This window comes from Lissotriton helveticus, chromosome 10 (genome assembly GCF_964261635.1).
Source record: "Lissotriton helveticus chromosome 10, aLisHel1.1, whole genome shotgun sequence".
Taxonomy (NCBI): Eukaryota; Metazoa; Chordata; class Amphibia; order Caudata; family Salamandridae; genus Lissotriton; species Lissotriton helveticus.
Genome location: NC_136071.1, coordinates 1031673869 through 1032827301, shown reverse-complemented (window position 1 = coordinate 1032827301; position 1153433 = coordinate 1031673869). Strand labels below are relative to the sequence as shown.

General features: G+C 44.1%; 2 protein-coding genes and 3 long non-coding RNA genes across 5 annotated transcripts; 1 reads left to right on the top strand and 4 right to left on the bottom strand.

The window, feature by feature from the left end:
• Positions 1-159660: 159660 nt before the first annotated feature.
• LOC144784164 (serum paraoxonase/arylesterase 2-like) lies at positions 159661-265835 on the bottom strand. The gene is made up of 8 exons (XM_078662837.1): positions 265763-265835; positions 257019-257074; positions 244354-244522; positions 225198-225324; positions 223005-223199; positions 205573-205654; positions 174226-174354; positions 159661-160336 (listed from the first exon to the last, which is right to left on the bottom strand). Exons 1-8 carry the CDS (start codon positions 265833-265835, stop codon positions 160157-160159), a joined length of 1011 nt encoding a protein of 336 aa, XP_078518963.1. The 3' UTR covers positions 159661-160156.
• A 139588-nt stretch (positions 265836-405423) lies between these two features.
• LOC144785598 (uncharacterized) lies at positions 405424-407378 on the bottom strand. The gene is made up of 2 exons (XR_013601982.1): positions 405786-407378; positions 405424-405500 (listed from the first exon to the last, which is right to left on the bottom strand). It is a non-coding gene; the product is annotated as an uncharacterized LOC144785598 (long non-coding RNA).
• A 501-nt stretch (positions 407379-407879) lies between these two features.
• LOC144785597 (uncharacterized) lies at positions 407880-408333 on the bottom strand. The gene is made up of 2 exons (XR_013601981.1): positions 408242-408333; positions 407880-407956 (listed from the first exon to the last, which is right to left on the bottom strand). It is a non-coding gene; the product is annotated as an uncharacterized LOC144785597 (long non-coding RNA).
• A 21-nt stretch (positions 408334-408354) lies between these two features.
• Positions 408355-409997, top strand: LOC144785596 (uncharacterized). Its single transcript, XR_013601980.1, has 2 exons — positions 408355-408407; positions 408693-409997. It is a non-coding gene; the product is annotated as an uncharacterized LOC144785596 (long non-coding RNA).
• Positions 409998-500073: 90076 nt separating this feature from the next.
• On the bottom strand, positions 500074-1000044 carry LOC144784742 (serum paraoxonase/arylesterase 2-like). Its single transcript, XM_078663730.1, has 9 exons — positions 999865-1000044; positions 834397-834467; positions 753304-753359; positions 728012-728180; positions 680868-680994; positions 617884-618084; positions 530677-530758; positions 526811-526939; positions 500074-501355 (listed from the first exon to the last, which is right to left on the bottom strand). Exons 1-9 carry the CDS (start codon positions 999936-999938, stop codon positions 501194-501196), a joined length of 1071 nt encoding a protein of 356 aa, XP_078519856.1. The 5' UTR covers positions 999939-1000044; the 3' UTR covers positions 500074-501193.
• Positions 1000045-1153433: the final 153389 nt, after the last annotated feature.

The window sequence follows — 1153433 nt, the reverse complement described above, 5'->3', positions numbered from 1 at the left end:
GGTCGGTGGAGGGAGTTATTCTCTCCCCATCCCTAACTCCTGAGCAACGAGAGGATTGCCGCCAGGTATTGGAGCAGTACTCTTCGCTGTTCTCCCTTGTCCCGGGAAGAACCCACCTGTGTACCCATGATGTGGACACAGGAGACAGCCCCCCAGTGAAGTCAAAGACCTACAGGCTGTCAGACAAGGTGAAGGCTAGCATCCATGGAGAGGTTGCCAAGATGCTAGAGCTAGGAGTGATAGAACCTTCCAACAGCCCTTGGTCCAGTCCGGTGGTGCTAGTGCCAAAAACCGCCCCACCAGGCACCACACCAGAACTGAGGTTCTGTGTGGATTACCGAGGACTGAACTCAGTTACCAAGACTGATGCTCATCCGATCCCTAGGGCGGATGAGTTAATTGACCGGCTAGGAGCTGCCCAATACCTAAGTACCTTTGACCTCACTTCAGGGTACTGGCAGATCTCCTTGACAGATGGAGCAAAGGAAAGGTCAGCCTTCTCCACGCCTGAGGGACACTTCCAGTTCTGTGTGATGCCCTTTGGGCTCAAGAATGCCCCTGCCACATTTCAGCGGCTGGTGAACCAGGTCCTCTCTGGAATGGAGAGTTTCTCTGCTGCCTACCTGGATGACATTGCTGTCTTCAGTAGCAGTTGGGAGGACCATTTGCAACATTTGCAAGCAGTTCTCCAGGCCCTGAAAAAGGCTGGATTGACAATCAAGGCCAGCAAATGCCAGATTGGGCAGGGGTCGGTTGTGTACCTTGGACACTTGGTGGGTAGGGGGTCAGTGCAGCCCCTGCAGGCAAAGATTGAGGCAATCATGGCCTGGGAACCCCCCAAGACACAGACTGAGGTCCGAGCTTTCCTGGGCCTCACAGGCTACTACCGTCGCTTTGTGAAGGGGTATGGCACTATAGTAGCTCCCCTCACGGAGCTCACCTCCAAGAAACAACCTCGACGGGTAGTTTGGACAAAGGCTTGTCAGCAAGCCTTTGAGAAGTTGAAGCAGGCAATGTGTGTAGCACCGGTCCTGAGGGCCCCAGACTTCTCCAAGGAGTTCATTGTCCAAACAGATGCATCAGAACATGGCATTGGGGCAGTGTTATCGCAACTAAATGAAGAGGGCCTGGATCAGCCTGTAGTCTTCTTATCCAGGAGACTGCTTCCCCGGGAACAGAAGTGGAGTGCAATTGAGAGGGAAGCTTTTGCGGTGGTGTGGGCTCTGAAGAAGCTGCGGCCATACCTCTTTGGCTCGCACTTCCTGGTTCAGACTGACCACCGACCCCTTCGTTGGCTGATGCAAATGATGGGGGAAAATCCCAAGCTGTTGAGGTGGTCCATCTCCCTACAGGGAATGGACTTCCGGGTGGAACATCGGCCTGGAGTGGACCACGCCAATGCAGACGGTCTCTCCAGGTATTTCCGCCTTAGTGATGAGGACTCCCAAGGGGTTGGGTAGTTCTCCCCACTTTCAGCTGGGGGGGACGCGTGTGAGACCTGTCTGCTTTTGGGGGTCCTCTCACAACTATGATTTATTTTGTCCCCTTTGGCCTCCGAGTGTTATTATCTTTTTCTTTTATGTCCACCCAGATTTTTGGTTGTCAGCATTGACTGTGGGGCTAGGTGTTCCTTGAGTAGGACGTCGTACCTTATCCTTGAGGCCTAGTCATCTACCTGAAAATTTAGTGAGAACCCTGAAACCTAAAATGGAGTCCACCAACTGCCATAACAGACAACACAACCAAGCTGACCCATTGAGTTGCATGAGGAAGGTTCTGGAACCATCTGGCAGGTTCCAATGGACTAGGGTGAGCCTATAAAAGGCCAGTACTCAGGTGGCCATTTTGTGTAAGACTGAGACCAGAGACAAAGCATTGTCCAGTGTGGAGGGAGGCGAATTGCAGAGGAAAGCTTTTGCACCAGCAGGGGCACAATTGACCTGTGGCCGATTGTGTTCTACTCGGATGTGACCCCTTTGGATCCGACCAAACCCCACTGAGACTGGGTCTTTCACCTCAAAATCACCGGAGATTTCCTTGGTGAACTTTGATCCGAATGGGGGTTCATACACCCCGGGGACCTGTCCTCTGCTAATCTCCCTCGGTTTCCCTGTGGACTCGGCACCCTGGTGATGAGGTTGTGAGCGGAAGGAGCAAGCGCCGTGTTACCAAGGCACACTCACCGGGTGAGGAGAGCAGCAGTGTCTGCGGCAGCTGCCGAGCGGAAATCCCACCAACTTGCGGGGAACTCTGTGAGGTGGCATTGATGGTCCCAAGTTGTTTCTGTACTGCGGAGCAGGCGGAGTTGAAGACGGACCAGCGACAACAAAGGCGGAGCGAGTGAAGAGTTTCCGGAGCTGTGAAGGTGCGCCTGCGCAGTGGAAGGAACAGCGGCCGCCTTGGTGAAGAGATCGTGTGGAGCTGCGAAGGTGAGCCTGCGCAGTGGGAGGAACAGTGACCGACCCGGCGCGGAGATCGGGAAGAGCTGTGACGCGTCCTGCTACCGCCGCTGCCGGGGAATGTCCCATTCCTGACCTGGCCGCTGTGGGGGAGCGTCATCTGCCGGGCCCTAGGTGAGCTTGGTTCTGAGACTGGTTTCCACAGTTCGACGGACTCCGGCAGTGCCCAAAAGTAAGCTGGGACCTTGCTGGGGGGAGAAGGGTGGAATCGGCTCTTGGAGGAGCATTGCTCGAAAGGGGTGACGGGCGATTCCCGTGTGAATTAGAAGCCGGTCAGAGTACTTCCCTGAACTTGACTTGCACAATATGAGTAAGCCTGTAAAGGACCAAGCCTGATAACTACGAGGAGAGGGAGAGAAACGAGTGGAACTCGTAAGGGGCTGTGGGTTAGAAAACAAGGAGTTGTGGGGAGATAGGTACAATCTCCTTCATAGGGAAGTGTGTAGATACCATCCTCCAATCTGAGGTGACAGTGTGATCAGAACCTACCAAGCTGCCTAAAGGTTAGCGGGGGTAATGTTACTTGGGCCAAAGTGAAATGTGATGTTAATCTGCCCATTCTTTCCTAGTGTAACAGCCGTGCCAACCCTTGTGAAGTATTGTGTACAGTGAATGTTAAAAGTGAACCGTACCTGACGCAGCGGGGGTGAAGTATACACTGGTTCCTTCTTGGGAATCCTTTATTAATCTTTCTGGAAGCAACTGAATTGTATTGATTTCTCTAAAAAGTAGAAGGAGGGTCATGTAAATTGTAATTGCAACGTGTAATGTAACGAAACGTAAGAAGTGATAAGAATTGCATTCATTTAAAAGGTGTTGTACTAATGTATTAAGAAAGCTATCAAACCAAAGAGAACAGAGTCTATTTTTATAAAGTACGAACCTTATTTTCCTAACAAGGTGTAGTGTTATTTTTGGAATGGATGGGCGCTGAGTTCCTGAGAGGTTTTACGCAAGCCTACACATTAGCCTTTGGAATTAGTCTTCCCCTCTGTGCCATTCTACCCACGTGTTGGCTAGGAAAACCCTAGGTCTAACACTCTGGTTTTGACATTGTGCATATCATATGTAATTGTCCCATGGTGAAACTTTACTGGTTATATGTAGGTCGATCTCTGCGTAGCACCGCCCCCTTACATTTACTACTCTCACCAGAAAAAATGTTACTGCATTATTTACAGGATTCCCCTACCATTTCCAAACTGCAATGTCGTCTAGTTCACACTGCATTAGCTACTGCTAAAATTTGTATACTAAGACAATGGAAATCCTTATCTCTGCCATCACAAGAGACTTGGCTAGCATCAATGATCCAAAGTGCCTCTCATGAGAGAGTCATTTATAACATTCAACATCAAACTGAGTTGTTTTTACAGATATGGGATCCTGTCCTGCAGGTAAACGACATATCTGTTGCTCACCTAATTTATTAGATTATTTTGTTCATTATATTGTATAGACCTTTGGGTACTGTTAGTTCACTGACTTATGACTATGCTGCATTGGCTTCAATTAGTCAACATTTTACTATTATATTTATACTTACTACTGGTGTGATTTTGGATTCTTTATAATGCATTCCTTTATAATATTCCGAGTTAATTCTTTTAATGAAATATGTAACTTATGTTTTACTAGCTTGACATTCTATCATTTTCCGCTTTTATTGATTTTTTGTCAAATAATGGTTTAATGCTTTACTATTTTATATTCACTATTTAATACTTAATGATGTTTGTATTTCCTTTATTTGATATATGTTTTGCCCCTAATTTCCTTCTTTTTTCTGCTCTTCTAAGGATTTTGATACATTTCCCTTTATATTTACAACTATATTCATTATTTTTTCTCTATTAGAACATATTTTAAGATATGCAATGTTTTCATATATTTATTGTACCGTATTTATGAAATGCTGATAAAAAATCATAACACAAAAAAAACAAAATATATAATGCTGTATTGGCTCTATAGGTGGCTTTAGGATAATAACATCTTAAAACAATGCATGAAAGTAAATCTAACAGAGCCAGGCCAGCAAACATTTTATTAAAGCAATGAATATCACTATCAGGCACCATCTAAAAGGAAGTGCTAACCATAAAACAGAATGATATCTTTTATCAGACCAGCAGATAAGCATGTTGTTGGCCACAGATATGTAGAACTTGGAACAAAATCTATGTATGGGAACCTTCACACCGATTTGGGAAATCTACGCATTTACACCAAAATGGATAAATAATGCAAAAAAACACACTTTTTTTTCACAACCGCACCAGGATTATTCCAGCCATTATAGGAACACATCCGTTGTTAGAATATTGCACTTCATTGTATTGCTGAGAGCTCGAGGTAATAGCATTGGTAATGAGACAATCAAAATAGGAAGCATATATAGTGCGGCAGATAGAGATTATCTGTACACATTCAATCAATCAATCAATCAATGACACTTGTAGAGCGCGCTACATACCCGTGGGGTCTCAAGGCGCTTGGGGGAGGGGGGGGTGCCGCTACTGCTCGAACAGCCAGGTCTTCAGCTTCTTCCTGAAGGAGAGGTGGTCTTGGGTCAGGCGCAGGTCGGTCGGGAGGGAGTTCCAGGTCTTGGCGGCCAGGTAGGAGAAGGACCTTCCTCCTGTAGTCGCTCTTCGGATGCGGGGGACGGTGGCGAGGGCGTGGTTGGCTGACCGGAGGTGGCGTTTGGGAGCGTAGAAGTTGATCCGGCTGTTGAGGTAGCTCGGGCCTTGGTCGTGTAGGGCTTTGTGTGCGTGGGTGAGGAGGCGGAAGGTGATTCTTTTGTTGACGGGGAGCCAGTGAAGGTCTCTTAGATGTCCGGAGATGTGGCTGTGTCGTGGGATGTCGAGGACGAGTCTGGCTGAGGCGTTCTGGATCCGCTGGAGTCTCTTCTGGAGCTTGGCGGTGGTACCGGCGTAGAGGGCGTTGCCGTAGTCCAGTCGGCTAGTGACGAGGGCCTGGGTGACGGTCTTCCTGGTCTTGGTGGGGATCCACCAGAAGATCTTCCGTAGCATGCGTAGGATGTTGAAGCACGCAGAGGAGACGTTGTTGACTTGCCTGGTCATGGAGAGGGAGGAGTCCAGGATGAAGCCCAGGTTGCGTGCATGGTCTGTCGGTTTGGGTGCGGTGCCCAGGGCGGGAGGCCACCAGGAGTCGTCCCAGGCGGAGGGTGAGGAGCCCAGGATGAGGACCTCCGTCTTGTCCGAGTTCAGTTTCAGGCGGCTGGTCGTCATCCACTCGGCTACCTCTTTCATCCCTTCGTGTAGGCTGGCTCTGGCGGTGGCGGGGTCGTTGGTCAGGGAGAGGATCAGCTGGGTGTCGTCGGCGTAGGAGATTATGCTGAGGTTGTGTTGGCGTGCGATGGCCGCGAGGGGGCTCATGTAGACGTTGAAGAGGGTGGGGCTCAGAGAGGATCCTTGAGGGACGCCGCATATGACTTCGGAGGCCTCTGACTTGTACGGTGGTAGGCGGACTCTCTGTGTTCTTCCGTTGAGGAAGGAGATGATCCATTCTAGCGCCTTGTCCCGGATTCCGACGTTGCTGAGGCGCTGTACTAGGGTGCGGTGGCAGACAGTGTCGAATGCCGCGGAGAGGTCTAGGAGGATGAGGGCCGCTGTTTCTCCGTTGTCCATCAGGGCTCGGATGTCATCGGTGGCGGCGATGAGGGCGGTCTCGGTGCTGTGATTGGCTCGGAAGCCGGACTGTGAGGGGTCGAGGGATCCATTCGTCTCGAGGAAGGCGGCCATCTGCTTGTTGACGGTCTTCTCGATGACTTTGGCTGGAAACGGGAGGAGCGAGATGGGGCGGTAGTTCTTGAGTTCGGTGGGGTCCGCTGTTGGTTTCTTGAGTAGAGCGCTGAGTTCGGCGTGCTTCCAGCTCTCAGGGAAGGTGGCGGTGTCGAAGGATGTGTTGATGATGTCTCGCAGGTGGGGTGCGATGACAGCGTCGGCCTTGTTGAAGACGTCGTGAGGGCAGGGGTCGGTCGGTGATCCGGAGTGGATGGAGTTCATCGTGCGGATGGTGTCTTCGGTGCTGATCGGGGTCCAGGCGTGGAGGGTGGTGGTGGGGGGTGGTTGTTCGGTCCTGGTGTGCGTTGGTTGTTTGTTGAAGCTGTTGTGTATGTCCGCGATCTTGTTGTGGAAGTAAGAAGCGAGGGAGTCGCAGAGGTCTTGCGATGGGGTGATGTCGTTGTTTCCTGCGCTGGGGTTGGAAAGCTCTTTCACGATGTTGAAGAGCTCCTTGCTGTTGTGTGCGTTGTTGTCCAGCCGGTCCTTGAATGCAGTTTTCTTGGCGGCGCGGATCAGCTGGTGGTGCTTCCGAGTGGCCAGTTTGAGGGTGGTCCTGTTGTCCGGTGTAGGTTCCCTTCTCCAGACTTTCTCGAGGGCTCGGCAGTTCTTCTTGGAGCTCTTGAGTTCGTCGGTGAACCATGGGGCTTTCTTGCTGCCGGGTCTGCTGGGCGGGGTCCTCTATCTGATCGAATACATGTTTATTTTTATTGTTTACTGCTGGTGTCAGCGAATAGATGTTGACATTCAGTGACAACTAAAGAGGATGTTGCGTAAAGGCCTGAGCAGCCGACTTTGAAGCTGGGGACACGGGTTCGAGCCTTGGCGTCTGCTGAACACCCTGTGATTCTGGACAAACAATATAACCTCCCCGGAAACTTCTAAAAAGAATACACCCATTACGTTTATTTCTGGGACAAATATACACAACGATTAAACACAAAACGAAGCAAAATTCAACGAAATAATAACCTGGGAAAAAATGTACACATCAGCAATAAAACACAGACATGTAAGTGAAAAACAATGACATCCCACTTGCGATAAGCACATAGCACGTCAAAACACCAACAGTAGTGTGAAGGGAAAGGGCAGAATAAAGTTGTGTTTATTTCAGGGTTGGCTTCAAATTAGTAAAGTATATAATATTTTGCTTACACAGCACAAAAAAGTAATACATTGTTGGAAGAAGTAGCAGTGGTTGTCCGGAGCCATGCACACACAAGGGGAATTCTGTGGCCGCACAAGGTCCTGTGTGTGCGGGATGTGAATGAAAATAAAGCATTTCTCCAATATAACACACACAATAATCATTTGGCATACACTAAAGCTGTGAATTTGGTGCTTCACTGCAACAATTACAAAAAGAGTTCTCCCCAACAACAGATGAAGCATTCAAGCGGAAGGAAACTGTTGTTGGGCCGTGCTCATCTGTGAAAAATGGAGGTGAGGAACCTAAAAAGGAAAGTTTAGGACTGGTCAAATTTTGCCAGGTCGAAATGGCAGTTTAAAACTGCACTAAAGGCAGGCCTGAGACATGTTTTACAAGGCTACTTTAGAAGTGGGCACTAGTAGTTTTTAATTTACAGATTCTGGCATGGGTATCATGCACAGAGACCTACAGCTAACAAAAACTACTTCAGTAAAATAGGGACGTGTGAGCAAAATGTCTCAGGGAGAACACCACACAAAGTATGTCAGATAGAGCACATACGATACTCAGCTTAAAACAATTTTACTCATCCACCTGGGCCCTTAAATGACAAGAACAGAGGATCCCAAAACCCATCAATTGTAGGCACCTGAATTGAAGGATTGATGAGTGTAGAAAAAAGGAAAACAACATTTTACTAAATCACAAATTTGACTGCCATAAAATAAGAAAGAAAAATAGTAGCCTTTTAAATACAAATATTCACTATATGAAAACTTTAATGAAAGAAACATACATTTAACAGACAATCACAAGTTTCTCTTATCTTGAGCGCTGAGTCTTGTGCGCTGGAGGGCGCTGAAGGACAAGGAATAGTAGATTTACTATTCCAACACCTTCCCTACTGTACGTAGGCTGGTGTTGGAATAGTAAATTTAACTATTCTAAGTCCAGCACCCCTACAGCGCAAGTCGTGGTAACGACTTGCGTTGTAAAAAACACATTGTAATGGTACGCGTGGTAATACCACGCGTTGTACCGTCGTACATCCAACCCTGGGTGTTCTGAAAATTGGGGTCCCAGTGTACTTCGTGGATTCTTAAACACTCAAGAGCAGAGGGCATCCAGTTCACATTCTTCGAACTATGTGTGTAGGACATCAACAGGACATGAACCATACTCAAAAAGAAAATATTTCTGTTCAAAAATCAAAGTCAGCACATGAGGGGACTGTGTCCTTTGCCTCCTGAGTTTCAAATTTTTATGTTTTGTTGTAATGCCAGTTCCTGTGGTTTATGGGGGGAACAAAGCCTTTTAGATTCCAGGGAAAAATAGTCAGACCAGAAAAAATTATTAGGGATGTGGCTGACCCATCTAGCCATCGGACTGTCCCCTTCTCCCCCCAAATGGGCCTAACAATGTTCTGCCCTACTGGGGGCAGATTGGGTGGTTTACAACCAATCTATCCTCTGGGGAGCAGAAAGCCCACTAGATCCAAGGGACAGAATGGGCAATGAAGGAGTGAAGCTGCGGCCCACCCAGGTATTGGGCTGTGACCTTACTTCAAAAAGGCATCCAACAATCTTCCTGGTTGATTGGGGGCCTACCACAATGCTGCCCTCTTGGAAGAGGTGGCCAAAAGCCTACTAGATACCAGTTTTATTTTGTTTTAGGGAAGAAATATTGACTTGTACCAAGCTGCCCTCAGACTGATCCTATCTTTCACCCTTAAAGCCCACCTGGGGTGCAGGGCATCCCCATCCCTGTGGCATGTGGGAGAAAATATGGGTTCTTTTGAGCCCAGTTTTGACAGTGGAATATTGGGGAAAATACAAATGTCCTCTTACCTGCCATTCTGAATGTCTACACTACTCAGACCTGAGGACACCACACAGGCAAACCTGTCAAACCTAGAAACATTTGAAAACTTGATTGTTAGAAAGTCATCCTTCTGTCCTGTTCACCCCCATTTTGCTTTTGGTGCTAAGTGACACTGTTGGTAACTGACACTGACTGTACCCTGGGCTCTGCTAACCAGACCAAGGGCCAGTGCTATATTTAAAAAGGTACACTTAAAATACGACCTGACAGATCCTATAAGCCCTTAGCAGATAATAGGGCAAGGGGGTGCAATCTACTCATAAGTCCCTAGTATATAATGGGGTGTGGAGGTTTAGAGGACCAGCAGATTTCCTGGACTTGCATGTGTGTACTGCTGTTTGCCTGATGTCCTTATAAAGGCTCAAAGGCTCTCCTTCTGTGCAGCCTGTCTTTAAAAGTAAATTCTTACAAATGGTATTGACAGACCCAATATGTCCATAGTATATAATAGTGCTAGGGTGTTCAAACTACCTATAAAATCTAGTATGAAATAGGGAATGGACGTTTAGAGGCCCAGCAGATTGCCTGTACTTGCATATGTGCACTGCGAGTGGCTGCTGTTATTTTAAAGGCCGCCTGGCTTTGCAGAGTGTCATTAAATGGAAATTGTGTGCAAATTTGACTTTGGTGGTATGGGCTCTTTAACCCCTCCCCTCCGCTGAACGTTCCGAGCTGGTGCGGAACGTTCTATTGCGTGGGCGGAGCCGCGATGTTCAGCGGACGTGCGCCGCACTACCGAGGTAGTGCACGTGACGTCCGCTGAACGTGCGCAGCACTTAAGGGGTTAAAAGAAATGATCTACATGATGTTTACATGTTAGGCACCCCACACGTCTCCCATAGGTGTTCCAGGGGTGGGGGGCTTGTAACTATAAGCAGGGATCTTATGAAAAATGTTTTATATGCCCTTGTGAGAAAAAACTGCCCATTTCATTATTCCATATTGTAGATATTTAGCTCCATAGGCTAACATTGGAATATTTTCTTTAGATATAACTAGTGCTAGGAAAGAAGTTATATAACATTCAAGGACTGAAAAGATTGGTATTGATAAAGTCAACAGTGTGCCACTGTTAACTATATCATAAAGAGTGCAGAAGAGAAGTTATTGAAATTTCTCTTCTGTAAGCCAAAATCCAGCCTTCTGGTGGTCTCTGCTGATTGGTCAGCCTTAACAGGCTTAGCCAGGCTGCTTTGATTAGGTGATAAGACGCGTGGCTGGAGCAGAGATTATCTGCTGGAAAGAGCTCTGAAGCTGAGGAGGATGGGTCCTGTAGAGGGAGGTGGGTAAATCAAACAATGCTCAAAGATAGAGCAGATCAGTAAGGAATGCCAGGCGTACCTACCCCCACATCATGTAGCCCATCCAAATGGCAGGTTTAGGACAGGAATTTGCAGATGTCAGGGGGAGGAGAGCTTATGTAAATGAGCCACAATGCGGGTTGGTTTAGCTAGCTCTTTCTCATCTGGAAAGGAAATCATCAATGTTGGCTTTTGGAAGTGCAGTGCTTTGTGGAACAAGAAGAAGCCACACTTTGGAGGACATTGTCATGCTGCATCTCATTGGACAGAGGTGCCCCCTTGCTTGTTGCCCGAGAACACTGAATAAATATGTGAAACTGCATAGTCTCTCAGATTTGCTAGCTGAAACTACAAGGAAAAGAAGGACCGCTGTGCTGGAATCTGAATTTGCACCCAAATGAAATGAAATGAAAAAATAATTTATAAAACGCGATGGCCACCCATGGGCGTCCCAGCGCTACAGAGGTTGAGCTAAAAGCGGAGTACGCTGGATTTAGACGGGGATTCAAGACGGTTACTAGAAGGAAGATTTATTAAAAAGCCAGGTTTTAAGAAGCTTTCGGAAGGCAAGTAATTTTTACTTGGATCTGATAGAGAGGGGGAGAGTGTTCCAGATCTTGACTAGGTTGCAAGAGAGCGACCGGCCTCTACACCTGGCTCTTTTGACACGCGGCACTGTAATGAGACAAGCCGTCCCAGATCTGAGGAGACGATTGGGATGATAGGCATTTACCAGGGGGCGGTTGATCGCAGGGCCTGTTGCCCAGTAAGAGCGGTGGGCAATACACATGGCCTTAAATTCAATCCTCGATTGCACAGGGAGCCAGTGGAGCTCTTTCAGTCGGGCTTTAACTGATACTCGTCGTGGGATGTCGAGGAGGGTCCTGGCGGCGCAATTTTGGACAATTTGGAGTCTATTGAGCGTGGACTGTGAGGCTCCAAGGTACAAGGCGTTTCCGCAATCAAGCCGGGAGAGAATCAGTCCTTGAACCATGATCCATCTTGAGTGGAGCGGGAGGAGAGGGAGGATTTTGCAGAGTAGCCTCAGGAGTTTAAAGCATGTGGCAGCAAGCTTGGTTGCCTGGTGGTTAAAGCTGAGTGTTTTGTCTAGCCAGATGCCGAGGCTTTTGATTTGTTCTTTGGGTTGCGGGGGACAACCTAGGCAAAGGGGCCAGATGGAATCGATGGATTTGGTGATGGTATTTCCCAAGAGCATAACCTCTGTTTTCTCCCCATTTAGTTTTAAGCAGGAGGCCGACATCCAGGTGGCGACTGCTTCCAAACATTTATGTAAGCTGTGGTTGGGGTTAAGAGGAGGGTCCAGCGCTACCACCAGCTGTGTGTCGTCCGCATAGGTGATAATTTTCACTCCAAAGGGGCGGACGACATCAGCCAGAAGGCTAAGGTAAACATTAAAAAGGGTGGGGCTCAGGGAGGAACCCTGAGGCACTCCACAGTTCAGGGGTTTGCTGGCGGAGGTAAAATCTTTTTCAAATATCTGAAAAGATCGATCAGTAAGAAAGGATCTCAGCCAGGTGAATGCCGTTCCCGTGATTCCTATACTACTGAGGCGGTGTAGAAGAATACTGTGGTTTACAGTGTCGAAGGCGGCACTAAGGTCGAGTAAAACGATGGCTGCTGAGCCACCGCTGTCCAGGATCCTTCTTGCCTCCTCCGTCACTGCAACCAAGGCTGTTTCGGTTCTGTGAAGGGACCAGAAACCCGTCTGCGAGGAATCAAGTATGTCGTTTGAATCCAAGAAGTGTGTCAGGGCTGAGTTGACATATTTCTCAAGTAGTTTGCTGAGCCAGGGAAGTAGGGAAATAGGTCTGTAATTGGAGGGATTATTTTGAGCGAGGCTAGGTTTTTTTAGTAGTGCCTTGACCATTGCTCTCTTCCATGGGGGTGGAACGATGCCGGTGTGGAGAGAGGAGTTTAGCAGGTCCCGGATGGTGGGTGAGATCTGACTGGTGATCGGGGTGAGAACCCGCGGAGGGGCCGGATCGGTAGGTGATCCTGATTTTACTAGTTTCATGATGCTCTCTAAATGGGTGAGGTCTAAAGGCGGGATACATGTGAGGAAACTGGAAAAGCTGCCACCGAGTCTGAATCTACAGGGCCACTAGGCGAGGGGGTGTTTTGAGAGAAAGAGGAATTGATGGTTTCTATTTTGCGGTAAAAGAAGTCCGCTAGCTCGTCACAGTGGGCCTGGGTGTTGCTGTGTTCCTTAGGAGTCTCGGGTAGTTGCAAATGGGATTTAGCTATCCGATAGATCTCCTTGGGCTTGGAGGCTGCCTTGTCAATTTCTTCTTCGAAATATTTTGCTTGCGCTAGATTAATGCTAGATTTATAGCTTTTAATAGCTGCTTTGTAGGCTATTTTGTCCGCTGGTAAGTAATCGAGACGCCATTTTCTCTCGATTTTTTTGCAGGTGCGTTTGGCCTCTCGGAGATCAGTGGTGTACCACGGGGCGGTCGGGGTACTTCACTTAGGGTGGGTGCGTTTAACTGGAAGTACCAGATCTAGGGAATTGGTGATCCAGTTGTTGTAGTTCGCGTTGCCCTCAATAGGATTGGAGGTTTTGGTGGGCATGGTTAGATCAAGGTTCTCCCGCCATTCCGGTTGGGGGATTTTAGACCAGTTACGTGACTGTTGGACGGTCATGGGTTTGGGTAGGGGGTGATTGGGGAGAGTCCATGTGAAAGGGATAAGGAAGTGGTCAGTCCAGGGGAGGGGGGAAGGATTGCCAACGTGTAGGTTAGGGCAATTACTGAATATGGGGTCCAAAAGGTGGCCTTTTAGATGGGTTGGCCCCAGGACTAGCTGCTGCAATTCGAGAGCACCTAGGCTGGAGGATAGCTCTCTGGCGTTTGAATCGTTAGGATCGTCTAGGTGAGTGTTAAGGTCACCCAGGAGTGTAAAATTGGCGGAGATAAGTGCAAGGTTTGCAGTCGTTGGGGCAAGGTTAGGGAGAAATTGTCCTTGCGACCCTGGTGGGCGGTATATGAGCATACCTGAGAATGTATTGGTGGGGCAGAATTTTATAGTGAAGGGAAGACATTCACTATCTGGAACATGGATAGGAGAGCTAGTGACTTCGTAGCCTGTCTTGTATATCACTGCTAGCCCTCCACCAATCCCGGTTTTACGGTCAAGGCGGAGTATTTGGTAGCCGTGTGGAAGAGTTTGTACCAAGTCAGGATCCGAGTGTTCCTGCAGCCAAGTCTCTGTAAGGAAGAGGATGTCCGGGTTTGCATCCTCTATCAGTAGAGAGATCTCCGTAGTATGCTTGGCAGAGATCTACAATTGAGCAAGAACATGGAGTATCGCGTGGGTTCCGTTTTAGCGTGGGGTGTAAAGTGAAATCCGCACAGGTTGCAAGCGGGATATTGTACGGATGGATCCCACACGTGTCGACAGGGTGGGGCAGCTTCCTGCTTTAGTTGGAGGAGGGAGTAGGAACTGTAAGTTCTGGCCTGGTGGGGGGGCCGGGCAGGGGGGTGGCCCCTTGCCCCAGTCGGCCGCGGACGGGCGCAGACGAGCTTGCCTTTGGCGCGCCTTTGGCGCGCTGGCGGCGCGCCCGCTGCGCGTGTCCGCTGTGCGTCCTGAAAAGGCACATTTGTATATGAGAGGGGGGCGTGGCCTCAGGGCCGTGGGCATGGCCTGCGGGCTGGGAGGAGGAATGGCGGCGAAGATGCCTGTGCCGTGGCGGCCTTAATATTGGCTGCGTGGCGCTTTCTACAGGAGATTTAAGGTGGGAGAATGCCCTTGGTAAGTGCATTGCAGCTAAAACAAGTTATTTGTGACAATTCAATTTTAAAAAAATCGGGCGCGCTCCCGGCTTCCGCCTCAGGAGTGTTGTGCCTCTGAAGTGCGAGCTATTGAATCAGCGCGCTTTAAGTAGTAGTATGAGGGGGCGTGGCCTCAGGGCCGTGGGCGTGGCCTGCGGGCTGGGAGGAAGAATGGCGGCGAAGATGCCTGTGCCGTGGTGGCCTTAATATCGGCTGCGCGGCTCTTTCTACAGGAGATTTAAGGTGGGAGAATGCCCTTGGTAAATGCAGTGCAGCTAAAACAAAGTATTTGTGACAATTCAATTTTTTAAAAATCGGGAGTGCTCCCGGCTTCCGCCTCAGGAGTGTTGTGCCTCTGAAGTCCTGTATTCTGAATTACTGCACCTTCTGCACAATCTGGTAACACATCCCTGGGGACTATGCCTTGCTTCAAGAAGGATTAAGGAGTGGACTCCCTGCAAGCTACAGGTTAATGTGAGAACACATAAATAAGGCCACCTGCATCATCTCCACCAAGAGCCCCCATTCTGGAGTGCTTCCAGCGGACATTTAAGGATTTGACCAGGTGCATTGTGGGAATTGGGGTCGACATCCCAGAGAACTTCTAGGAACTTCCAGACCTTTGGATTGGTAATTTGGAACCTACAAGCAGATCTTCAGGAAGCACATTTTGCACCTTCTGAGGCCTGGAGGACACTGGAGAACTTTTGTGAAAAAGCTTCATGAGGTGACCAACCCACTGTCGAGAGTCAAGCGGACTACCTTCAACTGTAACCTGGCCAAGATTTCAGGTGCATCCTGCTGAAAGCACCGATGCTCCAGACTTCCAAGATTAGACTGGGGCCTTGCAGAAAGTCAAGCTGTCGAACCCTCTCTGAATCTGACCAGCTGTGGCGGGTCGAGCGGCGTTGGAAGAAAAAGCTCCAGAAAAGTTTCTAAGTGTGAAAGTTAAATTTTGACTAAGTGCCTCCAGCTTTCTGTATCTGACCAGGGCTCCATTGCTGGTCGACCTCAAAGTTTGATTTTGTCTCTGTCAAGCGCAACTGGATGTCCCAGAGTGGTGCATATCTTTGGTTCACTACTTTAGATATTTGTAGTCTTGGTGTCAATTTGTTCATAAAAATATCACCTATTCGTATAAATTGGTGTGGGATTTTTATTGTATGCTGTGTCATATTTTTTTGATGTATTGGTATTTTGAATTGCTTTACACTCCTGTCTCCTAAGTTAGGCCTGACTGCTCGTGGCAGCTCCCTGGGTTAAGCTAGGGCTCATTTACTGAGACCTTTACTGGACCCTATACCGTGCTGGTGGTCGTATTACTAGTGGTAGGTCCCTACTTACCCCTACCAATAACCCACTTTCCAACACAGATGTGCAGGGCGGTGTGACATACGTGGATACCACTACATTTTCTTGTACACAATGCCCTGCAATCCTCCAACTTTGCTTAAATTCACACATTTTCCTCTATTTCAGTGAGGAAAAGTACCAGAATCAGAGCAGATCCATTCATTTTCTACCCCTACCACCCAATGTTTCTACATACAAAAAAGTAGAAGCCCACTTGTGTGACTGGCCTATGTGATAGGAATAGGTAAAATTGGAAATCATGCAAGACTTGCAATGGTATATTACTTTTGTAAATTAGACATTAAGCCAAAACATTACAGATGAAATCATTGTCACCAATTGCTATTTTTCCTCTTTAGTTTCAATATGTTTTGATCTTAACAATTATTTTATTTTGAAAAAACATGAGCAAATTAAAAAAATTAAACAGCGCTGAATTTAGAAGTTAATTTAGTTATTGGAAATGTATAACTTTCCAGGTTCACCCATGGGTTCTACACCCATTTTCACAATAAATTGCAAGTTGTCTGAAGCTGCAAAAAATAGGAAATTTGAACTATCAGTTAGAAAACTCAAAACACTTTGGTAAAAAATTGGCTTGTTCCTGAAAGCTGGGAAAATGGTGATGTTAGTACAGAAAACCTTTGATTGTTGCCCTTTTAGAAAAAAAAATGCTTTCTAGCACAGAACTTTTTACCATGTTTCCAACAAAAAACAAAATGTATCCTTATTTTTGCTATTGTCTTGGTTCCTTCTAGGGAAATACACAAACTCTTGGTGCATTTAGAAAGCCTAAGGATGTGTGAAAAATGACACAAATTTGGCCTGGAAACTTTTGTGGTAAAAAAAGCTATGAAGGCCAAAGAACAAAGTGCTTCAGCCATGACAAAGGAGCTTAACACTGGGGTGGAAAGGCCTCAGTGGCTAATGTGTTAATACCATTACGCATCTGCATGTATAAGCCTAATCAGAACCTGGGAAAATAGAGCAAAGCCACAAAAAAGACAGTGCAAATAGATACCCAAATGGGAGATGGCACACATAAATAATCTCAGGATGAGTTGTGGAAACTCTCTTCTTTATGTGGGCTGAAAGGGGTGGAATATTTTGTGTTAAAGGGAAAGAGAAAAGCGAACTTAGGTAAGAGGTTCCAAATCAGAGAGGCAGAGCCTCTCTCTCAATTTATAAGGAACTAGGCGCAAAAATGGATTGAAGTGGTAATATCAAAACCACCTGCAACTGAATGACATTGATTTGAAGTCAACATCATGGGATGATTCAAATATGGGATACTTGGTGAAGGTTGAAATACTGACAGGAAGAAATGAATACCTAAAATAATGATTCTTCCGTCAAATGTGAAGGGTAAACCCAGAACACTCCCATGGTGCCTCTGGACAAAACTAATAATGGTTATGAACATGTTTAGATTGCAAATTATATTTTTATGCAACAATAGAGAGTGATGGTTGAAAGTTAAAGGATTGTTAAACAGGTCAAGGCAAGAGGCGCGGCGTGTAGCAATTCTGGACATCAGGCGGAGGGCTGGCCTTCAGGGTCACAAAGGCACTACAACTCCCAGCATGCTCTGGGCACAGGCAGTCCGGAACCGGCATCTGAGACTGGGTATTTAAGCGCCTCCCCGGAAATGCGCGGCGCTTGTCAATCATTCCTGATTCCTGGCCTGAACCCTACCTTAGTTTCTCCTACGTCTCAGCCGATACCGCGGACGCTTTCCTTCCCGCTCCGGACACCATCTCAGCTGCTACCGCGGACGCTTTCCTTCCCGCTCTGGACGCCATCTCAGCTGCTACCGCGGACGCTTTCCTTCCCGCTCTGGACGCCATCTCAGCTGCTACCGCGGACACTTTCCTTCCCGCTCTGGACACCGTTTCAGCTGCTACCGCGGACGCCTACCTTCCCGCTCTGGACGCCGTCTCAGCTGCAACCGCGGACGCTTTCTTTCCCGCGTCCTCGTTTTGGAGGTAAGAACTCGAAAGAGACTAGCACGGCCGTGCTATACCAACAGTTACTTTGTTTTTCTTTTGTTCCCGACATTACTGAGCCATTAGAAAACCCCGCCTGCACTTAGGGGCATTCCTACGCTCCCTTCCCCACCTACAGGAACTACTACCTCCAGGTCTTGTGAAGTAACAGCCTGAGGGTTACGCAAGGCGTGCAACACGACTAGAAACGATTCGTCACTGAGGTCCCGAGTTACCACAGTGAACAATTAGTGAGTACCCCAGCTCGCACCTTGATTGTATCTGTCTGGCTCCTCAGACAAAACCGAGTAACGGTGTCTTTTATTTCATAGCTGTGCTGCATCTCAGTAGAATCGAGACCAGACCTAGAGGGGAGACCCAGCATCAACTTTCCCGTAACTCCCTTCCCTTTTCCCCCGGGTTGCGATTCTTCTCACGTGTGAGTGACACTGAGAGGGTTGGCAGTAGGGGGAATTGAGAGGTCTCTCTGCAAGCTGTGGTCCCTGCGGGCGCGACGAAGACAGGTTAGTGGCATAGGGCTATCTGTGTGGGACGCTAACTGTCTGTTCCTGTGACACGGCGGCGGTGATCCAAGATGGCGTTCCTTGAATCAGCTCTGCGTCACGAAGGAGCGTCTTTTATGGAAGGGCATGTTTTATAGATGGGAACATGTTGGAAATAATGAATTTCTACTGCAGAAGCTCTGATGCACGCTGAGGTAAGACTTTTGGTCTTTTTTATCACTTTTCGGCTTCTGCTTTGTCCGGTCTCTGTTGCGGCCGCTATTTTGTCTTTTCCTCGCAGGTACTCCTTGCTTTATCCGTTTTTTTATGCCACCTCATTGCTAAAATGTACATCTTTCCTTATTTTTGGTCTTTTTAAGAGGATGTTATATCTAAATGGTACTTTGTTCATCATGTAGGGGGCATTTTTATTTTTTTATTTTTTCTAGTTTTTCTTCATTGTGTCATCAAGACTATTTAGTGGTTTTTAGTCCTTCTCTTCACAAGGAATGTTGGCTGTTATTGACTCTGACCTTGTACTTTTTGTGCCGTAGAAGTACATTTTGCTTGCCGTGCTGCACTTCGGGCCTTGATATGAATGCTTCAAATTCTACCAAGTCTCATGGCGCACCTGGGTCCTCTGCTGGAGGTCGCAAGGACTTAGCTTTCAATACCAACAAGCGCGTTAAAAAAGACCCATTCTCCCCATCGAAGTCACCTCTTCCTCTGACGTTAGAGGACATTATGGAAGAACTGCGCCATATCAGACCCTTTATGGCTGAAACCACTGCTTAACATCAGCGAATTGAAGATAAATGGTCCGGCCTTGAGTCACGTATTTCAGTTGTGGAAGAAAAAAGTCAGCGATGCACAGGACGTTGTCGCTAGAGTAGATTTTCTCAATAAAGAAGTTACTCAACTTAAGAAAGTTACAGAGGATTTAGAAAATCGTAATAGGAGCAACAACCTATGTATCTATGGCATTCCAGAAGGTTCTGAAGGGTCGGACATGATCTCCTTCTTGAAGACTCAATTCTGCAAATTGTTGGTCTGTCGTAACCCATGGATTTTAAAATGCAAAGGGCGCGCAGATTAGGACCTCCAAACGCATCTTCTGAAATTAAACCAAGGGGCATCATCGCCTACTTCTTACTATACTCTGATCTCATGGCAATCCTTAATGCTACTAAACAGCACTAACAGATGCTATGGTCTGGCCACAAGGTTTTTTTCAGTCAGGATGTTTCAAAGCCAACCGACAACAGCCGAAAGGAAATTCTAGACCTCAGGCCCAAGCTGAGATCCATGAATGCTTGTTTATTTATTTATTTATTTTTGGCATTTATTAAGCGCAAACAATTGCCCGCAGGCGTCTCGGCTTGCTATGGTCTCGGCTTGCTATGGTCTTATCCATCCATGCTTCTTTAAAGTGACTTATAAGGACAGAACTTTTACTTTTGAAGACCCAGCTGAACTTCGGAAATTCATCCATGTTCACAAAGGAGAAGCTATGGAATTGACCAAGCCTTACCTGTTTTCTTGTTTGTTCTCTCCCATCTCTCTTTGGTGTTCCTTGTACAGTTCTGCTGTTGATGCTCATACCAGAGTTCTCGTTATGTTTGTAGTGTTTCATTCACCTTGTTGCTTTGTTCCCTAATGTATGGTAAGTTCCCTTCCTCATTGTTACACTTATTTGCTACTTTTTCTTTGGATTGCTTCTCTTATTTCTTGTTTGTTTTACAGTAGTAAACCTGCTCCTTCTCCATGTCCCCCGTTTGGAGTGGCCGTCTTGCTTTTTGCCCACCTTCCTTATTATTGTTCGTCTTGTTGATGCACATTATGACTAAAGCTATCTGGCTTTTGGTCATCATTTCTTTGATAGCTTCTATTGGGCGACTATGTTCCCCTTTTCCTTTTCTCTTCTCTCTCTCTCTCTCTCTCTTCTTCTCTCCCTCTCTCTCATTCCCTTGCTGTCTTGTCTCCCACTCTATTGTATGTACTCTTGTCCATTTTTACTTTATGGTATCTTACGATTCTTTCCTTTGTTTATATTGGCGCTTACATAATGCTAACTACTCTACTTTCCTTCCTCTTAGTTACTCTCTGTTTCCACAGGCCTCTTTTTTTCTTATCTTTTGTTTTTACCCTCCTTTGTGTATCTTTTTCTTGAGTGGACCTATACATCCATTTTATTCTTTAAGTGTTATGTTGTCTCCTGTCTATTTTTGCATAAATCTTTTTGGTGGAAGGTCTCCGTATAGTTTCATGGAAAAAAACAGCGTGTCTTGTCTCACCTTGCTAAATTAAAATTTCATGTTGAATTGTTACAAGAATCGCACCTTAAGGTACAAAATTTGCCTTCTTTGCGCAAACAATAGGTAGGAGACATATTCTGCTCTCCGGCAGTGAATGACAGAACTGGGTTAGTTATTCTGTTTCAGAAGTCTTTGAATGTCCTCCTACAAAATGAATTTAAATACACTAATGGTAGATGGCTTTTCTTGAACACTAAAGTTAATGACACTCAATTCTCTTTTTGTAATGGTTATGGGCCTAATGGTATTGATTTACCTTTTTTGGAATGATTTCTCTACTCTTCTCTCCTCACATGCTGCTGAAAACTTGATTGTAAGTGGTGATTGTAACCAACTTATGGACCCCTTCCTTGATGGGAAACCTCAAACGAAATACATTCCCAACAAGATGCAAAAGACTTTTAATAAAGTTATCACCTCTAAAGGACTGGTTGATTCTTGGAGAACCTCTCACCCTTACAATTCATGAATAATGCAGGGATTGGCTCCATTCTCATTTCAGATATGGACTATCCTTCGTCTTCCACCTCCTCGCCACAATGGCGTTTCAACAATTCCCTCCTTTTAGATCCTCAATTTATTGAACAGTTATTCACCCAGGAACTTTTTTTTAAAAAACCTCTCCTCTACCTCTCAACATCCTTTCATATTGGATGCTTTTAAACCTACTGGCAGGGTTTTTATAATTGATTTTGTTTCCCAGAAAAAAAGAAGGCTTTCTTAGACTCCACATCCATCCTGAAGCAAATTAAAGCCTCCAACTGTCCTGATACACTGTCATCTCTTATCAAAGCCAAATTGATATACAATAAACAGTCATGGGAATATGCTTGTAATAATCTCCTTAAATGTAATGCCAAGATGTACAGTGGGTGGAATAAAGCAGGCAGATCTTTAGCCAACTATGTAAAAATTAAAAAACAAAAATATACAATTGTTGCCATTACAGACAATTCTGGAGTTCGGCATATTTCAGACCCTAGAATCCTTGATTGCTTTACTGAATATTAGAGCATTGGAATGTTGATAGCTCCATTGAAGACAATGCAGCTCCAGAGATCTGTATTCACTGGTAAAGGCCCTCTTAACTGAGTGTTCTAAACTCCACAAGCTGCCAAGAGCAATCCATTCTATTGTTGAAAATCACAGTTAGCTCAACAGTCATGCCAAGGTGAAGAGCTGAGCAGTAGCAATGGCAAATCCTCCAAGATATGCACAGTTTTGTGAAAAGTCTCAACAAATATCTTTCAATTTATTTGGACACCTTTCCATTGATGAATGGGTAAATAAATTGACTGGAGTTCAAATGGAGAAGCCTGGAAAACGTCACCAAAAGTTTGCTGCACATGAACTAGATATACTTGAAGAGCAACCAACACTAGAACAGCAACAAAATGGGTGACTCAAATATTCAGAGACTGGTTGGTAGAAAATGGGTATGTGCCGGACTTTGACATGCAACCACTGCCTGAACTCTGTAGCCTTCTGAGACATTTTTATGCAGATGTAAGAAATGCTAAGGGGGAATGTTACAGTAATCCAAGCCTTATATCAGCAAGGGCTAGACTAAACAGACAAATTAATGATCCTCCTTTTAGTAGAGCTGTTAATATCATGCATGATGCTGTATTTGCACCCGCTAACAATGTGTTAGTAGCAATTTTAAAAAAACAACGTAGAGAAGGCAAAGATATCAGTATAAGAAAAGAATTTATATCAGCACAGGACTTGTCATTGATAAAACACTGTGGTATCTTGAACTGTGATGAACCTATTTCGCTGCAGTAGAAAGTATTTTTTGATACCCAACTACACCTTGCAAGACGTGGCAGGGAAGGATTGCGGGAGTTGCCTAAAAATGCTTTCACCTTCCAAGTAGATGAAAACAACCAAGAGTATGCAACCTTAAATTTTAACGAACAAACAAAAAACCACAAAGAAGTAGTTGAGAAATTAAGATACCAAAACAGAGGTCGCATCTATGCCCAGCCAGGCAATGATATGTGTCCTTTTAAATCTTTGAAATTTTATATTTCCAAATTGCTCAGAGATTGCACATGCTTCTATGTTCAACCAATGAAACTTACTGTGGAGGATGCTGCAAGTGCCTCTGTTTGGTATTTCAAAAAGCCTCTTGGGAAAAACACAATTGGAGGACTAATGAAAGAAATCAGCAGAAAAGCAGGATTAAGTCGCATTTATACAAACCATTGTCTGTGCGCTACAGCTGTACAATTGCTTGCAAATAATGGTCTTGAAGCTCGTCAGATTATGGCAGTTACTGGCCACAAAAGTGAAACCAGTGTACAGAGTTACTGGAAAGCTTCATCTGAAGATCGAAATATATGGTCCACTGTACTAGCAAATGCAGCTGACAATACCAAGAAAAAAATATCTAAAAAATACATAAATGGGCCAGAAACTTGTGTAGAAGTAGAAGGCAATGCTTCTTTGAAGATACCAGGGAGCAGAGCAGATCACAATCAGAAAAAAATTATTACCAATGTTTTCTCTCACTGTAACATCACATTTAGTGGCAATGTACAATTTTTAATGAAATGAAACCTTATAAATGAAAAATACTGTAACAACTTATTTCTGATGGTTGTCATGCTTTGCAAAGTTCCTTCTTTTCCAAAAGTATTAGTGTGCATGTTTAACTACTACATTTTTAACTTGTTATTCCATGATTTAGTATTGTAATTGTAGTACAAGGTGATGTTAATGGTGTAATAAATAATATTTTCTCACAAACTTAGCGGTCTGTTGTTTTTTATTCTCCCTATCTGTATACAGTTCGATACCACTATACAAAGGCAAACCTCTTATGGTAACCGCTTAGGATGTTACTGTTTCCTCTAAATATTTTCCAGCAGAGAAAGAGTTTAATTGTGCAAAAGTCTGAAAAGTATGAGTTTTCTTGTTTTGAAATAAATCGCCTGTGTAGACCCTTGGGTTTGCTCTATCTATTCATATCCATCAATGCCATTGTTTCAATGAACCGACAATAGCAACACATTGGCAGGCCTGGCACTAAGATTGACCATATATGTATATATTTTTTTTTTCTAGAGTTTTATATAGCGCAAACTAGACACGAAGATATCAGGTATCAGAGTGCTTTACATGAGCACCAGTTTCTTTTAGGGATGAACACATTCATTTTTGTATGGCACAGGCAGTTTAAGTGATTTGCCCAGAATCACAGGATGCTGAACGTCGTTGCAGAGATTTGAACCTGGATCCCCAGCATCGAGGTCGACAACTCTAGCCATAAGGTTACATCCTCTCCCCATATTTAGTGAAATAAACTGAGTATAACTCGGTGTCGGATTAACATGGGCAAATGAATCATTTAATCTCCTCGTGCCTACCAAAAACAAACAAATTAAAATAAATGGGTCCTTCTGCAATGTAACTGGTGCTCATGTAAAGCTGTGAAATAACTTCGGGCGAGTACGCGCTATATAAAACTACAGAAAAAAGACATCTTAGTAACACCAAGAAACACGAACATTAGTGACAGATCGGATGCCATAACACACCCCTTTTGGGACAGCCTTCCCTCAGACATCAGCACCACTTCACGCCTCATGCCAACCTCTACACTAACTTCAAACTTTGCACATTTCTGTGTACTGTACCTCACTGTAAATAATGCAATTTAATACAACTATTGTCATGGTATTCTGCCAATCTCGCGATCTGTCTCCCCCTCGGAACATGTATGTAACTGCTGTATTTGCAAACCCCGCTCTCCGATATCATTGCAACTGTGGATGTCTCTATAAACCCCTAGCCCTGGATCAGTTATTTTAACCATGACAAACTCGCCGTACAAGTTGATGCTGTGGCGCCTAGATGGAACTACATTGTAAAGTGAATGGTATACAAAAATGCACATACATAAGGCATTCTCAGGGAAACAACTTCAATTCAGAGCCACAGGCCTGAATTATTACAAATAAGCGATCTCATCTTAACTCTCTCAGAAATTGCCACAGGTACAAAGCGTGAGGCTGCCAGAAAGATAGGTGCAAAAAGAACATTTAAACAAATGTCTCTGTGCCGACAGACATTCAAATTCTCCTAATAAGATAATAAACACCATTAAATAGTTTAATTGTGGTTTTTATAACAGGTACATGTGGTGAGTAAAAGCAAACTACCGCCAAAATTAATTAAAAATGCTGACGTTGGCCTCCAAAATTGACAGATTTACTGAGATAATGCGATGCACATTTCAAGCCTCCTTTATTGGTGGTGACCTGATGTTTTCTCTGACGAGAGCCCCGGCTTACAAATTAAGCACTAGTTCCGTATTTACCTGCCATGTGCCAAGCATCTTCTCAGTCTGCTAATATCGCCTTCCCTTCTGCAGCTCAAGAATACTGCACTTCACGAATGGCAAAGCCCCTCCTGACATAAAACGTGAGTAAAACCAGCACGCTTTCTAGCTTCAGGTGTACAACAACATGGGGTGGGCTCTTCCTTATTTACTTCGTACCAGGCGCATGCGCAAAATAATCACCAATTCCCGTAACTTAAAACAGAAAACATCTTTCCTTTGCCTGGCATTCTTGACGTTGATTTCATGAATGCCCTGTCATCGCTGTTCAATTTTGCTGAACCTTTTGTAAAGTCTCGGGTTTAGCTAAGCAAACAACCGTAATGAGCACAGAGGGAGCACAACATGGCTTCAGTAGAACACTTTCATCACGGAGGGAGCACAACATGGCGTCAGTAGATAGGTAGGTTTATTTATTTTCCTGCACGCGCACACGATGTGCAGACCTAGCTGCAACTGTGTTTAATTTATGTCACAGGTAATGTCTAACACGGGCCAATGCTCTAATAGCCTTATAGCTCGCAGTAGCCGGCTATACCGGCTGTTAAAGGCCCTCTAGATTGCTAAAGGCCCTCGCCTTCGGCGAGGGCCTTTAACAATCCAGCGGGCCTTTAACAGCCAGTATAGCCCGCTACTGCGGGCTACAAGGCTATATTATACCTCTCTTTACACTCCAGAATACACCCCTTCTCCTGATCAAATAGATTCCCTCTTTCAAAATATCCCCAAAACATTTGAGGGTCACACTGATCTTTCATCTGTAAATGCACCCATCTTAGAACAGGAAATCGTCAAAGTCATTGCCCTCTTGCCCAAAGACAAAACACTGGGTCCTGATGGTTTTACTGTACGATTTTTCCTTCATTTTAAACAACTTTTGGTCCCTCAGTTACTCTCATTAATTAATCATTTTCTCACTGCTGGTGAGTCGCATCGATCTTTCACCCAGGCAATTTTATGTTTAATACCTAAAAAAGGTAAGGACCCCTCTCTTTGTAAAAACTATAGGCCCATTTCCAAAATTAATACCGATTGTAAAATCTTTGCTAAATTACTTGCCCTCCGGTTGTCCCCTTTTCCTCTCCTAATTATTCTTGCTTTGTAGCCCTTCTTAGAAAAACGTAGATGCTCACCACAATATACTAGTATTAAATTTAATAATATCGACATCAAATTCACTGCATATGACATTCTTTTATATAGTTCTAATCCACCCACTTCACTCCCGGCATTCTTCTCTCTTTCACAAGAGTATTCTTCTGTATCTGGTTACAAATTGAATACCCATAAATCCGAAGTCCTGCCCTTGAATAAGTATTGTCTTCCACATATGTTTCACAACACTGGTTTCGAGTGGAATTCCAAAGGTATCAAATGTTTAGGCATCCTTTATGCTAATAACATTAGGGAAACTATCAAAATCAACCTTGCTGACATTCTTAAAAAACTATTAGATCTCACGGAAAGTTGGTCTCCACTTTTTTTTACCTTGGTGGGGTAGAATAGCTATGATCAAAATGATGCTTCTCCCAATTATTAATTTTGTTCTTTCTATGCTTCCAGTTTCCCTTCCCAATTCCTTTTTCAGTACCATTAATCGCTCCTTGACCAAATTTCTTTGGAATAATTGCAAGGCCAGGATTTCACTTTCTCGTTTACAACTTTCCATGGAGTTAGGAGGAGTAAACTTCCCCAACCTTAAACGTTATCACTCTGCATTTACCCTGAAACAAATATGGACCCTTTTATCTGATTCTACTCATTTACCTGTAACAGCATGGAGCTTAATAGAACAAGCTCAGTACACACCTTTTTCCTTTCTTTTAGCTACCCGTCTCTCCCAACCCCCGAATCGTTTTTCTTCACCTATGTTTGTTCACTCCAAGGCACTCACAAATTCTCTGCTTACAATCTGGTACAACCAACATCTAACAGAGCCTTATTTTGGAAAGAATGGATTGACAAAGGCATTCTCACACTTTATCATTTGTTGAGAAATGGGTCCTTTATGGACTTTTTGGAGATTCAAAGTTCCTATGGTATTTCTTCCACACGAGCCCCACAATACCCATTGCTCAAAGACTCTATGACTCTTCATTTTCGCCAAGGAAACTCCACTATCTCATCTGACCAAACTCTCTCTCCTCCTTTGGACTTTTCCACTCAATTTAAAGCCGCAGCTATATACAAGTTACTTTCTCGCCCTGTGAATGCCAGATTTAAATCCAAACTGGAACTTTTATGGGAAAAGAACCTTGCGCCAGACTTTTCATTTCAAACATGGGACTCCATCTGGTCAAAAATTCACACTTCCTCACGCTCAGCTAGTGCAACCCAGACTTTATATTATTTTCATAATAGACTTTTTTTTATTCCCACTGACTTACACAGATCTAAACTATTAGATTCCCCAAAATGCTGGTCTTGTTCCCACGAGAGTAGTGACTTTTTTCATATGTTTTTTCATTGTCCTATGGTTAAATCTTTGTGTTCCCGTATATGGTTGAAATTGAATGAAATGTTATCAACTAATGTCTTTTTTTATATCATCCACATATTTTTGGGTAGTTCTTCTATTTGGAAAGTCCAGACCAATGTGGCTAAATTTATTAACTTGTTTTTAGCTATTTCCTTTCAGATTATCACTACTAATTGGAAAGACACCTCGAAAATTTAGTTTCAAGCTTGGTGGAATTTGCTTTGTCATCATCATAGACTTGACCGGGCTTATGCTACCTCTGCTTCTTTGCTGATCAAAAAAGACTTGTTGTGGTTACCACTAACCTCCTTTCTTTCCAGGCTTGCTAACTGATTTTGCTTGTACATATGATACCAACCTGTATCTCGTTATATTTTTTAATGCTATTTAATTCTTTTCATTCTTCTTTATTTTAAACCTCACCTGTATTCCTCTTTCCCTCCTTTCTCCCTCTTTCCTCTTTTTCTTTTTCCCTCTTTTTTTCTTAAACTTAAAATGTTAAAATGCATTTACTCTTTGTACAGGTTTTGCCTTATTATCACATATACTTTGTTTTCACCTTTCATCCTTCTTGTTTTTAGACCATGTATTGATGTTTTACTTTGCTTATTACTTCAATAAAGCATTCTAAACTTTAAAAAAAAACAGGTCAAGGCAATCCTGTGTGACATATATATATGTTGTGTACCCAAGGTTTATTTTATTTTATTTTATTTTATGTGCTTATATAGTGCATGAATAGACCCCCGAAGGGGTATCTCCGCGCTTTGCCATACAGAAGGAAACATGTGCTGTGCCAGGTCATTACAAATAATAGCTGGGTCATGGGGGGAGATTAACTGTTGTTGAAAAGGTAGGTTTTAAGGGATTTTCGAAAGGACAGATGGTTGGTTATGCATTTTAATGTAAGGGGAAGGGGGTTCCAAAGAGCTGGCCCAGCATGAGCCAGAGCACGACCTCCTTGTCGGGATTTCTTTATTTTGGGGACCTGTAATAACTGAAGGTTACTAGAGCGTAATGAGCGACCTGGGACATAGGGTAGAAAAGCTTTTGTGAGATATTTTGGACCATTTCCTGACAAACATTTATGAATTGTACATAAGATTTTAAACTTGGTGCGTTGTCGCACTGGTAGCCAATGAGGTTCAGCCAGTAGTGGACGGGAGGGGGTCCTAGATGGTACGTTGAGGACTAACCTCGCCGCCGTATTTTGGACTACTTGTAATTTGTTAAGTTGGCCTTCATTGGTGGATAAAAGGAGGCCATTGCAGTAGTCCAATCTACTGACGACTACTGCCTGGACTAGGGTTTTTCTATGGTTGTCAGAGAGATAAGGAAAAACTCTTCGCAATAGCCCAATGGCCCTGAAGCAATTACCGGCAACTTGGTTGACATGATCTTTGAATGTCAGGGATTGATCGAATAACACTCCCAAGTTTTTCACGGTCTGCTTTGGGATGGGAGCAGGTCCCAGTTCTAAGGGCCACCACTCATCGGACCATAGAGTCACTGCATCACCAAACAATAATACCTCTGTTTTAGTCACATTACATTGAAGGCAGTTCTCAGTCATCCACTTTGAGACTGCCCTCATGCCATCTGCAAAGGATTATTAAAGTTGCTAAAAATGTCAATAATGCTTGTCATATGCATTTGTTTCGTTATGTTCATTTTATTTGTATAGAGCTCGTTCACAAGGCTTCTTAGTTCCACAGGAACCGCAAACAAAGTTAAAATGTATCATTTGAAAGAAAGAAGCCTAAAATCAAGAAACCCCCCCCCTCAAAATGTAAATGTACAATAAGGATAGCACATTCCAGATATTGTGCAGTGACCCAACGTCATTTATTGTGTAGGGTGCTATTGCTTGTATAATAAGGGTTACATTTACAAAACTTTCATACGTGAATGGAAGCGAGGAGAATGGCACCACTCTGCTTCCTCTCTGCGCTGGTGCACTTTTGGTAGCCACGCAGGCACCCTGTGTCATACGGGGATATGCTCAAGAACGTACGATAATCATCGCCAAAATAGGTTAGCACAAATGTACACATTGTCGTCTATCGCGGGAAAATAACTCTGTGTTAACGTAGTATTCACAACATGGCGGTAACATGCAATAGTTCCCGATAACGCGTCAAATGTCCGCGATCACCGGGACGGCGCTAAAAATCTAAACCCGAACGTGAATAAAGTTGTGGTAGGCCCAACTGCGATAAAAAATTCAGTGATAAGCAGCGCCACGCCTGCAAGTCCCATAAGTCAGGCGGGAAAAATCACTATAAAAGTGGCAACATAAAACACAAACAACTGCGAAGCAGGTAGCCGGAGCAAGTACAGAGGACAATCAGAACCCCACAAGCCCCATGGAGGACCAGCCTGGGACCATAATTGGGGAGACGGTGGCAGGAGTTGGGGGACCGGACACTGCACAACATGACCTGAGCCAACAGCAACAGGGTGAGTAACGACCAGTGACTGGGGCACGGGGGGAGATGGGCACAACAGCACACATGCACAATTAAGTATAGCACATCTGCAGAAAAACCATGCCCAAGAGTCACATCTCTGACCAAGAGCTCAATTTATGCAAGTCAGCAACATCTCAGCACTGTATAAGCACAGAAGTGAAAGGCACCCGCCTGAAAGGGATAAGGGCCAGTCAAATAGGAGCTAAAGGGGCAACTCACCCACAATGCGGCACACACACATAAGATTCAGAGCACCTCAACATTGACAACAATGTGGTACAAACTGAAACACTTTCACAACAGAACAGAGGGCACAACTGATGCCACTTGTGTGCAGAAAATGGATATTCACATTTGACATAGCAGAAAACTGTGAGATGACAATGTACAAGTACAGCCTCACATCCGTGGTGGTGTAGAAATGTCAACTGTCCCGCATCAAATAGGCATCTCCTCACAAACAGTCACAATGTACACTGTCATGCAGTCTGTTAGTAAACTAGTACAATGCGTGAACATACATGTGAACACAATGTAAATCTTCATATCCCTTTCACATTGCAGAGGGAGAATCAACACCACCTGAAGAGCAGACCCAACAACACAGCACTGATGATGAAGAGGACTTCCCCAACATGGACACCTACACCCTCCAACAGCTCATGGACAACTCCAGCACCCCACCTCCAGGAGCAGGGCAGTCCAGCTGCCTCGAGGAGACCCCACCCCCTGCACAGACCACACAGCATGAAGCACCCACCACCACAGCTGTCTCCCAGGACCCCCATGACCAACACATGGCATTCCAATGCTTTGTGTTAGGGTGCCAGAAGCAGATGGCTGATCAGCTGTGGGTGGGGTTCGACCTCATGGCAGCCAAACCAGATGCCATACGTGGGTGTCTAAGTCCCATCATGGACCACTTGCAGTCCCTGAGGAACACCCACTGTCCACTCCATGCTCTCCAACAATCCATGGCTGACATTGCTGGAGTCATGACTCTGAGCCAATAATAAATTTCTATTCAGAATGGCTCCAGCAAAGTCAGCCGGGAGTTGGGACACATAAGGAGAAAGATGGAGAACTTAGAGCGGATGCAGATGGAAATAATGTTTGCCATGGCTGCACACCTGCGAGATGTAGCTATGATCTTCCATGCCCTGCAGATCCTTGTCATGGCATTGCCACCACAAGGCCTGGCGTGGATGAATGCTGCTGCTACCACTCCATCCACATCTCTGCACCCTGAAGTGTCAGGGCCACACAGTGCGGCAGACATTCCACCTCCGGCCCCTGATGTGTCGCTGCCACATAGGGATGTAGAAAAAACACCACCACCCACATGTGAGGCACCTGACACATCAGAGGACCAAGGTAATGATGAATCTGACTTTGTGGTAAGAATGAAGTGGTAGCATTCATCTCCGCCATATGGCCGGTTTCAGCTTGGTTCTGTCCTCTGCATCATGGCCTGGTATAACACCTTCCACTGTCCCCCGATACACTCAGCGATACTCACCTTGGACCTCGACATGTGTTGCCATGTTTTGTCTGGTTACCAATGACACAGCAATCACACAGCAGACTGAAGTCTTCCACTTCTGATGAACTTGTCAATCCCAAAAAGACTCTGGCTGGCCCTCCAACAGGCACCAATGTAAAGTGGGGTTTTCATGGCTCTGTACTGATCCAGCTTCAACACTCCACTGAATGTGAATAAAACATTCTAATTCCCACAGATGTGTCATGGCTATGATCAATCAAGTATGTAAGTATGAATGAATGTATGAACAGTGACTCAACAAAAAGGTACTCCATGGTTAATGCTATCAATGCGCATGTATGTCGTGACCCAGATAGGCAGTGAGACACACATTGTCATTCAAATCAACACTCATCACAGTTGAATACAAGTGAAGTTCCGCAGATTTTATTAGCATATGCGCATCAGTACGGGCAAGATAAGTGCCACAACATGCAGACCAATGTAGCAGTATGTCAGAATGAGGGACGTAGCCATGTGCCGCTGTCCACTCCGGGGAGTGCCTCACCTTTCACAGGTGTGTATTAACCAGCGTTTTGTCCGCTCATGTATTCAGTGTCCAGGCGAATGCAGCCATGTCCACTGTTGTCGTGGGATATGTGACTAGATCTCCAAAATGCAACAAGGTGTTGGGACATGTGAAATGGGTTCCAATCAGTTGTGGATGCAAGTACATAGTTACTCGTCCATGAAGGCGATTGCAGCTTCGTAGACCATAATTTCCAACATGAGGTTGTTGTCGACTTTATCAAACAGGACGGCGAGTCAATCCATTAGCAGGTCCGGACAGATGTGCTGCGTCCACCCCATTTCACCAATTAGCACTACAGCCCAATAGGGGAGCGGTTCAATGTGGTCACTGCACACGAGAATTTGTGCAATCTACCAGGTCCAGCTGCCAGCATGTATGCCAAGTATCAACGCTTCCCATAAATGGCTTTTACTGTGACACTCCTGGTCGTGGGCTAATAGGGGGCACACACACATGTCATAATCCAGTTCAGCTACCATCCTGTTGGATAGACAGACATCCATGGACCACTCAAATATGCATGATCGACAATGCCACACAGGCTGAATGCAGGTGACGTTGGCAAGGTGAAAGCTTAGCCGGTAACTGATCCGCAGCACTCATCACCCCAGTAAATGCAGCATACGTGCACAGTACAGTTCCACATGACAGGGGTTGTGCATGTGTCCGAGAAGTTCTGCCATTGCGTCAGTGGCTCTAGTTGAAGCGGCACTGTTCTGACCTGCGCCAGTTCTGTGAATGAAATGCCACAACTCAGATCAATGAGTTGCACGCCTGGGATGGTGTGGGAGTAATTGTGAAGGCCATTCCATGCAAGATAACTTTGAGCAAGGACCTCTGTCTGTGGGGTATGTATATGTTGGTCTTTCGTCGGGCTGTGTGTAGTGTGGGAGTCGTCATCAGCTGGTGCATATGTGCTCCCGCCTGATAGTTCAGACAAAGGAGCTTCCATCCCTAATGTTAGTTTGTCATCTGCTTGCATTCAGGAAATGTGAGGTGGCTTGTAGAGGGGGGGTGGGACGTGTGAAACTTTGGGTTTCATGTTTGAAAGGTCTTGCATGTGGCAAATGTGCATCATCACTGTGTGTTATGTTGCCTCAGAGCTGCTCTTCCCTCCGTCCGAGCCTATTTACTTGTGTGCGCTGCGCGGTTGCATCATTTGCACTCCTACGGCACACCATTGTCATGCCTGTCTGCACATGTCCACAAGCCTGAAAACGACACAGTGATGTTGGCCATTGAAGGTGGGCAGCCACCTGAGTGTAGGCCTATGGTAAGGATAGGGCGGACACAGATGTCGAGTTCATGCCTGGCTAAACTCGCGCTGCGAGTAGGGCTAGGCATTTGGCTCATGCTGCGGCAATAGAGATACACACAACACTTGGCATGTATGAACCAAGACTCTAAGCGGTCTTGCACTCCTTCATTTCTCCGTTCGCGCGAGCCTGCTCCCCGGGTGCATGCTACTTGCAACATTGTTGATTGCGGGCCGGGTGCCGCTTACACTACAACAGCGACACATGCATTAGTTAACTCCTTGTCCATGCTAAAACTGAACCACGCCTGAGACCCAGGCAAATACTTCACAACCCTACGCTGGACTGGCGTACGCCGGTCCAGGTAACTCCCCTTACGCTTACAGGGGGAGACGACAAAGCTGCATGTCCAAGGTCTTAGCCACTGCCTGAGATGACATGGTTGCGTCCGCTGTCCACAGCACAAAGTAATGTGGTAGGGCTAGGCCCATCATGCATACATAATGACCACACGGACACACTTAGATAGATAGTGGAACTGGCTACGGGCATGTGCACCAGCCCCTTTTTATTACCAGGGCCACATGTCCAGTGACACCTGTGCTAGATGGGTGTGGGGTGAGTGTAAGCCAGCCCTCAGGGAGTGGTTGGTGCTGGCAACACCTAGAACAGTGATCATCTGATCACACACACAGATTCAATCATAAAAGGTCCATGACTTGTGGTTCACTGAGGTAGGGGCACCAGATCTGAAATCACACACAAAAGATTCAAGCATAAAGGGTTCATGACTTGTGGTGCACTGAGGTAGGGGCACCAGATATGAAATCACACACAAAAGATTCAAGCATAAAGGGTCCATGACTTGTGGTGCACTGAGGTAGGGGCACCAGAGATGAGCGTGCTCATGTGAAGTAATTGTTAATGATTGTGTCCCTTCAGGATATTCCTGCTGCAGCTGCAGTGGGGTGTGGTACACCTGCCTCATCTTCATCATCATTGTCCTAGGTCTTCCACACTGCCTGAGGTGACATTGTTATGTCCGCTGTCCACAGCACGAAACTCAATCATTAAGGGTCCATGAGTTGTGGTGCACAGAGTTAGTGGCACCTGAAGAGCTCAGCGTGCGCGCAGCCAGCGATGATGACGTGTCCTTGCAAGTCATGATTCGATTTGATATGTGTAAGCCCTCTGACTGCAGCGTAGGCCGGAGACATTAGTTAGCAAGGGCCCACAACCATGTGGTGTTGACTTGAGCTGCACAGAGTTAGTGGCACCTGATGAGCTCGGCGTGTGCGCAGCTAGCGATGATGGCGTGTCCTTGCAGGTCATGATTGGATTTGATATGTGTGCGCCCTGCTGACCGCAGTGTAGGCCGGAGGCAGAAGTCAGCAAGGTTCCACAGCTATGTGGCGTTGACTTGCGCTGCACAGAGTAAGTGGCACCTGTAGCGCTCAGCGGGTGCACAGCCTGCGGTGATGCATCGTCCGGGCGGGCCGCACTGGAAGCAATGTCTGTTGCCTACTGGACTTTGCCATCAATAAATCAAGACTCAATTTGAATTGGGGGACCTGCTGACCGCAGTGTAGGCCGAAGGCAGTAGTCAGCACACACATAACTCCGCGGTGCTGTTCCGCTGGGTGCGGAGGTGGGCTGAGAAGGCTGGCGGTCACAGAGGCAGACTCATGGCAGGGTGTGGGGTGCCTCCCTGGCAGACACATTGGTCATACCGGAAGTGAACCACGCCCAGAGCCCCGGCCTATTTATTCACACTCCTACGCTGGACTGGCATACGCCGGACCAGCCCACTCAGCTTACGCTTACAGGGGGAGATGACAAAGCTACAAGACATGGTTGCGTCCCTCTGTCCACAACACTACAAACACCAGCAGTATATGTCCACATGGACATGTCTGTGCTCTGCATACTGAAGTCTGTCCAGCACATCACCGCCACACTTGGTATTATTTACATTCTTATTCATGGGTAACTTGCCTCCTTCACACATCCTTGGTTCCCACCTCACCCCCACATTCTGCTATTGTGTGGCTGGGGGCCATACCATTTTCGGAAGGTCAGCTGTCTTTTTCGGCGCTGCCTCTTTGGTAGTCCGAGGGGGGGACCGGGTAGCGGTGGGTGTTCTGGTCCTCTTGGGTCTCCGAGCTGCATGATAAGTAGCTCCATGACATGTGTTGGTCTTCAGATGTGTCTCTGGTCTGGACTCCCTTTCATACTGCAGGTTGTCATCCTGCTTAACACCAGTAAAAGGCAGGTGTTAAATCCCTGCTGCTAATGCGCTTTATCTGGCTGAACATTGAGAAAGTTGCAAAGTGGTGTTTTCGTGTGTTTTTGCACGGGAACGATTACTCTGCATATAATTAGCGTTAGTTGTCGCTCTCTTCCGTGGCAATGTGTTTTGTGGCAGCTATTGCTGGAAAACTGGCGGTCGGCAGTTTACACCAGCTTGTGAATAGGGTGATAAATCTATGGCGACTTTTGCAGAGCTAAAGTACAGATACATTGGCGATAGATCCTTGAGAATATGCCCCATAGTGTTATAGTGTCAGCCTTTTGGTCAGCATAGGTTTGTGCAGGAAGAGATCCCTTTCTGTACAAACTCCATGCTTTAAAGTAATTTCCTCTTTATATGTGTGCTGTGGAATGCAGCACACTTGCAAAGAGGAAAAAATAAGGGAAAATAAACATGTTTCTCTTCGTTATGCCAACCTCAGGGAAGTGCAGGTTCTTGGCAGAAATCCCTTCTTACAAGTTGTTGTAGATTGGTGTTTACATCAAAACCCATGGGTTGCTGCATGGGAATGCCCATGGACCACCCACAGAAGGTGCCCTTGTGAGAAAGTACCACAAGGCAGCATATTGCGCTGCATTGCATTATTTTGGGTTACAATCCAAAGCAAATCACAATTTGTGTTGGATTATAAATCCCAATGTTTGACTTTGCATCGAATCTGCATTAAAAAAGTAATGCAAACCCAATGTAAAGTCTTTGTAAATCTGAGCCTATGTGTTTGACAACTGCCTAAAGTACAGGAGAAACATTTCCACACACAGAGCAATGGGGATGGAAATCCGAGCTTTGATGGCACACAGAAAGTCTGATCACCGAAGTTGGCCATTCTGGTGATAAGCATCTGGTTTGTGCCAAATAGATTTACATGCCAAAATTCCAGCATTTTAGAATACATGGCCTCGTGGGTACACACCATGGCTTTAAAGAAATTTCTGTATTCTGCTCGTACCGTACCGGGAGCCCTCATATTGTTCACAAAAATAGAGAAATAGAGTTGCAATCACACAATCAGAAACTGGATCTTATGGTTTATTTGTCAGGAGTAGCTAGATGACCTGCACTACCATAGCCAAAATGAGACTGGACTAAGGCTTGCAGTACTGACAGTGGAACTGTGTCTCAATGAATACCGAAGCATGCCTGAGAGTGCCTGAGAGTCTAAGGCCCACATGCATCAAGCATTTTTGTAGTCGCAAACGGTGCGATTTTTAAAAATCGGCCGTTTGCGAATGCAAAAGTGCTTTTTGGGATGCATGAAGCAATTTTAGAATTCGTAATATTTTTGCGAGTTCTAAAATTGCGGATGCTTTTAAGAAGTCGCAGATGTGCGACTTCTTAAAAGCAATGCATCATTACTTTGACAAGTGGAAATTCGCAATTAGGGTTCCAAATTTACCGAGTGGTTGAACCACTCGGTAAATTTGGAAAAAGTGTTTAAAATGCTTAAAATGTTTTTTTTTCAACATTCATGTTTCACACACACATGTCCTTAGGACATGTGTGTGTGAAACATGATGCGAAAAATACATTTCAGGGGTGCATGGGGGGGTCCTTTGGACCCCCCCCCCCTGCACCCATGAAATTTTCAAAGTGCCACTGGCAATTCCCATTGACTCCTATGGGCCTTTTGGCCCATAGGAATCAATGGGAATTGCGAAAATTAACTTAAGAATTCGGTATTCATTTGGGATTCGGTAAAAATTGCGATTTTTACCGAATCACAAATGAATACCGAAAATAATGATGCATAGCATTTTGCACTTCTTAATTTGCGATTCCTTATTTTTCGCAAATTAGGAAGTGCAAAATGTCAGAATGATGCATGTGGGCCTTAGTATGTAGGAAGCAGGCACTGGAAACTTTGGACTGCATATCCAAAGAAGGGTTTGCATCAGAGTGGACTCCTAGGTTGTGAACTGTCTTAACAGGGGCTGTTGGCTGGCCCATCACAAGAGGTTAGATTGTGTGACTCCACACAGGGGAGGATTTCGACAATCTCAGACTTCAAAGGATTGAATATACGATAGTTTCTTGATATCTACCATCGTGTTAAATAAAGAGAGTTCAAAAAAGGTGGTGAAGCAAATTCCCTGCCTGAAAATGTGTTGGGTTTGCTCAAATATCACTGTGTGTCATCAGAAGTGATGTAGAAACTAGCCCTGGCCAAAGAGAGCAAGTTGGCCAGGGCTACAGAAGCAGATTAAACAATAATGGGGACAAGATGGAACCATGTGGCACACCAGTATATTTGGACTTGACGTGAAATTGGGATGTCGCAAAAGATTGTTTTGTGTGTATTGGGAATGATTGGGTATGGCTGGATCCATGCTTGGACGGTTCACATCATCTCAGCTTTGGCAAGTCTCAAGGTATGGATAGCATGATCTATCATGTTCAAGGCACTGGAAAGATCGAACGGCACCAGCAATGCAACACCCCCTCATCGACTAACCTTCTCAGACCAAACCTAATGAACTCAATACTTTTTATTTGTCAGAACCTGCTTGTAATAAATATAAAGTATGAGAAGTGGCGATTATTTTTAGATGCTCCGGGCAATTATGAAAACTCGCAGCTTCAAATGCACCATATTCAATAGTTTAGTCTGGTAAAATCCTTTTGCATATATGCACATATCTAAAGATATGGGCAGAGTCCTTTCTAAATAAACCTCTAAGTGCTGCTCAGAGGTGATTAGCCTATTAAGGCGTGGTGATCAGAGCCCCACCACTTCCTTTGCATTACTAAAGGGGACGTTAGCAAACCTGAGCAAGCCAATAGCTTAGCTAATGATTTGCCTGTAGATGCTCACTGAATGCAGAAGAAGGGAGTTGGACAGTAGCCGGGCTCCGTCTACATGCAATATGCACACATGCAGAAAGTCTAAGGCTGAGCCTATGTGGACAAGCACGCACGCACCCTCTCCCAGGCAAAGATTTCCCCCATCCCTCCCCCTTTGCTGATTGGCAGGACAGGCAGAAGCTCTGAATAATGACAACTTCACCATCTGCTCAAGAGCTGTCTATATTCCTGCTCTCGTGCTGGCTTACAAAGATGAGTTAGGAGTGGGTCAACAATCTATTACTATTCATAAGGATGTCTGTGTGTGTGTGTGTGTGTGGGTGTGTGCGTGTGCGTGTGTGTGTGTGTGTGTGTGTGTGTGTGTGTGCGTGCGTGTGCTTATGTTTTGGTGTGTGTTCTTAAATTGATGTAAGTGTGCGCATGTGTGTGTTTGTGGTTGATCAAAGGGATAAGGATCCAGGTGGAAGGATTGCATTGGAAATCATCACTGGAGATTGACCTCAGTAAAAAGACAATGAAAGATAGGATTGTGCCCATATATCTTTTACCATTTGTGCAATGAACGTTGTTTGGATAACATCGTGCTATACTAAATATATTATGCACATACTAACAAAACACCTCTTTTTGAAGTAGATTTAATTTTTAAAACAGAGTCAAAAAAGAAATGAGACCCAGAAAGAAAGGCATCTATCATGCTCAGGAAACTGAAAAGTGCTACAGCATAATAAACACACTGCAACAGACTGTGGTTGCTCTGTGTCATAAAGAATCTAGGTAAGACGTCAACCACTGATAGACTATCGCCAAAGTACATACAAGGAAACTTCACTTACAAAGGAGAGATTAAAGTTAAACTCAGAAAGCTGCATCAGTACCAAACATGGTAAAATAAATCACAATTTGATTCGAAATACATGTGTCTTGCTATCTCTCCTGCACAAGATGTTTGCCTATTCCATGTTAATGGTGCTCCACAATTTTCCATTCTTTATTGTTCTTGTTTCCTGAGTATTGAAACATAGTCAAGTGTTTAAAAGTAAGCCCCTGGATTCTGGTTCATTCCACAGTGAGCCTCTCATGAATAAACAACAAGGACACCCCATATGCCAACGTGGACCAGGATAGAAATATTGTTCCATGGGACTCATTTGAAATTGGGAACTTATTGGATACCACAACCTAATTCTAAGTTTTAATGATTATCACACAACATCAATTTTAAACAAGAAGCAAGGGACAAACCTTAGTTTCAATCAAAAATATATGTTGGATACATTATTATGAAAAGCCCTGTGATAAAGTGATTGTAGTGCAGACGACGCAGTGGTCTGATGGTGAATATATTTCCAACATATGACACAGGTCTCTGTGCAAATCCCACTAGTTGTATACATAGTCCTGAACAATTTATAACAGACTAGTGTGAACAAGTACACAGTCCCAATCAAGACACTTCTGTCAGTCATTCAAGTGGGAGGGTTTGTTGGGCGTTTTAACGCCGTCTGAATGTAAGAGTTTTCTCAGGACATAGTCCTCTGACTATTGCTTTTGCATATGATGGAGACAGAAACCAGACAAAAATTCTAAGTCCCAGTGCTAAGTCCTACTCACTAAGTTAATGAAATCATTCAATGAATAACTCATCACCGGTCTGAGTCCCAAGGCCAAAATAGGACACTCCACTGGATGACTGGATATCTGCGGTGGACCAAATTGTACACAATCCTATACAACATACTGCCGGATCGCACCATTAGTCCCAAAACTGGTCCCTTACGTGAGCACACTCATATTGGTGTACCAACATTGTGTTCATCCCCTCATCAATAATTGATCTGTGAGCTACCATATTCGTGCAGAGGCCTACCTCACACAGTAAAAGATCTATGGGCCTCATTTATGAAAAGTGACGCATCGCTGCGAGAAAACAGCGATGCGTCACTTTTCATTGCGCCCTCCTTGCGACCCCAATGATGCGTCATATTTACAATATGACGCATCATTGCGCAAGGACTTACAGATACGTCAGTATTTCTGACGTATCTGTAAGCGCAAAAGTGACGCATTGCTGGAGTGTGTCACAAAAGTGACGCAACTCTAGCAATGCCTCCTTTCACATAGGGCAAGACCCATGTGAAAGGGCCAGCATCAGTCTTACGCCTGCTGTGAGGCAGGCGCAAGATTTTGACGCAACGGGGTCCTAGAAGTGACGCAGTGAAATCTCATAGATTTCACTGCTCACTTCTACGACCTTTCTTGCGTCAATACGCCCCCTTTGCATACATTATACCTGGCGCAGGTATAATGTGGCGCAGGGGTTTACAAAGTGACGCATCTACCTAGATGCGTCACTTTGTAAATAAGGTGCATTTTTTACTCCACTGGTGCGTCACAAAAAGTGACGCACCGGCGGCGTAAAAGTGACGCACAGCCTCATAAATGAGGCCCTATATTTCCAGTTGAGAAGACTAAACTCAGTAGAATGACTCCACCTGTCAATAAAAGAAAGCCAGCACATATGTGACTCCTGAATCCCAATTGTATGGTATATATTGAGTGATAATCAATAAAACTTTAAAGTAGTTTCTGGATTCCTCAGAGATACCAAGAGGTTTCCAGTTTCAAATGAGTCTCATGTGAGAACTGCTTACATAGGGGCTGATTACGATGGGGGGCGGACTTCTGTCCATCCGCCATCGGCCCGGGGATTGGGACCACCCGCCTATAAGGTGGTGGTCCCACATATCAAATTACAATGCGGCCGCCACCACGGCAACCGCAATAGGCATTTTTTTCCATTGCTGCGGATGCTGCTGGCTGTAATTAAATATTGTTTCTCATACCATTTCTTCTTGCTTTTTTAATTCAATTTTCAGTAAATAAAGCGTTTTATATGATCACGTCACATACTACTAGGAGGTTGTATTGTCATTGAGGTGCAGTGGTGCCCATACGCAGTGCTAAATTCGTGAAAGAATATGTGCTGGGTTTCAAAGACTTGCATAGCATGCTTTTACATACAATATTTCCATTAGGGAGACAATAGTTCATCTCTATTTCCTTATTACCAAATAGAGATTAATAGTTTCAGAATTACTTTGTTAGATGACGTACAAACTATCAATGTGATGGCAGGGCGTAATATAATTTATAGCCAGCCTCATAAGGTGGACTCCATGTAGCATAATGCACTGATGTTACTGTGTCACACATTCTTAACAAAGTTTGCGGACGAGGTTTAGTTTGTATTCTTCTTACTTCTGAAGGGGAGAGCATATATACTTTGTTTAAGTTATCTGTATAACGGTTCAGACTTTTATTTGAAATAAAAATTCTAAGGAGGACGCACCAAGACCCTCAAATATGGCAACAGATTAACACTTTAAATGCCTCCATGCATCTGTTCTAGCTAGAGATTAGTGTTAAACTCTAAATAAAGATATGTGGGCCATTTTTATTCAAAGGGTGGCAAGGAAATTAAGCTCCAGAGTGGGATAGGACTGAGCAGGGATGCTCTCCAAGGTTCTGTCTGCAAACTCCAGTCCACTAATTTTTGCCACTGATATGCTATGGAGACAGACAAAGAACCAAGACTGTAGCACCCACTCCTGAAAGCTGTTGTAAATGCTTATGTGCTCTTGTTAACTACCAGTACCAGGGAATATACCAACACACGATTGTAGGCCATGAGGGAAGGACATTACACTAGTGCTGTACTACAAGATAGCGGTACAAAAGGAGGTGGTGATGGACGGAGCATCTGAACCAATCAAACACTCACACCCAGTCCACAGATCTGGGTTTGATCCATCACCGTTCTTTAGCCCACTCTGCCACCCCAGTTCAGACATGGCCATATGCAAATCAGTCTGACGCTGTGCCTCATGGGAACAGTCCAGCCCGAACTGCCAGGCCATGCCTTCCCTGGACCGGACTCAAGCTTCCTAGGACCGGTTTCTGGCATTACAGCCGTCTTCAGCCCGGCTTGCTTGAATCCAGTGACAAAGTGAGCAAGGGACTCACGTTTGAGCATACCCTGCCAAACTTATGGTGAACAAAGCGGTACAAAAGGAGGTGGTGATGGACGGGGCATCTGAACCAATCAAAGCTCACACCCAGTCCACAGATCTGGGTTTTATCCATCACCGTTCTTTATCCTACTCTGCCACCCCAGTTCAGACATGGCCATATGCAAATCACCACCACCCCCTTTTGTACCACTTTGTTCGCCATAAGTTGGCAGGGTACGCTCAGACGTGAGTCCCTTGCTCACTATGCCACTGGATTCAAGCAAGCCGGGCTGAAGACGGCTGAAATGCCAGAAACCGGTCCTCGGAAGCTTGTTTCCGGTCCAGGGAAGGCATGGCTTGGCAGTTCGGGCTGGACTGTTCCCATGAGGCACAGGGTCAGACAGATTTGCATTTGGCCATGTCTGATCTGGGGTGGCAGAGTGGGCTAAAGAACGGTGATGGATTAAACCCAGATCTCTTGACTGGGTGTGAGTGTTTGATTCGTTCAGATGCGCCGTCCATCACCACCCCCTTCTGTACCGCTTTGTGCTACAAGATAGTGCACCATATTTTAAGGTATGGTGCCAGACTATCATGGCATAAATCATCTGACAAAAATAGTGTCCTAAATATCATTTACAAAAATATTGCCCCATTGGAATTAATAAAAGAAAACTTACACTGAATGGAATGACATTTGGGCTACAATATTTATGTCAGACAATATTTTTGTTATCACATACAGCCCTCTTTGAGGGAGTGTCTATTGACCTCTCTTTCTCATGTCTTGCTGCTACTGACATATTTCCATTCATTCAGTCTGTAATAACACAGAGACTACATCTTCGGCATGCTACTGGGAACTGGCTTCATTTCCCCACAACCCAAGTTGATGGTGCCTGGTTCAATGAGATCACATCAGTTTCCAGCCTGAGAGGAAGTGCTTCCTTCAACCTGGCCACAAAAAAACCTGCTGTAATGCAGCACATGTCAGGCAAATAGCAACAGCTAAGACTGCGGGGCATTTGTTGATGTATGGTGAATGACACATCCTGGGTCTGCCCTTCACTTTACCTCATTGCTGAACAAGCACAATGAAGGGATTATGAAATCTGGTTGTAAAATAATCTCAGCCCCCTCAGATCTTTCCTCCCAAAACATGTCCACATATTTTGTTTTCCATCCATAAAGACAATAAAGAAAGATATTACATTTATGATCACGGTTATGATTAAAAGTATGTAGAAATATAGCAATTACATTTCAATTGGCTTATGATCTACATCGCTTCTGAAATGGATTTAAGAATAATAACTTATCAATAAATTATCCGTTTTTTTATGGATACAAAGAGTAGAGTCTTGTGTCTCATTAACCAACACTAAGAAGCATTAAACACCAATTAATACTGTACAGACTTGAAATAAAGCCACAGTTAAAAAGGGGCAGAATGCAAGTGGGCGAAGGGCTAGGAGCTTCAGACCGATAGTGATATTGCTGAATTCCTTTCTTCCCGTCTCAGAAGACACCTGAATTTCAACCACCTCATGTTGCACTCATAGCATCAACTGGTTCATTTATCAAGAGTGGCTGCAGAAGGAGAATGCCCATTCTGTCGCCCGGAGATGGCCTAGCAGAGGACGGAGAAACTGATCATGCAGCTGCTACCCTCTTCTGGGTCAAGGATTAGTTCCTCACTTTACAGGATCACCCCGCTCTTCTACCCCCTGAGGCCAATCTAGCTATCAGGGCTCACCTAAGAAGGTCCTGAATAATGGAAATGGGGACACAGCTCTGCCAGATCCTGGTTTGATCCTTATAGGCATGTCTGGTGGCAGCTTTATGTCTGGACGACCTCATTCTCCAGTTTCAGCAGACTCCAAGAGAGCCCCACTCCACCATGTAGTGGGCTGATGGATTAGGTGACGGTGGAACAATGAAGGAATTGGCTGAGGGCATAACTCTTATAACATAGTAGTCATGAGATAACTCTAGACTGCACAGAAATACTCAAACACTTTGATTTCTTTCCAGCTCGCTCACGATCTTGCAAGCCATATTTAGTGTGGCCCATCCTTATGGCTCAATGTAGAGAGACGGGAGAATCTAGGGTGTAGCACATGAGATCTTGTTTAAAAACAGCCCCAGTGCCGTCGAGATACTAACTGGCTGTGAATCTTCCCCTTGGCACAATGTACTTTAACAAAAGGAAATGGTTTCTAACTGTAGAAACAAAACTGTCATGTAATGAATCCTCTTTTCCATTCTCAAAATACTGATTTGTGATACTGAATATGGGTGCCAGTAAACTCGCCAATTCATGCGCGGCCAGGTAGGAGCAAGGGCTCATTTGAGGTTTTGAAATGTAAAAACAAGAGAAAATATTTGAAAATGTCATGAAACACAAACAACAAAATACGTACAAAATCTGAAGATTAACTTTCCTGACTGTCTTTCAAGCCCTTCTACTACTGCCTTTCTAAAAAGCCTTAATCCAATCTTCGTTTCAAATGTTTGAACGGGTTTTGTGACAAAACAATGGACCACTTTGCATTCCGGGATTATCTCAGTGTCTCAGCACAAAAGTGTTCCTTGTTTACGATTTGATTTGTTTTGTACAGCGTGCAAATTCCTGAGGCTGTGCTGACATTGAGGCTGTAAGCAGAGAACAGATCACAAGTGTCAGAGCTGTTGAAACAGGTGTGTTTTCAGCGCTCAGCGAAAATTGAGAAGATGTGTTTCTGATAGGGAACGAATGGGAGAGACTGTTCCAGGCTTTGTGGGTAATCATAGGAAGTCCACCAGAATGAGATTTTCGAAACCGCTGAACAGAGACAAAGAAAGACAGTACAGCACTCTGGAAGGGGAATATCTCTAGAAAAGAGATGAAATATAATTATTTGGTGTAGCTGAATGATGCCTTGTGGCAGAAATAAAGGGGCTTATTTACAAGCTCCTTGCGGCACTTTTGTGTCATTTTTAACATGGGAAAATGACATACGGCTTGTAAATAAGCCCCAAAATGCCTTAAGTAGCATGGAGAGCCAATGCAATGTCTTAAGATGCAGCAAAATGCTGGAGTGTTTAGACATGTCTGAGAGTAGACGAGCTGCAGCATATTGTATGATTTGTAACCCATTTGCTGAGTAGAGGGAAAGTGCCACATAGTGGGTGTAGTCCAGTATGCTTATAACCAGCCCCTGGACAAGTTGCTGCTTGTAGGTGTCAAGGGTAAGACTTTTTTCCAGACCTTCATAATGAGGAAAGAAGTAGAAGTAATTTTTCGGTTGTGAATGTCAAACAATATGGTAACAGAGTAGTGGCTAGTATGGGACAAGGTCCCAGAGAGTGGGACTACCAACAGGAAGAGCAGTTCACTGCATTGCCAAGCACCAGCACTTAAGTTTTGTCAGAGTTTTTTTTTTAATTCTCTTTATTAAACCAGTTCATGACATCATTAGATAGGTGATGTTTACACATGCAACAATGGGTTACGGTTGACAATAGCGTTATTACTTGACGAGTCACAAGAGTACAATTACACCCAAACAATCGGAGAGTTTCTTCTGTTGTTATATCTTGGGCATGAAGTGAACTGCGTCCTGTTTACATTTGCCCTGGAGGCTCACAAGGTTTCGTACTAGGAGACTCGCATTCCTCTATATTTTAACCAAGGAAACCATATCTTTTCGAACTTCTTTAAGTATCCCCTGCTTTTATATAATACTTCTTCCGCTTAGTTTTCTCAGAGTTGAAGTGCCTCAAATTGGCATTCTTCCATTTGGCGGTTGCAATCATACAAGATCTAAAACAATCTTGGAAGATAGTTCTAATGTCCAAGCAAAGAAGAAGCAAAATATCATCAGCATAGTGTGACGTTCATGCACTCATAAATCCAGAAGCTAGGAAAGTAAGCATTTGTCATGAAAAAATTCCAGCCGCCAACACAGGGAGCATGCAGAATAAACTGCCAGTCCCCATTAGGCATTCAACTATATATATTCTAAATATAATTCTCGGCAGCAGCAGAGAATACAGTAGAAACAGACAAAGGATAAAATGACACAATAATAATAATCAGGAACAAGGATACACAAAGCAAGTAAAAGATATATAGCATATTATACATCTCCCTCTACAACAAAATACCCAGAGATAACATTATTCATTCTTTATCTTTACCAGGTGGTTAAAATTCCAAATGCGTCTGTCGTCTAACTTTGCTGTACCCCAGAAAACTTTAGTCGCAACAAACGTTCTACTGAACTGAGACACCCCCCGAATTCTCTCAGATAATTTGACCTTGACAGCATTGTCACCCTCACCTGAAAAGGCTTCACTGCATGGCGGCCGTCATAAACTCTTTATCTCTCATTCAGAATACACAACTCTCTCTCATGCGTCTTTTCCAGCATTCCGTTACCACTCCATCCGTTGTTGCAATAGCTTCTCACCCAGGGAGGTTCCACCAAAGTGTAAGGCCTGCGTTTTTTAAGCAACACAAATGGACACAAACTGGTTGTCGAATGAGTAGCGATGCAGTACTCCTCTTCCCTTTTGATAGTCATTCCCACAACTCCAAGCAATTTATATAACTCCCTTCAGAGTTCTATTGAACCTCTCAATCATGCCATTGGTTTCTGGGTGGTACAGTGCACATTTCTTATGGGTGATACCCTTACTAGCTCGAAATTCCACCATCTCTTATGAAGTGAAGTGCAACCATTATCAGTGAGGATGGATCTCAGGATCCCTTCTTTGGCAAATACCTCAGATAAAAACTTGATAACAGCAGTAGTATTGATTTCACTAGTGATTCCAACCTCAGGCCAACGAGAAAGCATGTTCATGGGTACCAAAACATACTTGGGGGTACTTCCTACATTTCTGGGACCAATAAGGTCAAAAGCAATATCCTCTCACACTTCAGCTGGGAGATTTCTGCAAATCATGGGAGACCTACGTACTTTAAGACTCTTATCACTCAACCTACACTCACAAGAATCGCAAACTAACAGTTCAATAGAAATATCCATCTCAGGCCACCAATACACAGATCTGAGAGTAGCTTTGGTCTTGCAGATCCCCTGATGTCCCTAAGGGGCTAACTGAATCAAACGTTCCCTGATACCCAATGAGGCAACTAACCTTCAAACTCTCACCAGGACTCCATTATTGACTGACAACTCATCAAAAACTTAACAAAACCAGAAAAACGCTATGATTTCTTCCAAGAACTATCACCAGACAAGACATTCTTGATCATGTCTTTCACCTCCTCATCCTTCTCCACTTCTTGACTCCACTCATCCTCTGACACATAGACATCAGTAACACTGCAAACCCTGACTTCATCATCCTTCCACCAGTTACCCACTTCTTCACAGTCACTAGCATTGGAACTCAGCCTAGATACGCAACTAGCTACTTTGTTATCCACTCCTGGCAAATAGGTAACCACAAACTGATAATCTTGCAAGGCAACAAGCCCTTTGCAAATCCTAGTGGACAGGCAGTCAAGCCCCTTCTTCATAAAGACTTCTTGCAAGGGCATGTGGCCAGTACACACTGTAAGCTTCACTCCTCTCATGAATTGCCTACATTTCCGAATGGCCCAAAAAACTGCAAGATCTTCTATTTCAATTATGGAATAACGCTCTTCTGCACCTCTCAATGACCTAGAAGTGAACACTGTAGTTACCTCCACCTCACCCTGCCTCTGCGTCAACACTGCCTGAGACCTTTGATGCTGGCCTCAGTGTACAAAACACATGGCAACCCAGGCACAAAACCTTTCAAGACCTGAACCGAGGCAAATGTCTCAGACCAAATCACTAAGTTAGGAACAAAGCGAGCATAGAACTCCACTATCCCTAGAAAGGTTTGAATGTCTTCCTTCTGGGACAGTTGCGACAACTCCAAAATTGCCCGGACCAGTTCAGGCTTGGGTTTGACACCCTCACTGGAGATGACAATACCCAAATAAGTAATCTGTGACAAACCAAATTCGCACTTACTTAATTTCAAAGTAACGCCTTTTAGCTAAAAAATAATCAATACCTCTTTCACCCTTTTCACATGATCCAACAAATTGACGTTAAAAATTAGCACATCATCCTGGAAGAATTTAACACCGTCCAAACCCTTCAGAAGACTAGACATCAACCTCTGATAGACTGATGCGGATGTATGACATCACAACGCATACTTTCACAACGCATGCCATTACGACACAACTTTTACAACGCATACCATTACAACGCATAGTGCTTTGGGGCGCTGGATAGTGAATAGTTTAATTTACTATTCCAACTCCAGCCCCGTGGATAGTAGGAAAGGTGTTGGATAGTAAATTAAACCTATTCCCTATCCTAGAGAGCCCCCCCAGCGCAATGCGTTGTAATGGTTTGCGTTGTAAAAGTTGCGTCGTAATGGCACTGCGTAGTAAAAGTTGCGTTGTAAAGGTTGTCTCCCACTGATGCCGCAGAACAAAGTTCGAAAGGCATGCGGTTAAAATGGAAAACGCCAAATGGCATATTGAAGGAAGTAAGATTCTTTGAGTCACCACTCAACCTAATCTGGTGATACGCTGACATCAAGTCGAGAGTGGTAAAATACCTAGCTCCACCAATCAACGTAATCATCTCTTGAATATTCGACAGGGGAAATTTGCCCTCAACCACTTCTTTATTGAGGTGGCGAAGGTCCACACAGAGATGAATCTCACTAGAGCTCTTGGTCGCTACGACAACGGGGGCCAACCATTCGGTAGCCTCCACATGTTCAATGATCCCTTCAGTCTCAAGTCTTTTTACCTCATCCTGCACAGGACCATGAAGACTCAGAGCCACATTTCTAACCTTGAGTAGCACCATCCTTATTTCTTATGTGGAGCACATATCCCTTCACGCAACCCACTTTGTTTGCAAACACATTCGGAAACTCACTCCGTAGCTGTTCAGCCATGGTATTTACTTTCCTGACCTGTGCAGGGGGAACTAGGTTAGGCTCTAAAAAAAATCCCACCATTTTCTGTTGCTGCCAACTCAAAATGGAGTCTCCCCTCACAGGCACATACAACTTTCCCGTGGCTTTGTTACCATGAAATTCAAAGTCATCCTCAAAATACCCAGCTAACTCTATGGTTTTTCCACCATAACTGTATGGAGTGACATCAGGTGCCACAAGAGTAATCTTTCCCTTGAAAATGTTCTCAAAATCTCTATCAGAAATGAGAGACAGCTTGGCCCCTGAGTCTATCATCATCACAACATCCAATCCATTCATACTAACAATGTCAGAAGGATGTGAGCAAGCCACTTCATGCATATCATTGAAATTGACATCAGAAACCTGTAACACAATGTCATGTTCTAGTTCACCTACAATATTAACTCTCTCTTTATTGGTGTAAGGGGACTTGCAACACTTAGCGAAATGTCCCTTTTTCCTGCACAAACGGCACACCACACGCACAGGAGGACAGTCCTTGGAAATTGCCATATGATAAGGATTACCACATCTGTAACAACACCCCCTGGGCCTGGAAGATGCCTTGGAGGATGTGACAATGCTAACAATAGATGTTTCACTTTTAGCTTCAGTCTTACCCTCATTCTTAGACATTTGTAGCTCACATGTACACTCCATAGAATACTCAACTCATTTAGCAATGGTGAGCACTTCAGTAAGATTGGGATCATTCTTACCCCACAATTCTTCCCAGACTTTATCACTCCTGAATGCTAACATGAATTGGTCACAAATTCTCTCCTCTGTATTCTGCAAAGTGCAGCAAGCCTTCTGAGAGTTGTAACAACATCTTCAACAGGCTCTCCATCATTTTGTTTCCTCTTGACCTTCAGCTCCTAAACTGTGAACCAACAAAAACCTTTTGCTTTCAGATGACAAATTTGGTCCAGTTGCTTTTACATAGTTTAAAAACACCCTTTTTCCCTTGGACCATATCATGAGAGGGTAACCAGGAGAAGAAAGAAAGGAGGAGGGAATATGTTGCTTGATGACACACCTAGTGGCAAATGTATCTCTAGCAGTGTCAAAATGTACAAATAATTGAATAACACCGGTATGTGAAGTGAAACACGAATTCTACTGCAAGGGAAAGAAGAAAAAAACAAAGCGCAGGGAGAGAAAAGAGAATGTGACAAGGAGAAATAAGTAAGAGAGAAAAATAGAAGAGGAATAAGAAAGAAAATACTATGTATAGGTGAGAATCAATAAGGTTTTTCCATTAATTTTTTTATAAAAAGAGTCTTCAGCAATCAAGATTCTTGTAGACCTTTGTTGATTTTCATGAAGAGTAAAAGTACAAGTCCCTTTTCGATTTCTGTGAAGAGTAACAAGCCCTTCCACACTTTCAGGTGCAGGTTGATAGGAGACAGATGTGCTGATGCAGGAAAAGATCCGGTGAGTAACGAGGCAGTAATCCAGTGATGAACTTGGAAAAATCCAGGATAACTGTAAGAGCGAAATTCAAGCGTGTCTAAGCAAGCGGCTCAGTGACTCAGGTGCATGGCAAAACACATGATGAGAGATGCATATCTCAGCTGTCATGAGCTGTAGAAAGACACAGGTATGATGCAAGCGTAGAGGTCCTCTGGACCACTGCGTTAAGAGTGCTTGCAGGGCTCGAGACGCTAGGCAGAATCGCGAGGAGGCGTCACAAGCGCAGAATAACAGAAGCATGCGCCCATAACAACATTGATTATGGAAAAGACAAGAAAAAAAACGAAATTGCCAAAAAACGCAGAAATGAGGCAAGAGAGAAGGAACAATAATTATGTCCTTCGGCCACGAGGATAACTTTAAATATTGTTTGTTCGAAAACTTTTATTTCGGTCTCTAGTTCAAGTTCAAGTTCGGGCATTTATATAGCGCACTACTCACCCAGAGGGTCTCAAGGCGCTAGAGGGAGGGGTTCATTATTTGTCGAATAGCCAGGTTTTCAGTTCTTTTCTGAAGGAGATGTGGTTCTAAGTAAGGCGGAGGTGGGTGGGGAGTGAGTTCCAGGTTTTGGCAGCCAGGAAGGAGAATGATCTGCCACCCATGGTGGTTTTTCGGATGCGCGGGACTGCGGCGAGGGCTTGACTGGATGATCTTAGTTGGCGGGTGGGAATGTAGAAGGACAGTCGGGTGTTGAGGCATTCGGGTCCCAGATTATAAAGGGCCTTGTGTGCATGGGTAAGAAGGCGGAAAGTAATTCTCTTGTTGACGGGAAGCCAGTGGAGATTTTTTAGGTGTCCGGTGATGTGCTCTTGGCGCGGGATGTCTAATATGAGTCTCGCTGACGCCTTTTGGATACGCTGGAGCTTTTTCTGCAATTTTGTTGTAATTCCGGCGTAGAGTGTGTTGCCATAGTCTAGTCGACTCGTGACCAGTGCATGGGTGACAGTCTTTCTTGTCTCGAGGGGGATCCAGCGGAAGATCTTTTTGAGAATGCGAAGGACGTTAAAGCAGGAGGACGATATGGCGTTGACTTGTCTGGACATTGAGAGAGAGGAGTCTAGAATGAAGCCAAGGTTACGTGCATGGTCTGTGGGTGTGGGTGCTGATCCCAAAGCGGACGGCCACCATGAGTCGTCTCAAGCTGAGGGGGAGGATCCTAGGATGAGCACCTCCGTTTTGTCTGAGTTGAGTTTTAGGCGGCTCTGTTTCATCCATTCGGCTACTTCTTTCATACCTTCGTGAAGATTGGTTTTGGCGGTGTTGGGGTCTTTGGTGAGTGAAAGGATTAGCTGGGTGTCGTCGGCGTAGGAGATGATGTTGAGGTTGTGTTGACGTGCGATGGAGGCGAGAGGACTCATGTAGACGTTGAAGAGGGTGGGACTGAGTGAGGAACCTTGAGGAACGCCGCAGATGACTTCGGTGGGCTCTGAGTAGAATGGGGGGAGTCGGACTCTCTGGGTTCTCCCAGCTAGGAAAGAGATGATCCATTCCAAGGCTTTTCCTTGTATGCCGATGTTGTTGAGGCGTTGTATGAGGGTGCTGTGGCAGACAGTGTCGAAGGCGGCGGAGAGGTCGAGTAGAATGAGGGCCACTGTTTCTCCGTTGTCTAGGAGTGCTCGGATGTCGTCGGTCGCCGCAATGAGGGCTGTTTCGGTGCTGTGTTTGGCTCGAAAGCCGTTCTGTGAGGGATCCAGGGAGTTGTTGGATTCAAGGAAGGCGGCGAGTTGGCTGTTGACGGCTTTCTCGATGACTTTGGCCGGGAAAGGGAGGAGGGATATGGGTCGGTAGTTTTTCAGATCTGAGGGGTCTGCTGTGGGTTTTTTCAGAAGGGCGCTGAGTTCGGCGTGTTTCCAGATTTCTGGAAAGGTGGCAGAGTTGAAAGAGCAGTTGATGACATCGCGGAGTTGGGGAGCGATGATGGAGTCAGCTTTGTTGAAGATGTAGTGGGGACAGGGGTCAGAAGGCGAGCCAGAGTGTATTGAGTTCATGAGGCGAATGGTGTCTTCAATGGTGATTGGGTTCCAGGAGCTGAGGTTGTTAGTTGGAGGGGTGGGATCTGAAGGGGGTGGGGCGGGTTGGTCACTGGGAGTATTCTTGAAGCTGTTGTGGATGTCGGCAATTTTGTTGTAGAAGAAGGAGGATAGCGCATCGCAGAGGTCTTGGGAGTTAGTGATATCGTTGGATGCAGCGGAAGGGCTGGTGAATTCTTTGACGATATTGAAGAGTTCCTTGTTGTTATGAGAATTGTTGTCGAGACGGTCCTTGAATGCTGATTTCTTGGCGGATCAAATCAGTTGGTGGTGTTTGCGGGTGGCTGTCTTGAGGGAGGCCATTTTGTCTGGGGTTGGTTCTTTTCTCCAATTCTTCTCCAGGGTGCGGCATGTCTTTTTGGATTTTTTAAGGTCATCATTGAACCAGGGAGCCTTTTTGCTGGATGATTTCAACTGGTGTTTTTTCAGGGGTGCTAGTTCGTTCGCACTGTGGGTAATCCATTGCCTGAGGTTGGTGGCCGCTTGGTCTGGGTCCATTGCTAGGGTGGGAGGGTTTTGGTTGAGTGATGTGAGGAGTTGGTCGGTGGTGATTTTATTCCATTTTCTCCTGGGAATGGGTTGTGGACGGTTGTGGGAGAGGGTGGTTTTGTAGCTGAAGTGAACACAGCTGTGATCCGTCCAGTGGAGAGCTGTAGTTCGATCGAAGGAGATGTGCTTGCTGGAGGTGAAGATAGGGTCTAGCGTGTGTCCGGCTGTGTGAGTGGGGGTGTCAACAAGTTGTTTGAGTCCAAGATTGGACAGGTTGTCCAGAAGGGTGGTGGTGTTTTTGTCGAGTATGTTTTCAAGGTGGTAGTTGAGGTCTCCTAGAAGAATGTAGTTCTCGGAGGCGAGGGCGTGCGGGCTGACGAAGTCTGTGATCTCGTCGCTGAATTGAGATCGGGTGCCTGGAGGCCTGTAAATGAGGGTGCCTCTAAGGGTGGTCCTGGGGTCGGTGTGGATCTGAAAGTGGAGATGTTCGGCGGTTGCAAGATTGTCGTCAGAGCTGGTTGTGATTTTGATGGTGTTTCTATGGACGATGGCGATGCCTCCTCCAGTTTTTTTAATGGTGCGGTCTTTTCGAATGATCTTGTAAGTGTCCGGTATGGCTATGGCGATGTCGGGGGCAGAAGATGCATTCATCCATGTTTCAGTAAGGAAGGCGATGTCAGGTGACGCAGTGTCGATTAGGTCCCAGAGTTCTGTTGCATGTCTGTGGACCGAGCGGGTGTTCAGTAGGATGCATTTCAGGCTGTTGAGTTCGGAGCTGTGTGTGGAGGAAGTGGGTTTGGTGAGGGTCCTGAAGCAGTTGAACTTGCAGGAGAGGCAGGCGAATGGGCCGTGGGTATGTCCTGGGGAAGCTTTGCAGCATAGTGGGGTGCGTCCGGGGTTGAGGGCGAGGAGAGTTGCGGCATCATATGTGACTCTAGAGGGTTGGGAGCGGCGGGGACCAGGGGGTCTGGCGTTGGGCGCGGTCCAGGCGCGGACGGGCGTAGACGGGCTTACCTTTGGCGCACCTTCGGCGCGATCGCTGCGCGTGAACGCTGCGCGTGAACGCTGCGCGCAAATGCATCTGTCATATATGGATGGTGGAGGGGGAGGGGCGAGGGAGGGTCAGCAGGGAGGCGGGGCGGGCTGTGGGGGCCGGTCTCTGGGGCACTAACAACAACAACAACAAGAGAAAGATGGCGGCAGCTCTGTAGAAAGCGCTACTTGCATTATGCTGGGGCTCAGGTAGCTGACTACGCTTGCAGCTGAAGCGTCCTGTTTAAATGAGTGTACAAACAGCGAGCGCCGATAGTACAATGCCCCCAAGCGTTTCTGAAGTCTGTTTCAAAGGTCAATGAGCGCCGAGTCAGCACTCCCCTGAAGTAATTTCAAAGTCCCAAATGCGTGTGGCAGCACTCGCGCTGCAGCGCTATGCAAGCAAATCAAGCAAATCAAGTTAATGCAGTCAGAAGATTAATAAATGCGCATCCAGATAACGATACCACACAGGAGCAGGCAGCAGGGCAAAGGGAGCGGCCGCTTCTGAACTCGTCAGGGCGGTCACAGCGCGAGCGGGTTCAAAGCAGGCAGAGTAGTTGGTGGGAGGGAGGGTCAGCAGGGAGGCGGGGCGGGCTGTGGGGGCCGGTCTCTGGGGCACTAACAACAACAACAACAAGAGAAAGATGGCGGCAGCTCTGTAGAAAGCGCTACTTGCGTTATGCTGGGGCTCAGGTAGCTGACTACGCTTGCAGCTGAAGCGTCCTGTTTAAATGAGTGTACAAACAGCGAGCGCTGATAGTACAATGCCCCCAAGCGTTTCTGAAGTCTGTTTCAAAGGTCAATGAGCGCCGAGTCAGCACTCCCCTGAAGTAATTTCAAAGTCCCAAATGCGTGTGGCAGCACTCGCGCTGCAGCGCTATGCAAGCAAATCAAGCAAATCAAGTTAATGCAGTCAGAAGATTAATAAATGCGCATCCAGATAACGATACCACACAGGAGCAGGCAGCAGGGCAAAGGGAGCGGCCGCTTCTGAACTCGTCAGGGCGGTCACAGCGCGAGCGGGTTCAAAGCAGGCAGAGTAGTTCTAATAGAGATACAATTGTAGGACCATAGGACCATAGGACTTATCTAGGACCATAAAAGTATGCACAGGACAATACAATAATAATAATAAATGTAGACAGTTCACACAATTAAGAACATCAGCTCTGAAAATGTTACCAATGGGCTAGGGTGGAAGTGGGGAGCACAGAAAGAGGAAGGGCATGAGAGGAGAACAATCAATTCAATTATATGATATAGACAACAGACAGGAGATAGCAGCAATATTTCAATAAATAATTAAAAATTGACAATTTACCATAAAATCACATTCACATAAAAAATGTTGTATAAAAGCCCAATTAAAACAATTGTATCTCTATTAGACTAATCTCATGCTGGTCAGTTTAAATTATTAGTATATGCCGAGTTGTACTTTACGATTGTTTTCCCTTATCAATAAAGCCCCTTCTCCTTCGCCACATAGTATTTAGATAGCGGGAAACAGCAAACACAATAGGTTTGGAGGTATTATATTTTAAAATTTGAAATGCCTCCCTACAGTGCTCAAACCCCAGATTCCGACTGAGTTGTACTAGGCAGTATCACCTTACTTCCTGATAGCCTGGGTAAAAGAAGAAAAGAAGAGAACGTGAAATTCTGTTTCCTCTTGACACATGCATGCAGGGCACCCAAGTGCGGATTGCCCAACCCATTTGTTGGTAAAAGCACGCACGGGTAAGGTACTATGTCTGAACTGCACATACAGTTTCCTTGCAGCATGTGGTAGAATATCATCCATGAAGGTTTCGAGTTTATAGTTATCCTTCACAGTGAGGAACTGAATTGTAAGCGTGCCTAATTTTGTATTTGAGGAGATGGCCTGGAGCTTTCGGGTTCGATAGATTCTCAGTATTGTGGCTTGAGGAACCGTGGGGCTAATCTCTCCTGGTCTACTCCACAAGGCTGGTTTCCCTATCTTTTCACATTCATGCTTCACATCTTTAAATATCAACAGAGCAGCATTTTAGCAATAATGTGCATGCCACAAAAAACTCACAAATGTCACCGATGTAGGGGAAAAGGTAAAAAGTGCAAAAGAAGCTTGGAAAACCTGATCCCCTGGTAGAAAGTCAGTAGTGAGATCAAATTTACTCACAAAGCAGCAACCAAGTATTGAAGTTTCTTCCTTTAGACTTGGATAGGAAGAACTAATCATCGCCAAAGTGAAGGTTATGCACACATAAATCCAGGAATTGTTGTAAGCTAGGAAAATAATCTTTATTCCTCATGAAGAGACTCAAGCCACCAACACAGGGAGAATCCAGAATAAACTGCCACTGTTATGTTATGTTATGTTATGTTATGTTATCAGGCATTTTTATAGCGCTCGGCTACTCTAAAAGAGTGTCCCGGCGCTTTTCACAGGCAACTTACAGTGTAAGATCAACATAACAGGTAAAAGCAGACCCCGAAAGAAAAGGAAAAAGAAAACCGTCTAAGCAGAGAGATTAAAAAGCCACGTCTTCAATAAGGCATTCACCTATATACATTCCAAATGGAGAGAATACAGTAGAAACAGACAATGGATAAACTGACACAATAATAATAAACAGGACCAAGGATACAGCCAGGAAGCAACAGATTTACAGCACATTACACATAGAAACAGAAACAAAAGGATGAAATTAGATCTGCAAGTGGTGCCACATATAGGTTGAATAGGGTAGGGCTGAGGTCAGATTATTGAAGACCTCTGCAACCTTGGGTCATGAAAGAAAGCAGTATGGACTGAGTATAACAGCCTGTGATCGAGAACTTAAAAAGGATCGGAACCGGTTGAGAACCGCACCCTGGAGTCCGGCAAGTCGGAGTCTACCCATGAGGATGTTATGAGAGACCATGTTGAACACCACCTAGCAACCTAGTAGGATGACAACCGTGGAACCCCCCCCCCCCCCATCTATGATCATTCAGATGTCAATGTTGGCAGCAATCAACATGGTTGCAGACCTCAGAGACGACCTAAAGACAGCTTGGCAAATTTTGAGAAGATTGTTGTTCTCAATTTGACGAGAGAATGTTGAGCCAAATGTCACGGATTGAATGGTAACTAGAAATAGTTCTTGGGTCCGGAGTGGGTTCCTTCAGCAATTAAACAACAAGTGTCATCTTATAAAATAAAGAATCTGTTCCAGAGGTTTAAGATCTATTACATATAGACATTTTTATTGGAATGACAGCTTCAGAAATAGTCTTATAGATGTTAGCTGGAACAGGATCCAAGGGCAAGACAAGCTTGATGGAGATTAATTTGGTGCAAATGATCTTGTGGAGGACAAGGCCAAATGTAGCACACATGGTTTCTAGCAGTAAAACCTTAGTATGAAAAAAGCTGCAAAAGTCAGAACACAATTACTGATTCAGTTGGGTTTCAGGGGTAAGGTCCTCACCAGAAGCCAGAGTGTTGTAAACTGCAATAAGTTCCTTGGTGGAGTTTGGGGTGGAAATTATACAGTTTTAATATTAGTTAGTATGGTAAGTAGAGACCAGTTCAATACAGCTTTTCAGTTCTGGTCCATACTGCCGGTGTTTGGACAAAATTCTGAGTTCAAAATATTATGTGAAGAAAATATCATATAAAGAATATTGTGAACAAAAGTTTCTATGGGTATTCATGTTTTTTCTACACTTAACTTCACATATATGTATACCTTGATATATATAAGTATAATATATCTTCAAGGAACGTAGATATGGAGTTAGGAATATTAAACCTATACTTACCACAATATTCTGTCCACACAATCTTTTTGACCTCAGTATTCTGTCAGTGATCCATACTCCCATAAGACATCATAGCTGTAAGAAAGCCTCCATGCCATTTCCAATTTTTTACATTTTTGGTTGGCCAGTGTTAGATCCGGTAAATGCCAGCATGCTGAAGGAATAGTCCAGTGTGAATTATTAAGTTTCTTAAAGAGAGTTTTATCTGAAGCATCAGTGATACAATTTGTTGAAAATGTCGGCATGTATCTCCTGCTGATGTTGTGGTAGTTATGATTTCAGTGTAACGTTAAGTTTCTGAATATCCAGTTTAGATCAGGGATGGTACACATTTTGTGTCCTAGTTAGGGAATGATTAGGTTGAGATTCATCATCTAGCTAGTACTTTGAAAGCAACTGATTAGTGATCAGCACTAGGAAGATCCAAATAAGCAGAATTGTTGTTAAGGTACATAAATATCACCCAGAGCGTGCCCTGTCGAGCGGGTGGGGCCTTAGACATGAATAGGGTTGAAAGTAGAAAACAAGCTTAGCATCAGTGTTAGAGACATCATCCTTGAAGGCATCAAGGACTATAATATTATTAGTATTTAGAAAGGTTGAGGAGACAAACACCTGGAGGGAAACTAGGAAGCTTTTGACAGGTGCTGTAAATTACTAAAATCGTACAGTGTTGGTAAGAGTAATATCAAGAGTCACTGCCTCAAGTAAAGGCTGTACACTCCAAGATGGTAAGTAGACCTATTTTGGTATAATCCTGCGACTTCCCCACCAACTCAGAAGGGGCAGTTAACTTTGCGGATAACATGGCCATGTGGAAAGGTGGTTGGGAGATGAGGTCATGAGCCTTTATTTTAACCAAGCTTCAGTTAAAAGCATCACATCAATTCTATGGTTCTGAAGGAGATTGAATGTTTCATGTCTATGCTTACTAAGGCAGTGCACATTGGCTAACAGGTTGACAAGGTTGCCCGACTTTATAATATGAATGCTAGGACTAGAGCGAGTACTAGAGCCAATGCTTGTGTCATGGCTTGTTTACTGTTGCATGAGCCATTGGGAAGCACTGCAGTAGGTTGAGGGTGGGGTGTAGGGCTCAATAAGATCTGTAGTTTTGTGGAATTCGGCTAAACCTGTTGACATGATGTAGCAAGTGGAGGAATGCCTTAAACCAAGGAGATATATGGATAATATCCTCACCCTTATCAGCTACTTTACTACCAATAGATTTGTATGGCACTCCATTAAACATTTGAATATATATTTTTTGCAGTATGTTGATTAAATTACCAAGGAAACTAATACCATTGTCTACCTAGACCTTAGAAGAAACAAGGGGGTCTAATGTAAAAATGTGTTTTGCAGTTGCAAAGCCTGCGATTCTCAAAAACACAGGGGGGCTTATTTATGAGATCTTGGGTCACTTTTGCACCGCCGGTGCGTCTCAAAAAGTGAAGCACCAGCCGCGTAAAAAATGCACTAAGTTGCGTCCTATTTACAAAGTGACACATCTAAGTAGATGTGTCACTTGGTAAACCCCTGCGCCACATTATACCTGTGCCAGGTATAATGTATGCAGGATGGACGTTCTGTCGCAAGTAAGCCTTGCAGAAGTGTGCACACTTCGAGGATGCAAATGCGTAAATATCTTACGCCTGCCTCACAGCAGGTGTAAGACTGACGCAGGCACATTTGAAATGGGACTTGCCCATGTGAAATGATCCATTGCTGGAGTTGCGTCACTTTTGTGACACACTCCAGCAATGCGTCATTTTTGCGCCTACAGAAACGTCAGAAATACTGATGTATCTGTAACTCCTTGCAACATGATGTGTTATACTGTAAATATGACACATCCAGCATGTCGCAAGGAGGGCGCAATGAAAAGTGACGCATCGCTGTTTTCATGCAGCGATGCGTCACTTTTCATAAATGAGGCCCAGGGTTTCCCACCACTAAACACCATTTTCTTTTAATAAAAAATGTATCAAAGCTCTTTTATTAGCTGGTTCGTAATCTATTACAAACAGCACCATTGATTTGTTACAGACCCAAAGTTGGGGTGGTAACTGATTCACCATTGAGAAGCGTCCTTCGTGGGGCAGATTTCTATTTAGGAATAGTATTGGCAACCTTGAAGTGAGCATAGCATGCCTCAGTGTGTTCCCAAATAGGAAACCTTTTCTTGTTAAAAAGCAGCATTTGTCCCTTTAATGGACACATTAAAAATAAAATATGAAATAAAAGGTTTCAAATTTGAATATGCAAATGCAGGGATGGAGATCAGTTGTTGCTTGCAGGTCTCCGTTCCTGCATTTACATTTAATCACAGGGGGTGCCTAAATAGGGACCTACCTAATTAATATTCATTAAGCAGGTTGCATATGTACAACACACAATATAATTTACTAGTAGATAGATCGCATAACAAATTGCAGTCCCATTAGAAAAACAGATGGTGTGCAAAATACACATCCCTGGCTTTCGAATTGTAGCCGCACATCAGGCCCTAGATCTTGTAAAATTGTATTCATCCAAATCATCTTCCGTTTAAATCTTTGCCCTATTACAGGAAATTGTCCCTGAGTACTACAATGTATGTAATAGGGTCAGGGGCAGCAATAGAAAGACTGGTATAAAGAACAACACCATTCCTGTAGGACTTCAAGTTAAGAACATTCCAGTAATTTTCATTACAGACAAAACATATTTAGCTAAATTTGGAGGGGTGGGTACGAAATGTTCAATTGACTGGATGGCACTATCTGTAGAAACTGCCCTCAGATTGAGTGATCAAGAATTAAAAGAAATCGAATCATTAGAACAGGAAATTCTGGGGAGCGTGGCTTGGACGCCGGCCAAGATGGCGGCGTGAACCGAGCGCTCCGTCACCAGCCTATTCCCGTCTCCTCAAACAGGCATTTTAACTTACGGCTTTCCGCACAATGAACATTGTCCCGCGAACCGGAACGTGAGGAGAGCCTAGCGCCCTCACTGTTTCCCGGTTTTGCGGACCTGCGAGGAAGTTGCCGAGGAGTCTCGTCCCCGCGGCTACAGCCACCATTTTGCGCGCCAGCCGCGGATCCCAGCGGCGGCCGGTTTCTCTTCGCACATGTTTCTGCTGACAATCCTCTACTCACCTGACAACCTTTACAGCACTGCACTCCGTGGTAAGCCTTACTGACTTTGCAACTGGCTTTTTTGGAGGCGCCCTTTTCCTCATTCTTTCAGCAACCATTATGTAATCTACTTCAGCACCGCTTCTCAGCACTTACACTTGCGCTTCTATTGTGCTGTACTTTAAAATGCCTCGTCAGGAAGTTTCCCAGTTTTGAGGTCTTCTGCGCAAGTTAAGCTAGGGTCTTATCCTCGCAACTCCAGCCACCATTTTCTGCGCAAGTTATGTGAGGTCTCATCTCCAAAGCTTTAGCCACCATTTTGTGCGCCAGCAGTAGATTTCAGCGGCGGCTGGCCTGCTTGCGCACATGCTTGTCCTCATCCTCTCCTGCTTAGCTGAAGACGTCTGCAGCATCGACCCTCAATGGTGACATTTATTGTCTATGCTTCTGGCTTTCTTTGAGGCGTCCTCTTGCTTCCGCTTTACCAGTGTCGCGTTTGAGGGCCATTTTGGAACTACTGTGCAACCTTTCAGCTCTCACCGACTTCTCCTCTTCGCCTATATAAACTATGCTATGTGCTCTATTCCTGCAACGCTTTTTCATCACTAATTTGTGCTTCTGCTGTATTATACATTGAGACACCTCGTCAGGAAGTTTCACTTCAACAACTGCCTCCAGTGCTACGTTTTTGACTGCTTTCGCTCCTGTGCTCTATTTCTTCTAGGTAGTGTTATCATTGCCCATCACAACATTGATGCTTAGGAGATTTCCTATCTTACACTAGCTTCATATTTTTTCTCCACTGTTTTGGTTGTCTTATATGGGGAAACTTCGCACTCTGAAGCTCACTCCTTTACCGAAATTACCTGCTGGCTCTGATTCGATTCTCCTACCCAGGAAATGGAGGAAAGCAAGCCCTCAAAGTCTGATCCGGCCCATGGGGCTATTCCTAAAGCTCAGAATGGAGGTAAGACACAATCTTCCTTGACTTCATCCAAGCGTCTCAAGAAGGACCCGCCGTCTCCTGGGAATAATTCTTCATCTTCTTCTATGGACCTCATTCTGGAAGAGCTACGTGCCTTCAAGCCCTTTATGGAAGCCACCACAAAAAACATGCAGGCCATGCTTGAGAAATGGACATCTTTGGATTCACGTGTCACGACTTTGGAACAGTCCTCAGATTTTTTACGCTCTACTTGCTCCCACATTCCTTCAATAGAGGCTGAAATCCTTCTACTCAGGCGTCAAACCAAGGATTTGGAAAACAGAAATCGCAGAAACAACCTCCGCTTATACGGCCTTCCGGAACTCATAGAGGGGTCCAACCCTACCATCTTTTTCCAATCTTTCCTTGCGAAAATACTGGACACTCCGCCCTTATCCACCATTAACATTCAGCGAGCACATCGTCTCGGCCCCAAAGTTGCTACCAAGCCTAGAGGTGTTATCATGCTGTTCTTGCAATATACCGACCTCCTGCAGGTCCTCTCAGCCGCCAAGCTCAAGAAGCAAATCATATGGGAAGGTCACCATGTCTATCTTTCGCAGGATGTCTCCAAAGCCACCGCAGACCGGAGGAAAAAGTTTTTGGACCTGAGACCTCAGTTAAGAGCTCTTAATGCTAGATACGGTCTCTTACACCCTTGTCTCTTCAAGGTTACGTATAAAGACAGAACAATCACGTATGAGGATCCTGCGGCCTTGCAAGCCTTCCTTCGTCAACAGAATCCGGATGTCATGGATACCTCCAGGCCTGGCTGAATAGCCTTGTTGTCCGTCATTTTCCTGATCTTGTCTGATTGCGGTTCTGCTTTTCTTCCTTGGTGTTGTTTTGTTCTGTATTAATTGCCGTTTCTTGTTATTATGATTGTTTTATTAATTCATTCTACTGTTTTATATACTATTATCTTTAGTCAATTCGTGTTTCACTGTGGATCCCTACATTATTCCCTAATGTTTCTCTCATTCCTTTAGATATTTCCCCCGTCAAATACATCTTGATGCTTCCTATTGTTTTCTGACGTGCCCATTGGACTTCTAAATACTAATGGTTGGTTGCCCGCTCTGGTTGTTGTCGTCGTCATCTCCCGCCACCACCATCCCCATCCCTGTTTTGGGTCTTTCTGTTTTCGTAAGTATGTCTCTCAGTCGTTCGTTTCGGACTTGTACTGTCTCTTTGTTCATTTCTGTTCCTATCCTTTTTCTCTATCTCTTACTCTTGCTCTCTCCTTTACTTTCTCCCTGGTCTCTCCTTCTCTTTTCCTTTCTTTCTTCTATAATTCATTCCTTTTTCTATAACATTTGCTCTACTTTTTCCTCACACATCTACTCTTTCTTCTCCTTTTCTCTTTCTGTTTTTCTCCTTCTTTTCTCTCTTTTCCTTTCCATTTTTCTTCATTGTATTTCTTATGCATTACTGTGCATGTTGCACTCAGCTGTTTTTCTAAATTGTTCCGTTCCGTGTAACTACATGGAACGTTAAGGGATTAACGAATCCCGTCAAAACAGAGGGTTCTCTCACATTTAGCAAGACTTAAAACTGACGTTGCTCTCCTTCAAGAAACTCATCTTGCTGAATCAGAAGCTTTGAAACTTAAACGTTGTTGGGTGAGTCATGTTCTTTGTTCTCCTACAAGTTCTCGGAAGAATGGTGTTGTACTTTTGATACATAAAAAATTAAATGTTTCCTCGATTACTCATGAATGTGATGTTGATGGCCGTTGGCTCATTGTTAATTTACTCATCGATAACATCCCACTCACCCTCTTCAATGTGTATGCTCCTACTGGGATCGATAGATCCTTTTGGCCTGCTATCTCTTCCAAGCTGTCCTCCCTTTCTGGAGATTACATACTTCTCGGAGGAGACTGTAACCAGGTTGTTGATCCCTTTCTTGACCGTCACTCAAAAGTCACTTTTGTTCCCTCTAGAATGCACACACAGTTTGTGAACTCCTTTCAACATAATGCCTTAGTAGATATTTCTAGATTATGCAACCCAGATGTTAGAGAATACAGTTTCTTCTCCCCCTCATCAATCCCAATCCCGCATTGATCACATTTTTCTCAGTAAATCCCTATCCCAACATGCTATCCGTTCTGAAATTGGTTCCATCTTACTTTCCGACCATGCCCCAGTTTTTGTAGACCTTGACCTACTCCCATTCTCTCCCCACTCTGGCAGATGGCGATTTAATAATGCTTTACTTTTAGAACCTTCCTTTTGTACCGAATCCACTGCCTTTGCCAATGAATTTTTTCTTTTAAATCAAACCCCTGACTCTTCTTTTGTTATGGTTTGGGATTCATTCAAAGCAGCCTCTAGGGGTTTTATTATTAATTTTGTATCTCGACGGAAGAAACTTCGAGAGGCCAAGTCGGAGAAAATTTTGGCTGACATTAAAGCCTTAGAACTTGCTTATTATGCTTCCAAATCTGATACCTCCCTTAAAGCTCTTATTGAGGCAAAGATTTCTTTTAACAAATTCACAACAGACGCTGCCTCTTACGTTCTGTTAAAATGTAATTCTAGATATTATGGGGGTAAGAACAAGATGGGGAAACTTCTAGCCAATTACTTAAAGATTCGTAAGGAACGTACAAAAATTCAATCTATCAAAACTTCTTCCGGTGAATCTACTTTTAAGGATAAAGATATTCTTTGCGAATTTGGCAAATTTTACGATACTCTTTATACCCCGGAACAGATTCCAACGTCTGATGATCTTCTTTCTTACTTTCAATCTCTTCCCTCTCCCTCGGTTTCACACGTTGATTTTCATCCCTTGGAACAAGACATTTCGCTTTCTGAAATCTCTCATGCTGTATCCAAACTTCGTCATGGTAAATCTCCAGGTCCTGATGGGTTTACTATTGAATTTTACAGCCACTTTGCCTCTCTCCTTCTTCCCAAACTCTTACTCTTATTTCAATCTTTCTCTGCTGCCAGTTCCTCTAGCGGTTCTTTTCAACAAGCCTTAATTTGTTTGATCCCAAAGGAGGTGAAGGATCACTCATTGTGCAAAAATTATAGACCAATATCTTTGGTTAACACTGATTACAAAATTCTAGCAAAAATATTAACACTTCGTATGGATCCCCTTTTGCCTGATTTAATTGGTCCAGAACAATCTGGCTTTGTCAAATGGCGTCTCTCCTCTGATAATTCCCGGGTTTTTCTTAACATTCTTAGCAAATGAGACTTCATGTTTCAGGCTTTACGTTGGATTGGTATTCCCCCTAAATTCATTTCTATTGTTTCTTTGCTTTACTCTGATCCTCAAGCTTCTATTTTTGTTAATGGGATGTCATCGGATTATTTTTCTTTACATAGAGGGGTTCGTCAAGGTTGCCCCTTATCTCCTTTACTTTTTGTTTTAGCCTTAGAACCTTTCCTTACTAAAATTCGCTTAGATGATACTACCTCTGGTTTTTATTTTGGTCCCCAACAAGTCAAACTCTCGGTTTATGCCGATGATATTCTTTTTTATTGTTCTGATCCTGCCACCTCCATTCCCTCTTTTCTTCAACAGGTCTCTTCTTTCTCTGCAGTTTCCGGATATCGTTTGAATGCCGACAAATGTGAAATTTTACCTTTGAATCCTCTTTGTCAGAAGCATCTCTTTTCTTGTACAGGTTTCTCATGGCAACCATCTAAAATTAAATACCTAGGGGTTTGGTTTGCTCCTCTTTTATCTGATACTCTCAAATAAAATTTTGATTATATTTACAAGAAGATGGACACAGCTATTACCCGCTGGCATCCGCTCTTTTTGTCCTGGTGGGGCCGCCTCAATTCTATAAAGATGATGCTATCCCCCTTGCTTCTCTATACTATTTCCATGCTTCCTTTACACATTTCTCTTTCTTTCTTCAAGAAGATTGACTCTTTATTACTGAAGTTCCTATGGAACGGTGAGCATCCTCGAATAGCTCTTGCTTCTTTGCATAAAGACAAAGCTCACTCTGGAGTACGTTTTCCGGATTTCAAACCGTATCATCGTGCTTTCTCCCTGAAGCAATCAACTCGTTGGTTTTCGTCTATTCTACCTCATTATCCTCCTGTCTGACTAAGCATGGAATCTTCTTTCATTTTTCCTTTTACCTTCCGTGAATTCTTATCCTTTACGTCTTCTCTAACTCGTTTTCGCTCGCCTATTCTTTCACATTCTCGTAATCTTCTCTCTCCCTACTTAACTTCATCCTATCCGTCACTCCTCTCCATGCACGAACAGCCAATTTGGAATAACACTCTTCTAAAAATCCGTAATCGTACCATTTTTTGGAAAACTTGGCACTCTCGAGGAATATGTTGGATTTCTCAATTACTTTCTCAAGGTACACCTCTCTCCTTCAAGGATCTTCAATCACTTTTCTCCTTACCTGCTTCTACCCGTTCGCTATACAATTCCCTTTATCCAGTTTTACTCTCCTATCTTCAATCTCTTTCATCCTCTAATGATGTTCCTTTAGATCGCAAATTCACCTCCCTTTTGCTGGAGACTTCTCCTTCTGCATCCGCTCTATATAATTCTTTCCGTTTTACTACTGATAGATTGAAATCTCGCATTGAACTTGCATGGGAGTTAGACTTTTCTCAGAATTGGCCTATACTTCTTTGGCATAAAATTTGGACTAAACTTCATAAGACTTCTAGAGCTGCTAACACCACCCAAACTTCATTTTTCATTTATCACAGAACTTTATTTACTCCACTTGCTTTGTCCCGCTTTTCATCAGACACTCCCTCTACATGTTGGTCTTGTCCCTGCCTCTCTGCCGATCTTAAACATATGTTGTTTGAATGCCCCCCTGCTTACCAGTTCTGGCAGATGGTCTGGTGGCAAATACAAAAGATTTTCCATTTTCAGGTCCCCTTTTCACCCTCACTAGTATTTCTTGGCTCCCTCTCATCAGACCTTCCTCATTCTCCCAATCACTACCCTTTACTTGACCTTTTCATTGCTGTTGCCTTTCATATTATCACTTCTAACTGGAAACAGGCTGCAACTATTTCATATCAGTCTTGGTGGAATGCAGTCTGTTTTAATCATCGTTTAGACACCAACTATGTATCTCCCATCTCCCTAGCTATCAAACGTGATCTCATTTGGCTCCCTTTAGTAACATACCTCTCTTCCTCTGCCCCAGTTCATTTATCTCCTGATCCTGAAACAGTTGAAGTTCGCAAGCCCCCGTGATTTTCTTATTCCTGTTTTTTTACCTTATTATTTGATTATTATAATTCTTAAGTCTCAATATACTGTGTTCTATCTATTGTATTAGTACTCTTATGATGTGTTCATAATTCTTCATGCTTGTAAAGCTTACTGTTTATGAAATTTGTATTATTAGTATATTGTTTATTTCTTCCATCCACTCATTGTAACTCTTCTCCTCTCATCACCCCTTCCCTGATCCCCCCCCTTTTATTCTCTTTTTTCTCAATAAATCAAACTTTAAAAAAAGAACAGGAAATTCTTGGAGACACCACGATCAGAGACTCCAAAACTTTGCTTGAATCAACTGAAAAAACAATTGCTGAGTTTAATGTTCACACCACCAATCAGAAAACCACAAAGGTGGCAAGAGACATAAAAAACTTTAAACTAGAAGAAATCTATCCTTGAAGGAAGATTTCTATCTGAACAACAACCCAAGTGCACTTAATTTACAATATGGAGGGAGATCACGCAATAAATTCATCATTTTTTCCGACACTTCCTCAGACTCGGATCCGGGTTCATATATCGGTTACAACCCTTCCCCCCAGTACCCAAGATCCCAACATCCTCTTTTACAGCAGAAGCAGGTATCGAGGCAGAGGAGGAGGCACAGGATGGAGAGGCTACAACCAGGTCAATTTCCACAACAAGGCCAATATCAGACCCCATATCTAACAACAGAACAATATCAGAATCAAGATTCAGAACCCTTCCGTACTCGGAAGAAAGCCTACAGACGTTGATTCCAATGAATGATGGATTTACTGAGAATATTGAAACCATACAATCTATAATTTATCGAAATATTGCCCAGCTGAAGCAGAGTTATCAGTCTTGTACAAAGGACTCTCGTTTGCACCTACGATGTTACAGAATCCCGTAGATACTAAAACAGAAGTATTGCAGTTCCTAAGGAAGGTGAGATTACAGGCCTTCTTCTTAGAGAAAGATAAGGTGGAAGAGGGCAATGTAAGTGGATTGCGTAATAAATCCAAATTCATTCCCGACAGTGTATTGTTACCAGCGGAAGTCTTGTTATTTGAAGATCAGGTACTACGAGAATTAGATACCTTACAAAAGAAGATTTTTTTTAACACTAATTGTAACAAATATGAGATGAAAGCTTTACAGGATTTGTCACAAAACTTGGCTATTGCAATAAAACCCGCCGACAAAGAGGGAGGAATTGTACTGTGGGACACTGCAAAATATGATCAGGAATGTAACTTGTCAATTGGGGAATTTCTTACATTACAGACCTTTAGAATCTAACCCCACCCCTGAATTGAAATTGAAGATCCTAGAGATTACTAAGGAAGGACTGGATGAGGGATGGCTCTGTAAAAATGAGTTTCATTTTCTAAATAGCAACCAAAACAAAATACCAAAATATCTATGTATTACCCAAGGTGCACAAGTGTATGATAAGCCCACCGGGTAGACCCATAGTATCGGCATGTGGGTCTATTTTGGAGCCATTTTCAAAGTATATCGACACTTTCTTATTACCCTTGGTGAAGGAAACTAGATCATACGTTAGGGACACTATGGACTTAATATAAAAAGTGGAAGGTTTACTCTACAATACCGAAAAACAATTGTTGGTGTCTTTTGAAATAGAATCTTTATACACTGTTATACCACAAAATGAGGTGGTAGCAGTGTGAAGGCATACATTAGATCGTACAGAACGCCCACATCAAGTTCCCACGGAATTTATAACAGCCTTAGCCACCCTGTGCTTGAAAAACAATTTCTTCAAATTCAAAGATTCACTGTATCTACAAATATCAGGTGTAGCGATGGGTTGCAGTTTCTCTCCGGAGATTGCCAAACTTGTAATGGCTGAATTTGAGAGTAAATGGATATATAGCGACACCAATCCCTTTAAAAACCAGGTGATTTATTGGTGTCGCTATATAGACGACATCTTTATGATTTGGGAAGGACAAGAATTTTAATTTATTGACTTCCACAATTGGTTAAACTCCAGAACTGAAGAATTTTACTTTACTGTGTCAAATGATTCAGAAAAGATTAATTTTTTTGATGTTTATATTCAGCACAAGGAGGGAGTGTTGGAAGTTAATCTATTTACCAAGCCCACAGATCGTAATACACTACTTCATTTTACTAGCTGCCATCCCTGCACACTGAAAGAAAATTTGCCGTATGAGCAATTCCTCCATATAAGGAGGAATTGTACCAATAAAGATGATTATTTCAGGAATGCCAATACTTTGAAATAAAAATTTGTAATGCGAGGTTATCCACAGAAATTGGTTAAGGTGGCACTTAAGAGAGCTTGGTACACACCAAGAGAAACTTTATTGAGCCCAAGAGAATGTGATAAAAGTACGCCATTGACATGTGTCCTTTCATATGATCCCAGAGTCAATCGAGTGAAGAGGATTGTGCAAAAAAACTGGAAACTGATTGAACAATTAGGAATCCACAAACCACTGTTCGCATTTAAAAAGGGCAAAAACATCTGTCAACAGTTGGTCAGAGCAGAGAGAGAACCAGATGCCCCTAAAAAAGACATTAGAGGCCAATTAAATATACCTCCACTGTCAAAATTGTATAGCGTGCAGACTTAATGGGGACTCTAAATATGTAGACATTGATGGACAGAGACACTACCAAAAGGGATTTTCTAACTGTAATTCTAAAAATGTGCTATATTGCATAAAATGTACATGTGACAAATTCTATATAGGTCAGACGACGCAACCTATAAAAAAGAGGATCCTACAACATAAATACAGGATCAAATGGCAAGGGGCACCTTTAGTACAACACTTTCGAAGTGAGAACCATTCAGAGATCGACTTTAAGTGGCCGCTATTTTGTGTTATCGGCCAAACAGGTGGAATAGATGTCCAGACTAAACTGAACAGACCGGAAGCAAGATTGATTGCTAAATATCATACAGCCACAGTGGGTCTTAATGATAAAGATAACATTTGGACATTATTACAGTAATTTTTCTGTTTAGGATACTAGTCCATCATGTAAGAAAATATGGTTAGGCTTACTGGATTTACTGTGGGTAACTTTTATTCACACATGTACATATTTTAATGATGTTTATTGGGAACTTCTATGTAACACTAAGATTGAAGACTGTAAGGAGTGGCAGTGTTAATTTTGGTGTTGGGTCTACACACATTTTGGTTGATTTTATTTATTTTTTAAGTTCTTTTGGTTTTTATATAGTAGTGCACCATTTATATTATATATAAGTGTCAATAAAGGCAGCTATATGTTTTGACCCGCTCTGGTGAGTTTACACTTGAGACGTAAGCAATATAGAGTAATGGGATGCTTTGTTTACTTAGCATCTAACTCGGTTGTGATTTAGCTTCATATTGTGTAATTGGCAATATTTTCCATTCTTAAATATGTCGGTCTTTAGTCCGATAATACTTGGATACAGTGCGCTTTCTAGCTCCATTGCTTTCCATAGTAGGAAACACCACGGTAGTTCCGAGTGTACTTCAAATGGGTCTGCCTTCCGGGTCAAGTGTTGGCATCGCATCAGGATAGAGATCGGCATTGCGAGGGGGAGAGATTCCCACAAAGAGGTAGGCTCTAGCTATGTTTCACTGTGAGTTGATTTAGCACGATTATGATTGTTTGAGTAAGGAACATTTTGGGTTACAGAGGGGACGCTCATTTAAAGAAGACGACCCGTCTGAGAATAGTGACGTACAGAGATTGAATACATGTGAAGGATAAAGTTGTGGAGAACACTTGCATAAGGCTTACGTAAGTGTTTTTAGTAATTACGTGGAACACCGAGGCTTTGGAGTTGTTGATGAAGTTTAGCTGCCAAACAAACATTTTGATTTAGCAGATTGATGAGAGGTTATTCTCTCTGTTAATAGCCTCCCGGGTGCCCTATTGAATGTTTTAAGACAGGTGAGCGTTTACCATTCTACCTACCGGAGTTTACTCTATTTTAGTTTGCTGACTAGATTTATGGTTAAAACATTGTATATATAACAAGGGTTATAAGGTTTAGGTTTGACATTGGCTTTATTTTGAGCTTGGTGGATATATCCTCATTTTGGTATATAAGGTTGCACCTAGACGTTATTTGGGGTGTCTTATTAAAAAATGCATTTTCTTCTTCGCCACTCCAGGAACCTATTGACATAATATATCAAATGTATCTACATTGCTTGTGTTTGTTCCAATGTATTTGTATGTATATATATATATAATATATATATATATATGTGTACATAAGAATTGCTCTTGAAATTTAGAGTTAAATAAGATATTTCTTTATGTCATAGGTGGAAATGTAAGTTATGCACTCAACTGTCCCAGTCCTGATGAGGCCAACAAATAGAGTGGCTGAAACGCATTGACAGACAATTTGAGACACCATATAAAATCAAAATTAATTTTTGAGTACCCAAAATATAGGGTTTTTGATTCACTAAACCTTGAGGTGACTCTGAAATGGTGATCTAATAATGAAGGGAATGCATAATGTCTAATACTTATGAGATGCATCCCTATTGATAATTAGGGCTAAGAGAACAAGAAATGATCATACTGGATGTGTGTCTTTTGTATTTTATGTATAATTGTGAATATGTGTATATATATGTTGTGGAAATGTATTTGTGTATACTTATTTTGAAAATGAAAAAAAGATAATGTTTGCATAGAATGTATGGAATAAATTCAGTGCAATAAGATTTGAATCAAGAATAGTGGTACGCATATTGTTTGTTCGTGGATATTGGAAATATATAGTATTGGTTCAGATGATTAATTTCTACAGGAAGAGTTAAATTCGTTTTCTCTTCATCTTACTTCAGAGACTTATCTATCCCAAGGCATGGTTATATTTTCTTTTACTGTATGTCTTTACCCAGATGCCTAAGGATTAAGTGGGTTACCCCGTGTTTTTGAATTGGTATAATACGAAGGGCACTAGGGGAACTTGTAGTTGTCCCCTGGAGTGCTGCATGCTCTCCCAATGCCAGAGCCGACACTCACTAAGAGGACTGCTATCAATTTGTGAAAGCCATAGAGTTCCTTTTGAGGAATCAGTATGTCATTTCAATTGCAGTTACAAAGCATTGATCCATTTCCTTGCAATTATCATTTGAAAGACATTTGCAACTTGTAATGTAGCTTTTATCCATTGTGGCTTAGGTTTTTGCAGTGTCAAACAGCATGATTTTGCCACTCACAAGTTTTGCAACCACACCACAAAGCTATTAAATGTATTAGACCCATAGTTCTGAAGTTGCTCAACCGAGACAATTCAAAAATGATTAAATGAGGCTAATAAGTTTCAGGATGGTCGTGAGGTGATTAGCTTTTTTACCTACCCTGGGAAACCCCTGAAGGAGAGAATTTCCTCATTTTAGAAGCAAAATCGCATTTACCTGCAAAGTGCAACAATTTCTGCTAAATAAGACACATAATTAATGACATTTTTGCAATAATTAATCATACTTAGGCATTGTAAGTATAAACATAGTGACAGTATTGACTTAAGTTAGCCTGGCTACTGAGGCCATAATAACATTGATTTGTACATTAGGATGAAAGGCCTGTTTTTAGTATTGAACTGTTGTTTTGCACAAGATGTTTTTCTCTTCCACTGCAGATACTGTATCTTTCCCAGAGCCTTCTGTTCACTAGTGAATAGGCAGTGATTTCAAGTAATAGTGGGGTTCTCACCGGGAGGAGAGGAGGCAGCAGGAAATGCGACTCGTGAGAAGAACTGTCTGAACCCCCTGAGGTGAACAAGTATCTTTTCAAGGAAGTGATTCAGTGGCCTATTGTGAAGACATGACAAACATGGGAGTTTACCTTCTCCCACATTTTCCTGAAATTTGATTGAATGCCAGGTCTCGGGAGTGCATCAACTAATTTATATCAGTGTGTGTTCCTAGAGCAGAGGAAGAGATTTTGAGGGATTTTTTTCAGGAGAGACCCCCTTCTAAGCCTGTCCTATCTTTCACTTAGGGAATAGGTATGCCTGCTGATTTATAGCTGAGGATACTTTCCATCTTACAAAATTCTTTATCGCTCAAGTGCAAAGATTTCATTCTTATGCATGTACATTCTCTCATCAGAACTCTTAATTTGTTATTCCGAAATGACACCTTTTCTATGCTGATTGAAGAAACTGCCAATTTTATGCCTATGCCTAAAACTTGATTAATCTAGATTAGGGAATTCCTTTATGGAACACACTTCCTGTATTTTCTCTACATTATTTGTAATATTCACTAACCTGCCATTTTACCTTGTCTTTAACACCGATGTATGGACTATTTGAATTTGTAATAATGATGACTAAAGATTAATATATACTGAATGAAACAATTCAAAGTTATTACATTTGTTAATAAAATCCTTTAAATCACACCATCCCTATTTAGTCATTCTTGTGAGGCCTCAAATGGACTTCACTGTTTATGTTGTGTGATGTAAATGTATTTTAATTTTATTTTATTTTTTATATATTTATAAAGTTATATATAGCGCAAACAAGATCCCGAAGGATACAGAGCGCTTTACAATAATGATGGAAGGAAGAACATAAATGCAATATCAACATCAGGTAGAGAAAAAAAAAAAAAAACATGAATGGTCGCAGAATGCAGGACAGTTGCGCCCAGGAGGGTAATACAATAGACCGGTGTAAGTGGGCATCGAGGGGGTCACAGTGTGCAGTAAAGAGGATCCGTAACAAATGGAGGTACAATGATAGTAGGAACATTGTCAATGAGCAAGTGAGCCTATCTCTCTTAGGGTAAGAATTTGTTCGTTTGGCTTCCAATTTGAAAGCCGCCGTTGAAGAGATTCTGCGTACTTCCGGTGGAAGAGAGTTCCATATCTTTGGGGCAGCGCCGGTGAAGGCTTGGTGACAAGTTCTTTTTTTTGTTAAGGATGAGTGGTTTCAAAAGGAAATTAGTGGTGCTTCTTTAGGCTCTTACACCACAGGATAGTTCAAGTTTTTGCGCAAGGTACCTGGGAGTTTTGAAGGGAAAGGCGTTGTGCGCCAGAACGTCAATCTTTAACTGAATTTGTGGTTCGTAGGGCAGCCATTTGAGAGATTTAAGGACTGGGGATATATGTTCGTATTGTTTGGTGCCTATGACCAGTCTAGCTGCAGCGTTCAGTGAAGTTTTTAGTGGAGCCAGGGCGTATTTGGGAAGGCCATAGAGGGTAGCTCTGCCGTAGTCTAGCCTCAGCAAGACAAACATTTTTAAAATGTCATCCATAACGTGAGTGAGAGCCGATTCGGTGCTGTGCCCCTTCCTAAAGCCGGATTGATGCTGGTCTAGGAGTTGGTAATTCTCTATGTGAGCACAAAGTTGGGATTGAACACATTTTTCTAGAAGTTTGGCTAGGGTGGGGATGTTGGAAATGGGGCTGAAGTTATTGAGATCAGATTTGTCAGCGTTAGGTTTCTTTAGAATAGGTGATACCGGGGCTGCTTTTAGGCAATTGGGGAGTGAGCACAAAGTTGGGATTGAACACATTTTTCTAGAAGTTTGGCTAGGGTGGGGATGTTGGAAATGGGGCGGAAGTTATTGTGATCAGATTTGTCAGCGTTAGGTTTCTTTAGAATAGGTGATACCTGGGCTGCTTTTAGGCAATTGGGGATTGGGTCTTGTGATAGAGAAGCATTTACAATCCTTGACCAGGTGGGGATGAGTGCATTCTTGATTTCTTTGAAGATGGTCGGGGGCAACGGGTTGCTGAAGTGGTTGGAAGGATTGATATTCTGAAGAATCTTGTGGATGTCATTTTCACTCAATGGGGTAAAAGTGCCCCATGACGCATTGTTCGTGGTGTTCTTGGTGGTCGATTTGTGCTTTTCAGAGGGGTCACGGGGGACACGGCACTAGAAGAAGGCAATAGAGCCATCTTGGAGACAAGGTCAGTAGAGATGAGTTGTGATTTCTCCGAGAAGAAAGCGGCAAGTTTGTTGCATGAGGGTGGGCTGCCACCAGGTTCAGAGTGGTTTGGACCAACAACAACCAACAACTGACTGCTGTTTGACTAAATCGAACAGTTTCTTGGGGCGGTTTGCCGCTTGATCCAGTTGGTGTCTGAAGTAGTCAGCCTTAGCACACTTGATTTGTTTGTTGTAGAGGCTCCTGACATCTCTAAGGAGTTTTAGTTGGACCGAGGTGTGATTGGAACGCCAGGAACGTTCAACTGCCCTAAGGTTGCGGCATTCTGTATTTAAGTTGTCATTATACCACGAATCTCCAGCATCCTCCGGCAGACACCACCAATCCTCGCACCACTGCTCGTCTGGTTCCGCGTCTCCTTCTCCCAGGGCGTCCTCGTTCCTTGGGTCTCCTTCAGTCGTCCGCTTTCAGGGTCCGTCTTCTTCCTTCCATTCTCCCAACACTGTTCCTGCTGTTCCCATACCACAGGTCTGAGATACCACCTGTTCGTTACCTCCTCCTTTCATTGGGCTTCGGCAAGAACTTCTGGGGTTATATCCGCCTACTTCCGGGTTCATGTCGACAAGACAGGATAGGGGAATGGATTTTGTAGTCCTGCATGTCCCGAGCTTTGAAAGCAGTATTGGCTCTAAGGGAGAGGTCCACCCATGGCGGCACACAGGTGAGCCCCTCCTGCATTTTCTCACACACCCCATATGGTTTTCGCTGTTTCCAGATTTGTATCCCATGCATGACTGATAAGGAAAAGACAGACCAAGTAGCAGTTTTAAAGGACTTTGATAGTTGAGCTCTAATTAATATTTGGTAAATGTTATATTATTAATCTGGTAGTGTAACCCTCTCAAGGCCCTGGATGTAGTATGGCCCTTGGCTCATAGACTAGGCACTCTCTTTTAGAAATGTTTTTGATGTACGTTTTTATCTTTGTTATTAATCTAGTTATGTATTGTTTTATGTATCTTTTTTATGGTAATATACCGAAATGAAGAGTACAACATTATATTTGATTCGAAAGAGAGAGATTGGGCAGTCTTTTGGGATACATACCTTTCTTTGGAGCAGATCAAGGGATTTACAGATAACTGTTTGCATCATGCTATGGAGAATATCACATGTATGAGAGTTATTTTGCCATTTTGACTGTCTGTCTTGTTCTTTCTGTTCTTAGCTCAACCTCATCTGTTTTCTTGAAAGGTTGGCTATTAGTGTCCAGTACATCTGGTTAATCTCGGTTCCCATCTGGAATGAGGTGGGGTTTGAGTATGAGCAGGCCAAAGAGGTTGACGGAAATAAAGGTACAATGGTTTTACAGATCTGTAATGGGAGAATTTAAATACATTATAAAATGTCGTAAATATTACTGTTTCTATAAAAAAGAGCTCTTTTATTAGTCAAACATCAGTCTTCATTGTTCAGTTATACAAGGGAATGGATTAGGCTGGGAAATATCCAAGTTTGATGTGTGGGATGTTATTGAGGAAGGTTTATAGGATTTAACAGAATATAGCTAAGGGAACTTGACAGAGTGATTTAATTGCCATGGATGTCCAGGAGGAAGCGAGGCATAAGGCACATCTGGAAGTGGCAATGGAGCTGGTGATGAGAGCTGAATGCAATGTACCTAACCCTGTACTGTCTTCTATTTCTTCACTTGTATTACTCATCTCTCTTTGCATTATTGTAATCAAGATTCCCATCTCTGCTGGCACCAATTACTGCTTTAAAGGTTTTAAAATCTAGCTTTCGGTGTGAGATTATATTATGATTATATCAAGCATCTTTTTTAGAAGGTTTAGGGGTAGCTTGAAGGACATGCATCTTTATTCCCTCTTCGAAAAGGGCAAGAGCAAGAAATCCTGATTGTGCTAAGCATCACCTTTGCCACTTCAACCTCTTGGGAGCCACACCAAGATCAGTCCTCTGGGAAGACAGAAGCAATTGCCAATGGGATCCTTCACTTCACACACCGCTTCAGAGGAGGAATGCTGTATTGTATACCAAAGGTAACTCAAGCAAAAATACATTTAATCACCATCTAATGTGCTGCATTATGACCAGGTAGAGAGAAAATTCAGACTTGAGAACCTAAAACATAGGAAATTGTGGAAATTCCTGTTATAGGGCCCCCAATCAACCCCAGCAACAAACTTCAATGGTGAGTGCACCTGCACTCTGACCAACCTCCAATCCTGTAAAAATGGGATGGGTTTATGTGGCTAAGCATAGCAAAACATGCTCAACTCCCCTGATCCACATATGCTGGGGAGAATTTAACTCCCACAACTGCTAAGAAAGACCAGGTGGTCCAAGAAGTACAAAATTGAACTTGCCTCATTTGATGTTTCTTTCCTAAAGAGTTCTCTCAAAAGTGAACACACAAGACTCTTCCAAGAAGAATGGCTTGAGTATGTGGATATGGTTTAAAGCTTCCCATGGATAGAGATCTCCGAGTTGCAACTAGCAAAATATAGCTCTTCACTCTGCAAAACAGAGATGATGGAAGAAACTCTGCTCTGTAAAGAGCCTGCCTGTTAGAACTGCATGAATTAAGTCACTGAAAAAACAACACCTCTCAGCCAGAATGCCTTGATGATGGGAAATCAATTGAAATTCTTGCACACATTCACTTAGAATGTGAATGGTATTCTAGGAGCAGGAAGTTCCTACTGTGAACAAAGCTAAGAATCATTCATACTTAATAGGGTTACTGATCACCTGACTGAGGTGGACATTCATTCCCTATTACTTTCATACAACTCAGATCTTTCTGAACCAATCCCTTCCACATTCAATATTCAAACAATACCATCAAATCCATTTAGGGAATCCAGCGTCAACCTCCTTTCTATGAGCAAAGAAAACCTGCAAACCATCCAAACAGCACACCTTGAATCTGGAAAAGACCAAACCTTGCATCAAATCGATCCTTATCAATTGCAGATCAGCTGTAAAGCATGCAGTTGACATTGCACACCTCATACTCTCATATGACTTAGACATCTTGATCTCAACTGAAACTTGGCTCAATGACACCTCTACACCAATCCTGGACATTCTAGTCCCCCCTGACTATGACATCATTAGAATGGTTAGACTAATCAGAACCGGGGATGGCATTGCCTGGATCCATAGATCCGCCCTCTCCATGAAACAGACTCAGTTAGCAATAATGTCCTCTTATGAACACCTAGATCTTGAAATCTTAAACAATGACAAAACAATTTGCACGCTCCACATGATATATCACCATCCTGGAGACAATCCGCTGTTCATTGAACAAATAATGGAGACTATATCAGTCAACGCGATCCAATCCCATAACCATCCTTGGTGATTTCAACTTACATTGGAACAATGAAAATCATCCGTTAGTACACACCTTCAAGACCTCCCTAACTGACCTGAACCTCACCCAATCCTGCTACAAGCCTACACACTACAAAGGTGCCACAGTGGATCTCATCATTGCCAAGGATAATATCATACAATTGGATGACATATCACCTTGCGATTGGTCAGATCACTTTTAAATCTCATTCAGCATCTTAGAAAAGGTGTTAATTAGGATTCTATGACAAAATATCGACTACAAAAATATCTACCTACCAAAATATCGCAACAAAAATATCGATGACAATAATATCGAGATCCTATTTCTAACAAGGTAAGTACAAAAATATCGAACAAAAATATACATTGTCAAAAATATCGTTTTTTAGAAAATATCGTTTTATTTTAATAAAAGAACAATGTAATATTAACAAAATAATACTCATTATTGTAATAAACATAGTTGCAAATATATTATAATATTTAAAATTAATAAATAATTTAATAAAAACTAATAATAATAATGATATAATACATAGTATATACTTCATTAATAATAACTCTAAAATAATTATTTTAATACCTTATAAATAAATGAAAATATAATAAATTACAAATAAATTTATATACATAAAATAATAATATAAATAACAATTAATAACAATGTAAAACTAATTAAAAAAATTAAATACTTTTTGGATAGCGTAGGGGTAAAAATTACTATTCCCACTCTGGAGAGTGCAACAGTAGGGAAAGTGCTGGATAGCATAGGGGTAACAATTACTATTCCAACTCCAGAGAGTGCAGCAATAGGGAAAGTGTTGGATAGCATAGGGGTAACAATTACTATTCCAACTCCAGAGAGTGCAACAGTAGGGAAAGTGTTGGATAGTGTAGGGGTAAAAATAGCAAACATAAATAAATGTATATTTTTAAATAATAAAAATATTAACTATTAAATAAATATAAACCATTTACAAATACCAATACATAATTATTAAAAACATGATTAGCAAAATATTTTTAACCAAACAAATTAATAAAAAATACCATATAATAATATTTAATTACCAATTAATAATTAATTAACAATTATATAATTAACAAAACAATTAATTAAAGAACATTATTACTTAATTACATTTACATTACTTCCCACCCTATTCCCCTATAAACCCACAACCCGCTACAGAACATAAATATCAATTAATCAATTAATTAAAATTAATTACCAATTATTTAAAAATAATTATCAATTAATTAAAATAATTTATAATTCTTACTAATTAATAATGAATTTAACATAATTAAATTACTTCCCACCCTATTCCCCTATAAACCCACAACCCGCTAGAGAACATATTTATCAATTAATCAATTAAAAATAATTACCAATTAATTAAAAATAATTACCAATTAATTAAAATTAATTTAAAATTCCTACTAATTAATAATTAATTTAACATAATTAAATTACTTCCAACCCTATTCCCCTATAAACCCACAACCCGCTACAGAACATATTTATCAATTAATCAATTAATTAAAATTAATTACCAATTAATTAAAAGTAATTACCAATTAATTAAAATTAATTTATAATTTTTTCAAATTAATAATTAATTTAACATAATTAAATTACTTCCCACCCTATTCCCCTATAAACCCACAACCCGCTACAGAACATATTTATCAATTAATCAATTAATTAAAATGAATTACCAATTAATTCAAATGAATTACCAATTAATTAAAATTAATTTCTAATTCCTACTAATTAATTATTAATTTAACATAATTAAATTATTTCCCACCCTATTCCCCAATAAACCCACAACCCGCTACAAAAATACAAAATTTAATTAAATTACATAAATATAAATTAAAAACATAATAAATACATAATAATATACACAAAAATAATTTAAAAATCGATATTAGTAACATCGAAATAATTAACATCGATATTACTGATATCGATATTTCAAACTTCGATATTACTATTATCGATATTAAATCTATCGATATCACTTACCTTCTATATAATGTCCCTTCGATATTTAAACTTCGAATAATTGAGAAACATCAACATAAATGATCTTACCACCATGAGCAATAATCTTCTGCAGCCACCCCCTAATATGACAAATCTCGAAGAACTCACCGAGGACTACTTATTTCATTTTAATCTTATTTCATTTTAATTTTATTTTATAGAGTTTTATTTAGCACGAACTTGACCTGAATCGGGTATCAGAGCGCTTTACAAAGCACCAGTTGCATTACACGAGGACACATTCATTTTTGTTAGGCACCGGGAGATTAAGTGATTTGCCCAGAATCACAAAATGCTCAGCAGCAATGCAAAGACTCGAACCCAGTTCCCCAGATTCGAGGTCGACCACCCTAGCCGTTAGGCCAACTCCATTCCCCAACTACACCCACACCATGACCAACTCAAAAGAATCCGTAGCAAACACTCAAAACCCTGGTTTAATGGCTCCCTCAATGTAGAACGAAGTAAACTCAGACTGGATGAAAGAACATGTAGAAACTCCCACTCCCTAGACAACCTCAAACAACTTAGAAATACTAGGAAAGCTTATAACACACATATACACACTGCCAAATCTGATCATTTTAGATTGCAACTGGATAAGGCCAAAAACAAACCAAAAAAACTCTTCGAAATCATCAATCAACAAACCAAACACTCTAACCAACTCGGAACTCTCAAAGACTCAACCCCAAGATGCGAGGAATTGTCAGCCCATTTCACTGGGAAAACTAGAAAGATTGAATTAGATTTACAAATCTCCCCTCAAGACCTACAAAATCAGGGTCTCTCCTAGATGCCTCAGCTACTCTTGGGCTGAGCTCTCCTCTGTTGGAATTTGTTGCATACACTAAAAAAATGATGCTTCTTGGAATACCTTCAGACTACCAGACGATGCTGAGTTACTCAACATCATGACCACATTAAAACTATCAAATCACTTCTTTCACCCTATGCCCTCCAAACCCCTTCATGAGCTTATCTTGTCCATTGTTCCTCTTTGGTCGAAGATTGTACATGAATCTCTCACACAAGGAGTGATCTCCGACTGCCTCAAGATCGGGCAAGTCACCCACCAGACTTATCACCGGCTCAAGGAAGAATGACCACATCACACCAGACCTACTCCATCTGAACTGGCTCACCATTGATTCTAGGATCAGGTATAAAATAGCCTGCCTAATGCACAAAGCACTCCCTAAGAACACCCCCACTCACCTGGCAAATAAACTTGCTTTATCGGGTGGGAATCGCTAACTAAGAAGTTCACACACTACCCTGCTGAAACCACCAAAGTTCAAAAAGAAGAGAACCTACAGCTGTGCCTTCTCAGGGCTTGCTCTGAGAATTTGGACACCCTCCCACCAGAAATTAGAATAAAGCCCTCGACATATGCTTTTAAAAAAGAAGTCAACGGTTTGCTCTGGAAAAGTTACTTGTGACATTAGTCTCTTAGCTTCACAACTAATGGGCGTTTAACTAAAACCCTGTATTCCCTGTCCACTATGCAATCTTCATCTTGTTAACTGTTTACATGTCTACTTTGTCTCCATTGTTTCTTCTTCTACTGCAGAAGTTTAGCTATCTATTTTGTCCTCATGTACCAGTCTTCCAGCTGGCTTCGGTGCACAGCGCTCTGTTACGCAGCTAGATCTTGTTCGCGCTCTATAAACTCCTCAAATAAATAAATAATTCAATCTGATGACCATTACACACTCTATGGGCCGTATCTACAATTTTTTCACACATGCAGCAACCTTAGCTGTTCAGTTCTGAGCAAGGGAGAAAAGCAGTGCGGAGCCATATCTACTGAGATTGGCCAGCTGCTGATATCACACTGAGGGGCATATTCTCAAGGACTTATCGCCGAGTTAGTGGCACTTTATCGCAGCCAAAGTCACAATAAATGTATCGTCCCATTCACAAGCTGGTGCTAACATCCGATATCACCAGTTTCCATACGATAGCAGCCACAAAAAACATTGCCACAGATGACACCGGCAACTATCGCTAATGAGCTGCAGAGTAGGGGGTTCCCGTTCAAAAAGCCATGACATAACCACTTCGCAACATTTCCAACGACCAGCCAGATAGGTGATAAGTTCACAAAACAGACAATAAGGCGCATTAGCAGCAGGAATTTAACACCTGTTCTTACCTGGTGTAAAGTCGGAATGCAACCTGCACCATTAAAGGATGCCCAGCCCAGAGCCACACCTGAAGAACAACAGATGCCATGGAGCTACTGATCATGCAGCTCGGAGCCCCTGCCGACACTGCACACAAGCACCACAACAGAAAGCACAGACATTCCATCAATGTGCAGGCAATAATGGACCACTGGGGAATCTTCAATAAATGTCTTAGCCAACTACCCAGGCAGTGTGCATGATTCCTACATCTTCCGACAGTCCATCATCAACCAGCGCTTCCAGGATGGCACTTATGGGAATGCACTGCTCGTTGGTAAGTACCAGATAAACACACCACACACCTCAACTCCACAAACATGCAACTCACAACTCTGGGGATGCACACGTTACAATCTCACATGCAACATGCCAAACAACATGCTCACCTACCAGACACGACAGCACAACTTACTGTGGTAACCTGGGCTAGCCATGTACATAAGCCATCAACAGCATGGCACCTCAGCCACACAATAGCAGATTGTGGGGAGAGGTGGTAAGCAGGCATCTGCGAAGGAGGCAAATGACCCATGAATGAGAATGTACACAATTCCAAGTGTGGTGTGGATGTGCTGGCCAGACTGCAGTATGCAGACCACAGACAAATCCATGTCGACATACACTGCTGGTGTTTGGAGTGTAGTGGATAGTAGACGGAACCATGTTACCTCAGCCAGTGGGGAAGATCACGGAAATGTAGCTTGTTACATCCCCCCCTGTAAGCGTGAGCGTAGTGGGCTGGCCCGGCGTACGCCAGGCTAATGTAGGGGTGTGAATAAAAAGCACGTAGCTCTGGGCGTGTTTCTCTTCCGGGATGGCCCAACATGTCTGCCAGGGTGGCTCCTCTCACCCCACCATGAGGCCGATGCCGTGAGCAGTGTTGCCTGCTATCCCGTGCGCCTTCTGCACTCCAGGTCGCTGGTCCCCAGACCCGTCTTCACTGCCCCTGCACACCCAGGTCTCACTGCTCACCTGCCAACACTGAGGTGTGTCAAAGAGGGCCCACCACGTGCCGGAGCAAGCTCCAAGCCCAAGGACCGCAACCTTGGCAGCATCCTCAGACCATCGCTGGCCTCTGCGACCCAGGCCCCCAGCACTCCTTTCTCGTTGACATACTCCACCACTACCTCCGACCTACACTGCAGTCTAGTAGGTCACACATTTGGAACTGAGTCTTGATTTATTTATGGCAGAGTTCATATAATTGTTCTCAAGGAGAGGAGTAAGAGGAAGACCCGGTTCAGTCCGGAGGACAAAAGGATCATCGTTACGGAGGTGATCAAACACTACCAACAACTGCTCTGGTGCCACTGACTCTGTGCATCGCAAGACAACAACACGTCGCTGTGGGCCCTTGCTGACTACTGCCCTGGGCCTAAGCTGTGGTTGAGTAGGTCACACATTTGGAACTGAGCCCTGATTTATTTATGGCAGAGTTTATATCATTGTACATGCCTCATCGCAGACTGCATCCCCTTTCAGCTCTGGTGTCACTAACTCTGTGCCCCAAAACTCATGGACAATCTCTGGTTGAACTTTGGTGGCATCTGAGTTTATGGCCTGGGGTAGTCTTCATCATCATGTTGCTGATACTGACTTGGTGTTAAGAATGAGTCTGCAGCATTCATCTCCTCCATATTGCCTGTTTCTGCCTGGTTCTGCCCTCTGCATCATGCCCTGGGAGGACACCTTCCATTGTCCCCCGAAACACTCTGTGACATTCACCTTCGACATCGACAAGGACCCGCCCAGCTTCGGGGGCCCTACCTCAGTGCACCGCAAGTCACCGTACCATGGTGGTGTGCCTGTGCCGGCCCCAGTCCATCCAGGGCCACTAACTCTGTGCAGCTCAAGTCATGGTCCCTTGCTATTTCAACTTTGAACTTCTGATTGTCTGACCACTGTTGTATGTGTTGCCAGCACCAACCACTCCTTAAGTGCTGGCTTACACTCACCCCACACCCATTCAGCACAGGCGTCACTGGACATGTGACCCTGGCAATAAAAGGGGCCAGGCGAATGTGTCTGTAGTCAGTCCCACAAACTATCTAAATGTGTCCGTGTGGTCATTATGTATGCATGAGGGCCCGGATCCTACCACATTACATTGTGCTGTGTACTGCAGATGCAACCATGTCACCTCAGGCAATGGGATAGACCTGGGACATGAGGCTGTGTCTAACCCCCCTGGAAGTGTAAGCGGAGTGGACTTGTGCATGACAGTCCAGCGTACGGTTGTGGTTCTTCAACCCAGGGCTCTGGGCGTGCTTAAGTTTTGTCCTTGCCAAGAAATTAACTAATGTGTGTGTCTCTGTTGTATTGTCAACGCCACCCGTCCCGCACTGGACAATGTTGCAATGTAGCATGCACCTGGAGTGCGGCCTCGGCCGAAAGGGTAAATGAAGGAGCGCAAGCCTGATTGGGGTCTGGGATCATACATGCCAAATGTTGTGTGTGTCACTATTACCGCAGTATAAGCCAAAGGTCTATCCTCAACCGCATCACGAGTTCAGCCAGCAATGAACTCTATATCTGTGTCTGCCCTATCCTTACCATAGGCCTACACACACGTGGCTTCCAACCTTCAATGCACAACATCACAGTGTTGTTGTTAGGCTTGTGGACATGTGCAGACAGGCATGACAATGGTGTGCTTTACGAGTGCAAGTGATGCAACCGCGCTGTGCACACTAGTAAATAGGCTCGGGGAGGGAGGAGCAGCAGTGAGGCTACGTAACCCACATTGATGCCACTCATTTGCTACAAGCAGTACATGGCAAACAGGAATCACTCAGTCACACATATCACACACCAATGAACCAGTGAGCCTGCCAACATATCATGCCGAACCAACTATTGACTCATGTCTCTCTGCACATTCACAGGTGATCAAGGATATGCACTCTGCCCTTGGATGATGACACCCCTCTCAGCCCCGAACACACTGGCCCAGAGGCAGTACAATGCGGCAGGGGCATTGTGGAACACACATTTGGCGTGTTCAAGTCACGTTTCAGGTGCCTGGACATCACAGGTGGAAGCCTCCTGTACAGCTCAGACATCATGTGCAAGATGATCATTGCAAGTTGTGTGTTGCACAACATATGTGTACGCACCAATGCCCCATGGCTACAAGTGTCAGATGCACCGGACGATGATGAGGAAGAAGAGGCAAGTGGACCACACCTCACTGCAGCCACAGCAGGAATAGCCTGTAGGAACACCATCATTGACAATTTCTTCATATGAGCACGTCTCATTGTCACAGTCCTTAGCAATCATGGAACAGTACAAAATGCCCACAGGTACAGCATGTGCAAATTAATTCATTACGACATAAATTCCCTGAGTGCCTGTCACTCCTCTGTACAAGCACATCACGCTCAAAATTTTTTGAAAAGGCAATGAACCTACAGCTGTCAAATTATATTGACCAGAACGAGCTGCTGGATGATACCCAGTTCGGGTTCAGGAAGGGCCACGGGACTGAGACTGCTCTGATAAAGGCAGCAGAGGAGGTTAGGATAATCATGGACCAGGGTGGTGCAGCGGTCTTAATACTTTTGGATCTGTCTGCAGCCTTCGACACGGTCGATCATACCATCTTGATCGACCGTGTCGCTGCAATTGGCTTTCAGGGCAAAGCCAGAGCACTCCTGGCTTCCTTCCTGGCTGAGAGAGAGCAGTCCGTGAAGATGGGTTGTTACTGCTCCCCAGATTTCACCCTGCCTTGTGGAGTTCCCCAGGGTTCCTTGCTAAGTCCGACACTTTTTAACATCTATGTGTCGGACTTGGCGAGGGTGATTAAGTCATTTGGTATTAGACTAACCTCATATGCCGATGACACCCAATTGGTCCTGGCGATCCACAAAAATGGAGGAGCAGTAGCCGGGTATTTCCAGGAGAGTATGAGAGCCATCAGTACCTGGATGGATCAGAATTGTTTAAAGCTAAATTCTGACAAGACGGAGGTTATGGTATTTGGTGAACTGACCCCGTCTTGGTCCCCAGCCTGGTGGCCCTCGGAGCTAGGAATCCCTCCATCACCAGTATCAAAAGTCAGAAATTTGGGAGTTTTATTCGACAACAAGCTAGCTTTTGTCAACCATGCTAATGCAGTGGTCTCAGCTTCCTTCTTTACCCTAAGAATGGTAAAGAAACTGCTTCCATTTCTTCCCCCAAATGCAGGCAAGACCTTAATGTCCACTTTGGTATTATCTAAGGTGGACTACTGCAATGGCTTACTGTTGAACGCGCAGGAGCAAGTTCTGAACAAATTACAGCTTGTTCAAAATGCTGCTGCAAGGATTCTAACCGGCACACCCAAGTACTCATCCATCTCTCCCATTATTCGTCAATTACACTGGCTGCCGGTCAGAAGCCGTACAAAGTTTAAGGCCTTGTGTATTATATATAAGGCATTAAACAATACTGGACCAGAATTCCTTAAAAAGGCAATTAGTGTCTACAAACCTAGTCGAACATTACGTTCATCCGCAGCCCAACAGCTCCAAATCCCACACACAAAAAAAGCAACATGGGGAGACAAACGCTTTGTGGTTGCTGCTTCAAAACTGTGGAACCTACTTCCTTCCTTCATCAAACTTAGTCCTTCACTGTTAACATTCCGAAAGCACCTTAAAACTTGGCTTTTTAATCAGTAAACTTTCAATGGAAACCCTCTGTAATCTGTGATCTGTGATCTCCAGCGCCGAGACACCGAAAGGTATTTGTGCGCTATAGAAGTTTTATAAATAAATGAGTGTAAGTGCAACATGTAGTGCTAACAATCTCATATTCTGAGAATTGATGGTGGGTGTGTCACCTCTGAAGAGAGAGGCTGTTTAAGGTGCCACGTATTTGAAATGCCATTTCTGTGTGTCACAGGTAGTACGGAATCCCACTCATCAGGTCAGCCAGCTCCTTCTGGTGGCATTGAATCGCCATATGTTCTTCGGTGAGGTACTGTAAGCCAGTTGTGGTGATGGGAGCCTCCTGCTGTGTGGTCTGTGCAGGGGTTGGGCTCACCTCGATGGTGCTGGGCTGCCTGCTACTGGAGTTGGGGTGCGGAGGTTGTCCATGAACCGTTGGAGTTCGTCGTAGTCATTGTCCTGGGGGTCGTCTCCATCATAACTGACGTGATGTAGGGTCTTCTATGCAGGTGTTGATTGTCCCTCTGCAATGTGAAGGGAAGATGCGATTTCACAATGTGTTCCATGTATAATTACGCTTTGACGCAGTTTACACAGACTACACAACAGGGAGCTTGAGAGGGAACAAAGCCGGCCAGGCCGCCCTACACTCATTAATCAGTATTACACAATAGGGCCTGGCCTTATAAGAGGGGAGACAACAAATTTCTTCTGAGGAAAGGCTTATGAAGTGAAGCTATCTGCCTTCAACTAATCTCTTGCAATATGTCCAGTCTAGGCCAGTCCTAAGAGAGACATGGACAAGAGTCAGAAGGAAAAAGAGAGCAGAACTGGGGAGAAGTCCAAGTTAGGGAATAGGTATAGTGTGAAACTAGCCTATCAAAATAAAAAATAAACTATTAGCCAAGCTAACTGATCTCACTTTTTAGACATGAAATGGCAGAGCCAATGGTTGTGGCTATTTGTTATGGGAAGTGTTTAATAATGGTGAACAATTATATATAAGTTGCTCCCAGTTGTCCTAGAATGAAAATACCTTTATTATTCATGTATTTGTTTGAAAAGTTTTATAAAGCATGAACATGACCCAAAAAAGGGTATCAGAGTGGTATACAAAGGAGGGTACATGGCAAGAGTTTTAAAAGAGGGTGCAGTACAAAATAGAACACAAGAAGTATCGAAAAAAGTTACAGCAGGCAATACATCAAAAAAGAACCTATAAAGAGAAACATAAATAATTTAGAGGAACCGGTAAAAAGATTGTCAAGCTGGCGATGGAAGTTCATCAGACTATTGCTGTAGTTGGTCATTCAGTATTAGCTACTTAACATGATTTATGAAAGAGATACCCGATGGGTTGGATCTGATGTCGGGAGGAAGAGCATTCCGAATTCTTGGAGCAAGACCAGAGAAGGCACGGTTGTAAGTTCTTTTCTTATTGAATTTGGGTGACCTTAATGAAGCATCCTCTTGTGATACGCCAATATGGTAGCTGGTAGTAAGATCCATTTATTTAACAGACTGCATTAAAAGAGTTAAGCTGTAACCTCACAGAAGAGTGTTATATGATAGACTCTTAAGATTAATATTGTGTTGCCATTGCAGATAAATGATGCCAACAGCATAATATTGTATAGTAGATTCTTTTGCCAATAGGGTAGTATGTATAGTGGATCTGTAAGTAACCCTATGTACATGCAAAGCTTTACTTTGTGAACGGAGTAAATTTGTATATTCCACCGAATAATATTATGACAGCAAAGTAATACACATGTGTATGATAGGGTGATTAGTAAATATCCATTACATGTCATAAAGCCAAATATGGCACACTTTCGAAGCAGAAAAGCCATAAACCAGCAATGAAAATCTCATCATGTCACTTAAATAAATACATTAAAAGACATCCATACATTGTTAGTTCTGCAGAATAACAAAAGAACAACTTGAGCCCATCACCAAAGCCCAATGGGCACCCAAATGAGACAATGTAACCAACCACAAAATCCATGGCCTTGAAGGACAGTCCATACAAGCAAAGTCAAACCAAGAAAAACCTGTGAAAGTCAACGGCTGAAGTGACTAATGCAAAGTCCACTCTCTTCTTACAACTTCTTAGATGTACTTTTTAGGTTTTGTCCGTGTGAAATCTCTTTGTATTTAATATATCTTAAAAGAGGGCTCTTATTAGTTCCTGTTCTGAATTTCTAAGTTCATTCGCTTTTGTGTGGAACATTTTGGTTTTTTGGGTAACTTCCCCTGGCTGCACACAATTTACGATACTTCTACTAAAGCTGTTCACACTGTTTATGCCCCATTCATTGTCAACATTGCATGTAACGAAACTGTCCTTGCGCCAATTGGAGCGACAATGGCGTCGCAGTTACTCCCCCGATTTCAAAAACAGATTTATCACGGCCAGGAAAGATTACATGAAGGCCATCCTTTCCACAAAAGCTGCTTATTTCTCCTCCCGCATTCTTAACTCGACAAATAGACCTAAGGACATTTTTTCTATTCTTAATGAGCTCACAAATTTAGATAGTGTCCGTCCTAGTGTGACTCCAACTCAGACCTTTTGTGATTCACTTAATGTCTACTTTATCGAGAAAATTGAGGACATCAAAGCTAGTATCCCAAAATTCCCGAACCCTACCACCTCTGTACCTCCCACCACTAACAACACCGGCACTTTTAACAGTTTTCCTACTATCACCCCAGAGCAATTTCAGGAGCTGCTAGTAAGAGTTAAATCTGGTGCCCCGTCGGGCAAATGTCCCCCTCATATTCTAAAAGAGTGCCTCTCTGCTCTCCCGGTCCCGGCCTACACTCTTTTGAACGACTCCCTTACCTCGGGTCTAGTACCCCTTGCATTTAAGGAAGCGACGGTCATACCGCTCCTAAAGAAACCTGAGGCTGATCCAACTTGCAAGGCAAACTACCGTCCTATCTCCTTGCTCCTTTTTTTAGCAAAAGTAATGGAGGCCCACGTAGCGAGATGCCTGTCCAACTTCTTGGAGGTATCAAACTGCCTGGAGCCTCATCAGGTAGGGTTTCGCCCGGCCCACTCAACAGAGGCAGTGGTAGTCACGGTACTAGATACCCTCCGGAACTGTGCTGACAGACGTTCCCCCCAGGCCTTGGTGCTGCTTAACTTGTCGGCCGCGTTTGACACGGTCGACCATAACACCATAACATCTTGATCGACCGTGTCACCCAGGCCGGCATTCGGGGCACAGCAGCCAACTGGCTGAAGTCCTTCCTAGAGAACCGATCCCAGGCAGCCTGCCTTGGAGATCTGGTTGGTACAAAACAGACCATCACATGCGGTGTACCACAGGGCTCCTCCCTGTCACCCCACCTGTTTAATCTCTATATCCTCCCATTAATCCAGGCCCTGAGAGATAAACAGGTGACGGTGTTCAATTACGCAGATGACCTGCAAATGCTCTTTACTATCGACAACTCTGAAACTTCCATCTCCCACTTCCAGTCCACTATGAGATTCATCCAAGTGTGGATGGACCATAATCATTTAAAATTAAACCCGGGAAAATCCGAGTTAGTGCTCACAGGAGACAGTGCCAAACACTGGGGCCCGCACTATTGGCCATCAGATATGGGCCATGCTCTAACGCCTTCCTCCTCAGGAAAGACACTTGGAGTCACCTTGAATAACGATCTTTCACTGAAAACACAAGTAGGCCAGGTGGTCTCCAAGTGTTTTTTTCAGCTCAGGAAAATACGGAAGGTGCAGCGGTTTTTTACCCCGGAGGCCATTATCCAGGTGGTGATCGCCACTGTGCTCTCCCACCTGGACTACGCAAATTCTATCTATCTAGGCCTACCCCTCTACCTGCTGAAGTGCCTTCAGATGGTGCAAAACTACGCTGTCAAATTGATTCTGGCCCAACCCAGATGGCAATCGGCCACCCCATTGCTCAGGAAACTTCACTGGCTCCCCATGGCCAACGTTGCTCCTTCAAAATAAGCTGCATTATTTTTAAATCCCTTCATTGTAAAAGCCCTAAATTCATTGATAAACTTATCATGAAGCATATTCCTTCACGCAATCTGCATTCAGCCCACCTGGCCCTTCTTCAGACACCTTCCTTTAAACGCAAGCGCTCTGGGGGCTGCAGATTTGCTATTCTGGTTCCTCGCCTGTGGAATACCTTCCCCTTCGAGATCTGGACTGGTCATTTAGGAAATCACTAAAGACCTGGCTCTTCAGACAAGCATATCAATAGTCTCAGCACGCACCTCTCTTCAGACAAGCATATCAATAATCTCAGCACGCACCAAAACCTCAGGTCACGTTCTCTGTCTCTCATTAGCGCCAGGAAACCAATCGGTGGCAGTGCGCTTAACAAATTATTTTTAACATAACATAACATGTTGAAAATAAATGTAATATACAAGAGCTATATAGCCAAAAGTTGTCAGAACTCAACTAAACACCTAATGTTACTATATTTTACTACTGTACAGGCAGTCACAATTGCAGTTACCTTGCAGTTAAAAGGGGCTTGATTTAAATGGTGCAGCAGGTGCAGTGGCACCATGGCCAACATTAGTCAAATATCCTCTGGACACCAAATTCCGCTATATTTTACTAATAAACAGGCAGTCACAAGTGCAGTAATCTAGCAATTGCTACAGTCATGATTTCAATTGTGCAGCAGGTGTAGTGGCACAGGGACTAAAAGATCCGGGCACCCAACTAAACACTTATCATTTATATATTTTACAACTAAACGGGCAGTTACAATTGCAGCTACCTTGCAGTTGAAAAGGGCTTGCTTTAAATAGTGCAGTGGCATCGGGAACACCAGGTCATGATTTGAATGATGCAGCAGGTGCAGTGGCACTGGGCCCAAAAGCTGTCAGAACTCTCTAAACACCTAATATTGCTATATGTTACTATTATACAGGCAGGCACTATTGCAATTATCTAGCAGTTAAAAGGGACTTGATTTGAATGGTGCAGCAGGTGCAGTGGAGCTGGGGCCTAAAGTGATCAGAACTCCTCTGAACACAAAATATTGCTCTATTTACCTACTAAATAGGCAGACATAAGTCCAATTACCTTGCAGGCACTAGGGTCACCATTTCAATGGTGCAGCAGGTACAGTGACTCCGGGCCCAAAGCTCTAGTACCCCTCTAAACAGCAAATATTGCAATATTTTACTACTAAACAGGCAGTCACAAGGGCAGTTATCTCACAAGCAATAGGGTTATGATTTGAATGGTGCAGCAGATGCAGTGGTACTGGGGCCAAAAGTTGTCATAACTCCTTTATACACCAAATATTGATATATTTTACTACTAAACAGGCAGTCACAAATGCAGTTATCTTGCTGGCACTAGGGGCATGATTTGAATGATGCAGCAGGTGCAGTGGTACTGGGCCCGACAGTTGTCAGAATTCATAATATTGCAATTACATCAATTAATTCTATCATTTCCCTCTTTCTTTTAATTCTTCAAAATGTTGCTATTACTTACCTGCACTGCACCACTAGTAACAGCACAATATATTACCTTTTTGTATGTAAACAAGTCATAACACTTTAACAGACGTTTTGTAACTTGTATTGTACAAGTAGTCAGCAAGCTACAACTTACACACAAAAAACTGCGTTATATTAATCACACTGGCAAAACCTAATACATTTACCAATGCTGCTTTATATATTTATTGATAACACAGTTAAAGCTACCCGCAGCAAGACCTAAAAAATAGCGAAAGTTATAAGATAAGGCAAGTGTTTCGGAAGAAAACTAGGGGAGAAATAAAGAGAAGCGAGCTCTCTTTACCTACTCCCAACCTCCAGAAAATGAATGGATAATTACAGGGGATGGGTGTCAGAAAGAAACAGTGAGGGAGGGAAAATATGTGTCAAACCAGAAAAAAATGAGAATACAACAACATACCAACAAAGCGTTGTTGTAATAAAGTGCACTACCTGATGACATGAAGCAGGGAAAGCGAAAAATGCGAGCACTGTGATCCTTATCCTCATTTATAGGGCTTAAGGTGGCCGCCAGAAAACACTACATCTCTGTGCTGGGACCCCTTCCATTATACAGGGAGCAGTGGTGCTGAAGCAATGTTTTTATTGGGGGTTGCTGGCTATGGACATCAGCTAACTAAATTATAGGGGTTCTAGAAATCGAGTTGTTAATGGATAGCCATTGCAGCATGTGGGGGCACGTTTCTGTGAGAGGGAAGGAGTGGGATGAATTGGTACTCCAAGACATTGTTTGTAAGAAAGTAGTTCAAAGATGCCTTATGAAACAGTATTCATAAATATATGGCTACATTGTATCAATTTGTGTAAAAAAGGAACAATTAAAAGAAGCCATTATTAAATCAGAGAGTTTTCAGCCATGTATGCACACACGTGTAGAATAATGATGTATTGCTTTGCCTTCTCACCCTACCCTTTCTCACCCTACTTCGAAACATGCCTGCCACTAGGTTCCACAATTAAAAGGACAAAAATTGTCAAATCTTTAATATGTGTGCATTTTAAAATCAGCAATTTATTGGTGCCTTTCACGTGATTTCATTCTTCATAAGAGCCGACCAAAAGAGTGACACAATTGGGTAGAACATACCATCTTTGAACACACATAATGTGACCATCGACATACATGACAAGCATGTGTATAGGGGTTTATTAAAACTTGTTCTCTGGGCTCTACTTAATTACCATTGACTTTTGATTGCATTTGAACAAACAGTTATTGCTCCCTTAAAAAGAACACTGGTTGAAAGAACTCATTTTTTGTCATTATCTTTCAGAACTTCCTCCAGGTGGGGTGGTGCCAGAATATCTATAAGAATGTTGTCTGACATCAATATTGAGACCTAAATATCGTTTTACATTATTACCCCATTAGAGGTAGTAGTGGAATAGCTACACCCAGCGACCAATATGTTCGTAAACAGTTATGATACATTACTTATACCAGATGATATTTCCATAAGCAATATTCTGCAATGTACCCATTGAGATCAGGGGTGCTGCAGCAGCTTCCGCACCCCTAGTTCCAGCATCCCTTCAGTGAGGCAGCACTTCGCAAGGCAATGCCCAGGACCCTTTCTGCAACGCAAACTGCTCTGTAATGTGGGACCACCTCACACAAATGAGGCGAGTGTGATATTTCTTTCCCCTTTGCTTTAACAACTGCTGTTCCAGGAAAGGACAGAAAACATCCTTGAAAAGATATGTGTGCAGTGGTGAGGAATGTAGTAAACACGGCCAATTTCCCTCTTCAACCTTCATAAAAATAGGAATTATAATTCAAGTTCTGGCTCAAAATACATAACCCATTAGTAATCTGTTTGTATTTGAGTGCGATTGTAGACCAACAGTCCGTGGCTGTAAGAAACGACAACATGTAATGGTGAAAAGTTAAAACAAAGATACTCAAAAATGACAAGATGAAAAAAGGATCATCATTTTGTGAATCTTCGGAGCACCAAAGTTACAATCACATGTAAAAACTGCTATGAACAATGATCTAAAACTATTTTTTGTGTGTTGTTTAAATATGTTTAAAATTGCAGTAGAGGCATATATTTGGTGACATGATTGCGTAATTGTTCTTATCTGCATACTCAAATCAAAACGTCTCATTTCAAAACCCTTTAAAGTGGGGAAACATAACAGTAATCATATGTAGTATAGATATCAACATTAAATTAGCCAAGATGTAGGTACTGTATGCCATGCATGCTAAGAATGTAACATTAGAGCCTACTGCAAAGTGTTGAATTGTACATTCTGCTGTTAAAATAGATTCTGATGCAATGGTCATGTACTGTGGGCCAATTCACATAGGGTTTGAGCAAAAATTAGGCATTTGGGGGCATATTACCAACGATTAGCGATATTTATCGCGAACGAGGATTAGCAACAAATTTTTTAACGCTAAGCATCGCCGGAAATTATCGCAGAGATAACTTGCTATTAGCAAGGTTTATCTCAGAAGTGATAAAAATCCTCACGCTAACTGCCAAATGAGAGATTATCGCTAGAAAACAAACGATAATCTCTCGAAGTTTGGCGTTAGCTTGATGATAGGGGCTCACAAACTTAGCCATGATATCCACCTCCATAGGATATCATGGCTAAGTCAGGAAAATACCAGGTGTAAAAAAAGCAGCGCTAACCGCGGTTAGCGCTGCTTTTTTTTATCACTAACAGGGTTAGCGAAATCCTTGATAATAGGAGAAATGTCGCTTAACAACATTTCTCCTATTATTTTTCTCTGGAACGCCCCCTTTGCATTTCATTAGAGGTGCAAGGGGAAGCGTAGAGAAAAAGGGTGCTAACATGCGAATTTGCGTGTTAGCACCCAGTTGCTGATAGGGAGATAATTTTATCTCCGCTTTCTTGGCTTTTAAAGCCAAAAAAGCGGGGATAAATCCCTTGATAATATGCCCCTTGGTTCTATAGGATTACTCCTATGTTTGGGGAAAACTGAGGCTTTTCTATGAATCACACAAACACACGGAGTAATTTTTTTAATCTGTGACTGTAGCTCATTTTCAGAAATAACTGCGTCTGAATTACATATGTGGAATTACCACACGTTGCATAATTTGAAATGCATAGCTATGAGGCAAATATGCATTTCACTTCTTATGTTTTTTCTCTCCACATGTAAGATGTTTTCCCATGGATACCCCCTCCCCTTACTACCATGAAAATACTCCCACTCCTGGCTTTGACAGGAGAGAATTTACATGTGCTGCCACATTGGTGAGAAACTAGCTACAAAGATTATGTTAATAACCAAAAAGTAACACGCTTGTGGGAGTTTGGTTACTCTTGAGCGTTCTCATTTCCTAAATGCCCAAATTCCAACCCCTTCATCTTCATTTTCAAATGAAAATAAATCTGTGTGTACAAATGTCTGCTTTTTAAAAAATCAACTACGCGCTGTATAATGTGATCCTTTATGTCAGTGAGTCGGATTACAATTAATTAATGTGCCACAAGTAGTGGGTGCCCCATGACTTGAAAAGTCAGCAAGGGCAGCTGGTCCAACAAGGTACTTAAAAAGCAGTTCACATACATGTAATTACAAAGAAAATATCAAATGTGTATTGTAAACATTGTTCACTTCCAGTGCCCCATCTCTGTCTTTTAAGCAAAATAAGAAATACATGCTTAGTATTTCCACCTTTGCTCTCGAAGCTTACAGCTCAGGTCTGGCTCACATTATACTTGTGTCAAAGAGGGAAAGAAGATGAAAAGGGTTTTATGAGCTGGTAAAACTGTAGTGCTCATTTGATTGCATATAGTTTTACTTTATTAGCTCCTTCACCCACTAGCAGGTGATTAAACTCTTGGAAGGTATGTCAAACCCCCAAGCATTGTTATTTTTATTACTGCTCCGAGGAAGTACAGCGTCATGTGCATTCTTGTGTTAGTTTACTTTCGGCAAGAATTTCATAGACAAAAGAAGCAGGAGAAATTAAACACCAGCCTCCAATTGTTCGGACAGCCCTTCTTACTTCAGCAGACGTCCTGACAGAAAAGTGTAGTTAAAAACAGAGTAGCTGGTATAGAGGCACCAGGGGTCCACAGAACCCCAATTATGGCTATAGTTTAAAAACTCAAGCAACGGATAAGGGGGCTAATTACTTCCTTTTACCGGTGTCCATAGCATATTTGCCATACCACTGTGTCCCCGGGACACCAGACATTGATGTAAACAGAAAGCTATTTACTTAGCTCACAAAGCCATTTAACCAGCATCAAATAATGTGGCTAAGGTAAAACAAAGACATAAGATTCCTGTTTCCCTTGTGTCCTTCTGTTCCTTTTAACTACTAGACCAATACTCTACATAAGATCCGAAAGAAAGTAAAGCGAAAGTGTGCACTGACCTAAGGTCTCCAAAAGTTAATTGTAAAACATTTAATTCTCAACTGTTTATGACTATGTTATGGAGTGCCAAGTGATGTAGTCTGAAGGAGGGGGTCGTGTGTACAAGGTGGCTAAAATGTGTCAGAAAAATGTGTTAGAGAGTGTGCTATAGAGTGAACCTGTGTGTGAACACATTGCTCATTCTAACATAAGGTGGGAAGGTTTATAGCCCAGCATTGTAATTACTGCAGCTTATGCATTATGACATCCTCTTCATCCTCCAAAAACCTAAATGCTTTGAATACAAATTAGTGGAAGGTGGACGATGGATGGAGGATGTTCTCTACTCACCGAATGTTCTTCATGTTCAGTAATGTGTTCAATTCCCAGTCTTTGGTGAGATCACATTCTAAAGCTACCCAACGTCAGCCTACCTCGAGGGGCGCGGGAGCAGACAATGAGTTGTGTCCTACTTGTATGTATTGAGTGTCTGAGGGTTTTCCAACCCAGTGCTGGAATGGTGCAATACAGAACACTTTGATTTCTAGTTAGACATATGACTGAAAATGGATGATGGGTTTGCTGTGATCTGTATACATATTTAACACAAAAGCTAAAGGATTAACGGAAATGTTAATGCACCTGGTCTTGCAGAGTCATCTGTCAAAAGCTGTAGCATACGTCAATCTGTCCTTTTCCCTCCCATTCTGTCCTTGTTACTCCGTCTTTTACTTCATGCCTGTCTCTGTCTATTATACTCTTTTTATTCACGTTTTATCATTCTTTCCTCTGTGCGCCAATCTCTTTTTCTCATAGTTCTCTGTTCCTTAAATCCCATGTCTATTGCCCATTCTGTTCTTGTGTTCTTTGCTTTTCATTTCTATTAGCCTTTCATCTTTATATTCTCTGCTTTCTTCACCCTCCACAGTGCACTTTCTTTTTCCAGGTTTCCCTTCTCTGTGCATTTTTCATTACGAGCCATTATCCATCTTCTCTTCTTCGTCTGTCCTACCTTCTCCATTTTACTAGGCTCTCTCTTTTCCCATTTTCCTTATCCCCATTCCTATCCTCTATACTTGTCCAATTTTGTCCACTGAGTTCTGAAATATCTTGTCTCATTCTATTCCTCTACTTGCTCTCTTCCCATTCTCTATTCTGTTTTCTTCTTTCTTCCTTCCCATCTTATTTGTTGTCTTCACTAATTTTTACTTTTCTCTGAATATTCTTCTTTCTCATTTTCCTTCACTTGCTCTGTTCTGTTTCCTCAATTCTTGCTATCCTTCTTACTTCGCCTCTTAATCTATTTTCACTCAACTTTCCCCAACGTCTTTGCCTACTTTGCTATTCTACTGTAATTCTATGTTACCACTATATTTCCTCACATCTGTACTTTTTCTCACCACCATTTTAATGTACTCCCTCACATCTACTTGTTTTTTTATTCGTGTTAACTTCTCTTGTCTCCAATGTATTCCCCTTTCTCTACTCATTATCATTCCTTCTGAACTCTTTGTTTTTTCAAGACAGAGCATTCTCTCCTCATAACATTCATCTTCTTTGTCCTTATACCCTTCTCACCTGCACCTATGTTTTCAGTTTCAGTCTCTCCCTATTTTCATCTCTCATGTCTTTGTGTTTGGCTTTCTCTCTCTGCACTTTTCTCTTCCCATTCTTTCCTCTTACTCCTCTTGTTGTAATATTGGCCCACACTGGCCTAATTAAAAAGTGCTTTGCTGAACTCAATGTTAGTTTTCCATGAAGAAAGTTGCTGTTATTGTAACATCAGACATTAGAAACCACCGGCATATTCTCGGGGGGATGCCTTGCGACAGAAGGGAGAACCAAGATGGCGACCGAGCAGTAGGTCGTAAGCAGCACTGGTGAGAATGGGTCAAGTCTCTTTCACAATTTAAACCCACGGTGATTCAAAATGGATCTCTTAGTGCGGGAGAATAAGGACAATGAAAGCGGGAAAGAAAGAAGAAGAAAGCGCGTTCTCCCGCATTCAGTTGAAGCGGGAACCGCAGTATAGGCTCTAGGCTGTCTGTTCGAAGATAGCAGAGCGGGCGGTCAGTGATCGGCTCTCCCACCTGTTGAACTGTCTGGCAGGATCAGGAATGGCTCCGAAGCAGGTAGCGAATACCGAGCCGAAGGAGATCGGCAGAGACTCTCACGGAGCCCCGGCGGACATCAATCACGGACCTGGTGAGAAAGGCCAAGGGGGGCACCATCCCTAAAAATCGGACGAACGAGCAAACAGTGGTAGATATGCTTAGGCGGGGGAAAGAGCTATCTTGACTGGTTAAAACCACTCGCTGCGAGGAGTCAGTGTCAGTTATTACAGTGACCCCTGAAAATAAGCAAAATAGGCAAGATCTAGAGGCTAACCCCGTGCTAGACCATGAATTACAATCAATAAAGGAAATGGTCTCCGCTAACTCAGGCATTTTACCAGATGAGCCCGACATATTTTTAGAGGGCCCCCCCTGTATCAGGTGATAATCTTGTAATGAGGGGAACCCCCAGAGATGAACGCACGCTGGAAAGAAATAATGTAGCAGGGGCTGAAAGCAGCACTGAAAACACCGGCATTATAATGGCTACTGACCTGGCTGTAATCACAGAAATAAGGGAATCTCATATGTCCACTAAGGCAATGGCCGCGATAACAACGGATGGCACGATTTGTCCACCAGGGTCTAACATAGAGTTGGATAAAGACAAGGAAAATGAACCCAGCGACTGTTTCCCGACAGTTTCTGAGGGGGGAGAATGGTCTGATGACCAGAGTTCATCTCCAGGAAGCAGTGAATTAGACTCGGACCCTGAAGGGATTGATACAGACCCCCCAAATACTACTAAGAAGTCAGATCCCCTGGTAAACCCACCAACCCGCAATTGAAAGAACTTAAAATGGGACTATTCCTCAGCAACGCCTCTAGCTGGTAAAACCTCTCCGGATGCCCCTACTCCTACTCCTACAACTACATTAGATGTTATACATCAGGCCATCCTCTCCCACAGGGAGGAGACGCGCCAGGACAGTAGGAAGGCACAGGCAGCAATGAGGAAGATGCAGGAGGTGGTGAGGAAGCTATCCAAGGCCTGTACCCACATCGGAGAAAGGGTGACCAATCTGGAAGAAAGGATTGTTTCAACGGAGGCAGAGGCGTCCAATGCCTCTCATGAAGCAGAAGCTCATAGTGCCCAAATCAGTGACATCCAGTGGAAGCTGGAGGACTTTGAAAACAGGCAGAGGAGAAATAATCTCAATATTCAGGAAGGGGCAGAAGGATCAGATACTAGGGCCTTTATCATCTAATTGTTTAAATCTGCCTTTCCCGAGATATCTGACTGGAATTGGGCTGTTGAGGTGCAAAGAGCACATCGCAACCCGTTCAAAGTATGAGACACTACAAGGAGGAATGGAAAGCCACGGGCTATCTTGGTCTTTCTAGGCAACTTTTTATTGCATCAGGCAATCGTAGAGAAGGCTAGACCCGAGTCCAAGAGGTCAAGTGGGGGGTCTCATTTTTCGTTCGCCCCGACTTCTGCCATGCAACGGTGGAGAGGCGATGGAGGTTAAGACAGCTAATCAGGCCCTTTCTGGAGAAGAAAGCTCAGGAATTCCTTATCAATCCAGAGCAATTAAAAGTGATCCATGATGGTCGTACCCAATACTTCTCTTCGGAAATCAAAGCCAAAGACTTTTTGTGGACATTATGAGTTTGTGTCATGTTTTTTTTTCCCTTCTTTTTTTTTTCTCTCCCAAGGAGCATTTATAGGCTCTGCTTAAGATTAAGATAAGCTTGATGTAGAGTGTTAGTGCGGGGGGGGACCGCTCACATGGTGGGGTGAACTTTTCTTGATGCTTATTTGGTTTTGTACGGTACGTAACCTAATGACGCGTGGGTTTTGGAGGGTATATTGTCGTGCCTTGTAAAATGACCCAGTCTACCACTGCTCTATCCATCACATGCACAGACCACGGTCTGAGCGTTCTCAGAGGGTGTTGGAAGAGGGGGAGTGGGGTGGGGGGCGAGGGAGAGTGCAGGGGGAGAAAATCAGAAGAAAAGGAGAATATATGGTACTATGTATTGTTTACTTTACTCAGTGTGAGATCTTTAAGTGTGCATACTTGGTGGTGGTAAGGTGCAATCAAACCAGAAAAGGTATAAAGAATAATGGCAAATCTTAATATATGTTCCCTTAACATTGGGGGATTGAACGATTGGAAAAAAAGGCAAAGATTGACACAGTTTGTAAGGTCAACATGGATAGACATTCTATGTCTACAGGAGACACACTAGTCATGGGGGAAAAGGCAGTGGCTGAATATTAGAGGGTTCGAGATTCTGGCCTGCTCCTCCCAGACTTCGGCAATCAGAGGGGTGGCAATCTTGGGCAAAAGCTCATTAGGAGGTATAAAGCGGAACAAGGCTGACTCACTAGGAAGATGGGCGCTTGCAGAACTTTCCTGTGGTATCACTGTTTGTGGGATCTATGGTTCCAATCAAGATGACCCTGATGTATTTAATACATTAGAGAGTGAACTAACCAATTGGCCCACTCCCATTGTTATTTGTGGGGGTCTAAATATCTCCAGCGATTTTACCAAAAAAGTTCCGTATACAGGTCGGAAACCTCGGGGTTTTAAAGCTTTGAGCTCCCTGATAAGTTCACATGGATTAGGGGATGTCTGGGGAAATAAAATGCCTAATAACCCAGGGTTCACTTCTTTTTCATATCCTTATCAAAGGTACACAAAATTGGACTATTTTTTAATATCTTTATCAGAGCTGAGGAAAGTCAGTATAAGGAAACTACCTAAAGTAATCTCCGATCATAGTCCTCTTATACTGAGTTATGATAAGGGCACAACGGCAGTAAAGCAACCATGATGGACCTTCAATAGAAAGTTGTTAGTGGACAATGGGTACTTAGAGCATATGAGGAAATGGACTGTGGCATTCTTTAACGAAAATCGCTATAGCACATCGAGAAATAATGTTTGGGATGCCTTTAACGCCGCCCTGAGAGGTGAAACAGTGAGCTATGCTGCCCGGCTGCGGAAACAAGAGACATCAGAGAACGATAGGATGTTAGGTTTACTGGTAGCTGCAGAGGAGGAACATGGGAGGGATATCCTTCACAGAAGGGATGGTAAAGGGAGTCAACAGAAAATTATCTCTATTAAGGCAGAGATTAACAAATTAATGGCAAAGAAGGCTGCCAGAGAATATCGTGCCCACAGGTGCAATAGGTACGAAACAGGAGAGCAAGCGGGAAGAGCTTTGGCGCTGCGTATTAGACAAAGAGCCAATGAAAATATAATAGTGAATATACAGGAGAATGGCTGCGACTATGGGGAACCTGCAGATATCGTGAGAGTATTTAAAAACTTTTATCAGGTACTGTATCAGGAAGAGGGGGTGTCAGATGGGTCAAATGGAGATTGGGAGGAAGTAGGTCCTGAACTTGATGATGGTGATAAGGAGTCCTTGGAGCATGATGTGTCCATGAATGAGATCTATGAGGCATTGCAAGAGCTAGCAAATTGTAAGGCAGTAGGGCCGGATAGTATACCACTGGAAGTCGTTAAGAATCTCTCAAATGAATTAGCCCCAATACTTTTAGACTTATTTAATGGAATAATATACACTGGTCAAATCCCCAACACATGGAAAGAGACTAATATAGTCGTATTCCACAAAAAAGGCAAACCCAAAGAAAACCCTGGGTTATACAGACCGATATCTCTTATAAATGCGGATACTAAGGTCTATGCCAAGATTCTAGCCAAGAGGCTAGGGAGGGTCGGCGGCGGTCTGGTCTCCCCCTGGCAGCATGGATTCATTCCAGGCCATGGAACAACTGATCACATAAGACGTGCCTGCACTTGTTTGATTCCCATGCTGCAACGGAGGGGGGGGGGGGGGGGGGGGGAGAATGGCCATGATCCTTCTCGATGCGGAAAAGGCATTCGACCGCATAAGTTGGGAATATCTGTGGGGAGTGCTGGCCCATTGGGGGTTTGGCCCAAAAATTCTGATTGCCCTTAAAGCTATGTATAGCTATCCAACAGCTAGGGTGCAGCTAATGGGTGAGAGTTCGGAAAAAAAGATAGCTATTACAAGGGGGACACACCAGGGATGTCCCTGCTCACCTATACTGTTTGCACTGTATATAGATCCACTGGTGCGACAGTTATTAGGATGTAGGGACATCAAGCCGGTAACTATTAATGGGTTTGACACCAAACTTTTGGCCTATGTGGACGGTCTAGCAGTCATTACCCCTGAACCCGCCGCGGCAATGCAAGCAATTGTTAAGATTACTAGTGAGTATGGTGGATTTTCAGGATACCGTTTGAATGAGGGAAAACCCAGATAATTTGCACTAACAATATTGTTAAAACTGATATTAGATATGTCGAGTCTGCGGTCTATCTTGGAGTTATAATTAATACAGCCACTGAATTAATTATAGGAGACAACTTTACCCCACTGCTGAAAACAATCGTCGCTGATCTCAAAAGAATTGACGTATTACATCTGTCCCTAATAGGTAGATCAAATGTTTTAAAAATGACGATGTTTCCAAAGAGTTTGTATATTCTCCAAGCTATATCGTTCTTTATCGATGAAGCTGTGATTAAATCGACGGAAACAATTTTCATGAATTTTCTATGGCAATACGGCAAGACTAGGAGGGCTATGAAATTTATGTCTCTACCCCAGGAACAGGGTGGGATGGGAATCCCTAATCTTAGATATTACCATTGGGCTTGCTTACTTTCCCAGATGGCAGTATTATACGACTCATCTACTGGCGGGGCCGATAGGCCCAGAAGGAATCAAAACCCCCCCTCTATATACGAACTATTGCTGGGCAGGGAGGCGTTTGGGGTATTACTTAGGAAAACAGAGCGGCGCTATTTCAAGAAGACCAGATATAAGGTTATACGCAGTGCTTGAGAAGTTTGGAAAATGGTGCAAAAGCTATGGGCAATTCCGAAAATCAATCACTATACACCACTTTGGCAATCTGGGACCTTCTCACAAATCAGTAGTGATGGTATGTGGAGACACTGGGAGCAGTTGGGCATTAGAACTGTAGGAAATATTATGAAGGATAGTGTAGTACTGAGCTTTGAGATAATGCAACAGAAATTTGGCATATCTGACAATCAGAGGTTTACATATACACAGGTATCTCAGACACTAAAGGCCACTAGACCTCGGATATGCCTTGGGAACAAAAGCAGCCTATTGGACTATTTATTAAAGGGAGGCAGAAGGGTCAGAGAGATCTATGGGATCTTAATGAGCGGTATACAGGATGATATCGAGAAATGCGAGGGCTCCTGGGCCCAGAAACTGGGAAACCCAGATGTGGATCTGGATAAAGCGCTGCACCTAGACAAAAAAGTACTCCGATCCTCGAATCTAAGGGCCCAACACTATAAGACGTTATTTAATCTTTATTATACGCCAAATAAACTGTTTAAATGGGGCAAAAGGGATGACAACAATTGCCCAAGGTGTATGCAAGGACCAGCCAATCTACTACATAGGTTTTACGATTGTGAAAAATTAAATCCAGTTTTTAGGGAAATTGAGATGTTTCTGGAAGAACTACTAGCTCTGAACATCAAAATATCCCCTACATTAATGATATTAGGTTCCGACAGTAAGCTGAAGCTTCAGAAAGAGATTGAAGCTTTTGTGTTTATAAGTACTTCAGTCCTACGTATCCTTATATCTTCGGGCTGGAAGGACGCATTTGCTCCGTCCATGCAGGAATGGCGGACTAGGCTTTTGGGGATACATAACATTGAATCCTCTCTGTATGAGGGTAAGGGATGGAGAATGCGTGAGATGGGCTTTAAGATCTGGGCCCCATTAAAGAACTGGAGGGACCTACAAATTTAATTTGAAAATAGATTCCAATTACCTCAATCACTGTATGCATATAGGCACAAACAGTGTACAGCAGACTGGTTTATTACTTAATGAATGTTAATTTTTATTTATTTTTCCTACATTGTATGAATGCACGAATATTTTCTCTATTTGAGTTTTCAATTGATATAACAGTATGAAAATGAATTATCTATGTATTTGATTCTCTTTTTTGTACCAGAATATTCTCAATAAAAATATTTTTTTTTTAAAAAGAAACCACCGGCATATTCGCTCCCAATAACACCAACATTCCAAAAGCATGCAACACATTTATTTCACTAGTTCAAGGTTTACAATAGCAACATAGAGTAATATTGCATGCACTACATTGACCTAACCACTACATTGCAGAGTAATTATGCATTAACTATTCTTACCTCCACAACTACTTATCTATACTTACACTGCAATATAGTCATTAGGTTGATTTAGTGGATGGAATGTTATTGTTGTGCGATATAACCCTTGCTACTTAGTGCACTACTAGCATGTGACATCTTCCTTTCTTTTGTAAACTCTCAACCACCCTTCAATGAAACCACACAAAAATCCAAAATCACTGAAGAAACAGAATTAATGGCTCGACATATTGACCCTGTCAGTGCATGTTTTGTCTGCTAGCCTCCTCTCGGCTACAATATCCTTGCACCATTGATTCAGTAGAAAAGATCAGATTGGTGGATTGTTAATTCTTAGCTACATACACTACTACCTGTAATACCTAATACTTTGCCACAATTTTAGTGCACACTGTAGCTTCCTCCCCAGCCCAGTAGCATGCAATTGACCACGCCACACACGGAGCTCTGTAGTGCACGTCATATTTTTCAGAGTGCAACCATTAACTGCCCCCACTGCGTCAACTGCGTCATAAACTTAGTTAAACACACACACCCAACCGATTACTTAATTCTCCTACGGACTCCATCAGGGACCAGAAAGGCCCTACTATTCATATTCACAAGACACTACGGGGCATATTTACAAGCCCCTATCACCACCACAACGTCACATTTAGTGACGTTGTGGTGACGATCGGAGCTCTGCCTTATTTACAAGGCAGCATAAAGCCACTTAACATGGCTTAACTCTGCCTTGTAAAAAAGGCCCACCTTTCACGCTACACTTAGCCTCAAAGGGGCGGGCAATGGGTGTTGTGGTGGGCGTTCCACCGCAACACCTATTGATTTTGATGCTGCCCCCTTTTTACAACAGCAGCGTAAATAGGAGCCAGCATCAAAATTAAGACCAGGGTAACCCAGGTCTTAAACAGGCGAAACAAGGAGAAATGGTTTATGTCTCCTTGTTTTTGCTTTTCAATGTGTACTGCATTGTGCAGCACACATAGAAACAGCAAAAGGCCAATGATTGTTTATGTGCAGGAAGGTCCCCCATCCTGCACAGAAACAATACTTTTTGTAATGCTGTTTTGCAACTTCTACGTGTGCAGCACAAACCAGCACACATAGAAGTTACAAAATAACATTTAAAGATTGTTTATGTGCAGTTGCAGGAAGGGGGTCCTTCCTGCACATAAACAATCTTCCCCTCAACACAGGCACCCTTGCTCTATGGTGCAAGGGTGCCCATGTTGGCGCTAAGATAAGAACATATGGTATCCCAACTGGTATTATTCAAAGGCAATTAGTGAGGATATGAGTACAACATTATCCACAGGGAGACTCTATTTGATTATAGCATATGCTCATGGCATCATTTATATAAACATTTTGGGAAAAAGGCAAAGAAAGGCAATTAGAAGTTGTGACAACACTGCAGTACACAAATAAAATAATTGAAAAGAACCCAAATTGCACATGGTGCTCGAGGTGTGTGAGTGAAAACCAAGGTAGCGACGCAGATGACAATGTGATCAGCGTGGGCGGCGCAAAGTGACTGGTGCATACATATACAGTGAATAATTAGCACAATGTGGTTCCAGTTAACTTGAGGAGTTTGATTCTACTTTGGTTCAATGTTCAGTTCGTGAATCACTTTGTGTAATGCGCCTATGATCGCGCTGGATGGTCGGCGGCGTTTCGATCCACATATTCATCAGGACTGGGTTGGGTCAAAGGCAGTGCGGTTCAGGGTTTGTTCGAGCTTCTCACTAACTCCACGCTTGACAGAGATTCAGTCTCTCCACACCAAACACTGCCGGATCGGCTCCGAGGCCTTTATCCTACGTGGGCCCCCTCGTGATGCGCGTTTTGATCCGCAGCCCCTGATGACCTCGACTTCCATACTTCCATGGACTCCGCTCCCCCACATCAGCTGATTCTTCGCTGAAACCGCACTGCCTTCGACCCAACCCAGTCCTGATGAAGATCCCGATTTATGTGGATCGAAACGCCGTCGACCATTCATCGCGATCGCGTTACACAAAGTGGTTCATGAACTGGACATTGAACCGAAGCAGAATCAAACTCCTCAAGTTAACTGGAACCACATTGTGCTAATTATTCACTGTATAGTTAATGCACCAGCCACTTTGCGCCGCCCACGCTGATCACGTTGTCACCTGCGTTGCTACCTTGGTTTTCACTCACAAACCTCGAGCACCACGTGCAATTTGGGTTGTTTTCAATTATTTTATTTGTGTACTGCAGTGCAGTCACAACTGCGAATTGCCTTTCTTTACCTTTTTCCCAAAATGTTTATATAAATGATGCCATGAGCATATGCTATAATCCAATAGAGTCTCCTTGCCTCCTTGTGGATAATGTTGTACTCATATCCTCACTAATTGCCTTTGAATAATACCAGTTGGAATACCATATGTTCTTATCACATTATACCCCAATCCCAACACGGTTGACAGGTTTTTGCTCCTGTTGTTGATACAAAAAAAATGTGTTGGCGCTAGGCAGCTAAAGTTAGCGCCAGCGCAGTGGGAAATGTAGGACTGCACCATCTTCTAGTAAATATGGTGCAGCACTGCGTTTCTAAAGTGATGAAGCATGTCATTAGCCTTCTTGGCTTAACAACATGCTTTGCCACTTTATTGTAAATCTGCCCCTACATCTCCTCCTTTGTTAATTAAAAAGGTACATGTATTACATATATACATTATACTTCTTCAATAAGTTGTCAAGGTGCTTGAACAAATATTCAAGATCTCATGGTGTGGGGTTGATGAGGTGTAAGAGAGATGCCTATCATGGGTACAGGTGATGGAGAGGCAGGTGCAGGAGTTAGGCTCTCTGGACTCTCAGGTGGACATGTCTCACTTCAAGAATCTGGAACCGACGAACATCGAGACAGGTGCTTGAATTGTGATGAGTCACATGTGAAATACTTTCCAGGACCTTGATCAGTCACCATATGTCCTTTGTTTGTCACATCGCTCAATGGGTCAGCATCACATGGAGCATCAGCCTTGCAATTCCATATTTGTTTGACCAGGACCCAATCTTTTTCCTTGAAAACCTCTAATCACGAAGGTCTGAACACAAATCAGACTTGAGGTTACTTCCTTCTAGTGCAGCGTGCTGAACTGCTCTCCTAAGGGTGTCGGTGAATTGTTCGACAACACCATTTGCCTGTGGCCAGAGAGGTGTACTTTTCTGATGTTTTAACATTTATATTAGTCAGAAAGTCCATAACCTCTTGGCTATTGAAAGGTGGGCCATTATCAGACTTAAGAATTAAGTACTATGTATCTACTTAGTATTATAAATTCCAACCTTTAAGTTCACCCAATGGCAAAGGACACCTCGTATCCTCCCCTGTACAAACTCAAATAAAACAGAAGTTAGAGCTTGACTCAAACCAATATGTTGGAAAATGTCATTTAATTCCCCACTGACGTCGTCAATGACTACCATGAGATGATGTCCATTTTTGAGGGGTCCTAAGAAATCAACTGCAATCCTCTCCAACAATTGTTTAGGAAGACCAGACATAACTAATGGATGCTGTGTTGTTTGGGCAGATACGCAGTTTCACAAATTACATGCCTTTAATTCTCTTCCAAATCTTCCATCAAGGCGAGGAAACCACACTCAGTCTCGGGGACCATCGTCTGCTAGTTCAATGACTTGTTGTCACAGACTCTTGGGAATGACAATTCTCGAGCCTCATATTATAATGCCTTCTTTAGTAACACAAAGTTCCTCTCTCACATTTTTTTACTTTTTATATTCAAAGTTATCCACAAGAGGTTGCGTATGTTTTCTCCAGGATTGCTGTGCTATAATGTACATGAGTGCAAGCATATCTTGATCAGTGTTTGTAGCAGCAAGGACTTTTTCCACAGATATCGCTGCAGGTGTGCTTGACTTGACTATCATTCAATCAATCAATCAGGGCATTTGTATAGCACGCTACTCACCCGGAAGGGTCTCAAGGCGCTGGGGGGAGGGGTACGTCACTGCTCGAACAGCCAGGTCTTGAGCTGCTTCCTAAAGGAGAGATCGTCTTGGGTCAGCCGAAGGTGGATGGGGAGGGAGTTCCAAGTCTTGGCTGCCAGGTAGGAGAAGAATCTTCCTCCGGCGGTGGCTCTGCGGATGCGTGGTACGGCGGCGAGGGCGTGGCTGGTCAATCGTAGCTGGCGGGTGGGCGTGTAGAAGGTCAGGCGGTCGTTGAGGTACTTGGGGCCCAGGTCATGGAGAGCCTTGTGTGTGGTTGAGGAGCCTGAACGTGATTCCCTTGCTGACGGGGAGCCAGTGCAGATCTCTCAGGTGGCCGGAGATGTGGCTGTGTCGGGGGATGTCCAGGATGAGTCGTGCGGAGGCGTTCTGGATGCGTTGGAGTCTTTTTTGAAGTTTGGCTGTGGTTCCGGCGTAGAGGGTGTTCCCGTAGTTCAGTCTGCTGGTGACGAGTGCCTGGGTGACGGTCTTCCTGGTTTCGGTGGGGATCCATCGGAAGATCTTGCGGAGCATGCGCAGGGTGTTGAAGCACGATGAGGAGACGGCGTTGACTCGTCTGGTCATCGAGAGGGAGGAGTCCAGGATGAAGCCCAGGTTGCGTGTGTGGTCCGTTGGCTTGGGAGTGGTGCCCAGGGCAGAGGGCCACCAGGAATCGTCCCAGGCGGAGGGCGATGATCCCAGGATGAGGACTTCCGTCTTGTCTGAGTTCAGTTTCAGGCGGCTGTTCTTCATCCACTCGGCGACGTCTTTCATCCCTTCGTGTAGGCTTGCTCTGGCCGTCGCGGGGGTCGTTGGTAAGGGAGAGGATCAGCTGGGTATCGTCAGCGTAGGAGATGATGTTGAGGTTGTGTTGGCGTGCGATGTCCGCGAGGGGCTCATGTAGACGTTGAAGAGGGTTGGGCTGAGTGATGATCCTTGTGGTACGCCGCAGATGACTTCGGTGGCCTCGGATCTGAACGGGGGGAGGAGGACTCTCTGAGTTCTTCCGGCGAGGAACGAGATGATCCACTCCAGTGCCTTCTCTTGGATTCTGATGTTGCTGAGGCGCTGCACTAGGGTGCAGTGGCAGACAGTGTCGAACGCTGCAGAGAGGTCCAGGAGGATGAGGGCCGCTGTTTCCCCGTTGTCGAGCAGGGATCTGATGTCATCGGTGGCTGCGATCAGGGCGGTCTCAGTGCTGTGGTTGGCTCAAAAACCGAACTGCGAGGGGTCGAGGGATCCATTCGTCTCGAGGAAGGTGGCGAGCTGTCTGTTGACGGTCTTCTCAAAGACTTTGGCAGGAAAAGGGAGGAGCGAGATGGGGCCCGCTGTTGGTTTCTTCAGGAGGGCGCTGAGCTTGGCGTGCTTCCAGCTTTCCGGGAAGGTGGCGGTGTGGAAGGAGGTGTTGATGATGACCCGGAGTTGGGGTGCGATGATGGAGTCGGCCTTGTTGAAGACGTGGTGGGGGCAGGGGTCGGTTGGGGATCCAGAGTGGATGGTGTTCATCATGCGGGTGGTGTCTTCGGTGCTGACCGGGGTCCAGTTGCAGAGGGTGGTGGTGGCGGGCGTTGGTTCGGTGGTTGGGTGCGTGGTCTGTGCGCCGAAGCTGTTGTGTATGTCGGTGATCTTGCGGTGGAAGAACGAGGCGAGTGAGTCGCAGAGGTCTTGCGAGGGCGTGATGTCGTTGTTTCAGGCGCTGGGGTTGGAGAACTCTTTGACGATGCTGAAGAGTTCCTTGCTCTCGTGGGTGTTGTTGTCCAGTTGTTCTTTGAGTGCTGTCTTCTTGGTGGCGCGGATCAGCTGGTGGTGCTTGCGGGTGGTGTGCTTGAGGGCGGTCATGTTGTCTGTGGTCTCGTCGTGGCGCCTGGCTTTCTCGAGGGTGTGGCAGTTCTTCTTCGAGTCCTTGAGTTTGTCGGTGAACCAGGGGGTTTTCTTGCTGCCGGGTCTGCTGGGAGGGTTCTTTAGTGGTGCAAGGTCGTCGGCGCAGGTGGTCAGCCACTGTGTGAGGTTGCTGGATGCTTTGTTGGGGTCCGTTGTGCTGGTGGGAGGGTTCTGGCTGAGGGAAGCAGTGAGCTGCTCGGCGGTGATCTTGCTCCAGCTCCGGCGAGGAACCTGTTGCGGGTGGTGGTGGCTCGTGGTTCTTCTGAAGCTGAAGTGGAAGCAGCTGTGGTCAGTCCAATGAAGTCCGGTGGAGTGGCTGAAGGAGATGTACTTGCTGGATGAGAAGACGGGTCAAGCGTGTGGCCGGGTAGTGGGTGGGGGTGTTCACCAGTTGCTTGAGTCCGAGGTTGGCGAGGTTGTCCAGCAGGGTGGTGGTGTTGCTGTCATTGTTGGTCTCCAGGTGGAAGTTGAGGTCCCCTAGGAGGATGTAGTCAGCGGAGGGGAGGGCGTGCGGGCTGATGAAGTCTGCGATGTCTTCGCTGAATTGTGTGCGTGGTCCCAGGGGTCTGTAGATGAGGGTGCCTCTGAGGGTCGTCTTGGGGTCGGTGTGTATCTGGAAGTGGAGGTGTTCGGCGGCGGTGAAGGTGTCGTCGGAGTTGGTCGAGATGCGGATGGTGTTCTTATGTACAATGGCGATGCCTCCTCCCGTCTGGTTGACGCGGTCCCTCCGGGTGATCTTGTATCCGTCCGGGATGGCTGTGGCGATGTCGGGCGCTGAGGAGGCGTTCATCCAGGTTTCTGTGAGGAAGGCGACGTCTGGTGCTGTTGTGTCAAGCAGGTTCCAGAGTTCAACGGCGTGTCTGTGGACGGAGCGGGTGTTGAGCAGGATGCACTTGAGGTGGTTGTTGCTGGGGCTCAGCTTGGCGGAAGCGGTGAAGGTCCAGAGGCAGGTGAACTTGCAGGCTTGGCAGGTGAAGGGTCCTTGGGTGCGTTTCGGGCTGGCTCTGTAGCAGGCGGGGTTCCGGCTGGCGTTGAGGGTGGCGGCGTCGTAAGTCCGTCGTGTGGGCTGGCATCTTTGGGGGCCAGGGGTCCTGGCGCTGGGCGGGGTCCAGGCGCGGACGGGCGTAGACGGGCTTGCCTTTGGCGCGCCTTCGGCGCACAATCGGCGCGCCCGCTGCGCGTCTGTGCGGTCTCCATTTAAGGCGAAGTGGGAGGGAGGGGCAGCTGGGAGGCGGGAGCGGGGTGGACACAGAAAAAAAGGGGGCGGGCCGCGATGTCATGGCGGCGGGAAGCGGGGAGTGGGGGCCACACCAGGGGGGGCAACGAACTAGGAAACAGAGGCAAAATACAAAACAAGATACAAAATACAGCAGAGGCAAGAGCAAGCAATAACAGGGCACAGGAGGGGAAAAAAACGCAAAACGGCACTACGAGCAGCAGCGAGGGGGCACAGACACAGCTGGAGGGCCATGCGGCGTGGGGGTGTCCTTAGGACAGGTCACACTCACCTGCGCCGCGCGGTCTCCATTTAAGGCCAAGTGGGAGGGAGGGGCAGCTGGGAGGCGGGAGCTGGGTGGACACAGAAAAAAAGGGGGCGGGCCGCGATGTCACGGCGGCAGGAAGCGGGGAGCGGGGGCCACACCAGGGGGGGCAACGAACCAGGAAACAGAGGCAAAATACAAAACAAGATACAAAATACAGCAGAGGCAAGAGCAAGCAATAACAGGGCACAGGAGGGAAAAAAACGGCAAAACAGCACTACGAGCAGCAGCAAGGGGGCACAGACACAGCTGGAGGGCCGCGCGGGGGTGTCCTGAGGACAGGTCACTATGAAGTCATTATATGTCTCAAGCTCTCTAGACATGGGACTGTGATTCTGCAATGGTATTCATGAAAAATGATCAGCACGACTCTGACTTTTCCCTGGCCGATGCACAATAGTGTAATCATATTCTTGCAGTTGCAACCCCCACCTCTGGAAATGAGGGGTCATCTTTACTTTCGGATTTCCGAAAATGGTGAGCAATACCTGGTGATCAGTGACAAAGTTAAAGTGTTTTCCGTATAAAAACACATGGAAGTGTTCATAAGCCCACACTACAGCAAGGTTTCAGGGTGGAAATAAACACTTTCGGTCTGTGACAAGCCCGCTCACATAAGGCACAATGTGTCTCTGAACATTGTTGTGGGCATTGGGCTGGGCAAGGATCGCACCCTGCCCTAACAGGCTTGCATCTACCACAATCTCAGTATGTAGTTTTGGATCAAAATAGGCCATTTCAGTTACGTTCTCAATTGCATGTTTGATTCTCTGAAAGATCACATTCATGTGATCACTTAAAGAGAGTGTTCTGTTTCGTTACATCTCTCAATGGGGCACTCACTGTGGCAAAGTCACAAATGTACCTGGACCAGTAACTGGCCATGCCTCAGAAAGAGCACATGGTGGTCACATCCTGTGGGGGGGGGACATGGATGATAAGGCTTGCACTTAACCCGTATCTGCTGTCATCCCCTTTTCAGAGAAAATATGGCCAAAGATTTTTGAGTTTTGTTTTGTTAAACGTTCACTTTTCTGCGCCAGCAAGTAAATGGCATACTCGTGTAAGGGCTTTGTCATATTTCTTTTGAGTGGCCCCAAATATCAGTGTATCATCACTCTAATTAAAAGCATCTGTGAAGGGCTGTATTATTCGGAGAAAGACATATGAAAAAGTTCAGCAGTTGATGACACCCCAAGTGTTTTTATATCTGAACAAACCAACATGGGTCTAGAAGGTAGTAATGTACCTGCAGTTTTCTTCTAGTTCGAGTTGATGATACCCCTTGTTCAGATCAAGGCAGGAAATGAATGTTGGCACCATTATGATGTGTAATCATGTCTGCAATGTGGGGACCTGGATGTCATTCTTTCTCGATTGTCTTGTTAGCTTGGCGCATATCAACACAAATGCACACAGCACCTCCATTGTCCTTTTTTGGCAGTACCACTATGGGCAAAACCCATGGTGTTGGACCGGTAGAGTGTTCAATTATATCATGCTTAGACAGCGTTTTGAGTTCCTTCTCCACAGCTTCCTGTAAATGGAAAGCAATTCAACAATGTCGTTGAGCAACATGATGAATATCATAATTAATGTGAAGTTGCACTTTCATTGTCTTAAGCTTTACAAGTCCATGCAACATGGACGGGAACTGACTCACTATTTCAACATGTGCATTCAAGCTATAATTGATATAGATCAGGCCTATGTCCGCAGCAGTACAGAAACTGCATAAACATGCACTTGACTAAGTACCGTGAAGAACATTAATTGGCACTTGTACTTTCATTTTTTTGTGTAGCGTGGTTACTACAAAAGATACTTGAGTTAGCAAGGGTGCAGAGGCAGCCCACGTGTATACCTTTGTCTTCGATGGTGTGAGTCGCGGCACGGGAGACAGTTCATTGTATTTTTCTGCTGGCATGATGTTTATTGATGCACCACTGTCAATGATAAAAGGTATGGAGCAATAATTCACATTAGTGTGATCTTAGGGCACTGTCCATATTAATTTGGTTGCTTCACATGGCGATCTCTCTTGGACTTGGTATCTTCTCTGCATGCAGCCAAACCTACATGCACACATTATTTAGTGGTTGACATTGCACAGCCAGCTTCTTCACTGTCACTCAACAATGATGTTGAAGAGCCATTAGAAGAAGACTTTGATGACGATTGACTTTGTTTAGTTTCTACTTGCCTCAATTGATGTTGCATTTTGGCCATGTGGCTGAGGCTGGAATGCTTCTGGAATTTTCTGGCATCCACTTTCTCTTCTCAGCGTGACACAATCGGTTTCTCGTTTGCTTTTCAAACCATTATGAAATGGTTTTCTTTCCTGCAGCCTTTGCATACTTGTCCAATGACTGGACATGTACCTTTGTATGAAAAGGAGAATCCGCATCAGAAAAACAACTTATTTTTTCTCGAACAAATTACTTTATGGCCCTTAAACTTGGGTCTCTGCTTACTTTTCATGTTCAATGCTGATACACTCTGGGCTATTCCAGCTTCCATATCAGCAGATTGTCGATCTGCATGTTCCTCTGCTTTCGCAGCATGAGTGCCTTCTACAGACGGGGCGTCCCTCTCAGCATACGCCCGTTGAATGAGTTGGACAGGTAACCATCAATGACTATAATACGTAATGCTTCATCATTGAATTTGTTGTACTTGCAATGCATGATCAGGGTATCAAGTCTTTTAACAAACTCATTCATCATTTCACCAGCTTGCTCTCTTGCTTGATTGAAAATATAACTTTCATAGTTGACATTCGGCATTGGATTGAGCTATGTTTCTAATGCTTCATTAATTTAATGGTATGATAGTTCATCAGCAAGGGATATTTTTTTATCACTTCTTTCACTTCCTCACCTGCTTGGTTCTTTAAATATATGAGGATCTTTTGGTCATCTGCTTTTTCTATCACATCAATGAAATCATCGAATGTTTCGATCCATGCAGTCCACCTGGCATCATTTATCAGCTGTTTGGTGGTATAAAATGGAGGCAGTGGTTTCATGAAGGCGGTGCCACCATAGCCAGTGGTGGACCTTACTGATGTTGAGAGTGGGGCCAGCTCGAGCAACATCTGCTGCTTTCTTGGTTCCTGCATCTCCTGTACGCACTGGCCTTGTGTTTACATCGGTGTGGTCACAGCTGATCTGTTGTTGTATGGCCTCTTTTTCATCTTTGGCAGTGACTGACGGTTCTGTCTCTTGCATTTGGTTGTACCCACTGCCTTTAGAATTGCTTTGAGCTTCGATGTGCCTGCTTTTTCGTGCTTTTGCACCTAGCTATGGCTGTCTTCAGTGCTTCTTTGTACCTTGTTGTCACTGCCTTTAGTGTCATCCTTCTGTACATATGATGTCTCTCAGGTATGTTGTGGCACAGTACCTCTCCTTTCAGCCTTACTAGCAGGATCCTGGCCAAGTGTGTATAGGCTTCTCTGTAGGGCCTTTGCTTTCTTTGAAAACCTTGCACTGGCTGGAGTGGCGCTTTTACTCCACATACCCCAACAGTAGATTGCTTCACTTCTACTGAGGTGCACATGGCCATGGCCATTCACAAGCAGTTTCCTGCACCTCGACAAACTCTTAGGGAGAGCAGTCTTGCTTCTTTGGTGCAGGAATCCTCTATTCATTGTCAGTTGTAGCATCCTCCCGAGTCTGGTAGCATACAAATGACCACACCACACACGGAGCTCTGGCGTGCATGTCTGTATTCTTCAGAGTGCAACTGTTAACTGCCCGCACAGCATCATAAAATGTATTAACCACACCTAGACACACCCAACCGATTATTTCATTCTCCTATGGAGTCCTTAGGAGACAAGAAGGGTCCTGATATTCATATTCACAAGGCGCTATAGACACCTTGATATCTGGCTGTACTGCTGTAGCATGTCGTGCTCCAGATGGAAAATAACAAGCTCCCAAATACCATGGATTATGGGTACTCACAAACATATTTGCAGTGCCAACATGTTTGGTCTGTGGTGTAGCCGAGTGCTGCACTGATACCAACAGGGTGGTGGATGGTGGGGAGGTTAAGACAGGTGTAGGGGAAGCAAAGCATGCACATCTAGTGGCTGAATTGCAGAAGTGGAATCAGAAAACCTGTGAACACTGTTGGCACTTTACCAAACTGTGTAATCGTAGGTAATTTTTTTATTTCCCTGTCCCTCCGTTTTCTTCATTATCACATCTAAGAGGACTTCAAAATACATTGCTTTAGGATGTGAGCTGTACAAAACCATCTCCTGTGTTTGACCTAATAAACTATAATGTTGTTAATGTATGTGTGACCAACGCGGGGGTCTAGGAGGAATAAAGGTTCAACCACTTGTAGAGCTTCTTATGCAGGTTTATTTGTGTGAAACATAAACAAGGAGAAAACATCCGTCTGATGTGTTGAAAAAGGAGTATAGGATGGCTTAGTGAGTTTTAGAAGACGTGGTCTGAAGTCCGTCCTGGATCTCTTTCCTGCCTTCGGTGCTTCACCCACGGGGTCCGCGTTAGCTCTCCAACAAGGTCATAAAAGAAAAGAAAAAAATCTCAGGGTTACTGCTTGGGTCTGGATTCCTGATATGGAAGAGGGGGAACGGGGAGTGAGGGGATCACCAGGGACTGACACCAGGTCTTATACACAGCAAAAAGAAAATAGCCACGCAAGATGCAGGTGACAGAAGTGTGCTCAGAATCGAGTGAGTGAAATAAACAACACACGCAGCCCCGTGACCCCCCTCAACCACCGCTAGCCGGTCCCACCCCGTGAGAAAGCAAGTCTCAGTATGCGGTCCCGTACCTTGTCCAGCCACACTTCTCCAGAAGTGCAGCGGGGCGACTCGTGTTGACGGTGGCCTACTGGCGTGTTTGTTCCGCTGGGTTGGCAGTCTTCGGCTTCTTCGTCCTCCATTTTCCTGGGACCCTCGATATGAACGCTGTTCGGCTCTGGCTTCTCCACTCCTGTTCCTCCTCCGGCTTTCGCGCCATCTTCTTCCTGGTGCGGTGTTTTGACCACCTCCTCCGTCCCTGATTGGTGGGATGATGGTGACGTCACGGCAGAGGTTTCCACCCCCGGGAAAGCCCAGGCGGCGTTAAAGGGGCCGTATGCGTCCTGTTCTCGGGGTGGAAAGGAACAGTCGTTAAAGTCCTCGTCCTGCCCGCGATAGTCAGGACCCCCGTGACAGTATGATACCAACCCAGGCTACCCAAAGAGGACACATAACAATTGACATGTCTGTTAGTTCACTGTTGGCATCGTTGCCAGGGTTGGGGAGCATGAATGTCTTTAAAATCATACATGAAAACAATCACTTTAAAAAAAATACTTCTCAATGCACTGATATAATTCGTTATACTAACTTGAAATAGTTCTGCATATAATGAAATACACTTTCTGAATTTAGAAAATACTTTATAAATGTTTTACAAGTCTATTCAAGATGTCTTTAAAAATGAAGGTGCTCTTGAAGTAAAGCTGTGCAGGGCTCTCTAGTTAAGTTATTTCTTTTATATTCAATTAACTTTTAAATAAATGTTTGCCCGCTTGTATAACATATTTTAAATGTCAGACTTAGTCAGTAAACAGTAGCCTAGTGCTGCTCCTGACCAGTGTAATGCATATACAGGTCAGACGGGCTGCATGCAGGACCGGGGCCATATTTTGAGTATTACTACCATAGATCATAATGTGCATCTATGTATTTTGCAAAACAATCACATCTGAGATGTAGTGATGTGACCCTAGAATACTTAATCACCTTCAGATAGGGTGTTGTTTTCATGCTCATATTTTATATAAAACCAAACCTAAGTGGCCAATACAAAGTGATGAAAGAAGCCACAGGCCTAAAGCCATTTGGCCAAACTGCCACAGAGCATAATGTAACTGTATATAAAGTCAGGCCAGAAGACTTGGTTCACCTCTAGGTAGTAATTCTGCATTCATAGGTGCAATTCCACGGCTTCATGGGCATGGCCTAGCCGCCGACCAACATGGCCACGCAGCATTGAAGCTCCACCAGTCGCCCTCAGTCCAGCAGCAATATCCCCCTAAACATCATGCAACTGCAACTCAACTTGGTTCCAGGGGAATGCCCGCATCGTGGCAATCGCACAGCTATATCCAGATCGTTACCAGATGACGGCTAAACAAGGCGCCAAGTGATCGAAGTACAGCAGGTAGGAGTGAACCTCCGGCGGAGCTGCTCCCACTGCCAACCTGGCCCGCCTTGGACGTAGATACCTGCGACAGTGGAATCCCCAGCCTGAGCAGATGCTGAGAATCGGGGTAAGTCGATCGGGCGTGGGTTGCAATCTGCGCTCTCCCCCACCGAGCACGCCTCCACACTGCTGGTTTGTAGCCCGTTCAGCCATATAGGCCCGCACCACCAGGCCCTCTTCCCCCATAGGTCCCGCAGGGACAGGGCCCGCGTTGGGCCTGGGAAGCGCATGCTCAGCCTCCAGCAGGTGCAGGCCAGGGGCTTTGGGGCTGAGCCACTGTACCGTCACTCGGCGCCCCCTCTGTGGCGGCGGGCATCCGGCCAGCTTGAGGCCCAGAAAACCAGCGTCTGGCATGGGTTTGCTCCTTTCCATCTTGCACCGCCCCCAGCAGTCCACCTTTTGAGCCAGCAACCACTACACTCCTTGCCGCTCACCTCAGGCAGTCACGGGACATAGACCCACGTGGGAAGAGGCCCTGCTTCAACAACGCTCCCCCCCAGGGCCTACCATTACCGGCACAACAGACATCAGGCTCATCTTTTGTGAGGCCTAGAAGTCCAGTGCCTGGCCTGCCATTGAGGCTCTCCAACCCCGCAACGCCTCAGCAGTTCGCCTTTTGGGCCTGCATCACCACCCCATTGCCTACATCTTACCCCAGCCTCCACGGAACATAGCTGCAAGCTGGGAGAGAACCTGCTCCCACCTCGCACCCCTCACAGGACCTATCAGCACTGTTGCAGCCAACTTCTGGCTCATTTCTTGGAAGCGGCACCCCACAATGTCAGGTTGTTTGGGGTGACCGCTCACTGGCATCTTGGGTTCCAACACTAGCCCCCACCTTAATTCCTTGCCACAACGCCAGCTTTTCTTCCATGCCGCCTCATTGCCTGCGATGCGGCCTAGGTGCCGCTGCATCTGCCGTAACTTGGCCCCACAGCTGCATTGGCCGCAAAGACCCTAAACAAAGGACCCTCCCATTTGAAAAGGTTGCGGAGCAAGGTTGTGACGAAGGCCCCACCATGGCAGAGAGTAGCAAGGGTGCTCACAGCGCAGATGATCTCATGGCACAGACATCCACAATTTACCAGGAGATGAGGGTGGGTTTTCGTGCGCTCGACGGGCACTTTGACACACTGGATATGCGCCTGGAAGACATGGGGGCTAAAATCCAAACACACGACTGGTGCCTGGATGTTGCTGAGGGGCGTATGTCTGACATCAAGGATGGAACGGCGCAGTCCCTCAAGAGGCTGGAGCGCGTGGAGCACAAATCCTCAAAGATGTGGCGATTAAAGATTTTGAGGCCTGCATTTTGGGGGTTCCGGAGACCACTGCAACGAGCCGCCTGGACCTCTTCATCAAGACCTTGTTTGCGGACATGTTTGCAGGGAGTCCTTCAACCCAGGTTTCGTGGTGGAGTGCGCACACCGCACTCTGGGCCCTCGGCCAAATCCAGGCCTTCCCTCACAGGCTATCATTGCCCGCATAATGAACTTTCGTGACCATGACACAGGATTGTGCCTCACCAGAGAGAGAGGGGACACTTATTAGCAAGGCTCCAAAATAGCGCTGTACCCACACTTTACGCTAATAGGGCAGGAAGCCCGCCATAAATGCTATGGTATCAAGGCCGCACTCAGGAACTTGGGTCTGAAATACGGCATGCTCTACCAGGCGAGGATGCTAGTCGATGTCAACAGCTGGTCATGCATTTTCGACACCCCGACGGAGGAGCAGGAATTCTGCCAAACTTACAAACAGAACAACAGCCAGGCAAGGGTGGACAAGAACAGATCCTCATACCTGGGCAGCGGCTCCAACGCAAGCATGGAACTGTTTTCAGGCGCGGGCACAGGCTGACTGCCACATCCTGCAAGGCGACCGACTGAGGTCATTCCTAGTTTGGGATATCAAAGCTCATCACTCCATAATGTTTCTAATGACTGACTGGCTGGCGTTGCCACCCCTTGTGGTGTACACCTTTGGTTTGATTTCTTGGGATTCGGATATACCAAGTTGGGGTTTTTCTATTACAGTTTAAAGTATATTGGTATATCTTGCTACGCATTCAGTTTTGGGGCATGCCTCACTCCCTTTTGGACGAGGCTGGTTGGGGCCTACCACCCAGCCTCGTCCAAAAGGGAGTGGGGGGGAAGCTGTTCTATTACAGAGTGGGGCAAAAGATTATTGTTTAGACGTTTATAGTTGGCTGCAGGATCAATCACTGTCACAGCTTCCTTATTGTTGTTGTAGTATATGCATGACAGGCTTGATACGCTCTCCCAAAGGCTCAGCTGGGTAATGTAGTTGGTCCTTCAGGCTTGTCCCTGATGTCTTGGAACGTCAGAGGACTCAACAATAATTGTAATGTTCATTATCTCCTCAGCCATAAAGTGGACATTGCCTATTTGCAAGAAACACACTTGCCTAAAACAGACTCGCTCTGCTTTGCTGCCAGTTGGGGGGCACATCGTTATTTTGCCAATTTTAGTAGCTGTGCCAGGGGCACGGCCATCCTTATTCACAAACAGCTCCCCTTCAGCTTAGGCTTGTTATAAAGTATTGTGATGGTAGATGCATCATTGTCACAGGACCTCTAATGGGCCACAGGGTGGCTTTGGTGTGCGTGCATGCCCCAAACAATGATTTTTTTTCACTCCTTACATGCCCAACTACTAAAACTAGAACCTTGCCTGCGCTTACTAGGGGGGATTTTAGTTTGCTCCTTAATCCCGTTTTAGATAGTACAGCCACAACCCCTGACATTAAACTGCAAGCACGACGTGCTCACCTGGCTCCCTGCGAGAAACTATCTCTCCTAGACATTTGGCGACTGCGCAATACCGCCCTCACCGAATATACACATTACGCTGGCCAACATAAGACCTGGACAAGATTTACTTTTGGATGGTTTCCCCTGGCATTTCTAAATGGTTCCAGGCACTTGAGACACTCCCGAGGACGTATTCGGACCACTCTTTGGTCCAGCTCCTTCTGAGGGTCCCTCGTCCAGAGGGGTTTGAATGACAATGGCGCTTCAGGAGCTGTGCACTTAACAATTACCTTTTTACTGCAGAAGTGCGCAAAGCCATTGAAGACTACTTCACTATCAATGCAGACTCAGTTGACTCTTGGGCAGTCCTATGGGAGGGCTTCAAAGAGTACATTAGAGGCGTTTGCATCTCAGGAGTGCTTAAAAGTCTCTGCACCATGATCTCCCGCATTGAACGCTAACTTGCTGGCTGGGATACCACCACATTACACTCCTCTGTTCCGGACGCGACAGGTTGACGTTTAGTGCTCCTTATAGAATTTCGGGATGCCGCGGACTGCAAAATATTATACTTAGGCAAATATCTGACTGCTAGGCGGAATGGAGAGGGAGAGCGGCCAGGCCGGGTACTGGCACAGATGTTAAGGCCCCCTTACAGTAAAGCCTGTATCACTGGGCTGCGCTCTCCTACAACTCAGACCCTCACCTCCACTTCGGAGATTCGTGATTAATTCCTGGATTATTTCACGGCCTTGTATACTACCAGAATAGGGCATGACCCTTCAGTGCAGGAAGCTTATGTGTCGGAAATTGCATTGGTTTATCTGGAAAAAAACATTCAGGACCTCCTTGCAGAACCAATCTCACAAGCCGATGTTCTCGGTGCCATTGATACCCTCCGCTGTTCCTCCGCCCCTGGGCTGGACGGCCTCACAGGGGACTTTTCCAAAACATACAAAGGGCTATTGGCCCCCCAGCTGATTGAGTTTTATGCAAAGGCCCTTGAGAAACAAATCCTGCCCCCCCCCAAGCTTAGGGAAGCAGCCATGATCCTCCTCCACAAACCTGGAAATGATCCAATGTTATGCGGGTCCAACAGACCATTATCCCTATTGAACTTATATTATAAAAACTTAGCTAAGATCATCGCCAATCGCCTATCCCAATTGATGGAATTTATCATATCTCCGGCCCAATATGGCTTTATCCCCCACCGATCTACCTCTTTGAAATTTAGGACACTCTTTTCGGTCCTCCACAGAATCAATCCCACGGTTCTAGCCGCCACAATCCTGTTAGACACTGAGAAGGCCTTTGATTCAACCGCTACCTTTTCTCGACCCTTTTCACTCTCACACGGCACACGCAAGGGCTGTCCCTTATCTCCCTTATTGTTTATTTTAGCCATGGATCCCTTAATTCGCCACTTCAGGAACGGAATCTACAGAGGGGCTTAAAATTCGACACGACCCCCTCCTAGTCTCGCTCTACATCGATGACACTATCCTCTATGTCAGAGACGCTCGGGTAAACTTAGAGCCGCTTCTTAGAGAAATACTATGATTTGTTTGCTTCTCTGTCCTAGGCATTAACTCGCGTAAATCTGTGATTTTCCCGTTAACTTCCAGCACAGCCCTGTGGGAATGTGATTTCCCTCTTGAATGGTGTACCGACTCTGTCAAATACTTGGGCATCCATATCCATCTTGACACTACCCAGGTCCTTCGCCTTAACTATGGGCAAGCAATTACCACCCTTGTATCTCAAGTTGAGAGGTGGCTGCGTTTGCCTTTGTCTATCACCGGCAGGGTTGCGATTCTTAAGATGATAGTGCTCCCCAAATTTTTATAACTTTTCAATAATATCCCCATAACCTTCACTAACAGTTTTTTCTTGACATTGCATATGCACCTTATAAGATTGGTCTGGGGGGTAAACAGGCTTGCGTCCGCTGGCAAGTTCTTACCCTCCCATATGATAGAGGTGGGTATTGTGTACCGGACCTCCAATTATATTACCTAGTGGCTCAATGTTGCTATGCCTACGCATGGTTTCACCCAGACGCCAGGATCCCATATCTCTCCCAGAGCCAGTTTTTGGCCTTCCTGAGGGGTTGTCCACCGTACTACCAAAGGGAATTCCCAGAGACCCGAATGATATAATGACAGTGGAGAAGTGTGGCTCAGGGGTTAGAGGCAGCAGACCCGGAAGCTGAGATCGGTCCTGGACCAGGGTTCAATTCCCGCCTCGGCGGGTCTTGGGCTAAAAATTCCACGGACACGATAATTCTCGCCCCGGTGCCTCCTCGACTCACGGGTTCACACTCTGCGACTCTGGGCAATAGCTTGCTTAATCTCCACAACGGCCCCTCGTGGCGGGATGCCTGACTTTCACCTTGTGGATACCCTGCTATCTCACAGGGGAATACCAGGAAGGGTTCCCTAAGCAAGCGCCGGGAAACCCACTGCGGGTAGCTGTGCGCTATATAAGCTCAACTACATTTACATTTACATTTACAGTTTCCACCATCAGCTGGGTCTGGGATAAGCTGAGACGGGTCACCAATGCCGCCATAATGTACTCCTCTGCTCTGCCTGTCCCAAATTAATGCTGTCTGTCAATCACCGGCAAAAGCGTACCTTAACCAAATTTGATATCTCCACACTGGGGTACCTATACCCAGAAGGGCATATCTTCTCCTCGTTGGAAGATACCCATTTCCATGACATCACCTTTATGGACAGCTTTGTGCTGAGTCGAATCGGCTCAGCTCTGCCCGCTGCGCTGCCTGGTTCCCCCTAGATCCAGACTCATTTACACCTCTCACTCTGATAATTGAGAGCACGAGCGAGGCTCATCTAATTTCTAAACTATATAAAGCATGCGCTTCGTTGAGGCCTGTTAATGACGACATGGTTCGCACAGACTGGGAGGTAGACTTAGGCCACCTCATCACGGACGATCAGTGGGCTAAGTGCTGCGCGGGAACAAAGAAAGTCTCTCTCAACAGCAGACATAAATTGCTTCATTTTAATTTCTTACGTAGAATTTATATTACCCCTGCCAAAGCACACAGACTAGTTTGGAACAGACCACATATTTGTTCCAAGTGCGCTGTCCACATGCTGATTTTGCACACCTCACATGGACCTGTCCAAAACTCGGCACATACTGGGAAGAAGTACACAGCACACTAGGGGCCATGATAAAGCTGACCTTTGCCCCCATACCAGAAGTGGCTCTGTTGGGATACACGGTACACTTCCCCAAAAATATTAGATGTTTTGCATCCCTCAGTTTGCTATTAGCCAACAGAGAGATTGCTCTCTTATGGGGCCACAAGTCAGCTGCTACCCTGCAGGATTGGCTGAGCAGCCTGGCTTACTGTAATACCAACTGAAAGTTTATGCCAGTATCCTGCCACGCTCTTCCCGCCCTAAAGACATTTGGGGTCCCTACAGATCATATGTTGAAACCATTTGGCAAACCTCTATCTCTCAATTGGATCAGGGCATAGTCCAGGAAGGTGTGGGGTGAAGGGCTCCTCTCCTCATAATACTTGCACTACATATTCTTCTTACTCCACACAGTGTGTGGCTCTTACTGACTCTATGGCTCATTATGTCTGTGGACTCTAAAGGGGACTAGAATTTGGCCACCAGTTGATAGCGGCCATGATACGCAGGAAGGGGTTGGCCTCTGGGACTTTGTTTTCTTTTTAATAAGTCGCTACATCGTAGATATCACGGAACCTATGTCATGTCTGTTTTGTAATGATAATATTATGTTCCTTCTCATTACTCTTTCTGATGTAATGTTAATGACAGTGAATTTATACTCCTGAACTGCCTTGCTTACTGCCAAAACGATAAATTAAGGGTACAAAAAAGTGCAATTCCACCATAAGTGCTAAGGGATGCAAGAACCATCAAATCCAATGCAGTATATCTAAAAGATGCAAAACTGCTAAGATTAAGTTCATGATAATTCTTTGGGGACCTTGCTACAGACAGCTTGTCTGTCTGAAAGACCTTCATATAATTAATTTTAAAAGAAATATGATCAGAAAAACAGTATGTGAACAATCCAATCACTCTTCTCATTGCACAAATCACAATTAGACTGCATTGTCATTGACCCAAGTAGGGGCCGCCAACGTGTTAGCATGCCTACCCCTGAATAATTCAAAGGGAATCTTCTTAGTTATGGCATGGGGAGACAACCTGTAAGTTTCAACCTTTTTGCAAATTTCTTCACGCCAATCCAAACCTGTAGATTTTGTCATTTCAATGGTCTCTCTCAGAACACGATTAAATCGCTCCACCATTCCATTCGTTTGTGGATGGTACGATGAGCACCTCTTGTGCTTAATACCATGTCTACTCACAAACTTCTCCGTCTCTCTAGAGACTAACTGCACCCCATTGACAGTCAGGATTGTATCAGGTATCCAGACACAAGCTATGGCAGATATTGGGAAGTAAGGGCATTCCCCCATTTATCCTGAACTTGCTGTTCAGGCTCCAAGAGGGCAATTATGCACAGGTAAGATGGGGATCACAGGTTCAGATGACGGAGCAGATTCCTGTCAACAGTGGAGTCTGCCAGGGCTGTGTTATGGCACCCACCCTGTACACTCTTTATGTGAACAGGGTGGTTATCTTCCTTCAAGAAGATCCTGCCGACGCCCCAGCCCTGGCAGGCGATAAGGTACCAACTCTCCTGTTTGCTGACAACACCCTGTTGGTTTCTAAGACCCCGGCAGGGCTGCAAAAATTGCTGACCCGATTCCAATCTTTCTGTGACTCTCAGGGCCTGGTCATTAACACCTCAAAAACAAAGCTTATTGCATTTATCCCCACAAATCCTTTAAAAGTAATCTTGTGATTGGAGGGGCTCACCTGGAGAGAGTCACCACTTTTGATTATCTGGGAATGCCAAGATGTTGCTGAGCCACAAACGCACAGCCGGAGCACTAGCGAAAGAACATCGCTCTATACAAAGTAGACCGGTTGCCCTGGCTCCCGCGATTTATGACGCCAAAGTAGTCAGCACAGCCCTTTATGGTGCTGAGCTATGGGGGTTCGATAACATTGATGACATTAGTAGATCTGAGTATAAGTTTCTGAGGGGTTTGGTACTGCTCCCTGTAATGTCCCACTATCCCCCTTGATATTAGACATGGGCAGGAGGCCGATTAGAAATATTGCCAAGTTGCGCCCATTGCTCTTTTGGACCCGCTTCAGATGGACCCCCAAACTTTCGAAGTATGCCGAAGCACTAACCGAAGTTATGAGTCTAGACATCAGCCATAGAATAAGCTGGACAATAAGTATCAGGAAAACTCTGATAGCTTTGGGTCTTGGAGAGTACTGAGATAGGCAAGCCCCACCCAGTAAATTGTAACTCAAACACATATATTGAGAGTGGGGGACAACCAGGAAACAAGCAAACAAAATGTGGGCAGATTAACGGAGGAATGTTATCTCCAAAAACTGAGCAGAAGTCTCGAACCCTACCTGGACACAATTCAGGTACCCGGAGATAGGATGCTGTACACTTATTTTAGATTTGGCACACTTCCTGTCTGTACATTGACTGCAAAATGGCACCCACCCTATCAGACAACAGGATTATCCATGCTGCAGAGCCCCACTGGAGTGTGTCGCTCACGTCATGTTTGCTTGCCCAGCATGCAAAGCAGCAAGGCTAAAATGGCTTAAACCAATCTGCCAAAATCTGGGCACACTGAAACATCGGGTTGCTTTGCGTGTTTTGAAATCTGACACAAGAACTCTTTTTGCGTGGGGTGTGGCCAAGTTTCTTAGTTGTGCCTAGATAGTCAGACAAAAGGCCCTGAGAGGGGGGACCAACATGACACCCTAGGAGCTGCAAATTCAGTACCCCAGCCTTATATTTAAGCTCGACCTATTGCTTAAACATGATTTTATGCACTTGCACTTAACACCAGCCTACACGTCAGTTGACAACTGGCCCAGTCTCGTACTACTAGGGGGCAAGCAAGGAGGGCTAGACACCTCTGATGGGCTTAAAAGTTTTGACTGCCGGGCTTGCATTTTTTATTCTTTTTTTATTGTCATTCATGTAACTGTATATGTTTTTTTACAAATGAATTTTTAAGCTGTTTTTATTATGTAGAGTTAGACAAACTTTGAACATTGTTGCTGAGAATTAGTGCCCTTTCATGATTTGGTTATATATGCAATATTTGTAAAAATGTACTCTAGTAACATGGCTTTTTTACTGGATGCTTTTATGATATTTGATATCAAAGTAAAGCACTAATATCATATTCTATCAGGTATCGCCTCTCTATAAGTTCTTCAAAAAATGCCTTCACGTGCTTGGTTTCCACACCCCGTGTAATGGTTATTTCTGGCCATCTGGGAAATAAATCAACCAGAACGTACCACTCAGGACCAGAGGGTCAAATGGGACCAACAATATCAAGCCCAAATTCCTTCCATGGACCATCGGGACGTTCCCGTATAACCAAGGTTTGAACCTTAGGCTTAGCTATTCTTTCACTCAATGGACACTGAACACAATCCCTGATGGTCCGTTCCACATGTAAATCCATACCAGGCCACCAGTAGGACAATCTTAGTCTCTCCTTTGTCTCAGACAAGCCTGATGCCCTGCATGAGCCAAGGGAATAAGTTCCTCCCTAAGAGAAACTGGGGGAATTAACCTCAGACCCCTGACCAGTACACCTCCTTACTCCAAAAGTTGATTTTTGACATGCTAAATTTTTTCCAATTCTTCCTCACCTTTGGGTTTGGCTTTCCAACCTGCCTTTACACACTCCAAAGCTCTAAGCATAACTTTGTCAGCACAAAGAGTATCATGCCATCTTTCTTTGGCAATGCTACCCCCTTCAATGGAACATACCACATCCTCATTATTATTATTATTATTATTATTATTAAAACTTATATAGCGCACAGCTACCCTGAGGCATCCCGGCGCTATGAACAGTGCATCAACCGTGGGACCATGAAATAATAGTAACGACTCACAGGGGAAACAGATGTGTTTTCAAACCTTTGCGAAAACGCAGGGTACAGGTCTCAGCACGAAGTTTTAAGGGGAGGGAGTTCCAGAGCGTTGCTGTGTGCACGGAAAATCGCCTCCCGCCCGTGCGTGATCTTTTTACTCTCGGGACCTGGAGCAAACACCTCTGGTCAGACCTCAGCGCTCTGTTCGCTTTGTAAGGCACTACCAAACTCCCCAAGAGAGGAGGCCCACCGCCCTGAAGAATTTTGTGAGCGATGGAAAGTGCCTTAAACTTCACTCTCTCCCGCACTGGTAACCAGTGCAGGGCCTTGAGAGCGGGTCTGGCAGATTCTGTTCGAGGAATTCCCATGAGGAGTCTGGCCGCCGCGTTTTGGACCTGCTGAAGTTTGTTAAAAGTAGATTCAGGGGCGCCCAGAAACAGACTATTGCTGTAGTCTAGGCGAGATGTTATCAAACCCTGAATCAACAGCTTCCTTGATGGAAAAGGAAGAAGCGGAAGAATTTTACGCGCAGCCCGCAGCAGGGCAAAACAGACTCCCGCAGTTCTTTTAGCGTGAGTTCGGAGGGAGAGGTCTTGCTCCAGCCAGACTCCCAGGCTCTTAATCTCCTCTTTCATGGTTGGGAAGTCACCCATACAGCTTGGCCAACATGATGGTGGCAATGGCGGCGCTTTGTTTCCAAGCAGCATAATCTCTGTTTTAGAGCCGTTCAGCTTCAAGGCTGAACTGCTCATCCAGGTATAGACGTCCGCCAGACATGAATGCAACAAGTCAGGGTTCTCCACCAGTTGAGGAAGGGCGACCACCAGCTGAGTATCATCAGCATAGCTGATGATTTTGATGTTATAAGGGGTCACCACATCCTCCAGGGGGGCCATATAGACATTAAATAATGTCGGGCTCAAGGACGAGCCCTGCGGCACCCCCCACTGGAGAGAAATAGATGGAGACTTGTTGCTTCCTTCCCAGACCTGATAGGAACGGTCTTCCAGAAATGAACAAAGCCATTTCAACGCGGCACCTGCCACACCCACCTTTGAAAGCCGTTGGGTCAGCACCTGGTGGTCGACGGTGTCGAATGCCGCACTCAGATCCAGGAGGATCACTGCCACTGATCCCCCCCGAATCTAAGATGCGCCTCGATTCCTCAACGACAGCCAGGAGGGCCGTGTCGGTGCCTTGGCCGGGACGGAAGCCGGTCTGCGAGTCTCGGAGCAGACCGTTCAACTCTAAAAAGTTGGACAGTCGATGGTTAGCAAGCTTCTCAGCAATTTTGCTGAGGCCTGGCAACAGAGAAATGGGCCTAAAATTGGCCAGCTCAGCCGTGTCAAGGTTAGATTTTTTTAAAAGTGCCTTGACCACGGCTTTTTTCCAGGTGGGTGGCACCACACCACGAGAGAAAGAGGCGTTAATCAGGTCCGTAATGGGCCCTACCACCGCGGTTGCTGCTTGCTTTAGAATTTTAAAAGGGACTGGGTCCGTGGGGGAACCGCTTTTTATAGAAGCTATGACTTTTAGTGTTTCACTTTCTGAAACTGGGCCAAACGTGTCGAGGGAGATAGGGCACACTTTTACCCAAATCGGGGGGGATTCTTCTTGGGTCCCATGAGGTATAGCGACCTGGGGTAAAGAGTCCAATATTTTTACAATTTTAATATGAAAAAAATCGGCCAGCTCCTTGCACCTCTCAGGGTCATGGGTGACTGCTGGTTCAGGAACTTTGAGCAGTTCTTGCACCACCTTAAAGGTTTCCCTGGAGGAGTTTGAGGCAAGTTGTATTCGCTCCTCAAAGAAATGTGCTTTTGCCAGGCGGAGGGCTGCTTTATAGGCTCTAATTGCTGTCCAGTAGTCCTTACGCTTGGCAGCATCAAATTTCTTCCTCCAGGCCCTTTCCAGTTTCTTGCATCCTTTCTTAAGGAGGCGGAGCTCAGCCGTGAACCAGGGGGCGGAACCAATTCGTTTCTCCCTCTTCTGTAAGGTTTTCACCGGGATGAAGCCATCGAGCGAGGCATTCAACCATCGGTTGAGGTCAGCATCTCCTTTAATCGGGTCTGACTCAGATGTAGGTTGTGAATTTGCCAAGGCGTGGGTCCAGTCACCAATCGGTAGTCTGGACCATATACGGTCCACCACGACCTCTTGAAATGTCGGTTTTGAGGGCAGATTGATTTGCCATTCCACCGACACTAAGGAGTGATCTGACCATGGAAGCGGAAGGGCTGGCCTGGCCCTCAGCCGAGGGATGTTCGAAAAGACAGGATCCAGCAGATGGCCCTTCACGTGGGTGGCTCCTGTGTTGACTAATCGGAGCTCACAAGCAGTCAGATCTCCTTTAAGATCTGCCGCAATCATATCTGCAATGTCCTCAAAATGCAGATTCAAATCCCCTAACACAATGAAGGAAGATGTAGATGTTGCCAAGAGTGTTACCGTTTCCATCACAGAGCTTACAAAATTGCCGACCTTACCCGGGGGTCGGTAGATCAGCAGGCCAGCCAATGTGACCGTTGGCGATATCTGTATAGAAAAGTGGCAACTCTCACAATCTGCCACCAAACCCTTCCAGACCCTGCAATTAAGGTTATCACGATAGATAACAGCGAGTCCACCCCCTCGTCCCTCAGGTCTATCCAGATGACATATAAGGTAGCCTGGGGGGAGAGCAAGTACGATGTCCGCATCAGAACTAGGAGTGATCCACGTTTCAGACAGAAACAAGATGTCCAGTTCATGCTCTTGGATAAGAATATTAATTTCTACGGCATGACACGGAAGTGACCTGCAATTAAGCAGGCCCCAGAGCAAGGTGCTTTTATCTGAGTGAGGAGGAAGCAATGCGTCCGATCCTCGTAGGGGTAATACCCGAGCACCCATGTTGCTGACAGGGTAATTTTCAGGGAGGGTAATGCGTAGTGCAAATAGCTCCTCACGTGAGTAGGTGATGCGCAGTGGTGGTGATTTTGGCATAGTACCAGGCCCTAGGCCCGTCGGAGCCCGGACGAGCCCAGACGGGCAGGACTCTGGCTGGACTCCGGCGTGAGTCCGGCGACTCCGCTGCGCGTCTCCGCTGCGCGTCGTCATAGCGAGCTTTAAGTAGAGCGTGGAGTCCGGTCTACGAGGCTAGTGCGCTGGCCGAATGTCGCCACGAGGAGTCCCTGCCTCACCCAAGATGGCGGTCGCAGTTCTCAAGTGTGTCCAGAAATCTAAGTGAGTCCGCTCCCAACAGCGGTGTTTATTGCCTTTTATGTGGGGTAAGCGCTATATGTCAGGTCCCAAAAATACTATTTACACCCTACAAACGAAACAATATTAAAAAGCGCGAAGCGCTGCCAGAAGTACAAACAAAAGTTTTAAAAGCGCGAGAGCACTGACAAATCTCCTATGAGCGCGTCTAAATCTCCCTGGAGCGCGGTTCGAGTGCCTTAGTTCAAGGCAGAGCGAGCCTAGATGCTCACCTTAAGTAGGGCGTGGAGTCCGGTCTACGAGGCTAGTGCGCTGGCCGAATGTCGCCACGAGGAGTCCCTGCCTCACCCAAGATGGCGGTCGCAGTTCTCATCCCCCTCACCTTCACCAGAAGAACATTTATCATCATCTACGAATCGAGACAAAGCATCAGCAACTTTGTTCACTACACTGGGCAAACATTTGATGTCAAAATCATAGTCCTGCAATGCCACAACCCATTTCGTGATTCTATTTGAGACAGCATTGATACACCATTTTAAAAAACATTTCACACAATGGCTTGTGGTCTGTCCTGACTTCAAACATACAACCCCACAAAATATTCCTCAATTTTTTATGGACCAACATACAGCGAGGGCTTCTCTTTCTACAACAGAGTAATGCATTCCGCCACCCCACAAGCTCCATGAAGGAAATACAATTATATCATCATGTCCTTGATTCTTTTGCAGTAACACGGCATCCATACCTTTCAAGCTGGCATCGGTTATCAAAAAGAACTTCTTTTTGGGGTCAAAGCTACTCAATTTTGGTGCAGCACTCAATCTCTCCTTCAAAGTGCAAAACTCATCTTCACAAACCTGATCCCACACAAACTCACACCCTTTACGCAGCAAGGACCTCATGTGAACCACAAAGAAGCAAACCCCTGGACAAACTTACTGTAGTACTCTGCTATTCCCCAAAAACTCATTAACTCTTCTTTGTCAGTAGGAGAGTGCAATTTGCGAATGGAATCAACTAGATCCTCCTTTGGCATCAGACACCCCGCAGAAATGGAATTACCTGAATAATCAATGGATTGTCTCCTGAATTTGCATTTTTCAATTTTGACAGTCAGATTAAATTCATTGTCTGCTCAAAACACTCAACAGTCTCTCATCTTTTTCTCTGTTGTCCCTTCACAAAATTGATATATCATCCTGGTATATCCACACACCAGTTAAAGCCTTCAAGACATTTTCTAAAACCGAGGCTGTTGAAACTAGACCAAATGGAAGCCTGACAAAGCGGTATGTACCAAATTGGGTCACAAATGTGGTACGGTCCTTGGAATCGTGAAGCAGACTTAAGATCGATGGTGCTAAACACCTTGGCACCCCATAGCAGCATCCACATATCTGCAATCTTTGGCAAAGGGTAACGATCCACTACCACATTCTTGTTTAGTTCTCTCAGATCCACACATAAACGTAAAGATCCATCAGCCTTCTTGACAGCTACAACCGGAGCAAGCAATTGCGTTGCTTCCACTTCCTCAATAATAGCATCCACTTTCAGTTGTTCCAACTCAACTTGCACTTGATCACGCACAGCCACAGGCACATTAGGTACCTTACTACAAACAGATTGAACACCATCAACTAAACAAATGTTATGAACCTAATCTCGTAAACATACCAACGTTTTACATAAGATGATTTTAACATTTGTATAAAATCATCACATGAGCTACTTTGAATAGAAGATATAAAGTTTGTCTCAAACTTTTCCTTTAACTTAATGGAAGGTGATTCATTTGGGTCTAAAATCACACCAAGGTCTCTCTGGTGGAACCAACTCAATATGTTGTCCTCTTTTTGGCGAATGTATATTTTAGCATTATCTAGCCTTTTCTTGTACTCTAGGAAACCCCAAAAATAACCAAACAATTTAATTGGCTCACCCCCATATGCGCACGGTCTAATGTCAGGACGAAATACTTTAATTTTACCTTTGACCTTCTTTAAATAACATTCTTTCGTAACGTTGGTGAATTTGGTACCTGAATTGAAAAGAACATTAGTTTTTTCACCTTCCACCAAGATTTCATCAGTTGGACTGCTCTTGCTCTCCACATTTCCATGAACTTGCAGTAATATCGGGGGCGCTACAGGGCACACAGCAAGATGGCTGCGCCACAGTGCACATAGTGCAGCTCCTCCGGCCGACTCACCAAACAGATAAATATCCTGCTCCCTAAGCACCAACCGAGCATAAGAACCGGAGGTATTCGATAAAGGATTGCAAGGAGTCTATATGTGGCGTTTTTTCAGTGACCATCGGCCTGAATTGAGTAGTTGGGCTGGCAATCTGGAACCCGGAGCGGATAACAATGTGGCGGCCACGAGAGATGCCTAGTGGCTAGCGGATACCTGGGGGCTGCCTGCAAAACAGCATCTACACTGAGAGGCGTCGCTGGATACTGCGCTGATTACAGGTACCTTATGTGGCTCCGTTCATCCGCTGACTGAGGCTGCATCTGGGTGTGCGATGGAGGCCCGTGGCGAGGACCGGCTGCCCACGCCTAACAAGTGCTGTTGGCGCTGCTGAGGCCTGCGGGTCTGCTGTGTGGCTACCGGAGGTGGTGTACAGTCTGCTCTGCAGAGAGAGGCGTGGACAGTTTCCGACCCACGGTTTCTCTATTATATAAAGCCTCAGGACCTTGCTGCATATGCCCGATTGGGCGGACCTGGTACAATAACGCATCAGCACTGGGCCTGCTTTCGGATGCTGCAGACGTGGCTCTAGTGAAGTGTGCAGTACGCTATTGCTGTACTGGCCCCCTGCTGTTGAACAGTTTTTTACATGCAGAGAGTTCAGGTCTCTTGTGCAGGCTGGCTGAACGGTGATTTTGACATTGTGACCCTCATGTGCAGCGTATGGGGTACGGCTGCACAGGGATTACATTGAGGAAGGCCTGCACTGATTTATACAGCAGTGTGTGGCAGCTAGTGATTACTTTGCCACATTATGCAGTGTGATGGCTTGAGGTGTGCTGTCCTTCCCCCCAGTACTGCACGGATTTAGTGGCAGCGCTGTGCAGCAGTGCCATACCTGTGGAGTGTCAGACCTCTAGGCAGAATCCAGAGAGAGTGGCATGTGCCTGCAGGGCCATCAGGGAGAGAAGATGCCAGCATGTGAATAGCCGAATTGACGTGCGCTGCTCAGGGTGCGCTGGGCACAGCTGCACGGCACGAAGAAATTCACCATGGGCAAAACGGACAAAAATCAACCTCACCTTATCTTTGAGTTGCGGAAACCCAGCAGGCCACAGCATCAAGCTAACTCTTACTCTGAACTGGACAGAACCTCAGAAGCCCCATCTTCACTGGAAACAACGCCTATTGCCATACAAGCCAGTCCACAATGCATAGATGGTAAAATTGAGGCCCTCAATGGACGTATGGACCACATGTCTACAAAACTTGACAAACATGCTACTAGAATAGGGGAAGCTGAGAAATGTATATTGGATGCGGAAGTTGGGTTGCAGCAAGTGACCTCCAACTCATTGGATATGGAGAAAGTGCTCGCAGTTATCCAAGCCAAAAATGAAGAATTGGAGGCCAGGTCCCGGCGCAATAATCTGTGCATCACAGGCTTACCGGAATTTACCAATGTTGTCAGGCTGTAGATCTACGTTGAGACCATGCTGCGAGAGATCTTTGGAGTTAAAAGTCTATCTTAACTGCTAATAATGCAGAGAGCCTTCCGCTCCCTGGCGGCTCGTCCCCTGCCGGGGGTACCTCCCAGGCCAAATATTGCTCACCTGCTAAATTATAGAGACTGTGACTCTGTGCTGCGCATGTCTCGCCAGAAAGGCATCATAAGTTATCAGGGTAATATGGTAGCATTCTACCCTGATTTCACAGCTGCAGTCGAAGCTGCACGTAAGGAATACCAGCAAGTGAAAAAGTTACTAATGGGAGAAAAATTGCAATATGCTATGCTGTATCCACCCGGTTGCACATTGGCTTGAATGACAAGGCCAAGATTTTCACCAACCCCAAACAGGCCATGGCATACGCAACAACCATCGGGTGCAAGAAACAAGCAGTCCCTGATGCTTCAGACGATGAGGGTTAAATCAAGCAGAACACTCACTGGGTGCTATCTCCATGGTTGTTATAACTACATTGGATGTGTTTGACAGTTTCAGTACCTGGTCTGGGATCACATATGTATGGTCGGGCCCCTCCTGATCAGATGTACAAGTATACACATACTTTTTATCATGTTGTGTGCCTTTCGGGAGTAGTAAGTACTGCATATTGACAAGATGTAATGTCTCAATGTTTGAATGTTCTACTGTTCTGGGATGTAAGGTGTTTTGGGAGCTTGTCTCAAATTGTTCGGCTACCTCCCTTCCCACATAGGGAGTGTGTTGTGCTCCGGCGTTCCCCAATGGGTGCACCCCACATAACAATATGTTCGCATTTCACACTCTGGGTCCTCTGTTTAGTTCACGGGATGGCTTTGGCAAGTTGGGTATGCTAAAGTGGGTGGAAGGAGCTGGTCCCGTCTAGATTATTGGCTATTAAGTGAAGGGGCGAACACCTGGGTAACGAATATAATTGCACTTCCTCGCACTTTATACAACCACAATCCAGTCAAGCTCACCCTACATATTACAATGAATATCCTGTGCCAGTTCACATGGAGATACCGGTCTGAAGCTTTGCTAGATCCTCTATACGCTACCATGATCAGGGACTCCATAATCCAGTATTTTGACTAGAATACGCAATCTGTGGACAGCACAGCAACCCTATGGCAGGCCTTCAAGGTCACTATTAGGGGGACCTGCATTAGCACAACAGCAGGCACTCTTAAGGATATTAGGGGACAAATCACAAAAATCGAGAAAGCATTGACAGAGCTTGAGAGAGAGTATGAGTTGCTTCCATGTGCTAACACTGTCTTGAATTAAAGATCTCATCTTAGAATATGATGAGCTGGCAGTGACAGAGATCTGCTACTGGTCCAAGAGACATTCGGCTTGTGCATATGGAGAGGGTGGCAGACCAGGCCATAATCTAGTGACTAAGATTAAATATCGCACTGAACACCACGCCATAACAAAAATCACAGATGCTCAAGGTGAGGACCGTTATACACCACAGGCCATAATTGAACAGTTTCGGACTTGCTATACCAAGATGTACACATCGCAAGGGAGGGCACACCCCCAGCATTGGATGAGTTTCTGACAGATATAGCGTGCGCATGGATAGCAAAGGGAAACCAAGACTATTTGAGTCAGCCGATTCAAGCATTGGATCTTCACGAGGCAATTCGTGCTTTGCTGAAAAAAAAGCACCAAGGCCGGACTGTCTCACAGCAGAATTTTACAAAGAATATGTGGAGCTATTGGTACCCCATTTACTAGAAATGTATGGAGAGGCACATGAGTCAGGAAGGCTCCCACCATCACTGAAACAAGCTATAATAATCACTTTACTAAAAAAAAGAGAAGCCGCCTTCTCAATGCGAGTCATACCGCCTCACTTGGCTGGATGCAAAATACTAGCAAAAATGTTAGCCTCCAGACATCAACCGTTAATGTCGAAATTGGTCCTACTGGATCAATCTGGTTTCATACCGAAAGGCCCACGTCCCACAACTTATGCACCATTTTTGAGATGTTTCATTTACTTGAGCCCTCCCTGCACCGCTGTTATGTTGGATGCGGCAAAGGCATTCGACTCCTTCGAATTAAGTTATATGTTTCAGATCCTGAAGCGAATGGGGTTCCCCGAAGTTTTTATCGGCTGGGTGCGGTTATTATACATTGATCCCACTGCACGGGTTTGTGTAGGCGGACTAACATCTGAGCCATTTCAGATTAGCAGAGGTAACAGAAAGGGGTGTCCTCTTTCGCCACTACTGTTCTCTATCATGCGGGAGCCACTAGCTTGCATTATCAGACAATGGCACAGAGAGACAGCCCCTAGGTTTGCACACCGTCTAGTCGGCATATCTCTCTATGCTGATGAGATGGTACTGTTCATAACAGAGCCGCAAAGATACCTAGCACTTGTGTTGCATGAGTATATCAGCTTTGGCCTTTCTTCAAGATTAACTATTAACTGGGAGATGTCAGTGATAATACCACTAACACCAATCACGGATTCACCACATCTGGAGTATCCGCTTGTGTGGTCTACCGATCCCATTAAATACCTGGGAATATACGTTCATCGTGATCCCGAGATAGTGATCAAAGAAAATTAGGGAAGGGCGTGTGTTTTGTTGGAGCAACAGGTGAACAGGTGGATAGGATTACCGCTATGTTAGCAGATCGTATTTCCCTAATTAAAATGATTGTTCTCCTTAACTTTCTGTACCTGTTCAGCAACATTCCAATAAAACTAACTAAGCACTTTTTAAACACTGTGCGCTCACTACTGGGGCGGAAAACAGTCTCGGGTGGGTTGGAACACACTTACCCTTAATTATGACAAGGTGGATTCTGTGTGCCAGACAGTATATTTGTATTATCTCTGCACACAGGCGCAATACGCATATTATTGGTACAGTCCTCACGCTTTTATTCCACATGTGGAGGTGGAAGATGGTGATACACACCCAATTCCTTTAAAGTACATATTGACACACTCGCAGAGAGGCACACCATAGCATGAAATCAACGCGATAGATACCACCATTGCAGCTTGCCATTCCATTGGAAGCTTGTGGCGAAACTCCCACTCTATCCTCCAGCGCTCCCTCTGGCTCACCACGCTGCACTCTCAGTGATGCAGGAGGAAGGTGCGAACCATTCCCTTAGGTGGGCAGGCATAGACACAATGCAAGACATATAGCCAAATGGGAGTTTTCCTACAACAGAGGAATTGCAATACATTCATAAATCATCGCCACTTTTCAGGTTCACACTTCATAGATTGAAGCTGGTGATACAAGCACATTATGGTACATTCCCAGCAGAGCCACCCACACTGCAAACTCTGTAGTTGTTCCTGGTTGCTACCACACAACATAAGCTAATAAGTAAACTGTACAAGGCAGCAAGAGAAGAAAAGGTAACAGTGTTGATAATGTCTTGCTCGCTTAAATGATAGACTCAGTCCTCCTCTAACACAAATGAAATGGGAGCACTGCTGCAAAATCACCAGCACCCTCACATCCAACGGTAATTTGCGCATCATCCACTTCAAATATATCCACCAAGGTTACGACACACCGCTCAAACTTTACAAGTATGGTCTGTAAGATAGTAGCAGATGCAAACGATGTGGGGGTCCGGACGCACATTTCTTGTGCTTGGCTTGGGAATGCAGGTGTGTGTCTGAGTTCTGGGAGGAAGTAGTGTGGCGCATACAATCCATGGCGCTGTACACCGCAGGTTTGTTTACTGTGCTGCATACCACAGCTGAAGGGAGCTGGGGAAAATTTGTCAGAATTGCACTGTTGTTAGTGAAACGTCGGGTGGCACTAACCTGGGAGATTGTTCAAGCCCCGCGACCAGAGCATTGGATAAAAGACCTGGTATATTGCAAGGAAAACCTCTTACTAAATGCGGAGGAGCTGCCACCAACCTCAAAACCCAAGGACATTTTGGAACCTTTAAGACAATATTTGCGTTCACAAGACCAGCCATTGACACTGAACAATGAAGTCTGATATTATTGTGTATGCACGTTCCTTGTAATGTTACAGTCACCAAACAGCATACGTGTCTCAGCGGACAACAGGATGAGGGATTAGCCAGCCACATGCTGTTTGTATGTTTGGTAATTGTACTGTTTTGTATGATGCCATTGATGTGTTTCTGACTTAAAAATCAATAAATATAAAAATTAAAAAAACTTGCAGTAATATCTGTCCACAGTTTACAAGAGAGTATGGATCATATGAACAGGCTTCCTCATTGTTAATTTCATTAACCCTTCCTTTATAAGATTTACCTTTACAAAGCGCGGCAAAGTGACCTTTCCTCTTACAATTTCTGCAGGTGACTTTCCAACCTGGACACTGTTTGTCATTGGCCATAGGATCCACTTTCTCACAACGAAAACATCTAGCTTGAAAAGTGTTAGACCTTCCTGTTTTTTCAAAATTTGTTTTCTTTTAATCATGTTCTTTTTGTTCCTTTAGAGGTTGTTTGACAACATGAACTGAATCTTTCTCCTTCTTGTCACCTTTTTTATGACTTCCACACATTTATGGGAGTGTTCAATCCTTTTCGCAATAATAAGGACATCCTCAAGGGAAGGTTAATCCTTTTGCCACAGTTCCTCTCTTACACGTTCAATGTTACACCCCAGCATAAATTGGTCCCTAATTCTCTCATCAAGGGTGGAGTCAAACTTACATGTTGAAGCAAACTTTCTCAAACTAGTTATTTAATTCTCTATAGACTCATCTCCTAATTGGCTTCTGCGATCAAAGTTATACCTTTCAAGAATAGTACTGACTTTAGGTAAATAGTGTTTATCCAATTTAGCTATACAAATTTCAAATTCATTTAGGTCACCATCATGAATTTCGGAATGATGATCAAAAACCTACTGGCCCTCTGACCATAGACAATGTAGTAATAAGGCTATTTTCCTTTCAGCACTCAGGGAGGAGCCACACACTCTGGCGTAGCCTAGAATGCCACAGTGGTGCCAGCGAAACGCACCATTGCCGCTTTTGTTACAGGGGGCCGATATTGCAGCACTGCTGTAAAACTGACCCCCTGTAAAAAAAAGCGGCCTGCATGGTCACAAAACTGGCTCACACTCCTCCTGCCCACCAGGGAAATGCCCAGTGCATGCTACGGCCAGTCTGTTCCTGGCCCTGGGGCCTAGGAATAACAAGACAGTTAACCACTGTTAGAAACGTGTTGCTGGGCTGTTCTGGGAGACGCTATACTGGCTCCACCCGATCACATCCACGCTTCCTTTATTCTCTCTGCAACATGTGACCTTGGGCAGACTATTGTGGGACTACTCACAGGTAGCTGACTTTGGCCTCCCCCGTGCCCGTGGTATTTACCAGTTACAACACTGGTAAACACTACAACCCTCCTCTTCTTTAATGAAAACCAAAATATGATAACATGAGGTGTATGTTCTGTTTGGGCAGTACTTTCATGTGCCAGGGGCTCTTATGATCTTCCTGTGCCATGGGGTTGTGGGCCCCTCTTGCACCATAGTGCTTCTCTGGGAGCTATTTGCCATGCCCCTTCGCATGACATGGTTCTTTAGTTTTATTGATGGAGCTGGGTTCTCTTGTCGATAATATCTGGGTTGTTTGCATCTCAGTGGATATTCTGGGGCACCATCTTCCGTCCTTCTGCTGGTGCTCAGTGGTCTTCTTTGGTTCAAGGCTGGTCTGGGTGATAGTTCGGTCTCTTTTCTGTTAGTGGTTGTCTTGGGGGTCATTTCATGGTTCAGTGTTGTCCTCCAGTCCTCTTCCTCCTCTCTTCCATCACCAGTGTGATGCCTCTTTCCAATGGGCTGTGTTTGTGTGCGGTTGAATTTCTTAAACTGGGATATGTTCAGATTGACTTCTTCCTCGCATTTCCTGGCTGTGATTTGAGTGCCCTCTTTCTAGTACACTACCCATGGGTGACATTCAAACAGGAGTCTGAACTTGCTCGCTGGGACTGACATGCAAGTTATACTATCTGGGTGGTCTGGCTGGCGTGGATGACAATTCTGTGTCATCTGAGGACACATCCGTCAGGGTCTGCGGCTCACTCATTTTGCACATGGTGTAGAAACTTAAGGACTAGTTGGGCATCCTCGGTCTGTTGGTTCTAATGCATTTTCAACAGGTTCTAGTTTTCCTAATTCCTTCTACATTTGTGGCCTGAGGTGGTATGCTATCCGTCGATGGTGAAGTGCGACTGGCTAGATGGACTTATATATGTGTAGTTTGACTAATTTTCCTATCAAGCAGCCGATACCTTCAAAGAGGCTCCGAATTTTGCTAGTATATGTGTTAGTTCTTCGACTCCAAACGTGAAGCTGACAATGCCTAGTGCGTCTGCTATATGGCAGCTGAGGAGCATATTTTGCCCTTCTTATGCTACGTGTGCTTGAGTGTCTACTTGCACTGCACCATGGAAGATTGTGGCATGGAACATGCTTAGCATGGCAGTAGTTTGTCCTGTCAATATGCGAACACTCGTGCCTTGGCTCTCTGTAGTGTTTGCATGGTTGCAGTGATGCAAAGATGTCAGTTGACAAGGTCTCAATAGAGGCACCAGTGTCAACTATGCTGTTAGTGGGTGTGATCCTCTGCGAACGCTGCATTGGGGTAGTAGACTGTCCATCTTCACGCCGTTCCTGATGGTGAATAATGACTGAACTGTGAACTCAGTGACATCATCGTCGTCCATGCCATCTTCTTCATTTTTTTACTTCTGGTAGAGTGTTAACAATCGAGCGGGATTCCGGTTCTCTCTTGACCTGCACACTTCAGCAAAATGGTTATATTTCCCTCATGACGCATACTTTTAGCCTTTTGCTGGGCAGTGTGCCGGGCGATGGTGGCTCCTTCACATTATCTGCAGATGGAAGGTATCTCCAATGTTCTTCATGGTTTGTCAGGCCATTCTTTTGGCATGACTCCTTTGACTGGGTCTGTCCTCACCGCCTGATGCAGCACTGCTTCTATAAGCGAGGGATGTACCTTTGATAGCTCTTTGGAATGGCCCATGGCCAAGATGCTGTTTAGTGATTTTCCTGATTCTTGTAATCTGTTCACTCTAAGCTGCACAGAAGTGCACCCCTGGATGATCTGCCTGCCCTCTGATTGCATCCCATTTGTCTGCAAATGTGCAGATACTAGCGTGTTCTGTGAGTCTTCTGTAGAATGTGTTGATTGATTCTTTATGGTCTTGTCTCGCTTGCCAGAAAATTAAACCTCGTAGTCGTTGTAGACCATTGGTTCGAATTAGACATTTAGCATGGCGGTATATGTCTTCGGTGTCACTTCTGTGAGTGTTTTAGAGATTGTGTATATGTTCAGTCCCAGAAGTGCAGGAGGAGTGCTCTCTTCCTTTCGGTTGGAATGGCCATGGATTCTAAATACGGCACCAGCCTCTCGCCCCAGTCCCCCCTTTTTGATGCGTATGTGGCAAGGGTGCCCTTAATGAGGAAAGGCTCAATGGCAGGGATGTTGGACATACTTGTGGGGGCTGGGCTGGACTGTTCAAGACACTTGTGATGGCTGAATGATGGTAGGTGATGCTGAGTGATGCTGGTGCGACAAAGACTTTTGTGGGGTCTGTGCTCCTCAGTGTGGTTCAGCCACTGGCGGGTAGCACTGAGGCACCATGCCTACCACCAGCAGGATGTCACTTCTGGAAGGTTGGGTGTTCAGGACTCCTTGTCCTCTGGTCTGGGCAGGAAGATCCTCTGTGGGACCGTGATGCCTCAGGGCATGAGCACCACTGACCTTACTGAAGTTGTGCAGCTGCCCCACGTCAATCGGGCTGACTACAACGATGGAGGGTCTTCTGCGGGTGGGGTTTGCACACATGTGGCACAAACACCACTGGCTCAACAGCGACTATGTGGCAGCCACACGGGTGTTTATGTACCGTGCCTGGTGCCAGTGGCAACAGAGGTTGTGCATCTGTCCCGCAGCATCTGGCCGACAGACGCGGGTCACATCAGGTATTCAGTGGCCCACCTTCATCACCAGTGTTGGGGCTGTGGTTCCTCTGATATTCGTTGGATGTTGCGCTCATCACAGCTATGCCAGATGCTGCGGGGTCTAGGACTAATGAGACAGTAAACCACTAGTAGAGACATGTGGCTGGTCTACTCAGGAAATCGCCTTTACTGGCACCACCCAACACACCTCCAGCCTTCATTCTCTCTGCAACATGTGACCTTGGGGCAGACTATGTGGCTACTCTCAGGTAGCTCCCCTACCCTGTGTCCATGGGGGTTACCAGTTACATCACTGGTAAACACTACACCCTTCTCTAAAGTCTGTGTGGTGAGTTGAAGTGGACTCAACGCAGCGCTAATCTCTACAAATTGTACCCTTCATCCATCACACTGGATACTGAATCAGCAATCTCCTTACATCTTCAGGCACATAAGGGGAAAGTATATCTCTATTAAAGACTCTGAGGAGAGAGATCTACAACAGTTTGGAGTTGCAAGGGGAATGGAGCCAGAGAAAAATGTTTTATTCGATTTAAAAGAAGGGATAAATGAAGAGTGGTAGCAGTTTTTTAAAAGGCAAGATAAATTGCACACCATAACACGTAGGAGTGGAAATGTGTATTAAATTAATGATAGCACGTAATTCCGGAGTGGCGAGTAATTACGCAACACATTACAGGTTTTTTTAGGCGGAGAACCTAACCTGCTTAATTGTTCCTGCAAGATTAATTCAATTGAAAATATCGTATTTCTAAAGCATTGTTACCTCATTGCTGAATATCCTAATTCCATCAACCTGTAAGTTTGTGCCAAGGTTTTGGTGAACTCCCTCGGTAATTGGTCTTAAGCCTCTTGCATATAGCACCAATGAGAAAAATAAGCTCCAAAATACTTTGGATGCAAAGATATGTATTTATTCTCCAAAACAATTACATTTGAGATGTAGTTTACACCAACGTTCCAAATCTTTTAATCATATCCATTTAGCAAGTTTTTTTCAATTTATTTTTCATATAAATGGGCCAAGCAAATCCAATGGGACTTTGACTCTGAGAGACACACCGACAGATAAGTGGTGAGAAAGGCCAGAGGCCGAACGCTTTTGAGGTGAGCTCCCACACAGCACATTTAAGTTGTTTACAAAGTAAGCACAAAAAAATCGTTCAAACAGATTTGGTTCATCTGTAGATTTGCAATTCGACCAGATGGAGATACAATATGCCTAAGAGACAAAAACCAACAGGTCATTTTATGACAGGTCTTCATTAGCACTCCCTTTCTAATTTGTAGAGGAGGTTTGTCCATATAAACTGAAACACATAAAGACTGGGCAAAAATAAACAGGTCCGATTCTCAGCTGAGGCTCAAAGACAGGGTGTAGAAAAGCTGAACATCTGCCATGAAAGAAAATGGCACACATGTTTAAACATTCATGCTATCTGAATTTGTTTATGATTAGAAATAATCAGTGCTTAATTTGTAAAAATTAAAAAGTGCCGGGCCCTCAACAGGAGGCCACCGCGATATGCACCACACATTGTCACTGTACTTAAACGACGACAAACCATTACACTAAAGTGTGACAATTCAGACTGTTCGAAGATCCCAAAGATTTAAGAATGGCTTGGGTGGTCGGTATTAGTTGTTTTTAATGTATATTAAATTATCAAACAACTGCTTCTCTGCTCATCTTTAAGTTACACAAACAGTGCCACCATGCAGCAGCTGTCATAAGTGTAGGTTCTGGCAATTAAATTAAGTGCCTGTGCTGAGCACCTGAAACCACTGGCTCAAATTAAGCACTGAAAATCATATGGAAAAAAGATAATATGCAGAAAGCAAAATATGACCCAAGCAGGTTCCTTAAAGGAACTTCCATATTCTACTAAAGTATCAAAAGTGGCAAGGGGAAATTATATGAATGTTTTAAGGATGAAATGGAAAGAGCTGAGTATTCAAGCATGAAGGTTAACACTGTGAGCATGGGAAATCAGCAGAGTAGAGAAGAGGTTTTCTCTCATCAAAATCGGGATAGGGTCTTATCTATTATTCTAAAGAGAACACAATTAAAGAATGAAAGAATTTCCAAGAAGGCCTCTCCTTATCAAAGTCTACTAAACAAATGAATAAAAAGACAGGGTTTTGGGGACGCAGATAGACTCCGTATTTTCCCAGCTTCCATGAAAGAAGCAATACTCTGGACGACTTTGGATGTATCATTACTCCAAACTGCCTGGCACAGGATGGCATCTTCCTTTGTCTCAGTCTCCATATCTGGGTAGGGTGACCAGAATTTTAAAGCCAAAAACCAGGACATTTCACAAAAATAGAAGAAGGACTACAATTTTACTTCAAGCGATGAGAGCGCCCCTCAGCAGAGAATTACAGAACCGGTAGTAAGAACATACATAAAATGCTATTTTTAAGCCCAGTAGTTTACCTGTTAATTAAATTGCTTTCTTGAAATAACTGCTAACTATCCCTGCTTTATAAAACATACAAAACACCTCCAACCGTTTTCAGTAGACCCTCTCTAAAAACCGGGACGTGAGCTAAATTTCTTGAAATTTGCTGGGACAGCTGGTTAAAAACAGGGACCATCCTGGCAAAACGTGGACGCCTGGTCACCCTATATCTGGGGCCAAAAGTTCATTTAAAAGATCAGTAGACGGTAGGCGTGGCTAAGATGGCGGCCGATTAGGAAATACCTGCTCTTCTCTCCGTCCTGCTGACCGGGTCTGGCCTGCATAGCTGTGTCCAGAGTTATCCGGACGGCAGTTGAGGGCCGCACTGGGTCCATACAGAGCACCGGTACCTTCTGCCCGAATTTGGAGGTGACGGAGTACTTGCAGGGCTGCCATCGGAGCCCGAGCGTGTGGCGGCGGTCGTGGCCTGCGACCCCCCTGGAGCGCTCTGGGGGGGACGGGACGCGAGCGGCTGATTGTGCCCATCGAAGGAGTGGACAGCGACGACGGCCTGTACCGCGATCCATCAGCTTTCGGGCGGCAGAGGTGAGCCCGCCCCTAGCGCGGTTTGCATGCAAGTGCTGTCCCCATGCGGCGCTGTCTGTGCCTGTGGCTCTGGAGGGACTGGGCCGCGCTGCGCCCTCGGGGCCCAGTGGTCTGTGGCATTTTTGGCTGGGCTCCGGGGTTTGCTTAGTCCTAGGATGATCTGGAGCCGGTTCTCACTGCTAGGTGCTGCTCCTGTGGAGTTGGGACCTGTGATCCAAGGCTGTAGGGTTCGGACATCTCCGCTGTGGGGAGGGGCAGCAGGATTATCTCAGCTCTCTGCTTCAGCAGTACCGCAGTTACTGGAGAGTGGCACATCACAGCGGTAGTGGGGCCCTGTGTGAGGGCCTGACTGGCGGTGGCGGCGGGGCCTGGGATCCAGCCCGCAGCACACCTCGTGCACTGCAGCGGAGGGTGCCTTGTTCCTCCTGCTCTGACGACGGCACAGGGAGCAGCAGAGAGCTGGCCAGGGAGGGGGGTCTCTTTTGAATATCTCGGGCTGGAGACGGTTCTGAGTGGTGTGGGGCCTCTGACCCGCGCAATATCACCCACGGGAAGGCCCTCTGACTTTTACACTAAGGGGCCTGAGCAACACCAGTCCTCATAGGAGGACAGTGCCCCCTAACAAAAAGGCTTCAACGGTTGAGATTGCAGCACAGTCTGGTGAGTTTGGAGACAGACTTTCCCAGTGTCAGCCCAACTTTTCTTACTGGTGTGGAGTGGTGATCCCCTTTGATGGCTGCTGCCAGGTCCTGAAAGGACCGGTCTGTCGGGGACCTTCTACTAAAGGCCGGAGCTGGGAGTGCTGACTCAATGATGCAACAGGGAAGCACAGCTGACCAGAGGGGGCCGGAAGACCTGCAGAGGCCGGTCAGGCGCAGCAATCTTGAGTCCCTCTTTGCGGACCTTACAAGGGAATTCCACTCCATTAAGAAGGATCTCACAGCTGAAATCCGAGAGATGCATAAGGACATCGACTCAGTGGGGGAGCGTGTGAACGATTTGGAGAACCAGACGGCCATCAGGGATGAAGAAGTATCCCAACTCCAGCAAGAAGTTCTTAGGCTTCAAGATCAGCAACTGGACCTCCAAGCCCATGCAGAGGATCTCGAGATCCGGTCCCGCCGCAACAATAACAGAATTTGTGGGGTGCCTCAGGGGGTCGAAGAACAGGACATCGAAGCCTTCGTAACTGACTTGTTCCGGCATATTTTAGGAGGACCTCCGGATCAAGAGATCAGGCTAGATCTGACACATTGTGTAGGGCTTAAACATCACCAAAGGCCCCCCACCTGACATCTTGACGTGCGTCCATGATTTCAAGCTTAAGGAACGCATCATACGAGAGGCGCAGGCCAAACACCCCGTCGAATTCCGCTCCTGCAAGCCCCTACTTTTCCAAGATCTGGCGGTGTCTAGGCTGCAGAAACGGCCTGAGTTTCGCCCAGTTACGGCATTGCTCCAAGGATGTCTCTTACTCCTGGGGACATCCATTTCAGCTCATTTTTAAATGGGAGGGCCGGCTTCGTCACATCCGCTCATTTGCAGAGGCAACCTCTCCATCTTCTGGAAGTGAGCAGCGTCAGGTCGGGGTCTTCTGCCTCCTCTGGCCGCTGAGCCGATAACAACCGTTGACAGCGAGTGGGAACTTCACCGCAGGACCTTCGTCCGAATCCAGATGTCATCGCCAAGGAACGCTCAGCAGTCCTCGAGTCCTTATCAAAAGATTTGAATGCCGCGGACTGAGTTATATGGATAGAGGTGCCAATTCTTGTGTTGTCAATGGGGTTTGCCAGATTACCTAGGCTGGGCCTGGGGTGTTGCGTGTTCCTGCTGTTCATCCCACGTCTCACCATGGGTGGACAGCCTGGGACATTTGTGGACTATGCACGTACATGTTTGTTCTTCTTTGTTTCTAGTTTGGTTTTTTTGGGGGAGTTTCTCCTCCTCCTCCATATTCTTGTTAAGGGCTTGTTGCTTGCCACACTGCCACTTTTGCTACCTCAATAGGGCGCATCTCTATAGCACACATGGGGTCCCACTTTGATGCCCTCCGATATTAACGTTTTGTCCCTGAATGTGAAGGAGTTGAATAATCCCACTAAACGGCGAGCCCTCTTGTCCTATCTTGAGCGGGCAGACGCTCACATTTGCCTACTTCAGGAGAACATTTGCTGCCCACTGATACACACAGGCTGAGGTCCCTGGCGTTCTTCCACGAGATGTTTTCCTCAGCTATCACCAAGACTGCAGGAATTGCTATTTTAGTGTCCTCCAAATTCTCTGGTCATATCGGCAGTAAGCAGGCCGAAATGAAAGGGAGGCTTCTGGCACACATCTTCACCTTAGGCACGATAGCTACGGTATATGTTCCGAATAATGGACAGGAGAACTTTATTAAAACTGCACTACAGGAGCTTACGAGGCTCCCAGACAGAACAATACTTTTGGGGGGCGACTTTAATTTGGTGTTTGATGGTATCATGGACCGCTCGGGTCAGAGGTGGGGACAGACAGGGGCCCTCTCCAAAACTGGAAAGAGTCTGGTGGCAGAGGCCGGACTTACAGACATCTGGAGGCTTCACCATCCTAATACTAGTGCATACACATTTTACTCACACTCCCACAAACCGTATACTAGAATTGACTATATCCTTACTTCTGACCTTCTGACGCACCGGGCATGGGATGTGAAGATCCTCCCCTGTCCCCTATCTGACCACTCTGCAATTCGACTTTCTTTGGATCTGCCTTCGCAGTGCACTACTCGCCGCTTCTGGTGCCTTCGAGATACCATGCTCCAGCATCCCTCGGTGGTGCAACAGATTCAGGAATGCATGACAGACTACTTGACCATTAATGATACACCAGACATTCCCGTGACAACCCTCTGGGAGGCGATGAAAGCGGTGGTTTGTGGGGAACTCATTGGTATAGCTGCGGACGATAATAGGGATAGATGGGAGAAAAGGGACCGGCTGACAGGTGAGGTTGCCGAGCTGGAACGTATTCATCAGAGAACTGGGGTGCCGAGGTTTTGGAAACTTCTCATAGCTGCCTGTGCACAGCTCGCGTGGTTGGACGTCGATCGGGCCGAATACGCAGCTCTCCGCCTCAAGCATGCTCACAGACAGGCTCACAGGGTTACCGAGATACTGGATCCCCAGGGGGAGGGAGGGAGTGTGGAGATAGTGGAGGCTTTGAGGCAATTCTACGAAACATTTATATAAGGCTCAATCCTTGCAGGAGGATGAGTCAGCCCGATACCTCCGGGGCGTCGGCCACAGCCAAATTACTCCCAAACCTAGCAGCTGATTTAGGGGCTCCTATCCGGCTGGAGGAGGTTGTTTCGGCGATCTCCCATCTGAAACTTAACAAGTCACCGGGTCCTGATGGGTTCACATCGATCCGGTGGAGGGGGGCCTCGGTGTTCCCGACCTACGGGCTTACTGGCGGGCTGCCCAAATGAGGGCGCTGATGGAGTGGGCGCTCCCTGAATCTGAGAAACACTGGCTGTTCATGGACAGGTCCCTTGCTGGCCCGCCATTTTGGGGAGTTCCCTTCCTATCGAGTACGAGGCGCCCTCTCAGAAGTCACCCGACCCATCCTGTCGGCATGGGATAAGACCGCAACCACTAGGGGACTCACGACATTCCCATCCCTTCTCATGCCTATCGTTCAGAATCCTGACTTTACTCCTGGATTGACCACCGGGAATTCCATTATTGGACGACTGGGGATTGTCGCTCCATAGGCCACTTCTTCGATCTTTTGGGGATGCGCCCCTTTACTGAGTTCCGCACTGAGCATGGAATGCCCGAGGCAGAACGTTACCGATACTTGCAGATAAGGCACTGGGTATTCCAGAGGGATACAAGGGAAGGGGCGGGGAGGCTCCTCACCTCATTTGAGAAATGGCTACTAACACGACACAGTGACACACGACCGACATTGGACCTGTACAAATTCACTCGAGGTGCTTCGGATAATGGGAAATCCCCCGGGCCACTACGGTGGGAGGGGGAGTTGGGTAGGGAACTTTCACAAAAAGAATGGATGGATATCTATTACCGGGCCCGTCTATCGAGACGGCCACTAAACTGGCCACCTATTGGTATTTAACTCCGGTGAGGCTTTAAAGGGGTAATCCTTCACGTAGCCCATTGTGCTGGCGAGCCTGCGGTTCCCTGGGCACTCTTACCCACCTACTTTGGAAGTGCCCTGTCCTGGGGTCCTATTGGCAACAAGTTCTCGATGAGGTGGATTTACATTTCGATACCTAGATTCCCTGCCTATGTCCTTCTGGGCCTCCCTAATGCTATTACCTTCCCTCTTAAATCCAGGAGGGGCAAGCAGATGGTGCTGGCCCTGGGCACGGCGGTCCAGAATGTCCTGACGCACTGGGGTACTAAGACCATCCCTAAACGACTAGGCTGGCTCCACAGATTATGGACTGTACTAGGGATGGAGAAGATTTCCCTTTCCTTGACCAACCCAGGGGCTTCCTTTCATGACTTGTGGGCACCCTTCTTAGCACTGTTGACATCTGAATTCATGGAGCTCACCTGCTCCAAATATCTTAGACTCCTGAGACTTGCGGATGCTCTTTTACCATCTGCTCCTGCTGCGCCCGCTATCTAGCATACTCTGGGGGATTCCTTCTGGAGCGCCGTTTCTTTCTCCGTTTTCTTTGGGTGGTTGTTTTTAATTTTATGGGGGGGGTGAATTTAAACCAAAAAAGATCAGTAGACTGCTAGCCCAATGCAATGAACAATACGCTTACTCTAAGCTTATGAGGACATTAATAAGGCACCTGCAAAGCAGAGAAATATAAGAAACGTGGAAAACACTTTATCAAACGTAACGTGTACTAAGGCCTGGTTACAGGTTAGACCACGACTAGATTTGAGCAGATTCTAAACGAATACAGTTAACATAAATGATTATAACAAATACAATTGAAAGAGAGCATACATTTTCTTTCATGGAAGTACATTATTATAATTCATCTAAATATAGCGATGGTTCTCATTACATTGAGTATACACCCATTACTATAATTGATTAATAAAATGCTCACAGACTAATACAGTTAAGCAACCGTTAAGCATTTATGTTGCATATAAAGGGTAAGCCCAACCCATTTCCAAGAAATATTATGTTATGTTTTTAATGTTTACAGATAATCTTTATTATAATACCTAAAAAACTTTGAATAGGGTGGGCATGTTACATGTGCTACGGAGCTATTGCAAATAATGCGAGGTCTCGTTAGATATCCATTTCCACTGACATGACTTAAAAGGGGCACACAAATGTTTGACCTAGTTTTGTATTTGCACAAAATTGCTGGTTTTAATGAAGAAGTTGCACATGCTCCTTTACAGGTGACCACCAGTGGATCCTTGATTACGTGGAGTGCCACAAGACCACTGGTTTGTATACACCCTAGTTTACTCAATTGAATTGTATCTGAGCACGATATCATGCAGAAGCTTTAACTTTAGGTCAGGACCTATAGTTCAAGGCAGCCACACCTCTGTTCAGGGTTAACATGTCGACCTATCACTAACCTACCAATTTGACCCAGAAGCAGGTTCAATCCCATCCTATTGTGTCTTGGTTTTTAATCCTTGTCCAGGTACACACCAATAAAGATATTTGCACACCCTGTGACTAGTTTTAACAAGGCCATTTTTTATTTGATTTTGCTCTGCTGCCTTTATTACCCCTAGCTCATCTACATTATTTCTTACCCCAGAGTTCCTCCCTCTCAGAGAGGAGGTTGCAGTCCGCATCGTGACTAGGTAGCATAGGTAGTCATGAGGACGGGCCCAGGTTTATTATAATGGGAAAAACACATCTATAAATTTCTGAATTCAAGGCGATGTTGGCTAAAAAGCTAGGCCTGGCTGGATGTGACCCTTGACATGGGGCTCTTTGGCATCTACAGCTATGCAGTTATGATTGAAAAAGCAGAACATTCAATGTTGGCAAGTGCATGAATTAAGGAGCCCAAATCCCCCCAAAGATTTTTTGCTCAGAATCTTTAAAATGACTGAGATTCATTTGTTGTTATCAGCTGCAAGTTGTTTTAATTGCTTTCTAGTAGATATAGTAAATTCGAAATGTACTTGATTTCCCCTTGCTGGATTACCACCTGTTGGAAATGGCCCTTTTTGCAGGGTTATCCCCAAACTTTTTGCTTCTTCCTCCCTTGTTTTTCCTGACCTGTGGTTGTTGGCCATAGGACTCTGGGCACTTTACCACTGCTGATCAGTGCTAATGTGCATATGCGGATGTATGACGTTACAACGCATGCTTTTACAATGCATGCCATTACGACGCAGGTTTTACACCGCAAGTCGTTACAATGACTTGCGTTGGGGGGCGCTGGATAGTAAATAGTTTAATTTACTATTCCAACTACAGTCCCCGTGGATAGTAGGGAAGGTGTTGGATAGGAATTAAACTATTCCCTATCCTAGAGTGCCCTGCAGCGTAATTCGTTGTAATGACTTGCATTGTAAAAGTTGCGTCGTAATGGTAGTGCGTTGTGAAAGTTGCGTTGTAAAGGATGTTTCCCGCATATGCTCTGTTGTGGTTAGATCTGGATAGATGACAAGGTGTAGCCAAGTGGTATAATCATGTAGAGGTTTATTTATAATCCATAGGTTGCTCCATAGTTGATCTTATGAAGGTATCTTAGTTGATAAAGGGAATCCCACCAGGAGCTGCATGACTGCTGCTCAGCCCACTCTCTCCAACTGTCATTCTCCCTTACAAGCAAGCACTCTCACACATTCCAAACATACTGTCATCAGGCATTCTATCATTCTACACACACTACTCATTCATCCTTGCTGAGCAGCTGTCTGAGAGGATGTACCAAGATAAATTAGATTACTACATATCCTCTTCTCTTATAGAGAACAAACAATAATGATTGCAATAATGTATCAATACAAAGATAATTGGTGAACAAGATACATAGTGCATTATACATCTAAAGATATAGATGAAAACGTAAATGTAGTAAAAGCTAAGGGAGAATTTGTTAAGCTTAAAGTACAGAAGGCAAGATAGATGAGATTTTAGAAGCTGCTTGAGCTAAATAAGAATTAGCATAGTTTAGAGTACAGAATGCTAGAAAGCACAGTATGAGAAAGCATTGTATGCAAGATAGTACATCACTTCTCCTCTCTTAGGGAAAAACAAATGAACATGTGCATAATTAAACTTTCTAGCAACTTGTAAGGAAATAAAGATAAGGAAAAGAAACAAGATGTGAGTTGAAAGCATAGTTGGAAACAGGTTGATAAGAGAGGTACAAATAGTACCAGCCCAACTATGTTATCGCATAACGCACAAAGGAGGCATAGTGTGGATAATTTATGTCACACACACCTCCACCAATAACATAAATTGTTATAATAATTATGAATCCATGGATGGGACAAAGACCAAAGTGCATAAAAATGATATTAAAATATCCCACAGCACTATCAATGTCACAAGCATCTCCAATATGATGGATGATATCTAAATCAAAAATGCATCTGAGGCATCTAAATCCAAAATGCAACTGAGGCACTAAACAAAAGTGCACTGCTAACTAGGAGGTAAACACCCCTCACAACGCACCTTAAATGAGTGCTCAAGCTAGTGTAGAACAGAGAAAGTAGAGGATTCACTTGAAATTCATGAAGTATATTCTCCACACTACAGTCATTGTTCAACTAGTTTAAAATACAACACACACCACGATACCACGGGTGTAAACTTGAAGAATATCCGGGAGTTAAACATCCCTCACAATACACTTTAAAATAATAGGTGTTGGAGCATAGTGCAGAACAAAGAAAGTAGAGGATACTTAAGAAATTCATGAAGTATATACTCCACACTACAGTCATTGTTCAACTAGCTTAAAATACAACACACACCACGACATTACTGGTGTAAACCTGAAAAATGTATGCAAAACATTCTTAAAAACATAAACTCCATGAACTACCCTTTCACAACTAAAGAGCTCAGGCGTAAGCTACGCTACAAAATGGGTACACTGTCCTCTGAATACTATACCTAAGGTATTCAAACTAAAGGACGTCAAAAACAAGCAAATTCCAAAATACAGTAAAAAGGAATAAAATCCACACCGCTGTATTCTAAGTACAGCTAAAAGAGTAAAAGACACATCACTGTATTTATAAGCATGGGTTGAATATCACTTTAAGTTAACTTAATTTAAAGTGCAATATAAATAAAGTCACTGTACTAACGAAACAACTGCCAAAAATAAAACATACACTGTGAAATGCTTAAGATCAGGCACATATAGGGAGGGACCAGTGAAAGAGTGTGCGCATCACCCAACACTGAGAATAGACCAGAGTAAGGAGACCTGCTCCTACACACTACTACCCACAAAGCAATAATGCTTAAATAACACCAAAATACGATATTTCGCTTAACTACCACATACACAAGTTAATAATAGCAGTGAACATTATGAATAGCAGTGAACATTATGAACAAACATATTACCAACCCAAAATGATAATTAATTATAGTGAAATGTTGATAAATGATAATGAAATAAATATTCCTGTAAAGAAAACCGGTTAATGTTACACCGGTGAGCGAACTGTCTCACTCGAGATGTCAAATGTCTTCTGCTCTGATCAATCAGTCTCGAATGTCATACACTACGGCAGAAGGACTGTGCTCTCCGAGGATCCTGCAGTATGTGCTAATGTCCAAATACCCTCTGCTTCGGAAGAAAACGTCAAAGTTGAAACACCCTCCGCTCCGATTAATCAGCATCACAAATGTCACGTACGACGGCAAAAAGGAAGATGCTAATGTCTGAAGTGTGAACAGTAGGCATCTTCATTGTAATGAAAACTAACTCTCTTAAAATGGCGTCACGTTGCCTTACGCTGTGCTGAGTGGCTCACGGCACGTTTGTGCATAGGAGTGCTGGTCAATAGCTGTTATTACGTGAAGACAATGAAGTGTCATAGGTGATGTCATGAAGGATGGCAGTACGGAGGTAAGGGCGCGCGCTGTGGTTTGAATAGGAATATTTGAAGAATGCAGTTAATGATTTGAAGACAAACTGTTCTTTGGTAACAAAGTTCTGCATACATCATGCGCAAAATTTTTAATAACAAATCTGCACTTGTTAATATTGTCCAGGTCACATATCTACAGTCACTGCTCTTCTTGAAATTCCCGCTCCACAGCCAAAACAACAAGCTGCGTGCAATATCCATAAATATGCCATAGCAATAAGTTCCCAAAGCTTGTCATCGTTTTCCATTTGTGTTTCCCATCGGAGGTTTACTCTTCAATGCAAAATGTTCCCACATGTCTGAGTTCACGATAACGAACAGCAGACCCCGAAAGGCCTACAGGGTTTCTCTGTCTCTATAAATCAAATCTACGAGTATCTCCGATGTTTTTTTTTTTACAAAGTTTAAGCAGATGGCAAGTTTTTCAGTAAACAAACCGATAATTGTATCGTTAGTAATTTCCTTCAACATCTTTTGAGACTGATTTGTAGTTGCAGAATATCGTGGCGCTCAACCAAAAACGTAGATAGCAATTTTTAAATGTGACTGTAATGTAGTTTATAAATTTTAAATTCCATATTTACAAGAAGGTTGATTTGCCCTTAGTAGGCTGTCCGTGTTTTAAAGGACACTGGTGGGATCCTTAAGGGCATTCTTTTCTTTTCTTGTAATGTACTTAAATTGCCAGTCTATCTTTAGTTACAATTAAATAATATTTTTCCATTAAAATGTCACGATTCCTCTCACCTTCAGTAAATTTCGCAGGGTTGTTTCCAAGCGTCGCCAAAATGTTGTGGTTAGATCTGGATAGATGACAAGGTGTAGCCAAGTGGTATAATCATGTAGAGGTTTATTTATAATCCATAGGTTGCTCCATAGTTGATCTTATGAAGGTATCTTAGTTGATAAAGGGAATCCCACCAGGAGCTGCATGACTGCTGCTCAGCCCACTCTCTCCATCTGTCATTCTCCCTTACAAGCAAGCACTCTCACACATTCCAAACATACTGTCATCAGGCATTCTATCATTCTACACACACTACTCATTCATCCTTGCTGAGCAGCTGTCTGAGAGGATGTACTAAGATAAATTAGATTACTACATGCTCTCTGTGTTATTGTGATTGGTTATCCACGATTGGCATATTTGTGTTACCAGGACGTCCCTAGCAAAGTGCACTGAGTATGCCATGATTTTGTAGCGCGCCCTTCATCGCATTTTGCAATGCAGGGCACGGAACGAAATTCGTTTTAATAATTCAATTGTTTACTTACCTGAAATCATCCATATTCCGGTGTTTATCACTCCCCCACCCTGCCCCTCCCCTGCCCTGCCTGCCTGCCCCACGGAACTCCCTACACGGGCCGCGGCTGGAGGCCAGGAAAACAAAGTGCTCAAGGAACACCCAGTACTGGTTCAGACCGGACTCAGAGCCCTCCTGCACAAAGGGAACAAATACTTTTAGGGGTATAAGTATAGGAACCCAGACTACAGAACATTAGATCCTCCTGGAATCAAGAAGGAACCTCTGCCAAGGAGAAAGCTGGAAGACTGAAGAGGAAGGACTGTTCTGCTGTGTGTTTGTGGGCTGACCTGCAGTTGCTTTGCTGCCAAGGAGAGGGGAAGGACTTTGCTTTGTGCTGTGTCCCCTTGCCTGAAGAGATCTCCAAGGGCCTGAGTAGAGCTGGCTCCCTGTTAAGAAGTCCCAGGAACAAAAGGACTTCACCCCCAGCTTCCCCTCTGAACTCTACTGAGAGAGTTCTGTCCTTCCTAAAGTGCTTGGGCCAGTTGTGGTGCCTCTGGAAGTTGTACCTGTTGTTAGAAGCTGGACAAGAAGAAACTGAAGACAATCTGCAAAGTTTCACGCATCGCTCGCTTGCGGAGCGCATCCCCGAGAGTGCGAGGAAATTCCCGCCACCGCGAAGATCGAGATCTACGCAGCGCCTGTTGCTTCTGCAAGAACCGATGCATCCTTCGCTTGCGGAACGCATCGCTCTGTTGTGGGAAGATTACCATCGCTGAGAGTATCGTCGCAGAGCATGTTGTCGCTGGGTGAGATCGTCGCACCGCTTGCTTGCGGACCACATCATGTCACTGCGAGTGTCATCGCAGAGCCATCGCATAGAGGGGCCGCGAGAGGAGATCGACGCTGCGCCGCGCATCGCCGCCGCACCTGAGATCGTCGCCGTCCCAAAGATCGTCGCATCGTACCTTTTGCGAGACGGTTCCTACGAAACCTGCACACCGGAATCCATACAAGGTATCGCCTCCCTCCCCATACAGACCAGATTCTTTGCAACACCCCCGCTGCGTCCAGCTGAGTTGTCGCATCGCCTCCCCAGGACCTCAGGAGTGACGCATCGCTTGTTTTTCAAAGCTGCAGCTTTCACTTGGAACTTTTGTCGCATCTAAAGGTACTGTTGGCTAAAACGTGACGCAACTGTTGATTATTTTTACGCAACCTTAGAACTCTTTTGAAACCATATTTTTGAACTGTGTATTTTGGATTTTTGTCATTTTGGTCTTGTGTAGTTGAGATCAAATGCCTTTATTTTTCTAAACTGTTGTGGAGTCAGTTTGTGGTGTTTTCACTGTGTTACTGTGAGTGTTGGTACAAATACTTTACACATTGCCTTTGATAAGCCTGACTGCTTTTGCCAAGATACCAAGGGGGTGAGCAGGGGTTATCTAAAGAGTGTATCCTTCTTACCCTGACTAGAGGCCAGGGTCCCTATTTGTCACAAGTACCTACCTGTGCCAACTAGAGACCCCGAAATCTAACACCACCAGTGGTTAATTTGCTGATTAACTGCATCTTCCATAAATTCAAGGGGTTCTCATTGCATCTCACACTGCATTTCAGGAGGTACAACTAGACCCGTTAAGTACACACAGCGCTGGGTATGCTATTTACCAGACACATTATTACTGCAGCATACCAGGTTTTGTGCCTCGAAATGGCCAATAGCGTAGTCATACAAATGTTTTCACTGTTTATAAATGCTTGTAATGGTGCTGTGCTTGCCTGCACAAAGTCCACCAGGTGTTACCTGGAAAAAAATATGTGGGCAGAAACCAGTAAGCGCGATAAGTACTGAAAACCTTAGAATCCAAATTTGGACGCAGATATGTGTTTGTGCCTAAATCAGGTTTGTGGGGCACTCAATTCAAATGTAACACATATAGGCCACAGGTATGTTTTCATGTGGGAGTGTGGAAGGGGAATTATTTGGAAAATGTTGAGAAAAATGTTCATCCGCATGCACAATCAGGATGGATCAAAATACCTCAAAAGTTATTGCCTCTTTGCAAGAACGCTCCCCATGCATCTCTGTGAATGCAATTAACTCAACATATCTTGATTATGTACATGCAACACAGGAACCTGAAAAATTATTAGCCATTTATTCACAACATTCAGGTAATTCATCAGGCATTGAGTTGGTTGATTCATTGAGTTGCTATGAAACTGTATCCCAAATATGACAAATCTTTACAGACTCATAGAGTAACCATTTCAAGGCAGAGGTCTCAACCAGCTATCAGCACAGTTCAAGTGAATCTGAACACAGAGGCCTAGTCCATGTCTCATAGAAGGTGTCTGGTACAAGCCACTGCAATTATGTAGCCTACGTATGTCTAGCTCATTTTACATCACAGGTCTTGCCTAGTTTCAAGAGACGATCTAGTGCAAGTCATTGTAGAGGTCTTCGATGGGTCACCATAGAAATCCAGAAAACTCGCACCAGATGTTTATTCCAAGCCACAACAGAGGGGGTAGTCCAGTTCAGATAAAAAGTCTGGTAGTGGTCATAGCAGAGGTGCAATGTGGGTCGCAGACATTTGAGCTCATAGCAGTAGTGTAGTCTGGACACAGCAGATCCTGTTCAGTTCACAGTAGCGTTGTTGTTCAGGTTGCAGTAAATTGCTTTGTGGAACACTGAGCCCACAATTAGCCTCCCATCATGGACACAGGCAACTGAGGATCCCTGCAGCGTGGAACCATTATCGAAATACACCTGAGTTAAAACAGGATTTTCTGAAAGAATATTCTGCAGACGAAGCACCTAAAAATAAGAAAATATTGAATTTAGCAGGATTTTAGCGCTGCATATGGCAAATGGTATTCCACATCAAGTATGATATTCCTCTTTCCATCATGCTGATATTTTAGTGTGTACAGCTTTAGTCAGTTGAAACCTTTTTGGGATAATTTTGAAGCTTACTGGGAAACCTTATAATTGCCTGGCTGATAGCCCTATATACCCTCAACATACATTGCCACAGCTGTGCAGGCAATTATAGTTATGTGCAAAAACAACAGTTGATGGACAGAATGCAGAACAATGTCATACATTCACCCCAGTACAGAGATCTGGGCCTAAATCCATCGTTTTTTTGCTCACCATGCCATTCCAGTTCGAACCCAGCCATATGCAAATCAGTCTTGACCCTGTGCCCCATGGGAACAGTCCAGCCCAAACTGCCAAGCCAGGTCCTCCGTGGACTCGAAACAAGCATCCAAGGACCAGTTTCGGGCTTTCAGCCCTCATCAGCCTGGATAGCTTGATTCCAGTGGCATGGAGAGCACGGGACTCACGTCTGAGCAGCATACTCGTCCCATTCGGGGTGACAAATGCAAAAACAACAGTTGATGGACAGAATGCAGAACAATGTCATACATTCACCCCAGTACAGAGATCTGGGCCTAAATCTATCGTTTTTTTGCTCACCATGCCATTCCAGTTTGAACCCAGCCATATGCAAATCAGTCTTGACCCTGTGCCCCATGAGAACAGTCCAGCCCGAACTGCCAAGCCAGGTCCTCCCTGGACTGGAAACAAGCATCCAAGGACCGGTTTCAGGCTTTTAGCCCTCATCAGCCTGGATAACTTGATTCCAGTGGCATGGAAAGCACGGGACTCACGTCTGAGCATATCGGTCCCACTCGGGGTGACAAATGCAAAAACAACAGTTGATGGACAAAATGCAGTATAATGTCATACATTCACCCCAGTACAGAGATCTGGGCCTAAATCCATCGTTATTTTGCTCACCATGCCATTCCAGTTTGAACCCAGCCATATGCCAATCAGTCTTGACCCTGTGACCCATGGGAACAGTCCAGCCCGAACTGCCAAGCCAGGTCCTCCCTGGACTGGAAATAAGCATCCAAGGACCAGTTTCGGGCTTTCAGCCCTCATCAGCCTGGATAGCTTGAATCCAGTGGCATGAAGAGCACGGGACTCACGTCTGAGCATACCAGTCCCACTCGGGATGACAAATGCAAAAACAACAGTTGATGGACAGACAATTATAGTTAGCCATATCTGATCTGAGGATGTAAAGCTGAGTGGTTGCAATTCTCCGCGCTAAAAGGCCACGAACTGCAATAATACAATTTTCCAAATAAACGTGATAAAGTGAACAAATGCTACAGTGAACAGTGCTACAGTGAACAAAATCTTGAAGGAGGGGGGGCAAGGTGCCCATGCCAAAGCCTGCAATGTTGGCCCTCGTATGCCATGCAGCTCCCAAAGCTGTGTTGAAGCTAAAGGAACCAAGGACAATGAAACCCACCTCAGTTTTTTATTTTATTATGTATTTATTGGGAATTATGCATATTTATCTTACAGCAATGTGGATGGTTTGAGAATCCTGCCCTCCTTTGGTAATATGTGATAGATCTATTCTAATTTATCCACTTTAATCAATTAATAATATGTTATGTTACCATATTGTCTCTCATTACAAGTTAAGTTATTTCCGACAGGAATGTTAACTGCAGGTGAAATAATGCAATTCACAATTACAAGTGTGCCAGGCCTTGAAATTATCAGGACAAAAATCTCCGGGCCATCATGCATTCATACAAAGGACACAGACACATATTTGGGGTAAATAGAACTGGCCCAGGGCATGCCGGCCCCTTTTATTGGCAGGTTCACCTGACTGGTGACACCTGTGATGGATGGGTATGGGTTGGGTGTAGAGGTCAGCCCTTGGGGAGTGGCTGGTTAAAAAGGGTATATGCCATAACATAAGACCATGTCCAGCAGATCACTAAATTCCTCCCAAACTTTATTGAAAATTTAAAAAAAAATAAAGTCCAACCTATGGGAAAGAACAAACAACAAAACAAAACATCACTTAGTCTCTTCATGCAGTCTGCATGGGCACTGTTGCTCTGTCCTGCCTGGTCTCGAGGTGCTGGTGTTTATTTACAAGTTCACTGGGATAGTGCATCAGGAGCAGTGTTGCAGTCCACTGCAGAGTTATCTTTGAAAAAGCCCTGTCTCCATGGATGGCTAACCTGCAAATATAGAGGACGACAGTGCGGTGGTTGAGATTCTTCCTCAACGGCCGTGGTGCTTCTTGGTACCCCATGGTGGATGAGTTTCAGACTTCCCTTTTGTGCCAGCACTCCTCTCTCACAGGACTTTCCTTGAGGCCTTTTCTGCAGGGCTGCCACCAGACTGTGTGGACTGTGCGGTTCGTCTCCTAGGCTGCACAAAGAGATCACTGAGGCACTGCCAACAGGACCACATTCAAGTCGCTCATGTAGCCACAAAGGGTGGTTGTTTCAGGGTCCGTATGCTCTGGCCATCAGGACTCTGATGCAGTGCCTTCATCAGATAGTCTTAGGGTGACCAGTCTCTGTCTGCGAATTCAGTGCTTCCTGGTGCCTATTGTGGATCTGCTGTAGATGCATCTCTTGTGTTGGGATTCCCCTCTCACCAGAATTCCCCTGAGGCCTTGCCCCTGGTTTGCCACTGGCCTGTGTGGATTGTTCAGAGCCTCTTATAGACCCCACGACCAAGGTCACCGAGGAAGTCTGAACAGGACCACAACAATATCTCTCTTGCAACCCTAAAGGTGGATGGTACAAACAGTTGAGAATGCTCTCTTCCTCAGGCTTCAGGTTCACTGGCTAGGTTCTAGGTGGCCAGAAAGTTCTAGGTGGCCAGCCTCCCATAACACCAGGGACACCTTGTTACTCGCTAGGTGTTTCTCAGACATAGTGCTTCACGCTGGATAGGCAGTGCTACTTAGGTGGTTCTAGTGATGCACTTGACAGCGATGACAATTACTGATAGCTGTCAGTAATCTTCTGTGTGACAAGTCTGTCACACTATTTGAAGACTTTTCTTTTATGTTCTACTTTGCTATGTGGTACTGTGGCCTCATGCCCCACTCTTCTGCTCATTGCAATAAAGTGTGATGTGGCATCATGCCAATTTTCTTCTCCTCTTTCCTCTTCTTCGTGACTTGACATTATGACTTCTTGCCACACTCTTCTTCCTTTTGCTTTTCCACAATTTGGCATCTTGCCACACTTTTCTCACTTTTGACCAGGCCTCTAAATAATAGTGCACTCCAATGGACCTCTCTGGTCACATCCTTCTCCTAGGACTGATTCTCTTCTCCTCTATATCCTGACCGGGCCTCTTACTGTGACCTTCTCTTCACAGGGAACTCCCTGGTTTCTTCCTGTACTCTCTGTAGGATCTGACTCTTTTCGTGTTGGTAGGACATGTCTCCTCTCTACGTGGACTTCTCACAGGTCTTCTTTTTCCTCATGGACCTCGCACAAGTCCTGTCCCTTTACTCATGGATCTTCTTGGTGCTCCACTCCCTGGCTCGAGCGTCACCTATCTTCCTTTGCCTCTTCTTTGCACAAGGATGGACAGCTTGCACCTTATGGCTACGCCATTGTGGCACTTGGTCCTGCCCAAGTGCGGGTGTGCTATGGCAAGGTGAGTCACTCAGTGTCACACATTCGGTGGGCCAATGGTGGCCATTCTGTGCTGGAGTGTCTGACTGGTGGGGCCTCTGCTTCTTACTATCAGAGGTCCCTTTCTCTCCAGGGCTCCTCCCCTGCTGTAAGCTTTCCCAGTGTGGTCCTCTATGCCCCTCTGACCACGTGCTTTCAGTCTTCCTCCATAGGTGCCCTCTGCTGCTCGGTTGACTTGCCTGGTGCTCTCGCTTCGGAAGCTTCTTCATGAGCCTCTTCTCTTAGGCCAACGTACACTCAGTCTTCTCATGGTACACAGCACACAGGTAGTACTCACAGGCTGATGAGCAGTGCCTTGCATGGGTTAACACCCACCTCTGCTGCTCTACTTCATTTCTTTTTTGTGGGAGCTGTCTTTGGTTTCAGTCAGTTCGCTTTAACTGTCCTCTTGGCAGCTTTTTATTTTTTGTCTTTTTTTTTGTTAACAGAGTTTTATATAGCACAGGTTTGTCCCGAAGGGATCGGGTATCAGAGCGCTTTACACAAGTACCAGTTTAGTTACCTGAGGACGTATTCATTTTTTTGTTAGGCATTGGGAGATTAAGTGATTTGCCCAGATTCACAGAATGTTGCGCAACTGTGCTGAGACTCGAACCAGGCTCCCCAGATTTGAGATTGTCCGCCCTAGCCATTAGGCCAACTCCTCTGCCCAGATTTCTTGGCAGGGGCAGCTTTGGACTACTTGGGGTTCCCTGCTGGGGGGTACACAGTCTCTCTCTCTCTCTCCTCCACACTAACAGGCAGACAACAGGGGTTGTGTGGAGCAATTTTCTCCCACTGATTCTGTGCTGGAACAGTGTATTGGAACGCAAAAGGGCTCCCTTCATGTACTTTTTTTCCACCTCTCTATAGGAGTTCAGTGTCTCTCCCCTTCAAGGAACTTGGCAGCCCACCAGGGGCGTGAGGTACAGCCTTGGCCAGTCTCTTTCTGTAGTACAAATACTTGGTAGCAGTTCATGCCAGTTGATGCTCCCACCACATCAACTGAGGGCCACATCAGCTTTCTCAGCACCGCTTGCTGTTTCTCTGGCCAGTGTTTGCTTGAAACTGGTGCAACAACCACTTATGGCCACTAGGTGTGACTACAGCTTTACGGAGGTTCCAGGCCTCATCACTCCCTCCCTCTCTCTGATGGTACCTTCCTTGATGCTGTTTATTGTCTCTCTGCTAGTCTGCTGCCTCAATCATCTCCATCTGACCAGGTGCCCAATGTTGGGACAGGGATACACTAATGGAAGCGCTGCATGTACTTCTTCCCCACAGTGGCAGTCTAGGTAGCCTCTCTAATGCGGCGTGTGCTATTTTCTTCAGGTGCAGCATCTGTCTTAGCCTCCATGCCAACCAGACGGTGAGTGCAGCTAAATCACACAGGGGCGTTGCATAGGCAGACACACCACATTTAGTGCTGGCACAGGGTTTTCACATATACAGGAGCGACATAGGCGGTATGAGTGCTCATTCACTTCAGGGGCCGCTTACCGGTTATTTGTCCACATCTCTGGGTGCGGTGCTTCAAACTAACTGCTAGGTGGCTCTGTTGTTGCCCTCATACTGTAGGCAGACTGCAGCTCTCAACCTGCCAGGCGGCTGTCGGGGATCCCTTCACTGATTTTCCCACAGCAGCAGTTTCTGCAATCATGGGTCACGCAGTGGCTGGAGATTCAGAAGTAGGGCTCACTATGTAGGGTGGTACTAACTACAATGTTAACCTCTGTTGGGGCCCTGCAGTGTCTGGCTGGACACGTTCTAATGTTTGCCCAGTGCTAGCCCACACCTTACACCCACCCACCACAGGCTTCACCGGTCAGGTGACCCTGTTAATAAAAGGGGCAGGGTGCACGTGCCCTGGGCCAGTTCCAGTATACCAGTACCCATGTCTGTGTGGTAATTTATGCCAATATGTGGGCCTAGGGCCAACCAACGTTACAGTGGCAACGAGGGGGCTGTGCCAATGTGTGCAGCAGCCCATCAGATTGGAAAAAGGGGGAGAGTGTTGCCCGTGTCTAGGGCACCCCCTACGAGGAGGAATAATACCTCGTTATCTGTCATCATGTAAATGTAAATGATTTGGTTGTAAATAGTGCTATTATACCTGCTCCTCACCGTAGATGCCACAGGTGAAGAACAGCCGCAGCAAGACGAAGACACGGGCTTCGAAGTCCCTCTAGTCCTCCTCACTCTGCAAGGTCACCCAAGACCATAGATCACCGCCTCTTTGCCCAACTGAAGGAAAATAACTGTTTTGTCATCGTCATCCAGGTGCATCATCACCCAGGAGCATCGCACCACCAGAGTGGATCCCCACACTCCAGACAACCAGAGTTCGAGGCGAGCCACCCAGGAGCCTTCTCTGTGCCCAAGTCAACCTGAAGCCTGCAGAAGTAGAGCATAACCGACCATTGGAATATCCGCCCTTGGGGTTACCAAGACTTAGCCGTGGCCCTGTTGGGAGTTCCACAGCGACCCCTCAGCACGGCCTACACAAAGGCGCGCTAAGCCCAGGCGGTCACGTGGCAATCCTGGGGCAAGGGCCTCAATGGAGTTCCTATGAGAGGGGAATGTGAATGGGAGAGATGCGTCAGCAGCAGCTCCACAACAGGCATGGGAAGCATGGAGGTCAAAGTCAAAGACTGGTCACCCAAAGACCATCAGAGGAAGGCACAGAACCTGAGTCCTGACGTAGACACCACCATTTGCGGCTACATGAGTGACTTTGCTGTGAGTCCTGTTGGCAGTTCCACAGCGACCCCTTTGTGCGGCTTACACAAAGCCCGCCCAGTCCACACAGTCCCATGGCAGCCCGGCAGGAAGGCCCTCCAGGATGCTCCAGTGAGAGAGGAGTCCAAGTGAGAGAGGCAAGTCTGAAGTTGCTCAGCTTTCAGGAGCGAGGAAGACCATCAAGCACGACGCCTCCAGGGAAAGGCCTCCCACACCGAAATCATCTCCAACAACTGCAAGTTTGTCATCCACCGGAACCTGAGCGCCTGCAAGATCTCCAGAGTGAACTCCACTACCTCTCCAGATGCACCGATAATTGAACTTTGTAAATAGACTCCAACACCGCGAGACCAGGCCGTTCTGAAATACATCACCAAGGCGGACAAAATCATCCAGACCCTGAGGTCCAAAGCTCCAGCGCTGCCTGGCTGACAGCCTGAAGAGACTCATTTGGCGCTGTGTATTGTTTATTTGTTTTCTTACAGTTTGGACTTTTGTTTGTTTCTTTTCATTAAAGTTTGGGAGGGATGTAGTGTCTGGCTGGACACGTTCTAGTGTTTGCCTAGTGCTAACCCGCACCTTACACCCACCCACCACAGGCTTCACTGGTCAGGTGACTCTATTAATAAAAGGGGCCGGGCGCACATGCCCTGGGCCAGTTCCAGTATACCACTACCCGTGTCTGTGTGGTCAATTATTCCATATGTGGGCCTAGGGCCCTCCAACATTACAGGCCCCTCCTGCAGGCACTTCGGCCACTTCCCTGTGGGTGCAACGTTGTAGGCCTGCGGTGCTGCAGAGGCAGGGGACAGCATTCACCTGTAGGGGGGCGCCTCTGTCCTCCCCACATGGTAGGGATCAGATGTTGCTCCAGACTCAACATGACGGGACGGCTCCCGCTGGCCGGCAGCTCCTCCTTGAGCCTGCGAACTCATTTCCTCAGGCCCGGTAACCAGCACTAGTGCGGGATCAGTCTTGTCACTCATCTCTAGAACAGGTGCTCCTCTCCCCACATTACCAGGATACACGGCTGCAGGTGGGGTACTCAGCCAGCTCTCTCTCCTTGCTTCAGGGACACCCCTATTTGGTGTGCTGGAGCTGGCTCATGGCAGTCCACTGCTGCAGGGTCATTCCTTTACAGACACCTTCATTCTCACCCACCGGGTCTAGCATTGCCAGGTGTGCCTTCGGCACACGCTACACTTCCCCCTCATCAAAGTTCATGGCTGCTGCACCCTCACACACGGGGCTGACCTACTTGTTGCCATTGAAAGTGTAGGGCCCTAGGGCTTCATGCAGACATACAAAGTACATGGGCACATACTTGGGGTACCCAGAACTGGCAGAGGGCACGAGTGCCCGCTCCCTTTTATTGGCAGGGTCACCTGACTGGTGACACATGTGATGGATGTGTGTGGGGTGGGTGTAGAGGCCAGCCCTCGGGGAGTGGCCGGTTACATAGGGTATATGGTGGAACACTAGACTGTGTCTAGCAGATCACTACCTCCATGGTTTAGTCTATTGTCGCTATAGTCAATGAATAGATTCCTTATTCCGACCAATATCGTTGCTGACAGAAATCCTTCTGTAGGACAATAGCCCTATTTACAACCAAATCATTTACATTTAAAAGATGACAGATAACCAAGTATTGGACATTGTAACAGAACACAGTTGCTGGTAGTAAATCAGTGCAAACGGCTCCATGCAGTGTGCAAAGCCACGCAGCCATTCTAATTAATCTTGCTGCTGCTCTAGTAAATAATCTACCTGAGTGGCAACAAATCTACTCAAGAAGCAGCCCTCGGAACGTAACTGCCTGTGAATGCCTGCAACTTCCAGTGTTCGAAAATGGCACTATGGGACACCAAGGGGGATTTGGGGGCAGCCGAGCCGCGAGGTCTGCCCCCGGGCAGATTTGGGAGAGGGAAGGGGGGCGAAGTAGGGAGCGGCCATTTTGTCGCTCTTGGGCTGCCTGGGCATAGCCCATAAGCAGCCCAATTGTGAGGTAGGCAGCCCAAGGGGTATTTAGGTGCGCCCGCGTTTCACCAGCCACCATTTTAGGTACTGAGACCTGGTGGCTGGGAGCAGCAGTTCAGTTTTTGTCCCCGTCCACCCTCCCTGGGCTTTGGGTTTTTGTGGGAGGGTTTTTAGCCAAGTCTATTTTGTTAGGGAGCCTGTTTTTGGGACAGGTGCACAGGGGTTTTTTAATGTAGTTTGTCGCTTGGAATAGGTGCTGGCTGAGTTGTTTTTGATGTTGGCCAAGTTTGGCTGGAGTTCGGTTCTTTATCGTTATGTTTGGGGAGTTGGGGAACAGGAGCGGGGAAAGGGTAAACAGTTTGGGAGTTACATTAGAGGGTACTTAGTTACAGTTGCAAGAAGGCAGATAGGTCTGAAGGTCTTGGCAGGTTTTTGAGTTAGGATGTACGGGAGAAAATTGGATACTATTAGGATGAAATTGAATTGTATATTTGAATATTGCAGGGTGGGGGGATTTTATCATGTGGGGATCGTAGGGGTGGGGGGAGAAAAACCTAAGGGGTCAGGTAACTTGATGTTTAGAGAGATTTTAATTTTGTGAGGCGGTTGCCAGTTTTAATAAATGTGATGTGCACCTGTTTCAATAAAGCGGCCTTTTACACACACAAAATGGTAGTCGGTCTTGCTTGCCCCCCTTCTTCCCTCCCAAATCTTACTCGCATTTCTACAGCTTGCAGGAAAAAATCCTGCTATGCGCTGATTGTTGGAATTTGTCTGGAACTCCGCATTACAAGAGTAACGCAGAGTCCTCAATTCATGCCAGCTCCGGTTTCTGCACACCCCTACTGTTTATTGTCTCAGATACACGAGGACAAAGACTTTTTAATCAAATGTTAGCCACAGTAGTTCTTGTCAAAGATTACAAAGTCAGAATGTCTACCTAAACCCAGCCGCGATCCATGCAGGTAACAGCAGTGGGACAGGGTGGCCGTATAAAGGGGGATTTTCCCACGGCATCGTCCCTCGAAATTCCCCCTTACTCGGCCCCACCGCCCCACCCCCGTTACCTGCATGGACTGCGTCTACCTAAACTTGTGAACCTGACATCTGCGATGCAGGTTCGGTTTCAAATGTAATCTTATCTCCCTCTCCTACAAACTAAATCTGTGGATATGGTACTGGTGGATCATGAAAGGTTTGGACCTTTCATAAATTTGAGTCATAATTGCAAGTATTTCAATTTCAGCTGTTCTTACAAGGAGCAGTGGTCTTTCCATGAGACAAGAGAGGAAAGGAGAATTCAATTGCTGCAAAGCCCAGTAATAAGTTGCCATAGTTGTGTAAGAGTTAATAGCAGCTATCTAGGGAAAGACATTCTGAGGCAAGGGAAGCACTTCCATTACTGCACGCCTAAAAGAGGCACAATGTATCTTTATAAAAACCAGTGAAAAAGATATCTTATAAATCTCCGACCTGACAATAATACCTACTCGGTGTGTGACATATTTGAATCGGCCGGGTCTGCTGGTGACATGATGTCAGTCTTAGCCATTAGCCATTGGCAAAAAGAAGCAATGAGAGACTTACAAAGCATTTCTACAAAATGGAATAAAATAGACAGAAATCTGTTCATAAGATGGAAACACTGGGTCTAGTCAAAATGGAATGCATGTTTGGAGGAAAAGCATTGCATATGCTGGAAACACCTTTGTAGCGATCTAGGTACTTTGGTTAAAATACCAGAAGCACATTAAAGAAAATGTTATGGTCACTGCAAAAGGCAAACAGACTCATAAAAGTTCCTCCCTCATCTTGCATTCATTATGGGAGGGGAGATAATTGGAAAACGTTGACTGAGTTTGGTGACAAGTAGTGCAGGTATGCTTAGACCACTCACCTTCACTACCATTCTTTTTGTGAAGAGCAGAGGGGCAGGACACACTTTCAAGGCATTCTTTTAAACGTTTATTGATGTGGGCTCCATCTGGTGTTGAGTATGTATTGCGACCACAAGAGTCCCAGAGTTTATATGCACCAATAACAGTTGATATCGGTGTCCCGTTAAAGGAATTTGACTTGAGTGGGAGCAATGCTCTTGGAAGAGGTTGGAAAGACATGATTGAAGGAAGGGCAAGCCAAAGTAGTTGGATGAAATATGGCACTATTAGGCACTGACGGTGCCACTAAGGATAGAAAACCATTGTCAGGTACTGACAAAGAAAGTACGTGGCATACCTAGATGCAAACTGAGTGTCAGAAAGGAGACTCGGAAAGAGAGAAGCTGACCATGATACAGGGCTTTATGATGACACTCTAAATTGATGATTAAACACATTTTTGTGTAACAGGAAGGCTAAAGTGTTTACTGAAAACACTCAAAGGTTGATGGGAATGCTTGCAAATAGTCTAATCACCAACAATAGTTTGGGCTACCATTCCAACCCATTGTTGTTTGGCCCCTGTGTTACCCTATACAAATCAATACTGACCCTGGTCCTTGTGGGAACAGTCCATCCTGAACAGCCAAGTGGGGCCCCCTTCTAGAAGGGAACACAAGTAACCTCAGACTAATTTTGTTTTTATGTATTGATGAGTCAAATGGTAAATGAGATGACAATGAGATATGGGGTAAATATGGTCACTAATCTCTTTTATTTAATGTACATGCCCAGATAATAAATGAATGACTAGGGGATTTAAGTGTCAAATTCCAGGATTCTGCTGATTATGTCCAACTGGTATTACATCTCTTACAGGACCTTGGTAAGGGCGCACACACAGATGAGAAAGTACCAAAATATAATCTTGGATATATCTCAATCTGCTTAGATTTAAGGAAAGTCAGACTGAGCTTCTGGCTATCGGCTATTGTCACTTTCTAAAAAAACGGTCAATGTACATTTAAGGACTTTCAAGTGAGCTAATCATGGTTTGATTTTAATGAAAAAAAGTAGTAAATCTCGAATGTATTCTAGATTCACACTTATCAATGAATAGCCAAGTTAGCAACGCAATCACTGTCCTCAACAGTCATCTTAAATTATTGTAGATGTGTTGGTTTCTATTAGAGAAGAATGACAAAGCCATTATTGGTTTGAAATTGGGCTATGGGAATGCTGTATTCACTGATACCTCTCAAAGAAATTTAAGAAAAAGATTCTTGTCAGGTGGGTAGTTCAGCACTGTTTATATAGGTACCTCAGGCCAGTATTTCAGTAGACCTTGTGAACAGTTTTAATAGTTTTAATTGTAATCACTTTCTCTACTTAGAGCCAAAGGATGCCTTTCAGCCTGGTATGATGTGATACTTTTTCTTGATTTTAAGGCACATCTCGGTAGGCTGTAGAAAACACAGCATGTTTATGCAATGTTTGGGGGATTGAATAGATAATGAAGAAGAAGTCCAGAAGAGCCAATATTTATCCTCAACAGTATTTACTGTTTAGTTTGAAGTAGTGGGCTATCTCTCCAAAGCATGGGTGCTTGACTTCTAATGAATGTTAACTTGGTGTTGACTTGGGATATTAAAAAGAGATACGTTTAATACGTTGAAAAGGACTCCCACATTCCCAGCCCTGCCCTGAAGCAAATGTATGCATTCGACGTATGTTTACAGACATATATTTGATGAAAGCACCGAAGGAGTCAGTTTAAAATGTCTGCGAAACCAAGCATAAAGCAAGTTAGTGCAAGCAATCAGAAAGAAACTTAAGAAATGAAATTAGAGACCACTTTGCACATGGGAGACAGCATTGCCAATCCCTGTAGAATTGATGACATTACAATACTTTGTTCAATCACTCTGTTACTAACGCATGCTTTACTTATGGTGCATCATCAGGGAGGTGCATGGTTTCAATTGTTTGGGAATATAATTGAGATGGAAGTGAATGAAATGGAAAGAAATTTAAGTGATAGCTGCATAAACTATGCCCACGCACTCATGTGAAGTCATCCATAAACAGGAGAACACAATACTTCCTCTTAATTTACCATAACTTATATGGTATCTAAACTGTATACCAGAGAGAACACTTTTAAGATCCCACCAACAATACAAGAAATAAAATAGCATAACAAAATAGTAATTATATATAGAAGAAAGAGTTACACTGCTAGCCATTAGAGGTCAGCATAATATGTACAATTTGTACTACCCAGCGCTCTTTATGACAAAGGCCCGTTAGACTTTCAAATCAAGATCACCAAACACACACCGCTGAAAACACCCATTTCATTCCATACCACCATACAAGTAGTCCTAAATTACAGCGGTACTGGCTTCAGTGTTATAGAACACTTCAACTTCCTCTCTATGTTGAGGAGGCCCTTGCACCCATCAAACCCAGCAAGCATAGTAGATCAAACAAGCTAGCCAGCTGGAACATAACATCATTCAATCACAAGACATCACCGTCATGTCCTACTCCATTGACACCTAACTCATCCTCTTCCTAACAGACAAGACATTCACCATCAGAACCAACTTAACCAACTGCATGACCACGGTAGAAGGCTAGATGTGAATCAGCTGCCTGAAGCGCAACTCCAGCAAGATGGAAGTACAGGTCCTCGGTAACAAGACATCCCCATGTGGATCTGGCTGGTGGCTTTCGGAGTTAGGGCCAACACACACCCACAGACCACGCTAGAAATCTAGGGATCATCCTAGAACGACAAGCTCAACATGATGGCTCAAGTCAATGCAGTGTGCATTTCCTGCATCCACATCCTGTGCTTAGTGCGAAAGATCTTCATATGGTTGCCTCAGAGCACCAGATGGACTGTCGCTGAAGCACTCATCACCAGCAGGCTGTTAAAACTCTCTAAGGTGGAATCTCCAAACAATGCCAACACTGACTCCAGACCATCCAGAACACTGCTGCAAGACTCTTACTTCACATCCCATGCCGCACCCACATTACACTGCACCTTAGGACACTACACTGGCTACCCATTCACAACTGCACCATTTCAAACTTCTCACGCACACATACAAAGCCATTCACACCACAGGACCAGAATACCTGAGCAGCTACATACACTTTTACCAACCCACTAGACACCTTCGCTCTGCCTCACTCTCACTAGCACACACTCCCTGCATCCTCAAAAGCAAAACTGGAGGTTGTTCATTCTCCTACATCGCACCCAAGACAGGGATTGACCTACCGCTACAAATCGGAGCCTCCTCCTCACTTGTTGAGGTTAACAAGAAGCTGAAGATCTGGCTCTTCGTATAAGCAACTTGGAGACCACACACCTAAATACTTGCCCAATCACCTGTACACCCTCCTACGTGATTGGTGCACTATACAAATCATAAGGTATCATAACATAGCATACCATATCTTAACATATAATGTACATTAACGTGACAGTTTTCAGTTCACAACAACATGTTACATATGACAAATAACAACAAAAACAATTATAATATTTATAAATAGTTTACAAACTAACCACGGATCCAGGAGGATTTTTGGGGTCATAATGAAGGACTCTCGATAGATCAATATGACATGCCATCCAAACATCTCCTGTTTTTGGATCAAGGCATAAATTATCTAGTAATTTGTCAATTTGCAACTCCTTATAAAAGAAAAAAAGAACTACAATTATTCAAACAAGCAAAAAACATTTGCACAGATTATTTTTGATGCAATTACCAGACATTGTTCTACCTTCTTCTGATGCTGTTTTTGCCATTTGCAATAGAAATATTGGACTAGGTGAACATACTTTCTGGTCACTGATATTGGTCACACTTTGTAAGCAGTATTTTTGCAGTTAGAAAGTTTATTTGAGAACCACCCTTAGTATGTATAGGTCAGTACATACAAAAAAGATTTGGAGACGACACAGACTGGCCTACCTAATTAATAAACAGGAGGTAGCTTGCAAATTGCAAATCACTTCAATTGGAGGCAGAACAGGGATGGTGGCCTGCTGGAGTCAACAGACCACCATTTCTGTGACAGCCTCCCAATAAAAGAAACTTTTATTTTAAATGCAGGACGTTTTTTTTTTGGTTATATGTCGTTACCACGAATTCCGTTGCAACGCATGCCTTTTCCACGCATGCGTTACCACGGAATTCGTTTTCCCCTCATCTTCTTTGCCACGTCGTTCTTACGTCATAAAGAGGAAGCGGAAGTTTATTCCGCTTCCTCTCTTATGACACTGTTTTTTTCGGCACGGCGGGATCGTTTTTTTATGGGGGGGGAGACCCCCCCCAACCCCCCTATTTAATCCTTCGTTTTTTTTTTTCGTGGTAAATACGATCGTTGAAGGCATACGCGTTGGAAAGACGTTTACGTGGTAAGTGCCTCGTTGTAAACGTTACGCGTAGTACTGCCTTCGTTGTTAATGATGTTTCCCTTTTTTTTTAAAGGAAACGAGCTTTATTTACAAAAATGTTTTCCTTTTTTAAAGTTTGCCACTGCAATTCCCAAACAAACTTTTTTTAAGATTCACAAAAAGAAAGGAGGTCACCATGAGAACCAATCCCTTTGGTTAATGCAGTACCATCCCAGCTCAGAAACACAGTTTTTTCAAAGTTTTGCAACCGGATTTCAGTCACAAAACAATGATAGACGTCCTGGTTTTATGGTATATATTTTTTTAACATTTCCGTCTCTATCCATATTTATTTTTTGGTCAACCTATTGGTATTTATCCATATTTATTTTGAGTCTTGAGAATAAACAGAGTTGTAAAATGGTATATATCCACATTTATTTAAGTGTTAAACATGCACTCATACTTCGATGCCTTCGAGTTTTCGCAAATTAGGCAGCCAAATATAACAAAACGCATATGGAAATATAGCATTATATACAAATATATGTTAACTAATGCCTGTATTTAAGAAAATCTCATCCTGTTTTTTAACTCAACATACTTTCTATCTGCTCAGCTGTTGGCCTGGAATTCTTGAAGGACAGCATGGAAAGTCACTCACAAGCACACTTTTCTGTATTTTTCCGCTTTTAAATATAAATACAGGCAGAAAACATATTGTTTTCTGTCTGTATTTATCTTTAAAAATCAGTAAAAATGGAAAACTGGGAGCCTTAACAATGATACATCACATACGGAGTGACAATTTCAAAGGTATGTCTAAAACAAGCTCCTTTCAAATTGCAATTTGGTATCCATTTGCAAAGCCATTTTAAGAGAGGGTAAAAGTTTACCCACTCCTAAAATGGCTTTCGTACAGTCAAAAAAACATTGTAACAGTTGCAAACACTGAATCAGAAGGCTTCCTACCGCTAACATGCTTAGTACATCTGGTCTACAATAACAAAGGCTTGAACTATACCACCTAGCTAATTATACAGCTGGAAGCAACAAGGGTGTACTTGGAAATATTTTGTAAGAATTTGATATTGGCTATCAAGTCATTGACTTGAGCAGTAATGGGCCAAAGGTGAGTCATTTGAAGAAAAGATGGGGTTGAATTAGGAAAAATCCAGGTCCCGCTCTTCTGTTCTTCCTTTCCTCTACAGATTTCCCGTGAAAAGCATTGTGCCTGAGAGGTTTGCATGCAGCAGGAGCTTCAATGTGAGCAGGTCATTAAACCATCCAAGCAGACATTCATGAACAAATACAATACCTGAGATAGGAAAAACCCCTGTCACTATAGCCTGGCTGCATCCTGAGCGGCAGCCCCTTTACAAATGTAGTGGCTTGATCTTGCATTCTGAAAAAAGCCGTTTGTACAGGGCAAGTGTTTGCCACTACCACCCATCTCTTACAATTCAGTCTACATCTCTCTTGGTTACAGAGTTGAGTCCAGTTGTAGAACTTTCTATGTATAACGCACGTAAAGCCTCTTGTGCAGCAGAACATATGATAAAAATTAAGTTTATCATATAGGAAACTGTAAACTAAATAGTGCAAAAAAAGTGAAAAGATTATAACACAAAGGGCTTCATGTATGAATCCAGCTTGCAAAGTAGGGATGTGCAAATTGCATACCAATGGCCAGATGTACATAGACTTCGTTTTCAGGCGTGGCTTGCACAACTAAGAGCCATGAGGTGGTGGGGCGGGGCGAGGGTAGTCGACAGACAATGGGATACGTAAAATTAAACTGAAAAAAATAATAAAACCACCTATGTTGTGCGTACCAAGTCTGAGATGGAGCCAGCGCTAGGTAACTGGTTTTATTTATTTTTTATTTAAGTTAACCTATCCCATCGTCTGTCGACTCCCTCTACCCCACCCTGTCCCCGGTCCACCGCTCCTACCTGTGCAGGCCACGCCTGTCTCGTTTGTGATTTCCTAATAGTGAATTTTTGTGATTCGCTATCAGGAAATCGCAAACAACTATGTACAACAGTGTGCTTATTACTCATGAGGCAGGTTGCAGTTTGCGACTCATTGGAAATGGCTGGCACTCACAAGGACGGCGGCTTTTTGGGGGGACAGTAAACCACCATGTCTGAGTGCTTTTTAAACACAGCAGTTTTGTATTTTGAAATGCATCCCGTTTACCTTAAAGGAAAACAGGGTGCATTTAAAAATGAAAAATGAAGTTTCCTTTTCATTTTTTAAGAGTATTCAGTAGTCCGTGTGACCACTGCCAACTCTTAAAAAATGTTGGCGCCCACATTCACAATGGGGTAGGTCACCCCTGGGGACCCCTTACCATTTGCGAATGGGTTCCCACCAATGGAGAATGTTTTGAAACTGCATTCCAAGTCACAAATCATTCCTACATACCAGTACGACTCGGGACGCCCTTGGCACGGCCCTTCCTAATAACGACGCGCAAACCCAATTTGCAATTCGGTAGTAGCGTACCGAATGGGAAATAGGGCTTTTTACATGTAAAACTGCTTTTTACAGGGCGTATACGGCCTAATTCTGCGAATCGGGCTGTTTGTTAGCTTGAAAAAGCTTTGTAAATCTGGCCCCATCTGATTTGCGAATGGAAATGCAATTTGTATTGTGACCTATTAGTCAAAAGGATGCATTAAAAACAGTGGTGTAGCATGCACTTAGGCCACCCATGGCGGTCCCTGTGTTTGCCGCCCTGCTGCGGCACCTTCAAGCGGGAGGTTGCTGGTGTTTTTTTTGCATTTGCCACCCTTTGCGGCCGATTGAAGAGCGGGGGAGGCTCCCGCCCCCAAAACTCGCACACACCCCCGCTACGCCACTGATTACAAATTGTTTATTTGCAGGTGTTCTCAAAATGGTGCCCTGCTATGCCACTGATTACAAATTGTTTATTTGCAGGTGTTCTCAGAATGGTGTGGCTTATGAATATTGATAGGTATGTCACAATTACCGACCGTTGTGATTGGCTGTGAAGGCAGGCATGGTGGTTTGCAAGGTATAGAAGACCTCATCCCTGAATTTTGGGAAACAACCATTAAAATGCAATCATTTCACCGCACTGCCTTTACAATGCAGCTGTTACAACGCAACGGCCCTTACCTTGCATGCCATTACAACGCATGCCATTACAGCGCATGTCACTACAACGCATGCCATTACAACGCTTACCATTACAACGCATGCAATTACAATGCATTATTAGGGTGGGTATGGGTTTTGGGGTACATGGGGATAGTATTTTTACCCTTACACTATCCAACACTTACCGTGCTGTTACACTCACTGGAGTGGGAAGAGTAATTTTAACCCCTACACTATACACACTTACTCTACTGTTGCACTCACTGGAATGGGAAGAGTAATTTTTACCCCTAAACAATCCAACACTTACCCCAAAAGTACTATGCGTTGTAATGGTATGCGTAGTAATGGTATGCATTGTAATGGTATGCGTTGTAATGGTTGTTTCTAAAATGCGTTGTAATGGCATGTGTTGTAAAATCATGCATTGTAATGGTAGTTGCAATGTAAAAACTGGGTTGTAAAGTCATGAATTGTAATTGTTTGCGTTGTGACGTCATATATTCCTGAATTTGCCATATATTTTTTAAAGCAGGATAAGTCCACTAAAGTAACAGGTGCAACTGTTTTAAAAAAATAAATGTTTCTCATTCGGAAATACTTTAGGGAACCAATTGACCGCTTGATCTGAGGCTGTTGACACGATTGACAAAGCAGAATCCATCCCAAAGAAACATTGTCCTCTTTCCAAACTAGATCTCACCTTATGTGGATGTCGATAACTGGTGAATAGATTTTAAAGCTGTTGATACACTCCATTGTGAATCCTAAATAGGAGAGGGACACCCATTTCACGTCCCTCCTTGAAGGCCTAGTGACCTCAAAATACCTTTGTAAATGCATCCTAAATGTATATTATCTTGCTTATTTTGTGTGTTCTCATTAGTTTTCCATGTGTAAACTGCCAAATGCAGAGGATAGGCAGGGCTGGGGGGGGAAGGGGGGCCGGGTTAAAGTTGTTAAACGCAGGCTTTCCATAAAGATATGGTTGGGCCGCCAATGTTTAAGGTGTGACAGTGTGTCTGCTTAATGAGAAGTTAATGTGTGTTGAATAAACACAATCACCCTGGCATTGGGAGTGAACAGCGTGACTGAAGCCAATAATATGACATTTATGTTCTGCACAGAGAACCAGAAAAAACTTTAAGAATTATTTCCATGTTGCCTATTGTATTGACTTATAATGTATATGACTAATGACTGACAAATGTCCCTTTGGTCCAGAACTGATATACTTGAGTGTGTTTATGAATGACATTGGGTATTGACCCATTGCAAGAGGCAGAGCAAGCTGCTTTCATTTGGCACTCTTCATCCACTTGCTTGACTTGGGGTGTATCTAATTGTTTTTTACGTCGATCCTAGCGGTAGCCCGAATGTGCTGCTCGCTCTGCGAGGCATGCTGTAATAGAGAATGCAGTGGTAGCCCCGCCCACTCTCCGCCCATAGTTTTAATTGGCTTGTGTCATTATCTTTCGTAAACGCTGGCATCTGATTCATTATGAGGCTTGTAAGTCCCTCCTGGGTAACTCTTTGTCTCCATTTGTTACCGCCCATAAGGATTGGACCTTTTACTTGGCTCATTGCATGTTCTGCTTTATCTAGTGGGTGAGCACTATTTTGTTTATTGACACTAATGGGGACAATGGCAACTGCTTTTTTTGTTGTATTTGCATGCTGAGCGCTCAGATGAAATGTAATTTTTAAAACTTTAATACTCAGCATGGCGTCCGCTTCAGGGACACTACGCTCTGTTTATTATTATCTTTTTTTAAATTTTAATAATGAGTGCAGCGCCCGCTTCAGGGACACCGCGCTCTTTCTTTTTCTTTTTTTTTAAACATTTTAATAATGAGCACGGTACACAGACAAAATATCGATTTTTAAATTTCTACATACAATTATATCGAAGTTTAAATATCGAAGGGACATAATATAGAAGGTAAGTAATATCGACACTCTTAATATCGATATTAGTAATATCGAAGTTTTAAATATTGATGTCAGTAATATCGAAGTAAATAATTTCGATGTTACTAATATCGATTTTTAAATAAATTTTGTGTATATTATATAGTATTTATTATGTTTAATAATTTATTTTTATTGTAATTTAATTAAATGTTGTCTTTTAGTACTGTAGCGGGTTGTGGGTTTATAGGGGAATAGGGTGGGAAGTAATTTAATTATGTTAAATTAATTATTAATTAGTAGGAATTATTAATTAATTAATTGAGAATTATTTGTAATTAATTGATAATTATTGTTAAATAATTCATTAATTGATAAATGTGTTCTGTTGTGGGTTGTGTGTTTATAGGGGAATATGGTGGGAACTAATTTTAATGTAATTAAGTAATAATGAACTATTTTTTATAAGTATGTTATTTCAACCCCTACGCTATCCAACACTTTCCCTACTGTTGCACTCTCTGGAGTGGGAATAGTAATTTTTACCTCTACGCTATCCAACACTTTCCCTACTGTTGCACTCTCTGGAGTTGGAATAGTAATTGTTACCCCTACGCGATCCGACACTTTCCTTACTGTTGCACTCTCTGGAGTTGGAATAGTATTTGTTACCCCTACGCTATCCAACACTTTCCCTACTGTTGCACTCTCTGGAGTTGGAATAGTAATTGTTACTCCTACGCTATCCAACACTTTCCCTACTGGTGCACTCTCTGGAGTTGGGATTGTAATTTTTAATCCTACGCTATCCAACACTTTCCCTACTGTTGCACTCTCTGGAGTTGGAATAGTAATTGTTACCCCTACGCTATCCAACACTTTCCCCACTGTTGCACTCTCTGGAGTTGGAATAGTAATTGTTACCCCTACGCTATCCAACACTTTCCCTACTGTTGCACTCTCTAGAGTTGGAATAGTAATTGTTACCCCTACGCGATCCAACACTTTCCCTACTGTTGCACTCTCTGGAGTTGGAATAGTATTTGTTACCCCTACGCTATCCAACACTTTCCCTACTGTTGCACTCTCTGGAGTTGGAATAGTAATTGTTACCCCTACGCTATCCAACACTTTCCCTACTGTTGCACTCTCTGGAGTTGGAATAGTAATTGTTACCCCTACGCTATCCAACACTTTCCCTACTGTTGCACTCTCTGGAGTTGGAATAGTAATTGTTACCCCTACGCTATCCAACACTTTCCCTACTGTTGCACTCTCTGGAGTGGGAATAGTAATTTTTACTCATACACTATCTAAAATGTATTTAGCTTTTTTATTAGTATTATGTTGTTATTAATTGTTATTTATGTGATTATTTTATGTATATAAATGTATTAGTAGTTTATTATTTTTTATTTTTTATAAGTTATGAAAATAATTAATTTATAGTTAATATTAATGAAAAATATATTATGTATTATATATTTATTAATATTAATTTGTATTACATTATGTATTACTTTTAAATAATATAGTACATTTTTAAATATGTTTATTACATTTATAAGTATTATTTTGTTAATATTAGATTTTTATTTAATTAAAAAAAACGATATTTTACAAAAAACGATAATTTTGTCATTCTATATATTTTTTTCGATATATTTGTACTTACCTTGTTAGGGATAGGATTCCTATATTTTTGACTTCGATATTTTTGTTCCGATATTTTTGTATATCGATATTTGTGTTATCGATATTTTGTCAGACATTCAATGAGCACAGCCTGGTGTGTGCGCGCCTGGCACTCCATTTAGATTGTGGTTCTGAAAATTCTGGACTTGAGAATAAAACTTCGTCGTAACATGACCGAAAATGACGAGTACACTATGTACAAGCATTTTCGTCATATTCCAGTGACGATTTCACCTCGAAATCGTCATTTTCGTTCTGAACCCTTGGCTTCCATTTTGTATACGGCAGCCATTTTGTGAGTTGCCCTTTACATAGGCTTATAATACAGCTAAATTCGATTCCAAAGGACACATACACCTTAATTGACTTTCCTGTGACCTGGGCACGTTGGAACCATTGCCCCAGGCCGAACCTGTCTGGTCAGTTCCTCTCCCAGTGGCCGAATGAGATAGCATCAAGGCACAACAGGCCATAAACCCATTTCATCGCACACACCCTGCCGAATCTTGCTCACACCTGTCCCTGCTCTTTTCTCTCACTTGCTTTATGATGGGGAGGTGCCCATTTTTATTGGGGGTCCACCGATATCTGATGAAATGTTGGGCCTTGCCGGGTGATTTGTTGTTGGCTGGACGAACTGAAATATAGACATGCCATCATGACTCTGCTTTTCCTTTGTAACAAAGAATGTGAATAGTGTACTGTAAATTCGAAGAATGTTTGCCTAAAGCACAATATTTTGTATAAAAAGAGAAGCCTGACTTTGTAAGTTTGAGCAGTCTCCTGAGAATATACATCCCGTGTATTGTACTTCTAGGACGCTTGTTTCTTGGTTGCAGCCAATAAAATCGATCCTTGACTTCACCTAGAAGACTCTGAGTTTCTGTGGTCTGAATCAGGAAAGTACCCGAGGTCTTTGGGTGTACCCTGGCACCGCTGGGTTACCAGTTTGGTACCGGTTCTGAAAAACCCAGTACCGCAGTCGGCGCCCAACGTTTGGGGCGATTCCAGCGGTACCAGTCCAGTCAGAGGTTCGTGAGGAGCTTCGTGTGAAAATTCTGGAGGAAGGCCATCCACTTCATCGACCCCTGCATGTCGACGTGGTCCGAAAGTCTTTGCTGCGAGGTTCCCCGCTTCCAGACGGCTACAAAGGACTGCTGCCCTGGCTATCGCCCTGATTTGGACCCTTGAAGTTTGGTAGAGCGAAACGATAAGACAAGTCTTCTGGTGACGTCATCGATATCTCAGTTAAGTATAAGTGGAGCATCTTCCAGTCCTTAGTTGGTCTTAGTTTGGGTATTCCCTTTGGGATCATTTTTGGAACTTGCAAGTGCCAAAGCCGAAGGACTCGTGTATTCACGAGAAATATCGTAATCGATAATCCTTTGAAGTTTGGAGCTAGACTAGAGAGCGAAGATGCCTGGTCTTAGACTTGAACATTTGTTTTGTCTTGGTTGTAATAATAGGGACTCCCGATTGGAGGACTCGTGTCCGGTTCCTCCGATTGGAACTCCAACTTACGAATTATATGTAAAACATGGCATAGGTCCCATCACATTTAATGAAGTGTGGATCAAATACACCAGAAAAGATGGTGTTTTAAAATGGCCCCAATATGGTAGCTTTGATACAGAAATCTTAGATAACCTCGAAGTTAAACTTTTTAAAAAGAAAGCCCGGCCGGCGATGTTTGACTCTTTCCGTCTATGGCGTAAGGAAGCCAAACAGAAGGAAATTAAATTAGCGAAGAAAAATTAGAGAGAAGGGGGAATCTCGATAATGCAAGCCGCTATGCAGTTTAATGACAATGAAGAAGAACAGATGAGTGAGCAGTTGCACAGGCAACGTAAAATGGTAATAGATAAATGCTATCCAGTTTTGCCACCTCCTCAGCAAGATGCAGCAAAAGGGCTTGAAAAAGATCCTTTAATGTCGCATTTATTAAGTTCGCCAAATGCCACGGCACCTCCGCAACCTTTAGTTGTGCAACCTGTGCCTCCTGTTCCTCCACAGCACCCACCAGCTGTTCTTCAGCTGGCTCCTGCTCCTTTGGTGCAGCCTCCTCAAGGCCCACCGATCACATCTATTTCACCTGTGCTTTCTACGACTTTGCCTAGTGCACCTTCTATTTCTCCTAATGATCCCTCTGCTATTGCTTCTGCCCCTGCCTTATCTCACCCTGTTTTTCCACCCGTTCTTCCTTCAGTTTCTCCTTCCGTTCGGCAGAGAATGGCCAACACTGTTACTAATCTTTTCTCACCTCTTTGCGGGTCGCCTACTACGACCTCTAACATGGAACGTAGACAGTTGCGAAGTCAACTGCCTGACTATCAAGAGAGAGATTCACTGAATCGTTTAGCGCATAAATGGGTTATGGACATTGTAAGGTATGATGTGGAGTCTGTCATGGAAGTCTTCCGTCAATGGGAAGCACCGAAGCAGAGATATGTTTTTGAACAAATGTGCGTTTTTCTCTGTGAGGATTTGGAAGACAATGATCTGGAATACAACCCGCCCAAGTTGTGTCGTGTGCGGTTTGAGTTCGCAGAGGGCATGATCGTAGGTCCAGATGTCGAGAGAGCGGTTGAGACATTGTTGTCATTTCGGAGCACTTCTCAGTCGCTATTTGAGCATGGCACATCCGGTAGGAAAAAGGCGCGACAGTACCCCATGAGAGAGGTTCCCCCACAGTGGAGGGAAGGGGACCTACAAGCTAACCCACCTATTCAGCCTCATTTCCAGCGGGTGTGGGTACATGTCCCATGGAGGCGAGCTGAAGTTTTAGCCCTTAAACAGACATTACCTGATCCCCGTAAAAATCCCGCAGGGTATTACAAAGAGTTGTCACAGACTGCAGGGTCATGTATCATGAATTTAGCCGATATCGATATGTTATTTGGGAATGTTGTTCCACAGCCTTTATGGGGTAAGATTTGTCATACAGATCATGATCAGGAGCTAGGTGACTCATGGGCTAATATTGCTGCTGCAGATGCCCGACAAGTTGGTGGTGCTAAGCCTGAGCCTTTAGTAGCCGAACTTCCTGGTAAAATAATTGATTACATGAAAACGATAATGCCTGCAATACGTGTAAATTGGGATAAGTTGTCTGCATGTTAGCAGAAGAAAGATGAAACAGTGTCAGATTTCTTCACCAGGTTTGAAGAGACTTTGGTCGACCACAGTGGTCAAGATATGAGCACAGAAGGTGGTCAGCGTTTGTTCATCGATAAATTCGTGCACAATCTGCTTCCCGAGTTGTGTAAAAAGTTAAAAGGTTCAGAGAGTTCATGGGCAGTTTCCTCCTCAGCACAGATATTGGCTACTGCACAGTATTACGAAAATCGAGACAAAGACGAGAAAAATAGAGCAGAAAAGAAAACGAAAGAGTTGAAAACGAAGGTTTTGTTACAGCAAGCATATCCGCCGCGTGGTGGTGGTGGCCAGAATAGTGGTGGTCAAAATAATAGTGGTCAGAGTAACTATCAGAATAATTATCAGCAGCCTCAACAGTATCAGAGGAACTCGCAAAGAGTCGAGTATACTCAACCACGTGTCCCTGTAGGCCCCAATCAGTGCTCATATTGCAAGGAAGAGGGTCATTTCAAGTATAGTTGTCCTATTTTATTACAGCTTGCAAATGGTGCTTCTGGTGTAAGAGGTCGAGGTGTTCAGCAAGCGTCTAGAGATAGAGGACGTGGAAATTTCCCCCAGAACACACAGTCTCTTCCACCTCAAAATTCTATGAATAGGTTCGATCAGCAGAATAACGCACCTGGTAGGACAGCCCAGTACTATGCTGATGATTACTATGCAGAAGATGAGCATTGGGAAGGTAATGATTGCTAGGACAGCCATAGACAAAGAGAGGGAGTTGTTTCAGTTCCAGTAGATCAGAGTGGACCTTACGTTGAGGTGATTACATCAGGTGTGTCAGAGCCTTTTCTGTTGGATACTGGTGCTACAAAGAGTTCTTTTATGCACTCCAAACTCCCTGGCGCACCTTTGTCTGGCGAAATGAATGTATCTGTAGGTTTTTCTGGCGCCCCAGTTAGAAATCCGATTTCTGACCCTTTGTCCCTTTTTGTTGGACCTTGCGAATTCGAAGCACCCCTTATTCTGACAACAGGTTGTGGTGAAAACTTGCTAGGATTAGATTTGCTAAAAAGATTGTACGCAACTTTGTACTGTTCTCCTTCTGGAGTACAACTTACACTGGGTAAGAAAGTGGTTTCTCCAATGTATTTGTCGAGAGACAAACTTCCAACAGAATTTTCATCTCTCCCTAATATTCTTTGGGCTACTGGTCCTAATGATGTTGGTCTTTTGGAAATACCACCATATGTTGTAACATTGAAAGCCAATGTTAGAATGCCACGAATTCCCCAATACAAAATCTCTAGTGAAGGTGAAAAAGCTTTGCTAGCGATCGTTTACGATCTAATTGAGAAAGATGTGATTGAAGAGACAAGAGGCAACGTTTGCAATAGTCCTGTTCTGCCTGTTTTAAAACAAACTGACCCTTCCCAGCCACCTGTTTACAGATTCGTGATTGATCTTAGAGAGGTCAATAAAATAGTTGTACCACAATTTCCAGTTGTCCCCGACATTACTGCCCTATTGACTATGATTCCAGCTTCTGCCACCTGGTTTTCGGTGATTGACTTGAAGAATGCTTTCTTCAGCATCCCGATTGCTGAGGAGAGCAGGGATATTTTTGGCTTCAGTTTAGGAGGTCGCAGCTTCCGCTTTAAACGAGCTCCACAGGGCTACTGTGAAAGTCCATCAATATATAGTCAAGCTTTAAAAACACAGCTTGATACAATTGTTTTACCTGAAGGTGCTACCCTTATTCAGTATGTGGATGATTTGCTTGTTGCTGCAGATACTGAGGAAATCTGTAAAGAAGTCACATTGTCATTGTTGCGTCATTTGTGTGATTTGCACCACAAAGTGTCTCTCTCAAAATTCCAATATTGTCGACAAGAAGTGACCTACTTAGGTCATCTCTTATCAAAGGAGGGAAGGAAACTCACCCCAGAAAGAATTCAGGCAATAGCGAAATTGAGTGTGCCAAGAACACAGAGAGAAGTGCGTGCTTTCTTGGGCATTACATCATATTGCAGACAGTGGATACCAAATTTTTCGTTATTAGCCAAACCTTTGGAGGCATTAACGTGTAAAGATACACCCAATCCCATTCCTTGGTCTGAAGAGTGTCAGAAAGGTTTTTCTGAATTGCGCACAGCATTATGTTCGGCTCCTGTGTTGGGTACCCCCAACTACAGTAAGCCCTTTACATTGTATGTCCATGAGAAACAAGGTTGTGCATTGTCAGTTTTGACTCAGTTGTTTGGGGACAAACAGCGTCCATGTGCATATTTTTCGTCGACTTTGGATCCAGTAGCTAGAGCGTTGCCAAGTTGTTTAAGAGCCACAGCGGCAGCAGCTGTTTCTATTCGACAGCCTGCTGGTCTAGTAATGAACAATACGCTAGTCGTGATGGTCCCACATGCAGTAGACACGTTGTTAAATAGAACCAAGACACAGCACTTAACTAGTGCTCGATTGTCAGGTTACGAATTAACATTGTTAGCTAGTCATGTGCACATAAAAAGGTGCAACACTTTAAACCTAGCTACGTTGTTGCCAATTGTAGAGGAATTAGATGCTTCAGAACAGCATGATTGTTCTCTTACAACAGAAGAAGAAACAAAAGGGAGAATAGATCTTAGGGACACTCCTCTTGCTGAATGTGATGGTACATTATGGGTGGATGGTTCATGCTTCAAGCTTCCGAATGGTGACACGTCTGCAGCATATGCTGTCACGACTTTGCATACAATTGTTGAAGCTGCACGTATTCCACATAATTCAGCTCAAGCAGCAGAATTGATTGCACTTACCAGAGCATGTGTGTTGTCTAAAGGAATGAAAGTGACTATCTATACCGATAGCCAGTATGCATTTGGTGTGGCTCACAGTTTTGGACGATTGTGGAAAGAACGTGGGTTCCTGACTTCGCATGGAGCTAAGATTCAGCATGGTCAGTTGGTGAATGAGCTTCTTGAATCACTGACCATGCCTCTGCAAGTGGCGATTGTGAAATGCAGTGCCCACAAAAAGGTGACTGATGATGTTGGTCGTGGAAATGCATTTGCTGACGAAATCGCGAAAGAAACTGCAAGGAATGTAATGAGCCGAATGTGTGTTGCAGGCCCTGCAAGATGGGTTGGTGATGTTGGAATGTGTGAAGACACGATAAAGAGTGTGAAATCCATTCAAGTTGAGGCTACAGAGAAAGAGTTGAACATGTGGAGAGAAAGTACGGGTAGAATGGATGCAAATGGTTGTTGGATTGAATTGTCAGAGCATCAGAGATGGTTGTTACCCGATGCATATGTGCTTGCAGTGGTTACAATGGCTCATGGAATGGCTCATATCAGCGTGAAAGGGATTTGCAAGTTGTTGGCTCCAGTATGGCAAAATTCAGGAATTCTCAAGTGTGCAGAGAATGTCGTCAAGAATTGCATGGTGTGTCTGAAACACAATCCTGGTAGGGGAAGCCCAACTCCAGCTGGTCATTTTGCACCTCCTACGTATCCGTTCGAGGTTTTGCAGCTAGATTTCATCCACATGGAGAGGTGCAACAATCTAAAATACGTACTCGTTGTTGTTTGTGCCTTCTCAAGATGGGTAGAAGCATACCCCCTAAAAGACAATACTGCCTTATCCACAGCTAAAGCCCTTGTGAAAGAGTTCTTCCCCAGGTTCGGAATGCCTAGAATGGTCTGGAGTGATAATGGGAGTGAATTTGTGGGTCGAGTGATGAAGAGAGTATGTGAAGGGTTAGGCATTCAGCAAAGGTTCCACGCTGCAAATCACCCCCAATCAGCTGGATTAGTAGAATGTTATAATGGCACGCTTAAGTTAAAACTGGCCAAAATTCAAGCGAGCACAGGTCTTAAATGGCCTGATGCTCTACCCTTAGCACTCCTATCCACCAGAATGACTGTGCATTCACGAGTGAAACTTAGTCCCTATGAGATTGTTTTCGGCCGCCCGGCCAACATATGGGGAGTGCCAAGGCCCACTAAGTTCAGCGAACTCGAACACCCTGTTTTGCTTGACTATCTGTACGAATTGACGGCTAAATTGCGTGTTTTGCATCAACAGGTTCACGACACCCTGCCTCCGGTCTCTGAAACTCCAGGTCACGCAATCGACCCTGGATCCTGGGTCCTTGTCAAGAATTTCCAGCGAACCAAGAACGACCAGCCCAGGTGGACCGGACCGCACCTCGTCCTTCTTTCCACGAGATCAGCTGTTCGAGTGGAAGGGAAGAAGCACTGGATCCACGGGGTCCATTGTAAAAGGGTACCCCTACCTCTGCCGTATGACCAGTGGGTCCAGAAGGGTGTCGCCGACTCAGAAACTGAAACTGTACCACGCTTTCTGCCCTTCAGTGATGCACGAGTAAAAGGAACATTTACTGAACAAGAGAGCGAGAACATTTTGCAACCAGCTGTATCACCGTCAATTCCATTGAACACTACAGAGCCTGAACTCCTGTTTCAGGATCAGACAGTACCCGGGAAAAAGCGCTATAATTTGAGGCCAAGACCTATGGACAAATAAAAAAACCTTTTTTTCACCTCCATGTACTATTTTTTTTTAAAGTGCAGCTCTCCCATCTGAGAAACTTGCTCATTTTTGTTTTTTGAACCGCCATCCGGGTTCCGCTGCTAGGGCCGCGATTGCCCAAAGTCTTTGGGGTGCAGCTGACGACGTTAGGTCGGCAGTTCTGGTTGGTCTAAGGGAGTTGCCCTGGACTGACAGAAGCATTCCTTAGCAGAATCAACCTCCCATCGCGGGCAGCACTTTAGAGAGGATGGAGTTTCTCGAGATGGAGAGACCTGCCAAGGAAATGAACTTTAAACACAAGATTTGTAAAATAATGACAAAGAAAAGCTTCTTGATATTGTGCATTTTCATGCTATTCAGTGTGATGATATTTTTAATAAGTTATGTGTTATTCTCTTTTCGAGTAACATTTGCACCCACTACATCGCCTATACCTCCTCCTTCTACTGTTTCCCCACACTCATTTCAACCCCTTCCTGAACACGAATCAGCTAGGAGATTAGAGTTTATTAATAACTCCTTTGTTCAGCTTTTGCACCAACACCAACTTGTAATGAACACAACTAACTGTTGGGTGTGTGGTCTTATGCCTCACACAACGGATAAAGGTATTCCTTATCTGGTCCTGCCATTCAGTCACAATGGTTCTGTGTGGGCATTCAGAACAATGTTCATATACACACATGAAGTCTACCCCCTACGTTCTGTAACAGACAATCCTAAAAATAGTGCTCTAGTTAAGGGTATAGTAGACATGATTAAGGAAGGTATTTCTTATGAGACTATCCCGAGAGATGAGACACTAGTATACATAGGATGGAACGTAACCGGATATGGAGCTACTCTGAATGAGAAACAGCAAGCTAAGAGATCTTCCCCGATTTGGATTGTACCCCATCAGGGTCATCTGTGTCTGCAAGGTAATGGCACGAATCCCAGAGCCCAGTTAGGGAAGAGTACCTGCACTAAAACGTATGTTTTTGCAGCCCAGACTTCCCCTTCGTTTTTAGCAGCTAAGGGTACCTATTTCATCTGCCATGATAGAGCCTATACATGGTTGCCCCCTGATTTTTCGGGCTCATGTTTTGTTTCGTTCCTGTTGCCTCCCACCTACACAGCAGCGGCAGATTACCACAAGACAAGGATAGTTAGAGGTGCCTTGAGTCAAGAAGACACTGCAGGACAGGAATTTGGGGACTTCGTAAAGGGTTTTCTGCCGTTCTGGGGACCGATGGCTAACAGCAGGAACATAAGGCAATTGACAAGGGTGGTTGAATCCACCGTGATTGAAACTGGTGGTGCCCTTAGTAACTTGACTGCTGAGCTCCAGTCGGATCGACTTATGACCCTTCAGAACAGGGTTGCATTAGATGTCATACTTGCAGACCGAGGTGGGGTATGTAGATTGATCCAATCGAGTTGCTGTGTTTTCATTCCAGATAACGCTCCAACAGTGTACCAGGCCATCTCTAAACTGCATAAGATTTCCGAATCTATTCATGTGGATAAAGGAGATTGGTCTTTAATGGGATGGTTCTGGGAACTGATATCCGCCTGGGGATGGAAAATTCTGATGATCATTGGGATGGTCCTAGCCATTCTTTTCCTGTCCTGTCTGTGGGTGCAGTGTGCTCCTGCAATATGTGGCCTCTGCGCTGCATCATGTGTAAGGAAACCTGTATCAAGAGACGAGCTAAGTACTAGAATGATGTTACAGCAACATCTCAATGACTTTAGGAATATAGACCTGGACTCAGATCAGCATGAGATTAGGTTGAATTGCCTATGTAAGGGCAAAAGGAGGGTTTGTGGTTCTGAAAATTCTGGACTTGAGAATAAAACTTCGTCGTAACATGGCGAATTTAGTATCAAAAGACCGCAAATGACAAGTACACTATGTACAAGCATTTTCGTCATATTCCAGTGACGATTTCACCTCGAAATCGTCATTTTCGTTCTGAACCCTTGGCTTCCATTTTGTATACGGCAGCCATTTTGTGAGTTGCCCTTTACATAGGCTTATAATACAGCTAAATTTGATTCCAAAGGACACGTACACCTTAATTGACTTTCCTGTGAACTGGGCACGTTGGAACCATTGCCCCAGGCCGAACCTGTCTGGTCAGTTCCTCTCCCAGTGGCCGAATGAGATAGCATCAAGGCACAACAGGCCATAAACCCATTTCATCGCACACACCCTGCCGAATCTTGCTCACACCTGTCCCTGCTCTTTTCTCTCACTTGCTTTATGATGGGGAGGTGCCCATTTTTATTGGGGGTCCACCGATATCTGATGAAATGTTGGGCCTTGCCGGGTGATTTGTTGTGGGCTGGACGAACTGAAATATAGACATGTCATCATGACTCTGCTTTTGCTTTGTAACAAAGAATGTGAATAGTGTACTGTAAATTCGAAGAATGTTTGCCTAAAGCACAATATTTTGTATAAAAAGAGAAGCCTGACTTTGTAAGTTTGAGCAGTCTCCTGAGAATATACATCCCGTGTGTTGTACTTCTAGGACGCTTGTTTCTTGGTTGCAGCCAATAAAATCGATCCTTGACTTCGCCTAGAAGACTATGAGTTTCTGTGGTCTGAATCAGGAAAGTACCCGAGGTCTTTGGGTGTACCCTGGCACCGCTGGGTTACCGGTTTGGTACCGGTTCTGAAAAACCCAGTACCGCAAGATTTCCGTTTTGTATCGTTTTTTGTGCTACACGTGATCAGACAGTCTTTCAAAACAACTGGCATCAGTAAAGTTAGAAAATATTTTTGGCACAGTTATCCAGTAAAACACTGTTCTACTGCTTTTGTATTAAACGCACAACCTCCCTACAACACTGGTCTTTAAAAGGAGTGCCCTAAAGAATTGCACACAAACAAAAAAATTATTTGTTTTTAAACGAGAGTGCATTTCACAGTGAACACAAAGCCCATCATACTGACTTCTTAGTCTTTGCCCTGTGTCTGTTTGTAGGTGTCTCATTAAATTATATATTTATTTTAACAGCCACACCCAATGGCAGGGAAAAAAACATCTGGCATCCCAAGCGCAAGGCATGGTGGTGCACTGGTCAACCGCGCGTTGTGAGTCACATTGACTGCCTGTGGTGAAAACCCCAAAACTTCAGGTATGCGGATATCTTTTTGTGGGATTGGATGGCAGGGTGCCGCACAGTGTGTCAATCTGGATTATCCTTCAGCTTCAAAAGTATTGTTGCAGGTAAGTAATGCTTTCCATGTACAATCGTATTTACTTGTGTTGTTCTGTTGACGATAGTGTGTAATTGGCAGGTTCGATTTACAGCAACACTGACTCAGCCATTCATCCTTCCGAGGTCAGTCAAACGAGCACCAATTTCAATTGGACAATAATAATTGCTTGAACACAAATATTATACATAAAGCGCTATGGGTGAAAGCGCTATATGAGTAAGATATTATTATTATTGCTGCCTCGTACTGTATAGCAGAAAAGGATACAAATCTAGCAATACCTGCATATAAGTTTCATATAACACTCATTGTGTCAGTGTTTGTCAGTGTCAGTAGTCTCACAAGATAATGTTATGGTGGAGGACAGAACCTTTTACTTCGGTTATTACACGTTCATCTTCTTTGGTCTGTAAGCACTATCAGGCACATGCATCAAAGCTTTTTGCGATCGCAAATGGTGCGATTCGCAAAAATCGGCCACTTGCGATGGCAAAATGAGCTTTTGCAATACATGAAATAACTTGCCTAAGAAATTGCAATATTTTGCGATTTTTCAAATTGCGATTGCATTTAAGAAATCGAAAATTGCAATGCAAGATGCCTTTTTAAATAGCGACTTTGCTATTGTGGCCTGCTATTTACCTCAAAATCATATCAGATCGTAAATAGCGAAAACTTTGAAAAATGCACTAAAGTGCATTTTTCAAAGTTGTAGGTTACACACACACATGCCCTTGGGACATGTGTGTGGGCAACATATGTGCACGGATCCATTTCAGGGGTGCAACAGGGTGTCCTTTTGACACCCTTGCACCCTTGAAATTGCAAGCGCAATTTGCGCGTACCTATTGGTACTCGCAAATTGCGCATGCAATTTCCCATTCATTCCTATGGGTCTGTAGGGCCGTAGGAATGAATGGGAACCCGTTCCTTATTTGTGACTCGCAATATGCGAGTCGCAAATAAGGAATATGTAGGAATCACTATTTTTATAGCGATTCCTACATGCATAGGATCGTTTCAATTGTACACATGTTTTAGTGATGATCCAATACTGTAAGTTGAAGATAAACTACCAATATATATTTCTCAACTTTTTATATGTGGGACTGTAAAATTAGCTTTTGATACAGGCCTATGCCAGACTCCTGCATGGGGCGTGACAGTGAAGCTGGCTGTTGCAGAACCTGAACCCAATCATTATGTGGCCACGCAAATTTTACAAACGTAAGGCAAAGGAAGAATTGCTGAAACAGATATTCGAAAATCTTCCCAGAAGAAAACCTACAAATATGCTCCATTGTCGACTTTTTGAAGCAGGAGGAAACATAAATGAATGTTTCAATAACTTTGCTGAACTGAACAAAAACAATTCAACATTTACGAAGGAGATTTTGGTAGGTGAAGCATACTGAGATCTTAAACCTATTGTACATACATACAGGTTGTATACATTGATCAAGATGCCATTATTCACATGCTCTCTGATTGTAGGGCTTTGCAGGCGGCTTTGCCTTCTTTGAGAGTGAGATCAGATATCACCTTTTCCAGTTATATCCTGAAAGCAGTCAGAGTCTATAAATCTGCCTTCAAATATTATTTTTGGATTTCAAAGTAGGCGCTCGTAGGCATATATGTAATGAATGATATTTATATAGCACAAACATATCTAGTAAGCGTCGGAGTGCTGAACGACCTACACGGTTCTGTTTACCAAGTGAGAGTTACACAAACGCATTTCACACATTAACACCAAGGAGATTACATGATTTGCCCAGAAACCCACCATGTTGAGCCAATGGTAGAGGCGCAATTTGAACCTGGGTTATCAGTAGCTATAGCCACTTACCCACATCTCCTCTTGCACTTTACTATACTGGATGGAAGCTAGTTAAAACCTAAACATCTTAATGTAACCAATATTTGTAATGAGTGTATATACTTATGTGGTATTTACACAGTACGAACCTAGCTGTAGTGTCTTGCTCGACACATCACATAGCAGTCCTTCCTAAGGGACTGCAAATTTCACCCACCCCACACCAATCCACCACAGGTGTCATCGGTCAGTTGATCCTGCCACTAAAAGGGACCGTGTGCATGTGTCCACATCATCCTTAATCTTAGCATGAGGGCTTAGAGCACTACATCTTTACAATGACGTCAGGGAGTCGGACCCTACCTGCTGTGCAGCCTCAGAGAAAAGCGGTCAGAAGGAATAAAGGGAAGGAACTTTATTCGATCCCGGGGAAGAAAGGAGATTTTTATCACCACCCCCCACTTTGCTGCTCCAGCTACCATCTATCTACATTGACCACTCTGCAGGCAGCGCAGCCAAAGAGGCGGAGATGAGTGGAACCATGCTGGGGGGCCCTGAAGGCAAAAAGATGTCTGGCTCCAGTGCTGCCATGAAGCCACTCATTGGTTGTGCTGGAGTGCTCTTCTGAGTGTTTGGCCCCGCACACTGTCCTTACTCCTGGGCATGTGAAGAAGTGAGTCAAGTTGCTGTGAGAGGGGACTTCACAGGCAGAGTCAGCAAACACTAAGAAGTGGAGGAGGCAGGACCTATTTCTGCCGTGGAATCCGGGCCCCACCATTGCCGCTCAATGGTGGGAGTCACCACTGTGAGAGGCATGGAAGAGTGTGCCCAGCCTTATGAAGTCAAAGTCTGTCAGTACAGTTTGGCCCACTGAAAATGGAGAAACGACTCTAGGCCGGAAATAATACAGCTCAACAGAAGAGGCTGCCCACTAAAGGGAGCTTGCTGTACAAATAGAAGAAGCATTTGCAATGCAATAGGTCTTGCATTAATGATAGTTTGAGGTATTGGTGTTGCAAATAATAATGCAACGCCAAAGCTCATACTTTCAGTAATGCCAAACCTAGTGCAGTGCAAATGTTTGCATAGTGAGCCAGGAACAAGCATTATATTTCTCGGTGCAGTATTGTAAGCTGCTCCTAGAGGTCCCTAATGAGCAAGGCAACAGCACTGCATGTCTAGGTGCAGTACTGCACGTTGTCCGTAGAGGTCCCTAGTGATCAAGTCACCAGCAGTGCATGTCTAGGTGCAGTAACGCAAGCTACCCTTAGAGGTCCCTAGTGATCAGTTTTGAGAAGTTACTGCTGCTACATTAAAAAGTAGCATTAGTAGAATTATTTAATTCGTAATTTCACTTCAAGGCTTTGATAAGTGGGCTAGGAGTTTCAGGTTGTGGCTAGACCAGATTTGTTTAAATCATCTCACCACCCTCTGAGAGACGCATGCCCACCTTTACCTAAGGAAAGACTGAAACAGAAATGCCAATAACACGTAGGTAAAGCCTCTAACATTTTTTACGAGATCTATTTAAGTGAAAAAAAGCGGCAGTGATTGTCCCAGGCTGCTTTAAAAGTGAAATTGTGCATGGCGCGAAGGAAAGCATGTACTGCCTGCAGCATGAGAAAGGCATTAAATAAAAGTGTTTCCAGACTAAAGAAGACGTACCATGATGTAACAACAGAAGTAAAAAGGCCAGTCCTCATGGGAAGTTACAAATGAAGACAAGGCGGTACCAAGGAGGCACTAACAAGCCTATTTATGAATCAGAAGCCAGCATTTACGAAGGACAATGACGCAAGCCAATGACAAATATGGGCGGAGAGTGGGCGGGGCTTCCAGTGCATACTCCAATACAGCATGCCTCGTGAGCGAGCAGCGCAGAGTGGAGTCTGACACTTATTATACCAACAGGCAAGAAGCACCAATGACACTCTGAAGTATCAGCCAGCCAGCTTACCCTGTCTGCATCCTGATCCCAAGCGGGAGAATCTCTTAACCATGACCCATGTACCATGCAGTTGCATGATTGACTAGGAAGTGGCTCCTCTGCTGTCTTGCTACAGCCCAGACATGGCACACATGCAACACCAGTTCAGACAACACGCAGTCCCATGGTAACCCATTGATGGAGCCTCCACAAGCACAAGAGATGGACTTGACACTGCTCCACCAATGGATTTCAGGTGGTAGTAGGGGCTCAGAGTGGAGACTCCAACAGGTTGCAGATTGTCTTCCCAGTCACAAGATTGTCCTGAGTGAGTCAAGCAACACCACCAGTCAAGCTTCAAGATGAACTCCAACAACCCTCCTGATACACCCATTTTGAACTGATAACATAAACCATGAACCATCTGGGGCATCAGCAGATTGGATGAGCTCCACACAATGGACATGACACCAGTCAGCGTGTGCAAAAAGGTTTTGAACTGTTTTGAATCACATTCATGTCCTGTCTCACACAGGTTAAATTATGAAGGCGAGCAAAGATCCCAGTGCAGCCAGCTTCATCAATACAAGCGCCCAATGCTGTCGGGCTGACAGATCTACACACCTGTACATCAATGGTGTCAGCTTTACATTGTTTTGGTTTCACAGGTTGTCCTTTAGTTCAGATTCAGATTCAGAGAAGCTTTATTCGATTTTTAAAGGAAAATCATAAAAGCGTACATTACAATATAAAGTGGCAAAAACATTTGATAATTATACAAGGTTTTTAAGATTCAGTAATAAATAAGTAAAAACAAATATTTTCAATTATCGCAATTAATGGTAAAATTCATCATTCAGGTTAATACATTGAAATCCGGAATCTTATAACAAGTTTTAAAAAACCAGAAACAGCATAAATTACAGTATCATTTTCTAATTGCTGAAGTCTAATGAAAGCAAGTCTACAAGTACGAATACCCCACTGCTTTAAAATGGGTTTCAGAAAAAACCTCTGTGTGTTTGATAAAATTTACAGAAAAATACACAATGGATGTTTGACTGAAAGGATATATCGTCACATGGTCAAATTACATTTTCCATAGCCCAGTTGTTGACGTAAGGGAAAGTAATCAGACGGAAGAAGGTACCAAACCTAAAGCGAGAGAGCAACATTCGGGCATAACAGCTAGAGTTGGACATAAGATACCATTGAAGCCCTTCAAAAGTAGTAATTTGCTGGTATCTTAAGACTGTGGGCTTGATTTTTTCCCTGTCCCACCTCTTGCTATTTAGGTGGTCCATGACCATCTTTTTTAAAGATTTCCTGGGCACTAATTCCATGGTCGATGGGTTGGTATAGAATTCCGAGTGTCCAAGCTCGGTCATCATGTTCTTGACATAGGTTAGCCATTTAATGTTACCAACCCCGTCGAGTTTAAGGCAGTCATTTATTAAGTCGCGGTTTACCAAGGTCTCGGGGGTGACCCAGATTTTATGCCGTGATAATATGGGCGCTGTTTTTATAATTTCCAATATATAGGGCAGCCCCAATTCAATATGTGCAAGATAGGTAGGCGTTGATTTAGGTACAGCCAGTAAATGGCGGATAAACTGGTTTCCGCTGTGTTGAATTTTTTGGGCGTTTTCCGTTCCCCAGAGACCTGAACCATATACAGCTGTAGAAATGCATTTAGCCTTGTATATATGGATCAGCTCTCTCGCTGGTCTACCCCCTATTTTAGCCTCAAAGTTGTTCAGGGCGCCAATGGTCCTGGAAAAAGCTAGCTGTCTAGCTGTCACAGCAGGCTGCCAGCTTCCTTTTCTATCAAAATGTACCCAAGTAGGTGAATCAATCTGTAGACTCAATTCGCCTACCTTCAAGAAAAATAGGACAAGATGTCCTCTTAGACCCTGTACCACATGACATTGTGTATGTTTTTGGAATATTAATTTTTAAACCCCTATCTGACATGTAGTTAGCAAATTCAAGAACAGCCCTCTGAAGTCCAACCCTAGTACGGGACATAATAACAGCGTCATCCGCATATAAAAATAGTGGTACTGGTGTTCCCATTATGGATGAATGATCGTGTTGGAACTCCCTGAGATGTTGACTGATCGAGTTTATATAGAGGGTAAAGAGGAGGGGTGCAAGGATACACCCCTGTCTCACACCCCTCTTAATGGGGAACTTTCCTGAACACTCACCCAATCTGCCATAACGAACCCTAGCGCCTGCTCCCCTGTAGAGTTCTTTAATGAACTGGAGAATTTGGCTATCCAAGCCCAGGTCTGTCAATGTTGCCCATAGAAAGTTGTGGTTGACGCAATCGAAAGCGGAACTCAGGTCAACAAAGGCGATAAAAAGGTTTCCCTTCTTGGCCTGAGTATACTTCAATATTGTCAATGCAAGGTTTAGTCCCTGCTCTATTGTACCTTTCCCTGTTCTAAAACCATATTGTAAGTTTGATATGATATCATTTTCCTCAGCCCATGATTGGATCCTGTGTAAAACTATCTGACCTGCTACTTTCATTAGGGCATCAAGCAATGAGATTGGACGGTAGCAGGTAGGGTCATTGCGATTGCCTTTTTTAAAAATAGGGACCACTATAGCTTCGGTCCAAGAGGGTATAAGCCCCTGTTGGTTTGCTTTATTTAAAAAATTTGTTAGTAGTGGAGCCCACAGAACAATTTTGTTTTTATAAACGTCTATTGGGACCCCATCGGGACCCGGGGCTTTACCCGAAAGACTGTCGCTGATGGCTTTTAAAACCTCCCCAGAGTTAAAAATGATATCTAACAGGAAAACGGTGGGTGGGAAGATATCAGAGTGTGTATTCAGCGACCCTATTCCAAGATTTACATTGTCTGAAGGGGTCACTTTATCATAGGGGTGCGTAAAGTGGTTAACCCATGTTTCCCCGTCTATGGCTTGGTCTATGATGTCTGCATCTCTATTCATTAAATAAGGGGTATTTACAATTTTCCAAAAAGCGGTATTATCCCAGCTTTTGGAAGCGTCACATAAAGCTGACCAAGCCTCCTTTTTCAGCTGATGTTTCCTGTTCTTGATGGCCGCTTTATATTGTTTCCTAGCTTGCCGGATCACAAGCGGGGACCTGGGTGAAGCGTGCAAAGCCCTTTTAAAGATAGTATGTGCTTTTGTGCAGTTTTTATCAAACCAGCCATGCGTTTTTCCAGGGTTTGATCGGTGTTCCTTAGTTAATAACTTCTTCATCTCACTTTGAATTTTTATGAAAGAGCTCACAACTTTAGATGGCTCTTCTGTGTGAGATAGGCAGACAAGTAGATCTTCACGACAAACCGATTCCAAATTTATGAGGAAATCAACTGGCTTCACCTTATCCCATTTTATCGTATATCCGTTACTCGTTGCCAATTATCGGCTGGTATAAGAATTTCTTATTCAGAGTCTTAGTTTGTCCTCTAAGTATTAAAGTAAAAGAAATGGGGTAGTGGTCGCTAAAAATAAGCGGGATAGTTTCCCATGAGGAAATCAATGCCGCATGCGGAGTTGTTAGCAATGTAAAATCAATCGTTGAATTACATCCCCTACCGTTGAAAGTGGGACAAAACGGAATAATTGAAATGGAATAGCATACTATTAAAAACATTTCCAAATTTGGAATGAATAAAATGGGTGGGAGAGTCCTCTATGTGTTCGGCTGGACCACACACGAACCATATGGACAGATGGTACAGTTAAAGTCTCCCACCCAAATCAGAACCTCACCATGTAGGTGGTCCTGAAGAAAAGATAAACTACTTTTTAGTTTATCCATTACTTTTTCCATGTTATTTTTAGGCAGGTTATTATAAAAGTTAACTAAGGCCATGTTTTTAACATGGCCCTAGCTAATACTCAGAATCTGATAGTACTCTGTAAAATTGAACTTTAAATTTTTTATTCCTGCAGCCGTGGAAACATACGTGGACAAGCCCCCTTTGTTTCTACCTTGGGTGGTTATAATAGCAGGTGTATGTAAAGTCTGGAAGCCAATTATATGTAGTTCGTCCACCACCCACGTTTCTTGGAGGCAGATTATATCGTAATTGTGGACTGTATCTAGCCAAGATTGATAGGAAATTTTACTAGCTAGGCCTGCGACATTCCAGGACAGGAGGTTGAGGGTAGATCTTCCCATCTGGGGAGCAATAACAGCATTGATGTTGCTGTTAGTATTTGTCGTCTGTAGAGGAGGAGGTAGCTCTGTCTCATGTGTCAAATTAGGCCATTGAGCCTTAAAGGAATGATAGGGTTTGGGCGCGTCCAGGCAGTATGTAACCCCTACATCCTTTTCTTCTCCTCTTCTATTTTCAAGGAATTCCTTACCTGGAGTTACTCTCCAGTGTTTATTGGTGTCAACCGATAATGGAGTAGGGACATTCAGAGTTGTTTTCTGGACCCTATTTTCCCCCTATATCAATCCTGATCATCTAAAGATGTTAACGCCTCATAACGATTGTATATGGGAATAGGCCAGGGCGGGGTGTAAGCGGACCTCTGGGCTCTACCATATTGATATGGACAGGGCCTATCTCCATAAAAAAGTGGGGGATAATAAGCCTCCTGTCTACTATAAATCGAAGGAGTTGGAACAGATGGGATTAGGCTGAAATTGTTCCCAATCTTACTGTGTGGTCTAGATGTCCCCCGGGTTACGAGCGATTGAGGGTGAAAATAACTCAAATCGCGGGTAGATATACCATCACCGCCTCTCTCAACATACCAATCTATAATATGGGTATCTGCTCTTCAGTCCCTAAAATTTATGATCAAAACATCGCCCTCAATGTCCTTCGGCCTATGGCCAACCCATGCCAGTCTTCTCACAAACATAATCTCACCATTGATGTTTAGTGGCAGTGGTCTGTTATTTTTTAACCAGTAGATAGCCTTATTCTTTAATTCTAGATAAGGTTCCTTCTTCCCTGCTGCCAATTCTGGGACGCCAGTAAGAATTATGACATAGGGGGCTGCAGCTGGAGGGAGATCTATATGTGCGCCCATTTTATTTAGGTTTTTATTCGATGGGTGTTCCCTGGTAAGATTGATGTTTAAATCTTCAGGGGTTTTTCCAAAGCCGCCCGTTTTTGCTCCTGTATTAATTATAGGGACACTATCTATTTCTATAGAAACTGGGTTGGGGTCTTTTGCCATGGATAAAATGTCTGATGTTTTGTGAGCGTCCCCCGATTTCTGTCCACAGGGAATGGTGACTTGTTTGGGTGTCAGCAATTGCTTTAGCAATTTGGAGTTATTTGTGGTGATTTCGGCCATAGTACTCAGTTGGTCAGATATCCTCTTAACTCTTTCTATAAGAGGTAGGAGCAAAGATTTTACTAAGTGCTCAAGGTTTTTCATTAGGTCATTTAAGTCTATGGGCGGGGGTCTTTTGTCAGCGTACCTTTAACCTTTAAGGGGCTGGTGTGAGTTTTGGCTATTTTAGCAGATCTGCCTGATTGGAATCCCCTCCCCTTTTTCTCTTTATTGTAACACCCTGACCTTTTTGTCTTGTATTCAGATTTTTATTCCTGGGTGTAGTAATTTTTTCTAGAACCTTTAAAGGTTCATCCGATAGTACTTCTAATGAGGTGTCCAGAGTATCACTGTTTACTCGTGCCCCCCTATATGCAATTGGGGATGTTTTGCAGTTTTGAAAGAGTAGTGGGATGCTACAATCATTTGTCGGGTTTTCTTCGATGAGTTGTGGAGGGGGGGAAGGAGCTGTAATAAGGGAACCCAAGGAGGAATTTCTATTGGCTAGTTCCAGAGACAGTCGATGTTCAGCGATTGCTATCTCCTGGTCAATTTTTTAGGCCGCCTTGGTTAAAAAGTGGTCAAGCGTCCCTTTGTTTGGCCCTCCCCCCTGAGAATTCCTGCCCTTAGTTGTTCGTGTGGTCATGCTGTCTCTAGCAGCCTTGCTAACTACGGTGACAATCCTTAAAAATTTTAAAATATTAAAGAATTTATAACCAGTATTGTAGGCTGTGAATACTAGCTATGTAGGCAGTGTCCAGTGTTCAGAGTGCTCGAACGCCAAGGGGAAGCTCCCCGCCCCGGCCTCGTCTGTTCCGGGCTTCTCCCGGCGCCGCCCGCGTGCGTCCCGCGATGCGTAAGGAGCGTCGCTGTTTTAAGCGCCTTCCGGGCGCGTCAATGGGTGGTGGTGGGTGTGGTCAGACAGACAGGGATTATGGAGGGTGTAGTCCCCCGACTCGGCAGCCGCGATGTACCAAGAGGCGGCAGCGGGGGGGACCAACAAGCTGTGACAGCCTCCGGCAGGTAAACTCCTTTAAATGTCAATATTTATGCCCTAAAGAGTAGCTGCGGAAATAGTCTCCCGCTCCGCAGAAGGAGCATCGCTGTTTTAAGCGCCTTCCGGGCGCGTCAATGGGCGGTTGTGGGTGTGGTCACACAGCCAGGGATTATGGAGGGTGCAGTCCCCCCGCTCGGCAGCCGCGATGTACCAAGAGGCGGCAGTGGGGGGGACGACCAACAAGCTGTGATAGCTTTCGGCAGGTAAACTCCTTTAAATGTCAATATTTATGCCCCAAAGAGTAGCGGCAGAAATAGTCTCCCGCTCCGCAGAAGGAGCGTCGCTGTTTTAAGTGCCTTCAGGGTGCGTCAATGGGCGGTGGTGGGCATGGTCACACAGCCAGGGATTATGGAGGGTGTAGTCCCCCTGCTTGGCAGCCGCGATGTACCAAGAGGCGGCAGCGGGGGGGACCAACAAGCTGTGACAGCCTCCGGCAGGTAAACTCCTTTAAATGTCAATATTTATGCCCCAAAGAGTAGCGGCGGAAATAGTCTCTGTCCTTTAGTTTGTTTTTTTGGGAGGAATTTAGTGTTCTGCTGGACACATCACATAACAGTCCGTCCTCAGGGGCAGCACTTACACGCGCCCCACACCCATCCATCACAGGAGTTGCCAGTCATGTGACCCTGCCAATAAAAGGGGCCGAGTCCACGTGTCTTAGGCCAGTTACACACCCTCACATCTAGGGGTCGATTCCGATCCGGTAAAATGCGCTCCGAATCGTCGTACGGAGAGTTTTTTCCCCATACGAATCGTACCCGTAGACGTCCCGTACGTACGACGAAGTACGATCCGTACCAGGTGCCAAACTCCGTACGAGTCGTACAGGACTCCGTACGACTCAAATCTCCGTACGAGTCTCACTCGGAACCGGCTGTATGCGACATCACTACGGTTCGCGGCTGGTTTTTACGACCCAGCAAGTACGATTCGTGTCAGGTACGCGCTGTACGACCCTTTTCCTACGGGAGCCGAAAACAGTCGTAAACGCAGAGTTCGTGCCGAAACAGGTACGGAACGCCCCCCCCGGGTACGGCACGCACCCCCCATGATCGCAGGGGTACGCGCCGTACCCCTGTGATCATGCGGGGTACGTGCCGTACACCCAGCGTACATGGGGTACGCACCGTACCCCATGTACGGTGGGTGTGCGGCACGTACCCCATGTACGCTGGGTGTACGGCACGTACCCCGCATGATCACAGGGGTACGGCGCGTACCCCTGCGATCATGGGGGGTACGCGCCGTACGGTGTGTAGGTGATCGTGCGCTTTTCCGTACGAATCGACGTGTACCGTACGAATCGCGTTCGGGTCGGCCGATCGGGATCGGAATCGTCCGGTCGTACGGCGTCCGGAAACGGCTCCGGATACGATTCGTACAGACGGGGATTTTACCGGATCGGAATCGACCCCCTAGTGTCTGTGTCATGCTTAATCTTAGGCTGTGGGCCTAGAGACCTACGTCTTTACACTAGCCAAATCGCAGTGTGGCACTGTACAAGGTCAGAAGCAAAGATATCCATCCATGTATCCATCTATGACTGCCTGTATATCATTCCATGTCTAAGACCCTCCCTACCTCCTGAAGGCACCAAGAAAATGAATACCTAAAATAGGAACGATTTGAGAGCTTCCTGGGAGTTGTCAAGTTTGGAAGTCTGCCACATATGAATAGGAAGTGAGTTCCAAACTGAAGGAGCCAGGGCCGAGAATGCTTTTCCACTTTTCTCCTAAAGTTTGATTCTTTTACCTGAAATAAAAGCCGAACTAAGTGGAAAAATGTAAGCAAATTTGTCATTGCTCTTTTAATTAGGGAAAAGGTGGCCTGTTGTCCCTACTGGCTAGATACGGACAGTAACAGGAACATTTTAAAGACTTGTCTGTTTGAATGATTCCCTGGTGCTCCTGGATTCCAGCAGCATCTTGATGCGTCTGAATTCTCCAACAATGGAGCTAATCATCAAACTCAGAAACTGAAGTGTAGTTTCATGGCATTTAATTTTTCCTTGAATTTTGTTATAATAAAAGGCTTGTGCTGTGTGTGAAAAGACATACCAAGGAACTGAGAAAACAATTATTGATCGCCACACAAAGTTAAGTATTGCTACTGAGAACTCTACTCCGAAAAAGTAATGAATTAGAAAAATGTTTGTTTTTATTGAATAACTGGATTTATACATAACCTAAAGTTTGGAAGTCTGCCACATATGAATAGGAAGTGAGTTCCAAACTGAAGGAGCCAGGGCCGAGAATGCTTTTCCACTTTTCTCCTAAAGTTTGATTCTTTTACCTGAAATAAAAGCCGAACTAAGTGGAAAAATGTAAGCAAATTTGTCATTGCTCTTTTAATTAGGGAAAAGGTGGCCTGTTGTCCCTACTGGCTAGATACGGACAGTAACAGGAACATTTTAAAGACTTGTCTGTTTGAATGATTCCCTGGTGCTCCTGGATTCCAGCAGCATCTTGATGCGTCTGAATTCTCCAACAATGGAGCTAATCATCAAACTCAGAAACTGAAGTGTAGTTTCATGGCATTTAATTTTTCCTTGAATTTTATTATAATAAAAGGCTTGTGCTGTGTGTGAAAAGACATACCAAGGAACTGAGAAAACAATTATTGATCGCCACACAAAGTTAAGTATTGCTACTGAGAACTCTACTCCGAAAAAGTAATGAATTAGAAAAATGTTTGTTTTTATTGAATAACTGGATTTATACATAACCTAAACCTTCGATTTGCTCCTGTGAGAAAGTAGTAATATTTTATACTTTTTAAAGATAAGAATGCACTTTTCAAATGCGAAGAGAAAATCTAAATTCACCTACCTTCACTTTAGATAAGGACCAGTTGGAGAGTTTTTCAAAGACAGAGATAGATTTGCCCAACAAAGAAGCTGCATAAACATACCTAAAAAAATTGCATGTCAATTGTGTATTTATGGCAAACCAGACATTCTCAACACAATAAAACCACACATGTCAAACCTCTAAGAAAATTGTTGTCTATATATGAAGCTAGATGTCGTAGCTCAAAAAAGTTTACAATAGCCTGTTAAAACCATCACAAATTATTTCCCTTTATAAAACAATGTAAATTCACATCTCAAACCCATAAAAAGACAGCATATGTGTACACTAATGTAAAACCACACTATTTCATACTACATGTTTTTAATCTACTCGTAAACCCATTACAGTTGTAAATTGTATACATATATATTTATAGAAATAATTCTATCGAGCAATCTGAATATAAAGACCTATTTTTAGGTTAAGCAACTGTTACACAAGTACATCAATTCACCAAAATGCAATTGTTGAAGAAATTATATCACATTCGCTTTGGCCCCAATGACATAACAGGCAGTGGTGGGTGGCATGTACCAAGGGTGGTGAGGCAGGAGCACAAAATAAAAATAACAAAAAATAGACTGACCTTTCTGACTTGCTGCGCGACTTCCTCCTCACTCTTGTCTTCTCTCCTCGAGGAAGGCTCCAATGTTGGACTCAGCCAGCTCCCCTAACCAATCCTGGCACTGCTCTCAGGCTGTTAACCAGCATGACAGAAGTGCCAGGAGTGGAGGAAGTGGCTTCACTCTGCACTGTCAAGAGCACTGGAGGCCTGCACTTTCTCTACCCCAGTTGTCTAAGACAGCTGGGTTAGAGAGGTTTAAAATGTAATTTCTGGCAAGTCATCGCAAGATGGCCGGCAAAAGATATATGCGCAATTTAAACATCAGCACACAGGTCCCTGCTGCCACTCGGCAGCACTGGCCCGGCCCATCCTGAAACTCAGTTCAGGACGGGTTACTGAAAAATAAAATAGTAATAAATAAACTTTATAACCATTTTATTTATCAGATCTGGGGCTTGTGGGGCGAAGCTCCTCCACTCTAATGGAGTAACCTCCCCTGATTACAGGTAGGAATATAAGTGAAATTAAGCAATACTGGTGCAGCAATTTTTTTACTATGGTGCTTCCATGATCAAGTCAGGGTCACTGTCATCACTTACTCATAGCTGCCACATTCCTATTCCAAAGACGTTAACATTTGTAGACTAAAATAAAAAATAAAATGGTTCTCAAAAGTCAGTTCTGGTGAACTGGATCTAAGCCAGATTTTTAGCATATGCCCATTTATATAAATGTAGTTATCTGAAAAATCTGGCATGGATCTGGACCACCACTACCAGCTTTGGAGAACCCTGATATCATCAGGCATTGAGCAACATTGCTCTCTGGTGTCCATTCCAGAATTTGATTTACAAATTGAAGAATTTAAGTAACTAGTACAATATGAAAATATTGATTCAGGGTTTTATGAAAAGCTGAATATGGTCTCCTATGAATTTAATAAGAAGAACACCACTGAGTTCGAATGATGCAATAAATACAAAGAATGTACTAACAACTCCAGGTGCATCCCCACCCTTTAATGTTTTGTGCGGCTTCCAATATTTAGCCAATATTTAGCATTAGCCGACAATACCTTATGCAAACATACAGGTTCACACCTCTTCCCATGTATATAGCAACCTCCCCAGGCACAGCCACAGCCTCAAGTAATTCTATTGCTTTGTCTGCAGTTAGTTTGATGCAGGTGGATCGTCATGAGGCATTTCTCATGTTTTGCACCCTCCTGAATGACCAATACCGAGAGTTCCAGCAACTCCGAGGATGCGAAACTACCAAGGAATACAAATGGAACTACTGAAAAATTAGGATTTACCGGGGTAGTAGGCAATTCTGGATCTGATCTGTTGATATTTTCTCACTTTCTTCTGTAGTTTCAGCCAGAGACTTTAGGATTCTTTCAGCAACCCGAGCCCAAGAGTGAAACCTGTAATTCAAATTGGACTGGTACCTCCTATCTCTAGACATATTGTAATTCAAATGACACTCTTAATCAGTAGCGGTCTGTGGTGGGAGTAGCTGCCGGGCGGTGACGTGGAGAGGGGGAGGGCAGGGTGGGGGTAGTAATCTATGGATTACGGAGGATTACAGGTAAGTAAACATATAAATAAATAAAATGTCACCGCCCGGCAGCTACTCCCACCACCGACCGCTACTGCTCATAATCAAGGCCTTAATGTTGTATTGTAAATACTTCTCTGCAGACCTCCTTATTGGTAAAGTAACAGATACATTTGTAGAGCACATGCTCTCCCCAAGGGGTCTATTGGCAGATCGTGGACGTTTAAAGTGAGCCAGCACAATGAGATATATTGTATTGAAAGATGAATGACTGAGTGGCCTTGCAAAACTTTAACACCTCAATACAGATTACTGCATTTGATGCGTTAGTCGACTAAGCCAATACTACCAGTTTATGATAATGTGCATTTCTACTACTCCTGAAAAGCACCGTTTTTTATCCCTTAAATTGGCTTTATTTTGCTTATGCTGTGTTTTCAATTTAGCACTGTCTGAGTACTTCAAAAATACTTTACACAGTGGCTCTAAATTAAGCCTGAGTTTTTTGTGCAAAACTACTGAAGTTTTAAACACAGGTTAATTTAGTGAATTAAGTGGCTCACCTTGACAAGGTTCGAGGTTTTCACTTGAGATGGGGGTCTCACCTCCTTCCCCCAACTAATACTCCAATGTCCTACAGTCCCAGAGGAGAGTGAACCCCTCCAAGGCATGGTAGAATTAGAAAATGAGTTATGGTTGCAATTTATGCTGCCAACCAGACCACTGACAACAATGCATTTGGTGAGCAGAGTTGTTCTTCCCATGGGGCATTTTCTTGGAGGGTGCGGGCAGATGAAACAGGGAGGGTGGACACCTGCTTGAATTATAATAAGTAAGACTGTTACTTGCAGCCATACAAGCTCAGACATAAATGTGAAAAAAGTAACAGCAGACAACTATATTGCAATGCAGTACGTGATAAGGGGTCAGAAAGGGAGCAGAGGCAAGGGGGCAGTAGGGGGTGTCTGTAGAAGCTAGTTACACCAGTTAAAGTGGATGTACTGCAGCAATGGCTGAGGTTGTACCAGACTGAGCGGGGGGTATTTGGGCAAGGGATTTTTCCAAGGGTTTTATGATCCCTTATACAGGTCCAAGGAGGGGAAGTTGACATACAACCTAAAATCATGTCAAGGAAGAAAGCGGATCATACAGGTAAAACTGTCTAAAGTGTAGAGGAGTAGGATGGCGGGTCCTTTTGCATCCCATTGATGTAGGATCTGATCATTTCACCAATAGCTGTGGTACCTGAAAGTGAGGCCTAATGTGCATCTTCATCCAGAACCCAGTCATCCTCATCGGAACCGGCACATTTTTACCTTTGCATGAGCTGAAACAAGCACATCCTCATTTTTGCGGGTAGCGGAGCCAGCAAATCACACACAGAATCAGCGCTTCCTTGTCATTGTATTGAGGGGACCCGGCGCATCGCCCCCGGAACCAGTGCATTAAATTTGGCCTCGACACATCACCTACTACAGGAGCAGCAGCTGCACGTCTCATCTGGAACCAGTGCTCTCTCTCAGAACTGACGCATCGTCGCAGTTGAGTGGAGAAAATTGATATACCTTGTCCCCTGCGTAGCGTGACACTGACGCATTGCCTCGACTCACTGTGCATGCTCATCTGCGATGACGCAGCCCGGATCAAGGTACTTTTGTTCAGTGAGCCCAAGTGGGTTCCTGTATCTGGCCCATGCTCCATTGAAGTGGGCCTGAACTTTTGACTTTGCCCAGTCTAGTGTGACCAGATAACCCACTTAAGCGTTTATTGTTTATAAGTGCTATTTTGTCATTTATTCTTTAAAAATTCATATCTCAAATTCAACCTGATGTTTTTTTGTCGTTTTCGTCTTGTTTTTATTTATAAAATTATAATCTATTTTTATAACATGAGCGGAGTCCTTTTGTGTTATTTTCACTGTGTTGTTGTATGGAGTGTTGCACAAACACTTTACACATTGCCTCTTAAATTAGGCCTGACAGCTCCGTGAAAAGCTACCAGAGGGTGAACACAGGTTAATTTACGTTGTGTTGTGACCTACCCTGACTAGGATTGTGGTTGGACAGGGGGCATACCTCTGCCAAATAGAACCCCCAATTTCTAACACTGAGGGAGTCAAAAGAATGTATGATACACAAATCGAGTTGGCAAGAGAGTAAAGGTGAATAAGAGAGTGGGTGTTAGAAAGAGAGAGTACATGGCAGAATGAAAGCAAGATTAAAAGTGAAAGATTGAGTGTAAGATTGAGTGTAAGATTTATCAAATGAATCTTAAGACATAAAGTGAATGTGGGGAGGGAGATATGTGTTAAGGGAGTCATCATTGCATGTAAAGAACGAGTACAGACAGTGGATACATAAAGAAGTAGAAAACAAATGAGAAAGAAGGTAGGACGTTCTTGCAAAGTAAGTACTAGACAGGCATTTTGCTTCACACAAATGTGTGTGTCAGGCATATATAAGTGAAACCTTGTATACATAGCACTTCTGACAGCTTTGACATCTGTAGGCACAGTAATTGAAGTTCATGCATACTATGTTACACTAACTGCTGGTGTGCTTTCTGTCACGGTGCAAAATCCATATCTGTGTGCATTCCTTGTAGAAACATGAACTGGCCATCATAGTAGTCACACAGAAATCGAGATTGACATATTCTGTGGCATGGTAATGCTGATGGACATATTTTTCTTCCATGTACATTCTGATGGAGATTTCTTTGCAAAAATTGTTTTAGAATATGTGTTTCCAAAGCAAAGACTCAACCGGCATCCAAATCATGATTCCATATTACAAATGTACTGGTATTCAAATAACGTATATTCAGACAACAGACAATTTGTGTAATAGTATCAGTGGCAATGCTTCATAAGCGCAATCCAATGCAATTTGGGGTGAGTTTCAAAGATTAACAAGCCAGCATCACTGTATAAAGCCTTTGTAAAATCGACTTAGGCAGCACCTACATTTCACCCAAAAAACAATGAGACACCCAGGGAATATGAACATTTTTAGCAAATGCAAAAGGACCAAACGATGTTCGTTAACGAAACAAAAAGTGGGCGATGATTCTTCTTTTTCGTAGATTCCCAATCTTGATATTGTTGCAATGATCTTATTATGTGACATTCCCACAAAAATATTCTAGAGCGATTCTGGAAACGATGTTGTTGCTTCTTACAATTAAATACTATTCTGCTGCAGAGGAACAATGCTTCGAAGAATATTGAAGAGTTTGGATGATTTCAAAAGCTCATTTTCAGGGCAGTCTTTATTTGCCTTTCTATGTGATTTATCATTAAATATGCTTTTAAATCTACAATTTGGCACCATTTTATTATGTAAAACAAAAAGTTGAATGGTGACTGACCTATCTCGCAATCATCAAATAGGAGTGGTAGCTTGCATGGTTCCATATTGGCTAACCTCAATGCACTGTTGTGCACACAGCAAAAAAAGAGAGCCCACAAATATTTAATTGCTGTCCTTGCCCACCAAAACGCGCAACGATCTGTTGGTTAGAGCCATACCCAAGGAACTTCCGTGGTCCCACTTAACTATTGAATAGTGGACACCAATATATCTGATTGATTCCCATTAGGATAACCGTTTTTATGATGTTTTTAATGCTTCATATGTATATTTGTGATATGATTTTGTGTTAACACGCTTGTGATACTGCATTACAATTTTTAATGATTTTTATATGATTACAAATAAAAGTAATTCCTATAGAGATAAGCCATATGTGTTATTGAATATCTCGACAATTGTTTTTCAGGGTTCATATATATATATATATATATATATATATATATATATATATATATATATATATATATATATATATATATATATATATATATATATATATGTTTGTGTGATGAATGTGAAGGATTGATATGTCTTTATGAATGGTTTTTGAGCAAAAGATTTCTTAAAAAATTGTTGTTCCAAGAGAATTTCTGTTAAACCTTACCTTTGTTACTCTGTCTCTTGGTTAGTGAGGTCAACCCCTGTTGTTTCCTACTTGCCTTATCTCACCCTCCTCATCATCCAAACTCAGAGATGTCATCATGTTTTTCTGGAGTTTACTGAAAGTTCTCAATGCAGCGAAGGCTAAAAAGCTACTTTAATGGCACGGTCATAAAATCTCTATTTCACAGGATGTCTCAAGAGCTAAATCTGCCAGGCAGAAGGAGTTCCTAGATCTTCGCCACAACTGCGCTCTTTGGGAGCCTGCTTTGGTTTGTTTCATCCTTGCCTCTTTAAAGTAACATTCCAGAATAAAACTTCCTCCTTCACTGTTCCTGCAGAACTGCGACAATTTCTTCATTTACATTCTTCCAGCTCTATGGAGACTTCAGCCTCTTCGTCAAAATAAATGATTTTTGTGTTGGAGGGACACCCTCCTGCATAGTATCCTAGTTTTTGGATGGTTTTTTTCTTATGTATTTACAGGCTCACTCTTTATGTTCCTCTTATGACCAAAGGGTTCTTTGAGAAGACTGAATAACCTTATTTTTCTTTTCAGGTTCCTCGATGTTCTGTATGCTAGTCTTTTACTTTGTTATGTTCCGGTTGTCTGTCGACTTGTCTCCCTTGCTGTGCCGTCTTGCCCGGTGCTGTCGTCGACTCTCCCCCAATCGTTCATCTTCCTCAGATATGTGTTTGCAGTCGTCATTTACTTTTCTTTATAGGACACTTTATTTGTATGGATTTTCATCCACCCTTTATATATTGTCCCCATAGCTGCACCACTTTCACAGCTACTTATCAAGTACATGATTTTTATCTTTCTCCTCCCCCATTTACCTAAACTCCCCACTGTATAATGCAACTAGTACCAGCACAAAATATTGCCTTTTTGTCAATAACACTTTAACAGGGTTTCTGTAAATTATATTGCACACATTCTCACCAAGCTGCAACTTACAACAAGAAATAGCTTATTAATAATTATTAATCACATAGGTGAAATCTAATGCATTTACCAATGCTTATTCATAAATGGAGTGGACTTCTGGATCTAATCTGGGAGGAATACTGTACATTTTTCTGTCAGGGATCTGCTTCATGTGTGCTTCCAAGCTTCAAAGTTTCGCCTTCAGAACGAGCAGTGGATGGTTGATCAGGTACAAATATCATAAATGTATGGAAACAATACTTACCCTCTGAACATGATTTACTGCTCCCAGGTCTTTGTAGCTGCTATTACTGGATATCTCTGTAAGAGCAGCCCAAGTCTAACATGGTTGCCAAAAAAACATAAATTGTGTTGTGCTTCTCTTCCAATTGCCTAAATTCCAGTCTCCACCCTAACCAATGCCACCAGCCTCGGCTGATCATGCCTGAGGCATGACACCCACTCTAAGAGTATAAGGCCACTCTAGGAGTATAAGGCCCCTCTGGGAGGATTGATGTGCAGATGGCTGGGCCTTTGGGCCAAACTTTAAAAAAATGCAAGTTGGTTGGTCCTGGGTCCCAGGTGGAGGGGTATGGGGGGCATTTCATGGCAAGGGGTTTCTGCGGGGGTCCCATAGCCAAGTAAATGGCAGAGGGGTGCATATGTAAGTAGTACCTGCTAGTTCAAGAGACAGAGGAGTGCTGGGCTAGAATGTGTGAGGCCGGGAGAGGGCAGCTACCCTTGGCCCTGGGGCCAAGGAACCACAGATAGTTGATGCGTAGGTTGGGGTCCGCAGGCCAGTGGGCTCCAGAATGGGAGGGCAGTGGCTGTGGGTACCCAAGGATCATAAGCAGGAGGCAGGTAGGGTGGGAGCCAGTGCAACTTGGGGGCCCTTTGGTGCAAGGGACCCCTCAGGTTGGAGCAACCTGGTGGGGGAAGGAGGTGGGAGACCAGCGTTTGAGGCTAGGAGACAGATGGAGATGCCAGCGGGGCAAAAATGTCTCGAAGTAGCCTGCCCTCCGTCGAGGGCTCACTCAGAAGAAGACTGGCAAGAAGCCCGTTTCTCTCAGCATGGTGTGTCGGTGCAGTGGCAGAAAGAAGGGGTGCAGAAGTCTGTGTGTGTGGAGCAAGTGGGTAATGAAGAGATGATCTTTGAATATTTTTTTTGAAAGTTTTATAGAGCGCAAACAAGATCCTTACGGATATCAGAGCGCTTTACAAACAGAATGGGATAAAAAGGCAAAGAAGTAATGATTAAACAAAACATTTTGAGCAAAGAAGTACAAATGGTTACAAAAGAAAACAAGGTAAGGTAGCAACGGTGCATAGGAGGTCAATATACATAGTCATAGGAGGAAGAGTACTGAGTTCCGAGATTACAATAGTCAAAGTTCAGGTAAATTTAGCTAAGAGGAGAGCTTTTACTTCTTTTTTGAAGGATGCCGTGGATGAGATAAGTCTGATTTCTGGGGGGAGGGCCATATCCTGGGCGCCATCCCTGAGAAGCAGCGTTTATAAGTTTTTTTCTTGTGAAATCTCTGAGGTTTCAAAAGAAGATTGCCTGCGCTTCTTGTCGCTCTTGAGCCACCCGAGATTGTCAGTTTCTGAGCAAGGTAGCTGGGGGAGTTGTGGTGTATAGCCTTGTGGGTTATACAGGCGATTTTCAGGTGTATTCTAGCTTCGTAGGGCAGCCAGTTCAAAGCTTTTAGATCAGGAGAAATGTGTGAGCGTTTTTTTGAGCCCGTGATAAGTCTGGCTGCAGCATTAATAGAGGCTTTTAATGGTGCGGTTGTTCGATATGGGGAGACCACAGAGGGCAACACTTCCATAATCCACTCGAGGGATGACTAGGGCTTGGACTGCAGTTCTGAAGTCATTGGGAAGAAGGAATGGTTTCAATTTACGCAAAGTGTTGATTTGGAAATTAGCTCCCTTCATTGCATTGCTGATGTGATGATGCATATTGAGATTGCACTCGAGGGTTATGCCTAAAGATTTAGCTGATTCCACAATAGTAGGTTTGACCGTTGAGTGCAGTGAGATGATTAAGCCAGGCCTGAGTGATGGGGACTTTGGTGGGGGCGCTATTATGAGGAATTCCGTTTTGCGCGCGTTAGGTTTGAGGTGATTTTCTGCCAGCCAAGTCTGTGTGTTCCTAAGCGTTGTGTTGAGTATTTTGATGTCATCAAGGGTGTGAATTTTGAGGTAGAGCTGGGTATTGTCTGCGTACATGTGAAATTGAACATTAGATGCTTGGAGAAGTGCGGTAAGTGGTTCCATGACTAGATTGAACAGAGTAGGGAAGAGGGAGGATCCTTGAGGGACACCAAGTGTTACAGGAACTGGTGTGGACATATTATTGTTAATCTTGAATTTTTGAGTCCGGTTATACAGAAAGGAGGTGAACCACTTGAGAACTGTCCCTGAAATACCCATTCTGAGACTCAGCAAACCGAGTAAGTTCTTATGTTTGACCGTATCAAAGGCTGATGAGAGATCGAGTAGTATGAGGAGGCAAGAAACGTTCTGATCAAGAATTTGAAGCGCGTCATCAATTATGTGAGTCATCGCTGATTTCGTACTGTGGCCTGCTCGGAAACCTGATTGGTGTGAGTTGAGGAGGTGAAAGTGCTCGATGTGTTTTGTTAGTTGAAGGTGTACACATTTTTCTAGGAGTTTGGCCAAGGTAGGCATATTGGTGATAGGGCGATAGTTGTTAAGCTCGAGGGGTCCGCTGTGGGTTTCTTTAGTATGGGCGAAACCTGTCCCACTTTGAGGGAGTCCGGGATGCATCCTTGTTGAAGTGAGCTATTAATGATTTTGGTCCAGAGGGGGAGAAGTAATGGGATAAAGTCCTTTATGGCGTTTGCGGGTAGAGGGTCAGTGAGGTGATTGGAAAGCTTCAGTGTGCTTAGAATCTTGGCAATATTTTCTTCCGAGTATGTTTCAAAGGATGACCACGAAGCATTGTTTTTTAAATCAATGGGCGTTTTGCTGTGGGGGTTGGAGTAAAGACTTAGATCAGTGAGGAGATCTTTCCTGATGTTGTCTGTCTTTAAGGTAAAGACGGTTGAGAATTCTTCACAGGTCAGTAGTGCACTAGAGGTGTTTAAGAGACTTTGAGGGCCATCTCTGGATTGAGTTTTGATTAACTCGAACAGTTTTTTTGGTCGGTTTCTTGCTTGGTCAAGCTGGTGGCTAAAGAAAGCAGCTTTCGAGCGTTTGATTTTTGTAAAGTAAGCGTTTCTTTTTTTCTTAAGTGTTTTGAGGCGCAAAGCTGACAGGTCAGATATCCAGATTTTAGAAGAAACATTCTTTAACTGAAGAGGGGCAGCTTCGTTGATAATTGAGGACATCGAATTGAGGTAGTGGTCGGTAAGAGCCTGTACGTCAACAGCGCCAGTGGGGGTAGGAGAAGATTGTAGCTGGGGGAGGGTAGTGAGTTGGGATTGAGTTTCTTCAAGTCTCTCTTCCAGACCTTAGATCTGGTGGATTGAACCGGATTAGATTTCATTTTTTCGAGGATGAAGAATGTAATAATGAAGTGGTCAGACCAGTCACAGGGTTGGATTGGGAAGGGAAGGGTAGTTGCAAGATGATGAGGATGCACGTGTGGGGAGGCCTGGGAGGAAGAAGAGGACAACAAGTGAAGTTGGTGTTTTGCAGGTGTCAAGTGCGGACAAGGAGAGTGTCAAGCCTAAAGGGCCCCAGAGCAGTGGCGGATGGCATAAAATAAAGGCTGTGGGCGGAGATGGATTGATAGGTAAAGGTGATTGATGGGCAGGGATATTGGGGACTTGGGAGCAGGGGGTAGGTCATGCAGGTTGGTGGGTGTAGGGGATGGAGTGGTGGGTGACTAATGGGCCGTGCTGCCGGATGTAGCAGTGCCACCGGGGCAGCTCGAAAGGGTGGGTTGCAATAAGCAGGTTGTGGGTACTGGGGTCCAAAGGGTTGGTACAGTAGGGCATGTTGAGGCAGAGGGGAAGGATGCGACTGAGGAGAACAAACATAAAAAGAGACTACCTTACATGGGGTTAGCAATGCCCTTGGGGTCCGATTTGTTGGTAAAAAAACAAGTTTAGAATTTGGAATCACGAGTATGTCGAAGTCTTCAAACTCCTCTATAGTGAAATTTAGGCAAAGGAGTGGTCCAAAAAAGAAGAGTGGGATTTGACCTGGAGACTGAGGGTTCTCATAAATATGGAAAACTGGATCTCAGCCTTTTTGAATTATGCTGGCATATATTGTGAGCGTCATTTAGATAGGGCGATTGCGCTGCTAAAGTACATGGACATTATCCGCAAAGTGCAGATGCATTTCGGGGGCTATGCCTGGTGAACTATGACAAAGAATTTAGGGCTAGGGTCAGCCTCAATCCTGCTAAGCCATTGGGGAGGTATACTTTGAGCTGTGGATGCAGTGAATGTCATCCACTCAATTCTCAGCCTCAACGCATATGGCCAGTGGCCTGCCTGTGACCTATCGGTCGTTTTAGCCCCGCCCGCTACACAGGGAGTGGGATATGCGCAGAGCCATCAGGACCCACCCTTGGGCAGTGTTGGAACTTTAATATGGGGGCTGCTCCTGGCACCCCTGTAGGTTTAAGCATGAATGTTCAAGTGTAGGGGACGCCACCCCATCATGCAGTGTTTTACACGAATCAGCCCCGTAGAACAGTGGAAGGACACTAGAGGCCCAGGGCAGTCTGAACCTAAGGGCTCTCACTCCAATTAAGGTGGCGGTCTTGGTACCTTGGCTCTTTGTGTATCCAGACAGGAGGCGGCTCTGCAATTTAAATAGGGATTTACTGAAGGGTTTCATTTGGAGTATCAGGATCCTATGGGGCGTCGGTGGGCCGACAGTTGGAAGTAAACTGGGGAACTCCTGCAGATTGTTGCAACGAAACTGGACAAAGAGGTGGCTGAGGGTATAGTAGCGGGTCTATTCTTTGAGTGGCCCTTGCCGGACTTGATTATTTCTCTGCAGGGGGTGGTGCCTAATAAAGGGTGGAGAGTTCAGAATGATTGAACCTTTATCCTGGCCAGGGTCTGTCAACAATTCCATTGCCAAAGAGGTACCAGGGAGCTGTACACCTCTGTAGATGATGCTATCCGCCTGGTGCGGAAGTGTGGGCAGGGGGCTGAAATGGTGAAGTGTGATGACAAGTCTGGCTTTTGATTGCTGCCCATTCATCCTGGTGATTTCTCTTTGCTTGGAATGCAGTCTGGGGGTGTCATCTATGTGGCCAAAGTGCTGCAGATAAGTTGTGCCATTTCTTGTGCCTTGTTCGAGCTTTTTTACAGTGGGTGTTCAGCAAAAAGCGTGGCTGTCGTGGAGTACCTCACTACCAAGATGATTTTTTGTTTGTTGGAACATAAGCCCCAGGGGATTGTGTCCAGGCGTTTCACCAATTTGAGTCTTTAGCACTGGATTTCAGGTTGCCTTTGGCTCCAGAGAAGACAAAAGGGCCTAGTGTTTTGTTGACGTTACTGAGTATCGAGCTGGACTCTGTGTGATGGGTGGCTTGTTTGCAGAAGGAGAAAGGTGTGGAGATACAGGGCATTCTGTTGTATGTGATTGTGGAAAGGGGGATTGAGATGAGGGTGGTGCTGAAGTTACTGGATTTCCTGCACTTTTAGTGCTGGGTGGTGAGAGCAGGGAGGACTTTTTTGTAGGCGTCTTGGCATGGCCATGTTGAGGGCGCCTCTGCCGCACCACAGGGTGCACATTTCTTTGGCTGTAGGAGTGGACCTGTGTGTTCGGCAGACATTCCTGGATGATTTCAACGGTGTGTCCTTGGGTTTTTGGAGGGGAGTACGGTGTGGCAGGTCCAGATATTCTCAGATGGTGCCGGGGTCTTGGGTTTTGGTCTTTTTTGGGACGGAAAATGGAGTGCAGAAGAGTGGCCGGCATACTGGTTGAGTCAAGGCCGGAGCATGGCTTTCTTGTAGGCTTTCATGCTGATGGTGGATTTGCTAGTTTGGAGCAGTGAGTTGAGGAGCAGGATGGTACTTTTCCATGTGGACAACATGACTGTGGTGGATTTAGTGAACAGGCTGCGAGCAAGGGATTTGAGGGTTTTGCAACTGTTGAGGGGGTTCATGCTGGTGGGCTTGCGGCTTAATGTGGTGTTCAGGGCAAAGCATGTCCCAGGGGCCAGCAATGATATAGCTGATTCTTTTTCTTATTCGCAGTGGCAACGTTTTGCTGGCTGGTGCCAGGAGCACAGCAGTTCAATACAGAATTGCCAGACATCTGGGCCTGGGGGAGTGAGAGTAGTCGAACTGGTCGAGAGGTCATTGGCAGAGTTCACCAGGAGAAGTTACAGACTGGCATGGGAGTGAATTTGGTGGATTTTTGTGACATTCTTTGGAGCTGTTGTGGCTAGAGTGACAGGACACTGAGCAGGGAGTTTTGAGATTTGTTCTAACTTGTATTGACAAAGGTTTGTTGCCTACAACTATTGCGGGCAAGTTGGCTGGAATTCTATGGCAAGCTGTAGTTTGGGTTTGACCCTGCCAAGAATGAAGTCCTGGTCCAGTTTCTGAAGGGGTGGGGCAGGGAGAGGGGTGTGGAGATGGTGGCATTGTGGGAAGCTATTACGTTCAAGCTGTTGCGGGAGTTGTTGGCTGTTTCGCCTCTTTGTTGCTATGATCAATTTGAAGTTGCCGTTTTTTGGCTATGTATGTTTTTTGGGGCATTTTGGGATTCAGAGCTTTTGGGTGCCGCTTGTCAAGAGGGGGGTGTTGTATGATGAGGTTTGCTTGGAACAGAGGAGGTTAGGTATTTGGCTGCGGCATTCTAATGCAAATCAGATGGGCAGGGTAGATGGGAGTGGCTGTGAGGGTGGCAGCTGTGAGGTCTTCCCTGTCCGGGAATGGCGTGGTTTCCAATAGTTGCCTGGGAGGTGTTTATCAGGAATTTTTGTCACACTGATGGCAGCAGGGTCACTGCCTTTCAGTTGTTGGCAGTGTTGGTTCTGGCTTTGCGTAGGGTTGGTAGAGACCCGACTAGGTTTGGTATGCATTCCTTTCAGATTGGGGCAACTTTGGCTGTGGAATTCTTGGGGTGGTCTTGGGGATGGATTCGTCAGATTGGCACGTGGTGGTCAAGGTACTGGGGGCGCTTTCTGTGAACATAGTGGTGTTTTTCCGTGTTGTAGGGGGTGGAGGAGTTAAATTTTCGGAGCTAATGTCTTCTTTTTTCTGCCGCAGAGTGCTTGAGGGCTCCTGGGACTAAGACGGTTACCTGGAGTGTTGGACATTCCTTTGTTCACTCGGCAGCAAAGTATGCGGATCAACAAGTTTATGGACGGAACCTGGGCATGAGTAATAGCCACCATAAAGTGCTTTAGTGGGGTAAAGGGGGAATACATTGTGGTGCGTTGTTGCCGTGGCTGACTAAGTTGGTTCCACAGAGGGGCTAGCCCGGACATGCTCCTGATTCATCTGGGGGAAAACGACTTGGTTCATTTGCCTGGACTGACTTTGCTCCAACATATTCAGAGGGGCTTGGAGGCGATCAAAATATATTTTTCAGGAACAGGAGTGGTTTGGACCGAGTTTGTGCCGCGCAGGGTTTGGAGTGAGGCCTTGAAACATGCTGCGATTGACAAGGCCCGGAGGAAGTTGAACAGGGCGATGAGGGTTTTCTGTCTGACTCATGACATCAAGGTGATTGCACATGGTGGGCTTAAGGGAGAAGAGCTGCAACTTTTCAGGGATGATGGGGTGCACCTTTTGTGCCTGGGTAATGCATATTGCATGATGGAATTGCGGGATGTGGTGAGCGCTTTATGGATTGAGTCGATTTGTTGCCGTAGGTCTTATTTCTGAGAGGCGGAAGGTGCACGTTATGTCTGGTGGGGTAGGAAACCGCCCTACGGGGGTTTCCTGGTTAGAGGTATTTTGGGATGTGGTGGTTCACATGTGGACATATCCATCCCTTGTGTGGAAGGAAGGGAGCACAGGTGACTGACGGCGGGATGCGACAAGCAGGGGAAGTATCTTCAAGGGAGGATATGTGCAGGGCAAGTAAAGGAGTGATTGGTTATATAGAGTGAGGTCAGTGAGTGAAAGTAGGAAGAATGAAGCGAAGGATATGGTCTTACTTCGGAAGTGGACGTGAGTGAGTTGTGTATATTGCTAATGTTAATATAGTTTAATAGAATGCTAGCAACCTTGTCCTGATAAATGGCTTTTTACTCGATTACAACAACGTAGAGTGTGGTTATTGCACGATGTCGGCTCTCGGGGGAAGTGAATGTCACAGACCAGCCTTCCCCTGGGGTGCTTTGTGATGGCCTCAGGACAGGGTGGGGATAGGCTAGAAAGGGAGAAGCAATGAGTTAGTTGTGGGGGGTATATAGGTGTCAGGAGAGGCATATCCGGCTACATCCTGATGCCAAGCACCACCAGGACCAGAGGCAGAATTTAGATCCTTCCGCCCACCCTACATGTTATAGGAGGATATGGGTGGAATGTTGAATTACAGTGTGTTGCCAGTTTAGGGCAATTTGCAGGGCGTAGGTGGTATTTTTGGGGGCGGGTGAGTCACATGGGCATATTCACCCCTCGGGGAGGTGGAAGGGAGCACAGGTGACTGTTGGAGGTGCGCGGGATGTGACAAGCAATTTTTAATGTTAATAAAGTTTAATTGAATGTTAGCAACCTTGTCCTAATAAATGGCCTTTTACGCAATTAAAAGAATGAGGATTGTGGTTATTGCATGATAATGTTTGTAGTGACAGGGCTGCCGACTTCCGTGTCCCTCTGCTGGGAATCTAGCTACATATGGTGTGTGTCCTGCTGCTACTCAGCACCTTTTGCAGCGGGATTTCTAGCGTTCACAGACCATCTTGCTAAGGCACAGGGGAGAAGAAACAGGGAGGTTGTGGGGATATGTTTTAGAAAGAAGCTATGATGCGAATAGCGTAGCCCTCATCATAGAGCAAATAGTACCTGAATCACAGGTGAGTGGGCAATGCACATCCAAAGTATAACAGGGCAGACTCGGACTTTCATCTACCAACTTTGAGGCATCACGTAATGCAGGTGAGAAGGTAAAACAGATCATGGCAGGGCTGGCTCAGCCGTTCATCTACAAACTTTAAGGCATCAAGTAAGGCAGCTGAGTAGACAATACAGATGCAAAGTATGGTAGTGCTGACTTTGCCTTTTTTCTACCAACGTGAAGGCATGATCATCACGTAGCGCAGATGAGTAAACAATACAGAGGAATGCAGGGTTGACTCAGCCTTTTATTGTCCACCTTAAGGTATCACTTAAGGCAGGTGTAATAGCAATCATCTTTGATTTCACAAAAAACTCAGTCTTTCTGGCCTGCAGTCCTCCCTTCATAAGCAGACTGTGAATAAAAGTCCAGCTCAGGATACCTTCAGGCAATCATTTAGCTTTAAAAATTAAACAAATTGGAGTCATTATATGCAGGTCCACTGGAATTATCCGGCAGAGGAAGACCAAACTGTGTGCCAGGGTTCACCAAAGTATGCGGCAAGGAAAAACTAATGTTGCCGCGTAATGCAGCATCTTTAATTATAGTATTAATTGTGACTTGGAGGTTTTTTCACCAAAGTAAAAGTAAAGTCCTTCCGCTGTCTCCTCTGTCTCCTCAACACAACAAAGAATCTGGACTTAAAACACTTATTATAAATCTTAAATGTTCCTACTCAGAGATAGGACTTAATTCTCTGTATATAACCTGCTTCGTGGGAGAAAGGTTAAAACAGGATGTGTTATTTGATGGTGAAAATCTATAACCCTACAAGAGGGAAATGGGAAGTGTGGAAGGAGTTTAAAACACTTTGGGTGTTTTAGGAGGCAACAAGTTACTTTTGTTGAGGGCACTTTCCCTCATTACGAGAGGAAGAGTCACATGGCAGTGATGTCACCTCTTGTGATGTCTTATTGTGATGAGGCAGAGATATCACTTAACGGCAACAGTACCTGACTTTGCAACTAGGGAACAAGCCTCAAATTGCAGCTTGGGGTGACCATCTTGTGATTCTGGGCAAATCGCTTAATTTCCACGTGCCTAAAAATGTGCAACACTTTTTGGTTCTCTTGCAAAGCGCACTAAGGCCCTCAGCGCTAGGTTGCACAATAGAAAACTGCAAAAAAATCAGAAGTAGTAAAAAGGCATGTATTGCAACTTTCATTGCCTCCAGAATTAAGTAAACTGCCACCACACACATTTATGAGTAGCACTCGCATGAAAATGACGTGTTGGTATGCATAAGCATAAATCAGTTTGCAAAATACATTTTCCTGCTCAATATCTTAACAAGGCACATTAAGTTCAGATATATATATATAATAAACTATGAATCAAATCAAAATCTTGTTAGGAACATACATACTTGTTGTCATGTGACATGATAATTCCATTAGAAACATTAACTCCTGTTGCCACTTCTTTCACTTCCTCTGGACTGTAGTAAATAATGTTCCCCAGCAGAATATTGCGGTATGTCTCATCAACTTCACCAAGGGAAAAAGGTTTATTATTTGTGGCATAAAAACTTTCCGGGCCCACTGCAGCAATATCATTAAGACTGAAGTAGAAAACACAGAACAAGAAAAACAAAAGTTAAAAGAGAATTCGCACGTTCTAAATCTATTTAAAGAAATATATACTGTCGTTATTTTATTTGCACACATTCTGAATGACTTCCCCAGCGTTAAGTGTCCATTTTGGTTGGTTGGTTAGATGGATGGATGGATGGATCAGTCAGACAAACATTACTTGGTGGATGACTGAAACTCCTTTGTTGTGGTTTAGTTGAATTATCCAGAGGAAAAGTATTTATTTAGTAATTACTAGCTGGCGCCAGTTGGCAAAAGCACATGAAGGGGCAGGTTTACTAAATATTCACGCAGCGCAGAAACGTAATTTTCTGTGCATCTCAAGGGGGAAAACACATCACAACGACATACCTACTAAAACATGCCCATGCCGATGCCACCCACTGTGCTTGTGCTCTAAAAGCCTTCCTTGCATTAGTTTCTTACCTGCCAGAAAGAATGAGCTTTGCATCAAAAACTATGTGTGCCTGCACTGTAATTTCCCAGTGACACTCCCTTAACGCAAAGTGTTGCAAAATCACCTTTGCTGCTCGCAATGGTGTTTGTGCTGGAAATTACACACCCTTGTGAGATTTTGTGTAGCTTTGTGCTGGCACAAAGCCTTAGTAATTCTGGGCAAAAATGGTATTATATATAAATGTGTAGCCTCATCTTTTTCTGCCAAGTTTCAGGTACCCCGATGAAGCAGTCAAAAGGGTTCTCAGCATTGCAACATGTGTCTCCCATGCAAAATCCCTACAGCATTTTTGCCGAAGCACCCAATAAAAATGTATGACAAACTTTGGAGGGATATATATGTTGAAGTTTCAAGCTATAGGAACATATATGGGGTTATGCTGCACGCAGAGATATGGAATGTCTGAATAGAGTCAGGGGTGGCTTTGCACTGCCTGGTGGTCTGCTGCAGATGAGTGTGTGGATGGCTTAGCGTGAACTGGGTTATACATTTTCAGCAGTAAAGTTTTTTTTTTTTTAATCAAGTGCTGTGATGTGTGCATTGAGAGTTGGGTAAAGTCCGTGTGTGGCTCAGTTGTGATTGCCAGGCCACCATCGTATTTTCGTCCATTTTTGTACATGGATAGACATGAACAGTATCGGGGAAGAGGTAGTTACCAAATGCAGACAAAAAAATGGTTCTCATTACCCCCTATTACAGGTAGCAATGAGCCTGGGTAACCCTTTGCAGTGTTGATTGGAGGAAGGGTTGGGTGGTGCACTCAAAATCATTTTTTAACCAAAAAGTGGCAAGCACTGCATTTGCACTTACTGCTCCACCACAATACCCCCAAGCATCCTTCTCTACACCACCAACACTTCTCTACATTGTACTAGCCCCGCCAAGATATTCTCTGGCTCCCTGTGGCCCAAATGAGTCCTGAGTAGTTCTTAGCCTGTAGGTCTACTAGGATAGTATTGGTGTCTGATAAGCCGGGATACTACCAACAGGAAACAGCCGGTGATGTGGTGGGAGTTGAAGCCACGAGTTTTGTGTTTGTGTCGAACTTTGTTTATGCTTTGCAGGCCTTGTGACTTCATATAACAGTTGCCTGACCTCTGTCTCTCAAACAATTGTTGGGCGCTCATCAGTACGTTTTACAATGTGCTAATACCACTAAGGCATAGCTTTTACCTTCTACTCTGTCGCAAGTACATGTTATAGCATTGTATTTATATACACTATTTCATTTTGGATTTCATGCACCAGCATCATTCCTTGGTGGAGATTTACTATAACCTTTTGCATTGCATTTCATCATATGCAATTCATTCCAGCCATGGGGAGTGCAGTATCAGGCGTTTATACTCACCTTGCAGGATCCAGGCACTTGACACGATTGGAAAAAGAAAGTAAATACACAGCTAAACTGTAGCACCGTGTTTCTAATTACAAGTCACTGACTTTATATATGAATAAAACATTCAGTCTTGAAATATCAAACTTTGCATTCAGTGCACCTTTTGCATACCTAAGAAAGAGCTCGTGTTGTATGGTTTTGATGTGTAGAAGAGACTTTTCTTCTGCTTGAAATTTAAATAGTTCCACTCTGGTACCATTTTTCGGGTGATTAACAACAAAAATATAGACAGAATCACCTAGAAATGAGAAAAGAAAATCTATACATTAGTATAAAAATTGTGCTTAATCTCTTGCAATAATAGGTGCTTCCTTAAGGACACCAATTATTTATTAATTGAGGTAAAGAATGAAAACTGGTAGATGTAATTATACTGAGAGTTCTCTCTTGGATGATTAATGTACATGCTTGGTACAAAACCCATCTCTTGCAAGCAACATAGGTGAAATCCATGTCATCTTCAACATCACTGGCATCATTTCACCAACATTTCAGTATTTGTGAAGAACCTCCTATTTAAGGCAATATGACACATTCCTGCCTTTTCCTCTGCACTGGTGCCCTTTTGGCAGCCTAGTGGTATCGCAGGGTCCCACGTTGCATGCAAAACTGTTTTTGTGCAGGAAGGAACACCTGAGAGGCATATTCCTCTATCTATGTGTGCTGCAGAAGGCAGTACATATAGAAAGAGGCAGTAACAAGGAGAAATAAAGATATTTCTCCTTGTTATGCCTCTCCGGGGAAGGTGTAATTTGTTTGGCGCATTTCCAGGCTTATCAGTTCTAGTAAATCTTGGAATGCCTCAAAAATCATGGAAGTGGCAGGGGAACACCCACACAATGCTGAAGGATTGCCTTCCTAGGGCAGAGTAAGGCAATGCAGCGATTTGTGCTGTGTTGCCTTACTCCAGATTTATGGAGTCACCCAGGGCCAAGCAAAGTGGCCATGCATGGCTTCATATATTTGACTTAAGGTTTGTGTCACTCTTGCACCACGTTGCATGGTGCAAGACCAACACAAACCAGCTCATAAATAGGCCACTTAGTATATAATATTTAGAATCTGTGCTCTGTTGGAAATGATTTTGACTAATTTTCATATGGCTGGGTTCAAACTGAAATGGCGTTTAAAAAAATGACGGATTTAGGGCCAGATCTCTGTACTGGGGTGAATGTGTGACATTGTTCTGCATTCTGCCCATCAATTGTTCTTTTTGCACTTTTAGAAAGATGGCATTTATATGCCGTAGCTTTTTGATGATTCCATCGTGTCTCTGGGTCACATGACAGGGTGTAAGTGACAGTTGGGATTTGTGCATTCCTTCTAGCCAGCCGCACACAATGGGAGCATAGGTGTGCCTGGATGGGCCATCACTGACAGGATTGGAGGGAGGAACTGGCTAGGTACAACTTCACTTACACTTGAATAGGCTGTGTCCTGTCTCCACACAAAGGGCTGTTTGCCCCCTGTAGTTTGTCTGTAGCCAGGACAGGGAGGCAGGCTATCTATGCACTTCCTAGACATGTTATGTCTCTGGAAGCTTCTCCCCACTTCAAAGAGAAAACTACATATAAGAAAGGACCTCATACAGCAAGTCGTCAGTACACTAATCGCCCTACGGATACTATGCTGCATACTGATCTCTTCCCTGGGGAAGAAGATCTGGAGTGGCTCAAATGGCTAGCCTACTGGCCTCCTGATCTGAGCTTCATGGACATAGAAGGCTTCCCAACAGCTCATTGGCCCATCTTCAGCGAGCTCCTGACACCCAGGTGGTGCCCCCCGAGTTCTGGACCCTTGGTGTGGCTCTCAAGCTCTTGAAACCAAGCTTTTGGGCTCTTCGTGACCAGGATGGCGAACAGTGTCACACACACTGAAAATCAGCACAAGCTGCAGTCAGCCCATCTCTACGCACAGCAGCATCAACAGCCCACAGGGGACCACCAATGCTAAGCTCCAGCCCACCCATCGACAACACCTGGCCTGTTTTTCAAGCTAAGCTGACCACTGCCCACAATGCTCTTCTTGCTCCCGGCGACCCTCCCCAATGCTACTGGGACTCCTGGCACAAAAGGGGAAGTTAAAACTTCAGTTGGAGCAATCTGGGCCTGTATCCGACCCGTGCTCCTTTGCTTTTGGTCGGAACTTTTGACTTTGACCCGGTCCAGCAAGACCAGACAGCCGTGGTTGGCGTTTTATGCTTTAAGGCACTACATAGCAGTTTTTTCTTTAAAAATTCATAACTCCAGTTCTATTGATTGGATGTTGGGCATTTATTAAAGTTTGCTCTATTTTTCTAACCTGATGTCAGATCTTTTTGGGTGTTTTTTCACTGTTTTACTGTCTGAAGTGTTGCACAGATACTTTACACAGTGCATCCAAGTTAAGCCTGACTGCTCTGTGCCAAGCTAACAGGGGGGTGATCACAGGTTCATTTGGGTTTTGCTTGTGCCTTACCCTGACTAGGATTGCGGTTGCTGCTTGACCAGGGCTTTCACCCCAGTCAACCAACAACCCAATTTTTAACAGCGACACAGGGATCTGAAGACAGCACATTAACAAACAGAGCCTTCCTGCCAGAAAATGAATGTCCATAGATTATGTTAACTCGTAACTAATTTCCATTTAAGGTGTGCAAATTATATTTAGCTTGCAGTTGCCTTTTGGTGCAGAAGTGTTAAACAAAAGGGTTCAGGCAGATCGGGTCGATTACCCCTTTTCAGGTTTGCCCGGCGTCAGCCGCTTCTCACCCAACTCACGAATTATCAAATAAAGAGGCAGGCGCTGGAGACTGGAAGGCAGGAATCAGGAGTTTATTTCCGACGGAGCAGAACACATCAGATCAGACAACGAGGTATCGTTTCGAGGTGCTCTCCCCGCATCTCTGAGGCCTGGCCTCTTATACACAGTTTTATGGCTTTATTACATTTGTGACATCCGTGGTATTGCTTTGAAGTACGGAAAAGGCATCTTTGGAATCCCCGGTTCAAGCCCGTTCCCACACATATCTACAGTAGGAGTCCCCACCCCTAATCTCAGCATGATGGCTATCGCGCAGCTGGACATTCCGCTGGGAACAGAAATGTGGGTAATCGATCGGATCTGGGGTGTGAGGGCATTGATTAATCCCCGCTCCTTTGAAGTGAGGCGAGGTCCTACTGTAGGGGTGATAAACTGCATCTGCTGGGCTAAGCGATGGTCTGGGATCAGGCCGAACAATCGGGCAAGGGGGAAGAGGTTGTCAAAGGGCCTGTTTTATGAATGAGATGAAAGGGTGTGGGGGTTCAGCACGGGACGTGGCTCGGAGGCAGAGTCGCGCTGGAGGTGTGTTTAGGGCCCAAGCAGGAGAGACCGGGGGCTGTCAAAAAGGGTGCTTGCGAGGCCGGGGAGTGAGGGGGTGAGACGCGCTGGCTATCGGCAGTAGGCAGAGAGGCCATGGCACCTAAAATGGTTGCTGTGCACATTTGTGCGTGTGTCTGGGGAAATGGACAAGATGGCGCAGATGATGTTCAGCTCACAAACTAGATTTCAACAGTCCTCCCTTTTAACATGTCTCGCCTACTTGTCAATTCGGATCTATCCCCATAAGGCCACGTATTTCTACTTCATAGAGGGGACTCATATGTTCAGTTCCAAAGTCCAAAGTCTTAGTGCACATGCAGTTGGCAATGAGTGAACACAAAGGTGGCAAGCATTGAATACCTAAGCAACACCCACACAGTACCACGATCGGTATCAAGATAAATGTAAACAACCTCCATCCCCAGTCCTTCAAAGTACCCCAGAACCAGCTCCCAAGCGACCATCCTTCCTGCTCCTGGTGAACCTCTGAGGAAAGTCTGTGGAGGTGCTCGATTGCTTTGTAGACTGAGAGCGAGTTATCTGGCACGTAGGTGCAACAGCTAGACCCGATGATGCGGCATGCTCCTCCACGGCCGGCTAGAACCACATCCAGAACAAGGCGGTTCTGAAGAGCCACCAGGCGGACTGCCTGAAGCTCGGCCGTATTGTTAGTGAGGATGCCAGCCGTGATGTTCATGGTCGTTTCTACTGCCTGGGTCAAGTGTCGGATGGCGCGGCTGTTTGCCATTGGGCCCCACAGAGGGACAAGTCCCTTCACTGCATCCAGGAACTGTGCTCCAGTGGAGTCGGCTTGTTCAATGTCTCTTGTGCGCTTCTGCCGGTGATGGTTTGCTGGGGCCACGTACGTTGGAGGGAGAACGAAGGCGATGTAGCAAGTACCCCCCAACCTTTTGGAAGCCAAGTGTAAGCTTTGGTGCCACAAACAAAGTACATATTCGGGGAAGCAACAAAGGAGGGGGGATCAATCGAGTCCAATGTTATGGTGATGCGGCAGGAACTGTGGCCCACCAGCTGTGTTCCCAGGCCTTCGAGGCACACGAGGCCCGTGACGTTGATAACAGACAGGGCCACAGTCAGTGTGGCAGCAGTTCGTTTCCGTAGGTAGGAGAAGGTGGGTCTGGCTGGATTATGGAACACCTGCATTTCGACTCGTTCTTTGGCAGGGATGTCCATCTGGAAGGAGGGACCAGAGGTCAAAGGACAGAAGGGAGCAGATGTTCTTCCGGTTTTGTTCAGCCAGAACCCATGGTAGAAGTGTGACACTGTTTGACCTGAAGTGGCGTTGTCCTTGTAGCTCTCTTGCAAGAGAATCAACCAGGCAAGGCAGGAGCCGTGAACTGAGAAAGGGGAAGGGATGAAAGGGAGGGAGTGTCCGGTGGCATGCGGGAGCAACCCGCAGATCCAGCAGTTGGTGGCGTTGGCGGCAAGGTTGTGTTGGTGCAGCAGTTGCACGAAGGAATTGTTCCAGAACTCCTTACGCCTTTCTCGGAGCTGAGGCGAAAGGGAGATCAGGTGATGCTCTTTCATAGTGGTTGGCTGTGCAGTGGTCAGCAACATCTGATGAGCAGGTGCGCTCTCTTCCACGATCCAGAAGGAAGTCATGAGGAGGAGGCAAAAGAGGAGGACAATGAAAAGGGCAATTGTCTTCGATTTGTGTATACTGTCAGTCTTTGGGTTTCGGTGGTAGGTATTTCTGGTTGCTTCCATCATCTTCTTATCTGGCGCTTCCATCATCTTCGAGGTGCTCGGTAGTGGGCAGAATCGCAGACTTCGTTTAGCTTCTCTCCGGGTAACCCTTGGTTGCGTTTAGGCTACCGTTCTGAGATTCAACTTAGTCTGTGGTCTACTTAGCCGAAGCTCCCTCCTTTCGACGCAGGAAATACCCTTCCCTGGATGGCACAGTGGGATCAGAGATTTTTGCAAGTTCAAGTGCCTCGGTATCAGGATAACAGTTCAGTGATGGCTGGTCTTTGTTCAGGAGCTCTTCTTGGGTGCTGACGTTTTCTGTCGTGGCCAGGGTCGAGGAGACCTTCTTGCAGTGGTGTGCATGCAGCCAGTGTCGTTTCCCCTCCACTCGAAGAGCCGTCCGGGTGGTGATCAGTACTTGCCAGGGGCCCGTCCACTGGGGTTCCAGACTCTTTGCCCGTTGGAAATTTCGGATCAGCACATAATCCCCCGGTTGGATATCGTGACCCGGACCCCTGGAAGCATCGGGGATGGCCTGCTGCACCTGCTGATGAATGACAGACAATGTTTTAGTCAATTTGCACAAGTAATCAGACAGTAGGACGTCCGGGACGTCGTGAATGGAGGTCGGTTTAGGGGCAGTCCAGAGGTTCATCGGTCGCCCAAATACAACCTCGTAGGGGGTCAAATGGTGCTTAGTGGGAGTGGAGCGCATCGATAGCAATGCCAGTGGGAGGGCATCTGGCCATTTAAGTCCTGTGGTGGCCACTATCTTCGACAGTTTTAGTTTCAGAGTAGCGTTGTGTCGCTCAACTAAGCCAGCAGATTGGGGGTGAAAGACTGCATGAAACCTCTGTTTTACACCCAACCCTTTCAAGATTAGTTGGATAACTTCAGCGATGAAGTGGGGGCCGTTGTTGCTCCATAGAATTCGACAAAGACCGTAGCGAGGGAAAAACTCTTTCAGCAGTACCTTGGCAGTGGTCATGGCAGTGTTATCACGGGTCGGATAGGCTTCTACCCATTTGCTGAAAGCACACACAATGACTAATACATACTTCAGGCTCTGGCATCTTTCTAGTTGTATGTAGTCCATCTGGAGGACCTCAAAAGGATGGTCGGGGACCCCAAACCCTCCCCGGGGTACCACAGTTCCCTTCCCAGGGTTATGTTGCAGGCAGATAAGGCATTGCTGGACCAGGCGCCTGGCTGAGTCGGGGATTTTGTCGTTGTGCCAGACCTTGGAGACGAGTTCGGTCATGGGGGCAGATCCTATGTGTGCAGGGGAGTGAGCCATAGTCAGTATGGGGATCAGGTATGAATTGGGTAACAACCATTTGTTAGTGTCCTTTGTCCGCCAGCAGCCTTCATCGTCTTTCATTCCCACCCGTGCCCATTCAGTCAATTCGTGTGGTGAGCTGGCCATCTGGATGTCCCTAATCGTTTCCCTAGCGTCAGTCCATTTTTCTGCTTGTGACCTGGTCACATACATGCGTGTCGTCGTCCTATTCTCAGCTGTGGTTCGGGCGGTGATGTCGGCCAGTGCGTTTCCCTGTCCGACTAAATCTGTCACCTTCCTGTGTGCCTGGCATTTGATTACAGCTAATCGTTTGGGGAGGAGAACTGCTTCAATCAGGGCGGAGACTAGATCTCCGTGGAGGATGGGCGTGCCGTGGGACGTCAGGAATCCCCTTTCTCTCCACAAGAGTCCAAAATGGTGAACCACTCCGAAGGCGTACTGGCTGTCTGTGTAAATGTTTGCCGTAGTCCCTGTCGCTATAATGCATGCTCGTGTGAGGGCAATCAGTTCTGCCGCCTGTGAGGATCGTTGCGTGATGCGGGCGGTTTCAACTATAGTTCGGGCTGTGGTAACTGCATAGGCAGCTGAGGTGGTGCCGTCGGGGAGTTTTATGCAAGAGCCGTCTACCCATAGCTCTCCGTCGGGGTCTGTGAAGGCGGTGTCTCAGAGGTCAACTCTACTCCTAGTCTGTTCGTCTGTGAGGGTCACACAGTCATGTATGGGGGGGACATTTGGGTCGTTTTCGGGCAGGGGCAACAAGGTGGCTGGGTTCAGTGTGGTGCATCTTTTCAGCGTGATGTGGGGAGCAAGCAGAGTCAGTTCGTATCCGGTCAGTCGTGCGCTAGTCAGGTGTTGCGTCTTAGTCTGGTTTAGGAGGGTGTCAACAGCATGGGGCACTAATACCGTGAGGGAATTCGAGAGTACGATCCCCTCACTTTGTCGGATAGAGACAGCAGCGGCAGCTACGGCTCAAAGGCAGGCAGGCAAGGCTCTCGCTACGGGGTCAAGGGTGGCAGAGAAATAGGCACATGGTCGTTGTTTGGGGCCAATAGTTTGAGTTAGGACAGACAAAGCGCACCCCTCCCTTTCGTGAGTGTAGAGAGAGAAGGGCTTGGTGTAATCAGGGGTTCCTAGGACTGGCGCAGAACAAAGGGCGTCTCGAAGTTCTTTGAAGGAGGATTGGCATTCGGGGGTCCAAGGGAGTGGGAAGGGAACATCTTTGGCTAGTAGGGAAAGTAGTGGCTTTACAATGAGGCTGAAATTTGGCAACCACTGCCGGCAGAAGGAGGTGAGGCCTACCAGGGAGCGGACTTGTTTCTGGGTCTTTGGGACAGGGGTTTCTAGAATGGCCTGAATTCGATCGGGTGTAAGCTTTCTCCCGTCTTTGGACAAGAGGTGGCCTAGGTAGGTGACCTGGGGTTGGCAGAATTGCAACTTCTTTTTGGAGACCTTGTGGCCATTTTCCGCGAGGAAGTGCAGGAGTTGGATGGTGGCTGTGACTGCAAGGGGAGTGGTGTCGGCCGCCAAAAGGATGTCATCGACGTACTGTATCAACACCACTCCCTCCGGTAGCTGAACGGCGTCCAGCTGTCTCTTGAGGGCCTGGCTATAGATGCTGGGACTTTCAGTGTAACCTTGGGGAGCTCTACAAAATCTATATGAGCGGGATTTTAACGTGAAGCCGAAAAGGTAGCGGCTGTCTGGGTGGATGGGAATGGAGAAGAAAGCGTTCTTGAGGTCTATTACAGTGAAGGAGGTGGCTGTGGAAGGAATCAGGGTCAGAATGGCGGCGATATCTGAGACTACGGGGTACTGAGGTACAACTACCTTGTTGACCTCTTGAAGGTCGATGATGAAGCGGTACGCTTTCTCATCTCCCTCGCCCTGCTTCTTCACAATGGGTAGGATAGGGCTGTTGCAAATATTGCTGACTACTTCCTCTACCACTCCTGCCTCTACCAGGGACTGGATTATCATTACCAATGCCTTCTCACCTTCGGGCGATATCCGATACTGTGGGAGTTTTGGGAGTATCGCATCTTGGCGAACAGTTATGCGCACGGGGTCGATCATCATTCGTCCTACATCAGCGTCAGTTTTAGCCCACAGATACAGAGGTAGAGAGTCAAGTAAGGATGCGTCAGTGTCAGAGATGGAGAACATGTGTCGTGCGGGATGAGGTCTGAGCAGAGTCGGGTTATCGTACAGAATGACTCGAACTCCGTCTTGTGAACACCTTATAGTAGCTCGGAAATGTTTCAGTAAGTCAAGTCCCATAATGGCATCGGGGGTATTGGAGGAAAGCAGAAACGTCGTGTCAGTGGGGTTACTGTCCAAGTCGAAGGAGACCGGTGCGGATAAGGGGTTAGTGGAGGGCGTTCCATCAAAGCCTATTGATGTTATGTGTGAGCCAGACAAGGGTGCCCTTGGAATCAGTCGTTTAGATAACGCACTACGTGTTGCGCCAGTGTCTACCAGGAATGGAGATTTCGTACCTAGGACCTTAGCGGTGACATAAGGACCTTGCTGGTCAACATAGAGCTCGACTGGATCCCTTCCTTGCCCTTGGCAGTCCTATGCGAAGTCGCGGGCATTGTCGCAGTCAGTCTGTTGGCACTGATTCTGCCGGGGGCGGTCAAATGTGTTCGGTCTGCCAGTTCTGTCATTGTTGGTGTTATGGGTGTGCCCCCGTCCCTGCTCTCTAGTCTTGGGACCATTCGTCGTATCCCTCGTCTCTTTATTTTTGATCATTTCCAGAAGAACCGGACATTGAGACTTCCAATGGCCAAATCCTTTGCAAAACGCACACTGGTTCTCATCGAGGTCGGTTCGTGGAGCGCCGGGTGCGGGTGTGCGGTCTCTAGGGGGTGGATTTCTAGGGGCGTTCGACTGGTAATTTCCTCTATACTGTTCCCTTCCTGTCGTCACTCCTTGCAATTGAGCAATCATCACTCGTTCTTTCAAGTCCTTTTTCTTTTTCTCAGTCGCCCTATCGTTCTCGTTCTTTTGGTGTTCATAGTACTGAGCCATCTAAAGGATAGCTGCAGGTTTGGAGGCCCCCCAACTACTTTCGCTCGTCTGTAATTTCTGGGAGACTTCTTGCGATAGACCCTTTACGTAGTTTTGCACGAATAGGTGTTGTCCGGTTGCAGTGGTCATGTCTTGGCCACTGCAGTCGGAGAACACCGTCTCAAATCGGGAGAAGTATTCTGATACGTCTTCCTGGGGCTTCTGACGGCAAGCCGTGACTATTGACCAGTCTACCTTCTTCTCTGAGATCAATGTCTTTAGCTTCTGAACTATTTTGTCCGGGAGTTCCAGTATGTCTTTTACCGGTTTCTTCCCCGGCTCTCGCTGTCTATCTAGCTCACTGAGTTGGTTCCAGGTATGTCCGAACAGATCTGTGTGGTCGGGTTTCCGGATTTGCTTCCACACGTCAGCCGGCAGACATAACCCGAAAAACAAGTCAATGTCCGCTAGAGTCATTATCGTTGAACCCAAGGCTGTACCTAGTTCGGTATAAAATGCTGTCGGGTTCTTTCTTAAATCGGGCAGGGTTTGTCTAAAAGTTAAAATATCTTGTCGATCCCATGGTTGATAAACCCAGTTGTACACAACCCTCCCCTTTGCATCTGCGTGGTTGATATCGTCGTTGGTTCCCTGGCCTCGCGGGGGAACCCAGTAGGGGGCGGCTTCTCTGATAGGCATCATAGTGGTGGCCACTTCTGTTGTGGGCCCAGTCGGGTCAGGGACTGCAATCTTAACTTCTGGTTTCTGTTCCGTGAGGTGGCGGAAGACCTCAAGCGTTTGCATGAAGAGGTCCGTCACGTCATGCTCAGCCTCGTCTCCAACATTAACTTTTCTATATAAAGCTGTCAGCTTAGCAGGACCCTGATTCTGATACCTATCCTCATATGCGTTCAGAGTGTGGTAGCTAAACCGTAAAACGAAATGCCGTCTGTGACTACCGGCATGTGAATTGTGCATATCTATCGTGTATTCTTCGCTCTCCTTCCGTTCTACCAGTGTCTTTGCTATCTTGTCAATTCCCTCCCGCTCATCTTTGCTCAATCTATTCAGTCTGGCTGGTGGCTGCTTGCTAGTCTCGAGTTCATCTGATGTCGCTACTAATGCGGTCGGTGCGGAGGCCGTGAGGGCTGGGGTACTAGCTCCAAGGTTATTCTCATTTGCACTCGGAGCTGGCAGGTGCTGTACTAGAGGTTGGGAGGGGGCGTATGGGGGGGGCATGTAGATGATCGGAGGACCTAGCAGTAACTCATCGTTCGCCCGTTGTTTGGAGGGCAGCTCAGGGTAGAGCGTAGAGGGGGTCCTAACAGGGCATTGACCTGCCGACTCAGATTGCTGCCTTCGTCTGCTTTCCTGTCTTTCTTTTATTTCTTCTTCTAGTTTCTTAGCGGTCAGATGGGCTGCCTTTCGTAACTCTTTTCCTATTCTTGCTTCTTCTCTTTTCTTTCGTTGCTCTGCTTCTTTGCGCCACATGCCGAAACTATCAAGCATAGTGGGCGTTGTTTTATTGTTACAAAGGGCTGTTTCCAGCACGCTTATTTTTGCGTCATCGAAGGATCCTATCAGTGGCCACTGACTTTCCTGATCCTTTTTAGTATATTTATGCCATAACTTACTATAAGCTACGGCGACTAGTCCATACTTTAAAAACATGTCCTTATTAGGGGTGCCCTCCAGAGGAGCCGGATGATCCACCTCTAATAAGCGGTCCGGGCTGAACCAACTACTGAACAATGGGGAGAAGATAGACATGACGGGTTACAATGGGGACAAAAGTCTGCACTACCTATCCTTTCACTGCTTACAAAGACTAGACAGAATATCTCTATTCCACGTTATTTGTACGCAGAGAATACCTCCAAAGAACCAATATCGAACAATTAATGTCCGTTCAATCAAACAATCAGTGGCGAGAAAGAAATAGGCACGACGGGTTACAACGGGGGCAAAGGCCTGCGTTACCTATTCTTCACTATCTGCAAAGGAGGACAGAATACTTTTATCCTTCCCCGTTTGTAGACAGAGAATTCTCGAGAAAACAATCCTCGAACAAACAATGTTCGAGCAAACAATCAATCAGTGGGGGAGAAAGATAGGCACGACGGGTTACAACGGGGGCAAAAGCCTGCGTTACCTACCCTTCACTACCTGCAAAGGAAGAGGGATTACTTTCTATTCCTCTCCGTTTGCAGACAGAGAATCTCCAAGAGAACCAACAATTCGGAGAGTAATACTAGTATTTTCCAATCAACCAATCAAATATTTCACAGTTTGTCGTGTTACACGACCTTACCCGGACCGCATGGACAGTTTCCTGTCTTCCGATTCCAGCGCCCGATCGTCCTCTATCTTCTGTCGCGGCACTCCTGATGGTTCCCAGTCAGGACCGTAGATCACTCGAGAGAGAGGTCTGTTCGGAACCAGTGAAGTTCGGATGATCGGCTGCCAGACGAGGGTCTATCGGGCAGGTGCACTTCCCGATCGTTGCAGTCGTTCACTCCGTCGTCAGGACCTCTCCCACTGGATCCACGTGTCGCTGATGGGCCCCACGTTTGGGACGCCAATTGTTAAACAAAAGGGTTCAGGCAGATCGGGTCGATTACCCCTTTTCAGGTTTGCCCGGCGTCAGCCGCTTCTCACCCAACTCACGAATTATCAAATAAAGAGGCAGGCGCTGGAGACTGGAAGGCAGGAATCAGGAGTTTATTTCCGACGGAGCAGAACACATCAGATCAGACAACGAGGTATCGTTTCGAGGTGCTCTCCCCGCATCTCTGAGGCCTGGCCTCTTATACAGTTTTATGGCTTTATTACATTTGTGACATCCGTGGTATTGCTTTGAAGTACGGAAAAGGCATCTTTGGAATCCCCGGTTCAAGCCTGTTCCCACACATATCTACAGTAGGAGTCCCCACCCCTAATCTCAGCATGATGGCTATCGCGCAGCTGGACATTCCGCTGGGAACAGAAATGTGGGTAATCGATCGGATCTGGGGTGTGAGGGCATTGATTAATCCCCGCTCCTTTGAAGTGAGGCGAGGTCCTACTGTAGGGGTGATAAACTGCATCTGCTGGGCTAAGCGATGGTCTGGGATCAGGCCGAACAATCGGGCAAGGGGGAAGAGGTTGTCAAAGGGCCTGTTTTATGAATGAGATGAAAGGGTGTGGGGGTTCAGCACGGGACGTGGCTCGGAGGCAGAGTCGCGCTGGAGGTGTGTTTAGGGCCCAAGCAGGAGAGACCGGGGGCTGTCAAAAAGGGGGGGTGTGTGCTTGCGAGGCCGGGGAGTGAGGGGGTGAGACGCGCTGGCTATCGGCAGTAGGCAGAGAGGCCATGGCACCTAAAATGGTCGCTGTGCATATTTGTGCGTGTGTCTGGGGAAATGGACAAGATGGCGCAGATGATGTTCAGCTCACAAACTAGATTTCAACAGAAGCAACACAATAGTTCAAGAATATTGTGTTCTCATTACTCACCTCTTTTACCTACACAGATCTCATAACTTATGTGTGTACAAGATATGTGAAAATGGTAGAGCCAGCAACTCGTCTTAGAATAATTGCATCCACACAACAGCCCCTTCATTTCCTGTCACTCATAGCGAGTATTGATTCTCCATATGACAGGATGAAAGCTTACTATACACGTAAAATGGTGAACATCATTGAAAGGAGGGACACGGATGTATGTGGAGCTCGGCATTGTTTCAGCATCTACAATCTGGCTAATGTTTTAGCAATTTGCCAGAGAAAAGAACAAATGTGTTCTGGGGCCATTGCTAGGCTTGTACCAAGTACCAAAGAACTCAATTACAACTTCAAATCTAGCTTTGATGCTGCAGTAGCACACAGAACACAGTAAGTACAGTTGTCAGACATCATTAAAATGAGGGATTGACACAAGCAAAGACTGCAGCTGCCAGTTTTACTAGCGCCATCAAACTTAAAAGGTTTTCAAAGCTACCCAACTGCTTTCAGTTTAATGTTGGTAAATCAGTAACTTGAAACATTGGCTTTAAACGGAAACGGAAGAACTTCTATTGGAGGTGTCACACCCAAAAACAAGAAATAGTTAAAAGTATACCGCAGGATCCCTAGAATATCTGAAACAATGATTGCTATAAAGGAACGTGCACAGAAAAGCCATTGAATCAAACACAACTGGAATGCCTCTGGCAGCTTTATGCTAATAGCCTCATTTAGGGGCAGATTTACTAACATTTTGCACCAGGTTTGCAACACAAAAGTGATTAAAAATGGTGCAAGATGTTTATTTGGGATTTCCTTTCCAGTGCTAAACTTTATTTGTGCTCAAATGTAGCCCTAAAGTAAAACAAAGTAGTGCTATCACTGTTTTGCATGTCTTTGTGTCATCAGATGGTTGGGGTACCTTAGGTGTTATATGGGCGTTCCCATGCAACCACCCATGCTTTTTGACTCAATGCTCCAGCCACTAACATTTGTAGACAGGGCTTTGGGTCAAAAAGTAATGCCTCTTTGAGGTTGGAGTTAAAAATGAGAAATGTTTCATTACTGCTAAATTTTCTGACTGCACATGTGCAGCACTGTACAACACACATCAAAAATGGGAACATTTTTAAAGCTTGTCTATGCATGGAATTTTGTACCAAAAGAACTCTCCTTCCAGCTTGGCATTCATATACTATCATAGCTCTCAGATCAAGTGAAACCTAAGGTGTCTGTTCTTTGTGCAGGAGTTTTTATGTAGGGTTGAGTAGCTCTGGAAGGTGGGCACCTCTGCTCAATCCGAGGGTGCCACATCTTCACTCCCCATTTTCCCCAGCCCTCATACACAGCATTCTAAGATATCAAAAGTTGAAGACTTGAAGTTGTCTATTGAAGGTCCTGCCTTGGGAGCCTAAGCCCTGCCTCATCCCCTCCCATCAAAGTATTAAAGGCAAGTCCCTCCTGTGTACTGCTCTAAAGGTCTGGGCTTCCTTCTTTGTTTCTGTGGGCTTGTCCAGACCAAGTGTAGCATAAACAGTTAGAACATGCAGATGTGTTCCCTGTCCGTCCTTTCCCAAGAACCGTGCAAAGCACTGGTGAATGGCTCTATCGTGTGAAGAGGACATTTATTCTCCTGCTGGCCAGCAGAGTGACCTAATAGGGAGGTCGAAGGTCTGGAATATGATTATGGTTGAGACAGGGAAATATGATATTTCTTCAAATGCCATAAGGAGTACCGATACTGACCACTAAAATGGATGCCTGACTGGTATCTCTAGGTCTAAGTTAGGCAACACTGTCCATTGATACAGATTTCATCTATAGGATGTAATGCGGGGACCACACTGCCTTTTCAGTAATCACTACAGATGTACACTCACATTATAAGGCCTACATCAGGTCAGCAAAATTTTTTAAAGTGTCCTTTCTGCAATAGCTTACCTGCGTACAGATACCGGAATGAGCTTAATGGTAGTCTCAGTTGGTATGCTCACATGTTTGTGTGCAACCATGCCAGAGGCTCTTACCCTAGCAAAGCAGCAGTGGTCTTAGCTTAAAAGGCAGACATATGTGGGTATAGCACTTCCAGTCCATTTCCACAAACTTTACTCAGGTAACGAGAATCGCTCACAGTAAAAGTCCAAAACAAGGTAGACAGAAAGTAAAAAATCCAAGATGGAACCCATTTTCTACAATGACCAGTTCCCTATTCAACACACTGTCTTCTGCAATGTTGTGGACATTTGAGAGGAAGGAATTTATAGACAGAATTATCTTCTGAGATAAATATTGTGCCTTAAATGTCGTTAAAATGTCTTAACAGTTGGGCGTAGATTATCTATTATCTGTTCCAATTGGTTCATATTTTCGAAAATAATTTTTAGGACAATATGAATATGTTGGACGATATTCTGACACCACACAGTTGTGGAATATGTAGAAGTTATTTTATATTAATGTCTTAGAAAACTGCTGTTTCCTCTGTTGTTTCTCTTATTAAGTGTAGAGCTGTGGGGCTGGTTACTTCGTTCTGTATCCTTGTCCATTATGCCTGATTGAGTTTGGTTTTGGAACATAGCGATATTTTAGATCTCTGAACTTTAGTGTTTCCAAAGGATCTTGGGGTTTGCTGTATAATTGTGTTGAGCTTTTCGTCTCTAGCTTCTTTGTGTCTGCAGCAGGCTTGTTGAACTATCAGGTGTGCTTGGGAAATTGTTATGAAGGATGGTATGTTTCTTTAGCTTTCCTTAACCCTAACAATTTCAGAGTACTCCTTGAAACATTTTTGATTACTGACTCCTGAGAGAAGGGGTGGGACCTTATCTCACTTCCCATCATCAATGCAGATTTTCTTGTGATTCGTCATGGTGGAGCACCTGAACCTCTTTTTGATCTTCCTCAATTTCATATTGTTGATTGTACAACTGAATATCGACATGAAGAACATCGACATACAAGAATATCAAGGACCGAATATCAAGGGACAAAATGTCAAAAGGTATGTGCATATAGAGAACTGTAGATTTACTGTTCCTAACTCCACATCTACGTACCTTGAAGATATATGCACTGCGTAGGTACATATGTGTGGAGTTACGTATAGAAGATCTAGACTTACTTACCTGTCGATATTTTTTTAAACAGTTTGTCCTTAATATTTATTACTCTTGATATACTGACTTAGATATTTAGTATGCTTTCCCATGTTAGCTGGATATTGATTTTGAAGCAAATCCAGCTAAGTGTAGGATCGGTGTCATCATGTGACAGAATCACAGTCAGAAATGTTGTCTAGGGCCAAGTGACAAAGAATATAGGTGCATTGTGGACATGCAATACATTGGTGCTATGCTGGATATCAACCTAATGGATGTCAGATCTAGTTTGGGACAGCAGACAGGAGCTACTGGTCCCCAGGTGGTGTCTTTGAGGTCATTTGCCAATGGTGCCCTGTGGTAGTCCTACATAGGTTGTGCAAACTGGGCCAAGTAAAAACCTTTCCATACATTACTTTCATTGCAGTAGGGGTAAACAGTTGCAGTGTTCGCAGGGAAGTAGAGTGGATGCAGGAGTTCCGCATTCATCAGTCAAATAGCAGACAGATTAATGTACTGTGTAGCCCAATAATTATCTTTATTAAAAAGAAAGTATTTGTAATCTCATGGCACACCTAAATGCTATACAAGCAAATTAATACTTCAAACAGGGTTGTCATGAGTTGTGCTTTACCCCTGAGGCTCTGCACTTTCCTATCCTTCCCAGTAATCATCCTCCTTCTTGTTATGGTCAAGATCCTGCTACTACTGTCCCCACTAGACTAGGCCATAGGCAAGGGTTAGGTTCAGAAGTAGATTACTCAAAAATGTTCACAAGTTACGTGTGCAACTCATTCAATGTAGTTAGCAACTTTTGTTCCAAAAAGTCTCAGGAAGGCATAGAATATTTGCTGGCACATCTCTCACTTGTCCCCAGGTGCATTTATGCTCCATGAATACCTGTTGGTGATTGGTGGCCATCTGGGCTTTGCACCAGGCATGGGTGGCATTCCCAAGTTGATAAGGTAGCTCCTCTTTCGCAGATCACCTCAGCAGCTGCTGCAAGCATTACAATCTTTACAGAACTGGTTCTGGTGGCAGTCTTATTCAGTGGTACCAGTTTTTGGCAGCAATATCTCTCCGGCGTCAGCTGCAGACTAACACTTCAGGTGGCAAAAATTACAGCCTCAAAGGCAAGTCTTTCTGGTGGGTTGGGGAGTTGTGGTCTCAAGGCTGGTTTGGGCCTTCCAACTATGGCGGCAATTCAATCTCACTCTTCTCAGTGGTGGTAGCACCAGTCATTCAACCCATAATTCAACCAGAAGTAGGCTGCTAGCCACCACAGAATGGCACGCTCAGATGCAGTCTTATTTGCAGCTCTTCAACAACTGCACAGAAAGACCAGGGACCCCTTCATAGTTCAGGTTACTCCTTGATTGCTGTTTCAAATTGTTATGCTTCCTCTAGGTGCTCCTTAGGCCAGGGACATGCTGGACCTCGCCTCTTCCTGGACAGTCTCTGCTCCTGTAGCGCCTGACACACTACTTCCCACTCTAATCAGGTAGGTAGTTTTCAAGGCTCTTCAGACAGATCCTCAATTCTTCCAGCAGAAAGTGCTGATTTCAGGTAATTTCCCCTCGCCTCTGGGAGACAGGCTGTCAGACAGACACCAGGTCTTACATAAAGAAAAGATCTTTAATTATTCAACAGAGAACTCTCTTACTTGTTCAAGAAGATCTTGTAACTGAAACACAGTGGGGTGGTTTGGATCTCCCACCTTTAAACACATCTCCAATGCAGGGGATGTGGATCCACTGTCTCATGCTTTAGAACTGTTTGGTTTGCTTCCCTTTCAAATGTAATTTACAAGCTGCTCTCCAAACAGAACCTTTGTGCGAATTGAAGGCTCACACAGCAGGTAGCATTGGGGCTGGCTCCACCTTCCAGATACAGTATTGCAGACATTATGTTTCCTCGGTCTGCGGAAGCTATACTCACCTTCACATCTTGTGCTATGCTACAACCAGAGGAATCCAAAATGGATACCAGTGTCCCGAATATTTAGCCTTTATCTCTCTCTCTCTTTCACACACACACACACACGCACACACACACACACACACACCACACACACACATACACACACACTCACACACACACACACACACACACACACACACACACACTCACACACACACTCACACACACACACACTCCTACTACCATAATTCTGTAAATCGTTCACAGTATACATTCTTGTGCTCAATATGCACACAGGATGTCTGTGCTAGATTCTTGGATTCACATACCAGCAGAACTTTGCAAGAGTGGGGTCAGTAGACCACCCTCTCAGTAACACAGAAAATGGTTTGATCATACATGTAGATAGCAAAACAGTATGCTGCTACCACCTCTTTATGTGATAGACGAAGAACAGAGACAGAAGTTCGGTCCCTGATTTGAGGGCATGCTTGGTGTGACCCTCAGGGGACAGGACAAATCCTGGTACCTCACAAGGTCAGTGACAGGCCTAAGCATTCATGCTTATGCTAGATTAGCGTGAGACCAGGGCTAAAATAAAGTCAGAATACTAGTTTCACATCCAGATGGGCTCTCAGGCCAGGGACACACACCCATATACCAAGCAGGGGAACATTCCCGTCCCAACATATACCTATCGGAGTATGCAGGCAATCTTCCTTGCATTGAAGTTGGATAGTACATGTGGGCTTGTGTTGTTGAGTTTTTTTATTATTCCCAAGTATACATTACACCTATTGGTGCATTTGTGTGTTTCTCCTTTACAGTCCGTACCCCTAAATATCCACGTTTTGAACGCTAGTTATTTTGAGAGTAGAAGTACTATTTGAAAGCAGCTGTTTTTGAGCCCCTAGGCAAGCTTTAAATCCGTAGCGCTAGCTTTTCCTAATATACATATTTTTTTACTTTATTTCCCCTTTTCCAAGAGGGATTCCTGGTTGTCAAAATTGCACTTCATTAGTTTCAATCAATGAGTTCTTTCATGTAGTGTCCATCAAATGTTTTTATTGTTTCCAGGTGCAAAAATTGGTGCTGTTTTTCTTAGATAACTCAATTTGACTTGAAAGAGGGCTTCACAATGGGAAGTATTTAGATGCATTCTCCTTAACAATGTCAATAGGTATATTTTGTTTAACTGCTTCTAATCATTGGGTTATATGCTTGAACTTTATTTTACTACTTTTTAAGTGTCATGTTTTTTAAATTATAGTTATCTTATTGTTTCCAGTAATAATTTTATCTCAACGTTTGTATCATGACATGAAATAAAATGAAAACATGCAAGATAAACAAGTAATGGTTTGATAACATGCTGTGAAGGCTTAATTTGTCTAAATTATGCTGATCATACCTTTGTCATCTATGTACACACTGATCCCGTGAGGGTTGAACGATTCAATATCAAATCCACTACTGATTCCAAGTACAATCGGCTTTGGGTCTTCTTCATTTAAGTCTAGAAGCAGCATGTTGCCATGTTCATCTGGTTTAAAGTTTGGCATCCCTGGAAATTTCAGACCCTTATAGTGAAGAAGAATTATTTTATAAGTGAAACATAATCAGTAAAGATTTCAGACAATATCTGATTATAAAACAGACTTTAGTTACTTACAGCCTGATTCATGTACGGGCCGTTTTGCGTGGCCCTAATAGCGAATCATAGCGACTCGCTATTGAGGACACGCAAAACGGTATACATGTAGGAATTGCTAAATAAATAGCGATTCCTACATGTTCTTTATTTGCGAGTAGCAATTTGCTACTCGCAAATACTCCCCATTCATTCCTATGGGCCAAGAGGCCCATAGGAATGAATGGGGAGTATCCCTCATTTGCGAGTAGCAATTTGCTACTCGCAAATGAGATAGCGATTTTAAGGGTGCCAGGGGTGTCCAAAGGACGCCCTGTAGCACCCCTAAAATGCACATTTGAACAGGTGTTGCGCGCACACATGTCCAAAGGACATGTGTGTGTGCAACATGCAACTTAGAAAAATGCTTTTAAAAGCATTTTTCTGAGTTTTTGCTATTTACCGACAGGTCTGACCTCTCGGTAAATAGCGGCCCCAAAAGTCCAAAATCGCTATTTTGTTTTGTGTCATGAATAGCATTTGAGGAATCTCTATTAGAGATTCCTTAAATGCCATTCCACGCAAATATGCGAATTCTTACATAGCGATTTTTGCATTTGGTATCATGAATACCAAATGCAAAAATCGCACTCGCAAAGGGCCAGATTCTCAGAATCTGGCCCTTTGCGAGTGCAATTTACCTACATGAATCAGGCTGTTAAACCTTTATTAGGCTCAACCCAACTTTTATACAGAGTAAAGATGTATGCAGAATGAAGAGGGCACCCGAAGTTATTTTGTGTGGCTAATCTATATTAAGTGGTATAACAATGGGGCAAGGCAGATTAAGAAATAAAAATTCGAACATTCACACCCATTTATTTAAAAAACAATAAAAGACTTATTAAAGGACACAAAATGAAAGATAAATGGGAGAAAAGAATGAAGAAACACACAGGGGTGTTAGTCACATCCCAGTTGGCAACCATTGGCCTACTTATAAGACAGCTAAAGAACAAAAAGATATTTTGGGGGTTATAAATGGCTTAACCATTATAAATACCAACTGAAAAGTACAGCACTAAGACGGTACTTTATCATGTAGCAAAGAGAGGGTAACAGAGCACCAAGAATACTTCCTAAAGGGACTCCTTGCCAAGGGTTTTCAAAGTGACCTCAACAAGGGCCAAGTGGTTAGTGGGAGTACGGTAAAGTTAGTTATCCTGAAGATCACAGGCAAATTCTCTGTAGTGATCTTGCAGGTGTAGAACAATTACTACCTGAATGGGCTTTGCTAAAGTGAGTAGAAGTTTCTTCACTGGTTCTAAAGCTCTTTCACAGCTCTTCGAGCCCACTACAAAGGCAGATGAAAAAATCCTTCTAGTGGACTTCAGTCTCGGCTTGCTGGCACTTTTACTGTTTAGGTACTACCAGGGTAATTTTTCAGGCTTGTCACATCAGGTAAAATAAACCAGTTCTGGGGTAATCTGTTCAAAATGTTGTCTTCCGAAGTCCTGGGACAAGATTTTTCTGATGCAGATAGCTTTTGAATTTCTTCCAGTATGAAAAGTAAACATTCAGTAGTCCAAATACAGAAATAATGTCTAAAAATGCTGCACATTATTTATTCAAGAAAAAACATTGCTTATCGGCCTCAGGAAAAAATTAGAAGGATTCTTTAACCCAACGATTGTAATAGTGACCTGAAGATTCTTCTGCCGTGTGGGGGATCCAGATGTCAACTGTGGAATATAATTCGGCTTACATTCTTTCAAACATCTAAATCTGAAAATATTACTCAGTAATTTTTTATTTACAATAGATTAACTCATACTTTTTGTGTATTTGTAATATTGATGCATATTGATAATTCTATATCCAATTTATGTTGATCATGTAAAAGTGAAGATGGAACCTTGCTTCATGTGTTATTTTTTGTAAATATATTAATTTGTTTTGGGCCATGGAATGGTATGTGCTTGCAGTTTAGCAGCATGACGTTCCCGCTCATTTAACAGCATATTTGTATGTTCATTGATATTTTATGACTGGAATTCTACTTTTCATGTCAAGATATTGAACTTGTTTATTGCTGTTGCATTCATGCACATATGTTCTGGTTGGATCATTTGTTTTACATTGTCATATCAGTCTTGAAGGAATTGAATGTGTGATAACCACAGAACAGAAACTGCTTGTACTTTAGACATTAAAAATAAAATCCATAATGAATTGTTATGGCTGCCTCTTACTACATTTTTATACTTTTGTTCTACTCTTTAATTAGTTTTACAGATTTAGAGGGCCAGATGTATCAAGCCTTTTTTCCGTTCGCAAACAGGTCGATTCTCAGAAACAGCCCGTTTGCGAATGTGAAAAAGCCTTTTGGGATGTATCATCCCAAAAGGCCAATTGCAAAATAAGGAATTGCTAAATTTGCGATTCCCTATTTTGCAAATGCATTTAAGGAATCACAAGTTTAAAACTTCAAGTTGGTTGTTTGCGATTTCCTAGAAAAATGCACTTTTTTGCATTTTTCAAAGTGCCATGTGGCACACATACATGCCCTTGGGGAATGTATGTGCACCACATGTGCACACATGCATATTTCAGGGGTGCAACCAGGTGTCCTTTTGGCACCATTGCACCCTTGAAATTGCATTCGCAATTTGCGAGTACCTATTGGGTACTCGCATATTGCGAATGTCTTGCGATTTATTCCTATGGGCCTAGAGGCCCATAGGAAGGAATACGAAGGTATTCATTAATTGCAAATCACAATTTGCGATTCGCAATTAAGGAACATATAGAAATCGCAATTATTATTGCGAAACCTACATACATTACATTTTGCTTGTCCTTATTAGCGAATCAGTAAAATTCGCTATTAAGGACTCGCAAAATACAATGATGATACATCTGCCCCAGAATGTTTTAATCATTCTTTCTAATTTCTTATTTATTTTCTTAACTTCTTTATTACTTTTTCTTCTTTGTATACATATTTTCCTTTCCTTCCTTTTTATATAACTAAAAAATTAAATATTTATTTCTATTAGTATAGTTATCTATTTCTATATTACGTTTGTTGATATTCTGTGTTTTATTTTATTTTTATTTTATATAATAGTGCTTTCATTGCCTTAATAAAATTGTGTTAAACTAATAACAAATCTAACCAAATATAATCCTCTTATTGAAAGTTTTGTCTGCTTCGAAAAAAGCCACCAAAATCACATCTATGTAAGGATCCTTTCCTTTTAAAAAAAAAGAAAGAAATAAAGTCTTTAAGCAAAAGATCCTATTTTCTACCATCTATCTAATCTTTCTGTGACACATTGTGTCTGATTTAGATTTCAGCATATGGGTTATTTCATCACAATGGTGGCGGACACCCCATCTCTTGAAAGGTAATCGATTTAGATTTCAGCAGATGGGATATCCATCACCGTTGTTACAGAGTAACCCTTCTGCCGGAATTAGAATCAGGCCCTAAATCTTCAGAGCTCTACTCCACAATTTAGGTATTTTCTGTCTGAATATAATTTTTATCAATTGCTTAATGACTTAATTTCTAATGTCAAAGCCTTAATTCATGTGACAAAGTATTAAATACATCCTGGCTGGTACTTATGACTCATTTGTTGAAATTCATTTTCTGCATGCTCTTTGTGGTTTTTCTGTAGAATGATTATGTTTATGGCAGGATTGTAAAAAATTGTCATGAAGAAGGCTCTGTGAATGCCTGATAGGAGAAGCAGTGATTAATCTGTTTTCACAACACTGTGACACAATCTTATGTTTATTTTATCTTGTGTTTCACCAAGTATTGCCTTCTTTGTTTATTCATTGTCCTTGTTGTTCACAAGTTTAGACAAGATTGTAATAACAGGGGGAGGAGCTACGCTAGCAACCAAGATGGCCGCATAAGCTCCCGGCTCCGCCGACCTCTGTCGTTCGCGGACATATCCTGTAATTAATCCTGATCTCCCACCCAACTCCCGTGTGTCTGAATAGTTGCTGAGCCCAGGGGGGCAATCCCGGAGTTTTTATTGCCTTGAGAGACGAAGTTACACCGTCTTTCATTTTCGGCCTATCCCAGCGTGTGAGCCGGGGCCTCGAGTACTGACCCAGCCGTGGTTCAGTTGAACAACATCGGCCGCGGGTACTTGGCGGAGTCCGGTCTCATCGGAGTGAAACTTATTCTTTCGATCCTGGTGGTGGTTTCTGGCCCTGGTGAATACTGGGAAGACGGCGACGAGACGTGTTTGTGGCTGTGGGTGGGGGGCCAGGTCCCGGGGACCCTGTTGCGTCTCTCGGGGTCCGCGGGTGGGGCCCCCGCTCGCGGCAGTGGTGTGAAGATCGCCAAACCTAGAGGTCGCCCGTTGCTTCCGTCCATCCCGCCCCTGATTGTTTCCCCGGAGTAGCCGGCCTCCGGGGTCAAGGACTCGTTCTGCTATTGGCAAGCGGAGATGGATCGGACGAAGTGTGGGCCATCGCTGGGGACTGTAATGGCCGCCATCGGGACTTTTCACTTGCAAATGGAGGCCCTTTTCCACAAATTGACCGTAAGGATCGAGACTGTGTGTTTGAGACCGGACTCTGGCCCTGTGTCAGACCTGCACCATACGGAGACCCCCGCGAAGCGTGATCTAACTCGAGAGGAGGTCCCCGAACGGAATCAAGACCCAGTGCCATTTGTCTATGCACGATCACGGCGGTACATTACTGGAGCCCCTGACCAACTAGTACGATCGACAGAGTCATCGCCCGCACAGGACCCATTTCTTCTTTTATTTCTGGAGACTTCCTTCACTACTTTCTGGACTGACTTTTGTCTATCTGGTGGACTTCGAGATGTAACATTTTTTACCCTTTCTGGCTGTATTGGTCTCCTTTTTCTACAACGTATTGCCTCTTTTCCTATTATTGTGGTCCTATTAGATGGTGTTTGTGCGATGGATCGTAAGGGCCAGGGCTGAATTTGACTGTCTGAGTTCGGTACAATGACTTCCTTTTGGCTCTGCTGGGTGGTGTCCGGGATCGTAGGGGCCAGATTGTAGTCTGATTGTCTGGGTTCGATACAATGGCTATGTTTGATAAGGGATTTGCTGCCTCTGGTGCACCGGGGGTTGGGCGGGAAGATCTTCCTTTTTATTGTGCCTCCCCTATATGTTGCTTATGAGTCTGCTTTAATTCACTTTGTACAACGGTAGGGGCTGTCTGCTTTTGGCGGGGGGGGGGAGGGGTGTCCGGGGGCTCGTATTGTATTGTATGACATTTCCTCCTCCATCTTTCCCTTCCTTGGGGTTAGTTTAGTGGGCGACAGGCACGCTGCTAGTGGGGTTAGGTCGTAGCCATCTGCAGGGGTGCAGGGTGGGGGCTGAGGGGGGGGTTTATTTTTCCTTTATTTTGTTCTATGGCCTTCCTTTTCCCTTTTCTCCTCTTCACAAGAGATGTGGCGTATTATCCTGAGTCGCTCTGTTCCTCATATCTGGGTGTTGAATGTTCGATTTTCATATCCTGTATCATGGGTGGGCGGGCTCGGACGATGTTTGCTTAAGGGGATCTGTACCGTATTGCTTTGCTCTAGCTCTATGCTTGTATTGTGGACTCTCAGATGCCTATAATCGATGTGTATCTCCTCGAATCATTTGCCCGTTCACCGCTGTAATATGTTCCTCTAAATGATACCCGATATGTTCATTTCTCCTCTTGTGTTATAATTAATAAAAATATATATAAAAAAAGATTGTAATAACAACGCAGATGGGATTTCTCATTTGAGATGCTGCTATTCAAGCATCTATACACTCTACTGTTATGTATGAGAAAAGTATTGCTTTTTATTATTTTTCTTCCACAGACTCGAAATAATATGTAGCAGTCTGGCATAGTTTGTTAATCAATAGCTAGCATTCATTTTAATTGATGGAATCAATAGCTTTTAATTAAGTTCTCTTCACCCACATTGCCTTGTTACTTAAAGAGCTTGTTGCAACGTGCTGTAATACATGTATTAATGATAACCAATATGGACAAAAATAATGCAAGTGCTATAGTAGCATCATAGAGACAATTGCAAATTATAAGGGCAAAGGACAACTTTAAGAGGGGCTATCAACTTCTCCTATTGAAAACAATGACAACCATACTTATTAGAATGAGTGTGGGTCAACTATCAGCCATTCCATGCTAGAGTGCTATGGCTTCATTGCAATCAGATGCATCAAAACCAGTGAGAAGATTCAGAAACTCTCCAAACTACTGATTGTCTGTCTCTTCCCACAAACTACTCAATTTTTTGTCATTTAATTTGGTGGTTAAACTCTAACCTACCCCACAGATGTAACAATACCAGGCTAATCTAGACATCCTGTCTCTATGTAGAGCTACTGCTTTTTCTCTGCATGTTTTAATCAGAGAGTTGGGAATGATACATAAATGGATATTTACAAGGAAAATCATTCTCTGACAAACTAGATGATTGGTCTAACCCCATTATAAAGTATATCTTGATTGCTTGGCTTTGATTTCATTATTGTATCACAGTGATTTGCGTACCTGCATGTGAGCCCTCAGTAATTTCGTACTAGTTACTATACATTTTATGTTCTGATGCAAGTATAAAGGCATTCTTGTGAGACTCGTCACTTAGAAAAAAGTGCTGAAATTAATTTAATCCAGTATTTATAACTCCAGTATTTATAATCAAGGGTTATAAATCCAATATTTTGGATTTCTAACACTCGCAGCACCTCAGAAAAGGCAATTGATTATTTATAACCTTTTGGAGTACTGAACACCATAGTCCAACAAAATATTTGTTATTTTATTGCCACAAAATACATATAGTCTGGATTTGTAAATTGTTATGAATCCCAATTTGATACCCGCCCCTGCTTTAGCAGGAACACAAGTGAGCATATAAGAACAGCATTACGTGTACTATAGCAGGTTTCTGTACTTTTAAACAAATGTAACACAACAACACCCCCAGTTGTAATATCAAGTGAAAAAATCAGTACTGTCATTTGGGCGATGCGTACAAAACACATATCAGAAGATACATTTTTGTTTCACAGACACAATAAAATTACAATTGTACTTGGGGAACACTTCTGTCTCCACTGGGCATTAGACAGCAGGTTAAAGAAGTTGATCTCTCCTTTCTAAACCAGGGACCATTTCACAAAATTAGTTCTGTCTATGACTCCTGCAAAGATTCCATTTATGGTCCTTCATGAAGATTGTGAGGTTTCAAATTTTTTCTTCAAAATCGTCCAATTTACTTTTTTCCCTCACCAATTTGGCATGCACATTTTTATATGGAATAGTTGAACTGGCAAAAAAAACGTTGCCACTAAAACTGGATCACCTTGAACATTATATTTACAGCAATTGATGAACTGGAACTAAAACCTGAAAATGGGATTTTACTTCAACTGCTTCTTTGTACAGGAACATTTGCTCAAATTCTCATTATTACTGCTAAGCTTAAGATGAGAACTTCAATTGATGGAAATCCTATAGTGGTTTTTCTAAATCCTAACACATTTATACCCAGTGCTTCAAAATGGTGAGGCGTTTAACACAAATCCATGTAAGAAAAAAACAACTTTCTCCTTCTGGCCCATCTTGTGTTTAGTGGTCATTAAATATTTAGGCACTGGAAGCAAACATTATAATTGTTTGATCTACACTGCAACTTTTGGAATCTAATGAGGTTCAATTGATTTTCTCAAGATATATTTGTTTGATTATTCCTTAACATTTGGGCATTTTACACACTGGGCTCTAAGAATCTGGGGTAGCCTTTCCCAAGAATTTCCCTTGAATTTTGGGCATCTTCTTTTGTGTGTGCCGTAAGTCTGAAACAGACTATTGAATTTCCTAGAATTTACTGCATTTACCGGCTCTCCGTAGATTGTTTCAGAAGCTTTTGGACAAGGGACGCTGACAATTGAAGATTACTGCTATTCAGAGATGCTAAAACATCATCTCTCACATTTACGAACGTCCCAGGGATTAAACATTGGTTTCAAAACCCTCCTTCAAATGTAGTCAAGACATTGTTCTTTCCACCTGGGTAATGGCAAATAAAGCACGGTAATTACTCCATCCGGCTTCCTCCCCTCTAATTTTCTTGTAACCAGCCCCGAAGACCATAAGTAGAAATAAATGGATGTAAATTCTGAAAAATTAATGGGATATTTAAATAGTTTTAATTTTGATTAAAAGAATATTAGGGAATTGTCTGCCAAGCTTGTTTTTTTCTTTTCCATTTCAAGGTAATCCTCATGAACGAGTATTATATTACCTGCTTCTTAACTAAACATTTACACAGTAAGAGTCAAAACACAGCATTCCAAAGGTTGGATGGCTGGAGATTTCTAATTGAGAGGTCTAAATATTGTTTAGGGGGATTATCAGAGAGTCGCCTGTCTTTATTAAGCACTTGCCATATGAAGTGCTTTAATAAACTTATTTGAGCAGATTTTAGATTTAGGTAGAATATAAAGAAGGATGCTTCATCGATTTTGGTCTGTTTGTGCAATTTAAATTTCATGAAACACAAAAAGGTGATGGGGGCTGCTTCCAATAAGTCTAACCACTGGCAGTAACTCAGGGTAGCACTCCAACCCATTGTTCTTTTGCTCATTATGCCACCTTGTACATAGCCATATGCAAATCAGCCCTGACCCTGCTCCTCATGGGAACAGTTCAGACCGAAGCCAGGTCCTCTCTGAACTGGAACGCATGCAACCAAGGGCAGGTTTAAACCTAGTGGTCCCATGAGGATGAGGGTCAATACTGATTTACACATAGTTAGTTCCAAACTGTTGTGGCCTGGTGAGCAAAAGATGAATGGGTTAGAGTGCTACCTCAAGCTACTGCCCGTGGTTAGACTTATTGCAAGCAGCCTTGCTTCACCTTTTGTGTTCAATTTCAGTTTTCACCCTGACTTCTGCCTGTATAGTACTCTCCGATAGCTCAGTTCAGTGAGTCCTACATAATAACATGTTGCAGAATAGTTGTACTGTAATTGGCCCAGTTGTGCCACTTAACCCTGCTTTTATCAATTGTGATACTGGTATTGTTGTTCGACAGAGGAGAGGTAAGATGCACAACTCAAGATTTTGTGTGACATTAGCTATCTGGCTTCTGTTTGTTGCAGCATTGGACTGGTGGAGTCTCGAGAGCTGACGGCTCTGTACAATAGAGTTGCCAGTCCTGGCAGATTCCCCATCAACTTCTGTTCAAGTTGGACTCACTTTGGAGTCTCTAGATTTACGAAGTAGATAAAGGCCAGATGTGCGAGGTGGTGTACTTGGCAATACAATTCCATGTTCAGCAGTCTCAGTCCATATATAACGTATCCAATTTCGAACTTGGCTTTTTGGTTATCCCAAAAGCATTGCTTGATTGCCATGTCAATATCCTTCAGTATTTCATGGTGTATCTGAATGGGCAGCATGCTGAGCACCTAATTGTTGGTTTGGACTCTGCTCAAAATAATAGTTGTAATTGTTTCCCTATCTTAAAGTTTATTTTCAATCTTTCTATTAGCGATTGTCCATTTTCTATCGTAATTGTGGAAATATTCTGATCCAAAAGCCCACATATGTCATTGTGTGTCGCATCCACCTAAAGGGCAAGTCTGTAATTGCTACTTTAGTGGTTAAAGTGTTCATGGGCGGCACAGCACTCTTGCCCTGTTTATTTTGAAACCAGAGAACATCAGAAAAGCCCACACCATGTGCTCTAGACAGAAGTCTGCCTTCTACAACAAGTACTGATATTCCTTCAGGCTTTGCCCCTTCCAGAAGGGATGTATGAGGGAACACCACATGCATTTCCCCACATGCCTTTACAACGCAGTCAATACCCTGACTGCAACATTACAATGTGTTTCTTTACACAGCAAGTTGTTACAACAACTTGCTTTAGGGAGCACTGGACTTTGCCAGTCTACACAACAGTAGGGAAGGTGTTGGACTTAAAAATTCAATGCCAGTCCAACAATTCTCCCCCAGCAGCAAGTCACTGTAACAACTTGTGGGTTAAAGTAACAAGTGGTAATATCCCAGTCGGGGTAGTGACTACGTTGAAAAGGCTAGTCATTGTTGAGACTGTGGGGTTAAGGATGTTTCCCTTCCAGAAGAAAGCACAAACAAACCCCAGACTAGTCTGGCATGTTTGGGTAAGATCAGTTGGCACAGCTTAACCATATCCATGCTTATGACGAGCCCAGCTCGTCATGAGGCACAGTGGAGCTGTGCTCATGACGAGCTGGGCTCGTCATAACAGCCGCGGCACTCCCCCGCACGGCGAATTTCACACCCGTGAGGGCATTCTATTGGAGTGGGCGGAGTCATGACGAGTCCAGATCGTCATGAGCCCAGCTCCACTGGGCAGCATGACGAGCTGGACTCGTCATGAGCACCGCCACGCCGCACTCGGCCCCTCCCCACCGCACCGCAAGAGAATTACCCCCCTGCGAAGGGGTTAAGTACTATGACACAGTGATCACAGGACCCAGGTCTGTGCATGCCTGTCGCACTTCAAGCTTCAATTGCAACAAGCAGCACGATGATGGATGGAATGCTTGAATTAATCTCTACCTTTGGCAATTACTCAGGCCGCATTCAAGTGTCTTTTGGGTAGGCATTTTGCCCCCAACACACAAAAGGAAAATTTGCAATTAGTCTAAACCACTGGCAATCGCTCTGGGTAGCTCTGTCTATTGCAATGACTGTCAGTAATGACTCTGCTCCTCATAGGAACAGTCCATCATGCCCTATAGATAAGACCCCTCCAGAATGGAACACACGCAATTGTATATGGGGTTCATCATCATCAGGCCTCATTGTTGAGGTACAGCTATGTTCTTTGGCACAGAACGCAAGGGCCTTGAGTTTCAGCAAAATGAGGTCTACGTACACATAGCACATTACATCAAATACACAAATGGTAATAGGAGGAATGCTGGCAAATAGTTTAACTTACTGGCAGTTGCCCTGGGTAGCATTCCCACCCATTGTTTTTTGCCCACTGTTCTCCTCTAGACAGAGACCCACGCTAAGCAAATCAGTACCTACCCCGCTCCTTAATGAAACAATCCAACTCAAATGGCCAGGTGAATCCCTCTCCAAAAGGAACACAAGCAACCCCAGATGACTTTCAGGTCTTTTTAGTGAGGAATAGCTTTAATCCTGTGGCACAGCGAGGAAGGGTCTGGCATACCATTTGACAGTAAGAACACTACTTCAAAAACATATAAGATAATGGGAGGAATGCTTGCAAACATTCACAACCACTGGCAATCGCTTCTTGTAGACCGACCTTATGCAAATTGGCACTGACCCTCCTCCTCATGGGAACAGCTCATTTTGAACTGCAGATGAGATCCCTCCAGAATGGAACACAAACAGAGCATTTAGGTTTCAGCATTGTTATGCTTTGTCATTGAGGTATAGCTTTGACCCCTGTGGCACAGCATGCTAGGGCGTCTAGTCTGGGCATCCCATTGGCTATTTAGGCCATTACACCAAACAAATCAGAGGGGATGGTAAGAAGGCTTACAAATAGTCTGATTCAATGGCAATTACTCTGGGTAGCATTCCTACCCATTTTTTGCCTACTGAGTTCCTCTAGACATTGGCTCCCCTTATGCAAATCAGTACTGACCCTGCTGCTCATCAGAACAGACCATCACAAACCTCCAGAAAAGGTCTGCCAAACTGCTTTCTTGAACAAGGTACGTTTTTGGGCAGCCTCTCCTTTTATTTACAATTCAAAGCTCACACTACTAATTGTTTTGTGACATCTATTTAGCAAGCATTTAATTTCTTTGAATTCTTTGGTATATCAGGAGTTATCATAGAAAGAAAACATTTACTTTGGTTTATTATTCAAAGATGGCTTCTCCCGAAAAGAATTGCACAAATCAATCACAGGTTTAGTCCCTTAAACGAAGCTGTAGGGTTGTCTGTTAACAATTCGTTCTTTGGTGCAGACAATTTTGTTCTTTTCAATTTCACTATCATCACAGAAATTGCCAACTCATTTCATAAAAAGGAGTAAGGTAGAACGTTTTTGACTTGAGTGAAAGCAAAAAAGCATCTTAATAAGCGTTAAAATCACTTAGAGGCTCATAGCAAAAGTAAACATGTCATTGTCCGAGCGGAGAGTGACACCTTGAATGTCAACAAATAGTGTTATCTAAGTGGAAGTTCATGGGATTTAAGCATCGAGCTATTCGGAAAAAATATGAAACAGTTCGTGTTCTTGTCATTTTTCTTGACTGCTAAGTTTGAAAAAAGAGGCTTTATCTTTTTCACATTTTTGTGTTAAACGTGCATAGAATCACATTCCTCTCCAACTTATCATATTTCAGTGTTCATATAATATTATATTGTGAGGAACATCAAGATTTTACTTACAGCACTCATGAATGCAAGTCCTTTTGGAAGGATGTCAATATCTTCAGCACCAGTCTCTGCAATACAAGAACCGTACAAGACATTCCTCAGAACTGGATGCTTAGGTATGTTTAGTCGGGACGCTTTCTAGTTAATTTATTTCTACAATACATTTTAAAAATAATTTAAATAGGGAGTATTTACGAGTGATTAGGTAGGGATAGTTATGTAGCTCTACATAACAAGCATTTGCACTGCACTAGATCTTGCATTTGTGAGAGTTTGAGCTATTGGCATTGTAAATGATAATGCCTTTTATTAACGTGTTTAGAAAACCTGCAAGCAATGCGTAAACAATCTGCTGCAAATGCAAGACCTTTGCAGCACCTGTGCTAGTGTGTGGGGGAAGAGACGGACATGGCCAAGTACAGTTATGAGAGGACACACAAAAGATAGTCAGCTTGCAAGCAAGAGCGATCCAGTGAGTGGAGGGAGACAGAAAGAAGAGACACCCAGTGAGATACAGTCTGAAGATACATAAGAGACAGCCAGCCAGAGTGAGGGTATGCAAGAGACAGCTAGTAAGAGAGGGAGCGGGACTCAGACAATGAGAGTAATTGTCAGGCACCGATGGCAAAGGAGAGGTGAGTAGTGTGAGGGTAGCACGAGATCGGCAGGGCAGAGAACAGTCATGAGAGGGCACACAAGAATGCCAGCTTGCAAGCAAGAGAGATACAGTGTGAGGGGAGGGAGACAGAAAGGCAGAAAGAAGAGACAATCCGTGAGAATGTGGGAAAATGACTGGGACATTGAGAGTAACTGACAGGCATCGAGGGCAAGGGAGGGACAGGTGGTGTGAGGGGGAAACAAGCCGACAGCAGGACGTAATCAAGAGTGCAATCAAGTAAGAGACAGGCAGTTTTGCAATAAGCAGACAGCCAGCAAGAGGAGATGCAAGAGTCAGCCATGACTGTGCCATCAGGGAGCATGAAGGTCGATGGACAGGTGGGAGGGGCCAGAGCTAAATTGGGGGGGGGGAGCGAAAGCGCACCTGAAAGTTTCCGAAAGTTTTGCAGGAGTAGGGGAAGAGATGAAGAGAAGGCTTAGGTAGGGAGGGGAAGAGGAAAGACCCATAGGGAGGGCAGCCTGATCGCGAGTCCTGGGATAACAGAGGAGCCAGGCTCAGAGAGAGACCCAGGTTCAGAAGTTTTGGGGACATTGTGGGACAGTGTGCGGGGAAGGGAGGGTTGGGAAGACGTAGGCAACGCTGAGGACACAGACTCTGCTAGACACTTAGGAAGGGCAAGCAGTGGCGTAACGAAACTTGAGGGGGCCCCCCTGCAAAGTACATGGAGGGGGCCCCCCATTGTCCACGCCAGTCAAGAGGTCTCAGACCAGCGACCTGCCATACTGCAGGAGCTCACCCAGCCATTAAAAAAAGGATTCTGGTTTCTTCATTGGTCACATCCGCCCTCTCATCGGGCAATTTACATACATCAGTAAATACTGCTGCTTCGCCCTCCAGCAAAGTTACATAACACTGCCTCCAGCCGGCCCACCAAACACCTCCTACTTGATGACCCACCTTCAAGCGAAGTCCGCTCAGTTAACCACATCCAAACACCTACCACTTCCGTCATGCCTGCTACTAACGCATCCATTACACTCTACTCTCACCCCTACGAAACACGCAATTATGCTTTCTGCCCACTTTTAAAACGACCCCTCGTATATCCCTACGATCCTGTGACTGGCGTTCACTGCTCCCCTGTCTACCACCAACGGCAAAGACAGGAAGACTGATGACAGGTCCCCATCTAACTGCCGCCCTCCTCAATGCCACTGTGGTAGTTTAAAACATGTTAAACAATCTTTTCAACTGACTACCCCAAAACAGTTCTTCCTGCTAGCCTCTACAGCATCAAAGACGTTCCTGCTACTTTTCATCCTCTGGATGATGCACACAATAATATTACATGTACAAAGGGTCAGATTTGTGTTTCCTGACGCCAACATTAATTTACACTATTTACCCCACTAAACCGTACCCCCTGTCAAAGGCAAACCTGATCCCATGTGTAGAACCAGTCAGCAACTACCCCACGGAAAAACACCAGAGAGAATGCGCGATTCATGTAATTAAATCTCCAGTGACAATGTAGCATTTCCCCACCCACTGTCAGCCCAGTGAAATCTGGAACCGCACAGTAGCCATCAATACCGGCAACATCTAAAGCACATTTCCACTTCCTTTCAATGGCAGCTCCTGATACATATACCTATGACTTCTGGGCGGCATCTACCACAAACCACAGCATTCTTTGTCTCCCTAAGACTAACCGAATGCTGTCGGTGAACACTTCTCTTCCCCCTTCTTTACTAATAACTAATGGAGGATAACGAAAAAAATATATAGTATTTTTTTATGCAAATAGCGTATCAAGCATTTGCTGCCCGCAGTCCTCACCAGATCCATACGTATCAATAGTCTGCTATCGCACCATCCTGTCACCCTATTATTATCTGGAGCTGTTTTTATCCCTTCGGTGAACTGGAAAAAGCAATACCGTGCACGGAAACTAGTCCCTTTAAAACCCTTGCTACATATACAGGCTTGCAAAGCACTTACTTGTTTTACTAACTATCGTAAAGCAAACAGGTAACTCATTGTTATATTAAATGGATTGTAGAACGCGCAGCTACCCCAGCAGAGGGGCATCCGGACGCTCAAATGGAGAGACCACTAAAAAGGGCACGAGGAGCTAAGGTGACGGGAAAAGATACGTTTTTATTGCCTTACGGAACGCCAAGTAGTTTTTCAAACTGCGAATAGGCAAAGGGAGAGAATTCCATAATTTGGCTGTCCGAGTACGGAAAGCGCGCCCACCGCCCTGTACTCTGCTCACCCTCGGAACTACGGACCAAATGTTGGTCCGTAGAACGGAGTCAGAGGGAGGGAATGTAGGGTGCGATGAAGGTGGCTAGAATGCCAGGTGAAGATGAATTCAAGATTTTAAACGCGAGGCACAGGGACTTGAACTCCACAGGTCTGGCCACTGGCAGCCAATGTAGCTGGTGGATGGCAGCAGAAGTGGAGCAGGTTCTCTGGATCCCATTCTCAGATTGGAATTACTGCTTAGAAGTGTTTAAGTTAATACTGAGACGTAGGATTATTTTTTTGCATGTCTGCCAGACACTTGTTCTTCCCTGCATGGGCACACAATTAAACAATACAATTTAGCTTAACAAATTGCTCAGAAATGTACCAGAAGGTAAAGAAACAGCCCATATTATTTTTACAAAGAAAAATGGACAATCGTCAACTTTAAACCCCATGATATAAAAGCCATAGCGTGCACAGTTGGTCCAAATCCATGCCACCTAAATCTACCACACACAGCACATTTGATCCTCTCAATAGAACTCATATTTCCACTTCTCTCCATACCACATAATACCACGTCACATAATAACATTCCACACAACTTAATACCACTCCAAACCACATAATTACACTCCACACAACATATTTACACTCGACTCCAAAACACATAATTACCCTCCACAAAATACAACTCTGCAACATGCGGCATAATGCCACTATGCACAATTATACACCACAACATACCACATAATTCCACACATCACACAATTCCACAATTCATACCCACACAATTCATCACACAACATAATTACACGCCACATAATACCACTTAGCACCACTTAATTAACCTCCACATAATTAAGCTCTACTTCATACTGGATAAATACAGCCACACAAATCCAGTCTATGCCACGTAGCAACAATCCACATAACTACACTTCACACCATGCCTCATAACACCACTCAACATAATTTTCACTCAACACCGCACACTTCTACCTCGTCACAATTCAACTCTACAAATTTCCATTCCATACCACATAATTCAACAACAAACTGCATAATTCAAACCAATAACACAATTTCTCAACATACCACATGCATCCAATCTCCTCCACAAAATTCTACATAATGCTACAATATTTAATAGCACACCACATAAGTCAACTCCACTACATACCACTCCACAACACAAAATACCATTCCAGATAATCCCACTCCAAGACACACAATCCCAAACAGAAAATGCATAGGCAAAATACATTGTCCTTTACAACGTCAATAGCTCTAACTCTCACAAATGCGAGATCAATTGCATTGCAAATGCTTACTTACCTTCCAATGTGTCCCAGCAGATCCTGTTCCAGGAGCTGCAAACATTCTCCTGGCCCTGTCAGCATTTTGCTGCCTCGTCGGAGGCGCATCATCCCATAACACAATACAAGGCAATACTCTACAAAAACATGCAAATAGGGTTGATTCCTTCTACTGTTTTATATCCTCAGATCGCAAACTATCTCGAAAAGACTCCTCCCAATATATTCCCAAAAGCCTGCATCAACAACTGACCTTCAGTTAAAGTTATTTACCTCTCCTTACTGTCCACCCTCATCTTCCCTTAAGGTTCATGTCTGCCTGACACATTTTCTACTACTCTATCTATGCCAATTGCCACATCTCATTTCACAGCTCACACTCTCGTTCTTTAAAATCATATCCCTACAACCTAAAAATACTTACTCTCCTCTAGACTGTCTATACTCGTCACAAAGCGTTTCTATGCCTCGTTCAGGGGTAGTAAGTGCAATTTAAATACAAACACAAAAATACAGTACCATCATACATATATTTTTTTTTCTTTTTTTTGTAGAGTTTTATATAGCGTGAACTAGACCCGAACCGAATCAGGTATTAGAGCGCTTTACATAGCACCAGTTACGTTACATGAGGGCACACATTACTTCAGGATGCACACTTCCAACAAACCATCCATATCCAACTGGAATTCGTGCATGGCGTACAGATGTTTTACAACTTTCAGTTGGAACTCAATAGAGGCTGGACTTTCTTTTTACAGAGCTGGCGACAAAGATCATCGCCCAGATAAGACCGACGACTTTTAATATTATGTATGTTCCATCTCTGAGAGAACTTAATCTCTGTGGCATGTTTCTTTTTCCAGAGATAAGGAAATAACCTCACTCTGCTCAAAATTGAAATGCTTCCGTTCTTAGCGCTCAAATCATTGATAGTGGAAAGTTAAAACAAATAGGGTTGTACCACTGCTCCTACTTCCAGCGACCACTACGAGTACCTTATTATGCAAGTGAAGACAAAACAGAGAAAACCATGTCATGCGTGAGCTTTGTAGTGTCCAATTACAGTGACTATTCTTTTATGAGAAAGAGATGGAAAAGTTTGGGTCTCATAACAGATTGCATAACAAACAAACCTGGTTTCCATCCAGATTTGAATGAACACCGTCAGGAAATGAGTTGCGCCTTTTGTGCCATTCACATGGCAGGCAAGTTTAAAAAGGTTAAACTGGGGGAATATGGTGTAGAAAGCAACCTTAACTGGGTAGACAGATTTTCCGAAAACGGGACATACATGCGTGTGGTCGGTCATTCATTAGCCATACGAATTACACCTGAGGTGATGCAATACCTAAACAACACTGTTATCTACACAAAGCTGAGCGGGTATGAGTAAGAGGTAAAAAAAGAACAAATACAATAGAATTATTTATTTAGCTATGCAAGATGCTGTGCTGACCGCTACTGTGCGCTTTAACACTACAGAAATTAACACATACGAAGAAGAGCAATTAATACCAGAGCTCCTTCCAAATCAACCGGTAAAGACTTGAGAGGCTGCTAGCCGAGGAGCTCTTTTCACAGTTGTTACTTAGGCAAATGGTACTCCTCACCGTTGGAGCGTCACACACTGAAGCACTTAGACCTAGAGGTGGGCGGACCACTTATAGCTCGAGCCGGGCTCTGTGTCAGCTCCAGGTTCTCATGAAACCTCGAGCCCAAACAAGCCAAGTTTTCACGTGGTTCTGTCTGCCACCTGCGCTCTACTGTAGCTCACAAAGTTAAAAACAAAGGGGCATATTATCAAGGGGGTTTATCTCCGCTTTTTTGGCTTTAAAAGCCAAGAAAGCGGAGATAAAATTATCTCCCTATTACCTAGCTGTCGCTAACGCCAGTTAGCGACAGCTAGTAGGAGATAGCGACCATCTTGGGCCCCACTTTGCATGTCAGTGATATTTATCACTAATGACATGCAAAGTGGGCGTGCCAAGATGTTAGCGACTGGAAACAGTCGCTAACATCTCTATCTCCTATTACCAACTTTTGGAGATATTCGCGCTAAGCGCGAATATCTCCAAAAGCTAACACCTGCCCTGAGCAGTTCTTAGCCATGTTAACCAATGGGAGGTGGATAACATGGCTAAGAGCATTAGCTCGGTAATGCATGAATATCGCTGACTTTTCAGCGATATTCATGCATTGCGGGCGTTTTTTATCGCATTTGCGATAAACCTTGGTAATACCAAGGTTTATCTGCAATAAAAATCGCCGCAGCTCTGCAGTAAATTTTTGTCTCTAACCAAGCAATAGCGATAATTATCGCTATTGCTTGGTAATATGCCCCAAAGCACTAACATTTGTGTTAACCCCTTCCATGCTGATGACGGCCCCCGGCAGTCATGCATCACAGTGCTCGTGTGCTGATGACGGCTGGGGGCTGTCATGAACCCGCCCACTCATTAGAAGTGCCGCACAGGCGCAGAATCGCCGCCGCGCCCAAGGGGTTAAAAAAAGACAGATATCCCTTTAGTGGTTGACTTGTACAAAGTGAAACCAGAAAGCCCAGGAGGAATCTCAACTTGCCCACTTAACCACACTGTATTCTCAGGCAAATATTTTGCATCAGCCCCCTTTCTTCATTACCTCCCAATATAAACCTATAATGTAACTTATTAATGTCAAACCTGTCGCATGTCAAAGGAATGTACTATTTTAATTTTGAATAGAATGTACTATATTTTGAATGATGGTAACATTTCCAGGCCTCGGCTGGTGCAAGGGCTCTAAGAGCCAACCCAGACCCTTGGGGGCAGATCTACAAGAAAGTGCTGCATCGGGCACCGCAAGACCTTTGGTTTCGCCATGCTGCAGCACTTTCAGAGCACAGGAATGCAACATATTTACAGGAATATGTCGCATTCCTGTGCTCTCCCCTGCGCTGGCACACAAACAGATGCCATGCACCCTTGCACCATGGTACAAGGATGCCTGCACCATGGGGAGATTGTTTTTGTGCAGGAATAGGCACCTTCCTGCACAAAAACAATCACAAAGGCTTTTTCCTCTTTCAATGCGTGCTGTAGAATGCAGCATGCATTGAAAGAGGAAAAATGAGGAGAAAATAAAACATTTCTCCTCTTGCGCCTCCCTACGCCACCTCTAGGGTGGCGTAGCATTCAGACGCATCTCCAGATTTACGAGAAATCGTAAATCTGGAGATGTGTCTTGTTCCATGGGTGTTGCATGGGAACACCCACAGCAACACCCATGGAACGCCCCTTCAATGCAAAGTGCTGCGTGTGAAGGGGCCGTATTTACAAGGAGAGGAAAAGTCACGCAGGGTGGCTTTTCCGCTCCTTGTAAATATGGAGGAGCCCCCTGCGCCACCAGTACATCACGAAAAGTGACGTAGTGGTGGCGCAGGGGGCTGTACTGGTGGCGCAATGGGCTTGTAAATCTGCCCCTTGGACTCTTCCCTCTTAATTTGTTGGTGTGCCACTGCCCACCTCTACTTAGACTCTGGAACGCGGAAGGTGGACCCACAGGCTCTAACACACATCATCCACATGCACAGAAAACATAATTTTAAGGTCTGGAGACACCCTCCCATCCCGTGAGCCCGTTAACTTTATTTATGTATTTATTTATTTATTTAATGCGATTTTATATAGCGCGAACATTACCCGAAGGTGTCAGAGCTCTTTACATAAAAACCAGTTGATCATAAGCTCATAAACTCATAAGCATTGATACAGGATAAGTGTATTGAGCATTGATACAGGATAACTGTATTGTCCTATTGATGTATGTACGTTTATTGAAACCATTAAGGGAATAAATGAATCCATTGAATAAACAAGAATAAGGATTCCCTGATGTCTCTTTGCTTGACGTTTGGAATGAGAGAGCCACTGGGACAGCAGGTATTTTTGTTAGTTCTGCAGTATGCTTTCCCGTGATGCCCCATTTGAAGCAAGCATTCAGTGCAAAAGACAAGTTACATTTTACAAGACATTTGAAGTGTCTGAAATGCTTTCGTGATATGATACCAAAACTGACATCTGGGGTTGATAAAGATAGTTTTCTAGTTTGGGAGGAGATGGTACCCTAGCCTGTTCCAACTGAGAGTAAATAGATTAACAGACAATAGATCTGTCTGCAGCAAATTCTTACGTAGGCACAAAAGGTAGCCACCAATCACAATACCTCAGTGCACTTCCACAGCTTTCATTTTTTCTAAATTAATGTATTCACTGTTTCTTCTTTTGTCACCTTTCAGTTGATGTCTTAACATTTCAATCCTTGCACGAACTCTTAACAATTATAAAAAATGTTCCTAATTTTGAAATAAAATAAGCATTGGCATTGACAATGGGTCTGGTGTCTGAATGAAGGCGGATTAACTGCACTGTACATGAAACCATCTGGTGGGGCCTTAGTCGGGATCCCCCGGCCTCACATTCACAAAAGCTCATCAGTTCTGACAAAATCTAAACACCTCGTGGCAGCAGCATGTGTCAGTTCACCACTGTTGGATAAGGGCAGAGCGTGTTTCAGTCACTCACCAAAAGAACAGCTTGGAGCAGAAGTTGGCATCTGTAGGGGGTTGAGTTTCTTGTCCCTGGCCGTGGCTTCCATACTTCATGCTCCTTTAGCAAGAGCAGGCAGCCGAGTCTGCTGTAGTGCACCCAGTAGCGAAGGTTCACTTTACACACAACTAGCCCGGGAGAGGCACCGAGACAGCCCCCACTTCCTGTCTAAGTGCTCTGAGATAATAACGACAGGTCTCAGAGACGGGCCTGTGATGAAAGCTCATTCTGGGGCCTCCAACCCCTTCCTCCTTCCGGGCCTGGCTCTGACTGAAGAGAAACAATGTCAGTTGAAACATTGTTTCTCTTCAGGCAGAGGGAGGGGGCGAGGGGCTCCGAGCAGACTGCAGACAGCCGACAGCCTGCACCAGCTTCAGAGCCTCACAGATCTGATCTCCACCAAGGAGCTGAGGGGCCCCCTTCACCTACTCAAGGCTGAGGGCCCCCCGCACCGCGGGGGCTGCGGGGGTGTTTGTTACGCCCCTGAGGGCAAGGAAGAGACGTATGCCCAGGAGTACACTGTGTGCTGAGAGTGAGACATGACTCCCTGTGTCACTGTTCATGCAATGCAGTGGAATGTGTGGCTCCGGGGCAAGAAAAGAACAGCAGATTAGTGTGCATGTCGGTCGTGTGTGAATAGCGGGTCCAACAGCAGCTGAGGCAGGCTCCCCCCACCCCCACTCACCGGAGGAGCAGTGAACAGCATCTAGGCCACTGAAGGGGCCCCCTCTGGCAATGGGTAGTCAAGAAGTGACCCCGAGGCTCTGCAGCTCGCCTGGAACAGAGGCCCGCTGGAATGGTGCAGGCTATGCCAAGCTGTGTTGTGTCTAGTACTCACCTTTAAAGGGGCCACAGGTGAAACGAGTGCTGGGAAGAGGGAGTTGGAAGAATGAGGGCGGGGAAGCTACACACGGAGCATGGGCAAAAAGGAGCCCCAACCAAGCTGTAAGCCCCCCATGTTTCACACAGCCAACTGCAAACAGGTGCATGGTGTTGTTTGAGACTTCAGGATTTAGCATGCATCGAAATACCTGGTGCGCTCTGGGTCAGCAGGTGCCTGGGCCACGGTACCTTGGGGGGCAGTGCTTACTTTAACCCGAGGGGCAACCACTTACTTTCACTTTCTTTCGTAGAGTAACAAGTGAAGAAAGTGATGGGCGGGAGAGAGGCTGGGGAGGGGGGTTGAACTAATGAGGCAGAAGGTTAAAACATAACAGAGTGACAGTGATCAAAGCACTTCCGTGGCACCCCGGGTGGCTGATATGGCAACAGGGATAGAGCTGCAATATAAAAACAAGGGCTGTAGAGGTAAAGTAAACAAACACCGCACTGAGACCTCAAGCCCAAATAATGTATAGGTTCTACATAAAAAAAACAGACTGCAAGTTGGGACTGCGTGCACGTCACTGCTCGTACCCACGGCAATTCTCCATGGGAGTGAACTTCTAAAAAAAGGTGGGACATGCACCCACCATTAGCCATTTGCAGGCTACTATTTCTAAATGACAGACACAAAAGCCAATCAAAAACGTGGGAGGAGTCAGACCCCACAAAGTACAGAAAACAGATCGCCTAACAGCGCAAGCGCAGTTTAGGCTCGACCTAAAAAGGGCACTATTTATCCACCATCTTGTTTTTCATCCAGAGAGGTTAGTGGAAGAAAGTGGGCTTAAGCTGACAGGATGTAGGGAGAAATTGATAAATATAGCTAGTAACACAAACATAAATGATGTTAGACAGTAGCCTTGATGCCATTGTACCAAACAAGTGTTTTTATGCCCATTCTCATATATGGTAAGATTTTAGAGACCTAAAACACGGTTCTGTGATTCTTCAGAAGTATTCCAAGAAATCTACTACTGTGTTTTCAAAAAATTTCAAAATGTTTTACCACTGTCAGATCAAGGTAATTTGACACAGCATCGGGTGACCAATTGTCAAAGCTACTCATAGTTCTGGGTTACAGGTGAATGCTGTGAACCTGTCTTTAGCTTTATGAAGTGTGGCTCAATGGTTAGAGCAGGCAGACCTTAATGCAGAGCTCTGGCCAGGGACCAGGGTTCGATTCCCGCCTCGGCGGGTCTCCGGCTCATTAATTCCCCTGACTGGATATTCTCGCCTCAGTGCCTGTTCTGATCATGGGTCCCACGCTGCAACTCTGGGCAATAGCTTGCTTAGTCTCCACAACGGCCCCAAAAGCACTGGGATGCCTGGCTGCACCTGGGGGGTGCCCAGGAGTGGACATTTCCCAGGAAAGCCAGGAAGGGTTCCTAAGCGGTATACGGACAGCGCCGGGACACCTCCGGTGGAGGTAGCTGTGCGCTTTACAAATTCCGACATTTACATTTTTATTTATCACCAAATGGGAAAATTAGTAGATTCTAAGATAATGCTCAATTCAGTAAATCATTTCTTGATGATTAATACTGTTGTGTGTCCTAGTTAGGCCCATTAAAAACGCTCTCATTTTCAGCTATGTACATGTTTCTGACATTGCCTTTGTACATTAACTTTCCTTTCACACAATAACCTTTTATACACATGTGCCTTCATAACAATGCTGGATTAGTATCTTTGAAACTGCTTCGCTTACAGATTCCGTTTCGCGTAACATTATGAAATGAAATGAAATGAAATGAAATGAAAAGTAGATTTATAAAGCGCGGTTGCTGCCCAGGGGCGTCCAAGCGCTAGAGACCAGAATGGAAATAGCTTGACAGAGGTAACTTGCTGAAATTATTGAGGGGGGTTAAACAGGAATGTCTTCAGCTGTTTTCGGAATGAAGAGAGGTTGGGGTTGGATCTAAGATGAAGAGGGAGTGAGTTCCAGGTCTTGGCGGCATTATAGGTGAACGTCCTGCCGCCCGCCCTTGCCTTTTTTATTCTCGGAGCTATAGCCATGAAGGCCTGGCTAGATCGAAGGTTTCTGCTGGGTTGGTAATGTTTTACTAGGTCGTGGGTAATCATAGGACCTGTGTCCCAAAAGGCCTGATGGGCAATACACATGGCCTTGAAGATGATTCTCTGACGCACTGGTAGCCAGTGCAGGCTGATCAGTCCAGGTTTGGCTGATAGTCTGCGTGGAAGCTGTAACAGTGTGCGGGCCGCACAGTTCTGCACTATCTGTAGTCTACGCAAGGTGTACTCCGGGGCGCCAAGGTAGAGGACATTGTTGAAGTCTAAGCGGGACTGTATCAGACCCTGGACGGCCACCTGCTTTGCCTCCATAGGTAGGAGAGCGAGGACTTTCTTTAGCATCCTAAGAAGGCCGAAGCAGGTAGCCGAGAGTTTTGTAGCCTGGATGTTAAATGAGAGGGTCTTATCCAGCCACACCCCAAGGCTCTTAATGTTGTCCTTAGGTACTGGAGGGGTGCCTTGACAAGGGGGCCACAAGGAGTTGAAAAAGGTGGGGTTTGAGGGGCCCAGGAGCATCAGCTCCGTTTTGTCCCCATTGAGCTTAAGGGATGACGAAGTCATCCAGCCCTTTACCTCCTCTAAGCACTTTATTAGCCCACCTGATGACGGCAGGTCGGCCTCCTGCGCCAAGTAGACCACCATTTCCACCACTCCTTGAACACAATGTACAAGCCCTCGACACACATAGTGCAAACGTCTTTATATTTTTCATCCATGAGGTGACATAGTTATCTAAAGACCATACAATGCTGGCTGGCAGAGGACCAGCAAGGGTGATTTTTTTATTATAAATAAATAAGCATTTCTGGGTTTAGGCAGAGGAGTGCTTGCTGTCATTGCCACGGTCTCTACACACTGAAGCTTTGGCCTGGCAGCTTGATGATATCTCTGTGAAGGGTGTACAGCTCGTGACCAAGATTGGAACCTTACATTCTTTCCCTTCTGATAAGCTGGGTTGGATCATATAGTACAGAGATTCTTGGCAAAACACACACACACACACTCCCTAGACACTTAGGTTAGAAACTGCGTAGTAGAAGTAAGCCATATTTCTATATTATTTTATGTGCCTGCAGATTTACAAATTTGAGTATTAGCACAATGGTGTAACTTTAAATTCTGTTCACTGCCTTGGTACTTCTAATAACAATAAATGTCATCTGCTTCTGTCTATTGACCATTGAAGTACATATATTTTATATCAAAACAAAAGGAGAGATAGGGTAGTGGGATACTCTCACACCCCAGTGTCAATCTCATAAACAGAACAAGAGTATTCCAAGATAATAAAGGAGACCATCAATATGGAGCAAGGAACGACTTCACTTAAGGCGTTTTTTTAGAAGAAAGCCCTCACCGCGGGTGCCGAGCGTTGAGGGCGGTGTGCCGATTACGCCTCCACCCCCCTCCTGTGACCCATGGTGTGAAATCATCACACTATCAAAGTGCAGAAACCGTAAATTCGGAAGCCTCCTAAACCAGGAGTTATTAGAAAGACAGCTTTTCTTTCTAATTTTTTGCACTTTTTCATTATTTATTTTCACTTTCACGTCCCTAGGTTAGGGTGGACCTTAGCGAGTCCATACCGCCAGGGTTTACTCACATTAAGTCCTGAAGAATGCCAGGTAAATTCACACCGTTTCGTGGCTGAAACATGTCGACTGACTTAAGGAAACTACCACTTGAATAATTGTGGACGCATTTCCTACACATCATTTTATTGATAAGTCCTTAGTGATCCTAATAAAATTAATTTTGATACACTACAGACTTTTTTAACCTCACATCACTCACTTAATATTCTTTGCACATCACTGTCCTTACCCACTACCCGCTCCGCAGTAGATCTGGCGTTGCAGCACACAGAGGGGATGCTAGATCCCCTCTGTGGGGCCCGATGATGAAGCATGTCATCACTAGGTGGTGAGTGAGGGCTTTCTTCTAAAAAAACGCCTTAAGTGAAGTCGTTCCTTGCTCCATATTGATGGTACATATATTTTATACAAGAATCACGTTGGTTCAATAAACACTGAAAAGATCCCGCTCTGTATTCCTTGTATATTTCTCTGGGAATAAGAGAGCAGGAGTGACTGAGCAAAAGGGTTCTAGATCTGTTACCATGATCCCTGAGGATCAGGGTTGTCATGTTCAATGGCTGTCAGAGACATTTATGACCCACCTAGGTTTAGGGGTACTTGTGGTGGAACTGTGAGCTAGCTGGTCTATAGGTCCACATATCCTGGGGGGTTGCATAGAATTAGTCTGGCACCATCTCAACCGCTATGCCATCCACAAATGTTCAAGTCCTACTTGAGGGTGAAAACTACACGACAATACATGTAAAAAGTTGTTATATCTTAGATCCGATAGGGTTCACCAGATCTGGACGCTTCAATCCCTGGCTTGCCATTTCCTACCCAAAGAACTGCCTTTGCAATCCTTTCTCAGGGGTCATGGAGGCAGGAAAAGAAACACAAAATGAAAAGAACTCCAATAGCCGCGTTCACTTCCGGAAGTGTTCACTTTCTGGCCTTTCATCAGCCCTGCAGCCGCAAATGGGAGTCTGTTGAGGGGCGAAGGGTGTGACACGGGTCAATCCTGTCTAACCTGTGATGTCATTCAGTGTTCAAAGAACTTTATGGGCCACATTTATCTACATTTTGTGCTGTGTTTGCTTTACAAAAGTGACACAAACAAGCACAAAATAAATGTGTTATTTACTTTCCAGACCAAAACTTGTTTTGCTCTCAAAAGTGCCTAAAAGTACTGCAAAGCAGTACGAAGTGCTGTTCTCTGTTACTTAGCATCAAGGGGACATTACATGGGCATTCCCGTGCAACTACTAATGCTTTGTGAAGAAAAAACCCCATCTACCAAAAGTTTGAGACAGGGTTTTGCGTTAAAAGAAGAAATGTTTACATTTCTCCTTTCCTTTCCAACTTTGCATGTGTGCTGTACTGTACAGCACACCTACAAAGTAGGAAAAGTCTTAAAAGTTGACTAGGCATAGGATTTTGTACTGGAAGGACAAACCCTTGCACTATGGTGCAAAAGTGTGTGCGTGGCGTTTGGCAGAAAAATTCTGCAGCGGCACTAGAGAGAGGAGAGAGCCCATATCTCTGTAGATATAGAGCTCTCCAGGTCTCTCCTTCTCACGAAATGCAGCACAGAATTTTGACTGATGCACTGCATTGTGTGATAATTTAATAAATCTGGACCTATTGTTATCATCTCTTACTTCTTCTTGATTTGGTTAACTAACGACCATATGCATGCATAAGTTACTGGCATTGCAGTGTCAGAAATGTGCAATACTCGAATGCCAAGTTGTTCAGAAAGTACAAAAAGTGTGTGTAATTCTAAATTCATAGGAACTTTCAGATACAGTTTTGTGTTATCATATCAGTGAATCTTAACTACATGGTTTATGACTATTCCGTGAGACTCCAAAACTGGTCCCAGGATGCTTGTTCCCTGTCCGGGGGGGACTTGCCTGGCAGTTCGGGCTGAACTTTTCCCACGGGGAGCAGAGTCAAGACTGATTTGCACATGGCTGGGTTTAAACTGGAATGGTATGGGAGGGAAAAACGGTGGATTTAGACCCAGATCACTGTACTGGGGTGAATGCTTAACATTATTCAACATTCTGTCCATCAATTGTTCTTTTTGCATATTCCGTGAGGTGCAACATACATAGGAGATAATCCCAAGTGGTCACACATGCAAGTGGAAGATCACTGGAAAGAAAATGGCATTTGTTGTGTGGTGGAGTGGCGTCTTATTGATTTGTTTAGTGTTGTTCGTGTCAGGGGCGTAGCTAGAGCTTGTGGCGCCCAGGGCTATCCTTCAGATTGCCGCCCCCCTGGGGGGTGCTGGGGAAAAAGGATGGAGAGCACCTGAAAGAGGTCCGAGAGACACGTAGTATCGCCGCTAGTAGTTACCTCGATCATGCAAGTTACATGCACATACATGACACGGTCCAGGGCTAGACAGCCCCTGTCCCCAAAATAGTGCCACCTGGGGTGGACCGCCCCCACCTAGCTACGCCACTGATGGAAAAGCAGAAGGAAACCCAAAACTTAAATCAGTTCTACCTACCCTGTTTGTGGCTTCTCACTCATAGCATCACAGCTTGTGCAAGACCCTTGTCCCCTGTCCCCTATCTGCCCCCCGTCCATGACCTCAACATTGTCTGCAGAACGGTCCCTCACACTGGGTTTGACCATGATTCCCCTGGCAGCACCTTCAGGATACTACAGGTGAGTCCAATGAACCTGATCACTAGACTAACTTGAGTTCTGCAGTTGGGGCAGTACCAGCCCTGCAGTGGAAGCCTTTTCACTCCACCAAAGCCCCCCATGAGAGCTCAGTAGAAGCCATCTCATGTGCCCCTCCGACTACCCACCAACCCACCTGCGGCACAGTAAGACACTTCAAGAAAACAGGTCCTATCCTGGGGGGTCAGGCAGCGTAGCTGATTCACCCACCGGCATCAGGGAGTGGTGGTAGGGGTGCAAACAATCCATGCATTTTCATCACATTCTGCAGCATGCCAACCAAGTGCGTGCAGAGACAGGCACATAACTACATATCTTACAGCTGGCTATCACATCAAGTCATACTTGTCAACAAAAGACAACACATAAAGTACATTACAGAGAGCATCCTTCATAAAGATACGCTGTTTAGTTGGCTATGAGGGGTGACTAAACCAGTATGAACCAAAGCATGTTACATAAAAAGTCCCAAATCATACATTAGAGTTACTGGCATGCATCCGAGAGAACTGAGATGTGCCATATACTATCACTACAGACAGTGCCATCCTGCCATCTAGCTAATTTTACCATGCTCAGTCCACTGCGAAATTTAGGGTCAAGGACATATTTAGGACCATGCAATCAGTCATAGGCATTCAACCACATTTTCTCCAGCATACTAACACCCAGAGTTCAATTATTTCAAATCCGCACCAAATTGTCCAGCTGACCCACTCACGATCCTTTACATATCGATCCAATGGTCAACCTTATATCAAGCAAGTCACACCATGCAGACATCAACATCAACAGTTTAAAACCTTTGAACAAGCTGAATGTGTGGCTGGTAGAGTATCCCTTAAATATTTAATGTATTCCTTGTCCGATTTGCCTCTGCACTCCTTTAATTATTTATTCTATTACCACTTTTAATTCGAACCATCTCCAACCTGAGTTGTTTTACCTTGACTTTGTAGGTCTCTTGTTTTTCAATTGAATACCCCTTTCTTTTTTTTCCAATAATTTTTATTAAAGATTTTCAACATTTACTTTACCAATACAACTAGCAGCCGGCCCCAGCGTTGCCTGGGGCAGAAGGGGGCTGGGGGCAGCATTTCCGGATTGCGGCAGCGTTGCTCGGGGCAGAAGGGTGCTGGGGGCAACATTTCAGGCTTGGGTGCACTACCACCCCGGCCCCCGACATTGCCCAGACCGCCTCCCGCCTCCCTCCCGCCTCCCTGCATTTAGGCTCAAAAGCAGGTCATCCTACCCACGGATCCAGGACCAGCCAGAGAGCATAAACCCAATCCGACAGGTGCCCCCATATTCTTTTTTCCTTCTGCCTGGACCTTCTTCCTTTGTGCTCATACAATGCAATTTCTAAATTGAGGATAGACAAAACCAGCCCCCTGCCATTGATGAAACGTGTGAGGCAGTGGCTCGCTGAAGCGATGCACATACGAAAACAGCCATGGCACATATATCACCCCCTCTAGCCATTCCTGCCTCCCGTATCCTGAGGCGCATAGTTTGAGAGGTCAAAACAATATTGGTGTCGAGAATTCTCTCCCCCGCCCCCCCATGTATTTAAGCAACTTCGGATCTCAGTACATCCAACTGAGGGCATGAGCAAAATATATGGATCAAATTTGGAGGAACGTAATCATCAACACTGGTGTTTTTAATGGGGACCAGTTAAGGATACATTCATTTACCAGGAGATTACTTGCTTTGTCCGGAATCGCAGGATGTCGGGTTTCCCAGCGCCCAAGTCGGCAGCTCTAGTCATTACGCCTCATCCTCTCTCCACTTTCCATGGTAGTAGTTTGTTCCGTTTTCGGCGGTGCTAACAGGCGAAATGGGCTGGTGCAAGCTGCCTCTTGGTGAAGACCCCAGCACTTATTTTTAACCAAATTAACCACTGGTGTGGCCTGCACCTGCACGCCCTCACCCTGGCTGCACCGGAAGTAGTGGGCTGCTCAGATGTCACAAGGTGCATGCGCTGGAGCTTTTTGCAAGCAGGTTTTTTTTTGTTTTAATTTATAAAGTTTTATATAGCGTGAACAAGATCCCAAAGGATATCAGAGCGCTTTACAAAAATGATGGAAGGAAGGACATAAGAGGAATGACGACATTGAGTAAGAATATAAAAAAAACAACCAAAAAAAATGAATAATCACATAATTACAAGGCAAATAGGACAGGATGAGGAATACAATAAACAGGTATATAGCAGGCTACGCCGGAAGGCACACTATGCGGTAAGGAAGAACAGCATCAAATGTTTGTACAGTGAATGTAAGATCACTGTCTTTGAGCAGGAGAAACCTGGCCCAATTATGGTAAAAATGTATTCATTAGGACTCTTTTGACTTCCAGCTCCGTACAGCCCCCTTGCTGGCAGACTTTCAGAAAGAAACTCAAGACCTGGCTCTTTGATGGAGATCACGCACCCTAGCGCCCAGATAACCCCAGGGGAGCTGCGCTCTACAAATACTGTTTGATTGATTGATTAATGCAGTGGTCTTTTGGAGGTACCGTTCTGTCACTAAAGCAAGAACAGTGGTATCTGTCAAGCGGATGTCTCCTGAAGCAGACGCAAGCACACGCTAACGAGGTACCAGGAGTACCCTTCAACCTACATGACGTCAATCTTCAGGAACATGCCAACCTCAAGATATATGTACAAGAAATTAATGCATCCCTTGTTAAATTAAAGAACATAAATGTAATAAAGGATATGCAACAATTACGCAATGGCTATAAAACGTTATATTCATCCTGAGACCCCGGATGAAAACATGGCATTATATTAAGGGTAGCATAGAACCTCTCTCGCTCTGTGTGACATTGGGCTCTGCCCTTGCCCACCAACATGCTTTCCGCTGGTGAGACCTGCTGTGTGTTTTTAAAACGTGGCAATCTTGTTTATTCTGGTAAACTTTTATGGAGCCCATAACCCATTGAATTGTATCATCTTGCAGAGAAACTCAATTCATTTACAGCACAAGTCCATACGGCGAACCTTGAAAAGCTCTGATCAGCTGAACAAGTTACTCCTTAGTTTCTATTGGAAGTGAGCACGGGGCGAGAATCTCTTACTGTCCAGGGGTGAGAGAGGTCCAAATCTGGGGGGCCCAAACCAAGAACCCCCTGCCTCTCTTTGCATGAACTTAAGAACATGCAATGCAAACCCCTGCCCTGGTGGTAGGGAGTGTGCCCGTGATGCTTTCTGATTAAGCCTACCCATCCACACGAGTACAGAGCATCTTCCAGTCTGTCTGCTCCCCGGAGCCGCTGTGACTTGTTTACTAAAGCTAGGCCAGAAACACAAGCGCGGTGCGTCCATAGGGGCGTGGGGGCGTAGCCCCCCGCCCGCAGCCACCCGCAGGAGACGCCGAGGGAGAACTGACAATGCATGCCAGTCAGCATGACGTTGGACCGCCTGGCGTCATGTTGATTGACATGATTGTCACCAGACACCAGGGCAAAAGGGAGGCAGCAACACAAGTGCGCATGAGTGGGGACGGAGGGTGAATTTTTTACCCGTGCCCACGCATGCGCACTTGTGTTTCCGCTTTTTTGCGCATGCCCATTAGGAGCCCTTCGGTCTCCTAATGGGCGTGCTGCGGGCGCAGAGTAACTTGTGCCCCTGCAGTGCCAGGATTGGCTGCAAGGCTGCCAGTGGCATTCGAGGACGTGAAGGCGCCAAGGGGTTGAGGAGCAGAGGAGGTGCGGACCCGGACCGGCGGTGATGTAAGTTTGATTATATATTTAATCCCCCCCCCCGCGCGACATCAAATCCCTCCCCGCCCCCCTCCCCCCGCGACTGATGTACAGGGCTTTTATACATCATGGGTTTTCAGCTCCAAATGACTACCGCAAGCATGTTTGTTCACAGAGCGCTACATGCTGCTATGTGTTGTTATGTGACCTTCAGCTGGGTATTTTTACAAAAAGCCAAGTAACTGGTGATCATGTAAAGCGCTTCAATGCTTTCTTTGGGCCGAATTAGCGCTATATAAAACTGTAAAAAAAAAAAGCATGATTTCATTTAGTGTTATGAAATGTTTTTGATTTACTTTCACATTATTTTAAAAAGCACCTATATGTCAATGCAGTGACTTCGAGTCTCCGAACAGTGTAATGGGAAAAACCTTTCCACGTGCTCGCCATAGGAACTCAAACTTTTATGCCCCACTACTTTCAAATGTCACCAGCCGCCCCTGCAGAAACCCTTTTCACCCTTTCCAAAAAAATATGACGATCTTCCGCATTCAGCACTGCCCGCTGTCTCTCCAGGTCATCACATGCCAGCGCTTGCACTTCAAACGGCGGCCGCGTGGCACTGGCCCGTTGTGGCCACCTTTGTAATCTATTTAGGTACACACTGACTGACAGTAGTGTGAGTGTCCTCAAATAAATTATAAAGGCGGCCGCAACGGCCAGTGCCGCGCGGCCGCCCTCAACATAGTGCGGCCTGGGGCGGACCGCCCCCCCCCCCCCCGCCCCCCCAGCTACGCTGCTGGTGTGTTGTCTGATTTTGTTGATCTTTTCTACAAATAATTTGTTGAAGATCTTGCATTTGTCTTCTGAGTGTTTTACTGCTGGGTCAAGGAGGGGTTAATGCAGTACTTGCTGTGCTTGAATATGGCTTTGTTCCTTCATGTTCCATCTGGGAAGGTAGAGTTTTTGTGGGTGCTTTAATAAAGTATCATCTGCAGTCTAAGATTTTTTTATTATATTTAATTATATTAGATTGTCAGGGAATAAGCAGATGTACCAGGTATGGTTGGCTTGGTTTTAATAGTTAATCATTTCTTTGCGGCCTGGATGTTAACATGAATTTCAAATTTCTAATGCAGAGAGTCAAACCATGCTCTTATGTTTATTTGAGTGGAACAGTGGGCATCGGGTGAGTAAGCCTTGCTTCAGTGAGGCAGTAAACTAAGGCTAATTATAACGTGCACAGCTACTCCAAAGGGTGTCCTGATGCTAAAGGATTGAAACGTGTCTTGGAGGATAAGCTTTACCTCCGCCGAATGGCCAGGTATTAAGCTTATTAAGCTGCTTCCTGGTTCAGGTGTTGGCAGCTAGATGGGAAAAAGAACAGCTGCCTAAAATGGGTCCTTCTGAAATGAAGAATTTGCAATAGAGGAGTGGAGTCTGACCTACATTATTGGGACAGGATGTAGCACTGGCATTGGTGACAAAGGTACAGAGGACTGGACTGTTAATAGGCCCTAGGAACCAGTAAAAGTGCTTTGAAAACAGCACATCTGTAAATGAGGAGCCAATAAAGACATTTCTCTGCTGAAATGAGACTGTAACCCCAACTGCACGATGTCCAATCGATTATTGGCTTTAAAATATATAGAGAGGATTCTGTTCTTTCTCTGAAGTCTTAGATGGTTGGAAAAGTGAGAAATTGGCCAATGATTGTTTAGTAGTATTGGTTTAGATGACACCTTCTTCAGTGCTGGCAACACCATGACATGTTTCTAACTGGATGGCACTTTAGAGGAAGAGAAAGGGAGATTATATATTTTTGTGATAGCTGGAGAGGGTGACCATGTCTATGGCTACCGGTAAAAGATGAGGTATTTATTTATTTATTTATTTTTTGCAATTTTTAAAGCGCTACAATTACCCTTGGGTGTCTCAGCGCTAAAAGCTAAAGGCTGAAAAACCAGTGGTTAGAACATTAAGACATTGGTTGAGATGATCTATGAGTCATGTCGTTGAGAAAACAGCCAAGTCTTTAGCTGCTTTCTGAAGACAATCAAAGATGAACTAGTCTTTATGTTGAGGGGTAGGGAGTTCCACAGTTTCGCCGCTGCTATGGCAAAACATCTGTCTCCCCAGTTAACTTTCCTTGTTCTGGGAATCTGAAGCATATGAGCCGTATTGGAACGCAGCGTTCTAAGGGTTGCCAAAGGCTTAAAAGAACTTCTCAGGAATTTAGGTCCCATATTATTTGTTGCCTTATAGACAATGCAGAGGGTCTTGAACTTCGTGCGACTTCTGACTGGGAGCCAGTGCAATTGGTCCAGATATCCAGAAACAGAGCTATATTTGGGAATGCCCAATAGAACTCTGGCGGAGGCATTTTGTATTAATTGCAGTTTGGAAATAACCTTTTTTTGGGCATTGAGGAAGAGGGCGTTGCAGTAGTCAGTGCGAGAGAGAGGCAATGGGACGATAGCTGGAAGATAGTGAAGGGTCCAGGGAAGGTTTCTTAAGAAGCGGCCTGATAATGGTGTTTTTCCAGATGGTAGGGTAGGAACCTGTAGAAAACATAATATTGCAGATGTGTGTCAATGGTATAGTAATGATATTTGGAATATTGTTAAGTATGGATGGATGACAAGGATCCAGAGGGGAGCCAGATTTAATTGACTGAATTAGTTTGTGAATGTCTTGTGGGTTCGTCCTGGTAAATTCAGTGAGAGCTGTCGGAATCTCATATATCTGAGAGTCAGAGGTATCAGAGATTTTCACATGTGGGTTAAAGTCTTTGAATATAGATGTGACCTTTTCGGAAAAAAAGTCGGCCAGTACATTACAGAAATTTTGAGATGTTTCAGTAGGGGGATTGGGTGGTTCGGCAAGGTGGTTTACAACTTCGAACAGTTTCTTCATGCTGCATCGAGCTTGGTCTATTTGGGTAGTGTAGTAGATATTTTTCTCTAGTGCTATGCTCTGCTTATAGCCAAGGAGTGCAGCTTTGTAGGTTGTCTTGTCTGCTGAGTTATAGTTTTTGCGCCAATGTCGTTCCATGTTGCGACAGTGTTGTCGTTGGAGTCTAAGATTTTCGGTGAACCATGGGGCCGAAGGAGTCTTCCTATTGCATTTGAATGTTCTAGGTGGTGCTAACGTAAAAAAAGCCTCTTCTCGAATAGAAGTGTAGGTAGTAGCTGCAATGTTGGGGTCAGATACATTATCTATACTCATAAAAGCGTCAGTAAGAGTCTGTGCAAGTTGATTGTAGTCTAGATTTTTCCAATCTCTCGAAATTAAGTGAGGGTTTGGAGATGTAATGTTGGGAGCTGTAGTTTTCATTTGAATATCGAATAAAATGGCAAAGTGGTCAGACCACGTTAAGGGAAGTATTTTGTTCTTGATGATATGGGGGTTGTTGGTAAATATGCCATCAAGCGTGTGACCTGCTTCGTGCGTTGGCGCTGTGATCAGTTGTTCGAGACCTACAGCGAGGAGATCATTAATAAGCTGATCGGTGTCTTTATCTGACAATGAATCAAGATGAAAGTTAAAATCTCCCAGGAAAGTGAAGTATTTATGATCTGCAGATAGCTCGCTCAACTGATGGAGTTGTGAAAGAAAGTTCGAGCGAGAGCCTGGAGGTCGGTACAGAAGAGTGCCTGTGAATGTTTGGTTGGTAGTAAGAGTAATCGTAAAGGCAAACGCCTCACAACTCCTATGTTTTAGATCAATGGTTTTTACGCGGAGGCAGTTGCGATATATTATTGCAATCCCCCCGCCTTTATGGGCAGAGATGCGATCCTGCCTATTGACACAGTAATCTTCTGGCATCGCAGCCTTAAAATCCGGCCCTGATGCATTGTCTCCCCAAGTCTCGGTCAGAAATAGGAGATCAATAGCATAGGTATTGAGCAACTCCAATATGTCAATTTTGTGACAAGGAAGCGAACGGGCATTAACAAGTGCCGCATGTATAAGTTTCTGGGGATTTTGGGGGATTTGGGTTGGGGTAACCAGGCTCTTGTTAATGCACATAGTGCATAAAAATGGCCCTCCAATGGGGTCAGCTAGTAAGCATATCGGAGGCACATGAACATTCTGTAGAGTGTTGTTTAGATTACGAAGTTCATTAGCAGTATAGACTAACCTTGTTGAGGGCGAGGATGTAAGGGGGGTGGCCCTGGGCTCGGTCCAGGCTCGGACGGGCGCAGATGGGCTTGGCTTAGGCGCGGCTTCGGCGCGCGCCCGGCGCGCCCGCTGCGCCAGCCCGCTGCGCCGTCTGGAGAGAACGCACATTTTATAGCTGAGTGAGGAGGGCGGGAGTCCTGCGCGACTAGAGCGCTGACCCCGCTACCCCCAAGATGGCGCCCACCGCTGCCAGACGCGTGATCAAATCGCCACAAACAGAGGTAGGGAGATAATAAAAGAGCATGTCAAGGGTGTCAGAGTGCCTAAAATAATTCCCAATTAATTCTCTGGTTAAAGAGCCCCCAGATAAAAATTATCGTTCTAAATACAATTTTTGTCACAGCCTGGTAAAAAACGCTATTAAACACAGTTAAAATGAAGTCTCAGTTTTAAGTCACTGGTGTAAGCGCGAATAGCTCGCAGCCCCAGTCGCAATCACCGGGGAGAGCTTCTAAGGCAACGCGGCCAGCGGGAGCCTAGCTTAAGTATGCTGGGAGGGCGGGAGTCCTGCGGTAGACATAGGTCAAATGGTGAGCCTAATTTTATTAATTCAAGGGATGCTTTCTTTATTTATATGGACAGCTGGTAGAAATTAGGAAGAAATTAGCCCAATTTCGAGATGGAAGTCTGGAAAATGAATGCCATTGATTCCATCGAGGGGTGACCTTAAAATCTTACTTGTATGTTTTGAATTTTTTCAAGAAAAAAGGATTTCACACAGCTCTCGTGAAGGTATTAAATGTGTCTGCATGAAAATAGAGCATCGCCCTCTCTAAGGTTAGTTTTTGAGTGCAATCCCATAACGTTATATTTTTACGCTTTTACCTTAAAGTGTTGTTTACAGTCGAGTGAGACCCTTTTCTTTTCACAGTTAGGTGTGAGTTCATTTTGGAACAACTTTGACCAGTCAGGACAGTTCCCTTTAAAACATCACGGGTTTCCATATACAAGTGAGTGTTTTTTTCAGCGGGTTAAGGCTCATTTAGTATAATCATGTCTAAAGGTCACGTCACTATTCTGTTTTCTCTTCTGTTTTCTCTTTTGTTCCACTTCAAACATGAGTCATGTATTGAAAAGAAAACAAAAACTTTTTATATAACCATTTGATGACATAATGTTGTACTTGAAATATGGATGCTTATGACTGCAACCTATGTCATTGGAGGCCATATTAGTTTTGTAAATGTATGTTTAATGTTTTTCAGGTACAGCCCCTGACGAAGGGCCGTGTGGCCCGAAATGCATTGGGCAACTGGGCATTTCTTGAAAGAAATAATGGACGGTCAAAGGAATGTATTGCATATGTAAATGGAATATTATGAAATGTAATAATGTTCTGATTGATTATATACTTTCAGTAAAAAAGTATTGATAAAAAATAATATTTTGAGTATTTTGCGAAATGTAATGAGATCAATTTGATTAGTTTTGTATACGTATTCCCAACAGGGATTAGCAACAGTGCACAGAGGGCAAGCGGTTTTGCTTGGTTTGTGCAATTCTGCTCTCTCCCAGCACTGGTGCACTGTGTGCAGTCTAGTGCCAACGCAAGCACCCTTGCACCATCTGTTGGTAGTTGGGTGTGTTCAATATGATATGAAGGAGGATGGGGTTGCTTTACTTGGGGTCAAGTGAATAATTGGGATGCACGGTCCATTGCATTTGAGAGGGCATTGTGGAGGCATTAACCCTATATGTATTTGTATTTGTATTTATTTATTTATAAAGCGCTAGCATTCATCCTAAAAGGACATCACGGCGCTGAAGAAAGTTGCAAGTGGTTTGACATCAGTTCTGATTGAGGATTATTGATCTAGCCTGGGAAAAAGGAATGTTTTCAGTTGTTTCTTAAATGAGACAAAGCAGTCATTTGTTCTAATTTTAGGGGGTAGCTCGTTCCACTTTGTTGCCGCAATGTGAGAGAAAGCCCGCTCTCCCATCCTGACAGTACGAACTCGGGTAATAACTGCTCTTCCTAACGTCATAGATCGTAAGTGTCTAGAGGGTTTATGAAATCTGACCCTGTCATGTAGGATGGTAGGGCCTGAGCCGTAGAGTACCTTGTGAGCAATACACAACAGCTTAAAAATGGCTCGTTGCCGCATTGGGAGCCAATGAAGCTCATGCATGCAACTTTTAGCTGAATCATATTTTCTTTTATTGCAGATGGCTGTTGCAGCGGCATTCTGAACCATCTGTAATTTAGAGAAGAGATAATCTGCCATTCCTACAAACAGAGAATTACCATAGTCCAGCCTACTCATCAGTAGTGACTGGACTAAGATTTTCCTACACTCCGTTGGCACCCAGGGGAAAACACGTCTAAGCATCTTCAAAAGTCCAAAGCTCCTTCCACAAGTTATAGAGACATGGGATTTCATAGATAAATCCTTATCCAGTGTTATTCCTAAGTTTTTTGCTTTAGCAGTGGGATTGGGAGGCAAACCCAAGTCACTTGGCCACCAGCTATTGTCCCAGGCCTGTGTACCTCTGCCGAACAATAGGATTTCGGATTTGTCGGCATTTAGTCTAAGACAGTGGTCCTGCATCCAGGTTGCCAATTCAGTCAAACAGTTCGTCAATCTGGTTTTAGAGTCATCGTTTCCATCAATGGTGACCATCAGCTGAGTGTCATCAGCATAAGAGCACATTTCGACACCCCACTTTTTGCCAATGGTTGCCAGCGAGGAGACGAATACATTAAACAAAGTTGGGCTCAGTGATGCCCCCTGGGGAACTCCGTATTTTATGAGTCGTGGAGGGGATGTGTAGTCACCCAAGCGTACTGATTGGGTTCGATCCGCTAGGAACGATTGTAGCCATCCTAATGCTTTGCCCAGTATTCCTTTCTCTGCCAGGATGTTCAATAGTTGATTGTGGGGTACGGTATCAAAAGCCGCTGATAGATCAAGGAGTATCAGTGCGACTGTTCTACCCTGATCCACCTTGGCTCTGATACTGTCTGTCACCGCTAAGAGTGTAGTTTCGGTACTGTTGTTTGTCCGAAACCCTGTCTGTGAATCATCCAGCAGACCATTTGCTTCCAAGAATGTGGAAAGACTTCTGTTGACTAACTTCTCCAGAACCTTTGATAAATAAGGTAGCTGGGAAATTGGCCTGTAATTGGCCGGATTGTTTACGTCAGCTCCAGCTTTCTTTACTAAAGGGGTGACTAGGGCCTGTTTCCATGATTTTGGGAATTCAGCAGAACTAAGGGAGAGATTGAGTACTCTAGTAACCACTGGACATATTACAGGGGTTAACTGGGAGAAAATATGATGTGGACAAGGGTCAAGTGGGGAACCCGACTTGACCTCAAGCATGACCTTTTCTACCTCCTCTTCTGAAAAAGGGCCGAAACCGTGGCAGCTGGTATGTGCGATGGTTGGTACATATTGTTCATTGATTTCGGTCAGGTGATTTGGAAAGGAGGCATAGATGGTATCAATTTTTTCACAGAAAAAGTCATTGAGCTTGTTACAGTTTTCCTGTGAGGGGGTAAGATGTAGGGAGAGATTGGTTGGGTTGCATAATTCTTTGACGATTTTAAAAAGTTCTTTTGAGGAATTTTTATTCTAAGATACTCTACGTGTGAAGTATTCCTTTTTCGCCTTTCTAATTGCCCTGTGATAGAGTGTTTGAGCTTTCCTGAAGTTATCTTTGGTCTCATCTGTTTTGGATATTCTCCATTTATGCTCAAAAGAAGTGCAATTTCTTTTTAGAAGTTTAAGCTCAGGTCCATACCATCTCTCCGATTTTTTGTTGCCTGGTGTGTGACGAGATTGGGTGGTCGAACAATGTTCAAGAGCATTTTTAATATTTTTGTGAAGGAGATCTGTCTCCTCATGAATATTGGTACTTGTGCAAGAGGGGTGTGAGAAATGATTTCTAAATTTATCAATTGTAAAGGATTTCCAATTTCTCGTGCTTACTGTAAATACACTGTGTTTTTTGGTCTGGGGTATGGGAAGATTGATACGAAAGGTAATCAAGTAATGATCAGTCCATAACAGTGGTATTAGAGGGTCGATATCTATAGATTCAATATTAGAGAATATCAAATCTAATGTGTGTCCTGCAATATGAGTTGGTTGATGGACTCTCTGAGATAATTGCAGGATAGCCATGTCTTCCACTAGTAGATTCGTCAAGGAGCTACTACTGTTGTCCAAATGTATATTAAAATCTCCAAGAAGGAGAATATTCTTATTCTTCAAACAAGCAGGCATGATTTGTGTGAGTAGTTGTGTACTAAAATTTAATGTACAACCTGGGGGATTATAGATTAAAAAGCCTCCGAATAGTACATTGGTGTTCATGGACACAGTAAATGCCAAGACTTCCTATTTTTCAGCCGGAACGATATTCTCTTGCCTGCATGAAAGGTGGTCTCTGAACAATAGAGCTACACCGCCACCCTTTTTATCGACTCTATTAACATTCAGTATCTTATAGTCTGGGGGAAGGGCTGTGACTATATCAGGGATATTGTGGTCATCTAGCCAAGTTTCCGATAAACACAATAGATCAGGTTGATGTTCATTAAGAAGATCCCAAATATAGGTGGAGTGTTTGGGTAATGATCTAGCGTTAGTGTAGATGCATTTAAGGGGAACTGTAGGTAAATTTAGTTTCGCGGGATTCAGCGTGGGGATGCTTTCCCATCTACAATTGTAACAGCTAAATGGGCCGTAAGTGTCCATCGGACCCATGTGGGCGCAGTCGGATGTATATATGGCCGTCGTACTAACCAGATCCAACAATTCGCGGCGTGTATAGGTAAAGTTCCCGCTCGAGTCTGGCATCTTACTAATAATTTGGGCAGGGGTCGTAGCCCCTGTCCCCGGGCGGCCGCGGACGGGCGCAGACGGGCTTGGCTTAGGCGCGGCTTCGGCGCGCATCCGGCGCGCCCGCTGCGCCAGCCCGCTGCGCCGTCTGGCCACCTGACACATAATATAGAGGGAAGGGAGAGAAGAGGGCGGGAGGACGGCGCGACTAGAGCGCTGTCCCCGCCTCACTCAATATGGCGCCCACCGCCGCCGAGTATCGGCTGAGAAGCGGCTGGGCAAGTGATAGGTAGTTGGTTAGGGTGTCAGAGTGCCTGTAGTTTAAATTCCCCTTATTCTAAAAGCCCCCCAGGATAAAATGATACAATTTTAAAATTGTTTAAAACGCTCCAAATGCTCCGCGTTCAGATCGCAAATAACAACACAGATCACAGTAATACACGTGCAGCTCGCAGCCCCAGTTCCCTCAACTAGGGAGAGCTTCTAGAGGCACCGAGCGCAGGAAGAAGACTGATTAAATAATCTAGGAGGGCGGGAGGACGGCGCGACTAGAGCGCTGTCCCCGCCTCACTCAATATGGCGCCCACCGCCGCCGAGTATCGGCTGAGAAGCGGCTGGGCAAGTGATAGGTAGTTGGTTAGGGTGTCAGAGTGCCTGTAGTTTAAATTCCCCTTATTCTAAAAGCCCCCCAGGATAAAATGATACAATTTTAAAATTGTTTAAAACGCTCCAAATGCTCCGCGTTCAGATCGCAAATAACAACACAGATCACAGTAATACACGTGCAGCTCGCAGCCCCAGTTCCCTCAACTAGGGAGAGCTTCTAGAGGCACCGAGCGCAGGAAGAAGACTGATTAAATAATCTAGGAGGGCGGGAGGACGGCGCGACTAGAGCGCTGTCCCCGCCTCACTCAATATGGCGCCCACCGCCGCCGAGTATCGGCTGAGAAGCGGCTGGGCAAGTGATAGGTAGTTGGTTAGGGTGTCAGAGTGCCTGTAGTTTAAATTCCCCTTATTCTAAAAGCCCCCCAGGATAAAATGATACAATTTTAAAATTGTTTAAAACGCTCCAAATGCTCCGCGTTCAGATCGCAAATAACAACACAGATCACAGTAATACACGTGCAGCTCGCAGCCCCAGTTCCCTCAACTAGGGAGAGCTTCTAGAGGCACCGAGCGCAGGAAGAAGACTGATTAAATAATCTAGGAGGGCGGGAGGACGGCGCGACTAGAGCGCTGTCCCCGCCTCACTCAATATGGCGCCCACCGCCGCCGAGTATCGGCTGAGAAGCGGCTGGGCAAGTGATAGGTAGTTGGTTAGGGTGTCAGAGTGCCTGTAGTTTAAATATAGGAGCTGTCATTGTCACCACACCTTGAAGTTTGCCTGATGGGGAACCAGTTACTGCCCTGGCACATGAGAGAGAGCAAAACTACTGATATAATGTGTGGCAGAAAATTGCTTTCTACCAAAGACCTACTAATCTAGCAGTCTGAAATAAGCCCTGGATGTATTTTAAATAAGGGTTTGTACAGAGCCATCCCTACCATTCTTGCTTGTGATGTGTAAGATTTTTCTCCTGAATCTCACATTTAACTAATTGTTTTAGGCAACTTCATTGTACCTTTGTGTTATTGAATATATTTAAATTAAGTGTTTTTTGTGTAGCATGGAACTGATCCTATGGCGAAAGTGCACTAAAGGGGTAGTCACTGTTATACAAATTTACATTATGGTATGTGATTTTTACATAACTACAATTGTATACAGAATTTAAAATTCTTTCTGAGGTTCAACATCTATGCGGAAGCATTTTCTTTCTGAAGATTTTTAAAATATCAAAAGACATTAGACAAACAATATTAGCTTTTGCTTGGTAAATGAGAAGCGATTGCAGATAATTATATTTTTAAAGACAAGATAAGATTAATACATAGCGATATCCATAGGAATATCTGTACCTCATGGCCAGTTTCTGCTATGTGCTAACTGGTGCTTCCAACACAATGACATTACATTGTTGTAGATATGTTCATCTATTTTGTACAATTTTACCTCAATATTTAAATAAAAGGAATAATTGCTTTAAAAACAAGCATTGGCATAGCCAATAGGTTTCGCTTTTGGATCCTTATAAGTGTTTAGTTATGCAGCACAATATCCTTGGTGCAACAACATCAAGTGTTGCATGGCTAAACACTTACAAAGTCCCAAAGGCAAGACCTATTGGCTATGCCATTGTTTGTTCTGTAAGACTCCCAAAACCGATTTATGCCTGGCATAAGGCCTTTTGATTTTACTAAAATTATGCATCTGATACACTTGCTTATAGGGGCTTTCAGCCAGCACTCTTTTATCAATCATATGTTGTCTCATTCACATGCCCTTCTGTCTATTACACCATACTGCATGGGGCGGTAGGTCAGCTACTGCAGTCACTAGCTAACTTCACTGTGAGTGACTGTATACTGCTCTTTCACAAGGAGCACATCCGCAAACAAAGTAATTTCTTTCAGTGCAGGGACTAGTACGGCAATAACAGTTTTTTAATACTCCAATATATTTGTGCCTTCAGCTACTGTATTTTTTTTTATTGGTGATGGCGTGGCAGGTCCCCTAATACGAACGTTTTTTTACAACCATGACATAAAAAGTTAAATGCCATAGTCAAAAGGCTGATTTAAGTTGGAATTTAGCCAAGACCTTTTCGTCTAATTTTATATATGCAAATATTGTACTTACTTATAAGGACTTTAAGCCAACTGTTCAAATACACCAGTTAATTCCCCGCAGTACCCTTTTACATTCCCACTTTTCTTCCACCCACTACGCCGTACAGCAGCGGGCAGCCCTCTTCAGCCATTGGCTAACTTCACCGTGAGCATGTTATGCAGGCCTCGAACAATGAGCACATGCACACAAAAGCAGCCCTCTTCAGTGCCAGGGGCTGCAGTAGCAAGGTGTGCTTTTTGAAAAACGAAAACAAAAGTGGTGAACACATGTGTAGCAGCTAATGTCACTTTTTTGCAAAACTTTAGTATAAAAACAGTTTTAGATGGCCGCCTATGCTTGCGCATAAATGAGCACGCATGTACACCCTTCTTTATGATGGTTTTATAAGGTCTCTGCAGTGTTGTAATACTTTCATTCCTGCAGCTGGACACAGCACCGACTTGGCAATCTTTCCACAGACATATTTATAACACCTGAGAAGTGCTGCATCGAGCATGCACGGATTCTTTACTATCACAGGACTAGAGATGCTGGATCTTTTTCTTTTAGCACTTCATATCATTCTACCGAATTAAATGGTATTCAACGCGTATTGAACTAAACTTGATTTGGCCTTGCGTTGATTTAAAATCCTGACCTCCCAGGTCACACCCGATACAAGCAGTGAATTTTCATCTCGCTGGACCATCGCTGTGAACTTTTTCGAGCAAAAGTCAAATGTATGCACTTGACGTTTCAAACTATGAACATAAGCATGCACTTAACATGTTAATTGCCCAGATATTTGTTGTTTTGCAAGTAGATCTGTGGCAGTGATGTGGCTAGTAGCCATCCCCACTGCCATCCACCTCATCAAAAGGCTCTTACTGTAATAGTGCTAACCCATAATTCAAACTCCCTGGCCGGAGGCACATGAACTTCAGTAAACATTGAATGGCAGGATGCAGAGTTTCACATAAGGCACGGTTTATTTATGAGTGTTGACATATGCTAGCTGCTGTTTCTAAGAAGTAGGTACATTCGCTGCAGTGACCAGGGACTCCATTTATCCAATGGGACAAAAGCTAATCATCCAAAACACTATTTCCATCTTCTCATTTAGAGAGCGATGCCCTTGAGCATGTTTCATGTTTCTCATGCACAGTTGCCGGTGCCCCCATTTCATTTGTGACACCGTCAACCAGTTTTGTATTTTGATCTAAAAAGTATGTTGCATTCTGGGACTTGTAGTTTCACTAAGTATAGGATTCAGAATTCACATTGTATCGGGCAAAGTGTCAAATTATGACATGGGCTCCTTGTCATCTGTACGTTTGTGACACACTGCATGGATCAGACGAAATTGCCCCTTTGTAAAGGGTTACCATTTTAGGGGCAACCCAGCAGCATGTATCTCGAACTTGGAAAATGTAAAGTGCGAAGAACCTGCTAATTCAGAGACCCCCAAAAAAGATCAGCCCATGTTGCCTCTTGCGATGTGTTAATTACTGCCACTTTTATGAACCCCTTACCCCGCGAGAGCATGCCAAAAGCCTTACCGAGGACAGCACTGTCAGTGCACACGCATCCCATCAATAGGGCTGAGATTAATTAAGCAGCAACATTTGCACAAGGCTTGAGTTCTTCTCTTCTTTTGGTACAACTGTCTGGTAAAAGGCACTTGCCGTCTGCGATCTGCCACAGCATGTCAAAACAAGTGCGTTCCTCACTCTTAAAGGAGGCAGCAGGGGGAGGGGCGAGAGGAGGGGGAGAGTGAAAGCATTTCACTTGCGAGAGCGAGCAGCTCCATATGGCGCCGCGTGCTACCGCAAGTGAATCGCCACATGTGCACATATTGCCATTGAAGGCAATGGAACGCGTGCACGTTTTTGGCTGAAAAGCCAACGCGATTGCAAAAGGACTTTTAGGCTATGCAACGCATCCGCGCTGCATAGGCGAGACCTAAAAATCACTAACTCAGAGTTTCAGACTCATTGTCACACTCGCTCGTTCGCCTGCTTAGTCGCTCACTGCTTCACTCACTAACCGACTCCCTTACTGTCATACTCACCCACAGGCACATCTTCAGCCCATAATTCACTAATTCATTCACTGTTGACTGCTCACTCACATACTCAATGACTTTGCGCCTCTTTCACTCACTCACCGCCTCAAACACTTTAGCAAAAACTCACAGTCACTGATGCACTCACACATCCGTCACTCACTATCCCACTCATTGTCTAGTCACTGTAACCTTCACTTACACAGTCGATCCTTTACACCCGTCCACTTGTGTCACTCATTCACACACTCATTTGCTTGCTCATTTGCATAAGCTTTTGCATTCTCAGGGACCCCTTCCTCAGATCACCATGCAAAGATGGAATAGTGGTGTGAGTCATAGGTTCCACCCTCCTGGATTGGGAGACTTTGGATTCAGTGACAGTGACGGGTTTAGTGGTGTGAAGCCGACATGCTGCAGATGTTTAGCGCTCCCAGTATCTGTCCACGCCTTGATCCACAGCACATACATGTGCTTGGGTTCTGTGCTTGAATCCCAGGGCAGGCCCCTAGGTGTCAGTCCAGATATGTGAGACCAGATGTCGAACGGGCTGTATGCAATGCCTGTGACACAGACCGCTGTGTACGTACAGGCACCGCAGACAGCAGCGGAGGGAAATGTACATGTTATGTACACTCCAGTCCTGGGATATTTTGGTGCAAATCCGGTCTCATTTCAGAAAAGTGTGACGGTCCTCAATGTAGGCCCTCTGAGTGGTCATCTCCTGCTAATGAAGAGCCTGGAAGCTCGACTGATGTGAGCGCTATAAAACACAGGCTTTGCGCATATATAACCTGATCACTTTACATATAATGTGCACATTGAAACACAAACTGCCCTAACTTCACCGCGGGTGTGCCCTTTCTTTCACATGAGATCAGATTACATTGACTTTACAGGCTGGATCTAACTGCAGAGAAAGGTCAGATCTATATTCACCCGGGTGAAAACGCCATTGGCCAGTTACAGGTGATTTCGCTTTGATTCCGGCACTGCTGCAGGGGGTGTTGTTGCAAAAAAAGATTTGCCTACCCCTCATATATTTTGAGTTTTGCAATTACTAAGGCAACAATGATAAACACTTTTCTTCTGTTTATCATAGACATTTATTTGTCATTTCATACAAAATTTTCGTTATTTTTTGAACATGTATGTATGTGGAAAAAGAAACAATTGCACTTCCAACTTCTGCTCATATATCACAAATAATGAATTTCATAAGAAACAAGTGATTTTTATACAGTGAAAAATTAAACAATATGTGATTTATGTACAGTGACAAAAAAGTGATGATATTTGTCAAAACAACGATGCAAGATAATGATTTCAATCAAGCATATACCGCTTTTATACAATTTAGTACAATTTAGTACATTGCGAACAATGAAGTTATTTTTGAAAGAACTCAAAGTGAAAGACCAACTTGTCTATTTAAAACAGACATAAATCAGTGCGCCTCGTTTTATTACTAGGCTTGTTTCTTATGAAATTCATTATTTGTGATATATGAGCAGAAGTTGGAAGTGCAATTGTTTCTTTTTCCACATACATACATGTTCAAAAAATAACGAAAATTTTGTATGAAATGACAAATAAATGTCTATGATAAACAGAAGAAAAGTGTTTATCATTGTTGCCTTAGTAATTGCAAAACTCAAAATATATGAGGGGTAGGCAAATCTTTTTTTGCAACTTCATTTGGCCCAGCCAACCCTTCTGTCCCATGGGCTCTACTCCCCCTTTTTTTCAGCAGGGGGTGTTGTGGCATATACTGATCTGCTGCGGAGAAACTTCCAGTTGATTCCAGTGGCCTCTTGGAGCTGGCTGTTGGTGTCTAATGGCGCCTACAGGCTGTGTCTAATTTTTTAGAAGAATAATCTATGCCGGGGCCCAAATGATCTCAGAATCCCACTGGTGCAATGCCGAATGTAGGGGTTGCCGAATATTACGGCTATATTTCACCTCTGCCTCTTTTTTCCACCGACATACTCTCACCGCCGCTTTATGTCATTGACACGCTTTTTTTTCTTTTTGCATTTTTATATTGCCTGATCTGGACCCAGCGTTATCGGAGTGCTTTACACGAGCACCCTTCACATTACACAAGGACACATTCATGTTGTTCTTTTTTTTTTTCAGGCACAGGCCACAGGAAAGTTAAGTGATTTGCCCAGAATCACAGGTTGTTGAGTGTTGTGGAGCCGACGCCGAGACTAGAACCTCTTATCCCAAGTTCCAAAGTCGCCAGTGCCTTGATTTTAGGGTGAAATCAAGGGGAAAGGCATCAGGAGGACTTTGTTTTTTTTGCAGAGTTTTATATAGCGCGAACTAGACCCGAACCGAATCAGGTATCAGAGCGCTTTACATAGCACCAGTTACGCTACATGAGGACGGACACACATTTATTTTAGGCACGGGGAGATTAAGTGATTTACCCAGAATCACAGGAGGTTTTTGGCATCGTTACCGAGACTCGAACCCAGATCCCCAGGTCCGAGGACAAGCCGCCCTAGCCGTTAGACCAACTCCTCTGTGATGTGCTACTATTATTATGTACCATTGAGGGTGTGTTTATGCAGAGCAGGTCACACGGAAGGTTTTCTACCTGTAACTATGGTTCATACTCTTTGGAATCGTCTACGATTAATATAAACAAATAGACAAACTTCTAGACTAGATCCAAGGAGACAAGACTGAGGCATGGAGAACCACCCCTTACTCTCGCTAGTGTTTGTGGCATTGAACTCATCGGGTAGACAGTGTGTCCACTTAGGCAATATTTCGGGAGAAATGCAAATAACAGAGATGGGATTTTGCAGGATTACATAGCGCAAACTCGACCCCACCTGAATGCATTGGAGCGCTTTACATGGCCACCAGTTCCGTTTACATAAAGATACATTGCCCTGTTACATAGGCACGGGGGTTTGAATGACCTGCCCAGAATCACTGGATGGTGAGCCGACGCCAAGACTCGAACCTGTTTATCCAGTGTCAAAGTCGGGGGCTCAGCCTTTACACCAGTTACTACGCCCCCTGCACAGAGATTCAACTCCTACCCCAGCATCGATTACACACAGTAACTGCAGGTCGTGATATTCACGCCAATTTTCCTGTGATATTATTAAAATATCTAATAATAGGAGTTGCCGGGGCACATATGTAAGAACTTCCTTCATGCAATTAGTGACATCCAATAAGCCTGTCTAGCACACAGAGGACAGGACTTTAAAACAGGGTAAGGTAGAACACGTTTTTCATCAATGGAAATATGGAACGATTTGTGCCGAGGATCCATATGAAAGGGCAGAGACCATGGCAATCCACCAGTAAAGAGCAGGCAGCAAATGTCTTAACTGGATAGCCCTGGCCACCTCATTGGCTGGAATTATACTGCGAGCTTCTGCCCCAGCATGATTCTTTCTCTCACTATTTTCCACTCTCAATTAATTACACCCAAAACGGATCTAAGTCTTTTGGAGTCCAGAGATACCCACGTACCCGCTGATTGGCAGACTTCAGGGCGTAGACTAGGGGGTGCCATTCATATGTCAGAGTTACCTGGCACATTTTACCCTCCTGCTGAGTCAGACTTGCTCTGAAGTGAATGTGTACACGTCTGGATCATCACGCACTTACACAATGTTTATGTGCCTGGAGAAAATTCAGGATTCCCTCAGTTTAGTAGTAAAAAAAACCACAAGCACAAGCTTGTGCGGCAGCAGGGGGAGGCACGTGCTCACCTGCGCGGCAGCAGGGGGAGGTCGGGGGCCTGCGCGATTCACTTGCGGAGGCAATAATTGCTACAATATGGAGGCGCTCCCTCCCCCAAGTGAATCGCCACACGTGCACACGCTGCCATTGAAGGCAATGGAATGCGTGCACGTTTTTGGCTGAAAAGCCGTACCGATAACAAAAGGTCTTTTTGCCTATGAAGCGCATGCGCGCTGCATAGGTGAGACCTAAATACTGTTTAACATGTCAATGACTAGTTTTGCAAAACTTCATGTAAGCTATACAATTAAAATAAATGCTAATGATAAATGTATAGAGAGGTCTCAGGAAAGTATAGAGATGTCGGATATAATCTGTAGTGGTTCAGTAGAGGTGTGCATACATCCACGTTTGGGGTGCCATGAGGCCAAAGTATATAAAAACAGCGGTGTTGGATACTCGGTGGAAAAGTGTAAGTACATTTGAAAGGAGTGAACATTTCCTTTAGGAAGTCTTGAAACAGGAATAATTTAAGATCTTCCAAAAACGTTAGTATGACCCTCTTCAGATCATCTTCAAGGAGTATGAAAACAATATAGTATTACAATCTGCTGCAATCTGCTGCCAAGGGCTGTAATAGTTGTTAAAGGACCTGAACCCAAGTAGAACAAGGGAGAGAGCCTCGAGCAACCAGTTTAGCCTGAGGAAGAAGGGCTATAAAACATTCCACTGAGAGAACATGAAATGTTACAAATTAAATCAGGAGAAACAAAACGACGAACAACGAACAAATATTGTTAATTATTGGCCCTGAGCCACGCCCTTGTTTTAAGTTGAGCTTCCACCATTCCAATGTTCTAATGCAAAATTAATGTCTGCGAAATTACAGTCACGTTGATAAAGATAAATTCCATTCTCAAGCTTTGATTTTCTGTAACAGTAAATGAAAACTTTTATCGAATTTTATATTTGTCTTGTGCATAAATAGAAAAGCAGCAACCATTGCTACATACCGATTCCTTTAATAAAATTACAGCTTGATGGCTCCAGCAGTTCATTCTCTCGAGTGATATTGGATGTTTGTCTGTCGAAAGAAAATGCAATGATTAAGTGAATTCTATACACAAAAGGCAGAAGCAATTATGGCTGACGGTCTAAGCATGAAAGAGCTTTATCTCCAACTTGTAAGGATGTATGACACCTCATTTATAAAGCACACAAAAAAAACCAATATGTGCCTTTTTAACTCACTAGTGCCATCAATAGCTATTGTCAGGACTTCCCCCAAAGACCTAGTTTTACGGAGTACATTCCGTGATTAGGGACATGGGCGGAGAGAGGTGGGGAGAGTTCTAAATCTGAACTTCAATTACCGACCCTTTGTTTTATGAGAGTTGGAATAATGGTTCACAACTTAGGAACAGTATAAGTAAAGTCCTAGATTAAAAATGTTTTTCGAAGGGAAAACAGCACTCAGGGCTGTGGCCGCCATTATTTCAGCAAATTTAGAATTGCAAGGACTTTTTAAAACCATGAGAAGGGCAGACGCCTTATTTACCTTGTTTGCATTTGGGTCTATAGAACCCTTGCTACTCCACTGGCTGGACTAGAATGCGATCATCTGGTAAACAGAAGAGCTTCTCAGGGCCATGCTTGAGTAGCCCTGTCTAGTCCAGGTGTTTGCTTCGATTTCTGGACTGGTAGTCATGTTTACCCCATTATGAAATCAGGACTGCATGTTCTAAAATGCAAAGAATGCAAAGCAAAACAAGTGAAAACTGTACACAATATGCTATTACCCAGTTCGGTGGGAATTTTGAGAGGTCTGACCCTACCAAATACAGGGGTCATGGGAGACAGAAGGGGGCAACTCAGCTATGCCTTCAAGCATTTGGAATGCAATAGGTCTCGCATTTGCAAGAGTTTAAATCTATTGCCATTATAAATTACAATGCCTTTTATTTATGTTTTAAAAACTAAAATATAAATAAAAGGCATTTTCATTTACAATGTCAATAGCTCAAATGCGAGACCTATTGCATTGCAGATGCTTGTTTACATCTACCACCAGTTTCCCATAACAAGCTACATCTATATGATCCAAAGCTCTAATTCTTTTTCTGTCCTCCTTAAATGACAACATGCAGATTAGGCACACCCCACACTTCTGAACATACAAATCAGTGAGAGAGATTACCAAGCAAATAATTCAAGATGTATAGAAAAGCATGGAGAAAAACACATAGGTCACAATAAAAATAAAGAGTTAACAGATATATGTCTGAATGTTAGTTCTGATGGTTCCAGGGTTTTCACCTTCTATGCCAACCTGTTTATGGGTTAGTATGAGAGGAGACATGCCTCATCCCATGGTGCCAAGGACTAGACATAACACATACACATCTGGGAAAGATATTTAGATGACATTATAATAATCTGGAACAGTGTATGGTTGTCGCAAATTTCTAAACCAGAACCCTTTAATTGTGAAATTGTCCCACAATAGGCGCAAGGATAGAATCACAGATTTAGATTTGGAATTTTCTGTGTTAGGAGAGAAAATACATAATACACTCTATCCAAGAACAATAAGTAGCACTATTATACATGGGACCAGTGCCCACCCTCCCCCATGGGACCAGTCCAGCCCGAACAGCCAAGCCAGGTCCTCCCTGGACTGGAACCAAGCATCCTAGGACCGGCTTCGGGGTTTCACCCCTCATCAGCTAGGATAGCTTGACTCCAGTGGCACAGTAACATTTCAGTGGGGGTCCCGGATTTCAGTAATGATTAAGTGGGGGCCCACAGAAGTCAAAGTGTTAAGAACCAACACCCTAATATTTACTGGGCGCACAAAACCAGAAAAGCGTACATGCATGGATTTTTAAAGGGAGAGAATTTCAAAAGACCTGCCACCCTGACGCCCTAATTTAAAATGAGGTGGGTTAGTCAGAAGTTGATTCCCAGCACAAAGGGTTGCTTTGGAGTGTAGAATTGAACCAGTGACTTGAGATAAGTGGGGCCACAACCATTCAAGGCCTTGTGAATTTAGCACAATGTTTTACATTAAAACCGCGCATCTATTAGTAACCAATGAAGAGTGTATATATGGGAATAAACCAACGGGAACCTTGGCACATGACAAAACAAATGAGCTGCCGCATTTGTATAATCTGAAGCTTTTTTAGCAATCATTTGACGTGCCTAGATATAGCACATTACCCTAGTCTAGCCTATAGTTGATCAGAGACTGTACGATGGTTTTGAGTTGAGAGAGGAAGAAGACAGATCATTTTCCTCAGACATTTAAGTAGGCCAAAACAACAGGCCATGATCTTGGTTATTTAATGATAAATCGAGAGCCTCTAATAAAGCCAAATGCCCAAGTTCTTAACCACCACACTGGGAGTAGGCAGCAGCCCTATGTTGTTTGCCCCCAATGTGGGCCCCAGACCTGCGGCTGATTACCCACCCCTAGCTCCTCTGTCTAGTCACCATTCAGTTTAAGATAATTTGATCTCATCAACCCTGCCACCTCACTGTGGCAGAGGTTGAAGCTGGATCCACTTGTGTCATGTTCTGCACTATGCTACACAATGATCTGAGTATCATCAGCATACAAAAAGAAGGACAGACAGCGGGCCTCAACTAAGTTGGTCAAAGTCGGAACTTAGATATGGAATAATGTAGGGCTCAGGGAGGAGCCCTGAGGCACACCACAGTAAAGATGTGGTACTGGGGACTTTTGTGGATTGGTGAACACTTGGAATGAGCAATCTTGTAGAAAGGAAGTATACCAGAATAGGGCAGAGTTCTGGATGCCAATTTCAGCTAATCTATGACACAGGATTGAGTGGGATACGGGGTCAAAAGCTGTGCTAAGGTCTAATAAAAAGAGAGCCACAGTACCTCCACAATCTAGATGCATTCTAAGATGTTCCACAGCACTGAGACAGGCTGCTACAGTGCTGAAACCGGAATGGAAGATTGACTGAAAGGAATATAGTAAGTCTGTCAAGTATGCCGAAAAATGATCATTAACACGTTTTTCCACAATCTTGGGGCAGATCAGCAGAAATTAGATACATTGGAAATGAGTCCAGACAGTGGCATTAAGAGTGGGTTTAATGAGCAAAAATACCACTGTAGCTTGTTTCCAAGTTGTTGGAACATAGCCTTCCAGCAGTGATGAATTTAAGTGGTGGAGTAAATATGGAAACAGCACAGACTTTTTCTCCCTCTCAAATCCTGCTAGGACAGGACCACAGGGAGAGCTAGATTTAATATAATCAAGCAGAGTCTCAAGAATAGTGGAATCTAACAGACAGAGTTCTATTAAGGTATGATTCTGGGGGTTACTTAAAAATACACGCTGCTCCAAATCACCTGAAACGGCCAATGAAGAGTAAATATCGACAACCTTATTATTAAACAACTTACCTAAATCCTCACAGTTCGGAGAAGGAGATAGAGGCGAAGATGCTTACACTGGATCTAAAAGTGATTTGACAATCACGAAAGGCTAATTGGATGAATTATGTGTATTCTCAATCATAATAGGCTGCGTGAGCTACGCAACAGGCTGTGGACAATTCCTTAGAGGCACTTTTATGTTTAGCTTTAGCCAGGAATTAGTCTTGTTGTGACACCTCATTTTTTACTAGTATGTCTCTATGCAATCTGTTTCTGCGGTAGGTGACTCTCTGAGTATCTTATATGGTATTCCTGATTATTGGGTCACATTTCAACAACCCCCAGTTCTTTGCTAAGATCCCAAGGATGCACCAGATTCTATATTGAAAGTTGTGATCAGCCTCACAGAGTTATCATCACTGCCTGTCCTCTCATTATTAGCAGTACCAAAACATTTCTAATTCCTAGACCATGTGTTGATTCTCTGTACTGCTTTGTCTAGAACCCACTAGAGATTACCTTGTTCAGTGAACCTCTGTAACATGATGTTATGCTTAAAATGGGGTCACAACAAGACAAATTCCTGCATAGGGCTACAAGATCCAAGCTCACAGGTTTCCATACATGCGGGAAATGTAAATCATGCCAATACTATACTCATGTCAGCATGGTGGAAATCCATCAGACTACCAAATACAAAAAGATACCACAGTTTATTACTTGCAGCACCACCTTTATGATTTATGTTCCACAATGTCCCTGTAACTTGTGGTACATACCATACGCCCAGTACGCAAAAGAATCCTTGAACACACTAGAGGCATCACTAATAGGGACAAGCACTACCCAGTAGGGCACCAGTTTGAGTCGCATGACTATAGCAACAGGAAACACCTCAATTTCTTTAGCATAAAACATATCACCAGTGACGCCAGAAGGATTAATAGGGTAGCTAAAGTGTGTAAAATTGAATCCAGGATGATTATTTAGGCAAATACCAAAACCCCGAATGGAATTCAGATGAGGAGCTCTATGTTACATTGACTTATTGTATACATGACAGAGGTGTAGTTGTCTGCTTTGTTTGATGCCTTTCTATCTTTTGTTAATATTACAGGGAGAATAGGAAGGGACTCTCACCTAGCTTTGCTGGGACATTAGAGGCGGCCAAGGCCGGGGCGCCCTAGCCTAGTCTTCCGACGCACCATGGATGGTGACACTGAGTGATATGGTTTTGTTGTTTAGTTTGCTTTATGTTTTGCTTAAAAGTGAAGTTGGTAGCAGCATTTGACTTCTATGAAGAGCAAGATATGCAGTGTGTGTGTCTCACACACCATGAATATGTTGCCCACTGGGGCATTATGTTTTTTTATGAGTGTTGATGTTTTGTTTTGGGCAGAACAGTTTTATGGTGGGTGGCAATGCTTATCAATTCTTACATGTGGTTTTAGGGCTAATGGTGGGATGGCATTTACAAGATGTAGCCCACTGGGGCTTGATTGGCATGTTTTACATACTAATACCCTAACCCTACCTCCCCCTCACCCCATCTTAATGTAACCTGTATGTTTGGTCAGCCCACTTGGTCTTTGTTTTTCCTCCTAGGATTTATGTACTCTCATTTAGTAGTAGTTACTATTCTGGATGCATTATTTGTCTCACACTGCCAACTCTTTGAAATGTATGACGCCTTGATATGTAGGTTTGGGCACTTACTATGTTGTATTTGTGTTATGAGTATACCGTTCGGACTATACTCCAAAATGGCTGAAACCTTGCTGTATTATTCATGCTCTCTACCTGCTCTTCTTCTATGTTTACATTTGTAGTATAACGCGTTGTATAAGTATGGTTGTTATCATTAGATCCTTATGCGTGATCAAGGCAGTAGATCGAAACGTGTTGCCGGGACTGGGGCACTTTTGGTTAAATTATTTTCATTCTTTGCTCTCTTGTGGACGCATGACTCTTTTCTACAAAGTTCTGAAATATTAGCAAGCCATTTGTCAGCTGATTATGTTTATTAACGCAGGATATGGACTGCTGCGTGTCTCCCCCAAAGCATTTCAGCAATTCAACTTTGCCTTAATCACGGGTATAATTAATAACCAACAGCAAGTCTTTTTAATATATCTACTCCACTGAGCCTCTGCAATGAGAGAAACAATGCATTATGGTCCCGTTAGTTTGTATGGTAAAATCCACAATAATTATGTAGCGTCTATGTCCCAATTTTTGCATCCAAATGCTGTTCCTCTGCATTTCAGCACCCAATCCAAAGGCTGATCAGGACCCATAACGCAGTGAATCTGTCAGAACAACCACTGCATGACAATCTTCAAGGACTGCTGCTTCTCTTTATTGTGAAGGTTGGTGCAGTCCCTTCACGGCTTCGGGCAAAGCCATTACAACTTCCAAAAAGTTTTCCATTTGCCCACGGAGAGACGAGATGCACTTGGGAACAGATTATCTTTATTAAAGCAGGATATAGACGGCTGTGTGTTTTATTATATATGACCTACTGGCAGTTGCCCGTAGGTAGTTATAGTTAAGACCTAGTTTCCATAGGAAAAGTATTTTTTGACTTGCCATCGTTTGACCAATCTTCATGAAATGTTCTTAAAAAAGTGTTAAAGTAGGTTCTGTGTGTCATGAAAGTTTGGGTGCCAAATGACAAATAAGGGTGCACTTGTAATGTTCATTGCCATAGGAACGAGTTGTCGAACATACATCCCGAACTGCTGGATGGAATTACACCAAATTTGGCAGAAAGTTAGATGTTGTTACCAAAATGGTGTTTTTGTAATGAGGTGCAAATCGGTTCACTAATTTTTGAGAAATAAAATCTGAACAATCTAGTGATATCTCTGGTTGCGGATATCTCTGGCTGCGGATATCTTGCGGTGGATTGGCGGTGGTCGGGGTTAAATCACGACGTGTTCAAGGTAAATGGTGAAAGCACTCATCAGCGGGAATGCTCTGAGTGGCTGGACGCAACCTGAACAAAAAGTTGCAGCCGCCATTTTATTGTCCGGGAGCGGTAACTGGGGCTGAAAACGTTTGTCAAAGCTAAGATAAGGGGTCAGGGTGGAGAATTAGTGACAAGTTATGTGTCTAAAATTGCTATTTATTTGTTGCGCACGATATTTGTGATGACACCCCGACTTCCAACGCACTCCCCCATGTACCGTTGCGGGACATCACTACTATTGTGGTGTCTCCGAGAATATTGGTGGAAACAAAATATATATATTTGTACATACTCAGCGGCCACTGTCACAGACTCGTGTAAGCACTCACAAACTCACTCAGACACTTATACACCCTTTCACATACCCACTCACACACATACATCCAGTCACATACCTACTCAGATACTCATGCACCCACTCTCATACCCTTTCAGTTACCCATGCACCCACTTACAGACTCACTCGGAGAGTGACACACCCATGTACAGACACACTCAGAGTCTCATGCACCTATATAGATCCCACTCATGTGCATCTCATACCCCCTTACACCCACTCACAGACCCACCTTGCCACTCATGAACCCACTCACAGACCCGATCAGATTCTCATGCTCTTACAGACTCACTTGGAAAGTCACGTACTCATGTACAGACCCACTCAGAGATTTACGCACCTACTTCCAGACCCACTCAAACACTCATGTATGTACTCAGAGACCCAGTGAGATGCTCACACACCCACTGACAGACTCAGTGAGACACTCATACGGCCACTCACAGATCCACTCAGATGCTCATACACCCACTCACACACCCATACAGTCTCTCACACTCAGTCACAGATCTGCTCAGAGAGATATTCACTCACTCATATACTCAGAGACTCAAATACCCACTAACAGACTCACTCCGATATAAATGCACCCACTCACTCACCCACTCAAATACTTACACATCCACTCATAGACCACCCAGAAACTTGCTCTCCCAGTCACAGACACTCATGCATGCATCCATTGACTCAACCACTCAGAGACGTATGCTCTTACTCACCGACCTATTGTGACACTCATAAACCCACTCACAGACCCATTCAGACACTCACACACCCATAGAGTCACTCACACACACACTCAGATCTATGCACCCAGTCACTCATTCACTCAGAGTCTCATGCCCCCACTCATGGTTGAACTCAGAGACCCATGCACCCACTCACAAAACCACTCACACACTCATGCTCCCAGTCATGTACCCACTGAGAGACTTGTGCACTTAGTCACAGACCCACTCAGACACTCATGCGCCAACTCCATAACCTACTCAGGCATGCACTGAGACATTCATGTATGCACTCACAGATCCAGTCAGACAGTTATATGCTTACTTACAAATGCACTCATGCACCTATTCACAGATCGACTAAGAGACTTGTGCAATGAATCACAGACCCATTGAGAAATTGATGCACTGAGAGAGTCACACAGTTTGTTAGGGAACCATTGATTGATTGATCTACCATCTTATTGGTCCACTGAAATACCTATACAGTGAAAGAGAGACTTACTGAAACATTGATGCATGCAGTCACAGATTCCACTGAAAGAGGTATACACTGGGTTTTAGAGATATTAAGGGAGTTATACATGCTACTATAGATTATTTTAAATGGTAATAGGTTTAGTGTGTTGGTTACAATCTATTTTGCAATTATAGGTTTTGTATGTGGTGGTGGCTTTTGAATGTCTGCTTTTGTTTTGTCATTTCACGACGTGTTCACGGTGATCCTGGCTATCAATTTCATTGTGCTGCCTGGAATCCTCGCAAAAAAAGGAAAATCAGTTTTGAAGGTGGGTTCCATAAAAAGCCCCTAGAAAAATATAATTTTAAACCATGCACTAATAAACCCCTAGTGTCTAAAATGTTTTAAAATGTGTGCATATCTGTGTTTTTTACACTTCATAAAAAGAGGCGCGGTCATCGCAGTTACTGAAGTCAACACAACCCTTGGAGTAATCACGAAGATGGAAAGTAGTGTTCAAACAAAATTATGTTTTAAAAATTCATACAAAACTCTGTGTACAAATATCTTTTTTAAGAGGTGATGTATTTAGTAATGTGTATATTGTACTACTTAGAATTATTTTTTTAAGTTAAAATTTTTAAATGTGGAGATGGTCGTTGAATGTCTGCTTTTGTTTTCCGAATTCGCGACGTGATCGCAACATCGTCGCAGAATTCATACATTTTTAAATAAAAATATTTAACAAGAAAATGAACGCAATTTTGGACTCTTTGGTAGCTCTGACAAAAAACCCAAACACACATAGAGGAGTAGAGAGGGGTGAACAATTTGTGGTGGCACATGCTTGGTGTGAAAATACTGCACAATTGTGACATGCTTCATCATAGGGCTGCTTCAGTACACCCCTACGAAGACCAACACCTGGGGTGGAGCAATAGCGTGGAGAAGATAATACATAACATATAAAATATACAGAAATGACAAGTCAAAATATATTGGCATCACCGAAAGAAAAAGTGTAGTGAAGATTAAAATTAGCTCGGAGGTGTCTCTGTGCATATATTTATTCCTGGACTCTCCGGCCAGGATTAAAAAAGTGAAGGATGGTGGTGACAGGGAGAAAGTAATGAACTCCTACACCCTTCCTTACTGCCAATATGTTGACATGTTTCTGACTATGTGATTGTGCCCAGGATATAGGGTCACACCGGCATTCGTCAGGACCTTTCTGATCCCAATTGTTAAAATGCCCTCATTACCTGAAATAAGGTTGTCCAGGAACAACTTGTTCCTGCACTGAGGGATTCCCTATGTAACACTCTCCCGAAGTACAAGTTTCCACAAGAGTAATGTTAAAACTGGAGAGAGATAAGGAGAGACTCCCTGTAGTCACACTTGCATCAAGGTGTGTGCTCCTCCCTTTCAGCACTTAACCAATCCCGCTGTGGACAGGGGGACCGGAGTAGTGGGGTTAGCCTCTCACCCTTTCTCTTTGTGTAATATATGGCTCTGATAACAGCCTTTGTGTTGAGAGTGTGTATAAAAAGACAGCGGTTCTTGTGGACACAGTGATTGATATTTCAATACATATCTGCACAATCACGAAAAAAGCGGAGATAAAAAAGGTGTCAGAGAGAAAATAGACATAGAACACAGAGTGTATAGCGAAACAGGGCCCTATATGAATACCCTTTACTACTTTTCACACCCACTTGTGCTCACTACACCAATTGTCAGTCATGCCCAGGCGTCCCATCATTGATAGGTCCTGATTAGACCCCATATTGATAGCTGAGTCGAAACAATCAATATTGATAGGTTTCACTCTCACTTGGGACACTTTAGAATGAATCCGGCAATAATGTGAATGTATTATATAAATTACCTTGTTTCCCTATACATTCTGTGTTATATGTCTTTTTTCTCTCTGACACCTTGTTTACCTCCGCTTTTATTGCGATTGTGCAGATATGTATTGACCCGGCCATAGTACAGAAACAGCAATTCTGCATATAGTAGACAACATCCTCCTTGCTCTTGACTGCAATGAAACCTGTTTACTCGTCCTGCTCAACCTCTCATCAGCATTCGACACGGTCAATCACGACAAAATTATAAGAAGACTGGAAAAGAGGATGGGCTTATCTTTTCTGGAAAATAGAATGCAATTGTTCATGATGAATAAAAATCTTTCTCTCTCTTCACCCAATCTACTAGAAGTACCAGATGGCTCAAACATATCTCCCACGCTATTCAACCTTTACGTCGAACCACTAACCGAACTGCTACAGCATGTCAATGTCTCCTACCACATGTACACGGACGACACTCAACTTTAAATCAAGATCACTTCCACTGAAAAGATAAAGATGATGAATCAAGCTCTTGAAAAAAACATCTTCTGACTAACGACCAACTTCCTCAAGCTAAACTCGCCAAAAACTGAATTTCTTTTAATCTCCCCTCAACACCCAAAAAAACTATGGAGATAAAGGAATGAACCAAGATGATCACTGCTCTAAATTGCACTCCGATTCTGGTGGACTCCACAAAATCACTTGGAATTACACTGGATAAGAACCTTAAGATGCAAATGCACATCAACCTGTTGGCTAAAAATGTACGCTCTCACTCAGCTATCTCAGAAAAATAAAACTATTCATCAAGATCCCTGACCTGCATTTCAGGCTTTAGTCATCTTGAGGTTAGAGTACAGCTGTCCCACACACTTGAGGCTTCCCAAAACCTCAGCAGCCCCTTTAAAAGCCTGTCTCAACACAGCAGCAAGACTCCTTACAGGATCAAGGAAATTTGACCACATATCACCACACCTGAAGGCGCTCAACTGGGTACCCTATGAAGCTGGAATCCACATAAAGATGGCTTAATGTGGCTGTGGGCCTGCTAATGGGACCCACAGCCCTGCTGTTCTCTCTCTATATTTCACACCATGTACTTTAGGTACATCACCAATTGGGATTTGGGTCACTCTTATGAGTCCCTGTACAGTGTACTCTAGGTACCCAGGGCATAGGTGCACCCAAGGCCTACCAGTATTCCTATGTCTAACCTCATATCTGGACACATATTTACCTATAAGTCACTCCTATGGCAGGCCTTAACAATCCTGAAGGCAGAGTACTTGGTTTTATGTGAGATGGTGCTCTAGCATGAGCTGAGCCTATCTGCAGCTTTCGGAACCATGTTCTTCTAGTTGTTCCAGGGTATTGCCATACCATATACTCTTAAGTGCATTATGAACCTCGCGGTTAAATGCTATCTTTGGTTTGGCTTTATCAAAACATGTCGTGTAAGGTGTCATACGCTTTGGAATACTACCCCCTCGCCAATTCTGGCAACGGGGTAGCATTCCACCCTTCTAGAGGGAGAAGACATGTTACTCCCATTAATCCCGGTTAAAGTTAACCAGAGCCTCAGCATCACAAAATGGATGCTGTTGCCACAGACACAAGTCTGACTTCCTGCTGCTGGGAGTCCTTCCAGCGAGGGAGGCTTGGACAATGGGTTTCCTGTCACAGGGAGGTGGTAGCACCACCCCAGACAGGAGATAGTGGATTGGGGCAGGGAGGGCTGAATGAAACGAGACACTGCCTGGGGCACACAAGGTGTCCCATGCATAGGCCAGTTCAAATTGGTGCTGGGCCACTCCAGCCCCAGCTCTGGCATGAAACTGGACAAAGGAAAAGGGGTGTAACCACCCCCTTCCTGGGTCCCACCCATAGGAGGGACCTAGCAGGTAATCCAGCCCCTAGATTTGGTATATAGGTAGGAACTGAGTCCCAAGACTTTAGATAATCCTGACTGAAACTCTGATATGAAACTCTGAACCCTTCGACATCCTACTCGACGTAGAAGACTGAAGAATCTCCCTTGTGGTCAAGGAGTGACCACCCTGTGCAAGCAGGCACCATCACGCGCTCAACGGTTTGCTTTGTTGTTGCTCCTGCTGGAGCTTGAACACAGTGCCTGACAAGACCTGGATTTCCAGACTTCCTTCGACCCAATCCACAGCCACAGCAAAGCTGAGACCCGTGGAGGCGACGCGAGACGTGGGACCGGCCATCTTGGAAAGCCAGCGAATTGCTTTCCGTGCAACTTCTGAGGCACCCTCAAAATTGTGCATTGGGAATTGAGAAGCCCCAGCCCCGAGCACCAACTGCACCGAAGATCACCTCTCCACACTCACCGAGTGTTGCGTGGGGCTCTTTTGCATTTTCCTGCTTGACACCTCTGTCCGGTCACTTGCCCGTTGGCTAGTGGCCTCTGCGACGATGAAACTTTGAATTTCCAACGCTGGTCTGGTTGCTCCAGACTGGCCCACCCTTGCTCCCCTGAAAAGGAGCAGCCCATCAGACCTTGCTGGTCTGATCCAGAAGCCATCTTTGATTCCTGCGTGGGTTGCATTTGGCAAGGTCTGTTGACTCCGAATCGACATCCGACACCGCCAACAGCGAGAACCTTTGTGGGACAGCCCGTATCCAGCTCCTGGTTGTCGTCGACGCCTCTCGGTCCACGTGGCTGCAGAGACAAGCTTCACGACATCACCTGATTGCTTCCCGACATCGCCTGGTTCCTTCTTGGTTCCTTCCTGGTCACTGGCTAGTGACCCAGACTCTGTCCCCTCTGCTTTCAGGTACTCTTCATCCTCGATCCATCCTTGGATCCAACCGGACTCTTCTCTCCTGGTCGCCTGCAGCATCTTTTCTCCAAGGCTCCATAGAACTCCACGATGAAACCCGACACACTTTGACACCTATGCACCCGCTTCCTGTGGGTGAGGTAACGTGAATACTGTGGTGCTCCAGTAAAGATTAACTCTCCTAGTGTCCTAGTTTCAAGTAGTTAGTTTCTAGTCTAGTCGGAAGACTTGCAAACCTTTAACTTTCTAACTTTACGCACCCATTGACTTCTATGTGTGCACGCGTGTGCATTTAGACACTGCACCCGCATCCCGTGGGCCTCCTGCTCCTTAACTACTGTTAGTCCAGTGTAGCCCCAGCGATTCCCAAGGCCCTAGGCCTTACCATTGTTCGTGACGTGGTTCTTATACCACTATTTTAGTATATGGTTTAGCGGGCCACCAGGGCCTATCCATATTTGTGCAACTTTTGTATGCTATATTAAGTTACTTGTTATGCGCTTGTGCTCCTGTTCTCATAAAGAGTTCAGTGGGTTGTTTTAGAAATAAATACATATATATTTTGAATATATAACCTGTGTGGTGTCCTTTCATTTGGTATTGAAACGATTGCATATGGTAAAACAGCTGGCTTCACATGCCCTCTTGAGTTTAGCCTAAGACTGCTTTTGTCCATGCTACCCCTAGGATAGCTGGTCTATAAGGTTGACTTTACAACCATCACCATAAGGGTTGTTTGGACCGGTGCAAGGTGCTCACTAGAATAGTGAACATCATATACCAGGCCAACTTCTCACATTGGTGTGCAACGGTTGGTATTTGAGCTTGCTTTTGTTTTACCAATTGTAATCTTTGAGATATCATTTGAAAGATCACATTAGGTACCATAGGTACATATAATAAAGCTAAAAATACATAAGTTCTACTGAACTTAGTTGTTGTAGACTAAAGGGCTTAGCACACCCTGACTACAACTCCTAGAGATGTTCTAGTAGGTAAACACTCAGTGTAGGTAGGTGCACACACCACACCTCACTAGACATGTCTGGCACAGATGAACCCTCCAGTTCTCTACCTGTGGTAGGTGACCTTCCCAAGGCACCCTCCAGATATGATATGCTCAACTTCCGAGAGATGAGGTCATTGTGTACCTCAAGGAGGTTGAAACAGGGTTCCAACCCTACCATCCAGCACCTGATAGAAGTCCTAGAGGCAGCTGATCTTGAGAAGGCCTCTAAACCAGGCCCCCTAGATAATACAGGTGAAGGAGTACCCTCTACAGAAGATGACTCCCTGACCCCAGAAGTAGATGCGGCAGAAGAGGAGGAAGCTTCAGAAGATGGAGGAGATAGCCAGGTCCAAGTCAGGAGGCTTAGCCAGGCTAACCTAAGCTTACATGGGAATGGAGAAGGCTTGTGCCTTCCTAGGCCTAATAGTAGACTTAATCCAGGCAATAGAAGGGAAAGATCTCCTTCCAGGCAGTCTCTCCTCTCTAATGGCTCAAGGGGTTCTCAAAGGGGAATGACTTCCCCTCAGAGAAGAGAACATGAGGCTAGGATGAGAGCTGTCCAACTTCAGATAGAAAAGGAGGAAACAGCCCTGGCCCAAGCTAAACTTGCTTTAGCAAGGGAGCAAAAGTTAAGTGGATTAGATTCCACTGGTGGCAGCAATATCCCTAAGGATAAAGACAGGTCCTATGATCATAGAAACCTGAGTAAGATTGTGCCCCCCTACAAAGATGGGGATGACATCCATAAGTGGATAACTGCTTTGGAGAGGGTCTGCATGGTACAGCAGGTTCCCCAAAATCAGTGGGCAGCAATCTTATGGCTCTCCTTTTCAGAAAAAGGAAGAGACAAACTCCTCACAGTTAGCCATGAGGATGCTAAAAACTACACTGTCCTGAAGAGTGCTCTAATTGATGGGTTTGGCTTAACCACTGAGCAATACAGGTTGTTGTTCAGAGATACCCAAAAGACTCAGACTCAGGACTGGACTGACTTTGTTGATTGTGCCACTAAGTCTCTGGAAGGTTAGTTACTGGGAAGTAAAGTTAAGGACTATACAGGATTGTGTAATGTGATCATGAGAGAACAAATCCTTAATAATTGTCAGAACCAGTTGTTGCACCAACACCTGATTGACTCAGATCTGACCTCTCCTCAAGAATTGGGAAAGAAGGCAGACAAATGGGTCAGAGCCAGGGTTAAGCAGAGACCCCAGAACCAAGGTGGTGATCAGAAAAAGGCAGACCAAAAGGGTGGAGATCAGAAACAAAAAGACCAGAAGTCTTCTTCAGGCCCCCAAAATACTTCTAATGAGGGGGGGTCCCAAAATTCCAAGAAAAAGAAGAAAGAAGGTCCAAAGAAACCTTGGTATAATTACTGTAAAACTGCCTCTCACTGGTTTAGTGAGTGCACCAAGAAAGGTACAGCCCCCACCACTGCAGCCCCTAGGGCACCTGCACCCCCTAGTACAGTCAGCAGTGGTAATTCCCAACCCAAGGCTATAGTGGGGTTAACCATGGGTACTGAGGTGGATCCTGGCCTAGTCAGGACTCCAACTCAGGCTGTCCTGATCTGTGATGTGGACATGGCTATGTCCACTAATGTGAGTCCCAATACTTTGGGCAAGTACAGACAGACACCTTTGATCAATGATAAAGTGGCTCAGGCCTACAGGGACACATGTGCCAGTGTCACTATGGTGACACCTAACTTTGTGGACCCTGGACAGATTGTACTGGGTGATAATTACCTGGTGACCAATGCTAGCAATGTCACTACTACACATAGTGTGGCAGTTGTTAATTTCTCCTGGGAGGGGTAATTGGCCTCAAAAGAGTTGTGGTAAGTGCAGACCTCCCAGTTGAATGTCTTTTGGGCAATGGTCTAGAAAACTCAGTATGGTCAGAAGTGGAATATAGGACTCATGCAGAGATGCTAGGTATTTCAGCACATGTCCTTGCTGTGACCAGGTCACAGGCCAAAAAGTGCTTACCTGAACCAGTGCTGGATCTTGAAACTATAGACCAGACACAACCCAAGAGAAAGAGCAAGAGAGTTAAGGATGTGCCTTCCCCCCGGCCTCAGGTTGAGGATCAGCCCTCCCAGGAGGATGATTCTGTGATCCAAGAGGGAACTATCCTAGAAGAGCGTGAGCCTGATCAGGTTGAGTTTCTTGGGACAGGGGGACCCTCAAGGGCAGATCTGAGGCAGGCTCAATTAGATTGTTCTTCTTTTGAACCCCTCATACAGCAGGCTGCTGCTGAGGCTGCTGGGAATGCTCAAGGTACCCATAAAGTGTATTGGGTTGATGGGCTCCTTTATTCAGAGGCTAGAGACCCCAAGCCTGGTGCTTCCAGGAGTTGGTTATACCTCTGCAATTTAGGGGCTTCCTTCTTACCTTGACCCATGATATTCGCTTAGCAGGACTTCTAAGCCAGAACAAGACTTGGGGCAGGCTTGTCCCTCACTTTCACTGGCCCCATATGTCAGAAGATACCAAGGAGTTTTGTCGCTCCTGTGTTACCTGCCAAGTCAGTGGCAAATCAGGTGGCACAACAAAGCCCCCCCTCATACCACTACCTGTGGTGGGAGTACCCTTTGAGAGAGTGGACATAGACATTGTAGCACCAATGGACCCCCAAACAGCATCTGGGCACAGATTTATACTGGTGGTAGTGGATCATGCCACCAGGTATCCAGAAGCTATTCCCCTGAGGACCACAACAGCTCCTGTTGTGGCAAGGGCCCTACTTGGAGTTTTTTCCAGAGTGGGCTTTCCAAAGGAGGTTGTCTCTGACAGAGGTGCAAACTTCATGTCAGGATATTTGACTGCAATGTGGAAGGAGTGTGGTGTCAACTATAAGTTCACAACCCCCTACCATCCACAGTGCAATGGGCTTGTGAAGAGATTCAACAAGACACTCGAAGGGATAATACAAGGGTTACCTGAAAAGCTGAGGCGAAGGTGGGACATCCTTTTACCCTGCCTTCTGTTTGCTTACAGAGAGGTCCTACAAAAGGGGGTTGGCTACAGCCCTTTTGAGCTTTTATTTGGGCATCCTGTAAGGGGACCCCTGTGTCTTGTGAAGGAAGGATGGGAGTTACCTCTCAAAAAGCCTTAGCAAGACATAGTGGACTATGTACTTGGTCTCCGCTCCAGGATGGATGAGTATATGGAGAAGGCTTCTAAAAACCTTGAGGCTAGCCAAGAACTTCAAAAAGCTTGGCATGACCAAAAGGCTCTGCTGACTGAGTACCAGCCAGGACAGAAGGTGTGGGTGTTGGAGCCAGTGGCCCCAGCAGCACTCCAGGACAAATGGTCTGGACCCCACACCATTGTTGAGAAAAAGGGAGAGGTCACCTACTTGGTGGACCTTGGCACCCCTAGGAGCCCCCACAGGGTGCTCCATGTCATCAGAGTGAAGGCATATGTTGACAGGGCAGACATGGGCCTCCTCATGGCTACAGATGGGGAACAGGAGGAAGAGAGTGACCCTCTCCCAGACCTGTTGACTCAGAACCCTGATGATGGTTCAGTTGATGGAGTGGCCTTGGCAGGCAGCCTCACTGACCAGCAGCGGCAGCACTGCAGACAAGTTCCGCAGGCCTTTAGACATATGTTTTCATTAACACCTAGTCAGACTAACTGGTGCACCCATGAGGTGGACACTGGTGACAGTCTGCCTGTGAAGAGTAAGATCTACAGGCAACCTGACCATGTCAGGGACTGTATAAAGACTGAGGTGCAGAAAATGCTTTAGTTGGGAGTAATTGAGGCATCAGAGAGCCCCTGGGCCAGCTCAGTGGTCCTTGTACCAAAACCTCACACCCAAGATGGTAAGAGAGAGATGAGGTTCTGTGTGGACTATAGAGGTCTCAATGCTGTCACTAGGACAGATGCTCACCCAATTCCAAGAGCAGATGAGCTCATTAATAAATTGGCTTCTGCCAAGTTTCTGAGCACATTTGATTTGACAGCTGGTTATTGGCAAATCAGGTTATCTGAGGATGCCAAGGCCAAAACTGCTTTCTCAACCCCAGGAGGTCATTATCATTTTGTGGTAATGCCCTTTGGTTTGAAGAATGCACCTGCCACTTTCCAAAGGTTGGTGAACCAAGTCCTTACTGGGTTGGATGACTTTTGTGCAGCTTATCTGGATGATGTTGCTGTCTTCAGCTCCACCTGGGAGGATCACCTGATCCACCTGAAGAAGGTTTTAGAGGCCCTGCAAAAGGCAGGCCTAACTATCAAGGCCAGAAAGTGCCAGATAGGGCAGAGTAAGGTTGTGTACCTAGGCTACCTTGTGGGTGGGGGTCAGGTTCAACCACTGGAGAGTAAGATCCAGACCATTCAGGACTGGGCTCCTCCAACTACCCAGACACAGGTCAAAGCTTTCTTGGGCCTGTCTGGTTATTACTGAAAATGTGTCAGGAATTATGGGTCCATTGTGACACCACTCAATGACTTGACTTCAAAGAAGATGCCAAAAAAGGTTCAGTGGACAGTTAGCTGTCAAAAGGCATTAAAAGGCCATGTGCTCTGCACCTATCTTAAAGAGTCCTGACTACTCCAAAGAGTTTATTGTTCAAACAGATGCTTCTGAGTTGGGGGTGGGAGCTGTGCTTTCACAACTTAATGTAGACGGTCAAGACCAGCCCATTGCTTTTATTAGTAGAAGGCTGACCCCTAGAGAGAAACATTGGTCAGCTATTGAGAGGGAGGCCTTTGATGTGGTTTGGGCCCTGAAGAAGGGAGACCATACTTGTTTGGCACTCACTTCAAGATTCAGACAGACCATAAGCCCCTCTTGTGGCTAAATCAGATGAAGGGGGAAAATCCCAAACTACTCAGGTGGTCCATTTCCCTACAGGGGATGGACTTTACAGTGGAGCACAGACCAGGAACTGACCATGGCAATGCAGATGGTCTCTCCAGGTATTTCCACTTAGAACATGAAGACAAAACTGGTCAAGGTTAGTCTAATGTCCCTGCGTTTGGGGGGGGTTATGTAGGAGAGTAGGGTCTGTTTTCCTATGGTCACCCCATTTTTTGCTTTTTGCTTCACTGGTTTTTGACTCAATGTGGCTGTGGGCCTGCTAATCAGACCCACAGCCCTGCTGTTCTCTCTCTAATTTTCACACCATGTACTTTAGGTACATTCCCCAATTGGGATTTGGGTCACTCTTATGAGTCCCTGTACAGTGTACTATAGGTACCCAGGGCATAGGTGCACCCAAGGCCTACCAGGGGCTGCCGCATATCTTTTGCCACCCCAGGCTGGCCATCCAAACTGACACAACTGGCTGATCACTCAGCTGGGGCAAGGTCGTGTAATCACCCCTTGCTTAGATATAGTATTCCTAGGACACCCCCCCACGCCGCGCGGCTCGCCAGCTGTAGCGCGTCCCCGCCCTGCGCCACAGGATCGTCCCTGGCCTCGGTGCTCGTTTCCTTCCTGCCCCGCTGTTGCCCTCACTGTGTACTTTTACCACTTCTACTTCTTGATTCTTTAACCTTCTTTTTTGTGCCTTCTTGACTCTGAAACTGCCTGTTTGTGCCTTCTTGATGCTGTCATTGCCTGTTTGTGCCTTCTTGATGCTGTAATTGTCTATTTTTTTGCCTCGTGATACCGCTACCCCTGGTGTGCCCCCTCCCCGCTCCCCGCTTCCCGCCGCTGCTCCCTCGTGGCCCCGCCCCCTTTCTCTTCTGTTACCCGATTGCCCGTCCCGCTCCCGCCTCGCAGCTGCTCCGCCCTCCCACTTCACCTCATATGGAGCCCGCGCGGACGCGCAGCGGTCACGCGCAACGGAAGCGCCGATTGTGTGCCGAAGGCGCGCCAAAGGCAAGCCCGTCTAAGCCCGTACGTGCCTGGACCGCGCCCAGCGCCAGGACCTCTGGCCCCTGACGATGCCAGCCCACACGACGGACCTACGACGCCGCCACCCTCAACGCACTCAAACCTGACCGGAACCCCGCCTGCTACCGAGCCACCCCGAAACGCACCCACGGACCCTTCAGCTGCCCAGCCTGCAAGTTCACCTGCCTCCGGAACTGCACCGCACCCAAAAGGCCAGGCACCAGCAACAACCACCTCAAGTGCATCCTGCTCAACACCCGCTCCGTCCACAGACACGCCGTTGAGCTCTGGAACCTCCTCGACACAACATCACCAGACGTCGCCTTCCTCACGGAAACCTGGATGAACGCCTCCTCAGCGCCTGACATCGCCATAGCCATCCCGGACGGATACAAGATCACCCGGAGGGACCGCATCCACCAGACCGGAGGAGGCATCGCCATTGTCCACAGGAACACCATCCGCATCACAACCAACTCCGACGACACCTTCTCGGCCGCCGAGCACCTCCACTTCCAGATACACACCGACCCCAAGACCACCCTCAGAGGCACCCTCATCTACAGACCCCGTGACCACGCAGCCAATTCAGCGAAGACATCGTGGACTTCATCAGCCCACACGCCCTCCCCTCCACTGACTACATCCTCCTAGGGGACTTCAACTTCCACCTGGAGAAAAACAACAACACCAACACCACCACCCTGCTGGACAACCTCGCCAACCTCAGACTCAAGCAACTAGTGAACACCCCCACCCACTACGCCGGCAACACGCTGGACCCTGTCTTCTCCTCCAGCAACCACGTCTCCTTCAGCCACTCCACCGGACTTCATTGGACGGATCACAGCTGCGTCCACTTCAGCTTCAAAAGAACCACGACCCACCACCACCCGCAACAGGTTCCTCGCAGGAGCTGGAGTAAGATCACCGCCGATCAGCTCACCACTTCTCTCAGCCTGAACCCTCCCGCCAGCACAACGGACCCCAACAAAGCAGCCCGCACCTTCACACAGTGGCTCACCAACTGCGCCGAGGACCTCGCACCACTGAAGAACCCTCCCAGCAGACCCGGCAGCAAGAAAGCCTCCTGGTTCAACGACGAACTCAAAACAGCCAAGAAAAACTGCTGCACCCATGAAAAATCCTGGCGCCACAACCAGACCACAGAAAACATGACTGCCCTCAAGAACTCCACTCGCAAACACCACCAGCTGATCCGCACCACCAAAAGGACAACATTCAAAGAACGACTGGACAACAACACCCACAACAGCAAGGAAATTTTCAGCATCGTCAAAGAGTTCTCCAACCCCAACGCCGGAAACAACGACATCACCCCCTTGCAAGACCTCTGCGACTCACTCGCCACCTTCTTCCACCGCAAGATCGCCGACATACACAACAGCTTCGGCGCACAGACCATGCACCCAACCACTGAACCAACGCCCCCCACCACCACCCTCTGCAACTGGACCCTGGTCAGCACCGAAGACACCACCCGCACGATGAACACCATCCACTCCGGATCACCAACCGACCCCTGCCCCCACCCCATCTTCAACAAGGCTGACTCCATCATCGCACCCCAACTCCGGGACATCATCAACATCTCCTTCAACACCGCCACCTTCCCTGAGAGCTGGAAGCCCGCCGAGCTCAGCGCCCTCCTGAAGAAACCAACAGCAGACCCCACCGACCTCAAGAACTTCCGCCCCATCTCGCTCCTCCCTTTTCCTGCCAAAGTCATCGAGAAGATCGTCAACAGACAGCTCGCCGCCTTCCTCGAGACAAACGGATCCCTCGACCCTTCGCAGTCCGGCTTCCGAGCCAACCACAGCACCGAGACCGCCCTCATCGCAGCCACCGACGACATCAGATCCCTGCTCGACAACGGAGAAACAGCGGCCCTCATCCTCCTGGACCTATCGTTCGACACTGTCTGCCACCGCACCGTAGTACAGCGCCTCAGCAACATCGGAATCCAAGGGAAGGCTCTGGATTGGATCATCTCGTTCCTCGCCGGAAGAACCCAGAGAGTCTGCCTCCCCCCGTTCAGATCCGAGGCCACCGAAGTCATATGCGGCGTACCACAAGGATCCTCACTCAGCCACACCCTCTTCAACGTCTACATGAACCCCCTCGCAGCCATCGCACGCCAACATAACCTCAACATCATCTCCTATGCCGACGACACCCAGCTGATCCTCTCCCTCATCAACGACCCCGCCACCGCCAGAGTCAGCCTTCACGAAGGGATGAAAGACGTCGCCGAGTGGATGAAGAACAGCCGCCTGAAACTGAACTCAGACAAGACGGAAGTCCTCCTCCTGGGATCACCGCCCGTCGCCTGGGACGACTCCTGGTGGCCCCCTGCCCTGGGCACCACCCCCAAGCCAACGGACCACGCACGAAACCTGGGCTTCATCCTGGACTCCTCCCTCTCGATGACCAGACAAGTCAACGCCGTATCGTCATTGTGCTTCAACACCCTGCGCATGCTCCGTACGATCTTCCGATGGATCCCCACCGAAACCAGGAAGACGGTCACCCAGGAACTCGTCACCAGCTGACTGGACTACGGGAACACCCTCTATGCAGGAACCACTGCCAAACTACAGAAAAGGCTCCAGCGCATTCAGAACGCCTCCGCACGACTCATCCTGGACATCCCTCGCCACAGCCACATCTCGACTCACCTGAGAGACCTGCACTGGCTCCCCGTCAACAAGAGGATCATGTTCAGACTCCTCACCCACGCACACAAGGCTCTCCATGACATGGGCCCGAAGTACCTCAACAGCCGCCTCACTTTCTACACACCCACCCGCCAGCTACAATCGGCCAGCCTCGCCCTCGCTGCCGTACCACGCATTCGCAGAGCCACCGCTGGAGGAAGATCCTTCTCCTACCTGGCGGCCAAGACATGGAACTCCCTCCCCATCCACCTACGGCTGACCCAGCACCACCTATCCTTCGGGAAGCTACTCAAGACCTGGCTTTTTGAGCAGTAACGGATCCCTCCCCCCAGTGCCTTGAGACCCTACTGGGTGAGTTGCGCGCTATACAAATTACTGATTGATTGATTGATTGATTGTGTAACCTTATATCTGGACACATATGCACCTATAAGTCACTCCTATGGCAGGCCTTAACAATCCTGAAGGCAGAGTGCTTGGTATTATGTGAGATGGTGCTCTAGCATGAGCTGAGCCTGTCTGCAGCTTTCGGAACCATGTCCTTCTAATTGTTCCAGGGTATTGCCATACCATATACTCTTAAGTGGAGAAGTGTGGCTCACTGGTTAGAAGAGGCAGACCTGGAAGCAGAGGTCAGCCCGGGACCAGGGTTCAATTCCCGGCTCGGCGGGGTCTTGAGTCCTAAAATGTCCATGGACTCGACAATTCTCGCTCCGGTGCCTACTTGATTCACGGGTTCACACTCTGCGACTCTGGGCAATAGCTTTCTTAATCTCCACAACGGCCCCTCGCGGCGGGATGCCTGGCTTTCACCTTGCGGATACCCTGCCGGGGTTATCTCACAGGGGAATACCAGGACGGGTTCCCTAAGCAAGCGCTTAGAAACCGCTTGGTGATTTGCGCTATCTAAATTCCTGTACATTTACATTTAAGTGCATTATTGAACTTCGCGGTTAAATGCTATCTTTGGTTTTGCTTTATCAAAACATGTTGTGTAAGGTGTCATACGCTTTGGAATACTACCCCCTCGCCAATTCTGGTGACGGGGTAGCATTCCACCCTTCTAGAGGGAGAAGACATGTTACTCCCATTAATCCCGGTTAAAGTTAACCAGAGCCTCAGCATCACAAAACGATGCTGCTGCCACAGACACAAGTCTGACCTCCTGCTGCTGGAAGTCCTTCCAGCGAGGGAGGCTTGGACAATAGGTTTCCTGTCACAGGGAGGTGCTAGCACCACCCCAGACAGGAGATAGTGGATTGGGGCAGGGAGGGCTGGATGAAACGAGACACTGCCTGGGGCACACAAGGTGTCCCATGCTTAGGCCAGTTCAAACCAGTGCTGGGGCACTCCAGCCCCAGCTCTGGCACGAAACTGGACAAAGGGAAAGGGGTGTAACCACCCTCTTACTGGGTCCCACCCATAGGAGGGACCTAGCAGGTAATCCAGCCCCTAGATTTGGTATATAGGTAGGAGCTGCGTCCCAAGACTTTAGATAATCCTGACTGAAACTCTTATACAAAACTCTGGACCCTTCGACATCCTACTTGACGTAGAAGACTGAAGAATATCCCTTGTGGTCAAGGAGTGACCACCCTGTGCAAGCAGGCACCATCAAGCGCTCAATGGTTTGCTTTGTCGTTGCTCCCGCTAGAGCTTGAACACAAGACCCAGACTTCCAGACTTCCTTCTACCCGATCCACAGCCACAGCAAAGCTGAGACCCGTGGAGGCGACGCGAGACGTGGGACCAGCCATCTTGGAAAGCCAGATAATTGCTTTCCGTGCAACTTCTGAGGCACCCTCAAAATTGTGCATTGGGGATTGAGAAGCCCCAGCCCCGAGCACCAACTGCACCGAAGATCACCTCTCCACACTCACCGAATGCTGCGTGGGGCCCTTTTGCATTTTCCTGCTTGACGCGTCTGTCCTGTCACTTGCCCGTTGGCTAGTGGCCTCTGCGACGATGAAACTTTGAATTTCCAACGCTGGACTGGTTGCTCCAGACTGGCCCTTGCTCCCCTGAAAAGGAGCAGCCCATCAGACCTTGCTGATCTGATCCAGAAGCCATGTTCGATTCCTGCATGGGTTGCATTTGCCAGGGCCTGTTGACTCCAAATCGAGATCCAAAACCGCCAACAACGAGAGCCTTTGTGGGGCAGTCCGTATCCAGCTCCTGGTTGTCATCAACGCCTCTCGGTCCACGTGGCTGCAGAGACAAGCTTCATGACATCACCTGATTGCTTCCCGACATCGCGTGGTTCCTTCCTGGGTCCTTCCTGGTCACTGGCTAGTGACCCAGTCTCTGTCCCCTCTGCTTTCAGGTACTCTTCATCCTCGATCCACCCTTGGATCCAACCGGACTCTTCTCTCCTGGTCACCTGCAGCATCTTTTCTCCAAGGCTCCATAGAACTCCACGACGAAACACGACACACTTTGACACCTATGCACCCGCTTCCTGTGGGTGAGGTAACGCGAGTACTGTGGTGCTCCTGTAAAGAGTAACTCTCCTAGTGTCCTAGTTTCAAGTTGTTAGTTTCTAGTCCAGTCGGAAGACTCTCAAACCTTTAACTTTCTAACTTTACGCACCCATTGACTTCTATGTGTGCGCGCGTGTGCATTTAGACACTGCACCCGCATCCCGTGGGCCTCCTGCTCCCTAACTACTGTTAGTCCAGTGTAGCCCCAGCAACTCCCAAGGCCATAGGCTTTACCATTGTTCGTGACGTGGTTCTTATACCACTATTTTAGTATATGGTTTAGCGGGCCAACAGGGCCTATCCATATTTGTGCAACTTTTGTATGCTATAATAAGTTACTTGTTATGCGCTTGTGCTCCTGTTCTCATAAAGAGTTCAGTGGGTTGTTTTAGAAATAAATACATATATATTTTGAGTATATAACCTGTGTGGTGTCCTTTCATTTGGTATTAAAAGGATTGCATATGGTAAAACAGCTGGCTTCACATGCCCTCTTGAGTTTAGCCTAAGACTGCTTTTGTCCATGCTACCCCTAGGATAGCTGGTCTATAAGGTTGACTTTACAACCATCACCATAAGGGTTGTGTGGACTGGTGCAAGGTGCTCACTAGAATAGTGAACAACATATACCAGGCCAACTTCTCACACTCGCTACCTCCGTCCATCAGAAAAATCTCCTCTACATCACTATTCAAAAGAGAAGCAAAATAATTCCTAATGAACAACTTCCTACCTTAATTCTGCACTGGCCTCACCGTTTGGGGCCTTACCATCACACTAACTATTTCACTGACTTTTATGGCACTGAACCAATCCACTACCTCAAACTTGTCTCTACACTTCACTTAATGACACCCTCACCATAAGACTTACTCTTACTCGAACTTGTTCCTCATGCTACGAGCAATTCATCGCTATTATCGCTACTGCTACCTAGCGAACCTTGTTACAAATGTTTTTGATACTCTCTCTGCTCTGTTTTGCAAAATGTTTTAATACTTACTATGCTTTCTTTTTGTGAAGTGCTCTGATACTCTACTCTGGGTCTTGTTCACGCTATATGAAAACTCTGAAAATGAAAAATAAAATGTTTAATTGTAAGTACCCTGGTTCCTCGTGAGTAGGGTGCCCATATGTCTCAATACACAAGAGTGTGTATAAAACACATATAAGACTGTATGCAGAGTATCAGTTTGCTTAGACACAACCTGTGCCATTTCGTTCGTAAAGTCAACTCCATCACTTCTATAGATTCCATGCTTGTTAACACACTTGTTGTTATTGTAGATAGAGCCCATGTTATGGTCTCTGAGGAAAGCAGAAACAGCTTTATGAACATGTTCCCTGGCTTTATTAATCTGTGGACAGAATTTATTTGACCACTTCCATTCTGTCTTTGGCATATATTATAGTACACCACAACAGTGTGAGGGAAAAGCTACATCACTTGAGCAAAGGTATCCTTCTTTAGGATTTCCATACCTACCCCACTCAATGTGCTGAGGTCATTGCCACCACAGTGCACAATCATGAGGTGAGAAGCTTGGCAATCCACATTGGTTTTAACCAAAGCTAACAACTGCTGAAACGTTATCCCTCCCTGGCCAAACCAAGTAATCTCCACATGAGGCAAACCTAAGTCCCTGTCAATCCCTGGCAATACCTCTCTTTTTTGCAGCCTTTTTAGCCCAATAGACACAGCTGCGGCCAACAATCCACACTCTAAGAATTTTGAAGTGAAGGAGCAATAGCAGTCAGGAGAAGGCTGGAGATGAATGAGTAGATTCCCAAATGAAAAGTGGTTCAAATAATAGTGTTTTTTTAATGTATTCTTTATATATATATTTCATTGGATGCTGTCAGCAACTAAGTGAATAAAGTTAAGTAGTGTGTTGGGAGCAATAGCTGAAAAGTCCTATTATTGGCTGCTGTTTAAAAAAATAAATGTAATAAAGGCATGGATATGCTTTTAAATCTGTGGAGTAAACCACACCTGCTGTATCTCATTTGGAAGTAGCATGGTCCTTCGAGAATGTCCTATGAACTTGTGACCTACTGGTTTCACAGGGTTGTGAGGTACACTGAGCTTAGAGTGCATTGGGGGAAAGGGTTTGAAAGAGACAGACAATCTTTTTTTAAGTTGAGGAGTTATGACAATTTAAGCAATGGTAAACTTTAATTTCCAACTCAGGACTATGTAATAAACTGTTATACATTGTTTAAATGTTTTAAAATGAAGCTAAATATCAGTTTGATCTCCTGCAATTACTCCGCGATGATCCCAAAAACATCCAGAAAACGTGGAGACAGGAACCTCATTTTTAAAGAGAGGGAAAGAGTTAACAGATGCTTACCATTCACAAGTGGAGATATATAGTCTAAAATGAACAACATGATTTATGCAGCACTTCAAAGAGTAATAAAGTGAAAACACAACACAAGACAAATCCCACATTGACTTATACAAATAGAAAAAGTTTTATTAAATGAATTAAGACCAGAATTACAAATATCCAATCAGTAGGACATATGAAATGTTATTGTTTTAAGTGAAAATTGCACCAATAAGCATAAAGCGCACACTGTGGTTATCTGGTTGTGCTAGACCAGGACAAAGTCACAAGTTCAGGCCAACCACGATAGAACAAGGGGGGGGGGTACAGGGACCCAGTGAGGCCCACTGAACAAGAGCATCTTAAATCCTGGTTGCAAATAAATGCGGAGTCCCATGCCGATGATGCATCATGCAGCAGAGGCAATACGAGGTCCGGGCGAGTTGCATTGCGCGGTGGCAACTTCAGGGAGCTGTGAAGTGAGATATGATGTCACTGCATGGAGATGCGTTGCACCACAGTGTTTCCGAAGGGCTGCAATGGGCAATGGGAAGTCCTTGCATCGGAGGCGATGCTTTGCTTCCAAGGACAATGCGTCAAACACCCTAGGTGATGCGCTGGCTCTGCAGGAGATATTTGTGCAGCGGAGGAGATGTGACGATTCTGCTGAGTCCACAGATGAGCTTCTAAGGGCCCAGGACTGGGGTAGTACCACTTGGGAGAGCAGGAAGCACAGGTGGCAGAGAGCAGGTTTTGGGTTCAAGGTTTTTTCATGCCGGTTCTGTCCCTGAGGCCTCTGATCAGTAGGTCAGCCGATTAGCCTTTGGAGTCACTCTGGAGTCCTGGGTTTGGAGATGGCAGTCTTTCTGATCTAGGCAAGCGGGCAGCCGGCAGCAGGCTAGCATAGAAGTGCAGCAGAGTGACAGTCCTTTCAGCGGCAGAGCAGTCCTTCTTCCTGGCAGAGTCCACATGTCCAGAAGTGTACTGAATAGTGTCTGGGGTCCAATATTTATACCTTGGCCTTCCTGTGCAGTGGAAGAAGCTTCTAGAGGTTTCCCATTGAAGTCCACAAGCATCCTGCATGCCTTGTACTGGCTTTAGACTAACTACGGGGGTGTGCAGCCTATTCAAGTGTAAGTAGGGCTGTGCCCATCTCCACCCTCAATTCCTGCCAGTGATGGCATATCCAGGCACACCTAAGCTGTCTATTGTGTGTGGCTGTCTAAGAGGAATACGCAAAGCTCAACAGTCAGCTGCACCATGTCATGTGACCCAGAGACAAGCTGCAGACACTAAATGGCTAACCCAAATGTCCAGAACAGCTAGGGACCAATGCAGTGCACCAACCACTAGCAAGTTCCATAACTATGTATATAAAATCAGTTGGCATTTTCCTGTCCTAGCCATTTAGTAATATATAACTAAAAAGTGAGGTAATGTTTTTAAATTAATTACAAAGAAATATGTGTAAAATTCAAGCAATAAAGCCGCAGAGATTTCCAGCTGGTGCTGTTAAAAGCAGTTCTTTATTAGATGCCTTTCCATGATAAGACAGCAAAGACAGCCAATGCATTTCGCTCCCCAAAAGCTTCATCAGGGCTGTAATGTACAAAATTGCGAAATATTTAAACAACATAATTACATATTAAAATCACAACATGCACTGTTGATATCACTCTTGCAGAACCATATAACAAATCGTCTGACAGAAGAACTTGCAAGGCAGAAAGAACTAACATAAGATCAGGAAGAGTACCCAAAGAGGAGATATGATGATATTGATATCGCTAGAGCATACCCAAGCTAGAGCATACCCAAGAGGTAGGCATATGGATCTTTGTTTGTACCCCTAGAAGAGACATGATTACCAAATTTTCTTTGACGTGCAAAATTTCATATTTATTACATAGACAAAATGTTCATGAACATAATACCAAACCAGTTCAAAACATTGCTTTTCCAGGTTCATTTATTCTTCAAAGTAGAATTTGGGCATGACACTCACAATAACTTAATAGCATAGCTCATTCTTTTGCTTCAAAACACACAAAAAACCTCATTACAATACAATAAATACTGTGATTACAATAATCTCCCACAAGGTGTATTTTTTGTGAAAAGTACAATAAGTACATAATTTACCTTATAGTTCACACGTATTATATGATCACAAGTCTGCAGTTATCTATGCATCTGATTCCGAAATGGGCGATTAGGCACATTCTCACAAAAAGGATGTTCTCAATATGCTGAGTTGCCATAGTCACAAAAAAGCTTGTAAAAAGCAAAGTTCAAATGGAGCACAAATCTGTGAGCATTCAACAAGAATATTCCTAATTCAACATACATTTTGCTGTCTCGGCTTTTCATACACTTGCCTTATACACCATTCAAAAGGCAGTTCAAAGACACAACAATTCAGAAATATGAATAAATGCCCGGTGTAAATAAAAATGAATCAATCAAAAAAGTAATCTTAAAGTGCTAGAAGTCACATACTTCTATGCAAAGTTTCACCCATTAGTTCTGTTTTTGAAGTTCTTTTTTTGAAGTACCACAAACAAAAACACAGTCATAACAAACAAAAGTTCACATGGAATAATCCTGTTAAAGTTCACATACCCATGAATGAGGTCTTGCTCATAAGTTCTAACTGGAAAATACCACTAGGGAAACAAAACCACAGTCATAACAAACTGAAGTTCACATACCCATGTACAGTGTCTAGCCCATGAGTACTCATTTTCAACTTTGAGGTGCCTTGTTGTCCGTTACCTCTTTTAATAGTCCATCAACCAATCATAAATGACTCTAATATTAGGCTGAAGCGTACACGTTAGAACTAAAAATGTAATATCATCTTGAAATAGTTATAATTCTAATGAAATCTCTAGCAGCAAAATAACTTTCATCAAAAAATCACGTCATTGACAGGCACCTCCAATTTTTTGCTTCAAAGACATCACGATCTTAAAGCAACTGAGAAGCGCCACAGTGTCTTTTGAAATAACACTTAAGTAGGGCAACCTTTTAGAATTAGCCTTGAAAGTAACTATAGGAATTCCTTTTTTTTCTTTTTATACACTTGCTTTATAGAATTCTTTGCTTTTTTACCACTTAACTCAAGACAGTAAGAAGTGTCTTCTTCTGGATGAAACAAATTATACATCTTGTCATGTCAACTATAGGCCTGGGTGGGGTTTGTGGAGTTCAGTTATGTGGAACCCTGTGAAGTGGCTAAAAAACTCTTCTGTGCTAAGGGGAGTTCTGTGTGCGGGCGGAGTTTGTGTTGCCATGTGTAAAGTGGAGTGCGTCCTCGTATTGGAAATCTCGTGCAAATGGCACCACGCAGTTTGCATGGGCGCGGGCCATCTTGTTTTTCCATTCTGTTATGGTGCTGGGCCTATTTCTAGAATCCCTCTTAATCTCTTTAATGCTCCCCTTTTAAAACATATCTACCCCTCATTTTAATTTATTACATTCGTTTGTGTCTTTGTGTTTGTGTATTTTAAGTTTTTGGGAGAAAGAAAATTGGTGTTTTTCATGACTTTTTGTATTTTGTTTATTTCCCCTTACTTCCTTATTTTCCCTTACTACTCCTTTCCTTTCATTTCCCTTTCCTTCTTTTCTACCCCACCCCTTGCCATAGCAGAGGGATGGCTTCCTTGCGGATGGAGTCACTGCCCAGGTTTGCAACCCTAGGCGATCTTTAGTGAAGAGGAGGTGGCAGCAATAATTTTTTTGTGCAGTGCCACCTTCCGCCATGCTGGTAGCAGGCAGCAAACCCGGCAGTGGATACCCCCTGCAGGAGCATCAGCTGCACTGTGGTAGGGTGAGCCAGGTTTGGCGCACCATCTAGCAGCTGATGCTCAGCTGGGTGGATATCTTGGACTGAGAACATGACCTGATTGACCTGCTAGGCTTCAAGATTCAGGGGCTTGGTGAGTATTGATTATTTGCTATGTTTGTGTTCTACAATCCTAACAGTTTGTTTTCCGAATAGCATGCTGCTCACACTCAGAGATAAGTTAAGTTTAGTTTAAGTTGGAACATTATTATGTAATCCAGTTTGTAGTTTCTGCTAGGCAGGTGCTCAGTGCTACCTAATTGTGCTCATCATTGGCGCTGCTTTGGCTGATTAATTAAGAAGTCATTGCAGACTGTCCTCCTGTCACCATAGTGAATCAGTGATATTAGTGAGTAGCATGTTCTCTCTGTCACTTTGTTTATGTAGCTCCTACAGTTCCAAGCTATTTCACAGCAGGTTGTAGTATGTATCTCTGTATTTTAAAAAAAGGAAACAAAGTTGGTCCATCAAGGGGGTTGAGAATTGAATCAAAGATAATTCACTGCGATGCATTAGTTCCAAATGTAGTTTTTTTAAGGAAATTTGGACTAGGGATTTTAGGATTAGCATGGGCAACTCAATGATAGTCAATAGACTTGAAACTAGTATTATAAGCGAAGGTGATCTGCCTCAGAAAAGTACGATGCTACTGTGTTTGCCAGTCATAGTAATTTTGTAGAGATTAACTGAATCACTAATCAATTTTTTTATTTTTGTCATTTCTTACATCAGCACCCAAGGGCAAGAAGATGAGACGGGTCCCGAGTAGCTAGTCAGCCGGAAGCATTGACCACCAGCGCCGTTGCTGAGGGCTCTGCTCAGCCTAGTAAGTCCTATTATTTATTATTTCCCTAATGTTGGGTTTTATGATTCTTGTGGGTTTAGGGTAGAATCTTGGGGTATTGGAATGTTGGTGGTGGGTTCCAGGATGGGAGTTGCTGCCTGAAGGCTGGTGTTGCTGGTGAGAAATAAAGTTCCTCTGACACCCTTACCTGCCGGCTTACTTCCACGTGGAGACGAGGACAGGATACGAACAAACTTTTACAAAGTACAATGTATTTAATTTTTGTTTAATTCCTGTTATCCCTGTATTATCTTTTTATTCCATTATATTACATGCTTTTCATTTTTGGGAGCAGACTTTTTCCGGTCTCTACTCTAGTCTCTAGTTCACTGACCTTCTGCTTTGTTCGTAATCTTTCCCACTCTCCAATATACCATGTGTACTGTAAGAGTAATACTAAAAATAACACATTTTGGTACTCTACTATCTACTGTGAAGATTGCAGGCCCAAGTAAGCTATTATTATGAATAATATTCACCATGTATGTTTGTTGAGAAGGCTTTATTTTTCCTTCTCATGCTCTAAAAGTTGAGCTCATGATAGAGTGATCATGGTCTTCATGGACCCTCCCACCCCAAGGTTATGTGCTGTCTCATTTATTTACACAGAATACCAGCAGTTTTCCATAACAGTGCAGCATGGCTGGAAAAACAGTATGAGGTTCCACACCCATTGCATTTACCAATCAACACCATATGTCTTTCATTGATCATTATTCCATCCCTAACTTGTCGAACTTTGTGAACCAATCAAATGTCCAGAGTGATAATTTTGTTTGAAGTCCATCTCTTGGCTCTGCTCTAGCAATATCAATACTATCATATCTCCTCTAGGGGTACTCTATCTGATTTTATATTTGTTCTTGCTGCAAATTCTTTTGTTATACCATTTTTATAGGGTTCTGAAGAAGTGATATCAACAATACATGTTGTGATTTTACTATGAAATTATGTTTTTTTTAATATTTTGTAATTTTGGACAGTAAAGCCTTGATGAAGCTCTTGTATGAACGAAACGAGTTGGCTGTCTTGTCTGTTTTATTGTGAAAAGACAACCAATGAAGGACTGTTTTTAACAACATGAGCTGGAAATATCTGGAGCTTTATTGCTTAGACTTTCCACACATTTATTTGTAATTGATTGAAAAAACGTTGCCTCTCTTTTTTGTTGTACACTACTAAATGACTAAGAAAGGACAATTCCAACTTTCTGATAGTAGCCTTTTCAAGAATTTAAAACCTGACTTCATCATGACAGTGGATTTTTTATTACAATTGCAAAGACACAAGCATGAACTGGTTCCCTGCTCCCATTTGGACATGATCACTTCCTAGATGTAATAGGTTTATGTCCAATGGTAGCCTAAGTGAGAGTTAGGCCTTGCAGTAGTGAAAAATGAATGTAAAAGTTTTTCACTACCAGAATATGTAAAACAAAAATAAAAGTACGTGTTCCACTTTTTAAATACACTGCACCGTGACCTCTGGGCTCTCCAGGGCCTAACTTAGGGGTGACGTACATATATTAACAAGCATTTGCAATGCAATAGGTTTTGCATTTACGTGGGTTTGAGCTATTGGCATTGTAATTGACAATGTCTTTTATTTATATGTTTGTTTTTAAAACATAAATAAAAGGCATTGTCATTTACAATCCTAATAGCTTAAACTCTCACAAATGTGAGACCTATTGTATTGCAAATGCGTGTGTTATGAAAGCTGCACTTCTGTAGCTTGGAGGTTTAGGACTAAACAATATTTTCGAAAGGTTGACTGACTAAACTGTGCTTTGCAATTTCAATAGTAATCAGGTTGAAAAATGAAGAGCTTTGATTTGTTCTTTTCATAAAAATATTATGTGAACTTGTAAAATTATTCTGTTTACCCAAACTCATACTTATTGCAATCACTACAACACACAAAACCCTGCATGCATTTCTACAACTATCCTGCAATAGAAAATAATGTGTGTGTTCAGTGCTGTTCAAATGATACTAGAGGGTATAATAAAGTGAGTTGGGCAGGAGGAGCCTCCTGATCCCAAGATTTTTGACTGGGTTGTGGTGTTGTGCATTACGTTAAACAGCATATCTGCCCAAAGAGAGAGGCTAGCATACATTACAAGAGTCCTGAAACTACCACGCAAGGCCTGTTGCATATGGTTTAAAGAAGAAAACATTGTCAATAAAAATAAAGCAAAAAGACGCTATTGAGCGATTAGGCTGAGTGTAAGGCACTGTAATACCTTTGGGTTGAGTTTGCACTATACGAGCCTGCAGCGTGAGCTGCATCGCTCCTAATGTGTGCCGGGATGGTTAAAAGCGCTACAATACCCTTTAGAGCGATTAGGCTGAGTGTAAGGCACTGTAATACCTTTGGGATGAGTTTGCGCTGTACGAGCCTGCAGCGTGAGCTGCAGCGCTCCTAATGTGTGCTGGGATGATTAGAAGCGCTACAATACCCTTTAGAGCGATTAGGCTGAGTGTAAGGCACAGTAATACCTTCGGGTTGAGCTTGTAGAGAGCAAGTGGTGCTCCAAATGTGTGCAGGACAGTCACAAGCGCTGCAAAACCTTCGGGTTGAGTCAGCACAGGAAGAGAGGAAAAGTGTGACAGAGGAGGCGAGGGTAGGAAGCTGAGGTGAGGATGGAGGCAATGTAGGTGTTAAAGAAGGAAGGAGAGCTGTGATGACGGTGGACCTAGCCCTGCAGCTGTATCTGGTTACATGCTGGCACTAGGAAGATTCTGCTCTCACAGCCGAGGGAGCGAGACCCCTCACCCCCGCCGAGCACTCAATAGTGTCCAGGAATTGGCTGCTCAGAACATGCAGCGAGAGGTCGACTTGCGCATTTTATCCAGCTTGCCATAACCTCAGATTGTAAAACGCATTCTTTCAGATGATCTCGATTTTTCTTGAAAGGCAGGCTTATTTCTCATTTTCTCTTTGTGACAAAATGCACCTCTAATGCAGTCTTAAAGCTGCAAGGCCTACATGCAAATTACGTGTTTCGCAGAGTACCCCCGCCTATGGTGGCGTGCTCTACTTTATAACATTCAAACGTTGTGAGAGGGATGCATAGTGCCTGCCTGTGCAGTGCAGTGTGCGCGCACTGCAAAGAGGCTAGAAGAAAAGAAAAATAAGGAAGTAGTCCAGTGCTAAATTTGTGCCGGTGCTTTCCAGTGCTTAGAACCGGCACTGATTTATCAGGGCCGGGTGTATGCCACGCATCTGCACGTCATATGGTATTGTGGGAATTTGTGGCATATTTAAATATAATTGCATCACTAACTCGGCGCAGACAGTGTTGTTCCTCTCCCGTGTCCCCGGGAAGAGTGTTGCGGCTGTGAAAGACAATAATTAAAAGATTCATGATTATTCATTATTGGTCCAGACCGTCCAACCTTAATTTATTCAATATCAATAAATCCGAGCCGACCTTGATGCGCATTGCAAATTTGCCCTAGTGCCTTAATTCAGTGTTCCCAGTGGGCGGGACCCTGATTGGGCTGTATTTGGTAGGGGCTGTGCGGCAGGCAACATATTTTTTTTATGCCACTCCCTGCACCCCCCAAGTCATCAGCCATGGTTCAGGTCAGTCCCAGGACGTTGAGGGCAGGCAGCAGCAGACCTATCAGTTAATAAAGGCAGTGCCCAGCAGCCCACAACCAGTAACCGTAAGTACTAACTAAGTAGACATTGCCAAACAACGCTCCTTTTTTAGGTTTCGCCTGGCCGTAGCACGCAGTGCTCCGCCCAGGCGAAAACTTTTGTTAACAGTATGGATGTTCGTCCCGCCTCTGTTTCCCATTGGCTAGCTCCATAAATGGACGCTAGCCATTCGCAAACAGAGGCGTCCGTCATCCTGCGAGGCGACTCGTGGGCGTTTCTGAGAATTTTTCTCACCCGGCCCCTTTGGACACGTCAGTGCGGCGGTGGGCGTTTACTTTTTTTTTTTGCCGCCTTTTATTTGGTCATTTGCCCCGACCTCTGGCGAGTGCTTGCTGCTGTCCTGCCTTCCTCCGTCCCCCCTCCCGCTGTCCGTGTGCCCGCCCGCCCCCCCTCCCTCCCGCTGTCCATGAGCCCGTTAACCCTCCCTCTGTCCACCCCCCTCCCGCTGTCCGTGAGCCCGGGGCACATTCTTGCGTCCTCCAAAATTCAGCCCTGACGAGGTTCTTGCTCCTGCCCCAGGGTGTAACCATCTGCGACTGCGACCCTCCCACCGAAATTCGGGGCTTGTGCTCGGGTTACTTTGGATGCGGAGTTAGAGCAGAGCGTAGCCCGTCCAGACACAGCGCCTTCCTTCTCTGCCATGGGGCTCCTCCTGGCGCCGCTGTGCGGCTTCATTGGTAAGAACTGAGCAGTAACGATGCATGAACCGGGGTCCCAGTGAGAGAGAGCGCACGCTGAGCTAATGCTGCCTGTAAGGGCCGTCCTGCAGTTGGGTTTGTGGCCCTGTGCTTACCTGGGGCAGTGCTTGGGTACGATGGGGCTGCGGGGGATGTCTTGGGTGAGACGACCTGGGACAGGGAGTGAGGATACCCGAGCATCCGATGTAGTTCTGTGGCATCTACGGCCGTGGGTGATACCTGGGGCTGAGACAGCTGCTGCCTTTGGGTGAAACTTTAATTGCAGCTGCCTCGGATATGCTTCTTTATGGCCGGCTGTGGAGCACGCCCTCGGCGCGAGGGGCTGAATACATAGGTGAGATCTGCTTTTGTCTTGATATTAGACTTGGAGCGCGGTTTTCTGTTGCCTTTGGGTGAGACGTAAGGTGACTTTGCGTTACCGGGACACAACTTTTACAGTTCTGGGCTTTGATTAATATAACAGTGCACTCTGGGAGTTGTAGTCATGGTCCATGTAATTGAGCCAACAGGACCGACACAGTGATATGTAAAGCAAAGTCCAGGAATGGAAAACGGGAGTTCAAGTGACACGGAACCACAGGGGCGCACCCTAGTAAGAACTGGCGTGGACGGGGTGCCTTGGGGTGAGACCTGAAGCTCGGCTTCTGCTCCTTTGGGGTGAGACTTGGGAGTAGGAGATGCTGCTTTGAGTGAGTTCTGGAGCATGGTCTGTAGCCATGTGGTGAGATTTGGCGCAGGCACTTTAGTTGCCTTTGGGTGAGACCTGGAGCGTTGACCGTAGTTGGCCTTGGTGAGACTTCGGATGCCTCGTAGTAGTGAGATCAAGCGCTGCTGTTACATCTGGACGATGCCTGCAGGATCGGCTTTTACCTGCCTGGGGTGAGACATGGACCATGTACGGGGGTCTGCCATGGAAAAGTGAATAGTGAAGCGTGGCGGTGCTTGTTCCGACAGGGCACGTCTCCATCCTTCAAGAGAGACCCGCAGCTACAGGCCGTGAATGCCCCCTTTACCTGTATGTGCCCCATTCCACACTAGGAGTAGCACGCCTCCCACACGCAGCCCCATCCCTGCCTGTGCTCACAGCCCATTTCCTGAATATGCCTGGCCCTCCTCCCGGGGTCGTCCGGGTGCTTACTTCCCCCTCCCCCCCCCCGGGCCCGTCGCTCCTGGCTGGGTCGGGAGTGCGCACGAGACTTAAGAATTGCCTTTTGGGCCACCTCGGGGCTGTCACGCAGCGGGGTTAGATATTCCTCAGTGGGAGGTAAACGGAACAATGAAAACAGTGCCAAAGTAAGTGAGACTCCCATCCCACATAAACAGAGACAGATGCCAGCTGCGAAGGTCTGGTGGAACGCTCGGAGCACAGGACAGTCTTTGTGAGGTGCGCCCCACTCTGGAGCAGTCTGCTCATGGGACTCTGCTCTCCCTAGCCACAGCCCCCTTTCACTGATGTGAAGCCAGGTCTCACGTCTCAGTTGGCTAATGCAATCACTGCAGGGTTCTGGTTTTTTTTTGGTCCTAGATTGGAATTTCGGAGGGCAAGTACAGTTGTTCATCCTTCCGAAGTTAATAACATGTATATTGGTACACGTGTTGACTCCTGCCACTAAATCTTTGGGGTAAATGTGCACTTTACAAAACACATGTATGGCCACATATTAACAACCCCATAGTGAAGCGCACGTCCCAACGCACGGTAGTTGAAAAGGGGCCGAGGACCATGGCTGAGTCACTCAAGGTCCAGCGATCTCCCTCTTTCCCCGTTGATCCTGTATCGATAACCGGCTCCGTCGTGTGTTCCACAGGGCTAACAGATCGGGCGCAAACTCTGGCCAATGCAGGAGGTAGCCCTCTCAATACGCGCCCGGTGAAATGTGGCGCAAATGAGAAGTGAGCGCAATTCTACTTTGCACCCCCTCCCCTTCTCGGGACCTTGCGAGGGGGTGTAACGCAGCACAGAAGGTGCCCGGTTAATACTGGTTCCTGGAGCTATGGTAATTAGCAGGTGCGCGGTTTGCGTCAGTTATTTGAATTGGAATCCTATACATCCAATACATGGCATGAAGCAATAGTCATCCCAATATTTAAAAAAGGGGACAGACAAGACCCAAAATGCTATCGTCCAATCTCCCTGCTAGACAACTTAATGAAAGTAGCAGGTAGGGTGCTGTTAACCAAATTACAAACCTGGTCCAAGAGTAATGGGATACTCTCGAAATTCCAATATGGATTTAAGTCCGGTTTGGGAACCGTAGAGCAGGGTCTAAACCTGGCCCTCATAATGAACAAACATATTGGAGCAAAAAAAGGGAACCTCTTCCTAACATTCGTTGATCTAACCTCGGCGTTTGATTGCCTAGATCATGGAATGTTGTGGAAAACCCTGGCCACAATGGGGATAGATAAAAACATGTTAAGTTTTATCCAGGAGTTGTATAGAGATGCAGGTGCCACGGTGAGATTTGGCTAAAATGGCGAGCAAACCAGAAAATTTCCCATAGCAAAGGGTGTTCGCCAAGGCTGCATACTTGCGCCATTCCTATTCAACTTGTATATTAACGAGGTAGCAGCTTTTTTGAACGATCTGGAAGTGGACTACCCTAAGATAAATGGTCTCTCAGTCCCACTATTGTTATACGCTGATGATGCGGTGATCATGGCCCGCACACAGCGGGGACTCCAGAAGGCGCTAACGGGTTTTGCAACCTTCATGAGTTCTAGAGGCCTAAAAATAAATGTGGGGAAAACTTTTACAATGTCATGCACCACCAGTAAAAAAGTTCCAGACTGCAAAACCTTTGTTAATGATTCAAAGATATCTATGTCCAAAACGTTCTCTTATCTGGGTATTATCTTTAATAATAGGGGCACATGGTCTTCAGCGATCACCTCCCGGAACTTGGCCTTTGCCCGCTCGATTGGGGCGGTTAAACAATTCGCTAAAAGACTCGGCGGGAAACCGGTAGACACACTACTTAAGATTTATGCAGCAAAATGCGTGTCTACAGCTGTTTATGGGGCTGGGATCTGGGGACTTGCTGATAGCTCTCAAATACAAAGGGTGGAAAATGCCTTCTTGAGGTATCTTTTAGCAGTCCCGCGTTCCACATCTACTACCATATGCCACAACGAACTTGACAGATCCCATATCAGTGATCTGATAAAGATAGCGCCAGTTATGCTGTGGTATAAGATTTGGACATGCGAGGACACGACCTTCAACAGGGAAGTAATTCATGATTGCCTGGATCAAGCCGAGGGCTTTAAGCAGCCATGGCTGGCCTATGTTAAGAAATTTCTGAACTCCATTGGCCAACCAGATTTCTTTTCAAATCCAACATCATGTGCCCAAATGCCAAAAAAAGCATTAAAAGAGGCATGCCTTGGTCTATTGGAGGAGAGGAGATATTATTTAGATGGGAATAAGTCCACCATCGTAGCCCATCGTCAGATCCTCCATGATCAAGGCCTTCATCCTTATCTGGCGCCAAAATTGTCATGTTATCACAGAATGCTTCTAGCACGAATGAGGACGGAATCTTTTTTTAGGCTAATAACGTTCCCTGTTTCAAATGATTGGTCTGGGAAGCTGATAAATTGCCCGTGTGATGGCTTAGCCACCCAGTCTAATATACATTGCATCCTTTTTTGCCAGTATTATCAGTGGGGGAGGAAAAAATACCTGCTACCACTGTTAAAGTTATGGGGTTTGATAAGCTGTAAATCTGCCCTCCATAGATTGTACTTGCTCCAAGATGAGCTTACTATCGTAGTGTTGATAAAATTTTTGTCGTACATCATAAAATGCAGAGGAACTATGAGAAATGATTAGGAGTGTGAGGGTTTGTATGAGTATTATCCTGTGCCTAATAACACCATATAATACATAAATATGTAATATTTACCTCAACTGTTTTATTAACTTAATGAATTTACCTCCCTACCATATGAATTTTATGAAAAGATTTTATTCGTTTTTAAGACTTGATTAATTGACAGTGTAATGAAGTGTATACTTTTTGTAATGAATTTTAAATTACTAAGTTTTTAATGCTGTGTTTTGACTGTATTTTGCATTTATGCTTGCTTTTATGGTGTTTGTCAAATACCGAATAAAGCTATCTTTGAATCTTGAATCTTGAATCTTGAATTGGAATCAGGGCTCCGTGATGGGCATTTGTAAGTCTTCAGTGAAGGCCTGTCTTCTAGAGCAGGGGTGAAGTTCAGGTCATGACTGCTGACTCCACTATCCTTCTGATGCGCGTTTCTCAGAGACCATTAACCAGTGCTTTAAGTGTGCCGGGTCTCGCCGGTGCTCAGACCCGGAAGCATTTATAAACAGACTTCGACGCGAGTCCTAGTCTGGCCCTATGTTGATGCCCATAGCATAAACGGCAAAAACATTGATCGATTTCTAAACGAATGTAAATGTCATCGTCTATTGGTTCCTGTGTATTTTTAGGTACTGTGTATACACGTGGGTGCAACTCAGTTTCAAGTGTGCACGATACAGGAATAGTATACTACACGCACACATATAAAAAATACAGAACACAACATCCTGGAAATAGCTACTACTTTGTTCATCCCACATATAGCCGTGCCATTAAAATTAGTAATTGCACCTCCTGCCTGTTACTGTTAGAAATGTCAGAAGCGTCGTATGAAGCATATGTACAACTATTTCTTATTTTTACCTGTTGGTACAGCCTTACAAACCGGGGCCAGTGTGTCTGCCAGTTTTTGCACTTTTATCCTTCTACCTGTGTTTGATACTCGTTTGTAACATACACACGCCACTTTTCTCTTGTAACACAGTGTGCTACCTCTTTCATTTCGTTTGCTTTAGATACTTGCACAAGTGCCACCATTGCCTACGTAACGTTTGTTCTTGTGCTTGAGTGTCATACCTCTACTTGTACTTTGGACGCTTTTGTAACCTGCACACATGTCACTTTTTCCTCCTGTAATGCACGGGCACTGCGCTTAATGTCCGTCATCATTTTCCTACTGCCACTGCTCCTGCTCCCTTTGCCGTCACTCCCAGAGCAAGGTGAGACTTTTCATTTAAAATTGGTCAAAAGGCTGGGGGGATCTCTGAAAGCTGCCTACAATGTAGCACTGCAGTAGTCTAACCTTAAAATAAACGTGCACAACTGAATTCCATGTAGTGAATTTATGTATCTCATGCAGTGTAGCAAGTTCTCAGTGCTAAGCGTTCCAGCTGTCATTGTCTGAAATGTCATTATTTTTAGCTTCCTGTAATTTTGCCATTTAATATGAGGTTACAGGAGGGAGCACTAGCTTCTTGGAGTTTCTTGTTGCTCAAATGGCTGTAATTTCTGATATTTTTAAGTTTCCCTCGTCCTCATTGCATGATTTTTGTTCGTGAGAAAGTGTCACTCATAGTCGCTGAAATGTCACTCATAAATTCGCTGAAATTATGAAAATGTCACACATGGCAATCTGAAACCTTGGCAGCTATGCGTCCTCCCCTCCCGCTGTCCGTGTCATTATTTTTAGCTTCCTGTAATTTTGCCATTTAATATGAGGCTACAGGAGGGCCCACTAGCTTCTTGGAGTTTCTTGTTGCTCAAATGGCTGTAATTTCTGATATTTTGAAGTTTCCCTCGTCTTCATTGCATGATTTTTGTTTGTGAGTAATTGCTGTCTGCTGAGCTCGTCCGCAGGGTACAATAGGTCTCACATTTGTGAGAGATTAAGCTAATGGCAATGTAAATGACAATGCCATTTATTTATCTGTTTTCAAAACCAACACATAAATACAAATTTTGTCATTTAAAATGGCAATAGCTCTAACTTTTCCAAAGGCGAAACCGTTGCATTGTAAATGCTTGTTTTTTTGGAGTGTGATGCCGACGCATGGTGGTCACCGTGGTAGCTCCGGCTCCACAATCTAAAGAATTGGTGTTGGCCAGGGCCCTGGTCTAGCAGTAGAAAATAGATTGTATTACGATTGGGCCGGGGTTAAGTTAAAGGCCATGCCCTGTCCGGCCCCTCCCCTTCCAGTCTCCTAGTTCTGGCCCGGGGGCTAAAGAAGCCTGGGCGCCACCTGAGCATTTTGATTAAACAGGTGGCGGCCCCGTGGACTCTTTCTGCCACAGCCTGTCTTTAGTGACTCTACGGAAATACCTGGGGCTTAATGAACTTTGGCAAACGTTTTGGAAAACGCACCAAGTTCACAAGCTTGCTGTAGGCTCGGCGCTCGACCGTACTCTCTTTTCTGTTAAATAGACTTTTATAAACCGCAAGAGCCCCCTTAGAGTTTCTCCCCCCCTCCCCAGCTGCTAACAACCTGAATCTGGCACACATCCCCCTCGCTTGGCCTTGAGAAGTTGAAAATAGCCTCTTAAATGGAGCCAAATAATGTTTTATTGCATATAAGTCCGGCAGTGAAGAGAAGATTTTAAAGTTTTAATGTATATAAATTCAAACATTTGCGGATTGGCACAAACAGGGAGACATCCGCTTCCACCAGAGCCCACGGACGGAGGGTGGGTCCAGGCCCCGGCCGGGGGATAGAGAGGAACGAGCTGATAGGCATAGACGACAAGGGGATAGGACTGGGACTCGAGCAACAGTGTCCAGTGCCGGTGACACTGCCTCCTTTCCCTTATCTCGGGACACGTGCCTATTTTTGCTTCCTCTTATTCAAACGCCAAATTTGGCTTGTAAACTCAGTTTAACTTTGGCAGTGAACACACGAGGAAGAAATGATGTGACAGTAACAGAGCTAGGGGATGGGGGATACCTACAAAGTGTTGTTGGTACAACTTTCTAGTTCATTGAAGAAACATACAGTGCTAGAGTTTCCACCCTTCTCAGAGAAAAATACTTTACTGGTAAAAATCTGGCTATGAGAAACTCTGGACACATCTCAACTGCTGGACGTCCGTATTAGTCTGTGCAATGCTTATTTAGGAATAGTTGGGCAACGGCCACTTGTGCATTCACAAAAGTGTACTTTGAAAGAGTTATGTTCACGAAACATGGTTTTGGGCAGTGGTGGGAAAGCGGGCAGGGGAACAGGTGTTCACACTCACGGGCCTCAATGGAAACGATCGATTCCCAGAATAAGGGGTAACTTCTGCCAGGGAATGGATTATGTTGTATCTTGTTTATGTGAGTAAAATACCCAGGCAAATCCTCAGTAGAACACTAGCACATGAACAGTAACATTAGCCCAAACATGGTTTGGAAAAAATAATAATTAGAGAAACGTTTTTGCACATTTAGTGTATTTTAATTTCTGTTGTAAAACATGATTCAATGATAAAAATCATCAGGTACATATATATTACAAATAAAAAGATGGTTTCCTGTCTTTTTATCTTTTCATCTTTTTATTTGTAATATATATGTACCTGATGTATGTCTAGTTTCATGCATATGCTATAATGCTGGAATATTTGATCACGTATCGATACAAATGTACCTAAAACTTTTTTTGCCCTGACCCAGGAAATTGATCCAAATCAGGGGGTCCTTGTTTGTTTTTCACATATTATGTTGTATCTTGCCCATTAAGTGTGATGCACCTGTAGGAATGTTAGGTGTATCACGTAGAACACTGGGAACACTTGTGAACGGACACCGATGCTTCGTTTGCAGTGATGCTGTAGCTCTCTGGTGGGTGTTAATAAAGACACGCACTTGTAATGCTACCATGGTGTCGGCTCGCTTTATTAGATTGTCAAAGGAGACAGAGCAAGTACCTGCTGGGGAGTCTATGCAGAGCTCCTTGCCCTCCTGAAGGATTTATGTGAGGCAAGTCTGCCTACTCCCAGGCTCAGATTTTCCATATGACAACTAAATAGGGACCAGAGAAATGCCATTAAACAAATAAATCCAAATCCTCGCGAGACCTAGGGTCCAGTTCTGGGCTTTCATTCAACATTTGGTTCAGTTCAATCGAACCCATTGACTAACACACGTGAAAGAAATATTGTGTGAAAGAAAAAAATAGAACTTGAAAATTGTGCCCCGCACATAGAATTATCTGGTAACCTTAGACGAGGGATGGCATAGGCAAAGAGAATAGGGAACAAGACAGTCAATATTTTTTTTGGGGAGCTCAACCCGAAGGTATCAGAGCGCTTTACATCACACTACACAAGAACACATTCACTTTGTTAGGCACGGGCACATTACGTGATTTGCCCAGAATCACAGCATGTTGAGCATACCAGACTCCCAGCCGGTGCCCCTGCCTCGAGGTTGCCTTTGTGTAGACCCCAGCGGAATTTAGGCTGGGAGTCTGGTATACCGGTGGGATAAACTTGATATCACTAAGTTGAACCTGCACCTTTCGAACACCCGTCCTGAGGACAGTGAGGTTTCAGTCTTGGAATTGAACACCGCGGTCTCCCACTGGCTCACCAATGCCGTTACCACCCTTCTTCCGCTCACTCCGAAACATTTTAGGTCCCACCGTCTTCCGGCCCCTTGGTTTTCAGTTGACCTGAAGACCTTGCGATCCAAATGCAAGGCCCTCGAAAGAAAATGGAGGCACTCTTACTCGGCCTCACGGAAGATTGTTTATAAAGAGGCTTTAAAGGAATACCATTTACAATGTAAAATTGCGAGAGCTGCCCATACTGTGAGGACAGTGACGCAAGCTCAGAATTGCCCACGTACTCTCTTTTCTGTTGTTAAAAAATTGACAGGAGCGGACACTATCCCGACACCCCCAGCTCTTGAGGAAACTCAATGTAACTCCATCGCTAAATTCTTCATTGCTAAAGTTGAGCGCATTTACGACGCCTTGAACGCTCCCCTGATTGCAAATGTGTACCTACCGGGACAGGTTGTCGGGATCGAACAGCCACTCCCAACGGTGAAGGTCACAAACTGGCAATTGTTCGATGATACACTGTTCTTCTCCTGCCTAAGCAGCGTAAGATCGGGCTCACCCCGTGACCCTGTACCTGCGAAAATTCTCAAATTATTGGATCTTGAACCTCGGCGGGTTCTCATGAGACTCCTAAATGCATCACTAATAGAATCTCATGTGCCACAGGATTGGAAGCACGCAATGGTTGTTCCTCTCCAAAAAAACAGGAGCCGATATATCTAATCTCGCTAATTTCAGACCCATATCCTTGTTTCCTGCTCTCTCAAAAGTGCTGGAAAGGCATGTTTACACTCAGTTGAACCATCTAGTGGAAAGTTCGGGATTTTTACACCCTTCCCAGTCTGGCTTTCGTGCGCATTATTCCACAGAGACCGCTCTACTCGGGGTGACTTAGAATTTGCGACACGGTATCGACCACGGGGAAACATCTGCACTCATCCTCTGGATCTGAGCGCGGCGTTCGATACCATGTCCCATTCCATCCTTTTGAATTCTCTTCGATCCCTGGGAGTGGACGGTCCGGCATTGGCTTGGATTGCCTCCTTCCTAAGTGAGCACACTTTCCAAGTCTTTTCCACTAAAGCCACATCCGCCACATTTCCACTGGTGCACGGCGTTCCGCAGGGGTCCATACTCAGCCCCTTGTTGTTTAACATCTATGTGAGACCCCTGGCTACCATCGCGGAGGACGCTGGGCTGACTATTTTTTCATACGCCGATGACACCCAAATTGTTTTCTCCCTTTCCAGCAGTGAGCGCAGTAATCAATTCTGAAAACTGGATTGTCACGTATAGCTGAGTGGATGCAGAGGCATCTCCTCAAACTAAACGGTGACAAAACCGAGATTCTCATTTTAGGGAAGCATAAAGATCTGTGGGGCCCCCAACATTGGCCCAGTGACATGGGAACTCTTCCCCAGCCATCTTCTGTGGTTCGCAACCTCGGATTTCTCATAGACGACAAACTCTCTATGAGACAGCAGGCCACTAAGGTGGCCGCCATCTGCTTTGCTACCTTGCGATGGCTCCAGAAAATTCTATGGATGCTGCCTCATGCCACCAGAAGAACCGTAGTCCAGGCGTTAGTAACATCTCGCCTGGACTATGGAAACGTCCTCTATCTCGGTGCCGAAGCTGCTACCGTTAACAAACTCCAGGTTGTTCAAAATTCGTCGGCTCGACTTCTCTGTAACATCCCGAGGAGATTATCGGCCTCACAGGCTCTCCGCGATCTACACTGGCTTAGGATCCCCAGCCGTATTAAATTCAAAGCCCTATGTTATCTCTTCAAAATCAAGCAGGGCTCGATCCCAAAATACTTGCAGAGTCTGGTCCAACCCTACAAGCCGAGTCGCACTTTAAGATCTTCTGCCAACTGCGACTTCGTTGTCCCAAGATTCAAGTTCGCAAGGATGGGGGGTCGGGCCTTTTCCCATCTAGGCCCCAAATACTGGAACGCGTTACCCATCACCCTGAAGTCAGAAACTAATTTTCTCTGTTTTAGGAAAAAATTTAAAACCACACTTTTCCAATGATTCGCATGCCGCTTTAGTTGATTCATGGTGCTGTTTGAGAGGTTGGCTTTTCTTCTTCAGTCTATCCCTAGCGCCGGGAAACCCACTGCGGGTAGCTGTTGCGCATTATAAATTTTAAATAAATAAATAAAATAAATCCACTGCTCCAGGCACGGATAAAAAGGTCAAAGCCAAAAGCACAGTTGCTTTGAGAAGTAGCAATGCGAGTTGCTGGGGAATGAATGTAATTAACTTGGTGCTGACTGCATCAAGGTGGATGCACTGACCTGAGCTCGGCAAGGATGTTTAAGTGCTACATGCACCTGCATATTTCTCCGGGCATTGTAGCTGGCAATCCGGTGCCACACAGGTGCAGGCATGTGCCACACAGGAGCTCCCCTGAAGAAAATTTTGCTTAGAGAAGCACTGTCATAAGCTGGCTAGGGCAATTAACGTAATGTAATTAATGTAATGCCAAGGCCCGCCCCCTGGTGGTGCCGCATCACACGAGACTTCATCGTCCTGTGCTTGAAAAGAGAAAGCTGCAACTGGGGTTCTGGCAGCAACCGACATCTAGGACAGCCAGTGCAGTGCAATAGTCAACAGCACTCACTAACACTGCTTTGAGTGAAAACAACAGTTTGGCAGTGCTGCTGGTATGGTGCTGCCTTCAAGGTCAGCCTGCCTATCCTCCGGCAAGTCAAATCACAGGTAGAAAGAAGTGGGGGAGCTCTTTATGTGGGATTATCTGCACTGGATACCAGTCGACTCTACAGGGCAGCGCACACAGAGGCATGTGTTAACTAAGGGGATACTGGCGGCCTCTCAGCCTGGAACGGTGCAGGGTCATCCACTCAGTGAAGTCCTAGGGGGGTCAGTGCTCCTCAGCACCCTCTACAGTTATTGATCTGCAGCAGAGACAGAGGCCCTATAGGGAAGAAGTGTATTGCCACTTTGTTTTGAATGCACTGGATGGAGAAAACTCATGACTGCAAGACTCCAAACACCTTTCTGTCTCTAGGATAAATGACAGCAGTTAGACTTGGACTGGCCTATCTGGCAATAGGATGGCTCAGAAGGGCTGTATAGAAGGCCAATCTGGCTTTTTTGGTGCCTCTAAGTGCCGGGTTTGTCTTTGAGGTTTGTTTCTCAAAGGTTAGTGCATTAATGGTGTAAGAGCTGAATCAGATGACAAGCAGGGCAATTGCTGTGACTGCAGTTCTAGGAAGTTGGCTGGGGAGAAATCACACATAAAATACCCTGTACCCTATTATTACCGTAGAGCAGTCATCTTCAAATGTCTTAATGCTGCGCCCCCATGTTAAAAAAAAAATCCTCGGGCCCCTTTCCCCAGTATTGTCTTTTCCCCAAATCGGCACATAGAGCACTGGAATATTTCAAGTGTCCATTTTCAATGCATTAGTCATTTTAGCTAATTTATTCCAACATTGTGCCTAAATGCATTTTGATTTAATCTTTTTCAAAAAAGTTCACATGGCAGGGGAACCTCCTATCAAAACCTTATTATGAGGAAGGCTCCCTTGCTGAAATTCAGATCGGGTATTACATCTGACTTTTGGCAGTACCGGTTGAGGATGTGGGTGGAGCCAATAGAGTAAGTGGTTGGGGCCACTGGAGGATGTAGGTGGAGCCGGGGGAAGGAGTTGTGGTCTCCGACAAACATTTGAGCACCTGGATTTCATATTTTACAAATTAGGCACTGAAGTAGTGCCTAAATGGAATAATAACAGCCCAGCAGCGTAACTAAACAGTAGTTGGTCGGTGCTGCTTCCTGCAAAACTGAAGTGACGTTTCTCATTGTGAGCCAACCATAAGCAGGATAAAAAGAGCAATGCAAGGTTAAACAAATGGCAAGCAGCAGGACATATTAGCCGCCAATAGGCGGAGTTTCACTCAACAATATAGATTACTTTATGTCGTCTTAGAGACACAGCACATGCGCTGCCTAGGCGAGACCTAAAAAGGAAGGTTTGGGCCTGGCAAAAGGTTTGTTTTGCCAGGTCAATATGGCAGTTTAAAAGTTGCGCAAACATGCTTCAATGGCAGTCCAGAGACGTTTAAAGTGCTACTTATGTGGATGGTACAATCAGTGCTGCAAAGCGATACAAAATGGGATGATGGACGGAGCATTTGAGCAAATCAAACACTCACCCCCAGTCAACTGATCTGGGTGTAATCCATCACCATTCTTTAGCCCACTCAGCCACCCCATTTCAGACATGGCTATATGCAAATCAGTCTGACCCTGTGCCTCATGGGAACAGTCCAGCCCGAACTGCCAAGCCATGTCTTCCATGGACCGGAAACAAGCATCCTGGGACCGGTTTCGGATTCATAATCCTCATCAGCCAGGCTATCTTGAATCCAGTGGCCAAGTGAGCAAGGGACTCACGTCTGAGCATACCCTGCCACACTTAGGGCGAACAAAGCGATACAAAATGGGATGATGGAAGGAGCATTTGAGCAAATCAAACACTCACCCCCAGTCAACTGATCTGGGTTTAATCCATCACCATTCTTTAGCCCACTCAGCCACCCCATTTCAGACATGGCTATATGCAAATCAGTCTGACCCTGTGCCTCATGGGAACAGTCCAGCCCGAACTGCCAAGCCATGTCTTCCATGGACCGGAAACAAGCATCCTGGGACCGGTTTCGGATTCATAATCCTCATCAGCCAGGCTATCTTGAATCCAGTGGCCAAGTGAGCAAGGGACTCACGTCTGAGCATACCCTGCCACACTTAGGGCGAACAAAGCGATACAAAATGGGATAATGGACGGAGCATTTGAGCAAATCAAACACTCACCCCCAGTCAACTGATCTGGGTTCACTAGTAGCATTTAATTTACAAGCCCTGGGCACAGGTAGTGCCACTTTACTACGAATTTACAACTAAAGTAAATATGTTGGGTATAAATAAGGCTCCTGGGTTGCCACTTAAATGGATTTTTTGCAGACAGAAATATATTTTTTCTTTGTCTGTATTTATAATTAGAAAGGGGAAAATGCCAATAAATATGTTTAACGTTGTTGTCTGCGAGTAGAGGACGAACCGTCCGAACGCAGGTGGGGAGAGGAATTATCAGATTTCAGCTGAGCCCATAACAAAGGTTGACTTTAGGGACCGTCAGGCTTTTTTCTGTTTAAGTATCCTGGCTGGGAGCTATGAGGGGGACGGGGGAGAGATGCACACCTAAAAGCAATTGAGCGAAAACAAATGCACACAGCTTTTCACTTCACAGGTACTTAAGGGAGACATGCATTGGCTTTGTTCAGTTGCTGGATCCAAGAGATATGCTGGCACTGTAGGAATGTTAAATGTGTTGATCTGTCTCCGTATTTACACAAATATTTTAAATACAACTATTTTGTTTTTTTCTTTTATAGCACTACTCCTCCCAATGCAGGGCATCAGAGCGCTTTGCATCACACATATATGTCTCTTCCCTGGCAGATATCAGCAGGAAATGGGGTTTCGACATATGTTCATATGCTGACGATACACAATTGATAATTCCCCTGTTTGATAGGCTGACAAAAGCTGAAATCAAAGGCAATCTCATCCACTGCCTTACAGAAATAGCAGGCTGGATGTCCGAACATTGCTTAAAACTAAATGCCTTAAAATCAGGGATCTTGCTTTTTGGGGAAGCACATGCAACTTAGGACAGTAGTTGGTGGCCTCAAGCGTTGGGCACAGCCCCTGAACCAAGTCAGGCTGCTAAGAATTTGGGCATCATCTTTGATGACGCCCTATCTATGCAGAATCAAGTACGCTCATTGTGCGGGAAAGGCTTTGCCACATTAAAACTTTTTAGAAGACTTTTTCCATGGATCCCTCTAAATTGTAGGAAAACGGTGACACAGGCACTTCTTGTGAGTAGATTGGACTACGGCAATGCACTGTATGTTGGCATGGCCGACTATCTTTTCACCCGACTCCAAGTGGTCAAAAACGCTGCTGCTAAACTGATCTGTAGCAAAAGTAGATACAGTTCAGCATCCTCCTGCATGAAGGAGTTACACTGGCTACCAGTACGCCAAAGAGCCAGCTTTAAGCTAATATCCTATGCACACAGAACTTTATATAAGACTAGCCCACAAATCCTACAAGGCAAATTAGATTTCCATGTGCCCTCGCGTAATTTGACATCTCTCCATCAGGCATTAGCAACAGTCAAAAGCACGTCTAAAGTCAGGATGGGTGACCGATCTTTCTCAAAATTAGCAGCGGCCCTCTGGAATAAACTCCCACTTGAACTACGCCTGACTGAAGACTACTTAATATTCAGTAAACAGCTAAAAACCTTTTTGTTCCCCAGATATTGAACTACCAAATAGAATTCTTACAATTACCTGCACCGCACTCTGCTCAGCCTTAGCGCCATGATGTCCCTTGGGATAAATGCTGCGCTCTACAAATACAAATACAATAAATCATGTGTGTGTAAGTCAATTTGTAGGACGTTTTACATAACACAGTGAGGGCTACAAGGTCCTTCATAGCTCACTGTGCTATTTATTAACTGCAAGTAACAAAAGGATCTCTTTGTTAAAAGCAGTAAACCATTTACCCATCTAGATATATCTATCTAAATCTATAACAAACAAGCACACATTGCCTGTTTAAATAACTGTGAAAAAATACTATCGGATTTGTCTTTTTTTGGCTTGAGGCAAAATAAAATGTGTGTAAATACAGATCAAATTACAAAAAAAATAACAATAGTTAAATAGAGACTGACGTGTTAAAACAATGAATATCATAACATTAGGAGTGCTAGGTGTAAGCCAATTGTACCATGTGTTAGGGAGAGAGCACAATCACTTTAACACTGGTTAGCAGTGGTAAAATGTGCAGAGTCCTAAAGCCAGAAAAAAGGAAGTCAGCAAAACAGAAGTGTTGAAGGCAAAACGTTAGGGAGAAAACCACTCCAAGGATGCCAGGTCTAACAGTGCGTCTCAAAAGACTCTTTAGTGCTTGATTTATTAAACTGTAATATTAATTTGTGGATAATGTGAATCTAAACCATCTATTATGTACACAGCCACAATTAACATTGTCATCAGGGTGAAGGAGGAATGTTTTTAAGTTTCTTTTGACAATTGAACACTTTCACATGTTAAAATAAATATGCTTTTTTGAGTTTTGAAGACATCTTACCATAGTCTAACATGATGTTTTTTGCTTGATTTTCATGCCAAATGTTTTCAGGGCTCGGCTCGTGTAGGGGATTTTGGAGCCAGAGCTCTGACTCGACTCTGGACTCTCCCTGGTAATGTGTTGCCTTACCCATCCCTAAACCTGTAGAACAGCCTCTCTCCGCGCCTTTATTGACTGCATCATGTAAACACAGCTACCTCGGAGACGTCCCCCTCTTACCTCAGGCCCACGTTTCTTTCCACCACCAACAGCAGGCCCACCGCGGCGAGGACCAGTAACTTCCCCATGACAGCCGGGCTCAGCAGAGGTGGGTACACAGCAGCACTCTTCTTCGGAGCAGAGGGTGGATGTGAGCAACTACAGATGAGAAGCCCCGGGGGCGTCAGTGGTGGGAGGCGGTGCTTTGAAAGGACAGCGTTTGCTGCTGTCGGCCAGGGGAGTATGGCGCTCCCAGATGAACTCGGCAAGACGCCAACAAGCTCGGAGGATTCTCTCTGTTTGTTAACCTGTGTGAGAGAGAGGCCAGAGGGAACTGACCCAGCGAAGTAACCTTGCCTGCCAAATGTCCTGTGCATGCTTCGCCGGTCAATGTACCTCTTATCTCACCAGCTGGGCTAGAGAAAATGTATTCGGCAAAACCTGAAAACTACACGAGTATGACTTTGTAGCAACTTATGTGGACGTAACGGGCCTCGGGTGTTCTTTTCTTTGTGTTTTGTTCTGTGGCACCGCAGGCAGCAGCGATCTTCACGGTCCCTGAGTCTGGTTGCATCTCTATCCCTTGGACCATGATGTTATCTTTCGACAGAGGAGCCGAGGAGGCCCCATTCACACTTTTCAGGCTCATGATTCAGGTCTTGAACAGAATACAGGAGAGCATGAAAGGGTGTGTGTGTATATAAAACATCTGATTGGGGCCACTCTTTGCTCCTTTCCCCTCGTGGGCTCTTATAGTGACCGATGTCTCTGGCCACATGTGGGTGGGCTCTTGAGCAGGGGTATAGCATGGTCATTATGTTTGGGGCGGTGTTAGCCTCAGATTTCCCGACAAACACGCAGGCATATCTTGTTCAAATACATTATGAGAAGCAGTACAGGAGTGGGGCTTAAGAGGCAATGGAAAAAGAGGAGTGTCGATTGTCAGGGGGACTTAAAACACAATAGTTTTGAGGCAGAGACATGCGAGAGAGAGTGTATGCTGTATGTGTGTGTTTTAGTCCGTGTGCGTGTAAAAATCCAGGGTGAAATCCGACAGGTTCAACCATACCTGACTGAAAACACCTGTACCCAACTATTAATTAAACAATTCTTTTTTAGGGGGTGTAACACTCCAAACACCCACTAAAGCTACGCCCCTCCTCTTAAGCCCCTCTCCACCTGGACCGACCATGTAGGGGGCGAGGCCAAGCCCAATGAGACTAGGAGGAGTTTAGAGCCTGGCACAGTTCGGGCAAACCCTCTGGTAAAAAAAATAATAAAGGCTTCTAAGGCTGCCACAGACTTCCTGGGAAGTTGCAAATGCACTGGCGGGCATCAGTTATCAGCACCCCGACATCCGAATTGGAAACCCACTCTCTGCAGGTGGTTCCAACTGACCTTGAGCACATCACATAATATTTACTCTTCTCCGAGAGACTGTGTAAAAGGAGCCGATATCATCTGGCACAAAGCGGCACCATGTAAGTTGGCATGTTAGCATAGCAGAAATAGGTGTAAGGGAGGAGGCTCATATAGTCTCAATGTCAGCAACTCACATCAGGTGTGTGAAGAGCTTAATCGTCAGCTGGTCGAGCAATGTCCATTGCCTGCCAAGGAAGTTTTCATAGACATTTGTGTTGATTCAGCACTGCTATGGTCAACTAATTTTCTTCCAATGAGCACCCTCTCCCTTTCCATGTTCTGCTTCGATTTTTAAGGATGATTTTAGTAGAGTGGGGGGGTCTGCCATTCACCTTACAATAGTTCATGGTTTGTGCCTTATTGTGCCCATCATTGGGTATTGCCTCTGATTTGTGTACGAGCCACTGAAGCAATTTTTGGTCCCTGTTTGGAGGAAATAACTCATCGCCTCTTTGGATTGGGAAAGGCAAGAAGGAGATGCTCAGTATGTCCAAATCTTTTCATTTTCTCTGGTCTTCTTTCTAAGGTGTTACCAATATGAGTGTGAACCTCTGTTTACTTCTGGAATATTTGTTTACCTTATGGTTGGAAGTTTCCACTCTACTAGAGCAGGGAACTGTGAGCCATGACTTAAAAGTACCCTTGGTTGTAAGGGGCTGTTAAAGGTTTGCCTCCTACCTACTTAGAGGGTTTGCCTTTGCTAACTATAGGGCCAGTCTAGAGGACCACACAAAGATGTGAAAATATCTCTGGCAGGCCTCCAATTCATTATTTTCGCCTCTAGAAGCGTCTACGTTTTTTTGTATTTCAAAACTTTTTCAGTTGTGTGTAAGAAAACGAAAGTCAGAAATAGTTTGACATAAATATCTGTTTTCTTACCTATTCGTGTGTTTGTCCCAAGCAGAAGGATTACGGACTCATAGTTCTTTGATGGGATTTTATTGTATTGTACTGCAGTATTTATATAGTGCTTACTACCCCTATGTGGGGTGCTGAAGTGCCTGGCTACATGAGTAGCAGGCTACACCATGTAGAGTGAGTGGTTGGAAGAATGTTATTTTTGTTTTGAACCTATGTGTGAAGTGTTTTCTGGGTGTGCATGATGACCACTGAGATTATAGTATTGTGTTGCATATACCAATGCGTTGGATGATGAAAAGTAAAAGATAGACACACAATTGTATAGTTTTCAGTATGCTGGTAGTTTTGAACTGCTCTGCAAGTCGCATTGTAGTATTTCATGTGATATATTTTGCTTAGTTGGCTAATGCACTGGCTTGCACAGTTTGAGATTCTGTGAATAGTTGTGGTTCTGACCTGAAATGGTTGGTGGGAGAGCTGAGTGGAGACATCTGTTGGGAAGGCCATTTTTATTTTCATATCATTATCTTATTGTCTTTGTGAGAAGTAAAGAAGAAGTTAGTTTGTATAGATATTTGGGACCTGCAGCTGAGGACTATTTTAAAATCATCCAAATTGTCCAGGAGTGTGTGACAGATCTCTTCAGTTATTCCATGCCTGTCCATTTGATGATGACTGTATTTTTTAGCTGTACAGTGCTGTCAATGGACAACACTCATAGCTGGTATGTCTAATTTGAATTTAGGAATTTGTTGCTGACTGCACATTGTAGTTTAACTGTTATTCTGGACATAACTGTTGTATATGCAAGTACGTGTCTATATAATGCCATAGTGAACTATAGGTTAGCCATCTTAGCTTACTTGCATTTCGAAAGCAGTCATTGCATGAACTTGGATTTCAGACCCTGCGCAATACTATACTGACATTTCCACGGGTTAAAATCACTGCAATTTAAGCCCCATTTCTGAGTTGGTGGTGGGTATTCGTTGGCCCAGGCACATCCCAGGGCAGCTGTGGGTCCAAGGAGTATCAAGCCCGCATCATGGTGGGCGTGGAGGGGCAGTTTAGCCTTCAGGAGCCTGTGTGGGGCAAGATAGAGTCCCAACCTCGCAAAGCAGTGGGTCGGAGTGAAGGGACAATCAAGTTCTGAGGAATGGAGGGTGTGGAGTGCAAGACACCTCCTTTTGGCATGATTCATCCTTGCTTTGCAGTGCTTTGGAGAGACTAATTTCCCCTCCTGTCTCCCTCTGCTTCCCTTCTCTCGTCCCACATGGCCCTTGTAGCACCATCCTGCACCTCTAGCTCCTTTGTTTTTGGCTTTTTGACGCCTGCTGTGCTGTTTATGGGCCTTTGTAAATGTTTATTTTACCATTTCAAGATGTCAACACAAAACTTTGCATCGGTAAGCAGACGTGGCAGGCAAACATGAATGATTTTATTTTAACACATTTAATTCAAAGACAACCGCTACAGATGCACACACATGTGAGCTGTCCATATTTGAACGGTATTTGTTAAAATTAACCAAAATGCATTAAAAGATAGCTGATGTGCTTTCATGCACAGGCTCTACCTTAGAACTGCATTTGTTAATGATTACAAAGGCTTTCAAAGATGGCTAATGCAGATGCAAGCGCTTATGCCGTGGTCATCTTTGAATGCATTTGGTTTATTTTAATAAATTCCATTTAACGATGGCTTACACAGACACAAATGCATTTGAGGCAGCTATTAGGTCAAAAAAGCATTGGAAAATCCTGTATATTTCACTGCTGAGACCTCTTGGCTTTGCCAATGCCTATTTCTATTGCTATTACCTCAGTAGTGTGACTGGTGTACCTGTTATCCTATGCACCATATGTGCAAGTGCCCCTTATTTTCAAACAAAGATTAAGGCTTGACTCCAAGGTACGAGGTCATTCATTATGCCTGTCTTTTCACCAGTTTATTTGACTAATAAAGTCATACCTCATACCTTGGCTATGTGCACTGCAGTTTTGCTGTACAAGAGCTGACCAGTAGAAGGACCTTGTTGTGAGACAATTTTAGAGAAACTATAGGCTTGCTCAGAGGGACTTTCAGTCATGAACAGCATCCCTGAAAGGCATGGGACCATTCCTTTGCCTACACCGGTGAAAGGCCCCCTTATCCAATGGTGGAGGAGCGTCACCCCACTGCCTGGCGCAGAGCCAGAAAACGAAAAATAAAACGATGCTCTGGCATTGTTTTATTTTTTATTTGGCGTCTCTGAGACAGCTTGTGTAGGAAGGGACGGGACGGCGAATGGGAGGTTGGAAGAGGAGTGCTTGTGCACTCCCTGAGTGCTCATGTATGTTTGGCCGGCCGTCTGAGGCAGACCAACACACACATGCGCACCTAGGTTCCTCCAGTCCGGCCGCATTCAGCTTTCCTGCCCACTCAGGCCTCTCCAGCCCAGGCATTGGCTAGGAGTCTGCCCCAGAGGCTGCTGGGACCCAGGAAGAGGCCAGCAGGAGCGACACGGGAGGCGGTGCCAGGCACATTTTTTTATTTATTATTATTAACATGCCACCCTGTTCTCCCCCACCCACCCCGCGCTCCCCCATCACACTTTGTCAATGCCGTCCGCCACTTCCTGGGAATCCCTGGGCTCTGAACTGGGGAAATGACTGCCTCTTTAGTTGAAAGTCAGATGATGCCAATGTCAGTTAGCTGCAATGCCAGAATTGTGAGAGGATGGGTTTGCAGGGAGGGTCGCAGGAGTGTTAAAGAGTTAGGTATAGAGGAGGGGGGGCAGTACAGTATAGTGGAGTAGCATATACAAAAGTAAACCTGTTCTTTAAGCTTTTACTGAGTTTGTTATTCACAACAAGGGGTGGTGATGGACAGAGTCTCTGAATTAAGCAGAGTACTCTCACCCAGTCAAGAGATCAGGGCTAGATCCAACACCGTTTTTTAGCTCATTGCACCATCCCAGTTTCAGAACCTGGCTGTATGCAAATTAGTCTGTCCCTGGCCCAGTGCATCATGGGAACAGGGCAGACCAGACTACAAAAGCCAATTCTTACACTGGGAAGGAAACAAGCTTCCGGGGACCGGTTTCTGCCATTTCAGGCGTCTTCGGCCCGGCTTGCTTGAATCCTGATGGTGCAATGAGCAAGGGACTCACATCTGAGTATACCCTTCCCCGGAAGCTTGTCTCCTTTCTGGTGAAGAATTGGCTTGGTAGTTTGGTCTGCCCTGTTCCCATGATGCACTGGGCCAGGGACAGACTAATTTGCATATAGCCAGGTTCTGAGCTGGGATGGGGCAGTGAGCTAAATAACGGTGATGGATCAAGCCCTGATCTTCGGACTGGGTAAGAGTGGTCTGCTTAATTCAGACACTCTGTTCATCACCACCCCCTTTTCTGAATCGTTTTTGGCCACTATAGGTGTGGCAGGGTATACTCAGACATGAGTCCCTTGCTCACTGCTCCATCAGGATTCAAGCAAGCCGGGCTGACGACGGCTGAAATGCCAGAAACCGGTCCCCGGAAGCTTGTCTCCTTTCTGGTGAAGAATTGGCTTGGTAGTTTGGTCTGCCCTGTTCCCATGATGCACTGGGCCAGGGACAGACTAATTTGCATATAGCCAGGTTCTGAGCTGGGATGGGGCAGTGAGCTAAATAACGGTGATGGATCAAGCCCTGATCTTCGGACTGGGTAAGAGTGGTCTGCTTAATTCAGACACTCTGTTCATCACCACCCCCTTTTCTGAATCGTTTACTGAGTTTGTAGTCATGTGAAGGAGTGAAATGATACTTCCTTTCGAAGCAGAATAGAAGTAATGACATAGATATATTCATCTTGTCTGTACAACACTAACAGATAAGGAAGAGAACGCTGTGTAGAGCTAGGAATAGAAATATGACACATTTGTCTTAGCCCAAGATGCGAAGGCTGGATAATGGTGGTGACCATCAGCACTGGGCCCTGCTTTGGAAACACAATTCAGACTAGGATGGAAACCCATACTAGAGATGAGACTGCCTAATGGTGGTATATTACATGGGAAATTGCCAGTGACTGGTTGAGAGTGTGACTGGTGCAGGGTGTGACTGGTCTTTCAGGATTGGGTGTATAGAGGGAGTGAAACAAACACAAGGTTCCCTTCTTATTCTGCTCTGAAAACATGAGGATTCGATCCTCTAATTGGATTGGTTAACTTAGTTATAGTAAGGACTTACTATAACTAAGTTAACTAATCCAATTAGAGGACTGAATCCTCATGTTTTCAGAGTAGAAGGAGGAAGGAACTTTGTGTTTGTTTCAGTATCTATACCCATTCCTTTTCCAAGTACTAGGGTTCCTCCCAAACCTTTTTGAGTGTGTATAGATGGAGCACACTGTGATTTATCATGGGAATAGTGCAGACTCGTTTGTAATGTATCTGCTGTATTCTAAGTTTCCTCCTTTTTAATGCATTTTACTATATATATATATATGTATATATATATACTCATGCATGTAATATAGGGATCACAGTTGTGACACCTGACTTGCCACTGAGCGCCCTTTGGCATTCAGTATCGGTCTGGCCTATAGCATAATCTGGCAGTGCCCATAGGGCTAGTCTGACCTGTCAGTTTGTGGGCCAGTTTTTGGCTGTTTGTGGACCTGTATTAGGGTCTGTGTTAGAAATGGGATTCCTGGTTGACTGAGGTATGGTCCCAGGCCAGACAGGATCCACCAATATAGTCAGGGTAAGCCAGATACACATTAAAAAATAACCTGTGCCTCCGGTAACCTGGCACAGAGCAGTCAGACTTATATAAAGAGGCAATGTGTAAAGTATTTGTGCAACACATGCACATACAGTAACACAATGAATACACCACAAAAAGGCTCCACACAGGTGTACCAAAGTTACTTATTATATTCTGCACACAACAAGACCAAAATCAACAAACATCCGATATATGGTTCTCAAATTATGATTGTTTTTAAATACGAGCGAAAATATATGTTCCTCTAGTAGGGGTGTTCGGGTAATCTCCATGCAACTGCCATGATCCCAGTCAGGGACTGGCAGATGGGAAAACTCAGGATTGAAAAGGGGAACTCGGGCTCCAGACAGGTTTTAAGGGGGTGAGGCTCCAGTTACCACATAGAGGAGAACCCGTAACCCATAGTCACTGATACAGGAGGTCTCAAACGGACCCTCGAGACCCAGTTCTGTCTGCTAGCCTAACCCTGTGGGTTAAATCAGTGCTTTGTGTGGGAACAGGACATAACCTATTCAAATGTAAGTGTGAGACACCTCTCCCCCTTCCTGCCCAGGAATACCCTTCACATTGCAGATGAATGAAGATGAGCGCTCAGAATGCAAATGAGCCTCACCTTCCTGTGTTTTTGGCTGTCTGGAGAGAATGCACAAAGTGTAGCTGTCACCCAACCCAGACGTGTACTACTCTCTGATCAGGAATTACAGCTTGAAAGATTATTAAGGAATTCCCAGTGCTGGCCAATGAGGGGGGTAGTAGCAGAAAACAACATAGGCTGTTTGTCATTACCAGGACATGCAAAACATAAAGGTGCATGTCCTAACTTTTGCTTACATAGTACCCTGCCCTAAGGGTTACTTAGGACCTACCTTAGGTGTGACTTATATGTAATAAAGGGGGAAGTTTAAGGCCTGGCAAGTAGTTTATATACCAAGTGGAAGTGGCAGTAAACTGCGCGCACAGGCACTGCAGTGGCAGGCCTGAGACAGGGATGAAAGGCTACTTCTGTGGGTGGCACAATTAGTGCTGCCGTCACTAGTAGCATTTAATTTCAATGCCCTGGGTATATGGTATACCAACTTACAATGGACTTACAAGTAAAATAAATATTTCAATCAGGTTTACACCAATTACAAACAAATTTAGGATAGCAGCGCATGCACTTTAGCAGTGCTTAGCAGTAGTAAAATGCTCAGAGTCCTAAGACCAACAAAAAGTATACAGTGTGTCTTTACAGGTTCAAAACAAAACTGCCTCCATTTGCAAACATGGTCCACATTTAGCAATCTGGTTCGCTAATGGGAGGCATTTTTATTTATTGGTACAGCCCTGTATTTTGTATCACAGGCCGATCCTGCTGGGACAGCTATTGCGACCGCTGGCCTTAGTGGTGGCAAAGGTAATACCAGTGACAGAAGGTAAACAGTGTACCGATTAGCACTGTTTACTTTCAGCAGCTCCCTCTGTGACCTGGGCATTAAACTTCTATGACCTGATGTGTAAAGATATTTTGCGGTCACAAAGCCTGCGATTAGAAAAATCAAAGGCTTTGAGACAGCAAAATGGCTTTGGCAGAATGTTCTAACGAATTAAACAAAGGGTTCTCGAAGCTCGAAGGAATATAAATCCCCTCGAACTTCGAGAAGCCTTTGTAGAACATTGGAATGTTGCTCTGCGGGTCTTTACCGGCCCGTAGAAGCAGGGAGCACTCCATTGTCTGCAATGGAGCTCCCAACATTCCAATGTTCTAATATGTATTAAACCCATTTCCTGATTTGGTAACAGGTTACCAAATAGCAAAATAGGTATAGAAACCCATAACAAATTACTGTTTCTGGGGTGTGCTTAGTGCATCCCTTCCAAATAGTGATTTGTTTAGGTGTGTATCAATGTATTGGGACCAAAATCTGGTTGCAAAACTTTGAACTTTTACTGACACCCAAATGAGGTGGTAAACCATTTGCAAATGGGAATGGATCACATGGGCCATTTTTCCCTCTGTGTACTTTACAAAAAGTTTGTTGAGGAGTAAGTAGTGGTCAAAGTAACCACTGCCATCTGTCAAGCAAACAAAAAAACTCGTTATTTTTAAAGGCAGCTGGTTTCCTTTAACGAAAATGAGCTGCATTAAACAATTCACTTTTTTCAGAATACGCCCAGCAGGCCACTATTCAATATATTGTTCATCAAATTTGGGTATGGCACAATAAGCAGGTCAACCTAGGGCCCGAAACAGAGGAAAGGGATGTGTCAAACAGTGACATTTCCCATTTTAACACTTGCTTGCTAATACAGAATCAAGCATTGGCAAACAAAATTAGTCTGGTTTACTAAACAAAGTTGGCCTTTTTTACATTTATTTCTGCTTAAAAAAAACATATGGAATAGACATCAAAAGTGTAAAAACCATTAAAGACTTTAATGTTACTGTCTACAGGTGGAGTGAATATGTTTGAAAAACAAATAAAAATGACCCATTTAAAAAAAATTATGATAATCATGGAATTAAAGCAGAAATGTAATTAGGGATTGGCATACCAGCATCACTGCCATGCCAATTAAGTAAATGTATTTATAGGGAGATTTTCACTTGTGCACGACAAGAATGCTGCCCCTTACAGTAAAGAGAAGTGGGCTGACCGATTGGTCAATGCTGTGGACTGGGGAGAAGGACATTTGAACAGACCAATGAATGTAGAGGCCAGACCAAAAACCCCTTCATGCATATACATTTGTATGTTTTTTATTATGATTATTTTGGAAAATATGCCTAGCAAGACACCTTTACCTGATTCTGGGATGAACTGACCTAAAGCACAGTAAGTTTTAATGTTAGGCAATTCCCAGTCTAAGAAGTCAGTAAAATCGCTAAAAGCTAAGCATGAGCAACTAACACGTTTACAACATAACGTGCATTTGTAAACCATATGTTCACCCAAGGGTATATTGTCATTGAATAACAGATCTTTATTGTACTTGTTTTATTGACCTCAGAAGGATGAGTGAACCCACCAGGATTTGAACCTATGAGGTAAAAGGCAGGCCCTTGCAGTGGATGCATTAATCCATTAAGCCACCAGAAACAGCAATGAAGGATGTTAACTGGTCTGTACATAGGGCTTTGTGGGAACAGGAGTATGTCACACATCTTTACCTATTGTAGTCTCACAGTGCTTGAAATGGAAATATAAAAGTGTAGTTGCTCGTTTTTCTAGAGTACCTGTTTGCTAGCCAGTAGTGGTAGTACTTTTTCATTCAAAGCACGGCAGTCCTGCTGAGAAGTGCTGCACTCTCCAATTCAAATTATAGAATTGTTGGTACTCAGTACCTGACAGTACCTGCCCATTTTACGCACTAGTCAGATTGTAGTGTAGTTCCTATATTCCCAATAGGCTCTGCTCATTGGAATAATATATCCAATAGATGTGACGTAGGACTTAGGTCGACTAAGTCTCTGTCGAATATATAAGACTTAATTGCGAGTGCCAGCTAGCTCAGAGGTCACTAGAAACTTTCTCGAATAAACAAGAAGGGTTTTGTTTCTGACAACCGCATAAACATGACAAATTTGTTTCCCCTAGAATAAAACTGATCTTCAGAGTCATGGAAACATTAGATAGATATTTCACTCAGTCAATCGTGCATGTTTCGTTTCATCAGAGGTGCAGAGAAATAGAGAGACGGGCGTTTTCAATAAAAGTATTTTTTGAACAGTCTTCTTTCTCATGCAGAAGAAATGAACTGCTACAATCGTAATACTGGCTGTAAAGTATAATGCATACAGCAAGAAGAATATTATAAAATAATACTGTAAAAGCATGGTATGGTTTCTAAGCCATAAAATACATACATAAATAACAAAGACTAAAAGTACTCAACTGATGCTTCTAAAATACGCCTACCCCGATGTACCTAACCTAAGTCTGGTACGAGGGAAGAAGTAAGTGTGGTGTAGCATAGGTTTAGTTTCTTTGCCAAGAATCTATCTAAGATTTCTCTTAGGGTCTAATCAACTCCGTACCTTGGTTTAGAATGAAGGAGGTCTGGTATCTCTGTCTAGGGACTCGATTTCCCAACACCCCGCGAGGAGAGCTTGGAAACACTGGAGCTGGATTCTCAGCAAGAGAAAGGCAGCCTCTCTCTCAGTGCGTCAGCTGGAGGGTCGGCTTCCTTCGGCACTTGCTGTGGCAAGCTGCGTCGGGCAAGTAGATAGTCGAACTGACCAAAGAACCCCAAAGGAATGGTAGCTCTATGAAACCGCCATGATTTCTAGGACAAATCAATATTGAAGAAAGGGGATGTCCCTGACTGCTGAAGCCGAGTTTTCCAAGAAATCGTTGTGACTTTTTGGAACTAGTGGAAGTAGCCATGCCTGTATTTGGACTGGATGGGTTATGTCTAAATATGCTTATGATTTCTATGCCTATATAAGGGCACGGTGAATTATACCTAAAGACTCGCTAAATTACACTAGGGTCCTAAAACGCTATACAACACCCACTCAACTTTATTATGTTCGATATTACTAAATACTAAGCAAAAATATATCTAAAGCATGTGTTTACGATCCAACCCTAAATACATTAAATGCATTTAAAATGGTTGTACACGAAAATGAGCATTTGTGCTGTACGCATTTTAAAAACGCAATATTTTCATTCAAAGCATGTAGTATGACATTTGAAAAATGCTTATCAGAATGACTCATTAAATAACATGTATGAAATGGCTCTGAAATACAGAAGAAAGGTCAAGACCATTCTATGACAGAATATATAAACTGTTTTGGTTGTGAACGAGGTAAAATATTGTCTCTTGGAAGTGTTCAAAGAATTCGTGTTCTCTAAGAATAGTTCTACTTTAAGCAGATTACTTTGTGCCAAAACAAAAATTCAATTTTGGAAAAAAGTAAAATCGTAGAAAAATAGATTTGTATAATCAGAAGTTTGTTTTTGAAAAGTGAAGGTCGAATGCAGAGTCCCACAGAATGCTGTGTGCTAATTTCAAAAGTCCTTCTCGTTGTTAGGCGAAAACATTAAATCCTCTAAGCTTGTAAAGAAATCGTCTACCATAGCAGGTGAAAGTTGGACTACCTCGTTAAGCAGATCAATTATACACAGATGAGAAGCATCACCGTCAGCGTCAGTCGCATTAGCAATGTTCGTAGTAGATGGTACTTGTGTACCTGTTGGTCCACGTATCTCACCGACAGCTGGTTGTGCTGGTGAGACCTCCCTGAATGCCGTCATCAGGATTGGTAGCTGTTACCGAACCAAGCAAAGCGTCAACATCCATTGGCAGTACTGATGGAAGTGTTAGACAAATGTCTATCACACATTCTTCTCCACATAGCAGGCATCGTAGAACAGGTAAGATGCAATCTTGCCAGATTGGTCTGAATGATAGAAACCATGCGGTATTCAGATCTCTTAAACGAGCCAGGGCCAGGATCTGTATCATGCGCTCACAACACTTCATTGCCAGAAGAGTGTTCTCGATGGTAATCATGGTGTCGTTGCTGACCGGACTTGCCATATCAGAGCAGAAGGAACAAGAATAGTATTCTTGCTACAAGTCCCAAAATGAGAGGCAGGCCACCGATCACAGAGTGCACGAAGTTTGGAAAAATGCAGAGGACTGCTTCAAAAGGTGCTAACAGTCCCAAAAAAACTGTTTTAAATACATGTACAATACCACTGGTATCAGACATGTTTAAAATACGACCTAACATTTCTACGAAATGTATGGGGCAGCTTGTTGATAATAGGGCATGTATCTCTGCAGAGGACCTTGCAACTTGTAGTTCATCCGTCTCTTTAGACGAGGTCAGTGGCACCGATTTTTTTGAAAAATAATGGCTTTCATTCTGCTGAAAGTATCAATTCGAATAGAAGAGATGTTCAGTGAAGGCCATAGTGGCGACTCCCCGCCTGTCTTAGCTTTAGGAAACAATACTTGCATACAAGTGACCCTGGCTGACACAGTTACGAGATAGGCAATTCCTGGCATCATTCCACAACAGCTGTGATCATTCAACATTATGTAGCTCCCATTGGAAAGCTGCCTAAAAATTGGATCTATCACTGCTGCCGGAGAACCTTGCAGGTGGCAGGATAAGTTGGTTGAAGAACCATCACAGGCTCCATGTAAATGAATACCCTGACATAAAAGTGTACCCCTTAGTGAGCTGTTACATTGTGTACCCCACTCCAACATTTGTGTGTGTATGGTAAATCCCAGGTTGTCTTTATGTATTCTTTACCCAACCTTTCATACAGGCCTGCTAGTATGTGTTTCAAGCAATACTGAAACTGGAAAATCGTCACTGGCAACGTAATGGTGCCATGTATTATCCATTCTATGGCTGGTTTCTCAGAAACAGTCATTGGTAATCTTTCCAGTTTTTCTATGCTCAGCACCGTATAGTCTGCTCCCCTTTGTGCCAAAGAGATTTGTTTATCTGCAAATTTTAAATCCAGTAAACAATGATGTGGTGTTGATTAGAAGCCAAGGCAGATAGCCTGAATGAAGATTTTGTAACGTCCAGCCTAGCAGCATTATAGAACGCAATTGAGACTGTCCATGTTGTAACATGAGCAAATCCTGTTCCAATATGTCTATGGAAGAGGATACAATGCTGTCCAAAGAATAAATTCTGGATGACAGAGTTGTTAACCGATTATCAACTACAGAGAGAGCTTTCTCTAAATTAATACGATCAATTTCTCATATTCGTTCTGCAGTTTCCATTTGGGTGACTTTCCATGCTTCATTATAAGCAGCATAAATACCGGCGTATATGAAACCTTTATGACATGGTTTATGAGGCCCTAGTAAGAAGTCTCTCAAATCAACGCCATCTTTAAGTAAAGTTAAATGTTGTTTCACCTCTGTAAGTGTCTGGCCTGGTTACTGTAAACACTTGTGTCTTGTTCAGGAATCTACCTTGACAGTTATTCGTGTCTGTGGGCCAGATTAACCATTTTTTCCAATCAGGATCAGTTCTGTTTTTGAGTAAAATCGATGTTACGTCAACCCCTCCCTCTGAAGTGTTTTTACTATCAGCTGTAGGTACAGGTATGGACGGTTTGTTTAAATCTTTTATCTTGGCTAGGCCAAGACAGGATGTTTGTTGAACAATGTTGTTCAAAAACATTATTTATTCAGGAATAATATAGGCTCGAAATAAAGCTTCTATTCCCTGTACTTTCCAGTCTTTTGAGCCCCAGACAGTTTTTGTTTCTATGTTGTCACTCCAGAAGTCGAAACCTAACGAGGACAGCTAGGCATAAAAGGCTGCTGAATAAATACTTTTCATTCCTGTCTTATTTACATTTCTAAAGTAAAATGTTTCAGGATTTGTGGTATTAAAACCTGAGAAGTATGGAAATGTTTCATAAAATGTTTTTGAGCTACCCTTTGGTGGCGTTGGACAATTTTCCCATTGATTATAGGTGTAAACATTTCTAGGGTTTGCAGATTTGTGCAAGTAATAATGACCATAGTGACTGTAACAATACATTTGTTCATAATCTGATGAACCTTCTAAATAACAGCTCGGCAGGACCATAAATGTCATAATCAAATCTGTTCCATGCTATACCACCAGGTATAGGAACGGCTGTGATGTTCACTGATGACAGGTCTCTTTGTTCACAATGAGATGATTTGTGTGGCTTCAGGAGCAAGTTGATGTTCTTACTTGCTGTGTCCATTTTACTATATCTTCCATCTATCAGCTTTCCCAAACCTAATACAAGAATGAGCCAAAGTAGGAGAAAAAGTACGCCTAACACAATCCAAAATTCAACCCATGGTGAAACCAGATAAGTTTTTTCTAGTTGCTGAAAAAGTTCTGTTACTTGGTCTTTGAAAGTTTTATTTGCTGGCGTTGTTTTGGGCTCACTGGGATCCTCAGAAAATGTATCAAAGTTGATGAAATAGCCAGAGGCAGTTTTGTCAATTGTTGGTATTGCATCCGGATTACTCGAAATCGCTGGAGTTGCTTGGTCTCTTGTCATATTAGTATAGTCCGAGGCTATATCATTGTAGACAGAAGTGTCTTGACAAACTGTTATCTTGGCTTCAAGAGGCACAAGTTCCATTGCTTTGTTGCATAGTCCTTCATTTCTTACTGAAGATTCCTCAAAGGTGATGAGTCTCTCAGTTTGAACCTCTAGAATGGTAGCAAGATTTGGTCGTCTGCTACATCTTTGGAGTCCACTGGGCCTACTACTTATTATCGGCCACATGATGTGGTTTTACCAGGTCAATTGATACAAACCGTTTCTCCTTTCTTCCAGCAAGGGGCAGCAGTAACACTGTTCTTGATCCGTGGATTGCTAGCACAGGTACTGGTTTTCTGTATGAAGTCCAAAATTCCTTCTTATCCGCGATCTTTTTTCTGACTAGATCCCCAATCTTTGGAATCCAGACAGGCCTTGCTGGGACAGTTGGTTTTTCTTCAGTGGTCGTTGGCTTCTGTAATGTGTTGCTTAGACTTCTTCTTGTTTCATTTAAGTCCTGTAAAACAGCCAAACAGTCTTTGATATCAATGGGTTTTTGTTCTACCACTGAAGTATGAAGATCGAGGTGTTCGACAATCATTCTAGTACCGAAAAGAATTTCATATGGAGTGATTCTACCAAGAGAATTTCTTGGCAGATTGTTTAAACTACGTTGGACACTTATTAGATGTTTGAACCACCCATCACTCGAGCCTAATACCCTAGCTGTTATAGATTGCTTTATGTCCCGGTTTTTTCTTTCCACTACAGAATTTCCCTCAGGATGGAATGGACTTGAGTACCGCAATGCAACGCCCAGATTGGCCATGGCCTCTTTGTAAGCTCAAGAGCTAAACGGAGCACACTGGTCAGAATGTAGCGGTCCGATTGCGTATGTGCCGATAAAGACTCTGCACCGGGCGTTTCACGGTTGGAACCTTCATCTTTTGGAAGATTTCACATTCCAAAACATAGTTTCTGGTCTGTTTACTCATGCGTGGCCACCAGTATCTTTGTTTTAATAATGATACTGTGGCGGAAACACCTGCATGTGCAGAAGCAAGCCCTTCATGTGCTAATCTATGTTCCATGTTTGGAATTACTCTATCCCCTACTCTAGGGATTTGAGCAAAAGGAACATTATTTGCATCAGTTATATATGAGTATTTGAGTGGAAAACCTTTTGGTAACATTATTCCGCTGTCTTTATTGAAAGCAGCGACAGGCTGCATTATTTTGCTGTCTATTTTTGTTTTTGAACGAGTGATTGCAGCCACGGAAGCCGTTTGCACAGCTGCCTTCGCGGCTTCATCAGCCAAAGAATTCCCATCAGCATGAACGCCATCACTTTGAAGACTCAGTGTATGGATCTCGTGAGTTTTTTGTAGTTCTTTCTGTAATTGAACTACTTGTTCCCAAAGCAATTTATGCTTGATTGTGCCACCTTTTGCATCTTTGAAACCGTTTTGAACCCAATTCTGCAAGTATTCATTGTAAGATTTGACGCAGTAATACGAATCGCACACCATGAGTGTGGAGAATTCGAGATCGGTAAGCCTGTAGTTCAGCTCGCTGAGCTGTACAGTCTCCGAGAGATTGTGTTTTTGTGTTTTTGTGACCATAGGCCTGAATTTACCATTGCGCCAGCAACCATTAACAATTGCGCACGCAGCACTATAAGCTTGTTTACTCCCAATTGCGGGCTGTACTGATCAGTCTGTATAAATTATACATTTGTACTGTTCTAGAGGCAGAATTACAGTGGGCAGAGGACATTCTTGTTCGTATTGTAAAAATTCTTGAGTTTTCAAGTAGGGGTCAAAAACGTATTCAACATCTGTTGCAGCAAGAGAGTTAACCCATTGTATCCATCTCGGATGTAAAGCCTTTGCATTAGGAATGCTTGCTTTTGTCACTGCCTCTAAGGCAGGTACAGGAGTAACAACCATTATGCGTTTTCCCTGTGCTTGAGCTCTCTCTTTTGCCACTGCAGTTTGAACCTCTATCAGAATTTTTTCAGTTGAAGTGAATTTCATTTCAGCTTGTGTGTACAAGTGGGATTTGTTAGCAATTGGTACTTTTTCACCTTAATTAAAGGTTAAGTATTTAAATCTGCATCTCCCTGGGATGATTCCGATTACAAGGTTGCGTACGTTTACGCGTGTCTGTAAATGTGATGTTGCTAACATGTCTGTTTGCACTGAACGCAAAATTTCTGTGTGTTTTTGAGTCCAATTAGTTGGTTTGAAATCAGTTTTGATTAATTTGTAGAGAGGTTTAACCCTTTCTGCGTAATTTAGAATGTAAGTTCTTCCAAAATTCAGGAAACGTAGAATTGACTGTAAGTTTTTCTGCGTTTTTGGAGGTTGGAGCAGCACACATTTCTCTAAAAAGTTTGCTGCCAGGCTTTTGCCTTCACTTAAAAGTTCGTATCCTAAGAATGGGACGTTGAGGTCGGCAATTCTTGATTTTTTAAACTTGAATTTGTGCCCTTCAGATGCGAAACCAAGTATTATGGTGTACACTCTGTTCAAGTGCCTGTCCAAGTCATCGTCTGTTAGATAGATGTCATCGACATAAGATAATGCCTCATCATCATACGTTTGTAGTATTCTGTTACTCTTGCTGAAAATAACCCTGCACTATTCTTGAATCCCTGGGGAGACGACAGAAGTGACGCTGTGTCCCCATAATTGAGAAAGCGGTAATTTTCCTGCTTTCAGGTGCAATGTTTTGACAGAAGAAACCGTTAGAAATATCTAATGTGGTTTTATATTTTTTTGTGCACGATGTTATTCATCAGTGCTGCACTGTGTGCATTTTGTACTGCAAAGGTTTTGCAACAAGAGTTTAAATGTCTGTAATCCAAAACTAGACGATATGTATTGTCTGGTTTGGAGACAGGAAACAAAGGATTGTTCATCGACGAGGTGCATGTTTCAATCACCCCTTGGTATTCAAGTTGATCTAAGATCTCCCTGACCTGTTTTTTAGCTTCTTGCTTAACTGGATTCTGCCTCTGAGCAGTTGGTTGATTTTTTAACTGGATTTTATGGTGAGGAGAATCCTCATCCCATCCTACATGATTTTTATATAGTGCTGGAGCCTGGGCCACAGCCCATTTTCTGGCATAAGTGTATTTTAAATGTATTGGAATATGATTAGAGAAGGCTGGCATAATGATGTCTTCGCCATGTGGGAACTCCCTGACTAATTTTGCTGCCCAGTCTTTTTCAGCTAGAAGAATGTCATAACCCTTAGAGAGCTTCTCCCAAAAGAGGGCTCTTATTTTCCTAGTTATGTCCCCCTCCATCCAGAGTATAACTTTATATAACTTATGGGGTATGCCAACCCTGGTATCAGCTGTTTCAACTTGAATGTACTCATTCAAGTCCACTGTCTCCAGATGATCCTTCAAGATCTTGCGAGCTATGGTGACCTCTGCTGCGCTGTCCAGCATTGCCTGGGCCCACTCCCCGTTCTTGAGTTGTGTCCTCAAGATCCTCGGCATGTCTGAATTTTAGACCTGCTACCTTCTTTTTGGGGAATTGGGTTTTCTTATTTTTTGGAACGTGTTGATCGTCTTTGGACTTCACGCGTTCTTCCTTGTGTTCTGATCGTCCTCTCTTTTCCGATTTCTGTGAGAAAGTATGAATGGTACGAGAGGAATGAGTATCAGTATCGTGATATCTATCAGGTTTTCTCAAATTATCCCTCTTCCTCAGGTTATAACTCTTTTCAGAGGGCTCCTTTTGAGGAGACCTTCCTCGGGACTGAGAGCGCTTCTCATTAGAAGTTTGTTTAGTATTTTCCAACTTCTTTTTTGGAGTAGTGAGAGTGTTTTTAATAAAGACCTTTTCAGGACTTTCTGTTAGTTGGGGCTTTACTGGTTTCCCACCCAAACTATCTCTACCTAGTTCTTCATAGGATTTTTCAATTATTCAGGCCAATTCATATGGTTGCTCAGTTACATCAAGTTCTTTAAATTTTTGCCGGATCGCTTCACCTTTGATATTAGCTATTATTATAGCTGAGACCTGTTTGAAATATTTAAGTAATTTCATACCCAGATTTAAAGCAGGCTCTGCCCCGTATTCATTTTGAATCTGTTTCAGGACATCTGGTATAACTGCCATAGACGGAACACCATGAGTTTTTGTGTAGATTGCAGCAAAGACTGTACCCCAAGTGTCGCAGTCCTCCAGGTGTGGTGCGATCCCCATTGGTAAACAGATTGTTAAAATTCTGTGTTTCTCATGAGGTGTACTATCTGGAACTACTGCCACGATTTGAGTAATTTATTGAGCTATCCAGAATGGAATTTGTTCCCTTTTTGCGGGTAATTTACCAATGACTCATTGTATAGTCTGTGGTGTAATTGTATTTGTGCTCCCCTGGTGAGGGGTGTGTTGTGGAATCCGTATAGGAGGTTGGACTGTTAGAGTCCGCATGACATATTGAACCAATTGTCTATGGATTTTTATTAGTTGTTTAGTTGAACTAATAGTTCTGGTTCTGACATTTCTCCAATGTCAGGATGTGGGGTATAGCTGGCTAGTACTGGCCATGTTGCTCCTGGTCTACCTAGTGGACCGAGCCTGGTAATGTGATTTTGATGTTGTAGGGCACCTTTAAACCAGAGCTGATGCTCTTGGTAAGTTAGTGGAATTTCAATGTCCTCGAAAGGAACGTATTCCGTTGGATTATCCTCTACTTTGTAGAAGTGAAACACATGCGATACTGCATTTGCTTCCGGGAAGATTATCCATGAATAGAATACCTCTGTCTGCCGATATTCATGTGCCTATATGACAAAAATTATCCTACCACCTCTTGATGATAGGCCATTTTGTATAAGTTTTATAGCAATGGTTTTCCTTAAGTTTTCCTGGATGATTATAGCATCCGCGTCGGTTTCTTGGAAACCTGTAATGTTTAAGCCCGGTTGGTCTGCAGCTGCAGCTCCACCGGTTCTTGTCGGTCTACCGGTCTCGGTGTCACTCCCCGACCTTTTGTTGACTGAAAGTTTGCAGAGCAAGTTTCAAGGAAACAAAGATAAGGTGCACAATATTTTGGAACACTGTATCCTTCAACGTTGAACAAAACAAAAACTAATACATAGGATTTTTCATCCTACTCAGTTATGGCGGATATTTGATCCTTTTACCCACTCCATTCATCTATTGGAGTACTTTACGGTAAAAATGGGTCTCTGTAAAAAGCACGACTGAGTTACTCTAGTATCTAGTGTTAAATTAGTGCCTGACCAAATGTTGGGCGCCATGCAGTGTAGTTCCTATATTCCCAATAGGCTCTGCACATTGGAATAATATATGTGATGTAGGACTTAGGTCGACTAGGTCTCTATCGAATATATTAGACTTAATTGTCAGTGCCAGCTAGCTCAGAGGTCACTAGAAACTTTCTTGAATAAACAAGAAGGGATTAGTTTCTGACAACTGCATAAACATGAAAACTTTGTTTCCCCAAGAATAAAACTGATCTTCAGAGTCGTGGAAATAATAAATAGATATTTCACGCAGTCAATCGTGTATGCTTCGTTTCATCAGAGGTGCAGAGAAATAGAGAGACGGGCGTTTTCAATAAAAGTATTTATTGAATAGTCTTCTTTCTCATTCAGAAGAAATTAACTGCTACAATCGTAATACTGGCTGTAAAGTATAATGTGTACAGCAAGAAGAGTATTATAAAATAATGCTGTAAAAGCATTGTATGGTTTCTAAGCCATAAAATACATACATAAATAACAAAGACTAAAAGTACTCAACTGGTGCTTCTAAAATACGCCTACCCTGATGTACCTAACCTAAGTCAGGTATGAGGGAAGAAGTAAATGTGGTGTAGCATAGGTTTAGTTTCTTTGCCAAGAATGTATCCAAGATTTCTCTTAGGGTCTAATCAGCTCAGTACCTTGGTTTAGAATGAAGGAGGTCTGGTATCTCTGTCTCGGGACTCGATTTCCCAACACCCCGCAAGGGGAGCTTGGAAACACTGGAGCTGGATTCTCAGCGAGAGAAAGGCAGCCTCTCTGTCAATGCGTCAGCTGGAGGGTTGGCTTCCTTCGGCACTTGCTGTAGCGAGCTGCGTCGGGCAAGTAGATAGTCGAACTGCTCCAAACCACCGTGTGTTTGCTAGGGCAAGTGTGGGCATATTTATACCTTGAAGGTGCCTGGTTTGACGTAAAGTCGGACATAATAACGTCACCAAAGAACGCCAAGTGAATGGTAGTTCTCTGAAACCGCCATGATTTCTAGGACAAATCAATATAGAAGAAAGGGGATGTCCCTGACTGCTGAAGCCGAGTTTTCCAAGAAAACGTTTTGGCTTTTTGGAACTAGTGGAAGTAGCCATGCCTGAAATTTTGACTGGATGGGTTATGTCTAAATATGGTTATGATTTCTATGCCTATATAAGGGCAAGGTGAATTATACGTATATAAGGGCATGAATCGGTAAATTACACTAGGGTCCTAAAACACTATACAATAGGATATGATAATACGACCCGACAAGTGTATAGGAAAGATAGTTTGCTCACCTTTCACTGAGGAATAACGGCCCATCAGATAAGTGCAAGTGTTTTCCCCATAGTGATTTAGGGAAACTGGCCGAAGATGACAATAACAGACCCAATCATACATGAACCAGGATCTCTGTGGTGTAACAAAAGCCTCCAGGCCCCCGTCATTTCGGGGGGCGGGCTCCAGGGGGGCCCCCTTTGGCACTATGCGTGATCGGCAGGCCACTGGTCTGAGAGCTCTTCACAGGGTCTGGATCGTGGGGGGCCCCCTCGAGATTTGTTATGCCACTGTAGCACCTGCATAAGAGCAGAGACAGTCCAGTTCACATGCTGCAGGTTATAGAAAACATTCTCTGCAAAGAGTTTTAACTCACAAGCCCAATATGGCATTATCACTTGCCTAGTGTGGCACCTAGTAAACATAGCTCGGCGCCCACTAAACATAGCATCCACTGATAAGTCTATTATATGCTGTTAGACCTGTCAGCCTTAGGGTGGTCTTCCTCCAAACGTTTTGCCTTCACCCAAGCTAAATGTCATCACTCAAGCTGAGATCAGGAAATGTCTGAAGTGGGCTGACCCAGTGTTTCATGATGTATATTATGGTGGACGGAACCAAAATGTTAATGAAACTACAGCAGGCCAATGAAAAAGGAGGATTAACAGAAGGCCCCAGTATTGTTATTTATATATGAATTAACCACACTTGGAATGAACATAGAATTTTAATCAACGAAGTGACTTTGCAAGGTATGCTGTAGATCTAATCTGCAATTTTCAAAAGATTAGTGTTTACATTTTTTGGTTGTGATTGAAAGCGTTAACAGATAGAGAAATCTGGACGTTTAATTCATGGATCCTTCATTGATTCACAAATTCAAGCAGGATTTGTGAACCCAATTTTAACAAGCCTTTGCAATGCAATAGTTCTCACATTTGTGAGAGTTTGAGCTATTGGCAATACCCTCTTAGGTCAAGTTTGCGCTATATAAAACTTTATTAAATAAATGACATTGCCTTTTATTTCTGTGCTTGTTTTTCTTGGAGGCAATTGATGGTTAGAAAGTTAAAAGTTGAGATGGCGGAGAGGGCCTCTCAGGTGCTGAAGCAGCTTCACCATAATTAGCTCTCATTAAAAAAGTTTGAAAACAAAGGCGCAGACTGAAAGACTTTATATATATTGTGTTTTATGAAAATCTATCTACTGGGACCACAATTAAATAATGGGGGGTAAAAATGCTTTCACTCGCAAGCAACATGTGTTCGGGTTATGGATTCTCCATGATATTTGACAAGCTGTTAGAAAGTTAAGACAGTGCAGAGATCTCAGAATTCCCCAGATCTGACAAGTGGGACACAGGAGTAGGCAAAGGTAAAGGAAATATGTGCAGCAGGAGCTGGTCATGTCCTGTGTCAGCCAGGCCCTACTGGTACCCTCTATGGCAGCCCCTTCCTGGTGCTCCTAATCTATGACTCTAAACAGCGGAGGTTTAGACACAGATATGATGGGCTGTGTGATATTTCTGTTCCGCTAAACAAGCACATTATAGGGAAGATTTACAAAATCATGCAATGCACAGCAGCAACTTAAGTTGCTGTGCTGGGTTAGAGACACAACAGTGTAATATCTACTAAGATATGGGCTTCTGCTTTCCCCTCTAGTACAGGTTCACAATCAGGCTGCCTAGCATAACACACACATCTTTGCACCATAGTGAAAAGGTGTCAGCATGATGTCTAGCATATGTTTTGTACTGGATGGGTACTCTTCCAGTATAAAATGATATGCTTAGACAAAATGCTAAATTTTTCTCACTTTGGATGTGTGTTGTACAGTAGTGCACACATAAAACAAATCAGGAAACTTAGGAGAAATTAAAACATTTCTTCCTTTCCTTTTTAATGGCATCCCCAAAGAGGCAATACCATTTGGCATAACATCCTTTATACAAATGTTAGTAGATAGGGCTTTGCGTCAAAACCATTGGTGGTTGCATGGGAATACCGATGTACCACCATGGTACACCCATTGACTTAAAGCAAAGCGAAGCAGCACTACTGCTACTTTGCATTACTTTAGGGCTAAATTCAAGCAAAATATTTTTTTGCACAGGGAAGTAAATTCTAAATGAATGTTTGGTGCCAGGTTGCATCATTTTTTTGAATGAAACCTGGCACATAATGTAAGTAAATCTGCCCCTGTGATTTCTCATCCTTCAGAAGGAGATGCATAATTTCTAGTTAAGTAGACAACCTTTTTTTTAATAAAGAATAGCCTAAAATATGTACTGTAGAATACTGTGCAAACATTTTATCTGGTGTAAACTGTTAGAAAGAATAGCAGTAAGAATTGACAAGTAGTGGCTATGCACAGTAGGCATTTGCAATCTGGTGAACTGGTTATTTAAACATATATATATTACAAACCTATATAACAAAAAATGAGAGGAAGAAAACATGCTACACATGAGGGCCATATCCATGCAATAAAACTTTGCACATCGTTTCAGTTGGATAGTACAGCTGGTTGCTAGCAGGCAGGTGTATTTGGAACAGGCCAAACGACAAGCTCACCCTCTCTGGTGGTTCTTGGCACACCCGAAACAGGACACAATCAGACTGCAGGCAAAGAAGTGTAAAAAAAAAAAACAGACAGCACGCTTTTTCCTTCTATACAACTCGGATCTGGAACAACTTTCCTGAATCCATCAGGACTGTCCCAAAGCTGCTCCTATTTAGGAAAGATTGTAAGGTTCACCTCTTTAAAGAACACGTTATCACAATGCATTCATTGTCCACAATTCAGATTTCTTTCCTAGTTGGCTTTATGCATACCAGTGTCCATGTACAGTGCTCCCTAGCCTTTTGGCTAGGTTTGCACCATAGAAATACTACATACATACGTACATACATACACATACTCCCTTTTTAGTTTTACTGCACAGCAATGGAAAATATGATTCCTGTTAGCGCAAAGAAAATGTACCATTGGATTTTAAGTAGTGTGACCTGATCACATCCTTTAAATATAAAAGGATGGCTATTAGACAAAATGATGATTAATGGAAAGAAGAACACTCTTTGGCAAAGTAACATATTGGCCCACCACTTCTGGCACAAAATCACTTCTTTGTAGACATATGTACACATGTGATCAGGCAAACTCCTGTCAGTCACAGGAACAGGAAGTCAATGACTCAATAATTGACCCTTTTGTGGAATAGATCCTAGACAATGTGCCATAGCTGCCTTAGTACTATTGAAGTCTTTGGGACAAAACCCTTCAGTCATTGCTTCTTTGAAGACTCATTCACTTTCTAGGTCATCACATTTTATAGAAGTTTACATTTAGCTGTATACATTTTACATTGGTAATTGGTCAACACAATAGTCCATTGGCAGACAGGCTTCCCAAAGAAGATGTCTGTCTGCTAGCAATTGATTCCCTTAATTGCCTGACCAGCACAATCAGAAGCTGCCATAATTAGATCGCACCTAATAACTTCTGCTATTACACATTCTCCGTGGAGGTGTTGATTGGTGTATGATTCCATAACATAGACTTCAGCCTACACAGTAGATTTATTTATGGGCATGATTGAGAGACACATTTAGCCATATGCTAGCTTCATGCTTTCTAAATAGTAATATATACTAATACATATTAATACACAGAAAAAGTCGTCTTTATGTTAACCTGACGTAAAGTACAGAAGGTCTGGCTCCATTCTGGTTCGACCCTCAGATCCATCATGGATTACACTCCTTCCACATTCCATCATATCTGTTATAAACAAGAGACAAGAGACAAAAACATTGTCAAGGCATTCTGATAATGAATCAGATATAACACTTGATGAGACACTTAGGACCAGATGTACGGTGGTATTTGGATACTTAACCCCTTGCGTGCGGCCGTCGGCCAACGGCCGTCACGAGCACTGCAACTGCAGGGGGAAATATTTTTTAAGGGCAGGCAGTGGTCCCAATAGGGTCTAAAATTGCGAGAGGCTCATTAATATCCATAAGCCTCTTAATTTGCGACCCGATTGGTAATCGCAAACAGTGTCATACACACTGTTGTACATCCAAAATAGCACCTCGCAAATTGCGAGGCGCAAAAAACTCGCAATTTGCGAAGCGCTGTTTTGGGCATCGTACATCTGGCCCTTAGTTTGGAACAAGTGTTCCCTTTTCAATATTTACATCCCCTGGTCCCATATTTGTCTTAAAGACATATCTAGGGCCATTGCGGGGATTCTGCACATGCACAAAACTATGCGCAGGAAAACAGGACCTCAGTGTATAGGGGGTTGTACCTTCCTACCACCTTAGTACCCAAAATCCCCAAAACAGCTATCTATAGTGTCTCATTTGTTTTCCGATATAATTACAAAGCTACAAATGATTAGACAACCCAGAACACAACACTCCCGACTCTCTCATGAATCGCGGTATATACCCTTTCGCTCACTCACTCGTACTTGTCCACAATAAGAATTGGCAGAGTTAGTGTATTAGTTCAAAATGTTTAATTAACTATTGTGCTCTATAATGCAGTATACGAGCGACTACCAGCAGCGAAATGCATAAACTCAGAACAATTAGCATTGTTACAATTCCATAGAATATACATGGGGATGTCATCATATACACACAGTGGAAAAAGGACAATAAGGCCTAACCATCCTCATCATGGCTGGAAGAAGTTTTATTATATAAAAGAAGATCTCTGGGCTTTGTCAGCAGACCTCATACCTTAAAGCCTAGATGGAAGCTTTACATCATAGGAACAGCATAGCTCTTCTCCATGGAACGGTCTCCCTCCAAGTGTGTGTTTTAGCAACATACATCCCTGTAATATCAAAGCACGAGTTTTCAGCCGTGCAGCTGTGTTTAGCATGTTTTGTCTAGGTGCTAGGACTGACCAGAACAGAATGACTAGGGGCATTGTTTATCGACCTTGCACATCGTGTTCAGACTAAATTCCAGTAATTAGCAGAGAACCTGAAAAGCAGACAGTTCCCATGTGAAAGGCAAAAACGAGTCTTGCAAAATAAAGTCATGTAGTAATGTACGCAAAAGCAGCATCATGGCAGCAGAGCTCATGCTAACTTAGCAGTGTCAACAATGACCCTAATGGCCATATAACAGGACCCCTTCTCTGGCACCTACAATCTATACCCCAAATTCCTAAAAATAAGTCAAAGGTCTTTACCCCTGATAATGTCTAGTATATAAGCACACCAACCCGATTCTTTAGGTAGAGAGGTCCTTCATCCCAGATTATTCTACAAGCTATCTGGATTAATGTCGGCACTTGGGAAACTGTGTTATTGTAGGCACTAAGAGAAGCTGATGCATCCTGCCTGAAGCTGATTTGAGCCCAATACCCAAGGAGAGCCTCTACCGCAACACAGGTTTGCTTTTTTCAGGCAACACTTCCTCCCCAGCTCTTCTGATAATGACAGCTCGAACTTTCAACAAGGTACACACTGTACTGCTTCCTCCCAATAAATTATAGGGTGCAAGTTGCTCTACTACCTCCTTTCCTAGGGTAGCGCATAGAAGTAGGTTTAGGGTGTTAGGCTTTTCAATGACATTTTAACTGTGTTAGAAATCATCATTTTATTTTCATTTGCAACATGCTTTTTTTAAAAATGTTTTTAGGATATATTGTGTGATAATTGTTGATTTACCAAGAAACAGATTCACCTTGTTGTAATAATATATTTTTAGTTTAAAGTGTCTATCTCGAATGAGATCTGTTTGATTTTTGGAATGCTATGTCTGCTTGTAGCCCAGATTATTTGGTATCATTTTTTTTCTTTATACTGATATGCCAATAAAAAGAACTTTGACAAAAAAAAGTGTCTATTCTCAAGGGGGGTTGTGGAGATGTTTGTGTGTGGAAGTATGTGTGTGTGGAGGCATGTGTGTGTAGGTGTGTGTGTGTAGGTGTGTGTGCATGCGTGTATTCGTGCAAGTGTGTGTAAAAAGGTTTTCTTTTAGTACAAGGCCCCTGATCCCCTTACATAGATCATTAGTAATCCAAAAGCAATGATTTCTTTTCAACCATGTATTGAGTGGAGTTTTGCAGGAGTACAATAACATGACTTTCACATTCAGCATTGGTGCAATGAACTGAGTTTTTCTAGGTCACTCATGGGCGGGAAAGTAAACCTTGCACAGCTACGCCAAAAGTTGGGACTGTCACCGGTATACTAAAGGTAAAATGTGGGAATGGCTCATCCCTAATCAGTTACTAGCTTTCTTGACACTGTCAGCTTAATTTATCTGTTACTGTCAATCAATCAATCATTTGTAAAGCGCACTACATACCCGCGAGGGGCTCAAGGCGCTGGGGGGGGAGCTACTGATCGAACATCCAGGTCTTGAATATCCTCCTGAAGGTCAGCAGGTCTTGGGTCTGTCGTAGCCTCAATGGGAGGGTGTTCCATGCCTTGGCGGCGAGGTGGGAGAAGGATCTCCCATCGGTGGTTGTTCTTCGGATGCGCGGGATGGTGGCGAGTGAGAGCTGGCGGTTGGGGATGTAGAAGGAGAGCCATCTGTTGAGGTAGGCTGGGCCTGTCTTGTGGAGTGTCTTGTGTGCGTGGGTGATGAGCTTGAAGGATATCCTCTTGTTGACGGGAGCCAGTGCAAGTTTCTCATGTGGGGGGTGATGTGGCCGTCGAGGATCTGTCGTGCCGAGGCGTTTTGGATGCTTTGTAGTCGTTTGATGAGCTTGGTCGGGACTCCCGCATAGAGGGCATTTCCATAGTCGAGTCTGCTGCTGACGAGGGCCTGGGTGACTGTCTTTCTTGTATCTGTCGGGATCCATCTGTAGATCTTGGGGTGCTTGCGGAGGGTGTTGAAGCAGGAGAAGGATACGGCATTGACTTGCTTGGTCATTGAGAGCATTGAGTTGAGGATGATTTCCAGGTTGCCTTCCTGGTCGGTGGGTGTCGGGGCTGCCCCCAGTGCCGTGGGCCACCAGGAGTCGTCCCAGGCTGACGGGTTGGAGCCAAGGATGAGGACCTCCGTTTTATCCGAGTTCAGCTTCAGATGGCTGGTCTTCATCCAGTTGGCGGAGGCCTTCATTCCTTTGTAGAGGTTGGCTTTGGCGGTGATGGGGTCCTTGGTGAGGGAGAGGATCAGCTGAGTGTCGTTGGAGTAGGAGATTATGTTGAGGTCATGCTGTCGGGCTACGTGTGCGAGCGGGGCCATGTAAATGTTGAACAGCGTCAGGCTGAGGGAGGATCCCTGGGGTACGCCGCAGATGATCTTGGAGGCTTTGGAACGGAATGGGGGAGGCGGACGCTCTGGGTTCTGCCAGAGAAGAAGGAAGTGGTCCAATCCAGAGCCTTGTCTCGGAACCCTGCGGTGTGGAGGTGTGCACGCAATGTGCGGTGGAAGACGGTGTCGAAGGAGGCAGAGAGGTCTAGGAGGATGAGTGCTGTGATCTCGTCGTTGTCCAGCAGGGTCCTGATGTCATCAGTGGCGGCGATGATAGCAGTCTTGGTGCTGTGGTTGCTGCGGAACCCTGACTAGGAAGGGTCCAGGATTCTGTTTTCGTTGAGGTATCGGGTTAGCTGTCTGTTGCCGGTTTTCTCGATGACCTTGGAAGGGGAGCAGAGAGATGGGCTGGAAGTTCTTGAGGTCTCTTGGGTCTGCCTTAGGTTTCTTGAGTAGGCCGTTGATCTCGACATGTTTCCAGATCTCTGGGAAGGTCGCGGTCCCGAGGGAGAGATTGATGACGTTGCACAGGTGGGGTGCGATGGAGTTGCTTGCTCTGTTGAAGACGTGGTACGGGAATGGGTCTGGCGGAGAGCCGGAGTGGATTGTGCGCATAGTCCTGATGGTGTCATCGATGCTCACGCTGGCACAGGCTAGCAGGGGGTTGTGGTTGATGGTGTGCGGAGGGTCTGTTGTGTTGCTGTCTGTTGGGGCTGTCTGGGTGTTGCAGCTGTCATGGATGTCTGCTAACTTGCGGTGGAAGAAGGTGGTGAGGAGGTCGCACAGGGCATGCGACGGTGGGATGACGTTGGTGTTGGAGCTGGGGTTGGAGGGATTCACGATGTTGAAGAGCTCCTTGCTATTGTGTGCGTTGTTGTCGAGGCGGTCTTTGAAGGAGGTCCTCTTGGCCACCCTGATGAGGTGGTGGTGGTTGCGGATGGCTTCCTTGTGTGCTGCGTGGCTGCCCAGAGTTTATTCTCTGTGCCATTTCTTCACTAGTTTCCGGTAGTCTTGCTTGGAGGCTAGGAGTTCTGGGGTGAACCAGCTGGCCCACTTGCTGGTGTCTCTGTGGGGGTTTCTTCAGTGGGGCGAGGGTGTTGGCGCAGTCCTCGATCCAGCATCTGAGGCTGTGGGCAGCGTCGTCAGTTTTAGAGGGTTCGGTGGGTGGGCTGAGAGCGAGGTTTGCATGTAGTTGGTCTTCGGTGATTTTGCTCCAGCAGCGGCGGGGGATCTGTTCTGTGCGGTGGTGTGTGGTGTGCTTCTGGAAGGTGAAGTGGATGCAGTGGTGGTTGGTCCAGAGGAGTTCAGTGGTGTGGCTGACGGAGATGTGCGGGCTTGAGGAGAAGACGGGGTTGAGTGTGGGGCCGGTGGAGTGGGTGGGCGTTGTGACGCGTTGCTTGAGTCCGCGGTTGGCGAGGTTATCGATTAGGGTTGTGGAGTTGTTGTCATTGTTGTTCTCAAGGTGAAAGTTCAGGTCTCCGAGGAGGATGTTATGTTATGCTATGTTATTTATTACTTGTTAAGCGCGCATACGCCCAAGAGCTTCTTGGCGCTGAGGAGAGAATCAAAACATAACAGTGCATAAAAAGACATAAAATCACTATTTCAAATAGGCCTGAGTGAAAAGAAAAGTTTTAAATGCCTTTCTAAAGGCAAGAAGGTCCCTGCTGTGTCGCAGAGTCAAAGGAAGGGAATTCCACAAGGAAGCAGCTAAAAATTGAAAGCTGCTACCTCCTTGTCGTTTCTTTTTGAAACGAGGGACCACAAGTAGGTCTTTGTGAGCTGATCTCAAGCTGCGTAGGGGTCTATATCTACTCAGCAGTTGTCTAAGGAAAGTTGGGCCCTTACCCTCCAAGGCCTTAAACACAATGCAACCCACCTTGAATGTGGCTCTCTGTTCCAACTCTGTTGGTGCAAGGTCTCTAGTCCATGTCTGATCGATTCCCACTTAGGTACCTTGCAGATGAGTCTAGCAGCTTGATTTTGCAGGTATTGCAATCTTCTAAGTTGGCCAATAGGCGCGCCCAAATAGAGGCCATTTGAGAAATCGATATGAGACAGGACCAGAGCACTGACTGCCTGAATTAAAGCCAAATCAGTGAGGAGGTGTGCAATTTTCTTAATCTTCCTCAATTGAAAAAAGCCAGAGGAAACCACCGTTCCGATTTGACTTTTCAAGGTAAGGTCCTCATTGAGAGTCACTCCCAGGCTTTTTACTGTTAGGGATTTTTTTGGAGGAGAACCCATGTCCGACGGCCAAAAACATGGACTCCAACTGATCTCACTCTTCCCAGGCAGGATGAGTTTGGTTTTTCCCGGGTTAAGTTTAAGGTGATTTAAAGACATTCACCTTTGAATAAAAGACATGGTTGCTTGAAAGTCCTTGGCCGCATTCAGTGAGTTTAGCACAAAAACCAACTGCAGGTCGTCTGCATAATTATATACAGTAACCTTATGCTCTCTTAAGGAGAACAAAAGAGGCTGCATATATAAATTAAATATTAGGGGGGACAAGGAGGATCCTTGGGGGACCCCACAGAGGGAAATGTTTTTTGGGGCTGTAAAGGAACCCAGCCGAACCGACTGGGAGCGTTCTGAGATGAAAGACTTGAGCCAGGCCAAGGCCGAGTCTCGAAGACCGGCCTGTTCGACACGGTTGACCAAGATGGTATAGTCAACCGTGTCGAATGCAGCAGACAGATCCAGTAGCACCAAGGCCTGGTGCAAGTCCTCATCGGCATTAGACCTTAAGGTGTTCTGAACGGCCAGTATGACTGCCTCAGTGGAATGACCAGGCCGAAAGCCTGCCTGGTTAGGTTGTAGGTAGCCAGAGGCTTCCACAAAGTTTGAGAGGCTGTTGGTGACATGAGCCTCCAGAATCTTAGACAGATAAGGCAGAAGTGATATTGGCCGGTAATTAGAGAGGTCTGAGGAGTCGATGCCAGGTTTCTTTTTTAAGGGAATCAGTAGGGCCTGTTTGAAACTATTGGGAACTGTGCCTGATATAAGGGAATTATTAAGCAAAGGGATCAAACTATCTGGGATTGCCCGACCAATTTCTCTCATTACTTGGGGGGGGGCAGACATCCTCAGGCGATCCTGATTTAACTCTAATGAGCAAATCTAAAAGGATTTGATCATTAATTAAGGGAAAAGAGTGCAAGGTAAGGGGATTAAAAAAGATATCATCTATCGGGGCACAAACTGGAAGTTTGGATAGAGTATCCTTGATCAGTAATATCTTGTCATAAAAAAAGTCGTTCAGCGAGTTGCAGAGTGGTTGTGAGGGGACAACCGGGGGAGAAGTTCTATCATCATTACACAGCTCAGTCACAATCCTGAAAATTTCTTTCGACTTATTAGTCGCATTTGATATTTTAGAAGAGAAATAGGCAGTCTTGTGAGTGTGCAGCGTTTTTTGATAGGCTTTACGGATTGAGCAATATATAATCCTTGCTTGGGGACAGTAATTAATTCGCCAAATTCTCTCTTGCTGCCTCACTTCTAGTTTTAATTTCCTCAACTCCGGCGTGAACCACTTATGTGCGTCCGCGCCACGTGAGTTACAAAAGCGAGTGAGGGGGGCATGGATGTTGATGGCCGAAATTAGCCACTCTTTGAGCCTGCAATCGGCTGTCTCCACATCAGGACTCTGCACTGGCAGAGTGGACTTTAACAGATTTAAAAAAGCTGACATGTCCATAGAGGACCATTTACGAGTCGAATTGGTAGCCTGCAGCTTAAATTGAGGGGTTTTGTCAACACAAAATGAGAAACTAATGCTAAAATGATCAGACCAGCTACAAGGTTTAATATCAATAGAATCTATGGGTAAGTTCAAAGACCAGAGTTGATCAAGACTATGGCCCTTTTGATGAGTTTGGGTATCTATATATTGTGTTAAATTCAAATCATTCAGAAGGTCCTTCGTCTCAGCTGCCTGGGGGTCTAATACTATATTATCAAACCAGAGATTCAAATCCCCGATCAGGAGTAGTTTGGAATTATTTGTAACCAGGATGTAGTTGGTGGAGGTCAGGGTGTACGTGCTGATCAAGTGGGCGATGGAGTCGCTGAATTGGGGGTGGGGTCCGGGGGTTCGGTAGACGAGGGTGCCTCTGAGGGTGGAGTTAGGGTCTGTGTGGATCTGGAAATGCATGTGTTCGGCGGTGCTGAGCGCGTTGTCAGTGCTAGTCGAGACCCTGATGCTGTTCTTGTGGACGATGGCGATTCCTCCGCCGACTCTGTTGGTGCGGTCTCCGCGGGTGATCTTGTAGCCGCCTGGGTTGGCTATGGCGATGTTGGGTGCGGAGGAGTCATTGAACCACGTATGTATCCATTTGTAACAATCACTTGTTTACTTTAATTATTAGTCATGGTTCATTAACACAGCTGTAGAACACATTTAAAATAATTTCTATTTCCTGAAGTGTGTACAGATAAAGTATAAAAATACCGGCTTTTAGTAATTTTACATATTTCTGTACAGGGCAGGAAATCAAAATACTGATGGTGCTGGTAAAAAGAAACTGTCAGGTTTCAGCCCGGGCTGAGACAGCTTTCCGGGCTTCACAGGTCTTTGAAAGACCATTTATGTGCTAATGAGGCTTTGTTGTTCTTTCACCCCTCCAGTAATAGATAGAAGCCGCCCAGAGTGGCCAAGAGGCTGACAGTGTGACCCCAAACCTGCCTAATTGCAGCATATGCAGCCATTCCAAAACTAAAGTAGGTACCTTCGGGAAAAGGGGTGGGGGCTGGAGTCACTGGCGTATGCAGTTTTGGGGCGGCAAAAGCAGGAATCGAATGCCAGCACACCTTGGGGCGGTAAAGCCGATACAATTAAACACGGTCTGGCACTGAGGGGGCACTTGCAGCCTCTGTTATCTGAAGAGCACGTTTGTTGTGCAGGTAGCAGTACCCCAACAGGTGAGGGTGGAAAGTTCGCTGGTGCCTGAAACAAGCAGAGAACGGTCCCTACTGTACCATTGGAGGTTGCATAACTGAGGAGGAGGAGGGCGGCAGCTCCCAACAGGCCATGGGCCTTCAGTGAGTGTGTCCGAGTAAAAGTATTAACACAACACCTGCCTGTGCCTCGGTCTGTGCCCTCCCCACTGTGGGAACGAACAGTAGCCTCACTCGCCTATTACAGGTTTTAAAATACAGACAATAAATACATAACTAAGTAAAGCAAGACAGAGTAGTCGCAAAGTAGCCAGATTGGGTTTATTTACACTCAAACACATTAGCGCTACCTTACAGAGTTTGCCAGTGAAGCGCTACTTTTCTTTTCATGTTGTTAGCTTTTCAAGCAAAAACGCTCATTGATTTCTGAATAATGAGTGTAAAAGCCTTTATGTTGTACTCCCTATGAGTGTTTGCTTTTTCCAGTATGTTGTTACTTTTTTTTCAGGCAGCATATTACTGAAGTCTAGTGCATAATTTGAACTGAATTGCTTCCAGTGTTTATAGCGGGGCACAATTGGGTTGCAGCTGAAGGCAGTGTGAGTTCCTCTCAGTGGGGCAGTATGGTATTCAGTGGGGGAGAGAATATGGCACTCTGCAGATGACAGAAACTGCAAGGCTCTGAGACAAATGACTTGTGATAGCACTTTGAAGCATATTTGGGACTTTCTGCAAATGGCAAAGTTTTCAGTTTAATGTACAGTGTTGACCAATAACAACCGAGCACATGTGTGCATTGTCAATTTAAATAAATGTGGAAAAATACTAGCTGTAGCGTCGTCTTTTGCTTGTGGCAAAAATAAATGTGGATAAATACATGAAAAATGCCCGAAAAATGAATATGGATAAATACAGACGGAAATGGCAAAAATATAAATACCATAAAACCGGGAGCCCTAATTATGATAGGATGCGAAAGCAGTATCCAACCTAAGATAATGCCATAAGTTGTTCCACCAGGATTTGATTGAGAGTTTGTTTGAGCATTTCCAATTAAGTGTAATCTGCTGAAAAGCTAAAGCTATCATAAGGTCGAAGAGTCCCCGTTCATGAGAGAGCAACCCAAGTGACTCTGATAGACTGCCTATAAAGAGTATTTGATATGGGTGTGTGGAGATTAAAAATAGTTGAGACCTTAGACAAAATTTGTGACCAAAATGAGGCTACATGAGGACAAGAAAAAAGAAGGTGATATAAATCAGCTAATGGATGATGACAAGACCAGCAAGTTTTGTTATCAGAGTGTGTAAAAGTAGCAATGGAGAAAGTAGTAAAAAACAATCTATGATACATAAAAAACATAGATTTAGTGGTGGATGCAGATCTGAAGATCCTTAACAATCTGATCCAGATCTTGTTCTAAAAATCAGGGCTCCATTGACAACCCAGAACCGTTTCCCATACAAGCTCCACCTTAGATTTGGCTCATTCTGGATCAGCAGAGTTGAAAAATGTATAGATAAGAGAGGCCTTAGGAAGTAACAATACAATTTTTATAAGTGGATCTTGCGCATGCAGGGAGTCTTAATGGGGAAGAGAATAAAACATTTCTAAGATGGTTTCCTTCAGTGAAATTTCTGTAAAAATGAACGAGGACATTGAAAAGTGGTTTGAAACTGGGGACAAGGAGAGATACCATCAAAGATATCATGAATCCAAATCATACCCTTAGATCTCCAAGCACTCTAAAATAAAGGTCTGTTGTTGATGGTAAGAAAGCGGTTATGCCAAAGAGGAGAACATAAAACCGCATTCCTGGAAATTAACTTTGGTTGTAAATGGGGCCTTAGCAATGAGCAAGTGTGTGTAAACAGCGGGAGAGATGTGAGGTTAGTTTTGGCGGTAAAAGCGAGGATTTCTGAAAAAATCAACGGGAGAAAAGGCAGTGCACAATATTGACCCGTAAAGGAGTGAGAGATGAAATATCAGTATGAAGCCAATAAGAAGCCTGGCTTAGACAAAAGGCCTTATGATATAATCTAAAGATTGGAAAATGTACAACTCCAATAGATTTTGATTTCCTGAGATGAGATAAAGAGATTATAGATTTTTTACCATTCCATAAGATGGTAGAAAAGAAAGGAATCTAGCTGTTTGAAAAAATTATATGGGGTATGACCTGGCAGCATTGACAGAACATATAATGCTATTGGGGTAACCATTATCTTAATAGAGACAAGACGCCCCCACCAGGAAAGAAAAAGAGGGTTCCAGGAAGAAAGTAGTGTGGACATTTCTTTCATATTTATAGTGATCAAGTCCGGAATAGAATTAGTAAACCATACACAGATGTATTTAATTTTTGAAGTATTGCGGCGAAATCATGTGATGTCAAAATGATGTTTTGAGCAATATTTGGTTATAGGAAGAATTTCAGTTTTATCAGAGTTAATTGTGTAACCTGATACTGCAGAGAAATTTTAAATTTCTTGTAATAAAGGGGAAAGAGAAGAGTCCGGATTGGATATAAAAAGTAAAATATTGTCCACATAAGCAGAGAGATTCAGATGATGGTCACCATATAGAAACCCGGAAATAGAAGCATTGTGACAAATGTGAGACAAAAAAGGTTCCAGAGATAAGATAAAAAGAAGAGGAGATAGGGGACAAGCTTGTCGAACACCACGATGAAGGAAAAATGTTTTGAAACAAGACCATTGTCAACAGAAGAGGCAGTAGGTGTGGTATAAAGTAATGTAATCAAAGAAATGAATTTAGGCCCAAATCCATGCCAATGGAGTGACTTAGATAAAAATGACCAATCAACTCTATCAAAAGCCTTTTCCACGTCAATGAAAATTGCAGCTAAGAGATAAGGCAAAGTAGAAGCTTTGTTTAGAACATTGAAGAATAATCGGGAATTATCAGATGTTAGTCTGCCTTTGACGAAACCACATTGTTCTGGACTAATTAAATGAGGTAAGAGTAATTCAAGGCGTAATGTCAATATTTTAGCAAAAATGTTATAATATCTGTTTACCAAAGAAATAGGATGGTAGCATTTGCAGAATTTTGGATCTATACCCTCTTTAGGAATAAGGCAAATAGAAGCCTTAAGGAAAGTGCCACTTGCTGCACCAGTAGTACAAAAGTAGTGAAAGAGATTAAAGAGTTTTGGGAGTAAGATATTGGAAAAATGTAGATGAAATTCGACAGAAAAATCATCCGGACCAGGGGATATGTTTGTTTTTTTAATGAGCCTAGGGAATTAGTAATCTCTTGGATCGATATGTCCGAATCTAATGAGTCGGATTCAAGACCTGAAGATGAAGAGGGAGAGACACTGCTGAGGTACGAGTCGATAAGAACGGACGATGCAGAAGACTCTGGAGTGTATAAGATTTCGTAAAAAGGAGGCAAGTTCGTCCAAAATGTCATGGCTCTTAAAAAGAGTTTTCCCTTCTTCTGACTTATTAGAATTTATTAGAGTTCTTTCTTTTCTACATTTGAGGTAATTAGCTAGAAGAGAATCCACCTTATTCAGGCCCCCATAGTATCGGGCGCTACTACGAAGAAGAATAGAGGAAGCATTGTCAGTAGAACTTTTATTAAAATCCAGTTTTGCACGAACAAATTCCTGCAGATTGGAATCTGATGAGGAGGTATAAAATTGATGTTCCAAGCGTTTGATATTATCAAGTAAGGCTTTATGATGTGAAAGAGTATGTTTCTTTTTCCTAGAGACAAAGTCTATGATGAAACTGCGGGTAGCGGCCTTAAAAGTCTCCCAAACTAGGGCAGAAGAGACAGATGGACCTTCATTGAAAGAGAAGAATTCATTAGCAAAAGAGGTGAAGGGAGAAGAAAAAACTGGGTCTTGTGAAAGGAAGCTATTAAACCTCCATGTGGTAGATTTGGGCGTCGAAGGGAGCAGATCAAAATCAGCCATTACCGGGGCATGATCGGAGACTAAAATAGGTTAAATTGAAGATGAGGTGAGATTTTGAGCCAGAGGTTTAGACAGAAAAAGATAATCTAATCGGGTTAGGGAACCATGTGGAGGGGAGAAAAACGAAAACTCTGTTTGGTCTGGGTAACATAATCTCCAAGCATCAACTAAATGTGACTGTTCAATGGTACTGTAAAATTATTTGTGAGCTTTGTAAGGGACAAAACGTACCTGAGACTTACAGTTAATAAAGGGGTCCATGATCTGATTGCAGTCACCTCCAAGGATAAAAAATGTATCTTTGTATTGCAAACACTTACTTGCAATAGTAGGCCAGAAAGAATTATCTGGTTGGGTTGGACCATAAACATTAAAAACGTTTAAAGGGATATTATCATTAATAAGTAGTTTAACTAAAATCCATCTACCATGTGCTTCATTTTCTTGCGTTATAACAGAACATTTCAACTTTTTATGACATAAAATAATAACACAATTTTTCTTTGTAGTGGTAGAGGAAATAAGAACTGAACCAACCCAATTACGTTTGAGTTTAATAGCCTCAGCCTCTGACAAATGAGTTTCTTATAATAAAGCTAAAAATGGATTATTGAAAGCTAAATGAGAGATAATTCTTTGTTTTTTATAGGATTAATAAGTCCTTTTACATTCCAAGTAACAACTCCAAACGCAAGAGAATAAGTAATATATATAGAACAAGAGAGTCAACAATAATGTTACATTGATAAGTATATTGAATAACACAATCAACCATAAAAGCCATAGGTAAATGAAACAGTAGAGAAAAGAAGAGTGTTGTAGAGAAGAAGAGGAGAAAGAAAAAAGAAAGGAAAAAGAGGGGAGTAATAGGACAGATAGTAGGAGAAGACATGACATCCAATAGTACCAAATAAAAATGCAAATGAGGGAAAAAAAAGGATTGACGACTGTAATATGTACCTTCTAAGGGAAGACAAGAGAAAAATACGAGGAGTGGTGACACAGGGGAAAGTCGGCACGACCAACCGGGGAGAAAGCATCACAGTGGGGAACATGTGGCACAAATGGGAAATGGATAAAGAGGTAAGTCAAAGAAGATGAATACCTGAAGAGAGATAGATGAAGAGAAGATACAAATGAGAAGTAGGAATAGCATGTCACATAACACTTATTAACAAAAACCTGTACAGAGAGAAAGCATTAGGCAAAGCAAATCGAACCACATCACGTAATGAAAGATAAGAAAGTCAGGGTATGGCGGACGTAGAAGAAAGAGGACCAGAGATTTCCATTGACGTCATGGAGTGTGAATAAATGAGTTTCCTCAGTTCTGCCAGATCATCAAAAGTAGAAATATTGTTCTGGAAAGTCACCTTGAATAAAAACAGGTGAAATAAACCATATCTCGCTCTAAGTGTACATAACACTGGCCGGAGATCAAGAAATCCTTTTAGTTATTTAGCTGTTGATGGAGAAACATCTTGGGAGATAAACTATGTAGAGCCTGACCAAATAAGCTGTTTTTTATGTTTAGCTGCGTTTAAAACTAGTAGCAAGTCTATCGATTTAAAAAATAGAAAAATCACCCCTTGTGGCTTGGAAGGAGCAGATGACGAAGACAAGCGGGGCCCCAGACAGTGAGCTCTTTGGATATTCAGATTTCCATATGCAGGAAGCTCAAGAAGCTTTGTGAGGAAGTTGTTAAAAAAGTGGACGGGATCATCACCCGCCAAACCTTCAGGAAGACCATACAAGCGAAGATTATTGCGCCTATTTTGATTTTAAAGGTCCTCTGCTGATTTCCTTAACGAAAGGATCTCCCTCTCCAAGGCAACCAATTTGGTGGATACATTTTGTAGGTCATCAACTTGTTGCTCTATTATGGTAATTCAAGATTCCATAGATGACCATTTGGCATCCATAGTTTGTAAGCTGGAATTTGTTTCTTCAGAAAATGGGCGCAAAGCGCGAATTTCCTCTACGACAACCGGAGAAACAGACTTTGGCAGAGAGGGAGTGTCCTGTTTAAGACGTTTGTTAGCAGAGGCTGTAGTCTGTGTTTTGGCAGAGTATGGTGGAGAGACCCTTGACCTTGAAGAACCAGACTGCGCCATAATGTTATTTGCTTGAAGCGCAGATTCAATAGGTAGAGTTAAACACAGGCGTATGAGGAGTGAATCTCCTCTTACTCTTACGTAGCCTCTTACTCCTACCCATAAAACACAGGGAGGAGAAATTGAGTTAGAGTAAGAGAAAACACTAGCAAATACCAGCAAACACCCCACAGCATGTGAAGTGAAGCTTCAGAAGTCAACATGAAATAGCAGTTACTGTAAAATAATTTGGAGGAAGTCAAGACAAAAGCATTGTACCTGAGGAGAGGTGAAAAGATATCCTCTGAGAGAGAATCAAAATGGCGGCTGTGGCATTTTTGTAGTATTTTCACCTGGGAAATTGAAGAAAAGCCATAAAATGAAAAGAATGCCTCTCAGGGACACTTTAGATGCAAGAAACACTCCGTTTCGATAAAATAAATTATGAATCTGGAAAATCACCGCGACATTCCTGCTGCGATGCGGAGCTTGGAGGCTAGGCGGCCATCTTGTTTGGCGCCGCGTGTGCTCCTATCCTTCTTTACCATTTCAATGTTTCAAAAACCAACCAAAATACAACCTTTAATAACGCAGTATATTTTAATCAATATTATCTTTATGTTAAGGTATTTACAAATCAAAACACAAAAACATACTAAACAAACCCTCAATGCTAGACCTATTGGCTTCACTTATGCTTGTTTTATTTTGTGAACACCTAGTTCAACCGACACCACATCATTACACTAAATACTGGTGGCTCAAAAATAATTAGAGTAGCAAGTAGAGATGAGAGGCTAAATGTAGGAAACTATTTTGTGGTTTCAAACCTAACGATTCACAAAATCACAGCATTTGTGATCCCAAATTGGTGTTTGACAATGTGCTTACCCTGGATCTCAGAAGGTGTTTGACAATGATGTGTATAAATGGCTTCTATAAACCAACGTTAGAATAGGGTCCAAGGGCTGGATTAATGACCCAACAGATACATACCCTATTAACACTTATGAACGAAAAGAATATCTGAGGGTCAAGAAAATCTACAAAACCACTGTGAACACATTAACAAGACATGTTGTTTTATGAACCAAAAAATGTGACTGTGTGTCATACTGCATTTGAATTCTCAGTATTTGAAAAAACGTGCCCATCACCTCCCATCCGATACCGCCCTACATCATTTGGGCTCTCCTTACCCAGGAGAAGGTGCAGTATATCCACCAATGTAGTGTTGGTAGAAAAACCACTTCAGAAAAACTGAAGTATCAAGTTGGAAAATTATTCAATTTGGGTAGCTGATTTTACAGTGCCAAAAATAAATGTGTGAAAAAGGGTGTTATATTAAAATTAGGTAAATATGAGTGGAAAAATTATTTATTAGATACCCTCAATATTCCTAATGTTAAAACGTGAAGGAACAAGCAGATTTGACATAATATCTGCTAATCAGTAGGGTCAACATGTTTCAGCAAGTGTGACGCTAGATATGTCACTGCTTTCTTCAGGACCTTGGTATTAAATGGCTACTGTATAAAAGAAAGGAAAAATATCACCTGTATATTTTTCATTTGTTCATTCTTCTCCCCTGTGAACAGTGAAAGAACAAACAACATACACACAATGATAAATGAGAACACAGTAGTTTCATAGAGAGGCATATACTGTTTGTTTAGCCATACATTTTTGGACACTTAAATGTACCGAGATGGCTAATAATTCACCATTTTCTCAGAAACAATTGTCAGCCTCCTTACCTATTTTTGGAGGAGGAATGGCATCACCCCACCTGGCCGCTGCTCAGGTATGAGGAGCACCGCACTAGTAAAAACACAAAACAAAACATTGGAACCCACACCAGTAGGCCACGTCGCTATCACGCTTCCAGTCCCTCTAAATCTCAAGCTGATTTTGCAATTTTACAATAGTGCAAGTTCGTCTCTTTGTAGCTTGGTCAATGATTTTGTCAGCTCCTTTAGCAGCAAAGCGACAGTTTCAGTATGACTCGACTACTTGAAAAACGGTATGATCTTTTTCAGCGAACGTGCACTATTTTCACTTGCAGATACAAACATTTTATGTACAGGAGTGTTTAAATTCCGATTAATACAAGTTTAGTAGGCTCAGAATATGCAAGTGTCTGCAAATCTTGAAAGCGCATGTATGAATATCACATGGAAACACGACTCTCATATCTAACGCGCTATGATTAAATAAGTGTTTCAGAACACCAGTCTGTCTTACGTCGTGCACCATTCGGTTAGAGACTAACAGAAAGGCCACTGGCTCTTACCTTCCTTTCGGTACACCGGGCGTCCCTCTAAGCAATCTGGGGGGGCGCCGGTGTATTCTCCAAGTTCCATTTTGAATAATTGCCAATTCACGCGATATTGACGACACAAAACGGGAAAACTACAAACTGAATCAAGCATCATGGGGATTGTAGTTTTACCGAGAGATGCGTCTAGATTTTTTGTGTCATGTGACCGATCTGTCAAATGACTTCACAGAACTACTAGATCTTGGGCAGATATATGGGATTTGTAGTTTTGTTTGAATCTCGATTATTTTAACTCGCAAAATACACTTTTTGATGATTAGATGTGAGCGCTTAGAGAAATGTTAGTGCACATTGTTAATGACTACTATTGGCATCATATTCAATCTTGAAGCCAATTGCTCATTTGAAAACAATGTATATTCACAGTATATACGGGCGAGTTTAGATAAGTTTGTGTGTCAGTATTTTAACTCGCATAATAAATATGAGCATTTTAAGAAATATTAGTGCACATTACTGATAACTGCTGTTGGCATCACATCCAATCATGATGACACTTGCTCATTTGGCAACAATGTATATTCACAGTGTATATAGACGAATTTAGACAGGTTTGTGTGTCAGTACCTCAAGGGATTTCTGTTGTATAGGCATCTACAGTGACAACCATGGGATGTCCTCATTTAAACCGATTTTATCGCAATTCAAGCGGTAGACCCACTTTTGCTCTCGTCTGAAGAGGTAATTTGATACATCAGCCACGTGTTCTGGTATTACTGGTTGTTCTAATACTGTCCACTGGAATTCGCTAGGACCATGACCCTTCTCTAGAAAATGTGCCGTTAGTCTTGTTGCTTGTCTCTGACATCGTATGGTACTTTTATGTTCTGATAACGTAATTGGCACGGGCAAGTAATCAGGTATATGAGATTTGCACTGTTACAATTAGTAAACCTGCGTTGTTCCCATGCTCTGTTGGTACCAATATCTATGGAAGTAGATTTGCAAGTCTAAGGACAAGCCGCACAATTGCCACAGGGGTGGTGACCCATTACTGCAGGTAAATCCCATAATGTCCCTATCTGGCGAGGTGTTATACTCTTGGGCCTGGTGTGGACCAATTTGTCTTTCAGATTTTGTCCCCTCTTGAATGCAAAAAGTGGTCTCGCTATCTGGTCTCCACCAGTGTTGAGAATAAACCAGTGTTTGTAGACGATTTTTTGGAGTTCATTCGATCTTACATTGAAGGTGTTGACAAAAGTTAGTCGTTCTGTTTTCTTTTTTTCTTGTTGTTGTTCCAGCAAAGCTTCACGGTTATTATTAGAAGCACGTTTTCTTGACTGTCTAATCACTTTTTTAGGATAACCTCTATCTAGAAGAAAGTGAATCACCAACTATCACTCCTGTTCCCTTCATCATGTCATTGGCAGAGCTAGCCATGAAGGAGAACTACTTTACCTGTCTAAATTCGTCTATATACACTGTGAATATACATTGTTGCCAAATGAGCAAGTGTCATCATGATTGGATGTGATGCCAACAGCAGTTATCAGTAATGTGCACTAATATTTCTTAAAATGCTCATATTTATTATGCGAGTTAAAATACTAACACACAAACTTATCTAAACTCGCCCGTATATACTGTGAATATACATTGTTTTCAAATGAGCAATTGGCTTCAAGATTGGATATGATGCCAATAGTAGTCATTAACAATGTGCACTAACATTTCTCTAAGCGCTCACATCTAATCATCAAAAAGTGAATTTTGCGAGTTAAAATAATCGAGATTCAAACAAAACTACAAATCCCATATATCTGCCCAAGATCTAGTAGTTCTGTGAAGTCATTTGACAGATCGGTCACATGACACGAAAAATCTAGGCGATCTCTCGGTAAAACTACAATCCCCATGATGCTTGATTCAGTTTGTAGTTTTCCCGTTTTGTGTCGTCAATATCGCGTGAATTGGCAATTATTCAAAATGGAACTCGGAGAATACACCGGCGCCCCCCCAGATTGCTTAGAGGGACGCCCGGTGTACCGACAGGAAGGTAAGAGCCAGTGGCCTTTCTGTTAGTCTCTAACCGAATGGTGCACGACGTAAGACAGACTGGTGTTCTGAAACACTTATTTAATCATAGCGCGTTAGATATGAGAGTCGTGTATCCATGTGATACTCATACATGCGCTTTCAAGATTTGCAGACACTCGCATATTCTGAGCCTACTAAACTTGTATTAATCGGAATTTAAACACTCCTGTATATAAAATGTTTGTATCTGCAAGTGAAAATAGTGCACGTTCGCTGAAAAAGATCATACCGTTTTTCAAGTAGTCGAGTCATACTGAAACTGTCGCTTTGCTGCTAAAGGAGCTGACAAAATCATTGACCAAGCTACAAAGAGACGAACTTGCACTATTGTAAAATTGCAAAATCAGCTTGAGATTGAGAGGGACTGAAAGCGTGATAGCGACGTGGCCTACTGGTGTGGGTTCCAATGTTTTGTTTTGTGTTTTTACTAGTGCGGTGCTCCTCATACCTGAGCAGCGGCCAGGTGGGGTGATGCCATTCCTCCTCCAAAAATAGGTAAGGAGGCTGACAATTGTTTCTGAGAAAATTGTAAATTATTAGCCATCTCGGTACATTTAAGTGTCCACAAATGTATGGCTAAACAAACAGAGTATGCCTCTCTATGAAACTACTGTGTTCTCATTTATCATTGTGTGTATGTTGTTTGTTCTTTCACTGTTCACAGGGAAGAAGAATGAACAAATGAAAAATATACAGGTGATATTTTTCCTTTCTTTTATACAGTAGCCTTTTAATACCAAGGTCCTGAAGAAAGCAGTGACACATCTAGCGTCACACTTGCTGAAACATGTTGACCCTACTGATTAGCAGATATTATGTCAAATCTGCTTGTTCTTTCACGTTTTAACATTAGGAATATTGAGGGTATCTAATAAATAATTATTCCACTCATATTTACCTAATTTTAATATAACACCCTTTTTCACACATTTATTTTTGGCACTGTAAAATCAGCTACCCAAATTGAATAATTTTCCAACTTGATACTTCAGTTTTTCTGAAGTGGTTTTTCTATCAACACTACATTGGTAGATATACTGCACCTTCTCCTGGGTAAGGAGAGCCCAAATGATGTAGGGCGGTATCGGATGGGAGCTGATGGGCACGTTTTTTCAAATACTGAGAATTCAAATGCAGTATGACACACAGTCACATTTTTTGGTTCATAAAACAACATGTCTTGTTAATGTGTTCACAGTGGTTTTGTAGATTTTCTTGACCCTCAGATATTCTTTTCGTTTATAAATGGCTTCTGCCTGCAATATCTATTGCAAGTCATTGAAATATTTCTGACATATATCAAAGGAGGTCGGAACTTATTTTCAAATGGGAAGCTGTTGCCGTTTGACTGCTTTCCCTCTAGGAATTGTGTTGTGGAGAGTCTGCGTGCAAAGAGGGGTGGGAGGTAGCAGGGAACATTTGCCTGCTCTCCTCGATGTCTTCCAAAACATTAAATAAATGTTGTACTTTAAGGCACACAGGCTGCTTACAAAATGTGTTTCCCATTTGGGAATGCAAACCCAGGGAAGGTAGTCTGCTTTCTCTTGCAAACAACTATCCCAGTGTTCATATCTGTAAGAAATTGAAGTATTAGTTGAGGGGTGTGAAAATCCACCTGAAAAAACAATCTCAATCCTTGTCAGTGTGAACCACAATAGCCACTAAATATACCTGTGATTAGCCCTCTGATAGCTTGACACAAAAGTAGTGAGGCTTAACTTAGAGGAAAACTGTAAACAAGTCGTGCAGCAAAGAAAAAGTAATAACCTAAAAACATAGCAAAGGAAAATCCCACACAAATTTAAAAAACATAGAATATTTTAATGAATTAATTGACACCGAAACGTCAAAAATCAAATCAGCGGAACCTGAGCTATGATTTTTTTTTTAAGTTTGACTTTAAAAACAGTGCTGGAAAGGCTCAAAGTGCTAACCCCAGTTATCTGGCCAGGCTAAACTAAGTCAAGGTCAAAAGTTATGGCCAACCGTGATGGAGCGTGGGTCAGATACAGGCCCTAGGTTCATCCCATTGGAAATTTTACCTTTGGACTTAGAGAAATTGTTCTGGAGAAAAGTGATCACCAATGAGTGATCAACGGTGTAAGCTGTAAGCTGGATCTGAAGCAGGGCTCGACGACAATAGTGCAAGGGTGTGTGCATGATGTCTATCATAGGTTTTGCATTGGAAGGGTACTCTTCAAGTAGAAAATACTATGATTAGACATAGTTAAAACGTTTCCATGTATTGTACACTACAGCATACATGCAAAGTTGGAAAGGTTTGTAGTAAAGAAAACTTTTCTCCAATGGTGTACCTTGCTTAGGAAGGCTTATATATTTCACGTAAATCTGGCTTTGTGTCAAAGACCATGGTTAGTAGAATGGTCTTCAAAACTGGCCATTTAACCCCAAACAATTTCCCTACTTTAATGTAACCCTTGCCGTTGAGGGGTGTGGCGGGGCTACGCGGAGGGCCATGGAGGTGCAAGCAGACTCCGGCGCCCACGGTGAAATGCGCATTCACCCGCACTTGCGCAGCTTTTGCAAGGATTAGTCGAGATGGCGAGGAAAAGGAGGAGGGCAGCCTGCCGACGCTGCAGTGCAGGTAAGTGGTTTTAATTTACTTTTAAGTAGTAGAATTACTTGTAAAAAATGGGGGGGTGGAGGCGGGGGCTGGCCAACTCCGCTCCACTGCGGAGTGTGCAGAGATTTGCCTTCTCCGCATTCTCCGTGGAACACGGATGAGGCAAATCTCCGCACACTCTGCAGGCAGAGCGGAGGTCTCCGCCCGGGTTTACTTTAATGGAGAGATTTGTGTCTAAGAGCCCAGAGCTTAAAAAAGGGGCAGATTGCGATAGATAACTAGTCACATCTCCTCCCTCAAAAAGTGTAAATTTCAAAATGTTTCATTTTTCTTGATTAATCCTGAATCCTGAAAACTTATTAATTGTTTTCAAGGTTTCTACAACTGCTGGCAGGAAGGTCACATAATTAAATAAAGTCATGATTATGTCAACGGCAAGCACAGAATTTACATTGATGGCTAATTATTTAACTCCCAAGTCAAAGAAAAGGTGTGGCGAGGGGTAACCCTACCTTGACCCTTTTTCAAGGGTGAATTTATAGGAGGCTATCACATTAACTTGGTTAGGGTGTCATTGATGAGAGGCTTTTTTCGACTAACATTATCACTGCCATGCCTGTTGCTGATAATTCCCGCTTGGTCAGAGGCATAGGTCGATAGCCCAGTAGCTAGAATTGTTGTGTGTATAGACCGGTAGGCCACACATCTCAGATCTTTTTCGGATTTATGCAGAAGGGTGATGTCAAATACCTTCATTGAGGGGGTTTACCCAAACTTCCAGTCAATGAAATCACAGTGGGCAGCCATGTGCTTTAGAAAGGACAGCCTAAGTATCCTAATTTCTGCTCCATTCATCCTATGCATGTTCAGTTGCCCTCTAAACATTGCCAGTTGGAATCAATTGCTTAGGGAGAGTTTTTTGTATCTAAGTTTTCTACGTTTTTTTTTATTTAAGTGTGAATTTGTTTGCTTTCTCCTTTCTTGGGAGTCATCATGCTTCCCTCCTCCCCTGTGTCACCTAAAGTGTCCTATCAGGTCCCTTATGATGAGGAAACCTGTGAGTTAAGTTAGAAGAAATCTATTATCTTTTGGGCTAATTCCTGTTGTAGAACAGGGTCTCTAAATAGTTTGGGACAGATGCACTAATGCATTCAGTGATTCCCTAGTTGTCTATGCTCCCAAACAGTTTCTACATGCCCATGCTCTGAAACTAAAATATCGTATATGGTCGGAGAGTACGATTTTCTCTTCTTGGATTGGCACATGAAAATATACTCTATCCAAAAAATGGTTTGTGTATGTGACTGAATGTAGAATGAGAAGTCTTTTATCTGTGAGTGTAGGACCCACCTGTGATCTTTCAATCCTCAATCTGCAAGTAATGTTCTTACACCTTTTGATGCCACTCCAGTGGCTGAACTACTTGTCTTTGTTTATCAAGGGAAGTCTCTCATAAGATGACTTTATCTAAAGTGTCCTCCATATGTTTATGGAGTTTGGATTTTCAGTAATGGTTTTGAGCAAAATTGGAGACATGGAGGTTAATGTAAGTGGTTGAAGATCCTTGCATTCAAACTAGACTATTATATAAGATCCTTCTTGGTCTCTACTCACCTCAGTTATACCTTCTTGCAAGTTATTACCATTGCTACTTCGGCTAATCTAAAAAAAAATGAAACCTAAAACTAAATGGAGTTTGTTCTAAGTTTCATCCTAAATTAGTCTCTGCATTGAAAGTGGATTTTTTGTAGGAATAAAATATCAGCATTGTGGTTATGAATAATTGTTATTGAGCATGAACAGATACCCAGTGGGGGTCCAGGCAATACATTTGCGTACTAATTCCAGGGCTGGAACACCATAATTGCCAATTATTTAGGAAAAGGATAGTTTTTTTAAGTGCCTACAAAGCTTAACAGAGTTTTCTTTCATCTTCAAAACCAATTGGAGATTATCCCAGAGCCTGGGCCCCAAGAATGAAAATGACCTATATTCTTGCAATTCCAGAATTTTCCTCTTTTTTTAAGGGTGTTGAGGTATGTGATATTAGAGGCTATTCGGTTGAACAGTGATGATTCTTAGAATGGCCCTTGATATGTCACTAGAGGTACACCCTGTGATTGTTTTGGTTGTCATTTTGTGGGGAGACATCCTAACTAAGTTATGTGAAGGAAATAATTGTAAACAAGCATTGGCATAGCCAATAGGTCTCGCATTTGGGACCTTGTAAGGGGCAGATTTATGATAACTGGCGCATCCCCAGGGATGCGCCAGTTATTTTGCGCCGCTGCTCCGCCACCCATGGTGCGCCGCATTTACAATGCGGCGCACCATGGGGCAAAAACGGCACAGATGCGTGACGCATCTGTGCCGTAAAGGTGGCGCATTGCTAGAGTTGCGTCGCAAGCGCGACGCAGCTCCAGCAAGGCTCGGGGGTGCCCCATCTTTACAATGCTGCGTCAAGACCTACGCCTGCTTATAGATTTCACTCAGCCACTTTTGCGAGGCGCACCTGCCCCGGAACGCCCACCCTGCACCGGAACGCCCACAAGTGGCGCAGGGCTTTACAACGTGACGCATCTGCCTAGATGCGTCACGTTGTAAATGGGTCGTAGGGATGCGCCACGTTTACGCCGCAGTTGCGTGACGCAAACGTGGCACATGCCCAACATAAATCTGCCCCTAAATGTTTAGCCATGCAACAGTTGGTGTTGTTGCACAAAGGATATTCTGCTGCATAACTAAATACTTATAGGGTCCAAAAAGCGAGACCTATTGGCTGTGCCAATGCTTGTTACCCTTATAGCTATCTGACTCAAATCTAACACAAAGTGGATGTGTCCCTGATTTTACAACTGCTTAGTTCCCCTGCAAATAGCTTGATAATTTGTATAGTCTTCTCGTCCCCAGGGACACAGAGCTAGCATGTCATCCTTCACGCGCGTCTTCCACCCCACTTTCTAAACAACCCCCTCATTTCTTTCTTATCTCCTCCCACCTCTACCTCATCTGTTCACCTTAAAATAGTCAACAATCTCATTATAGTTTCATTGCCATTAATGGTGTCTTCCTCTTGTAGATTGTTCTCTCTGCTTCTGTGATTTGTTTGCAACTATCTTTAAAAGGTTTCCCGATTTCCATAGTTTCCCTGTAGCATGTGAGGATTGTCATTTATTTGTGAAATCTCCGGACTCAAACTCAGAGCCCTGATTCCTTCTCATAGATCGTTTTCTCTGAGCCTTACCAGGTGAATTGTAAAGCAGTTGGGAAGGTCCATTGGTATTTGATGTGTTTTGTCTTTAAGAAGTTGCCTATTGATTTTAAATCTCTCCTCTTCTGCAGTGTGGAGTATTCCAGATGTGTAGCACAGCAAGATCTTAGATGCTTCAAATTGAAGTTAGTTGGTTGTCTGACTTTCCTCATGTTTGCCTCTTTAATGCTGTAATCAGACAAGCGTGTAACTATGTCGCTGGGCTGTGGCATCCTGGCCACCCTCTGAGTTTTGATGATGGCAGTTTCAGTGTCCTGAGAGTTCTCCAGTATTTTCTTAAAGATCTTCTATAGGCATGTGGGAAGATTGTCTCCTTCTGACTCTTCTTTTAGACAACAAACCTGAATGTAATCCCTCAGAAGCCTATTTTTAAGATCTTCATATTTGTCTTGGAATGGCTTCTTCTGCACTTCCAGGTGTGCAGTGGAACTATGGAAAACCTGCTCTTTTGCCAAGTTTGGATTCTAGTCGACTTTCCACTGAGTCAAGTTACTGGTACATTGGCTGAATGTCTCGTCCCATGTCCATCTTGTCATTCCCCAGTTCACCTCTCAACGTGATGATGGCATCTGCTATAGTTTTCACTTGCTCTGTTTTTAGGTCAGACAGGCAAACTTTCAGCTTGTCTTTGTCAGTTTGCTTTCGAGAGGCCATGTTGACGGTTCCATTAGCCACTGTGTCACACGTTTTGGGTATCAGACATTTGGCATTATTGTCTCACTTTACTGATTTTGGCACCTTGGGTATGTGCAGGTCCCAGTGGTTGCAGGTTTGGCTTACGAAGTTGTATACTTCATGAGCTCTCCTCTCAGTTTAAGTGACTTTTGTGGTTATATTGCCCTAAAGAGATATGGGGTGCATATCGCTACAATATAGGCCAACCACCAGAGCCAATGGGATCTCACAATTTTGCCCTCAACATCTATGCTGCATTCCTTTACCAACATTGCAGGGGCTTGCAGACTTTCACAAGGACCTGTTAGTTTAATAAGCTCTCTGTTTTATTGCGTATGGTTTTGGATCAATCTCACTGCAGTCGCATTAACTATTGCTTGCACAAGAGCATTTTATGTGCCTAAGCGATGGAAGCAGTAGGCTCAAACAAGATTTTGTATTGCTGAGGCCCCTTCATATTTTTCCCAGTCTCTCTATGAATATTATCTGCAAATAAAGGTGGGTGCGTCCTCCGCCTACTTGTAGTCTAGTAGAGGTTGTTGGGTCTCAGCCTCCATGTTGTCTGTTTGGAAGATGGAGGGGTGCCTTCTTCCTCTAGGTGTTTTCGTCTCCCAGACTCCTCCAAATTCACCAATCTCTCTCTTGGGTGAGGGCACCCTGCCCAATGCCCTAGTGTATCACAGCCCGAGGAACAGAGGTTGCTGTGGGTTTAATCACCAGCTCTGCCTGAGGAGCCTCCCATAAACCCCAGCCACCCATCCCTTCACTGCACTAGGGCCTCCCAAGTCCAAAGCTATGGAGCTTTTTTTCTGCACCACCTGCCATTTCTCCAGCACCTTCCCCAACACCTCCTCCATTGAAACACAACACTTTTCACACACCTGAGGCCCACTGCGGGCATCACTGACCATAAAGAACACCACTCTCTCAAATGCCTGCTGCTCAACACCTACTCGCTATTAATGTCTGGGACCCCCTGGACAACTTCCCCCCCGACGTGCTCTTCCTCATGGAATCCTTGCTGTACCTAGCTACCGCCACAGACATAGCCATTACCACACTGTTGTCTAATAAATAACCAAGCATGACAGAGCCAACAAACCTGGAGACTATATAGGTATCATTCACAGAGAAAACACCAAGTGCACCTCCACCTCAGCTGAAACCAACAACTGCAAAAGAAACAATTGATGGATGGAATGCTGGACAATGCAAACATTCACCCCCACTCACAAGGATCTGGGTGTAATCTATCATTCCTTTGCACACCACCCCAGTTTTGACCCAGCCATATACAAATCAGTATTGACCCTGTTCCTTGTGGGAACAGTCAAGCCCGAACTGCCAAGCCAAGTCCTCCCTGGACCGGAAACAAGCATCCTGGGACCAGTTTAAGGGCATCACCGTTCATCAGCCTGGCTAGCTTGAATCCAGTGGTGTAGTGATCATGGGACCCACGTCTGGGCAAACCTTTCCCACTTAGGGAGACAACTGGCTGAAACATTTAACCTTCTAGATTAACATTCTCAGCACCTCCACCATAAGAGACAGCCCCTTTTACCTACCACGTGAACAAAGAACCAACTTCAGAACAACCCTCTCCAACCTTATTGTCCCCTGGATGCTAGAATCTAACGCTTTCATCCTGCTTGGTAAACTAGCATTTCTCCTATAGGACCAGTAGAGCACCAATTTCAGCAACCTCATACATGACCTCAGGATCCTGCCCCTCACCCAACACAACCTTGGACCCAAGTGCATGCAGGAAACCGCCTTGGTTCTATCTTCATCAGCTTCCCCAATATTGAGGTGGACACCGTGACTTGAATTGTTGCTAAGCATCATCTTCTTAGTTACCAATTCCCTGCTGCTCAACCAGTGTGAGTGTGATGTAATGGAATGCTGATCATTGCCTGCTGTGGATGAATGTCAGTTGGAGAGAGGGGCTGAGCAGCAAGGTTGCTGCTCCTGGTGCTGCATTTACAATCTTACCTATTACCTGTAATTGAGCCTTATCTTAAACAATAAACCTTCTTCTTACAACCTACATTCACTGAGATAACACCAAGTGCACCTCCACCTCAGCTGAAACCAACAACTGCAAAAGAAACAATTGATGGACAGAATTCTGGACAATGCAAACATTCACCTCCAGTCACAAGGATCTGGGTTTAATCCATCATTCTTTTGCTCACCACACCACCCCAGTTTGGACCCAGCCATAGGCAAATCAGTCTTGACCTTGTTCCTTGTGGGAACAGTCCAGCATGAACTGCCAAGTCAGGTCCTCCCTGGACCGGAAACAAGCATCCTGGGACTGGTTTCAGGGCATCATCCTTCATCAGCCAGGCTAGCTTGAAGCCAGTGGTGTAGTGAGCACAGGACCCATGTCTGGGCATACCCTTCCCACTGAGGGCGACATATGCAAAAGAAACAATTGATGGACGGAATGCTGGACAATGCAAACATTCACCCCCAGTCACAACCTTCTAGACCATAGGTCTTCAAAATGTGGGGCGCGATGTTAAAAACCATGGTGCTTATTTACAAAATCCTAGCGCCACTTTTGCGTCACTTTTAACATGGAAAAAGTGACGCAAAAGTGGCGCAAGGGGCTTGTAATTCTGCCCCCATGTGCACATTTACATACCTTTTTAAACTGATTAAAGATGCTGTTTGTTTTCTGCCTATTCCTACATTTTACTTTTTACTGCCTTAATGTGAGAATGCATTTCATGAAACGGAATATAAAGTAGGGTTACCAAAATAAAAATGCCAGTTATGTGCTGTTTAAAGAGACTGCAAAGGCCTTGTCTTGCCACTAAATAGGGTTATAAATAAAATATTATGTATTCCTTTGTAATGTGACGTTTCAATGTTTGTTCCCTTTAATTATGTCATAGAACACAATTAAAAATGCTTTCTATGTATTTTTGCTGTTCCAAGTGTGCACCTATCAGTGCTGAAAACAGGCTTTAGGGGACTGCTTACTTTTGTACCTCCTGGACATCAATATAATGAGCTGGCAACCCTAATCGCAAGACTGGAAGTTTATTGCAGGATGAGCAAAATATTTATTTCCTCCATCCTCGATCCCTGGACCTTGAATAATGCCAAAAAAGCAATAATTTAACTTATATCTGAAACCCTATGCCAAGCCTCAATAACATGCTGAGTAACTTCAACTGTGTCTGGGAATGCACCCTGCATTCAGACAACTCACTCCTCATTCTCTTCCTTCACTTTCGCACTCACCCTGCACTCACAGGGATCACAATGCACTCACACTGATCACTATGCACTCAACCCACCCTCTCACCCTGTACTCACAGTGAGCACACTGCACTCATGCCACTCACCATGAACTTACACCGTTCTCCCTCCACTTACCCTGCAGTCACATGAGCACACCGCACACTCTGCACTCACAGAATTGTGGAAAAAAAAAAAAAAAAACAAGGACTTGCACTCACAATACTCTTGCGCTGTTTACCCTGTACCTCACCCTCCAGTCACACAAGTTCACCCTGTACCTCACCCTGTAGTCACACGAGCACACTACTATCCCTGATCTTGCGACACTTCACTCACCTGTACCTCTCACATGTGCGATCAGTGTTAGGGCCAGCCCTGACTGGGAATCTTAGTCCCCCACCCCGAAAATCTGTCTAGTTGCGCCACATGTTGCTTCCCACGTCGGAAGTACGTTTCACTGCAAGGAGTTTACAATGGTTACATCCTTCCTGAAGATTCCATTCTCTGGCGGTAAGAGTGAAGAGCTTTTTGTATTATTTTTTTGAAGCCTCGCTCCTTTCCCCTGCGTCCCAATACTAGTGGGAACGTTGGATATTTCAAGGAGGAGTGGATTTGCCATTAATGCCATAGGTACTGCCTTTGGTTCTGGGGACCCAGGTTTGAGTTCTGGATTTGACTCAACATTGTGTGATCCTGGGTAAAATCACTTAATTTACCAGTGACTTACGAAAAATGAATTTGACCTTGATTAAAGTTGCTTGTGCATGTTAACATGTTCCAATCCCTAGAGCTGAGTCCACAAGTCAAATATAACAAATATTGTGAAGTGTGCCTAACATCTGTCCTCACTTCTTTCGTAGACCAAATTAAAAAAAATTCTTGTGCAGCTATTTCTGAAGCTATGGAAGGCAATCTTCTTTATAAGCCAACTATGCTAACAAATTGTCTCTTGATGCTGCTAGAGAATAAAGATGTATACATCCTCTTGAATCACTTATATTGCATGTGTATGATGTAAATGTCCCCTAGGCCTTCTTGGAAAACTGTGGCTGGCCTCCTACTGACATGGCAAAACCTGGCCGTACTCCACATAATCATAGATTTTTCAATTGTGTCAGAAAGCATGTTTTGTGGAACTTCTTTTTCTGATATCTTGTTTAGGGGCAAGGATGTGGCACAACAGCCGGAGCTGATGACTGTAGAGCTGGGAAACCAGGTTCAATTCTTGATGTCTGCTCAACATCCTGTGATTCTGGGCAAATCACTTAATCTTCCTGTGCTTACAAAAAATGAATGTGTGCTTGTGTACTGTAAAAGATGCTCCTGTAAAACGCTCCAATACCTTTAGGTCATGTTCGCCCTATATAAAACTACAAAAAATATATTGCAAAATGTTGTGAGCACTACCGTTTCCAGGCACTGCTCAAGACTGGAAGTGGAGCACAACCTAAGGATGGCAGAAGCAAGAATCCATCCACACATTGTCTCTGTGGAAAAAAACATGAACTCCCACACCTATGTTTTGGGAGTGTTTTTACTAATCTATCCTAAATTTTGTGTTTTATGTAAAAAATAAAGCACCAATGTAATTTTTTGTGCTAATTGTTTTCTTGGAGACTTTTCATTTGAACTTTAGAATAAGCACATGCACTACAAAAACTTCAGTACCTAAACACTCTTACTTTATTTAATATTATTTGCCCTATACAACCTGGGCTCTGCAGGAGAGATTGGCCATCAATGATACAGAGTACCAGCTTCCAGAACCTTTTTTCAGGTGGCAGTGGCGGTGGGGGGGCTCGACGTGTAAAAAGGTTTAGATGGGGGGGCTCGGCCCAAGTTTGAAGACCTCTGTTCTAGAATAACATTCTCAGCACCTCCACCAAAAGAGACACCCCCTTTTAGCAACCATGTGAACAAAGAAACAACTTCAGAACAACCCTCTCCAACCTTATTGTCCCCTGGATGCTAGAATCTAACGCTTTCATCCTGCGTGCCAACCTAGAATTTCTCCTATAGGACCAGTCGAGCACCAATTTCAGCAACCTCATACATGACCTCAGGATCCTGCCCCTCCCCCAACACGTCAATGGCCCCAAGTGCATGCAGGAAACCGCCTTGGCCCTGTCTTCATCAACTTCCAAAACATTGAGGTGGACACCGTGACTTGAATTGTTGCTAAGCATCCTCTTCTTATGTACCAATTCCCTGCTGCTCAGCCAGTGTGAGTGTGATGTAATGGAATGCTGGTCATTGCCTGCTGTGGATGAATGTCAGTTGGAGAGAGTGGGCATTTACCTTGTGGGGCATTTACAATCTTACCTATTACCTGTAATTGAGATTTATCTTAAACAATAAACCTTCTTTTTGCAACCTACATTACTGGCTACCTGGATACTTTCCTACAAGTGGCTATTTTTAGGTCTCGCATAGAGCAGCGCATGCGCTGCCTCTACGAGGCATCAAGTAATTAGTATCACTACTGAAACTCCTTTTTTACTCTTTGTTTTGTTGGTTGCCATAGGTGGAATCTTGGCTTGCTGTTGTTATGTCGCTCATTGTTGGCTGGTGGTCCGATACATCACTTCCCTTTTCTTCAGTTTCTGGAGGAAGCAGCATGGACCAACTACAGTCAGGCCCTCCACGATTTCACAAAAATGCCGCGATTTTACAGAAGTGCCCACGAAATCCTCTGGTTTTAGCTGTTGTTATTAAGTCAGATTATAGATAGTTACATACCCCCTCCTCAACTTCGTGTAAATGTTAATTCATAAAAAATATTTTGTTTGTACAATGCACTGCGTGCCCTCTTCACAATGTTGCGTTCTGGTTTGTACACAGGAAACAAATATTAATTACAAAAAATAAAGAATTACTCTAACGGGGCAGACGTGTTTGGTTTCTAGCATTGTGCTGGGTTTACTCGTATATTAGGACTAAATATAATTTCTGCACCTTTGTAAGCTTAACTTCTCATTGTGTTTTTTGCATATGTGGCGTGTAAAGCACAGTGCAAACCAACTTGCTGTCTGTCCAGCGACCTTTGTAAGGCTGAATGAACGCGTGCTACCATTGGACAGAACACTCGATGATTCCGTCGTCTTCTCTGTGGGGGTAACATGATGCTTTGCAGCTGGTCTGAGGGGCGCCAAATGAGGGTATAGGAGTTTACTGCATAAACTAGCCCTTTCCTATCCCCTTTTCAAGGGGTGGACTGCATTTAAATGTAGATATGACCATTGTACCCCAACCTCTTCCTGTCCCTGATCCCTGTACCTGGCTCGAGGATAAGATGGCGAGAGCTCGCATTTATTTTGCCAGTCTTGCGTTCATGGCGTTTGTTATTGCTACTTACGCAGGAGGGTGCAGGGTGGAGCTGAGGAGGAGTTTGGTGCATCCGGATGTTTTTGTATGGTGTTTAAGGGGATTCTTTGTTGCATGGATGGATTGGTGTAGAATTTGTAGGTGAGGCAGAGAACCTTCCTGTGGATTCTGATTCTTTCAGGAAGCCAGAGGCAGATCTTTAGGATTGGGCAACCAGGAAATGCTTTGTCTTCCAAAAGCAGCACCGCTCGCTTGTGTCCTTAGAAGCTAAATTAGATTCAAACTAGAAGATGCACAGAACCTACCCCATACCAGTGCACACATACGCGTAAAGTGATGCAGAGACTCCAACCTCATAAATGAAGGTTTGTACATGAGCTGACTCAATAAAATTCACTTTAATACTCAGGAAAACATTGAATGGGTGTATAACACCTCCAAAGCAGAACCAGCTGCCTGTCCTCTCGGCTTCGCACTGTCCCCAAAGTAAAATCCCTCTGCAGGTTATAACATAGGTCGAGCCCACAAGCACCTCTCCACTGGTCCACTCACCTGTTCATGCACTGTGCTCTACTACCAAGAAAGCGAAATCTGCATTCATTGTCCAAACGTATTCCCCTCACTTATGGGTATTTGTGGGTGTCGGACCTTGCTTGGTGGATGCATGAATGAGTGTAGACAGTGATGACACAATGCAACTCTTTCTGTAATCACTGAGCACAGCCTGTTATGCACTATGGATGACTTTTACTTCCGGATATGGCTTCCGTTATCTTTTATATCAACTTGTGCCTCGAAGGTCTCTCTGACAGAGTGATGCAAATTCTCAGAAACCATATTGCCACATCAGCTATTTGCAACCAAAACCACACTTAATGTAATCTGGGAGTAAATCAATAATACACATTTACTCATTGGTGCTCGTAGCTTGCTCATCACAGCGGGACTGGTCCACCAACTAAGAGATGATGAGGATGAGAACAAGCTAAATTACACTATGACAAATTTACACACCATTTGGCAGCCACTTGATGTCTTTTGTTAATGCTTAAACCCAAAGAAAGGAACCAATTTCAGTTCCGTCAGGCTGCACAGCCAATTCGAATCCAATGAATCAAATTTATTTGTTCACAACTATTTTCTTCTTAATTTCACCATATTTGTCATCCATTTTTATCTCTTATGTTCAATCCATTTTATCCAAATCGCGCTTGCCATCTGATTCCACAAAAACCACAGGAGTGTAAGTTGGGTTTCGCATGCCATGAATTTAATTCGGTCACCCAATGCATTTCGGGAAGTATATTTCCCTTCGTCAGGGGCATCTACAAATAAAAGTACATGTTTTATAATTTGACTTGCTTCATTTGTCTGATAAACATTTATATTAATCAGAAACCAAACTCAACATGTTTAAACTGCGATCTTCTTTGCTTAAACATATTTTTTACGCTCATTTACCCCGTGTCAAGAACCACTACCAAATGTCTTCCTAACTAACTCCTGCAAATGTATACCAACACATGTTCCCCCAGTTATTTGAAGCAGATTATTGTGCTCGAAAACGGTAAAACTGTAATTAAGTGCAACTTTCACTAGTGTTCACTCACCATGGCCTGCTCTTTAATTTTACAAAGTTCAATTCATCCTCTCAGTCCCGGCGTACAGAGACGCTCGAACCCCCTTCATGTGCGAGTAAAACATTACTGCTGAAAGCTTGCTCTTAGCCCTCCCCGTCTTTATCTGCAATCACCCATTTAATTAGTAACACATGTGAACGCCTGAAGCTCTAAACCAGTCCTCTTACTGGGTCTACTGAGTTTCACCATTTATCCGAACCCGATCTTCACTATATTTCCCAGAATGCCATATAATCACACTTCCCTTCATCCACTGGTATTCCGTTGATTATACTTTCTTTCAAAAACATGAGTTCCTTTGCAATCCTTTCATTCGGTAATTCGTTCTTGTAGAAAAAGTGATGACTCATTGTGAAATACTTTCCTCTTCGTCGTAGTTATTTCACTGAAGGAAACCCTGCTCCTGTGCATTTTCACCATCTGATGTGCTGATTTAATCACAGTTTTCCTGTTGGTAACTACCAATATTCTCGTGGGTGCAATCTCAGTTGAGACGAAAATATTCATACACTGAAAAATATATAGCATGAGATGCACACCTATTGTAATCCTGAGTTTTGACATCTTTTAAACATTTGTTTTTTTGCCAGCGTGCAACACCTGCTTTGTGCTTCGTCTCATTGCGCTGTAACGTGACTAAACCCAAAGAAAGGAACCAATTTCAGTTCCGTCAGGCTGCACAGCCAATTCGAATCCAATGAATCAAATTTATTTGTTCACAACTATTTTCTTCTTAATTTCACCATATTTGTCATCCATTTTTATCTCTTATGTTCAATCCATTTTATCCAAATCGCGCTTGCCATCTGATTCCACAAAAACCACAGGAGTGTAAGTTGGGTTTCGCATGCCATGAATTTAATTCGGTCACCCAATGCATTTCGGGAAGTATATTTCCCTTCGTCAGGGGCATCTACAAATAAAAGTACATGTTTTATAATTTGACTTGCTTCATTTGTCTGATAAACATTTATATTAATCAGAAACCAAACTCAACATGTTTAAACTGCGATCTTCTTTGCTTAAACATATTTTTTACGCTCATTTACCCCGTGTCAAGAACCACTACCAAATGTCTTCCTAACTAACTCCTGCAAATGTATACCAACACATGTTCCCCCAGTTATTTGAAGCAGATTATTGTGCTCGAAAACGGTAAAACTGTAATTAAGTGCAACTTTCACTAGTGTTCACTCACCATGGCCTGCTCTTTAATTTTACAAAGTTCAATTCATCCTCTCAGTCCCGGCGTACAGAGACGCTCGAACCCCCTTCATGTGCGAGTAAAACATTACTGCTGAAAGCTTGCTCTTAGCCCTCCCCGTCTTTATCTGCAATCACCCATTTAATTAGTAACACATGTGAACGCCTGAAGCTCTAAACCAGTCCTCTTACTGGGTCTACTGAGTTTCACCATTTATCCGAACCCGATCTTCACTATATTTCCCAGAATGCCATATAATCACACTTCCCTTCATCCACTGGTATTCCGTTGATTATACTTTCTTTCAAAAACATGAGTTCCTTTGCAATCCTTTCATTCGGTAATTCGTTCTTGTAGAAAAAGTGATAACTCATTGTGAAATACTTTCCTCTTCGTCGTAGTTATTTCACTGAAGGAAACCCTGCTCCTGTGCATTTTCACCATCTGATGTGCTGATTTAATCACAGTTTTCCTGTTGGTAACTACCAATATTCTCGTGGGTGCAATCTCAGTTGAGACGAAAATATTCATACACTGAAAAATATATAGCATGAGATGCACACCTATTGTAATCCTGAGTTTTGACATCTTTTAAACATTTGTTTTTTTGCCAGCGTGCAACACCTGCTTTGCGCTTCGTCTCATTGCGCTGTAACGTGACTAAACCCAAAGAAAGGAACCAATTTCAGTTCCGTCAGGCTGCACAGCCAATTCGAATCCAATGAATCAAATTTATTTGTTCACAACTATTTTCTTCTTAATTTCACCATATTTGTCATCCATTTTTATCTCTTATGTTCAATCCATTTTATCCAAATCGCGCTTGCCATCTGATTCCACAAAAACCACAGGAGTGTAAGTTGGGTTTCGCATGCCATGAATTTAATTCGGTCACCCAATGCATTTCGGGAAGTATATTTCCCTTCGTCAGGGGCATCTACAAATAAAAGTACATGTTTTATAATTTGACTTGCTTCATTTGTCTGATAAACATTTATATTAATCAGAAACCAAACTCAACATGTTTAAACTGCGATCTTCTTTGCTTAAACATATTTTTTACGCTCATTTACCCCGTGTCAAGAACCACTACCAAATGTCTTCCTAACTAACTCCTGCAAATGTATACCAACACATGTTCCCCCAGTTATTTGAAGCAGATTATTGTGCTCGAAAACGGTAAAACTGTAATTAAGTGCAACTTTCACTAGTGTTCACTCACCATGGCCTGCTCTTTAATTTTACAAAGTTCAATTCATCCTCTCAGTCCCGGCGTACAGAGACGCTCGAACCCCCTTCATGTGCGAGTAAAACATTACTGCTGAAAGGCTTGTACGCCGGGACTGAGAGGATGAATTGAACTTTGTAAAATTAAAGAGCAGGCCATGGTGAGTGAACACTAGTGAAAGTTGCACTTAATTACAGTTTTACCGTTTTCGAGCACAATAATCTGCTTCAAATAACTGGGGGAACATGTGTTGGTATACATTTGCAGGAGTTAGTTAGGAAGACATTTGGTAGTGGTTCTTGACACGGGGTAAATGAGCGTAAAAAATATGTTTAAGCAAAGAAGATCGCAGTTTAAACATGTTGAGTTTGGTTTCTGATTAATATAAATGTTTATCAGACAAATGAAGCAAGTCAAATTATAAAACATGTACTTTTATTTGTAGATGCCCCTGACGAAGGGAAATATACTTCCCGAAATGCATTGGGTGACCGAATTAAATTCATGGCATGCGAAACCCAACTTACACTCCTGTGGTTTTTGTGGAATCAGATGGCAAGCGCGATTTGGATAAAATGGATTGAACATAAGAGATAAAAATGGATGACAAATATGGTGAAATTAAGAAGAAAATAGTTGTGAACAAATAAATTTGATTCATTGGATTCGAATTGGCTGTGCAGCCTGACGGAACTGAAATTGGTTCCTTTCTTTGGGTTTAGTCACGTTACAGCGCAATGAGACGAAGCGCAAAGCAGGTGTTGCACGCTGGCAAAAAAACAAATGTTTAAAAGATGTCAAAACTCAGGATTACAATAGGTGTGCATCTCATGCTATATATTTTTCAGTGTATGAATATTTTCGTCTCAACTGAGATTGCACCCACGAGAATATTGGTAGTTACCAACAGGAAAACTGTGATTAAATCAGCACATCAGATGGTGAAAATGCACAGGAGCAGGGTTTCCTTCAGTGAAATAACTACGACGAAGAGGAAAGTATTTCACAATGAGTCATCACTTTTTCTACAAGAACGAATTACCGAATGAAAGGATTGCAAAGGAACTCATGTTTTTGAAAGAAAGTATAATCAACGGAATACCAGTGGATGAAGGGAAGTGTGATTATATGGCATTCTGGGAAATATAGTGAAGATCGGGTTCGGATAAATGGTGAAACTCAGTAGACCCAGTAAGAGGACTGGTTTAGAGCTTCAGGCGTTCACATGTGTTACTAATTAAATGGGTGATTGCAGATAAAGACGGGGAGGGCTAAGAGCAAGCTTTCAGCAGTAATGTTTTACTCGCACATGAAGGGGGTTCGAGCGTCTCTGTACGCCGGGACTGAGAGGATGAATTGAACTTTGTAAAATTAAAGAGCAGGCCATGGTGAGTGAACACTAGTGAAAGTTGCACTTAATTACAGTTTTACCGTTTTCGAGCACAATAATCTGCTTCAAATAACTGGGGGAACATGTGTTGGTATACATTTGCAGGAGTTAGTTAGGAAGACATTTGGTAGTGGTTCTTGACACGGGGTAAATGAGCGTAAAAAATATGTTTAAGCAAAGAAGATCGCAGTTTAAACATGTTGAGTTTGGTTTCTGATTAATATAAATGTTTATCAGACAAATGAAGCAAGTCAAATTATAAAACATGTACTTTTATTTGTAGATGCCCCTGACGAAGGGAAATATACTTCCCGAAATGCATTGGGTGACCGAATTAAATTCATGGCATGCGAAACCCAACTTACACTCCTGTGGTTTTTGTGGAATCAGATGGCAAGCGCGATTTGGATAAAATGGATTGAACATAAGAGATAAAAATGGATGACAAATATGGTGAAATTAAGAAGAAAATAGTTGTGAACAAATAAATTTGATTCATTGGATTCGAATTGGCTGTGCAGCCTGACGGAACTGAAATTGGTTCCTTTCTTTGGGTTTAGTCACGTTACAGCGCAATGAGACGAAGCGCAAAGCAGGTGTTGCACGCTGGCAAAAAAACAAATGTTTAAAAGATGTCAAAACTCAGGATTACAATAGGTGTGCATCTCATGCTATGTATTTTGTTAATGCTTGCCATGTTCTTATTCGTGCAGTTCCACCACCTGTTGAACACAGTTAAAGAGGGGAAGGGGGCACGGTGTTGATTTAGAAATCAATATTACATATATTGATTAACCTGCATTACATTTGGCAAAGTCTTAGTGTTAGAAATGGGAATTTCTGGTTGGCTGAGGCTTGCGCCAAAGCCAGGCAAACACCACCACTCTAGTCAGGGCAAGGAAGTTACCCGCCAAGATAACCCCTGCTCACCCCCTTGGTAGCTTGGCACGAGCAGTCAGGCTTATCTCAGAGGCGATGTGTAAAGCGTTTGAGCGCGCACCCAGCAACAACACCCAAGGCCCACCACAAAGGAAACTCCACACAAGGGTATATATAAAAAATAGTCTTTGTAGTATACCACAAACATTAGATAATAAACATATACTTTACAAGGTGCCATGGGCACGGGCAGAAGTAGAGGGGATTATTTACATGGGACAGGGCCACCTGGACCGCTGTCAGGAGTAATCACTTTTAGAACTAGCACGTAGAACATATCATAACTGTAGTACCAAAATTAGCACATGTAGCACACAACCAGCACTCACTGGTAACAGGTAAACACCACCTACGTAATCCTAAAACACCTTAGGTAAATATCACGCAGGGCACCATGACCTCACTAGCATCACTCTTCTAGGGCAAACAACCTCCTAGGCATAAAAACACATATTTAGAGGCATGGGCAAAAGCATTGCATCAATCACATTATGCAGGAAATCACATCTGCGCAAAACACATAGGGCCAAACATGTACCCCACGCAAGGGCACAATACAAGAACTGTCCCCCAGGCCAACTGGCCTCTCTGGGGCTGATACGCCCTGGGACCAGAACAGTCCGGGCAGGCTGCGCAGGCAGCCAAAAGAGATTGCGCTGAAGAACCAGGCCTAAACGTAGCAGCTGCCCACTAAGTGCTGGGCAGCTGTAGGATTGCGTATGGGCACCAGCGTGCCTTCTAAGCCTTCTCTGTGGGCTCCCAAATGACAGTAGGGCCCCCAAGTACAACGTGGGAGCCTCCTGGGCTCTGGCACAGCTGTGCCCCCACCACGTGGGAGCCTCGCAGGCTAGGGAAAGAAAATGCCCCTTGGGAACCTCGGGGACTCTGAACAATTAGCTGTGTTCTCAGGAGCCTCGTGGGCTCTGTGCAGAAAATGCCCGGTGGAGCCTCGTGGGCTCATAGGAATAAGGCCCCCAATGGTGGAGTCCCTCTCGGGGGACTCGAGATAAACAAACTGACCCCGGGGCCCTCGTGGGCCAACTCAGACACGCATCGGTCGGTGGAGTCCCGCTAGGGGGACTCTAAATTATTAAATGCCCCCCTGAGTCCCCCGTGGGCTCGAGAAACAACTTGCCCCGTCGTTGGAGTCCTTCTCTGAGGACTCGAAATAAACAAAAAGGGCCCTGAGCCTCTCGTGGGCTCTTAAGAAAAGCCCCCGTCATCGGAGTCCCTCTCGGGGGACTCAAAGTAAATTATGCCCCCAAAGCTGCTGGGTCTAAAGGGGGAGCAGCCCGCTGCCTTCCGGGGCCGCTCCAGGAATATGCTCAGGCCCCCACGGGGCCTTCAAGGACAACGGTGCCCCCTCCTCACCAGTCGGACTGTGGAGCTCCGCCGGCTCCCTCCAGGTGGCGGCTCCTCTCCTGGGCGGCAGGGCTCACCCGTGCCTCTCCCCCGGCGTCCTGCCTCACTCGGGGATTCTCCGGCCTCAGGTTGAAGTTTCCGGGTCGCGGGAGAAGCCCTCGCGGCAGGACCAATGGCTGCGAGGCTTCCTGATGACGTGGCGGGACTCCCGGGGCCAATCCCAGCGCGGAACAGCGTTGTATATTCACGGGCTCTCTTCGGGGCACAACACGGGGTGGGCACCCGTTCCAATAATTAAATAAAGGAAAATATGTGGCGTAGGCAGCCGCTTGGGGGTTTTTAAGTATTCAAAGCGGCGAACCTGGCAGGGTGGGCACCTGAGCTGGGTAACAAGAAAGCGTTCCCAAGCGCTTAGTGACATAATAAAGCGCTCCCAGGCGCTAGTGGCCCAAAAAGTCCAACAACAAAGTCCTTCAGGAGGTGGGGGGGGGGGCCAGGCTGGGCCATGGATCAAGCTCACAGGGTCCTCCTAGGCAGGGACGCAATCCCCCAGTGGTGGTCCTCCTGGCGCCCAGCAGCAGCAGCCCCCCTCACGAAAGGATTCAAGGAGAGAACATTTTGTAAGAGGTCACAGCCTCTTTTTATACAGTAAATCCCTTTGTCTCAGGGTGCAGGGTGGGGGAAAAACCAGTCGCAGCTGGTTTTGGAGCACTTTGTTTTCCTCAGCCACCTTTTCCATTCACTAGGCAGGCTAGACGCACCACAGGGGGCGGAGCCAGCATTGTGTGGGGAAAGCCCAGCCCCATTCAGGTCCCAGGTGTTCTCCTCCCTCACATCACTCATGCTAATCTCAACACTCACTACTGGGGCAGACCCATCATGACTCATGGAGCCAGGCTAACCAGCCAGCTCCAGCCAATCACAAGCCAGACACAAATTACACAAACATGCCAACTGCTAGAAGTGGCATTTCCGCACTAAACACAATCACGCCGCATACATCATTGCACAGCATTTAATCACACGAGTCCGCACATACCAAACTCGGCCTGCATTCCCCACACATCAGGAACTAACATGGTCATATACATTCCCCATGCATTCCTATGGGAGGGCAGGCCAACCTCACTACACGCACTCACTTTACCCTGGGACACAGGGAAAAAGTGTGCAGAAACCAAAAATCACTAACACTGGGTCACCATTAAAAAAAGCAATAAGTTTAGGGGTGAACCTGCCAGAAGGGCCAAGTCCAACACTTGGTATATTTTGTTTTGCTGTGTCAAGTTACGTGCAGCTCCATCAATGGAGGGCAAAGTTGGGCAGAGCGGAAATGTCTAGTGGGTGTGTGGAAGGGGAGGCGGTGGTTAAGTAGCCTTCGCCTGTGGACTGCTTCCTCTGTTCCATATCCCAGCTTGCCTATTCAAAGTGGAATACTCTGCTAAAACAGTTCCCATTGATTTAAGGCTGAAAATGAATGATTATGAGTAAAATAAAGTGCCGCAAAAATGCCACTAAATTTCCATATTTGTGCCACTAAATTTCAATATTTGTGCCACTAAATTTGCTAATTCATGCCGCTATATCCTGGGGGTCTGTACGGTTAACTTACGCTGCTGGCTGTTATCTTTTAATTTAGGGACTACTTTTGTTCTTTGCTGCTTGCATTTCCACATCTGGCAGCTTTCTGCCCACATCATAGGCCGTAATTTAAGTTTAAAATACACGAGATCTCAGTTTATTTATTATAATTAAATGATGTTGCCCAGGCTCGGACCCTGTTCTCCTGCTCCAAAGTCGGCAGCGTTATATGTTGAGCCACCTCCTCGCACCGTTTGTTTTACTAGGTTTTAGATGCTACATTTTATCCTTTAACAGCCGCTCCCCCACCTTGAGAGCTGCTTTGGAGGTCGCTTTATTTTTTAGTGTAACCCTCCCATTTTTCGTGTAACCCTCCCGCCTTGCTGGTTATCTGGGGCCTCCGTCTTGTGTTCAGAAGGGCTGGGTGAATACTGTGTTTTTTTAACCTGCCGCCGACCAATAAAAGCGCTGTGAGTTGTTTATATTTTTTCTGCTTTTTTTATATGGCGCAAGCTCGATCAACAGATATTGGAGCGCTTTAAATGCATACATTAGAAAGAACACATACATTTTTGGTAGGTGGGCGGAGATTAATTTATTCATGACGTATGAATGGGCCGGGTCAAGGCTGCTCTTGTTACTTCTCAGTGGTTGGTTTATAGGTCTGTGGCACCCATTTTCAGGGAATGCACTTACCCAGGGGTATTATCCCTTGTGTGCCACTATTACTGGGCAGCAAGTTCTTCCCACAGTGGCGATGTTTTGCGCAAACGTGTCAATTGACCTGGCACAAGCCTGGGTTGTCTTGAGTGGTCGTGCTCCTTTTCATCGAGGCTGCTGTAGTGTCCTGGGCAGAGGGCCTTCAATGATGAGACACATGCACACATGTGTTTAGTTCGTGGCCAGAACCTTACTGAACCACGCTAGCTCAATGGACTATTTATTGTTAGCCTTGCGCGTTGGCCGAGCGTACGCTGGGCCAGCCTATTGTGTTCACGCTCGCGGGGTCTTTTGCCCCCGCCCCCCTCACAACGGGTGCGAGTTGAGCTGGTCCGTTTACGGACGACATTACATTTCTCCTTTACCCAAAAGAACAAAACACAACAGGATAACATTTCCAAACTGTAAAACAACTAGCATCAGTCGCTGACAGCTAAAACATTATTTTGTATTTGTATTTGTAATTAAATTTATAAGGCGCGCAGCTACCCACATGGGGTCTCCCGGCGCCGCTTGAAATAGCGCTAAGGTAAATCTAGCAGTTGTCATTGAGGGAAGAGCCAGGTTTTAAGGTCTCTGCGAAATTTCATCAAGGATGGCTCGAGTATCAGTGTGACCGGGAGACAATTCCAAAGCCTGGGAGCCAAACAGGAGAAGGAGCGACCACCCATTCTCACCAGTTTCAAATGCTGGATCAAAAAGTTCCCTTGGGATGAGGATCTAAGAAGGCGAGATGGAGAGTATTGTTGGACGAGAGACTGTAGGTAGGCCGGAGCCAACCCTTGCTTGATCTTGTGCATAAAGCAAAGGGCTTTAAATTTAACCCGGCTTTCAATGCAAAGCCAATATAAATCTTTAAGGAAGGGGGAGATGGAAGATCTCCACGGGACCTTACATAGAAGGCGTGCGGCCGAGTTTTGGACAAGCTGTAATTTCCTCTGAATCTCCACAGTGACTCCAAGGTAAAGCACATTGCCGTAGTCCAGGCGAGAGGTGATCAAAGCCTGGACCACAGTGCGCCTTGTTGAGACCGGGAGCATCCAGAGGATTTTCCGAAGCCACCCTAAGATGGAAAAGCAGGTGGCCGCCACCTTGACCACTTGGTGCCGCATGGAGAGCGAGTCATCCAAAACGAAGCCAAGATTTCGTACCTGCTTAACTGGGAGGGGTGGAAGGCCCATTTCCAATGGCCAATGGTGGGGGCCCCAAAGATGCTTATGCTTGCTCAGAATAACCACCTCCGTCTTGTCTCCATTCAATTTCAGGAGATTCGTCTGCATCCACTCAGCCACTCGGCTGAGTCCTTGTTTAAGAACAGACGTACTTGATTCAGCCGAGGAAAGAGAGAAGAGAATCTGAGTGTCATCTGCGTATGAGTAGAGGGAAAGACCGGCATCTTCCACGATGGTTGCCAGGGGCCTCACATAGATGTTAAAGAGCATTGGGCTCAGTGAGGACCCCTGCGGCACCCCATGCGCAGATGAACGAACAGAAGAAGAGGAGTCAGAGGAAACGACCTGAAATGATCGGCAGCTCAAAAAAGAGGACAACCAGGCCAGAGCAGGACCAGTCACCCCGGCCGCTTTCAGGGCTTTCAAAAGGATAGGGTGTGAGACCGTATCAAATGCGGCGCTTAAATCTAAAAGAATAAGCGCCGAGGTTTCGCCCTGATCGAGACGAGAGCGTAGATTCTCAGTGACCCCCAAGAGGGTAGTCTCTGTGGAGAAATGGGTACGAAACCCAGACTGGGACGGGTGTAAAAATTCTGTAGTCTCCACATGGGAGGTAAGATGTATATTAATGTGCCTCTCCAAGATCTTTGAGAACATAGGTAACAAGGAGATGGGCCGGGAGTTGGAAAGCGTCTTGGGGTCTGCGCCAGTTTTTTTTAAAAGTGGAACCACCATGGCTCTTTTCCATTCATCCGGGACAATGGATTCCCGTAGTGAAGAATTCAAGAGCTCTTGAATGACCAAAAGTAGGTCAGGGGATAGCTGTCGAAGAATATCCATAGGAATTGGGTTCAGGGGAGAGCCTGAGTTTACCTTAGCCATACAGACGAGAAACGAATTCTGGTCTAATAAGGGCCACTCCGAGATCTGTGCCTCCAGAGATGGAGAACCCAATATATCCAAAGTGGAGGGATCAGGAAGTGTCCTAGGAGAAGCCGATGAGGGGGAGTTATAGATTGTTTCGACTTTAGATATAAAAAAGTCTGCGATTTTGTTGCATTCAGTTTTCCCAAGAGCAGGTGGAGTAGGGGAAGTATTCGAACCTGCTAGCCTCTTCACCATTGAGAAAAGAACTTTCGGCTGACTAATGGCCCTATTAATAGACTCTGAGACATAGAAGGCTTTCGCCTTCCTACAGGCTCGGTGGTATTGCCTGAGTGCTGATCGATATGTCAGTTTGTCACTTAGAGCATATGTTTTTCTCCAGGATCTCTCCTGGTGTTTACATTTGGACTTCAGTGTTTTCAGATCGGCCGTGAACCATGGGGCTGGAGGAAGATGTGAAATAGGTTGTTTGGGACATAACGGCAGATGGTGGTTAATGTTAGAGGTCAGCCAGTGGGATACTTCCTGATTCAGAGAAGTACACATTAGCTTTGTGTCAGGGCTGCTGGCAGAAAGTGAGGCGTTAAACGCAGGGATATTCAGCTTAGTCCAGGCTCTATAGCTGCCCATGGCGCCAGAGAAAGTCGTTTCCTTAGCAGTCTCGTTGACCAAACTAAAGTAAATGGCAAAGTGATCGGACCAATCAAGGGGAAAAGCAGGAGAAGTGCAATCAAGCGGAATATTAGATATAACAGGATCAAGTAAATGGCCAGCCTGGTGGGTAGGACCTTGATTGCGTAGTATTAGATTAATGGCCTCAGAATCAGATAGGAACATTCTACTTAAGCTATTTTGAGTGTCTTCTAAGTGGAGGTTCAGATCCCCAGGATGGTGAAATTGGCTGACTTCAGAGCATATGGGGCAACGCGCTCAGCAAACGATGATAGCCACTGGGTAGATTTATCAGGAGGACGGTAAATAAGCATTCCCGATAATGTCAATTGGGCGGAGACCGCTAGTTTGAACAGTGCGGCCTAGCAGTCCGGGAATGAAAGGGCTTCCAATTGACAGAAGTAGGTGACCTTAAAAATAATCGATATCCCGCCACCCTTCCCAGTGTCTCTATCTTAGCTGACGATGACATAGCCGGATGGCAGGGCGCTAGCAATGTCCGGTCCAGAACTGGCGTTAAGCCAGATTTCTGTTAAGAATAGAGCGTCTGGCTGGGCGGAGGTTAGTAGGTCGAAAATGTGGTCTCTGTTTTTTGGCAGAGAGCGACAGTTGATACTCCAAAACTTGTAAGATGGGGTTGATGGCACTAAAGGCACAGTGTAATGAGTAAATACAAAATTACAGTGTGGACATTTCACCGGATCTTTAGCCAAACAGTCGAGGGGCATGCAAAAGGGAGAGCCACCTCCAATTCGGCGTAACTCCTCAGCTGAGTACGTAGCTGGGCCACGAATTTCTGGCTCGCCTTGGGCAGGATTCCTGGCAGCTGGCCGCTCCAGGGCACGGACGGGCGCAGACGGGCTTGCCTTTCGCTGCGCCCGTCCGCTGCGCTGACGGAGGATGGTAGTCATTTTATGGGAGAGGTGGAGGGCGGGAGGCAGCCAACAGCTAGACCGCTGCCCTTGCCGTCCACCCAAGATGGCGTCCACCCCTCTCTCGTTCCGCGTCAGCACCTGGTCGACTGTGCGGGGAATGGGGTTCGAGATGCGGCGAGGGAAGGTAAGTGTTGGAGTGAGTTTTTAAAATGGAACAGTCTTACTTGGTTCGCTGTGACTCTTCACTTGCCAGCTCACAGAGGTCCGCAGTGGGCAGCAAAGTCTTGGTACTTCTGGGATGGCTGTGGATGGGGCCGTAGGTTGTACCGGCACTGACTGTCTCTAGCTGGAGGGGTCGGAGACGGGTCCACAGAGTCATTCGCCTCAGGCGTCTCCTGGCTGTTTCATTCCTCCTGATATGGCAGTCCCTTCAGGCTCTGTGCGGCTCGGCTGTCTTCTCCACTCGGGGCCGGGCGGTGGTTGCTGTCTCTTTCAGATTCCTGCAGGTGGCTTGGCTCTGCGATGTTAGGCCCGCTGGGCTCTGGGAATCCTTCGAAGTCATCCGCGGGGACCCTCTTGAAGAATGACATGTTCCTGGTCACTTTTTCCCCTCCTCAAGAAGTGGTGACCATGGTGTCTTTGACCTCAGTCACTGTCCACGGATCCACTTCAAAAGGCATCCGGAATTTCCCGCCTGGGTGGCGGTCACGCACCAGCACTTGGTCGCCGACCCCGATAGGGCTATCTTCTGCCCTTCTCCTCCTTGATGCGTCTTGGTTGTTCTTTGTTCGCCGGGCCATCAACTGATTCAGGACCTGCACTCTGGTGGGGTGAAGCACTGGAGGGTTTGGCAGGGTTCTGTATACGCTGGCGGCCATGAGGTTGATGGTGGCCCCTGTGTCGATGACGGCTGCGACTGCTTGGTCTTGCATTTTGACGGTGCACATGGGTGCGGCAGGTTGAGCGGCCGAGAGGGTGTTCAGCATCCGGACCAAGTGGATGGTGGTGGCATCAGCCTCGTCGTCGTCCATGTTGCTGCTGGTTGGACTGTCGGGGGACGGTTCGATCACCCGTACTCTCCTGGGTGGGCCGCTTTGCTTCTTCCTCGGTGCAGATCTACATACTTTCGAAAAATGGTTCACTTTCCCACAGGCACTGCAGGTTTTGCCTTGCGCAGGGCAGGCTCCGTCATGAGGCGTGGGGGGCCGCCACACCACCCGCATGGGCGGCCGTGAGATGCTTGTGGGGGCTTGGAGGTCACTTGCCAGGCAGCTCTGGGACGTGGCTCCTGGGAATCGGTCCGGACGGCGCACACTGGTTCCGTCTTGATGGAAACGGCGGGCTTTGGATCCATGTGCGCTGCTCTGGCCTTCGATAGCTCTTTGGAGCAGCCGAGCGTTAGGATGTCTCTCATCGGCATGTTGTTCTCTTGCAGGACCCGCTAGCGTAGTTTGGAGGACGCACAGCCCTGAATGAATTGGGCACGAACCTCATCGTCTACATCCGGGAGAGTGCACGTGCTTGCCAGCTCTTTTAATCTGGCGGGGAATACATCCACTGACTCCTCCGGGAGTTGGCGAGCCTGGCGAAGCAGGAACCGCTCGTACTCGGGGCTGGCGAAGGGTTCAAAGTAGGCAGTGATGGCGTCGCGCATCATAGCATAGTTTCTGGGCGGGCCACCTTCTCTGATCCGCTTTGATATCTTGTGGATGTCCGCCTCGCCAAGATGGAGCAGCATGGACCACCGCCGCGGAGCCGCGATCTCAGCAGCCTCGAAGAAGTTCGCCAGGCGCTCTACCCACTCTCTCCAGCGGGCCATCTGGGATGGCGGGGGTCCAGTGACCGCAAAGGGTTCCAGCAGAGGCACTGTAGACATGGCGGCGAGCAATCAGGAGGGACTAGGCCGGCGGAGGCGACACAGCCACCCGTGGCTCACAGGAGTAGGCCCAAAGCCGGAAGGGCACGAGACCACAGTCGGCCGGAGGCGCAGTCAGCAGGACTGCACCAGGCGGGACCGCCGGGCGTGTGCTGGAATGGGCGTGGGGCCGCAGCGTGTCCATACCTCGCAGGCGTAGAGTATAGGCGATGGTGGAGGAAGAGGCTCCACATCCCCAGGCAACACGCGGCTCCAGCCACAGGTGCGAGGCCTCAGGGTCGTGGCCCAAGCAGGAGGGCCAAAGGACGCTGTGTAGGGTGTGGGCCGTGCATGCTGGGAGCTTCAGGGCGTTTTGCGGTGAACAGCACACTCCCCGGCATCAGTCGGGCAGGCGAGGAAGGCCGAGATGCAGCTGGGGCCTCCAGCACCACGCGCATGCGCGGCCGGCCCGGAGCGGAGTGAAGGCAGCAGCGGGACACACGCGGCTGGGCGCCATACTGGGGCCGACGTGGAAGGCCTTAGCAGCGGGCGATGCGAGGCACACACGTGGCAGCAGGCCCCTGTCCGGAACACGGTGGGGCTGCGGGCGCCGAGGCAGGGCATCGGAGACAAGGTAGGCCGTAAGGGAGACGCGGCAGGAGCGCTCCCCGAAGGACGTGCCGATGGCAGGCACAGATGCAGCGGCGAGAGTCATCGGGGTGGTTAGACCACCTCGTCGCCATTGTAGTGTCCTGGGCCGAGGGCCTTCAATGATGAGACACAGGCACACATGTGTTTAGTTCGTGGCCAGGACCTTACTGAACCACGCCCAGCTCACTGGGCTATTTATTGTTAGAATTGTGCGCTGGCCGAGCGTACGCTGGGCCAGCCTATTGTGTTCACGCTCCCGGGGTCTTTTGCCCCCGCCCCCCTCACAACAGGTGCGAGGTGAGCTGGTCCGTTTACGGACGACATTACAGTTGCCAAACGAGACAAGCGATAGGGAGTATTTGCAAGCATCGCCCGTGTGCACTTAATGGATCTGTGTGGGGTGCTTCCTTAACCTTGAAACACTGATGTTCACAATTGCACTCCCTAACTAGTGATAGTGAAAGACGCCAGTTTTCTTTAGCAGTACTTGCTCTTGTGGCTAAGGCAATACGATTTAGCAGGGAGGAGAGGAGCCTCACGTTTCTAATGATTCACTGTAACATCTGTTGTATTTTACTTTTCATACTCCACGAACTGGCCGAAATGTCGTCTGACTTTTTTACAGCAGCGCACAATGTGGCCGAGAAACGACAAGGGGAGCTGTAGTAATGTGGTGGCAAGCTACTTGGAGTTTTGTTTATGCAATTTGCACGTTTGTAGTGAAGTCAGTTGTGGGAAGCGGGTAGAGTAGCAGAAAAGAGGTAGATGAATATTAATTACTTAGGCGATGGAGCTTAATTATTGGAAAACAATGTGAAAATAAGGATGCATTTTCCAATGTTCCCCTTTTCAGTGATGAGCTTCCTGTGCGTGGCGAGTTGAACCGTACATTCCTGCAAACTAAAGAAGGCCCAGGGCACACTTTGCAGTGGCTCCTAGTGAGTGGTTCAAGTTCAGCCGGGGTTCATCTAATGTTTCTGCCCGAAGGACAGGTAATTTGCCTTCTTGCACTTCTACGGGGTGTGAACCCCAGAGGCTGAGTCCCTATTTATGCGTTTGGGAGTCTTTTCCTACAGCAGGCCCATTCTCCACAATGCCATCTGTGCAAAATGTTTCTCCTAGAGGTTTATTTGATAACCTGATGTATTCTGGGTGTTGTAGTTGGTTTGACTAATTGTGCATCTGCAAACTCTGCTATGTAGCACCGTATGACTGGAATTGTTCCCAGTCCGGCTTTCGTCCGGGTTTCTCCACAGAGACTACCCTTTTGGGCGTTACAGATAATCTTCGCCTGCTTTTGGATCATGGAGAAACGGTTGCGCTGATTTTACTCGATCTCATTGCAGCCTTTGATACTGTTTCGCACGGTATCCTTCTCAGATCCCTGGCTTCCATTGGCATTGGCGGAAAAGCCTTGGACTGGCTTAAGTCCTTTCTATCTGATCATACTTTCCAAATCTTTTCAAGTTCATCCTCTTCAAAAAGTTACCCCTCCCCGCACGCTGTACCCCAGGGATCAATCCTTAGTCCCCTCCTTTTTAATTTGTATGTTACACCCCTGGCTCATGTTGCACAACGTTCTGGATTAAATTTATTCACTTATGCAGATGATTCCCAAATTGTTTTTTCACTATCTCAAACGGATTCCACTTCTCCCTCCCCGCTGCAAGCAGGCCTGAGCGAAATATCCGGTTGGATGAATCGCAACCTGCTTAAATTAAATGGTGGAAAGACTGAGGTACTGGTCCTCGGAAATAAATCTGACCTTTGGAGCTTGAGACATTGGAATACTGCCATGCGTCCCTTACCAACACCGTCAGAACATGTGCGGAATCTTGGAGTAATTATTGATAGGGGACTATCTATGAAAGATCAGGCTAAAAAAGTCGCAGCCACCTGTTTTACCATCCTGCGGTGGCTACGTAAAATCTTTTGGATACTTCCCTCCAATACCCAGAGATCCGTCGTGAATGCCTTGGTGACCTCGAGGTCGGACTATGGTAACGTGCTCTACCTGGGGTCTACCAAGGCTGTCACACGCCGCCTCCAATTGGTACAAAATTTTGCGGCACAGCTTCTTTGTGGTTGCCGGAAATGAGACCATATTACAGAACGCCGAAGGGAGCTTCATTGGCTTCGTTTTGAAAATCGGGTAAAGTTTAAGGCCTTGAGCTTCATGCACAGGATTAAAATTGGAGTAGCTCCCCTATACCTTCAGGCGCTTGTCAGTCCCTACATCCCTTCTCGCTCACTCTACTCCTCGTCGCATCATCTCTTCAATGTACCTAAGTTTAGGCTCACCAGAATAGGTGGAGGTTCCTTTTCGAACTTAGGACCCAGATTGTGGAACTCACTTCCCTTGGACATTCGAATGGAGAATTGCCACATGCGTTTCCGCAGAGCTGTGAAAACTTGGCTTTTTGACCAATAACATCGCCGGCAGGAGTTTTGCTGCATTTGTCTTTTAGCGCCGGGAAACCCTTTTGGGTAGCTGTCGCGCTCAACAAATTCAATAAATAAATAAATAAAAATAAATCGTAGAGGTATGACAAGGAGTGAGGTGCAAATTCTAGTGTCTTATTCATAGAATTTGTTTGTGATGTGTTATTTATGAAGTTTTTTTTGTTGCAAACATTTGCATGCCGCCTTAGACGGCAATCATTTTGTATTGTCTTCAAAAGCGTAATGGCTAGTACGTGTTTAAAAAAATAATTCAATAAAATACACTGGTTTGAAAGTGCCAGACATCTTGGCTTTGACATGGCCTGTTTGTTATAAGTATTTGCCTAATTTATAGAGAGGAAACCAACCTAGCTGGCTGTTAATTTGAGGTGGGTGTTTGGCAGGGTGGAGATAAATGGGCCTTGTTCTACAGGGATGCTCATAGATTTGATCTGGGTGGCTTGAGCTCGACCTCCCTGGGATTTTGGCCTTTTGAAGTCAGATGGGATACTTGTCCTTGAGTAAAGAGTGGGGCAAAGGTGACATGGGGTTGTTTAGCTTGTATTTGCGGACAACCCGTTGTATTAATGAGCTGTTAGTTTCAGGGCGCTTCTGGCCATCATGTTTTTTAAAAGGCATTAGATAGGTCGCGAACACCTGAGCCTTTCGTAAGGTTACACACATGATTGTCATGCTTGTTGACCTGTGAACAGCTAAGTAAAATAATACACGGAACACTTTTTTCACCATGAGCCAGCGCGAGCCGCACTGATTAGCACAACATGCTGCAGTAGTAGAGCATGTGCTAAGTAAAAGTATCTTAATATTTGCCGCAGCCAAAGGGCTTCGACCTACTGTCCTGTAATTCATGAGGGGGTCTCCGTAACCTCTCTGTTATACGTCCATTGTATTTTATGAAAATGTCCGCAAGGTTCATAGTTTGCTTTGCATCTGTAGTATGTTTTCAGAGCCTTTTATTTTTCCCAAGCGCAGCCATGACCCCCTACAGCTGGTGGTCACTTGGATAATATTCACTGAATAGAATTTAGAAGAATTCATTTTTCTAGGGGCGCAAGGCCACTAGCTTAAAGTAGCATTCTCACCATGCGTAGTGTTTGTTTTTGTGTTGCAGATTCCTAAGCAGTCGTTTCCATTGGCTGGATGCTTGGATGGGTTAATACAAATGCAAAAGACCGAATCCGTGGTTTAAAATTCACCAAAATTGTAAGAGTAGTGGAAGTAAAATCATGCCGTTTTTGAGGAACTGAATGGCATCAAAGATGTGACCTTTGGACCACCCTTCAGTGATTTAGATTTGCTTTTGAAGCATGTAGTTGAAGGAGCTAAGCCACTGCCTTTGTGACTCCTGGGTGCAGAAGTAGCAATTGGAGTGCAAGACATACCAAACTGCAAGCAGCTGCTCCCCCTAGTTAGAGGCTTTGAGAACGCCGCATTCCGCCGCTTGTGTGCACATATAAAAGCTATCGCTAGTGCACATACAACATATGCATATATCATACTTGGAGCCTGGTAGCACCAGGCTGCTTCCAGGGATCGCTGAAGGCTGGCGCTGTGCTGTCCCGGGCTGCCCTGGCATGGGCTGGCGCTGTGCTGTCCCGGGCTGCCTGGCAAGTGCTGGCGCTGTGCTGTCCCGGGCTGCCTGGCAAGTGCTGGCGCTGGGCTGCACCGGGCTGCCCTGGCGGGGTGTGGCGGCAGCTCCAGAGAGCCTTTTGAAATCTCGCAGGACGAGTTCCTTGGAGGCTGGGTGCATTCTTCGGCGGGGTTTGAAAGGGAGGTTTTCGGCGTGTACTGGGGGCCCCTGCGGGGGCGGGAAACGCCCACACCCACACCCACAGGCAGCAACAACACAGGAATTTCATGGACTTGGCTTCAGTGCAGGGGCATTCCTGCGCGAGAGCTGTGGTACCAGCCAAGGTCAGTGATTGGCTGTGTCTGTGCGCGGTGGTGCCAACCGAGACCCCTAACCCTGCCCGTGCCTGGATACACACTGCTTGACCCCACGCTGTGGTGCCAGCATAGACCCCTAACCCTGCCCGTTCTTGGGCACGCACGGAGGGACCTCAGTCTGTGGTGCCAGCCGAGACCACTAACCCTGCCCGTGCCTGGCACACACCGAGGCAGTCTGTGGTGCCAGCAGGGCTCACTCACAGACACTGTGCCCCTGCTCGGGCACCGACTGCGGGACCTCACTGTGGCATCTGTAGGAACAGCCACACATGTGCGAGAAAAGCAAAACTTTCCCAGGCTGTGGCACCAACAGGGGTGGCCGATCCTCGCCATGTTTGCGCACAAGCTTCAGGCCCTCGCGCTGTGGTGCCAGGAGAGAGAGCCCTGTGCCCCTGTGTCAGGGCACACAGGGGAAGAGCTGTTTTTTTTCTTATAGTGCGGGGATGAGCAAAATTACAGTAAACTATCCCTGGGCCCCCTCATGCTGGGGTGCCACCAGAGGTAGATTAAACTCTCAGCATGGCACAGACTGCACCTGATCATGCTGTGGTACAACCAGAGGTAGATTAAACTCTCTGTTTGGGTACAGGCCACAGCTGATCATGCTGTGGTACCAGCGGAGGGACAGTACTCTCTCAGCATGGGCACAGGCTGCAGCTCCACGTGCTGTTGTGCCAGGAGAGGTAGGGTAATCTCTCCTCTTTGGCACAGAGTGAGGCTTCTCATGCTGTGGTATCAGTGCTTTAAGTGTAAATATAGATGAGGCATTCACTATCCACAGTGCCTGTTTGCTTTTTAGAAGTGCCAGTACTCTCCAGTTAAATGTATTGCGCCAAGGCTGAGAAGTGCAGGTACTCTCCCCTTCAAGTGAGAAAATTAAGGGGCATATTATCAAGGGGGGCGATAGGAAATTATCGCCGCTTTAGCGGCCGTTTTCGGCCGCTAAGCGGCGATAATTCTATCGCCCTATTAGCAAGCTGTCGCTAACAGCAGTTAGCGACAGCTTGTAGGCGATAGCGAGCGGTTTGGGGCCCACTTTGCATGTCAGCGATATTTATCGCTAATGACATGCAAAGTGGGCGTACCCAACCTGTTAGCGACTGAAAGCAGTCGCTAACATCGCTATCGCCTATTACCAACACAGGCGCAGCGATAGAAATATTTGCGCTAAGCGCAAATATCTCCAAAAACTAACACCTGCTCAGACCAGTTCTTAGCCATTATATCCAATGGGAGGTGGATATAATGGCTAAGACCCTATTAGCGATAATGCGTGAATATCACTGTATTCTCAGCGATATTCACGGATTTTGCCGCTATCGCCGGGAATTCTATCGCTTTTGAGATAAATGTTGCTAATAGCACGTTATCTCAGCGATAAAATCCGGTGATGCGCGGCGATAAAAAAATTGCCGCTAAGCCTACTTAGCGATAAATATCGCTATTTGTTGATAATATGCCCCTAAGTTTGTTGCCGCTTATGCACGTATTTGGCACGCTGAAGACATTTACTGTGACGTCTATATTTCAAATATATCTAATATTTCTTAAAGGAGCGCCGAAAAGTATCTTAGCGGCTGAACTTAGCGGGTGAAACGCGCAGTGTTGAGGGGTGATCGTACAAGGTTGATTAGTGTGTTACATTGTATAGCGCTACAACCAAGGAACCGGCATTCAAGCGCTTGCTCGCTGGCAACATATCTAGTAGCTTAAACAATGCGCGCTGGCTTTTAATCTTCTCCCTTCCCTTCCTTCTAACATGCTGTCTACATCTCTAGTGCTCAGAAGCGGTGAGTCCATGGAGTATTAGCGCTATACCGATAAATAAATACATGTGAATGCAGCCTTCAGGACTCGAGACCCAATCATGGAAGTGTCACTTCAGGTTTCTTTTTTTCTGAGATCATTAACGCCCTCACCCTCCATGAAGAGATACATCTTAATTCTGCGGCAGTGCCAGTGCTCACTGCCTTTAAGATAACGTCTAAGAGACTCGTTATAGTTCTTTCATAGTCTCATAATTTGAAAATGGAAGCATTTTCAATATTCTGTATGCAACGAAGGCCATTGTTGCTGCTTATTTATCGTATGCAGCTAACAACCATTTGGAAAGCCAATCGTCCTGGCTTGTTGTAGGGGTAATGTTACTTGATGTAGTATATATCTGGATGCAAGGATAGAAACAGCACACTACGATAAGCACAGATTGTTTGCGTGGGTATGTTTAAGCCACACCCTTAATTACATCGCCACGCCCCAGAGACCCTCCACAGTTTTTGCATCCCACTCAAAGCACTGTGTAAAGCTCTCCAATACTTTTGGGTCGAGTTCACGCTATATAAAACTGCAAAAAAAAAAAAATTGTGCATATGCACTGCTTGCTGACAGGGCCTGGCTTCTAAGTGCTGTAGTAGCAGATGCTGCATCTGAGATGTGACTATTTACTCAAATCATTTGTACGGTGGAAGTGAAAGGTTGAGCCAGCCGTGGCAGAGCCTGAGGCCTGTACTACAGCACTGCAGCATGTGCACAAACCATCTGAAGATCCTTATTCCATGTAAGTATGTTAGTATGGGGGCTAAAAAAAAAAGCATTTGCAATGCAATAGGTCTCGCATTACTGAATGTTTGAGCTATTGGTGTTGCATTATTATTAGCAATGCCAATAGCTCAAACTTTAATAATGCGAGACCTTTTGCATTGCAAATGCTTGTTATGTAATGCACTGACGATGATTAAGAAACGGAACCACACATAAGGAACACGGTTTAAGGGTATGGAAATCAATAATCGACTGAAGAAACTGAGAGGAAAACTATGAGGAAAAGAAATTGAAGCCTGAAGGAAAGAGAAATGCCCTGGAAGCCCCACAAGTGTCTTTTTACATTGGATAGTCTGCAGACAACAGAAGTGCTGTGCATATAATCTGTTTATTTAAGTGAACTGGCAGCATTGAAGTGAACTGGCAGCATTTAATTGATATGAATCAGCAATGGTGAAACGAAGCCTCGTGGAGATTGAAATGGACCATTGTGGAGAGTGAAATTGGCCCTTGTTTAGATCTGCATGAAGAGTGGCGAACGGGTGCATTGTGGCAGTGATAACTGTGAGGCACAAGACTGGTAAACTGCAGCATTATTTGAGTTATTAGGGCCCATGCGATGCGCTGTCATGTTAAAGCGTCAACGTGGCTCTGAAGGGTGGGGAGCGCCTGTTCCAATTCTTTTCAATATACCATTGCAATGCATGGATTCGATGCAGCATTTGAATTCGCTGTGAAGCCACCATGCGTGACTGCTGGGAATACTGACATGGTTGTAGTCCAGCACGTGTGAGGAATGCCTGTGCAGGCTCTGAGGTGTCCTCACAGGGGGAAGACAAGAACGCAGACTGCATTACACTTTCGTGGTGCCTGTGTAAAGATCATGCATTCTGTCTAGGAAGTGCGTCTGTAGTTGCACGCGTGTTGGAGTGCACACCCAGGGACTTTGTGGAAAATCACACAGAACCGCATTGTAAGTGGAATTGGCATCTCACAGTGAACCAATTAAGGGGCGCGTTCACCCTATTTGTTGGAATTTTCTCTTCACAAATCACTTCTATTAAGGATGCACAGAGAGCTGTAGATCATCTCGGTGGGAGGCTCGACTGTGAAGAAGATATTTTTCAAGAACCTGACTTTCTTTACATTGAACCCATGCTGCACAAGGATTGTAACTATAGGACTATAGGACTATAGGAAGACCCCCACACCGCCAAAGCCAATCTCCACAGAGGAATGAAGGCCGTCGCCGACTGGATGAAGGACTGCAGACTGAAGCTGAATTCAGACAAAATGGAGGTCCTCATCCTCGGACGCACCCCATCAGCCTGGGACAACTCCTGGTGGCCCACATCTCTGTGCACTGCCCCGGAACCCACCGACCACGCACGCAACCTGGGGGTCATCCTCGACTCCGCCCTCTACATGACCAAGCAAGTCAACGCCGTCTCCGCGTCCTGCTTCAACACCCTCCGAATGCTCCGCAGGATCTTCAAATGGATACCCCCCCGACACGAGAAAAACCGTCACCCAGGCCCTCGTCACCAGCAGACTCGACTACGGGAACGCCCTCTACTCAGGAACAACAACCAAGCTCCTGAGACGACTACAACGAATCCAGAACGCCTCGGCACGACTGATCCTCGACGTCCCCCGATGCAGCCACATCACACTCCATCTGAGAATCCTACACTGGCTCCCCGTCAACAAGAGGATCACCTTCAAACTCCTCATCCACGCACACAAAGCGCTACACAACACCGGACCTACATACCTCAACGACCGACTCAGCTTCCACACCCCCACCCGCAGCCTCCGCTCTGCCAGCCTCACCCTCGCCTCATTTCCTCGTATCCGGAAAACCACCGCCGGCGGCAGATCCTTCTCCTACCTCGCCGCCAAGACCTGGAACGCTCTCCCTACCAGCCAACGACAGCCCCAGGACCTGCTGGCCTTCAGAAGACTTCACAAGACCTGGCTCTTGGATCAGTAGCAGCCCCCACCCCCCAACCCCAGCGCCTTGAGACCCTCACAGGTATGTAGCGCGCTTTAGAAATGCAGTGACTGATTGATTGATTGACTGGACTTTCCACAGTGCTTTCAGAAATAGTTTGAAGTGTCTCCAGGTATCTGGGATTTGAGAGGCGTTTAGGGGGAGAGGTTGCTCACAGGGACCATGAGTGTTATTGGTAGCTACTGTCCTATGCCATGCCAGTATATGTCTGAGTGCCAATATTAAATTGCTGCTGCACATTTTGTTTTATGTATGCCAAACTAAATTTGAGACTTACATGTATTTTCATTTATGCCATTTAATGTTCTGCCTAAGTGTATGTTCAAAGCTGGGCTGGATTTGGTGCATGCAGATGGTATTAATGTTTTACTGCTTGTGTAGGTGTATTATGTCATGCAAGATTAGGGGTCAATGGTATTCTACGCCTTGTCCTGTAAGCTGTGTGGCATGTGTGATCCAGAATTGTATTGTATGTCCAGGGTTGTGTACCTCAGTGTTGAGCTGTGGGGTTGTGTACCCTAGTGTTGCGCTGTAGCATCATGTACTCTAGTGTTGCTAACTGTCCTTCCCAAGGGACAAGGTTAGTTTAAGGGGTAGAGTATCCTAGGGCTGCAGTGCAGGATTGTGTACCCTAGTGTTGAGTTGTGGGGTTGTGTACTCAAGCATGGGGTTGTGTACCCTGGTGTTACGTTGTAGAGTTGTTGACTCTAGCTTTGGGTTGTGAACCCTGTTGTTATGTTTTAGAGTTGTGTACTCTGCATGAGGCCATGTACCCTTGTATTACACTGCAGAGTTGTGTTCTAGCGTACGGTTGTGTACCTTGGTGTTACTTTGTAGAGCTGGGTACACTGAAGATCTTTGGTTAAAGAAACAGCCCTGCAAGCACCAGGAATGACAAGTGCACCTCTACTGTGAAGCCAAACATGCAGCCCTCTCATATAGCACACAGAGCAGCATGAACTCCACTAAAGAGATCTTCGCCATTGTCAAGGAATTCATATGCGTGCCCCTTGGTGGTCAGCCCCCACCAAGACCTAAGTAACAAACTCTCCATCCACTTCTTGGAGAAATTCAGGATCATCTATTATTACTTTGCCCCCTCCAACCAGATACCACATTGCTCAACCCCCAGAACTAATGTACAAACATCATACCAGGCTGTGGTATCCTGGTTTGGGTGCTATGTACCTTCCCCGCTTACCTGTCTTGCTGCTCAGCCAGTGTGGATGAATAGTGGAATGTTGGTATGTGTGATGTAATATAGAATGTGGTGGATGGATGTCAGTTGAGAGATTGGGCTGAGTAGCAAGGGAACTGCTCCTGGTGGGGCTTTTATAATTCTGTGATTTAGACCTAAACTTCATCAATAAACCTATTTAATCAACTTACCTTCGGCTACATCTATACTTATTATATTTGGTGACGATTGGATTGAACCTACATCTCAAGAATCATCAAGAAACTTCAAGATTGAAAACCACAAGTAAGATAAAAGAATGTATTTAAAGCAATTCAAGTTTATTGGCACCCCAACCAAACCCCACCAGTGACCTACCACCGGTCACCCACAACTTTGGATGTGCCAGTTAATGCCTGCATACAATTTAAGTATGCCAGTCCCTGCCTGGTCACAGCGTCAAGTTTCTTCCTGCCTGCCTCTACTAGTCATTGAGGATATTACCTGTTCAGTGTGGAAGAGCGTCAGGGACTACCACATTTTCACAACCCTCAGATTCTGTTTTGCTGCTTTCATTCACCCCTCAAAGAGTCAGAACGCGGGAAGGAAATCAAAACCAACAAGGAATGCCCACCGGGTCAGTGATCCTGCATCTTCATGTGGAAGGAAAGGAAAACTTTTTTTTACAGCTCATTTATGGCATGGACAGCTTAATGAGACTTTTTAGCGGAGATTCTGCTTTTATCGGCGGAAATTAGTTGTTGTTTGCTGCCACCTACTGGAAGAATGTTTTACTTTTATTTCACCTACACCTTTATTTTCAATGTAAAAATATTTAATTGAGGGCAAAACGTCTTGAAACAGCGAGGACAAGTGGAGTATACAATCTATAAAATTACCTTCTCCCAGTTGAGGCACTCGTTATACATTACTTAGTAAGACAAATTGAGATTTTTTTTCTTTGATATTAGCAGTTAAACCCCCGTCTCAGTTTAAATTTGGAATTAATACATATCTTACCATTAAGATATTGCCTATTGGATTTCTGACGTTTAGTACATATTATTAGTTTAATTTACAGTACCATGCGTTAGCATATTAGCATGCGACTTTCCACCTTTCTTCAATCTAGTGTCCGTGGATTTGTCACCCATTTGTTTTCTACCAGTTATTTTTTTTCTATAGTATTTTGCATGTAACTTTCCACCTTTACTTAAAAATGTTGCAGTGGATTCGTCACCTACTCATTTTAGTGTATGCTGTTTTACTTTAAATTGTAGTACTATGAGATAGTATTCCAGCATGTGACTTACCTCTTTTACTTACATTTCTTCCGTGGTTTAGTTATCTACATGATTCCTACAGTTATTTAATTTACAGTACTTTGTACACATGTTTCTTCGTAGGAATTGTTATTAAATTAGGTATGTTTTGCAGTAGCTATTAGCTATTATTTTCTATAGTTGTTTGTCACTTTCATATGGTACCTGTGAGTGTCTTACTACCTATAGATTTACTTTAATGAGATTACCCCTTGTGTTTTTCATTTTAGCCATCCCTTTTGAAATTGTTGACATCTCTGTTACCATCGCCATACTGGTCTGGCCAACTAGCGTGTTCTGTTGGTGGCATAGAATTCAATTTCTTGTACTCTGATTGAAAAACTTTGGTGCGAAATTTATGTTTTGAAACAACAATTTGACATTTGCATTTTGTTTTATTTGATTTGAAAAGGGGAAAGAGGTGATCATATGTTATGAAATTCTTTGTTTATGTGGAATGTTGGTATGTGTGATGCAATATAGAATGTGGTGGATGCTTGGTGGATGGATGTCAGTTGAGATATTGGGCTGGGCAGCAAGGGAGCTGCTCCTGGTGGGGCTTTTATGATTCTGTGATTTAGATCTAAACTTCATCAATAAACCTATTTAATCAACTTACCTTCAGCTACATCTATACTTATTACACAGTCCCAAGATTTTGTGTTGTGTGGAGATCTCCCTCATGGAAACAGCCAACACCATGCAAGAGACAGATAGTAGGTTGAGAAGTGAGCGAAAACCAGGGTGGGATGCAGGAGGGAAAGAGATAGCTGAGAGAATGAAGGATGAGGAGGGAAGTGAGTGAGTGAGTGAGTGAAAGAGCAAAATAGTATGAGACCAAAAAAATATTGAGTGGTAGTCAAGAAGAGACAATGGGAGGAAAGGAAAGAGACACAAACAACCAACACTTAGAGAGAAGTGAAAGGTTGGGAGAGAAGAAAAATAGGGACGGTGGGACAAACAGGAGGGCGAGGGAGATGTGGAGGAGGGAGAAGGGAGAGAGAACGAAGATGAGAAGGAGAGAAAGAAAGGGAGAAAGCGTGAGAATGAAGGAAAAATAGGATGGAGAGACCTAGATATATACTAATTTTTGTAGAAGGCAGGTAATTTAAAGTTGAAGTTTCACTTTGTTTTGCAGTCTCTGTTGTCATGTTAAATGTTAGCGCTGTGGGATGTGCTTGACCACTTGCCACTGACCTTGTGAATTCTGTGTGAAGATTCAGCCTCTGGTTTTAAACCATCAGTGTAAAACTACTTGTATATCAATCACCTTCGGAGAAGGGCTCACCTTAACTTGGAAGTGGCGACAATTAGTCAATGCATTACACAGAACAGCCAGCAGAGGGCACGTTTAATAATTCTGAGGTTGAGAAATCAATGATAAAGTCAGTAAAGGCCCTCCGGTCCTCCTGATCTCCTTACTTCTGATCGCTTTAAGGATGGTTATCAATCTCCCTTGAAGGACGGAGGTTCATAGTGCACTGCTGACAGAAAAAAGAATACACTCGCAAAACATGTAAAACCAGCATTGAAAATGCAATAGGTCTCGCCTTTGATTAAGTTAAAGCCATTTGCTTTGCTAATGGTATTGTATAGCAAAGGAAATGGCTTTCACTTTAACAGATAAAAAGTTAGAAGGGATGGATCAGGTTGGACAAAGCGGGTGTGGATATTTGTGAGGTTGTGTAAGAAGAACAGAAGGTTTGAAGAAAAGCTGGCAAGGCTAGGTAAGGGTGGGTAAGATCAGGGTACAGGTGGTGAGGTTGGAAAAAAGCTGACTGTGTGTGGGAGGATAAGATGACACTAGGGATGGGTGATGTGTGACTTGGGAGCATAGATGCCTTAGGCGGGGTAACACAGAGGCCAGGATAGAGGAGGTAGAGTAGAATTGTATCTAAGATCGGTGAGGTTGGTGATGATGTTGGTTTGGAAGAGTATGCTGATAATGATGGTGGAACTAAATGGTGAGGTTGTGTAAGATGGTGGGAGGATGGGAGAGATTGCGATTGATGGTGGGCGACATGGGAGAGGTCGGTTAAGGGGTGTGAGGGAACTGTGAGGTTGGATATGTTTTGGACAAGTGCAGGAAGGTTAGATAAGCTGGTGGGACTGATGGATGAGGTCAGGTTAGAAACCTGTAAGGATGACTGGGAGGGGGTAAGGTAGCAGTAGGAAAGGTTGAGGTGGGGTATGAATCTGGTTTGACTCCCAGTCAGAATCGCTGACGCCAGGACACCTGCACTTCTTTGGATTTAAACTATTGGATTGCACATACACATGCACAACCGGGGTGATCGTTTGCTGAATTCATTCTCTACACGTAATAGTGACGATTGGGAGGATTCCCGTCTTCGACTTGCACTGGCTTCAGGACCTACACTCTCCAACTATTAGCTCGCACTTGATTTTGGATATTCTACTGTTGAAGCCAGAATTTTGGATTTACTACTGTTCCACCCAGACCCTACATACCCTTACCGGGTTGGAATGATCACCGGTGTTGGGATACCACTGATCTTAAACTCAGCCAGAGAGTCCCGAAGAACACTGTTTCTCTGATGAAACACGTGTCGGCTGGCTGTGTGTTTTGCTTGATGACCAATTAAAGAAAGAAAAAGACTTCATTGTTGGATTAGTTGCTTTTGCTTTTAAATAATATACACATTGTGTTTTGCTATATTGTATGAGTGCACAGGTCCGCTGCTATTTGTACTTGTGTTTGGGTTCTCCTACACAGATTATGGGGTTTTGATGGTCTCCCCTTCCCTGCCAGCACCATACCAAATTTGTGTCCACTCTAATATCTTACGTAAATACTAGCTGAGCACCACCACTTCCTGTCTACTAAAACCCTGCTCACTTTAGCTATGAATCTGGTATGGATGGTATAAGATTAGCTAAAATGGTAGTCAAGATGGGCTGGTCAGATAAGATGGTGCCAGGTTACTACTGTGGTTGGGTAGGTTTGGGTGGATGTGGGGTTATTCTTACATGACAGTGTAGAAGCAGTATTTGTTTAGAAGATGGCAGGGGTAGGGGTTTTATAAGGAGCTGGCAGGAGCAGCATTAGGGCTTCCTTCTCCTTATGCACACCTATCAACTCACCCATACTTGCGAGATGTCACCCGCTTTTCCCCCCTCCATTCACCTGCCTGAACGGATGTATGTCATTACATCGCATTCTAATACCACGCATACTATTACAACGCGGGTATTACAACGTGATGACAATGACATCGCATGCCATTACATCGCATACTTTTACCACGAGTATGCTTTTACCACGCATGCCATTACAACGCAAAGGCATGCGTGGTAAAGCTATACTTATGGTAAAAGTATGCAAGGTAAGTTACATCTCTATCCCTACACCTACACAACAAACTACTCCCACCCTTACACTACCCCAACCCAAAAACACTACTACAGTACTACACTACCCACACTACCCACACTACTCCCACCCTTACACTACCCTAAACACTACTACGCTACCCACACTACTCCCACCCCTACACTACCCTAAAAAACTACTACGCTACCCACACTACTCCCACCCCTAAACTACCCTAAACCCTAAAACACTACTACGCTACCCACACTACTCCCACCCTTACACTACCCTAAACCCTAAAACACTACTACGCTACCCACACTACTCCCACCCCTACACTACCCTAAACCCTAAAACACTACTACGCTATCCACACTACTCCCACCCTTACACTACCCTAAACCCTAAAACACTACTACGCTACCCACACTACTCCCACCCCTACACTACCCTAAACCCTAAAACACTACTACGCTACCCACACTACTCCCACCCCTACACTACCCTAAACCCTAAAACACTACTACGCTATCCACACTACTCCCACCCTTACACTACCCTAAACCCTAAAACACTACTACGCTACCCACACTACTCCCACCCCTACACTACCCTAAACCCTAAAACACTACTACGCTACCCACACTACTCCCACCCCTACACTACCCTAAACCCTAAAACACTACTACGCTACCCACACTACTCCCACTCCTACACTACCCTAAACCCTAAAACACTACTACGCTACCCACACTACTCCCACCCTTACACTACCCTAAACCCTAAAACACTACTACGCTACCCACACTACTCCCACCCCTACACTACCCTAAACCCTAAAACACTACTACGCTACCCACACTACTCCCACCCTTACACTACCCTAAACCCTAAAACACTACTACGCTAACCACACTACTCCGCCCTTACACTACCCTAAACCCTAAAACACTACTACGCTACCCACACTACTCCCACCATTACACTACCCTAAACCCTAACACACTACTACGCTACCCACACTACTCCCACCCTTACACTACCCTAAACCCTAAAAAACTACTACGCTACCCACACTACTCCCACCCTTACACTACCCTAAACCCTAAAACACTACTACGCTACCCACACTACTCCCACTCCTACACTAGCCTAAACCCTAAAACACTACTACGCTACCCACACTACTCCCACCCCTACACTACCCTAAACCGTAATACACTACAATAAACATACACTACAACACTACACTACCCTAAAACCTAAATCACTACACTACATAAACACTACACTACCCTCCCTAATACACTACACTAAATAAACACAACACCACAACACACACTAAAACGTTTTAAAAAAACACAAACAAACATTATCACAGGTTTACAGGTAAATCGCAACTCTTGAAAATGATAACCAACTTGCAGAAATTGGTGGAGATATGATTCCACATATTTTAAAATTGATGTTATAGTATTTGCACGCCGTAGAGCTGGTATTGCATCTTCCAATTAGCAAGCGGAAGTCCCGCTGCCCTTGTAATTAGAGCCTTGTTTCTGTTTCGGGGCCACATTTTGACAACCGAAATAAAGTGCCTTTTTTATTCACACTATTTTACCCAATTTCGAGTGTTTTAGATGCCGCCCCCGCCGCCGCCGCAATTACACATTACATCGTATGCGTTGTAAAAGCACATGCGATGTAATGGTATATGCGATGTAATGGTATGCGTGGTTTTACCACGCGTTGTAACATCACATGCATTGTAATACATGCGATGTAAAAGCAACGCGTGGTAAAACCCGCGTTGTAATGGTTGTTCCCCGCCTGAACATCAAAACGCTTCCATAAACTCTAATGGAGTCACCAGTTTTTCAAACCTCTGTTACCCTCCAAAAAAGTAATCTTTTCCCATTTATCTTATTAGGAACACCCTCTTAAACACCTGACTTCACCCGCATTTTGGCGACAGGAAGTTGACAGGTATTGCGTATGGCATATTATGCCCAGTGTTAACGGAATTCGGCTCAGTTTAGACCAGTCCACCTATGAAAGACATAAAGGAATGAGCCTACAGCTCACCCCTGCCTTGCCAAGCGGTCATTCACCTCAGCGCTAGGGTATGATGCTAGCTTCCCGCCAACACGCCTCTAAATTTATTTGTCAGATTAGGACCGAGGATGAGGCCAGGATCCTGACAATGGTGGGAAGGGGCGGGGACTCCCCAGTGTCCCCTCCACCTCGTAATGACCGGTGGGTTTCCTCAATGACCCAGGGCAGCACAATACAAAAACAAGGCCAAGGACCCGGTGAGGCGGCCTACCCACAGGGAGCAAGCAGGGCCCTCTGGGAAACCGAAGGCCCGGGGCCAAGAGCGGGACTCTGTGGACAAACAACTCAACAACAGGCGGTGACATCGCCATGGCGCCCCCAGGCCATGAAGGGGGCAGACTCTCCCTCAGGGTTACACACACTGAGCACCGATAGGGATGTGTGACATTAGTGGACAATAACCCAACATCCGGGTTCAAGCACTGTCATGTACCTCACAATACGTGTTTGCCATACATAGTTTCACCTTGCTGCGCAATAGGAGGTTCTGTTCAGTGTGGTGGAAGTAAAGGATGCAGTTACCATGAAACCAGCACTTTTCACCAAATCCAAGTCCACCACTGCCTTCCTTCTAGCACTTTGAGGCAATTTAGATTGAAGTGGACGCTGTACCTATCATCATGCATCCCGCCCACACACAGTTAGATGAGCCTGTGTTATTAACAGATTCCACAAATACACGTTTCTCTCTCCATAAACCATTTTCTCCTCAAAAAACAATACTTTCCTAACTTACTCAGGGAGTAGGGTTTCTGCACCGGAGGTTCTACTTCGGTACCTCAGTGGTTCCTCCCCTTCCCAGGGCCAGGCCCGGACTGCTTCCCAGTTGCTATCCCTGGCCCCTACTCTCCTGCTTGCTGGTAGGAGTATCGCGGCTCTGCTCCATGATGATGAGGCCTGCTTCACTGAGACGGATCGGGACAGAGGCCACTTTCACTGCCGACTGTGGCTCCGTCACTTCAGTCAGATCAGAGCAGCGCTTGGGTTGCATAATGAGAAGAGACTGCATGAGCTCCCGCGAGAACTGGCTGCTCGCGAGAACTCAATGGTCGTTTCCCAATTCAGGTCCAACAACAGAAGTGTTATTGTTGAGGTGAAATACTGAGCCAACTGACGGCGGCTGCTAACTCGTTAAAAGAAAATCCTCACAGGAATAAGGAAAACAAGTAAAACAAGCGTGGTACCGTAAAGGCAGCTGCGTGTTTATTTTTGCATCGTGCTTTCACTTTAAGTAAGTGTGTTGCGAAAGTAAACACGCGGCTGACTTTGCCAAAGCAGAATGAGTAAAAAAAGTGCGCAGGGACTAATCAAGGAAAGAGTGTCACGCTGCCAGTAAACGATCCAATCCCGGTGGGCGGGGCTAAAAGGAGACAAGGCAGCAACAAGGAGGGACTAAGAAGCCTCCTTTACAATGAGAAGCCAGCGTATCGCATGCCTGATGATGCAAACCAATCAAAACGATGGGTGGGCCTTCAACTCCGCCTATGAGAGCTTTGGAATCTGTATTGAGTCCAAGAAGCTTTTGTATGATGAGAGAAGCGCATGCACGCTGCTTTTGACAGCCGAGACCTAATAAAAGGACCTCTATGAGAAGAGCAAAAATCCACCTGGTTCCGTTTCTGTATATTGTATGATGTACTGTATGTAGTGTAGTGTCTGCTGTGTTGTTGTTTGCAGTTACATGCTGTGTGTAGTGGTGACATCAGGGCATTGCCACCCAGCTAAACTGACTGTAGCCAGACTCTACAAAAAATAACAAAGGAAGTGTAGTGTTGGGACAGACAGTTCACTAGATTCCAGTCCATAACACGTTCTTTTTTCATTTGTTGAAAAGGAAGTTTATTGATATAATATAAAAGATCTAATAAATACAGAAATGGGGCATCCAATCTTAACTCTATAATCTGTTAGGTAATATGGGAAGGGAGGGAAGGAGAAAAAGAGGGGAAGGGAGGAGGGAGGAAAATGACATTTATAAGATAGAAATTCTAGCATAACCACTTATATAAATATTAATAACTACTGAATTATATATTAAAATTTTAAAATTGTGCGGAAAAGTGCATAACATAAATATAAAAAACATAGATAAAAACACAACAATAATGAATTCATGGAGGTTTAAGAACATCTTCAACTTGGGGATTATGGGTTTTTGTTTTATTTGCAGCTATATCTAGAAAATGAGTAATAGGTTACCATATGTATTCTCATTTTATAGCAAAGGAGATGGGATGGACATATGCTCTATCTAACCTGTGGTTATAGCACACCCCATACCACAAGGCTTGATAAGAGATATTGGTGGTGTTCTTCCATGCCCTAGTGATTTGTTGAAAAGCAACCACAAGGAGTAGGTCTATAATGGAAAAATTGATTGGGTATGATTCCCAATCGGAAGATACACTTCCTAGAAATATGTTAACAAAAGTTAATGGGATCTGTGTATGAAAGATATTATTGATTTGTCTCCAAACTGGTTTCCAGAGGTTATGAACATGGGGGCAAGTAAACAGCTTGTGTCGCAAATCAGCTGGGAATGTATTACAGTAACAGCAAGAGGGAGCGAGATGATTTACTTTATGTAATGAAACAGCAGTCAGTAAAATTCTGTTATAAATATAAAATAAAGTTTGGGTAGTATTAGCAGCCCTAGAGGATTTCCTAATTTTAATCTAGACCTTATTCCAGGTAGGGATGCAAAGGGACAATTAGAGATCAGTCTCCCATAGGAGTTCCACCTCTTTTTTGTCTCGAGTAACTGGAGAAGAGGATAAATGTTTATACACTTGAGACGCAGATGGAGAAAGAGATAAGACAGAGAGGATAGTAGGAGGCGAATATGACAAAGAAGTATTGAGTGGTAAAATCCATAACACGTTCTAACAGCCTTAATTTTTCAGCCAAAGTTCCTGCTTTTTTGCAATTTTATTGAAACTTTGTTGTGTAACATAATCCTAAAATTTTTGCCTATGGTGTATGTTTCCTTGTAGATCCAGTTTGCTGCAAAAAGTTCAGACAAAGGTAATAAATGTCAACTGATTTAGAGTTAGAGGGTAGGTCTGTCTTTGCAGAAAGGCCGATAAATCTTTTAGACATCATTTTAGGATTAAAACTCAAAGTTTAATTTCAGCCTCATGCATAGTTACTCACAGGCGTAAAATTCACCAATATGTTTAAAGAGTATAGAGTAGGCGAACATTTGACTTGCCCTGTCACTGTAGTGTGCCTTTCTGGAATGTTTCTGACAAGAAAGAATGCAGGAATACATTTAACATGTTTAATATTTAATGTCGCAAATTTACCAAATATGTACTTTTTGTGCTTAAAGTCTAACACCCGCATACATAACTACAAATAATTCTTTGGAATCCTCAGGACTGTAAAGACAAAATAAAATGCACGATTTAATTTATTTATTTCTTTTAGACTTCCACAATTATTTTTTATAACACACACTCAAGTTCCTTTATTTGCTACCAGGACAAACAGGGACCAGCAGACATGCTTTAGTCTACACAGACCCACTTGGCTGGGCAAATGATTCCCACTGCAGCGCTTGCTCTCTCCAATGCCGAATGTCTTAAGCTCAAACTGCAAAGGTAAATGTGGCTGCATCATGCATTATCATGGCCTGATATGGACCTTCGTCTATAATCTGACCTTTGTAGGTCTGCATTTGAACTCATTCCTAATGCTTTCTTTAGGCTGCAGGGATGGTCGTGACAGATCTCCACCATGTGAACCATGCTGTGTATTGATGCAGCCAGTGTGTCCCTACTTCCAGTACAAACAAATTCTAAACCCTGTTCAGCCAATAGGAAAACAGTCATTGGCTAAGCAATAGATCGGGCAATAATGCGCTAATGCGTGCAATTCAAGCCTATTGGCTTTGCCAGTGCTTGTTTATCACATGCACTGTTGTGCCTAGTTTTGCTCGATAACAGATTGTGATGTCCTTAAAACCACACCCTGCTAATGTGTTAACTTTTAACCTTAAACCTTTTGGTATGAGTGTTCCCCGAGAACAAAATGCTGATCTACATTGAACTTTCCATTAGGAGACACATGATGTAAGTGGAATTATAGGAAGAGCAATGCCTTTTTGAAATTCAAAGGGAGCATCAATTCCAGTATCACCCTCAATTGAGTGTAGATTGAGATGTGCAATATGCAGCATGGGGCAACGTATCTGGCGTAAAGCAATTGTTTTGTATACATTAAATCTCTGACTAGCTTGGCTTGTTTAAAGAAACTTCTTACATGCAAGCAATCTGAAACGAGTGAACTTGCCAAGCTCCCAACCATCATGCTTCAGAACACCAGACAGGGCTCTGCTGCTGAGGTGATACCCACCACTCTCTCGCATTTTGTTATGTTTAGTTATACCATTTTATAAAGCGCACAGCTGCCCAAGCAAAGCGGTGTACCAGGGCTGATAGCAGAAAACTGCAAAGCTACCAAAGGGAAAGCCTAGGGCGGAGGAAAGAGGTATGTTTTGATTGCCTTATGAAATGACAAATAGTTATCCATGCCACTAATATGCAATGGTAGCGCGTTACAGAGTTTGGCTGCCAAAGTACAAAAGGAACGACTGCCGACACACTCGCCTGGGGGACAATCGCCAGTTGCTGACCCATCGACTTGAGTTGGCGGGCAGGAATATAAGGGGCAAGTAAATTAGCCAGGATGCCTGGTGAAGAGAGCTTTAACATTTTAAAAGCAATGTAGAGGGACTCAAACTCTATGCGTCTGGCCACAGGCAGCCAGTGTAGCTGACAGATGGCGTTCATCTTGAAACACATTCTAGGCAAGCCGAGAAGAGTTCTGGCAGCAGCGTTTTGAACCCTTTGTAGTCTCTGAATTTCAGCCTTATTAGTCCTCAAATAAAGTGAACTAGCGTAGTCCAATTGCAACAGGATTGAAGCCTGCACAATAACCTGCCTAATGGGCGGGTCAAAAACCTCAATAGCGGTTTAAGCCCACGCAATATGCCAAAGCAGGTCCCTGCCACTTTCTTGGTTTGAGTCTGAAAGGTAAGGGCAGAGTCTACCCAGACACCTAGATTTTCTAGCACCTGTTTAGGAGCAGGTGCACATCCCAGGGAGGCCAGCCACCCACAGCTCAGGATCTCTCCCTATCAGCTCAGGATCTCTCCCTACCAGCAAGACCTCTGACTTGCTGGCATTGAGACAGTGGCAGTCATCCACTCAGCGACAGCCTCAAGGTCGCTCTGAAAAGTACATAGTCATCAGTGAGAGCACCTACCAACTGGGTATCATCTGCGTATGATACCACTGTGAGCCCTCTGCTCATGGCCACCGCTGCTAAAGGTTGAAGATATAGACGCCGCACCTATGAGAGCTCCACTAGCTCCCCATTGAGAAGAGGGTCACCTACAAACTACTCACGCACACGTACAAATCCCTGAACAACATCGGACCCAAATACCTCAACGACCGAATGAGTTTCCACAAACCCAAGAGGAACCTTCACTCTTTCGACCTCACCCTGGCAGAGATCCCCCGCATCCACTGCAGCAGAGCCGGAGGCAGAACTTTCTCCTACACCGCCGCCACAGCATGGAACGCTCTCTCAGTTGAAATAAGATGCTCGACTACCCTATTCACCTTCAGACGGGCACTCAAGACCTGGCTTTTCAACTGATCGGAGCTGCTAGACCTAAGCCTCCCCCAGCACCTTGAGACCCTCGCGGGTGAGTAGCGCGCTTCACCAACCCCTGGTTGATTGATTGATTGAAGATTGAAAAGTGTAGGGCTCAAAGCTGATCCCTGTGGCACCCCATATTTGGAAGTATGGTGTAGTATGTTGTTGTCCTCCAGAAATCTAGATAGAATGGAGTTAATATAGGCCTCAGAGATCTTGGAGACCCAAGGCAGGAGAGAAATGGGATGAAAGTTTTCTGGCTTCGCTATGTCAAGGTTGTTTTTTTTTAACAATGGGATCACTCTAGCTTGCTTCCAAGTCCTGGGGACAACTGCTGAGGATAAGGACAGATTAATAAGCTGGCCCACAGGTGAAAGGAGCACCGGAAGTGATTTCACAAATTGCTCAGGCTTAGGGGGGGTCAGCCGGAGGGCCGGATTTGACCTTGCTACAGAGCACATTCAACTCATCCTGAGAGATCGGCAGGAGAGTAGCCAAAGTGTGCGTCGGAAGAGATTTTGACCTGAAGTCAGGACACATAGTAGCTTGAGGGAAGGTCTTATAGATATTTTCCACCTTATTAACAAAGAAGGAGGCAAGAACCTCACATTGCTCATTCAACAAAATCACAGGTGCTGTAGGGACCACTGATGATTTAAGATCTTTAAGTATCAAAAAAATACTTTTGGAGGGATTACTACTGTTCCTTATCTCAACCGCAAGGTATGCTGCCCGTTCGGCCTAAATAGCCCTCTGATACATCTTAATGGCTGCCTAATAGTGCCCCTTCGAAGTAGGGTCATAGTCCCGTCCCCAGGCTCGATCAAGCTTTTTACAGCATTTACATAGAGTGATCAGCTTATCATTGAACCAAGACTGGATTTGGTGGTACGGCTTTTAGACCACTTTGCCGGAATGAGATAATCCAGAGAGTGGCAGACTCCAGTATGATAGTGCCCTATCGGCCGCATCTAGCTCATCTGGCATAATAAATGTAGTTGTAGAAAGGATTCTAAAGTATACTTACAAAATGAGCGTTTAAGCTGTCTAGGCATCGTCTTCATTGGCACGGACACAGAAATAGGAAAAGCAGGGACAAGTTGTTAGACTTGCATAGACATAAAAGAAGGGCTACCTTTGTACCCGCAGAGGTTTTAGTAGCATGGAGCATGAGAGGCTGGAAAATAAAGGGAGAGGACAGCAAGGGAGAATTAGGAGAAGAATACATGCATTATTGGAATAAACTGGCAGTCTGCAAGTGTCACAGACTGGCGTCATTGGATTGTGAGGGATATCTCAACATGTACTATGCAGCTCCACGCAATGCTTCCAAATAAGAGGGTGGCCTCTTAGTGCAGCATTTCAAACATGCTCACCTCATTCTGCTAATGGGTACCCCCTGCAGGAGTCCCTCTATTCCAGCACTCTACCATTGTCATTACCTGCACCAGGGGGGCCGGAGCAGGTACTTATATCTGCCCCACCAAGGTGCCGGCCTCTTTGTTTCCCCACTGCATGTGCTGAGAGTTGTGTCATGTCGGTTACAGAGGCAGTGTTTTGGGCGTTTTTAGCAGTGAGTCTAGGGCCCTTGAGGGGCTTTTGCTCTTGCCTCCTTGGTGGCTTCCCTTTCGACCAGTTGGTCCATCCTCCTGGCTGAGCGTGAAACAACTATTGCGGTGCCATCACCCAAGGCTGGGAGGGAAGGGAACATTTTTGAGCAGGGGGTTGGTGATTCCAGCCCCGTTCGTAGTCTGGCCATAATGAGGTAAATGTGTACGGTGCTGCTAACATACCCTCCTCAGGGCTTAGTGTTATTTATTGAGTTAAGAACCCAAGCTGAGATGTATGTAGGTCGTGGGCTCGGTCATGTGAGTAAATATTGCATTTTCATGCATGCACAGCTGGCCAGTTCTGCCTCTGAAGAGTATGTTATTACCGCAATGGTTGCAGGATTCACCCATACGGGCTATGTCCGCAAGCGCACTTTGGTCACAAGGCAGATCCAGGCGCCCGCTCACATGGCATCATTCATTGTCAGTGGAGAGCAAATAAAACCAAGGTCGAGTTTCCCACTTGTACGGCCCTAATTTCTACAGGCAATACAGATGGTTTCAGCAGTGCAAGTACATTGACATTGCCCGGCTCGCATCCTCTCTATTCTTGATTAACTGGTGCACTGCCATAGAGGGGTGGAGGGGAGGATTAGACTTACAAATGGGAGGCCGTGAGCTGGCAAATTTTGTTGCACCTTCAGCCAAGAGTTATGGCTCAAGGGAGTAGATGCATGCCAATGGCCTGGTTGTTTCTGGTGAAGCAGCGCAAAAGCTGATTATTCTTTACATGGTACAATAACTGATTGAGACACAGAAACTCCAATGTGCATTTAGCACATGTCTCAAAATACAACACTGAGACCGAGAAAAGTTGAAGTACCAGCACCATAAAAGTGTGCTTGCATTAGTAGAAATAGAAGAATTTAAATGCAATAAGTTTAACATGACTTTTGAGTATTACAACAAAACAGTTATGAAAATTATTGATGAAAATGCTTTTACTTACAAAAATAGTGCAATTCTTAATGATGAGACTTAGCATCTCCATTGCTTTCTTTGTAATGCATCAAGAGAAAAAGAAAAGCTCTGCAAAATTCATATGCAATATGTTACACAAATTATATTTTCCATATATTATGGCTGATATTATTAAAATCCTGAAAACACTAAAACCGTTTTATTCTAATGTTTTTTAAAGATAATTGCCATGAATGTACTTTGAAAATTGTGGTAGTAGGCCATATTCCGTCTTAGACATTTCTATTAAAAAATCACCGACAATGTTTCAACTATTACTCTATATTGATGCTTGATTTATTTGATTGTGTTTGAAATTAATTATGAGTTTAATTTACTAAATAAGAAATGCTAACTTTAAATGCATCTGAATTGCCTTTTTCCCTTCGGCTGCATTATTTAATAACATAGTGTAATGGACATTTGCTACTTTTCCTCAAATGTTGCTTTATCTGTTCTGTTTATGCAGCATTCTATATTCAATACAACACTTTTCCAGTATTCATTTTGAGTGAATTAGTTAGAACCTGAACTTTCCCCTAAACCCACAAAGTGCAACAAAGTATATAGCTCTTTATCAACTAATTTCCGAGGACAGAAATGGACAGTCGTTTCTCAGGAGCAACAGTGGAAAATATGATGGAGTATCACATTTTTACCTGGAGAAAATAAGAATGGTAACATGACGATCAGACCATTGCAAAGGTGACTACTGATGTCACTAATGAACATTTTTTAAGTATAAAAAGTGACTCTTCGAAGGTGGAGGGTTCCTTTGTTCCCCTCCCTACCACTTCTGCTGATGTTCCTAGCAAATTGATTGGAATCCTTCTTTGCTGAAAGACTAATTGATTATCTTTTAACGCCCCATGCCTTTTTCCCTTTGCTAATGAACTTGCCTACTGGACTATTTGGAGCCGTCTGGTGAGAGACTAGACCTGAACTTTCCCGATTTTCACTCCATTCCCCCCTTGCCCATGAACTTTATCCTAGTGCACTTTTTTAACTTGATCCCATTGCCCTTATGAGAGAACTCTTGTAAACCATCTTCCTGCCTTTGTTGATGGTAGAAATCTGTAACTTAACCATCCTATTTATGAAGTCTTCATTTGAATAATTTGACTAAATGTATGGTTTTATATTAAGCGCTTTAAAACATATGACCAAACAGCATAAAATGTTACTTATATGCATTGATTTTGGATCTTTAATACAATAACCAATTCAGCTAAATTGTCTGAGTTTCTTTATTGTGTCTTAATGTTCTTTCCATAGAAACTGTGTTTATGAGATATTGATTTCTAATTCATATAGTTGTAGATTATTTTCAGAACATCAGGTTCTGCTGCTTTTACTCTGTGTCGCAATTGCAGCACATTTTTGGTTTGTATAATCCTTGTTAGACTAAACATCTTTAGGAGGCTACCATTAGTAGTCCTCATTATGTGGCCAACGAGTTTGGCCATCCTAATTTCTCACCTATCACTACAACAAAGAAAGGTCCATCAGAGGACCATTACCTCTGTGTAGTGTATTGACAAAAAGCTGTCAAATTATTTAGGGGCCCAGTACAGTTAGAACGGTAAAGTTGAAGTAAAAAAACACTACCACTGGATCAAAACTTGGTAGCAAAATTATGGTTTTGTCTAGTGGCATGAAGAAGATAGGGTGCTCAAAATAGATTTCCCCTGTCCAAATCAAATAGCCAAAGGTTTTTGATTGATGAAGTAGTCATAGTCATACTCACTTTATTCCGCCAGTATATAAAAAAGGCATAAAAAGTATTCCATACACAGTATGATGCATACTATACATTAAAACAATAGTACTAAACCATCATAATAAAAACAATGGTACAGTTTGAAAGTAAAACAATGGGGTCAATTAGAAACTTGATTACAATGACTCACATTAAGGGTACTGATTTTGCCTTTTTATAGCATATCAAAAGAACGAGGCCAGGCAATGACAAGGAAAGGGAGTGAATAATTGTCTAAGGCAGTACAGGGCTGGGCAGCATTGCCTGAACCTAAACTTACGCAGGATTAGGCAAATGTGCGTTTTTCTCTCCTCACTATACAATATACAAAAAATTGTAAGATTGATGGAGTACTAATAGAGTGTCATCTCGATTTCAACGACATGTAGCAGCAAAGGAGTGTGAGTATTAATAGGGATGTGTGTTGCAATTGCTTTGGCTTTAATGACTTTGATGAAATGTGAAGATGAGAAAGTTGTGTGTCATATTGCTTAATGCAAAGAAGTTGTTATTGGGTCTGTTGTGGCCTGAGATCTTGAGATTTATATTAAAGACACTGAGTAAGGTGTTTGCTGTGGTGTGATGCTTTTTGTGAGATGTTGACAATATCCCATCAAAAGGGACTTTCTTTTGTGTGTTAGTGGTAACAGTTGATATAGTTGATCACAGGTGCACAAGGGAATAACTATCAATTAGGGTGATATCCTACTGGTTAAACTTTTATTTGATGTGAATGATTATAGAAAAATTGTTTTAGTCACATTGTGAGAGTGAGTTTCCTTTAGTGGAGCAGACAGAGTTAATTGTTGCTTGCATGTTTTTGTGTACTTGCTTCGAAAACGCGCAAAGAAAATTGTAAAGGTGGGTGAGCTTGCAAGGAGCGAGATTGACATCCAAGTATGTTGCGCTGTGAGTGGTTGGTTGGTGTACAGTCACACTGTTAAAGGTTGTGGTTACTGAACTGAAGAACTGTGGGAGAATTTCCTTTCCTGGATTTTACGGAAAACATATGTGAATTAAAAAATTAAATACAAATTTTCAAATCTTTACGAAAATGTATACAATGAGATGTGCCGATACCTGTTAGAGATAGAGCAGATGTACCATCTGAGGGTACACCAGGACAGACCATATGAATAGATAAAGGATTACATCCATCGATTTGGCTTGAACCATGGTACAAAATTATAGAGACAGATGAGGTTATACAGTTTCCTCGTTATGGCACATTTATTTTGAGAATCCTCGAAAACTTAAGGAGAAAAATATACAAAATGAGACCTCCTCCTAGACCTACCCAATTTGAGACATTAAATACTCGTGAACACGTAGCTCATCAGAAAGAGAAAGAAATATCAGGGAAGGTAAAGGAGAACCATAAATCAGTATGTAGATGCTAGCACAACAGAAAATGTGGAGAGCAGATGTTATTAACGAAAAAAGAATATATCCTTTGATAACAGAGAAAGGAGACATTAAGCAAAAATGAAATGATAAATGGAAACATATTGAGAAATTAAGTGTGATGCTGCAATAGAAGGAAAAATTAGTGAAATAGATGACAATCTTTTGAATGACTTGTTGATGGATCATCCACCATCATACAGTAAATCCCAGAGTGAGGGTTTGACAAATGGAAATACAATTGAGATTCCAAATGCCCTTGTAATGCTTGAAATCCCGAAATATCTTTACTTGCCTCTGAAATCAAGCTATCCTGGCTGATAAGGGCTGAGAGCCCGAAACCGGTCCTAGGATGCTTGTTTGCAGTCCAGGGAGGACCTGGCTTGGCAATTCGGGCTGGACTGTTCCCATGGGCACAGGGTCAAGACTGATTTGCACATGGCTGGGTTCAAACTGGAATGGCATGGTGATCAAAAAAACGATTGATTTAGGCCCATATATCTGTACTGGGGTGAATGTATGAAATTGTTCTGCATTCTGTCCGTCAACTGTTCTTTTTGCAATTGTCACCCCGAGTGGGACGGGTATACTCAGACGTGAGTCCTGTGCTCTCCATGCCACTGTAATCAAGCTATCCTAGAGGCAGTGTGTAAAGCATTTGCACATAACCAACAGTAAAACAGTGTACGCACTACAGAAGTACACCACATCAGTTTAGAAAAATATCCAATTTTTATATACTTAAGACAAGACCACATTCGATAATACTATACTTCAAAATCTTCACTTATCAAAATATGCTTTAAAAATAGTTCCTAGATGTCGATAGCTCCGTCAGGGGCTATCACGGCGTCGTGAACAACAAATCCAAAAACAGTTCTGGCTGACCGCTGAATCACAGGCCAACTACGGTGTCGGGAAGACCCACTAACAGTATCTTTCAGAGATGCAGGCAATGTGGCCCTTGAAGTCACTTGCTTTGCAGGTTGAGCTCCTTTCTGATGGGATCCGGAGCGCTGGCGCCAACAGGCGTTGGGTGCTGCAGTGTGAAGCGCGGCGTGCGGGCCGCCAGGTTGCTGCGCGAGCAGTGGCTCGGTGGCAGCGTCAGATGGCGTCATCGGTGAGACCAGGGTCGCAGTGCGAGATGGAGGCGGTGCTCGTCACGGTGCTAGCAGGTCATGGTGCAAGCAGTGGCGTTGTCGTTGCTTAAACGCTGTCATCGGCTGACAAACTGGAGTCGATGGTGCCGGCGTCGGTAGGCCAAGGCAGAGGTGCGGGATGAGGGCGGTGCATCATGTAACTGATTTTGGCGGGAAGTGGTGGTGTCAGGCCAGCCAAGGTGTGCTTGTGAAGCAAGGCGGTACCGAGTGCGGTGCCCAAGGGTTGCGGTGCGAGTAGCGGCTCAATGGCAACGTCAACAGGTGTCGTCGGTGAGACCAGGGTTGTGGTGTGGCATTGCGGCGGTGCCCTCTGCGGTGCCTTCAGGACACGGAGTCACCAGTGACATCGTAGACTTCGTTGAGTTGGTGTTCTTCGGGTTGCAGCACAAAACACACAGTTCCCAGTGCTGCGGGTCGAAGAACTTGAAGTCTTTGCTGTTCCTGAGACTTCGTGAACAGGGGGCAAGCTCTACCTCAAGCCCTTGGAGAGACTCACAAATTAGGTTGCAGAGAGTCCAGTCCAGGCCTTTCACTGCCCAAGACAGAAACAGCCACTGCAGGTCAGCCCAGCAAAGCACCCAGCAAAGCAGTCGCTCCTTTCCACAGTGTCTCCAGCTCTCCTTCTCGGCAGTCTTCTTGATCCGGCTGAGATTTGAAGTTCAGGGGTATGGGACCCAGCCTTTGTATTTAAAAATCATTTGATCTTTCAGGCGGAGGGTGTCTGTGTCTGGCCAGAACCAGTTGGACTTTCTCTGGCATGAATTCCTGGCAGGAGATGGAGACAGCTTTGTCAGAGGCAGACCAGGCCCTTTAGATGCAAAGAGATCCCCTCCCTCTTCCCCCATCGTAACCCAGGTATATTTAGCCCTTTCCTGACCTACCTAGACTATCGGGAGCCACCCCGCTCCCTAGTCATCTGTCGTCCAAAAACCAGACAGGCAATCCACATTCCAGCAAAGGCATACGGGATGACTGAACAAGAAAATTCCCACTTTCTAAAAGTGGTATTTTCAAACACAGAATGTAAAAGGCAGGCATACTAAATTCTATTTTCTTTCCGAATTCCCGGGGCCAGTTAGGTTTATAAGATGTTATAAACAAACCTCCCATTCTATCCTATGGGGAACTGGTAGTCTGGCAATAGTGAAAAACAAAATTGGCTGTAATTCACTAATAAGCCATGCCACACACACCATGGCATGTCCTACCTTTCACATACCCTGCACCCTGCCCTCATGGGTACCTTGGGCCTACCTGAGGTAACATGTAAAAGGGAAGGTCAGGGACTGGCCAGTGTGTGCAATGGCCACGTCGACATGACAGTTACCAACTGTGCGCAGACTCTGCAATGGCGGGTCTGAGTTACCGTTTTCAGGGCTACTCGCAGGGGTGGCACAACCAGTGCTGCAGGCCCCCGAGTAGCATTCGATTCACCGGCCCTGGCGCTTTACTAGGGGCTAACAGGTAAATCAAATATCCAATCACGCAAACACCAATCCATAACCCAATTTACACAAACCGCATATGCACTGATTTACAAAAAACCAACACATACAGGTCATGGAAAAATAGGAGGAAAAAGCAAAAAGTTCGGTGATAACCCTGCAAAAAGGGCCATTATCAACAGGAACCAAAGCATAATTTCTGACAAGACTTGGGATGTACTTAACATTTTTATTCTTAATGGATGGCCTGACGATAGGAGTACTCCTGTCGAACTTCAATCATTTCTATAAGGTTCTTCTGAACTGACTGTAGGAAATGATTTGATTTTAGAAAGTGGAAAGTGTGTGCCTCCCGAGTCTATGCAGGATGCCATCCTGAAACTTGTATAATTAAACAGGAGTGATAACCCATCAACCTTGTTGGGATTGGGGTAGAGAACTATATAAACAAAACAGTATCCCAACTGGTATGATTTGAGGACAGTTAGTGGGGACATGAATACAACATTATCCAAGGCGGAACAAGGAGACTCAATGTGATTGTCATGTGTGCTCAAGGCATCATTTTACTCTACATATTTCAAAGGAATGGGCAAGTACAATTACAGTTAATATTGGCACTGCAATTTTCAATTTAAGAATAACAACCCAAAGTTGTACAAGGTGCACGAATGAAAAGGTGAATAACCCTACGGCGACACAAGTGACAGAGTGATCAGCGTGGGCGGCGCAAGGTGTTGGTGCATAGATATATACAGTGAATAAAAACACACAGAGTGGTTTCTAAATGATTTCAAAGGATTATTTAGCATTTGTCATTCTTTGCGAGAACCACTGTGTGAGGGGCGCCTAGGATCTTGCTGATAAGTCGACGGCGTTTTGATCCGTGAGAATTGGGATCATCTTCAGACAGGGAGGGTTGGTCGCAGTGCTGTAGGGGAGAAAGGGCAGGGTTCAGGGAAGAAGGGTTGGGGGGGAGGGGATAAGAAGGGGGGGAGCAACCCGCAAGGGTTGTAGGTGGTGCGAAGAGGGGTGGGGAACTCACCGTATATCACGACTGGAGGGCCGTTTTCGGGGAGTCGAACTAGTGGTGCTACTTCACTAGGTTAGGAGAGTGGCGGGTGCCTGGTGGGGCATCCCGTGTAGAGATCGCAAAGGAGCCGATCGAATCTAAGCAGGTGCTCCGCATGCCATGGATCTGGAGATAAAATGTGAGGTCCAGTTGTAGGAAGGGATGGAGGCGTGCTAACAGAACAGGAAACAAGGACAGAAATTGCCTACTCACCCAACAGACCGTGGTGTCAGAGTGGGTAATTAGAAGGGGGACTCCCAGCGCCGCGTTGTCCGGGGGAGATCTGTTCCAATCCAAGCGTGATCGGTGGGGCGAGGAGAATCAATCTGGAGACAAGGGAGAAGGGTAAGCAATGGGCGCTGCACAATTGGCGGGCAGTGAAAAGGTAACCGGAAACACAGCCTGGCGTGCGACGTGCCTGGAGACACGAATGGATCGCTGTCCGGGCGTTGCTAGGGCAACCGTGTGTGTGTGTGTGGGACAGAGCTATGTAGGGATTGGGCGAGAGATCGCGCTCAGTGATGTCAGTCAGACCGCGTTCGTAAGCCAGATGGCGATAGGGTAGTGAGAAAGGGGCGGGGACGGACCAGTGCAAGAGAGTATTCCGGTTGCCATGGTGCGCTCGGAACTGGGCTCTGTAAGGCAGTTAAGGACAGTCTAATTAAGTCAGAGTATGCCGGCTGAAGGCAGGAGAGTTGGTCAATGCGAAACCCAATCCTCAGGGTGTATGGCGTTATGCTTAGCAGTGGTAGATACAACAGGCTGTGACTCGAGATACAAAACATCACCAGATATTGTTTCATCAAACCATAAATTAGCATTAGCAACTGCACAGTCAATTGTCATATTGCTTCGACAAATACTTACAGTAGTTATACAGAGGGATCAATTCAGACAATAATAAATCGTGTGGGGGGGGACAGGTTGGAACCCTGAGGGAATCCTAAATGGCGGTATAGGTCAGTTAGAGGAAGCAGATGATAGGGGGGGGGGCAAGGAGGTTAGTACAAGGATTTCAGATGATGATGGTCCCGCTCCACTCATCAAGGGTGTTCAATCCACTATTGACAGAGTCACATAATGTCATCCACTTACATTCACCTCTGTTCAAGAGGGATCTAATGTCTCCACCCCTGGTTGGAAGTGTCATTTGTTCGATAACCTGCCAAATGATGTCTGTATCCTTGTGGTTTTTGTCAAGATAATGAGACACCAAAGGGGCTGTGATTACTTTGCAATTGATCCGACTTTTGTGTTGGATAATTCGGTTCTTGACACTCTGGGTGGTCTGGCCAATGTAGATTAATTCACATGGGCATTCAATGGCATAGATCACATTGGTAGATCTGCAGTTCGTGTAATTTTTCAAGGTGTAGGTTCTGTCTTTATGTTTGAACACTTTGGTATTGATGGTAAGCTCACACACCGAACAATTCTGGCATTTGTAATGGCCTAGAACTGGAGGTAGACCCCATGCTGCAGTGTTCGTGTGGCGGTCCGTAGGTTTTTCAGGTCAAGTGATGGCGTGTACCAAATGATTTGACAGGTTATCTCCGCGTTGATACGAGAAAAGGGGTTCCTCTTTGAAGGGAGCAAAGGGACGGAGGATCGACCAATTCATCTTTACTATTTTGGCCACTTTATTGCTGCTGGGGCTGAATTTAGAGACAAACGGGATTCTTTTGAGGTTTTTTTTGGTTGACTGGTGAGCAAGTGTTCTCTGTGACAATGGGCTCTTGACACAAGTTGTTTAGGGTTTCCTCTGAAACTTGTGCATGAAGAGCATCCTGGGATGTCGTCCCTGAAAAGATTAATAAGATCTAATTTTTGGTGGCCGGGTTTGGACAAAACTGTAGATAGGAATGTAAGAGAATGCTTTGAATGTGTCAATAGCGATAAAATGCTGAAAGCTTTCCCTGCTTCTGCCAAAATGCCCTTGGCAGAAGATTGCTTTTGATGTTTCTGGGCCATTTCACTTATTACCTGAAGACTCGTTTTGCATTGGTAATCGTTGATTATCATTCTAAGTGGCCAGAAGTTAAGTTTGTCCATCCTGCCACCACTCAATTATTGGATTTTTCAGGGAAATTTTTGCTAGGGAAGGTTTTCCAGAGGTCCTTGTGACTGATAATGAAGTACAACTTAAGTCTCATGAAACGGAAAGTTTTCAAAATTTGCATAACACCAAGCACCATACCACAGCTCTTTACGAACCGCAGGGCAATGGTCAAGTTGAAAGGTTCAACCGTGTACTTAAAGATGGGGTCGAAATAGCCAGGAAGTCAGGTAAGGAATGGAAAACTGTCCTGAGGGAGAAACTATGAGCGTATCATTTTACCCCTCATTCTACAACCAACCAGAGCCCATTTCGCCTTCTTAAAGGCAGAGAACCAGCCTCTAAACGATCTCCCTGGTGGATGAAAAATAAAATGTCAAAGGATTTTGTGGATGGTGATTTGAAACCGAACTTGCCACAAGTCTTGTTTAAGGTCCACAAAAACAAGAAAAGATGAAAGAATCTTATGACATTAAAAATGAACGTGAGAGAACCTTCTTTTGTGATTAGTGACTGGGTAAGAGAACGGAAACCAGGGTTCAACACAAAGGGCTCTTCCAAGTTTGGGCCTCCCATTAAAGTGGTTAAAGTTAACTTCAATAGAGTTATAACACAAGATGGGAGGGTTTGGAATGTTAGAAGATTTGCTAAGTGTCGCATCCCTTTTGTTCACCCTAACTCTTGTGACCCCAAAATCTCCAAAGAGTCCGACTCTGTGGCTTCCAGAATCAAAGCTGGAAATAGGAGTATCAGACCTCCCACTAGAAAGAAGGACTATGTTTAAGTTGCTAAGGGGAAGGATGTGTTACATTCTCATAATATAGTGTATGCTATCTCTTTAATTGCTTTTCTCTCTTCCCTCTTTCTGTTCAGAACACTCTGCCTGCCTTGGGTTGTTTTGTTATGTTAAGCGTTCTGTGTTCTAGAGCAGCTGTCTGGACCCTGATACCTGACAGGTTGTGCTGTGCTGGACTCAAATAAACTAAATTTTTCTAAGAATATTTTTTCATGGTCATTTGAATTCAACAATTCTAAATGAGGCTTTAGATAAAATGACTTACATGAGCAAACATTATTGTATTTGAGTCATTCTTGGAGTGAACATTCTTGTCTTGAGTGTTATGAATTTTGGTGACAAATGTGAATTGGTGATGGTCATTAGCATGTATTTGGCATTTCTTATTCCAGGTTCTCATAAGAAATTGCCTTACATTCTCCAAATATCCAAGTCCCTGTTAGCTCACATAAAAGATTTATTGGAGGATCAACGAGAGAAAAAAGGTTATGGTATGGGCCCAGTGAATGAAATAATCAGATTGGAAACTTTGTAGTGTGATAAAAATGTTGCCCAGCCTTCTGCTTCATCTGTTTTTTGGTAGCCTGTCAGATGGTTAGTTTGACTAATTAAACTGGGATAAGAGGAGACATGATTAAAGGGTGTTGTTTTTGTATAGTACTTTAAAAGAATAGAAGGGTTCTGACTGATGGTGAAATTTTGACATTAACGAAGATTGAAATGGACTGGTGATCACAGAAATATTATCCTTTTGTGATAGTTGTATGTTTATGTTGTATTGAAGTAGGTCCGTCGAGGCCTAAGACCACGGGATATGCCTACTGGCAGTCTTAGTGTGGCATACACTAAGTGCGTTTATCTGCTGTTTTGTGAGTACTGTATATGAGACTTTGTTGCCAGTACTGGGAAAGGGAACTTGAAGCGTAAAAAGTTGAAATTGTTGAGATTTCTTCAGGAAGTGCACCAGGAGAGATCTAAAGAATTTTTACTGAAAGAGAGTGAAATAGCGCTGGTCGAGGTTTTCACTGGAAGCAAATGAAAATTTCTGAATGAGTGGGTATCTATAATTCTTTTAGTGGAGCAGACAAAGTTGTTTTATGTTGTGTTTGTGTTTTCGTGATTTTGTTTTTAAAAGGACGAAAGAGAAAACACGACAAACGGTTTGTCAAGGGAAGGTCAGTTGCTGTGAGGAGTTAGACTGAAGTCATTAAAGTTCTGCACTGATATTGGTGGACGAGAGCGAACAGTGATTGGAGGTAGAAACAATAATACAGAAGAGAGTTTGGAAGTTTAAAACAGATTGAGTTAGAGTAAAGAAATCATTACATTCTTTAAACTGTTAAAAGCATTAATACGCAAAGATGCGCCTATACCACCTGGGGGAGGAGTTCCTGTGGCATTGAAAGGTACACCTGTGTTGCAGATGTCATTAGAGAGGGGACATCACACCTGTACATGGTTAGAAAATTGGGTAAAATATACGGAGAACGATGGTCCCTTAGCGTTTCCACAGTACAGGCCATTCAACATAAGAATTCTAGAATATTTGAGCATACAGATGAATGATCTGAAACCCAATCTTAGACCCATGCAATCTAAAGCCCTTGAAGAGTGGGAACGTGAAGCACATCAGAGAGAAAAAGAGAAATGTCAGGGGAGATATAGAAATACACTGAGTCGATATGCAGAGGCAAAATGGGATTCCCAGAAAAAGTAATGGAGACAAGATGTTGCTTTGGGAGCCCGAATGCATGCGGTAATGGTAGTCGAACATAAGGAAGTAGAAAAATGTAAGGAGAAAAGGAAACATACAGAGGAGCCAAAGGTTCAAATACTCCCTGTGACAGATGAGAATCTAGAAGATATAGATGATGAATTATTAAAGAACTTTTATTAAATAGACCGCCTTATAACGAAGAACAGAATAATTCAGGGACAAATCCGTTTGTAGGTTTAAGACCAGAAGCCCCACCTGTGAATTTATATCCAGCATATAAAATAATTTAGTTAGAGGAATACCAGACCCCTGGGAAAGCAAGATTTTCAATTGTAGTTATTGCAAATAGTCCTGATGCATTATTAGTTTCCGTAATGATTGGTCCAGTTGTTCCTCTTTATCAGACAGGGCGAGGAATTTCACGAACTCAATGGAAAAACGAGAGAGTTGGGAAAAGATTGCAGAATATTTTCCACACCAGAAAAAACTGAATCTCATGAAAATAGTGTTGAGATGTGTAATAGAGTTTATTCCACTATGGAAAGGGGAATGGAGTCATTAATAAGCATTTCAGAAAAGAGTCTATAAACACCAAGTAGAGGTCAGCAAATGATTACTAGGAGAGTTTTGCATATGGCAAATCAGAAAGCAGATACACAAATATTGCTGACGACAGGAGAGATAAATGGAGAATCTCAGATCAGAAAAAAGTACCTAGATAGGTCCATCCCCAAACAAACTTGATGATTGGATTAGTGACATAGCCCCTACTGGTAAAGAACTGACTAATACAAATCGAAGCAAGCATATAGATGTGAGCAAATTAAAAGTGAAATTAGAGTAAATTATATTGGGAACGATTAGTCCAGAGCACGGGTACTCATAGTATGGCCCGCGGGCCGGCAGCGGCCCGGCAAGCCTTCCGTCGCGGCCCGCGGACCATGAGACATTGTACCCGTGTTTTAAAAAAAGCATTTTCAAAGAGTGTCTGCAAACACTGCTGGTTGCAGAGACACTCGGAGTCAGAGAGACTCTGCTGCTCTGTGGGGCCGGGCGATTATTTCCAGCGAGGCCAGAGTGGAGCTGCGGGGCGCTCAGAGGGGGTGAGATAAAGCAAAGCCCCATTCACATGCAAATGGTCTTTTTAAAGACCTGTTAAGTGCTCGGGTGGGGCTGTGTGTCTGTGCGCGCTGGGGAAGCTGGCTGGGGAAGCTGTCTCAGCCCAGATGACACACAAGCAGGTTGAGATGACAGAGGGAGGTAGAGGGTCAGAGGGAGAGGGAGGGAAAGGGAGACCGAGACATGGAAACAGAGAAAGGGAGACAGACAGAGGGAGGAGGGAGACAGAGGGAGGAGGGCGACGGAGGGCGACAGAGGGAGACAAGAGTGAGGGAGACAGAGTGAGGGAAGGGGAATGAGGGAAGGGGAGTGAGGGAGTGATGGAAAGGTCGTGATTGTAAGGGAGTGAGGCAAAGGGAGTGAGGGGAGGGAGGGAGTGAGGGAAGGGAGGAAGGGAAGGGAGTGAGGGAAGGGGAGGGAGGGAGGGAAGGGGAGTGAGGGAAGGGAGTGAGGTAAGGGAGGGAGTGAGGGAAGGGGAGGGAGTGAGGGAAGGGGAGTGAGGGAAAGGGAGTGAGGGAAAGGGAGTGAGGGAAAGGGAGTGAGAGAGGGAGGGATGGAGGGAAGGGGAGTGACGGAAGGGAGTGAGGGAAGGGAGTGAGAGAAGGGAGTGAGAGAAGGGGAGGGAGGGAAAGGGAGGGAAAGGGAGTGAGGGGAGGGGGAGTGAAGGAAGGGGAGTGAGGGAAGGGGAGGGAGTGAAGGAAGGGAGGGAAGGGGAGTGAGGGAGGGAGTGAGGGAAGGGGAGTGAGGGAAGGGGAGTGAGGGAGAGAGGGAGTGAGGGAAGGGGAGTGAGGGAGGGAGTGAGGGAAGGGGAGTGAGGGAGGGAGAGAGGGAGTGAGGGAAGGGGAGTGAGGGTGAAGGAAGGGGAGTAAGGGAAGGGGAGTGAGGAAAGAAGAGGGGGGAGGGGAATGAGGGTGGGGAGGAAAGAAGAGGAAATGAGAGGGAAGGGAGAGGAAAGGAGAGGGAGGGAGAAGGAAGGAGAGGGAGGGAGAGGGAAGGAGAGAGGGAGAGGGAGTGTGACAGTCAGAGTGAGTGAGACAGAGGGAGACAGGGACGGAGAGAGAGAGAGAGAGAGGGGGGTTGGAGGGAGGGAGGCAGATGTATATATACACACACACACACACCCATATACCGGGTCTGGTAGCTCAGTGGACGAAGGCGTCCGCTGCAGGGACCTGTGTTCAACCAAATGGTCACAGTTTTTTTGTTGCTCTAGCCCCGCCCCCTCCCCCACTGACCCCGCCCCCACCGGTGAGGCCCTCGGACACAAACCACACTGTAAATTTGGCCCCCGAGAGAAAGTTTGCGAGTACCCATGGTCCAGAGAGACTATCAAAATATTGTGAAGAGGAATTATGATTCATGGATAAGGATATAACATGGAAAGCAAGAAATACTCATGAGAAATTTGCTGAGGTAGCACAGACATATGGGGTGGATGTAAAAAAGTCAAAAGTCTTACAGAAAACATATCAAATGGATTTTAGTAACAAAGATTTAGTGAGTTTGAATCCCTCCAGGAAAATACTATACATTAAAGAGTTAATAACGGCTCTGAAGCGATGGGGGAATAGAAAGATGGGAAGGCAGATAGGCTAAAAAGAAAGAAGATGCCTTTATACCCGATGATGGAAAAATAAACAGGTGATGCAGAATCAATGGCATATCTATGAGAGAAGTACCACAAGGAGGGTATGTACATGTCCCCTGGAGTAGACAAGACATATTGTCCTTTACAAATGATTTCCCAAGGTTGAGGGAGAGACCAGTAGAGTGGTATAAACAAGTGGAAAAATGTGTGAAGGTTTCAAAGGTTTTGTTAAAAGATTACGATGCTTTGTTTGATATTGTGGTTCCTACAGTCTTATGCATGAAATGTAAGATTGCTGTTGATTGGCCAGAGACAGAATATGCTAGAGATCCAAAAATAGGCGTGCCATCAGCGGAGGTGGTGAAAAAATACAATTAGGTCATTACGTATTTGAAAGGAAAGATGTCAAAATAGATAGGACTACCCAACAATTAAAAGAATCAGTAGATGCATATTACGAGAGACTGTTGCAAGCATTCAGCATAGTGGGATTGGAAATGTGTCGGAGAAAGATATGAAAATTTTGTGTATTGGTTTTTCTGTGGTTTGAGGCCTGAGATTAGTGCCATGACTCAACAGCATTTCATCTGTTGGCAGAGCAAGTCAATAGATGAATTATATTGTTATGCAAAGTCTCGTGGAAACGATATTGAGATGCAACACAAAAAGTTGAAGGAGAAATTGATGTTGGCACAAATGAGGTAGCCAAGAAAGGGTTTGTGGGTTTTGATTCATATTTTACAGGCATGATACAGGGAAATTATAAATGAAGGCATGCGTAGGATGAAAAAAGTCCAAGGATTGACAGTAGGATTTTCAAAGTGCTTTATTTATCAAATTTGTAAGAAGGTTTAAAACAGAAAGTTCGGCCCACGCGTTTCATTCTCAAAGAGAACTTCGTCAGGGCTTCTGAGGGCAATAACCCTTCCAAAGGGGGAATGTGAAGGTTTGCCAAGCGTTCAGTGTGGAAGAATATGCTTGATGTTCTTCTAAGGGCAGTTATCTTCCCAAAGGGAAAATAGAAAAGCTTGGCAAGCGTTGTGTGAAACCACATAAAACTTTAAATTAGTGGGAGCCAGGTTACCGCTTAGTGTTCTCTATGCTGCATAGTTCATTCGGAGGTCACAGTCCCACTCTCAAAATAATGACATAAAGTTCTGTTAATCAAAGGTGTAGACATGTATTGAGTCTGAATAATAAAGACACAAACACACAGTAAGGTAGATGCTCCTGGCAGTAACTCTGGAGTAATGAGGGAATTGTCCCGGGGCCAAATAGGGCCCAAGAGTCAGGGGACCAACGTCTGAGCTGCTGATACAGGGAAATTGTCTGGCTACCACTGGAATTAAATGTGTAATGGTAAATCCCATGCCAAATCCCTTGAAGGAAGGGGACGCTGATCAAATACAGAGACATTGAAAAAGACATATCTGTGTCACAGTTGCGGAAAGTTTGGGCATTGGAAGTGCAGGTGTAAGTCTAATTTGGCTAATCAGGTGAATGGACAGACAATTGCAGATTGAAATGTAAAGTCACAGGTAACTAATGGCATGCTAAATCAGTCAACGTTGAACGTAAGATGTATGAATCAGAATATGCCTCAAGCTCCAATGCACATCTTGAATGGACATGTGCTGAAATACAATGTGAATATGGGTTCCCATACCAATGATCAATCACATATCAACATAAAAGTGGCCTCACAATATTTGTTACAGATAGATGACTGTGACTCAGATACTTCCCAATGATGGTGCCTGAGAGGGGAGGAGGAATGTGTGCTTGGTGCATCGTTAGCGGTAGATCAGAATGGTCCGTATGTGGATGGCAAGGTAAATAGAACACCTACTTCCTTCCCTGTAGATACTGGTGGTACCCGATCAGGGCAGGACTGGCTACTGGGCGTTTTGGTGTGCTGCCGAGTTGGGGGCTGATTTCACTGCAGTGGGGGCTGATTTGGTTCATGGGGACCTGTGTGTGCTCCTGAATAAACACAGCAAAACAAATGGTTTTAAGCACACGCAGGTCCCAGTCAACTAAATCAGCCCCCAGCTTGGCAGCTCACCAAAACGCCCGGTCGCCAGTCTGGCCCTGTACCCGATCTACTGTGAGAACTATGGAGATTCCCAACCTACCCCTGTCTGGAGAAACAATCCAAGTAGTAGGAGTATTAAATCAAGTAATCCCAACCCCAGTGACAGAACCTGAGGAAGTACAGATTAGAACATTTGAGGATATACTTACATTTTTGGTGTGTGACTCTAGTCCGGTAAATCTGTTTGGATGAGGTTTGGTGGGCAAAATGAATTGTTCTATTAATTGTATTCCAGAAAGAATAGAATTTCATACCAAAGATGAGGACGTAGTGTTTAAATTGGCTAGACAAAATACAGAAGTAAAGTGTTTGTGTCCCTTACTTACTAAAAATGACTTACCTCATGAGATACAGTTTTACCTGAAGTGTGTTTTTGTTTTTGCAGGAAATGACTGATGGAACACAGAATTTTGAGAGAGATTTTGGTCAGACCATGTAATTCACCTATTATAGGCATACGAAAACCAAACGGAAAATATAGAATTGTTCAGGAGTTGAGGAAAATGTATTAGATTGTGATACCCTGTTGTCCAATAGTACCAAATCCTGCTGTAATTGGATACCAGTTTCAATGTGAAGCTGAATGGTTTTCGGTGATTGACTTGTGTCAAGCGTTTTTTCTCCATTCCTTTGCATCCAGATAGCCAATATTTGTTTGCTTTCCGGTTCGTAAACCGTGTTTGGGCATGGTGACGAGTTCCACAAGGGTATACAGAAAGCCCCTCAATTTTCAATCAAATATTGAAAAGAAATTTAGATTCTTTGGAAAGGCAGAATCACTCTGTGCTGGTACAGTACATTGATGATTTATAAGTTGCATCTGGAACTAAAGAAGCCTGTGTTTCAGATACTGTTACTTTACTGAATCATTTAGCAGTGAGTGGGCATAATGTGACACCAGCAAAACGTCAGTTTTGCAAGACAGAGGTTCTCTATTTGGGACACCATATTGAAAAACGAGTCAGGAAAGTGTAACAAGTTCAAATCGCTGCTATATTGCAGATGAATCTATGAGTACAAAAAGAAAATTAGTATGTTCTTGGGAATGGTTGGTTATTGCAGGCAGTGGATACCCAATTTTCCTCTGATAGCCAAGCCACTTCAGAGATTGAAACACAAAGACTTGTCAGATCCTATTCCATGGGATGAAGAATGCATGCACTCTTTCCTTGAACTGTGAGACAGTTTGTGTTGATCTCCAGCAATGGGAATGCCAGGCTTTAACAAGAGTTTTACTCTGTTTCGAAGTGAGCATGAAGGCTGTGCACTATCAGTTCTAACGTGAATGCATGGAACTGCTTGCAGAACTGTTATATGTTATATGTATATTTTTCAGCTACATAGGATCCTGTAGCTGCTGCTCTACCTGGATGTTTCAAAGCTGTTGCTGCAACATGTGTGAGTTTGGAATAATGTGAAAACATTGTGATGAGTCATCCTTTTAAAGTGTATGTGCCACTTTCAGTTGAAATTTGGTTACCTCAAACTTGAACCTGCACATTGCTGGTTGGTAACGTGTGCAGGAGATAACCTTTAGGCTGAAGGGTTTACTGACTCTTTTCTGTGGCACGTTGTGCTTAGACTCTGAATATTTGGTTTGTATGATCTAAACACTGAATCTCAATTTTTCCCAAGTGTCTCTCTCATTCTTTCCCTAGGCAACCAACAAAAGTTTTCTTTTTTTTTTTTTAAATCTGTATGGCGTTGTGTGGCTAATTTTGCTAATTGACTGTTATTAAATCTAACTATTTAATGCCATTTCAGGTTTCTTGAACATTCAAATTGAGGCTTTAGATTAAATGACTTACAAGAGCAGACTTTATCATAATTGATTCATTATTGGAGTGAACTTTCTGGTCTTAAGTTTTATGAATATTGGTGACAATTGTGAATTGGTGAGGGTCATTGGCATGTATTTGGCATTTCTTATTCCAGGTCCCTAAAAGGAATTGCCTCATGTTCTCTAAATATCCAAGTCCCTGTTAGCTCACATAAATAGTTAATTGGAAGACCAATGAAAGAAAAAAGGTTATGTTCAGTGAATGAAATAATCATATTGGAAATTTTTTAGTGTGATAAAAATGTTACCTAGTTTTCCTCTGCATCAACAAGAAGGTACTTGTCAAGTCACTCTATTTACCGCCTACACTTGGAGATGATATTATATTTAAACGGTCACAGATGGCGGACCGGCATGTGGACATGAGTTCTGCGTCCTTGTTTATGGGGATGAGCGATGATTGGTGGTGTTCAAGTAGTGTTTCCATAACAAGGACATATATTGATGGGTTGGTAGCAGAAAGGGGTGTCTGAATTAGTCTCTGTAAGACCTATCATGATTGGCTGGTCACATGCATAAAAACTATGAGCCAGACAAGATACAAGTTGCAGGCCGATTGACTGTGATATGGTGCTGAGATAGAAACTAAGGAGGATAGTACAAAGCAGGTTCTGTTGAACCTTGACAAATAATATGGAATAATTTCTAATAAATACAATCAGGCAAGTAGTAGAAATATTTATAGTAATGTTACTTCTTGTATAATAAGGAAACTGTTGATGAGTTTGAGTAAGGTAAACTAAAGGTGTAAATTGTTTTTTATAAAAGAAATATTGTTTTAAGCATCATATATGAGATTTGGAGGAATATATCAGTCTATTACATTAAGGAATAGCCAGGAATCATAATGAAGGGTTTTGGAAGAGAACTCACAATGTTATGTGAATGGGTCTTTCCATGATGATCTTTAAAGTTGGGACAGTATACAGGCATTTCACATGATACTGGGGTATACATACATAGTAGTGGGACCGGAGGTATTTAGGGGAATCTCTTTGATATATTTTTATACACGTAGTGTGCACATGACTCAAAATGATATTTTCTGATTGTAGATGAAATAGGAGGGACTATAACACCCAACATTCAATTTTGAACCCATCCGGACACCTGGTCTTTGATAATACTGTACACAACATGGAATAAGGGATTCATGAATTATCCAAGAGAGTGATTTTCCCATTATTATTAAGGGTACGTAGGACTGTGCTGAGTACTGGGCAATTAAGAGGCCAAGGTATTTACAATGAACTTGATGAGATGGACATTAAAGCACTCGAAACATACCAATATTGTGTTACAAATCTTTCTTTTCAAAAATGGTATATAGGAAGTCTTGTGTAATTTGGTTTTTAGAATGATGTGATATGTTAATATACTGTGTACATATTTTGATACATTGTAAACAATAACTTGTATGTGTACCTGTTATATACCCTTTTATGTATGTTTTTAATTTACAGCACCAATGAAGTCTTAAGGGACGAAATGCGTTGGCTGAGCTGTTGTGCAATTTGTTTGATGAAAAACTTCAATAAAGGTGGATTTGAACTTGCATTAAATGTCCATTCGTGGGCGAGGGCAGCCTAGGGATGCTGCATGCCAGGTAAGTGGTTTTAATTCAATTTAAGTCATGTAGAAGTAATTGTAATATAAGAGGGTGGAGGCGGGTGACGTTGCTTAGCGTAGCGGAGGTCCACGGAGTTTGTTTGCAACTCTGTGGACCTCCGTGTAACCCCGCTACACCCACTACTCCTGGGGTAGTGTAAAGCATTTGCATATAACACACGTTAATACAGCGAAAACACTACAAAAGGACACCAAACCAAGTTTATACAAATAGCCAATATTTATCTGTTTAAAACAAGACCAAAATAATAAAAATCCAACATACAGTTATCAAAATCCGAATTTTGCAAAAATAGACTTCAAATATATTTCCTTGAAGGCCATGGCTCCGTCTGGGGCTGTCACGGCATCGTGAACAAACAGATCAAACTGTTCAAGCTGACGAAGGGTCATTGGCCAGCTATGGGGTCGGGAAGCTCCCAAACAGTACCTTGAAAATGCAGTGTGTTGGGGATCTTGTAATGAGATATGAAGATGCAACTTCAGCAGGAGTTTGGTTTGGAGGTCAGTGTATGAGTCGTCGGGCCCTTGAAGTCACACCTGCTGCAGATTGAACTCCATAAGGTTGAAGTCAACAGTGCCAGCATTGGCAGGCGTTGCAACTGCAATGTGAAGTCGAGCGGTGCTGTGTGGCGTTCAGTTCCCTCAGGTCGCGTGCAGACAATGGCTAGGTGACGGCATCCACCCACGTCAGTGAGACCAGCGCTGAGGTGAGAAGTGAGGCAGTGCGGGTCACATTGCTGGCAGGTTCTGGTGCAAGCAGTGGCGGCGTCATTGCTCAAGCTTTGTCATCGGAATATATTCTGGAGTCGATGTTGCCATCATAGGTAGGCCAAGGGTGGCGGTCTGGGACAGGGTGATGTATTGAGTAACTTACGAGCGATGCCCTTAGGCCTCTGTGCAGGCAGCAGTTTTGGCACAGAGCGGCACGTATGGTATACCAGGGCAGCAAGGTGAAGCCAGGCAGTGAAAAGTGTGGTGCCCTCAAGTCATGGTGCAAGCAGCAGCTCTGTGGCATTAGTGAAACCAGGGTAGCGCTGGGAAGCCAGCAGTGCCCTCTGCGGTGCCAACAGGTCATGGAGCCGGCAGCGGCGTCATTGAGGGTGTCAAGTTGCTTTTTCCTCTGTTGCAGCACAAAACACACAGTTACCAGTATAGGGAGAAGATGATCCTGAAGTCTTTGCTGTTCCTAAGACGTCTTGAAGAGGGGGCAAGCTCTACCTTAAGCTATTGGAGAAACTCAGAAAAACTATTTGCAGAAAGTCCAGTCCTTTCATTGCCCAAAACAATAGCAGCCACTGCAGGCCAACACAGCAAAGCACACAGCAAAGTGGTAGATCCTCCTGACATCTTCTCCAGCTCTTCTTCTTGGCGGGTTCCGTAGTCCAAAAGAGATCTAAAGTTCTGGGGTCAGGGCCCCAATATTTATACTACTTTTCTCTTTCATGTTTTAGGCATAAAGTCTCTGACCTCAGTAAAAACCAGTGGTGTCCTCCCTGGTCCAGCTTCACTACAGGAGATGGCGACAGCATTGTGCAGAGCAGGCACAGCCTATTCAGGTGCTAGTGAAAATTCCTCCCACAGCTCTAAGTGCAGAAAGGTCTACTCAGCTTGGCTATGAGTCACCCAGGAAAAATCTCAACCCCCTCACAAATGTCTAGTGTAAAGGCACATCCCCAGCTCTGTCACACCAACACCTGACTGTAAATACACAAACAGGCAAAAGTACACAGGATGGTTAAACAAGAAAATGCCCACTTTCTAAACGTGGCATGTTCAAATACACAATTTGAAAAAACACCTTTACTAAAAGATGTGTTATTGAATTCTGAGCTCAGGGCGCACAAACCCCATTCCCCTATATTTTCCTAATTGAAAATTACGCTTGTAAAATGTTAAAAGGCAGCTCCTATGATCACCTATTAGTAAGACAGCCTTTCATTAGTGAAAAAAAGAAATGCACAGTATTTCACAATTGCTACATGTAGAGCACACTACTACATATCCTACTTTTCACATACACTGCACCCTGCCCATTGGGCTACATTGGGGTGACTTACATGTGGGACAAGGGAAGGTTAGGGCCTGGCTATTGGATGCCCTTGCAAGGTCGACATCACAGTAGACTGCACGCAGGCACTGCAGTGACAGGTCCAAGACAACTTTCAAAGGCTACTTGAGTGGGTGGCACAACCAGTGCTGCAGGCCCACTAGTAAAATTTGATTTACAGGCCCTGGGCACACACAGTGCACTGTACTAGGATCATACTAGTAAATCAAATATACCAATCATTGAAAACCAATCATAACACAATTTACAGTAAGAGCACTTGCACTTTAGCACCGAATAGCACTGAACCAGCAAAAAGGAAGTCCAGCATACCATCAGAACAGGAGGTCAGAAAGCAAAAAGACAGGGGAAACACAACATAAGATGCCAGGGCGAACACATGTCCCCACCAGCTGAAAGTAGGGAAAACTACCCACCCGGGAGTTTTCTTCACTAAGGTGGAAGAACCTGGACAGACCATCAGCATTGGTGTGTTCTGTGCCAGGGCGGTGTTCCACCATAAAGTCCATTCCCTGTAGGAAGATGGACAGCCTTAAATTTTTGGGGTTCTCACCCCTGATCTGCACCAACATCTGACAGGCCTGTGGCTTGTCTAAACTCAGAAGTGAGTCCGAAACGGGTAGGGTCTTAGCTTCTTCAGCACTCAGGCCGCAGCAAAAGCTTCTCGCTCAATTGTACTCCACCTCTGTTCACTGAGGGGGTAGTCTCCTACTAAGGAAGACTACATGTTGGTCAAGGCATTCTTCATTCAGTTGTGAGAGCAACACTCACACACCATGCTCCGAAGCATCTATCTGCACAACATATTCTTTAGCAGAGTTGGGTGTCTTGAGCACGGGCACCATGCACATGGCTGCTTTCAGGGCATCAAAAGTTGTCTGAAAGACATCAGTCCAGATCACTTTACTTGGCTGCTTCCTGGCAGTCATCTCACTCAAGGTGGCAACAACGGTGCCATAGCCCATGACAAATCTGTTTTTCATAAGCCACCTACCTGGATCCCAGATGATTCCAATGGGGCAGCAACGCTAGTTCCCAAATCTTCCTAAGACATGCCTTCAGTTTACAGAGACACTGCTACTGTGGGAAATCCCAGTGGAAAGTGGTTTGGGATGAGGAGAGCATGTAGAGTCAAAGATGCTGTGGCTTGTCTACTCAACAGCAAAACAGCAACACTGCAGCAGGTATCCACACCAGTCTGATGAATGGTACCGGCAGATATAGTACCTAGGGAAGACATTGGGCATGTATTGTTTGCATGCCCAGAGTATAATGCACTTAGAAGATCGTGGGTAAAACCGATTTGTGTCCAGCTAAGCCTTAAAACTGCTAGCGAGGCCATTAGGATCTTAAGAACGGATACTTCCCAGCCAGTTGTTATAGCTATGTCTAAATTTCTTCATTGGATGTGGATAATTCGAGCCCGTAAAATAAGTTTGTAATAACTTTAGGGCCAGTTGTAATACTCTGCTATTCAATTTTGCAAATTGTATTGAGTAACTGATTTATTTAGTATTGAATGAACTTCCTTTCTATACTGTTTTAATGCTTTTTAATATAATATATTTAAAACTTTGTAAATATGGATGAGCTAGTATGCTCGTTTTTTAGATAAATGTTGAAATAATTAACTGTGGATCTTACTAACTGTTGGGTGGTGGGGTAAATTGTAAATTTGTAAGTGTCTTTTATGATTGAAAAATATCGAATAAAGACTATTTTGAATTTGAATTTGATATAGTACCTATATACATCAAATAATAAGGCTTTAGTAGGTATTAACTCTATCGCATAAGGTATCACCTCACAAAGAGTTTTTAAATCTCAACAACCCTTTTTGTTGTTGTTTTGTTTTAATTTAGATTGTCCATTGAGGCACCTTCATCAAAGTTCTCAAAGCTGTAGCTAGTATGATTTCAGCATCAAACCCACAAGCACATTTGAATGAGGTTAGCTTCACTCAAGTCCTCTCTGGCAGTATGTACAAGTTGACAAAAACACTGGTTACTTTTGTTTGCAGCACGATGTTGCGACTGAGCTCAGCACGTCGTAAAATCAAGTCTTTTAATGCCTCTCTCCTTTACTTCTTGTTCTTTTTTCTAACCAGGTTCAAGACTGGTGTGGGTCATTCTTTCCTGTAAGGTCGACGCTGGAGATCAAGGGAGCTGGTAAGACAGAGTCCTGGAAGCCAAAAAAACAGGTAAGTGGCAGGCGAATAGGCCTAGCGAAGGGGAGGAGTGTGGACGGTCTTTAAATACGACTGCTTTAGAACATTCATAAAGGTCACATTCTAATTGTTTTCAACAAGGAACAGGTGCAGATAATTAACTTGTCGAGGCTACCTTCTAGAAAATGCTTTAAAATGTTCACAAATATCGCATTCTCATTGCTTATAGCAAGGAATAGGTGCAGATGATTAATTTGATTAGGCTTTCTTCCAGGAGGTGTTTTAGAATGTTTACAAATGTCGTGTTCTAATTGCTTGTAGCATGGACATGTGCAGATGATTAATTTGAAGAGGATGTCTTCCTGAAGGGGTTTTATAATGTTTATAATGGCCGCATTCTAATTATTTATAGCAAGTACCAGGTGCAGGGGATTAATTTGAAGAGGGCAGTCTTCCGGAAGGTTCACGTTGAGGTCAAATCAAATATAAACTTTATTCGGTTTCACATAGATAAAAACCACAAAAGTTGCAAAAGATCCAAATTACAATAAAACATGATTCCATAAAATAGCAAGCCTGATAAAATATGAACAGAAACCATTGCAGAACCTCCCATACTAATCTCTAGCCATAAAGTGCACAATGCAAAGTCAAGCAGTATCCCCCTTGGATTAATACTGCCCTACATGGGGATTCTAATCCTCAGACATTTATCTCATTGCTGGATCCTCAATCAAGCAGCTAATTTATCCAAACAAGCCCTACTTCTCACAGTGGATTTTAAGTAACCAACAATAAAGAATATGCAATCGGCCTTTAATAATTGGAGGTACAGGAGAGCTGCGCGAACCTAATTAAAATTCATCTTCTTTAACATAGGCATTAAAAAGTACATTTGAGGTACCACATACAATTTACAGAAAAGCATAAAATGTAGCAGATCCCGTGGAGACTGTCTGCCACAGCCACAGGGTGCTAACCATTGACCTCTACTGCACCCTCTTGAACTTGCAAGCAGGAGGTGAAAAAGATCCAGGCAAAACCTGGTCACTAAAAATCCCAGGAGATAAGGCGCAGCAAATGGAGTTGTTTTAAGCATAAAAAATATGTGGACACTCGCTTTACGCAATTCCCGCTCATTCCTTTCCAGCTTCCTTAAACTACTGAAGGATTCCCTAATTGTCTCCACATCCTTTTATACAATCGTTTCCGGTTTGGAGTATAGATCAGAGCGCCCCAACTCTTCATAGCTATTTTTGATATATTTAAATCACAGTATTCGAGATGTGTTATTGAGGGACATCCATGCTTTTGAGATCAGGTGGCTAAGAGTGAATTCTTTATTCATCAGCACTTTAACAAAACACAAGGGGGCACAGTGCCAGAATGTCACTTAAATAGGACACCCCCAGTTCCTCGTGGACCGCCAAGTTAGACAGACCACGCGGTACACCCAGCAGGCGATTCAGAAAATTATTCTCTACCACCTGTAATGAATCTACCGAGTTATGCCCACATATTTCGCTTCCGTAACTGGCTATAGCTACACTTTTTGCCTGATAGATTTTCAACATATCTGCAGTTGGTCTCATACCTAGCTTAGAAGAAAAGTTGAAAATAGCGGCATTCACCCGGGCCAGGTCCCCTTTTTTTCCTATAGATTAATGGCCCCCATTTTATCCGATCGTCCAATAACAGCCCTAGGTAAGAAAAAACGTTAGTGCGGGGGACTTTGACGGGACCTACCCTAAATTGAAAACTTCTTTTAGGACTAGTCCCCACCTGCATTATGTAGGATTTCGAGTTATTAATTGATAAATCTCATTCCAACATAAAGTTTGAAAAGGCGTCTAAGATAGATTGCAGACCTCTAGTAGTCCTTAACCCCTTCGCAGTGGGGGTAATTCCCCTGCTGTGTTGGGGGCCGGGGGGACACGCACAGCGCTCTGGTTCTCATGACGAGCTCAGCTTGTCATGAGGCACAGTGCTCGTGTGCTCATGACGAGCTGAACTCATCACGGCCACACCCACTTTCGTGGAATGTTCAGCACAGCAGGGGAATTATCCCCGCGTGTGAGCGTGCCACGGCTCATGACGAGCTGAGCTCGACATGAGCATGGAAGGAGTTAATAAAAGAGCTGAGTCATCTTCATATAAAAGGACTGGGAGGCCACGTCGCCCTACATACGGATAATCTACCCCCGTAGCTATTAAGGCTCTATCTAGGTCATTGATATAGAGATTAAACAAAAATGGGGCCAGAATGCAGCCTTGCCATACACCTCTCTTTATATCAAAGTGCTGTGAAACACGGAGGACCTGGGAGAATCTGACATTGACCTTGGTTGCCCTATGAAGGTCCTCGAGGTGGAAGTTGCCAATATTACTATCTACCCCCATACCCCTCATGGACTGCCAAAGTTTGGCCCTATTCACACAATCAAATGCGGATTGCAAGTCCATGAAGGCAAGGTAGACCAGAACACGCAACCGTATATTTGCTTAATAACATGGTTAAGTTAAGGCATTGGGCCACGGTTGACCGACCAGGGCGGAATACAAACTGGACATCAGAAATTATCTTGTGCTCCTCCTCCCAAGTGGACAGTCTCTCTAAAAGTATGCTGCCCACTTCCTTGACCACTGAATCAAGAAGTGAGATCGGCCTATAGCAATAAGTGCTATTACGATCACCCTTCTTGAAGAAGGGTACTATAGTTGAGGTAGCCCAGGACTCAGGGCAACAGTTTATGGCCGCTGCGTTGAACACCGCCACAAGGACCGGTGCCCAGAAAACTGGATCAGACTTAAAAGGATCAGGAGGTATGCCATCTGGTTCTGGGGCTTTATTACAGATTAACCCGGCGATACGAATATCAACCTCTCCCTGTTCAAAAATCACCGCAAGGGCATCCATTTCACAGCCTGTCTATCAGATTTGCTCCATTGGACTTTCAAACGTAGTTTTAAAATGGAGCACCCATTCCTCCTCGGTAATGTGCGAACTCAGTTCACCCCCTACTTCATGCTCGAAGAGCGGTCTGTTGACAATGCTCCTTAATCTAGAGCTGTTCCTAAGGGTACTCGACTCAATCAACTCCCTCCAAGCCTCCTCCTTCAGGATACCCTTCCGTTTGGCCAATGTTATTTTGTACTCTTTGCGACACGCTCTAACCAGGGATTGTTCTCTCGGATTAGCATTCAAGGCCTTCCTCAGCTTTGTGGCAGCCTTGGAGCATGCTGTATCAAACCATCTACGAGTAGAGCTAGCTTCTTTGCGAGGCGGGAAACTTAAGAGTTAACCGACTTTAGTGGATATAATATTATAAGCACTGATAACCACACCCGTCGAAATACCTGGAGAGGTACACAGAGCTAGTTCGGTGGGGCAGGATTCTCTTCCTTCACAATAAAAATCATCTGGAGAGATCTGCGACCATTTGAGCCATCTACCATCTGTTGGTCTTAGCGTACCCTTGTTTACCACACTTCTATTTCTCAATTGGACACAGAGCGGGTTGTGAATGATCACTATAGGCACTTTCCAAAATGGTGACACCACAGAATAAAGCTTGTAAGGAAGATGAGATTAAAATATATTCTATAAAAGAACCGCTACCGCTCCCTTTGAAGGAGCGGATAGGAGCTATACTATGCGGGTCAGATATAGACATCAGGGACATCAAGTTCACATTAAATTCACTTAATAAATTGTTCAATAACTCCCCCAGGGTAAAATGTTCAAAATGGCTCCCCTCATGCGAGGGCAGCCTAAGTCAGCAGTGCTTGTTATCCTTGGGTCTCCACATGGATGGATATTAAAATCACTCAGGACCATAAGGTTATGTAGATTAGAAGTACAGGACTGCTTTATAAATAAGTCCAGGAATGTAATACTACAGACACCCGGGGTGCATGCCACAGAGTTATAAAAATGTATGAGACCCAATCTGTTGGCCCCCTGTGCATGATGACGACAAAACCTGTATCTGGCAGTCAACTGCCAAAGATGTATAAGTAACATGGCCTCAACGGGACGCCTGTGAAAACCGTTTCGCAAGCCGGGAGGGGAACGGCTTTGGCAGCAAGGACTACGTTGCCCAGCAGCCCCTGCGGCCTCCAGTGACACCTCTTTCCACGCCCGGAGGCGCGATAAAACCGGCAGCGGGCTCCCGCAGGGCGGGAATTCTGTAAAAACCGTATCGCAAGCCATGAGGGGAAAGGCTTTGGCAGCATGGACTACGTTGCCCAGCAGCACTGGGGCCGCCAGTGACACGTTGAGGTCATATTTGCCGGTTGTTTGATGCTTATTCTGGTGGATTTTCTGGATGTTTCCATGGCGCCTGAAACCTAACCTTGGATATACATAGTAAAATATTTGTAAAAAGCTATTAAGCCTTTTCAAATAAACCGGGGAACACCAGCTGCAGCTAACTGTTACCATCAGCATGTAATATGGTCAAAAGTCAGGGCACAAGATATTTGTTCATTCATAAGTAAAGAAACGATATAAGTCTTGCTGGTATATTGTGATAGTCAAGAGAGGTGAGCTGTGGCAAGAATCTTGCCACTCCTATAGTAACCAGTGAGACCTCGAAAGGCTCTCACCTCCGTCTGGGTCATGGGGGGCGAACCTAGGCCAGAAGGCATTAATCTTAGGTTGCTTTCTGCTTGGTGCCCACCACAGACCCATGTCCGATCTGGCACTTACTGGCCTTGATTGTGTGGCCTACCTTCTGCAGTGCCTTCCACACTTCCCAGAGGTGGTGCAAGTGATCTTCCCAGTTGGAACTGAATACTGCAATGTCATCCAGGCCGGCTGCACTGAAATCCTCCTGTCCAGCCAACACCTGGTTGACCAACCTCCGAAAGGTTGCAGGGGCATTCTTCAACCCAAAGGGCATCACCCATAACTGGTAGTGCCTCTCTGGTGTTGAGAATACAGACCTCTCCTTGGCCACATCAGTCAAGGCAATCTGCTAGTACCCAGACATTAAATCAAACGTACTGAGGAACTTTGAAGCTCCCGGACGATCTATGAGCTCATCAGGTCTGGGGATGGGATGCGCTTCAGTTCTGATGATGGCATTGAGCCCACGGTAGTCCACAGAGAACCTAAGCTCAGGAGAGGACCCAGGTACAGCAGTGTTGGGACAAAGACCACTGGGCTGGCTCTTCATAGCTGGCTTCTAGATCAACCTAAGCGAGTCTCCTGAAGCGCACAGTCTGGTTTCTAAAGGCCAGCATGTAGGTAAATACATCCTGGGGGAGTTTTCCAGGGACCTGTCTCCCAGCCTTCTTTCACCAGACTAACAGATCCACTCACAGGGTGCACATGCAGTAGCTCAAAGGGACTTCACCCTAAGGACTTCTACGGTACCTCCCTGTAAGCAGAGAAAGGGCATGGCAAGAGGACATCCCACTTATGCCTCATGGGATCGGTCAGACCCTTGATCATGCCCTTCAGAGATTGGTTGAATCTCTCCACCAAACTATTGCCCTTGGGGGTGGTAAGGATTGGAACTTGTAGGATACACGTCACTCCACAGGGATGGCATATACTTAGATATGAAATTGGTACCTCGGTGAAATACCACCTCCCTGGGGGGCAGGAAGCTTTACCTTGGGTACTAGTTTTGGGCCCTTTTGAGAACTCCTTTGCTTTACCCTTGCTACCCCACTCTTCTGCTGAGAACCCTGCACACCTTTGGCAGAGTCTCCCCCATACACCTTCTTGTGGACCCTGGTACTCACCCAGTGGTCCGCCCCCATAGGCAACTTCCTGGGGTCAGTCAGCTTACTATCCGTCAAGTGCTGGCACAGCTCTGCAAAACAGAATAGACCAGTGATCCCACGCAATCAAATGTACAGACCCTGAAAATCTGTCAAATTGCTACCCTTCACCCAACCATCCAGTGACCTGCAAAAAGAATCCACACATTCTAACCATGTCTGGGAATCAGTTTTCTTACTTCCTCTAAACTGAACCCTATATGTGTCAGGAGTGAGACCGTACTAAGGGATAAAAATTAGATTTTGCATACACGAGGAGTATCGAACATATACATATTGTGTTAGCATGATGTATCTATATATCCTCTCTGCTTCATATGCCCCCAACATAACCCATAAATGCTTTAGCCAGTAGGAAAAGGTTTATTTTTTCATTATATTCCATACTAATAGAGCATGCCGAGAACCATAGAGACGCCATCTTCTTTCCTCTGTGTCTGAACACAAGCTGTGATCACGTGTTATTTTCCAGTAGTTGTCAAGTCCCAGTTCATTTAAGTTACTGAGAGCAGCTGAAGGTAAACTGTTTTCCCTGTCCTGGGACTCAAGGTCGCATCTGGCTTTGGGTGAGATAAGCGCATTCCTGGAGGCACCAGGACGAAAGGGAGTCACTCCTCCTGACCTTCCCAGTAATAAATAGTAAAGCTTTGAACCAATCATGTGTGCCATATATGGTCCTTCCTTGGGGCCCAAGGGCCGAGTGGTGTTTTTCCATTCATGGTGACTTCATGTGCTGAACTGAAAGTATATATGTTTGGTTTTTACTGTAAGCCAGCAGTTTTCTCCGCGCACCTGATGGGTGAGGGTTGGAGAGGCTCCTCTATAGAGTATTTTGCTTAATAAACGATTAACCCTTCTTCACTGCCAACTGACTGGTTATTTGCTAATGGTATTGGGCTATGTGGTAGGTATAGCCTTTTATGTTATTTTTTACTGTACATCAGTACTGTGAGAGAAGGGCCTCCTTCATGTCAGTATAGGTGAGGTTGCACCCCTTACCCAAAACCAACAATATGTTCCTCCCCTCCTCTGATGCCACATAGCCCTGAACCCACCATTGTATGTCATGTACCTTCTTGTAATTGTTTCCTACACTCTTGGGAATGTGTACTAATCTATCTGAGTGCACTGAGGAATTGCTGCCACCATCTATGCTGGAACTACTGCTCTGATCTAGCTCTGTTACTGCAAGCTCATGATCTAACATCATCCTTTTCTCTTCCACTGCCAGCTTGAGCCTCTCCAGCTCCATTGCATCCCTCCTTGCTTCCTGTCTGTCCTCCAGCTCCTCTGGGGAAAACCCCTGCTTCCTGCCTTGTAGGATCTTTTCCCTCATAACAGTACATCAACCTTAGAAAGAGGCCCCTCAGCCTAAATCACCAAGATCTCCAGACTGCCCACTGGCATTTCTGGCGGCTACCCAGGCCCTCAACACCTTTTGAAGCTCTTCTTTTTTGGGGAGCGCTATGACTTGGCCTCTTAGGAAATTGCAAACTGCCTTCAGTTCCTTCATGGTGTAGAATTCCAACCTCTCCTCCTCAAAAGCCACTTCTAGTGATGCAACTGATGATGCGTTTAACAAAGGCATGAAGCAGTAGAGGGTTCAAGCTCAAAACAAATGGAAAGATCAAAAATAGATCACAAGAAAAACAGTAGACTGTATGTAGGGGTCTGCTATATGGTTGTAGTGTACACCAATCACTGTAGGTCAAGTGCAAATGCAAGTCCTGTCCTATCCTCACCGCTAACAACCACTGTTAGAAATGGGGGTCTCTGGTTGGCCAAGTAGGGACCTTCCTTCTACTGAGGTTGAGGGAATTATAGTCCTAAAATAACCCCTGTTCACTCCCTTGGTAGCTTGGCACGAGCAGTCAGGCTTATTTCAGAGGCAATATGTAAAGCATTTGCACTTAACACACAGTAATACAGTGAAACACTACAAAAGAACACCACACCAGCTTTAGAAGAATTGGCAATATTATTCTGTGTAAAACAAGACCAAAAAGATAAAAATCCACCATACAGTATCCAAAATACAAATACTGCAAAAATACACAAAATACAGTTCCTTGAAGTCATTGGTTCCGCCCGGAGTGATCACGGCGTTGTGCACAAACAAACCGAACATTACAGGCTGACCGCGGTGTTGCGGGCAAGCTACAGTGTCTGAACGACCTGCAAACAGTACATTGGAAAAGCAGGGTGTCGAGGACTCTGCGATGAGATCCGAAGAAGCGGTGTTGGCTTCAGAAGTCAGTGCAGGAGTCATCGGGACCTTGAAGCTGCACGTGTTGCAGATCAAACTTATGAGGTTGAAGTCAGGAGCACCAGTGTCGGCAGGCGCGGGGCTGCAGTACGAAATGGAGCAGTGTGGCATGCGGTGCCCTCAGGTCGCAGTGCAGGCAGCGACTCAGTGATGACGTCTAGTGGAGTTGGTGAGACCAGGGCTGTGGTGCGAAGTGGGGCGGTGCTTGCCGGTCACGGGGCATAAGTCATAAGTGCTGAGGCACTGTCATCGTTAGATGATATAGAGTCGATGGCGCCGGCATTGATGGGCCAAGGCTGTGCAGTGGGACAGGGCATTGCGTTGAGTAACTTATGAGCAGTTTCCCCAGGCCACGGTGCAGGCAGTGGCATTGTGTTGACATGGAGTGGCAGCGTCGGGGATACCAGGGCGGTGATGTGAAGCAAGGCGGTCTGAAGTGCAGTGCCCTAAGGTCACACTGCAAGCAGTCGGTTGGCAGTGGCGTCAAGCGTCAGTGAGACGAGAGTTGGGGTGCGAAGCAGAGCGGGGTTCTCTGCAGTGCCAGCAGGTCACTGAGCTGGCAGTGGCATCGTTGTGGATGTTAGGTTGCTTTTTCATCTGTTGCAGCTTAAACACACAGTTCCCAGTTGTGGTAGCAGATGATTCTGAAGTATTTGCTGTTCCTGAGGCTTCTTGAACAGGGGTCAAGCTGTACCTCAAGCCATCGAGAAACTCGGGAAAATAAGTTGCAGAAAGTCCAGTTCAGTCCAGTCCTTTCACTGCCCAAGACAGAAGCAGCCACTGCAGGCGAACACAGCAAAGTGGTGGTTCCTCCTGACAGCTTGTCTAACTTTTCTTTTTGTCAGGTTCCTAAGTTCAAAAGAGTTCTAAAGTTCTGGGACCAGGGCCATAATATTTATACTACTTTTCTTTTTGAAGTTTTAGGTAGAAAGTCTCTGATCTCTGTAAAAACCAGTTCTGTGTTTGCTGGCCCAGCTTCACTACAGGAGGTGGATATCACATTGTGCAGAGCAGACACAGCCTATTTAGGTGATAGTGAAAACTCCAACCAAAGCCCCAAAATGCAGAAAGGTCTATTCAGCCTGACTAGGAGTCAGCCAGGAAAGGCAGGGCACACCTCAACCCCCTTGTGACTGTCAGGTGTAAAGGCACATCCCCAGTTGTGTTACTCCAAAACCAGACTGTGAACACACAAACGGGCGGCGGTACACAGGATGGTTAAAGAAAAAAATGCCCACTTTCTATTTGTTAAAGAACAAGGGGAGTCGGGCCCAAAAGGGGACGAGGAGAGGACAGGGCCGTTTTGAAACTAAGAGCAACTGAGAGTGGAATTTAACCACAGATCATGAACATTTTCTAGGAATATGACAATATGCCGACGCGTTTAGAGTGCTGATATGTCTTTCACAGTACTCTCATCAGGGTTTTTTTTCATTTTATCTGTAAGATTTATGTGACATCAAAAAAATTCAAATTTTTTTTTTTAATTCTGCCTCTCTATTGTTTATCTAACTACGATTACTTCCTAGTAAGCCATAGTACCTGAGTGCTGTTTTAATCACCCAGGTTCTTGCTGGCTGTTCAAAAACGATGTTTTTGCAGTTTGAGGTCCTTTCGGTTTTCTAAAGACAATCGTACGCAATTTTTATTATTTTATGCGTTTTGGCAATATTGCTTCATTAATGGCGACGTTAGTTTCATTGGCCTACCTAAACTGTGCAGTACTTTGTTCTGTTGTCTTTTTGCCAGAATTTAGGACGGTGGCCCCTGCAAAAATGTGTATATCCTTTTTCAATATTAAAGTCATTCTCAATTTCTTAGTTCACAAATGATTTTAAGGCGGCAAAGATGGGTACCTAGTCAAAGGGGCATTCTTCCCAGCCTCTTTGCTTTTTATTGATTCTGCTGAGTTTGCCTCGTGTCTGCGAGAAAAAGTTATTTAGACAGCTTCTAATGCTGCCACATTGTTGACAACCTAACCGTTATATTTTTGCCAATAGTACCTTGAGACTTTATTAGTGCGAGCGCTGCTTCTCAATTTCTCCGGTTTGTTAAACTCGCTCGTATTCTCCTGGAATTAAAAAGCACTAGCAGAACATGTAAAGCAACTACTATATGTCCTACTTTTCACATACACTGCACCCTGCCCATGGGGCTACCTTGTGTCTACCTTAGGGGTGACTTACATGTAGATCGAGGGAAGGTTAAGGCCTGGCAAGTGAGTGCACTTGTCAGGTTGACATCGCAGTAAACTGTGCGCAGACACTGCAATGGCAGGTCTGAGACACCATTTCAAAGACAAGTTGTGTGGGTGGCACAACCAGTGCTACAGACCCACTAGTAGCATTTGATTAACAGGTCCTGGGCACACACCGTGCTGTGTACTAGGGGCTTAGTAGTAAACCAAATATACCAATCATGGAAAAACAATCATAGCACAATTTACAGTAGGAACACTTGCACTTTAGCACGGAATAGCAGTGAAAACATATGCAGAGACATTAAACCAGCAAAAATGAAGTCAAGCATACCATCAACAAAGGAGGTCAGAAAGCAAAAAGACAGGGGAAACAGATGCCAGGTCTAACAGCAGCTATTTTAGCTCAATGGACTCCCAAGGCCCAATGTGATTAGCTGGTTGGGCCTTTTCTACAATCAGTGCTCCATTTTTTTATGTGCATCACTATTGTGTAGCCTGTTGTGCATTTAAACCAATCAATCAAAAGGGCTTGTAGAGCACGACTTGTCACCCTGGGGGAGGGATCTCCAGGCTCTGGGTGGAAGTCTTGGCCTCGTTGAGAGGTGGTGGGTGAAAAGTCAAGTCGTGAGCTGTTTTCTGAAGTCCTTCAGCGATGGGGAGATGCGAAGGTGGAGGACACTCCAGGACTTTGCAGGGAGGTAAGAGAAGGAGTGACCCCCGCAGCTGCTGTGATGTATACGGGGGATGTGGGCCAAGGCAAGGGTGGAGGAGCAGGTTTCTCTGGTCGGTCGGTGGAAAGTCAGGCTGCTGTTGATGTAGCAGGGTCTAGTTTCATGGAGGGTTTTGTAGGCGTGTGTGAGGAGCTTGAAGGGACATCTCTTCTGAACTTGAAGCTGTAGAGAGCTCTGCGGTAAGGGTTGATGCTGGATCTTCTCAGGAGGTTGAAGATGAGTCTGGCTACCGAGTTCTGGATGGGTTGGAGGTGGTTCTGGAGCTGTTTGGAGGTTCTGGCATAGAGTGAATTGCCGTACTCGAGTTGGTTGGAGAGAAGGGCCTGGGTGACTATCTTCCTGATAGAGACGGGTATCCGTCGGAAGATCTTGCACAGTGTGAGGAAGCAGGTAGAGGAGATGGCATTGACCTTTTGCTTCATGGTGAGGTGGGAGACTAGGATGATTCCAAGATTGAGAGCTTGGTCATTATGGGTAGGTGCGGGCCGAGTACAGCGGGTCACCAGGTGTCGTCCCAGTCTTGCCCACGTTGAGTTTCAGGCACTTTGTCATCATCCAGGCGGTCATCATCCAGGCGGTGATATTGGTTATGATGGTCTGGAAGTTGAATTTTGTGATGTTGGTATCTTCTGTGAGGGATAGGACAAGCTTGGTGTCGCCCGTATAGAAGACAATGTTGATTGTGTGAGTAGGGGCAATGGTTGCGAGAGGCCTCACGTAGGTGTTGAAGAGGGTGGAGCTGAGGGATGAGCCCAGGGGGATGTGGCAGATGATGTCCTTGGGTGTGGAAGATAAGGGTGGAAGGTGGATCCTCTATGTTCTCCCAGAGAGAAAAGAGGCGATCAAGTTGAAACTCTTGCCCTGGATGCCTATGTGGTGTAGTCTGGTGATGCGGGTTTAGTGGGAGACTATGTTGAATGCTGCCAAAAGGTCAAGGAGGAGGGCGGTGGATGATCCACCTAGGTCAAGGGGGCGCCTGATGTCATCTGTTGCTGCGATTAGGCGGAGGTCTCTGTGCTGTGGTTGGGCCGGAAGCCAGATTTGGAAGGGGTCGAGCAGGTGATTTCCTTCGAAGTAGTCTGTGAGCTGGCCGTTGATGGCTATATCTAGGACTTTGTCGGGGAAAAGGAGGAGCGAGATGGGTCAGTAGTTTTTGAGTTCAATGGAGTTGGCTGAATGTTTATTCAGGAGAGGTTTGAACTTGGCATGCTTCCAGGTGTCAGGGACGGTGTCTGTGGTGATGGAGGTGTCGAAGATAGCGGTGAGGGGGCCTCCTATAAGGTTTTCTTTCCTAAGTTGTAGATGTGGTAGGGGCAGAGGTTTGATGGGGAACCAGAGGGAATGGAGTTCATGATGGTGGCAGTGTCTTCAGTCGAGAGCTGTTTCCAGTCAGTGATTCAGTGGGGTGGGAGGCATGGCTAGGGTGCGGAGGTGGTTGAGGGTCGTAGGTTTGGGGTTGAAGTTGTTGTAGATATCGCAAATCTTAGACTGGGCTTGGGAAGGATGGATCGTCTTCTCAGTTGCAGGAGGGCAGGAGAATTCTCTTTTTTTGTTTATTTATTTATAAATTCACAGCAGCAAGAATACAGAAAATCCAATATGACATTTCTTTCTCAAAAAATACATTAGAAGCAAATAAATTCCTTAAATAGATAAATTAATCAATGGATCAACCTTCAAAGTAATCCCGAAAAAGCACCCCAAACACTTAAACCAATCTTGCGTTTCTTTGCTCCTTTAACTGCAAACAGACCCCATTCTAGTTTACACAAATTATACATTTTCGCTCGCCACAATTCAAACACAGGTGGATCTGTCTGAAGCCATTCAGCAGCAATACATAAACGTGCTACAGTCATGGAGAAAAAGATAAGTTGTCTATGAACATAAAGTGGATTACCCATATTTCTTTACGGCCCCATCCCAATTAACATTATGGCTGGATTGTTAGTCAGACGTACATTCATAACCAAAGACAAAAACTATATCAGTTATGAATCTAAACAATTTATCACATTTAAAAAAAATATGTACACTATCCGCGCTATCCTCCCACAACGAAAACACTGGCCATCAAACTTAGGCCCCCACTTACCCATACGTGCGGGGGTATAATATAAATCAAAAAGGGACTTAAAAAATAGGGCCTTCAGATTTGCCGACATTAGTATTTCCCTGGAAGCTGCAATAAGCTTTTCAACCCTAATATCTGCCACTCCCAGCTCCCTTGACCATTTTATGTTGTATTTATTCAAATCATCCGGTCTATCGGCTAATAATAACTGATATATTTCTCCAATTCTAGATTGTCGTTTAACCATTTCCATGAGAGAATGTGGTTCCATATTAAAGATAATCCGATACAAAAAAATCCCTAATCTGCAAATATTAAAAAAATTGTATTCTGTGGATAGCAGACTGAGACCAAATCATCAAAAGATTCACACATCTCATCAGTAGAGTAGAAATCACCTAAAATTCTAACCCCTTTTTTTATCCAAGCTAAAACAATGTTATCCTGAAATATACCAGGTAAAATCTTCACTGCTTTTAGAGGTGTGTAATATGTAATTTTCCTCGTTGTTATTGGCATCCGAATTAGTTTCTACACTTTATAGGCACTAATCAAGACCTTAAATCGCGTCCGTTTAAAATAACTACCGTCCACTTCCCTAAATAAGCATTGTTTAGCGATAGGACCCATAACAATTTCAAAAATAGTAGGTGACTTAGCCCTTCTGATAGCACCTTCCCCAGTGAGTACGAATCGCATTTTCAACAAAAAACATGTATAAAAATACAAGAGAAAAATCCGGAACCGCTAGACCCCCTCTCTCAAGAGGTAGCATCATAAAGTGCATCGCCCGTCTAGGCCTACCAGGGTTCCAAATAAATTTTCCACAAATTGATAGGAGATTTTGTAATCTTACATTTGTAACTTCCAGAGGTAACAAGCAAAATAAATAAAGAACTTTAGGTAAGATCTTCATTTTAATGATGTTACATCGCCCTATTATTGTAAAATGTAGCCTCCCCATCTATCCAACGAGTCTTTAATATTACCAATCAATAGGTTCCAATTTACTTCCATTAGTTCGGACATAGAAGATCGTATTTGCATACCCAGATATGTCACTTCCATAATTACTCGCTCATACCTCCATTGAATACTATCGGAACACAATATTTGTGTTTTAAACACATTAAGCTTATAACCTGCCATCACCTCAAACTCTTTTGCTAACCGCTCAATTGCACCAGCGGGGTCCACAGTGATCACAGCTATGTCATCTGCGTATGCAAAAACAGAAAATTGATAATCATAAACCAAAAAAGGAGGAATACGGACATTATGCGGTAGTCGTTCTAAAAAAGGATTTATATAAAGGGCAAATAGGGGAGAACAAGGACAGCCTTCACGAGTACCTCCGGTTATGAGCAACACCTCTGATAGCAAACCCATTGCGGAGATCTTAGCGCTAGGAGCTTCATACAATGATTGTATCGCTCGTATAAATTTTCCTCCGAAGCCGCTCCGATTCATCAATTGCCACAAATATCCCCACTCCACACGATCAAACGCTTTTTCTGCATCCAATAAGATCAGCGCTAAATCCCTTTTTTCTGTACTGGCAATATCAAACAATGTCACTACTTTAATAATATGTTCAGTGGTTCCCCGTTGCGGAATAAAACCATGTTGGTTTAAGGATACCAAAGAGGAAATAACTGTGGAAAGTCGATTGGCCAAAATTTGAGAGTAGATTTTATTATCACAGTTTAATAAGGAAATTGGACGATAGGATCCAACCACCTCCGGAGGTTTACCCTTTTTACCGAAAACCGCAATTGTAGCTTCTGACCAAGATTTAGGTGGTTGCACTGACTGTGCTAGCTGAAAAACCTTCAGCATCTCGTCTTTAATCAAAGGAAAAAACAGCCGTACACCTCCACGGGTATCCTGCCGGGTCCCGCCGCCTTTCCTAAAGCTAAACTTTTTACAGCCATTTCTAATTCTTTCATAGAGATCGGGTAGTCAAGTTGCTCTGCCAAAAGAGGATCTAGTTGTGCCAGTTCTCCCCACACAGGTGCATTTACACCCCCATTCAGAACTACCTGATGAGAATAAAGGGTTGAACAGAACTGCTGAAAAATAGAAAGTATCTGTTGAGGGTAACACCCCATTCTGATCTTTCATTTCTTGAATGGTTCTAGCAGATCCCTTCATTCGAAGTCGCAAGGCCAATGATCTTCCAATAGTTTCCCCAAATTCATGAACTTGTTGTTTCGAGATAAGATATTTCCTAGCATTCTTTTCACTCCAAATACCCAGTACCCTTGCGCGACATTTAGCCACAGTGTTCACTAACTCAGAGATATCCTGCTTACCTACCATGATCCCTGTAGTTAAGGCACCTTCTGCCACTCTCAAAGCCTCATAGTATCCAGCCAACTCAAGCTTTTGTTTTTTCTGTAAATATAAACTAAAACTAAGAACTACCCCCCGAAAACAGGCCTTAAAAGAATCCCAAATAATAGTAACGGGTGCAGACAAATTATTATTTAAAAAAAATCCTTAATCTAATAATCCATGTGTTCCTTAAATTCTTTATTTAAACAAAGTTTCCTATCAAAAGAAAATGAATTACAGGGCCGCCCTACCCTAGGTACCATTAATTCTAAAACAACCGGGGTATGATCTGAGGAGATCCTCGGAAATACCTGAATAGATGCACCAGTTAACGAAGAGGAGGCAAAAAAATAATCTAACCTTACTCATTTTTTATGTGGAAGTGAGTAGAAAGTAAAACCCCAATTCTTGTCCTTTTATTTTACCTCAGACATCGAATAAACCATGATCCTGGGTTAAATCATAAAGTGCTTTAAAAACTTTAGGTTTCCGTCCAACATATTTCTGAGGACCCTCCAGTAAGGCCTGATTAGTCAAGTTAATATTAATATCCCCACATATTATCAAGGGAGATAGCCATGTAGCTAGTTCTGTATTTAAATCAAACAAAATCCCAGGATCATCCTAATTAGACCCATAAATAGTGTGAAGCGTAAAATAATAACCCTCAACCCCACACTCAACGATAGCCCACCGGCCAAGCTTATCGGCCAGCCTCCGCCCACAGCTCACAGAATTACTACTAGCTAAAATGGCTACCCCCCCCCCCCCCCCCCCCCCCCAAGTCATACCCAAGTCATACCCAACTGACCCGACGCCGATAGCAATGAAAACCCCAAGTATTTCAATAACCCTCGCTTAGGCCAAGGTATATGTGTCTCCTGTATACAAAGTAAATCAGGCCGAATATGTTGAATTTCCGCTGCCACTTTTTGTCGCTTTGCCCAATTTCTCAGACCTGACACATTTAATGAACACATTTTTATTCCATCATGCGACATTATTAAGGTTGAATGTTGATCTTCTCCCCACAAACACTACTAACCTTAAAAAAGAAACAACCCAAAAAAAAACTGCTATCTGACATCTACTTATTATAAATACATAGATTTGAACCTTACAAACTGAACACTTTCTTGCCTCTGTGAAATTTTTCCCCCTTTTACACCCCACCTAAGTGCTACCCACCCCCCGTTAACCCCCTTACCCCTCCACTGTTTAGCCACCTCCCTCCCCCCCACTCTCCACCCCCCCTTTAACAAGGCTTTAGGACTCATAGTCCTGTAGATGCAAGCTCACCCACAACCCCCTACGTTTGCCTGTGGGTCTCACATTCCAACTCCTACATCAAATAAACGATAAAGATAAGAAAAAGGATTGAGAAGGAGAACAAAAACAAGGAAGACAAAGAGAACCCTAAACCAGAAATCTCCATCTATACAATTCAGATAAACTAGATGGATTTACTAAATAGAACCCAGAAAGTCTTTTGCAGACCCAATATTGGTGAAGAAACGTGTACGTTCTTTATGTATCACTTTCAGCTTAGCTGGAAACATTAGAAATGCTTTAGCCCCCTTGGATTGGAACTCCGGAATCATCTGCCGATAGCACCAACGTAACTCTAATGACTGTTGACATAAGTCTGGACGCACGAAAAAATCAAAATCGCTCCCACTTCTTTTCTTATCCGGTCGTGCCTTCAAAAATACCTCCTCTCGGGCGAAAAAACTATTAAAAGACACTAAAATAGCCCTGGGTTTTTGATCTCGCTGTCCAGATCTCGGTGTACGAATAGTGAATGGGAATCGATGCACCCGCTTGACCTCCCTGTCCCAATCCCACTGCGTCACCTCAGGTAAAGCTTTTTTCAACAAATCAATAATAAACCCTCGAGGATCTGAACCCTCCTTCCCTTCCGGTATCTGAAGGACCCTCAGGTTATTTCTACGTGACAGATTTTCGATGTCCACTAATTTCCAATTAATGTCTTCCTTAGTCACCATATGCGTGTCAATAACAGTCTTATGTTGTGCTAATTCATCCTCTAACGTAGAGATATGAGCCTCCTCTTCATTAAATCTCGATAGGAATTCCGAGTGCAATTTTACCAGGCGTCTAACTGAGTTCTGAAGCTTCCGACAGGAGTTCTGAGCCCTTTGACTCTCTTCTCAAGTCTCCTCCCGAAGTTGCACAATCGACTCATAAATCAAGGTCAAAGAAATTTCTTCCCCCTCTGTCCCTGGTTCAGCCAATTGACCCCCTTGCGTCAAAGAATTTCCAAGGGTCCGCTTCTTCCCATTCAAATCAAGTTTTCGAACAGTTTGGGTACTGCTCTCTCCTTGATCTTCCAAATCCACATTACTACGCAAACTTCCATCCCCATAGTCATTTGGGTTGAAAATTGAAAAGCAAGGTCCTCACAGGAAGACATTGACTGTTCGGACAGGGAGTAAAAATCCACTGAATCAGTTTCTGGGGCAAATATCTGCTGTTCCTGGTCTCCTCGATTGTCCACCCCTGAGCTAAGATCAGGACTCAGCACCTCACTACTTATAATTACTTCAAAGGGTTCGGAGGCTTCAAGGGGTACAGTTAGCGCCTTACCGCTTACAGCACCGGCATCACTTATCATTTCCTCCGTAATTGCAGGTGTCTCTATACTAGCCGAAGAATTAGCCAGAACATTTATAGGAACCTCCTCAGCTTCACCGCCAGGTTCGCTTGCCACATCAACCAAGACTCTGAGAATCGGCACAGGTTCCCCACCCTTACTCCCCCGTCGCAGTCTCTCATTTTCCTTGTCTTTAGCAGCCAAAAACAACTCTGGAATTTTTTTCCCCGGGATTTGTGCCATTTTAGCTCTAGTTGCAGCTGCGACTGAGCCAGGGTCTGCTGAACAAGCTGTATCTTCTTTGCGATTATCAACTTGAAGAGTTCCTCTCACCTAAGCGGTCCCTGCTGCACCCTCCATGGCATCTGCAGCTTCCACAGGCTTTCCTTCCTGCCCTCGATTCCTTCCGTGGTTTCCTTTCGGAGGCATCTCCTTTCGCTGTTTTCATTGCATGGGGCTCGCGGCGGAGTCAGGAAACACAGAGCAGGTGAGTTGGTCCTCCAGCAATGCCCACCACGCCAACTCCTCCACAGCCACCACAGCCCCGAAGCCGGAAACAGACGCAGCCGCAACATCAGACTTCGACCTCTAGCACAACACACCGCGAGCACCAATCCATCAGTGCGACAATGAAATCTCCACCAGCGAAGTCACCGTTAAGTTTAACACCAACAACCCAAGGCCCGTCTCCTTCTCATTGCTCCTTTACTCCATCACTCGACTATGCCCAACAGGGTCCGGCAGGAGCGGCTTGCTCACGCGTCCATCACGGATGCCATCTTGCCTCTGTTTCCGCCCACTGTGGCAGGAGAATTCTCAGATGATGCTGAAGAGTTTCTTGGTACAGTTGAAGCTTGTTTCAATGTGGGTACTGAGGGCTTCTTTCTTGGGTTTTTTCAGAGCCGGTGATAGTAGCTGTTGAGGGTGGCCCTGAAGAAGTTCAAAGTGTAGCATTTTAGCAGACTGACGTGTGGGCAGAGAGGCTTGGCAAATACCCAGCTTCTTGGGGAGCAGGGACAGTGCAGGCAGATTAACACACTGGAATACTCTTCTTTCTGGTCCAAGATGCAAATGACACTCTTCAAGCAACGGCTAAAGGACGATGACACAAACAAGACAATGGCTGAAGGTGTCTAATCTCAATAACTATTGATGACCTAGCTCTTGCAGACAGCTAATGCTGTCAGAAGCTAGACCTAAAAAGTGGCAATTGTTGATAGATCTTAACCATACAAGGAGGAAGCTCCAGAATTAAATGACTGAAATGTAAAGACCTGAAAAGCAATGGCCTTCGGACTGCAACTTCCGCATGGTGAAAATGTGAAAAAAACACCCTAGGTAAGTGGTTCTCAACCTGTGGTATGGAGACCCCTAGGGTCTGCAAAGCCTTCTGAAAGGTCCCCCAACTGCTTAAAAAGGTAAATATTATTAACAGTCTAACAAAGGGTATGTAAATGAGGAACCAAAATTGTAAGTTGAAAATTTGGAAACAACTAAATATGTGAAGGTATTTGAAATTGGAGTCTAAAAATTAAGTAAGTATCCTCAGATTGATTTGTGGGAGCAATGCAAGCGCATCTAACAGAATACAGTATATTAAATAGCATATATGGAGTAAACATTTAATAGTAGATAATATCGCATAGAAGATGACTGGCCCTAATTGAATTGTAAAAAGCTCCTATTTTCTCATTAAAATTGAAAATCAGATATTTTCTTATATTGACAAATTATTTAAAATATTTCAGCATTTATGTATATGCTTGATGAATGTTTGTTACTGTATTTTTTGTGTATTGTTTTGTGGCTCAGATCATCGGCAATGCTTATGCTGTGGTCCCTGGCTTCCAGTAATGACAGTGGGGATCTTCGGATTCCAAGAAAGGTTCAGTGGCGGTCCCTTAGTTCCAGTAATGATGGGGCGGTCCACAGAAGTCAAAAGGTTGAGCACCACTGCTGTAGATGATTTGAATTAAAGAGGTGGACTAAGGGCATTATCAATGCAAGACTGACCTGATGAAAAATTGTGTGCACTATTTGAAATGTCTTAAGCAGACAAGCAACCAGCAAGTGTAGTGATTGTAAGGAAGATAACTATAGTATTTGTTCCTCAGGCTGTGTAGGAGCCTAACTTTAGGCTATAGCTAAAGAGCAGGGCAGGCATTCCAAAATACATGCTATGTTAAACAAGTTACACAAGTTTGTTTTTAGCTCCATGTCACCCCTTAGGCAGGTTTTGGGCGCATCAATAAGCAGACTTCTGTCTACTAGTTAATAACAGTTTGAGTGATGGGTGTTCTGTGGAGGTGTGTTGTGTCTCGACTATTCAAAACATCTGCCTGAGGGTTAACAGTGGGTGTTTTGTTTGAGCTTTGGTGTGCGTGCTAGTATATTTCATGTCCCTCTTTCGCATTGTTAGATTGAAAGTATCCCTGTCCCAGTATCTGAGATTTCCAGGTTTGTTTCACAATGTTCACAAGCTGGTGCTCCCCAGTGTTATGTGCTCCCCGTGTCACTGTACTTTTTCTCTTGTCCCTGTGTGGAAGCACTCCCTCTTATAATTGCAGTGTATGTTGCTGGATGCCACAAATGCATTTGACTCTCTCGCCTCATGTCACTGTATTCACTTTCGAGGACTGAGGGGGTTATTTTCAGTTTGCAGAGCGGAGGTGCCACCTTAAATTGCCAAAACTCTTATCACATCAAATCTGCACTTACCCTTGTAGTCGGTAAGAAGTGCAATGTTTACACCAGGAGAGCATCATCTGGTTCCGCTGGATCTGGTGGCACATTTGGCACAGATCCACAAAGTCACAGTGTCACTCACCAGCCATATTCAGGGCAGTGCAAGGCAAGGCAACCAGCGCTCATTTCCCCTGCTTGGGTTTGCCATTAGAGGCATGGTGGTCACAGGAAGGGCCTACACACAATGGCCATGACATTCAAGTAGAAAACTCCCAGTGCTTCAAAGCCATTGGGGTTTTTTTTTTAACTCCTGCTTTGAGAGGTTGTCAGAGAACCAGAAACATTGCAGAGTGGGTGCACTATCCATTGTGCTCGTTCAGCAAAGGACCAGTGGCTTCAACAGAATAGCTGCTCAGATATCTACACCTACATGGAGGGGATCTTTACATAAGGGGGGCAGATGACTTCGGCTGACATTGTGAGTCAGCTCTCTAGACTCTAAATGAGCACAGAAGAGGTTGCCCCATCCTTTAGACAGTGTATGGACTATCCCAGCGCATTTTTCAATGTTCCAGAATATGTGCTTTTCCGTCACAATATGCATGTCTTGATGTCCCAATGGACATGTTTCACTGCCCATTGTCACAGTGTCCATAGAAACAAGCAAAGTCCTCCTTACACAATGTCAGCACATTCTCTGGTCTAGTGTCACTGTATGTATTCCTTGACAAAAAATATAAGTCTCTGTGTACTAATCGGAACATATTCATTGACTACTCCAGTGCTGATGTCGTAACTGTGTTAGTGCCTATATCAAACCTGTCCCTCTGGCAGTGTATTGCCTGCCCTAGTGCTTTAGGTCTCATGTCCCTGTGTGCTTGTATTCCTGTCCAAGATATACATCTCCATATGCCAATAAAAGCACCTCCCTATTTCTTTATCCTTGCCTATCGGACCCAGTTTCAAGTATGTACCCTATTCTAGCGTGTAAGTCTCTCTTGCTTAGTGTATGTGTCACCCTGTTTCAAAGCAGGTGTCTACCTACCCAAACGTTGGTGTTTCCTGCTCCCAGTATGTCTCTCTCCCTCCTAAAGTATCGGTCTCCATGCTCAGTGCCAATTCATCCTTGTGCCAGTTACCCTGAATCATATTTCATAACTGGGAACCATTGATTCTATTTCAGGGTGTGTATCCCTGAGATTTCTTCTGGCACCAATGTGTGCCTGTAGTGATGTGTGCATGTTGTATTTACTGATGTTGTGCATAGTGCTGGTTCACCTTTAGGGTGAACCTGTTGTTTCTTGAGTAGCTCCATGGTGATGGAATTGTATGGGATGCTGAGAGAGTCAGTTGCACCTGACCAGCTCAACTTGATGGATGGGATCTTACTTTATCTACAATAAACTTAAACTATATTTATTTCAGATTGAATCTGCAACATTTATATGGGAACTTTTACACTGGCGACGAGGATGGGATAAACCCCTTTTGCAGAAAGATTTCGGAGGAATTTTCAACATATAAAGAAGATCTCAATATTAAGAAAAGCAACCTTAATTCATCTTCAACTGGACAGTTAAGCGAGTCATTTCTTACATCTATATTGAATCACAAGTTATTTTTATAAACCAAAAGAAGTTTGCCACATTTCACACCTTTTTGATTCTAATTTTCCTTTAGAGGGTTGGGAGAATTCGATGTGGGCTTTCTAAGTAGTCCTGGAAACTTTGTTGGGAGTCTAAGTATCATACTTCATCCTTGATGAATGTAATTTGTTGCTCACAAAGTTAGGATTCACCTGGTTTAATAATTGAAGTGATTCTGAAAGAAGATTTGATTCGTCTGTCTGAAAGATTACTCAAATAAGACCTTTAATTTTGATGTAGTTGGAATTGAAACTACAGCTTCTTGCTATAATTTGGTCTAAAGTCTAAGTTTTCATTTTGCTTGTCGTTTCCTTTGATAATGAGGATACGATTTTCTCGTGAATTGCTAATAAAAAAATTAAAAGGAGTATTTTGTTTGGTTGTTAGAACTCAGGAAGTTCAACGGGTCCATTTCTGAAGTCTCAGCTTAATTTAACTTTGATGTTCATTTTGATGTTCATATTTTGACTGCTTTCAACAAACTCAACGTTCAAATTTCACATTGCGAGTAAACAACTATGTCATCTTTTTAAAAAACTCACCGCGAGCATTCTGACGTCTCGTTGAAGGTTTTCGTCATACTGTGATAAGACATTCGTTCCACTAGAACGCTCTGTGACACGGCAAATTCTTTTCTGTTTGGACAACGAAGGTTCCTGTACTTGCAGTGACGTCTTAGCATCACACGCACATCACACTAACGTGTCCACCATTTTGGGAGCTACGATATTGAACGCTGAAGACAATTGAACGCTGAAGACAACAATTCTTGGAATGATTTCTTTCTAACGTATTCTTTAAAAAATGAAGCCAAGTAAGATACAAGAATGTATTTGAAACTGAGACTGCAGTATCATTCTTTGCGTGTAACAGCTTTACACGATCGTAATGTTGACTAAAATTCTAACATATCTATTTTAGAGCAACAGCTCCATCTTGTGTATTTCAAGTTGTATCACATTCATATTCACATCAGAGTTATATTTGTTTCTTTCAAAGTCGTGCTAGTCATATGCTTTCTTTTTCACGCGTTAAGGATACAATTATTAATAACATTGTCCTTCCTTTGCAGGGCGTGTAAAATTTAATAAGGGTTTTAGGGAATTGTTTCTGCATTAATTCCACACTGCGACATTTGACAAATATTTTTCTTCTTTTAGGCAGCTTGCTAATCTCAACTGTTACCTATTTGCATTTTCTCCAATTTTTTCACATGTTCTAATTTGTTCTTCTATCAAATCTAGTATGCAGAATAAAGCTACTCCTCCATTTTTTTCTTTCAAACCCTGGAGATCCACCTATTCGGTGGCAAAAATAGATGAACGTTTTTGAAATGTATGTCAAAGTTTCAGGAACTTATTTAAGCGCAGAAAGAAAAACTGCTTTCTTTCTCCGTTGATTAGGCTCAGAGGTCCAGGAAGTTTTCAACCACTTACCTGACATAGATGACTCCCCCTTAAATGAATATGAAATTTGTATACTTAAATTAGACAGACATTTACCAAAGGTAAGCCCCATCCCTGAGCGCTACCACTTTGGGAGACAAACTCAAAATGAAGGTGAGTCAGTGGAAAATTATGTAACTGCTCTCAGAAAATTGAGTTTGTCTTGCTAATTTGGACGTCTATAGGAAGAAAGTATAAGGGACCAATTTATGCTTGGGTGCAATGTACAAAAAGTTAGGGATGATATATGGCAGAAAGACAAGCCTTCTCTTGAAGAGGTATTAGTTATTGCTAAACAAATAGAACACTCTCCTAAATGTGTAGAAGTGATAACTAAAAGTGAAAGTAAAAATGACAACGTACATGTGGTAAAAGTACATTCAAAATAGAATATAGTTGTTTAAGGAAAAGAACGAAAAGAAAACTCATAAGTGTGGGTCAGATAGAAAGTCTTCTTTTTCATCCAAAAGTCCAGATTTGCAATTTAAATGCTTTAGGGTTGGAAGTCTCAATCATCTTGCCAATGATAAGAAATGCCCGGCACTTAAAGCAAGTTGCAATAATTGTAAAAGAATAGGTCATTATTCTTCTTCTTGCAAGTTTAAAAAGGATACATCCAAAGTCAATATGGTGTGCAAGAATTGTGATAGTGTTTCTGATTCTAATATAGATTGTGGACAGATTGTCTCTCAGATTTCTAGTGATAAAAAAGTGGCCCAATTGATGAAGTGACGGTGGAACATTGTGGAACAAATGTCTTGTTTGACTCTGGTGCAAAGAAAACCATTGTATCCAAACAATTTTATATGCATCATTCAAAAGACAAAATCAAATTGTTGAAGGCAGACATTAACCCTTACTCGTATGGAGGGGAGCCAATAAAATTATTGGGATTGTTTAATGGAGTATAAAGGGAGACACATCTCCGGAAAGGTTTATGTGTCTTATAAAGGAGATAGTATTTTGAGCTGTCTTCATCAGAGGGATCTGTGGGTGACGCTAGACTAGATCCCAATAGTGACCCACCAATTCTATTAAAAGAACATTTCAACATAAAGTCAATTTACAAGGTTGTGGTGATGACTATACTTTGAAGTTAAAGAGTTGTTTTCCAAAAGTTTTCATAGATGAATTAGGGTGTTTGAAAGATTACACTGATAAGATCAAACTGATATCAGGAGCTATTCCTTTTTCTAGTAAAGAGCACAATGTTCCTTTGACAGTAAGGGAGGAGATGAAAGATCAGTTGGAGAAGCTCAAATTGGAAGGAATAATGGAGGAGGAAGAAGGAACACAATGGTTGGCTCTGGTAGTGACAGCACGAAAATTGGACGGAAGTCTTCGTTTCTGTATTGATCTAAGAGAGCTCAATAAGCAGGTTGTGGTAGACAAATATCCCCTCCCAAAAATGTCAGATATGCTTATGCAACTTAAAGGGGCAAATGTATTTTCCTCAGTTGATCTCAAATCAGCATGCCATCAAATCAAGTTAGAAGAAGAATCTAAAGATCTTACTTCTTTTGTTACACCTGTTGGTACGTTTTGGTTTAAGCTGTTACCATTTGGGTTGGTTTCTGCAGCCTCTGTCTTTCAGAGGGCCCTGGAGAGAGTTTTGAAAGGTCAGAAGAACGTTAAGATATATCAGGATGCCATTTTGATTTATGGGAAAGATGAAGTTGAGCATGATTTGAGACTTAAAGAGGTTTTGGAGAGGTTTAGCTTACATAATCTCACAGTCAGGATTGATAAATGCAAATTTAGGAAACCTTCTATTGATTATTTAAGACATACTATATTGGGTAAAGGATTTGAACCTAAGAGTGAGTTGATTAAGTCAACAGAAAGTCTAGCCTCCCCTAAGAGTAAGGAAGATCTCATAACATTTTAGGGGATGGCTGAATATTACAGCAAGTTTGTCAAACGTTTTGGTGAAAAGTGTGTTCACAGGCGCACTCTTCTCTGCAAGGGAGTAGAGTTTATCTGGAGCAAAGAATGGGAAGCGGAATTTGTCAAGATTAAAGAGTATCTGAAGGAGACACCCAGACTAAGAAGTTTTGACCCTGCAGCTAAATCGTTTCTCGTTACTGATGCAAGCATGAGAGGTTTGGGGGCTTTTCAACAAGAAATTGAAGGGAAAATAAATGTCATCCTTTTTCTCTCAAGGAGTCCTAGGGGAGCAGAATTTCATTGTTCTGTGATTAAAAAGGAGGCGTTAGCTGTGCATTGGGCAATGAAGAAATTAACAAATCTTATATGGGGAACTAAATTTGTAGTTAGAACCGATCATAAACCTTTGGTTGAAGTTTTTAACAAGAAAAAAACTGATGCCATTTCGAGCAGAATTTCAAGGTGGGTTGTGGATTTACAAGGGTACGATTTCCAAGGGGAATATTTACCTGGAGTACGCAACTGTACAGCTGGTACTTTGTCCAGATTGGTCACTCCTGATAATAGTTGCGTTGATTCAAAAGAAGAGGAAGAGTTTGAATGGGTGTGTGCTATTGAGAGTGGTGGCATCAAAGAGGACAGATGGAGAGAAGAATGTGATACTGATGAAGAACTCTTAAAATTACCCTCTCTTATTGAAAAAGGGTGGAGTACGAAAGGTTAAGGTGTTTCGGATAAATACTGGAATGTGAGGGATGAGTTATCCAAGTTTGATGGTTTGATGTTTCGGGGAACCAGATTAATTCCTCCTAGGTGCTTTCGTGAGGTATTGATCAGACTGGCTTATCTAGGACATCAAGGAATTTCTAAGACTAAAGAGAGTATAAGGCTTAATTATTGGTGGGCTGGCATGGATTTATATATTGAAAGACATGTGTGAGAGTGTATACCTTGCACATTAAGTGAAAAGTGTTTTAAACCAAGAGTCCAACCAATGGTTGTTAGAGATAGACCTAATGCACCTTGGGAAGAGTTGGCTCTTGATATTCTGGGTCCTGTAAAATGTAAAGATGGTGATGTTTTCATGTTTGTGCTTATAGATTTGTTTTCAAGATGGCCAGAAATTAAGATCACCAAATTTATTGATTCGAAACTTGTCATCTCATTTTTAATGGAAGTTTTCACTAGGGAAGGTCTCCCTGGTTATCTTCTTGCAGACAACGGGGTGCAATTTGTGTCTAAAGAAATGGAAGATTTCTTAGAAAAATGTTCCATTAAGCATAAGCTATGCTCATTATATCATCCAGAAAGTAATGGAATGGTTGAAAGGTTTGTTCGGGTTCTTAAAGAATCCATTTCTCTTTTCAAACAGAATAATGTTGATTGGAAAGAGGGTGTCAACAAAATTGTGGAGATGTATAGAATTACTCCTCATGCAACTACAGGTTATACTCCTTTCCTTCTCCTTAAAAATAGACATCCTAATACCTTCATTACTCCTTTCTGGGTGAATGAAAAGTTAGCTAAGAGAAGTAATGGTAAGTCTTCACAGGTGATGTGGAAAAAGAGAGAAGCAGAGAAAGTTGTGGAATGCAAATTGAGGTTCGACAAAAATAATGCTGTTAAAAAAACACAAGTCCGTGTTGGTGATTTAGTAATCATAAAGGCTCCAATTGGACAGAAGTCTTCCGAGTTATTTAAAAAAATTCATAAAGTTAAAAAGGTTCTCACAAATGCTATTAAGACTGAGGATGCCAGCATTTAGAATCTTAACAGGGTTGTTGTTATCAATAATCTTTGGTGAACAGAGAATTGGGAAAAAAACTCACTTAATACTGACAAAAAATGTCTTTTTTCCTTGAGAGAAAAAAGTAGAAGGGTTGTAAATCTTCCAGCAAAATTCAATGATTATGTGTGTGAAAAATCATTTCATTACTCTTCCTTTGGTTATGTAGGAGGGAGGTGTGTAGTAATGTGTACATATTATATTTACTTATGTTGAGCATAGTGTTGGTTCCCCTTTAAGGTGAACCTGTTGTTTCTTGAGTAGCTCCATGGTGATGGAATGGTATGGGATGCTGAGTCAGTTGCACCTGACCAGCTCAAATTGATGGATGGGATCTTACTTTATCCACAATAAGCTTAAACTATGTTAACTTCAGATTGAATCTGCAACATTTATTTGGGAACTTTTACAGTGCCCCTGACTGTGTTGGCTTTTTTTCTTTCAGTTTTATATTTCTCCATTCCCCAGATGTTTGACACCCCCTGCCTGCGTGTTGCCGCAATTGTGTCAGTGAATCACAGGCCTAAGTGCCAGTATTATGCCTGTCATACGTCATCACATTTCTTGTATCATTATGTCTTCATGTTTGTAGGGATGTGTTTTTCTGTCCTAATATACATCTCCTGAAAAGTGTCTCATTTACTGTAGTGGAGTGGTGTGGCTCACTGTTTAGAGGCGGCAGACCCGGGAGCAGACGTCGGCCCGGGACCAGGGTTCAATTCCCGACGCGGCAGGGTCGTGGACCAGGGTCAGCGGACTCGACAATTCTCGCCTCGGTGCCTACTCTAACGTGGGGTCCCACTCGGCAACTCTGGGCATTAGCTTGCCTAATCTCCACAACGGCCCCATCAACGCCGGGGATGCCTGGCTCCACCTTGGGGATTCCCAGTAGGGACCATCCCACAGGGAAAGCCAGGACGGGTTCCCCAGCGGTATACAGCGCCGGGACGCCCCTTTGCTGGGGCAGCTGTGCGCTTTACAAGTATACGACATTTAACATTTAACGGCTAGGTTTGTTTTAGAATAGATACATGGTGTAGTTTTCCAGTGTATGTTCCCCCACGTCCCAGCACACCAGTCACCTTCTCCCACCGTCTGCATCTCCCTGTCTTGGTTATGTTTCTTCTTGCCCTGAAATCAAACCAATCCTAGCCGCACTGTTCCTCTATTCTTCATTCCAATGTCGGTGCATTCACTCCCTTGTGCGGCGTATTCAAGATTGCAGCAGATGTGTTACATTGCCCCCACTCGAACGTCATTGTACTTCCTGTTCCATTGTTCCCACTCAAGTATCATTGTATTTCCTGTTCCATTGTCCCCGCTCAAGGGTCATTGTACATCCTGTTCCATTGTCCCCACTCAAGCATCCTTGCATTTTATGGTTCATTGCTCCCACTCAAGCATCCTTGTATTTTATGGTCCATTGCTCCCACTCAAGCGTCCTTGTATTTGCGGTCTCAGTGTCCTTGTAATCCCAGACTAAGTACACCCATCTTTAATCTCTGTTTATGCGTCTCCCTGCCCTCTTGCGAGCCCTGCCTTGCTGTCGGTGTCATTATAAGCCCTAGCCAAGAGCACCTGCCCCTCGTGTCTCCATTTATCTTCCCCCTTGCCTATGTCAGTGTATCACTGTCCCAAGTAGTCATCCCAGTGAGTGTCTCACTGCCCCAATTAGTCATGTCAGAATTCATTTCAGAATGTTATTCTATCTTAATGATGCTCATGCATTTTTATCGAATCCCACGCCCACCTGTCCTCCAATCCCAATGCATGCAGTTAGATCCTAGGGACAATGCAGTCCTTATGCCAGGGACAGAGCAGTCGACTCCCTTGTCAGTGTATTACCTGCCCTGGAGTAGGAGTCTCCCTGTTCTGTAGTCCAAGCCTCTCCTGTCACATGTAGGTGTTGCCCTATCCAAGTGTCAGAGTGTCCCCTCCTTTATTCAATGTGTCTGGTTCCTTCCTCAGTGCAAATGTTTACGCGTGACCATTACAAAGTTGCCAATGTTCCAGTGTATGCGTCACTCTGTCATTAACCAGGAACGTCCACGTGCCAGTGTCTTCTGTGCCCCTGGATAGATGCATTCTCGGCCACACTGTACAGTTTACTCATGAACTGAATGCCTCGGACTTCACTGGCAACAACTGCTGGTGTCGTTAACGGAGACATTAGCGAAGTTGTCCAAGTGATGTAACATGGTCTCACTCTCTGGAAGTAGAGGAGTGCCTGGCTTGTCGCCCTGGTACAATGGATAAACCCCACGCTGCTATTTCCTTGGGAAGAGTGGATAGCCATTCTGTCTGTCTGCCTCTGGGTATGGGGAGTGGACAAGCAGGAAGGTTGTCCACTTCTCAATTTCCAGACAGTGCTGGAAGGGAGAAAGTGAGCTTGGGCCATTGACAGAAGAGTGTTTGCGGGTCACCCTGATTTGTTTAGTGGTAGCGCAGGATATGATAAAAAAACAATTCGACATTCCGAAGGGGGAGGCAGTGTATAGTGTGGTTGGAATGACGTGTGCATGACAGTCTGAATGTATTTTGTAGGGAGCTCTAAGAAACGAAGGAGACTCTCTGCCCGTTCCAGAGCCAGCCAAGGGCATCAAGAGGCCAGGATATGGGCCCCTCAGAGTCCTGCCTGTAAACCGGGATCTTACCGTATGACTATCAATAATTCAACCAGAAACCGGCAAGTGTATGTGTGACTGTGGGAAGGGGGAGGAAAAGCAAAGAGCAGGCGGTCCCCAGCTAGAGAGGAAGCGAGGACCTCTGACAAGGCTGTCTACAAGGCACTGTTCTCTACACTTGCTAAGCCTTGCCATCCGAGGCACGTGCTCTGCTACAAACAGAGCTTCTCCTGTCCCAGTGTTATGTTTTCTTTAACACAGTCAGTGTCGCGTCAATCTGGTCTCCTGTCAGTGTAAATGAGTGGGTGCCCGATTTGTAATGTGTGCCTCTCCAAACTCAGTGTGTTCTGGTATATTTATCAGTGTGCTCTTTTCCAATAATAGAATGTCTCCATGTTAGTGTCAGTGTACCCCTGGCCGACCTTCCCTGTAGCCCTGTCAGAATGAGAGCATCTGTGATTCCCCATCCCTCCCAGCAGCAGCATTCCCATCCATCCCACCCCAGAGTAAGCTCCGCAATGAATGACTCAGCACTACAATGCACACAGAAGTTAATTAGAAGTCATTCACCTTGTATGTGTGTCAGTTTTATAGCCACCATTTCTTTCACTTAAAATACAATCGCTGTATTTAAAAGAAACACCACTACAATGAAGGCATTTAAAAAGCCTTGAAACATTTCAAAATCACACTCAAATATTAATTTCTAGTTCATCGATAATGTGTTACATTCAAATGAGTTTAACAGAAGTCTTCCTTTTACACAAAGTATCATCGTTAGAGCTGCAACATGCAATTAAGAAAAATTATGAAAAAAGAAACTTTTTTTTAAACTAAGCAAGCATTTTTGAAAAAGCTGTGCAATATGGCACAAGTTTGCTGCAGTTTTAAACTGAAGCAGGAATTGTGGTTGACACCCTACCCACATCAACCAGATGTGCAGAACCATCACTGGACTTTTAGAAGATTCTAAAAAAGGGCAGTCTTCCTGGCTTGGTAAGAATGTGCTTTAGAAAGCGGGATTTCGTCTGTCTGCTGGAGTAGTTTAATCTCACCTAAACCTCCTTGAAGTAGGGGCATACCATAGGCCCCTGCCACCCCTCCGGCGCACCGCAGGGGTTGTGGTACGCTTCTGGATAAAGGCGCTTCATCACATTGCGCAGGCCCATAGGTTTGCGTGACACCACTGCCCTGATGAAGTGAAAGAGGTAGTATACTGCAGTGCTCCGTTTTACTTTGGTGAAATAAGAATGCACATCTGGAGAACAAGCCCAGGAGCCAGCAGTTGTCTGTCCAGGTACCATAGAAGCAAACTGGGTCACAGCAGCACCCTAGAACATCTCACAGTACAGGTAATGTATGGTTCACCACCACAGAGGTCTGGTTCAATTCACAGTAGGGTATCTGATCCACGTGCCTGCATCGTTCTGGTCAGCTTCACAGCAGGGGTCTGGATAACTACACAGCAGGGGCCAGGTTCACATCAGCAGTTTGGTCCAAATCACAGAAATGGTCTGGTTTAATTCACAGCAGGGGATGGGGTCAAAATCACAGCATGGGTCAGCTTCTGTTCTCTCCAATGACCCAACAGTTCATAGCAGAGTTCAATTCACAGTTCAGGCTTAATCCAGGTCACAGCAAAGACATCACTCCGTTCACAGTAGAGGTCTAGTATACACCACAGACGTCATTTAGTCCAGGTCACAGTAAACTGCTTTGTGAAACACTGTGCCCACAAGAAACCTACCATAATGGACACAGGCCACTGAAGATGCTTGCAGTACAGAACCATTGTTGACATACACACGGGTTACAACCGGATTTTCAGAAAGAATGTTCTGCACACGAATAACCTAAAAAATAACCAAACGTAAGTTAGCAGCTTGTTGTGTCCTGTAATAATTACTTATTTTTCCAGTTGAACAATCCATCTTTTTATCGCAGCTACATATACCCACCCACCTTTAGTAACTCAAATAATCGCAGTGCATTAGGTTCAATTTAGTTGCTAAATCGTTACGATACTTCTCCCAACCTGTAGCAGATCAGATATTTTGCTTCAGCAGGAACTTTGTGAAGTTGAATACAATGGATGTTTCTGAATCTCCACTCTCCCCTCACTTCTCACATCCCTTTCATGCCTCACCTCACCCTAATTAAAGCGCTTAGCCAATTATAGAATTATGAACGCCCATATGGAGGAGTGTGGCTCAATGGTTAGAGCAGGCAGACCTTGATGCAGAGCTCTGGCCAGGGACCAGCGTTCGATTCCCGCCTCGGTAGGTCTCTGGCTCATAAATTCCCCATACTGGATATTCTCGCCTCAGTGCCTGTTCTGATCATGGGTCCCACGCTGCAACTCTGGGCAATAGCTTGCTTAGTCTCCACAACGGCCCCAAAAGCGCTGGGATGCCTGGCTGCATCTGGGGGGTGCCTAGGAGTGGACATTTCCCAGGAAAGCCAGGAAGGGTTCCTAAGCGGTATACGGACAGCGCCGGGACACCTCCGGTGGAGGTAGCTGTGCGCTTTACAAATTCCGACATTTATATTTATATGGGAGTAAAGATTGTCATTTTTAATTTAGAGTGTCATAGATTGCAATTATCAACCGTAAAAGCTTTGAAAAGATTAAACCACATAATTTATGGTGCAGTTAAGGCAAAAGTTAACCTGATGCTAAAGCACTACTTCTGGCTATTATATATGAACATGAATGTTTAGGGCACAGTTGTCCAACTTGGATCCACCAGTTTCAGTATATCCCATACGTGTACATACAACAAACCTAAATGGAGCATATTTAAATATTCAGACGTTACCTGCAAAATCTGGCATAGGGGAAGGTTGCCCCAACACAGATTACGTCGGGACCTACTTTGCACAATCCATCTGTAGGAGGATTTCATTTTATAGTGGCTTGCACATCTATCACTGGATAGTGTATGCTGACCACAGATTCGAGACACATATCAACACTGGTTTTTTTTTATTTAAGTCCTCATTTGTGCAATATTGTTAGTAAGGAGTTGTCGGGGCCCCATTCTCTCTTTATTCTTTGCCTCCACTGCCATGTAACTGGGTGTGCTGGTCTGGACAGTACCCCTGTGTTGTTTTGAAGAAAGGAGGGTCCCCTTATTTCCATTACTCTGTCGAAGGATTTAACAAGTGAGGGGGGAGCTAGCCATTCTGGCTTCTCATGCAGGCCTTCTCCTGACTTTTCATTGCTCACACATAATCATTGGACTGTGGCAAGACGGATCTGTTCCGACCCATCCAGTTAAGACATTGCCCGTATGGTTTATCCCCCAAAACAGTCTAGTTTAATCCTAGCGGGTAGTTTTTCCAGATCTCCCAAAATTTAAACTTTTTACTAGATGCTTTTCTTTTGTCTAGTTTGTATATTCTTAATATTGAAATCAGCCACTCACTGTTTAGAGTTGAAGGTTAAAGAAGTAAAGTTTAGGTTATCATGATGGAGTGAGAACTGTGGAACAGGGGGCACATTGAGCTGCACAACAGATAATGAAACTATCAAGCAGACCAAGGGCATGAAGTGAGGGTGAGGGCCAGGTTTTGCAAGGGAAGCAGGTACAGGAGCATAAAGATAAAAGGATATACAAGGTAGATTCTTCCCTGTTCTAAAACTGTCCAGTAAAGGGACAAGAATTACCTTGAACATTTTTTTATGATAACTAAAGTATATATGTTAAATACAGTTTGAAAATGAAATCATTCATAAACGCAGAATTATTCTAACAATATGTCTCCAACATGATACTGATGATAAAAATGAGAATACTCAGGTTCTACACACAGTTAACAGTTTGTGTCAATGGCTTATAAGAGCTTATCCTTGGTGTCACAGAAAATTCAGTAGAAAGAAACATTAAATGGGAACAGTGGCTTAAACGCAATGCCACAACGATCAAACAAATAGAGTTAAGACCTTGTTTTCTATTGAACTGCACCACTTAAACATGGGTTCACCTCTAACGTCGGGCATCACACCTCCAAATAAAATTGTTAAGAATCATCTTCTTGGGAATGGGTACACTTTGTGAGCGGTCTTATTACATTCAATGCTTTCAGAAATAGGAATTGAGTTACCAACAAAAGAATTAGATAATAAAGTGAAATGCAAAAGTAAATCATTTGAATTGAAATACTAATTAACTCATTCAAAACTATGAACTGAAAAAAAAGATATATATATATATATCTATATATATATATATATATATATAGATATATATATATATATATATATATAGCAAAACACTGGTGGCTCACAGGAGAAGCACACGGGAAAAGTGCAAGGTCACCAGCCTTTTATTAAAAGATATAGACAATTTCTGGTGGTGTGTGTGTGCCTGGTAAAAGCGTGCACTGATGGCTGGTGGTGTTTGTGCCCGGTAAAAGCGTGCACTGATGGCTGGTGGTGTTTGTGCCCGGTGAAAGCGTGCACTGCGGCTGGTGGGGTTTGTGCCCGGTTAAAGCGTGCACTGACGACTGATGGTCTCTGTGCCTGGTGAAAGTATGCACTGAAGGTGTGGTTGTGTGTATGGTTGTGCATGTGTGGTTGTGTGTGGTAAGGTAAAAATCAAGGTGGGAATCCCAGCGTCATCAGTGGCATTAGTATATCGAAGATTTGAAAGACAATAGGGCCCAGCAGCGCCCCAGGCCTCATTTATTATCTAAAGAGACTCTGTTATCTACAAGTTTAATGTAGCCTAGGTCTTTGTGTTCAATCTGACCTTAGTAAATGGCTTTTTTGATTGTATTTCTTATTCTCATGCTATATTCACTGCGGACGCGTCTGTGTTCACATGCAGGGAAAAGCTCTTTCTTGCGTCAGTGAGGGGCTGTCCTTAAACAACAGATTCCAAAGTGTCGCCCACTTTCTGCCTTTCATGATCGCTGGGTGTTAGGAATGTTACTTCCCCGGAAAGACCTCCCTCTAGGTGTCACATGTAATGGATTTTATTTAGTCTCTGAAATATTTGTTGTGGGATTTTAGATGTGTTGCCCCCACTTCAACATTAGTTATCATGAAAATGCCAAAGCAGCATCCTTCCTTTCCATCACTGCCCAGCCCCACACTCCTTTTATCATTTAGCAGTGTTGGAACTTGTGACTGGGAATGGGGGGCGGTGAGTGTGGCTGGTAGCTTTATTGTGGCTACCTAGATCTGTAGCACCTCAAGGAGCTTGAGGCTCAACAGCAATGCCCATCTGACTGCCCTTCTTTCGTGCCATCTTGCCTGCTGGCTTTTCAACACAACTTTCCATGCTGGAATTGTCTGAGCCCACGCAGGACAATGTGCTGCTTGAGTAACCACTTATAAGGTCCCAAAGGCAGGACCTATTGGCTATGCCAATGCTTGTTCTTTCTTTTTAGTTAATGATCATCGAAGCTGGATCTCATAATTAATAGTGTTGCATAGTTAAACGTATGGATCGAAGCAACGTGTCATTTTAGCTTTATTCTTAAGTATCACATGGAGTTAAACATCACCACTGACTGACATTTGTCGTCTAGTCTTCCTTAATTATAGTTTTATTAATTCTGTCCTCAAATTTTTTGAAAATTTAGCTGTAACTTCAAATGTTTTAGCTATGCTTTCAGATTCATGATCCAAATATGAGGCAACGTCATCCGCATATAATAACATTTTAATCTTTGACATTATCTTTGTACTGGCTATCATAATCTCCGCAAGGACGGTGAGCACTTGAAAGATGTCCGAGAGACACGTAGTATTGCTGCTAATAATTACCTCGATCATGCAAGTTACATGCACATACATGACACGGTCTTCTTGAAGCAGTCCACATCTATGATATCCGGTGGACTGATACAATTACTGATGGACACCACTCAAGCCAGTGCCTGAAGCCAGCTAAACCACAGTAGCTAATGGCTGAAAGGGGTTGTCAAAAGTACATTTCTATAAGTCTATGTGTGTTTCTTGGTGAAAATGTTTGGTGATTGACAACATGAACTTTTACTATACATCTAAAATTTTCGAAAATGGAGAACTAAAAAAGTAATAGTGTGAGATGAAGAATGAAGGAAAAGAGACACATGAAGGAAATAAACGAAAGACCAAAAAGGGGTATAGCTACAGAAATACAGCGATGAAAATAGACTGGGAGAAAAGAAAGACAAAAGATGGTGAGATGTAGAAAGAAACGCGATCAAAGATGGTAAATAACTTAGAAAAAAGATCAAAAAGAAGAAAGAAAGACAGGGTGAGAAAGAAAAATAGAATGAAGAGTAAACAGAAAGGGAAGAAAGAAAGAGTGAGAAGGAGGAAGAAACAAAGAAGAAAGATGGACATTCAAGAACAGAAAAAAAAAACTGTTAAAGAAAGAGAGGAAGAGGGAAAGAAAGGAACAGAAGAAAGAGAGTATGAGAGAAGAAAAAGAACCAAACAACCAAAGGAAAAAGAACGTAAAAATGAATGGAAGAAACTGGAAAGAAAGTGAAAGATAGAAAGAATCACAAAAGAAAAAATAAAGAACCAAATAAAAAGAGCGAAATACAAATTTGATGAAAGACCATTATAGGATAAGAAAATGTCCCGGATTTCCCCCAAAAAGTCCCAATTTCGGGAAAAGGGACGGATAATCCTAGACATTATCTTTGCAATAGAGTGCTGGCTGGCCTTCCCTCTGGCCCTCTCTTGTTAAATGACCGTGGGGACCAAAACGTAATAGTTTTATATTTGTTAAAGTCTGCCCTTCTGCGCTCTAGTGTCTTACTAAAGCAGCAAAGGAGGATGTAAAGGGGAACTAATTAGCAACGAGAAGACCCTCAGGTGACACCCAAGCTCAGGAGCTTTCCCCGTAACTTTATCACAAGTGGGAGAAGGGGTATTTAATTAAAGCACTGCACTATTTTTATTTAAATTGTGAAAAGTCAGCACATCTTTAATGCGAAGTCACGTTTCAAAAAAAGGCCCGGTACGTTTTATTTTACAGCCCATATTGTAACAAAGCAAAGGCAAATATATTTTTATGGCTCCTCCTTGTGCATCTCTCAACCTTCTACCTCCTAGGCAGTGCACCAGGCGCTGACCACCGGGGGCGCTGTGTTTGGAAATAATAGCAGTAACTTATGGTTTAAAAGCACCTGCTGAGAGTTCCTTGTGTGTTCAGTAGTTTTCAGGCTACAATAAAAATGTCAAGATAAGTCTGGTGATTAATGTTTCTGCTGAGAGAGATCAGGGTTTTGTCTAGAGGCAGTTTTGACTCATCATAAAGTAACTCAGAGGGTTAGTGTTCGTGCTGCAAAGAACGTGCATCATGCAGATCACAGAACTGTATTTTATGTGAATAGATCAATGGGCTACTGCTTTGGTCACAGAAATCCTTTTGTCATTTGCAGTTCATAAATTACAATCCTAATATAGCACAGTCTCATTTGGACTGTTATCAAAAAGCTGCATGCAAACTGCATGGTATAGGTAGGATTTTTTTTTTTGCCCAGTCTTTCATTATCCTAATGTTGCTACAAAGTTATTTGGGGTACACATCAATTCTTATTAGCAAAGTTAACCCAATCACTGTGGTATGTTTTAAATCCTGAGTGTGTGCTTCTACAGTCCGAATACTCTTATAATGTCTACCAGTATGAGTGACATGTGGTTCCTACACCTTGTAATCCTCATTGTCTTATTTGTACAATAATGTGGCACTGGTCAAGCATAAGGCTGGCTTGAAAACCCCATATATGTAACACACCTGATAACAAAAGATTGGAAAAGGAAAGTCAAGGACGCAATGCATGGAGTCTGCCTGACGCACTGCAGGCCTGGCAGCTCTTTGTAAATAAATAAACTAAAAGCATCAATATTTCATGGTGCAATCAAAACCAGGTAACACAATGTAGGTAGGTTTCTCTCACCTCTTTCAATTAGTCTGACTTGAGAATAATAGCTGCCTGCCAGTATAAAAAGCTCTGCCCGCCGGCGCCCCCAGCCCAGAATTGACACCTCACGACGAGAGCATAGCGATGAAGCGCGTAACGCCTCACTGCTACGTTCTGATCGCAAGGCGAGGGCTTGTTTAAAATGACATTACAGGGCCGTCATTGGTAGCGCTCGCATGAGCCGCGCAAGCTATAACTGATTGACGGCCCTGGACACTAAGGCTGGGACGGGGGGGGGGGGGGGCAACAACGGTCGGAGGACACTGTTGACACACTAACGCGGCGGGACTTGAGCCGCGCTGCAGCCTGCACTCCTTCTGACCTGCTTTCGGTAACTGCAGGCTGCACAGTGCACACAAACACAGGACTTAGTTTTTGGCAATTTCATTGAAAGTACTGTTGTTGCAGGCGGCCGCACCGGTGCTTTCAATTAAATTGCCAAAAAGTAAGTACCGCATTTGTGTGCATTGTCATGTGCAGCCTGCAGTTACCGAAAGCAGGTCATGAGGAGTGCAGGCTGGAGCGCGGCTTTGCACTTTTACTACTGGGCGGCGGCAGCGTCACTGGAGGCCCTTTACGGCCACGGCCGCCTTTATAATTTATTTGGGGAGTGGGGACACTGTGTTAGTTCCCAAATAAATTATATAGACCACCGCGGCCGCAATGGGCCTCCAGTGCCGCGCGGCCACCTCAAAAATGGTGCCACGTGGGATGGACCCCTTCCCAGTTCCCCCTAGCTACGCCACTGGGTTCAATATAAAAAAAAAACATCGAGTGGAAAAAGGGCACCCTGTCGAGCTCCCCTACTAATAATTATGGTGGCTTCAGATGCTCCCTCCGGAAATAATTCTGCGTCACCTTTTGATTTAGGGGTCTTAAACCTTCTATGAAACGGGATGGAAACTTAAGGCATCTTAATGATTTAGCAAAAAAAAACAACAACAAAAAAAGACTATTCTGTCGTATTTTGGCCATATTGTTAATGTACAATTATCCGATAATTAAAATATTGTGGGAATCCTTCCGGGTCAGCTGGTCAGTATTTTGATATTTCGTCTTGTGCCTTATCTTGGGACACACTGCCTCACGAAATGTAGGTTTAACACCAACCTCAACCAACCCACCCATCGACGTGCTATTGAGGTGTGTTTTGGGGGTCTAAGATCCTAGTGGTTTCCTGCACCCATACTCTCAACCATCTCGTATTCCTTACCTTAATAAAATATCCAAACAAGCCAACTTGCATCTACATTCCCTAAAAACAACAACAAAAACACTCCCTCCTTCACAATTGAAAATTATTGCAAATGCGCTAGGCCTTTCACGACTAGATTTCGGCAATGCCGTTCTTGGTGGGTTACCTCAGTCCTCAATTGTCCACGGTAAGGCATTTCTTCATTCAATGACCAAACTAATAATGTATTTGAAAATGATAGCCAATATTTTTTAAGAGGCATTGTGGTAGTCCAATGAATGTGCAGGTGTTGGTTTCTTTAACGCAATGTGAAGACATCACTGAAAATGTGAGATACGGCGAGCGTGTGAGAGAGTTAGTGACTGTGCCTGGGAAGTTGGAAGTAAGTATGATTACGATAAAATGTATGGATCAATACAGCATAAACAATGTGCTTAGCAGCACCTAACAGAAGTGTTTCACACACTATTCCAAATATATAAGAAGCAATATATCCAGCAAAATTCATGTTTTAAATGCAGAATTCAGAATAAACATGCATTAATAAAAGTAACATACTTTGTAAACACTGGAAAAACAGTTGCTGTGTTTTTTTGCGAGGCAGGTTATTTAAACACAGGTTTCTGAAGGTTACATAAACAATGGTAAACTGCCATTAAATCCACACAAAAAAGGAAGCCCTAAGCTATATAAGAAGGAGTCTTGTCACCAAATAATAAAACCGCAGCTTTTGAACCAATATGTGCACATATAATTGCTTGCTTGGAATCGTGGATTTATGGTATGCGTCAACTGGATTTCAGGGCAATGAAATGAACACAGCCCATTCAAATGAATACAATTTAGACCATTGTAAACATCCTGGCACGTGGTGTAACTACAACCTCTTGTAGTTGTCTATATTTTATTTCCTCTCCAAATTTGGGGCCAGCTGAGTATCATTCTTCTATACCTGAAAGTCAATCTCAGGCTGCTGCAGGTCTCAGTGGTAATGGAGTATATTATGTCCTCTTTGTCCAGTACTTACTAAATGAGTAAGAGTTCTGGACCTACAGAGATTTTTACCTAGCCCAACCAAAATTTTCTACCTCCAAGATGACCACCAAATTCCCAGAAGATGTTTAAAAACACCAATACAATTAAAACACCAATACATTAAATAAGCAAGACATCACACAGTAAAAATCCAATACCAATTTATGAAATTAGGTTATATTTTTATGAAAAAATAGACACCACAATGACAAAAATCCAATGTACGGAATTGGAGATATGAATATTTAATGAATAAACACTTTCTAGTCCTTAAAAACCAAAACCGCCAACTTGGGACATCTGGTAGCGATTGACCGGGACAAAGTCAAAATTTTAGTCTGACCGTGATGGAGCACAGGTTGGATACACTAATCACGAGGGCTTGGTCAACATTTGACCTTTGCACTTCGAAACTTTTTCAGAGCTTTTTCCCTAGACGTCGAGCAAGGCATTTCGCCAGACCGGATTTGTGTCATCAACGTCGTCTTGGTCCAGCACGAGTCCTCATCAAATCCTGGAAGTTTGGAGCTCCAGAGCTCTCAGCATCCCACATCTAAACTATACTCTTTCCATTCCATTCCACATAACCTTTATGTGGGTCTTCACCACTTTTTTTGCTCTCCCACAATTGTTCCCCTAATTCAGTATGTGGACTACTTGGGTCGGGTAATTTCTGACCACGACACACACACATTATGAGCCTTAATTGGAGACCCCCTCACCTTCCACACCCGCTTGTAGGCTGCCATGTGAGTGTCTTGAAGATGAGGTATTCTGCAAGCAGCAGGAGACCAGCTTCCCCAGTTACTTTTATGAAAATCACGCTACATCGTAGGATGCTGGAATAAGACGCCTTTAAAGTTATGACTAGGGAAACCTGCATTTAACAGATAGCGAGTGTCTTGAAAGAGACTTGAATGCGTCTGAGCACAGCTTGGTTACCCTTAACATTCCGGTTGGTGGAGGCGAAGGCCGCTAACACAGCTCTCTTCGAGAACATGAGGTGCTACAATTTTAAGGCCCATGCCGCCATGATGCACCGAAGGGGCAATGAACCTGGCACACTCTTGGCATGGCTCATCCGTCAGGACTCAGTGTCCTGCCCCATTACTGAAGTGATCCCTCCCTCCGGCAGCAGGTTCCGTACTCAAACTGACACTTTACAAGCCTTCTGCAACTATTACTCCATCCTGTATCAGGCCCCGCTAAATTAGCAGCTGGAAATAACAGACCATTTCCTAGCCTACCTCGCCCAACCCCAACTCCCAATTTTTGCGAGGAGTTCCCTAGACTCCGAGATAACACCAGCAGATCTTTCTTCATCTGGGCCAAAACAAAATTCGGAGCCTGGATGGCTTGACTCCAGAATACTACAACACTTTCAGCTATCATGGCCCCTCGGCTGGCGGCAATGTACAGGGCGGCCCTGAAGGAGGGCAAGCTTCCCCACCCTTTTGGCGAGTCCCTTTTGATCTCCATCCCAAAACCAGACAAAGATCATACCCGGCTAGCCTTCTATAGGTCAATTGCTATACTAGGGGCAGACTACAAAATTCGAAGCAAAATACTAGCTGACTGCTATGCCCAAGTCCTCCCGCAGCTCATGCATTCAAAGCAGAATGGCTTTGTCCCTGACTGAAGCACCTCCCAAAATATCCACCATCTTTTCCACGTCCAGGATCAGGTGAAGGTGACAGTTTCCCTGACTTGGAGAAGGCGTTCAACACCCTGACCTGGCTTTATCTATTTACAGTATTCCCTGCATGGGGGTGGTATCTAAACTTTTAGCATACACAAAGCTACTGGTACTTGAACCCCACCTCTCAGACTGGTGTGGGCCGCCACATTTCGGCTTCTTCACCTATAGGCTGAGGACCGCGTCAGGGGTGTTCACTTTCACCCTATTATTTGCGCTGACAATGGAGCCATGCACCTTCGGAAGGGGGGTTAAAATGGGGCTTCCCACTGGCGGGCGCAACCCACAGTGTGCCCCTGTATGCAATTGTATGCAATTGACCTGCTCATTTACATATGGATGTGTAATACATTACAAAGGATCTGGACAAGAAAAGAGAGACTCACAATTTGTTTTTTTAAGTGCATATAGCATCATATATTTGAAAAGGCAATATTGTCAAAACAATCAAAGACAATAAATTAGTGAACATCACTTATGGCAGGTAATGTGGTGGCAACCCAAGGGGGCTTTGTGCACTATGTGATAGTGAGACAAACAGTGACGGTGTGAGTGACACAAGGGTGAAAAAACAGCAAAAGGCGCAGACAAGAAAATTAGAACACAATATATACAAAATGTAGGTCCCTCCTTGATGAATGGGTAATAGTGGTCAGTTTATGAACCAAATTAGGTAATGCGCCATGAGTTGCGCTGCAGTGCGGGTCGACGGCATTTTGATCCTATTGCCTCTGACTGGAACTCCCTGCCCCTCACCCTAAGTAGCGAACCAGACCTTCTCAAGTTCCGGAAACATCTGAAAACATTCCTCTTCCAGTAACTTCTCAGGCTGATGGTAACTTCTGCCCACCCGTCCTTAGCGCTACGAAGCCTCCGGGTAGAAGTGCGCTTTACAAAACCCCATTTCATTTCATTCATTTCATTTAGGATCTTCATCAGGACCGGGTTGCCTAATAATGGAAATGAGGGTACGTTTAGGTCCAGAAAAGGATCCCCGTTCTGGTGGGGAAGTTAGAGGAAGGATCCAGTGGTGGGGGTGTGGTCCAAGGGAGTTGGAAAAGAGGGAGAAGGCCCAAAGGTGAAGCCTCGTAGCAGCCAGGGAAATTCCAGGGTACAGGGGAGAGCGGGGTCTTCGGCAGTGTGTCTTCCACGGTATGGAGGCACAAGGTGGCCTCATGCAGGGGAAGGAGGAGGTCGCCGGGATGTTGGTGTAACCTCGTGGTAGAAACGTCAGGTCGTGGGAAGGAAACACGAACGGAGCCCCGTTCAGACAGGATGGGGTAAGAAGGCAAATGGTTGGGCAATGTGTCAACATAAAAGTGTTGACACACAGGCGCCTCGCTATCTGGGAGTCTGTCTGTATAATACACCAAGCAATCTGTATGAGGCAACCATCGCAGGGCCTTGGCGGGCATATGTTCTCTAGTAGGCTTTTGGAAGTCTCTCCACCTGGCCCCAATAGGCAAGATAGGCCTGGCAAAAAAAGTCATCCTGCCACGCCGCTATACTACTTTGCAAATCATCTGGTTATACCTCCCTCCTCCTTTTTTAAAGAACAGGACACATTCTTTGCTCACTCATATAGGGAACTTGACAGAGAAGAGTCGCCCTAGCCAAACTGCAGCTTTTAGTGGACCTGGGAAGTCTAGGGACCCTGTCCTTCAAGGCATACTTTCTGGTGGCGCAGCTCCAATGGCTGTCTGACTGGACAGCAGGGCGTTATCTTGGGGAGGCTTGCTCGGAGTCTGGACCCTTCCAGATGCTGGCAATTCGCCACTTGCTTTTCCAGGAGCCCAACCGGTCTCGACCCATCCATACAAGTGTTGATAGCACAGGCTAATAGTGCTTTGATAAATCATCTCTCCCTAAGGACTCCGCTTTATGACCCTATGTTCCTGCTTGTCGCCTTGCCTCCAGGCAGGGGCTATTACACCACCGGACAACTACGAGTCTGGACCAATCACTCACTTCTTGATGTGTAGGATTTATACTCTGGGGTCAACTTCTCCCCTTTCATCAACTGTCCTGGGGGAGCCAGCTCTCCCTGGGACAGTTCCTCCTCCACCGGCAGGTTATACACACCTGCCAGCACCTCAGGGACGTAAGTGGCGGTGTACCCACAACACAGCCAGTGCTTCAAGCTGTGTTAACTATGGATCCTGTTCGTCACCTCATCACCTGGCTGTATAAAGCCATATGAGAATTTTCAGCCGCCTCACTTTGCACACTGCGCTAAAAATGGAATTAATAATTCAGGAGTCTGTTTCATGATAAAGAGTGGTAGAGGGCACTAGAATTTTCAAAGAAGGTCCCCCAAAACTCACGATTTCAAAACAGACAGTTTTTCATACTACACAGTTCCTAACTAACACCTGTGCAGCTCCACCGCCACTTCCCGATATCACAATTTGCTTGCCACGCTGTCACACCCCTAATGCAATGCTACTACACATGTTCTGGCCTTTCCTGGTTCTGCAGCACTACTGGCACACCATTCATGATGCACTGTGGGAAGTTACAGTACTCCCGGACATCTATTCCTGAGAAGCCTGGTCACTAGGCGTATTCAAGCCTAGGAAGCAACACTAGGTGCAGACAAGTTTCGAAGCCCTGGCCCTCCTTTCAGCCAAGTGAGCAATCATATTGCACTAGTGTGCACCTGCAGGCTCTCCAGTAGAGGCATAGACAGGAGCAGTGCACAAAAGGAGTGCTGCAGAGGCACTCTGATACGAAGAGGTGTGTTGGGTGCGCCAACGTCCCATCTCCCCTAAGTAGGCCATTGACTTACGCACTGGACCTGTGTTCCCTATCGCCATCGCAGTACCAGAACACACCCACCCCTCCCCTCCTTGTTATCCCTCCGGAAGTTTGCTCCCCAAGTAAATAGTTTAACTTTTTCTCATGGGTGTGAGAAAGTGAGATTGCACTTTTCACAGGGGCAGCTTCAAGCTCTTAGGTGCATCATTGATTACTACCCGATGCTTGCTGCATAAATATGAATGATATGCTATGCCTCTGAACTACAATTGTATCTCCTATGTAATATACCATGATGCATGAGGCAAAGGCTTGTAATGCTACTATAGTATTGAAAAATCCAATAAAATTGCTTATTATAAAAAATAAAAATAAAAGGTTGAAGCGCCTTGCAAGCTATCTTCAACTGGATTCTTGCTACAAATAGGAGCCATTTTAGATGTTTTAGGTCTGGTGTAATATGGTCAAATTTTCAGGATCCTGTGATCAGCAAAGCAGCTGAGTTCAATGTGGCCCTCAAAGGAGCCAGTTTTACTTTGAGTAGGCCTGCAAGAGTAGCACTTCCATAATCTAACCAGGAGATGACTAGGGTTTGATTTTCCTCAGTTTGTTCAATTGGTATTTGGCTCCACTGGTGTTTGCATGGATATGATCTTGCATATACAGGTATTTGTCTAATGTTATGCGTAATGATCTAGTACAGACAATGTGGGGGGCACAGCTGAGAGCTGTTTCAGCCATTCTTCTATGAGGGCAGAGTGATTGAGGGGGGCAATCAAGAGGAATTCCGTTTTGAGTGTGTTGAGCATGAGGTGATTATGGGTTAACCATTGTTGGGTTTTAGTAGGGGGCAGTTGAGAATTTGATATCTTCGGGTGAGAAAAGTTTCAAATATAATTGTGCATCATCAGCGTACATCTGGAAATGAATGTTTGAGAGCTTCAGAATTTCACTAAGAGGTTTCAAGAACATGTTGAATAGTGTGGGTGACAGCGTGGATTCATGAGGAACTCCAATCATGACTAGAGTAATGTAAGAAAGAGTTTGATTGATTGATTCCTTGAGCACTATTATGAAGGAAGGAAGCAAACCAGTTTAAAACACCTGAGAGCCCTATCCTTTTCTCAAGAACGTCAATCATGCTGTCATGTTTGACCATACAGATAACACAGAGGAGAGATCAAGAAGTATAGGCAGGCAGGGTTTGTTCTGATCTAATAATTTCAGGGCATCATCAACAATATGGGTCAGAGCCATTTCATTGCTATGTCACGTTCTGAAGCCAGATAGGCAATGGTGTAGGAGTTGAAACTGCTCAACATGGTTGCCGAGGTGCTGGCATATTAATTTCAGGATGTTGGTATTTTGATGAAAATTGTGGAGGTCAGACAGGTCTGCATTTGTATTTTTAGAACTGGAGTACCTGTCCTATCTTTAAGCAATAAGGAAACATGCTCTGACAGAGAGATGCATTGGCAATTTAAGTCCGTAGAGGGAGTATGGAAGATATTAGCTCTTTGCTAAGCTTGGCAGGCAGAGGATCATCAAAGTGGTTGGAGGGTTTCATTGATATTATTGTTGTGAGTATATCCGCTTCATCCAGGAGTTTGAAGGCATTGCAGGCAGCATTCTTTTTTGTAATATAACCAGTATATGGGGGACCTCACCATGTGCTGCATTGGAATGAGGCGGGCTGGATCTGGCTGAGCAGAAGTTGAGAAGCAAGTTGCAGTTCTGATTCAATCCTACTCGTCTTTTCAATGAAATAGGCAGAGAAATCATCGCCACTTGGCAATGACCCAGTATCTACAAAATAGTGGTTAGATTGGCAAATTGCTTGTTGTTTGATGATTTTGAATATTTTTTGGGGTATGTTTTTAGAATTGATTAGTTGCGATCTAAAGTAGTCTGCTTTTGAACTTCGTATGTCTGTCGTAGGAGCTTCTGGTTGACCTCGGGTGTTTGAGGTGTAAGATGGAGGGAGAGATTCGCCATGATCTCTCAGCAAGCCTTAAATTGTGTCTTTCCTCTTTAGGTTGCAGTTGAACCATTGTTTGAAGTGTCTACTTGGTATTCTTTTTAACTGCTTCGGAGCAATCGTATCACATAAATCTGACATGGGTTGTATGTAATGTTTGGTAAGTCATTCACATTCGTCATGTTTGTGGGAGGAGGTAGGAAATTGTTGCTGATAGAAGTAAGATCAGTTAGATTAATATTTCCCAAGTCTCTAGACCATTGTCTCGGTTTAATAGCTTGGCTCTTTCAAGTTAACACCTTTACCAAGATGAGGAAAGAGGGGTAGTGATCTGACCAGTCACAGCGGGTTATAGATTGAAGTATTTGGCATTATCCTTAGCGTAGATTAGATCAAGGGTGGAGCCTCTATTGTGTGTTGGGCCATCACATGACTCGGTAAGGTTCAGGTCTGTAAGTAAGGCCTTGAAGGTGCTCAGTATGGGGTCATTAGAGTCGTTACAGCGAATGTTGAAATCCCCAGGAAGATCTGTATGGTGTGTTGGTCAGTGTTAGAGGAAATAGTCTCAATTATTTGTTTAATGAAAGGTAGGTTATTACCTGGGGATGGTAAATTGTCTCGAGTATGCACAGAATCATGTAATTGTTCCATATTTCAATCCGAAGGTATTCACAAGAGGGCACTGGAACAGTTTGTGCATTTTCCAAGGGGACCTTGGAGCGGTAAATGCACTCTATGCCACACCCAACTCTTCAAGTTATATCCAGCCTGATGACGTCCTAGTTGGGTGGAACTAGAATGTCCTGAATGGGTGGGGAGGGATCACTGCACCAAGTTTCAGTTAAGATTAGGATGTCATGGTCTTGTGCGATGATGAGGTAAGGGATGTCATCTGCCTGTTTTACCTCCGACCTGCAGTTAAGGAGCATAGACCTGAAATGCGATTTGGTTACTAAGTCTTCTTGGTGTGTTATGGGGAAATGTAGTAGACTGTACTAGTTCATGTTTCTATCATTCAGACAGGGTTCTTTCAGTGGGTTGGAGGGAATAGTCAGGCGAGGGTGCTGAATCCTTATGTGAGGTGGTATATGACAACAGAAGGGAGTGAATGTCAGCATCAGATAGATGGTCTGTAACCCTCAGGGGTCTGGAGGTGGGATTGAGATGGGGTCGAGCTCTCCAATGCACGTTCGTTGAATTCTCAATGATTGATGTCTCACACCAGTATTAGTTCAGCCTTCCCCATGTTGGTGAATTATATTGTGTATGGTGTTCTATTAACCCAAGAGGTCAGGTTGGGAATCCAGAGCTTTCCAGCTTCAAGGTGATGTATTGAATATGCTACTTACCAGTATGCATCTGTTCTTGGCATGTAGGGCTGCTAACATTCATATCTTTTGCATTAGATCGCCGCCTAGTGTTGGGTCCGGATGATCGCACATTGTTGTCCTGGAAGAGTCTTCGAAGTATCCTGAGATAGGTGGCTCCTCCCCTGGACTACAGTGTGCATGGGCATCGGCTCCATCCCCAGATTGTTTTTAGCCATTGTGGCAGAGATGGAGTGAAATAGTGTAAAGGATGTCCATGCTAATGATTGAATGCAAGAATATGTCTGCAGCTGCGACAGGCACCGGGGAGGAGGGTGGGCGATATGAATGTTAGCAGCCCTACATGCCAAGAACAGATGCATACTGGTAAGTAGCATATTCAGTTCGAGGCATGTGGGCTGCTAAATTCATATCTTTTGCATAGAATATATAGCAGTCCCTCCATTAGCGGCGGTTGCCCGTGCCAGCTGCAGAAACTTGAAAAAGTGTTTTGAGAACAGCCTGTCCTACAGCCGCTTGCTGTTTGGAATGCACATCAACACAGTAGTGTTTTGTAAAGGTATGTGGTGTAACCCACGTGGCTGCTCTGCAAATGTCTTCTAAAGGAATGTTCCCCAGGAAAGCCATAGATGCCCCCAATTTGCGTGTGGAGTGCGCCCTTGGGGGTATCGTTAAGGTACGTTTAGCCTTTTGATAACAGATTTGGATGCACTTAACAATCCACCTGGCTATTCCTGCTTTGGAAATTGGGTTGCCCTTGTGCTGTGGCGAGAAGGCAACAAATAGCTGTTTTGTTTTCCTAAAGTGTTGTGTCCTGTCAATATAGTACATCAACGCCCTCCTGACATCCAAAGTATGAAGCATTCTCTCCGCCACCGTTTGTGGGTTTTGGAAGAATGCAGGCAAGTCAATAGTTTGGTTGAGATGAAACTGACACCACCTTCGGAAGGAATTTGGGGTTAGTACGCAGTACCACCCTATTTGGATGAATCTGAATGAATGGCTCTTGGGTTGTGAGCGCTTGCAGCTCACTAACACGCCTCAGTGACGTAATAGCTATTAGGAAAGCTACTTTCGACGTTAGGAACTGGAGTTCACATGAGTGTAATGGCTCAAAAGGTGGTCCCATCAGCCTGGTGAGGACCACATTGAGGTTCCACACCGGAGCTGGCGGTGTTCTTGGGGGAATGACTCATTTCAGGCCTTCAAGAAAAGCTTTAATGGCAGGCACTCTGAAGACTGAGAGATGCTGCCTGTTCTGAAGATAAGCTGCTATGGCGGATAGATGTATCCGAATGGACGTGTACGCTAGATTGCACTTGTAAAGATGTAACAGATAGCAAATGATGTTAGGGATCGATGCATCTAGCGGGTTGATGTTAGTGGCTGTACAGTAAATGACAAAACGCTTCCATTTTGCAGCATAGCACGCTCTGGTAGTCGGCTTTCTTGCCTCCTTGATGATGTCCATGCATTCTCGAGGTAGGTGAAGGTATCCAAACTCTAGGACTTCAGGAGCCAGATCGCCAGGTTGAGCTGTTGCGGATCTGGATGCTGAATGTCTCTATGGTTCTGCGTCAAAAGTCTGGGCGTGAGGCGCAGCCTTTGATGCGGCACCACCGAGAGTTCGAGAAACGTGGTGTACCATGCTTGGCGCGCCCACGTTGGAGCAACCAGGATGAGAGTCATCGAGTGCTGCCTTAGTTTTCTTGCCACCAGCGGGATCAGAGGGGCTGGCGGAAAAGCGTACGCAAATGTGCCTGACCAGTTCATCCATATCGCATTCCCCTGCGACTGCGGGTGAGGGAACCTGGCGGCAAAGTGTTGGCATTTTGCGTTTTCGTTTGTGGCAAACAGGTCTATCTCCGGATGACCCCACTGCTGGAAGTACGGTCGGAGTACAGAGGGGTGTAACTCCCACTCGTGCATTTGATGGCTGTATCTGCTGAGCAGATCCGCCATCTGATTGTCCTTGCCGGGGAGGTGTTCTGCCATGAGGAAAATGTTCCTCTGAATGGCCCACTTCCACATGCTCTGAGCCAGATGAGACAGCTGTGGCGAGTGTGTGCCCCCCTGCTTTTGAATGTAGTACATCGCGGTCATGTTGTCCGTCCGGACTAACACTACCTTGTTGCACAGATGTACATTGAAGGACTTGAGCACCATGAAGATTACCATCAGTTCCAGATAGTTGATGTGCATCTTCTGTTGCTGCGTCGTCCATAGTCCCTGCACCGTGTAAGTGAGCAGATGAGCTCCCCATCCCTGGAGAGATGCGTCCGTTGTCAGGATAATCTGTGGCACTGGGTCCTGGAACAGTCGGCCCTTGCAAAGGTTGTGTGGAGTCCACCAATGCAGAGAGTCGTATGCCCGACTGGTAACCAACACTAGGTCTGTCAATTGTCCCTGAGCCTGTGTCCACTGATTTGCTAAGCACTCCTGGAGCGGACGCATATGTAAACGTGCGTGAGGGACTATGAAGATGCAGGAGGCCATCATGCCAATTAACTGCATGAACACTCTCGCTGGAAGCGAGTGTTGTGGTTTGAACTTTTGGATTAGAGACTGCATGCTGTCTATCCTGACTTGGTTTGGCTGAGCCATGGCCGTCAGGGTATTGATCGTCGCACCTAGAAACTGCCGGACATGTGCCGGCTGAAGATGCGACTTTGGGTAGTTCAACGAGAAGCCCAGATCGTGAAGGAGGTGAATGGTAGTTGACATGTCCGCGGCGCACTGTTGTTCCGACTTGGCTTGAACGAGCCAGTCGTCCAGGTAGGGGTAGACATGGATGTTCTGCCTCCTGAGGTGCGCCGCTACCGTCGCCAGACACTTGGTAAACACTCTTGGGGCTGTGGTCACCCCGAAGGGTAGGACCTTGAACTGGTAATGCTTGCCGTGTATAGTGAACCTGAGGTATTTTCTGTGGGACGGGTGTAGTGGAATGTGGAAATATGCATCCTTGAGGTCTAAGGTTGCTAAGAAGTCCCCTTGGTTTAACAAGGGAAGAATCTGTTGCAGTGTAAGCATATGGAAATGTTCTGACAGTATATACAGGTTGAGGGGACGCAGATCCAGAATGGGTCTGAGAGATCCGTCCTTCTTTGGAATAAGGAAGTACAGGGAATATACCCCCGTGCCTTCCTCCTCCACTGGCATGAGCTCGATTGCGCCTTTTTGCAGCATCACCACCACTTCCTGCTGCAATAAGTGCAAATGCTCTGCGGACATAGGCCGTTGCCTTGGTGGAATGTTGGGTGGAGTGGACTTTAACTCTAGACAATAACCGTACTGGACAAGTTGTCGTACCCACCTGTCTGTGGTGATGTTTGTCCAGACTGGCAGGAACTGCTGGAGTCTCCCCCCGACAGGTGTTAAATGGTCGGGGGGCAGTGACAGAGAGTCACTGTTTGTTTGGGGCAGAGGAGCGGGAATTGTTGTTTCCTCTGCCACGCCCTCTGGTGCTGTTTCCTCGATAACCCCCTTTGTTCTGCTTGGGGTACGAGGACTGTGCTCCACCTCTGGAGAACTGTGACTGTTGACCCATCTGTCCTCTGGTGACTCCACGTGCACCTGAGCGACGAAAAGTGTTGCCCCGGAACTGTTGTGATTGTAGGGCCCCCATAGACTTAGCAGTTTCGTTGTCTTTCTTAATCTTTTCGAGGGTGGTGTCAACATCAGGACCAAACAGTCTATCAGGATTGACGGGCTGATTGAGTATGGTTGTTTGAATGTCCGGTTTAAACCCCGATATGCGGAGCCATGCCTGTCGTCTCAGCATGACGCTAGTGTTAATAGCCCTAGCTGCTGTGTCTGCGGCATCAAGTGCACACTTTATGGCCGCGTTAGAGATTAGTTTTCCCTCCTCTATAAGCAGTCTGGTAGCCTCTTGAAACTGCGGAGGCAGGTGTTGTAAAACTTGCTCTAGGGTGTTGTAATGCGCCCTATCATAACGTGCCAATAGTGCCTGTGTATTGGCAATACGCCAGAAATTGGCAGCCTGCGCAGCTACCCTTTTGCCCCCTGCCTCCAGCACTTTTGACTCCTTGTCCGGGGGAGGAGCTTCACCCGTCGGTTGGGAGTTAGCCCGTTTGCGGGCATTTGCGACCACAAGGGAGTCAAGCGGCAACTGTCCCCGAATGTATGCAGGGTCTGCAGGGGCTGGTCTGTACTTCTCGATGCGTGGATTGACCACCCTCGCCCTGGTGGGTTCTTTAAAGATGTCCGCAGCATGCTTAAGGACCCCTTTGAGCATAGGCAGTGTCTTTACTGTCCTTTCAGAGACTGAAAAAGTGTCAAATAGAAAGTCTTCTTCTACTGGGTCAGCATGCATGTCCACATCATGATTAGCAGCTGCCCGTTCAATGAGTGCATGAAAACCTGCAGAATCTTCTGTTGGGGATGCACGTGCACTGAAAGGCTGTTGGTCCTGCCCCACATCCTGGGTGCCTTGGTCACCTATGTCGTCATAGGAATCTTGCTGTGCATCGGGTTCATTGACGGGGAAAGTGTATTGGTCATCTTCTCCATATCCCTCACCCTCAGAGTGGTCTGGGGAAGGTGTTGGGCTCCTTCTAGGGGGAGGCTGGATAGGTTCTATCAGGGCTGAAGCGCCCTGAGCAAGCTTTTTCTTCTTCAGTGGGATAACATAGGAGTCCACTGGTTGCGAAGTGATCTTTCTTTTGTAAAGGGTCAATTTGCCCGTGTCTGCGTCGATAAAACGCTCAGAATCTTCTCCTGAGACGAGTAGTCGACCTGTCAGTGCTCCAGACGTTGACGATTCCGATGTCTTTGGCGCCGTTTTTGGCGTAAAGGCCTTCGGAGCCTCCTTGGGCGGCAGAAGGAAGAGAAGTTTACCAGCAGGCTTCGCCGGCAAGTCCATCGGCTTCTGGTGCGATGGCATCGGAGCCGACGTCGCAGATGCCTTCTCCCGAATTCTCTGTAGTGAAGCGGCGATGGGGGACGCGTCACTCACAGCGGCACTTGGCGCCGACGAGGAGGCCTTCACCTTGCCCTCGGATCCGACGTCTTGTTGGCCCTTCTGAGTCCTAGACGTTGACGCTGCAGCCGTAGACACAGAGTCCTTGGACCGATGTGTTGAGCTTCCAGCTTTCGATCCGTGTGATTTTGCCGGCTCCGTCTCCACCACGCGCCCGACTAACGACGTCCCAGTCGGAACCGGAGTCTTGTCGCCGGCTTTGGCGGGCTTTGAAGGCGTCGCACTGGTCGACCCGTGCCGAACTCCCTTCTTAGAGGAAACCTCTTCTGTCGACGATGTCGACACTGTCGAATCGACAGTTTTCTTCGACTTCTGTGGACCGGAGGCCGACGGAGTCGATGAGGCAGCAGGTTTCGGTTTCTTTGGTGGAACGGCCGCCATCTTAGGGACGCTCGAATCCGTAAGTTTCGGTTTCGGGTCGGCCATTTTAGGTGTAGTCGATACCGTTGGTTTTAGTTTCGGTTTCGCTACGGGCAGCACAGCAAGTATGTCCGTGGCCGGGCCTGAAGGCGGGGCCGTGGCTTGCGGTACGGGGTCTTGGGTAAGGCCGACTGGCGATCCCGTGACCCGAGCCTGATCCGCATAACCTTCGGGGCATAGCTCATCACCCGAGCTATCTTCCGCGGCCCCATAAACTTCTTCGACGTCCCCTACCTCGTCGACGTATTCAAGGTCTTGACCCACGACTCCATCGTCGTCTTCCGGATCTGCCTCGACGTCCGTCGCGGGCGGTGAAATTTGAAGATGATGGCTCTGGCCCTCCTCTTCTTGGTCGCCGAAGATGTTTTCTGGATCCGGGGCCACTTGTCTGGCCTCAAGGCGCACCGCGCGCCGAAGCTTGAGAGTCTTCTTTGACCTGAATCTGGAGCAGGCCATGCAGTTGTCCTCGTTGTGGTCCGGCGAGAGGCACTTGTTACAGACCGGGTGCACATCGATATGTGGGTATTTCGACCCACAGACGGGACAGTATTTAAACGGGCTCCGCTCCATGCTGAAAAGTTGCGGTCGTGTTGCGATGAGAAGGCCTCGATGTCCGAAGAGTGATACGACTCCGTAGAATCCGACTCAAAGAGACGGAAGAACTCGAGACCGTGCGCAAACAATACCGACGCAATGAAAGTAAGGCCTTTTGGCCGTAAAAAGCTAGTTTTTCTCGGTTCCGACAGACGTCGAGACCGCATCCGAACCCAATGGCGGAAAAAAACAATCTGGGGATGGAGCCGATGCCCATGCGCACTGTAGTCCAGGGGAGGAGCCACCTATCTCAGGATACTTCGAAGACTCTTCCAGGACAACAATGTGCGATCATCCGGACCCAACACTAGGCGGCGATCTAATGCAAAAGATATGAATTTAGCAGCCCACATGCCTCGAACATAAGGTTCTGTAGAGCTGCTTTAACTAGCTGAAGGTATTGACTAAGATCAACAAGTCTGTCCTCAAGGCAAGAGGGTGCATTCATTAAATCAGATGGGAGTGTAATGTGGCCTGGGATGGAAGACTTGTGTGAGCCCTGAGGGGTGTAGGGAGGGGTCAGTAAACCTGAAGGGTCAAAGGTGGTGAGGGTTGCAAAAGGAGAAATGATTAGAGGATGAGGGCTAGTAGGGGGTCTACTAGAATTGACGATTGGAAGAGGGGTAGGAAGAAGTCTCCTAGGAGCGACAGGCCTTATGTTCTGTCAGGTGGTCACTATGAGTAGGTTGGAAGATAGAGTGGTTTAGTGGGTCACCTACTGGGTACTACATGGGGTGCCCCTCGTCCAAGGAGGCCGATTGGTAGCCCTGAATATCTCCAGGTTAAGGCTGTTGACAATTCTCGTACTGTGGGTGAGTTCCTGACCTTCTATGAGCTAAGGTTAGGGGCAGGTCAGATAAGTGGATTATGGGGGGGGGGAAGAATCCTACCTTGGACTAGTTGATCTGGAGCCATCAGCAACAGTTCCAGTGTTAGACTAGAGAAAATGGTTGTTAGAAGGTATATGTGATTAGATAGAGGTAGGTCTGGAGGAACCCTGTGCTTCCTCTCCCTCAGACAGTGCTTTCCATGGATTTGAGGGAGTGGGCTTGAGGTATACAAGGCGCAGGGAATGTGGTTCAATGAAGAGCCTCATCTCCAACTTGAAGGAGTTGGATGCCATTCAGAGGGCTCTAGTTCACTTCTTGCCCTCATTCACTCATTCAGATTCACCATGTTTGTATTCAGACTGACAATCTGGCGGCTTGATCTTATGTCATTCGGCGGGGGGGTATGGGCCTTAGGGCTCTGTGACTTCTTTCTCAAGAGATAGACTTATGGACATAGACTCATATCCTTTCTCTCAGGGCAGTTTATTTTCAGGGAAAGGAGAATGAGCCTGCATACTCCCAGAGTCGCTACTTCCTGTCTTCTTTGACAATGTGCATTTTTCCCTGTCTATTTCTTCCGATTACAAAGAGATATGGGGTTCCAATTTTTGATCTCTTTGCAACCAGAGAGAATTCTCAGCTCCCTGTATTTTACAGACTGCTTTTGTCTCAAGGAACCACTGGACCAATGCCTTTTTTGATTCCCTAGACTTCGGGACTCCTTTACGCTTTCCCTCCTTTCCAGTTAATTCCTCAGGTGGTGAGAAACATTCTGGACGATCAGGCAGAAGTCTTGCTGGTGGTTCCATGGTGGTCATGAAGGCTGTTGTATTCACTTCTCTGGCAATTGTCCCTTTCTCCCCACTGGCAGTTCCCTTCCCTCTTCCTCCTCTTGGGCTTCCCCTGCTCTCCCTGGCCACTCTGAAGAGGTTGAACCTGGGGGCTGGCATTTGAAAACTCAACTTTAATTTCTCAGGGTTGTTCGACAGAGGTCGCTGAGGCAAACCAGCAGTTTAGGAGACAGTTTACTCAAGTCACACAGTAAACATTGGAAGAATTTTGAGGCTTGGTATGCCTCAAGAAATTTTTCCCGTTACTCTTGTGTTCCTCATCGGATTCTTGATTTCTTGAGGGAGGATCTCTTGTGGGATTCGGAGTTTTGACTTTGAGAAGTCAATGGGCTTCCGTTCGAACTCTTTGGGATTCAAATGCTCTTTTAGCTGCACCTTTGTAGGAGTTTTTTTCTCAGGTGCCCAAATATTCATTATCCATTTCCTGCTGGGACCTTCCCTTGGTCCTTCAAGCTCTCGAAAGGGAGTCATTTGAGCCTCTGTCCATGACACATTTCAAATTTTCATTGCCAGAGGTATTTTTTCTGGTAGTCATTAGCTCAGGGTCTAGAACTGGTGAGATTATTACTCTGCTGATCTCTGCTCCCTTCTTGAGGTTCTTCCTTGACAAGGTAGTTCTTCACCCAGCCCTTCTTTTCTACCAAAGAGTCAGGTACATATGTTAAATGCTCACAGAGCTTTGTCCATTTGTTTGGCCGGAACAGCTTCTTTTCACAAATCCGTCTCCATTTTTGTTACCTTTGGTCTGGAAGGAAAAGGTCTGAAACCATCCTCTACCAATTTCCAGTGGATTAAGTTGACAATTTCTACTGCCTATCAGTTGGCCGGTCAGAACCTCTTCTCCTCTCTTCTGTTCAGGGTGGATCAACTAGGGTAGTCTCTTCTTCCTGGGCAGTATTTAAAGTTGCCAGTCTTAAGGATATCTGCTGTGCTGAGACTTGGGTCACACTTCATGCTTTCATGACATTATCATCTCCACCTTGGTGTGGGGGGGGCAATGGCAGAGTTAGGTATCCATGTGTTATCTTCAGTTACATCAGTTTAATTTTTGTTTCTATTGTAGATTAAACCTTGAATATGGACAGATCATGTGGGATGTTAATCTTTTCAGAATTTCAAAATCAATGGTTTCCTGCTTGGGAACTGACTCATTCAGTAAGGACTGGATGAGGAGGTAATGAACTGGGTACTTACTGTTAATGTTCATTACTCCGAGACCTTGTTTTCTTGTCACAGTATGTAACCCACCCGCTCTTTCCTGGGTTCATTGATTTTGTTTTTTATTGTTTTATTTTGGATTCTGCTTGGTTATTTCAGGAAGTCTCCTTACCTCATTTCCTCCTTCATTGTCTTCTGGGTGTTTGGTGGCCACCTTGGAGGTAGGTATTTTGGTTGGGCTAGGTAACTATGTCTGTAGGTCCAGAACACATACTCATTCATTAGGGACTGTGAGGAGGAAGACCAGGACTTGGAGTAATGAAGATTACCGGTAAGTACCCGGGTCATTGATTACTTTTGCTTTCTTGATATGCTGTTCTTAAGAAATGTGGATTGCAAATGAAGGGTTTTGATCAAGAAGACATGCAGGTTCACACAAACATAGTCTTTCATACATTAAAAAATGTTTGATTCTATTTCAGGGTCATTGTACATGCAACAATTATTTTTAATATTTTGTTCTTTTTAAACTAACCTCAGATCCAGGTGGGTTCTCAGGATTGTAATTAAGTATTTTCTCAGCATCCATATGACATCCTGACCAAATATCACCTGTTGTTGGATCGACGCATAAATTATCCAAAAATGTATCCACTTGCACCACCTTGTTTAAAAAGATACAAAAGACATTCATGAAAATAGGGCATCATGCTGTATTATGCAACCACTGCAAAATAACTGGTATAATTGTTCAATACCGTTTGATGATGCAAAGTCTTTGCTCTGGGTATGGCATCCGCTGCCCTGGGAAAAACTACCTGCTCATTTAGGAATCTCTGCATGCCTGGTGGTTATCTTTATAATCTTCCTTGCATCCATAGAGAGTGGAGGTTTTGCCTTCTTCAACGTTTTTGTTTCAAAATTTTAAACCCAAAGAGGTGGTTTGTTTTTTAGAAACAAATTATCATTGGCCCTGAACTGCAGGGAGTTTTATCCCTATGCGCTAGGGCCAACATTTAGTTTCCTTGTCGCTCTCATTGTGATCCTGGTCAGTGAAATATAGTGACTGAAGTGCCATGTGGTATAGCAACCTTCCCTGGGACTAATGGCCTAGTAGAAGACAGATCTTCATGTCAAAGGTTTCTGATTGTACAGCAAGCTGCCATTGGAAGCCTCTAAATGGGGTAGAGGAACCATGGGCTTGGATGACGAGATACCCACCAAACTTTAAATGCATCCCGAGGTGGTTATTTTTTTACAGAATAATCTATTTTTATATGTTCTTGTCCACAAATAATAGTTCCAATATCTCAACTAAAAGGCACTCAAATTAGGGACTGCGGAAGAATGAAAGGCTAAACTGATCTGGTTGCATTTCAAACTCATTACCTGAAGCTTGTAGCAGGTCTCAGAAGAGAGCATTTAACTCAGTCACACTGCTTGTGTGTAGGAATGTTATAGTAATTATAAACATGAAAACAAAATGAATGACAAAGAACGAATCAATGTGGTAATTTAAACGCACTGGCAGATGAGGTCAAAAACACTTCAGCACAGGTAGCATTTCCTTCAGGTGGTTCCAATGTTTTTCACCTGATTTAAAGATCATTTCTAAAAATGAGGAGTAAGGCATGCAATCCCTAATTGCCCAGTTATTACTGTTGGCCTAGCATGAGTAGGTTGAACCTGGTTGTAGATGGAAGCTAAAGCATATGAGACAGTGGAAAAATAATAGACCTCCTATTAGGTGCTAGTGTAAAAATGGCACAAATTCTATTTGTCCTTAACTTCACACTAGCCATGTTCTAAAGGGATATCATTCCAACAATAATTGATGGTATAAGAAATATAAACAGTCTGTAGTGTGGCGGAAAAAAAGACATGAGTCCTGCCAAGTGGACGTAATAAGATTTAATTAAATCATATATATTCCAAACGAAAGACCTGTGTTGCCTTTTAATACAAAAGAGTATTGCCAAATAGGTGAAACCCAAGATACATGGAGAGTTGAGAGAACAATATTGAAAAAGTGTTAGTCACATAAAGAAAATGGCGATAGAATGTTAAAAAACTTGTGGAGGGTTTGGGGTGAAATTGTCCTTTCAGTGGTTTGTGGAAATAGTAAAATTACGATTATAAATGTAAAAAATGATAGACCTAAGCCATAGAAAGATTTACCAAAGAAAATATTCACCCAATTATCCATGTTTCTTAGGAAATCTACTAGATCGTCTTGAACTTTTACCTAAATGTACCATGTCACAATGGCTCCCATTGTCATCGGTTCCCAAAGAAACTTATCACAGGTGTGAAATGCTTATATGGCACCAGCCTCATCACCACCCTCCGATACAAACCTTTTATTCATATTGGACTTCAATCTCTACGGAAGAGGACAACATCCAGTTCTATCACTGATAACACATCTTGAGTCAAACTGTCCGAAGCTGAGGACTCCCTTGATAACATACATTCAAGACCATACATCTCTGCCATCAACCTGTCACCAGCCACAAGCTTAACAGTAATAAGCTCCCATGTAACCTCAACACTCTACTTTTGGTCCACTAGCAACCATATAAAAATCATACTGATTCTCTACTTGTCTCCATCACTCGAGTAGGTGAGATTAACACTGACCTTCCTTTCAAACTGTACCCAGGACAATGGATGCTAACTAGATCACCAATCTTGAATTCCACCCTTTAAATATTCTTGTCAGAATAGGCTCAATATATGCACCACAGTAAACACAATGTGCTTTAAACACTGCACCCATATTGTTGATCGGTGCTGGATAAACAACATTCTAGGTTTGTCTTTCTGTAGCTGTACAGCTTCATAGATCTACAATAAACAAAGACAGACAGCAGATACCAACAGTCGAAAGTAGGATCTTCTCCAACTACTGGTAGTCAATTGTTATATGGGAAAGGAACACAAAATCACTGGTGAAGATTAACAGGGACTTCATTGGTAGATGTCAGTCCCATTAACAATGGCAGCCGTGCCGGTGACATGATTTTGAATGAACGAATGATACAGATCATGTAATCCTTGCACCATCACTACAGACAACTAATAGTGCAAATAATTCCCACCTTAAAAGTGCTAGATTGCAAAACAACCTGATATAATAGGAATCTCCCTAACCAAAGGATTTCAGACATCGCCTGAGCCCCCACACCCTTGACTGGTCTCATTAATACAACAAATATCTCAATCTGTCATTCTCCGTGACTTAGACTGCACCACTTGTAGTACAGTACTACCTAATGAAGGCTACAGTGTTTAAACGTGGATGGACCCACTAATAAATCCACATACCAGAATGCCTTGGTGTTATACACTGGACTATAGAGAAACCAATAGGTTTGTAAGAAGAACCCACTCCCACCAACCTAGTTGGTGGCATGCTTCATCAGTTCCCAGCTGTGCTGCCAAGTGCAACCCAGCTGAGCTTCTAAGCCAGAATGACGGTGGAGCAGGTTTGGTTTTTGGGTGTGAAGGGTGCTCACAGTGGTGATTTAAAATGTCTCTGGGATTCCCCACTGATGGTGTTTATTCCTGGGGTCCTAGGACACAGTTAAAAAGAGAGCGGGGTTATTGTAAAGGTGAAAATTGGTCCTCATTATCCCCATTAGCTGGTCGACATGTTTCAGCCTCGACTGAAATGAGGCTTTCTTCAGGACCATAGAGAAGTGAAATGTGGTGTGGCAAAGGATAATGTGGCAAGGCATTGAAGCACCGCTGGGAACCCAATGATGAAGCATGCCACAAATTAGGTTGGTGTGTGAGGGTTCTTCTTACAAACCTATAGGTTTCTCGATATTCCAGTGTATAACACAGAGTCATCCTGGTATATGGATTCATTAGTGGGTCTGTCCACGTTGTTCTTTATTAGTGAAACAGAGCGGAAAAAGATGTACCCCCTATGTTCTTCCTCGCTTGTTACCCTATTACAATTTTTAAACACCATGGCAAGACAACAGAGTTCTACTACCTGGACTTTAAGGTTCTGGACACAAAGCCAATTTTCACCAGAATCAAGACTTCCACATTCCATTTGGATATAAAGGATTGTTGTTTAATGAACCCACATATCTTGATGTGATGTCAGCATAGTTCTTGAAACAGACTGGTGAAAAATTCACTCAATTCTGAGAAATGTTTATGCATTCAGTCCCAGGTCTCATGCAGAAAGTGTATTATATATTTAGGAATCACTCATAGGCTGTGGGAGCCCAGAGGTCATATTTTAGTAGGAGGCCACATTTTTCATTTTGATTTGTTTGAAACATTTCCAAGATTAACTTTTCATTTGATCCCTGATCTGTAAAGGGGGAGTTCTGTGAGTTTTAAAACATACATAGATCATAGAGCTAAGAATCAAATTCCTACCTTCACTGGAGATAGAGACCAGTTGGCATTCTTTTCCAAAACATGGATTGATTGATCAACAACGTCCGCTACATAAACATACCTAAAAACAAAATATTGTTGTTATGCATGTCAAGACAGCCAAACTTTTCACAAGTAAGTACGGCCCAATTCACAAACCTTTTTACTCACTTATGTCAGGACATAGCAAAGTATACTATAATTACGATTCTATGTCACAAAAGAAATGCTGCGAGTTGGATAACTACAGAGTGGTCATTTGACGGTATTTGCAAAGTATGCTGTGCATTTCCACAATTCTGTACTCTTCTAAACTGTAAATGTATGTGTCACTAATTTGTTCCCAAAAAACACGGCTGTGCGGGGATATGCCAATAGTTGATGAGTGTATTCAAATAATCACAAAAGCAAATGAAAATTGAATGGGACGATCCTTGGGAGGTATATAAAGTCTTGTTTCGACTAAGGCAGCTGGAAGTGTAACCTTGGTGAATTCTCCATGTGATTGGATACAGAGGTCTTAAATATATATACTTTTTTAAACTAAAAAACACAAAGGTTACAGAGAAGTTATAGTTAGGAAATACAATTAAACAAAACCTTAAACATTCATAAAAAACCCAAAGGTTACAGGGACATTATAATTAGGCTCATATTTCACCCGTACAAAACCCTTGACATTCAGCAGTTACTGTTACCTGAGCGAACTGTAACTCACGCCCCCACAATACACTGCTTATGACCTCACATATTACATCACTGATGACATCTCACATGACATACTCTCAAATCACATCACTGATGACATCATCTAGTGAGTGAAAGGGTTTCTTGAATGTTTCTGAGAGTTAAAGATATATAGTAAGCTGGTGCCCAAGTTAAATTAATATTATTTCTAAACTAGTAATGAGTCATACTGTTTCTAACATATGTCATCTAAGTCGGTGTGTGACCGTCAGTGTGGGATTGGGTGTTTGAGTGCTGTATGTGTGTGAGCAGGTGTGTGAGTGGACGTATAGATGAATAAAGGGGTGAGTACCTGTATGGGTGTGTGAATGACTGAGTGGTTGAATTGGTAATTGGTTGTATGTATGGGTCAGTGAGTGGCTGCCTCAGTGGCTCTATGGGCGGGGGAGTGTGAGAGTGGCCATTTTGGTGACCGATGGCACTGTTAGTGCCTCTATAGGTGGGTGAGTGAGTGGGTATGTTAGTGGCTGTATGAATGGATGGATGTTTAAATAAGTGAGTGTGTGTGAGTGTTTGTTGTGCATAGTAAGTGTCTGGTTGACTGGCTGTACAGGTGAGTGAGAGGGTGTGTGACTGCTTGTATGGATGTGTGAATGGATATGCAACTGGTTAACTGGATTAGTGAATGGATGTATGAGTAGCTGTATGGGTGAAAGGCTCTGCGAGTAGCTACATGGGGAACGCTAGAGTGAGTGGGTGAGTGATTGTGTGAGTTGCAGTATTAGTGAGTGAGTAGCTATATGGGTGAGTGAATGCTAGTGTGAGTAGCTGTATGGGGGAGTGTGTAGATATAGGAATGGGTGTATAGGTGGGGGACTAGGTGTGTAAGTGGCTGTATGGGTAGGTGATTTGGCTGTGTTAGTGGGTGTGAGAGTGAGTGGATTTGTGTGAGTTGATGAATGGGTTTGTGAATGGGTGAGTGGTTGTGTATCTGTGGATGATGTCATCAGTGATGTATCTGACCAGGTCATGGGTGATGTTATATGTGAGGTCATAAGTAGTACATTACGAGGGTGTAAGTTATAGTTAGCTCAGGTAACTATAACTTCTGCATTTCAATGGTTTTGTTCAAGTGAAATATGAACATAACTATAACGTTCCTGTAACCTTTATTTTTTTGCAGTGAATTTCTAAGGTTTTTTTGTTAATAGTTGCTAACTCATCTCTTTTTTTAATGGTATTTCCTAACTATTACATCCCTGTTATGGTTATGTTTTTAAGTGAATTTCTAAAGTGTTTTAAGGTGGGTCTGAGTTATCTGCAGTAATATGTTGCTTATATTATTAGTATTATTTTTGGGAGTTGCAGATACATCGTGAATCATCAAAGGAGAGTCGCAACTCTGGCGTGATTTTGGCAGTACTGAAAGAGATATATAGACACTTTAAAAGTTTTGTGGTTTAGTACTAAAGACATAGGAGTAGTGTAATTATAGAGTAACTATTTTAAAGGTGGTTTTAATATATTTTCTGAAGTCTGTTGTGACCAATGCCGTCACGCATTTCCGGGGTCTATGGAGGCACCACTCTGCTGTAATTTTAGTAGTAATTAAACACATATATAGACGGTTTAAAATTCTTCTTTAAAATAAGAGGATTGCTTTTAAAGTGTTAACAATAGTAGCAACATACATTAATAATATTTTTGTTCTTGGTTGAATGTATCATGAGACGGCAATGAGGTCACAACATCATCAGGACTCGAATGTGACCGATGAACAAACAGATATGATAGGCTGAAACGCCTTTCAACCATTGCAAGATGAAGCTCACACCCTTATTGAGCAACTTTTAGCAATTGTTTTTGACACCTCTCTTCTGCATTAATTTAGTTTTTTGTGTGGTGTTTTACTTTATTTAATATCGGAAGAGAGATGGCATCTGCTGCTGCAAATGACCCCAAAGATCAGAATGGTAGCTTATCAGATTCAGATGTTTGGCCAAAGTAAAAAAGTTTTGCCTGACAATTTTTTGTAGCATTCAGGAAGGCCAGAAGAAAGTTGTGCAATGAAGGTAACTTGCAATACTTGCAAGACAGTATTTCAAGAGGAACGGACCACCGGTACTCCTGTGGTACTTCCAACATGCTAAAATACTTGAGGACCATGCACTCAAATTATTTAATTTGTGCTGAGGATGAGAGACAAAGGAGTGAGGGTGGAACATTGGTTTCAGATGGTGCAGAACCAGGTACATCATTAGCTCTTGAGATAACACAGTTGGATATCACCATTACAGAATTTGCAAGAGTCAGGCAATTTTGTCTGAATTGCAAACACATTCTAAGTGTGGGTGAGCAATCGCATCCTGCTCTAAAAGTCTAAAAGACACAGTGGACACTCACAAAGGTTAGTTTAAAAAAAATGTTCTTACAGTAGTTTTGTGTTTTTTGTTCATAAAAACGTTTTTGACTTATTTGAATTTTTTTTTAATTTAGAAATAAAACAAAGTAAACAGAAAAAGAAGAAAAAAACAGTTTGTAAGGACCACCAATTCTGGGTTAATAAAGAAAAAGTATATGTTCTATGTACCAGTATGAGCTTGTTATTATGTGTATCATTGTGCCAATTAGTGTATAAATGAGTGGGTAGGTGTGTGGATGTCTGTATGGGTGAGTGAATAGTGTGTGGGTGGCTAAATAGGTGAATTAGTGAATGTGTGAGTGAGTTTGTGAGAGGCCGTGTAGGTGAGTCAGTGGGTGTGTCAGTGGTGTGTCAGAACCTCGATGGGTGAGTGTGAGAGTGCCTGTATTGAAGTGTGAGTGGCTGTGTGGGTGAATAAATGGGTGTGCGAGTGGCTGTGAGGGTGAGTGAGTGGCTATGTGAGTAGCTGTATAAGAGACTGGGTGTATTAGTGGTGTATGGGTGCTTGAATGGGTGTGTGAGTAGCTGGAAGATAAGTGAGCATGTGATTGGGTGTATGGGTGAGTAAGTTGGTGTGCGAGTGGCTGTATAAGTGAGTATGTGTCTCAGTGGGTATGTGCGTGGCTGTATGAGATCATGAATGGATGTGCGAGTGGATGGATTGGTGAGTGCGCAGTGTGGGTAGTATGGCAAACTGAGTGGGTGTGTGATTTAATATATGAATGGATGGGTGGGTGCAAGAGTGGTTGTATGAGTGAGTTAGTAGCTGTGTGAGTGGATGTATGGGTGAGTGAGTGGGTGTTTGTGTGGATGTATGGGTGAGTTAAAGCGTGCTATTTCCTGTAGGAGTGAGTGAAGTGGTGTGTGAGTGGTAATATAGGTATGCGCGTGAAGGGATGAGTTCTTGTAGGAGTGAGGTAGGTCGTTTGTGGGTATCTGTATGGCTGAATAACTGAATATGTGAAAGGTTGTATGAGTAAGTGTGGCTCGGTGACTGTATACTTATGTGAGTATGTAATGGAGGCTGTATGGGTGAATTAGTGTGTGCATGAGTAGCTATAAGGGTGAGTGAATGTGTATTTATGTACCTGTAGGAGTGAGTGGCTGTGTCAGTGACTTTATTAGTGAGTGACTAGTATTCGAATCGCTGTATCAGTGTATGAGCTGATGTGTTACTGGCTGTAGAGGTGATTGACTGGGTGCGTGAGGGGATATATAGGTAAGTGTCAGAGTAGTAAGTGTAATCTTACCGGCAAGACTTGCACAGGAACAGAGATGCTAGTTCCCAACTCCCTTCCAGGAATGTTCCAGAATCAGTCTTTGAACTTGACTCTAAGAAACTCCCAGGGGGGGAAGGGGAGTGGATAAAATAATAAAGAAAATCAGAAAAGATTGCACTGGAACTGTTCTACGGCTTCTCTTGTTCTGTCCGACCCGCAGACTGTTCTTCAGAGACAACCTTAAAGTATTTAAAGAGACATTGTTAGCATAAACCCCCTCTACTCTATTCCCTACTCTCAATGTATCTATTCATACCTGTAGTCCCAGAGCCTTAGCTTCTCTTCTACTTGGTACGCTCTCTCTCGCTCTTCTCTTTCTTGAACGTGAGAACTATTAAGAAATGACAACTTCACTCTTGTGTACTTCTCTTAACAGTTATATTCTCTCTATTTATTCTTTTTATTATTTCTCACATTGTTATTCATGAAATCTCTCTTTATTAACTTCCTGGTTCAAACTTCCTCTTACTGGTAATGTTCTCTCTCGCTCCTTCTCTCTTCTTATTTTTTAATGCGACAACTGTCAAAATATAACATTAACTCTTGTGTCTTTTCTCCTTCAGTCTAGGACTATCTTTACTGATATTTGTTTCTCACCTTATGCCACAAATGCTCTTTTCTTAAAGATTTTCCTGTCCGCTGAATTGTACTTATCTATCCTTATTCCTAAAATTATATAGCCTAACTAATTCCCTAACATCTTTTTAATTTCTAAACTAACAATGTTTGATATGCATTACTAATTGTGTTCATCTATTCTTTAGCGTCACTGGTTTTCTCCCTTATATTTCTCCAGGGATTCCTAGGACGTCTTTTCCAAAGGTAAGAATTAAAGTATTTTAAGCATTCAGGTTTCTTTTCTAAATACATAATATTCACAGTCAACAATTCTAATTAGATTTTCGTCAATTCAATTATCTTCTTTCTTCTCTTCTTTTTCTCTCAGAACGAAAAGGGCTGTTTCTCCGGATTCCAGGAATTCTCTGCCATGCAGGTAAGTCGAACGAAATACCAGAAACTATGGAGAACGCGTTCTTCACCAAACGCGTTAATTCTGCTATTTTCTTATTCTGTGAAATGTTCCTAAAACGACACCTCAGGAACTCTGAAGATTCTCGACCGTCTCCGTCGATAACTTCAGTGAAGTGCGCAGCAATCTGTGCTCGCACGCATCACCTCAAGTCCGACACCTGTGCAGAATCAGCAACTAGACCGCCAACCCACCGGCGGCCATCTTGGAATACCGCAGATGAATTAAAGATCGCTAAGTCACTGTCTGAAGGTTCTTTTCTTGGTCTGATTGGTGCAACTTATTTCTGTGGGTTGAAACAGCACCCACTGTCTGTTTAGGGGTTCTGACAGTAAGTGAGTGGGTGTGCGAGTGTGTGTCTGAGTTTCTGTATCAATGTGTGAGTGAGTATCTGTACAGGTAAGTGAAAGGGAGCGTGTATGAGTAAGTGCATTAGTGGTTTATGGATGAGTAAGTGTGTGTAAATGCCTGTGTGGGTATGTGAGTGGATGCGTCTATAGCTGTATTGGTCAGTGATTGGGTGTGCCAGTGCATACACGGGTGACTGACTGGTTGTGCTAGTGAATATATGGGTGACTGAGTACATATTGACTGTGCATGAGTGAGTGTGTGCATGACTCTCTGTGTCAAATGAGTGTATCAGTGCCTGTATGGATAAAGAAGTGTTTGTGTTAGCACCTATACGAGTGTGTGCTTCAGAATGTGTTTGGGAAACTAAGTGTATGTTTTTGTAGCAATATAGGTGTCTTGGTCGGGGTCTGACTGTATTGTTGAGTAAATGAATGTGGGTCTGTCAATGGGTGCATGAGTGCCTGGTGGGATTCTGAGTGAGTGCATGAGTGTCTGAGTGGATCTGTGAGTGGGCACCCCATGTATAACTAGATCTATTAGTAGGTGCATGAGTTTCTCTGTGAGTGTGTGCCTGAGTGTCTCAGTTGGTCTGTAAGCAGATGTGGAAGTCTCTGAATGAGTTTGTAAGGTGATTGCATAACTCTCAGAGGTGGTCTGTGAGTCTCTGAGTGAGTTTGTAAGTTGTACATGAGTGGGTCTGTGAGTGGGTGCATGAGTGTGAGGTGATCTGTGAGTGGCTGTGTGAAGGGCTCAGTGGGCCTGTGAATTAGTGCATAAATCTGAGTGGATGTGTGAGTCTCTGAGTGGTACTGTGAGTGGTTGCACAAGTGTCTGATTGGGTGTGTATGTGTGTAAGCAGGTCTCTGAGTGGTTGGTGTGAGGGTCTGATTGAGTATGTGAGTGGCTGCGTGATGATTGAATGGGACTGGGTATGTGGGACGGAATGAGTCCATGAGTGTTACATTGGGTCTGCAAGTGCATGTGTGAGTCTCGGGGTAAGTTTGTGAGTGATGGCATGACTCTCGGAGTGGGTCTGTCAATGTGTGTGTGTGTGTCTTTGAGTGGGTCTGTCAGTGGGTGCATAAGTGTCTGAGTGGATCTGTCAGTGATAGCTTGAGTATCTTAGTGAGTGTTTTTTGGTCTTTTTTTCAGGATTTGTGATGCTGTTGCGAAGTTACATGTGGGTCTGCACTGAGCACTGCGACAGAGTCGCTAATCCTACACATGGAAAAAAACATTCTATGGTATTTTGTTGGGCATCACAGTACCCTATATTGCCCCTGGGGCTCAGGTTACCTCTATACAGTCCCCTTCTACTCATTTATTCTTTTTGTGCTGGGGATCGTTCTCTGGCATCCGAAAATGGCAGCCGCAACTTTCTACTCAGGTTGCAGCTAGCCAATCAAGATATCGCTGTTGGCGCGTGGATTCGCAAACCGTCATGGAGTAGTGGTGCATCCTCTGCTTCCCTATTTATGCAAATTTGTTTTTTCTTTCATAATTCAAAAGCAAAGGGGACAGTCAGACAGGCTCCCCCTGTTCACTGCTCGATAGTATAACAACCTGGCAAAGTACCCGATTGCGATTCTTACAATCCTTATTATAATATTAACCCAATAGCCAGTGGCCGGAGGATAATAGAAGAAAATATTGGAATAAGCATTGGAACATAAAGAATTGAGAGAATAATTAGAACACTGGAATAGCGTAGCACACTGAGGCACCATGAGTGGATGCAGGCAATCAGTGTTTGTGCCCCGGGGTTGACTGAAAATAAATTACAAGGATAATACCACCAATAATGTTTTTTGACTAATATTCGCCCTTTCTTTTTGTCGCTTGTGTAAATACATGCTAAGTAGCATTATAGAGGTACAAATTTAAACTGCAACTGAGCTTTGCACAAACAAAGGAAATCATGTAATTGCACTGTTATTATGCAAGTCTGTTGCCATAATGTGATTTTAACTCTAAAATGGTATCAAAAATAAACAGCAAACACGAAAACTCCAAATACCAGAATGCCATAGATGACCACAACAGGAAGTTGGGCCGCAATTGTTTAAATATGCGAAAAAGTAATGGTGTTTTACGTTAATTGTTCCGCATGAGCAAGGTCTCTGCTGAGACTGAGACGCGTAGGGGTTATATATATATATATATATATATATATATATATATATATATATATATATATATATATATATATATATATATATATATATATATATACATACACACACACACACACACACATATATATATACACACACATATATATATATATATATATATTCACTGAAAAAACCATAGGTTATAGACCATATATAGTTAGGAATTTGCATTTACAAAACCTTGAAAATTCACTGAAAAAACCATAGGTTAGAGACCATATATAGTTAGCTGGACATTTTATTGACATAAAACCAATGAAATTCCATATATAGTTAGTTGCACTAACTATATATCGCGCACCCGCAATCCACTGCTGATGATGTCACATATTACATCATTCATGACATGGTCAGTGACATCACTGATGACATCACTGATGACATCTCAAATGACATCACTGATGACATCATCTAGTGTCTGTGTGTTTTTGTAAAGTTTAAATATGTTTTACATATTGAAGAATGAGTGGATGTATGGAAGACTGAGTGTGTGTGTGGCTGGCTGGGAGGTGTGTGACTGTGCATATCAATGTGTACTTGTATCAGTGATTGTATAAGACAGTAAGTATGTGTTAGTATATGTGTGAAAAGTATGGTGTTCTGTGTTTAACTGTATAGATGAGGAAATCGAAGTGTGATTGATTCTTCACAGGATTGACTAGGTGTATGAGTGCATATGATAGTGTTGTAATAATGAGTGACTGTATGTATGAGTGATTGTATGGGTGAATGAGTGAATGTGTGTGTAGACGTAGGAATCAGTGAGTGCGTATGTAGTAACTGGTATTGGTGTGTCATGATGTCATCAGTGATGTCATTTGAGATGTCATCAGTGATGTCATTTGAGATGTCATCAGTGATGTCATCAGTGATGTCACTGAAGTATGGTGTTCTGTGTTTAACTGTATAGATGAGGAAATGGAAGTGTGATTGATTCTTTACAGGACTGACTAGGTGTGTGAGTAACTCCATGGATGAGTGGCAGTGTGTGAGTGTCTGCATAGGTGTATGAGTGCATATGATAGTGTTGTAATAATGAGTGACTGTATGTATGAGTGATTGTATGGGTGAATGAGTGAATGTGTGTGTAGACGTAGGAATCAGTGAGTGCGTATGTAGTAACTGGTATTGGTGTGTCATGATGTCATCAGTGATGTCATTTGAGATGTCATTTGAGATGTCATCAGTGATGTCATCAGTGATGTCACTGACCATGTCATGAATGATGTAATATGTGACATCATCAGCAGTGGATTGCGGGTGCGCGATATATAGTTAGTGCAACTAACTATATATGGAATTTCATTGGTTTTATGTCAATAAAATGTCCAGCTAACTATATATGGTCTCTAACCTATGGTTTTTTCAGTGAATTTTCAAGGTTTTGTAAATGCAAATTCCTAACTATATATGGTCTATAACCTATGGTTTTTTCAGTGAATTTCATTGGTTTTTTGAAAGCTAATATCTATAGCTGTAAAATATATTCTTTATTACGTGACGTATCACGTAGCCACGTGAGACGCCTCATGACGCGTCGCATAACCGTGACGTATCGGCTCTGCAGCGCAAACAAAACCCGTAACGTAAGCGTGCCGGAGCACGCTTACAGATATATATATTTTTTTTAACCTTAATTAGACAAAATCCACACGTGCACATATCTTGAGGCCTTGCAAAGGCACATCAAACAAACAGTCCCTACAATTTTGCCAAGTTTGCTGGAAATCTATTCCCTTAATTTTTTTTTTACTGTTTCTCTTGGTTTTCCCCTTGTTACGCTTACCGGGACGCTACCCGGTACTCGAATCGGACGCTCCAAAAACACAAGATGGCGGACTCCCGCTACGCTGCCGGTTAGCTGCCCGGTTCGCGTACCGGGAAGCGACTCTACCGCGAAAAATCGCGGGGGACTTAAATATCCCCCTCATCAATCCTAGGGGGTCAGGAGAGGTTTACCTTGCCCCCTTTCCTTCATTTCCCCCTTCTTTTTTCACCACATCTTGTCTCTCGAACCTACCGAGAGACAAGATGGCGGCCGCTCCGGACTGTTTACAATGTTGACAGCTACGCTGCCGGTTAGCTGCCCGGTTAGCTGCCCGGTGAGCTGCCCGGTTCGCTGCCCGGTTCGCGTACCGGGACGCGCCTCTACGGCGTAAAATCGCAAAAAAAAATTGTTATTTATTTTTTGCCCCGCGGGGCACTTTAATATCCCCCTCATCAATCCTAGGGGGTCAGGAGTGGTCTACCTTGCCCCCTTTCCTTCATTTCCCCCTTCGTTTTTCACCACATCTTGTCTCTCGATCGTACCGAGAGACAAGATGGCGGCCGCTCCGGACTGTTTAGAATGTTGACAGACACCGGAGAGCCAATCAGCTTCGCTTCGCGAAGTTCCGTTACGCGTCAGGTACGCGAACCGGGGCGCGAACCGGGGCGCTAACCGGAGCGCTGTCACAGATATATATATTTTTTTAAACGTTAATTTCTCAAAATCCACTGGAGCACATATATTGAGACATAGCAAAGGCACGTCGGGCAAACCATATCTACAATTTTGCCAAGTTTCATGTAAATCTATTCAGCCGTTCGAGCTAAAAGTGAGTCCAACCGCCCTATGGAAAAATGAATGGGAAAAACGCGTTTTGGGACCCCCCTTTTTTCTCGGCCCCCCTTGACGAAACCCCCCCAAATTTTCAGGGGCTGCTCAGAAACAAAATGTGCCATTTTCTTGAAAATTTCAGCCAATTCCGTCCACAAACGCCAAAGTTATTAGACATAGAATTTTCAGAAATCCCATAGAGAAAAAATCCTAACTATATATACCCACTGGCTATCACCAGTAGGTAATATACATATATAAACATATATAATCTGCATATCTATATAAATATAAATGCATGCATACATATACATATATGCATACATATGCATGTTATTTACATGAAAGTTTTAAAAACACTAATAAAAGCAAAGCTAAAAAGCCACCTCATTACAAACAGAATGGCTTTAACTTAAACGAGGGCGAGATCTATTGCATTTTCAATGCTTGTTTACTTTGGTTCTATCAAGAAGGCATTCAGATGTGTCACACATTTGCCATAAATTCTGAATGTTAGCACTCTAGTTGCTCATTAGATCACTGTAGTAAAGCTAGTGCTCACCAGGGAAGTCTGCTGCTAATCATGGTTTGCAGCCATTTTCCCGCATTTTTTATCCCGCAGACTTTCAGTCCGCATACCATTATCCCGCAAGGTCATTGACCTCGCATACCATTATCCCGCATTTTTTCAAAACGCATGTGCATTTATCGCGCATGCCTTTACAAAGAATTACGTTTTAAAGGCATGTATGGTAAATGCATTTGCGTTGTGAAAACCACGATGACGAGAGAGGTAAGTGGGTTTGTGTTAATTTTTTCGTGGGTTAGTGATTGTGTAGTGTAGTGTAGTGTTGTGTAGTGTAGTGTTGTGTTAGTGTAGTGTAGAGTTGTGGTGGTTTAGTGTAGGGTCATGCTGGGGGTAGTGTTTTAGGGTTTAGGGTTGTGTTGTAGTGTTTGCGTAGTGTAGGGTCATGCTGGGGGTAGTGTTTTAGGGTTTAGGGTAGTGTTGTAGTGTGTGCGTAGTGTAGGGTCATGCTGGGGGTAGTGTTTTAGGGTTTTGGGTAGTGTTGTAGTGTTTGCATAGTGTAGGGTCATGCTGGGGGTAGTGTTTTAGGGTTTTGGGTAGTGTTGTAGTGTTTGCGTAGTGTAGGGTCATGCTGGGGTGTAGTGTTTTAGGGTTTTGGGTAGTGTTGTAGTGTTTGCGTAGTGTAGGGTCATGCTGGGGGTAGTGTTTTAGGGTTTTGGGTAGTGTTGTAGTGTTTGCGTAGTGTAGGGTCATGCTGGGGGGTAGTGTTTTAGGGTTTTGGGTAGTGTTGTAGTGTTTGCGTAGTGTAGGGTCATGCTGGGGGTAGTGTTTTAGGGTTTTGGGTAGTGTTGTAGTGTTTGCGTAGTGTAGGGTCATGCTGGGGGTAGTGTTTTAGGGTAGTGTAGTGTTTGCGTAGTGTAGGGTCATGCTGGGGGTAGTGTTTTAGGGTTTAGGGTAGTGTTGTAGTGTTTGCGTAGTGTAGGGTCATGCTGGGGGTAGTGTTTTAGGGTTTAGGGTAGTGTTGTAGTGTTTGCGTAGTGTAGGGTCATGCTGGGGGTAGTGTTTTAGGGTTTAGGGTAGTGTTGTAGTGTTTGCGTAGTGTAGGGTCATGCTGGGGTGTAGTGTTTTAGGGTTTTGGGTAGTGTTGTAGTGTTTGCGTAGTGTAGGGTCATGCTGGGGGTAGTGTTTTAGGGTTTAGGGTAGTGTTGTAGTGTTTGCGTAGTGTAGGGTCATGCTGGGGGTAGTGTTTTAGGGTTTTGGGTAGTGTTGTAGTGCTTGCGTAGTGTAGGGTCATGCTGGGGGTAGTGTTTTAGGGTTTAGGGTAGTGTTGTAGTGTTTGCGTAGTGTAGGGTCATGCTGGGGGTAGTGTTTTAGGGTTTAGGGTTGTGTTGTAGTGTTTGCGTAGTGTAGGGTCATGCTGGGGGTAGTGTTTTAGGGTTGCGTTGTAGTGTTTGTGTAGTGTAGGGTCATGCTGGGGGTAGTGTTTTAGGGTTTAGGGTAGTGTTGTAGTGTTTGCGTAGTGTAGGGTCATGCTGGGGTGTAGTGTTTTAGTGTTTTGGGTAGTGTTGTAGTGTTTGTGTAGTGTAGGGTCATGCTGGGGGTAGTGTTTTAGGGTTTAGGGTAGTGTTGTACTGTTTGTGTAGTGTAGGGTCATGCTGGGGGTAGTGTTTTAGGGTTTAGGGTAGTTTAGTTGTTTAGTGTATGCTAAAGGCCTATTCGTTCTAAAAGTTTTCGTTATTTTAATTTGCGGCCTAATAGTACATGCAGGATTTTTTTTGCGGACTGATGGTATGCGGGATTTCGTCATATATTCGCTAATCATACTTTCTATGGCAAAATGAACCCCCCTCATTTTGTTCATTTTTAAATTAAATGTTTTAAGAGTTACCACTTTATTCCAATCAAGATGGCTTCAGGTGTGCCATACCTTTGTAATAAGTAGAACTGTTAGCACTCTAGTTGTTCTTTAGAACACTCTGGGACATTCTGTCATTGGGCTATAGTTGGGCTACATCTGGCTGATATTTGGGCTACATTTGTTCTTTTTTGTCTCTGGTGGCCATCTTTGGGCTACATTGGGCTACATTGGGCTACATTTGGGCTCCAACATATATATAGCCCAATGTAGCCCAATATATATTTTTCAAAGTTAATTTTCGTAAAAACCACTGGAGCCTATATCTTGAGACATAGCAAAGGCACATCGGGCTACCAGTCCCTACAATTTTGCCAAGTTTGGTGTAAATCCATTCAGCCGTTCAGGCTAAAAGTGAGGCCAATCGCCCTATGGAAAATTGCATTGGAAAAACACGTTTTGGGACCCCCTTTTTTCTCGGCCCCCCCTTGACGAAACCCCCCCAAATTTTCAGGGGCTGCTCAGAAACAAAATGTTCCATTTTCCTGAAAATTTCAGCCAATTCTGTCCTCAAACGCCAAAGTTATTCGACATAGAATTTTCAAAAATCCCATAGGAAAAAAATCCTAACTATATATACCTACTGGCTATCGCCAGTAGGTAATTATATATATATATATATATATATATATATATATATATATATATATATATCGCCAAATTATCCCTTTGAACAGGGATTTCCTCACTGCACTCGCTACTCCATTATAAAGGACAATGTATCATCTCGTCCATAATCGTTCAAGGGTGTTTATTTTAAAAAATGCTGCCAACACATAACCCCAACGCGTTTCAGTCTCAGCCGAGACCTTGCTCACGCGGAACAATTAACGTAAAAACGCCATTACTTTTTCGAATATATATATATATATATATATATATATATATATATATATATATATATATATATATATATATTACCTACTGGCGGTCGCCAGTAGGTATATATAGTTAGGATTTTTTCTCTATGGGTTTTTTGAAAATTCTATGTCTAATAACTTTGGCGTTTGTGGACGGAATTGGCTGAAATTTTCAGGAAAATGGCACATTTTGTTTCTGAGCAGCCCTTGAAAATTTGGGGGGGGTTCGTCCAGTGGGGGCCGAGAAAAAAGGGGTGTCCCAAAACGTGTTTTTAACATTGAGTTTTCCATAGGGCGGTTGGCCTCACTTTTAGCCCGAACGGCTGAATGGATTTGCACGAAACTTGGCAAAATTGTAGGGACTGGTAGCCCGATGTGCCTTTTGTAGGTCTCAATATATGTGCTCCAGTGGATTTTGAGAAATTAACGTTTTAAAAAAGATATATATCTGTAACAGCGGACCGGTTAGCGCTCTGGTTCGCGGACTTTTCGCGCAACGGAGCTTTGTGAAGCGAAGCTGATTGGTTCTCCGGCGTCTGTCAACATTCCAAACAGTCCGTAGCGGCCGCCATCTTGTCTCTCGGTAGGATCGAGAGACAAGAGGAGGTCAAAACAAAGGGGGAAATAACTATAAGGGGGCATAGTAGATCCTCGCTGACCCCCTAGGTTTGATGTGGAGGTTTTAAAAGGGCCCCGCGGGGCAAAAAAAAATAATAAAAATAATAATTGAACGGCTGAATGGATTTGCACGAAACTTGGCAAAATATTAGGGACTGGTAGCCCGATGTGCCTTTGCTAGGTCTCAATATATGTGCTCCAGTGGATTTTGAGAAATTAACGTTCAAAAAAAGATATATATCTGTAACAGCGCTCCGCTTCGCGTAACGGAGGTTTGCGAAGCTGATTGGTCATTCTGTCACTGGGCTATAGTTGGGCTACATCTGGCTGATATTTGGGCTACATTTGTTTTTTTGTGTGTCTGGCGGCCATCTTTGGGCTACATTGGGCTACATTGGGCTTCATTGGGCTACATTCGGCTAATTAGCAAATAGCTCATCGCAAACTAGGAATGGTAAAGAATCGCTATTTATTCCTTAAAGTTCGCTATTTAGGAAATGCAAATAACTTTGATGATACATATGGCGGTTCATCTCTAACAAGATAAGAAGCATAGGGATAGATTTATGATGACTGGCGCATCACCAGGGATGTGTTAGTCATTCTGTGCCGCTGTTCCGTCACCTATGGTGTGCTGCATTTACAATGCGGCGCATCACGGGGCAAAAACAGCACAGATGCGTGATGTATCTGTGCCGTAAAGGTGGCGCATTGCTGGAGTTGTATCGCAAGTGTGATGAAGGTCCAGCAAGGGTCGGGGGTGCCCCTGTCGCAGGGTTTCTGTTCTCACACAGAACTGTGGACAGAGGATTGGAACCTCGGCGAATTAGGGTGTCCCAAAACTCACGTTAGTAATCAAAAACTATTTAGCAAGCTAGGTACAGTGTCACATTGGATATAACAAACTCTCAATGTTTAGACAATCCAGAATATGAACTTATAGTACCTCAGGATACGTGGAACTCATGAACAGTCGGTCGTTATATATTTCTTAGAAACCAGAACATGGAGTTAAGAAGAACACATGTGTATTTGAAATGTTTATTTACTAATGCCGTCTTCTCAGGCGTAGTACCTTAGATAATAAAAGTACACATATTATCAGTAGCAAAATTACCAGCATAGTTACTAGTACATAAAAAGTGAATGGTGATAGTATGTTAACATGCTGTAAATGAATAAGAGTTAGCAACACTTATAAGCAGCCGCGGGCCGTGGAGGGAGTTACGGTGAGGCAGGGAGGCGGGGAGGGGGAGAAGCAGGGTGGAGAATACAAGTACACATATTATCAGTAGCAAAATTACCAGCATAGTTACTAGTACATAAAAAGCGAATGGTGACAGTATGTTAACATGCTGTAAATGAATAAGAGTTAGCAACACTTATAAGCAGCCGCGGGCCGTGGAGGGAGTTACGGTGGGGCAGGGAGGCGGGGAGGGGGAGGGGCAAGGTAGAGAGGGCTCCACCCTGCTTCTCCCCCTCCCCGCCTCCCTGCCTCACCGTAACTCCCTCCACGGCCCGCGGCTGCTTATATCTCACCCTCCCTAATACACATATTATATTATTTGCTAAGAAGGTCTCTTTGTGTTGGTTTAGGGCGTGCCCATACTTTAGTGTCTTAGATTTGAAGGAATCACATCAGCATACACCAGCTCTCTCTTCATGTGAACCGCATCAACTGTTGTGTATGTGTGTTCGGCAAAGCAATATAAAACCCGCCTCATGCCCAGAATTGGCAGAAGTTGCACTTATGTTATGAGTATGAAGTCGTGGAGATCAGACCTCATAACAATTCTGTATCGTGTTGTTCTTGAAACTTTAGCACTCGCTGTACAGATATAGTTTAACAAGTAAAGCAGATAGTAGACCAATAACATATTATTCTCATGTAAACCACGATGAACTACTAGGTGGAAAGCTAAAGCAACAACTAAATGTCGTGTGCAGAAGTTGCAAAAAAGGAAAAATGGCGTTTAAACCGGTAATGAGCCCATGCTAACTTAACACGGTGTAAAGATATCCAGGACCTAGATGACACCTCCTCATGATCCGGAAACGAACTGAATAAGATAATAGAAGTGCCATCTCATGAGAGCAGATTGCAAGTTTATATGTGGACGGTCCGCAAGGTAAAGCATTAAAAACTAGGAAAATTCAATGCTAAAGAAAAATAAAACAGCCAAGTACTTTATCGAGTCTTAAGCCAATAGGCAAGGTAAATAATAAAAACTTGACAATTAAGTCAATGAATTGTCAATGAAATTCTAGTACTCAGCATATGAAACATGAAAAAGGTCTATGACATAACTGTGTATGCAAAATAAGCTGCAACAGCCTCCAACAGGAAGTCACCGTCTTCATCCGAAAACAGTTCAGCCATCCAATTTAAAAGCGGAAAAGAACATACGTGCTCTCCCAGCACCGGATCCTCTATCACCATCAGAGGACAGCTCGGTGGGTTTTCAAGAAAGCTGTGTTCCAAGAAAGACTGTGCTGCCGCCAGTAAATTCCAGGGACCAAGTAGTCCATGCATCAATGCCACAGCCATAATCCTTTCGCCAGGACAAATCAACTCGTGAGTAATGATAGGAGTCATCAGCTGATTAAAGTCGACGTCAGGAGAAACCGGTCCGCAGAGACACAAATCAATGGCCCAATCGAAATCACAGGTCAGGCAGTGAAATACAGGCTGGACACAGGTGAAGTAGGAGAACCGAAAAGATAATCCATATGCCGTGCTTAATATCGCCAACGGCATTGTGCCATAATATTCTAGCATGCGATTGCGGAACAGTGTCAGCAGCTGCAGGGTCGGAGGTTGCATAGGAGGGACATCCATATTTAAAAATGTAAAAAAGCACAAGAGCGTCCGCTGGTAATGCAAGTAAAAATGCAATCCACGAACCAGAGTGGAGAAAATGGAATGAAAGGGAGCAGGGATGACTCCAAAGATTTTCTCAAATGAAGTCACGAGACCACTGGTAACAACTTTAAAAAAGTGTGCCAGGGATTTTGTGGAGGATGCGTTAAAGATAGTCGGAAACATGTTGCTGAAATTGAAAGGCAAACCTGTGTACGGGTGTTCGCTATGTGAAGTACGAAAGTTTCACGGGCCGAACTCAAGGCCACCTCTCTCTGAGACAAAAGAGCTCTTATTCTTGTCATGCCGTTGAAACGTGTCCCAAGGTTGGTATTTGTGGCCAGATTGAAAACTCCCTATGTTCATGTGTGGGAGGAAATAGAACATTTCTGCAGCAAATAACCCGTTCACTTACTGTTACGATAAAAGGAATACTTTTAATTAACTCAGAACAATCTTCATTATTGAGCATCAAATAACTACCATTTTCCAACAACTTGAACGTGGGGATGATAGCAGGAACTGGCGTGCCTTGCAACACGCAAGCCATATTTGGTCGGTGTTTGTTGCATGAATCGTGTAACTGTATGTGCCTACACATTAGTGAATGATCTGGCGTCTCAGTGCATTCCTCTCCATTCAGATAAACTTCTTGATCATCTTTGAAACATCTGTATGTGTATGGAAGCGACCAGACCTCATGAACAAAAGCACTACCTAAAGGTTCATAAAGACCTATTGGTATATATTTCATACAATTTGAAAACTTATATAAAGCAAAAGGCAGCGTTATTAAACCGTGGATAAGGCATGTTGCCAAAAAACCCGCAATCCTCTGCTGATGATGTCACTGAGCATGTCATGAATGATGTAATATGTGACATCATCAGTAGTGGATTATGGGTAATAGTATCTCTAGTTTACTCCCCTATAGCTGTCTTTCTTTTAACATAAGTGTGTGTTTCCTTCCCTTATACTTACTGTTTTTGGTTCGCTTCCAGTTCGCGTACCAGCGAGCGAACTAGGAAGCGAACTAAGAGAAATAGAGGTTGGCACAGTTCCAAATATTGTACCAATTTTTTAATAACGGGGAGGTAGTTCTGAAAAGAACTTTTTTTTTTATTTTTCTGAACATTTTTTTAATGTTTTTGAATTTTTCGGAACAGTTTTATATTTTTTTGGGTTTTTCTTGGAGGGGGCAATGAAAACGATTCATTGTAAAGGGCTCAACAGGAGCAACAAAACAAAAAAAAGAAGTATTTATTATTTTGGGCGTTTCGGACAAACTTGCATATGATAGTCAATAGCTCTGTTGATCAGAGTGATGCTTCTTTCTCCGTAGGAAATGAATCCATCGCAAAATACGCAGGTGTGTTTTACTTCACCAAATCTCATTTGTATATTTGGCACCATCTCCCTGCCCTCTGGTCCCGTTACTTCCGGTACAACAGATCTTCTGGCCATAATAGGGAGATTATCTAGGTCGTTCCGAAACTGTGCAGCACTGTAGTTGTTAGGATGCCACCTAGTCATATGGCGATGCATTGTGTAGTTTCCGAAACTGTATTTTTTGTCGGTCCCTCTGGACAGTCTATCTTGACATATAAGGCAAGTAACGTATCTTGCATTTACTTTTTTCTGACCTTTGGGAATTTTAAAAAATTGCCAAATGAAGTTTTCTTTCCGGTGAGACGTCTTGGGCTGCTCAGGCAAAAACTGCCTCTCTTCGTGCTCGTCCTCCTGTTCCTCTTCTTCTTCTTCTTGTTGAATTACAACTTGAGCAGGTGGTCCACTCTTCCTTGGATGTGGTGGAGGTGGTGGGGAAGCACCAGCTGAAGCTACTAAAGAAGCCATTGCTCAGTGATCACAAAGGGTCTTTCTCTCACAATGATGAAAGTCAGAGTGAGGAAAGAAGGAGGGATTTTCATCATTTGGGAAAAACAAGAGTTCTCAACCAATCAAAAGTGTTCATTTTAGATTATATGACCTAGTCTTACATCATTAGGAAACCAAAAGTGAAATGAACCAATGAAAAGTGTTATTACCAAGTCACATGACTTGCTGTGTTTACGTTAAGCGCTTTGCAGGGCCTCCCGGTTTGCTTCCAGAAACCTGCGCTTTGGCACTCGCTTCGCGTACCAGTTCGCTAACGTAGCACGTCATATGACGTATCACGCGACAACGTGGAACGTCATGCGGACGGGAGGCGTCACGATGTTGTTTTCTAACGCGGCACTTGCGGTAAAGAAACGTTTACCGGCTCGCGGTCTATTTCGCGGCATCAAGGTCAGCTAACGGGAAGCTTCCCGATTCGCGAAGCGGGAACGAAGAAAAAAAAATATTTAAAAAAAAAGTTATTAATAAACATATAAAATATATTTTTGGATTTAAAGAAGAATACATTTTACAGCTACAGATATTAGCTGTTAAAAAACCAATGAAATTCACTGAAAAAACCATAGGTTATAGACCATATATAGTTAGGAATTAGCATTTACAAAACCTTGAAAATTCACTGAAAAAACCATAGGTTATAGACCATATATAGTTAGGAATTAGCATTTAAAAAACCTTATTTTACTCACACAAAACCATTGAAATTCCATATATAGTTAGTTGCACTAACTATATATCGCGCACCCGCAATCCACTGCTGATGATGTCACATATTACATCATTCATGACATGGTCAGTGACATCACTGATGACATCACTGATGACAACATCCAGTGATTATGTGTTTCTGTAAAGTTTAAATATGTTTTACATATTGAAGAATGAGTGGATGTATAAGTGTCTGAATGAAGGTTTTAGTAGGTGCGTGATTGACTGCATGAGTGAGTGATTAAATGCGTCTTACTGAATGCACGGGTTAGTGACTAAACTGTCTAAAAGTGTGCATCAGTATGTCTGTTGTTGTGCAAGCTGCTGCATGTGTTGATCAGTAGCTATATAAGTAGCTATATGGGTTATTGATTGGTTGCACAAGTATTTGTATGGGAGACTGAGTGTGTGTATGGCTGGCTGGGAGGTGTGTGACTCTGTGCAGATCAATGTGTACTTGTATCAGTGATTCTATAAGAGAGTAACTATGTGTTAGTATATGTTTCAAAAATGTAAGGTGTTCTGTGTTTAACTGTATAGATGAGAAAATGGAAGTGTGATTGATTCTTTTCAGGACTGACTAGGTGTGTGAGTAACTCCATGGATGAGTGGCAGAGTGTGAGTGTCTGTATAGGTGTATGAGTGCATATGATAGTGTTGTAAAGATGAGTGATTGTATGTATGAATGATTGTATGAGTGAATGTGTGTGTAGACATAGGAATCAGTGAGTGCGTATGTAGTAACTAGTATTGGTGTGTCAATGGTTTCAAAAATGATACTCTCTATTTAACACTGGGTGTAACGGAGGTTATATTAGAGTGTGAGGAGATGCATTGTATTATCACATGAATGATATCATCAGTGATGTGATCATTGATGTCAAGTGAGATGTCATCAGTGATGTCATCAGTGATGTCACTGACCATGTCATGAATGATGTAATATGTGACATCATCAGCAGTGGATTGCGGGTGCGCGATATATAGTTAGTGCAACTAACTATATATGGAATTTCAATGGTTTTGTGTGAGTAAAATAAGGTTTTTTAAATGCTAATTCCTAACTATATATGGTCTATAACCTATGGTTTTTTCAGTGAATATATATATATATATATATATATATATATATGTTCAAGCAAATGTCCCTTGCTGGAGGAGGAGCGACCATTCAGCTGGTGCCGGTGCCGAGTCAAGGACAAGACTCGTTACAATTTTCCAAAGCAATTTGAAATAAAACACCGCACTCTTCTAGGTTTTGATTAAGCTTTTTAATCCATCAAGGAAACGACTTCCTCACCTACGCGTTTCAAACAGATTACTGTTCTTGCTCACGGTAGTTACAAGTCCATTTTTTCTTTTTACTATTTATACCCTCCTACCCATGTGGCAATTAGGATGCATTATGGGAGGGGTAGTTATATATATATATGCAGTTATAGTTAGGACCTTGTTTCCATAGGAAATCCCCAACATTCTATTTGGAATAACTTTGGCGCCGGTGGACGAATATTCGTGAATTTCTCCAAGAAAATGGCCTGTTCGGTCTGCTCCTTCCCTGAAAGTTTGGGGGTAAGTCGTCAAGTGGGGGCCGAGAAAAAAGAGGGTCCCAAAACGTGTTTTCCCCATGCAATTTTCCATAGGGACCTTTAGCCAGGGCTACAGCCCGAACGGCTGAACGGAATTACACCAAATTTTGCACAGAGAGGTAGAGTTCGGTTCGCAGATTGTGCATTTTGTTAAAGGGTGTAAATCCGTTCAGTAGTTTGAGAAAATTGCAAGTAAAATCATAGCGATATCTAGAGGTGGAGTTCAGTACGCGTACTGAAATCTGTTTAAATTACGAGCGCGAGCTGCATGCTGATTGGCTGTGAACTGTCTGTCAATACTCGAAACCAGGAAGTGTTCATGGCCATCTTGTGCCTCGCTAGAACCGAGTCACAAGAAAACAGTAAAACAAAGTTGAGAAATAAGGGAAGGGAGTAGGGTAGAGACATTCTGACCCTCTAGGCTTGCTCAGGGGGTCGTACATGGATGTTTAGGCTCTATTTTTAATTTTTTTTATTTAAAGAAAATTCGCGGCGTACGCGCATGTAAATACCTACAATTACGAGCAGGAGTTGCATGCTGATTGGCTGTCAATACTCCAAACCAGGAAGTGTTGGCAGCCATGTTGTTTGTCGGGAGAGCAGAGTCACAAGAAAACAGTAAAACAAAGTTGAGAAATAAGGAAAGGGGGCAGGGTAGAAACATTCTGAGCCTATAGTCTTGGTCAGGGGGTGGAACATGGATCTTTAGGCTCAATTTTTTTTTTTTTTAAAGAAAAAATGGCGGGGTACTCGTGCAGTACTTGTAGGCAGTGGAAAAGGTGAAAAAAAAGTAGAAGTTTGTTTTATTCATTAGGTCCCGGGGGGGGGGCAAATTACGGTGGCAATTTTTCTGCATAATGGGGGCTTGTAAGGTGCTCTGTGCACTGGGGAACGGCACTCCTCTGGTTTTATTTTGAAGTATGCGGGGGGGTTATGGTCCTACTCCCCGCAGTCTCGGGGAGCGGCACAATATACGTTTTGAGCTCTCTCTCCCTCTCTCCCCGTACATGTCGAGGGGAACGCCACCTTTCTGGGGCAGTAATATGTAAAATGACCTTCCAGCTCCAGGTACCTGCATTGTCTGGAGTTTTTTATTATTAATGTTGGGAGGGTGGGCTTAATAATACGTCCTTGTTAATTCCCATAGAAGCCTATGTTCTGGTGTTAACATGGGCTTCTATGGGAAATAAGGCCGTATTATGAAGCTCATTATCGCCGTTTTATCGGCAGTTTCCTGCCAATAAAACGGCGATAATTTTAACACCGGTCCTTGATAATATGCACCTAAGTTTACTGGTAAAAAAAAGAGCAATGGTCCATATTATCAACAAAAGGCGATACATTATCGTCGCTTTTATCGGCAGGAAACTGTCGATAAAGCTGCGATAATGGACTTGATAATATATCCTTGTGAATTTGAATAGAAGCCCAGGTTAACACTAGAACCTGGGCTGCTATGGGAATTTACAAGGGCCTATTATCAAGCCCATTATTGCCGCTTTATCAGCAGTTTCCTGCCAATATAAGCGGCAATAATGTATCGCCCTTTACTGATAATATGGCACTGACGGGCATATTATCAAGGACCGGTGTTAAAATTATCGACGTTTTATGGGCAGGAAACGGACGATAAAACAGCGAAAATCATCTTGATAATACGCCCTTGCATAGAAGCCCATGTTCTGGTGTTAACATGGGCTTCTATGGGAATTAACTAGGGCGTATTATCAAGCCCAGACGCGGCCCCTAGAGGGAGTTACGGTGAGACAGGCGGAGCGGGGGAGGGGCAGGGTGGGGGGTGATAAACAACGGAATCTGGATGATTGTAGGTAAGTAAACAAGTAAATTAATAAAACGAATTTCGGGCCATATTATCAACAACATAAGACGATACATTATCGCCGCTTTTATCGGCAGGAAACTGCCGATAAAGCGGCGATAATGGTCCTGATAATATGCCCTTGTGAATTTCAATAGCAGCCCAGGTTAACACCAGAACCTGGGCTGCTATGGGAATTTACAAAGGCCTATTATCAAGCCCATTATTGCCGCTTTATCAGCAGTTTTCTGTCGATAAAAGCGGCGATAATGTATCGCTTTATGTTGTTCATATTTTTGCCGCTTCATTCCGTGCCCTGCATGGTATTTTGCGATGCAGGGCGCGTTACGAAATTCGGGGCATATTATCAAGGGCCGGTGTTAAAATTATCGCCGTTTTATTGTATTAGTAGCCTATGCTGAGAATGATTAGCAGTAGAAACTATGGCGCAATCACTCTGTCACTGTCAAATGAGAGCACAGGGCGAGCTATGAGAATAGTTAGAAGTGGTCACTTATTGGAGATCCGATTCAGCTGTGTGTCTTATTGTGCGATGTTAGGCAATGCTTACATGATTAGGGTAACTGAGCGTGTGGTTTGATTAAAAAAAAGTTCTTTTAACTCCTCTGCATGGGAAGCTGGATGTTTCCATCTGGCTGTCGATTTCGACCTTGAAAGCAGAGTCAACCAAATGAGTCGTATAAGAGCGCTATTGTCTCAAAAAGAGGTCGCTCTTACATCTGCTAGAGAAACCTTTTTCCTTCATGTAGCAAACACCCGCACAGAAGTGCATGCTTTGTTAAATACAGACGTGCCGTGGAATTTTAGGGAGTTAATTTAGACTATCTTTAATGCGTCCTCGAGTAGGGGGTTAGCTTACTTTTTTAAAGTTATAAGAATTGGTCTTGTGACTTCTGTAGAAAGTAGATTTGGTGTCTTGTCGGTGTTTTTTCATTGCATTTTTTGCAGCATCTTTGGTGAATTGTGCTTAATGGTCACATTAGTTGCCAGTGTGCTTGTATTAATTTGTTTACTTAAAAATGGATGCACATCTTGCAGCAGACGACAATATTTCTCGGTTGTTGCTGGTCCGCAACCGAATGCTTAGTTACTATGGCGGGCTGCCTCTTGCAACGTTGAGTGCAGCTTATGGATTATCATTTAGATTCTCCTTTTTCACATGCATTCAGCCGGTCTTCCATTGCCTGAGCTGTGATTTCGACAGGGCCCTAGATTTGTGTCTCCCCACGCGGATTACGACCAGTTGATGAGTCCTTTAGTGGTTCATGACGTGCTCTGTTCTGGCGGCGGGATTTTGGCCTTAGCAGCGACACATAGAATAATGGGACGTTGGAATGTTTTTGCAGCGGCGCTTGAGTTCTTGGCACGCAGTTACATTGAAGATGACCCGAGTTTTCCTCAGATTGTGAAAGAGGCTCTGGTCGTTGAGGAACATGTATGTTCATTCCCACTACTGAATTGGATGGCTGAAATGTTTTCAGATGAGAACAATGACTTCCTGTTGGACGCTGATGCTACATACTGTGCTTATACGCTGGTGGAATAGGACTGTTTGATTTTTCTACCTATTCTTTATTATTTAGTTACTGCTTTTTATCAAAGAGTGGATAACTTTTTTTTGGAAATGTGAACTTGACTCTGGTTTTTAGTCTTGGAGTGTGCGTTTCCAAGTGGCCCACATTTAAATCACGTGCTTTGAAGAAGAAAGGGTGCCGTGGGGCTGAGGCTTGCACTCACACCCTGTTAAGTTAGCATGGGTTTATTAGAAGCTTACACGCTATTTTTGCTTTTCTGCTCTGCTTTGCACCTGACACATACTTGTGATATTGTTTAGAGAAGGCTGAGTATTTTGTTTTATATGAGAATAATTTAGTATGCTAGATTTGTAAAGTGCCTCGCTAGTTTTGTGTGTATAGTGAGAGCATGGAACATCAAAGTTATCTTGAATACTGTGTCTGTTCAGAATGATCCTCGGAAGTTCCGAGCCAAAATACATATGCAGTTGTGTCCACCTTTGATACTTGCGCTTTTCATAATGCATTGTGGAGGCAAAGTTACACACAGTTGGAGAACATTCATAACTTGATAGTTTGTGGACCACTTAATGTGATCTATTACTGCTGAGTACCAGAGGTATGGGTCTGACCATGTAATCCTATGAGACTTTCTGTGGTTATAAACTAATCTGCTAGGTAGGGAGGGTGAAATGTAGGTATATTTTAAATGTGTTTACCTTTAGAATTATAGGATGCTTTTTCCGTTTGTATCTTATAGAACAGTATCAATACAATATATACCTATAGTCTAGAGAAATGTCAAAGGCACAATAGGTGTGTCACTCCAAATCCCCACAAGTGAAGAATTAATAGAAACAAAAACAAAAGGGAAAACAGGACATCCCTTAAGGATAAGAACCCTCACTCACCCGAAGGTGACATGCTTCATCACTGGGGTTATCCATACCAATGTACAGACCTGGTCTGCATTGGGAGCTGCTACTTCTGGTAGATTTAGGGAAGTAGCTCAGAGATGTTTGCACTATTAAGGACTAGGCTGTTAATCCCAATGGAGCAAGAGAGTGTAGTGAGGTGTGCAGCGCTGTGAAAAAATATATATATGCTAAGTGGTGAAGTTAAAACTGCCTAGGTGCAATCACAGAGCAATGCTTTAATAGTGTGTTGTACTTGACAGGATTAAAAGAAAGGTGACAGCGCAGTGGTATGGATTTAGAACCACTGTTACACGGTGGTCGACATGTTTCAGCCTCTAGATCATTACACATGTATCAATGGCTTTCTTCAGGACCAGATTGTATTAGTGGTAATGCTGCTGCACTTTTTAGTGTACAAATAAACATAGATTAATAAAGAAGAAAAAAGTTTATACAGAACCGGTATTCCTGCTTGTCTTTTCAGTCAGGTCATACCCAGGTATCCTCAATAGTAGGATATTCCTGCCTCACCTCTACCTCCCGGGACTTGCTCTCGACGGTGACGAGGTACCGACGGACAGAGCGGGGCCTCCCTCCAGAGCAGTTCGCCAAGGTAGAGGTGAGGCAGGAATATCCTACTATTGAGGATACCTGGGTATGACCTGACTGAAAAGACAAGCAGGAATACCGGTTCTGTATAAACTTTTTTCTTCTTTATTAATCTATGTTTATTTGTACACTAAAAAGTGCAGCAGCATTACCACTAATACAATCTGGTCCTGAAGAAAGCCATTGATACATGTGTAATGATCTAGAGGCTGAAACATGTCGACCACCGTGTAACAGTGGTTCTAAATCCATACCACTGTGCTGTCACCTTTCTTTTAATCCTGTCAAGTACAACACACTATTAAAGCATTGCTCTGTGATTGCACCTAGGCAGTTTTAACTTCACCACTTAGCATATATATATTTTTTCACAGCGCTGCACACCTCACTACACTCTCTTGCTCCATTGGGATTAACAGCCTAGTCCTTAATAGTGAAAACATCTCTGAGCTACTTCCCTAAATCTACCAGAAGTAGCAGCTCCCAATGCAGACCAGGTCTGTACATTGGTAAGGATAACCCCAGTGATTAAGCATGTCACCTTCGGGTGAGTGAGGGTTCTTATCCTTAAGGGATGTCCTGTTTTCCCTTTTGTTTTTGTTTCTATTAATTCTTCACATGTGGGGATTTGGAGTGACACACCTATTGTGCCTTTGACATTTCTCTAGACTATAGGTATATATTGTATTGATATTTGTATTAGGGAACATACCTAGTAGTCTATAAACTTCCCCTCTTGACCCCTAATCTACGGTAGTGTGACAAATCTTATAGAACAGTAACAATGCTGACAACCTTGTTTGTGATAATATGTTTGGTTGTATGATCTAAGGTACTGTGCATCTAATCGCTGTATGGGAGCTTTTGATGGCATGATCGAGCAGATTGAACATCTAATCGCTCTCTCTTTCCAGGAGTGTCATGTGCTGGACGTTTGGAAAACCGCACAGGTTATACCCCTGAAAAAGAAAGCGAACATTCACATTTCCCAACTGCAAAACCTCCGTCCTATCGCTCTCCTCCCCTTTTGTGGGAAAGTTGTGGAGAAGGTAGTGAATAGGCAACTTATGAAATTCATTGAAGAGAACTCTTGTCTCCATTCAACCCAGTCAGGGTTTAGAGCAGGATATTCAACCGAATCCGCGGCCCTCTTTTCCACAGAATGTCTAAGACAACTTGTTGATGAGGGGCAGACAGCAGCGTTGGTGTTATTAGATCTTAGTGCAGCATTTGACACTGTGCTGCACTCAACGCTGCTGTCTCGCCTCTCCGACATGGGAATAGAGGGTCCAGCCCTGGAATGGATAAAATCTTTTTTGGAAAACAGGAGTTTTCAGGTGCATTGCCCTCCTTATAAATCATCCCTTCGCAAGTTGAGACATGGGGTTCCACAGGGCTCAAGCTTGAGCCCCACGCTGTTTAATATTTATATGGAGCCTCTGGCACATGTTGTGGAAGCCTATGGTGTGGATATCGTCACATATGCTGACGATACCCAACTAATAATTAAACTTGCCAACAACCAGCCAGAGGAAGCCACTAACTTCTCCAACTGTATGCGGGCTGTGGCAGGGTGGATGAACAGCAACTGCCTACGCCTAAACGGCGACAAAACTGAGTTGTTGGTGGTTGGTAGGTCCCCCTCCACTTGGTCGCAGGACTGGTGGCCGACGGAATTAGGGGAAATCCCCCGCCCAGCGGAGGTTGTTAGAAATTTAGGAATTATGATAGATGCGGAGCTTTCCTTTAAGCAACAGATTAGTAAAATCACGGGAAAATGCTTTGGAATATTGAAAACTCTCCGCAAAGTTCTTGACCTGCTCCCCATTGGTGCCAGGAAGAAACTTATTCATGCCCTAGTCACACCACATCTGGACTATGGCAATGCCCTTCTCCTAGGCCTGAGCAAAAAAGGCATTCAACAACTACAGTGTGTCCAAAATGCCGCCGCCCGCCTGGTACTTAATCTTCCACGCAGGGCATCTGGAAAGACGGCATTGTGCAAACTTCATTGGCTCCCCATTGTGGAGCGCATTAAGTTTAAGGCACTCTGTATTGTTCATCGCATCGCCCAGGGAAAAGGCCCAGACTATCTGCAAAACCTCCTCACCACTCATCGCCCCATCCGAAATCTTAGATCTGCCGGAGTGATGATATTCCAACTACCTCGTGTCCGCAAGACCAGGATGGGAGGTAGCTCCTTCCGCTTCTTAGCAAGTAAACATTGGAACAGCCTCCCCTTGAATCTTCGGATGGAGCCCTCCGAAATAAGATTCAGACAAAATTTAAAAACTTACCTTTTTCCCAAGTAAATAAGTACCTTGTTGTAGCCCGGGATTTTAGTTTGACCCGGTTTCGGCCTTCTTAGGGAGTAGTAGCATATCTTAGCGCGGGGACACACCGTCTCAGGTGTAACCAGGCGCTTTAAAAATGGTTTTATTATTATTATTATTATTATGTGCATGAGATTTTGGCGTTAGAAATAAACATTTCAAAGTTGCACGTTTCTTTATTTACATCTTGTATTGGACTGGTGTAAGACTATAATGAAAGAGTGCTATTGTTGTCCACGTTACTTCATGTAATCTAAGTGGCATGTTCTGGGTTGACTAGTCATTGGTGTTTTTGTTGTAGGGCAGTGGTTCTTAAACTTTTGACTTCTGAGGACCCCCATAGAGTGACCACTGGAAGCTGGGGACCCCCAAGCAATTTGTAGGATTTAAATTTCAAACATTAAAACCGTAATTCGGAAAAAATAAACACATATGTGCAGACAAAACAAATACTCAAATTACTAATGATTTAGTGGCATATTTACAAGCCCACATCACTTTCTGAGAGTTTTCTGTGGCGATGGGGGCTTTGACTTATTTTCAAGGCAACGTTAAGCCACTTAACGTGGCTTAACGGTCCCTTGTAAATACGACTCCCTTTGACACAATGCTTAGCGTGAAAGTAGTGGGCAGTGCGTGTTGTGGTGGGCGTTTCCTCTGCGACGCCCATTGATTTTGAATCTGCCGCCTATTTACAAGAGCAGCGTAAATGGGAAGCAGCGCCAAAATTAAGGCCAGGGAAAACCCGGTCTTAACTTGGTGAAACAATGAGAAATGCTTCATTTCTACTCGTTTTTGTAAAACGCCTTGGATTTTTTATGTTCAGGAAGGCGACCCTTCCTGCACAAACAATCTTAAAAAAAAAAAAGACATTTTGTAACTTCCATGTGTGATGCATTAAGCAGTACACATAGAAGTGTTTCAAGTTTATTTTTTTATTTGTTTGATTAATTAAAATCTTACAAAAATATGACCTTAGAGAAAGTATAAGCATCAATACACATTTATACGTCATACAAATAGTAAATGACCTTAAAAATAATTAAAATAAAGAAATAAAAATTGTAAAACTAAATGACATTGTCCTTATGACCTTTAGCAATCACATTTAAATTTTTTACAAAAGCAACATTCATTGTTAGGTCATTCGGATTTAGACAGGCCATTACTGCTTGTCTACAGGTTCTTATGTTTCGGGCATTGAGCAACCTCCTGAGGATTAGTCTCCTTTCTGGGGCTATAACAGGGCACAAACATACCAAGTGCACAATGTCTTCTTTTCCCCCCTTGCAAAGTCTGCATAGCATATTGCCCTCGTTTGGTTTCCAGGGTGGGAGATGACACAAACCTGGCCATACACCAAAGCGTGCTCCTATAAATGTTTGCTTACTTTGGGCTGACCATGCCGTATGGAGGTAGGCTTGGACTTGTTTTTTTTGTAGCCATTTATGATTGGCCATGAATGCTTGCGTTTTGCTAACAAAGCTTTGTCTTTAAGCAGCGATAGGTGAGTTACCAGCTTATTGATTGTTTTTTTAAAGCTATCCTGCGTTATAGTGTTTTCCCAGATTGCTGATATTCCAAATTCTTCTTTTGCGTTGTTTAGATATTTCCACGCTTGCAGTTTCTGGTTATCTTTAACCTCTCTCCACAAAGCTATAGACAATTGATTGTCCTGATAATTTTTTACTCTATTCCAAACTTTCAATATTTGGCCTTGGCGGGCATATAGTTGATTGTTCATACCAAATTCCATTCTTATTTGTGCTTGTGAGGCATTACATGGTAGGGTAAATACTTTTTAATACGTTTTTGCTACAGCATTGTTGATAAGCACAGCATCCTTCCCATTTAGCACTTCACCACCGTAAGTTAAGGATGGTAGTAGTTTGGCAGTTATAATTTTTAACAGTGGCCCGTGTGACAATGCAGATAGATTCTTTTGTAGGGTTCTAAATGCTGCAATCAAGCTATTAGCCTTCCTTGCAATATCTTCCCTTTGTGGTACAAAGCTTCCGGTCTCATTGAAAAGGACACAGAGATATTGATAACTCTCCACTTGCTCTAGATGTGTTTGTCCCAGCAACCATTTCATCTTTTGTCTTTTTTTTCCTGTCACAACCATTATCTTTGTTTTTGTCTCATTTATTGTCATTTGGTTATTCTTTGCATATTTAAGTGTACAATCGATCAATCTCTGCAGTCCCACTTTTGTGTTACTCAGCAAAACCACAACGTCTGCATATAGCAAGTTAGACATTTGTTTTCCGGCTATCCTAGGTGGATGTGAGTTTACCTCATTTAATGCGTTGGTAAGGTCGGCCACAAATAGATTGAAAAGTAAAGGTGCGAGCACACATCCCTGCTTAAGGCCACGAGTCACCGGAATTTTTTGGGTCATGGCCCCGCCATCCCCTATCCTAACCTTCTCCCAATTGTCAGAGTATAGTAACTTAATGAGAGTCAGTAGTGAGCCTGGGATTCCGTAGCCCTCCAGTTTTTTCCATAGGAGGGGCCTATTTACTAAATCAAAGGCCGATCTGAAATCGACAAAACAAAAATAAAGAGTCTTATCCATTAGAACTGATAAAATTAACAGGTTGGTTGTGGTGCCTAAGCCCTTAATGAAGCCGGTTTGGTTAGGGGTAATATTGATTTTTCCTTAACCCAGTCTGTAAGAATTGATAATAAGACATGCAAATAGCTTGGCGTCCGTATCTTGCAGGGTGATCAAATGGTAGTTCTCCGGTAATTGCCAATTACCCTTTTTGAACACATGCGATATAAGTGATCCTCTCCAGGATTGTGGTATTTTCCCTGTATAGATAATTTCGTTGAAAACCTTTGTCAGATAAGTAGCCCATAATAGGGGGTCCTCTTTATATAGGGCAAACGGAATACCGTTTGGACCCGGAGCTCCATCTTTTTGTCTCTTAATTATGTTAGCTACCTCCGCGATTGTAAATTTTATCACCAGATCCGTCTCAGTTGGTCTAATAGTGGGCTCTTTGTAGCCCCTACCGTTGGTGCATTCTTCTATTTTGGTGAAAAGAGTTTTTTTAAGGAACCTTACCCAGTCCTCTTCTGTTATTGGCGAGGCTATTACATGCTTGTTTGGTCTGTTTATTTCGTTAATCATTTTCCAAAATTCTCTAGAATTTGTTTGATTACTGGCGTGGAAATTTTTTGTCCATAGCTCTTGTTGGATTTTATTTTTTTCAGACCATATTAATTTCCTCAAATTACTATTGGTATCTCTGAGTTGTATAACGACGTCTTCATTATCCGGCATCCTGGTAAGTTGTTTCCTCAGCTTGTTACGAGTCCGCCTCACTTTTTTAATAGTGTGGGGGAGATGGATTTTGTTATCATTTTTTATTTTTTTTCCCCTGAGTTTCGGTTTCTTACAAATCATATTTGTGTTATCCAACTCTACTGCCTTTTCAGTAAATTGTTCCCAACATAATATTACTGTCTGCTTTGTTTGCTTCTCAAAACAATCAAATGCCAATTTTTGGGCCTTTTTTTCCACAACATATTTTTTATCCGGATTCCAGATCAGTTTCTTATGATTAATTGACATGATCTGTCCTCGTGTGGTTAAATAATTTTGATGTCTAGAGATATCAAGCCACAATTCCACTATTTGCTGGCTATGGTCACTGTCGATTCGCTTATTAAGTAGATAGGAACCAATTTTGTCAAACATGTCTAATGACATTAATGTAAAGTCAATTCTTGATTTAGAATCGTGGTTGTGAAATGACCAGCCGGGCGGTTGATCCATTGGGAACCTTCCATTTAGGACACGTAATCCCATTGCCTCCAAATCCATCAGTAGGTTTTTTCCTATTAAATTTCCCTTGGGAGTTGGACTCTGATCCGATGATTGTTCCGGAATGGACCATTCATAGTTTTGAGAATGAACCAAATCGTTCCGTGTCAACTTAATCAACAAGTTATTATTAAAATCTCCTGTGGCTAAAATACTGATAGTCGGATCAATCATAAGTTGTTCCAGCAGGAATGTTACCAGTTCAAAACGTATCTTCTTGCGTGGTGTCTGATTTGGTGGAATATAAATATTAAGTATCAGTTAGTTAGTTCTGTTTTTTAAGTCGTCATGTCCCATTGTTATCCTAACAGCTTGTATATTTGCGTTGTTAGTGTCCAGCTGTTCATGATCGATTTTGAGGTCCATCCCAATAAATATTGCCAGGCCCCCACTTGGGCGTCCAAACTTGGTATATTTGATAGCTGGTACATAGAATCCTTTATAGCCTTGTAAAAAGAAGGCTTCCGTGTTCCATGTCTCTTGCAGACATATGATTTGGTAGATTTTTGACAGGGAATCTATTTCTGCATTTTGGATTTTTTTCCCCAGTCCATTAATGTTCCATGAACATATGGTTAGCGGCTGGCCATGGCTCTCCAATCCTTCAGTTTGTTAGGATTATTATCCGGTCAGAGATCATGCAGAGCATTCCGTATCCAACTCATTTAATTGCCGAGGTTCTGACAGTTTTATTTCATACATTACACATAGAAGTGTATTGTTTATGTGCAGGAAGAGGGACCTTCCTGCACATAAACAATCTTCCCCTATTAAATGTAGCGCCAGTGCAGGCGAAACACAGGGCTGTACCATATTCTTATAAATATGGTGCAGCCTTGCGTTTCTGAAGTAGTAGAGTGTGTTGTTAAGCCAAGGAGGCTGGTCTGGAGAAGCACAAACTTAAGGAGTGCTGGTCTGGAGAAGTACAAACTCAGGATTCAGAACACAATAGTTGGTTAGCATTGACTTTAACAAAAAAAATGTATTTCCACCCAAAGAAACCATTTTAGAAGCATCAATATACTGAAAGACTGAAAAAAGCATGTCACTAACTTGTACCTTGCAGTTTGCAAGCAGTTGTTTGATGACAGTTTTTTGGTCACTGTGCTAGATTACGATTTTCACTTATGAACTGCAGAGTGACAAAAGAATCTGTGTGACAAAAGCAGTAACCCACTGACCGATGCATATCAAATACTGTTTTTTAAAATGTATGGTACACTTCTCTGCAGTAGGCATATTAACCCTCTGTGTTACATTAGTTCAGTCACAGCTGTCACTGGACAAAACTCTCGTCTCTCCAGCAGGGAAATCAATCACTGTTGTTATTTTGAAATTTGTATTGTTCTTTGAAAACTGCTAATTAAACAAGATACTTTGCAGTGCTTTTAAAACTGCTGCCTGCGGACCCCCCTGGGAATGTGTGAGAGACTCATGGGGGTCCGCGAACCACAGTTTGGGAAACACTGCTCTAAGGCGAAGAACCAATGAGTCACTGATTGCTAGTAGGTTGTTTGTGTAGTAAGGTGGGTTTCTGAACACCGTAATTCACTGAGGTCCTAAGTCTTTATGCACTTTGCCACTGGATTCAAGCAAGCCGGGCTGAAGACGGCTGAAAAGCCAGAAACTGGTCCTCGGAAGCTTGTTTCCGGTCCAGGGAAGGCATGGCTTAGCAGTTCGGGCTGGACTGTTCCCATGAGGCACAGGGTCAGACTGATTTGCATATGGCCATGTCTGAACTGGGGTGGCAGAGTGGGCTAAAGAACGGTGATGGATTAAACCCAGATCTGTTGACTGGGTGTGAGTGTTTGATTGGTTCAGATGCTCTGTCCATCACCACCCCCTTTTGTACCACTTTGTTTGCCATAAGTTAGCAGGGTATGCTCAGACGTGAGTCCCTTGCTCATTTTGCCACTGGATTCAAGCAAGCCGGGCTGAAGACGGCTGAAATGCCAGAAACCGGTCCTCGGAAGCTTGTTTTCGGTCCAGGGAAGGCATGGCTTAGCAGTTCGGGCAGGACTGTTCCCATGAGGCACAGGGTCAGACTGATTTGCATATGGCCATGTCTGAACTGGGGTGGCAGAGTGGGCTAAAGAACGGTGATGGATTAAACCCAGATCTGTTGGCTGGGTGTGAGTGTTTGATTGGTTCAGATGCTCCGTCCATCACCACCCCCTTTTGTACCACTCAGTTCTGTGTATGAGCAGAATTTCTGGTACAGTAGTTACAACAAAAAGGCTCGATAAAGGGCTTGCACTTTGAATATGAATATAAAATCGAAGAATAGTTGATAATCACAATTAAGGAATGCGGCAATTAGATGTGTGGATGATGTGTAGATTAAGTGGAAGATGAAAAACTTGAAAAATTAGAGAGGTTGTAGAGATCAAACTTTCCATTGCTTTGTAAAGGAAGTGGGTGTTTAGTTTTCCAGTGCACATATATATTCACTGAAAAAACCATAGGTTTCGGGCACGTTATAGTCAGGAATTAGCATTTAAAAAACTTTGGAAATTCACTGAAAAAATCCATAGGTTTCAGCCACTTTATAACCCATATACACACTCATGTAGCTACTCACCAACCCATGCAGCCACTTATAGATAAAGTGAGACACTGATACAGATATTTAAATATTTAAACATTACTCACTAATACATGTATTCACTAAGATACACTTAATAAGTCAGTTATGCAATAATTTTTACAAAAGAACATCCATTCAGACACCAATTTACCCATTTATTCTTCTATCGACGTTTAGATAGAGATATATAAAACATATTCATTTTTCAGAAAGACACACATTCCCTGGATGATGTCATCAGTGAAGTCATGAGTGATGTCACTGCGGTACAAAAGGGGGTGGTGATGGACGGAGCATCCGAACCAATCAAACACTCACACCCAGTCAAAAGATCTGGGTTTGATCCATCACCGTTCTTTAGTCCACTCTGCCACCCCAGTTCAGACATGGCTATATGCAAATCAGTCTGACCCTGTGCCTCATGGGAACAGTCCAGCCCGAACTGCCAAGCCATGCCTTCCCTGGACCGGGAAACAAGCTTCCGAGGACCGGTTACTGGCATTCCAGCCGTCTTCAGCCCGGCTTGCTTGAATCCAGTGGCAAAGTGAGCAAGGGACTCACGTCTGAGCATACCCTGCCACACTTATGGCAGCCAAAGCGGTACAAAAGGGGGTGGTGATGGACGGAGCATTTGAACCAATCAAACACTCACACCCAGTCAAAAGATCTGGGTTTGATCCATCACCGTTCTTTAGCCCACTCTGCCACCCCAGTTCAGACATGGTTATATGCAAATCAGTCTGACCCTGTGCCTCATGGGAACAGTCCAGACCGAACTGCCAAGCCATGCCTTCCCTGGGCCGGAAACAAGCTTCCGAGGACCGGTTTCTGGCATTCCAGCCGTCTTCAGCCCGGCTTGCTTGAATCCAGTGGCAAAGTGAGCAAGGGACTCACGTCTGAGCATACCCTGCCACACTTATGGCGGCCAAAGCGGTGAGTGATGTCACTGACCATGTCATGAGTGAATTTGAATTGAATTTAAAATATTTATTAAGCGCAACGTTCACCATGCGGTTTCTTGGCGCTATGGAGGCAAAAATAGCAGTAAAACAAAAAACTAATGGGATAACAGGGAAGGAAAGAAATTTACATTGGGAAGGCTTGAGTAAAAAGAAGGGTCTTAAGATCTTTTCGAAAGGCAGAATAGTGTGTGGCCAAACGCAAGTGATCGGGGAGGGAGTTCCAAAAGGAAGGTGCCAAGACAGAAAAATTGGATCCGCCCCATTTCTTGCGTCTATACCGGGGAACCTGGAGGAGTGATTGAGTGGATGACCATAGCTCACGGGCAGGGATGTACTCTTTTAGTAGAGAAGAGATGAAGGCAGGGGCAGTCCCTTGGCGTGCCGGGAAGACCATGCATCCAGTCTTAAAAAGAGATCGCTCCTTAACAGGTAGCCAATGTAGTGCTTTCAGCAAGGGGGTAGAATGGTGGGAGCGGGAGAGGCCATAAATCAGTCTGGTCGCCTGGTTTTGGACCAGCTGGAGCTTCTGCAGACTATATGCCGGGATACCGTTGTAAAGGGCATTGGCATAGTCCAGCCGGGAGACAACCAGAGCGGACATGATTAACTTAAGAGCGGAAGGAGAAAAGAAACGGGAAACAGAGCGGATAGTTCGGAGTACAAAAAAACAGGAAGAGACCACAGAGCTAATTTGTGAATGAAGGTTGAGATGATTATTGAGTTTAATACCCAGAGTTTTAACTGAGGAAGAAGGTGTGGGAGGGGATCCCAAGGAAGAGGGCCAAAAAAGAGAGTTCCAGGGACTGGAGGAACCACCTGTAAGGACCAGTTCTGTTTTGTCAGGGTTCAACTTCAGATGGTTGTGGTTCATCCAGTCCCTGATGAAGATCATGATAGACTGAAAATTAGACATAGAATGAGAAGAAGAGGACAGATTAAAGATAAGCTGGAGTGATGTAATATGTGATGTCATCAGCAGTGCATTGCGGGTGCGCGAGTTATAGTTAGCTGAACTAACTAAAACGGTGGGATTTCAATGGTTTTGTATGACAGAAATGTCCAGCTAACTAGAACATGGGTGAAACCTATGGTTTTTTCAGTGAATTTCTAAGGTTTTTTAAATGCTAATTTCTAACTATAACGTGTGTGAAACCTATGTTTTTTTCAGTGACTATATATATATATATATATATATATATATATATATATATATATATATATATATATATATATATATATATATATATATATATTCGCTGAAAAAACCATAGGTTATAGACCATATATAGTTAGGAATTTGCATTTACAAAACCTTGAAAATTCACTGAAAAAAACATAGGTTAGAGACCATATATAGTTAGCTGGACATTTTATTGACATAAAACCAATGAAATTCCATATATAGTTAGTTGCACTAACTATATATCGCGCACCCGCAATCCACTGCTGATGATGTCACATATTACATCATTCATGACATGGTCAGTGACATCACTGATGACATCACTGATGACATCTCAAATGACTGCAAAAACAACAATGATGGACAGAATGTGGATCAATGTCACACATTCACCCCAGTCAAAAGATCTGGGCCCAAATCCATCGTTTTTCCACTCCACACCACCCTGGGCTAGACAATGGCGATATGCAAATCAGCGCTGACCCTGTGCCCCATGGGAACAGTCCAGTCCGAACTACAAAAGCCATGTCCTTCCCAGAACGGAAACAAGCATCCGAGGACCGGCCCGGTTTCGAGGTAACACCTCTCATCAGCCCGGCTAGCTTGCTTCCAGTGGTGTGGAGTGCCTGGGACTCACGTCTGAGCATCCCCAGTACACTTAGAGCGGTTACTGCAAAAACAACAATGATGGACAGAATGTGGATCAATGTCACACATTCACCCCAGTCAAAAGATCTGGGCCCAAATCCATCGTTTTTCCACTCCACACCACCCTGGGTTAGACAATGGCGATATGCAAATCAGCGCTGACCCTGTGCCCCATGGGAACAGTCACATCTCAAATGACATCACTGATGACATCACTGATGACATCTCAAATGACATCACTGATGACATCATCTAGTGTCTGTGTTTTTGTAAAGTTTAAATATGTTTTACATATTGAAGAATGAGTGGATGTATGGAAGACTGAGTGTGTGTGTGGCTGGCTGGGAGGTGTGTGACTGTGCATATCAATGTGTACTTGTATCAGTGATTGTATAAGAGAGTAAGTATGTGTTAGTATATGTGTGAAAAGTATGGTGTTCTGTGTTTAACTGTATAGATGAGGAAATCGAAGTGTGATTGATTCTTCACAGGACTGACTAGGTGTATGAGTGCATATGATAGTGTTGTAATAATGAGTGACTATGTATGAGTGATTGTATGGGTGAATGAGTGAATGTGTGTGTAGACGTAGGAATCAGTGAGTGCGTATGTAGTAACTGGTATTGGTGTGTCATGATGTCATCAGTGATGTCATTTGAGATGTCATCAGTGATGTCATTTGAGATGTCATCAGTGATGTCATCAGTGATGTCACTGAAGTATGGTGTTCTGTGTTTAACTGTATAGATGAGGAAATGGAAGTGTGATTGATTCTTTACAGGACTGACTAGGTGTGTGAGTAACTCCATGGATGAGTGGCAGTGTGTGAGTGTCTGCATAGGTGTATGAGTGCATATGATAGTGTTGTAATAATGAGTGACTGTATGTATGAGTGATTGTATGGGTGAATGAGTGAATGTGTGTGTAGACGTAGGAATCAGTGAGTGCGTATGTAGTAACTGGTATTGGTGTGTCATGATGTCATCAGTGATGTCATTTGAGATGTCATCAGTGATGTCATCAGTGATGTCATTTGAGATGTCATCAGTGATGTCATCAGTGATGTCACTGACCATGTCATGAATGATGTAATATGTGACATCATCAGCAGTGGATTGCGGGTGCGCGATATATAGTTAGTGCAACTAACTATATATGGAATTTCATTGGTTTTATGTCAATAAAATGTCCAGCTAACTATATATGGTCTCTAACCTATGGTTTTTTCAGTGAATTTTCAAGGTTTTGTAAATGCAAATTCCTAACTATATATGGTCTATAACCTATGGTTTTTTCAGTGAATTTCATTGGTTTTTTAAAAGCTAATATCTATAGCTGTAAAATATATTCTTTATTACGTGACGTATCACGTAGCCACGTGAGACGCCTCATGACGCGTCGCATAACCGTGACGTATCGGCTCTGCAGCGCAAACAAAACCCGTAACGTAAGCGTACCGGAGCACGCTTACAGATATATATTTTTTTTAACCTTAATTAGACAAAATCCACACGTGCACATATCTTGAGGCCTTGCAAAGGCACATCAAACAAACAGTCCCTACAATTTTGCCAAGTTTGCTGGAAATCTATTCCCTTAATTTTTTTTTTACTGTTTCTCTTGGTTTTCCCCTTGTTACGCAAGATGGCGGACTCCCGTTACGCTGCCGGTTAGCTGCCCGGTTCGCGTACCGGGAAACGCCTCTACCGCGAAAAATCGCGGGGGACTTTAATATCCCCCTCATCAATCCTAGGGGGTCAGAAGGGGTTTACCTTGCCCCCTTTCCTTCATTTCCCCCTTCTTTTTTCACCACATCTTGTCTCTCGAACCTACCGAGAGACAAGATGGCGGCCGCTCCGGACTGTTTACACTGTTGACAGCTACGCTGCCGGTTAGCTGCCCGGTTAGCTGCCCGGTGAGCTGCCCGGTTCGCATACCGGGACGCGCCTCTACGGCGTAAAATCGCAAAAAAAATAAAAATATATCTTTTGCCCCGCGGGGCACTTTAATATCCCCCTCATCAATCCTAGGGGGTCAGGAGGGGTCTACCTTGCCCCCTTTCCTTCATTTCCCCCTTCGTTTTTCACCACATCTTGTCTCTCGATCGTACCGAGAGACAAGATGGCGGCCGCTCTGGACTGTTTAGAATGTTGACAGACACCGGAGAGCCAATCAGCTTCGCGAAGTTCCGTTACGCGTCAGGTACGCGAACCGGGGCGCGAACCGGAGCGCTGTCACAGATATATATATTTTTTTAAACGTTAATTTCTCAAAATCCACTGGAGCACATATATTGAGACATAGCAAAGGCACGTCGGGCAAACCATATCTACAATTTTGCCAAGTTTCATGTAAATCTATTCAGCCGTTCGAGCTAAAAGTGAGTCCAACCGCCCTATGGAAAAATGAATGGGAAAAACGCGTTTTGGGACCCCCCTTTTTTCTCGGCCCCCCCTTGACGAAACCCCCCCAAATTTTCAGGGGCTGCTCTGAAACAAAATGTGCCATTTTCCTGAAAATTTCAGCCAATTCCGTCCACAAACGCCAAAGTTATTAGACATAGAATTTTCAGAAATCCCATAGAGAAAAAATCCTAACTATATATACCCACTGGCTATCGCCAGTAGGTAATATACATATATAAACATATATAATCTGCATATATATATAAATATAAATGCATGCATACATATACATATACATATATGCATACATATGCATGTTATTTACATGAAAGTTTTAAAAACACTAATAAAAGCAAAGCTAAAAAGCCACCTCATTACAAACAGAATGGCTTTAACTTAAACGAGGGCGAGATCTATTGCATTTTCAATGCTTGTTTACTTTGGTTCTATCAAGAAGGCATTCAGATGCGTCACACATTTGCCATAAATTCTGAATGTTAGCACTCTAGTTGCTCATTAGATCACTGTAGTAAAGCTAGTGCTCACCAGGGAAGTCTGCTGCTAATCATGGTTTGCAGCCATTTTCCCGCATTTTTTATCCCGCAGACTTTCAGTCCGCATACCATTATCCCGCAAGGTCATTGACCTCGCATACCATTATCCCGCATTTTTTCAAAACGCATGTGCTTTTATCGCGCATGCCTTTACAAAGAATTACGTTTTAAAGGCATGTATGGTAAATGCATTTGCGTTGTGAAAACCACGATGACGAGAGAGGTAAGTGGGTTTGTGTTAATTTTTTCGTGGGTCAGTGATTGTGTAGTGTAGTGTAGTGTAGTGTTGTGTAGTGTAGTGTTGTGTTAGTGTAGTGTAGAGTTGTGGTGGTTGTTTAGTGTAGGGTCATGCTGGGGGTAGTGTTTTAGGGTTGTGTTGTAGTGTTTGCGTAGTGTAGGGTCATGCTGGGGGTAGTGTTTTAGGGTTTAGGGTAGTGTTGTAGTGTTTGCGTAGTGTAGGGTCATGCTGGGGGTAGTGTTTTAGGGTTTAGGGTTGTGTTGTAGTGTTTGCGTAGTGTAGGGTCATGCTGGGGCTAGTGTTTTAGGGTTTAGGGTAGTGTTGTAGAGTTTGCGTAGTGTAGGGTCATGCTGGGCGTAGTGTTTTAGGGTTTAGGATAGTGTTGTAGTGTTTGCGTAGTGTAGGGTCATGCTGGGGGTAGTGTTTTAGGGTTTTGTGTAGTGTTGTAGTGTTTGCGTAGTGTAGGGTCATGCTGGGGTGTAGTATTTTAGGGTTTAGGGTAGTGTTTGCGTAGTGTAGGGTCATGCTGGGGGTAGTGTTTTAGGGTTTTGGGTAGTGTTGTAGTGTTTGCGTAGTGTAGGGTCATGCTGGGGTGTAGTGTTTTAGGGTTTTGGGTAGTGTTGTAGTGTAGGGTCATGCTGGGGTGTAGTGTTTTAGGGTTTTGGGTAGTGTAGTGTTTGCGTAGTGTAGGGTCGTGCTGGGGGTAGTGTTTTAGGGTTTTGGGTACTGTTGTAGTGTTTGCGTAGTGTAGGGTCATGCTGGGGGTAGTGTTTTGGGTAGTGTTGTAGTGTTTGCGTAGTGTAGGGTCATGCTGGGGGGTAGTGTTTTAGGGTTGTAGTGTTTGCGTAATGTAGGGTCATGCTGGGGTGTAGTGTTTTAGGGTTTTGGGTAGTGTTGTAGTGTTTGCGTAGTGTAGGGTCATGCTGGGGGTAGTGTTTTAGGGTTTTGGGTAGTGTTGTAGTGTTTGCGTAGTGTAGGGTCATGCTGGGGGTAGTGTTTTAGGGTTTTGGGTAGTGTTGTAGTGTTTGCGTAGTGTAGGGTCATGCTGGGGGTAGTGTTTTAGGGTTTTGGGTAGTGTTGTAGTGTTTGCGTAGTGTAGGGTCATGCTGGGGGTAGTGTTTTAGGGTTTTGGGTAGTGTTGTAGTGTTTGCGTAGTATAGGGTCATGCTGGGGGTAGTGTTTTAGGGTTTAGGGTAGTGTTGTAGTGTTTGGGTAGTGTAGGGTCATGCTGGGGGTAGTGTTTTAGGGTTTAGGGTAGTGTTGTAGTGTTTGCGTAGTGTAGGGTCATGCTGGGGGTAGTGTTTTAGGGTTTAGGGTAGTGTTGTAGTGTTTGCGTAGTGTAGGGTCATGCTGGGGGTAGTGTTTTAGGGTTTAGGGTAGTGTTGTAGTGTTTGCGTAGTGTAGGGTCATGCTGGGGGTAGTGTTTTAGGGTAGGGTTGTAGTGTTTGCGTAGTGTAGGGTCATGCTGGGGTGTAGTGTTTTAGGGTTTTGGGTAGTGTTGTAGTGTTTGCGTAGTGTAGGGTCATGCTGGGGGTAGTGTTTTAGGGTTTAGGGTAGTGTTGTAGTGTTTGCGTAGTGTAGGGTCATGCTGGGGTGTAGTGTTTTAGGGTTTTGGGTAGTGTTGTAGTGTTTGCGTAGTGTAGGGTCATGCTGGGGGTAGTGTTTTAGGGTTTAGGGTAGTGTTGTAGTGTTTGCGTAGTGTAGGGTCATGCTGGGGGTAGTGTTTTAGGGTTTAGGGTTGTGTTGTAGTGTTTGCGTAGTGTAGGGTCATGCTGGGGGTAGTGTTTTAGGGGTTAGGGTTGTGTTGTAGTGTTTGTGTAGTGTAGGGTCATGCTGGGGGTAGTGTTTTAGGGTAGTGTTGTAGTGTTTGCGTAGTGTAGGGTCATGCTGGGGTGTAGTGTTTTAGGGTTTTGGGTAGTGTTGTAGTGTTTGCGTAGTGTACGGTCATGCTGGGGGTAGTGTTTTAGGGTTTAGGGTAGTGTTGTAGTGTTTGTGTAGTGTAGGGTCATGCTGGGGGTAGTGTTTTAGGGTTTAGGGTAGTGTTGTACTGTTTGTGTAGTGTAGGGTCATGCTGGGGGTAGTGTTTTAGGGTTTAGGGTAGTTTAGTTGTTTAGTGTATGCTAAAGGCATATTCGTTCTAAAAGTTTTCGTTATTTTAATTTGCGGCCTAATAGTACATGCGGGATTTTTTTTGCGGACTGATGGTATGCGGGATTTCGTCATATATTCGCTAATCATACTTTCTATGGCAAAATGAACCCCCTCATTTTGTTCCTTTTTAAATTAAATGTTTTAAAAATTACCACTTTATTCCAATCAAGATGGCTTCAGGTGTGCCATACCTTTGTAATAAGTAGGACTGTTAGCGTTCTAGTTGTTCTTTAGAACACTCTGGGACATTCTGTCATTGGGCTATAGTTGGGCTACATCTGGCTGATATTTGGGCTACATTTGTTTTTTTTGTCTCTGGTGGCCATCTTTGGGCTACATTGGGCTACATTGGGCTACATTTGGGCTCCAACATATATATAGCCCAATGTAGCCCAATATATATTTTTCAAAGTTAATTTTCGTAAAAACCACTGGAGCCTATATCTTGAGACATAGCAAAGGCACATCGGGCTACCAGTCCCTACAATTTTGCCAAGTTTGGTGTAAATCCATTCAGCCGTTCAGGCTAAAAGTGAGGCCAACCGCCCTATGGAAAATTGCATGGGAAAAACACGTTTTGGGACCCCCCTTTTTTCTCGGCCCCCCCTTGACGAAACCCCCCCAAATTTTCAGGGGCTGCTCAGAAACAAAATTTTCCATTTTCCTGAAAGTTTCAGCCAATTCTGTCCTCAAACGCCACAGTTATTCGACATAGAATTTTCAAAAATCCCATAGGAAAAAAATCCTAACTATATATACCTACTGGCTATCGCCAGTAGGATATATATATATATATATATATATATATATATATATATATATATATATATATATATATATATATATATATATATATATATATATATATATATATATATATATATATATATATATATATTTATATATATATATATTACCTACTGGCGGTCGCCAGTAGGTATATATAGTTAGGATTTTTTCTCTATGGGTTTTTTGAAAATTCTATGTCTAATAACTTTGGCGTTTGTGGACGGAATCGGCTGAAATTTTCAGGAAAATGGCACATTTTGTTTCTGAGCAGCCCTTGAAAATTTGGGGGGGGTTCGTCCAGTGGGGGCCGAGAAAAAAGGGGGGTCCCAAAACGTGTTTTTAACATTGAGTTTTCCATAGGGCGGTTGGCCTCACTTTTAGCCCGAACGGCTGAATGGATTTGCACGAAACTTGGCAAAATTGTAGGGACTGGTAGCCCGATGTGCCTTTTGTAGGTCTCAATATATGTGCTCCAGTGGATTTTGAGAAATTAACGTTTAAAAAAAGATATATATCTGTAACAGCGGACCGGTTAGCGCTCTGGTTCGCGGACTTTTCGCGCAACGGAGCTTTGTGAAGCGAAGCTGATTGGTTCTCCGGCGTCTGTCAACATTCCAAACAGTCCGTAGCGGCCGCCATCTTGTCTCTCGGTAGGATCGAGAGACAAGAGGAGGTCAAAACAAAGGGGGAAATAACTATAAGGGGGCATAGTAGATCCTCGCTGACCCCCTAGGTTTGATGTGGAGGTTTTAAAAGGGCCCCGCGGGGCAAAAAAAAATAATAAAAATAATAATTGAACGGCTGAATGGATTTGCACGAAACTTGGCAAAATATTAGGGACTGGTAGCCCGATGTGCCTTTGCTAGGTCTCAATATATGTGCTCCAGTGGATTTTGAGAAATTAACGTTCAAAAAAAGATATATATCTGTAACAGCGCTCCGCTTCGCGTAACGGAGGTTTGCGAAGCTGATTGGTCATTCTGTCACTGGGCTATAGTTGGGCTACATCTGGCTGATATTTGGGCTACATTTGTTTTTTTGTGTGTCTGGCGGCCATCTTTGGGCTACATTGGGCTACATTGGGCTTCATTGGGCTACATTCGGCTAATTAGCAAATAGCTCATCGCAAACTAGGAATGGTAAAGAATCGCTATTTATTCCTTAAAGTTCGCTATTTAGGAAATGCAAATAACTTTTATGATACATATGGCGGTTCATCTCTAACAAGATAAGAAGCATAGGGATAGATTTATGATGACTGGCGCATCACCAGGGATGTGTTAGTCATTCTGTGCCGCTGTTCCGTCACCTATGGTGTGCTGCATTTACAATGCGGCGCATCATGGGGCAAAAACAGCACAGATGCGTGATGTATCTGTGCCGTAAAGGTGGCGCATTGCTGGAGTTGTATCGCAAGTGTGATGAAGCTCCAGCAAGGGTCGGGGGTGCCCCTGTCGCAGGGTTTCTGTTCTCACACAGAACTGTGGACAGAGGATTGGAACCTCGGCGAATTAGGGTGTCCCAAAACTCACGTTAGTAATCAAAAACTATTTAGCAAGCTAGGTACAGTGTCACATTGGATATAACAAACTCTCAATGTTTAGACAATCCAGAATATGAACTTATAGTACCTCAGGATACGTGGAACTCATGAACAGTCGGTCGTTATATATTTCTTAGAAACCAGAACATGGAGTTAAGAAGAACACATGTGTATTTGAAATGTTTATTTACTAATGCCGTCTTCTCAGGCGTAGTACCTTAGATAATAAAAGTACACATATTATCAGTAGCAAAATTACCAGCATAGTTACTAGTACATAAAAAGTGAATGGTGATAGTATGTTAACATGCTGTAAATGAATAAGAGTTAGCAACACTTATAAGCAGCCGCGGGCCGTGGAGGGAGTTACGGTGAGGCAGGGAGGCGGGGAGGGGGAGAAGCAGGGTGGAGAATACAAGTACACATATTATCAGTAGCAAAATTACCAGCATAGTTACTAGTACATAAAAAGCGAATGGTGACAGTATGTTAACATGCTGTAAATGAATAAGAGTTAGCAACACTTATAAGCAGCCGCGGGCCGTGGAGGGAGTTACGGTGGGGCAGGGAGGCGGGGAGGGGGAGGGGCAAGGTAGAGAGGGCTCCACCCTGCTTCTCCCCCTCCCCGCCTCCCTGCCCCATCGTAACTCCCTCCACGGCCCGCGGCTGCTTATATCTCACCCTCCCTAATACACATATTATATTATTTGCTAAGAAGGTCTCTTTGTGTTGGTTTAGGGCGTGTCCATACTTTAGTGTCTTAGATTTGAAGGAATCACATCAGCATACACCAGCTCTCTCTTCATGTGAACCGCATCAACTGTTGTGTATGTGTGTTCGGCAAAGCAATATAAAACCCGCCTCATGCCCAGAATTGGCAGAAGTTGCACTTATGTTATGAGTATGAAGTCGTGGAGATCAGACCTCATAACAATTCTGTATCGTGTTGTTCTTGAAACTTTAGCACTCGCTGTACAGATATAGTTTAACAAGTAAAGCAGATAGTAGACCAATAACATATTATTCTCATGTAAACCACGATGAACTACTAGGTGGAAAGCTAAAGCAACAACTAAGTGTCGTGTGCAGAAGTTGCAAAAAAGGAAAAATGGCGTTTAAACCGGTAATGAGCCCATGCTAACTTAACACGGTGTAAAGATATCCAGGACCTAGATGACACCTCCTCATGATCCGGAAACGAACTGAATAAGATAATAGAAGTGCCATCTCATGAGAGCAGATTGCAAGTTTATATGTGGACGGTCCGCAAGGTAAAGCATTAAAAACTAGGAAAATTCAATGCTAAAGAAAAATAAAACAGCCAAGTACTTTATCGAGTCTTAAGCCAATAGGCAAGGTAAATAATAAAAACTTGACAAATAAGTCAATGAATTGTCAATGAAATGCTAGTACTCAGCATATCAAACATGAAAAAGGTCTATGACATAACTGTGTATGCAAAATAAGCTGCAACAGCCTCCAATAGGAAGTCACCGTCTTCATCCGAAAACAGTTCAGCCATCCAATTTAAAAGCGGAAAAGAACATACGTGCTCTCCCAGCACCGGATCCTCTATCACCATCAGAGGACAGCTCGGTGGGTTTTCAAGAAAGCTGTGTTCCAAGAAAGACTGTGCTGCCGCCAGTAAATTCCAGGGACCAAGTAGTCCATGCATCAATGCCACAGCCATAATCCTTTCGCCAGGACAAATCAACTCGTGAGTAATGATAGGAGTCATCAGCTGATTAAAGTCGACGTCAGGAGAAACCGGTCCGCAGAGACACAAATCAATGGCCCAATCGAAATCACAGGTCAGGCAGTGAAATACAGGCTGGACACAGGTGAAGTAGGAGAACCGAAAAGATAATCCATATGCCGTGCTTAATATCGCCAACGGCATTGTGCCATAATATTCTAGCATGCGATTGCGGAACAGTGTCAGCAGCTGCAGGGTCGGAGGTTGCATAGGAGGGACATCCATATTTAAAAATGTAAAAAAGCACAAGAGCGTCCGCTGGTAATGCAAGTAAAAATGCAATCCACGAACCAGAGTGGAGAAAATGGAATGAAAGGGAGCAGGGATGACTCCAAAGATTTTCTCAAATGAAGTCACGAGACCACTGGTAACAACTTTAAAAAAGTGTGCCAGGGATTTTGTGGAGGATGCGTTAAAGATAGTCGGAAACATGTTGCTGAAATTGAAAGGCAAACCTGTGTACGGGTGTTCGCTATGTGAAGTACGAAAGTTTCACGGGCCGAACTCAAGGCCACCTCTCTCTGAGACAAAAGAGCTCTTATTCTTGTCATGCTGTTGAAACGTGTCCCAAGGTTGGTATTTGTGGCCAGATTGAAAACTCCCTATGTTCATGTGTGGGAGGAAATAGAACATTTCTGCAGCAAATAACCCGTTCACTTACTGTTACGATAAAAGGAATACTTTTTAATTAACTCAGAACAATCTTCATTATTGAGCATCAAATAACTACCATTTTCCAACAACTTGAACGTGGGGATGATAGCAGGAACTGGCGTGCCTTGCAACACGCAAGCCATATTTGGTCGGTGTTTGTTGCATGAATCGTGTAACTGTATGTGCCTACACATTAGTGAATGATCTGGCGTCTCAGTGCATTCCTCTCCATTCAGATAAACTTCTTGATCATCTTTGAAACATCTGTATGTGTATGGAAGCGACCAGACCTCATGAACAAAAGCACTACCTAAAGGTTCATAAAGACCTATTGGTATATATTTCATACAATTTGAAAACTTATATAAAGCAAAAGGCAGCGTTATTAAACCGTGGATAAGGCATGTTGCCAAAAAACCCGCAATCCTCTGCTGATGATGTCACTGAGCATGTCATGAATGATGTAATATGTGACATCATCAGTAGTGGATTATGGGTAATAGTATCTCTAGTTTACTCCCCTATAGCTGTCTTTCTTTTAACATAAGTGTGTGTGTTTCCTTCCCTTATACTTACTGTTTTTGGTTCGCTTCCAGTTCGCGTACCAGCGAGCGAACTAGGAAGCGAACTAAGAGAAATAGAGGTTGGCACAGTTCCAAATATTGTACCAATTTTTTAATAACGGGGAGGTAGTTCTGAAAAGAACTTTTTTTTTTATTTTTCTGAACATTTTTTTACTGTTTTTGAATTTTTCGGAACAGTTTTATATTTTTTTGGGTTTTTCTTGGAGGGGGCAATGAAAACGATTCATTGTAAAGGGCTCAACAGGAGCAACAAAACAAAAAAAAGAAGTATTTATTATTTTGGGCGTTTCGGACAAACTTGCATATGATAGTCAATAGCTCTGTTGATCAGAGTGATGCTTCTTTCTCCGTAGGAAATGAATCCATCGCAAAATACGCAGGTGTGTTTTACTTCACCAAATCTCATTTGTATATTTGGCACCATCTCCCTGCCCTCTGGTCCCGTTACTTCCGGTACAACAGATCTTCTGGCCATAATAGGGAGATTATCTAGGTCGTTCCGAAACTGTGCAGCACTGTAGTTGTTAGGATGCCACCTAGTCATATGGCGATGCATTGTGTAGTTTCCGAAACTGTATTTTTTGTCGGTCCCTCTGGACAGTCTATCTTGACATATAAGGCAAGTTACGTATCTTGCATTTACTTTTTTCTGACCTTTGGGAATTTTAAAAAATTGCCAAATGAAGTTTTCTTTCCGGTGAGACGTCTTGGGCTGCTCAGGCAAAAACTGCCTCTCTTCGTGCTCGTCCTCCTGTTCCTCTTCTTCTTCTTCTTGTTGAATTACAACTTGAGCAGGTGGTCCACTCTTCCTTGGATGTGGTGGAGGTGGTGGGGAAGCACCAGCTGAAGCTACTAAAGAAGCCATTGCTCAGTGATCACAAAGGGTCTTTCTCTCACAATGATGAAAGTCAGAGTGAGGAAAGAAGGAGGGATTTTCATCATTTGGGAAAAACAAGAGTTCTCAACCAATCAAAAGTGTTCATTTTAGATTATATGACCTAGTCTTACATCATTAGGAAACCAAAAGTGAAATGAACCAATGAAAAGTGTTATTACCAAGTCACATGACTTGCTGTGTTTACGTTAAGCGCTTTGCAGGGCCTCCCGGTTTGCTTCCAGAAACCTGCGCTTTGGCACTCGCTTCGCGTACCAGTTTGCTAACGTAGCACGTCATATGACGTATCAAGCGACAACGTGGAACGTCATGCGGACGGGAGGCGTCACGATGTTGTTTTCTAACGCGGCACTTGCGGTAAAGAAACGTTTACCGGCTCGCGGTCTATTTCGCGGCATCAAGGTCAGCTAACGGGAAGCTTCCCGATTCGCGAAGCGGGAACGAAGAAAAAAAAATATTTTTAAAAAAAATTATTCATAAACATATAAAATATATTTTTGGATTTAAAGAAGAATACATTTTACAGCTACAGATATTAGCTGTTAAAAAACCAATGAAATTCACAGAAAAAACCATAGGTTATAGACCATATATAGTTAGGAATTAGCATTTACAAAACCTTGAAAATTCACTGAAAAAACCATAGGTTATAGACCATATATAGTTAGGAAATAGCATTTAGAAAACCTTATTTTACTCACACAAAACCATTGAAATTCCATATATAGTTAGTTGCACTAACTATATATCGCGCACCTGCAATCCACTGCTGATGATGTCACATATTACATCATTCATGACATGGTCAGTGACATCACTGATGACATCACTGATGACATCTCAAATGACATCACTGATGACATCACTGATGACAACATCCAGTGACTGTATGCTTCTGTAAAGTTAAAATATGTCTTACATATTGAAGAATGAGTGGATGTATAAGTGTCTGGATGAAGGATTTAGTAGGTGCATGACTGACTGTATAAGTGAGTGATTAAATGTGTCTCACTGAGTGCATGGGTTAGTGACTAAACTGTTTTAAATTGTGCATCATTGTGTCTGTTGTTTTGTAATCTGATGCATGTGTTGATCATTAGCTATATGACTAACTATATGGGTTATTGATTAGTTGCCCAAGTATTTGTATGGGAGACTGAGTGTGTGTGTGGGTGTCTGGGAGGTGTATGACTCTGTGCATAGATGTGTGAGCAGTTGATTCACTAGATGTATGGGTTCAAAAGTGCATGTGGAAACATCTGTATGGGCGGTTGACTGTGTGCATGAGTGTATTGGTGAGTGAATGGATATCTCAGTGCTACATGTCAAAGTAAGTACATATGTAAAACACAGTACATGTGATAGTTGACATATATAAATAACTGTGCATAAGAGCCAGTGAATGTGTGAGTGGCTGTATGGATTATTGTGAACTTGTATCAGGGATTGTATAACAGAGTAAATATGTGTTATTATATGTTCCAATAAGTAAGGTGTGTATAACTATATAGTTGAGGAAATCGAGGTGTGATTGATTCTTTGCAAGACTGACTAGGTGTGTGAGTAACTCCATGGATGAGTGACAGTCTGTGAGTGTCTGTTTACACTGAGTGTATCTAAGGTTATATTAGAGTCTGAAGAGGTTCATTGTATCATCACATGAATGATGTCATCAGTGATGTGATCAGTAATGTCAAATGAGATGTCATCAGTGATGTCATCAGTGATGTCATTTGAGATGTCATCAGTGATGTCATCAGTGATGTCACTGACCATGTCATGAATGATGTAATATGTGACATCATCAGCAGTGGATTGCAGGTGCGCGATATATAGTTAGTGCAACTAACTATATATGGAATTTCAATGGTTTTGTGTGAGTAAAATAAGGTTTTCTAAATGCTATTTCCTAACTATATATGGTCTATAACCTATGGTTTTTTCAGTGAATTTTCAAGGTTTTGTAAATGCTAATTCCTAACTATATATGGTCTATAACCTATGGTTTTTTCTGTGAATATATATATATATATATATAGCTTCTTGCTCGAGCTTGTAGTTCCTATTCTTTTTAGAAAAGACGAGCGTGGCCCCAATATATTTGCACAATAGATTACTTTATTTCAGCCACCTCTGCCACTAAATGTTTCGAGCGCTCCCGCCCTTAATCACATGACACCCTCATACATTTTCCCTCGCTATTTAAAGTGCAAGTGCATTGACATAAGGCATGGGCATAATAGAAATACTACATTCCTTTTTTTTTTAAACATTTTTTATTAGCAGCACAGGAAAGAAATGTCATCAAAAACAAACATATCAAGAAGTTAACAATAAGAAAAGAAAAAAAATTCAGATCATGGACAGGATAAACATATAATAAATAAATTCTCATTAGACCCATACACATCAAGTGCAATTCATGTTTCAGACAAATATTATAAATCAATATTCATATGCTAAGTAGGCCTTGAATAAGTATTCGTTTCAGCAAATAACAGACCCCCAAATCTTATCAAATTTAGCCAAGGCCTTATTACCTCTAATCCTAGCCAGAGTAGATTCCATACAGTGAATCTCATTAAGTAATGACCACCATTCCATGAAGTGTGGGGGTGTAGGGGAGATCCAAGCGCGGGCGATTATAAGTTTTGCGCATGATAGCATGATTGTAATTATAGACTTTTGTGGAGTATTCACAATATTAACATCAAGCAGAACTAAAGCAGGATCCAGGGAAAATGTACACCCTAATTTTAATTTCATTACATTCTCGACCGATGTCCAAAATTCAGATATCTTAGGGCAAGTATACAACATATGCACCAAGTCTGCCGCAGCCAGCGAGCACTTAGGGCATTTAGTTCGATCAGTTTAGCTACTGTTAGAGGCCCATTTAGAAATTCTTTCAGGGGTACGATAAAGCATGCAAGTTGTCTTAAATTGTTGCTATCTTAAACTTGAGGAGAGTACGACTGTGGATATTGCCCAAAGATCTGTTGATAGCTGCTGAATTAATATTACTCCCTAGCATCCTACTCCATTTCTCCACCAAGATACTACAATCACTAACTCTGTATGTAATAAAGCATTTATAACAGTGACTTATTAGGGACTTATTCTTTTGAGAGTACAGGCTCTCCCAAATAATAGTGGACTCTGAGATACTCTGAAGCTGCATTTTTCGGATCAGGAAATCATATATTTGCATATACTTGTATCTCACAGTATCCACAACATTATATAGTGTTTTAAGACTCTCAAAGCTCGCAGCCGTGTGGAGGCGAATTTGAACCTGTTTCCCGTGTGGAAGGGAGGAAGCCTTGCTAGAGTCTTGAGAGGAGTTAATCGTGCCCTTGCTGTTGGGGATATACAGTCATTGCCAATTACTCTCCAGAGGGTGCGGGACTGCGAGTCCCAGCAGGCGGAGCGCGATTACCAACAGGCGCACCTGCGACTCTACCCGCCCCTCCCCCCCGCAGCAGATAACGGCTCACGGCTGTGTGGAGGCGAATTTGAACATGTTTCCCGTGTGGAAGGGAGGAAGCCTTGCTAGAGTCTTGAGAGGAGTTCATCGTGCCCTTGCTGTTGGGGATATACAGTCATTGCCAATTACTCTCCAGAGGGTGCGGGACTGCGAGTCCCAGCAGGCGGAGCACGATTACCAACAGGCGCACCTGAGACTCTTCCCGCCCCTCTCCCCCGCATATAGGTGTGTCCCCACCCGCACACGTGGGACGCGCGCGGGGCGTGCCGGGCGAAGCCCGGGCCAAGGGCGGGCCCATTTGTGCCCGTTCGTGACCGGTCTAGACCGGACTGGGCCATTTCTCTTGTATTTGCTCTCTTTTTGGCCATCTGAACCTTCTGTCTGCTAGCCCGGTACAACATGGCTGGACGCGAAACCAGGAGTAAGACGTCGTTAGCCGGAGGGCCTACAGCGGGAGGTATGGAAAAATTCCTAATTAGAGCTAACTTTTATTGACTCCGAAATTACTGTCCTGGAAAGACGACTGTCTCAAGAAATATCGGCTATCAAAAGATCCTCTCTGGGGGCAATTGCTAATGCCATAACACCAGAAAGGCATCTAGATACTGTTATTGCTAATCCCAGTGTAGCTGGCCAAGTTACTATCCCCGAAGGAGATGAACTTGTTATACAGGATTTGGACATTTTAGTCAATGAGATACTTCCTGAGATTAATGTAATCCTTGATAACCATGTATCTAATTCTCCTGATCAAGTTGTTATAGCTAATAATACTTTGTCTCAGGGGGTCAAAGAATGAGCTATCTCCAAGAGAAAGAGGGCTTACACTAAGAAAGATGGAAGTAAGGCAAAATCAGCTAAGTTACAGCGCGATATTACTTCCCCTTCAATAGTTTTAACCCAATCCCCTTCCCTTAACTTGTCTAACAAAGTTCTTACAATAGAAAGTATAGGTGCTTTAGTTAAATCACTTTATTTCCCTTAGAAACCAAACTGGAGCGTATCGAACTTAGATTGTCTAACGTAGAGAAGGCTACAGCTGCTATACTAGCGAATTCTAAAAAGTATTCCAAGCAGACTACCATCCCTGTCCCGGTACCCCGTCCCGGGACCCTATCCTGGGGGGGGTCGCCTCACAATTAGATAGTGAGGCCCAAAAACTTACCTGTAGATCCCCTGGCCCCCAGGGTCTTAACCCGGTGAATGCCGTACCTTCTCAGCAACTACTCGCGGCACGCCTGGGTGATGACAAAGCGCTCGGGATAACTGTTGTTGGTCAAGTAGGCTCCCCAGTAAAAGAGCAAAGGGCCCCTAGACCACGCTTGCCAGACCTTCCCCAGGAAGCAAATCGCTTCATGGTTGTCCTAGCGGGAGCCCCCACCCTAGAAGCAAGGGAAGTTGAATCGTGTCATGCACTAAAAAGTAAGGTAGCCAGGTGGCTCAACTGGAATAGACCACCTCCATAATTAAATTATCATGGTGAGAAGGGTGCCTTGGCTGGGTAAAACTGTTAAGACCATAAACGGGGACTGTATAACTGTTAATTTTAGAGACCCCAGAACAGTTTCCCATATCTGTGCGGGTTTTAATAGATCATTTGATTCCACCATCCAGACCCTTCCCTTATCCTTTTTCTTTCCACCTAATGGCATGAACTATGGTAGTGGAAGGGATGACTGGACTAGGGTTGAGCGGAGGGGTAGAAATAGAAGACATGAAACAAGACCGGCCCATATGCCCTTGAATGCCCCCTTTTGTGATTACAACCGATTCAGTTGCCTGGACGCAGTCGACTGACTACCCCCAGTTATCCAGCCTACAACTTTGTCACGACCTTCCGCTTCTGAACCGAGTAATGTATTATCGGTTGAAGCGGCTGTGTCCAATGGAAAAATTCATGTAGAGTGCATACCAGTAGTTGTAGACCCCCCCGGAGCTTTCCCTTCCCGTGCTTCATACTACCGTTAATCCCTTAGAGCATACACAGGAAGTAGACCAACAGGACATACCCCATCCACTGATCTCCTTTGCCAACTACGAGGAGTCACTATTAAACCCAGTACCTCCAAATGATCTTGTGATTTCTGAGGTTGCCCTATGTAACCTTGGCTTTAAAATATTAAGCTGGAATATTGCCGGGTGGCGCCAGAAGGTGTCGTCTCTCGGTTGGAGGGAATCCATATCCAATTTTGACATCCTCTGTTTACAGGAGACTTGGTCCACGACTGAGATTCATTTTGATGGCTTTGTGTCCTACAACTGTTTAGCGCAAGAATCCACTATGGGCAGGGCAAAAGGTGGCCTTGTGACTTATTGTCTGTTAACTTTCCTGTATGTGTGAAGTTACATTCTACCGTAGGCTCACACTCGCAAATATTATGGCTGGAACATAGACGGGGACGTGATATTTTGTTGATTAATCACTAACAATACTTTTGACCCCACGAGCTCTTGTGTTGTCAACGATCTTGAGTCAGCTGTTATGAAAATTGGTAGGGACATCCATAACCCTTTTAACATCATTTGGGGAGGGGATTTTAATATTCGTACTTGCCCCCACTCTTTTGTGGTTTTGACGGGGCTAATGAGGAGGACCGGCTCATTTCATTCATACCACTTATGGTGACTCCCTCAACACTTTTATGCTCAACTTTGATCTGTTAATTCATCAGCCTGCGGAAGATAGAGAAGGCAACATTGTACCAACTTTTGTAGGGAGAAACTCAGCCTCAGTTATTGATTATTTGTTGGTTTCAGTTTACATTGCCCCTTATTGTGCTGTTCCCGAAATTGTTGATCTAGGCCTAAGTGATCATAATGCCATGTCAACTTCCATCTGGGGGACAGTCTAAATTTAAGTGTAGGATTGTTGATGAAATTACCCCTTGTAGGCAGAATGGTATTAGGATCAAATGGTGCGGGGAAAACTCCAATAAGTTGCTGCGAAGAATAGTGGTAGCGGGTTCTGATGAGCTGCTTCGCTGTCTTGATGATGATGCAGCTCCATCGTGTACCATCGCTGAATTCGAAAAACTCGACGATATTATTAAAAGGTCACTCACCATTTCTTGCGCTAACACCAAGAGGGCAACTGTAGGATGGTTTGATAGAGCATGCACGAACTCATTACATGAATTAAAGAGGGTACTCTCAAACCACCCTAGAGACAGGGAAGCCATAAAACTCCTCAGGGCAACTTATAAACTCCACCTGACCCGTAGAAAACAGGAGCTTAGGGAACAAGCGTGGGACAACTTGACCAAAGCGGCGGAGCTGCGTGATAGTACGTTATTCTGGAGTACTGTTAACAGCCCATTCCTCCAAATGGAAGAATTTCCAGTCTTTACAGCTCAGGTCAGTGAGGATAGCTGGGTCCAATATTTTACCGGAATCTTTAACCCGGTTGGGGAGAATCATGCTAGCCTATGTGACGATATTATTGGGCCTAAGTTACCCCTGGAGATTACATTAGTAGAAGTTTACAACGCTATTCGTAACAGCAAGGGAGGGAAGGCCCCAGGACCGGACGGAGTTCCGGTCGACTTGTACAAAACTGATTTGTCGTTATGGAGCGCCCTCCTGACACAGGTCTTTAATGCCTCCGTCACAGAATGTACACCCTCCACAAGGGGTGAATCCATAATTTTGCCGATTTACAAGAAGGGAGATAGAGGCGAGGCCAAGAACTACCGCCCGATCTCCCTCCTAGATTCTTCGTTGAAAATTATGAGTAGGGTCCTATTACTACGTCTGGAGGAATGGGCTGAAGCCAATAGTCTCCTTGCGGACTCGCAATTCGGTTTCCGCAAGGGTCTTGGCACTATTCAGCAATGTATCAACCTAAACTTAATCATCGGGAAATATACTAAAGCTAAACAGGGTTCTCTATTTCTCTGCTTTGCAGATCTTTCCAGTGCCTTTGACCTGGTGGATCACGCTCTTTTGTGGTCCACATTACTTGAAATAGGAGCCCCCACAGCAATTATTTACTTTTTGGCCAGATTATATAATAAGTTGTCAGCGCAGATACGTTTTGGCCAAGCGGGGGAATGTACAAAGAAGATAAAGGTCAAACCTGGAATCAGGCAAGGTTGTGTTTTAGCCCCGTTACTTTTCGCCCTTTTTATTAATGCTATGGACTCTGATCTGAAGAAGGTCTAAGCGGATGCTCCCCAAGTAGATGGTCAAGCAATTCCGGTACTGCTTTATGCAGATGACACTGTCCTACTTTCGAGAACACCTATTGGTCTGCAAAGATTAATGAACCATTTTTATGATTTTTTAAAGGGGAGGAAATTAAAAATTAATAATTCTAAAACTTTTATCATGACTTGCGGGAAAAAGGTGAAACAGCTTAAACCGTTCCAGTTTAAGGATCATAGAATCGAAGTGGTGGACAAATTCTGCTATTTAGGAATTACTTTTAGCAGTAGTGGCTCGTGGGCCGCAGAGTTACTTAACATTAAGGCCAAGATGGGCAAGGGGTCCTCAGGAGTTTTTCGATTTGCCTCAAAACTTGGCAGTCGTCGGATACCTGATATGCTAAATGTTTACCGGCATAGATGTGCCTCAGTCGCTCTCTACGGTTCAGGTGTATGGGGACACTCAACAAGGGGAACTGCAAGTGGCTGAAAATTCTTTTTTAAAGAGGCTCCTTTGTCTTCCAACGTCGGTTTCTACCAAACTGATTCATAAAGAGGTGGGGCTGGATCACCTGAACGATTTAACCGGATTGAGGCCCCTTATGGCCTGGAGGTCAATCTGGGCCAAGGATGAAACAGGCTTTACCAGGGGAATAATACAAGATTGTCTTCGCCTGGATAAAGTCAGCCAAATTCCCTGGTTAAAATATGTTCTGACTACTTATAAAGAAGTGTTTGATCTGGATGTTTTGAGTGACCCCTTAAGTGCCACCAATATATCCAAACAGGAGGTCAAACGTGTTTTTTGGGGGGATAAATCCAAACTGCGCAAAAAACTTTGTATCCACTATACCACTCACTTATTTTACATTTCTAACAATGTGGCAGGTTATGGCATTCCAAAGTACCTAAAAGTAATTACTAAGCAATCTCACCAGTTTGTTCTCACTAGGTTGAGATTAGGTATTGCTCATAACCTGGTGGCATTCCCCCGGATGAAAAAACATACGTCAACTCCCTGCCCATGTGACGGAACCACTAAACAGAGCACGCTGCACTTTATGCTAATATGCCCCCTGTATTTGCATCTCCATATCTTTTATCTCAAACCCCTCTTTAAGAAATACTCTGTGTTCACAACTACAACTGCTTTGAGACTCTTATTTGCACTTGATGCCCCGGATGTCTGTTTTTATACTGCGACCTTCATTCTAAAATCCATGTCCACTAGAAAAAGCCTAGAATTCTAATTGTGTCTTTCGTGTAATTGCTGCCTTGTCTATTGTATTTCTCCACCTTGAAGTGTTTTTAATCACGTATTATACTGTAATGGTTTTAATAATTTTATTGGTGCTCTATCTAACATTTGTGTGCTTTTAGGATTGTTTATTGAATAATCGAATAAAGCTTTCAAACTGACTCTCAAAGCTCAACAGCCCCTGTGCGCCATATAGGTCTCCGAGTGTTTTTATTCCATGCGCTCGCCATATATTGGCGGCTCCATCGTTAAATATCCCTGGTAAACCCGGATTACCCCATAAAATCAAATTCGGGTGAAAAAAAGTCAGATTACAAAAAGCCTGTATATTACGCCAGATTTTTACCAAATCTCCTGCGCTCTTGAACCGTACTCTTTTAAAGTAATTCGGGTCGTTAATCCTCCAAAGAAAAAACGTAGCATCCTTATCAAACAAACGTTAAAAAGTAAGGTCGATTGTCTGATCCTTCCGAATTAATTAAGTATCTCATACGTCCAACAAAAGCGGCCCAAAAGGATAATTTAAAATCCGGAAAGTTCAGCCCTCCTGCTTCTATAGTCCCTTTTAAGAGAGTCATAGATCTGCAGACTTTATGATATCCGCATATAAAACTACTGAAGATACCTTCCAGGTTTCTAAAGAATAAGTTTCCCAAAGCCAAAGGAATAGAGCGGAATAAATAAAGAAATTTTGGTAGTATTATCATACGTATCAAATTAATTCTGCCTATGATATTTAGGGGTAGTTTATGCCATTTTTTAAAGAGAACTTTAGTAGTTTTAACTAATTCATCTTAAATGATTTATACTACATTCCATAGTCTGAATGCTCCTTAGGTGACAATTCATATATCACAGTAAAATACATATTAGGATGTGGTACAAGGAGAATAACCGCTTAAATGCACTTTGGTGAGTACTCAATCCATTATTGTTTCTTATGTCCCAATGTAATTTATACAGAATTTCGGCTTGAATGCCTAATTGTGCAGTAATCACCTAAACTAATTCTCAATCCTTGTCCAAATGCCTTGACAATAATAAATTGTGCTAACCCATAATAAATTTGTGCATACCAAAAATTACTAATAATGGAAAATAAAATATAATAATAATAATGTGCTGAACTTAAACCCTGAACCCTAAAATACCACAATATAAATCAATATATCACGTTAATATTTCATATTTTGCAGGCATATTATACATTTAAGTACCTCATTTGAGCGTTTTCCTAATCAAATATATCTGCAAACAAAACCATGTGTTGTCATCTCTTTCTCTTATAGACCAGGATCAATTACTGGCAGATACCATGTTCTCATATAGTGCAAATTAGCAAAGGACCATAAACATAATAAATACAATAAATAATTGGCACATTTGATCAATTCAATATGTTGGGACCTCAGACCATAAAAATACACATAAAATATACGTACTTTCCAGAATTCATGTCTAAAATCCAATTATAAATATCATATATAAATAGTCCTAAAATTTGCCTCCACAGAAAAACATGTATATATATCTATATATATAGATATATATATATAAATACCAACCACTCCCGGCTTTACTTTAAAAAAAAAATCTGTCACCGACACAGGAGTAAGGTTTTGCCATCCAGCTTAGGGTTTATTCATCTCTCGCTTGACGCGTTTCTGCACACCTGCCTTGTTCACATATATAATTCAGCCGCTATAAATATATTAATAGTAGTGAATGTATATGTGACAATATTTGACAAACTCTTTGATGCGTAACAAATCAATTAGCTAAGTGAGGATTTGAGTGGTGTAAAGTATAGGTTCCTCATTAGTTTAATTGTACTCATGGCTGATTTAACCATCTGAATTTGAACCTGCAATCAGAGTATTTAAATCTGAATGAGCTATAATTAGCTTATTATATCCTTGAGTGTGTACTGTCCAAGCTTGCCTGTAATAAGCAACTAATTCTGGAGAACCAGGGTTTAGGTTTAAAGGATGAGGGATGGAAGTACACATCTTCACCTCCCAGCACAGATCACACCTTCTCATTCTGGTAAATGCAGTTCAGGTTAAAAGCTTACTTGAATTTTTCTTGAAGTGTTTCACCAAAGTTGGTGCAGGTTAGTGCTGTTAATCTCAAGACAAATGTGTGTGTGGATATTATCCTTAATCAGTAGAAATAAAAACGAAATTCATCTGAGGTTGCTGAGAAAGCTGCCACAATCCTCTCAAGTCTCTGTACCTCTCCCTGGCACACAGGTGCACCTCCAAGAGCTTGTCAGCTCAGTGGCTAAAGGGAGCTTTTCAACTGGTGTCGCATCTTTCTTACATATTCACTCTGGGAATGCAACGATGTTCAACTGATTCTACCTTTATACCTAATTGGTATTTTAGATTCATCTCTGAATTTCGGGTTCTTAAATTGGACAATAGAACCATCTTCCATTAAGAACGTTGTTACATTTTGAGGTAATTGGGCACAACCAAAAGGTACTTTTCCTAGATATAGAAAATCCAATGTGGTTAACAGCCCATATAGGTGAGAAACAGTTAGGAAGCTTTGCAAAATTTCAAGTGAAAGTAAAGGTCGATAAGCTTCAGATGATTCATGCCCATATAAAAAGATGGTATGAGGAATTGGTGATGGAGGTGGAAAATGTTTGAAAATTGAGCTTTAGAACGTTGCTTACTTTTTTAAAATAAAAAATGGAAACAGATGGTCTGATTGCCATTGCGGTTCCTTAACAAGCCAGTTAAGGAAGTTAAAGAATAGGAAGGGGAAGGAATGAGAACATTTTATGGAAGAAGGGATGTGGTTAAGGTCAGAAGAATCAGTGGTAAAAAGAAGGAAAATAATGCACATTAAAATCAGATGTGATGTGTAATTTCATTGAAAGATTCAACAAAATTGTGGAAGTTAGTTCATTCTAGTATGAACAGGAGTTAAACACAGTAAACTGAATGGTCTCAGAAGAGACACTAAATAAATTACTTGGACGAAACATCTAGTAACGGTTAATGTGAATCTCCTCCAATGGAACATGAGAAAGATGAAGAACTGCTGAGTGGGATTTCTGAAAAAACGTGTAAAGTAGTAATTATGTCTCTTACTCTTTCAAGAGCAATAGAACCTTACAGAAATAATAATGGAGACAAATGTTGACCGGTGGTCATGTTTTTTTGTTTTAGTATTCAATATATATAACACCGTCAAGGCATTTCCTGGAAAGCTGATAATCCATATATAAGAAAGGGGGCTCTCCGGATCTGAATGAATATGGACTTATAAATATATGGACGTTGGTGCCAAAGTGTGTGCAAAGTTTATCATTCACCTTTAGGAGTGGATTGAGAAAAAAATATCTAATTCTAATTCTTCCAAGCTCAGTGTGGCATGTCAATATGTAGCTCTTGACGGCGTCTGGAAGTATCGCCACCCCCATAAGATTCAGATTCTTTCTGCCTAAAATAAACATCATTTGTGAATAGAAGTCAGAATGTTCTGGTCAGGTTGCTACCTTTCTCTTGCCCTGATGAAGACACCGTGTGATTTATCTTGAGGGGATCGAAATGATTAGGGTCCACCCATTTCATTAATTGTCTTACAATTGAAACTGAAATGCTCATACCATTGGGTTTCTAACAATACATTTTGTTTCGTATGGGCGGGGGCCCATTGCAAATATTGTCAATGGAATATACGCCTGTTTAGGTATGGCTCACTCATTTGAACCTGCTCTGCGCCATACTTGGAGCATCTGAATTGATTTTGTTTACTTTGATTACCCTTCAATTTCTTTGTAAAAATTATTTGAATGCAGACTTAGAAATCAACAAAAATTATGATTCTTTTTCATTTGCGATCACTTCGGCCACGTTTAAATAATGTTTGAAATAATGTTTGAATAATTCCTTGGGGCATAGTTGTACTTGTAGTTTATTACACTTGTTATCTGGAATATTGGGTACGCCATATATTTTTTGCAGCTGTGGCCCCAGCAAAACTGACCCAGCGTGATGCATTGCCTCACAGAAACCCCGCATTGGAATCACTGCATGACACGTCCCCAAAGCAGGCCTTTGTATCATAAGCTTGACAATGGCATCCTCAAAGATGAAGCAATCATAAACCCGCAACGTTTTCGTAACCAGTGGCTGGATGATACATTTTCGATGCAGGACTTCCAATCCCAAGCTCCTCTTTGACGGTATCCTCAAAGCCGGCATAGGACCCCACATCGCAGCCCCCCCATTGCCTCTCAAAATCACTGCTGCATGACGCATCTCCTCACCAGGATCATGCATCGCCACAGCTGCCCGACACATCTTGGACACAGAATCTCGCAAAGCTCTCCAACTAGGATTTAAGAGGTTCAGCTGGCCTAACTTGGTCCTGTGTCTAGCTCCATCGCGGTCAGCCTGAACTTGTTAGTTTGTTCCAGTCAGACGCGACAAAATACCCACAGTTGGCTCTTTGCACTTTTTTGCACTATTTTCACTTAAATCTTTACAATTGCATATCCCTGGTTCTACCTATTTGATTTTTGTTGTTCTGGTCTTCAAATAGTCATTACATTTTACTCTATTTTTCTAAATTAGTGTGGGATTTTTCTTGTGCTGTGTTTCACTTTAATACTGTGTGAATTGTAGCCGGACTGCTCTGTGTGAAGCTAAGAGAGGGTGTAGTACAGGTTAATTTGGGGTTCTATTGTGACTTCACCCTGACAGGGATTGTGGTTGCTACTTGAGTAGGGTTTCACCCCCCCTCAACAAGTAAACCAATTAAACGGAGTTTAATGGACTATGGTATTAATAAAGTGGATTTGGCTACCAAACTTCTAAAGGTACACCTAGACAAACTAAGTATAGGTAGTGCCGGGTGTGTTAGAAAGTGCATGGTGAATCCCTATTTTTTCAGCGCTGTGGATAAAGGAAAGACATCTCATCGAAATATCTTTTGTTGTGTTTTTATGTCATGATAACAAGAACTTGTTTAGCATGGTTTGACAATGGTTTGGTCTGGCAGCATTTCTGGAGTGAGGTGCTTTCACATCCTGGTATTCAGTATTTAATCACATACCAAAGTCTGTTTCCTTTTTGAGTGGGACCTCAATGGCAAAAATTGATTTGGATGTACTGGTCATAAATTAGATCAGCTTTCTGCATGAAAAGGATAATGTTACTTACCAGTAAGCATCAGTTCTTGGCATGTAGTGCTGTACATTCACATGCGTTGCATACTCCTGCCATCTAGTGTTGGGTCCCGATATTTGCAAGTTGTTTTTCTTCAAAGAAGTCTTAACAGTCACGAGGTAGGTGACTCCTCCTATCGTGATAGTGCACATTAGCATCAGCTCTATTGTTCAGAGGGTGAGAATGGAGTTCGTAAAGGTAGAATAGAGATGACCATGCGTATGTATATAAGATAAAAAGAAACTGCAATAGGTATAGGAGGTGGGAGGGCACATGTGAATCTACAGCTCTAACATGCCAAGAACAGATGCTTACTGGATAAGTAAAATTATCTGTTTGAGGCATGTGAGCTGTAGATCACATGCTTGGCATAGACTATACAGCAGTTTTCTCCCAAAGCGGTGGCTAACCTGTAGCTGTTGCAGTCGTCTGAAAGAGTGTTCTAAGTACTGCTTGGCCTGCATTAGCTTGCTGCCTTGCTAACACATCTAAACAATAGTGTTTGGTGAATGTGTGTGGTGTAGAATATTGCAGCTTTACAAATGCCAACTATGGGAATGTTTTCTAAGAAAGCCATAGTAGCCCCTACTTTGCGAGTGGAATGCGCTCTAGAGGGAATTGTTAAAGTTCTCTTTGCTTTTGCATAACATGTTTGAAAACATTTAACAATCCATCTAGCAATACCCAATTTGGATACAGGATTGCCTTTGTGAGGTGGAGCAAAAGCAACAAAAAGTTGTTTTGTCTTACAAAATGGTTTTGTTCTTTCTATGTAATGTTACAAAGCTCTTCTGACATCTAAAGTGTGTAGAGCACGTTCTGCCAGGGAGTCTGGAAAAATGTTCTTCTATGGTTAGTGCCTGTAGCTCACCCACTCTCTTCAGTTACGTAATTGCAATGAGGATAGCGATTTTCCATGACAAATTGCAGTTCACATTTATGCATTGGTTCAAACGGTGGACCCATTAATCGCGTAAGGACTAAGTTAAGAATCCATACTGGGGCAGGTGAAAGCCTTGTTAATGTAAATGTGCAGGAATTTATATAGCGCAAATCACCAAGCGGTTTCTAAGCGCTTACTTAGGGAACCCGTCCTGGTATTCCCCTGTGAGATAACCCCAGCAGGGTATCCGCAAGGTGAAAGCCAGGCATCCCGCCGCGAGGGGCCGTTGTGGAGATTAAGCAAGCTATTGCCCAGAGTCGCAGAGTGTGAACCTGTGAATCGAGTAGGCACTGGAGCGAGAATTGTCGAGTCCATGGACATTTTAGGACTCAAGACCCCGCCGATCCGGGAATTGAACCCTGGTCCCGGGCTGACCTCTGCTTCCAGGTCTGCCTCCTCTAACCAGTGAGCCACACTTCTCCACTTGGTGGTATAACTCTTTTAAGTCCTTCCATATATGCCTTAATAACTGGTACACTAAACAGAGAGACACGTTTTCTGTTCTGGAGGTGTGGCTATTGCAGCAAGATGTAAGAGGATGGATATGTAAGCTAATTCTGACCACTGCAAATGTAATAAATAACAGATGATATTTTGTATGGAAGCATCCAAAGGATTGATATTGATATTATTGCAATAGTTACATTGTTTCCATTTAGCTGCATAACAAGCTATTGCAGTAGGCCTTCTGGCCTATTTGATAATGTTTATATAATCTGGAGGAAGAATGAGATATCCAAACTCTATGACTTAAGGAGCCAGATAGCTAATTTGAGTACTTTGGGATCTGGGTGCCTGATTTCTCCATGGCTCTGTGTGAGGAGACTGGATGTGAGACATAGCTTTTAATGTGGAACTATTAGGAACTCCAACAGGGATGTGAACCAAGGTTGACAGGTCCATGTGGAAGCTATTAGGATTAGTGTGAGGGATGTTTGCCTGACTTTCCGAACCACTGATGCAATGAGTGGGAGAGGTGGAAAAGCATATGCAAATATCCCTGACAAGTTCATCCATAGTGCATTGACTTTGGAGAGCGGGCGTGGATACCTGGAGGCGAAGCTTGGGCATTTTACATTTTTGAGTTACAAAAAGATATATTTGAGGAAAACCCCAACTTTGAAAGTATGGGAGTAGAACTTGAGGGTGAAGTTCCCACTCATGGATTTGCTGCCTCTGTCTCCTGAGAAGGTCGGCAATTTGATTGTTTACTCCCGGAAGTTGTTCTGCTAGGAGATACATTTTGTGGTGTATGGCCCATTTTCAATTGTCTTGAGCTAGGTGTGACAGTTGGAGAGAAAGTGTCCCCCCTTGTTTTTGTATATAGTACTGTCATGTTCTCGGTGCAGAGAGTGATGGGTGCGGCCATTTACCAACACAAGATCTGTCAAATGACCCCGAGACTGGTTCCACTGACTTTCTAAGCATTCCTGGAGGGGACACATATGAAACCTTGCATGGGGAACAATCATGATGAGAGGCCATCATTCCCAGCAGTTGCATATACACTTGAGATGGTAGTGAGTGGGTGGGCTGAAACTGAGTGACTAGAGCCTGACTATTGTGAATTCTGGCTGCACTGGGAAAAGCCAGAGCTTTTTGAGTATCTAAAGTGGCTCCTAGCTAGGTTTGTGTGCGGGAAGATTGGAAATGAGACTAACACATTTAGTGTAAACCCATGTTGGTGAAGTAACTGTAGTGTTACAGGAGTGTGCTGGAGACACTTTATGTAACTGCTGGGTTTGATGAGCCAGTCGTCTAAGTACGGGAAGACATGAACATGTTGTCTTCGTAGGTGAGCAGTGACTACTGCCAGGCCTTTGGTAAATACTCTGGGAGCAGTGGTGACTCTGAATGGGAACACTTTGAACTGATAATACTGCCCTGCTACCATAAATCTGAGATATTTTCGATGAGGGAGATGTATTGGAATGAGGAAATATGCATATTTTAAGTCTAGAGTAAAGTCACTTTGCTTGAGAAGAGGGAGCACTTGTTGAAGTGTCACCATGTGAAAATGATCTGACTGTACGCAGTGATTTAACTCTCTGAGGTCTGAAATGGGTCTGAGAGAGCCATCATTTTTTGGTATTAGAAAGTATAGGGAGTATACGACTGACCTTTGATATTGTAGTGGTACGGGCTCTATGGCTCCCCTTAAAAGGAGAGCCTGAACCTCCTGTTTGAGGAGGTGTATATGATCCGGTGAGTTTTTGTGTGAAAGCGGGGGAATATTTGGAGGATTGTTGTTAAGCTCCAGGCAATACCCAGATTGGATAGTTCCTAGCTCCCATTTGTCTGTAGTTATTGATTGCCAGACAGGGAGAAATTGTGAAAGACATACCCCGACAGGTGTTAAATGATCGAGGGAAATGGTAGGCAATTCACTGTATTATTTAAGGGGGAGTTGCAAGTTGTGGAACCTCTACCTTTTGCCATTGTTGCCTCTATAGCTTCATCTAAAAAAACCTTTTGATGAAGAGGACTGATTGTTGCCTTTGTATGTTGTGGAGGCAGTGTCTAAAGAGATATTTTTGGAACCCCCATGATAGAAGGTGCGCTGAAAGGACCCAGGGTTGGAAGGGGGCTGTAGGACTCCCACAGATTTTGCCACATCTGTATCTTTTTTCATTTTTTCTAAGAATGTGTCTGCTACAGGACCAGAGATGTTGTTTGTCGAATGGTGTGTTAAGAATGGATGCCTGAATTCGGGTTTAAAACCCGAAATCCTTAGCCATGTGTGTCTTCTTAGTAACACACTGGTATGGATGGCTCTAGCCGCAGTGTCAGTTGCATCTAGTGCACACCTAATGGAAGAATTAGAGATGAGCTTCCCCTCTTGCACTAAGTCTTAGGCTTTGGTTTTATGCTCATCTGGCAGAAATTAGAGAAATTGCTCCATTTCGTCCCAATGCGCTCTATCGTACCTAGCTAAAAGGGTCTGGGTATTAGCAATCGGCCAGTAATTTGCAACTTGGGAGGCTACTCTTTTCCCTGAGGCATCTATGAGCTTACACTTTTTGTCTGGAGGTGGAGCATCCCCGGACGTCTGTGAATTGGCCCGTTTATGGGCAATAGAAACCACTAAAGAGTCTAAAGGTAACTGGCCTTAAATGAAAGATGGATCTGATGGGGCAAGTTTATAATTTTTGTCTATCCTGGGGGTGAGAATGCGCACATGAACCGGGTCATTAAATATGTCTTCCACATGTCTCAACATGCCATTGAGCATAGGGAGTCGGTGGGTGGTTCTTTGGGAACTACTATGTGTTTTAAAGAGGAAATCCTCTATGGACTCCCTATGAAATTGTACCCGATGATATTCAGGAGCTCTACTTAGCAGCTCTATATAGCCTACATTGTCATCTGGTGGGGAAGAATTGGTGGGATAAAGGTCAGGATCATTATCTGTGAGAGAATCCGTATTAGAATCCTTTCAAGGGTCTGCAGGTGAAGGATCATTGTCCTGATCATCAGGTGTTTGTGGTGAATTAGTAGGAGTAATTAGTAAATGCTGTGTTTGTGGGGAAGGAGGTGATGGAGGAGGAGGAGGAGGAGGACAAGAAGGGTTAGTACCAACATAATTCCTTTTTAAAGGAATGTAATGTGTCCTCTGATTCAGAATTGCGTTTATGTGGCAATTCGGTTGTAATAAGTCCAGTTTTTGGATTATTATGAAATTCTTTTTGTTTTGGGTCTGGTTTCGAAGGCAAGGAGTCAAAATGAGGCTCCTGTTGCTGTTGCAAAGCATCTTTATGTTTCGGTGCCGAAGTTTTTGGTGCCTGTGTCTTTGGTGCCGAAGATTTCGAATCCAAAGACTGGTTTGATGTCAAAGGAGTTTTGCCTGAGACTGGCTTCGGCTTCGAACCCGAAGGTTTTGGCTCGGTGCCCAAGTGTGGATGACTCGATCACAAGCCAGAAGGCTTTAACGTGTGTTTTGGTGCCGAGACTGTATACAGATGTGAAAAAGAGAAAATTAGCCTATACCTCAACCTATTTAAAAGCATTCACAGTTTCTGCTTAATGGCCAAACACATTTCTTTAAGTTTGTACAGGTATTTTATTTATACCTTTCAGTTTTCACTTTTATATTTTTCATTAAATCATTTCTTTATGAAAAAGAGAATTGTCCAATCGTTTATACATTTCATATATACACAATTAGAAAGAAATTTAAATCCACATAGGTGATAAGACATACTATACATAATGCATCACAATACACAATTTACACAAAAAGACTGAAAAAAACAAAACATAAAAGCCTTCAATACTTGTATTTTTCTTTACCAATTACGGTGGATAAATCAATGATCCTAGACTTTTTTTAGGAAAATGTCTATAACTAGTATACGTAGTTGCACAGGGAAATTTACATAAATAGAAATTAATTCCAAATTAGTAAAAAGCAAAATTTTAAGTCATTATTCCTCTGTGCTTCATTGTTGTGCTGATGCGTTTTGAATCCTAGGAGATCAATGCCTGGATTCTACTCAGGGTTTTTTGATTTTCTGTATACGATGTATAAAAAATATGAAAAAACGTTTTTAGGGGGCTTCATTCTTTTCTACCGTAATTTTACTAACGCTTCATTCTATTTTCAGGTGTGCCTGAAGTATGCGCTTAATTCTCTCTCGTGGAGCTTGTCAAAGGCTATGTTCTGTTTTTTTTTTTACTTAGAGGTTCTCTGTTAAACAGAAGATTGTGTAAGAAATATTTATATAGGACCCCTCAACAAGAGTCCAACTGCTTTTTTTATGCTATTTCCTACCTTCTCTGGTTGCTTGTTATGCGTACTCATGCAATCATGCATTTGCTTTCAATGTATCGCGCCTTGTTTAGAAAACAATGTCCTCTTAGCTAATTCGAGTCCCAAGAGTGTTTCTGTCCCAGCATTATATTTATCTACGAGGGAAAAGGCTTTGTTTATTAGGTCTTGTCTTGCACCCATGTTTAACAATCTAGTGGTTACATAAGATCAAACGTGTACCTCATTAAGCCAAGCTCACGAGTCTTGCCGCTTCTAGTCTTACATTCGGAGTCTCTCGCTCAAGTTTTCTAAAAAGTACTAAGAGATTCCTGTTGACTGGTCGCATTAATCACACCAGAACCTTTCAGTCGCCTTCTTACGAGTCTCGCTCTTACCTCAATATCAATTAGGCTTGAGCTGCACTTCGTGTCGGTCTCACGGGTACCATTATTTGCGGCAGACATTTTCGAGGAGGGGTCTCGCTTATTATAGTGTTTTAATGAATTCTGGGATATGTGGTCTGATTCTTAATAGCAAATCAGGCAAGCCAAAGATGGTGCATTCTGGACAATTACATATTTCACTTACACTGGCTCTATCGTGTTGTTTGTTTAGATCATTTTGTTCACTCTCTTGCGGCAGTCTTTCCTCAATACGCCACAACGATTAATTCTAAAATATGTAACCATTATATTTTGGTTAGCTCTGCCATATTGTTCAATCCAGTTAAAGTGCTATTAAAACTTCAGGATTAAATAAGCCTCTTTCTGAAGCAGTGCTTTTTCAATATCAAATGGGCGTTTCGCTGCATTATTAGCAGCTAAGGTTGTCCATTTAAATTAATTTTCCCCATGGGATTTCGCATTTAAATGTTCCCCCATTGGGGCAGTGACCACCTTCTTTATTATTCTCGATCTATGCTGTGTAGTCCTAGTGTTAGCCTGTTGATTTGTCTTCCCTATATAGATTTTCATAAAGGGACATATTATGGTTTTGCAATTAGCAAAGCCAGAATGTTTCCATTTTACACCATTGTGGTTGAATTCTATACCTTCTATTGTATTGTTGCAGGCCACACAATTGCCACAGTTCTGATGGCCTTCAACTGGTTTTAAATTCCATTGTGATAGCAAATCGCTTTTAGGTTTTGGTAATGAAAGGTCTGCGGGAATTATTTGTTGACCTATGTTTTGGGGGTTTTTTTCATAGCAAATATTGGTTTTGGAAAAGGACATTCAAGATTCTCCAGTAGGTGCCAATTTTGAGTAAGATTTGCCTACATTTATTTGTGTCAGGTCCAGATGTTGTCACACATACTAGTCGATCAAGTTCTTTTTTTCTCTTTTATTCGGAGGGGGCTTTCTCGAGGTGTAAACCGAGCTCTTTTTATAGACTGCATCAATAGTTTTTTGGGGTAGCCTCTTTAAATTATTTCTTTACAAAAGTTTGCCGCATGTTCTTCAAATTCTCTAGTGTCAGTGCAATTCCTCCTAATCCTAAAGAGTCGCCCATACGGGCGGTTTTCCTTCAGACTCCTGGGGTGGGCATTCTTGTGGTGCAGAATTGAATTTTTATCTGTCCTTTTTTATAGAGGGATGTTTTTAGCTGGTTTCCTGCACAAGTAATCTCAACATACAAAAAGGTCATTTTAGTTTTGCTATACTGGATGGAGAACTTAATGTCCTCATGTCGGTCATTAATCCATTCGGGGAATGCCACCAACTCAATCTGGCTCCCCTGCCACAAGAGCCAGATATCGTCGATGTATCGTAACCACGGTCTTATTTTGTATCTAAAAGGGTTGTTGCTTTCAATAAATCTTTTCTCTTATTGAGCCATAAAAAGGACTGCCATTTCTGGGGCATAAGGACATCCCATAGCAGTAGCCTCAACCTGTATAAAGAATTGATCTTCAAATCTAAAGTAGTTCTTTTTGAGGGCTATCTCTGCTAGTTGTAAAATAAATGTTGTTGGAACTCTGTGGGGTCGTTCTCCGCTCCCTAGGTATAATTCCATCACTTCTAACGCCTCATCCCAAGAAATCTGTGTGTAGAGCGATGGGACGTCGAGTGTTACCATCATTTGTGTCTGTTCATCAAATGGTATTCCTTCTACTTTTGTGATGAAGTCTGTAGTGTCTCGTACGTATGACTGGACCTCTTTCAAGAATGGTTTTAGAAAGAAGTCCACATATTTTGAGATGGGTTCCAAAATTGAATCGCACCCCAAAACAATCGGTCTCCCTGGGGGATTATCAACATTTTAGGGAATCTTTGGCAAAATGTATAAAATTGGGGTTTTGGGGAATTTTTTTAACCAAAAAGTCATATTCTTTAGGTCCCAGGATTCCTCCTTCAATGCCCAATTGTAAGACTTAGAAAATTGTATCCTGTAAGGCCTGTACTGGAATTTCTTTGACTTGTTGAAACCAGGTTTTGTTGTTAACCTGGTTTCTTCCTTCATTTAGGTACATTTCACGAGGCCATATGACCACTGCACCGCCCTAAACTGCCTGTTTAATAATCACTAGTGTCTGATCTCAGATTTTGGATCGCTGTTTGTTGCTTCAAACTGACGTTCCTTTGAACATGCCTCTTATTTTTTTCTAATCTGTTCATAGAGGACAGTACCGTTTGTTCAAACGCAAATATTTGTTTAGGAATATTTTGAGTTGGAATAAATTTAGATTTACTCCTAAATCCAGTCACTTCCTTATTTGCAGTTGGTTCATTATTGGCAAAAAAGGCTTTCAATCTAATTTTTCTACAGAACTCAATGGCTTCTAGTTTGAGCTTTGTATAATCTGTTTGTTTGCACAGGGCAACTTTTAGCCCCTAGTTTAGGACAGTCTCTTCATCTCTACAGAGTTGTTTTTGAAATAAATTGACCACAGTAGCTGTTTCTATGATTTGTAGAAGCGATTCCTGGTTCTCATTTCCCATGGAGGTTTGAACCTTGTCTTTTGTTGCTGTCCGCCCTGGTCTAAAAAATACCTGTTTTTTAGAGTTACTTCCTCTGGAGTCTGATCCTGAGGATTCAGAAGAATATGTATCTGAGAAAGTACAGAAATGGTTCTTCGATCTTCCCTGGCAAGTAGTGAGGGCTTTACGAGATTCAATTGAAGTATAATAATCGTCTTTCAAAAATGGGTACACTTGCTCTATATTAAATGATTTCGAATCTTTTTCAAATTTGGCACTCTTATTGTTAATAGTATTGTCCTTGAAAACTTGAATGTCCTTTTCTATTTTTTCAAGTAGAGCCTTTGCTTCTGTGACAGATTGGTTAGTTTTAATAGCCTGGGTAAGTTCTTCAAGTTCTTCCAATTATGTTTTGCATATCCTTTGACCCGTGTCGATCGTATGGTCTTGGCTGCACTTTGTATTAATAAAACAAAACCCTTTCTTATATTCGACGTCTTCTATGAATAGAACAGGAACATTTTTCACCTGGAGCCCCCAAGGAATGGTTCCTGTTTTAAGTGCTCCAGAAGGAAATAGCCATGAAACTCTGTACAAATATGTTTTTTGTGAAGGCGTGTTAGTCGGTATACAGGGCATTGGAAACATTTTCTCTGTGCCAACTCTAAATGCTTCTATTCACCTGGCAAAAGTCCCAGCATCCTGGAAGCATGCCATGGTCAGCCCTCTGTTGAAAAAGCCATCTGCAGATCCTGAGGTGCTGGCCAACTATCGCCCCATCTCCCTGTTGCCTGCTTTTTCTAAAATTTTGGAGAAGCACATCCACGGTGTACTTACTACATTCACGGAGAATAACAACTTACTCCATTTCTCCCAGTCGGGTTTCAGGGCGGGCCATTCTACCGAGTCCGCCCTCCTGGGAGTCACCGAGAGGATCAGGGAGCTCTTGGATGAGGGGCAAACGGTTGCGCTTGTTCTGCTCGATTTAAGCGCAGCCTTCGACACCATCTCACATAACAGACTGCTTGTCAGGCTGAGTGAGGATGGTGTCGGAGGTACTGCGCTGGATTGGATCGAGTCCTACTTGTGCAACCGGACGTTTCAGATCTCGTCCTCTCAGGCTCAGTCTAACACTTTTGTCTCGCCCCATGGTGTGCCTCAGGGCTCAATTTTGAGTCCATTATTTTTTAACCTGTATCTTCGCCCCCTTGCCGATCTAGCAGACCGAGTAGGTCTAGAACTTATGACCTATGCGGATGATTCGCAGATTATCTTTTCTCTTACCAACTCAGAGCCTTCATCCCCCTCTGCGCTGAAATCAGGTCTGCACGAAGTCTTCAGCTGGATGTCAACTAACCAGCTGAAGCTCAACGGGGAGAAGACGGAGATTCTTCTCCTTGGTAAAAACAGAGACCTGTGGCAGGATACTCACTGGCCGCCATCTTTGGGCACTTTTCCTATTCCGGCGACCCAAGTCAGAAACCTTGGGGTGTGCATTGATGATTCACTATCAATGAAACAGCAGGTTAACAAAGTGGCTGGCACCTGTTTCACCATCCTTAAATGGCTGCGGAAGATTATCTGGATGCTGCCTGTTGATACCCAGAAGACCGTAGTCAATGCACTTATTACATCTAGGCTTGACTACGGTAACATCCTATACCTGGGTTCCAACTTAGCCGTGACCAGGCGGCTTCAGTTAGTCCAGAATTCCGCAGCCAGGCTGCTGTGTAAAATCCCTAGGACAGCAAGGATTTCCAAGCACCTTAAAGACCTACACTGGCTTAGGGTTGAGAACCGGATTCGGTTCAAAGCCTTGACCTACATGTTCAAGATCAGGGCAGGAACCGCTCCAAAATATTTGCAAAACCTAGTCAGGCCCTACTCCCCGGTACGAGATCTTCGCTCTTCAAATGGAGCAAACTTTGTGGTCCCTAGATTTAAACTGGCCAGAGTGGGAGGGAAATCATTTTCCCATCTGGGTCCGGTCCTCTGGAACTCCCTTCCTCTAGTTTTGCGAAAAGAGGAGAATTTTGCCAGCTTTAAGAAAGGCGCCAAAACCTGGCTTTTCAACAAGTAATTATGGTCTTCTGGTTTTTTGTTGCTTTCTGTATTGTTTGGTCTCTTAGTCCTGGCGCCGGGAAACCCTTTGTGGGTATCTGTGCGCACTATAAATGCAAAAAATAAATAAATAAATAAATAAATAGCCCGAAGACACAGGTGGGACTGGAGCCCGTTTCTTAGTATGAGTAGCACTTTGGGGCAAGAGAGGATACAATCCCACAACCCAATGGTTGGTCACTTTGGATATAGAGGCCCTATATACAAATATTCCACAAGACGATACCATTAAAATGTTAGAGGGCCTACTCAAAATAGGTGATGAGGACCTGAATGACCATTCTACATTCATTATAGAGTGTGCAGAAATTATCTTAACAAATAATATTTTTATATTTAAGAATGAACTATTCAAGCAAATCAAAGGGACCAGCATGGGCGCAACATGTGCGCCGAGCCTGGCATGTCTTTACGTGGCAGCATTCGAAGAGAAACACATATACAATGACATGGCACCCTTCAGTGAAAATATAAAATGTTGGTCGAGATATATCGACGACGTTTTTTTCATTTGGAGTGGTACGGAGGAGATGCTGATTGAATTTATTACATGGCTAAACCTAGGTGACCATAACTTGAGATTCACCTCAAACTACAACAAAGAGACTATTGAATTCCTCGATATTAAGATCAGAGTAGAAAACGGAGTCCTAGGGGTTGATCTTTACACGAAACCTTCTGATAGAAATACCCTACTGCATTACAAAAGCAATCATCCAAGGAGTCAGAAAGATAATATTCCCTTTGGACAATTTTTAAGAATAAGACGTAATTGCAGCAATATTAAGGATTTCGAAAAACATGCTAAAACTCTATCAGAGAAACTCAAGAACCGTGGATATCCCAGGGGCTTAATTAAAAAAGCGTACAAACGCGCAAGATATTACAACAGAGATGCGCTGTTTGACAAAAATAGACAAACATCAGAAAAAAAGGACCAACTAATTTTTGTGACGAACTACAGTGTGGCCAGTAATAAGATAAAAAACATTATCAATCGCAATTGGTCCCTTCTAAATGACAAACAGGGTATAAAAATTGCTAAACCAATGTTTAGTTTCCGAAGGAACAAGACCATTAAGAATTGTCTGGTACATACCTTTAAAGAGACCAAACCAGAACCTTTTCTAACAATCCAAAAAACCCCTCTCCCAACGGGCAATTTTGCTTGCAATATGTGCTCCAATTGCGAATCACAAATAAAAGGGAACACTATCTCGCATAATGGTTTAAATCACAAATTGAAAAGCTTTATGAACTGCAGGACCAAAAATATGATTTATATGGTCAAATGTCCGTGTGATAAAGTATATATTGGAGAGACTGCCAGGGAGATTAGAACACGAATTACGGAACACAAATCCGCAATTCGCACAAAGAAACAAACCGCTCCCTTAGTGGAACATTGGCTTGCATATAATCACAGCATTAATGATTTAAAATGGTGCGGAGTGGAAGCAATCACCCAAAACATAAGAGGTGGTGACACCACGACCAAAAGAAAGAAAAGGGAACAATTCTACATGTCCTTATTTAATTCTTTCAGAACTGGTCTAAATAATAGAGAAGAATGGGAGAGACTCATTCTATAATACCTTAGAGACCCATATTTCAGTCTAGAAGTGACAGATATGTGACACAAACCAGAAAACTGTTTTCCATCAACGCCTACTGATGAATGCAAATGGCTGTGTAAAAATGTTTATGAACATATCAAGTGACTCATGTGTACAACAATGCAATATGACATATGGATAGCAAGTACTAAGTGTAAAGCATTGATAAAACCCTATGGGAAGTTCTATCGGAACTGTAATTATTATTTCAGTCTATAATAATAAGTTGTAACATAATGTTGTCATGCATACTTCCTATGGTCTTATAACAATGACTAATGTATAAAAATCTTTTTCGGTTTATATATATAGTCCCTTTTCCACTGTGAAAGGATACTTCTGATACAACACATCCCTGTACCGTTTCTGATATATAAATGTTGGATTTTATTGTGGTAATGTGAAAGAATATATATATCTTGAATTATATTGACAATATGATTATGTTTCTAATTTTTAGATGATTGTGTAACCCAGGTGGTCGCTTCTATTCTATTCTAATCATACAATACTCTAGTCCTTCTTTCGGGGTAAGATCATCCCAATCGAAAATGGCTGCGCTACTTTTTGATTGTATCACCGATATTTTCAATGAAGTTGAGAGGAAGTGGTAAAATAGAGCATCCTAATAAATAACTATTAAAAGAATGAGATAGGGTATTTCTAACATCAAAATTGAATTGAATACCCTAACGCCGATGCCTGATTCTAGCCAAGCGATAAGTTAGTCCGCTCCTCGGTTTTGAATCGCCCAATCCAAAATGGCCGCGCTAATTTTTTTCGATCAAAATGCCAACTTTCTAATTAAAGCGGAGAGGAAAATGAAAGAATTTAGCATCCTAACAAATAATTAATAATAGTGCGGATTGAATCAATTTCGACATTTATATCGCAATTACTATTCTGAAGACGAGAGTCCCGTGAATCACTTCCGGGTGGAGGGATCTAATACGATAAGTTAACCAGATTCCTAAATACATTTCCTAATAATACTGGGATCAAGAAAATACATAGGAACGGATATTTAATACTATCCGCCCGTCTAAGAGTCATTAATCAAGAAAAAATACTGTAGAATAATAAGCCGGCTTGAACTTCCGGGGTAAACTGAGGAGAGCCAGCATAAAAACAAGGCGCCCGAGAGTTTAGTTTACCCTTTGAATGAAGACGAAGGCGGACGCACGGAGGAACAGGGAGGCCGACCAGGATACAAGAGGTATGGACTGTAAGAGAGCTTTGTTTAAACGGGGCCCCCATGATTTCGCTCACAATAGTTTTAAAGAGGCGATAATATAGTGATATGCTAAGCCCCTAGAGTGCATTGTTCTAATTGAATGGAAACAGCACGTTGCCTCACTTGTACTTGACTAACAAATAACTGCAAATATCTGCAAAAGGATAATTGGGGAAATAATCTTTGGTAAAAGTATGTGGATACAACTTCATAATTGAATCAATAACGGATGGGGTAATGTCGTAAGCTATCCCCTCTTTGACGACATCAATGATTAAACTATATATAAATTAATTGATACCACCTAAGGTCTAAAAAATCAAGTAATGGTCGCAATGGCAAATTCAGAGAAGAACAATATGTGTAAAGATCGAAACTATTCCCTTTTTTTGATCTGGTCGAATTAAATTTTGTTTTCCCAGACACTGGTGACTTGATAATAACACCACAGAGTGGAAGTGCATAATTTAAAGAGCACAGCGTCAACGTTAAATACTTTTAGTTGGTGAGTACACTGTTGATAAATAACCGCCCCCACGAATTGTTTTTCTTTTTGTACTTTTTGACCCATATTCCCTAACAATGACTAAGGGTGGGCATGTATTTTTTCAATAGGACACCCGACAAAAACCGAGCGGTCTAAGATTTTAGTAATATACGGTGGTTCCTCCGTGCAAAGAGAAAACGTGGAGGCAGTATTCAAAGGTAAATGGTTGTCTCATAGTACTAAAACCATTCAGACACCAGTATCATTAATTCCCAATTACAGAGGGACCTCGAGCTATAACAACCTATCTATACTTTCTATAGCTTCCCAGCGTGACTAAATCATCAATAACCAGTCCATGCTGAGAGAGGAAAAAACTGAATATACCTATCAGACTTGAATCTTCACCTCTTGCAGAAAAGATCATGAGTTTGATGGAGAGAGAATCCGGGACTGCCTTGCGCTGGTCTTCGACTGGTTCCAACGGAACAGTCTGAGGGCCAACTCGGGCAAGTCTGAGATTTTATTTTTTGGTTGCGTCGTCGAGCCGGATTGGCAGCATTGGTGGCCGTCCGACATGAATCCCCCCGCTCAGTCCTCGCAGGTTGCTAAAAATTTGGGCGTCAAGTTAGACAACCAGTTGGCACTGCGAACCCACATTATTGGCCTGGCCGGTACCTGTTACGGAATCCTGAAGATGCTCCGCAAATTTTTGTCTCTACTATCGGAGGAGCACAGGAGGATTACCGTTCAGGCTCTTATCGGTTCGAGGCTGGACTATGTCAACGCTCTCTTTCTTGGCCTCCCTGATTACCTGGTCCAGCGTCTCCAGGTGGTGCAGAACTCTGCTGCCCGGGCAATCTTCGGTCTTGGTAGGCGAGCCCGTGCCTCGGGGCTGCTTCAGAAGCTTCATTGGCTCCCTATTAGGAAGCGGATTCTGTTTAAGTCCCTGACCCTGATGCATAAAGCTCTACATGGATCAGGGGCGGGATATCTGCAGCGGAGGTTGAACTTTTATCATCCAGTTCGTTCTCTCCGCTCGGAATCCCTTTTTAAAGCTGAGGTGCCACGGGTAAGGAAGGCTCGTGCTGGAGGGAGATCCTTTAGCTGTCGAGCCCCCCAGGTGTGGAATTCGCTTCCGCTTGCCTTGCGTAGCATTTCCAATCTGCTTCAGTTCAGGAGGAGCCTGAAGACGTGGCTTTTTAACTCTTAGTCTGTTTCTTTATTAAATGGTTTCTTTTTCTTTCTTTTGGTTTCTGTTTTTACTGTGTTGTGTTACCTTTTATCAGCCGTTGGTGGAAAAAGCGTCGGGACACTCCAGTTCGAGTAGCCGTACGCTATATAAAAACAACGTAACATAACATAACATAACAAAACAATCTGGGATCACATTGCAGGTACCAGATTGTTGATAACCAATAGTTACATAATGCAACTTTCTTCATCAAAAGAAAGAGTGGGGTTGGAGAAAATAGTTTAGGCAACATCTAGATACCTTAATAAATGAAAAAATAGCTTTAAGGGGATGTAACATTGTTTAATAAGTAAAAGAGAGTAAGCCAATTGTATCGCTTTAAGTGTAAGAGATGACATGGCACTAAATTCTTGTTGTTTGACTTATAGATTCTATGAAAATTATATGTTTGTCCTGATGAAGGTGCAAAGATTGAAAGCCACCGAAACGCCGCGTCGACTTGTTTTGCTTATTGTATTGTTTGTTCATTTTAATTTGTAATTGCAATCCTTTTACGTAAAGGCTGTTTTAGTTGTTTTTAATAATGTTTTAATTATTTTTAAGATTGTAACCCATTTGGGAGGTCCAAATAAATCTTGAATTGATTTCTTTATCTCTTTGTTTATACTTATCATTTCATCACAGTTTATTGTTTAGTGCTTACTGCTATTGGCTCACTGCTGTTTTTGCCCCGTGTTTAAACTCTCTGTAAGAAAACCCCTTGGGATTATTTCCTTCAGCAATCTAAGGCTGCTTCTAAGTATAGGGACTTCCTTGTGTTAACTCGTGATACGCTGACCTTGCGAAATCTCTTCATTCACATCGGAGCAGGATTCTGAGACGGATATGGGATCCTCCTGTTCTTCCTCGGCTCTTAGTGCATCGCCGGTCTCTTGTTTGGAATCTTCTCCAAAGAGTTCCGGAATAGAATCAGTGTGTTGGCTCTGCATGTCGCGACGTTGAGCCCGACTGACGCGGAGTGTTTTCTTTGAGCTGAAAGCTTTACACACATCATAGTCCCGTTCGTTGTGCTCCGGAGATAAGAACAAGTTGCACACTTCATGTGAGTTGATGCACAGGAACTTTGCAAGGCACAGAGAGCAGAATTTAAATGTAGTCTGTTCCCTCGACTGCGAGGTGGACCGATGCGTGTAGGCCCGATGGCCTTCCACAAGTTTCCCGATCGAAAAGATTTTTTTGTATTTGACACGATATGCAAAGAAAAGTGAATATGTGATCGAAAACAATATGTCGAGGGTAAGTGGAATGCGCACCAAGGGAAACCCAAGAAACTGTTTTGAAGCGCAGCAATTCACGTCCTAACCCAATGGCAGAAAAAAAAATCAACCATGGAGTCGATGTCCATGCGCACTATCATCGAAAGGAGAAGTCACCTCCCTTGTGACTGGAAAGACTTCTTTGAAGAAAAACAACTTGCAAAGATCCAGACCTAACACTAGATGGCAGGAGTATGCAAAGCATGTGATCTACAGCGCCACTGCCTCAAACACCTTTTTGTTCTATCTTCCTAATACCATATATTTGACTCTAGCAAATTTCTGATTCAATGCCAACTATGCAGACTTAAAGGTTCAGCTTCAAAACTTAATACATTTGCATTTTTTTTTCTTTAGGAGAACATTCAGATGTTAAGAACATTGTTGGACCTGCCTCACTCCTCCAGCTAATGTGCAGGCATCCTGAGCTTCTCAGCTTATTCAATTTAAGGACCAATAATTCACTGCTTAGCATGCAATATTACAGTGCCACCTAACCTTATCAAAGTTTTATGCCAATTCTGGGCTTTCAAACATGGACTATTCCTCTTTCTGTTAAGATAAATCCACCTCAACTAAGAAGTGCAATGGTCGGCCCTCTTCTGAGCAAGCCAACTCTGGACCATCATAAACCTTTTCATTATCAGCCTATATCACAACTGCCTTTCTTAAAATCTGTTTCAGGCATTTGTGTTCAGTCAAGCACCATTCTCCAGCCCATGCAAAAAGGGGTTTGCTGTTTTGTTGTAGCACTGAATAATTGAGGGTAGGTGTGCAGAATAAACTTCCTCCAATATTCCAACAAAGGCCTTGTGTTGGCTATAGCTCTCTTAGATCTATCTTCAACCTATGGCATAGCAGATCGGATCTTAATTTACTCACTGGATGACTGCAGAGCTCTCGATTGGAAGCAGGATTCGCTTCACCACAAGACCCTACTGATGACATTATCCTTTATTGAACTCCACATTACCTAGAATGTGGGGTCTCTTCAAGGCTCAATTATTTTTCCTTGATTGTTTAATCTCTATGTTCTACCTCTAATGCATCATGTTGCGTTATTTAAGTGTACTTATTTCACGTCAGACGGCAACATACAGATTGTGTTAAGAGCCAAAAAAGATCTTGACACTACTATAACTAATCTTCTATCTTGACAGCTACTGGGAACTGGATTAGTCACAACCACCTGCAAACAAACCCTGAACAATACAGACTCTTATTCCATTTAAAGATCACCTATTGTTGGCAACACCAATTTTGGCCATCAACCCTCAGCCCACCCTCTTGCCTATTGGATTGTTTTAAAAGTTGTGGAGACAAAATTACGTTCAGCTTAAAAAAGAAGGCACAGATTGGTTCTTTTAGGAGCGCTTACTTTTCCCATCTATGGGTTTGAGAAGAATACTTCATTACTTCCCATAATACCATGTTAAAACAACTATGTGATTAGGTCTTCCCTCCACATCACATCCTGGTTTTCGCAATGTTATTTTTTTTTTTATCAAATAAGCTTACTGACATTTCTTATTTCAAAAGGCACATACAGTAATCTACATTAAGCATGGTTACATATTTGAAGTATGTAATAGAGTCATCAAGAGTACATCACCATAGTTCAACATTGACTTAATCAAGTAGCAATCCTGTACCACATTTTGGATCTTCTCACTCCATACAATAGCACATTTCCATTTACACGTTCCTCTCCTCGCTCTGTGCTGCTGGCAATCACCCATATGTTAAAGTACTGTTAGGCGGCACTCTTGACATTTGTACGGTGGAGTTTGGCCGATTTAACATTGATATGTTGGGGTATTTCCTGGAAAAGGTTTCATACAAAGGCAGAACAGTTTATACAAAGGTATAGGTTGCCAAAAAGGGTTACAACCTTTTAGATTGGAGAGATCAAAGAGCTTTTGGCTAACCCCGGGCGGAGCCGGCGTAGTGCCACTACATGGAGTTCCAAGGAGTTGGGGAAAAAAATCTGTGGATCTCCACTGCGCTCCCCTTCATGCCACCACCCCCTAATAAAAAATATTTTTAAATGAATTTAAGAAGAAAAATTACACCTACCTTTACTGTGGCCTCTCCGGGCTGCCCTCCTCCTCCTCACCGTCCCTCTCCTGCAAACACCCTACGTCGGACATACATCTTGCGCGAAATGCACAAGCGTGCAAGCATGCGCAGTTCTTACACGACTGCAAACCCCCTATGTACATCTTGCGAGAAATGCGCATGCGTGCGCTTGTGCAGTTCTCGCAGGACATATGTCCGACATAGGGGGTTTGCCGGAGAGAGAGGTTGAGGAGGAGGAGCATGGCAGCTTGGAGATGCCACAGTACAGGTAAGTGTGTTTTTTCTTTTTAAATATTTTTTATTAGGGGGTTGTAGGAGTGGAGCCTATATTAGCAGGGGGTGGCTATCTCTGCTCCAGAGTTGGAGTATTGCCTAAACTCTGCATTTTCAGAGGAGCGCAAGGTAGGCAAAACTCCGCACAATCCACTGGCTGAGCGGAGTTCTCTGACTGCCCTACTTTTGGCATGGTTTTGAGACCAGGCACTAAATTTCCGATCCACTTGGTTAATGTTTCTTTGTCTGCATCAGCTTAATTAGATCATTTAATGGATATGTACAAACCTTTCTTTGAGGAGAAATAGGGAATTGTCAGAGGATTTGTACATAAAATCATTTTGAAGGATCATGTAATTTCTGTTATCCACAAGCTTTGGAGTGTTTCATTGAGTATTAGAAGCAAATTGAATAAACATTTAGACAAGCCGTGTTCATGGAAAGTCTAGTTGATTTTTCTCAATGGATGTATCCTATCATTGTAGCTATTTAAAAAAAGCTTTAAACAAACAGGAGATATTAGATTATGTGTGGACCTTAGGCCTTTAGATAAGAACATCTGGGTAGACTGTTTTCCTCTTCCCAAGATTCAGGAGATATTTTCTCAAATGGGTGATGCAACATTATTTCCTCCCTAGACATAAGAGCAGTATATCACCAGGTGGAATTTCAATCTTTAGACATCTTTAACATTCCTTTTGGGTCTTTCAGATTCTCATGAATGCTGTTTGCCTTGGCAAAGTTGATGTTTAACATGTACGGGGATATGATGAATATTATAGTATACCAAGATGCCATTGTTAACCTTACTGACAAAATGAGTCACATGCAAGTATTGAATGTTGTATTGAAGGTTTTGTAGGATCATGGCATTACAGTCAAGAGAGAAAAGTGTATGTTTTGGATGAAGAGATTGATATTTAGGTCATCATATTTCTGGTGAGGGTATTAGCCCCATAGCAGAATTAGTGGATGTCAGTGGAAGTAGTCCTGCACCAAAAGATAAGGATCTTTTGAGATCTTTCATGGGTTTGGGAGTGTTTTGTGGATACTTTTGCTCTACAAACTGAACTGAATGGAAACTACTGTGGAAGATGTAAAGTTTGAGTGGGGGTCTGAACAGAGCTGCATATTTAATGGGCGGAAGGGATTTATTCATACGTGCCCAGGGTCTTTGTGGGTTTAAAGATGATATGCATTCTGTTGTGACTGTTGATGCTAGTGGTATGGACCTTGGAGCTGGTCTCATTCAGATAGTGGAGTGTAAAGAAAACACTGTTGCTTTTGACTCAAGATGTCTCACAAAGATAGGGTGTAACTATAACAGTATAGGAAGGAAGGGACTGGCTTCTGTTTGGACGCCAAACATTTTTCACTTATTTTTGGGGAAGAACGTTTTCACTTGTCAATGGTCATACACCTTTGGTTTATATGTTGCCTGAGAAAAGCCTCAATAGAGCTAGCAAAGGTTAGTGAGATTGTTATCAAGAATGCACAATTTTAATTTTGAAGTACCAACTTTTAAAGATTAAAAGTAAACATAGCACTTAGAAGCAATAAGCACCTATGGGTGTTTTCTGGTCATGTTGAAACAGTGCAAAGGCAAGTGTTCAGGCTGACTGCGATGGCGGCTGTGGGACAATTACAGGAACCACGCAAAGCCCGCTGAACAAAGTACCTTGATCCTGGTTGCAACAGCAAAATGCAGGGTGCAGCCAAACGATACATCAGTGTAAATCCCACAGTCGATGTAATGTGTCAATTGTCTCCACGCAACAATGGCAATTTGGTGGTTCTGATGATGTCGTCGCCTTCCTGATGGAGAGCTGGCTGAACCCCTCCTCGGCACCCGACATCGCCATAGCCATCCTGGAAGGCTACAAGATCACCCCCAGGGACCGCACTAACGGAATCGCCATTGTCCACAGGATCACTCTTAAAGTCTCAACCAACACCGACAACACCCTCAGGTCCACTGAACACCTGCACTTCCAGATCCACACCGACCCAACCACCACCCTCAGAGGAACCCTCATCTACAGACCCCCCCGGGCCCCGACCACAGTTCAGCGACTCCATCGCTGACTTCGTCAGCACATATGCCCTCGCCTCCATGGACTACATCCTCCTCGGGGACCTGAACATTCCACCTCGAGAACAACAACGACTCCAACTCTTCCACCCTTATCGACAACCTCGGACTCAGACAACTCATTACAACACCCACCCACGCTGACGGCCACACGCTTGACCCCATCTTCTCCGCAAGCCCCCAGGTCTCCTTCAACCACACCACCGACCTCCACTGGACCAACCACCGTTGCATCCACTTCACATTCCGGAAACTCATCACGCACAACCACAAACAGTTGCCTTGCCGCTGCTGGAGCAAAGTCACCGAAGACCAGTTATCCACCACCCTCGCCCAGAGCCCACCCAAAGACACGACCGACCCAGAAGCTGCCGCCCGCAACCTCAGACACTGGATCGACAACTGCGCCAACACCCTCGCCCCATTTAAGAAACCCTCCACCAGCCACACCAGCAAGAAAGGCAGCTGGTTCACTGAAGACCTCCAGACCTCCAAGCACACCGAAAGCTAAAGACCTAGCTCCATGAACGAACACCAGAAAGCCACACAGGACAAAAGAATGCCACCCACAGACTCCATCAGCTCATCGGATCTGCCAAAAAGGCCTACTTCAAAGACCGCCTAGACAACAACGCACACAACTGCAAAGAGCTCTTCAACATCGTGAAGGAACTCTCCAAGCACAGCTCCAACACCAACGACATCCCACCTTCACAAGACCTGTGCGACTCACTGGCCACCTTCTTCCACAGCAAGATCGCAGACATCCACGACAGCTTCAACGATACGACCGCCCCAGCAACCACTGAGACCTCCACCGCCACGACCACCATCCGCACCAACCGCCTGCTCTCCTGGACCAACATCAACGACGACGACACCACCAAGATCTTGAACACCGTCAACTCTGGATCCCCGTCAGACCCATGCCCACACCACATCTTCAACAAAGCCAGCACCACCATCGCACCCCATCTCCAGAAAGCCATCAACATCTCCTTCGAGACAGCAACCTTCTCGGAGAGCTGGAAGCATGCCGAGATCAACGCCTTACTCAAGAAACCCAAGGCAGGCTCCCGTTCCCAGCGAAGGTCATTGAGAAGGCCGTCAACAAACAACGGACTAGCTACATCGAGGATAACAGCATCCTGGGCCCGTCCCAGTCCGGGTTCCGCAGCAACCACAGCACCGGAACTGCCCTCATCGCCGCCACCAATGGCATCTGGACCCTGCTAGACAAGGGAGAAACCACGGCCCTCATCCTCCTGCACAAGGTCCAGCTTTCACTCACCCCAGACATGTATTGGATTGCAAAGATTATTGAATACATTTCCTGAACCTTCAGTAAAATCTTCTATTTCCAGATAACACTTCATATGAGAGGAGTGTCTTGAAAATTATTTTCGCTTATAAAAACTGTGTATACATTTATGGTAGATTTTCTACATGTACACTTTTGGTTGAAAGTTTGCTTTCACTAAAATATTATCTGAGGATCTGAAAGAAATGCCCACAGAAAGGACACAATTTAACAATGTCCCTTTAAAAAGTCCGAAATTTACTCCAGTAGGCTTATGTATACGTTCTGAGGCTTTAGGAATTCACTGTTGAAGATTCACATGACAATCTTATGTGTAACTTTTTGCGCAAAAGCATATGTAATGAGTGCACTTGGAGATATTTTTTTTCTTTTGCCTTCATAGGTAAAATACGTTTAAGTACTACATTAGCAGAAAAAGATAAATAGCTGCACAAGTAAAACATATTAGAAGGTAAATATTTCCAACCCATGAACACATGAAACTAACCGTTGTCTTGGACAAAATATTGCTTGCCATCACAAGAACTACTGAATCAATAGTAGCAGAAGAGTTTACATATGTTCCTTAACCATGGGTGATAGTTAAGGCACAGCCCACAATGGAGCAGTCCTGCAAAACAAACTGACATCTGGGGATAGATCACAGTAAATCCCCAGCGGTGCAGCAAGTATTTGTACCTGTTCGTTGCAGTTCTGAGGGTCATCTGTAGGGCAGAAGATGCTGCAACACCCAACAGTTGAACTCTCTCAAAGTCAAGGTGGCATTGCTCATGAATGAATGCTTTTCAGTAGCACACACACACAATAACAGGTATGAGCATGAAGCAAAGGCTCTTGGGAGATACATTGCCGGATTTTCACCCAAAAAGTGGTACCCAAATGCTGCTTCCCCATACCAGAGTGCACCGTTTCTGAGCAGGGCGTAGAAGATTTCATGGCCGCTTCGAGACGTTGGTGCAGTCAAACACTGCACCTGCATGCAAGTGATCTACTGGCAGTGAAGAAAATTTAGTGCATATTCTTCAACCGCTGCTCGGCCTTTCACCCCTGTGCTGGTGCAAAAGAGTTCACACGTGCACTGGAAAGGGCATGGTTTCTTGTAATCGGGCACAAGGCTTCAGACTCTTCCAGGTGTACCCAAGAAGGGTGTGCACAGCACAGACTGGGAGCACACGCTATTATGTCCCTGGGCACATGTTATAATCTCTTTGACAAGCATCTTAAAAATAGCTATTCAACAAATCATTTTTGAAAAATGTTAAATATATATGTACCTGTTGTCAAGTGACATGGTAATCCCATTGGCCGAATTAAATCCAGCGGCAACTTCTTTCACTTCCTTTGGACTGTAATAAACAACATTTGTCCATGGCAAACCAAGAAAGAATTCTGCAATTCTACCAATGCCATTCAGAAAATAATGATCATTGGTGGCATAAAAACTGTCAGGTCCCACAGCGACTAGATCATTCACACTAGAACAAGAAAATATAAAACATGGTTAAAATTATTAAACTTTGCCCTTCGTTACAACTTGATAATACACAGTGCATTTTAATGTTTTAATATGCAATTTTTAAATTACTCTATGAAGTTTATAATGCCCTTACATTAGTCAAATATTTTTATCTAATTAGTATATATATATATATATATATATATATATATATATTTTATGTTAACCTAAACTAGTAATTTACTAAAATCATTTGTGTTAATGTTCTTCAACTATTCTCTCCTACTTGATTTTGTGTGAACGAATACAATACAAGGCCAATCAAGTTATGCATATTGTTGGAGCTGGCATCCAGGTTATAGATGCTCCTGATAAAGCATGGTGTTGATACTCATGACATTGTTGGTTTGTGGGCATCAGAGATCAAATCGGAGTTACACGTTCAAGCACTGCCACCCCACCGGTCAAATGCAGGAGTGGTATAATATTGGTCAGGTGTTGAAGAGCTTGCCCTTGATTCCAGCTGTTGTGTGGTGTTGAGATGTAAAGATCAAATCAACTCCACTAACAGTCTGGTTCCATGTTGCAATGAGCAAATTATTGGTGCTAGAAGAAGTGGTGATGGACAGTAGACAGCGCAGGTGAAGTGAGCGAGTGATATGATGTGACAGGGATGAAAGTGGGGAGCACTCGGACAGCCCTAGGAAGAAATATTGTAAACATTTATAAGATGTATGAGAACATGGCATTGAGTAAACTCTTGTGTAGCAGTGGGCATTTGACCATTCTGCAAGCAGAGATAACATTTGGTTATTTTCAAGTCTGGCTGGGAGAGCCACTGTACTGCTTTGGTAAACAAAGGACCCTAGATCAGGCTTGATAACAGATGTTGGAGTTGTTGAATCCTGGTGATGTGTGGTGTTGATGGTTCTTTCTATACACGTTCTGCATTAGTATGACTACGAATGAAAATAAATGATGCTGCAGCTAAAACGGGTCAGTAATATGAGGGACAATAGTACTATGGGTCGCATGTTCTCTAGAACACAGACAGAACGTGAACGCAATCATTAAGACGGTGTTCAAATCAGAGAGGAATCCCTGACCAAAATATCTCCAAAGATCAATTGCCACCCCCCAAATAGATCAGCACTTGAAGTTAACACTGAAAAAGCAAACAAGAATTTTTTCAAAAATAGGTGACATGGGCAAACTTAAGAACGCACCACTATTGCAAGCTGTGGAAAAATCATAAACCAACACGTAGCAACATTGCCTCAGCCCGCAGCCATATCTCCATTGTCCGTTTCGAAAAAGTTGCCTTCGGCAAATAATGGTAGCAAGGCTGATGGGCCCACAGTCTAAAGAGCCTCATGCAAGCAATCATAAAAGAGGTGAACAAGATCTGAAAGATTACACCGGGAAAGGACAACTCTAGATCAGGCTTGCCATCGCTGGAAAGTGGAAAGTCCATAGACCACACGAGCCCCGCCTGCACTTCAAACCCTCTTCAGTGCAGACAATCTAGCTGCATCTCACCATATGCTACCAGCAATCCATCCGCTAAAAGCTCTTTGTAAAGTTCAGGCCAGCATCTTATTATTGACTAAGCACTTTATTGTTCTGTATGTAAGTGATTCACTGCTGCTACTTTTCTTAGACTTTTTCTGCACATATTGGGGTTTTATTACATTTTAACGTATTTGCCTACTCGTGATGGTGTATTCGCTCCTTTATGACCTGCACAATGTAAAGACTTTAATTAATCATACATGCCACCAGCACCATCTGCTAGAACGACTGTCCAATATTCAAGCCTAGCATCTTACTAATGACCAAGCACTTTATAGTTCTGCATTATGTGGTTCGTTGCTGCTACAATATTTTTGGCTTTATCTGAACATATTGACTTTTTGCTATTATAATGCAATTGTCTGCCCAATATCATATGTATTGGTTTCTTCATGATCCGAACATTGTAAGGATGTTAAATAATTCCACAATACATTTCCAACTACTAAGACCCGGATAGCACTCTGCTTCCTGTTGGGACCTCGGTTGCTCACTGAAGGCATGATAAAACTGAAGAGGAAAGTCCTCCAGTCTCAAAGGCGCACGAGGTAGGAAAATCAGTTATGTCCCAGCAGGGTCATGATAGTTATCAGGTAAAGCCACATTCTGGGGCTGATCCATGAGGTAATTAAGCTCTACACTGGCAAGAGTAGTGGCTCTTAAGTGAACTCCGTCAACGCGTGATATTTGAGACTATTCTGCAATGCTGGCCAATGGAGACTGAGATGCATATCAGTGTATAAAACCTGACAGAACTACAATCAGCTGTACAAACATTCGTGCAACAGTGGTGAGCACAGCTAGTTACAATTCTCGTTCAACTCCAAAAGATGTACAATTGGGAGCATGAATCTATAACCACCTTTTTAAGGTAGGAAGAAGAGCCACCACCCTCTTTGGGAGGGCAGGTGGTCAGTTACTTTCTAGATATACTCGGGTACCAAGTTCCATCATTTTGCGGAAAAGGTGAATGACCCAATTGGGATTTTAATATTTTAGGTTATCAATTTTCAGCATGTTTTTTCATTCGCAAATCCAAGTAGGTTGGTACACGTAAGCATTCTTCTGCAGGTCAAGAGGGTCAAAGCCACAGATGGCCCTGTGCCTTGTGCAGAGTTATGAGCCAGATTTGTCTAGGAATTGGCAGCCAGGAAAGATCATGTAAAGCTGAAGTGAAATGAACCAAGGGTTTTAGATGCAGCAGCAGTCTTGCTTCAGGGCTCTTAATTGTGTGAACCCCCAAAACTAAGCAATCAGCTTCCATGATAGAAAACCTATTGGTATAGTCAAGCCTGGCTAACATTAGTGCATTTGTTGTCTTTGCTTGTGGGAATCCAAAATACAAGAAAATTGCTCTAAGGATTCACAGCATATAGATGGAAGATATGGCTAATGAGTCAACCTAAAGTGCCACGAAGAGGATGGAATCCATAGTAACTCCGAGGTTCCCGACACTACTGCCAGGTATGGGTAGCTCCTAACGGAGGATATGGGGTTTGGTGACACTGATTTTAAAGTAGTTTACAGGTTTCCAATTTTCAGTTCAAAGCAGTGTTGGTCCTAATCGAAGGTGATGGATGTCTAAAGATGTATCTAGTTTTGGGTTGACATTGGTGTCATTAGCATAGCTACAGCAATATAATTTATGAGATTAGGTAAAGCAGTGAGGTAAGCGTTGAACTAAATAGTGTTAGAAAGTTGGGTTAGATTTTTTTCCATTCTCGTTTTGTGACCCATGCACATTGAAGTGGTACTCCAAATCCTCTCACGCTGGGTGCCTTTCACTGAAGGAAAGGCCGGTGGTCTGTATCAGCACAAAACTGAACACCCACTGAGAAAGTGCTGCATGGCAGTTTGCTGGCAGTGAACTTGGATTCCCAGTAGGCTACAATGTCTTCCATGTTCAGAAAGGTGCAGGCCATTGTAGATTATCAGGTATCCCTTTCCTCATATTTTAATTTTTATTTTACAGAGTTTTATATAGCGTGAACTTGACCCAAAGGTATCGGGTATCAGTGCGCCTTACATAGCACCAGTTGCGTTACATGAGGACACATTAATTTTTTTGTTGGGCAAGGGGAGATTAAGTGATTTGCCCAGAATCACAGGATGTTCAGCGTCGTTGCCGAGACTCAAACCCAGTTCCCCAGATTCGAGGTTGACCGCCCTAGCCGTTCGGCCAACTCCTCTCCTCTCATGGTTCATTTTGTCCTTTGGTAGATAATTGTGCTACAATGTTCCTAAAGCCATGACCTTTTTACATGTGTTCTGGATTTTCCCCACAGAGCCCTGTTGCTTTTTAAAGATTTTCCATATAGATCAGTGGATAATATAGAAGTATCCTGAGGCTGTCTCATTTATGAAAGAACTTGAACTATTCTCTTGAATATTAATAGGAACTGTTCAGAATAAGGGTATTCTATTAAGGGATCACAGAGAAGTATTCCGAGTCATAGAACTTCGAACTATTTTCTTGAATACTTACCTGTACAGTTAAAACTGGGGTTATATTCTGCTAACGCACCCTGCGGGGGAAAAAGGGATGACTCTCACAGTGGGTCCTTGCATATGTGTTTATAATGTCTTGCATACATTTTACAGACGTCAGGCAGACACTACAACGTATCTTCTACAAGAGTGTGTAGTGCGGATGTTTGCGATAGTTATCAAAAGTATAGGAGGAAATACTAGTAAGAAACTTAGGGCCTGATTTTTATCTTGACGGACAAGTTACTCCGTCACAATGGTGATGGATATTCTGTCCGCCAAAATATAAATCTCATAGGATATAATGAGATTTATATTTCGGCAGACAGGAAATCAGTCACCGTTGTGATGGAATAACCGGTAGTCAAAAAAAAGTTTCAAAATACTTTATTCGGTTAAAAAGACAAAAATAACCATAAAAGTAGCATATAGAAAATACAGTTTACACGGGAGTCATGTATTCGTTTTTTTAAAATACCTATGTACAATAAGGAGGTTAGTTCATTAAGATCGATTTACGACATTTAAAAATAGATTTAAAAAATTCACCCATTGAGGCTACCATAAAAACAGTTTCCAGTTTCTGGCACTCTAAAAACGCTAAGCGACATCTTCGTATATTTAAGTCTTTGAGAATCGGGATGATACATTTCTTTCGCGCAAAGGTATAAAATTTACAAAAGAATAAAATATGAATATCAGACTGTGGGGAGACATCATCACATGGGCAAAAGGGTAATTCTTTCAACCAACAATTCATCACGGGAAAAGACAAGATTTTGAAAACAATATTGAGTCTAAACCGGGTTAAAAGGAAACGTTCATGATTAGACATATATAGGGACAAGTATGGCTGTAATTTATCTCCGCATAAAATATCCTGATGGGCAGAGACAGTCTTTTTCCTTGCCTCCTCTAAATGTCTTTTGTCCCTGAGATGGGCAATACACAAATTTTTCAAGTCTCTTCTCGATATGTATGCCATAGTTGGTGGGTCCTCAAAATATTGAACACAATTCATTTCACTGAGGAAGTTCTTGACATAACATATCCATTTAGAATCATTAATATTGTCCAATACTAAAACGTCCTTTAAAATAGCCCGATTAACCAAACATTCATCATTTGTCCACACCCTATGCCAGAGGAGGATTGGTTGAATCTTAACAGTATCAGTAACATAAATTACTCCCAATTCAACATGGCATATCATAGTTGCAGTACTTTCAGGTACAGACAAGATGTGGCGTAAAAATTTATTTTCCATGGTTTGAATTGTACTAATGTTAGAGTAACCCCACAGCCCTGATCCATAGGTAGCAACTGCTAAGCAGGTTGCCCTATAAATAGTTAAAATCTCTTTTATGGGTTTTTTCCCTAATTTTCTCATAAAACATTTTAAGGCCATAATAGTTTTGGAGAACAACAAAGATCTGGCCTGGATTGCACTAGTCCATGAACCACTTTCGTGGAACAGAATTCCCAAATAGGGAAAAGTGGAGGTTTTTTCCAGGGGATTGGAATTTATAAAAATAGGTTTCAAAAGCTTGTTTGATCTAGGCCCACAAAACATGGACAGTGTTTTTGAACAATTGATCTTTAAATCTAAACCAAGCATGAAACTGTTAAAAGAGGAAACCAAAGTTTGTAACGCCATTGGGGTTCGTGCCATCAAAACGGCATCGTCCGCGTACATCAAGGCTGGGACAGGCCTTCCACCCACCATAGGCATGTCCCTACCCTCCTGCACGAGTCGTTTCTCAAAGCCATTTATGTATAGCAGAAATAAAAATGGGGCTAAAACACACCCTTGGCGTACACCCCGACCAATCCCAAACTGTCTTGTGCATTCACCATCTTTCCCAAAACGGACACTTGCATTGGCCCCGGAATATAGATCTCGCAAGAAGCAGATAATGGCATTGTCTACCCCCAACTCAGTCATAATTGACCACAATTTACTGTGTGAAACACAGTCAAAAGCTGACGATAAGTCAACAAATGTGAGGTATAGACGTTGTTTTTTAACTGTTACATACTTCTGCTGCAGGATTAGCAGATTCAATCCCTGCTCTATAGTTCCTAAGCCTCTTTGAAACCCAAATTGGAAATCACATAACACCCCATTCTCTTCTGACCAGATTCGCAGTTTATCTAAAACAACTCTCCCTAAAATTTTGATTGAGGAGTCCAATAAAGAAATTGGCCTATAACACATGCAATTCTGCCTGTCCCCTTTCTTGAATATCGGGACTATAATTGATGTAAGCCAGGTAGGAACTAAGCCCTTAGCCAGAGCAACATTAAAAAGCTGGACAAGCAAAGGCCCCCATAGTTCAGTATTGGCCTTGTAGAGGTCTGCTGGTATGCCATCTGGTCCAGCCGCCTTACCCCCTTTGGTTGCCTTCAAGCTCGCCAGAACTTCGGGCAGGGTTACGACCAGGACTTTGGTTGAATCTATGTTTGGGCACATAAAGTCCTGACTTATGTCACGGACTGGTTCCACAGCCTTATAGAGCGAAGAAAAGTGCGCCACCCACTCATCTTCAGGGATGGCGATTTCCATCCGTGCCTTTTTTTCATACAGTAGCGGGGTATTAATTACCCTCCAAAAAGCTGCCGGATCCTTTGATTGTGACGCCTCGCATAGATCGTCCCAGGCCTCTTTCCTTATTGCCACCTTCCTATCCTTCAATGCTGTGTTATAGTCCCTCCTCAAGATTCTAATTTGAATTACATCCCGTGGTCTTTTATGGATCGCTTGTCTAAGCTTTGATAGGGCACTGGTACATTTATTATCGAACCATTTTCTATTGTGCTTTAGGGAGTTTCTTTGCAACCCACAGCGCCTCCTTGATTGCAATAGAAATAGTATAAAAATTATTTAAAATTTCATTACTGTCAGCATGCTCGTTCAGACAGGTCAAAAAATTACTCCTGCACTTATTCACTAATTTAGATAGAAAATCTGCCGGGACCACTCTACTCCATTTAAGACTATATCCATTTTGGGTACCTAAATTCACGTCCGGCGCCTTAATATTGGGACCTGCAACATGATCCACAAGAGAAAATAGATTCTCCATTTTTAGTACCTGTGGGTAGTGGTCACTTAGTGGTAAGTGCATGATACTAGAACTAATCAGTCTGCCCGCCGAGCTAGTTGTACAGAGGCTAAAATCAATGATAGTCGAAGCCCCCCGCCCCACAAAAGTTGGAACAAATGGCATTGTGTGGTGGGCTAACTCATTCGTAAAACCAAAATCAAAATTAAAAATCATCTCGTTTAATGAATCACCTAGAAGGGTATGTTCAAAATGCGTCAAGCTAATGTCCTGCTCCAACATCAGACCGCAAATACCCTTCTGACCCTTTTTGCACAAAGAGCAATTAAAATCACCCCCCCATAATACCATGACTTCACCCTTTTTTTCCTCAAGAATATTCTGTATATCTGCACTTATATTAGCAAAAACATCCTTAATTACGCTACTTGGACAGTTATTGTAAAAATTAAAAAGAACAATCGTTGGACCCTTCCTTGTATCAATGACAATTTTCTGATAATAACTGGAACCAGGAAGAAAAGTAATTTTATCGGTAACTAGGAGGTTCGATATATACACGGACAGTCCCCCCTTTGGTCTTCCGTGTACTCCCCCCACTGCAGGTGTAAAATAAGTTCTGTAACCATTTAGGTGTATTGCTGCGGTGGTCCAGGTTTCTTGTAAGGCTAATATACCCACTTCAGCAATAACATTACACCAGGACGGATTTGAAATTTTCTGCTTTAATCCTGCCACATTCCAAAAAACAACCTTACAATGATCTTCTGTAAGTGGCTCTTCGACAGTAGCTCCAGTGACACTACTGAGGCTCCCTAATATAGACGCATCCTCCCCATGGGTTTCTAGTGGCTCAACATATGAATCCTGAGTCTCGACACGCCCCAGAGGTTTTATAGGCCCCAGATCTACAGATTTAGAAGGCCTTAAGGCCTCATTTTTTATCGTTGGGAGTCAATCCACCGCTTCCAAGCAGTCAAACCGATTAAAACACGGGAAGATCGGAGGGAATTGTGGATTGCCTAACCAACCTTGGTCAAAACTCTGTGGTCGATAGTGAGGGGACCTCGATCTATATTTCACTACATTCCAACCATCCTCACCTCTCCCTCCACCTTGCATGTTATAGTGATTACTATCGGGAGCCCAACCCATGTTACCTCCTTGATGTCTGTTGTCCCTAGTCCAACTCCACCTATTATCAGGGTGTTCGCCCTCAGGATAAAAATAAGATAGTCCCCTAGCCGTAACAGAGAGACCATGATTTCTAGGGGGTCTTGTAGTAATGTATTTAGCAGTCAATGGATTCTCAAATGTTATTACCACACAGTCGCCGTGTGCCCTTTTTTTATTATAACCAATCCATGGGGCCCTTTCAACCATCAAAATATTACTTTTAACTGCTGGCGGGAGAGGGTAATTATCATTCAACCAATGGATGGTTTTATTTACAAGTCCACCATTATTTTCATTAGAATTATCATTTAATTGGGGGACTCCTGTAAGGACCACAACGTATGGTGCGGCTTTTGGGGGTAAATGTATATTTCTACGCACATCCCGTTTTTTAGACTTATCTTTATCCTTATCATGTGGTGGTTTAGGAGTTTCTTGGACTGGGACTACTATATCAGTCGGGGCAGGAGTTTTAGGGGTTGGTATAGTTTTTGGCAGTGATTTGGTAGTAGCTACATTTTTGGCAGCTGGTGGCGGCCTAGTCATTTGATTTTTTCCAGATGGAATTTTATTATCCAGATTGAAGCTAGGGGCACTTATATCTTTATGGATGTTTTTTAATATAGTTTCCAAGCACCGTAGCCTAACCTCGATTGGTTCGAGGAGGGTCTTCAACATGACCAGGATGTTATTATTAGCCATATTTAGGCTACAGTTGCCCTCACTACCTTCATCTAGATTCGTAACAGCGCCGCTTAAATCCAAGATATCCTCCAGGCTGCTATCTAAGGCGGTATCATCCGGGAGACTCAGTGGTAAGCCAGCATTGGCGTGAAGAGTTGCCCCATTATCACTAGTGTGAAGAACTCGATTAGTATTCACATTCAGAGGCAGAGGTTCTAATTTGGCCGGATCTGTATTCTTACTAATATCTACCTTTCTCCCTTGGCTCATGTTAGATTTAACAGTTTTTTGAGTATTAATCTTTTGTTTAGGGATCGCCCCCTCCTTCAAACCCCTTTGTGTTAAATCACTAGCTATAGTTAAAATATCAGTCTCCTTTTCAACTGAAGTGCTAGTCACAAGCAGAGAAAGATTAGGTGTAGCCTCCAGGTCCTCCTGTGAGCCTGGGGCGACATGACCCCTATCGTTCTGTACATTTCTAGGATTTCCCAGAGCAGAAACATTGTTCGGAGTACGAGCTTTAGCGATAAGACCTAGGGAGGATCGTCTCGCTGCAGCTAGGTCCTGGGACACCCTCCTATCCATAATTACTATCCCTTCATCGATTAAAGCATTAGTCCGAACAATGAAGTCATCCAAAGTACCAGTCAGTTTCTTTACTGCAGCAGCCCTGCTTCTAGTTTCCGGGCAACTCATGTCAAAAACCCCACGGGTACCTGGAAGTAAGGCAGGGGATATAAATAGCAAAAAGAACAGTTGGTCCCAGAAAGTCAAACTCCTGAAGGATACGATTGCGAAAAACTACAGGTGAGTAACCTACTTACAGTTCAATTGTGACCATATCCATGGACGAAAGGCAATGAGGCAGAGTTTCTGGCCCAGGCCCGGCTCCTCTGGCCTCTGAGGGCCACAGAGGGCCCGCCCTTTGCCCGGGCTTAGCCCCGGGCGTCCCGCGACGCGGGGGTTGCTCCGCTTTATGGTCCCCGTTGGCGCTCTCTGTGCGCAAGCCGCGTCGCTCAGACGCGCCGCCGCGAGGCCTGCCGGGATTTGTGGTCTCCCGGAGCGGCGGCGCGGAGTCCGGTACCTCTGGACTCTTGGCGGTGGCGGCGGTGTCTCCTGCGACTCTCTGTCAGCCCCAATGTGACTCTCGGCGGTGGCGGCAAGGGTGAGTAGGTTTCCCCCGCTCTGCCGGGGTTGCTCCGCTTTATGGTCCCCGTTGGCGCTCTCTGTGCGCAAGCCGCGTCGCTCAGACGCGCCGCCGCGAGGCCTGCCGGGATTTGTGGTCTCCCGGAGCGGCGGCGCGGAGTCCGGTACCTCTGGACTCTTGGCGGTGGCGGCGGTGTCTCCTGCGACTCTCTGTCAGCCCCAATGTGACTCTCGGCGGTGGCGGCAAGGGTGAGTAGGTTTCCCCCGCTCTGCCGGGGTTGCTCCGCTTTATGGTCCCCGTTGGCGCTCTCTGTGCGCAAGCCGCGTCGCTCAGACGCGCCGCCGCGAGGCCTGCCGGGATTTGTGGTCTCCCGGAGCGGCGGCGCGGAGTCCGGTACCTCTGGACTCTTGGCGGTGGCGGCGGTGTCTCCTGCGACTCTCTGTCAGCCCCAATGTGACTCTCGGCGGTGGCGGCAAGGGTGAGTAGGTTTCCCCCGCTCTGCCGGGGTTGCTCCGCTTTATGGTCCCCGTTGGCGCTCTCTGTGCGCAAGCCGCGTCGCTCAGACGCGCCGCCGCGAGGCCTGCCGGGATTTGTGGTCTCCCGGAGCGGCGGCGCGGAGTCCGGTACCTCTGGACTCTTGGCGGTGGCGGCGGTGTCTCCTGCGACTCTCTGTCAGCCCCAATGTGACTCTCGGCGGTGGCGGCAAGGGTGAGTAGGTTTCCCCCGCTCTGCCGGGGTTGCTCCGCTTTATGGTCCCCGTTGGCGCTCTCTGTGCGCAAGCCGCGTCGCTCAGACGCGCCGCCGCGAGGCCTGCCGGGATTTGTGGTCTCCCGGAGCGGCGGCGCGGAGTCCGGTACCTCTGGACTCTTGGCGGTGGCGGCGGTGTCTCCTGCGACTCTCTGTCAGCCCCAATGTGACTCTCGGCGGTGGCGGCAAGGGTGAGTAGGTTTCCCCCGCTCTGCCGGGGTTGCTCCGCTTTATGGTCCCCGTTGGCGCTCTCTGTGCGCAAGCCGCGTCGCTCAGACGCGCCGCCGCGAGGCCTGCCGGGATTTGTGGTCTCCCGGAGCGGCGGCGCGGAGTCCGGTACCTCTGGACTCTTGGCGGTGGCGGCGGTGTCTCCTGCGACTCTCTGTCAGCCCCAATGTGACTCTCGGCGGTGGCGGCAAGGGTGAGTAGGTTTCCCCTACCCTACCGGTAGTCAAGATCTAAATCAGGCCCACTTTGTTTGCATTTTTTGTTTTCAAGAATTACCCCATCCATGTCAAAGTGAAGGAGCTCTGGAATTCTGAGATGATATTTTACAATGTTATGTTACATGTAACTTTATATACAGCACAGCTACTCCCAAGAGTGTCCCAGCACTATGTCTTGGAAAGGCAGGGACCTCAGTAATGCAATTAGATAACAGCTCTGTTTTGATTCTTTCAGGAAAGCCCTTACAATTCTTAAGTGCTGTACATAACACAGTATGTTAGTCATTTGATCCCATCTTCTATTGGTGCTACAAGGCTCTGTTAGTCATTTTGAGAATGGCTAAATATTTGGTGTAACAAGTGGGTGTTCTAGTTCTTCAGGTAGTGTGTTCTTTCTTGAGAGGTATAAACATGTTAAAAAAACTCTAAATTCTGTGCAAATGAATGCAGGTCCTGGTCAAGCAATAGAGTAAGGTGAAGAGGCACTGGCAATTAGCTCTGCAATTAGATCAAGGAAGGACAGATTCTTACGTATTTGACTGAAAGCTTTTGTTATTTTCTTATAACGTGGTTTTTCATTGGTTGGGAGATGATTGGCAAACAGGATCGAGTAGTAGCCATGGTGAGAACGACAATATCACTCTCAGATTAGAAAAGGCCCATAGAATGTAAAGATTGCATGCAAAGTAGGTCCAGCTGTATGTGATGGTAAGGAAACAATTTGATGTAGGTGTAATGGCTCAAGGTTAGATATAACATATTTAGTGTTATCAATTACAATCTTTAAAATCAAGGATCCTCTGTTCAAAATAGTTTTGTGATTGCAAACCCTGCAATTCACAAGAGCCGAGGGCTTGTGGCTGCAAACAAGTGTTTTGAGATGTACTAAACCCCTTTTGGAGTGTCTTTACAAATTCCCAGTGGGGTTCTGTGACTTATTACAAATTGCAATTAGAAGACGTGAAAGGAGTAACGTCTTCTTCACGCAACTGAAATCACAAACCATTAATCAGATACGGACACCAGAGTTAGGGTGAAATTTGATTCACAAAGGGAAATCTGTCCCCTGGGGGACAGCTTCCCATTGGGGAATTGTGTCCTGTGGACCACTGTATGTTTCCCCAATATCTTCTATTACAGCTATCAGCTTTAGGATGGTCTTACCCCAAAGTTTTAGCCTACTTGCCTCCAATGTTGCAGAATACGTTTTTGTTGACCTTAGGACTCTGCACTTTACCACTGCTAACAAGTACTAACGTGATTGTGCTCACTCCCCTAAACATGGTTTGATTAACATATTCCTAATTGGCATCTACCATATATCCAGGGCCTGTAAATTAAATGCTACAAGTGAGCCTGCAGCATTTATTGTGCAACCCACCTACGGAACACCCTGAAACTTGTCCCAGGCCGGCCATTGCAGCCTGAATGCAGTGCTACACTGCCATATCAACTTGCCATTTAAAATCCCCTTCCACTCCCCTTTTATTACATACAAGTCACCCCTAAGGTAGGCCGCAGGTAGTCTAAAGAGCAGGATGCTTTGTAAGTAAAAGGTATGACATTTACTTTTAGGTTTTGTATGTCCTGGTAGTGCCAAATTGCCAAATTAGTTTTTCACTACTGTGAGGCATACCCCTCTCATAGGATAACATTGGGTATTCCTTCTTACATTTAATAAGCTGTAATTCTGAATTTAAAGGTGATATATTGGCCATGTTTTATACCTATGGAATTGTAATGATAAATCCTCTTTAAAGGCAAAGCAACATTTATCATTACAAATTTGAAAATGCCACTTTTAGAACGTTGGCATTCTCCTGCTCTTAGCCCTGGGTGCCTGCAGCCTTTCTCTGGCTGCATGTCTGATTTGGGTGACAGCTGGGCTTTGTGTATTCTCTCTAGACAGCCACACACAAAGGCAGCTTATTTGTGACTTGATGGGTCATCCTGCGAGAATGGGAGGGAGGAGCTGGGCACAGCCTCACACTTAAACCTGAATAGGCTGTGTCATGTTCCCACACAAAGGGCTGCATACCCCCCTGTAGTGACTCGGCAGCCAGGACAGGAAGGGAGGACCTCTGTGGACTTCAAAGACTCTTCTTTGAAGTATCCCCCACGTCAGAGGCACCACTGGATATAAGAAATAGACCTCAGACCCTACCACTTCTGGACCTGTGACCATACGAACAGGAAGACGAACAGCTGTGTTGAAGGACTGCACTGGAAGAATTGCTGCCTTACTAGGTTACCCTGCTGCTCTCTTGTATGGGTGAGCAGAACTGGACCTTCAGCACTTGAGCCCAGAGTGACTTGTTGGCTGGTCTCCTGATCTGAAGTCTCCAGGACATAAAATACTTCCAACCATCCTGCTCCTGCACATGGACCATTGGAAGTGGGCCCAATGTATCCGCTTCAGTGGAACCAATGCATCCTCTGCTGCGGGAGCAGAATTGACGCATCACAGCTGTTGCAGGAACACACTCGTGCATCATCCTCAGAACCAGTGCATTGCCGTCAAAATCAACATCCTCTGCCGCAGGAGCAGAATAGACGTGTCGCCTTCAGAGCTTGTGCATCGCACTCGGAACCGACCCATTGCTACTGCTGCGTGGAGAAAATGTATGCATCATTGCTAATGTGTGGAGATCCTACAGCAGAGGGAATGCGGGATCAACACCAAAGCATCGCTTCAGCTGCACCCTGCATTCTCGGCGATGCACCCTGGATTACAATACTTTTGTACAGCAGGCCTCACTGGGTTCCTGTATCCAGGCTGGGCTCCATCGTGGTCAGCCTGAACTTTTAACTTTATCCTAGTCTGACAAACAGATATCACAAGTCAGCGCTTCCTGCTTTTTTTGCGTTATTTTACCAATTATTCTTAAAAAATTCCTAGCTCACGTTCTGCTTGTTTAATTTATTAAATTAAGAGCTTTTTTTTTTGGAACCTAGTGTGGAATCGTCTTTGTGTGGTGTTTTTACTGTTTTACTGTGTTGCACAAATACTTTACACATTGCCTTTAAGTTAAGCCTTACGGCTCTGTGCCAAGCTACCAGTGGGTGAGCACAGGCTAATTTAGGGTGTGTTTGTGACTTACCCTGACTAAGCTTCTTGTTACTGCTTGACCAGGGTTTTTACCCGACTCCACCAGGATCCCAATATCTAACATTGGTGATCAGTCGCGAGGATAGGACTTGTGTTTGTGCAGTGCCATATAGTGATTTGGTGTACACTACTATTTCACATCTAAGATGAACACTAGTTAAATTCCTTCTTAGTCTTTTAATTGTTTTCCCCCCTTTTCCAAATGTAAGTCCCCTAACCTCTTTGCTGTACTATGGAGTTGGGTGCCTGCAGCTCAGACACCCCCTGCAGGACTAAGCTGCTGAAACTCAGCAAGCAAAAGGAATTGAAAACAGGCAAATGGGGTACCAAGCTAGCTTCCCAGGTAGCCCTGAGGGCTTATGAGGAAGTGTATAGATGGAAGGTCACCATAGAGAAATATGAGGTGGATGACAAGGAAGAGGAGGGAGCACTTTCAGAGGATGAAGAGGGTGAGGACCCAGATTAGGGATCTGAGCTCCCAGGAGAGCACCACTCAAACTAAATGTCAAAATATGTTAACACTTTAAGTTGCATAAACAAAGCCCAGTTATTCCTAAAAAACGTTTTGGCCAGTAGGCTCTCTCAAGGACCGGCAGAAGAAGGGGTCATTCTGCCAGTCATTATCAATCCAACTACAGGCTCCAATCCTCCAACTGCAGAGGTCAGTCAGGATTTTTTTGCCAGCGACCCACATTATATACACAGAGGTGAAGGGGGCAGAGGCCCTTTCGGAGGGCAAATCAGTTATGCCAAAGGAAGCAGTAAGTGTACAACCATCATCACCATCCTTGGGGTGTAGAATTGCTATGCCTGGTTGCAAATAACTTTGGATCCACGGATACTTCAAACCACACAGGGTTGTCAGATACAGATTTTCCAAAAACCCTTTCAAGTGTATTATCCACATGTAATCCAGTTGTCTCAAACACATTCCAGCCTCAAAGACCAAGAGGTAAAAGACTTCCTTCTAAAACAGGAAATTCGATTGACAGACTACAATCAGTCAGGGTTTCTAAGCAATATATTCCCTGTCATAAAAAAGAACAAAAAAGTCAGGCCAGTAATACATCTCAAGTACTTCAATCAGTTTGTCCTTTACAGACATTTCAAGATGGAGACTATTCTCCATCTTCAAAACGGTCAACAACCTTTCAATTGCATTTATTTTGCACCTGAAAGATGTTTCTTCTGGTTCCAATTTTCTCTCCTCATCAAGAATATCCCCAATGCCAGTTGAAGGGGACATTTTACAAGTTCTCTGTGCTCCCTTTTCATCTTTCCTCTGCTCCTTGGCATTTCACCAAGTTGTTAAAGCTAGTAATTACACATCTCAGGGTACACGGGGTTCATCTTTGAATTTACCTAGACAATATTTTGATCATGCCTCAGGGTAAAACATTACGAATAAGCAAATTACAAACAATGATATTGCTTTTTTAAACGTTAGGGTTCTGTTATCAATCAAGCAATATTACTTCTTTCTCCAGTGTAATCAATAGAATTTGTAGGGTTTCTAGTGACCTCAACTCCCAGGTCCTCTTCACTATTGTGCTCTTCAGAGTTTTAACATCTGTCATCTCAAAAGAGGCATATGTTACTCACACCTCATCTTTCTAGACCAAAGAGGAGGTAAGAAGCAACCTGGTGATAGAAAATCTACAAGCATGGAACCACAGATCAATTTTCACTACTACCCCAGATCTACTCTTAGAATATGACCGAAGCTCGTCAGGGTGTAGAGCTCAATTCAGTCAGTTCTTCATGCATGTTAATTATTGAGATAGTCTCACTGTTTCCTTTGCAATCCAATGTTTCACAAAAAACACACTTATTGTTTGGTTCTATTGAGAATGGACAACCTCACAGCGGGTAAATAAATCAACTTGGAAGAACATGGTCCTGAATACTAGCAAATCTGGCAAAACAGTTTTAGGAGTATATTTCAGTCAGGAAAGAATATCTTTAAGGCAATCATAGTTTGGAGGCAGTCTGGTACTCTCAACATCTCAGAGACAATAATGACTAGCAACTACCCATCCCAATCTTTTAAGTTCCAGACCAGATCCACTGGCTCTAGCTTCAAATGCCTTTTTTACCCTTGGAATCAGGGGCTGCCTTATGCTTTTCACCCATTCCTCCTAATATCTGGTTGCCTAGCAAAGATCATCAGGAATGAATTCTCTTCTCTAGTAATCAAAACTCCTGTTTGACCATCAGAGATTTGGTTTCTACATCTTTTACAAATATCAATAAGAGTATCCCTTCTCCTTCCCAACATTCCCCTCTTCTACACAATCCCAAAACAAATCTACACAACCTAATAACTTCAGGCAATCTTCAATTAATGGCATGAAGGTATCGGGACAGCTTGGACTGTTCCAGGACTTTCGTCACAAACTCTTACTTTCATCCCCAGAGCATGGGACCCCAGGAACCTCTAGAGTTTAGAAATCAGTCTGCGAATCTTGGTCTTTGAGGTACTGCAAATGTACTTCATCGCTAGAGTGTCACATTGATGGATCATTGCGGACGGTTGTTAACAGCAAGAAATTCAGGTCTTGCATTGCCAGTCGATGTGGATGGTTAACGTCAGTGTAACGAGCAGGTCCTGCTGGAGCTTCGCCTTGGCAGTCATCATGGGTGGCTTAGTTTTGGTGCTAACAGGCCAGTTTGCAGTCCCGACAAGGCCAACCTTCAGGACATTCATCTTTGACTTCAGGAGGAGCACTCACTGATCCCAGTCAAGGATACAGGACCTGGGGACATATCTTGGGGCTCAGGACTCACTCCAGAGGCTGGCAACAGGGCTCAGGCAGGTCCAGCTGGGCAGTAGCAGGGAGGACTCTGGAAGTTTGTTGTGTACCTGTAGCTCACACAGGAAGTCAGCCAATCAACTCTTGGAGTTACTTTGGGCAACTGGGGATGAAGGCAAAAAGGACCAATCTGTGTCTTCGGACAGCAAGGCAGTACTTAAAGCAACAGTGCAACTGTTCTGGCAGCAGGGTAGTCCTTCTGAATCTTCCACAGGTCCAGGAGAGTTCTGATGGTAGGTTCTGAAAGTCCCATTTTAATACCTGGAGCCAGCCTTTGCATAGGGGCATTCCCTGACCTACCCCCAGAACTGGTTCTGGTCAGTTCTCCCCCTTTCACTGGTCCTGGCTTCAAACTGTCGAGGGTGACAAAACCAAAACCAAGGGTGTCCGGTTCCTTTGTGCGTGCTGCAGGGAGGGCCCTTTGAAATGAAATCAGGGAAGGGGACAGCTCCTCCCCAGCCATCCTGTCAGTAAGCTCCTGTCCCCTCACACCATGGCTCTCAGTGTCTGGAAGCACCTCACAAACCTCGACAGATGTGCCATTCAGAGTCCTGTGACCCAGGACACTGGCAGAAAGGCACAATTAGTTTGGGCAGAAATATGCCAACTTTCTAAATATCAAGAACACCACTATACATCACAGAAGTGCTCACCCAAGGAGCCTGAAAGAAAACTTGCTGTATGGCCAATTGTTGCGAATATGGCAAACCTGCCCAAGAAAATCAGATTATGAACAGCATGCAGACATCTTTAAGGAACAGATGATCTTGCGAGGATATCCTAAGAAACTACTCAAGCATGCAATAAAAAAAGTGTAGTACACGCCTAGAGAAGAGTTGCTACAGAAATAAATCAAACCACCATTGGAAAGATTGGTTTGTGTTACAACTTTCAGTCCAGATACCAACAAACTCAGACAAATTGTGTTAAAAAGTTGGCACCTGTTGGAAAACCTGGAGTGCCCATTCCCAAAACCACTCTTTGCATTGAAGAAAAACACTAGTATTAGCCAGCAGATTGTGAGAGCTGCCATTTTTCCATCGCAAAGCAGAAAAAAAATCTAAGGACACAATGACAATTAAAACTAGTTGAGGGGAATCACAAATGAGAAACTTGTGCTGCATGTGACTCCACAATAGAGGGGATTGAGTTCTCACATTCAGACATTAAATGACGTCATTCTGAACTCATGAATTGCAAATCTAAGAACATTATTACTCTCTGCAGGATTTGTAATCAGTCACAGGTTAGTGGTACGGTTCCTGCTTCTTGGAAACAGGCTCTTGTATCTCCATTGCTAAAAAAAACCCTCCCTAAATCCAGAGTGTCTACAGAATTACAGACCCATCTCCTTGTTACCATTTCCTGCAAAAATTGCTGAACGCTGGGTGAGCTCAAGTCTTTCCAAACATCTGGAGCATCATCAATTTCTGGACGAAATACAATTCGGCTTTCGCCCAGCCCATGGTACCGAAACAGCTCTACTCACTGCTATGGAGGACCTTCGAATGCGTGCAGACAGGGGTCAGGCAGTGGCTCTGATTCTGCTGGACCTGTCTGCCGCATTTGATACGGTAAATCATGTGATCCTTCTGGAAAGATTGAGTGAGGCTGGGGTGGGTGGTGATGCCCTGCGGTGGTTCCGCTCCTTCCTGCTTGATAGAAAGCAGGCAGTGTCCCTCCCCCCGTTTCAATCTGCTTTTTCCCCGGTGTCTCATGGGGTGCCTCAAGGCTCGGCTGTCAGCCCGATTTTATTTAACGTGTATTTAAAACCCTTGATTACGTTGATAAAATCTCATAGGCTTAAAGCCATCAATTATGCAGATGACACTCAACTCATCCTCTCCTGGGAGGGTGAGGAATCGATTCCTTTGGAGTCTTTTCATGATTGTCTGCGAGATACGGCTGGCTGGCTACATAATAACTCATTACAGTTCAATGCCACCAAAACTGAGGTTCTGTTCTGTGCTGGAAGTCGGATTCCTCGCCCCTTCCCGGTTGATTCCTGGCCCCCAGAATCAGTGGTAAAAACTCAGCCGGTCACCACTGTTCGCAATCTGGGTGTTATGATGGACAACAAATTGAGCATGGAAGCCCAGGTTGCGAAAACGGTGTCCACCTGTTCTGCCCTCATTCAGTCCCTACGTAAGATCTTACCACTGCTTCCCTTACAGGCCCGGGCTTTAATAGTCAGGTGCACTATTTTAAGTCGCCTTGATTATTGTAACACGCTGTTAATTGAGGCTCCAGGCCTGCTGTTAGACAGACTTCAAAGAGTTCAGTCCGCTGCCGCTAAACTGGCCCTTGGTTGGCCTAGAAGGTCTTCGGCCACAGCAGCGATGGCTGAACTCCACTGGCTCCCGTTAGGGCAGCGAGTGTCCTTTAAATCCCTCTGCCTCGTTTTCAAAGCCCTGCATGGGCTTGGGCCCAGTTCTTTGCAAGCCAAGTTTGCCTGGTATACCCCAACCAGAGCACTTCGGTCTGCCACGGCTTGTCTTGTGAAAGTGCCTAGATTTAAGAAAGTTAGGGCCGGGGGCAGATCCTTCGGAGTTGCTGCCGCTAAACTCTGGAATAGTCTGCCCTTGGACATTCGCCAAACGGAAGAACTTCTTCTTTTTAGGAAACGTGTCAAAACTTGGTTGTTTACAGAGGGTTAATTTGACGACCACCTTTTTGCTCTGCCTCTCTCTCGTGCTTTTCCTCCCCACGAAGTCTCAGCGCCAGGATGCCTGTAAGGTGATAGCTGCGCTATATAAATATTTTAAATAATAAATAATAATTATTTATGCAATACTTTGCCCCTGTGAGAAATTATATATTGGCAAGGCAAATCAACAGATCAACCAGTGCATCACGCAACATCGTTCCAGGATCAAAAAGAAGGAGGTCACTGCACCAATGGTGCAATACTTCATGGATAACTTGCACAGTGAAAGAGACTTTAAGTGGACAGTCTTGTCAGGTCTGGATACAACCAAACATCTGATAGACATCGACAACACGTTGCTACAAAAAGAAGCTTACTTAATTCTAAAGTTTAATATTGCAGTAACTGGTTTGAATAGGATGACCGAACTTTCAAGAGTATAGTTCGCAACTGCATGTCCCAGAATGCACTAGCCCGGTCTTCACCACAATGGGACCTGAACTTCAATGTGATTGGTCCAAAACATTTTCCCATGATTCATAGGGTAAAAATACAGGAAGTGTTCACACGGGGAATGCCTAGCTGACAGTGAAGTTGCAGTTCATATCGGATATAGTATATGGATGTGCTCAGACTTAAAATCAGTTAAGTGTGCTTCATGCTAGAATCTAGCACGTTTATAATATCGTTGAAAAGTTTATGGCTTCAGTAATATGTCCCCCATTCGTTTGTAGGGATGCAAGGATTACAGAAACAGACGCCTGCCACTGAGCAAACCGGGAACGTTTGAAAGGCACTTTTTGACCTTGTCGCGTTAAGTTGACCAATGTCCATGTATTTAAATATACTAAATTAGACACATTCATTTTAATGTTTTGTAGAAATTCTCCCTGGCATATTACAAAGAGCACTGCAGTAATTCTGTTTAGAGATTCTGGTTGCCACGCAAATAGGAGTCAGAGCAGCAGCTCTGTCCTTTAATCAGGTACAGAAAATTTAATTAAGCATTTTTAAGGATAGCAGTGTATGGTTTTCATTTTCACTGTTGCGGAGTTTGCATCATTCATTTATGGTTTTTTTAAATCACTGACCATTAACATAAACCCGGATGAGAGTCCTGTTACCAGAGAACTGGGTCTTTAAACATGTCAGAATTGTGAGTAAACTTGTTGTGACGTGAGGGATTTGCATGGATTTGTATGCCCCACGCACACACACTAAACATTTTCCAGTGTTTGGAACATGTTTGGCCCCAAAAACAAGATAGGGATAAGAGTATTCTAGTTTCTGATGTTATAATGCAAAAGTCCAATGTTGTTGTATATTAATGTGTTTGTATACAAGTATTTCATGCACTGTCTATTGTAAATCGTCATAAGTATTTTTCATGTTTTGTATGTTCATTTGAAAAATGTGCGTCTCTTTACTTCTAATGCAACTAAAATCTTTATGGTAAAATACAAACAATTGCAAAGAAAGGAATGGTTGAATAAAAATTCCATTCAAACAGAAAAGATAGTGGTCTGTTTGTTGCTCAAAAATAATAAGAGCATAACGTCACACAGAGCCAGGTTCCTCTTTTTGTATTCAACTTTCTAAAAGTGGCATTTTCAAAGTTGTAACTTGAAATCCGATGTCACGATTAAAGAGGATTTTAAATTATAATTCATTTAAGTATAAACATCAGATCTCTATCTGCTCCTAATCTGAAGTTAGCCCTTATTAAAAGCAATAAGGTTACCCAGTGTTAGCCCATGGGAGAAATAGGCCTTACAAAGGTGAAGAAAGGCTTTAGGAGTTTTTCCACTGTCAGGGTGTGTAAAACTTAAACATGTATGTTCTGCTTTTTAAATACCATGCAATCTGCCCTATGAGCCTTCAGGGCCTACCTCAGGGGTGATATAAGTATTACATTGGAAGGTTTAGGCCTGTCAAATTGTTTATTTTACCTGGTCAAAATGGCAGTTTAAAACTGCACATCAGACTTCTGGGGTAGGCGAGAGACATGTTTTTTCAGTCCTACTTCAGTGGATGGTAAAAGGGGGGCTGCTGCACACTAACAGCACTGAATTTACAGGCCCTAGGTACACATGGTACCATATTTTGTTTCGTTTTATATAGCGCAAACTAGACCCGAGACATCGGGTATCAGAGAGCTTTACATGAGCACCAATTTCCTTACATGACACATTCATTTTTGCTAGGCACATAGAGATTACGCGATTTGGCCAGAATCACAGGATGTTGAGCTTCGTTGCTGAGACTCGAACCTCGTTCCCCAGCTTCGAGGTCGACCGCTCTAGCCGTAAGGCTACATCCTCTCCCCTAATTTACTAATGAATTAGAAGTACATTAATTCTGCCAATTAGGAAAGAGCACACTCACTTTAGCGCTCGCTAGCAGGAGAAACATGCACAGAGTCCCAATGCCAACTAAAATCAGTTCTGCAAAGTAAGGAGATGAAGGCAAAATAATGGGGAAATACCACACCATGGATGTCAGGTCTAATATCTATGAACTGATGAGCATTGCTAATCTTCCTGATGTCACTGGGCTGGGACACCATCATACACACATCGGAAGAGGTGTATGATTTGAGTAAATTGAACTCTAAGGAGATAGGTATTTTGGTAGTTTTCCTTCAACAAGACTTTGGGATGGTGGTATACCACCTGGAGAGGAATGAGTTAATGTGATATTTTTTCCAAGGTCAAAAGACTAAGGGTCTATACTTCAGAAGGCAACAAGATAATTCTTCTGGCATTCCTTTGTCTGAATCTTCCACAGGTCCACAAGTGTTCTGAAGAGTAGTAGTAGTGAAGGTCCTATTTTTATTTCTGGTGCTCTACCCCTAAAACTGGCCTTAATCAGTTTTCCCCTTCACCTGGCCCTGGCTTAAAAGTGTCTAGGGTAAAAAAGGCATAGGGAGACCTGGTGCCAGGTCCCTTGGAGTGTGGTGCAAGCAGGGCCATTTGAAATGTAATCAAGGCAGGGGCAGCTCCTCCCCAGCCATCCTGACAGGAAGACTCTCCCCTCACACCTAGGTTATCACTGTCTGGAAGCAATACACAATCCCTAACAGCTGAGCAAATCACAGTTATGTGACCCAGGACACCGACAGAAAGGCACATTTGGTTGGGACAAGAAAATTCCAACATTCCAAAAATGCCATATGGTAACGTAAAATAAACATCTAACATTAAAAAGGATTTTAAATTACAATTCAATTTATATCTGCTCCTAGTCTGACGTTAGCGCCAATTGAATATAATAAGGTAACCCAGTGTTAATCTTTGGGAGAGATAGGTGGAGAGAGACATAAAACACGTCCTACGTTTTAAATACAATTCACCCTTTCCTAGGGGTGGTTAGGGCCTACCGTAGAGGTGACAAACATTTTAAAAAGGAATGTATGGGCTTGGCAAAAGGTTTATTTTGCCAGGTCGAACTAGTATTTTATAACTGCACTACAGTCTGCAGTGGCATGCCTGAGACATGTTCTGCAGTGCCACTTTAGTGGTTGACACAATGGGTGCTGCTACCTACTTGTAGCATTTAATTCATTTAATGTACAAGTCCGGGGTACATAGAGTACCGTTTACAAGTACATTAAATATGCGAATCATGTATAAGTCAATGTCACCATGTTTAAAGGAGATATCATAAGCACTTTGGCACTGGTTAGCTGGGGTAAAGTGTGCACATTCCTAATGCTAACAAAACACGTTCATCCAAAAATTCAGGAAGCAACAGCAAAATGCTTGGGGTGTACGACAACAAGGCTGTCGGATATAACAATCTCAGTATTTATACTTTTATCGGTTTTAATTCATATTACTGGACATCTGCATACATCTTTTTGGAAGCTAAACAACATAAGTTAGCAGCTATGATTATGCCCCTAAGACTTTGTACCAATACATACAAGATGTCTTGAGGAAAAAAAAAAGTGAGCTGCATGCTGGTTCCCTTAAAACCTTCAAGCCGCTGTAGGCATTGTCAGCAAGGCAAATTAAATTTTGTCCAGCCCACGTGTGCTCCATTGTGCCCAGACATTCATTTTTTTTTTTGTAAATATATTTTTATTGCAGGAATCAAGTATAATCACATAGTAGGCACCTGCCCGATGGTTCCTAACAAATTCACTGACGGTAGACCAACATCCATACACGGCCATTTAGCTCACAACCCGGAGGTCGGGCGGCATTTGCAACGGATCATTAGTGGATGGCACAGCATTCCTTCAACGTAAAACAGGTGAAAAATGAATAGGTCTCTTCTGCTTTTCCAAACAACCTAAAGAAACACCCCTCCCCTCCCAAATAGTCTGAACCTCCTAGAGGATTAGGTCCCAAGTTCCCAATGGTATATGTCTCCGGTGCTTGGCGGAAGCGAATGGCGCTTCCCTTCCCTCTTTCCTCCTCCCCCCTCCCAACCCGCCATCGGTAATGTAGTATATGGTCAAAGAGCATGTTATAAGAGACAGTGTTCTGTCCATTGGGAGTATCCCACCAATGTCATTCTACGGGGGTCTAGGCAGTTCCTCATCAACACTATCAGAGTCAGTGTGCGTGTCATGGTCGCGCAGGGCCTGCACCAGCGTCTCCCAAGCCTGCGCCGCCTCTAGTGCTCGCTCGTCCTGTCGCCGCCTCGCCAGCTGATATCGCAATGTGCTCTCGCTCCCCGCCCATTTGAGAAGTTCATTGCGCCATCTAGTGCCCGTTGGACCAACCCGCGCCTTCCAATGTCTGATTATTTCCCGCTTAGCCAGGAGCAACCCCAAGTCGATAAACTTACTAGAAATTTTATTCTTGGGGGTATGAGGGAACCAGTGTAGAATCCCCACCGCCGCATCAATCTGCAGGGATCTTCCAGTTACCCCGGTAAGCGTGACTCCTACAAACAACCAGTAGGAGGTCAGCGCGGAGCAGGACCATAACATGTGAATGAGGTCCGCTCCAAGCGTCCTGCATCTAGGGCAGGCTGCCGTCTCCGAGGCGAAATATTTTTGTATTTTCTCTGGGGTCAAATAGGCACGATGTAATATATAGAAGTGGTCCAACTGGAATCGAGCACTACGCGTGCCCTTCCAGGCTCGACGCAGCAGCTGGGCCCACGTGGCCTCCGGGATCTCCTTCCCTATGTCTGTTTCCCAACGGGTCTTGAGCACCTCCAGGGGGGATAATCTCTCATTGACCATCTTGGAATACAGGCATGTTACTGCTTTAACCATCCCTGCAGACATCATGACGTACTGACATGTTGCTGACAAGACCAGTCTTCCAGTGCGCCTGGAGTGCCCTTGTGACCGCCGCGTGGAGCAAAAAATCGCCCCGGGAATGTCAAAGCGTTCCAGAAGTGCCTGAAAAGGCAATAGCGTCCCGTCCTCATAGAGGTCACCCAGGAGCTGTATGCCCACCTCCTCCCAAACTCTCAGCCGCGACCAGTCGCTGGCATGCGATAATGCAGTGAGCATCCCCAAAGGGATCTCCGGGGCATAGGGCCGTGACACTCCCAGCCTGCGGTGCACTCGGTTCCAGCACGACCATATGGGTCGTTCCTCTTGGGTGAGGTCCCTCGAATCGAGCCTCTGTTGCAGTGCGATATAGGACAAAACATGTCTGGGCATGCCATATCCCCGTGTCTCTTCCGGACCGCGAAACTCCCGCGCCACCTCCTGAGTATAAGCCTGCAGTTGGGCGGCCAAATAGTACGTTTCAAAGTCGGGTACCGCCAACCCCCCCTCCACCTTCGGTCTCATCAGGGTCCTGAGCGCAACCCTGCGGCAGCCCGAGCCCCAGAGAAACGCCACGATCAAGGAGTCTAGGTTCCGAAAGCTAGATCGTGGAATCCAGATCGGAAGTGTCCTGAAGTAGTATAAAAGCAGAGGGAACGCCACCATCTTCAGCAGCGCAATCCATCCCGCTACCGAGAGGGGCAGGGTGGACCAAAAAGTCATGCTACCTTTTAACGCCCGACGCATCTGGAGATGTTGCCCTCAAGGGTGTCAGCAGGGCGATGATAAACGTGCACCCCAGATACTTAAAACAAGCAGGCTCCCATCTGATTGCCCTGGGAGTGTCCGGCTGAGGTTCATCTCTGCGGACCGGGAACAGGCAAGTTTTGGCCCAGTTCACTCGGAGACCTGACACCTCTCCGAAAGCTGTGAGCACTGCATCAGCCCCGGCTAAGGCCGTCCCAGCGTCTTCGAGGAAAAGCAGTAGGCCGTCAGCATATAGGGAAATATACTGGTGTCCCGACAGGGACTGCAATCCCCTCTAATGGGCCCCAGTGCGGATCGATATAGCCAGCGGTTCCACAGCAAGGGCGAATAACAGCGGGGACAACGAGCATCCCTGTCTCGTGCCCCGTTCCACGGGGTAGCGCTGAGAAATCAGCTGGCCCGACTTAACCCTAGCTACCGCCGAGGCGTACAATACCGTAGTCCAACGAAGGAACCCCTCTCCTAGGCCAAATCGCTCAAGGACCCTGCGGAAGTAGATCCACTCCAAGCTGTCAAAGGCCTTCTCTAGGTCAATCGAGAGGATCATGGGATCAGGAGCATCAGCGTGATTCCCTTCCAACAGGCGAAACAAACGGCGGATGTTCATCGTAGTATTACGCTTGGGAATGAAACTCGCCTGGTCGACATGTACCAAAGAGCCCATGTGATCCAACAGACGTGCGGCTAAAACGCTGCTCAAGATCTTGTAAATCGACTGTGAGCATCGATAGCGGCCTGTAGGACGCCGGCTCACCGCCCTCCCGACCGGGCTTGAGCAGGGGCACCACTAGGGCCTCCCGCATCGAGCCAGGTAAGCGCCCCAGGGTCTTCGCTTCCTTGTAAACCACCAAGAGCCTAGGGGCCAGGAGATCTACGTAGGTGGATTAAAACTCCACTGGGAGTCCGTCTAGGCCCGGTGTTTTATTTCGCGCCATCTTTTTTATGGCGCTACGGATCTCCCCTAGCTCCACATCTCGCCCCAAGTCCGTCGCCTGTGTAGGCTCCAGGGTGGGGATCAGCAAATCACGCAGGAAGACGTCAGTTGGGGTAGTGTCTGGCGGCAGCCTACTGCGATACAGCATCTTATAGTAACGCCAAAAGCAGTCAAGGATCTCGGGTTGAGTATAGACCTCCTTGCCCTCCGCAGTACGCATGGTCACAGTGGGCGAGGTTTGTCTCGTCGGGTTGGCAAGCCAAGCCAGAAGCGCCCCCGATTTGTCACCCTCAGCAAGCGACCTAGTCAAGTAAGCCTTGTGGTCATAGCTGCGCAGCCGCTCGACCTCCACGGCCACCGCCTCCCTTGCTGCCAAGGTCTGTTGTTGGAGCTCCGGGCGGCCAGGGCGGATAACTTCCAGTTCACGGAGTGTCCGATCAGCCTTGGTCAGATCCTCTAGGATGACCCGACGCACCCCAACCCTCTGCTTTATGCAATAGCCCCTAACCACAACTTTAAAGGCGTCCCATTCCGTGGCCCTCTCCCCTGCCGTGCCCTCATTCACCTCAAAGTATCCAGTGATCTTGTCTTCTAGGTCGCTGCGGAACACCAGATCTTCCAGTAACTCGGGGCGCAGCTTCCAAGTCGGCACACAGGGGGTGCCCGGAAGCCACCGGAAATCAGCTAATAGTGGGTTGTGGTCGGAGATAGTCCTAGCCAGGTACTCAGACCTCACAGCTGAGGAAACTAATTCCTTCAATCCTAGCAAACCATCCAACCGCACATGCAACTCGTGCATGCCGGAAAAATGGGAGTAGTCCCGGGTGTGTGGGTGCTGGGCCCGCCAGATATCCGTCAGTCCCCACTTCGCCTGCCAGTTCATCCTGCCCCTGGCCACCCGATGAGTCTGGGAGTCCAGGAGGGGAGGATGAGATCCATCACGGTTAACGTCCACCACCGAATTGAAGTCGCCCCCCAATAGAAGGGGTCCCGACAAATAGCGGGCCAGGGAGCCCGATAGCGTGGACAGGAAGGCGAGTTGGTCCGTGTTAGGCGCGTAAATGCAGCAAATATTCAGATCTCTTCCCCCTAGCTTTCCAGCAAGTGCCACATACCTCCCCTCGGGGTCCACAGTGTACTTATCCACCTGCAAGGGTACCCCAGCCCTTATCCATATCAGCGCGCCCCTAGCATAAGCTGAGTACGTGGTGTTGTACACCTGTCCTCGCCATCTGCGCTGTAGCGCTATTCCCTCAGACCTGGTGAGGTGTGTTTCCTGCAGTAGTGCAATCTGTACGCCTCTGCGCACTAGGTAAGCGTGGACTTTGTGTCGTCTGGACATGGAGTGCAGACCCAGCACATTCCAAGTGATGCATTTCAGAGTTGACATATCAGCCATTATCCCACATTTCGTTCTCCAGTCTCTCGAAACACAGCTCAAACATAGGCAAGCACCCAGTCAAACCCATACCGATGGCGAGTCCCCCCTTAACAACGAAAAAACAACCCTCAAACAGGAATCCCTTTCCACCCTCCCCAGAACAGGTTCCAAATAGTACCATCTAGTTCCCATCCAAACTGTACCCTCGAAAAACCCCCCTTGTACTAACCTGACGGTAGTCACCGCAGGTGTGTCTTAAGGGCAATATGGGGGCCGAACGTCGATAGGGGGTCCCCGCACTTCAATGCTACTAAAGTGCGACCGAGCCCATGGTCATTAGGGCCCAAATAGGGCGCAACCACAACCCACCACACAGTCAGTTACCCAACATTTCCCTCCACAAACCCCCAACCCCCACCCGTCCGCCCCCATCCCCCCAACCAGAGACGGCTCACCCGAAAGCGTTATTGTTCATCAAGCAGGCCCTCCGCCGTCTCCGGGGTGACCACTGGGAGTGTCACGCTATCAGATTCAGATCCTTCCGTGTCCGAGTGGCCCCCACTCTCGCCAGGCTCCGAAAGTTCAGTCACAAAGACTCCTTGGGGGCCAGAAATATTAGAGACCATCTCCAGCGCTCCCCGTCGTTCCGCCTCAGTTTCCACAGTCGAGGGGCGAGTAGTCCTGCCTCTGAGATGTCGGATCCTCCTAGTCTTCCGCTGTTGGTTTCTCTCCAATGTGGGCTGGGAGGAGGTCCCAAAGCCATCTTTGCCAGCCCTGTACAATTCAAGCCAACCACATGCGTCATCCGGGGTATCAAAGAACTTGGTTGTACCGTCCAGGATGACGCGGAGTCGTGCCGGAAAAAGCAGGGAATATTGGATGCCCTCATCGCGTAGCTCCCTTTTAATGGCCAGGAAGGAGGTCCGTCGCCGTTGCGTCTCGTACGTGTAATCTGGGAAAATGTTCACTCGACTGTTCTCCACCTGGTAAGGTCCCTTCTGCCTGGCGGCCTGCAGTAGAAAGTCACTGTCGCGGAAATGAAGTAGCCGCGCCACCACCGGTCGTGGGGGTCGGCCCTGCTGCGGTGGTCGGGCCGGCACTCTGTGTGCTCGTTCCAGGGTATAGAAGGGGGAAAGCCCTTCTGGCGCCACCACCGACCGCAGCCAATCCTCTAGATACGCCACCATGTCCTCACCTTCAATTTTTTCTGGAAGGCCTACTATTCGAATGTTATTTCTCCGATTGCGCCCTTCCGTATCCTCCGCCCGTCTCTCCAGAGCTTCTATGCGGGATAGGGCGTCCCTCACTGTGGCGTCCAAGTTTTTCTGTGCCGGTTCCAGGAGTCCCACTGAGCTCTCTACCTCCTTCACCCTGTCCGAGAGCTTACCATGGTCCGCCCGGAGCAATCCCAAGCTCGTCGCAACTTGAGCAATGTCCTGTTGGAGGGCCGAGTATCAGTGATCGCCACCAGGATTTTGTCGAGCTGCTGTTGAAGGTGCGGGTTCCCTGATCCTTTCGGGTGTAGGCGCTCCTCATTATCAGGCACCTCCGCATCAGAGGCAGTCTGGGTGCCTCCTTTGGCTCCTCTTGTCTTCCCCATAGCGTTCAGGGTCCTCGGCTGGGGGTCTCAGCGAGAGCGGGGGACGGTCAAGTCAGGTGCTTCCCGCCGATGTGGCGTGACTGCGGGCAATGGCGACGTTATCCGGTCTTCCACTCCTCTGCCACGAGCTGGCGTTTAAGGAGAGCAGGCCTTCGGGCAATGACCGAAAGGAGGATCAGTCGCCAGGCCGGCCAGGACCCCCAGGCCAGATTACGATGGCGGTCTCTGCCGGTGCAACGCGGCGCGGGCGGTCCAGGTGCCCTCTCTGCTCTCAGCGCGCAGGCCAGGTGTAATCTATCGGCCCCAGTCTCGGGGGAGGCCAGGCCAGGTATGGGCAGTTCACGGGGGTAGTGGGTCCCCGAGGAGCCTCCGTCTCCGTCACCAGCAGCAGGCTCTGCCGGTCATCTGGCGCCCAGCTCAAGCACCGCGGTGCTACTCACGCCGCTCTTCCAGCCCTCGGGGGGGGGGCCTGTTACAAAGCTCTCCCCAGCGCTGTAGGCTCAGGTCCGCTTACCAGCAAAATCAGGAATCAAGACGGCGGATGGCCGCAGCAAACTCGGCAGCGCGATGTAGATCTCCGTGCCTCCTCTCCCTTCCTCCACACGGCCCCGCGGCAGGGAGCGGCGGCGGTCACTCGGGGCCCCACACGGCCAATTGCTGGGCGTCCCTGGGCTCTAAGGGGTCGGTCTCCGGTGCTGTCCCCTCAGCGGAGGCAGGAAAGCAACAGCCACGTTAGGGGCGCTGGGGGGTGACGGCCGCTCCAGGGCCTCCGGCCGTCCTAGGATCCCTGAAGCGGAGCGGGCGCCATCTTGGCTTCCACTCCGCGGTCTCCGTAGTCCCTCGGTTCCCGCCTGCAGGCCTCGTAATGAACCCCCAGCGTCCGCGGACGGTGCAGGACCCACAGCGGTCTCCGATGTGGGGGTCGGGGCGCCCTGGATGCCCTAAGAACAGGATAAAAGGTGGCTCGATCGCGGAGCCGAGCGTCTAAGCGACCTCCGCCATCGGCGTTCAAGCCACGCCCCGTGCCCAGACATTCATATACCTATCCCTCCTTTTCCCAAGGTCTTCGAGTACTGCAATGATCTGTGGATTCGAGTAAGTCTGAGCAAGGGTTTGGAGTTGGTTGGCCTCAACTGTGCATCAATGACATGCGTCAACCACTGGAAAATGTAGCATACCTGTGACTCTCTGAGAAGAAAGTTTCCCATCTTAATTGAATAAAAGAGGCATTTCCAAAAGCCAACAGTGCTGGCATTTGCTGCCAGCCTTTTAGCATTGTAAATGCCCGTTTTTTTTTTTGTCATGGCTTTTGCAAAACGTTATTGTTGGGGGAGTTGCCAGGTCTTCACCAATATGAAAAAAGCATTGGCTTAAAGCGAAAATATACTTTTTATCTAAATAAAAACACACATTGTAATAGTAATGAGTCATCCACCTTCTGCCACAGCATGTTGGATGCTTCATTCACATTTTGTAGCTACTCACCTACAGCCCTGACATAAGCTATGTAGCCTCTTTACAGCATTTAATCATTTCTCTAACCAGAGCAGTTATATGAGTCTGCAAATGCAACACACAAAAAGATGATTGACTGAATGTTGAACATTGTTAAACATTCACCCCCAGTCACAGATCTGGGTTTGATCCACTGTTATTGTGCTTGCCACACGTTTCCAGTTTGGACTCAGCCATATGCAAATCAGCCTTGACCTTGTTCCCCTTGTTCTCCCTGGACTGGAAAACAAGCATCCTGGGACCGGTTTTGGGGCATCACCCCTCATCCGCCAGGCTAGCTTAAAACTGGTGATGTAGTGACCACAGAGTCCACGTCTGGGCATACTCTTCTCACTTGGGATGAAAATGCAACACACAGAAAGAGGAACAGGGTCAAGACTGATTTGCATACTGCTGGGTCCAAACAGGGGTGGCAGAGTGAGCAAAAGAACAATAGATTAAACCCAGGTCTGTGACTGGGTGGGGAGGGTGGTTAGTTGAAAAGTTTCAGCACTCCGGCCATCATCATGTTGTGTTTGCTATGTTCGCCCTAAGTGGCCAAAGGTACGCTCAGAGGTGGCACTGGATTCAAGCTAGCCTGGCGATTAGGGGTGCTACCTCGAAAGCAGTCACAGGATACTTTTTCCAGTCCAGACAGGACCAAGCCTAACAGTTTAGGTTGGACTGCTCCCAGGAGTAACAGTGTCAAGACTGATTTGCATATGACTAAACTGGGGAGGCATAGTGAGCAAAAGAACGATGGATTAAAACCAGGTATACAACTAGGGGTGAGTGGTTGAAAAGGTTCAGCACTTCATCCATCATCTTGTTGTATTTGTGGAGTCTGCAAGGGAGTCTGCCTATAGTTTTAGTTGTCTTTGAGCTGCCCAAAGGCAGGCGTACCATGGCCCTCATGCAGAACAGCTAGTATCGAGCAATAGGAGACAGTCCTCAACCTTCGATAAAGGCAGCCATCAGTGTTTGTACCACACCGTGATGTTGCACATGGTAAAACTTTCCACTCCTGTGAAGACCACTGTATTCCACTTGTACACTTTGTGTGAAGAGCGCAAACATGCAGAGTTTTACTTGTACAGTTGTAATGTTGAATCCCATAGAAGAGGGTGAATGCAATCAATGGGAGAGGAGAGAATCTGGGCCACGTTTAACACTAGAATGTTTATGCACTGTGCCCCCACAGCGGAGTTGCTTTAGGGTAGGAGGCTGGGCCTGAATTTGCTTCTGTGTTGGTCGCACCAGGCTGGTGACCGGCAGGGAGGGCTGCGGCTAGAACGTTGAATAAAGCGGTTTATGTGAGGCAGGAGGCACAGCCCCAGAGCAGATGGTGAGTATCTAAATGTACTAGCTAAGAACAGACACAAATGCAGGCAATGCCTCTTGATAACAGCAGGGCCATGCACATGGTTTGCTTCACTGCCACACGACTCTGTTCTCAGTAAAGTACTTCCACTTTAATGGATTGTCCTATGGATCAAGCAAATTAGCTTGGAGCATTAAATGGCCATTTCCTGTGAATGTTTCTTTGTGTACCTCTTTTATTCAAGCTACACCAAGGGTCTTCTGTGAGGAGCTGGACAAGTCTCTCTTCAAGACTCAAAAAGACCCTATGTTGGGCGCTTATCAATGTTGGGAGGCAAAGGGTTAATGCTGTTAGAGCCAAAAAACTCTGAAAATAAAAGGACAGGGTCATAATGCCACAGACAGTGGCACATCTTGAAATGCTCATTGGCAATTGAATGCAGGATCCTTGGGCCCACTACTTTCTCTTCCCAATGCCTGCCTGTTATATGCATAAACACACTGGAAGATATCAATTATGGACAGTTTACAATTTATGACTGGTCATTATATGCCCGTAGATGACAATAACCATTCTATGCTTTGTAACAGCAAAAAGCTGCAAGTTGCAAGGCACCTCAATGTGTTTTTTGACATTGGTTAATGGCCCTAACAAACCACAAAACACTTTTGTACATTATGAAATGTAACTTTAAAATCACAAAGTTGATTATGAGGCCCGAGGATTTTTTTGTTAAGAACACTGCCTTACTCATAAATTATATACAAACATGTACATTTACAGAGTTCAATAATATAGAGTGAGTTGCTGTAGCAGTACATGCCCAAAGTGCATCTACCCTTTGCTCTGTCTCACAAGTGTCGTTCTGGCCCCACTTGGACTTCCAGCTTATATGTTACCTGAATTTTGCACGCCAGAAAATGTCAGCACTCACATATCAAGAGACAATCATGTAAGGGTCCAGGACCGGACTGGGCACCCAAAGCATCCATGGTAATTTTGTCAGACCAGCCCCCAGGAGGAGGGAGGGTGCAAGTGTGAAGCACTGCTGATTTTGGTAATGGGGGCGATATTGCAGCACTGTTGCAAAACTGGCCCTCAGTAACAAAACCAGCGCCCTCCCTCCAGCGTCCAGGGGAAACATCCAATGCTCGATATGGCCAGTACAGCCCTCTAAGGGACTAAATTGTAGTCCTCATAAGTAAAAACACTGTGGCCTTCACAGTAAGATGCGCGGCATTAAAGTATGAAGAAAATATGATGGGATATACAGATTCTGAATGATATCTCCACACCTAATTCTGTATTTCAAGAGTTAAAGTCCTTGAATGGGGGACTAATCTGTTAGACATAAGACAAAATGCCTCTTTTGTGGGTTCGCTGCTAATAAATTCCTCTGCGTAGATATTCTTTTTAATGAAATAGATCTATTCCAATGCATGGAAGAAACGTGGAGTAAGGCATAGGATATACTAAATTACCCAAGAGCGCACTCTAAGGCCTATTTATAAAGGTAAATCTACACATGTAGATTTACTAGTAGCAAATTTACTTTTACACTTTTGAGTAACTTTACTATTTTGGGCAATTCACAAAATCTGACTGAAACGTTACTCAAAGGTTTAGACTTATACATCTCCTCCAACTGGAAAAGGGGTAGAGACAATTTAAGAGTGTAAAGTTACTACTGCTAAAGAGGAGCAGTCGAGCACCACACATGGCTAACCCCTGATACTGCAACACCCTCCCATGCAAAATAATGGAGGAAGGTACTTAAAATAGAACCCCATAGGAAATGATGTAAAAAATGCATTAAATGATGTAAAATATAAAACATTATAAATAAATATAATTTATTGATCAAGAAACCATGTACCCGTAATGAGTATTTTTTTAATTTTAAAAACTGAATAACCTTTTTTAAAGTAAAAATTAAGGTAACATTATGTTTTATTACCATATAATTAAAGTCCTTTTATTAATTCTAAAAATCACTTTTAATAAATTAATACATAGAAGAAAGTATGTATTTACTTAAGGTGGAATTGTTTTTTAATGAAAGTAGTATTTTTAATTTGTTCTACATTTACAGTATGTACAGTTGAATTGCAAAAATATCTAAAATACAAATATTTTTACACTTTTTTCTAAAGTTTAATATAGTTTGTAACTTTCCCCTACTATTCCTTACCATACAGAGAGCTCTGCCCAAACTATGGAGTTTTCCGATGGTAAAATATAGGGATATGTAAAATTATTGAAAGAGATGTATAGAATTAATTAAAAGTAATTTAAATATAATTCAATAAACATTGTTACTGTGATTTTAAAATTGAAAAAGTTATTAAAATATGTTGAAATAACAAAAAGTAAGTTTTATTTAGGATAATTATTTTACATGCATTGAATTTAAAATAACATTTTAACCATTTAAAATAATAGAATTTCATTTAGGATATTTCCTCTAGGGTTTTATTTTAAGTTCTTACCTCCATTAGTTTCTATGGAAGGGTGTTGTATGGGTCGTGCTGGACTTACTCCAGCTCTGATCTGGAGTATGTTTAGTTCTGTTTTGGGTCATATATGGCAGTGGAAACTATAGAAGCATAGCTTGTGAACAGGAGTGGGCTTACCCTTCAATGGGTGAATGCATGTGACTCTGTAAGCTCTTCCTCATCTCCTCCTTAATCCTCCATAAAACCCTCCCCTTTAGACCTAAAAATGCCACATTTCCATGCTCTTCCTCATCCTTTGCCTTTTCACTACTAAAACGCATACCTACATCTGCCGGGACTTCTCAGTAGCGGGCGGAGATCTCCACAAAAATTAAGATCGGACAGTTAAGATCGGACAGGTGAAGACATTTTGTAATAGGTTTGTAGTACTACAAAATGCAGTTTGTGAATAGTCCCTAAAGTATTGAAGCATTGAGGTTTGAAGCAGGGTCCCCTTGTTTGACAATAATAATTTAGCACCAGTCCCTTTAAAAGGTAAATCAGTGTAGGTTTTGTGCATTTTTAGGTCTCGCCTAGGCAGCGCTTGTGCTGTCTTTTTGTGACATGCTGTATTCAGGATATGGTCATGAAGCTCGACCCACTTTCTGCCCATCTTTTTAATTGGCTCATGTCACTGTCTTTTGAAAATGGTGGCTTTTCATTAGTGAGTAGGCTAAGCAGTCCTTCCTTAGTACCGCCTTTTCTCTTCTTGTAAGCTCCCATGAGGACACCCCATGTTACATGTGTTGTTACTCCTCACCTTTTAAATACAGTCTCAGAGCACTATTTTCTTAAATATCTTTGTCCTGCCTGCAGCAGCAGGCAACACACGATCTCCCGCAAAGCTTTTTTAAATATTTTTTATTTATCCAGTGCGGCATGCCTTGGCTAGAATAATGGCGGCCTCGACTTTTGTTTTGTTAGGATTGCCAAAAGGCCACATGCCTCTTTTTTCTCTTTATTTACTTTGCTTACAATGGCGGCACCTATACTTTAGCTGTAAACATCTTAAGCTAAAGCATGGCTGACCTCATTGTTTCAAAAGTAAAGAAACAGAAAAAAACATGTATTTTCCATTTCTTTACTTTTTAAGCAATTGTAGCACCTGCGCTTTAGCTTCAGATGAATGCAGCTAGGCGTAGGTGCCGCCGTTGTAACAAAAGTAAATAAATAGAAAAAAGCGTGTAGCCGTTATTTTTTTCTATTTGTTTACTTGCGTTACAATCACAGCACCCATGCTTTAGCTTAATGTGTTTATACAAGCCTCTCTGCTGAGACTGCCAACAAATATGCTGCGAATAGCCCACTTGGTGGAGTTTGCGGAGATGGCAGATAAATGAAGAATAGCAAGTCACTTGATATCGCTGTGAAACCTTGATTGATCACATTTATTTTATGATAATAAAACAAGCTATGCAAAAAAAAAGTGAAATATATTTACAATAACCGTGACATATTGGGTCTATCTTGTGTTTTCATTTTTACAAACATTGGAACCTGATGTTTTTTAAAATAGTAAGAACACCGTTTCCTGTGGTGCAAACCTAAAACCAAATTGCTTGTGAATATTTAAAAAATAGTTGCTATTATGATTAGACGTCTCGGTTTTCCATTTCCATTCGTGAGTAGCTCATCGAGGCCACGATTTTTCCTTTCCATTCTGGGACTTGCAGACGGCATTTTTATAAATTGACAATCAGCCACAGAATACAAAGAAAAATCCTTGTCTGGGTGACCTACTCGCATATGGACTTGAGAAACTTGGGAGCTTTGCAAACACAAAGAACGTGATACTGTGTTTCTAAACATCGGAAGAATGAAAGAGAGTGAGTCCCTCAGTGGATTCAAACATGCTCGCTGCATGTTTTTGGGTGTGTGCACCCCCACTGAGCTATCACTAGGTAACACAGAAAAGAATTAGGTTGAGATGAAAGACTACCCCTGCCCTGCGATATGTAACTCTGGTGATGTGGAGCCTAAAAAAAGCCTAAAACCATTGAAATAGACGCTGATCAGGTTTCAAGACTTCATGCTAGGTCATAACTGCATCTATTATCCTTTAAAAATGTAATATTTTAGTCCTCCTTTAGAAGTTAGCTTACCAGGTAGTTTCATGGGTTGTGCGCCTGCTGCCAATGAGATATTGGAAACCAATAAGCATTTTTGGGACTCCTCTGTGACAGGTACATTCTGCCTCTTGATACATATGAAACGTGACCACAAGTTGTATACGATAAGTTAGTAATGACTTTGCCGCCATCAACACGTTGCTTAATGGAACTTGTAGTTGAGCTTTACACACTATTTGAATGTCACTACAAATACAAGAATGTAAAGTGTCGTTGGCCACAAAGACCAAACTGGCTTAAAATATCACATTCATCTTGGGGGATCTTGGCAGAAAGACTTTTGAGTCTTGTAATAGTAAGTCTATCACTTAACGCCTTTGAGATTATATGCTCAAGGCAGGTGCAATTTCAATAGGCAATGTACTCTTTTTGAGTGTCCGCTTTCAGCAGTGTTGATGCTTTATGAAATAAAGTATTTTTTCAATAATCCTGTGATACCAAGCACTTGAAAACATTCCTCAAATATTAATTTATATCGGACAATTGGACCCATGTCGTGTGGGTCACATTCACCCTAGCGTGGTCTGCAACAACATTCCATCATACCCCAGTTCGTAGATTCAGAGTTTAATTTTTAGGTATGGCGTTAGCCAATCTTTTGGTTTGTAACGAAAAATATATGTACAACATACTTCTTTAAAGCGGCTTTCATCCAGCCTTCTTCATCCGTTTGGTGTGCCATTCACATTTTATTTCAGCCCACTACAATATACCAGAAGGGACAGGGGGTCAGCCCACTTAAGCCACTGGATAACTTCACTTTGAGTGACTGCATTTTACTCTTTCACAAGGAGCACATCCACACACAAGTTAATTCCCATTTGTGCCTCTGTTGTCTGTGTTTAGAGGCTGATGTGACAGCAGGATGTTCTACACAAGATCTGAGCGCAGGCACATTCCACGCTTTATCAGTTTATGAACCCTGTCAATGCTGTTGTAAATTCCTTCTGGGAAAGTCTTTTATTTATTTGACTTTCTCTGGTAAACACAAGACACTCCAATGGAATTTCACAAAATAACAGATTGCAATCCATTTGAAACTGTTCCATATTAAGGTAACAAAAGCTTCAATATTATAAATGTGAATTTATAAACCGACAATTGTTTATAACAGATTTATTCCGGACTCAATTTCACTAATGATATTTTAATAAAATTTATCCAGGAAAATAAAACTGCCTTATTGTGTTTTTATTCTTTTTCTTTTCTTCTTTCTTTCCTTCTTCCTTTATTTCTTTCTTTCCCTCCTTTCCTCTAGTCTGTCATTCCTCTTCCTTCAATTTCTTTTATTGTCCTCCTTCTTTCTTTTCATTCATTAATTCCTTTTTTCATTCTTCTTTCCTTTCTTGCTTTTCTTTATTCTTTAATTCCTACCTTTTTACTTGCATTTCTCACTTTCATTCTCCTTCCTTTTTTCTTGCTTTTCTTTATTCTTTCCTTCCCTTTTCTTTCATACCTCCATTCCTTCTTTCTCGTCTCAAGTCAAGAATAACTTTATTCGGTTAGAATGAACCATAAAAGTACAACATTCATAAAACACACAAAAAAATTAGATACATAAAAAAGTGCAAATAAGTCATATAGCTCACATATATCAAGAATCCCAAACGGGTTTAAAAAACATGTTTCTAAAAGGAGATGCCAGAATTTGATTACATTTCATATAATTTCCTTATTGATAACGCCATTCTGATAAAATTTAATACAGATATGCAGGTTACTTCAGTAGACAAGGATAATAAAAAATTAAAACCCTCCTGAAAAATACATGGTCTGAACTCTTGGGACCTTGTAAAGTGTGTAAAAAAGGGTAAAGTGCAGGGTGCTTTGTTGGGACAGGTTGTCACAGGTGCAAGATGTAAGGTTATTGCACCATCCAGCCTGTTTAGGAAAGGCCCCTAAAAAGTGCAATGTGCAGAGCCTTAATCTGGTCAACAGAAATCTAAATTGTATGTTCCGGGTAAAAGACAAATAAAATTGCCGATATAAAAAAGGATGATCGGTATGAGATAGTCGCCTTGATAGCCTCTGGCGATTGTCAAGCTCAACACGATGTGAGTTTTTATAGTCTATTTCGTGCTTACATCTATACTATTAGGTTTGTCCAAGAAATGCCCTAAGCCAATTTCATTAAGTTTTCCTTTCACATAGCAAAGCCATGGGATGGCCTCGGCATTATCCAGTAAAATGCAATCCTTAATCATTTCTCTTGTGAGCTTTAACTCTTCCGTCAGCCAGAATTTCACAGAGAGTATCACTGGGGCAATATTTATTCAATCAGAAATAAAATCAACCCCTACCTCAGAGTGACAGAATGCTGTGGCGCTTTTTTGGATCATCAATAATCTCTTTAGAAAATTATTCTCTAGAGTTTGAAGTTTTAGACTTTTTTGATGTCCCCCTACTCCCGCCCCATATGTGGCAGTAGACAAGCATTTCAATTTATATAAGGTTATTAATTTCGCTACAGGCTTTTGACCCAACTTGCACGCACAGCGGAAAAAACCATCCACAGCACAATTAATATTCTGTACACTGGAATACTCCCAGGTCAGTTTATTATTAAAAACATTCCCCAAGTAGTTAAAATGCGAGACTATGTCAATTGTATTCCCCTTTACCATGAACTTTCTAGATTTAGTATGACTTGGTCCACAGACCACAAAATAGGATTTAGTGAAATTAACCTTTAGATCTAGAGAGAGCATAACATTTGTGAATGTATTCAAAGACATCTATAAGCTATTGGCGGTTAGAGCCATTAAAACCATGTTGTCGCATATGACCGCAACGGTATCGGCCTACCCCCTATTCTGGGGAAGTCTAACTCCTTATCTTTTAAAGCTGATTCTAGTCAATTTGTGTATGAAAGGATGAGGAATGGGGCCAATATACACCCTTGACGGACTCCCTCAGTAGAAACAATGGGTCCGTTCTTTCTCCCTTAGGTCCAAATCTTATAGCTACGGTGGTACCTGCGTGCAGCCTTCGCAATAGGGTGATCAACGGCTCCTCAAAACCCATTTCTTCCATCATGCCTCACAGTTTGCTCCTATTCACAGTGTTGAATGCACTGTATAGGTCCATGAAGGTAAGGTGTATAGACCCCTTCCTTGCCTTCATGTACTTACCCATGATCAGCGCCAGGTTAAGACATTGTGTGTATGTCCCCATTCCTCTTCGAAAGCCATATTGTGTAGGGGACATTATATCTTTGGTGTTTGCCCAGGTTTCAAGCGTGCTAAAATTACCCTCCCCAATACCTTGGCCGTAGAGTCAATTAAGGAAATGGGCCTATAACAGGCCGGATCCTCCTCCTTTCCTTTTTTGTACACAGGGCCACTATGGCCTCTTGCCATGATGTTGGAATAGGACCCATTATTGGTGCTCTAAAGACATTCAGTAGGAGGGATGCCCATAGTTGGATATTACTTTTAAATGAATCAATAGGTACCCCATCCGGGCCTGAGGCTTTTAAGTGTATTCTTCTCTGAAGGACCTCTTCTACCTCACTTACTGTGAGGGAGGCGCTCAAATAATGAACTGTCAATGGATTAAATTGGTCAACCTGGCTTAATTCCGGACTAATGATACAGTTCGGGATAAAAATCTTAGAATAGTGGGATTCCCACATGTCCCCTGGTTTCAGTGAGCCCATAACCCCTGGGTCCTTTGTAAACAATGGGCTGTTAATTACCTCCCAAAAGCACCTGGAGTCTTTGAGTGCACTTGCTCTCTCTAGGTCCTCCCAGACCTGCTTCTTCAGGTCTTGCTTCCTCTGTGCCACTATGTGCTTATAAGACTCTCTTGCACTCTTAATTAAGGCCTTATCTCACGGGTTTGTATGTAATGCATTCTTTAAGTCTTTTTGCTCGCTTGAAGACTCGGCATTGAACCATTTGGTTTCCCTAGGTTCCCTTGGTGCTGGTGGGTTCGACAGGTTGCTTGAGACAACCCTACAAATTCCCTGAAATCCCTGTATAACCATTTCAGGGGGAAAGTCATAATCCAGGCATTCCAAGAAGTAACTTAAAGTTGTATTTACAATACTTTTCTGAAATTGGGGCGGGTTTATTGTGCTCCACTTCATTCTTACTCCTTGATTTGAATTACTCTGAAGAGGACGGCCATCACCTTCAATCTCCTGGGCAGCTACAATTAAGGAGGCAGTGAGAGGATTGTGGTCACTGGAATTGTTTGGCTTCACTTCAAAACAAACTACAAGGGAGGCATATTTCCTAGACATTAAAATAAAATCAATAACACTTCCACTACCTCTGCCCATATAAGTCGGGTATTGAACATTGAGAGAGCGCAAATCAAGAAAATATAGAAGTGCACCATATTTACAAGCACGTTGTATTAGTTTAGTAAACATTATATAAGAGTGTCGAATTTATAGAGAGAAAAAATATAAGAGTGATTAATTGAAAATAGAATACTTCTATCAAGTGTGAAGAACTGATGTAGATGTTTGTAGAGATGTTAGAAGATGTTGAAATCCCATGTTGTATGGCTGTGGTAGGGGAAAGTGCAATTCTGCTAATGTAGAAATGTGTAGGCCACATGGCAGTTCACATAGAGTACAAGATGCTGTTAAACTCTTATACGATGATGGATTTTGATGTTATAATTCAAGGTATTTTTGATCATAGAACTGAAATATATGTTTTATAGATGTTTCATATAATCATTGTGTGTAATAAGTTAGAATACTGTTTAAACTAAGAAATTAAAGGTTTGCAGAGTGCACAGGCCCTTTCATGTATTTTTAATAGGCCTGAATAGACAAAGTCGTTTCTTTTGATCTGTATGTGCTCGTTAGAGAAAGGTCGTGCTAGGCACAATTTGTGGAGCTTGCTCGATGGTTTACGACTTAGAAGATACGGTGGAGGCCGGAATTTGGGGCCCACTGCACAAGTGTCTGTTTGCAGGTGCGAGGAGGTTCCAATCAAGAGAGTGATGAATAGACTTTTGTTCAAGAGAACCAGGCACAGGCCTGGAGGAGGCTTCAGGAATTTCTGGGGGGTACCGTCCTGCCGGAGAGGAGCCTGGGAAGCAAGGTCAACGCTAACGATGGGCCCAGAGGAGTATCATCATGGAAAATGCCAGAACCAACACCACGTGAGGGGCGTCTCTAAAGGGCGTTTCTATTGTAAATGTGATTTTGTATTAGGGACAGCACCCCTGGGTGGAGTTAAGGCAGATGGTCTGAGGAACCTAAGAGAGCGGATGGGTAGGCAGATAGGTTAACTGCGAGACACCGATTTACAGCGAAGACTGAGGGAAGTGAGTGATCTTCTTTGGAAGTCACCACTGCTGACACCTTTTTAGGTTAAGATTTTGCTAAGTAGGGATGTCACTTAGTCTAGTGTAGGAACAGTCTAATCTGAATTTTCTTCCTTTCTGTAAATGACTCACAGGCTACAGCTTGTATCTATTCTTGCAACTCTGATGATTTTTGAATTGGTTTTGGTAATATTCTTCTGCCGACTAAGAGCATTTAGAAAATTTATGTTTGTATTGATACCCGTATATCTTTTGAACCTTATATTGAGATGTTTGTATCTTCAGTTAAGTTTGGCTTTATAATAAACCTTTAAACTTATTAAGAGTAAGTGGTTCTTTAGAGTGGTGTAAGTCATTAATTGATTGACCTAGTAGTGGATTGCCTTTTACTCTATGACAGGTACCAACGGTTCAGTCGACCTGAGTTGGGATCTAGATCTATAACAATAGACCAGAAATCCCGCGTTAACAACTTCCAAGTTACTAATCAGGTCGTTCACAATGAAGAAATCATTCACAATATTAATATTATTTAAGGCATCTCCCTGTGGGGTATGTATAAAATGCGGTAGTGGCAGTCCTTAAGTTTCTGTTAACCCACAAACCTTATCTGAACTGTGTCTACATAATATACAATTAAAATCCCCGACCCAATAGATACACAGAGGCTGCCACTTCCCGGCAATCTTGCCAATCTCCTCCTTGAGGTTTACAATAATGTCACTTCTATTTGGGACGAAAACGTTATAATACCAATTAATTAAAATAATTTTGACCTGAAATAGATTAGAAGTCAATATCAACTGATACCCTGGTGAGTTACTAACAGATTTGACATTAATAGACCTGTATTTAAGGGAAATCAGGGTCACCAGTCATCCTTTTGCTCTCCCTGCCGATGAGACAATTGCAGGAACATTAAGGGACCGGTAACCATCTAATTCGATATTCTCCCTGGACCAAGTTTCCTGAATACCGATAAAATCAAAGGTTTTTACATACTTTAACCACATTTCATGGACCAGTTTAGAGCGAATACCTGCAATATTCTAGGAGACTATTCTAAGGGGACAGGATTTTCCCTGGCCTTAAAGCTAGGTCCTCTTGCTAGCGGTCATAACATCTGGCACCGACCCTCCCCCTTCCTAGGTCAATTAGAATAGGGGCAGTGGAGGGGTCGGTTCCAAACGACCGCTCCTCTATGCCACTAAGAACATGTGATGTGGTATGTGCTTTATGATCAACAGGGTAGCACCCCAATCTATTTTCTTCTGTTCCTGTTACTGGGCAGTTTGGTTCCCTGACTAACCCTCCTGCCCGTAACAGTTTATTTAGACTATGTAAGTCTACTGGCAGTCAATCATTGTCCGATAAGCCGGATAATACTTCAAAGTGATTTGTGTGGTGCCATGTGAGGGGCTGAAGAAGAGGGGTTCTGTTCTGGGAACACAAACCAGGCCCATTGCTCATTTGGTGGGGGTGGGGGGATAAAAAAAGGCCAAAGAACGGGCCCATATGTTTTCCATAGGGTAATCTCTAGGGACTGGATCACTAAAATGACATTAGGCAAATCCTACCCATCTCCTATCATTAAAGTTCAGGATCACACAATCGCCTTCCATGTCTTTTTGTGTTTTCCCTAACCAACTCACTTGTCTTGCCATTATAATATGTTTATGCCAATTTACCTGGGGCTGTATTTTACTAGAGCACCAGTGGGCAGACTTATTAATGAGACTCTAACAATTTTCATGGTGGTCAGGGGTAATGTGTGGAACCCCAGTCAAAACCATTGTGTACAGGGTACATGCTGGTGGGAGGTCTAAAACAATGTTTTCCTCCCGCCTAGTTTCCATGAATCCCTTATTGGATATTTTCCTATTCCCTTGGTTCCCACTAACGTCCCTTTCTATGTTCAAGGAACTGTGGTGCCCTTGTGTTTTATTGGTGCTCCTAACTTGATCATTTATCTGTAATTGTGGCACTATTTTAGGGTCTAAACAATTTACCCACACCCTAACTTCACTCTCCAGATTACTTGGACGCATTTCACCCCTGAGGCGGAAAGCCGGGGGCACTTTCTTTCCCTTTTGTGCTGATGAAATTTTAATTGAAAACTCGTCTTGCGTGTGCTGCGTGTGCGTGGTGAATACTACCAGCATACTTGTGTTACCTGATCTGTTTTTTAACACACTGTATATGTTTTAACCTGGAGCTGTTTTAATAGATAATCTGACCTTTTGAGCGGTCCGGACGAGATTGCTTCGTCCTAGGGGCCGACTCTGATCTCTCCCCCGGCGCAGCCGAGCACAGCGCTCTTGCCGGCCGGGAGAACGCGGAACCGCCATCTTGGGGGGAGGCAGGGTAGCGTTCCAGCTCCTGGACGCCTCCCGCCCTCCCTCACTATTTAGGTTCTCCCGCCCCTTCACTCTCCAGAGAACTTGGACGCATTTCACCCCTGAGGCGGAAAGCCGGGGGCACTTTCTTTCCCTTTTGTGCTGATGAAATTTTAATTGAAAACTCGTCTTGCGTGTGCTGCGTGTGCGTGGTGAATACTACCAGCATACTTGTGTTACCTGATCTGTTTTTTAACACACTGTATATATTTTAACCTGGAGCTGTTTTAATAGATAATCTGACCTTTTGAGCGGTCCGGACGAGATTGCTTCGTCCTAGGGGCCGACTCTGATCTCTCCCCCGGCGCAGCCGAGCACAGCGCTCTTGCCGGCCGGGAGAACGCGGAACCGCCATCTTGGGGGGAGGCAGGGTAGCGTTCCAGCTCCTGGATGCCTCCCGCCCTCCCTCACTATTTAGGTTCTCCCGCCCCTTCACTCTCCAGAGAACTTGGACGCATTTCACCCCTGAGGCGGAAAGCCGGGGGCACTTTCTTTCCCTTTTGTGCTGATGAAATTTTAATTGAAAACTCGTCTTGCGTGTGCTGCGTGTGCGTGGTGAATACTACCAGCATACTTGTGTTACCTGATCTGTTTTTTAACACACTGTATATATTTTAACCTGGAGCTGTTTTAATAGATAATCTGACCTTTTGAGCGGTCCGGACGAGATTGCTTCGTCCTAGGGGCCGACTCTGATCTCTCCCCCGGCGCAGCCGAGCACAGCGCTCTTGCCGGCCGGGAGAACGCGGAACCGCCATCTTGGGGGGAGGCAGGGTAGCGTTCCAGCTCCTGGACGCCTCCCACCCTCCTCCCACCGCCAGAGGGTTATGGATATAAAGAAGGGACCAGCCCGTCCGCGCAGCGGGCGGGCGCAGCGGGCGAGCCGATGGCACGCCGAAGGCGCGCCTAAGGCAAGCCCGTCTGCGCCCGTCCGCGCCGGACCCGCGCCCAGGGCCAGAACCCCTGCTCCTAATGACCCTAAAATCTCTTGGACCCCTGATCAGCTGCTATATCTTCGTCACAATTCTTGCAGCCCTACCTCTTGTTGTAAACCCAATAGCTTGGATTTTACTGGTTACTCTTGTTCACAATGTCAGTTTTCAATCCCGGCTGTGTCCAATGCTTCCCAACACCTTCTGAGGGGCCAATTGCAGCCCTCAGTTATCTTAAAAGCGGCGTTGATCAACTGCAGATCACTTCCAGCCCACGCCACCGATATTTGGCTCTTACTTGATACCCATAAATGGGACATACTGTTTCTAACCGAAACATGGATCAAAGATTCATCTACTCCAGACATTAACCTAGCTATCCCCCTGGATACTGCTTCACTGGCATTAATCGCGAAAACTCTAAACCTGGAGGGGGCCTCGCTATAATTGCCAAATCTCACCTAAAACTGAACTTAACTAAAATCCCCAATCACGGTCTTATCGAAGCTGCTTACTTCACTATAATGGACTCAGCTAGCATCATCTGTGCCGGTATTCTGGTTTATAATCCTCCTACAGCTACTGTATCCTCTCTCAAGGCTTTGACGCATTCTATTGCTGACTTCCTTCTTAAACATCCTCATTTCATTGTATTGGGAGACTTCAATCTCCATATTGATGATTCTTCCTGTACTAAAGCCTCTTCCCTGTTGGAAACCTTACTGGGACTTACTCTGACGCAATTAGTTCTTGGCCCGACCCACATTGCAGGGCACACATTAGATCTCATTTTTTCTAATCATCCTGGTATTTCTGTTCTATCCCCTTCTCCTCTGACCTGGACTGACCACTTCCTTCTTCCTTTTACCCTAACCTCCCATTCGTCTTTTTCCCCATCCTCTCTTCATAGAGACAGTGGCCGTAGATGGACCAAAGTGACTTGTGAGTCTTTAGAACCTCATCTTCAGTTTCAAATTAACCATCTAGAAGACCTTGATAAAGAAACGGCAAGATTTAATTCGGCCCTTTCTTCGGCCCTTGATTCCGTTGCCCCTGTTGTTCCGTTGTGTTCTTCCAGATCTCGTCCCTCTTCTCCCTGGTTTTCTTCTTTGCTTCGTGAGGAGAAGAGCTTATGTAAACAACTGCAAATGGAGGAAAAATGATGACCCTCTTGCTAAACTGGCCTATAAATCTGCCCGGAATAAATTCCATAAACTGAAACGCTCTACGATGAGAGCTTATTTCTCCAACCTTATCCATCAGGCACAGAATTCTTCTAAAACTCTCTTCACTATCGTGAAAGACTTTGTCAATCCCCCTGCCACGAAAACCCAATGTATTCCAACGCAAGATCTTTGCAACGGACTTTCGGATTTTTTTCAGGACAAAATTACTAAACTCTCCTCTTCTTTTTTTACTGCTGTACCCTGCCACCCCCCTGATATAACCTGTCCTAGTCATAGCTCATTTAACCATTTCGATGAGCTCACCCCCGAACAAGCTTTGTCCTTGCTATCTAAAGTGAAGTCCGGTTCTCCTTTGGACCCCGTCCCTGCCAAAGTCATGGGCAATCTTGCCCCTATTCTGGTTAAACCTCTCCTTACGATTTGGAACTCTTCTTTGTCTCGTGGTCAATTTCCCTCGGATTGGAAACAGGCCAGGCTAATCCCTATTCTAAAAAAACCCGGTGCTGACCCCTTACAATTCACCAACTACCGGCCCATTTCACTTCTGCCTAAACCTGCTAAAGTCTTGGAGAAAGTGGTACAGACTCAGTTGGCCCAGTATCTGGCATCTAATCAGCTGTTACACGAGTCCCAGTCCGGCTTTAGAGCAGGTTACAGCACCGAGACTGCGTTGCTAGAGGTCTCAGAAATTATTAGGGAATCAGTGGATAAGGGCGAGGAGGCCATGTTGGTCCTCCTCGACCTATCCGCTGCATTTGACACTGTATCCCATGATATACTAGCAACGCGTCTACATCAGCTCGGGATCAGTGGCACAGTACTGGCCTGGATTAATTCCTTTCTGTCGAATAGGTTCCAGAGGGTCACGTTGTTCCCTTTTGAATCAGAGGATAAACCCCTTCTGTGCGGGGTGCCTCAGGGCTCCGCCCTCAGCCCTCTATTGTTCAACATCTACGTGGCTCCTCTTGCTAGGGTAGTAGAATCTTGGGGTGTCAGAGTGGTCTCCTATGCTGATGATACTCAGCTTATCTTCTCATTTAGAGGCCACTCTGACTCCCATTTTTCTAATTTTAGAAACTGCCTTGGCAATATCTGCACGTGGATGTCTGCTAACCACCTGGCGCTCAATGCCGATAAAACTGAGGTTCTTTTCTTTGGTCAGAAATCTCCTCCCCCGGCCAGCCTGTGGTGGCCCACTGTTCTGGATCCCCCTCCTAAGCCAGTTCAGGCTGCCCACAACCTAGGCTTCACATTTGATAACACCTTGTCTGGTAAGTCCCAAGTCAACAAGGTTGCGGGGGCTTGCTTTGCGAAATTGCGCATGATCAGGAAGATATTCCCGTATCTTCCTCAATCTTCCCGCAAAACGGTGGTCCAGGCACTCATCACCACACATTTGGACTATGCTAACAGTCTGTATGCGGGTGCCCCCCAGTATTTGATTGATCGCCTGCAGACTGTCCAAAACGCCGCGGCTCGGCTTATTGGCAATATCCCTGCTCGCACCTCAGTCAGAGCGTATAGAGATGAGCTTCACTGGCTCCCTATAGCTCGGCGTATTGATTTTAAGATCTTGACCTTGGCATTTCGTGCTATTCATGGAATAGGCCCGTCTTACCTGAGTAAACGCCTTAAAATTTCATCCTCAGTTAGACACCTCAGATCTAACAGCCTTCGCTTACTGATCGTCCCAAGATTCAGACTCTCCAGGTGTGGCGGCAGAACTTTCACCGTCACTGCTGCCAAACTCTGGAATAGCCTACCTTTGGATCTTAGGTTCACTGAATCGGAGACGGTCTTCCGACGTAAACTCAAAACCTGGCTGTTTACTAATCGGTCATAATAGTGTCTGCTTCTTTTTATTTCCTTTCTGTAGGATTTACTCCTGGTACCTTCTTTGGGTGGCATTCGGGTAATCTCAGCGCCGGGACACCTCCGCCGGAGGTAGCCGTGCGCTTTATAAGCTTCAAAAATAAATAAAATAAATAAATAATAAATATCTGGATTAAATGGTCTTGCCTTTCCATTTATTAATCTATCTGTAGCCGCCCCCTCACTCTCTGGGGCAATAGGGGTAACATTTACATCCCTCACGTTCTGGTTTTACCCAAAGAACCCCTAGCATTAGGCCCAATTTGCATAGTCGGGTTCCCCAGGTTTAACTGTACTCGGCTGAGCTGCTCCTCTATACAGGCCAATCGTAGCAGAATGGGCTCTAGCAAATCTAACCCTATTTTCCCCAAATGAGCTGCCACTATGTCCACATCAGGCAAAGGTTTCAACTTTGCAAGCCCTCCTCCCCCTCTGACTTTTCCCATGGTAGCCGGTGGGTTTTGTCTTGTCCTCTTAACCTTTGGCAATTGTCTTGCGGTCCGCTGTTCCAACCCAATAGGATCAGTGTGTTTCCTTTTTCCCCCAGCTATATTTTTGTCCCCCGCAGTTGATGGTGTTACAGTATCCGTGCCTTTTGTTTCGCCACTCAAGGGACCTTGCTTCACAATAATAACAGTTGGGGAGAGCACAAATGGGGGATCCCCTTGCTGAGCTGGAGGGGATATAGATATTTGTTTGGGGTCCTCCACAGTTGTTTGATGGGGGGGACTTGCCTGGATGAGTGTTCAAATCAGCGGCTAAGGGTACTGTGACCAACGATAGTCTGCATTCTGCCAGTTAGATTTCTTTATTGAGTGCCCCCACAGCCTTTTGTAAAAACCCATCTAGGGTTGTGTCTGTGCTTTTAAGGGCCAACATAACTTTCTTTCTTCCAATCGCCCCACGCAGAATCAGTGCTAATGTACCCCTGAGCTTTCAGCCCCACTCCTCACTTCTGTGTGTCTTATAGTAGAGCCAAGAAATGGGGCCCAGCCCGTCCTCCTACGGTCGCACACGCGCCTGCCCTTGGCCTGAGCTTTGCCCGGGGGAGCCCGCCGCACCTTTTATTGCGCTTCCGGGCGCGAGATGAGATCGTCGTTGGTGGTGCCGGCGTAGGGGTCTCTGGGGCAGGTAGTTCGCCTCTTCAGCCATTACCCTCACGGCGTTTGGACCAAGGCGCCTGATGCTGCTTAGCTAGACATTTCCCTCACGGCATTCGAGACATGGGCTTCCTGGTGCTGGAAGGGGGAAGCTAGTGCCTGCAGGTGTGGCTGATGGGAAACCTAGTAGGACTCGTCTCTCTTTCTTTCATTTTTTCTTTCTTTTCATACATTCTTTCCACATACCTTTCTTTCCTTTATTTTTTTATTCCTTTTTCATTCATTCCTTCTTTGTTTTCTTTCTCGTTCATTCTTCCATTACTACTTTCCTTCTTTCTTGCTTGTTTCTTTCATTACTTCTTTTGTTCATTCTTTCATTCCTTCTTTTGTTCATTCTTGTTTTCCTTCTCTCTTTCATTTTTTCTTTGCCTTTCGGTCTTTCTTTTTTTTTCTTCTTTGTTGCATTTATTCAATTTATTTTGTTCCTTCTTTCCTTTTTTCTTGCTTTCATTCTTTATTCCTTCCTCCCTTCCTTATTTTTCTCTTTATTCTCCTTTCATTGTCTGTATTTCTTTATTTCTCACTTACTCTTTCTTCCTGTTTTTCCTTATTTCATTCAGTCTTTTCTACTTCCCTTCTTTCTTGCCTTCATTCATTCTTTCTTGCTTTCATTCCTTTCTGCCTTTCTTCTTTCTTGCTGTCTGTGTTTCTGTACGTCATTCTTTCCTTCCTTCTTTATCTACTCATTTCTTGCCTTTCCTTTTTTTTCTTTCATTCTTTCTTTCCTGCATTATTTCCTTCATTCTTGCCTTCCTTCTTTCCTTGTTCCTTCCTTTATGTTTCTTTCCTTCATTTTTGCATTTGGACAAAGTTTTTTTTTTTATTTATTGACAAGTGCTTGACAGCTTCCCAAACTATGGGGTCCATTAGGATGGCGGACGGATCGCCACCGCCAAGCAGGCGGTGGCGATCCGTCCACCATCCTTACCCGTCCGCCCCCTTTCTTCCCCCGCCATATTACAATGGCGGGGGGAACGTGGCGGAGGGGAAGACCGTCCGCCGCTTTTCCGTCGCGGTCGCCTTGCAACCGTGGCGGAAAAGGCCTGATATGGTGGCGGTGTCCATCAGACACCGCTAGCCATATTAGGATGGCCTGGGAGGAATGCCTTTCCGTGGCGGCAATGCCGCCACGAAAAGGCATACGGTTCCTGCTTTGGGGGCCCGTTGCGGGCCCCCAGCGGGTAAGGGGGTGGGGGGTGCACATGGGGGGCACATGGGGGGCACCTATGGTGCCCCCCAGCGTTTCACAGCACAACATGGCAGGCACTGTGCGGTGCCTGTCATGTTGTGCTGTTAAACGCACAACAACCATTTTTCACATTGCGGCGGCGGTGCTTTAAGCACCGTCCGCCGCAATGTTAAAAATGCGGGATGCACCCGCCACTGTGGCGGGTGCATCCTAATTGGGGGCACGGTTCCTCCGACCTTGTGGCGGACGGTACCTGCCCCCGACAGGATGGCGGACGGACTTTGTCCGTCCGCCATCCTAATGGACCCCAAAGTATGGAAAAAGTCATAAAAAAAGATTTGCCAAAAGGCTGGCGGACGAGGCCAGACCTAGTGTCTTTGCCAATGCTTTTTAATTATGGAGAAGTGTCAGCATGCAAACTAGCAGAAGGAGTGAGGAGGAGTAGAGAGTTAACAGTGTGGCAGGCGCCGCTCCCATTTGAAACCAGTACAAAGTTCACTCTGTTTGTTTGTTTTTTAAAATAATGCTTCGGGAACGGTGACATATATTGTCCTTGTTGGAATTGGCATGCATAATCTAACAGGTATGTTTGTTTGATTTGTCTAGATTACAGTACAAGCTGTGCGTTTGCAGCGGGGAGAAGTGTTTGTGCTTAACTGCTATTTTTTAGGTTTCGCCTAGGCAGCGGATGCGCTGTCTAGTTGAAAGATGTTGTATACAGTATAGTGGGGGAAGCTCCGCCCACTTTCCACCTATCTTTTTGATTGGCCAAATTCCTAAACGCTGCAATCGGATTGTTTTTCTGCAACTTAATCCCGCCTCCTGACGGCCATGTTGTCATTTTTCTCCTTCTATAGCTATCAGCCCCATTACTTTTAAAACTGTTTTTTCCTTGCCTCCCCCCTGTTCCCTCCCGCAGTCCCTCACTTCTTTGCCTACCACAACACCCCCACCCACTCCTGTTCCTGCCTTTTTGGACGATCGCAGTTTTATTTACAATGCAATAGGAATCTCATAAATACGAGTCCTATTGCATTTGTAAATGCTTTTTTTTCCTCTGATTGGCTGGCTGCGCACTTTATTTTGCCTACGTCATTACGTGTACCCTCCCATTTGAGGTTAGAGATGTTTGGAGCGCATGCTTCACTAGTAGTGCCTCCTTGTTTCAATCTGACCACGGATGAGTTCGAAGGAGTAGGTGTGTTCTAATTTTGTCATGGAAACCCCAAAGCGTCTACAGCACGCAGTACGTGTTCGAGAATGAGACCGCGAGTGTGCGAAGCCTCTCGCGCAGGACTATGGGGAGGCGCTTCTACGGGCTCGGCCCTGGTGGCCTTCGAGACCGGGGACTACGCTTCTCTGTACCAGATAGTGCAGAGCCGGCCCTTCCCGGCAGAGCACCACGGCTTCCTGCAGGACTTGTATCTGCGCGCCCGCTACCGGGAAGCCGAGGCGGGGACGGCCGCTGGGCGCCGTGGACAAGTACCGGCTGCACAAGAAGTACCTGCTGCTGATACACGGGGCTCGGATACATTAACGTCATCACGGTGTGTAGTGGTTCGAAAGAGGTCTGAACCGCAGACCCAGAACAAGAAACAGAGACACTAGGACTACATTACGTAGAGCAACTAGACGGAAATACGCGGCCTTTAGCTATAGGTAGCAAACATGTTGGCCCAGAACTAGAGAGCAAGCACAAAGTCTCGGATTCGAGAATTAGTGATACAAGACAAGAGAGACAGAATGTCAGGGTCTAGGGCCAGGGAAACCAAAATACAATTAGAAGTGTAGTTTATACATTCGGGGACGGGCTCTGGGGCTTACAACAACTGATGCCAAGATTACTAGAATCTAAGTTACATGTCTCAAGGGAGAAGATGTCAGACAGCAGTGACTTGAAGTGTCAGAACTAAAACAACCAATAATTCAGAAGCACCTTGAAAATGTGTCAACTAAGTGAGGGGAATAGTGAATTAGAACCCCAACACCTAGAGACAATGCCGCAATTAAAAGCATATGGTATTCGACATGCCCACGGGAATCGCATTGTTTTCGGTCAGGCAACAGTGCGAACAGCCATAGGGATGTGAGAGCTAGTCCAGTTAATGGGCAATCGCATAGCTCGGAGACAGTACACGCCAGGAAATCACAACTTTAGGATCCATATATAGGCAGTACACCCAATCCATAACGAAAATTCACAGTGGACTCATTGAGCGCGGAAACAGGACCAGGACTCCTGGCAATGGAAATAGAACATGGGCCGAAAGTTTATGTCTTAGTTTGAGGAACTTGTTTTACTGCTTCCAGTAATAATTCATATCGTTTGAAACGTGTGGGTATTCTTAATCTAACTCTTATTGCAAAAGAAAGTAGACGGAGGCTTCTAAAAGCTTACATTCTGCTGTAGGAAACACTGCTCGGCCTGCCTTCCCTGGAGGCAGACCCTCCACTTCGTACTATACATTACACCTGCTGCAGCCCTTTCTATGTATGAGCAAAGCATTATGCTGTACACGGGCTCGGGTTACTGGAAGGCAGGCCATAAGAATGAAGAGTCTGCTCCATACTAGCTATTTAGAGGTACGAGTAGATGTTTCGAGGCCATCCAATACACATTAATTTGGGCTATTGTTAGCTAGCAAATGCAAAACAGATATTAAGAGCTTCTCCATTTAAATGTTAAAGAATATGCACATTTTGGCGCTAACTGCAAAATAAAACAAAATTTTCAGCACCATCAAGGCAATAGGCCCCCCCTAGAGATTTATAGAGCGCAGGCTAGGGACGCGGTTATGTATGGCAGTGAACTTTGGGGCCATACGTCTAACCGCGAGTTAGTGGCAACGGAGAATAAATTTATTAGGCAACTTTTCTCTCTCCCCCCAAGCACTCCCCTTTTGCCGATGAGGCTCGACTTGGGACTAAGGCCACTCGACGAAGATTTGGGGGTTAGGCCCCTAATCTTTTGCCGCAGAGTTTGGACCACACCAGAGTTGGCAAGTTATAGGTCTGAGCTTCAAGAGGTCGTGAACTATCTGATCGCAGGGAATATCCCTTCGTTCCAGCACAAACAATGAGTTTGTGTCTGGGGCTACCCAATATGTGGCTTGACCCTGCGACCGCCTGCTTCACGGTTTCAGGAAAACAGCTGCTTTCACTATACCATGAAAGTAAAATCGTAGCTCGGAGACAGGCCACGCAGTTAGGTACCCTGACTGACTCCTTCCTAAAGGCTAAGGACACCTACAAACTGGAGGGATTCCTTGATGTTATATTTCCATCTCACACTAGGAAATTGTACCTACAGTGGAGGTACGGATGTCTCCCAATCCGAGCCTTCACTAGTAAGTGGACTGATCCCTCACTGAGTCATTGCCTTGGGTGCAGCTACCACCAAGAGACTGAGCTGCACATACTCTTTTTTTTGTCAATCCTATGGGCAAGCAAGTAGGAAGTGGTTAGTCCCGGCCTGCAGAAATCTAGGTTTCACTCACTGTATGCAGGCATACAGGGTTCTGAAAACCGACCTTTCTCCCATGATAGTGAGTGCGGTAGCAAAATACTTGGAAGTCTTCTGGTTGAAGAGAAGAAGTCTGCTAACCCGGCCTGTAGATTAAACGTACAATGCCATAATCATCATCACATATAATTACTTTTTATTGATCTTGATCTTTTAACGGATTAATTTTATTGTCTCCCAGGATGACATGTAAAAAGAAGCTGGCTCTATGTTTTTATAAATTGTAGTTTTAATTCATGTAATGAAATGTACTTTTCTGTTGTTGTATTGTATTTATGTTTGTTTGCTTTTTTGGCTACTTCGGCCGAAATAAAGATTCTGATGATGAGTGTGCTAGGCCCCTCTAATTTACATACATGACACATTCAGGACTCCGGAAGCTGCTTTGTGCAGACTCCTCCTGGGCCGCGGCTTCCTCCTCCTCAGCCACCTACAAGCACCTCTTACACCTCCTATCCAGCTGAAGGTGTGAGAATTGTTAGTAGGCTGAAAGTTAAAACCGTTCGGGCGCTAAAGTGCTGGACAAAGGCCTTCCCACAGGGTCTCTGAATGGGCAGGAGCCCAATTGAAGGACAAACCTGCCAAATATGTCTCTTTGCTACTTGGACAAGAGGAAGTGTAACCCCCCCCCCCCCACCCCCCATCCCTAAGAGACACAGCAAGTGGGGGCCCTCCCATGGGCTCAATTGCAAGGAGACACCTTTCTTTCAGTTGGATCGGCAGGGGTACGAGAGGACCGGTTGTGCACTGCACTGTTGGTAGGCCCCATGCCGGAGGGCTGAGTGCGAGGCCCTGGGCAGCTGCCCATGCCTAGCACTGGCCCTGTGAAGTATCCTAGGGCAGGCCCTCATAATGGAGTTCTGAGCGTAAGGCATAGAAGACTAACTGAAAGGTTAGCTGCATGCATTGAAGAAAATGTAGCAGGTCAAATGTTTAGGAGTTTATTAATTTCGGAATACTGTGGGGGTACAGATGAAAATTCTGTACTTTATATTTTACAAATGTATACACTACTCCTTACCATTTTCCAGTTAGTTTTGGATGTTGATTTGTGGCACTGCAGAACGTTACTGCTTCATTGCCACAGCAGTATACACATTTTGTCACAGAAATGTGCATGGGTATATTAACCAAGCTGATAATTTGCTACTGTATGTGAAAAAGATGCAACAGAAATGATCGGGAGGATGCCATGTTGCAATTCATACAGTAATTGGAAGGCAGACTCGGATGGATGAAATGTGATGGTCCTTAACAGTGAAAGTTAAGATCGAAACACCTTTCTTGCCATATTTGAGCAAATTATTTTTTTATTAGTTATTTGGGGTTAAGATAGATGTCTGGACTATAGAGGACAAAACAAAAACATATCACCTATGTTCATCAAATCATATAGCGTAAATAAAGCTTAAGACCACAGACATCTCACAGAAGGTAATGCTCAGGGTTCATAAGACAGCTATCCATATGTCTGCAGTTATTCCACGTCACAGTTCTTATAGGCATGCCTTTTTGTGAAGAAAGCGGTTATTTAGGTTGTGCATGTCCTATTCCTAGTACTCGTACTTCTAAGCTAGCCACCAAATACATGCTAAAGCTGTCACTCATATTAGTCACATCTTTGCAGGCTCAGGCTTATTATAGCAGAGTCGTCTTTCAGGTTGCACAGGCCTTACAGGCTCAGATCAACAACAGCCATGCACGTTTTTGTATTACTGAGCTCTTATGATTCAAACATCTAGCATCAAAGCTAATCAGAAAGGTACACAGACTATTCAAGCTCAGGCGTTGGGCATCCACAAAACCACCCCGTAGTGTATGCATGATGTAGAGTCTAATAGCTTGGATGGAGGACCTAGAATTTTGAAAGCGGACTAGTGGGGTCTGTAGATGATAATGGTGCGTTGCACAAACAGGATTCCTGCAGAACACCACAATTAATTCTGAATGGGGGTAATATGCCCTCCACTCTAGCCATGGGCTGTCTGCCACTTGTGAAAGAGGTGAACCTGCAATCCTTAACAGCTGGTGTGGTCACAATTATGGCAATGAAGAACGAAATGTTTAAGAACAGTCACCCTATGGGTGGGAGAGCGAGGAAGGCATGGTTAGGCCTAGGATACCCAAACGTCTCAAAAAGGATCATCATTATGCCAGGAATGACTACCTTTAGACAGATGACCCGCTGGATACCACTTATGGTTCCAAATGTCCGGGATAGCCACCGGTGAGAAACTCTCTGCTATGAAGAAATCAGCAACAGGCATTTAAATGTTACAACTCCTGCTCCTTTCCTTTTCTCCTCAACTGGTTCTGTTCCAAGCTTGCACCCTGACCTTTCCAGTCCCTCCATCTGCTACTGGCATTATTTGTTCATGGACCCTGATTGGTCGTGTTGCAGACCTTGTGCTGGTAGTTCGTTTTTTGTGTGTGGGTCGTAGGGTGATCTTGACTATGGTTTGGTTAATAGTCACTCCAAGGGCCTGCAGTCCTACCTCATGCATGTTGAAGTAGACCTCTCCTGTCTGTTAGAGACCCCTTGAATGACATACTGGGCTAGCTCTATATTTAAGATCTTGAGCTATTCATTTGAAAACCCAGCCTTAAAGTGTCACTGAGTACAAGTTTCATCAGGCTTTGGCTGTTGTCCTGTACCACAGACAAGAAGGGGATCTACTCACATTCTTAAAATGGATTGAGGCATCCCCCACTGCTTGGGATAGATGGCACTCTGTATCGCTCATAGGTATATCCAATATTCCTAGTGCAAAATACTGATCTACCTCTTCATGTTATGCAATACTTATGCAGCACTGTGGAAATCAGCGAGGCTGTGTTTTCCAGAAAACCTGGCAATTAAAGCCTAGGGAAATCCATGGGTAAGAATAAGGACAAGTGAAGGCCATCGTAAGGATGTATGGGGATCTAGAGAGAGAGACATTTAAGGATTGTGTAGTAAGAAATGGACATATTAAGGGTTATAAATTACATTTACAGAGAAAATAGATTGAAAAAGCCTATACCCATTGACGAAAGGCTATGTATAATGTTTATTTAATAAAATACACGGTATAGGGGTAGAAGCTGCTTCGAGGGGGCCGCAGGAAGACACTGCATGTGCATGGAGACGGTACGTATGTGTTGTTGCCGGGTCCCTGCTCCCCTCGCTATCTTAATCCCGACACTCTCCCTCGGACAATGACTTTAGATCATCACTGCGCCTCTGGCTGTTCAAGGGCTGCTACATGGCCACTAAAATCTGCCCACAATTGCTGCATCACTGCTTCGGAATAGCCTGGCCTGCAGTGTGAACTTCCCCTGCTCCCATCCGGGGTATCACGAAATACTGGGGGCCGCCACAACGACCAAGATCCAGACAGGTGTGCCCATTCCTGGTGTGAGTTCCAGGGTGGCCCGACAGCACCATTGGCGCAACTGGTGCCGGTTGCGGTAAGTGGGGTTCAGCCGTGCCTGGGCCTATAGCTGCGGGGTATGGGCCTTTGGGTGGGCCGGGGCCTGCGAGCTGTGGCTGGCGGCCGGGGTGAGAGAGGAGCGGGGACCTGATAATTTCGGCAGTGCACCCGACATCGTGGAGCAGCGTTCACAAGAGTGGTCTGCATTTGCGGCACTAAACAGACCACTTTGAACTGCTGATGTCAACACAGGTGTGCCCGGATCACTGCTACATTGCTTAGCTGCCCCTAACCACTATACAGCTGCTTCATACCTGCATAAATACGTTTGCGGGCTGGCATAGTTTTTCCTGGCTTGTATTGACACTGCTGGTTGCCTGAGTTTTTGTCACACGTAGGGCGAAGTGCACAGGACATCCTGAAGTTCTTTGGTTGCCTCTGGCCTGATGGCATGTGGGACCCTAGTGAGCACTGCTGACCTGCGCCATAGTATTTCTGAGAGCACGAGTAGTGAAATGACTGTCCCGGCGCTTTCTTTAATTTGAAGTACATGTCCCAGTTTTTGGGCCAAAGTTCACGTCAGACAGGGGAGTGGATGTAGTCTGATGGCTAGACTGCGACATTGGTGCCACTCTGCTCGCTAGAAAAAGTAATTGTGCCGGTGCCCTACTTTTCAGGAGCTGTGCTACATAGCTGAAGTCGCACTTACTGCTGGTCAGCAGGGGTGGGGGGATCTTAACCCAACGCTCGGGTATAATGATTTTAGCCATCAGTAAGTCCTGTCAAGGAGTACCTTTTTAAATAATTGCTGCCGGCTTTGGTAGGTCAATGTCGCGCATAAGTACACTGAAAACTTGGTAGCAATGAGGGTTTAATGTCTCGTATTTACATGTTTCCCTCGTCTTTATTTCTTGGTTTTGCTTGCGGGAAAGTGTCAGTCATAGTCCCCGAATATCACTCATAATTACACTGACATTATGGAAATGTCATACATAAGCAGTCTGAATCCTTGGTAGCTATGCACGGAGAGGGTTCATTACTGTGGGCCCAAGCCTGCAGGGGGCAGACTAAGAGTTAAAATGCTCCTGCCTGCAAACTAGGACAGCGGCGCGCTCTTTGGATTGCTTTTACAACTCTGCACTGCACCTAGGACATATTTTCATAGTACACTGATATGGCGAAACCAATTGGCATGGCCAATGCTTGTTTGTGAGTGTATTTGACATATGTGCCACTAGTCTAGTGTAGTGTCTTTTTCCTGTAAACCGCTTGAATGCAATCCGTCAAATATAAGGTTTATATTGCTGCAAAAAAGTTGTTTGCATCACTAACGCATGACGCTTCTTCAAACTTAGTTTCACTGTACAAATTGCTTTACACAGCAGGCAGGCAATTCATTACGAAGGTGCGCTGAAGCGTTTCAGTTTTCACGCAACAAGAATACAAAGCACTGACCATTTAAATCTTTGTGAGATCTAAATCCCTGGCTACCGACAGCATTTTAGAGATCCAGGTTTTTAGTTCAGAAGTAATTAAGCACCAATTTATATGTAGGCCATTCACATGAAGACAGGCCCTGTAAAAGCAAACAGGGAGATATCACAGTGCGAGCAGTGGATAGGCACTAATTAAGTTAAATAATAGTGTCTCGGAAGTGAGAGCGCATGCGCTGTCGCAGGCTTGACTTAAAAAGGATAAAACATGAGTAGCGTTTGTGAGAAGTTGGCCTGATATATGATGCTCACTAGTTCTAGTGATCACCTTGTATCAGTCCAAACAACCCTTATGGTGATTGGTTGTAAGTCAACCTTATAGACCAGCTATCCTAATGGTAGCATGGACAAAGCAGTCTTAGGCTAAACTCTTTTGGCATGTGAAGCCAGCTGTTTTACCACAATATAACCCCTTGAATACCAGATGAAAGGACACCACACAGGTTGTTATGAAAATAAACAGTATATTTATTAATAACAACACCTCTGAACTCTTTATGAGGTCAGAGGGTTAAGCACATGACAATCTCTTACGAAAAACTCTACAAGTTGCACAAAATTACAATGGTGCCCTAGGGGCACGACAAACCATATACTAAGTAAGTGGAATGTGAGAGTCGATAAAAGGAATGGAGCTGTCCAGAGGCTGTAGGATCGATGGGACCACGCTACACTAACTTCAGGTAAGTAATAGGAGGCCCACGGAACGCGTGTGCAGAGTGTGAACTCACACGCGAGATGCGTAACAACGTCTATGGACAGTATAGTTCAAGTAAAAGGTAAGTACGGAAAATCCTGACTAGGTAGGACAACAACGACTGTGGAATTGGACACTAGGACAGTTAGACTACCCTTGAGCACCGCAATGCTCTCGTTACCTCACCCACGGGCTGCGGGTGCATAGGTGCCAAAGTGTGTCGGGTTCTCGCGTTGAAGTCAATGGCGCCTGAAAGAAAAGATGCTGCAGGCGACCAGGAGGAAGATGTCCAGTGCGATCCAAGGGTGGATCGGTGAAGAAGAGGACCTGAAAGCAGAGGGGACAGTGTTCAAAGTCACTAGCCAGTGACCGGTGTGGAACCAGGAAGGAACCAGGTGCTGTCGTCGCGATCAGGTGAAGAGTGGACGCTTGACTCTGCAGCCACGTGGACCAGGAGGCGTCTTCGACGACCAGGATGGAGGCACGAGCTGTCTCACGCAGGCTCTCGCTGTCAGCGGTGTTGGATCCGGGATTGGAGTCAACAGGCCTTGGCAAAGGCAACCCACGAGGTGAAGGGAAAAGACGTCTGGTGCGGACTAGGAGAGTCCGGGGTGCTCCTCTTTTGGAAGGAAGGAGGGGCCAGTCTGGAGCAACCAGACCAGCAGCAAAGATTCAAAGGTTCGTCGTCTAGGAGGCCACTAGCCAGCCGGCAAGTGACCAGACAACGCGTCGAGCAGAAAAGAAGCAGAAGGGCCCCACGCAGATCTCGTGGATGCTGGAGGGCTGATCTTCGGTGCAGGGGCTGCTCGGGGCTGGGGCTTCTCAGTCCCAAAAGCACTTGGTCGAGTTTACCGAGGGAGTCGTGCTGGAAGCGAAGTGCAGGTTCGTTCAAGATGACCGGTCCCACGTGTCTCGTCGCACCCACGGGTCTCAGTTTTGCTGCAGATGTGAGTTGAGGTCGGAGAGGTCTGGGAATCCGGGTCTCGTCGGGCTCTGAAGTCTGGATCCTCGAGGGAAGACGACAAAGTGAAGCCGCTGGACGCTTGATGGTGCCTGCAGTTGCAGGGTGGACACTCCTTGTCCACAAGGGAGATTCTTCAGTCTTCTGTGGAGCAGAACGTCGAAGGCCAGAGTTTCTTCTTGTTGAATAGTTCAGGATAATCTAATTTGGAATGGGACCAGCTCCTACCTTTATTCTCCTAAAGGGGGCTGCCCTACTGACTAGGTCCCTCCCCTGGGTGGGACCAGGAAGGGGGGTGGCTACACCCCCTATCCTTTGTCCGGTTTCCCGCCAGAGCTGGGGCAGGGATGCCCCAGCAACTGGTTTGAACCAGTGTATGCACAGGGCACCTTGTGTGCCCCAGGCATGTCTCATTCCTTTCAGGCCTCCCTACCTCAATACACAAAATCCTGTCTGGGGTGGTGCTAGCACCTCCCAAGGCAGGAAACCCTTTGTCCAGGCCATCCTCGCTGGAAGGACTCCCAGCAACAGGAGGTCAGACTTGTGTCTGTGGTGGCAGCATCCATTTTGTGATGCTGAGGCTCGAGTTAACTTTAACCGGGGTTCACAGTTACATACATGTCGTGTCCCTCTAGAAGGGTGGAATGCTACCCCCGTCGCCAGAATTGGCGAGGGGGTAGTATTCCAAATCGTATGACCCCTTACTCGACATGTTTTAATGTTATACCAGAGTTAGCATTTAACCGCGAGGTTGATAATGCACTTAAGAGTATATGGTATAGCGTTATCATGGAACAGCTATTAGGACTTGGTTCCGCAAGCCGCAAAGGGGCTCAGCTCATGCCAGAGCACCATCTCACATAATTCCAAGCACTCTGCCTTCAGGATTGATAAGGCCTTCCATAGGAGTGACTGATAGGAATATATGTGTCCATTTTAGAGTTAGATATAGGTATACTATATCTACAGCAAAGGGTGTTTAAACCACCTTGCCCCAGCTGTCATGCAGCCAGTTGTGTCAGATTTAGATGGCCAGCCAGGGGTGGCATAATACATGCTTCAGCCCCTGGTAGGCCCTGGGTACACCTATGCCCATGATACCTAAGGTATTCTGTACAGGGACTGATAAGGTGGCCCAGTACCAATTGGTAAATGCACCTAAAGTACATGGTTGTCAATTTAGAGAGAGAACAGCTAGGCTGTGGGTCTGATTAGCAGGTCCACAGCCAGGGAAAGTCGTAAACCAGTGAAGCAAAAAGCAAAAATCTGGGGTGACCATAGGATTGCAGACCCCACTCTCCTACAGCGTTTTGTACCACATCACTTCATAACTCTAACATAACATAGCAGCTGTACGGGCGGAGGAGCCATTGGGCTCAAAATCATGGTTGGACAAGTGCCATTAAATCATAATAATAACCTAAGTTACCTTTGCGTACCTGTACAGAAGTTCGTGTTGTATCGTTTGGAGATGTAAAAGAGCATTTTCGTCTTCTTGAAATTTAAATAGTTCCACTGTGGTAATAGAGTGTGGGTGATTCACTACAAATAAATAGACTGTATCATCTGGAAGACAAAAAGCAGATAAAAAGCGCCACAGTTAAAAACAAACTATTAAAGAACTGCTACACTCCTCTGAAGGGCTCCACATAAAGAAAACACATACCAGGAGGTACAATTAAGTAAAATGTAAAGAAATGTTAATACTTGAATAATTTAAAATGATGGCAAAACGTTGCAAAAAAGCTAAATGTGAAAATTATTACAGCATTAACAAGTAAAATTACCATAAAGCATTGTTACTTAAGTATACATGCGACTATTAAATCAAGGACATGATGCAAATATGATGGTGCAGAAGAAGTGAAAATACATTTTTCTACAAATTGTACAATTCGATGGGAGACCACAAAGGGAGAGGTGCTATTAAAAGCAAGAGACGCATTTGACATTGATTTCTAAGGCTGGTTTGAGAACATTGCCACCATTATATGTGTTAAATAGCAATGTAGTTATCAGTGGCAGCTGCTGACATTTGAAAGTGGTGAGGCGTAAATGTTGGGCATTACTTTTTTTATAGTGAGCAATATGAACAAGTTCAATTGACAAATCTGGGGTCCAGGGTTAGTCCCTCTCCCCAATAGGAAATGAAAAAAAAATACACAAATGGTGCATTTTAAAACAAATGAATGTAGTAATAAAGCAAGGCTTATTAAGCTGTGTGAATGTGTAGTCTTGAAATATTATAACTACCCCATATCTTCGTGCATTAATATGTTTAACAGTTACTGTGATGTGTAAATTGTACAGCATGACATCTTTAGCCCTTTAAAATGTATGCTTCCCCAGTGTCTTGCACTGCATGCAGTATTAACTTTGGACAAATATGCTCTAACCAGACTTTGCGAAGCACCCACAGATGCTGGCGGTAACAAGTCATGTAGAAATACATGCAGACAGGTCTATAAGGGAGATAAAAAAAGTGGGGGGTCTCTATAAAGAAACATGTCCAATACATTTCTGTGATTCCCATTGTGTGCCACCTGAACGGCATTTTGGTTTCTCTCTGAGATGTAATTTTATCCAAATAAATGACAACAATTGACACAACAACTGTCATACACCTAAAGCCTGTCAGTAGGATTGGCTTTGTCACTGGGAGTTAGTAGTTAAAGATTAATGAGTAAGAGCAATGATTTCTTATAAATAATTAACATCGGAAATGTTTAAATTATGAAACAGTGAGTCTGTAAATTAAACAGCATTGAGGCCTGTGAAAGGAGTTTTGGCCTTCAATTATGTGTTCTTTATGTGAGATATGCATCCTCCTTTTCCTTGCATATCTTGTTCATCTGCATCTTCAACCCCATCTCTTTCCTCTTCAGCATCCTCTTTTCACTCTTCCCCGAATGCTCTTCCTCACACCTCTGTCACTTCACTGCCTCCAACAAACACCGCGCTCCTTCAAATGTAAGCACTTTAATTTCTCTTTTGCCTTGCAAAGATTTGACATGTGTTCCCCCTTCACACACATATCCACAGAATTTCAGTTGCAAATGGAATACACAAACATCGTTCTGTGTGCTCTGCAGAAAAGCCAACCTATTGACATGCACATTGTTTGGCTTCAGCCTTAGCGCATGCGCTCTCAATCAAAGCCCATCATAATCACCTGACATGACTCAAGCCTCAAAGTATGCATAGAAGAAAATACAGTTAAACAAAATGTTAAAATCACTAACTCTTGGGGAATGCAAGATTAAGCAAAGCATAAGATATAAAGAGAGAAACTAAATCGCTGAAATGAACTCCCCAATGTTTTTAAACAGTCAATCCATGTTTTTGGCATCAGGGTTAACTTAGGGGCATGAAGACGGGGTCAGTTTTAATGTTATACATCAGAGAACTGGCCACTGTAAGCACATGTTCCACAGTAGGCACATATCTCTCTCTTTGGGCTTGACTCAGATATTTGGATCCATTTCGCAAGGAACAAGAGCAAACCCCACTCCTTATTTGGATCCTTTTTGTAGAGGAGCAAATCTTGCAGATCCAATTCTAAAGGAGCGAGCAGTGTGTAGTGAGGGTGTGGGGTGTCACAGTGGGGGAGGTGAGCGCGATGAGGGGTCTCAGCACAATATACATTACACAGCGTAAGCAAACACCATTACCGAGAACAAGGCACCGGATCAGACTGCTTGCATCCACTCTCACGTTTGAGGAAAGAGTGGGATCTACGTCTTTGAATGACGGACGCCTGAAATAACGCAGGGATGAAGTCTCCGACTCCCGAAACCGCCCCGCTGATTGTGTCACTGGCCTACGTAGTGCATACTACCAGAGACCACAATGGCAAAGAAGGGCTTTAAAACAAAGCCCTGCGTCATGCATCACTGTTTAGAAAGTTGATTTACTTCCCAGCTTCTGTCTCCTGCTTCAGGGCGAGGCAGGGCAGGCAGCCTGAAACAGACCGCCCAGCCCAGACTTAAATACATCAATTTATTTAGAGATACAATAGTATCTCTAAATAAATCTATCTATTTAATATTCTTTTATTTAAATGTGTAGGAATTTCAGAGGGGTGCAGCTCCTGAGCTCTAATGGAGAAACCGCCCCAGGTAGTTATACAACATAAAAGTAGTCTGTCCAATTCTCAGAACAGTTCCCCAGAAAGTTAGTCTAAAAAGTCAGCCATTTGACCAACATGTTTTCTTCACCCTGAACACAACCCAATGTTATCATCCACCTCTATGTGACGCATGTTAACAATACCTACAACCAACTATCACATTAGTGGCAATAACATGTATACCAATTCCTAAACTTTGTACCATTAACTAATAATAAGTAAACCACTGGGATCACCTAATGACTATAACGCTTTCACCTTCGCATCTCAGTGATTATCAACAATTAAATTCACATTACACACCAAAAGAATGAGAAAAAGTTGTTACAAATGGGGTCTCTAGTTGGCACAGGCATGCACCCTGTCCACGTAGGAACCACCACACTAGTCAGGGTAAGCCAGATACACACTAAAAGATAACCTGTGTTCACCTTCTGGTAGCTTCACAGAGAGCAGTCAGGCTTATCTAAAGAAGATATGTGTAAAGTATTTGTGCAACACACACAGTACCAAAATGAAAATACCACAAAAAGACATGTTTAGAAATGTAGATTATAATTGTATAAATAATTCAAGACGAAAAAAACAAAAATCCAATAAGCAGAAGTTGAGTGATGAATTTTTGAAGAATAAAAGGAGTTCTAACACTTAGAAGCAATAAGTGCCAAGGTGGGTTATCTGGTTGGACTGGACTGGGGCAAAGTCAACAGAGCAAGCCAACCGCGATGAAGCGCAGGCCGGGCAAGAGCCACTCAGGCCTGGTGTACAATGTACCTTGATTCTAGTTGCAAGCAGTGATATGCAGGGTGCAGATGACCGATTTGTCAATGTCAGGCCTGCAGTCAAGGTGGGGATACGTCTGGTCCATTGAGCAAAGCACTGGTTCCAAGTGTAGCATTTCCAATGCAGATGCACCAGGTTAATCCATGCTGGAAGGGCGATGCATCCATCTTCACGCAGTGGCAGTAATTTGTTTGTTCCGATTCAGTAGTTCCGAACCAGATGTGGTGGTTACAAGTGAGATGCAATGGGTTCAGCTCCCGCAACACTGTTGATGCACCGGTGCTGCTACAAGCAGACTGGAGATGCACCAATTTCTCTAGCGTAAGTAACCGGGTCCACTTCCAGTGAACCAGGTACAGGAGCAGGTGTAGAGAATTTGATATCCGAGAGTCTGAAGCAACATGACACAAGCCAACAAGCCCATGGAGAAGATCACCTCAGTTGCAAGGCAGAGCCCAGCTCTCCTCAGGAGGGTCAAAGAGCAGCAGGCAACAGAGCACTACAGCAGAAAAGCAAGTCTTCCAAGTCAGCAGTCCAGCAAGTTGCAGCACAGCAGTTCTTCTGACAGAGTCCAGTTGTAGATCCAGAAGTGTCTTATTTGATGGAGTCAGAGACCCAGTACCTGTTCTCAAATGTGCCTCTGAAGTGTAAAATATAAAATAGAGGGGAATACTCTATTTCAATATTTTACTAATGTTCTTTCAATCGATATCTCTGGTTTGTCAAGGGAAAAGAGGAGAGATGGGGGTTAAATGGTAGCCCAGATTTAATATTAATCAATTCCTATTTTCCACCAAGTAAAAGGATGGATAAGCAGCTTAAGGAGTTGGCAATTTTGAATGGACAAGGGGAGTTTAAGGTTCCATAAGATGCCAATCCTGATGTCGGGCGACTTAAATCCAAAGATAATCCAGCGAAAGATTAGTTCCAAAGTGAGAAAGAAGATGTCTGGGGTAGTCCAGGTCAGCTCTTCGAGCATCATCGGGAGAGGTAGACAATTGGGTACGTTGCTTTATAGTTTGAATCTGAAAATTGTTAATGTCAGATGTGCAGGGGATCAGCCTGCTCAACATACTTTGACAATGGTAGGGTGTCCACATTGATAAATTATATAATTATTTTTACAAAATGTTTTTCTATCGTTATGGATTTAGAGGTAGATGACCTAGTACGTAATGATCATAGGCCCCTAATTCTAACATTGCACAGGGATACACAGTTAGGAGATCGTTGGCAAAATAGAGCACCAATTCATTGAAAAAATGAGCATAGATTGGTATGGTCTGGTAAACTAGTACTCTATACTCAAAATAGGTTGGAGTGTGAAAGATAAGCCCACCCTGTCATCTCCGCTTATTGCACAAGAGTATGAGAATTTAATAACTTTGATAGGCAATGTGGCATCAATAGAATTAAAGAGGGGTGGGGGCAGGAAGATTGTATTTGGTTCTGCTAAAGTACAGGCCAAGGCTGTATTAAATAAGAATGTAAGGGAGGTCCTTAAGAGGGGTGGGGATGATAGGGATTCTTTGATTAAATGCCATAGGAGAGGCTATACCAAAGAACTTAGAACAACTTGGGATGAAAGGGAGAGCACATGGATGAAAGCAATTGCCTCATTGCGATCAGTTGGAACAAAAGAGTTCTGGAAGATAGTAAATAGTGTGTTGGGAGTGCCTAAAGATATTGTTGCAGTTCCGGTTTCGGAGGAAAATAGGGTGACATATCGGAAATGTGTACATTTCAAGAGGCGACTGGGGGTGGATTGGGGAGTAGATGGGTTGCGCCTCTGACATGTGGGCTCAGGGCCCTGGTGGTATTTTCTCTGATATAATGAAACTCAACCCAAGCCTGTGGGCTCAATTTCTGGTTCCCGTATTTGGTGCAATAATCAGTGGGCAGGAGATACCAAATACCTGGAAAGGTAGTATCAAAGTTCCATTGTATAAAAAGGGGAAGCCGGACCTCCATCAACCTATCAGTTGATTACATTACTGGATATTCCGAGTAAGGTCTAAGCGAAACATCTCATAGGGTTGTTAGACGAGTGGGTTAATGATCCACACCTGCAGATCCACTATACTAAAATGTCTGAACTCAAAGGACCCACAACACATCTGCCAATTGAAAAAATCTTTAATCTGTTATAAGAAGTTAATGACACAGTGATACTGTTCACCACGTCGTTAATGGACCCTCCCTGGCTTTCAACAGTTATAACGTTGTAAATAGAAATAATCAATCAAATTTTAATGTTTTGAACAAAGACGGTGGTGTCTCAGCTGTTTATACTAACTTTTATTTTTTAGGTCATTGAAACAGGGATATTTACAAGCTTATCATGTATATAAAATGTATCTTCTGTATTGGAATATTGTATTGGTTTTAACTAACTATACTACAAAGAATTTTTCAAGTTTCACGAGTGGGTTAATGATGCTAATATTCTCCCTAATGGTCAAATGGGTTTCCATAAGGGCTATTCAACAATGGATGGTGGTGTAATATTAAATCTATTAGCTGAAAAGTATGCAGTTAAGAAGAAACAATTGTTTTATGCATCATACATTGATCTGTCTACAGCATTTGACATTTTAAATAGGTTTCTACTGTGGGAGAAGATGAGGAAATGGGAGTGTCCCCCGGGACTATTAAAGCTGATTATCCAGTTACATGAAGGCTCATGGACCAAGGTCAAACTAGGGGGAAACTGAGCTTTGTCAAGAAAAATGGATACTCCCAATTGATTGAGGCAGGTGCATGATGGCCCTACTCCTGTTCTTCATATACATTGCTGATGCATTGGTTGAATTAAACCAGGTTCATTCTTTTCCACTCAAATTAGGCAATGAGTCCATCTCAGTATTATTTTAGGCTGACGATACGATGTTGCTGGGCCTTACACTGGTTGACTCTAGTGACAATTACATGCTTTTGCAAAATACTGTAAGGCCAATGATTTGAAAATAAATACAACAACAACTAAAGTGATGGTCTTTTCAAAAGGAATGGTTCAGAATAAGAGGTTGAATTAGTGGTTAAGTGGTGCTCCAGTAGAGATGGTAAACAGAAGATCATTATCTTTGTCTCCTTTTTAGATATAACCTTAATTTTACATCTCATATTGACCATCAGGAGGCTCGTGCTAAGCCTATTGCAGGTGCTTTCTATAGGATGTACTTAGCAATGGGTCATAAGTCCATTGAAGACCTCAGAGAGACCTAAATGCTAAAATTGTTAATCGGTTATTATATGGATTTGAAGTTTTGCCAGTAAATTATAGGAGGAGGGTTCAGATCATTGAAATATATATTTGGAAAAAATGGCTTGGCCTGCCCAGAGGTTCTGTAAATAGTGCCCTGAGGCTAGAGTTAGGTCTTACTAGTGTAATATTCCAATATAAACAGTGTCTCCTCAATTATTGGTTTAGTCTCCTTAAGGTTGAAGAGAGTTAATGCAAACAATAAAATCTTCTTTGCAGAAGCAGCAGGCAGCGCAACTGGCCATTAAAGTCCTCAACATCAAGGTTTCTCTGGATGTTCCAGTAGGGGTAGAGCTACAAAAAATGTTTAGAGCACAGCAGATCCAAATATTAAAAACCCTATTTAAAGAATGCTCTAGGAGGAGTGATATAGAGGATGTGTGCAATAGGGATAATCTGTCTCATCTGCAAGAGTCAAATTATGGTGAACATGTTCAGCCTTAACTGCGGGACCTAAAAAGTGGTTGTATCAGAAGATGGGCCCTGAAGACTAAATTGGGGCAGGTCCCAGTCTTTATAATATGGAAGTGGCCTAGACAGGCAGGGTAAGAAAGAGGAAAGTGCCCCTTTTGCTGAAAAGCATTATTATTCTTTTTGCACTTACTTATAATTGGCACATGTTTTGATAATGGCAGAAGAACATTTTTATAGCCGTTTTTTAGAGTGATGCAGGTTCGCGGTACAAATGATTTGTTGGTAGTAATTTTAAATGTGATAAAATAAAATTTTGCTTGGCGGTAGGGAAATTTCTGTCTAAAGTGTATGAATGGTTAATTAAGCAGAGGCCTATTTCTGTAGAAGAATAGTACAGGATCTTCGAGGACCACTTATGTATTCAAATCAAACTTATGTCGGAATATATATATATAGTGATCCTTTGGGTTCCTTTTGCTATAATAGCATTTTTTGTACAAATATACTGATAAGTTGTATGACCATAGTACACTTGGTATAAAAGAATTTGTATTTTTTGCACAATTATTACCAATTTATACAAATATATCTACATGTTGTATGTTGAGTGGAGAAGTGTGGCTCACTGGTTAGAGGCAGACCTGGAAGCAGAGGTCAGCCCGGGACCAGGGTTCAATTCCCGGCTCGGTGGGATCATGAGTCCTAAAATGTCCATGGACTCAACAATTCTCGCTCCGGTGCCTACTCGATTCACGGGTTCACACTGTGCGACTCTGGGAAATAGCTTGCTTAATCTCCACAACGGCCCCTCGCGGCGGGATGCCTGACTTTCACCTTGCGGATACCCTGCTGGGGTTATCTCACAGGGGAATACCAGGACGGGTTCCCTAAGCAAGCGCTTAGAAACCGCTTGGTGATTTGCGCTATATAAATTCCTGTACATTTACATTTACATCGTATGGGGTGCATCTTGTATACATTGAATGGTATCTCCCGGTTGCGCATTTTAAATATTAGTATTATTGTATAGATATATTTGTATGCTATAAGCTTAATGTTTTTATTCTATATTGAGGCATTGGTATTCTGTATAAGATCAATGCATGTTTTTAGATTAATTGGAGTTATATATTCAGTAGTTTTTTTTTAATTTTATTTTTTTTGTGGAGTTTTATATAGCGCGAACTAGACCCGAACCGAATCAGGTATCAGAGCGCTTTACATAGCACAAGTTACGTGGTTTTTTGGGGTGTTTTTTTTTTTTTACATGAGGACACATTTTAATTTTTAGGCACGGGGAGATTAAGTGATTTGCCCAGAATCACAGGAGGTTTTTGGCGTCGTTACCGAGACTCGAACCCAGATCCCCAGGTCCGAGGTCGAGCGCCTTAGCCGTTAGGCCAGCTCCTCTGCCTTTGAAGTGGGAGTGACGTCAAAGAAGGGTATTTGAAGTGCACAAGCATCATATCTTCCTCAGCTCTGGCTCCAGACTCTCTGTGGTGAGTAATCAACCCTTTGTGTGTAGTAAGGCCACTCCCTATTCAGATGTGAGTGTCAGCCCCTCCCTACCTTCCTGCTCAGGAAGAACGTTTGTAGCCATCTAGCGGGAATTCACAAAGTGAAGCTGTAACCCATCCCAGACTTGTATTGGAGACAGGCTGCAGGCACACAGAGCTGTAAGAGCAGAGAAATACTAGCTTTCTAAATTAGAAAAAGAAGATTTACAAAAAAAATAATTGATAGACGGAATACTAAACAATGTCAAGCACTGTCCCACAGAGATCTTGGCCTAAAGCCATCATTCTTTTGCTCATTCCAGTTCGCCCCGGATATATGCAAATCAGTCTTGACCCTGCTCCCAATAGGAACAGTCCAGCCCAAACTTCCAGGCCAAGTCCTCCCTGGACCAGAAACAAGCATCCTAGGACCAGTTTTGGGGTATCACCTCCCAGGATAGGATGAATCCACGGCGATAGCAAGCACAGGATCCAAATCTGAGCATACCCATCCCACTCGGGATGAAACATGTAAAAAGAACAATTAATCCATCATGTTGTTGCTCACCACGTCATTCCAGTTTGGACCCAGCCATCAATCAATCAGGGGTTTGTAGAGCATAGCTACTCAACTGTGAGGGTCTCACGGTGCTGGGTTTGAGGGCTGCTGATCTGTTTGGGTGTAGAGGTTCAGTCGATGAGCCAGTTCTTGAGGTCCTTCTTGAACAGCGTCAACGACAAGGATTGCTTGAGGTGGAGGGGCAGGGTGTTCCAGGTCTTGGCCGCAAGGTAGGAGATGGATCTTCCTCCAGTTCTGGTCTTGTGAATTCGTGGGACGGAGGCCATGGAAAGTTGAGTAGAGTTGTCTGGCAGGTAAGTGAACAGCAAGGCGGTGGTTCAGATATTCTTGTCCTGCATTGTGGAGAGCTTTGTAGGTATTTGTAAGGAGCTTGAAAGAGATTCTCTTGTTGATAGGGACCCAGTGGAGGTGTTGGAGGTGCAGTGTGGCTGTGGATAGGGAAGATATATTGACCAGTCTGGCTGCGGCGTTTTGGACGTTCTGTAGTTTCCTGAGCTGTTTCTGGGTGACACCGGCACAGAGTATGTTGCCGTCGTATAGTCTACTGGTAATGAATTCTGTGGGTAGCCATCTGGAAGTCTTTTGAAGCAGGCGGAACATGTCGAAACTGGATGAGGATACTGCATTGATTTGGCGGTACATTGAGATCGAGGAGTCCAGTATGATGCCAAGGATGCATGCATAGTCCGTAGGGATGGGAGGGGTCCCTAGTGCGGCGGACCACCAGGAGTTGTCCCAGGCTGCTCGGGTGGGTCCCAGGATGAGTACTTCCATTTTGTCAGTGTTGAGCTTGAGGCAGCAGTCTTGCATCCAGGGAGCGACTGCCTTCATTTCGTTGTGAAAGTTGACTCTGGCGGCTGTGGGTTCATTGGTGAAGGAGACGATCAGCTGGATGTCGTCGGCTTGGGAGACTACGTTGAGTCTGTAGTTTCTGGTGATTGCTGCGAGGGAAGCCATGTAGATGTTGAAGAGGGTGGGGCTCAGGGAGGAGCCATGTGGCACTCCGCAGCTGATCTCTGTAGGTTCTGAGAGGAACAGGGGAAGTCGGACTCGCTGTGTTCGGCCGGTCAGGAAGGAGTGGATCCAGTCCAGTGCCTTGTCGCAAATGCTGGCATTGTTTAGTCTTGTGAATAGGGTGCGGTGTGAGATGGTGTCGAAGGCAGCCGAGAGGTCCAATAGGATGAGAGCTGCGGTTTCGCCCTGGTTAAGGAGGAAGCTGATGTTGTCGTTGGCAGCGAGGAGTGCAGTCTCAGTGCTGTGGCTGCTTTGCAAGCCCGTTGGGGCGATGTCCAGGATGTGTTACTCTTCGATGAACTTGGAGAGTTTGGTGTTGATGGCCTTCTCAATTACATTGGCTGGGAAGGGGAGGAGGGAGATAGGTCTCAAGTTCTTGAGGTCTGTCAGTTGGTGGATCACTTCTTCATCAGGGGGTTGATCTCGGCATGTTTACAGTCATCTGGGTAAATGGCAGTTTCAATGGAGCAGTTAATGGTGCAGCGAAGCTGGGAGGCAGTGGCTCTGTGGAAGATGTGGCACAAGCAAGGATCCAATGGGGCTCCTGAGTGGATGTTCTGCATGGTCTTGAGTGTGTTGTCTGTGGTGAGCAGAGTCCAGTTGAGCATGAACTGTTGTGGTACAGCGTGGTTGTGTGTGTGGTGGTGAGCATAGTGGCGGGCCCATATGCCATTTAGTCTTGACCCTGGTCTTCATGGGAACAGTCCAGCCCGAATTGCCAGGCCAGGTTCTCCCTGGACCGGAAACAAGAATCCTAGGTCTGGTTTTGAAGTATCAACCAGGACAGTCTGAATCCAGTGGCATGGCGAGCACAGTACCTACTACTGGGCATATCACTAGTAGAGACAGAGATATTGAATTTCAGAGTTTTTAGAAAAATAACACTAAAAGATGTAAAGCGCCAACTGAGGATATTTGCACCGGGACAATTCACCTGTTCAGGCACACTGCGATGGAGTGCGGCCAGCTATAGGCATCCTGCTAGGCCAGCTGAACAGAGCAGCTCAAATCCTGGTTTGAGGAGCATTGGGTAGAACTGCAAAGATGCTTTGCATAGCCAAAGAGATACATTGGTTACGAGATGCGGCAAGGCTGTGGTGTGAGGTCCTGTGTCATTGACCAAGATCTCATCAATGGGGCTTGCAATGCTAAGTCCGGCATCGAGCACGCGGCGCAGTCGGGGTGATGCAGAGATTCTGAAGAGCTATGCTACGTAGTCTGTCATCATCATCAAGGCTGCTGGCAATGAGAGGTACAAGGGTTTAAGACATGGATCCATTGTGCAGTGGTAGTTTCAAAGGCAATGCAGGCTACAGCAGAGATGAACGGCTTTGTGGCAGATCCAATCCATGCAGCACCCGAGATGCATCGGTTTTGCTCCTGGTTGTGCCTCACAGCAGAGGAGATGTGCCAGTTCTGATGGATCCACAGAGACTGGAAAAGCACCTTGAGCCCACTTCCAAGGGTCCATGTACTGTGGTGGCAGCACTTGGCAGGACTGACTCCCAGATGGCAGAGTCCAGGTGCAATGTTGTTGGAAGCCGGTTATGTCTCTTAGGCTTCAGATCAGACCAACACACTATCCCTTGAAGGCACTCTGGGTTCAGCTCCAGTCCTTCTCATCCAGGCAAGAGGGAAGCAGGCAGCAGGTCAGCACAGCAAAGCAGTAGTTCAACAGAGTGCAGCCCTTCAGAAGCATAGTAGTCATCCTTCCTGGTAGAGTATCCATATGTCCAGAAGTGTACTGAAGAATTGGTGGCTTAGGTCCAATATTTATACCCAGTTGTGCCTTTCAAGTGGGAGGAGAAGCTTCTATGAAGTCTCCAGGCATCCGGCATCCTGCTTCCCCTGTCCTGGCTCCAGACCCACTACAGGGGTATTCAGCCCCTTTGTGTTGAGGCAGGACACGGTATATTCGAATAAGTGGAGCTATGCCAAGCTACACCCTCCCAGCCTTCCAGTGACAGTTCATTCGGGCACACCTAATGTACCTATAATGTGTGGCTATCTAGGAGGAATACACAAAGTCCAACTGTCAACTATACCAAGTCATGTGACCCGAGACCAGCTACAGGCACTACATGATAAGTTAAGAAAATGTCAACTTTCTAGAAGAGGCATTTTAAGAATTGGAATTTTAAATCAGACTTCACCATAACTAAGCATTGTAAATTGTGATTCCAGAGACACCAAATATAAACTGGTTATCTCTTCCCATTTGTAAATCACACTTATAACATTGGCGTTGCCTTACTATGTTTTATACTATGGGAGAGGTAGGTCTTGCAATAGAAAAAAAAGAATTTTTCACTACCGGGACATGTAAAGTTTAAAAGTACGTCCTGCTTTTTCAATAGCAAACACCCTGCCTTCTGGGCTATCTAGGGCCTACCCTAGGGGTGACTTGTATGCACTAAATGGAAGGTATGGGCCTGGCAAAAGGTTTATTTTGCCGGGTCAAAATGGCAGCTCAAAATTGCACACAGGCTTTGCAAAGACAGGCCTGAGACATGTTTAAAGCGGTACTTGAGTTGATGGCACAAACAGTGCTGCATGCCTACTAGTAGCACCGGGTACATATAGTACCAATTTACTAGGAACTTATAAGTAAATTAAATATGCCAATTGGGGGAAAGCCAATGTAACCATGGTTAGAGGGGAGAACTCAAACACTTTAGCACTGTCTAGCAGTGGTAAAGTGCGCACAGTCCTAATACCAGCAAAAACAAGATCAGAAAAAATGGGGAGGCACAAAGTTGGGGAAGGGAAGACCAGACTAAAACTGATATGTCTAAGAGGGCTATGAGAAGCATGCTTAAAAGATCTTACAATGGTAGCAATGGACCTCGAAAACCACGATATGAAAAGAGGGCCCGAGGGAATTATTTTTAATGACCAAATGGACTCCAAACCCCCATAAAATGAACAAATAACAAAACTAGGAGAACACTGGTCAACAAAATGGTGAGACTGTTAAGCAAGGAAACCCCAATGGACTCAGTTCCACTATACTGAGGGGGACTTTGCTCACACTGCATCTACCGGAAAACACCACCATCAGGGACCCTGATCCTATTGCCTTGAGATAGTTATTATTTCAAACTATCTGTTTTTTTCACTTCTTTTTAATCTTGGCACTTGGCAAACACTAAATAAAAGATGGCGGTGTTTTCCGGTAGCTATTTTTAACCCACACTTTTTCATGCACTGCACTTTTCAACATTTTTCAGCACCACTCTACTGAGAACTTGGACAGTTTAGTGTCCTCTAGATGCTGTGTGAGCAAAGTCCCCCTCATTGAGGGGTGCACTTCACTGTATCTATATATCTCAGTCCCAAATGCCGATGCTCCGCCAGTGAGGTGGGCTAATGGGACGTGTCTCAGTATAGTGGAACTGAGTCCATTGGGTTTTCCTTGCTTAACAGTCTCACCATTTTGTTGACCAGTGTTCTCCTAGCAATGGACCTCTACACGACTATGTGCGGCTAAACCTCTCCTTCCTTCCTATTGGACGGGAGGAGTATTGTACACATTCTTTAGGAATGCCTTAAAATATGGGTCTACTGGCTTTAAATTTGCACTCCATGAAAGGGGTCCTGGACACTCCACTGGCCCTTACAGTGCAAATGGCGCTTTTGCACGGCCTCTCGGATATCACATCTCTAGCAACCCATGCTAAGATAAGGATCTTAAGATACTGGAACACAATAAGGCTAGCTACCTTGTGCAACTGCTTGGAGGATATGCATTAGGTGGCTGTCTGTAAAAAGAATAATTTACAAACTCAATGTCAGGCTGCCTCAATTTGAAGAGGTTTTGAGCAGTTTTCTGAAAGAAGGTGGACAAAAACAGGGGTCACACCACCAGGGATCACAATGTGGAGGGAGATGCCTGCTAGAACAGCATAGGAAAGCCTGTCAAGCTATGAAAGGATTTCTTCTGTGTTAGACCTGTCAGCCTTAGGGAAACCTTCCGTCAAACCTTTTGCATTCAACCTCCCATTTTTACTGATCTTGTTTCTGTTAGATTGATGTCCCTGCACACTTTATCACTGCTGAACAGTGCTAAAGTGCCTGTGTGCTCTCCTATAAACTTAACAAAATTAGTTCACATCCAATTGGCACATTTAATTTACTTATAAGTCCCTAGTAAAGTGGTATCACCTGTAACCAGGGACTGTAAATTAAATGCTTCTAGTGGGCCTGCAGCACACCTTGTGCCACCCACTTAATAGTCCTTTAAACATTTCTCAGGCCTGCCACTGCAGCCTGTCCATCCACGTTTAAACTGCCATTTCGACCTAGCAAAATAAACCTTTTCCCAGGTCTAAACCTTCCCATTTAATATTCAAAGTCACCCCCTAGGGTAAGCCCTAAACAGACCATAGGGCAGGGTGCATTGTATTAAAAAAGTTAGACATGTACTTTTTAAAATTTCACATGTCCTGGTAGTGAAAAACTCTTAAATTTGTTTTTCACTGCTGCTCCCTCCCATAGGATAACATTGTGTTACCTTATTACATTTAATAAGTGCTGACTTTCGAATGGGAGCGGGTAGGAATATCGAGGTTGGTGCATTAAGAATTGTAATTTAAAAGCCTGTTTAATAGTAAAGTCGGATTTTAAGTCACAAATCTCAAAATGCCACTCTTAGAACATTGCAAATCAGAAATGGTAGAATGCACTCAACAGTAATCCAACTTTTTCTGAGTTGTGGCTCAACGGCGTATGAGGCGTGCAGACTGGATATGCGCTCCGCCCATGCGCATTGGTTAAATGTGAGAAAATGGAGCCTTGATAAGGTCACCAAACTAGCTACACTGCCATATGTGTACATGAATCAACAAAGTCCAAAATCGTCTTCAGTTTATCCCACTTTAACCTTCATTTTTATCAAAGTTTTTCATCTTGTCGTTTTACACTTTATTTTTTAAAAAATGATCCTTTCAGGTATTACACAGTAGCACGAGTGAGTTCATGTGTCCCGATGCTTTTTATAAACAATCCAATGCATTTTAGAACATTGGCACTTTCTTGCCCCAACCATTTGGTGCCAGCAGCCTGTATCCTGGGTCACATGACTAGGTGTAGCTAGTAGTTGGTATTTGTGTATTACTCCCAGACAGTGAGAAAAGGGGGGAAATTGTGTTGGCAGGATGGACCATCTCGGACTTAAAAGGGGGTGGAGCTCTCACCTACCACATTTGCACATCACAAAAACTCTGCCTCAGCACACTGACAAAGGGTTTCATATTAGTGGTTTGCACCCCCAGACAACTGGAGCCAAGACAGGGAGGCACGAACATCTAGACAGCTCAGTAGGGGAGGACTCTAGAAGCTTCCCCCACTTCAAAGTGAGCACCGGATACAAGTAGTGGACCCTCAGAGCCAACTCGTCAGTACACCTCTGGACCTGTGGTAGACCCAGGCAAAGTACTACCGAGCTATTCTGCTGCCCTGCTGTGAAGGATTGGACCTTCACTTTAACATAACATAACATGTGTATTTGTAAAGCACACGTTCACCCCAACAAGGTCTCTTGGCGCTGAATAACATGTGTTTATTGTTACCCAACTCAATGGAACTCATTTTATTGACCTCAGATGGATGAAAGGCTGAGTGGACCCGCCGGGAATCGAACCTGTGACCATAAGGTCGAACACAGGCCCCTGCAGTGAATGCATTAGTCCACTGAGCCACCAGCCCCGGCTTCTTTGAACCAAGGACCACCAGAGTGAATTCTTGAACTAGCTGGCTGAACTATAGATGAGAGCCTCAGGGGCAGAAAAGGATCCACCATCCAGAACCCTACACGTTGACTTTGCTTACTGTAAATCCTATCCCCCACACATAGGGGCCGATTATGATAGAGGATTTTCCGCCTCCTCCGGGCCGGCGGAAGCCACCGCCGGCCCGGAGGAGGCGGAAAATCCTCTGCGGAGTCACCAAAGACCCACCGCCGCATTACGATGGCTGGTGGGTCTTGGATTCTGTCCGCTGCTTTTCCGCCGCGGTCGGATTACAACCTCGGCGGAAAAGCTCTCCTTTGGCTGGCAGTGTCTATCAGACACCGCCAGCCAAATTAGGAAGCATTAGTAAACATGCTTTTCCGCAGCGGTTTTTCCGCCGTGGAAAAGCATGTGTACTTTTGCTTTTGGGGGCCCGTTGCAGGCCCCCAGGGCGTAGGCGGGTGGGGGGTGCACATGGGGGGTATCTATGGTACCCCCCAGCATTTACATGCACAAAGCGGCAGGCACCGCGCGGTGCCTGCCGCTTTGTGCATGTAAATGTTACACATGCACTTTTAACATTGCGGCGGGTGCTGCTTGAAGCAGCACCCGCCGCAATGTTAAATATCCAGGATGTGACCGCCAGGGTGGCGGTCACATCCTGATTTGCATGGAGGGACCTCCGCAGTCCATGCGGACGGTCCCTCCACCTCTGGGATGGCGGACGGACGCAAGTCCGTCCGCCATCCTAATCGGCCCCATAGTGTCCTCATATCTTGGACATCTGGAAGAGAGCTAAAGGTGCTCTGCCAGCCCAGCTCTCCTCAGAACTGATGCACCGTAACACAAACCTGATGCAGCTCTTCACAGTGCCTCATAAGGATCGATGCAACATGACTCAGCCTTGATGTAAGCCCACATCACAGCCCTTGCAGCTCATCATAACCACCACTGTGCAACACATCCAGGCAAGCCTGCATTGCAGCCCTCACAACTTACCAAAACTACTGCTGTGCAACGTATTCCTCTATGCAAGCCCGCAACGCAGCCCTGACAGCTCATAGGAACCACCAGTGCATGACACATCTCTGGTGCAGACCTTGCATTGCTTCTCAGGACCACAGCAGCACAACTCTCCAAAACCAGTATTTAAGTTAAATTTCTCAGCGGGACTAACTTGGTCCCTGTAACCAGACTCATCTCTGTACTCCTATTCTCAATTGATGTAGCATTGAGGACTTTCAAAACATCCTTCAATTCCTGGACATTAACACAAATATGTACCTAAGGAGCTTCATTTTATGGGTGCTACTATGCATATTTGGAGGTAGTTCTCAGGTAAGTGAACCCAAATCTGGTAAACCGGGGAACGTTATTTAAGGTCCAAATCCAGACTGTTGCGCAGAGGGGTCTGCACTTGCACCACAAGGAGAAGCTGTACTAATTATATTTAAACAAATTCTCCCACCTTCCACTTTATGGGTGTAATTTCTGATGCTTGTTGCTGAGCAGGGACAGCTGAGTGTTGAATCCCATTTCCCCTGGAACCTGGTTTATATATAGAAACCACTGGTCCAGTGCTAACATGGACGGTAAGTGCATTTGGGACTGAATAAACAGTGGAAGCTCTCGGAACACAAGTCCCTGAATCCCTCCCATCATGTTTTGATTCATCGTAATAATCCCCATCACACTCTATTCTTTATTCACTGAATAAATCCCTATTGCATTAGGGCTTGTATTATTGGTGCAGTAGCCACTCCAGTTTTCCCATCTGCACCCTCGCTCCCAATCGCTCCGTTCAAATCTCATTATATGGCAGTGGTCCCTCAGACATTAATACATCTAACATAACATAACTTAACATAACATAAAAAGACTAAAAGACTGTTACTAGTATCACTATTTTCATCTTTCTCTCCGGATTCCCTTGTTTTATCCTTCTTGCTATTTTTGGTCCCTTTTTACATTTCTCCGCTTTGCAATAATGGTCAATTTTTGCTCCCTCTAACATGTCAGTTCTCCACCTTTTTTGCTCTGCATCCCACCTCACATCTGCATAAGTATGCACTGCCTTTTTGACTCATCCCTGAAATCTCTTTTTCTCTGCCTTGAGCAGCGCACTTCCCGGCGATAAGTGCTTAAAACTGTGGTGGTCTAGGTTGCAGTTTAACTTCATACAAAATTCTCCTCAAATTTACAATCATTCTCAAATTAAATGAACCATAACGTGGAAACTCTATGTTCCTTTTTTCTCAGTGATCTTGGGCGAGCCAAATGCATGTATGTAACCCTACATTTATTGCATATAATGACCTGCAGTATCTAGGGGCAGGGCTTCTACCATCCCCTCTAAAAGCTATCCGAATATCTCCTCTAAACAAATCTCGTACAACTTTAAAACATTTTGTATTCAATTAAGAATGCAACACGGTTACAGACCAGTAAACTGTTTACCAGCGCTTGAAGCTCCTTGCTGGAATGCCAACACCAACACTGGTATGTTTCAAGGTAGTGAGCACATATATTTAATGGACCAGCTGCACATTGCTTCATGGGACTGGGAGCCGCTGGTGGCAAGACTGATCTTATCCATGATCTTTCCCAAGTAAATTTCCTTGCTGCCAGCTCTGGCAAAAGTTCTGGAGAAGGTAGTTCATAAGCAATTGGCTACATCTCTAGAAACTAAAGGCCTCCTATATGACTCACAATCGGGTTTCAGAGATGCGTAAAGCACGGAGACAGTGCTTCTTGATGTTGCCGAATTTGTGCGAGAGTCTGTGGACCTGGGCGCTTCGGCCATGCTGGTACTACTAGACCGATCAGCAGCATTCGAAACGGTTGCACACCAGATTCAGCTCAGGAGACTGACTCAAGCAGGAGTGCAGGGAAAAGCTTTGCCCTGGCTAGTCATTCCTTGAAAATTGCTTGCAGCAGATGTTTCTGCATCCTTTTCTCGCTCTGAAATCTCTAGTATGCAGAGTGCCTCTGGGTTCTGAGCTGAGCCCACTACTGTTCAATATCAGACTCGCCCTACTGGCTACTCTTGGTGAGTTTAAATAAAAGATCCTCCCTGAGCTCCAAAATTATCAAAAAGCTATATAGCTCATGAAAACAATATCTAACAAATTCAGTACAAGATCAAATTAATCTGTAAAGATTGTGAAGGAAAACTCTCAATCACGTGACCACTAGTAGTTATCACAATCAATCAAAGTCCATTTCTCTAATTAAGTGGTAGTGTAGTCCATTAAACATCACAAAATATTCTCTTGTGGTCAAATATGCTCCAAACGTTGTTAAATTCAAATTATAGAATCTTCTTCATTTCCTTGAATGATGATTCAAACAGTTCATGACAGTCAAACGCAGCCAACAATTGTTTCGTCAGGCAGCAACATGTGCCATTGACTTCCTCAGGGCTGCAACCCAAACATCAAAAATAATACATATCAGGCATTTTCAGTCACATGACACTAATAAAGGGTTGATGACAGTCCTATACCAAGATAAAAGGATAAAAATAAGTCTCAAGTAAAAGACACTAGAATCCATACTGTGCTACAATTAGTCAAAAAGAGAAATGAACGGGACGACAGTAAAAACGCCACCAAGGTCAAGAGGTCACCATTGTGCACATCTTCTAACACCAAGAAGGTGAGTTCTGATGAAGCAAAGCTTCGCATATTTTGCAACCTTGCCAAAGTCATGAACCTCGTCTATGTGTAACAAGGTAATCACATGTACGTTTTACTAACGTTATTTTATGTTTAAACGAGGTTTCTTGATGCTTGCATATGTGTTTTACTAAAATAATTTACTCGAGTCATTTAATAATGGCCGCCGCTTGTATTTAGTTACTGCGCATGCGTCAGCCACACTCACGTGTCCTGACGTGTCTGCAGAGTTGGAGGGAAATTCATGCACATGCGTAATACATAGCTTTGCCAATAATGTGGTACTGCTCGTGCCGCTGCTCTTGTATCTGTTTATATGTAGCTAACATTTAGACTGCATAAGTATATTTTATAGTGATAAGTTGAAAGTACAAACCCTGTGATGTGTTTTCATAATGTTATTTCTGTGTATTAATTTGTTCTCGCTTACTTTTCATGTACCGCGGGGAATGGGGGTCTGACTGCACCAAAAGCCATCTTGGAGGTCCCTTCTATGCATGTGCGACTTTCTGGGGCACCGACAACCTTGGCTGATGGAACACCGCCAGTTGGCAGTGATGGGCAAGATGCTCCTGAGAACTGACCTGCAACCTCAGCAGGACGGAGTCACATGTCCCTATTCCGAAACAATGTTATATCTCTATTGTATTTCTCTGCAGTTTCTCATGGGAACCCCAATCTTGCTAGGCGGTTCCCAGATATGTAAATGAAGCATCCAAATAGTGTGTTATGATTGGTGTGTTACCCAAATCCTACCTTAGGACCAATCCAAATTGAGGGATTCTGACACTTTGCAACATTGGGGGGTGGTACACCGTCCCAAAACAGTATAACTACCCTGGGTTCATCTAGGGAAATTGTCCGACTTGTCTGGTTTAGCTGACCTGTCACTGACCCATCGTACTCAATAGGTGACTGAAGACACAGAGCGCTGCGGAGCACTCTGTCCGAAATTGACCATAGACTAAGGTTCTACTGAACCGTAAAGTGCTGGCGAAGCACTTTGCTGGGAGTTCGCTGACCCAATCGGGGTCTTGATCGATAGCTGCAGAGAGGGTGGAGCGCAGGCGTTGCTTCCAAACTGCGGGTGCGGTCCTGTCCTGAGCGGTCCTGTCCTGAGGGTTTGCTGTCCTGTCCTGAGGTCCTGTCCTGATTCCTAATCTGAGGGTATCCTGTCCTGTCCGGGGTGTCCATTCTGCACCTGCTGTCCTTTGAGGGGTATCCTTCCTTGAGGGTTTCCGGTCCTTAACTGACCCGTGGCCAGGGTTTGGTTTCCACACCAGTCTAGGTAAATACTGCTCTAAGTTCTTTAAATTTGCACCTTTCTATTTTTCTGTCTTTTGCTTTAATAAAGAGACATCTTGCACATGTTGATTTTTCCATGCTTTTGCCGCAAACTATTGAAACGTAAAGTCATTTGCATATTTTCATAACGTGTTTCCCATGTTACCCTACCTTTTAGAAATCATATTTTGCATTGCAGTTTGTCATTTTCTGATATGGTCTAGAACGGCCTTACTTAAACTGTGTAAAGAGTTGTTGCCCTGAATGCATAGTATTTCCTTTGCATCTCATGTTAGCATTTAAATGATTACATTGACTTTATTTCTCTATAGTTATGTACTTTTCATTATCTTGGTTATTGATTGCCTTATTCTTGTAAGTTTGATGCTTGATGAAAACGAACTTTAGATAAAGCTTATAAAACTTCCAGTTGTCCGTGGTCATTTTACAACAGTATTGAATGTCATTTGAATTTGCATTTGCTGCCTTTCCTTTTACAGCTAGGCCCCTGATCTGTTGAGGTCATAGGTACCCGTGTCGGTGGATGGTAAGTCGGGTACTCTGAGTAATAACGGTAGGGAACACACACAAATTGGTAGCAGCCCGTGAAGTCGCCCTGTCAATGAATAGTGTGAATTGAAAGTATATGGGCCCTGAAGCCGGAAACGGCGAAATCATTGGCTGGGTGACCTCGCGCGCTCTATCAGTTTTCTGGTAGATCAGAGGATGGTTAGTGACTAGCTAAAGGTTAGGTAGGACTAGTTAAGTCGGTAGCTGCTAGTACATTAATGCTGCTATAAGAGCGGCTGTTCCGAGGGACCCGATCACTCTCTTGTGAATACGCTGCTGAAATTCATGAATTGTTTTTTCATTATTGTTCTTGTTCTTATATTGTTATATGTATTAATACATGCGTTTGTAAACCGTGTCAGTCAGTGTTGTCCGAACTCCCCGGGGAATTGAAAGGGCAAGTGGTGAATAGAATCCATTGTCCTGAGGTCACAGGCTTAAGGAAAGTTAGGTGCAGGTTAGGATAACCGGGAAGCACTAACTAGGGTTTTCTGAATACATGTGTGAATAAATGTCAGTAACTCGGTTCATTGGCAAAATTCCCATAGTGGCGTAACCTAGTAAGGGTCACATCGGAAGAGTAGCAGGTTCCTCGGAGCTAGGGTGAAAGCAGAGGGGTCCGCTGGGAAACCTTAGACTCGGATATATCCCGGAGAAGTGGATGAGTTTAGGGAAATAACAGGGTCACCGATGCTAGAGTGAAGGGTAGGCGGAAGAGATCTACCCGCAGCGCGTGAAAAGTAAATGGAAGTAGTTTACTTGCAGTAAAAGAAATCTGTCCTGTCTAGACACTTGAGCACTGTGGCGAATGTGTATTCGTTGTTAAATAACCAAGCACTAGCACTTTAAAAAGAAAGAAAGTTTCCGTTACCTTGTGAAGGGAGGGAGTCAGTCGCGAAGCGCCTCTGACGTCACTCAGTGCCGCGCTGGGATTGGTAGAAACAGCGGGCGGGTAGCGGGGCTGGAATTGTAAAGGAGGGGTGAAGCGCCGGAGCGTGAGGACAGTCTCACGAAGGGGCCGCGCACCCATTGGCCGAAAATATTTGAACGCGAGCACCTCATTGGTCGCACGGAATTGCAAGACGCGTTCCGATTGGAGGTGACTTTGTAAACAGAGTTAAGCGTAGAAATCGTATGTGGCACTCGTATTGTCCAGAGACTAGACCCGATCCAAGAAACCAAGGGTTTGAAAGGGATCAGTGGAAAGCTAATAGATACGATATTATGTACGGAGCTAAAAGAAAAATGTCCCTTGTGAGTAGGGTAAAGAATTATTTCAAAACGGACAAACCGATTAAGTCTAGAGAGGGCGTTATTGTCCCGCCACCGAATACTCCCGCCTCATTCATGATGTTTGACCGGGGGTACAATACCTGTGTGTGGTTGGAAAATTGGGCGAAGTACACAAAAGATGACGGAATATTGGCTTTTCCGTTAGACGGTACTTTTAATGGTAGAATTTTATTTAATTTGAGAACCCGAATGAATGAATTGCATCCCAGACCAAGACTAACGCAGTATGAGGCATTAGAGGAATGGGAGATTGAGGCTTTCGAAAGAGAAAAACCCCGGTTGGACAAAGGTCTAACCAAGTGGTACCCGAGGCTGAAACAGGAGACTAGGGACAAAAGGATGAAACAGTGGAGGCAGAGCATGATTGTTGAGGGTCTGTTTCCCATGATGCCAGCAGGTAACCCTTCTGTGGGAGAGAAAAGGACAGAAAAGAGTAAGCATTGGGGAGCCCTTGGGGAGTCAGACGATGAATTGTTAGATGACATCTTTACGAGAAGTCCGCCTCCTTATAATGAGGGAGCCCGACCTTCCAGTACAGGAGAAAATCCCCAGCGTCCATCTATCAAGGAGGAGGACAGATCCCTATGTAGGGGGGGAGGTGGCCAGGTATTACCCTATTTTGAGAATCCCGGCCCCGCGGAGGTACGAAATATATATCCTAGTATGCCCGTGAGCCCGGAGGAAAAATATTCCCGTGAAAGAGCCTTCTTCCCCAGACCTCTTTATGAGAACGAAGAAAAACCAGTAGGTTCAGGAGTGCCCTTTTTGCAGCCTCCATATGGGGAAGAGCGCAGGTCATTTGGTGCAGGAACTTTGTTCCCGAAACCAAATTATGGTGGGGGACCAAGTGAAACGCATCCTACTGCCCCGAGTTTTACTCCTCACCTGACCCCACAGATAATGCCTGAACGAACATTAGGAAGGAGACTGGAGGAGAGGGAGCAAGAAGTTCTAGCTAGACAAAGAACAGAAATAATTCAGAAGATCTCCCAGTTAAATACTAATCCTGAAGCTTTGACTATTCCGGTAACAATCGGACCAGTAGTTCCATTGTACGGGAATAGTCAAGGAAGTCCAAACCCTCCAGTTATGAACCCAATAATGGCCCCGCCGAGGCAAGAGCCCCTACTGATAGACGATCAGTCCAGTGAGTGCGAGTCCGAAGTTGTGTTCTTGGACCTGCCAAACAAACAGACCGGGAAGGGAGTGCAGAAGAGGCATAATCCTTTTGATGCGAAAGAAATTAAATTAGAATCAACAACAGGTACTAGGAGTGTTTCTTTGGTAACCCCGGAAGAAATTGAAAATTGGAGTCGTGAATTAGAAAAACAGGCTCCGCAAACGAAACCTTTAGACCTCTACAAGCTGAGGGTAGAAATAGAGGAATTGATGGCAGGAAATGTGGGGTTAGACAGATTAAACACCTATTCTGAAGAAGAATTGCTGTTTATGTGTAAAAGCCTTACCAGAAGTACCAGGGTGCTCCACGAAAAGCTGACGGACACCGCAGCTAGTATGGGGGTAGATATTTCAAGATCCAAGCCCTTACAAAAGCCTTACAGAGCTGAATTCTCAGACAAGGATTTAGAGAACCTGAATGTGTCAGGTAAGAAGGTGCAGATTAAAGAGTTGCTTGCAGTTTTGCAAAAATGGGGAGACGTGGAAAGATGGAGAAGCAGGTGGGCAAGAAAGAAAGATGAGGCTCGATCCAGACAAGCTACCCCTGAGTTCCCTTTAAGAGAAGTAGACAAGCCCGAAACGTTATGCCCCATGCGTGAAGTACCAGGTGGGAGGTATGTGCACGTCCCGTGGTCCAGGCAGGATATTGTGTCCTTTACTAACGATTTCCCGAAATTGCGCGAAAAGCCAGTTGACTGGTACCGGCAAGTGGAAAGGTTCGTAAAGGTGCAAAAATGCCTGTGGAAAGACCTGGATGGGTTTTTCGATATTGTGGTCCCGGTCGATCTATGGACCGAGTGTAAAATAGGCATAGGCTGGCCTAGTGAGGAGTACCCGAAGGGACTCTACCACAGGGGAGCCGTCAATTGAAGTGATGAGAAAATATGAACAAGTGATTCAGCATTTGAAAAATAAGGTGCCAGCAAAGGAAACTGATTGGACCAGGATAGATAGAACAACGCAGGAAAGGGAGGAGACAGTGCACTCCTATTATGAAAGGCTGTTGCAGGTGTTTAAAACATACAGTGGTATAGATAACATCGAGATGAAGGATATGACGCATTTCATTTACAGGTTTGTAAACAGTTTAAGGCCTGAAATTTGTCAATGGATAAAAGATAATAAAATCTGTTGGCATACCAAAAAGGTAGACGAGGTCCTGCGGTACGCAAAGTACTGCGAGGACGAGATGGCAGAAAAGAAAAAGGCTCTCAAGGAGAAGGTGATGTGGGCTCAGGTGAAGCTCGCAGAACAGCAGGAAAAACAGCTGAGTAACATGGTCAAAAACACTCAGAACCAAGGTCCTGGGGGTGGGGGAGGAGGTAAGCCCCGGCCCAAAATGAGTAGGGAGGAGGCTATGAAGAAATTTCCCGGTCACCAGTGCGGCGAAATTGGACACTGGCATAACGAGTGTCCTTATTTGCCTGACGATAACCCCAAAACACCTGATTTAACTCCACAGACGCAGAAAGAAAGACCAAGAAAAACTCAACCACAGGTAAAAACAGTTCAGGTGCCCCGAGCACCAAAGCAAGTATACAAGGGAAAACAAGCAGAGGGAGATGAGATAGAAGTCTGGGAAAGCAATGAGAACAGAAATGCAGCAACTTCGCAGTATCTATTGAATGATACCTTCCTTTGTGATGACCAGTACTGACGGGGCCTGAGAGGGGAGGACGAGGAGTGCGTACTTGGCGCCTCCTTGCCGGTAGACCAGTCCGGACCATACATTGAAGGAAAGGTTGACGGAAATGATGTCACCTTTCTGTTGGACACTGGCGCTACCCGTTCTACTGTGAGAACAGTGGACGTTCCAAACCTACCCCTCTCGGGAGAAGCCATCCAAGTAGTAGGTGTATCTAATCAATTGATTAGTACTCCTGTTACCAAGCCCATGGAGATCTCAATTGGAAACTTTAAGGAAATGCATAGATTTGTCGTTTGTGACACCAGTCCAGTGAACTTACTGGGACGTGATTTGTTGTGCAAAATGAACTGTACCATCTTTTGCACACCAAAGGGTGTTGAAATTCAGACCCCAGATGAAGACGGCATTTATAAATTAATGTTAGTCAGACCTGACTCGGAAATTAAACGAATGACCATGCAGGATTTGCCCAAAGAACTCCAAGAAGCAGTGAAGCCAGAGGTGTGGGACTTTACTGGGAAAGATGTAGGGTTAATGAAAAATGTGGACCCCATACAGATAGCGATCAAGGACAATGCAGTATACCCCAATACTAAACCCTACAGAATGAATGCAGAAGTGAAAGCTGGTGTTACTATGGAAATACAGAAATTGCTAGAAGGAAACATCATACAGGAGGTAATGAGTAGCCCATGTAACTCCCCGATTATGGGCATTAAGAAGCCTAGTGGCAAGTACAGGGTAGTGCAGGATCTACGAAAAGTCAACAAGATAGTAGTCCCCTGCTGCCCTATTGTCCCGAACCCAGCAGTGATTCTGTATCAGATTCCCTGGGATGCTGAGTGGTTCACTGTGATAGACCTGTGTCATGCATTCTTTTCCATTCCCTTGCATCCAGATAGCAAATTTCTTTTCTCATTTGCCTTCAATGGTCACGTGTATTGCTGGAACCGGGTCCCTCAAGGGTACACAGAGAGCCCCTCTATCTTTAATCAGATCTTGAAAAAATGTTTGGAAACTTTGGTCTTACCTGGAAATTCTGTCTTAGTGCAATACATAGACGACCTCTTGGTGGCGTCTAAAAGTCATAGGGATTGTGTGATTGACACCATTGCCCTACTGAATCACCTGTGTGAGAAGGGACATAAAGTGGCCCCTGACAAATTACAGTTCTGTGCAAAATCGGTGAAATATCTGGGGCACCAGATAGAGAAAGGTGTCGGAAAAGTGACATCTGAAAGAGAGAGAATAATTCAAAAGATGCAGTTACCCCGTACTCAGAAAGAGATCAGAATGTTCCTGGGTGTGATAGGATACTGCAGGCAGTGGATTCTGGGATTTGCAGTCCTAGTTAGGCCCTTGATAAAAATGACCAAGAGAGGAACACCTGATATTGTAGAATGGAATGATGAAAGCTTAACAGCCTTCACCAAACTGCGAAATTGTCTGTGTACAGCCCCTGCATTGGGAATGCCAGACTATTCCAAAGAATTTGCCCTATTCTGTGACACTCGCGATAATTGCGCGTTGTCAGTCCTAACTCAAGAACATGGCACAACGAGAAGGCCTGTGGCATATTTCTCTGCCACCCTGGATCCAGTGGCTGCTGGATTACCAGGTTGTCTGAAAGCGGTAGCTGCTACCTGCGCAAGTTTAGAGCAGAGTGAGTCCATTGTCATGGGACATCCTGTCACTGTGTATGTCCCACATGGAGTGGTAATTTTACTGACCAGAACAAAGACTCAGTATCTCACCCCTAGTCGGCTGACTAAATACGAGAGGATTCTTGTGGGTGCTGCAAATGTAAACATTGTTAGGTGCAGTATTTTGAACCCTGCCACTTTACTCCCCGACCCAGTGGATATGGAAGGTGGAGTGGATGATGAGCATGATTGCATTGATTTAACAGAATTCAATACCAAGCCACGCCCAGATATAAAAGAAGCACCATTGCCTGAGCATGACAAGGAATTATTTGTGGATGGTTCATGTCTAAGGCATGAACAAGGAGGCTTGAGTGCTGCCTATGCGGTAGTCTCCTTAGAGAAAATTGAAGAAGCAGGTTATCTATATCACATAAAGTCTGCACAAGTAGCCGAATTGATTGCTATGATAAAAGCTTGCCAAATTGGGAAGAACCTACGCATAACAGTGTATACTGACAGTCAGTACTGTTATGGGGTTGTGCATGACTTTGGCCAGTTGTGGCTACAGAGGGAGTTCCTGACTTCATCAGGTACCCCTATTCGAAATGGAAAAGTTGTTCAAGACCTTTTAGAGGCAATTCAGTTACCAAAGGAACTGGCAGTGGTAAAGTGTGTTGCTCATAAGAAAAGCATGGACACTGTATCACTGGGAAATGGTTTTGCTGATCGAGTGGCCCAGTGGTGCGCTAGAGATCGGTATATCGTAAATCCAAAACGAGGGGGGCCAGGAACCAGCTGCCAACTTCAGGTGTTTGAAGAAGTGCCTACATGGGATGAAGTGAAAGAGTGGCAGCAGGCGGCACCTTGGCAAGAAAGAGAGAAGTGGAAGGAAGATGGGTGTAGACCAAGACGTGTGGATGGTGTCATCATAGGTCCAACTGGTATGCCTGTGTTACCTAGACACCTGCTTAGCACAATGGCGAGGTTGATACATGAGGGATCACACATTGGTAGGGACGCCATGATTCTAGTGTTCCAACAGACTTGGTACAGTAAAAAGTTCCGGAAAGTAGCAGAGTCCCTCTGCCAGAGGTGCCGGACATGTCAAAAGATGAACCCAGGGAAGAAGACTGTGGTGGAACTGGGAAAAATTGGGAGGTCCGGGGGCCCCTTTGTGAGGATACAGGTTGATTTCATCACCATGCCCCGTTGTGAAGGGAAGCGATATGTCCTTGTCATGGTCTGTTTATTTTCAAAATGGGTGGAAGCTTTCCCTACTCCCCAAAATTACGCAAAAACAGTAGCTAAGTGTTTATTGAAAGAACTGATACCTAGGTTCGGGGTTCCAGTCACTATTGGATCAGATCAAGGCTCACATTTTCATAATGAAGTGATCGACGAACTCTGTAAGGCCTTTGGAATTTCACAAAAGCTTCACTGTGCCTACCGTCCAGAGGCTTCTGGAGTAGTGGAACAAATAAATGGAACTATCAAAAACAGACTAGCAAAACTGTGTGATGCATCTAAATTGACCTGGGTGAAGGCCCTGCCCCTGGTCCTGATGGGACTCAGAAGTGTTCCTGATCGCAAGACAGGCCTAAGTCCCCATGAAATCATTATGGGAAGAGTGATGAGACAAGCATGGGTGCCAGGAAGCAAACTATTGAGTATTACTGATGATTTGGTACTTGAATACTGCAAGAGATTGGGTGACCAAGTGCGTTCTATCTCTCGCCAGATCGGAGAAGACGCCTTCCTCAATCCAACGACTCCTCTCCACAAACTGGTCCCAGGGGACTGGGTGAAGATAAAGAAGCATACTCGGAAGAGCTGCCTGGAGCCAAGGTGGGGAGAAAAACGTCAGGTGATCCTGGTGACTACCACAGCAGTAAAGTGTGCAGGAGTTCCACGCTGGGTACACGCCAGCCACACCCAGAAGGTACCACCAGACGAGGTACCTGAAGCAGAAGGACGTCCAGCAGAGGACTCTGCGGGAGCCAGACCGGAAGTAGCTGACGACGTACAGCCCAGTACCAGTCAAGCTGCAGAATCAGCAGACGTTGGCCCAAGAATAGTTGATAACGAACTACCAAGAGCCCAGCCTGCTGAAGGGGTCCAAGAAGCTGAGCCAGAAGTAGCTGAAGACGAGCTGCCAAGCATATGGCCAGAGGAGTGGATTCCATTGATTGATCTCACTGAAGACCCCATTGGAACAAGTGAACGATTTCGGGAAGGTAGAGAGTGGACTAGAGAGGAAAAGCAAGGCACAGGCGAAGAACCTCAGAATCTTGAGATTCACATCAAAACTGAGGAAGGAGAAGGTCAGACAGGGACAGAGCACGTGATTGATACAGCACAAGTAAATACTACAGAGCCAGTGCCCGATACTGAACAGGTGAAGGATACAGAGCAAGTGTTTGATACTCCTCCACTAACTCCAGATGTCGGGAAGGGACAGACTAGACATAGTGTAATAGTTCGAGCAGAAGAAAGTCCAGAGAACGAAGTGCTTGAACAGGATCAGATAGAATTAGAAGAACGTGTTCAGGAAACAGAGTCAGAGACACTTGAAGAGCAAACACATAATTTACCTGAACAAGGCCAGATTAGTACCCAGGCAGAAGAAATAGGTGTGAGTCCTGGAATTAGTCAGATAGAAGAAGAAGAAACTGAAACAGAATTGCCAACAGTTAATGAGAACAAAAGGGCAAGAGAAGGAAACGAAGTCCAAGTACCAACTAAAAGACTTAAGAAAAGAAAGCATCTTGAGCCTAGATTCGTAAAGAAATTAAGACTAAGGATAAAGACGGTGGAAGAAAAACGTGCAGAAGAAAGGAGAAGTGCTCGCATAGCGGAGCAACAAGAAAGTACTTCCAAAAGAAGGAGTGATCGAATAAAAAGACAAAACAAAAAGTACAAGTCACCTGAATGGACACTTGTGTTGGAAGAACTTGAAGATCTCGATATAACTGACGTAAGCGACGGAGAGCCCGTCCCTGAGTACTCTGACGAAGAAGAAGACGAGCCACCGTGAATTTGCACAAAGTAAGATACTCGTGTGAAGTCACAAAGAGGGGTCGAGAAACTTCTTCTGAGCCAAAATGTCCGATTCAAACGTGAATGGTAGACCTAGTCGCAGCTGTTGCAAAACATGCTGCAAGGTATGTGTCTGTAGTGTAGTTGTCCTGATATTAGTTTGGATAGGACTAACAATTTTTATTCCCTTTGCTGTAAGTAAAGATACTAATATTGTCCCTACTGAAATTGTAAATACTGACAGTGAGGAGCTGACAACACAGAGTGTAGCAAGACACGAGAGAGCACTGAGACAAACCAAACAAGACTTAGAAGCATCAGATGAGGGAGGACTGCATTTTCATGGAGTTAAGAACAGGACACACTTAAATGTTTTTGCAAACTTGTTAATACACTATGTAGAGACTAACCCTGTTTTGCATCTTTGTGAACGGGGTTGTTGCTCACCTAAACAGGATTGTCAACTCCGATGCCCCAAAGTTGACGGGCAACAGGGTGCCTGCAATTATGTTTGCAGATGACACCCTGTTGCTGTCTAAATCCCCGATGGGGATCCAACGCATCTTGGATGGCTTTTTAGATTTCTGCTCTGATCGGGGATTGGAAATAAACCCTCAAAAAACAAAACTTATGATTTTAAATCCCAAATCTCGAAATCGAACCCCTCCCACGCTAGGCACCGTCCAATTAGAACGAGTGCATAACATTGAATACTTGAGGATCACCATAAACGAACATTTAACATGGACGTCGCATCAGGCCAAAGTGACCATCAAACTGGCTCAGTTGGCGGGTGGAACTTTGCGCCTGGCTAATAAAACACGCCATCGACCATTTACCCCAATTATCCATATATACAAAACACAAGCCCGGGCGGGGGTTACATACGGGGGTGAGTTGTGGGGCCACATCCAACATTCAAAGCTACAGTCCACTGAAAACAAATTTCTGAGACAAGTAGCCGCCCTCCCCCAGAGCACTCCATTACTACCACTTAGATTAGATCTAGGAATTAAACCCATAACAGAGGAGCTAGGACTTAAACCCTTAACATTCTGGAGGCGTTTGTGGAGTAGCCCAGACCTCGTACACTATAGAGAGGAATTACAGGAATTCCTGGAACTACGGAATACAAAGAAAATTCCGTGGTTAACATATGTAAAGGGGACGTTCGAGGAATTGGGCTACCCGGAACTATGGACGGACCCTTTGAACACATGTACCAGGATTCCAAAAAAGGAAATTGCGAGTGCTTACTATGCTTTGATGCTCACAAGAGCAACTAATGACACTCGAGAGGGGTCGCTGACAAACTTATTTCTGAAAGTGAAAGACTTCTATTCCATCGAAAATACTCTAGATGAGATCGCTCCTCCACTAACGAGGACATTGTTTTTACAGTGGCGCTATGGATGCCTCCCACTAGCTTCATTTACAGCGTCCTGGAAATCCTGCTCCACCGCATCATCCTGCCCAATGTGTGCGCACCCGAAGGAGGATGACGTGCACGCGGTCTTCTTTTGCAAGGGCTACGAGCGGAGCAGGAAATACTGGTTAGTTCCGCTATTGAGGAACCTGAGATTCAGATCTCACCGTACTGCTTACAGAGTTTTAAAATCAGACCTTTCTCCCACTGTGGTTTTTGCAATCTCAAAATTTTTAACGTCACTGTGGTTCATCCGCACCCGAGCTATGAAAAGACTGGTATAATGGGCACCCACTAAATTGATTTGTATCTAATGTTTTCATGTACTCAAATTTTATTATCTTAACTATTGGATCACACTGTTTAATAACTTTTTAATTGTACATATTGTAATGTATCTTTTATGATCAGTGATCGAAATAAAGATTTTTGAAATGAAAATGAAATTGAAGATTGCTATGTCTGCATGAAGCTACCTACCTCTGTAGCTGAAGGCGTGACATACCATCACTTGCCACTGACATATGGAATCTCCTGTAGCATTTTAGCTAGTTTATTTTACAAAAGAGGACCGTTACAGTACTATTACTCTAACAATGACGTGATCTTTTCTGAGCTTCCTATACGTGGGAACTTGAATCCTGTACATACCAAAAGTGACGTAATACGATATATGGGAGACTACTTTCTGACTATAGGTAATATCGACATAGCTGACGCACACAGAGATAACTTGACTTGTTCTTTGCGTGAGCAGGAAAAGATGTTCCTGAACATGGCAGAGAAAAGGAGAATTAAAATACAAAAGAAGGCTAATGACGAAAGTCAGAAAAAGCCAAGATGGGCAGAGAACATGGAAGGCACCTCAACTGGTGGGGCGGGTCCTGCTCTGTTGCTGGATTTTGAAAAGAAAGGCAAGCTATGTCTTCACCGCGAGAAGACTAGCTATTATAATAACATTTTCATTGGTTCCAGTGAATGCGAACATAATTACAAGGTAATTGGAGGTTGGGGTTTCAAAAATGGGTCAGAGCCTGTGTTTCCTGGAATTTATTATATTTGTGGGGACAAGGCTTATTTCAAATTGCCGGATCACTGGTATGGAAGCTGCTATTTTGGCATTGTCTTCCCGAAAATATACCATGTGAATGGAGTTGCTGGAAGCAGTGAAAATACTAATGGCTTAGTGCGTAGTAAAAGAGAAAGTATAGGTGAGATTATGGGTAGTATTTTCAGTGCACTGATACCTGGAGTGGGAGTGGTTCTGAACACTCACAGAATTTGCAAATTGTCCAGTATAGTGGATGTGTTGTCTACTGAGACAGCTCATGGATTTCTGCTGGTCAATACCGAAATGGTTGCGATCAGATCAATGGTTTTGCAGAATCGACTTGCTCTTGATACCTTATTGGCGAAAGAGGGCGGAGTCTGCCGGATGTTGAAGGCGCAACATTGTTGCACTTATATTCCGGATAAAAGTGTACAGCTCAAAAGATATGTGAAAAACATTACTAATTTGGCAAAGGAACTCAGACCACTTGAGGTTGATAGTGCCTGGAAGAGACTGGTAGATGGTCTCTCAAATGTAGGTCATTGGCTTGCTGGCGTAGGTAAAGGCTTATTGTTCAAGGTACTGATGCCAATTGGAATTATAGGTCTCATCCTATTTTTCATATTTGTCTGTTGCAAATGTCGTAAGCACACCAAAAAGCATGAAGTGAATGCAAGAGGGGTGAAACGAAGTGTGGATGAGCTTGAATTAGAAGAGATGAATAATCAGATCTATAAAAAGGTGAAGAGTTCTCACCCTACCAAAACTGAGAGAGAAAAGCTGGAGCGATTGCTAGAAGAGATAGAGTTGTACAAAGTGTGAAAGAAAGTTGGCATCTGGTTCCATTTATTTTGTGATGATAGTAAATATCATCAAAGAGGGGATTAATGAAGCAAAGCTTCGCATATTTTGCAACCTTGCCAAAGTCATGAACCTCGTCTATGTGTAACAAGGTAATCACATGTACGTTTTACTAACGTTATTTTATGTTTAAACGAGGTTTCTTGATGCTTGCATATGTGTTTTACTAAAATAATTTACTCGAGTCATTTAATAATGGCCGCCGCTTGTATTTAGTTACTGCGCATGCATCAGCCACACTCACGTGTCCTGACTTGTCTGCAGAGTTGGAGGGAAATTCATGCGCATGCGTAATACATAGCTTTGCCAATAATGTGGTACTGCTCGTGCCGCTGCTCTTGTATCTGTTTATATGTAGCTAACATTTAGACTGCATAAGTATATTTTATAGTGATAAGTTGAAAGTACAAACCCTGTGATGTGTTTTCATAATGTTATTTCTGTGTATTAATTTGTTCTCGCTTACTTTTCATGTACCGCGGGGAATGGGGGTCTGACTGCACCAAAAGCCATCTTGGAGGTCCCTTCTACGCATGTGCGACTTTCTGGGGCACCGACAACTTTGGCTGATGGAACACCGCCAGTTGGCAGTGATGGGCAAGATGCTCCTGAGAACTGACCTGCAACCTCAGCAGGACGGAGTCACATGTCCCTATTCCGAAACAATGTTATATCTCTATTGTATTTCTCTGCAGTTTCTCATGGGAACCCCAATCTCGCTAGGCGGTACCCAGATATGTAAATGAAGCATCCAAATAGTGTGTTATGATTGGTGTGTTACCCAAATCCTACCTTAGGACCAATCCAAATTGAGGGATTCTGACACTTTGCAACATTGGGGGGTGGTACACCGTCCCAAAACAGTATAACTACCCTGGGTTCATCTAGGGAAATTGTCCGACTTGTCTGGTTTAGCTGACCTGTCACTGACCCATCGTACTCAATAGGTGACTGAAGACACAGAGCGCTGCGGAGCACTCTGTCCGAAATTGACCATAGACTAAGGTTCTACTGAACCGTAAAGTGCTGGCGAAGCACTTTGCTGGGAGTTCGCTGACCCAATCGGGGTCTTGATCGATAGCTGCAGAGAGGGTGGCGCGCAGGCGTTGCTTCCAAACTGCGGGTGCGGTCCTGTCCTGAGCGGTCCTGTCCTGAGGGTTTGCTGTCCTGTCCTGAGGTACTGTCCTGATTCCTAATCTGAGGGTATCCTGTCCTGTCCGGGGTGTCCATTCTGCACCTGCTGTCCTTTGAGGGGTATCCTTCCTTGAGGGTTTCCTGTCCTTAACTGACCCGTGGCCAGGGTTTGGTTTCCACACCAGTCTAGGTAAATACTGCTCTAAGTTCTTTAAACTTGCACCTTTCTATTTTTCTGTCTTTTGCTTTAATAAAGAGACATCTTGCACATGTTGATTTTTCCATGCTTTTGCCGCAAACTATTGAAACGTAAAGTCATTTGCATATTTTCATAACGTGTTTCCCATGTTACCCTACCTTTTAGAAATCATATTTTGCATTGCAGTTTGTCATTTTCTGATATGGTCTAGAACGGCCTTACTTAAACTGTGTAAAGAGTTGTTGCCCTGAATGCATAGTATTTCCTTTGCATCTCATGTTAGCATTTAGATGATTACATTGACTTTGTTTCTCTATAGTTATGTACTTTTCATTATCTTGGTTATTGATTGCCTTATTCTTGTAAGTTTGATGCTTGATGAAAACGAACTTTAGATAAAGCTTTTAAAACTTCCAGTTGTCCGTGGTCATTTTACAACAGTATTGAATGTCATTTGAATTTGCATTTGCTGCCTTTCCTTTTACAGCTAGGCCCCTGATCTGTTGAGGTCATAGGTACCCGTGTCGGTGGATGGTAAGTCGGGTACTCTGAGTAATAACGGTAGGGAACACACACAAATTGGTAGCAGCCCGTGAAGTCGCCCTGTCAATGAATAGTGTGAATTGAAAGTATATGGGCCCTGAAGCCGGAAACTGCGAAATCATTGGCTGGGTGACCTCGCGCGCTCTATCAGTTCCAACACAAGCAATATTCAACTCAATTTAAAATCACAGTTAGGAAAATTCTTCCCATAATCTGGCACCGTACTTCACTCTGTAGAAATAAAGAGATATGCCAAGAATTATACAATTCTGTCCATACTATAACAGTGGCCCTCTAATAAACCCCAAAGGATCAACCCCTTGGATTGCGACAACATATTATAACAAGTCATCCGTCGAAGAGTATCCCCACGGATCATCCCAAATGCTCACTGTAGCCATTCTTAAAGTTAGCTTCATCAGTCTATCCAAATTTACCCACGGTCGAATTCAGTGTGCCTATTATTAGTATGCACTCACCAATTATAACGAGTAGCCAGTAGTTGTCCAAAAGAAAGTGCATGGTCACTAAGGCTGCACGCGTTTACAAGAACATTATTTGTATCTATAATAAAGAAACAATATCTACAATGGTCACATATCTAATAGTTGTATATCGATAATCCCCTGAGGTGGTCCACCTTCACGCCCCAAGACTCACCAAGAGTAATACTTAACAAAATTCTGGTAACCACACTCAACACTAGTACAAGGGATAATAATAATAAGTCAACACAATCTCGAAGGTGCTACAAAGGGAGAAAAAGGGTGATTACCAGACAACCCTCATTAGTTAGATTAAGTGAAAGATCCTCCCTGAGCTCCAAAATTATCTGGCGGGTTTGGCGGGCACCCCTCCGACATCATATCTCCCCTCACCTGAGACAGCTACATTGGCTTCCGGATACCAGGAAAGATTGAGTTCAAGTCATTGATCCTGGCTTTTAGAGCCACCAAAGATTTGGGCCCAGGCTATATCAGGCACAGGCTGCGGTTATATCATCAGGAACGGGCCCTGAGATCCAACCACCTCAAATTATTGAGAGGTCCACATTTTCCTAAGGCCGGCAAGGTGGCAGATCTTTTGCGGTGAAAAACAGCGAAGTTGTGGAACTCTCTGCCGGCCCATTTCTGCTTGATTGAAACTGAACCGGAATTCAAGAAACCGTTAAAATACCGGTCTCTTCACCCAGTCATAAAGGCCGGCTCGAACTCCTCGCTAGTCTGCTACCATTAAATGTATACTTTGATGTAGTTGTCTTGTAAAGCTATCACCGGACGGACTTTCGATGCAGATATGTCCAACTGCACGCTTCTGGAGGTGGTTTCTCTGTGGCCATGCTACCATCTGTACACTGTGTGACAAATGTGTGGTCACTTACATTTTCCAAAACCGAGGTGGCACTTTTGGAAAGAAGCAGCATCCACGGAACATGGGATTTTACATATTTTTATTTGATATTTTCTATAATGCTACTTTACCTAAAAGAGATTAGTGCACTTTGAATAAAACATACTACTGGCCTGATCAAGTGAAAGAAGGCACAGTAGTATATTTGAAGTGGAGGAATGCAGAAGAGGATAAGGACAAACTCAAATAGTTAAAATGAATACAGAACAAGTTAATTTTTAACAGTTTCCGGAAAGAAAGGAGACCAAGGTGGTGTGGGAGTAGGGGGCAGATAGAGCCATTAAGGACCAGTTGCAATGCCAATAAAGTGAAGGACATTTTGTGTGCCAGAGATGTTTTCAAGTTTTGGATATCCAGCTAACAGTTGTCTTTACTCTTCGTCCACTCTGTCGCTGAAGATGACCAGAACGTTTGTCAGAGAAGGATCATGAATTCATGCAGCTTGTCCTTCTTGACCTATCTGCTGCATTTACTACAGTGAACCACTGTAAACTCATTAAAATCTCACGTTGTGTATGGGCATTGAAAGAGTGGTCATCAAATGTTTTGCAGCTTAATTGACAAACCGGTCGCTGGGATACAAATATCTTTTTTTTTTTTTTTTTTTGGGAGTTTTATATAGCGCGAACTAGAACCGAACCGAATCAGTTATCAGAGCGCTTTACATAGCACCAGTTACGTTACATGAGGACACACTTTCATTTTTTAGGCACGGGGAGATTAAGTGATTTGCCCAGAATCACAGGAGGTTTTTGCCGTCGTTACCGAGACTCGAACCCAGATCCCCAGGTCCGAGGTCGAGCGCCTTAGCCGTTAGGCCAACCCCTCTCTTTCTGTCTCTCAGTCAGATGATTTATCTCAAGTAGTCCACAGGGCTGTTTTCTGGCCTCTATTCTCTTTATCCTACATACTGAACAACTTTGAGTCATAATGAAGAACCCAGGGCTCCTTTATCATCAATGTGAAGCTGTATATCTTTAATCTTCCCCCCCCCAGTGGTTTCAATCTGGCTTATACCTAGGCTTTCCTGTTTTCAGTTTCTATTTTTTGGTAAATTCTGGTGTTTTTTTTCCAGTGTTTTCAATATCTTAAAAAACAGTTGTTATCAGTGGTTGCACATTTTTGCGCCACTGAAAACAGAAAGAGTTTGTTTCCGGTGTTTATGGAACGTTTTGCTTTTATTATTGCTTGCTTTCGCACTGAAAGAACATGGTCTATAGACAGTGTACTTATAGTGTAAATGAGGTCCAAATAGAGATTTGCAAATTAATCTTATTGTAGTACACTATACAATACTTCTTCAGTGAGTCTTTGGGTCATGTGAGCTAGTTCAATGTTTTCCAAAAGTCTGGTGTCATGTTTTCACCACTATCCCAGATGCTTGGTGATATATATACTTGTCACTATACCTTACATTGAATGTTTAAAGCCTGAGGTGTTGGCAATTCACCTACTATCAATACTGACCCACTAGAAACTATGGTCTGATGTATTTAGGGTTTTTACCTATTCTCTGTGGGTAAATGTGATGACACATATTAGGAAAGACTTTTATGAAACCAGCCATTTTACCTATCCGTGAAAGAACCAAATGCAGCCAAAATATCAAATATGAGTTTCATATTTTCTGATTCTCTTCAGTTTATAAAATAATCTTTAGACCAAAGGCCACAAACTGGAAAAAGTAAAAGGAGGAAACAATATTTTAGTGGCATCCCTAAAGAACAAAACTCAAGCAGAATAATGTTAGCCAGTCTTCCTTACTGCTAGCTTGTATAACAAAGTTACATTGTATTGACACATTCGGGAAGAAAAAAATGACTCTTTCACTCTCTTTTTCCTTTCTTTGAAAGACATTTAGTTTGTGGTTGTGCAGGTGTTTTTTCAGTGTTTATATGTTTTCACCGGTGAGGGCTATTTATCTTTCAGTGGGGTTTTAGCAGTTATTATAGGTTTAAACCTAAAACCCCACAGCCTACTTATACCCTAAAATCTGTTAAAGAATGGATGACCCCTTCATCACTTAAAACGTAATCCTTCTAAAATTGAATGTTTCCTCATCTTGTCTTCCTCGTCACCACTATCAGCTCATTTTGAATGTCTCAATTAGTGTTCTTGACCTCACTCAGTGGGATTCGATGTTCCAACCTGAACACGTCCTTAAGATTCTTGTTCCATCACTAGTGCGGTCAATGATTCACTATTGCAACTCCTTTCTGACAGGACCCAAAGCGTACTGGCTCCTTTGATAGCAGTGCTCGATTAAGCAGCAAGTTTAGCTTCTGGCACCAAAAGGCAAAGCCACATCCAACTAGTACTTTTACATTTCCAATGGGTTTCCATTGAACACAATCTTTATATATAACAGCCTGCATCAATCCTAAGGCCCTATACTCTTCCACTCTACGATACCCGACATTCAAGTTAAAGACATCGGAAAGGATCAGATTCTCATGTAGTGCGGAGACATTTCTTCTTTGATCTCCACTTTTTAGAAAGCTCGCATTGCGGCACAATCCTTTTCGGAGAGTGCTTCTAATTTTTTTTACTCTGTCTCTTGGTTTAACAATCATTACTTCAGTCTATATTCAAAGCCTACCTCCTTTTTTTTAAATCCTTTTCATTAGACCCCTTTCTTGAGATCCCTTGTCAGCCAGTTTCTTCCTAGACTTCTTCTGCAAGACACTTTAAATATCTTGTTAGTGCCCGACTTTGATCCAGCTTCTCTCTACTGTCCTCTGCCTGCTCTCTATCAAAGGATATGCTACTACATATCTCTAAACTGTCAGATATTCACGGTCTGCTTACTTTAACTTGTAACAATCTTTAAACACAAATTTCTCTCATCATGGGTAAACACCCTCCAACATTACCCGTTCATAAGACTACTGAAATGTTTTTTATGGTGCACTCTTTTATGACTGGTATACAGCCGAATAAAGACTTTTGACTGACTGACTACTGGATGATCATTCCCATGCACTGTGTCTCATTTATATTGTGCATTCTTCTCCTCTTACAGCCTGTAAAGTTTTTATAACTTTGTACTAGTATGTAACTTGCTACTCTGTACATAATGTATGTGTAACCCTTATCCATAAGTAACAAACGACTTCCTATTTAAAGCACTTTAAAACCTTCGGTCAATGTCCATGCAATATTGCATGCGTAAACTGTGCAGGACTACCTCCTTCAATAACTGTGGAATGTGGTTGTATTGTATCTTGTCGTTAAGAGTGGAGTACTCTCGAAAACAATCAGCTAAAATAGGGTTACCAAAGAGTACGAAGGGTATGACTAGCATATGCACAGCTGTTTGGTAGTAAATTACTGAGTTAACTTGTTGACGTGAATTCATATTGATGGGGTCTTGTCAATGGTGATGCTGATGGATTTGAATGGCAAGAAAGAGAGACAAGTCGAAAGCATCAAGCTTGAATTTGTTGAAAAAAGCTGTAAATTTGTTTTTGACATGAAGTGTAATTAAGATAATTTTGATTTTTGTAATTTAACATGTGAAATTTGACATCCATTCCTGAATTTTCTCGAAATACTACCAGAGACTGATATTGTTTTTGAAAAATATCTTCAGGTATAGCTGTGCAACGTCAAGATAATGATGTCTGGTGACTCCAGAGTCCACAAATATTTTGCTGAAAGGTTCTACAAAAGGATTGAACAGTATTTGAATAAAATAAAATCTTAGGGAATGTGAAAAGTTGGCCTGATATATAGTGTTCACTATTCTAGTGATCACTCTGTATCATTCCAAACAACCCTTATTGATGATTGGTTGTAAGTCAACCTTATAGACCAGCTATCCTAGTAGCGTGGACAAGAGCAGTCTTTAAGCTAAACTCTAGAGGGCGTGTTAAGCCAGCTGTTTCACCATCACATATACCCCTTGAACACCAAGTGATAGGACACCACACAAGTTGTTATAAAAAATAAAGGATATTTATTAATAACAAGACTACCCTGAACTCTTTATGAGTCAGGGAGCTAAGCACAACACAAAACTCTTAAGAAAATACTGCAAGTTGCACAAATAACGCAAATGCCCGAGGGGCACGAAAAACCATATACTCTAAAAGTGGAATGCGAAATACTAGCAGGTAAGTAACACGATCCAGAGGCTTCAGGACTGCTAGGACTACCTTACTGAACCCTCAGGTTAGGAGCAGAAGGCCTAGGGAACCCGGGTGCAGAGTGGGAACTCTTACGCGGGATGCGGGACAAAGTCTATGGAGGCTAGTATTTTTAAAGTTACTGTTTCCGGACGAATCCGACTAGGTAGGCTAAAAACGAAAAAGGATCTGGACACTAGGATAGTGAACCTGTGCTGGAGCACCGAAATGCTCGGGTTACCTAGCCCAGGGGCTGCGGCTGCATAGGGTTCAAATGACGTCAGGAATCCTCGTTGTAGTCTATGGAGCCTGAAAGAAGATGTTGCTGGCAGGCGACCAGTGAAGATGTTCGGGGCGATCCAAGGCTGGATCAGTGAAGAAGGCGACCTGAAAGCAGAGGGGACTCAGTTCTTAATCACTAGCCAGTGATTGTGTGGGCACCAGGCTGGCACCGGATGAAGTCACCACGATCAGGTGAGTGGGTGACGCTGGACTCTGCAGCCACACGGACCAGGAGGCGTTGTCGACGGCCAGGCTGGGGGTGCGAGCTGTCCCACGGTGGTGTCTGCTGTCGGCGATGCTGGATCCAGGATGGGAGCAACAACCTTGGCAAAGGCAAGCCCACGTGGTTGAATCAAAATGGCGTCTGGAGTGGACCAGGAGGGTCCAGGGCGCTTCTTGTTGATCAAGGAGCAAGGGCCAGTCTAGAGGACCTAGACCAGCGGTGAAAACGTCGTGGTACGTCGTCAGGAGGGCCACTAGCCGACGGGCAAGTGACCGGACAATGTCGCAAGCAGCAAAGAAGCAGAAGGGCCCCACGCAGATCTCGTGGATGCTGGGGGGCTGGACTTCGGTGCTGGAGCTGCTCAGGGTTGGGGCTTCTCAAACCCCAGTGCACCCACTCGAGGATCCCTCGGCGGTTGTGCTGGTTAAGCATCGTGCAGGTCTTGAAGATAGCCGGTCCCACGGGTCTCGTCGCACCCACGAATCTCAGCTGGGCTGATGATGCAGGTAGAGGTCAGAGATGGCAGGGAATCCGGGTCTTGTCGAGCTGGTCAGTCTTGATCCGGAGGATGGACGTGCAGCAAACCGCAAGCGCTTAGGTGGTGCCTGCTGGTGCAGGGTGGCTACTCCTTAGCCACAAGGGAGAGTCTTCAGAGAATGACAAGAGTTCCTTTCGTGGAAAGTAGTTCAAGTTTCAAGATTATCCAATTTGGGAAGGGTGCCCGCTCCTACCTTTATTCTAAGAAAAGGGGCTGGCACGCGACTAGGTCCTGCCCATGGGTGGGACCAGGAGGGGGGTGGTTACACCCCTCTCCTTAGTCCGGTCTCTCCCCAGCTCAGGGGCTGGTGTGCCCCTGGAACTGGTTTGAGCCGGCATATGCACAGTGAGCACTGGGGTGCCACTTGCAGTCACCTTCCTCTCAGCCCTGCCTACCTGGAATACACAAAATCCTGTCTGGGGTGGTGCTAGCACCTCCCAAGGCAGGAAACCCTTTGTCCGAGCCCCCCTCGCTGGAAGGACTCCCAGCAGCAGGAGGTCAGACTTGTGTCTGTGGTGGCAGCATCCATTTTGTGATGCTGAGGCTCGAGTTAACTTTAACCGGGGTTCACAGTTACATACATGTCGTGTCCCTCTAGAAGGGTGGAATGCTAACCCCGTCGCCAGAATTGGCGAGGGGTTAGTATTCCAATTTGTATGACACCTTACTCGACATGTTTTGATAATGCTATGCCAAAGTTAGCATTTGACCGCGAGGTTCATAATGCACTTAAGAGTATATGGTATAGCGTTATCATGGAACAGCTATGAGGACTTGGTTCCGCAAGCTGCAAATGGGCTCAGCTCATGCCAGAGCACCATCTCACATAATTCCAAGCACTCTGCCTTCAGGATTGATAAGGCCTGCCATAGGAGTGACTGATAGGAATATATGTGTCCATTTTAGGGTTAGATATAGGAATACTATATCTAAAGCAAAGGGTGATTACACCACCTTGCCCCAGCTACCGTGCAGCCAGTTGTGTCAGATTTGGGTGGCCAGCCAGGGGTGGCATAATACATGCTGCAGCCCCTGGTAGGCCCTGAGTGCACCTATGCCCTGGGTACCTAAGGTACACTGTACAGGGACTGATAAGGTGACTCAGTATCCAATTGGATATGTACCAAAGGTACATGGAGTCCATTTTAACAGAGAGAGCAGGAAGCCTGGGGTCCTGAATAGCAGGATCCCAGGCCAACTAAGTCAAAAACCAGCAAAACACCAGGAAAAAAAGTTGGGGTAACCATAGGCAGATATCCACCTTCCTACAGGGAACACCATACTTCAATTTGCAACAGACATGATGTGGCTACCAATCTTCAACTGTTGGTTATAATTGCAGAGGTATGCAGAAAACCAATTCAGGACCTCAATGCAAAAGCCCATTCTGAATCCTGGAACTTTAGCACTCTTGTAGTCAACCGTGTCACAATGTGCTAATAAAACGAGAAGTAGGAATAGGCAGGGGTTACCCTCATTGAATATACAATTTATGTCATCAAGTAACTTTAGGATATTGTGCTAAACTCAACTTAGAATCATGATACGTAGTCAGCAAGGATGTGATTTTCTTTGAACACATTAGATTAGTTGTATAGCATTTAATGACTTTGCCTAGTCATTGTAACTTGGTGATAGATCAGATTTTGTATAAGACGTTAGGGGCAAGTTTTTGCTTCTTCACAATAAGGGAGATACGGCCTGTTTTTAGGCAATTCGGAAAAATACATTACACGAGTTATGCACTAATTAACATCACCATCAATAGATAGCAGCATTTTTTAAGAGGTGAAATTTTGATATGACGGGTGTTTTTTGTTTTTGGGTAGAGACTGTCAATTTCTGAGCAATATAGTAAGATTTTGTCTCATCACTTTGATTTTGTTAGAGATTAAAGGAGTTCAATATCATTGGTGACTGATTTTGTTGGTATGGAGCGACCAATGTCTTGATCTATACATTTGAAAAGTATGTTTGCTCCTGAATGCAATTAGAATTTACTGGTAATACGACCATTTTGCATCCCTTTCTCAAGGTTTAGCGTTTGGTAAAATGAACAAGAGACTTTAAATTACTAGAAACTTTTCAAAAGTATTTAAATTTGCTCTCCGTTTCAAGACGGAATCACAGAACCGTGGATGTTCCTTTTTGGATTGGAGATATTTCAGTTTAAGAGCAGCAATGAAGTAATTGATGTCGAGAATGGTTTTGTTGTAATCCTTCAGGACAGTATTACAATAGATGGAGCTTGATGTGGTTGAGTTGAGATGATAGAAAATCATGAAGGGCAGGTTGTGTTATTCTTTTCTGCAGAATAGGTTGTAATGAATGAATGAACGATAGTTATTTACATAGTGCACAGCTACTCCAGGAATGTCCCGGCGCTTAATCAGCATCCAATGGCAAATTGGAGGACAGCGCCCATCCACATTCCCAATCCCTTAACTTCTAAAAAGATCTGTTTTCAGAACCTTTTTCAAAACTCTTCACACAATCTCAAGTGTCTCAGCAACTGGTTCTACAGGCCTGTGGTCAAGACCGTGTACGAAGAGCCCCCTCTACATTGTTTTTTAAAGCGGGGAACAATCAGTAGCCCAGCTTGACTGGAGCGCAGCAATCTCCCAGGACTGTAAGCTTTAAGCCTTTCATTCAGGCACAACATACCCCTGTCATGCAGGGCTTGGTGTTTCAAAGTTAGTGTCTTGAAAATCACTTGCTTGCGCACTGGGAGCCAATGGAGTTTCTTGCAGAAAGAAGATACAGGCGAATGCTTTGACAGCCCATACAGTAAGAGGACTGCCATATTTTGCACAACTTGTAACCGTTGGATTATTATATATAATATATAACATCCTGGAATGCCCAGATACAGGATATTGACATAATCCTGGCATGACAATATCAACACCCTGACCACTGTGATCTGTACTTCCGGAGGTATCCGGTACCAACATGTCCTAAGGAGGCTAACAATCAAAACACAGGATTTCATCACCGAAGAAACCCGGGCTTTAAAGGATAGGTTTGAATCTAATACAACACCCAGATATTTAGCCACCTCCATTTGGGGGGGGGGGGGGGGAGCAGTGAAACATTACTTGGCCATGCCCTTGTCCATCCCAGAAGGGGGCCTGGTCCAACAGCAGGACCTCAGTCTTCTCTGGGTTGCACTGAAGTTTGTTCTGTCTACGTCACTCAAGAGGCCCTTTTAGGCATAGAGCAAAAGTTTCCTTGGCCCAAACTGAATCTCCTTTGTAAGTTAATAGGAGCTGAGAATCATCCGCATAGAAAATCTTAATGGCGAACAGTTCCACCAGATATGCCAGGGGAGACGGATGTTACATAGAGAAGGGATCAGGACACCACCCTGGGGCAACCCACATCTTAGCTGCTTGGCTTTAGATGAAAATGGCTTCATCCATACAACCTGCTCTCTTTCCTCGAGAAACGATCCCAGCTAGACAAGGGCCATATATGCCATGCCAAGATGTTCTAGTCACTTTAGCAAAATGTTGTAGTTCATCCTGTCAAAAACTGCACACAGGTTCAACAGCACAAATGCCACATTAAGACCGGCATCTAAATTCAACATAATCGCTGCAGCGATTTATAGCAATGCTGTCTCCGTGCTGTCTCAGGTGCGAAAGCCGGATTGAGAAGGGTGTAGCAGCTTATTGTCAGCCAAAAAATGTATTAAGCCGATGGTTTACACATGATTCCAAGATTTTAGCCGCTGCATGGAGTAATGAAACTGGTTGCGAGTTAGATGGCACTTCTGAGTCTGCAATCGTCTTTTTCAGAAGGGGAATTACATTTGCTCTCTTCCGGACATCAGGAATAGCACCTGACTGAAGTGAAACAGAAACAACTCCTGATAAGTAGGGGCAATATGATCCACGACCGTACTGGGCACTCACACTGAACTGCTAAGTTGGAAATTACACCATCAATCGTGTGACCTACTCTGTGTGTGGGTCCAGGTTCAACATGCATTAGATTGAATGAGGCGAAGGTGTCCAGATCCAGAAAATGGCAAGCCGCTGGATTCTTTTCCTTCTCCAGGTGAATATTAAAGTCCCTTAGGATCATAGTGTTCGTAAAATTAATACAAATACATACATGGGGCTATGGCCTTATCAAGAGATGCTAAAAAATCTCCACCTGGCCTGGCGGGCTGTATCTCAATACACTAGAAAGAGAAAGTTTGGCATTGGAGAGATGCTAAAACCTTGTGCTTCGGCACCCTTCAGTTTCTTCAGCTTAAATTTCTTGTATCTAAAACTCTTTCGGAGAATGATGGCAAGGCCCCGCCTCTTGCACTTCCTGTCTACATGCAGACAGACATAGTTATCCGGTATGGCTAAGTGTCAGTCGGGGCACATGTACCAGTACACGGGGAGTACCAGACGTTTATTTGTTTGGTGTCTACGACACTACTTCAAATTTCACAGCTGGGTTGATAGACCCCTTATATTGACATTCAACTACAGGCTCTATGTTGGATATCTGGAGATCCTACTATAGGACTTCACTTTAATGCCTGTGGATGTTCTCATATCCCACATGTGTTTTATTCGGGGTTGATGGTTTGCTGACCCATACCAGCATGCCTCTTGGATCATGACCGATTTGCGTGTATGAAAATCACCAGATGATACTATCTTTAAGAACATAGACGAAATGCGTTGCTGTTTCTGCTGTAAATTTGAAAACATATACTTTTTAAAAGAATAAAAAAAGAATGGTTTACACCTTGGAATTCCATTTTGAAATGTATTCATATTGTTATTATTTGTGGGCACCTTTAATTTGTTTCAGCATTGCTAGCCATATTCAGGCCAGGCAGAATCGCCAGGGTTGGGGGTACAGAATCTTTCAGTCATCCCTATTAACAATTACTAGATCTTCCTACTGTTATTGCATTCATTTTCTCATAGATGCAAAATGCATCGTTAGGCACAAGAGTTGCTGGAATTGTATACAAAACAAATAGATATACAAGGATTTATTTTCATGATATAAAAAAAATTTTGATTTATGTTTGCCTACCTTTTTCATCTATGTACTTGCTGATTCCATGAGGATTGAAAGACTCCAAATCAAATCCACGACTAATTCGAAGTACAATTGGTTTTAGCACTTCATCATTTACATCTACAAGCAGTATTTCACCATGTTTATCAGGAGCAAAGGCTACCATTCCAGGATATTTTAAGCCCTAAAAAAAAAAAGAGAAAACAACATAGGCATTCTGTTGTTCAGCCAGCATAACACATCATTTTTGGCCACCTGAAGCAAGCACTATTTTAAGCTTGTTTGATGGAGGTATTAATGCCTGACGGCAGTTATCTCTACTATTATTATTGAATACTTGGATATGAGAATAAAAGCCTTAAAGAAAATAAATGATGATTTTTCCCATTATGATATCTACAAACTTTGCTTTGATAAGGCGGTTTGTTTGGTACCTTGGTCCTAGAGGTACTGTGTCCAAGGGTGCACACAACAGCAGCACAGCAATGTCATTTAAGACTCATCAAAAGACAGGAGATCATTTTCATAAAATATTTGGGGTCTTTTTGTAAGAGATTTTTCTCCACACTAAAAAGGAACTGGCCAGAAAGGTCAGGCTAAGGCACCTTACTCGTCATGTGGCGGCATGCTTAACAGGGGTGCCTCCTCTTACCCCGGTAGGTGAATGCCACGGAGATGGGCTCAATCAAATTTGAGATGATTTTTTGGGAGTTCACAAGAAATAATATTTCTGAAAATTAGTTTAGGGTTCCAGTTAAAAATGATTAAGGATGGCAGGACTTATACGACACACTGCTGGACCTAAGTGCAAACACAGAAACCAGCAACATGACTGACAGGAGTTTGGGTGATAAGTCGCATTCAGGGGGAAGTGGGGCCTGGTTCTGAAGGTAGGAAAATGTTGAGCTTGTAGGATTGGAGCAATGGGATACATTAAAGGGTGCCCAGTCAGAAATGCACAAGTGTTGACTTGCCATAAGAATAACCTCTTATGTACAACCAGCCATGTCTTCTACACTGTACTCCACCAATTACTTTATTGTATTGAGTTGAATTCTCTAAAACTGAACAAAAGGTTTAAAAAAATATATTAAGGATAACCCCAAGAGTTATCTTTATGAAGTGGGTGTCCATGTCCTAATTGAAAAGGATATGTGACTGGATGTTTTTACTGAAACATTATGGTTTCTATATCCATCAATAAAATGCCTACATGTTTCAGTCAAAATCTTACTGCCCATATGAATCGCTCAGCTTTCTTCAGGGGCATAAACTCCCTGCCTATAAACTCCTCATTCTAAAGGAATAGGATGGCAGAGGAAATGAATCTAGTTACAGAGGAGGCATTGTACCCTTGACGTAAGCGTGCCTACAGGGAAATGCCCTTTTCCTCTGAACCAATGAAATTTAAATAGGAACCACATGGGGTTACAAACATAACTATGAAGCGTAGGATAGGAGAGCCTTATTGCCTCCTTGATATCTAGACTCCGTTAGGGGCAGGAGGAGGACAGGAAGCAGAACAGTCTGGAGTAGAAAGGCAAGGCGTTGTCCTGCCAGGGAATAGCTCATGTTTTAGTTATGGTCATTTAGGACCATGAAAATGAGGCTGTCCATATGAACTGAAGTAACGTATGATCAACATGAACAGGCAAATTTCTCTCTACCTATCCTTCCACAACACTTACCACCATGTTTGCATTGACTTATGCACCATGCAGTTCTTAATCCCGATATATAAAATAAAGCAATATATTAAATATGGTATTCATGCGAGGTATCACGGACACTGGCACCTGCTGATCCATCTTGAAAACTCTAATTGCCCTTCACTTCCTCTCTCAAACAAAATGACTGATGCAGTTGGTATTGCGAATACACGTTCCACATACTGGTTCTAGTCCACTGCCGGTTATCTGGCCCACTTAAAGACCACTACAACTTCCTTCTGACCCACAGCTCCCAAGCCAATATGCTGGGGTGGGTTTTTCTGTGCAAACTAAATTGTATTGTGTACTGCACTAATGGTGGTTTTTGAAATTCAGCCAATTCTGTAGAAACTGCCTATTATTGTGAATACTATTTGAAGGTCATCTGCTCTTGCTCCTATGAGATCATCCCTTCTCCTGGCCATGAGTATTGACAATTCTCAAACAAATGCCCGATTCTGCAGAATTCTGAATTAGAGTACACATGTGCATCGCTCACATTCTCATGGCTTGAATCTACCACCGATGTTTGGGGTCCTCTTGCTGGATGATTCTCTGATTTGAAGATTTAATAAAAACTTTTCAGACTCATTCGAAACTTCAAGCAAAGATCTTTCTTAACAGATAATACCTGTGTGTGATCCAGTTAGGAAGATAAAATAAGAATGTCTGAGTTGTAGTTAAGAGCTTTAACAAAAACACAGCCAATGCCCCCGTGGAGCAAAATAAGGCAGCCATTTTAGGGCTAGGAGTGTGTAAAGGAAAAGGCTTTGCCCTTGAAGTCAAAGACTTTGCCTCATTGAAGTTGGTTGAAGTTTTACAACTCACCAACATGAAAAATTCCCACCTAAACAAATCAGCTGTTTTTGTGCCTCAGGATCTTTGGCTCATTTAGGTTGGGCACGTTTTGCATATAGAAAAAGCATTACTGATGTATGTTACAGGTTAGGGATGGTACTTTGCAAGATCTCTAAGGAGGTGTGCACAGTTAAGAGACCGTAGACATAGAGACCTCAATAAAGTGGGAGTGGTGCTTACGCAAACTAAGCATGCTAAGCTTGCAGGTTGTTGGATCAGGACAGGGGATGTTGCCACATAAGGTATATGGTGGGGAACGTATGAAATTGGGTTACTGATTGAGGTGGGTGAAAGTTTACTCAAGCAGCAACCACAATCCTTGTCAGGGTGAAGTCAGAAGCAAACCCCTAATTAACCTGTGCTCACTCCACTGGTAGCTTCGCACAGAGCAGTCTCGCCAAACTTAGAGGCAATGTGTAAGGTATTTGTGCAAGACTTCAAACTGTAATAAAGTAAAAACATTACACCAAAAGGATACCACACAAAATTTAAAAAATAGAGTACCATTTAATAAATAAAACATGACCAAAAGGACAAAACACCAATCAGTAGAATCAGGGATATGCAATTATAAATAATAAGTCAAAATAGCACCAGAGAGCCTAAAGCTAAACTCACTGCAATTTGGCGGTGTGAGACCAGGGAAAGTCACAAGTTCAGGTCGACCGCGATGGAGCACAGATGGATACATGGACCAGGTTTGTCCATCTGAAAAGTTACTTTCTCAGTTCATTCTCGATAGAGGGGGCCACAAGTAGCAGAGAGGCATCATGGATGGTTGTCAATGTAGTGCGAAAAGAAGGCCTCACATCGCAAATGGGTTTTGTTGTGGTGCAAGTGATCAAACCATGATTAAAACAATCCGGTGTTGTGCCCCTGTAACTTGTACACACTTACACCGCCGTCTGTTTTAACCTTAGCCCTCTCCTGGCTCAATAAATAAGTCACACACAGGAGAGGAGGTGATTTTACCTGCTGTTGCAATCCAGACAGTCTCCCTCCTGGTGAAGTAAAGTAGATCATGAATAGAACAGAAAACTCAAGTGATAGACCCAATGATGATGCTGTACACCAAACCACACAAACAGAGAATACATATATATACACACACATATACACACATATATATATATATATATATATATATATATATATATATATATATATATATTTATATATATATATATTTATATTTATTTATTTAGATACACAAACTGCAAACTGTGTGGTTGAGGGTCTCTAAAGCATAGTTCTGGAGGCTCTGGATTTTTTACACTTTATTCATTCCCTTAGATTACGACTGTACTATTTTTGGAAGCTGAATTCATCTCTGCTTCCATCGCCCTAACTTTTTACATTTTTTTAAATCATGCAGAGGAAGGAATGATAGGTGCATTCATATCTTTAATCTTAGCTACTACTAGACACATGGTGTGTTGAACAGTGTCATTCAGAAAAATCATTTCGGTTTGGAATTTAACAGGCACAGAACAAGATTTCCGTCCCCTGATTTTGCCAAGGTTTTCTACCCCAAATTGATTTCATTTCAATGTTATCTTATATCGTAGCCTTTCACAGCTCATTGTGTGACAAGTGAGTCTGTATATATTCACTTAGTTTCAGTGACCATATATTTTTCAATGGTGTAAGGACAAGTTTAAAATAAAAGGACTTTGGATCGGACGTGTAATATCCTGAAAAATATGGGAATTAATCTTGTATGTTTTGGAACTCCCTTGTGAGGTAGTTGGATAATGTTCCCATTGTTTATAATCAAAAAGTGTGCATTGAACACTTGCTCAATGCAAATGGTGATGTCCATAATGGTGGTAACAAATCATTTTACCATAGTTAGCAGAATTGAGGTACAAATTCTTGCATTCAAAAACAGTATAGTATTTGAGTTTGGAGTATGGAGTTTACAGTTTCAACATCCCTCAGCAGAATGTAACCCAGGTACAATTACAACCCCCATAGAATCCCTAAAAATATATGGTATCTACAGGATCTCTGTAGGAGTGAATATGTTGTAAGAACTTTATCTCGAACAATTCCATGAATTACTGGAATAGGGACAACTCCTTTTTTGCTTATGGGAAGATGAGTGGGAGGCCAACACCCCGTCAAACAGTTTTGTAGCAGTGCGTTCTGGAAGATAGTAGCCAATAATTAGCAAGAAAAAACTGTCACAAACACAATCCAAAGGAATAGAAAAATAAGGAAAGTGTTACATAAACATATGTCTTAGGTGGGACCAGAAAAGTGTGGTTCAGCCATGAAAAGAAAACACAGATATGTGCATGAGGAGTGTCTAAAATGGAAGAATCATCAAAAGAATAACAACAAAATCATCTCGACCCACATAATACACAAGCACTACATAGAAAAACTGGTGCCACAAGTACAATCAAATAAAAGCAGCAGTAAGTTCAGTACACACTTCAGTCATGACGCTGGTTGCGGGCGCAGGTAATCATTGTGGCACATTCTCTGCCCTCCCCGTCCCTCCCAGCTGGGGAGAAACTACTTCAGTGGCGCTTACTAGGTGTAGAGGAATTTCCTGTATGGTAGCAAGGGGAGTTATGAAACTACCAAGGACTCTTGGTGGCAAGGGGAGTTCAGAAACTACCAGGGCCTCTTGGTGGCTTACTGTTAAGAATCCGCCACATAATGTAACTTAATATTATCAAAGGAGACAAAACAATTGTGTTTACTAGGAAGCAGGGGCAAGATTTCAGCTCTTGCTCCTTGAATGCCAAGGACTGGCACCGGTGCATGGTTAGATGGGCCAAACTCCACCTTTCCCACCACCTTCTCACGCACGAGATCCGCAACTTAGGGAATCTAGCCAGAAAGTTCTGGTTTCTACCCGATTGTTTGATTGGTTGTCACAGTACTGTTGTTGATCCTGTAAGATAGGACAACAATCTTTTACATCAAAGGGCATGGCTGATGCCCCAATATCTGGACTGTCAAGGTCAGGAATATACATTTTGATGCCAACGAAGACCTTGTATGGGGTCCAGCTACACAGAGACCTTTTGGGAAGATGATTAAATGCTTCTTGAACTCCGTATAGGTGGTATATCTAACTGCGCCCTGTGCCTAATACTCTACCTGTTAAGGACTGCTTTAAGTCACAGTTCATCCTCTTCACAACAGTATTGCCCTCGGGCATATATCAAGAAGAAGAATACATCTGTAGACCCAGGGATGCCACAGGGTCCTGGTATGCTTTGGAAGCGTAGGCCGGGCCCTGGTCAGAGTGGAATATACTTTATGCATGTGTTCCAATATAGACTTTAATAATAGTTTGAGCATCAACTGAACGCTGTGGCCAAACCCAGAGCAAGAATCTTGAGCAAAAATCAACTGCAAGTAGGTTGAATTTAAATGCTGTGTCAGAAATCAAAAGACCACAGTGAACCAAATAAATGCAGTTGAAAGGTTTGTTTAAAATGTACAGGTGTGTCTGCAGTGGACGAGGCACGGTGGAAGCTTTAATTTGTTGACAAATGTCACAATATAGGCCATAATATCTGACTTATTGGTATAAGCAGTGCCACAACAAATGTTGCTGTAGCAGCGAAAATGTGGCTGCCACACCTGCATGTGCAAAAGCAACACCTTCATGCACATCTATCAGTAAAGCTAGTCTGCAGTTTTGGTTGGGAATCAAATGATCACAAACTGCTAAAATAGTTTTGAAAGGACTGTTTTGTTCACCTACGTGGTATGTATATTTAGAAGGAAATCCCTTAGTTAAGGGTGTGCCGACTTTATTGGCATGAACAGCAGCCTAAATATCAGAATCTATTCTCATTTTAGAATGAGTAATTGCAGCAACAGTAGCAACTGCAGATTTGGCCGCTTCACATGCCAACGAATTCCCTGCAACGTGTGCTTACACATGCTGATGACCCAACATATGTATAACATGAGCCTGTGGCAATCTAACTTTAATGTCCACCACTTTAACCCAAAGCATTTTATGCCTAATTGTGCTGCCTTTAGAATTTTTGAATCCATTCTGATGCCAATAATGTAAATTATCATTAAAGACCTAGACACAGTAACACACACCACACACAATAGGTGTGGGGAATTCAGGATCCGTATGTACGAAGCAACACTTTTAGTTTAGCCTAATGCGCAGTGCAGTCCCCTAAGGACTGGGCATGAGTTTTTTGTTGTTGAAATTTGCTGCCCAACATGACACCAACAACAGTAAGGCATGCCCCTGAATATTGCTGTTTGGAGCCTATAGCAGGCTGGGCTGAACCATCAGTGTAAACAATATAATTATACTGTGCAAGGGGCAAAACTGAGCCTGGGATTGGATAAAGATTGGTCGAAGATGAAGTCTACATCAACAGCTGTTAAAGCTATTGCCCACTGTATCCATCTAGGAAGGAGAAATGCTAGCCTTTGTGGCAGTCTCTAAGGGTGGCATGGGAGTAATAACAATAATGTTTTCCCTTGTGCAAGTGGCCGCTCTTTACTGATAGCCATCTGCACTGCTGTCAGTATTTTTTGAGTAGAGGCAAAATGAATTTTTGCACTGGAATATAAATGTGATTTATATGCCATCAGCACACTCTCACCTTTGTTAAAAGTTAAATAAGTGAATCCAATTGCACCCGGTAAAATACAGATGACTAGGTTTGTTGTGTACAAAGCAAAAACAAGAGGATGATGGACGGAGGCTGAAACTTTACAGAGACTCACCCCCAGTCACAGATCTGGCTTGACACCATTATCGTTCTTTAGCTCACTTCGCCACCCCGTTCAGACCCAGCCATATACAAATCAGCCTTGACCCTGTTCTTCATGAGAACTCTCCAGCCCGAACTGGCAAGTCAGATCTTCCCTGGACAAGAAACAAGCATCCTGGGACCGGTTTGTGGTGTGGACACATGTATGTGAGTGAAGTCCTAATAAGGACTGTAGTTTATTTTTATGTATTTGGGGGTTGCAATTGACTACCATCTCGAAAAAGTGAATGGTAAGACTCTTACTCTCATGTGCAAGTTCATATCCTAAAAATAGGACACTTACAAACGTGATATGAGATTTCTTAGAGTTGAATCTATAGCCATATGCAGTGAACCCTAAAATTATGTGATCCAATCTGGCCAAGTGTGGGTTTAACTCATCGTCTGTCAGGTAGAGGTCATCTACATAAGACAGTACATCAGGTTCAATACTATGTAAAATTGACACTATGTGGGCAGCGAACAGTCCAGGACTGTTCTTACAGCCCATGGTGAGTCTTGTGAAGCCACGCTGAAGTCCAAGTGCTGAGAAGGCTGTCCAATCTCTGCTTCCAGGCACTAGATTTTGGCTGCAAAAAACCATTGACATATCCAAGGTACCCTTGTATTTTTTACGGCCTATATTCTTAATCTGTGCCATAGTGAGTGTTTTTTGTATTGCAAAAGTGCATGTATGACTGTTCAAATGTCTATATTCTAAGACTATATGATAGGAATGATCCAGTTTCAAAACAGGAAAAAGAGGATTATTCATTTGAGACACAGGGTTAATTGCCTCTCTGGTAATCCTTTTGAGAGAATATTTCTCTAACAGGTGCTTTATCATCTCATTTAATAGTATAATGTGGTTGCACTTGCAGGCTGGACCGTGTAGGTATTACATGATAAGGAGAGTCCTTATCCCAGCCAACATGATTGCTGTATAAAGACGGGGTTTCTGCAGGAACCCATTCTGTTGCATAAACTTGTTTGAACTCATCAGAGTCAAGAGCAGAAAAGGAGGCAAGTATTACATCCTCACCCTGTAGGAATGTTTGGACAAAGAGTGGGAGCCAATCAACCTCCACTGAAAGGATGCCATAAGACAAAACTACATTTTCCCAGAAGAATACTTTAATGCTGTGCTTTATGTCACTCTCAAATTGTATATCCAAGTCATATAACCTATTTGAAGGGGCTATGCCCCATCAGGGGTTTCAACTGTAAAAAGTTATCAGTTGGTCTTACTGCCATAAACACCAAGAGATTGTGGTGCACTATGCGGACCTCTGTCTCGCTGTAGAGGATAGTCACTGCCCAACTCCTGTTCAGGAGTAAGGTTCTCAGTGTTTGTGGCATATTATGCGGTTATATGTTGGGGTTTAAATTTAATTTAAAACATTTATACAGCGCAGCGTGCACCTTACGGTTTCTTGGCGCTAGTGGTTAGTTCGACACCTGAGGAAAATAAGACCTGTAGTGGGTAGAGAAGGGCAATTATACAGGGAAGGCTTGATTGAAGAGAAAAGTTTTAAAATCTTTGCGAAAAGAAAGATAATGGGTTGCATAGCGGAGATGATCAGGAAGGGAATTCCAAAAAGTGGGGGCAAGGGTAGCGAAATTGGTGCCACCCCACTTTTTAAGTTTAAAACGTGGGGTTTGGAGAAGGGATTTGGAGGAAGAACGAAGCTCTCTGGTGGGGACGTATTCCTTTAATAACGAGGCAATAAAGGCAGGGGCAGTGCCTTGTCGAGCCTGAAAGACCATACAACCGGTCTTAAACAGGGAACGTTCTCTAACAGGGAGCCAGTGAAGCTCTTTAAGGAGGGGTGTGGAGTGATGGTACCGTGGGAGACCATAGACCAGGCGAGCTGCCTGGTTCTGAACCAACTGGAGTCTCCGCAGGCTATATGCTGGGATGCCGTTGTAGATGGCATTGGCATAATCTAGCCTCGAGATCACCAGTGCGGCCATGATCAACTTAAGTGCCTGTGGGGAGAAGAAACGGGAGACAGAGCGGATGGTGCGGAGGGTGAGAAAGCAGGAGGAAACAACAGTACTGATTTGTGAGTGAAGAGTGAGCTGGTTGTTGATTTTAACCCCCAGTGTTTTAACTGTAGGTGAGGGAGTGGGGGAGGGACCAAGAGAGGGGGGCCAGAAACGGGAATTCCAGGGACTGGACGAACCACCGGTGAGAACCAGCTCGGTTTTATCCGGGTTCAATTTCAGGTGGTTGTGGTTCATCCAGTCCCTGATGAAGGTCATGGTGGACTGAAAGTTAGAGACAGAAAGAGGGGAAGTGGACAGATCAAAGACGAGCTGGAGTTCATCAGCGTAGTTGTACACGGTAACCTCCAGCTGCTGAAGAGCAAAGATGAGGGGAGAGATATAAAGGTTGAACAACAAAGGAGAAAGAGAAGATCCCTGGGGGACACCACAAGTGACAGGGAGTGGAGTGGACGTGAAGTCGCCTAGCCGGACCGCCTGAGTGCGGTCCCTCAAGAAGGAGGACAGCCAAAGCAGGGCTGAGCCCCCGATTCCCGCCGCCCTGACACGGGACAATAAGATGGCATGGTCAACCGTGTCAAAGGCGGCGGAAAGATCGAGAAGCACCAGCGCCTGATGTTTGTTATTGTCCAAGCCCTTCCTGAGGGTGTCCAGGACCGAAACTACAACTGATTCGGTCGAGTGCCTAGGGCGAAAACCGGCCTGACGGGGGGCCAACCCACCGTTGGCCTCTACGTGGGCGCTGAGAACTGCGGTGGCATGGCGTTCCAGCACCTTGCCCAGGTAGGGCAGCAGGGAGATAGGACGGTAGTTGGCTGAGATGGTAGGGTCAGCGCCGGGTTTTTTCAGGATGGGCACTATAGAAGCTGTTTTGAGTGCCGGGGTCACTACTCCCTGTGCAAGGGAATTGTTAAGAAAGGTGATGGGAGCTTCAGGGCAGGAAGAGTAAATATATTGCAGGATTCGGGCCGGACAAGTGTCTGCCGGGGAGCCCGACTTTACTTTAGGGAGTATCTCACGAAATGAGGCCTCTGTGAGAGGAGGGATGGAGGAAAGGCAATTGAGGACAGTGGGGGAGGAGGGGTCCACAAAGGTAGGTGAAGGGAGGGGAATGTTGGCCTTGATGGAAGTGATTTTCTCTACAAAGTAGGTATTGAGCTGATCGCATAGTAACTGGGATGGAGGGATTTGGGACGAAGTTCGGTCGGAATAGGCCAGATTGTTTACTATGCTGAATATTTCTCTGGATTTATTTTCCGCTGCCACTATTTTGGTAGAGAAATAGGTGGTTTTGGCAGAGAGAATTGCAGATTTATATTTAGTACGTGATTTGAGATAGAGGGTTTTTGATGCAAGGGAATAGTTTCTTCTCCACTGTCTCTCCGCCTGTGGAGCAGATAGTTTTAGCTCTTTTAGGTGGTCGTTAAACCATCTGTTAGCATCCTTTTGTCGACGGATGGAGATGCGACGCAAGGGGGCCACTGAATTGCAGCCTCCAGTCAGCCAGGTCTTAATGGCATTGGCTTGAGAATGGGAGGAGAGACCGGAGAGAGTCAGAACGGAGGTACGAAGCAGGGAAGACAAGGCAGCAAGGTCAACTCTGTTCCAATTCCGTGCCCAGGTGTTTCTGACGTGTGGGACTTTGGATACAAGATGGTGAGAAATAGAAAAGGAAATAAGGGCATGGTCGGACCAACAGCAGGGGGATACAGTCACCGGGGATAAATGAAGGTTGAGGGACCAAACCTGGTCCAAAGCGTGACCGTGGGAGTGGGTGGGGACAGTTATGTGTGAGACGAAATTTAGAGAGGAAAGAGATTCGGTGAACTCTTTGGAAGCGGTGCACTCAAAGGGGTCCGAAGGCCAGTAATTGAAGTCGCCTAGCACCAAGACCGAGGCGTAGTTGACCACCAGATTGGCCAACAGGTCTTGAAATGCTGGCAGGAATAATGAGGAAGACTGGGGTGGACGGTACATGAGAAGACAAGTGATAGGGGGAGAGAAGGATAAGGAGCGAGCCACAAGAAATTCAGTAGGGGCGATGGGAGAGTAGGAAAGAATTTGAAAGTGTAATTCTGACCGGGCGATTAACGCCACACCGCCACCGGCCCTGCCCGCCGGACGATCGGCGCGCAAGGCAATGTAGAAGGGGGGGAGGGTAGCCAGGAGGACAGGAAGAGAGGAGTCACAAAACCAGGTTTCGGTTAATAGCAGCAAGTCGGGCTTCTCAGAGTCAAGCAGAGTGAACAGCTCATGATGGTGTTTGACCGCTGACCTTGTATTAAGTAAAAGAACAGATAACGGTGGAGGAGAGAGGGGGGGGTCAGGCAGGGGGGGGTTCAGCGATAGAGAAGTCGATCGGACGGAGAGTGATCTGGGTGTGGAGGGAGGGAGAAGACCTAACGAAGCAATATGTCTTTGTATGATTTCTGGAAGAGGCCAGTCTCCTTGGAGTGAGGTGAGCTCCTTGGGAGAATAAGAAGTATGTTGGGCATGGGGTCGTGGAGGCGATTTTTCCTCCTTTATCTTTAAATCAGATGAGCATTGAGAGTCTTTTATTGGCTTCACGTCCTTTTCTTGTCTGTGCTCAAATCGCCTTTCCCTCTTGTACTGCTTATTAGATTAGTCCTGCAAGGAACGAGGAGAATGTGTATCAGAAATCTGATACCTGTCTGGAGTCTTGATTTTAGTGCTATCACGAAAACCACAAGTGTTTGATTGGTTCAGATGCTTCATCCATCACCACCCCCTTTTGTACCACATCACGAAAACCATAGCATCTCTCGGAGGGCTCAGAGAATGGAGAACCTGTGCGAGGTTTACCTGTGTTTATTTAGATAAATCACAGGTCTGCTTGGCTTCCTTGTCCATACTAGGTTGTCAAGAGGTGGTTTAGTAGGTCTGGTTCCTAAATGATCACATCCTAAAGATTTATACACATCTGCAATCGTTCTAGGTAGTTCATGTTCGTGGTTTGCTTGTCCAACTGCTGCAAGACTCTGGCATGTAGCAGAGATGCCACTTTTCCTTTTAATGTGAGATAAAATTGTTGTAGACACCACAGGAAAACTTCCAATTAGTTTCATCCCCAAATCCAGGGCTGCAGCAGCCCTGTGTAAGGACCTGTATTCGTTTTAGCATGTCCGGCAAGACTCACATGGACGGAGTGCTGTGACAGATGGTATATACTATGGCAAAGACTGTCCCCCAAGTTTTGCAGTCACCTATTGCAAGAACCATTCCATGGGGTAAGCACTATGTCAGTATTCTGTGCTTGTCTTGTGGTCCTGTAAGGGGAAACAGCATCAATTTGGTACGTTTTTAGTGGGCAATTCAAAATTGAATTTTCTCATGATTAGTGGGAACATATGGAGTCAAGCGTCAATATAGACTAAATAGTTCAGTATATAATTGTTGTAACTGCTGAGCATTAAGATGTGTGATATCAGAGTATGGAGAGTATCCAGCTAGAGCTGGCCAGGTGGCCCCATAATTACTAAGGGGACCCATAAGTACAGGTGCCAGTATGCGTGGAAGGGCACTGCGGAACCAAGTGGCATGTTCTCAATGAGATAATGGTATTTCAATAAGCACATATGCTCTGTATTTTTGTGGTGGTGCAACAATTATATATTCATGAAATGTGTTAGACTGAGCATCAACAGCTGGAAAATCGACCCAAGAATAAAGACTTCAAAGCGATAGCCATCGTGGACCTCAACCACAAAAGTAAAATCACCACTTGCATTAGTAAATCCATGGTATGTTACATGTGAATGGACAGCAGGTCTGCAATTAACAGCAATAGCAATTTATGCTGGCACCGCCATAAGAGTAACAGAAATGGAAACAAGGAGAAAACATTAACACTTGAAAAAACACCGAATTTGGTGCTTCCTAAACACTGTGGAGGATTAATATCCAACACCACGGACATCTCTGGTAAAAGGTGTGTGGGCTATTCTGGACACACTCAAGCACTACTCAGGAGGTCTGTGCAATAAGTACCAGACCAACCGTTAGTGGTGCTATGTTGCAGACATTCTTCTCAGAAACAGAACTATGCTTGGGAACACAAGACATCTGAATGTAGAGCTTGAGTCACCATACCACATCAGTACTTATGTGCCCAAATCTTACTATCTCAAAGTGCCTTACCTGCCCTCCTAACCTTCCCAGAGCAAAAGGTAAATTGGCACCTCAGAACACAACTCTTTAGCCCCTACAGATCATCACCATTGGTTTTCTAATTTGTGCATGTCAATATAAACAAAAGAAAGACACAAGGAAAGTTTACTATATTTATTGAAACTATCAGGCTCTATTATGAAGCAACTGTGCTGAAATTGGAAAAGATTTGCAACTAAGTAGAAGAATTAGCTTTACAAATAAACTGTATAAAATGAGAAGCTCTACCATGGTAAATGATATATCCGCCTACGCCCAGCCTCACTACATTAGCACAGTGATGTATCGGAGATCTCTGGGATTAGAATGGGCCTCAATACACCTGGCATTTGTAGTTAGGTGAGCTGCATCTCAGGTTGCTCAAAGCTAGTGTGTCTGTGTGAGGACATTTTCCTCTGCAAGAATTCTCCTCTTTAGTTTCAGAAGGCAATTCATGGTATTTATGATAAGAGGTGCAGTACTTGAAAGCAGCAAACGTTCTTCGGTTTTGTGTCTAAATGCCACCATATGTTGGTAACCAATCCCAGAAAATAACAGGGCACGGTGTTGTTCGACCTTGTAAAATGTTCAGACGTGTCCCAGAGAGAAGAACTAAATAACAAAAACATATACGGTGTATTTCTAAAATAATATTGTGTTTAATGTGTGAAAAGCAAAGCAGCGTGCAGTTATGCTAAAATAAGGGAGAACCAAATGGGCCTTAAAGGGAACTCACAATAAAGAACTGGTGTCTGAGGCCCAATATTTATACCAGGGGCCTTTTAAAAAGTGGGAGAAGCTTCTAGAGGTTTCCCTTTTAAGTGCAGAGGATTCCTGCCTGCCCTGGCTCCATTACTACAGAGCGTACACAGCCCTTAGTGTGGAGGCAGGACACAGACTATTCAGGTGTAAGTAGGGGTGTGCCCAGCTCTGCCCTCCCATCCTGTCAGTGATGGCACATCCAGGCACACCTAAGCTCTCCATTGTGTGTGGCTGTGTAGAAGGAATACACAAAGTTTAACTTGGATATAGCCTGTCATGATCAGACCAAAGAACTCATTATTCACTGACTGAAACATGCAATGGACTATGCAAGCAGGTCAGTGATTATGTTTGATCCCCACGGTCCTTAGTTGAAAATTGTCAATGGACTGAAAACTAACACTATTGATAGTTGGCTACCTTAAATCTATATTGAAGTTTTATTGTTGCTATTTATTTTTTCATTCATAATTGCTTCTTAACTTGCACTCTTCCCTTCGTTCTAAATCTGCTTGAGCAGAAGCTTTTCTTTTATATACCATATATAAATTAAATGTTTAGTGAAATTATCAAAGAAAGGATTCCACGACGAGAAGAATGTTTCCTTTTGCATATATTTCAGAAGATATTAGTAAATATAATATGTTATATAAACATTGTTATGGTCTTAATTAACTAAAACAATAAATGTGACTTGACACAGCCCAACTTTCATCTACACCCAGTCATGTTACCCAGAGACAGGCTGCAGGAACTAAATGTCTAAGGCAGGAAAATACCAACTTTCTAAAAGTGGCATTTTCAAAATTGTAACTTAAAATCCAACTTCACCATGAACGAGGATTATTCGTTATAATTCCAAAGACACCAAACATGAACTGTTCTCATGTTTCCATTTGGAAGTTACAACTTGATAAGGTACCTCGAATGCTATCCCATAGGAGAAGCATGCCTTGCAGTACTGAAAAACGGATTTAAGAGTTTTTCACTCCACAACATGTAAAACTTAAAATTTGAAGTCCCAGTATTAACCCCTTCCATGCTGCCGTCGGCCATTGGCCGACGGCAGCACTACCTCGCTGGTGCTGCTGTCGGCCAATGGCCGACGCGGCCCCGCCTGTTTTGCACACTTCCGCAAAATCGGCGGCGCAGCCAACGGGTTAAAATACATTGCACCATGCACTGTGGACTGTTTATGGCTTACTTTAGGGATAATTTATATGTATTAAAAAGGAAGGCTATTTAAATGATGTATATGATATTCTTAATCGTATGTTTTTTTTTGTTTTGTTTGTTTAGTTCAGAATAATTATTGAATTTTTAGAAGGTGACATACAAAAAACAATACATGAATACATGAGATAGCAATAAAATCTGATTAATAGCTTAATACAAATAATCATTAAAATAGAATAAATCATTAGAGTAAGATAACATAATAGTCAATCAAGGGGAAAATAAATTCATGGGAGGGAAAAAGGACATAGGGAAGAGGGGGAGAGTGCATATTAAATCATCTTATATGAGACGTAGAGTTACTATTAACATGTAAAATTGAGTACATATAGAGTGTTAACCTAAAACAGAATAATAGTGAATAATTATTATTATAACAACAAATATGAATCTGTAGGTAACCAGAAGGATTTATAAGAGAGCATATTATGATTAATTCCATGTAATGATAATTGTGCACCTCTTCTTGTAAAGATAATTCATGATCACCAAGCATGAACAGATAGAGACGAAGCATCCTTCCAACAAAAAGTGATCAATTTTAGAGCAACAGAAATTAAGAAATTAAACAACTTTGCTTCAGAATCAGTAAGAGGGTAAGAAAGCACAACTGATTTACAAATTAACAATTTATAAGAAAGAGTCTCTTGAATAGGGAATATTTTCGATATTATGGCCCAAACTTCAGACCAAAATTTCATAATAATGGGGCAATCATATAACATATGTTGTAAGGACCCAGGATGCAATTTACAGTGCCAACAAATATCTGAAGAAAGTAACTTAGCACGATGCAGACGTATTGGGGTCCACAATGAATTAAACAAAATATATGCATTAGTTTGATAAAGAGACACCGGTAACCAACCAGAAATGCTATTGAGCCAAATAACTTTCCAAGAGTCACTGGATAGAGAAATGGAAAGCCCCGAGTTCCAAAATGTAGAAATTACATTGATTTTAGTACCAATTGAGGAAACACATTTTTTGTATAATATGGAAACAGCGTTTGAAGATTTAGAAATAGCATTAAGATAAATTATCAAATCAGTTGTGACCGTGGAAGGAACTCCATTAGGAAATGAGTCTAAAATGGAGTTAGTGAAAAGTTGATATTTAATCAAATCAGTATTAGGTAATTTAAATTTCAATTGCAATTTATCAAAAGGAAGAAAAGTATTATCACAAAATATATCTTTAAGGTAGAAGATGCCCGCTTTAATCCATGAATTCCAGAAAGTTATATTTCTATTCAATTTAATAATAGCACTATGCCATATTGATAAATCCAATGTAGAAATTAAAGGGGAAGCAACATTTAAATCTAAATCATTGAATATCAATCTTGAAGATTTGATTATCGACGAACGGTGTACAATAGTAGCTTTATGAGACATAGTAAGCAAGGATGGTAATGGAAAAGGATCCACAAGCGATGCTTCTATATCAAGCCAAATAGGAGGTTTAACTATAGGAGAAGCAATAAACAATAATGAGCTTTGTTTTAATATGAATGCTTTATGGTAAAGTAAAAAGTCAGGAAGGCCAAATCCTGCATGATATTTAGGTATTTTTAATTTTTTGTAAGCAATTCTAGGAGGTTTGCTGTTCCAGAGAAATTTAGATAATAATTTATCAATTCGTTTATAGAACGTCAGTGGAAATTGAGTGGGAATCATAGCAAGGGAATAAAAAAATTTAGGGGCAATATTTATTTTTATAGATTCCATTCTCCCCCACCAAGTAAGATGAAGGGAAGACCATCTAGTAGTTTTATTTTTAATGTAGTCAAATATAAAATCACTATTTAATTTTAACGTTGAAGGTACGGAGGAGGAAAATCAAATACCCAGGTATTTCAGTTTATTTTGTTGCCAAATAATATCATTCACAGGTAACATATCAGGGGTACACAGCATATTTAGAGGGAAAAATTCAGTTTTACTAACATTAAGTTTGTATCCAGAGACTACAGAATATTTGGCAATAAAATCTAATAATAGTGGGACAGAGGAATTTGTTTTCTAATAAACAATAACACATCATACGCATATGCCAAAGTTTTGACAGTAACATTTTTAACTGTAATACCTTGAATATTATCACAATTACGAATACAATTAAGAAAAGGTTCAATGCCCAACAAAAATAAAAGTGGCGAAAGGGGACAACCTTGCCGCGTACCTCTAAATAGGGAAAATTGAGTGGAAATTTGGCAGTTGATAAATAAACGCGCAGTGGGAGCATAATACAAAGCAGAAATCATACGAATAAAAGAGGGACCAAAATTAAAGGATATTAAAGTTCTAAATAAAAATTGCCAATGAAGTTTATCAAATGCTTTTTCTGCGTCTAAAGCCATAACTCCTGCGGGAACAAGAAGAGTAGAACTTTGTTCAATAACATGTAGCAGTGTTCTTATGTTATTAGCGGAGTATCTATAATTCATGAATCCTGATTGATCAGGGTGAATAATAGAATGGAGTATAGGAGCTAATCTGGAGGCAAGGATTTTAGCATATAATTTACAGTCTTGATTTATCAAGGATATGGGGCGATAATTAGAAACTAGAGTAGGATCTTTATCAGGCTTGGGGAGCACAATAATCAAAGCATCAGCAACGGAGCCTGAAATGGTGCCAGAGGAACCAAAAAATGAAAAAAGGTGAAATAAGTAAGGTAAAAGATGAGGTTGGAATTCTTTATAGAATTCGGCAGTGTGGGACTTGGCCCTTTCCCCAGAAATTTTTCGTTTTTTACCCCTTTTAATTTAGAATGCCCCTATTGTAACAACAATGTATTGGCCTTGTGTAGTGAGGATTGCCCTGTGTACTGTGAAACTGATGTTAAGATGCAGGTGTCTTATACCCCTAACATGGCTGCCACTGACCACTGCTGCTGCAGCGGGGTTAGTGGGCGCATTCTAGTGGCTAGGGCCTGGCTGGAACCCTCCAAACAATGTATCAACTTAGCCTGCCAGCCTGCCCACAGGTAGAATGGTGGAACCTCCTAGAACCCCCTGGAACCTTCTGGAACAGGTGAGGTGACACCAACTGCCACTGCCAACTGTCAACTGGCACTGTATAAGGAAAGGAAGGAAAACTTTCCTGTCAGAGTGACTGAGGGGAAGACCTGGGGAAGAACCTACGCAGGAGGATAGGCAGTGGGGGTCAGGGCAGGGTCTTATGATGCTGGAAATGACAGGGCCGAGAGTGCTGCTTTACAAGTATTGAGGCATCCTGTACCCCCCCCCCACTGACCTAACCCCGCGGAAGGGAACCCCCAGGGACCACTTGAGGGGATTGGCTGAGGAGATCTAACACCAGCCACCAACTTAACCCCCTTCAAGGAAACAAGAAACCAAAGGGCGCAAGAAACATCACGCCAACAAGAAACTAAGCTTCTATTCACAAGGGCGCAAGAAACATCACGCCAACAAGAAACTAAGCCTCTATTTACAAGGGCGCAAGAAACCTAAAGCGCTAAGAAGAAATTAAATCATCACAGGACTTTTGAAGAAGCAAACAGGTATTGGCGCGGTACTGACCCTGCGTTTCCTGATGTTACCTGGGGTCTCCCTTGCTAACCTGCTACTGGGGTGTCACCTGTCCTGTATATCTAGCGCTGCCCTTGCTGACCCTGTGAAGAGCGCTGAAGTAATGGAGGGGGTTGCTGCCTTCTGAAGCGCTATATTTGCCTGAACTGCAGCACCCTGAACTGAATGTTATTAGACCTGCTGGTCTTGCCCCCACCTCGTGTGGGCCAAAGCGCAATAGCCCTGCACCCTGCTGTCTGTGAAGCGCTAGAATCCTGGGCGTGATTCCTGCCTGAAGCGCTATATTCTGTGGTGCCCTTCAGCAGCGCTACCTGGAATGAACTGTCTGCCGAGCGCTACCTCTGCTGTGAATTGCCTGCTATATCGTAGCGCTGTGAATCCTGAAAAGCGCTATCCCCCTGAAGCGCTGTGTCACCAGGAACTTCTGTGGCTCTAGAAGTTGCTGCCTTCTGAAGCACTGACTCCCTGCTCCCCCAACGCTCCTTTGCTGTCCCTGTGAAGAGTGCTGAGGTACTGAAGGGGGTTGCTGCCTTGTGAAGTGCTGTACCTGCAGGGTGCTATTATCTAAACCAGATTGCCTGCTGAAGCGCTGTCCCCAGCATTGCCTGTGGCCAAGCGCTGTCATGTGAGGAACTGAGGGAGTGCCCAGGGAAGCGCTGTAATTTCACTCCAAGCGCTTTCTTGAATGTCCCATAGAAGCACTGTAATTGTGCCTCCAAGCGCTCTCTTGTAGGCCTCAGAGAAACGCTGTATTTTTGACCTGAAGTGCTCACCTGTTGGCCCCTATGTGCCTCTAGTGACGTGGAGGCCATTAAGTTACTGTTTATGCCTGAGGACAGGCTTGCCATTCATTAACTGTTTGGGCCCTGGTTCCGGCGTAGGCCTAAAGACATACGGAGTTCACCTGCGATGGCTTAGCCCTGCATAGGGGAGTCCAAGGCATAGTAAAATGCCCATTGAGAATGCGTTACTGAATTGCTTATTGAAATGTTCACCTTAATTAACAGAAATGTTTTACTAGTCTAAAGCAAGGCCTGTGCTTGCTTAATGAGATGTTGCTCTCTAGCAATGAGTAATGTTCTATTTATAAGTTACTTAATGAAATGCCTATGCCCGATTCCTTCCCTGTAATGTTTACTCCTGATTAGGGGGAGGTTACCTATGATTGGGGAAGAGTTTTGAAGTGGTTATTCCTGCTTGGAACCAGGATTATTCTGAACTATAGAAGTTTTATTACACCCCTGCCCCAGTGTTATAACCTCTACTTATTTACAGGATTACTCTTGGGTGCTGAGAGGTTTATGCCTGCTTAATGTAGGAATTAGAATGTTGATCCTGGCCTGGGGGTGGAAACGCCAACAGCTGCATAATGAACTGTGTCTGCTGACTAATGAAACATTTATTCATGTTGGTTGAAAGGTGGAGCACATGCCCACAGTTATGGAGTGAGGTGCTCCTTGCTTTAAAGAAATGTTTACATTTACTAAAAGGCTTTACATGCATAAACCAAGTCTTCTAAGCTCAGGCTTGCCTGTTAAAAATGGTTATCTCTGCCTTGAAGAGTTGTTATCTGTTGATTGCTGAGTAGGTGAACGTTAATGCTATAAGGATATAGTTACACTGCCTAATGAGATGTTTTATCCGCAGTGGCATGTTTTTATTCCTGCCATAGGAGTTTCATTCCTGCCTAAGGAAATGGTTAATGAAATGTTTTACCCTCAGTGAAGTGTTTTACTTCTGCTAAACTGATTATCTCTATTGCAGGAAATGTTTTACCTGTAAGCTCCTGATTAATAGGGGGAAGGCCCTGCCTGTTCAGGCATCAGGTAATAGGATGGTGTGTGATGCCTAAAGGAATACTTTATGCCTAATGAAAGGTGTTGACCTCATTTGAGGAAATGTTTACTCCTGCCCAGGGAAGGGTCTCATACCCCTGCTATAACAGAGATCTACTTACACCTGCTCAATGTAGGGATTTCTACTTCCCTGATGGAATGTTGGTGTAGCCCTGATACAGTTAAACCTGCACAAGGGGATGGTTACCTAGATTGCAATGTTTTCTCCTAGTTAGTGCTGGCTAATGCAATGGTTAGCTGGGCCCAATGAGAAGTTCTCCCAAAGGGATGCCCAACCTTGTTATATGGAATAATTATTCTTAATGAAATGTTTAATTCCTATTACAGGAGGAGAGTTACGTCCACATACTTTTGTGGCAAATGAAATGTTTCATATTTAAGGAAATGTTTGAACTACACTTAACGAATTGTTTATTCCTACAGCGGGGAGATGTTTCTGTTATGGAACTGTCCCTTTGTTTACCTGAGGAAATGGATATTGATGCTTAATGCAGTGTTGTTCTTATGACTTTGAGATGTATTCCTTTCAGGTACTGACCAAGAAGCAAGGCGTAGGTCGGGCCTGTGTCCCACTAAAAATGTATTTAACTATTTATTGATCCAATATTTAATACTTATTGCAGAACGGATATTTATTCATCTAATATTGATCGCAAGTTTTGAGACACATGTATTTTAAATGAATTTATGATTTCCCTGATCCTGCTCGATCTATCTGATTATTTATCTTAATACAAATCACTTGTTTTTCTACAAGCTCTGGAGTGGAGTCATTTATTGCATGCCCAGGTTTCTGTCTCAGTGTGAGTGTGTGCTGCATGATCGCTTAACACATGTGCTTTCGGATGCCTACCCGCTCGTGCCATGCTACCCTAGGGGACTGGTGACCCCAGTTCCAACAGGCAGGGATACCATCAGGACCAGGAGATTTATTTTTTTTAAGTGATTTGATGGCTTTCAGAATTTCATCATTAGTAATAGGCATATCTAATCCAAGTCTATCTGAAGGAAAAATTTGGGGGAAATCACAATTATTTAAAAAGGCATCAATTAATGAACTATCACAAAGATCCGGTTTGTTATAGAGTTTTGAATAAAAATCTAAAAATTCTTTTACAATGTCATTGTGGGATAATGCAATCTGGCCTTGGGGGCTCCGAATAGAGGTAATCTGTGTTTTATCTCTTTTAATACGTAAGTAATTAGCAAGGAGTTTCCCCGACTTGTTGGAATTGAACCTGAATTTAGCATTTGATTTAGCAAGTTGAACTCCAGCTCTGTTACTGAGAATAGAATTAAATTCATATCGGAGTTTTTGAAGCTTAAGTTTGTATTGGGGATCGTTGGATGAGAAAAAAAGTCATTCATATTTTGCTATTTGTTTCTCTAGGGTTCTAATATTCGAGTTAAACATTTTATTTTCATGAGCCATAATAGAAATCGTTGAACCTCTAATATAAGCCTTGAAAGCATCCCGTCTATTAACTATAGAAGTAGAATTTTCTGGATTGAACAAAAAATAGTCCTGAATAGCTTGTAATAATTTAGGTTTATTACGTTCATTGAGGGCAATACCAGTATTCATACGCCATCTGGATTGTTTAGTGAAAGTGGAGGAAATATTTAAAACAAAGGAAATTAAAGCGTGATCTGATATATCAATATTACCAATGACCGGAGCAGTTGCAGCTTGAATAAGGGAGGAGGATATTAAAAAATAGTCAATCCTAGAATGTGAATTATGGGGGTTGGAAAAAAAGGTAAAACATTTTTCAGTAGGGAAATGCAGTCACCAAATATCAACTAGTTTGGTAGTTTGAATAAAGGATTTAAAGGCGTGAAACACTTTAGGGGGGCAAAATCTAGTTGTAGAAAGCCTATCCAACAATGGGTCCGAAATAATATTAAAATCACCCCCAACAATCATTGGAACATTTCCTAATTGTAAAACTTCAGTAGTAATAGAAGACCAGAAAGCGGGATCATCTGCCGTAGGGCCATAAATATTAAGCAGAAAGTAGAGTCATGAATTTTGATTTTGGCTATTATATACCTACTCTCAGAATCTGAAATTTTATGTAAAACTTGACAGTGCAACCTTTTTGCAAAGAAAACAGCAACCCCATTTTTCTTGCCATTAGCAGGAGAAGATACAATAGTGTCAACCCACTTTTTATTCATATACTGTAATATCTTATCAATATGAGTTTCCTGAACAAAACAGATATCAGCTTTACAACTACCTAAGTAATCCAAAAATGTTTGTACGTTTGACTGGGTGTCGCAAACCTTTAACATTAAGAGAAACAATTTTAATATTGTGAACAGTAGCCATTATGAATAAGAAAAAAGGAGAAAAAGAAAGAAAATATGAAAACAAGAAGAGATGAAAAAGAGCATAGTTGAAATACAGAAGAAAACAGTAACTCTATAGTTAGGAACAGAAAAGGAGAAAAAGACAATAGGGAAAGACAGACAAACAAAATACATAAATAGAAACATAGAAACGCACACACGTTCTACAAGCATGGCCAGAACCGCTGAAGCCCGCAAAAAGAAGATTAATCAAATATGTGCCATATAACTTGCGACAAGAAGAAGTCAAGTGTTAAGGTCATGGGTATCCATTGCAGGTGGACTTTGCTGATCAAGAAAGGGCCTCAATTCCTCAGGACGTTGAAAGGATTTGGAGAAGTTATCTTTCCATATGCGCATTGTGGAAGGATCAAAAAGTCCATATTTAAAACCAAGGCTTCTGAGCTGCGGACGACAAGCAGAAAACTCCTTACGTATAAGCAACCGTTTCTTTTGCAAAGTCCTGGTGAATAAAAATGTTGTTACCATTCACCATTAAGGAAGGAATTTCTCTTGCAGCTTTCCTGATCATGACAAGATGGTGATGACGCAGTACTTTAAATATCATTTGCCGTGGTTTAGTATGCCGAGGGTTAAGATGAGAAGGGATTCTATCCACTTCAAATTTTTCTGGAAACTTGAGATTTAGAAGATCAGGAAGCAGAGATTCCAAATATAAACGACAACTTGAACCCTCAATTTCTTCAGGCAAATTAAAAATGCGAAGGTTGTACTGTCTATTCCTATTTTCCATGTCCAAAAGGTGCGCATGGATAGGAAGAATTTTAGCTACTAAAGGTGTAAAAGAGTCCACTTTATTGGTATTATCCTGTGTTTTAATGGAATTGTCAGAAATTTTCATTGACAAAGAAGCCATATCTTTACGCACGCTTTTAATTTCTGAGGCAATAGTGTCAGTATTAACACGTAAAGCTTGAATTTCCGCCAAAATTAAGGAAAGAGAAGTTTCAGAGGATTCCACCACCTTAGACTTGACTGGAGGAGGAGAGACTTGTTGCCTCCTTTTACTGTTGAGTGGGTGTTTGTTATCCATTTTGAGGTAAAAAGTTCACAATTTGTTGGTAATAATACACCAATGTGAAAATTAATCCAAAAATGTAGAGTAAATGGGCAAATATATGAAAAGAGCAGAGACAAACTCTTCAAAACCAATTGTCCAGCAGCTATAATGGACTGTGGGCGTGGCTAGGTCCAAGCCAGGCCCTTTCCTAAACAGCACTCCTCCCTCTGATGACACAGAGCAGGCAGTACCTGAGGGAAAGGCTGGGAGCAGGAACCAGGAGGCTAAAGAGAAGGCTTCCGCTGCACAAATTCGCCCAAAAAACGACACAGAGGCGAAGAATCAGGTGCGGAGGCAAGCGCTCTCAATTGCGGTCGAATTCTGACACAAAATTCGTCTTTTATAAGAAAATCGGGCCGATGAATTCACGGAGCAGCTGCGGCGGCCATCTTGCTTGACGCGCTCGCGCGTCTCTCCAATCATGTGGTTTTTCAATCCACCCTTTTCATCCATTGGTTTGTTGATGTCCGTCACATTTTTCCCCCTGCCAGTACAGCAACAAACGTGCTGCAATTGGTCAAGGCACTTCACCCATTGGCTAACTTCACAGTGGATGAGAACATTCTGCTCTTTCACAAAGTGTACATTCACACTCTAAGTAGTTGCCCAACAGTACCATGGACTACTGCGTGCTTTATGAGACTAACCCAATATCTTTGCTTTTAACCAATGTATGTTTATTTTGGTGCGGCCTACACCAAATATAAAAATGGAACAATAAACTAGTTTGTTTGGGTAGGTGTGTGGTGTCAAATGAGAGCATTTTGCTATGGTGCTCGTCCATTACAGTATAAAACCGCAAGCAAATGTGAAAATGGTGTGCTTTTATTACATTATCCAACACTTTTTAACTGATGTAAAGAGTATTTTATGCAATATCAGCTCAACAGTTGGGTTGTAGACTCAATCAGCCATAGTTGTATTATCCCAGAAGAGCAACATGGGGAATATCAATATAATACTTACCGTACTAATGAAAGCCAATCCGTTAGGAAGAATGTCAATGTCTTCGGAGCCAGTCTCTGCAATTAAAATAAAGTACAGGTTATTGTGTAAGCCTGGGCTAGCTAGATGTGGAATTATATTGATTGAGCGAAATGAGAAGACAATTTGCAGCACCATTTTCAAACATGCTAAAAGGAATAGGTTATACAAATATTTCTGAAGAGGCTCTCATAATATATTCCAATGATGTTGGAGTGAACCCAAGCAGGCTCAACCTTCCACAGAAGTCAGGAAAGGAGAAGGGAGCTGCCGCTTAAATGACTTTGAAAATGAAGGCGCAAAAGAGTTTATTTGTTAGGTTTCCCTAAAGATCCTTTGAAAATGTATAGGTGTTAAGGGCATTTCAAATTCTCTGCAATTTGACTTGCTTTTTAATATGTATGTGGCATCTTAGTTAATTTCTACCTTGCGCTTTCCACCCTGCCTCTTCCAAATACATTGGCTTTCATGCGTTATGATGGAGAATCATCTTGGAAAGAGAAGGGTTGTAGAAGGCCATATAAACTAGATTAATTTGAGCGATGAAATGCAGCCATATAAATAATGAAATGAGCATCGAAAAAGAAGCTGTCGAATGCCACCCAAAAAATATTGCCAGAAAGAGATTTCCAAAGTTCAGTATGAATTAGCTCTTGAATATTCGTTTTAAATTTATTAGAGGCTTGCAGTTATGATTCTTCAAGAATTCAATTTTCCATTTTTCTAAAGCGCAAACATTTTTTTTCCTCAAATACAGTTTCGATAAAATATTTTTTCCTAAATCCCGAACTCCACATTTCCAGGAACGGCACGCATAATGTTACCAAATATCAGTGCTTCAAACAATTGCCCCAAAGAAAAATCTGCGACATTCTTTAACTCTTGTTTTTCCAAAATCTCCAATTTGATTTCTAGTAAATACAAGATGAAATTTCAAAGATCTTCATCTAGTTTTATGGCTTGCAAGAACAGATTCTGCTTCACATGCCCATCCATCCGCATACCAGGAATGAACAACATATCTGAGGGTTAGTAAGCAAATATATGAAATCCCTTACATTTATCCAGAGTGGCCTCAAGAAGTCAAGCATGGCAGCTATTTACAATAAAGGATTACCATTAAACCACCTAGAAGCCAGTGATGTACCGATTAACAGGGACACACTCAAGCATACATCTAATACACAGGAACAAATACACATGCACAAGTCAGTATACTTTCACAAATATGAATACACAAAACCTTTGCCTCTACGCTTTCCACTTGCCTGGAAACTGGCAGTGGCTGGTGTTGGCTTGGCAGGGCATCTCAGCTGCAGCCTGTAAGTCTCTCTCCTGAGGCCTGAATTCTACCACTTAGTAAGGCAGAGGAAAGAACGATGACAAGCTTGGGGTTGTTGTGCATCGAGAAACGGGTAAACAGAGAAAAGGACTGTCCCAGCCAGCAACACTAACAAGTTCACCATCTCACCCATGCGGTCTCCTTCCTCCACACATGGCCTGGGACCTGTGATCAGCCAACGAGAGGAGGATTCAATGTCTATGCTGTAGCCATAAGAAGTTTCTTCCCGCTCTGCACTGCACATTGGTAACGGTAGTGTACGTCTTTCCTCTGGATGTATGACGTTACAACGCACACTTTTACAACGCATACCTTTACAACGCATTTTTTACACCGCAACATCCATTACAACGCACACCATTACAACGCATACCATTACAACAAATTCTTACAAACTACCTTTACAACGCATTCCACTACAACGCATACTACATTTACAACGCATACCATTACAACGCATTACATTACATTGCATATAAGGTAAGTGTTGGATAGTGTAGGGGTTAAAATTACTTTTCTAACTCCAGAGGGTGCAACAGTAGGGAAAGTGTTGGATAGTGTAGGGGTTAAAATTACTATTCTAACTCCAGGGGGTGCAACAGTAGGGTAAGTGTTGGATGGTAAGTTTTGCGTTGTAATGGTATGCGTTGTAATGACTGCGTTGTAATGGTATGCGTTGTAGTAGTGTGCGTTGTAGTGTCATGCGTTGTAATGACTGCGTTGTAAATGCATGCGTTGTAATAGATTTTGCGTTGTAAAAGTTTCGTTGTAATGGTAGTGCGTTGTAAAAGTTGCATTGTAAAGGTTGTATACCCTTTCCTCTAAGCTATCACACAGAGATACTGATGCACATATACAAACACACAGAGTGTGTGTGTGTGTGTGTGAGAGAGTTACTGTCAGTCTTACAGTGGCTCCCTTCAAACATTTTGCCTTACTTCACCTGTTTTGCTCAATTAATTGTTTCTGGCCTTAGGACACTGCACCCATTACCACTGATAACCAATGCTAAAGTGAGTGTGCTCTCTCCTTCAAACTTGGTGAAACTTGCTAACCCCTCCCACCCCCAATTGGCACATTGATTTTTCTTGTAAGTAAAGGTATTCGGAGCCTGTAAATGAAATGCTTCTAGTGGGCCTGCAGTACTGATATGGCCACCTACTTAAGTAGCCTTTTAAACATATCTCAGGCCTGCCATTACATCCTATGTGTGCAGTTTTTAACTGCCATTCAAACATAAACCTTTTGCCAGGCCTCAGCCTTCATTTTTAATACATACGTTGCCAATGGGCAGGCCCTAACAGCCCATTGGCAGGGTGCATTGTATTTGAAAAGATGGACATGTGCTTTTAAGTTTTACATGTCCGGGTAAGGAAAAACTCTCAAATGTTTTTTGCACTTTGGAAGGACTATGTCTCCCATAGGGAGGAATGAAGAGCTTGGTCTCCAATGAATTGCAATAACAACCCTCTTTAATACTCAAGTCAGATTTTAAGTCCCAATTCTGAAAGGGTACTTTTTGAAAGTTGGTATTTTTATGTCCTAACCTTTTGGTGCCTGCAGTCTGCTCCTGGGTCACATGACTAGATGCAGTTGGTGGTTGGCCTTTGTGTATTCCACCTAGGCAGTATCACAAAGCAGGATTTGTGTTGACAGGATGGGCCATCTCTGACTTGATAGAGGTGGAGATATTACCTACCACACTTACACTTCAAAGGCACTAGTTCAGCTCCACACAAAATAGCTCACACTTGCCTACTGCACCTCCAGACATACTGGGACCAGGGCAGGAACGAAGGAAATTCCAGACAGCTCTTCATGGGGAAACACTAGAAACACTAGAAGCTTCTCCCACTTCAAAGGTGCCAACAGGTATAAATATTGAACCCTTAGACCTAATTACTTGGATCACTTCTGGACCTGTGGAAGACTCAGTAGAATGACAGCTCTGCTGCCCTGCTACAAGAGGGACTGGTCCGCTGCCCTGCTGTCTGAGGAGGAATAACTGATTCTAAACTTGAGCCCAGGACCACAAGAGCGTATCCAAGTGCTAGTTAGCTGGGCTTCTGTTCTGAGCTACAGGGGCATAACAAGCTCCTCTGCATCGACGCAACCCGGATCACGTAAACATAGGATCGCACATCATAGCTCCTGTTTGGTGTTCTTGCAAGCACCGACCAGTGCAATGCATTCTGATGCCAACAAGGGGCCCAGCTCAACGCATCTTAATGCACTTCTATGCCGGACTGTATTGCAGCTTCTGATCTGTGGCTTTGCAAGTACTGACCAAACGCAATGCATCGCTACGGCGATAACCAGCCCGCCTTGAAGCATCTTGGTTCAACACGGACACATCTCGAGATAAGCCCTAGCAGCATAGGTGGCTTCATTTACCTTGATGCAGTGTATCTAAGGACGGAAACCACATCTCAAGATCATGTTGACGGCTCCCTCAACTTTGACTAAGAACAATTCATCTCAACACCAGACCTCACATCACAGCTCATGTCAATGGCTATTCAACACCAGTGTCACACATGCTATCACAAGGACTATGCAATACGACATACAAGGTACTACTAACACCAAACTGAACTAAGTCCTGTATCCGGACTGTGCTCAATCCCAGTCAGGCTGACCATGTGACTTTCACCCGGTCTTGCATGACCAGATAGCAATGAGTAGTGCTTTCTGCTTTTAGGTGTTATACATACCATAAATCTTTGAAAATTATGCATCTCTGTTACTACTGATTGGATTATTGTTGTCTTTGTGCCAAATAATGTATTACATTTTACTCTATTTTCTTAAATGGGAATGGAATATTTTTTGTGTTGTTATAACTTTATTACTGTTTGTGTGCTGCATAAATGCTTTACACATTGCCTCTAAGTTAAGCCTTACTGCTTTTGTGCCAAGCTTTGAGAGGATTAAACACAGGCTAATTTAGTGAGTTTTGTCGTTTACTCTGAAAGGGATTGTGGCTTAGCTTGAGTAGGGTTCCATCCCCCTCAAGCAACAAAACAATTTCTCACAGTTATTAAGCTTTACTGCTCCTAATGTAAACTCCAAATTGGGAGTTAAGCAGCTTAATCTGCTAACCTACTCAACTTCTCTTACTTCATCTTTGGCTGGTGGGACTTTGTCCAGATACTACTGTGTTAAACCAAACAGGAGCTTGAACTATAGCCCATGGTGACCTTGTCCACCTCAAAGCAAACAATTGGATTACAAGCACCATCCTTGTGCACATGAATACTGCCATTAAACAAGAATGGCAACAGCAGGATATACACAGACTGTTAGAAGCTCTATCATGAAATTATGAAGGGCCAGTCAACCAGAAACAGGATAACTTACACTGCCTGGAAGATAGATGCTGGATTTCAGTACTTGATTTAAAACGTGAATACTGTCAATACCTATGGAAGTTGCATTTAGCTAACCATGAACTTATTCAAGCTCAGGCTGATGCCAAAAGTGGATAGGTACTTACAAGATCAAGATCATAGCTTGCCAGGGGGCAAATACCTAACTCCATCATACCACAAAAGAGAACAAGTAATTTTAGTTTTTTTCAGAGCTGCCAAAATACAGGGAAAAGCAACGTCATAGGAGCTCAAAACGTTCTTGAGTAAGAAACGTCAGACAGAGGTGAAAATATAAACACCTACAGAAAGTCGCAATTCAGAGGTTCAGATAATGCTTCCTAGAGCACTGACAAAATGTATGGAAAATTGCTTACCAGAACCCCGGAGGGGAGTTATAAATTCAAGCAATACAAAGATGGCAGGCAAAGAGCTAGGAGATCTCCTGTACCGTTTAGTGTTCCTTCCAAAATGTGAAGGAAGTTGGAGAAAGACCCTACAATGAGAATTGAGCAGAGAGAAGGGCAACAAGCAACTCCAAGTAGTAAGGCCCTGTACCCCCACAACTCGATCTGACCTGTAAATGTAACTAGTCAGAATAACCCTTTTTCGATGACATGTTCAGGTAAAATTTTGTAACCTTGGAACATACTCCAAACATTTTTGAAGGAGGCTTGTTGTCCATTGTGCGACGAGTACTCAACCTGAAATCTCAAACTACCATCATACTTCTAGCTGCCCACAACCTATGGTATGGCTGCCATAGACAGCAGTGTATAATGGGTTGATACCATCTACAAAAGCGGAAATGTGAGGATGGAGAACCATAGATACAGAGGTACACATCAAAGCCACAGAGCTGAGAGGCCATGAAAGGGGGAAACAATGATAACAATTCGACAGAAGGTGATGGGAATGAACCAAGGACCAGGGAATAAGTCAAAAACGATCAGATGAGATTTAAAACATCCATTCAAAAAGATACTAAAGATAGCCCGAATGCATTAAAGAAGAAGGAAGAAGAAAAAGAACAAGAAAAAGATGAATAATAATTAAAATGATAATAACGAGAATGATGATAATAATAATAATAATAATAATAATAAATAATAATAATAATAATAATAATAAAATTATTAATACACTGCGGTGTAGCTGCAACCTCATTATGCGAGAAACCCATCGACAAAGTGAGCAGGCACCACACCAATACAAAACACCTTCAGCAAGGAGACTTTAAAACTAAAATAAATGCATCAATGGAAATGAAAATTCTGATTTATTCCAAAATGATTCATAAGATTTGTGAATGTAAACAGCCATGTGCTGTAAGACTGGAATGATCAGTAGATTTTGATAAAAGCCAAAAAAGACACCAAAGCAAATGTTTGGCTGCTTTAGCATCGATTGACAGAACTGATAGCCAGAGCTGTAGCTGCAAGAATCAGGGGCGTCAGGAACACTCCGCTTTAGAAGCTACAGCAGGGTGGGGTTCTTTATGTGCCTCTTCCGTCTGCAGCTCGGCAGACACAAGCTCATTATTAACAATGGAATACAGCATCAATAGAAGAACAAGTGGGAGCAAAGGAAACCAGCACAGGGTCAACAGAATGTGGAAAGAAAGAAGGAATATTGGAAGGAAGGGTGAAAAGAGTAGGTGGACGCTTCTGTCTGTGGTTGAATGAAGGAAGGAAGGCATAGGTAAGGGATGAGTAAGTGAAAGGATAGGTGGATGGAAAGGAAAGGATGGCAAAGTAAAGGAATGGATGGATAGGTGGAGGAACAGGTAAAAGGATGGCAGTAAAGGGATAGGTGGGTGAAAAGATGAGTGACTAGATGATAGTGTGTGGATGATGGATGGATGATGGATGGATGGAAGAGTGGATGGATGGCAGAGGATGGATGGATAGCAGAGTTAACGAATGGATGGATGGATGACAGAGGAATAGGTGGATGGCAAATGAATGGCTGGATGAATGGCAGAGTGATTAGATGGCAACTAGTATGAATGGATAATTGTATAGCAGCGTGAATAGATGAATAAATGAATGGTAGAGTGCATGGATGGATTTCAGAATGGCTGGATGGACAGTGGATGGATGGCAGAATGCATTGATGCATGGCTGGTTGGACAGCAGAGTAGATGAATGGACGGTTGGATAGCAGACTAAGTGCGAAACTAGCAAAAATAGAGAGATTAGAAAAGAAATTGATTAGATCTCGCCTTCATGGTCATGTTTTGACTAAATACTTGGAATCCAATATAATACCCAAAGGCCTTCAAGTCAGAAACGAGAGAGCCATCTTTGTAGACGTCCCCAAATTTAGAGAGGGTTTCAGCTACGTAGCAAACAACTGTTCAAAGCACTGGATGGTGCTTGGAATCGAAACGGCAATTGAATACGTGAGGAAACTCACACAGGAGATTGCAGAGCTAAAAAGTGAGATATTGGAGGACTCTGCCAAGGAGGCATTAGAACGTGCAGAGAAAACACTATCCGAGTTCAATACCATCACACTGGGTAGGAAATTGGATAAATTGAGTAAAGACTTGAAAAACTACGATAAAAAGGTCACATACCCCTATCTCGCGGACGACTATTACGAGCAAGACAGCCAAGGGTTTTTTACAAACCGTGGAAGACAAGGCCCCAGAAGATTCAATACCTTCTCAGACTCTTCTGTAGGAAGTAGTTCAGACTCGGAACCAGATAGACCCTCCACGAGTACCTCAGAATACCAGGGACCCCAGCATTTTTTAGGAGACAGCCACCCCAGAGCTCAGCAGAGGGGGTGAGAGACAAAAGAACTGGGAGAGGCCAAGGAGATGGGGGAGGGCAAGAGCCACACAGGGAACCTCTAGAGTCCGGTTTTACCAACCAGAGAGGCATGGGGAGATCTCCACAAGGAGGCAGACATACAGGTGGTAGACCCTCAATTGCACCACAACACTCACCAGAGGCTAACAGACACCACAGGCATTCCCCATGTTCAAATTAGACCCCACCCTATGAATGCTTCGGGGTATGATGGACTATTAGGCATTACCAACCCGAGAATATCACAATACACAGAATAGATGAGAGCAACCAAACGGATACCACTGCACTTCAACCAGACGAGGCCCAAGAGCAGAACTTTGGTAACATTAATGAAGATATGATGGCTATGCCGGATAATTGCACAACTGAAAATATCATTGCACTACCACAAAGGGTGGGTATGTCAAGTCTGGATCCGATCATTAACCTATCGGATTATAGCATGACACAAGCAGAGATGGGCATACTGACAAAAGGGTTGTCTTTTGTACCTACAGCAATACCAGATTCATTGCAAATGAAACTAGAACTACAACAGTTATTTCGTAAAATGATGTTACAATATTTCTTTACGAAAAATACATTTACACCTAAGAAGGCTGCAACCGAGTTTAGACCGCCATCCAGATTTACACAAGCCACATTCATGATGAGCGACAGGATTCTGGCATTTGAAAAGATTGTCCTAGAGGAGATAATGCAGCTGATGGAGGAGAAAAGATACATCAGATATAACACCAGCAAAGAGGAAAAAACAGCACTGAACAAACTTGCGAAGAATGATGCAATTGTAATCAAGGCGGCCGATAAGGGTGGAGCAATAGTGGTCCAGAACACTGAGGACTACGTTACCGATATTGAACAACAGCTACAGGTAGAGGAAAGCTACTGCAGGATTCCTCAGGACCCTACTCCAGAAATCAAAGGACTGATAGAAGTAACAAAACAGGAGGGAATGGAATGTGGCTTTCTGAGCCGGCATGAACAGGATTTTCTAAACCAACAGGAACCAAGAATCCCAACAATATATACTTTACCCAAGGTGCATAAAAGACTGGAGAAACCTCCCGGGAGACCAATAGTCTCAGGATATGGATCAATCTTGGAGCCATTGAACAAATGTATTGACCACTTCCTTCAGCCCTGGGTCCCCATGACAAAATCCTATGTCAGGGACAGCATGCATATAATCCAACTGCTGGAGGGACAACCCTTTGACTACGAAAGCCAAATTTTAGTCACACTTGATTTTTCTTCCTTATATACATCCATCCCACAGGATAATGCAGTGGAAGTGATTAGAACCACGTTGGACAAAAGACCCAGGCCACACTGAATCCCAACCAGTTTTGTGATCTCATTGTTAGAGATAGCAATGAAAAAAAACTATTTTGTTTTCAAGAGACAGTTTTATCTACAATGCAAAGGAGTGGCTATGGGGGCCACTTATGCCCCAAGTCTAGCAAACATATTTATGGATAAATATGAAGAAGAGCACTTGTATGACACAGCAAACCTGTACCTAGACAAGATCGATCTCTGGAAAAGATACATCGACGATGTCATAATGATATGGTCAGGTAGAGAAAACAACCCTATGGAGTTTCTAACTTGTATCAATAGCAGGAGTGAAGACATTCAATTCACTATGAACCACAGCAGGGAGGCAATTGATTTTCTAGACCTCACTTTCAAGACGGACGATGGCCTGCTTTATTGCGATCTCTATCGCAAGCCCATGGAACGCAACACGCTATTGATGTTTGGGTCTCATCACCCCAGGAACTTAAGAGACAACTTACTATACGGACAATACCAGAGGATAAGAAGGAACTGCTCTCAGAGGAAAGACTTCTTTAAAGAATCTGACAATCTGACGACACGATTAAAGGCCCGTGGTTACCCTTCAGGACTTCTGAAGCGAGCAAAGAAACGGGCATGGTACCAACCAAGAGACCAACTGCTGGAAGTGAAAGAAAAACCAAAGGAAACTGGATATATGGTATGTGTCACCACATTCAATACAAAGAGCAATGAAGTGAAGAGGATCATTTGCAAATATTGGAACCTCGTGGCAAGGGAACTACAGACGGAGCAACAACCGATGTTTGCCTTCAAAAGGGGAAGAAATGTGAAGGATGCAGTGGTTAACGCATTTTTGGAACCTCAACGACCAGCAGACATCAGGAGCTGCTTTGGCCTACCGCCACTATCAGGACATCATAGGTGTGGCAGTTGCAAGGCCTGTGACTACTGCCAGGAGGGAACAAGTTTCTCATATAACTCAAGAACTTACAAACTCAGGAACTTCACTAACTGTAATAGCTCACATGTGATTTACGCAATCACATGCCCATGTGCAAAGGCTTACATTGGTCAAACAACTCAAAAGGTTAATACACGTATTCTGCAAAATATAAGCCACATTAGGTGCAGAACCATAGGTGCTCCTTTAGTAGAACACTATGTCACACACAATCACAAACCTAAGGACATGAAATGGAGGGTCATTGAGAAGATAATCCCTAGCATTAGGGGGGGGGGGGGGGGTCAGTCACGAGGTCCCTTAACTTCAAGGAGTGTAAATGGATACATTGTCTTAATTCTGTACAAGAGGGCCTCAATGAGAAAGAGGAGACAGCCAAACAGATGGGTGAACTCTAACATACACATGGCCATAACAGTGATTTACTAGGAGACTAGAGACTCACAAATATTACGCATAACATCCTTCCATGCATTGCCCATGAACTCCCAACAGACACAGGGCCACGAATGAAGTACTCCAATCTTGTTAATTATATGACTGTAACCAACAAGCCCCGCATTTGCACTACCATCAGAAAACGGCATATGGTCATACAGTAAACTAGGGTAATATTACAAACTTTGGTTTCTGCCCATATCATATACAAACATAGAATTGCATATATATAAATATATGTTTGGTTTGGGCCATACGTACGTGAGAATACTAGCATGATTGTTTAAACTACCCTAGGGGCACCAGAATACTAGCCCTACAAAGTTATGAATTATTAATGCTTCCTGCAGTTACCATTATGCACGAATACAAACCGTTTAATGTCATAATGACCTTGTCAGCGGTGCATGCCATGGTTTACTTGAAAAATGTTCTACGATTTTAAATTTCATTATTGCGTGCAGGAATGCAATATCACCAGTTACATGAGCACCCTATGTCACCAGGAAACTATTTGAAATTGTTCCAATGCTTGATGGTTTTTTAAAATATTGTTCTATTATTGCAACAAATGTAAAGTTGACATGTATGAGAATACCGGTACGAACATTAAAATTACCCTAGGGGCATCGGAATACTAGCCTACAAGGTTTTGATTCATTACTGGTTTTGGCAGTCACCATTATGCACGTATACAAACCGTTTAATGTGATAATAACCTTTTTAAAGGAACATGCCATGATTTACCAGAGAATGCTCGACGATTTTACAGTTATTATTGCTGCGTGCAAGAATGCAATATCACGAGTTGTATGAGCACCCCAGGTCACCGGGAAACTGTTTGAGAAATGTTGAAATACTTGATGTTTTCAAAATATTGTCTCTATGTTACACAAATGTAAAGTCACCATTTTTTCAATTGCACCGCCCATGACCGCCAATACTACTTTCAAGCGTTGGCCCTTTACACAATAGAAGTGGCCTTGGTCCAGACCTGCCAAACATATATGATTGCTGACGCATGCTGGACTTAAACCCCGTCACGCATTCTGTCAGTGCCGATCGAGCGTGTTGGCATTTGGTTGCTAGGCAACACGCCTCGCACGGACGACGTCCTCGCGGCTGGCGGACCAGAATATACTGGTTTCGCTAGCAGCGGTTTACAGAAACCAGTCTGTTTGTATGCAGTCTGTCAACGAGAAGAGTCCATCCGTGACAGCGCATTTTTAGGTCGAGCCTGTCCCATTCCGCAGGAATGGATAGGATCGAATTATAGAGTTGCATCAGGAAAGCTAAACCAGCTGGCGTTTTCCTCAAGTGCATGTGATCGTCAACGCACATCCGCCTGCTGGTTTAGCTTTCCTGATGCAACTCTAGGGATCTGCTCCGCCCCCTACTGCACGCGCTTTCCATCTGCCTGCCTCGAGCGCGTCCACTTTAAAGCATCTGTTGCTCGGCCTCAGTTCTCCACTTCTCCTCCCCCCTCCTCCCCTCTAATTACATCCCTGTTCACGACCGCAAGGCCGTGCTTCAAAGGGATCCGCAGTCCCGCCCCTAAAAGCTTCTTTCCTGACTCCACTCTCTTCCCCTCCTCTTTACTTTCCTGGTTTTCTTTCCGTTCTCTGTTCGTATCCCCCCCCTCACCCCCTCCTCTCTCTTTCTCTCTCTCTCTCTCTCTTTCTTTCTTCCTCAAAGGTGCAGCATTTAAAGCAGGCTCACCTTCCAACATATCACGGAAATCGCCTACAGGAACTACCATTTGGCATACCATTACTCATCGTAGAACTTCCCCAGCTATTACCCTTCGAGAAAGAGATTTTTGTGAGTCATCTGAATCATGATTAAAAAACTGCGAGTGTACTTCTTCACACACTTTGTAACAATCCACAGTATACTTTCACAATGTCAGAGTAGCACAACAATTACACCTTGCTGTACTGTTGCCCACAACTGGAGAAATACTTCCTTCTGCATATGCACACAATCTAAGTGATGCTTAAGGACTTTTCATTGCTAGTCGCTATACCGCACTTCATTCACTATTAGCTTTCATCCATTTGTCACAGAAAAACCAGTAGGTTCACTGGGTGTTAATTCCTCTAATACACGTTTTTTCCTTGACAAATTCGGTCTGCCACAAGGTACACTCTTTGCATAGGGAATTTACTTCTACTTGTCTTCAAGGTACTTTGGTAGAAGACTGCAATTGGTCTAGCCTGGCCCCGATCTGGAACTGATTAGCCTTAAAATTTAGCAGTGGTTAAAACGGAAGAAAAAATTCCAAAGACCACTGACAAAAAGCATCCCAAAATAGCAGAACGCTGAAACTTACACGAAAGTGTCACTTCTTTTACCTAAACAATAAAAGTGAGTTAGCAGATGAAAAACTCTACTGCTTTTTAAACAAAGGCAGGCATCGTCGCAATTTCTCTTATTAATAAGTTAATTGAAAGATAAACGTAGGAATGCAAAACCTTTTTTATTGTCACAACTGTACAACACTAACACTGCACGCGCATCTCCCTCCCCACATCAAAGGCATCAGCTTTCCTCCCACAGGCTTCCCCCGCTCGGCCGGCCTCTGCAAAGTTCTCCTCCCCTAATTAATCGCTTCACGTTTCACGGCCGCAGGCCATGACTCGACAGTCCTTCCTTGCTTTAACTCCCTCCCCCTCCCTCACCAAAGAGCACGTATTTGTATTCTTTATTAGGGCTCGTCCTTTCGACTGCACTTACACAGAAGTACAAGCACTTCACTGCAGGGCGGCTGCACACACATAACAGTACAATTACTTCGCAGTAGGACTTCTGCGCTTATAGTGAACAGTACAAGCACTTCGCAGCAGGGCTGCTGCACTTACACTCAACAGTACACGCACTTCCCAGCAGGACTGCAACACCTTTTTACTGAACAGGAAAAGCGCTTCACAGTAGAGCTGCTGCACTTATACTGAAGAGCCTTCCAAGTGGGTCGTGGACCACTGCATGTCACTTAAGTTGCAGTAAACCGTAATTACATACTTGCAGAGGATGAAGACACAGCCTTCCACAGCTAGCCCATCTGTACCCTCCACACACACAGAGGAAGAGAAAACTGGCACCGCAGCTTGTGTGGATGTCTGGGGGTTGGAAGTGTTTGACACTGGTAGTTCCCCGAGACATCACCACATCAAAGGCAGCCCAGCCTCCTTCCCCCAGCATGCGCTTGTCCTCAGGCCGGCATCTCTCCTCCCCTAATTATTCACTGCAGGGCCTGCGTCTCGTCACCCTTCCTCCCAGTCCCCAAAAGCATGCTTATCCAGTGGCTGCATACTTTACAGACGACATTTGTACGTTTGGCTGGCTTCTCTTTTTTTTTGGGTTGTTTGTATTGGTATTGCACCAGGCATACGACGATAGTTGTGTGTCAAGTAGGTGGTTCCTTTGTCTTTTTGGGTCTCGTGACCTTAAATGCACGCAAGGAGCAGGTACAGCACAGACAGCAGCAGTGCAAGCTTCCCTCACACATAGAACAGGTACAGCACAGGCAGCAGCAGTGCAAGCTTCCCTCACACACAGAGCAGGTACAGCACAGGCAGCAGCAGTGCAAGCTTCCCTCACACACAGAGCAGGTACAGCACAGGCATCAGCACTGCAAGCTTCCCTCACACACGGACAGGTACATCTCAGGCAGCAGCAGTGCAAGCTTCCATCACACATGGAGCAGGTACAGCACAGGCAGCAGCACTGCAAGCTTCCCTCACACACGGACAGGTACATCTCAGGCAGCAGCAGTGCAAGCTTCCATCACACATGGAACAGGTACAGCACAGGGAGGAGCAGTGCAAGCTTCCTCTCACACACAGAGCAGGTACGGCACAGGCAGCAGCAGTGCAAGCTTCCCTCACACACGGAGCAGGTACAGCACAGGCAGCAGCAGTGCAAGCTTCCCTCACACACAGAGCAGGTACAACACAGGCAGCAGCAGTGCAAGCTTCCAACAAACATAGAACAGGTACAACACAGGCAGCAGCAGTGCAAGCTTACCTCACACATAGAACAGATACAGCACAGGCAGCAGCAGTGCAAGCTTCCCTCACACACAGAGCAGGTACAGCACAGGCAGCAGCAGTGCAAGCTGTGCAAGCTTCCCTCACACACAGAGCAGGTACAGCACAGGCATCAGCAGTGCAAGCTTCCCTCACACACAGAGCAGGCACAGCACAGGCAGCAGCAGTGCAAGCTTTCCTCACACACGGAACAGGTACAGCACAGGCAGCAGCAGTGCAAGCTTCCCTCACACACAGAGCAGGTACAACACAGGCAGCAGCAGTGCAAGCTTCCCTCACACATATAACAGGTACAGCACAGGCAGCAGCAGTGCAAGCTTCCCTCACACACAGAGCAGGTACAGCACAGGCAGCAGCAGTGCAAGCTTCCCTCACACACAGAGCAGGTACAGCACAGGCATCAGCAGTGCAAGCTTCCCTCACACACAGAGCAGGCACAGCACAGGCAGCAGCAGTGCAAGCTTCCCTCACAAACAGAGCAGGCACAGCACAGGCAGCAGCAGTGCAAGCTTCTCTCACACGGAGCAGGTACAGCACCAGCAGCAGTGCAAGCTTCCCTCACACACGGAACAGGTACAGCACAGGCAGGAGCAGTGCAAGCTTCCCTCACACACGCAGCAGGTACAGCACAGGCAGCAGCAGTGCAAGCTTCCCTCGCTCATAGAACAGGTACAGCACAGGCAGCATCAGTGCAAGCTTCCCTCACACACAGAACAGGTACAGCACAGGCAGCAGCAGTGCAAACTTCCCTCACACACGGAACAGGTACAGCACATGCAGCAGCAGTGCAAGCTTCCCTCACACACGGAGCAGGTACAGCACAGGCAGCAGCAGTGCAAGCTTCCCTCACACATAAAACATGTAAAGCTCAGACAGAGGTTCTACTTGTTTCTTCTCTCTCACACTCACATGCACAGATATAGCACAGGCAGCATCAGTGCAAGCATCCCTTGCATAACCGGTGCAGCACAGGCAGCAGCAGGGTGCGCGCGCACACACACACACACACTCCCCCCACCCCAACACCATCCCCTGCATAGAGAACAGTTACAACACAGGCAGCAGCTGTGCAAGCTTCCCTCACGTCCAATATTCCAGCACTGACAGCAGCACTGCTTGTGTCTCTCACACACCAGGATACAGCACAAACCGTAGCAGACAAGCTTCCATTAGTCTCAGTACAGGAAGAGCCTCCTTCATATTAATAATTATAATCATTATTAATGCAATTATTTTTAAATGAACATTCGTATAGCGTTAACAAACACTACCAAAACAAAATCTCTTGGTGCTATTAAGTCAACAAGGACTACAAGTAGAAAGGGCGTGTTTTATGCACCGCTTGCAGGTTGTCAAAACACAAATTAAAGGCATTGTCATTTAGAATGCCAGTAGCTCTCAAAATCTCGCAAATACGAGACCTATTGCATTGCAAATGCTTGTTGAAATAACTTCGTAACGAAAGGTGAGGGTTCTCTGAAGCAAGCCCAGGTTAAATTTCCTTGTTTGGCATAGAAGAGTAATCCATTTAGCTTCTATGAATATGGAATATTCCGTTTTTAAGGGGAACTTTAAACCTTCACGCGCGTTGGCGCGATTATAGACACTTTACTAAACATTTACCAAGAATGCATTTAGCCACATAGAAACTTCACCATGGGCATATTAATAATTGAAATGCTTTCGGCATGGTACTAGCTATGGTTTTCAGGTACAAATACAGGCACCCTTAGAGTAATTACCAACAAGGTTTTATCAATTCCAGGAGACAATTATCTGATGACGCAGTAAGAGTTATGAGGGCAATTACTCTAGCTAAACAAGCACTACATGGGCCCCTAACACATATTGATTGTTAGGTGAGCTATTGTGATCGAATATGGCGCCACCAACTACATAGAATGTTAGCACGAGTTAGGCTAATTCCAGAATGGGTGGACTGCATTTATTGATCCCCCATTTTTTTCCTTTACCATGCAGAGGAGACACTCTTGAAGAAATTGAACGAGCTATCTATCCTTGGACTAGGATAAGTGGAGCCTAACTCAGGCTTTGGGCTACACTACCAGTTTAAATGGGTCAATAATTTAATATGTCCTTATGTGTGTGTGTGTATATATATATATATATATATATATATATATATATATATATATATATATATATATATATATATATATATATATATATATATATATATATATATATATATATATATATATATATATATATATATATATATATATATATATACACATACATACACATTCTCCTTGGAATCCGCCGGTCCCCGTTGGAACTGAAAGCAATGTTCCTACCAGATTCAGCACAAGTCAAGTCTGGGTGTGACCCCTCTGGGTCCCCAGAGGTGAGTCCTGAATCACCAAACTAATAATCCCTTTTGACCTAGATAAAATGCAAATCCATACCTGATGCCTTTTTAATTAACTCAACAGGCGACATCACCCTTCCCGCACCTCCCCGTCCTGATAAAGACCCGCTCTGACCTGAGAATCGGGCTGTACTTGGGTCAAAACGTCGACAAACTCCTGGACTAACAGAGAGTATTCCATAGAACCCGCCAAATATTGTGGCACAGAGGAATAACTCCAATTGAATATTACTTTGGCCGACATTCTTCTACCCCCCTCCCTTTGTTCTCTCACTTGTATATAAGTCACTTATCACAATTGCACGATAGATCACTGCACTCAATATCACAATCACCTTGTTCTGATGCGCCGTTTTGTAAATAAATACTGAATTTGTAAATTATATATTGAAACGGGGTACATATGAATGCAAGTTAAATTCATAAAATAATTTGTTTATACCCCAACCTTCGTTTTTGTCTTGGATTGGCCTTGGGTCTATATGTAGAGCATCGCAACTTGAAATCATTGAGTGAATTTCATTCTGTACGCTTGAATCACTCGTTTTTACCCGACAGAACTATTGTTTATATGAAAAAAGCTTTTCCCAGGTTCTGAGGGATACTGGGTTACCCCATAGTAACGTACTGGACTGTTGGGTGTATGGCAGAATGGATGGATGCAAGAATGGATAGACTGATAAATGGATAGACGGCTGGATGGTTGGAAGAGCGGTTGGATGGATGACAAAATGGTTAGATCGATGGATGAATTGTAGAGTGGGTGAATGGTGATGGATGGTAGAGTGTCTGAATGACGATGGATGGCAGAGTGGATGAACAACGATGGACGGCAGACTGTAGGGATGGGTGGATGGCAGAGTGTCTAGAAGGATGGATGGATTGCAGGGTGGATGGATGGATTGCAGGGTGGATAGATGGCTGGCAGAGTAGATGGATGCCAAAGTATATGGATGGCAGAGTGGACAGATAGAATGTATAGTAGGTCTATGGAAAGGTGGATGGATGGCAAAAAGAGTGGAAGGATGAAATGGGGAAAAACTCAATGACAGATGAAAGAATGAATCGATGACCGAATGTAATGGTGAAATAGTGGATATCAGTAGGTGGATGGAAGGGTAAAGAATGAATTGATAGATGAAAGACACGGAAGCTGTTCTAGGGAGAGTTAGGCTCACGTCCTTTGCTTGCTTGAAGTTATCAGCACTTTAGTTCATAGTGGGGGCAATTTTTGTGTTCTGGCTACTCCCTTGACAAGAATGGTAAAAGATGTTGTTAGCCTGACAAAAATGGTATGGTCAGAAAAACCAACCGTAACATGCAAGCATGAAGACAGTAAAACACAACACATGGCAAATACTACAAAAATGTAAAAGATGGTGCAATTAAATTCTGTCAGTTGAATGAATCCAATAAGCCCAGTCATTCACGGCATATCTTCAACTGAGTTGTTTGGGGTGTTACACCTACTAATAAATATATTTGCTAGTTGGTGGTTGAGTCCAGGGTCAGATTTGAATTATTCAAAGAATATTACAATGAGCGTTTTTACAAGAAATGCTCTAGGTAGCAGAAAGTTTCATGACGCAAAGGAGGAGAAACACATTCTGATAGATAAACTGGATAGTGATACTGTGCTGGGGGAGTGCTGTTGAAAAACAATGCACACGTTAAAATATCCTACATTATGAATAATTACATGGGCCAATGCGATACTAAGAAAACATATGGAATCATGATGAACATTTAGTGAATCTTTCCTTCTTGTGCGAGGAGCTGTATTTTTAAATTAGTTTTGACAGAGGAGGGAGAGGAGATTAAGCTTTAGTCAGAGGGGAGCTAGGTCAATTAATGAGGACCAAGCAGGTTAAACAAAAATATAGTTTGAAGTTGCACAAGGATGTTTGGGTGAGGCTGGAATGTTGTGGTTTGCTGAGCGAAGATTGTGGAGTGTATGTGTGTGAAAAGGTTTTCAGCTAGATGGTTAGGTGATAGTTCATTCATCAATTTGAAGACTAAGACATTTAGTTTGTACAGAACCCTATCTATTTTTGGCAGATTGCCATACATCCTGGTGCTGATAGTGTAAGGTTGTGATGTGTCTGGGAGGTCATAAGTGTTATAGTGGCAAAATCCAATGTCTTCCCTGGTGGGCAACATTATTATCTGGGGAGACCAACTAGGAGACTGTCATAGTATTCCAGCTTGCTGATAACTAGTGCAGAGATTTGTGTTTTGACATTATGGAAAATGATAATAGGCTGAATCTTACAGACTTGTAGTAGTTGGTATTTAGCACATCTGGTATGAGGAAATACAGGAGCATGGCATGTTTGAAAAGTGCATGAATATTTCTAGCCCATAGTTTGAAATTAAGGTCCTGGGTGAAACTTTGTAGGGTGAGAGATATAGGTGCTGTTTTAAAAGGGAGGTATACAAAGTGATCCTTAGAAGAGTTCAACATAAGATTGTCAAGGGCAATCCAGTGACAGCTGTGAGATAATAGAATATTTGAGCTTGAAGGGGTTTGGGGTGGGAAAAGGGTTTGTGTGTCATCTTTATATTTGTAGAGTGTGGCATTCATCCCAAGAGACATCACAGCGCTAGGATAAGTGAGAACCTGTTTGGGGAGGATTAGTGACATGTGACATAAAGCATCGGGTCTGGAGCAATAATCAATGGACAGTTTTGGAGTCCTGAGAAAAAACACGTCTTCAGCTTCTTTCTGAATCTCACATGTTCCTCAGTGAGACGAAGCTCTAACCGGAGTTTGTTCCAGTGAGTAGCTACCAAATAGGAAGAGGAGCGACCCCCCACTCTGACATTTTTTGTGTGTAAGGTTTTGGCTAGAGCGTGGTTGCCTGACCATTGACGTTCTTTCAAGCAAACTGAAGCCGAACTATACTTGTTCTTGTTACGAACCAGTTTGGCTGCTGCATTCTGAATGACTTGTAAACGGGAAAATAAATAGTCAGTCATGCAAACAAAGTGCATTCCCATGCGTCAGCAAAATGGCAGAGAAACTGGTCAATGGGCAACTGTCACAGTTCCTTGAATCAAACAACCTTCTGCGGCAGTCACAAACTGGGTTCCGCCCGGGCCACGGCACAGATACCGCCCTTCTCGCTGTCATCGAGGAGGCAAGGTGCATCCTGGATTCAGGAGGGTCAGTGGCAGTGATCCTCCTGGACCTCAGCGCAGCCTTCGACACGGTTAACCACCGTGTCCTACTCCATCGGCTGGCCGTGGCAGGGCTCGCAGGTTCGGCGCTCACATGGATAGAATCCTTCCTTTCAGGGCGCTCGTTCCAGGTATGGGATGGCAACTCCCACTCTGCCTCCCTCCCCCTTGCGAGCGGAGTCCCCCAGGGGTCATCACTAAGCCCCACTTTATTTAACGCCTACATGGCCCCCTCGAGGATGTCGTCGCCCCCTTCGGGATTAAGATAGTGAGCTATGCGGACGACACGCAATTGGTCGTCTCACTCTCACATCTGGACAATCACCCAGACAATCTGCCGAACTGCCTCCAGCAAATTCACCACTGGATGTGCGAGTCATCGCTCAAGCTAAACGGATCAAAGACAGAAGTCATGCTTTTGGGCAAGCAATGGACCACCATCCCCTCTTCGGTCTGGCCAGACGTCTTCGGGGAAGTACCCACCCCGAAACAAGTAATTAAGACCTTAGGAGTCTGGCTGGAACCCGAGCTGTCTCTGAAAACCCAAGCAGCCAAAACAGCAGGCACCTGTTTTGGTCTCATGCGCTCCATCCGCAGGATCCTCCCACTACTTCCGCCCCTATCTAGGAAACTCTTGGTCCAAGGCCTGATCCTTGCGCGGCTAGACTACAGTAACACGGTCTATCTAGGAGCTCCTGAAGCCACTATGGCTAAACTTCAGCATACGCAAAACGCAGCTGCCCGGCTCCTTATGAATCTCCCTTCCAGAGTCTCAGCCAGACCAGCGATCAAGGCGCTCCACTGGCTTCCAATACGACAAAGGGTAGAATTCAAGGCCCTGTGCACCGCACACAAACTTCTCAACGGTCTCGGCCCTGCTATCCTGAGAGACCTGGTTACCCCCTACAAGGCCCGAGATCCCTACGCTCGAACAATGAGCGCCGGGCCAACGTCCCCAGATACAGGAAGGCACGCACCGGCGGTCGACGCTTTTCTGTAAAAGCATCCTCAGGATGGAACTCACTTCCTCGCCCCCTGAGGCAGGAACCCAGCCATCTCCTTTTCCGGAAAAAATTGAAAACGCTGCGGTTCCCAAAATAAAGTCCCCTCTCCCCTCTGGTCTCCACAAATGCTACAGCGCGGGGATGCCTCCGGGTCACCAGGCGCTCTATAAATCGCTAAATAAATAATAAATAAATAAAATAGTCCAGATTGCTGGGCAGTTGGGCCTGAGTGATAGTTATCCTCCAGTTCAAAGGATCCACTTAAAAAGTCTCCCGAGTAGTTTTAGCATGGCAATTATATTTACCACTCAGTACTCGGACTTGGTCTTGCATGTTTACCAGGAATCTCAAATATTTTACAATACGTTTAGGCATGGGAGTGGTGCCTAATAGTTCGGGCCACCATGTTGAGTCCCAGACTAGGTGTGCACTACCAAACAGCAGTATCTCAGATTTTTCAGCATTCAACTTCAAGCAGGGGTCTGACATCAGTGGTTTCTGAGAGGCAGTTGCTCAAGTTATTTTTGGTGTTCACATATTTTTCCACAAACGCAATCAACAACGGAGTATCATCAGCGTATGACCAGACATTGAAACCCCATTTCGTATACATCGTGTCCATGGGGAGGCGTAAACATTAAAAAGTGTTGGGCTAAGGGAGGCTCCCTGCGGAACACCTCACTGAATCATTTTAGGGTTGGAGTAAAAGGAGCCCATTTGTACTGTTTGGATTCTGTTCAGCAGAAAAGAGTTGAAATATTGAAGAGTTTTAGTATTAAGCCCTTTTCTATATAGAGTTCCCAGCAAGAAGTCGTGTGAAACTGTATTGAATGCCGCCGACCAGTCCAGAAGGATCAGGGTGACCGCTTAACCCTGGTCTAACCAAAGTCTGATGTTGTCTAGAACGGCTAGCAGATTAGCCTTGGTACTGTTAGAGGCCCTATAGCTTGTCTGTGAGGGGTCCAGAAGCTCATTAGTCTCAAAGTAGTCAATTAATTGTTGATTGATCAATCTCTCCAAACCTTTGGACAGGTAGGGACGTTAGGAGATTGGTCTATAGTTTTTTAGATTGGCGACATCCATGCTGGCTATTTTGCCAGAGGTGATACAATTGCATGTTACCAGGACTCTGGAAACATGGCTGTATCTACTGAATGAGAAGAAATTTGAGTGACATAAGGGCAGAGAACTGTTAAAAGACGAGAAATTATGAAATGTGGACAGGGGTCAAGCAAATATCCTGATTTAACCTTAGCATCGTGTTCTTATGAAAAAAGGACAAGATTTCCTACGTGAGAACGAGCAACAGATTGGGGTTCCAGGGCTTCCCAGTCAGTGTCTCCTAGGGTGGACTGTTTGTTAAATGTAGGGTAAATTTGGGTTATTTTGTCAGAGAAAAAGTTACTAACTTTCTCGCGTTATCTGCTGAGGGGGTCATGGTTTGAGGCATACCGACTGGTCTGCTGAGTTCCTTCACCATTTTAATTAGCTCTTTGTTTGAATTGCTATTTGCTTTTATTCTGTTTACGAGGTAGGCTTTCTTAGCATGTTTAAAGGCTGTATGATCATTCTTAAGCTCTGCTCTGTAGGATAGTTTGTCTTGATATCTTTGGTCGTTCTCCATTTACGTTCTAATGATTTACATTTTCTTTTTTGGAGTCTAAAGTTAGGCGAGTACCACTTTTTATAAGGTGATTTCCTTGTTGATTTATTACTACTTTAGGAGCACATATGTCGAGTGTAAAAGTTATTGTTGAGTTTAAAGTGTCAATCATTGTCAGGATTTAAAGTATCCCTAAGGAAGCCTGGTCTCTTAGTGGAAAGTGAGAAGCACACAGTTCAGGTGTAATAAGATTCCAGGGTACCTTTACCCCTTTCGATGGAGTACTTGAGCTAATTTTATTGGTGAGCAGAGTAAAGGAAAAGTTTATTAGAGAATGATTGGTCCAGATAAGGGGCTTAATTTCAGCGATCTTCATAGACTCGATATTGGAAGATAAAAGGTCGAGAGTACGCCCGGCAACATGGGTGGGTCCATTAACCCATTCTTTAAGCTGTAAAATCTGCATATCTTCTTTGAGTTTTTTGCCCATGGAATCATTCCTGTCTTCGTAATGGATGTTAAAATCATCTATAATCACAAAGTGATTTTGTTTCCGGCAGGTGGGAAACAGCTGAGTTCGTAGATTGGTGCTAAATTCGGGCTTTTAGTCCGGAGGTTTGTAAATAACTACACCTCCAATGTTTTTTATTCCCCACTGGAGACTTGGAATGCCAGAATTTCGTGATCACCTAGTGACGTTATTGGTTCAGGGAGACAAGTAAAACACTCTTAAAAAATTATGGCTATTCCTCCTTTCCACTTCGGTTTATCACATTTTAGTAGTTTAAAGCCAGCTAGGAAGGGCAGAGGCAATATCAGGGGAATTATTGTCATTTGACCAGGTTTCCGTGATAAAGACCTAGTCTGGTTTTTTTCCAGCTATGATGTCCCAGACCTTCCAGCATTGTTTAGGCAGAGATCTGGACTTCATGTAAATACAACTCAGTAGAAGCCCTGACAAGTTGTCTTTGTCTCGAGAGCTCTGTTCTGTCGCTGTCCAGCTTACCCACTTACACTTAAGGCAACAGAAAGGGCCCTCTGTATCTCCTGGGGCCGTCTTAATACAGGACATTGCCATGTGTGTTTGTGCCTGGTCTAGATTAAGGAGCACCTCTCTAGAGTAGCAAATATGGTGGCTAGAATCTGGCAAAGAAAGGGCAGGGTTCCAGGCCCCTGTCCCCATTCGGTCACGGATGGGCACAGATGGGCTTGCCTTTGGCGTCCCAGCATCGCGTCTGCGCTGTGACTGTGCTTTTAAACCCCCGGTCCTTGGCATCTAGACTGCCGACCCTCCCACCAATGTATTTCTGGATACTTCCAGTGGTGCCGCGCTCTGGCGACAGTCACAGCCCCCACCCTCAGAACAAATTCTGCAGTGCAGGTAGATCGAAGGCACAATACTCAAAGTTTGAAATTCAATTTCATGTAAGCACGAACGTCAGAGATAGTAGCAGTAAAATGGTTAAAAAAGGCTAAAAACGATAAGAACAATCAGGCAGCTAAAAGCAGTCTGCATCAAATTACGGCTATCCTTAGCTCTCCTGCGCTGCTGCCACGCTCTTAACCCCCCCCAGTCCTTGGCATCTAGACCGACAAGCATACCACCAAGGTATTTCCGGATATTTCTTTTGCCGCTGCGCTCTGGTTGCAGTCACAGCCCCCACCTTCAGATCAAAATGCACAGTGCATGTAAGATCAAATCGGATTTAAAAACAAATAAATTTGATTACATATGTCAGATTGAAAGGCACAATACTCAAAGTTTGAAATTCTATTTAAATTTCAAGTAAGTAGAAACATTAGAGACAATAGCAGTAAAATGGTTAATAGAAGGCAAAAAACTATAAGAACAACGAGGCAGCTAAAAGCAGTCTGCAACAGATTACAGCTATCCTAAATAAGTCATACAAGAAACAAAAGGAGGACATTATGTTACCAAAAACTGTGGATAAGAGAGGAAAGGAGATGCCAATGATTGAACCCTAATGGATGCTGACTTGTATTGGGGTTTGTAGTGAGAGCAATGAGTATAATTTGACAAGATCTGATTAGAAAGGCAAGAGCAGAAACAGTTGGGTCCTTTGTTGGTGATGCCAAGAGTGAGGAGAGTAGATAACACAGTCAAGAGAATATATAATAAACTTTAGTGATCAAAAGTTTTCAATGCAGTTGGGCTAGGAGTACGAGAATGTAGGAAAGATTATGATGGTTGGTGTAGCAACCTCCCCAGCCCAAGTACTCGTCAATGACTATGCCACACACAGAGCTTAGCATAACATGTCTTTATTCTTCTGCATGTAACCAACATTCTAAACCTGCATTCACTTCGCTGTGCTCTAATGCTTACGTCACAGTTCTATGGAGGCCATCAGGAGTCACAAAGGTTTAGTCATTACAAACTCATACAACACTAAATCTCCCTCTCAGTTAAATAAAAAATTATATTTTCTACAGAAATATACAATTAGAGCTTTTCAATCAGTCTTCGTGGAGCTTGGATCAAAAGTCCTGACCATGTCTTCAGGAGCTGGGGACAAGCAGTAGAAAGGTATACGACTGGCATTGGTGTTAGAGAAACAACAGCAGCCAGGGGTTCTTCACTTGTCCTTTCAGACACAGTCTCTACAATGACATCAGTGCCTGACAAGCGATGAGTCACCGGTCGGAAATGCAAGGAGTCTCGTGTAATGGACTTCCCAGGATGCTGGGCAGACACTATGCGTCCTTTGCTGGTTTCAATGAAATGGTTCAGTATCGAAAAGAGCATCCGACTCATTTTCTATGCTGAGAAACAAGCACTAAGTCTCTTCTAGTAAATGTGACATCTCTTGCATGTTGATGCTTGTCTACATAGGCTATCATTTTCCTCTTGTGATCGAAGTCTTTCATGCGTGTTTCTTCCTCAGAATTTGCACTTCTGCTGGCCCATTGAGGTAACTTGGTTGTCATGGCTTTTCCGAACATCAAGGTTGCAATGCTTTCACCTGTTGTCAAGTGAGGGGTTGAGCAGTAAGCTCAACGAGTGGGGTTTAAGACAGCTTTAAGGTCGACCTTCTCTAGCACAGCATGCTGGATGGCTTTCTTTAGAGTACTCATGAAATATTTGACAAGGCCATTGGCCTGTGGCCAAAGAGGTGTGCTCTTCTAATGCTTCATATTAAGATGACAGATAAAGTATCTGTATTCTCCACTGTTGAAAAGTGGGTTATTGCCAGAATTTAAGATAGTAGGAGCACGCCAAGTCATAAAGATGCAGTCTAATCACTCAAAGGCACGGTATTGAGTGATAAATGAGAGATCGTTAATCAACAGAAAACAGGAATAGTTACCAACTATCACCATCAGGTGATGTCCGTTGTCAAGAGGACTGAAGAAGCCCACTGCAATTCTTTCCCATGCATTCATTGGCGATTCCGACATGCTTAACACGTGTTGCATAGGTTTCAATGACAGGCAGTTGCATAGATGACAGACCTTTAATTCTCTTTCAACTCATTAAGATGGGGAAACCAGAGTCTGTCTCGGAGAACTCATTTGGTGGGAACAATTCCCCAATGTTTTTCATGGGCCAATTCAGTTATCTGTTGTCGCAGAATCTTAGGAATGACAATTCTCGAACCTCTCAAGATAATGCCTTCCTGAGTAACGGACAGTTCATCTTTGACATTCTTAAACTTTTGATATTCACTGTCGCTGGTAAGAGGTCAAGGGTCCTGGAACCAAAACTGATTAGTGATAATGTCTTTCAGTATAAGCATGTTGCTATCTTGACTTGTGGCAGTAACAATCTGCTCTAACGAAATATCAGCTGGGGTGCTTGATTTTACTAAGAAATTTATGTAAGCTTCAGCATTCTTAGAATGGATGCCAAGGCATTGTAGAGGCTCTTGTGAGACGTAGTCGGCAGGATTCTGATCTTTCCCTAGACAATGCACGATGGTGTATTTGTAGTTTTGCAATCGCGGACTCCAATGTTAATGCGAGGAGCCATTTTTGCTTTTGGATTTCCAACAGTAGTCAACAATGCTTGATGATCGGTGACAAGTATGAAGGGCTCCCGTACAAGAATACATACAAATGTTCAGAAGCCCGCACGACTGCAAGATTTTTCTCAGGTTGAAAATAAGCATGTAGAAACTCAAAAAAAGATATGTTCTCATGAAAGAAAATGTTGTGAAGGTAGTTGCTTAGTAGCAACTATATATTACCAGGGTCTCAATAAAGAGGGGGTTAGAGAAATACCTTATCTTTGAGGAGGAGAACCCTCGCTAACCAGAAGGTGACATGCTTCATCATGGGGCTCTCTACTCACAGCAATGCCAGAAGGTCCCAGGTGTGGGCTACAACCCTTCCTTCAAAAAAGATTTGTATGAAGAGGAGCTAAGGTGTTTACAACAAGGGAGACTGAAGAAGTTGTTGAGTGAGGGGCAGAGTGCAAATGAAGTAAGAAAATATTAAAACTGTCTTAAGGGACCTAATAACTTTATTCAGTGGTGCCCTTGTACAGGATTAAATACGAAGATACCCCAGCTCTCTATGGCAGGGTCCAGGCAAGAGAGAATTGCTCGGACTGCTCTATCGCAGAGCCTGATGTGGGGTACCCTATGGCTAAAGAGAGGTAATTTAAATCCCCCTATCAGATGAGACTGTGTATTAGTCACCCGCCTTTAATACGGGCTACAAACCTTGACGGGCAGTATAATCATCTGTTTTGTTTTCATTTCCATTTCCATTTTTGCAGTGTGACTAGTTCCGGTCCTGAGGAATGCCCATGAACACCAGTTGGAGTAGTTAGGGCAGAAACATGTTGACCTCTAGTAGGGGTATATTAGCTCTTGACCCCTAGTCCTTAGTTTTTAATCCACCAGAACCGGCTTCACACACCCACTCCTTACAAAAGAGTACTATAATCATCAGTAAACACACACAAACTTCTGACAGAAATGTCAATAACACTACAAAACAAACGCATCAAATGTTTTGCGAAAATTCCCTATGCATGCTGCACGAGAAAGAAGTTTCCTGAAAATCTCTAATTCCATCCAGTGATACAGATTTTAATTCTGAGGTTCAAAGATCCAAACTAGTCTTAACCACAGACTCACCATTCCCACATGAATAGGTCAAGAATTAATCACCTTCAGCTTCCATCCTCCTCCTGGGACCTTGGAACAGCACAGGCACCATTCCATCAAAACACCTTCTCAAAATTTCAGACCTTGCTCATTTGCAGCCTTACTGCTTTTTTTTAAAAATGTTCAAAGTTACCTGTGAAGCAGGCCACTTCAAGGTTCCCTTACCACTGCCTCCTGTTCTTCTGATCCTAACTAGCTGATTGATTGAAATGTTAACCTTGGAAAACTCTAACCGGAACTTCTACATGTAGTGCATCATTTTATCCTTGACTCTAATCGTGTTCCCAAACAACCTTAGGATTTAACTCACTGACAACATCCCGACACCTCCTCACCATACAGAAAACTAGCTTGGAACCAAGACCATGACCCACAATAATTAAAAGAGTGCACATCACATTGCTGGATAAACAGTGGTACGATGTGATAGCAACATAACCTGAAACCACTACTTCCAACATAAACAATTTCTCAGAGTCAACTGGAAGTTTTTCATGACAACTTTGTTAAATGTCTCCACCTTCCCATTTGCTTCAGGATTGAATTCAGAAATTCTATTGTGCAACAGTCCCAAATGCTCAAGATAACTCTTCATACAAGTGCTGGTGGATAGCGGGCACCATGTTCTCTGAAATAAAATGAAATGAAATGAAAAGTAAATTTATAAAATCACGGTTGCTGCCCGGGGGCATCCAAGCGCTGGGAACCAGAATAGAAATAACGTGACAGCAGTAGCTAGCTAAAATTTACTGAGGGGGGTTAAACAGGAATGTCTTTAGCTGTTTACGGAATAGGGAAAGGTTGGGGTTAGATCTAAGATGAAGAGGAAGTGAATTCCAGGTCTTGGCAGCATTGTAGGTGAACGTCCTGCCGCCAGACCTTGCTTTTTTTATTCTCGGAGCTATAGCCATGAAGGCCTGGCTAGATCGGAGGTTTCTACTAGGTTGGTTACTGTTTTACTAGGTCACGGATGATCCTAGGACCTGTGTCCCAAAAAGCCCGATGGGCAATACACATGGCCTTAAAGATAATTCTCTGACGCACTGGTAGCCAATGCAGGCTAATCAGTCCAGCTTTGGCTGATAGTCTGCGTGGAAGCTGTAACAGTGTGCGGGCCGCACAGTTCTGCACTATCTGCAGTCTACGCAAGGTGTACTCTGGGGCGCCAAGGTAGAGGACGTTGTTGAAGTCTAAGCGGGACTGTATCAAACCCTGAATGGCCACCTGCTTTGCCTCCATAGGTAGAAGAGGGAGTACTTTTTTTAACATCCTAAGAAGGCCGAAGCAGGTAGCCGAAAGCTTTGTAGCCTGGATGTTAAATGAGAGGGTCTTATCCAGCCACACCCCAAGCCTCTTAATGTTGTCCTTAGGTACTGGAGGGGTGCCTAGACAAGGGGGCCACAATGAGTTGAAAAATATGGGGTTTGAGGGGCCCAGGAGCATCAGCTCTGTTTTGTCTCCATTAAGCTTGAGGGATGACAACGTCATCCACCCCTTTACCTCCTCTAAGCACTTTGTTAGCCCACCTGACAACGGCCGGTCGGCCTCCTGCGCCAATGAGACCACCAGCTGGGTGTCGTCCGCGTAAGAAATATTCTTAACCCCAAATGGACGAAAAACCTCAGCAAGTGGTCTCATATAGATGTTGAAAAGCGCAGGGCTTAAGGCGGAGCCTTGTGGGACTCCACACCTCAATGGCCTACTCATGGACACTGTCTCTCCGTAAAATACTTGAAATGATCGATCACTCAAGAAGGATTTTAGCCAAAGCCAAGCTCCATCCACTATTTCAACACTCGAAAGGCGGCTCAGCAGGGTGTCATGGCTGACCGTATCGAATGTCGCGCTGAGGTCAAGGAGGATCACTGCCACTGATCCTCCCTGATCTAGGATTTTTCTGGATTCCTCTGTGACTACTAAGAGGGCGGACTCTGTTCCATGTCTGGGTCTAAAACCCGTCTGGGTGGCATCCAACAGCTGGTTGTTTTCAAGAAAATTCACAAGCTGGAGGTTGATGTACCTCTCAAGGATTTTGCTCACCCAGGGGAGCAGGGAAATAGGCCGGTAGTTGCTAAAATCCGAGGGCTCCAGATTAGATTTTTTTAGCAGGGCTTGGACCATGGCCCGCTTCCAAGCGGGAGGGACGGTGCCAGAGGTGATGGATGCGTTCAAGAGGTCCATAATGGTAGGTAAAGTGACCTGGGATGCTAACATGACATCTGGAGGTGCCGGGTCGGCTGGAAACCCAGATTTTACCTTGCGGGCCAGGGACTCCAAGGTTTCAAGATCTAGAAGGGGGAAGTGGTCGAATGTAGGTAAGGATTCTGATAGAGTGGCTACCAGATTAGTTTGGTCCTGAGCTAAGGGGGCAATGGCTGTAGAGGAGAAGGATGAGTAGATTTTATTGACTTTTTGGTGGAAAAATTCTGCCAAGTCATTGCAGTGGGCTGTAGTTTTTGCCTCATGCAGGCTGGAAGATGGGAGTTTTGTAGCTTTTTTCAGTATTTGAAAAATTTCTTTCGGTTTGGATTTAGCTAGTATAATTCTATCAGAGAATTATACAGATTGGGCAGCTTTGACTTCGGCTTTGTAGGTATTAATTGCCTCTCGAATCAAATTTTTTCCTCCAGGTAAAAGGCACCAGTAAATGGTCAGTCCACGGGAGGGAGATAGGTAGTCCAACCACAAGGTCTGCACAGTTGCTGAACACAGGGTCCAGTAAGTGGCCTTTAACGTGAGTCGGGGTCTTCACTCGTTGGATTAATTGTAAAGCGGCTAGGTCGTCTGCAAGTGTCATGGCTGTATGATCCAGAGCAGTATCAAAATGAAAATTGAGATCTCCTAGCAAAGTATAATTAGAGGCAGTGCTAACGCGTTCAGCCACAATCGAAGGAAGATGGTTGTGGAACTGTTTAGGAGGGCCCGGGGGGCGATATATTACTGTTCCAGAGAAGCAGTTGTTAGGAGAGAGTTCCAGAGTAAAAGCTAAGCTCTCGCACTCTGGGATTGTTTCTGGGATGACTCGACAGTGGAACTGCTCTTTATACAAGATTGCTAGGCCTCCTCCTCTCCCCTCAGGACGATCTTACTGGATAATTTGGAAGCCTGGAGGGAGGGCTGTCCCTAAGACAGAGTCGGAGTCTGTCGCGAGCCACGTTTCCGTGAGAAACACTACATCTGGCATGCGTTCCTCTAACAAAAGGGCAATTTCCACCCTATGTTTAGGCAGGGATCTGCAATTTAACATAAACATACAGTACTCCTGTTTCGTTTCTTGGACCTGCTTAGGTTTAAGAGATAGTTTGCATTTTGGACAGGTATCTGGAAGTTCTGTTGCATGATAACAATGCAAGCCGCAGTCTGTTCCTAAGGGCCTTCTGCTGCGGAGAGTTACCGCGCTATATTGTCTGGTCTTTTGAGGCTGAGATGTAAGGGGTATGGCCCCGGGCCCGGTCTCGGCGCGGACGAGCGCAGACGAGCTTGCCTTAAGCGCGCCTTTGGCGCGCAAACGTCGCGCCCGCTGCGCTCATCCGCTGCGCTTCCGGTAGATACACATGCTATATAGGAGTGAAGAGAGAGTTGGAAGAGGGCGTGGCCAACCCAGGTGGGCGTGCCTTGAGACTTCAGGAATGGCGGCAAGAAGGACAAAAACACTCGCCCGCACCAGCGATAAATCCGCTGTGCGGGGATGCCTGCGCCAAGGGGGATGAGGTGCCCAAGGGATCGGTAAATTTAGTTAAAAACAAGGTATCACACAGTAAAAATCAAAGCTAACGCTACTCCCGGCTGCGCCTCAGGAGGTTCCAATTTATAATGCAGCGCTTGCACTCAGCGCGCGTTATATATCAGGTGAAGGGGGCGTGGCCAACCCAGGTGGGCGTGTCTTGAGACTTCAGGAATGGTGGCAAGAAGGACAAAAACACTCGCCCGCACCAGCGATAAATCCGCTGTACGGGGATGCCTGCACCAAGGGGGATGAGGTGCCCATGGGATCGGTAAGTTTAGTTAAAAACAAGGTATCACACAGTAAAAATCAAAGCTAACGCTACTCCCGGCTGCGCCTCAGGAGGTTCCAATTTATTAACTCTTTATTTTTAAAAAGTCTTCATCCAAACATTTTACCATGGAATCCGAGTCAACCTTCCACCATCCTGACCTCCGGACACTTATAAAAATAGTTAATGAATACAATTCCAAAAGCCTCCTTCTGCTGCAAAACTGAAAAAGGACTGGTAATTCCTACCCCTAACTTTATCCAAGCCCTATCAGCTACATCCACTAGTTTTGATTCAGCTACACAGTTTTGCTTATTTGTCTCTGTTCAAACACACAGAGCAATTACGTACCCAACTCTCCAGACATTACTTCATACCTGGCACTAAAAATGTTCTTTACCATGTCTATTGGTGACAGACGTGGCCCAATGCCCAAAATCTACTATACCATTTTGTCCACTTAGTTCATCCTTTATTTTGAAGTATACTACCACCTCTACGCTCAACTGGTGCACCTGAGGTCACCCTGTAATCATTTATTTCATCATGCACACACCTGCTCCCATTTTACCCTTCCTTTCTTCGTGGGTCACAGATATCATGGGCTACAACGCAGCACTACCTACATCCTTCAAAGTGAAAGCCACCTCACATTCCATGTCACCACTCAGGATCTCATCCAAACTTCAAAAAGGCATCGTAGATATGCAATCAGTACATATGTTGCAAGCCTCTGGAATTCATTTAATCGCAAAACTGAAGGCATGTAATTTCACTTCTAATCTAGCTAACCAGGTATTCAAATTATTTTTATCACTAGTAGACAGGATGTTAACTAATGGTTAATAGGTGGTTCTCATCGTAAACCTCATACCCCAGACAAATATTCTGTAATTCTCAGTAGCCCAAGTGCTCACAAGGAGCTCTCTCTCAATTACCAAATATCTTTCATACTGCCTCAGCATCCTGGAACCATAAGCAGCAGCACACTCACTATTTTATGTTGCTGCAACAAAACAGCATAAATCGCCATACTACTTGAATCTGCACAAATTATTCATTTGCCTCCAGCATGGAAAGCTTTCAGACAGGATGCATTTGACAAGTATTGCATATTCCCTAGTTACTCTGTGTTTTTCTTATTAACACTCTCTAAGGTTTTTTTTGTGCACAATTGTCCGCAAATATTTAAGAAATTTCAGAGTCCAACGAAAAATGCCAAGCGATCCTTAGATCCTCTATTATAGACTTTGCATGGTCCTTCTTTGTCTTGATTCCATCAGCAGAGATACAGTGCCCCAGGTGCACCATACTGCCAAGCAAAATTACATTTGTCCACCAAGAAGGTGAACACCTACAATTCCCATGCTTTCTAAACCTTCAAGTTAATTTCATGTTCTTTCCGATCTTACCAAGAAAACAAAATGACATCTTGGAATGCTACTGCTCCTTTCATTTCCTCGCCTCCATTAGCCTTTGGAAAACAGCATCAGCAATCGCTAACCCAAAGGGCATTAATTCTGTACTGAAACACATCCTCTGGTGTTGTAAATGCTGTATAAAATGTGGTGTCCCAATGAAGGACCATGTAATGGTAGGCACTGGCCAAATTTAGTGAGGTCAAAACTGTGGATCCAGCTAATGTAGAAACTAGCTCATGAATGTGGAATAAAGGGTGTTGATCTACCCAGATTGACCAGTAACACTGCAAATATCCATGCACAGACAAAGCTCCTCATAAGAAATCAAGGATATTACATCTGGGAAAACCAAGATAGAAGATTCTATAGGCTTAATTATACCATTGTGTCACATATCCAGTAGCATGCTTTTAACTTTTACCATTGGATATATTTCCAACTCAGACGTACAGGCACTAACCCATCCCAGAGATTGATTTTATGTTTTAACTCCTGGTACTCCCCCCAGCTTATCTCCAAAGACTTCAGGGAAATTTTGTGAGAAGGTGGGGGAGGGTGACCTCTAGTCAAGCAACATCCACAATCCCTGGCAGAGTGACCCCCAAAAGTCACTAAATTAACCTGTGCTTATTAACCCTGGGTAGCTTGTCACAAAAGCAACCAGGCTTAACTTAGAAGCAATGTTTAAAGTATTTATGCAGCAGACAAACAGTAATAAAGTGAAAACACAAAACAAGAAAAGACCCACTCCAATTCAGGAAAATAGAGAACATTTGAATACATGTTTTGACACCAAAACAAGACAAACCTAATTAGCAGTAAAGGCAATATGAATTTTGAGAGTTTTTAGTAAAATCTAGCATCTAAAAGATAAAAGTGACCAAAGACATTCACTTACGGTATACTAGATCAAAGTCAAACAATATGGCCAACCGTGATGGAGAGAGAGCAGGTTGGATACACAAAGTTAATTGGGCCTGGTCAGCACTTACCTTTGGACTTAGAAGAAATTCAGAGAACAGGTACTTTGAGAAGGTACAGTTCAGCGGGGCAAGGCTGCAGGTGGTGCAATGGGGGAAGCGTTCACAACAGGGAGCTGCTGGACAAAGTTGGAGGTAATATTTCTACGTTTGGATGAGGCAAGAAGCTGTAGTCGATGAGCGTTACTGGAGGTTGGATATCTATTTGCCGAAGGACAGCTGAAAAGGATTTGTTGCTGTGGACAAGAACATACCAGGAGCTGCCGCAAAGTAATGTCGCCAGCAAGGCACCTTGGGCGGATAGACGAGCCGGTTGGCCCCAGACTTCCCTCGGTTCTCAGAGCAGTTTTTAGTAATTCATTTTCTAAGTGCTAAGTTTTGGATTTTAGCTATCTGGGCACATTTAGCACCACCAGGGCACCACTTGAAAGATTAGGACTCACTAAGGCTGGGTTCAGGTAAGAGTACAAGACAGTGGGAGTCTGTTATGTCTCTTTGGTTCTGAACAGGAGGCCCGCAAACTAGCTCTTGGAGTAACTCTGGTATCCTGGGTTCAAATTGAGTTCCATGGCTCAAACAGCAGGGTAGGCCAATGAGGGTTCAAGGCAGGCTGCAGGCAACAAAAGCAGTCCTTCCAGGTGCAGTAAAGCAGTCTTGTGGAGTACACAGTAGGCCACAGCAACAGGCAGTCCTCTGAGAGCTTTGTGTGAAAGCAGAGCACAGCCTATTCAGTTGCAAGTGTGGTTATGCCCAGCTCCACCCCTCCATCTTGCCAGCAGCTGGCCTTTCAGGCAACCCTAATCCCTCTATTGTATGCCTGTCTGTGCGGAAATCACAAAGTCTACTGGCAACTATACCCAGTTATGTGACCCAGGTAGGCTGGAGGCACCAAATGGCTAAGGGCAGGAAAAGGCCAACTTTCCATAAGGGGCATTTTCAAAATTGTAATTTAAAATCCAACTTTAAAATTAGAGATGATTTTAATTACAAATCGTTTGAGTCCAAACATGACATGTCTACCTGCTCCTAATCAAAAGTTAGCATTTAGTAAATGTTATAAGACAATCCAAAGTTATCCTGTGGGAGAGATAGGCTTGACTGTAGTGTAAATTAATTTAGGAGTTGCACGCTACCAGGACATGTGAAACTTAAACGAATATGTCCAACCTTCTAATTACAATGCCCCCTACTTGGCGAGTTACCTAGGACCTACCTTAAGGGTAACATATGTGTAATAAAATGGGAGTTTAAGGCTTGGCAAGGTTTTATGTTTGCCAGTGAAATCGGCAGTTTAATCTGCATTTAGGCTGCAATGGCAGGCCTGGTACATGATTAAAGGGGTTACTTAAGTGAGTGGCAAACAAAAATGCTGCAAGCCCACTAGTAGCATTTCATTTACAACCCCTGGGCATATGGTGTAGCACTCTACAAGGGATACATAAGTAAATTAAATCTGCCTATTGGGTGTAAACCAATTTTACCATGTTTAGGGAAGAGAGCACTGTTGTACTGGACAGCAGTGGCAAAGGGCACAGACTCCTAGGGTCAACCAAAAAAATTTAATCAAAGATAGGAGGAGTGAAGGGTAAAACTTTGGGGGTGACCCAGCAGAGAGGGCCAAGTCCAACAACTTGCTTTTCAAAACCTTTAATAAACTAGCAGACATCTACTCCCGGCCAATGTATGTACCAGAAATCACAGATCGGATAGCATGCAGATTCAATCTCACCCCTAAATTCTCCTGGTGGGGACACCCTAGAAATGACTGGCCCTTGTCACTAATACTTTAGAACACCTTTCTTAGAATTCCAATACAGTCCAAATGAATTCCAACATTTTGATCTGAAGCAATGGCCTTTCTCTGATGAGGAATGTGGCCTTAGATGTTAAGGTTAAATCAAAATGTGAGTCAATCAGTGGGCAATTGTATGTCATATCCATTACTGCACAGAGTAAGCAATAAATATGGTGGAATGTTAAACTTAATATAAAAACAGTTTCTCAAATCCATCAGAGTAGATGAAGCTGTAATAACAGGTATTTTAATTACATTTTAAATGTCTAATAGGAGTATAGCATTCGGATTGGTGGGGAATGAATTCCAAACCCTTGGGTCACGTCTGGAGAAGAACTGCTTTAGAGTCCTTGACTTTGTGAATGAATGGATTTCAAAAAGGTGGATGTCAGTGGTACAAAGTTGTCACAGTCCCTCTTATATACTTAATTTGGGTACTTAATGAGTTGGAGCCCTAGAGTGAAATGTTTTGTGGGCAATGCCAGTTAGCTTACATCTACTTCTTGCCTCACTGGGGAGTCAACTCAGTACAATTAGGATTGAAATTAATGACTGAGGTGGTCTGACAAAAAACAACTAATGGCTGAAGAGGGCTGATTCAAAGCCCACTCTCAGAGTATTTGTTAAAAAAAATGCTTTGGCAACGACAGGCCTAACAAGACATATCTCACAAAGTCAAGTCAATTAAAACATTGTAACAAATACCCCACCTGCCTTAGTACCTATATCATACCAGGCATTATTCCTCTAATTCAGGAATACCAATGTGATCCACAGTAAAATCAAAACAGACAAATGAAATCCATGTGGACAGCAGTCAAAATTATTTTTACAAAACAAAGATCACTTAAAAACTATTAGAACAATCGCCAAAGGTAATTAATTATTCGTTATAAAGAACATAATATGGCAACGGAACGAAAGGGAAACATAACATTCCAATCGCATTTGTTGAGAGGAAAGTATAAGACCTCCGAAAAACACATACAGTAACCAATAATGTACTTAGACGACAGCATAAAAAGAGTTACTTCTATATCAAGGGGACACAATCCATCCAGTCGTGGGGTGGTATTTTACATTTTGCCCTGGGGACTTAACGGGGGTGTGAAACGCAGCAGTGAAGCAGCAGCTTAGTCTTTCACTTGAATGCACTGCTCCCAAGGCAGCGTGAGTTTGGGGTTCTTTCTAATACGACGCACTGTCCTTGCTTGCAGCCAGCGCACCTTTTGAAAGGTGTACCACGGCGCAAAGAGGCAGAGAGCGCTGATTACATATCACAGTCCCAAGAGTGGAAGCAAGGAGTCTAGTACTAACCCTCATACACAGTTTAAATTTCATTACAATGTACTGATCCCTTTATAGCCAATTTACAAGGGTTCAAGCAGAAGAGCTGCATTGTAAAAGGCTGTTACAAACTGCATTCAAGGGAAGGGAGTTGATAAAGAGGGGCAAAGGGCGCCCAACCAGAACAAGATATTGTATAAGAGGCATGCTAACACAAACTGGGCGTCACAGAATAAAACCAGCCCACTACTTTGGCGTTTTCTCCTTTCATACAGAAGGGAAAGAGAAGGCCTGTCTCAAGAAGAATTTGATAGTTTACCAAAACACACACAGGTGGGTTTTTAGACTCAACCAACAGCACAGCAGCTGGAGAACTGACCCCTAATTTAACTCCAAAACAAAGAGGTCTCTCACATAGGACCAAGTCCATTTTCTCACAGAAAGGCAATACATACATCAACTCCAAAGGGCAAAGGGTAAAGAAAATGGATAAAACAAAAAATAGGTGGAGCAGATTACTCTGCAATAAATGAAGCGAAAAAAACAGACCAAGGTGCAGCAGAAGTGAAGTTTGTTACGGATTCACTAGGCTACAATGCCTGAATGTGGTGTCATTTTTTATTGGTTTTCCCAATTACAAAAACCGAGGAAAGCTAAAAGAATGAATACGATCATGGATGTTTCAAACTGCCCCAGTGCGGCTCGATAGGTAGTTAGCTAAGAAAGGTGAGAAATATTTACAAGAACGCTGGAAAATTCTCTGTCAGTGATGTTTGGTCTTTGACTTGTAAAGTCTCTGGATTGAGAAACTCCACATATTCTTTCTTGCATCAAGGGGAAACATAGGAACCAGTATTCAGAAATGTATCTTCTGGAAACAAGGCTCTTCCAGACTATTTTGTAGCAAGCGCTCAAAAGCTTTAAGGCCCGATTTACAAAGGAAAGCTTATACTTTTGTTTAAATGTAATATTTTGTTGGTACACAAAAACTACGAGTATATTTTTATTAATAGTCATTTTATAACTTTGGAGACTCCGCACTCATGCTGAAGACTGCCCACGATAGTAATTTTACAACTGTGGAATCTACATATAAAAAGATAGGACAGACCTATCTTTTTATGTGCAGAGCCATCTCCATGTGTGCGGAGCACCCACAGTAATAAAACAACTATTAGTACATGTAAACTCCTAGTTTGCGAATACCAAAAAAAGTGTAAACTTGCACAAAAGTGGAAGTTTACCTTTATGAATCAGGCCTTTTGAGTATTGAATGGTAGCAGTTACATGATTACTTTTAGAACAATATCCATGCGCAGCCACCGCATAGTATGCACACAACGTGACATTCACCCATTCCCATTTCCAACATTTTTCTCCCAGGTATGCCCAATAACTCTGAGTCAGAACATGTTGTCTAGGGCGTAGCCTTTTATTTCACATTAAACCAGGTAATTCTTCACAAATAGGAGAAACCATCTTTTTGGATATATAAAATTATTCATAGCATCATGCTTTAGCCGAATCAACCTGTCAAAGGCATTAAGTACATCATCAGGCACGACATTACTTTAACTTCAGTTTTGGCCGTACACTTAGCGGCAACAACATGTCAAAGGCAGTAAGATAATTAGACACAACATTACACCTGCACTTGAGCTTGGCCTTACAATGGAACTTGTCCGTCTCATCCCGCCAAGCTCTCCACTCAGCTGCGCACATTGTGCCGGCAGGCCCCAACGCGCACAGCAAACAATTGCATTACTTGAAATCCAGGGCACCGCATAACGCACCGGCCCACCGGGGTGCCTGAACACAGGCCGCCTCCCAAAGGTTGTACTCAGTCCATACGTTGCAGGTTAGGGCAGCAGAGTCCAGGACCACCGGCAGGTCGATCCTCCTTCCCGCCTACCCTCAGCAGATGTGGATCCTACCCCTCCTGGGGTTCCTCCAGATACTGAACCTTTGTTGTGCATCCCCCTTTGTTGTTACCGGTCAGTGCTCCGCCGCAAAGCCTCGTTCTTCTGCCGGGTGGGTGGGTGGTCAACGAAGTGCCTCTAATGCTTGCTGGAGGTCTGAGGGGACAAATAGGCAGACTCCTCCCAGGCGCAGCCTTAAATAACCTCCACAACAATCCTGCACGCCCTGCTGAAGTCATGGTCTCTCCTTACTCGATACACCCCCTTCTTAGCTAACCCATAGGGGGCTCAGTCACGTGGCGCGACTAAGGGCGCCCCTTCCCTAGGCGCGGGTGGCGCCTGTTCAGGAACATGTGACCATGTCTACTACACCTTTAAGTGGACAGGGTACTCTTCGGTCCAGCCCCAGAAGAGAGCAAAAGGAGAACTTGGCGAGAGGCAAGCCATGCCTTTTCTTGATTCGACTGGCATAATCCTATTTTCATTTTGTGGTGACATTTACTACTGTGCACTAATTACAAGTGAGAGTAGGCAGTTTCTATTGTCTGCATTTATACTGTGGGGCTTCCTTCAGTTTCAACAGGCTATAAAAAGCTCCTCATGGGCCTTCTCTTCTATACGAGGAAAACACTCGTTTCAGAACATGAGCAGACATGTTTTCCCTTAATCCATACAGTTTCCACAACCACGCCCCTTTTTCTCTTTAGTGAATTCCAACATGCCATAGAAATGTCTTTGTGTGTCCGATGTGATTTCTCGGCCAAGCAGAGCACCAGCACATTACACGCCAAAACATATTTATATAAACCTATAACAGCCCATGGTGGTAATGAAATACCCTGAAGACTTGGTGTTCCTGTGGGGAGAACTCGTGCACAGGGAGGAATGGCAGGGTTGAAGAGTGGGTAAGGAGTGACAAGAGACAGGACGGGGTAGAACTAGAAAGAGAAGCTGGGAAAACATGAGGTTCCGATTCACCATTAAGCATCTGACTAGTAGGCAGACACTTGGCAGACCTTGATACTCTATATGGTGAGACCTATTCATCTTACTACCCTAGTTCTGAAGGTTCAACAGTCAAAGATAGCTCACAGACATCGCCCTCTACAGTTTGAAAGTGTGAGGAGTGATGATGTGTCCATCTTGGCAGGCAATAATCATGGCAGTGACTATGGCTCCATATCAATCGGTCACCAGATACTGTTAACATGTATGTCATTGTTGCAAAAACTCTTGTGCTTGGCAAGGATCAAGTCCCCCGGCAATGACAAGACAGTCTGGTTCTTTGTCAAAAATCTGAACACAATTTCATAATTTCTGGCACACTCATGAGTTGCCATTGCCACTTTCAACTGAAGAGGGATCAAGGTTTTCGATGGGACGGCAGATCTTAGTTCATATTTTCCATCTGAACAGAAGTTCAGCTCACAAGGTAATGATTATAGTGTGTGGAGTATCTTGGTAGTCACAAAGCGTGTGAGAGTGGAATGTTGACATGGAGGTCATGGGAGTTTTTACAACTTGAAGTGTTTTTTCAGTTATATCCATGTTCTACAATGCCATTGGCCTTAGGCCAGATGGTTTTACATTACTATTTTTGACGTTTAGTTCAGTAGCAAAAGCTTTGAATTCTTTACCATGGAAACAGGGCAGGAGCAAATATCAGATTTCACATTACCAACTATGGAAAAATGTTGTTGAGAACATGTATTACAGGTTTGCTCCTTTACTAGGGACAGACATTACCGAGAAGTGACAACACTCATCCACTAAAACTTGGAGATATTGTTAGACGGCAAGGGATCTAAAGAAGGCAAATGCAATTTAGTTCCAGATGCATAAACTTTGGGGGAGATTCTGCAGCGCTCTCGCTGATTAGGCGTTGTCCCCCACTGTATTTTCAACTATGTCATCCAGAAATGGGAACCAAACCTTTCAATGTAAAAGCGTCTTTGTTGGTTGGATTGCTAAGCAAAATACAGGTGATCTCTTTTTTATTTAGAGTACAATGAAGTGTTTTTTGATGACATAGTGAATATAGTTTTCAGTATCTGAAGGTTTGGTATTTAATGTTGCATGTTTGAGGAATAATTTACAGACTTGCAGATGACCACACTTTTCTATCCATGAGGAACTTTTGTTTTTGGTTTGCTTAAGGTGGTAAGCAAAGCCTTATTATCTGTAACAATGGGGAATGGCCTGCCATACACAAAGAGGTGAAAGCAATCACAGGCCCATGCTACTGCCAGCCTCTTTTTCAACCGCTATGCACGAACGACTCCAAAACCAAAAACATTTGCATCCACTACAATTTTGGTCTGCAAGAATAGATCCAAGTAAGTCGGTTCTCACTTTGTTATTTTAGCCTGGATCAATTAAAAGGCACATTGGCACCACTTTTACCACATAGAAGAGTTCACTTTTTTATCAGATCCCTCATTGGCACAAGCAAAATCAGGGATCTATAAAGTGTGATAACAGACTACCCACTGGGTCTGGTTACCTGTCGGAGACAAGATGTGACCACAGAATTATAAAGAGCTTTTCCAAAACTGGCATTTTACTTTATTAAGTGTTACATTTGGCTATCCCACATCTTGGCAGACTTTCCACAAAGTCTTCTAGTGTTCCTCTTTCCAACTGTCAAACATTAGGACGCCATCACTTTAGTTTCAGCAATTCTGAATACCTTGTATGACAAAAAAACCTTATTGAAGACGTCTGTTGCAGGGCCAAATGCAGAAATTTAGGTATGTGTACTTGAAAAGATCACAAGGAGATGCAATGTTGGAAATGCATTGTGAGCCTTCCTCCAAATCATGCTACAACTATTCTTTATTTAGATCAAAATTCAAGAAGACTTTCACTTGTTTAGTTGATGCATCATGTCTTGAATCAACAGGTTGAGGGTCAACAATGCTCACCTCATGCCTTTAAGGCCATTGCAGGTGTAACCCACTCAACCGGGGGTCTGCTGGTGGACACCTATGGAGCAACCAGCCGAGTCCTGTGACTTGTGCAACTATGGAATTATACACTCATTAACAGTGTCATTTTCTGGCCACATCATAATTCTGTCTATGACACCTTTTAGAGTGGTGAATGGAAGTGAACTAATTGAACCTCAGACTGGCTAGAAGAACCAATGCATCTGGCACCACAACATCTGTTATAACTCAATTTGGACGGTCATATTGGGTTGACATTCTTACCCATGTACAAATCTATCCTCCAGCCTGTTGTTTTGGTATAAGAACAATTATCTCCATCTACAGGATCAATGGTTTCCAGTTTCTACTTTTTTTGTATATTAAATAATATACCACACAAGTATTCAGCAAATGGGTTGATCAATTTATCTATGTGTAAGGTAATTTGTCAGCCCAAGTGTGCAGAGGTCCTAGAATATTTCAGGTACCTTTTTATTATCTATGCTCCACCCTCAGCAGTTATTCTTGTAATGTGCTGGCAAAAGTCCTGAAGAAGATACATACTGATGGCAACCTTGATACTCAAAAGGCACCTGTTCCGGCTGCAGCATTCATTAAATAGTCATCAGAGGTAATTAGATCAGATGCATAAGCGAGTATGGGGGCCACACAATTCCTGGCATTTGAGTGAGAGTTGGAGTCTAAGCTTAAATTGATACTCTGGCCAGTACCAGGGTTGGTTTGTCAGGCCGTTTCGCGAAATGATCATCATAATGCTGATAGTGGCACTAGTGTCTACAAGATATAGTATTGGTATCCAGTTAACTCCAATGTCACTTTGTTGTTTTCATCTATGAGGACACTCCCTCTGATAGAGAGCACCATGGCTCTTTGTTAGAAATTTGGTTTGAGGATATTGATCGTGATGAAGAGTGTGTGGGTGGCATCTCTCTGAACCATTGTCGTGATTGAGAAGCACGTCTATTTATCTTTGTGATTAGGCAGTTTGACTGATCATGGTGAAAAGATTGCTTGGTGAGAGGGTCTCCCACTGTCTTCAACTCTTGCAGATGCTCTGAAAACAGCCATAGCACATGCTTTGACTGGCAATGAAGGCCTCAAAGTGTGGGAGGCCACATTCTGTTACAAATATTATAACTTTTCTATTCTGGGTAACTCCCCTACTTGAAATACATGTGGCAGTCAAACTAATCAAAAAGGGAATATGTAGGATTATTAGAATGGTGAACGCATGTGATTAATATGAAGCATGTGCAGTTTATATTATGTTCTGCAATCTGATAATCAAATTTACACAAATAAATTTATAGTATTTACTTAGAAATGAATAAAAGGCTAAATACAAATGAAGCAATCAACATTCAAAGACTTTACAGAAGGTTGACATCGATGTGTTTTATTTACTGTTATTTCAAAAGAACACAATCTGGTAGAATGAAAATAATTAAAAGGTTATCATTCTACTTCTTTTTAACAGTTTCTGCTAAAATTTCCAACAATGGGATTAGGATCTAAAAGTCAAGCTCAGAGAGAGAACGACAGAGAGGGAATCTGCACTGAAGGTAACACTGAGACAAGTGCATAGAATCATATCTCCAGCCCCAATCGAAGGCAACTGGGATGGGAGGCATTTAGCCTTTGCTCGCTGACTTATCAGAGCAGCTGCCCTCCCGAGACGAGAATAGCCGATCTTGAGACTGCAGTGAACAATAGAGCTATTGTTCAAACAGGTATGCAGCTATGCACCATCTCTGAAACTCAAAATAGGTCTTCTTTTCTGCTGTAATCAGATTCGATTACTGTTTAGAAGTAGCCGAATCAGGGTGGATTGATTTGGATCAACTCAAAAACCAATATTCCATTAGTGTGCACTCCTCAACTTTCTAATTTTTCAATATTAGAGGTGCTGCAGTGAGTGTCCTAATTGTACGTACAAATAATTAGATTGACCTTACTTTATGTAAAGTCCCACCGTGCACTGAAAAGACTATTCCAAGCCTTAATCCAAATTAAATAAATTTCAAAATAATCGATCTCAAGTACGCTGCATGGTGTCAATTTGTAATCATCTCTATGTTTATTCGTTTTTTTTCGAAACGGCACAAGTAAATACTCCTTAGTGAAATTCAAATCAAAGGACCAATCATCTTCCTTCCTTATTGTACAAGATGTTGAAAGTTTCTTGTTTTTACAATTAATCAAACAAAAGTGTGGCAGTGGTTTTTCACTACTTTGTGCATTTCGCAGTGTACAGGTTCACACCGAGCCGGCTTTTAATAACAGTTTTACACTGGTCGATTTACACAGGAGCTTGGCATCTTTGGTTCAGTAACGGTGAAAGGGAGTTGAACAATACAGCATTAGAAGTACAGGTAACCCAGGCACAGGAAACTATGGAAGGCGCTCGACGGTAGTCCTAAGATTTTTAAACCCCCTGAGTTGCTAGACCTAGATGTCCACGCACCATCCTGCCCCATGGCCCACGATGAAATGAAATTAATTTTTTTTTATTGTTTCAGTTAATTAAAACCATAACAATACACTTTGTAAAAACAACTACTGCATTTAAACTGTCCTAATATGTGGATACATTCTCTGTTAGTTCGTTCTAAAACATTCTGAGTCTAGTGCAAGAATTTGTTATTTAAAAATGATCGAGCAATCCATATAGCTTATAGTTCCAAGAGTTCTGGTATTATACTCCTCACTACTTTTGGAAATTGGATTTTAAGGAAGGCTCCCCTTTTGATTCCATTTGATCTTAAGGCACCACCTATAGTTCTAGCCCTTTGGCGCCGAGCTCAAACTTCTAGCTCCTCTCTTCTCACTCTTACTCCTTCTGTACCTCTGTCACTCTCTACTTTCCTATCCTCATCTCTAGCCTTTTTAGGAGGACTCTGTACTATACATAACGTGCCCCATGTCAGAAATAAGTTTCCCTGCAACTTTGAGGAAAATATGCTGTCCATAAGAGCAGCTTCAATCAAGTTGGATTCTCACGGGCCATTACGAAGGATTGTACAACTCAAGTATCTGGCCCTATCATGGATCTGCCAAGTACAACTTGCATGAATGCATGTTTGCTATTTCCTTGAGGTCTGGGTCACTGAGGCCAAGTACAACTTGCATGTATGCTGTCTCCTTGAGGACTTGGTCACTAAGGCCTACTGCATTCCAAGGTTATACACTCACTAACTTGTGTCTCTTCGCATCGATACGATTTTAATGTACCATCTGATCCACCGCTTGCTATCTTCTAGTAATGGCCTCATGGCTGACGTGTTGTACACACAATACTTTGCCCTGTCTGTTATGTATTTTTTGTTTGTAAGGAAGATCAATAACATTTCTTTGAACAAAAAAAATAAGTTCAGGTAGCTAGAACACTTGTCGAGATTGAGGTTTTTGGAGGACACTAACAGATTTGATTGGCTATGTTACATTTTCTTGGTTGTCTTGCAGTTCTGTTATTTCAGGTTCCAAGTTTTAACCTCTTTGAAGACATTTTACGTAGTCGGTGTGACAAGGCCCAGGCCTAAAAATTAGATTGAGGCTTCCAGCAAGGAGAAAGCTGTGACGAAGACCAATAGGAAGCAGAAAATAAAACATTAAACAGGGGCAGGATCTCCTCAGATACAAGGTGTTGAGGGACTGTGATAAAGTTAAAAAGCCAGATCAATTTCAATGTTATAATTGTTCTTGCCGTATTTTTCAAGACTCTGATGACAGTAAAAGGGAAAAGAAAGTGGACGGATTGAGTATCACAGAAAGGAAGAGCACGTCAAACAAAAAAAGCAACGCAGCATGGAAGTCTAAGGTTAGTGTTGAGAACGAAGAGAAAGGTTTGGACTTTTAAACACTTACTTTAAAAAGAAATATGCCAGCAAACAACCCTAACTTCTGAGGAATGGAACTTGGTTGGTAGCTCTTTTCTAGAGTGCAGGAGAAGTGATGATAGAAGCCAGAAGTTAAATGCAAAATAAAAGCTATTTGAGATTAGCTACAAGATCAAGGAGATTAGTTACAAGACAAAGGAACAATAAACACTCTTTTCCAGGATTGAAGAAAAAAAACGTACCACAGGACTAATGGTGACACTGGTGAGAAAATGTAAAATGATTCTGAACATTTCCAATGGGTTTTTTCAGCCAGAATATAGTATATGTATCTCAGTATCTAAACACTTTTATCTTTGGAGGTTTTCAATATAATTATAGGAGACTACCTACGGAATATAGAACTATCCTTGTGATTTTTGAAGCAAGAATCATGGAGACCTTACATGAAGATCCCATATAGAAGATATATACATTACTCATGATGGCTTGAACACCTAGTTAAGGAGGACAGAATAGTGACCATGCTTGCTAGATGTGTATAAAATTAACTTCAAGAAATCTCAATGGAATACTTCAATGTAATAATTTTTGAATATCAGTTATCTAGTGATGGAAAATGTTTGGCACCTGACTTCCTACAAAGGTGTGCTACTTTACAATCTCCAAACACACTAAGAAAGTTACAAGACCTAATAGATCTCAACTTTGGTAGAGCTTATTTAAGACATTATGCTGAGCAAGTGGAGCCCTTTTACGATTTAATGACTCCCTCATCTTCTGAAAAACACTTGCTGAAAACACATGCAACTCTCTTTTGTTGACTGCAAACAGACATGTTAGAGACTAAATATCTACAGATTAGAGATAATAAAGCAAACCTAGTTATTAAGATTATTCCTAGTACCTCCGGGTACACATACAGAGTTTACAACAACTTTGAAAGAAAACAGATCAAATCTGTACTCCACTGCTCTAAGAATGCTACACCCCTATAAAAGAAATTCTTACTCGCTTAAACAGATTCAGATATTTATAGGGAAGTTATTAAAGAGTAAGCAAATCTGGGGATAGGTAGCTAGTTGTTCTGTAAGACAGATTTTCTGTGGTTGATGCATAGCACACCATGGTATGTAAAAAGTTAAATTAAAAGTAACTATGCAGCAAACGGGGCTGGGAAAACAGCAGTGCAAACCTTTAAAGTAACCCAATCTCAGACTACGATCAATGCTGTAATTCTGTTAGCAATACAAGCAAGGGTGAAAGGAGAAAATCGGCCAATGGATTTCTTTTCAAATACCCCTGCTCCCTAACTAAACAAAGCCCCCATGATTTTGATACTTATTCCCAATAAACAAGCTGGCTTCATTTTAAGCAGAGGAGCACATAAGTTAACAGCTTCTGCACACGGTGGCATGAGTGCTACTGTATAAATGCTTAAGCAACAATACTGGTGGCCATATTTACCAAAGCTAACAAAGAAATATGTGCAGCAATGCACTATTTATCAACAGATAAAACATTCTACTGTTGCAAAACTAGTGAAGACTCTTCTTTCTATCTATGAAAAAACATTTGGGCCAATTTGCCTCATTCGCATGGAGCCAATCCCAAATGTAAACAGGTAAAAATATATACTGGATACTGTCAACTATTGCTCTAGATTTGTTCAGGTCTGGCCACAAAACTCACTCCGAGTAGTCTCAACAAACTTGCACTGCCTAGTAGCAATAGGTGAAGGTCATACATTTCATTAAGATGATTGACTTTGTTTGCCGCTAAGGTGTTCATGGATGCTATTTCTGCTTATTGGATACAGGGTTAAGCAGGCTACACAATCTGAATGGAATTCAGAGAGCATTAAACATTCTATCTAGAGGAGTTTTAGGTGGCTACATCCTGTATGAGATGCTCTTTGGAGCATCAATGTATAAGCCTGATCTTGATGTCCCTGGAAAGATGGCAGAGTCCAAAACACCTGACCCTCTGCTCCTCTGGAATTTATTGCAGAATGCTCATGAAATAGAACTAAATGATCTAATGCAAAGCATTGCAACATTGTCACCTATGATAAGACAACTAAAGCTGCTGATGGGTGGCTTCCAACAGTGCAAGAATAGATCCCTGATAAACAAGTTTAGGTCATCCTACAGACCTGCTCCAGTTTTTTTTCTGCAGAATTCACTCAAACTGTAATCATGCTTCCACTGACTGGTTCAAAGAAAAACAGGAAGCTGATCCATCACACTAAAAAGCACTGTATGATCGATTCTTTTTAGCAGATTCCCCTTCACCCCTGCTATTTACACAAAAGTGCCTCCAAGAGTAGATTAGCATATCCTAGAGAGAACCATCCAAAGCACAATATATCCAAGACATCCTAGGTTCCATTCTGGGGACTGATGAACCTGGTGTTTCCAGCTTGGAACCAAGCATCATCTTCCATGGATGAACCAGATACGGTGATTACAACAATCCCAACCACTAATACTACCACTGTAGCTTACTATGAGCTACTGACAGAGAACAACATTATATGAAGTGATCCTGCTACAAGAAGTTGTACTGTATGGGAATGGTTCTGATGTGGATTGTGATAGTGAAGAAATAATAAACCCTATTCCAATTACTCAACTCAACAGATGGCTTCTTGTTTGCTGTTGGTTTTGCGACAGATACCTTCTTCCATCATGGTCATGTATCTGGATTTCCACTGGAGTCTTTTCCTTCTATTGTGAATTATAATGTTGATTGTGATTTTGCTTCTGGTACATGGGAACTAACTTTCTGATAAGACAGTGACGTTTTCTGAGTTTCAGGATTTGCAGCAGCATTCTTTTCACAGAGCTAATTGGGATTATCACACTGTGCACATCACTGTATCATGCGCTGATCTGTGTGGGTTGGGAAAAGGTTCCTTTTTAAATTATAGGTCGAACAGAAAGTATTCGAATTCCATATGTTTTAAAAGTCTTTTTAGATGTTATAATGCCTGCCCCTTTGCAAATACATGGAACAAAAAGTGCTGTTAAACAACCTATTGCTGATCTTCCCTCCTATGTTATCCTGGATAACGGTATTATTTCTCTGAGATCATTAGTTCTTTGGCATTTGTAATAGACTCATTGTGACGGGGCATGCCGTACGTACAGTGAACATTGTGCTTGGTGGGAGTAAACTCCCCTGTTACCTACTACATTTACCTCTCAACAGCCGCCGGACCCCGGATGGACAGAGGAGCAGGAATCCTATTGGACCAGCCAGACTGAGGACGGCGGTCCCTTTAACAGTGCAACATGGAATGACGGCGCCCCGCCCATCATGTACCCGGAAGGAAGTTCAAAGGTGAGCTCAGCCCCGGAGAGGACGGACAACGTTCCCCAAAAGGAAGGAGAATCGAGAGAGGAGAACGCAGGAGGATCGCGAGAGGCAGTAAGGAGACGAGACGACGGGAATCCCGGACCAGAGACGAAGCCAGGAGGCCAACGATATCACGATTCGCCCCGCCACGCACCCACGTGAGGGGCGTGGCTACAACAGATCCCGGAGTCAGAGACAAGGAGAGACGAAGACAGCCCTGAGTATCCCGTGCAGCAAACTGGATACCGCGAGGAAACCCCCTTTTGACTTGGCAGCGTTTGCCCGTGAAAGAATAACGAGTCGGCAAAGACGCAGTTACATAAAAATAAAACCCTCTTTAAGATCCCTGATAAAAGACTCTGTATTGACTTCTCCCCCCCAGGGAGCCCTCAGTGTCCCCCGACCAGAGCATAGCCGACCCCCCCCTGGGACACTCATCTACTTTGGTGCAATGTTTGTGTGGGTTCATGGTCTCTGCTTTATACTCCAATATGTGTAATGTTCTGGTCATAGTTAGTAAGTCATCTAGCGCTTGTGGCTTTTGTAACAAATCAATCATATAGGTTTATTTTGATTAAAAAAATTAGTCATAAAAACAAGAAATACATACACAAAAAGCTTTTTTCAAAAAAGTGAGTAAGAAGAAACATAAAAATAAGGCCAATTTTCATTATCATTAACTAGCAGTCAATTCTACATTTCCTTCAGTTTAACACCAACTAATCATTTATAGTCTTCAACTTCTTTGCAGAAAGCAGGATACATCCTACTGCAAAAAAACAGGGAGATGGGAAAAAACATTCATGTTGATTAGTGCCCCAAAACACATAGGGCTCCAAATGTGGTACAGTTTAAAAAAATTAAATATGTGCTTAAAGTTGTCCTATTTAAAATATCTTCATCTCCGCTCAGTTGACATGACTGGACACACAGATCAATGACTTCTCAATCTTTGTTGGTAGCTATATTTGGAGACTAAGTGCTCCAAAAGCCCTATCATGTCACATTACTTTTACAAAATGAAGTCAAGGGGTTCTAGTTGCCTAGTGAAATGCATTCTGCTATAATTTCACAATTTATTAAAGCTGCAGAACTACTAATGACAGTAATACTCAAAACTAAAGGAGCTAGTTTAGCTATATCACACAGATATTTAAAGCCAAGCACAGCATTCTAGTCTATTCACAAGTTTTTATTGAGCGCGTGGCTTCCCGGAGAAGGCTTGCCAGCGCTAAGGGCAGTTGGCTTGGGTGTTGAGAGTTCAAACAAACAGATGAGTTTTCAGTTGATTTCTGAAGTTCAGTAGATTGTCATTTTATCTGAGGCTTAGCAGTAATGTGTTCCAGAGTTTGGGGGAAAGATAGACCAGCCCGTGTCTGGCTCTTAATTCGAAAGACAGCAAGAAGACCCTGATTATTTGATCTAACATCTCTGTTGCCACAGTACAGGTTAATGAGATAGTGAAAGATGCCAGGGCCTACTTTCTGCCTTGCAAAGTGAAAAATGCAGAGTACTCTGAATTGGATTCTTCTGCTTATTTGTAGCCGGTGAATTGCAGCAAGTGCCTGGCAAGTCGTTTGAGTTTTAGGGATACCCAGTAGCATTCAGGCAGCAGTGTTTTGAATGATTTGCAGTTTCTTGGTAACAGAGAGTGGGCTGCCTAAATAAAAGGAATTAGAATAGTGGTCCAAGCCAAAGTACTATCTCCCCTTAACTACACTGTGAGCATTCATAAGAAGCCCTTTTAGGGTCTTCCTCAGTGCTCTGAGGAGGCCAAAGCAGCAGGACGGCCAGATTTTTTGCCTGGAAGGTCATGGTACGATTTCTCTCTAGTGTGACATCCAGACTTTTCACCTCTAGTTTGGGGTGTGGATGATCACCCAGGGACGAGGACCAGTTGAGTTGGTCCCACAGTGATGGGTTAATGCCAATCAACAAGACCTCCGTTTTGTCCCAGTTTAACTTCAGGCAGCAGGCCACTATCCAGTTGGTGAGCTGCTCTAAACAAGAGTTTAGTTTTTGTGACATGGAGCCGCTGCCTGAATAGGGGGTGCAGGACACAATGATCAGTGTGTCATCCTTGTACAACACCATAGTGAAGCCTAGGGAGCAGATGTCTGACAAGGGGCGGATGTAAAGATTAAAAAGCATAGGGCTAAAGGAGGAGCCCTGAGGCACTCCACATTTTAAGCAGTGAGTCCTAGAGAAGAAAGGAAACACCTGGTATTTAGGAATGTGAAGTGAAGTAGTGTGGCTCACTGGTTAGAGGCGGCAGACCCGAGAGCAGATGACGGCCCGGGACCAGGGTTTGATTCCCGGCGCGGCAGGTTTCTGGACCAGGGTCAGCGGACTCGATAATTCTCTTGCCTCGGTGCCCACTCTGATCAGCGTTCACACTCGGCAACTCTGGGCATTAGCTTGCCTCATCTTCACTAACGGCCCCACCAGACCGCCGGGGATGCCTGGTCTCACCCTGGAGATACCCATTAAGGGACCATCTCTCAGGGAAGCCAGGAAGGGTTTCGCAGCGGTCGAAGCGCCTTGGGACCCTACGGGTAAGTAGTGCGCTATATAAATGCCTATACATTTACATTTACATTCAGGAATGACGATAGTCATTTTTAATGCACTACCTGTAATTACAGTCTCTTCCATTCTACAGAGTAGGATGGGATAGGAGACCATATTGAATGCTGCACTTAAGTCTAGAAGAATAATTGCAGCTGATCAGTCTTGATCAAGGGCATTATGAAGTTCCTCTGTAGCCAACAAGAGTGCTGTTTCAGTGTTGTGGCCTGTTCAGAAACCCATTTGGGGGGTGGGGGGTAGAATGTTGTTAAGACTCCAAAACCTTTGAGAGGTGTCTATTTATTACCTTTTCCAAGATTTTGCTGACACCAAGGAGCAGAGAAATATGCCTGTAATTTGCTACACGCTCAGGGTCCAGTGACAATTTCTTTGATAGGGATGAGATATTTCCTTGCATCTGGTACACTGCAGTTTTCTTGGGATTACTTAAAAATATCTGTGAGGGCTGAGAGAATGATGTCCCCCCTTTAAAGGGGGATATCTAGAGAAGCAGGTTCTAGAGGGGAGACTGATTTCACTGCGCTTGCTTTGGATAAACTTTCCTCTTTACCCAGTTTTGATAAAGGAGAAAGCTCACCCTTTGCTCTATCGGCTATGGTCCTTGCATTGGCCCTATTGTTGCAATCTGAAGGTCCTGATAATGTTTCAGCCTGACTTTCCCGAGAAAGTGGTTGGCAAGTAGCACACAGAAAGCCTGTGTGGGAGGAGGGCCTGGTCCTGAAGTGACAGGTCTTAAAAAGGAGTTTACGATGGTATACAGTTCCTTGGAGTAATGTAAATGTAAATGTATTTGAGCTTGTAAAGCGCACTGCTACCCGTCCATAGGTTTCCTGGCGCTGTATAACTCTGGGGAACCCGTCCTGGCTTTCCCTGTGGGATGGTCCCTACTGGGTGTCCCCAAGGTGGAGCCAGGCATCCCCGGAATTGATGGGGCCGTTGTGGAGATTAGGCAAGCTAATGCCCAGAGTTGCCGAGTGTGATCCCTGATTAGAGTAAGCACCGAAGCGAGAATTATCAAGTCCGCTGACCCAGGTCCACGACCCTGCCGCGTCGGGAATTGAACCCTGGTCCCGGGCCGACTTCTGCTCTCGGGTCTGCTGCCTCTAACCAGTGAGCCACACTACTCCATAATTTGGCGACCGACTTAACGCGTCCTCAAAGTCATCCATCTGGGCTTTACATATGGCCTTAGGATATTTTTCCAAGGCTTTTTTATAGGCACTTTGCAGGAGTCATAATGATTAACCTTCCACTTTCTTTACCATCTTTTACATTCTTTCTATAATTGTTTTAGGATTGATAAGAACCACTGGTTTTTTTCCCAAGGCTGAAGTTTCATGCTCGTTTTCAGAGTGATTGACACGTCTAGGGCAGTGTTTACCAATTCCCTGAAAGCTAAGTCCAATGAGAAGACATCTCCGGATAGTACAGGAGAAGAGTGACGCAAGGCCATTTCCTAGCTTGTAGCATCCAGTTTGGTCCACTGCTGGATAATCCTTCATTGCGATACTATTGGTTCTCTATTTCCTGCCTTTGGGATGGAAAAAGGAATTATAAAGTGATCCAACCAACAGACTGGAAGAGTGACATTTACTATCATGTTTGAAATGCTGGTAAAGATTTGATCAAACAAACGGCCTTTGTTGTGCGTGGAGGAGGTGATCAATTGGCAAAGCTGTATAGCCGATGAGTCCAGTGTAAAGGTTACCACATGAGTGCATGCTTTTCCTTTAAAAAAAATGTATATTAGGTCGCCTAGCAATGTAAAGTTTGGTGCCTGAAGACTGTACGCAGCTAAAATGTCAGGCATGGCCTTAATGAACTATGCTGCAGGCCCCGGAGAGCGATCAACAAGCAGCCCTGAGAATGTATAGGTGTGTGAAAGTTTGAATGAGAATCTTTCACAACCTGAAATTCTGGGCGAGGCGTACTTGCATTCAAAGTCGTTTTTTAATATTACTGCGACCCCCCCCCCTCCTCCCTACCCCATCAATCTTAGCAACTTGATCGCTTCTTTCAATAGAGTATCCGGTAGGAAGTACAACTGCTAAGTCAGGCATCTTTAAGCCATACTTCTGTCAGGAAATGTGTTTGCGGCTGATTGTCTTCTGGGAAGATAAAGATTTCTGTAGTGTGTTTTGGGAGTGTTCTACAGTTAATTAGGAACATATGCCACAGATGTTCTAACTTGCTTTGTGGGATTTGCTTGTTTTTTCTTTGGTATATTGGTGAATCTACTAACACTTTTGGGTCAGCAGATCTAAGAGATTGTTTACAAGTTGGACGCTTACTGGGTTAGTTTGTTTGGTCCATGTAGTGGTGACAGGCTTTCTTTGCTCAGAAGTTTGATAGTAACCAAGGAATGATTTATTCTGTCTAAAGTTAAAAAGGAAGGGGTACAGGCCCTTGGCCCCAGACAGACTCAGACGGGCATGCCTTTGGCGCACTTTCAGTGCATCCGCACACCAGCCTTAAATAATGTGGCCCAGAAGAAAGACTAGACTGCCAACCAAGATGTCATCCATTTATGGAATCCTGGGTTTCTAATGGCACTGAACAGGGCCAAGAAGTACAGATGCCCTTGTAATATGCTCCCAAGCACCTTCAGTATATCAGAAATATGAACAAATTAACCCCCTGAGCAGCGTTCAATTTTTGTGGTTTCCTTAGTGCAAATAGTTCTGGTTGAAAAGCAGCTTTAAACGTGTAAATAAGCAGAGTAGGTGAGTAACTGTTAGAGCAGCTCTTAGATTGCTAGTTAAAAAGTAAAAAACTGCTAGCAAAACACACATGACTCTTAAAACTCTTGCACGCCTAACTGGAGCGTCTGCGCACCGGACTTCATTAAATAATTAGAAAAGTGGGCCCTATAGAGGAAGGGATAGACAATTGGGACCGTTGTTCTTGTAAAAAAAACTTTGCAACCATGGTCCCTTACCACAGATTGGGTTCCCTTGTTCTTGCTAAACACAACTCATTAAAAAATGATGCACATTAAAGGAAGGGGAAACCCGAGAGAGTCTCAGTAAATGGCCATAAATGTTTTCTTCTCTTGCTGCAACAGCATCGAGTCAGCATATCCCCAAATACCTGTGCCATAAAGAGAAATAGAGAGACAGTTTGCTTGATAAACTATATGGGGTGAAGATCTGAGAACAAATCTTTGTGAAAATAAGGCTACTGCGGCTAAGAATCAGACAAACGAATGTCTCTTTTTTCCTTTAACAAATTTTGCTGGCTCTGATTTGAGTAAAGAATTACTACCAAATACGAGAATACCTTCACTTATTTTATAGTTGAAGTACCATTTTAAATGGTTTCTTTCTTACATTTTTTGGCCATAAAAGCAAGACTGGTGTTTTACTAACAAGGACTCCTCCTTTTGTCTGGCAAAGGTCTCTACCATGTGCTGTAATCCATTTGCTCTCCTAAAAAGCAATACTGTGTTATCACATACCTAAATATCGGAATTTATTTATTTCCAATGTTGACTGTCCTTAGTCTCTCTGTAGTCTCTAGGCTATAGAGTAAAAAGAGTGGGGGGCCGGGGCTAGAACACAAACCTGCCTAACTTCCCTAATGGAGGAAAACTGTTCTTCGGATTCTCCCCTTGTGCTATTGCTTTCTCTTGCTCCCAATACACCAAATATATAATACCAGTACAAGAATGAAGCCTTCTACACACTGGAAATAAAACAGCTCATCAATAACCAAAAAGCACTCTAACAGCAACACACTGGTCCTACCATAATATCCACTGGCACACACCTATAGCCATAGACTGGACAAATTATTTTGCCATCACCTTCACTATCCCATATACCGCACCTTAGCAAGGATCACAGAAAAGAGGAGAAACAACGTTCCACTCTGTTAAAGACATCCAACAGGAAAATATCCAACAATGAATCAACCTGCTAGAACACTTCCAGCTCACCAACAATGTTAATATTCTCCTTAATTTTTACACAACTATGAGAACTCATGAAAAACGCAAATCCTTCACTACCACGGCACACTCAACAGCTTAACGAAAGTAAATATGCCATACAAAAGCAGGAGAAGAAACAGAGAACATCAAAACTACAAGATTACCGCACCCTTTTTAAAGCTCTCTACTCTAATGGTTGCTCTCTCATCAGCGCAGTTAGACCCTCTCACTACAAGAATACCATCAGAGTGTCAACAGGCGTAAAGCTCACTTTAAGGCTGTGAACACAGTACCGGTCACGATTCATTCTCTGTGCTCTCACATCCACCACTAGGAAGCCTACCTGTAAGACCTTCCAATGTTCAACTAAAGTTCCTGACTTTCAGCTACAACCCACACTGATTTCTAACCCTTTGGACCATAGTCTACTTTCATTTCAGAGCTAGATCAGGTTTTGTCACAGCCATGCTACATCTTACAAACACTACATTTCTCAGAACCCTGTCAATCACCGTACTGATTTAAAGCTTCCTGGAAAATGTTATATTGAAAATTCAAAATACTAGCTAGCTTTTGTGGCCATTTGTTTGCTGTTCCTGCCTATGACTCAATTGCTAGAATGCCCTGTTCTTTGCTTCATCTCTGCACTTGTATGCCAAGGTTAGGTGGAGGATTCAGCACACTTGTTAACTTGATCACTCTTTTTGGGCTTGGCCCGCTTTTCTGAAACCATTTTTGTTGGCTTTTAAGACTCTGTGCACTTTAGTACTGCTAACCAATGCTAAAGGGCTTATGCTCACTCAAATATGGTTACATTGGCCTACACCTAATTGGCACAGTTAATTTACTTATTAGTCCCTAGTAAATTGTACTAACAAGGCCTGTTCATTGCTACTAGTGGGCCTGCAGCACTCTTACTATCCACTACAGTAGTCCCTTAAACAGGTCATAGGCTTGTCGTTGCAGTCGGTCATGCAGTTTTAAACTGCAGATTCGGCCTGAAAAAACTAGAGCATAAACTTTCCTTGTTAATACATTCAGGGCATCCCAAAGGTAGGCTCTACACAGCCCATAGGGCAGAGTGCATTGTAATTAAAAAGTGTTTTTAAGTTTTACATGACTTGGTTGTGAAAAACTCCTAAATTTGTTTTCACTACTCTAAGGCCTACTTCTTCCGCAGGATTACATTTGGTTAACTAAGAACATTTATGAAATGCTAACTTTTGATAGGGTATATACGAAGGGTTCACCCAAAATAAGTCACTGGGACCTGGGTAATATTAGTACTGAGAAAAAGGGGTCCCAGCAAAGAAGAGACAACTATATATCATAAGTCACACAGAGATTTTTGTTACCATAAATTCACAAGCATTGTTATTTATTCACAATGTTGTCGCATTTAAATTGCCAAACACATTTAGAAATATTCACAGTGCCCCTGAAAAAGGAAGGGAAGTGGTAAGGTTATCTCCTTGCAGTGGGGTCTTCATCAGGACGGGGTGGACGGGGCAGAGAACCTATTTAAATGATAAGTGTATTACTAAATAATGAATGAATCAAGTATACTCTAGTCAATAAACACATGTTTGTATGGGACAAGACATACCAAATGGTTGCTTGTCGTAGAGAGGATGATGAAAGGGGTATTATGCCCAAGCGTGGAACTTCAATACCTGTAGAGGAGAGTGTAATCTGTAAATATGGGACCAAACCATAATCAGAGTCAACACGAAGAATGGGGTGGATCGATTAAAGACCCCACTGCAAGGAGATAATTAGCACCTGCCACTGTACAGGGGTCGAAACGTCGACAGCTTTGTGTTCTCTTCAGCTCTACCCCATGATTAAGAAAATTTGTATATTATGTGGAGCATGATATTTTCCTAAAGATTCTCTGCATTAATGATGTATATGTCTGTGTCTGACTTATAATACATAGTACAGTGAGGCCGCTTGGCCGTTTTTATGTCACTATCCTTTACCTTCACTATCCTTCACCTTACCACTTCCCTCCCTTTTTCAGGGGCACTGTGAATATTTCGCTGCCCGTCTTGTATGTCAGATCCCAAGGAGATCATCCATCTCTCCTGTCTTGCGGGATTTGCACTGGCTCCGCATTGAGTCGTAATAAATTTAAAACATTGTGTCTTATTTTTAAAATCAATCAAGGGTCTTCCCCTCTTTATCTTAGGGAGATTGTTCATCCCTATGTCCCTCTTCGGCCCCTATGCTCAGCCACTCAAGGCAACCTGGTAACACCTAGCTGCAGACTATCCAGAATGGGTGGTCATTCCTTTGCATGCCTCGGCCCAAGATTATGGAATTCTCTTCCTTGGTCTATGAAGCAGGAATCGTGCGATCTTAAGTTCCGGCGAGATCTTAAGACCTGGCTCTTTTCTCAATGATTAGCTATCTGGTTATTCAGCTGTAGTAGTTTAACTAATTGCGCCGGGAAACCCTATCCAGGGTAGCTGTGCGCAATACAAATGTAATTAATAATAATAATAATAATAATAATAATAATAATAATAATAATAATAATAAGAAACGGTTTTTAAATCACCATTTGCAGGGTCTTCTAATTCCTTAGCCATAACTAAATCCTTGTTCCATGAACCAGCAGAGTCCTGCAGTTCTTGTTTCCTATTTTTTGGGCTCCCTGTTGGCAGAACTTCCACTATTTCAGAAGTTACCCTTTTCCCAATTCCTGGCTTGTTTCCTTATTCCGGAGTTGAAATTTAAAGTTTGCTTTGTTCTTATTCCAATTGCCTTAAATTCAAGTTGTCTTATGTTTTTTACTTGCTTTTTGCCAATTCTTTAAATTAGTGTCTGTATTTCTTGTTAAGCACTACTCCTCTCCAGCTCCTTGTCTACCATGGTTGGTTGTTTCGTTTTCCTCATTTGCTGTTACCACCTTGTATGGTCCTGTATGATCATCAGAACTTATGCTCTTGACCTTTAAAAAACAAAAGACAAGAGGCGTTTGGCAAAAAAGGAACAGGTGGTTTATTTAAAGACTTCGGCCGGTAGCACAGCTACAGAAGCAGGCCTGAGGGCAGTCTCAAAGTACATTCCAATTAAACAAGTCTTCATACAGTTTTTGGGTGCCATAATAGTGCTTCTGACAAAACTTTTTTGGTAAAAGAATGCAGGCCTAGTCTGCGAAGTTGTAAAAAAAAACCCTTATAACAAATGCAGATGGGCCACGACCTTGCATGGACACTATGTGGGCTAGTGGGTAACGTGTCCAGATGTCCAGCAAGAGGGACACTTGATCACTGTGTCTATAGTGTGGGCTTTGTCCTGATTGGCTATGTGTTCCTAACTTCGTGTGGCATCTGACTTTGTGATGTTTTGGGAATGCACACACTCATCCAGCAATGTGCGCTTTATTGAGGCCAATCTCCCTGGACCATTGTGGTGCAGCAGTGCTTATGTGGGGCATGGGCCTTAGCTTCCTGTTCGTGCTTTTGTCTGCCAGCTATGTGCCATTCCACCTGTGACCTGTCAATCTGGAACCTCAGGCCTAAGTTGCAGAGGCTGACTTACTGCGTATTTCTGAGTCGGGGTTGATGGAGAGCTCATGACGGGCGAGTTTGTTAATAGTGATGCAATTTCGCTCATGTATGCAAGTGTATCATTATGAACAGTGGCATGAATTTATCGATATTAACAGATATTTGCAATCAGTAACTGGAACTGAAATTGTGGCAAGTAACATACTGAGCTTCAGTCTTACTGTGAGCAGACCTGGAGTGCTTTTTTGCACACAATCCTTGTACAGTTAATGTTGTTGTGAGAAGGTGGTTCTTACATCTAATCCAACTAGTTTGTCTTTTGATCACTTGGTTTTTGACCTTTAGTGTGGGAGTGCATCATAACCTGTGACTCACCCAAGGTAAACTCATGGTGAAATGGACTGTGCGTGTTTATCGCCAGTGTCTGCCTTTTAAGATAAGGTCGCTGCGACCCTGCTGGGGTAAGGGGCATTTTGCTGGTTACACATTAACACGTGTGAACACGTGTAAAAGCTGCGCATGCAGGACTACTGTCATGCGCAACCCAGGAACTGCGCACATGTAGCCGGGCACAGAAGGGACTCTGCACGGTTGAGTTTTTACCTAGGATAGGCCTTATAGTGTTAGTGTACACAGATAGGGATAGTTAGTGTGCTTTACAGTCTTGTCTGGCATGTAAAAAAATGGTGTAATGCTAATTGCACAGGTGAAAGCAATATTGCTGACAATATTCTGTCAAGCAGAAGGGTTAACTGGGTGGGCACAAGTAAGAAAAAGGCATTGGGAGACTGTGTCATTGTTAATTTCAAATCCAGAAACGTCGCTTGTCGACTCTTTTGGGATGACTCCCATTTGGACCCTGTAAGCAATGGTGTCCGGGCTATGCCTCTTGGCTTTTTTTATCCCCGAGCTCATAGTTTGAGAGGTGTAGAAAATAATACGACATACCCTATTGAAAAATCCTGGGCGGAGGACAAACTTATTTCATCAGCGGTAACTAATGATTGGGTTACTAAGCCAACTAAGGGGATTGGGTTACCTAATGCTGAGAGGAGCTTTCCCAAAAAAGATTTATTGTTATCAAATAGGTTTGCGGCCCTCACTGATAGTATGGATACTGAATGACTAGTGCCCGCACATGAAAACCTGACTGCCCCATGTTTAGGTTCTGTAGAGGCCAACACACCAGAGGACATGGCCACAATTGTTACAGATGCCCCACTATCAGGGGGCGAAGGGCATATCAGGTTATTATCTTGGAATATTGCGGGCCTACGGGCAAAGCAGGATGATCCTATCTGGATACAACAATTGAAGGAAAATGACATAGTTGCCTTGCAAGAAACTTGGTCACAAGGAAAGGGGTTCTGGCTAGATGGTTACAGATCTTTTTTTGTTGATGCCCAGAGCTCCGTGGCGGGAAGGGACAGAGGGGGCCTGTTATTGCTTGTCTCAATTAAATTGGCAGGGAAGGTTAGAGAAATACCCAGTTCATCTCCTTCCTTCCAGTTGGTGGAAATTTGTCTGTTAGACCAGAACAAGATTTTGTTCATAAATTGTTATAACGCAACCCAAGGGGGGGCCCCCAATGCTGTCTTAGATGGCCTATCGGCCTTTTTAATGAATTATATGTCAAATCAAACCACTTTTGTTCAGTTAATTATGATGGGTGATTTTAATGTACACTTATGTAAGTTTCATAACCACATTGTAGATGATACCGGCCCAGATCACACGTCATTGCCTCATTTTGAACATAGCCCCAAGGGCATGGCAATGGAAACTCTGTTATCATCCAACGATTTATATGAGCCAGGGTTCGAAGACCATACAACTCGAGTTCCCACGTACAACGCGAGGGGTAGTGAGACAATCATTGATTATTTTTTTATGTCCCCGGGGCTCTTACGCTATGTTTTGTTTTACAATGCTTTTGTAAGTGGGTTCAGTGACCATAATCCGGTGCTGCTGGTTTTGGATACTCTTTCTGGTTTACGTAAAGGGGAACAAATGTCTAGTTCTGCTAGGGATGTAAGGAGTAGTGACCAGGGAAGGCGCCTGAAATGGTGCAAGGTATGTCCGAAGGACTTTCATGCCCAAATTGAACAACATATGGCAGTAGAAATCGAGAAATGTCAGGATGGAGTGAGTAGGGGGGGGGTTGTTGTTGATGCCTTTGAAGCTATCTGTACAAGAATAGATAAAGAGCTTACAGAAAGATCTAGGAGGGGCCCAGCCCCAGTGTTTAGGTGGTTCGACCACACTTGTTCAAAGGCTCACTCGGCTCTGATGAGGGCACTCAAACAATTGCCCAGAAATAGGCCTCTGGTGGCACAGTTGAGAAGAGAATATGCTTTGGCGGTTAAATCACGGAAAAAAGCCATTAAAGATGAAGCCTGGGATTCTTTAATGGATTCCACAACTCTCAATCAAAGCTCCAAATTCTGGGCCATAATTAATAATCCCTTGTTTGCTAACACCAATAACTCGGACCTTGATATAAATATCCCGGAAGCAGTCTGGATAAACCACTTCTCCCATATATATGGCTCAGATGATACAGTGGAGGTTTTTGCAATACCATACTTCCTATCCTACCCCACCAAGCTAACCTTTAGTAAAGCAGAAGTAGAGTTGGCAATTTTGGGCTCTGCTGCCAACAAGGCTCCGGGACCGGATGGGGTTCCACTGGACCTCTACAAAAGCAAACCTGAGCTGTGGGCGGAGATCCTGGCTAATGTTTTCAATTGTGTACATGAGGGGGGCTTCCCAAAAACTTGGGCATGTGCAACTCTAGTACCTATTTTTAAAAAGGGCCAAAGAAGTGACCCCAAGTGTTTTCGCCCAATTTCTCTATTGGATTCTTCAATGAAGATATTGGGCAAGGTCCTCTTAGCGAGAATTAATACTTGGTCCCTTGAAAATGACATCCTTGCAGAAACCCAGTATGGGTTTCGTACAGGCAGAGGGACAGAGGATCAATGCCTCAATCTTCATCTGATAATCTCGAAATACACTATTGCTAAGAAGGGATCAATTTGTCGCGTTTATGGACCTGTCCACAGCCTTTGATTTAGTCAATAGAGCCCGGCTGTGGACCATGTTATTAAAACTGGGTCTGGATCCACCCCTTGTATATTTTTTGGCTGAATTACATAAGGATCTAAAAGCCTCTATTAGGATGGACCAAAAGGGGAATTGTACAGCCTGGTTCAAATCAAGCAGGGGGGTGCAGCAGGGCTGCATTCTTGCTCCCATGCTGTTCACCCTTTACATAAATTCACTTGAGGAAACCCTTTTAAATGCCACCTTGGACATTCCGCGTGCAGGGGAGACTAGAATTCCCGTTCTACTGTACGCGGACGACGCAGCCTTGATAGCGCGTACGCCCATTGGCTTACAAAGACTTTTAAATGGTTTTAATGATTTTATGTCTTCACTGGACTTAGTGATAAATAACTCTAAATCGCACGTCATGACTTTTGGGACTGTTAAAAATAACTCTAAACAGTTCTATTGTAATGGTGACGTGATCACTAACGTCAAATCTTTTACTTATTTGGGTGTGATTTTTGACTCCAGAGGAAGCTGGGTTCCCCAAATTACAGCTAAAACTAAAGCAGTTAGGAGTTCGGCTAACGCCATTTTAAGCTTTTCCAGGAGACTGGGCGGAAAACCAACTGGTGCCTTATTAAACATCTACAGGGCGAAATCTGTGGCAATAGCCAGGTATGGTTCAGGTCTGTGGGGGTATGTGAATGGTGAGTTGATCCAGAGGGAAGAAAATAAGTTCCTTCGATCAATATTAGGGTTACCACAGTCCACAGCCACGTTTTCAGTCCACCAGGAACTTGGTCTAGGGTACATTTCTGACACCCTTCTTATGGCCCCAATTTTGTTATGGATAAGGACCTGGATTAACACCAATCTAGGCCTGAACCATAAAATTCTGGTGGACTCTCTAAAACTGGATAATTTTAATAAAATAGTTTGGCTTTCTTATATTCAGAAATGTTCTTTGGTTCTTGGACGCCCCGATATTTTTACGGCCCCCCAAGACCTAAGGAAATCTGATTTGGATTGGGTTAAGCTTAACTTTATTAAAATCAAAAATATGGAGAGGGAGGAACGACAACTGACCAAAACTATGGTCAGAGCTCATTATCTGACCATTACTTCCCTCTCTATACAACCATACCTTACTACTGTTAACATCCCCTTTCACAGGTGGCTGCTGGTTAAACTTCGGTTTAATCAGATTTATATGGTGCTTTGTGATAGTCAATGCTGGTATAGGGAAGAGGACGCCCCGGTCTGTAATTGTGATAACTTTTCAGCACAAGACAATATGCACTTTATGTTGTTCTGTCATTTTTTTACTGTGCCCAGGCAGAAATATTTGGTTCCACTATTGAAGGACAAAGCCTTCCAACAGGCTAACCAGCCCTCCTGTATCTTCAACTTTTGGATTCTGCTTTGGCTATGTTTAGCGTGGCCAATTACCTTGTTGCTGCAGTAAGGATCAGGAGGAAAAGACTTAAAATTTAATACCTGGGTTTTTGCATGGAAGGCAAAATTGGATAATGTTCTGTGCATTTGTAATCTGCTAAAAGCGCATATTGCACTCCTATTTCTAGCTGTATTTTTAAGCTATGATTCATATGTTTTTAACTGATGCTTTTTAACTTTTTAACAGTGTGATTTTGTATATAGTACTGACTCAATGAATTTGTATTTTCTCAAGCTGTAATACTGTCGCTTCTATATGAATGTAGTTTGCTTTTATGATTTTTAACTAAATCGAATAAAGTGGTTTTTGACTTACCTAGGATAGGCCTTATAGTGTTAGTGTACACAGATAGGGATAGTTAGTGTGCTTTACAGTCTTGTCTGCAGGGATACTGAATTATACCCTATGGGAAAGACTGCCCTAAAGTGCAGCTCTTCTACCTTTGGGTTTACAGACACCAGTCATAGCAATGTACAGTGAAACCTGTCTGAAAAGAACAATCCTATAAAGTCCAAAGGCATAAAGTTTCAGCTTGTGGGTCCATCCAGGAGTGTCATATTTCTCTGGCTTAGATCAAGATCAGAGATACAGCCTGTTCTCACCCTTCTGGTCTGGGTTAATAACTTTTCCCTCCAGCAGCAGGAGCAAAGGCCTCCTCCCCCTACAAAGAAATAAATTAACCTTAAGTCAGCTCCTGAAGAGGAAGGGGTGGGCAGTACTGCTCTGCATCAATCAGCCAGCTGTCTTCCTGTGCCAGGAAAAGGGCCTACCCAAGCCTACTGAACAAAGGCAGGGAGCCCAGACCATGTGTAAAACCTGCAGGATTTGGAAAAAGGGGCCTGAGACCCCAACACTGGGCCCCTTGAAGAACATGGACGAGGGTGTGCCATTGCAGCCCCTTGCAATACAACAAAGTGGCCCAGGATGCTATCAATGGGCCCCGTGAAGACATGGATGAGGGAGCCCTGTTGTACCTCCTCACAATGTAAGGAAGGTGCCTAGGACCCCATCCCTGGGCCCAGTCAAGAAAATGGATGAGGTAAAACCATTAGGCTCCCCCGCTGAGATGGGAGGGGCTCAGGACCCCATCCCTGATCCACAATGCAGGCAGAGGAGTGGGGGAGTTGTGCTGCACTCCCCAGAGTGGTGCATGTCTGCCCACAGAAGAAGGCAGATAAGAATGCTGCAGTTGGCTCCCTCTGTAGCACGTCAGTGTGCTGGATCACAGTTAGCTGGCTTGGAGGAGGCCTGGGTGGGTTCCAGTGGCTGTCCAGCAACAGGAAAGTGCACACGGGGTGCCTGGGTCAGACCGGGTACCCCAATGAAAGTGAAGAGGCAGCGCACGCCCACCTGATAAAAAGGAAGTTCAAAAACACAAAGGAAATTCACAGAAGCAGAGAGGCTGTGATAGAGCCACAGATACAATACGCACCCTCACAGAGGAGCGTCCCATACTGTTCATCAGTTTTGACCGCATTTTAATAAACAACTTATTTGTGCCTTGTGGTGACCTCAGGAGTGCTACGTCACCACCACAATTGTGAGAAAGTGCGAGAGACATGCAGGAGCAGCGCAGCCTCCCCCCAAAGGAAGTGCCAGAGTCCCTACCCTTGGTTTGGTGGGGACTCTGGAATGATAACCCCTCAAGGATTTTGAAGTATTTCCAAACATTTCCCCAGCTAGAACTTTTGTTCTACAGCTGGGAATGCTGGGTGAAGACTATGGTTGCAATTCGGAGTGGCCTGAAAGTGATTTAATGTGGGTTTTCATATTGGAGAAAAACCCTCCAGGGGTGAAAGGTTGTAATGCAATACTTTTTGCAGGGATTCAATGTAATTATACGATAGTGCTGGTGAGTGCGAGGTACATCTTAGCCTGCATTTTTGAATTCCTCAGTTTCATGCTGCTATTCTGTTTTTAAACACGGACAGACCTTTCAACTTGCTGCTTATTTTATGGTCTTTTTAATCTATTGACTTTTTATCTTGTTGCTTAATCTCTTGTACTCTTTCAGGGGCTGCAGCCTTAGGGTGAGGGTCAATCAACTTCACTTCATTTTCCTTACAGAGGGGGCGTGCTGGGGGCGTGTTGACTCCCCTCACCGCCACCGCATTCCCGCTGTGTCTCCAGTCCGCCACAGCATAGCCGATTGCACGGAGAGACACAGCCTCTCCACCTCCCCCCTCCCTCCCCACAACAATTTCCACTTCCTGCCAGCCATAGAACTCAGATGCTGAGGCGGACGTGCGCAGCACCCGTCTGTGCCCATCCACGCCAGACTGGGCACCAGGTGCCATGAACCCTGATCCTCCATTTGCAGGTTGACAAATTCACTAGGGAGCAACTTATAGCGCTTAGGCCCTCAAAACTCCCTCTGTGTGAACTGCGGTTGGATCCTACCAACCTTCTTGGGCCCAGCGGAGATTGTCAGCAATGCGGATTTAAGACACTCGCCCTTATGTATAAGAACCTAAGGGCCTACTATTTCCAAGACTCCTTTTGGCATCTTGGATTGATTAAGGCCCGGTCAATCCCTAGACATGCCATAGACATCAGGAATCTGTTAAAAGAGGATTCCCTCGATGAACTATTCATCACTGAAGCGTGGCTCAAGGGTAGCTCGGGCTGGACATAAATCTGGCACTCCCCCCAGGATACCATATTCACAGATTAGATTGAGAAAAAAACCTGGGGGTGGAATTGCCATTATTTTTTAAACTGCCTACAACTGCACCTCAACCCCACTTTCTCTTCCAGACTGTGAAAGTGTGAAGTTCCACATCAACCTCTTGCCCGCCTGTACTTACTCCGGAATCCTTGTCTATAGACCGCCAGGCCCCTGCTCTATGTTCCTAGAGGCATTGCCTAATACTTTAGTGTAGGGCTTGGCCCTTTTGGTTCAAGTTCCCTAAACTTTTTGCTTTCCCCCTAGACTGTTTTCCTGACCTAGAGATGCCAATTTAGATGCTTTGGGTACTTTGCCACTGTTAATCAGTGTCAAAGTACAGGAGTTCCCTATGTGAACTGCAATGGTGATTGGTTGGCTTACTAGTAAAAGTCCCTGTGTGTGCATGGGCTAGTAATACAAGGGCGCACAGAGAAGGGAACTCAGGCCTTCAGTGTAGGGCCTGGGCGCAGAGTGCTAAGTAAGCATGCAGTCCTGACCAGCGCAACCACTTGTTAGGCCTGACTTTCCCCTTACAAACACATGGGTCACCCCTGTGGTAGGTACCAGGTAACCCCTGGGCAGGGTGCAGTGTAGATAAAAGGCAGAGCATAAACTGTGTGCGTGTTATGTTCTGACAGTGAGAAACTCTCCATTTCGTTTTTCACAGCTGAAAGTCCATTCTGCCCATGGGACAGAATGGGGGAGACTGGGTGATGTGTTTGTTAGTCTAGTGTCCTGTCAGTTTATAATGGAGAGGTGAAGTTTGGTATGTATGGACTCACAGCATCATAATGCATATTTCTGTGAAGGTGGTTTTGTCACTGTGTGTTTATAAGCCACTCTTTTAGAAAGTGGCTGAGTTTGTGCTCCGAGCATTTCTGTGTGTATCTGAAATGTGGATTGTCTGTCTGGAACTGAAAGGTGAGAGGAGCTGGGAGAGCACTTGACCTATGGAGGGGTTGAGATGGCACCAGGCTGCCCTTCATCTGGAGAGTTGGGGGTGGGGGGAGGAGAAGCCCGGGAGGTGTAAAGACCTGGGCTGGTGCTATAAACCAATTGACCCATCTCCTGCTGAGTGATTAAGGATCCACACCCCCAGTATCAAAGGGAGAGAGGTGACACTGGGAGGGAGACACCAGAACTGATTTAGGGAGGGGTCAGGGACCCCTGAGGACATACAAACTTCAAAGACAGTGAGGGGTATAACAATGAGAGCTGAAACCCCTGAACGTTGGAATAAAACAGATATGGATTGAGACTGAAAAGGCTTGGACCCATCCTGTGGTCAAGAGGAACCTCTGATAAAGAAGGAACAACTGAAGAGACTGTTGTGGATAGACCAATCATTGCTTCATGATCTGGGGCTGGTCTGCAGTTTGCTGTTCGAACTAAGGAAAAGGCTGTTGGGACTGTGCTTGGAGGCGCTGGGTCCCCCTGCTTGAAAAGACTGCTTTGTCTTGTAACCCCAAGGGCCTTAGATGAGCTGGCACCCTGTTTTGGAAACACAGAAATATAAAAGTTTCCAGAAAAGACTCTCAGATACGCGGTGGGTGTGTGTGCTCGGTCTAGCCCGAGACCTTTGCGGGTTGTGCCCAGTGATCTTGGACACTTGGAGTTTCAAGGGAAACTCGGAAGCGCTGGGTGCTTGTCGGGGTGCAGCCCGGGTTTTGGTGAAGAGCGCCTGGACCTCGTGTGCACCAATGGAGGAAGTGAGTCTCAGACACGCTGGGTGGTTGTTGAGGTGCAGCCCGGGTTTTGGTGAAGAGCGCCTGGACCTCGTGTGCACCAATGGAGGAAGTGAGTCTCAGACACGCTGGGTGGTTGTTGAGGTGCAGCCCAGGTGTTAGTGAAGTGCGCCGGGGCCTCGTAGGCACCAAAAGAAATAGGGAGTCTCCAACATGCATAAGTGCATGTCGTGGTGCAGCCAGGGCATGAGGGAAGAGCGCCTGGACATTGTGTGCACAGGGAGAAGAGGAATGGCTCGAACACGCAGGGTGCGTGTTGCGGTGCAAGCGGTGCGTTGGTGTAGAGCGCTGGATCGTCATGAGCACCAAAGAAGACGCGAGTCTTAGACGCACGGTGTGCGTGTCGAAGTGCAACCTGAAGGTGCTGGTGAGGAGTGCCGGGTGCGGGTGTGCACCAAATTGAAGTAAAGTCTCCACAGTGCTGAGGGCAGGTCTTGGTGTGGACAGAGACCTCCCGAGGGAGGGCCAAGTCATTGGGGCCCTCTGAGTTAATCAGCAGCCGCCCAGACTGGCAGTCACAGAAGAACTGAGCCACCGACCCGAGTCCGCCACAACCTGTGACAGAGTTCTGGCTCAAGGCCCACTCTCCTTGGCAAACTACTAGAAAGGCACGTCAATCAGACTTTAGTCAACTATCTGGAGGAGAACAAGCTTCTCCATCCCATGCAGATGTGTTTCTGCACCCTTCATAGTACTGAAGCAGTGCTCCTGGTGGTCACAGAGGAAATTAAAGCCATACTAAGCAACGGAGGGTCAGCTGCTATCATATTGCTCGATCTTAGTGGGGCTTTTGATACCGTGACTCATGCCACACTAAAAAACAGATTGAAGGAAATAGGTATCCGAGACAAAGCCATGGAGTGTCAATGCTCCTTTCTGGGACGACCGGTCGCTCCAAGTGATGGACCAGGACGGTCTCCTGGATAGCCTGCCTACAAAATTTGGAGTGCCACAGGGCTCCTCCCTCAGCCCTACCCTACTTAATATATACATTAGACAGCTTGCCACCATCATGCAGGAGTTTGGCTTCCTAGGCGTATCGTATGCGGACAACACCCGGTTAATAGTTTCACTGCCCCAAGGTCACAACCAAGGTGACTCCCTATGGAGGGGCGTGGCCGAGCCGAGCAGCAAGATGGGCGCTCTGTGTAGAGGCTCTGCCAGCGAGCACACCAGGAATCCGTAATATATCGCTGCATCTGGTCACCTAACAAGAGGCATCTGTTCGGCGAGTGAAGCGGCCCAGTTTGCTGTAATCGCTGTCCTGCAAATTGCGGCTGAAATTATCACCGATAGCGATGCGGCCCACGCTGCTGGGCAAAAGGGCCGGACGGCTGAGCTGTGGGCGTCCGCGAGATATTCGAGACGCCGGACCAGTCTGTGGGACCTCATCAAGTTCAAGTTCAGAAATTTGTATAGCGCACTACTCACCCAGAGGATCTCAAGGCGCTTGGGGGAGGGGGGGTAATTTACTTATCGAATATCCAAGTTTTTAGTTGCTTTCTGAAGGAGAGGTGGTTCTGTACAAGGCGGAGGTGGGTGGGGAGAGAATTCCAGGTTTTGGCCGCTAAGTAGGAGAAGGTTCTTCCCCCCATGGCGGATCTATGGATGCGCGGAATTGCGGCGAGGGCTTGATTGGTTGATCATAGTTGGCGGGTGGGGGTGTAGAAGGACAGTCGCGTGTTGAGGCATTCGGGTCCTAGGTCGTAGAGGGCTTTGTGTGCGTGGGTGAGGAGACGGAACGTTATTCTCTTGTTGACGGGGAGCCAGTGGAGGTCTTTCAGGTGACCGGAAATGTGAGCTTGGCGGGGGATGTCCAGAATGAGTCTAGCTGAGGCGTTTTGGATGCGTTGGAGTTTTTTCTGTAGTTTGGTTGTGGTTCCGGTGTAAAGGGCGTTTCCGTAATCCAGTCAGCTTGTGACCAGTGCGCGGGTGACCGTCTTTCTTGTTTCGGTGGGGATCCAGCGGAAGATTTTTGAGCATGCGTAGGATGTTGAAGCATGAGGATGAGACGGCGTTGACTTGTTTAGTCATCGAGAGGGAGGAGTCCAGGATGAAGCCCAGGTTACGTGCGTGGTCCGTAGGTATGGGTGCAGTTCCCAGGGCCGGTGGCCACCATGAGTCGTCCCAGGCGGAGGGGGATGATCCTAAGATGAGGACGTCCGTTTTGTCAGAGTTCAGTTTTAGGCGGCTGTTCTTCATCCATTCAGCTACTTCTTTCATTCCTTCATGTAAGTTGGTTTTGGCGGTGTTTGGGTCTTTGGGGAGGGAGAGGATCAGCTGGGTGTCGTCTGCGTAGGAGATGATGTTGAGGTTGTGTTGGCGTGCGATGGATGCGAGGGGACTCATGTATACGTTGATGAGGGTGGGACTGAGTGATGATCCTTGTGGTACGCCGCAGATGACTTCGGTGGCCTCTGATCTGAAAGGGGGGAGGCGGACTCTCTGGGTTCTTCCGGCGAGGAACGAGATGATCCAGTCCAATGCTTTTCCTTGTATTCCGACGTTGCTGAGGCGTTGTATGAGGGTGCTATGACAGACTGTGTCGAAGGCAGCGGAGAGGTCTAGTAGGATGAGGGCAGCTGTTTCTCCGTTGTCCAGTAGAGTTCGAATGTCGTCTGTTGCTGCGATGAGGGCGGTTTCAGTGCTGTGTTTGGCTTGCAAGCCGGACTGTGAGGGGTCGAGGGATTTGTTGGATTCGAGGAAGGCGGCGAGCTGACTGTTGACGGCTTTCTCAATAACTTTGGCAGGGAATGGGAGGAGCGATATGGGGCGGTAGTTCTTAAGTTCAGTGGGGTCTACTGTGGGTTTCTTCAGAAGGGCGCTGAGTTCGGCATGTTTCCAGCTTTCCGGGAAGGTAGCGGAGTTGAGGGAGCAGTTGATGACGTCTCGGAGATGGGGTGCGATAATGGAGTCTGCTTTGTTGAAGATGTGGTGGGGACATGGGTCGGTTGGCGATCCTGAGTGCATGGAGTTCATCAGGCGGATGGTGTCTTCAGTGGTGATTGGGTTCCAGGCGCAAAGGTTGATAGAGGGGGGTTTTGGTTCAGAGGTGGGTGGAGTGGACTGATCTCCGGATTGGTGTTCAAAGCTGTAATGTATGTCGGCGATTTTGTTGTAGAAGAAAGAGGCTAGGGAGTCGCAGAGGTCTTGGGAGGGAGTGATGTCGTTGGTGCCGGTGGTGGGGTTGGGAAATTCTTTGACGATGTTGAATAGTTCCTTGCTGTTGTGGGCGTTGTCGTCAAGTCGATCCTTGAATGCTGATTTCTTGGCGGATCGGATCAGTTGGTGGTGTTTGCGGGTGGCGTTCTTGAAGGTGGTCAGGTTGTCAGTGGTTGGGTTTTTTCTCCAGGCTGTCTCGAGGGTGCGACATAACTTCTTGGATTTCCTAAAGTTATCGTTGAACCAGGGGGCTTTTTTGTTAACTTGCTTGATTTGATGGTTTTTCAGGGGTGCTAGTTCGTCGGCGCTGTGGGTGATCCATTGTGTGAGGTTGGTGGCTGCTTGGTTTGGGTCCGATGATTTGGCAGGAGGGTTTTGGTGAAGCGATGTGAAGAGCTGGTCGGTAGAAATTTTGTTCCAGTTTCTTCGGGGGATAGGTTGTGGGGGGTCATCAAGCAGCGGCAAGTAGACCCACTGGGGCGGGGGCGAGCGGGGCTGCAAAAACTGCCCCGGACCAGACCTACGATAACCACCTGGCAGAGTGAGAGCAGGGCCTAGGGCGCAGGAGAGGTCCACGTGCACGCCCGCAGCGAAATCACGGCGGACCCAAACCATTGTGAGAGCAAGTAGCGAGTGAGCCCCTACCCCCCTCCTTCTGTGTGGATCTTCGCAACCTTGCAGACCTACTGGATCAGTGAGGGCCCAGCAGTGCATGAGAGAGGATGAGCTGGACTGCGCTAGTGCGGGCCTCTGCGCTCCTGGAGCTGCCGGAGTTAAAACATTGGGTGGGTCTTGCGCCTCGCTCCTGGCGCTGGTCCCGGTTCTCAGAGTCTGCCCCAGCTTGCTGTTGACGGCAAATAACTATGGAGTGATCCAGGACAGATTTTGTTAAAAAAGAAACACCAACCAAAGTATCGACGGGGGCAATTAATCACAATATCGAAGGGCACACCACTGAGACTGCCCAGACTGGGACCACACTGCTGGTTTGGCAATTTTATTTGCAATCCTGGCCCGAACCCAGTTTGTGTAATAAGGAGTAAGTCAGCTATATTGCCCAGAAATCCTCATTATAGTGGCTGGGTTGGCAGCTTTGATTGTTCACGAGATTGCCGGGCCACGGGGCAACACAAACTTTGAGCGTCATCATTGCCCTGCGACACAAACACCACACCACTGTTGGGCTTTAAGACAGAGGAGCTTCAGGACACGGATCTGTGGTGAGAAGTAGGATGCCCCATTGCATTACCTAGGTGAGGCACCCTGACTGGGCCCATACCTGATCTGCAGGTCTGGCGTGAGAGACATTAAGGCCCCCTGGCTGTTCAGCAGTTTCCACAGACGCGTAGTTGTTGCTCCGCATAGGCTAAAAGGTTCTGCCACAACACAAATCTACAATGGGAAAAATAGACAACAAGCAGCCAAACATAACGTTTGACAAACACTCCACTAGTCAGGCAGAAGGCGACATGGCATCACAATGGTTGTGCCTGAGACACAGTATGAGCCAGAGCAGGAGGAAGACATTAGAACCATACTTAAAGATGTGAAGACCTGTCTTAAGGAGAATGACTCCAAAATTGACTCCCCCGCTGGACGAATGGATCAAGTGTCGTGCAGGGTGGACAAGCATGAAGCCAGGCTGACCACACTGGAAACTAGAGTCTCCAATGCGGACGACAGACAGGTTGAAACACATGACCACCTTCTTCGTATGGACAAAGTCCTGGAGGTAATCAAGAACAAAAACGAGTACCTGGAAGCTCGCTAAAGGAGAAACATGCGTATTACAGGCCTGCCGATATCTACAAATATTACTAACATGGAGCAATATGTGGAGGGCCTCAGACAAGACCTATTCAGCGCCGATCTATCTGCCATGTTTCTGGTGGAGCAGGCGCACCGTACTATTGGACCTCGCCTGCAGCCGGCTACCCCGATGCGTCCAATCCTGGCATGGCTACTAAACTATAGAGACAGAGACACTGTGCTGCTCCATGCTCGGGAACGTGGTGAGCTGCGATATCAAAACAATGTGATTTCTCGGTTTCCAGATTTCACCCAGGGAGTACAGGCGGCACGACGTGAGTTCCTCCCCGCAAAGAAAATGCTACAGAAATCTGGGACCAAGTACACTAGGTTATACCCTGCCAAACTCCGGGTCCATGTGCAGGGTAGGCCTCTGGTCTTCACGGAGGCAAGCGCCGCAATGAAATTTGCCGAGGAACACTCCAGGCAGCAACGGGAGAAGATCCAAGATAGCTGACTCTTGGTCGAGTTCGCTCTAAGTGACAATGACTAGTTTATACGTTTCCAATGCTGTTCCATAAATGCGTCTAGTTCTGACACCCTTTTCTGTAAGAGAACAATTATGATTCACTGTTGGCCAATGGTCTCTCCCGAAATCTCCTGTACTCAGGCTATTCACTTATTGCTCGTCCACCCTGATGTGCTACGACAGGTCAGTTTACCGGTATCCTCACGCCCCCTCTGGGATAATTCCCCACTGTGCGAATTTGCTTGTATTTTTGTTTCTTCTGGGGGGGGTCAGGCATAGCATCGCAACCTGTTTGGGGGGTTGGAGTGGGTGGTGGGTGGGTGGGGTGTGTTAATGTTTACTGTTTGTTGACAGCACTGCACGATACACCTAATCGTAGGCCTTAAAACTTGTTCTACTCATCACTTGGAATATTACGCATGCCAAACAACAGGAGAAATACACAAGGAGCTACACAGTGCGCCCCTAGACACAGGACAGGTGACAGCCACAGAACTTATCTATTAACCCTCGGCTCATGACACATTTAACACGTCTTACCTGGAAGGTACGCGGATTACACAACCACAGAAAGACCAGACTGGTGCAATCATACTTCAGACGCCACTCAGTAGAGATATGCCTCCTACAGGAGACGCACCTCACAGGCACTGCTTGCGACAAATTAAGGTCCAGTCACTGGGGGAGGTACACACATCCTGTTACTCTAATTATTCTCGGTGGTAGCAACACTTATAAAAAAGGCTGTTCCATGGCAGACCACAAAGGAAGTTAGTAAGGACGCTTCCTGCTGGTACTCGGCACACTATATAACCAAAGTATCATACTCACTAACGTATACGGACCAAATGTGGATGACCCAGCCTTTTTTAAGACAGTGTGGCATCATGTTCAATCTCTGGACGACGCAGAGGTGATCTGGGGTGGCGATTATAACACAGTACTTTCACTGGAAAGAGACAGGGTGGGCGCCTCACGTACGCATCACCCACAGGCAGCGGGGGTCTTATGGGGACTGATAACTGACTTTGGACTTGTGGATGCGTGGAGGGCCTTCCATTCAGATGACCAGGAGGGTACATGTATTACACAGCACCACGGTTACTGGTCACGCCTGGATTTTTAGCTATTGTCCCCTGTTCTTCATACTTGGGTCTTGACTATCATATTGTGCACACACACTCTCGGATCATTCCCCTGTCGCCCTGACTCTACAGATACCACGCCTCTATAGACAACTGTTCACCTGGAGATTACTGCACAATGCCCTTCTCTATGCGGTGTTCCAGGAAGAGATTGATATGCACATAGAAGAATATTTTGCACACAATACTGGTTCGGTCGAGACGGAGGGCATACTGTGGGACGCCTTTAATGGGGTGATCCGCGGACATTGAATAGCGGGGCAGGCCAGGGTATTTCGGGATATAAGTGGTACTCTACACGGACTTGAAACAGAACTGCATGACCTGGAAAGGCAATACTGCACAGCGGTATCTGCTGAGAGATTAGGAGCTATTCATAAGACACTGACTGAATACCAAGAGGAGGCAGACAGATAGGTTAAGTTTCTACACAAACAGACAGTGGCACGTAGATATGGGGAGGGGGACAGGCCGGGAAAGATACTTGCAAACCTCCTGTGGCCTCCCAGGGGATCCACTTAAATAACAACACTTAAAACTACCACCGCCAGCTTGGCTCATTCACCGCCCGACATCCTTGCCACCATGCGAGATTTTTATGCGCAACTCTACACATCACACATTGTCCCATCTGCCTCGGCCCTCGACGACTATTTTGACTCTATACCACTCGTATGGTTGGGTAGAGCCCATCTGGAATATTTAGACGTTCCGTTTACAGTTGAGGACATACGACAAATTATAAGCGGCATTAGGGCAAACAAGGTGCCAGGGTCGGATGGCTTAACTGCACAATTTTTTAAGGAATATTTGGAGATACTCGCCCCACAACTCCTAGTTGTTTACCCAGAGGCATTGCAAGAAAGGGATCTTCCCGACTCCATGCGCAAGGCTATTATAACTGCACTCTTGAAACCGGATAAAGATCCAAGTCTCTGCGAATCATATAGTCCACTCTCTTTGATTAACCTAGACATGAAGATCTTCGCCAAACAGCTTGCCACCAGGCTTCAACCTCTGCTGCCAATCATTGTCCTGCCAGACCAATCGGGCTTTGTACCCGGCAGGTCTACCACTCACAATCTCGGACCGCTTTATGGACTAATACATTATTTTGCCCCTCAAGTACCTGCGTTAGCTGCGCTTTTGGATGCCTCCAAGGCGTTTGACTCCCTTGAATGGGGTTTTCTGTTCCCACTCCTTAGGAGGATGGACCTGAGCCCACTCTTTATCCAACAAATACAGCTCCAATATACTCGTCCTACAGCACGCATATGGGTAAACGGGCTGATTTCTGAACCGATAAAGATTACTAGGGGAACTAGGTAGGGCTGCCCTCGCTCGCCCCTGCTATTCGCGATCGCGACAGAACCAATGGCAGCCCACCTGCGTCAGCATCACACCAATAGGGCTATTGGCTTCACAACATAGGCGCTAACTGTGTCCATGTATGCGGACAACATTACCCTGTACATGGTGGACCCCAAAGAAAATTTATCGCCAATGATGCGGGAGGTGGTTCGATACGGTGGCCTGTCAGGAGTAAATATCAACTGGAGTAAGTCTATACTCCTTCAGTTCACATCTGGTAACCCGGCCTTTTCCACGGATTACCCATTTGTCTGGGCGTCCGGTCAGATATTTGGGTATATAGTTTAGTGCCAACATGCAGGAAATATGGACAGAGAACTAAGGTAAAGTTATTGCTTGGATCAAAGAGAGGGTGAGGAGGTGGAAGTCACTTCCCCGCTCTTTAGCGGGGCGTATAGAGGTGGCAAAGATGATCATATTGCCAAAACTACTATACCCGTTTGTTAACATCCCCATTGCCATTCCGATGCATTTTTTCAGCCGCATTAGGTTGCTCATGATCAAGCTGGTTTCGGCTGGAAAACAGCTGAGGATCGCCTGGGAAATTCTGACACTACCACAGGAACAAGGGGGCATGGCTGCTCAGACGTTGTTTTATAAGCACTATGTGCACAGGCACAATTCCTGCATTTCTGGGTTCACCCCTCGCCCTACCAGCCACATGTTTCCATTGAGGTGGACAGTCATATAAAAGACCACGTGATGAAATATATATGGTGCAAACTATGAGGTGGGCTTGGGATGGAATACGCAAGAGAGCACGACTTGATATACTATATAGACCGTCTATGTCCATGTCTCTACTCCTGAACCCACTATACCCACCTCTCATGGACTGTAAGGTGCGAGATCGCGCAGTAGTGCACAATCTGAAGTTGGGAGGGGATTTATATCCTTCAGACAATTGTCTTGCATTACTGCAACCTTGCGACCCAGAACCAATCTCAGCTCTTAACACATTAATCCATTATCAGCTTTGTGCTTCCTGTAAGGGCATATTTAGTACATTCCCAAACCAGCCGCCAACGCTGCCGGCGCTAGAAAACCTGCTGTCGGTGGAATCAGGTCGTAAACTTATTTCCTGCATCTACAAAATCACACAAAAGATGTCTCCAATTGCTGCCCCAGTTTCACGAGGGACATGGGAGGTGGAGCTGGGGGCAACTATCACGGACCAACAATGGTCCTTGGGTTGCAAACAACTGGAGCGCTTCACGTCAAATTTCCACCTCCAGTTGACACACTTCAAATACCTTCATCGCTTATACCGCACACCCGTCCAATTACACAAAATGGGGCTTCAAGATGATTACCATTGTTGGCATTGTGGTGCACCCGGAGCGACCTGTTTACATCTAGCATGGCAGTGTAGACCAATAGTAAATTTCTGGCTGACTGTGCTAAGTCACATACACGACATTACTGGGATGACAATTCCCTGCACACCATTGGCAGCGCTGCTCGGGGTGCTTGACACAATTCCACCCAAACTGCGCAAGCTGCCAAAAATACTGATCTTAATGGCGAAAAGACAGATAGCCATACATTGGGGAGCAACCAGACCCCCTACGATACATGAGTGGACAACAATTGTGACATACTGTAAGGTAGCTGTCTAACTATTGGGAACTTATGCCGGCCAGGTCAAGGCCGAATGACATCTGGGAACCATGATGGGGTGGCTAACCTCTGCTACGTTTGTTGAAATGCATTAAATAGTGGTCTTTGTTGAATTCAGGAGATATGAATATATCCTGTGTTGTGCTTCGTTGTCCCTGAACTGTGGATTATCTTACCTGTTTAGCTGCTGTGAGTGTCCCACTTGTGTCTCTGAAATGCTATGATTATTTCATACAAATTGTAATATGTAATGGCATTTTGATTAGCACTGACAATATCTTTAAGTCTAATGACCTGCTTATTGTTTTTATTTTCATGAATGATTGTTCTTGTTTTAGAAAATGTCAATAAACAGAATAAAACATTTTTAAAAAAGGTACTCTCTACTGGGTCCCTGCCTTAATAAACTGGCCCACTGGATGTCAAACAGCTACCTAAAATTAAACGGCGAAAAGACCAAAATCATGATTCTAGGCAACAGGGCCATCCCCAGGCCATTGAATAACTGGCCAGCCTGTATGGGAGACCCTAAACCGGTGGTTAAAAAAACTTCTGCATCTGGCTTGATAGCTCACTCTCAATGAACCAACAGGCAAACAAATTGTCTGGTACCTGCTTCAGACTTCTGAGAATGCTCAGAAAGATACTGGAACGTATTCCTGTGCAGCTCAGGAAAACAGTCCTGCAGTCTTTGATAGTCTCCCGTCTGGACTTTGGGAACTCTCTTTACTTGGGCTCACCTAAGTATGTGATCAAGAGGCTCCAGGTGGTGCAGAATGCAGCGGCTAGGCTCTTGCTCAAACTCCATAGACACGCGTCCGCAAGCGAACCCCTGAAACTACTACACTGGCTACCAAATCGCGGCAAGAGTAAAATTCAAATCACTTTGCATTGCCCACAGGCCAGTATATAAGAAAAGTCAAGAAAAACTCAGACATCTGGTCTCTGCATATGCCCCCATCAGGCCACTAAGGTCCTCCCACTCACAACTCCTCAGTACCCCCAAAATTAAAAAATCCAGATGAGGAGGCAGCTCCTTCTCACACCTGATCCCAAAACTGTGGAATGAGCTACCTCTGGACCTAAGAGGGCTGCAAAGGGAACTGGCATTTAGGAAGAAGCTGAAGACCTAGCTATTCCAGTTAAACCACTAATGGGCTTTGTCTCTCCCACAGCTATCATCATCATCGCGGGGAAGCCTCAGGGTAGCCATGCGGTATATAAATCTCAAATCAAATTAAATTATGAAGGGGACGCCCTTTAGGGGTGTGGTTAAATTACTATTTGATGCTAAAAGTAATTTTGATACCATAAATCATTAAGACATGCCTATACATTTTACTTGCACCTGTTTAGATGAAATAATGGGGACGAAAGCCACTCCTGATTAATGTATGCACGCTTTATTGCCAGTAGTAAGTGCTCTCACCCAAAGTTATGTTCAAGTCTTGCAGCAGCATACAAGTGAATGTTTTTGACTTGTGATTTGTTGGTATAAATTTCTCGTTGGGGAGGGGAAAAGAACGATTACGTAATGTCCTCACAAAGTAATTCGATCAGCTTGTATATATTTGTAAATTGCACCATAGTATTCAGAGGGGTGGTGTGTGTGTGATAAATGCACTTTTTGCATTTTCAAAACAAAAGGCAGACTGGACAAACATTTGAGTGTTAGAACTGCTGATTTGTGAATGGTGATTACTAGCCCACACCACTCCCCTAGAGTAGGCCTTGGACTGCTTTGCTAACCCTCCGAGAGTCAAGCACTACTATGGGGTGTCTGGTTTCCAGTGAAGGATACATGTAGACCCATTACTTGTGCAGGCCACTCAACTAATGATGCATTTTTCAATAGTTGTTATGTATGTTTAACACATTCTGGATGTTATACTGAATATTGAATTGCCTTTTAGTTATCTGTTCCTTCAGAGCTTTACCTTTCTTGTTTCCTTGTGTGGAGCTTTCCCACTAGATCCCTTTGTCTCCCCCAATTCCTTTTGTGATTTGGGTAGCTCTCTTACCATTATTCTGTTAATGTTGTCTATCCTGCCAGCAGTGCAAGACCCTTGCCACTACTAACCCTCCACCTCTGTTTCAGTCGACAAATGGAACACCAACAACCTTTACTTTACTGATAACATCCCGAAAATCAGATATAACATTATTACCCCTTCCATCATTAAATCACTTCAAGGAAAAGCTTTCTTTCACACCGCTTGTGCACTTTGCACAGGCCTTGCTAATCTAGCTAACCTTCCCAGGAGCCATTAAGACATGTGAGATGTTTCCTCTGCTAAAAAAAAATAATAATCATCACTGGACTGAGATAACTTTCCCAACTTTTGCCCTATTAATCATCTTTGGTTCATAGAGAAAGATCACTGATAAAGCAGTCGCCGCACAGCTACTGAAGCACGTCAGCAACAACAGGACTACCAAGCAGGCTTCAGACCACGCCAGAGCAGTGAGACAACCGGACTCCAAGTAGTCGACTCATGCACCTGTTTGTTCTTACTGTATCCCTGGACACAGTCGACCATCCATCTCTGATCAACACCCTGAAAACATGCACGAGATTTGTACGCACTAGATTGAAATGGCTCATACGCTAATAAATCAGTGCCATCTCATGCAAATGGGTTCCACAAGATCAGTGACACTCCCCTTCCCCTGTGGATCTAGAACGATTTGCGGACATTTCACTGCAAGCCCTGCAATGGTTGCTGTTTTTGTATTTTTTTTGAAGGGGTTGCGCCCACCCTTTGCGCCTGTTCCCTTCCCCACCACCAACTGCGGTGCTGTTTAGTTAGGCACTACAGTTCGGGCAGTGAAATGTCCCTCGGCAAAAAAACACGGCATAGAGTCTGCATACCATCTATGACCACTAATTTGACCCCCTCTGATACACTCTTGTAGACAAAGGTAGGAAGGTCCATCAATATGCAAAGGATATACAACTCTACCTAAAAATATTCTCAACCGATGGCATGCAAAGAACGCCAAATCAAAAGCCTGGTTATTGCGAAACTGGAGAAAAAACACTGCAAGGAAGAAAACAAAAAAAAAATCATAAGGCAAACCTCCATTCATGCTCCCAAAAAACAGTTAACCTATCAACATCACATCCACACGCACTCTCCTACAATTAATGAGAAATCCAAAGACAAATCTTCAAGGGTCACTACCCCTGACCGGCCAGTCTATCCTTGGCCTTCCTTCCCCAGTGTTTGGTCTTCCTGGGGCCAAATGCCAATTCAGCACTCCATTATTCTTAAACTAAGTTCAACTCTACAAATAACATCATTATTTAGGAGGTTAACAGTAAATCAAATCATGCTGATTGTTAGAGTGTGTCTTGTGTCGTCAAGAACATAAAGCTGATTAATCATACATACCAATTCCCTCAATGAGGTGGCAGTTCGCAGGTTGCATTTGCTTACGTTCTTGAGATGTGTAGATTTTTTGCCTGCAACACAAAAACATGAATATAATGACATCGAGGTGCCTGTGAACAGAATTAATACTATGCCATACTGGGCTAAATGTGTTTCCAGGTATTTTTTCGAAATCTCTATGAGGACAGATTCCAAGTTCTGCTCCAGAATTTAACATTTCTCAGTAACATTCTCAAGTTCATACACCTTAAAAAACTACACACACATTACCCCCCTTAATTGATACTGTCCAAACCTCCTGTATTGACAAACTTATTGTCAAAAGTTCTATATTTGGACCTCCATCATGATGGTCCCGCAAACTCCATTGTGAGGGCAAACTTCCATTTGCACCCAAAAGTAGAAAATACATTAACCTTAAAATGTACGTGTGTGCACGCACTAGTGAGTTGCAGCAGGAAAAACAAAACGCAAATCGCATGTGCAAATTGTCCAAATGCATTGTTTGTACTTGGAGAATAACATATGCAGATTAAAATCAGCCGTCTGCCCTTGGTCTGAAAAGAAAAACACTCATAGGGAAGATGGTGATTGGCGGCGTCTCAGCCACACCCGTATTCTCCAGCAGCCTTTGAATGTGTGGAGATCCAAGTGGGATGGGGGATGTGGAAGGAGGCTGCCGGACAGTATTTTTTGCTCAACTGCCTCCCGTAGATGACTGGAAAATAGTTGAGATGGCAGTGCAATGTCACAGCTACCTAATGCAGGAGTCAAAAACGTACTTTTCGCTGCAATGAAATAAGGTTGCGTGTTTCAATATGGAGTTCAATAACACTTCCCTGCACTTACATGGAGTCCACAATATGGACTACCAACATACTGTGAAGGTACGAATTTGAAGAGAAGTATACATTTTTAACTCCACATCTATATACCGTGACATTATATTGGTTGGTGATATTTTGGAGTTGATGCAGGTGGGGGGCATTAAATCTGTGATAGAGCACAGGATGTAAAAGCAGCAAAAAATTAAAGCTTATTTTGCGCTGCGGTTTATGTCAAATCTGTTAATAGTTTAGTTTCGATTGTGTCTACACCAATATCTTCCTAAGGAAGCGATCAAAACAACCCACAAGACCTTTGAACACCATCAAATGCTGATATGTAACCATCAGAGAAATGTGAATATGTAGAGGAAAGCTGTGAACAAGTGATGAGTGGGCTTCAAGTCAGCAGTCCCCAGTTCCTCGCTCCCCCTCAGTGTATTCCACGACTAACCACTTGGGAGAGGGGTTTACTCAGCCATTCCATAAAAGTAGTGCAAGTTGAGGGAAAACGAGCCCAGCTGACTAGGCTCCCCACTATTAGTTTAAAAAAATGCCTTTTGTCCTGTTTGGCTGAAGACATGTACCATGAAACAGTAAATAACTGGGGTTGTGCTTAACAAAATGACTGTGTATTTTTATATAGAATACTTTGCTTCATTTTCAAGAAAAGCGTAGAAATAAGTAAGCCTGGTCAAAATTTCAAATTGCACTGCAACATTTATACAGTTTTGTGATTTTCAAGTCATACGAAATTCCATCATTACGCCACATTATGGAATTACACTGCTTTCTCATTAAATTTATGGTGCGGAACAATGGACCATCGCCAATGACCAGAATGCGAGCAGCTGTTTTTTATGTCACTTGTGCTTTGAGCACTGTTATTTTGCATGCAATTTGTTCTTGTGCCCAGAATGGACACAAGAACGCATTTTGTGCTAAAATATAGAACTAAATGCTGGATTTACGTTTCCCATAATTTTCTCAAACGTTTGCATGATTACATACACGCAAACTTTATACATCCTAATAGAAGGTCTGAGCCTAAATAAACACTAACTTATGAATAAAGCATAAATACAGGTTGAGTGTGCAATGCATGAAAAATATATATTCAGTATTATACCAGTCTATATTCAGTGTAATAAGTCCAAGCTAAGTAATGACAGCCCTACCAAGCACCACGCACCAGGAGTTACACGTACGCATTTTAGTGAAGGGTTCCGCATCACCGCACCAAAATGCATTAGTCACACATATACAACATTGTGGGAATCATAAGAGCTTTAATAAATGAAGATTGAGCACCAGCTCATTGTACATTGCCGCTCTGCCTGCTGCCCCAGACAATTGCCATCGTAGCCTGCTGCTGGCTTTGGCTAACTTTTTGCTATGGTGCCCGAGACTCCTTTTAAGTATAGTAGGTTGATCCATTGTATCCACGCATCAAAAAGAAGCGGTTCTCTGGCAACCTGTGCAGCTCTGGTGGTGGGTTGGGCGTCTTGAGTGAGTGGATGAGAGAGAGAGAGAGAACTTTCAACATAAGCAACAGCAAGCGCCGACCCACGTTCACATGGATTCGATGAGTGTTGTTTTCCGGGCTGGTCCCTGCAGATCACTGGTCAAGGCTGCATCTCCAGTTCCAGGGAGTCCACTGTTGCTGTGCCCCCATGGGAAGATGAATGGCGGGACCCTGAGTGGACACTAACTCAGTGGTCGTGGTGTGCACCGGGAAGACTATTCACATGGCACTTCCCGCCCTCTACTTTTCCTGCCCCTCCTCGTAATTCTCTCCCTATTGGGCACCCGAGAAACAACTTGCATATTGAAGCATGAGCTGGGCCCAGGTCATGGAGAGGTGACCGGTTGCTATTGAAACCAGCCTGGGGGGGGGGGTTAGTGGTTTGCATATGTTTCTAGATACAATAGCTTAAGGATCCAGACAGTAAGTGGCTCAGGTGCCAACAGATCAGGCACTTTAAGCCTCGTGCAGTGTAACTGCCCTGTGCACGACCTGGTCACCCCCAGCTCCACCCGGCCCAATGAGGACACTCTAGTTCAGTTATGAACAGGGATTAAATGTGCTGGGATAGGCCAGTTGGGTCGCCACTTCTCCCAAAGAATCAGGTTTTAATATTCTGCAAAGGCCCAGGCATAGTAAAAAGGACTTTGTCTAAAATCGCAAGCACTCATTTTTAACGCTGCGTTTTGTGTGCTTTATCAGTTAAATGACCATTAGAACTGCTCTGGAACATAAAGCACTTTATTGTTACCTTTGCTATTTAAATGCACTTGGCAGGGCTGTCTGGTTTACGTTGGGAATGGAGCTACTATAGGGGACTGATAAGGACTCTCATGGGTGTTCATGGGGCAGAATGAAGTTGACAGGGCAACACTGGTTTTGATGGGCGGCGTTAATAGGGCTAAAATGGACTGGGCAGGACCACACTGGTTATGATGGATGCAAATGGGGCTAAATTGTTTTGAACTGGCTGTACTGGATGTAAACAGGGCTATAGTGCATTAAGCAGGAGTAGATCTACTGGATATGTTTAGTGTTTGAAGACAATCTTTAGAGCTGGCTGCTTCTGGTACTGTTAACGGAGTTAGGAAGTATTGGGTTGGGTCATGCTAATTCTGTTGGGCGTTATGGATGTTAGAATGGACATTTTCTCACCACCAGTATAGTTGTGATCATCTCGCTGCTCAGGGGGGCTATTAAAACATGAGAAGTCCCCCAAGCATTGCCGCTCCCTCCACCGTTGCACTGACAGACTGGACTGTACAGCAAACCCTATTGCGTAAAGAACTCACAGACACTGCTACTGTGATGCTCAGCTCTGTGTGCCTGCTTTTATGTGTAAAGGCTGTCAGTTATAAAGTTTTCATTTTAGCAGCTGCTGCAGTGCAAACCGACTTGGCACTAACAGTTCACAAACATTTCAGGCCTGTCAAGTATCACGCATCAGACGTGACACGAACGCATTTCAGTGTGGTGTTCCGCAACACCGCACTGAAATGCGTTACGTCATGGCAATCTGAGACCTTGGCAGCTATGACATTTGGGAATTTATTGTACTGTGAATTTTTAAGTTGCCTAATGAACTAGAATCAATCTAGCTCAGAGTGAGCAAATCACATGCCCTATTTGTTTCTCTCAGTGAAGCACATGATAAATATAAACATTTATCTGGACCCATAGTACTGGCAGGGACAGTGCCCTCATGTGGATCCACATGGCGGCATCTTGCGGTTATTTTCCAGCAAAACGCTCGCCCCACTGTGTCCTGCTGTATCTCATGGCCCGACAGAGCAGGCACTGAGGGGCACTTCCATTTGCGGTGCTTTACGGCAGTTTTAAGAACTTCTTAGAGTTGCTCGGTACTCAAATGGGTGTAATTTCTGATGTTTCTGGTTCCTTCATCTTCATTGCTTGAATTTGCTCGCAAGAAAGTGCCTCTCATTGTTGTTGAATGTCACTGAAATTATGAAAATGTCAGACATAAGCAATCTGCAACCTTTGCATCTATGTAATGGCGCTATGCAATCTGGAAAAGTTGCACATATAAACAACATGGCAAAAAGCCTACATATATTGGTTTCAAAAGCATAATGACAAAATGGCACAACGTTTCATATACATTCGTAGTTTTCACAGGCACAAACAATGAGCTGCCATTCACACCTGCTGCTGTAATGGCGAGGAAAAAAAGGAAATGTGAGCATCATAAACGGAGTACTATAGTTTTAAACTGAAACACATATTTCCCCTAGTAAACCTTTCTTGCAAAATAGACCCCCTGTTCTGTGGGTAGCCAGGCCATTGAGACTGTCTGACGTGCTTGGTAGCGGCAACAAATAATTATAAAAAAAGTGGTACACTTACCAGTTACCTGGCAATCAGTCAGATACAACTTATAATAAATATTGACAAAGACAGTGCCCAGGTAAATACAAGTTTACAGTCCTTCCAGACTAGGGACGATTTTTTACCCAAAGGCAGTCATCACTGGGTAGTTCTGATGAGGACCATGTATTGACGAGTTAGGCATAATTTGGTTGCTAATATTTTTAGTGTTTAACAAATCTTCATAAAACTTTGCAAAAATAAAAGTTCATCCATCTAATCTCCTTCCTGGAAAGTGGAACAAGAAGAGCAACGGCGGACCGGGGTAGCCGCACTTCCATGCTGTATTCCCTATGTATTCGATCAAGGAGTACTTCGGGATGGTGTGCACATACAACCACTGCACCTGCCGTTCTTAGGTGCCAACTGCAAAGCAGAGATAGAACTACACCGAAATTTGGAGTGGTGCACTACCCAAGAGGTCAGTTCAATAAGTGAGTTCACTTGTAAAGTTGTGTCAAAAAATAGTTCTTTATTTTCACAGTCATCCGACAAAACTAAGTTTCAGCCAATGCGTTTCGTTCATCAACAATGAACTTCTTCAGGGCTGAAAGTTACAATGTACAAAATGAAATAAATATACGTCCAAAATATCCCAAATTACTCAATTACATACAAAAAGTTGCAACGAACATGGGGGGGGGGCAAAGGGGCATGTGGGGAACAGTAAGGAAAACGGAAGCAAAGGGGTAATGGAAGTGGCACCGGTTGAAATATATGTGGCCATAAACTAAAGTGATCCAATTAAATGGGTGACATATTACTGTGTTTCAGAGTTTAATCTGTGGCAACTAATACCGTCCAAAAAACATTACCAAAAACAGTACCACAAATCTACCACAGCTGTAAGAAATAAGAGATGGTTACATCATTGAGGTCTGCCTCTACATAAAATTGTAGAAGGACTCTGTCATTAGAAGACTAGGCAGTTACTTAGTGGTAGTGTTGTAGTATCACATGTGGCCTACAGTGGCTTCCAGCGGTGGTATAGTGCGGCATAGAGGCCTAGAGGGTGATCAGGCCATAGTCATAGCATGGTAATAGCAGAAGGGGACCACATATGTGAAAGGACTGAGTTGAAGCATGAAAAATAAGAAAACAGGGGTCATAAAAATCGAAGTAACAAGGGGAGAAAAAGAACGAAAAAAGACAGCGAGGGGGCGGGGAGAAAAAGGAGATGGTGACTAGGAGCAAAGTGCATGAGGAAGGAAACAGTGCATACCGTTTTATGGAAGCGTGAACGGCAGGAGATAAAAGTTTTTCTGGAGCCGTGTCCTGTGTTTACGTAGTATGATTCCGCTCAATCTCTAGAAATGCAGCGTCAGTACCGCTGGTTGTCCGTGCGGGAATTGTGGCCTCCACGGTCCGTGGGAGCAAAGGATGCAGGTTTGAGGATGTGAAGAGAGACTCAAAGCAAAGGACCGTGCAAATGAAAAGCAAAGGTGCTAGCGCAGAGAAACAGACGGAAACACCGTGTTACATGTTTGTCTATCAAGCCAGGCTGTGTGGTCTAAACGCAGTGCGAGGCTCTAGTCTGCCTAGGTGGGCTAAAGGGGGTGGTTGGCCGCGTTTATCTTGATGTGGCAGAATGCATGAGTGATGATGGGCGGGGTGTGCCTAGTAATTTAAGGCTCAGGTGAAAAGTTGCATGATAACACTGAAGAATGAGAACAGCTGTCCCATAAATAATATTTGTCAACTGCGAGGAGGAAAACCCGGCAGTGTGAAAACGGTTGTGCAGGATTAATAATCTAAAAACTGAAGGATGTACGTTGTTACAACGTATGCTTTTACTACGCATGCCTTTACAACGCAGGTTTTTCAACGCAAGTCGTTACAACGACTTGCGTTGGGGGGTGCTGGATAGTGAATAGTTTAATTTACTATTCCAACTCCAGCCCCCATGGATAGTAGGGAAGGTGTTGGATAGTAAATGAAACTATTACGTATCCTAGAGCGCCCCCAGCCCAATTCGTTGTAATGACTTGCGTTGAAAAACCTGCGTTGTAAAGGCACTGCGTGGTAAAAGTTGCGTCGTAAAGGATGTTTCCCACTGTGAATCAGGCGGGTTGTGCATGATGGTAGTGTTACGACTAAGAAAACCCGGTTTGTGAGACCGGCAGTGGAAGGGTGATATCCTGCGGTCCTACAGTGGGATAAGACACAGGCGGAGTGCCCCAGTGAAAGCGGGAAGTAGATCTTAAAGTATGAGCGGGTAGTGCCTAACGACGTGTGCCACAACCAGAAACACAGGGTTCGTGAGGCCCTGGCTGCGTGGGAGGATGAGAGCGCAGTGGCTGCTGGCTTGTTGGAAGACAAGCAGGCTGTCCGACCCCAGTGGCCGCGGTGCAGTAGTACCGAGCGTGGAGGCAGTGCATCACTGCATTGTAAGCAGTAAGCATGGGAAATATGGGTGAGATAGTGTACCCATAGGGATGCTAACATGCCACTGAATGGCCTAGTCGAGTGATGAAAAGTAACCTCTAATGGCCCCCCGGGGGTGCGTAGAGCGGGCCTGCTGGGGCGCGAGCAACGTTGTGGTGTGAAAAAAAAAATGAGAATGGTCTGATGGGCATAGAACTTGACGCGCCGTCGTGTGTGGAGAGTTGGGGACCTGATGGAAAGAACAGGCACAGAGTAATCCCTTCAGATGATGGAGGCCCGTGGAGGGGGGCGAGCAGGTGTCAGGTAGAAATGCGCAAAGAGACGAAGGGGAGTACGTAAAGATATCCAGGGGACCTTGCAGCAGTCAAGGTGCAGCAGGGGAGGGCACAGTGAAGGGTAAATACATGGGATGGCAGTGCGCCTGGATACGTCCTGATCAGGTCTGTGTCTGACCAGGGGTTGAGCCTCTGGAATATATGTGCTCAAAGAGCGAGAAGCTTGCCTTAAGGAGGACATAGTGGAAAGACTGTAAGGGTATACGGTGGATACCGGATTCAGCGATGTATCTGTTTTTCCCACCGGGGGAATCCAGCAGTGAATATGACAAGGTGGTGTCTCTGGTGGGCCGGAGATCCGGTCCCCGCTAGTAACAGGAAGGCCAAAACAATAGTCAGAGGGTGATTATCTCAGGAAGTAATGGAACTCATGGTCAGAGTTGTGTCCTTTAACTGACTGCCTGTAGCCTACAGATCCATTTGACCTCCGCCCTTCGTAGTGTCAATACCCTATCCCCCTCTCGGTTGTTCATGGGAATATGGTCAATGCCAAGGAATTTGAATTTGATGGGCCATGTGTGTTGAGCGATAGTGCTTAGTCTTAGGGTATCTCTCATCGCCATTGATCGTGCTGCCCACGTAGATCTTGTGACATGGACATTCGATAATGTAGATGACATACGGTGTTGCAATTGATGTGGTGTTGGATTGTGTCAGTAGTGTCTGAGTTGTAACAGAATGCCTTGCATTTGCTGTTACCCAAAATGCAGATGTTGCAGTTGGTGCAAGTGTAGAACCCCCGAGGGGTTTGTGGCAACCACTTGGTGATGGTGACTTTGTTAGTTTTTACATAGCTTGGGTATAAGGATTTCCTCAATTTGTGTCCTCTTCTATACTCCAGTGAGGGGTTGTCGTTGATGAGTGGGCGTAATGTGGGGATTTCCAGTAGCAGGTGCCAGTGTTTTCTGAAAGCCCTGAAAATCTTGTCACTATGTGTTGTATAGTTGGTGAAAAAGGCTATGCTTTCCTTGTGTTGTTTACTGTTATGATGTTTACCAGTCTTGTCAGCAGGGCTTGTTCCGAGTGTGTCAGCTCTGGGGAGGCTTAATGCTCTCTGTTCTGCTCTGTCAAGGATTCTGTGCTCATAACCCAATTTGTATGAAGCGTTCCTTAATGTCTATTAGGTTCTCTTGGAACCCCTCTTCTTTACTGTACGTGTGTCATGCCCGAACCCTTTCACCATGAGGAACACTGGTCTCAAATGTCAATCCTCAAATTTGTCCCACCTGGGGGGTACCATGCCAACATCGAGAAATGTGGCGACAACATCACACAGGAACTTGGAAAACTGGAAAGCTCGAGCAAATACACACCGAAGGCGTGCCTAAGTCAAGCCCATCTGCGCCCGTCCGTGCCTGGACCGCGCCCAGCGCCAGAACCGCTGGACTCCGCGAATGCCACAACACCAGACTCCACTACGACGCCAGCAGCCTCCACACACTGAACACCGGCCGAAACCACACCTGCTTCCAGGCCGCCCCGAAACAGACCCACGGACCCTTCTCCTGCCACACCTGCAGCTTCACCTGCGACAGAACCACCAAACCTCCAAGGACTGGACCCAGCCACCTCCGCTGCATACTCCTTAACACCCACTCCGCACGCAAACACGCCGTCAAGCTCTGGGATCTGCACGACACCTCCGCCCCAGACATGGCCTTCCTGACCGAGACCTGGTGGAACGACACTTCGGCACCCGACATCGCCATAGCCATCCCGGACGGCTACAAGATCACCCGCAGGGATCCCGCCAACGGAACCGGAGGAGGTATAGCCATCGTCCACAAGTCCACCCTCAAGGTCGCCACCCACGCAGACGACACCCTCAAAGCCGCCAAACACCTGCACTTCCGGATCCACACCGACCCAAACACCACCCTCAGAGGAACACTCATCTACAGACCCCCTGGAGCCCGGGCTCAGTTCAGCGACTCCATCGCCAGCACCCAAGCACTCGTCTCCACAGACTACATCCTCCTCGCGGACATGAACTTCCACCTCGAGAACAACAACAACGCCAACTCCACCACCCTGATCGTCAACCTCGCCAACCTCGGCCTCAGACAACTCGTCAACGCACCCACCCACGCTGCCGGCCACACGCTGGACCCCGTCTTCTCCACAGGCACCCACGTCGCTTTCAACTACACCACCAAACTCCACTGGACCGACAACCGCTGCATCCATTTCACCTTCAAGAAACCAACCACGCACCCCCACACCCAACAGCTGCCTCGCCGCTGCTGGAGCAAAGTCACCGAAGACCGGCTGATCACAACCCTCGCCCAGAACCCACCCACTGACCCCACCAACCCTGACACCGCAGCCCGCAACCTCAGACAGTGGATCGACGACTGCGCCAACACCCTCGCCCCGCTCAAGAAACCCCCCAACAACCACACAAGCAAGAGCCACCTGGTTCACCGACGAACTCCAGACCTCCAAACGCGCATGCTGGAAACTGGACAAAATATGGCTCCACGAACGCACACCGGACAACCATGCAGCCCACAAGGACGCCACCCAAAGACATCACCACCTCATCAGATTAGCCAAGAGATCCTCCTTCAAAGACTGCTTGGATAACATCGCACACGACAGCAAAGAGCTCTTCAGCATCGTAAAGGAACTCTCCAACCCCAGCGCCAGCGCCAGCGCCAACGACATCCCGCCCTCACAAGAACTGTGCGACTCACTAGCCATCTTCTTCCACCGCAAGATCGCTGACATTCACGACAGCTTCCACACCACGACCGCCCAGACTATGCCAGACTCCACTTCCCCTGTGAACACCACCAGCGCCATCCACCTGACGACGAGACACGCAAGGTCATGAATTTCATCCACTCAGTATCTCCATCCGACCCGTGCCCACATCACGTATTCAACAAAGCAGGTGCAGCCATCGCACCCCAACTACGGAAGGTCATCAACATCTCCTTCGAAACAGCGACATTCCCGGGAAGCTGGAAACACGCCATAATCAACGCCCTCCTCAAGAAGCCCAAGGCTGACCCCAGGGACCTCAAGAACTTATGGCCCATCTCCCTGCTCCCGTTCCCGGCAAAGGTCATCTAGAAAATGGTCAACAGACAGTTTGCCCGCCACTTGGAAGACAACAACATCTTGGACCCGTCCCAGTCCGGATTCAGACGAAACCACAGCACAGAGACAGCCCTTATCGCCGCTACAGACTACATCAGGCACCAACTAGACAATGGCAAAACATCAGCCCTCATCCTCCTGGACCTGTCGGCCGCCTTCGACACGGTCTGCTATCGTACTCTAAAGACACGCCTCATAGAAGCCGGAATCCAAGATAAGGCCCTTGACTGGACCACGTCCTTCCTCTCCAGCAGAACCCAGAGCGTCCGCCTCCCACCCTTCCGATCCGAAGCCATCAAAATCATCTGCAGCGTCCCCCAGGGCTCATCCCTTAGCCCGACGCTGTTCAACATCTACATGGCCCCCCTCACAAGTGGCCTGCCATCATGACCTCAACATCTCCTAAACTGACGACACCCAGCTCATCCTCTCCCTCACCAAGGACCCACACTCTGCCAAAACCAACCTCCACGAGGGAATGAAGCCAGTCCCCGACTGGATGAGGAGCAGCCGTCTGAAGCTGAACTCGAACAAGACTGAGGTACTCATCCTCGACCCTCCACCCACTCACCCTGGGACAACTCCTGTTGTCCGACCACACTTGGAACTGCACCAACACCCACCGACCATGCACGCAACCTAGTATTCATCCTCGACTCCTCCCTCTCCATGTGTAAACAGGTCAATACCGTCTCCTCCTCCTGCTACAACACCCTCCGCATTCTCCGCAGGATCTACAAGTAGAACCCGACCGAAACAAGAAGAACGGTGACACAGGCCCTCGTCAGCAGCAGACTGGACTACGGCAACGCCCTCTGCGCAGGAATCCCAGCCTACGACTACAACACATCCAAAACGCCTCTGCCCGACTGATCGTCAACTTCCCCCGCCGCAGCCACATCACCCCCCACTGGCTCCCGTCGACAAGAGGATCACCTTCAAGCTCCTCACCCGCGCACACAAAGCACTCCACAACGCCAGGCCAGCCTACCTGAACAGCAGACTCCGCTTCTACACCCCCACCCGCCAGCTCCGCTCCGCCAGCCTCACCCTCGCCGCGGTCCCACGCATATAAGGAACGACCTCTGGCAGCAGATCCTTCTCCTACCTCGCCGCCAAGACCTGGAACACCCTCCCTACCCACATACAGCAGACCGAAGACCTACTCGCCTTCAGAAGACTACTCAAGACCTGGCTCTTCGAGCAGCACCCCCCTCCCCTAAGCGCCTTGAGACCCTTATGGGTAAGTAGCATGCTCTACAAGTACAATGATTGATTGACTGATTGATTGATTATGCCCAAGCTACTGAACAACTAACAAAGCCACCATCACCACGTGGTTGCAGATGTTGCCACCAACAAGGAATTCTGTTACAACTCAGACACTACTCACACAATCCAACACCACATCAATTGCAACACACAGTATGTCATCTACATTATCGAATGTCCATGTCACAATATCTACGTAGGCAGCACCATGCACTGCATAAAAACCAGAATCCAGGAACATCGTAGGGCGCTCATCAATGGCGATGAGAGATATCCTATGATGGGGCACTATCGCTCAACACACACAGGGCCCATCAAATTCAAATTCCTTGGCATTGACAATATCCACATGAACAACCGAGGGGGGGATAGGGTATTGACACTACGAAGGGCGGAGTCCAAATGGATCTGTAGGCTACAGGCAGTCAGTAAAGGACACAACTCGGGCCATGATTTCCATTACTTCCTGAGTTAATTACCCTCGGACTATTGTTTTGGCCTTCTTGTTACTAGCAGGGACTGGATCTCCGGCCCACCAGAGACACCATCTTGTCATATTCACTGCTGGTTTCCCCACATCCACCCTCCACATTTTCTACCAGTTTTGCTCATACTATGGGGACACCCGGTCCCACACACACCACTCCTCCACACCATCGGCTCGTTCTTGCCGTGCCCACATGCTGCGTTATTAAAAATATCTATGCTTATTTTCCATACAGTACGAGGGGCGCATGCACAACTCGCATCAGACACAAGCTCCTTGGACTGCCCCTCACACCCCCGTAGAAGGTGGGTTAATGCGGCCTCACTCGAAGCATCCCTGTCTTTATCACCATCCCACTTACGCTACTGCCGGTTTTCTAACTAATATAGGGCATCATTGCTTTCCTCCTGATCCCAGAGAATTTTTACATTTTTTTATATTTTTAATTTTTTTTATTTTGCGCTGGTCAGTGACTCTACACGTGCGGTTTTGGACATGCCTATCCCCATTCCTCTTATCATAACCGAGCGGGTGCGGCCTCACTCACAGCTTCCCCTGGTTTTTACCACCCTATGTACACTTCTGCCGTTTTTGGAACATGTGCTGACACTGCCAACCATTCCATCAAGCAGCCTGCTCTTTGTATACCCTAATACTTTTGTGCTGGCTTTTACTTTGCACCATTCTTCCCCACTGATGTCGACCTGTGCTTACTTTTGCACAGATCTGACATTCCAGTGGGAAAAACAGTAAATCGCCAAATCCAGTATCCACCGGATACCCTTACAGTCTTTCCACTATGTCCGCCTTAATGCAAGCTTCCCGCATATATTCAAGAGACTCAACCCCTGGTCAGCCACAAACCAGATCGGGACGTATCCAGGCGCACTGCTTTCCCAGGTATTTACCTTTCTCCGTGCCCTACCCCGCTGCACCGCGACTACTGCATAGTCCTCTGGATATCTTTACGTACTCCCCCTTGTCTCTTTGCGCATTTTTAAGTGACACCGGCTCGCCCCCCTCCACGGGGCCCTGATGGAGCGAGATAGAAAACAGAAATCTGTTTAAACTCGTGAAGTCACATTTCCATAACATAAATAATATTAATGATTTGTGATGTGTTATGCTAACACAACCTAGATTAAACTTTACACACGGGGACATTAACATGTGTGCTCATAAACGTGCATAATTGTTGCATCTTTTGTTCGTGCAAAAATAATAAATTAATTTTGTCATTTTCGTTTTTGTCATTACTAACTGCAGCAGATTTAAAAGAAGCATGTGCTTATTTTGCTTTCCTAGTCTATGTGATGTCATTTCTACTATTCTAGGTGCATATAAGGTTTTATGGATTCATGAAGACTGGTAGATATAAAATGCTACTTTATTTGTTTGCTTTGTGCTAGGTAACATTAGACTAATTGGGAGGGTTAATCAATTAGTAAACGAAGGGTGGAAACAGAATAAATAATATTTCTTACATTAATACTTTTCTTGTGTTTGTTTTATACTAGAAAAATAAGTTGTCTGCTTTTGGGCCTAGTTTGCTCGAGTTTGCTAAAAGATGAATTTAATTCTGCAAGGAGCACGAGATGTCCATGTTGAAAAAGTTTCCGTCAAAATCACATTCACTGAACAAAGATGAAGTGTTTTCATTATTCTGTCGGACGTGGCCAAGGTCAGAAACCGGTAGAAAGAACATTTGTTAACTTGGCATCCGAGGAAGTGAAATAAAGTCAGTGAGAACTTTTGCTCAAATTTGTTGCAAATCAAGGAAGCTTTGGAATACGTACAAGAAAGACAATGGTCCCAAAGAATATGACCGAATGGAAGTTTTGAAATGTAGGTGACATGTCACTTGTCACTCTCGGACCAATGAGACATCGACTTTTGAAGAAAATTTTCCTTTACTTAGATTAGCTAGCATAGAAAGGTATAAAAAGTCCATGCCCTGGGGATGGGCTGGCTGCTGCTTTCTGACTTTCAGATGAGGGTGTCGTGCTGCTGGACTTTGCGTGGAGCACGTAAGAATCCTCAAAGAACTTTACTTTCACTCATTTAGCTTAGCTAGGGACTTAGGATTTTAAAAATGCTAAACTTATAATTTCTTGCTTAAAACTGTATTTTTCTTATGATACTTTTCAAACATGCTTGCTATAATTCTAATAAAATTGCATTTATAAAACTATATTTTGAATAATCTAAAATTAGTTAATAAAATCTTACTTTTGAAAACAAGCTGGTCTTGGTTATTCAGAAGCGCAGGTTACTATTAGCTAGATGCCATCGCCATGGTGGTCATTTAAATAGTTAGGATTTGTTCAAATGATGTCATCATTTACCGCGGTTGTATATAGTTTGTATATAATTTGTAAATAAGGTGTATATAGGTGTAATTTGATCACCTGATTCAGTAGGTCAAAATATGTCATGTTTGATTAATGGGTCCATGAGTTAGAGTAGTATTTTATGAAGTAGGTTATAGAGTTGGGTAGCATTGCTTATGGCATATTTCCTATAGGCCGCTGGATCAATTCTTCTGGTAGCAGAGGATGGTTGCTAAGGGTAACCAAGGTGGTGCTAAGGGTAACAAAGGTGTTATTGGTATGTTATAGAAATAGGATCGATGTTTAACACATGTTGAGTTTGTTTTTCGTGCTATATGTGAGTTGTACCGGTACAGATTGTGTGATGAGAAGGTAGTCACGCAAGGCATTTGATCTGTTTCAGAGTAGTGATATCGCCGTGTATCACGTGTTGTGGTCGTGCAACACAGTGTTGTGGTCGTGCAACACAGTTTTAGGGCTAGGTGTGAATCTTGTATAGTGAGGATTATCTAAGAAATTTGAACAGCATGAGAATAGGGACAAAGCGCCTGTTGTAAAACTCACTGTGATAAGAGTATTAGTTATATTCGAGCTTGAGTGAAGGGTAGGGTAATGTCGGTGCATGATTATCTATAAACAGGTGAGAGTCCTGTAGGGGTACATGTTTTATATCTATAAACAGGTGAGAGTCCTGTACGGATAACGTCGTTATTTTGCTAACGGTGCATGATTTCTATAAACAGGTGAGAGTCCTGTACGGATTTCATGTGTGTTTGAAGTTAGGGATTTTTCCGTGTGAAAGTGCGAGTTTGTTCTGTAATTTATGTTCGAGTGGAACTTTCAGACAGTCACTTGGTTGTGCGTTCTGAGGGAAATGAGTTCATATATTACTTGTTAGAAGGGCAGAGTAAAAAGATTACTCTACTGGCAAATGAAAATTATTCTATGAGAATAGGGCCGACTATTCCAAGTTGAGAATACTTGAATGTATGTAAACTATCCTATTTAGAGAAACAGACAGATGAGTCTTTATTGTCATTGTTAAAATTAATTTTCACCGAAAAAGTGTTTTCAAAATGGCGCTGTGAAAAGATTTTGTGAAGGAGGGGTAAGCGCGAAGAGTAAGAAGCGAGAAACCGCAGCTGCTGTGTACGTCACAGAGCCGCGCTGGGATTGGGTGACATACGTCACAAGCTGTGCTCTGATTGGTTCTTGAGTCTCCGACGAACTGTAAGCGGATTGGTTCTTCAGAAAATCTTCATTTTTATTGGTTGAGTAAAAAAGTGACGTAGCTCAACTCTCATTGGCTTGTTGGTGTGTTTCGCGCACGGATTGGTTGTTTTTGCGGAACATCCCGGAAATATTTTATGAACGAATTGGTTAATTGAATTTAACTCTTAAAAATGAGTTATCATTTTAAACACGTTGAGAAAAAGCCAACGTTGTTTCAGAAACTTAAAATTTTTATTTCGCCTGACAAGAAAATTGAAACGCGAGTAACCCTGGGCGTAGTGGGGCGTAGTGGGGCTCCGCGGAGCTACGCGGAGAGGGCGAGAAGCTACGCCCACTCCCGCACTCCGCGTAGCCCCACTACGCACCTCCCTCCCGCTCTCCCCTACATACTTTATTTAAGCATTTACACGGATTAAAACAACTTAAAAGCACTTACCTTGTCCGGGGCTCGTCCGGGTCTTCATCTTTGAATAGCGTCCTTTGCCTGGATACCAATGCGCATGCGCGGGCGGCCGCGCATGCGCATTTCTCCCGAGAAATGCGCATGCGCGGCCGCCCGCGCATGCGCATTGGTATCCAGGCAAAGGACGCTATTCAAAGATGAAGACCCGGACGAGCCCCGGACAAGGTAAGTGCTTTTAAGTTGTTTTTATCCGTGCAAAGGCTTAAATAAAGTATCTAGTGGAGGGCGGGAGGGAGGCGGGTGGCGGCCGACTCGGCTACGCTCACGGAGTGGGCGTAGTGTTGCCGGCTACGCTGTCTACGCAAAATGCGTAGAAGGCAACACTACGCCTACTCCGTGGGCGTAGCCGATTCGGACGCCCACCCTTAAACGCGAGGTGGTAAATTACTTCATAAGTACAAAACACCTGCAGCGTATATGGAAGGTGAATATGGTTATCATACTGTTTTATGGTTTGATATTTGGAAACACTACACAAAGGATGATGGTGTTTTGACCTGGCCTGATGATGGTTCATTTAATGTAAAGGTTTTAAGAAATTTACGAGAGAAAATGAATGCTCTTAATCCAAAGCCGAGACCAACTCAATTTGAGGCTTTAGTTGAATGGGAGGATGAGATGTACCAATTACAAAGAGAAGCAAGTGGAATTAAAAGACCTCCTAAAGCTCCAAGTTATAGAAGAGAAACACATGAAGACAGGATGCGAATGTGGAGACAGGGAAGCATGAGTGAGGGACTCTATTTAATTAGGGAAATGGTTTTAGGTTCTCCTGATGGAAAAAGAACTGAAAAGAGAAATAATGCCCCTGTAGAAAGTGAATCTGAAGATGCAGTTTTAGAGGAAATCTATACTTCGGATAAAAGGAATCAGCCTTTGAGATCCCCTAGATCATGGTCTACTCCGATGGTTTCTACAGAAACTACACCGAGTGCACCTCCAATTAATGAAGCTCCTAAATTGTACCCAAATAATTGTGAAATCCTTGAAACTCCAAGAAGACCAGAAACTGACTCTGCAATCGTTCTGAATTTTGTATTGAACCAAGTCTCTCGGAAAAGTCTGATCATAGAATCTCTTCCAAGGTGAGCTGGGCCATGATACAATCTGGCCATATCAGCAATCAAACAATTTGGTAAGACTACTCTGCCATCTTTGTAGGTCCACACTCCATCCTCATCACGTGGTCTACAATCTGCTCGTAACCATTGATCTTTTTCCTCATCATCTGCTTCATTTTGTAAATCTCTGATCTCCTGCCATGTCTCTACAACTGTTGTTAGCATTAATGAATTTGATTTAGTTTCTTTACTCTTTTCCCGATTGTATGCACAACATTTTCTTGCACAGTACTTTGCGGTCTCATCTGCATAGGCATTGCCCTTTGAGATATAATCCACTCCTTTTGTGTGCGCAGCACACTTTACAATTGCGATCTCTTTCGGCAACTGTATGGCCTCAATTAATCTTTTGATGAAAACTGCATTTTTAATTGGTGACCCTGCTGAAGTCAAATAGCCTCTCTGAGACCAGAGCTGTCCATAATCATGCACAACCCCGTACCCATACTGACTATCAGTAATGATGGTAACTCTTATGTCCTTTGATACTTCACAAGCACGAATCAAAGCAATCAATTCAGCCACTTGTGCTGAACGAATTCCTTCAAGACATGATGCTTCTTTAACATCTGCAACTGTACAGACTGAGTATGATGCTTTCAAAACACCTCCCTCTGTCCTCAGACAGGAGCCATCCACAAAGTAGACAACATCTGATTCAGGCAAAGGTACATCTTTAATGTCCTGCCTTGGTTTGGTGCAAAACTCCATGACGTCCAAACACTCATGTTCCACTTCATTTTCAGCAACAATTTCAGAATCAGGCAATAATGTAGAAGGATTCAGATTCAAACATCTTGAAAAGGAAACATTGTCTGCTCCTAGTATTGTTTTCTCATACTTAGTCAATCTGCTGCTTGTCAAATGTTGAGTTTTACCTCTTGTCAGTAATATTTAAACTGAATGAGGCACAAAAACTTTCACAGGAAATCCCATTATGATTCCTTCACTCTGCTCCAGACTGACACTTGTAGCTGCAACTGCTTTCAAACAACCTGGTAATGCTTTTGCAATGGGATCAAGAACTGCAGAGAAGTATGCAATGGGTTTCTTTAGATTCCCATGTCTCTGAATTAACACAGACAATGCACATCCTTCTCTCTCACTGCAATACAGTTCAAAATCTTTCTCATAATTCGGCATGCCCAAAGCAGGAGCTTGACATAAGCTCTTTTTCAGGTTCTCAAAAGATTCCATCTCAGCCTCATTGAGAATAATTGGATCTTTCACATCAGACTTTGTGATTCTCTGTAGTGGTTTCGCAATTACCGAAAATCCACTTATCCATTGTCGACAGTAGCCAACCATTCCCAAAAACATTCTAACCTGTCTCTGTGTTCTTGGTGGTTGCATTGCTTGAATCATTTTTATTCTCTCAACTGTCACCTGTCTTTTTCCCTTTGCAATTCTGTGACCAAGATATTTCACTTCTTGTTTACAAAACTGTAATTTTGCTGAAGACACTTTATGTCCCTCATCTGCAAGATGGTTCAAAAGTATTATTGAGTCTGTTACACAATTTTCTCTCGTTTTAGCAGCTATCAACAAGTCGTCGATATACTGCACCAACGTAGACCTGCCAGGTAAATCTAAATTTTCCAAAGATCTTTTTAACAGCTCATTAAAGATTGAAGGACTCTCTGTATACCCTTGAGGGATTCTACACCATGCGAGGGTCTTACTCTGGAATCTGAAAGCGAAAATTTCCTGACTCTCTGGATGTAAAGGAACAGTAAAGAATGCATTGCAAAGATCAATGACAGTGTACCATTCCGCATCATGTGGAATCTGATACAAAATGACTGCTGGGTTTGGAACCACAGGGCAACATGGAACAACAATCTGATTAACTTTTCTCAAATCTTGTACAATCCTGTACGTTCCGTTTGATTTTTTAATTCCCATGATCGGTGAGTTACAAGGGCTACTCTCAATTTCTTTTAAAACACCTTGTTTAATGAATTTTTCAATCACAGGTATAACTCCCTCAATTGTCTCTGCTTTCATCTTATACTGAGGAATATTAGGAAATTCTATTCCCTGCTTCAGTGTAATTTTGACTGGATCAACATGTTTCATCAGACCCATCTCATTCCCAGTCAAATCCCAAATTTCAGATTTCACTGTTTCCTTGAGTTCTTCTGGCAAATTTTCTTTTTCAAACGCAGGAAACAATTTTGTTTCCTCTGTGTCCATCAACATCATTGTCATTCTGTACAAGCCATCTTCCTCCATTGTTTGTAATTCAACTCCTTCAGGAGAACAATATATTCTGCAATTCATCTTGCACAATATATCTCTGCCCAATAGATTTACTGGACTACTATTACAAACCCCGAATCTGTGTTTGTCTTTAAAATTTCCAATTTCAACTGGTACTGGATCAGTCAAATCAGTTCTGATTTGTTGATTGCTTACTCCAACAACTTGGATAGTATCCCCAGAGAGAGGTAGGTTTTCAATTTCCACTGATCTAACAGTAGAACGAGTAGCACCAGTGTCCACTAGAAAAGTGATGTCTACATCATTAACTTTCCCATTTACAAATGGACCAGACTGGTCAACCTCAAGAGTGGCTCCAACAACACACTCTTCCTCCTCTCTCGGGCACCGTCAGTAATAATCATCAGAATCACTTTCCTGCCCTTCTGTTAACAAAAACTGTTGTGCTGCATTTTGCACCTTTTGCCTTTGTGGTTTTATTACCTGATCATCTCCTTGAAATCCCACACCTGAATTATATTTTTGAGTTCCCCCACAATTTGGAAACGGTGGCTGTGGCAATTGATTCTGACGGTTATTCACCTGTTGCTGCAACTGTCGCTGAAGGTTTAGTTCGTTTAAATTCTGTTGCAACTGTAGCTGTTGCTGCAGGTCAACATCATTCTGCATCTGTGGATTTAACAATGGACTTTTTAAATTTCTAGGTGGTTTCTTACATTCATCTCTCCAGTGTCCAAGCTCGCCACAATTAAAACAAGGTAATTTTTGCTTCATCTCTTCAATCCTTGGGTTAATTTTTCTCACAAAATTACTACTTTTAAACTTCCCTTGACCTGTATTCAAATTTGTACTTTGAACAAAATTTGTGTTTTTATTACCAAGACTAGCAATCTGTTGCTCAGCCACTTTTACCTGAGCCCACATGGCTTTCTCCTTGAGCTTCTTTTGTCTCACTTCTAACTCATCACTGCAGTATTTTGCTTTTCTCAAAATGTCATCAACAGAAAGTGCTTGCCATCCGACAATACTATTTCTGATCATGTCTGCAATTTCTGGTTTCAAACCATAAACGAATCTGTAGACGAAATGACTCATATCTTTCTCGTCTAGTTTTTCATAGCCACTGTATTGTTTAAAAATCAACAGTAACCTTTCGTAAAATGAATGAACTGATTCTTTTGTTTCGTGGTTTGTTCTTTCTATCTTAACCCAATCAACCTCTTTTGGTGGAATTTTGTTTTTCAACCAGTAAATCACTTTTTCATAAAAATCCATTACAAGAGGATTTGGAGCACCTGTTTCCTTATTTCGATCAGGTTCTATTTTTGGCCAACTTATGGCTATCTTGCATTCTGTCCAAAGATCTGATGGGACAACAATGTCAAAAAATCCATCCAGATCAATCCACAGAACTTTTGAGACTTTGATGAACCTGTCCACTTGCCTGTACCATTCGACTGGCTTTTCCCTCAGTCTTGGAAAATCATTTGTGAACAGCAATATGTCCTGTCTTGACCATGGGACATGAACATATCCTCCACCTGCAATCTCTCTCATTGGAAATTGTTTTGACAATTTTTCCAATTTCTCATCTTCCTTCTTTTTCGTCCATTTCACTCTCCACTTGCTCAATTCTCCCAGTTTTTTTAATGTAAACAATCAAATCTTTTATGTGAATTATTCTTCCCTTTGAGTTCAAATTCTCAATGTCGCTTTCTGAAAAGTCTAATCTGTAATGTTTTGCAAAATTCTTTTGCCTGCTCAAATCAATTTCAAGTTCAGCTGCCAATTCATCCAACTGATCATATTTGTTTTTTGTTTTCCACTGAATACTCTTGCAAATGAACAGTAGTTCATCATCTCGATAATAATTTAAACTGTCAGGACCAATCGTACCAATTATTAATTCCTCAATAATTGCTTTTAATTTTGCAACATCAAGTTTAGGTTTTGTCACTCTGACTTCAGGACTCTCAGCATCAGATTCTACACCCATCGGTGTTTTTGGAGATAAATCCTCATTAAAAGTCAAATCTGGCATTCTCGATCTTGAAGAGTTTATTTCAGATATATCTGAATAAAATTTTGGTCGACATCTGGAACATGTGCCTGTGAATGAAGAATTGACAAGAAAAGGCTCTGAGATAATTGAAATAGATTCTGGAGAAGAAGAGAATCTATTAGAAGGAAAAACGACTGAAGATTCAGTAAAGAAGATTAATGGAGTAAGTTCCATTGAGGACAGAGAAGCTGAACCAAAGGAAATTTCTGACCAGGAGAGTATCGAAAAGCAGAAGTTAAGCTCTGAAGTAAGGAACGGAAATCCAAATTCTGGGAAGTTGGAGGTAATTGAAGAAGAGGAGGAAGACGAATTACCGAGTACCAGTGATGGAAGACAAAGTATAGTTCCTGAAGGAGTGAAACTGCCGAATAGAGAAATTCCTGAGTCAATAATTGAAGTTTCAGACTGTGATACTGAAGAAAGTGATGTGGATGGTGAAAGTAGAAGTCCAAAGAAAAGATCTTGGAAGTCTGAGACAAGTATTTCAGAACCAAAGAGAAGATTCGTGAGGAAAACTGATTTTTGGCCTGGTGGAAGATTGAGAGTCAGGTTGATCAAAAAAACCGAAGGAGCAGGTGGAAGAAATCAGTAGCCAAAAGGGTTCTGAAAAGGAAGTTGGAGTCGGAAGAAAAATTGAAGTAGTGACAAGAAAAGGAAAGAGGATTATAAGGCCAAATCAGAAATATAAATCCCCCGAGTGGACTTATCTAGTAATTCCACCTGTCATTGACATTTACGATAGTAGTCAAGAGGAAGAAGAAATTGAAGAAATTAGTGACAATGATTGAAGTACAGAATTTTTAATTGGATTTTTGGGTTTTTAATTTTTGGCAAAAGGCTGAAGAAATCTTGTTAGGTGACACAAGGTCGAAGAAAAGTTGTTTAGTTGAAGAAAACTTACTTGTGACATAAGGTCGAAGAAATACTGTTAGGGTTTAAAAAAAAATATATATATATTTTAAAAAGGGGGGTGTAAATAATTAATCATTTCATTAAAATATCATTTTTAAAATAGTTTTTAATTTTTCCTTTTAAGGCAAAACTAACCAAGGATGCCTTATGTCATGGAACAGAGTACTTCAAGATGTTCCATTTTTAGGAGATGCTGTAAGATGACTCTGGTGTGTCTGCTCATTTTAATTCTGCTCTGGTTAGGTTTAGCTGTTATTATTCCATTTGAAATTAACAAAGATTTTCACAAAGCGAACATGACAAGCAAAGCTTCCGTTAGTCAAAACAAACATAGTGCAACTGGCAAAGTTATTGATCATCAACCTAACATTCATCAGGACAAATCTATTAGTGATTTTTCAAGCAATACATTCACAAAGCTTTTGAGTGAATATGTTAAGGTAATGGATGCAAAAGATTGCTATGTCTGTGTTAAATTACCTGCTTCTGTTTCAGAGGGAGTGACATACAATATGCTTCCTCTTACATATGGTGTGACATGTAGTGTGTTAGCTAGCTTGTTCTATCAGACTGGACGCTTAGAATACTATTATTCAGATTTTGACGAGATTTTCGCAAATTTAAAAATTGAGAGTGCTTTGAATAAGCATAAGAAAGCCAAACAGATGAGGGAATTTTTTCTTGTTACTAATGAACTCACTTATGAGTATGCTTACAAGAACAATTTAACCTGCAAACTTAGTGCTGAAGGAAAGAAGTTTTTGAACCTGGTTGAAGAAAGGAGAGCAATTTACAAGAGAAATGAGATAGTCAAGCAGACTAAATCCAGGTTCTGGCAGAAAGAGGATGAGAAGCTTAATGGCAAAATGCTTGATAATGTTGCAATTCACATAGACAAACCAATTAGTGGTAAGCTTTGCATTAGGAGAGACAATACACTTTTTGATAACTACTTTGTGGGTGCAAGTAATTGTGAAGATACATATCAGATCATGGGAGGTTGGGGATTCAAAGGTGGAAAAGATCCAATTTTTCCTGGGATTTATTTTGTTTGTGGTGACAAGGCTTACTACAACCTTCCTGATCATTGGTATGGAACTTGTTATGTTGGGATTGTTTTTCCTAAAATGTTCCATGTTGACAGAGATTCGGAAGGATTGTTTAAAATTCACAATTATGTAAATAGGGTTAAAAAAGAAACTTTCACAGAGGTTTTGGGAGATATTTTTCAAGCAGTGATACCTTTTGTAGGTATAACCCTGAACGCAGGAAGAATCAGAAAATTGTCCACAATTGTTGACAGATTGTCAACAGATACAGCTGATGGTTTCCAATTAGTAAATTAAGAGGTCATTGCAATCAGATCCATGGTGATTCAAGATCGCCTTGCTTTAGACATACTCCTGGCAAAAGAGGGAGGAGTCTGTGGCATTTTACATGTGCAACATTGTTGCACATATATCCCTGATGAAAGTAAGAACATTGAGATGTACATTAAGAACATCACAGAGATGCATTCAGAGATAATTCCATTAGAAGAAGAAGATTTTACAGAAAGACTTTCAAAAAGATTCCAATCAATCAAAAATTGGTTCCATGACATTGGAAGTTCAGTTCTTGGCACCTTTGATTGTGATAATATTCATTTTCATTTTGACAAAAATTGGTTGTTTGTTGCATAAGAGAAAGAAACAAATGAAGGAAAAGAGAAGAATTTATAAAATCAAAAAAGAAGAAGAAAGGGAGATTGAGTTGCAGGAATTACACAGAGCACGTTATGACAATTGCAAGGATTTTGCAGAAACAGATTTTTAGAAATACTGACACAGATGAATTTGAATCATTTTCCAAAAAGTCAAAATTTCCAAATTTTGGGTGGTGGTGTGGTGATTTGTTAATCACCAAATGAGGGAGTTGATGGAGCGAGATAGAAAACAGAAATCTGTTTAAACTCGTGAAGTCACATTTCCATAACATAAATAATAATATTAATGATTTGTGATGTGTTATGCTAACACAACCTAGATTAAACTTTACACACGGGGACATTAACATGTGTGCTCATAAACGTGCATAATTGTTGCATCTTTTGTTCGTGCAAAAATAATAAATTAATTTTGTCATTTTCGATTTTGTCATTACTAACTGCAGCAGATTTAAAAGAAGCATGTGCTTATTTTGCTTTCCTTGTCTATGTGATGTCATTTCTACTATTCTAGGTGCATATAAGGTTTTATGGATTCATGAAGACTGGTAGATATAAAATGCTGCTTTATTTGTTTGCTTTGTGCTAGGTAACATTAGACTAATTGGGAGGGTTAATCAATTAGTAAACGAAGGGTGGAAACAGAATAAATAATATTTCTTACATTAATACTTTTCTTGTGTTTGTTTTATACTAGAAAAATAAGTTGTCTGCTTTTGGGCCTAGTTTGCTCGAGTTTGCTAAAAGATTAATTTAATTCTGCAAGGAGCACGAGATGTCCATGTTGAAAAAGTTTCCGTCAAAATCACATTCACTGAACAAAGATGAAGTGTTGTCATTATTCTGTCGGACGTGGCCAAGGTCAGAAACCGGTAGAAAGAACATTTGTTAACTTGGCATCCGAGGAAGTGAAATAGAGTCAGTGAGAACTTTTGCTCAAATTTGTTGCAAATCAAGGAAGCTTTGGAACACGTACAAGAAAGACAATGGTCCCAAAGAATATGACCGAATGGAAGTTTTGAAATGTAGGTGACATGTCACTTGTCACTCTCGGACCAATGAGACATCGACTTTTGCAGAAAATTTTCCTTTACTTAGATTAGCTAGCATAGAAAGGTATAAAAAGTCCATGCCCTGGGGATGGGCTGGCTGCTGCTTTCTGACTTTCAGATGAGGGTGTCGTGCTGCTGGACTTTGCGTGGAGCACGTAAGAATCCTCAAAGAACTTTACTTTATTTTCACTCATTTAGCTTAGCTAGGGACTTAGGATTTTAAAAATGCTAAACTTATAATTTCTTGCTTAAAACTGTATTTTTCTTATGATACTTTTCAAACATGCTTGCTATAATTCTAATAAAATTGCATTTATAAAACTATATTTTGAATAATCTAAAATTAGTTAATAAAATCTTACTTTTGAAAACAAGCTGGTCTTGGTTATTCAGAAGCGCAGGTTACTATTAGCTAGATGCCATCGCCATGGTGGTCATTTAAATAGTTAGGATTTGTTCAAATGATGTCATCATTTACTGCGGTTGTATATAGTTTGTATATAATTTGTAAATAAGGTGTATATAGGTTTAATTTGATCACCTGATTCAGTAGGTCAAAATATGTCATGTTTGATTAATGGGTCCATGAGTTAGAGTAGTATTTTATGAAGTAGGTTATAGAGTTGGGTAGCATTGCTTATGGCATATTTCCTATAGGCCGCTGGATCAGCCCCCACCATCTAAAGGGATTACTCTGTGCCTGTTCTTTCCATCAGGTCTCCAACTCTCCACACACAACGGCGCGTCACGTTCTGTGCCCATCGGACCATTGCTTACTGCTTACAATGCGGTGATACACTGCATACATGGGGTCCCTCCACTCTCGGTACTACTGCATCGTGGCCACGTGGGTCTGACTGCGTGCTTGTCTTCCAACAAGGCCGCAGCCACTGCGCTCTCACCCTCCCACGCCTGAACAACCAGGGCCTCACGAACTCTGTGTTTCCAGTTGTGACACACGTCATTAGGCACTACCCGCTCATCCTTTAAGATCTACTTCCCGCTTTCACTGGGGCACTCCGCCGGTGTCTTATCCCACTCTAGGACCGCAGGATATCACCCTCCCACTGCCAGCCTCACGACCCGGGTTTTCATAGTCGTGACACTACCATCATGCACAACATGCCCGATTCGCAATTTTTAGATTATTAATCCCGCACAGCCATTTTCACACTGCCGGGTTTTCCTCCTCGCAGTCGGCAATTATTATTTACAGGACCGCAGTTCTCATTCTTTCGTTTACTGTTATCATGCAACTTTTAACCTGAGCCTTACATGTCTAGGCACACCCCACCCATCATCACACATGCATTCTGCCACATCAAGATAAACGAGGCCAACCACTCCCTTTAGCCCAGGCAGACTAGCACCTCACACGGCGTTTAGACCACACAGCCTAGCTTGATAGACAAACGAGTAACAGCGTTTCGGTAGCTTTCTCTGAGCTAGCATCTTTGCTTTTCATATGCACAGTCCTTTGCTTTGAGTCTCTCTTCACATCCTCAACCCTGCATCCTTTTCTCCCACCAGATCCCATGGACCGTGGCCCTTATCAAGGAGGTCACGATTCCCACACGGACAACCAGCAATACTGACGCTGCATTTCTAGAGATCGAGTAGAATCATACTACGCAAACACAGGACCCGGCTCCAGGGAAAACTTTTATCTCCTGCCGTCCACGCTTACAGAAAACAGTATGCACGGTTTCCTTCCTCATGCACTTTGCTCCTAGTCACCATCTCCTTTTTCTCCACATCTCCTGGCTATTTTTTCGTTCTTTTTCTGCCCTTGCTTCTTCGATTTTTATGCCCCCTGTTTTCTTATATTTCATGCTTCAACTCAGCCCTTTCACATATGTGGTCCCCTTCTGCTATTACCAGGTTATGACTACGGCTTGATCACCCTCTAGGCCTCTATGCCGCAACATGTCGCCAGCACACCACCACTAGAAGCCACTGTAGGCCACATGTGACGCTACAACACTACCACTAAGTACCTGCCTAGTCTTCTAATTACAGAGGCCTTCCAGTGAGGTTACCTTCACTTATTTTTTACAGCGGTGGTAGGTTTGTGGTACTGTTTTTGGTAATATTTTTGGGAATGTTTTTTGGACGGTATTAGTTGCCACAAATTAAACTCTGAAAAACAGTAATATTTCACCCATTTACTTGGATCACTTTTGTTTCTGGCCACATAGATTACAAATACATCAGAACAAGGGAAATGTTTAGCAACACTGTGTATATATATATATATCGCTGTGTCAGTGTCCATTTGCGCCCCCCCAGTCCCCCCCACCGGTGCCAATTCCAGCACCCCTTTGCTTCAATTTTCCTTTCTGTTCCTCACATGCCCCTTTGCCCCCCATGTTCGTTGCAACTTTTTGTATGTAATTGAGGAATTTTGGATGTTTTGGAAGTATATTTATTTTATTTTGTATATTGTAACTTTCAGCCCTGAAGAAGTTCATTGTTAATGACCTAAACACGTTGGCTGAAACTCAGTTTTGTCGGATGACTGAAAATAAAGAACTATTTTTTGACACAACTTTACAAGTGAACTCACTTATTGAACTGACCACTTGGGTAGTACACCACTACAAATTCCGGTGTAGTTCCTTCCTGGAAAGTGTTTGGGGGTGATAGGTCAAGCGGGAGCCAAGAATAAGGGGGATCCTACAATGCATTTTCGATATGCAATTTTCTATAGGAAAATTAGAGACTGCTACAGTCAAATCAGCTAAACAGAATTGAACCAAATTTTGCAGAAAAAGCTAGAGCATGGTCCAGAAAATGTGCTTCTTGTGATTGGGTGTAAATCAGTTGAGAAGATTTAGAGAAATTAAGGTTATAAAACTTTGCATATTTCAAGCAACAAAGGAACTGCGTAGCCGATATCTGAACATAAGATCCAATTTCCTGCCACCACATCAATAAAGATGAGTGCCATTTTAGGGCTTGTGGTCTCATTCCCTCTCCTGTGGAAAAAAAAAAAAGAACACATACATGGGGCAGGGAAGGGATACCCTGCCCCCCCCCCCCCAAACCTGGTTGGGGAGGGGTTCCCCAGAGGGACCTCCAGCCCCTTGGAGCCAAAAGGTGTTTCTTGGGATTGCGGATCTGCGAAAAATAAGTTGATCTATGGCACTAAGAAAAAAAAGCATCCTCTGGTGTTTAATTTGAGCCCTCTGGGGTGGGCTAGGTCCCAGGGGTAGCTATTTTTACATTTTATTGGGGAGAGGGACATGGGGCACTCCTCTCTGAGCTCTATACAGGCCCGGTGGACCGCACCTCCGGGGTTAATTGTGATAATTAGGAGAAGGGGCATTTGGCAACTTTCCCTGACCATTGGCAAAACCCCAGGGACCCCCCATCTGCCAGGGAGTGTATATCATTTAGGGAAAGGGGTATGCAGACCCACCTCCCCTCACCTCTGAGAGGTCATAGGGACCCCATCCCCAGGGACCAGAATAACATTTTGGGGAGGGGGCATGAGCACGTCCTCCCTGAGTCGCACATTGGTTCCGATCCCTTAGAGCCTGACATGACCATGTCCTGGGACTTCATTTCCTGGGACCCTGCGGGTCATTGCCTGGGAGATTGTGAGCATATCCTGCATGCACTCTAATGGGAAGTCAACACAAATTTGCTGCCATCCGGATGAGAGTAGAGAGTAATGCTGCTTCCGCTCGGGCAGGAGTAAAGTTACCGAGCCTGCTCCCGCCAGCACTACAATGGGCACTGGCTGAAGAGCCGGCATTGGCCACAGTGCCATTCGGGCTATCCCCAGACCGCCAATACTTATGAGAATTGAGGATGGCCAAAAATGGCCAGTTTCCGCCACTTTGGTGGCTGGGGACCTGGCAGGAGTTGTGGTGGGACTAGGGCTCTTCCATGACCCACAACAATTGTGGCAGTTTAGGGTGCCCTAGTAGGGCACCCACTTTAAAAATAAATTACCAGCTTCCGTCAGCACCGGTAAGGGTTCTGTCTGGGGAGCCGACAAGGGCTATGGGGGCTTGGGTCTCCCCCTGCAAATACAAACTAAAAAAAAAATTACATTTACATATTTTATTTTAAACAGTGGAACCAAAGAATAATAAATGTGTGGCAGGCACAGCTCATCTATTATTCACAGCTCAAGCAATGAACGCCCCATATTGCCATCTGAGGGCTTTTGAATCATATTTTATGATACCGGTGGTGCCCACAGAAAAGGCAGGGGCACCACCAAGGATTTTGTGAATGTTCTGCAGGGAGTACAGCCGTCCCCCAGCAGCATTAGAAAAAAACAGTAAGTCTCCTGGGTTATATAATCCATGATCCCAGGAGAGCTTACCATACTTTTTTTTTTTAAAGCACTCCAAACTGGAGCTATAGGCTTTTCAGTTGGAGTGCAGGGCCTCTTTGTGGTTGGATCTATGGCTATAATTTATGGCCTGAAAAATGTTAAAAAAGACTCAAAGACATGTTTAATGTTTAAAAATTAATTATTGAAAACATGTTGTAACAATCACTACTATTAAACATTGCAATGTGTGAAATTATCAAATATACACATTGAGTTGCTGGTGACTTTTTGACATAGCCATTAAGACTGTTCTATATATGTTTTCTGAGTCATGACTTACTCTCTGCATCAGTGGCCAGATCCCGATAGTGTGGTTTTGACCTGGAGAAAGTCTTCACTATGGAATCGGATCCAGATTTCTCTGCCTAGTGAGACTGCTCCATACCCAAACGTTGATTAGAATCCAAATGCGGCTCCGATTATCATATATAGAAACACCAGACAGGGCTGTCCACTATCCCCTTTAGTTTTTCCTTAGCAATCAAGCCATTGGTGATATCTCTTCGAAATCAAGGAGGCACATTGGGCATACCGTTAGGGGGTGTCACTCCCATTATATCCCTCTATGCCAAATACATATTACTTTATCTTTGGGACATGTATACTATCCCTGCCACAATAGCCTTGACACACTTGACACATGTGCCTCCCTTTCTGGGTTGAGGGTTATTTGGGCCAAGTCCTGTCTGTTCCATTTAATGCCAGATGCACTTTACCCGCATTTTCTTCTGAATGCCATACAGATTGATTGGTACCCTACTACGTTTTGTTACCTCAGAGTGCTTGTATATCATCCTCTCATTTGACCTTGAATGCAGACAGACTCAAGCTGTTGTGCTGCCCACGCAGTGGATTGTCACGTGCTCCGGGAACTCCTTCATTATCAGGATTAATCTCCATTGACTTATGCGGTCAATTGTTTGAACGCCACACCGTAATTAGGTTATGTACCAACACATTCCCTAATTCTGGCATTACCTATGAACCACAGGTCTGCTCGACAGCACCACCTGTGAACCATATGCTACCCAGAGTTCCTCAATATCTCCACTACACACAGGATTGTGTGTCATCCCTACAGCAATAGTGCTATGCTACCCACAGATTGTCAGCCTTCACACTCACTTGGGTACCCGGCTGGGTGTCCTTGTGAGTATCTTTCTTCTTTTACTATCACCCACTGTTGACTCGCACACCTCATGCTGCCGCGCTTCTTCTTACCAGATGTCCCTACATCCTAATGTCCTGATGAGACCCTAGATTGTACAACAGGGTCGAAACGTTGGCGACACGAGAAAGTGAATCATTAACAGCGCGCATCATTGTAAATAGCTGCTGGCTATATACGTGTATATAAATTGTTAATGGTCGACTTTTATGAACACTTTGGAAACTTTGTATATAATAATTGTCATAAAAATGTCACTTATAGTTTAGGCTCTGGTTTTTCACTGGGGACACCACACACATTTCCGTTTTAATTGTATATAAAATTTTATTTGAGAAAGATATAAAACTTGATTGTATCAAACTATACCAAAAGTGTATATGTTTTTCTTCATCCTCTGACATCATTCCAACCCTTCCACTGCGATTGTGCATCTTATTATTATTATTATATGGTTTTATTATTCCACAGGAACCACGGTTTCTGATATAGTTTACCTACTCTGGTTCGTTAGTGAGTAGGGTCCCCTTGTCTCTTATCTCAACGTATATATTACCTCCTGGAAGAGCTCTTTGACGGTAGCATCGCCAGTTCTCAAACGTCCCTGCATTCACAGATGTCCTTTTGGTGCACGCTGCCTTTGTCTATAATGAGATGAGTGGCACTGCTACCAATGGTGGTCCTGCCACTGCTTTTGTATTATTTTACTAACCTTCCGCTATACATCCCTGCAGAGTTATTTCGTTCATTTACTAGTGAGGTGAGGGAACCTCTGGAATAAGTCTAGATATAAGGTGGCATTGTGAAGTTACACCTAGTAACAGATCAGGGCAGACTCGCTTTTGCATAGGCTGAGCAGCCTTATCTAGTGTTACAAATCCAGTGGGTTGCCAGGCTTGCACTTAGGAGATACAACCACAACCCTGCCCGCTATCCATCATCCGTTCCACCACTGTGCACAGGGGAAAACACCCAACTCCTTGTTGCTGGGATTGGCATTTAGCTGCTACTGCAGGTGTCTCTCACTCGACCCGTGATCCATTACGCACCGGCGCTGGTGATACTCTGAATGCCCAGAAGTGGCTGACTCACTTTGGCAGTTGAACTGACCGCATGGCATGCTTCTGGTATACACACTAGGATCAACATCAGGAGGGTGCCCTAGTCCTATATGAGAAGTTGATTGAGGAGGATGGTTCACCCCGTGGTCAGTTTTTGTTATAGAACTCTGTGACTGAATCCTTAAGTTGTAGGTAGGGTGACATGATCCATGAACACCGACGAATCTCACGATACAATATTTCCACGTAATGGGGTCAGGTAGGTAAACGTCCACTGGCTAGCTGACTGTCTGGGGACTTGCACTGCCCCACTGCTCACCTGACACACCCCTGCACAAAAATGGAATGGGCCTCCTTGTTAGAATGCCCACTGCATGTACCGCATAATACCCGATTTAACTTTATCAATCACTCTTGTATCATGCATAGGGCATACTTCACCCCTTACAAAATTAACCATTATTATAATAGTACAGATGTTGCTTGTCCTAGATGTCAGCAGGGCATTGCAGACATGCTCCATATGCTATGGGATTGTCCACGCTTGCACAGTTACTGGTTAGGGGTCACATCCCACTTGTCCACAGTCACTGGGAATCGAGACCTACACACATGGAAGATATGTATTTTGGGTCTCTACTGCAGACATAAGAAACAAAGCTACATCTCATTTTCTGGATTTAGGTTTCATAGTGGTCAAATGCCTTATCACTCGTAGGTGGAAATCACCTGAATCGTCACCATTGATGGCCTGGATGAGTTGGCTGCTTGGGCGCAATCTGAAAGTGATCCCCTGCATGGAGAAGATATACTTGGAAGACAAATACATGTCGCTACCTACTGGGACACAGTTCTGAGTGAACTCCAGATAGATATTAACATGGATACCGCGAGCAGCATGAAATCACCTTAGGAGGGCACAGATAACTCATCATTGACATTTCGCTTTCAGATACTAATGGTGGTCAGATTCTCCTTGCAGACACGCTACTAGAGGTTCTTTCTTGATTACACACAGGGAAGAGGTCATGTGTGCTTACGTATTGATATATTAGTTATGGGAATGGGCCCACATACCTGTGGTCTATTGTGTTGTTTTTTTGTCTTCTTTGCTGTTGTGTATTGATTTCTAAAAATGAACCTATACCTATATACTTTTGCCCCTTGGTGGTACTATGTCAATTGTGTGTAGTGCGGTCAGGCACTTTATATTGCTCTACTTATTTCATGTACTTTAATCATACTGTAAAATGGAAAAGTAATAAATCAATTAAAAAACAACAAAAGACTGTTCTATAGGTGTTGATTTACTGACAGCTTGATAACTCCAATAGGCCTCGTGCTTTTTATATTTCAGTGTTTTGAACCTTTGACAAAGCCAGTAGGTCTGCCTTACTTAAAAAGACACTGGATATCACCCTCGGGGGCCCTGCGCCCAACCCAATGCCATTCACAGCATTTGGCAATGTGCGGTAGGGTGTGTGTCCACAGCAGGATGGGTATAGCCAAATCCACTACGCACATGCCCAAAGGCTGTGCATAGTGGTGGGTTGAGTGTACAACCCCACTCTGCTCATCTTACTTTACATTAAAAAAAACACTGAAAATCACTGAACAAAAACAAATGTTAAAAGTGATGTTATAGTTAGGAATTGTAATACCTTAATTGAAATTTTAAAAAACTTGGACAGTCACTAAAAAAACAAATGTTTAAGGTACATTAACATTAGGTGAAAATGTCTGTTGAAATTTTAAACAAACAAAATTTCTGAAAATCATCAGTTGCACTTGGCTCAAATAACTATAACTTGTGTTCTAAAGTAACTATGACTCGTTCCTTCGCCATGCACTGCTAATTACCTCACATGTAACATCACTCTTGACATGTTCAATGACATCTTTAATAACATCACTACAACGTCTAAAAGAATATCATTGATGATAATAACACTGTGCTGGCAGAGGCTTTTAAAGTACTAACTCCAGAATGTGGAATACATTGTATGAGAACCTACATAGACAAGAGTCAGTCTAGCCCTTTGCAAAAGGCCTTAAAAGTATGGCTCTTCCTCAGTATGCAAGACTGTTCAGTTCCCATTTCCCCTCTTGTTCTCAGTGACACAACACGTTTTTAAGGTAACAGGGCATTCTACAAAACATGATACACACATTTATACATACTAAAACAAACCAAAAGTAAAAAAGGCATGAGTGGCTCTTCACAAGGCCAACCAAAATCGTACTCTTGAAAAAAGTAATTTGGGAATTAAATTTAATCCTTAACAAACATGTTATCCAAGCACTTGTGTGGTAAAAGAAAACGGCCCAATACTTTTATTTAGCTCTCGCAGTGAGTATCAAATTGTTTGGACCAGTGTGAAAGCCTGTATTAGAACATCAGGTCTCTTGGTTCCAACGCTGACATAGATCATATCCTTTATCACAGAGTTCCTTCTTAAATTCCACGGCCCGAGGACAAGCCTAATCAAGCTGCCCAATGCCACTAAAATTACATTTATTGGTGGCTACCGGAGTGGAATCCCAAACCGAACTCCAAAACAATGAATGTGAAGAAGTTACAAACATTCATATCTTCAACAACTGTCCTTCATCTAATACGTCACGATTAAAGAGATTGAGGATAATGTAATCACCACGAATGCTTTGGTCTGTTCTCAAAACCATTTATTCAATGGACGAGGCAGTAAGATTTCCATGTAAACTGAACCCCATCACCCCCTCACCAGCTAGCCTAAACCATACTATTTAGGAATATCATATTACAACGTGTCCTAAAGTACAAAGGGTCAGGCAAGTGATGATCCCTTTGCCTATTAGTTGTTGACCCGGTTCCAACATCCTCTTCATGATATAAGTCAAGGAGTGCATGGTAAACAAACCAATATTTACAGTAATTGGTGAAGGTATCCCCTATATTTGAATCATAATGTTGTACAAAACTGCATAGTGAGACACAACAGTAGATTTCCAAAGAACAAACATACCTCTCATATTCTCATTTGCCAGGCGAGAAAATGTTAGTTGTATTTCCAAATATGAGACGCAACATTAATCATAAACAAGCATTGGCAAAACCAATCGGTCTGACGGAAGTGAAAATGTTGCTCACTGATTAGTGGGGTTGTGTGTTGTATTGGGGTGGGTGGGTGTGGAAATGGCTGCAGGAGTGCAAGAACGACTGCCCATGTACAAGCAAAAGTAGTGGCTGAGTGGTTACACAGAAGCATCCATTTAGCCACGTATTTACTCATTCTTAAAAATTCACCCATCCACAATGTGCCAAACTCATGTAAACTCCCCAGTCAATCACGAAGACGTAACTTCAGTTGTAAACCAGACCTACTGACGCAGCCATTGCTTACCTAACATCACCTTAATTGGTGTATCATCAAGGCTTGGTGGGTTTAAGTGTTCACAGGTTTATACTATCTGAAGGATCACAGCTAGAAAACAATCAACTCTCATGGGAAATCTCTGCAAGATGCTGCAGATGAGAAGCATTTTCCACACAAAATGTTCATTTCCTGCTGTGACCCTCCATATTATCCATTAAACATTCAGGGCCTGTAATTTACAGTAAGAGGACTGGACCCTCGATGAAACTTGTACCTTTCAAAAAGTGATACTTCTAAAAGTCCTAGGTAGGAGTGTGGTATACGACTTTAAATAATAACATTTGATTTACGTGGGTGACCACCCTGACAAGGAAATGTGAACATTTGTTGAGGCATACTTAGGAATTTTCACGTAAAAAACCCAAAGGCTGGTCAATTAAGATCAATGCATCGGGGACATTTGACTTTTCTCAGAAACAAACCCTACTTTGGAGTTTTGGTTCCAGAGAAAAGTACAAGCAAACATCGACTTGGCTGCCATGACACAGAGGCCCAGGTGGGATTGCCTTTTGGCCAAGAGTGCCCTCACCGTGTCTGGAGAAGCAATTGAGCAAACATTCCCTGCACATGTAGCTGGGAATCCAAAATGAAGCTATTTGCGTATTCTGTATCATGTGCTGCACATTTCAGTTTTTTTATAGTACTTGGCTGTAAGAGGAAGGCATGGGTGGAGGAAGCCAGAGGGCCACACTAGGTCAACAAAATTGCCACCTTCACTCAAATGCAACTCTTTTGACACCAGTTAGGGCAGTAAATATTCAGACTAGTTTAGTATATTTACCTACTAATAACCAAGCTCTGCTGTTCTATCCCAATACTTAAGTAATGGTAAGCAGACTTCATTACCACATGGCAACTGTGGCATATGGTGGAAAACATATTTGCAGACTGCTTGCACAGCTCACTGATTCTCCGTGCTAATCCCATTCACAAAGAGCAAGTCTGAATGTAAAGTCCCTCACTCTTTTCTGGTCATTGATGAAGCACCAGTAACGTAATAAGAATGCAAGAACATTCACAAGTTTTCCCCAACCCTACTGCAAACCTATGGTCCGATATAAGAGACAGGTTTCAAAAAGTGGTTGCAAATTGGGCACCAACTTTTTTGTTGCTTGTCTTCAATTTTGTGGTTCAACCTATTTATTAAATAAGGCACTGTCTGGGAAAACATCAGGGAGAGCAGTCAGTGTTCCACCAGTGGTGTAACAAGACTTGAAGAGGCCCCCTTGCAAAGTACACAGAGTAGGCCCCCCAGCCCAGCCACTTTTGTTGAGGGGGCCGCACAGAGCTTGGTCCCCCCGCACTGCTGTGGCTTATGTTATGCCACTGTGGTCCACTGGACCACTACCCGCTCCTCCCCAGATCACCCAATACATTTTCCAAAGGGGAAGCTGCTGAACATGGACAGCTTAAAATTTTCAAATCAGCTATCACCTCCTTTCAGGAGTTGTAATTTATCTAAGGCTTGCAAAGAGCAATTGCGGACGAACACTAGGAAAATATACCATTCACAATTACAGTTAGGAGGTGATGCTCATTTCACGCTCACTCCGAAATGTGAATTGGAATGAGTCCTATTTAGCAAGTCAGAAATGGGTTTAAGACTGTTCAGTCTCACAAAATGGGTTTAATGAATAATAAAAACCTGTGATTTTATGATTTACTGTGAATACAACATCATTCACTATAAGCCTCAATTCCCAGTTCTATTTGTCCAATGATGTTGAAGGAAAGATGCATTGGGGTTTAGGAGCAGAGAAGGAGGACAAGGGATGGTGAATACCTGATGTGGGCTGTGCCACATCTTATGACTCTGAGAAAGAGGCAGTCTTTCTGAGTAGCTTCTCGAGTGTAGCCAAGTACTATGATCAGTGTTGCCATTTTTTCTAGCACGGCTAGCAACCCTAAGCTATACACAAACTTGGGTAACTATTTTGATTTTTGTGCATCATTTAAAAAAAAGGGGGGTAGGGTTGACAATCTCCGCTGAGTTTTCAACCAACTGGAAGAGGTCACAGCTGTGCTTATATGAAGGGAAAAGTGAGCTGAGGCAGGGGAAGAGGAAAGGTGGTGATGATAGAATATCAAATCCTTGAAAGTCCTCTCAGCTCCAGACATCCAACACCCCAAACTGTTGATATCCAGCACCTACCAGAAGCTCAACCCCCGCCAAGATAGAATTCCTGTTATTTGCAAAAAGAACAATGAAAAAAATAGTACAAACCTGACATGTACCTTGATTGTTTCCAACCCCTACTTTCACTACATGTCAAGTCACTTGGATTCACCCTGAGCACCAGCATCACCCCAAGGAAGAGTGAAATTATTTCTTCCAGAAAGCAACTCAAGTACTGTAGTTCGAGCCCTCGTAGTCGCTCATGTGAATGATACTAATGCTATGCTCCCAGATTCCACATAGGATCCTGTTAAGTGAAAGGTCTGAATAAATATCATCACAACACGGCACTCTGATGGAACTCCATGGCTCCTCTTACTGGTCCGCATGACCATCTGCTTCATTTACAAAGCCACTTCCACCAGGACCCCTGCTTACCTTGCATCAAGCTCACCATCTCTGGTGGCCTTAAGCATACCTGCTAACACGGCACAATTAGACTGGTGACTAAGAATTGTAACAAAGAAAAATGAAAGCAGCATGCCTTTTCAATCTATGCATCCAGAATCTCCATATTTATCACGACCACCCCAAAGGTGCTTGGAATTCAGGAAAAGGTTAACAGCGTACTCCTCTAAACACCACCTCGTCACAATGCATTAACAGTACACTTCTGCGCTCGATATTCAGCTACTTCTCCTATAACTAGTGGACTGTGAGCAACTTTGGTCCTGTAGAGCACTCAACTGCCTTTTGGCTAGGTCTGTACAATACAAATACCACATACATGCAAATACTTATTTTCAAAACTATTTTAAACGCAGTTTGTGAGGGAGTCACAAGAAGAACTGAGGTAGGAGAGGAAACTGAGGCGGTTGATTTTGTTCTGCCACATTCATAAATACTTTCCTGGATATCACATAATCCATTAAAAAAATTAGGGGTTCGCCACAGTTTAAATATACAATTTTCGAAACTAATTATCCATTACATTTGCCCAAACTCCTCCTTCACAGACCTGTGGCCTACCTCCAGAAGTTCATTTTACAAAGCATACCCACTCTTGCAATGCCGCTGATATAGCTCAAAATCTGGAGATTCTGGACATTTTTACTGATTCAGAGACACAGAAACCTGATTGTGCACTTTGTCCATGCAGAGAAAAAGGACACAGAAATAAGAAACAACACCGTAACAGCGTGCTTGAAATACATAGAAAGAGAGCAAAACAAAATGCAAAAAGATGACAAAGATGACGGATAGGTTATAGGACAGGTTTCATATGAAAGAAATGATTTATAATGTCTTTTACTGACAAAATACTTCAATTTTAATGTGCAATTTAGCATTTCTATTGCCTTTCACTGTAATACATCATGAAAAGAATATGGTGCAAAAACTTTAGCAGAATTAGTTACATAGCTGATCTTTTCAGTAGTGATATTAGACATAATTAGGATTACAAAAATGTAAAAAAAGATTTTAGCAAATTGAGTTTCAGGAATAATGTATACATAGGAATGTTAACATTTTGTGAAAGGAAGCCATAGTTGACCTTAGTCATTTCTGTGTGGTAACACACTGAAAACAATACTATTATTTCTTTACATTAAATGCCTGATTTATGTCCATATGCTTGATTTTAATTAAGAGTTTACTGAAAATGAAATATGAACCTTTAAATGCATTTATGTTCTTTGCTACACTGTATTATTTCATAGTTTATACAATGGACTTTTCAAATTTTCTTGAAATGTTGCTTTATCTGTTCTGTATATGCAACATTTTGTTAAATGAGGACATTCTTCTAGTGTTCACTCCAAAGTGAATTGGTGAGAACTCAAACTTTTTACAGACCCCATGGTCTGCAACACTGTTAATTTCCTTTGTTGACTAAACTGTGAAGATGGAAAGGACACCCGTTTCTCATGACATGTATGGGAAATCATGCTGGAGTATCAAAATGTTGTACCTTACGATTGAACGACCAACCACATGATGATCTGACCATTATGGGGTGATGACTGACCAAATTAAGCGTCATAATGCTTATAAAAGATTAGACCCCCAAAGGAGGGTCAGCAAAACATGCTCTTTTTACCCTTTTTACTCTGGACTATCTTTCCTGAGGCTGCTACTTTTGGCAGACTTTTTTGCCACCAAGTCAGATTTTCCTACGCCCCATACTTTTTGCCCCTTGCCAATGACTTTGCCTGCTGAACTTTCTTGGACTTTTTTAAAAGCAACTAGATTTTGCCTGTTTGCTCTTTAGCTCACATGAGCTAAAGAGGAAAGGGGCATATGGACTCAACCCTGGAGGACTTTAAATTTGATCCTTTTGCCCTTTGCTTTAGAATCATTTGAATGCTGTTAAGAGAGCAAACCATCCTTCTACCTTCAACATCTGTTAGACACAACCAGCAGTCACGCAGCTACCAATGGTCTAACAATCAACCTACATAAATCGAAGGTCAAGCAATTAAACCCGAAAAAGAAGACATCAGGTTACCGCTGGCATTTGGCAGGCGCACCCCTAGAAGCAGAGGAAGAATACAAGTATCTGGGGGTTATAATCAACAACATGAGCACATTTAAAACACAAAAAGAAGCCATCAAGAGAAGAGACAACTCCATAGCGGTAGCTTTAAAATTCACAAACTCAAAACTGCAGGCCCCAGCTTCATCCCACTATTACAGGTCTTACAAGCAAAGGTTATCCCGGCTCTCATAAATGGGAGCGAGTGCCTGAAGGGAAGAGACATGGACATTCTAGTTAGTACTCTCTCAAGAATGATTTTTAACCTACCCAATTATGTCTCACCCGCACAAATCAGGCTGGAACTCTGACTACAGTCTCAAAAAATAGCCTGCAATTGCACCTACGTGAAATTCTGGTAAAGGATTAGAAAGTACGAGCCACGAACATTGAATACCCACCTATGGAACAAAATGAACTCAAGTAAGGTATGCGCGCCCATGGACTACCCGACAGCATCAATAAATAGTCTAGGCCTGGAGGACCTCTGGGCGGCCTCAGGAACACATATCAGCTTTAAGCAACTCATAAATAAGACTGTGAAAAGGTTGTCAATAACCAAGGACAAAGCAGCGCTCAAAGAAAAGGCCCATGGATGGTTTGTGCTGCAGAGCTACATCCACAATCCTATCTGGGTGCTGGCTTCAACAGGATAATGAAGGTAAAAAACTTAAATTGTGAATGGCCATCTTACCAATCCTGCTGCACCGTCCTCTGTGGAAGCGTCTATTGACAGCGACTAAGTGCTGCCTATGTGGGAAAGCCGAAGAGAGTGTACTACATCTATTATGTATTTGCGGAGAATTGAACCTTGAACGACGACTGCTTCTGAAACCCATCTTTAAAAACAAGAGGATTAGATCCTGTAGACAAGCAGTGAAGGCATGCCTTGGAGGTGGAGACGTACAGCTAGCGTGTCACTTTGTGTGATTCATGGAGGTGGGTGGGGATAGATAAAATTCAGAGATCTGGTACACAACAACCAGAGCATTAAACCTGGTTTTGTAACTCTCCGGAACTGGTCCCCGCCCACGACATTTTTTTTTTTTAAACTCCTTTTACAGTAATCACACAATGTTAAAAGATAGATCTTATCGGCATGGCTGTTTTCCAAATCAAGAGACCCAATGTCATTTATCTCCAAGCACACTGCACCAGGCACTTTATGAGACTACAAAACACAAATTTGCCAAAAAACCTGTGAAAGTTCAATAAATTACATGGCATATACACAACTCTAAACTTAAAACTCATCGGTATGGCTGTTTTACAATACAAGAGACCTAATGTTATTTACAGTTCCATGCACAATGCACCAGGCACTTTATGAGATTGCAATATGCTGACTTGTTAAAACCCGTCCACGGTCAACAACCCTGCTTGTTAACTTAAACCAAGAAAGCATTCGGGATTCAAGTCTTCGGAATCAAGTAACACGTTTGCAACTTCCATGCCAATGAAATTTTGCAGACTTATTTAGTTTGAGAGGAACATTTTATGCTTGATGGCAAATTCGAACCTTCGGCTTTTTTAATGTCGGACATCAACCAGGAATCAGTTGTTTTAAGTTATGCTCTTCAATCCTGTAACTATGGCTCTTGTTGTGTTTTTGTCTTTTATGTGGAATAATCCAGATATGTAAAGGTATTTACTTGCATCCACAATGCAGTAGGCATTTTATGAGCGCGCAAAATGCAAACTGAATTTAGTTTGTAATCTTAACATAATAACTACCCTTGACTTCAGTCTAATAGTCTAGAAGCCAAGTATTTCGTATTGCACACTGAATGAACTGTCACGCCGCTGACATTTTGCACACTTGTATTTTGTATTTGTAATGTCAATTTATAATGCGCTAGCAATCGCTCCAAGGAGCATCTCGGCGCCAATAGAGAGACAACTAGATGTGAAGGTTGCCTTACTGCTTAAGGAGACCCGGACCGGGATCACACTAGTGCTCTGGCCATTGAGTCTGGAAGATTGTAAATCCAGGTTTTCAGTTGCTTGCGAAACTCAGATTCCTTGTCCAGTGCTCTTAATGGGAGGGGTAGGGCATTCCATGCCTTAGCACCCAGTACAGCTAGGGATTTGCCCCCGCGGGTTTTGAGTCTAATACTAGGAATGGTCAAAAGATTGGCATTTGAGGACCTTAATGCGCGTTTTGGACAGTATTTTACAAATTTTTTCCTTAGGTAAATAGGGCCTGAATTATGCACAGCGCGAAAGGTGATTGTCAATACTTTGTGGAGGACCCTTTTAGTTATGGGCAGCCAGTGTAATGCATTGAGGGCTTTGGTTGCTGAGGATTTTCTCGGCCATTTCAGAACCAGCCTTGCAGCCGCGTGCTGGACCATCTGGAGTTTATGGGTAACCATCTTATTGGTACCAGCATACAGGCAATTGCAATAGTCAATGCGAGAAGTAACTAATGCAATCGTAACAGATTTCCTTGCTTCGAGGGGCAGCAAGTCGAAGAACTTTCTGAGCATTTTTATTACCCCGAAGCAAGTGCCTGCCACTTTTGACGCCTGATGTTTAAAGGATAGATCGGCGTCAAACTGTACCCCAAGGTTGCGAGCCGAGGAGGTAGTGTGGGGTGGTATTTCCGCCTTCTCAGGCCACCACAGTCTGGGGATGAAATCATTATTTGGGCCTATGGGCATGATCTCGGTCTTACCTGTATTACATTTTAAGTGGTTTTTCCGCATCCACTCGAAAGTGGCCGTTAAACAGCACTTAAGTTTTTCCTCCCAGGCCTGGTTACCTTTGTCCATGACTAGTATCAGCTGAGTATCGTCGGCATATGCTATTACCTCTATGCCGTAGGACGATATCAGCTGTATCAGGGGTGCAGTGTAAACATTGAACAATGTCGGACTCAGACTAGAGCCCTGAGGTACTCCCGTAGACAGTGACTTCTCACTGGAACGGAATTCCCCCAAGGTCACCACTTGTCTCCTGTCACTAAAAGTTTTTTATCCACTCTAAGGCAATACCTTTAATGCCAGATGTTGTTAGCCGGTCTATTAAGATGGCATGTGAGACCGTGTCGAAGGCCGCCGACAGGTCTAATAGTATCAAGACGGCCTTCTTGCCTTGGTCTAAAGCTGAGCGGATGGTTTCCGTAGTGAACAGGAGAGCCGATTCGGTGGAATGCTGAGTCCTAAAGCCAGATTGATTAGGGTGCCATACCTCGTTATCTTCCAAAAAAAGTGTCAGCTGTTTATTCACTGTGGACTCAGTGATTTTACACAATGATGGAAGTAATGAAATTGGACGTAGATTGGAGAGTGTAGAGGGGTCAGGGAGTTGTTTTTTTTGTAATGGCTTTACAGCTGCCCGTTTCCACTCAGGGGGGACATAGGCGGTGGACAAAGAGTTGTTAACAATAGCATTTATGTCCGAGCTGACAACATCAACAATAAGATGTAGGAGTCCTATAGGACATGGATCAAATGGTGATCCTGATTTGGTTGCCAGGATGGCCCTTTTTGTCTCCTCCAAGCTCATTGTACGGAAAGCTGTAAGCTGGGTGGCTTCCTGCCTAGCATTATCATCCTCATGAATTTGGTCCAGGATAGGAGCCTCAAAGTCTTTCGTCAGACCCCTAACCTTTTCCTCAAAAAAGTCTGCGATGGAGTCACACAGCATTTGTGAGGGGGGGGATATCCTGCATTAAACATTTGGGTTTACTAAAATCTTTTACAATATTAAAAATCGCCTTCTGTTTACAGTTGGCTGTTGCTATGGCTGACGTAAAGTATTTTGTTTTAGCCTGTTTGATTAGAGCATGATATGCTTTCTTTGTCTTTTTATATTTGCTGCGTTCTGTGCTAAGGTAGTTTTTCCGCCAACTACGTTCAGCCAGTCTTAGTTCCCTCTGTTTGTTTTTGAGCTCTAGGTCAAACCAGGGGGCCGATCTCTTCTTATTCCCGGATTTGACCTTGCGCCTTCCCTGTCTAGTTATGTTTTTTAGTTCCGTCATCCATTCCCTAAAGGTGTTTAGGTTGGGGGATCCTGTTAGCTTAGGTCTACATTCTCTAGCTATTGATATCAATTCAGGGTGCTTCATGGTGGCCTTCCAGTCCTCCTGTCTGGCCTGGTTACCTTTGCAAGAAGTCTTTTTATTGGCAATCGTCTCTGATGTAATCGAGAAAGGCATTAGTACATGGTCAGTCCATATTTGGGGTTTCAGCTGGTCTATTGTTAAGATGTCTAAGTTAGTGGCAATACAATCAATCGTGTGTCCCGCCTCATGAGTGGCTGGGGTATCACGTATTTTAAGACCAAGTACTTCCATGGTTTCTCTAAAGGATGCAGTAGATGCCTCAGTTGTAGACTAAAGATAAATATTCACATCTCCCAACAAGGTAAAGTTAGAATATCTGAGTATCAATGAACTTAGCGCTTCTCCCACACTTCCTAAAAAGTCAGTGCTGGAACCGGGAGGGCGGTAAATTAATGCCCCAGAGAAAGAGAAGTTGTCATGAATTTTAAGACTAAAGGCCATCCCCTCTGCATCCTTTATATCATGGAGTTCTGTCATTACACACCCAAAGATATCTCTGTGTATAATGGCCACTCCCCCCCCCCCCCGTTGCTCTTTACCTCCGTCAACCCTCTGGATACCATACCCTAAAGGTAGGGCATGTACCAGATCCGGGGTACACCAGGGTTTGAGCCAAGTCTCTGTAATAAAGAGACAGTCTAAGTTGTCATCTATGAGGAGGTCATGTATGTGCTGGGCATGTTTTGATAAGGATCTGGCGTTAATTAGGCCCGCTTTTAAGATGTGGGTGGGGGCGATAGGTGTCGTAAGGGCGGATACCTGAGACCATGATAATGTAATATGGCATTTTTGGCAGCTCACAGGACCTATCCAGTCCGAAGGGTCTAAGTTGTGGCGATTACAATCATGGACGGGTTTTAAAGCTAATAGTTGTTGCCTGCTATAATTTCCTTTAATAATTCCAGCAGAGTCCTTAGCCCTGTGCCCGACCCGTGCACGGACGGGCACAGACGGGCTGCACTCTGGCTTGACTCCGGCACGAGTCCGGCACGTCCGCTGAACGCGTCCGCTGCGCGAAGTCATGGCTGTCTATTTTTATAGCGGTGACTCTCGCCCCTAAGGAAGGCTCGCCCTACCCAAGATGGCCGCCGCAATAGTACCACCCTTGCCAGCAGGTCAAACAGCCCTAAAATCGGCTGTATCGTCTGGGGGAGGCAGCGCTATGCAGGAGGAGTGCAACCAGTCAATTTAGAAGGTCAGAAGTTAAAATAATGTTTCTGCCCGAAAATCGGCAGAAACACCACAGCATCGCGCTAAATCCGCGTGCTGGTGCAGGGGGGGAAGGACACAGAGGGCAAGTGAAAACAATAAGCAATGGTTTAAAAATAACAAGAGAGAAGAATGACCGCCCGGCTCAAGCCTCAGGCGAAATTAGCAGTAATGGTATGCCAAAGTCCTTCTACTCTTTTTATAGCGGTGACTCTCGCCCCTAAGGAAGGCTCGCCCTACCCAAGATGGCCGCCGCAATAGTACCACCCTTGCCAGCAGGTCAAACAGCCCTAAAATCGGCTGTATCGTCTGGGGGAGGCAGCGCTATGCAGGAGGAGTGCAACCAGTCAATTTAGAAGGTCAGAAGTTAAAATAATGTTTCTGCCCGAAAATCGGCAGAAACACCACAGCGTCGCGCTAAATCCGCGCGCTGGTGCAGGGGGGGGGGGGGAGGACACAGAGGGCAAGTGAAAACAATAAGCAATGGTTTAAAAATAACAAGAGAGAAGAAGGACCGCCCGGCTCAAGCCTCAGGCGAAATTAGCAGTAATCTTAATTAGCTAGAATGGAATTTTCTATGCTGGATGGCAAAAGCGAAATTCCAGCTTTTTATTGTTTGACACCGACTAAGAATCAGCTGCTTTTAAGTTATGCTTTTTAACTTGTAAATAAGGATTTTTTGATGTGTCATGTTTAAAGTGAATATTGTAAAGGTATTGATTAGCTTATACAAATAAACTTACTTACCTTCAATGGTGGTAGGAATCTGAAACGTTCGAATGATTGAGTCTTGGAAACCCCCTTCTACCTTTTAATTGTAGAAGGAATCTGTAACTTATAAACCTCTATTGAAATAACACCTTTTACTAAACGTGCAGTTTCATACTACATGCTGTAAAGGTCGACTGAATTTCTTAAAATACTTCTAAGCATTGATTTTGGATCATTAATACAATAACCAATTTATCTGAAATTGTCTGAGTCTGTTATTGTGTCCTGATGTTCATTCTTTAAGACTGATCTGTATTCATATTGATTCTAGATGTGTAACAGAGAGAGTCATAGTTTGTTTCTAGAACATCAAGTCCTGCTGCTTTTATTCTGTGTTGCGACTGCAGAACTCTTAGTGTGTATAATCCTGTTTAGACTGAACTTCATTAGGAGGCTGGGTCTATCTATTGCAATGTTTTATTTCTATAGTATGGCCCTAAGCATGTTTTTTTTTAATCTAATCTCGAAATTGTGAGTTGGCTGCCAATTAATGGTACTCACTGGGTGGTCAACATGGATTTGTAACCCTGATTCCCACTCTCACTATTGGCAGTGCTAGTTCTCACCAATGCATGCTTCTGTATCCCAAACCTTCAAGGAAGCTATGTCGGGCGTCATCTACATCATTTACATGCTATTGCCATGAGTGTCACTCTGTGAGGGCCATTATCTTACATACCTATCAAAATAAAGCGAAATTAATGGACTTATATCTTGGTTGGATGTTTTCACTACTGGCTACTAAAGTGGTGCTTTAAAGCGGATCTGTGAAAGCCTGCAGGTTTGTGTTCTAGCTCACATGAGAATAAAAGTTTATCCACCCAGTTATCAGTGCATAATTTGAACCAGTGTTTTCTGGTGCACAGCACCACAACTAAATTGTGAGCACCAGCACTTATGGCAGTCCACACATGGTGGCACGGTCAGTCAAATTTAGAGATAAAGACAACAGCTGTTTATTAATTCAATACACAAGAACGAATTAATAATAACTACCATCCAGGGAGTATTTATAGCTTTGGGGGCCTGGAATTGTCACACTTAAGAGTGTGATTAGTAGTGTGTTGGGGCGGTCACTGGTAGAGGCAACGGTTTGTGAAACTGCAGTGGCCTCCTGGTGATGGCCCTGGCACTTATGTTTTTTTCACAAACTAAGCACTGCACATACTGCTTATTGAATTGTATACAGAGCAGGCTTCAACTTGAACACTTACTTCAGTGTAAATGATGGCATGGATCTACAGTGCACTAGTCATTTACCATGCAGTTTCCAATACACGCATAGTGATTTACAAGATTTACAACTGTGCTACAAGCACCCACTGCTAGTCATACTGCATGTTTGAGCACTGACATGATAAACCGTTTCTGCTGTTCCTGCCTGAATCTAGACATCTCAATCGCTGCCACCGTATGGGAGAGGAAGTGGTTGCATCACACGAGGAGGACCTATAGGCAGTGCCATTGACCAAGACGACACATTTTCCTGTTGTCACACCCAGGGCTTCTCGCTGGAATTCCCTGAATATCTACAGAAGCTAAGATCTTCCACCACATCCCCTTAAGGTTAACTTTTAGTATAAGAAGAGATGTTCAATACCGGTGACTGATTAACCCCGAGGTAATAGAGACAGATGACTATGTTTTCTGTCAAATAGGCGGTCTGCTGCAGAAGATTGAGGCAGTAAATAAAAGATTAAGTAAGCTAACACATTAGGTACTGGAGCCTTCCCAAAGATTTCTGAATGCTGTCTCAGTTAGAAGGTTTTTTCTGGCAGGAGAGTGGGGTAGCAAATGGAGGTCTTTAATCAGATGGTGGGGAAGTTGAACAAATAAACAAGCAAGCAAGCATATCTGGTAAGCAGGAGGTCCGCAGGAAACAGAGGCTTTTGACTAATCAGCATCACAAGTTTGAATGAACAGTAATTTCAAACACACTTAAACAGATCTTGAAACAGTGTACTCAAACTAAAGTACATAGCATGGCTCCATAAACTGCAAAGCAGAGTACACAGCACCTGCCCATCTAAAAACAGTTATAACAAGCATTTACAATGCAACGGTTTCGCCTTTGGAAAAGTTTGAGCTATTGGCATTGTAAATGACAACATTTGTATTTATGTGTTGGTTTTGAAAACAGATAAATAAATGGCATTGTCATTTACATTGCAAATAGCTTTAACATTTCCAAAGGCGAAACCGTTGCATTGTAAATGCTTGTTTCCATTTGAAGGGGGGGAAACCACATGACTGCTGCCCACATCATAGCGCTTCCTCCTACCCCTCAAAAAAATATATTTTTAGGCATGTTGCTATACGACATGGCTTAATCATTGCTAATAGCTCCATTATTTCAAGTGCCTACTTGTTTTCATGGTTGCAGCTGCTAATCTTTACTTCGAAGGGAGCACTGGGTTGCATGCTTGGACATCCTACATTTCCTTGCAGGGGTCCTTTCCCTTGCTATGTATTTGTGGGATGCATAGGGTTATAGCAGTGTTTTTTTCCTGTAAGGAAAGGATGTGTTGTTTCTGCTGCTCAGCCAGTGTGTCTGCGGTATAAAATGTTGGTGCGTGATGATGCTGTAGAATGTTGGAGTCAGTTGAAGGATGGGCTGAGCAGCAGATAGGCTGCTCCTGGTGAATCTCTTAATTTAATCTCTTGAACTCAACATCTTAAAAAATCCTCTTACTTAATATACATCCGGATCGATGGACCCTTCTTCTATTACAATATATTAGAGCACACAGCAGCAGACCACCTCTAATTCATTCACTGTGGCCAACCCGGTTCCAGCTCAAGAACTGACAAGACCAGAATTCAGTTGCTTCCACTGTATGCCAGCAGCGCCTTCCCCTGTTGCGATCTAATCACATGGAAGAGGTAGCATGCTTTTTGCTTTTAACTCTACTGCAAGTCTCTAATTCAATACCGATTCTCTAGAGGGTGGCACAGAAGTTACCTGCTGTCTAGGGCCAGGACTTCCATTCTATACGCTATATCTGTCCTTGTATTCCCAAAGCTTCACATTGTAATCCTAAAACTTCATAATTTCTGAAATGTTTCTCATTGCACAGAGGTATCAGCTTGGTTTCGCAGATAATATCGCGTCGCCTTAAGTATCATACATAACCACAAATGGAAACGTCGCCAATAGACGACCAGACAATGTGCCACCTATGCCCAAATGGTCAGTTCTCAGACCAGACCCCCGGGTCACACCAACCCTCCATGCCCGCACCTTCCTGCCGGCAGTAGGACATGGCGGCTTCAGCACTTCCAGCGGCTGTGGAACACGCGGTTCCTTTCGGCTCCCGGCTCCGACCTCCAGCCTCTCCTTTCCCGGAAACCGAAGCAGCAGAGCTCGCCCGCACCTTCCTGCCGGCAGTAGGACATGGCGGCTTCAGGACTTCCAGCGGCTGTGGAACACGCGGTTCCTTTCGGCTCCCGGCTCCGACCTCCAGCCTCTCCTTTCCCGGCAACCGAAGCAGCAGAGCTCGCGCTGCCCGTCGCACAACGTCATCCACCCGCGCCGCTTCAGATAGAGGGAGGTAAAAATCCGCCGCCATCTTCATCGTACATGATTTCGTAATTTAACATTTGTATTCGTTCGGCATAGACCTGTACTCCCAAGGCAGCAATTTTCGGACATTAAAATTGCTAAATAAGTGAACAATGGTAGAGGAATGGAAAATTAAACAAATAATTTATATCTGTACTGTTTTTATATGTATGGACTTTTTGTGAGCTTTTAACACATCTTATTTTAAAGCTATAAGTCGCAAATGTTGTAATGTAACTAAGGCCATGTCCCATTTACTCCAAGCACGCTATATTTCGAAAATGACCGGCATATTTACATAATCAGAGTAAACTTTACCCACCGCGCTCCCAACATACAGTAATTTTCAGCCTGTTGCGCACGTGAGCAGGTGGGTGTGTCGAGATATAGCCAAATCGTCCGTGTTCCGCGGCAGAACATGTTCAAATGGACTGGGTTTGACACATGCGTTTTAAGGGGTGAGATGTGCTGGCAAGAAGCATATTTAAAATCGAAGTGCTCTCATATCGAAAGGGCAACAAAAGCACATTTCAAGCGATTTCAATAAGGCTATACAATTGTAAATATTGAATTATATACAACTGTGCAATATATCTGCGCTTTCACTACACAGGTAAGTACACTAAAACTCTTATTTGATTTGCAAATACAAAAAGAGAGTGTTTACTAAAGCTAACTATTAACAAGTCAGGTCCCGGGCCGCGCTGTGATTGGCTGACGTCACGGGGGTGTCCCGGCCGGTAGCCAATCACAGCGCGGCCCGGGAATGACGTCACGGGGGTGTCCCGGGCCGGCAGCCAATGGCAGCGCGGCCCGGGACAAAGGGGCGGGGCTTAAAAAAAGCCCGAGAAACGCCCCCGAATCGCGTTTTCGAGAGAAAACGCGATTGACAGCCTCTGCCTCCCAATGGCTAGCCTCCATTTATGGAGCTAGCCAATGATAGGCAGAGGCGGGTCATCACCCCAGATAGGAATCAAGAGGTTTTGCTAGCGCATGCGTACTTCGTACGCATGGCTAAGGCAAAACCTAAAAATGGGGAACAAATAGCACAAGCAGAATGGGGTGACACCTGTGATAGGACTGCGGCAATTTCTCCCTGCCTAGCCAGCTAAGATCATTCATTGTCTGTACCTTTCATTACTCACCACTGGCCTTGATTTGACCTAACCAGTTACATAAAGGGGGAATGAATTGTTAGTAGGTGCATGTATAAAACAAGCTCTTATTCCAATTCATTGATGTTAAAAATGTGATTATAAGTAGGTGACTGCCCACTTCAAAAAATAATCACAAGCCCTGCCAAAGTTGAAGGTATTAATGCAGTACCAAAACAATAATGAAGTCAACATACAAAAGGTGGCATTTGTAGACCTTACCGCCGCATTTGATTGTGTTATAAACAACAAATTGTGGATTATTTGAATGGATCTAAAGATCGACCCGGTACTGGTGCAGTTCCTAAGACAACTATATGCTGGGGCTAGTGCTAAGGTGAGGTATGGATTAAAAGGGGAATGTACTGCGCCATTCCGTGTGGAGTGGAGTGTGAGACAAGGCGGTGTCTTGGCCCCGTTCCTCCTCACTCTATATACCAACACTTTAGAAAAGGAACTTGTGGAAAGGGCTACAGATCCACCATACATCAATAAAAAGACGATTGTCTCCCTCCTCTACGTGGACGATGCAGTACTTATGGCCAGAACGCAGTAAGGTCTACAGAAAGCCCTTACTTTATACACTAGCTTCATGGATAGCCGTGGTCAAACTTAATGCGAAAAAAAAAAACTTTGTAATATCATGTGGGAAGGGGAGAAATAAATGTAGTATAATGCAGTTAGGGGATAGCAGGGTAGATGCTATTAATATGTTCTCGTATTTGGGCGTCCTATTTGAGCACACCAGTTCTTGGGGACCGGCAGTTAAGAGCAGGAGTCTCCTTTTTATGGCGGCTGTTAACGTTGCAAAAAAAAAAATGGGCAAAAGGCCCCGGGATTCTTCGTAAATTCTTTTGGCTAAGTGTATAAGTTTTGCAATGTTTTGGGCGGGAATATGGGTTTTTTACGATGTATCTCCAATCCAACAAGTGGGAAATACATTTTTAAGGTTTATTTTAGCAGTGCCTTCGAGTTCCTCAGTTTTTAATTGTCATAGCGAGTTGGGGATCTCTTTTATTTCTGACCTTATTAAAGTACAGCCATTATTACTGTGGCATCGAGTATGGACCTCCAGCAGTACAGGACCAAATCGAGAAATAATGAAGGACTCTATGAGGTTAGACCATGCGAATAAATTCGCCTGGCTGAACTAGGTTAAAAAATGTTTGGTGAATCTTGGCCGCCTCGAATTTTACACTTCCCCGGAGAAAATGAGTTCCATCTCTAGGAAGGAATTCAAAATAATATGTATGGCACATTTAGTCTTAGAGCTGCCCAGGAAATTAATAAATGTACTGTGGTCCAGCATCAATTGACGTTGGTAACTTATCACATTCAACCATATTTGGTTTGGTGAATTGGGGGGTATGATAGATATGTCCTAACAAGGTTCAGGTTTGGCAGCTTCCACCGTTTGGTCAGCCATCCAGTGGTAAATGATTGGTCCAGAGAACTTGGTCACTGCCCTTGTGAAAAATATGACACCACAATCAACAATTCATGTGACCTAATTTTGTAAATTTTACGCAAGAGAATGAGCGAGATGCATCTTGCCACTGCTGAAGCAAGGGGGATGGAGGAAATGTCGTCTGGCCGTTTTATATTTACAATTATTGGAAAATGCTTATTGTGTGGGTGTTATTCACAGTATATTCTTCAGGAAACCAGTCATAAGGAAAAGTACAATTGGTTAAAACTTACAGCAAAAAAGTATATCACACTGTATTTGTTTTTGGCGAGTTACTAGTTTTTTAGTCAAACAGTAACTGATAAAAAGTTACATGCAGGGAATATGTGTTTATCTGATATAGTATAATGTATTTTGATTACTACTTGTACGAAATGTTTTAAACTGTCGCTCTTAGGATTTTAAATGACTAAAATCGAATAAAGTTTATTCTGATTCTGACTGCCCACTTCAAAAAATAATCACAACTCCTGCGAAATTTGAAGGTATTTATGCAATACCAAAACAATAATAAGGTCAACATACAAAATGAAAAACAAATCCCAAACTCAATTTAAAAGTCAAGTTTAATAAGCAATATGAGACCAAAATGACAAAAATCAAATAAGGGGAACTGGAGAAAAGAACTTACAAAGTTTTAAGTAGGCATAATGCAAAGAAGCCCAAGGCATCAATGATAGTCAATGGTCAAAGTACACTGACCTAAGTGCAATTTGAAGCTGACCGCAATGTAGCATGTGTCTGATACACCAACCAGGTTCATCCTTTTCAAAGATTTAGTTTTCTGACTTAGTCATGTAAGCCCAAATCCATAACAGGTGTACAGTTCTAATGCTCCCCTCCCAGGACTTAAGGGGAGGCATTTTGAGACTCACAGGGTATCATGTAGAGACCAAAAGAAGAGTTCTGGCTAGAACCAATTGCCACTTGTCAGCTGGGCAGTTGCAGATAAGGCTTCTTGTAGCTTGCTGTATACCTGTAGCTTGAACAGGAGTTCACTTCTTTGTGCTGGATACAGGAGGGAGCAGTTCCAGTCCTCTTCTGTTCTTCCTCAGTTCCAGCAGTGGCGGCTGGTGACATTTGAAAGTGGTGCGGCGTAAATTTTGTGGGCGAGCAAGTGCCTTTTTGAAAAAAGAGTGGGTAAATGGTGCATTTTCAAGCAAATTCCAGAAGCAAGAAGGTTAATAATGCAATTGTAAAAGTGCAGTTATTACATTAATAAAGGATGTCGTACTCAGTGGTCGAAGTGGGAAAGAAAAAGTAAGGGAACTGTGGGTGGAGAATCAGGGGGCGGGAATAACCGAATATTGAATCAGTGGGCGGAGTCAGGGGTGTGGCTAGAAATAGCAAAACATACCAATTTTTAGTACGTTTAGCATTTCACTGACCAGTTACAGCTTATAACGTTATTTAATTAAAACAATGGATAAACATGTTTATTTGAGGTTTAATTCAGGAAAAAGCAAACACTCATAGGGAAATGTAAGCAGGAACAACATGTTACCTTAATGCTTTTACTCTCATTGTTCAGAAATCCATGATTATGTTTTGTCTTGTAGGGACTCTTCTGGAGAATCTAGACTCACGGAAACCCACAAAGGCTCCTTCATATTTATGTCAGCCAGCTAGCTGCTCAATCATAATAATATAGCAAAAAGAACAACTGGTGGACAGAATGCAGAACAATGTCATACATTCATCCCAGTACAGAGATTTGGGCCTAAATCCATTGTTTCTTTGCTCACCATGCCATTCCGGTTTGGAGCCAGCCATATGCAAATCAGTCTTGATCCTGCACCCAATGGGAACAGTCCAGCCCGAACTGCCAGGCCAGGTCCTCCATGGACTGGAAACAAACATCCTAGACCGGTTTCGGGTTTTCAGCCCTCATCAGCCAGGATAGCTTGATTCCAGTGGCATGGAGAGCATGGGACTCATGTCTGAGCATACCTGTCCCACTCGGGGTGACAAATGCAAAAAGAACAATTGATGGACAGAATGCAGAACAATGTCATACATTCACCCCAGTACAGAGATCTAGACCTAAATCCATTGTTTATTTGCTCACCATGCCATTCCAGTTTGGACCCAGCCATATGCAAATCAGTCATGATCCTGCGCCCAATGGGAACAGTCCAGCCCAAACTGCCAGGCCATATGTATTCAAGTGTCCTTTCATTCGGGAAGTGAACACAAAGCATTACCCACAGAACTATGCACATAACATATTGCTCTTTGATATGCATGGTACATGTTCTTTGCAGCAGGCATACTACCTCACTGGGCTACCTTAGATGAGTAAAACAGCCACTAGACAAAACATGCTCCCATCTCTCTCCAGCAGGTACATTGTTAATATTAATTAATAATCTTTATTGCATGATTAATTAAAATATTTGCAATTACTCAGTAAGAACAAGAAGGAAGCTGTAATGTAAATATAACAATTTTGCGAGCAATTAAAAAACACTTTTAGAAAAAAAAATTAGAAAAAGAAAAAGAAGCCGTGCAGCTAGTACGGTACTGTCCGTTAATAGAAAAGGTCCTTCGCGATCAGTAGTGACTTTAGTTATCAGAAGCAAGCAGGTACATTGATCACCAACGTTATCTTGGCACTTGTATTGTTGACCGAAACCTGCTGAATATACAAAGAACTTTGCAGTGTTTTTAAAACTCCTGCACTTGTTCAAAACCGGTCCCCCCCAAACAAAACTGCCCACCTACCCTTCCAGTTGCCCTGGGAAATGCCTGCTGCTGCCCCGTCCACTGCTCCTGCCCCGTCCACTGCTCCTGCCCCGTCCACTGCTCCTGCCCCGTCCACTGCTCCTGCCCCGTTCACTGCTCCTGCCCCGTTCACTGCTCCTGCCCCGTTCACTGCTCCTGCCCCGTTCACTGCTCCTGCCCCGTTCACCCCTCCTGCCCCGTTCACCCCTCCTGCCCCGTTCACCCCTCCTGCCCCGTTCACCCCTCCTGCCCCGTCACCTCTCCTGCCCCGTCACCTCTCCTGCCCGTCACTTCTTGTGCCCGGTCACCTCTCCTGTCTTGTTGCCTCTCCTTCCAAGTCACCTCTCCTGCCATGTCGCCTCTCCTGCCCCATCACTTCTCCTGCCATGTCGCCTCTCCTGCCCCGTTCACTGCTCCTGCCCCGTTCACTGCTCCTGCCCCGTTCACCCCTCCTGCCCCGTCACCTCTCCTGCCCCGTCACCTCTCCTGCCCCGTCACCTCTCCTGCCCGTCACTTCTTGTGCCCGGTCACCTCTCCTGTCTTGTTGCCTCTCCTTCCAAGTCACCTCTCCTGCCATGTCGCCTCTCCTGCCCCATCACTTCTCCTGCCATGTCGCCTCTCCTGCCCCGTTCACTGCTCCTGCCCCTTTCACTGTTCCTGCCCTGTTCACTGCTCCTGCCCCGTTCACTGCTCCTGCCCCGTTCACCGCTCCTGCCCCGTTCACCGCTCCTGCCCCGTTCACCGCTCCTGCCCCGTTCACCGCTCCTGCCCCGTTCACCGCTCCTGCCCCGTTCACCGCTCCTGCCCCGTTCACCGCTCCTGCCCCGTTCACCGCTCCTGCCCCGTTCACCGCTCCTGCCCCGTTCACCGCTCCTGCCCCGTTCACCGCTCCTGCCCCGTTCACCGCTCCTGCCCCGTTCACCGCTCCTGCCCCGTTCACCGCTCCTGCCCCGTTCACCAGACATGCAAACTCTCCCGAGTCAGGCGTGAGAATACCGATTTCAAGGCTAGTCTCCCGCCTCCCGATTCCTGCAAGTAAAAAAACGATTCCTCGGGGTTTCAGCTGACAGGGCTTGGTATGTAAAGTGCCAATTCTTCCAGCAATAGTCAGAGTGCCATGCAGGGGCTCTAGTGTGGAAAAGTAAATTTTGCCATGTTCTGTGTCCCTACGTGTCATCCATCATATGTTATGTGTGCATGATTAAATATGCATATGCATTCCCCATGTCTGATTAATGACGCAATTACAGTTGTGTCCCCCTCTAGTATGCTAGTTTCCAGTCCTCGTGAATACTACGAATATCAGGCCTATGTAAAGCCACGTTGCCACGTTTCTCAGTGTGCACGTTATTCTATTATAAAGTCCCCGTTTCTAGGCCTCAAAAGGGCCCGGACACCAGATTCAGCTCCTGTCTCCTGAAGCCTCGCTGAGGAGGGATACAGCCCCCACCTGTATCCTCGACCCTTCACTTACTTCCTGCCTCGCAGTGCCCGGCCCAGCCTGGCTCAGTCTCTGAGTCTGCCAAGAATATGTTATGATTCCAGTTATCAGTTCAGCCCTCCTTCCCTGCATTCCTAAACTACTGAATCGCATCAATAGTTTCCGTCATTGTCTAGCCTTCATGTCTCCACGTTAGAGAAATACTGCATTTAATGGTCATTTCATATTCTTCATCACGCACTACATGTAGAATAATGCATGGTCCAGTCTCAGAATCACGTTAGCCTTTCCCCTCCTAACTTCTAGTTCCTATCAACATGTTCCCTAAACATCAGATACTAGATAGGGTTTAGGTACATGTCGCTCCGACTTTCCAGACTTCAGTCTCTGCTCCTAGCACAGAGTTCATAGCCCCAGCTTCTCCTAGTGATACGTCATTGCTAGTTTGCGCGCACCATCAGGTTAGAGGTCCCGGCTCCTCAGGTAGCCCCCTCCATGGTTTCCGCCCCATTCATGACATATCCTGTTACGTCTGCACCACATGTCTATGTATACGCCCAGTTACACCTACTTTCGCCCTTATCTTTCGCGACTGCTACGCGTCACACCTATTGCTCCACCCACTGCTACGCCTACTGCAATGTAATGCTATGTGTTTGCGTTATGTATATATGCTCATGTATTGTTATTAAAAGTCAGCGCGCTCATCCCAGATCCAGCCCCAGCAGCTGCTGGGCCCTGTCACCCTGTCATCCTATTCCTATGCAGGTTGTCCTGTTCCTGTCCTTATGCTGTATTAAACCTGCAAAACTCCTACTACCTCGAATCTTGACTCTTATTTATTGAGCTATCTGTTATGATATATGTCTAGTCAAAAATAGGGTATTATTTATTTATTTACCACATAATGGCGCCCGAACAGGGACTTGCCCTTTCCCCACGCGTCGGTGAAGCCACGCCGACCCCCTGACCCTCTGCAGTCGTGACGGAACTCTTCTGCGCAGTGGCAGATATTTCTGCTCAAGTATCCCTCAGGCCCACGGAGGAGACGGAGGAGGCGGTCCAGCATCCAGACGAGACGGTGGAGGAACGCGGCGAGTCCCGACCAGAGCCCAAGCCAAGAGTCCAAGGTCCGAGGTATCCGGAGGTCCACCCGTAACTGAAGTCCGAAGCCCGAAGTTCGTCGTCCGTCGTCGTAGCAGTCCAGTCCAGTCTGAGGCTTTCCGTTCTTGCTGCCCGGTGAGTACCGTTACTGGGGTGGTATCTAGACAGGGTCAATTTAATTGACTCTGGTCTGTGGGTTGGTGGTACACAGTCCCACAAACGAAGTGTCCACTTCGGTGGATGCGGGTCCTGACGTGTCTCTTTATGAGACCGGTAAGTTTCGTACTGTTTCAGCAGTGCATCTAGTTTCTGTTCTAGTCAGTTTCTGTTCTCGAGAAAATGTATGTGTTCTGTTCTCAGTATTTCCAGGTAGTATTCTGTTCGAACTGATTATTTTAAATGTTTTTCATGTATTTTAATGTCGTGGTATGAATGGGGAATAAGTATCGTGTTCATTGTGTATTGTATTGTGTCTAGATTACAGTTCAGTCATGCCCATATTTTCCAAGTTACGTCAGTTAAAAACTAGAAAGGGTCTGCTGGAAGCAGCAGTTCCCGTCCCGCCCAGGGACAGTCCAGGTCACTTTATGTATCAGAAACATGGCATAAGTGCCATATTGTATCTAGACTTATGGGTAGAGTATACCAAACAGTTAGAAGAAAAGTATAGATGGCCCGTATCGGGTACATGGGATGCCGAATGCATCATGCGAGTAGAAGAAGCATTATGGAAAAAGAAAGCCAGACAGTCACAGAAAGATGCCATCGAGTTATGGCGTAAAGAAGCTCATAAAAGAACCGAAAAAGAAATCAGAAAGTCAGAATTAAGTAGAGAATCCTTAGAGCGAGCCCAAGAAAAAGAATTAATCGAGATAGGTGAACAAGTCAAAGCCGAACAGTCAGACAGACAGAGGCATGCCCTTATTAAGGGTATGTATCCTCTTCTTGCCGAGGGCTTGCCAAAAGCGACCCCGGAGGCATCCAGTAATTTCCCGCCACCACTAGTTCCGACCAAGCTACGTCACAAACCGACCGCAGCTGATATTTTTATTTCGTCCTATCTGGACGACACAGTCCCTGAATATGCAGATCCTGTTCGCGCTCCGCCAGTCCCTGTAAATCAGGCACATCCTGCTCCTCCAGACACCGGGGCACCCCATGCAGTACCTGCTACGGTACCCCCGGTCCAGCCAGCATTTCAATTTCCCGCTCCGCCACGAAGAACATCAGTCGACGATTCTAGTCTAGGGGCCGCAGGAGGAGGTCCTCCTCAAACCCCGCCGCCACGCAAGCGTTTATCAGCACTCGAATTACATGCTCAAGCATCACAGCGTACTCCCAAGAGTAATAAGTCTGTTGCAGAAATCAGGCAAGCTCTTGGCGAATGTGCCTATGACCCAGTCCCAGGCGAGAATAATATGGTTTTATATTCAGTACGCGTAAGGAGGGTGACCGAGTATCTAGTCACCCTACCCAATATGAAAGAAGATCTAGACAGAATATATCGTTTCATCCGTACAGGGGATGATCCAGAAAGTATTAGTGATGCCATGTCTCAAAGGAAAGCTGAGATCCAGCGTATGATATTAAAGTTTTTAATTAACTGTCTAATAAGAGAACAAGATTACCCGTCTAAAGATCCGGCCGAAATGAAAACCCTGACAAAGTGGAGTGATAATATAGCCGAGGGTAAGCACAATACCATTAGTGCCATGGAGAGTATGTACAAGAAAGTCCGTAGAGAAATAATAAAGATACACGAACAACGTAAAGCAGCACAAGTAAGCGAGAAAGAAAGTAACTCTGATACTGAAGAGGTAGAGGACGAGAATCCCGCCAGAATAGCGTATGTAGGAAAATCTAGATTTCCAGATCGCCATTTACGCCTAGAACACAAGTCAATTTTCCATCATTCAGCACCAGAACAAGGTTCCCTAGAACAAGTGTTCCAAGCTACCGATCACATTCTAAAATCACGAATTGGTTACAGTGAGTTAAGTACCATGCATGAACAGGAACTAGCCCGATCAGCAGTCCGATGGATTACTGATTCTACCACTTTTCCAGACGAAATAGTGGCACAAATGTTTCTGAAATTGCCCCCAGCCGAGCAGCGACTGGTGGGTATGTATATGATCCAGCACCTCATTACTCTGTATGAGGGTCAGCACTCTGATCCAGGTCCGTTACACGATATCCTGAACGAGTTACTCCAGTATAGATGGAGAGGTCTAGGTACCGACTTAATTAGTGTCATTCTAGAGCAGCGCCACAAATATAGAACGTTTCTGAACCCGCATTTTGTTCATGTCTCACCCCCAGAAAGTAAACCATTTTACATGGAAAGACAGAACCCGTTACGAGAAGTGCATCCAGTTAAGACAGAGGACGGTGAAATGCAACGAGTGTTTGTTTACACCCCGATTACAAAGATGGAACTCCTCGAAATGAAGAAATTAATTCCCTGTCATGACAAAGATCCAGCAGGGTTCCATAGAGAATTAAAAGACATGCTCCGTATGGGAGAATACACTTACCCAGATATCATTAAAATGTTAAAGGTCCTGTTGCCCGCAGGGGTGTATGAAAAGCTAAAGGAAAAAGAATGGGAGGTGGGAGAGAAAAAGATCGATTGGGCAGTTCTAGAAGCTGAAGACAAGGCACGAGTACCAGGTACTGGTCTAGGAGAGAAATGTAAAGAATTACCAGAATTATTGATTCAAGTTTTACCCAGATTATTGACAACTAGAAAAGAAGACTGGGATGCAATCTCAGCCTGTAAACAGAAACAAGAGGAAGATATTAGTGATTTTTATTCTAGGTTTGAAAAATGTTTTAGCATCAATAGTGGCCTCAAGACAAGTAGTGAGTCATACCCTCACCTTTTTGTTACTAAATTAGTCGAGAATTCAAGCCCACAAATTAAAAATCGAGTTTTGAAAGTCGAAAGCACCTGGCAAGCTAATACTCCGTCCCAGATGCTCCAGATGCTCCAGTACCACCAGAATAGAATCAGGGAAGAGCAAGAACACGAGAGAAAACGTATGAAAGACACGAAAATGAAAGTACTAGTTGCACAATCTGTTCCTCAAGACAGTCAGAAGAGGGGTCCGAATCAAGCCAGTCATCTTGCAGCTCCCGTTAAAGGGAACTGCAATTATTGTAAACAGCCAGGTCATTTTATAAATGAGTGTGCAGTTCTGAAACACAACATAGCTACTGGTAAGACTAAAGAAAGACCACGTCCGCCTAGACAAGAGCAAGTTTCACAGACTCCTCAGCCACAGAATGCACAACAGACAGTTACAGTACCGCAGCCTATCGCTGCAACACAGCACGTCACACAGCAGATGTACCAGTATGCACAGTCTGAGTATCCAGAGTACCAGCAGTATTCATGAAACAGCCTAGAGAGGGAGGTAGGCTTGCCTCTCATCGAGATACCTGTAGATCAAGAAGGTCCCTATGTTCACAGTCAAGTATTAGGGAAAGACAGAAAGTTTTTGATTGATACAGGGGCAAGTAGGACCACAATTAGTCATGCCGAAGTTCCAGGGGCTCCGCTCTCAGGCTCAAGAAATGTTTCCCTTGGATTTTCAGGAAAACCTATCGTAAATGAGATTTCAAAGCCAGTTACTCTAGAAGTAGGTCCATTGTCCCGCACTACTGATCTGTTACTTACTAAGTCATGTCCAGAAAACCTATTAGGCATTAAGACACTGAAAGAGTTAGGTGCAGTTATATGTTGTTCCCCAGAGGGAATACGATTGTTCCTACGTGACTTTAAGGGTCACTATGTATTACGAGATTTTGATCCAAGATTGTCTAATGTTCCGCAGCATTTATGGGCGCAAGGTCCAACTGATGTAGGTTACATGCAAATCACACCCTATCGTGTGACTCTCAAGCCAGGTGTAGTGTTACCACGAATCAGACAGTACAGATTGCCACCCGAGGCTGTAGCAGCCTTATCCAAAATTATTGACGAGCTCATCGCTCAAGGAGTAGTTGTAGAAACTGACTCCAACGTATGCAATTCTCCGATCATTCCAGTCATGAAACGTACTGATCCAAAAGCACCCCCAGTATATCGATTAGTGATCGACCTACGAGAGCTTAATAAATGTATTATTCCGCAGTACCCAGTTGTCCCAGATATCTCTTCCCTATTGACAGCCATTGATTCCGAAGCCATGTTCTTTACAGTAATCGACCTCAAGAATGCATTTTTTAGTGTTCCAATTCATCCAGACAGCCAGTTTCTTTTCGGATTCTGTTTAAATGGAAGGAGCTATATGTTCACACGCGCTCCTCAAGGTTTCACAGAAAGTCCTAGTATTTACAGTCAAGCACTCAAGAGACAACTAGACAACATTCACATGCCAACTGACACTGCCCTGCTCCAGTATGTCGATGATCTACTGATCACAGCCCGTTCTGAACGTGATTGCGAGCGAGCGTCACTAACGGTTCTGTATTTCCTGGCCGAGATGGGGCACAAGGTGTCCCCTTCGAAGCTTCAATTCTGTGTCCAGCAAGTGGTATACTTAGGACACTTACTGTCCAAGAGGGGTAGGCAGTTGACACCAGACCGTATCCAGTTAATAGCGAGTCTTCCTCAGCCCAAGACCCAGAAGGAGGTACGTGCCTTTATCAGCCTTACTTCTTATTGTAGACAATGGATTCCTCAGTATGCATTTCTAGCCAAGCCACTGATACAGTTAACGACACAGGAGGCAGCCGCATCGACTGTTCTCCCTTGGACATCTGAACATACACTTAGTTTCAACGAGTTAAAGAAAGCTTTATGCCAAGCTCCAGTTCTAGCCACACCGAACTACAGTAAGCCTTTTACACTTTTCGTCACAGAACGCGAAGGTACAGCATTATCTGTTCTCACACAAGATCAAGCAGGACAAAACAAGCCATGTGCTTATTTTTCTAGCACATTAGATCCAGTCGCCCAGGCTTTGCCTGCGTGCCTCAAGTCAGTTGCAGCCACAGCACTAGCTATCAGACAAAGTGATTCCATAGTCTTAGGACATTCCTTGACAGTACAAGTTCCACATTCTGTGGAAGTTCTTTTAAACCGAACGCAGACTCAGCACTTGACAATTGCACGTTTAACAGGTTATGAATTGACACTGTTCCAGCCACACATAGAAATCAGACGCTGCAACATCCTGAATCCTGCTACATTGTTACCATCAGCTAATTCAAATTCTGCCACACATGATTGTGTGGAAGTAGTTAACATTACGACAAAACCAAGACAAGATCTGACAGATATTCCGTTACCAGACCCCGACCTGACACTTTATGTGGATGGTTCATGTATGAGAACTAGTACAGGAGAACTAGTCGCCGCGTATGCAGTGACTACTGACACCGAAGTTATTGAGACACACCGTATTGACACTCTGTCCGCTCAAGCAGCAGAGCTAGTTGCTCTGACACAAGCCTGCATACACGCCAAGAACTTGAAAGTTAATGTTTACACAGATTCACGCTACGCATTTGGAGTCGTACACGACTTCGGAGTGCTCTGGCAGGAGGGAGGTTTCATGACTTCTCATGGAACCAAGATTCAGCATGGTCTCCTTATTCAAGCTCTGTTAGATGCCATACATTTACCGACATCTATCGCTATCATGAAGTGCAAAGCACATACGAAGGTCACTGACATTATTTCCCAGGGTAACGATCTAGCAGATCGCACAGCCAAGCTTACAGCACAGACTCCAGACTTTCAAGTTAATCCGACACAGACACATACTCCAGATCCGACTACATGTATGACAGTTAAGGACCCTACTCAAGATGTCATAGATATCCAGTTACATGCTACTCCCGATGAAATCAAGAAATGGTCCGAACAAGGAGGGGTCCAGACAGATCAAGGATGGGTAACGAAGGGTAGAACCGCATGGTTTCTCCCCGACTCTATGGTTCAAGTCATTATTAATACCGCACATAGTCCAGCACATTTAGGGGAAAAAGCTATGTTAGACAGTATCCAGAACATTTGGTTCAACAAGCATTTACGAGCTGCAGCCAAGCAGAAAGTCCGTACCTGTATGATATGTTGTCAGTTTAATCCAGGTAAAAGTGTCCCGGTGGAACAAGGTGGTTTCCAGCCCCCTGACCACCCTTTTGAAGTCCTCCAGATGGATTATATTCAGATGGAGCGATGTCGAGGTTTCAAGTATGTCCTTGTAGTTGTATGCGCTTTGTCCAGGTGGACAGAAGCATATCCAGTCCCAGATTACACAGCCACGACCACTGCCAAGCAGTTGGTTCGTGAGTTCTTCCCCCGTTATGGACTCCCTAGAGTCGTATATTCTGATAACGGCCAGCCATTCTCATCTGAACTCATGAAGCATGTTTCCCTTTTGCTAGGGTACCAGTGGAAGTTCCATTGTGTACGCCATCCTGAAGCAGCCGGTCTCGTTGAGAGACATAACCAGACTCTGAAAATCTGTGCAAAAGTGTGTAAAGAAAAAGGTGTGGACTGGCTAGTAGCTCTGCCAGTCGCTTTATTTTATATGCGCATGGTCGCACATTCCAGATCAGGTCTGTCCCCGTATGAGGTCGTTTTCGGCCGCCCCCCTAATATGTGGGGTACTCCTAGACCCCGAAGTATTACCGATGTTTCAAGTAATATGCTGACAGATTACCTAGCTTCCTTGATGTCTGCCCTCAACTCATGTCGTTCACAGGTTGCCGCCGCATTTCCAGACAATACCGAGGTGGCACCGCATGAAATCGTTCCAGGATCCATGGTGATGGTCCGCAACTTTGACAGATCAAGTCCGCTGGAGCCTCGATGGAAAGAGCCCCGACAGGTCCTCCTCACTACCCGTACAGCCGTGAAGTTGGAAGGACGCAAAGGCTGGGTACACCTTTCTCATATTAAACTTTTTTATGGACTGAAACCCGCCTTAAAGAACATTTCCCAGGATTCAAAGGATTGCCAGAATATTGTTCTCAAGGACTGTCCCGCAAAAGACATTGCTACAACCCCTCCCCTGTTAGAGAAAACTCCGCAGCAGGAGTATAAGTTAAAACTACGGTCTAGTAAATTAAGTCAGTCAGTTTGATTGATTGTCTAAGTCCTCCCCTAGGTGAAACGGTTAGACTGTTTCTGACATGTATAAAATAGACCCCCATAGTGAGAGAGTTAGTCAAAACTCAATCCGATGTATCGTTTTTCTATGTTTTATATTGTTTTCCAGCCTTATGATTTCCTGCACCAGTTATGCATTTTACCTATGTTTCCCAGTTTCACATGTAAATAAGTCTGCTAATGCTACAGCAGAGCACACGTTTAGTGATCTGCCCCCTCATGAACTGTCCTACCGCCTCGCTATGCGAAATAACTCATTTATCCGCATGTTACATTACTCACACCAGACCAGCAATGCCACTAATTGTTGGGTGTGTGGTCGACTCCCCCCTTTCCAGACCCCGAAGGGAGTTCTGCCACTTTTTCCTTATCCATTTTCACATAATGGTTCGTGTGGAGCATGGTCCACGTTAACGTCATCCTCAACAGATATGTCTTTTCTTAACAGTACATGTTTCCCAGACAAGCAAGGTCTCCCTCACCGAACAGGTTTAGATCTAGAAAATGAAGTGTATAATTTAGGTAATTATTCGTCGAATTTTATGGTCCTGAATGTTCAGTCTGTTACTACTCCAGACTTACCTGCTATTTCAGTACTACCAGTCAAAGGCGAATTATGTGTCCGAAATAAGGGTTCCGTACATGTAGGACATAGTGATTGTACTACTATTGTCAAGTATAGTGACAGTGGGAAATCTATTTTCAAAGCTTCACGTCATTCTTATTTTATTTGTGGTCAAACCGCATATGTTCGTCTGCCCCTCGATTGGGAGGGAACCTGTTACATTGCCTTCCTACTGCCACCAGTTTTCCTAGCCCCACCTGATTATCATAGAAATACACATCTAGTACACGTTAGACATAGAAGGGAGTCCCCAATTGTCGATTATACTGAAACTGCTCTAGAACAGTATACAGATTTCAATAGAGGTTTCTTCTTCTTTATAGGACCTATCCAGAATAGTAAGTTAATCCGTAGATTAACCAGAACCCTTGAAGCTGTAGTAAATGAGACTGCCTCTGCTCTAGGTAACTTAACTGAAGAGCAATCTGCTATGAGATTTGTCGTTTTACAGAATCGTCTCGTCCTTGACGTCATACTGGCCGATAGGGGCGGGGCCTGTAGAGTCATCGGATCTAGTTGCTGCATTTTCATTCCAAATAACGCGCCGTCTGTTTATTCAGCTATAACCAGACTCCATAAAATTGCCCATCTAATACACCAAGATCCAGGCACCTGGACATGGTCCGGTTGGTTCTGGAATATATTTTCCGCATGGGGATGGAAAATATTGTCCTTTCTAGGTATTGCAGTAGCGATCATATTCAGCTGCTGCCTCTGTATACAATGTGGCCCTGCGATTTGCGGCATTTGTGCTACCTCTTGTATTCCTAGTCCCAAGCCCCGTTCTAAATCCCGTTCCAAGAGGATTCGAGACGAGCAAATGATACTGTATGAAATGATAGATGGTATCATGAATATTGATGTTTCCTGATGGAAACGTAGTGACAAGGAGGGAATGTGGAAAAGTAAATTTTGCCATGTTCTGTGTCCCTACGTGTCATCCATCATATGTTATGTGTGCATGATTAAATATGCATATGCATTCCCCATGTCTGATTAATGACGCAATTACAGTTGTGTCCCCCTCTAGTATGCTAGTTTCCAGTCCTCGTGAATACTACGAATATCAGGCCTATGTAAAGCCACGTTGCCACGTTTCTCAGTGTGCACGTTATTCTATTATAAAGTCCCCGTTTCTAGGCCTCAAAAGGGCCCGGACACCAGATTTAGCTCCTGTCTCCTGAAGCCTCGCTGAGGAGGGATACAGCCCCCACCTGTATCCTCGACCCTTCACTTACTTCCTGCCTCGCAGTGCCCGGCCCAGCCTGGCTCAGTCTCTGAGTCTGCCAAGAATATGTTATGATTCCAGTTATCAGTTCAGCCCTCCTTCCCTGCATTCCTAAACTACTGAATCGCATCAATAGTTTCCGTCATTGTCTAGCCTTCATGTCTCCACGTTAGAGAAATACTGCATTTAATGGTCATTTCATATTCTTCATCACGCACTACATGTAGAATAATGCATGGTCCAGTCTCAGAATCACGTTAGCCTTTCCCCTCCTAACTTCTAGTTCCTATCAACATGTTCCCTAAACATCAGATACTAGATAGGGTTTAGGTACATGTCGCTCCGACTTTCCAGACTTCAGTCTCTGCTCCTAGCACAGAGTTCATAGCCCCAGCTTCTCCTAGTGATACGTCATTGCTAGTTTGCGCGCACCATCAGGTTAGAGGTCCCGGCTCCTCAGGTAGCCCCCTCCATGGTTTCCGCCCCATTCATGACATATCCTGTTACGTCTGCACCACATGTCTATGTATACGCCCAGTTACACCTACTTTCGCCCTTATCTTTCGCGACTGCTACGCGTCACACCTATTGCTCCACCCACTGCTACGCCTACTGCAATGTAATGCTATGTGTTTGCGTTATGTATATATGCTCATGTATTGTTATTAAAAGTCAGCGCGCTCATCCCAGATCCAGCCCCAGCAGCTGCTGGGCCCTGTCACCCTGTCATCCTATTCCTATGCAGGTTGTCCTGTTCCTGTCCTTATGCTGTATTAAACCTGCAAAACTCCTACTACCTCGAATCTTGACTCTTATTTATTGAGCTATCTGTTATGATATATGTCTAGTCAAAAATAGGGTATTATTTATTTATTTACCACACTAGAAGGGGTGAAAAACCAACAAAGCGTCATTAACAAGGGAATGGTCTTTTAAAGACCTGTGAAGTACTGGGTGGGGGGCGGCTGTGTGTGTGCACAGGAAGCTGTTTCAGCCCAGGCTGTCTCACAATGGGGGTGGGGCGTGGGGAGCATGCACTGCCAGCAACCTCCCAGGCCAGTTCACAACACTTGCATCACCCTCTCTCTGCCTGCCATTGCGCTCCGTGCTTCTGAAAGGTTTAAAAAAGTACATTTGTTTTTCAAATGTCCAATCCTGCAGCAGCACACTTCCAACGCCCATACATGCCAGTAACCCGATTTATGGCCCCGATTATTTTTTTTTTATCTCCCTCTTTGCTCTATTGAAATGTTGGCATGTATGCGTTCACTGCTCCTGTCCTTTCACTCCTCCTGCCCGGTTACCGCTCTCTCATGCCCCGTCACCTCTCCTACCCCATCACCACTTCTCCCCGGCACCTCCCCTGTCCCATCACCTCTCCTGCCCTGTCATCTCTCCTGCCCCGTCACTTCTCATGCCCTGCCACTTCTCCTGCCCGTCACTTCTCCTGCCCAGTTCCCTCTCCTGCCCAGTTACCTCTCCTGCCCAGTCATCTCTCCTTTCATGTTGCCTCTTCTGCTCCGTCACTGCTCCTGGCCCGTCACTTTTCCTGGCCCGTCACAGCTCCTGCCCGTTCACTGCTCCTGTCCGGTCAGCACTCCTGCCCGATCACCGCTACAGCCACATCACTTCTCCTGTCCCATCACTTCTCCTGCCCCGTTCACTGCTCTTATGAGTTCACTGCCCCTATCCGTTCACTGCTCCTGCCGGTAACTGCTCCTGCCCATTCCTTATCACCGCTCCTGCCCCTTCACTTCTCCTGCCCCATCACTTCTCCTGTCCCATCACCTCTCCTTTCCAGTCACCTCTCCTGTCCCGTCACTGCTCCTGACACGTCAACTCTCCTGCCCCGTCACTTCTCCTATCCAGTACTTCTCCTGCCTGTCACTTCTCCTGCCCGTTACTTCTCCTGTCCGGTCACCTCTCATGCCCTAGTACCTCTCCACTTCTACCGCTGCCTATATATTGAAAGGCCTTATTTAGGGTTTGCCAGATGTGATACTCCATCACAAACATGGCGGATGCCCTATCTACCGTATTATAAGTGGATTTCAGCCTATGGCACTTGTAATATGTTGCACATGATATCTGTCACATGTGTGTCCATGTCACCTTGCATGTTTGTGTGTCAGTGCATTTACATTCCAACGTTCTATACAGTCATGTGTTTTTGCATACTCATTATAGCTGTAGCTATATACCCTTGCATCTATGCTTTCATTCGGCATTCCTCAAAAAATTGCTAAAATTATTGGCTTTACCGATGCTTGCTTTCTGTTGATTGTAGTGCTTTATGTTATGTTATAGTACATCCGCTATTTATAGAGTGCACGTATATAGAAGTTTCATGTGCTTTAGAGGCAACCAGGCCAGAGAAGAGGACAAGTGGACAAGCAGACTCAAGAGAAGGAGGGAAATCCAGGAGAGCCTAGGAGCGACAAACTAAAGAGAAAGGTTGTCAGCGTCTTGTGTAAAACTGTCAGCACATTTAGAGAACAGAGGTACTTGTACTTCTAACTTTATAATAGGATTAACAGGGCTACAAGCACCAGCTCTGCTGTCAATGCACAGCTTGGCTTGGACACAGTTGTATCCATTGCCAGGCCTGGCTCTGTAGCACAGGGATAGCAATATGGCGACCTCTGAAAGAGACAGGGCTGCCGAGCTCTGATAGAACTTTGACAGATGCATATCTCTGGTCAGGCTTGGTTCTGGAAGTGGGCTGTCCAAAGCCAGGCCTTCCTTGGACTGCTGCCCTTCAGACAGGCCTGCATCTGAAGCACATTTTGCCAAGTGCTGTGCAGACCGCCTAAAAGCAGTCTGTTCTCATTCACAATATTTATTGTGCCTCACTGTAGCGAGGATGTTATATCTGGGGATTCTATGGAAGATAATGATTTCGGGCCTGCATACTGTGTGTCTGACATAATTGCACATATACCAAAGAATAGCGCGCAGCCCTACTGAGCTGCCCATAGGCTCCTGGAAGTACAACCTTGTTTACTTATATTTAACTCAGTTATTTAGTTGGCAGTCAGCAGATCAGTGACTCTATGCATTCATCGAAAATGTGCCTCGTCAGGGCGGCAGCATTCTCGGAGTCAGCTGTTCTTAAACAGGTAACTTTGGATATTATGCCAGAGTAGTTTCATTTTACAAGGAAACCCCCAGGGCTCTGCTAATGGCTGAAAAGCTGACTGTTGCCATTTCACTGTAAACGCCCAATGATGTGTAAACTCCCTGCTGATGTGTAAACTTCTTACTGATGTGCAAACTCTCCACTGATGTGTAAATTCTCCGTGCACTAAAGATATCTCTGTATCTGTCACTGCTTTAGAAGCACAGAACAAAGCACAGTGTAGCTTCAGGGGTCTGCCACCCTTTAACGACACTCCCCCCTGGCCCAAGGGCTTCCTAGAAAGGCATCTCCCAGGCGCATTGTCATTCGAAAGGAGATAATCGATCTCAATCTGAATGACAATGGGCCTGCCCTCCGTCTGTGCGAGCTCAGGGGCTGCTGCATCCTCTGGAGTTCAACAGAGAAGTGCGAGCAGCCCCTGGAAGCTGAAAGGAAAAGTTATCGTTTGCCGTCCCGGGACGATATTTTGAAAAAAAGAAGTAGGGGAACGGACTGAAATAATATTTAGAAGTAGGGGCACGCCGTGCCCTTCCGTCCCCGCCCACTTCTACCACTGGTCGTACTACAACAACAGGGTAGCTGCCTATTCAGTATAACCACAGAGCTTCATAGCAGACTTCAAGATACAATGCTGAGAACTTCACATATTTTTTTTTTAATTTAAACTGCACACAACTAAACAAATAACTAAACAGGTCACAGATTAGCAGCATTCAAGAATAAATGTTATGCTTAATGCTAGATTTGGGGGTTTCTAGTTGGCACAGGTAGGTACTTGTGACAAATAGGGACCCTTGCCTCTAGTCAGGAACAGGGGATTACACTCTTAAAATAACCACGAGCAGACAGGCTTATCTCAGAGGCAGTGTGTAAAGCATTTGTGACCACATACAGTAACCCAGTGACAACACTACAGATGGATACCACACAAGGTTGTATATAAAAAATAAGTATACTTTATATAGATTTACCACAAGACCATAAACAACATAAATACACAATACTGTTACTTTAAGATGGTAGATTTAGCTTAGTTCAGTTCAGTTCTTACGATGCGACACTTTGCGTCAATGTACCTTATGATGCGTTGTGCTTCCACGACAAGCAATGTCGCAGCAAGGGAAATGCGGCAAAGTTCAGGTGCAAATAAATATAGACGTGAAGATCTTCCAGATGCGGCACGCTTCTCCGGGGATTCAAGATGTTCTCCGTTCGATGCGTGGTGTGCAGCGGCGACACCCTTGTTCAGCGATGCGACGGCAACAGCTTCAGCTGCGACACTCTTCTACCACGATGCGTGAAGCTTCCGCACAATGAGACAACTACAGCGGCGACATCCAAGATGCGATGGCAACAGCTCCGATGGAGGCGCGCTTCTCGGGGATGTGAGGCGCTTTCCTCAATGCGGTGCAATGCGACAGTTTCAGCGCCGACACCCTTGTTCAGAAGTACGATGGCAGCAACAGCGACGGCGACATGCTCCGATCTCGTTGCAAGACTCTTCTCCCGATGCGGTGCAGTGCGACAACTCCAGCGGCAACACCCTTGTTCAGAAGTGCGACAGCAGGCAGCAGCGACGGCGACACGCTTCCTCTTCGCTGCGAGACGCTTCTCTCGATGCGGTGCAGTGCGACAACTCCAGCGCCGACATTCACAATACTACTGCAGCAGCAGCAACGGCGAGACAATTCTCCTTCGATGAGTCGCACTTCCAGCTCTTTGCGGCACTCAGTCCCTCAGAAGGCCCAAAACAGCAGCAGGCACTTCCAAAGAACTCTGGGGAGCTGGGGGGTGAAGTCTGTTATCCCTGAGACTTCAGCAGGAGGCAAGCTCTTTTCCAAGCCCTTGGAGATCCTTCACAAGTTGAAAGCAAAGTACACAAAGTTCCTTTCTCCTTCCTTTGGCAGTAAGGGAACCACTGCAGGCCAATCCCCCAAGCAGCACTTCAGCTTGGGAATAGTCTCTCCTCAGTTTCTTCAGGTTCCTCTCCTCAGTGAAGGTTTCTTCTTGTAGTCCAAAAGTGATCTAATTTCATGGGATCAGGGTCCCAATATTTATACCCCAAATCCTTTGTTCTCTGAGGGGAGAGGGGCCTGTGCCCAGTCCAAACCAGTTCTGAAGCACTCTGTTTACCAGACTTCTCCTTTCCTTTCACAGTGCAGTGCAGAAACATCAGACACCCCATAGGAGGTGGAGCCAGCATTGTGGAAGGCAAGTACAGTCCTGGAGCACTTTGTTGACAGGACTCCTTCTCTTCTTTCAGTGTGCAGGGCAGAGACATCAGCCGCAGTCAATGAGGTGGAGCCAGCATTGTGGAAGGCAGGCACAGCCCTATTCAATGTTCAGGTGCAGGTGCAACTCCTCCCTCCCATCTAGATGCAGATCTCTCTATCACTGAGCGGACTCATCCTGTCTCTTGGAATCTTCCAGCTCTGTCACTCACAAAACCAGACAAAGGAATACACAACCTAGCAGAGGCAGGCTTGAAAGGTTAGGCAAGCAAATACCTACTTTATAAAAGTGGTATTTGCAAACACAGAATGTTAAAACCAACTTCACTAAAAGATGCATTTTATCATTCTGAGTCAAGGCATACTAAACTCGAATTTCTACCATGTTCTCGGAGTCAGTTAGGATTATAAAATGTAAGAATTCTAACAGCCCATTCTGGCCCATGGAGAACAGGTGGCCTTGCAATAGTGAAAAACGAAAATGGCTGTAGTTCACACACACACCAGGGCATGTCCTACCTTATACTTACAATGCACCCTGCCCTTGGCCTACTATAGGGGTGACTGATATGAAGAAACAGGAAGGTTTAGGGACTGGCAAGTTGGTGCACTTTGCCCAGTCAGTGTGACAGTACCAGACTGCACACAGGCTCGGCAATGGCAGACCTTAGACACATTTTACAAGGCTGCTTTTGTGGGTGGCACAACCAGTGCTGCAAGCCCACTACCAGCATTCAGATTTACACGCCCTTGGCACTCCTGGTGCAATGTACTAGGGTCTGACAAGTAAACCAAATAGCCAAACATGGCACCACTGATTAATACATCAATTTACAGTAGGGAGCACTTGCACTGTGGCACTGGACAGCAGTGGCACAGTAAAAAAGTAAAAAAAGTAAAAGTCCACATTTGTAAAGCGCACAATCACCCATAAGGGTCTCTAGGCGCTGGGGGGCGTCGGGAAGATTAAGCGAGCTATTGCCCAGAGTCACATGGTGCTGGGCTAACCTGCCGCCGGAGCCGGGGATCGAACCGTGGTCCCCAGATTCCAGCGTCAGTCGCCCTGGCCGCGGCGCCACACCTCTTCCCAAAGCATCTAACACCAACAACAATACATGAGCCAACAGTAAAAATGGAACGGAGACCCACGCCAATGGTGCCAACACTTCACATAAATGCGATATGGAATCAGTCTCAAAAACATTTTAGTCAATCAGAAAGGTATTTCTGGGCTGCCAAGAGTTTTTGTACACCCTAAGAATTAATCGATCCCAAAAACCTGTAAACAAACGTTTTAACACATTAGAGGTGTACTGGATGCACACTTGTGAACAAAAACGTGGTTACACGAAGCAAAGGAGCACTGTACAGAAGCACTGGGCCTGGGTCACACTGTACCAGTCTGCCTTCTCGCTCTATAAACACTAGCACTTCAAAGAGTATTAGTGTTTATAAAGTGGGAATGCGACCCGAAGGCAATTGAAGAACTGCTTTTGATGAAGCGAGCAAAGGCACACATTTGCTTTTGCAGCTGTCCTTTAACTGTTCCAATTACCTCCAGTTGACTGTCAGAGGAGGCAATTATAACAATTAAATGCCAGTCGCACAAAGCAAATGGGAGCCACTGCCAGTTTTGCCTGCCTCCCTTCAAGCCACTGACCTCGGCCCATCACACCACCTCCTAGGCTACTCGCTTCTGACACCAGAAGTAATTAGAAAACCTCTGAAACGCATGTCTTCCATTCCACCTGAACTGACCCCGAACTGAGTTTGCCTGCCCCTTATGGGGTATAAGATCACAGCGAACTGCAGCAGGTGTGTTAGCCAAGTGAGGTGCCATGCAGGAGTTCAGTGCTGCTGCTGCGCACGGTTATAGAGTTCTCTTATTTCCGATAAAGAGGACGACGTACGGTGTTCTAACTACTATGCCACCTTTGTTAAGGTGTTTGTGGTTCGACGGGCGGAACAGTTTACAGCGCAACTGAACTGCCTGCCTTAAAAGAACTTCTATTGTGCACGTGGAGGGGACGCCTGCAGCTTGACCATGGCGGAAAAGCCGCTCCCTGTCACGGCGGCCTGGCTGTCCCGGCGCAGTCACCGGGGCATGACAGCAAACTTGACTTACAGGTTTATTGTTTTACTCACAAGCTGAAGCTCAACATTAACTTGCTTCTATCGGCGCTGTGAGGTACTGCAGTGTACTAACTTTAACTTCTCACCTACTCGGTGAAAATGTGCAAATGTTTCTGAGGCGAAGTTCTTTGAAGGATGACCCTCTGTTTGTGTGAGTGCAGCCTCTAAGCGCTGTAAATAACAGTTGTTTGTATTGGCACCCGACCCCAGCAGCATATTACCAGCGATCTGGCATGTCACTTAGCCTGTCAAGTTTTGTACGCCAGATCAAGGACCCAGCACACTCAGGTCCTCCAGCTTGAAGACCCCTTTGCACGCGCTGGACTTAGATGGATAGTTTGGGGGACACAGCAATGGAATTAACGGTTATTGGTTTCAAATGGGTTGTGAAATGCTGGCCGAACTCATCTGCCAAGTTACCCATTGGACTTGCATGTATTTTGCGATCGGTTACTGCAGACGTAGAAATGCTACTCCAATATTAACATGAAGCTGAAAGAAATGCGTCGAACCTGGGTAGATGTTTTTGAGGGTTAAGGCAGGTAGCGGGACGTTTGACGACTGAAATATGCACCACGCGAGAACCTGGCCTGGTGTGAGTGCGCTGAAAAGTTTGTATAATTTGATGTTTCCACTGAAGTGTTTGGACTGAGTGTGTGTAGCAGTCGCGGCTCGCGGGGGTGGAGTAGGGGAGGAGAGAGGGGTAGATGGGGGATGGGGAGGGGATGGGGGAGATGGGAGGATGGGGGGATGGGGGTTAGCATGGGTGTGGGTGCCAGGGAATTAAACAGAAAATAGAAAACTTACCTCACTGCCGGTCCGCGCCACCTCTGCCCCCATGGCGCCTTCACGAACGGCACTGGAGTGGACTGGCAACCCCTCATAGCCATGGTGAATATTCGCCCGCCGCCTGCCCATTAGGAGACCAAAGGGCTCCTAATGGACATGCAAAAACCAGTGCAAACACAAGGGCGCAAGACTAGGCACGGGCGAAAAATTCTCTCACCTTCCTCACTCATGCACACTTGTGCTGCTGCCGGTTGCCCCATGTCTGATAATCATGTCAGTCAACATGACGGCAGACCGCCCACCCCCATCAGACTCTGAAGGGTTGGGCGCTCCAACGTCATGCTGACTGACATCATTGTCAGTTCTCCCTCGGAGTATTTTAACTCAAGTAAACTGATTCAGTTTACTTAAGTTCAGAGACGCCGAGGGAGCTGCGGGCGGGGCGCTACGCCCCAACGCCTCAATGGACCCACTGCGCCCGAGTTCCAGTAGAGTTTTTCAGTGAATGTCTGGAGAAGTCACATTTGAAACTGCAAGCTAGTGGGTGGAAATGACTCCTGGGCACTCCCTAACCAATGGAGCAAATGTTTCCAGTGCAAACCCTACCCACTTTGAGCACTTTCAAGATAGCAAAGTCTTTGGCCATACTAACCATGGGCTCTAAGGGTTAGGGTTTTCAGTGGGGAGTTTACTATGGTAATCCTAGTGTGTTCCCACATCTAACACTAAAATACAGTTTACAGTAGCCACAATAAAACCAAGGACAGGCGTCTGGTAAAAGAAAGGCAGGGTTCTTAAGCAACCAGATAGTGGATACTCAAGGATCGTCCTGGCAGCCTGCTCCTTTCCTTTCTAGTACTTTACGTAAAACCCAGAGACAGAGATCTGATAGGACAACAGCAGTGCTTTCCAGCAACCAAACAGTAGACACAAGAATTGCCCCAGTACCATGTTCTGTAACTCAGCAGACCTGTCTAGCAGGATTGGACACTCCATCGGGATTTGACACTGCAGTGCCAACAATGATGACCCTACCATACTGCATATTCTGAGAAGTTCAGAGGAGGCATTTATGCCCATTCAGGTTAGCAGAATGTTTGCTCCGAGCAGGCATTTTGTGCCTATTCAAATTCTAATCATTGGCTGGGAGAAGCTGGAGAGCAAATGCAAACGAACCTTTAGGAACTTCAGGCAGAGTCACTTTTCCTTTCTATTTATTAAAAATCTGACTTTGACATTGAATTAGATGTTTGATAACTATTAAAAACAGGTGCTTAATTATTTTCCTAAGTAGTCCAATTCCAAAGATATAGTATTAGGATTTGAACTTCACTCTGGTTTTCTACATAGGACAGCTAGGCCTGCCTCATTAAAAAATACATCCTGATAGGTCCCATTGCATTGTTTACACTACTACAGTCAGGCTACAATGGGAGGCCTAAACCATGTTTGCTGTTCCACTGTAGTGGATGGCACAATAAGTGCTACAGGTCACCAAGTGGCATTTAAGTTCCAGGACATGGGTACATTTTGTATCATACATTAGAGTCTATAGGCAAGTTAGATCTGCAAATTAAACGTATGCCAATTTTACCCTGTTAAAAGAGGAACGAACACTGGCACTTTACTACTGGTTAGCAGTGGTAAACTGCACACAGTACTGAAGCCAGCATAAATATAAGGTCCAGCATAAGGAAAAAAATCTATGGTGACCACACAGAAAAGTCAGATTTTCTACACATGTATTGTTAAGCCTGACACGTGAATACAAGCGAATATAGAAGGAATAAGAAGGCATGCCGCACATACATTCTACACTTGTTTTGCCACAAATGGCACAAAAGAGAACCATATTAATTACCATATCACCACACCTGCAGGCCTCAGAGATTGTGTTTATGTGTGTGTGTTTCTATCTTCGTGTTAGTGCACTGGAACATAACAAGGATGTTTATAGCCTTTGCTTGTTTTTCTCATCCACTGTTTGCACCATCTGTTAAAATCACTATTAGCATGCTAAAGCCTTGAGTTATATATACACAAATCCTGCCCGTCCCCGTCCGGGAACAGCAGCAAACAGCTTGCAGGCATGGACCTCTTGCTTCCAGACAAATGAATAACGACCGCCACACAATTTGTAGATTCAAAGCAGGAAAGACAATTTATTGCGGCATAAAATGTCTCAGGCAAGTGCCTTCCATAATGCGTTTCACTCCTCTAGGGAGCTTGGTCACATGATGCGTCCATTAACTTTGACCTTTTTAAAGTGAAAACAGTGAATACCGTGCACTACTGCCCCTAGAAACAGGGCGCACAGTTTTACTTATATGAAAACATAATGCATAGACGTCAGGCATAGCACTCACATATAACATTTGTAACCATAAATCTTATTTTGTAGTTAGGGGAACCACCTGGTACAATAGTAGACCATAATAAACACAGTGCAAGAATCAAAATTAGCTGTATTGGAAGGCTCTATATATAAAGTGCAGCGTGCATAACAGCTCAATGTAATAATGCAAATGTATCACACCGACGCTGGAGGTTGTGTCTCAACTACTTTATTCCCCCGGAGCGCCGGGAACTGTGGCCGTTAACTACAGCGGTTGGCGCCGATCACAAGATGGCCGCCTTCCGCTTCCCGTCCCCTCACTACCTGTTCCGGGGACGGAACACTAGACCGTTACCACATATCTCCCCCCTTTATGCAATAATCAAACAATGTACTATAAAGTCCTTACTTCCAGTTCATGTCATAGTCCTTGAACTTCTCAGGTACCCTTACAGTCCTTCCAACTCTGGTTCTCTCCACTTCTGTACTTCCTTCCTCTTCCGGTTCCCTTCTGTCTGACCTTCTCCCTGCGCATTCCCTTTCTCTGTCCAGCATGTCCTCACTGCGTTCTACCTTGCACCCGTTCCTAGTACCTTCACTCGTCCCGCCTTCTCCTTCGCTGTCTTCCACTTGCTGCACTCATTCTTCTACATTCTCGTTACGCCTTCCACTACGTTCTCCTTCGCTTTCATCTCCTACTTGCCTTGCTCCTTCATCTGTATCATCTCCCCACTTCAAGATCTTACTGCATTTTGCCATTCTGTCCTGCGACCACACTTTTCCGTCACTGAGCAGGGCAGACCGTGCGTAAGGTTCCAGCACTTGCAAGGGTGGTGAAAATTTGCTTTCCCCCTTCTTCTTGAGGATGGCCAGTTTCACCCTCACCCAGTCTCCCTTCTCCAGTTCTACTCCTTGAACGTTGTGTCTCTTGTTGAAGTGCGTCGTGTATACTTCTTGTGCCTTCTCTAGATTTCTTCTGACCACGGCCGGTGACCATTTGCTTTGCACCACTAATTTCCTCCATGCCGTGTTGTCCTTCGTGAAGGCTTCTCTCCCTCTCAACACCTTAAATGGGCTGTACCCCGTGCTTCCCGGGGTGATACGATAGGCCCAGATCATCTTCTCCAATTCCTTCTCCCAGTCCATACCATCGTTGATGGCCGCTTGAATGGTGCCCATGATCACCCGATTGAAACGTTCCACCTGACCATTTCCGGCTGGATGGTAGATGGGTGTATGTTTTACCTCTATGCCGTTCCTGGTCGTGAAGGCGATCCACTTAGCCGAGGTGAATTGCGGCCCATTATCACACGTGATGATTTTCGGGATGCCTTCTCTGACAAACGTGGTACGTAAGAAGCGCACCACTGCCTCAGTGTCCACATTCTCCATTATCTCCACCTCTGGCCACTTGGAATATTTGTCGATGAGAACCACAGCATACTTCTGTGTTCCTTATTTGTTGAGGATGGGGCCCATGATGTCCACTGAAACCATTTCCCATGGTCCATCCGGTACAGGGAATTTTCCCAAGGGTGGTCTTAACATGCTCTGCGATTTGTCCGCCTTGGCACATGACTCACATCGCCGCACACGTCGTTCTATCTGCGCATCAATGGCTGGCCACCAGTACGCTTGCCTGGCGAGAGCTTTGGTCTTGGTGATGCCCTGGTGCCCTTCGTGCAGTAGAGTCATCAGATGATTCATTATGCCTTGTGGAGGAATCACCTTGTCACCTCTGAGCAGAAAAGTGGGGTTCTCCGCCAGTGATAGTTCATCCCTTACTTCCCAGTACTCCTTGAGGTGTCTCTTCTCTGGCCACCCGTGGACCACGTATTCTTTGATGGCCTCCAAGTCGACGTCTTCCCTGTATGCTTCTTCCCACTCCTGGGCACTGATCACTTCCTCCGCATCCTGGATGGTGGCTACCACATATCCTTCCCACCTTTGTTTCTCACTGCTGTCCGCTTCTTCCATTGCCGCTGCTCTGCTAAGGAAGTCCGCCACCTTGTTCTGCGGCCCAGGAATGTGTTCCACCTCGTACACAAAGTCCAACAGTCTAAGAGTCATTTTGGCAATTCTAGGGGTCGCGTGAGCATGGCCACTTGACGTCAGTACTCGGACCAAGGGCTTGTGGTCCGTTCTGACCAGGAATTTCGCTCCCCACAAGTACTGTCTAAATCTCTCCATCGCCCACACCACTGCCAGCATCTCCTTCTCTAAGACACTAAACTTCTCCTCGTTGGACGCAAGCGACCTTGAGGCAAAGCTGACCGATGTTTCTCCGTTTTCCGATTTCTGCATTAGGACTGCCCCTAGGCCACGGTCACTGGCATCTGTAGTGAGGATGGACTCCGCACTTGGGTCAAATCCCTTCAGGGGAATGGCGGTGCTCATCTCCTGTTTAAGGGCTTCAAACTCCGTCTGCTCCCCCTGGCTCCATTGGAATTTGTTCTTTTCCTTCAGGAGTTGGCGTAGGAGATGCGTTTTCGTGGCAAAATGGGGAATGAATTTACTGTAGTATTCGGCCATTCCCAGGAATGACCGAACATCTTCTTTCTTATTAGGTGTGGGGGCGTCCTGAATAGCTTTCATGTTGGCTCTTTTCGGCTTTATCCCGTTTTCGCTCACCTCATGGCCCAGGTACGTGACGGATTGCACTCCGAACCTGCACTTTGTCCATTCTGCCGTCAGACCATTGTCCTGCAGCGTCCGTAGCACTTTGTGGAGTTTCTCGTTGTGGTCCTGTTTGGTTCTCCCCATTACCAGGATGTCGTCTTGAAAAAACTGCACGTTCTCCACGTTCTTCAGTAACCTGTACATCAGCTTCTGAAAGACCGCCGCTGCAGATGTAAGTCCAAATGGCATTCTCACGAATTTGTAGCAACCGAAAGGCGTGATGAAAGATGTGAGATGGCTGCACGATGGATGTAGTCTTACTTGGTGGTACGCCGACGACAAGTCCACCGTGGAGAACCACTTGATGTCTTTAGTCTTGGCTAGCATCTCATTTATTCGGGGCAGGGGAAATTTGTCGATCACAATGTTTTTGTTCAGTTCCCTTAAATCGAAACACAGCCGTACTTTACCATTGGGCTTCTGGGCTACCACCAGGGGTGAAAGCCATTCAGCACTCTCTATGGCTCTGATCACCCCCTCCTTTTCCAGCCTGTCCAACTCCGTTTGCACTGCTTCCCTACTGCGGAACGGGATGTTCCTCACATTGTGCACCACGGGTTTCGCTCCCTCTTTTAGCTTCATGAGGTGTTTGTATTTCGCCAGTTCTCCAATTTGTCCATTGAATACTCTGGGGTACGCTCTCTGCCATGACTCCACGTCGTCCTTCCTTTCCATGTCCATCAGCAGGATTTTTTCAATGCCCCCCAGGTTGAGTTGTATGCCCAACGCTCCTTGGTCCTTCCAACTCAATACTGAGGGGCCTTTCTCGGCGATGTATAATTTGCAATGTGCGTGGCGACCCCTGAACTCGAAGAGGAGGGGGCAATACCCCAACATGGGAATTCTTTGTCCCGTATATGTGACTGGCCTCAAATCCATCGGGTGCAGTTTCTCCTCGATCTTGGGTGCGAACTTTTCTTCCCATACTTGTCGTTGTATGATGGAGATGGGTGCTCCACTGTCTGCTATCATTTCCAGGGGTATCCCGCCGATGTGCATATTCAGTCTGGGTTTGTCCGTTCCTTCTCCTTCCATTTCCAACACCTGGACATCAATATATAGGAACTCTTCCTGGGCTTCCATGTCTTCTTGGTCGTCCGCATCCTCTTTGTTCCTGGTCTACATATCTGACCATCGCTCCTTTGGGTTTCCGGCGGCACACCTTCTCATAGTGCCCGAACACGCCGCAATATGCACATTTTGCCCTGAACGCAGGGCACGCTTTGTCATTGCCCAGATGTGAAGTACTGCCACACCTGTAGCAGCTCAGTCTACCACCTTTATTCGTCCTATTGTCCATCTGGGTGCTGCTGTTGTTGTTGTTGTGTCTTCTTCCGTCTTGATTCCTTTGCAGGTCTCTCTGCCTTGGTCGTTCCCCTCTCGACGGCGTCATTATCTTGCATACTGTTTGTGCCCCACTTGCTTCCTTCTTGGCCGCTTGCGCACAACGCCTTGACAATTCCGCCTTCTTGACCTTCGCCCATATCTCCTTGAGGGGAGCGTCTCCATTTACCCACAGTTTCTCTTGGACGTGGGAGCTGGTAGTGTGCATGATAATTTGGTCTCTAATTAGGTCGTCATGTAGCGTGTCAAACTTGCACGTGAGGGCCAACCTTTGTAAGGCTACGACATACTCGTCCACCGTCTCACCACTCCTTTGCTTCCTCTGAAAGAAATTGTATCTGTCTATCGCGACGCACACGACTGGCCTGTAGTGTGCGTCAAGGTCCGCAATGGCGTGACTGAAAACATCTGTGTCAGTGGCAACCCTCTCGCCTTTAACTATGGTATCATAAACTCTGATCCCTTCTGGGCCCAAGTTGTGTAATAGTATCTTTTTCCTCCTCTTGCTCGAGAACGGAGTGTCACCTTCCTCTTCTAAGGCTTCGAGATAGTTAAGGAAGTACCTTTTCCAGTCTTCCCACTTCATCTCCGGTTCTCCGCACTTAGTCAGGAACGGCACTAATTGTGTGAGAGAAGACTGGACCGCCATCTTGGGTACACCTCTCTGATTCGCCGGAATGGGGATCGTCCGACCAGGTGGGCTCCCCGGCATATGTTGCTCAGCTGTGTCCCCTTCACTGCGATCGCTGCCGCTATCTTCTCCCCTCTCTCTCCCCGAGGGACCTGGTAATGCTTGTAGGCTGTTCCCTTTGGGTGGGTTCGTCGGACTAGGCACTTCTTCGCCTGACCGCTGCTCCGCCAGGTTGCCGGGCACACCGTCTAACAGCTAGGGATGGGTTGCACCACTGTGTGGCTCTGTGGCTTTAGCCTGCGCCCAGAGCTCTGCCCAGCACTGGGGTTGTCTGTCCTCAGCCCTTTCAGCAGTAAGGTGCCCCTAGTCTTACTTCTTGTCTCCTTGTCTGCCCTGTTCTTTATTTATTTCGTGCTGGAACGCTGGCGTGCGTTCTCGCTCTTTTCTTGCGACCCTTCGGTTCCTCTGCTACGCTCCGGGTGCCTGCGGCGCTTAAACGAGCCCGCGTAGCTTTTCCGCGTCGTAGGTCTGTGTGGGGTCTATATCCCAACCTTCGTCGCCATTGTAATAATGCAAATGTATCACACGGACGCTGGAAGTTGTGTCTCAACTACTTTATTCCCCCGGAGCGCCGGGAACTGTGGCCGTTAACTACAGCGGTCGGCGCCGATCACAAGATGGCCGCCTTCCGCTTCCCGTCCCCTCACTACCTGTTCCGGGGACGGAACACTAGACCGTTAGCACACTCAACATACTATGACTGTTCAATCTTTTGTCATTTTGCTCAGCTCTGCATGTGCAAAAATCTGCTAATAAAAGTGCAAGTGCAACAAAAGATCAAACCAAATTGGACAATTTTTTCTCTATTACTCTAAGGCATATGCTATTGTCATTGCATCTAAGTTGATACACTTAATCGGCAGTCATGATCTAAGTAGATACATAATGCAAAATCTTCACAGTATTTATAAATGTGCAAATACGCAATTCTCCAAAGTGCAACGTGCAGAGCAGCAGACAAAATATTCCTTTTACTGTAATCACAATATCTCAAGTCGTAGCAGTCTGTATGTGTAAAATACGCTGATGAAAGTGCAAGTGCATAGTTTTATCAGCAGTCATGATCTAAGTAGATACATAATGCAAAATCTTCACAGTATTTATAAATGTGCAAATACGCAATTCTCCAAAGTGCAACATGCATCAAGTTCTCAAGAATGCAAATACATAAAGTGGCACACTATAGTGATAAATGTAGGGCAACATGAATTTTAAGTTCAGTTTGCACACAAACTTCCACTAGGGAAAAAATACAACAAAACATGTTCGATAGAACACTACACATAAATTCAACACAGCTCAGACACCAAGGGCCGTAGCAAGATCAGGTGCACTGACTCGGCCTTTGAAAAAAGTACATGCAAAATAACACGGTTACTCAGCTTGGCGCCGAGTCAGGGCACCTGATCTTGCAAGAGTTCTTAGGAAGACTAGCAATGCAGTGTGAGCATAGGAGATAAGTATAACACTGAAATTGGGGATATCCTCTCGCTTCATAGACAAAATCATTCTGTTTCGGTCACCAGTCCACAGTCATGTGCCATTCTGTCAACGAGGGTGGATTTAGGATGCTACATAAACGTATTTTTAAAAGTTTTTATGGACTTCTAAGTGTGATAATATCACATGTGTGTGTTACTTACTTATAGCGCTCGCACAGTGAAAGAACTACTTAAAGGGAATAAACACAGCTCATCATCATAAATCTTTACGATACTTGGATGGAAAGCTGTACACATGCCCGCTGATACACTGTATTTAGGGTACCACAAGCACATGCATTTGACATGATATATCATGAATAATATTCATATGATGAGAGCCATTTACAAACACCATTGGATAAGAGTACATATCTTGTGAAAGCAATTCCTGTTTATGACATGACTGGCATGAGAATATTTTAAGGTCAAGCCTGGGCAGTGCATGCACTGCTCTGAGAGGCATGCTGTAATCTAGACTGTAGCTTGAAGCACCTCCCATCTTTTGCATTTGTTCCTGTTCCTGCTCTCAATAAATGGCTGTGTTTGTTTGGTCAGCAAGCTTAATTAGTCCTGCCTGTTGGTGTTTTGGACTGTACCTACAGACTTTCCCCGCTACATGCGGTCTTCCACTTTTCTTAAATTTATGTTCTTTTGTGTGCACAATTTTTTTTTCTTGTTGGTTTGCCTCGGGCTTCGGTAATCACATGTTGGCGCATTTCCCTTTCTAATAACTGTTTTGCCCCGGGCCTCTGTTTTTTTAAAAAGCTGTGCTTCACATGTGAAAATGCTTGTTAATTGCAGCTCTTGGACTGACTCTTAACTACCCCCCCATGCACGCTGGCTTAGTGGGCTTGGCTGTGGGGAATATATACTATAACTTTACAACGCGGTTGTTACAAGGACTGCGTTGTTACATCGCCGTACATTACAACGGAAGTCGTTACAACAACTTGCTCTAGATGGCGTGCTGGACTTAAGAAATGTATAATTTACTATTCCAACTCTAGTGTGTGCAACAGTAGGGAAGGTGTTAGAATAGTAAATTACACTATTCCTTAGTTTAGAGCACAATCTAGGACAAGTCATTGTAACGACTTGCGTTGTAACGTACTGCAATGTAACAACGCAGTCGTTGTATCGACTGTGTTGTAAAGGCAACGCGATGTACTGACCGCATTGTTACGGTTGTTTCCCAGCTGTGGGTGGCTCTGACACGAGATTCCAACAACAATCCATAGTACCTGAGCCAGGTACGTTAACAGCAAGTTATAGCACTTCTGGATTTTCCGCTCGTAGATAATGTGCACTTTTGTTTCATCTCGAAAGAAAGCAAACACAATTATCATTTAGTGTACAGAAGTACACGCAGTCCTTTTTTTCTCTCAAAACTATCCCAGAGATCGCATTTGTCAGCTTCCAGTCATCCCCCAACACCACAACCACAACAAACAGCCCCCACCGGTCGACTTTACTTAATGTCCCGTAAAGGGATCATTCTAATGCAAGCCTATGTTTGCAAGCCATTTTTTAAAGTACTTTTTTTTTTGTTTTTATTGGATGCGTGTGTAGCTGTTTGAATTGTACAAAATGTGTTTATTTATATACTTTTGGAAGCCACACACCTTTTATTTTAGTAGCAGAGCACCCGCTTAAGGGATGCTGTGCTTCAGATAATGGTTTTCTTTTCTCACCGGCGCTGCGGGGAAGGGGCATGGTTGTTTCGTTTACATTCCTCCTGCTACTGGGAGGAGCAGTCTCAGGAACAACCACCACCTCTACCTTTTGTAGGGTAGTGGTGCTTCACTCCAGATAACTGCAGATAAGAACATACGTAAAAAACCATAGCATTTACAACGCCAATGCTCTAACTTTCACAAATGCGAGACCGAATGCATTGCAAAGGCTTGTTCGAAATGTGTGCATATTTATTTAATATAGGCTCAGGAAACACTGCACCACTAACATTCATTTGAAGTGATAGAAATAAGACACACACACACGCACACACACACACACACACACACACACACACATATGTCATGGCAGTCAAAATGTGTCTTAAGACTATTTAGCTATACTAATAAAGGCACATTCAGACATGTATGACTACAGTGAATAGTTAACATTCCAGTTTGCTACCACAGTACAGAAAAACTGATGTGAGAAAATGTTGTTAGAAATTGGGCTACTGGTTGACTGGGGTGCGAGCCGTGGTCAAGCAGCGACACCAAATCCTTGTCAGGGTAAGACATAAGCAAATTCTAAATTAACCTGAGCTCCACCCCTCCCCCCCTTGATAGCTTGGCAGACTACCCCTTGGAGTCACACTGGGAGCCCTGGGTTCAAGATGAAGTAGCAGGTCCAGTTTTTCCCCAGGCAGGAGGGCAGCAGGTCAGCACAGCAGCGCAGCAGAGTGGCAGGCCTTTCAGCAGCACAGCACTCCTTCCTGACACGAGTATCCCTGGGTCCAGAAGTGTATTGAAGGGCTATCATCAAAGGTCTAGTATTTATACCCAATTGTTCCTTTGAAGCCGGGTGAAGCTTCTAGAGGCACGCCTTTGAAGAGCAGAGGTGCCCTGCCTTCCTGGACCTGGCTCCAGACTAACTACAGGGGGTATGCAGCCCTTTGTGTGGAGCTAGGACACAACCTATTCAAGTGTAAGTGGGGTTGGGCTCAACTCCTCCCTCCTATCCTGTGAATGTTGGCTCATCCAGTTACACCGAAGTTCCACAATGTGTGTGGCTGTCTTGGAAGAACAAACAAAACTTAACTGTCACCTACATACTGTTAAGCGGCCCACAAACTGCAGGCACCAAATGGCTCGGCAAGAAAATGACAACTTACGAAAAGTTCTAGCATGAGGGGGGTTTGGCCCTAGGCAGCTGGGCAGGGCCATATAAAAGAACAAGAAAGAAAATTGTCCTAGCCATCGCATTCATGTGCTGCTAACGTAATTTAACAGACATGAGTCAATAAACTCGATTCGTATGGACTTTAAGCATTTAGTCGCCTAGTCATTCATTTGCTTTAGAAGATTTGATCCAAATTGAATCATAGGTCGGACAAATATGGATATGCATCAATTAGGGTACATTGAAACAAAACATGTGACAAACATAAAATGGCACTGAACCCAGCTTTGTGATAAAACAATGTGACAAAACATGCAATTGATAAAGGTCAAAAAGCAACAACAATTAGTATAATACAACACCAGTCTTAGTTCACTAAACAGAAGCAGCGAGTGGACAATCTTTTACATTCAAGTTGCCTACCACATATTCAGTGTTGCTGCACACGGGGTAAAGCCATTGAGCCTAGTAGTTATACATTTATGCAGCATTTCTACTAGAGCTAACTTAATTTTGTGCAGTCCCCGCGCTGTAAGGTGCCGACATGTTTCGATTTTGAGTGCTATTTATGGGATTCTCCTCAGGGCGTAGACTGGTTTATCTGGGAATAAAGGGGGTGTGGGTTATTAAAAAATCTCTAAACCTTTCGTGTATTGAGCATATGCCATTAATAGTCTTAAAGGTACCTGATTGACCGATTCATTGCAGGCTTGTGGGGCCAGAAGGTAAACGAAAGGAACGGAATGTAATATAATTAGAGCTTGTGTCAATTACATTGTAGTCAGGTAAGCGAAGAGGACACTTGCTTTCACCGGGCCGGAAGGTGTGCTTGTGTCGTTACTTCCAAGCTGTCTGCTGACTTGCAAATGTCCAAATCATTTTATAGTTAGCCCTGTATTGATAGATCAAAGTAGCTGGTTGAATAAAGTGTGAGGAGATATATACGTTACCAAGCTAAATAAAAGCAAGCTTACTTTTTATAAACTCGTTATGGCTCATAGCAGGCAGAGACGTTTTAATGCATGGGCAAAGTGGGCTCTGGCCCAGGGCCCCAGCCTTCCAGGGGGCCCCCTTACAGAGTCAGCTCTGTTCTCCAGAGTTTTGCCCTAATGACCTTGAATTTTGCTTAAACAGATCGTTTTAAATACAGTTTTCCTTTAACTTATTTTTGATGTACCTGATGTGTGAGAGTCTAGTAAAGCCATTTTACAGAGAAATGTTGGGGCAGATATACAAGGAAGTGCCTCAGCGTGGCACTGCAAGCCCATTGGCTGCGCCACGCTGCGGCACTTCCGAAGCACAGGGATGTGACATATTTACAAGAATATGTTGCATCTCTGTGCTTCCCCCTCCGCTGGTGCACAAACTGCAGCCATGAGCCACGAGCCGGCGCAGGCACCCTTGCACCAAGGTGCAAGGATGCCTGCATCGTGGGGAGATTGTTTTTGTGCAGGAAGGGGCACCTTCCTTCACAAAAACAACCACTACAGTCATTTTCCTCTTTCAATGCAGGCTGTACAATGCAGCACGCATTAAAAGAGGGAAAAACGAGGAGTAATGAAAACATTTCCCCTCATTTCACCTCGCTACGCCACCTCTATGGTAGCGTAGCATTCAGACGCATCTCCATATTTACGATTTATCGTAAATTCTGGAGATGTTTCTTGCTCCATGGGTGTTGCGTGGGAACACCCATAGCAACACCCATGGAACGCCCCTTCAACGCAAAGTGCTGCGTGTGAAAGGGCCGTACTTACAAAGAGAGGAAAAGTAATGCATTGTGGCTATTCCTGTCCTTGTAAATATGGAGGAGCCCCCTGTGCCACTAGTACATCATGAAAAGTGACGTGCAGGTGGCACAGGGGGCTTGTAAATCTGCCCGTTGAGTTTATGATTCATGCAATTTACATATAAAAAGATTCTTTTAAATCAAAACAAGGCCTAACATATAAGAAATGGGAGGGCATCACAGAGATTATTTCCAGTAATATTGGTGAGCTGCTGCTGTGTTACAATATTGAGAACACACATAACTATCCGTGAATATTAGATGTAAACACATTTAGGGCCTTATTTATGAGAAGTGATGCATCGCTGTGTGAAATCAGGGATGCGTCACTTCTTAGTGCACCCTCCTTGTGACATGATGGATGTGTCATATTTACTGTATGACGCATCATGTAGCAAGGAGTTACAGATACGTCAGTATTTCTTATGTATCTGTCAGCGCAAAAGTGATGCATTGCTGGGGTGTGTCTGAAAATAGACGCAACTCCAGCACATGTGAAAGGGCCTGCATCATTCTTACGCCTGCTGTGAGGCAGGTGTAAGATATTGACGCAAGGGAGTCCTAGAAGGGGCGCACTGAGTTCTCATAGATAGATGCGCCACTTCTACGAGGCTTTTTGTGGGGCAACACCAACCCTCCATACATTTTAGCTGGCGCAGGTATAATGTGGCGCAGGGGTTTACAAAGTGACGCATCTGCCTAGATGTATTCTAGCGCGCAGCTACACAGACTAGGGTGTCCTGGCGCGTGACAGTGGGAGGAAAACGTGCGTAAAAGACAAATCAGTTATTAAAATGCCAGGTTTTTAAGTTTTTCCTGAAAGAGAGTAGGTCTGTGGTTAGTCTTAGAGACTCAGGCACCTAGAAAGCCAAGGAATCTGCCTCCAGTGGGGGCACGGCATATTTTAGGCACGATGGCCAGGTTGACATTGGAAGATCTTAGGGGTCTAGGGGCTAGATGTAGGTAAATCAGATTTACCGCTTCATAAATACCGAATGTTACCGATTCGGTATTCATGAATTGGTAAATCTGATGTAGGTATTCATTCGGTAAAAAATACCTAATCGGTATGATTCGGTATTTACCGATTCTGTAATTACAGAATCGGTATTTGCCATGGATTCCTATGGGCCTTGAAGCCCATAGGAATCACTGGTAAATACCGATTCTGTAATTACAGAATCGGTAAAAATACCGAATTGCCAAGGGGGACAGGGTGTCACTTTGACACCCTGTAGCACCCCAGTTCTTGCCTTGTGTGCAATGTGACACACGTACATGCCCTTAGGGCATGTATGTGTGGCACATGGCACTGTTTAAAAAGCAAAAAAAATGCTTTTTAAATGGTTTTCTTAATTTACCACCAACTACTAGTTGGTGGTAAATTAAGAATTCTTAAACCCTTGTAGCACTGAAAACAGTGCTACCTACATCTGAAATTACAGATTCGATAATTTTACCAATTCGGTATTTTACCGAATCGGTAAAATTACCGATTCTGTAATTTTACATGCCCCTACATACCAATGTCCAAATACCGGCCGGAAACGGCCGAAAATCGGTATTTTTGGCCGTTTCCGACCGGTATTTGGGCACCTACATCTGGCCCTAGATGTTTTGTAGCAATTAATGCGCTTATTTAGGTAACCAGCTCCTAAGCCAGGGAAAGCTTCAAGGAAGATGGTCATCGCTTTGAAGTCGATCCGTTCTTTTATGCGGAGCTAGTGTAGAGACTTAGGAATAGGGGCCATACTAGATCTGAGTTTAGGGCTCAGGATGGCTCTGGCTGCCACGTTTTGTACCACTTGTAGGCACTGAATAAGGGAATTGGAAAGACCCAGGTACAAGTTGTTGACATAGTCAAGCTTTGATGTCACCAGAACTTGCACCACGATCTTTCTGCTCTCAAGCGGTAACAGTGGCAGGAATTTTTTTAGCATCCAGTGAATACCAAAGCAAACGCCAGTTAGATTTTGGATTTGAAAGCGCATGGAGAGTGTCTTGTCTATGACAATTCATAAGTTTTTTACTTTCTCTTTTTCCGCCACCAAGAGCTCCAGTCAGGTGTTTCTGGATTACCAAAGAAAACAACTTCAGTTTTGTCAGGATTGCACTTCAGGTGATTGATCATAAGCCAGTTAAAAACCTTTGTGAGGCAAGACCTAATCATTGCCCCGTCAAAATCGGTTCCTTCTTCACACGTAAAAATCAGCTGAGGGTTATCAGCATAGGAAACAATTTTAGCGCCCTCTTCCTCTAGCAAAATGCAAGGGGGGATAGATATATATTAAAAAGGGTAGGACTAAGAATGGAGCCCTGAGGGACACAAACATTCATGGCCGGAACCGGGGAGGAGAAAGGGGGGAGCCAGATGTCCTGAAATCTATTTGCCAAGAAGGATGACATCCATGTTAAGGCAGTCCCCCCCAGGCCGATGTTAGCAAGTCTCCCCAGGAGCCTCTCATGTGGGATCGTATCGAAGGCCACCAACAGATAGAGCAGTATCAGAACAGCCTTGCCTCCCTGGTCCAGCTTACCCTTGAGAAATTCAGTCACTTCCAGTACTGAAGTTAGCCCTAAAACTGAACTGAAGTACTGAAGTTAGCCCTAAAACTGGATTGCAACTCATGAAGGAGCTTCCCATCTTCAATGTGTTTTTAGAGGGCCTTGTTTACATGCTCTAATACTTTGGAGAGGGCCGGAAGAAAGGAGATTGCCCTGTAGTTGGCAGTGTCCATCAGTTTGGCGTTAGCCTTTTTTATCAGTGGAAGAATCTTAGCATTCTTCCATAATTTCGGCATGTTGCTTGAGGAGAGGGACACATTAAAGCGCTGGTTTACCGTGGGGTTTATGGTGGGAGCTAATACGTTCCGGATATTCGCTGGGCAAGGGTCGGTAGGAGAGCCAGACGTAATGCTTTGGAGGAGGGTCAGTGACTCTTCAAGCTGAAACTCAGGGAAAGCTAGTTAAGATGGAGGATCCAAGAGGTGAAATATGCTATTGGAACCAAGGTAGACGGTCAGTTCTTCCTCTGAGATATTAGTCAAGGCTTGTTGGATCACAGAGATCTTTCTGTGGAAGAATTGAGCTATTTGCTTAGATCATTCTTCCGTGCATGTCCCTTGCTTTGTGCCGGCTTTTGGGGCGGTAAAGGATTTAACTATGCTAAAGATTTCCTTACACTTATTTTGGGTATTTTCTATCTTGGTTTGAATGAAGTTTTGCTTGGCTGCCTTCACATGAATGTAATGAGTTTTTAAGTTGTCATTATAAACCTTCCTGTCCTCAGGTGGATGGGATTTACACGATTTTGGTTCCATTTTTCTACAATTTCTTTTGCTAGATCTGAGGGAATCATTAAACCATGGAGCTGGTGGGGCCGAACTCTTTGAGGAGCCGGAAACAACCGGTACAATTGCATCACTGTTGGTTCGAAGACATGAATCTATTGAGAGGCAGCAAGACAGCTCCGGTGAGGAATGACCGAGGGTGTCTGCTAACATCGGGATGGATATTCTTTGGAATGTCCTGTAATTAGGGACCCTCTGACCTGCGTTAGCCCTAGGGGCTGTGGCAGAGTTGGGAATGACTAATTTTAATAGGAGGTGGTCAGAAAAGATCATGGGAAGAGGTAGGGTTCTGATATGTCAAAGTTGTGGAAGATTTGGTCTAGGGTATGGCCCTTCTCATAGGTGGTGGAAGAAATAGATTTAAACATGTTGCAGGCCTGCAGCGTCTCCACCAAGGAAATTGTTTGAGGGTCTTTTCCATTATCCATATGTATATTGAAATCTCCCAGAATAAGGCAATCGATGTATTTTAAGGCCAGGGAGGTGGTGGCTGTATTAAGCATAGTAATAACATTTCCAATTGCACTGGGAGGTCTGTAAATCAGAAAACCAGCTATGCTATGATTGGGGGATAAGGTACAACGGAAGCCTAAGGACTCTGCGCCCTTGATGTTTTCAATCGGAATGGGAGAGCAGACTAGTTTTTTATTGTAAATTATGGCGACATCGCCCCCACTTCCCACTCGGTCGGTCCCTCCTAAGGATTTTATAACCCCTAGGGATGGGCGAGGTGATAGTAGGGTTGGAGGCTTCAGACAGCCAGGTCTCAGTGAGAAATACAAAATCAGGCTGTTCATCTAAAGTTAGGCCATAAATGTGTAGTTCATGCTTTTGCATAGAGCGACAATTTAAAAGGGTGGCCTTTAATTCCTCTGTTTTCTTATTGTTTTTACACTTATTGTTGCATGGGAGTATCTTGAGTGCGAGATTCCTGGGCTGGAGGAGAGACCAGTTGCACTTATTGCATCGAAAATTTACCTCGAAGCTCGGATCAGCCGCTGTACACTGGCATAATGGTAGCTGCCTAAGGCTAAGCAGTTTTTCCCTATTGTAATATAGTGGAAGAAACTCACCGGAGGGGAACAGGGAAGCATGGCCGGCGCCGGACGCCTCCTTGTGCAGAAAGGCTTGCCTTTGGCGCCATCGGCACGCCCGCTGTGCACATTTGTTTGCATCAGAAATATATAGGCTAAAGCCTATGATGCAAACTGGATCGCTAACACAGCTGAGGAAGTGGAAACTGCGTGGACGGAAGTGAGGAGCCCGATAGTAGCCCCAATCAGCATATCAGCCCCGGCGGACCAGGACTGGAGGAAAAGCGAGATGTGAATTGAAGCAGCTAAGGAGGTATAGGCAAGCAGAATCAAGTAAAGTGCAAGTGCGCGTAGGTAGGGGAAATTGGTAAAAAGCACAGAGTAATTCATCCACACATATACAATTTGAAAAGTATTTAAAACCTAGTAGCAGGGCAGGAAACACTAAATCCTACCGCTGTCAGCTGCGCGCATCAATTTACCTCGGGAATATATAGGCTAATGCCTATGATGCAAACTGGATCGCTAACGCAGCTGAGGAAGTGGTAACTACGTGGGAAACAGGGGCTCAAATTGGATCATAAATTCAAACCTGTTCTGAACAGGGGCCCCCAAAATATGTTTGGCCCAGGGCCCCCAAAATCCTTAAGGCAGCTTTTCGTGTCACTATAAATGAAAAAACAGAATGCAAGCGTCTAGCGCAACTTTTTGTAATGCCGGTCGGAAGTCAAGCAATCAGAGAGCAGTGTAGTCTCGGGGCGACTCGGCGTTTCTGCCCCAGTCTCTTTCTCGGTTTCGTCTTTGTGGTTACTTACTGGTCTCCGGGGCGTAACACAGGCCCCTGCAGCCCCCGCAGTGCGGGGGGGCTCTCACCCTCCAGGGGGCCCCGTCAGCACCGCACTGATGCTGGGGAACTTTAGATTAAGTCCGGAGGGGGCCCCTTCATGTACCCTGCAGGGGGGCCCCCTCAAGGTTTGTTACACCACTGACTGGTCTCAGGGTATTATAGACACGGAAAAAACAGAATTATGGATAATTGAGTTTGCATACATAAACACCTTTTCATTGTTTCCATCTAGCAAAGTGGCGCGCTGTCTTCTTACTATTAAAGGGCACATTTGACAGATGCCTATGGCAGTCGATCGTAGTGAAAGTTGAAGGCTTCTGGAAACATGATCATTGGCATGGTGACTTCCCACTGAACTGCATTTTGGGAAAGGTAGTTTTAATGAGCAATGGTGTTATTGTTTCAACATCTACCCAATTCTGATAATACGTTGAGTCCTGTGGTGATACTGTTGAATCTAGCCATCATGTAGGCCTCTTTTCTTAACAGTAATTCAGCATCGCCACCCCTTGGTGATGGTTTGATGACAGACAGCACAGTCTCTTTAAAATCAGTTTCCTGATGTTTGGAATCCACAAAGTGGTTGAACTTAGGTGCTGATATTCCTTTGTTTTTGATCCTTGACCGGTGCTGCACTACATGTTGGTGAATCTCCTGCATACTTTAGCGGATGTACATTTTAGGGCAGGGGCAGAAGATTGCATACATGATGTTTTCAGTCTTGAAATTCGAGAAGGGCTTCCTTGCCCACTTGATATCATCATGTACAAAGTCGATGCCAACCAACGTATTGCTACAGCTTATGCAGGTACCACATTTATGATAGCCCTGCAAGGGTTTCATGTTGAAAAGTGTTCTGAGGTCTTTATTTTTGTTGGGAGAGAGTAACTCAGCTCTTACAATCAGTTGCCTGATACTCGTGTTCTTCATTCCAAAGAGAGGGACATCAAGGCCAGGGTCCAAATTCTTTACTAGGTGCCAGTTCTTCAAAATATTTGACCGAAATTGATTAGTGTGCGGTCTGTATGTAGACACACACCAGCCTCTCCATCTTGGGTCTTTCTTTAGGCGTGAGTAGACACTCCCTTGGGGTACACTGTGCTCTTTTAAGTGCATGTTTTAACAATGTTTTAGGAAAATCCCGTTACTTCAGCTGTTTACAGAAGGATTCCCCATGTATTTGAAAGTCATCATTGCTAGAGCAGTTTCTGTGAATCCTGAGTAGTTGCCCATATGGTAGGTTATCCTTAAGGTTCCTAGGGTGATAACTGTGGTAGTGCAGGATGGCATTCTTGTCAGTCACCTTTTTATGGAACGTTGTAGTGAGTTTGTTATGATCAGGGATGACCTTGACATCAAGTAATGTAATGTTAATATTGTCTGGCTTTTGGTCAAGGTGAATTGAATGGCCGGGGGTTTAACCATTCGTGGAAGGCACCCAGGTCTCATTCATTGCCAGAGGCACCAAATGTCATCTATATATCGGAACCATTGGGTAAGGTGTTGTACAAATGGATTGTTGTAGACAAATTTGTTCTCAAACTTTGCTATATAGATTAGTGCCATTTCTGGGGTGAAGTGACAACCCATGGCAGTCCCTTTGATCTGCCAGTAGAAGGTCTCCTCGAACTTAAAGTTCTTCTTCAATGCCACCTCAGCCAGTTGAAGAATGAATCCTGTGGGGACCCTGTATGGTCTTGTTCTGGAGTCCCCAAAAAATTCCATTGCTTCTAATGACTCGTCCTGAGGGATCTGGGTGTATAGTGAAACAACGTCAAAGGACACTAGCCATTGGTCATAGGGTGTACCCTCAATTTTATTAATAAAATCCATGGTGTCTCATAAATACGAATGGACCTCAGGTAGGATGGTTTGAAAAATGTATCCACATATTTTGAGATGGGTTCCAAGATTGAATCACTGCCCGAAACTATCGGCCTTCAGGGAGATTCGGGTAGATGCTTATGAATCTTGTTGGGGAAAGTAGATGACTGGGGTCCTGGGTGCTTTTTAAGCAGAAATTGTGTTCTTTCTTCCCAAGGATTCCTTCTTCTAGACCCACATTGACTATTTGGCGTATTTGTTCTGTGAGTTCACATGAGGGCTCCTCATGGGCTGGTCCATAACATGAAAGGTTATACACCTGCTTCTGTCCTTCTCTTAAGTACATCACCTTGGGCCACACCACTACCACACCCCCTTTATCAGCTTCCTTTATGACTATTGAATCCTCCTCAATCAAGGCTTGTATCGCTCTTTGTTGTGCCCTGGCCAAATTATTTTTGTTGAAGATTTTTCTCTGTTCAAGCTGTTGGATGGAGGAAAGAACAACCTGTTCAAATGCCGGAAACTCTGTGGGGATGGTATGTGATGGTGGTATGAAGATGGATGTATTAGCCAATCTGGATGATTCTGAGGAAGGGGGAATATTCCTTGTCAGAAAGAAGGCTCTGAGCCAAATTATGAAAATATTCCATCGCTTCCATTTTCAGTCTAGCGAAGTCAGTGCGGGACGTTGGCACCAATTTCAACCCTAGTTAAAGGACATGTTCTACCTCCTTAGTTAGTTAGTAGTTTGACAAATTTACGATGATTGTATTGACATTGTGTGTGCATCTTCCAAGGCTGTGGCTTGAAGAAAACTTTGAGGGTTTTGGCCTTTCTCAAAACGCATCAGCATCTTACAGCGCGGGGACTTTTGCACGTAATTAAGTTAGCCCAAGTAAAAATTCTGCATAAATGTATAACTACTAGGGTCAATAGCTGTCCCCCGTGTGCAGCAGCACTGAATATGTGGTAGACAACTTGAAAGTAAAAGATTGTCTACTCGCGACTTCTGTTTAGTGAGCTAAGTCTGGTGTTGTATTATACCAATTGTTGTTGCTGTTTTACCTTTATTAATTGTAGGTTTTGTCACATTGTTTTGTCACAAAGCTGAGTTTAGGGTCATTGTATGTTTTGTCACATGTTTTGTTTCAATGTACTCTAAATGATGCGTATCCATATTTAGATCAAAGCAAATAAATGACTAGGCTAATAAATGCTTAAAGTCTATATGAATTGAGTTAATGGACTCAATCTGTTAAATTGTGTTAGCAGCAGATGAATGCAATGACTAGGACAATTTTCTTTCTTGTTCAACTTACTAAAAGTGGCACATTCAAAATTGCAATTTAAAATCCAACCTCACCATTAGTTGGGATTTTAAATTCCAATTCCAGAGACCTCAAACACGAGGTGTTCCCCTGTTCCCATTTGGAAAGTAGGTCTATAAAATGTAATAAGGTAACTCCAATGTTATCATGTGGGACAGGCAGGTCTTGCATTAGTGAAAAATGTACTTCAGGGTTTTTCACTACCAGGACATGTAAACCTTAAAAATGCATGTACTACTTTATAAATACCGTGCCTTCTAGTCTGTCCGGGGCCTGCCCTAGAGTGTCACATGTCACCATTTTACATGCTTACATTTCTAAAGAGATCTTCTTTCTAAAACACAAGGACATGCGGCATACGTTCACTTGCATGTGTCTGTGGAGGATAATATTCTGTGAAACTGCATTGCTTACATTTCCACTTCGTAGGCACACTATCACAATACCTTAAACATTCAGTACAAGGGATGAAGTTCACAGTGCAAATGTTGCTTTTTTTTGTCTATTAGCTGACAGAGCTATCACAATAGAATATCAATAGCAGCCTGACTGGGGCTTAGGCATGGCAGCATAGGCGAGGTTTATTATATAAGCAGCACCACTTCCTTGCATTTCGCGGACATTGCGAGGTAGCTGCATGTCGGAATTCCAGCCCAGCTGATTCCGGTTTCCTCTGCGAGGAAGGAGACCAAGACAGGCACCGTGACGACGCCTTCCCACAGGTAATGGAGAGTTAGATAACCCTACAGGGATTTGACAGATTAACCCTCCAAAGACTTACAAGGTTAGGAAGCGCTAAGCAGGAGTAGGATACATCACAGTACTTATGCCAGCATATTATCACTGTTATAGCACTATGGTGGAATTGTTAATCTTTTTCACTAGTATCATAATGCTAATTATGTTATTCTGTTTCCTTCTTTGATCATTGCAGCACATACCTTTTGCACAAGACTAACAATGCTTCAATAAAAATGTAAATCCCTTGCTGAATATTTCTTGTATATCTCTTTGGCTATGCTCTAGTAACCAAAACAAAAAGGTTCTAGATCGGATACCACGATTTCCTTGGGGAGTCAGGGTTGTCCTGTTCTGAGGTTGCCCAATCCATTTGTTACCTTGTTAGGTAAGGGGTGCAGATGGTGCACTGTGAGCTAGCAGGACTTAGGCTAACTTATCCTAAGGGTGTGCATGTCTGGCACAATCCTGATGTTTATGTTGTCTAATAAATGAACAGTTTTATTTGGGAAAGTATAAGCCAGGAAACAAGGAGTGACTTATATGGTTAAAAATAGGATAGTTCTGCCCAGGCAATAGGTTTACTTTGCTAGTGTGAAACAGCAGTTTAAAAACTGAACACACCAGCTGCAATGGTAGGCCTGAGATGTCTAAAGGGCTACTAAAGTGGGTTGCACAATCGGTGCTGCAGACTCACTAGTAGTAATGAATTTACAGGCCCTGGGCACGTATGGTTCCCCTTTACTAGGTACCAGTAAATTAAATATGCCAATTGGGTATAAGACAATATAACATGTTTTAAGATGAGAACACCAGAACTTTAGCACTGGATTGCAGTAGTACAGTGTGCAGACTCCTAAGGCCAATAAGACCGAATTCAGCAAAAATAGGAGTGAAGTCAAAAAGTTTGGGAATGACCCTGCAGGACGGGCCAAGTCCAACAGTTATGTTGATTTGTGGGTGCACTAATCGCAAGTATGTCTTCGATGTGGTTTTACCTTGTTGCACACATGTAATTCCTTGCAACTTGGTTTTATTTAAATAACATTTAGTTAAATAAATACACACAGCAAAATGCCATGGTATTAACCATGTACGCAGATGTGCAGAATCTAATATGCTGTAGATTAAAACTGTTCAGAAGGGTAGGTGCATCATGATGCACTTGATACTTTGCCTCTCATGAATCATACATGGGCACATGGGGCGGAGCATCCAGTGGTTACATTAGGTGGCTGGTGGTGATGTAACTTAAGATGTTCTGTCAAGAGCTCTACCATTATTTTGGTGAATCTTGACCCCATTGTGGCCATCCAACTCATACCACTAGAAATCCCTCTGCAGCCTTTGAAGGAATCCTTAAGACCCCGGAGAGACATTAAATAAACTTCGACATCATTAAGAGGTCACACAAAGTGCAGAACATGACCAAACAGTAATTCACTATTCTTCTGCCAGAACCATTGCAACATTCATTGAATGATGGGCTCTCGACTAAGTCAACAAAAGATAAAAACCAATGCAAAAAAGTGCCCTTTGAACACTTTATCACTTTATTCTCAATAGCCTTGGACGCTGGGTTGAAACGTTGCCAGGGATTGAATGTGAAATTGCACTACAATGCAATGCAAAAAAATGAAGTAAATTAATAGCAGAATGTATAATTCCATACAGCGTAAAGGACGGCAAAATTGAAATACAACAGCACAAGTATTCAATTGTATTTTTAACTAAAGTAAAATAAGGTAATCTGTTCTATAACATTAAAAAAACATTATTTAAACAAAACTTACTCACACAAGTCACCTTGTGCTGTCGTTTACCTGCATTACGTTTTGAACAGAAACAAGACCCAGCACAGTAGGGGCTCACTGTCCTGTCCAGTTACTTGCTTAAGTAGTGTTTTTGACACAATAAGGCCCACTGAAGCAAGGCCCACAATAATACCAAATGGTGAAGAAGTCCTTTAATCAACTGTAATGTATTATTTAAGTCAAAGAATTGCATCCAGACATAACTCTGGTGCTCGTAAAGCATGATTTATTGATTACTTATTTATATTTCTTACCATGCCTTTAACTCATACCCAACACACTATTGAATAAAAGACTAAGAACGCTACTTTACAATGCTTCTATTGAGGATTTTTGTGAACTTCAAAAATGGGTAATTAAAAACGCTTGATTAAAAACAACCATTAAATGCCCATTTTTACAAACCAGTGCATTCCTAAATGTTTATGGCTACATTGCACATACAAAATACATTGGCTGTTCTATAAATAACACGCCTTAACTAGTGTCAATCACAAGATGTGCAGGGAACTAGGGATATTATCCCCCCCCCTGCACTAGAAATTGCGTTCTATTGGTTCCTTTTTCAACAGTTCAGTGAAATATTACTTGTTGCTCCTCAGGTCCATATGCCGATGGCTTTCGACCCTCTTGATACCATAGTATGGAGTGTATGGAGTGTCTCCTCAGGACTATAAAATAATATTGAGCAATATGGGCCAATTCAGATACAGAACATAACATTTCTCTAACCACTAGGAATTACTAAATGAATGCCTATTCAACCACGTACTGCATCATGATTGTTTGATATACAGCGTTTCTTGTGTCTAATAATTTATCTGCATCAAGTAAATATATAGAGTGATGTACTCATTTATTATTCCGATGTTGATTTCTGTGTTAGTTCGTTATTGGCCCCTATGAAATGTGGAATTGTGCTCACCTATGTATCCAGTATAATATTTTAGCTTTTTAGCATAGAATAAAAGGAATAAAAACACTCCCGTTAATCATAGGATTTTCTCAGAATGCAATTCATAAATTTTGCCTTTCTTGTCCCCTCAAGTGCCCTCCCAGGGACGTTTCTAGGTGTTTCGCCGCCCTAGGCGAGAATTGAAACTTGCAGCCCCCTCCCTTTTACTACCATCACTCTCTCCCTCTTGCATTAAAAAATTGTAACAACATTATTACCGAAAAATGTAAGAAGCCACCCGCATTAATTCACCTTTGAATTAAATAAGAGCTTTACAACAATCACCGCAAAAAGAGCATGTTTTTTTGGAAAACATAGTTGTCTTCGATTTTAGGGGTTTGGCACTACAAAAACCCTGATAAGCCTAGATTTCAATGGAAAACACTAATAAAACACCACTGAAATTCTGGGTGGTTCAGCTTGTACTCTGACTCTCAACCAGACTCTGCATTGCCTCTCCTCATTAATTTGCTGACCCTCTCGCCCCCTTCCCTCCGAGCAGAGGGGTGAATAGTCCCTGGTAGGGAGCCCCTCTACTGCTCAACATGAGTCACCCAACAAGACATTCAGCGCTGGTAGTCTTAAAGGGGCGAAGGAAAAGTGAAAACATGTGCATTCATGAGAAGCAGAAAGAGTGGAGAGAGAGGAGTGACAGATTAGAGGGAGGGTACAATAGAGAGGTTGGATGAGAGCCAGTCCATGGCTGGCCCTGTGACCCCAAGGGTGACAGAGGTGTGGATGATGAGCTCAGTGGAGGGGGGAGGTCCAAGGGGGAGGTGATGATGGTCAGCAGTAGGGAGTAAACACTAGAGGGAGTGATGGAGAGTGACCAGGCTGTAAGAGGAGAAGCAAAAAATGAGTCGCTTAAAGATGAGGCTGCGGAGACCAAAGGGTGGGGGACAGAATTTATTTATTTATTTAGCGGGCCAAGAGAGGTCTGTAAGTAAAGCCCTGCATTGGGTCGCTGGTATAAACAGAATGCTCAAAGGATAGTTCATAGAGCAAGAGTGACAGATCGCTCGAGGACTGACAGGATCAACTGGTGCATAGGCTAGATTTGTATGGAAGGCAACACTGCATTTTGCCTGCATGGCTGCTCCCCACACAGTGATAAAAAGGCCTTTTCCAGGAGTTTTGTTTTGTAAATTGCCAGAGCCTTACCTCGCGTTATGGAAGCGCTGGCCCTGCTGACTGGTGAACATGCTGAAGAGGGTGTTGCCGGTCTAGGGGAGCAGGGTGGACAGGACTGTGGAAGTTTTAACTGAGGTGTAGATGCTTGGAGTCTGGGGCGGTGAGGCAGGAAGGTTACCTCTCAGAAGAATGGATGCTCCTAGAAGCGGGCAGGCACCTCCGGGTCAGCACAGGGTGCAAGCACTAAGGTACTACTCCGTCCGGGTTGAGAGCGAAATCGTTAGTCGCATCTTTATAGCAGCGCACATGGAGTGACGGCCCCCTCCCGTCACGGCGAACGTGACGTGACATCGCGTCATGTTGAATTGTAGAAGGCGCTACCCAATGCGCTTTCGAGGTCAAAGGCCGCTCAAGGGGATTAAGTGTTACAAAAGAGAACTGGGGAGGGTGTGTGTGAAGGTCACAGGAGTGTAAAGTAGAGGTGAAGGCTCAGTGGAAACCTACCAAGGGGTATCCATTTTGTTGGATATAATGGCCTCACACACCATGCTTCATCAAAGGCAATGCTCCTCATTGGGTAGGCGGTGCAATCCCCAACGGGCAACACCTCAAAGAGGGGCTCTTTAACGGAGATCTTTTAATCCAACTGCCTGTAGGTGAAGTGCGGGTGAGGGGCCAAGGTGTTGTAGACGGAGCAGTGAGTTAAAATGAGGCAATGGGTACCAGAAAAATACTTTATTCGGGTGGTCCCTTGCTTCAATTAAAATCAGAAGCTAGTCTGTACTCGCTGGAAAGTTATGTTTTCTAGCTCGAGACTAGACTATAAAGTGTAAAAAGTGGTTGACATGTTTCTCGCTAAAGTACATTGACATGCGATTCATCAGGACCTATCAATGGAGAAAATCGGTCTACAAAACATGATCTACCTAAGTATCAGTAACTCATTACAGATTATGGAATGAAGTACCTGTGTTACACTGTTCCTACACTGTTCCTTGCCTATATTGGGAGACAAAGGAAGCATATCAAAAACAGGTAAGGTACAAAAAGCACACTCAAAGTGACCTAGCACACACAGTGACATACTAGTGAGGGTGCGGTTAGCATGTAATTAAAAACAGAAGTGAGTACTCAACCCAGAGAGCACAGTAAATGGCATGCCCCTGTGGATGAGCACAGTTAAAAAAACAACAAAAGCAGCAGCATTCAGGTCGGTCTCAAGGGAAACCCAACTTACCTAATGGTCAGGATTTATAAGCAACAACAGTACCCAGTGGGTCGTACATCGGGAGTGAAGCCTCTGTAGCTAAGGCTAAATATGGAGAAAGGAGAGAAAGGAAGAGAACAACATCTCAGCCAATCGTGTCATCAGTGTGAAGGAAATAAGTGTAATAATGTAATGTGAACCTTTCATGTCATGGGAACATATGGAATGTTAGACAAATCTTGGATTTTGAAAGGAGGTAATATTAGGAAAAGCAAATTCGGGTCACTGGCTGCTTAGCAGGTAACCGGTTTCTGCAGCAGCATAGAAAACAACTTAATTCATGTTCCAACCTGTCTTTAATTGGTGATCTTTACCTTTTTTATGATAGCAAAGTTTGAGTTTAGCCAAGGGGATCTACGCGCTCTCTGCGCTGCTCTTCACTCCGACACTGTGAAGCTTGATGAGTAGGCAGCTTGTGCTGCACACATGTGCACATACCATCCATTCACATTCTACAGACCTCAGAGTTTGGTCTGCTGAACCTTCATCAAAACCTGTATGCGCAGAGAGCCTTTTGTGAACGAAACAGAACGCGTGACATCTCAGATTGGTCCTTAAGTGTCAAATTTTCTCCACAAGTGGCATTGGGAGAGCGAGGCGGAGATAAAAAGTAGCATCGCAATTTATCATGCATCTCCAAGGATTTGGGGTGTGGATGGGAGCTACAGCATGGCGGACGCGCAGGAGCTGGGCTCCGTCTTGGTCAGACAGAAATCCTGCAATTTTTCAGACAACAGAGCAGAGTTGTCTGACCTTGGGGATATATTAAACTCGCTAAAACTCAGTACCAGGTTTTGTACAAAGAAACTTGGGAACCTGAGCAGGAGGCGACCTAGTACACCAAGGGGCAGGTGTGATGAGGCTGACAGACCTGTGGGCCCGGACAGCCCGAAAGTGAAAACTGCAGCCAAGGCGACTTCTTCGAGACCGGCGCTGTGGAGATCCGGGCCGCAGAACACCAGGAGAATCTCCTATTGAACCAGCGACTGGGCCCTGAGTACAGGGACCAAAGGAATTGGGGTCCCGAATGGGGGTGGCCCTGATGAGGCTGACTGACTGGTGAGCCCAGAGTGGGGCTCCAAGTAAGTACAATCCCTCGAAGGGCTGGGGAACTTTTAAACATAGACCCCCGGGTTAAACTGGGCCATGCCGAAACAAAAGCCCAAAACAGGGGCAACTCAACCTCCCATGAGGGAGCCCGCTCCGGTCCCCCCCAGACAACAGAAGAGGAGACCCCATGAACATGTATCCCGCATTGCACCTAGACCTTGACAAAGTACTTGCTGCCATAGCGGATACCAAGGCGGCACTCCAACAAGATATTGGGGCAGTATCGTGCGGCTGGGTCTACTACAAGTGGAACACCTTAAGCTGGCTGACAGAGTCAAGGAAGTGGAAACTACTGTAGAGGAGCTTATCTCGGAATGCTGCATGATCTTGCAACCAGGGTGTCTGAACTGGAAAGTAGTGCTAAAGATGTAGAAGGGAGAAACAGGAGGAATAATGTTAGAATAGTAGGTATTCCAGAGGGGACGGAGGGCTCGGACATGTCAGTGTTTTTAGAAAAATGGATGAATGACGTAATGCCGCACGACTCTCTCTCAAAGTTCTTTGCCATAGGAAGGGCCCATTGGGTCCCGGGACGGCCTCCTACCCCGGGACAACCTCAGAGGCCGGTGGTTGCCAAATGACTACATTTTCAAGGACAGATACCCATACTACAGCAGTCCAGAGCTCGAGGGCCTTGCATGCTAGACAACAGCAATATGCTGATGTTCCCAGACTTCACTGCGTGTGTGCAGGCACAGCGAGCCTCCTTCATTGAAGGGAAAAAGGCTCCACGAGAGGCAGGCCTACAATATTCCTTGATCTTTCCGGCAAAGCTTTGAATAATATTGGATGGCTCCACACATTTCTGTGACTTTCCAGAGGAACCTTGGATCTGGCTGGAAGCTTATGGAAAGAGTGCACCCTTGCCTAAACCACAACGAGGCCCCGAAAGCACAGTGGGCCCAAACGCAAATGCCCCAAGATACCGGGTGCACTACAGAAACCCACAATATTGAAGACACAACAAGACAGGAAGGATGCCCTACAAGCTGTGGCATCGTTAATATCATCCCAAAATTCAGGAAAACGCATGGTCTGAGCATCTTGTTTAGGCATCGGACTCAGAGGAAAATACAGGGACTGAAGCGGAATTACCGAAACATACACCACGTTTGGCAGACAATATTATATGAGGAGGAGAATCTTGAAAGTACCCCTCATGAGATATGGAACTTGGACCTAAACTAACCTTTCCTACAATGATCTCCTAGGAAAGGCAATGGTTGACCTCCCTCAGAAGCTGGTGCACCAGGACAGAATCAATGCACTCCTCTCTTTTCAGGACTTTGTTATTTTCTTTTTAACTCCCCCTGGCCCCTCACATCAGTGTGTCCTGACTGAGGAGCTGAGGATGCCGTTCTATGGGCATCAATGTTTGGTTCCAGGTTTGGGCAGCTGGCCGTTGCTTGTCCGCTCTTGGGTTTGGGGTTTGTCATTCTTGGGTTTATTGTTTGCTATAATGGAGTCCTTCATTCAAGAGCTGTGTTGGGGATGGGGGAATTGAGGGGGGGTGGATAGAGCATGGCTTTCCCCATGGTGGGGCCGGAAGAAGTTCCTGGAATATTAGGGGTATGGGTTCTCCCGCCAAATGGTATAACATCCTAAGTTACCTTAGACGTAGAGGGGCACAAGTGGTGATGCTTTAAGAAACACACCTAAGAGCAGATGAAGTCAGTAGGCTCAAACGTAGATGGCGAGGCCAGCTGTTAGCAACGGTATACTCAGCATATGCCTGAGGAGCCCTTGTTTGGATTAAGCCGGGAATCCCTTTCCACGCCACACACACAATTATAGACAAATCGGGCCGTTTGTATTAGTGAAAGGGAGACTGTGAGAAATCACAATAGGAAGTATATATGCCCTGAACCAAGCCAGACGCAGTTCCTCCAACACCTCTCTGGACACTTGTCTGAAATGGCAGCAGGTGACTTAATTTTAGGAGGGGGTTATAACTGTGTAGCAGATCTCGCCATAGGTAGATCCAGGCCACCTCTGAAAGGTATGATGGTGGCAGTGATGGCTAAAGTCCTTCAGGACTGGATAACCAGATGGGAGTTGCTGGACATTTGGCGCTTACAAAACGGACAACTAATAGAATACTCCTACTATAAGCCACCGGATGGCCTTCACACTAGACTAGATATGTTCCTTTGTTCCAGACAACTGCCTGCCAACATGGAGGGTTCGGAATACTTCGGGCGTTCCCTGTCTGACAACAGTCCTCCCCTATTAAGATTTGCTCCTACCCTGGAGAGAGGCCATTCCTCTGTGGAGATTAGACCCTGGTCTCCTTGAATAGGATTGCTTTAGACAAACGCTTTCCAATGCCATCTCGAAATACTTTGAAACCAATCAGGGCACCGCTAGCTCCCCCCTGATAGAATGGGACGCTTTTAAGGTGGTAATCAGGAGGCACTGCATGGGGCACACTCTGGGTGCTAGCCGAGAAATTATTAATGAGCTCCAGACGCTAGAAACAAAAATACAGATGCTAGACAGAATTGTATAGAGAATAGGAAACGATTATCGGACCTAAAAAGCATCTATAATGAAACCTGGGAAATATTGAGACGGTTAGTCTACATGCTTATCAAGAAAAACAACATCTAGAAGGTGGGAAGGCCCGGAGGATGCTGGCCTAGCTGATGCACCCTGAAACTAATGAATCCCCGATTCCTAATTTATTGACAACTAAGGTGCACACACTCTTCTCGCCTAAAAGGATCAATGATACATTTAGAGATTACTATACAGGGTTGTACGATGAGCCTGGGGAACTACAGGAAGTTGATTTAGTGGAATATCTCGAGGGCTTAGAGCTCAGGAAGGTAGACCAGACAGCGCAGGAGGACTTGGGGGCAGAGATCAGGGCGCAAGAGATCAACATAACAGTTGAGGAAATGGCCAGAGGGAAGACACCTGGATCAGATGGTTGTCCGGCAGTATTTTATACTTCAGGCCACTGTCTCTAATAACTTGCAGACATTATACCAGGTGTTAGTTCACACAGATATGGCAATGTTCCCCAATTCAGTGGTTGTGGCTAGGGTGCGTACAAGCGGAATGGTATGAGTGTCCTACCCTATTTATAGAGGAACAAGGCAGGGCTGCCCATTATATCCTCTGCTCTTTGCCCTGGCAATGTAGCCACTGGCAGAGCGCTTTAGGCAAACGGGGGAGAGGTTCAGCATTGCTCAAGATGGCTCTGTGGACATGATGTTGTTATACGATGATGATATCCTACTTTACATCAGAGATGGAGGTACAGAATACAAACTGTGTCTCATGTCAGAGGAATTTTAGAAACTGTTGGGACTCAACTTCAACAAATGTAAGACCCAGATTTTACCGGCGAGACCCACACTACTCAGACCTGCGGGCCTACCAGAGGGACTAACCTGGTAACCAACTTCCTTCACATACCTAGGTTTCCAGATATTCCGTAGCCAAGTGGATCTATTGGAAGGTAACCTGGGAAGGGATATTCATGTCTTAAAAACAAATATGGCCTTTTGGCTGATGCTCAGGTTGCCTGAAATGGCGAGTTTAGCGCTCTCTAAAATTGTAAGGTTACCAAGATTGCTATATTGTTTTGTAAATTTGCCGGTTGTAATCCCCTAAAGTCTTGCATACTCTAAGAGATCTGATCCAAGACCGTGGGTGGTACAGAGAGTCCCTTAGGGCACTAAGACAATCTGTAAATTTAGGGGGCTCGTGCTCCAGATTTGGAGGCCTACTACCTTGCAGCACAACTCCAGTGGCTAGATGGTCTGGGATGGGAGACACTGGTGTTTGTGGAAAAATCCCCTCACGAATTACTATTGCCCAGAATGTCACAACCCAAACACAAGATTACACACAAGGAAGTGCTGGGACAGATGCATAGGGCAGGCATTGGAATTACCATTATATGCACCTACCAACTGTGGGAATACCCAGAGAGGGAGATGGGTGCCCCTTTACACACGGTCAGCTAAGAGTATGGATGAATAGCCGGGGTGACCACGGTTGAGACTTATCAAGAGGGGGAAACTACTTCCCCAAACGGAGTTCCTGGAGTATCACGACCTAGTCTGGGTCATTTTCTAAATGATCAAGCAGTTAGAGGGGCTACAGCCACGCTTTGGGGCAAGGACACACATGAGCCAGACACACACCCAGTCCTCCAAGCAATGGTAACACTGGGAACAGCCAGGCACCTGGTAAAATGGTTGTATAAAGCAATAATGGAATTGACGACATCTAACCTGACCCATCTACTAGAGAAGTGGGTGCGATTGATCAGTAGACCTCTATCTGAGGTAGAGTGGAGGAAATCTCTAGAGAATATTGGAAAAGTATCTTAGATTTCGAATTTTAAATGTATATAGTTTAACATTCTGTACATGACTTCTCACGCCCCATAGGCTCAGTATCATGTATGGTACCGCTGACAAGGCATGCCCCCGCTGCGGAGAATTAGATGCAAATTGTTTTGCACTTATGTGGAGCTGAAAGGGAGTACGAGGGTGCTGGCTAAAGATAATTGAGACTCTGAATGGCGTTCTAGCACGTACAATAAAATGCAGCTCGGAGATATGCTTTCTTGGGCTATTCCCGAGACCCAATGCCCGAAAGCTTGGACATAGGTTTATAGACCTACCTTTAGTCCTAGCAAAGACACAAATAGCTTGCAGATGGCGCTCACAGGGAAGCCCTAGGGTGGATATATAGGAAAAGGAACTTCGGATTTGGGCCAGAGTGGAGGAGAGGGCATTGGTCAGAGAAGATAAAATAACAAAACGGTGCAAGCCCCTAGCTGAACCCTGGGCAGAAATACTGAGAAATTGGGAATCCAGGGATTCAAGGGACATAGGGAGCAATAGTGAAGAACCCCCACTGTTAGAAGGGGGAGAACACACCCTATTCCTATTTCAACAAAGGAAAATCAGGCGAGACACCCAGAATAGATATGAATAGTGCACAGATTGGCGGTGGTGAGAATCTGGGTCCATTCCTCCACCAGTGACTCCAGACATCCCCCTCCACCCCCTCACCCCCTCCAGTTGGACAGACAGGAATTATTGTAAATGAATAACAACATGTACAGATTAGTATATTAGAAGGGACTCCTGACAAGAAAAGAGTAGCATTGAATTGTTGCAATTGTTTATTACATTTTTTAAGCATATAGTGAAAGTCTGTATGATGAGATCAGAGAACACTGCATGCTCCACACCGAGATTGTTCACGAACCTGGGAAACACAGATAACATATAGGACACTGTTAAAATCAAAAACATAAGAACACTGCTAAGACTTTTAAATGACTAGAGAAAATATTAGATCAAGTGTTCTTTTTCTTTCTTCTGCTATAGTACATATGATGACTGAGATGAAGCAATGCTGCAGAACAAAATATGTACGTGTAATGCATAACATATTGTGAATTGTAGTTCTGCCTTCAATATGCTAATAAAAATGATTTGAAAAAATTAAAAAAGCATCCCAAGGATTTAAATACTGCAATTTCTCCCAGCAAGTCCCGTGCACTCACAGTTAATACAAAGAGCAAGCCGCGCCATGGATCCGGTCATAGCAGCTCTGCTAAAAATGCATGATTAAAGCATTTTGAAGCGGTGATGTGGACCCCCATATTAAAATGCATTAGTCTGGGGGGCATGGCTGGCAGAGGTTTCTGTCGACGGACCTAATGCGGCAACCAGCTTCCAGGCAGTCTTCAAACTGAAGGTTTAACCGTATGAAGAGAAGCGAAATGCATTGAGGCCATTTATCCCCCTCTGGACACTGTAAGCTGTATTTTGTTTACAGCGCAATTTTTATTGCGGCTGCCATTTTGTTTTTTCTTTTGCGCTGAAGAGACTCTTTGAATGACGGCTCAGGAAACGCGTATCTACAGTTCATCATTGCTGTATTTTCTTGCTGTTCTTCGCTCTGTTCTGGTTTCTGCAATTTTAAAGGCTCCATATATCTGCTGTTGCTAGTGTCATCATGTTTGGTGTCCTACTCGCATTAACTTTACTTTTATTTTGCTCCTTCCAATGAGAGGGTAATTTTTTACATTTCATATTTAAGCAGCTCCTCCTATGAATGTTTTGAGCCTCCTATTCTAATATTAGAGTCCACATATGACATTGTGTTTTTCTCTCTGTACTTTACCACAAAGAGGCCATTATTTGCACTTCTGCCTATTTTTCTACATGAGGTGATATTCACTATTCCCATAGTGGTCTTCTCCTGGCTTGTTGTCTCACACTGCGTATCACTGAAGAAGTTTTTACAACCTGTAGCTAGTGTCATCTAGCTCACTGCTATTTACTTAAGGATTTCATCTATTGCTCAGAAGCGTCTTACGAAGACCAGTCATCGAGTTTCATGGTTTCTTTTATGGGGAGGTTGAGGAATCTTAAACTTACCACATCCTCTAAAGTTTTAAAAATGTCAGCGTGTTCAGATTCTGACTCAAACCCTAACTGCACTGACTTGGAGGACCTTCCCCTCCCAAAAAATCTGATATTTCTTCAGGAGCAATTTCAAAAACGCAGTTCTCTAGTAAACTACCTGCAATCTCTACCAAAAGACCCAAAAAAGACGCTCCTTCTCATGGCAAATCCCCCACATCAGCCATGGAGGTTATTCTTGAAGAGATTCGAGCTCTAAAACCCTTCATAGAGGAAACCTATAAAACATTACAATTTTTAAACGATAAATGGTCTTCTTTGGAGTCACAAGTCCTCATTGTGGAACAATGTACATAGAGTCTCTTGAATCTTCATGCTCACGCATTTCTTCTCTGGAGTCTGAAGTATCTCTTCTTAAAAAGCAGGCAGAAGATTTGGAAAACAGGAATCGTAAAAACACCCTCAGACTTTATGGACTTCCGGAAAAAATTAAAGGCTCCAATCCGACCACCTTCTTTCAATCCTTCTTGCCCAAGCTCCTCGACTTACCTGCTACTACCTCGCTCAATATTCAGAGGGCTCACAGACTTGGTCAGAAAATCTCAGCGAAACCTTGTGGTGTCATTATGCTTTTTTTGCAATACACCGATCTTTTTCAAGTTCTTTTGGCGGTCAAGACTAAGAAACAGATTTTTGGGGAAAGTCACCGTCTGTACTTTTCTCAAGATGTAGCCCAAACCACAGCAGACCGAAAGAAAAAAAATTCTTGATGTGTGCCCCCAATTACGCTCACTCAACGCCAAATATGGCCTCCTCCATCCATGTCTCTTCAGGGTTACCTATAAAGACAAAACTACGACATTTGATGACCTTGCAACGCTACAAAAGTTTCTTACTCTTCAAGGAGCGGATAATATGGACATTTCGAGACCTGCTTGAATGTTATATGTGCCTAATGTCACACAGTTGTTCTCTTTTTACATGCTCCAAGTTGTTCCAGTGATTGGCGTTCTGTTTATATCTCTGTATACCTTTATTTATTTATTTATTTGCGGTTTTATAACGCGCTTGAATAAACTCTCGAAGGAGGATCTCCGCGCTCCAGAAACACCAGTGGCAAAAGAGGGGCAGTTAATCCTAAACAGATTCATATTTGATAAATCTCGGCCTAGCCGGTTAGGCCTGAAACAAGAGGGTTTTCAGTTTTTTTCTAAAGGCAAAGTGGTCTGAGCACTGTCTAAGCAGAAGAGGAAGTTTGTTCCATAATGTTGGGCCCAGTGCTTTACCTCCCTGTCTGGCTCTTTTAATCATGGGCACCCCCCAAAGGAGCGGATTACTTGACCTTAGGGTGCGTGTAGGGACATATGGAACACATTTCTCTGCCAGACAAGAGAGTCCTAAGTCATGTAGTCCATTGTGTACTATACAACATATCTTGAACTTAACTCTTTGGCAGACAGATAGCCAGTGGAGTTTTTCAAGCAGAGGTTTAGAAGGGGATCTGGGAGGAGCATTAAGGACCAATCTGGCCGCAGTGTTCTGTACCACTTGAAGTCGGTCCAGTACCTCTTCATTTGCAGATGCCAGAAGGCCATTGCAATAATCGAGCCGACTGAGCACTAAGGCCTGGACCAGAGTCTTTCTAGTGGAGTCAGGGAAGAGTGGAAATACCGCGAAGGAGTCCTATCACATGAAAACAGGACCCCACTGTATTATTTCCATGTTGTTTCAAGGATAACTCCTGTTCAAGGCGGACCCCAAGGTTCTTGATCACTTGCTTTGGTTCAGGAACTGGTCCCAGATCTAGTGGCCACCAGTCAGGGGACCATAGTATCTTAGCCTCACCGAAACGCATAACCTTAGTCTTACCAACATTACACTGAAGAAAGTTGGAAGACATCCACTGGGAGACCACATTCATCCATTCGGAGAAAGATTGCTTAACCTCCGAGGTCAGAGATTTAAATGCGAAAAGCAGCTGGGTGTCATCAGCATACGACAATGGACAGAAACCAAATGCTCTCATAATTTTTGCCAGGGGGGCCACATACATGTTAAAAAGGGTTAAAAGTCGTTCTGTTTATATCTCTGTATACCTTTATATTGTTATACTGTTATCTCCCTTCTCTCAACTTCTGTTTCTTTTTACATTTTCTTACATTTCTTGCCTTTTAAAATTATTTAAGTGATTATTAGTTCGGTTTATGCATTTGTAATGCCTCTATAATCTCATACTGTTCTCTTCCTTTAATTTTATCTCTTCATACTTTTCTTACATTTCTTGTCTCATTAATATTTCTTTCCATTAAGTCTTTTTTCTCACTCACAGGTGTTTTTCCTCCAACAATTTTGTTCCCTCCTGATCCTTCTGTAACATTGACATCTTTGGTTGTGGTCCTTTCTGAATTCGATGGATCTTTACAGCTGTTGTTTTCTACTGTTGTAGTCACCCCCAGTTGTGTTTTGTAGGTATGATGTTCAGTCGTCTTTGTAAGACATGTCCTGTCCCTTTGTTCTCTATTCTCTTATTTATTTTTCTTTTCTATCTCTCCCGTCTCACCTACTCAGACTTTCCCTCTCTTTTTCTTTTTATCTTTTTTACTTATCTTTTCCACCTCCTCAGCCATTTTCTTCAAACTTAATACCGCATACATTTTTCACACTTTATATATTTCTAATCTTGCATCTTGAACATACTTTTTTCCCTTCCATTTATTTTCCTCCACACTTATAAAGTCTTATAAAGTATAACTGTTTTTCATGTAAGCATAATGTTTGTTCATACTTTGTAAATTGCATTTCCGGTTACTACCTGAAATATTAAAGGATTGAATAATCCGATTAACAGGGAACGGGTGCTATCCCACCTCACAAAGTTGAAAACAGACATTGTGTTACTTCAAGAATCTCACATTTCTGATAATGAAGTTTCCAAGTTAAAAAGATGCTGGGTGGGTTATGTGTTTAATTCTCCAGCCCAAAGTAAGAAAAATGGTGTTTTGATTCTATGTCATAGGAAATTGAATGTTTCCGTAGTTCATCAAGAAGTTGATGCTGAGGGTTATTGTTAAGTTGCTTATAGATAAGATTCCTATCGTTATTTTCAATGTATATGGTCCTACTTCGATTGATAAACTTTTTTTGGTCTAATTTATCAGACAAATTACTTACATTTGACGATGATTACGTTATACTGGGTGGAGACTGCAATCAAATTCTAGACCCCATTCTTGACCGACACGCTACTGTCAAATTTGCACCTTCTAAAATGCACGCTGAATTTGTTTCTTCAATTCGACATAAGGCATTAGTTGATATTTGGAGATTATGCCACCCTGACAATAGAGAGTACAGTTATTATTCTGATGCCCACCACTCACAGTCCCGTATTGATTACCTTTTCTTAAGTAAATCCCTAAATCCCTGTCCCAACATGCCATTCACTCAGAAATTGGCTCAATCCTAATATCTGATCATACCCGTTTTTGTTGATATGGACTTGGTCCCCTTTTACCCTCACCCTGTTAGATGGCGTTTTACCAATTCCCTATTACTTGACCCTAATTTGTCAAAAGTTTAAATCCTTTGCATTGGAATTTTTCACCATCAACACTCCAGAGTCTCCCTCTGTGATGGTATGGGATTCCTTTAAAGCAGCCGCCAGAGGTTTTATTATGACTTTTGTATCACAAAAAAAGTCTTTTGAAGCCGAGTCTTCTCAATTACTTAGTAAAATGAAACAATCGGAATATGCGTATTATCATTCATACAAAGAATCTGATCTGGTTGTTTTTTTCATAAATTGATCACTTTAATTTCTTTTTTCAGGCCCCCGCGCTTCAATATTCGCTAACAGTAACACTTCTGATTTCTTTTTACTTTGTAGGGGGGTGAGACAGGTTTGCTCTCTATCTCCTTTATTATTTGTCATTGTCCTAGAACCTTTCCTAACTAAAATTAGACAAGATGATCGTATTACAGGCTTCCACTTTGGCCCTCATCAAGTTAAGTTATCAGTGTATGCTGAGGATATTCTTTTTATAATATTAGCCGTTGGCAGCATCTTTTTCTCTCTTGGTGGGGTCGGTTAGACTATTAAAATCATGCTTTCCCCTGTGGTGTTATATATTATGTTGATAATTCCTATGCATATCCCTCAATATTACTTCAAAAGAATGGACTCCATTTTGATAAAGTTTCAATGGAAGGGTAAATCTTCACGTATAGCTTTATCATCTCTCGACAAAGATCAACCTAGTGGTGGCCTCAGGTTTCCTGACTTTAGGACTTATCATTCTGCATTCTCAGTAAAACAGGCTGCTAAATGGATTTCTGCGGATCTTCCCCTACATCCACATCTCTGGCTACAAATAGACAAAGATCTTATTACCCCTTTTGGCTTTCAAAACATTTTAACCTTCACTGCCAAAATTACCTCTTGGCGCTTCCCAGTCATTTCTCACGCTCGTAAACTTTTATCCCCTCTGTTATCTTCGTCACATCCCTCCATTACCTCCCTACATATTCAAGCCTATTTGCCATAATACATTTTTAAGGGTTCGTAATTGATTCTGGAAAACATGGCATTCTAAAGGCTTATGCTGGATTTCACAACTTCTAGCTGACAATAAACCCCTTTCTTTTTCTCATCTTCAAACTAAATTTTCTTTACCATCATCCTTTAGATTGCAATATAATGCTCTCCATTTTTCCCTCATCCATTTTCTCCAAAATATACCTCCTTCTCCAGACTCTCCTATATCTTCTGAATCTCTTCTTTCAACTCTAGAAGGTTCTCCTTCAGCATCAAAAATTTACAAACTTTTACTATTCTCCTCAGAAACACTTAAATCAAAAACTGTGAGAGGATGTGGGAAAAATACTTCTCAAGAATGGCCAATTGCTACTTGGGATAAAATCTGGTTTAAGCTTCATAAAACCTCTCGAGCTGCAAATACCATGCAAACCCTTTCTTTCATTTACCACAGACTATTATTCTCCCACTTATCCTTAGCTTCTTTTTCATCTGGCTCATCCTCTGCTTGCTGGTCCGGTTCATACCCCTTTGCAGATTTAAAACATATGTTATCTGAATGTCCCTCAATCCATCAGTTTTGGCAATTAGTCTGGTCCCAAATTTTGGTAATTTTTAAGGTCCAAATCCCATTTTCCTTTACTAACTCTATCTCCCCAATGCCCTCAAACATCACTAAGTTTTACACTTTTGGATTTATTAATAGGTATTGCCTTCCATTTAATAGCTTCCAACTGGAAGAAAGCTGATAAAATCACTTTTCTAGCATGGTGGAATGCTGTTTGTTTCCATCACAGACTAGATTCTAATTATGTTTCCCCAATATCACTCGCAATTAAAAGATATTTTATGGCTCCCCTTATCAACTTATTCATCTCATTCTGCCTACTCTTTAATTGCCCTTAAGAATATATCTGGGGAAGTTCAGAAGCCACCCTAATTTTGCTTGTTTTGCCTTTTTATGCTTGCCTGTTTAACTGATTCTCCTAATTAATGAAAGTGTATTACAATATTCTTTCACTTTTTCATTCATTGATATGCTTACAATGTTATATTATCTGTATACTTATGTGATGTTCTGACTGCTTTATATTGATAACTTCTGTTTCCTTACCACCCCACCCTTGTTCCCTCCTTCCTTCTTCTCCCAAATATATTTTTCTTTTCTTTATATTTTGGTATAAAGTTCATTCCTATATTGTTTTCTTATATTACTAATCATTTTATTGTTCAATAGGATGGGTTTTGTTACTTTTCTGATGTGGTTTCTTTTGTTCTATTTTAATAAATCAAAATAAATAAATAAATGCATTAGTCTAATGCTTGATGCGTGGTACTTGGCAGGTCGGTCTACATCTGGTGTGGGGTCCTCTTGTGGTCCGTTTTCAATGTTTTACTGATAGAAGTGTTGCACAAATACTTTACACATTGCCCCCAAGTGAAGTCTGACTGCTCTGAGCTACCAGGGGATCGTGCATAGGTTATTTTGGACTTGCTTGTGACTTCACCCTGACAAGGTTTGTGGTCCTTGCTTGAGTTGGGTTTTTAACCCAATTCCTTTGTCCAGGTGCTCGGGTTCGAAGTGCATGCCTGCTCCTGTGACCTCTGCGGGTCAGGTCTTCGTATTGGTGGTCCCAAAACACTCAACGTTAGCTGTGAGTGCCAGTATCATGAGTGGCGTTTTTACTTAGTAGCATCCTCAAAATAAATAGTGTACACAAATTACCAAGCACCTCTTCAATGTGTCCTGTAGCAACACTCGTCATGTTTTCTACAGAAAGACGGGGGAACCAACTTTACATAATAAAACGACTCCTGAAAACTCAGAGAAGATGGGAGTTGCAGTGTTTTTCCACTTTTGCGACAACACTAAATGTACCAGTCACAAAAATACCTGTCCCAGGTGTGGGGACAGCAAACCTGCACTGCCCAGCTTGAGAAAGCTGAGAAAAGGTAGCTTTGCTGCCATCGAGAGTGTATATTTAAACGTTAACGTTTGCTTCCGCAGTCACCCCCTTCCACTTGCCGGCATTAAATAGATGAAGCTGGAGGGAGCTCTTCCTTTACACCCCTTTACCCTCCTTCCACCTTATATTAAGGTGGTAAGATGGTGGAAGGAGCTAAAGGAGCAGCCCCTTCCAGCACCATGTATTTCACGCTGGTAATTGTGCATGGGTGCCGGAGGGAGGGGTACTGGGAGGGTGAAAAGGAGGATGACAGGTAAGAGAGGGGAACTATGTGAAGTGGCCAGGGGCTGGGTTGGGAGGTTCCAGTTAGGAAGGCAGCCCAGGGAGGGGCAATGCTAATTCGGGGTGCGAGTCATTAAGTTAATAAGTGCCATGGTTGGGGGAGAGAATGGGCCAGGAGACTGCCAATGGAGGCCGGGACGGACATTGACACTTGTGCTTAGTCCTGCTCTCTTGCACTCTTTTGCTCCTGGCTCCGTATTTACAGGAGGTGGGTTCTGTATCTCCAAGAGGCATGCAGCAGAGAGATATGAAACCAGCTCTCTCCTCCCAGCCTTCTCCTGCTGGCCCATTACGCTGAGCATAGTCAATAAAAGGAGGGTTGAAAAAAGGTTATTTTTTAAGATTTTGCAAGGGCTTTTGTAAAAATAGCAGGGATTTTTTTTTTTTTTTTTTTTTTTTTTTTTACACAAAAGTTTAAATTGTGATTTATCGAAAAGCATAAAGGGTTTGTTCAAGGATATACCACTTGCTATAATCAAATAATCGTTTTACCTATAAACTATGGGATGTGCCGGCTCTCAAATACATTTGTTTTCACTGCACTTTTCAAATAAGCACAGGCCAAGCTAAAGGGTAGGACCTTCAGAAAGATATTAGTTAATTGTTTGTAAAGTAACTGAAAGGGATTGGAACCCTGTGTACTTGAAGACATTTATTAGTAAGGGTGAAGTTTTGAAATAAGTACAATAGATACATATTTGGATAAATATGTTTTAGTGGTTCGGATGTTAGAAGGTTTACAGCAAAACGTATCTTAGTAGTAAAATCGTAATGTTAATGCTTTTTAAATATAACATTATTAGGCTTGGCAACTGAAACTGAGGCCTAGGTATTAAAGCCAAATACAAGTGCATGATGGATAAAATATGCCATTGCCAAGCTAAACAAAAGGACAGTCTCTGAATTATTGGAAACCCAAATATAATCAGACCTAGGTTCTATTCATTTCATCTACCATAAAGAAGTTTAAGTGAATGCATGAAATGGTTTCCTTGAGAGCACAAGATTTATTTCAATAACCAACAATGAACACTGGACTAACCACTGACATCTGGTTCCCAGAGCAGCGTACTACCCGGCATAAAGTACTTCAATGCCTCATCAAGGGTAGTACGCACTAAATTGTTACAAATTATCAAGCAGGTGTTGCAGCGGAAGCTCCTTCTTTAATTATTTGTTCTCTCTATTCTATTACCGGGCTCATTTTTGATCATTTTCCAAACCTATCATATTCTAAATACAACTGGCTTGGTCCTCTAATTCACCTTGCTCGTCACATTGAGGGGTGGGGCAACTGGAGGCCGACTTGGTTACTCAATAAGGACCAGGTATTGGTAACCAATCTAAATTGGTGATCAAATTTAACTACACAATCCTCAGAACCATACTATAAATGTACTGGATAAACACAAGCAAACTAAACCTCTTGAAAAAGTTCAGTCGGGCCTGTATCAGGCTAACCAAGAGCTCTGCTACTGTGGTACAAAATAGGGGGAGTACATTTTGGAATACATCGATAGTGAATATGCACAGCTTCAATAGGAACATAAGTAAAATAAAGACTCAATCGTTTTGATTTTAAAGGAATACTGAATTAAAGAATCATAGATTAGGCAATTTAGACAATTTAGTCAAAGTCTTTGCATCAGAATTCAAAAGTACTGACATGAGACACAAACTTCAACAACTTATCCACCTTGCCGTTCGAGGAAGTGATGCTGTGAGGAAACAGAGGCTGGAAGCAGTTCACCTCATCACGTCTCCACGTCCTCTGCCCAAGTGCCAGCCTGCCAGCTGCCCCTTACCAACCAGGAGTTGCCCACAACAAGGGAGGGAGCTTGGTCAGGTGTGGCTTGGAGTAGGTTGCCATCACCATGGCTGTAGCGCAGAGCGGGAAGCAGAGGGGAAACTTGGCTGGGGGTCTTCGGACACCACCTCGGCATCCTGCTGTACCCCAGTCTCCTCCTTCGGCCTTGTGGTTGTGGCTCAGATTCAGGATTTACGATTCAGACCTTGAGCCAGTGAGTGCCAGCCGTAGGGAGCTGTGTGGAGGGTGTTGAAGTGGGTGACCTCAGGTTGAGGTCTGAGACGCTGGTTTGTTGAAACCTGCCACCTAGCGGACTACTCGTGTTTGTAGAAGCAGCTCATCTTGACTGGGTGTGGCCTGCAAATGAGCGGGCTCCCTTGCATGCCGGTGCCTGCACCAGACTCTCTTGCTGGGCTCCGAAGCTCCACGTACTCTTCCAACCAGCTTGTCAGCCTTTCCACTCTCTACAGATCCAAAGCCTGCTAGCGACCACGCTCCCCAGCATGCTTTTGGGCCCCCGGAGTCTGAGGATACACACTGGCCGGGAGTGGTGGCACTGTTTAAATCTTTCCACGGTCATGGGATCCCTAAATAATCATCGTTGGGCTCTGCTGCCTCTCAACCAGTTTTTTAGCCTCTCACCAGCAGCGAGCCTGCCCAAGACGGAGATCTCCTTTCCTCTCTGGCTTATTGCATAATAACTCACTAGAAGCAGAGTTAGCCTCCTCAAAATCACCACCCAATAAGAGCACAACAGGAGCATGCAATAGGTGGATCCAAGAATCTAGAGATCCAGTGTCCTAATGACACAGCATTATCTGTATAGACTTAAGAGAGAGAGGGAACTGAGGTCTTTCATGAAGGAAATTGTAAGCAGGAAAACTGAGGAGGCAGCCCAGCTGGCCTGGTTGATTGCACCAATATACGATCAGGGAGAGAGAGAGAAAGAAGGGCAAACGGGATCAGACAGCAAACAAAAGGAAAAGGACCTGCAAAGGGACAAATGAAGCAATTTAAAAAAAAGGACACTAACAGAGGAAAGTGCATCCCCCCTTCACCAGGCTTTGTAGATTATGCCACAACTGCTCCAACAATGGGCATCAGCCAAAGATCTTTACAAAATGTTCTTTTGTGAAGGATGCAGGGGCAGTGTTTTGCTCAAGTAGCGAGGGGCTGAATGGCTTCCGGTTGCACTGAGTAGTTAGATCAGATCAGCACCTTAGGCACCAAGCCAGCAGTGAGGACTGAAGGAAACGTGAACAAGTTGTTAGAAGATGCGGGTAATGGTGGTCACAAAGAAACAGTGGCGCTTAAAGCGAAAAGAACTATCATTGGTTTGATAGACAAGCGAGCACCCTCTTAATCCTCTTATAGCGAAGTCTGCCGCAAAAATACTCACTATGCAGAGGAACAATTGGAATGATGCCACATTCTCAGAAAGGAAAGTGGTCATAAGGTCCCCAAGGTCGAACCAACAATTCTCATTCTATTGAACTCCAAAGACATTAGGCAGTTGCCACCAAGCCCCTGTGCACCCTCAATATCCCCACCTGAAATAAAACAGATCTACACACAGTAATAAGGAAACCTTCATTGAGGCCTACCCTAAGGAAGCATTGATAACAAGCTCTACTTCACAACTTCAAGAAGTAAAAGAACTTTATGAAGAAATAATTTGGATGACCTGGGCATTACAACTTAGTCACATCTAGAGAAAGCTTCAGTGGCTTGCATTCTCTGAACTGAAGTGCAATGAGGACAAGTCGGAGGTCCTCTTGTATGTTCAGTTCCCTCCTGCCTTTAGAGAATCTTTTTGGCCTCCTGACTTTCCCCAACCAAACTCTGTGGGCACCCCAGTCAAGAATTTGGGGATATGGTTTGGAGAAGACCTTCGTTTCTTGACGCAAATTAAGAAACTTACCGGAGTGTGCTTTGGCACACTTAAATCTCTAAGACGATTCTTCCCTCTGCTTCACAGGCCAGCTAAGGAAACGGTCGCTCGAGCTCTTATCCTCTCTCACATTGACTACGCCAACGTTCTGTACATTGGTATCCCAGGCTATCTGGTTAAACAAACTGCAGACCATACAGAATGCCGCGGCTAGACTTCTGTTTAACATCTCCAGAAGATCAAGCGTAAGACAGCACCTGCGTGATCTACACTGGCTCCCTGTGGCATACAGAGTGCAATTTAAAGCTCTCACTCTGGCCCACAGAGCCCTGCATGACCTGGGTCCAATGTACCGGATGAAGCGTTTTGCGTTCTATGCTCCGAGCAGGGCGCTGCGCTCAGCCTCCCAACACTGGTTGGTGACTTCCAGATTCCGTGGGATGCGGCTTGGCGGCCAGTCCCTTTCTGTGAAAACATCTAAAGCGTGGAATTCTCTTACCTCGTATTTACGCGACATCCATGATTCTAGGTTATTTAAAAAACAACTCAAAACCTTCTTCTTCAACCTTCCAGTTTAAACTCCTTTGCCTCGCCAGGACCAGGTAACTCTGCGCGCCAGGGTACTCTCGAGTAATTGTGCGCGATATAAAACGTCTATAACAACATATAACAGAGCATAATTCGACTTGACTCACCACATGGTGAGCCAAGCAATAGAAGCAAACTCAGTGAACCTCACCTGGCCAATCTCTTAACTATAAAGTAGGCTTCAAACAGTGCCTTCGATAATAATTCCCCAGTGAGGTTAGATGTTGTGATTGCAAATGGCAATACATCAAACAGATCACACCTCACAACGCAAGAGTGGGAAGAATTGGTAGCTTCATATACCCCTGAATTATCCCAGGAGAAGTGCAGCAAAATGTCCAAAATCATGAACACGGAGGATGAGAAGGGCGGGACAGATAATATATGGACATCTTTACTAAACACTATGCAACTGTAAAAATCAATGCGATCCAATACCAATCTGATAAAAATCGACATTCAATTATTCCTCCTCAATTTCCTGGCCATACATGTCTCAAATATCGACACTAAACCATCGGACATGAATAGTCTGAACAGAAGGGCTCAGGCTGAAACGCAACTAACTCAGTCATATTGCACTTGTGTTGCAATTGTTGACAAACTATCAACACTACCAGCCGCGATGGGAAATCTCCTGCCCGACATGAGAGATGCAACTTATACTACAAGGAGAGTGTCCAGGACCAGTCTTCCCGGGATGGGTAATACAACAACTGAACAAACAACCTAGATAGTTCAGTGGGATTGAATCAGCTCAAAATCCAAACAATAGCTCTCGGAAAAATGCAGACATTAATGATCAGGGGAAGGGTGGGCAACCAGCCATAACCTTGGAGGATTCAGCTTCCATTAAGGATTCCCCTCGTCTAGGGCAGTCAGAGAAGGACAAGGCAGCAACACTAGCTCCAATACATGAAACCGAGGAGGAAGGGCAGGAAAAGGAAAAATCGACATAACATTCTTCCAAATTGGCTATGCTAGTCTAGCAATGAGAAGTCCGGTGCTGGCGCAAACAGCAAACATGCAAAATAAGCTTAACCAGCCTTCTACAAACAGTGAAGCAGCTGAGGAGGCTTAAAGGAGTAGGGATGGCAATAGCCAGGAAGAACCAACAACTAGTACAATAGAGGGGGAAATAGTAGCTTAGCAAGAAAACTTCAACTACTGAAAGTACCTTGGAATCAGTACCGATGGTGGCAGCAAGCCCCCTTGAATAAGAAGAACGGGTATATCAGGACGATTCCTTACCTGACTTGGGGCGCAGCCAGAATCCCATACTATTCTGTTGATCCCGGAGTACAAGTCCAGAGGTGGGGGGGGGGACATTTTCAACTGAGAGAATATTATGCGACTGCGAACATCAATCAGTAGACTGCAGGATCTCAGATACAGTGACCTATTTATTTTTATTTTTTTATTTTTATTTATTTAAAGAGTTTTATATAGCGCTGGCTAGACCCGGAGGTTTCAGAGAGTTCAAAGAGTAAAAATCTTTCAGAGAACGAGGCAACAAAAGCAAACTGGGCAACACTTGGAATAGTGAAGAGGATCATGAATGAGAAAGCACAATTAAGCGTCTGAGGGATCAAATCGATGCCCTACAAAAAAACAGGCTGTACAGAACCCCTACTACCAAAACGTTATGAGCAGCCAGACCCCCGGCCTATGCACATTACGACAAAGACACATTCTGTACTAAGAGGGGCACAGAGTTCATGCACCATGCACAAGTAAAAAACTGACGGTTGTAGAGTTAGGCAAACCAAGATTGGCACCTCAGCAACAGATGACCTGGGTTGGCTAGGTAGAACAATAAATGCTCAGAGCAGCAACACCTGACTTGGAACAAAAGTGCCACCAACGGACAACACACACTTAAGACTATGCTCCTGGAACATAAAAGGCTTGGGAAATACAACAACAGACTCACAACTACTGCTATACTTGTAAACCCTTGATCTTATTTTCCTACAAGAGACTTGGTTAGATCAACCACTTAAGCTACAGGGTTTCAAAACTCCTCATCTCTCAGCTGCAAAAGGAATGCATTTAGACATTCAAAAGGAGGGCTTGCAACATATACCACAAAGAGCATTAGTGCTGCTAAGGTGCTGGATACCAAATCAACGACGACAAATGTCCAGAGTGGATATAAGAAGAAGCAACAGGCACCTGCCTACGCCAAACTTTATACTAACAGGTGGTTTCAACATGCAATTGCTGCCTCCTTCCGAAGAGGACCACTTCCTGGAAGAGAATATGTCTGCATGGAACACCCCGCGGCAGGAAAGCAATAAGTGCAGAAAGCAAACCAGGTTTGCCACAAATCTGAGGAATATGGAGCATCTAAGATTTTACGCATTAAATGGGCACTTCCCAGGAGATCACACCCTCTGCAGCATCCTTCCACAACGCATCAGCAAGTACTACAATAGATTACACTTTTATAACCTTCCCTTTGAATTTCAAATTTGCAGACTAGGAGCAAAGGATCATAGTGACCATCTCCCTCAAGAAATTACAATGAGTGTGCAAGGTGCTAAACCAATACATACTGTAGCTCCAAACATACTGTAAATAACAAAAGGATTACATTCAAAACCCATCATTCAGAATGACTGTTGGCTTTGGCGTAGATTGTTTGGGAAGAAAATCGAATGGCAGGCCCAAAAGCCACAATTGGCTGTGAAAACTTCATGTAGGGCCACGATATACGACAAGAGAAAAATGTCTTAACACAAATCATGATAGCTAATCGCATCACCACTTAACAAAATAGTCAAGTTCAGCACATTAAGAAAGCAATAAATAGCTCACTGAGGAGGCTCCATTTATCCAGCCCGCATAATAACGTGTAAAGGAGTTGAGACAACTAAAAGCTGCTAAGAAAAAGTTAATCTGTCAATCAAAAAGAGAAAAAAAGAGAAACTCTGGGCCAAACTACTAATTTACATTAAAAAAACTTTAACTGCACAAGAATCTGGCACACAGTAAACAGGTTACAGAATCCACAGTTCACAGATTTAGCTCTCACTTGACAGAAGAGGCCTGGGCAAGTTGTCCCTGGTGTCACTTTAATATGGAATCCCTCAGCAGTATAAATGGAGAGAGGTTAACAGATTATGCAGATGCAGGTAAAACTCATGATCTAAACAATGCTCAGGCAACATATACAATCACAATCAGAATCAGGGCCAAACAGATCGAAAACAGGATAGCTAAAGGCAGGCGGGCGGGAGGGAGGGGGGGAGGGAGGTCCGAGTCCAAACAGGATTCCCCCTGGTTCTGTTTTAATTAAACCCGGATTACTGGGCAAAAGAATTAAAACCAGTCTTTGAGAAGATTCTTCAAACAGAAACAATCCCAGCTACTTAGAAGCGGTCAATAATCTCACCAATCCATAAAAAAGGGCACAAGAACGAGGAAAAAAAGTATAGATCGGTTGCCTTTAATAGACAATGATTCTAAATACCATGCTGGACTCATTCTAGAAGAATTAACAGATTGGGTGTCAGAAAATGCAGCCATACCCCTTAAACAGGTTTTAGCAACACATGGGGACAACCACAAACATATTCATTCTCTCCCTGCTGAGAGACACTGTACAAGCTGTAAAAGATGCCAATCTGCCAATATACGTCTGCTTCATCAATTACTCCTCGGCCTTTGATCACATATACAGACAGAAACTGGTGGACAAACTCACCAAAATAAATATACCACATTGTCTTTAGAATCAGCCGATTCTTCTACAGACTGATACTAAGGGTCAAAGTAAAGCTGGGAGCTGGCGACCATCTGTCAAGAAGGATTCCAACCACAAAGGGTCTGAAACAAGGTGGCCTATTAGCCCCGACCCTGTTCAATAATGTTTTGTCAGATAGCGCCCCTAAATTGGACATGTCTAATTCCCATGCACCAAAGATGGTTGGCCTTGCCCTTTTGAATCTAGCATACACTGATGACCTTGTGTTAATCAGCTGAACTCCGGCTGGCCTCCAACACTTAGTGAACATCACTCAAAGTTATTCTGCTGAAAATGGGCTGAAAATCAATTTAGACAACTCTAAAGTCACGCAGCTGGACCAAAAAATGGTTGCCCGAAGTCGTGACTGGCCTCTGGCAAGACAATGGCTATAAACAGTCAATGAATATAAATATCAGGGGGTCATAATAGATAGATAAGGTAAAATTACAGCTCAAAAAGTGGCACTAAAACGAAGTTGGGTGTAGCACTAAAACAATCTCAGGAACAAAATCGTCGGTCCAAGCTTTACTTCACTTACCCAGGTGATCCAAGCAAAACGTATTCCAACTATCGCCTACGAGAATGAGTGTATGAGATGTAGGGATGCTACACCCTGGATGGTATAGCAACAGGAGCAATGAGAATAATTTTTAACTTACTAAAATACACTTCACCGGCTCAAATAAGACTGGAATTTGGTATGCAGTTGCAACAACTCTTATGCAGAGACGCTTATGTCAAAAGCAGGTATAAGATCAAGAGGGCAGATCCCGGCTCAATAAATGAATTGCTCTCTGAAGCACCGAAATCATATTTGCAAGAGTCAATAGCTCAAATGGGCCTACGTGATCTCTGGCAGCCCTCATGATCATACAACAACTTCAAACAGCTTGTCAATAGATTCTCTTTGGCAAAGGATAAAACACTATTGTCTGCACAGTTACCCCAGGGCAGTCCCATAACATTACCTAGGTGCAGGGTTCACCAACGCAACTAAAGTAAAATATCTAAGGCACAGACTTGACATCCTTCCATCTCCACTCCACTTACTACCACGGAAACTCCCTCAGACAACCTTTAGTTGCGGTCTCTGTGGGGCAGCAAAAGAGCACGCGATTCACCTGCTGTGCATATGTGGAAAACCTATACATGAACGCAGATCACTGCTAAAGCCCATCTTTGATGCCAAGGGATCAAGAATTTGCAGGCAGGCAGTGAAAGCATGCTTTGCTGGCGGAGATGTTCAGTTACCTTGCCGCCTTGTACGGTTCCTGAGCATTGCTCCAATGAAACTTACCAGTAACAATAGATCGTCGACCAATAAATAAACATTTCTCTTGGGCAAAATACTGAAGTCCCAGGAGGCTAAAACAATTTGGAAAGGAAAATGATCCATGGCCTAAAGGAGCTCCCTAATCAACTGCTTATCTGCACATTTCACTTAAACTTGCACATTGCTTGTTTTTGCACAACGGGTCCTGCCAACTGTAGTAAGAGATTAAAGCTTTGTAGCCTATTAAGAATCTTATGTTCTTAAAGAATCGTCATCTCAAATATTTCAGCTGCTAACTTCTGATAAGTCACGCTTACCGGTTTCAGCTCTGGCTATCTGTATAATGAGTTTGTATCCTATCAACTTTGCACGCTGGTTTTAGCTGCCCATACAGTATTGTGTCGTGAGATTCTAAACTCTGCTCACTTTGGTTTTTGAAGCCTAGCTTTATGGATTCCTAGTCTTAACTATTCTAGTTGCTAATCGCTGGTTTTGCTTCTGATAAATCATGCTTACCAGTTTCTGCCCTTATTTTCTGTATAAGGAGCATATATGCTGCTGACTGTGCACAATGGCTCTTGCTGCCCATACAGTATCCTGTAATTGTAGCAGCCTTTTTTATTTTTGGATAAACTATGTTTTATTGTTTTAACTACATCATCTCTGGACACAGGGCACTGTTGTACTTGAATATTTATAGAAGATTGAACTGTAAATTTTAGATTTTAATTATGGTGGACTACTTAGAGTGAGAAATTGAATGATATTGCTCTTCTTATTGTAATGTTATGATCACACAAAAAGATATTAGTACTACTAATAAAAAAGTCTTAACACTACACATTAATAAAATAGTTTTAGCAGAATCACACATTTAATATAATAAGCATATAGACATTATAAAGAAATTCTCAATTGCAGGGCACACTAAAAATAAATTAAACTCAAGAGTACATTGAAAGTTCATTTAGCTCGAATCCCTGCCACCAGTAAGGGCAGAGGATGGTTTTAAAGGTTTTCTCCAGGCACATGTGATTTAGTCAAAGAGCAAACAAAGGGGAATTTTAGTCGTTAGTGTCCCTGTCAGCTCAAGTCCATCAAACAGCAGGGGAAAAGGGGACAAATGAGAAAGCAACCGCTCAAGGAAAGAGGAGCAGTGGCTGTGCAAGAAGATGCTCTCCGCACCTGCTCTGCATCAGAGGTATGACCATCAGAGAAAGTTTCTCTCAAGCAAGAGGCACTCCTTGAATGAAGAGAGTCTCTCCACTGATCCAAAAGGATGTCGCGAGAGCCCTCTCTCCTCCCCAAGAACCGCTCAAATATATTTTTGTGTGCCTGGAGGTGACATCAGTAGTCACCTCATTGTGGGATGACGTCCCAACAGGCGATCATCCAATCATGTGGTGTAAAAGCAGAAATATAGTATAGACCCATCCAAGAATGCCTGGGAACGGGTAATCTGTCCATGGCATACAGGTAACTTTACAATAGCCTTTTGATTTATCAGTCTTTCACATGAGAACAGAATAAAAGTTCCTGTCTCACACCAGTAGCTTCATAAAACAAGCATTGGCATAGCCAAGGTCTCGCCTTTGGGACCTTAAAAGTGTTTAGCCGTGCAACAGTTGATATTGTTGCACCAAGGATATTGAGCTGCATAACTAAATACTTATAAGGTCCCAAAAGCGAGACCTAGTGGCTATGCCAATGCTGGTTTTTATTGCATTGTTGAATGTATGTCTACGGCAGAGTCTTCTGAAGGAGGCAGAAGTACATTATGAGCTGCTGTACTGTATGCATATCTTGAAAAGTGAGACATAGTCCTTTCAAGGTAATCCCTGTATTAAAAACCCAGTCTCCAATTATGCGGCTAGTCGCTAATTATAAAGAAATGACATTAAAACATATTGAATTTGAGTTCTGCCATCACAAATGCAAGCTGTCAGAGCTAGCAGCCCAGGGAAAAGGCAGGTCAGGCCACGGAGCAGAATCAAAGCAGATTTTTCAAAACCTTGCTTTTCTTTCTTCTGTTCTGTTTTTGCTAGCTGTACAGTGATGAAACATTCATGCAGTTAAACTCATGATCTATACTCCAGGACATGGTTTATCCCTTAGCTGCACGCATGCTCATTTCTCACAGAGAATGTTTTTATTCTGTTTTACTGGTTGTTGTCCGTCTGGAACCTGTGGTTCTCTCTCTATGGGATTCTCCCATACCCTGTCCCTCCTTGATGATGTTATTTTCGTACATGTCCCCTTGAACAAAGCACCCCGATACCCGCAAGGGTCATGTTTGCACTATATAAAACTTTATAAATAAGTAAATACAATGGCAAGCATAAAGGAGATATTTATAGAATGTTTTTTTCTCTCCTTGGGTAATTATAGAAAAGTTAGAACTTTTCTTCATTTTCCCTCAGCTTCCAAGGCACTGTGCCTTTAAAAAAACGGAGTTTTATTAATCCACTTCTAATACATTTTTTCTACAAATATCTAACAGCGTGTTTGATTTGCTTAATTTAGCAATACAAATTTTATTTATATTCTTCATGGTTGCAAACATGCTCTCTCTTTCATATGAAAGATCTTTTCACCAAGGACGTCCGTGGTTTGTGGGAAAGGTGATGGTGCGGCCATGTGTTATAAGGAACAAAGTACCCCCTGCCGTACAGAAGGATATTGCAAGTCAACTCTGAGTTCCATAACCTTCTAAAGGAACTCTACCTTCAGCTCTTTCGTCTATAGGATCCTGGAACAACTTCTGTGACTTGCATCAGCCTTGTATGTACAGCAGGGAACTTGATACCATATATAATCATGGCCTCGAGTTCCAGGATTCCGAGTCTGTTGCGTTTTCCAAATATTTGTGGATTGCCACATTTACAGCATAATGCACTACCTGCTCCATAATTTGCGGGTTTCGGTAGATAAATAGGTCTAGTTGAAAGGAATCAGAGCCTATTAAACCAAAGTTCTTCAAACGGTGGGGCTGGTCCACATTGATCCTGGGGGGGGAAGTGGGGGCAGAAATCGCCAGGCACTGCCAAGAGAATCATCATGCTGATAACAGCGTTTTGTTTTAACTGAAAGGAAAAAAAAGTGGCAGAAGGACACTTTGTAATGGGCTATTACTAAAACATCTGTCATCCATATGTTGGCTGTGATTAGGTGTCGTCAAAGGGGGAGGGCCACTGAATGATACTTTTACATTTTAGTAAGACCTGGCTGACCAGAATAGCATGTTGGCAATCATGATTGCATTTTTAAAACTGATGACTGCAATGTTTAAATATGTTTATACAAATTCAAAGATTGTCAATGTTAAAGAATAATTGAACAAATATATGTTTTCATTCAGGGATTGGAGGCCCCAATGATTGATTGTTTTTACAAAACAGGACGGAAAGATGAATGGGCACTTTTGGCCAGTAGTTGATCGCAGATTTCAGGCAAAAAGGAGGTGAAAAGTCTGGAGAGATAATGTTAATGTAATGGGCAGCAGTCTTTAGCTGCAGTGTCAAAGGGAAATAGAAAACATTAAAATGTAATTTAAACAAAGTGTACAGGATAATTCATTCTTTAGCATACAACTTTTCCTTGACTTTTCATGCAGCGTTGTGTTTATTTCGCTGTGTTCTAAAAGCATAATTTATTTTCAAGTTTAGCAGATTTCCAAAGATTTTGCAACTGTTTTAAGGTCTGGGATCTTTAATCTTAAACTCTTCTAATGAGACGGATGCATAGAGAATAACTGCATTGTGTGCAATACTGTACAGCTATACTGAAAAATATTGTGCTCCTAGCAAAGCGCACATTGGGGTGCGGCAGTTCCCTTTTGAGTAAGTTTCCCAGGCTGCCCTGGAGAGACTGCTTTTGTGTGAAGTGATTTTTATCAAAGCAGTGGGTACTGGGGCTGACCCCAAGCAGGAGACCCGACGGCATGGAGTGTGAGATCTCCCTTAAATAGCAGTCAGGGACAGAAAGATCAGGCCTGGCCAAGAAACCTCCTCCGATTGAAAAATAAACTGCAACCCCACCAATCTCCTTTATTATTCACCAAGCACATTGTCCAGGAAGACACATCTGCTTCTGGTTATTTAACAAAAGGGCCCATTGAATTTCTAAATATAGCCCCAAGTCTGTCTCTCACTTCAGTGTCTGGGTCTCCTCCCTTTTGCTACAGAAATAAATGCGATACATTTCCACTGTCTGGAAGAGAAGATATCCTCACCTCATTCCTCTGTCATTCTAAACCAGGAACATCAAAAAGGATCCCACTTTGATTTGTTGTTAATGCTGAAAGGCAAACTTTAAGGTTCTTTAAGAACTTCACCATCACATGATATCCGCAACAGCATTTGCAAAAAAACTCATTTTGGTGTTTGCATTACTGACACACCCTGTAAATTCTCCCAAGTTGCTTTGATCATGAGGTCACTGCTTTGTACAAGCGCAGCCGAAGGCTCTCCATATTTTCCTGTGTATGTGCCCGTTATTACTTACTTTACACTTAGAACCCCGGAGTTGATCAGCAGTCCTTGTTGAAGAGGGGGCCTAGCAATAGCCTGGTCCATGGACAGACTGTTCACCTGATTTTAAGGCCTACCAAAAGGTGCTTATTATAGCAGTACCTCCCATGAGAATAATGGTGTTTCTTTCTACAGTTTTGCATCCTGAGGAGTGCATGTGATCGTAAAAGTTTACTCTAGGTTCCTAAAATTCTGCATGCAGACAAAATTCTGGTTATTACACCAATCATACTGGACACCGGCAAGATTAGCATCGTTAGGGCTCAGAGAAATCGACCTCTGTTGGAACTGCGGAGTAGAAAGAGGAGACCTTGAGCACCTTATATTCCACTGCCGTAAGGTTAGTAAGTACTGGAAAAAGGTCTTCGCTTTCATAAATAGGGCCCTTGGCTGCACACTAGAAGAAGAATTTGCCACAGTCACCACTGCACTCTTGACGGCAGACATACACACACAAGACAGAAACCTACAAGACTTCCTTCTAATTAAGGCAGCCAAAACAGTGATTGCCAAATGGAAAGACTTCAAAAGCCACGTTCAAGGGGTGGTTGAACTGGGTGACATATTTGAGAGGAGCAGACAGCACAGCGCTAAGTTCACCGTGGAAGAATCCCAACAGAGGTATGTGGGCAACCCTAGACAAGTTCTTAGGCCCATACGAGCCACCATAATCAACAAAACCAGACATCACTAGCTAGGGACAGCTGGAGCAGAAGGGGGTAGGGATGATGTAGGGAATCCGAGAGCTGCCACATAGACACCTAACGCTTAAGCGGTAACCGATAACCAGATGTCTAGGTAGTGAGCCCTGGCGGGATCGACCGCGATGTCATGCTACTGTGTTTGTTGTCACATACTGTATTGTAAAAATACCAATAAAAATTATTACAAAAAAAAAGAAAGAAAATTTTGAACAAGACTCAAAACCTTTGATTGTTGCCTTTTCTGCTTTCTTTTCATTCTCTTCATGCCTCCTCTCTATGAGAACAGCCTACTCTAGGCCAGGTCTGTCTGAATGTCTATTTTTGTATTTTAGCAAATTTCTGACACCTCATTTCAAAGATGATAACTGGTCTAACTTTGAAGGTTATACCTTGCAAATCGAGCAATACCTACCTTCTTTTAACTAACCTGCTAATCCCACTAACCATTTGCATCACCTCACAAACCCCCCACTAATGATCACACCTAATCGCTACTAATTTAATCAACCTCAGAGACACTGAAATAAACACACAGAATTGTCTCCTTCGTTGCACAAGACAAATTCCAATAATAAACACTGTATTAATAATTACATTTTGGGTCTGGACTAGTGTGTTGACCAGCAATAAGCACTTTAACACCTACTAAAGAATAGTAGCACTATATAAATGAAATCACAATCACATGTGAAAACTCTGCTCCAGTAACAGGTAAAAAAGCCTATTGGTGGGCATAAAAGAAATCACATTGATGCAAGTCAGGAGAAAAATTTGGCAGCATTATTGAAAGTTAATTACAAACAGATGGTTTCAAATCTCGCTCCCGCAAGGGAATCACCAAACGTGTACGCGTTGCCATTATAAGCAATACAATGCGTGCACGTTGTGGCAGAAAAAACAAATCGATTTAAAGAGGTCTCCTCCTAAGCAGCGCAAGCACTGTGTGGGCGCAACATAAACATTACATTTATATCCTTTGTCTTGTAATGTCCATGGGAAGAAATGAAAAAGCAACATGAGAGAAACAGCATTGTCCTCCTCTTCCCCAGAGTCTAGGAAAAAGTTGTGAGCTTCAAAAGAGTTACTGAATTTAAGTATTTAAATCAAAATGCATACATAGAAATATTGCACGTAAATTCAATTATTATTTTAGTCAAGCAATCAAAACATATGTAATTCATGTAAAGGCTCATTACAATTTTTTTCAAACTGTTTTTCTGGCCTTTGCATTTTGTTAATTGTCATAAGACTTCACACTCTTGTAGATGAAGCTCAATGGAGCATTAATATATTATATAATAATTAATCTGCATAGTTGCATAAAGTAAATTTTTTGAGTTATTGGTTTTAATAAAATTCAAACTTATATGAATATTAACTTTCAGAAGTTAAGTTATACAGTTTAGTTTTCTCCATTTCCAAACACAGCATGCTTTTACAGTTCTTGTAATGCAAGATTTTTATTTCTTCATGGAGTCTTTTCAATCTTGTGCAAAGTGCACATATGTTTTATGTAGGTTTTGATTGTAACATCCGGAAAATATATCTCATATGGAAAGATCAGTGTTTATGCTGCATTTAATCCCACTAATTACCAATTGGATGTCCTAGATCACACATTTGTTTTTTTTTAGGTCTTTTGCATCTAGATTCTTCCAGAACTTTCATTTTATCGTAATATTTACTCCGACTGTCTTCTAGCTCAATTTCAGCCCTTGGATCTTTTCATTCCACGTTTCTTTTTGTGTACGCCTACACAATTTGATAGTCACCAGCATTAGCAATTTGCACAGAGAAATTGCCAGTACTGGTCTTTAGATTTTGACCACTAATCCATTTCGTATGTTTCCTAGCCATTTGCTTACTGTTGAAAATACTTTACTTATCAATTGCCAGACACCATCTGTTTTTAACCCTTTCAGGTCCTAATCTAAAATGACAATGTTTTTGATGTAACCTTTTAAGTTTTTACTCATGTCACGTATAAAAAGGTACAAGCTCCGATGGGCCCCCTTTTAGTTACCTGTACACATAAGAACAATTCTCCTTCAATGCCCAATGGGAAGGAGACTTGTCAGTACAGTCAAAAAACTAGTCTGCCTGCTCTCCCCTCCTCAAGGATAGCTACCTCTACCTCCCCTAGCTCTGCTGATCACACCATGGCCCCGATTTCCCCATGATCCCTTCCCCCAACCCGCAACCCTAGCCTGATCCCACAGCCTTTTAGGGGTCAGTATCGGGCTTACTCTTTTACCCCTATCCTACCCAACCCTCTGAGCCCCCGGCATCAAGTCCTGGAATCCCTCCCCACTGGGCACATACATTCACCGCCGACCCTTCAATGCCCCACTTCCACTCGCTCTCTACCACGGCAGGGTCCCCTGAACCTAGCCTCTCAATCCTATTCCCACACTTCATTGGAAGGCAGACTTAATGAGATCTCACTTTGCCTAAAACAACTTAAGGAAGAGGTACGTAGCCTATTAAATTACATTTCACGGCGGAACCGTCAGCTAACTCCAGACTAAGTTGCTAGACTATGACCAATTACCATATCCACTCGCTCGTTGGGGTGTACCTGGTTCCCAGCCTCCCCTTCAAATCACCAGTCATCGTCCTACATCACCCACACACCCCTTTTTTGGGTATCCGCCCCTCCTCCTAACGAACCTGAATGGCCCTCTAGATGTGGAACCTCCTTGTACGATTAGGATGTTCATGCTCTCCTACTTTCTTATGATCCGACACATTCTTCCACCATAACAAACTTGCACCAAATTGAAACCATCCCCACTGATCCCTTCCGGGAACCTAGGCTAATCACCAGAGCATTAAATGAGAACAACCTCACGAGAGTCGCCACCACACTAACTTCTCCAATGGACCCAAACACAAAACTCAAATGCATGCTGCTAAACTGTGGATCAGCAGTTAAACATGCTGCGGACTTTGCCGACCTCATTGTTGCACAGGACCTTGACCATGTAACACTGACTGAAACCTCGCTAAAGGTCTCAGCTACTCCCATCCTGGATATTTTAGTGCCTCCCAACTACAATATCATTTGGTTGGACAGAGCAAGTGGACAAGTTGAAGGCATCGCCTGTATTCATCGCAGCAATCTAACAGTGGAAGTACTACAATCTGACCTCATGCTGTCTTGTGAATAGCTTTGCATTTTGGTGGCTGATTGCAACAATCACCCATGCAAACGGCACACGTTCTACCACCCGCCATGTGACTTCCTTCCCTTCGTAGAACTGGGCATGGACATTATCTCAACCAACGCAGATTTCCATGGCACTCATCTTCCTGGGAGATTTCAACCTTCATTGGAAAGATGTGAATGATGTGGTGGTCAATAGCCTTAAATCCTTCCTGCTAGTCCTCAACCTAATCCAAATCTCTGACAGCCCTACTCATATTAAAGGAGTTACTTTAGATCTTGTCATTGGTAAGCCCAACTCCATCAGTCTGGATTTCATCCTCCCGTGTGATTGGAGAGACCACTATTGCATCACCTTCCTCATCCTGGAGTTCATAAGAGCTAGTAGAGTTCAGCCTAAGAACCCCAAACACTTGAAAAGAGGTCTACAGAACATCAACTCGCATGGTCTGACTGCTCTCTGCGATAACATCCTGCCCCCTACAATGAACATGTCGGATGACCATGACCTTATGGCCCAATATAACCACTTAATGACTAATGTGTTAGACTTGGTTGCACCACTACAGCTTAAAAGACTGTCCTCCGAAGTCTCCAAACATTGCTTCAATGATAGCCTTAATATCAAAAGAAGGAATTTAAGAAATGCTGAAATATTGTGGAGATCCTATCCCTCACTTGGACATCTCTAAAATCTCAGATCCCTAAGAAGCATCTACAACAAACCCATTAGATTCTCGAAAGCCACCTTCTTCAGAAATCAACTACAGCAAGCCAAAAATCATCCAAAAAACAGTTCAAACTCATCAAGTCTCAAGCCAACAGTCATCCTAATCTCTCTGCACTGGGTCGAGGGACCCTGCTGAACTGCAAACAATTTGCTGATTTCTTCACGGATAAAACTACTAAGATTGAAGCTGAACTACACTCTTCCCTTGATTACCTGTTGATTCGTCCGCCGAACACCCTCCATCCTCCTAGGTTGGATGTCACCATCCCTGCACAGCCTTGCCCCCCAAAAAAATAATGCATCCTGCAGCCTTTTCCAAACCTTGGATAAAAGCACTATATGCAAAATACTGGCTGCCATCGAACCTCTTTTCTAAAGTTAGAACCTCCTTACCCCCACTTTGGACTAAAATCGTCAATGCATCACTTCGGCAAGGTGCTATTCCGGATTGCCTAAAATCGGGTCAAGTTAGCCCGATTCTAAAGAAACCCATCTGCTGATCCACAGACCTTCATAACTTTCGCCCAATCTCTAACATTCCCACATTGGCAAAGCTCCTGGAGAAATGTGTGCTCGACCAACTGTAGCCACATCGATCATTTCCAACTTCTGGACCAATGTCAATCTGGTTTCCGACCGGGCCATAGTACAGAATCTGCACTAACTCACATTGCAGATGATGCGGCTAAGAATGTTAGATCAAAATTAATCTTGCCTTTTGATCCTTCTCGACCTTTCGTCAGCATTTTTTACTGTCAAACACGATAACCTACTTGACCTCCTGGATCACAGGATGGGGATGTCTGGGACTGTGCCAAACTGGTTCTCCTCATTCCTTCATAACAGATTCCATAGCTTCAAGGTGAATCAGTCCCTTTCTCATCCTTCTCATGTCATGCTGGGGATTCCACAGGGTTCAGGGCTCTCACCCACGCTCTTCAACCTGTTCACTGAGCCTCTGACAGAAATTCTGAAATCCTCCAGCGTTCACTATCACATGTACCAGGATGACACCCAATTATACCTGAAGATAGCCGCCCCAGAGGACATCTGGTCCCTCAACTCAGTTCTACTGAAACATAAAGAGGACTGACACGTAACCACTTGAAGTTAAATTCCCTCAAAACGGAATTCCGCCTAATTGCACCACCCAAGCAATCTCTGGTCATGGAATAATGGTTGAATCAGCTAACTGCTCTTAACTGTACGCCGCACCTCATTGATTTCGCAACCTCTCTGGGAATAATGCTAGACAAAAGTTGAACATGCAGAAGCACATCAGTTCCCTCACCAAAGGAGCGAACTTCCAACTCAGCATCTGAAGGAAACTTAAACCTTTTCTCCCTGCTCAGGACCTAAAAGTTGTGGTGCAAGCGTTAGTTAACTTAAAGCTGGGCTATAGCAGTGCAACCCTCTGCGGCCTTCCTAGTGCGAAGACTGCTCCCCTTAGGGTTGCACTCAACTCTGCTACTAGGCTCTTAACTGGCACTAAAAAATACAACTACATATCTCCAGATCCGTTATCCTTGAAATGGCTTCCATATCAAGTTCGGATACAGTTAAAAATTGCATGCGTGGCACACTAAGCCATTTATTTCAATACCCCGGTATAGCTCGCTTAAAAACTCAAACTCTCATGTGGTTCGAGAGCATCTAGAAGCGCCAGCACACTATTGCTCAAACCACAAAAATTCAAGAAAAGAAAAACCTACAATAGAGTCTTCTCAGGTATTGCAACGAGGATTTGGAACTTCATACCCCCTGAAGTCAGGGTGAATCCTCCCACTGTCCTCTTCGAAAAGGAAGTCAAAGTGTTCTTGATGAAGAAATTCCTGCCGCAGAATGGCTATTCTGTTGGATACTGAGGTCACACTCGCTGATTTGTGGCCCAGCTGCCAGGGCTCTTGAGCATGCCTGGCTTTACGAGATTGTGAATCTTTTGCTTTGTTGGTTCTGTTTTAACTGCCTATATCCCTCCTGATGTATAAACTGTGAAGCGCTCCGATACCCTCGGTGGTCATGTTTGCGCATTAGAAAATGTTCTAAGTAAATAAACAAACAAAATACACACCCTCTAAAAAGCATCCTCAATTTGTATAAACTTCAAACTTATGTTCACGTTGAGTCTGAACTACAAAATTATTATTAATGAAAAAAAAGACATCTCTTTAATTATACACCTCATTTAAGTATGCCGGCTTATCAATTGCGTTGTTTACACTAGTGCAAAATCAGTCGGCAAGGCTGATTGCCCATCAACCTGAGTGACATCATATCACACCCTTTATGAAGAACCTACACTGGCTCCTGGTGGCCAATCACTGCCTTCAAGCTAGGATGCACCATCTTTAAATCCTTAGCCGGGATAGGACCAGACTATCTCCTCTAGGATCCAGCACTATACTCCTCCTCGCAATTTGCGCTCGTAAAAATTCTAATTTTCTGATCACCCCTTCATTTAAATGTAAAAAACATGGAGGGCTCAGTTTTGCTGTCTTAGCCCTGCAATTTTGGAACTCGCTCTCCACGAACGTGAGCGTTGGCAACCCCTTATGAACACTTCAGAAAAAACTGTTAAACACCTTTTTTTTCTCAGTCATATCAGTAAGCCGACTATGCTGCTAGTGCCACTCCTCCTCTGACCTCAGCACCATGAAACCGCCTGTTGTACGTGCGCTCTACAAATTCCTTTAACATAACATAATGTTGACAAGCTAAAGCAGCTACATTTCCTACTGTTCAATGCTTCTCTTCTTCCGGCATTCAAATGTATTCTTTTAAATGAACTGTCATTTTATTAGCAGCATTTTTGTGCATCTCCTCTACGGTATTAATTTCTTTTCTACATCTCCTATTCTACAAGTTACATCATTTCTATGTACTTAAGCCATGTCAAATGATTTAGTGGGTTTGAAGAAATTACCCATGGTCTCAGCTGAGTTAGCTTCAGGATGTGGATTTAAGTGCTTTAGTACAGAAATGTCTGAAAGGATCAAGTCGCAGTTAAATAGTAATATTGTAGCTGATCAGTATCATAAAATTAATGAGTTAATAAACTGCACGAAACTCCACAAGTCGAAGGAATGTGTTGGAATGCCATCCTCTCAGAAACTGAGGTAGGCAACTGAATGCAGACGTAGCAATTCTTAGCTTCCGTAGTATTTACATATTCAAAGAGCATTCTAGTATATATACATATATATACACATTTAATGAACAATCTGCTTTCTCCAATTCTAGGTCTAAAGTTTAATCATTTAGTACAGAAAAATTTGTATTAACAGATGAAAAAGCTTGAGAACTATTGTTAAGCGTGTCCTTCTCTATAAGAACATAATGATGCAAGTTTGTAATAATACGCAATCCAACTAACATAATTGAAATAATAGCAAATATACCTGCAAATATACGCTTGGGTCTAAGAGAGATTGCAATATTAGGCTCTGTGAGATCTAAAAGGTCAGATTCCCTTTTTAAACATAAACTTTGCAGCAATTGGCTTGTATCAGTTAAGCAATGTTGCCAAAAACAACAAAGTACAATTCAAGTGTTTCTAGTTTTGAGGCAAGAACGAGTGCAAAACAGCTTCACTGATTAATATGTTCAGGATAAACTGAGACATTCTATTCAGTGGCACAGCAAGTTTAAATGTCACCTCACTTCAAGGAGGTTAAGGGGGACTCATATTGCTATAGCAAAACATTTTGAATGCTCACTCCCAGTTACTAGCTGCTAAACCAGTCCATTTTAGTGAGGTGCACCTTTGGCTTGGTACTCTTTTTTTTTTTATCTCCCTACAGCCGGACCACCAACATCACTCTAGTTTTGTTCAGACTGGCTTTATTCTTCAAAAATAGTTTGTGGTACTCACCATTCTGTCAGGCAGAATCTTAGCAGGTTGCTTTTTCTGGGCAAATGGTCTCTGGGTACAATTAGCTTTTTTATCGCATTAGGACCTTGGCTAGGGTGTGCATTCCTCACAGTCAACTCTACTAAATATGAGCCTTCTGTACTCACACAAGTTGACTCTCGGAACCCCTTCAGGCCAAACGAGTGCTGTCCCAGCAGCTTGCTGGTCCTCAACTTCACTAACCTGTTCACTCAGTCTCACTGTAACCACTGGTACATCAGGAACAGGCGCTGTTATATCATCAAGGGGACATGGGACTCTGAAAATATGAACAGCATGTGCCAGTTCGGGAGACCTCCGCACTACACAGCAGTTGTTGTGTTCATGAATCACCTGAAAAGGCTCTTTCCAGTGAGGTTCTAGGCACAACTTTTGTACGTGTTTCTTCACAATCACCCAGTCGCTGCAACTGAGGTCATGGTACTGTTTCTGTTGTGTTGCAGCTGTGTCTTCTCCAACCTGGCGAGACACAGAACTTACCACATCAGCCAGAACTTCGCAGTAGTACAATATCAAGCGATCTGTGATGTTCACAAGAGTATTTGCAGGCACCACTGGCTGTCTCATCACCCTCCCCTTTATGATCTCATGGGCCAACAATCCTCTTTTCCTGTCTGGAGTGCTTTGTAGACTCAAACACCAGAGGCAATGCATCAGGCCATCTCAGAGACGTAGAAGCATACACTATGCCAATCTTGACTTTATAGTGCCATTGATCTGATCCACCAATCCCAAAGACTCTGGACTGTAACTGCAATGGAGCTTCAGATCAATTTGTAATGCTGTACATCACACCTTTAGGTCCTATACGAATCAGGAAAAGTCAGGAAGCCAACCCTGTGGAGAAGTGTGGCTCAATGGTTAGAGCGGCAGACCCTGATGCAGAGGTCTAGCCCGGGACCAGGGTTCAATTCCCCGCCTCGGCGGGTCTTGGGCTCAAAAATTCCACGGACCTGATAATTCTCGCCTCAGTGCCTATTCCAATCACGGAGTCCCACTCTGCAACTCTGGGCAATAGCTTGCTTAATCTCCACAACGGCCCCCACAACGCAAAGGATGCCTGGCCTCCACCTTGGGGGTTCCCAGGAGTGGGCACCTCACAGAGAAAGCCAGGATGGGTTCCACAGCGGTATTCGTACAAGCGCCTTGAGACCCTTGTGGGTGAGTAGTGCGCTATACAAGTATCAATTTACAATTTACAACCCATGGATTTAACTCTCTAAATAACTATTTAGCTACTATGAAGCTATCATTTCTTCTGGTCCGAGAAGCTTCCACCCATTTTGAAAAGATGCAAACAATCACCAAAACATTCAACCCATTGCAAACAGGCATCTCAATGAAGTCCATTTGCATGCAGATTAAGGGAGCTCCTGATCTACCTACGTGACTCATGATGACTGGTGTTTTATGTCCAGCATTTTGACATTGACACGCTACACACCTATGACAAACATTCTCAGTCATCAACCTACAACGTGATTGAACCAAGTCTGTTTAAATTAATGTAACATTGCATCAAGTACTGTGTGTGGGGGCCCATGATAATCTCTAGCCATAGGTGATAGTAAACTATCAGGTAACACAGGTTTTCCATCGGCTGAAACCCAATCATCCTACTCATCCCTTTTAATACAACCTGCTCTAATTCACTCATGTAGTTCTGCTTCTGGCACTTACTCATATAACGTTTTGACCTCCTCCTGCGAGGGATCAACATCTGTTAACACCTTCAACGCTAGAGATATTCTCCCTAGGTGCTGATCTCCCTTAAATCCCATTGTTCATGACGAGCTCAGCTCGTCATGAGCACACGAGCAGTGTACTGCATGACGAGCTGAGCTCGTCATGAGCATGGAAGGGGTTAACAGTAGGATACAATTTTCAACATCTGAAGTTTCACTAGTGATGTCCCAATTAAATGCGTTTAAAGCGCAATACATAGCTATCTCGTCAGCATAGCGATTGCCAATGGTCATATAGTCAGTGCCTTGCCTATCCGATACACACTTAACCACAGCAATTTAGGTAGATATTTGAAGCGACTGCAAAAGGTTCCTCACACTCCCTCATTTCATATCGGCGACCAGATGAAGTCATCAACCCAAGCTGTGACCACAATTGCCCAAAGTCATGTACAATGCCAAATCTGTACTGTCGGTGAAAATGGTCAATCTCAGGTGGACTGAAATGCAGTGAGCCCTTTTCAAAGCAACCAGCAGAAAAAATACCTTGCAACCATGATGCTTCCACAACACCAGCTACAGTACAAAATTCATATGCAGCTTTCCTTCCTGATCTCCCAGACATGAGCCATCCACAAACACATGATCTGATTCAGGCAACTAACTGCACATCCTGTATATCAGATCGGAGCTTGGTGCACAACTCAGTCACATCCAAAAAATCATATTCAACTTCATCAGTCACAACCTCATTTCCAGGCAGAGGCAACAGTGTAGCATGATTAAGACTAGTGCACCTTCTTAGGGCGACATTCTCTGCATCCAAAAGAATCTGTTCATAGTTGGTGAGCAGACTACTGGTGAGCACTGGGTTCAGGTATGAGCAAGCAGTAGCTCAACTGAATGGGGCACAAACACAGTTAATGGGTGTCCCTTTTCAATACTCTCACATTGCTCAGTACTCACACAAGTAGAGGCAACCACTTTCAAACATCCAGGCAACACAGCAGCAACAGGATCAAGTGTGGTTGAAAAGTAAGCCATAGGTCTGCGGGCATTGCCATGCATTTGAGTTAATACTGAAGATGCACAGCCTTCTCTTTCACTGCAGAAGAGTACAAAACACTTGTAATCAGGCACAGCCAGGGCCTAATTTTTACATTCACAGAGATTCTCTCTTGTGAGACTTTCCTTGCTCCTTTCTCAGCGTGGTGTCCTAGATACAAAACTTCTTGTTTACAGAATTGCAATTTTGTCGGAGAAACCTTATGTCCATTCTCAGCTAAGTGGCTTAGTAGTGCAATAGTACCAGTTGCACAAGCCTCTTTTCTATTTGACGCCACCAGTAGATCCTCAACATATTGTATTGAAACTAATAAAGGTGTACATCAGGGGTGCATTATGGCCCCATATCTTTTTAATTTTTATATAAATGACCTGGAGGCTGAACTACAGGAGATAAAATCTGATTGTCCAAGGGCGGGTGCGAGGGGTATTCCTCTGCTTTTATATGCCGATGATGCGGTCTTAATTTCACTAACAGAATTAGGTCTTCAGGCACTTTTGAATGGTTTTAATAAATTTATGTCTGATAGGGACCTCACGGTCAACAATACAAAATCTTTCATAATGCATGTTGGCCGTCAACCAAAGAAGAAGTTCAATTTTAGACTGAATGATGTTCCGATACCCATCACCCAGTCGTTTTCCTACCTGGGGGTCTTATTTGATACGAAGATGTGTTGGGCCCCACATTTGGCCAAGAAAAAGGGGGAAATGTCCAGGGTAAATGCTTCTATCTTCAATTTTGCTTCTAAATTGGGCAAAAAGCCAATTGTGGCCATGATGAAATTATATAACGCTAAATCCATAGCCACTGCAGTATACGGAAGTGAGATATGGGGCTGCACAAATTATGACCAACTTCAAATAGTTGAAAAGAAATTTTTAAAGCGTCTGCTGTGTGTCCCTGGGAGCACACCGAATTTAGCTGCTCATGAAGAACTTGTCTGCTTGCATTTATCGGACATAGTTGGACTAAAACCGTTGTTGTGCTGGGTAAAACTATGGTTAAGTGATGCAATCCCTCTGACCCACTTGATAGTGGAGGATCTCTTATCGCTTGACCACGCAATGCGAGTGCCCTGGCTTAAATATTTGAAATCTCAATTTTTGAAGCTTGGCCGAGTGAACTTGTTTGATAACCCGGGGGATATAGTTAAGGGTGATGTCGCTGCAATTAAGAGTGCTTTTTACCTGAACCGTAATGCTGTAAGAGATGAAGTTGAGCTCTTGAAACCTAATGTTAGAATGTACATCATGTTGAGTACCTGTAATTCAATGGAATTGTATCTAACATGCTCCTTCAACACCCATGAAAAATTTTTGCTGACCCGTTTCAGGTTTAACATCTTTCATCAGCTTTTAATTAGACCCAAGTCGGACATTTTTAAGAAACCAGCAGCACCCTGTGGCTGCGACGGGAAGTCTCCACAGGATATGCTGCATTTTATATTTTTATGTACATTTTATGAATATCCCCGAAAGCGGTTTTTGGTTACCCTTTTAAAGAAATTAAATTTTAACCAAATTAGACCCGCCCTTATGTACTTACAGTTGTTGCATTCTGATAGTGTTCTTCAGGTGTTAGAATTTTTAAAAATGACCATGAGACTAAGAAATTGTTTGGATGAGTAAATGTGCATTAACTGCAGTTTATGGCACTATCGCACTTTATTTCGTATATTCTGTATTTGGACATTACTTGCACTTTTTATTCTGATTCCGTCAATGCACTCGTTTTTATGATATATTTGAGTTGTATGTAATTTAAGATTGACTTTGTGATCATTGTGATGTTTTAATATGTTTTGTCTATTGTGTGTACTTTTATGGATTGCAATATATCCGAAATAAAGTCAATTTGATGATGGTATTGAAACTGAATGATGAGGCACTCTTGATTCTTTTCGAGTATCTCATTGACAATTGAGGGGCTTTCCGTATGCCTTTGTGGGACACTACACCATGCCAAAACGGAAAGCAAAAAGGAACGGACTATCCTCATGGAAGGATATTGAAAAGAAGGCTTGGCACAAGTCAATGACAGAGAATCACCCGGCTTCACATAGAATCGGAAATATCACAGCTGGATTCAGTAACACAGGACATTATGAAACAACAATGTTACTGATCTTCTTAAGGTCCTGCACTATCCTGTATTTGTTATTCGGTTTCTGCAAGCCCATATTAGGTGAATTAAACCGACTTTCCATTCTCTCCTTCAAGATGCCCTGCTCAATTATTGAGTCAATCACAGGAGTAATCCCAGCAATAGTATCAGGAGTTAAATTATATTATGGGATTCTTGGGAACTGAGCATTTGGTTTCACTGTGATGTGGACAGGTTCTACACAAGTTTGAAGGCAACATCTTCGTCATTTAAATGGAACTTATTTCCATTTGGAGTGCAGTAAATGGAACAATGTAGTTAACACAACAAATCTCATCCAAGTAGATTCACTGGACTTGAATCACAAACAACAAATCAGTGTTGATCTTCAAAGGAATTTATTTTAACAGGTACTGCTTCTGAAATCAGAGTGGACAATTGTTTATTTGTAACTCCTACAACTTGTTCTGAGAGGGGTAAGTTGGCAACCTCTGCTGTTCTTACAGTAGAGCGGGTAGCACCACTGTCAACAAGGAATGAGATAAGAGTCCCATTTATCTCTCCGTCCACATATGACTACCTCTAAGGATGCGCCAAGCACACAGTCCTCCTCCCCCCTAAAGCACCGTTATACAGACGGGTCTGAGCTGAAATCATCTGTCTGCGTCATTGAGTACTGTTGAGCCGTCCCTTGATTTACAAAAGGATTTGCATTTAGATTGTGAGCCTAATTCATATTTTAACTCTGAACAGGAGTATTTTGTTGACACATTTGGGCATGTGGTATATTGGGATTTTTAACTCGGAGTCTTTGGGTCTGTTGAGTCTGAATCACATTATTCCCTTAAGACTGTTCATATCCTTCAATCTGAACTTGATTTCCATTATCCATGGCATTATTTGCAAGATTTAATTAACAGTTGCGCTTCCAATGCATGAACTTGCCACACATGTGACAAGGATGAGTCTTTTTTAACAGACGTATCTACACCTCCTCTAAGATCCTCTGGAACATTACGACCTCTACAGTGTGGCTGGAAATTCTGCTACTGAAAACCATTAACACTTTGCATCATTGGAGTCCGATTATATCCTCCCTGTGATAAAACTATATTATTATCATAACCCACCTTGTTCTGACCTTTCTGTGCAGCTCTGATTTGTGCAAGCAATAATCATCTTTTCTTTGAGCTTTTTATGCTTAATTTCAATCTCATCTTCACGGTATTTCGCATGATGAGGAATTTTGACAAGTGGGCTATTCTGCCAACAAAGTAAATGCTGTTGAATCATTGAAGAAACTTCAGATCTCAAACCATGCACAAATCGGTAGATGAAACGTCCCATATCTTTGTCAGACACAGTCGCCATTTCACTGTATTGTTTAAAATACTCCACTAATCGCTCATAATAGGCATGTACTGTTTCTTTAAGTTCTTGTGTCGTTCAAAGAATTTTTATCCAATGAAGCTCTTTAGTAGAGATCTTGTTTTTCAGGAAATTAATCCCCTGATTATATTTTATCAATACCAATGGAGATGGGGCACCTGTTATCAGATCTCCGGGTGGTTCTGTCTCAGACCAATACACAGACACTTTACATTCCATTCATAAATTTCCAGGAACCATAATGTCAAAGTATTTAAATCTTTTTACAAAACATTGTGTATGTCAACTTTGAAGAGGGCTCTGGTCACACCGTGGCTCTGTGAAGAGCAATGATGCACCGCCACCAAACCACCTGTGTGAAGAGAGGGGGGCTTGGCTTTCTCTGAATATTGGGCCAAACCCCTTGCTATGGATTTTGACAGCACGCCCATTGTGCCAGTGAATCTATGCTGTGGCACCTCAGGTTTCACGTTTAATGGCGCTGGATCCCCTAGGAGAAGGGCAGGTCATAGCACCTGGGTTAAGGAGTACAGGTCAGGTGCTAATAGTTAATGTAATCTCATGCACAACAGGCAACATAGATTGGCACAAGATAGCGCCTTTCCTCACTCACATTGCAGCTCTACCCCGGGAGGGGACCTTGCATTGTGAGTCACGGATATTAGGAACACAAATGGAACAAACACAGCAATTAACTTCCAGTTCAGAAGCACTTCCGGCGCTGGTCTCTCAGGATCATGAGCGAACGCAGATTTGGTAGGAAGGTTTAAAATCGCAAGAAAGTCAGACATTGGTTTGCTCATACAAGCTTTCATGGAGGTTCGAGTGTATATTTGCACCCCAATGTGACAACCTCATCAAGAGTTTTTGACTTGTTTTCTAACCTAAATCCCTAAACTAGCGAAATTATCTGAATACAATTGCCTTTTATATGAGCACATGTATTGCAGAAAGCAGAACACACTGTTTAAATTCCATTTCTGCACCAGAAAGTATTTTTATTGCGGTCTCTCAGAGCCCTGCGCGAGCAGAGCCCTGGAAATGTTACTGTCGTTTAAAATATAATATACTCTCTTCAAAATTAAAAAAGTGAATTTCTTTGACATGCGACAGCTTTGACAGTTATAAGTTACATTATAGGTTTATTGAGAGGTGTTGTGTCTTCCTTGTAATAACGACAGACTACTTCTTCATTTATCTAAGAGCTTTATAAAACAGGTGCTCTCAGGTCCCCGTCCCTACTCTAACTAACTTGCCCATCCCCTGGATCCTCCTCTTCCCCCAGCCCACTAACTCCGCCCACCCAGCTACTAGAACGTCTACAATACCACATCTCCCCCTTTCTTGACAAAACGGAATAACAAGTTAATTCACAGTTCCTCAATTAGTGGTTTAGGCCGATGAACAGCTCGTCGGGGCCGTTGGGATCCTCCTCCACTGGCAATCTCACTCTCAGACTGAGAGTCCGTATGAATAGGATCAAAGTTCAGAACAAAACTCTCACTGCATTCACCATTGGATGGCTCAACTATTGTAGCGAGGGCGTCTCTCAGGACTGGGGCACTCTCGAGTGCATGCGACATGATGTTGGGGATTTTCTGACCGGCTGATGCCGTGGTCACTAGGGCGCCTTTCTGACATGTGATAGTCAAAGGATTGTCCCAGAATCGACAGTCTGCCTCCGCTGATTGTTCTTGCTTTGTCACCACAGGGTAATCCGTTTCTGGTTGTTGTTCTTGCTTTATCACCACAGTGTCGCCTGCCGGCAGGGAGGAGTGTCTCATCTTCCGGCGGTGATCGACGCGTGGTTTCATTTCTTCAGCCTTGGCCTTCTGAGCAGTGCTGACTTCGGAAACACAGCCAGTCGTTGACACATGTCTCAGTGCGCCTTCCCTTGAGGACATTCTTGTCTGGAGGGGTCGACTCAACATTAATGTTGCTGGGCACTTGCCCGTGGTGACTTGGGGGGTGTTTCGATAGACTCACCACTTCATCAAGGGTCACCCGAAAGTCCTTCCGGTTCAGAGCGGTTTGTTGAAACGTTTCCCGAAGGATAGCCATGAACTGATCGCCCGTGCCATTACCTGGTGGCCACAGCGAGGTGATCTTTTGATGGTGAATGTTGAGCGGCTTTGTAAAATCCTCGAACTCTGGACTAGTGAATTGGGAACCATTGTCTGTTTTCAGCCCTTTGGGAGCATCCCATGAGTCAAAGACTTCGTCAAGCATCGCTATAATGTTGAGATCACTCGGGGAGGAGACAAGTTGAGCAACTGGGAATCTGGAAAGTTCATCCATCACTACAAGGACATACTGGTCCGAGGATAACGGGCCATGAAAGTCGATGGCCAGTTCATGCCACACCTCTTGAGGTAGTCCAGTCTTTGGCAGAGGCTGAGGTGGACCTCCAGCGTTGACTATGCACTGATGGCAATCCTGCAGCTCTAGTTCGACCATGTGATCGAGCGAGGGAAACCAAACCCATTCTCTCACAGTTCTCTTGGTGGCCCCCACACCACGATGACTGGTGTGCGCTAAATTGATGATTTTCTGACGTAATTTACTGGGAACGGCAATCCTTTGGTTCCTTAATAGAATCCCGTCAGGGGTGACAGACAATTCCCTCCGAATGTTTTGGAACATTTGCAGTTCCTGCCGAAGTTGTGGATCATTTTCTCCCCTTCTTTGTTAATGTCTCTCCACCGGTTGTTCCGTAGCCAGTATAAGATTTTTTTGAAAACAGCATCATCTCTGGTGGCTTGCCGAACATCCTTCAGGGGAACTGCCGGTGACTTGACTTGATCTGCCACACGATAATAACATTCTACCGCTACTGCTAAATCAGCGGCAGGAGATGAAAGCAGAGAGCGTGGCACATGACCACCAGTGTCAGCTGACTCCCGGGGTTGAAGGGTAGTTACATGAAAGTCATCGGTCATAAACACATTGTCACTGACACCCTTGGCTGTAGCCTCCGACAGAATGTGCTCCGAGAACTTGAGGGTGGAACAATGAAACTCACATTTCTCTTTGTTTAGCGTTAAGTTGGCTTCCATCAGAGCGTGACATACTCTATCCAGTGCCTTGTCATGTTCTTGTGTGCAGGACCCATATACTAGTATGCTTTCTTTGTGGTTCATAGTATTGGGTATATGCTGAATGACTTTGCCAATCGCTTCCTGCAGTATTTCTGCTGCTGCAGGGATGTCTTCACTCAATCGTTTGTAGCGGAATAGTCCCATGTGTGTGACAAAAGTCGTGATGTATCGTGACCTGTCGTGTAGTGTTAGCTGGGAATACCCACGGTTGAGGTCAAGTCTGGAAAACACTTTAGCCTTATTTAATGTCCACCTCATTTCACTCAGATGGGGCCCTACAGGGCGCTCCTCGCCAAGGGCCATGCCGGCGCTCTCATATCCACACGCAGCTGTACTCTTGCGGGCGTCCCTTGCCTGGGGATGATAAGAACTGGTGACACCCAGGGGACAGGACCACGTGCCAGCTCAATAATGTCATCTTTCAATAATTCTAGTATCTCCTTTTCGACAGCTTGTTGGAGATGCCCGGGCACCCTTCGGGGTTGTTGAGCCACAGGGCGGATTTGTTCATCTATGCGAAGTTTAATCTGAAACTGGTTCATCCTTCCCAGACCCGAGAATAGTTTCGGGAATTGGTGTACTATGCTTGGGTCATCACCACCCCTATACAGAATTTCTACCAGCCGAAGGCGCTCGGCAGTAGGCAGGCTGAGGAGACAGTCCGCCTCTGGACCCTCGATAACATGACTGACAGCTGGTATAGACATTGCTTTGTATTGAAGTGTCGTGGAAAATTTTCCAAGACAGGTAAGTGGCTCTTTGGCCATCCACGTGTACACCCGGACGTAAGCGGGGCTTAACCGCGGTGATGCTTTCATTTTTTTGTATTCATTCACTGATATATAGTTCAATGATGCTCCGCTATCTAACACAAATTTGGCAGCATGACTCCCTACCCAGATGTCAAGGCGGGGATATTTCTTTAACTGATCTCGGTCGGTCACCATGCTCACGTATTCATCCGTGTATTCAGGTTCTCTGGATCCTAACCAGGACTCTCGTGACGACGATCTGCGGGTCCACTGAGATCGTCTTCACTCCCTGCTGGAGTTTGATGATCCGGACGAGGATTTGGTGCGATCTTGCACTGCTCGCGCATGATGACGCCGAACACCCAGCTGGGACATTCGTGCAGCGCCACCTTCCTGTTCCCGTCAGTGATCTCCACACATAGCTTCAAAATGATTCTGGCGCCCACTCTTCCGACACTGCTGGCCCATTGCCGGGCAGGCGTCTGTATGTGGAAAGGCATAGCCACATCGATGGCATTTCTTGGTCCGATCCACCCTTTGGTCGTGCTGCTCGATTTCACGACGCCAGCGTCTGGCTGGTTGGCGCCACGAGAATGGCCTGGTTCTTCTGGGCCTGACGCTGGAACGCCGGCGGAATCGGACGTTCCGAACCCGGTTGGCCTGTTCTCTTTTTCCTACACATCCTGACTCCATTTTCCTGGCGTGCTCCTCGGCATGATCGTGCACTCTTGTCATCTCTTCGATTTCGTCAAGATTGTGACTTTTCTTTAGCAGCTTCCGTCTAAGTGCTTCAGACTGACACCCATCAATGATCCGAAGCCGTATGGCATCTTCAGTGGAAAATGTGTCAAAGTCGCAGTATCGGGATAACCGACGAAGTCGTGTTATGTACGTGCTCATCAGCTCTTCTGGGTCCTGACGAGCCTGGTGAAACATATCTCTCGTAATCAACATTACGCTTGTGCAGGAACTTTTTGTTTAAGGCCTCACAAACTTTGGCATATGTCCCGGTTTCAGCCGGGGGCAGTTCTTTTATCACTTTGCTAATGTCTTTTCCAACTAGATTACGCAATGCAATCAACTGATCTTCATCCACCGTCACCTTGGACCCTTTGATGTAGTCCTCGAAGTCTTCAACCGACTCCTGCCACCGTGGACCCAAACCTCCACCAGCTATCAGAGTCAATGGCTCTGGGGGCCTCAGGTGGGTCATGCCCACCAGGATTGGCTTGGCTTCGCTTTGTGGTGAGTTGTACGTTGACATAATGAATGATTTATCAAATGTTCCTGTTTCCTGTGACACTATCTCTCTTGACCACGTGTGGTCGTTTGGATCGGCTTGTGCTTGTTCAAGAACTCTGTCGCTGCCCCTGGGCAGTCGTGAGATTCACTGTTCACAGTTTCAAGTGATGCACTTATTCACACTGAGCAATCATCTCATGTTATTCATGTTTTCATCAGTTCATTGCTGTGTGGCTTGGAATGTCTCAGGCCTGTCTTCATGCAACAGGGTCACCTCATTCATGCGACTCGTCGGTACACTGTATTCGTGACACTTTATGTCTGCAACTCTGTGCAACACTACCAACGCTCATGTCCCTTTTTTTTTTCTTGCCGCTTGGGTGATGTGCTCCTGGTGCAGTCCGTTATTCGATCATTATTGTGCTCAAATTTCTTTAACTGAATGGCGCGCACTGATGCCCGACTACAAGATGGCCGCTTCACTATTGACCAGGGAAGTCCTTCCCGTCTTGCCTGACTTCAAAATGGCCGCTTGGCTGGCAGCTTTCACTCTGCGATGTCCGACGACCTGCACTCTTCACTCACACAATGCGCTGCAACAGGGACTCACAGGCCGCTACCACACTGCTGGCACAACGACCTCTCCTATCGTCTGCTTGTCTGTCGCCGGCCACTCCGCTTCACCAGGTACGCTTGGGCCTCAATTCAACCTTCGGCTTTTTCGCGCGCATGCCACTTCGCACGCTTCTGGGTTGAGGTTCTCTCGTGGCGGGCTATCTCACCTGTGCAATACTTTTCCACGCATTCATCCTGATCTCACACTTCTTACGATTTCGTAGCACGGAAGCACTGGGTGACTTCAGAGCTTCTCAGTAGGCCTCACACCATGCCGGGCCTCTTAGCTTCTCACCCCTTCAGGCGCGGACCGGCGCCAAATTCAAAACTTCACCAATGCTCGACTGCGCTTCTTCGCTGGGGCTCTATGCGATCTCCCGATCATGGAACCGATACAAACTGCTGGCCTCTCTTCTCTGGGCGGCAATTCTTCTTGGGGCACTTGCGTCGCAACAGCGACTTCCTTCCCAATTTCTAGGGACGGGACCGAATGTCATTTGCGGGTTCAGGGACAGCAAGCTGTGCATCCCACCTTCGTCGCCAGTTGTCGTGTCTTCCTTGTAATAACGAAAGACTACTTCTTCATTTATCTAAGAGCTTTATTCAGCAGGTGCTCTCAGGTCCCGGTCCCTACTCTAACTAACTTGCCCATCCCCTGGATCCTCCTCTTCCCCCAGCCCACTAACTCCGCCCACCCAGCTACTAGAACGTCTACAATACCACAAGAGATAATTAAGAAAACGAGGGGGTGATACAAAAATATTTGCCTGATTATAGAGTGTGGATAAGTGGGGAAGCTAGGATTCACCCCAGGCTTTCTAGTTTTCCTTTGTACTAACAACCACTAAAGGGATTTCTGTGTTCTTTTGACCACAACTGTGATTGCTTCGTTTTCAACTTTGTGAGCTACGGCAGAGCGAAGGTGGCAGATGGAACAACGAGGAAACTTGGCTTGTGTGGGATCGAGGTTCCATGGGAACGAGCTATAAGTCACTCACCCACTTCAGTGAGACGCTCCGACACCGAGATGGTTGCCTAGTGCCTAAGTAACAACTGTAAAAAGAGCTCTACGGCTAGCAGCTTCTGGAGTCTTTTACCAGTTGATTTGGAAGGAGCTCTGGTGTCACTCTGCTTCTTCGTATGTGTTATATTATGAAGTGTTAAAGCGCACAGAAGTGGTCAGCGGCGCAGTGCGTAGCTAAATTAATCATTCTATTCGTTATTTCTTACCGGTCATCCCTCATACCCTCTCAGCTTTGTGAGTGTAAACAGTGGTGTTGAGGTATTGTATATCCTCATTTTTAATTCGAATTGTTAATTACGAAGCTGCTGTGATTTACAGTGTGCAGGTTTTCTGAGAACACACTTCCATCCGTAAATGAGTCAGCAACGGGGAAAAGCCTCGGAATCGCACATGGTGGGATGCTTACAATCCAGGCCTCCGTCGGGCAGCTAGCCTGTAAAATTATCGAGTTAGTGTAGGAGCAGGAAATGGGGACAGGTAGACTGTATGTATAAATACATTTGTAAAAAAAAAAAAAAAAAATAACACCCCGCCCCGGCCCCCCTCCCCACAGGCACACCACTTGGGCACACATCAGAATGAGAGAAAAAAAAGGAACAAACTTAGGACACTGAAACATAACTACTACTAATAATAATAGATGCTGACTTCCCCGACGCTATATAATTTTAGTTTGTGATCCAAAAGGGTTACACTTTTTGAGGTTGGATCGCTCAGAATGAGACAGACAGTGGTCAATAGAGGGTGCGATTTGTTAACATTGAGCCTCACCAAATATAAGCTTTACTTTGTTACATTAAACGGCGCACAAATTCTGTTAGAAAGCATCCATTGCAAGCAAACATTTTTAGTAATCAACAAGGGCACACATTTGATAATCATGCTCTGTAGGACTCCCTCAACGCCCACTAACCAAGCGCCAAGAGGCATTCCAGTATGCTATGCACGAAGACATAGTAAACTAGCAACAAAGTAAATGTACAGTAGCATGTAGAGCCTTAAAGTTAGCAACGTATGTGGAAAGTGTGCCACATACATTTTTGTGTCCGAAATTACCACTAAACACTTTTGGGATGTACACAAGAGTGCGCAATGGAAAGGCTAGGAATAACTTTGCTGGATGCTTAGAATGCGCCGTTCAGACAACCATGTGATTGTGCGCAGCACTTCATGTCCACGGAGTGGCTCAAGCGCTACATCAGTTAGCTTTGCAGCTTCACGACTCCCAAGCCCCCCCCCCCGACCCAACCACCCACCCTCAAAGCCATAAAAAGGTGGGGCGGGGTACAGGAAGAGCCCTCACACTACCAAGCCCTTCCCAGCTGCCGACCCACTCTGCCGTCACTTCGGCCTACCTGCTGGACCCAGCGCTGACGTCACTGCTCGCTCCTCTCCGAACTACTGGAGTAAAATGTCATAACAAATGTAGAAAAGTATGTGGAAAGTGTGCCACATACATTTTTGTGCCCAAAATTACCGCTAAACACTTTTGGAATGTGCAGGAGAGTTCTCAATGGAGAGGCTGGGAACAACTTTGCCAGATACTTAGAATGCGACGTTCAGACAACCATGTGATTGTGTGCAGCGCTTCATGTCCACTGAGTGGCTCAAGCGCTACATCAGTTAGCTTTGCAGCTTCACGACTCCAAGGCCCGTGACCCAACCACCCACCCTCAAAGCCGTAAACATAAAATAAGTAATGCCTCACCTTGTGTTAATTCCGTCTATCTAGAGTGTACTATCACTATAAGGCCAATGCAGCGACTAGGCTATGTCAGTAAGGGTCTGAATAGGGTCTTGTTCATATTGTCTTTATATAGATTATCCTGCTATAGGGCTACTGTTGTGTCAGATTGGTATTCTTGTTAATGTAGAGCGGCCATGCTGTTGGGCGTGGTCAGCTTGTGACTCTCTGGTCAACCTATCGCGCCTTCCTACCCTGGCTTTATTTTGCAGTCGCTTGTCCACCGACGATAAAAGATTCATTGGCCTCTTGCAATCTGATGAGCTTTTGATGCAGCATCCGCCTCTTTGGCTGTCATCCTCTTACAGCATGGCGGGGTCGGAGAGATGACACGCGGCGCACAGAGCCCCGGTTGGCCGCTAGCCTTTGAATAACCTCCGCAGTAATGCAGTCTGCCTCCCTGTCTTGGTTGAAGACGGCTGGAATGCCAGAAACCGGTCCTCGGAAGCTGGTTTCCGGTCCAGGGAAGACATGGCTTGGCAGTTAGGGCTGGACTGTTCCCATGAGGCGCAGTGTCAGACTGATTTGCATATAGCCATGTCTGAACTGGGGTGGCAGAGTGGGCTAAAGAACGGTGATGGATTAAACTCAGATCTTTTGGCTGGGTGTGAGTGTTTGATTGATTCAGATGCTCCGTCCATCACCACCCCCTTTTTGTACCTTCCCTGTCTTGGCGGCACTGCGCGCTACTCTGGGACCAGCTTTAACTTCGCTTGTGTGGAACGGCATCCAGTATCCATAATTATGCCACTTTCCCGCGCCCTGATTAAACACTGTTTGTTCTCAGGGATACTGAAGCGCCTTAAAATCATAAAATCTCGCCGAGCGAGCTGTGCGTGTGTGCAGCCACGCTAGCCGAGACCTAAAAATGTAAGCCTACACTGATGGGATTAGAGTACAATGCAAGTGCTTACATACAGATTCCTGTACAAAAGGGGGTGGTGATGGACAGAGCATCTGTATCAAACACTCACACCCAGTCAAAAGATCTGGGTTTAATCCATCACCGTTGAGTGTTTGATTGGTTCAGATGCTCTGTCCATTATCACCCCCTTTTGTACCTACATACAGATTCCAGCAGTTAGATTTTGACATCCTGAGCCACCTTCCAGAATAAAAACTCTACGTTTTAGTGTCTACCTCTTCATTTGCAGCATGTGCCCGTTTGTCTGAGATTCATGCAAAGTGTGTTTACTCTGTCTAACATGGAAGGATCCTTTCACACCAACAGCTCCACCAACCCTTTAAAAACCTCGGCATTGCTCATTGCTGTTGTCTCACTTGCAGCAAGGCATTCAGGCAAATTTTGCATTTGATATTTGTTCAGAAAGCCCGCAAGACTGCACATCCACACAATGATCAAACTGTTGTGGGCAAGTGAAGTGACACTCCATAGAGCAGCCCTAATCTGGTTCGTAAAACTGTGACACACAGCTAAGAATATCTGTTTTCATTTATACCCCCCAGACAGAAAGGCAAATAGCTCAATTTGAAAAACAAACGACCCAAATGCCCTAAATACCGTGCATTCCCCTTGCAAGGGATATTGCTTTGTCTATTGTGCAGAACCAGTTCGGTCTGGTTCTCTTACAAGTGTCCTTCTCAGGCTGCCTTCAAGACACAGCCTTTATCAAAGTCAGGGCCACTGGAATTTTACGGCAGTGCAAGACCAAATTAAGCGGCAGAGTTGGCTAAACTATGGGGCAAGAAGATCCAAATTATATGGCATTTTATGTGGCAAAAATCAGTTTATGCAGAAGATTATGCATCTAAAAATTCATTATCTCACACCTTTTGTAGCACCATTCTTTACCCATTATTGCATGTTAAAACTTAAATAGTGATAGAAAATAATACAATAATTCAGACACAAATGCTTAAGACTGAAATATAATAGATAAATAGAGGATATAAAGTTATTCATCAATACTTAATGAATCTCAGTTCATCTAGGACATGGTCTAAGCATAATCGCACAAAGTAAGACCAAGTTCACCAGGGCTGCTGGCTCGCTGTTAAGTCGCCTATCACCCAAGGGAGTGAGGGCTCATACACCCCTCGTGAAAATATCTTCAGCACAATGTGTTCCCATAGCAAGTTATGGGGCAGTGATATGGGGCTTGGGTGATTTGATTACCCTCCAAAGGAAGGAAACCCGATTCGGTGTGAGAGTACGGTCAGGTTTGTGTCAACCTTTAGCTTTTTTTGCCACAATTACCTAGGATAAGATTTGGTGAATTAATTTATTCACAGCTGGCCAATTGACCTGTGGCCAGGTATGTGAAATAAAAAAAAAATATCTACTTGTCCATGGGGCAGGTTGCTTCATAAATCTACTGTCCTGTAATAAAATCCATGTTTCCTTTTTGTGTCATGTAATGCAGCGACAAATTAGGGCAGTAATCTCATAATATAGGAGCTCTGATATAGTCTCTCTGATTGTGCCAGTAGGGTTTGAATACTAGAAATTCACTTATGTTGCAACATTTTTGCAGATCTACATACTGGGGCTGGAGGTAGTGCAGGAATCGAAAAATCATAAAACTTTTACTAGGATTTGCAGATCTAGTAACTTGAATACACTACTCGACCTAACTAATGTACTCGACCCGTGAACAGGTCTCATCCCAATTGTCACACAGTTCACTTTACAAAATCCTCTAACTTCAGGTCACAGAAAGAGAAGTAAATGTTGAAAGACAAATAAAAAAAATTCTCTGAAAGCAGAGAGGTGTGACAAGATAAGATTTAAAGGTATCTTTATTGCTCACTTTGCAAGCAAGCAAAACACCTGCTGGCAGCTCGCCAGAACGGGCAAGTGGGCTCTAAAAATAGCTGGTCCGGATTAAATTTGACTTGTTATTGCGAGTGACTTTTCCGAGCCCTATAGTGGTAAGCAATAGTTCTAGGATTGGAATGCTCTTTTGAGTCTGTACAAACCAACTAACTTGCATGTTTTAAGAGGTTTCACAACTCTATTTTTTTCCCATACGGAGAAAGGTAGGGAATGTATCCTCGACAAAGGGAGACATAAAACTTCTTCCAGGGTTGGGAAAAAGTGTTTGGAGGGACAGTGAACATGCAAACACTCAGATTTTTGCAAACCTCGCTCTCAGTCCAGCCACCAAACCCTCCAACACCTACGACGCTGCCCACAGCCTCAGACACTGGATCGAGGACTGCGCCAACACCCTCGCCCCGCTGAAGAAACACCCCCACAGAGACACCAGCAAGAGGGCAAGCTGGTTGACCCCAGAACTCCTTGCCTCCTAGCAAGCCTGCCGGAAACTAGAGAAGGAACGGCACAGTGAACAAGCTCGGGACAGCCACGGAGCACACAAGGACGCCATCCACAACCACCACCACTTCATCAGGGTGGCCAAGAGGACCTCTTTCAAAGACCGCCTCGATAACAATGCACACAATAGCAAGGAGCTCTTCAACATCGTGAAGGAACTCTCCAACCCCAGCTCCAACACCAACGACATCCCGCCGTCGCAAGCCCTGTGCGACTCCCTCGCCACCTTCTTCCACCGCAAGATAACAGACATCCATGACCACTTCAACACCCAGACAGCCCCAACAGACAAGTATACAACAGACCCTTTACACACCATCGACCATGACCCCCTGCTAGCCTGGGCCAGCGTGAGCAGATGACACCATCAAGGCCATGAGCACAATCCACTCCGGCTCTCCGTCAGACCCATTCCTTGCACCACGTCTTCAACAAAGCAAGCAGCTCCATCGCACCCCTCCTGCACAACGTCATCAATCTTTCCCTTGGGAGCTGGAAACACGCCGAGATCAACACCCTACTCAAAAAACCAAAGGCAGACCCAAGAGACCTCAATAACTTCCGGCCCATCTCTCTGCACCCCTTCCCGGCCAAGGTCATTGAGAAAATCATCAACAGACAGCTAACCCGATACCTTGAAGAAAACAGAATCCTGGACCCTTCCCAGTCAGGGTTCCGCAGCAACCACACCACCAAGACTGCCCTCATCACCGCCACCGACGACATCAGGACCCTGCTGGACAACTGTGAGACTGCAGCACTCATCCTCCTAGACCTCTCCGCCGCCTTCGACACCATCTACCACCGCACTCTACATGCACGCCGTAGAGATCCGAGACAAGGCTCTGGAATGGACCACCTCCTTCCTCTCCGGCAGAACCCAGAGCGTCCGCCTCCCCCGATTCCGTTCCAAAGCCTCCAAGATCATCTGCAGCGTACCCCAGGGATCCTCCCTCAGCCCGACACTGTTCAACATTTACATGGCCCTGCTAGCACACGCCGCCCGACAGCACAACCTCAACATAATCTCCTACGCCGACGACACTCAGCTGATCCTCTCCCTCACCAAGGACCCCATCACCGCCAAAGCCAACCTCCACAAAGGAATGAAGGCAGTCACCGACTGGATGAAGATAAGCCGTCTGAAGCTGAACTCAGATAAGATGGAGGTCCTCATCCTCTGCTCCAACCCTTCAGCCTGGGACGGCTCCTGGTGGCCGACGGCACTGGGGGCAGCCCCAATACTCACGCAATCTGGGAATAATCCTCGACTCAACGTTCTCAATGATCAAGCAAGTCAACTCTGTCTCCTCCTCCTGCTTCAACATGCTCCGCATGCTCTGCAAGATCTACAGATGGATCCCGACACATACAAGAAAGACAGTCACCCAGACCCTCGTCAGCAGCAGACTCGACTACGGAAGCGCCCTCTATGCGGGAGCCCCGACCAAGCTCAATTAAACTACTACCACGCATACATAACGCCTCAGCACGACTGATCCTCAACGTACCATGACATGGCCACATCACCCCCCACTTGAGAAACCTGCACTGGCTCCCCGTCAACAAGAGGATATCCTTCAAGCTCTTCATCCACTCACACAAAGCACTCCACAAGACCGGCACAGCCTACCTCAACAGATGGCTCTCCTTCTACATCCCCAACCGCCAGCTATGCTCCGCCAACCTCTCACTCGCCACCGTCCCGTGCATCTGAACAACCACCACCAGCGGGAGATCCTTCGCCCACCTCGCCGCCAAGACATGGAACACCCTCCCATTGAGCCTACAACAGACCCAAGACCTGCTGACATTCAGGAGGATACTCAAGACCTGTTAGATCAGTAGTGGCCCCCCTCCTCCCCACCTCCTTGAGACCCTCGCGGGTATGTAGTGCACTTTACAAATCATTGATTGATTGAGAAATATGTTTTACTGCTGTTTGGAACGCCAGCCTGTTGCGCCTGATCAGATTGTGCTTTGCGTTTGATTTTAGAGATCAAAGAAGGTACATACTTTGGTGTGTGTGTGGGGGGGGGGGGGGGGAGAGAGCTACATGGGGGCGAGTTGGGTAGGCTGACACATTTCCACAGAATAAAACCTGCTTATTCACCTTTTTTAGGTTCTGCAAAGGCTCAAACATGGCCCAGCAATACAACTTGACGTTAAAGATATTTGTTTTCATTTAGACCATTCCTTTTCTGATTTCGTTAACTTCAATTATCATTCGCATATAAATGTGCAACTGTGAACACATTTAGAAGTGCATTTTCTTATTTTTTGCTGTTTTAAGTGTGAAAGGGGAAACAATATCTTACAAATTGTTCTGCCAGTGAGGTCTGCATAAAACCGGCAATACAGCAAACCTATGTGATGGATGTAACACCTCTAAATGGTTGAATTTTGAGCTGCAGGATATAGACTGAGGCTTTGATCTGTTTTACAGAGTTTGAATATTTTGGGAGAGTGTTAGAGTTGTTGGTGTGAGGAGTGATAGGACAGGTACCCTGGGAAGCAGAAGACAAGAGATACCAGGGTGCAGCTGGTGCATAGGCACCGGGTCCAGGGCAAGAAGGAGCCACAGGACCCTGATTACTGCAGCATTTCACAGTTTAAATAGGGGACCCATTTTCTTCATTGCACTAGGACCTGTAAAACACTGGCAGATAAAGACTCTTCGAAGTGAGGCTTTTAAAGTTTTTTTTTCTTGGAGATTAATATTACAGGCAAACACTGTAATTTCTTCCTCAACTATTGGAGGTCTTGTGATGTGGGAACACAGTGCACCTTTTTAAGACTTCAGTGGGATCGGCAGACTGGTGTTGTAGGATCACTTGGACCCTAATGGAGACAGATCATTCCCAGTGGTGTAACATAAAATGATGAGGCCCCCATGCACAATGTGAAGAGGGACCCTGGACCCTCTGATATCTCACAGAGATTAATTTGATTAGTGATGAATAGGGTCTCCTGAAGGGTCGGGGGCTCATCAGTACCACATGGGCTACAGGGGCCTGCATTACACCCTTGATCATTCCATTGAAAACTATAATCAAAGTAGACATATGCAGAACATAGGTGCTCTGGGACACCACACTCACAATTTAAATTCAAAAATGAAAATTGGAGTTTATCAATGCAAAGTTTGACACACCGTGATAAGTAGAATAGACCAATTCTAATCAGCGCCTTTGGACTTTCATTGGTGGAAATGCACAGATGATTAATGGAGTATCGGTGGTTACCATTCGTAGGTAATTGTACGTTTAGGGTGATTGTTCAAGTCTCAAAGAAGGAGTGTAGCTCCTACTTAGGGGCATAGGGTTTGATCTCTTGCAGTAAGTGGCAACCAACTCTTGTGAAAGAGGCAAACACCCTCAAGGTGATGTAGGCTGACCTGTGAGCCGGGTGCAGGCCTGGTGCTTGTGGTGATGATTTCAATGGCATCTTGAATCTCATAGGATAGGAGTTCTTCTGAGCTAGGCCATGGTTAATGTGTAGATTTCTGTTATGTTAACCTACTCTTGCTCTTTTTACTCAGTAGTCTGAGATGGTAAAAATGTGGTTTTAACATTTCCACATAATATTGTGTCCTCGAACTCCCGTGCAAAGGACACGAGGATTGTAACCCTGACAGTTGAAGATTTGAGTCACAATTCCAGAAGTTCTCTCTAGGCCCCATTCCGTTTAGAAATCTTTCTCCCATTGAAATATGAAGAAATCAGAAGCCATTGACTGTGTATGGTGACAACTTCCCTCCTTGTAACCAGACATTGCTTCCAATCCTACACTTTAAACTCACAAATCATGGCTATTTGTTGTTTGTCTCATTCCTTTGATAGAAGCAAACTAAGACTACAACACACAAACTGCTTACATCCCTTTACCACTACCCACCCCTAAAGCTATTCTTACCCCCTAATAAACATACTTAATTGACTTATAATTATCATGTGTGGTAAAGACATATGCATGATAAAAGCATGTGTAGTAAAGGATTCACTGTAAAAGCTTTGCTTTGTAAAGACAGTGTTGTAGATGCGTTTTCCCAAGAAACATGAGCCGTTTTTGTGATTAAAGCTACCTTCCCTAAGCTGCCAGCTACAACATCACAATAATGAATATAGGTATCAGACTACAGTCTGCAATTGAGTACTTACTGCACATATAACCCACCTGAAAGGAATACCTTACCACAGAGTGTATTATATTGTTTGACACTTGGGAAAAGTAGCTAGCTGGGTGCTCGCCTAATCTGGGGGATTATACAGAGAAGTACCAGAACTATTGTTATCGAGACCAAGTTGTTCATCACTCATCTGTTGTAGCTAGGTGGATCCTAATAGGACGTTCCCAATCCAATATTTTACATTTTATGCATTCCATCTCTCACGCCTTTCTGCTATTATGCATCAAGTTAATTGTTACCAAGTCAGTTTCACAGGTCAGTGGTGACTAAATTGACTAGTCTCACTTTTTTCTTAAAATTCTGGGACTTGTAGTGTTAGTTGTATACTAGATTAAATAAGACTACAGGTCCCATAATTCTAATTGAACAACAAAAACTTGACTGGCCTTGCTAACATGATCCTGTAAAGAATGTCTATGGGTACATATGACTGGGTGGGTAACCTGGTGCTCTTTAAGGTCCTCATCTACTATTTACTGTGCTTTGAAAGTTGATACAATTGAATATGTAATGAAAAATGTGCTGTAAAAATCACCATTTTGGTCTATCTTTTTCCAAATTTGTGGGGAGGGGGGGAGAACACCCCCGGACCCACCTAGTAGCAGTCGGGCTCACTCGCTGCGCTCGGCGCCGGGTGGGGGCTGCTCTGGCAAAATTTGCCAGGGCTGGTTTCAGTTTCCAGTCCAGCCCTGATACTTGGAAAACCCTTCACATCTCTCAGAGTAAATTGTTGTGTACACTAAAGCTGAGCTCTGCATCAGCTCAGTTAGATACACTGTTTACACATACGAGGGCAAGAGCTGCCAACTTAGGTATAAGTATAAAGAGAACAGTGAAAGGCGCTAGAAGAAAGTAGCAAAATGAATTACATTTTCAGCTACATTCAATGGTATAACCAAAGAGAAAGTTGCATTGTTTTTTTATTTATTAATTACTTTTGAACAGGATCTGCACATCTCTAGATGTTTCATTTTCACAGTAACAATTCATGAACACCCAGCACCTGACTTCATCTTGACTTGCACAAAGTTGCGGTGTATATTACCGCCATCTTTGCACAAAATGTGCGTTTTATTTTTTGCTAGTGGATAAAAAAATACCGACATGTCTCTGCAACCTGGATGGGGTTTTATGTAAACTGAGTGTTTAGAACAGAAGGGCCGTTTCCATGAAGGTGTACAGACAAAAGAATTTTACATTATCAGTTTTTTCTGGCCTGGTCTCAACTGCAGACCTCTATCACATTGTTGCTCCGCTGCCTTCTGGTTGTGAACACATGCTGACATTTATTTTACACCTTAAAATGCAAATTGATAAAAAGAGTGTATGACTTTTTTTTCAAAACATAGTTTATTGATCGATCACACGAAAATCGCAGAACCCTGTACCCCAGAGGTATCTGCCAGTCATGGGTGCATATATATAACAATGCAATCCATCAGGATTTTAATATGTAATATCATTGCAAATAATGAACCCACCTCCCTCCCCCACTGCCCAACTACCCCCAACTCCCATCCCGCCCGGATCCCTCCCCCCTGCAAAAAGGGTGTATGACTTTTAGAAATTTTTTGCATATTTGTACAAAGTTTTACCAACTGTAACTTTGTACAAATATAGTCCGGTTTTTCCCACCTGCTCTGTAGCATTTGCCAGTATGTTTCTGTAAGGAGAGAGCAGAGAAGCTTCACGTGGAGTAATCATTTACAGCTCCAGCTCGTCTGGTTTGCACAGCAGGGCAAGGGGTGAAACAAAGGGGACTCTTGGCATATTTACGAGCATGTACTGTAAAACATGCCTTGCAGGAGACGAGGATGGGCACACACTTGAATGATCAATGGCCCATTATGCGGCCTGAAAAAGTGATAATACGATCTGGCTTCAAAATTCGAATAATGCAAAAACGACTTCTGCCGCAGAAGGATGTATGACACAATCATGCATGCTTTTACTGTGCATGACATTACAACGCCGGCAATACATCGATCGTGTTACCACGCATTTCATTACCACGCAAGTCGGTGCAACGACTTGTCTGAGGGAAGTGCTGGACTTTGGAATAGTATATATTGGTATTCTAACTTCAGTCTGTGCAATTGTAGGGAAGGTGTTGGATTAAAAATCCAACAGCACGTTCCCTAATGCAAGTTGTTGTAACGACTTGTGTGGTAATGCAACGCGTGGTAATGGAACATGTTTGTTGTATTGCCCGCGTTGTAATGGTACTGCGTAGGGAAGGCTGTTTCCCACTGCAGAATCCCAGTGGCCCTGGGTAAAGTGATAGCTTTAACAGTTGCTGCCTAGCTCCAAGCAGGAGTTCCCATAACATAGGCACAGAGAAGTGGGAGATCTCTGCACCTGGTCGTCACCAAACATCCTGAAGCTGTAATCAGTCGCAGACAAAAAGACAGGCCTGGCCTAGAAGCTTCTTCACCTCGACCCATGTAAACAACAGTCCCACCATCACACTTACCATTCAAATGACAGTGTTCAGGGAGATATAATCAGCAGCCCCTTGCTAACAATGTATTCATGGAACTACTAAGGGTAGTCATGTCTCCATTCTCCTCATTTTACAGTCTGGGTAGTCACCCTCCAGCCACAAGAATGCAGGCAATAGCCTTCTACTATCTGGAAAGGCTATCCTCAAACCCATCTAGTGTCATGCGAAACCAGGGGCACCTAAACTGGATCTTACTTTGCTTTTAGAATTAAGACCATGAACCAAACTTTCAGGATGGGCATCAGAAGACGTGCTCCAATATTTCAAGAATTTTCCTTTCCATGGTTGTATCCTTTACCTGCATATTTTCCCAGAATGCTACGATCATGCGTTTTACTGCTTCCTTCGAGCGCAGCCTAAAGGTCTCAATATATGCATTGAACCATTGCTTTATGCTTTCATCTCCTGAGCAGATCATCAGTCCTTGCTGAAGCAGTGGTCCAGCGGTAACCTAGTGGTGGACAGTCTGTGAGCTTGCCTGTTGTGCTTATCGCAGAACCTAATATAGCGCTGTCTAACATGCAAATAATGCCTTTTTCTTATGCAGGTTTGAATCCTCAGATTGCATGCTATCTCGGAAAGACCCCTCCATACTCCCAAAACCCTGCTTGAAAAACTGACCTTGATCTAAAACTTTTGATGGCTGCCTCTCCTTTTCCTTTCAAATAACCCTCTCCTTACCTTCCATGCTCTGCATGCCTCCTCCCTCGGAGCACAGCCTACTCTAAGGTGGGGAGGAGCTGTGGCCTTATGGCTACAAACAGCACATCTAGTTAAGGCACGTGTAGGTTTGCCCTAATGTCTGTTATTGTATTTCTTCTGAAAATAGTCAACACCTCATTTCAAACCTCGAAACTTCTCCTATGCAAATCCCACACCTGCAACCTACCATTCTCTAGTTAATTTTTTTATTCCCATGAGCATGAACTGACATACACTTCCCCAAAGATTTCGCCTAATTCCTAATAATGTCATCCACCACACATAAGTACATGTATGGAATGGTTTCCTTGTGTTGTCTAGAGTAACCCCAATAAAAAATAACCACAAGATTAACCACCAACCTTGGCCTACAGAGCAGAGTGACACCCACAGTAAAGTGTTTCAACGCATCTTCAGGGGTACAAAGCGCTACATTAATGCAATTAAAATACAAAAGAAGAATTCTGCTTGGGAGCGAGAATGTTTGAACGTGCGGTGTAACACTCAGCGAAGGGTTTATGCGTCCCTACCCGGTTGTATAAAATCATCTTTGCTGAGAAGTACTTCATATTTTCAAAATTTAGAGATGTAGTAGGGCGTGGTCCAGGAACAAACCCAATGGTTCAAAGTTTGCAGTGGAAAATACAACGTTATTCACAGCGCAACCCTTTGCACTCCTAACACGTGACACAGGCGAAGTCAGCTACAATCCACCACTATCTTTAATGAGTTAATGTTTCATTTATCGTAGTTTTTGTATGATAGCATAAGCTTGGTTCATCCTGTTTACTACTTTTCTTGTCTGTAATGTCATGGCAAGTTCTTGATTAATTTATGGGGGTCTTAATGCATTTGGAGTAAGCATATTCTTGCATCCGCATTCTGTAGACATTAATTTTTTTCTGTTGATTTGCACGTTTTTATGAAAAAACCATGCCGTCTCAAACGGAACGCAGCAATGCTACCTTGGTATCACTTTGCCAGGTAAAAGACTGCTATTGTGCGCTGTTCATACGAGACATTTAATTAATATCAGATGTCCACGGTATGTTAGACGTCGCTTTCCGCTTTCAATAACTCATAGCGCCGAGAAGCCCTCCTCTTACCTGATGCGAATGATCCTTTCCACAAACAAGGCAGCCAGTATTCCAACGATAGCGAGCACGAGCAGCTTCCCCATGACGGCACGCAGCAGCTCCTCTGTCTCCAAGAGCGGCGATAACAAACATTAACTAGAGAGAGAGGTACAGCGCGAGGTGTGTCCCAGGAGCCGAGAGCAGGTGGGCAGGGCTCGCTCTCTAATTACCCAGTGCGTAATTTTGCTTAAAGGGCCCGTCCCCAGCCGTGCGTGCGTCTTATCCAGGGCTGCAGAAGCGTTTTTTTTTTGGCATTTCATTTCTTTATTACATTTTTTGCCATATTAATCGATCAGTAAACAAATATCTGCATAGAAACATAAAATGCCAAAGATACAATATGAAGCATAAGCAAAAGTAATACAAACAAGCATTTACAATGCAACGGTTTCGCCTTTAATAACAATATAGTTATTATGGACCACACCAAAGTGGCATCCAATGAGCATTGAGCAGACTACAGGAATATAGTGCAGCAAATTCTCTTACCATCAACCCGGACAAGACACAAATACTTGTAGTCGGTCGCTGTAAAAATAAACGAGACCTATTGGCTATGCCAATGCTTGTTTTTATTGGGCTGACGAGTATTATAAACTCAGGTCGAAAAACATAATGAGAAAGAACAGCAGTGGAGTCTGGAATGTTGTCCCTTCTGAAACTTACTCTAAAACAGAAAATGCTAAGAAATCACATAAAGTATTTCAGAGTTGTCTAAATCATTTCTGAATGATTATTAGAGCAAACACAGGGATAATTGCAATGTAACACACATTCTTTTTAACGTTTAACCACCCTTGTTCCAGAATTGTAAAACGTAAACAAGTGGACACTAGACTATTTTTTTCTAAAATAGGAGACAAACCTAGAAGATCCCGGTTTGTATTTTCTAGGATTTAATACTGAATCTAAGTGTGATTTGACTATAAATGCAGCACAGCCTCGTTGTGGTAATCTTTTCTGAATATATTTGTTTTATTATATACTAAACCAATCGCCTGTATTTTAGTTCGCTAGAGGGACCACGATTTAACTGCAAAGTAAACGTTTTCAGCAGTGTAGCATACCGTGGTTTAAGGGGCATGTTTTTTTTAGCCAATAATTTAGTAAATCCTTAACCATTCATTAAAGTTTCTCTTAAAGTTTCTCGGACCGCTGGTGGCAATTTATGTATTTTGTGCCCTGAGTTCTTTTGTAATGGGCATTTTACGTGATTCGTGAACTGATGTTTTTGGACCGCTTTGCTGAGCGCTCTCACCCAGGCGGTGCTAATCCCAGTGTAATAAAACCATCAACTGACAGCCATCACAATGCTAATTACTGCCAGTCTGAATTATTTTCTGGAAGCTCAGAAGGATCGTGATGGCGAGTTATCATTATAATTGCAAGTTATTATTTGTCATACTTTCAAAAATCTCAGGTAATGAACTTGCATTTGGCTGGTGTTCAAGCAAGCGTGTCGTAGAATACAATCAACAACAACCACACACACAGGAAGACCTTACACACACACACAGATATACATGCACATACACAAACAAATATTGTGTCTCTCTCGCACACACACGCAAGCACCCAGGAATACCTTACACACACACACACAGATATACATGCACATACACAAACAAATATTGTGTCTCTCTCACACACACACGCAAGCACCCAGGAATACCTTACACACACACAGATATACATGCACATACACAAACAAATATTCGGTCTCTCTCACACACACACACGCACGCACCCACACACAAGCATTCAAACACACAGATTCATCCACACCCATGTACACGGGCAGCACTGCTGTGAAATCACGGGTCTCTCGTTCAGAGTACACAAGCCCTTCCGAGAAGATGTCTGGATGTCAAGTTTGGTGTGCTCCATTTCCTTAAATGAATAATCCCATGAGTCCTGGTTTCATTTCATACAAATCGGCCACTAAATGGGTGTACATTTGTGTCTCCGTTTTACCTCAAACAGTAATGCTTTGATTTGAACTATTTGTGCAAGAGGCGGGGGGTGGGAGGGGGGGTGCTGAAGTCACACGAAAGAACGGTTCGGCTTGGGCTCCAGCTTCCAGGAGGACCTCGAGCTGAACCACAGCCAAGCATCTGGCTCGAACCTGTGTGAAATTGCCAGAGGCTGGTCCAGTTCTACTTTGTACCCCTGAGGGTGCGGTATGCAGTTCAACCTGGCCCATGCATTAGGGAACCCGCCCATTTGAATTTAGTAGAGTTCTAAAGTCCCAATGGCAGGTGTGCAATTTATCACCTGAATGCCATTGAGAGTCTTCGACCTCTTCCGGTAGACCTCGGGAGCAAATGAGTAGGGGGCCAAACCTAGTTTGCCTCCTGAATGTTCTCCATTTCACGCATCCCTTGGGTGACGTATTGAATCCGTACTTGTTCATTAATGCAACATGCCACAGGCCAAACTGGAATGCCATGCTTTGCATAAGGTATCCACCTATGCAAGGCGTGTTATGTCCAATGTTTGAATGCACTAACGCTCTTCACTCTATCAGCTTGCATTCCTTGACTTTTATGAGACTGGGTAGAATGTGTTTGGTCAAAGTTGACACTGGCATCAACATTAGTTCCCTCACGGTTATACATGCATTGGTGATTTACAAAATGCTATTTTACCTTCCAGAACGGGCAGTGGGATTCTGTGTGATTGTCACAATCACTCCCATCTGGGAGGGCCAGGCAGCATTCCTGTAGCCAGACGTCTCTCACAACCCAAATATGGCGTTGTGCATACATACATATTGTTTATTGCACAGATGCAAGCCGTCATATTTAAATTGAACTCACATACCACAATAGATATAACGGGTGCAGTCCCCTAGAGCCCCACATTTGCCCATGGGTGGCTGTTCAGAGATCAGTCCGTGTACGGAAGCTGGCAGCCTACTCTTGAATGTTGAATGATGGCAGTCAGTCCCTGCGCGAGACTAAGACAGGCAGGCAGGGCCTCGTTCCTGAAAGACCCGCAATGTATGACATTGTCCGCTACCAGGAAGCGTCACCTCCTGCACGTGCAAGGGTGGCGGGAGAAATGAGACAGTACAATGATTAATGCACTGCTCCTTCCTCGGTAAAGAACCAGGTTCAAGTCCGTCTTGGAGGACAAATTAAATATGATGGGTGGCCTCGGTAGAGTTCTTAGAAACCAGTTCACACACCCCGGGTCAGAGTGGGCCTCACGCGCTGATGCGCCGCAGCCTGTGTTTATAACAGCGACTTAAGATCAGAGCGGGTTTACTCCAGTGCATCCACGGCTTTAGGGAGGAAAATGGCAAATATTGATTTTTTATTTCCAGATCAACCGCTCGCTGGCATTTTAGTCAGCCTCACGCGGTGCTGCTCAGCTGCAGCTCCGCGTCCCATTACGGTGCACTTTGAAGGCAGGGAAAAGAACCTATCGAAGAAGATGTGGAGGAATGTTGATGTTGGATCCGGCGCATTGCATCGCTCTGTGTTATCTTGGCATGCAGGCTGTGGCACGCATCAATGGAGTTGTAAATGAGCCCCTGGCACTGTTGAACTATCTTTTGTCCGGCGGACGCGCGCATTCCCAGGCGCGTGCTCGCCGCAGGGTTCCATTGTACAGTCACACACGCTTACCTGTGCACCTGCTGTACAGAGGTGGGCTCCTGGGCTCACGCTGGCTGTGGACTCGGAGTGTTGCACTTGTCTGCTGGACTGTGCATGTTTTACTGGATAGGCCAACACAGCCATCTAGAGGACTGAACAGTGCTTGCCACTCAGAAAATAAAGCAACATTACTTTTACAGTATTTTTACTTATTTGCAAATTGGACACAAATTGTGCTGACTCCCTTGGGGTTTGCCTTTTGATTTAGCACCGGCTGCAAGCTGGCAGTAAACCAAAGCACATGACGGACACGGGAACAGACAGAAACATCGCCTGCACGTGTTACTCTCTCCTTCTGGGGGGAAAACGCCGAGGCCTTCATTACGCCTTAACATACAATCAGACACGGTCAGAAACTCCTTATCAGGAATACGAGTTGTGCCACATATAAAAACACCTTTGGGTTTTACACGGAGACTTGTCGCCAGTGAAGGCGCGGTGGGATACCTCTGCAGAAAAGTGTCCGGAATTTAGGAAAAGCCTGAAGGAATTGTTGAACTAGCACCGATACTCTGGCAATTTGCCATTCGATATGTGTAAACCCACAATACTGCATACGGTAATTACCATACCGGAAGTTTTGGAAATTCCTGCCTGCTATTGTATTACTTCATCAGTTTGCACACACAGCTTTTAATGACGATTGTTACATATTAGCATAATTTCCAGCGCACTGTGCCACTGCGCAAACTCATCCATCGCTTTGTGTAAATCGCAAAAACGTTCACATTACCATTTCTACGGTTTGGACATACAAAATCCAAAACAGGTTTACAAATACCAAAAATTGCGAAATTGACTAAATCTGTTAAGTTTGTGAAGGCACATTTTAAAAATCTTGGCCTCCCATGCGTAACTTTAAAGCAGCCACGGCTGCACTATAAACAAGTCAGGTCCCGGGCCGTGCTGTGATTGGCTGCCAGCCCGGGACACCCCGTGACGTCAGCCAATCACAGCGCGGCCCGGAAAATGACGTCACTGGGGTGTCCCGGGCCTGCAGCCAATCACAGCGCGGCCCGGGACAAAGGGGCGGGGCTTAAAAAAAGACCCAGAAACGCCCCCGAATCGCGTTTTCTCTGGAAAACGTGATTGACGGCCAATCTCTTCCAATGGCTAGCCTCCATTTATGGAGCTAGCCAATGGAAGAAGGGGCGGATTCAAGTCCCCATAATGTAAACAATAGCTTTCGCCTGGGCGTAGCCCTGTTTCGCAGCGCTACGGCCAGGTCGAAACCTAAAAAAAAGAGCAGTCGCAAATTATCCAATAAACTTGACAGTATTTTCAAACATAATGGGACTTGAATATATTTAGGATTCTGCTGAAACGTCGATTAGCACACATCGAAGAAACAGCAAGTTAACTGTAGTTGAATTAATCTTATTGCTACCAATCTGCATACAAAGTATTAACAAGCATTCCAATTATGTTTTCTCATCTGGAAAAAATGATCGATTTATGCAACCTGTCAAGCCTCTATCATTTATGTGGTGGCTATGTCACTAGTACCCTGAAGCCATTTATGGTAGAAATTAAGCATCTACAAACGAATATCAAATCAATTTCTTATCATGCTCATAACATATTTAAACTTCAATGCCCTTCACCCAACCCGAGATCTGTCAACTATTGGCAAATATGCCAACATATGTCAGAGTTCCTTACTGAGAACTAAGGAAGTTCACAAGGCTGTTTTTGCTGTGGCAAGGCGCATAGACCAAAATAAAAAAAGTGAATAAAAAAAAACTCACAGCATACATTGCACAGAGAATACCATATTCAGAGAACTGCTCCTTAAAGGATGTATCCACTAGGCACCATCAGTCATGAAGTTGCACAGCTTTAAGAAGCGGTTGACAAAAACTAGAAGCTCTAAGTACAAAATGAGAATTGCCAAATAAATCCCACAAATCATCAATGCTTAGGAATATGACATTTCTTAAGGGGTGTGCTGCAATCCCCAAATATTTTAGGACATCTGTCAGACCATGTTCTCGGTCATTCTAGAAGCATACAAACACTCAAAGATATCCTCACCATGCACTCCTTCCACTACACACCCCCCTCGGTCCCTTAGAAAATATCTTAACCAAACAAAATGCGATTCTTCAGTGGATAATTATTCAAGTTTTGCACTGTAAATAATATCACCACTGATAAAATGTTCATGTTCAAAATTCAACAAAAATCTTCTGGATAACCTCTAAGAGTTTATAGAGGTATATTTCACAAAGCATGGCAAAAGACAATTTCAAGCTTGTTGTTAACAAGGTGATGAACGGCATTAGGCACCAAGCTGTACTCTTTTCTTAGATACCAGTTGGAGGGATGCAGTATTAGTGTTCTTGTCTTGACCAACTAATAACATTCAGTGCAATGTAACATTTTTAACTGTCCACATACCAATATTATCCAATCCTAGACCACAAACATAATTTAGTAGGTTTACTTGTGTCTTTACAGTAGGATTACTGGTGAGTAATATTTGTAGCATGGGCAAAAGTACATTTCAAAATGCAACAATGGATGACTATACAACAATGAACATAAAGTTAGATAGCATAGCTGGTTCAGAAATCTTCCAAACCTGTCAAATTCTTGCTATGTTTCACCAATACTACAAACTAGTTAAGATTAGCAAACACATTTCGGTTATTCAAATGAGACTAAATAAGGCGTATAGCATTACTTGCTCATTTTGCTCTCCATAATCAGGCAAACACTTTGATAAGAATAATAGGAAGCAGTGAACACAGAAGTCTTCCTAAAGTTCCACCCACACTGCTCTAGAAAAACAAATCCGGATCAGTGACAAACAGCTAACTACCACAATAATATGCTCTATCGGTTTAGCGGTCTAATCTGGAAATGCACTATAAAATGAAAAGTTAATTTCAATCTACAAATAAAACCTTGTTACATAACATAAATACCTACTATGGCTACAATAAAAAAAAATTGCCATTCTGGGATGAGAATATTTTTTGCTTCTAGGATATCAGTATAATCCTACATTCCAAAAAGGTGTCGGTAAAATGTCCCTGAAGCAAACGTGCTCTGTTTAAATTGAAAAATATGATGCCACAAGAAATCGTTTTGAAGTTACTTACAAAGTTATTTACAAGTGTTTTGCTTACTTATACAAAGCCACGGCAATTGAGTGTTGATGACGTCCTTACCGAAAAATCTTTCATTAATCGGTTCATCAACGTTACAAAATTGACTGCATGAAGCTCAGTTTTGCGGGGAGGATTGGTTAGAACTCACATATGGACCTTGCTGTTACAAGGACACAATGGCTGTCAGTGCCAACGTTTTGGAATCCAGAGCGTCATATATAAGCAGATACAGCAACTATAAAACTTGATATTTCGACGTGTAGCTTTATTGTAAAATTCTAAATGGTAGCAGCGACACTCAACAGAACTTTTACAATAGGCTGGACTTCGCGTTTTAATGCTAAATTAGATCACGGATTATTGTATACGTTGCCACACTGACTATAGAGCATGAATTAAAAATACGGTACTTGCAGAAGACAGAACTTTCCTTAATGGATTATTGGACGAGTATTTCAAAGAGGCACCTCTAAATGTTGCACAATTTTACATACCGATGCTTAAAATGAGTGATTAGAGTCGAAAAAGAATGAAATGTTACGGCATGGTGATAGTAGTGGGAAACAACAAGAAGATGCAAAGTGACACAATCGTGAGTGGACGCTAAAGGGGCAGGGTGAGATGTCACCTATGACTTTCACAATGAAGGGGTTGCAGTGAGTAGAAAACAAGTAATGGAGGAAGGGGAAAGACATTCAAGAGGAGGTGATTGCTGGGAATAATAGCTGGTTTGGAAGAGGAAATGGGGGGGGTTAGATGTCTGTCTGAGATAACTGAATCTGCTGTATTCGTGGAGGGCGTTAACCATGCCTGTGTGGGATGGTTTTGTCGGGCGGTGGCTCAGGCATGCCTGCTATACGTGATAACATGTCAGCACCACCGACCCTCACTGTCAGCGCTCAGCCCAGCTTTCCCTTCTCACCTGCCCTCTCTGCTCCAACTGCTGTCACTCACGGCTTTCCCCAGACGGTGGCAGCGGCTCTCATGGAGGTCTCTCCAGCTCACACACACACTACCCCGTCCTCTGCTCTCAACCCTCAGCCCGTGCTTCCGCCCTCCGCTGCCGTATGCCAGGTCTGAAATCTAAAACAAGCACAATCCCCAATGGAAACAACGACATAAACAAGCACGGGTTCTACCAAAAAGCCCAAAGTAGATTCTCACTTCGACAACAGCGAAACATACGACTGAAGAGAAGAATTTATTGACATTAAATATATAGCTCAATCAAAGTTCAAATGCGCACTTGGAACAATTATAACACTATAGGTGCTCGTTAATTTTTCAAAAAGAAAAATTAAATGGGAGATGCACAAAATATTTCGGACTTGCTGAATTTGATTTAATTACTATTTTTTTCAAGCTAAGACCCTTAAATAAAAAGTTATTATTAAATAGCTTTCTCAGTGAGACTGTTCATGTTAACTTTACCGGTAAACATTGACTTCTAAGATGGCCACCACGTCGCTTACACTAAACAGTGCTTCTGCGTAGATGGACAGTCCCTAACTTTCACGTATGGTGAACAATTACTGTCCAAGCTTGCTCACTGTCAAACTGTTGAAAGAAGCTAGTTTTCCGATGGTAATCTAAAAGCGAGAGCATAAACTAAGAGACTGAAGCAATACATGTGAAAAGAACAGTGAAAATGTGGATTTAGCGTACAAAAATAAACAAGTCAGGTCCCGGCCGCGCTGTGATTGGCTGACGTCACGGGGGTTTCCCGGCCGGCAGCCAATCACAGCGCGGCCCGGGAATGACGTCACGGGGGTGTCCCGGGCCGGCAGCCAATCGCAGCGCGGCCCGGGACAAAGGGGCGGGGCTTAAAAAAAGCACCAGAAACGCCCCCGAATCGCGTTTTCGAGAGAAAACGCGATTGACAGCCTCTGCCTCCCAATGGCTAGCCTCCATTTATGGAGCTAGCCAATTGGAAACAGAGGCTGTCCTAACCTCACTATTAGAAACAACAGATTTCGATCTGGGAGTGGCTTCGCCCCTCGCCAGGTTACGAAACCTAAAAAGAGAAGAAAAAAAAAAGAAAACAGCATAAGAAAAATGATTACAGGTAACTCAGTAGTAATGTGTAACGATGATAAGTTGACACATCAATATTTAAATGTATTATTATATAAAAGAGAATGCAAATGATATATAAAAGACTTATTAAAATCCACCAACACCGAAGACACACACAGTTCTTTAGCTGTAGTGAGCTGCGCAGGGAAGCTCAGGAACAGCCTGTTACTTTCTTAGTATTTCACAGTTCATCCAGAGCTCGCAGTGCACAAAAATATTTGGGAATTGTGACTCTGACGGCTATGGTTGTGAGATTGGGGGTGGGGCTAGGGATGTGGTTAAAACGCTGGCCATGGCCTATGACCTCATGCCCTACAATGATTGATGACTCCTTTACAGCTTGTTTATTCTGTGTGCAGTGATAACTTCTACGAGGCCGGCCCGAAGTGGGCGTAGGTGACTTGCTGTGTATCTCCCGGCTGGATACTTGGGTGTCATTGTAAGTACTTATGCTGCTGGCCCGGCCAGGGTTATAGCTGTTTGTGCTGGTTATTTGAGTACTGTGCCACTGTTATTTAGTGCCATAGTGCAAGTGCTCCCTATGTTAAATTGATGTACTAATTAGTGATTCCATGATTGGGTTATTTGATTTACTTTTCAGACGCTAGTACAGTGCACCATGTGTGCCCAGGGCTTGTAAATCAAATGCTGCTGTTGGGCTTGCAGCACTGGTTGTGCCACCCACAGAAGCAGCATTGTAAAATGTGTCTCAGGCCTGCCATTGCAAGGCCTAGGTGCAGTCTAGCACTGCCATGTGGACTTGGCCAAGTGCACCCACTTGCCAGTCTCTAAACCTTCCCTTTGCTTCATGTCAGACAACCCTATGGTAGACCCAAGTGCAGGGTGCATTGTAAGTATAAGGTAGGACATGCTCTGATGTGTGTAACATGTCCTAATAGTGAATTACAACCATTTTCGTTTTTCACTATTGCAAGGCTACCTGTTCTCCTTAGGCTAGAATGGGCAATTAGATTAGTACATTCTTATAATCCAAACTGACTCAGGGAACATGGTAGGAATTCCAATTTAGTATGCCTGAACTCAGAATGATAAAATAAAATACATCTTTTAGTAAAGTTGGTTTTAACATTCTATGTTTGAAAATACCACTTTTAGAAGGTAGGTATTTTCTTGCATAACTGTCCAGGCCTGCCTCTGCTAGGTTGTGTATTCCTTGTCTGGAGTTTGTGAGTGACAGGACTGGGGGATTCCAGGAGACAGGCTGGGGCCGCCCAGTGGTGAATAGAGAGATCTGCATCTAGATGGGAGGGAGGAGTTGCACCTGGGACCTGAATAGGGCTGGGCCTTCCCTGGCTCCACCTCCTGTGGTGTGTCTGATGTCTCTGTCCTGCACTGTAAAAGGAGAGAAGGAATCATGTCTACAAAGTGCTCTAGTGCTGTACCTTCCCTCCCCTGTGCTGGCTCCACCTCCTGTGGGGTGTCTGATGTCTCTGCCCTGCACAGTGAAAGGAAGAAGAGAGTCATGTAAACAAAGTGAGCCTCTCTGCCTTCAGATAACAAAGGATTTTGGGGTATAAATATTGGGACAGAATCCCAAGAACTTTAGATCACATCTGGAACAAGAAACCTTTTGCCAAAGAGAAGAACCAAGGAAGCTGCAGGAGTGTGAATGCCCCTCTGCCAGTGTGCTGTTTGCTGGGTTGGCCTGCAGTGGTTGCTTCATTGCCAAGGAAAGGAGAAGGAACTTTTTAAGGACTTTCATTATCTACAGAATATTCTCCAAGGGCTTGAACTGTGCTTGCCTCTTTCTGAAGTCTCAGGGACAAAAGACTTCATCTCCAGCTCCCCTCTGAATTTCCTTGTTGGGAATTCTGACTACAGACATTTGTGTGTCGCGAGGAGCGCGACGCACCGAGAGGAAGCGTGTCGCCTCCACAGCTGAAATCGTCGCATCGCCGGAGAAGCGAGCCTTCGCCGCATCTCCCTGGAAGCGTGTGTTAATCGAAGCTGCCTGCTGTCGCATCACCGGAGAAGCGTGACGCCATCGAGAGAGTCGCCATCGCATCACCGGAGAAGCGTGTCGCAGGGCCTGTTGCAGCTCCAAAGTACAGAGTCGTCGCAAGGCTGCCAGGGCGTCTACGCATCATCATTGCATCGTCGCTTCAAGGGCGCCATCTTCTTGCATCGCAACCGGATCATCGCATGGCATCAAGAGCCATCTCGCGCATTGCAACGGGCCCGCAGGCCGAGAATCTACGCATCAACACCGCACCGGTAAGGATCACCACGCATCCCCTACTCTGCGCAAACATTGAGGCACGACGCATCATTTCCCCCGGATCACGGAACCAACGCATCTTGTTGAAGTAAAGGGTTTGGGTCGGGGACAATCGATATTTGCCCTGCGGTATTGCCTCTGTGACCCTCTAGTTATTTAATCAATGAAGAGGCAGGCGCTGGAGACTGGAAAGCAGGAAACAAGGTTTTTATTCTCTCCGGAGGAGAACACAGCAAAACGGACAGCAGGTATCGTTCTGAGGTGCTCTAACTTATGTTTGAGGCCTGGCCCCTTATATACAGTGTTTGCGGTTTTTATTACAGTTTACATACTCATGATAAAGCTTTGATGTACGGAAAGACATTCCCGGAAACCCCCCTCCGGGCCCGTTCCCACACACATTTACAGTAGAGGTCCCCACCCTGGTCACAACAGGTGATGAGTATCGCGCAGCTGGATATTCCGTCAATTCATGGAATGCGGGGTTCGATCGGATCTCATGGGGTGGGGGCTTTGATCAACCCGGGGATCCTTTGATGAGGGAAGCTTTCTATTGTACGGGGAGGGGCAAGGAATGGTATCGGCAGAGCTGGGTGTCGGCCTGGGAACGGGGAAGACAAACGGGCACACGAGGAAAAGGGGGTTTGCATCAAAGGGCCGGGGATCATGAAAGGGAAGAAGGGAGGTGTTGCGCTGGGGACAGGATGAGGGCCTGAGGCAGAGCAGCGCTGAAGAGGGGTTTATGATTCAAGGCAGGTGCAAGCAGGGGGTGATCAGCGTGCAGGCTTGGTGAGGGCGAAGGGTTATGTCAGGGGGCCGGCGGCATGCAAAAGGGCTTGTTCGGCTCAGGGCATCTTAAAAATGGCGGGCGCGCACGACAAAAGTGTGGCATCAGGGGAAGAGGCAAGATGGCGCAGATAATGTTCACCAAACAGTACTAATTTTCAACAGTCCTCCCTTTAACATATTCAAGACATCTTGCTGGTTCATTTTCTACTCGGTTCTATTGTGGTGAGCATGAGAAAGAAAGCAGTAGGAACCCTAGATGAAAGAGTTGTAAACGATACATTTTAAGATTTCTAGTTTTAAGAGGCGGACCTATTGATAAACTTTGATAAACTTGTTCAGCGGGAAAGTCATAGAAATGCAATACAAAAACTATTCTGTAGCGAGAGCAGCGAGTACATTTCATAATGTGAACTGATAAGTTATTACATATATCATATTCGGATTGGAGCATGATCAATACAATGGCGGCTGGGAGAGAAACGAGACGTGGCAGAAATGATCGGGAATGTTCGAGGTTTAGTAAGCTTTCAGCAACTCTTCGTCTTCCGTTGGCACTGTGGAGCACCGGCGGTGGAGCTACGAGTCCAGCTCTATTCTAAGTTCCGTGTTGCAGGGCACGACCTTTTCCTCGCGTTTCTGGTCAAGAAAGGTCTTTCTCGCCCGGTGTCCTTTTGGATCAATAGTCAAAAGTTCAGGTGGAAGAGGAGTGTACAAAATAGTCCATAGGGTAGGTCGGAGAAAAAGGGGGATGGAGCGAGGCCAAATCAGAAACAAACTAGGGGAACGAGAGATTTCAGATGGGCGGGCTCATGACCGAGTCTAGAGAGCGGGGACCTTTCGGCACACATTCGAACATGGAGCAGGGGCATCAGGTTAGCCCTTTCTTCTCATTTTGTTGGAGACAGTGCCTCGTCCTGTAGCTCTGTTCTGTCGCGGTCTCGCCTTGGCCCATGTCGCAGACGTTCCATAGTCCGTAGTCAGGCCACGTGCTCCCACATCCGGTCCTTCTTTCCTCCGACAGCCGTACCCTTGAAGGAGTTTGAAAAGACAGTTTTTAGAGATTTGGTAGAGGAAAGTAACCACATAAGTCTATTTCTCTCCCAGCTCCAGGAAAATGAAGATAGGAACGTTCGCTATACATATAAATGATCGATGGTGGACCTGCTGGGTTTACTATGGCTTTCTTTTACAACTGTTTAATGTAGTCACGACAGGTCATCTAATGGGGGCCCACCTCTGTAATGTAAGTCGGGCAATGCTAATAAAAAGTGGTGTGAGCTAACCGCATGGTACTAATAGGCTTCTCGCTGAGGGACGAACATAGACTAAACATTTTTTACATCATCAATGCATCCTGCCCTTTAACTAAACATTTTCACTTTCGACAAAACTCAGTGTAATGGTTTTCTTTGCTCCGGTCTAATCTTTAATTTTGCAAAACATCATTCTGGTCCCTATGCAGCCTCTCGCGGCCGGATTACTAAATTAGAGAAGACTGGGGTCTCATCGGAAGACATCTAGGTACATAGAAAACGTTGATGGGGGGGGGCAACTGAACGCAATACTGGGAGCGTCCTGAGAAGATGGGGGGTTTTCGGTTACCTCTATGGTTTTGGGTATCGTGACAATTTTGGGACGGGGAAGGTCGCGTATTCTGAGGCCCTTTATTATAACACAGGAGCCGCTGACTTGTAGTTCCCTATTTGCGGGTCAGATTAGGGAACCTTAGTCGTCTTACCTGTCCTTTCCCTTACGGCCCAACCTCGGTTTCATCGACTTTTTGCAGGAAAGGAGAGGTAATGACACGGTCTCAGGGGGATGGTGCTAAAGGCAAGTTTTGTGCAAATACTGACGGTATTTGAAGCCAATTGGGTGGTGTGCTAGGGGTGGCAGTCTGTCAATTGCGGGGCTAATCGCTCGGAAGAGCGGGAGTGTGAAAGAGAGAGAGAGAGAGAGAGAGAGAGAGAGAGAGAGAGAGAGAGAGAGAGAGAGAGAGAGAGAGAGAGAGAGAGAGAGAGAGAGAGAGAGAGGGTGCAACAGCAGGCTAAATAGTACACGTGCGACAGAGAGTGGCAGTGTATTTACGAAAGGCTATTTAGTGCATTACACAGCAAAGGGCATTCACGGGTCTGCGTTAGTATCTTGAAATCATGCAGTCCGAGCATTAGACAGGGCAGAGGGGACATGCTTCGAGAAAAAGGAAAAAGAGAAAAGAGAGGTACCATTTTGTCGCACTTCCTTGCATTCTCGGTCCTTCGACCAGTTGAGTCAATGCCTCAGTCACACACGCACATTCTCTCATAGTTTCGCATCGTACGTGACATGGGTTCATTCGTGCGGTCTGGTTTAAGGGTGATCACTCTTTATCAGGTCATGCTAATTTTTTTTTTTTTGTTTGTTCGATACGTGAGTAGTTTGTAGGCGTGTTTAGGCACCACCTTGCAGCGCTAGTCTGCTTCGTGTATTAGACATGGCAAGGCTTCAGATCTTCGCCACACCTCGGCTGTAATCTCTGATGTAACCTGCAGAGGGAGGAAAAGGGGGGGGGACAGCATTCGCGCATATTCAAATAAATGGATTCAAGAGTCCTTTACTTACCTCTTACTCGTCTTTCCTCCTCGGGGCAGAGTCCCCGGGGATATGGTTTCTGGAGTCGGGGGGGGCGGTGTGTCCATATAGGTCGTGTGCGGGGAAACGTAAAAAGGAAACCAGAGGTGCCTAGTGCGAGGTATCTAGTCGAAAGATGCATCTCACTATCGGGATCCTTAAACCTCCTTCAACGCTGTGACGTTCTAAGGTTCTTCGGTTCTTGGGTCAGCTCTGTTCCCTAATACCTTTGAACGTCGTACTTTATAATATTTACATCATTTCATTTCACCCTTCTTTTACATTCCCTCATTTACACCGTTCGTTTTACCCATCCTTGGAAGTCGAGGTCTTCCTCCATGCGAGAGTTCATGAGTCAGTCGCGTACCTTGAAGGCAGAGTGTCGTGTTGTCAATCCGATCCGACCTCCAGGGCTGGGCAACCATCTTCTTTCAACCTTAAAGAGAGAGCAGAGTAGGGTGCACAGAAAAGAACTCTCCCACCGATCCCACATTCTTAAAATAAAGCATGCAATACCCGTCCATAGTTTCGAAAACCTTTATTTTGCAAAATCATTTCAGCACGTGGATTATGAGGGTGCGGTCGTATTTGGCCGGACACAGTAATGGCTAAAGTGCGTACAGTGGTGGGGTTGTCGTTTTGTAGCAATAAAAACATTGGAAAGTTTTAGTCATTCATTTGTAAGAAACTAAAACGTCTATTAATTGGCTGGGGGTTCGGGGGCATTTATTTCATAATTTAGAAGCATAGTCAGAATAGTTGCAATCAGATTTCCTATATGCATACCGTATGTGTGCGTCATAAATGGGGTTATACATCAGCTATGAAAATATAATACACCGTACATTTGTAATCAACATTTTTAACGGGATCCTTTCACAATGTTCGTCGAGTGAGCTCTCCTTGTCTTTTCTAGCCAAGTGTACAAAGGATCATATAAGTCTCAGAACATCAAGTTTGTATTAGTGCGAAGGAACACCACGAGGTGTTCGCAAGTTCCTATTGATACCAGCGCCATTTTGGGCGGGGCCGGTTCAGTCCGGAAGTAGCATCAGGGGGAAATGTTTCCCATAACTGGCAGTTGGACCAGAGTCCTTTTCGGCAGTTCTAGAATTCATGCTAACAGAAGGAGTGGCAATGTCATGCCCGTTTCGTTAGTGATCAAGGCAGCCGTCCCTTACCGGAAGCCTGCAGGGGCCGAAGGCTCCGCCGGGGACCTTTGTAGAATCTTCAAGGCTGCGGAGATGCTGTCGGAGGTGGGGGCTCGTGCCCCAGTGGGCAAGTGTCCGAGTTATATTGCTGGTCAAAGTTACTCTAGCGGCCGAGGCCCGCCTTCCAGCGGACCCAGACGCCATTTTGAGGCCCTACAGGGGCCACTCTCGTCGAGTTTGCAAGAGTGGAAGAGATCCTTCGGAGTGAAAGGAAGAGGGCTCTGTTTTGTGAAAGCGGGACGTTCGGCTGGGGTGCAGCTGTGATGCCCCCACCGGGGAGGGGCGAGGGAGACTCGTTCGCGCCGTCTCCTTCTTCCGGTGCACCCCATGCTGCTCTTTTTCATCGGCCCGCACGAAGGTCTCTCCCCATCCGGTGCTCAGTGCTGACGGAGTATGGCCACCTGTGGCGCGCATTTGGCGCGGTACAAGTATCGGTGCAGTCATTGCAGGTTCGGTGTTCCGAAAATATGGGCACCATTGCACGTTCGGTGCTGCGCAAGTATTGAGGCACCATCGCCTGGCTGGGGTGTTTGGCGTTGGGCCGGGGGCTGGGAGACCTCCTATCCGTAGAGGTGGGAGAGGCTCGTCCGCGTCGCCTCTCCCTCCCAGCCCAACTTGGACAAATTGTTGTGGAGGTACGTGCAGGACATCCCGCCGTCCAGAGCTGCTGCGGCTGTTACGGAAGGGAAAAGGAAGAGGTGCCTCGTTCTTCTCTGGACATGTGGCGGGACTACTTAAGACTATCCAGGCCCGTTGCGGCTGGCCGAGGAGACATGTGGCGGGACTACCTACAACTGCCCAGGCCGCTGGTCCCTGCTTCTCCTCCGGCTCCCCAATACGTTAAGATTTCCTGACCAAGAGTTGGCAGCAGGGCCCGCCTTATATGGGTTGCCGCCGGTTGGGCGTAGCCGTAACCCTACCCTACTTTGGAAGGTTCCAGAAGGTGGGGGGGGCGAATGTTCTATTGACTTTCATGTTCTACAGTTTTACCGTTCTTGTTTTTCCTAGCGTTATTGTGTTTTTCCTTGCTTGTTATGTTAAAATAAAAGTTCGTTTTTATCAGTGGCTTACTGATTTCGTTTCCCATTCCTTTCTTTCCAGGTTGTTTCATGCTAGAGTTTCTATTAACATAGTTTATGTAACATGGGAGCACGTGCAGGGGGATGACGCAGACTTACGTACACACAAACTCAGACGGGGAGGGTAGTAGAAAAGTATGACACACAAGATCCAAAGACAAACATAAAACAGTGATTATTTGGCCAAAATTATCTTTTTCCGTCTGTCAATTTAGAGCTAGGCTGGGTTCCCGTTTTTATATTGTCCGACTTAGGAAAACTCGAACATGTCGCTGAAATCGTTCTGGCGGAACCTGTGCCACCGGGCATAATCAAACGTGGTGGTTCTATCTGGTCTGTCCGTGCGAGTCGGATTTTTCTTTGTCTCGCGCTTTTTCTCATTCTGCTGGCCTGTCATTCCTGTCGGCCCTTTGCCCTTCCTCACGCTCAGTAGAGTCGGGCATTGGGCTTTCCAGTGTCCGACATATCTACAAAAAGCGCATTGGTCTGGCCCTAAGTCTGGCCGTCTTTTGGGTAGTGTCGGGGGATAACTTTTGGGTAGTGGTGTCCCGGGGTTGTCCTGTCGGTATATTTCTCTACCTGGTTTGTCCTCGTCTTTTCTCTGTCGTTGCATAGCCTCTCTGCGCCACATACCGAGACTGTCGAGCATAATAGGCGTTGTCTTATTATTGCGAAGGGCTATTTCCAACGTTTCTATTTTATCAAGGTCAAAGGATCCTGCCAGTGGCCACTGTTTGTCTTGACTTTCTTTGGTATACCTGTGCCACAATTTATTATAGGCTATGGTAACTAATCCATAGTTTATGAACATGTCCTTATTAGGGGTGCCTTCTAGTGGAGCTATATGGTCCACCTCTAATACACGGTCCGGGCTGAACCAATTATCAATCAATGGGGAGAAGACAGACATGACGGCTCGTAACGAGGGACTAAAAAGTCAGCACTGCCTATCTTATCACTAGGTGCAAAGACTAGACAGAATATTCCTATTCTACGTTGTTTGCAGGCAGTGAATACCTCATGAACAAAAATAAAAAAGAGTAACAAATAACGAGGAACAATCAAACAATCAATAAATAAATAAGATAGAGTAAGGTCAATGGGGAGAGTAAGTAGGGCGCAAAAGTCTGCGTCCTCTACCCTTTCACTATCCGCAAAGAGGAATCTGTTGTTTCCGGTTTGCAGACAGAGAATCTCCAGAAGACAATCTGCGAACAGTAGTTCGGGGTCAAAGAACCCAGTTAATCAGTGAGGGAGAGGGAGTCTCCCAAAAACCGTTAAGAAATAATAGAGTCAGTGGGGGAGAGAGATAGGCGCGACGGTTACGTTACCTATCCTTCGCTGTTTGCAAAAGAGAAGGAGCCTACTGTTTCTCCGCGTGCAGACAGTGAATCTCCGAAATAAGTTAACAAAGAGTAATACTAGTATATATTGTAAACAATCAAGCAATCAATTATTTTCGCACTCCGTCGTGTTTACACGACCTTACCCGGACCGTGTGGACAGTTTCTTGTCTTCCGAATCCAGCGCCCGTTCGTCCTCTTTTTCTCGTATTTCTCACGGCACTCCTAATGGTCCCCAGTCAGGACCGTAGATCACTCGAGAGAGGTCTGTTCGGAACTAGTGAAGTTCGGATGATCGGCTGCCAGACGAGGGTCTATTGGGCAAGAGCTCTCCCGATCGTTGCAGTCGTTCACTCTGTCATCGGGACCTCTCCCACTGGATCCACGAGTCGCTGATGGGCCCCACGTTGGGCGCCAATTGTTGAAGTAAAGGGTTTGGGTCGGGGACAATCGATATTTGCCCGGCGGTATTGCCTCTGTGACCCTCTAGTTATTTAATCAATGAAGAGGCAGGCGCTGGAGACTGGAAAGCAGGAAACAAGGTTTTTATTCTCTCCGGAGGAGAACACAGCAAAACGGACAGCAGGTATCGTTCTGAGGTGCTCTAACTTATGTTTGAGGCCTGGCCCCTTATATACAGTGTTTGCGGATTTTATTACAGTTTACATACTCATGATAAAGCTTTGATGTACGGAAAGACATTCCCGGAAACCCCCCTCCGGGCCCGTTCCCACACACATTTACAGTAGAGGTCCCCACCCTGGTCACAACAGGTGATGAGTATCGCGCAGCTGGATATTCCGTCAATTCATGGAATGCGGGGTTCGATCGGATCTCATGGGGTGGGGGCTTTGATCAACCCGGGGATCCTTTGATGAGGGAAGCTTTCTATTGTACGGGGAGGGGCAAGGAATGGTATCGGCAGAGCTGGGTGTCGGCCTGGGAACGGGGAAGACAAACGGGCACACGAGGAAAAGGGGGTTTGCATCAAAGGGCCGGGGATCATGAAAGGGAAGAAGGGAGGTGTTGCGCTGGGGACAGGATGAGGGCCTGAGGCAGAGCAGCGCTGAAGAGGGGTTTATGATTCAAGGCAGGTGCAAGCAGGGGGTTGATCAGCGTGCAGGCTTGGTGAGGGCGAAGGGTTATGTCAGGGGGCCGGCGGCATGCAAAAGGGCTTGTTCGGCTCAGGGCATCTTAAAAATGGCGGGCGCGCACGACAAAAGTGTGGCATCAGGGGAAGAGGCAAGATGGCGCAGATAATGTTCACCAAACAGTACTAATTTTCAACAATCTCCCCTTTTGCGAGCCTTTTGTTCACCTTGCATTCCGCTTCCAGGTACTTTGTTGGGAACTTTGTCACATTTATCATCAACTTGAAATACGCAACTTTTATCACCTTTAAGTCATCTTTAAATATAGTATTGTGAATTTTTGTCGTTTGTGGTCTTGTATTAAGTCTACATAAAGAATACTTATTTTCATAAAACTTGTGTTGTATCCATCTGTAGTGTTTTCACTGTATTACTGTGTATATTCACAAATGCTTAACACACTGCCTCTGAGATAGGCCTGTCTGCTCGTGCCAAGCTACTAAGGGGTGAGCAGGGGTTATTAACTAGTGTAATCCCCTTATCCTGACTTAGAAGTAAGGGTCCCTATTTGGACAAAGGTGAACATCATAGCCAACTAGAGACCCCCAGATCCAACAGGCACCATGCTGTGTTTAATGCTACTTGTTTTCAATAAAGGTTTTTGAAAAAAAAAAGAAGAAAACATTTTGCAGCTTTTTTGTCGGCCTTTCACCTTCAGGTAAATGCATATAACATCCAAATCCACATTTAAAGTAATGGTGGAAAAGGCCCTTGGAGTCTCTTTAGCATTTCGAGTTCTAGATGGGTTGCAGGTCCAGTACTTCCTCTCCATGTAAGAGGGCAGCAGGCAGCAGGTCAGCACAGCAAGGCAGCAGTTGTTCTAGAGCAGCAGTCCTGCAGAAAGTCAGTCCTTCAGCAGCACAGTAGTCCTTCTTAGCAAAGTATTCACAGGACCAGGAGGGTACTGGTTATTCTGTCAGAGGCCCAGTATTTACACCTTGTTTTGCCTTTGACATGGGGGAGACTTCAGAGAAGTGCTTCGAAGTGCAGTGATGTCCTCCCTTCCTGCCTGAGCTCCAGAGCCACTACAGGAGGGTATGCAACCCTTTGTGTGTAAACAAGACACAGCATATTCAGATGTAAGTGTGAGGCTGTGCCCAGCTCCTCCGTCCATCTCCCAGGATGGCCCCTCAAGTCACAACTAAGCTCCCTTTGTGTGTGGCTGTCTAGAGGGAGTACAAAAAGCCCAGCTTTCACCCAACACAGACTGAAAAGAGACAGACAGCAGGCTCCAAATGGCTAAAGTAAGTAAATGCCAACTTTCTAAAAGTGGCATTTTCAGAAATGAAATTTAAAATCTGACATCACCATAAGTTGTAATTGTATAAAAGGGCCGTTTTGGGACTGGCAAAGAGGTTATTTTACCAAGTTGACATGTCTGTGTAAATGCATAAACATGCTCTGCAGTAGCAAACCTGAGACATGGTTAAAGGGGCTACTTAAGTGTGTGGCACAATTAGTGCTGCAGGCCCACTAGCAACATTGAATTTATAGGCCCTGAGAAACAAGGGATACCACTTTACTAGGGACTTATAGCTAAATTAAATATGCCAATTGGGGATGAACCAATATTACTATGTTTAGGGGAGAGAGCACAAGCACTTTAGCACTGGTTAGCAGTGGTAAAGTGCAAATAGTCCTAAAGCCAGCATAAACAAGGTAAAAAAAAGTGGTGGAGGTACCCAGGGCCAGACTGGTGATAAAGGGCACCGGGCAATCCCCTGGTATGCCGGAAAGGGTGGGGGCTGGTTTTTTCACAGGGGGACGGTTTTGTTACTGGGGGGCCGATATTTTATCAAAATCGACCCCCAGCAACAAAATCATAAGGCCGTCCATGACACTGACAGTGACAGAGTCAGTTTCTCTGCACGGGGAAAAAGCACAATTGCCATAGGCGAGGTGACCTCATCTCACAAATGGTAGTTGTGCTCGTTAGTATTACCCGCAAAGACAGAGTCAGATCAGATTGTGGACTGCTGTGGGTGAATTTAATAGTGCGTGTGCGCAGGGTGTGCGCAGGACGTGCACACTTTTGGGACCACAAGCACACCGCCACCACTCGTGACATAGGATGGGTGCAGATCTGCATCCCGTCCCCAAGTTCACCTGCCGCTGGCGGTGTGAAACAACGGAACACCGGAGATACAGCCCGCAGCATAAAAGTTAGTTTCCAATTTCCCCGGCCGAAAAGCGCTTCAAGGCCTCGTCAAGGGTAGTAAGAGCTACATAAATGCAATTACAAATTGTTTCTAGGGGTGGGTTCAGATGTAAAATGTTCCTATTCAAACTTTGTAAAGTTTTGTTCTCAAAACATGGAAACCTCCATATTGATCACACATTTTGCATGGTTTATCGTGGTTTTAAATCACTGTAAAAAGTTGTGAAAGTAGAATTTGTGGGTTACAGCCAATGTTCCCTCTAATTTTTTCCCTCTGTGGGTGGCAGTGTAGAGTCTATGTGCGCTGCAGGGAAGGCTATATGCTCCAGGAACCAGATTGCATGTGCGGGTGCAGCGCGAAATATCACTCCAAATCTTTGCTTAAAAAAGTGGAAAAACTGTTCATTTCCACACATACAACACCACGTTAAGGGTCTTAAGGCAAGTTTGCAATTTGGATACACATGCCATGACATGAATTGGTTACACAGGCAAGTACACTTTGGGTTTAGAAAAGCACAATACTCCAACGGTGGTACCATCATAAGATTTTACTGCTGTAGGTGTAATGTCACTTGTAGTATTATATATCTGAATGCAGAGATAGAAATTAGTAGCAGGATAGGGTAAAGGCATAGGAGGAAGACAGGAGGTAGAGACGAGGGGAAAATAGTTACAAAAGATACCAGAAAAAGCTTTTTAGGAGCATAGAAGAAAAGAAATATGGGGTGAGGAATGGAAAGGGGGTGAGGGCAAAAGGGGTAGTGTAGAGATACAGCGCAGAGACGAAGGGAAAGTTTGTCCAAGGTCCGGCTGGGTAAGTGACGACCGAGGGGGAATCCTCGGCCCATCACCTCCTCAGCTATCAGGTAGGTCCACCGGGCATCGGTCAAATGGCTAGGTCTCAACATAAAAACATTAAAGGGGAAGAGGGCGAGAAGAAGGGAGCTTAGAGGGGGAAGGGGGAGGGGTGAAAGGGTAGGAGGGGAAAATGACAGAGAGACGAAGGAAAGTCTGCCCAAAATCCGGCTGGGTACGTGACGGCTGAGGGGGAATTCACAACCCATCTCCTCTTCAGCTAACAGGTAGCTACACCAGACAAATAGCAGGGTCTCTACGATCGAAGGAAGGTTCAGAGTACATGTCCAGGAGGGAGAGCAGGATCAAGGTCAGGTGAGGGATGTGGTTAAGCTCAGGAGGCTGACCAGTTCTATTGTCCGGGAGCGTTAGAGCATCATTTAGAGACTAACTGAGGCTGCCAACTTGAGGTCAGGCAGGGGGGTTGAAACCTTGGTGTTAAGTTCAGTCGGTCCCAAAATTCACAAAGCATAGGGGGTGTAATCTATGCTGTGAAGCCGCAGGTTAACAGGGCCAGTGTCCGCATGTCTTCAGAGGGGGTGAGTGGCAAGTCTGGTGTGGCGTCTCCAGAGTCATTCTGCAATAATGGGGAGCCCTCCCGTTCTGCAGCCCCATGGAGCATACAAGCTCCTCGCGTACATAATTACATCAAAGAACAGGCACAGTAGCACATAAGGCGAGAACTCTATTCTGCACCAACCTCATAAGCCTAAATCTAGTAGACCACAACTCCTAAACATTACTTGCAATAGGAAATAAACTTAGTAACATAACCTACAGTAGGGAATAAATCAAACCCAGACCACAGTAGAAAACATAAGACAGTAGGTAAAACCTAGTAAGCATAAAAGCACATCAATAAGCATAAATCAAGGTGCATAAATCACACTACAAACATTACATTTCTTAGCACCTATAAAAAGTACACTAGGGCCTTGCTCCCTACAAACCTAATAGTCCCCTGGTCACTATATATCTCAAATGCTCTCGGTCTAAAAAGTCAGGGCGCGCTGCCAATGCAGCCACGGTCACGGGGGGCGCACTTGGCGCAAACCTAAATGTGGCAGCTGCCCACTACTTGCTGGGCAGCTGGGAATCTGCAATGATGGGCCTAAACGTTGCAGCTGGCACTATGTGCTGCACAGCTGTGCAGGCCAAGGTAGGGATGAGGCAAAAGAGTGCGTCTCACTCCTGGAGTAAAAAGACATGTCCCCTGAAATAAAGAAGAACCTAAACGGTGCCGCTGCCCACTACTTGCTGGGCAGCTGTGAAAACAAAAATGCAGCATGGGCTCTCACTGGCCCTCAGAACAAATGTGTCCCCCTTTGTTGGAGCCATGCGGGGCTCAGTAAATAGTTATTAAAACGCTGGAGCCATCTGGCTCTGACAATAATGTTGCAAAACGTCGGAGCCACCTGGGCTCAGTAGAACAAATAATGCCTCCAAGAACGTGGCGTGCACTAGCGCTTTTTAAAATTAAGTATGCCCGAGGCTGGGGCAATTGCGGGAGAAAATCATGGGCACCTCCGGGTCAGCCATAAGATAATAGTGCCATCGTTGGAGCCTCTTGGGCTCAAAAAGAGATTGTACCTCACGTGGGAGCCTCCGGGAGCTCTGTCACCAACTACGCCCCCATGCACAATGAAAGAATGGGCTCCTCGGGGCTCGGTTAAGTGGGGGCTAACCAACGGTGTAGCGGCCCGCTCTCGTGGCGGGCCCGTTCGGAATCTGCCCCTTGACCGGAACCACCCCGTCCCCTTGAGCCCTCACCTACCGGTTTTGGGGGCAGTTTCTCCTTCCCCGGTCTCTTCAACAGCGGCGGTGCTTGTGGGGCTCTCTCTCCTCACGAGAGCCCCGCTTTCACAGTGCCAATTTTCACCCGGTCCCCCATCTCGGGACCCGGACTCGGGATGTGGAGCCCTCAAGGCTCCGGGCTAACTTCCCTTCCGGGCAGCTTCCTCGGCGGCAGCGGGCGCGGGACTGTACCTTGGATAGACCCCATGGTGGTGATGTTGAGGGGTGCTGATGTGCCCCCCCTCGAGGCTCTTGAGCAGGGTCCAGTCAGCAGTGCGGTGTCCATGTGTGTTCGCTGGTCCAGGGCGGAGGGCGGGCCGGACGGTCGGTGCTCGGATTTTAGCCCCTAGCCTACACTCCACTCCTCCACTCCCTGGTGTACCTGCAGTGTGAGGCGTGTATGAACGAGAGAGGCACGGATTGCCTCAGACTTGCCCCCCAACGCGGAAACCACTCGCCGCATTGGAGCACCAGATGCGGAATACAAAGTTTGCCACCGTTCGGTGAAAAGTGGCCGCCATCTTAGGGTCAGGCAAGGGTGGGGAATGCAGCGCTGGGACGGTATCAGGGGGCGCTTTCGTTGCAGCTAGCGCACCCTGCTTGGCCTGTACATTGCTCCGTGAGGCGATCGTCGTCAGTGCTTCCTTCCCAAGACTTCCAACACATCTTTGGATGTTACTAATCCATCTGATTTCTAAAAACCTTAATTACACCCTTTGTTTATTAATGAGTGTGTGTGTGTGTGTGCCCCGCCATCTGTGTTGTGTGTCTCTTGTTTTCCTTTACTGAAAGAAGGCAGACGGGGAAATAGAGGGGTGGTGCCTGTTATGGAAACATCACCTGTAACACAGTATTACATGTGACTAGTGGATGTTTTCTCATTAAAAGTGAGTTTTTATGTTAGAGCTCACTTGTAATATACAAGTTGTACAATACAAGTTGTTTTATTTTTTTATAATATACGTTCAGCATCTCATTGCCCCAGCACTCTAAACCTGCAGACTCTTGAAATAGACAATATGCTTGCATGAGTTTAGTGACATACAAATCTGGCTGTAGTTTGGAATTCGTCATAAAGTGCCTTGGATAATGAAATCCCGGAGTGCAAAAGTGAACACACTGCCATAAATGATTATTTATCAACACGTTTCTATCAATTTCGAAGAAAATAGTTCAGTAAGGTCACGGCCCGGATGATAGCAATGCAAACTTTTCTTGTTCACACAGGAGGATTCTGCTGGCACCTTCTTTTCACATCCTCTGCTGGGTGGTGGGATCTGGCAGGATGCCCATGGGTTTGGGGTCAAGGGATGTATTTTTTGTTTGTCTTCCAATCCCCTATCTTCAGTTATTCTAGTGAGTTCCTCAATGGCTCAGGCGGGCCCGGTTGTCTGCCAGGCCCATTCGTATTTTGAATTTACGCTGCAGTGGTCAGATGAGCACATTTACTCTTTTCTTGTTTGCCTGAAAGTCTTGTCCTTACATTGATATGCTCTCCGTGGGGCTTCAGGTAACTATTAGTCACTCCCCGCCCCCCTCCTTGATGGTCGCTCAAAGGAATTGCTGCCATGTGATGGCCAGACAGGCGGTCTTTTGTAAAACACGCTCTCTCCCCAGGAGTAAATGGCATGCAAGTCAGCTGCAGTAAACCTGTTAATCAGAGTGTCCATTATGCGCTGTAATTAACAGGAATACTTTCACTAATTTCCACAATCAGCCTGCAGCCTCTCGCTATTGAGAAAAGACATGCAACAAGTGCAAAAGCATGACATGTGCTTTACACGTCATGAATTTGGACTTGCTGCATTTTTAATGGATCCTGGCTGCGGGCTGATTGTGGGCCTTTGTAAAAAGATTTCTGTTAATTGCAGCGTAGTTATGCGCTGCAATCAACATACATAGTTTCATAATGGCCCACAATCAGCACCCAACCGCGCTCTATTTAAAAAAGAAATTAAGCAAGTCGGAAAGCATCACGTGTAAAGCACACGTCATGCTTCTGGACTTGATGCGTGTCTTTTATGAATAGAGAGAGGCTGCGGGATGATTGTGGGAATTTGTGAAAGTATTCCTGTTAATTGCAGCGCATAATGGGCGCTGTGATTAACAGGAATACTTTCACAAAGGCCTCAGGAAACAGGGAAATTTCAGTTTTTCAACGCTCGCGCTTTAAAAGTGGGCAGCGGCGAGAACGTGTGCGCGCCTCACAGGCAGCGTCGGATTGGTAACGTGGGCATTCGGGCAATGCCCGAGGGGCCGGTGTCCGAGTTCTGCTGTGGGCTTCTTTTTTGAGCAGTCTGGGAGACCATTTGGGCACAGTCTCTTTTGTTCGAACAGAGCCAGCGGCCCAGTGGGTGTCTGAGTGGCCTTTCTAGGGGCAGATGGGCGCTCATTATTACCTCCATTTTGCTACAGGCAGAGGTATCATTCCCTTTGTCGCGCTGGCCGGCCCATTAATGTGTGCACATACTGAGCGGGGGCAGGGGGCCTGAGTAGAAGTGGCCTCACTTGTTTCACCATTGTAAACTAATGTGTGCATTTTTTTACAGCTTCCCCTCCTAAAGTTGTTTTATAACATTACGCCAAAGCATTGGTTTGGCTGAGGAGTGATTATGCAAATGTGGGCCGATTTTTTTTGGGTGCCCGGGCCGATTTTCAATCCCAATCCAACCCTGTTCACAGGAGACACTGCACGCTCGGTGCCTTATAGGTGCGCCGGCACACAGGCGCGCGGCTTGCTGGGAACACTAGTTACAGCACCCGCTACTAAAAACTTTTCTTGAAGGAATTTTCAGCCATACTTTGCTGAATTGGAGTGAATCTATGCAGTCCGTCGTTTAAAAAAATAATTTGTCGACTTAATTATTATAATGCACAAATGTGACTTCTAAGGCAGCTTCCTTAACAAATCGTCAATCTTCGAACTGCCCAGTTCTATGTGGAATGGAATAGGTTATTCAAACAATTTGGCTGTGACAGTCAAATAAATTGTTTATTGCTCGGCCACGCCTAAAAAAGAGTACTGCAAACAAATTAGCAAGGATAGCTAAAACCACCTTTTACTTTCCATCATTGCACAAAATGGCAACTATTCAGGTTCATGTAAACAGGAAAGACCACGGGCTTACAAGGGAAGAAGAGCTGAGCTGTGTCCTTTGTCTCTTACTCTTCATTTTTGAATAATAAGGACAATTTTAGCATGAAACTTGCGTTGCCTGTCCCATCTCCCTGCGACCTCTCATGAGGTTCTATACTCTTGTTTTCCTATAAACAGTCAACAAACATTTCTTATTCCTCAATGCTTCCCGGTAACCCCAAACACAGGCTATGTAAGGCCTTCGCTGGTGTCTCTCCCTGACCCTGTCACCATGTAGTCTGACGTGGCGGGAGAAAGGCTCCAAGATTACTTCATGCTGTTCTCTAGTAAGTGGTTTTGGGAGATGTGGCCTAGAGATTTTGTCATGGACATTGGCATGGGGAGGCCTGGATTTGAATCCCGGCTTCCCCACTGGATCACCAAACAGTGTGATTCTGGTCAATAACTGTATCTGTCAACATTTGAAGTGCTTAGAAACAGGGAGAACACCGTTATGAGTGGTACATATTAAATAAAAGACGGCAATGTCCCTTGCGATCGTCTTAGAAACCCTTACAGATGATTCCGTTCCCAACATTTTGATTGAAGAGGGCATCTAAAAGTGGATTATGTCAAAAGCCATCATTAAACTAAGATACAATCTGGAACTGATTTTGTTATTGATGCAGACCTTGGCGAACAGAATTGGTGCTTAACTTGCGTTTCGAAGATCCATTTCGAACAACCACAAAACATCATTCCTTATGATTTGGTATAAAGCAATTAGAAGAAAGTGCGTCATACCTAATTCTCTTTAAATTTGATGCACGACAGCCTGATATCTGGGTGTAAAAAATATATATTCTTTTTCTATGCTCCTTGTCGAAACGTTTGTGGGGGGAAATCAGTATTTAAAGTAATGCACTTTTAAAAAGTTTCAATCTTTACTCGTTTGTACTACTATTTTGTCAACTGAATATTAGATTTACTGGCATGGCTGTTGTCTGTCAATACATTGGTTTGATGATGTTTTAGAGGGGTATGTAATGTATGATCCTATGTGTTTTAGTGCATGAACCTGTTTTTAACAACTTTTGCAGTAACTGCAGTTTTAATTAGGCACAATAGTGTTTTTTATCTAGTGTGCTTAACGTGCACCTTACATGAGGAGCTCTCCAAAAGTAGTTGTAAATGTACAGATTTGCAACAAGCTTCCTACAGGGAGCTACACACCCTTCTGAGAATTCTTAGTGTAGAATGTTAAGAACTTTGAAACAGGAGGCCATAGTGCTTGCCCTAAATTCGCACAGTTTGTCACTTGTGGAAATCACCTGCTTTCACCCACAGTCACCTACCACCATTAAACACGGCAAGCCCCACTCACGAAGCAATTGATTGATTTAAAAGTGCAAATAGTTTGCAGGCTGTAATATAGCACTCTTACACGGATTTAACATGCAGTAATATCACCCAAGTATGGTGAAGTAGTGTGCTTGCCACACGATTTGCTAAGAGCTAACCACCCTGTAAAAGTTGATTTATTGAACAGAATAGCACGTTGGATTCAACTGCACAGGCGTGCTGAAAGTATAATCGCAATGTTTGTTTAGCTTTATCAAGGAAAACCTATTTAAATTCATATTTTGGCTTCTAGGCATTATTTTTGTGTGAACAATTCAAAATCATCGCAAGCTTCTCTTTTGTATCCTTTTATATGTAAGTGAGGTATGATATTTTTCTGAAAATAATCATTGTCCTATATGGCACTTTCTGTAAATTATGCACTGAAAACTGAATTACTTTAAGCCCTTTTATAAGTCAGAAGCTGGTAAGGATTCAAAGCAGCCCCATTGACAGTCCTAAGGAGCTAGGGTGTGGAGGTTTCGGAATAATATTCTACCAACAGTTAACATCATACTAGCTGTGCAAGGAGACAAAGATGTCCAGTCAGTGTTCATTCAGCACCAGCCTCTTTACTGAGACAGAAAGGTTTGCCAGTTTCAGGTGGGCACTGGGACAGGACTGTCCCAGCTTATTGCAGCTGCACCCGACTACTTCACAGGTCTTTTAAAGACAATTTACTTGTTAATGAGGCTTTGTTGTGTTTTCACCCCTTCTTAGAGCCCCTGCATCTCCAACGAGTAAAGAGCTTTCTGGCGCAGAATCAGGCCACAATGTCTGGCTCTACAGAATGGCTCTTTTTTTGTAGCCTTGGACGAAAGTTGTATATGATCCTTAAGGGTGGGGGGGTGACATCGTCTTCTGCTGCACCTCCGTTCTATCCTAATGACCCCCTTAAACTAAAAAAGAAAATAGGAACACACATCAGTAACATTGGACCTGGCGCTCTTGGCAGGGTCACCCCTAATCATTTTTTTCCTTCAGTCTTCCTGTTTTCTGACGCCATTTATGCTGCCTCTTAGGGCTCTGTGCACTCTACCACGGCTAACCAGTGCTAAAGTGCTTGCATGACTGTTTTGACTGGGTATCCTGGTGCAACATAAGGTCATCATTTACTATGCTTTAAAAGTTAAAACAATTAAGCATGTCATGAAAAATGTGTTGAAAAAGGCATTGTTTTGGCCTTTCCGTCTCCCAAATTTTCTGGGGGAAGAGCCCCCAAACTCCTCCTAGCAGTGGTCAATCACTACGCTTGCTCGCTATACACCATATGGGTGCTGGTCTCACTGATACGCCAAGGACTGATTCACTACTGTTGTGTCTATTTTTGGTGCTCTCTGTAAGAAAATCTATGGGTACATATGACTGGGTAACCTGGTGCTCTTTAAGGTCATCATCTACTATTTACTGTGCTTTGAAAGTCAATACAATTAAATATGTAATGAAAAATGTGCTGTAAAATGCACCACTTTAGTCTGTCTTTTTCCAAAATTTTCTTGGGGGGGAAATCCCCCCCCAAAACCCCTTGGTACTGGTCAGGCTCGCTCGCTAAGCTCGCTTGTTACGCGCCAAACGGGGGCTGGTCTGGCTAAATTTGCCAGGGCTTCTTTCAGTTCCCAGTCCGGACCTGCACAGGGACCTCTTAAGGAATTTGAGGGCCCTGGGCCAAACGTCTTCTGGGGACTACTTTTCGGTACAGCTTTGAATTTATGATCCAGTTTCAGCTCTTTTGTGCCTTCTTTGGCCAGGTCATTGGCAGTGCACAGGTACCCTGGGTCCAAATTCTAAATGTGTTTACAGCTAATATTTAGAGATAGTGATGCATGATTTCAAAATTATAGCACAGCAGCAGCTCACTGAAATAACTGCAAATAATCTCTTTAACATAAATATGTGTGGTCCTGTTTTGATTTGAAGAAACCTTTTTATTGATGTTGCATGAAAAATAAACACAACATTTCTCTGCAAAATGTCTGTAATAGACTATCACACATCACCCACATTAAAAATTAATTAAAAGAAAACGTATTTGATACAATCTGAGAATTACTTAAGGTCATCAGAGCAAGACTCTTTGCAGAACAGATCGGGCTTTACAAGGGGCCCTTTGAAACACTGGGGCCCTTGGCCAGAGACCACTTTGCCCACGCCTTAAAGAGAGCACAAGAAATGCACTGTTTAATCCATAGCACTCACTGTACAGACTAGTGTCCTACCTCATCCCGCACATACACTTTGGTGCCTTGATAGGAGTATAAAGCAGTGTATAATAAAACTGCAACACAATACAACATACTTGAACCTTGCAGCACTGCAAAGTCATATTAATCACAATGCAAAGTTAGGCAAATCGCTTTTGACATAATCTATTCCTCACTCCTATAAACGGATGTAACTCAATTAGACCTTGATTCAAGGTTGGATTTGAAATTCAGAAAGGAATATAAACAGGTGCTGAAAATCAGAAAACAAAATGTTAAATATGAGCCTGAGCTGCATCACTGGAGGAGGCTAACAAAAAAAGGTGCCTTCTGAAAGTTGGTAAGTAAATCTTACTTCATACATTTGGGTGCCTCATTGTTGGAAGTTGTCATCTTGGCCGCAGACAGGGTTGCCAATTTTAGAAGTACCTATATGGAATGAAAATGTCAAGTGCTACAACCATTCTAGCTGCCTTCTTTCACCTGAGCAGTGTGTCCCCAAGCAGTTGTCCTTACAGGAAGTTATCTCTGATACTGTTAAAAGTCCAAGCTCATTGTCCTGATGGTATCCCTTCGGACCTTTTTGATGCTAATATTCAGTTTTGGGTCTTTCTTTTATCAAATGTTCTAAGGGCTTTGTGCAATACAGGTAAATTGGAATCATGGTCAGCATCCTCATTTATCCCTATCTAAAAACAGGGTAATAGGGCCAACCCTACTTGCAAACATCCGATATCCCAATTGGATTCCCTCATCAAAGTCACAGGCAGAATCTTATTAGCCAGGCTGAATCAATGGTGTTGAAACTATTCAGTTCTATCTGGTATTGAACATGGGTTTCATTGGGGCATTGCCTAAACCTGGAACTACTCATCAACAAATATGCGATGGCTAAAAAAAGACATAATGGACCTAGCCTTTATGGGTCTATAAAGCACTTTTCTTGTTCTCAACTTTAAATTATGGCATTTGATAGGGAATTTGGGGGTGGAAACACCAATTATTAATCTTCCCCAGGCAATCCACACTGGGTCAAGAGCTAAAGTATAAGGTATGTTCAATTTGGTAAATATACTGAGGATAGTCAAGTAGCCAGGGGGACAATAGCCAGGGGGACCAGCCAGGGGTGTTTCCTTGCCCTTTTCTCTTCACACTTTACATTAGCAATCTGGATAAGGCATAGCTTGTGAGGTGCAGGCACATTCCTCAGATAAGTAATTTACCAGTGTCAGCCTTCCTGTATGCGTATGATACTGCTCTGCAGCACGGGGATTGGATGGGAGTCTGTTCCAGGGGCTGCTGGGACCCTGGGAGAGGAGACCATTACAAAATAATGGGGTAACCCAATAATCGCCACAAGACCTGGGTGCAATGCGGTAATGAAACAAGTGGTCTGTGACTACTTTAGAGGAAAATACATTGTAGTTTATCATGTGTGTGTAGCTCTTTAAGTCAAAGACTGTTAAACAATACCAAATAGAATGCAACAACATACCCTGCTGTCGATGATAGCATTGTTCAAAACGTACAGTCAATGTAATACACGAAAGCCCCAAGAATTGCTTAAGTTCAGTATATTTAATTTCATATACTTGAATTAGATCAAAATTTATTTGACCAAAAGGAAGATACAAAAGGTTGCTCAAAAAAGGGGAGAAGAATGGGTGTGCTCCTGTTGAATAGGGAGAGGTGAAAAGTTACTAATATATTCAGAGTTCATACATTATTTATGTTTTGACAACAGACTGGTAAAGAGACCAGTACAGAAAGGCCTGTCCCAAACAGATTATTTACAACATTTTTTATAGTTTTATTGTAAATGCATAAATGCAACATTGGATGCGATACAGGCCATTGGTGGGTGGGGAGCGTCGACGTTTCGACTCGGCTAATGCATAGAGGGTGACTTATACATCCGCTGTGAGTCTTTTTCAGGACGAAGGGGGGGTGGGGGGGGCAACCTAATCCTGGTGCCACACAGGCATCTCAGGTATAACACTGAAGGTTGAATACTTAATGGCCCAGTCAGGGTTTTCCAATGCAGTGAGCTGAAATCCACTTGTGTGGGCCCACCTTGTGAAGTACTCACCGGTATTTAAAACCATGAATCAATTATCCCATGGTCATAAAACATCCGAATTAATCTGGTATGTCAAGACCTTGAAAGAAAAAGGGGCCGGCGAAGCACGCCTTGAAAATTCCTCCTGCCAAGTTCAAGAAGAGGGGAGGCACCCAACACGATGCAACACTGGAGGCGGCTGACGACTAAAGGTAATCGGTTCTTTTTCGTCTATTATTTCCAAACCCTCCTCCTGCGCTCCCCCTCTCGCCCCTCCACCCTTTATTTGTGGTGGCCACCACTGCGGATATACTGCATATATAAATCCCATTATATCCTAGTGGGTTTATATTTCGGTGGATGGGATATCCGTCACCGTTGTGACGGAATAACCCATCCGCCAAGATCTAAATCAAGTATAGCCATGGCTATGTATGGAGCCGGCATATGGGGACATGTCACTAAATTGCAGAGCTTCGATATGCATGTTTCTGAAGAATGCTGTAAGTTCCTGCCATCTGTTCCTCCTATGTGATTCATACAGAACTAGATGTTAACTTCCTGGAAGATATAATTGGACTTTGTCTCCTTCTTCTTTTACATAGAGTATGGATTAAGGAAGAGCCGAAATTCAATAGACTAAATATACAAGACTGTCATTCCTTCACCTTACCCCTGTATATTCCCTGGTCAAGGTCCATTTGTCTCTCTGTACCAAATTGGAGAGACCCTGATGGTTCTATGAACCTGAGTCGCTGAGTCTGATTAGAAGTGGGGAACTAAAATCACTATTCCTTCAGTTATTTGAAGAAGAAAGATATACATCAGAATGTCCTAAAACCAGTGACTTCTCGCATGCCAATTTGTTAGTTACTGAATTGTACAACCTTATATAGACCACAAATTAAATCCCCAGCATAGGTTTGTACAACCCAGTATGAAATATTACATTGTTCATCAAGTAGTGACTTTTTTGAGACAGCATGATTGGTCAAAAGAGTTTACAAACTGTCCTTGTGGTGGTCCTTCAAAACAATATATGGTGCACTTTATCTTTTTTGCAAGTTTCATGAAGCCACAAGATCGAGATTTATTAACCACTATTGCCTAAATGCAGGGACATCGTAGGGATTGTAGGGGGTCTGGGCCAAACGTATTTTGGGAGCCCCTGTTCAGAACAGCTTTGAATTTATGATACTTATTCAGCTCTTTTATGCCCTCTTTGGCCAGGTCACTAACAGTGGGCAGGCACACTGGTCCATATTCTAAATGTGTTTACATCTAATATATAGGGATAATGAGCTGTGTTTTCAATATTGTAACACAGCAGCAGCTCACTAATGTTACTGCAAATAGTCTGTGTAACATATGAATATGTGAGGTCCTGCTTTGATTTCAAAGAATGAAACATAAACGCAACATTTCTCTGCAAAATATCTGTTTCAAATACCGTTTTCCTTCCAAATATTTTGAATATGGGTGATGTGTGAGAGTCTATTATAATTTGTTTAAAAGTTATGCAAGGTCATCAGGGTAATACTCTGCAGATCAGAGCAGACTCTATCAGGACCCCCTTGAAAGGCTGGGGTCCTGGGCCAGAGCCAACTTTGCCCATGCCTTAAATCGTCTCTGCGTAAATGCTTATTGATGCAATGCAGACAGACCTTAGTCTTTTTCGCAAAACTACAGTTACTTGATGTTTGTGCAGCAGGTCATACATATGTCTGGCATGCTATAGGTATAAGAAAGAGGCTTGGAGATTCCTGATTAATTTTATTGAATTTCTGATGGTGTATTTGTGGGCAGGGTTGCAGGCGCTTATAAAGGTATAGAGCGTTGTTAATCCTTAGATTTTCCTATTATATTATTATTTTACCTATTTAAAATGTTTTTTTAGAATCTTGTCTGTGTATTGTAAGGTAAATAGGTTTAATGATTTTGAGCGATTGCCTTTGTACATTCCCTTTATGGTTTGATATAAAACAGACTGAAGTTTAATGATGATGAATAACTTCAGATCATAACGCAAATTGATGTTTGCACACAGATCGTAATTCACAGTTGTGCATTGTATTACCACACTCTGCAATTTTCTCCTGACAGATGTAACCAGAAAAAGCCTTATGAAGTCTATCTGGATAATATGCGAAGGCATAAATGCAAAATGTGCAGCAATCGGTGTGGTAAACACTGATTCCACATGTTGGGCTCCTTTATGAGGTGAGAAGCTCAGGACAAGGTAATTATGTAACCCATTAAGTAATCCACAGCAGGGCAGAGGCAACTGTAGTGTGTAGCAATTACCAACTGAATTCTACATAACATGGAACCATGACTTTAGTCTTCAAATATGTCTTTATGCTCCTATCATAATGATATACCTATAGGTAAATGGCTTACAATAAATCTCAGTTTGGAATCACAAGCCCACTTAGTTTGCCTATTTTTCTACTACTGTAACTGAATAGACTCTAATAAATCTCCACCTCTATATTTGCCATTATAATTACATATCATAAACAGAGGAGTGGGAAGTGTGGTGCGGGGAGTGGATGTGCATGGTGAAGGATAGCTAAATAGATAATCAAGATCAAGCTTAGATCTTGGTGAGACACAAAGACCACAGCCATCATCCTATGAAGAGACACCCTTCTGCCTGACCAGGATATCTGTTTTGTGAGGGCTGTGCCCACAATCGCACAGCCTTCAGAGCATGGTAAACTTGCTGAGCGTGCACCATTTTGTTTTTAACAAATTTATTTATACATGTTAAAACCATTCTACGGCCACAGCACAGGGAAAGAGAGAGGGAGCAACGCGTTCTTCAGCATTCCCACTGAATCTAGTGTTACAACAGGTTATAATTCCAAACTAACATTTACACTCCGTTCAAACAGACATCCATATCCCTCTAAGCGCAATCACTGAGTGCCTCATCCCCAGCATGCTTCAGCAAAAGAGGTGACTGAATCAAGTATCTAGCTTGTTTGACGTTTGTCATAAATGGTGTCCATGCTTTTTCAAATCTGCCTATAGAGTCCCTCATAATAGCGGTTACGTAAATGGACCAGACCTTCACCCAGAGTGTAAAGTTGTAAATACACCAGAAAATGTGGAGTTGAACAAATAAGGTTTATTCATTAACACCCTCACCATCAGCTACCAGGCAGTAACTGTCACATTAGAATCACATTCATCTAGACATTCCAGATTCCATGGCATGGGCCTAAGATAGACATAAAGAGCATACTACACATCCTCTTTCTTATAATAAGATAAAACTTTCTAATAAAATACAAATGAAACAACAAAATAATGAAGCATCAAAATTACAGCTTGGTACAAAATGCAGAAAAGAGATCAACTCATATGATGGAAAAGATTTTTCCCTTTTCTTGGAGGTGTAATCACTGAGATAAGAAGGTAACTTCTTAACACGTGAGCTTGATCTAATTGCAGGTACCATAGTGCCATCAAAGGAGTTAGAACGATGTGCACCAGTATCAATATCAGCATTGCATTTTTTAAATATAGCAACACGATTCAAATTCCATATTTATCCATTCTCTAACTTCACAGAATTATTAAAACATTTGATAACCTTCATGGGACAAGAGTACTTGGACCATGACAAAGCACCTACAGGAGCCTTGACCTTTACTTCATCTCCAACCTCAACTCTCCCTTCTTGCACTCTTTTCCTTTCATCAAAACACTTTTTATTTTTCAGACGTAGCTCTAACTCTCTCGTTCTCCATTCACCAATGCCATTATCCTTTATCCCCTTTCCCCAGAACATCCATGCCGGACTCAAACTGGTATTGGGAGTTCTTCCTTTGAAAAGCTCAAATGGAGTCTTCTTGGCTGACATCTGTGGTGAAAACCTATGCGCCAAAATACACTTCTGCAACTCCAGCTTCCAATCCAATCCATTCACCCTTGAAAGCTGAAAATTCTCCTTTATCACCCTATTAAATCTTTCTACTGTCCCATTTGTCTCTGGGTGATAGACAGAAGATCTTTTATGCTTAATTCCACAAGACAACAAAAAGTCCGACATCAAACCAGAGCAAAATTGTGGACCATTATCAGACAAAAGGGATTTAGGAAAACCCTCCCTTTTAAATATTTCTTTTAAAAAATCAATGACAGATGAAGAGGTCACCTCGGAAACGGAAGAGATCTCAACCCACCTTGAATAAAGATCAATCACTACAATCAAATAGGGGGTGTGGAAAATTAGTACGGTTTGGTAAACATTATCTGCGCCATCTTGCCTTTTCCCCTGATGCCACACTTTTGTCGTGCGCGCCCGCCATTTTAGGTGCCTCGATCAGGACCATCCCTTTTGCATGCCACTGGCCCCCGACATAGCCCTGCGCCCTCACCAAGCCTGCACGCTGACCAACCCCCCCTCGCACATGCTTTGAGTCATAAAACCCTCTTCAGCGCAGCTCTGCCTCAAAGCCCCATCCTGTTCCCAGCGCGACCCCTCCCTTCATTCTTTTTATAGTCCCCGGCCCTTTGATGCAAAAACCCCCTTTTCCTGTGCCCGTTTGTCTTCCTTGCTCCCAGGCCAACACCTAGCTCTGCCGATACTATTCCTCGCCCCTCTCCGTACAGTAGGAAGCTTCCCTCATCAAAGGACCCCCGAGTTGATCAAAGCCCCCACCCCTCGAGATCCAATCGAACCTCCCACATTCCATGAATCGGCGGAATATCCAGCTGCGCGATAACCATCACCTGTTGTGACCGGGGTGGGGACTTCTACTGTAAATGTGTGTGGGAACGGGCCCGAGGGGGAGATCCCGGGGATGTCTTTCCGTACATCAAAGTATTGACGAGAATGTGTTACATGCAATAAAGTGACAAACTTGTGTATAAGAGGCCAGGCCTCAGAGATGCGGTTAGAGCACCTCAGAACGATACCTGCTGTCTGTTTTGCTGTGTTCTCCTCCGGAGAGAATAAACCTTGTTTCCTGCTTTCCAGTCTCCAGCGCCTGCCTCTTCATTGATTTAATAATTCGTGGGTTACAGAGGTAATACCGCCGGGCAAAAATCGATTGTCCCCGACCCTTAGGTTTTACAGGGGTACGATGCTCACCTAAGAGAGGACCCACAATATCCATGGCAATTTCCTCCCATGGCCACATGGAAGATCACGACAGATCATTGGAGCAGTGCGCGATTCTAAAATTTTGTCACTAACCTTACACTGCAAACATTCCCGCACCTCCCTTTCAATTTCCAAATCCATACCTGGCCACCAAAAAGAACAACGAATCCTTTCTTTAGTTTTCACTATTCCCATATGTCCTTGATGAGCCTCTTCAATCAACCTTTTCCTCAAACTACTTGGAGGAATTAACTTAGAACCTCTTAAAAGAACACCATTTTCCACCGATAACTCATCCTTGACCAAATGCCACACCTTGGGCAGATCTTTTTTAAAATTAATATTGCTCGTCAGAGAAACAATCACACCATCAATCTCACCATCTTTATTACACTCCTCCAACCATTCCTCTTCAAGAATGACGCCAGAGGTAATTTCACAAACATTGACCGCACTTTCACCATCCAATTCTTCTTTATTCACCACAAGAGAACAATCAACAAGACGAGAAAGACAGTCCGCTGATACATTCTCCACACCAGGTATATAGTCAATTTCGAAACAGAATTCTTGTAGACCTATCACCCATCTTCGGATCCTTGAAGAGACATTATCCAACCCTTTCACCATGAAAATCTCCTTCAGTGGTATATGATCAGAACAAACTTTAAACTTCTGACCCCACAGAAAATTTCTGAATTTATTTAAAGACCAGAATATGGCCAAAGCCTCTTTTTCAATGACTGAATAGTTCAGTTCCGCTCCTCCCAAACTTCTTGAAGCACAGGCAATGAGCTTCTCATGTCCATTCCTTCTCTGCTTTAAAATTGCCCCCAAACCCTTTGAACTGGCATCAGTGATCACGTAAGTCTCTTCAAAAGGAACAAATGCCTTTAAATCAGGAGCTACAACTAAATCTTCCTTGATGCTCTCAAACTCTCTCTGACATACATCTGTCCACTTAAATTCTTTATTTTTTCCCAAAAGTTCTCTCATTCCCACAGTCTTACTAGCTAAATTCCTGATAAACTTCCCATAATATTCCACCATGCCAAGAAAAGAAACAGTCTCCTCCTTATTCTTTGGTGATACTAAGTTCCTTATTGTATCAACTAGCTCTTTCTTTGGTGAAATACCAACTGCAGATATGGTATGACCTAAATAATTCACTTCAGAGACTGAAAACTTACATTTTTCAAATTTTAAAGTCAAACCCGCATTTTCTAATCTTTTAAGAACCATTCTTAAAATTCTATCATGTTCCTCTTGATTCACACCATAAATCAACAAATCATCCTGATAACATTTCACATTTCTTATACCCTTCAAAATAGATGACATGACACGTTGAAAAACCGACGCAGCAGACACAAGACCAAACGGCATCCTCTTATACTTGAAAGCACCCATCGGAGTGATAAATGCCGTAAGATCCTGTGAATCCTGCGTCAATTCGATCTGATGATAAGCCTGTGTTAAATCAAGTGTTGTGAAAATTTTGGCATCCCCTAAAGATGATAGCAACTCATCAATATTGGGCAACGGAAATTTGTCCACTACAACTTCCTTATTGAGAGACCTCAAATCACAGCATATTCTTATATCGCCATTGGGTTTGCTTGCGACAACAATAGGGGCCAACCATTCAGTTGCCTCCACAGCGGTAATTATATCTTGTTTTTGTAATTTTTCCAATTCTTGTTCCACTTTTTCCTGCACCGCTATTGGAATCCTCCTAACTTTAGCAATCACTGGAACAGCACTGTTCTTTAATTTTATACAATGCTTATAGCCTTTCAGTCGACCTAAAACAGATTGAAAAAGTTTTGGAAACTCATCCATAAAAGAATTTTCCTTAGACACAACCTCCTGAATTTGGATCTGAGGATTAGCATTTGGATTGAGTATGACACCTAACATTCGTTGATGAGGCCACCCAATTAAACAAACACCCACTTTTGAAACATAGACCTTTCCAACAATAATTCTTTCCCTGAATTCAATGGCAGCATTGAAATATCCCATCATGCTTATAGGTGCACCACCATATCCTCCTGCACATACATCCATTTTGCTTAATTTGTTTCTATCCTTTAAACATCTCTCATAAAACTCTTTAGAAACAATTGTTATGCGTGCACAAGAATCAAATTTCATTTCCAGTTCAATTCCATCAATCTTGACTAAATCTGTCGGATGATCCTTTCCTTCTTTAACCTTCACTTGACATATAACTTCTTTAATTTCTTTGGTTACATTTTTCTTTTCCTTGGATTTGCAAAACTTCACAAAATGCCCCTTTTTACCACACCCATGACAGAGAAAGCTCATCGCAGGACAGAACTTCGAATTCGCCTTATGACCAGCTTTTCCACATCTATAGCAAGTAACGCCTGACGATGAAGCTTCCTCCTTACCTTAATCATTTACTAAGGGCTTGCTTTCTTTCACCTCCTTTACCTGCGTTACATCCTCCCTTACTTCTAACTTTTCCACCTTTTCCTCAGACTTCCCTTTATCATGCTTCAATTCATCAACACATTTGATCATGTGTTCAACCCTCTTGGCTATACTTACAACTTCCTCCAGAGGTGGTTCATCTTTGAGCCACAATTCCTCTCTGATTTTATCTTCTCTACATTTCAATACTAGTTGATCCCTCAAACGTTCCTCGTTTGCTGGACCAAACTTGCAAGTAGAAGCCAATTTTCTCAAAGCAGTTAGATATTCCTCAACATTCTCCTCCTTACCTTGCTCTCTTCTTCCAAAATGATATCTTTCCATTATGGTACTAACACGAGGCAAATAATGTTTGTCAAGTTGCAACAAACAAACCTCATATTCATCCAACCCCCTCTGTTCTTGATGGGACAAAGCAGGCAAATTTTCTAGAACCTCCTGCCCTTCCCCACCAAGACAATGCATTAATAAAGAGCATTTTCTTTCAGCACTTAAATTTGCGCCACAAACTCTCGCATAGTGCGCAAAAATCTTTTTCCATTTGCTCCATTTCACCCTAGGCTCACCCGGATCACTTAAGAAAAACGGAGGAGTTGTTACATTCTGTATGCTTATAACCTAAACAATTAAAAATAACATGCACTAAGTTCAATGTTCGTTTTTCTCTTCTTCTTTTTTTTTTTTTTACCTTCTAACAGCCTTTAAACTAAATGTAAAGTTACTTTCTTCCCGAAAAAGATGTGAATTTTTTTTTTGCCCTAAAGCACATTACCTATACCTATTACATAGTTTAGATAAGACTTTAAGCAAATATGTAAGTTTTCTTTTCCTTTATACAAATCAATGATTTGTAGATGAACACTTACAGCCTGATTCATGTACGGGCCGTTTTGCGTGGCCCTAATAGCGAATCATAGCGACTCGCTATTGAGGACACGCAAAACGGCATTCATGTAGGAATTGCTAAATCAATAGCGATTCCTACATGTTCTCTATTTGCGAGTAGCAATTTGCTACTCGCAAAAAAAGGAATAACTCCCCATTCATTCCTATGGGCCAAAAGGCCCATAGGAATGAATGGGGAGTATCCCTTATTTGCGAGTAGCAATTTGCTACTCGCAAATCAGATAGCGATTTTAAGGGTGCCAGGGGTGTCCAAAGGACACCCTGTAGCACCCCTAAAATGCACATTTGAACAGGTGTTGCGCACACACATGTCCAAAGGACATGTGTGTGTGTAACATGCAAAAGAAAAAAATGCACTAAATTGCTTTTTACACAATTAACGCAATTTACCACCAAGTCAGACCTGGTGGTAAATTGAGACCAAATATAGCGAGTTCGCTATTTCTATTTGGTTGTTGAATTGCATTTAAGGAATCTCTATTAGAGATTCCTTAAATCCAATTCCTCGCAAATATGCGAATTCTTGAATAGCGATTTTTGCATTTGGGATAATGAATACCAAATGCAAAAATCGCACTCGCAAAGGGCCAGATTCTCAGAATCTGTCCCTTTGCGAGTGCAATTTAGCTACATGAATCAGGCTGTTAGTCATTAAATATATCACAGCAGATGAATTCCCCTTTAGTTTCAGCCAAACATTTCTCTTCCTTTCCAGAACGATGAACCAGTTTACAAGAAAAGAAAAAAAAACCTCTGTCACTTTTATATTTTCACAAAGCTCCCACAGCGCTGACGGATCGTTTCTCTTTCCTCACGATGAAAAGGCTTCTGCTCTGACTCAAATGCGTGCCCTTTGAACTCCTGTCAGAGAGCGCGCAGACGCTCGGACTCTTTCGTTGCTCACACGTGCCCTTCGCCAACTCCCATTCCTCTGGCTACAACGTCATCACTTCATGAGGAATGCTGACAAGGAAAGAGCTCGCCTCACGGGATTGCTTTCCCTCGCCGAGCAAGAACGGTAATTAATCAACAACTCCTTAACTTTCTCATTCACCGAGTGACATTCAAACGTTTACAACCATGTTTCTCCAGATTAGATTATTTTCCTTCCCATCCAAAAATAGACAAACTGCCGCTGGAGAAGTCGCAATTCACTTTAAATGAAATTCTTTTTGAAATGTAAAATTGTATCTATATTACAAACTTCTCTTTACACAATACAGCCGCTGGAGAAGGAATAAAATAACCATTTTCCTCTTATATTTAAAATAACGCTTCACATGTCTCACCAAGCACTTCCACTGCAATTTCCAACTGCCGCTGGGGAACCCTTTTCCCTCTTTTAAATCTACTGCCGCTGGGGAAGTGCAATATTAGTTAAAACGTCAGATATTTACTTGCTTTTTTTTTTAAATTCCTTTAAGAGCTGTTCATTAAATTTCTTATTTACTCCTTCTTCCAGAAAGACCATAAATGATTTTTTTTTTTTTTTAAAACAAGTCCATCCACTTAGCTTGATGTTAGGGTGTTCTTCCTCTTCCTTTTCACTCCATCCCGTCCTCGTCGCCAATATAAAGTTGTAAATACACCAGAAAATGTGGAGTTGAACAAATAAGGTTTATTCATTAACACCCTCACCATCAGCTACCAGGCAGTAACTGTCACATTAGAATCACATTCATCTAGACATTCCAGATTCCATGGCATGGGCCTAAGATAGACATAAAGAGCATACTACACAGAGCCTGGTGGATATTCAGCATATCTGCCTGGTGGGATATGCCCTTGGCCTCTGCCACCCAGGCTGAGGATCAGCTGGATCACTGAAATAATATCGACTACCAAAATATCGACTACCCAAAATATCGAGGAAAAAATATCTACAACCAAAATATCGAGTTTGTATGTACAAACAGGTAAGTACAAAAATATCGAGTACAAAATATCGTTTACAAAAATATCGTTGTAAAAAATATTGACTTTACTAAAAACAATGTTTAATTACATTAATATAAAAAATAAAATTACTAAAATATAATTAACAATACTTAAAATAACTTTTAATAATTAAATAAGTAATGAAAGTAAAAAAATAATATTTTTTTAATCATATTTCTTGAAAACATATATATATATAGTAACAAAATTTAATTAAATAATAGGCAATATTGTATATGTACCCCAAAAACCCAAAAATGACCCTGAACCCTAAAAATACCCCTTTACCCAAAAACTAAAAACTGACCCTGAACCCTAAAAATACCCCTTTACCCAAAAACTAAAAACTGACCCTGAACCCTAAAAATACCCCTTTACCAAAAAACTAAAAACCGACCCTGAACCCTAAAAATACCCCTTTAATTTAACATAATTAGCAATTAATCAATTAAATTAAATTAATTACCAATTACATTTTAATTAATTAACACATATTTTTTAATTAACAATTAATTAAATATTACTACCAATTATTAAATTTACATATTTAATTAATTATAATTAAATTACTTCCCACCCTATTCCCCTATAAACCCTCAACCCGCTACAGAAAATACATTATTTTAATTTACATAATTAGCAATTAATCAATTAAATTAAATTAATTACCAATTAAATTTTAAATAATTAACATATATTATTTAATTACCAATTAATTAATTATTACTACCAATTAATAAATTTACATTATTTAATTAATTATAATTAAATTACTTCCCACCCTATTCCCCTATAAACCCATAACCCGCTACAGAATAAAATTACACAATAATTAACAAAAATCATTAATTAAAAATAATTATGAAATAAAATGACACTTTTCACACATATTATAACATAAAAACACTATAAATAATTAAATATTATTTAAAAAACTATATTTTTTACTATCTAGATTATATACTTGGATATTTTCACTGTCTATATTATTTACAGTCGATATTACTTCACTTACCTTAAAAACGATATTTTGGCTGTCGATATTCTGTCTAGTCGATATTTTCTCCAAACGATATTTAAAACTCGATATTCTGTCCAAACGATATTTTGGAGTCGATATTATGTCTGTGCACCCGATCAGCTGTCATCCTATGAAGAGATCCCCTCCTGCCTTACTGAGATTTCTACTTTGTGAGGTCTGTGCCCACAGCTGCACCACTTTCAGAGCACAGCAGGTTTGCTGAGCGTGCACCATTTTTAAAGCACACACTCTGTAAATATTATTTGTATTGAGAAAAAACACTCTCAAAGCACATTTATCGATACCGATAGCCTGAAATGCCTGGAGATTTCCCCTGAATATGGGGGAGATTCTACATTTTCCTTGTTAATGAGTTATGAGAGTAACCCAGCCTTGAACTGGATTGATTGAGCATTATTGTGACTTGGAGGTTTCTTGGCAAATGGGCCCTCAGGTCTGATGTGTACAGTAGTCAGCACAGGCTCCACTGATGTAAACATAGCCCTTTCCCCAACTCTAAATAGAGCAGGGGAATAGTGAGCTTGGCTGGGTCGAAGTAACGCAGTATTGTGGTGGCGCTCCTGCTCAGCCAAAATCCTAATTGAGGCCCTTGGTTCTCAACTCTATCTTGTTGAAGACTCATAGTAATATCAAATTCATCAACAAGCTGGAAGCTTGGTCTCTCCTGGAAGTTAGCTCTTTCAATCAGCTTCTGACAAGCCTCAAATCTGGTTCCCCTGGTGATCTACTTCCTATATCAGTGATGAAACAGCTTGAGTCCCCTACAAAAGCGTTAATTATGGATCTTCTCAACGCCCCCTTACAGGAGGGATTTGTTCCTCCAGAATGGAAACATGCCATGGTCCTCCCTCTTTTAAAGAAACCTAATGCTGACCCAACTAAGCCATTGAATTTCCATCCAATTTCGTTGCTCCCGGCCTTTTCCAAAATCCTTGAAAAATGTGTTAACTCCCAGTTGACCTCCTTTGTTGAGTCTCAGAACTTTCTTCACACCTCTCAATCAGGTTTCAGAGCTGGATTCTCCACTGAATCCACTCTACTAGGAATCACCAAAATGCTGCGGCACCGACTTGACCAAGGCGACACGGTGGCCCTCATTTTACTTGACCTCAGTGCCGCATTTGATACGGTGTCTCACACTGTTCTGCTGAGAGCCTTGCAGTCCTTGGGTCTGGAGGTCTTAGCACTACAGTGGCTCCACTCTTTTCTAACTAACCGTACTTTTCAGGTTTTGGCTTCCACTGCCAGCTCTAAATCCCATTTGTCGAATTGTGGAGTGCCACAAGGCTCTGTGCTGAGTCCTTTGTTGTTTAATGTCTACATTCGCCCTCTGGCAGATGTTGCAGAAGAGGCTGGGTTATCCCTATATTCCTATGCTGATGACACGCAGATAATCTTTTCCCTTTCTTCATCTAATGAATCCGAATCATCTGCTCTTCAGTCTGAGGAAAATTGCATCTTGGATGCAAAATAATTTACTCAAACTTAATGGAGACAAAACTGAAGTCATGATCCTAGGGATACAACAAGATCTCTGGGGTCCACAACATTGGCCCCTGGAAATGGGTGACTTACCTCGGCCTATACATCAGGTTTGTAACCTGGGCTTCATCATTGACGACCATTTGTCAATGAAATAACAAGTCACCAAGGTGGCTTCAACTTGCTTCACCATTCTAAAATGGTTAAAGAAAATTCTGTGGCTGATACTGCTCTCTGCTCAGAGAACAGTAGTCCAGGCCCTGGTTACATCTAGGCTGGACTACGGTAATATTATTTATTTGGGCTTCAACAAAGCCATGATACAAAGACTGCAGTGTTACAAAATGCAGCTGCCAGGCTGCTCTGTCATGTTCAGAAGACTGTGTCAATCTCTGGCTTTCTTTGTGATCTTCATTGGCTCAAGGTGGAGAATCAAATCAAATTCAATGCCTTGAGCTATATGTTCCAAATCAAAACTGGTTTGGCTCTGCAATATTTGGAATATTTAGCTCAACTTTATGTACCTTCAAGTCCTATGTGCTCTGCTGCACAGTCTAAATTCACAATCCCCAGAATCAAACTCACTCGTATGCGCGGTAAGTCCTTCTCTTATCTACGATCTTCCCTATGGAACTCTCTCCCTATTTCTCTACGTGAGGAAACCAATTATGGGAGATTTCGCAGAAGTGTGAAAACATAGCTGTTTAATCTGTAATTTTCTGTACCTTACAGGTTGGCGCTGAGAAACCCCTTGGGGTAGATGTGCACCCTATACATTTAAATAACATAACATAACATGACATCTTTCATCCTGGTGCCTTGAAACTGCTAAAGAAAACACCAAAAGTTATCTGTTATACAGAAAAGCATCATGCTTTAAACAGTAGGGCAGGCTGGAGGAGTTTTAGACATACACAGTTGAGGTAAGGGCAAGAGAAACAGGGGTGCACCCTTCCATCTTTGTATGTAAAAAATATAACACTTTGCATTTCCCACAACACAAAGTTGAATGTACATGCACGTGTGGGCCCACCAGACTTAATAAGCACCAGATGAACAACTCAGACATTGAAAAGTGTCTCTTACTGATACTAAGATCTTTTTTATTTCAAATTATATTTCTCAGGCTTACAACTCTTTACGAACTCTTTTCTTTGCAGTCTCCAACCACACTAATCTGTTCTTGTCAAAATGACTCTTCTCCCTCCCAAGTTGTTTGTGACAATTTGTCTCTTTTTTCTAGGAGAACAAGGGCATTAATGAATGTACTGCCCAGGTTTTGGTTTCATTTTGTCCCATGCAGCAGGATTCCATGCCTTCACCCTTTTTAGGTCTCGCCGGCGTGACCATGTGCTAGCACATGCGCTCTTGCTTGTGAGACTCATGTTCATTGCTTACCTTTCGTTAACATCATTGTCCCTCTTCTTTACTGCCTTCTCATTGGGCATCTCTTCCCACACATCACTTCCTGTTATTTCCTGAGTGCAAGGGTCAAGTTAATGAGGTTTGATTAGTGTCCCTCCACCGTGCTGCGAGTCAGGTACTATTTGTGCACTATGACACAGTCACCATGGCCGAGTCATAGCTCTTTTCTATTTTTAACTTATCCCCTACCTGGTTTTGCTAATCCTGGGTTTCCTCTCCCCTCCCATAAGCCCTCCCGTGTTTATTCTCCTCTCCCTTACCCTTGCCTGTACTTGTTCCTTTCTCCCCTTCCCACCACCCCAGTCTACTTTTCTTCTCTCCCTCCCACCCGCCTGAAGGAAAAAAAGAGGCATGAACAAGCCAGCGAGACCTGCTGTAATTGGTCTGTGGGCTTCAAGGCCATCCCCTTCTTGCCATTCCTTTTCATTTGGCTATGTCAATATCCTTTAAAAATCCTTGCATGCTAGTGGTCAGTACTGCCTCTTTGTCCCTCCTTTCTCTCTTCTGTTCCTCCAACAGAGCAGGTACTTCGTACTGTCTCATTTCGGTATGGTTCTTTATCTGTTCTCTGGGGGACTTTATTTCTTGGTTTCCTGCTCTGTTACTGTTTGCCTGTGTTCAGCTTCAGCGCCCTAGCTTCTTGCATTAAAATATAGCATTCTTCCTACCACCCCTTATAACGCCACAGTTCTGTCACTGCTGGCTCCCCTGCTGTGCCTCCCGCTTCGTTGCTTGTTTTTTCTGCTCCTGCGCCGTGGCATGGAAAGGCTCTCCTTATGCACAGTTGCTCTCCCTGCCTTTTCATTTCGAGCGCAAGTGAAAAGAGGCCTGTAAATCTTGTCACTGCATTTTCATGTTTCACAATGGCGCCTTTTAATTGATCAGCACGCTGCCCTACAGCTGTTCCTAATTGCCATAGGATTCAGCGCTGTGGAGACCGGGTGATTTTAGCTTGTCTTTGTGCATTCCTTCGCTCTGATCCAGCATGCATTTTACAGTGCCCCCTGGTCTCAAGCAGGAACTGTCTAGTGTGCTCCTGTATCGCTATGCACTCTATGGTCCCCCCGGGGTACAACCAGGCATCCACTCCAGTGCGCTTTTTTCCATGTTAATGGTGAATAAAGGCTCACAGCCTGATTGGTCCCTGCTTTGCCACATGACCAGTATTATTGTCTGTAAAGCAGACATGGTGGTGTGGTGCCTCAACCCTGGTTCCCTCACCAACCTGTTTAACTTTCCATGCTTGTTTCTATAAGGTAATTATTTATAATAGTGTACAGAAACAGTTTTGGCATTGTTATACTGGATAAATCGACAATTCAGAAATGTGCTGTTTTAATGAGCTAACATTACGTGGTTAAAGGCATGCCCCCATTTTTTAAGGGCCCCGCTGATCGTGTACCCCTGGCGCGATGTCCTGTCTATCTGTGCTATATCAGGAACACCTAGACACGGTACTTGGTATGGTCCACACACTGCCCTTGTGCGAACAGGTGCACTTTATTTAACCCCTTCCCTGCGCTCATCCCTTAGGGCACATGCCACGTCATCCGTGGTGTCGTGGGTGCTGAGTGGCTCACTACAACATTGTTATCTTAATGCCTACGTTAGATCGAAACTTGTTTATTGACAGGCATTTTTTTGATTAATGCTAATCCTAGGTATTGTGCTGAGTTGGGAAATTGATATAGTTGGGTTGATGCTGGATGTAGATTTCCCATTCATGCGTACTGACATATTTTTGTGTACTCTATCATCAAAGTTGAAAGATGTAGTTTGATGACAGGCTTGTGGCCCCCAGCACTGAATTGCTGCTGCTGGGAGGCTGTGTGCATATCTGCATTTGTCTGCACGAGAGGGTGTGTCAATCAATATGCGTGTGTGCGTGAGTGAGAACGGTACTGCCTAGTGTCTGTGTTCTTGCACGGCGTGGACTGTCCCTCTGTAGCTACCAGTGTGACCTGAGCAGTGGCATCTCTGGACACATATGAGATCTATTGCATGTTGAAGCACACCTCTGACATTACTGGGCCCAAAATACTGTACTGAGGGTGGTATGATTGACATGCAGTATATACCCATAATATGATGATTCCAACCCATGGCATTGTACAGTCCGTGACATTATTGAGGTAAAACATGATATATTGTTGGCCTCCTTTGAATTCCAAGGCTATCCGCTGAATACTGCAGGCAATTATTTGTATATTATAGTCATCCTTGGCACGATGGTGCCTGTATTTGGTGTAATGATATCCACCTTTCTCACACTGTGAGAATCCTTGGCATACCCCTGGCAAAAATATGCTTCATAATTGGCATATTGTGGGCATCCGTGATATTATGGTGCCCATCCATTGCATAATACAGGTCATCCTTGGCATACTGTGGATATTTTTTGGCATCATGGAGCCCGTGACTTGGTCATTGGAGGCTCTTATGGAGGAAATCGTTGGTATAATGAGATGCTAATGATTTGAACCAATGGGGTCATTTACAGCGTGGTTATGCTGGACTTTCACTTTAAACCAGAAAATGTCATACATTTTACAATGCCAGTTGTCATTTGAAATGCAAATAGCACTAACTCGCGCTAATGCGAGACCTATTGCATTTCAAATGCTTGTTTAAATCATCCTGTTATCCACCCCACTTCTTCCCTGTACCCACCTTCACCCACTGGACTTTAAACACTGCATTGAAGTGTAAGGAGGGGGCAGGCGTGCCCTGGCGGCCGCTAGCCGACTCGGCTCCCGGTCCACGCATGGTCTTGGTGCTGAAGGAGCGGCTGCGGACATCTAGAAGCGCCGCAAACCGAGCCCACCAGCGTGCAAAGATGTGAGGCACCAGCGGAGGTCATTTCTACACTTTGACCGCCGTGGGAATATCCCGTTTGGAATTGCTATTGCGGAGGGGGTAGACACTGCAGAACAAAATGGCGGCGTAAATCCTGCGGCGATGGGAACCTTCCCCGACAACGCGGATGCAGACCCCCCATGTGAGGAGAGGAACAACGTTCAAGGTAGCGCTTGGATTGGGGGCAATAGCGGCGACAAGCGTAGCTTTCTAACTCGGCTTAATGCTTCATACCCAGCCTATGCCTGACCTCAACATGGCCGCCGCTCTTCTCCAAATGGCGGCAATCTCCAACATTCCCGACTTGAGCGCCGGAGCCGCCCGCTGTATCCGCGTCGGAGGACCCATCAAACACAGCAATTAGCGCTTCCTCACCTACAAACCCCATGACGCTGGCACATGTTTGCAAACGGCCTGATTGCTTGAGGCTCTGCCCTCTGGTGGCACCAGGGGCACCGGCCGGCGGGGGCCCGAGCTCAGAGCAGCAGCCATGGAGCCTCGGTTAGGGACCTGCCCACCTTCCGGCCCCGGAGACGCTGCCTGCGCCCGGAGCAGGCGAGGGTGAGGAGGCACTGCAACACGAAGCTCCATGGAAGATGCACAGCCTTCCACCTGGTGCAACTTTCTTCCCACATGAAACTCTGTTGATCGCTCTGGTGAGATGCCTCCTCCTCCTTCCCTTTAAACTTTGTTTTTTACTTTGCTGCCTCCCGTTCTGCGAACAGCTGCCTTGGTGCCTGTGGTCTTTCTTCCCTGACCCCTGGTCTCCGGTTCGAACTCCTCTGCCCCAGCTCCACATGGACGATGAGGCTGTGGTTTTGCTGCGGACTGCCTTTCTCCCCCCCGGTCTTGCTGGCTATGGCAGCCCTCTTCCTGGACTTTCTGACTTGGACCTTTGTGCTCCCCGCCATTTTCTTTTTATGACTCGCTTCTTCTACCTTTCTCCTCCGCCACTTTAGCGATCTCTGACCTCCCCCTCTGTCCTAGCGACCTTTCTATTGTCTCTCCTGTTGCCTCTGACACACTCCTCGCTTTTACTTTTCCTTCTGTCCTGCCCGCCATTTTGCTGCTGTTCTCAGGCGTTTTTCTCTGGTCCCCGGCCTGTCTTCTTGTCCATTCCTTCGTCTTTTACCCTTTTCACTAGTTTTCCCCTTGATGTTCCTCAAATGTTTCTTCCCTTTTCTGCTTTGCCTTCTCTCCTTACCCTTGATTCCCTCCCACCCTTCTTTGGTGTTGTGACCACGTCCCCCCTACGACCCCACTTAACGGAACTCTGCCTGAGGGAATCTTCAATGTGTGTATATATATGTATATTGGGATAACTCTAATCACTAGTATATGCAGTAGACCTTTGTACCATCTACTGTTACTATGTGACTCTTAGAGTATATCCAGTCATATCCCTTCCCTATGTATATAGAGATAACTCTAATCACTAGTATATGCAGTAGACCGTTGTGCTCTCTTTCATTTCTATGTGACTCTTAGAGTATATCCACTTGTATCTCCTCCTTGTGTGACTTTACATCTTGTACATTTACAATTTTTTCCGTGTGTATCCTTTTTGTAACGTATGTCATCCTAAGTCCTTATGTTTTTCAACTGGTGCTTATGTAAAGCGCTCAGACACCTTCGGGTAAAGTTTGCGCTATAGAAAATCGCATAAATAAAATAAAATTAAGATGTTCCGTAACTCCGTGACACTTCTCAATAAAACCTATCTAGATTGGTTCGTTTCCTTCCCACAGGATGCAGCACATATGATGAAAACAGTTTATCTTCGGCCATTATGCCGGGTGACGTCACCCGACAAGCAGCTATTGCTGAACTCAGACGTGCTTGGATGTTCACGGGAATGCATCTTTTTGATATGCTACAGATAAAAGCCTCCGCCGACGGTATTTAATAGCAATCTAATTCATTTTTTTCATTTTATTTTTTAGTTGAAGTAAACAGGTTATGTATGCTAATGGGGGTTGGCGGGGGTCACAGCTCTGAGCTTCAACTCACGCAGAACATTCAAATTATCGGTGGCAGAACCGCGCAGCTTTTTTGTAAAGGCCAATTAAAAAAATACTAAACTTTTTAGGCAAGAAATAATTGATAGAGGCGCTCAAAATTATTTCCTTATATTCGTAGACAATGGCTCTTTTAGAGGCGCCCAGGAATCCTATAAATATACATAAGAACCCCTTTAAAAAGTGGGTCGAGTTAAAAAAAATTTTTAAGTGCTTCTGGTTGTTTGAAAGTGAACAGTATCATTAAAAAAAATGTTTTACATTTATTCAAACGATTATCACGGTCTTCAGTCATTCTTGCTCTTTCCCCCCCCCCCCCGGAGAGCAAATTGCTAAAAGAACAGGTCTAGAAGAATGCCACTATCGTCAACCATAAGTGCAACTGGGGAGTGGTCCACGTTTATCACAAATGTGTTGTGTTGTCGTGTAGTTGCTATATATCCTATACAGAATCTGCATGTTCGGATAACGTAAACTGTGGGTTTGGTGGCAGACTGGTTCCGCGCACCCCCAAAGAGAATATTAACCTGTTTGCATTAGCAAGCTCACAGTGCCCCTAGAATCTCCTCTAATCGGAGAGAGAATAGTTTCTGGCAACCTTAGTACATGACAACCCTGATCCCTCAGAATCATGGAAACAAGTACTACCTTTCCCTCAGTCACTCGTGCTCACTTATTCAGTCTCAGAGTTACACAGAAGAAACAGTTGGGCGTGTTACAATAAGAATCTATTGCACAGTTGTTCTTCTAGTGTAAAATAGATGTGCTGCAACAACCGTTAGACAGTAGCAGATATATATGATTAGTAGTACAATATAAAAGGATAGTACAATTCTACCATCTTGCAATAATCATGAAAACATACATGAATATAAAATGCATGATAAAAAGAAAGCGTGCACTCCTACGATGCCTGTCTAGATGTTCCTATGTGTACCTAGCATGTGAGTAGGTGTGAAGCCAAGAATCCCTCTTGGTTTTAGTCTAACCCTATTACCTGAAGTGAGAGAGTGTGGGACCCCGTCCTGGTCTCGACTTGGACATCCCTCGAGGGATGTTTTAGACCACTGTCAGCTGGTGCGTCTGCATGCAGGAGCCTCAGGGTTGGCTGGGAAGTCTTGGTCTCCTCTCTTTAACCCTAGTAAGATGTGCTGTATTTGGATGTATGACGTTAGCACGCACACTGTTACAACGCGTACCATTACCACGCGGTTGTAACAACGCAAGTCGTTACAACGACTTGCGTTGGGGGGGGTGCAAATTTAAAAAATATAATTTACTATTCCAACACCAGTCCCCGTGGATAGTAGGGAAGGTGTTGGGATAGTAAATTAAATGATTTTTTATCCTTGAGCGCCCCCCAGCGCAATTCGTTGTAACAACTTTCGTTGTTATAACCGCGTGGTAATGGTACTTCGTTGTAACGCGCGCGTTGTAAACGTTGTATACCGCTGTATTTATACAGAAAATATCTAGGGTTCCTTTGTCCCTTGTTTCTTGTATTAGTCATTGTTGGGTTTGAGGATGACGTATGGGATGAACCTTGTACGTAGATATTATGCAGGTGGTAGCCCCTGCCTGGTTTCCAAGAACCCTTATGAATTTTCATTCATACTGTGTTAGTGTGATGAAGGTATAGGACGCTATTGTTCAGGAAAAAACCCTCCTTCTGCGCCCAGGATTAGAACTAGGTAAAGGTTCAATCCTAAAAGGCTCACAGTGTAGTGTAGGGGAGGTAATGTAGGTGAAGGTGTACAATATTACCCGGGCCTATATTAGGGTACCTTTACGTCACAGAACCAGGGCTGATGTCTGAGTGGAGAAACCAACATGCCCCAGTGAGACTTCTGTTGTTTGCTGGTAATTTAGGAATTCATATTATGTTGTTATGTTATGTTATTGAGAATTTGTAAAGCGCTTGTTTACCAACAGGTCTCTTGGCGCTAATATTTCCCATTGAAGTCACCGATTAGAACGGTCCAGGTCTAGCTGTAAGCTTGGGTGAAAAGACAGGTCTTCAGCATTATCCTGAAGTGCAGAAGGTCTGTCTCTAGTCTCAGTGAGGTGGACAGAGAGTTCCAAAATTTGAGTCCTTGTATTGAGAAACATGACCCTCCCGTTCGTTTACTTTTGAAACCCAGGTACACCAATAGATTTTTTGTGCATGGATCTTAAGGTGCGCTGTGAAGAGTACCTGTGAATTTTTGAGGATATGTACTTTGGACCAGTACCATGTAAATCTTTGAACAGGATGCATCTGTTTTAGTCCTAGAGCGCTGCTTCACTGGGAGCCAGTCCAGCTCTTTTAGCAGCGGCTTGACGTGACAGTGTCCGTCTTGTTGGTAGATGATTCTAGCTGCCTGATTTTGTATCAGCTGCAGACGGTGTTTCTAGTTGCACTGGAGGCCTAGGTAAAATGCATTAGCGGAATCGACTTTTGATAGGATCAAGGCAATGATAATTTGAATGCTGGTCTCTCTGCTGAAAAACCTTCAGATTTTTCTTAGTTTCCGCAGTTGGCAAAAACAGGCAGAAGTGACAGCCCCAATCTGCGTGTTCATGGTAAGATCCGAGTCGACATGTACGCCTAGGCTTTTTATCGAGTTCTTAGGGGTAGGATGAGGACCTAACTCAACGGACTAAAGGGCAGGATTTCAGTGCTGAAATTTGTTGTTAGGGATGATGATTTCAATTTTTTCAGAGTTTAGTTTAAATTGATTTTTGTTCATCCAATTCCTGATGAACAGCATGAGGTGCGGGAACAAGGAAGAGCCCTGCGGTACTCCGCATTTCATGTTGATAATGTCACATTTGTAAGGCAAGAGCCACACTGACTGTTTCCTATCCTCTAGGAAGGATTAGAACCAATTCAGACCGCACCCCTGATACCTGCTGCAGCAGTTCGTTCCAACAGAATGTCATGGTTGATGGTATCGAACACCGCAGACAGGTCCAGCAGAATCAAGGCTTAGGTACAATCTTCATCAGCTTTCCATTTTAGGTCATCCATGATGAATAGAATAATAGATTCCGTGAAGTGGGCTGAGCGAAACCCAGCCTGATGTGAGAATTGGAAGTTGGTGTCTTCTGTAAAGGTGCTGAGAATATTTGCTACATGTGTCTCTTATACTTTGGCCGGAAAGGGAAGGAGGGATATAGGCCTATAGTTGTCCAGCCTCTGGGGGTCAACGCCTCGTTTTTTCTGAAGTGGAATAATACTGCCTCTTTAAAAGCTTGTGGAACTGCATATTAACACAAATGCACTTTAGGTAGGGTGGAAAAATGTCCCTGTGATATTTTTAGTGCTAATAAACGTTTGTTTAGCACACAACCTGCTTCTGTGCTAAACATTTTAGCACAATGTTATTATTGCACCTTTTGACAATCCAAGGTATTATTTTGTAAACTATTATTCATCTCTCAAACTGTAGTGGGTATAGGTTTTTAGGTGTCAACAGCATGAGCAAGTGCAAGCAACTCTTTCGTTCAATAATGGCCTTGCAACCTGCCCATTACGTATCATTTGTTGGTATCATTGTCACAAGTTGTCTTCTCATTAAGCAGCATCTTCCTTTTCTTTCTATGGCACCCGGACCAAGTATAGAATAATTACATCTGATTAGTGTCCCTCCGCTGGCAATCCGCTGCTCATGCTGTGATTCAAAGCGATACCAAAGGGTATGATGGACGGAGCGCTTGAGCAAATCACTCACCCCAGTCAACTGATCTGGGTTCAATCCATCATCAATCTTTAGCTCACTCCACCACCCCAGTTCAGACATGGCCATATGCAAATCAGTCTGACCCTGTGCCTCATAGGAACAGTCCAGCCCGAACTGCCAAGCCATGTCTTCCCTGGACCAGAAACAAGCATCCTGGGACCGGTTTCTTGCTAATCAGCCATCATCAGCCAGGCTAGCTTGAATCCAGCTGCAAAGTGAGCAAGGGACCCACGTCTGGGCATACCCTGCCAACTTAGGGCGAACAAAGCGATACCAAAGGGGATGATCGACGGAGAGCTTGAGCCAATCAAACACTCACCCCCAGTCAACTGATCTGGGTTTAATCCATCATCATTCTTTAGCTCACTCCACCACCCCATTTCAGACATGGCAGAATGCAAATCAGTCTGACCCGATGATGAAGCATGTCACCAATTAGTGGTGAGTGAGGGTCCTTCTAAATGAATAGAGCTCCTCCACTGCAGATTGCTAGCTCTAGAGGGTGAGCAGCGTACCAGATGGTATACTAACGGAACAGGCAGTACCATTTTATCTAAGATGAAGACAGAGCACACAAAAGGGGGGTTAATGTATTTAACCATCACCACACATTAAGGGAACCGTGGTTGTTGTTTTTTTAGGTTCTTGTGCCAAGTCACTCCTCTGTTGTTTTTGTAGATCTTAGACTGCCCATAGGGCAGGATGCATTATATTTGAAACACTGGATATGCACTTATACATTTTACATGTCCTGGTAGTGAAAAACTTATTTTTCACTAGTCTGAGACCTACCCCTCTCATAGGACAACATTGGGATTACTTTTTACATTTAAGTGATGTAAGACATTGGGTTGTTGATTGACTGGGGCATAGGCCCTGATCAAGCAGCAACCGCAATCCTTGTCAGGGTGACTCACTAGCCAACTCTAAATTAACCTGGGCTCAACGTATTTGTGCAACACTGCAAACAGTAGCAAAGTGGCAAACACCACACAAAAAGGACCACACTCCAAGTTAGTAAATAGAGCTTTCTGTAATAAAAAAAATAAGAACAAATCCACAAAAATCTATTAAGTAGAACCGGAGTTATGTATTTTGAAAAGAATATCTGCAAATATAGTGCTTAGAAACATAGAGGGCTAACAGGGCCGTCTGGTTACATTTGAATGGGTAAAATCTGAAAGTTCAGGCTGACCATGATGGAGCGAGGGTCGGATACAGGGACAAACCTTGTCCCGCGGAAAAAGTACCTTGGATGGAGGATGCATCGACTTTGTAGACCTGATGCGAGAAGCAGAGGAGGCGATGCATTGGTCCTCAATCCCTTCATATGTAGAAGATGCGTCGTTTCCGATCTGCGACGTCAGAGATGCGTCGGTGAACCCTTTACGATGAAGTCAATGTATCACTATTGAGCCATGCATCCAGTGACGCAATGTCCTCAAGCAGTGATGCGTCGAGATCAAAGAAGATGAGTCGATTCCGATCGGCACAATGGGGACTATGCATAGATTTTGCTGTTTCAGCACAGAAAACTCAATTCCAATGGCCCAGGACTGGATTGGCACCACTTGGCAGGGTAGGACTCACAGATGGCTGAGTCCAGGTGCTGTTGCAGGGTTGCTGGAAGTCTTAGATGTCCCTGAGACTTCAGAACAAGAGGCAAACAGACAAGCGCTTGTAGTCATTTTGGGTTCAAGTGGTGTAGCTCCAATGCTTCTCAACCAGGCAGAGAGTGCAGCAGGCAGGTCAACACAGCAGAAATGCAGTTCTCCCAGAGCAGCAATCTAGTAGAGTGGCAGTCCTTCAGCAGCACAGCAGTCCTTCTTCCTGGCAGAGTATCCACAGGTCCATAAGTGTACTTAGGGTCAGAAGTCCAGTTATTATCCCCAATGGTAAACAACAGAAAGGAGAACTAGGGGGTGGTACAGTCTGGTTGCCCCCCACTCAACAATCTACAAACAAAAGTAGACCTTACCAATTCAGAACAACTAGATATACTCTAAAGACATGGGAGGAGTTTATAAGAATTTTTAAAATTCCTCCAAGGCAAGGCATATCACCAATAGCCTAATGTCTAATTGTTCAATTTCATAAAAGAAACGTTATTACACCACATCTCATAAAAGCCCTGATGAAGTTGCATGAAGAAGTGGCAAAGAAACATGTTTTTTTTTTGTGAAAATGGCTCACAATGAACCATTTTTTAATTGAGGACGCACTTAGCACCAAATAAAATTATATTTAGCAAGTGAGTTGTAGAATACATTTCTTGCGATATTCAGTAGTGACGTCTCAGCATGCAGGGACCCTCAGTGTCAGCTGAAGTGTCTCCCCTTCTAATCTATCGGGATGCTCATTATTTATCCTAGAAAGCAGCCTTGTGATGTATGTTGTAGATTAGCAATGTTATGGATATGTAAATAGCTCTGTCGACTCGTGGATGAACAATGTGAGAATTGCATTTCTTTTCTCATGGGGACCAGCGGGCACCTTAGAGACGTAAAGCACTGACAGTGCAGTTGCACATATTTGTTTCACTGTTACTTTCCTTTCTGTCACTCCTGAGAATACTGTGGAAAAAATCATACTTCTTTCTGTTCTTCATTTCTGTAAGAAAGTGCCCGATGATGATAAGTGGGTGAACTAGTGAGTACCAACCAGCAAGCCCCCTTGGTGTTACTACCGTGAGGCACTTTCTTACATTTCTCACACTTTTTCACGAACCTTTTGTGGATACACAAATTCTTTTACGGGGATTGTGTTCTTTTTATGAGATGTTGTGTATTGACGTTTCTTTTATGAAATTGAACAATTAGACAATAGGCTATTGGTGATATGACTTGCCTTGGAGGAAGTTTTAAAAATGCTTATAAACTCCTCCCATGTCTTTAGAGTATATCTAGTTGTTCGGAAGTGGTCAGGTCTACTATTATCCTCAATGGTGCCTTTGAAGTGAGGATGACTTCAAAGAGGAGCTTTGAAGTGCTCAAAGGTCCTCCCTTCCTGCCCTGGCTCCAGACAACCTCCAGGGGGTTAAACAGTCCTTTGTGTGCAAGCACGGCACAGCCCATTCAGGTGTAAGTGTCAGTTCCTCCCCATAATTCTGCCCAGGATGACCCATCAGGATGTCAATGGCCCATCAGGCCCACCAAAGCTTCCTACTTGTGTGACTATCTAGAGGGAATGCACAAGGCCCAGCTGTCACCCACCCCAGAGGTGCATTGGAGACAGGCAGCAGGCACTCAGAGCAGTGTCATTTTTAAAGTTGTAATAATATATCCTACTTTACCATTAAAGAGGGCTTATTATTACAAGTCCTTAGGTACTAAACATGACATGTCTTCTCCTTCTCAATCAAGAATTATACTTTTTAAATGTAATAAAGGATCCTCAATGTTAACCTATGCGAGGGGTAGGCCTCACAGTAGTGAAAAAAGAATTCAGGAGTTTTTCACTATCATGAGACATAAAACTTAATATTACATGTTGTACCGTTTAATTACACAGCACACTGCCCCATGGACTACCTAGTGCATATCTTAGGGGTGACTTATGTGTAATATTGTGCACTTTACCAGGGATGTATAAGTAAACTAAATATGCCAATTGTGGATACATAAATGTTACCATGTTTTAGGGTAGTGAGCACATGCACTTTAGCACTGGTTAGAAGTGGTAAAGTGCCCAGAATCCTAAGCAAAAAGTGAGGCAAAAAGGCAAAATGTTTGGAAGAAGACCATCCTAAGCTAACAGGTGTAACATGTGTCCCCTGCAGCTGAAAGTGGGGAGAGCTACCCAACCTCTTGGGAGATCTTATCAGCAAGGTGGAAGTAACTAGAGAGACCATCAGCATGGGTATGGTCTGACCACGGTCTGTGTTACACCATAAAGTCTATTCCATGTAGGGAGATGGATCACCTTAACACATTTGGATTCTCACCCCTCATTTGCATTAGCCACCTGAGGGGCTGCGGTCTGTCTGAATGTGGAAGTGAGTCCCAAACAGGTATTGTCTCAACTTTTTCAGTGCCCAAACCACAGCAAAGGTTCCCTGCTCAATAGCACTCCACTTCTTTTCCCGGGGTAGTAACCTCCTGGAGATGAAAGCTACTGGTTGGTCTAGGTCCTCTTCATTAGGCTGTGACAGTTCTACCCCTACACCATTCCCTGAGGCATCAGTTTGTACTATTAATTATTTAGAAAAGTCAGGGGCCTTGAGTCCAGGGGCTGTGCATAAAGCATGCTTTAGGAAGCCAAATTTATTTTGGCATGTGTTTGTCCAAATCACATTTCTGGGTTGTTTCTTTGATGTCAGTTCAGTCAAGGGGGCAACAATGGTGCCATACCCTTTGACAAACCTCCTATAATATCCTGTAAGGCCTAAGAAGGCTCTCATCTCTGTCTAGTCTTTGGGGGCTCCCTGGCTAGGGAGGTCTCTGGCACTTACTGGCCTTAATAGTCATGTTATGTTCTCCGGCTAGGCCCATATAGCGAAGCTGCTCATTTCTTACATTATCTTATTTTTCACAATAGCATTTCTGCCATGAACCTTTGCACATATTTGCATGCATGACAGTGTTGGATTAGTTTCTCGGAAACTTCTTTGTTTACACATCTAACTTCGCACAACATTATCATGATACCTCGAGCATCATGTAGAAGGCATCTTTACGCACTTTGTACAAATGTTGTTCTATCTTCATCCACGAGTCGACAGAGCTATTTACATATCCATAACATTGCTAATCTACAACATACATTGCAAGGCTGCTTTCTAGGATAAATAATGAGCATCCTGATAGATTAGAAGGGGAGACACTTCAGCTGACACTGAGGGTCCCTGCATGCTGAGACGTCACTACTGAATATCGCAACAAATGTATTCTATACAAAAATAACATGGGTTCAATAAATATATATTGAAAACATTCCATTGTGTATTCTGTATATCTCTCTGAGCACACATAAGCACAAGCGACTGAGAAAAAGGTTTGGATCTGTTTCCATGATCCCTGAGCATTCAGAGTTGTCATGTTCAGTGGTTGCCAGAAATCATTTGCTCCCTGGTAAGGTATAGGGGGCTTACGGTGGCACTGTGAGCTAGCTGGTCTCCTGGCTAACATATCATGTGGGGGTGCCTGGAATCAGTCTAGGCACCTCACCCAAAATGTATGTTTTCCAAACAAATGCGTAGGTCCTAAGGATTAGTGGGAACTACACAACTTTCAGAGCCTGAAGCACTTCCTGGAGGTGAAAGAGGCGGTCCTTTCAGCTGTTACTGAAGACAGCTATGTCATCCAAGTAAGCAACACTGAATGCATCCATCCCAGTCAAGACCTGGTTCACCAACTTCTGGAAGGGGGTAGGGGCATTTTTGAGTCCAAAGGGAATCCCCCAAACTGATAGTGGCCCTCTAAAGTAGAGAAGGCTGACCTCTCCTTGGCTCTTTCAGTTAGAGCAATCTGCCAGTATCCTGAAGTAAGGTCAAAAGTACTGAGGAACTGAGCAGCCCCTAATCTGGCAATCATCTCATCCACCCATGGAATGGGATGACAATCAGTCTTGGTGACTGAATTGAGACCCCTGTAACCTACAAAGAACATGAGTTCAGAGGTAGTCCCCTTTGGGTATCTTTTGATACCAGCACCACAAGGCTGGACCAGGGGTGACTAGATGGTTCAATCACCCCTAATTCTAGCATTTTTCAAAGTTCTTCCTTAATTCTGACCCACACTTTGTCTAACAGCCCACAGATTTTACCCTTGATGGGGAGGCTATCTCCTGTATCTTTGTCGTGAGTGTGTAACCTCAGGAGTGAGGGAAAAGAGAGACTAGAATTGTCCCAGCAACTGGTGACAGCCCCTTTGCTGTTCAGATGTTAGGCTAGGGGAAAGGTTTACACCTTCCAATGAGCCCATCATTCCCTTTGGAGGCTAAGATGTCAGGGAGAGGTGCACTAACCTCTTCCTCCCCTACATCTGTCACCAACAGCATGGAGACCTCAGACCTCTCAAAGTAGGGTTGGAGACGGTTGAGGTGCAGTAACCTTAGTGGGTATCTGGGTGTCTTGAAGTCCACCCAGTAGTTGGTGTCCTCCTTACTCTCAACAATCTCATGGGGCCCAGTCCAACAGTCTTGGTGAGACCCGGGCTCCATGGGCTCCATCTCCCACACCCTTTGCCCATGTTGCAATTCTACAGGGCCAGCCGTTTGGTCATATCACTGCTTCATCACTTCCTAACTGGCCTCTAAATTGTTTGAAGCTTGCTTCCACAACGTGGCCATCTGGCTTCTGAAGGCCACATATAGCTAACGAAGGAACAATGAGAAGTCTTACGCCGGGTAAGAACTGCCCTGAGCACTCTGGATGCACTAAAAGTGCGTGATCATAATTAAACTTGAGGTAGAATAACGTGATCTTCAAACTTCATGAAAGTTTTATTCATTAAAGTAGTTCAAGTGAATCCAAAAGTGATAGTTCATTAATACATATTTCTTCATATGTTGGTTAAACTTCTAGAAAAGATATCTCCATATCAAATCATGGCACAATTCAACATAAGGTACAATGGAAACCCCAATGCATTTCGTGCTGAACCAGCATTTCTTCAGGGGGATATATTTCTAGAGAAAAAGAGAAATAAAACACTCTGTAGTTTTGCCGATGTACAGGAACACGGAGAGCACAAAAATGTGTTCAAAAACGAGTTTTGTGAAAGGGTGCCAAAGGAAGACCCAATATACTTATGAACAAGTGAAAGAGAAAAGTTCATGTCCCGTGGAACAAAGTTAGGTGCTCGTGAAAAGGCTAATGAGCTTAAGAGATAAGAAATCTAACCATAGAAAATACAGGATCCCTAATAGGGGCATCAAAATAGGAATATAAAGAGATGTGCTTCTAAATAGTGAGAAAGAAAATATCACTTGAAGCAAAGTTTGTTGCTCGTAAAAAGGCTAATAGGTTCGTGAGATACAAAAATCTAGCCATGGAAAATCCAGGATACGTGATAGGTGCACCGAGATAGGAAAATAAGGAAATGCGGGAACACCCATTGTCAGAATTAAGTTACGGTGTGAAAGAAAAAAAACGCCGAAACTTCCACCTAAATCAAGAAAAGACAAGATGTAAAAAACTTACCCATCACCAAGAACGGGCATGTGTAGAGAAGGAATAACATCGGTAGGTCCGGGCCATAACCCGAAAACGCCGAGTATGCGCACAGGCTCCCGTGAAAAGGAAAATGAATGGAAATAGAGAAAGGACACTTGAACGTGGGGTGTGCACAAAGCCACCGGTGTAGAGAAAAATGAAAAAATAAATAGGACTGAGGAAGTATTAAGAGAGGTGATGGAAAATATAAATACAAGGAACCACAATCAAGAACAGGGTAGAAAAGGCGATTAAATGTACAGCCAATCTTGAAGAAAACGCAATAGAATGTGGGAAGAAACACAATTTAAAATGGAGTACAAACAACCACTGTCGGGAAAATATATATGGATATCATATTGAATAGGGTAAAAAACAATTGAATGTGCAACAAACCAATGTTGAAGAAAACACAATAAATTGTGCAAATTTAGAAGTAAACACAGAGAATAAATCAGGGGTTCTGTCATGGGTACAGGTTAAAGAGAGATCATGATGTAAAACAGTACAATATTTTAAAGGTGACAGCTAAGTTCAATTCTGTCATTAAGCCCCTTAGGTTGGAGGGCTTGTAAATAGTAAATCCAGTGAAGTTCACGTTGTAGTAGATACTTGCTATTGTCTCTGTGGGGAACTTTGCTAACCATCTCCAAAATTAGGTACCGGATTTGACTGGGGTTATGAGATTGTGAGACAAAGTGTGCTGCAAGACATGACTTCAAGTTCTTGGTGCGGATGCTGCTGCGATGTTCATTAAGTCTAGTCTTAATTTTACGTTCTGTTTTTCCCACATATGGGAGTCCGCATGGGCATTTCAACATGTATACAACGTTGGTAGAGTCACAAGTTGCATTGACTTGAAGATGAATAGGGGTACCTTTGGTGGGGTGGCACAGTGTGTTTCCAGGTATAATACTGTTGCAATGCCCACAATTATGGCAAGGAAGAGTCCCCTTGTACGTACTCACACTTTGCAAAGTCGGTTGTTTAAGGAGAGTTTGTATGTTTTTGGAGCGTTGATATGCAAAAATAGGTGGTTTTTCAAAAATGTTATTGAATTTTTTTTCCAGATTTAGCATAGGCCAGTGTTTGCGAATCACTTCCTTGATCTTTTTGGATTGAATTGAAAATTTAGATACGAAAACAGAACGGTTTTCGTCTTCAGGAGTTATGTTTTTTGGTTTCAGTAGGTCATCCCTGTTGAGACACATGGCTCTCTCTTCTGCAGTTTTAGTTATTTGTGTGGGGTAACCCCGTTGTTGAAATTTTGTGATGATTTTTTGACTATCCTGTATATATAGGTCATTTGTTGAAGCAATTCTTTTGGCGCGTAATAGTTGAGAATACGGTAGATGACGTTTCAAACTGGGTTGATGAAAACTACGATAGTGTAAGTAGTTGTTTCGGTCAGTTTCTTTGGTGTATATAGATGTTACAAAACAATTATTGACCAATTTTATCTGGACATCGAGAAATGATATTTCAGATCTACTGTGAGTATGAGTAAACTGAATCCGGTCATTGATGTTATTGAGTGAAGCAATGGCATTGATCAATTGTGCTTCAGTACCTTTCCAGATCAGGAAAATGTCATCGATGAAACGATAGTATGAGCACAAGAATGGCTCCCAATTTTTGTCTTTCAAAATGTGTTGACTTTCAAAATGATACATGAACAAGTTCGCATATGCTGGAGCAGCAGAGTTGCCCATGGCAACTCCAGACAGTTGCAAAAAATGCTGATTGTTAGAAGTTTTGAAGTAGCTGTGATGTAGAGTAAATTGCATAAGTTCGAGTAAAAAAATCTGTAAATCAATGGGTTTCATAGTTTGTAGAAGTGCTGCTTCCATGGCCTCAAGTCCCAGATTGTGGGGGATAGATGTATAGAGTGAACTCACATCAATAGTTGTCAGAATGATAGATTGGTCTGTGGGGATATTGATTTCATGAAGTTTTCTCAAAAAGTCTGTGGTATCTTGAATGTATGTGGACATAGCTTTTACGCTGGGCTGAAGATGTTTATCAATATAAAGTCCAATTGGTTCATGAATTGAACCACAAGTGCTGACAATCGGCCTGAATGGCGGTTTTGTGGGATGTTTGTGGACTTTCGGTAGCAGATAAATATATGGCGTCTGTGGATGTTCTTTGATGAGGAATTTTTGGTCTTTTTCTGTGATTGTGTTGGCAAGGATTGCATTGTTCACTATCGTCATCAAGATGGTTTTGAACTCATTGCCAAAAGAATTGCTTCAACTAATGACCTATATATTCAGGACAGTCAAATAATCATCACAAAATTTCAACAACGGGGTTACCCCACTCAACTAACTAAAACTGCAGAAGAGAGAGCCATGTGTCTCAACAGGGATGACCTACTGAAATCAAAAAACATAACTCCTGAAGACGAAAACCGTTCTGTTTTCGTATCTAAATTTTCAATTCAATCCAAAAAGATCAAGGAAGTGATTCGCAAACACTGGCCTATGCTAAATCTGGAAAAATATTTCAATAACATTTTTGAAAAACCACCTATTTTTGCATATCAACGCTCCAAAAACATACAAACTCTCCTTAAACAACCGACTTTGCAAAGTGTGAGTACGTACAAGGGGACTCTTCCTTGCCATAATTGTGGGCATTGCAACAGTATTATACCTGGAAACACACTGTGCCACCCCACCAAAGGTACCCCTATTCATCTTCAAGTCAATGCAACTTGTGACTCTACCAACGTTGTATACATGTTGAAATGCCCATGCGGCCTCCCATATGTGGGAAAAACAGAACGTAAAATTAAGACTAGACTTAATGAACATCGCAGCAGCATCCGCACCAAGAACTTGAAGTCATGTCTTGCGGCACACTTTGTCTCACAATCTCATAACCCCAGTCAAATCCAGTACCTAATTTTGGAGATGGTTAGCAAAGTTCCCCACAGAGACAATAGCAAGTATCTACTACAACGTGAACTTCACTGGATTTACTATTTACAAGCCCTCCAACCTAAGGGGCTTAATGACAGAATTGAACTTAGCTGTCACCTTTAAAATATTGTACTGTTTTACATCATGATCTCTCTTTAACCTGTACCCATGACAGAACCCCTGATATATTCTCTGTGTTTACTTCTAAATTTGCACAATTTATTGTGTTTTCTTCAACATTGGTTTGCACATTCAATTGTTTTTTACCCGATTCAATATGATATCCATATATATTTTCCCGACAGTGGTTGTTTGTACTCCATTTTAAATTGTGTTTCTTCCCACATTCTATTGCATTTTCTTCAAGATTGGCTGTACATTTAATCGCCTTTTCTACCCTGTTCTTGATTGTGGTTCCTGGTATTTATATTTTCCATCACCTCTCTTAATACTTCATCAGTCCTATTTCTTTTTTCATTTTTCTCTACACCGGTGGCTTTGTGCACACCCCACGTTCAAGTGTCCTTTCTCTATTTCCATTCATTTTCCTTTTCACGGGAGCCTGTGCGCATACTCGGCGTTTTCCGGGTTATGGCCCGGACCTACCGATGTTATTCCTTCTCTACACATGCCCGTTCTTGGTGATGGGTAAGTTTTTTACATCTTGTCTTTTCTTGATTTAGGTGGAAGTTTCGCTGTTTTTTTTCTTTCACACCGTAACTTCATTCTGACAATGGGTGTTCCCGCATTTCCTTATTTTCCTATCTCGGTGCACCTATCACGTATCCTGGATTTTCCATGGCTAGATTTTTGTATCTCACGAACCTATTAGCCTTTTTACGAGCACCAAACTTTGCTTCACGTGATATTTTCTTTCTCACTATTTAGAAGCACATCTCTTTATATTCCTATTTTGATGCCCCTATTAGGGATCCTGTATTTTCTATGGTTAGATTTCTTATCTCTTAAGCTCATTAGCCTTTTCACGAGCCCTTAACTTTGTTCCACGGGACATGAACTTTTCTCTTTCACTTGTTCATAAGTATATTGGGTCTTCCTTTGGCACCCTTTCACAAAACTCGTTTTTGAACACATGTTTGTGCTCTCCGTGTTCCTGTACATCGGCAAAACTACAGAGTGTTTCATTTCTCTTTTTCTCTAGAAATATATCCCCCTGAAGAAGTGCTGGTTCAGCACGAAATGCATTGGGGTTTCCATTGTACCTTATGTTGAATTGTGCCATGATTTGATATGGAGATATCTTTTCTAGAAGTTTAACCAACATATGAAGAAATATGTATTAATGAACTATCACTTTTGGATTCACTTGAACTACTTTAATGAATAAAACTTTCATGAAGTTTGAAGATCACGTTATTCTACCTCAAGTTTAATTATGATCACGCACTTTTAGTGCATCCAGAGTGCTCAGGGCAGTTCTTACCCGGCGTAGGACTTCTCATTGTTCCTTCCTTATTCACACCTTTTGGAACCAGAGGGTGTTTTTCCTGAGCACCTAAAAAACTGCTATCAAGAATTACTTAATCACCCTTTGTATACACATTTGGGAGTGCAGCGGTTTTCCTCCAATTGCACATATAGCTAACTACATCCTGGGGAAGTTTCCAGGGAGATTGCTCCCACTCTTCTCTCAACAGACTCAGAAGCTCAAAGGAGCTAAACTCAACCCCCTTCTGTGGCACCTCTCTGTAGACAAAGAGTAGGCAAGAAAAGAGGATGTCCCACTTATGCATCAGAGCTTCAAACAGGCTCCTGAGCATGCCTTTCAGGGTCTTGTTCAATCTATCAAAAAGCCCATTGGTTTGTGGATGGTAGGAGGTGGTTAACGTATAAGTGACCCAACACTCCTTCCACATTGACTGCATGTAAGCAGGCATAAAGGTGATGCTCCTGGCAGACACCCCTCCTTGGGGAAACCCACTTGTGTAAAAATCCCCATCAGGGCCCTAGCCACTGCCGGTGCAGTACTAGACTTCAGAGGTATGGCCTCTGGGAAACTAGTGGCATGATCCACCAGAACCAGGATAAACCTGTGAAAAGAGGTTATCTGAGGACCCATGGGCCCTACAATGTTAATGCCCACCTTCTCAAAGGGAGTGCTAATGACAGGTAAGGGGGGACTTTCAGCTTCTGTCCTGTCTTCCCACTGCCATGCCAGGGGAATTTCGTGAGCCAGCCCCAGTAGTAAGGACCTGTATCATTGGGGGACCACCAGGTCCCTTGTTGCCCCATGCACAGGTGCCTTTGGCTCACTATACAGGAGGTTGTCCTCCCAGTACATCCGGTGACTACCAGAGGCATCACCTGCTGCCTGGGCTTCGGGCTGTCACCTCAGGCCCTCTAAGACTGGGCACTCCTTCTGAGCTTTGCAGAAGTCCTCCATGGTGGGTACTCCTTCTACTTGCCATTCAGCAAGTTCAGGCAGGTCACTCAGGGAGACAATGTACTCTTCACTGGAGTCCGTGACGGCCTCCTGTGGGGCCTCATCCACCTCAGTTGGGAGACCCTCTCATGCTGGTTCCCCATGACCCGTACTCTTCCTTCCTTTGGAAGCTGACTGGGTCATTCTCCCAGGCTACAGTCCATCTTGACTCCCTTCCAGGCAGCCATGGACCTGGTGGATGCACATGCCCACTCGGGTATTTCCAACATTTTCAGGTGTGACAGAAGCTCCATTTCTTTCTAGGTAGTGTGCTCTTGGCCAATCCCTAGCAAACAATCCACAGGCATAGCAGGGCTCACAGATCTGCCCCTTGATGCACACTTCTCAATTGTCTGTGACCAAGACCCCTGTAGTAAAAATATTTAGACTAAATAAATGTATCTTGCACATTATAAAGAAATATGCTACTATGGGCAGTGCTATTACATGACAATTGTGCTTCATTTATGCATATGAATCCTGCTGTTGAAATCAATCAGCGTGGACTTATTTAGGGAGTTAAAAAACTTCCTGTGGTTGCATAATGTTCAGTGCGGATTTATAAATATGCAACAAAGGAGAACATAATGTTCACTAATCTAATAATGCCTTCCTTCGGTATAGAGTTAAGAGGCTCTATATTTATACATAACGTTTACCATCGGTGATAGGAAGCAGCCCTTCTCTTTTGGGTTGTCACAGACAATTAAGAAGTGCGGATCAAGGGGCAGATCAGAATTAGCCTCTATACATATCTTCTTAACGATCTTATGCATGGTTGAAATATCGGCATTTATGAACTTATTAATCAGGCATGCTTCTATTGAAAGAGCAAGCTTGGGGAATGGGCTAATAATTGTGTCCATCTCCATTTGTGTAATTTATTTTTATTTCTTATATGCAGGTAAAAGTTGACTTTGCTGCCAGTTTATTTTAGTCAAATAACGGCGCCTCATCGAGTTTTTGACCGGTGAGCGAATAACTATTAATCTGTAGCGGGGAAAATGAATGGTAGTTGTTGCAATGAGGATGAGTGAGAGGAACGGATGGTGTTTCATTGGATATGGTGATAGCATGAATGCTGCATTGTTGCCCTTAATTTTGAGTAAGCACTTTGCTGTATGGATACAGGAACGTATAGATTAATTATTGTGTTCATTTTAGGTGATATAATGCATTGTCTCGAAATATGTATGTTATGAGGCTTTTATAAATAGAATGGATTACAAATATTTTTTCTCTAAACTAGGTCGTATGAAAAATGCATAGGAGAGGAGAAGATATAAGTGTTTGTCCTGAAGAAGGTGGTTCCATTGTTCTTAATACACTAAAACGCGTCAACGCCTTGTTTGTTGTTAAATTTGTACCATACGGAACCACATTCTGACAAAGAATTGATTTTTTGCAATATGTTGGTTTTATGTACGTTTACAAATCTTTTTTAAGTCCTGTCCGATTTTTACTTTATGAAATTTGTACGAAGCCTTTTTATAAAATGAAATTTATAAGTGTTTCGATATCCTACTAATTTCTGCTCCCGTTGATTCTGGTTTGACATATGTGAATGGATGTGGAGTGTTTGTAAATCAATCAATCAATCATTACATTTGTAAAGCGCGCTACACACCCGTGAGGGTCTCAAGGCGCTGGGGGGGGACGAGCTGCTACTGATCGAAAAGCCAGGTCTTGAGAAGTCTTCTGAAGGCCAGCAGGTCCTGGGTCTGTTGTAGGCCGATAGGGAGAGTGTTCCAAGTCTTGGCAGCGAGGTAGGAGAAGGATCTGCCGCCGGCGGTGTTTTTCCGGGTGTGTGGAACTGTGGCGAGGCCGAGGTTGGCAGAGCGGAGACTGCGGGTGGGGGTGTAGAAGCTGAGTCGGTCGTTGAGGTATGCTGGTCCTGCATTGTGTAGGGCTTTGTGTGCGTGGATGAGGAGTTTGAAGGTGATCCTCTTGTTGACGGGGAGCCAGTGCAGGCCTCTCAGGTGGGGTGTGATGTGGCTGCGTCAGGGGACGTTGAGGATCAACCGTTCCGAGGCTTTCTGGATGCGTTGCATCCGTTTCAGGAGCTTGGTTGTTGTTCCTGCGTAGAGGGTGTTCCTGTAGTCAAGTCTGCTGGTGACGAGAGCCTGGGTGACGGTTCTTCTCGTGTCGGAGGGGATCCACTTGAAGATCCTGCGGAGAATTCGGAGAGTGTTGAAGCAGGAATGGGAGACAGCGTTGACCTGCCTGGTCATGGAGAGGGTGGAGTTGAGGATGACCCCCAGGTTGCGTGCGTGGTCGGTGGGTTCTGGGGCTGTTCCTAGCGATGTTGACCACCAGGAGTTGTCCCAGGCTGAGGGGGTTGAGCCGAGGATGAGGACCTCCGTCTTGTCTGAATTCAGCTTCAGCCTGCTGTCCTTCATCCACTCGGCGACGGCCTTCATTCCTCTATGGAGGTTGGCTTTGGCGGTGTGGGGGTCTTCGGCGAGGGAGATGATCAGCTGGGTGTCGTCGGCGTAGGAGATGATGTTGAGGCTATGTTGTCGTGCGACTTGGGCGAGTGGTGCCATGTAGATATTGAACAGCGCCGGGCTGAGGGATGATCCCTGGGGAACGCCGCAGATGAGCTCGGTGGCCTTGGAGCGGAAGGGTGGGAGGCGGACGCTCTGGGTTCTGCCAGAGAGGAAGGATGTGGTCCAGGCCAGGGTCTTCTCTCCGATTCCGGCGTCGTGGAGGCATGCTGTTAGGGTGCTGATAGGTCCAGAAGGATGGGGGCGGCTGTTTCTCCTTTGTCCATAAGGATCCTGATGTCGTTGGTGGCGGCGATGAGGGTGGTCTCGGTGCTGTGGTTGCTGCGGAAGCTGAAATGGGATGGGTCCAGGATATTGTTGTCTTCGAGGTAGCGGGTCAGCTGCCTGTTAACGATCTTCTCCGTGACTTTTGCCGGGAAAGGGAGCAGGGAGATGGGCCGGAAATTCTTGAGGTCCTTGGGGTCCGCCTTGGGTTTCTTCAGTAGGGCGTTGATCTCTGCGTGCTTCCAGCTCTCTGGGAAGGTTGCTGTCTCGAAGGAGATGTTGATAGTTTTCCGGAGATGGGGTGCGATGGTGGTGCTGACTTTGTGGAAACCGTGGTGAGGGCATGGGTCAGATGGGGACCCGGAGTGGATGGAGTACATGGTCTTGATGGTGTCTTTGTTGCTGACGTTGGACCAGGTGGTCAGGCAGCTGGTGCGCGTGGTGGTCGCAGGGGTGGTTGTCCCAGCGGTGGAGGTGGGGGTGGTGGTGTTGAGTCTGTCGTGGATGTCGTTGAAGCTGTCGTGGATGTTGTTGATCTTGTGGTGAAAGAAGGTGGCCAGTGAATCGCACAGGTCTTGTGGTGGTGGAATGTCGTTGGTGTTGGAGCTGGGGTTGGAGAGTTCTTTCACGATGTTGAAGAGCTCTTTGATGTTGTGTGCGTTGTTGTCTAGGCGGTCCTTGAAGGCGGTCCTCTTGGCGGTCCTGATGAGTTGGTGGTGTCTGCGGGTGGCGTCGTTCTTGTGGGCTGTGTGGCTGGCTGGTGTTCGGTCGCGGAGCCTGCTCTTCTCCAGCTTCCGACAGGTGCGCTTGGAGGTCCCGAGGTCTTCGGTGAACCAGGCGGCTTTCTTGTTGGTGTGATTGGTGGCGAAGGTCTTGAGTGGGGCGAGGGTGTTGGCGCAGTCGTCGATCCACTGTTTGAGGTTGATGGCGGCGGTGTCGGGGTCGGTGGGGTCGGCGGGTGGTTCCAGGGCGAGGGCGGTGGTCAGTTGGTCCTTGGTGACCTTGCCCCAGCATTGGCGTGGTATCTGTTGGGTGCGGTGGTGTGTGGTGGGTTTCTTGAAGGTGAAGTGGACGCATCTGTGGTCTGTCCAGTGGGGTTCGGTGGTGTGGTTGAAGGAGATGTGGGGGCTTGCGGAGAAGATGGGGTCCAGTGCGTGTCCAGCGGTGTGGGTAGGTGTCGTCACGAGCTGTTGAAAAAAATGCCAATCAGGAAGAGTACAGGCACCAAACCTTTTCTGCCTTAAAAGTAGTTTGGATAGAGGATGCGTTGATGTCGTAGACCCAATATTAAGAGCAGAGGAAGCAATGCGTTGGAGCTGATCCCTTCGGATGTATGTGATTCGTTGGTTCTGACCTACGCAGTCGTAGTTGCATTATAGGTGAACCCTTTATGATGAAGATGATATGTCATTGTCAAGCGGCGCAGCTAGCTGTGTGATGTCCTTGTGCAGCAATGTGTCGGCATTGAAGGAGATCGGTTGGTTTCGACCAGCACAACAGCAGTGATGCATGGATTTTGCTATTTCAGCTTAGAAAACCCACCTTCAACGGTGTAGGACTGGACTGGCCCCAATTTGCAGGGTAGTACTCACAGATGGCGGAGTCCAAGTGCTGTTGCAGGAATGTTGAAGGTCTTTGATGTACCTGACATGTCAGAACAGGAGGCAAGCATACAAGCCCTTGGAATCACTCTGAGTTCTGTGTTATAGATCTAGTCCTTTCACCCAGGCAGAGAGGGCAGCAGGCAGATCAGCAGAGAAGCAGTTCTTCCAGCACAGCAGTCCTTCTTTCTGGCAGAGTATCCACAGGTCCAGAAGTGTACTGACGTGGTGGGGTCAGAAGTTCAGTTCTTACACCCAGTAGTGGCTTTAAAGTGAGGGTGACTTCAAAGAGGGGATTTGAAGAGCACAGAGGTGCTCCCTTCCTGCCGTGTCTCCAGATACCCTTTGGTTGTTAAGCAGTCATTTGTGTGTGAGCAGGACACAGCCCTTTCAGGTATAAGTATCAGGTCCTCCCTTCCATCTTGACAGGATGACCAATCAGGATATTATTGGCCCATCAGGCACACCTAAGCTTCCTTTTTGTGTGACTGTGAATGCACAAGGCCCAGCTTTCACACACCCCAGACATGCATTGGCAAACAGGGCTTAAGAGCAGAACAAATGCCAACTTTCTAAAAGTGGCATTTTTAAAGTTATAATAATGTGATTCACTTCACCATTAAAGAGGGTTTATTATTAAAAGTGCATACATACCAAACATGATATTTCTAATCCTTCTCAATCAGGAATTACACTTATTAAATGTAATAGGAGATCCCAAGTGTTACAGTATGAGATTGATAGGCCTCACAGTAGTGAAAAAAGAATGTGGGAGTTTTTCACTACCAGGACGTGTAAAACTAAAAAGTATATGTTCTGCCTTTTACTTACACATGACCCTGCCCTATAGGCTACCTAGGGGCTACTTTAGGATGACATATGTATAATAAAAAGGGAGTTTAAGGCTTGTCAAGGGTTTTAAATGCCAATTCAACATGGCAGTAAAGCTGCACTTACAGACTTTGCAGTGGCAGGCCTGATACATGTTTAGATGGCTATTTAAATAGGTGGCACAATCAGTGCTGCAAGCCCACCCTTAGCATTTAATTTACAGACCCTGAGAGCATATAGTACACTTTACTAGGGACTTAGAAGTAAATTAAATATGTCAATTGTGGATACACCAATGTACCATGTTTTAGAGGAGTGAGCACGTGCAGTTTAGCACTGGTTAGCAATGGTAAAGTGCCCAGAGTCCTAAAACCAACAAAAAGAGATCAGCAAAAAGTGAGGCAAAATGGCAAAATGTTTGGAGGAAGACTACCTTTAGGCTGACATGTGTAACAGTCACAATACTGAATATGTCACTTTTAGAAAGTTGGCATTTTCTTGTCCTAACCTTTTGGTGGCTGCAGGCTGTTTCATAGCTCACATGACTAGGTGTAGTGGCAACTGGCCCTTGTGTATTCCTCCCACACAGCCACTCATTAAGGGAACTGGGTGTTGGCATGATAGGCAGTGGTGGAGCTTTGCATGGTTTTTGTGCCCCCAGACAGCCTGTAACAAGGGCAGGGAGGCAGGACATTTCTAAAACTTCTGTGGAGAAAAAACTCCAGAAGCTTCTTCCATTTCAAAGCGTGCACCAGGTATACAATTAGAACCCTCAGATCCACTCTGCAGCTCACTTCTGGCCCCGTGGAGGATTCTAAGAGTATTTACCTACTTCCTGCGGTCTGCCGTGTACTTCAGACGACTGTCCTGCGGCCTGAAGCTTGCCTTGTGCTCTCAAAGGACTGTCCTACTGCTTGAAACCCGCTTTCTGCTTGAACCCATGACTTCCAGAGTGACTCTAAGGGCTAGTTGACTGACCTCCTTACCATAGCCTCTGGAGCAGACAAATCTCCAACCATCTTGAACCCTCCCCTCACCTCAGCCCAGCCTGAGTGGGTCCAGAACCTCCAAGTGGTGACCCTCTGGTCCTGGAGCCTTGGACGTTGTGCTAAAAGTGCCCAGATAGCCCAAATCCAAAACATGGGACTTAGAAAATGTTTAGCTAACAAGTGCTCTGAAAACTTAGAGGAGACCGGGACCTACCTGCTTGCCGATTAGCCCAAGCAGCATCACCAGTCAGAAGGGATATCTGGCTTTGCAGGGCCCTCGTCGGCTACAGCCTGCCTCTTCGGCCCGCTGGAGTTTTTCAACTTCCAAAAAAGAGACTGAGTCTTCACCATTTCTTCGTCCAGCAGCATTCCGATGACCACAGTATAACTTTTGACTTTGCCCCAGCCTTGCACGATTAGATGTCCACAGTTGTCGCTCTGATTTTTGAGGTGGTATTGTTTACTCTAAAGTTAAAGAAAATCATTACTCCTGTTCTACTGATTGAAATTATGTAATTTTGGTGTCAAATAATTTATAAAAATGTCGAATATTGTTCTAAATTAGTGTGGGATTTTTCATGTTTTGTGTTTACCCTTTATTACTGTTTAAATGCTGCATAAATACTTCAAACATTGCCTCTAAGTTAAGCCTATCTGCTTTGGTGCAAAACTACCAGAGGGTTAAGCATAGGTTAATTTAGAGACATTTTGTGGTTCACCCGGACAAGGATTGTGGGAGTTGCTTGAGTAGTGTTTCAGCCCCCTCATTAAACAACCAATTATCTCACACCTAGGATCACAAAATGTGGTCAACCGTTGAAGCAAGGATTGATACCTGATTTTATATTTTCACATTGTGCAATTTTGCCACTAGATGGGAATCTCTTTCTTTTTCTAGTTTTATGTCAATAGTAAACCCTTTGACTTTATTTCTTTGCACATGAGCTTAGAGCATGGTTGGCTGGCAGAATCCAAGTCAAAGATCATTTTGTTTTGAGCTCAAGGGTCCAAGAGGACTTTCAACGGAGCTAGAGAAAGCACCTGGCTTGAACTTTCACCAGTGACTCCCCAACATCTAAGTTCTCATCACTATAACTGATAGCGGCAGGTAATGTCACTGAGTTGGTTAACTAAGCCCTGTCCCACTATGTCTTATTCTGATATTTGTTAAGCTGGCACTATCTTGAAAGGGCTCAGAAGCTATGCGGTTTGTAGAGCTGAGCTATACAAGTGTATCAACATAAATTTGGTGATATTTTGCACTAAGTGAGGGAGAATGTGCTGCTGTATTGGGAGTTCACCTGTTATAATCTTGTTATAGACTCTTAGTCAGACTTATCCCTCCTTTTAAGGCCACATTTTATTTCTGCTAATTAATAGGTAACTAGGTTTTCAAAACAAAAACCAGGTGCAGTCAGAACGTTTTAGCCTAGGAATTCAAAAATGATTCACTGACATAACACCATGGTACCACATAACTCCTGAGACATTGCTATGTACACTTACATTTGCGGTTATCAAACAGCAACAATTAAATGAAATGCTGTGCTCCGCTTTAAAATTGTTCCTTTTGACACAGACATATGAGGTTGTGAGTATGCCTGGTCTATGGGGATCTGCTGAGCTTGTAATAATGTAGCATACTATTAGGTCAAGCCTAGACAGCGCATGCGCTGTCGTAAGACCTGTAGTAAATAGAATATCGAGGGTAATTTCTCCTGCCGCTTGCCATTGGTTAACTCTGGCATTGCTCTTCTTATCTCGCTTATTGTTGGCTGGCGATCCAATATGACAGTTCTGTTTTTGTAGGAAGCAGCACCGATCAACTACAGTTTAGTTGCGCTGCTGGGCTGTTATCTTTTCATTTAGGGACTACTTCCTTGTTAGGTCTCTGCTCTAGACGGCGCTCATGCGCTGTCTCCAACCGAGACATGCAGTATCTACATCTGGACTTTTGTCCACTCTCCCCATTTGTGAAGAACATGCATACGTCATGCCCCTTCTAATATTTTGCCCTCCCTGAGCGCACCGCCCAACTTCAATAAACCTCCGCAGCTACCATTGCTATTCATTGATTCAGGGCTAATTAATTATTTTTTAAACAGGGTTACTTGTCCCATGGCATATTAGGAGGCTGTTGTAATTAGCGTTGGGCGTCGATTTTATTTTAAAAATCGTGTGCCTGGCTGCAACCACCGCTTGCCACCGAACAGCTGCTTCATAATTAACACCCATTTAGACTTCATTTTATGGTGTTGCCCGATCCGTTGTGACAGACTTCCTCCGACTACATTACAGGCGGGGCTGCAAGTGGGTCAGCCTGATGCCTGTGGTGTTATTTGAAAAATGTTGTACCAACGTTGGTAAGTGTACGCAGGGGCGGCTGCTTGCTTTGGGCGCTGGGGCTGCGCCCCTCTATGTTTGTGCTGTATGCGCCATAGACAATGGTAATTAAATAATCACATTACACACTGTGTATTATGATTATTTAATTAGCAGTGACTTGAGGATGGCACCTACATCATGAGAGCAGACCCAAAGTCTTAGCGTCAGCACGTTGTTTTTGTTTGGCTTCATACTCTGGCTCTACGCTCGCATTACGTGAGGGTCAGGCAGCCAGGCATGCACTTTTACTGACACACACGTACACTTCTGCGCGCGCATGTGTTACTTCTCGAGTAGCTGAAAGGGCTTTATTCACTGCCACCCTTGCCTGTCTATTAGGGTACTTCAGAGTCCACCCCCAGATGCTGCACAGGAGCGTCAATTTTTAAAGCAGCCCCGGGCTGCATGATTATCAGCTCAGCGACCGGGGCTTCATGCTTATTTTCACTGCCTCCCTTTCTCGTCGTCATAGGAAGGGGTTTGGTTCGTAAGAATCACAGATCCCATCCCGCCTTGTGACGGCTGTGAAAGGCGGCAATCAAGATCGTCTTGCGCTAGGGGCAGGCGGCTTCAGGACTGGTCCCGGTTGCTTTCTCCAGCAGAGCCCAAGGAGCAGCTGACCCCCTCCCCAGCAAGACTAGAGCCCCTGCTGCCTTTTCCGTGACCGGAGGCTGCAAATGCCATAGTGCCCACACCGTCATCCACTCCCACCCAACATCATGCACATTTTGCCCATTTAATGATACACTGGACACATTGTTTATGGGTAAAGAACTGCTGCAGGTTTATTTTCATACAACAAGCGTATGACGTTTGGTGGGTTATCTTACAGGCGATCCAAGGCAGGCAGCCCCTCGCTGCCCCGCCCGCCTAATGAGCCAGCCAGCACGGTGAGTCGACGCCCGAACAGTGCAGCACCTTGTAGATCCTTATCTTATACTCCCGCCCCTTTCAGGGCGGAGCGGTATGGCACACCCCCGGTCGGTTCAGGCCCCTCGACCGCCCGAAGGATTAACGGGGCGCTGTTGGGGTTTCCCGGAACCTCCTGCGGCTCCAGGACTTTGGCTCAGGCACACTTACTGTGCCAGGCAGAGGTACCCTTACTGTACCAGTCTGCCGCAGAGGTACCCTTACTGTACCCGTCTGCCTCCAGATCACCCTGTAACTCCGCCTGCAACACAAAAAACAACATTAAAACATTCAATCTATTCGCGCCGCCTGTCCAGCCGCTGGGTACGAGGATAGGGTGGGTGCAGCGCTCAGGCGGGCGGAAAACTGGAACAGAGGCAGAGCCATGGGCAGCCGGGGCTTAAGTACCCGACACGCCCCCACAGGTAAGCCCTCCCCTGGCAGCGCGTCATGGCGATTGCGGGGAGGGGAAGGTGAGCTCACCGAGCCTCCCCTCCTAGCCCCGGACACGGGGAAGGGGGGGAGCTCTGCCTAGTGGCCACTAGGGTGGCTGCCCCGCCAATGTCCCCCTGCTTGGGACGTGGGCAGCGGCAATCCTGCCTAATGCATACAAATCCCTATGTAATCGAGTGGGATCCCGGCATGTATGTCATATTGTGTCTGTTTGTAAATACAGATCGCAGCCCGTATGCCACACACAGATGTCTGTTGGCATCGCGCTGCTCTATCAGGCTCTTGGCATTTCACGAGAGAGTTCAGGGTAAATCCAGAGCTACCAGCTTTAAAACTGGAGACATGGGTTCGATTTTCAGCATCTCCTCAAAACATACTGTAATTCTGGGCAAATCAATTAATCTTGTTGCACCTAAGAAAAAAGAAAAATATATTTAAATCTGGCCTGGTGTAATGAAACGAGTGCTCGTGTAAAAAAGTGTGACAATACCCTCAAATAAATACACTGTAGAAAATTCAGCATTTGAAAGAGTGTTACGTGAAAGCTACTTTAGCATGTCACTTGCAGGGAAACCCATCAGCTGCAGAGCGCTCCCAAAAACTCAGAGTTGAGGTCTTAAGTAGAATGTATCATTTGTTTAAATGGATAGAATAGCCGCCACCTTTAAGGAGGAAGATCAGTGCCCAATGTTTGGATTGCTTAATCACAAAATTTCCTAGGAAAATGCCCCAGGCAGAGCAATTAGGCATTAAGCAGAGGAGTGTGCTTGATCATAATGATTTCACTATAATAAGGCTGAATAGATAAGTCGCTGAAAAGTTACAGTATGTTAAAGATACCGCTTTTGGAATTTACTGAGCACATCACTTTAATGACAAACTGAAGATCGAATTTTCCTCTCACTGTTCTCCGTACAGAACCAGTAAAATTACCCTAGCATGGGAGGGCAATAAACACGTTGGTGCGGACAGGGCAATAGCTGCAGATAGGCAATAATCTATCCAGGAAACACCCAGGAGATCAAAGGCCTGTCTCCCAGAGTCACTGCCATCGGCAAATGGCAACCTTCCTGTTTGTGAACAAATTTTGGATCACCTACTGCTGCACGCTTTCCCCTCTTTTATACGGAGGAGAAGCGCGATGTTGGATATATACAGAGGATCTGGTAGCAAGAGTGGGAGGAGGCAGTCAGAAGAAGAAGTAAAGGAAGAGTTTTCCAAAAGTTATAATAACTATATGTTTAAAAAAGTGAGGTTTCCATAGTGTAATAAAGTATAATGGTAGTCACGAGGTAAATCCAAGTAGAGGTTTATTTATAAAGTTACAGGATCATAGTTGTAGGTTACAAGCAGAATGATGGTTGGTTCAAGATGAATTCAGGTTAGTTCATGGCCCCACCAGGAGCTGCATCTTCACAGCTCAGCCCACTCACTCTAACAGTCACTCTTCCAGTCCACCAGGCATACCAACATTCCACACTGTCATCAGGCTTAGGTTCCATAAATACACACATGCAAACGGGCTGAGCTGCTGTAAATGTAAGCACAACACATAGCGCACAGAAATTGGAATGTAAACCCTATGACCTTGTTTGGAAGGAGCTGGAAATGAGTAACAAACTGCCCTGAGTGCTATAGCTTGACTGGTCCAGGCCCTGTCTCTTCTTAAAGGTAAGCGCCTGCTGGTAACTGAAAAAAATGTTTATGTGTGAGGTTGGTTAATTGCAAGTGTAATTGCTGGTAGGCTGACAGTATGGGCTTTAATTGAAAGAGTCACTTAGAGCTTTATGGTGGGAGACAAATATATATTTTTTCCGAGGTGATGTTAGCGTGTTACTTGGTGAGTTCTGGGGTGTGTTCTTTCAATAGACACATAAAAAATGTGCCCTAGGTGCAGACTTATTGATGTTGCTAAAATGTATATGGTGAAAGCACTTGTTTTATTTTTACCAGTAAAATGTTTTCCACAGTTGGCAAGACAGTGTGTGTAATTTAGTTGTAAAATAATGACTACAAGTTCACAGTGCTTTCAGTTACAACCTGGGACAAGGGACATAATAGCACAGTCAATACACACATCACCAGTCTCCAGTGCGCCAACCAGGATTACATTCTGCGACTCTCTGGATACACAAACCAACATCTGCATTATTGCATAATCCAATTAAAGTTTCGTAACATAAAAAGTTCCTTTCTCACAGCTTAGTTTGACTAATATTTATTTTTCCCTTAACATATATGCGTTATTTGATAAGCAGTTACCTGAAGATGAAAAAATAAATTGTTACAGCACATTTTGGCCTTTATGGACGTCTTTGACCCACCCTCACCCTCACTGACGACCACACCACATGGCACTCAGCATCACGCTTCACACTTCCTATACATGTTTTTTTATGCATTTCAACCACTGTTCACATGACAGCTAACTTGTGGTCCAGTACCATGCCAGATGGCATACTCTAGGCACATTGTATGGAATGCTACTTTGTAGGCAACCATCTAACAGAAAGAGCATTTCTTTCTTAGTGCTTTCTACGTTTTAGACACCACCTTTGAAACAGGATTTGGGTTTCCCTCAACCATCTGCATTAGAATGTGCTATTAATGAGGAGGAGTAAAAGTGGGCGCTACATAAGGGCATACCTTTCTGTGTTTTTGATCAATTTATTACAGAAATTGTACTTGCAAATGCACAGTTTCCTACTCTTTTTCATAAAAAATCCACAGGCAGAAACCCCCGCTCTCACAGGAAAATGTCAAGCTCCATCATTGGACTTGCTTGCGCACCAAAGTTCATTCACTGGTCTTACACCCCACCACTTTCAAATTCGCCCAGCCACCACTGAGTGTACATGGTAAAATGCAAAACCGTGACGTGCAATGCCCAGGATCACACACTATGTCCAAGTGGAGGTGCCGGGACCAGAATCCAACCCTCTTTGTTTCAGAGTTAGCAATTCACCAAACAAATCTATTCCCTGCGCCGGTCAAAATGTTTGCACGACTTTGTAAATACTGTTCAACGCCAGCTATGGAACCTACGACGAAAGAGTTATTTTGCAATAATAATAATATTTTTAAATACACAACTTTGTTACAAGCAATATTAGCGAGACACAATATTCCCTTTTAAACTAAGGACAAACACACTACATTGCCGTTCCGAAAGGCAGGGTTCAATTATCTCAGAAAAAGTTTCAACAAAACAGAAAATACTGCAACAACCGAACAGCTGCTGCATAATCATAACTAATTTCCCCTTCATTCTGAGAGAGCGCAAACTGACTTAGATGTATGAGTACATCACACTTACCTGTAGTAAGCACAAATCATGAGGAGAAATGCCATGAGTGCTAATAGTATCTGCAATTATATTCTGAATGTATAGCTAATGTAGAGATTTAAGTAGAAGTGGAACTAATACAGAAATGTGTGACATTATATGATTTTAGTAGATGTGATTATTTTTGAATCCATGTCGTGTAGCTGTTAAACCATAAGATGGTATGCGGTTAAACGCAGAACGTGGTAGGCCTCAGGGCCAGAGCTGGAGGGAAAGGGAAGGTGGTTCTTTTCACGACACAGAATGTATTAATGTTTTGGTCATTGCATTAAATAGGCCATGATTTATAGAAATGTTTATTAAATAATAGAATAAGAGTATTAACATGTTTTAATTAAATGAAGAAGTTGAATGCTATAATCATAATGAGAAATATTGTAGGCCTGAAATGTTTTAGCATTGATTTACACGTACATGTCTGGGCTGAGAAATGTTGCAAGCCTTTTTCTTTTTAGAAGTATATGAGAGTTGGGTTCTTGGCTACAGATATCTGTCTGCAAAGGAAAAGGGGGGATCCAATTATAAATGAATGAATAGAGGCCTGTTCAGTAGACGGCCCAGACATGGAGGAGGGTTCTGGAATGTTTGAGGGGTATCAGCGGGCCGGAGAAGAGTCTGAGAAGCAAGGTCAACTATAACGTATGAGGCCCAAGACAAAGCATCATGGAAAAAGCCAGAAGTTGCACCACGTGAGGGGCGTTCCGCAAGGGGCGTCTCAAATGTTGTTGACTGTTTTGTATTAGGGACAGCATCCCTGGGTGGAGTTAGAGCAGATACCTGAGGACCCTTTAGAGAGCGGATGGGTAGGCAGAGAGGGGTCATGACTGGAGAACTATAGGTTTTCACCAAGAGACTTAGAGTGAGTGACTTCCCTTGGGGGTCATTCACTGCTGACACCTTTGTTAGGTTGGGATTTGGTTAAGTAGGGATACCATCTAGAGCAGGGTAGGGACAGCCTAACCTTTGCGTTTTCCTCCAACCTAAATGAAGGAGAGATATGCGTCAATGCTGATAGCTTTATTATTCTTAGAACTTGTGTTAGTGATTTCTGTTGCTCGTCTGAGGGCTTTTCGAGAGCACATGTATGTAATTGGACCTGTGTATCTCGTGAATCTCATTCTGAGATGCTTGTATTTGCAGCTTATCATTTCTTTACAATAAACTTTTGAAAGCTAGAAGTTGTTTGTGATCTTTGGGAGTAGAGTCCTTTCTTGGGTGAACTAACTTGGAAATAGGTGCACTTTCTTTCCTTACAGACAGGCAACAAAGGTTCAGTCGACCAGATCGAGGTTTGGATCAATAGATATAAGGTATCGATCAAAATCTCGCCCTTTCAGTTGGTAGCTATAGAGGATGGTTGCCTTCTTGAGGACGGTGACCTAGGCCAGGTTAGCTTACCCCAAGGCCCCTAGAGATCGATGATCGGAAGAACAGCCCGCTGAAGAAGATCCGGATGACGTGAGACAGAAAAAGCAGCAGTATCGGTCGAGAGTGAGTATAAAGGGTTATGCGTGTTAGATTGCGGTGTTTTGTATTGTATCTATGTTGTAATGTCTGGCGGAGTTGAATGTCTGTAGAGTGACTGTGGAACAGGTTGTGAGCGCGCGCAACCGGTGGAAATCTTAAGTTCAAGGAGAGCTTAAGTGGTTCGGGTGTATCGGACACCCAGAGTAATTGTCAACTAGTGTGAAGGGGGTCATGAGGTACCATTGATCACCCGAAAAGACCGAGATAGGGGGAACGTAAGAGTGAGTGCGTGAGTAACGGACGCTGGTCGGAAGTTACTGTGTGTGTAAGCAACCTATCAGAGAGACGATAGACATCTCGTCAGTTGTGTTGACAATTACAGATAGACTGTGGACGTACAGTCGAGAGAAGTGACCGCTTGGTCGGAAGTAGTCATTTTTCGGTGTATGAATGGGACGCATGCATAACCGGGAGACGAGTTGAGAAAGGAGGGGTGCTGCTGCGAAGCGGAGAAAAGTGACGTCAGGTGGTGTCGCGCAGTGATTGGCCGACCGGAGAAAGACCGCGCTGTGATAGGCCAGCTAGCGAAGACGTCAGACAGGGTCGCGACGTGATTGGCCGACCGGAGAAAGACCGCGCTGCGATAGGCCAAGCTAGAAAAGCCGCGACAGGATTGGTGGATTGTCATCAGGAAGTAAACAGAGTAGCGAGGCTGGATATTGTGCGCATAATTATGAAGTGTTTTAAATGGCTGAAAGCGATGTTTAAAAGAGAGAAGCGGGGATCGTATGAAGGGGAAGAAGCCCCGCCGGAGGGTACGCCAGCTCGTTATATGGCAGTGAATGTTGGGCTGCATACGATCCTTTGGATATCAGAGTGGAGTAAGATTACTGAAGGAAATGAGGAACTGACGTTCCCGAAGTACGGGACGTTCAGATTAGAGGTGTTACATCGATTAAAATCAGTCATGACCTCAATGAGACCCTTGCCTAGACCAACCCAGTTTGAAGCTCTTGATGCATGGCTTAGGGCAGCGCATGAAAAGAATATGAACAGACGACAAGAAAGGGTGAAACGATCGGTAAGGGCAGTACAGGATGCCAGGTGGGATGCGGATGCTAAAAGATGGAGAGTGCATAACATGGAAGTAAATAAACTGTACCCAGTGTTAGAGGCGCCAGTAAATAAAAGCCCCCTAGAAGAAGATGAGGAGAGCGAAACAGAGGATAGCCTGATAAACAGATTATTGACAGACAGGCCACCCCCGTATAATAGAGCAGGGGGAGAGGTCGAGAATACTGAAGGAGAAAAGGGGGGCAATGCAGGAGAGCATAGACCGCTTCCCAGTTCAGAGTGGGATCCTGAGCCAAAGAAAGAGCTGTCCCAGCCTAGTCAGGTGCAACAGGTAGTCGGGAGGTTTGTGGTACAAAGAGCGCCGGAAACGGAAAGCGCCACATCCTACCCATTACCAGATGCACTACAGGTACCTGTTACCATAGGTCCTATAATATCGATATATGACCAAGAGAGAGCAAGAGGGGAAGAACGGGTACGGAAAGACAGAGAAAGAGCAGAGAAGGCAAGGAGGAACGATACCACTAATTCCCCAAGTCAGATGCCGATACCCAGAGAGTGGAGTACACCGATGCACACAGCAGGGGACCCAGGAGGAGATCCTGGGGGCCCTAGATGGCCAATGGATCTGAGGGGATCTGGACGAAAATCCTTTCAAGAGCTAAATGAGTACATGAAGCAGTGGGATGAGGCAGTGAAGGCTCAAAAGAGCATCAATGCTGCGGAAGCTGAAAGGGAAAGTCAGGACAGCCGAGCTCGGACTCACTGCGGGGCTGGGGAGAGTAGCCCGGAGTGGGACTGTAGAGGGAGTAGGGGAGTCACCCATTGGGCCCGGAGTGGAGGTAGAACAGACCTGGAAAACGGGGGCCCCGGGAGTGAAGGGGTGGCGCGCCCAATACTCAGTGAAGGGGAGAGGAGAGCGCAAGAGTACAGAAACAGCTTTAAGTGTCCACACTGTGTACCTGGCACCAGAGAACTGAATGGGAGTTGTGAGAGGTCGCACCATAGTCCCTGTGATGACGGAAATGAGCGCAGCCCAGGGAATATGGGGAACCAGGAAGGATCGTATCGGGTACTGAGCAATACGAGGCAAAGAGAGAGTAGCGAACAGAGGGAAAATAACAGAGAGGTGTGCGGTGAGAGGAGAGAAGAAGAAGAGAGTGGGCAGAGAGAGAGTGGGGGTAACAGGCCCGTGTTCCATCACCTTCCTAGATCGGATGGCCGAGCATGGGATCTGGAGAGATGGGAGCGAGGGAGACCACCCATTAACTCTCCCGAGCCCAAACGCAGAGCTCGAAGTTGGGATGGTAGGGAGACCAGTGAGCCCCCTTCGAAAGACATATTGCGAGCTGAGATAAAAGCCAAGAGACTCGATGTCTCCAGTTTAAGGTCAGACCTGGATGACATGGTAGATGGTACCCTGCCTTTAGAAAGAATGGAAATGTATGAACAGGATGAAATACTGTATATGGCAAAAGACATTACTCGAAAAGCGAGAGCAGTCCATGAGAAGTTAGTCGAACTAGCAGGCAAATATATGGTGGACTTGTCAAGAACCAAAGCATTACAGGGTAACCACAGGCTACATTACTCAGATCGAGACCTAGATGAGAGGAGAACGATTGGGCTGAAAACACACATAAGGGAACTGATTACTGGAATAAGGACATGGAGGGCACTAGATAAGTGGGAAGAGAGGTGGTCCAAGAAAGGGACCGGTAGGAGAAGCATGATTGGTATGACACCAGGACAGCAGGGAATAGAAGCATACCCTTTGCGTGAAGTGGCAAATGGGAACTATGTACATGTCCCTTGGAGTAGGGGAGATTTAGCTGCTTTTACCACCTCTTTCCCCAAATTACGTGAAAGCCCAGTGGAGTGGTACAAGCAAGTGGAGAGATTTGTAAAAATCTCAAAGGTCCTTTGGATAGATCTGAACACGCTGTTTGACATTGTAGTACCAGGCGATCTGTGGACAGCATGCAAGGTTAGCGCTGAGTGGCCCACAACGGAGCCAGAGAGAGATGCCAAGACTAATGGGCCGTCCGAGACTGTGATGGCAAAATACGAGAGAGTGATGACTTGGCTGAAAGAGAAAGTGCCAATGCAAGACATAGATTGGGTCAGAATAGACCGAACAAGACAGGAACCCAAAGAGACAGTTCACGAATATTACGAGAGATTGCTGAAGGCGTTTAAACAGTATAGCGGCTTGGATGTAATGGATCCAAAAGACATAGGGCAATTTGTGTCCAAGTTCGTCCTGGGACTGAGACCGGATATTAGTTTAATGATTCAGCAACACTCGATTTGTTGGCAAACTAAACCTCTAGACGAAATACTGAGATATGCCAGGTACTGCTGTGATGAGATAGATTCCAAGGCTAAGAAACTAAAAGAAAAGTTGATGGTGGTACAGATGCAGGCAGCAGGGAAGGGGGGACAACAGCAACAGCAGCAAGGAACAGGTACAGGAGGAAAGAAGCAGTACAGTCAGAACAAGGGCAATGAGGAGAGTTCCACCTTTAGACCCAGAATAGATATAGCTGCCTTGAAGAAAACGACTAGGTGCCACCAGTGTAACGAGGTGGGGCATTGGAAACGCGAGTGCCCCTACAATGTAGAGATAGGAGAGCAAGAGATAGAGGAGGAAGAGGTCCAAAGCGCACCTACAAGAGGGGTAACGCCATACCAAGGAAAGGTGCTCAAAGGGGGGGGGGCTCCTCCCCGAGCCCAGTTCCCGCAACCTCCTCGAGTAGGGAGTATGGGTAAGACCTATAGACAAATGCCCCTGTTTGTAGAAGGGGAAGAGTGCTATTATGTGGACCCATTAACCGGACAGAGAGTGGAAAGAGAAGACTGCACCCTCGGGGCAGCCTTGGAGGTGGACCAAAGGGGACCCTATGTTGAAGCAGAAGTAGCAGGGTGCCCTACGACATTTCTGGTGGACACAGGAGCCACTAGATCCACGATCAGATCAGCTGCAGTTCCAGACCTGCCCATGTCTGGAGAGACCATACAGGTGGTAGGGGTCGCAAACAGGAGAATAACCAGCCAATTGACAGAACCGGTACAGGTGAAAATAGGGAAGTACAGCGATGAGCACCAGTTTGTGGTTTGCGATTCAAGTCCTGTGTGTCTGCTAGGAAGAGACCTGTTGTGTAAATTGAATTGTACTATATACTGTACACCTCAGGGAGTGGAGGTATTGACCAATGACGATGATGCAGATTTCAAAGTTGCAAACTCAAGAATATGCGTGGAACTGTACCCTACTTTAACCGTAGAGGAGCTCCCCTGGGACTTGAGAGAGACAGTGGCACCAGAAGTATGGGATTTCACTGGGGAAGAGATTGGATTGGTCAAAGGGGTGGACCCAGTGAAAATTGTAGTGAAACCGCATGCTGAGTTCCCAAGAACACCCCAATATAAATTGACTCCAGAAACGATTGCAGGCATAAAACCCGTGATCGAGTCCATGATTAAACAGGGAATACTGAAAGAAATCGTGGGTAGTCCATGCAACTCCCCGATTATGGGTCTGCAGAAACCAAATGGGAAATTTCGGATAGTACAGGACCTGCGAAAGATTAATAACATAGTCGTTTCATGTTGTCCAGTGGTACCGAATCCATCAGTGATACTGTTTCAGATTCCATTCCAAGCTGAGTGGTTCACTGTGATCGATCTTTGTCAGGCCTTCTTTTCGATCCCTTTGGACGAAGAAAGCCATTTTCTTTTCGCATTTAAGCTGGAAAATCGCGTCCTAACATGGTGTCGTATCCCTCAGGGGTATACAGAGAGCCCATCGATCTTTAACCAGCTTTTGAAGAAAAATCTTGAAAGTCTAGTGCTGCCCCAGAAGTCAGTTCTGGTCCAGTACATAGACGACCTCCTTGTGGCGTCAGAAACAGAAGAAGCTTGCAGGGAAGACTCCATTGCTTTGTTAAATCACCTAGCTGCCAATGGGCACAAGGTATCCCCGGGAAAATTGCAGTACTGCCTGACAGAAGTGCAGTATTTGGGACACAGAATAGAGAAAGGCAAACGAAAAGTGTCACCAGACAGGATAGAGGCGATCATGAAAATGAATGCGCCTAAGACTCAGAGAGAGGTCAGGATGTTCCTAGGGATGGTGGGTTATTGCCGACAGTGGATCGTGAACTTTTCACTGAAAGCAAAGCCCTTGCAAAAACTGACGCACAAAGAGGTGAGTGATCCGGTACCATGGGACAAAGACTGTTTGATGGCGTTCCTACAGCTGCGAGAAGACCTGTGTCGTGCTCCGGCATTGGGAATGCCTGATTACAATAAACAATTTTTTCTTTACTGTTGTGAGAGAGAAGGTTGCGCGTTGTCTGTGTTAGTCCAAATCCATGGGAATGCCCGTAGACCAGTTGCTTATTTCTCGGCTACTTTAGACCCAGTAGCCGCAGCGTTGCCCGGATGTCTCAAATCCGTTGCTGCAACGGGTGTCAGCATTGAAAGATGTGAAAATATCGTCATGGGGCACCCGTTAGAGGTGTGCGTGCCCCATTCTGTTGAACTGTTGATGACCAGGACCAAAACACAGCATCTGACCAACAGCAGGCTCACGCGCTATGAGCAAGTTATTCTTGCTGCAGAGAATGTGACCCTCAAGAGATGCTCTGTTTTGAACCCTGCTACCTTGATGCCACTTCCAAATGATATTGAGGATGATGATGAATATATAGACCATGACTGTCTCGATGTGACTGAACTATGCACCAAACCCAGACCCGACATCGTAGATGAGCCACTGACTGACCCAGATGAAATTTTCTTTGTCGATGGCTCATGTGTAAGAGACGAAGTTGGGCAGTTGAGAGCAGCTTATGCTGTTTGTACAATTACTGGAGTTGTGGAAGCTGGGTGCCTGGAAGGAGTACACTCCGCTCAGGTAGCCGAGATTATTGCCCTGACACGTGCTTGCTTGGCAAGCAACCAAATTCGAGTCACCATATACACCGACAGCCAATATGGGTATGGGGTAGTTCATGATTACGGGCAGTTATGGTCTCAAAGAGGGTTCATGACTTCTTCAGGCTCTCCCATTCGCAATGGAGAGTTTGTGCGCCTGTTATTAGAGGCATTGCAGTGCCCAGCAAGTATCGCAGTTGTAAAGTGCACCGCACATACCAGAAATGAGGACTTTGTTTCGAAAGGCAATAGATATGCTGATGAAGTTGCGCGGTATTGCGCGGAACAAGGGTACTCTTTCACAGAGGTGGATGTGGGTGGAATAAATGTAAGAACTGAATTAGCCATGATACTGGAAACTGTTGATACTTGGGATGAACTGTCAACCATGCAAGAAAATGCTCCTGATTCTGAAAAAGAAACATGGGAAAAGGCAGGATGTGTAATGGGTGAGACCCATTTTTGGGTCTCAGCAGACGGCAGAGCAGTGTTGCCCAATGAGATGGTGAGTCCAATGGCTAGACTCATACATGGTCCCGTGCACTTAGGGAGAGATGCTATGCTGAGAGTGTTTAGACAAACTTGGTACAATCCTAAGTTTAGAATAGCAGCAGAAGCAGTGTGCCAGCGTTGTGTGACCTGCCAGCAGCTGAACGTAGGGAAAAGAACACCAGTTGCACTAAGTCACATAGGAAGGTCTGGAGGTCCATTCAATCGAATGCAGATAGATTTCATTGAAATGCCAAGGTGCAACCGCCTCCGCTATGTCCTGGTGATTGTTTGTGTGTTCTCCAGATGGGTTGAGGCATACCCTACACGTAGGTGCGACACCCTCACAGTGGCCAAGTTATTGCTTAGGGAAATCATTCCTCGCTTCGGGGTGCCGGCCTTTTTGGAATCAGATAGGGGAACACATTTTAACAGCGAGCTTGTGAAGATGGTCTGTGTAGCGTTAAATATCGACCAAAAGTTGCATTGCAGTTACCGACCAGAAGCCTCAGGAATTGTGGAGCAGATCAATGGCACGATCAAGTCCAGAATAGCTAAAGTTTGTTCCTCAACGACCCTGAGTTGGCCTGACGCCCTGCCATTGGTCCTCATGAGTCTTCGTAGTACCCCAGACAGAAGGACAGGGTTGTCACCACATGAGGTGTTAATGGGGAGAGCAATGAGGCTGCCATCTGTCCCAGCTACTGCACTGTTAAATATCACAGATTATATGATCCTGGACTATTGTAAGGGGCTGTCTGACGCCATGCGTTCTGTGTCCCTTCAGGTGCAGGCTGCCGAGGTTCCAGCGTGCCAGGGCCCTTGCCATGACCTGTATCCTGGGGACTGGGTCCTGGTGAAAAAACATGTGAGAAGAAGCTGCTTGGATATTCGTTGGCGTGGACCCTTCCAGGTCATCCTGATCACGAATACAGCTGTGAAGGTGGGAGGCCTGCCCAATTGGATCCACGCGTCACATACGCGAAGGGTTCCAGCACCTCTGGAAGAAACAGCTCCTCTCTCGGATAGACGTCCAGCAGAGGACCGAGAAGCCATAGAGGGGGCTAGCCAAGCTGTAGAGGTGCCAGCGGAAGCAGGGAACGAGTCTGACCAAGCTGAGGACGGTCAGTACAACAGCGAAACAGAAGACGCTACAGAAGGAGAAAGCAGCTGGGAGTACGAGTCTGACCCTGACAGGTCTGAAAGAGAGCGAGAACAGACCAGAAGGAGAAGGAGTAGAAGGGCACGTGGAGAAGCTAATTGGCCGCAAAGAAGGAGCTCTAGCCTGAGGTCAACTCCAGAGGCAACCCTTCCTCCGATATCAGAAGACTCAGACCCAGAAGAAGGTGCTCAGGGCGCTGAAGCACCGGACCGAAGAAGGTCAAGAAGAGTGCGTGTGCCTAACAGAAGATACTCCACACCTGAGTGGACATATCTGGCGACAAATGTCTGTGAAACCGGAGACAGGGAGGATCAGAGCGGTGGTGGTGTCCAGTTCTGAGCCCATTATCACCGTGGAAATACGACTGTTGGTACCCGGTGTCGAACAAGAAGGGTCACTAACATTCATGCTCCCTAGACCTCCCCGCCTCAGCAAGTTAAAACACATGTTCCTTACAGAATTGCAATTCCCCGATTTTGGTACAACGATAACAGCACATGAAGAGCACAATCTTCGTTTGGAAATACTGAACTATGCTATTGAAGCTGCAACCACGAATCTGATAGTAGACTGTTAAAGGACTTTGTAAATAAAGCAAGCAGAAAAAGAAGATTACCTAGCGCCCAGGAAGCAGAGAATTTTAGGGAACTTCCCTTGAGTTGATGGAGAAGGGCTAGGGTTGTCTTTATTGAACTGTTAAAGGACTTTTGCGAAGAAGGTTGTCAGCCTCCAGTTGTGTGGATTCGAAAGACAAAAGGATTAAAAAGAGACTGTAAAGGAACGAGAGGAAAAGAACTTTTTGCTAAGATAAGAGAGAGCTATATTGTCTGACGAAATGGAGGCCGGCACCCCGAACCGCAGAGCTAAATGTATAATAGGTACACTAATAGTAGGAGTGATAATATTAATAGCTTTAGTGGTAACAATTTCTTATGTAAAGGGACATGAGGAAGAGGTAAAGGTAACTGATGCGAATTCTGTAGTAACGCTTACACCTACTGTTGCTGGTGAGAAAAGGGAAAACACTCAAGAGAAAGCGTTATTGGCTGCAGAAGCCCGCAGGTTACATGTAGACGAGTCCCAAGGAGACTTTAGGTCAAATGCTTATGCTAAACTTTTATATGAATACGTGGATGCCATGGAGGTTAAGGATTGTTATGTCTGCATGCAGTTGCCGGCATCTGTAGACGAGGGTATTAGATACCATCACCTCCCGCTGACATATGGCATTACATGTAGCTTATTGCTTAGTATATTTTATGAGAGAGATAGTTTTGAATACTATTTCTCCAATTATGATTCAGTGTTGCCAGAAGTCCCAAATTATAAGCAGATGAACAAATGGGACTACTGGAAGAGTGAAGACAGATTGGCCAAGTTCTTCATTCCTTGGATTACTTTAGATACTTCACATGCCCGTAGAAATAACTTGACATGTAAGGTGTCAGAAGTCGAGAAGAAGTTCATAGGGCAGGTGGATGATCGTTACAGGAGACAAAAGATTTTGAAAAAATCAGGACAGTGGAAAACAGATTGGACCGAGGAAGAGAAGTCACACAAGAGAAAGGGTAGTAGTGGTCCAATAGCTTTAGATAAAGCGAAGAGAGGAAAGCTATGTCTTCACCGAGCCAAAACGTATTATGAAAATGTATACGTGGGTGAAGTAGACTGTGAGCATGCTTTTAATTTAGAGTACTACACTAAGGATTTCCTAAAGGGAATGCAAGTGATTCCAAATGTGTATTTTGTATGTGGAAGAAATGCCTACGTGAGACTACCTGACAATTGGTATGGATCATGTTATTTAGCAATTGTCTTCCCCAAAATATATCATGCACAAGACTTAGTGATCATTGAGGGCAAGACATCTTCGAGGGGAAGGAGAGATGTAGGCGATGCAGAAATGGTTGGAGATGTCTTTGGAGCTATGTTCCCTCTTTTGGGAGTAATCCTTAATGATGTTAAAATTAGACGACTGGCAACAGTTGTCGACAGGTTGTCTGCCAGCACTGCTCAGTCCTTAATGCTGGTAGAAGGAGAGATGCAATCGATAAGGGCTATGGTTCTTCAAAACCGACTTGCTTTAGATGTCCTATTAGCAAAAGAGGGCGGAGTCTGTAAGGCTTTGAAGGTCCAGGAATGTTGCACTTACATTCCAGACAATTCGAAGCCTCTTGAGAAAGTTATTAAGAACATAACTAATATTCACAAGGAGATCGAAGACTTGAGTAGAGAAAATGTCTGGGAAAAGGTGGGCCACGGAATGAGTACAGTTGGAGGGTGGTTTTCCACCTTAGGCAAAAGCTTTGTATGGTATATTCTAAAGCCTATCATCATAATATTGATCTGTGGGATTATATTGTGGGGATTGGTGAGGGTATTCAAATGGTACAGAGCAAGAAGGTCAGAAAGGGCCCAAAGAGAACAGCTGCAGAGATTGGCTGCCATACAAGATAATCAGTACAGGAGCCTGAGGGCTCTGGAAGCGCAGAGAATGCCAGCAATAACTGCAGTCTAAATGTTAGTGATGACCCCGAGAGGTCATCAAAGGGGGGAACTGAGAGAGCGCAAACTGACTTAGATGTATGAGTACATCACACTTACCTGTAGTAAGCACAAATCATGAGGAGAAATGCCATGAGTGCTAATAGTATCTGCAATTATATTCTGAATGTATAGCTAATGTAGAGATTTAAGTAGAAGTGGAACTAATACAGAAATGTGTGACATTATATGATTTTAGTAGATGTGATTATTTTTGAATCCATGTCGTGTAGCTGTTAAACCATAAGATGGTATGCGGTTAAACGCAGAACGTGGTAGGCCTCAGGGCCAGAGCTGGAGGGAAAGGGAAGGTGGTTCTTTTCACGACACAGAATGTATTAATGTTTTGGTCATTGCATTAAATAGGCCATGATTTATAGAAATGTTTATTAAATAATAGAATAAGAGTATTAACATGTTTTAATTAAATGAAGAAGTTGAATGCTATAATCATAATGAGAAATATTGTAGGCCTGAAATGTTTTAGCATTGATTTACACGTACATGTCTGGGCTGAGAAATGTTGCAAGCCTTTTTCTTTTTAGAAGTATATGAGAGTTGGGTTCTTGGCTACAGATATCTGTCTGCAAAGGAAAAGGGGGGATCCAATTATAAATGAATGAATAGAGGCCTGTTCAGTAGACGGCCCAGACATGGAGGAGGGTTCTGGAATGTTTGAGGGGTATCAGCGGGCCGGAGAAGAGTCTGAGAAGCAAGGTCAACTATAACGTATGAGGCCCAAGACAAAGCATCATGGAAAAAGCCAGAAGTTGCACCACGTGAGGGGCGTTCCGCAAGGGGCGTCTCAAATGTTGTTGACTGTTTTGTATTAGGGACAGCATCCCTGGGTGGAGTTAGAGCAGATACCTGAGGACCCTTTAGAGAGCGGATGGGTAGGCAGAGAGGGGTCATGACTGGAGAACTATAGGTTTTCACCAAGAGACTTAGAGTGAGTGACTTCCCTTGGGGGTCATTCACTGCTGACACCTTTGTTAGGTTGGGATTTGGTTAAGTAGGGATACCATCTAGAGCAGGGTAGGGACAGCCTAACCTTTGCGTTTTCCTCCAACCTAAATGAAGGAGAGATATGCGTCAATGCTGATAGCTTTATTATTCTTAGAACTTGTGTTAGTGATTTCTGTTGCTCGTCTGAGGGCTTTTCGAGAGCACATGTATGTAATTGGACCTGTGTATCTCGTGAATCTCATTCTGAGATGCTTGTATTTGCAGCTTATCATTTCTTTACAATAAACTTTTGAAAGCTAGAAGTTGTTTGTGATCTTTGGGAGTAGAGTCCTTTCTTGGGTGAACTAACTTGGAAATAGGTGCACTTTCTTTCCTTACAGACAGGCAACAAAGGTTCAGTCGACCAGATCGAGGTTTGGATCAATAGATATAAGGTATCGATCAAAATCTCGCCCTTTCAATTCTCTGGCGTTCCCGATCCATCGTGAGCAGACTTCCTCCGACTGCATTACATGCAGGCCTGGCCTGCAAATGGGTCGGACCGACGTCCGTGGCAGGTAGACAAACAAGGTTTGCTTTTAGAATGACACCATCCTAACCCCACTGGCCTGGCAGAGGCAGTGTATGTTCAATATTGGTAACTTTTATAGTGTCCAAATCTAGGTATTGCAATACCTGTTGCATATTTCATTTGTTTTGGGGTTCTTTAGTAAAACACGTGCAGCATTAAGGGGTTTCTCTGCTGTTACCCACCTAATATTTCTACAGTCTTGCTGACGCCGCACCAACTCAGAGTACAATTACCAAGTCGACCCCACTCCTGAGCTTTAATCAAAGATATTTGCTTATTTTACTCAATTCCGACTCATTACTTTTAAATACTTTGAATAACGCAAGCGCTTTCATTTGTGGACTGACCATGCTTATATTATCAGAAAATAAAAATGAGCAGCTTTTTCTAAAATTTTTCTACATCCATAGACTGTAAAGTTGCATCACCTGAGACCTGGGTGAGTCTCATGGGGAATTATACACGGACACTGAAGAGACGTTCAGGTTTAAAAACAAAATGAAGCCGAAAACAGTAAGCGCTAGCTCAGCATGCAGAACAAGCACAACTGGTTTCAAACCTAACAATCGGAAACCTCAACATTTCTGGGCATGAGGCTGAAAGGATAGTTGGATGAAAAAGGGATGGCTTCTGGACTCTCTCCTTTGTTTTCCAACGGGCTGGGAGCCTCCGAGCAAATAGACTTAAGGCATGCATGAAAGGCAAACCAAACAACATGGTTTAAGCTGCGACTGGTCCGCCTCTTTACTGAGTGTCCCCAGGTGGCCTTAAACAAGACTCTTTTAAGGTTCTAGGCCAAGCAGGGGCTGCTACGTTATTATAGGTTGTTCTCTGGCGCTTCGCTTGCTTTAAGTTGCCCCTGCAGTGCTGCCACTGGATGTTAATCTCGCAGTGCTATATAGCCCCTTGGGTAATGCTCCCTCACTCTGTTCCCAGAGTACTGCAACGGGGGGTGCTTCTATGTTAGGCTGTTCAGCATAAATAACATTCAATGCCACACAGTTCTACACTACACAATTCAACTTTACCACATAATTCGCAACAAATTCAAATCAACACAACTCACCACAAACATCCAATCCACACCACAGAATTCCACATCAAGCCACAAAATTCAAATGTACACCACGTAATTAAACTCCACTACATAAAATAACAATCCACATAGTTACACTCCATGACACACTCTCACTCCACGTAATTCCAGTACACTCAATACCACATAATTAGTATCCACAATTCCACTGCAGCCCGTACCACATAATTCAACTACACATATCCGCACCACAGCACACTATTCCATGCCCAAAATCCCACAACTAACAATTCCAATCCTACTCCCATAGTTCCACATAACATACGTCCACTCCAAACCAAAACACACAGGTAAAAGACATCGTCCTTTACAATGCCAATAGCTCCAGCTCTCTCGAATGTGAGACCTATTGCATTGCAAATGTTTGTTTGGCTTGACGTGAGCTCGCATCTAGCCAATTTTTACCAGTAATCTCATACCCGGTCAGCATGCTATGAAACAATAATATTCCTGCAATGGGATTACTTACAAAGGCACAACACAAATATTTGACACGCCCGCCTTCTACTCCTTCTGCTGCAACATTGGTAAGAAAAGGAAGCATTTCTGCTGGTTGCATAGCTCTAACTCTCTCAAATGTGAGACCTATTGCATTGCAAATGTTTGTTTGGCTTGTCGTGAGCTCGCATCTAGCCATTTTTACCAGTAATCTCAAACCCGATCAGCATGCTATGAAACAATAATCTTCCTGCAATGGGATTACTTACTAAGGCACAACAGAAATATTTGACAAGCTCACCTTCGACTCCTCCTGCTGCAACATTGGTAAGAAAAGGTAGCATTTCTGCTGGTTGCATAGCTTACAGAATTCCCATGTCCATGCGTAATGGGGTACTCTACACCAGTTTTTTTCTTCTAATTCTGGATCTTGTAGTCCTGGTATTATAATGGGATAAGCAAGACGAGAAGTCCCAAAGGCAACAATGTAATCTTGAGCAGCAAGTCACATTTAGTCCTGGAAAACTTTGCAGGACTGTGGTAGAGGGATACCAATCTTTAGTCTTCCCTGATTATGAGATCAGGTCTGATGGAGGTGTGAGAATGAGTAACATTTTACACATCATGCTTATGCGCATCCGACATCACAAAACCGCAGCGGTTTATATTTAATGAAAAATGAAAGCAAGCTGGGGCAGATCTAATAAAAAAGGACACTCAGCAAATCTGCATCATCTGTTTCTCCTAAATGTCATCTCTATTTGCCACAAAATTGCATGAGGCTTGAGTTAAACAGCCCTATTATGCTTCAGAGGACACAGACATGTTTTTGATTCGTTTTAGATAGCTCTAATGTAAGAAATAGGGTTATTAATTAAAGTAGTGTGACTACCTACCTTAAATAATAAACACAGCCCTTGTTGGGGTGAATCAATAAAGGCACTAAATCAACACAAGCTCAACACCCTGGTATCTATGGCACAGAGCAGACAGGCTTAACTTACGGCAATTTGTAAAGCATTATGCAGTACCATTTAATAAATAAAATGACATGAATCCAAAGAGTAGAACCAGAGATATAACTTTTGAAAGTTTTAAATAAAAATAGCGACAAAAAAGCTTTAAGAACCAACCGTGGCCAAATGGTTGCTGTAGAGTGGGATCTAGAGGTGACTTGAGTACAACCGCAATGACGCACAGGGCAGATATAGGGACCAGGTTTGACCTAGTCAGAATATTTACCTTGGGACTTAGCCTGTAAAATGGAAATCCAAAGTTTTCAGTGGGATAAGGCAGCAGAATGTAGCCAAAGAGAGCTCCATCTCCGGAAGTTCCCACTGTAGAGTATTTGCCATTATGAAAATGTTCAGAGCTGGGTATACCTGAATCTTGAGCCCAGCTGCAATGCCCATTGGTCGGATTAGCTTGGCAGGTTTGTCCAGTCCTCTGGAGATCTTCTGAGCAATTTTGGTCCATTAAAAAAATGCTAAATTGACTTTCAATATGTACACAGGCCGATAGGGAATCGCAAAAAGGGATTTCTACTCAGTAGAAATCACATTTTGCACTTCCCTCAATAGGAAATTGCAAATAGGGATTTCCTATTAACGATTTCCTAAGCACATGTACAAAGAATTTCCTAAATGCTAAATGGCGATTTGGAAATGCGATTACCATTGACTCCAAGTTGATGTTTACCATGTGCAATTTGAAAAATGTAGTTAGGGATAATGTCTTTAAGTACCATGTAGCGCACACATGCGATTTAGGGATTAGTGCACTTTAAATGTGCACCACTGGTTTTTGAGGTGCATCAAGTGGGCCTTAAACCCATAGGCATCCTTGGTTTTGCATTTCCTATTTTGTGATATCCAATGGGAAATCGCAAATTTTGAAATGCAAAACCATTTATACATATGGGTTTTTAGGCCCATTAGAACAAATAGTTTAGCATTTCCAAAATACTCTATAAGAATCACGATTAGAAAACCTCAATTTTTTTTTATTTTTTTTAAAATTCTTTTTATTGAGCTTTAGACCAAACAGCGGCCAACATGGTCACACATAAGGGCTACAAATGCGCACAGCAGATCATAAGGAAACCTCAATTTTTGTACAATTCATTTTGCCTTTCCTAAATAGCTATTTCTTGGGATTCACTATTTAGGAAATGCAAAATGGAAATTTCGTACATATGGTCCCATATCACAGATTTTCAGGCATGGTAGGGGAACTCCAGCCAGAAACAGCCAAGAGTTTCAGGACCTCAGGAACAGAACTTGGGGGGGGGGGGGTCAGGGCTCTCTCAATCAGAGGCACCAGCAAGGGTCTAGGTCTGGTCCAGTTGGATTTGATAAGCTTGGAATCTTCGGAAAAGGCATTTTGTAGCTTTTTGTGTCTCTGTAGCTTGAACAGGCGGTCAGCTTTATGGCTTTTGACGTTCACTCTAAACCAGCTATGAGGCCAGTTCCCTCCCTGCTGGGACTGCAGCTTGACTGATAGGGGAACAAAAGAAGGGCCCTGTCCATTTGTCATCAGACATCTGTGATGACAGGCAAGGCTTCTTTGAAATTAACTGAGTTCCTGGGCACTGACTAAATAGTTATCCTTCCAGAAGGACAGAGACACCCCCACCCCACCCAGTCCTTTGTATTTGGCAAAGAGGTAGCCCTTGGTTCAGACTCGTGCCTTTTGCTTATTTGGTGTAAATCCGTTCAGTAGTTCCTGAGAAAATTACAGTTAAAACCATTTATATATATATGGGCGCGGTGGATCCGCGGATACTGGGCGCATTGTCATCGTACCATAAGCGCACCCACCCGATCACGCGCTGAATGCTAATTGGCTGTCAAGTGGTTGTCAACATTCGAAACTAGAAACTGCTGGCAGCTATTTTATGCCTCGGTAGAAGTGAGGCTGAAGAAGTCTGTGAAATATGTGTGCAAAACGCAAAAAGGGTGCAGGGTAGATACACTGTGACCCCCTAGACCTGCTCAGGGGTCCCAGAAGGACCCCTAAGGCCAAAAAAGTATTATTATTATTTTTTAAATCGCGGGATGCGCGTAGGTTCAGCGTATTTCGCTGATAAAATAGTGGTGGGGGTCCCAATCCCCCCACACTGCCCCAGGACCCGCCACCCCCGGAGCTGTAACTTAATATATGCGGGGGGCTCACGAGGCCCCCCGCAGCCCCGGGGACCGCCACCCTGGGGGCTTTAAAACATTAATTGAGGGGGTCCTCTGAGGCCCCCCCAGCCCCGGGGACTGCCACCCTCCCACGCTTTTTGAAAGTGTGGAAGGGGGGCTGCGTGGCCCCCCTCCTGGAGCCCAAGATGGCCCTGGGGACCACCACCCCAGGGGCCAGCTCCTGCAGTGTCCCGTGGTACCCACCCCAGGACACTGCTGTTTGCAATGGCAGGGCGGGAGCCTCCCGGCTCCCACCCTGTCATTGCAAACTGCTTTCCTATTTGGAAGAGAGAGCAGGAAACCTGCTCTCTCTCCCAAATAGGAAAGCAGATTGCTTTTCCTCAGGGGGAGCAGCATGCTAGCTGCTCTCCTTGAGGAAAAGCATTGCCGGCTCCCGAAGGACGCGGGGAGCCGGCTGGGACCATGGGGGCATTGGGGCTCCCCTCATGGTCCCCAATGTATTATATAAGCCCCAGGGGATGGGGTTCCCGGGGGATAAAAAATTAGTGATGGGGGCTAATTTATTTTTTTATGGTAAAATTAGGAGTCGGGCACCCAGCGCGGCACTCAGCGCAGCCCCTGGTGTGCACGCGTTGGAAGCACGGCTTCTAACCCGTAGGGTGTGCGACTCCAGCGCGTGTGGTGCACGACTTGTACGCGTCAGCTACACAACTTTGACGCGTTGGGTGCGCGACTCCTAGCCAAGAAACTAATAATATTTTTCAAATATACATCAAGCTTATTGTATTGTATTGTAATTGCATTTATATAGCGCTTACTACCCCTGACGAGGCGTCAAAGCGCTTTTTCGGCGGGTAGCACGCTACTCCGGGACCCACAGAGGATTAGTGTTGAATTAGTATAGTGAAACATGCAAGTACATTTTAAGTGGTGGATAGGTTAATCAGTTATTTGGATTTGGAATGATAGCAGAAGGATAGAGTAGGACAAAGGTTTGTATTTATTTATCGCTCGCTTGTTGACGCATGCTATTCAGGGAGCCTATAGAAGATTAGTGGTGAATTAATATGGTGAAATATGAGGTAATTTCAGTGGTGGATATTAGTCTGTTACTTGGAGTGAGAAGGATAGCGGATGGATAAAAGGGGAAGAACGATTTGCATTCATATAGCATTTGTTACCCCTGATGGGCGATGAAGCGCTTTTCTGGCGAGTAGCACGCCACTCCGGAACCCATAAAGGATTAGTGTGGAAAATTAGTATAGTATAAATATGAAGTAATTTGAGTAGTAGATATGTTATTCAGTTATTTGGGCAGTATATTAGTATAGTTGAATATGGAATATGGAATTTGAGAAGTGAAAAGTGAAACATGTTAGTCTGTTAATTTTTATTGAAAAAGTATAGTGGAGGGATAAAAGAGTGAATGATTTTTTTTTTTTTTTAAAGTCTTAGCAGTAGGAAGAGGCTTTTGGATGAGTAAAAAGGAGTTTTGGAGGGAAGGAGTCAGAGGGGAGAGTTTAGAAAGGTTTGTTTTAGGGGATCGGTGTAGTAAAAAGAGGTGTCAGATGATGCAAGGAGGGGTAGAGCAGGAGAGAGTCTAGAAAGATCCAAGTACATGGAAGGTACATAGATGTACAATAGAAGTAGGTACATGTAGACCAAAAATGATTTTTATTTATTGATGATTATTATTATTATTATTATTATTATTATTATTATTATTATTTCTTCTCTTAACAACATAATTGTTTTACATGTTTTATAAAGTAATACACAAAGATAGGTACATATCTATAGTGAAAACAAATGCTTATATACAGAGGGATATGCTGTAAATTTCTATTTCCGTATGGTGCTTATGTGGGGAAGAGCCAGATCTTGAGTAGTTTTCTGAAGGTAAGGTGGTTGTCGGTGGATCTTATGTTGGGGGGTAAAGAGTTCCATAGTTTGGCTGCTTGAATAGAGAAGGATGTGCCACCCATTGTTTTTTTCTTGTATGGTGGGATTTTGAGGCGAGATGCTCCTTTAGAGCGTAGGTTCCTTTGTTGAATGTGTTTGGTGATTTTATTCCTGATGAAGAGTGGACCTATTCCATGTATTGCTTTGTGGGTAATACAAAGCAGCTTGAACGTGGATCTTCTGGCAACCGGTAACCAATGCAGGGCTTTCAAGGCAGGGGAGATGTGGTCTCATGGATTGATATGCAAGAGTAGTCTGGCAGCCGAGTTCTGAATCCGTTGTAGTCTTTTCATGGTCGTTAAAGGTGATCCGTGGTAGAGGCTATTGGCGTAATCGAGTTTGGATAGAACAAGGGAGATGGTAGCTTGGACCTTGTGTGGAAATCCCAAATGAGGGAAAAATTGTCGCAGCGTTTTTATAGTAGCAAAGCTTGATCTTGCTAGTTTATTTACTTGGACATTCATCGACAGCTTGGAGTCCATGGTCATTCCGAGGTTTCTTACTTCCTTCGATACTTTAGGCAGTGATCCCAGTTCATCAGGCCATGCGGCAAGCGGGTTGTAATTTTTCCAATCGCCACACGTGAGTATTTCAGTTTTTGAAGCATTCAATTTGAGATGGCTCCAAGTCATCCACTGATCCACGGCTCTGAGACAGCTGAAAATTGGTGATTTTCCAATGTCTTTGGGGCATTCCAGTTGAAGGAGTATTTGCGTGTCATCTGCATAGTTGTAGCACGTGAGGTGAAATTTATTGATCAGTACTGGTAGGTGGCTCTAAAAAGAGCCCTTGTGTTTATTGAGAGATTTTAGTACCTAGAAGTAAGTACTGATGAGGACTCTAAAGTTCAAGAGGAAGACTCTGTTCCCCTCATCTGTAAAATGTACACCATCTCTCCTATAGATGCCATGAATATTGAAACGCAGATTGTTGTGGTAAATGGACCCCATTTTATAGTCTCGGAGAAAAGCAAAAACGGATTTATTCACATGTTTCCCAGCTTTCTCAATCTGTGGAAAAAATGGATTGGGCCAATTCCATTTCTGCCTTTGGCATATGGTAGAATAGACAAAGACAGTTTGGAGGAAAAGTGACATCAGTTCTCCAAAGGTGTCCTTCATAAGCATTTCCAGACCTACCCCAGTCAAAGTACCTAGGTCATTGCCACCACAGTACACAATTATGAGGTCAGGGTGTTGGAGATGCAAAAAGGATTTAAGCAATGGCATCAATTGGTGCCTCTTTAACCCTCTCTGTCCAATCCATTTAATGTCTACATTTGGTAAACCTAGGTCTTTGTGAATTCCTTTGTGTTCTGCATACCTTTGGCTCCAGAAAATATAGCTGTGTCCCACAATCCACACCCTAAGCATCTTGAAGGGAAGTCTGGATGCACTCACAAGGTCTCTGTAAATGAAGTGGCAGTTTGAAAACTAAGATTTTTCTAAAATGATGGATAACATACAGTGTTGAAAAAAGAGGAATCATTGGTTGTTTGACAACATTCTACACTGAAAACTAGGGTGCATGTTTCTGGTTTTTTAAAAGCATGATTCTTATTGGTTAACACAAAGTGATTGAAAAGAACATTACATAGGATAAGCTGGTATATTGAGAAGTCAAGCACACTTGCTGTTTTGATTAGCAACATTGTGTGATGAACTTTTGACCTGTGTGCTCAGTTAAGTGTTCCATGAAGTGTTTCTATGGTAACAGGCAGAAGGTAGAATGGGGGTAGGGATGAAATGTATGCCATTTGGAAAGGATTGAAATGTGTAACCAATAGAAATGTGTGTTTGCTTTTGAATTAATGAGGGAAGCAATGTGATTTGATGTGAAGGTGTATATGTGTTGTAAATGAGAGGGAAGCTGTGCCATTTTTTGGTTCTGGTAAGAGGTGTTCAAAACAGAGATTCTGTATAAGAAAATCTGCTGTGTGACTGATATACTTCTTATTCTACAAAACAATTTGAAAGGTGAGTTATTAATTTGTGAGGGAATGTATGTGGTGCATTTTGATTTTAATCAGACTAATGTGTTTGACCTGCTAAAGTGCAGGGAATACTTTTTTTTCTCTAGAATTTTATTGTGACTGTGTGTGCATTTAAAAAGCATTCTGAGATAAGCATTTGTGTATTTTATGTGCTTGCAGACAGATAACTATGCTGTTCTCATGTTTCGGTAGAATTAGAAACCAGTTATTTTTTAATTATTTGCAAAAATGACTCAAGTTTCTACATTAAAACGCAGTACTCATTCTAGACTATGAAATGTGTTTTGGTAAAATGCAATGAATAGTGTTGGTTGTATAGAGTCTCACAGTGAGTTTTGTGTGCATTTAGGAATCATTCTGATAGAAGCACTCTATACTAATGTGTAGTAGAAAATGTTATGCAATGTGCAGTCACCTAAAGTCTTGTTGAGTGGTAAATGTGTTTTGGTAAAATGTAAGGGATAGTGTTGCTTGAGTAGAATCACACAGTGAGTCTGTGCATTTAGGAATCAGTCTGAGAGAAGCATTTTGGTAGTTCATGTGTTTCCCAACATGTAATTGGTTAAAAACGTATTGTGTTTTCACATTTTGGTAGAATTAGAAAATAGTCATTGGTTATGTGTTTCCAAAATGAGTTTAGTATTAATAGTAAAATGCAGTTCTGAAATATATGGAATGCATGCTTGATGTATTTGCAGACAAATAAGTACATGTAGTCTTGCAGTGACACTACCCTCAGTATGATTTCCTACACTACCCAAACACCACTGCACTACTGTAAACCCTTAATCTACCTCCAGCACGACTACCTACACTACCCATTCACCACTTTACTACCCTAAACCTTAAATCTACCCCAGCACAATCTCCTACACTACCCAAACACCATTTTGTTTCCTAGAACACTACCCTACCACAAGCCCCTACACTACACAAACACCACTGCACTACCTTAAACCCTAAAATACTATCCCCAGAATGATCCCCTACAGTACATAAACACCACTGCACTATGCTAGAACACTACCCCGGCATGACTCCCTATACTAACTAATACCATTTGACTACCCTAAAGCTTAAATCTATCACAGCAGGACCCCTTACACTACCCAAACACCACTATACTATCCTACTACTGTATTTATAAGAAATATTGTTATTTGTCTAGAATCACAGTAGGTGTAAGTGTCCATTTGGGGAAATTGAGAGACAATGATTTGGCTGGTTTATGTGTTTGCAGATATATAAATACATGTACTCTTGCAGTGACACTATCCCTAGCACGATTCCCTACACTACACAAACACCAGTGCACTACCCTAAACCCTTAATCTACCTCCAGCACGATCACCTACACTTCCTATTCACTACAGCAGTACCCTAAACCCTAAAACACTACCCCAGCACGACCTCCTACACTAATCAAACACCGCTGCACTACCCTAGAACAGTACTCCTGGTCCAGTGACCGTCCTGGCTTGCTCAGAAGCGGTCGCTCCTCAAGCTCCCTGATCATCTTGACTTGTAGCGCTACACTCCTCATTGCTGGCTGGTATCGTAGCGCTTACTGCTCACAGCTCATTGCTGCTAAATATTAATTGAGAACTGCTCGCATTGCCTGTAACTTTATTTGTGCTTAGCATCGTAGCGCTATACTGCTTACTGCTCACTGCTGCTAATTAGTTATTGTTGCTCTGCTCGCATTGCCTGCAAAATTACTTGTGCCTGATTGTGCCGATATCACTGCCCAGATCATAGCGTTATTCCGGTTGTGCCCCAATCTCGTCCTGTTTCGCTTTTTGTATATGCTGCCATCTAGTTGTTGTGACTCCTAGCCCGTCTCTCCACCCCGCTCCCGCCTCCCAGCTGCTCCTCCCTCCCACTGATAGACAAGGATTGACCCATCTGACCTAGCGCTGTGACCGTCCTGGCTTGCTCAGAAGCGGTCGCTCCTCACGCTCCCTGATCATACTGACTTGTAGCGCTACACTCCTCATTGCTGGCTGGTATCGTAGCGCTTACTGCTCACAGCTCATTGCTGCTAAATATTAATTGAGAACTGCTCGCATTGCCTGTAACTTTATTTGTGCTTAGCATCGTAGCGCCATACTGCTTACTGCTCACTGCTGCTAATTAGTTATTGTTGCTCTGCTCGCATTGCCTGCAAAATTACTTGTGCCTGATTGTGCCGATATCACTGCCCAGATCATAGCGTTATTCCGGTTGTGCCCCAATCTCGTCCTGTTTCGCTTTTTGTTTATGCTGCCATTTTGTTGTTGTGACTCCTAGCCCGTCTCTCCACCCCGCTCCCGCCTCCCAGCTGCTCCTCCCTCCCACTGATAGACAAGGATTGACCCATCTGACCTAGCGCTGTGACCGTCCTGGCTTGCTCAGAAGCGGTCGCTCCTCACGCTCCCTGATCATCCTGACTTGTAGCGCTACACTCCTCATTGCTGGCTGGTATCGTAGCGCTTACTGCTCACAGCTCATTGCTGCTAAATATTAATTGAGAACTCCTCGCATTGCCTGTAACTTTATTTGTGCTTAGCATCGTAGCGCCATACTGCTTACTGCTCACTGCTGCTAATTAGTTATTGTTGCTCTGCTCGCATTGCCTGCAAAATTACTTGTGCCTGATTGTGCCGATATCACTGCCCAGATCATAGCGTTATTCCGGTTGTGCCCCAATCTCGTCCTGTTTCGCTTTTTGTTTATGCTGCCATTTTGTTGTTGTGACTCCTAGCCCGTCTCTGCACCCCGCTCCCGCCTCCCAGCTGCTCCTCCCTCCCACTGATAGACAAGGATTGACCCATCTGACCTAGCGCTGTGACCGTCCTGGCTTGCTCAGAAGCGGTCGCTCCTCACGCTCCCTGATCATCCTGACTTGTAGCGCTACACTCCTCATTGCTGGCTGGTATCGTAGCGCTTACTGCTCACAGCTCATTGCTGCTAAATATTAATTGAGAACTGCTCACATTGCCTGTAACTTTATTTGTGCTTAGCATCGTAGCGCCATACTGCTTACTGCTCACTGCTGCTAATTAGTTATTGTTGCTCTGCTCGCATTGCCTGCAAAATTACTTGTGCCTGATTGTGCCGATATCACTGCCCAGATCATAGCGTTATTCCGGTTGTGCTCCAATCTCGTCCTGTTTCGCTTTTTGTTTATGCTGCCATTTTGTTGTTGTGACTCCTAGCCCGTCTCTCCACCCCGCTCCCGCCTCCCAGCTGCTCCTCCCTCGCTCCGCCCCCCCCCTCCACTATCCACTTATGTCAGATGCACCTACGCGCAGCGATCACGCGCAGCGGGCGCGCACTATGCGCGCCGAAGGCGCGCCAAAGGTAAGCCCGTCTACGCCCGTCCGCGCCTGGACCGCGCCCAGCACCAGACCCCCTGGTCCCCGCAAAATCCACTCCACCCGCATAACGTACGACGCCGCTACCCTCTCAGCACTTAACCCCGGCCGACTCCCAAACTGCTATCAAGCCGCCCCAAGACTCACCCATGGACCCTTCACTTGCCACTCCTGCAAGTTCGACTGCATCAAGACACACACCAAATCCACATACTCCAACAGAGATCCAACACTAACCACCTGAAGTGCATCCTGCTCAACACCCGCTTGGTCCACAGACACGCCATTGACCTTTGGAACCTACTCGACACCACATCGCCGGACGTCGCCTTTCTTACAGAAACCTGGATGAACGCCTCATCAGCACTCGACATCGCCATAGCCATCCCGGATGGCTACAAGATCATCCGAAAGGACCGCATCAACCAAACTGGAGGAGGCATCGCCATCGCCCATAAGAACTCCATGCGCATCACGACCAGTTCCGACGACAACCTCGCAACCGCCGCCGAACACCTTCACACCGACCCCAAGACCACACTCAGAGGCACCCTCATCTACAGGCCACCAGGACCCCGCACACAATTTAGCGAAGACATCACTGAGTTCGTCAGCCCACACGCCCTCCCCTCCGAGGACTATATTCTACTGGGAGATCTCAACTTCCACCTGGAAAAGAACAACGACAACAACACCACCACCCTTCTGGACAATCTCGCCAATCTCGGACTCAAACAACTTGTTAACACCCCCACCCACTATGCCGGGCACACGCTCGACCCAATCTTCACCTCCAGCAAGCACATCTCCTTCAATCACACCACATTTCTCCATTGGACAGACCACAGCTGCGTTCACTTCAACTACAAAAAGACTACGACCCACAACCAATTCCCCGCAGAAACTGGAACAAAATTACCACCGACCAACTCTTCACATCGCTTAACCAAAACCCTCCTGCAAAATCATCAGACCCAAACCTTGCAGCCACCAACCTCACACAATGGATCAACCACAGCGCTGACGAATTAGCACCCTTGAAAAAACATCAAATCAAGCAAGGTAGCAAAAAAGCCCCCTGGTTCAACGACGACCTTAAGAAATCCAAGAAATTCTGTTGCACCCTCGAGAAAGCCTGGAGAAAAAACCCAACCACTGACAACCTTGCCACCTTCAAGAACGCCACCCGCAAACACCACCGACTGATCCGATCCACCAAGAAATCAGCATTCAAGGATCGACTCGACAACAACGCCCACAACAGCAAGGAACTATTCAACATCGTTAAAGAATTTACCAACCCCACCGCCGGCACCAATGACATCACCCACTCCCACGACCTCTGCGACTCCCTAGCTTATTTTTCCACAACAAAATCGCTGACATACACAACAGCTTTGAAAACCAGTCCGGAGACCATTCCACCCCCCCCACCTCCGAACTAAAACCCCCCTCCAACAACCTTTGCGCCTGGAACCCAATCACCACTGAAGACACCATCCGCCTGATGAACTCCATCCACTCAGGATCGCCAACCGACCCATGTCCCCACCACATTTTCAACAAAGCAGACTCCATTATCGCACCCCATCTCCGAGACGTCATCAACTGCTCCCTCAACTCCGCTACCTTCCCGGAGAGCTGGAAACATGCCGAACTCAGCGCCCTTCTGAAGAAACCCACAGCTGACCCCACTGAACTTAAGAACTACCGCCCCATCTCGCTCCTCCCATTCCCTGCCAAAGTCATTGAGAAAGCCGTCAACAGTTAGCTCGCCACCTTCCTCGAATCCAACAAATCCCTTGACCCTTCACAGTCCGGCTTCCGAGCCAAACACAGCACCGAGACCGCCCTCATTGCAGCAACAGACGACATTCGAACACTACTGGACAACGGAGAAACAGCTGCCCTCATCCTACTTGACCTCTCCGCAGCCTTCGACACAGTCTGTCATAGCACCCTTATACAACGCCTCAGCAACGTCGGAATTCAAGGAAAAGCACTGGACTGGATCATTTCGTTCCTCACCAGAAGAACCCAGAGAGTCCGCCTCCCCCCTTTTAGATCACAGGCCACCAAAGTCATCTGCGGCGTACCACAAGGATCATCACTCAGTCCCACCCTCTTCAACGTATACATGAGTCCCCTCGCATCCATCGCGCGCCAACACAACCTCAACATCATCTTCTACGCAGACGACACCCAGCTGATCCTCTCCCTCACCAAAGACCCAAACACCGCCAAAACCAACCTACACGAAGGGATGAAAGAAGTAGCCGAGTGGATGAAGAACAGCCGCTTAAAACTGAACTCTGACAAAACGGAAGTCCTCATCCTAGGTTCATCCCCCTTCGCCTGGGACGACTCATGGTGGCCACCGGCCTTGGGAAACGCACCCATAGATACGGACCACGCACGTAACCTAGGCTTCATCTGGACTCCACCCTCTCGATGACCAGACAAGTCAACGCCGTCTCATCATCATGCTTCAACATCCTACGTATGCTCAAAAAAATCTTCCGTTGGATCCCCACCGAAACTAGAAAGACGGTCACCCACGCACTGGTCACAAGCCGACTGGACTACGGAAACACCATTTACGCCGGAACCACAGCCAAACTACAGAAAAAACTCCAACGCATCCAAAACGCCTCAGCCAGACTCATACTAGACATCCCCCGCCAAGCTCACATTTCCGGTCACCTGAAAGACCTCCACTGGCTCCCCGTCAACAAGAGAATAACGTTCCGTCTCCTCACCCACGCACACAAAGCCCTCTACGAACTAGGACCCGAATGCCTCAACTCGCGCCTGTCCTTTTACACCCCCACCCGCCAACTACGATCATCCAATCAAGCCCTCGCCGCAATCCCACGCATCCATAGATCCACCATGGGAGGAAGATCCTTCTCCTACTTAGCGGCCAAAACCTGGAATTCTCTCCCCACCCACCTCCGCCTCACACAGAACCACCGCTCCTTCAGAAAACAACTAAAAACTTGGATATTCGATAAGTAAGTACCCCCCTCCCTCAAGCGCCTTGAGACCCTCTGGGTGAGTAGTGCGCTATACAAATGTTAAACTTGAACTTGAACTTACTCCTCAACAACCCCCTACACTACACAAACACCACTGCAGTCCTGTAACCTCTAAATCTGTACTGTTGGTAAACGATAGTGATTGTTTATGTACCATGTAGTAATCTATTTACTAAAGTAAAAGTGAACCAATCATGAATTCATTCAGTGTATCACCTTATAGTATTGTGATAATTTTCTTAATATGCATGTACTCATAAAGTGCTTCAGGTTTTAGTTTTATGGAGTGCTTCAAAGTGGTATGTACTATGTATATACTGCTGTTACCAACTTCACAGTTGTGATTCAGGCCTAAAATGTCTTAGTTAGAATTTATATGGCATGTGTTGTATAGTAATAAAAAAGTATAATTTTAAAGTTGTTAATAAATATTTATTTATGATTATTTTTTACAGATACTGTTTATCATCATTAAAAAAAAGTTATCATGCCAGAGAAAAAAAGAAGAAGAAAAGCTCAGAAGAAGGATAGTTACTTGAAAAAGAGTCAACCACAAGTATTGGAAGACCAACATGATGTGTCTAAAAAGAGAAAAATTTTGGGTAAGACCACAAAGGATTTCATAAAAAATATTACTAGATTCAGAAAAAAAAATGGAAATGTTGAAAGCAGTGAAAATGTTCCAAACACATAAAAAAGTGCAAAAATTAAGAAAGGAAAAAAGGCAATGTACATACAAAGGATACAACTTATAGTAAAAGAAGAGAAAATCAATATAAAGAAATGCGCAAAAAAATATTTTACAACAGAGTAGTCCATAATTTACTGAAACATACAAAGAAATGTAGAAAGAGAACACTATTTTATAAAAAGAAGCATATCGAATCCATTGTTATATATGCAGAAGATCCAAGATTTCGACAATGTATCCCTTATATATTTCATCTTTTGTTTGAAAGTGACTTGTCTGGTCTTTCATATGCAGTGAATCATATTCTAAAAACTGGAATACATCTGCAAAATGTATCTGCGAAAGTTTTTATGGATAAAGTGCACCAGAGAGATGATCATCTAGAATCTCAGCTCATTAATTTAATGGCATGTCAGCGTGGGACTAATTAATATTGGTACTGTCGTCATGGATAACTGAAATGTATGCTACGGAACATGGTTCCTTACCATAAGCTGTGCTGAGTACGCTTGGGATGATTTGCTAGAATTTCTTCGAGAGGCAAATTCCAATATAAAAAATATTGAATACAAGACACCTGGAGAATTGTGCTGTTTGGATCCTGTTAATGTATGCAGGTATTTCAATCATAGATTTGAAGCTTTGAAGTCTTTTATCTACAATAAAAAAATCCTCCTCTTGGAGAAGTTGTGGATTTCTTTTGGAGAAAGGAGTATCAAGCAAGAGGTGCTCCTCATATACATATGCTGTTATGGATTAAGGATGCTCCCGAATTTGGAACTGATGCAGATGATACTGTTTTGAGTTTTATTGAACAATATGCAACATGTGATGTACCCAAAAGCACAGAAAAAAACAACTTAAGAGTACAAGTGTTACGATTCCAAAGCGACCGATGTGGAAAATACTGTCGACCAAAGTACAAATCTAAGGACAAGTTCTACACCAAATGTTGTTTTGCATTTTCACGTCCTGTAATGTCCAAAGGAAGAGTGAACAGTTTTACGTCATCTTTGCGACATACTATCACAAGAAAGTCTCCAAAAAATACCTACAACTTAAGAAGAAATGAAGAGTCAAAATACATAAATGACTACAACCCAGTCATTTTGTCCATGTGGAATGCTAACATGGATATTCAATATGTTGCGGACAATTCCTCTGCTGTTGCTCGATATGTACCGTCCTATATTACAAAATCAGAAAAGACGGAACTGAAAGAAATGTGGGAAGAGATTTGTCACAAGAAGACTTTCAGTAAGAAATTATACAGTTTCAGTTTGAAGATGTTTTCGCATCGAAAAATTGGGGCATATGAATGCTCAGATCGGTTATCATCTGCAAGTCTATACTCCAAATCTAGAAGAATCCTTTTTGTGAGTCTAGGTCTTGCAGCAATGTGAAATCGAGTACTGAAATCTATACAAGAAATTGAATATTTAACAGCAAAAGATCCAGAAAGTAAAGATGTGTTGAAAATGAATATGTTGGACACATATTACCCAAACAGAAGTCATCATCTTGAGAACGGATGTCTCTATGAAGTGCTGCAAAACTACACTTTTAAACGGAATACTACAGAGAACATCAATGATGGAAAATATGGAGTCATTGGTTCCAAAGGATGTTTGGTGAAACAAACTAAAGGAAATTTGATTAATCACAGGAAGCTGAGTTCCGACACTGCTGATAAAAGGGAATTTTAGTATTTAGCCCTTTTACAACTATTCAAACCATGGTGTTCAGAACTGGAATTACAGGGAGACTTCCAGAGCTATGAAGATTCCTTTAATGCTTGTAAAGATAGCATACAATGCAGTGCTTTTGCAAATTATGTGAAAATGTTGAACGATGAAATTGATCAAGAAGCTACAATTGCAGCTGAGATTGCAAGAGACAGTTCTCATGACAGTCAAAGTTCTGCTGCGCTGAGTCAAGATCCACTAGGACAACCAATTGTTGAAAATGAAGCAGCAAATGCCATGAATGAGGTGGAAACAGCAATGCATCAAGCTCAAGAAGATGTAACTAACTTAGCAAACTTGGAAGAACAACTAAATGTTGAGAAAAAACAAATATATGAGCAAGTGAGCCAACAGATTGACCATGGATTGCTTCATGAAAAGAAAGAGTGCTCATGCACGTCATTTCAACCTGTACATGAGTGGACAAGCTGGAACAGGAAAAAGTTTCTTAATTAAAGCAATCCCCAGTTATCTACAGAAAACAACTGAGTAGCATTTGTCTTGTGTTGTCACTGCTCCAACTGGGTTGGCAGCACACAACATTAAAGGAATTACTTTATATCGTTTACTAATGCTACCTGTAGAGCATGAAAACAAATTGGAATACCACAAGCTATCTGGAAAAGCTTGTTGTGAAGTTTCGAGAGTCTTGAAGAAAATTAAACTTCTCATTAGTGATGAGGTAAGCATGCTATCAAACAATGCTTGAGTTTGTGCATTTAAGAATGCAGCAAATTCTTAAAACAGAGTACGACGTGTTATTTGGACGAAAACATGTCATAGTTTTTGGAGATCTACTGCAACTGACTCCTGTAAAAGGACAACCAGTATTTAAAACACTTGCACATGAAGACACCTGAAAGTCTCTGGGTAGTGTTGGAAACGTAAACATTTGGTCATATTTTGAATACAAAGAACTCATTACAAATATGTGACAGGCAAATGATGTTGATTATGGAACTATTCTCCAACATATAAGAATTGGACTACTGACTGAACATGGCAAAGACGCATTAAAAAGCAATGTACTTTTTAAGAAAGTTAAAGAATATTATTTTTATAATAACCTCAGATAATGTCTTGTCTTAATATTTATATTAAATAAATATATACATTCTTCAACATTAAAAAAATCGCGGGAGTCGTGTACCCACTGCATCCGATATGCATATGACGTCACATGCTACACACGTCCGTCACGTTGCGTAATACGTACATCTCGCGTAGGCGGCAGAAGTGACGCACAAGTCGCATAGCAACGGCGTTGGAGAAGTCGTACCTGTCGCACACCCTACGCGGATCCTCGACAGCAATTCTAAAATGGTGGACACGTTTCGCGCAGTGAACGAACAGGGTGCGCTTTGGGTGTGCGACTCCAAGAAAAAGGGAAAAAAATAATAAACATAATTAAAGTATATTATAAACAATATAAAATAATAAAATATATATATTTTTATGTAAAAAAAATAACAAAATATGTGTAATGTAATTTAATACATAATTAATTAACATCTAAAAATAAAAAGATTTAAAAAAGTAGTTAAAAAATATAAAAAAAACAACAATAAATATATTTTAGAATTATCATTAAAAACCTTTGAAATTCACAAAAAACATAGCTTTTGCATATGGTATAGTTAGGAATTAGCATTGAAAAAACCTTTGAAATTCACTGAAAAAACCATAGGTTTCAGACTTGTTATAGTTAGGAATTAGCATTTAAAAAACCTTTGAAATTCACTGAAAAAACAATAGGTTTCAGACATGTTATAGTTAGGAATTAGCATTTAAAAAACCTTAGAAATTCATTGAAAAAACTATAGGTTTCAGGGGTGTTATAGTTAGCTAGACAATTCACTCGTACAAAACCATTGAAATTCCCCTGTTATAGTTAGTTGTACTAACTATAACTCGCGCGCCCGCAATCCACTGCTGATGATGTCACATATTTCATCATTCATGACATGGTCAGTGACATCACTGATGACATCTCAAATGACATCACTGATGACATCATCCATGTGACAAACTGATATACCTCATCATACAGTAGCATAACCATTCAACACTCATTATAAAATATAGAGTATCATGTTTGAAACCATTGACACAGTAATACAAGTTTCTAAAAACCCACTTAGTAATTCCTACATCTATACACACACATCTAGACACTTACATATAGATTCATTCATACATGCTAACAAAGATCAATAGAATACTATTAAATATACTTATACACCTACATCAACATTACACACCTGCACACATCCTATTCACTTATGCAGACATCCTACTCACTTTTGCAAACAATTGATCATACTTATATTTACTAAGATATACTCTTACACAAACACCACTTTATTTATTCATATAGTTAGAAAGTCATACTTAGTGTGTTATACAAGTATACAGTTATCTATACAGTCACTCATACAATTACTGAGTCTTAGGTATACCTATTTATATACAACAAGTTTCACATACACTACCTTTTACATTTCTAGTTTGTTGGACATATATCATTCAGAAATATGTGTACTCATCACTACACCTATAAAGAGGTTCACTCACTCAAAGAACTGTTTCCACATACACTCTTAACCTCATATACCTACTAAATGAACAATTTACACATCTTTGGATACTCATACACGTTCCACCCAACCACACACACATTCATTCACTATCCCATACAAATACTCACTTAACTAATTAATAACTAATATAGACTTTCACATAGCTAGTAACAAACGTATGTAGTTGTTTGCACAACAAGAGACAGTGATACAAGTATTCACACAGTTTAATCACTAGCCCATATATTTAGTAAGACACATTAAATTTGTCACTTAGACAGTCAATCACATTGCTGCTAAATCCTCCATTCAGACACTTATACATCCACTCAGTCTTCAAGGCAGATTGCTATATATATATAATAATTCTTTAAATATCGAACCAAACAACATTCACTGGATGATGTCATCAGTGATGTCATTTGAGATGTCATCAGTGATGTCATCAGTGATGTCACTGACCATGTCATGAATGATGTAATATGTGACATCATCAGCAGTGGATTGCGGGCGCGCGAGTTATAGTTAGTACAACTTTTCCATCATTGAAAAACTGAACGGCACTCCTCGTAGTCTTCAATCGAAGTGTATTCACACAGCGAATGTAATTTGAGATGTCAACAGTGATGTCACCAGTGATGTCACTGACCATTTCATGAGTGAAGTGATATGTGAAGTCATAAGCAGTGCTTTGTGGGTGCATAAATTCTAGCTGAGTTTCCCTGTGTATTGTACGAGTGAAATCTGACCCTAACTATAACGTCCTTGTAACCTTTGTTTTTTTCAGTGAATTTCTAAGGTGTTTAAAAAATTCGATTTCCTAACTATAACGTCCCTGAAACCTTTGTTTGTTTCAGTGAATTTCTATGGTTTTTAGGTTGAGCTTCAGCGTGCATGCACTGTCTGCACGACCTGCTACATTCAATGAAATCACTTTATTCCCACCTGCTGCTTATCTTTTGTTGACCCACCCTGTCACTCTTCTTTGCTGGCTCGTAACTGGTTCCAATAGCCGACATGCCAGTTCCTTTGAAGGCTAAGGAGCACCTGTGAAGTACAGTTTCCTTACACCATCACTGTCCATCTGTTCTTTGGGGGCACTCTTTTTCTTCTGCTGCCCTTCCCCCGATTGGAACCATTGAAACATGCATGGCCGTCTTCCCCGTACCTTTCATTTTCCATACCTTTACTTTAAGGGTCAGACACCTGATCCATGTCCGGGATTGGGTTATTGTTTGTACAGCTTGGTCCATCTCCCAGAGCACACCATCTTTCCTCTTCTGTTCTGATTACTGGCAGCAGTTCGCTTTACACAGCACCAGGTGAAAGGGGCTTGATGCTGGGACCTTTAGAGCCTGGTAGGCATGCAGATGAGCACACCATGTACCCCTTGACATTTGGGAACAATTTACAGGATTTATACTATGTCTCATTTTGTGCTCACGGAGATTTGAACCCTGTTTGCCTGCCTCGAGTTCAGCTGCTCGACCGATTTACGCCACATCCAAGATGGCCGACACTTCTTTGGAACGCATAATTATAATGCATTCCCAATATGCATTCCAAATCAGCACCAGCCATCTTGTTTTCTACTGCTTGCCTGCAGGGTTAGTGGTGCTCATTGTCAAGGGTTTACTCCAGGGGGTTTGCGTTAGCATTTGCATTATAGATAGAGTTTGTGTTAAGGGTATTTTAGCGCTGCCACATGGGTTGTTTGAATAGTTTTTTTTAGTTAAGTTAATTTGTCTGTTTGGTTTATGTTCAGAGTTTCATTTAAGGCTAGTTGTTAGTGCTCGGGCAGCTATGGATAGACTTACAGTTACTATATAACTTAACAGTAGTGTTTGAGAGTAGTGGTTGTGAACTGATGTCATAATGTTCCTGCAGGGCTTTGATCACATGCAATGCAAATTTTGGGGTCTGTAATCCACGCTATCAAACATTGCACGTGCCGTTTCTAATATTTCTAATCACATTTGTATAATATCTCCCAGTGAATAAAAGACAGTTTAGCAGCCGCTCTGCTTGTTTAAACATGGTTTTCCTTTCAGCAGTAGCAGCGTAGGTCAGTTCAGTACTGTACACTCTGCTCTCACGTGCTCACACGACGCTCTCTGCACTGCACAGACCCAGGCAAAGAGCAGGTGTCCCAGAAGGCACCGTTAAAGTCCCCGTGTGCCCTTGTTCACCCACTGCCCTCTATTAACAACAGTGGGCACCAGTAGCACAGGAGGGCAGCAGGACGGGGAGGCGGGGCTCTGCTGTCAGGGTTGGATTGGGATTAAAAATCGGCCCATGCACGCAAAAAGAAAAGTGGCCCACATTTGCATATTGCCTTTCGCAAAACACTGCTTCAGCAAAAAGGTATTGGAAAAGGGGGTGAGGGGGATGCACAGATTAGTTTACACTGGTAAATAACACCTGAAAACAAGTGAGGCCACTTTTGCTCAGGGCCCCTGCCCCCACTCAATCTGCATTCATTAATTGGCCGGCACCAGTGAGAGAAAGGGTGTGACACCTCTGCCCTTTTGATAAAAGGGAGGTAATTGACACCGATCTGCCTCAAGGAAGGCCACTCAGGCTCCCACTGGGCTGCTGGCGGCATCCTAACCATGCAAAAACCACCCAAATCGACCCCCCAGACTGCTCAAAATAGCAGCCCACAGCTGGAAGTGGACACCGGCCCCATTTTGTGTTACCACTGAGCTGCACGGAAGTTTACCCTATGCTGTTGGTGCCTTAAGCCCAGAGCCAGCTCCTCGGAGAAGTCACGGGTGGGAGAAGTCTCACATGGCTTCCTCCTGGCAGCAGAAGCACCCTGCTTTCAAACACTTAGAACACCCACCTCTGTAATTGCAGGTGAGCCACTTCTTGTATAAAAAAACCCATGAAAAATGTTTTTTTAACTTTGAAAATAATGGTTGGAGATTTCTTTTTTTGTTTTGTTACTGTCCCTTGCTCTTCTAACTTCCTGCTGATACGGGGTCTGAGGGCCAGTACAAACTCCTCCTTTCCTGGCTGATTTCCTCCTTCCCTCCCTTGCCTCTCCTGTTCCACACAGCACTTTGAGGCAGCATATGTATACGGTTAAACACTATACAAACATTAGATGGGCACGGAGTTCTGTTCCTTCGCTTCTTTAACCCTACCCACCCTGTTCCTTCCCTCTACAGTCCCCTAATTACTTCTCAGTACCCTCATTCACCTCCTGTTCCATGCATTTTAAATCAATGTTATACAAAATACCATCAGGCATTACGGTACAACATTTACCCTCCTTTACCTCCCCTGTTCCACGCAGCACTTTGAGGCAGCCTAAGTATAGTAGGCAAACACTACACAAACACCAGTACGGCACGTAGTTCTATTCCTTTGCTTCTTTAACCCAACACACCCTGTCCCTTCCCTATACAGTCCTCTTATTACTTCTCAGAACCCCTTTCTGCTCCTGTTCCATGCAGCGCTTTCAGCGCTATACAAACTACCACCACGGCATTGCGGTACAACATTTTCTTACAAACAAACAAAAATAGATTCGGAGTCTCAGGGGACAGCAGGAATAAAAAGTTGCCTGAACCAACTCTGAGCACGTCCCAGACTCAAACATAGTGCTGGCTCAAACCTCCTCAGATAGGAAGCAATAAAACAAAAAGGAATATCCACCCAAATGCTTATCTGGACTCTCAGCTCTCAGTCTCTCTTAAATGTCCCTGATGTCAGTGTTTCTATATCATAAATGTTTTGTAAGTGTCTGTAATTTTAATTGTATTTATGTAGCACTTACTACCTCTGATGAGGTGTTCTCCCAATCATCACATGCAGTATCTAACAATTGTGTTCTATACTTTTTCAAATAAAACTTTTAATCAGGTTGATGGCCTAATGCACCTGTTGCCATGCAGAGCATTTCTTGTCCAACTGCTATTGGTGATCAGAAAAAATAAAAAGTATATTGAGTATAAAATGTAAGACCTGTTTCAGAAGATGTAGGTAATGTCCAAGAGCAAGTTTCAAGTATGGGGGGTTCAAGGTTTCCCACAAAACTAAATAGGGAACTTGCTAGTATAGAGGTTCCTTGTTTCTGTGATTGAAAAAAGAAAATCATCTGACATATATGTTTTATGATGTCCAGGTTATCTACGGTTTCATGCCCAGTAGGGCCAACAAAGCCTTTTATTCTTAAGAAGGTGACAACATCTGGCACATGATCAATAGATTACACCTGATTTATCAATGACAAAAGTGGTACATCCAGTATATAGATCTATTTCTTACTGGTAAGTCTAGTGTAAGTATGATTGTACATTGTATGTGGAGTTAAGTAATCCAAATATATATATACCTTGCGATGTAGAAGATGCAAATATTTTTGTAGCTCTATATTCTCAAACTCAGTATAGCGACATACAACCGCACAAAGGGCCAAATAGTTTGAAAATAATATCATCTATTATTTGAGTGCCTAAAAATTGCTTAGGGCTTTATATAGACCCTGGTGGATGGACCTCTGGTTTTCCATGGGTGCGGAGGTCATAACCTCTGGCACCGTTGCAAACGTCCATTCACTGTATTTAGAAATCCTAGCCTGCATGTGAAGAGAGCCGCTGCCACAACAGTTCCCTTCACAGCATGAAATATTTGCTAGGCGGGCGCCCTATTTAAAGCACCTGTTCTGTAAACTTTATTATTCAGAGATAACATAGTCCGGAAGATAGCGACTGGGTTAGAGGTTACCGCCAGTGGAGAAAGTGAACACTTTGACAGTGTAACTCCGCGGATCTTCTACTCTAAACAGAGCAGGAATCACAGATTTGGCAGAGTGGAAAGACTGTCTAAATATGCCAAACCCTAAATAAGGCCCTTATGGCCTGATTTAAGGTTTGGTGGTCAAAGTAAAGGCAAACAAGGTTGCAGATAACTAAATGTTCACCACCCTGTCTTTATGCTGTCTTCCACAATAGAGAGATGTCTGTAGTCCCTGCAGACATCTCTTTACATTTGCAGGAGCCACTGCCATGGCGGTTCCTGTCTACTTTTTTTATTTCCTGATTGCCTGTTCCTAGTACCAATCGCTGTTTATTTAATCACCATGGTGCCCACTTCACGAGGCGCCGTGCACATATCGTTTAACTACACAGGCGCTGAGCTTCATGTTTCACCACGGCACCGGCTTTCATGTTTCTTCCTCAGCGTATAATGGTGCATTTTATTTCATCACCATGGTGCCCGCTTCACCGGCCACCACGCGCATAACACATGGGTAAAAGACATTGTCATTTACAACACCAATAGCTCTAACTCTCACAAATGCGAGACCTATTGCATTGCAAATGCTTGTTTAACTAGTACTCTCGTTTGCAGAGTGGTGGAGAAAGAGGACTGGGCTCTCAGACCAGCCACTGTGTAGGACTTACAGAAGGTAGCAGGAGGGCTTCTAGGCCGATATGGTCCCTCAAGAGTAAATTGGACTTCATCCCCCAACTAATAGTGCACCACGAGCAGGGCCGCATTTACAAAGTGGTGAAGAAAGGGGGCATGGCCTTCAAAAGACCTCTTACCACTGTGTGGGAATTACTAGATGTAACATGAGGGGTAGCTGGCCCTCTAGGACGTCCTTCGGGGCTAAGTACCCCTCCTCTTACCTACAGTAAGTCCCACACAGCAGGATTGCTGAGAGGTTATCGGAGGCCACGCCCCCTTTCTCTGCCTTTGTGCAACACTTCTCCTGGCGCACTACTAGTAGAGGGATACAGTTCCCTTGGCTCCAGAGGATCCTTGGGGGCCAACTACCCCTCATGTTAAGTCCAGTAAGTCCCACATAGTGGGTTTGCTGAGAGATGTTCATTGGCCACACCCATTTTCTACACTACTCTGCATATGCACCTCCTGGTGCACTACTAGTTGAGGGATGAAGTCCCCTTGTCTCTTGAGGGTCCTTGGGGGACTACTACTCCTTCTGGTCGTTGCGGGGTAGGACATTTTTAGCCAAAGTCCCTCACACTTAGCTTAGCTGATTTGGCGTTTATAACCACTAAAAAACCTAACCATCAATCAGGAGGCCCCAGCGCCCAGCCTAGTCCGATTAAACTCACCTTTGCCAAGCCAGCAAAATATTTGAGGTCCCTCAAGTAGAAACTGGAAAACCCTCATGGGAGCACCTGCGTATTGAGCACTTTATGGACTACTGGTTGTAACGCACGAGTATACCCTTTTGGCATAGCTCAATGCCCCTATAATGATATATTTTTTTTAACTCAGAAGGGGTTTCTTTCAAGCAGAAATTGGCACAAACTCTCTAGTAAAAACCTGGGCATGGAGCACTGTACTGAACTACTAGTAATAACGTTTTTAGAATACTGTTTTCACACTGTAAGACACATTTAACTACAAACTCTCTTTTAACTTATAATGCTTCTTATTTTAGTAATAACTTCCGATTATTTTTCTGTATGGCTTAAAATTGCAATGAATTTAATTCATCTGCCACCTCAATTAACACCTACACAGCAGGATTGGTGATAGGTTATCAGAGGCCTTGCCCCCATTCTCCACCACTCTGCAAGCGTGCCTCCTGACACACTACTGTTAGGGGCTGGTACTCCACTTTACTCCTGAGGACCTCAGGAGTAAAGTAGAATTCATTCCCCAACCAGAAATGCACCAGGAGGCGCGATTGCAGGGTGGTGGAGAAAGGGGGCGTGGCCTTGAAGTCCTTTCAGCAAACAATCCTGCTCTCTGGGACTTACTGGAGGTAGCAAGAGGGTTTGCTGTCCCCCAAAGACCCTCAGCAATCAAGGGGATTTCATTCCCCAACCACCATTGCGCCAGGAGGATGATGGATTCAACCCAGATCTGTGACTGGTGGTGAGTGTCTGAAAAGCTTCAGCACTCTGTCCATCATCTCCTTGGGTTTGCTTTGTTTGCCCAAAGTTGGCAGGGTATGCCCAGACGTGGGTCCCCCTGCTTACTTTGCCACTGGAATAAAGCTAGCCTGGCTGATGAAGGGTATTACCCAGAAACCGGTCCCAGGATACTTGTTTCCGATTCAGAGAAGACCTGGCTGGCAGTTAGGGCGGGACTGTTCCCATGAGACACAGGGTCAAGACTGATTTGCATAAAGCTGGGTCTGAACTGAGCTGGCAAAGTGAGATAAAGAATGATGTTGGATTCAACCCAGTTCTGTGACTGGGGTGAGTGTCTGAAAAGTTTCAGTGCTCTGTCCATCATCTCCTTGTGATTGCTCTGATTTTTAGACGCCATACACATAACTCCACTTCAAACTTTGTTTTGCGCAGTGAATATATACGTGTAATATGGTCCAATATTAGTACCAAGTTGCTCTGGTGACATGATAAACCACAAGGCTGGAGGCTGAGTGGCTTGTAAATGTCACTGATAACCCTGCAACAGCAATAAAGAACCAAATTACACATGTAACATACATTTCTTGAAAAATTCCCAATGTTTCTTTCTCACTGCTTTTAATGGCATTATTTCCTACTACTTATCAAAATTAGTTTTCAAGGTAGAATACTTTAAAAAATATCACCAAATATGGTGCATTCTTTAAAATCTCAGTATATTGTGAATTTTTTTTAAGCTATTGTAGGGGGAGTCACATATCTGTCTACCTTATGACCCCCTTTATGCTTTAGTTATCCTATGGGGCAGGCCTCCAAAACATCTACGGCTATGAGCCTATTTTTCTTCCCTAAAGTTGAACTCCCCAGATGATGTAAGTCCACTTAGGACAACGGCTACAAAATGATAAATCGGGACCGCACCAACAAAAACAGAAGGGGCATTGCAATCCCCCACAAAGAATCAATTTGCGGCACCACCACCGAAGACGGCACCACACTGATTAAGGAACACCTTAATTTCCAACTCCACATCATCGACAAAGCTACCATCAAAGACAACCTTGCCTACAAACCCCCAGGACCAATCACAGGCCTCTGTGATGCCATCACAGACTTCATCTCCCCATTCGCTTTTGAATACAAGCACTATATCATCCACGGAGACCTCCACCTCCACCTGAAAGGCCCCACAGACACTAACTCTGCCAACCTCTTGGAACAAATGGACAACATTGGCCTCACACACAGAGCAGGACACATACTGAACCCTATCTTGACGTCCAGCAACAGAGTCAAATACAGCTCTGCCACAGAACTTACCTGGACCGACCATTCCGTCATCCAGTTCACCATCACAGGATCTCCTTGCACCACCTCCAACCCTCCCAGCGCCTCCTTCCACAGCTGGAGAAAAGTTACCTTGACCCAATGGATAGATGCCCTCAACATCACCCACTCTGATGATGCAACCAACCTGGAACAAGCAGCTCGCTGAGAACGTCATCACCTGAATCACCAACGCCGCTGACCGAGTCATCCCCATCAAACCAGCCAAAATCTGCAGATCCACCAAACAAGCCAGCTCGTACACACCGGAATTCAGCAGAATGAAACATAGCTGCAAACAATCAGAGGGAAGATGGAGCATCAGCAGAGATGATAGATACCGAGCCACCTTCAAGTCAGCCATCCTCAAATACCACCAATGACTCAAATACGTGAAAAAGGATGCCCTTGCAGACCACTTTGAGGCAAGCATCAACCACACCAAAGAACTCTTCACCATAGTCAGAGAGTTCTTCTGCCCAATAGCCATCGAGAACACGGTTCCTTCTTCGCTCTAGGGAATCACTTTCACACCAAGATATCCTCCATCTACAGGAACTTTGAACCCCAACCCACCGACCTCCTCAGTGTCCTCACTCAAACGGAAACCTCCCCATACCAACATCTCTTTGCATGGGAACAGCTCGGTGTACAACCTTTACAACGCAACTTTTACAACGCACTACCATTACAACGAAACTTTTACAACGCCAGTGTATTTACAACGCATGTTTTTACAACGCATGTTTTTACAACACAAGTACCTTTACAACGCAAGTACCTTTACATCGGAAGTATTATTTTTCTTTTTTAATAAAAAATATTAGTTTAAATTTAAGTTGTTTTTTATTTATTGTAATATTAATAATATTAATATTATTATAATTTTATAATAATATGTAATATATGGTATTTTAGGGTTCAGGGGTAGGTTTGAGTTTTGGGGTACAGGGGTATTTTAGGGTTCAGGGGTAGGTTTAGGTTTTGGGGTACAGGGGTATTTTTAGGGTTCAGGGATAGGTTTGTGTTTTGGGGTACAGGGGTATTTATAGGGTTCAGGGCTAGGTTTGAGGTTTGGGGTACAGGGGTATTTATAGGGTTCAGGGATAGGTTTGGGTTTTGAGGTACAGGGGTATTTTTAGGGTTCAGGGGTAGGTTTGAGTTTTGGGGTACAGGGGTATTTTAGGGTTCAGGGGTAGGTTTGGGTTTTGGGGTACAGGGGTATTTTTAGGGTTCCGGGGTAGGTTTGGGTTTTGGGGTACAGGGGTATTTTTAGGGTTCAGGGGTAGGTTTGAGTTTTGGGGTACAGGGGTATTTTAGGGTTCAGGGGTAGGTTTGAGTTTTGGGGTACAGGGGTATTTTAGGGGTATTTTTAGGGTTCAGGGGTAGGTTTGAGTTTTGGGGTACAGGGGTATTTTAGGGTTCAGGGGTAGGTTTGAGTTTTGGGGTACAGGGGTATTTTAGGGTTCAGGGGTAGGTTTGGGTTTTATGGTACAGGGGTATTTTTAGGGTTTAGGGGTAGGTTTGGGTTTTGGGGTACAGGGGTATTTTTAGGGTTCAGGGGTAGGTTTGGGTTTTGGGGTACAGGGGTAATTTTAGGGTTCAGTGATAGGTTTGGGTTTTGTGGTACAGGGGTACAGGGGTATTTTTAGGTTCAGGATTATGATTTTGGGGTACAGGGGTATTTTATGGGACCTGGGTTTTTTTTTAGGGTCCATAGGGTAATTTCTATAAAAAAAATATAACACTTCCCCACCCAAAACCCCTATTTTTCCTGCATCCCGTGCCAGGATTTATTTAACCAAAAAAAAGACATTTTTGCGTTGTAAAGGTTTGCGTTGTAATTGTATTCGTTGTAATGGCACTTTTCCATTAATAATACTATCTCGCGTTGTAACTGTTTACGATGTAAAAACATGCGTTGTAAAAGTATTTGCGTTGTAAAAATTTTGTTGTAAATACCTGCGTTGTATTAGCCTGCGTTGTAACGTCATACATCCGAACAGCTCATCACACCGAACACCACAATCATCATGAACTCCATCCATCTCTTTAACCTGGAAAGCAACAAGATTAGCCATCAACTCACCACCATCCTCATTGCGTCCATCACCACAGCCACCTTTCCCGATGCATGGAAACACGCAGAAGTCAGACCTCTCTTCAATAAACCCTACGGACGCCAGAAAACTCCAGAACTACCATCCGAACTTACTGCTCCCTTTTCCGGCCAAAGTCCTGGAGAAGGCCATCACCAAAAACCAGGAGAGAAATAATCTGCTAGATGCCTCCCAATACAATTTCTGTGCCAATCATAGTACCGTCACCTGCCTTATCACCGCCACGGACACATCCACACCCTACTCAACAGAGGAGAATTGGTGTCCCTGAACCTCCTCAACCTCTCTGCAGCTATGGACACACTAATCAGGAGACTGCACCAGATCGGGATCAAGGGAGAAGTACTCAGATGGATTGCATCATTCCTCTTGGGATGTACCCAGAGAATCTACCTACCTCCTTCATCTGGGAACCCACGAGCACCATCTGCGGCATCTCCTCAAGGTTCATGCCTCAGCCCCACCCTCTTCAACACCTACAAGACGCCTCTAGGCGACATCAACAGAACCCACAATATCAACATCATATCCTATGTGATGACACCCAGCTCATCCTCTCACTCTCAGCAGACCCCATCACCACTAAGACCAATTTCTACAACTGCATGAAGAATGGTGCAGCCTGGATAAAGGAAAGCTGTCTGAAGCTCAACCGTGCTGATCTTTGGCAACCATGCCTCCCTCTGAAACCACACATGGTGGCCCGCCGAACTTGAACCCACCCCCACACCGAAGGACCACACCCACAACCTCTGCTTCATCTTGGATAGCAAAATCACCATGGAACGACAGATCAACATGCTTCTACACTCTGAGAATGCTCCGAAGATTCTTCAAGGGGCCCCTCATCAGCACGAGAAAAACAGTCACACAAGTCCTAATCACCAGCTGGTAGGACTATGGCAACGCACTGTACGCAGGAACCACCAATTAACTAATGAGAAGGCTCCAGGTGATACAGAAGCCCGCAGCCAGGCTGATCCTCAACCTGCCCAAATGGACCCATATCACCCAACACCCGAGGCACCTCCACTGGCTCCCCACCCAGAAAAGGTGGCAATTCAAGTTACTGAGACACCACTACAAAGCCCTTCAGGGCCGGAATGGGAACAGCAAACAGCCCTGGCAGATTACTGCAAAACCAGCCCCCAGTGACAAAACTGGCCCCCACCCCTCTGGCCTACCAGGGAAATGTCCGGTGCCCGCTACGGCCAGTCTGGCCCTGAAGCTCTCCACGACCAAGGGCCCCCATACATGAACTATTGGCTGAACTTCCACCAACCATCCAGAAACCTTTGCTCCGCCTCCCTTATCCTTGTACACACCGCACATCTACTATAGCCGCAGCAGAGGCTGCTCCTTGTTCCACGTTGCAGCCAAGAACTGCAGCGCACTTCCTCTCCACCTATGAACATCACCCTCGCTGACAGGCTTCATGAAGAGGCTCAAGGCCTGGCTTTTTGATTAAGCTCAACACAGCGCCAATATACCCTCAAGGGTGATAACAGCTGGTTGATTGATTTAAATTTGTATCCGTGGTTGTTACATCTGCTTTTATTTTCATCTGCAATACATGTTTTTATCTGGCATTGAACCTAGTTGATGAATGAAAGGGGACACCACACCTCTTGTAAAGAAGTCAAACTTAGACCTATAGAACTATAGGATCATCTTTGTTTTGCAAACTGTCACTAAAATTAGTGAGAAGTTCTGGGTCACCTGCTCTCCTAAAATTTTGAAGAGCACCCGTTATTGGATGCTAACCAGATGAACTTAAAGCCTGGTTTAGGTACTGTGATTTCCCATGTGGTAACATTGAATGCTGTCAACAATAATTACAATGATAGCGTTTCCCCCTGCCTTATCCTGCTGTTGAATCATTCAATTACACCACGAATGAGGATATTGAAGAACACCTTCTTACTATTTCATGTCACTTGAAAGTTTGTGTTGTTTAATGCTACCATCATCATTTCTAGATGTATGTATGCATTTGCTTACTGCATTGGCCTTCATCACTCCGCTATTTACACGTGTCATGCCACTCAGATGATAGCATTGTGACTCATGAATTTCAGGAAATTCTGTATGCATAGCCTATTGTGCAACCGGCCCCATGCTGCTTATGTAATTGCTTCCAAGTCTATGCCAATCCTTTATTTTGTCTCTTTCCTCGTGCTATTAGTCCCTTGATTTAGAAAAACTCAGCAAGGTGGTTGATGGAGAGGTAATCGAGAGAATTGTTCCTTCTGTTTTGTTGCTTACTGTATTTGGAATGCTCTTCATCGGTTTTATTGATTATATTCATATATTTTCTGATGTTGTTAGTTTAGTTCAGCGCCAATATGCACTTTATAAGTAACAAATCAACTCATATCCTGCAGCTTTAGATTGTCATTGCATTTAGTGAGTGCCCACTTGCACTAAATGCAAGGCTGTTGCCAATTTTAGAAAAAATCAAGCAACAGTAATGGTCTGTGGCTCTTCTTCTTTGGTGAGGGATAGCTCAGGTGTCTGACACCTGACCTACGGTTAGACTGAGAGATGGATCAGAATGTGAAGCCTGAACATCTAATTTATGTCTAACCAGAGGAATAACTCTTTCGCCTAGAGCAACGAAGCCAGCCCTATCAGCAGTTGGAACGGGGCTTTGGCCACTCACATCCCGCCCATGCTGCTCAATTGCAGGAGTCTTGATCTGCTGGGTTCGATGTTTCAGCCAACCATGAAGAAAGACTGGAGGCCGCCCTGACTTGAAGTAGAAGAGAAAACAATGTAAGTGGAATAAAATGTTGTATTGATTGTGGTGTGTGGACTTGTAAGTGTTAAAGAGAGTGAGCTTGTGTGAGACAGAGCAGAGTGTGTGTGTTTGTGCTTGTGACAGATAAAGTTTGCATGCTTGTGCGAATACAAATGTATGTATGTGAGAGTGTGAGTGTGGGAGACGAGGAATACCTGAAAGATCATTGTGCAGCTTTTCCTTCTCACCTGTTGCCTATTTTATTGGCCATACGAAACCTAAGGTCACTTGCGCAGTTCAGGGATCACAAGTAAAATCTCTGTGCAAGACATAACATCCTCAAGTTTATTTTCCACCTGGCCTAGTTTTAATGCATTAAATCTTCATGCACATTATTGTCATGACTCTCTAAATCCCAGCTTCTTTTCCTAATTTGCCAGAGTATTTGGCATGTCACTAATAGTGTGAAACAGGCAAGAGGGGCAGAAAAGGCATGCTGCCTAGAGAGAGGTTACCACTTAACCCCTTTCAAGGTTAGCCATAGATGCTTGGAAACCGCAAGGAGTGGACATCCTGGGTGTGGAATAGCAAAACTTAACATACTTCTCTTGTGCTAACATTCCAAAGATGCACGGGAAGGTACTTGCACACATTACACACAGTGCGAGCCACTTGACTGATAACATTGTCTGTAAAAGTTGTAGTAGTTTTATTAGGGTGAACACAGCTGTGTAAAGTATGCTTACATAGTGCTGTGTGTATTTTACATGGCAAACTGAGGGGTCCATTAGGATGGCGTGCAAACTTTGTCCACCCGCCATCCTCCATTGGAATGGGACCGACCGCCATAGCTCCGGGGGTCCTGTTACAGAGATTAGGATGCGCCTGCCACACTGGTGGGCGCATCCTGCATTCCTGACATTGCGGCGGGCGGTGCACTCAGCGGCGCCCGCCACAATGCCAGGAAGGCATGTCGAGCACTTCCATGCACAACATGGCAGGCACCGCGCTGTGCCTGCCATGTTGTGAATGGAACTGCAGGGGGGTACCATAGGTACCCCGCATGTGCACCCCCTGGAGTCCCTGGAGGCCTCCAACGGGCCCCCGCAGGCAGACTCCGCATGCCTTTTGCCGCCACGGAAAGGCATGTCCCAGCACACATCCTAATATGGCTGGCGGTGTCTAACAGACACCGCCACCATAATAAACCCTTTTCTGCCCGGTCGACTTGTTGACCGGGCGGAAAAGCGTCAGACGGTCTTTCCGTCCACCGCAGACCCCCCAGCCATTGTAATATGGCGGGGGGTCTTTGCCAAGAGGATGGTGGGCGGATCGCGGTGACTACCGCCGGGCCGGCGGTGACTACCGCCGGCCCGGTGGGGGCGATCCGCCCGCCATCCTAATGGGGCCCTAAGTTCTCACCTTTGCTAGTGCAGATTATAATGCTTTCTTATTTGTTCACCTCAGCATGCTTGAACCTTAATTAATGCAATTTCCAGGTTTTCTCCGTGTTTTTTTTTTTACACCTGGCTTGCAATAAAAGACTATCGCTTTTGGCAGATATAGGAAACGCAGTCCAGGTGGAGTCGTGTAATTTGCTTACGATGCACATTAAGAATCCTGGGTTCAGGTATTTTGGCTCTTCATTCTACTCAAAGAGCAAGATAGTTGGTATGTGGGCTAGCTCAGATGCTTTATTAAGGCAAATTTCACAAAGCGTCCCCCATCAAAAATGAATACACAATTCTTCTAGAAGACCCACAAGGACTCTTAAGGACTGCTCTAAATCAGTAGTGACAGATGCACTAAGTCCTTCACTGTTCTTTTTCACATGGCTCTACTATAAATAACACTTTGAATAATTTTTGAGCTAATTGTGTGAAAAATCTACTATATTGAAACTCTTTCGAAATTTTCTTGGGAAGAATGAGCTCAATGCCTATGATGAGGATAGTAATTGTCTGGCACACCACAAAAATATTATATTATTCCTTCAGTACGAATGGATATTTTTAGTTCTAAGTAACAAGGAAACCTGAGAGGCCTCAGGGACCTTGGGTAAACGATACCACAAGATATTTTCTCTTTTTTTTTTTTACTCCTCATCTCAACGTGTCAAGTCTTTGTGGAACTTTTACAGCCATATTCTCTTCCTATGGGCCACTTGGCTGACCACACTTCACTTGGGTCACCTGACCTCTTCCCCTTTAGTACCGGGGACATGGTGTAATCATTGGAGCGACTGGATCATTCTTAGATTTCTACCCCACCTCATTAGAGGGTGCCAGATGTTAGATGGCTTATCGTATGCCCTCTCGTATTCCAGCCGAGCCATGTTAAAAGATGCTTTCAACCAGTCCTCGCTTCTTCGAGGAAGGCTGTCTTTCCATCTCCTGCATATTTCCCTCCTTGCCAGTAGGATCATATACAATAGCAGCCCTTTTTCCTGCCATGTGGCAGTCTGATAGAATAGACCGTCATCCCCGAATATAATCAAAGAGGTGTTAACTTCGACCCTGGTCTTAAAAACACCCAACAATACGTGCCCCACATCTTTCCAGAAAAGTTCCAGCTCTTTACATTCGGAAAACATGTGGATGTCATCTGCCAACAGTACCTGACATCTCGAGCATTTTGGTGTCGGTGAGGGGGCAAATTTCGCAATTTTATAAGGGGTATAGTAGAGCCTATTGACCACGAAGAAATGATTCTTTTTCAGACAAGCAGGCTTTATATGTTTGTATAATGTCTTCAAAGATGGTTCGAGCATGCCCTCAGCCTGCGATGCCATGGAGGAATTATTCCAAACCCCCTCTGCGGGGCTATCCCATTATCTTCAGCCTTTAGTAGAAGTTGATACCATACCGAGATTTCTTTTTTAATTGGTGTGGTGGATTGACTTAGCCTTTCCATTTCCTCATTACTTTTTATCTCCTCACGTTCTGCTATATGCCATGAGACCAATTGAAGATATTTGAATCTTGATAGAGCTGTCCCTACCTTTACCCTCAAGTACTCCCATGGGTGTACCCCTTTCTCATCCATTAACTCTTTCCAGATCGTAATCCCTGCCCTTTTTATTGGTATTGCCAAGGCATCTTTCAAACAGTCCGGGGTACCGGGTGAATCCCAAGCTGGAGCTGAATCTGAGTAGTACCCAATCCCACTGCTTACCCTTACCCTATACCATGTCTCTAGGGCTGTTTTTAATACCTTCAACCGAACCCGCTTGAAGAATCTCGGAGTTTCAAATTCATACATAAAGGCCTCATTTCCCACTTCTACTCTCACCAACTCTCCCAGTAATCTGCCCCAGGACGAATCATCCGGCTTGGTAAGTAGCATGTGTAAGCTCTTAAACTGGAATGCCACTACATAAAGACTGATATCGGGAAGAGCTAACCCACCTTTTAACAACCTTCTTCTGAGTTTCTTCCAGGTCAGGCGCACCCCTTTGTCCCCCCACACGAAACTTCCTATTTTACTCTGTATCTTATTTATGTCTTTCTTTAGAAATGCTAGCGGTATTGTAGAAAACAGATAGGAGAGCTTGGGGAGGATGACCATTTTCACTAGATTCACCTTCCCATAGATGGTCAATGGGAGATTTTTCCATCTGCTAAACAAACCGTCCATTTCCCTAGTTATTCTATCCAGATTTAACTTAGGGATTCAATCCAATTCCCTCACAATATATATTCCCAGATATCTAAACTCCAGACTCTCAGTGCCATACCATTGATCTATGTTCCAACACATGACCTCTGTCTTGGATTTATTCACCTCATAGCCTGATAAGGCCCCGAATTCTGCTGACAGTTCCTATATCCGAGGGTTAGCTATACCTTTTTTTTTTTTGGGTGTTCAAACTGCTTTTATTGATTATTATAGACAGTACACAGCTTCCAATGCCTACAACCCGGAGGCCGGCAGCGTGGAGTGCAACTAGAGCATGAAATCATAATAGGTGTAACACAGCAGTAGGACCGGCATCCCGGGGGCCCGGTAGCGTAATTTAGCACTGTGCCATGAGTGTCTGATAGCTAGTACAGAGGACATAAGTCCTAGGATCAACCGCAGTAGAACAGAGTTTAATGGATTTTTTGTTTAGTTGTAATCCTTTGAAACAGTTCCCAACTTTAAACAAAACTATGAGGTCTCATAGACACACTCGGGAGTAAAGTCCTAAAACAGAGATATAGCAGTATATAGCAAGAGTCTTCTAGGGCAATGTTTCAATATACGCAAATCGCAGCAGTACCTGTGCACCTGACGGATAGGGGTGAAGTGTAGCGCCATAGTGCAGTGCCGGGCCTAATAAAAAAGAATAAGGAAAAAAAGGAAAATGTATGGAAGTGTCAGGGCAGTAGAGAGTATATGTCAGGTAAAGATTTGGCTACGAGTGCTGCGTGTGAAGTGTCAGTGTAAATGTCACAGAAAAAAATGCCTTGCAGGTGTACGTACAGTAGGGCAGCATATGGGGCAGTGTGTCAGGTTGACAGGCTGGGCATGGTGTATGCGTCTACAGGTAGCAATCCATAGCCTCAGGTGTATTTAGTGTAATCAGTCATTAACAGCCTCTCCCTCGGGGATATCATTGTCATCCACCTGGGCAAGCAAATAGCCAACCAACGGGCTCCAAATATCCTTGGGTCGGCTAGAGATCGGTAGTAGTTCAGTAAATGTAATGTGTTGTTCCTGGCAGTATGTCATATCTGCCAGCCACTCCTTAAATTTAGGGGCTCTGCCTCTGCCCCATCGACATGCCACTTGGCGCTTCACCAAAAGCAGTGCCATATCCACGAATTTTCTGCAGGTTTTGGAGATATGGGGCGTGTGTCCCAGCAGCACGATGAGCGGCTCTGCCTCAATGGTTACTGTGGTCGTAGCTGTAAGAGCATCTGTCACTTGCTGCCAGTATAAGCGGACAGAAGGGCATTCCCAAGCTCGGTGCAGGAAGCCCGCGTGCTCAGCATGACAGCGCTCGCATCTATCATCTTCGGCTTGGCGGAATCTGTGTTTTTTGACTAGGGTATAGTAAAGTTGGTGCAGGAATTTGTAGTGTATGATCTTAAATCTGCTACCAGCCGATATCCAGGCCGTCAAGGCACAACAGTATTGCCAGTGGTCGTCGGTGAGTTCCGTGGCTAGGTCAGCACTCCAGCGCGTTCGAGCCCCTGCCTCGGGTAGCGAGGCGACAGTTCTGAGCTGGCGATAAAGACCAGCAACCAGGTGTGTCCCTTCCTGCGCGCATAACAGAAAATGGAGGGGGAGGAAGGTCTCAGGTTCCCCAGGGAACGTAGGGAGGATGTCCTTCATGCCCTGATGTAGGCGCAGGTAGTAAAAGACATCCAGTGGGGTACGTCCGTGGAGGCGAAAAACTCGTCTGCAGATTTGGGGTTAGCTATACCTGGGTCTCTTGTGTATATAATCAGGTTGTCTGCATACAGGGCCAGCTTAGAGCTATACAGACCTGACTGAAATGGAATTATGATGGCATCAAGCCTGATTGCCTGGGTAAAAGGTTCAATGTATATATTGAACAGTAATGGAGAGATAGGGCACCCCTGTCTGGTTCCCTGCTGTAGGTTAAAGGCCGATGTTAATGTACCGTTTAGGAGAATCCGTGCAGAGGCACCCTTATAGCATTTTTTTAAAGTATGAATGAATACTGGGCCAAACCCCATTATTTATAGCTCTTCCCACAAGTATTTTCAGCAGACTTTACCGAATGCCATGGCTGCGTCCAGAGCTACCACGGCCAAGGGTTACGATTTTTCTACCGATAAGTCTGTGTTCCCTAGTAGGAGGTGTATTTGATCTTCGATATGTCTCCCAGCCACTAACCCCTTCTGATCTGCGTGTATCAATTTAGGTGTCAGTTTAGCCAATCTCCCTGCCAAAATGGCCATAAAGATTTTGTAATCAGCATTTAGCAGGGAGATTGGCCGATATGAGTCAGCCTTTAAAGGGTCTTTTCCGGGCTTCAAGATCAGAACAATAATAGCTTCCTTCCATGAGTTGGGGACTCTACCTGTAGGTGAATATACAGAGTTAAAAATGGTTCCCAATACAGGGCACAGTTCATCTATCAGATGTTTACACACTTCACTTGGGAGTGCATCTGTGCCAGCTGCTTTTTTTTTTTTTTATTTCCTTATCTGTACAGCTATCTCTTCTTCTGTGATCGGTGCGTCCAGGCTGTTCCTAGCCTCCTCAGACAGTATTGACAGATTTTTACTGTCCAACCATGTGCGTATAGCTTCAGAGGATGGATTAACATCCTCTCTATACAGATCTGAAAATAACGAGAGGAGGCATCTTTGCATATCCTCTATTTTGCTCGATGTTTCCCCATTGCTATTTATTATTAGTTTTTTTATGTCATTCCTAGCCCGGTCAGTTATAGCATTCCAAGCCAGTAAGGCTCCTGCCTTCTCTCCATATTCAAAGTTATCCATCCTGCTTGAATCCCATTGGGCTTTACACTTCGCACCTAATTTCCCTCCGTATGTTTGTCTTGCCAGATCTAATTCCTGTTCAATCTGGAAGAGTCTTTCCTGCTCTGCATTATGTGTATTGATCCTCTCAAGTTCCAGCTGTCCAATTCTATTCTCAATTTCCTTCAGTATCCCTGCCTCCATTCTGTTCTTAGCTTCCTCTTAACCCAGCCTTGTAGGCATCCCAGATATAGTCTAAGGTTGTAGACCCCATGTTAAATAAAAAGAATTCTAAAGTGAAGGCCTGAATAGAGCCAATTATTTCCGGATTTGAAAGCATGGCCCTCTTTAACCTCCATCTGGACTGCATCTGCAATTTACTTTTCCGATACACAAACTGTAGAGGAGCATGATCCGACAGGAGGCTAGGCTTGACCACTATCTTCTTGATATCTATGATGGAGTGTCTATCTGTAAAGACATAGTCAATCCTAGAAGCATGTTTGGACTTCTTACTGTAGAATGTGAACCCCTGGTGCGTACCCTGCTTAGCTCTCCACACATCCTCCAGGTCTAGGTCGTGGATCATATTTCGCAATGCACGCCGTATTTTTGGTGCACCTATATAATTACTCACATTTGACCTGTCTTTAATGGGATCCAATAATACATTGAAATCACCTCCTAAAATGTAGGGTGGCGCCTCCAACATCAGTATAGATTGTAATTTCAAAAGGTAGGAAGAGTCATCCACGTTGGGGCCATAGAAGGAGGCACATGTTATATCTATATTATTCAATACCATTTTTACTACTATCCATCTCCCAGAGGTATCTGTTTGAACTCCCCTTTTCATGCAGGAAATACCATGTTTAACTAGTATAGCCACACCTCTATTATGTGCTGTCTGTTGTGATACCTCAAAATATTTTATCCATTTGGTCCTAGAAAATACTAAACGACTTTCAAATAGGCTCAAGTGCGTCTCCTGTAATAAACAAATCTGAGCACTCGACAGTTCCAGATATTTAAGAATGAGTCTCTGCCTGCGAGGGCACCGCATTCCATTGACATTCCAAGTTGTGAAAGTCGTGAAAGTGGTCTGTTTATTCTCCAAACTTTGGTCTCCGATCATTCTTTCTATTTCCTAACAGGCTTAAATTCTTGATTCTAGTGAGATGAGTATATTTTTTGATTTTTTTTCCCTATGCTCCCCCCCCAAGTGCTACCCCTGTAACCCCCCTCTCGCCATCTCCCCTTGTGCCCAACCCCCCCATGAGGAACCCTCCCTTCCAATAGGTTATGCCTATTTGGCTCAACTCCCTCACCAGGATACAATATTTGTTTTCGTTTTTTAACTATACGTGGTACTGAAATTCATCTTTTTATCATGATATTAGTACAGCTTGTCAACCGACCTGAGTGGCATATAGAGATAAAAGTAAAAGAAGAAAGAAAAGAAAAGAAAAGAAAAGGAGAAGAAGGACAAAGAACAAAAGAACAGGACAGAGTCTCTATTCACTGCACTTTGATCCATGTTCCTTCCTGATCTTCGTGATTAGAGTGTCTGCCTCTTCCCCTGATTTTACCAGATGCATGTGGTTGTTCCACATCACCCTTAGGGGGGGCAGGAAACTTTAGTTGTGCCCTTACCCCCAATCCATTCAACTCGTCCAGCCTTTTCCCAAGCTCCCATTGTCTAGTAGCTGTCACATGTGAGATATCGGACCTTATTTGAAAGTTGAAGGGGTTGGAACTGTTGAAAGCAATTGATTTTTCTTTCAGTGCCAACGAAAGGATCTTCTCTTTCACTGTCTATGTCAAAAAGTTTACCAGAATTTTCCATGGTTTCTGCCTAGCAGGATTCCTTCGAAAGGGATCTTGGTGCACCCTCTGGATTCTCCGTGCTAGGTCCACCGTCTCATCTCCTTTCAAAACAGTTCCCTTCATTAGCATTATCACAAACCCCTTCAGGTCACCCCCTTCCAAAGCTTCAGGCACATTAAGTAATTTTAAGTTATTCCATCGAGAGTGATTCTCTAACCTTTCGATATCTTCTTTTAGTTCTCGGTTTTGCGCACTTAGCTTCGTGACCTCTTCATCAGTGGCATGCAGAGAATCCCTTATCAATGGCATTTCCTTTTCCAATGCCTCTGTTCTTAAAGTGACATCATCCAGTCTCTTTGCTAAATCTTCACACGAGGCCTGAATAGCTGCCTGGTTCACTTCGGATGTTAAGAAACGACTAGCCAACTCTGCTTGATTGTTTTCCGAAACAGTAAATCTGTTAGTTATTCCCTCTTTCATAATCAAGAGAATATCTGCCAACGTTGATGAGGTTACTTCTGAGTTAGTAACACCGGGTTTACTAATGTATATTGGATTTCCCTGCTTCTCGAGCTGTCCAAGAGGCGGGTGACATGGTTGAGGGGTATCCCCTTCTTTGGAGTTACTGTTTATCAGTGCAGAGTACTTATTTGATAGGCTCACATCCGGATGTACACTCGAAACAACTTCATTTTCAATCTCAATTTCCACCTCATCAGCCTTGTCAGCCTCGTCGCTAAGGCAGTTTTTCGTGAGTGCTTTTGCAGATTTACTCTTATTTTCTAAACTCCCCTCCAGCGGAGAAAGTTTCTTTTGGTCAGCTGTACACTGCTTAGTGACAGGTTTTTGAGGTGCAGGTGCAGGTGAGGATGTCGATGGTTTTGACGGCTTTGACGATTTGGATGGTGTCTGAGAAGTGCTGGTAGCCATGACTTTATAGTATGTTTTCAGCGAAGGTGTAACCTTTGTGTAGAGTGGGGCACCCTTCTTAGTTTTTGCCTTCCCTCTGTTTACGCCTGTATCTTTTTTATTTGTTGTTCCTAACCTGGACTCCTCTAGGTCTTCATCTGGGCTGCAGGCTTTACCTTTACCTTTGCCTCGCTTGCTGCTTGACCTAACAAGAGAAATGGGAGGAGATTTTTGCGTAGGATACCCAGAGCTTTCTTGCAGAGGGTCTTGTATCAGTCTGGCTCTAAGAGCGTATCTGTTGACTTTCCTGCTTTGTGCCTCAGCCTGAGCAGAAGCTTCAGTCTGCTGTACTAAATCCTCCACTTTTACTGATTTTACTAGTTTAACCACCCCCGACTTCTCAGCCCCCACAAGTTTACAGGTGTCGACATCCATCCATCTGCCTACACCATCAGAAGCCCCCCCTTCCTGCTGTGAGATAGTGACACTTTCCGTGGTGGGTAGACTAAGATCGCTCACACCGCTTTGACAGGCGCCCCCCGACAAGTACTTCAAAATGTACTTCCGATGATGCCCTTCCACGGGGATTACTTTGGCATTTCCCGCTACTGCAGTTGGAAGCTTTAGCGATGATAGTTTTATCCAAATACTTATGCCCAAAATGCCAAAAGTGTTAAAAACGCCACTACTCTCACTGCTCTCACTGCTCTCACTGCTCTCACCGCACCCACCGCACCCACCGCCGCCTCCGTTGTAGATACCTCCGTCCCCCAGCCACGGTTCTCGGAGCAAAAACAAAGCCGAGTCGCGTCGCTTCTGTGCTTGGGCTGCCTCTGCCCACCTCGTGCACCAAGCGTACTCACTGCGTCCACCGGAGCTGCAGCCGATATCAAAACACTGCGTTATGCCGCCAAACCTCCGTATCTTTTCGTTTTGTTACTCCGCTGTAATCATCTCTATCAACAGCACATCCTGCCGCTCAGGGAACGAAAACAAGCCGCTACACACTCAGGATCTTCATTGACGTCCTTGCATCCCGAGGAGCCGAGCCGCGGCCGTTTAGCTTGCGGCCGCCATGTTCCTCCTCCGCTTCAACACCAATCCTGGTCATCACCTTTCTGACATATTCAATGTTTTTACCCCACAAGATATTTTCTCGACCAAATGGTTATTTATTTATAACAATCAGAAAATGTTTTTCAAGCGTTAAAAACATCACCTTGGTGAGAACTCGGTACTCTCTTATGAGTGATACACACTGATAAAAAGACTAGAAGGTCGACTCCATTTTGAACAGGGCAAGAAGACACCATTTTACTATGATTTTTACAGAATCATCAACATGTCTACTTTGACTAAGGTGTAATCTGTCCTAACCTTTCCAAGAACCTGTGAAGGTGTCTAGTCTCTCAAACAATGCCATTGATAAGACACCTGATGCAACATAAGTCTAGAACAAGTGCCTTGTAATATCTATTTCAAGGTCGATCAAGAATAATAGCCAAAATAATGTAGTCTGAACTGTTGTATTTTTACCATGCTTATAAGAACAATTCTAAGACCAGCATCTAAGACTAGCATCTTGATGCTCATTAGTTAGGCCAGACATTCCTAGGATGATGTTGAAAATTCCATCAAGATATAGTATAAAAGGTCTGCAAATTGACCACTTGTTAGGAGAGGTCATTCATCCCATATTATCATGCTGCTGTATTGTTCTTTCTAATGAAAGCTGATATCGAGCCACCAAGTCCTGGAGGAAAGGGGCTGATTTGACGTGTGTTTACCCTTCTTGGAGAACATGGCCTCCCTGAATTTTGCCAACTACCATGCCTTGGTGTAAACCGGTATGCAGTGCGCTGATACTCCCCAAGAAACTCTAGAAGCAAGTTATACTACTCCATGCGCTCCTAGTCTAGCACAAAGAAGTAGGTTTCAGGGTGCTAGGTTTGTTAGATGACATTTTAGCCATGGTAGGGTTAATTTTATTTTTGTTGTCTGCAACATGCATTTGTGCTGTTTTATTTTGTTCTGTGTGGTTGTTATAGATCTGCTGAGCAACAGAGTGCACCTGTTGAAATAAACTAGCTTTTTAATTAAAGTGTGTTTTTCTTAGTGCATTTTGTGTGTATGGTATTGAAATCAGCCCGGTGTTCCTGGTTCCCTCTTTAGGGACTGTTAGTCACCCAAAAATATTGACACCGCTTCAACTATCTATTGGGGTGTTCTGAGGGGCTAGAAAAATCAGTTTTTCACATTCAAACATTGGTATATTGAACTAAGTTCTCTTGTGTCACCCATGGGTGTGAAAAACAAACCTTCTAGAGCTCAACCAAAGACTCAGTTTATGAAACACTGGTGCTCAGCACTGGCCCTAGAAGCTTTGAGAAGGTTTGAGTAGTTTGTTTTTGATATACACATACAAGTGAACTGTCATTACAGAGATGTCCGTACTAATCATGGTTAGCTTCTACAGGGAATAAGTGAGCACTTTTTGCCATAGGTTTGTCAAGCTTGACTCTTGAAAGGTTATTCCACATTTTGTGGGCTTTTCAAATTCTTTGAATTCATTCCACTTGAATACATTCATCTTCATGGCGGCCCCCATTAACATGGGAGACAATTAGAGGGAAGCAGTTATTCAGCAACTGAAGCTTCGAGGTATACCTGATTGGGTGGGGCAACTATTGTAATAGCTGCTCACACAGCATCTGCATCTAAAACATTTTACTCATAGGTGAAGTTTGAGGCTACAGATGCTGCCTCAGGGCAATTTGAAGCTTATAGGACAGTCCCACTCCCTGTACATTGTAGGGCTTACCAACATTTGGAAATCCCTTTAATTTACCAGGAACACCAGAACTGGTTTGCTGGTCAGTTACCACATGCACAGGAATGTCTATCTAGCACCCCTGTGCAAGTAAGGGACTCCGTGGCCAGTACTAGCTGGATACACCCCTGTTCCACATCCTGACACATTAGCATTAGCTGATATTTTAGGAATTCTCAAATACACAGTCACCTTATACAGGAGACTTGAACAGTTTGTACTGCGTACCATAAACTTTAGACCTGCTTTCGCAGCGGGACCAGTAGTTGAGGTACAGGTACAATCCACTAATCCAGGGACCATGTGCCTGATTTAGAAGTTGGCGGTGGGGAACACTCCATCACAAGCATGACAGATATTCAGTCCACTGTATTGAGATCATATTCTATCCTACGGGATTTTAATACGGCAGAGGGGATATCTGTCATGTTTGTGATGGAGTATTCCCTCCGCCTACTTCCAAATCAGACCCAATAAGTGCTATCATGGGAAAAGCAACCAAAAGCGCAATGAGAGTGCCTTCTAGGTTGATTGCAAAACAAACCAGTTGGAAAAGGTCTATTTACATACAACACCCCAAGACAAACACAGAATACTGATTGTGTGTCTTCCTCTTGGGATGCTGCCAACCGAAGAGGAATGTAACACTTGGGGAAGCATATTTACATTAATTTACACCCTCACGTATGATACACCTTCACTGGCAGTTGTCCCTGAGGTATTGCAACAAGTACAGAATGAGCAGGGAGCTTCACCAGATCAGGACTTAAGAATTAAGTTAATGGGGAACATTTCTATTGGTTGCTCAATCGTCCTGAACAACATTAAGGGAGAAGCTCCGGTTTTAACGATATAGCAGAGACTGTAAGCAGTTCCAGATCATGAGCAGGAATTACCAAAAATAATTGTGGAAGCTTACACCTCTGTCTGCCATGATACTTTGGATAAATGAGGCTTTAAGCCACGTTTAAAACCTAAACGTGGTTCACTGACATAATATCGAAACCATAAATATCGTGCAACCAAAATATAATGTCAATGATATTGATCACATCAATATCATTTTTCTAAACATATAAAGGTAAGTTCAAAAATACCGAAAAAAAAGATGTTATTACACTAATATCGAAAAATATATACAAAAATATTGTTTGAGGTTCTCAATCAGGAAACCCAGGCACAGACCTCGTTGCACTCAAACAAATAATCACAGCAACGTTGCAATGTTCAAGTAGGTGTGAAATTTATTCTGGAATAATTGCCAGAGAATAATCAGGCATAGTGCCTGCCCTGGCGCGTTTCGCTCGCATCACGCCAGCTTGATCACATGACGCGTCTTGTGATCAGGAAACCAAATAAATACAAAAAACACAAAAGAGTGCACAACTGACCTTCAAAACACACGTGACATCAGTGAAAATGGAAGACAGACTGATCAGAACGACTAGAATTTCAAAAGTCACAAATATTCCACAATATTTTAAGTTAGACCCATAGCATATTAACTGGTACTCGAATTTCTAGATGGAAAAGAAACATTGATATGTGAAAATATGCAAAATATAGGATACAGTACTGGATAATTTGTACTGGATAATTTTTTAATGGAACACCTCCTAATTCATAGGATATGATATAAACAAACTCTCACAGAATGACAATCGTTAAAATAGAATTACATATAAAGTGCAAGTGCAAGATTGGTCCTCAGTCCTTGAAATTGTACAGCATACTGCCTGGTTAATAAACTGCAAGTGCAAAATTATTAAAGTATACCAAATGAGATATGTCAATTGACAACTGAGTAGTATATCTATAATACTAAAAATAGGAACTCAATTTAAATATATGTAAAAAATTACAAACTAAATACATGTTTAAAAGCAAAGAATTGGAGCAATCACTATAGTTCATGATAACATTAACCAGTACAGGTAGAAAATGATCCCATAAAATCTAGACAAATGTAAAATCACACACTTAGAATATACGAAACCAGCCTCATCTGACATAAAGTGCAAAAAAAATTGCAAAACTCGCAAACTTGTGTAAATTAGGTTCTATACAACCTATAGATTCAAATAGCAGCATCTGTTACCTTCAAGCCCGAATGGTAAAGTGTAGTTACTATACATAGAATGAGCGCATTTGGAACTAAGACACAATTTATTAAAATGAATTCATATGTACACACAACAGCATAAAGAAATAGAGAATAGATTTACAGGAAATTGTGCATATCTTCACTGGTATTCATGCCATTTGGCATTCTAGTATCTAGTGCTAGAATGAAATGTGATTCCAGTTGCCTGAGACTTTTCTCTCGGTACTCTTCCGGTCTGGAGACTGGAACGGCTCCTAGAACAGAATATGACAGATCTTTTAGTTTATTCTGATGAACTAACTTAAAGGGCCTGGTAACTGGATAGCTGGAATCTGAGTTCACAATCGCGCCCTGACATGTTGGAGAATTTGTTTATGCACGGGGAGCTTGGTAACTCCCTATGTATGCAAGGCCACAGGGGCACCAAAGAATGTAAATAGCAAATTCCGTGTGGCAAGTAAGGTAATCCATAATTTCTATTCTCTTATTGCTGAATGCCATCACGTAGTGTGTTAAGTTGCGTGCAAATGTGTAAGCGGGGCATGAAGTACACTTATGGAAACCCTTGCTGACAAGCCAAGTACTTTTAGGAAGAGTTTTGGGACTTGATTTCACCTATGCATCCCTCATTGTGGGTGCCCTCCTGAATGTAATGTCAGGTAAAGTAGGTAAAATAGATCCTAAAGTCATGTCAGTGAGTACTATTGGCCATTGGGAATAAATGATATTGTGAATCTTTTGTTCCTGTACACTGAATGTAGTTATCAGTCTAACATTACATTTTTCCACAATGTTATCTGCATCTGGCGCTGCCTCAATGGACGCAGTATGTTCTTTAGATGCCAGCAATTCCTCTCTAGAGTGGTTATTAGCTTTCTTCAATACTGTAGTTAGTTGTGACATCTTATAACCTCTATCCACAAAACTAGAGAGGGCCTCCTGCTGACATATGTGTGCATCTGTGTCTGAAATGCAGATACGGCGAATCCGCACAAATTCGCTGTAAGGAATACTTTTGATCAGATGACGGGGATGGGAACTTTCTGCACATAAAATAAAATTTCTGGCAGTTTGTTTCCGTGTAGTTTAGTAGGGATTCTGTTCTCATTGGTATATACCAGAACATCTAGAAATTCTACACTCTTGTCATCAATTGTAGCAGTACATTTCAAATTTTACTTATTATAGTTAATGACATTGACAAATTCAAGTGCAGTTTCTTTTGTGCCAGATTAAACAGATATCATCTATGTATTGCCAGTAGTGTTTAACAGGTGCAGAGCTAGAATATAGACGGGAAAATATCGAGATACAGAAATATTGAGGTAAGAATGTTGTTTGTTTTAAATATAGATGTCATTTATATTGATGTAAAAAATATTGTTTTTTTAGAAATACAAGAATATCGACAGTGTTAAATATCGATGTAGAAAATATCGTTGTAAGTAATATTGTTGTAAATAATATCGATTTTGGTGTCGAGTCCGATTCGGGAAACAAATCCGTACGATGAATCGTATTTGTAGCCGCTTCTGTACGAATCATACAAATCTGTCCGAAACGCGTATAACGATCCGTAGGAAAAGAATACGTACAAATGTATGCGAACCGTACGAAAAGCCAGGGAAAAACCATACGAAACAGGACCCTCACGGTGAACCGTACGAATCGTAAACATGCTGTACGACCCGACAAGTACGATCCAGACCGGGGAACGAGAACGAGATTCGTACAGAAAACATCGTATGAGCAATTCGTTCGGAGAACCACACATTCACATACGCACCGTACCCCTGCAATCATGGGGGTACGCACCATACCCCTATGCTCTGTACCTCTACCCACTGTACCCCGATGCACTGTACACCTACGCACCGTACACCCATGCACCATACACCCATGCACTGTACCCCGATGCACCGTACCCCTATGCACCGTACCCCTACGCACCATATCCCTACGCACCGTACCCCTACTCACCGTACCCCTGCAATCATGGGGTGCACTAGCATACCCGGGGGGGTCTGTGTCCAACGCAGTTTGAGTCTAAATATCGACCACTTTATGTTTATAATGTAAATTGTACTTTAGTGTTTTAGAATTTCTTTTGTATTTTTGGGGAATTTATTATGTTTGTGTGTAAATAATAAATGGCAATTATTATTTTTTCATTTTTTTAAAATAATTTTAAGAGCGGGATGTTGGGTTTATAGGCGATAAGGGTGGGAAGTAATTTAAAAATGTTGTTTTCAAATTTTAAATGTTTTAAATTGTATATATTTTAGGAACAGAATGTTGGGTTTATAGGGGATAAGGGTGGGGAGTAATTTAAATATGTTGTGTTATAATTTAAATATTAACATTTATAATATATGTGAAACAAAATTGAAATTCAAAACTTTATTTTTAAATTAGAAATTAAAAAATTAAAAAATTAACATTTGAAATGATATTTTGTTATAAGCATATTATGAAATTAAAATAATATTATAATTTAAGTACATTTTAAATGTTTTAATTGTATAAATATAAATCATATTTAAAACAAATATTTGGATTGTGATTAAAAATGTATTACATTTAATTTAAATTAAAATTTGACAGAAATGTTAATGTAAATGTCAAAAATTATAAAAAAATTTAAATATGGGAAAACTATTTAGAAGTTTTTGACAATAAATACATTATATTAACATTTATATAAATAATAGTTAAATATTTTTGTATTTTTTTTAATAATTTACAAATATAGAAAGCTATATAGAAGTAATTTTCAAATTACATGTTTAAGGATATTTATTTATCTGTGCAGTAAATAAAAGGAGGATATTAAATATTTATTGTTTACAGCTTATATAATTTTGGAGTTAATGAAGTAAAATATTATGGTTTGCCATCAAGCACTTTCCCAGAGTTTAATTGTATTTGGAATTAGTATTGTAAATTATTTGTGTTTATTATCCAGCATTTTCCCAGACTTTATTTGGATTTGGAATTAGAATAGTAAATTATTATGGTTTACTATCCAGCATTTTCCCAGAGTTTAATTGGATTTGGAGTTAGAATAGTAAATTATTATGGTTTACTAAACAGCATTTTCCCAGATTTTATTTGGATTTGGAGTTAGAATAGTAAATTATTATGGTTTACTATCCAGCATTTTCCCAGAGTTTAATTGGATTTGGAGTAAGAATAGTAAATTATTATGGTTTACTACCCAGCATTTTGCTAGAGTTTAATTGGACTTGGAGTTAGAATAGTAAATTATTATGGTTTACTTTCTAGCATTTTCCCAGTTTAATTGGATTTGGAGTTAGCATAGTAAGTTATTATGGTTTACTATCCAGCTTTTTCCCAGACTTTAGGGCCGATTAGGATGGTGGACGGATTGCCCCCGCCGGGCTGGCGGTAGCCACCACCGGCCCAGCGAGGGCAATCTGTCTGCCATCCTCACTGAAATGACCCCCCGCCACATTAGGATGGCTTGGGGGTCCGCGGCGGACAGGAAGACCGTCTGCCGCTTTTCCACCGGTCACCTTTGCGACCGGCGGAAAAAGTGCGTACATATGGTGGCGGTGTCTGCGAGACACCGCCAACCATATTACGATGCCTGCGGTCCTATGACTTTCCATGGCGGCATTGCCATGAAGGGTGGGTGGGGGGTGCACAATGGGGGCACCTATGGTAACCCCCTGACTTTCAAAGTACAACATGGCAGGCACCGCGCGGTGCCTGTCATGTTGTGCTTTGAAACACATAACATGCATTTTTAGCATTGCGACGGGCGGTGCTTTCAGCACTGCCCACCGCAATGTTAAAAATGAGGTATGCACCCGCCACTGGCGGGTGCATCCTAATTTGACGGACGGGACCCCCGCCCTTATGGCGGACGGTCCCTTCCCACGACAGGATGGTGGACGGACAAAGTCTGTCCGCCATCCTAATCGGCCCCTAAGGGGCCTCCCATGTGCACCCCCCACCCCCCTTCACCCTAAGGGGCCGATTAGGAAGGCAGACAGACTTTGTCCGTCCGCCATCCTGTCGTGGGAAGGGACCGCCCGCCATAAGGGCTGGGGTCCTGTGCGTCGAATTAGAATGCACCCGCCACAGTGGCGGGTGCATCCCGCATTTTTAACATTGCGGCGGACGGTGCTGAAAGCACCACCCGCCGCAATGCTAAAAATGCATGTTGTGCGTTTCAAAGCACACCATGACAGGCACCGCGCGGTGCCTGCCATGTTCTACTTTAAAACGCAGGGGGGTACCATAGGTATACCCCATGTGCAACCCCCAAACCCCCTTCACCCTAGGTCCCGCAGTGGGCCCCCAAAGCAAAGACCGTATGCCTTTCCAAGGTGGCAATGCAAATACAGCGGGGTAGGCTCCCGCTTCCAGATGCACAAATGCGGGGCGGGCTCTCTCTTTCAGACGCACAGACACGGGGTGGGCTTCGCTTTCCCACCAGCAACTCAGGGGAATATCTATGCCGGTATTCCATCTAAATCCTCGTGCAGCACAGCGCTGCAAGCCATCCACACTTCCCCATCCTGGGAGAAAGCATAGCACTCACGAGGCGCTCATTCCACAGATTCAAGGGCACAAGGCTGGGCCCAGGCAGGCCAGCTCACAGGGCCCTCCAGCAGGGAGGCAGTCCCTCGTGGCAGTTCCATCTGTGGCCCTGCAGCAGCGGGTCCCCCCAGTAGCACAAAGAAGCACCCCTTCATGGGGTCACAGCCCCTGCATATATACCCCATTTCCCTTTGTTCTGCCCTAGGCACTGCTTCTGGGGGTTTTGGAGCACTCTGTTTACAGGGCTCCTCTTCCACATTTTCAGGTGGGGGCTCAGTCATCAGACCACCACAGGGGGGCAGTGCCAGCATTCACCCAGGGAGGCACAGACCTATTCAGGGTCAGGGGACGTCTCCAAATGCAGATCTCCTATTAAGCCTAGCGCTGTCTCACCCTGCCCTCCTTAGAGCCATGCACACCATACCGGCCCCTGTCACTCCAGAGCCAGACATGCAATACTCATCAGGCAGGCAGACACATAGCACACAGAAATGCCAACTTCTAAAAAGAATGATGATGGATTAAACGCAGATCAGTTGACTGGGGGTGAGTGTTTGATTTGCTCAAACGCTCGGTCCATCATCCCCTTTGATATCGCTTAGTTCGCCCTAGGTTGGCAGGGTATGCCCAGACGTGGGTCCCTTGCTCACTTTGCCACTGGATTCAAGATAGCCTGGCTGATGAGGGTTATGAACCCAAAACCGGTCCCAGAATGCTTGTTTCCGGTCCAGGGAAGACATGGCATGGCCATTCGGACTGGACTGTTCCCATGAGGCACAGGGAAAGACTGATTTGCATTTGACCTTGTCTGAAGTGGGGAGGTGGAGTTAGCTAAAGAATGATGATGGATTAAACCCAGATCAGTTGACTGGGGGGTGAGTGTTTGATTTGCTCAAACGCTCCGTCAATCATCCCCTTTGGTATCGCTTTGTTCACCCTAAGTTGGCAGGGCATGGCCAGATGTGGGTCCCTTGCTCATATTGCCACTGGATTCAAGACAGCCTGGCTGATGAGGGTTATGAACCCGAAACCGGTCCCAGGATGCTTGTTTCCGGTCCAGGGAAGACATGGCTTGGCAGTTCGGGCTGGCCTGTTCCCATGAGGCACAGGATCAGACTGATTTGCATATGTCCTGTCTGAACTGGGGTGGTGGAGTGAGCTAAAGAATGATGATGGATTAAAACCAGATCAGTTGACTGGGGTTGAGTGTTTGATTTGCTCAAACGCTCTGTCCATCATCCCCTTTGGTATCGCTTTGTTTGCCCTAAGTTAGCAAGGTATGCCCAGACGTGGGTAGCTTGCTCACTTCGCCACTGGATTCAAGATAGCCTGGCTGATGAGGGTTATGAACCTGAAACCGGTCCCAGGATTCTTGTTTCCGGTCCAGGGAAGACATGGCTTGGCAGTTCGGGCTGGACTGTTCCCATGAGGCACAGGGTCAGACTGATTTGCATTTGGCCATGTCTGAAGTGGGGTGGTGGAGTTAGCTAAAGAATGATGATGGATTAAACCCAGATCAGTTGACTGGGGGTGAGTGTTTGATTTGTTCAAACGCTCCGTCCATCATCCCCTTTGGTATAACTTCTAAAAGTGGCATTTCTAAAATAGTGATAATAAATCTGCGCACACCATTGTGCAGCATTTATTATCACTATTCCAACCATACCAAACTTGACCACGCTACTCCTCTCATATCAGGAATTACCACTGAAACACTTATCAGGGAATGCCCAATGCATTCCTATGAGAGGGCAGCCTCACAGAAGTGAGAAACAAAATGGCTGTTTGTCACTACCAGGACATGTTACACACTTAAGTTACATGTATTACCTTTTACCTACAATGCAGCCTGCACATAAGGCTAGCTAGGGCCTACGTTAGGGGTGACTGACATGCAGTAAAAGGGGGGTCACAGATGTGGCACACACCTTAGGTGTCACATCACAGCAGAAGTAACACTGCGCGCACAGGCCTTGCAATAGCAGAGGCATGAGACAGGTTTGAAAGGTTACTTTGGTGGGTGGCGCAATCAGCGCTGCAAGCCCACTAATAGCATTTATTTTACTGGCCCTGGGTATCTGAGATACCACTTAACAAGGGACTGACAGGTAAATTAAATATGCCAAACAGGTGTAGACCAATCTTACCATGTTTACCACAGAGTTTTGTTGCGGATACCAAATGTCATGACCAATACAGTGTTATAATTGGTAATCCTTGGTTGATAAGGGCTGTAGCAATACACCAGTTGAGATGGAATCTAAAATACTATGTGTTACAGAACACCAGTTTTCTTTTTTTAGTAGGCAAGGTGAGTGCATGGGGTCTCACTAAGCCAAGCAAAGATCAAAGGGGTCGGCGTGTTTTGGGATGGTGAGGAAAGGAGGGTGAGAGAAAAAACAACCTCCTCATCGAGAAAGAGATATTTAGGGCAATCTGTAAACTGGTGAGGTTAAAGTACCCAGGAGAGGGGTCTTGAACGAAGAAGGATAAGTGGGAAAATGAAAGGGGAGAGTGGATGAGAGAAATAGGGGAAAGGACGCTAAGTATTCACAAGAACATTTTGAGGAAGCAAGGGTGGTGGGTGGCCTATTCGGAAAAGTGTGCTGAAGTCTGCTGTGGGTCCTCATGTAAGGGAGATAGATTAAGTGGAAGAGGAGGGTACCAATGGCTACCAGGCTGGCAGCAGGAGTGGAGGAAAGAAATAAGGAAAACAAGAGGTGAGGGATGCCCCAAAGCTCTCAAGTATTCCAGGTTCAGGCATGAGTATCTCCTAGAAAAAAAATTAAATGATTTGCATTCCCAAACCTGTAGGACTATGGATGCCAAAATACATTAAGTACTGAAAGTACCAGAATTCAAAGAAAACCCTGCCCTGGATGCGGTGTGCGTGGGGCCTGAAAAATACAATAGCATGATAGTTCTAAATGCCCTTCTGAGGGTGAAGAGGAGAGCTAAGCCTGTGGAGGATTAACAGCGAGCTGTCAGTTGCTCTTCCAATTGGCGTGTTATCGTGTGCAGGGGTTGGTGGTGAGTGAAGTGGGCAGAAGTGCACATCAGTGATCCTTTCTCCGAGTTAGTGACCGGTCCCCTGCAGTTTAGTGATGCAAAGGAGCCCACTAAAAATCTGGAACATATTTATTACTAAAAGCAAAGTAAGTAAATTAATAAACAAACCAACGTAACTTTGGCCTCACAACGTTTTTGAGCATATAATGCTAAAGTGCAACAATCGCATTGCTATTATACATTTGCTTAGCAGAGGCAAAGAAGAAGTTATATAGTTAAGAGCAAAACTGTAACTAACAGGAGCTAAGAGTGTGTGCCCTTGATTCTTAAAAGAAAACAGTTGAAAGGACCTTGAAGAAAAGATACACAGCAGAGTGTAATCTGCAGAGCTAACAAGATTATTGTTCTTGCTCACGAGTGCTAACGTGAAAACGAGGCTTCAGGTTTCGCACATCCTGGAATAACAGATGAGCGAGCACATTATAAGTAGTTTAAAACAACATGGCTGACATAAAAAGCTGTAGTCTAATAGGCGTAAAACCATGCAAATGTTGACAGATCTCACATTCTGACACGGACAGATAATACAGAAGCAATCTGATCGTTCCGGTCCACACCTTGTTTTGCACTTGCACTTTAGCCTACATTGTATGCCTCACAATTTAAGGTGTACGCACATCTAGAAGCATCCTGCCACTTCCTCCTTCCTTGTCCTGCACAAGAGGGGAAGTGCATCGCCTTCCCTTTCGTTTCCGAATACACTCCACTGCTTGAGGGCCAAACGTGAGAGAGACAGGAGGCCATGGGGCTTGGTTTCAGCCCTTTGTTAAAGTACCCCTCATTCCTCCCATATTCGCCCCTACTTAAGGAACAATAAGATTCATTTCAAAAAGCTATGCTTTCGCCTACACAATCATAAATGATGGCTACTGTCTCCATTAGCAATATAACAGCAATATAACAGGCCCAAGCTTAAACTGCATAAGTTAGAGAATGTTTCCATATCAGTCTCACACGCACCTTCATCAGCAATTATAGCTTCTTTAAGCCATCTTGGAGAGCTGCATCAAAGTGGCCATAAATGGACCGCAGACTCTGTCCAAGGCAGCGATGATTGTGTGCCCACCTCTTTGCTGGGTGTTCTAGCTCCTATTCTACACAAGAGACTTGCAAAAGTTAACAGAGATCAAAGCCTTTAAAGACAAAAGCAAGTTTACTAGAGAAACAAACACTTATAATTGACTCGGGGAACATTCAGTTCAGATAACTGGATGACGTTGTACAAGCATACTCTGTAGCCTTAAGAAAACAAAGTCTAGAGATTTGTCCTTAATCTCTTCAACTAGAGCAAATGAAACTCCCATGCTCATAATGCTTTAACCATTCCAACGTAGAGGAGGGGAAACTAATGCTGCAGCACTTCTAGATGATGCAACCGGAGGCATCAACCATCTGAATAGAAATGAATGAATGAATAGAAATTTTTTAAAGCGCAGACTTAGCCCAAGGGCATCAAGGCGCTGAGTACACACCAATATGCAAGCAGACAGAATCCCACTCAAACCAGCCTCTCAGGGAACAGCCAGGTCTTTAAAGTCTTTAGAAAGATTTTGTGAGATCGTTGCCCCGAAAGATCATCCGGAAGAGAGTTCCAAACTTTGGCAGCAGCAAATGAAAAGCTCTCCCGCCCCATTTCATTCTTTTAAACCTAGGAACCATAAGGAGATTATTTTTTGCTGACCTAAGGTTTCTCGAGGGCGCATACTGTTGGAATAAGGCCTTGATGCCCGACGGGCCCAGGCCTTAGTAGGCGTTGTGAGTGAGGCAGAGGGTCTTAACCATAATTCTGCGATCCACCGGGAGCCAGTGCAGCGAAAGAAGGGAAGACGAGACTGAGTGATGTTTGGGTAGATCCATCACCAAACTTGCAGCGGCATTCTGCACTAGCTGCAGGCGATGCAGTTGTCCTTTGTTGATGCCTAAATAAAGGGCGTTGCAGTAGTCCAATCTGGACAGTATTATTGCAACCACCACTTTTTTACGGGCATCAAATGAGGAAACCACTGCACAAAATAGAATTTGCTGTCACTGCTGCAGACTGCTGTGTCACAAAACTTGCTCTTTCCTGTCATCAGACAACCTGTGATCTGTGCCATGTGTAGGGCAGCAGGGGCTGGGGGAGGTGGACAGCAGCGGGAGCATCTAAAAACCATTCCATGCGGCCTGCTTATAGTCAGCCTGGATCAGGTCCCAGTTGTACACAGTTGTGGCTCCTCCGCTATGGTGGAGGATAGTTGCCCCACTGCTTTTGAGCAGTGCAAAGTAAAGGAAATATAAAATGATAATAACTTTGTTATCATCATTTTATGTTTCCCTTGAGGGTAGGTGGGTGGGCGGGGCTGCTCTGCACTCAGAGCAGGGCTGAGAGGAGTGGTTTGCCCACTACTAAGTTCCCAATGACTGTTTGGTCAGCCCTCTTGGGCCGCCCAAACAGTTATGCGCACTCTTTCTGTTCTCCATATAGACTGCATTACAGCCTGCATGGAGAACATGCCCAGGCCCCCATTCTCTGGTTGAGCATTGAACCAGGACGCTCAAAACTAATCACAACGCCGCATGGCATAGTTGTGATTGGTCAGGGGAGCCTGGGTTTTTCCCAATCACAACTTTGCATTGCAGCATTGTGATTGGTCAGGGGAGTCTGGCTGTTCTTCCTGGCTTCCTGTTCCTAGAGTCCCACAAGGAGAGCAGGAGAAAGGAGCAGAGACACAGGACCCGGCGGCAAGGTAAATGTATTTTTTTTTTTCATTGGGCAACCCCAACCCCCTCCCTCCCCGCGGTTTCACAGCCTGCACGGTTTGATGGCAACACTGTGCGCAGCTCAAGTACGATGCAATACCTGCATTTCAACTGAGCTCAACAGCTATGCAGAGTCCCGACTGTGTGGGAAAAATGGACGCACCATGCCTCAGCGTAGACGCTTTGCTCCTTGCAAGGTACTTTTTCAGCAGGCGTAGCGTGGGTTCTGTATTCGCCCTGCCCTCCATCGCTGCGAGCCTGAACTTTAAATTTGCACCAGTTCCTTGCGACCTCAAGTAACCTTTAGACCGCTAGTGAGTTCTAAGCATTATGTTTGGATTTAATCTTTAAAAATTATTATCGCGACCTCTTCTGATCGAATTTTTGTTGTTTTGGCCTTGTTTTTCTCAGACAATTCTTATTTATTGTTCTAAATTGTTGAGTGTTTTTGTAGTGTTTTCACTGTGTTACTGTAATCAAAGTGTGTACAAATACTTTGTACATTGCCTCTTAACGTAAGCCTGACTTCTTTGTGCTAAGCTACCAAAGGCTGAGTACAGGTTAATTTAAGGTGTGCATCTCACTTACCATGCACAGCACTAATCCCTCATTATCTGAAAGGTTTCCCCTGGAAGTCCTGAAGGCTCTACTCACTGCTCATTAAATTTTCAATGTGGACACTTTAAGGTGTAGTTGAAAGCTATCCTGAAGGAATGAGAGAACATGAACCAAATCTGCTATTGACTCACAATTAATCAATCACTCAGGGAATTGTAAGCACGCTACTCATCCGTGAGGGTCTCAAGGCACTGGGGGGGTCCCCAGATCTGTTTAGCTGAAGAGCCAGGTCTTAAGGGTCTTCCTGAAGGTGTTCAGGGAGGGGGCGCGTCTGATGTCTGCCGGTAGCTCGTTCTTGGTCTTGACTGCAATGTGAGAGGAGGATCTTCTGCCTGCTCTGTGGATGCGCGGGGCTTGGCCAGTGCGAGGTTGGAAGATCAGAGGTTTCTTTTGGGTGCATGGAAGTTGATTCTGTCGTTGAGGTATTTGGGTCCGTTGTTGTCCAGGCATTTGTAGGCGTGAGTGAGGATTTTGAAAGGGACTCTTTTCTCCACAGGGAGCCAGTGGAGACTTCGTTGGTGTTGATTGATGTAT

Excerpts from the sequence above, each read along its gene's own strand:
- LOC144784164 (XM_078662837.1), bottom strand. The coding sequence starts at position 265,835 with ATGGAAGCCACGGCCAGGGACAAGAAACTCAACCCCCTACAGATGCCA. Across the intron at positions 205,655-223,004 it reads ATCATGTCACATGACAACAA|GTATGTTTATGCAGCTTCTT; the intron begins GTATGTATGTTC and ends CAATTTTTTTAG. Across the intron at positions 174,355-205,572 it reads GGTCCTTATCTAAAGTGAAG|GAGTTGCAAATTGACAAATT; the intron begins GTAGGTGAATTT and ends TTCTTTTATAAG.
- LOC144784742 (XM_078663730.1), bottom strand. The coding sequence starts at position 999,938 with ATGGGGAAGCTGCTCGTGCTCGCTATCGTTGGAATACTGGCTGCCTTG. Across the intron at positions 680,995-728,011 it reads CAAGTACATAGATGAAAAAG|ATGATACAGTCTATTTATTT; the intron begins GTAGGCAAACAT and ends TTTGTCTTCCAG. Across the intron at positions 530,759-617,883 it reads ACCATGTCACTTGACAACAG|GTATGTTTATGTAGCGGACG; the intron begins GTACATATATAT and ends TTTTGTTTTTAG.